Source organism: Miniopterus schreibersii (assembly GCF_964146895.1).
Source record: "Miniopterus schreibersii genome assembly, chromosome: 4".
Classification (NCBI taxonomy): domain Eukaryota; kingdom Metazoa; phylum Chordata; class Mammalia; order Chiroptera; family Miniopteridae; genus Miniopterus; species Miniopterus schreibersii.
The window spans coordinates 93,193,805-94,347,237 of record NC_138105.1 but is presented as its reverse complement, the minus strand read 5'-3'; the positions used below and the strand labels follow the sequence as shown (position 1 = coordinate 94,347,237).

At 48.3% G+C, this 1,153,433-nt stretch overlaps 6 protein-coding genes, 1 long non-coding RNA gene and 2 pseudogenes across 10 annotated transcripts in view; 4 read left to right on the top strand and 5 right to left on the bottom strand.

The window, feature by feature from the left end:
• SLIT3 (slit guidance ligand 3) overlaps positions 1-211,895 on the top strand; it is a 528,596-nt gene extending 316,701 nt beyond the window's left edge. The window contains exons 5-36 of the mRNA XM_081135280.1: positions 35,028-35,099; positions 70,290-70,361; positions 90,090-90,161; positions 95,624-95,787; positions 104,321-104,462; positions 114,152-114,223; positions 119,699-119,770; positions 123,425-123,496; positions 133,409-133,552; positions 134,797-134,960; positions 144,651-144,801; positions 146,015-146,089; positions 153,292-153,435; positions 153,983-154,126; positions 155,294-155,457; positions 156,474-156,606; positions 164,886-164,954; positions 165,318-165,389; positions 165,967-166,038; positions 172,865-172,936; positions 174,489-174,652; positions 176,638-176,762; positions 185,420-185,517; positions 197,624-197,763; positions 199,607-199,700; positions 200,527-200,664; positions 202,658-202,898; positions 204,459-204,589; positions 207,887-208,041; positions 209,164-209,449; positions 210,390-210,598; positions 211,558-211,895. Of these exons, the coding sequence (XP_080991406.1) occupies positions 35,028-35,099; positions 70,290-70,361; positions 90,090-90,161; positions 95,624-95,787; positions 104,321-104,462; positions 114,152-114,223; positions 119,699-119,770; positions 123,425-123,496; positions 133,409-133,552; positions 134,797-134,960; positions 144,651-144,801; positions 146,015-146,089; positions 153,292-153,435; positions 153,983-154,126; positions 155,294-155,457; positions 156,474-156,606; positions 164,886-164,954; positions 165,318-165,389; positions 165,967-166,038; positions 172,865-172,936; positions 174,489-174,652; positions 176,638-176,762; positions 185,420-185,517; positions 197,624-197,763; positions 199,607-199,700; positions 200,527-200,664; positions 202,658-202,898; positions 204,459-204,589; positions 207,887-208,041; positions 209,164-209,449; positions 210,390-210,598; positions 211,558-211,793 (4,159 nt within the window). The 3' untranslated portion in view covers positions 211,794-211,895. The remainder of the gene's footprint in view (positions 1-35,027; positions 35,100-70,289; positions 70,362-90,089; positions 90,162-95,623; positions 95,788-104,320; positions 104,463-114,151; positions 114,224-119,698; positions 119,771-123,424; positions 123,497-133,408; positions 133,553-134,796; positions 134,961-144,650; positions 144,802-146,014; positions 146,090-153,291; positions 153,436-153,982; positions 154,127-155,293; positions 155,458-156,473; positions 156,607-164,885; positions 164,955-165,317; positions 165,390-165,966; positions 166,039-172,864; positions 172,937-174,488; positions 174,653-176,637; positions 176,763-185,419; positions 185,518-197,623; positions 197,764-199,606; positions 199,701-200,526; positions 200,665-202,657; positions 202,899-204,458; positions 204,590-207,886; positions 208,042-209,163; positions 209,450-210,389; positions 210,599-211,557) is intronic.
• On the bottom strand, positions 207,112-241,361 carry LOC308556166. The gene is made up of 6 exons (XR_013998684.1): positions 241,153-241,361; positions 221,172-221,352; positions 214,958-215,081; positions 211,540-211,833; positions 210,914-211,053; positions 207,112-207,323 (listed from the first exon to the last, which is right to left on the bottom strand). It is a non-coding gene; the product is annotated as an uncharacterized lncRNA (long non-coding RNA).
• Positions 241,362-241,853: 492 nt separating this feature from the next.
• Positions 241,854-268,286, top strand: PANK3 (pantothenate kinase 3). The gene is made up of 7 exons (XM_081135930.1): positions 241,854-242,220; positions 250,573-250,925; positions 253,460-253,713; positions 256,679-256,855; positions 258,440-258,563; positions 261,191-261,316; positions 262,723-268,286. The coding sequence occupies exons 1-7, from the start codon at positions 242,193-242,195 to the stop codon at positions 262,771-262,773; spliced, it is 1,113 nt and encodes a 370-aa protein (XP_080992056.1). The 5' UTR covers positions 241,854-242,192; the 3' UTR covers positions 262,774-268,286.
• Positions 268,287-277,105: 8,819 nt separating this feature from the next.
• On the bottom strand, positions 277,106-278,289 carry FBLL1 (fibrillarin like 1). Its single transcript, XM_081133873.1, has one exon. It carries the CDS (start codon positions 278,200-278,202, stop codon positions 277,216-277,218), a length of 987 nt encoding a protein of 328 aa, XP_080989999.1. The 5' UTR covers positions 278,203-278,289; the 3' UTR covers positions 277,106-277,215.
• A 6,889-nt stretch (positions 278,290-285,178) lies between these two features.
• On the bottom strand, positions 285,179-310,223 carry RARS1 (arginyl-tRNA synthetase 1). Its single transcript, XM_081137336.1, has 15 exons — positions 310,142-310,223; positions 309,291-309,425; positions 306,090-306,278; positions 305,139-305,247; positions 304,549-304,649; positions 303,841-303,962; positions 302,645-302,765; positions 301,031-301,160; positions 299,942-300,046; positions 296,461-296,639; positions 295,823-295,932; positions 293,081-293,186; positions 286,870-287,042; positions 286,234-286,481; positions 285,179-285,391 (listed from the first exon to the last, which is right to left on the bottom strand). The coding sequence occupies exons 1-15, from the start codon at positions 310,184-310,186 to the stop codon at positions 285,282-285,284; spliced, it is 1,983 nt and encodes a 660-aa protein (XP_080993462.1). The 5' UTR covers positions 310,187-310,223; the 3' UTR covers positions 285,179-285,281.
• A 944-nt stretch (positions 310,224-311,167) lies between these two features.
• LOC308556399 (ribosome production factor 1 pseudogene) lies at positions 311,168-312,195 on the top strand (annotated as a pseudogene). The gene has a single exon. The product of its transcript is annotated as a ribosome production factor 1 pseudogene (transcript).
• Positions 312,196-317,011: 4,816 nt separating this feature from the next.
• WWC1 (WW and C2 domain containing 1) lies at positions 317,012-430,650 on the bottom strand. Its single transcript, XM_081135344.1, has 23 exons — positions 430,423-430,650; positions 373,011-373,120; positions 367,205-367,408; positions 361,782-361,858; positions 360,395-360,474; positions 355,234-355,363; positions 354,477-354,623; positions 353,177-353,250; positions 349,554-349,796; positions 346,300-346,389; positions 345,154-345,689; positions 342,105-342,213; positions 341,601-341,681; positions 340,664-340,750; positions 339,310-339,502; positions 334,740-334,892; positions 333,263-333,354; positions 326,446-326,554; positions 325,092-325,256; positions 323,532-323,624; positions 321,102-321,335; positions 318,681-318,802; positions 317,012-317,767 (listed from the first exon to the last, which is right to left on the bottom strand). The coding sequence occupies exons 1-23, from the start codon at positions 430,539-430,541 to the stop codon at positions 317,701-317,703; spliced, it is 3,315 nt and encodes a 1,104-aa protein (XP_080991470.1). The 5' UTR covers positions 430,542-430,650; the 3' UTR covers positions 317,012-317,700.
• Positions 430,651-446,951: 16,301 nt separating this feature from the next.
• On the bottom strand, positions 446,952-1,044,283 carry TENM2 (teneurin transmembrane protein 2; the record flags this gene model as incomplete). 2 transcript variants are annotated; one of them, XM_081135054.1, is made up of 28 exons in its annotated part: positions 446,952-449,109; positions 450,939-451,069; positions 460,697-462,311; positions 463,297-463,593; positions 481,974-482,209; positions 483,777-483,952; positions 489,212-490,086; positions 491,483-491,637; positions 492,843-493,075; positions 496,229-496,249; positions 503,213-503,462; positions 503,832-503,975; positions 509,666-509,933; positions 510,680-510,941; positions 514,287-514,406; positions 518,551-518,761; positions 546,322-546,468; positions 577,354-577,539; positions 579,157-579,357; positions 585,300-585,494; positions 595,876-595,977; positions 600,485-600,680; positions 618,415-618,620; positions 629,917-630,039; positions 678,844-679,082; positions 705,842-706,073; positions 779,928-780,137; positions 1,044,238-1,044,283. In XM_081135054.1, 28 exons carry the CDS (start codon positions 1,044,281-1,044,283, stop codon positions 448,348-448,350), a joined length of 7,839 nt encoding a protein of 2,612 aa, XP_080991180.1. In that variant the 3' UTR covers positions 446,952-448,347. The 2 variants fall into 2 exon arrangements, with proteins under 2 accessions (XP_080991180.1, XP_080991179.1); XM_081135053.1 differs by lacking the exon at positions 496,229-496,249 and having other exon boundaries at positions 577,327-577,539.
• On the top strand, positions 723,088-724,175 carry LOC308555621 (fatty acid 2-hydroxylase pseudogene; annotated as a pseudogene). Its single transcript has one exon. The product of its transcript is annotated as a fatty acid 2-hydroxylase pseudogene (transcript).
• Positions 1,044,284-1,153,433: the final 109,150 nt, after the last annotated feature.

Genomic DNA, 1,153,433 nt, shown 5'->3' with positions numbered 1-1,153,433 from the left:
GCTGTCCCCAGCCCGTGCAGAGAAGGGCTCCCTTGGCTGGCTGTCCTGTAGCGCCGTTCCCGCAGGTTACTACCCCCAGAGGGGCATCCCCGAGCCTGCTCCTCCAGCCCATCCAACGAGTTTGTAAGCATCTAGTCCCAGCCGCTACAAATGGATAGATGCTTACAAAATTGTTGGTCTTCCTGCTTAAAATAAACTATCTGGAGTGAGTGGGTCCTGTTGCCTGCAGCGGAGCCCAGACTCCTTGACACGGTTTAGGAGGTCAACACAGAATAACCAGGAGATGTCCCTGGCACCATTCCCAGCTCCCAAATACTGGCTGAGTCTGAAACGGGCTGATGCTCACCGAGGCGGCGGAGGCCACTGCTTCCCTCTGATGGGATCTCAGGGCCGTGAGGAAGGGACTCCTCTACCCTTTTCCCTCCACTCCGCCAAGTCCTCCCACCCGCTCATTGATCTCCGGATGATTTGAAAAGGGGGGCAGGCTTTTTCACCTAGAAGTAAGGCTCAGAACTGAGATGTTCCTGGGTTCACTACACTGGTTTGAGTCGAAAGGAGGTGCAGCGGTTGATTTGGGCTCCTCAGCTAAGGGGAGGGTTTGAGGAGGGCCGCGTGCGAGAGATGGAAGGTACAGGACCCCAGTCCACAGGAAGAAGAGAAACGGGACACAGGAAGGCGAGGCCAGGCAAGGGCAGGAGCTAGTCGTGCCCCGAGTCCAAAAGGCTGTCCCCCAGAAACACACAGAGTTAGGGCGCTCTGCAGGCCATGCAGGCACATGACCGCCTAGCCCCCAGGTCTGTGGCCCTGTCGGCAGGAAGAGTTGGCCAGGGTGACTGACGCGCCGAGAGCAAGGGCCAGAGGTGTGAGGAGAGACCGGAGAAGCAGGCGGGGAGCAGATCACGCAGGGCCTCGGGGGACCATGTGAAGGACTTGTCTAGTCCGGCGATTGGCAAACATTTTCTGTAAAGGGCCAGAGAGGCTCTGTCACAGCTACTCAACTCTGCTGTGCAGCACAGAAGCGGCCGTGGACGATCGACCATGAACGAGCGTGGCTGTGTCCAGGAAACTTCATTTCAGGCCACAGCCTGCTGATGCCCGGCCTCGTCTGAAGACCCCCAGAAGCCTTTAAAAGATATTTAGGAAGGGTTACCCGATCATATTTATTTATGTTTATAGAAGAGTCCTCTGGCTTCAGGGTGGAGAGCTGATGGGCAGGGAACAAAGCAATCGAGCAGCCTGGGAAGAGGTGACGGTGACTTGGGTGGGATCCTGCCGGTGGAGACCGAGAAGTGGGTTGCACAGATATTGGGGGGCAAAAGTGATAGAGCTTGGTGACTGGTCATGTGTAAAAATTAAGGAGAGGGAACCATCAGGATGCACACCCAGGACTCTGGCCTGTAGGATGTTCCAGGGGTCTACCTGTTCGCTCTTATTTTTTGTTTTTTCATCTAAAGATTTGTTAAAGAAAACCATCTCCTCCGAACGTTCTCAATCCAGGCCTCTCCCTGCCATTCATGCCTCCGCTGTCACCATGTCCCCATCACAAGGGCTCCAGGTGGGGGTCATCCGCGACCTCTTTTTTCCTGTGAGTCCCGCTCTCGTCCAATTAAGTACATGATCTGTCAGCTCAGCTCCTCAGTGCCTCTTAAATGCAAATATTCTTGCTTTTCACAGCCACTCACTTCTCTTCTCAAATAGCAAGACTTTTGGTAACATGTTCAGGTATCAAAGGAATCTCAAAATATTTGTGTGTAACATTCCAGTTCCTGAGTTAGGGCAGCAGGAGTCCCCTTGTGGAGCAGCAACCACAGTCTCTTATTTGTTCCTGGCGGCCCACCCCAGTCTCAGACCCAGACCCCGTCCCAGCGTAGGAATCTCCCTTACAATCAACTTGTGCTCCCCTACCTGGTCCAGCTTCGTCAAGCACTATGTTGTGCGCCTGCCTTTAGGTTTTAAACCTGCGATGGTTGCCCATTGCCTCCACACGGAAGCTCGTGGCCCTTACCCTGGCGTCCTGACATCTGCGTTTGCAGCCCAGCTCCTCTGTGACCTTGGCCTCTCTCTCTCTCCCCCTTTAGGACACTCAGTCTTGGTCAGTCTCTTCTCAGATACACCACCCACATTCCCACCTCTACAGACTTACATTCGCATCGGTTCCCACCATCCACTTCTCACGCTTCATACGGGATTAACCTCCTTTGCAGGAAGAAAGACCTCAGCGTGAAACCTTGCTCCTTGACTGGCTAATGCTGTGGCATGGAGCCAGTTGCTTAACTTCCCAAAGCCTCAGTTTGCTCGTCTGTAAAATGGGTTCATTTTATTAACCTTGCAGGGTCGGCATGAACATTGGGAGGGAAGACTCTCAGGATGTGTTTAGAATGTGGCAGGTGGTCAGGAGATCCTGCTTTCCTTCCCCCACACCCCCCAAGAGCTGTTGGAATGGTTAACAAACGTCTATGAATAAAGTGCTTAAGACAGCGTCTGGCGCATACTGTGTGCTCAGTAAAGGTTGGCCTTTTCTCTTACTTAATTCGAGGCTGCATCAGGCAGACTCTATGCCCTGTTCTCCCTCCGTCGTTGTGATAATCAGCTTGGGAACCTGAAGACCAAGAGTGCTGCCTGGGCGGGTGTTTGGGCAGCTTGGCGCGGGGACAGGCGGAGACGCAGCCACGGGCAGGGGGAGGGCACTCGTGTGCGCGTTTCCCAAAACCAGCTTCGCCCCACTTTTAATTTTGCTAATGGCTGGCCTTTATTTGAGATGTGCTGAAATAACTCTTTTAATAAAAGGGAACTGACGCACTCCTTGTCCCCTCCCTGCCTCTGCCTCCGCAGGGACTTGGTGCAATGATGTATATCACCCCTTTATTTTAATTAAGCATATAGCTGTGCGAGGCTTGTAAAAATGTTGCCAACAGAGAAATGCTTTAACGGATGTGAACTTGCGGTTGGCCTGCCCCATATATCTTTGCTACATAAAATTGCCCTCCTCGCCTCGCACGTGAGGGGAATGGATTAGCCCCGGCTCGGGCCTCGCTCGGAGCGGGAGCCCGAGGGAAGTTTGGGAGCCTAAAGAGTGCAGGATCGTGAGAGTTTTCAAGAAAGTCGGGAAGAGAGGAACGAGGGAAAGGAAAGCTCTTTTCTGTGCACGGCCGCGTGCAGAGAAATATCCCCTTAGATACAGGTTCTCTGTCATTTTTCCTCCCACATGTCAGGTGACAGGTGATATTGAAATACACGGGTTTTGAGAAAAAGAAAAAAAAATTAGGCTGTTAAATCAGAGCCCTGGGACTTAAACGCAGGCGACCTGACTCCAGAGCTTCTGCGTCCGGCCGCTGTGCTGAGCGGCCGCCCCACTGGAGCCTGGCGCTGAGCCGTGATGGCGAGATTGCAGCTGCGTGTTCACAGGCCCCAGGCGTGTAAGCGAGGATGCCGCGCGTCCGGTCCCCAGGGAGAGCAGCGCGGGCGCTTAGTGGGTGATGTTCATGATTCCCCTTTATCTAAAACTTAGGGAGGGAGACTCGGTTTGAATAAGCCAGAAAAAGAGAGACAGAGAAACCGACTGAACAAAAGAGGATCTGCCCGGCTGCTGTGGCTCAGCGGTTGAGCGTCGGCCTATGAACCAGGAGGTCAGGGTTCGATTCCCGGGTTTCGGGCTCGATCCCCAGCAGGGGGTGTGCAGGAGGCAGCCGATCAGTGACTCTCATCATTGATGTTTCTCCCTCTCCCTCTCCTTTCCTCTCTCTGAAATCAATAAAAACATTTTTTAGAAAAAGAATTAAAATATTTTTTTAAAAAGAGAAGAGACTTGACCCACACTCAGAGAGGGAAGCCTGAACTAGAGAGGTTTGGGAATGAGTGCTCCCCGAATGCCAAGGCGCCCCATTCTCCAGGGCCGGAGCGGTGCATTCAAACCGCGTGAGGAAGTGGTGAGATGTGGCCCCACGGCGGGCCCCGTGTCCCCTCCGCGCAGCCTGACCGTCTCGCGGGGAAGAATTCGTTCTGAGATTCTCCCCCGGCCTCAATTAGGTGGTTGCTCTTGCTCTCGGCAGAGCCGGCCTGGGTGTGTGAAGACCGCTGAGGCGCCCTGGGCCGGGGGGCGGGGGGCTCAGGAGCCTCTCTCCAGCGAAGTTCATGGACACAGGGTCTCCACAGATGGGGCCAGAGTCTCCAGCTCGCTCACACCGCCGACTCCCAAAGTATCAGCCAGTAGCGAGTCTGCCCGGCAGGCAGGGCCGGCTTCCTTTCTGTGCAGCTTTTCACTGTCCTTCCAGAATTCTGCCCAAGCAGGACCAGCTACCCAACCATCCTTCACCTTCCAGAATCAGGGTCACTGTTACAGAGTTTGCTGTTTGGGGAGCTCGAGCTTCCTGCTAAAAAGGAGTGGCAGTCCCTTCCCTGTAGTAAAAGCCAAAACCCGCCACTTGGTTTTAACCCTTTAAATTGCTTAGTGTGTGCTGATTGTGGGTATGGACTCTTTTCCAAGCAAAGACTTCGAATAGAAGGAAGAATATTGAATAATATCAAGTGAGGTTGAGTCACCAAAACTTGGGATGGAAAGGTCTCTTGCTCTTATGTTCCCACTTGCTGTCAACGAGGAAGCAATTTTAAATAATTAATATATAAAATCCAAAGTGTAACCCATTATTATTATATTATTATTATTGAAAATTAAAGCACTTTGGTGGTGTTTAATCCGAAAAAGGAAAGCCTAACATGTGATCCAATTTACCTTTAGTAAGTAAGGGACTTTTTTAAAAGTTCTTAATGATAAAAAAAAAATAATGTTCTTTGTTTTTTAAAAATCACCTATTACCTAAACTTACAAGACAAGAGTCCCTGTCCCCTCCTAGTCCCCTCTACAGAAGTAGTCGTCATTAAAAGCTTCGGTATCTTTCCAGAAAGTTTCCGTGCATAAGGAAATGGAGTCCTGAGGTTTGCTGTTTCACTTCACAATACATCACGGCTCTGTTTCCGTGTCAGAACATCGGTCTCTTTTTATTTTTTTAATTTATCTTTATTGTTGAAAGTATCACAGATGTCCCCTTGTTCCCCCCGTTGACTCCCTCCACCCTGCATAATTCTCTTTAAGTAAACTGCGTGGCACTCTGTTGTCCAGACGCACTAGAATTTAGTTTAACATAAGCCAGGCAGTCACGGGTACAGGTGGAAGCTGTTCCTAGCATCGCGACGACACTGGTGCAGGAAACATCCTTCGGCATCGACCTCCGCACATTACTCTGCGTGTATTTATAGGATGTCTCTAGGGGCGGCGTGGCTGGGCGAAGCGTAGGAACACTGTCTGTGTGCGTAGGTTTCGCTAAGTGCTCCCAGGGAGGGCGTTTTGCTGTTTGTTTCGAGAAGGGCATTGATATGTCATCGGAACATTTTTAAGAAAAAATGACACCAGCACAAATTAAAGCCAGAGTTTTTTGAGCTGGACAAGTACAGCTTTGCCACCCATGTGTAACCTTGAATGGGTCACCGAGGTCGAGGCGTCCTTTTTGCTAAGAGCTTTAGGAAGAGGCGTCTCCTCCGGCCCCGACGTGCAGGGCCACGTGGGTGCTCCGCGAGGTCGCAGCCGGCCCCGGCTGCCCGGGGCCCAAGCCGCCGCGCCGAGTCCCCCGCCTGACCGTAATTAACGGCAAGCGCTGGGAAGCCGTTGGAAACACAAATCGGGTTCACAAACCTCCCATAAAACATCCCCAACATCCCTCACCTTTGACGGCGTGGCTGGGGCCTCGGTGACAGCTGATACACGGGCTTCCTTTAGCAAAGCCTGCCTCGCCCCGGGGCCCCTTTAAATTCCACTTTCTTTCTCTTTCGCCCCAGTCAGAGCGCCGGGCAGAAATGCGTGGATCTGTGTGTCGCGCGCAGTGCGCAGTTGAGTCTCTCCACACCTCGGATTTGGGACTCTCGAGCCGTTTTTAAACGAGGCTTCATTTTTCTTCCCTGTCATTACCTGATTCCATCTGAAAAATCTCAGCATGTGGTTCTCTTTCCCCTTAATTCATTAGATTTGGCGTTGCTGTTTATTATATCAACGTGACATCTGTCTAATATAACATCTTTGAAGCACCAGGATGTTTAAAAAAAAAAAAAAAAAAGAAGCTTAACTCTTCAAGGCTAACCGGAGACTGTTAAAATTTACGGAGGTGACTTCAGCCCTTTGTAGATCTCCCTCTAGATAGAAATATATTTGTAATCAAGATGATAATCCATATTCCCTCCTTCCTCAGCTGAGATGAATTGGGAAGAGACTTGGGGGAAAGCCGAGCTCTTTATTCATAGGTTGTTTAAAGCCAGAGTTATTCTGGGAGGAGGAGATTGTGTGAGCTTGATAAAGCTAACCCTTTCCGCCTGTGGAGAAAGAATTACACAGTAGCCTCTCGGAGGTTTCCCTGGCTTCTCCAAAGCGAAATTAGATTCGATCACACCGAACCCTTCCACTCTGGAGGGCATGCTTCAGCAGATAATGCAGATGGAAAAACAATACCGGGTTTTTGTTTGTTGATGGGAAACAGGAGACATTACAACAGACCCCAGGATTTAGAAAAGGGTGGCAGGGAGCCACAGGGCCAAGGGTATTTTTCTTCAATACAGACAGAATCTTGAAAAAAAAAAAAATATATATATATATATATATATATTTTTTTTTTTTTTAATAAAATTGTCATTCTTGTCTGCAGCGAGGCGTGCCTCGTTTGGAGTTCCGGATGGAATTCTTCAGCTTGGAATATCAGTAAAAAGCAAACACGGGCCTTTGCCTGTGGTTTATGCCAGGGAGCCGGTTCTTTCCTCTCCCGCAGTGCCACGCAGGTTCGGAAGTGGGCAGGGAACCCGGTGACGGATACAGCCAAGCATAGGCCCCGGACCGAGCTGAGCAGGAGGGGCCTGGAGCGGCCCGAGTCGGCCTCTAGGTGTGAGAAGGCGAGGACTTGGCAGTGGCTGTTACTCTGGCCCTGGGGCCTGAGCTCACTGCACACTTGACCTTAAAGAGGGCGTTGATTTCAGATTCCTCCAGAGTCTCTCAGGCCCTGGACTCGGCGATGATCATGCGATGACGCTGGTGGCTGTCTGGTCCTACTAAGTCATTATCCCCCTGAAGGGAGAGAAAACTCCTGTTCAGCGATCCTTTCATTTATTCCCACCTCCTTTGTGCCTTTGAAGATGAACATATTCATCACGCTGTATGACAAGGATTGCAGGGCGATTCCCAGCCGTTCGGGAGGAGCGAGGGGTAGGGACAAGCAGAGAAGCCGCTGTCGTTATTGATAGCAAGGCACCACGGGTGAGGTGGGCAGTGTCCCGGTGCTGCCAGCAGCCTCGCGGGACCCCAGTCAATCTCCTGGGCAAGGCTTCCCCCCGGAGCTGAGAGAACAGTTACCTGGAGAAAGCGAGATGGGGAAGGGAGAAAAAACAACAACTCTGCAAGACTGAGAAATGCATTCCTTCTAAAATTGGCAATCCTTTTAGATGAGTTAAGTGGAAGCAAGTTATGATCTAAATCAATAGAATTGATAATGTTTTCCTCTTGAAAGGTTAACTGTATTTTTGACACTCCCCTATCTCCCAAGCAACTTGGCTTTTAAGAAATAAAGAAAAAAAAAAAAAAAATTCCTCTGGGCAAGGAGCCTCCGATACACTTAATTTAGGGCTGATGTTTATGACTGGTCATTGACCTTGGAATTCCATTAGTGCTAATGAAGGACAGTGCTGGATGCGTCCTGCCTGGAGTCCGGTAAGTGATGCGCTTGGCGCCTGGAGGGGCCCCCACCCTCTGGCTCCGAACTCAGCCGGGACCTGACTTCTCTGGTCCTGCTGCCTCAGCTACAGCCGTGTGTGTGTGTGTGTGTGTGTGTGTGTGTGTCTGTGTGTCTGTGTGTCTGTGTGTCTGTGTGTGTGTCTGCGCAGGGCTCTGCAGACAGCATCCCCTGACTGTAGGATCAAAGGCCCTTTTTCCAAGGAAAAGCAAAAAGCCCCATTAGAGTGAGAGTTCTCTGCTTGCTGAATATTGTCCACCTTTCCCAGAGCAATAGAATTCAAAGGCAAGTATGCAGCCAGCATCCTAAAATGCTCCTTCCAAAGGAGACCTTGAAGATCACCTAACTTAAGATCCCTCATGTAGTCATCACCTAGATTTAACAGTTACGGATGTTTTGCTATTTGTGCGGTGGTGGTTGTATTTTTGCCAAAGGATTTTGAAATAAGTTATGGACATCATGACACTTTGCACCTAAATATTTCAGCACCCCGCACTAAAAACTAAAACTATGTTCTTACAAAACCACACCATCATCACACCTAACAAAATGAATAATAACTCCTTTGTGTCATCCAATATCAAGTCCTCCGATTGTCCTAGAAATATTTTTCAACAATTGTTCTGTTCAAACTACAGTCCAAACATGGCATTGAGTCACTATGCATCTTTCAGTCTAAAACTGTGGCGTGCACTGCAGTGGCCTCTGACCACATGTGGCTGGTGAGCACTTGAAACGTGGCTGGTCAAAGTAAGATGCACTGTACGTGCAAAATACATACCAGATTTCCAAGACAGCACCCTAAAAAAATAATACGAAACTCCAACAACTATATATTGATTACATGTTGAACTTATAATATTCTGGATGTGCTAGGTGTAATAAAATATACTAGTAAATATGTTTAATGTGTTCCTTTTTGCTTTTAAAATGTCGGTCCTAGAAAATTTTGAATTACATATGTAGTTCGTGTTCCTGGCTCATATTATATCTCCATTGGTAGTGCTGGCCTAAAAACTCTCCTTTTCAAAACCAGAATTTTTTCCTACTCCCCCTTTTTTCTCATGCAGTTGACTTGATGCAACCAGACCCTAAAGTATGCCCTCCCTTCTGGATTTTTCTGATGGCTTCTAGTTCCTCTGTCCCCATATTTGTAGCAGCTGGTTAATTAGGCTTATTTAGATTCGGGTTTAAATATTTTTTTACAAGAATCCCTGCCTAAGTGACACTGTATTTTGGAGTACCCCATCAGGACGCTGACATTGTTTCACTATCCTCCCGCTAAGATGGATCGATGGCTTCGGGTGGTTACAACTTGATCCCTCTATTGTAAAGTTGCTTTTCCCTCCTCGCCACCAGCAATCCTCTGTGTCTGTTTGGCACCCTGGGAATCCAGCTTCAGCTTAAAGGCTTTAGCATTCATTGGTGACTGTTGCCTGAATCAATTATTTAATGGGAGGTTGCAAAATGATTTTTTTCTACCATTCTATTTACATCTATTAGTTAGAATTAACATGTTTTAAAAAGGCTCAGAAATCTGGGCCATTTGGTTGCTTTGAAATACAGTTCCTACAGGAAAGACCGGTAAATCTTTGATTCTTTCTCTTTAACTACTAGCTAGTGTTCAGAATAAAGAGTGGCATAGCAGGGACAGATGACTATTTCTACTTTTCTGAGTATTATTGTGAACTCATGGACTTTTGTATATTAAATATCAAGTAGAACTTTTTTAAAGTTTTAAATTAGTTCCTAGCATTTAAAATCTAAAAAGTGAGAAAAATAAAATCGACAGAATGAAACGAGAAATGCTGTTTCAAATCCGTATTTCCGGGTCCCCGGGGGAAATGGGAGGTCTAGCGGCAGTGTCACCCGGCCCGTCCTCTGGGGGGTCCAGCTCAGCGCTCAGCCAGGGCTCGTGCTTGCCCGTGGGAGGCCTTCTCCACGCAGCCCCTGAGTTAGGCCCCCTGCCTCATCCCAGAGAGTACTTGTGTCTGTGACCCACATCCACTGCATGTCATAAACGGGGAAATTAACGTTCAGAGGGGAGAAGGGACTGCTGAGGATGGAACGGCAAAGCGAGGGCGGAGTTGGGACTGGAAGCAGGTTTCCTCCCTCCCGTGGGGACCACTGTGCTTGTCCTCGGTCACCAGGCTGTTTCCAGAGAGCCTGAGGAGCAGCGGGAGTCGCTAGAGGAAGGTGTCCGTTCCGTGTGTGCTCTGCGTTTTCTACACGCAGTGACGGCCTAATGCTGCCGCCGCTGGGGTCCTCTCTGACCAAGACTCAATTTTCCCCAAACCCCGGGCAGATCCTGATGCTGCCCTCGGCATTCGCTGGAATGCAGGGCCCTCCTTGGGGACCGTAACCTACAGGGTCAGTGTGACCCACTTAAACCAAATAGCACATGTGCAGCCTTTTGGGGAGACCCCTTGGGCAACACTTATCAAATTGTTAAATGCATACCCAGTCATTGGTCTGCTAGGAATTTTTCTAACAGATCTCTTCCCAAAATATTCCAAGATATATGTGCCTTGAAGTTCACTGTCCTTACAGAAAACTGGAAGCAACCTTCAGTAGAGGGGACCAGTTAATAATTCATGGCACATCCATAGAGCAAGGGATAGCATGTGGCCGCTTATTTACAAGAGATAGATAGAGCTGCACATGCAGATGCAGCTAAGCGTATAGTTAAGTTGGAAAAGAAAACTGTAGAGCAGTGCATATATTACTTTCTTATTTGCGCCTATTTTAAATAATATGTATATATGCCAGTAGATGTATTCCATTTTCAAGAAGGATACACAAGAAAATATTAAGATCTTTAGAGGAAGAGAGTAGAAGTGGGAGTGAGGGAGAAAAGATTGTTTTACTTTTTATTTTATATCTATCTGGTTAGTTTTTTAATCATTGACAAGGATTCTTTTTTTTTTTTTAATATGAATTTATAAACAAGTTTGAGTGTTCAAATAAAGCAGCTGGATTAGGGGGAAACTAATCTAATCTGGTCTTCTGGTCCCAGAACAAAAGGACAGTCGTGGTTCTCACGCCAGCAGCAGCGCTTGCATTACTGAGCCTGGAGGCGCTAACCACTGAGCAGAGCGCCTGGGCGGTGCCGCCAGTGGTCAGGAGCTCGCCGTCAAGTGAGGGAGAAAAGACCACCTAAAGTGCCTTGAACAGGAGCCGCCAGTCTGGACTTAAATGCTTACCTTGGCTGTTAGGCTCCTGGTGGTTCTGGATGCAAAAGGAGCCGGGCCAGGTAGGGGTGGAATCCCTGAGCCAAACCAACTGCATGCACGAGAGGCATGCTGGCTGGCTCGGCCCACAGAGGAGGGCGCGCAGTTTGGGGAAGGGATGGGCAGGACCAGAACCAGAGCTGAGGCTGAGTGAGCACAGGAGGGTCAGGGGCTTTGCTCCGTAGGGCACGGGTGTGCCCCCCAGCCTGGGCCCGCTGAGGGGCCACAGCAGGTGCGTGCGTCCCGGCTCCCTCCCCTGTCCAACGCGGGAAGTGTACCCTTGAGGCGTTACGAGGGTTACAGGGGGTGGCACACGCTCAGCGGTCAGTGTGCATGTAACACACACGCAGGCTTTTAGGCGTCTGTGTGAGTACAGACGGAGGGGAGAGAAATCGAGAGAGAGGCCGTGCGGAGGCCGCAGAGGGACGCCGGGCGGCCCGGGCCCAACACTGCACTTCTGGCCTATGCGGCGCGAGGCTTCCCTGGCCTTGGGGTCCGGAGTTTACGGGTCTGCTAAATGGGGAAGGGTGGGAACACGGTTTGATAGATGGTTGTACAAATGAGAGTTGAGGGCGGCCCCGCACAGCGAGCGTTTACACACGCAGGCTAGGTCTCAGGTGGCTTTTAAACTGTCACAGCGAATCCTCTCCAGGACTCTCGAGGGTGAGCAAGGCAAGAGAGCTAAGACACGGGGAGGAGGGGTTTCTCTAAAAAGTGACGGAGCTCGGAGTCGAACCCGAGTCAGCCACGCCCTACACTGTCGGGCTGGAGTGGCCTGGAAGGGTGGCGGGACAGTGGTTAAGCGACTGCTCCTTATTGCTATGGTGCATGGATATGTCGTCACTATGCTGACAGACTTAGCGTGTGCTGAGACCGTCTCAAGGAAAAGTTTCCCAAGCCATTCGTTTCATTTAGATTTTGCAAAACCCCATCTTTAACCCGAGACTCTTCATTAAAAGCATACTCACTGGGAGCTCGTGAAAAGTCCTAGAAAGTAAGTTGACGTCCACGATGCAGCTGTTCCCCCGCGTGCAGTAGTTACACCGGCATTTGGAGACTGCAGAGAAGGGCGAACCCTAAGGGGCAGACGCTACAGCTCAGATACCCTATAAATTATTCAAAACTCAGGCACTGGCGTGTAACACACGCATATCAGTTACATACACAATAATTATTCCTTCACAAGTGTTTTTAATAATCATTTGGTATATAATTAACGTGCACCATTTGTCTTGGGGAGTCAGGCCGAGTTGAGAGCTGGGGCTGGAGGGAGGCGGCTCCTTTCGTCAGAGCCTCGGAGAAGCTGAGTGTAAGGCACAGCTTTTTCTGCATTTGCTTCTGTATCTGGTGCAGACCAGGCTGCGCCCTCCGTTACCCAGAGTGTAAGCTTTTCATTCATGTTTTCTTTACAAAAACGGAATGAGGGCTGTGGCTCCCCTCACTGTCTCCTAAGTAGGGCCCCAGATACTCCTCTTAAGACGACGAAGCCCAAACTGTGTTTTCAAAGAGGTTCTGTTTACAGGGGTCATTTTGACCAAGTATATGGACCCGTCTCTTATCAGCATCTAACTTGGGAAGTGCCATCTGATGGTTTAATCCGTCACGGATGCGTGGCCAGAGAGGCATGTACGCGTGTAAATGTGTAAACATACCGATGCACGTAGGTGATTACATAAATGTGTGTGTATGTGTGTGTGTGTTTATGGATAAAAATATTTCTTTAAACAACTGCAGCAAGCTAATGTAATGGAAATTCTGCTCATTTAGCTATTTCGGTCCTGAGGTTGATTTTTCTGTGACAGCAAAGAATAAGTGATACGCTGAGCCTTCAGTTTCATTACCATGTAAATAAACAGACTTCATCTACATAACTAGACTGACTCAGCCAGAGCCGCATACTCTAATGTAGCCATGGGGGGGGGGGGGCACAATTATTTTAAGAAGCTCGTTTTCAGCCCAGATGGTTTGGTTCTGCACAGAATCCTTTGACAACGGCTTCTCCCGGTTTCTAAATCTCGTACCTATCTGTCCCTGCGTAACAAGGAGAGAGCCCTACCCATTTGTAACAAAGTAAGTTAGTGGATTTGAAGCAGATCCTGCGAAGGAGCCAAGTCTAGGTGGACGGGTACAGAGTCTCGCCGCAGCGGGCCATGAGCTTTTAGTCCCTTAGGACACGCGAAACCCCAGACAAGAAACCCGGCTCTGACGCAAGAAGGGGCTGAGCGAGGGGACTGCCGCAGCAGAGAGGGGAGCAGAAGGCATTGTTTTGTTCTCTGTGTCTCGCACCCTTTCTGATGCCTAAATAAATCTTCAGGCCACATTCTCAGGACTCTAGGCCAGGGATTATACCTCAAATGCCTTCAAGGAAAGTAATCGAGCGAAGTGGGCAGGCATAATAAAATCGTTTCTCTACGATCAGAAAGACAACAATGCAAGCTCTGTGACAAATGGCAGTGGACACGGGGATCTGCACGTTAGGAGGCAACGGGGACTCCCTCGGATGATGCTGACCGTGAAATCAGAGCTGCCCACACCATCCGCAAAGGGCAGCTGCCGCCGAGCTTCGTGCCATGGAAGAGAGGGTCCAATGGATGGATATTTGAAATTATCGAGAGTAGCCAAATATCCAGATGTTTATATAAATTTCAGGATTTTAAAATTTTGGCTCAGTTTTGTGGTTTTTTGGTTTTTTTAAAAAGAAAGTGCAAGCCAAATTAAACACCAGTTTGCAACATCTGCTGTAGTCGAAGTAAAACTCTGCCCTAAATATTGGTCCCCTGTCTGCAAACAGCTCAGGGAGCATCCCCTGCAGGCTGAGACGCTGGTGACTCACATCACACTCGGGCCCGACGGATGTGTGGCCGGAGGACAGGTGTCTGTGTGTACCATATGGACTTGCGTAGAGAGGTCTAACATCGGAAACAGAGGTTGAACCCTCCGTCATTCTTAATATACGGTGTTGGGTAACCGGGATTGGAAGACTTGCAGCGAACTTTATTACCTGGTCTCCCTTAGTATAGTATTGCAGGCCGAGGAAGACCTATAATAAACCATGTTTGCTGGTCTTCAGAATGCCTTTTTGTTGTTGTTGTTTTAGTGCTGGTCCTTGCCTTGTTTCTTTGCCCAGTTTGCTACCCTGATAATAGGTGTTCCAAAAACCCCTTGTCATAAGAGGAAAAAGTCTCTGGAGCCTCCTTAGATGCAATCAATCCACAGCACTGTGTCCCTGCTCCGTTCAGCAGCACGGCCGTGGAAGGTCTGGGAATTGGAGACACCATTAATTCAGGCCCTTCCGAGTCTTCATCTTCTCCCTTCCTGACACCAGGACGCATTCCCATCGAGTGACATCAGCTGTGCTGGACACCTGCCCTCGGTCCTGCACAGCCCCGGCCTTGGACGGCAGGCCACTCGGACAGATTAGGAGGAAAGGCGGGGCAAGGGTATGTGGGAAGGTCAGGAGGGCCAAGGGGACTTGACCACCACGGATGTGGTGACCGACCTGGTCCCTGTCCCTTCGAGAATGTTTGCAAGGAGTACAACGCAACCGCTTAAACAGACGAGTATGGAAAATGCTTAATGCAATATGGAATTCTATCTTAATCTGTTTTACAGTGGGCAATACATTCAAATGGGTCAAAATTCAAATAATGCAAAAGGGTATTCAGTGCAGTCTCCTTCCCACCTTGTGCGTTAAATGAGAAGAGTATAAAGTTAAAGCTTCCTCCCTCTCTCACTCCCTAAATATGTATATTTACTTATACATTTATTTACATACATGCGTGTATGTAAATAAACATACACACACACAAAAAAACAACAACTTATGAATAGAAGGCTGAAATAAGCAAATTGTTTACAGGGGTTATTGTGAGTGGAAAGATGATAGGTAATTGCTTCTACTTTCCTGTATTTTCCAAAACGTCTTCATTCCACGCCTGTTGCCTTGAAGGAACAATCACTAGATTTCTTTACCATGAAGCAGTCACCCAAAAGGAGAACCTGAAAGTCACTCATCTTCTCACCACACCGAGCTCACAGCCAATGGCGCTTCCTGCGGTCCGTGCCAGCCTCCTTCCCGGCCTTTCCCTGGAACACGCGTGGCCGCACTTTAACACTGTCCCATAACTTGCCTCCTGATTCGCACGCCATTCGAGTTGCCTGTTCCGTCCCCGTGCGGTGGAAACAGTGGCTTCAGAGGAGGAAGGTTGTGCCTGTGCTCACGCAGGTCCCCAGGGATCGGAAAGAAAGGCCCGAGCCTGGGAGACGGGGAGGGGGGCGGGCGCCCACAGGCCAGCAGGCAGGCGGGAGGGAAAGCCGCAGCTCCCTCCAAGGCCCTGCCTTTCGGGCCAGGGCCGAGGGCCGAGACCACGCTCCCAGCTCGCCCGCCGCCCTGCCTCTGCGTGGACGCGGCTGGGCGAGCGGACGCCTGGCACCAGCCGGCCGGAGCATGGAGGCTTAAAACACTCGGTGTGAAAGTACAGAAAGCCCTGCCTTGCTCCCGGGGGCAGTAGGAGGGACCCTTAAAGCGCGACCACTCCCTTTCATTTTAACTTTATTATAAAGGTTATTTAAAGTATAGACATATCAAAAGGTATAAAGCATACCTTTCTTGGGTCGTATATTTTTTTCCTCTGTTTTTTTTTTTTAACTGAAAAAAAATGCGGGTGATTCGCCCTCAGTCCCCTTTCTTGTCCGGCCCCATCCCTGGCTGGAGGACAGCCGCTGCCAACCGCGGGGTTCTAGGCGACTCTTTCCGATGCACTTGCCTTCACGCCCATAACCACGCACAGGCCACCACGAATGCCTGCTTTTTGTGTTGTTTAATTAAACTTAAACTCTCAGGGGTTTTTATGCCCTGGGCTCCAAATCTCACTCGTCCTAAGCTCTTTTGCAGAGCGGTAGTTTCCCGCATATGAATCACCAAGCGCTCGGTGCGCTCCTCTCAGCGAATGCTGTTCGTTTGGGATAACTCCCGACAAACTGCCTGTGATGTTTCTTTATTGCTGGAGACAGTGGGCAGCGCTGGCCGCTAGTGTTGACGTGGCCCGGCAGCGTTAATTCTCTCTGTTTTTAAGTGTCGTAGCGTGGCATTCAAATCCAGGGGGGAAGGAGGGAGGGGAACGTGTTCTTTTCTTTATGCGAAAACCTGCTAACCCCACTTCTGCAGACGCTGAGGGGCGTGGGGCAGAAATTAGGGCTTGCTGATAATTAGTTTCGGGCTCGCTGTTTCTAGCATCCAGCCGAGTCCCCACAGGCCCCTTGGATGTGCTTAGCACTCACCGCCCCCTAAAGCTTTGCTTCCTGACTCAGTGCCTCAACCGAGAGCTTTCTCAGAAACCAACCTCCATGCCTGAGTTTATGCTGCACCACAAGGGACGTGAGTCAAACGCTCAGAAGAGACTGGCTCTCCAGCCTCTTTTGCGCCCCCAGCACCTCAGTCATGCGGAAGCTTTAGAGCAACCCCAATAAGTGAAATGTGTTGAAAGAAAATACTATTTGACTCCAGAATGATTAACAATGTTAGGCAGGAAGCTCCCATCTTCTTTCCGAGGTCGCAACGTCCGGAGTCACCTTGGTGCTCGTGGGTGCCTCAGTCTGCCCTGTCTCACCGGGTGGCACGGGGAAGAGCGAGGGCCAGGATGCCTGCGATGAACCGGGCTCCTCTGAGTTCTGAGTACGTGTCGTGGTCTCTCGAGGGCAGGACAAGGCTCTGGAGTCAGACAGACCCGCTCAGTCCTAACTCCTCTTTGCTCTGTGCCCCCCGGCAAGTTGCCTGGCATTCAACTGCATTGTCCTTGTATGTAAAAACGGAACAGTGGTAACTTCGTGGCTGTTTTTGAAGTTGAAGCGAGCACATAGTAGGTGCTCATCAAATGGCAGCCTGCCTGAGTAGGAGTGCAGACGGAAGGCAGGATCCCGGTGCTTCACGGTACTTTACGGATGCACCCCTGTTGGAGGGCAGGGTTCGGGTATGCCGCTGTTTTTAAAGAAGGTGGTGAGGTGATAACACTGTGGGACCCCAGGATTATCTAGAGCTTCTGGGCCAGCTCAGGGCACCCTTGTGCTGCTGAAACTAAGGCACAAAAGGAGCTGCCCTTCCCCCAGCCCAGTGGTATGAGCCCTTCTGTATGGGTTCCTCTAATCATGCACGTGTCTGTCAGAACTGTCGTCTCCATAGCAATTCACCCCCTGCCATCACGCCTGCCCCCAAAGCTAGAATCAGCATTTTGCAGTGATGTCTGGGAGGCTTTTTTCTATGTTCTCTTGATAGAAAAAATAAATTGAAACCTATGCCAAAATGCTCAGAATGCTCGCAACGTGATAAGTGCTGGTTACGTATGTGCGAGGTATTATTATCGCTGTTGTTGTTATTATTATTATTATTTCTAAAGGGAAGTTTTCCAGATTAGCCCCAAAGGGGAGGTGAGAGTCGGGATGGTTAGGGCCTCCCCGCTTCCTCTCAGGGGGGCCGGCTCTCTGCTGGGAGCACAGAGGGACTGGGGAATGGAAAACTGAGAGTTGAGCTATTTGGGTTTTATTTTTCTCTGGCTGGTTTCTACCCCAGGCGATCTAGCAGGAGAGGCCGCGAGGGAAACAAAACTCAGTTTTCCTTCTCTAGAATTGTGGGCCCCACACTGGTTACTAGTCAGATGGGACAAATCTGTGAGTCTGCGTGGAGTCCCGCCTCCCCTGCTCTGAGCATTTGGAAGCTTCTGGAAACGGAGGGAGGGGAGCCCAGGACCAGAAACAGGTGCGACAGGCTTCCTACTGGGCCCTCTCCGCTGAGTGCCTCCCCATCCTCCTGAGCAAATCGAAGCAACTGGTCAAGTTCAAACCATGTCCAAGCCTAGAGGTGCAGCCGGGCCGGCTCCCAGGCACTGGACCTCACGGTACTGTGGAAACGCCCATGCACCAAACAATCCTGCATTTAAATGACAATATAAAACCCACTGACCTAGGTGAAAACACGCTGGCAGGAACCCCCGTGCTTGTGTGATATTTATGAAGAGTAGGGCGGGGTAGATGGTAGAGGTGGGGCTGGGCAGTGGCAGAGAGGAAAGCGGGGGCTGGGACCTCCAGGAGGGTCCTGAGAGGGCAGCGTGCTCCAGCCATGCCCCCTGATCCCCTAGTCATCCATTCCATGCCCCCACAAGTGCCCTCTTTTTACCTGGGTAGCAATGGGCAGTTAGAACCAAGAGCAAGGGATTCAGAGGTCCTGCCCTGGCTCTTTGTGACACTGGGATTATGGGGCAAAGCTGCAGCCCTCTGACCTGGAGAAGGGGACCCAGCCCCCTCTTCAGATGAAATGCACTGATAGGTTTGTAACTCATCAGAAAATGCTCAGACAGATAGAGACCTGACAAGGAAACCGTGAAGAAGCAAGAACGCTGGGTCTCCAGGGGCCCGGGTCCACCCCCCAGGGAGCAGCTGCTTCTGAGTTCTTTACCGGTCCACCTCCTGCCCCACGTAGTGTGAGGCTCACTGCTGAGAACCGAATGTGGAAGAGGCATGTGGTGAGAGAGGGACTGCCTGTGACTTTTTTAATGAAAATTTACCGGTGAATGTTAATTCGTGAAAATGTCAGCTGTTTTTTCATTGGCTTTCCGAGTCAGCCTAAGGAAGGCCTACTCCCGCTGGCCTGCTGGTGTGGTTGTAAGACTCTCATCAGCAGTCAGTGAAGAACCGTCCCCTCCCCTGCTTAGAACCCTTCCGTGGCTCTCCTTGTGCAGGAATGATGTCCAGACCTGGTCCCACCTGCCACCACCTCCAGTCTTCCCAGTAAACCTCCACTCAGCCACTACCCTCCCCCGGTCCACACTCGCCTTCGTCTGCGTCTCAGGCCACACGCGCTGTGTGCTGAACTGTCTGAGTCCTGCCACACCGGTCCCCCTCCCAGCGTGCTCCCCTCCAGTGGTCCTCAGACCCCGCCTGGGTCAGCATCCCCAGAGGACCTGTTTAAAAACCAGGTGGCTCAAGTGCGATGCCTGGACTTGGTCAGATCTTGACGACAAACCAGCTTTAAGGACTTGTTAATTTTGTTAGGTGTACTAAAGTCAGATGGTTAAATTAAAAGTCCTTATTGGTTAAAATGAATACTGAAATACATATGGGTAAAGTTACATGATGTCTCAGGTTTGCTTTTATTTTTTTTTTAAAATACATCTTTATTGATTTCAGAGAGAGGAAAGGAGAGGGGGAGAGAGAGAGAGAAACATCAGTGATGAGAGAGTCATTGATCGGCTGCAGCCCGCAACGGGGCATGTGCCCTGACCGGGAATCGAACCCCAATCGCCCGGATCCTAGGTCAGCGCTCAACCGCTGAGCCACGCCCGGCCAGGCTGAGGTTTGCTTTTAAAATATTCCAGAAACAGAGGGGGGAAAAGCATGTATATGTGAGGAGGGTTTGGGGATAGAGGAAATGAAATTAGCAAAATATCGATAATTGTTGACGCTGATGTTTATTATACAGTTCTCTCTACTTTTGTGTCTGTTTTTATTTATTTTTTATTTTTTTTATTGATTTCAGAGAGGAAGGCAGAAGGAGAGAGAGATAGAAACATCAATGATGAGACTCATTGATCAGCTGCCTCCTGCAAATCCCCCACTGGGGATGGAGCCCAAAGTCTGGGCATGTGCCCTGACTGGGAATCAAACTGAGATCTCCTAGTTCATGGGTCCACAATCAACCACTGAGCAACGCTGGCCATTTCTGTTTTTAAATTTTCACTAAAAAAATAAAAACAATTATTTCCTTAGGGGAAATAAAAACCACAGGTGGCTGTTCCCCATGCCCAGAGTTTCTAATTTAGAACATTTGGCACCACGTCTGAGAATTCGCATTTCTCATGGATTCCCAGGTGATAGTTACTAAAGCTGCTGGACCAGAGACCGCTTTTTGAGAACCAGTCCTGTGCACTGGGATGCACCAGCCCCAGGGACACACAGTCTTCCCGTGTGTGATTCCTACACATCTTCATGTGCTGGCCCCAGCCTATGTGACTTTGGACAGGTCCTTTCTCTTTCAGGGCCTCAGTTTTGCCATTTGGAAACCAAGAAGGGTGGACCTTTTAGCTCTAAAATGTGTTAAGCATCGTGGGTTCTGAGCAAAGATGCTTCATTCTGAATAGTTTCCAATAATGCTCAAGGTTTGGTCTCTCGCCTGTTTCGGCCGGATCATATCAGCAAAGGAAATCAAACTGGCAGGGCTGACGGGTCCCTGCTTCTCCCGGAGCCTCTGTGTGGAGCCCGGGAGTGGGGCGGCTGTGGAAGGACACGAGGTCACAGATCCAGCCCTCACGCCAGAGCCTCAGGGGAACCGGGGGCACCGAAGTCCAGGGGCACCTGCTTCCTGATGCCTGTCCCCCTGCTTTAGGACAGCGTTCAACCCAGGGGCCTGGCCGAGGTTTTAGGACGGGAGTATTTAACCAAGACCCCAAATGCCCCTGTGTATTTCAGAGGCGTGTCCCCAAGCCACCTCCTTCTTTCCGTTCGCTTTCTTTTTTGCAGCCCCAGTTTGGGATAGTGGCTCTGAACGTGCGGGTCGGTGGTCCTCTCAGCTCTGCTCATTCTGTCCGCAGCTTCCCAGGAGGGTCCCCCAACAGGAGTGCGGACGCCCCATCACTTCCTCCACGGTTCCCTCCGCACGGTCTGTCTTTGTTTGTGCAAGTCTAGAAGGCCTTCTCTCCGTAGGGAGGTGCGCTGCAGCTCCGTGCGAAATGATCGATTCGGAAATGACTGAGAAAAGCTCAGAGAGAAAGTGTGAGAGGAGAGCGGCGAGACTCTCGGCTCCTTTGCCGCGCTGTTCAGTCAGAGAAAAGGGGCTTTTACACAAGAGGTTAAAAATACTCTTACCCAGGCGTCTTCATGTCATGGTCCTGGCCTTCCCAGTGGCAATGCCTTTTAACCCTGGTCCCTGTTTGCTTTGGGGTTTGGTTTGGGGTTTGGTTTGTCGGGGCAGAGGGTGAGTTTCCTCTCCGTGGGGGTAGCCTGGACCTCTCCTTGCAGATCATGTAAAAAGCAAGCTCCAGGGGACCAGAAGGAGGTGAGGGCGTCGGGGCGGGTTCAGTGGTGTGCGGCTTAGAAACGCTGATGAGAAGGTTTGCAGTTGAAGGACAGAGAAGGGTCTTGAGAAGCCGATCCATTAGGGGGCCCATTACTTTATATATTTTCTCCAAAACCACATGAAGAAAGGGGAAAGGAAGGAAGGGGGAAAACTGGCTTCAGTTCAGGACGTCAATTATGCCATTTTTTAATCCCCTTTTTACAATTTATTTGACATTTTGAACAGCGGCCAAAAAAGCTATTATAACTATAAAACATATTCATTGGTATAATCTCATTAAGTTGAGCGATTTAATTAAGGTATTGACATGCTTAATTGATACGTGTAAGCCAAGACCATTTTCATATCTCATTTCCATATGCTTTCTGCTTTAAGAGATCCTAAAAAAATAAAATAAAAAAGGCTCCCTCCATAAAAACGCTATAGATTCATCTGCGCCCCACGTCCCAGGGGACCAGTTCCTGCCACTCTCCTTGATTCCCAGCCAGCTTCTCCTCTAAGTGGCACCGCTCAGAGGGGAGGTGATGGATACCCAGCCTGAGTGCTTGTCAGGCCCTCTTATGATCAATAGGAGAATATTTATATTAATAAAGCGCCGAGTTAATTAGATAAAACGGGCCTCTGGGTAAACTTAAGATACTAGAGGATGGGCAGAGATCCATATATTCTGCTCTTTGAACATTAAGCGTTGCCTTGAAATTTTATGGTGCTTTTAGAAACTCGCCTTGTAATGTAAAAAGTTTGAAACCTCCAGTTTTCTGTGCGGGAACCTCGAGCCTGCGGTCAGCAGCAGAGGGGGCGGGGAGCTCGGGAGGAGCTCAGCAGGCTCCCCCGGGGTTGCCTTAGCCCACCAGGCGGGGCTGCAGGGCAGAGGCGGGAGGCCTGTGCTCAGGGCAGGGTCCCCACAGCAAAGATGACACTTCCTAGGCCCCAGAGCCGCCTTGCAAGTCAGATGGAAGAGAGACCTTGGCCGCCTCCCATTCTCGGTGCCCTCATCCTGCGAAAACCTGAAAGCCAGGGCCTTTGGGGGAGGAACCTCTTCCAGCCTCACAAGCCCCTTCAGGCCTCCCCCGGGTCTTTTCCCTCTTGCTCCCCTCCCCTCTTGGCCCCCAGCCCCCCCCTTTTCCGTGTCTGCCTTGTGTGTGCGTGTGAGCCTGGCCCCATCCCGCTTCTCTCTGGTACCGTGCCCCTCTGTGTGTGTCTGCCTCTCACAGCCCTTCTCTGAAGTGACTGTCCCTGCAGCACCTGCCTTTCTCTCCCCTGTCCTCTCATTTCACCGCCTCTGTCTCACCGCGTCAGCCTTTCTTGCTCTCTCCCTCCTGGTTTTTGTTTCTCTGCCTGTCTCTTTTTCTGTCTCACACTTTCTCTCTATTTCATCTTTCCCCTCTCTCCCTGTCTCAGTTCCTCTGTCTGTCTTTCAGTCTCCCTCTCTTATCTTTATATTTGTCTGTCAGTCTGTCTCCCCCTCCGCTTGGGTCCTCTTGCCCGGCCACGGTTGGCGTTAAAGAAGATCGCATGTCCGCAGACTCAGCCCCTCTGCCCCGCCACCCAGAGGCTGACTTTCTGGTTCCGTCTCCTCACTCCAGCAGCCGCTTCGAGGCCTCCACTGGGTTTGGGGATAGAGAGGAGGAGAGAGACCCACTACCTCTTGCCTCGAGCAGCTGCGTCCATCTGCTGAGGTGCCATCCTACTTGCTGTCCCCCTTTGCCAACTCCCATGGACTGTGTCTTCTCATTCTCTTAGCTTTGACCCACATAGCACCTAACTCCGTGGGTGCATTGCAGTCACCCTATGAATGATGACCCTTCACCAACGTGTAATCCCCAGGACAGTTTTGACCAGGTAGTGAGGACAGCCAGGGAATTTGCTTCAGGGGCAAGTTGAACTCGCCTCCCCACCTTGACCGCTCTCTTTCCTGGAGCAGTTTCCTGCCTGGCTCTGGGTGCCCTGGAAGCTCACCCAAGTTCCAGCTCCCTTGGGAAGGAGGAGAGATTCTTCGACTTGTCCGGAGTCTGTGCAGAGGAGGCTGGATCCACACTCTGCTCTCTTTCCTGGGGCTGTTCGGGTTGAGGCCACTTTTCAGCCTAAGCCCGCCTGGCTGTGGTCTCAGACGTCCCCTCCCAGCTGTCCCGGCAGCTGCCTCAGGCTGTGGTTTTCTATGCTCTTCATGGAAGTCTCCTGCGCACAGCAGTTGCTGCACAGTCTCCGTCTCCAGCCAGCTTCCTGGGGAGTTAGAGAGAGCTGTGTGGCTTGGACCGATGTCCCCATCTTTGCCACCACGCCCTCTCCATCCTAGCGGAGAGCCTGGTAGATTCCCGCAGGGCCCCGGGAAGCTTTGAGGCACAGCAGGCCAAGTGGACCCCAATAGCTGCTTTCTCTGGTATTGAACTTGACCTGGAATTGCTGCTTCGCCCCTCCTCTCTGTGCCCTGTGTCATGTTCCCTGGGCCAAGGCATTTTCAAGCTCTACTCATAGAGTCTGAAGGCATACTCGCAATAATTAGTATTTGTGAAGTGCTCATTAAAGCCAGACAACGTTCGAAGAGCTCTAAATTCATTAGCTGTTTCATAATTCTCTGACATAAGTATATTCATTGTCCCCATGTTACAGATGAGAACACTGAGGCGCAGGCGGGGTCATCGACTCACAGAAAGCCACACCTCTAGCAAGAGGCAAAGTTGGAGCTCACCCCGAGGTCCCAGGCTCCTGAGCCACGCTGTTAGCACTGTCCCTCACCGCCTCCTGGCGCCTTGGCCATAGGCAGGACCTTTGGGGTCAGGTGAAAGGAAAGGAGTTTCAGGGAAGAGTGTGGTTCGGCTGTGGTCGCTGAGCATCTCAGAGAGGCTGCAGGAGTCTCCCCTCATCCCTTCTCTCTGCGCCCCACCTCCTACCGTGGAGGTCCTTTCCTCTTGTGTTGCGTTTGGCATAGACTGGTGGCAACAGCCTCACATCCATCGCAAATTAATGTCATCATTGCCATTCGCTGCCTTCTCCAGCGTTCCCATCCCTTGCCTAGTGCCTTTCGAACTACGCGGCCAGAAGCAGGTCTGTGATTAAATATTAGTGTTAACTTTCAACCTGATGTAAATCTATTAAACTGGATCCGTTTTTATATAAACAAACAAGAGAGCGGCATTTTTTCTCCTTTGGTCAATACAGGACATCCACAGGCGTGAGATGTTAGCAGGACCTGTCATTGCTGTGAACGGAATGATGAACAGTGGGGGGGGGGTCACTGTGAGAAATGTTGTCTACGGTGTTAGCATAGCTTCGTGGCCTAAGCGGCCGGGTCCTTCGGCACGCGCCCCGAGACGCTGGCCTTGCCACGCGGGGTGCTGAGCTCCGCTGAGCGGCCTCCCTGTTTCGGTGAGAGTGATGCTGAGCCTTTCTGAAGCCGCATTGACTTTATCGGCAGATCGCCCCGGGATAGCATCTCACCTTCACCACTGAGGTTTCGTTTATTTGACGGGGTTCTGAAAAGTTACAGGAGAGAACAGGTGTGTACGAGCCACACTTCCTTGAGTGGCAGCTCTGCACCCCAAATTCCAACCTCTGGGCGGCGGCAGCCCAGGGCGTGATCCCTCTCCACCTGCCCCCCGCCCCCCGCCCGCCCTGGCGCACTGACATTTCTCCAGTAAAACAGAGTGGACCACGGAAGAGTAACCCCAGGACCGTATCATCTGGAGAAGGGAGGGGCTGTGCCGTCTACAGAACATTAGTCTCAGGGTCAGGCGCACACAGTGGATCCAGAGGAGTGGCCCACGAGTCCTTTCTGCATGATCAAGTTGAAGGTCCCAGGGGTCAGAGTTAGGAAGTGGCTTCCACTGCTCCCAAACTGCAGCCTTTGACTTCTGCTAATCCCCAGGCTCCATGAGGGTTTCCAGATCTTCTACACAGTTTGGCGGGGAGGAGGCGGACCACAGGGCAGGTTATCAAAACTCCCTCACTGCCAGTCACCCCCTCCCAGCGGCCCCTGCAGCGTGATGCTGAGAGTGCCTCCCTCTGCCCCCGGAGTTTCATCACGTGTCATCCCAGCCGCGGTGAGCGCCAGGATTCACTCCCGGCAAGAGGAGGAGCAGCTCTTGGAGATGAGATGCCATCGGGCACATGGCTGTTTTCTGGATCGAATCCATTTCCAAACCTGTTGTACCCTCCCGTCTCCGGCCTGGGTCCAGCTCTGTCCGGAGCTCTGCCCAGCCGAGCTCCGGGTCCCACTGCTCAAGCCCGTGCCTGGGGCGAGCTCCCTCGGCCTTCCCCAGGGGGAGGCTTTATCTGAGATGCCCTGGAACACAAGCCCATCCCAGGGGCGTTCGTTGTCAAGCATGACGCGCCACCAAGGAGACGGAGGTGGAAGGCTGGAGGAATAGGCGAGAGCTCTCTAAAATCTAAATGGACAAAACGGGCTGAGGGTGGGGGAACCCCCATAGCTTGAGATTTATTCTTCATGACCCATGAACCAGGCAAGGGCCTGGACTCAGTTTCACTTATTTTTTTTATCCATTCGACTAATATTTTTTTAAGCTGTATGTCCAGCCTTATGCCCAGCAAAGATCTCTGAACACATGAAAGTAATAATTTAGTGACGGTGCCAGCGGAAATGACCGTGTCACCTTAGGAGCTTGACCTCCATCCCCAGGTAGTTTAGCAAACGGCCCACCCGGATCCAGACTCCCTGTTACCTGTGCCCAGGTCCCTAATTCACCTTTAGCTTTTTGGTGAAGTCAGGTTTGACTGCACCCTGGAACAGTCACTGAGTTAAAGGGCCGCAATGCTGGATGATCTGGCATTTTTCTGGAGCCTCCTTTTCAGGGAAGGCAAGAGGGACATGGAAGATCGGTTGTGTCAGTCACAGACACGCTTCCTCCCCCCTGGGGCCAGAGGAAACAGGCCAAAGCGGGAACTGAAAACACAAACTTGGAACCCACCAGGAAAGCACATTGGGAAGCACACTCCCCGCCCCCTTGACTTTGCTAATTACTGCCCGGGCAGATCTTCACCTATGGGAGGGATATTATGCCTCAGAACCTGCGGCCACCAGGCCACCATCCAGGAGGTAAATGAGGGTGCCCAGGGCAGCGATTAATCACGGAGCCAGACACAAGCACACACTTCGTTTCAGAGCAATCCCGTACACGCACCCCGCCGCCTCCCCCGCACTCACAAGGCTTCATCTCCTAATTGCAAAAGCTTTTTGGCACGGGAATGTCTTCGTGAAGAAGAGGGGACTCAATTTGGGCCATCTCTCTAAAGAAGACACGGGGACAAGGCCGCCTCTCCAATTAATCAGCAAATGCCTGGCTCCAGCCTGCAGCCCGGGGATCGATTTACATAAAACTACTTCTCGAGATGAGTTTGCCTCCCTCCGCTCCCCCTGCGCTCCCCTTGTCCAGCCAGCATTAGACATGGCCCTGGATTTCAGATTGACAGCGTCAGCTACGACAATCAAATTAAGGATGAAAGCCTCAGAGGGCTGCCAAGGGAGAGGGACGGGACAGAGGGGGCCGAGGGGGTGGGCACAGCATGGCAGCCTGTGGGCTGCGCGGAAACAGGCTTCCTCGCCCAAACTCCACCGGGCAGGCACATAGCTTCAAACAAAAAAAGGAAACACTAGTCGGCATCTTTTTCAACTAGGTGGACACACCTCCCCCCGGCCAACCAAGATTGATAAATTAAACCAAAACATCTCGTTGGGCCTCAAAATTGGCAGGGGACAATCTCAGGTGCACAGTTAGATCCTACAATCGGATGGTTTTCAGCATCTGATTCCTGCCCACCAAGGGCACCAAAATCGCAGTTGTACCCTGAAGGGTACGAGGTGCTGATGCAGACTTGATATGAGTCAGAGGCTTGTGGTTGGAATCCCAGTGATGTTTCCTGGACCATTTGGCTAAGCAGGGAAGTCTGGACCAGAACGGAAGGGCACAATTGGGCCGATAATGGGAGCTCCCCAATCCCCCCTGATAGAACTGCCTTGTCACTGAATTGCCATAATCCAGGGATCACGGAGCTGTTGAGAAGCTCAGCCTCCGTCCCATTTGCCAGAGATGATCCGCCTCTTATAATGCTGTTTTGTGAACACAAAGAGCCATAGCTGGAGTTGCGTGCGATAATTAAATGAAGAAAGCTTCTGTTTGCACTGGAAGCGTTGGTGAACCCTGCCAGCCCTGACAGGTGTTGGTCCAGAGAGATTCACGTTAAATCCCGTGTCTGGAAGGAGGTTCTCTGCTCACAGGAAGGATGGCTGAGTGACTGGAATAGTTCAGGCCGTGCTTGCTTCCCTTAATCCAGAGGCTTCTGTCTTGTCTGACTCCCCTTCATATTTCCTGTTGCACACCCCAAACCCTCAAAGAGTCCCACACTGGGCTCCTTCAGATTGGCTCCAACATCTGAAACTCTCTCCCTCCCTGGGCAACGAGCGGGCATATAGCTGCAGCACCCAGCTCCAGCCTTTTTCTAGAACTGTCCTGTGCAATATGATGGGCAGCAGCCTACTTGGTTACGGAGCCCTTGAAGTGTGGCCTGTCTGAACCGAGATGTACGTAAAATACACACCAAACTCCAAAGACTTGGAATAAAACGAGAATGTAAAGTATCTCATGAATAATTTTTATATTGATTGTGTGTTGGAATGATAATATTTTGGATATATTGGGCTAAGTAAAATACTTCATTAAAGTTAATTTCAGCTGTTTCCTTCTACTGTCCGTAATGCAGCTAATGAAAACGTTTCAATTGCATGGTGTCCGTGTGTTCCCATAGGGAGAGTGCTGTTCCGGAATTAGCAGACTTCCCCTGGAGGGGTCTTGGCCTCTGCGCCCTTCAGCCCCAGTTGGAAGTGTTCTGTTGGGCAGCACAGAGGGTTATTTGATTATAATTTGGGGCAAATAATTTAGATGGGCCCAGCTTGCCCCCTCATTAATTTTATTGTAAATATTGAACCTGATTTACTTGGTCACTTTAACCTGGGTAATCCTGATGCATTTGAGCTTGTGATCTCTAGAACATCTACCCATAAAGAGACAAAACGGGGGCCCCCATTGGCAACTCACCACAGAGCAAACCCCTACCCTAAGGCCTCGTGCAGCCTTGTGTAGCAGCCTGTAGCCCTCAGTCCCTCGGAGGCATCCTTAGCTCCTTTGTGCTTGAACACCAGGCCTCACCTGAGGTCACTGCTCCAGACCTGCCTCTCACCTGGCTTCTCAGTCCTGCTCGTGACCTGCCCTCCAGGGATTTCTCCCCTAGACTGTGGCCCTTCTGGAAAACTGTAGGAAATCACTCACCTGTGCTTCCCCACCAGGAAGATGCTAATCCCAGTCGGCTGGAGTCTGCCCTGCAGGTTTGGGAGAGCCCAGGGGCAACGTGCTTGGTTTCCTCCTGCCATATCTCTGGGATCCCAGGGAAGGTGCCATCACCCATGGGCTCTACCTCTTCAGAGCCTGCACACTGGGCCCCCCTGAGTGGCTTCCTAAAATAGAGATGTCGCACTCCACGCCTTCAGCCAGCTCCTGCGAATCCATCTCTCCCCTGGGCATTCTGACCAACACCAGCAGGCTCTCCCTGAGACACAGAACGCCTTTGCATCTTGGATCTAAGGCTGTCCCTAAAGTCAGACCAGACACTTGAGGCAGGAGGCTGCTCTGTTTGTTAACTTCATGCTAATAAAACGAAGGTAGCAATTTGCATTTATACCCGGCACTGGAGCAGAAAGCAGGTGCTTGTCCATGACCGCGATGCTTATCCCAGTTCCATAGGGGTACACGTGGAGCCGCAGAGAATTGAACCTGACATTCTAAAAAGACACGTGACCCATTACCTAGCACAGCTTGAACATGAACTTGGCACCAAATCCCATGCACTAATCCTTTCACTCTGTTCTCAAACTTGTTCGCAATTTAGACTCCAGAGCCCATCCCCAGGGTTTCCGACTCCCTAGGTCTGGGATGGGTCCCAGGAATCTACATTTAAAGTTTTTATTCTGAAGAACTTCACACATATATTAAAGTCAAGCACAGATTATAAATGAATCCCCTTTGTACCCACCCGGTAGCATGTCTATTCGACTCATGGCCAATCTTGTTCCATCTATACCTCTGCCAATTCATCTCCTGAACTGAGCACCTACTATGTGCACAAAATAAGACTCTGAACTGACATCTGCTTGTCCAGTATTAAATGTCCGAATGGTAGGACTAGGGCTTTTCTAATGAGCTCAGCGGCGAAGGCAGAACAGAAGGAGCTCTTACTGATATATTTCAGTAACTTTCAACATCAAGGAAGCAAACAATGTAAACTCCTGCTGCCATGAAATATTCAGAAACCCAACTGGAGCAGTGGGAATAATTGTGTGTTTTTGTCCCCTACTGATACTCGGATTCTCTGGATCTCCGGGGTAGGTGGCAGTTATTTCAGGAAATGGTCCAATTGTTCCGTGTAATCTCCCTCAGACAAAGGATGCCATTGACCAGAGACCCGGCTGGAGGTACCTGGGCTCCTTAGCTGGGACTTACGCTTGGAGCTCATTTGGTTTTGACAGTGACCCAATTGTAAACATATAATCTTGCTTATTAAGATAAATTGTCTGCAAAAGAGATTTACTTTTTAAGATGAATCCTCCCAGAAGTCCACACTGTAAAATCCCCAGGAAACAATTTTTCCTGCATGTCTGTCCCGCCTACTGTATAAAGTAAGCAAAACAATACCTTTCTCTTTGGTCTCTAGAGCAGAGTGGTATGCCGTAGTTACTCAGTATTAGGAGTTGGGGGGAGGAGGGCGGGGTTCACCGTTGCTTGGGATGGTAGTATTGAGAGTACAGGAAGCTGTAGATTCGTGGATTGTCCATCAGAAATTCAGAAATCCCTCAATGAGTTTTGTTTTTTGTTTCTTTAATACATCTTTACTGATTTCAGAGAGAGGAAGGGAGAGGGGGAGAGAGAGAAACGTCAATGATGAGAGAGCCATTGATCGGCTGCCTCCTGCGCGCCCCCCTCTGGGGCCTCAATGAGATTGATTGATACCTACCACACCGATGGGTAGGTTTCCTCTTACTAGGCAGTGACTGGGCAAGTAATTTTAATAGGAATTTAGGCCAAAGGAATTAGAGTGGTAATCTACTCCCCTGATCCCAAATGCATTCATGGTTCCAAATAGAATGGATCCAAATTTAGATCATTCCCCCCCCTCCCCCCGAAAAGGCACCTGGTTGGTCTCAGTGCAAGGGGTTTGGGGACAGGGTTGTTTCAGTTTTCTTTGGCCAATTAGCTTCCCCTGTGGCTTCTCGATCTTTGGTCCTGGATGTGTCATCTTTCGGGAATGATTTTGCTAATCTCCTGGGAACTTCTTGATTCGGGAGAGCTATCCTTGAAGCCTTCTTAGGAAATGCTTTGAGTTGGAGCCCATGGGTCCCCTTTTCTGACACGGGCTCCCATCTCCTGCTTCTTTGGACTTTGCTGCTAAAGGTCATGGCTGGAACCTCCTCAGCAAACCATCCTTGGGTTCCTGGAGTCACCTCCTCCTGCCTTATGGAGAATGGGCAGAGCCAGGGCCGTTGCACTTCTCTCGGGTGGTCTCTGACCAAGGCCTGCCTGGTGCAGGGCTGCAAAGGTTAGAGACAGGAGCTCCCAGAGTATGGCCAAGGCCAGGCTCGACCTGTGTCCTTTATTCCGTCTCCATCCCGCTTCCTCCCTCCCTCCCTGGAGTCCCCCAGGAGCACTCTGTGAGCCCCTTGTTTGGCTAAGTGTCTGCTTCTGAGAGAGCCCAGCCTCAGACGCACCCTGTTGTCCCGAGTCAGCCTCTCCTGTTTCATCCAGAAGAGTCTAGACTCGAACCCGGATGCTCCTTTCTAGATGACAGAGGAGGGAAACTGTAGTCCCTCCCCAGATTTTGTGGAAAGAGTATTAGCGGCATTTGTGTGTTCTTCTCTGCAGAGCTGTGGGCATGAGGCCCGAGGAGGCCTTGACGATGTTTTCAGCGATGTAAATCCTGGGCTCAGTGGGGGCAAAGGCCGGAGAGAAACGCGGCCGCTGGTTGCTGTCTGCAGGGTTCCAGGCGCTGCACAGAGTGCACGCGTGTATGAACTCAGTTTCCCTCACGGTTCCCCTCTGACGTAGGTGAAATAACTGCCCCACCGCAAAGATAGAGTCGCTGCAGCGCAGGGCATTTCTGCAGTTGGCATGACCACTTGGGGGGTAAGTGGCTCCCCACTTCAGAAACAAGAGTCCCCAAGGTGGAGGGAGCCTCCGAGCTCCGTTTTGTACCTTCTGAGTAACTGGAGATTGACATCTGGGAGCTAATCCCCGCCGCCACCCAAAAACTGCCACGAACACAGACAGGACTTCCTGGGAGCATGACCGTGACCGAGATGGGCGCGTGGTCGTTCCCCGGGGAGCAAAACGCCGCTGTTTCCCTGCTCCCTGCCTCTGGTCTCGGTCCCGCCTGGTAAACATGGGTGGGCAGGGCTGGGGGGGGAGGTGGGGACTGTCACTCACTGTGGCTCTGAGAACAAAGCATGCCTGACATTGCGGGGAGCGCCCCGGGGAGCCTTTCAAAGCTCCGCTGGAACTAGACAACCCTTCAATCCATTTATCAAAGTGTCCGCAGTTCCCGGTTCAAGGTAGCTGCAGCAATAATAAATTTGCGAAGAAAGTTAATCTGTGTCCAAAGCATTTTAGTAAATTAAAAAGGGTGGGGGGGAGCGGCTGGGAGGGGGAATATATTGCTTCTTGCCAGCTTCTGTTTGACTTGCTGTCTCCTTAGTAAGTCCTCTCGGGCCCTGTGTTTTTGGATGGAATAATAGCCGGTTAATCATTTTCCGGAAGCAGGAAAATGCACTCTAGCTAATGCAGCTCCCTCTCTTTCGGGCCCTAATTATTTAAAAAGGCGGCTCAGTTCATAACCCCACTTCCAACCAGCCATCTCCCTCATTTCCCCCGAAAGCCCCAGCACACCTCCCTCCCACCCTACTCCAACCTCGTACCTTTCCTCTAATGTTTTAAAAAAAAAAAAAAGCCGGTTCCCTTTTTCCGGCCACTTCCCAGCATGTCCCCTCAGGAAGGGCGAGGCACTCAAGCCTCAACAAGCAATTGGCCGGAACTAGGCTCTTGGGCACCACGGATAGATTTTGTTATTTTTATTTAAGTGTCAGCCAAACGGGCGGCTCTTGTCTCTCTCAAGGATAGTACTTAACAATAGCTCCACGCTCGGGCCTCACGCTGGGATAAAGACCCTGGTAGGAACCCTCACAAAGGCCCCAGATAATTGCAAAGGGACTGTTACCGAAATGGAGTGCGGCGGGCCCTCCTCCACGCCCCGTCGGTAACACCATTAAAGCCGCCGTTCGTCAGCGACTGGAGGCATTTGTGAAATCAATACACACTCCCGCGGGCGGATGGCAGCCTCATTGTTCACCGGGAAGAGAGGCTCAATGGAAAATGAAATTAATAAAATTTGTAAGCAGATTGTCATGGAGAACAGATAGATTCCCCGCAATCTACTGTTTTTGCTCGGTTGTGGCGGGAGGAAAACCATAGCGGGGGCGGGAGGAAAGCTTCGCGGGGGCTCCTTACACTCGGAGCAGGACCGGGGTAGTTACGGCGAGAAAACAGTGAGCAGAATCCCCAGGGGCTGCCCCGCCCAAGCGCAGGATTTGGCCTGTGCGACCGCTATTGTGGGCCATTTCCCAGCAACCGTACCAGATTTTTCTGCATAAACGTTGCTCTTCTCTCTCTGTCCCACCAAACTCCAAACCAGAACCTTTGTGCGATCGTGGTGCCGTCTGTATTACGGCTGGGGAGCCTTAAACTCCAAGGGTCAGTGCATTGCTGGGGTGTGTATGTGCCCCTTCCTGTAGCTTCCAGGCGGGGTTAGAGCAGACGGTTGTAAACCTCTCCCCTGCCTGTTGCCCCTGCCTGGACTTGGAGCATCAGTCCTTCGCCAGGAGTGTGGCCTGAGCGGTGTCCCAAAGCTGCCAAAGACAGCGGCCACGCCTGGGAGGGCAGCGGGCGGGGGCTCGCGGTCCTGGAGACCAGCCTCTGCTTGGCAGGAAAGGCTGGGCCCACTGTGGCTGCGGAGCCTCGGGTACGGCCCAGACGCCTGGTGGAAATTGCATTAGTCAGATGACAGGGCCCGGGCCCCCTTCTCTGGGAGGCTGATGGAGAGCAGAGGAGTGGCCTCAGTGACACTGCCTGACCTTCGCTGTCATCGTGGGCTTTGTTCAGCGCCCCGACTGCAGGCTGGAGCCCCGCTCATTGAATCAGGCCCAGCCGGGGGAGCCTGCACCCAGGCTCATCCCCCAGCTAAATTGACTTACATCCATTGCAGACGGAGGAAACTGGATTTAAGAGGGGGCGCACCCTGTTACTCAGCCCCAGAAGCCACTGTATTCCCACCTGCGCCCTACTCCAACTCTGAGCCTTGCCATGGAGCCTAACAGTGTCCCGGACAATCCCCACATGTCTGGGTGTCTGCAGCCGATCGGGGGTGGCAGCTCATCTCAGCACGTTTGCTTCCTGCCCTCTTGCAAAATGTTCGTTCCATGGCCCGGGCTCTGGTGGAGGATGGTGGGCCGACCTCACTTTCCAGCTGTGTTTGGGGCCGTCTATAGCTCTTGATGAGGTGTCCCTGGGAAATCGGCACGGGAGTGTCCCTGGGTTCACTCTGACCCTGGGACAACTTGGCAATTCAGGATGTGTTTACCCTGTGGCCCAGCACGTGCTCTTTATAGGACTTTATACCCAGGAACACGTGTCCCCAAGTTGTGTGGGCAGGAAACTTCATCCTAGTGTGTCTTAAAATAGCCAATTAATTAATTAACTAACTAATACCTAACAATGCGGGATCATATAGCCATCTACACAGTTGGGTGATACACAGGCATTAAAAGTGTTGGCATAGATGTACTGCTAATGACATGAACAGATGTTCTCAATAAAATTAGTGAAGAAGTTATAACAGACTATATGCTATGAGATCATATTGGTGAAATTTATATATAAATTACCCCTAATTGGTAACAGTGGTTATGTCTGGGTAGGTAATTTTTTTTGGCCTTAATATCTGAAAGTTTTTGTGTTCTTTTTAAAATAGTGGAGATATATATCTATAACTATAAATATACACATGTGTATATAACATACAATTGCTGTATATAACCATAGATATACACAGATATCTGACTGATTACTCTCTCAGATCCTGAGCAGCTTGAGGTATGAATGAAAACAACAGTGTGTATTTGGTCTAGCAAAAAGTATAAATAAATAAAACTGGAAAACAAAACGGAAGAGACCTCATAGTTCTTGGGACAGGAACCAGAGGCTTTGGGGGTTCGCAAAGAGGACCCCGGCAGAAGATTTGGGTCTGAGAGAGTCCCTCGCCCTCCCTCCTCGAAGCCACACCTTAGCACTGCTTAATGCTCCATGACGTGCCAGAGGGACCCCCATTTGGGATGGTTTTGTGGAAATGCAACTCAAATTCATCACTAAGATGGCCCTGGAGTCCCCCGGGGTCCCTGGGACTCCAAGCGGAGGGGTTGTTCCATATCCGAAAGTAAGGATGGTGGGGGCTCTGCTCCGATCCCAGATGACAAAGGCAGAGGGTCCCTGAGAGATGGGAGATGGAGTGAGGTCCACCCTGCCGTGGGGGAGGGGCACCGTGGGGGAGGAGGGGCAAGGGGTCGCCTCTGGGAGGTGGCAAAACGGAGAATTGGGTGCCGGGTGTGCAACAAATAACCCAGCGTCTTGGCTCCTGGCCTGGAGGTGCGAGACCACCCACAGAGCCCGCCCTGGAGGCAAGCAGCTCCGCCTGGTAACCATTTCAGCAAAGGCCATCTCCAGAGAAGCAATGGGACAGCTCTAGCAGCCTGGGGCTGAGACTAAACAATCCCCACGAACAGCCTGTGAGGGGTTTTGTTATCGTAATGAGATGCGGAGAGAGCCGGCCCGGTGCCTAACTCCGATTGCCTCTTTTCTTCTCGTTTAGAGATCTGAGCGAAAACCAGATCCTGGGCATCCCGAGGAAGGCATTCCGCGGCATCGCCGACGTGAAGAACCTGTGAGTACTGCTCTCCTTGCTTTGCTGAGACCTGGCTCTGGCCAGAGCGGGGGCGAGGGACGGGACGACCCGGCGGTATGGCCGTGCCCTGGGCTGCCCGGGCGGCTTTGAGACACACTGAGCGATGTGCTTCAGTGCCTTCCAGGGAACACACGTCTAGGGCCACGGCTGCTCCACGCAGTCCTGCGCCTCCTGGTCATTTGTCCCCACATAGGGGCATCAGCGTCCCGGACCTGGGTCAGAGCTGGCCCCACAGCAGCTATGTGGCCTGCTTCTCCCAGTGTCATTTTCTTCCATAAAACTGGGGTGACAGCCTGGCGGGGGTGCTGCTGCAAATGAGAAAATATTGTAAATGCTTACTGCATGGCACATAGTAAATGTTCAATAAATGTGAACCTTGATGATGAAGGGGGGAGGGGGACCACGACGGCGAGGGTCTCACTGTGGCTGTTCGAGTCTCATGAGAGAGCCCTGGGACTTTGCCCCAGGGTCCTGGGGAGACACAGACAGATCCAGTTCACTAGGTGCTTGGATTTTTTTTTTTAATTTGAAATAATTATTGATTCATAGGAAGTTTCACAAAATGGTAGATAGGCCCATGTACTGTTTCACCGAGTTTTCTCCCAGTGGTGGCATCTTACGTGACTATAGTATTATATCAAAACAAGGACACGGATCTGGGTACATTCCACCAACCTTGTCCTTCAGATTCCACAGTTTTACATGCACTCATGTGTGTGCTTGTGTGTGTGTGCTCGCGTGTGCATGCGTCTGGCCCATGGCTGCAATCCAGGCAGGACTGTTCCCTCGCTGCATTCTGAACTTGCCAAATCACCTTGGTTGTTTCCTCCCTGACCTCCACTGTTTGCTGCTATCAGCATCTCCTCAACCTCCTAAGGGGTGTGTCTTCTGAATTTTCTACCCACATCACTGTGTCCACATTTTCAGGACATGCAGTTGGAGAGGGGCACAAAAGGTCTGGCTTGTGTGCCTCCACAGGCCCACATTCAACTTGAGGAGTCTTGGAGGTGTGTGTGTTTTTTAACTACGTTAACTCTCTTTTCCCTATAAGGACTGTAGGAATCTGTGTGTACTGGGAAGGGGATGATGACTTCCAGGCAGAGGCAACCTGCCTCCCATCGCTGAGAACTTGGCGGAAAGCTTTTGGTGTTAAACATGCAAAGCACACAAGAGGGCAGAGGCATGTCGGGGTGAAGGGAGCAGAGGGCAAGGAGGACTTTGCCGGGTGCTCCCAAACCAGAGGCTGCCCACTGCTTCATCTGGGCGCGTTTGCCCAGGAGCAGACAAGGCCTCGGAGAAAGTGACTCAAGATTGTGAGCATAAACCAAAACTAAGAGGCTGTCTTCATTAGCATCCCAGAAAGGAAGGCAAGAGGGGGGCTTAGAGATCCTCTAAAACCCCGCAGGTCAGTGGTGAGAACACTGAGTCACTTGGGAACTACCGCCAGGCCCTTCTTCTCGGGGTCATGCAGCAGCAGTGATCTCTTTGCTTTATTCCAGGGTCAGTGTGTGGTCCCGGGGTGAAAGGGGAGGGGAGTAGACTCACCACGTAAAGGATGAATTAATTAGCCGACCGAACTAAAGATGGACTGATCACTTTACACCTCTCATCAGTTCGGTCAGCACTCATTTGTTGGCCAGAACCCATAAGGCCCAGAGTATAATTCATGTTCTCAGGTGGCTTACGGGAAAACCGGGGGCAAGAAACATGGGCCTACAGAGAATGTCCTGTGATTTAACAACCACGTGCAAAGTGGCAGAGGAGCGGCTGGCTATGCATAGTGAGGGGCCGTCAGAGCTCAGAGAAGGCAAATAGCTCCAGGCAGTGCTGCCTAGAGGTTACTTAGTGTCGAGGCTTTGGAGGCCGAAAGATCAGAAGTCTGATTCCCAGCTGTTCGGTGCGCCAGCCGGTCTGTGACCTGAAGCACATTCCCTGCCACTTCTGAGCCTGGATTTCCTCCCCTGCAAGGTGAGGATAGGAATTGTGCTTGACCTTCTAGGGTTTTGCGAAGGTTAATAAAATAGTGCATATGAATAACTTAGTGCTGCCCTTGGCACGTGGAAGTTACAGTTATTTAGAAAGTTCTAGCCACTGTTACTGCTGTATCCCTTTGTGGTTGTTATAATTGTAAAGACTGTAGCTGGGCCTGAAGGATGATTGGCATTCACAGCGTAGACAAGGCAAACTGTGTGTGCAAAGTGCGGAGGCAGAGCTGTGTCAGGTGTGCTCCAAGGACACAGCAGGGCTTTCTCGTGGGAGTGGGGGCCGCTACGGGGCAGAATCATCGGTGATGAGGTTGGAAGGAAAAGAGGAGCCGGGTGGTGAGGAGCATTGCCTGCAAGGAGTGTGAACTTTAGACACAGATGCCAAGAGTGTGGCCGGCTTCTGCCTGGGAACGGCCATGATGAAGTCATTCGTGTGGGAGAGAAACCTAGGCCAGGAGGAGGTGGGAAAGGAAAGGCTGGGGCCGGAGGTGAGGTGGAGTTCAGCAGGAGGGATCAGGGCCTGCACTTGGGAGACAGCCGTCGGAAGTGAAAGCAGGAATCCGTGGGGACCAACTCAACAGAGCCTGTCAAACAGTGAGTTACGGGAGCCAGGGGAAAAGCAGTCGGAAACGATGCGTCCCGGCTCTGACAATGCAGAGGATGATGGCAGATCCTCGTAGTCACTCATCCATGCGGCCATGAGAATAGTTTTTTGAGCCTATTAAATGCCAGCTGGGGGGGAAACAGAGAAAGTGAAACACATAGATCTGCGAGCGCTGCCTTCCTGGAGCTTCCAGTCCACCGAGGTGGAAAGGGCGGGACGAAGAACAGGCTTGAAGCGCATGACCCAGGGGCGCAGCGAGATCGGGTCCTCCGGGGACCGTGTGTGCATTCGGTGATGCGTGCCACCCGGTTCCTGCGGGCTGAACGGCTCTGGTCTGTGGGCCACAGCTACTCTATGGGCCTCGGTCCCCCGGGTTGAGTAGGAGGGAGTTCAACTAAACAACCTCCCAGCCGTAAGAGGGAAGGTCCTGCGGGCAGTTAGAGATGGGGCTGGAGCTGAGGAGCAAGTTCACCGAGGGGAGCGTCTGGGAGGAGGCGACGATCGCGTGGTGCGTTTAAATGTGCATCCGTGCGTGTGAAACAGGAGACGCTTCGCAGAAAGCACGCTTGTACCTGCCAGGGAAACACCGCTTCTCCTGCTAGACCCCAGTCGCCCACACGGAGACCGTGTCTCTCGTGAGTGGGGAGAGGCAAATTTTAAACCTCAGGAATGTTCCTCCCCTTCACCATCAGCCTGTGCGAGGGCCTCCCCCCGGGCCCAGGCCCTCTCCTCGCCTGTGTGAGCTGGGGCTGGAACACTTTCCACTCTTACTTGGAGTAGAAGGTGAATTATTGGGCTGTCGGGCTGGGAAGGACTGCAGCTGGGCCTGTCCATGATACCACAGGCTTCATTAGAAGAAAATGAAGGATGTTGTACTTTAACTTTGTAGTTTTGACACGGATTTTCTTTGCTTGTCCTAAATGCCCCTTTGGGAAGGATGAGCCTGTGATCGCCCCATTTTCCACACGGAAAAATTAAGTTTCACTCGGCGTGTGCAATTTGGCAACAGCGAGCAGACACCACAGGGCCCAGGCCTCCCCGCCGAGCCCGCCCTTGGTGACGCTCCGGCCCTGGCCTGGACTGTGCACCGGAACGTGTGCGCCCACAGGCTCCTCCTGGCTCCCCGTGCCAGCAGCAGCAAGAATGGGAAGTAGCCCCGAGGCTGCTGGATTCACAGGGGCAGGGAGGCAGAGCCCAGAGAAAGGACGCAGGGAGGGGGTGCTGGGCCCCCTGGGAATGCAGGGGCACCCCTGTCATGGGGTGTTGGAGGGACGTGGTACCCTGCCCCTCCAGGCAGTGGAAGGAAACCCCTAATTGCCTCCTGCTTCTCCCGAGAAGGCAGAGAAAGTAATTAGCTGGGGACACTTCTCTGCCATGACTAAAGGCTGCTTGTAGGGGCTGGGCCCCCCGCTGCCTGCCTGAAGGGGGCTGCAGTTAGAGAGAGGCAGGCAGCGAGCCCAGCAACTGATCTGGAGGAGAGACACTCGGAGAGACTGACCTGGAGACAGACCCGCGTTCCACCCACAAGGCTGTAGGTGAACGCTGTGCTGGGTACAGACAAAGACCCAGCGAGAGGGAGAAGGGGGGAGGGGGGAAGGAGTGACAGAGAAGAATCAGAAAGACATAGAAATAGGGGAAAAGAAATGAACTGGGGGGAAAAGAGAGAGATGACAAGCCACAATCCAGCAAAGCTTATGGGAAGAAGACAAAGGCCGGTATAGATTGTGTTTTGAAAATGTCTGTTTGCCCCGTCTTCCGCAGCAGTTGTGTTTTCCTCCGTTTTTCAGTTTCTATTTGCCAGGGCTCTGTAGGACATGCATTCCAGAAGGGAAAATCAATAACCCCTGTCTCCGCCAGCGCGCAGAGTTTGGAATTGACGGTTTCAAAACAAAGCTGGGCAGGCGGCCTTTGTGTCCTCCAGTTAGTCTGCGCCGCTGCACTGCCCTCCCGCTCCCCGAGATTAACGAGGGCTGTCTCCGCCCCAGTGAGCAGGCGGAAATATGATGCGAGGCTGAGGGCGGTGCGGGCAGGGACGCAGAGCGCCCGTTGCGTTGGCAGCATCCCTGCCTGCGGATCTCCGCGCCCATCCATCCTGTCGCGGCACCCGGACCAGGGTTCACACTCCCGGTCGCGCTCTGCGGGGCTGCACATGGCCTGGGCCCTGCCTCTCGCACTCGGATCATGCTTCCCAGGCTCCATTTCATCTCTTGAACACACCCAGCTCCTTCCCGCCTCAGGGCCTTTGCACTTGCTGTTTCCTTCGCATAGGAGATGCTAAGCCCTCAGACCTCCTCACCGTTGGCTGCCTCTGATCCTTCAGATGTCAGCTCAAAGGTCACCTCCTCAGAGAGGCCTTCCCTGACCCATTCAAAGCAGCTCCCCAGCACCCAGCGCCCCTCCTCTCTATCCCATTACCCAGTCGTATTTCAGAATGAGCTTGTGTACCCAGGGGCCCTGCCGCCTCAGTCACCGTGGAATCCCCAGGGCCAGAACAGCTCAGGGCCGACAGTAAGGCGGACTAAAAACGTATCGAAGGAATGTACTTGTTCATTCATTCCTCAAGTGTTTGCAGTCGACCTCATACATACAAGAAATCAGCACAATTGCTAAAATGCAACATGAAAAATAATATTATAGACAGAATAAGACACCATCCTCGTAGTCGGAGGACGCCCAGGCGGTAAGCAGGCAGGTGCAGGACGTGGCGGGACTCCGTCGGAGAGCCAGGCGAGGATGGAGGAAAGCCCAGAGAGACAGCCCGATTCTGGCTTCACTCAGGAAGTGGCCAGTGAGGCTGGGTCTTGAAGGATGAGTAGGAGTGTTCCCAGGGGAGCGGCATTCCAGGCAGAAGCAACAGCATCGAAGAATCACCAACCTGTGCAGAGGCACAGAGGTGTGAAAGCGGACGCTTGCCAGGGATTCATGGCCGGAGCTCGGTGAGCAAGAGAGGCAGTTGTGTGTGTAGCTGTGCAGAGATCATGGGGCCTGAATCAGGCAGGCGACGTGGAGCTGAAGAGCGGCGTCTAACGACAGAGCCCCCTGGGGAAGCCGACGGGGGCTGAGCGCCTGTCACCGGGGCTTATCAGACAGAGGCAGGGCGGCCTTCGGCACAAGGCACCTCCGTCCATGCCGCCAGGGGAATGGTGCCGGCCTCTCTTGGGGAAAGCGATGATGCATCTTGGAGGAGGGATTTGGGAAAATCTGCTCACAGGGAGCAAACAGAGGCTGATTTATTGCCCTCCCGGGGTGCGGGGTGCCGCAGGCTCCAGCCTTTCCTCCTTTGCATTCCCACTGAGCAGGCCAGGCTCCAAAGCGTTGCTGGAGGAAGCTGGACCGAACTTCAGTCTGTCACATGCCACCCAAATAAGCTACCTGCAGAAAGGGGCAGTGCCAGCCCCCCTCCGTCTTTCCCTCCTCCCCTCCCTTCCTCCCACCATCATCGTTGAGCCCTGACCCTTGCCAGGCCCAAAGCAAGTCCTAGAAATAAAAAAATATATAAGACACAGTCCCTGCTCTGGAGAAATTTCATCTTCAAAGGGAGGCGAAAGGGCGTGCCCAGAGCGTAGGCACCCCACGGACACTGTCCTAGAGCATTCTGCTATCCGCCCCAGCCAGCCGCGGGCGTGCTGAACAAACCCCGGTGGGCTCTCTAAAGTAAATCCCCGACGCGAGGAAGCCGGCAGGGGAAGCTGGTGAATTAGACCCCGTTTGAGCAGCGCCTCCAACGGCAGAGGCGTTGGGGTAGGTGTCTCGCCCAGAAGCGGGGCCTGGAACTGGAAGCTGCACAGGCGACCTGCGGAATCCGGGTGGCGCTGTTGGATAGACTGTGTCGGAGGCCCTCCCCTGGGCTTCGGGCATTTCTCACGACCCCACCGGGACTTACGACCATCGGCTCAGTAGCCTTTCTTCGGTAGCCTGCGAGCTATGTGGAGGGAGAGGCCAGGTCTGTCCTGTTCATTGCTGGATTTGCAAGAGTTAGTCCTGTGCCTGGGACGTAGTAGTCACTCAATAAACAATCCACAAACAGCTAAACGGATGCCTTTCAGAACAAAGAGACTCCAGCACTTAGAGAGCAGCTAAACCCTGGATAAAAGAGCATGATTATGTCCAGGAGCAAAGACGAATGAAAGCCGAGCAGCAGGAGCCAGCCCGGAGAAGCCTCCCTGTTTTCATCAGGATAACCGAGACCATTAGTCTACCTCCAGCACTGAAATCTACTATCTGGGGCATTTATATTTGTAGACAAAAATCTTTTTTAACTTATCGCAGATATTCAACCCCTCTGAGCACTAAATCCACAGCAGGCAGGGGTTTAAAACAAGCATGTAAAATAAACTCCCCATTTTTCCTGCACCACCCCCCCCCCAGGAAGGTGCAGTGATTCTGGGCCCCCAGAGCTGGGCTTAGCGGTCTTTGGAGACATCCACCGTTGGACTGAGCTTTTGCCTGGAGATTTTTAGTTCCAAGGAGAAATCAAGAAAGGGGTTTAAGAAGAGGGGAGATGAGTGTTACAGTGGAGAGTACACTTTGAGACTCTAGTAACTATTGATATTCTGATTCTTGGAGCCAATTTAGTATCGTGATTGTAAAAGCATGAGTTTGGGAGTCAGACTTGAAAATTTTTTTATTTTTTTTAATCCAGGCTCTGCCGTGTATGACCTTTGTGTCTTTGGGCAAATTGCTTAACCTTTCTGAGCCTCAGTCTCCGGATCTATAAAAGGCTAGTGAGTAAAACAGGGAGATAGTGCCTTGCATGTAAATACACAGTGGGACAAAGTAGGTTTACAGTTGTTTGTGTGGAAAATAATACTATAATGAATAAATGACAATACAAGAATAAACTCTGAGTTTCACATACTCACAGCTGTAAACCTACCCTGTAGAATACTTCATAGTTTGCCCAAAGCCTTCACATGTATTATCCTGTTTCATCAGCGCAGTAGCGTCACCAGGTCATTGGGGAGAAGTTTATTAGCCTTCAGATGTCAATGGGGAAGTTGAGGCTCAACGCAATTCAGGAAGCCTCCCGGGGCCTCAGAGCTGGTCAGTAGCAAGGCTAGGATGGGATCCCAACACAGGTCTGGCTCTCGGCCACGGCTCCTGAGTGGTCGGCCAGGGAAACCCTGGGCTTTGGTGGGATGGAGCGATGGAGTGACGCACAGAGCAGCAGGCAGCCCTGGGAAGAACATTTTCCCGCTCCCGGCACCAGCCAAGACCCCCAGGCAGGAGCAGCCTGACATGTCACCAGTGGGAAAGACTTTCTGAAAAGACCATCAAGATTGTCTGAAAGTGTGAGTTCTTTTTTATTATTATTAATAGGCTTTCTTTTGTAGAGCCGTTTTAGGTTTCTGGAAGAGCTGAGCAGGAAGTACAGTTCTCGTATATAGGCCCCGCCCTGCAACACAGCCTCGCCCATTATTAACATCTTGCATTCATGTGTTACATTTGTTACAGTTGATGGGCCAGTGCTGATACATTTTAACTAAGATTCATAGTTTGCATTAATGACACGTATCCACATTGTGGTAACATACAGAGTAGTTTTGCTGCCCTAAAAATTCCCTGCGCTCCACCCACCAGCCCCCCTCCATTCTCCTAAGCCCTAAAGCAAACATTTACATGGAAAGCCCCCCAGCTTTTCACAGTCCTTCACAATAGCTTATATTTTTTCAGTTTTTCAGATTCTAACAACATGAATCTTCTTTCTTCTTCTTTGAGAGAGGGTAAGTGACACCCCACAAGTTTAAGTGCCAGAGAGCAGACCGGCAGGAAGCCCCGGGCATCTCCAGCTGCCCCACCCAGAGCCTGAGGTTGGAGCAGTAGACTGTCGTCTCACTCAGAGAAGAGCTGAGGTTTAACTCTGCATAAATTCTGAGGATGTTTAGTTAACGGTTAAGGACTCAGCTGCCCAGTCCAGCTGTCTGGGGTCAAACTCTCTCTCTTCCCACATATGTGATAAGCAAGTACACAACTCTTTCTTAGCCTCAGTTTCCCCATATGTCAAGTGGAAATAATATTACCCTCCTCATGATATTGTGGTGAAGATCAATGATAACTATTGCTCTTGCTGCTTTTATTCCACCTGTGAGAATTAATTTGGCTCAGGTTATGACAGCCGTCGGACTGAATTGTCCCTTCCTAGACAAATGCGTGCCCCAAGACAAAGGTTATATATACAGTGTTCTGGCTCCCAGGCAGCCCGAACTCTTAAATGTATTTAAACGTCATCGCACCTTCTTGTCTTCCTTCCAGTGGCGCTGTCCTGTTCTGGTTTATGGCTTGTAGCAGGCCAGGTACAAAACAGGTCAGAGAAAAAGTGGGTGTGCTTCTCCCACCCCGTTCCCACCCCGGCTCTGTCCTCCTGCCCCCATCAAGGCACAGAGAGGCCCCAAAGAGCCTGGGAGTGCTGGGTGCAGCCACAGCTCTGCCGCTCACTGCTGCCTACGTGGTGGTAAGCTGAGTAATGCCCCTCCCAAAGACGTCCGCACCCTAGTCCTGGAACACGGGGCCGGGAACCCTGCACAGCCAAAGAGACTCTGCAGATAGGATAAAAATAAGGACCTTGAGATGGATAGATGATCCTGGATTATTCAAGTGGACCCAATGCAATCAGAAGGGTCTTTACAAGAAAGATGTTCTGGCCCGGCCCGGTGTGGCTCAGCGGTTAAGCGTCGACCTAGGATCCAGGCGATCAGGGTTCGATTCCTGGTCAGGGCACATGCCCGGGTTTCGGGCTGCAGCCGATCAATGACTCTCTCATCATTGATGTTTCTGTCTCTCTCTCTCCCTCTCCTTTCCTCTCTCTGAAATCAATAAAGATATTTAAAAAAAAAAAAAAAAGAAAGAAAGAAAGATGTGCTGGAAGCAGGGGGGAGAAGAAACAATGGGATGCAGGGAGTTAGGACAGAGCCTATCCTGGAAAAGGCAGGGGAACAGCTGCTCCCTGAGAGCTCCCAGGAGGAGCAGGGCCCTGTTCACACCTTGACTTGAGTCCAGTGAAACTGACCTAGGACTTGGGACCTCCGGAGTGCCAAGAAAATATATCCCTGCCTTAGCTGGTTTGTCTCAGTGATTAGAGCATTGGCCTGTGGACTGAAGGGTCCCAGGTTCGATTCCAGCCAAGGGCACATACCTGGGTTGGAGGCTCAATCCCTGGCCCCAGTCGAGGCACATTCAGAAGGCAACAAATCAATGTGTCTCTCTCACATCGATGTCTCTCTCTCTCTCTCCCTTCCACTCTCTCTGAAAAGCAATGGAAAATATCCTCTGGTGAGGATTTAAAAGAAAAGAAAATACATTATTACTGTTGCGAGCCGCTACATCAGTGATACTTTGTTACAGCAGCAATAAGAAACAGATACTAACACTGCCCTGGGGCTGCCACTTAACCTCTTGGTCTTCATTTCCTCACCTGTTAAAGTCATGGACGTGTTGTGATCGGTGGATTTCAATTTGTGTTCTGAGAAACTCCAGTGCTTCAGAAACCCACAAATGGAAAGTTACTTTTCAATCATGATTAAGTTTTAAATAGCCTCTGTCAGACAATAGGGCTCACCAGGAGATTTTATGCAACAAAGAGTCCTATTTAAAAACAAACAAGCTAGGCTGGGAACATCCCAGGGCTAGATACATAATCTTTCAGGTTGGTAGTGTTGTCAAGTGTGATGACTCTCTGAGACCATCTTCCATCCAGGAGGAACCAGGCTTTGTCATTGAGACAAACTCAGCAGCAGAATCCAGAGGCCAGGCCAGACGGGGGTGGCAGAGAAGAGGGTGAGATTGACCTCAGGTCCCCGCTCCCAGTAGATAGACACCCAGGTTGAGCATCTAGACTGGTCTCACCTTCGGAGGAAAGGAAAAGAGAACTTTGCATGTTGGCTGGGAGATATTTTCTGGAAGGGAGCAGAGGGCTTCTGAAACTTTTTGGACATCCTTGGGACTGATAGACACTTCTGCAGCAGGTCTGAGTTACACCAGCGTTCCTGCTCTGCCTCCCTGCTCGTTGCACCAGAAAAACACCTTGGCCGCTCGGAAATGGCTGGCCCGGGAAGGAGCGTTCTTGAGGACTCGGGGGAAGACTTGGTCAGCCACAGGGCTCAGAAAATATTTGCTAGGTGAATAAAGAAGTCGTGTGTGCAGGGTTCAGGACGGTGCTTTGCAGAGCCTGGGAGCTCAGCCGTGCCCCTCTCACGGTGGGTGCAGGTCTTTTATTGGAGCTGGGGTTTCAGGGCACCTTGTTTTAGCAAAACTGACAGATCCATATGCACTGCCCCGCCACACCCCAGAGCTCTTGGGCGTCGGCCACAGTGTTCACACAGCTCTGTAAATGGACGGAGTGTAATAACGTGTCCATTTAGACCCACAGCTCTTCTTTGCCATTGTTAACTTTCTCCTTGATGCTCTCTCTACACAGTCCCCAGGCACAAGCGGGTGGACCTAAATTACTTCTAAATGCCGACCATCCGTTCTCAGGTTCTGTCTGCCAGGAAAACTACCTCACCAGACAAATAACTACCCACTGGCTAAGGTTTGGTTTATGCAGCGCATGGTCCAGCAGCAGCTCTGAGATTTTATAGCCAACTAGCATTTTAGTGTGGAAGTTTGCACTTTTTTTCCTGCTCTTAGAGGTCGCACCATTTCTGGGCTCAGGGATGGTGTATGTGTTCTAAGAGCCCTCTAAAGCCCATAATTTAACCTGAAGTGCTCCTGTCTATCCCCCACCCCTCACCCCCACAAAGAATAAGTAGAGACTGTCTCAAGAAAGGACCAGTGGCCTCAAGCAGACGTCTACTCATTCCTCTTAGTTGGTACAAAGATTTTACAGAGCCCTGACCTGTGCCGGCCACAGTTCTTATTAATTTCTACCTATTATCTCGCTCAATCCTCATGGCAACCAGTGTACAGATGCTAACCTGAGGCACAGGGAAGGGAAGTGCATTACCCAGGATCACATGCTAACAACAGGCAGAGCTGGGATTTGAACCCAGGGAGTTTGAATCGAGAACCTGTAGCCACTGTGCAATGCTGCCCAAGCTTGGAAAAGCATTTGATTAAAATCAAAAACCACAGGCAAAATCCCACCTCCAGGCAGGTTTCATTTCCTCGTTACAGGAGGTTTCAAAAATCAGTAAGTTTTGCTTGAAAAGTCTAGACTTCCAGCTTCCCTGGGAAAATCAGATGTGTTACCCCCAGGCGCTCAGTCGCGCTCGGCAACCGCAGGCGGAGCTGAGCTGCCCCGCTCCTCTCAGACGAGGCCCGTGCTCGCCTGTCCCCAGCAGGCTGCTTCCCCGTCCTACCAGCTTCCGACAGCCCCCCTCTGTGCAGAGCATCTGAAAGGAAGAGCTACCTCGGAGAGCCCCAGACCCCCCCACAGTGGCCGCGGACTCTCCCCTGCGCTCTGCTGCCTGGGAACCCTGCTTCCTTCCTGCGCCTTCATTTCCTTTTCAGTAAAATGAAGGTGATTGACCATTAACTGAGCCATAAATTTTCATGTGGACATTAAATGAGATGACAGGTGGAAAGGGCTTAAGATAAAGTGTGGCACAAAGTAGATGCTCAATAACTATTAATGCCCTGCACCCCATCCTGACACACCCTCTCGCCACCGTTGGTGCGGAGGTTGGCTCACACCTGCACTGTTGGCAGTGGGACTGGAGGAGAGGAGAGAGGGTTCGGGGTTTGTTGGGCTGTCTGGGGGATTCTCCCTGATCCAGTGCATGTAAACACATGCCGTCAGTCGACAAATGACAGTTGGGCTCAGCCGAGTGCTGTTCCGCACATGCCAGCAAGTGGTGGGAACGGTGGCTACCGGGAGCCGTCCCTGCCCGTCAGCTCCAGCAGATGCACCGAGGCCCCGCGTTCACAATTTTTTTTCCCATCCTTCTAAAAGAAGCAAATTTAGATTTCTATGTGAAATCATCTGATTTTGAAATGTTGGCATCTAGCTCACCATCTTTTTAAACACTGAGTCTCCGCACGGTGCGGGCTAACTCACAGCAACTCGGGGTCAGATTCAACACAGGCCTCAGACGTAGATGGTGCCTCCCCGCCCCACCCCCACCCCCAGGGAGAACCTGCCGCTGGAGCGAAAGGGAGCGGAAGGTGCTGGTGGGTTCCCTGAGGCCCCAGGAGCCAACAGCCTGGTCCCTGCTGATATGTTGGCAGGCACGGCTAATGTTCCACCCTCATTCCTTAAACCAGCTAAAATCCACCTGTCTCCAAAGCCCCTGAAAGAGTGACTCTCATGGTGGCGGCAATCAAATGGCCGGAGAGGGACACTTTAGGGGACAGACACACCTGAAGCTGCATTACCTGGGTCACTGCTAATTGTGCTCAGCAGAGCGCTGACCCTGGACTTGAATGTCCATTTCAATTATGTCCCATCGTGTTTCGAGGCCAAACCCTCTGTCAGGTGTCGGGTTTGCTGCATCAGTGCATGGCCCTGGCCTGTTCCCGAAGCGGGTGACGCGGCTGTGCTTCTTTCAACGTCACACCCCAGCCGTCATCTCCACTGAAGCATCCCAAGGCCTCCACATCCCCGGGGGCTGACATTCTTTAGCTCCACTCTCAGCTATTTACATGATACAATTAAATACATGATACATGTAAATACGTGATAGAGCTGCGTGTATTGAGGAGACAGTCCAGGTGCCTCCACTGTCCCCAGCATCTGCTCGGCCCCGTCACTGGTCACCTGTTCTTTGAAAAGCGGCCAGAGTCGAGCTCACAGGTCCAATAGTCCCCTCCCTTCCTCTCTCCCGGGCCCGCCCTAGAATTCCTCTCCACGTGCTTTTTAAAGGGATCATTGTAAGAGTGATAATTACATTGTTTCATTGTAGCCACGTGCGGTGTTTCCAAATGGGGTTCAGAGACCACCTGCTTCTAAACCTCGGGGACCTCATTAAGCACAGACTCCTGAGTCCCCTTCGTGACTGGGCGGGTCGTGATTTCTGGTCCGGGGCAGGACCGTGCACTTTTAAGCTGACCCTCCGCTGATTCTGCAATGCCTGGGAGCCACCGGCTTGCTGAGCAAGGGCCTGGCACTGAGGGAGGGAAGTCTGAGTCCCTCTCCTCACCGGGCCTGAGCAAGGTGCTGACTTTGTCTTGCTCTCTGTTCTGGGGAAAACTAAAGGTAGTGCCTAAGTTAGATACTGTGGAGTAGTTAGCTTGGAGCACTTCAAATGCTTATTATTACCTCACTCAATTGGGATAACCACCCATGGAGGAGGTGGGATTACCCCTCTTCTAAAGGTAGAAACTTAGACTCAGCAGAAGGTCTGCCCAGACCACACAGCAGAGCCGAAACCTGACCCCACGTTCATCTGTTTCAAACCGTTAACTGTCCTTAAAACAGTGGTAGGAAAGCAGCCTAGATCTGAAGGGAGAATTAAGAGGCCTGGAAGATAAAAAATTAAAAAGCACCCAGCCAGGCGGGCGGGCAAGGGTCTGTGGACTATGCTGGATGTTCCCCGAGCGTGTGCCCCTGGGGCTGAGCAAGGCTGTCGGTGGCCACATGGACCCCTTTTGTGCCCAAGGCCCCAGCCTTTGTTGCTCTTCATTTGTCAACCCCGTGGAACGTTGTCGGGGCCTGGAGAAGCGGTAGGGCCTCCCCGGGAGCCAAGCCAGAGAACAGGCTTCCCTTTCAGTGACTTGGGGGCCTCTGTTGCCTCACCCAGTGGGGGGGGGCCTCTGGTTTTCCTTGGAGCCTCTTTGGGGTTCCTCCCTGTGGTCGACTCCAGCCCAGCTTTCAGTTTGTGCTGACCCCGCTGTACCTTGAAACCGTGACCCCAGCAGGGCCGGGAGAGGGTTGCCATCCGCGCGAAGCCAGCTTCGTGCACACACCTTGTGGGGAGAAAGAAGAGGGCACCCTAAAAAAGAGATGCCACACTCACGGGGTGCTTCCTGAAACTCACTCACTCCGCCAGGAGGATGTTTTACCTGTGGCCGGACTGGGCGGCAAGTGACGCCAACTGCAGCCTGTTAGGATGAGAAAACACTTTGAGATCAGGAATTAAACTATTGAGGGTCGAGCCAATATAGCGTTAGGATTTTTTAAAATCAGATTATTAAACCATATGTTCCCGTTTATTACAAAAAATAAAATGAAAAGTACATTTGAAAATATGAATATATATATATATATATACACACACACACACACACACACACACACACACACACATTTATTTATTTATATTTGTACGGGAAATAAAGTCTGCAGGACAAAAGCCAAGATGCTAACAAAGGTTAAGTGGTATGAAATTAGGCGATTTTAATTTTTTTAATGTTTTGTTGAGGTACACTCTACCTGCTGTAAAATGCACCCATTTAAACTATACAGTCCAGTGCGTTTGACAAGCATGTAGTCATGGGATCAGCACCCAGAACGTGCCTGTGTCTCCACTGCCAGTCCCCCGTCCCAGGCGCCGGCCCTAGCACCCCCAGTCTGCTTTCTGTCACCGTCGTTTTTCCTGTAGACCTAGTTCATACACAGGGTCTCGTCCAGCCTGTTGTCTTATGTCATCCAGCTTCTTCCTTGCGGCATATTTTGCAACTCATCCTATGCTGTATTGTTGATCAGTAATCTGTTCTTTTTTATTGTGTGGATACAGCACAATACGTGCATCCTGCCCCTGTGGATAGGCATTTAGGTTGTTTCCCAATTTTTATTATTATGAATAAAATTGCTATGGACATTCACTTATGTTTTCATTTCTCTTGGATAAATGCCTAAGAGTGGTTTTATTTTATTTTTTTATTTTATTACTTTATCTGTTTTCCAATATTTCTACAATGAACTTACATTGTTACTTAATGACAGCAAATATCAGAGCAGGGAAAGCCTGCCCTGGGCCCATGGGGCAGGATGCTGGGCGAAGCGGGGAAAGGAAGTCCTCGTCAGTGGACTCTGGCCGTGGCTGTCTGGATTCCAGGGCTATGCACCCAGCGTCCCCTGTGAAATTTAAACGCGATTAGAGAGATTTCTCCTCCCGAGTGCTTGGTAAGAATTTATAGGACACCGAATTGGCAAGGACATAGGGGCATATTTCACACTGACAATGGGGCTGTCGCTTCGTATAACACCCTTATCGAGCAACCCGGCAACAGCTATCAAAAATTGAAAATACACAGACTCCTCTCAGTCCATCCATTGAACTTTTATGAATTTACAGCATTTTAGAGATAAACTTATACAAACCCAGAAGATGTATGGGTAAGCGTCATTTGCAGGGAAATGTCGTGGGAGCCACCTAACACCCATCCACGGGACGCTGGTTAGACGAATCGCGGCGTGTGGCTCACGGACTGTTGTAGAGCGTTAAGGGCAAAGGACAGGTCTTTGTGTGGGGGCAGGAGGGCGCCCAGCGCTGGCGAGTGAGGAAACAGGCCCTTAGCACGCTTGCTTGAAGCTGCTCCCGTGTGCTTTCACATCTGTGAATGTTCGTGGGCACATTCGGACAACCCTAACCATTGCTGCCGGGGAGCAAAGTCCAGAGCTGGAGGGACTGGGGCAGAGGGTATTGCCTTTCGCTCTAGACTCTGACGCTGTCTGAGCTTTCCTTAAACTATTTTTTATTTTATTTTAAATATATCTTTATTGATTTCAGAGAGAGGAAAGGAGAGGGAGAGAGAGAGGTAGAAACATCAGTGATGAGAGGGTCATTGATCGAGCCCACAACCCAGGCATGTGCCCTGACCGGGAATCAAACCCCGATCGCCTGGATCCTAGGTTGATGCTCAACCACCGAGCCACGCCCGGCCGGGCTCTCTGAGCTTTCGTTAATCGTGTGCCTATATTTACATATTATAAACTTGTGGGTTAGAGAAATCCATCTGATCTCGGCCCGGAGACGGGGAACGCACCAGCGCCCCCTCATTCCCTTGCAGGACATGCCGGAGCGCGCCTTTCCTGAGCAAGAACTCAGGACGCAGGAGCCAGCCGCGCCCCACGCCACCTGCCTCTGTCCCAGCTGACTGGAAACTGTGGTCGTTACTACTTGCATAAGTACAACCACACCGACCCCCAGGCCGCCTGGCAGTTTTGAAGGAGGGGAGGAATCATCCGTGTTCCCCCGGCCTCTCCGGGCCCGGCCAGCCCCGCGGCACCTCTCAGGGCACCACCGGCAGCCGGCCCGGCCCCTGGAAAAGGAGTCGGCGGCTCCATCCCCAGGCCGCTCGCCCAAGCAAAGCGTCGGTGAGATCGCGGGCTGGATCTCGCCTCTTCCACTGGGGCCTGTTCAGCTCACACCCCGCAAGGGTTTGCTTGCTTCTTCCCAAAAAGCAAAGACGATTCCGCCCCCAGATTCCAAGGGTGCTCCGGCTCTGTGTGGTCGCTGGAAGAAGCTGGTGCGTTGATTTGCTGGGGAGACACAAATATCGAGTCGTTCTTCAGTTGTCAGGGAAGCCTAACTTTGTGGTGTTGTGAACAGACTACATCTGTTGTAGGTTTGTGAACACTTCCCGTCCCGTAGTGTGGGCGCCTCCTGCCCCGTCCCGTAGTGTGGGCGCCTCCTGCCCCCGTCCCGTAGTGTAGGCGCCTCCTGCCCCATCCCGTAGTATGGGTGCCTCCTGCCCCGTCCCGTAGTGTGGGCGCCTCCTGCCCCGTCCCGTAATGGGGGCGCCTCCTGCCCCGTCCTGTAGTGTGGGCGCCTCCTGCCCCGTCCCGTAGTGTGGGCGCCTCCTGCCCCGTCCCGTAATGGGGGCGCCTCCTGCCCCGTCCCGTAATGGGGGCGCCTCCTGCTCCATCCTGTAGTGTGGGCGCCTCCTGCCCCCATCCTGTTGTGTGGGCGCCTCCTGCCCAGGGGTTTTCTCCTTCACTCCCAGCACCCCAACAGCGAGGAAGGTAAGACCCCAGCGTTCTCTCTGAGGGTCTCCAGCGGTTTGGACAGGAGAGAAACAGATGGGCAGGCGGGCGTAGCTGAGTGACAGTGACTCGAGGACAGTGCAGGGAGAGGACACTGCCAGGCAGCGAAACCTCAATGAACTGTAATGAGTTTCTGAAGTTTTGGGCGCTGGAACTTTAAGACATTTCACGGGGGTTGAAGCAAAAGGGATTTTAAGTTTCCTTCAGCGCCCGCCAGCTCCCTTTGATCTGCCTTTGCTGCCCAGGCCTTACTGTAAATACCCCAAAGGGCTCCTTCCACCCCGTGTCAGCCTGGGCATGCTCTCCAGCTCCCGGGAAAGCACACAGACCACAAAGCCAAGGTTCTCGGCTGTAACCTGCTTCAGAAATGGTCCTTTTTGGTCTCTTTCTAAAGAGAAGGCCTGTCTCTCCCAGTGACATCTCCCGTGGCCCACTAAATGACGTTCTCCCTGCCTCCAGCCAGCCAATGTTAAAAACGGTTCATCTCTGCCCTGTACACAAAAATCCCAGGGCCCCCAACTAGGGGTTCCTGCTTTGACTTTTGGGGGTCTTCCTTTGTGTGTCTCTGAAGTTGAATGGTTGGAATCAGCCCTTGCAGAACAAGGGCTGGCCCTGAACTTGCGTCTGGGCCCACCATGAAGCTGCTCGGCGGCATTTGCACCTAGCCGGCAATTAAGGCGGCCCAGGCACAGTTCGGGAGCCCGCTGTCAGTCATATAATTGGGCCATGGACATGCACATTCTTTCTGCTGGGTTGTTCATGGCAGAAGACGAGCCTGCTCCGTAGACTATCAATCCAAGACCCTTTTCTGGAATCAGCTCCTTAAGGCAATTAGATTTCCTGAAATGAATTCCTTTCTCTGCCCATTTACCACCAAGACTATGAGCTGTGCTTTTATAATAAGTGGTTTGGCTGGCTTGCAGTCCCTCACTCAGCCCCTCCTCTGCGCCTGCTGAATTGAGGACTTGGAATTCGAGGCAGAGACTTACCAAGCTAGGAAGGACCTGAAGGAAGTACGGCCCACACCTCTTTTATAAAAAATGTGGCAATTAAATTTTTCCAGGACTATTCAGACAGTGGGCAGGAGCCGTGACCAAAACGTGGGTCCCTTTGACCTGTGCCTGGGTCTTAATCTACACAGGTGAGCGAGTGGTAACACAGGGAGGGGGGCGCCGTTGGTAGAAAGTTCCCTGTTACTCAGAGTTCTCCTGGAAACGAGAGGCCGACCGTGCTGTGCGGGACCCCCGGGAGCACCAGAGGAAGGGGCCGCAGAGAGGGCCGGGGAGAGCAGGGCAACAGCCTTGGTTGAGGTTTCTTTAACCAAAGCAAGGCAGGGCGGGGTAAACAGAGTGGGCTCGGCTCGTTTGGATAATTCCAGTGGGCCTTGGGGTTAGCAGCTGTGACTAGTTGCCTGAGCCTGGCCCTGGGGTGACTTAGGGAAGGGAAATAATTGCTTGGTGTGTGAGAGTTCGATAAAGGAGGTGGTTGGGGGTATGGACTCCAGACTGGTTGGTTTGTATATGAAAGACAGGCTCACTGCCGAGCTGTTGACTACCTCCAGGAATTAACTAGCTCTGGGAGGGGCAATCTCTCCCCAGGCAGCATCCTCCCCAGATGTCAAACTCTCATAAAATACAGAAAATAAAAAACATGATGGTACACCCCTAAATTCCTGGGACTCCTCAAGTCCTACCTCCTCACCACACTTAAAGGCCAAAATGGGTGGAAAGAACCGAGCTTCCCTGAATTCTAGGGGCATTTCAGACTTGACAAATGCAGCGTAATCTCATTTACCGTCTTAGGTTTTTCTCACCGGCGCATCGTATGTTACTGTCCATCCAACTAGCGTGACCTAGGGGTTCGTGATCGAGTCCTGACTGCTCCGCCCAATGCTGTCCTCGGGTTTTAAGTGGCTCTTCCTCTCTCCAGTCCTCTCTTTCCTCTTCTGTTAAAAACAATGGGCCTGGACCTGATGATCTCTCAGGCTGCTTTGGTTTCATAGTTACAATCACCCAGCGGGCTGAACAATATCACATAGTAGACAATACTGTTAATGACCCAAAAGCAAACAGCGGCGATGCTCTGAAGTTAGGTGAATGGGTAGGTAGGTAGGCCGGGGGCCGTTTCCCAAGAAACCTCAGTGTTACTCTTTGCAATCAGGGCTCAGAAAGTAAGTCCAAGGAGGACAACTGGTTGGGACTGGCAGCCTTGGTTACCCCAGCCCCTTCCCCCGCCACCTCTTCCTACTCCCACTCTCGAACCAACAGAATGGCCCTCTCCTCACACACAGACACACACCCCCCTCCCTAGACTGTTTTTTAAATATGTAAGACGCATAAAATAGCAAATGCTGTCAGACCTCACGTTGGGCAAATACAGGGACAGCCTTTTCAGTCTCGTTGAGGAGTAGTTGTCAGAAACATGCCATTCATTCAGGGCCTCTAAGTGCCCTGTCAGGCTCTAACTTGATTAAAATTGAAAACCACGTTGCTTGAAAACCAAATGCAAAATCGAAATCCCTTTACTCTCTCACACTCTGGAGCCCGGGCTTATGGATTACCCTCAGTTAATTTATGCCATCTTGGTGCCATACATTAATTTTGAATATATTTGTTGAAAATTTCCTGTAGCTTGCATTTACGGTTGTCAAAGGGGCTTTTATCTTGAAAAAGATGGTACTGGTTTTAATTACGATTCTAAATAGCCCCATAACCATTGTGAACCCTGGGTTTACATCATCTTTATGGCAGCTGTGCGATTCCCGCTGCATCGATCTTGCCATTTGTTTCATTACGGCTAATGCAGACCTTTCGTCCAGACACAGTGCTGGGGCCGTGCTCTTCTGGGAGGGGTCCGTATGGACATCCCGGTGGAATCAGACCCCACGCTTCCAGCGCGATGCCGACCGAAGGGAGAGTCGGCTCAGGAAGCGGTGCCAGGGTGGCTGCCCATCACGCACCAAGGCGGTGTTAGCGCTGGCTGGCCCCCCCTTTCCTCTCACCAGATGGGCCCCAACTTCTCCCTTCTGAAGGGGAGATGGCTCCGCTCGCTGCGGCGGGACCCTCGGGTTCCCCCAGCCCAGGCCTCCCTTGCGCTCTGTTGGGAGCACACTCCATGCAGTGGTCACCCCCTTTTACGTTTCACATGCGAATCCCGCACCCCTGCCCGCAGTCTGGCGGAGGGCAAAGGAACCTAAGTGTATTGGGATGTAAGGGCGTCATTTCCTACGCCGGGGTGAATCCCCTGATGTGAGTGCCCACGAAAGGATGCGAGGGACCTAGGAGGGAGAACCGAAACTTTGAGTGGCAAATTTGAGAAGGAATTTTTTAAGGAAAAAAAGTAGAATTTGGGAGCTCGAGCAAGTGTAAGAAGACATCTGCTCCCGCCCATCAGGCGCGGGCTTCCGAAGGCCGGCAGCCGCTGAGGGCGCGAGAAGGCCGCTCCAGGGCCCTGGCGATGAGGCCAGGACGCCAGCTGGCCGAAGTCTGGGTGCTTGAGAAAACAGCACCTTTTTTTTTTAATACTCACCCAAGAACTTGGTCATTGATTTTCAGAGACAGGAAGGGAGAGAGAAAGAGACTGAGAAACATTGATGTGAGAGAGAAACATCGATTGGTTGCCTCCCGCCCGTGCCACAGCCGGGGACTGACCGCAACCCAGTGTGGTCCCTGGCCAGGAGCTGAACCATGGCCTTTCAGTGTACCCCCAGGGTGGTGCTCCAGCCGACCTGCTGGGCAGAAAACTGCCCGAGCCCCGGCCAGGGCAGAAGGCAGCACTTTGGGCCTGGAAGTGAGCATGTCCCCCTCAGGTCCTTGCTTTTCCCAAGCCACGGGTTGTGAGGGAACGCGCCTCAGCTGGGACACAAAAGTCCAACGGTCATTACTGAAGGGGGCAAGGGGCCCATTTCTAAGGCACTTAAGGGGCGAATCTCGGAAAGTCCTAGAAGACTTTCTCTTCCCTTGTGCCTCCCAGGAACCTCTCGGCAGCTCACTTGACTCAAGGGGTCGCCCCAAGTGGCTGTGTCCCCCCGTCCACACTCCCGGTTGGGTTGGTGTCTACCCTTAGCTTTCTGAGACCACAGTAAACATCACCGACTGCTTCTCAAAAGCTGTCTCCCTGACTAATGAGGGGGGGGGGTGCTGTTTCTGACCAGGAAGAGGAGACGTCCCAGGGAGATGAGGCAGAGGGAGCCACAGCAGCCCGGCCCGCCACGTCCAACCCCCCACGCCCAGCAGCTGGGGAGAGCTGGGCTGGCCCCTGGGAGATGCCGCAGGACTCCCCACCCGCCAGGCGTGGCGAGGGCTTCCGAGCGGGCGCGTTCCGCGCAGCCGTCTGGCAGACGTTAATACCACATTTCATTCCTACTTGTGTTTGTTTTTATTAACCTGCTGTTCAAACCTCCAAGGCATTAGAGCATCCCCTTCCTAACTGCTCTCGACAGGGGGAAGCCAGGATTTGCATTCTCAACATACTGCGTTAAAAATAAGATCTGTCTCCTCGATAGTACCTGTAACGACAGAAACGAGAAGGTGCTCGCGTGGATTCACACTCCGCAGCCCTGCGTGGGAGCTGGAGGTTGGCATGGGTGGGGGCCGAGCGACACTGGGGAATCACCTTTGTTTTACTGAAGGGAAATTGCAGTCCAGAGATGCTAGGTCCCACCCCAGCAAGGTCAAAGGTCCCTGTCATTCCACTCCCGAGCAAACTGGTCTTTCTTCCCCACTAAACCAAACCACCTTAGGAAAAAAACTCCACTGCCGCCGGCAAACGAGGCAAAGAGAGTCCCCTGGCTGCCCTGCCCCCAGCGCGGGCCCTCAGCCTGGGTCCTGAGTGTAAGCGCCTCCGGCTTCCCTCTTCTGGAACCGGGGAGGAATCAGAGGCTGGCTCCGGGTTGAGGCAGCCCCTAAGGAGCAGCCGCAGCAACAGAAGCCAGACGCAGTGGCTGAGACAGGCTTGCGGGGGGACGGCCCCTCCCTGGTACCCGGGTGGGGCCGGGCTCAGGGGGCCCCTCTGGCTTCCAGCCCTCCCTCTCTCGTGTTCTTCTGGCCTCTCCCTTCCCGTTCATCTTTTCTGGATTTATTCAGCTCAGGGAGACCAGTGCGACTGCTCCAAGGTGTCCTGTGGGAATTCGGAGATAAACGGTAGGAAAATGACACCCCCCCCCATTTTCACCTGGCCCTCTCCCAGGAGCCTCTCCCAAGGGCTCCCATCGCCCACCCGGCCCAGAGGCCCGGGCAGGGAGGAGTTTCTGGTCAGAGACACTTCTCTCACTGCCCCAAAGCTCACAGCCAGGCCTGCTTTCTGGCCTCCTCAGAGAGGGCAGCCGAAGAGCCAGTCCGAGGAACGGCACAAGGACACTGAGGGCGTCCCTCCCGAGACGCGGCTGCAGGCTGCTGAGCACCCGCGCGGGAGCTCGGACGGGAGCAAGCGCGGCATGAACAACACGAAGGGCGGCCCGGACGGCCGCTTAGTAGTTACGAGTGTCTAATCACTGGGCTGTGTACCTGAAGCTAATATAGTACTGTATGTCCCCTGTAATTAAAAAACAATTTAAATTAAAAAAAAAAAAAAAAAAAAAGAGTGGCTAATCTCACAACATTTTATATTTGGGATTCTAGCAGGTGATTCTCCCCCCCCCCCCCATCAAGTTTAGCACCCTCATTCTCTTTGCTTAAACCAGTTTTATTTTTTCCTGAGTGTGGAGCGATGAGTCGTTTCCCCAAAGCAAGCTAGGAGAGTTTTAAAACTTGCTATAAATAATTCCCAAAAGTAGGCACATTAAATCCCGCCCTGTGTCCCTCCTTCACTCTCGTTGCTCTTCAAGTGCCAAGACACTGCTTTTCACGTCAGACGACTGAGCTTGCTGCCGATGGTGCTGGTGTAGGATCTGGGCCTGGGCATCCCTGCCTTTCCCTGTGATGTCACAGAGAAGTTACCTCACAAGGTGACTCTCTCTCTCTCATAAACGTCTTCCTTGTCACAGAAAGAGTGAGCTCCTCTGTGTTATTGTTTTTTAGGTAAAATTTACATAACAGAATTCACCATTTTAAAGGATGCAGTTCAGTGGCACTTAGTATATTCTCAATGCTGTGCAACCATCATTTTCATCCAGAACATTTCATAGCCCCCCAAAGGAAACCCCGTGTCTTAAAGCAGTCATTCCCCATCTTCTCTTTACCCCCAGTCCCTGGCAACCTCCAATCTGTTTCCTGTTCCTATAGATTACCTGGGTATTTCACATACGTGGAATCATGCAATATGCGGCCTTTCATGTCTGGCCCTTTCATTCAGCATAACGTTTTCAAGGTTCCTCCATGTTGTAGCATGTATCAGTATTTCACCCTTTTCATGGCTGAATAATATTCCATTTTATGTATAGACCACAATTTGTTTAGCCGCCGATGGACATGTGGGTTGCTTCTGCCTTTGGCTGATAAGAATAATGGTGCTAGGAACATGGGTGTACAAGTTTTTGTTCGCACACCTTTTCAGTGCTTTCGGGTAGAATTGCTGGGTCATCAGGTAACTCTGTGTTTTACTTTCTGAGCAACCACCAAGTTATTGTCCACAGCCGCTGCACCATTTTACATTCCCGCCAGCAATGGAGAAGGGTCTCGATTTCTCCGCACCCTTGCCAACATTTGCTTTCCCTCTGTTTGATCATAGCTGTCCTAGTGGGTGCAAAGTACCTCATCGCGACCCCCGAGGGTTTTGCACTGGGCACCTCCTATGTGCCAGGCACTGTGGGGCAGGGGCAGCCACGAGCAAGACATATCCTACCCCTGCCCACCTGTTGTGGAAGCGTCCAAGCAACCGTTACTCGCTGAAAGTAATAGTACCGCCCAGGAAGCTGCCTTTTCCGGGCTGTTTCAGCTCTGCCATGAGCTGGATTGAATATAGTCTCAGCACTGCCCATGGGCTGAGTCTCGATGGGCCTTTTCTCCGCAGTTAATTACAGGGGCCTTGATATCCCCCTTCCACCAAGCTTAGCACACACTTTAATTAGCTTCTGCTACCACAAAGGTAGCTTTGAGTGATGCCTTGCTAGCGGCCGCTGACCCCGCAAATCCTCGTGCACGATCTGGTTCCCGCGGCCCAGTCGTTTCAGGGCCCGTGGCTTGTAAGACACCTTTGGAAGACAAGCCTGTGTCACCAGGGGAAGCCGTGCCCAAGAAGGACTGACTGACCGCCACGTGCCTGGAGCAAAGAGAGCCATTTTCCCTGGAGTGCCTCTCCCCTGCTCAAGAAAGCACTGTGCTGCCCAGCCTGGTCAGGGGGCCACCCTTCATGTCCCAGTGGGTGGCCAGTCATCTCCTGCCCCTACCTGTCATCCCAGCAGCTGGAACTATTATCAGCCAGCTTCCCCCAGTGATCCCAGGAAAGTCAAGTGTCCTGGGAATCCCAGGGAATCTGATGGAGAGACACACGGGATGGTGAGGGGACATTGTGGGGTCTACTGTCCTCCCCTACCATCTCCTGGGCAAGATTCCTTGCAAGCCAGTGAAAGCAGTGAGGTCCCAGCGACAAGCACCAAGGCAGAACCTGGTGACTTTTCTCACCAGATCCTTCCCAAGTTACGATAACTGAGTTAAGACCACGATGTAATTATATTATCGTTTCCCCATCTCTGTCCTTGGAAAGTCAGAGACAGATGGGGTAACACGGAGGGCAAGCCCTGAGACTCTCGGGTCAGGAGCACAGATTCGAAACCTGACTATCTGGTGTGTTGGCTGAGTTCTCTTGATGTTGCTACGCAACCTCTCTGAGCCTTGGTTTCCTCATTTATTTGAAACTAGTCCTACTGCTGTGAAATAAGTGCCTTAATGGACAGATGCCCCAAGGGCCAGGAGGGTTTGGAGAGAGGGGCTCCTCTTGCCGGAGTGTGTACAGGAAAGAGCCGTAGAGGACGTGGCCTCCGAGGAGGGCCATGATGGATGGGAAGGGATCCCACAAACCGAAGAGGAGAGGCCCGGCCGGCCTAAGTGAGTCGTGGAACATGCAAGTCCTTGGTACATCCACAGGTTGCATGGAGGGGTGTGGCCAGCGCCGTGCTGAGGAGGCCGGCTGCCTAAGAGAAGCAGCATCGCCTGTGGTCACCCCACGCGTGACGGGCCTGGGCTCAGAGCCGAGCTCAGAGGTGCAGCTCTCAGCGGAGCTCTCACGTACCCTTTCTGTGAACTAGGGATGGTGCTGTTGTGAACCCAGAGGAGATAAGGCATTGAAGACGCTCAGCTCAGTACTTGATGACCTAGAAATGGTAACTAGATACTATGTGCAGTTGTTAGTGTGATTGCGTTATGGTTGTTACAGTGTACACTGTAGGGCATCGCTGGAGGCTTCTGGACAGAGGGAGGAGTGTGAAGATTAAGAAATCACGCACCACAGATGAGGCACTTGACTATTTTAGGTGTTCGATACATTACATTGATTGCTGATTGATTGAAAATGACCACCAAGAAATGGGGTTAAATTCTTCAATTACTCTCCTTAGTGGTTCTCGCCTGTGAATATGGGCCCGTTAGCACCATTCCTCCAGGAGAAGAAAAATCCGTATTTTGTGTAGGGTTTGGATGGCTTCTCATATTTCAGTCTCACATCGACTGGAGAAGTACCAGACGCATGTGAGTCGGAACGGCTGCCCTGAGCTCAGAAAGCATACGCTGAACTTCTCAAATAATGGATTCCTTGGTCTGGGGCGGAAGAAGAGGGGATAAAGGGATCATCTCAAATCCCAGAGAGATCTAAGTAAGATGAACAGGAACTTTTCCTTGAGAATCTCATAAGGATTTGACCTCAGGCCACATAGCTACAGAGCCGAAAGAGACTTTAGAGATTATGTAAAATGAATTCCTACTTTTATTATTGTTTATTTCAAAGCAGAGAAAATTAAGCCCTGCCACAAGCACATTTCAGAGCACAAGCATTTCATTACTTTCATGCTCAAAACTTCCTTCTGGGTGAAGTGTTATCATGTCCATTTTACAGGTGGAGAAAGTGAGACTTGGGGGCATGGGAGGCGTCTCAGCCCATTCGGGCTGCTGTAACAAAAATACCCCAAAATACCACACGCTGGGTAGCTTATACACAGCAGAATGTTACTCCTCACAGTTCTGAAGTCTGGAAAGTCCAAGGTCAAGGCACTGACAGATCCTGTCTGCTGAGGGCCTGCTTCCTAGAGAGATGTCTTTTCCCTGTAACGGCACACAGTGAAGGGGCCTCTTTTCTAAGGGCATGAACCCCATTCTTGAGGACTCACTCTGCCTTCGTGACCTGATCACCTCCCTAAGGTACCAGCTCCTAATGCAATCACCTTGCGAAACAGGTTCCAACATATAAATCTGGGGGGATACAAACATTCAGTCTTTAGTATTCTGCCCCTCCCCCTCCCAATTCATGTTCTTCTCACATGCAAATGCGTTCATTCCATCCCAATAGATCCCAACTCATTCCAGCACCCACTTAAAAGTCTAAAGTCCAAAGTGACATCTAAATCTCATCTCAGTCGGGTATGGATGAGAGTCAGGGTGTATTCTTTCCAAGGCAGATTGTTCTCCGGCTGTCAGCCTGTGCTTCCAAAACACAATGGGGGGGGGGGGGGGACAGGCCCTGGACGGACGCTGCCATTCGAGAGGGAGAAATAGGGAAGAAAGAAGGAATGACAGGTCCCGAGCAGGCCCAAAAACCCTAAGGCTCGAACGACCTCTGACCCGATGCTCCGCCCTCCGGATCACAGGGGCAGATGTGAATCACTGTGTTCACGCAGATACAAATGTGCAGGAGCCACAGTGTTCCCTTTATAAAGTGGTTACAAACGAGAGCCTCCAAAAGGTTGGTGTGGGTTGGAAATGAGAGTAAATTCAAGAAAGTCAGTCTTCCGTTTCTGCAGGAGAGAGCCACATGATTCTCGTAAAGGGAAACAAAGGTCTCTTGGTTTTAGGAGGCCGTCCCCACCCTCCTGGGGCATGCGCCCCCGCCCCCCCACCCCGCACTGTCAAAGGGATCAGGGACTTCAGCCCAGCTGAGCGCCTGCTGCTCCCGATCCTGTATCTGAATGGAAACCAGCATCCGGCTCCGACGCGGTGGCTGTTTCAGTCCAGGAAGAAACTCTCCTCCGGCTGCTGCTTCTTGGTCGTACTCACACGGCTAGAGTCCAAAGGGGAAATTTCTGAAACCCCCATGAGGGTGAAAACATTTATAAACTCACTACAGTTTGTGCTGGTTGATTTTTAAAAAAAGAAAAAATACAAAGGAGTGAAAAACAGAGACATGGGAGATAACTTTCAGGCCCATCAAGAGAAGCACATTCTGTCTTCGGGTGTCGCTCTCACCCCTCCCCTGTGCCAGGGAGGAGCCCCAGATGGGTATCGCGCAAGAGTGTAACTAGGGAAACCAGAAGCCTGCCCCAATCGCTATGGAGACAGACTTTTATTTGTTTGGCCTCTTGAGCATTCATGGCATTTTCAAGGCCTCAGAGTAAAACACAGTGCTTGTTACAAAGAAACAAGTTCACTCCCCATGAGGAAGGTAGAGAAACGCACAAAGAGCCTGCCGGCTGCGTTCAGGGCTCCCACCAGCCCAGTGGCAGGTGGGCCTGCAAAGGGACAGCCCGTCTTCCAGTAGATGGGCGAGGAGCCTTTCGGGGTTCACGGAACTGAAGGCTGAGTCTGCGAATCATTTTCAAGTTTAGGGACACTGAGGAAGGAAGGTGAGCTGAGAATCTGTTTCCAATGGAGTCGGCTCTGGGGTGTCAAGAGGTGAACGAACATCGCAGTCGGCCGAGGGCTGATGAGTTTCCCAGGGCCGGACTCAGATGCTCTGATGCTAAAACAGGGAAGGTGCCAGGCGGACCCCGGCAAGCTGGACGTCCCAGGTCGACACAAGAAAAAAAATGGATTTAAGGCAAGCAGGCCTCGGAACCTGAGAGCACAGTTTGCAATCAGTAACCAAGTTTCGTTGGTCCCTTGATCTAAAAGTTTCTGGGAAACAAATGAAGCTCTCTTATCATGAAAATGGGGTGTTCTCGTCTGATTTGCGTTTTTTGGTTGGTTAGTTTTTGTCGTTGTTGTTTTATCTAGAAATGCTAGAAATTCGTTTCAAATTGAAACTCAACTAAATTAAACGAGAGCTCCGCTCCTTCCGAGCAATCTCCTCCTCCGTGCTGAGTGCTAAAGCGGTTTGCAGGGACCCTGCCCCTGCATTTTTCAGCACAAGTTCATTTCCCAAATCCCCCAACAAACCGGAAACGATGTAAACACAGAAGGGGAGCCACCGTGTTCCCCAGCGATGTGTGGCACACCCCTTTCTTCTCCAGGCCCTGGCCGCCTCTTCGGTGCTAATCCATCATCTGTGTTTGCGTCTCGCAGAGCTCCCTGTCCCAAGCATCTACAGGAGTGGATACAGCTCTTCCCCTGCTGAGAACTTGCATGCGCCCGACAGTAATATGATATATACTAAATGAAGGTATTACCGGAGCCGAGCGGCACAGTGCGCGTAACGACGCTTGTTAAAATAGAGTCATGCTTCAGTTTTTAACTAAGTCTCGGCAGGCTGTCCTGACCTGAGAGCTTAATTAACCTAGGACTCTGTCCTTTACAAAGTAGGTCTGGCTGGTTGAAGCCTGTAGATCGCTAACAATCACTTGATTATCTGAATAAATCTGTAAATGTGACCGGATACAGGTGCATTACATTTTGGCAGTCAACCATCACTTACTTTACCTATTTTGTAACGTGTATCTGCATTTACGTGCACACGATAGGGTGAGATCACGTGTGATTATTGTGTAGGAAAAATAGGCATAAAGTCGTCGGTTCTACAGACAGGAATCCTTGGGGAAACATAAATAATTCATGGATCAGTAAACATATCTAGGAGCATGTATTCTTGGGTCTGGCGGGCAAGTGTACAAAATGTATAAAATAACAGATTCACCTCTTTTCTTTTTGTTACCCATTTGAGATGCCGTTTTCATGCAGAATTACAGTCGCTCCTTAATGATGAGAAGTAGTGACAATTCATTAGCAGACTACGGCTCAGATCAAGTGTCTGATTTGCCTACAAAGTGTGACCAGTGCTCAATTATAGGGAGTGTATCCATTGCTTTTGAACATATTTTTTTTTCCTTTTGCCAGTTAAAATAACCTTGATTTTGTTTTTGTTTTTCTTTTGAAGACCCCAGCCAGCAGCAGATAAATGCTTCTATAATTTACTCTTCAATAATGATTTTTTTAGAACACGTTAAACTGTCATAAAAAACACACACACAACGTTCAGAATTGCTACTAGGTGTCTTGTTTTCTGCTTAAACGACATTTGGATAATGGGGGCGAAAAGAAACAGCTGGTCAAGGCTACTTCATGTTTTGTCTTCTGGCCTGTTTTAAAAAAGTAGGACTTCCCCGGGTATTTTTTTAAAACATTATTACATTCTATTTCTTTTCAACATAGAAAAAGAAATAAACATCAGATATGTATCTATATGAACATATATATTTCATCAAAAACAAACTCAAATTAGTTTAGTTTTTAGAATTATTTTACACCTTTTATGATCACGGAGATGTAAAAACCGTAGGTGGTAACCTCCTTCCAGATATTTTCAGAGGGTGTCTCACACTTCTTTCTCCACCCCGGGGACCTGATACAGTGTGAACACCTAATAGGACTCAATGGCTCTCATGGGTAATTAATGGATGGATTCTGGGACCACGGGCTTGCTCTGGATTCCCAGTAAGGCTTCCCTCGCGAATTCCATGCAGAAGTCCTTCCATTTATCTGTACATTTTGTGTAGATCGTTTCACTCAGCAATTAGCCAACTGTGTAACTCCCAAGGGTGCTGAACCTTAGCTACTTCTCTCATTTAGCATGAGCAGGACCGCAGGGGCTCTAGCTGCCGACCCAGAGAGAAATGCTGCCCCTGGGTTTGGGCCCGGGGGACAGCGCGCTGGGGCTAAGTTCAACCACCCATGGGCCAAGATGCCTGGGGGCCCTGGAGCATCCGGGTGAGAGGCAAACATCTGGGTGGATGTGCTCTGGTATGTAGACCTTGCTTATAGATAACTAGTTGGGAATTCTACTTTTCTTTCAGATCTTCAAAGCCCATTTCTGGAGATTTCTATTTTCAAGGTGTTTCTCATGGGGCCTCAGGTCACATCATTGAAATCCTGGGATTTTCTTTCTTCCCTTGTGGTGGTGGTGGTTGGGAGATGGGTAGATTGCTTTTAATCTCGTCATCAGGTTTCTTTAAATACTCAGAAACCTAAGCATATACGTTCTTTTTTACAGGCAAAAGGAAAGAAACCATTATTTGTACAGTTGATCCTGGAAAATATATGGAGTTTGTATGATGCTGTCTTTTAAATGCTGTCTTTTATAGGTTAAAAACTCTTTTTAAGGATTTAGATATACTTTAAATTTTTGAACCACAAAAATAGGTCTGTCCTGCCTCGGCTACGAAATTTGAAACTGTGATAGAAAGAGACGAGCCGTGCTAACAGTGTGCGTGCGTATGAAAGGGAATTCTTCCAGAGGCGCTGTCTCCCCGTCTGCTGTGCTTGGCGTTTATTTTGAGCCCTCGCTCACGCTGGCTTTTTTTTCTGACTTGTTTATATTCTCAGAGTATGAAAATACAGTAGCCAGGAGGCTCCTCCCTGGGAGTCCGCCTGTGGCTCTCGTCTGAGGACTCCTCTCTAAATGGACTCCGGTATCATTTTAGCTCTCACGTTGTTTGCCGAAATCTGAGCTGCCCAGGGAAATTAGAGCAGTTAATTTAATATCAGGGACGTTTTGGGGCTTCTGGGCTTATTCACAGGCAGGAGAGTGTAAATCACATCGAATGTTCTGTATAAAGCAAAGGACAATAAATGCTGCCTCCAAAAAAGAGCCAGCCTGCCCTCCATGCTCCGCCCTCCTCTCCTCACCTTCACCCTGAGCCCCTGGAAACCTTGCTTTACTCCAGGTGTCCTCCCCAGATGGTCCCCAGCACCCCATGTGGTCGTTGTGTATTAGCCGTAGTAGGGCCATAGGGTCACAGCCAGCATGGTGTGGCTCACAGGGTGGACTCTCCCCCATACAGTTCGCACCCAGCCCTGCCACACTTTCAGAAGAAGGACTCATCCCACAGCCACGCGTGGCCCCGTGGCGTTGCCAGGACTGCTCTGGGCACTGGCGTCGGTTATCTTGTGTGTTAAGAAGGAAGGAGTGAGCATCCGAGTGAAGCGCACCCCTTACTGCGGAGGGAAAATGGGAAGAGTGAGATGGGCCTCCTGCGCCGGCCAGCGCTCCGTGCCTGTCTCCAAAGCTCCCTTTGAACAGCCTCCTGAGTGACAGGGTTTTGGGCGGAGTGGCTGCCCCGCTGTTTTGATTTGTTTTGGAGAGGATCTTTGAAAAAGGCACAGTACGGACCTTTGACCCAAGAGCTCAGAACACACATCGGCGGCGACCCCCATCAATCCCCCTGAGCTCACGGCGAAGTCAACTGCTTTGGCCTCAGCTCCGGAAGGTTCTGTGTGTTCAGCGGCGCTCCGCTCCCAGCACCCTCACGGAGATGCCACGCTTGCGTTTAGGTCGCCTCCCCTCCCCTGAGCTTCGGGGCCAGTGTCTGTGGGTCTGAGGAATTTTTGAAAGAAGAAGAAACCCTGTCTGAGCCAGTGAGTGCTCGCTTCGCTTTAGGGGCCCAGCTTCTTTACAGGAAATAACGGCGATGACGGCAGACCCCTGATGAACTTTTTACAAATACCCAGGCGCTTAGTGCCGTGGATCACACAGGGCGTCCCCCAAAACTGTACACACACTTTAACAGCTGACAGCTCAATTTTGAAAAGAACATGTGTTTTAATAAACACCGCCTTTATAATTACTCAAAGTGTGTGTATGTATATTTTTGGGACACCCTGTATAATAGCTGGGAAGTAACGTGGGTTTTTGTTTGCTCACCCGGACCCTGGTGCACCCTGCGCCCCGTAGGCTTCGATCATGCTCGATCTATCTTGGGAGTGAATCTGGCGACGGAGGCCGTAGGCTGTTTATCTGTGGTCAGCAGGAAAGGAGACCATCTTGGTTACAGAAAATAAATGTCTTCTAGAAAACCACACTAAAGCATAAATATTTTAAATTTTGATATGCTTTGCATGTTCTAAATTGGTCTATAAAATACATACACAGGGATGCTTATGTTAAAGCCGGGTTTTCCCGTTAGTAATAAACAACCGGGCGTCAACTTGCACCACCCACTGAAAATTTTACACATGGCGTAATTGATGATGTATTGGACTCCTGCTTTTAGCCCGCGGTGACCGCGGTTCGCTCAGACTCTGCATCCCCACCACTGCGGTGGCCGGGGTTGCAGGCCTCCGGTGGGTGGGACCCTGCGCAGTGGATTTTTTATCTTTTCCACGTCTCCTTTCCTACACCCTTTATCATCTCTTTCTAACACTCTGTCTTTTTTCCCTCTCTTTTTTTCTATGAGTTTCTCTTCTCCCCGGCAACTGTATTATTTCCATGTAAAATTCTAGGCATTTATACGTTTAGAGTATCCTCTTTGGTTTCTAGTGCTCTCAAAAAAAAAAAAAAAAAGAAGAAAGAAAAAGAATAGAAAAGTCTTCACAAATCCAGCCAATAAATAATATTCTAATAGCAGGGACCTCGCTAAAATGTCCGCACAAAAGTGGACATACCACAAACGGCCATCTCTACACACCGCCCGGCCTTCCCAGTCTGATGATTTAGATACTCTCCTCCTTAGGAGGCTGGTGCCATTTTTGCCGAATTCAGCATGTTCATTGAGTAATTTCTCGGAGCCAAAAAGCCAGCTCCACTGCATTTCTGCTTGGTAAGGTCCGGTGGCCTTGGCGTGGGGCAGGCGTTGTTGATTCATCGGCCCTTAAACTGATGATAAATCTAGAAGCCGGGCGGCAGTGCTGGGCTCCCTTAATAGAACCTGTGCAGGAAATCGGTGGCCGCCACTTACGGGAAATCTACGGAAAGGACGCTCGGTAAACTCACGTTAGGAGCGGCTCCAGGAGAGCTGGGGGTAGAGGGAACCCCGAGATGCCACGTGAGGGGGCATCAGCAAGAACTCTGAGCACTACGTACAGAGCTCGTCGACCTAAAGAGTGCTTCTGCTTCTCGAGATACCGTTTTCTGTTTATTTTTAAATTCTAAACGCCTAGTGTCTTGTACCATGAGCATCTATTGAGATGATTCAGTTCCTCGTCATATCGTGGCAAAGCCCATCTGCCGCAATGCACTGATCACTCTAATTGGATGTATTTCACTCACCTTCATTCACACAATCCCACATCCATATTTTTTTCAACAATAATAGTATTTTCATTTTAATTCCGCCTTTAGCAAAATGTGAAACACTCCATGAGGTTCCCCAATGCAGCTTTGACACGTCCTTTGCGGAGAGTTGTCTTGGGTTAGATTCGCGCAAGTTACAAATGAAAATTACAGCATCGAGAGATCCCTCTCCCTGAGAGGGGCTGATTTTTTTTCTGAGTCAAAGGGAAGAAAAAAGTCTATAAGGGAGTTTTCGGCACAGCCATACTTCTTTTGGCCATCCCCCTGCCCCCAAAGACCATGGTGTGTTCTGCTCACAAAATACAGTCCACAATCTGGTGTCAATACCATTTTCTGTATAGTATCTTTCTTTAGAAATCAAGTGAGTCATCTAATGTATGACATTTAAGTTGGGATGTGATCACAGTAAACACCCTCACTTACACATCAGATGTTATTTTGATTTGGAGATCACGGTGTCTGTTTGTTATCTCCCAACTAAAATTCCTCAGTCCCCAAATAGCCTGTATCTCTTTACTTTAAAAGACATCATTTTCATGCTCAGAAGATGGGAAGGGAGGGAGAAGGGAGTCCTGAAACGGGTGCATTTAATCTTCCCCAATTTAAATGTAAGCGGTCCGCCGTGCAGGCAATAACGGTATTCCCTCCCTCTCCCCCCATCGGGAGCGCTTCCATCCATGGGTTTCCCTAATGTTGACGATGGTGGGTGCAGTTTGAGGGAATCTGTATTTATTCAGAAAAATGCTTCAATCGAATGACCTACCAGATGGGCCCCGCAACAAAGCACAGAGGCATCAAACCACCACAGACATTTGGTGCTTAGAATAATAAAAAGACTATAAAATTAGATTAGTTGAGTCTAATTTGGGATTGGTATATTCCCCACGCACCCTCGCCGCTCCTGGGCAGATAAAGCCCTGAGATTTAGCGCTGTGTCAGAAGACTGCCACTTCCAGTAAAAGGGAGCCGGCAGAGGGAGAGAGGGAAGAAAGCATTCTGGGAGGTCTCGGAGGGCAGAGCAGTGACCTCCAATGATTTACAGGCCTTTAGCTTAATGAAATTGTTTCAGTGACATGACGGTAAGAGCTCGTAATGGATTGGATGCCCTAATGTAATGAAATTACTCCCTTCTGCCTAAAAAAAAAAAAAAAAAAAAAATGCGCAATTAATATTTACTGAGACCTGACAGCCTTCGGTGCGCTCGTCTGTGTAGTTCTCTCAGACAGTCAGAGAGGAGAGACGGAGCAGCGTGGCAGACGGGCTGGCTCTGCGGGAGCTCCTGGCGGGGACGAGCAGAGCCTGCAAGGGGTGGAGGGACAGGCGCTCGCTCGCTCGGCGGCCGGGGACGCCCGGCCCGCCGCCCGGCTCGTCGCTGCCCCCACTCAGCCTTCACGCTCTCCCCTTGCTTTCCACAGGCAACTGGACAACAACCACATCAGCTGCATTGAAGATGGAGCCTTCCGAGCGCTGCGCGACCTGGAGATCCTGTGAGTTGATTTTGCGGCCGCTGCCTTGTGTGCGTGTGCGTGTCCGTGTGAGGTGCGGAGAGGGGGAGCGTGTGTGCAGGGGGCTCCGCGCGGGCGCCTTTCTGGGGCTGCTGCTGCAGTGCTATTAAAAATTGGGGAACTGGGAGCTCCCTCCGGCTCACCTTGGCCAAAGTGTTTGCAGGCGGCAAAGTGTGATCTCTCACCTCCCGCAAACTGGGGCTCCTGCTAATGAAGTCTCCGTTGAGCCCTTTCCTCCCCGATGCTCCCACGGTGTTTGTTGCTGGGGGAAACAGATGGGCTGGAGCGGCCCCCGGCACCCGCCAGCCTGCCGGTGCGTTCCGGGGAGGCTGTCTGAGCGTGGGCATCAGGAGATGGGTTCCAGGTCTGGGAGACCACAGAGGGTAGCACCAGGGGGTCAGCTGGGAATCGCCCAGAATCCAAAAGGGACCTTGGCACAGGACTGGGGTTGGCCGCACAGCCAGGTGAAGTCCAGCCATTGCCGTTGCTGCTGGACTCTCACCGCAGGTTTAAATCCAAACTTTAAGCAGCAACCTTAACGTGGGGGGGGGGGGGCGAGAGGAAGGGCACCCCTCCCCAGAATCCCACTCTGTGCCTTCTCTAGAAACCGGGAGCTGCTGTTCTGCATTTTCAAGTGGGTCTAGCTCAGGACACCTGACTTCCAGGGGGAAGTCAGCTAGGAGTCATCTTGGGGTCATTCCAACTAAAGTTGAATCGTGTAAGAAAACATTGTGATTGTTCTCACCCCACGCGACACTTCTCGCTGTCCCCGATTTGGGGGAAGCTGTAGAGGAAGGCAGTAAAGCCCAGCAGAACTTGTGTCATGAGACGCCGCCAGGGTCAGTCCCGACTCAGCTCCTAATTAGCTGCATGACCTTGGCCGAGTCCCTTCCGCGCCGGAAGCCTAAGTTTTCTCATTTGGAAAATGAAGGGTTTGGTTGCTCTGTCTTGGGGGTAACTTGTCTGTTCCAAGTTCTATAATTGCTTGGTTCTAAAAATAACTCTGATGGTACAGTCCCACCCTGTGAACGCTAAGTGTGGGGTTTGTTGAGCATCCCCCCGAAAATATAAAATTACGTAGTCACCAGGTCGCATATCACTGACTCCCGGGAGAATGAATAAATGCCAGACACATATATGAATGAATATATTAAGATGTCCCTTCCCACACAAGAGAAGGAGCACACGGACCCCCCTTCACCTGGCCCGCAGACAGCAGCTCCAGCTGGAGAGAGCCTCTCGGCCACGCGCAGGGGGAAGGTGATTCCGAGTGGAATCACGGGAGGTGACGGGGGTGCTGATGCTGCAGCTGCTGGAAATCTGATGAAAGCTGAGCATCCCCAGGACAGAGGAGACAGGACCACAGCCGGGGAGGGCAGGCCGTCGCTCCTGAGGTGGACGGTCCCTGCTCACCCAAACCCTGACCCCGGAACCGGCAGCACAGGCCTGCTCGGGGGAGGGCGCCAACCCCAGTGTAGTCACCCAGGACCCCTCTTACCACGGGGCCGGAGCCGAGAAGGGGAGGCACAGTTTCCCTGCCTACAGAAAAGCCTCTGTAGAAAGGGCTGCTAGGAAACTATCACATCGCCCCCTTCTTGGGAAGGATGAGACGATTCCTTAGGAAGAGACGAGGAAATGGAAGCCACCAGCTGCCGCGACACAGCTGGGAGGACCCGACAGCCCCCACGTTGGTGCGCTGCTCGGCGTGGCGGGGTCTCGCCTCGCCGGGAAGGCTGCCTGGGGAGGGGGAAGGGGCGCACTGTCGGACACGCCTGGGTGCGGGATCCTGGATGCGGCGGGACTTGCCCAGCTACTCAGCCTCTCTGAGTCTGTTTCCTTGTCGTTAGGAGGCGCCTCACAGACTTCCTAGGGAGGGCCTCCAGATGGTGTTTCTTCCACTTCCCTCAGTTTCTCCCAACCACGCCCCCATCCAGGACGGAACTGAGCTTCTCGGAAAGGTTGGCCTCCAGGTACACCAGGCCTCTCAAACTCGAAGCTTCCAAATCTATGATGAAAAAAGGAAAGTTCTCCTTCCCCACCATCACAAAGAGCCCACAGGATCTGATTAGTTTTTCGTCTCAATTCCAAACAAAGCCAGATCAATAGCTTTGTTTTAAAGACAAGCTCGTTTGGCTTCACATGGCTAAGTACTTAAAATTAACAGTCATCAGTTATTCCGTGGGTTTCTAATTTCCAGCAGTGGCACATGGGTCTGGAACCATCCATCTTAACGGGAGCCGTTGGGAAGTCGGCCGGAGCTGACGTCTCCGTTTAAGGGCCCTCCCGTCCCCACCCCCAGACCTTCCAAATCTTATCTACACATCGACATTTTGTAATACTTCTCTGTAATCGCAACTTAGGCACCACAAAGAACCGTGACAATGAAATAAATAGGAGCTAAGTGAGGGCATCTTACGCTCACTTAATAAATTCTTCAGGGAGGTTCCGAGAAGAGAGAGAGGAAGGGGTTCAAAGCACCCTCTCCCTCGAAGGTCGTCCTCAGTGCCTGAAGCTTTAACAGTCTGCGAATTAAGACAAAATGTAGTATCCCAAGTGTGTTTTCTCTCTGACGTTACACGGCGTGAAGTACAAAACTAGAAAAGACTCGCGATGACCTCATGGAAAGCTCTCTCAAAATTAACTGAAGAGAAGTCTGTGGGCATCACCTACAGTTGGCCCTCGAACAACATGGGTGTTAGGGGTGCTGACCATCCCCTCCCCCATCAAAAATCTGCATATAACTTTGGACTCCCACAAAACTTAGACTGTCCCTCAGTACTGCAGGGGATCGATCCCAGGACCCCCCACAGATACCCAAATCCGCGGATGCTCAAGTCCCCCGTATAAAATGGCGTAGATCAAGTGCCTACAGTCGGCCCTTCGCATCCGCAGACTCCCAACCTCGGATCGAAAACAGTAATTTAGTGAAAAAAAACCCCGTGTAAGTGGACCTACGCAGTTGCAACCCACGTTGTCCAAGGGCCAGCTGTACTGGTGGAAATATTTCCCGTGGGATCGCCTGTGCGATGGGCCTTTCTGTGGTGGAAATGCCGTAACACTCTTTCCGCCAGGACTCAGGCTGGTTTCACCGGCTGCACTGAGTGAGAACTTAGGGGGTGAGCTGGTGGGAGCCACCCCCTGGCAGTGAGGGGAGAGGAAGCGGTTCAAGGTTGGGAAAGACTGAAGTCTGCCCACCTTGACCTCATTTCTGGCTTATGCCCAGTTGGGGGATGTCCAGCACCGAGGATGGTGGAGAAAGGAAAGCAGCCAGAAAAGGGGTTCAGAAGACAAGCGTAGTGTAGGTGAATCTTCTCAAGGCCCCACGCCGCCAGAGGGGAGGCCTCCCAGTGCGTTTGGGCAGTGACCCGTCCCCGGCACCATAACCAGAGCTTTTACACCCGGGATCTCTTCGCGTGCTCACGACCCCGCCGCAAAGCTGCTGGCACCCCCGCCCTCCTCCCACAGAGGGACAGCCCCCGTCGGAGCAGCAGGGTCCTGCGCACCCGGTGGCAGCCGAGCCCGCTGATCAGCCCTGCTCCCCGGCGGCCTCTCTGGGCTGAGCTGCCAGGGCTCTGCCACTGTGCGCCACGGCGTGTGAACTGGCCCCGGGAGCCGGGCCAGGCAAGCTACCGATGCCCCAAAATCCTGCCGCAGAGAACGCGGCGCCTCCCACAAGCCTGTGAAATTGTCATTCCCTTCACCCTGTTTAGGGGTCCCCAAAAAACTGAAAGTGATTCAGACTCACAAGGGAAGGAAAATAATCCTACTTTTTCACTGACTGACAGTCCAGTCCCGGAGACGATTTCGTCTCACTTCTGGATGTTGCCAATTGACTGATGCCCTACGGTTTGGGGGCTTCTTTTTCCAGGCCTCCCCAAAATACAGCCCCGATTTTCTGTGTGGCACTTAAGGTTCTTAACTGAGGGACCCTGTTTTCTGTGGGTCAGACGCCCTTCTGTCACCCAGATAACTGCCTTTTCATTTCCACGTGCTCTCTCCATTCGGCGATTCACATACGCGGTTTTCTCTAAGCAAGGCGTTGCGTATCCTGCTGGCGAGGGAGCCCAGAGCGCACCCACAGCCCCGTCTGGGCGGGAGTCATTGCTGACGGTGCTGAGTTGTGGTTTCTAGTCCCCGCCGGCTAGATCGAGGATGGGCAGGCAGTGCACCAATTATACCAGGCTCCTCCCTGCCCAACGTGCCATCCCAGGTCAGCAAGATGGTTAATGAAAAAGAAAAAATAAGAGTATAGACAAATGAAACAAAACTGAGAAGACCTAATTAATAGGCTAGTTAATTAATTTTTTCAGTAGTATTACAGGAGAAGAAAAAATTTTCAGACACTGTCTCCTGACTACATGTAGCAAATCAGATCAGTGGATATGCTGCCCAAAACGCCAGACCAGAGATGTCAGGGACACGTCCTGCAAACGCTCTCCTCTCCCAGTGAGTGCTCTGCCCCGGAGAGATCGCTGGGACGAGCAAAATTGCGTGCAGATCCTCAGGTCTGCAGATAACCAGTGTGCACTATTCTGAAGGCCTCACTTGCATTTATGTCACTTGCCAATTTTGGAAATTCTAGGCTGGCCCTGGTGTCTGCAGGACGACCTCCTGTTGTTGAGATAAAGCACAGAAAAGCCGCAAGCAGGGCCGGGGCTAGAGTGGGGCCATGCCTCCTAACATTTTACTCCTTGGGTGTCCCACTCCCCTCACCCTAGTCCTGGCCCCAGCTGGGAGACGCCATGGGCAACAGCAAGTTGGTGGCAGTAGAGGCTGGCACCTGGGTCTCCAGACCCCGATCCCACGTTCTTTGCCCACGCCGGGCACCTCCATAAATTTGGGCTCCTCAGGAGAAACCCCCTGATAACACAGAGGATCCTGAGTGCAGTCCTCTCTAAACCTGTCACTAAGTGTTTTATATTATTTAGGAGGTTGAGGGGAGGGCAGACTCTGATCCAGGATCCTGCTTTCAGCTCTCCCGAAACCAGAGGTTATGAACTAGACCACAGGCTCTATTGCATCCACGGATGAGTTTTACTCCATCCTGTAAAGTGTTCTTTGAAAATGTAAATTAGCATTTCATATTTAAAATGTATGGTATTTTTCATAAAAACCCAGGTTTGGGCTTTTAACGAACCAGAAGCCTTGGCAGCCCTGGGCTGCGTCCCGCATCACGATGGTCCGTGGTGGCTGGACAAACCCTCCTCACATGGGGTGTGGATGCCACTTTCCCACTAACCTCCACGCGTTTGAGTTACCTGCCAGCCCAGGCAGACCCAGCTGTAATCCAGCGAAGCACGGACACGCCGCGGGCTAGCGTGGCGCCAGACACCAGGGACAGGAAAGCAAGCGCTAGGTGAGCAGGCAGGTGTCTGACGGATCCGACTCGCCGGCCAGAGCTTCCCAGGATTGCTGAACGCGCACCCACAAACAGAGCTGAGTGACGCGGGGTCCAGGACCCCAGGGACGCCGCAGGAGCAAGCGGGGAGCTCTCCTGCCGCATCTCCTGGGAAGTTCTCAAGAGTCGAACTAGTCTCCATGCTCCCTTTGATTTTAAAGCAGTTATAATTGGGGTTATGCAAGTTATGAGAAACAGGAGATGAACACCCCCACACACGCACACAGTTTCTTGCTCCCCAGGCCCCTGTGTCAACCTTGCTCCCTCGCAGCCCCCATTTAGAGAGAGAGATTCGAGAGTTAAGGCAGTGGTGGGAATTAACCAGACCTTTAGGGTAGGTCTAATCCAACCACACATCTGGGAGGGGAAGGCCCGGCCTGGCCCTGAGCCCCGCTTGTAAACACAGAAGCATGGAGAAGAGAGTTCTTTGCTGGTAGAAGACGGCAGTGGGAGGAAATTGTCAGCAGTCCCGATACCCACATCGGGGTGTGCTTACTCCCCTGGTGTGGGGGTGCTGTCCTGGCTCAGGGGTGCTGGGCACTGGGGGTAGGGACATTCACAGGCATTGTCCGTCCAGTTCAGAAAGCCCAAGCTTGATGCAGGTGGCAGTCTGTTCTCTACTTTGAGCTTCCTCTGGGTGTGGAACTAGATGCTCTAATTAACAAATAATAGTGTAACATGTCCTGTACAGAAGCCCCCCTTATCCGCAGGGGACGCGTTCCAAGTTTAATTTTTGAATTAGGCACAGTTAGAGATTAACAGTCACTAATAGTGAAATAGAACAATTGTAATACATTGTAATAAAAGTTACGTGAATGTGGTCGCTCATTTCAGGGGACCCCCTGCCTAAGTCTTTCTATGGGCACAACGCTTTCTGGCCAACTCGTCGCCATCGATCGGGACAGGTTTTCTGCTCACATCTTCCATCCACAAGCCTAATGCCTTCTCCATCCTAAGCACTTAGCACGCACCGTGGCTGTAATGTTGGCACTTCGAGGTGCGAAAGCAAAACCAGCACTAATTTCTCTTTCCTTCTTTTTCACGGGTAGAGGTTTCGTTCTTACCATAGGATTTAGTAATCTCAGAATATGGGTTTTTTTCTTCTCTTGTTAAGTCAAGAACGTCCACCTTCCCTCCTAAAGGAGGCACTTCACGCTTCTCCTCGGCATATCTGAGCTGCCAGCATCACTATTCTTGCACGTCGGGGCCATTGTTGAGTAGAAGAAGGGGGACTTGAACACAAGCTCTGTGACACACAACAGTCGATCCGATAACCAGGGCGGCTGCTGCGTGACTAGTGGGTGGATAGTGTGTGCAGCACAGGCACGCAGGACAGAGGGTGGTTCACGGCCCGGGGGGCCCGAGCGGGAGAGGGGCGTGAGACTTCATCACGCTACTCAGAACGGCAGGCAATTTAAAACTTAAGAATTGTTTATCGTATTGTTTATTTCTGGAATTTTCCATTTAACATTTTTGGACCGTGGTTGGCCACAGCTAACAAACCACGGAAAGCAAAACTGTGGATAAGGGGGGACGACTATAAACAAAGGTATTAAATAATTATTAGTATAGTCATTATAACTGTTCTAATTACTGTTCTAGCCTCTATTCTTTTTGCATGTGCTATCCTCTAGGCACTGGGATATTAGAATGCGACATTTTACGTAAATCCTCGCCATAACCTTACGGGGTGGATCGGTTAACCTCCTCACTTTACGCACGAGGAAACCGAGGCTGAGGGAAGTCGAAGGACTTGCCTAGAGTCACGATGCCAAGCACAAGGGCTGCTTTTCCGGTGTCCAATCCGGTTCTGCTTGATACCCGAGCCCCTGCACCTAACTGCTCTGCTACAAAAAAATAAAATTAAAAAATGTATTCCAAAACACACACTAGAGGAACAAGTGCATGCATCAGTGGGATGACTGGCTGTGATAAATGCCCAGAATAACTCAGGACCTTTGAAAAGTTGACCCAGAGGGCCCTCAGACCTAAACCTATGCCCTCCACTTAATCAGCATCACATCCAAGTCCACAAAACCACCCTAGACGCAGAGGCACGAGGCCCAGGTTGAGCTTGGGGGCGTCAGAGTCCTCCCATAGGACCGGGCTGCCAGTCCAGCGTCACCCAGCTGGGCAGTTCGGGCTTCACCTCTGTATTGTAAGCTAGAGGCCATAGTGTCAAGCCCTTAGGCTGGCTACGTGGTTAAAGGAGATGCCACAGGTGTGTGTCTGGCAGGTCACAGGTGCCCAGTCAGGTCTCTCCTAACAATTGAAGTTGAAGAACAGTCCTGTTCTATTTTGCTGCCTTATCTCCATACCTCGCACAAGCCTGGCATGTGGTAGGTAGGTAGTCAAAGTACATGGAACCAAGCGGAGTTGAAATTATCTAACTGATCGGAAGCCCACTTTGCCTGTCTCTAGATTTTCTGGTGTGTCTTGGCCCTGAACAGGGCTCGGTTAAAGTTGTCCAAGAATTATTCCAAATATTGACCAATGTAGTATTTCACTGAAACGGCACATTTCTCATGTTATCTTTGGTTTTTCATTCTTCCAGCTAAATGGTGATTTTTTTTTTTTTTCTTATTAACGATGAACAAAATTACAGCCTAGGTGAAAATTGGTGTTTTCGAACAGACAAGACCCTTTTTCGTTTATTTACAAAACGCTTCACCTGGATTTCTCTGGGAGATGCAATTATTGCATTTTTTTAAAACAGACTTTGGGATCAGGGTGTTTAGTCATGACATAGCTTTGAATATAAAACTGTCACAGCTTAATGAAAGTGCTAACACATCTTCAGAATACTATTTTTTTTTTTTTTTTTTTTGGTGCTATGCTGCAGATTGTGACTTGTTCAGGTAATCAGGATTAAAATGAAACATCGTGGGCAGCACCAATAACTTCCATCCTGCCCCCAGAATACTGGGGAAGGAGCGGGGTTTCCTATAAAGGCTCCTTGTGCTACACCACACACCTTCCTTCAGTCACCGACTCTGAGCAGGATCATAAAATGACTAGCTTGGTTTTGAGAACATCTGCTTAAGGAAAAAGTGAACATTTCTTTGAAAGGGCAGGTAATTTTTCCATTTAAACAAGCGACACTTTGACAGCTCAGGTGACCAGGATCGGGGGGACCTAGTGGTTTTCGCTGGATTTCCTTTTCATGTTAGCTGAGGGCTAGTTTAGCCTCGAAATTGCAGTGCATCCTGGCATCCCTGGGCTAAGGGGCTGTGACAAGGGTGACTGGTGTGTCCTCCATCAACAGAGGCTCCTGAGTCATCAGGACTCCCGTCACCGCTTCTCTGAGCAGCACGTAGGTGGAGTCAGGCAGTGGGAGTCCCAGGGCCACAGGCTCCAGCCACCAGGTTTCTGGGCTGAAACCCTGGCTTGACAAACTAGGCTGGGGAGCAGCCTTTTGGTTTGCTGCGTCCTGCCCAAAACAAATGGAAAAATAGCTCTGCATCTTTGGGAAAAGATTCCAGAGGGTTCTCTCAGGGCCGAGCTACGGCGGCCAGTGGGGAAATGCCCCAGAGCCGCCGGATGCTTATGGGGATCAGTTAACGCCCCCAAATGGAGCTTCTGCACTGGCTGGGAAATGTGCTCCTGGCCGACGGTCAGCCTCTACCCTTTCTCCATCCCCAGCTGCCAGCTTTGGTGCCCGTATTTGAGCACGTCCAGTGAGTGTCTCGCTCCTTGATCAGCTCTCATGTCAGGGCTCTCACAGGTCTCCACACTGGGGGGCCATGATCGCCTCGAAGCACCAAACCTGCCCATTGCTGCTGCTGCCACCTCCATCCAGAATGTGAACTACTGGATCGCGTGGCTTTCCTGGGGCCAGGAGTCCATGACTCTGCAGAACTGGGTCTGGAAAGCCAAGACCCAGGAACTCGAGCGGGAAAATCGACCTCCTCCTGCCGGTTGGCTTTATGGTGGGAAGGATGGCCCCGGGAAGCCACGGAGATGCAGAGCTGGGGAGAGTCGTAGCACCATTCCCACCTTTCCCCGAGCTCCCAGTTCCCGTCTGCAAAGACTCAGGAGCAGGCATGGTGAGGAGGAGGGATGCAGGGAGCGCGGTCCTGCTTCTCCAAGGTCATATCTGGAATTGTTGTGGGCGAGCTCTAGACAGCCCATCTCCTTCTGCTTACAACTAAATCAGAGCACCCCAGCTGTCGGCCCGGAGGTGGAATGAAACCCGCAGATGTGGGGTTTTATTTCTTCTTTATTGTTTTGGTCTTTCCAGTGTTTAAAAAATAGAACTAATTGCCAATGTTTAATACTCAGGCGATTTTACTTAAGGGTGTGCGTTCACCTTTCCATGGGCACCTGGAAGCCGTGGGCCCACCTGTGGCCGCGGCGGTCTAGAGCAGCTCCCCGCAGCCTCGCGTTCGCTGTGAAGGCGCGCTCACATCTGCGCTGTCCCATCGCAGAGCCACCGGCCGCGCCGGCCTCTCGAGCACTCGAAATGCGGCCAGTGCAAATGAGAAGCTGGGTTTTTAAACTTACTTCATGTTAACTGATTTAAATTTAAGTCGCCACCTTTGGCTCACGGCCACCTTCCTGCACAGCGCAGGTGCAGAGCCGAGCAGGGGGCACCCCACCTGGCAGGGCCTGTGCTCTGCGCATCGCCACAGCCCGCCAGGCCCCAGCTCCCGGGGCCACTTCACGTTCATTAAGAAGCTCGGCGTTTAAACGGTGCATTTTCTGAAACCAAATACTTCACACACACACACACACACCCCCCGCACACTCGCTCTGCCCTCGTCTTAATTTAAACATCTGGATTCTCTTCCCCCAAAAGACCCCTTTTCACGGACACCCAGGAGTGTGCTTATGCAGCCGTCTCCCACCAAAGTGAAATCCTCTCTGCGTGAATTCGTTTCCTGATCCCAATTATTCGCTGCTCTCAGCCCTAAAACGACTCCACAAAGTCCACTGGGTAGGAAAATCACCCTCATGTCTGGACGGGTCCCTTCTCCATACACAAGCTGCAGATGTGGCAGCCGGTTAGGGGAGCGGCCCGTTAACCCCACAGCAGTGGAGCCGGGCGTGGGCGCGAAGAGGAGGAAGAGCCCGCCCCGTGCCGCGCAGTGGGGGCTGCTGGCGACTCTGAGTTTGGCCAGATGTCCCGTCTTTCTACAGATCTGGGCGTCCACAGTCCCTCCCACTGCTGTCTGGAAAACTGTTCCCATTCCAGATGTGCCATTTTAGAGCCAGCCCAGCCCAGATGGCACAGGAGAGGGGAACTGTGGGCTGGAAAGACCCTGGAGGCCAACTGGCCCCACCACTTCATTTTAAGAGAAAGAAATTCCCCTGGAAAGGGTAAGCGACCAGCCCACAACCACAGGGAAGTTTCACGAAAGAATTTGGCCAGAAAACAGGTCTACCTAACTCTATCCAACACTCTATATGGCCACCTACTTTTGTCCTATATTAGCAGAAAGGAAACAAAGATTAACACAGCCAGCCTCTGTGTCCTGCCTTCCTATCATACCTCTGTCTCCAGAGGGGACATTTTACATTCAGCATGGGGACCACACCCTCCCTCTCTAGGGCCTTCCCATCATGCGGCCACTGCGGGGGGCTGATCACCCCAGGGCCCCAGTAGGTCACTGTCCAGTAGAGAGCAATCTGGAATGAGATTGGGCCTGGCTACCGGTGGTGGCCAGAGCCCAGTAAGTAAACACTCAGTGCCCCTGCCCATCTTTGAGCCCCAGTAGCCCAAGGTGTGAATTGCAGCCAGCTCCCTGAGAGAGTCCCTCCCTGATAAATATTAGAGGGTAAGAGCAGGACCTCTCTGGCACCTCAGCCCAGGAACTGAGCCTCGCGCGTCTTGTGCAGTTTTCCTGCCAACAGGTCTGAGGTGGCTCAGTTCCAAACTATACACGAGAAGTGACTGGTATGTTTAGCCACGGGACTGATGAGTAGGGAGCAGAAACCGGACAGGAGCACACCTGCCAGCCGAGCACAATTTTACCCTATAAACAGAAACTTCCTCAGGGCCCTTCTTTGTCCTTGAGCTGTGATAAGTGGGGAAAGAAAGTGTTGAATAATTTTCAACCATTTAAAGGTAGTCCATCGGAAGATTAGGTATCTCAGCTAGTGACTGCCCTTCAGGAGATGCAGGGACACAGGCTCTAACCACATGTCACCATAATGCCATTGAAGTTCTTTGATTATATACATATATGCTAAACATATTTGATACATTTATATCATGTGATATATATGTGGCAAATGTAAATATTCTATTCAAATTATTAAATTAATGTTTGGTTTAGAGACCAAACAATGGCATCTACAAGTCAGATCCAGCCCCGGGTGTGTTTCACGTGCGGCTTTTGTTTCTTAAGGTTCACCTACATTAAAAAAGCAGGAGACTTCACATAAAACGCCTAGTGTCTGGCTTTCTCTTTAAACAAACGGGGACAACTGGCAGCCTTGCACCCACGCCCCAGCATCGCAGCGATCCTCCAACGTGAGACGTGACGATTCGTGTGGTAGAGTTGTGTTGACTGCAGCCCCACGCAGGCCACTTAACTTACTCAGATGTCAGGCAGTTGAGTTTCTACTCCCGGGTCAGCCCAGAAGGCTGTTCAGAGTGGAAATGTGCTTTTATCAAAAGATTCCAAAAGCGTGACCCTTCACATTTTGAAACTCATTCATCTATTCAGTGTATATTCATTGGTCGTCTTATGCCAGGCCCGGGACTAAGCCCGGCCTACACAACAGGGCGCAAAACTGCGTGCGCCCTGTCCTCCCCTAGTGCGTGCGCTGCGGGGCACTTAAACGCTTCCCCTCCTTCCGCTCACTGGGCAACTGAGGCAGGAATCGTCTGTTTCTCCCCCTCAACTACAAGCCCCACGTCCAGTTGCGTAAGCTGGAGCCCTTCTCTCCTCCTCAGCCCATTGCAGACGCCGGGCACCCAGGAAGCTGCCTGATTTCTAAATAATGTAGCAGCCGAGACGGATCGTCCAGGCTCCCCTTTTGTAGACGAAGAAACAGAATCAGGAGACTGAGGCCACCTTGTTCGCGTTGCCGTGTAGGCTACATTTTACAGTTAAATCGGTCATCGGGAGGCAGTTGGATCATTCTGAGTCACCGCCAGGCATATCCGTGAGGTTCTCACTACACGAGCAGGGAGTCCTTCAGGATCCAGGGACCAAAACCTCCGACCCTCATGAGGATTTGCACGACCAGCACCTGACTGCGCCGCGTCAGGCGAGGCCGGGGGAGTCCCCTCTCCCTTCTGAGCTTCCACGTTCACATTTATGCTGGAGGCATCTTTTTCTGTGTTCCCTAAGGCCGAGGCTCTGCTGGGTGGAGCTTCTGTCTGTCACAACATGAGTCTGTAATGAAGGCAGAACCAGAGACGGGGCCTTCTGCTAAGGAATCCATATCTTCAAAGGCCTTGAATTGGCAGCGGGTTGTTTTTATTTGTTTCTGTAGGTTTTACATGACACCTGGAGACCATTTAAAATGTTACTTGGCGGTGAGAGTTCTGCGTTTAAAAATAACGCTTGCCCCGGTGCCAAATCGCTTTGGAGCCGGGTACAAATATTGAGACAAAAACCCCAGCTGTTATTGCTTTGGCTGCTAATTTGAGGTGTCAAATGAGAGGCCGACTGCTATACGTCAGTGAATAAGGCCCCTTTTGAGATTGTTATGTTTTCCAGCAGTGGCGAGTAATGGACTAATCAGTGCAGCATCAGTTGTTTTCATTATATGCCCACACGATGGTTATGAGCTTTAATTTAAATGGCCCGCTGGGAGATCAAGGCAGTGAGTAATGCGCAGCACCCAGGACGGCCCCGGAGAGCAGGTGATGCGGGAGAGGTGGCTTCCCGCCTCCCTCTCCTCCCTCGCCCTTGTATCTCACTCCTCCCGCCCCAGCGGCTGTTGGAGACTCACTGCCTGCTCCAGGCCGGCAGAAGGCGAGCTTTGCTTAAGGGGATCTGTACTCTTGGTGCTTCTTGGCATTCTTAACAATTCCAGCCAGCCAAGCCCATGGTGAGGGGGGGTTTGGCAACACTTAGACCTGGTAGCCAAACCTTGACCTTAGGAGCTTTGAGACGCCATCGCCCTCCCTTCCTTGCCGCCTCCATCACCGCACTTCGGAGCCAATGAAGGCTGAGTCCACCACTAGCCTATGTGACTCGCCTCCACCTTGGGAGACGTGGAAATCGGACAGCTGGCGTCTGTCCAAAGACAATCCTATAAGAGGCAGTTTTCCGTAATGGTTAAAACTATAGGTCCTCGTGTCACACTTCGAATGTGGGCTCCGCAACCCGATAGCCGTGTGGTCAGGGGAGAGTTCACCGATCGTTCTAGGGTCCACCGTGAAAGTGGCAGCAGTGTCTCAGGGTGGCTGGGAGAGTTGGATGCGATGGTGTGTGAGAAGTGCTCAGGCCCTGTGAATTCAACACCGGCACTGTCAGGGGTACTTGGATCCTCTGGGTTTAGGGTGCTGGCCACTGGGCACCCGCGTTTGTAAGCACAAGTCAGGGCATCTCCAGACTCCCTTTACAAAGACATCCTGTTGCCATAGCTGCTGATGACTCACCAAGAGTCTCCTTCCTGGGCAGCGATGAGGAGGGAACCTCCTTATTTGTCTGGACGTAAGGAGTCAATCAGCCCTGAGATAGGGACGAACGGGCCAGTCTCCCTGACCCAAGGCATCTGGATCCCCACCTGAGTGGAGGGGAAGAAGAGGGGTTCTCAGGGTGCCCCCGGGAGGTGGGCACCCTGGGAGGCACTCACTGTGGATGCCTGGTTCTGCAATTATGCGATACATGCTCACAGATAATATTGCTGCATTAGAGCAATTACACAGTGTTATGGACACACAACACGCAGATTACACTCAGAGCCAGGAAAGCACAGAGTGATAAAGCGAAGGCCTAATCGGAGGAGACAGAGGGAAATGTCAGCCTTATTAACGTTGCCAGGGCGGTGTGGCTGCAGCTGGATTTTTAGGACTTCCGGATCAGAGATGGCTATCTGAGGGGTCCGGGGAGGGCCACACCCCTGCACTCCGCAGAGAGCGGCGGGGAGCTGGGGCGGATGCCAGGCTGGACTCAGCCCCAGAGGCAGCCCTCCACGCTTAGGTCAAGGCTCTGTCCTTAGCCCCTTCCCTTGTTCAGCGGTTTCCAACTCAAGCTCGCGTGGGACTCCTCCGCGGAGTCCACTAAGCCATGGGAGGTGGGGCCCACCCCAGAGCTTCTGATCCAGGGAGTCTGGGTGGGGCCTGAGGACACGGGTCTCTGACAGGTCCCCGGGATATGCCACAGGCCCGGGCACCACACTCTGAGAACCAGGTTCATTCTGCATTCCACCCAAGGTGCATTCGCCTGCCCTGCCTGAACAGGGCCTCCCCACTCTGATTCCATCACAGCCGTCCAGGTCTGGGGAGCAGCAGGGCCCTGTCCCCCAGGTGGGGTGAGAAGTGTTCCGTCCAGAGGCAGACGGCCTGCTTTTTGAATCCCAGCTCAACCACTTGCTGCCTGGGCTTTCCTGCCAACGGTTTCTGGTTTTGTTTGTAAGTTTTAAAAGCCTCTGACCTAATCCCCTGTTCTCGCAGAGAAGCTCCATGACTTGCCCAACCCCTGGCAGTTCATCACTGGTGAAGGCAGGGTGAGCTCTGCCCAGGGCTGGAACAGCCAGAGGTCGGCAAGCATTGTCTATACAAAGCCACTTAGTAAATATTTTAGGCTTTCAGGCCATATGGTCTCTGTCGCAACCACTCAGCCATTGTAACATGAAAGCGGCCATCGACGGCACATAAGCAAACGGGTAAAACAGTATTTTCAAAAACAGGCCATGGGCAGAGGAGATCCGGCTCACGGGCTGGAACTGGCTAACCCTGGACAGGCCAGGAGGCACCGCTTCCTCCTGCGTTCACCACTCCCGGGGCCCTCATCCTGCCGCAGGTCCCCAGCGTTTCACTGAGGGACACGGGGCATTATGGTTCAATGTGTGCTCCGTAGAAACAATAGAAAGTTCCCTCATTCCCTAGTGCCCTGGAAAACGTCTAACGCCCTCTTTCTAGTGCACACAGCTGACAGTGGGGCCCATCGGCAGAAGCAGCAGTGTCCAGATAGATCATTTTAATAGGGAAAATGGTCCCTTCTCATTAGGCCTTGATGCTCCGAGTCTGGCAAAACAGAAGAGAAACTAGACAGTAAACAAGTCCAATGTAGTCTCAGTATGAATACGGTGTTTATAATGGGGAAGGGCTTTATAGGAGAGAAATGGGAGGTAAGTGGGCTGTCTTTGAAATCCTGGGGGGGGGGCTTATTTTTAGTTCATACTGAAATGCCCAGTCAGTAGCTTGTGATGATTCGAGAAACAGAGGTCAGCACAGTCCTGAGGTTTTATACCATTAATTTCACCCTGCACTTGAAAAATGCTGGATTGACAGCATTTACTTGGGGAAAACCTCCACCCTGAGCACCTTGGGGTAAAGCATTTGGGCCCCTGAGTGAAGAGGACAGCATATTCATGCTGCAGAAACAAGCTTGCCCTGGAAACAGGAGGCGGCGGGCTGGTTGGGAGGAACTGGGGTGTGAGGAAAGAGCAACAAGGCCCGAATCCTGCAGCAGCTCGCGTGCTGCCCCGGGTGAGTCCCTTGCCTCTCACAGCCTCAGCTTGCTCATCTGTAAAATGGGAGTCATAATTCCACCTTCAGAGTGCTACAAGTATCAGGTGAGATGAAGGTGAAAGTGCATAGAGAACTCTACAGGACTAAACAAGCTACAGTAATAACAGCCGATAACTATTGGCCACTGCCAGTGTGCCAGGCACTGTGCTAGCAAGTGTGCTTTCCATGCCGATTTTAAGGGCACGGCGTCGGCCGACAGTGCTCCCCCAAAGATGTCCTTTCCTCATCCCAGGAACTTATGAGTGTAAGGGACTTGGCAGATGGGACTGAGTGTCATGAGAGGGGGAATTATCCTGGATTAGGCTCTAACTGTCACCCATCACGAGGGTCTTCCTTAGAGAGGAACAGGAGAACACATGCACAGTAGGAGATGTCACAAAGAAGTAAGAGGCTGGAATGACTGGAGGAAGGGGCCACGATCCGGGGAATGTGGGTGGCGGCCTCTACAGGCTGCAACACGCAAGGCGGCAAATTCTCTTCCTGATGCTCCCAGAAAAAACGCAGTCCCATGGACCCACTTTAGACATCTGACCTCCAGATGATTAGGAATAAATTTGTGTTGTTTTAAACCACTAAATTATCGGAAACCTATTTCAGCAGCAAGAGACAGCAAACAGAGGCATCACTCCCAGAGTCAGGCTTGTCTGGACTCACGTCCCGGTACCACCACTCACTTCATCCAGGAGATGGAATTGATAACAAGGTGCCCGCTTCCTAGGGTGGGGGAGGAATTAAGCGAGATGGTACAGCTAGGACCCTTAGCCCAGGGCCTGCCTGGCATACAATAACCCCTCAGTCAATACGGACCATTGTTAGCATCATATCATTTAATCACCACTAAAGCTGCATGAGATCAGTGCTGTCATGATATCTCCTTGTCATAAAGGGGGAAACCTAGTAAGATTAAGAAACTTTACTTAGGGTCCCACAGGCCGTAAGTGGCAGAGCCGGAATCTGAACCAGGTCTCTGCTTTCAAGGCCCACCCTTACCAACTCTGCTCCGCGGTGTCAGGTTATGACAGCAACGCCTCCATCAGATGCCAGCGGTTCAGGCACGGGCACGAGAACCAAACAGAGCACAGTGCTCCCTGCGCAGGCAAAGGCCACCCAGACCGGAAATCAAATGGATCTGTGTTTATTAAGGAAACAGAAAGTCTAGCTGCCACGGAGATCAGCATCTAAGAGGTTACCAGCCCTCCAACATCCCTGGGCTAGCCAGCCCCACGCCGCAGATCATGGGAGTCTGAGTACTGTGTTTAGTCATTTTGGTCCTGGAATAATTGCTATTATCGTAAATGTTTTATAGCCCTCATTACAGCTCACATTTAAATATCAGTGTAGTAATACATTAATAAGTCACTGCAGGCGGACCACTGCCGGATGCAGTTAGGCGAAGCCCCGCATAGAGCTGCCCTGTCTGTTCAGCTAAATCAGGGCTGGCTGTGAACTCCACCGGGCGTCGGGGGCTGGGCCTGGTCGAAGGAGGCCGCTTTTCTGCAGAGGCGTCTCCTTGCCTCTGGGAGATACGGAGGTTCAGGCTGCTGGCTGGTAGTGGAGCCTGGAACCCTGGGGTGGAGAGAAGGGGAAATGAAGGCGTCATTTAGGGCATTTCTAATTGGATGGAGAAGGGGTGGGGGAGCATAATTCCCACCCCCAGGAAGCTCCCTGCTGAGGCCGGAGAGCTGGTCTGATGGGAGTGACAGGTTCTTCAGCCCTGTCTGATGAGATGTTCCGGATGCTTCCTGAGTGGGTGGGGATGGGATGGATTCACACACACTCAGAGGAAAGATAAGCCACATAAAACAAAACACCTCTGTGAGTCCAGCTTTCATAAAATGCAAAGTGTGTGCACTGGTACATGAGTAAAGTGGCAGAGTGGGCAGAGCAGGTCTGCCCATACCTTTTACCATGTGATACGCCTAAAATAATGCCGGACCCGTGGTGGGTGCATAATAAATAAGGGAGGGGGGGAAGGAAAGGATTAGGTTCTGTACCTTTGTGAAGACTCCTCCCTGGCCTTATTGGTCAAACAAATGCCAAGTAGTATGGGGGATTGAGGAATAAATAGCCTGAATTGAGGGGGATGTGATCTCTGGGATCCTGCTGTGAACTGGGGTCAGAGTGGCTGGGAACGGGATCTGTGCAGGGCCCCTTGGGTGGGGTGGGTATGGGGCTACTGTGAGCTGGCTGAGGCTGCTTCTGTTTCCGTGGGGGTGCAGTAGGGGGAACAGGAATGACCAGAGAGGACCAGATTCTCTCCACCAATGTCAATAAATGGTAGCCCCCATTTACCGAGCACATACTGCAGGCTTAGCTTTTTACCCGCCTGTGAGGTGGGACCATCACCTGCCTCCATCCGCCAGGGAAGAACCTGTGGATAACTAGGCTCTGTAAGACTCGGTTTAAACCACGTGTGCGTCAGGTCACGGGCTGTGGTAATGCCCACAACAGAAAACGTCAGAGGGCATTTGAAGAGGAACGTAATTGTTCACCAAGAGCCAGAGGCAAAAAACACCTGCTAACTGACCGGGAAAGGCCGCCTGCTACATACCATCTGCGCCTCTGCAGGTGGCCTCCTTGGCCATGCCTTCCCTGGGCTTCCATAACAGGCTCCCGTAGAAGGGCAAGCCCAGGGCTGAATGACAGCCCCATGTCATTCCTTGTCTGCCTTATTTCATTCCGATCCATCCATAGAGCTGCCATCTCTCTCTTTCCTTCTCACTTACAAAGAAGCCAGTCGGTGCTAGTGTCCCGAGGTGGGAGTTCCCACCTGTGGCCATGGACGTGCACAAGGAGGGGGAGACTTCCTCCCGGCCTCTCAGGCTCACTTAAGATAGATGAGAGCCTGGCCAGGCATGGCTCAGCAGTTGAGCATCGACCCGGGATCCAGGTGATCAGGGTTCGATTCCCGGTCGGGGCACATGCCTGGGTTGCAGGCTTGATCAGTGACTCTCTCATCATTGATGTTTCTATCTCTCTCTCCCTCTCCTTTCCTCTCTCTGAAATCAATAAAGAGATATTTTAAAAATAAATAAATAAATAAATAAATAAATAAATAAATAATAAATAAAAAAGACGAGATGTGCTCGAAGAGCCAGAACCGCCTCTCCCCACGGCCTCCTCTGGGAGGCAGTGTGTGCACGGGGCAGTGCAAGGAGTTCGGAGCTGGGTTCAAATCCCATCTCCAGCGCTTCGCCGCGGCGGGCCCCTGGGAAAGCCGTCCCACCTCTCCACAGCTCAGCCCCCTCGTCTGTAACACAGAGAATGCCTCCTCGTAGGGCTGTGTGTGACTGAGTAGTGTGTACCTGTTTCCCTCTCCCTAAATTGAGGACAGTAATACGCACCTGGCATTGTAGGTGTGAGAATTAGAGCTGTTGTGATGAAGCACTCAGCACGTAGTAGGCTTTCAGGAAGTGATATTATTGCTCCAGGTGAGCCAGTAAGTACTGAGTGGGCAGCGGAGGGGAGGAGGGATCCGCCCGAGAAAGGGAACCACGAATTCCCTAGTCTTTGGGAGATCCGTCCACCTGTCTCCGGCTGTTAATCCAGGGCCCCTCTCGCGGTCACATCCTTCCCTCCCCCGCTCCCATGAGCATTTCGGTGCCCCTCGGGCCGCCCCCTGCTGACTGTCTCCCTTTTTCCTCCATCTCCTCAGCACCCTCAACAACAACAACATCAGCCGCATCCTGGTCACCAGCTTCAACCACATGCCGAAGATCCGAACTCTGTGAGTAAAGGGCCCTGCCTCCTCCCCCCGCCCCACCCCCAGGCTCCCCAGCTAGGCTGCAGGGAGACTGCTGGTCCTTCTACCCAGATGCTGACCTCTGCTGTTGACGAAGGGGGGAGCTGGTGAGCGAGGGGAGGGGGGAGGGTCAGGGTGCCGCCCGTGGCCTGACCCACCCTTCCACGCAGACAGACTCCTTGCTGTCCATCCTGGGGCTCCTCCTGGACTATGGGAGCCTTCTTTGTGTTTCTGGTCTTGATGGAAATGTCTATTAGTGTTACATTGTCACAGGACGTACAGAACTGGGACGTGATGACTCACCCTCTCCTAGGCTAATGTCACGTGCCCCTGGCGATTCTGTCATATTGCCAATGACTGCGATAGCCTTCCCCTCGGGGGCCCAGGCGGAGAGGGAGTCTTAGCCGCTCCTGTGCCCATCCTCCCAGCCCCCGCCCACCGCAGCCCCCCGCTCTCCTGCGCCCTGGATCACATTCTGACGTTGGAATGCCCTGACTTGGTGCTTTATCGCGATGCTTGGGTGGGCCCATGCCTTCCAAGGTGTGTACTCAGGAAGCAAATATCCCCTTAGCACCCTGTACCAAGAGCAGTTCTGGTGCCCCTGTTACCTGGACAGTCCCCCTGTACTCAGCCAGAAACCCTTTTGTAAGTTTCTCCGCGGTTGGACTCTGGTGGCCTTTCCAAAGAGGTTCATACTCGGGCTTTTCCTGTTGGTGGAACCTCAGTGGTGTTTGCATCACAGCTGTAGGGGGGGAAGCCAGCCCCCAGAGCTCTCAGCCAAATACATTTGGGGCCAAGGCAAAGGGGCAGGATTCCTGCTGTGCCCTGTATTAGCTCTGGGGCCTCTGTTGCCTCCTCTGGGGGTGGGGGTGAGGGGGTGAGGATCAGATGAGACTAGATATGTAATGTGCCTGGCATGGAGTAGAGAGTGAATGATATCCATGTTTTATTATTATCATTAAATCATCATCACTATTTAGCCAGAAACTGGACTGAAAGTACTAAGCAACATGGAATCCACAGAGATTTGAAAATCCTTAGAGCAGAGGTTCCCAAAGCGGGGTCCCTGGACTACTCGGGTCAGCAGCCCCTGGAACCTGTTAGAAAAGCAAACCTTCAGGCTCCACCCCGGGCCCGTGGAGTCAGAATCCCTGGGGGTGGGCCAGCGCCTGCCCTTTACACGCCCTCCGCGCCCTCCGGGAGATCTCGGTGCTCACAAGCCTTGAGAACCCGCCGCCTTGGCCAGAAAGCAACCCGCTCAGGTGAGAATGCGGAGGCAGGGCGGGAGCCCGGAGGCACGCAGGCCGGGTCTCGCAGACCCGAGCTTAAGTGCGAGGGGCACGCTTACTCCGCCATCTCTTCATCTCTCTGTGCGACAGGGACAGCGAGGTAAATGCCCGCCGCACGCAGGCGTGTCTGGTCACGGTGCGCACGCAGCAGTGCTGGTGGTTAAGAAGAAGAATCTGGGTCCAGGTCCCTTCACTGTCCCCCAGTTCTTCCTGTGATCCCTCACGTGATAACGTGTTTCAGCCAAGAAAATCCATCCCTTCCCCTGCTTTTAAAGTGGGATGGTGCAGTGGTGGCGTTTTCGGGAGAAGCCACTGGGTCCTCAAAGACCTCTTCAGAGTCCCCAGCAAACCACCAGTGGGCTGGAGGAGCGTGTGTCCCAGGGCTGTGGGTTCGGGGTGCTGGCCCGCGCCCCCAGGCTGGTGGGCTGCCTGGGAGAAGCGTAGTTCTCCTGGGGCCACCCCTCCGGGCCCCCTGCTTCCCTTGTTACCTGCAGCTCAGGAGCAGCAGGGGCAGGGCTGGGCCGGGTCCACGGGCGGGGAGAAGGCAGGTCTGGGTCCTGGGTGCTTCGTTTGGGGCTGTGGGTGGGCGCAGAGGGTGGAGAGTTTAGTTTCCTTGTGCCTGTTGTCATTCCTGCCTGGGTCCCGAACCCTCGTCCGAGGAGTTCAGATCAATCAGTCAGTCTCCTCTGCGCGCTCTGCTCCCTGCCCTGTGCCGTGGTCTCTGGTTTAATTTCAGAGATGGCTCCGTATAGAACTCCCTGGAGACGTGAGCTGACTAATCCCCTTCACCGTAATTAAGGGGGGGCGCTGGTGCTGGAGAAGGGGGAGAGGAGCGAGGAAGGAAGTCATAAATGGGATTTCTAAAGGAAAGCTTTTATATTGAATTCAGAAAGCCACATTTTATAGAAAATGAACACTGACTCTCCCTAAAAGGATTTGCTGGAAATTTAATTTAGCGTCTGTGGCTAAAAGGCACCTATTACAAATGGGCATTTGTATTCATTCACCTCATGCTCTGTGAAGGTGGTTTTGCCGACCTGGAATATGGTGTTTCTGTCAGCGGAGCCCGCGGGACCACAGGCAGGAAGCGCCCCGCCACCTGGATGCTCGGGTCTGATCAGAGATGAGAGCCTTGTACAGGCACAGCCACAGGCTGGGGAGAGGAGTCTGGAGCTCACCTCCTCCCAGTAATAATGTCAGACGTTACGGTGTGTCAGGCCTTGTGCTAAGTCCTTGTCATGAATCATTTCAATCCCCACAACATCAGTAATACCCCCATTTCACAGATGCTAACACTGAGGCTCAGAGTTAAATCACCACCCAAAGTCAAAGTCAGAAAGCACAGGGTCGGTGTTATATTCGGGCAGAGTGACCTGGGACCCTGAGCGCATCCTGTTTAGCAGGAAAAAGACAGAACAGGTTCCAGACACACTGAGGAAGGTGACAGCAGAGCTGCCCATCGCTCCCGTGTCACTGCCATCCCAGCTCACCAAAATTATTGAAAGTAATTAAACTAATTTCCCTTCTCACTTGAGAGGACTGGAAATACTCGTGACAGTGCACAGGCTCACATTTGGGATGATATTATGCAGTTTAATCTCCCAAACCTGATATGAAGGGCGGAACGAAAGGATCCGCCCAGCTCGACTCTCCCAGCGTTTCCCGTGGGTAAAATTCCAGCAGCGGAAACTGAGTCCACCGACTGCCCCAGGCTTTTGACGAGAGCCCTCACGTGGCTTCTACGTCATTTTTGGTCACTTCTTCTCCATGGTCCCACTTTGGAGAGGAGAGATTCCTACAAAGACAGACAGAGGGACAGGGGCCACCAGGAGCAAGGTTAAGGAGGGAGGTGGCATGGGGCTGGCCGTCGGGGATCGAGGGAGAGCCAACCTAACAATCTCCCAAAGGGAAACCGCAGACATTTCGATTATCTCAGGAATTAATCCTCTCAGTAAGGACCTGACTTCCCCAAACCTCACCTTTGTGCTTCCGTTGACCTCTTACCCTGATTGGAACCGACGGGAGTTTGTCCGCGTTGACCCGGCTCGCAGGCCTCAGCCCCACTCCTCACGCGTCTCCTGCTGAGAGCCCAGCTCTCCTTACGGCTCTTTCTCCGGGCGCACAGGGCCCAGCCCCTCAGCCCGCCTCCGCTCCGCCCGGCCCGGAACGGACCCACCGCTGCCCTTTTCCTGGGCAGCCCGATACCCTGGCCATGGGGCCCCTCTCTCTCAGGGCAGCTCACGGGTGGGTCAGGAGACAGGTCATTGTCACTCATGCTGCCATGTCCCAGGAATTCCCTCTTTCCCTTTAGGAAAGAGGAACCCTCTGAGAGCTCACCCCCAGACCCCTTCTCTGTCCAGGAGCAAAGTGGTCATCTTGTTGAATAGAGAGAGATCTTGCTTTCCCTCTTAGGACTGAGCTCCTTCCCCCAAATAGGATTTTGCCTCCCCAACCCCTCTCACCTGCCACCTCTTTCCTGAGTGCCTTCGGCAGCACGGGGTGGGGGGGTGTGGAATCGGAGCTTTGACGCTCAAAGGGGAGACTTGCATGGGGCCCATTATAGGCACTGTGTCTTGGGCCTAGGAGCCCAGTAAAATGTGTTTGACCTTAAATATTGGCTCTGGAGTACAAAAAGGAAGTTACAAACATCAAAATTAATTATTTTAAAACAAAAATCACAAAAATCTTTTCAAACTTTTTCCAGCAGGAAAAAAAAACGACATTCTATGTGGGAATTGCATTCATTTAGTCCACCTGATAGGAGGGGATCTGGAGCCCCCTGAGGCTGCCAGGGCCCACACTGCCCTGGCCTGCCCGAGGTTCACATCCCCGGGGGCCGGGGGAAGGCTCTGCCGGCAGGCGGCAGGAATTCGCTGCACTTGGCTGATGTTTAGCGCTGTTGACCTTACACTAAGTGGAGTGCAGTCAAGAGCCCTTCAGCTCTCTCCATATCAGACATGGAGGCAGCCTTGGGCCACTGCTTCTACCGCCACTCAGTATTAACGGGCTCAACACAGAGGACTTGAAAGTCCCCGGATCCTGCTAGCTGATTAGCATGTCCAGGATCCGGTGTTTGAAACTTGCATCAGAAAGCCGAGTGTATGATAAACTGATGGGACTTAAACTCCTACCACCACGTCTACTGACCTGGGGTGGTAGGAGATGTGCAAGTTGGAAACCCCTGATAGAGAAACCTCGGGGGAGAATCTTCAGAAGCCCCTGGACATCCTTAGTTTGCCCCCCAGTTAGTGGAGAGGAAATTCAGACATTGAACCAGACAGGGTTCCCCTCGGAAGGGGGGCCTGCAGATCGCTCTGTGGAATCTATTCACTCAAGGGCAAGGAATTGATCTGGAATCACAGCTACTAGAGGGAGAAGGCCCGAGTCCTGGAACTGGTTAGGACGTCTTTTCAGAGATACTCAAGCCAGTCAGAACAGCAGATACACCAGGTGGACTTGAAATCGGGAAGGAGACGAAGGATGCTATGGAGAGACTGTAATGGGTTGCGGGAGCCTAGCAGGGACAACTTACTGAAATAGGAGGTCGGAGGGAAGGAAACACCTTCTCTCCTGCCCTGCTCAACCTGACTGGCGCACTCGGTGGTACTGGTTTGGGGCTCGCCAGGATTACACACCCCCGGGGCGGTCATTAAAAGGACACTTAGGGAGAGAAAGAAAGTCTAAAAGTCCCTCAGCTCTCAGCCCCAACGCCACCACTGACTGGGACATTGAGACTGAGAAGCTGTTCCAAGCCATAATAACTCGTAATAGCCCAAGTAATGAAATCTACGTCTGAGCCACCCCTGTGGAAGTTTGACTCGGATCAGGACCGTCGCTGTAAACAATGTCACTCCCCCTCCTGTGCGCTGAGGCTTCCTTGAGTGAGAGAGAAGAGTGTGGGATGACTATTAAGAAATAGAGAATGGATCAGAACCCTGGAGGCACCCATGAGCTGTGGCCTGCATACGAAAGTGACTGTCCTTTGTGGGTTGGCCGTATCAGGGTGGGGGCTCCTGTGTTAGTTCATAGAGCAGAGGGACGTGCTCCCCGGGGCTCCTGAGGGTTAGCACGCTCCATAAAGGGGCAAAGCGGTTTGGCCCAGTGTGTTCAGCCAGTGGCAGCGGTGACAGTGTTTCCCCCTGTCCCTCCCTCTCCCAGGCGCCTCCACTCCAACCACCTGTACTGCGACTGCCACCTGGCCTGGCTCTCGGATTGGCTGCGACAGCGGCGGACAGTTGGCCAGTTCACCCTGTGCATGGCGCCGGTGCACCTGAGGGGCTTCAACGTGGCAGATGTGCAGAAGAAGGAATACGTGTGCCCAGGTGAGGCTGCCCCACCCATAGGCTCTCCCTGACCTGGGCGCACACCCCGGACCAGTGCTTGGTGCGGAGCCCCCTAGGTGACCCCAGCACCCTGTGGCCACTTAAAGAACTCGGGTGTCTTGAGGGGTTCCAAGAAGGAAGCTTTTGTCACCTGTTCAAGGAAAAGTCTCAGGGAACTCATGAATTGCTTTCTGTTGAGCTTCGTAGCTCATTTGTGCTGAGAAACCTCACACTTTTTGTACGTCAGCATTCGGTAAACACGTTCCTGGCATCCCATCGCTTATAGAAATTGGGAGGCAGGATAAGGGAGGCCTTGGGGTCAGCCCGTGTGGCTGGAAATCTAGCTCTGCCCCTCACTATGGTGTGCCTCTGGCAGGTCGCCTAGCATGTCTGCAAAAGGGAAATAATAATAGTACAGAACTCGAGGGATGGGTGGGAGGACTGGATGAAGGAATGCGTGTAAAGCACTTAGCATCACACACGGTACTTGGTAAGAGCTATTAGCGGAGCTTAATTATTAGAGTTTAGCAGGGCTACAGAACGTGCTGAGCAAACATGAGCGTTTGATCTGTGGGCATCTGACGTGTAATGGGGCAGATTGCCGTGTGGCCCAGAGCACAGAGCTGTGCACAGACATGAGGCAGCACGGAGAGAGCTTCCCAAAGGAGGGAGGGGCTTTTAAACCGAGCCCCGAATTTGCCTGCGTGCTCACTTTTCACTGGCACCCTCCTGGCCCACCAACTCTCCCTTTTCTGGTGCAAAAATAGTAGAGCTAATCCCTTGATTTTCTAAAAAAAAAAAAGAGGGCTTTCCCAGAGGCATTCCTGACACCCAGGAGCCCAGTCCCGGAGTGGGGCCCAGCAGCCTCTTAAGGCTGATGCTGGGGAGTCGGGTGCAGGAGGAACAAAGTGAGGGAGCTTGGACAGGCGGGGTTGTATTTCTCGCTTTCTTGACCGTCGCTGTTATCGGTGTTGAGAGGGTGCTGAGCCAGCACGTGCTGCGGGGCCCAGGGTGACCAGGGGTGCAGATCGGCCCGTGTCACTCTTAGGCAGCATTTGCAACATAGTAAGAGCTTTCCAGGAATCCAACCGCATCTCGCTCTCTGCTGCTCCTTCCTGTCACATTACTACTTCATCAAGTTCTTCATTATCCAAAAGCATCCGAACACGTCTGGGAGCAGCACCTCGATAATCTCCTAGAGACGCCCACTTGGAAATCGCGTCCCATCACACTCACTTAATAAAACCGTTTATCACCGAGCACCAAACTCAAATATGGCGACTGTAATTACAGTGATTATTAGGCGGAGAATACAATATCGGCGAAGTGCCAGCGAAAGAAATAATTACAGAGTGCAGGAGTCATCCGAGAGCTAACGCGGAAAACTCATTAGAGAAAATGTTAAAACATCACCGTAGGTGGTGCCAAGTTTAATCCGTGCGGAACGCGAGCCCCGCTCCCGCACGAAAGCGCCTTCCCGTCTGAGGCGTGGCCAGGATCCGAAACCCGGGGGTCAGGCTGACCCTCGTACGTCCCGGATCTGCCAGCACCCCGAATCTCCCTCCTCTGAAACGCTAGATCTCCCAGGCAGGTAATGGTCACCTGGAGGCATCCTTCTAACCTCCCTGTTTATAGCAACTGGGCCCTGTGGCATCCCTGCGGCTTCTTGGTGTGAAGCCGGTTGTCTTCTAAGGACATGAGAATTTAGTCCGCAGACTCTGGACATGAATATGCTATTGATCTCCACCCTCCCACCATGGTATGAATTTAGGGGAGCACCCTATTGGGGCTCCTACCCATGAGGGATTCTTTAGGTGCTTCCCAGGCTCTCATGAGTTAAAAATAGAATGCTGTGCAGGGCCACTTTCTGGGAAGGTCAAAGGCAGATTTACTGGTCTGAGGGGGGAGCTGGCGTATTGAACATCCACAACGGATGAACCACCGCCGTTATTAGTGGGGTGCAGGACTGCCACCTTCTCCAAAACGTGCTATCTCGTTGATAACTGTTCAAGGTCATTTGTGAGGCTGTGATAAAAGGTGCCAGAGGAAGCAGCAGGGAGCAGGACTCGGGCTGTGCACACCAAGGAGGTCAAAGAGAAGCGCTGTTTTCTTGGGCTGACCACCCCACACACACACCCCGGGGGGTGTAGGCCCCACCCCACGGCAGAGCCCAGCGAGGCACCTGGATGAAGGGTTTTGTTCAGACCTGACTGCAGTTGTTTTAGCTCCTCGCTTAAGCTATTCCGCCAATAACTTGAGGAAGACTTCAGTCAAGAACGGGGGTGAGACAGAACATCTCTTTAAAAGTAGAGGTTATCTGCTCAGGAGGAAAGAAAGACACGGGGCACCAATTAAGCCATCCCCGCACGTAGCTCCATCACCGGTGGCCCCTGTCACAGCAGCATCAGAAGCCTCCCTGGGCCCGAGACGGTATCGGAAAATCCGTCAAACACGGGGCTGCAGAGACAGGCAAGAGCTTTCTTCTCCCCGCCTGTGAGGCCCTGCCCGCCCGAGTCCCCGATATCTCCCTTTGAATTAAACGCAGCTGCCTGGCGCCCGGCTCCTCTCCCGGAAGCCCTGGCGACGGGCTCCTTATCACCCCAGCCAGCCAGGACCCGCCAGCAGCGCGCTGCGACGAAATCCCTCTCTGTCAGCTGCACCCTTCCCATCGAAGGCGTCTGTTCTGTTCCCTCTGGGGAAGCAGCTGGGAATTTTTCACCGGGGTGAGGGACTCTACCTCGTTCTATTTTCTTGTAAGGTTTTTTCCTGTGATCTACAGCTGGACTGCTCGGCTGCCTTCAGCTAAAGCTGCAGTGACTTCTCCGTTAGCTTTTCTTGATTCAAGAGGGAGGCCAGGGCCCGGGACTAGGAGAGTCCGCGTCCCTCCTTCGTGCGCCCGAACCAGGCTGGGACGGGATCTGCGTTCACGCCACAGCCCAGAGGAAGGGTTCTGCGCTGGCTGTCACCTGGCTCACGTTGTGTGAGTTGCAAGCTGTTGTTTTGTTTTTTTCCATCCTTACCTAACGGACTTTTCCGGGGGTTTAAACTCCAGGATTTATCTTCCATGTGTCAATTTTCTGGCACCTTCATCTGAGAAAGTGTTTATCAGTCACTCTTTGTGAATGAAAGGGATCAGGTCAGCATTTGGCCTCCTGAGCCAATCGCCTCTTTCCTTAAACATCTTTGAACTCGCCGGGTGGTCCACCCACGTCCCACACGTCTGCCCACGGCCTTTGAATGTGAGATGTCTCCTCATGAAAATTAACCATGTCTTCTAGTAATAAGGGGCCTCTCAACAAACATATTCTCATTTGTTATTAAAAATGAAATAGGTGCATCTCCCTGGAAACAAGAAACTTTCCCCTTCTTTATTTTTTCCCTAATTTGGGACCAGTTACTAACTATAAAGATAATTAAGGTAAGCCTGACTGGCCGCCCGTCTCCTTAGGAGGTTTTAATTAAAACACCATAATTGGACATTGCCAGAATGAGATTATTAGGTTTATAGCCAGTCCCAAAATTATCATGCCTCTGGTATTTAAATCTAGTTCATTTATATTCTCGCCATAATTGCTCGAGTCCCATTGTCATCACAGCCTGTTGTTGGCGTTTGAGAGGCCAGAGGCCAACAGGGATGTTTAATTTGAATGCTGGAATTAATTTATTTCCACACGCTCACAAGGCCATCGGAGTTTTCGACTCCGTGCTCTCTGCTGGGTGACGTTCTCTTTAAAGACAAAGAAATAAGCGCGTCTCCAGCACGGGGTGCCCGGCCACCCCACCGTGGCTCACACACCGTGCCACCTCCCGAGGCCCCGAGGCTCTGAGGGCCTTCGACCCATGGCAACGGAGGGAGGCGTTTGGGCGGCCTGTCTGGCAGCAGGGATGGTAAGAATAGCATCTTGGGCAGTTTGCTTAACCCTCCGATCCGCCTGTTTCCTCATCAGTCTAATTGGATTAATACCAACAGAGCCTCCATCAGGGGTTTACGAGGATCCAGTGGGATCACATACACACAGCCCGTGACGCAGTATCTGGCACGTAGGAAACACTGTATAAACCTTAGCTGCTTGGATGAGAATGGTGGTCATTTTGAGCTTGGCCCCCGCCGTGTCCTTGGGCAAGAACTCTCTCGGGGCTCCAGCTTCCTCACCATCCCCACGGCCCTTTCTGGGCCGAAGTTCAGTGACCTTTGCTCCGCTCATCCGGGCAGAGAAGCGAGGGCCTTTCACTTTCAGTGTCACGATGATCATCCCCACGTGCCAACTCGGAGCACAAAGATGAAGGGGAGGCTGGGCCCGAGCCGCCTCCCTGGTCATCGGGCCGCCTTTCCCGCCTCTCGGGGTGAGAGCGGGAGCTGTGCGGTCAGCAGAGACAGGATACCTGTGCCCCGTCCAGGCTGCGATCACGGCGCCCTCCCCGTGAGAGCTCAGGCTGGGAACGTGCTCCTGCCCTCTCGGTCACTGAGTGCCCCCCTTTCCTCCCGTTGGGCACGGAGGCGGCTCCGGCTCCGGATGGAAGTTCCAGAGCTGCAGTGGCGAAGGAGGAAAGGTGGGCCAGGCCCAGAGGGAGACAGGTGCCTGCCCCCATCCCCATCCGTCTCCCTGTCCTGGACGAGAGCATCCTCCTGCCTCGGTGCAGCAGCCTCTTAGTGCCACCGGGAGGGCTGCAAGGGCAGAGCTCGGGCACTGATTTAAAAAGGAAGACGGCAGAGCAAGGCCACCTGCACTCCCAAGTTCATAGCCGGACACCTGAGGAAGTCAATGCAGGGCTCTGTGTGCTGGCCCAGCATCAGCTCAGATTCAAGGGAGACAAGCGGCAGGCTCGCTCGAGGACAGTGAGGATTCCTGGGCCCCGTGCGGACACGTGATGCAGCGGGAACACACACGTGCATGCGGCAGGCACATGCCCAGACGGTCCCTCCCATGGAAGTTGTATAGAGACTCTCCCTATCCTGATATAAAAGCTCCATTCCCAGTCCTCTCCACTTCTCAGCTTGTCATCATAGCATTCGCTGGGTAGAAAGACAGGTGCTTCCTCACTGTGTCCCCTTGGAAAGCCACCGCCCCCTTCCCTAACCCGCCACCCTCATACGTGTGGACAGGAAAGGCTGGGAGCGGTGGACTTGCTGGCAGAGTTGGGTGGAGGGCCTGGGACACCCTGACCATGTAGGTGAGCAAGCTGGCGACGGGGACAGTGGCCTTGGCCAGCACTGAGAGTTGTGGCAGAAGCCTGTGACTTCAGGCCGGAGATGGACAGGAGAGTCCCATCTCCCTACTCTGGCTGATCCTGGCCACCAGAGGCCCAGGGCTCTCAGTACTCAGGGGGCCTCCCCCAGCGCCCTTCCCGAAGGAGCTCTCACCTCTGTAGCCTGGTGACATTCAGCCCCCACGTCTGCAGGGCTTCTGGGCCAATTGCTCTGACTCCCCCGGGGTGTGTTTATTAAGTCAGTGTTCTGTGCCAAGCCCTGTTTTAGGCACTGGGGGTCTCACAGGATTGAGGCAGACAAGGTCGCCGGCCTGGTAGAACTGACATTCTAGACGCTGTCTGTTCAGAGACAGAGGGCCAAGGCTCTGCCGTCACAGCCCAGAGGCCCAGTGGAAGGGGCTCGGCCCGTCAGGCACCGACCGGGGAGAAAGGTCCCAGGGAGAACGAAGCCACCCTTCCAGCCCACCTCCGGCCTGCAGTGTTTGTTTCAGCAGCAGAGTGATGTCCTCACCGTGCGAACGCCTGGCTGGGGAGCTGCCAGCGGGATGCTCCGAGGCTATAATTACCTCTCTGAGTAATTAGAGGTGTTGTTAGTGACCTTGTTAAGGAATCTTTTCCACAGCCTTTTTTAAAAAGCCTTGGCAACATCCTTTGAACTGTAGCACACGCTGCCTACCGCGCAGAGCCACCCGGCGAAGGCCAGCGCCTTCCAGAGGACCAAGGCTGCGGCCTGGGTCTGGTTCGAACGGAGCCAACTCCAGCACCGACGTCCCAGGGAGCGCCTGTGAGAAACTCCATTTCAGAACTTCCTGGTACCCATATGAGCCCTCGAGTATAAGGCCTTCCTCCCCCCTTTCTTCCGAAACACCCCAACTAAGTAATGCTGTGACAGATCAAAAGAGGGACAGCCCTTCGATACCTTCCGTCTCAGTGGGTGGACGTGCAGGAGCTCAGGCTGCGGACCTGCGAGGCCCTGACATTTCCCCAGCAGGAAGCACTGGGGTCTGGCCATGGTCCCTGGTGCTGCCATGTGCACTTGCCCCTGGGCCTGAAGGGCCAGGCCTGGCAGTTCTCTTTGGGGAGCATCGTCTGCACTTTAAAAGCCCTGACATCTGAAGTCACACGTCCCACCTCCCTGGGATGTGGGTGAGGGCATGGGAGCCTCACACTCATAGATCCTCTTTGCCACCTGCTAAGACAGGTGCCGCCGAAGAGGGAAAGGTGCTGGGAGGTGTCGTATTCCTGCTTTCGTTTTCTAAAGAACAGGAATAGTTGGCCTTTGGACCCAGAAAGACCTTCAGAGGCCTGCAATCCAAAATCCTTATTCCCTAAGATGGTAGCAGAAAAGCTCAGGGGGACACGATGGCTTGCAGACAATCAGTAATAGTATTAATAAGAAAAATAACATTAACAACAGCAAGCATTACTAGGCTCTGACTCCGTGCTGTGCACTCCGTTAAATACTTCACGTGCATTAATTTCCTTTACCTTCCCAACAGTACCATGCTATGAAATAAGCATTGCTATTTTCCCCCATTATACAGATGGGGAAACTGAGGCACAGGGACAGAAGGATGAGACGACAGAACTTGGATTCACATTGAGGCAGTGGGACTCCGGAGCCCACGCTCTCAGCCACACACTCTCTTCTCCCTGGTCTGAGGCTTTGACAGGCTGGCTGGCTCTCTAGGTTGCCATTTTCTCAGAAATATAAAGACTCTCCCTGTTTGGGACAAAGCCAGGGTCACCTCTCTCTCTCTAAGAGAATGAATGTTGCAGTTGGGGATTTTAGTGTAAGTCATCATCTCTCTGGCATTTTCCATGGTCTTCGCTGGATCCACTAATGTGACACTGGAGAGTTTAAGTCCTTGTATCCTAGACAAGAGTATTTTTTTTAAATGTCCAGCTAAGAGGATGCTTTTTAAATGTGTGTGTGTGTGTGTGTGTGTGTGTGTGTGTGTGTGTGTGTGAAGGTGGCATTTTTGGAGGGCAAGGTAAACCTTCCAAATTAAGCCACAGGCATCAATTTGAGTCTCTGCAGAAGGACCACCCCCGGGCATGGGGACTATGAGCATGGAGCGCAGACCCTCCACTTTAAGTCTCACTCAGTGTCCGAAGGAGGACGCGCCCCAGGGCCTGTCAGTCAGTCCTCTGACTCAACCGCAATAACTGGACCCACTCGGCTTCCCAGACTCAGCTTCTCCCGTGGACAGAGGCCAAACTCAAGTCAGTCTTCCCTGCGGACAGTTTCTGTGTTTCGAGTTTCCCCTCCAGCAAGACCTCCCAGGCGGACGTTTCATGCCCAAGCAGGGAGGTCTGCAGAGCCAGTCTGACCTGGCCTTGCCGTGCCGGATGCAGCACGCGTGGGACACGGTCCTGGGAGGGCCACTGGCTTGACTCTGCCTTTTGGGCCATGACATCCACACTTGAAAAACTAACCTCAGGTTTGAGATTCTTGCCTCGCTTTGAAGAAGTAATCACAGCATGCAAACGTACACGATGTCTGTAAAACACTTGAGTTTTGTTCCTGTGTTAGAGTCGACGTGACCACCCCAGGAAGGGGTTACGATTCTGTGGCTCTGAACCTCGAGTTCGTTCGTGATGTGTGTCTGTCAGCATCACCTTCCTGAGTAAGGTCCTCGGATGCCATTTTCTTGGGTTTTTACCACTTTGCTTTACATTCTCACTGGTCCTCAACTGAAACAAAATTCAGAGCTGACTCCAAAATATGTAGGGACTTATTTGCCCTTTTTCTAATGCGGTAACTTCCGTTTGCATGTTCTGTGGGCATAAAAGCCGTTTGAAAGCGCCTTGGATGTCGTGGTGGTGACTCAGTGACACTTGGACAACACCAATGCCCCAGATGGGGAAATTCTGCCCCCTTTCCCCTCCCCCTGGTTCTGATAGTGGCTCTAGAAAGGAATGAAGGTGTGTCCATACTCAGCATCCAATCCCAGATAAAGCCCAAACCCTGGTGTTGTCCAGACATTGGGTGCCTGAGACAGCAGTCCCAGTGTCAGCTCTCTGCATATTTCCATGCGTGACTAACTCAGGGAGCAACTCTTTCTCTAAACGACTGGGATGATGGGCTGACAGCAGGTGGAACAATCCAGAAATAGTCAGGTCAAGGTCAGAATCTCTCCTCTTGGCTGACTCTGTAGCCAGTGGCAGCTGTGCCTCCGAGATGAGGGCAGTGTCGGCCAGCGATGATTTTCAGGTACCTCATCAGGGGATGCCGCCTCGTTGGGGAGCTGGCGAAGGGGCGCAGGGGCCCGGGCGGCTCCTGACGCTGACATGAGCTGACCGTTGTGTTCTGGCCCCGCAGGCCCCCACTCGGAGCCTCCAACCTGCAATGCCAACTCCATCTCCTGCCCTTCGGCCTGCACTTGCAGCAATAACATCGTGGACTGTCGGGGGAAGGGCCTGACGGAGATCCCCGCCAACTTGCCAGAGGGCATCGTCGAAATGTAAGTGCCCTGTCTGCCACCCCCTGTCACAGCCAATTCTCCAGCGAGTGGAGCTGACTGTTAAAAACACTCGGGAGTCTCTGTGCTATCCTTCCAGGCTTTCCCAGGAGTGAGAGCCCAGTGGCCAAGAGCGTAGACTCCAGAGCACAGTCAGTAAACTATGGCCCATGGGCCTAATATGCCCACCGCCTGTTTGTGTAAATAAAGTGTATTGGGACACAGCCGCACTCATTTGTTTACAAATCGTCTATGGCTGATCTAGGAAGGCAGGAGTGAGTCGCTATGACAAAGGAGCTTATGCCCCAGCAGCCTAATGTCCTAACTGGTCCTTTATAATGGAATTTTTGCCTGTCCCTGTCCTGGAGTCACCCTGTGATTAAATCTTGGCTCCACCGTTTAGTAGCGGGGTGACTTCGGGAAAAATAATTCCTCTTTTTTCATCTTTAGTGTTCTTATTTATAACAATGTGGTCATCGTAGTATTCTCAAAGGGTCACTGTGAAAACTGAATGACATACTGAGTGTAAGGACTTAATACAGCCCTCGGCTCACGGGCAAGTGCTCTGGAAGGTGGTGGTTGTGGGGAGCATGCGAATGATGAACTGATTTTATAGCCGCCCTTATCTGAGCTCTTGGTCATTTCAAATCAGATTATCGCCCTCCAGACTGATCTTCAGGCGGAGACAAGATTGTGCGTGTTTGTGTGTGTGCACTGATGTCCAAATTTCTAGGCGAATGCGTTTGCCCACGGAGCTCAGTCTTGTCCTCTCCTCCCTCACGCCTGAGAAAACGGCCCGAGTCTCATTCTGGATTGAGTAGAGGGTCAGTCAGCACTGGCCCCGAGATCACTCTTGACGTGACAATAATTGTTTTCGCTTTCTGCATTCACCTTTAGGTGGCTTTATTAAAAACACGGTTAGTCAAAAACCCTCCACCTGAAAACATCATTAGAGAAAATCCCTCGAAATAAAAGGCACACGTTTCCCTCGCCTGGCTGCTTCATCACCTCCCCGCCCTCCCCCTCGCATGCCCTGTGCTCCCAACACAGTCCAAGAGATGACTCTCGTTCATGCGTTCGTGTAACAGCCATCTAGCGTGAGCTCACTGTGTTCCAGTCATTGTTCTGTGCTTGGGGAGCATCAACCAGTAGACAGGATTTCTGCTTTTATGGTGCTCACACTCTAGAGTTAAAAACAATAAACAAAGCAAAGTAAATCAGATAACGTACTAGAAGATGACAGGTTCTATAGAGGACAGTAAAGCGAGGAAAGGATTTGAAGTACATGAGACAGAAAAAACAGGCGACTGTCTGGAGGAAGAGTGTAGCCAGGAGAGAGCAGCAGGCGCAAAGGCCCTGAGGTAGGAGGGTGCCTGGGGAACCAGAAGGCCAGCGCGGAGTAAACACAAGGGAGACTGTTAGGGGATGAGGTCAGAGGGTAAGACGGGACAGATCGGGGGGAGGTGGGCATTTTAAGGAGTTTGGCTTCACCCTGATTGGGATGAAAAGAAATCTATGACTTACAACAGTGGAGCTTTCGTTTCTTCTTTCCCCATCTGCTTTGGCAGCTTTTCTCTGATTCCCTTTAACACTTTCTCTCCCAGCCCCCGTGGGTGCAGGCCATGCCTCCACACCCTTCCCGTAGTCAGGAGCTAGTTAGCAAAGTGTCCCTTTGACCTGACATCCACGCCTTCTGTGGCCTTCAACCACCTTCGCCCCGTCCTGCTGGCCTCCTTTCAGCAAGAATCGGCGACGAGTCCCCTTCGTGTTTACCATGACCCTCCTTCGCGCCTGTGGCCCATGGCGCTAGCCCTGAAGAGCCCCCCTTCGTGGAATGCCCGTAGGCCTCGCCGCCTCTGCTCACCCGCCCTGCCCATTCTTGCCCTTACCCGCTTCTCTTTCCGCACTCCTTCCCCTTCGCTCTTTCTCCCTCTCGATTCCTCTCCCCCTTCTCTCCCCACCCCACCCATGGTCTTTCTACTGCTCTTCCCAGCCCCCCTCCTCTGTCCACCCAGCCAGCCCTTTGCTGTTCTCTCTAAGAGCCCTCCCCCTGCCCTGTCTGTCATGCCGGGGTGGGCCCTGGCCTTCCCAAGGTGGGTGGATGTTCAGGACAGGATTCCTGCCAACGGTCATGTCATTTCAGATTCCCATAGATCACTCCTCTCTCCCCACCATCTGCCAGGTCTTCCCTTTGGCAGGCACAGATTTTCCCTTGGCCAGGTCTCAAACCACAGCCCGATGGAAGAGGCCAGCCTAGGCGGTCAAGCCATAACCATTGACCCCTGCCCACCCCGACTCAGGAGCTCCGAGCTGCCACCATCCTCTCCTGCCCCTCATCTCTAAACCTCGGGGGCACACAGCTCAGGTGTCGGAGAGACACTGCAGGTGTCCACGTGGGAGGCAGGGTGATGCAGACCAGGCCATACCTGGGCTGTCGAGCTTACGTCCAATTTTAAAGGGGAGATTTGCAAGCTAGAGTAGTGACTTCCAAAAGGCTTCCTGATTATTGCTGATTTTTTTCTGAGTTGGGGTACAGTGAGAAAAACAAGACCAACATGATGTTTTTCAATTGAGCAAAAATATTCAATTTAAAGGAGGGTACTTTATTTTAAATTCCTAGACATCCTTATTCTGTTATTGTTGCTATTAAAAACACCCTTTATTTTATAAAATTATGGCCATTGAAAGCAGAATATGTGTGAGCGTGTATGTGTGTGTTAAATATGTTTAATTATATGTATAATTATATAATTATAAGCACATATTTCTATATAAATATGTATTATATGTGGCACACAGAGAGAGATTGCCTTAATTGGCAAAATACAAGGTCTTTAATCACCTAGCCTATGAAATCCAAAACTCCGGGAATGACCAACCTAGCAAAAGTGTTTCTAAAAATAAGCCACCACAAACAACAGCCAGGTTCTTAAGAGCGTAGACCGTGGATTCAGGGAAACCCACGCTCTGTCTGCAACCCTGACTTTTAGCCGTTGGCAAATAACCTTTCTGGGTCTTGGTTTTCTCAACTGAAAAAATGCAGAGGCTAACTAACGGCACCTTCTTAATGATACGTGAGTGGATGCTGTGAAATGCTGAGCACCGGGTCTGGCCCATGAGCTAAACTGCGTTGGCAACAATCGCCGTTACTTTACTGCTACTTTTAGGAGGCATGGTGAGGGGTTAGAAACCATATCATAGGTGCTGGAGCTACCGCACAAGAAGTCCCTCCATAAGCCGGGTCAGTTCTTTGAAGGTTAAGGTGGAGAGAATAGGTTCAAGAGCTGGACTGGCCACTTGCATGATGAACTGAGCCTGGCAGTAGCTCATCTCCATGCAAATATACGCGGACATGCCAGTGAGGCTGCCCTGCCTCGGGGCGCCCAGGGCCCCCCAGACAGGCCGCCCCGCTTCCCGGGCTGCGCCTGCCCCATCCTCCTGTGATGAGATGCAGTTGAGACATCAAAGGCAGAGACTGTGGTTACGGGGTCCTGGAGAGAGGGCTCCGAGGGGAAAACCGGCTTGTTCCTAAAGGCAGCCAAGCCCGTGCCCGGGGACCTGTGTGTTGGCTCAAAAGTCTTTCAAGCCGCTGAAATGCATCGTCTCTGCAGTGCGAGGAGACCAGCAGATGGGGGAGGCTGGCAGGTGAGGGAAAGGGGCGCAACGAGTGAGACTGCAGGCTGCACCCCAGGATGGGTAGGAAGTGTCTGCCTTATCAAGCCAGTCAGCCGAATGTGACTTTTTCTATCAAGCGTCCCGCCTCCTGTTGATAGCCACCCATTCAACCCGCATTTCTCCTTCCTCCCTGGGGATGCGCGGCGCCAAGTCAGACTCCATACTCCCTACGCGCAGTTCGCAGCTAGTGGTGATGCCCTGAACTCGGGAGGGTTCTGCGCTCCCCCACATTTGGGGTGGGGGGAGGCTATCGCTCATGCAAAGCAATCTGGCAGGCTCTTTCAGATTCTTTTCAAAGCCAGAGCAGCTCAGAGGAGCATGTTCTGGTCTCCCCACACGGCAGAGCCAGTTCCTCTAAAAATAGCTTTCTTCCCGATAACCCACGGTGAGACGGCTCGCCGCAGATTTTCCTCGAAACCGAGCTCCCATCCGCGGGACTGTTCCCGCCGCTCCTCAGCGTTTCTCTGAACCAGCTCCAGCCTCCAGCAGGGATGGGTTCTGGGAAGAGCCAGAGGCCCCCATGTTCCTCTCTTCTGTCATCTTCAGTCCCCCCCCCCCCGGGCCCTCGAGGCTGCAGAGGGACCATCTGTCCTTGAAGCCCCATCTCAGTCTCTGTCCCGCCTTCTTCCATGTTCGCTCCATACCCCACACAGGGTCAGCCACTGTCTCGCGCCCCCCGCCAGGGCAGGTGGGTGTATGCGGTGGAGACCGGCTGGGATGGGCTTAAGGGCCAAGTCAAAATGAAAGCATCTAGGGGGAAAGTCACCCCGCTTTTCACCCAGCCGCACCTCAACCCTGTTGTTGATCTGGGGTGGGGAGACAGCCGCTTAGCAGAAGCAAATATCCCCCCCCCCCCCAGCCACCACCCATTATACTGGTCAGCAGGGGATTTGAGAGAGAGAGAGAACTGAAAATCAGAACCCAGAGAGCAGCCAGCAGAGCAAACGGGCCGAAGGGCTCTGGGGCCCCCCGACATCGGTGATCCAAAGACGTTCCGAGAGCTGCAGGTTTCTGCAGGCCGCCGGGTGGAGGGAGGGGCGGGGTGGGGTGGCGGCAGGTGCCCAGCAGAGTAATTAATAACAGAGCCTGGGGGTAAATCATCCCGGTGGGAACCCCGGTCCCGCCTCTCACGTGGGGCACCTTTCTTTAGCATCTCCTGCGCCACCCAGTTCCCCCTGTGAAAACTAGATCTTTCCCATGAAGATTAGATAACGTAACGTACAGAAAGCAGTGCAATGTTTGGAATCTAAATGGAATCTGAAAAGAAAACACGTGAGCACAGGTACACATAGCTGACGCGAGAGAATGATTAGGCTCAGGCTCCCATTCCGTTTATTCTTCACTTTTTCTGAGATGAAGAAAAAGCCCCCTGTCGGCGGCGTCTGAGCACGTGCACGCGAGAGCAGCCTTGGCCCCGCGTCCGCACCCCTGTCCCCTGTAGGTGACGCCGGGCGTTCCGCGAGGCAGCCCAGCAACGGCTCGGTCACATACGCCTCCGTTCCTCATCTCTGCCGTCAGCGAGTCTTACAGACTCGGGGGATGTCCAGGGCTCACCGCCGTTCTGAGGTCTGCCAGGGGCAAAGGTCAAGAAAGGGAGAGGCCAGGAATGTGGCCTGGACGGGAAGCCCCCCTCAGCCCTGTCCCAGCACAGGGAAGCGTCAGGGGCTGAGCCTCCGGGCTCTGCGACGTTCTCTTTCCTCTGACCTAATGGCCCCGGATGGCTTTGGGGAAGGATCGGCATGGGCCTGCCTTCCTTCCACAGGGTCTGGACATCCGAACAGGAGTTCCCAAGTCACGGGAAGACTGAGAGAGATGGGAAGGACTTAAGAATCTTTGCAAACTCTCACGAAGGTGACTTCTGGGGGAGGCAGTCGAGCCCAGGGGTTAAGAACACAGGCATTTGCCTCAGACCAATAGGTTCAAGTACCGGCTCTGCCATTTACTAGCAGCCTGGCATCAGGCAAATGGGCCTCTTTGTACCACGATTTCTTCATCCATAAAATGGGTATGCTAATACCACGTGCCTTGTAGGGCTGTTGAAGGAATAAAATGAGCCAGGGTGTGACGGGCCCTGAGTGTGACCGAAAAAGGCCTCCGTGAATGGTAGGCGTTCGTCTTTAGCGCCGCCTCGACCCCATCAGCGCCATAGCCCAGGCCAGCCCCAGAGCTTCTCTGCCAGGGGACTCGCAGCCCCTGCCAGTCTCCCTGGCACCGTGCCGACTTACATGTTGCCAGAAATATATTGTGTTTGCATGCAACAGACCATTAAGGAAGCACCAAGTAACTAGGGCAAATCAATACAGAAGGCAAATCGCCGAGACGCCCGTCAGGTGTTCCCGGTGTTTTTACTGGTGCCGAGGATGCTCAGAAGCTTGGCTTGGGTGTTCGTCTTTATGCTGGTTCTGTTAGATCAGCCGGCAGCCTGGAGGATGCGTGCCCGTTAAGGGAGACCTAGAACAGTCCTGGCTTCAGGCACGTCCCCGAGCGTGCCCGGTTCTGCTGGTGTTAATGCTGCTTTTGTCTCCACCCTGAGTGTCTGTCGGTGGGAGTGTGGAGTTCTGCGTGCTTGTTCCAGGCGGTGGGACTGGGCGCCGTGTGACAGCCACCGGGGGTGCCTGCTGCACGGAGGCCTGTGAGGGCACACGCGCCAGCCTCACCCCCTTGGTGGAGGGGCCGTCCCGCCGAGGATGAGTGAGGAGGGCGGTTGTGACTGAAAGAATGGAGACGCCCCAGTTCCGAGGGTGCCCAGCACAGCCGGCGATGAAACTGAGTGTGAGTCCCGGCCGTGGCTCTCCCTGGCTCTGCGACTCTGGCCAGGTGACCTCCCACCTCTGCGCCTGGTTCCTCGTGTTTAACGTGGGGGCGGCCATAGCGCACAGGATCTGCCTCCTAGAGGTCAAACGTTGTTAGACAAGCCTCGTGCCTCTTCCAAGAACCGGATGCACAGGAGCTCTTACTGCTGTGATTGCTGCTGCTCTGGCCTTTACTTCACGTTTAAAGTCGCTGACAATTCACAGCTACCCACCCCCCGCCCCCAGACACACTCTGACGCCCCCGGGGTGAGGTTAGCGGACGTCTCATGGCCATGGCATCTCCCTGGGGCTGGGTGTCCGGCCAGTGCCCACAGCAGCTCGAGGAGCAGGGAAACGGCAGAGAAAAGACCCTCCCCGGAGTGAGTCTTGAGAGCACAGGACGTGCAGCAGTGTCCCTGCAGGGTTAGCAGGCTCAGGTCGGAATTCTTTGTTCTTTGTTCCAAACGCACACCTTTGCCCTCTCTCTGCACACGTTATACCAGATACCTGCTTCTGCAGAGGCCCTGTGACGTCTCAGAAGGGGGGTTGGGGTCTTAGCCCCTTAGACTTTTCGGTGACTTTGGGAAAGCCGCTTCAGCCTCTGGGCCTCAGTTTCCCCTTCCTGTCACGGCAGGGCGATCGGTGGGTAGGAGCAGAGGTGGCCGTTCTGCCACCCGCCAGCTCTGTCACTCCGGACAGACTGTTTGTTCCCTCCAGGTTTTATTTCCTTCATTCACAAAATGGGGCCGCTTGCCTCGGAAGTGCCGGGGTGGGAAGAGACAATGGACATAAATCAACGCGACTCCATCAATAACAGCCCCTCCTGGGGGTAGCAGCAGACCTCGGTTCTGTGATGGACGGGCTTGAGCTGGGTTAAATCGCCAGGTGATCAACCCCCGGGGGCCAGGCATCCCTCCTGCTCTCTGACTCATCCCTCCCTCAGCCTCACACCTTCCCCAAAGCGGAGGTTAACTGGTTAGGAAGCCAGGGACAGCCAGCTGCCCTCACGCCCAGCGCCCACCTGACTGGCACGGGCTCTGGGCCCGCAGCCAGGGGCAGTGGGTCCTCTGGCAAAGCTGAGGGGGTTGCCATCGCGAACAGGCCGTGGCTGCCCCCAGAGGCGTCATCCCGCCGAGCTCCCTGGCCGCAGTGGCAGGTGAATCACAGGATTCCTGGAGAGCATTTTCCACCTGACTGGCGGCCCCAGAGACCCACAGAGCGGCTGCCTCTGCCGAGGAATCCCTGCTGAACTCTGCTTATCTGGAAAACACGAGTGTCCTTGGAACTTCTCAGTCAAGCCGCCTGCCCGAGTCTGCGGCCCGGCTGGGCGGCTGCATCCAGCACCCTGTGGCTCACCGGGAGCCAGCCAGGCCCCGTCCAGCCAGCCTGCGCCCGCGTGCCCAGCAGCGCACGCTCCCCGCCCCCTCCGGCGGGCCAGAGGCTTTCTCGGCAGACCGTGGCGGTCTCCCCGGTCAGGCCCTTCATCCTGCAGCCGAGAACGATCTGTCCCGATGCTCCCCCTCTCCTCCCCCCTTGCTCCCCGGCTCCCCCTCCCCCGGCCTGGCGAGTGATTTGTCTGTGTTATGGGCCGGCCTGACAAACCCTTCCACATTAGCAGCTGAGATGTTGTTTGAAATGGGAAAATTGCTGGCAAACTGCTCCATTAGCCGTCCCAGTAACAAATACGCCGTTGCGCCGATGAAGACGCGATCGCAGAGGCACAAATTAATACTACTGTCTCCCCCACCCCGCAGCGGGGATTACTCTTCCAGACGAATAGGTTCATCCCAGCCAGGAACACGCAGCCACGGGACAGGACGCGGCCTCGGCGGGAGCCGGTTCCTCCCGTTGCTTCCTCCTGCTCCCCCGCCACGTCCCTCCCCACGCACACCCTTTTTGTGTGTCTTCCCAGCTGAGGGTTTGGGGAGCATCCGTGCCCAGTAAGGAGGTGATGAAACGATCCGCACCTCGGAGACAAGGGAGATGGATGAGGGGGGGATGCTGAGTCCCCAGCCTGGGCGGGGGCATCATTCATCACCTCTAATAGAGAGCCTGCCTCCCGCCCAGGCCTCTTCCCCGCCGCACCTGTTCCTGGTGACAGGAAGTCATTTGAGAGACGAAAGAATGAAGAATGGAAGTGCTTGCTCGCTCCCTGTGGCCCCTTCTCTTCCACAGAGGCTCTGGGCCCCGGGCCTGCAGCAGCTCTTGTCTTCTCAGAGTAACAGGAGAGGAAGCATTTCAGGAGAGCCCGCAAGATGTTAAAGCCCTAGGTCGAGCAGCAGCCCAGGGTCTGAGTGGTCCGGTCGGGTCCCCGGGGCCTTCAGGATGTCAGGAAGCCAGTCTGATGGATGTCAGGCTGGGGGCTAAAGATGGGGGGGCTCTTTCCCCACCGTATTGGAACAGCCCCAGAGATAAATATCGAGTCATTATGCCGTACACCTGAAACTAATATAATGTCGTGTGTCAGTTACTCCTCAAAACGGAAAAGAAGCCCTGGCCTGTTTTGCTCAGTGGTTAGAGCATCAGCCCGTGGACTGAAGGATCCCGGGTTCGATTCCGGTCAAGGGCATGTACCTCGGTTGCAGGCTCGATCCCCAGCCCCAGTCGGGGCGCATGCAGGAGGCAACCAATCAATGTGTCTCTTTCCCATCGATGTTTCTCTCTCTCGCCCTCTCTCTCCCTTCCACTTCTCTGAAAAGCAACGGAAAAAATATCCTCAGATGAGAGTTAAAAAAAAAAAATTAAATAAAGAAAAGGGAAAGCAAAGCCCAGACACAAAGTCAGCATTGCCGCGCCTGCCGGTGCAGGGCCCCAGCAGCAGTGTGGCCGAGCCTGACCCGAGCAGGAACAGGCCTCCGTGTAAACATCGCCGCCCGCGGCCCACCCCTCTTCTCTGTCCCTTGACGTTTCCAGCACTCTCTTCAGTTACTTCCCGTAGCTTTTCCGAAGGAGCTGGCTGCTTCCTAAGCCCGCTTACAATAAGGAGGACCGGGACCCTCAAGGAGAGCTCACCTCTCTCTTCCAGCTCCTCCGGGGGAGCTGGACCCTGGGCAGGGTGCTCCGTGCATCAGATCACGAGCCTCTGGCTTGTACGCGGTGTTTCCTGGCCTCCTTCACACAGAACGTGTGCCGCGGGGTGCGAGAGGCCGTCCCGCCCTCCAGGCCCTCAGCAACCACCGGGTGATGGGCGGGTGGTTAACTGACTCTCTCTGCTCTGTTTCCCAGACGCCTGGAGCAGAACTCCATCAAGTCCATCCCGGCCGGAGCCTTCACCCCGTACAAGAAGCTGAAGCGAATGTGAGTTTCCCCCGGGAGAAGCGAGCCCACGTGTGTTCGGTCTGGGGGTAGCATGTCATGTGTGGTGGGCGGCCTGCTCAGTCACAGGCTGGCTGTACGGCATTCCTCCGGATCATACGCCTCTGGGACGGTTCAGTGTCAGACCTGGAATGTTCTCCTAAGTGGGGGGTACGGTCAGAGGTGTTGCATTCAGACGGCAAGGTGTAAGGGCTTTGACACCCATACACCTGGTGGGACAGGTAAGGGCCTCTCCAGCTGAAGCAAGTGAAATGGTCTGGGCGGGAGGTGGGGCTCCGTTGGCCTGAAACCCCCCATATCACCTTTTCTATCGCTCCCTGGCTTTGGAGACGTGGCCCTGTGGTGGGAGCTTCAGTGGAGAGGTGACAGTGGCCTGTTATTCTGTAGCACTGTCACCAGCATTGCTAAACCACGCGCAGTCATTCAGCAAACACTTCGAGAACGTCCGCTGTGTATAAGGAGCTGTGCTAGGGTCTGTGGACAGCCCGGTGAACTAAGATAAAGTCGCTGTCAAGGAGCTTACATATCCGAGCGGGAGAACACAGAAATTAACTTGACGAGCCCTAGAAATTGCTAAGCACTAGAAAGTAACACAGGGAGGGGAGGGGATGGGGAGTGATGGTGGGTGGGCTTCAGGAAGGTTTGCCCGTGAAGGCCTCTGTGTGCAGGTGACCTGAGTAAAGGAAGTGAGTCATGACAAGCTCGGAGGGAAGGACATGTGAAGGCCGTGGGCAGTGTGCATGGGGACTGCGCATGGGTGTTCGTGAGTGAGGAGTGTGAGTGGGGAATGTGCATGCATGGGTGTGTGTGCATGGATATGTGTTCATGGGAGTGTGTGCAAGGGGAGTGTGCAGGGGGTGTGTGCATAGGGGTATGTGCAGGGGGAGTGTGCATGGGGAATGTGCATGGGGTGTGTGCATGGGGAGTGTGCATGGGGTGTGTGCATGGGGAGTGTGCATGGGGGGGTGTGCAGGGGGAGTGTGCATAGGGGTATGTGCATGGGGAGTGTGCATGGGGGTGTGTGCAGGGGGAGTGTGCATGGGGAGTGTGCATGGGGAGTGTGCATGGGGGTGTGTGCAGGGGGAGTGTGCAGGGGGAGTGTGCATGGGGGTGTGTGCAGGGGGAGTGTGCAGGGGGAGTGTGCATGGGGGTGTGTGCAGGGGAAGTGTGCAGGGGGAGTGTGCATGGGGGTGTGTGCAGGGGGAGTGTGCATGGGGGTGTGTGCAAGGGGAGTGTGCATGGGGGAGTGTGCATGGGGAGTGTGCATGAGGAGTGTGCATGGGGAGTGTGCATGAGGAGTGTGCATGGGGGTGTGTGCAAGGGGAGTGTGCAAGGGGAGTGTGCATGGGGAGTGTGCATGGGCAGTGAGTGAGGAAGGAAGTGGTGGGGATGGTGTTGGAGAGGTGGGTGAGGCCTAGATCCCATGGATCCTTGGACTATGGTAAGAACTTTCCACTCTTTCTAAGTGAGATAAGAAGGTTCTTATCCTCCAGCTGTATCACTTGCCCATGATTATCCCCAACATCCCGCGACCACCATAACCGACATCACTGCCACCACTGCATCCTCTGAACACCTGGTGGCCCCAGACCTTCTGTCCCTTCCCTACCCCGGCAACCACTGAGAGCACCGTGGCCCTCAGCCCCACCACTGGCAACACCATCCACACCACCCTTCCCCATCCTACGGCCCCTTGAGCACTGCTCTGTGAGTCACCCAGGCCTGGGCGCTCTGAAGGGGGGCCAGTAGGATTCAGAAATGGCCCATCCATTGCCGTCATAGATAGGAAGAATCTGGGAGGGAGACGCCTTTCCCTCTTCCAGGCTAAGAAATCATTTATTACAGCCCAGTAATCAAGATGATGCTTCTTCACTGTGCTTACTCTCCGGCCCCCTCAGAGGGATGAGAGAGGCAGGTGGAAATGCGCAAGGGCTGGCTGTTCGCTTCCCCTCCAGGCTGGTGCATCCGTTTCCCTGGGGGAGGAGGCGTACATTAAAGAGGTTAAGTGCCTGCTGACTCTTTTTATGTTAAAAATAAACATCCCAGCGAAGCAGTGGCATTGGTAGGCTTCACCCTCAGCTCTCAGGAAGCCAACTTCCCATCTCCCTGGAAAGCCAAACCAAACAAGCTCTTCTGCTGGTACAGTTCCAGGAGCAGCCCCGGCCTAATGAGGCAGCCTCCGCACCTTCTCTTCCCGCCCCTTGGCAGCGCTCCTGCGGAGGAGCTGTATAAATATAGGCCTTAATATTTAAAACCCTGGGCTATTAATCTCCTGGGCTCCCTGCTTCCCCAGCACACTCTCCACCACCACCACCACCCCCAATTCATTTTTAAAGCCCAGCTTGATGATGCAGCCAGATAGTAATTTCAGTGAGAAATGACAAGTTTAGCCACTGCCCCAACCTATATCTCTTGCATGATTTAAGTTGCGGCTCTAATTTTTTGTGAAGTCCAGGTAATTTAGAGCGTGGCTATGTGTTACTGTCCTTCCTTCCTCCCGCTGGGCTCGCCATGATCTGTGCATTCAAAATTCATAAGCTCTTCTCAGTCACGGCCTGGAAAGTGAATTTAATTTTTGATCACTTCTGTTGATATTTATTACGATGCCCCTTTTCTCCCGTCATGAATGGTGGCAGGGAAGAGAGACCTCGTAACATTTTTCCAGCTAGCAGGAGTCCAGAAACCCCTGCTCACGTGCGATGGCTTGGGAGAAGCCGGATCCCTGGAGAGAGTGGGTTTTACAGCCTTAAGCGTGGCTTCCTCCCAGGTGTACGTGACAAGTTTGTCTCTCGTCTCTAACAAAAGTAGGTTTCCCGTCAACTATGGATGAACCTCACATCCTTCTCTTGTCTCTAATAAGACAATGGTGAAGAAATGTCCCTGAATGGATGGCTTTGTCCCCACCTATTCCTAATGGTCAGCTTGGTATAATAGTATTTCTAGATAAAAACTAGTATCTGGGTAGAAAAGCCATTTTCAGGGAGAATCAGAGGCACTGGAGAGACCCCTCAGTCTTATGGGGTTGGGGACTAGTCCTGCTGACCCTGGGGACAAACCTGTTTTGTGCAGCCAGAACAGTATGTTGAGTTCCTCATTTGCACGATCTCAGGTAGAACAGAACTCCACAGGCCCCAGCACCTCCGTGTCACACACCTTTCTTTCCCCACTGACCCCGCTGGCCCTGGAATCTGCCGCTTCTGTCCTGAGCAGCCTGGAGAGACTACCCCGTCTCAGTCCCAGGAGACTGGGGTGAGTCTGAGACTGACCAGATTCTAACCCGCTGTGGCCTGAAGTATGACTCAGGAACCACCTGCAGGGAAATTACCTGGAAATTTGTAACATATGCAGATTTCTTACCCCAGCTCCCTAGCCAACCCAATCAGACTCTCTGTGGGTGCATTTTAATAAAAATACCCTGGTGAAGTTTTGAGGTTTGAGAACCACGGGTCAAGGGTGACCCAGCCACCCAGAGTCTGTCCTGGGACCACCCTGGTGTGGATCAGGAGGAGTCGAGCATGGAGACAGGTGGGCACCTGAGGCCTTTCCCAGGCTGCCTTATTGTATTGCCCTGGGCCTCTGCGTCCTGCTTCCATCATATGAGTGCAGGGCAGGCTCAAGGCGCCGGCTCTGGACCTAAACAGCTCAGTCCAGTCACCTGTGGCCCCAGGTTCTTCCCCTCACAGGGCTGCTGTCTCCTTCCCTCAGAGCTAAGAATTAAGGTGAAGTGACCACCTGGGTCAGTTTTCAGCTAGACAATTTCTTCTCCAATGTCCACTCCCCACCATCTCCAAAACCACAAGAGATCTCACCTGGTTCTGTAGAGGGCTGGGACGAAGTCTAGCTGGGGCCTGAAAACCAGGGGGCCCTCACAAGGCCAAGGCAGAGGGCTCCCCACTGACCACAGAACTTCCTCTGCACACTAAACATCTAAGTGCCTTGAGGGACATCCCAGGATCAGGCAAAAGATAAGCAACAGCAATAAAGCAGTAGCTCTCAGCAGTGGGATCTGAGCACAGACCTTGCCTGCCTGCCTGCCTGAAATACCTCGCTAGGCAGGGGTGCTGAAGGTGAGCCCGATTAGGATAATCCAGGGCATTTGCTTGTTAAGACCCTTAGACAGAAATGGAGCGCCGAAGAAAAGCCCCGGGTAAGCCGATGAGTTTGCAGGCGCGATCTGTGGATTTGTTAGGGGCCATCTCGCCCGCTCAAGGGATAAGCTCGACAGCTGTGCCCAAGAAGCCCAGCCCTCTGAAGTCTTTCAATGTGCAGGCTTTGGAGCAGGGAGGAGAGGAGCAGAGGCCCGGGCAAGGGAGGTCGCAGGCCCTGGGGAAGGCTATTAGAGGGAAGAGAGAGGCAGGCACAGGGGTGCGCTCCAGAGGCTGGGGGCTGGGCAGCCTGGCCCCGTGGGGAGTCTGCTTAGGTGCCCTTTCTTCCTCATATCCCCTCATCTGCTCCTCGTTGACCCGCCCAGACCCCAGCTCCCCCTCTTCTGCACAAAAGCAAAGGCCCGTTGATTTATTTTGTTAAAGAGAGAGAGGACTGGAGAGGTTCCTCGTCCCTGGAAATTGGAGCGTCTCCCCTTCCAGTGACAGGAGCCCAGAGGCCATCCCTGAGCCGGTGACGCTGAGAGCATGCCTTCCCCTCCGTGAAGAGCCACTAGCAAGAGCTAGAGGCCGGTGCTCAGAGGGCACGGGGATGCTGGAAAGTGGGCAGCCTCCCGGCTCCGAGGAGGCCCAGAGCCTCTCCACCAGCGAGGCCCGGTAGCCGCCTTCTCCCACAGCCTCCCTCTCGCTCAGTGTCCCAAAGCCTGGACGTCACCGCCCTGGGGCTGCTCCTGTGCAGAGAGCACAGCCAGCAACAAGTCCAGTCCCAGCGCCACCCACGGGAGCCTCAGGATGAGTTACTCACACGGCTGGAGGATGCACTGAGCCAGGCGGAGCCTTGAGTCCTGCTCAGAACCTCCTTGCAGGTCAAGGAGGAAAGGTCAGTGCGGAGGCGAAATGACTTAGGACTTTGGGGGAGAAAAGTAAGCGTTTGCTGAGGCATGAGGCAGAAGAGGATGCCTAGTGGCCCCCCCGGCCTGTGTTTGGGTGGGGCCAGTTTCTGCTTCGTTTACGCTGTGGTTGTTGGTAATGTGACCTAGACAAGGCCCCCCTCTGACTGGGTGCAGTTTCTGACTACAGAGCAAGGGCTCAGCGTGCAAAGCCACCTGTCAAAGTCCAGGTGCCGTGGGCGGGCGTTCTTCGAAAGCCAGGAAGGTGATAGGAATGCAGTGTATTTCATCACAAGCCGGTTGACTCAAATGGTCTCGAAGCCCCTTCTCTTGCTCTCTGAATCAACAAATTGGTTGAATAAATTATCACCATTTTGAATACCTGAAATGCTTGATTCACACTGAGGAATGTCCGTGTCACACCTCTGAGCCATGTTCTCAGACTCTCCCATTCATGTTTTTAGAGACATCAGCAAGAACCAGATATCAGACATCGCTCCAGATGCCTTCCAGGGTCTGAAATCGCTCACGTCACTGTAAGTGGGGAGAGTGTCGCCTGGAACGGTGAGGGGGAGCTCGGGAGGGGGGGAAATACATCCCTATTTTTCATGGGGCATTTATGAAGGCTTTATGTTCCCTTACACACTTGTGGCAGCCTGGTAGGAGAAACAAATATTTCTTCAGGGGAAATTGATCTTGGGGAATATTTCCACAACCCAAATGCATTATTTCTATTGATTAAGTGCCCAGCAGCCTTCCCAGTTATTGGCTTTTAATTCGAATGCATCTTCTACTCTAACCACACTCCCCCCTCCCACCTCACAGGCCTCCGCCGTGCTCTCTAGGGAGATGGGGGGAGAGAATCGTAACATACGTTTATCACCAGTGGGCCCATTTTCCCATGAACGTGGCCTTGTCCACGGAGGAGCTAATGCTCTCCCCCTGATTTTCGAACATTTTCCTCCAAACCAGCCTCATGGCCATTGTTTGAGGAGGCATCGGCCCCATCCTATAAGTCCTGCCTTTCTCTGACATTGAAACTCTAGGGCAGCCCATGGGGTGGAATTGAAGCCTTGCCTCTCAGTGGCTCAGAGGTCCACGGGCAGAGCTTTGTCCTGACTCTATCACTGACTCACCTTGTGGGGCAGGTGACAGTGATACCTTCCTGCCTGACACACATTTGATGGTGACAGTGAGCACAGCGACCAGAATAACTGGCGGTACTTATTGAGCACCTACTTTGTACCAGGTACTGTTCTAAGAGTCCTGCAAGTTTCCTCCTCACGGGAGGCCTTCAAGGTAGAATCTGTCCTCATCGACGAAAGTGGGGGATCTGAGTTCCACGTAGACCAGGGTTTTTATCCGTTTAAATCCTGGCTGAGTCTCTGGCATCTCCAACAGTACCTGGCCCATAGATACTGTACAAAAGAAATCTCGGTGAATAAATAAATGTGATTCACCCAAAGTCCTCAGTAACAAGTAGCAACGGCAGGATTTGGACCCAAGCAGTCGGACCCCGGAAACCACGATCCTCATGCTAAGCTGCCTCTGGAGATAATATGAAAAGTAAACAATAAGATACAGCAAAGGGATCACCGGGGGTATTACTTATGTCCTTCGGTGACCTGCCCGCCCGGGCAGGAATGAGGGTGCTCAGAGGCCGGCTGTCCACGCGTTGCCTCTGTTTGCCTCATTAACGAGGGGGCAGGTAAGAAACCACGTTCCCCCCACCTGGCCCTATCCCCCCGAGAACGGCAGGCGGAGGACAGGAAGTCCCCTGATTCAGCTGCGCCCCGCTGCTTGCAGAGTAAATTAGTTTCGTTTATCGGGTAGAACATCTGGCTGGGATATCAAAGACAGGATTGTGTGCGAGATTAGCGTCTGCTTATTGTGTTGAAGATCACAGACGAGAAGGGGGAGCGGCCGTCTGCCACCAGGATCCCATCCCTGCCCCCACCACCCTGCTCCCCTTGTCTGGTTTCTCTCTGCTGGCATTTAGAAACAGTCTGAAAACAGCAAGATGCTTCTGGTCTTGCAAGAAAAGAAATTCAAAATATGGTCACCAGCCGTGGAATTGGCTTGCCACTAGCCAATTCTGAAATATATGGGGCACTGTTTAAGTGGAGTGCCCTTTACCCCCAGTTTATGCATTCATCCATCCAGTGGTACCTTCTGGGTGCCGAGGAGTATTACAGGGACTGAGAATGTGGCCGTGACCTGGACAGGCAAGAGCCCTGGCCTCGTGGAGCTTGAAACACAAGCACACTCAGTCCAAGCTCAGGAGCGGCCAAGGTAAAGGGCAGAAACGCCGTCAGCCCATACCTGTTCATTCATTCTTTCAGCAGCATTGATCGCGCTGGACATCCTGTTCATTCTCAGCTCTGGGGACCCAGTGAGAGCAAGCCACGGGATGTCACCATGCACACAGCCTGTACTCAAGGGGGTTTGTTGGAGGGAGGCACAGAATGCTTCTAGAATAAATAAATACAGAGTGGGGCACAAGTTGGTTTACAGTCGTTCATATGGAAAATAATAGAAAAACTAATAAATAACATTACAAGAATGAACTCTGTGTTTTGCATGCTCACAACTGTAAACCTATTTATGCCCCCCCTGTATATAAGTGATATAACATGATATAATGAAAAGTGAGAAATAAATAAAAGTACGGGGACAAGTAGTGGAAAACATTAACCAAAATATTCAGAAGAAAATTCCCAAGGAAGAGATGCTGGAGCTCGAACCTGAATGGCATGCAGACAGCAGTCAGGAAAGGGCTGGGGGAAGGCCAGTGGGTCTACACCCAGGTGCCCCGAGGTGGACCCACAGCCCCCGTCAGCCTGTGGAGAGTGATTTGGACCCACTAGGCTTGGAGACATCCATACAGATGCATGATGGATGATGTGGGGACCCCCCCACCCCAGGCCCCTGGTCCCACCCCCCCACCAGCGTCTCCCATGGAGAAGCTCGGACGTCAGCTGAGCCGAGCGGACAGTGACATCCCTCCGTTTGACACAGTGAGCGGCGGGACATTAATATGAATTAGGAATGGGAGCCTGAGCATCATGCTGACTTTTATTTAGTCATTAATTTGCTGAAACATTCATGAAACACACCCGCAGGCTGAGCGAGGTGCCCACTCTTCCCTCCTGGTGGCGTCCAGAAGATGGGGCTTTGGCGTGTCTCTCCCGTTTACTGTCTCCACATCCAAACTCTTCACCTCCTCAGAGGCACACGGCGGCCTGAGTGGGGATTGAATATCGCATCCATCGGTGTGCTTCAGGGCCCAACAGGGAACTAAAAATAAACCCTCCTTAGCTAAGTTCCCTGCATCTCAGAGGAGGCTGGACCCAGAGACAGCACAGTCTGGGCCGTGGATGAGACCAGGAGGCCCGAGAGTCCTCGGTGCCCATGCTGAGGGCCAGCAGGAGCCACTGGGCACCAGGCTGGAGAGAAAGACCCAGCAGGTGCCTTCTCCAGGCTCCACACGTCACCAGAGCCCAGCCTGTGAACGGGAGATCCAGTGTGGGGGGCCAAAGAACCCAGAGGTCCTTGGTTCCTGGAGCTCAAAGGACAGGAAGAAGATCTGGAGGGTAGAAGATGCTGTCCCACCGAGCTAATGACCCCTTGTTCCCCCTTTTTTCCTGGGAGTCAGTCCTTGACTCAGCAATCTCTGAGCCATCTGGGTGGGACCCCAGACACCCAAAGCCCTGTCTAGATGGGTGACGGGAGGACTCAGCTAGGGAATTCCTCGGGTGCGATGGGATACTGAAAGGAGACGTCCTATAGGCTGGGCTCAGCCTGATCAATACTCACTAAAGATGAGAGGACACAGGGCCAGCCAGCCTCCCCCACATCTTATTTATTGCCCGGGTGTGAGTCACATTAGCGGCTCAGGGAGACACCACAAAGGGACCGTTTCTTCCTACTGTGGATCATTTATGGAGCTGAGCTGCCCAGGGGTGAAACAGCAGGGAGCCCTTTTCTCTTCACCTCCCGGACGGCCTGCCCCCTCCAGCCCCGGGGCACTAGCCTGCTCACTGGTGAGGAGAGGGGATGAGGCTGACCGGGGAAGGGGACACTCTGACAGGTGTCCTCCCCGGAGTTGGCCGAGGGGATGGCCTCCTACATGAGCGGGCCCCAGTGGCCCCGCGTCCATGGTGACCGCAGTCTTCTCCATTCCTTTCCAGGGTGCTCTATGGGAACAAGATCACCGAGATTGCCAAGGGGCTGTTTGACGGGCTGGTGTCCCTACAGCTGCTGTGAGTAGGAACTTTGTCACTGTTTGTGTCTCTGGGACTGTTTTCGGGCTGTGTCCTGCCAACTATGAGCCATGCTCTGTAGAGTCCTTCTTCTGACTTCATGCCCACCAAAAGGAAAAAAACAGACAAAAACTGAACTGTTCACCCCTTACCTCCATCACCTGATGTTGTTGGAAGGAGAGCCAGGAAGCTGGCAGAGGGAGGCCAAGGTCAGTAGGAACAAACCTAAATGATACAGTTCAGGAGCCTGGCCCCGGCGAGAGCAGGTGTGGGGGCTGGAAATTTAGCCAGAGTTGAATCCTACAAGGGGAGGCACCTTGCAGGCGTGTGCTAGGGATGGGGAACTAACACACCCCCACGCCAACTCCCAACACTAAAGCCGAACCCGAGCGGCAGGTGGACATGTGGCCTTGAGGACGGGAGGGCGGGTGAGATCATTAGCGAGGAGCACCGTCAGTCACCGGCGTGACTCTGTCTGGGTGAGATATGGCCGAGAGGGAAGAGTTTGTTTCATTTAAGGAAGATTTATTGCCTTGAATTTTAAGCTCTGGGATTATTTATTTGCATTTATTTCATTCTGGTTGTCTGAGCTTAAGTGTTTGAGGAGATAATTGGACACTGATGTGGAGAGGCAAGGAAAGGAATTTAGCTCATCCTATATTTTAAGATTTTATGATGGGGGACAGTCATCTCCAGTTTGTGAGTAGGCAGCTATAGCATCTACATGCACATTCTGTGGGTGTGGGTGTGGGTGTGGGTGTGGGAGCGTGTGTGTGCATGTGCACGTCCACATTGGCTCCATGTCTGCACCACGATGCCACTGGTATTAGGACTTGATCTCAAGTATCCTATGAGCAATGGAAAGTACCAAGGTGGAGAAAGTGGCACAGGGCATATGTGGTCTTGTGGCTCAGAGGGCTCCCAGCCCTCCAAAGAGCACAGGACATATGCTCACAGAGGTGTGCGTCCAAGTTCAGAGGAGTGTGTGCGTGTGTGTGCATGTGTGCGCGCTCGCATATGTGTGTGTCTTTTTCAAATCACCCTCAAGTCCCAGGCAATGAGGAAGGGGCGAGGGGCCTCCAGCCCCCATGCCGTTAAGCAGTGCTGCCGACCAGGAGGTCCAGCTGGGTCTCCCAGTGGGTGGGAGGCCAGGAGCAAGGATGGAGAGAGGGGGGCAGGGAGCTCGTCCCACCTGGTGGCGCCCAGGACTCGTCACGAAAGAGGAAGTGAGACTTCCCTCCGGCCTTTCCCTCCTCACTTCTCATATCCTATAAGGCTCAGCCGGACAGACCCTCTGCAGACAGCACAGCATGTGCGTCATGTCACAAGCGGATGCCCAGGTAGTGCCCAGCAGCACGTCCAGCAGAGTAGTCGTCTAGATGAAGAGAAGGGAAAGCCTGTGTCTTTCTCTCTGCCTCACCCCAGCCCTGTCTCCACGTCTATCTCACTGTGTGTGGGCATTTTCCTGTTCTGAGGTCCCAGCCCTGAGCGGGGCGTTAGGGCTGGTTGTTAGAAGGCCAGGCCAGGGCTCTGCAGTGAGCTGGGGGTTTCACAGGTGGTGTTCCCTGCTCGTGGCAAAGAACCTGTCAGTTACAACCGCCACCATGAGGCTAGTGAACTGCAGCTATTAGACCCTTGAAAGACGAATAACTAGTGGATTTGGGGGTGTTGTGTTCCACAGGGCTGGGGTTAGTAGCCTTTTACAATGTCCTTTTGCAACCTGTGTGTTTACTGTGAGGAGGAAAATCCCCTTGCACGCATGAGGGGCAAACATAGCGTGCATCCAGGTGCCGAGCACGGAGCAAAGACTCGATGAATGCACGTTTTTCAAAAAAGGAAACATTTCCCGGCTTGGAGCTGATAGCAGTCAGGGGTTAATAGACTTGCAGGACTTTGCATGGGCCGAGGAGGCAACTCCAGTTTCCCATCATTGTTTTAAGCAAATGGAATTGAAGAGGTGGGAGAAAAGACAAAGCGCCCCCCTCCCTCCTGGAGACCAGGAGTTGACACAACTCAGGCAGGCAGTTTCCAGAAAGGACCGTGAGTGGAACCGTCACTGGGCTCTGACCTGTTGTCGAGCGTTGGAAAGCAGGTCCTGATTAGATCTCATTTAGCGCTCAGCCCGCTGCAGATTGGATTTCTCCTCCTTAGACCAGAGACATTCTGATAAGAAGACTCTGATTAGAATACGCTGGCAGTCTAGGTAATTTCCTCTCCTTTCACTCCAAGGCTTTTTGAGAGAGGTTTGTGGTTTTTCTTCCCTCTCCCTCTGTCTCTCAAATTATTGGTGTATCACAAAGCCATGCCACCTTCCCCACAAGTTTTGATCTTGGATATTTCCTTGTTGGCACCTGTCACGGTGCTGCCAGTAATAAGGTGGGTACATTGTCGTTGGCTGCCCTGCCTGCCCTCCCCTCCCCCATTTCTCCAGACATTTCAGTCATCCCACCAAACTTGCCCGGCCTGGGACGCACACAACCCTCCTAAATCATTTTCAGAATAGCTGGTGTGTCGCCCTGTACTTGATCCTAAACAGCTTCGGTTCTTGCGGACATTCATCGTACGAATACACGTTCATTAGTTATCGCTAACAACCCTTGTTATATGCGGGGGATGCCAGGTAGTCTGTCAGCCTCAACAGGATGCTGGGAAGCAAGCCAAGGGCCCATGTGAACAGAAGTGTGCTCAGAGACTCCCCACTAAACTGCTGAGACCTGGAGACATCTCAGAATCCAAGATTAGGACAGGACATGCCACTGGCAAGTGCCCCCAACTCCAAGGATGGGAGCAGGTGGACGACCAGAGACTTGGCCTGTCCTCTCCTCCCAGCCCCCATCCACCCCTTCCTCGCCGGAATCTGGGGGGTGCCCTTGCTCCTCTCCATTTCTCTGCCACCCAGGCTCCTGGGCTCCTGGGACTTCATGGAGTTAGTGCTACTGGCTGCACAGCTGGCCGGAGCGCCCCCAGATCCCTCACCTGGGGGCTCCGAGGCCAGTCCTCCCTCTGGCAAGAAGACAGGCCCCTTCCTCTTCTGATGGGTGGCTGCAAGCTGCGCCGTGGCCGCCCCACCGCCACCAGGGGAGAGAGCGTCCTTGCAGCGCTCACCGATTGCGTGGCTGGCGTGCCTGGGAAGGCCACTCGAGTGGGGCCGGCAGCCACCTGAGGTGGAGGCTCTCACGTAAGCGCTGGCCACATCCAGTGCTAAGCTGGCTCCTGGAGGTCTAAACCAAACCAGCCTGTCTCAGGGCTGGAATAAGTTAAGGCAACCCAGGCACCTGTTGTTTGATTTTCTTGGAAGGCAGACAAGACCATTTGAGGATCTTGGGGTTTGCCAAGCAACATGCCAGTTACCGGGCAGTGAGCAAAACGTCACTCCCTACAAGTCACCCTCCCTCGCCAGCTGTTCCGCCGGTACTGCTACTGCTGCTGATAAACACGGCGCACGTTGACCGAACCCTCCATGTGCTCCAGGACCGGCGCCGAGGAATTTCACACGCACCAGCCCATCTCACTGTTACAGCAACACTAAGAGGAAGGCATTGTCGAAGGGCCCGCTTTACAGATGGGGAAAACTGAGGCACCGGAGAGCTAGGCAGCTTGGCAGTTGTCACTCAGCATCTAAGTAACTGACTGAGCACTGGGACCCAGGCACTCTGAGTCCGGCGTCCACACCAGAGACGTCTGCTTCAGACCCAGGCACGGGCAGGTCTGCAGGACCACGTTTGCAATACACGGAGCAAGAACTCTCACCAACTCAGTCAGCTCCTCTCACGATGCCTCAGTGCCCAGGGGACTTGCTCCGGCTCGTTGTCATCGCCCCACCGATGCTCGCCTCCAGCCCTGTGAGATGGCGACCGAGGAGCTGCGTGTTTTAAAAACCGGGAGAGGTGAGCTGCTGAGGATTCTCCCAGCAGTGGAAGCTTCACCCTCGAGGGAGGAGTTCCCTCTCGTGCACCTGCAGCTTCCTAAGGAGAGCCCTCGGGGAGACTGACTCTGGGGTCATTCCCTGCTTGGTCCTTGAGTGAATGGTTGACTCCTCTTAAAAGACTTAGTAGCAACCAGGTACCAGATAGGCAAGTGACCACCCCATTTGCTGTTGGGGGATGGAGGGAACAAGCCAGTCACCCTAGGTGAGGCTACTTGGTCACCTGAGAGCAGGTGACGGCTCCCCCTGCCTGGCTCCCAGAATCTCAGCTTCCCGTGGGCGCCTTAGGGAAGCCCAGTGGCTTGCGCCCTGCTCCCAGGGCCCTCCTGTGTCTGTGGAGCTGAAGGAGATCCTGTTTTTCAGACCGGCCACCCCATGGCATTGCTGCAGTTGCAATTTCCCTTGCATCAGGCGTCACCATGACAACCCGCGACCTGAGACCAGCAGTGCCATCATCATCAGGAGAGACATGAATAGTCGCCTTGCCCCTCGCTGGGACTAGTGAGCGTTTAGCATGACGTGGCCCAGACACCCATTCACAGCGCAGAGAGGATGTGGGCGGGGCGGGGTTCCTTGATCTCAGGGCACCAGATATCACCAGTTTTCTCCCCACGTCCGGCCTCAGGAAGTTGCTGAAGGTGAAAACGAATGCCCCGTATTTCATAGGGATGGATGAGAGCATGTTTGTTCTAAGGCAAGAGAGTGGCTCTTATTATAATTAATGGATTAAGAAATACAGGATGGCAGAGGGTTAATTCTAGAGAAATTGTTTTTATAAAAGAGGAAGACACATTAATGAGGGAGGTTTAACTCTATATCCTGCAGCTTTATCAGGAGTCCAGAGTAGCTCCCCTAATTGGTGTCCTCAATAATAGTTTATGCCTATGCGTAATGGCACTAAATACTGCCAGGGATACACAGAGAACTTTTTAAAAAATAACGAAGAGCCTTTGTAACAACCGTTTTTAAAAAATTATTCTACGGAAGGAGCTAGAGAAAGGGCTATGCCATGTGGTTGTTGGTACCATCTTTCCTCCTGTGTATCTGCATCTGAGTGTGTATGAAACAGAGAGTGACACCCAGCCTTGTGTTAGGAACAGGGGGCGCTATGAGGCCCTCGTGGCAGGAGCCTGGGCCCGCCTTCCATCCCCTGCTCTTTCCTGGAAGGGCTTCATCTGTTGTTTTCCAGGAAGGGGCTGCTATGCTCCCTCTTGGCACCAGTTTTCTGAGAAGACCCTATACTTCGGAGTTTGGCGTATACTTTTCACATTTCCAGACAAACAGCCTATCAGTAGGAGGAAGGAGGCCACTGTCTTCTGCAGACTACGGCAGCTGTGAGAATATAAACACCGCGGGAAAGATAGCTCTGGGCCACTGAATCCACATGTGGACCGCTAGAGTTGCCAAGGTGATTTTAATGCAATTCATCATCAACCTCACCCCAGATGTTTGTGTTTTCCAAGCCTAGCAGCCAAGGCCTGTGAGCCCCAGGGGAATTATCAATGAAAAGATCTGGGCCAAGGTCAGTAGCTAAAAATGGGGCCTCGGTGGTCCCTGCCTGTTGGCCTCTTTCGGAGACTGGCTGTGGTGGGCCCTCTTCACTGATCAGGGTGGACCTCACTTCCCTGGACCCTGAATGAATGAAGCCACAAGCTGTGCCAAGTGATTAAAGCTCTTGGGCTTTTCTGGCCCGGCCAGGCCCAGTCCCCCAGCAGAAAGACTAGAGTCAGAAGAGCCCTCCTCAGCCGAGACATGGGGCATTTCACTCCCCTCCAGCTCCAGCTCCATGGCTCCCGGTGGCTCCTGTTTCCTGCCTGGCGTTTCCTGCAGGCGGCAGCTCCTGGAAAGGATTATCTCTCGGCAGCATCGTGTGCTGGTTAGTCGATGGGCTGAGTGCTAATACCTCTTGACATGGAACATATGTGGAAGCCGAGAGAGCTCCGAGAAGGGGGTGGCGGAGAGCCACGCAGAGCTAGCGCTGGAAGTAAATTTAGAAGGTGACATGCGTGCGTTCCCATTCTCGGATGTGCCACTCGCCTTAATCTCCTCTGACAGGAGCATGGCTCTTTTGGTTTTGTTTTATTATGGAGACATTACTAAGTCAATGGGAGTGGCTACAAGGATGAAGCTCCACCCCTACCTTAAGCATTAGGTGATTCCCACGGTCCCTTAGGGAGAGTGGGGCTGAGCCTCAGGGTGGCTTAGTGGGCAGGAGTGAAGTCTGTGGACTAAGGCGGCATGGACCCAACTCTCGACCTAGCATTTTCTAATTGTGCAACTTTGGGCAAAGGCACTTACGCTCTCTGAGTCCAGAAGTGTCACCTGTCAGGTGGAGAGAACACTTACTTCACAGGGCTGTGCAGAGATTCAAGGAGTTAATATTTATAAGGTGCGTGGCTTGTGTGTGGCCACACAGAGCTTATTACCTGTTAGCTATGACCTAACGTGTTACCTGTCAGGCCATGTACCCAGGCTGTTCACCTGGCCTGATCTTCTCAGCCCCTCCTCCCTTTTGTTTATGTGACCTCTGAGGTTCCTTTGGGTAGTGGGCCTGGGTGCAGGTGTCCCCACAACACGGTCAGATCTGCTTCTGGGGAAATATTTATGAACACGATATGCCCCAACCTCATGACTCACTGAGTCCAACAGGAAGCAGATCAAGCTGGGATCCTGTCGGGGCGTCCAAGCATTGAGTTTTTGGACCAGGCAGCCTCTTGAACAAGGCAGGCTGGAGCATCCCTTCTTCCACGAGGGCTGCCGTCGTCTCTGCCTCACCGATGTCCCCTGGTCTGCCAGAGGAGACTGGGAATTCAGGGTGAGGGGAGCAGAGAGTATACCAGCTCCAAAATCAGCGCTTAGCCAGTGATCCCTGCCTTGTGCAGGAGCAAGCCATCAGCGAAGAGCCTGCCCCTCTGTGCCAATGGCGGTGTGGTGAGCAGCCCACCTCTGCCATCACCGTGCCAAGTCCTTCCTAAGGTGCCTCTACACGACCGAGAGGCAGGCAGAGTCTCCTAGACCCAGCCATACCCCCGTCCACCTGAAGCATGCTCAGGTGCAACCCAGAGCTAGCAAGAGCCACTCCCCGGAGACGGGAACACCCTCCGCCAGACAAGGAGAGGGAGTGTGGATTGTATGTGCTGCGTAAGAGATGAGTTGTGGAGTCAAGCAGGCTGGAGCGTCACTTACTGTTGGGTGGCCTCTGTCATGTCCGTCACCACTCCGACCCTCAGTTTCCTCCTCATGGTGTTGCTGACAGGGTGAGGGGAGACACGGCACGGAAAGTGCTTTGGGAAATGCCTGGCCCAGGGCTACACACCAGAGCTGTGGTCTCCAGAGATGACACTGCGTGATCATCGTCATTTCTCACCACGGCTCTGGGCCGGGGGGGGGGGGGGGGGGAGACCAGGGAAGATCGAGAGAGGAGGAGTGGGCCTGGGTCGGGGACTTCTTGTCAAACTGCTGAACCCCCTTTCAAACAGTTGTTTACTCTTTATTTGCAACATGATCGGGTGCTTTTTAAATTCCCCTCCAACTTGTCTGCATACCAGATAGCTCAGAGATCCATCCACAGAAGCCAGATGGAGTGGAGTAGCTGCCAGCCTTTTTCCAAAGGAGAGGGGACAGGGGACAGGCTGTCAGATCCTGCCAGTGCCGGGATCGGGGAGGCTGCCCCCGGCACCTCGATCTAGATACGCAGCTTAATGTTGTCTCTCCCTGCACCTCCGCGTCTTCTTTAGGGAGCCACGCATCCTGGGGGAGCAGAAGGGACCGGAGCCCATGCCCTTCGCGTTTCCTGGAGCTCCTGCTCCGCGCAGGCTGCCCCATGTTCTGTCGCGGTCTAGTGGTTCTGCCAGCCCGGGTGGTGTTGACGCCTCACATCTTTGTGATAACATCCCATGCTGAGAGATCTGGAAGCAATAGAGAACAAGAGAGCATCTGGATCAGAAAAGGAAGCCTTGATAGTTCTGAGGGGTGCAGAGGGGTGCCAGAGTGAGATGCAGTTTGATACCCTTTCAAGGCAGGTCAGTTGCCAGTCCTCTCTCCCCATGGCCATCCTTGACCAGTGTCCTGCATTCCCCACAACCAGGTCCTGCAATTGGGCTCATGCATCTGCACTGGGGTCTCAAATCTAAATGCCTACTCAGGCAAGATAGATAGAAGAGCGTGCAATAGGGAGTGGTGAGGATTGTGACAAAGAGCATATGTTCTGTCTAAAGGGGGCAGCCATTCCATAGCTGCCTCCAGTGGACCCAGCTTCTGAATCGTTTTTCAAGAGAAAATAGAAATCTGGTGTGTGTGCATGCCCATGTGCATGTGTGTATGCGTGTGTGTGTCAGAGAGAGAGGGAGAAATTTCTTGATTTTTAAAACACTGGGAGGACTGAATGAACATATTTACATGTGGAATGTTGCTATCTATTGTGGGGAGGATTCTTTTCTCGGGCAATCAGATTGGCACGTCTGGCCTGGCCTCTTTACTAGTGGTTCACTGTCAGAAGGCCCTGAGTATCAAGGTTTGGAATAAGTCTTTGACCACGTACTTTTTTTAAAACACAAACAAAGCAAAAAGTGTGTGTGAAAGGTCCCTTCAACCCTAACTCTTGGGTGCTTGGCCCTACGGGATCCTCTAGCTTCTCTCCCTATTTCTCTGCTCCATAGCATCCTCTTTGGAATGCCTAACATGGAGTGGCCTCAACTAAAATGTGACCTACAAAGCACAGGAATTCCTGGGGGGAAAGCTACAAAGGGGAGCGTGTGACCTCAGACAGACCCCCTGCCTGTGACTCTCAGCCTGTTTCCCCACCTGTGACTTGTGAGGCTGGCTCTGCCCACCTGCCCAGGTTATTGTTGGAATGCTAGGCCATCGGAAAGGCGCTCTGCAAAACACGAGACGTGTTCCAGCAGCGCGAGCTTGTTTCCATGGCGAGGCAGGAGGACATCTGTGTGAGCCCTGGGGACCCAGCCCATTATTAGCCAGATTAAACAGGCAGTTCTTCTTCCACTTGTCACTGCCACAGCTGCCTGCCTGCACGCGGGCCTGCAGCAAGGACAGGTGGCACCGAGGATTCAGCTGCGATGGCAGCCCCACTGCTACCAACCGAAGTCCCCCGGGACCCTGGCATCAAGGGCCTCTGGGGACAAGACTGTCTGTTCGGACCCCCGTGGGTCACTCCCCACGAGGGAAGCTCTGAGCCAGCCTTGAAAATAGGAGTTTTACGTTTAGCTGGTTAGTTCAGTTCCCCTCCCCTGCTTCCATTTAAAAGGGAGTAAGAGATGATTTTAAGCTAGTTTCGAGGGCACTCCTAGTCAGTCTGGGAAATGTGGGTGCTAAAGGGACCCAGATTTGCTGGACTTCCCAGCTCCATTCTGGAAAACTCTCCTGTAGCCCTCACAGCATCATCTGTGCTGGACCAGAGTTCCACTCAAGAAGCACGTTTCTGTGATGCTGGGGGCGGGGGGGGGGGGCGGGGAGGCTATGTATACGCATGCACGCAAGCCCACCTGTGGGGGGATGTCTTCTGAGAGGATGATCTGTAACTGTCATAAGATTACCAGCGGAACAAGTGATCCAAAAGAACTTTAGGGACTTTTTTGAATCAAAATTGGTCTTTGGTCAATCAACTAAAGCTTGAAAACAGTTGTGCCAAATTTTTTTTTATTCCTGGAATCTCTGCATTCTAAAGCAGAAAGCGACACGTGCGGGTGCCATCTCCAGTCCTCCTCCCAAGCATGGGTTTGAGGGAAGGCTCTGGATAGTGGCAGAGTGCGGCACAGCACCCATGGTGCCTGACACGCCAGTGCCCAGGCATCTTCTCCATCTCCATGGCCACAGGAATGCAAGTCCCTGTCTCTCTCTGCTCAGCAGCAGGAGCCCCAGGCTTCGAGGAGAGCGCCGGGGGCTCTGTGGCCTGTTCCCTGCAGGTGCAGCCCTGGGCCCACGGCGGATGACCAGGACCAGTGCGTCACCAGCCTCTCTTGTGCTTGCAGCCTCCTCAACGCCAACAAGATCAACTGCCTGCGGGTGAACACATTCCAGGACCTGCAGAACCTCAACCTGCTCTCCCTCTACGACAACAAGCTACAGACCATCAGCAAGGGGCTCTTTGCCCCTCTGCAGGCCATCCAGACTCTGTGAGTATGCCCAGGCAGCAGGCAACCCCCAGCACCTAGCCTCGGAGAACCCCAAAGTGAGGGCAAAGTGAGCATGGCCAGGAGGAGCTCTAGAGGCTGCCATGACAATGGGACAAGAGGGCTAATGCGAGCCTACCTGTTCTGAGCTCACACTGTGCCGGAACCACACTCAGTACTTCCCCTGGATGCAAACCTTTAAGCCTCATAACAACGCTATGTGGTGGGTGCTGTTATGATCCCCTAGTTCTGTGTGAGGAAACCAAGGCTCAGAGAGGTTAGGTAACTTACTCAAGGTTGCACAGCTAGTAAGAATCAGGATCCTGGAATCTCTGCATTCTAAATCCAGGCAGAGTTGGTGCTCAGCTGCTCTCTTCATCACTGCAGCCGCTGTATTCTGAACGGGTTCCATCTCTGCAGATGATCCACCGTTACTGACCCCACCCCACCACCCTCTGACACAGGCACCCTAACCTCCCTCCTTAGGGAGCAGTTCTTCACTCCTGAGCTCTGCAGATGTTCATAAATAGCTCCATTAGGTAGCTGGCCACTGAGTACGGGTCTCAGGCCATGTTTCTGATGGCTCTAGCCCCAGGCTAAGAGCCTCACCCTAACAGTGGCCTGACCAGAGCCCAGGGGCCTCTGGAGAATCTGAGTCATGGGGCACTTACAGGCCCGTAGCAAGAGACAAGAGCCAATAAAGAGCAAAAACAGCTGCTGCCTAATGACCCCCTACCTCGAGCCAGGCATTGTGCGCAGCTTTGCTGGGTTTTCTTACTGAGCAAGGAGAGCGGACCCACGGCGCTGCTCTCACGACGCTGAGGATAGTAACAACAGCACCGCTACTATATATGGAACACCCACCACGTGCCAGTCGCCTTGCCAGCTGCTTCACGCGCCTGGTGTGACTGAGCTCGAGAAATAAAACACAGTCTTCTCTAAGCTTACACCCTAGGCCTGCAGCCTGCTCTGCCCCTCAGAATTGACATGGGTGAGAGTTGAGGGGATCAGGGGTGGGTCCTGCCTGAGTAGGAGAGGCCACGTCCCCAGAGCACTGCCAGCTGCACCTGTGACTGTGTTTTGCAGACAGCAGGCCTCAGGCCCCTCTCTGGTCCTCTCTAAAAGCAGCCACATCCCCTGAGGCCTCCTGGGGTGATAAGGGTGGGATCCGGTGCCCAGCACCAGGTGGGGTGGGGGTGGAGCGGGCTCCAGGGGTCACTTCTGATTAACTCCCCTCCCTCTCCCAGCCACTTAGCCCAAAACCCATTTGTGTGCGACTGCCACTTGAAGTGGCTGGCCGACTACCTGCAGGACAACCCCATCGAGACCAGCGGGGCCCGCTGCAGCAGCCCGCGGCGGCTGGCCAACAAGCGCATCAGCCAGGTCAAGAGCAAGAAGTTCCGCTGCTCAGGTAATCAGGTTACGGGCTGGGCCCCGCTTTCCCACTCTGAGCACAGCAGCCCTGGAGAGGCCAGTAATCCAATCTGGAGGACAGCGCTCGCTGTAATGGCTCCTGGGGAGCATCTTTGCAAATTAAATTGGGGAAATTCAGTTAGTCCTGCAGAAAACCAATTACCTTATGGATTTAAACTAAAACACACACACGCGCACAGTAAAATCATGGCGTAGGGGGGATGTGTGGATTCAAGAGAGACAGAGCCCAGGCGGCAGCAAATCTCCAGGGCCAGGTGGAAGCTAGAGGCTGGGGCAGGCTTTTTACGCCTTTTTTTTTTTTTTTTCGTTTCTAAAGCGTGCTCCCCAAGTGGCAGGTAGAGAAACATTCCGCAGGCCAGGCTGCAGGTGGATGTAATCGTGGGGCCTCTTATCCCCTCGAAGACCACCTGGGTGCAGCCCTCGGACCACAGTGTGTTACAGGTTTCGCAGACGTTTTCACCAGCTCTCTCCCCCGCCCCAGACTGGCGCGCTCTCATTACCAGCGAGAACAGCCAGGCCTTGCCCTCCAGTCCCCAGGCCCTCTCTCCCACCCCACTCCCCACCCAGGCTGAATGGCAGAGGGATTCTCAGCTCTTCTTGGGGAGGGAAGTTGATCTCCTTGACCCAACAGCTAGGTGAACAGGCAGTTGAAAATGACTGTCATTTGTGTCATTTGCTCCTGGAAAAAAAAACTCACCAAGCTGCGCTGGGCTCCCAATGGTAACAGATTGATAGCACAACGGGCTGAAGATGGCTGCAGCCAACCTCACAATCTGCGTGTCAGCAAGAGCCTCTCTCCTCCCGCCCAGAGCGCCCCAGAGCGTGGGCACTGGTGGCCGGGAGAGGGCCGCGGGCAGGCCTCGGCTGCTTGCAGGACTTGCTTGGGAATAACACAGGGAGTTGGTGGCACTGAGATGTCGCTCCCAGTTGGCCTCAGTTATGCCCCAGAATAACCATGTCCCTTTTGAGGGCAGTTTCTCACCCACCCAAGGTGAGCACTGTGCTGAGTGCTTCCGCTTTACTTTGGTTCTACCCATAGTCCTGTGAGGTCGGCAGGACTTGTCCCCTCTGCAGCAGAGGGGGTCGAGGGCTCAGAGGGGAAGGGGCACCCCAAGGTCACAGCCAGCAACGGTGGAGGCAGGGCCAGATCCCGGGTCCTGCTCGCTCCTCCCAGCATCTGGGAGAGAAGGAGCATTTGGGAAGGAAGCCCAGCTGCTTGAACGACTTTCTCTCCCAATCTAATGACCCCTCCCTGCCCCCACCCCAGCACTGCACTCTGTCCTGAAGTTCCTCCCCCAGCCCGGAGCTGTCACCTGAGGCACAGCCACCCTTTCCCAGGAGCCTTTTCTCATGACTTACACCTGTCCCCTCTGTTCCCACCCCCATCTGGCCATGACCAAGGTCATTAGCTCTGACAGGCAGTTATGCCCAAGAAGAGGAGCAATGAGAGGTAGAGGAAGGCAGGGTGCCACCTGCCAACCCCGACCCCTCAGTCTCACAGAGGTCCTGTTATGGTGCTGGGCCACCACAGATTGATGCCAAGGTTCTGGGGGGCAGGGTCCGAGGACTGGCGTCTCCCAGGGACACAGTCTTGGTAATTGCCTAGGAATGACTGTAGGCTGGGACTGGGGTGGGGGGCAAGCAGCAGAAAGAGAGGTAGCAAGTGGATCCAGGACACAGGACAGTAGAGCCTAGTTCTGTCTCTAGCTTTGCCCTGACCTACCTGCCTCTGCCCCGGGGGGATCCCGGCTGCTTTTCCTATGTGGGGTAGGAATGGTTGGAAATATAGAAAGAAACAAAGGAGAGAGGTGGGGTTCCTGGATTGACCTTCTCTAGATATGTGATTTTTTAATCAATACTGAGCAGAAATATTATTGCTATAAAAGCAGAGAAATTTAGGGCTACATGAACCTAACTATAGCATTCCACATGTCTTTATTTTCTGGAGCTGCAGAGAACAGAAGTAGAGAGAGCTGCTGCTGAGCGCTGAAGGCCTTGGCCTTGAGAGACGCCAGGGCCCACACAGGCCTTGGCCTTGGGGGAGACAGAAGCCACAGATCTAAAGCTCTGTTTCCAGGAAGCTCCAGAAGGAAGGAGGAGGGGCAGGTGACATGCAGTGGACTTGACAGATAATAACTCTGAGTTTTACTTTCCCCTAAAAGCCCCCCATTGCCGAGACAGCTGATGTGATTAGGAGCCAATTTGAGGGCTGCTCCTGCAACACACAAAGCCCCTCCGTGGGCTGGGCGTCTGGTTTCCCAGCTGCCCCGCGTCTGCCTCCATCAGCTGCACCCACCTCCCTGGGCAGCAAGATCAGGTTAGAGGTGAAGGCTGCCAGCTGGGGTGATCAGACCATTCGATTAAGTCTTCCTGAAAAGGCACCGTCTGGCTGCCTGGGATCCCAAGCCCAGCCCCGGGGGGGGGGGGGGGGGCATTCGGCAGTTGGAAGATGCCATTTCCCACCCTGCCTCCCTGCTTTGTGTGTGGACATCCCATCACCAAGAGGAAACTCATGGTGAGAAGTCCAGAGGGTGGGGATATCATATGTCCAAAGATAGAAGACAGCCAGACACCGCTCAGGGAACTAGAGTTTTAGAGCCCTCGGGGACCGCCGAGGCCACAACAGAGAGGGAGAAGTGGAGCCCACGCAGAGGAGAGGTGTCGGAGTAGTATTTTCAGGACGAGATCCAAAACCCAGGGCTTCTGACGTCCTGTGGAGATTCTTGATAACTTTCTCCCCAATCCCTCCCCTTGCTTTTGTTGCAGAAACCAAAGAGAAGGAAAACCTCATCGGTTTTCAGGCTCGGAGGCAGGGGCATGAGAGGGCTGGATTGTCCTGCTGGGGTCCTGAGGGCCCGATCAAACTTGAACCCCGAATCCCCAAACCCCAATGCCTACAGAGCCCTGCATGTCTTGGGGTCACAGTGTTGAGTCTGAATTATGATGGCCAACTCTGGTCGGTCAGATGAGAGGGGCCAGACCCAGAGCTGTGCAGTGAGTGACCTTGGCTAACTGATCAACCACTGCAGACAACCTGTGCACTGTCGAGATTGACACATTGTGGAGGAACAGTGACCCCGTCCCTCCTGTCAGAGGGCAGGGCAGGGAGGGTCCCAGGCACCCGGCCCTGGGTCTGGGAGGAAGGCCCCAGCCAGCAGGTGCATGGAAACTGCCCCTCATCTCTTGCAGACAGGGATAGAAAGACCAGGTGTTCTCATCTGGGCCCTTGGCATCCGAAATAGTTGGTTGTTGCCACACCCACCTACCAATTCCCGTGATTCACAGCCATGGACGAAATCAGGAAATCGAGAAGGACCCTAGAACGGGTGTCCCCCCCTTTTCTTCTCTTAGTCCGAAAGAGGCCCCCATCATAGGCGCACTGGTCGCCTCCTCTGAAATCAGTGTTCTCAGGCCACTGTGACTGTAGGTCTCCATCCCCCACACAGGGCCCCATTGGCTCCCCCTTCGGTCTCCAGTACTAGAAACGTGTATTTTTTTTCTCGATTCTACTCCTCCCCACCCCCATGATACCTTGAGCTATCTGGGAGGAGCATATGTCAGCCAGAGGGTTTCTGGGGACCTTGAAGGACCCTGAGGAGACCCCTGAACTGTGGCACATCAGAGGGCTTTTTCTGAAGAAGGTCATTGCAGCTTTGCTAGACCCCCAGGAATGGTGGGGCGTCTCTCTGGCAAGAGGCTGGGGCGCAGGCTGTTAGGGAAGCACTCTGCTGCGGGGAGGGGCCCTCGGGGGCAGAGCACACTGAAGATGCCTCTGCCGGGTCTAGCGTCGTGTCAGGTCAGATAGTGTGACCGTGTGGGGTGTAGGGGCTCAGTTCAGGCCTGTGATGTGACCAGACACCTGGCTTCTCTAACGCTCTCGGCGAGGATCCGTTCTGCCCCGATACTCCTGAGCGGGGTGTCCAGCCGTCTCCCACCCTCGCCTCCCTTCCTCCTGTGTCTCTCCTGGGGCGGGGCACGGGGCAGGGGGCTCCTGTCTTCGGAAGTGCTCCCGTGGACCCCGCTCCTGGTACTAATCACGCTCAGTGGGGGCCTCCTCTGGCTTCCACTCCACGCTGCTTCCTCTGAACGCTCCTGTCCTCTCTCTGACGCTGCTTCCTGACCTTGACTCTGACCGGTCGCCGCGGGGCTTTCCTTTGTGCTTGATCTAACCATGTGGTGGAACGATGGAAACGGAACATGGTTCTGTCAAGCACCGCGGAAAGCACCGCGCTCTCCTGCAGCATGGCCCGCCACGCCGCCACCGCTGGACACCTCCTCTCTGCTCTGGAGCACCGCCCACCGCCGCCAGACCCACCTCTCGGGGCCAGCCTCTCGGGGCGCGGGTGGGAGTCTCGGAGAGCCGCTGCGTGCCGCCCCCTCCAGGGAGCAGGTACAGGCTGGAAGGGTATGGAGAAGCTCTGGGGGCCAGCTCAGATTTGTATCCATGTCTACCCCGAGTGGAGCCGCCATTCCCCAAATCTAGTCTGATGCCAGCTGATGGGTAAAGTAGACAGGTCCAAGCTCAGAAACCATCCTTCTATCTTGTACCCTGTACCCAAAGCGTGTGTGCCCCATTGTTTCATGGAAGAATCCCAGCCCGAGGTCATTTCCCCAAGCGCAGCTAACCCAGAGGCCATTGCGCTCGGGCCCGCCCCGCCTACCGTCTGCATTGGAAGCATTGGGAGGGGGCGTGCGCCTGAGAAAGGGGGTCAGTGGTGTGAGTCTGAGGCTTGGGGCCGAACCTGGGAGACTCCGTCTGAACCTGACCCCCACTCCTCGGGGGCGCTGGTCCCTGTACAGACTGAAGCCCAGTCTGTTTCTTTGACCCTCCAAGGACAGTTAACAAGGAGGCCAAAGGTTCTCTGCATGGAGCTAGTCCAGGCCACACGGGGGCTGTGCAGACACCTGCCGTCCCTGACAATGAAGGGAGGGATCTTGGCGCCTCCCATCCGGCTTGTTTCTTGATAAATCCTGGACCCGGTGTAACCAGAAGATTGTGTTGATGGTGCATGATTTTGAGTCTGTGTCCTGTCCCACGAGACACAGCCATGATGGGAACCAAACCCCCGCTTAGGCCCTGAGGGGCTCTGGGCTCCCATGGGGACGCGTGACTCTCATTGTCGCCTCTTTCTCGGGTCACTGTTCAGCCGCTTGCCCCTCGTGGCTGAGTAACGGAGAGTCCTGTATACCTCTCTGAATTCTCTCACCATGTAGTCAGTGCTTACTATAGGCCAGGCACGGAACTGTTTACATCATTACCTCGTTCAGTCTTCACAACAGCCCTGTCTCATTTTACAGATGTGGATATCAAGGCTCAGAGAGCTTAACTAACTTGCCCAGAGTCCTCTGACTCCAGCATGAATTTTCTTTATGTCTATAGTACTCAGCCTTCCCAGCTATGGACAATCCCATTGCCTTGAATTATAAAATCAAAAAGACCTGAACTTGAATTGATGGGCAGTTGAAAAAAAAAAAAAATTTTTTTAACATTCCCTTTGAAGCTGACTTCTTTTTATAGAAATAACTTACGAAAGAAGACAAGCAGCACTGTTTAAATGGGTCCCCCTCTTGGCATGAATCTACCAAGATCCACTCGGTACAGAACAAACCCTCAGGCCTGGAGAAATCCCCTTACCTCTGAACAGAGGGGGCATTCTGAGCCCCGCGGTTGCGAGCAGGCTGTGCCCAGCCGTGGCCACTGGCATCTCCCTCTGCTTTCAGGCGTATGGCCTCATTCATAACAGTCTCCGGCAGGGGGAGCTTCCTAGGATGGCTGTCGACCCACCTGATGCCCTAACTCCCTTAAAGCAGTTGGCGTTTTCCAGCCACTGGTGTCGGGTCCCCCTGGTCCTCGCCCACCAGTGAATAACTGTGTGCCTGGCAATGTTCTCCTGATTCCACTCATGACACATGACCCTTGGCCTGTGCACGTAACTCTCTTTCCAAGCTGATGAACCCCAGCAGGCCCCCTGCTCCCCCCAGGTCCCCTTTCTGCTCCTTTCCTTCTGTCTTTCACCCTGCCCATGTTAGGGACATTCGAGGTAGAAGAAGAGAGCTTTGGAAATGTGCGTTGACAGGTCCATGGTCATCAGATAACGGCGGATCTGTGACTTTGCTCCGCATCCTGGTTGCCGGAAGGATGACGCAATGCAGACAGCTAGTGACAGCAGCCATGCCCGGCCCAGTCTGGCCCCCGCAGCCACATCCATCCGTAGAGCGGGAACGTGGGCTCCTACCTGCCCCAGCCCCATGGCATACGCTATCTCCTGGAAAGTGGCCATAGGGCAAGGATCCGTAATAAAATCACCTCGCTGCGGATTTCTGCCACCTGCACCCCGATCTATTAAAGCTTCTCGTGATCACGTACCAAGTGTCCTTGTTCTGAGCTGCCTGGGGAGGGGAGAAGCACTACCCGGGCAGGAGGAGGTGAAGGGCCAGCGACATCAGCTCTCCCAACACCTGTCTCACCCGGGATTTAGTTTCATGGCCCTTTTCAAGTCCCCCGAGATCTCTCCTGCCTGAACCCGCCCCCAAGAGAAGACGCGGCAGCCTGTTTCGGTTACCCCTCTCCTACTGAGTCTTTCTGGCAGTGACAAATACGCACTGAGATTGAAATTGACTTTTAAAGCCCTGGAAAAGTTAAAAATACTTTTGGGTGGTTATGAGCATTAAGGCATAACAAATGGCTCCGAGAAACCCCGGGTAGTTTCGATAATGAAAAATGGGCAATGGAGGAGGCGTTTCGGGCTGGCCGCGCGTGGGGAACGGACCCTTTGGGTTACGTGCCTACGCCGTTATTAACGTTTCTGGCTTCCCCTCATATAAAATATTACACTCCGACCCCCTTGTTACTACAAACCAGGGCAATAACAGAAACAGCAGGGGGGGAGTGCGGGAAAGAACACATTAGTCCATCGAATCTAATTGCAGAATCGTTTCATTAAAATGGGTCAGCGGCTCCATTGCAGAGGTCCGCCCGTCGCAATCTAACTATACCACAGAGAGCTGTTGCTGCTAACACAGCGGCGCTCACCTTGATTAAAAGGAAAATGCATTTAATCGGCCGCTGTCCCTGGACACAGCCCAGCGGTGCGCGTCTTCAGGCTCGTCGAGGCGAAGAGCAAACGGTGCTCCCCCCGTCTTTCTGCCTTTGACTAGCTCTCGGGGCTCTTCCACTTTGCAAGGATCCCACACGGGCACCTTCCGAGGGAAAAGCACACGCATGTGTACAAAACACCCCTTCACGCTGTGGCCACAGGGCGCCACGGGCAGGGAGGGAACAAGAGAGGGTTGTGCCTTAGCAGAGTCTGCAAAACAAAATTCACCCAGGACTCCGCGTGCTGATGCCTCTGGGGCAGGGGGCCCGGGTGAGAGTCATTCAGTGGGCTGGCTGCTGGCGAGCCAAGGGCAAGAGATTTGTATGAGGCGTCAGGCAAGGAAGCTGCCCAAAAAGTCGCGCGGATCCATGACGGGTTCTGCGCACACAAGCCTGGGGTGGAAGGTGGAGGGAGGGAGGGGCCTGGGGAGGAAGCAGAGAGAGAAAGGAGGCGAGTCCAGGCCCCCGACCCCTTGTGTTAGGTAGAAGGTTCACTTCAGAACCAAATTCACTTTCAATCCGGAATTAGCACGAGTCGATAGTGGGGAAGGAAGGGGGGGGGTCTGCTTCTTGCCTCACCGTAGCGCAAGGCGGGAACCTGCCACTCAGCCCACCACCACCAAGCAGGACCCGGGATCCGTCCTAGAGGGTTTTGTGAAAAGACACGCCTGGCGCTGGTCAGGGCCTGGCAGCAGCCTCACCCCTCCGCTGTGACCTGCGGGCCTCGATTCCCTCACCTGGTCAGTGGAGTCATAATAACCTCAGAAACGCAATGTGCTCGCCCATTTGAAGTTCAAAGAATAGTGCCAGGCTCCTGGTCCTTGCTCAGTAAACGTCAGCTGTTAGCACAAGTTACATGGGTGTCTTAGCAGCTTCCGACATGCCAAATGTTCCACTAGGTTCTAGAAAAAACAGGGAATCACAAATATCTATCCGACTGCGCCTTTCCCGGAGATCCTCCACCGCCTGGGTCTTCCTTGCATCTTTACAACAGACCCCGTGAGATCCGGGCAATTACCTGATTCCCACTTTACATGTGGACAGACTGAAGCCAGTCAGTGGCAAAGCCCAGGCGAACCCAGGCCCCCTACTGCAAAACCCGGTGCTGCCAGGGCCTGGCGGCTCCCGGTGCACATAGGGTCCATCGCCAGGCCCTCCCGGCTGCTGCGCACACAGACGGCGCCCGCGGTCACTGAAACGCTCCCAAACGCGCACGTACAGGCCCCTGCCAAGCTAGTGGCGCCCCACTGACGCCTGAGCACCTGTGGACCAAGCTCTTGTTCTTTTGGTCTGTTTTTTGTTTTTTAAATATGCCTTTTTTTATTTCAGAGAGAGGAAGGGAGAGAAAGAAATAGAAACATCAGTGATGAGAGTCATTGATCGGCTGCCTCCTGCGTGCCCCCAACTGGGGATCAAGCCCGCAACCCGGGCATGTGCCCTGACTGAAAATCAAACCTCGATCTCCTGGATCCTAGGTCGATGCTCCACCACTGAGCCATGCCAGCCGGGCCGATCTCTTGTTTTGTGACTGGTGTTGCGCTCGTGAAAGGTTGAGGGTGAAATAATAAAGACCTCCCCCATCCGCTAGCTGGTGTCCGAGAAGAGGGACAGGACTCCTCTCCCCTCGGGTGTGATGTGTGGTCCGTCTCGTGGAGGTTTGCCCAGGCGCAGGGGGCATTTCCGATCAGTATAGTGGCTCCCAGGGCCCCTCTCGGACAGCGCGTTGCTGGCCCTGTTCCCATTACTGTGCAGCCTCAAGAAAAATCAAATTTCAAAAAAATAAACCTGAGCTTCGAGTACTTGTAGCTCGTCGGAACTGGCCTTTCACTCCGCAGAGCTCACTCTCAGAGATGGGGGCCGGGGGGCGCAGACCTGACCCTCGGGGGGGGGGTCTTCACCGTGTTTTAAATTCGAATCCTTTACCACCATGTTTTAAAGGATTATCAGGCAACCTGGAGCCCAATTCCCAAGCACTGGGACAGAGGCTTCATTTACCCAGGTCCCAACCCCCAATATTGTCTCCCAGTGTTGGAGGCCGGTGTCTGTGGTCATGGGTGGCCACGTGTCAGGCCTCCGTTGTCGTCGTTTCATTGCCTGCTCGGGCCCCGAGGACAACCAAGTGTGACCCTTTCCCTTACTTCATTCCCACCCCTGGCGTAGCCCCACGGAAACCCCATCAAAATCTCCTCATTCAGATTGTCATGGACGCTTAGATGGCCCATGGACAATGAGCATCAATTGAGTAGCCCCCCTCAATTGTAGCCAAATTCTGCACACATGTGCCTTGGAGCGTTTCTATGAGGAGACCGTCCCTAGCTTCGTCAGCTTCTCAGAAAGGCCCACGCCCCACGAAAGCTCAGGAGCCCGCAGAGCTGGGGCCTGGCTTCCCGGAGACCGAGAGGGGTGAATGACAAAGACCAGATGGGGAGCTGGGGGCGGGCAGGGCACCAGAAAGGTGGCCAGAAAACACAGGCAAGGCTGTGCCTGTCCCCGGGCCCCCACCCCCACTGCCCCCAGCCGCACGGGTGCTGGAGCCCCGGTGACACTGCGTCCCTCTTTGGCCCCGCCTAGGCTCCGAGGATTACCGCAGCAGGTTCAGCGGCGAGTGCTTCATGGACCTCGTGTGCCCGGAGAAGTGTCGCTGCGAGGGCACCATTGTGGACTGCTCCAACCAGAAGCTGGCCCGCATCCCAAGCCACCTCCCTGAATACGTCACCGACCTGTAAGTGCTGCCCGGGCGTGAACTCCATGCACGTCCCCCCCGCCCAGTCACCCTGAGTCAGCCCTGGCAGGGTCTCCTGAGGTGGCCCCTCCCGACTCAGTCACCCGGGCTCTCCTTGCCTGTCCTGGAGGGCGGACACCCCGGCATCCACCGGGGACAGCCTGCTCACACGTGAAGACAGTTCGTTCTTTCTACAAGTATTTTCTAAACACCTGTGAGCCAGGACCTGTGCCAGACCCACCAGCTTCCACAGTGAACAAAGCAGGCGGCCTGTCCTTATGAAGCTTGCAATGTACCTGGAAAGATGGATAGTAAATAATTGTCAGAAAGCAAGAAAGCAGCCAGGATGATTAGCTCTATCTAAGCCTCCAGTTATGCTGATAAAGGGGGTGCTGGCTTATCCAAAACAGGAAGCATGGTGTGGGTGAGGGTACGGCGGGGGGCCTGGGTCTGATGCCTGCCTTCTCCAGTCCTCCTGACACTGGGCAGTGGCCTGTCAGCTCTGAGGGTCAGATCCTTAGCTGTCAAATTGGAGGCAACGATCCTACCTGCAGGGTGCCTAGGGAGACTGAGTGGGAGGACGTAAGCACAGAATTCCCCTTGAACCCCGGTGCAGAGCAAGCCCTGGATAAACGACGGCGGTCTTCAGTGTTACCACCCTCATTCTCTTTGCCTTTACAAGTCACAGCAGGACAGGACAAGGCACAGCCTCACCAGCCCTCCTGCTCTCCCCGAGCACGTATGAATGTGGGGCTTGGGGTCCCCGAGCAGCCCCCAGCAGAGGGAAGTAGCCTGGAAGGAGCCGAGAGGCTTGGAGCCTTGAGAAGATGGGAAGGCCTTCCTGGGGGGTGTACGTTGTCCCTGGTACCCTGCAAAGTGAAGGCAGATCACTGGCAATCGATGGTTAGGGTGCCGAGGATTCAGAAGACCCAACACACCTAGTTGAAGGGGCTTCCTCCGGGGGAAGGCCTGGCCCTCTCTCTTTCCCGCCCCTCGCGAGCGCCTCTTCCCGCTTCCTCTGCCCACCCCACCCGTGGGCTGAAGGCGTGGACACTGAATCTTACGTGGCTCTATTGGTCTGGGCTGAGATGAGGTCCAGGCGGCAACTCAGCTGAAGCCGTGAGGGTGCTGGGGGGTAGGGCGATGGAAGGCAGGGAAGGAGGTGCCCCGTCCTGGGCTAAGCCACCACCTCATCTGCTTGCTTCCCACGTAGGCGACTGAATGACAACGAGATATCTGTCCTCGAGGCCACCGGCATCTTCAAGAAGTTGCCTAACCTGCGGAAGATGTAAGTCAGCTGGGACAACCGGCACAGGGCAGGCAGAAGGCCGGGGCGGGGGCGGACCCCTCAGCCCCACTGCAGGCCCTCTCGGCCGCCTCCCGACCCCGCTACGGGCATGAAGCGTAGACACAGACCAAAGCAAACCTCACTGTTTCTAAACTGTCGAGTGTTGTAGTGTGTGCTCCACGCTGTCCCTGACCTGCCCCCATGCCCCCTCTGTTCACACCCTCCTGACGCCACTCCACATCCCTCCGCTCATCCTGATCCCCCAGCCCACAGCCAGCATCCACCCCAAGGGGTGGTGGGAGGGACTCAGGAAAGGGTAGCGATGGGACATGGGGGGTCTCAGGTACATGTCACTTAGGAATTTTTTCAAGGTGACGATTTAAAGGTTTGGAGTTTTTTTCTACTTACACTTGACAGTCAATATTATATTAGTTTCAGGTGTACAGCATAGTGGTTAGACATTTACATAGCTCCCAAATTGCTCCCCCGCCCCCACTAAGCCTTGTTGTTTCAGTATTATTGACTGTATGCCCTTTGCTGTACTTTACATCCCCGTGACTGCTTTATAACTGCCAATCTGTACTTTCCCCCTTTTCACCCAGCCCCCCAAATAGCCTCCCCTCTGGCAACCATCAGTCTGTTCTCTGTATCTGTGAGTTTGTTTTTGCTTTGTTTGTTTGTTCTTTAGATTCCACGTATAAGTGAAATCATACAGTATTTGTCTTTCTCTGACTGGCAGATTTCACTCAGCATAACACCCTCTAGGTCCATCTATGCTGTCTCCAGAGATAAGATTTCCCCCTTTTTTGTGGCTGAGTAATATTCCATTGCATACATGTACCATATGTTCTTTATGCAATTGTCTGTCAGCGGATACCTAGGTTGTCTCCATGCCTTGGCTGTTGTAAACAATAAGTGGACTCTAAAGGCCTCTGCATCGGTGAGGCACATTGGCGTGGAAACACCAGCTGCCTCACACACTGGGCTCCAGTCTAGGAGCCTGGGATCTGACCAGAGCCTGAGTTTAGGCACAGGGTCCACCTGCTTTTATACTGGTGTTTGCACTGCCAGGTCTGCCTGTCGCCAGAACCCTGTCCCTGCCTAGGAGTTCAGACCAACTCCTAAAGAAAGGAGGAGTGAAGAGCTATTCACATGTTGACCCTGGGCCAGGAGCTGTGCGTCATCTCATCCGGTCCTCACACGCCTCCTGATGGTGGCTTCGAGCTGCCCTTTGTGTGGCTGAGGAAGCCTGGGGGGCTCAGAGAGGTCCCATGAATTCTCTAAGAGCACACAGCAAATCAATGTTGGAGCCGGCATTCCGACCAGCCTGAGGCTGGGGTTGCTTCCCCCCTCTTCCTTCCCAGGCCCCCAACAGAACCCCTTTCCCTTGGCTCTGTACCATCTCATCCTTTCTCCTTGACCCCTCTCCCTCCCTACCCCATACTCCGCATCCCCCAGCCCTAGAAGTTGGGTCTTCCCCTGGGACAAAGGAAATACAGTCACGCCTCGTAATCTTGGATCCCATACTTGCTAATCAGCCTACTGGCTAAAATGTACTTGGCATCTCAACATCAGTCCTCGAGCTACCTTCCTGGTTTTTCGTAGCCATGGGCAGAGCAGCAAAAATCTGAGTCGCCCCCACGCATGTTCCCAGCGGAAACAGACAGGGCCACGCTCTGTTCCCTCGGTTCAGCTCGCGCACTGGAGACACGTGTCATTTCCACAGGGTATTTTTTCCACAGGGAGGTTTTTTTGCATGTTTTTGCTTTTCCTTGGCGATTTCACCGTTTAAAACAGTGCTGAGGTGCCGCCCCGTGAGCATGAGCACAGTAAGCCTGCGATGAGCCTCCTGCAGAAAACCCGCGTGTTGTAGAGCTTTGGCCGGGCAGGAGTTACTGTGCGTACGATGTAACTAAATCAACAGTACATATTAAGTGAGGCATCTTTATACAGAAACACACACCGAACAAGGCTGTGTATCGATTGGTTGGTGAAATGTTGCGACGAGCGGCTGGCAGGAAGCCGACCCTGTGTGTTCCCTGGGAGCAGCCGTTCCGCGTGCACTGATTCATTTTCCTGCTGAGGACTCGACTTAACTGAGCAGCACCACGTCACTCCAATGAAAACTGGCTGTAGGCCGTGTGTTTCACCTGCTCTCCACTCTCCCACCCACCAGTCCCCTCCAGGCGAGAAGGAGAGGGACCTTGTCCTGCCGGTGCAGCACTGGGTCACATTGCTGCTGCTCAGGCTCGCCGCCTCCCTCCCTGGCCGCGGCCTCGTGACCGCTCCGTCACTGGAGCCGCAGAGCGCACTGTGAAGGGGCAGCTGGGAGGTACACCCGTGGGCCCTGCTGAGGATCGTGGCTGTCCCTGTGGTCCAGCACCCCTATAGCTTACGGACCCAGCACAAGCATCCCCTGTCACCAGCCAGGAGATGTGCTTTTTAATTCAAACCAGAGAAATGCACACTTTTTTTTTTTTAAACCTCAAGACAGAAGCTTACACGCACATGGAGATAGGCAGGTGTTAAATGTGTGAAGCTGGCCGATCTCGTATTTGCAGCATAAACGGGGTCGGGTCAGCTTCCCTTCTACAGAGAAGTGGGCACCCTACCATCGTGGGTGCAGCTCCAGCACCTGGACTCCAGCCCTCACCGTCCCACTGCGACCGGGCACGAGCCTAGAGAACTATTTCTGCCTGCCGAGGGAGACCACGGCGCAAATGCATGACAGGCGGCAGCCGACTCTCCGCCTCAGCACCCAAGCCACAAAAGAGAGCGGTGGGGACTGTGGCAAAACGAAAGCCCAGTCCTCAGCAAAAGAGACAGGTGTCCCTCAGCCCGTCCCAGCGTTTCCCATGCGGGAGCGTAGGTCAGGGCTGCCAAATTTTCCCACTTCGCAAGGGCAGCCCGAAAAACCCAGGTGTGAGGAAAGAACAGGCGGAGCTGCCCCTCCCCTGTTATGTGAAAAATTCACCTTCCTTGTGACTTAAGGTGAGGGTCAGAAGTGAGTATAAAGAGGTCAGACGATCGGCATGGCCTCTGGCCCTGGGACTAGGGCAAGAAGGGGCAGGAAGACAGAAGAGGTCATCGGAGTTGAGTGACCCAGGGCAGCTGGTCATATATTTTAAAGCAGGAGTTGCAAACTCAAATACTCTCAGGAGCCTGGGCCTTAGCACAAATGGGGAGAGGGGCTGGGCGCAAGGCCGTAATCGTAGTAACAGTAGCAGTAGTAGCGATAATGATAATTATAATAATAAAACAGCAGCAACACTAACAATAGCTGCTCTCACTTTACTCGAACACTTTGCTCTGTGCCAGACAATCCTGATATTATTCAGGCCTCATCGAGAAAACAAAAAAGCTTTGCAGATACTTCATTTTACAAATGAGGAAGCTGAACCATGGAAAGCTAAGTAACTTGTCCAAGACCAGAAATCAGTGAGCAGGCCCAGAGCCAGGAGCGGCGGCGGGGCAGTTAGCTGGGGAGCGCACACCACAGAGGCCGTGAGTGTGTGGCCGTGCGCACGGGCGGGCGTAAATCCGTATCAATAGAGCTGGCCTGCCAAGCAAATGACCCGGCGGGGCGGATCCGGTCCCGACAGCCACCAGCTGCAACCACTTATATAAAATAACGGGATGGCAGCTCTCTCGGTTAAGTAGAGATCCTTACGCGCTGGGACCCCTCTCCACCCCTGCACCCCCGTAGAGGTGCTGGGTCAGCTGGATATCGGTGGCTAATGCCAGCTGCACCTGCGCCTGCTAAGCACCCTCAAGGACTGTAGGACAGACCAGGGCCCTAAGGTTGCATCGTGACTCTGCCCTGACGGGCACAGGAGGGTGAACACAGAGCCAGATTAGACTCTGCTGTGCCCTTCTGAGCCTCGGTGCCCTTACCTGTCATGGAACAATGAGGTCTCCCTTGTACCAAGGGATGCAGGAGAAGCAGGAACTGGTACCCACAAGGGTTATTTATTAGCACTGTGGTAACTCAGGCCACTATTCAGATGACATCACCTTCAGAGTGAGGTCACGGCTGCTCTCAGGTCACCTCCAGGTTATTTCTCTCTGGGAGACTCTCAACCAGAGGCTGGAAAATGGCAGGTGCATGTGGGTGAGTTTGTTGGCTGTGGTTGTGTTTTTAATAAGAACTACTTGCCCACTTTTAAAAATCAGGAGTTTGCACACACAAAATTATCTGGATTTCTGGAAAATCAGAAGATCTGGCAGAGCTGAATCCATATTCCCACGTGGCTCCGGTTGAGCCGCACTGAGGAGCAGCACCCCCTTGGGTGGGGCGTGTGCTTTCCAGACCGCCCTGGGCTAAGTCACCTGCCTGGGCCCTGTGGACACTCGAGCTTGCAACTCCAGCTTCGGATAGAATTTCCACCTCGGGGAGCGAGAGGCCCGCGTGCAGGGGGACAGGACCTCCCCGACCACAGCACTTTTGCTCCATCATGACCCAGTCTTCTCCGTTCCCAGAAAAACCCTTAGCTCTCTCCCCACTGCTGTCCACCTGGGCCGGGGCGTTACGCAGAATTGTGGATCCTTCCCTGTTGCCAGGGTTGGTGGGCTGCCCTGTGGAGCTGAAGAGAGACTGTCAGAGGCTCCAGGCGAATCCCCAGCCTCGGGGTCCTCGGCGATTCTCGGGAAGACTGAGAAGGGGGCTCAGCGCACAGCTCACAGTGGCAGCGGGTGCAACTCTGGGTCGGTCCCGCCTCTGGTCCCTGCCCTGAGCCTGGGGTGGGACTTCTTGGTCCTCTCAGGGGTGAGACCCCCCTTCCTCGCGGGAGCTGGGTGCTGAAGCGGAGTGGTGAGCGGGCCCCTTCAGGTGGGTCTGCAGAGACCCCGATGCCCTCGCTCTGTGTCCGGGGTGCTCTCCCCCAGCTTCTCTCTCTCTCAGCTCCAGCCCAGGCTGCCTGCCGCTTTGACCACCACTGTGATGGGTGCAGAGAGAGCAGCAGCCTGGTCTTCTGGAACATTCTCGCCCCCTTTTTTCCTCTCCTTATGTTTCCCATTCTCCCGGCCCAAGGAAATCCAATTCACTTGCCTTACAGTAATGCAATGCTAATTCTGCTCGTTTAAAGAAGCAGATGTCAGGAGACGGGAGCCCTCCCCAGGCTGCTCTAACTCAGCTTCGTTGCCCGGCCCGGGCACCTTAATTCCCCAGGAGCCAAACCTGTGTCCCCGAGCATTCGGATGAGTTACAGCTGCTGGGGAGCCTCCTATCTCGGATTTGGGGGTAATTTGCAGTCTCCCCGGAACATTACCTTCGTTCTTGGGTCTCCTGGACCAGGACGACCAGGATTTATAAGAGATTAAGGAGAGCCAGGCAGCGAGCAGAAATCCGGTGTGAGACCCCTCCCCACTCTCTCTGACCTCGGGGGAGGGGTTCTGAGGACTGTGGGCCTGTTTCCTTGGCAGCATGGAAGTGAGGGGAGGAGCACACGAGGAGCAGGCATGTGAGAGGGGGACCGAGGTGCCACCTGTTTCCTCCACACTTGCCTGCAGGTGCGGGCATTGTAGCACCTTGCAGGCCAGGTCCTTACTTAGAAAAATGGCAGGCAGCCTGCATGGAGCCCTTAGGGACCCAGTTCCACCACCCCAGAGGCTGCTGTGGCTCAGCCCAGAGCTCCCACAAGGAGCGCGCTTGGAGAAACAGAAGTGCCAAGGACGGGGTGTGGTGCTGTACCCCACCTGGTGCTCTGGGACTAGAGCAGGCCGGCTCCTCCCCGGGCCTCAGCATGTCCCGGCAGCACAAGGGGCCCACGGGCCCATCTCTCGTGAGCCCTGGGCTCTCACAACCTCAGGTGCTCCGCCAGTCTGCCGGCCGCCTCTCCACCTGCAGACCTCACCACCACCATCCCCGCGCAGGGCTCTGACCGCCGTTTGCTCGGGAAGCTGAATTCCTCCCCCAGGCTGTGTCAGCGCCATCACCTTCCACTCCATCCATCCCGCCTGTGATGCCTTTCAGGACTGAACACCGGGTGGTCTGCAGAGGCCCCCGGTCCCTGCCTGCCAGGGAGCTCGCAGCCGCGGCTCTGCAGGACCTGCTTGCTGTCCAGATCTCTTGCGAGGCCTGCACGTGGTGACTGGACATTGGAGGGGAGAGCCTGCTCTCAGTGATAGGAACGAGCCCACTTTAGGAAAACACAATGCCCCAAAGCCAGATTCTGCAAAGCAGTAACACATGGAAGTTAATATCCATCACCGAAGGGATCGTCGCTTAGCGAGGAGGCTGCTCACTGAGGACTTGTCGTGTGCCCCACAGCCAGCTTCACATCCCAGCTCTGTCCGCTGCGTAACTGTGGGCAAGTTACTTAAGCTCCCTGAACCTCGGTCACCTTATCCGTAGAATGAGACAGTGAGGAAAAGGACACCCATCCAGGAGGCCTTGTTTTGAGGACTGGATATGATTCTGTTGCCCAAACCCCTCATGTGGAGTCTAGTCCATAATAAGGTCAAAAGTGGAAGCTAGAAGGTGTCTGTTCATATCTAAGATCTCGACTAGTGAGAGAGCCAGAAGTTCTGCGAAGCCAGCCCGCGTCGGGGAGCCTACCGCGTATTTTCCCTGACCCTCCTCTTAAGAACTGCTGCTTAGCCAGGGTATCTGTTGAAGAAAGTTTGAGAATCACTATTTTATTTTACCGTTTTTCATCCATACACACTTTTTATTTTTGTCTTATTTTTTATACGTCTTTTTTTAATTTTATTCATGTTTACTGAGGAATAATTGACATATAACGTTACCTAGTTTCAGGTGTACAACATAAAGACACTATTCTCACACGTCGTGAGATGGTCCCCACAACTAACCTCGTTACCATCCGTCACCGTGCGTGTTTACAAAATGCTTTTCTTTCTCTTTTTTCGTGTGATGAGGATTTCTAGGGTTTACTGTCTTAGCAACTTTCAAATGTGTAACACACTATTGGTGACTATAGTTAGTGGAGAACCACTATTTTAAACCTAGCAGTCCCCCTGGCACGGAGAAGAGGGTGGCACCGAACAGACTTCAAACCCGCACAGTCTGTTTCACAAACGCAGCCCCACCTGGTGGACTGGGGTCCCTGCCCCCTGGGCACAGGGGCTGAGCTCCCCACCTCCCGGTCCTCGCTCCAGAGGCACCCGAGGGGCCCCTGCTGGCTGCAGGGGTGTGACCCCCTCCCTGCATCTGTCCTGACCCACTCGCCCCCTCCTTCTAGAAACCTGAGCAACAACAAGATCAAGGAGGTGAGAGAGGGCGCCTTTGACGGAGCAGCGGGCGTGCAGGAGCTGATGCTGACGGGGAACCAGCTGGAGACGGTGCACGGCCGCATGTTCCGTGGCCTCAGCGGCCTCAAGACCTTGTAAGTGCCGGGGCCTGGGCCTGGGCCAGGGCCAGAGGGAGGCGGGAGGGAGGGCATCTGAGGGACTATGAAGGCTGGCGGGCCAGGCGCAGGCCTGATGAATCCCTTCCTCCTGCAGCCAGAGGACATCTGACATTTCCCAGCCCTTAGCATGCTAAGCAGCCCCCAAGACACACACACACGCACACACAAAGACACACACACATGCACACACACACACACAAGCTGATGTCCCTTCCCCTCCCAGAAATATACATGTGCACACAATATACATGAGCGACACCTGCTCCCACTATCAAGAAAGCGTGCACAGGTAAGCATGTACATACACATTTACAGGTAGCCCCAAGGGCACCCAGGCCCTGCTGTCACAGCACAAACCTCAGCACCGTGACTGGTCTGGGCTTGGCAGTGGCAAAAGCTTTACACACACACACACCACACACGTATGCACACACGCACACATATGTACACACACAAGCGCACCTCGGTGGCCTACTGTGGGAAGGAAAGGGTAAAGCCTCTGCTCTCTCGTCCCCCTTTGCAGGATGCTGAGGAGTAACCTGGTCAGCTGTGTGAGCAATGACACCTTCGCTGGTCTGAGCTCAGTGAGGCTGCTGTCCCTCTATGACAATCGCATCACGACCATCACCCCCGGAGCCTTCACCACTCTTGTCTCCCTGTCCACCATGTAAGTCCTCCGGGGCCCACTGTACACTCACTCTGGGTTCCTCCCCGCAGACCTCCCCTCCCAGCTCCCCGCTGTCTTTGGCCAAGGTCATCTACCCATCTGTCCACTTAGTAAACATCTGTCAGGCTCCCTTCATGTGCCGGTCACCATTGAGGTGCTGAGGATGCACAGGCGTAGTCCCTCCTGGAGCTCCCAGCACAGTGAATCGCCACAGTTCCAGGCCCGCAGTGCTTTGAAAACCCAGCCTGGGCTTTGTTGAGGAGCACTGGGGCTTTGTTCTGGAAGCGGAGCTAGCTTGTTCAAGAAAGTAGGAAGGGCATTTCCTCCAGTGGGAAGAGTTTGTGCAAAGGCCCTGTGGTGGCTGGAGCAGAGCAGATACGCAGGCTTGCGCAAAGCCCAGCTTCGGGGAGTTGCACAAAAGGGCCAACGGGCCCTTGAGAGGCTTCACTTTCCTCATTTGTGAAATGAGAATAACATCGCCTCCTTTCTAGGGTTGTGGTGACCATGAGTGAGTGGATTTATAAAGTGCTTTGCCTGGTTCCAGTCCTGGAGGGAGCACTTGGGAAGTGATAGGGGCTGTTGTCCCTTCGTCCCTCCATCAGCCCAGTCGTGGCATCCAACAGACATGCACAGAGTGCCTGTGCTGGTGTCAACCTGTGCCAGGAGACACAGAACAGACAGACCTGGCGCCTCCCCCGGGGCGATGCTGGGCAACCATTGCCAGCTCTGGTGGGTGCTACGGAGGGAATGAGGGCGAGTGAAGGAGAGTAATTTGCTGAGGGGTCTGCGAGCTGAGGCCTGGAGGCTGAGGGCCCCCGGGCAGGCAGACACTAGGGATCCGCCCGCAGGAGGACCTCCGTGTGTGAAGGTGCTGAGTGAGAGGGTCTGCCGGGCAGCCGGAGGCAGTTCGTGCGGCCAGGGCTCAGCAGACAGGGCATGTGTGGCCGGAGCCACGGTCACGCCCACTGGCCAAGGAATGACACTGGCAAAGACTGCATCTGGGTTTTAGAAGAGTCCGCACCCCCTTTCCCAGACCTCCTTCCTCCGTCCCGGGGCCAGGAGCAGACCTCCCTGGAGAGCTGGGTCCCAGGGTGGCAGAGCAGGATCCCCGGGCCAGCGCCCACAGTAGACACTTAACCACCAGAGAGGGCCCTTCTCTCCTCCCAGAAACCTCCTGTCCAACCCCTTCAACTGCAACTGCCACCTGGCCTGGCTCGGCAAGTGGCTGAGGAAGAGGCGGGTCGTCAGCGGGAACCCCCGGTGCCAGAAGCCATTCTTCCTCAAGGAGATTCCCATCCAGGACGTGGCCGTCCAGGACTTCACCTGCGAGGGTGAGGAAGCCGGGCGGGGCGGGGGCCACAGGGAGGGGAGGGGCAGCAGGGACTGAAGGGCAGGACCCCTGAGTCAGGTTCTACGCTGTCACCGGCCAGGCCTCTGGAGCGCAGAAGGGCTCTGCAGGGCGGCTGCCGGCCCATGTGGCTCCTTTGTGCAAAGTAAGAAAAGGTGCCTCTTTCAAAAGACATTTCACTTCCATTAGCCAGAAGTTTGTAATCTACAAGGATTTTGTGACGAGATACTGCACAGCCATCTACGAGAACACTGTTGAACCAAATACCCTCATCTAGCGTGTCCACAGTGGGACTGGTGCCCATTAGAGGGTGTGGCACCTCTGTGCGGTGCACAACCGGCACCACTGTACGTGGGTTCCCCCGGCCTCAGTTTCCCTGCCGGCACCAGGGTGAGGCTCAGAGTGTGCGCTCGTGAGAAACAGACTTCAAGGTGAGCTCCCAGAAGGAAGATCCCTGTCCCTGGATAGGTGTGTGGACACCTGGACATCGAGGCATCGAGTGTCAGGATGCCGGGAGGCAGAGTGTTTGCTTAAATCCAAGCCAGCACCGTTTTTCCTTGGGCAGCCTGGGGTTACCTAGAGGCAGAGGAACTGGTTTACAGATTAACAGGTTCAAGTGTCACAGTCACCACCCAGAAGCCCTGTGGGGGAAGGAGGGGAAAGGGAACGCACGGACTCGGCCCCTCCTTTAGTCAGCTTGGCTTATCTCTGATCGGGTTAGCAGTGACCTCTTCCCTGTCTAGTGCTCTGGTCAACCAGGTTTTTAGTCTTCATTTCATGTGAAATGTGGTAGGAAATAAAGCAGCCCCGCTCTGACCCAGGCGCCTATTCCTCTCCCCCAACCTTGAATGAGACCAGCAGGCTCCCTCGTCCTGGTCTGGCTCAAAGCAGAGGGCGACCCTTTCCTGAAGGTGGCCTGGTCACTGCACCCGGCCCTGCTCACCTGTCCCCACTATGGGAGTTTGTCACCTCCCACGCTCACTCTCGGGCTCTCCACAGGCAACGATGAGAGCAGCTGTCACCTGGGCCCACGCTGCCCCGAGCAGTGCACCTGCGTGGATACGGTGGTGCGGTGCAGCAACAGGGGGCTCCGCGCCCTCCCCAAAGGCATCCCCAAGGACGTGACTGAGCTGTGAGTACCCCCCGAACACCCTGGAATAATCCCCCACCCACATCATCAAACTTCACCCCCTTGTCCCACGCGAGGCTGCCCAGGGGAGCCCTGCCCGCGTGGATCTCAGCGAGATGGCAGCAGAGCCCCCACCAGGGGCCTGGCAGCAGCTTGGACTCGGGACAGGGAGCAGCCCTCCCCATTCCTCCGCCTGGCAGGTGACACGTGGGAGGTCAGTGTCTCCTTTCCTGTGTCCCCCCTGAGGCCCCCACTCTGCACTCCGCCTTCTAGATTCTGACACCAGACACGGCACAGTGTCCAGCGGGCACTGTGGCCCCCCGCACACTGCTGCGAATAATACAATCCTCTTCCGCCGTCCAACAGCCCATTTTATAGACGAGAAGATAAAGTTCTCTGTCTGCCCAGGAGCCTCTCATTCCACAGCCCAAGCTCCAGACACTAACTCCCCGGGGGTGGCCTCTGCCCCAGATGCTCCCGGTTAGATGAAAGAGACGCGCTCCCCCCGAAGGGCTCTTACTATTGCGGAGAAAGCCTCATTTCTGCCCGCGGGAAGGCTGGGTTAGCCCCACAGGCTGGGAGGCCTGCCCAGACTGTCCCGGGCGGTGAGGCTGTGCCAGGCGGGCATGCTGCTCGCAGCCACGCCGCTCTGCATCCTTCCTCCCCTCATCGCCCCACTCACCCGCTCAGCACGGCTACTGGGTGCCTCGTGTGTCAGGGGCCCTGCTAACCCTGGGGAGGCCCCCTCGGCTCATGGGACACACAGTTTACCGCGAAGGTAGGACATCTGCTCGATGGTCTCAGAAGCTCCTGTGCGAGGACAGCTGTGTGCTGCACAAGAGGAACAAGGCTGCTGGGAAGGTCAGAGAGGTCAGAGGAGGCTGCTCTGGGAGGTGCCCCTGGAGCCATGGTCTGAAAGGGAGGAGCAGAAAACTAGAAGGGCAGAGGGCTGATCGGCAGAGCCAGGGGAGGGACTGACACACACCTAGAGCGCCCGGGCAGGACACACTCAACACCGCCCGCCTGCCCCTCAAGCTTGCACTCTCTGGCCCCAGCTTACCCCCTCCCCTGGGCCAGCTTAGCCTGTGCCCTCCGACAGAAGCATAATGGGACTCAGACGCCTCCAGGCTCTCCACTGCCTCCTGGGTGGGACTTGGGTGTGCCATGGCCTTGGAATAGAGAGAGGTCCGTGGGGAAGTGTCATGGCTCCTGGACCCTCCTGTCACTCAGGGAGACTATAACTGGGGCTGCCAGCACCGGAGAAGGAACGAAGGTCTTGATTGTCACTAAAAAGCCCACGTCAGCCCTGGGTTTGGGCTGAGGCCCTGCCCTTGTAGATCCGAGCGAGCACCTGCCGCGTGTGCAGTGAGCTCTGCAGCGTTCCTGGGCCGGCTGTGCTGGGGGGGGGGGGGGGGGGCGCTGCAGAAAGTGACCCAGGTGTGTGCCTCCTCTCTCAGCTAATTGAGTGCCAAGTGCCACAGGTCAGAGAGAAGAAAATGCTATGAAAACAGGCCCGCGGATGCTTTTCCCTACGGCCCACGAAACAGAGATTGAAATAACACAGATAATTGGCTGTAATTATAAAGTAAACTTGGGAGCTTTGCGAGGAGGCCCAATTTCCTGCTTTGGAAACGATGCTGCTTCCCTGGGCCAGACATGGTCTGCGAAGCTCGCCAAGGAGAACAGCGCTCACCTCCGTCCCCACACCGTCTCCTGGAGGGGAGATGAGGGGGCAGAGGGCAGGAGAGTAGGTGCCAAAGGACAGAAAGCTGGCAGGCCCAGGAAGCTGTGGCTGGGAAGCCTCCGGTCCAGGGACACCGGCCGAGTTCAGGTTCAGTGTGCACAGCCCTGGCTTCCTAGCTCCCTCTGGCATCATTAGTTGTCTCAGGCGGAGCCGCCAGCTTACAAAACAAAATTAAGTTTCATTCACTGAGAAGGAGAAAATGTAAAGCAGGGTGTGTCAGCCTGTCACAGGCACGAGAGAGCAGGGCGGCCATCCCATGGGAAGTGACCGCCCTGTAGTCTGCAGCTCCCCACCGGGCCCTCTCTGTCCCTTCCGAGTTCTCTCTGCTCAGACAGGCGGGGCTCACCCTGCACTTGCTCCATCAGTCTCAGTCCTCGAACACAGTCACTGTCACTGACACAGGGCAGCAGAACCACGAGCCCCGTTAGTGATGAGGCCCTTTCAGACGTAAGCAGCACTCCCCACGTCTCACCTTTGGTAGCGGCCCTTCAGGATTAGAAAACACTGTAGTCTGACCCCAGATCCCATGCTCCTGTTTGTTCCCCCAGAAGTTCTTAAACTTTGGGGTCTCAAAACCCCTTTATATTTTTCAAAAGTATCGTGGACTCTAAGAACTTCTGTTTACGTGAGTTACATCTATTGATGTTTACCACGTTGGAGGCTATAACTGGGAAGTTTTTAAATATATATTTATTAATTCATGCAGAAATGACAGTAATATATAGGGTGGGGCAAAGGTGGGTTTAGTTGTTTGTATGGAAAGTAAAACAATAATAAATAATAACACAAGAATAAACTGTGTTTCGAGTACTCACAACTGTGAACCTACTTTTGCCCCACCCTGTGTTCCTTACAGGTTTCTATAAAAAGCATACTTTTATGAAAACAAACCAAAAGAAATGTAAGTAAGAAGAGTGAAATTACATTTTTACAAGTGTAATAGCTGGATTTTCATAGCTACTTTAGCATTGATTTTTTTTTTTTCCTGTGGTGTGTTATTTTGGGTGAAGTAAGAAGAAAATCTGGCTTCACACAGACAGAAAGGGAGGAGAGTTTTTAAAAGCCTTTTCAAATAATCGTAAATATTCTTCTTTGGTAATACACCAAAACCACACAGTGGCAGTTCCTTAAAGGCTGGTTGCCATGTGGGACCCGAAACCATGTCCATGAACGTTCACACTCTGGTTCCATTAAAACCCACTGCTCCATCTCATACTGTGAACGGAACCCCCCCCCCCAGTCTGATCCTGTAACAGCACACACTGGTCCTTTGGAGAAGACTGGCTCACTGAGCTACACTGTCCTTGTCAGTGTTGACACACTGCGTTGCCTCAAAAATGCCACAGCCGTTACTTTCCCTGCCGATCTCAAATTTTAATTTTCACTTAGAAGCTCAAATTTTGTCACTGCCAACAAATACTGTCACTCCCTGTTCATTCCTGAGAAACTGTCTACTAAATACCCATTTCAGAAGAACCCATTAGCTAGTCATTCTTTTAAGTAAAAATGGTGATTTATGGGAGGGGAGGAGGCTAGTTTAGCTTGTAACTCAGGTGCACGGGTGCTTTTCTTCCAACATACTTCGTGTGTGGCAAAGATGCCTCATGCACACCTCCCATTTGTCACACAGAATATGAAAAAGATGTGTGCTCAAGAGTCAAGATTTAATGCAGTTAACAATTTTTTGCTTGAGGGCATTCTTAAATGAAACTGGCTTTTATTTATGCCATTTGGCACCACTGCCTTGATTCATGCTGAGATACCAGTAGTTTCACACAGTACAAAAGGAAAACAATGATTTAATCTAATCACAAAAATAGTTTTAGCTTCATAGACCCCTGAAAGAGCCTAGGGGACCCTGAGGGTCCCCTGGACAACACTTTGAGAACCACTCAGGCCATTCCCCATGAGCAGGCAAAGACTCCACAGAGACACCTGCTAGAAGTCAGCAGTGAGCTCCCGGTTTAAAAGCAGGCCCACAGCGTCTTACTGAATGCTGAATGGAAGCAGATGTGGCACATCTCAGCCCCAAGGTCACGGCACAAACACTCTCTGCGGAAGCAGGGCCTTAAGTTCCATCACTGCTGTGCCATGAGCCTTCTAGACTGAGGCCTGGTGTCCTGGAGGAATTCAAACCTAAACATCTGTCTGCACCCACTGAAGGGAATGTTTGCTAACACCAGGCCTCCTGGTTCTGGAAACAGACTCCACAAGCCTGCACCTCCCTGAGGGCTGGAGAGGAGGGTCAGACCCTAGTGTGCCTGCAGTCCATTCCCAGTTAATACCCAGGGAATCTGATACTGATTTGGGTGTGAGGACCATGATCTTGGATTTGTTGTCCTGCCACTGATACCCCAAGGAGAGGAGAAGGGAAGGATGGCATCCCTCCTCGGGGCACAACTGTTGGAAGAAGGGGTTTCTATTGGGAATCTAGTGGGGTCAGAGGACACCATGGGAAGAGGCTGGCAATGCAGGTGCAAGCGCACACACACACACACACACACACACACGCACACACGGCACTGGTGGACCTGGAAGGGATGGGGCTTGACCAGCAGAACATGCAGCTCCTCGAGAGTGAGTGTGACAGGAGGAGATGACAAGGATCATTGATTGACGCAGAGGGCGGGACCTGGCCTGGCCCTGCTTAGGTCCAAGGGGTTAGAGGATGGGGTTGGGGTAAACGGGCAGCTGAGACAAAGCTGTCTCCTTATCTCAAACCCAGTGAGGAAGATAGACATGCGTGCACGAGGGGAGAGCCATGCAGCCAGTGACAAGCACACGTGAGCAGAACAGAGCATGCGCCCCGGGATGTGGAGGAGTTGGGAAGCTCTGCCTCCCCCGGCCTTTAGGGAAGCAGGGTCAAGGTCCCGTCTGCGGGAATTCTCCAGAGCTGCTGTTTACAGAGTATTTACCATGTGCCAGAGCTGTGCTGGATTATTTCTTATTCGACCTCATTTAATCCAACAACCTGACAAGGCTGATATTTTTACTCCCATTTTGCAGATGAGGTAACTGAGGCACAGGAAGGTTGGAAAATTTCTTAAGATCAGGCTGCCAAGCAGCAGCAGAGCTTAGACTCCAGCCCGGGTCTGCTGACCCCAAGGCTCATCCTTGAGCCACTAAACTACTCCTCCCCTGTGGCAGAGGCCCAGGTCCCTGTGTGCTCTGCCCAGTGGCCCTGCTTGTTGGGACCTGCCCCTGCATTTAAGCAGGGAGAAGGCAAGTCCAGAACCCCTGCCATGATGATGCAGGAACCTGTCTGTGGTTCCAGCTGAGTCCTTCCAGCTGGACCTTCTCTAGCAACGCCACTCTGTGCCCCAGCACTGCCGGGCTCCCCAGAGCATGTATAGAGCAACTGCCCATCAAGGCTGCATCCTTGCCTTTCTCTGGCCCAGGGAGAGGGGTAGTAATGGTCTCCAGCCAGCTGGATGGTGTTGATCACGTCTTTGAAGAGCAGGCTGGCTCTGGGCACAGCAGCACTTAGACGTCCTGGCACAGGCTCTGGAAAGACCTCAGCAGATGGCTTCAGTCGAGGACACTTCTAGGCTCTGGGGCAGTCATGACCATCTGGTGGGGGGACGGGAGGGCTCAGGGAGACCCGAGCACAGCCTCAGGGTTGAGAGCCCCCTTCACTGCACCAAGTGTTTATTGAGCTTGTTGTGCCAGATACCGTCGGAGGAGCCGGGAGAGCAGCAGCCCAGGGGACAGATAAGACTCCCGATCTCAGAAACTTGGACTAGGGGAGAACAACCAGAGAGCACACGAGTGACCCGGGCGTTTCAGAGGAAGTAGAATAGTATTTCCCGGGAAAATAAAGGGGGGAAAGGAGTAGAAAAAACATGTTTTATGAAGTCACAAGGTGGTCAGATCTTAAGGTCAGGAAGCCGCGAAGGCCGTGAGATGGGGCCAGTAGGATGGAAAGCAGGTGTGTGCTGAGAACTTGGGGGATGTGTAGGTTCTTGTCGGCCCTGACGAGGGCGGGCTCTCCATCCCAGGAGGGCATGCAGGGGCCACGGAAGAAATTTAAGCGGGAAAGTTACATGGTCTGATTCTCATTTTAGAAATAAAATAGACAGCAGGGGGTGGTTATCTGCCTTTCCACGAGCATGTGTATTGTTGGATGGATAGATGTGCGCCTGTGTATATATGTGTATGTTTAAAGTGTATTGAGCACCAGTATGCCCGGCACTGCTCCGAGAGCCCTCCACGGAGAGTGATTTAACTTTCATAATCACTTCAGAGTGGTGATGGTTATAAGCCCATTTTATAGATGAGGAAACACAAGCTCAGAGAGGTTACGTAACTTTCCCAAGGTCACACAGCTATTAGCTAGTGGGGCCGGATGTGAGCCTCAGCTCCCTGTGCTCCACGTCACCCCAGATATCCTGGCCTGGAGTGAGGGCTCCTGGAAGGTGTCTGCCCGCCCTCTCATTCACCATCCAGCAGGCCCAGGAGGTTTTTGCAGGGCACTTATCAGCACAGCAAAGCTCCAAACGGGACCTGGAATCATCCATTCACAGAGGTCTGTGTGGACTTTCATGTGAAGCAGACGTGTCCCCGTGTGCTGGCACTGAGTCCGACACAGAGCATTTAAATACAGGTCAGCACATGGTTAACCCGCTGGGAATGTCACACTAGTCCTAAGGCGGGTGGGCAGCCAGAGTGCCGTCTTCTGCAAGGGTCCCTCCAGGCCTGGGCTGCAACGTTGGAGTTCAGAGTTGTCAAGAAGGGCGTCCTACAGAGAGGGCTTCCCACACAGCCACGTCTGCATTTCTCAAGTGGGATCTTTTGGTTCCACGTCTTCTGAGCTGCCGGGCCAGGTCACCAGGGGCATTCTGAACTTAGAGCCACTGCCCCGCTCCCTCGCTCCCTCGCAGCACCCCTGTCCCCTGGAGCTCTGGGGTTTTCATCACACAGATGACGTTTCCTGAGCATCTCCTGCTGCCCACCAGTGCACAGGGTGCTGTGGTGAGCAGAACAGACCCGTTCTGCCCCATTGATCACAGAGTCACTCTCAGGATGTCACCATGGGGTTAAACACTTGGGGAACCTGCCGTGTCACCAGTGGGTGTGGGAGATGATAGTGGGGAAGGGATGCTTGAGCTGAGATCCAAGCATCTGTAGGAGTTAATTAGGCAAGGAGGGAGAAGAGGGACCGGACCTGCCCCCACCCCGAGAGGAGCGGGGGCGTCTGGGGAGGAGGAAGGTCAGAGGAGCTAGAACCAGAGGTCAAGGGGGCGTTGGCCGTAAGATGAACTGGAAAGAGAGACAGGGACCATGATGGTTAACTTCACGTGTCCATTCGGCCCAGTTCTTAGGACAAACACAAGAGAAGGTACTTCCTAGATTCAATTAGCATCATAAGCAGTTGGCTTTCTAAGTGGATTTCCTGATCTGCGATAATGTGGAGGTGGGCCTGGTAACCCACTGAAGGCCTTACGAAAAGCTGAGATTTCCACCCAGCCAGGCGTGGCTCAGCGGTTGAGCATCAGACCTAGGATCTGCGGTTTGATTCCTGGTCAGGGCACATGCCCGGGTTGCGGGCTCGATCCCCAATGTGGGGCATGCAGGAGGCAGCCGATCAATGACTCTCTCTCATCATTGATGTTTCTGTCTCTCTCTCTCTCTCTCCCTCTTCCTTCCTTTCTCTGAAATCAATAAAGATATATTAAAAAACAAAAAAAAAAGCTGAGGTTTCCTAGAGAAGTGGGAATTCTGCTTCAAGAGTGTCACATAGAAATCCTCCTTGGGTTTCCAGTCTGGCAGCCTGACCTGCAGACCACAGACTCTCCACCTCCACAGTGGCATGAACCAGTTCCGTTAAGTAAATATATTCTCTCCATAGATAGGTAGGTAGATAGATGATAGATAGATAGATAGATAGATAGATAGATAGATAGATAGATAGCCCTTCTCTAACCAGCAGTGGAATCCAGGGAGGGATTTTAAGCAGGAAGAGAGGCTGATCCTATCAGCACCCTTCAGAGCCCAGCTGGAACCCAGGGGAACTGGCACAGTGGACCCAGAGGCCCCAGAAGTATGTGTCCTGGTGTCCATGCTCCAGGCCCTGCACCTGCCTTTGCATGCTGACAAGAGGCCGCAAGGGACTGCAGTAGGAGTACAATAAGCCACTTGCTTGCTGTGTGACCTTGGGCAAATGTTTTAACATCTCTGAGCTTCTGCTTCCTCAACTGCGAACCCCTGCTGGGTACACGTGTTGTGAAGGCTGGTGCAGAGTGGGCCTATTGTTTGTACAGCACCTGCTGTACACGGTCTTGGGGACAATCAGCACCAGACCGTTTGAGACAAGAGCCCCCGACATCGTGGTTCAGAATAGCAGTCCAGTGGAGAAAACCACCACCGGCTGAGTAATCACGCAGATAAACCTTAAACAACGAGTATAGGGTGTGCCTTGGGGGGGCTATGAGAGAGTAAGCCGGGACCAACCCAGTCTAGAAAGTCGGGGGCGGCTTCTCTGGGGAAATGACAGTGTGTGAGGTGTCTCTGCCAGTGTCACTCTGCGCCTCTCTTTCAGGTACCTGGAAGGAAACCACTTAACAGCCGTGCCCAAGGAGCTGTCCGCCCTCCGACACCTGACTCTTATGTAAGGAGCCCGGCTTGGGCTGGACGTTTCGTTTTCTCTCTGGGGAAGCTCAGGAGACATGGAGAGTGAGGGTGGCCGGTCCTGCAGGCTTACAGCCCCCCTGCTGTCCCTCCCGGCGCCCGGCAGAGAAAGACAGCTGGCAGGAACCTGCCTGACCCACTGAGAACCACGTGCAGAAATGCCCGGCGCCTCACTGCTGGCCTTCGCGCCACCTTCCTCCTCGGCTGGGGGCGGGGATGGATGGAAGGAAGGATGGAAGGAAGGATGGATGGAGAATGGATGGCAGGCATGTGTGAAAGTTGGAAATGACCCCCTCCGATGCAACTAACAGTAAATATGACCCTTCTGTTTCCCTTTTCCTAGCGACCTGAGCAACAACAGCATTGGCGTGCTGACCAACTACACCTTCAGTAACATGTCTCACCTCTCCACCCTGTGAGTGCCGTGAGGTGCCCTGTGCCATTCTTCCCCCACCCCCTCAGGCCCAGCTCCTCTGCTCCAGCGATCCCCGGGGCTGTGGCTGCCCCTGCACAGGGCAGACCTTAATCATCGGAAGGAAAATAACGCAGGTCTGGGCTCCACTGCCGGGGCAGTCGGACAGGACCTGCACCCCGTAGCTTCTGAAGGAGGCCTCTTTGGAATACCTTCCTGCTTTGTGAATCTCTCCCAGCGGAAGGCTTCCCTACACAATTACGTTTTGCTCAGCCCCGTTCATGTCCCATGAGCTCCGCACTTGGTGAACACTCGCCACTGGACAGCGGAGGGGGTGATGGTAACGCTGGTTGGGGAGCCAGCCTGCCAAGGGACCTGGAAGGAACCGGCACAAGAAGCCAGTGGGCTTCCTGGGGTGGGGGAGGCGGCTCTCTTCCCCTCAGCGTTAGGGTGCGTTTGCCAGTCCAGTCAAATGGGGAAGATGCGCCGTTAGCGTTGCCCCTGCGGCTGGGAGCCCCGAGGGGGAGAGCCGGGAGCCCCGAGGGGGAGACCCGGCAGCGCACCGTGCCCTTTCCCGCAGGATCCTGAGCTACAACCGGCTGCGCTGCATCCCTGCCCACGCCTTCAACGGGCTGCGGTCCCTGCGAGTGCTGTGAGTACGAGCCCTGCCCGGCCCTGGGTAGCAGCGGGCGGTCCCAGAGCCCCTCTGTCCCACGCCCGCTTCACCCTTCCCGACCCCCGCGCCCAGCACCCTCACTGGCTGAAGGGGGAGGAAAGCACCGGCCATTCCCAGTTCCAGCCCACGGCCACGTGGGGAGCCTTGGGCAAGTCACTAACCCTCTGAGTTTCTAGCTCTTTACGTGTAAAATGGGATCGGGGGCACCTCCCTTTCGAGGCTTAGGATATGCGGTTATGTTCCGCACACCAGCAGAGCACGTGTGCGGCAAGGAGCCGCTGTTTTGAGGATCACTGTTTTGCAGTCGGTCCCTCTGGCCTCAGAGGGGCGACACTCACATTGAACCTCTGCAAGGACCAAGCGGAAGCTCAGGACCATGGCTCACAGTCAGCTGTTAGTTAACACTTGGACAGTCTGCTCTTAGAGTATCTTTTTTACAAAACAAAGTTTCAGGTAGTTGCCAACATTTAAATATCAGGAGGTTTCTCATGCAAACCCTAATTTCTATGTTCTCTCTGAAAACAGAGAGGCCTGGCCATTCCAGGGTTTGCCTCTGAATTCCCAGGAACCTGGCTGAGCACCCCTCCCCTCTGTCTCCCCCACCCCCAGTCACCATGTGGCACCTGCCTGGCCCTGCCCTACACATAGATGGGGGACCCAGCCCACTGAGAGAGATGGAGCCACCTGCTTCCCAGGCACAGCTCTGCCCCTCCCCCCAGCTGCAGGCTTCTCATCCGCAAAATCAGATAACAAGGCTAATTGCCTCAGGCTCTTGTGAGGATTAAATGAGATACTGTATATAAAGCACTTAGCGCAGTTCTGGCCCACAGAAAACCCTTTCTAAATACAGTGGTCCCTCGGCTTTTGAATGTAACCCGTCCCGGAAGACCGTTCGAGCTCTGAAATGCTGGAAAACCGAGGGATCCACAGCCGACAGCTGGGCCTCAGGATCTTGCCCTCAGGGGAAGCCACGTGGCATGTTCGATTTCCGATGCATGTTTGAAAACTGAAGCATTTCTTCTGGGTTTATGGCGTTTGTAACTCGAAATGTTTGTCGACAGAGACGTTCAAAAACCGAGGTGCCACTGTATTCACTTGTTACCGCTGTTCTCACATCAGCACTTGCAAAAGCAGCAATGGCACCTCCCTGCTGCCCCACCCTAGGCCTGGTGGCCCTGGTTTTTCTGCCTTCTCACCTGGCACAGGGAGGATCCTTTGAATGATGCTCCTATGAGAGCAGAGATGCCAGACACTCTGCCCCAAACCTACTAACCTCTTACCTTTCTGGCCCATTATTACTATAATAGTGATAACCATGTTTTACAGGCTTTTCATGGCCATTGCCTCATGTAACCCTTTGCAACAGTGCTGTGAGGTTGAGAGGCTTGTGCCCATTTTTAAGATGGGGAAACTGAGGCCTGGATCGGTAAAGTAACTCGCCCAGGGTCTGGCAGTCAGGGGTGGCAGGATCCAGCCTCCTAACTCGGAGCCCTGGGACCCTTCCCAGCACCCAGGAGCAGTCAGCAAACAGCACCCACTGATCCTGGTCCATTCCAGAGCCTCCAGGCTGATGTGATTTATTGAGGCCCACAAAACGCCGGTGTCAGCGACAACTCCGCCACATGTCATCTGCGCTGTTATTAAAAATCAATTCTCTGGGGGCAGAGGAGTGCCCTTGCCGACAGGGTGCCATCTGTTATTGTCACTTATTTATTATCCACCTTCTCCGGGGACTCGGAGAATGGAAACATCAGCAAGAAACATTTCCCTCTTTCCCGTTGAACACGCGGGACGTGGGCTCATCTCGTCAGCCAGGGCTGAGGCTGGACCTGCCCCCCCCCTCCCACCGTCCCCGCTCTATCCCAACCTGTCGTCTCCCATCCCAGTCTTCCAGCTCTGTGCATAGGTTTGCTGCTGGGGGTGCGGCTGCCGATTTGAGTGGGTTCTCTGTGCATCTGTTCATAGTTAGAGCAGTTCTGGTCGGGGCCACGTAAAAGGCAGAAAGAGAGTGCTCGCCTGTCCGTCTGTCTGTCTGCCGGGTGGTGGGGTGAGCATCCCCCGTTTGCTCCCCCTCAGCACACAGCCTGCCCCGCCGGTTCAGTTCATCAGGGTGCACTTGCACGTGCCATGCACCAGCCTCCTTGAATTAGGAGCAAGGAGGCTTTTAGCACCGTGATTTTAGAATCGTGGGATCACGTGGATAAGAGGGAGTCTTAGGGGCCCTCATCGAGACCCTCTGCTCAGTGGGGAGCAACCGTCTCCTGCATCAGGGCCAGTTCAGGGAATATTAAGTGTCCCCAGCCTACATTTCTTTTACGATCTCTGCGTCCCTTCTCCCAGTAACTGCACATCCAGGAATTTATGCTGCAGACTAATCCAGGATGAGGGAAAGGTTTTGTGTGTGAGGATCCTGGTTGCACTGTCATTTTTAACCTAAATTTTAAATATTACCTACAAGTGCCACGTGGGGACATGTTGGAGGAAAGCATCACCCAGGCAGCCGATGAAGTTACCATAGGAGATGAGGGCCGCCCGGAGGCATGGGGTGTTCACCACACCGCGCTGCGAGGCAGAGAACCCTAATCCGCACACACGGTGCAGTCGTCACCTGTGAACACTTGTACCTGGGAAGGAGGCTGTGCGGGAGTGCAGGCAGATGAAAGAAGCCATCGATGGCCAACTGTTAGCGTTAAGTCATTTCTGCGATAAATGAAGGCGAAGTTAAAGGCGAATGAAGACAGTGGCATATTGGCACTTGAGAGGGGGGCAAAAAGAGGCTTTTTTGAAATCAGGAATTGCAACATAGGCAACGACATTTAGGCATTTGTAGATTTTTCTCATTTCTAAAGGGTTTCATTATTTTGATTAAAATTTTGGAAATGACTCCAGAGACCCAGGGATGCTGGTGGTTTGGGGAGGGGCGGGAGAATGAGCCTCAAGATTCAGCCAGACAAAGGCCAAAAAGTGCTCTGGAAAGCGGGAGAGACCTGACACCTGTGTGTGTCTGTGAGTGTGTGTGTATGTGTGTGTCACTGTGTGTGTGTCTGTGTCTGTATGTGTCTGTGTGTATGTGTGTCTGTATGTGTGTCTGTATGTGTGTGTGTCTCTGTGTCTGTGTGTATCTCTGTGTGTCTGTGTGTGTATATGTGTCTGTGTATGTGTCTGTGTGTGTGTAATGAGTATGTGTGTGTGTATGTGTGTGTTGGCGGGTGGATGGATATGAATACATTTCAGAGACCTAGACAGGAGGTTGGTCAGGGAGCTCTGAGTACAAAACATTGTATGAAAATATGCTTTTCCTACTTAACCCCTCATCTAAAAATAGCCAGATGAGAACATTCTCGTGAACGTTCTCTCTCTCCTCCGGGGATTTGTGTGTTCCCTGATCTCTGCCCCACACCAAGCCACATGCCTTGTGTGCGTGTGGTCCCAACTGTCACTCCCCCAACTCGGCCGCAGGAGAGCCACCTGGAATCGCTTAGCGCTGGGCTTGCTAATTTGGCGTGTGCTCTGAGAGAGGGAGTGGATTAGCATCCATCATCCTCGGTATTTTTAGCTCCTAGTCCCTGAAGTAAGATCATGTTTACTGTTTGTGCACATGGGGCTGTTCATCATGCTCTATGGATTGCACAGATCCTCCCTACAACAGGCCTGCGAAGGGCTCCATTTGCCCTTTGCTTGATTGCCTTCACAGACCAAGAGCTCACTCCCTTTTCAGACAACCCCATTCCTTTTTTTTACATAGAATATTTTTTATTTATTGTTGACAGTATTACAGATTTCCCCCCTCTTTGCCCTGCTGCACCCAGCCCCAAACCGCATTTCATTTTTGACCAGCTGTTGAACATCAGATAATTCTGGTAAGCAAAAAAGGGGACTCCTTTTGACCTCCAAACCATGGTCCTGGTGAGGCCCTTTGGTGTATAAAAAGAGAATTCAGCAACACGGGTAACTGAATTCAGTAGCAGACACTGGGCTCTGGGGCTGGGTGCAGGTGCTGATGTTACTGACCCCGATGTGCATCTTTCTGCCTGTCCTTGTAGTTCCAGGCAGAGCCCCAGAAATCTCTCTCATTGGTCCACTTAGGTCACATGCTCAACCTCAAACCAGTCACCCTGGCTTTCACTGGGCAGACCTGGGCCATAGCTCCACCCATGAGGCCAAAGCACTTGGGCTGAGAGTGGGGGAGGAGTGATCCCCCATGAAACGGGGGAACTGTTACAGAAAAGAGGAGCTTGAAGCCGAGTAGCCCACACCCTCCAACAGATAGCTACTGCATGCAAGTAAATACTATGAATGTCTCCATTGTAGAGATGACGAAACTGAGGCACAGAAAGATTCATTGTCTCAGCTCACACAGCCAGTGATTATCAGAGAGGCATCCGAACCCAGGATCCTGATTGCAGACCTTAACCCCCAGGTCACCCCGGAGGGGCCCAGCCTGCTCATAAGAGAACCCACCCCCCAACCCACAGTTAGAAGGATGGTTTGTTTCAGGCAGCCTGGAACTGACAGAGATGCCTATGTCCTCGCCTTGCTCTAATGACAGCCTCACCCACACCCCAGAGTCCCAAGTTTGCCTTTAATGCCTGCTAAGAGTCTGGAGGAAAGATGGAGCCCCAGGCACCCGGAGATGAGTCTTTGGGGGTTCAGCCCTGGGGAGGGGGCAGTGCCAAGTGCTTCCTGGGAGGGCACGTTTGTCCCACTTCCCTGGCATCCTGTAGGATGGTGTTAGACGTGGGGAAGTCCCTCTCTGGGAACCAAACCAGGAGCAGGAACCTGCAGAGTAGGCAGGTTTCTTTAGTGTTGTCCCAGTAAATTACGGCCCCTTTGCTCGGCAGTTTATAGAGATCTCAGCCGCTCCGTTCATAACAAAGGGGAGCGTGACTCGCAGGAGCCACCGCGCCAACGCTGCCTTTGGGTCGTTCGGTGTTTTTAAATTAGGGCTCCGTGCCTCTCCAGGTGCCCAGGCCTCATTCAGAAATGATTAACAACATTAACAACAGGGCTGGGTGCATTAGCCAAGCAGCAAGCAGCCATGAAGTGATCCAAATTAATAGCAGGCAGGGGCCGGTGTGATCCATAAATAACCCCGTGAATCAGAGATTAAGTGATACTGATGAAAGGGCCAGGAAGGGCTTCTAGCCCCTTCTTACCTGGGGAGGTGGGAAGCTACCTGAACACTCCAGAGGACTCTCACCCTCTTCCTGCTGTCCTGCGAGGGGAAGGAGCGGTTGCTCAGGGTGACAAGGATGACCACCTAAGGCCACTAAACGTGGGTCGGAGAGCCAGGAGCATCACCAGGAAGCTTGTTAGAAACGCAGCCTCTTAGGCCCCACCCCATCCCCCTGAATCAGCCTCTGGAAACCAGGCTCAGAAACCGGCACGTGAATTAGCTCCAATGCTCTGTCAGCTCAGAGCCTCTGTTCTGTATTAAGTATAATTAAGGTCATGTCTGTTTTAGCTGAAGACCCAGCCAGGCTAGCATCAGCTACAAGAACAAAAGAGCAGATTCACGGCTTGTAGTCCTGTTCACACTTGCACAGTCAATGCCCATCACCCCTGCATTTCACCGGGGCTCCCTTCACAGCACAGGGGTCTGTGCCCAGCAGTCCCTAAAGATGCCTCTGAGTGTCAGTTAATTTCACCCACCTTGCATCTCGCAGGCCAGACCCAAAGTGAGCCATCAGCTGAGGGGTTGGGTATGCGGCTGATGGTTTAGGCTTCAGCGGAGGGTACAATCCATGGGTTGTGGATTTGCTCGTGTTGTTACTTGAGCAACAAAGTCATGTTCATTCCATTTTCCCCAGGACCTATTCTCCAGGCGTTTATTGAAAGCTCGGTATATGCCACCACTCTGCAGGTGCAAATAGCTCCCAGCTACTGCACCGCAGGGTGGAGAGAGGTGTGAGGGATACCAAGCAGGTTGCCTGGCCCCGTGGACATGCTGTTAGAAGATACACTCAGATGCACACAAGCGCCAGGCCCACGTGTGTGTGGCTGACACCAAGCCCTTTCCCATTAAGACGAGGGTGAGGCTCCGGGCATTGCCGCAGGAGCTGAGCACCCCCCTTCCTCTGCCACCCGAGCTGGGAGCATAGCATTTCTCACGCGCCATAATCTCCCAAGGTGAATGAAAGGGAACCAGTCTCTTGATCTGAACCAGGCATTCTTCAAGCCCCGTCACAAATGCTAGTAAAGGCTAATTATTTAGCACTTTGAAAATGACAGACTCTGCATGGATTAACACACCCACAGCCACCTTCTGTGACAGATCTTTTTACTTTCATTCCCATTTTACAATAAGAAACTGAGGCACAGAGAGGGTGGTAACTTTGCCCTCAGTCACACAACTGGTAAGTGGCAGAATCAGGGTTTGAATGGAAGCAGCCTGGCTGCAGAACTTACAGTCTCAGCCATGGTTGTTCACTTTACCTCTGAAGCTCCAGTGCCTCCATTAGGTAGATAGCCCTCCATTTTCAGAGGTGCAAAAATAGAGGCCCGGAAAGTAAAGTAACTAACCCAGTGTTCCACAGCTAAAAGGGACTGGTTCCATCCCATTCCTGTTCCATTCAAAAGTCCATGCTCTTCTTTCCCAAACCGCCTACCCCCTGACGTCCCTGCCTCTGAGCTGGGCACGGAGACATCCACACACTGGCCACAAAGGACATGGCACCTGCTGCTGCCGGCAGTGGGGCTCCTGGTGAAACTGAGGGTGACTGGGCCAGCCTGGGACACCAGGAGAGGGCCCTGAGTCACATCCGTCTGGGTGTTAACCTCCCCACCTGTGCTTCTGCCGCAGAACCCTGCATGGCAACGACATCTCCAGCGTCCCTGAAGGCTCCTTCAATGACCTGGCATCCCTTTCCCATCTGTAAGTAGCCATGTCTCTCTCCCCGGCTTGCACCCACTCAGAATGGAGCATCATTCTAGGGCCACGGCTAGCAGCGGCCCTGTTCACGTGTCAGTGGCTGTTCATTCTGTGTGCAGAGCATATTTTCCAACAGTGGACCCACATCGCACACACTGTGTGCTCTCTGCTTCAGCTGCCTCCAAAGGCACCATCAACTGTGCAAACAATGTACACACGTAGTAGATAAGAGCTCACATAAAACTCTTACTCTGCGCCCAGCACTGCAGATAAATTATCTCATTTATTTCTTACGGCAGTGAGTATCTGTACCCCCTTAGAACACACGACGAAACGGAAACAGACAGGCCAGCGAATTTGTCTGAGGCCTGCACAGCTGGTGGTCACGAGCTCTGGCTCGGATCCAGGCTCGCCTTGACCCCAAAGCGCGCAGCCTTTAGCACTCTGCTCTCCGCCCAGGCTCCCCCCTCCCCTTACCCACGGGGGAGCTGAGGCCCTGACTCCGAGCTGTCCCATACCTCTCCAGGGAAAATGTGTGAGTTCGCAGCCTACTCTGTGTGTTTCATTCTTTTCGGACATGCTATGTATGCATATTATAAAACATTGAAAACAGAAATGTGAAAGGATGTGATTTAAAAGGGCAGAGGTTCTAGCGTTTTCCTCCTAGGCACCGCTTCAGAGACACCGGCTCTGGACAGTGCTGTGCCCTCCCCGCCGAGCGTGTAGGTTCTGGCCGGCCTAAGAGTTAAACTCACGTAAACAGATTAGCAGGAGAAAAGCACACAGATGTACTTCCCATTTTTAGTTGTTACGGGAATCTTCACAAGGAAGGTGAAGACCCGAAGCCACCACCGGGCCCAAAGCTTACACACCTTTCAGCACAAAGAATGATAAACTGTGGGCTCTGACGTGACAGAGGGGCTTGGGGTGGGGGCCGTAACTGTGGGGCAGTGACCAGCAAATATATGGGAACCTTAGTGGACGAGCAGGGTATTGTAGGAGGTCTGCCTGTTCCCAGCCTCCCAGTGTCTGGTGATAGGAATGCCCTTCTCTTCCTGGTGGGGGGGCACCTCCCTTGGGAAACGTGACCTGCTCTTAGGTAGAAAGGGGGACGTCAGAGAGCCTCCCCTGCAGCAGCCGTTTCTCAAGTGCCTTCAGCTCAAAACACTCAACATCCTGAGCGGCACGTTGGCGAGGGGAGCGCTCTGAACCCCCTCAGTGTTGCTGGGCACCAAGCCCTTCTCTGCAGAGAATGTCCTCCAGTGGGCTGGTCAGTGGGCAGGAGGGCCCAATAATGAAATAAGAGGCCCAGGACACTTGATTAAGGATTGTCTTAGTGGGGTGCATGAGAACTAAGCCTCAGAGGTGAGGGGGGCTTCACCGGGGTTGAAACATTTCCAGGGATTAGGGATACAGCCTGGGGTCAACTGGTCCTCATGCCAGACACCCCCAATCTAGCCAAAGTCCAAAGACTCTGCTTCTCCAGGGGCCAAGGGTACAGAGCCTGTGGGCCCAGGCAGGTGGGGGGACCCTGACTCCCTGCTCTGCCTCCCAGGGCGCTGGGAACCAACCCGCTGCACTGCGACTGCAGCCTGCGTTGGCTGTCGGAGTGGGTGAAGGCGGGGTACAAGGAGCCTGGCATCGCCCGCTGCAGCAGCCCCGAGCCCATGGCCGACAGACTCCTGCTCACCACCCCCACCCACCGATTCCAGTGCAAAGGTAGGTGCCGACGCGCCCCTCCACCCGGCCCTGCAGCCGGCCAGAGCTGGCCGTTAACAGCTGGGGCTCCTGGAACCACTGCCCTGTCCGTCCCACGGGCCACACGGGGACCCGGGCTGAACCTGATGTGGGCCCGCCTCTGAGGCCCGTTGTGAGTCTGCCCAAGCCCCTCGGCTGGCCTGTCTCCCCTGCCTGCCTTCTCTCCGCACCCCTGCATGGCTGGGGAATTCTTCACCTGCATTTTCCACCCAGCACTTAAAGCGCACGCACCTCCCGGCACACCCCTGGCAGTGGGACCTGACCACTGCATCGTGGTGATAACCAGCGCTGCTGGGTTCTCCTCGGCAGGCAGGCATCATGTTAAATGCTTTCCTTTCATTTTCATTTTCTTTTTTTCCCATCAGTATTTATCCCCCCCCCCCCGCGCCCCAAGGCACTTTTTCAGGTGTTGTTTCATTTCACTTTTACTTTCCATGTAATAATTTATTTACTCCGCCAGCACCTCTCTGGGGTACATTACAGGGTACATCCTAGAATCTCCCTCATTTTTAAAAAATGAAAGAACTGAGGCTGATGGAAGTTACACAGTTTCTGGAGGCCACGGTGCGGGGGGGTTCAGGGTCTTGCTGGTTCCCAAGTGCAGGCTCTCGGGCACCAGGCTGTGATCTCCCTCCACAGCTTCTCTCACCAGTTCCTTCTGAACCTATAGAGTATTTCCAGTTTTTGCCTTACTCTTGATGCATAAACATCTTTATTTAAAATTACGTCCTCAGATAAGATTCAGAGACCAGAAATCCCTGAGCCAGAGGGCATGCTGGTGTTTCAAGTCTCACACATGTCGCCAGACTTGTTTTCAAAAAGGGTTGTAAGCAGTTGACTCCCCAGTAGCTCCATTCCGGTGCATTTTTCCACTCTTGCATTATTTCATCTCATTTAGTCATTGCTAATTCAGCAGGTAGAAAGTATATCTCTTTATATTTTGTCTGTCTTTGATTATTGGGGAAACTGAATTTTTTTTCAAAAATTTACTCTCTATATGTATTTACACACTTGTCCATTAATGCCCTTTGCTCATCTCTTAGAACCTTAGTGCTTTTTTGTTTTGGGGGGTTTTTTACCTTAATTACCCTTTAAACCGTCACTATGTCCTTGGGACACAGCCTCCCTGGGACAGTCTCCCTGTTCTAATGTGAAGCTCTCAGTCAGGCCATTCTAGTCACCAACCCAAAAATGCTCCCTCTCACACTGGCTCAAACTTAACCCAGTCCCCAAATGGATAACCATTATCTGGGGCTCATTTAAAGTCCTAACATTAAGTAGGGCCTACAGCCAAGCTCTGTGCAAGAACTGTGACATCCCCTCCTCCAGCCCTTATAGCTGAAGAGCAGGACACAGGTGACACTGTCATGGATGCAGAGTGAACCGAGCACCGCCCACTGCCCACTATCGGCACCACTGCTGTGTCCTCTCAGACTGCGCCTTCCTCCTGACGATGGAAGGCTTCAAAGGCTTCTGAAGCAGGGCTTCTCTGGCCCAGATGCGGGGTCGACTTTAGCCTGGCTCAGACCATTCCATGGGGGGGTGAGGAGCGGGTGAGGGGAGGGATGGGAAGTCCCAATGGAGCCTGGGCCCAGAGCTTCCGGAACAAAACAAAAAAAGATACACTCGGGGTTTCTAATTACTGTGCATTGTTTGCAGATTAGCACTGAAATTGGATCAGGCTAATTACAGTAATTTATTTGACTGCAGAAGTGCTTCTGAATGACATCCCACTGTGATTTCTTCCCTCACTGGACAATGGCTGAATTAATGGGACTCTGGCTGGACTGGATGTACCGGCTGGGGAGGGCCAGCTGCCCTATGTGCTCGGAGATGGGGAGGGGCTGGCAGCTGGCTGAAGAAGGGCCCAAGCAGGGGAGAAGGGAGGTGTGACAGGGAGCCCTTTTGGGGACCTGCCACCAACACCCTGTGGCTTTGCTGTCCAGGGCCCGTGGACATCAACATTGTGGCCAAATGCAACGCCTGCCTGTCCAACCCCTGCAAGAACAACGGGACGTGTAGCCAGGATGCTGTGGAGCTCTACCGCTGCGCCTGCCCCTATGGCTACAAGGTAAGGCAGGAAGCCGCACCCCCACCATTTGCCACCCGAGGAGGGGCCCTGCGCCTCCCTGGGTGCCTGGGTGACTCCATTTCACAGGTGACCCCAGAGTGGCATTTGCCAGTAACACTCCTGTTCTGCTGGTGGGGCTGCCCAGTTTTATCATGCTCATGCCAGTCACCCAGGACCCCGCAGGATCTTGACAGTGACACTGAAATAAGGAGGAAAGTAGTGCTTCCTTTGTTAAACTGGGGAAAGTGAGGCTCAGAGAGACTTCCAAGTAGAGGCATCCGCTAAACCCACTCTCCTGGCTTCCCTCCCAATGGGATTTCCAGACCCTCCCCCACCTCCCCAACTCTGCCCTCAGGACACCCATCCCTGTGAGGACACAGGGATGGGGGATTAAAAGGCCTATGGGTCACCAGCCAACCACACTGTTGACAGGCTCAGGACAGTCAGGGAGGGCATGGAGATCCCAGCTCTCCCGTCTGCCCCCCCACAGATCCCAGCAGATTCTCACCCAGCACCATCCACAACACGTTATCCCGCCCCACATAGAGAACGGACCATGTCCCAGGCTCGCTGCTGGGCATTTTACTCACCTTTTCTTTTTCAACTCTCCCAGCAAACCAATGAGGAAGAGCTCATTAATTCCCATTTTACAGATGCGGAAACTGGGCTTCATGTTGAAAGAGCTTCACTTGATGTCCCAAAGCTTGTAAGCAGTAGGGTTAGGACAGGACCCAGGGCTATGATTTCAGAGCCCTGATTGTCCCCTGGAAGGTTTCCTGGTTAGCTGGGCCCCTCAGGCTGCCTCCCTGGGGTCAGCAAAGCTGTGACTAACCCTCTTCCCCAGGCCCCTCCCAGATTCCAGCCTCCTCAGGTACCCATTCAAATGTACTGGACAAGCCAGGAGTTTCAGAACAGCCCCTTGGCATCTGACGCACACGCCTAGTGCAGGCTACGTAGGGGGGAGCTGGCATCTTTGGCACCTCCTGGGGGGGGGGGTTGGATGTACAGTGACAAGCTTGAGGGGTAGGCTCACTCCAGGGAACAGGGCTCCCTGGTGGTTTTCTCAGCTGCAGCTGTGCCTCCAGCAGACAGTGTCAGGGTGCCACCTACGGGTCTGAGAGAACAGCACCAACCGAGTCCCTTTGAATCCAGCCAGCCAGCCAGGCCTCCCCAAGCAACCACCCCCAGGACCTCAGACTCACTAGAGTCCCAAACTCATGCACTATGCACACACACACAGAGGCACACACACACTCAACCCTCCCATGTAGACAGCTATTGTAGGGAAAGCGTAGAAATTAAGCAGGCCTGGATCCTCAAACTCCCTTATATTAATGCATGGAGAAAACTCTGGCTGTGGGATTACACAGAAGCCAGTGTGGATTCCAGCTCTGTTATTTACTTGCTGTGTGGCAATGGCCAGTGGGCTCACCTCAGCCTTCCCATCTGTACACTAGGACCTGCCTTGCAGGTTGACTGTGAGAATAAAATGTACAGTGACACGTGCAATGCACCTGGGACAGCACCGGGCACCCAGTAAGCCCTCGATTAGCTGGCATTGCTACCTTGCACCTTCAGCCTTGCATGCTGGTCCCTAATACCCTCAACAGGTAGTAGATTGTTGGTTTCACCAGGGATTCTCAGTCTCTGACACTGTGAACTGTCAAAGGCCATCAGCTGCTCTTTCAGACCTGTGCCATCTGCACTGATAACATCCCCAATTCCCTACACGTATAGCTATCTTCTTAAGCACTGACTATGGACCAGGCACTCAACCGGACCTCATGCATGGGTTCCCTCCTCCGACTTTTATAATCACTTCATGAGGTGGGTGGTATCGTATGAAAAGGAAAGCAAACCACTTCATATCCCGAGTCTTGCTTCCCTCTCTATAAAATCGGCCTGGGTCTGGAAGTGGCGGACCTGGATTTGAAGCCCAGGTTTCTCCCAACCACACTTGGAGACACTGCAAAGCTGGCCCGGCCATCGGTGTCCCTGCAAACAGAGCACCTGCAGGGCAGCGCCACTCTTGGCACTTTGCTCACAAGATTCTGAGCATCTTGTAGATTTCAGATGAATTTGAACCAAGATTTTGACCTTTAGGAAGCTGCTGGGCCCAGGCAGGTCGGGGTACATACGTGATGATGACAGTGATAATGATGGTGAAGGTGATGGTGGAGACGGTGAAGACTATAAGAGTAACATTAACAAGCCCACATTTTTTTAGGAGCCTACTGTGCACTGAACTCTACTAAACATTATCTCGCGTGCTCATCAAAGCCCCAGGAGGCAGGTCCTAAAATGATCCTCATTTTACAATTGAGAAAACGGGATAGTCAGGAGGGGCTGGGATTCAAAGCTCAGAGCCGACTGATTCCAGAAATGACCCTCTCCACGACCACCTTCACTGCCCATTGGCCAGCACCGTGGCCGCCAGGGCTGAGGGGGAGGGTCCCTGGCCCTTGAGGCCCTGTCTGAATTCCCAGGACAGGGAAAATGGGGTGTGGGTTGGAAAGAAAACCAAGCAGGACGCCCTGGAGCCTGCTCCTACCTGACCACACCAGTGACCTTGAGCAGCTCCTGCTCTCCCCTCGCCAGGCTCCTCACCTATAAACCGCAGCAGGTTGAACCAAAGGGGTCCTTCCGTTGTGGGCTGCGTCACAGCCCCTGGCCTGTGCTAGTGCCCTGCCTTCCTTTCTCCCGGGGCTGGAGCCCACCCAGGCAGAGCGACCGAGGTGATTGTGGGTGAGACAACAATCACCAGACACCCACGAAGCCAAGCTCAACGTTCAGGCATTTATCTAGCTGTTTCCAGACACCTCCGTTTTCCCAGGGACTAGCTGGGTGACCTTGGGAAGCCACAATGTTACACAAAAAAAAAAAAAGCAGCTCCTGTTACCCGACTACAATGCCAGGCTTTGTGAGCAGCCTAAGCTCATTATCTCTGTAAGGCTCTCAGTCATCCTCTTTCCATAGATGAGGCACCTGAGGCTCAGAAAAACAAAATAACCTCGCCAGGCTCCCACACCTGGGGAGCCAGGCGCCAACCCAGAACCCAGCCTGCTGCTGCAGGAAAGGCTGTACCCGCCACCCCACTGTAACCGGTTCTCTGTCATTCCCACTGTCCCGGCTGTACTGGGAGTAATCACACCCACATGCAGGGCTCTTGGGAGGACTATAGGTGGCCGCCTGTGTACCAAGCCTACCTCGATGCCAGGACTCAGCAGATGCTTCACAGAGGGTATGGTATTATTTTACCACTATTCTATGGTTTGGGGAAATAAAATGCATATTTCGGCTGACGCTTTCTCAGCCAGGTAGCTTCATGCACATGCGTTCAATGTCACAGAACAGAGCTTCTCACACTCTCATGTGCACAAGAATCACCTGGGGAGCTTACTAAAGTGCAGGTTCTGGACTCATTAGACCTGGGATTTTTAACAAGCGCCCAGGATGCTACTGGTCCAAGGGCCATGCGTTGAGTAGCAAGGTCTCAGGGCAGCCTTCCTGGCCCCATCTCAGGAAGACGTTTCCAGTGGGGTAGTGGTTCCCAGTCTCCTTTAGAGGAAGCCTTAAGCCCCAGCCATGTCCTTCACACACACACACACACACACACACACACACACACACTCAGGGGGGCAGGGGGAAGAGGGCTGGGGGGACCAAGGAGCATCGAAGAGCTGGTGGATTTGAGCAAAATGAGGCTGAAGAAAGTTGAATCGGGCTAATTAGCCAAGCACAGACAATGGTGGTTATTCCTCAAGGACAGTATGATAGAAGTCCCCACCTCCAGGCTGAATTACCAAATTGCCAGGTGCTAGCACTGCTTCCCGGATTTCTGAGCTCAGCATGAGGGGCTGGAAGAGGCACCACTGACTCCACCCCCACCCCCCAGGGGAGGAGCTCACCAGGAGTCCCCGGTACTGGGAGGCCCCAGAGCAGGGGGGCCGACCACGCAAGGGCTAGGGAGGCCCACCTTGGCCTGCTCAAGGCTTTCCTGTCCTGCCCCATGGCCCATTTGTTCAACACACACACACACACACACATCTCCGAACTAATCAGCACCGGAAAATTCTTTCAATCACCTACCTGCGGCCCTGCCTCCGACCCCAACCCCCATCATCGTCATCAGAATGGCTCTTATTTAAGGAGTTGCCTCACAGGTAGGTCTCTAATCACCCGTCATTGCGTAGGGTGGGGATGATTATCACCTTTCCCAGGTGATCCATACAAGGCCCAGAGCTAGTCATTCCCTCCAGGCGCATAGCGGCCAGACTGCAACCTGCAGCCCGCTCTGCCTGACTCCTGAACCCGTGTTTGAGGAGGAACAGGGGCCCAGCACAGAGGGGCCCGGCACAGAGGGGCCCGCACAGAGGGGCCCGGCACAGAGGGGCCCGCACAGAGGGGCCCGGCACAGAGGGGCCCGGCACAGAGGGGCCCGGCACAGAGGGGCCCGCACAGAGGGGCCCGGCACAGAGGGGCCCGCACAGAGGGGCCCGGCACAGAGGGGCCCAGCACAGAGGGGCCCGGCACAGAGGGGCCCAGGGCTGGCTCTGGGCTGGATGTCTGGGCTCGGCTGCTCCCTGTCCCACTCACTGTGACCTCAGACATACTATGTCACTTTCCAAGTCGGCCTTCCCTGTGTAAAAATGGGGGTAATAACAGTCGTACCGACCCCATAAGGGTGCTGTGAACGTCATCGTGATCGTGAATATAAAACACAGCATGAGGCCTGGAATGGAAGTGTGCTCACCAAACCTGATTAAAACTGCTGTCTCCACGCCACACTGACTTCCCACATTGCTCTGGTTTAGGATAAACCCAAGTCCCACCCCTCCTGCATTCACCTCCCCTGCCAGAAACCCCTGGTTGACCCTTTAAATGTGCCAGGGCGGGAAGGGAAGCAGACAGCATTGGGCTGCTGGAGGTGGGGCCTGGGGCTTAGGCTGCGGAGCCCGTAGGAAGCAGGCAGTCTACCGCAGTCCTGTGCCCAGTTGGCAGCGGCACCCCAGGCAGCAGTCCACCCCCTCATAGGCACTGGCAGAGCGGGAGAGGATTTTCTCAGGCAGGTGGTGAGCAGGTGGTGTGGCAGTGGGAGGGCTCCCGTGATCACCCCACCTGGCATGGTACCCACAACCCAGAAACCAATGCAGCAGGCACCTCCCCAGCCCCCATAGGTCCTCCAAGGGGCTATTTGCCAAGCCTGGGGTGCAGCACTGGTCCATGGGTCCCAAGGGAGAAGTTGGAGCCAGGGGCCCAAGCTGTGGGCTGCTCCCTGGGATGCTGGGGTCAGTGTCCACAGTATGGCTTAGCCCCCTCCTCATGCCTGGGTCCCCACTGCTCCTTCTGCTTGGCCTGCTCCGTCCCACCTACTACAAGCTTGGCTCCCTCTCAGCTCAGATGTCCCCTTCAGAGGAGTCTGCTTCACAGAAGCCCCACCCCCACCCAAAACTCTGTGTCACAAGGGTTCTCAGCCTGGCCTAACATTAGAATCACCTGCAGAATTTGAGCATAAATACCAACACCTGGGCCTACGTCCAGGCCAATCGAAGATGAATCCCTGGGAGGTTGTCACTTAGCAGGGGCAAGGTCTGTTGGCCACGCCCTCCTGGCGGATTATATTTAAGCCTCAGTGAGGCTAATAATAATGTCATCTACTAGCATGTATAGAGTGCTTACTATGTGCTAGACATGTTACATAACGAGCAGTTTCTTTTTTTTAATTTTTTATTTTTTTAAATTTATCTTTATTGTTGAGAGTGTTACAGGTGTCCCATTTTTTCCCAATTGACCCCCTCCACTTGGCTCCCACCCCGTCCCCGGCCTTCACCCCGTTATTGACTGTGTCCATGGGTTATGCTTATATGCATATAACTTCTTTGGTTAATCTCTTCCCACCCTTCATCCTCCTTCCCTCTTCCCTCTGAAATATGGTCGTCTGTTACATGCGTCAATGTCTCTGCATCTATTTAGTTCGCCAGATTCGTTTGTTCATTAGCTTCTTCTTAAAGAAGACTCTTCAACTTTTCCTGTAGTGCTGGTCTGGTGGTGATGAACTCCTTTAGCTTTTTCTTATCTGTGAACCTGTTTCTCTGACCTTCAATTCTAAATGATAGCTTTGCTGGGTAGAGCAATCTTGGTTGTAGTTCCATGTTTTTCATCACTTTGAATATTTCTTGCCACTCCCTTCTGTCCTACAAAGTTTCTGTTGAGAAATCAGCTGACAGTCGTATGGAGGCTCCCTTGTAGGTAAGTAACTGCTTTTCTCTTGCTTTTAAGATTCTCTCTTTGTCTTTAACCTTTGGCATTTTAATGATGATGTGTCTTGCTGTGGGCCTCTTTGGGTTCCTCTTGTTTGGGACCCTCTGTGCTTCCTGGACTTGTAAGTCGATTTCTTTCCCCAGGTAGGGGAAGTTTTCTGTCATTATTTTTTCAAATAGGTTTTCAATTTCTTGGTCTCTTTTTCCCCTTCTGGCACCCCAATATGATTGTTGGGCCTCTTGAAGTTGTCCCAGAGGCTCCTTATACTATTTTCATATTTCTGGATTCTTTTTGCTCTTCTGGTTGGGTGTTTTTTGTTTCCTCATGTTCCAAATTGCTGATTTGATTCTCAGCGTCCTCTACTCTACTGTGGTTTCCCTGTAAATTATTCTTCATTTCAGTTCCTGTAGCCTTCATTTCAAATTGGTACTTTATTATGTTATCGATTTTCTCAGGTATTTCCCTAATAGTCTGCTTAAACATCCTTATAAACAAAATTCTGAACTCTCTATTTGTTAGCTTGCTTGGATCTATTTCATTTAGTTCCTCTTCTAGAGATTTCTTCTTTCTTTTGTGACATGTTTCTTTGCCTCAGCATTTTGGCTGCTTCCAGGTGTTTGTTTCTATGTATTAGGTAGAGCTACTATGTCTCCTGGCATTTGTAGAGTGGCTTTGTGTAGTAGGTGTCCCGTAGGGTCCAGTGGCTCAGCCTCCCCAGTCCCCTTGAGCTGGGCCTTCCAGGTGCTCCCCTGTGTGGGCTGTGTGCACTGTCCTGTTGTAGTTGAGCCTTGGTTGCTGTTGGCGTCCCTGGGAAGAACTGACCCCCAGGCCAGTCAGCTGTGAGGACCAGCTGCAGCTACAGCCAAAGAGCTGCTGGGCTGGAGACACCCCTATGGAGCAGGATTTACTTCAGTGGAGCTTTGGTGTTCACCAAGTGCACCCCTGGAGTGTCACTCGTGGATGTGGTAGGGTTGTAACCCAGCGTGGTCGAGTCTGAGCACCAGGTGCACTGTCTCTGGGGCCTCCCGGGAGGTGCAAAGTCAGTTTCTGCCAGTGCCTTGCCCAGGGCCACCCAGCATGAGCTACTCAGCAAACCGTAGTTGGCTGCTGCTTGTGCTGGGCTTGGCGGTGCCCAGGAGAGGCCCAGCTATGAGCCAATGCAGCTGCCACTAGTGCCAGGCCTGGGCCACTTATCAAGCCCTATGGGGCCCGCTGCTGCTTGTTGAGAGATTTTAGGAAAGTCCTAAGCATGGGGCTCGAGAGGCCACTTGCATAGAAAAGCCCCTGGAAATGGCCTGGATGAGCTGCAGGTGGGGAGGGCGGGGCCTCTGGGAGTCACGGGGCGGGGCCAAAGGTGCGAGTCAGGTGCCGGCGACTCAAATATGGCGCCTGCCTGCCGGCTGTGTGCAGGGAGGACTCGCCAAAGGAGCCATGGCCTCCGCCAGCCCCTCTGCCTGGGAGGAAGCCGCCCTCCGCCTCTCGCCCCAATTTCAGGCAGGTTAGTTCCCCCGAGTGTCCCGGGTCCTTTCAGGCCGCTGCCCGGCGCTGGGCTCAGAGGGAGCGTCCGAGTGAGTCCGCGCCGGGCCCTTAAGAGGAGCCGCTGGGGCTCCCGCAGCCTCCGCGACCCTCAGCCACAGTCCCCGCTGGGTTCACAGCCCGGAGTTGTGGAGACGTCTTTTCCCGGCCCTGGGGGCCTGCTGTGGGGCTGGGACCCCTCGCTCCTCCAGGAAACCCCCACCGCCAAGATTCCCTCCCAGGTTTACCCCGCGGCACCGGGTGTGGGCCCGCGGCCGTGTCTCCGCCCCTCCTCCCGGTCTCGGTGCTTCCTCAGCTCCCTGGTTGGGGGGCTTCTGTTCAGCTGGATCTCAGGAGCTCTGAGTCACGGTGGTTCTGTATTTCAGTTGTAATTTTGATGTGGCTGCAGGAGGCGGCGGGCGCAGCTGTTACGCCGCCATCCTGTTTCTCACCTGAGCAGTTTCTTATAAGAAAGGTCCAGTTTAATTCTCATAACAACTCTACAGCTAGGCTTCCAGAGGTTAAAATGCTTATTCAAGAGCAAGGTCAGCCAACCGGGAAGGGATGAGGCTGGAATGTGAGACCAGGTTGCCCTGTATCCAGAGCCCATGCTCACGCCCTGTGCTTTAGAACAGGATGGAGAAACCGTGTGAACTCTGGGAGCCCAGGCTCCCTGAATTCTCCACATGCCTCCCCTTTTCACTGTGGAGCACCCAGAAGCAAGGGCTCTCTGTGGCTTTCTCTGAGTGACACTCCGGGGCTTGTTCCAGGGCCCCCGCCCTCCCCCCAGCCCCATCCCAGGAGATGCTGGGAGCTCCCGGGGGTCTCCTGGTCCCGGCAGCCACTGAAAGCCTCCCTAACTGGCTCCCTCCTCTCCGCAGGGCAAAGACTGCACCACGCCCATCAACACCTGCATCCAGAACCCCTGTCAGCACGGCGGCACCTGCCACCTGAGCGAGAGCCACAAGGACGGGTTCAGGTAACAGCTCACCCTCGGGCCTGCCCTCCCAGGCAGAGATACGCACTGCGGGCCACTGTGGGCCCACCCCGGGCCGAGCCCTCCAGGGAGAGACTGCCAGGCTCTTCCCATGTTATCCCACGTACAGATCAGGATTGAGGTGTCAGAGGGACGAATCCTTTGCCTGCCGTTGCAGTTAGTGAGCGCTGGTACAGGGACTCAAATTCAGGGACTACGTCTTTACAGCTAGAAGGACTTTGGGGGTTTGCAGCTACTGACTAAAGTTAGAGAAGGTGGGGATGTTGGCTCAGAGACCCACCAGCCTGGCAATGCCACCACTCTTTATTCTGGGTCCTAAAAATAGCATTAATAGTAGGTATTATTGATTACATGCTCACATGTGCCAGGCACTAGCTAGTCATGTATGATCTCATTTAAATTCCCAGTGACCCTATCCGGTACCGGTAGGTACTGTCCCCACTTAACAGATAAGGAAACTGAGGCACAGATTGATTTGCTCTGAGGCGCATGTCCTGACACTCGCTCCTGAGTCTTCCAACCCCACCTCTTTTGTCCCCGCATTAAGAGCCCAGGGAGAAAGGGGATAGCTGAATAGAGTAAGGTGTGGTATATATGCAACGGAATATTAGCAATGAAAGAGAACACAATCCTACAATTTGCAACAGCATGGACGGACCTAGAGGGGCTTATGCTAAGTGAACTAAGTCAGACAGAAAAAGACAATGCCATAGGATTTCACTTATATGTGGCATTTTAAAAAATAAAAAATGAACAAAATAAAAACAGACTCATAAAAACAAAGAACAAACTGATGGTTGCCAAAGTGGGGGTGGGGTGAAGGGCTAGGTGAAAAGGGGGAGGGGAGCATAGTCGATAACATTCTGATCATTTGCACGGTGACAGATAGTTACTAGACAGTGTAGGGATCACATCATAAGACACATGAATGTCGAATCACTATGTCATACACCTGAAATGAATATAATACTGAATGCCAACCATAATATTTAAAAAAAAGAAAAGGGTAGAAGCCATTTAATTTTCTCAGCCCTGTCCTAGGAGTGGGCCTTCTAGACCCCTGCCAAACCCCTGCCAAATGTGGGCCCCCTTCCTGCTTCCTGCCCTCCCTGCTGCTCTCAGATGCCCACTTTCCTTGCCCAGGCCCTGGCAGAAGCAGACTGGTGGGAACTGGCTCATTTTCCAACCCCCACCCCAGTGAGCCAATGGGTTAGGCAGTAAAGGAGGGGGCGCCCGATGCCAAGCTGTGTGCAGATGCCTTAGATCTCAGGTTGCAAACAATTAATTTTCAAAGGCACTCTGGCCCCGGGCTGCTGTGTGGTCTGTGAGAGAGGTCAGGTTCCCTCTCTGGCTTCTCCCAGGGGCACCCAGCCCACCCACGCGTCCACCTGCCAGCCAGCCCCATCAAACTCTGCCTCTTGAAAAGTGAAAATCAAGGCAGAGTTTGTTTTCCTGCCTGGAGCCAACCAAACCACCCCACCCTCTTGCTGGGAGCCAGGTCAGGAGAAGCCACGGGGAAGTATGGTGGCAGCCGTGGTGCCCCAGCCAGGAAACATACCTCCAGGGTGAAGGCCTGGTTCTGCCCGCTCAGCCGACGTGTGAGGGTTGGCAGGAGGGGGCAGCCGCCCCCATGGGCCATTGTGTTTCTCCCTCTCAGCTGGAGAATCCCATTTCCACCCTCAGTTGTTGAGGAAATTCAAATGAACTGGACATGTTTCTAGAACTTAATTTTCAAGGGAAAGGTGCCCAGATCTACAGAACTAGGGAAATCACGTGGAGAGTGAAGGCAGTGAGGCCCACGTAGGATGACATAACCATGTGGGCCCCGGAGGGGCAGGGAAGTTCTCCCTCACCAGGTCAGCACCCTACAGGTTGGCAAAGGGAGGGACACTCGTCCAGGAAGCTTTGCGGCCTCCTTCCCACGTGTGTCAGTTTCCCAGGGCCGCCTGACAGACCCCACAGACTGTGCTGGGAACAACAGGAATGAATCTTTCACAGCTGCAGAAGCCAGAGGCCCAAAGGCCAGCTGTTTCACTCCAACCTCTGCCTTCATGTGGCGCTCACCCTGTGTGTCCCTTCATGTGGCTGTCATTGTATAGGGACAGCGTCATCCAGGACCAGGGGGCCCGTGTTACTCCAGCATATCTCATCTTAAATTAACTAATTACACCTGCAATGACCCTCTTTCCAAATAATAAGCTCACATTCTGAGGGACTTAGGGTTAAGACTTCAGCGCTCTCCCTTTGAGGAGACACACTTCAACCCTCACATCTCTTACGAGTCCAAATTCTAGAAGCATTGTGGATCTTCAGAGATGTTTTTCAATCTGGCCAAGCTGGCTGGATAGGAGACCAAGACCGGGAGATATGACCTGTCCGCGGTGCTCATGGCCAACCTTGACAACGCCCACCCCACCAGGTTTTCCAGTGAGGGCAGGGACACTTGACCCTCCTCTGCACCCTCTGTCCATGCCATGAGCAGCCCCTGTTCCCTTGACCAGCCACTTTCATGCAATCCTAAGGCTCTGGGACAGCCAGGGGAAGTCGTTTCAGGAGCATGGGCAGGACTGTGGTTTCAGACCTTTGAAATCCTACCTCCTGTCCAGCTCTGAAGAACTAGCCTTTCTCATGAACACCCAGGGTCCCTAACAGAAAAAGGAATCTGTCATTTTATTCCACTAAGAGCTCAGGTTCAAGGACCCCCGGCCTTTGTAGAAAGTGTGCCATGGTTTTCGGGCTGGAGAAGAAAGGAAGTTAAGTGGGATTCTAGAAATCTGCTTCCTGTTAGTTTACATTTTAGCTCAACCCATATCAGAGCAGCTTCTGAAACCAAGACCTGCAATTCCAGCTGTGACCCTGGTACACACCACCCTAGACAGGGTGTAAATGCCTGACCAGGCCACACAGAGAGGAGGGTTCACTGCAGTTACTCAGGCACTCGGCTGCCGGCTGCACCCCCAAATGCCCCTCGCCCTTCTCATCCGCCCAGCCTTTACCAGTTCTGATTTATTTTGCACACCTAATCCTGGGGGTACGTTGGGTGGAAATGGTGAGTTGAGGCTTTTATCCAAGAGAGTGAACACTTCAGAGACAAGTTAAGGAAAGGCACCATGCTGACCTCTGGTGTGTTTTTACATTCAGTAGTATTTTGTATTAGTTTCAGGTGTGCAGCATAGTGGTTAGACAGTCCTATACTTTTTAAGTGCCCCCACCCCCATATTTCCAGTACCCACCTGGCACCATACATAGTTAGTATAATATTATTGGCAGTGTTCCCTATGCTGTACTTTACATCCCTGTGACTATTTCTTAACTATCAACTGGTACTTCTTAATTCCTTCACCTTTTTCACCTAGTCACCTAATCCTCCCTCCCCTCTGGCAATTATTAGTCTATTTTCTGTATCTATGAGTCTATTTCAATTTTGTTTGTTCATTTATTTTATTCTTTAGATTCCATGTGTAAGGGAAATTATATGGTATTTGTCTTCCTCTAACTGATTTATTTCACTTAGCACAATGCCCTCTAGATCCATCCATGCTGTCACAGATGGTAAGATTTCATTCTTTTTTCTGGCCAAGTAATATTCCATTGTATACATGTACCGCCTCTTTTTTATCCACTCGTCTATTGATAAGCACACGTGGGTTGCTTCCATTTCTTGGCTATTGTAAATAACACAGCAATGAACACAGTGGTGCCTATATTCTGTCAAGTTAGTGTTTCAGGTTTCTTCAGATATATTCACAGAAGTGGAATCACTGGGTCATAAGGCAGTTCCATTTTTTATTTTTGAAGACCCTCCATACTGTTTTCCATAGTGGCTGCACCAACCTGCATTCCCACTAACAGTGAACAAGGGTTCCCTTTTCCCCACATCCTCGCCAACACTTGTGGTTCATTGATTTGTTGATGGCAGCCATTCTGACAGGTGTGAGGTGACATCTCATTGTGGTTTTAATTGCATTTCTGTGATGATTAGTGGCGTTGAGTATCTTTTCATATGTCATTTGGCCATCTGTAGGTCCTCTTTGGAGAAGTGTCTATTTAGGTCCATTGCCCATTTTTTAATTGGATTGTCTTCCTTTTATTAAGTTGTGTAAGTTCCTTATATATTTTGGATATTAACCCTTTATCCGATGTGTCATTGGCAAATATGCTCTCCCATACACTGGGCTCCCTTTTCGTTTTGTTGATGGTTTCCTTTGCTGTGCAGAAGCTTTTTATTTTGATGCAGTCCCATTTGTTTATTTTCTCCTTCGTTTCTCTTGTCCTAGGAGATGTATCAGCAAACATATTGCTATGAGAGATGTCTGAGATTTTACTGCCTATGTTTTCCTCTAGGATTTTTATGGTTTCATGCCTTACATTTAAGTCTTTTATCCATTTTGAATTCACTTTTGTGTATGGTGTAAGTTGGTGGTCCAGTTTCATTTTTTTGCATGTATCTGTCCAATTTTTCCAACACCATTTATTGAAAAGACTGTCTTTACTCCATTGTATGTTGTTGCCTCCTTTGTCAAATATTAATTGACCATAACGGCATGGGTCAACTTCTGGGTTCTCTGTTCTGTTCCACTGATCAATATGTCTGTTCTTGTGCCAGTACCAGGCTGTTTTGATTACAGTGGCTTTGTAGTATGACTTGATATCTGGTATTGTGATCCCTCCAACTTTGTTCTTCTTTCTCAAGATTGCCATGGCTATTCGGGGTGTTTTTTGGTTCCAGATAAATTTTCAAAGTGTTTGTTCTAGATCTGTGAAATATGCTGTTGGTATTTTAATAGGGATTGCATTGCATTTATAGATTGCTTTGGGTAATATGGACATTTTAATGATGTTAATTCTTCCAGTCCATGAACATGGTATATTTTTCCATTTGTTTATATCTTCCTCTATTTCTTTTTTCAGTGTCCTGTAGTTTTCTGAGTAAAGGTCTTTTACATCTTTGGTTAAGTTTATTCCTATGTATCTTATTTTTTTAGTTGCAATGGTAAATGGGATTGTTTTTTTAGTTTCTCTTTCTGAGAGTTCATTATTGGTGTATAAAAATGTCATCGATTTCTGGGTGTTAATTTTATATCCTGCTACCTTGCTGAATTCATTTATTAAATCTAGTAGTTGTCTGTGGAGTCTTCAGGAGTCTCTATGTACAATATCATGTCATCTGCAAATAATGACAGCTTTGTTTCCTCCTTTCCAATTTGGATGCCTTTTATGTTTTCTTCTTGTCTAATCGCTGTGGCTGGGACTTCCAGTACTATGCTGAATAAGAGTGGTGAAAGTGGACACCCCTGTCTTGTTCCTGTTCTTAGGGGAAATGGTTTTAGTTTTTGCCCATTGAGTATGATGTTGGCTGTAGGTCTGTCGTATATGGCCTTTATTATGTTGAGGTATGATCCCTCTATTCCCACTTTGCTGAGAGTTTTTATCAAAAATGGGTGTTGGATTTTATCGAATGCTTTTTCTGCATCTATTGATAAGATGTGTGATTTTTATCTTTCAATTTGTTTATGTGATGTATCATGTTTATTGATTTGTGAATATTGTGCCAGCTTTGCATCCCTGGAATAAATCCCACTTGGTCATGGTGTATGATCTTTTTAATATATTGCTGGATCCGATTTGCTAATATTTTGTTGAGGATTTTATCATCTATATTCATCAGGGATATTGGCCTGTAATTCTTTTTCTTTGTAGTATCTTTATCTGGTTTTAGAATTAGGCTAATGCTGGCCTCGTAAAAAGAGTTTGCAAGTGTTCCTCCCTCTTGGATTTTTTGAAATAGTTTGAGGAGGATAGGTGTTAATTCTTCTTTGAATGTTCGGTAAAACTCCCCTGTGAAGCCATCTAGGCCAGGGCTTTTGTGTGCTGGGAGCCCTTGGATTACTGCTTCAACTTCATCAGCAGTTATCGGTCTATTTAAACTTTCTGACTCTTCCTGATTGAGTTGAAAGGTTGTATTTTTCTAGGAATTCATCCATTTCATCCAGGTTGTCCAGCTTGGTGGCATATAGTTGTTCATAGTATTTTCTTACAATCCTTTGTATTTCTGTTGGGTCAGTTGTTATTTCATCTCTTTCATCTCTGATTTTGTTTATTTTGGCCCTCTCTCGTTGTTTCATGATGAGTCTAGCTAAAGGTTCATCAATCTTGTTTATCTTTTCAAAGAACCAGCTCTTGGTTTCATTGATCTTTTGTACTGTTTTTTTAGTCTCTGTCATTTATTTCTGCTCTAATCTTTATTATTTCTTTCCTTCTACTTACTCTGGGCTTTTGTTGTTGTTCCCTTTCTAAGTTTTTGAGTTGTAGGGTTAAAGAGTCTGTTAGAAGTTTTTCTTGTTTTTTGAGGTAGGCTTGTAGTGCTATGAACTTCCCTCTCAGGACTGTTTTCATTGTGTCCCATAGATTTGGAGTTGTTGTGTGTTCATTTTCATGTGTTTCCAGGAAGGTTTTTATTTCTTTCTTGATCTCTTTGGTAACCCATTCATTGTTTAAAAACATGCTTTTCAGTCTCCATGTGTTTAAATGTCTTTTAGTGTTTAAATGTCTTTTAGTGTTTTTATTGTAGTTGATTTCTAGTTTCATGCCATTGTGATCCAAGAAGATGCTTGATATGATTTCAATCTTCTTGAACTTATAGAGACTTGTTTTGTGTCCTAACATGTGGTCTATCTTTGAGAATGTCCTGTGTGCACTCGAGAAGAATGTATATTCTGCAACTTTGGGGTAGAATTTCTATAAATGTTGATTAAATCCATCTGATCTAGTGTGTCATTTAGGGTCGCTGTTTCCTTGGTGATTTTTTGTCTGGAAGACCTATACAGTAAAGTCAGTGGGGTGTTAAAGTCCCCAAGTATGACTGTATTGCTGTTGAATCTCTCCCTTAAAGTCCTCTAGAAGTTTTTTTATAAATTTAGGTGCTTCTATGTTGGGTGCATATGTTTATCAGGGTTATATCCTCTTGCTGGATTAATCCCTTTAGTATTATGTAATGACCTTTCTGGTCTCTTGTTACGTTCTTCATTTTGAAGTCTTTTTTGTCTGATATGAGTATTGCTACCCCAGCTTTTTTTTTTCATTCCATTTGCATGGAAATTTTTTTTCCATCCCTTCACTCTCATCCTGTGGGAGTCTTGTTCTGAGGTGGGTCTCTTGTAGACAGCATATCGTTGGGTCATGTTTTCTTATCCATTCAGCCACCCTATATCTCTTTATTGGGGCATTTAATCCATTTACATTTAAGGTTATTATTGAAAGATACTTATCTATTACCATTTTGTTTCTTTATAGCTGTTTCTCATTCTCTGGGCTCTCTATTCTGTTCCATTGATCTAAATGTCTCTTTTTATGCCAGTACCATGCTCTTTTGATTACCGTGGCCTTGTAGTATAGTTTGATATCAGGTAGCGTGATTCCTTCAACTTTGTTCTTTCTCAAGGTTACTGTTGCTATTTGGGGTCTTTTGTGGTTCCATATAAATTTTTGAAATATTTGTTCTAGTTCAGTGAAATATTCCATTGGTATCTTGATAGGAATTGAGTTGACTATGTAGATTGCTTTGGGTAGTATGGACATTTTAATGATGTTAATCCTTCCAATCCATGAACACGGTATATGCTCCTACTTATTTGTATCTTCCTCAATTTCTTTCTTCAGTGTCTTATGACTTTCCAAGTACAGGTCTTTTATGTCCTTGGTTAAATTTATTCCTAGGTATTTTATTCTGTTTGAAGAAACTGTGAATGGGATTATGTTTTTAGTTTCCCTTTCTGATAGTTCATTATTGGTCTATAAAAATGCAACTAATTTTCCGGTTGGGCATGGCTCAGCAGTTGTGCCATGGATTCAGGAGATCGTGGTTCAATTCCCAGTCGGGGCACATGCCCAGGTTGCGTGTTCAATACCCAGATGGGGGGCATGCAGGAGGCAGCCGATCAATGATGACTCTCTCATCATTGATGTTTCTATCTCTCTCTCCCTCTCCCTTCCTTTCTCTGAAATCAATAAAGATTTTTTTTTTTTTTTAATGCAACTAATTTCTGGATATTTGTTTTGTCTCCTGCCACTTTACTGGATTCATTTATCAGTTCTAGTAGTTTTCTGGTGAAATCTTCAGGGTTCTCTGTATACAATATTATGTCATCTGCAGATAATGACAGTCTTACTTTGTCCTTTCCAGTTTGGCTGCCTTTTATTTCTTCCTCTTGTCTGATTGCTGTGGCTAGGACTCCCAGTACTATGTTAAATGAGAGTGGTGAAAGAGGACATCCCTGTCTTGTTACTGATCTTAAAGGGAATACCTTTAGTTTTTACCCATCGATTATGATGTTGGCTGTGGGTTTGTCATACATGGCCTTTATTACATTGAGGTATGTTTCCTCTATTCTCATTTTGCTGAGAGTTTTTATCATAAATGGTTGCTGGATTTTATCAAATGCTTTTTCTGCATTTATTGATATGATCATGTGGTTTTTGTCCTTCAATTTGTTTATGTGGCATCACATTTATTGTTTTGTGGATGTTGTACCAACCTTACATCCCCGGAATAAATCTCACTTCATCATAGTATATGAGCTTTTTAATGTATTGCTATGTTTGGTATGCTAATATTTTGTTGAGGATTTTAGCATTTATGTTCATCAGGGATATTGGCCTATAATTTTCTTTCTTTCTCATGCCTTTATCTGGTTTTGAAATTGGGATAATCCTGGCCTTGTAAAATGAAGTTGGGAGTCTTCCCTTCTCTTAAATTTTTTAGACTGGTTTGAGAAGGACACATGTTAGTTCTTTGAAAGTTTGGTAAAATTCACTTGTAAAGCCATCTGGTCCAGGGCTTTTTTTTGGTTGTGAGTTTTTTTATTACTGTTTCAATTTCACTAGTTGTAATCTGTCTATTCAGATTCTCTGATTCTTCCTGATTTTGTTTTGGAAGGTTGTATGTTTCTAGGAATTTATCCATTTCTTCCTGATTTTCCAATTTGTTAACATATAGTTGTTCATAATATTTTCTTACAATCCTTTGTATTTCTTTGGTGTCAGTTTTTACTTATCTTTCATTTCTGATTTTATTTATTTGGGTCCTCTCTCTCTTTTTCTTGATGAGTCTGTTTAAATGTTTGTTAATCTTGTTTATCTTTTCAAAGATCTTTTGTATTTTTTTTTAGTTTTATTGACTTGTATTTTTTTTTTTTTAGACTATTTTATTTATTTCTGTTCTGATCTTTTTATTTCCTTCCTTTTATTCACTCTGGGCTTTGTTGTTCTTTTTCAAGTTTAAGTGTAAAGTTAAATTGTTTATTTGGGCTTTTTCTTGTTTCTCAAGATAGGCCTGTGATGCTATGAATTTCCCTCTTAGGACTGCTTCGCCCTGTGTCTCACAGGTTTGGGTTTGTTGTGTTCTCATTTTTCACTTGTTTCAAGGTATCTTTTGATTTCTTCCTTGGCCTCATTGTTAACCCATTCATTTTTTAGTAACATGTTATTTAGCATCCATGTCGTTGAGTGTTTTTCAAGTTTCTTCTTGTGATTGATTTAAAGTTTCATAGCATTATTGTCAGAGAAGATGCTTGATATGATTTCAATCTTCTTAAATTTGTTGAGACTTGTTTTGTATCCAAACATGTGGTCTATCCTAGAAAACGTTCCATGTGCACTTGAAAAGAATGTATATTCTACTGCTTTGGAGTGGAATGCTCTGAAGATATCGGTTAAATCCATTTGATCTAGTGTGTCATTTAAGGTCACTGTTTCCTTATTGATTTTCTGTCTGGAACATCTATCCATTGATGTCAGTGGGGTGTTAAAATTTCCTACTATGAGTGTATTACTCTCTATCTCTCCCTTTATTTCCATCAAGATTTGTTTTACATATTTAGGTGCTCCTATGTTGGATGCATAAATGTTTACAAGGATTATATTCTCTTGTTGGATTGATCCTTTTATCATTATGTAATATCCTTCTTTGTCCTTATTACACCCTTTGCTTTAAAGTTTATTTTGTCTAAGTATTGCTACCCTAGCTTTTTGTTTGTTTGTTTCCATTTGCATGAAATTTTTTTTTTCATCCCTTTACTTTCAGTCTGTGTGTATCTTTCATTCTGAGGTGAATCCCTTATAGAGAGCATGTATATGGGTCTTATTTTCTTATTCATTCAGCTACTCTGTGTATTTTGATTCAAGCACCTAATCTATTTACATTTAAAGTGATTATTGATAGGTACATGTTTATTTCCACTGTATTCATTATAACTATGTTTATCTCCCTCTCTTTTTTTTCTTTCTTCTTCTTAAAGAAGTGCCTTCAACATTTCCTGTAGTGCTTGTTTGGTAGTAATGAACTCCTTTAGCTTAGCTTTTTCTTGTCTGAGAAGGTCTTTATTTCTCCTTCAATTTTAAATTATAACTTTGCCAGGTTGAGAGTCTTGGTTGTAGGTCCTTGCTTTTCATCACTTTGAATATTTCGGAGCAATCCCTCCTGGTCTGAAATGTTTCTGTTGAGAAATCAGCTGACAGTCTGATAGGATATCCCTCGTACGTAACTGTTTCTCTTGCTGCGCTTTTAAAATTCTCTCTTCGTCTTTAACCTTTGCCATTTTAATTATGATATGTCTTGGTGCAAACCTCTTTGGTTCATCTTGTTTGGGACCCTCTGCACTTCCTAGACTTGTATGTCTATTTCCTTCACCAGGTTAAGGAAGTTTTCAGTCATTATTTCTTCAAATAGGTTCTCAGTCCCTTGCTCTCTCTCTCTCTTCTCCCTCTGGCACCTCTATGATGCAGATGTTGTTACATTTCATGCTGTCCCAGAGGTCCCTTAAACTGTCCTCATTCTTTAAAATTACTTTTCCTTTTTGCTGCTCTGAGTGGGTGTTTTATGCTACCTTGTCTGCCAAATCACTGCTTTGATCCTCTGCTTCATCTGGCTTGCTGTTGATTCCTTCTAGTGTATTATTCTTTTCAGATGTTGTACTCTTTGTTTCTGACTGGTTCTTATTTATAGCTTCTATCTCCTTTTTCTATGTTCACTATCTTTGTTTAAATTCTCACTGAGTTCATCTATTCTTCCCTTGAGTTTCTTGAGCACCCTTATCGCCATTGTTTTGAACTCTATTTGGTAGATTGCTTGCCTCCATTTCACTTGGTTCTTTTACTGAAGATTTCTGTTTTTTCATTTGGGGCACGTTTCTTTGTAATTTGCAGTGTTTTAAGCCAAGCTCACCAGAAAGCCTCAATGTTGGCAAGACAGGGGCCCTCCCAACCCATCCCCTTATCCACCAGAAGCTGGAGGGGGCTCAGAAGTAGTAGGAATTGGAGAAATGGTATCCCTGAAGAAAGGTGAAGAGGGCAGGGTGCTTTTTTCCTAGAACTATAGCTAGCTAACATGTTATGACCATTTTCTCTATGTGCCATGTATCCTTCTAAGTATTTTAGTTGTATAATCTTATTTTATCCCCACATCCATCCTGGAGGTAAATAATATTACCCCAGTCAACAGATGAGGAAACTGAGGCACAGAATTTAAATAATTTCCCCAAGGTCAAATAGCTAGGAAGTGGCAGACATGGAATTCATTCCCAGGTGAATGGGTGAATGCAGAGTCTGATCTTGGCCACTGTGCCCTACTCCTGCTAAAGATAGAAAGGATTCCCTCCAGTAGAAAGTGACTCAAAGGAGGATGTTTGATATATTGTTTCTTTGTATACAAAAGAGACTATCCACAAATGATGCCAAGGAAGAAAAGTTTAGGAGACAGCTGGAGCATTTAAACTATATTCAGGAAACTATATCCAGGAATGGGGAAGGAGGCAGTGCTGGTGGGGATTTCCCCCAGGGACAAGGCAGCCAGCCAGAGCCAGGGGAGATCAAATATTGCCCGGAGACAGGAGGCTAGATGAAATGACCTCTTAAGCTCCTGAGGGTCCCCTACTTAGGACCCCAAGACCTCATGTGTCCAAAGTGCTGCCTTAGACCTCCATCCAGAGAGAAACCTGAGTAATTATACCTCCCAACCTTCTTCTCTCCCACTCAACCCACCCCACTCCCTGACCCCTGGCTCCCCTCCTTCCTACCCCACCCATCCCCAAAGCTGCTCCTGCCCTCTGGGCTTTGAGGGGCAGCGGTGTGAGATCAACCCAGATGACTGTGAGGACAATGACTGCGAGAACAACGCCACCTGTGTGGACGGGATCAACAACTACGTGTGTGTCTGCCCACCTAACTACACAGGTAAGGCCCCTGACACCTGAGTGGGGATTGGTGGGGGAGCAGGGTATTATGCACTAAAAACACCATTTTCATAGCTTTATCCAGGGACCCCACCTCTTTCCCCATATAGACAGAGACTTGAATCCTTAACAGGCCATGAGGGGCTTCCCAGAGGCCCTGTCTCTTTGTCCTTCTACCCCGACAAACTACTAGCTCCTTCCCACTTTGGAACAGGTTCCCAGGGCCCTTCCAGCTGTCTATTCATTTAGTTAGTGGCCACCCCCTCCTTTGGGAACCTGGAGACCAGTGATGTTGGAGGCTAGCAGAGAGGCACTCACGTTGCGTTTATGTTTTGTTTGGATTTGGTCAGCCTTCTCTGGAAATCTACACTTTCCAGACACTCTGCTAAGAGCCAGGGATACAAAAATGAGCAAGACAGAGTCCCTTCCAATAGGAATTCATCATGAAGTGGAGAGAGAGATGCGGTCAGTAGAATGAGAACACAGCACCTGTGAGGCCAGTGGGTTCGTAGGGCCACAGAGAAAGAACCTAACCTGGTGGGAATATTCCTCAGGATAATCTCTCTCCCCACTCCCACCCCCACCTCAACGCCTTTATTTCCTATATTAACAGCCCCTAGTGAGGACAGTTAAATGTACCATTAGTGGTGAAGCAAAATGCAACCAAGTTGTGCAGACACAGCCTGCTTTGTTCTAGGATCAACCTAACGTGGCCTGTCACAAACTGGAATTCTATAAATTCCATGAATTCTTTGAGCAAAAGGCTGTATGTGCAAAAGCAATGTGGGAATCTCTGTGTTGAATACTGGCCCTCCTTTTGGAGCTCATGATGCTGATTAACATGTTAGAGGCCCTGACAAGTCCTGCTTTAAAGAAAGCCATTTAATATTGTTAAGCCAGCTGTTCCCAAACTTATTTGGTCTCAGAGCTTCCCTCCTACCCTATCCCAAAATGCCCTTGCCAAGTAGACACTCTGTATTACAAGAAATGTATTTTAGGAAATAGTAGCCTAAGGCAGGGATAGAAATAAGGCCATTGCACCCCAGGGACTCATACACCCTGGCCTGTTGGAACCTGGCTTGGCTGTCGGGACTGAGATGGGAGGTGGGAAGCTGTAGAAATGAGTAGAAGCAGTCGTGAGGCCTTCAGGGAAGGGAGCCCAGTGGTCCCCACAGTCCTCAAATCCTTTGCCTTTATGCAGACCTCCAGCCTCATAGCCAGCTATCCCCCCAACACGCTCTTGGGACTGTGGGAGGGCCCAGGCCAACTGAGGCATCCCCTGCTCTACTAGGTCCTAGTTCTCTGGGGCCCCAGAGAAGGCTCTGTGCTGGGAGAGGGTGCAGGGAAATCCACGGAGGGTCTGTCTACATCCCTCATGACATCTTCCACCTTCCCAGAGTGGAACTGTAGCAAGTTAATTAGCAACAAGCAACTCCTAATGTGCACTTGCTGTATGCAGAGCACTGAATTAGCTGCCAGAGGTACACAGAAGTCTAAAGTGCATCCTCAGCCCACAAGGGACCTCTGGACCTCTTCCACCTAAGAGAGGAGTCTCCATGCAGCTAAGTCACTGGGTCAGAAGACTGCTTGGCGCCAGGAGAGAATGAGCCCCCCAGCAGTTAAGAAGGGGGTGCGGAGGGCAGAGGGGGGTTTCTACTGAACTGGCAGTGGGCAGATGGACAGTGGGGAGCTGAGCAGGCACTTCAGAGGGGTTTCCTGCCCACATTGTCGCTGATGGGGAGTCCAAGGCAGGGGTACAGCAGAAAGGACACTCCAGAGAGCGAATTCAGCGCTCCTGAAGTCCACGACCCCCTGATGCCCGAGTTCTCTCCCCATCCCCGCAGGCGAGCTGTGCGACGAGGTGATTGACCACTGCGTGCCCGGGCTGAACCTCTGTCAGCATGAGGCCAAGTGCATCTCGCTGGACAAAGGATTCAGGTGAGGCTGGACTTCATGTCCCAGCACCGGGTGCTGGGGTTTGAAGCAGAGGCTCTGGGGCTCTCTCTCTCCCCCCACCTCTCTCTCTCAGAGCTAGTACAGGAGAGTTCACGGGGACTGGGTCCCCTTCCCTGTGCGCAGTTCGCACAGCGCTCTGCCTCCCTGGCTCCAGGGAGTTTGCCGGCTGATGCACCTGAGTGTGCTGGGGGTCGGGAGGGGGAGTACACTCCGGCTGGTCCAGCAGCCACGGCCATCGGTGGAGCTGACCCTGTGGCCGGCAGCAGAGCCCACAGGAGCTGGGGACACACGTGAGCAATTCTGAGGGTGGGTGGAGAGGCCACCTCAGGGGAAAGCCCCTGTGCTGGAGCCTGGGAATCAAACAGCACCCTTGGGAGATCTCCTGGGCTCTGTTCCCACCTCCTCCTTTCACCCTCCTTCACATAAGCTATGGGGAAGTCACATCAGCTCTCTCGGAGCCCTGGTATCCCCCCATAATGGAAGAGCCCCCTCGCAGGGTGCAGGGAGGCTCCAAAGGGCACTGGGTGAAGGTGCTTGGCGCAGAGCTGGCACAAGCGAGGAGTAAGCGAATGTGAATTCTGTGTAGGGAGTGTAGATCCAGCCCGAATCGGAATTCCAGCCCCTGCTCCGCAGCAAGACACCCAGGTGAAGCAGGCAGGCGTGGGTGGACTGCAGGGAGCGGAGGCTGTGGATGGCCTGTGACGGCACCCTCGGGGCCAGGCTTCTCGGAGCCTGTGAGAGTGGAGGGGGGAGGAGAGGCCGCCTGGGAGCTGACGGGTATGAACAGCCTTGCTCTGCTGTGTTCCAGGTGCGAATGTCTCCCTGGCTACAGTGGGAAGCTCTGTGAGGTAGACAACGATGACTGTGTAGCTCACAGGTGCCGCCACGGGGCCCAATGCGTGGACGCGGTCAATGGCTACACGTGCACCTGCCCCCAGGGCTTCAGGTATGGTGGGGGGCCCCTCAGGAAGGAGCCAGCCTGGCCCGGACATCAGGGCCCAAGCAGCCCTAGTCCTGGGTCTCCGTGGCACCTATACTCACCCTATTTCCTCAGCCCTTGCAAGTCCCAGAGCAGATGTCAACCCCATGGTGTAGACGGGTAGAAGAGCCACCCAGGCCAACTCTGAGTGGAAGTTGGACCTGAGGTCAGCTCATGTCCAGCTCGGGCATGACCCCATCTAATGGAAATTGTCACCATCTTGGAACCCAGCTTGCAGGGTCAGGGTAGCCACATGGCCACACTGGCAGGAATCCTATTTCTAGGCTGCAGAACAAAACCAATGCAGTGCCCAGTGGCAGGAAAATGGACAGGAATGGGAGGTTTGGGGTCGATTGCTGGAATGAGTAACCCCAGAAGAGAACAGGAGGTGGGAGGCACTGGCCAGGTGTCAGGAGATGTCTGGGGGGTAAGTGGAAGGGGAGGCCTGGGTCCCAGTTCCAACTCCCACACCGACTGGATGGAAAGGACATGGGGAGATTGGAGGGGAGGCAGGGACCACACTTAAGGGGGGTCAGGCTGGGGGACAGTTCCATGTATGTCAGTGCTCATTGGGTGGCATCGATCCAACTATGCAAATGAGCCTGGTCGTGGACTCTGGAGACTGTGCGCCTGGAAGGAACCAGGTGAGCTCAGGCCAGTGGTTCCAAAGCCCAGCTGAGACCACCTGCGCCCGAAGCTATGGAAAAGTAAACCCCCCTGCTCCACCTCGGAGCTATAAATGAGAACTGGGAGGTGGGCGCAAGGGCTGGGAATCTGCACTTCTTATACCATGTATAAATTGTGGTACATCAACAATAAGATAAGCTTTTTAAAAATTATGGTAAAATATACGTAATGTAAAATTTACTATCCTGCCCTGGCCAGTGTTGCTCAGTGGTTAGAGCATCAGCCTGAGCACGGAAGGGTCATAGGTTCAATCCCCAGTCAAGGGCACGTAGCCGAGTTGCAGGCTAGATTCCCCGCCCTGGGGTTTGTGCGGGAGGCAACCAATCGATGTGTCTCTCCCACATCAGTGTTTCTCTCTCCCCCCTTCCTCCCTCCCTTCCACTCTCTAAAAATCAATGGAAAGATATCCTCAGGCGAGGATTAACCACAACAACAATTTGCCATCTTAACCATTTTAAGTGCACAGTTCAGTGGCATGAAGTATAGTCACACTGCTGTGTGCCATCATCACCACCCGTCTCCAGAACTTCCCATCTTGCAGAACTGAAACTCCTCCGTCCCCATTAAATACTGAGTCCTCAGTCTCCCTGCCCCCCCCCCAGCCCCTGGCAGCCACCCTTCTTTCTGTCCCTACAAACTCAACCACTCTCAGGATCTCATATAAGTGGAATCCTGTCGCATTTGTCTTTTGTGACTGGCTCGTTTCACTTCGCACAATGTCCTCAAGGCTCGTTGTGTGGTAGCCTGTGTCAGTTTCCCTCCTTTTTAATGCTGAAAAATGTCCCGTTGTGTGGACGCACCGTGTTCTATTCACCTGCTCACCGCAGGCTGGTGAGAATGTGCACTTTCAACAAATTCATCCTGGCTGATCCTGATGACACTGAAATTTAGGGACCTGCCCTCTAATCTAAACCTGTCATTTTTTTTTTAAATTTTTTTATATATCTTTATTGATTTCAGAGAGAGCAGCAGAGGGAGAGAGAGATAGAAACACCAATGATGAGAGAGTCATTGGGGATGGAGCCCGCAACCTGGGCATGTGCCCTGACCAGGAATCGAACCTCAATCTCCTGGATCCTAGGTCGATGCTCAACAGCTGAGCCACGCCCGGCCAGGCTAATCCTGTCATTTCAGAAATCGAGGGACAGGGGCTTAGAGAAGGAAGAGGACCTGCCCCAGTTAGTGGCAGGGCAGGAACCAGGCCCCGTTCCCATCCCGCTCTCCCTCTGTAGCAGCTCTCTGGTGGAAATAACTGTCCCCTCTCCCCTTCCAGCGGGCTCCTCTGCGAGCACCCCCCACCCATGGTCCTGCTGCAGACCAGCCCCTGCGACCAGTACGAGTGCCAGAACGGGGCCCAGTGCATCGTGGTGCAGCAGGAGCCCACCTGCCGCTGCCCCCCGGGCTTCGCTGGCCCTCGCTGCGAGAAGCTCATCACTGTCAACTTCGTGGGCAAGGACTCCTACGTGGAACTGGCCTCCGCCAAGGTCCGGCCCCAGGCCAACATCTCCCTGCAGGTGCGCCCCCCTACCCAGCCCTGGAAGGACCCCAATAGGCCCCAGCTCCAATTGCTCTGAGAACAGCTGGGATGCCCCCAGTCATCGCAATCCAGCCCTGTCCCCTACAGCAGCATGAAGGCCGACGCTCAGCTTTCAGGGGATCTGGCCAGCGCTGGCCAGAGGGTCCCATAGACAGCTCCTGACCAGCTCTCACGGTTAAGAGCAGCCCCCACTTCCAGCCTCATTCATTCATTCCTCTAGGAGATACTCATTCAGCTATTACATGCCAGGCACTGTGCTGGACAATGGGAATTCAGTAGTGGACAAGACAGGCAAAGCCCATAGCCCAGAGCAAGATGACAGGGAGAGGGACAGTGACAGCCCTGGGTGTTGTGGGAGCCCATGGTTGGGGCAGGGATCCCGGCTGGTGGGGAGAATCAGGGAAGGCTCCCCAGAGGCAGTGATAACGGAGAAGAGGAGTTTGCCTGGAGACGGGCAGAAGGGTGAGGGGCTGACGGGGCAGGATGAAGGGGGGTGCAGTCTAGGCTGCGAGATCAGCATGTGCAAAGGCCCAGAGGCACAAACAAACTGGATTTTCAAAGAACAGAAAACCATCTCGTATGAACTAACTTCTTCCCGGTTCCTTCTCTGTGGATCTGAGCACATTTATTCCAAACCGCATTTCTGGGGGATGAGAAGCTATTCCGGGGGGAGAGAGGGACATGAAGAAGAGAGAGGCTCTGGTGGCCATCCCCCCTCCGGGGTCTCCACATCGCCTTCCTGCCTCTTCTCTCAGTCCCTCCCACCCAGGGACCCGGATTAGCCAGAGCAGCACCCAGTGCCCAGACACCCAGATGTCCTAGCAGACCACCTGCCGCACCCCGCATTCCTTCAGGCTGTGCTTGTGCCGAGCAGTGGGACCCGGTGGATGAGTCAGAGCCCAGCCTGCAGTGGGCCTGACAGACGGGTGCCCTCTGGGCAGCACCTTCTGAGGCCAGTGGTTCTCAGCCTCGGCAACACGTTAGAATCACCCGGACAACTTCCCAAATCATCTTTGCCTGGGCCCCACCCCACAGACTCATGTAATTGGTTTGGGGTGAACTGCAGACACTGGTGTATTAAAAACTCCCCAGATGACTCTTAGAACAGTGCCTGGTCCATAATAAACTGAATTAAATGGTAATTGTTAGCATTTAGTTTATAATTATTATCACACTTTATACAGAGAGACTGAGGCGGGGAGGGAGCTTGGGTGTGACCACACCATGTACCAGTGGGAGAGCCAGATGAGAGCTCGGGCTCCTGACAGCTAGGAGGGAGGGTGGGTGGGTGGGTAGACGTAGGTAGATATAACGTGACGGGGGCTCAGTCAGTGCTTGTTGAACTGAATTGTTCCATCGGCGTTTGCTGGAGTGTAAGCACAGGCCTGCCTTCTGGGAATGTGCAGTCCATATGGGGGAGGAAACGGGGACATGAATGCTGGGGGTGGGTCAGAAGACGCCACCAAGAAGTGGTCCCTGCGAGGTGGGGTGGGGAGGTTTGGCCTCGGGGGAGCCCTCACTACATCCCTCTCCGCAGGTGGCCACGGACAAGGACAACGGCATCCTTCTCTACAAGGGGGACAACGACCCCCTGGCGCTGGAGCTGTACCAGGGCCACGTGCGGCTTGTCTACGACAGCCTGAGCTCCCCGCCAACCACGGTGTACAGGTGAGGACCACAGCCCTCCACCACGCAGGGGCTGCAGCTCCCCGCCTGCTTCCAGCCCTGCAGACGACGCCAGGGTGACTCTGATGCCTCGTCTCACTGCCCCCCCCCCCACATACACACTTTTCCTCCCAGGAGAGGAGGGGGGGAGGGAGAAAGGGGCGCTGGAGGAAGAGACGGGAGAGGAAGGCAGGCCCGAGGGAGATGACACCTCATTACCATAAGATAAATGGCCAGCTGGCTACTCCAGGAGCCCCATGCTCCAATGGGAACCAGTCTGCTTAATGAGATGCCCTTTTCAAAATGTCATCCTAATCTTTTATTAGTTTAAGAAAGAAAACAGGGGAGATTAGCATGCGACTCGGGGAAGACATTCCAGAGCCCCAAGGGAGCAGGACCGCTCCTGAAGTGACTTTCAGACTGCTCTGAAGGACAGTCGTCCCTAAACATCAGTCCTTCCACAGTCGCCCTGATTCTTACATTATCCACATGTCAGCTGTACTAGTGCTTAACACGCTACTTTACATCAGCTTTAAGTCTGCTACATTTTAAATTTGGCTTCATGTTAAGTAATGTCTGTGAAATTGCAGATGTGCTAGTTCAGTTAGTGACAGTACATGGCCACCTTCCTGCGGGTGCCTGACTGTGCTCACCTGCCCCGCTGCAGTCTCAGGTCTATTCCAGGCTCCAGGGCAAACACACAGAAAAGCCCACCTGAGCCCCTACGTGCCCCAGAATGGGGACAAACTGCACTAATCCTCAGTCCTGACTTGTCAGAGGGACTTTAGGCATTACTTCCTATCCACAAGGCCAAGGGGCTCCGTAAGGTGACAGACTTGGGGAAAGTGGGCCGGGGTGCAATAGGGAGTGGTGAGGACTGTGGTAGCCTCGAGGGTGCTGGCTTTGTCCAAAGGGACAGTTGACCTCAGCTCCAGCAGATGCTGCAGATTCTCAAGAGAAGCTAGAAACCCAGGGTTTCTATGTGACATACCTCCATGTTGAAATGCTGGCCATTTTAAAACAGCACATGAGAGCTCTGTTTGGCCTGCAGCGCATGCTCCCCGAGTCTTAATCACCACAATCCATCCTTTGCCAAGGTCTTTGTCTCATTCGATCCTCAGCACAAACCCAGGCAAGTGTCATCACTCCTATCTCAGGGATGAGAAACCTGAGGCTCGGATGACGCCCTTGGCCCAAAGGCACACAAGTCAGTAAGTGGGCAGAGCTGGGATTCAAACGCAGGTCAGGCCCCCACCAAAACCTGCTCACCCCGCGTGCTGGGGCACAAAGGGTGAGGCCAAGAGAGAGACAGAGAGACAGAGACCATGGCACCCTTGTCCAGGGGTGGGGGGCTGCAATGTAGGTTGTGGTCTCAGGCTGTTCACTAAAATCCCAGGAAGTTTTTGTTCCTGTGACGCTCTGTCGCCACCTAGTGGTCACAACTCTGCATCCAGCTGCGGGAACCCAGGGCCTAAAATGTCTATTCGTCCCCCAGTGGCATAGGGTCCTGTGGCTTGGGAGCTTGGAGCTGAGTCTGGCCTCTACGACTTCCACTTTAAGACTTTGGTAGGGTCACCTTACATCTCTTATTTCTAGAATGGAGGAAACATTGTACCTCCCACGTGGGGGTTGCAGGTCAAGTGTTTAGCACAGAGTAGCACGTGTGGCCCCTGTTAGAGGCTCAACACACGCCCAGCGTTGCTATTAAAAGCAAAAGAGAACTGGACAGGCCACTCTGCCCAACAGCTGTCCTCACGAGCGTCCCAGACGGGCCACCCGGCCTGGCTCTGGCACCTCCCGTGGTCTCCACCTGGCAGTCCATGCTAGTTACTCTGGCCCAGCAGATAGAGGGCAGACTCTCAGAGCCCTTCCCTCCCTGAAATCCCTGAGCATCTCTCCAGGAGACTGATTATGGGACTCTTCTACTCACGTTTATGGTCCCACCTGAATAGATAAGACAGCATTCAGCTTCTCCTCAGAGAGCCATTCTCTTCAGCAAAGGGAGTACCTCATCCCCAAACCCCTCTGTCCCTCCCAGCCCTGCCAGGATAGAGGAGTGGAAAGAGCAGAACCCTGGAGTCCGAAGTTTTGCCTATGAATTCTGTTTCTGGACCACACTGGGCGGACGACCTCAGACAAATCACTTACCTCTCAGGGCCTCAGTCTCTTTATCTGTGAAATGGGATTATCTAGTAGCACTTCACAATTTATCGTGAGGTTTACATAACAGAAGCAAGCCCTGAGTGAGTGGCTGCTGCAGTCAGGGGCAGCTCCGGGAGGGGACCAGGTGGGCTGCAAAGCTGGATGCGCCTGGGTGGAAATCCCCGCTCTGTCATGCGGCAGCCATGGGGCCTGAGGTCAGTTACTTCACTTCCCTGGGCTTCTGCTTCCTGGGTCGTGTCATGCAGATAACAAGCTGACCTTGCAGGCGAGTTGCAAGGCTCATTTCCCCAAATGTGTTACCCACACTGCTGCAGGCACGCGAGATGACCTGAGGTGGGACAAAGACCAACTGTTGACATTTTAACTATGAGATCATTTTTATTCATATGTACTAGAAAAAAATATAAATATCACACCAAGCTAATTTTTGTGTACAATATTCCTTAGAATGATGCTAGCCTTATATCCTTACTGATACTTGCGAGAGAAATGGAGCAAGTGAGGAAAATCATGGTCCTCACGGTGTGCAGGAGGGCGGGCACTGAGGTGGTCCGAGCATGGGGCGGGCTCAGCTCTGTGAAACACAGGAAAGAATGCAGATGACAACCAAATGCAATCGCTTTTCCTAGGCCGGGTCTTGTACTAGAAGGGGGGGAAAAATGTTATAAAAGACATTATGGGGTCCCAATGAAAAATTAGAACACAGACTGGTTAGATTCCAGTATGGTATCAATGTTAAGTTTACCAAAACAGAACTGTGCTTGCTTACGTAAGAGTATCCCTGTCCTTAGGGAATGCACAGGGAGTGTCTAGGGATAAAGGGCTACAATGGATGTAACTTACCTTTAAGTAGTTCAGAAAAGCTGTGTGTGTGTGTGTGTGTGTGTGTGTGTGTGTGTGTGAATGAATGTGTGTGGAAATACAGTGAGAGAGAGTAGATGATAAAGCAGATGGGGCTAGAAGAATCTGCAGCTCTAATAGTTGTTCTCTGTACTGTTTATATTTTTGCACTTACGTGAGTTTGGCGTTATTTGCAAATAAAAAGTAAAATGAAGTGCAAGTTATCAGTCAAGACCAGAACCCAGTGCCCACCGTGGGAGGCACACAGCCAACCCTGTCTCTCTCTCTCCTGCCCAGCGTGGAGACCGTGAATGACGGGCAGTTTCACAGCGTGGAGCTGGTGATGCTGAACCAGACCCTGAACCTGGTGGTGGACAAAGGAGCCCCCAAGAGCCTGGGAAAGCTCCAGAAGCAGCCAGCAGTGGGAATCAACAGCCCCCTCTACCTTGGAGGTAAAGCCTCCCCCTGTGCCACCCCCACCACTTCCACCTCTCCCCTGCCCTCTGTGCTCGGGCACCTGTACTCAGGCCCTCTGGCTGGAGTTTCCAGGGATTCTCATCTAGGCACCCACTGCCAAGGCAAATCAGGGCAGGCTTCCTGGAGGAAGCAACAACCAAGCTGATCCCTAAAGGGTAACTAGTCAGCTAGGGCATGGGGAGAAGAGGAGCGGAGAGAGGTCAGGCTCCTTCTGAGAACCACAAGTTGTTCGGGGCAGATGGAACGGAATAGGGAAGGAGGCGATGGAGGCAGGGTCCAGGCCCTTCTATCCCTGGGCTGCAGGTCACATGCCCTGTGCTCTGCCACCTCCTGGGGCAATGTGAGGCTCAGCTGATACATTTGTAAGAACCTGTTTGAGATTAAGGCCAAAAGGAGAAGCAGCCCCCGGCCTGGCAGAGCCTGGCCTGAAACACAGCCCTGGGCTGGTCCTTCTCAAAGGATTGTGTGCAAAACAATGGCACCAAAACTGCTAGTTCAACACAGAGTCCAGAGACTTCTCCTACCCCCTGACACGGAGACCAGCTCCGGAGGGCTGGGCTGGCCCAGGAATGAGCTTTATTAAAAGCCAGTCCAGGGAAGGGCTGGAGCAGTCCCAGAGGGGACACAGCTTCTCTCCCAGTAAGAATCCCCAAAGTTCACTGATCCAGGCTGCGCCCCAGACCCCTGCTTCTGTCCCCAGCTCCAGCTTGCCTGCTATGTCCTGTGGGCCTTGTCAAACCCACCGAGGCCTGGTAGGGACATCAGGGGAGTGTGACCATCCACCCAGCTTGGGCATGGTCCTTCCCCATCCAGCCAGGGTCGCCGTGTGGCTGTGGGTGGCCACATCTTGTTTTCTAGAGAAATCTGAAATACGGATTTTTATGGGATATTTTCTATATTTAAATAATGGCAACAGTTCCAGTTTTTTTAGAGTCACAGTGTGGGACAATTCTCTCCACTGGCGCAGCAGAGGCCCGGGGCTGTGAACGCTTAGCCAAGGGGCATGGAAAGAGCTCTCACTCCAAGGGGAGGGCTGGGCTGCTGGGGAAGGCGGGCAGGGGAGGGTCTCAGGCCGCTGTCCCGCCGTCTCCCCACAGGCATCCCCACCTCCACGGGCCTCTCGGCCCTGCGCCAGGGCACAGACCGGCCGCTGGGCGGCTTCCACGGCTGCATCCACGAGGTGCGCATCAACAACGAGCTGCAGGACTTCAAGGCCCTCCCGCCGCAGTCGCTGGGCGTCTCGCCCGGCTGCAAGTCCTGCACCGTGTGCAAGCACGGCCTGTGCCGCGCCGTGGAGAAGGACAGCGTGGTCTGCGAGTGCCACCCCGGCTGGGCCGGCCCGCTGTGCGACCAGGAGGCCCTGGACCCCTGCCTGGGACACAGGTCAGTCGGGCTCCCCCTGGGCCCCAGCGTAGGCTCAGTCCCTCCCCCACCCCTGCCCCACCTGAGGAGTGGGCGCCGATGGCAGCCGGAGGGACCATGGTCAGGTTGTAGGCGGGACCTGCACAAGCGTGGCTGCTGAGGCCCGACTGACACCCACAAACCGGGTCTCCCGCAGGCGCATGGGGCTGCCCCGCCCAGCACATCCGAAAACCGCCCGTTAGGGGGCACACCGCCCTGCCGGCCCTGGCATTCATCCCCGCAGCGGGCACGCGGAAGGGGGGACCTTCAGGCCAGACTCAGCCCCCCCTCCGCCGGCGCCGCGCGCCCCCAGGCGTGCTCGCCAGGCCCAGGCCCAGGCACAGCTGCAGCGCACTCGCGCTTAGTCTCCCGTATCCACACCCGACACACAGTCACGGAGGGCCTACTGTGTGCCCGGCCTCGTGTGAAACTGGGAGACCTAGAGCCCGGGCGTTAAGAGACCTGCATCAGCCAGAAGCAGCCGCTGAGCCGAGGCTGGTGGTGCGGCTGCGCGGGGAGCTGGGAAGCGATGTTGCGGATCAGAAACGAGGCCCGGCCGCGCGGCTCTTGCGCGTGGGCGTAGCGAGGCCCCACCTCCGCAGTGAGCCCGGCCCCGGCCGGCACCCGTTAGGACGTGGGCCCCGGATCCTCCACCCGTGCTGGGGCCCTCCGGGCAGTGGCTGCCACGTGGCCCCGTGAGTGGGAGCCAGCCACGCCGTGGCCCCAGCCGGCCGCTGGGTAGCGCGCGGGGCGCAGTGTCCAAGGAAAGACCGGCCTCGGGCTGGCGGAGCGCGGGGTGCAGGCAGCCGGCCTCACAGCCCTGGGTCCCAGGCTGAGCCTGGTGCCCGCCGGGGTGCGGGGGGGGCACCTCCAGCGGCACCCCCGGCTCTGGCCCCGTTCTCACCCTCTCCTCCGCCAACAGCTGCAACCACGGGAAATGCGTGACGACCGGGACCTCCTACGTGTGCAAGTGCGCGGAGGGCTACGGGGGGGCCTCGTGCGACCACAAAAACGACTCCGCCGGCGCCTGCTCGGCCTTCAAATGTCACCACGGGCAGTGCCACGTCTCAGACCGAGGGGAGCCCTACTGCCTGTGCCAGCCCGGCTTCGGAGGGGAGCACTGCGACCAAGGTAGGCCTACTGTGTGCCCCTGTGAGGCTGCTTCACCTCTCACCCTCCTCTCTCCTCTCCCTTCCCCCTCTCCCTGTTTCCTCTCTATTCATTCCCCTCCCTACTCTCATAGGGGTGGAGATGAAGGGTAGGGTCCGGAGGATTCCTGCAGATTTAGAGCCCCCTTCCCCCTCCAGTCATTTCCAGGACTTTTGGAAAAGCTCCTCCCCCAGGCTCTTTGGCTCATTGGTGCCTGTTCCTCACTCACATCTCAACTCGGCCTCCTTTCCCGGCTGTGTAAATGCGGCCCCTTCCTCCCCAGCGACCCTCACTTACCATCCGTCAGTGCCCAGGCTGCACCGCTGAGACGCGAGGCCGTGGGTGGGCACCCGGGCACCCTGCAGCCCCGCCCCACCTCCTGCGCTCCGCTCCAGCCGCTGTAACAGTGCAGGGAAGCCCCCGGTTTGCCAGACCCCCTGGTTTTCGAAGAAGCCAGAAATCCCCATTATTGGGTGGAATCTTCTGGGTTTTGTTTTTTAAAATTGGTATTTCATCTGGATTTGAAACGTGTGGTGCAGAGTTCGGACACAGGATTCAGCCCACAGTCTATCTGTTCACACATAAAGTTTGGGCTTTAAGGTCCTTGAAGGAAGGGACCAAGCCTGGTGGGGAGCTGAGTGGGCAGGTGGGTGCAAGAATGGATGTGAGGGTGGGTGGGTACAGACGTGGATGCCCAGACGTGTGGTGGGGAAGATGAACGCTGGGTGAGTGCATACGAGGAGGGGGTGGGTACATGCAGGGAGGGGAGGCTGCCTGCGGGTGAGTCCGTGGGTGGTGCCTGAGTGGGGGGAAGAGCGGGTGAATAAATGAGAGTGTGGGGGGGGGGGGGAGATGGATGAGCGAACGAATGAAGTGTGTAGTTTCAGAACAGCCCCTGGCTCCTGCCCGCGCCCTGACCCTACCTCTTCTGCCCTCTGCAGAAAGCCCGTGCCTGGGGGAGGTCGTCCGAGAGGTGATCCGCCGCCAGAAAGGCTACGCGTCGTGCGCCACGGCCTCCAGGGTGCCGGTGGTGCAGTGCCGCGGCGGCTGCGGGCCCCAGTGCTGCCAGCCCACGCGCAGCAAGCGGCGGAAATACGTCTTCCAGTGCGCGGACGGCTCGTCCTTCGTGGAGGAGGTGGAGAGGCACGTGGAGTGCGGCTGCCGGCCCTGCTCCTAAGGCCCTGGGGACCCCCGGACCCGGAGTCGAGCCGCGGAAGCTGGGGAGGAAAAGAAGAAGAGAATATTAAGTATATTGTAAAATAAACAAAAATAGAACTTATTTTTATTATGGAAAGTGACTATTTTCATCTTGTATTATATAAATATATCACACCGTCTGAGTACATGTACCATATAGTGAGTTATCGTTACTGGGTCTTCTGTGTTGTGTTGTGTATTTGTCGTGTTTTTATAAACAGCTGTTAAAAATTTTAAGAGTAAAGACTAATAAAAATGTTTTACAATGAAAGGGTAAGAATAAAGAAGTGAAAGCCTGTCTGAGGACGAGGAGGGCGTGTTTATGTTGATGCAACAGGATCGTGTCAGCCGCTCAGGAAGAAGGGGAAGTGAGAGGGAGAGACGTTCCTTTGTTTCTTCTCTAAAAGTGTTCAGTTCTGGTTGTTGACATCCGAGAGGCCCAGTTCTTCCAGGAAAGGGCGCTGGCCTTCCCTGTGACCCCAAAACCCCATGCTCCCCTCTGCTCCCCTCTGCCCCGCCCCACCCCACCCCTGAACCCACTGCAGACCCCACTGCTCCTGCCTGGCTGGCCCTGGGGTCCAGTGCAAACCTATCTAAACTCTGAGCCTGTTCTGCCAAAATTTAAAACAGCTACTCTTTCCCTGCCCCTCCAGGGAACTAAGCCCTCCAGGTGACAGGAGGGAGGACAGTCATGCCGCCATCCCTGGTCATCCTGTCCCTGGCCACCAGTCCTTCCTCTGCAAGTTCCCAACGGCCCTCCCCTCCAGATTTCAGCTTGGACTGTGACCCTCGGAGGGCAGGAAGCCAGGGCCCGGAACCCAGCCTACCCACAGTCCTGGTAGGCGTCCGATTCCAGAAAGTTCTTGGAGGCTCTTGCTATGGGGCAGACAGGCTTTACCTGGATCCTCCAGGCCACCAACCTAATGACAAAGACCACTTGCGCCTCTGGACATTCCCAGTGCACCTCATTTTACCCACGTGACTCCTGCGCCCCAGGAAGGGCAAAGCACAGAGCCCATTTCCTAGATGAGGCCGTCGGCCTCGCCTGCCTCTGGACTCGCCTTAAGCCACACACCCGCCCCGTGGGAAAGCCAGGCCCACAGCCAGGCCCAGAGCTCCGGTCCCTTCTCCAGAAAGGCACAAACGTGGGAGATGGAGGCAGCTTAAGCTCACTGGGGAAACCGACCAGAAAAGGAAAGAGGTTTTTCCTGCTAATTTTCCTGCTTTGGTTCTGTCTTCTCCATTCCTTGCTGTGCTCCCCTAGCATCCAGAAAGAGTCTAGACAGAGGGCCTCACACATCGGGGGGTGGGAGCCAAGGCAGCCCGTCCAGCCCTGCTCTCCTCCGCCCTCAGCTGCCCCTGCGCCCTTCAGGCCCAGCCCCTCTCACTGGCTGCCCGTCTCAGCCACCCGCCTCCCCAAGCCCCCGAGCCGCCTGCAGAGGCCGGGGAAGAGTGTGGGCCCTCCAGCCACCCCCAGCTCTGAGGGTCCGCAGACGAGCCCAGTGGTTCGGAGAGGACGGCGGTGGACCAGGGGCTCAAAGAACCCAGAAGGGAGGGAGGAAAGGAAGGAAGATGGAAGAGCATGAGGCAGGTGGCAGATAAGGAAGGAAGGAGGGGACGGATGGAGGGAGGGAGGGAAGGAGAGAAGAAAGGATATGACGGAGCAATTTACTTAAAAATACGCCTGTTCACTATGCTCCAGGTACTTAACGGGACCTTGTTTCAAATGGTAACAGTGAGACTTGCTTAGTCTTTAGTATGTTACATGTCAGATACCATTCTAATCTTGTTCCCTTTAGTTTTCTGTGGCTACACAATGCTGACTTCCAGGTGGGTCACAACAGTCTCCAGGGTAGCTCAGAAGGGCTGCCCTGGAAGGGGTGTCCCAGGATCTGCCCGCAGCCCACCCGCCCACCACCCGCCCAGACAGGTGGAGCTGAGCCTTAATCCACCAGCAGCTCCTCACTAGCCTCCCCCCAGCCCCGCCCAGGGTCCCTGCCTTCTGTAAGGACTCGCTAGGCTGAGGCTTTCCCTCTGCCCCATCCCCCACCCCTGCCCCCAGGAATCCAAGGCCTCTCTGCCAGTCACCCCAAGGCCGACCCATATCAGCCAGGCCAGCCTGAAGGACCGGGTTCTTTCTCTGTGTGGCTGGGGGGGTGGATTTTGAGCCTTCCCCTCAATTTTGGAAGCTCTGACTTTACAAACTGCCAAATGCAAGACCATTTAAAAAAAAAAACAAAAAACTCCCAAATGAAGTTTAACAAGTAAAGATTAAAATTCTCTTATCTGAGTGCCGAGTGCTAGGAACAGAAAGTCCCACGGGACAGGAAGAGTCCAGTTGGGTAATTTTCACACTTACCGGGTCAGTGTCTGTGTTGGGGACACGCACGTGTGCAGAACAGGGGGCTCGGGCTCTGTTTCCCCCTGAGCAGGATGCAGGGGAAGGGGAAGGGAGGGTTCCTAAAATCACCGGCGGGACAATGTATTTACAAGCTCCTGTACAGTGTAAACTAAAAACCTGTGATGCTGTGGCTGTTATTACCGATGTTGTTGCTTTATTGAAAGGTCTCTGTATAACCTGTTCAGTCTCATAGGAAGGAACTCAAGTCTGACACCTCAGAGCGAGGACAGAGGGTGGAACAGGAGAGGGGCACGGGAAGGAAGAGGGGTCTCCCGGGGCCAGGGAGACGCGAGAAAATCCCCCACGCGGCCAGGACAGGGAGTGAGCTAACCTTGCCCTTCACCAAGACGCGTCTATCACCAGGGGAACCCAAAGGCTGAGCAGTCACCACTGTCTTTCCTGGGAGCAGAAGTCCCTCGTGTCAATGGGATTGCCCCTCAAGAACCCACAGGATCCCAGATATCAGAGCCGAAGGAGCCTGAGGGGGTCCCTGGCGGGTGGGAAAACTGAGAATCAGGGAGACGGGGTGTCTAGACCGGAGACCAAGGTCATCTAGCAATTTAACGCCAGAGGCAAGAATAGACCTGGTGTCTCCCCAGTGGGCATCCAGGCAGAGTGAGGCCTGAGACAGACTCTCGACATCTGCTGGGTGGCCAGGAAAGCATCCCTGCCTCACCCCCAGACAGCGCTGGTGGACGCAGACGGCCGGGGGGCTGGGGCACTGTCTGGCGGGGCAGACTTACCTATATTTTCTACTCTGGGTGGAAGCTCCCGGGGAAAGCTGATGAGAGGAGCCAGCCAGCCAGGACCAACAAACGCAGAAGTGGGCATTCGGCAAAGCTTATTTCTCTAACTCGACAATAGGTTCTAAGAGGAAACATATTAAGATGTTTTTTTAAAAACAATGTTATAGTGCCACTTCCCCAGTATGGGATAAAAAATGTGCTTTCCCCCCCCCCCCCCCCCAACAGACTGTCATATTCTGATGTCATTAAAATAAATGGGTGGTCACAGGCAAGCTCTCAGATGCTCCTGTGAACACCATAAGCTCAGCCTGCTGTGGTGCGTTTTATTTTTACTCCCGGCCTTTACACTCCCGGGGGAAAGAGTGCTGCATTTGTAAAGTTTGGACAAGTCCGGGGTGGAGTTAGTGAAAAAAATTGGTTTTTTGGGTGACGAAGTGGGGAAAAAGCAGACTCCAGAGTTCCCTGGAGATGTGGGAGGGGAGACCCCGCACGTGGCCTGGGGTCTGCGGGGCCTGCGGTTGGCCTGGTGGTGACTGGCTGCCGAGGGCCCCGGGGAGGAAGCCAGCCCAGTTCAGGGAGGGCACTACTGAGGAGAAGGGAGCCTTCAATGCCTGATTTAATCTCCTTCATTCATCTCTAGAACCTCTGCTACCTGCAGGGTAAGGTCTAGGCGTGGAGACCCCAAGGACAGTCAGGGCAAAGTCCATGACACCCCTCCCCCCCAGCTTAACCTTTGACTGAGTGGCAAGCAGCAAACGGCAGATAATCTAATCGAGGACGGGACAGACTGGCTGGGAAGCCGGGGGAGGCCTCTCTGAAGAACTGGGGCACGGGGCGGGGCGCAACACCCCGCGACCCCAGCACTCGCTAGGCATCTGCCCTCCCGCGAAGGCCATCAGGGCAGGCGGTGCTGGAGCACCCAGGAGGCCAGAGGTGGTGACGTCTGAAAGGAAGCTTGTGAGCGAGGGGAGCTGGCAGAGCTCACCCCTCAGCTTCCCAGCCCTGGGCATCCTTGGGAGCCTGTGGCCTTTCTGAATGAGGAATGCCAAGGGTCCAGAGGCTGCCACTAACGACCTCAGGGTCACCTTCGCTCCCCGGGCAGAGGGCCTATGTCTCCCCTGTGAAGAATCCTGTGGGGAGCAAGACACTGGTGGGCACCAGAGGCACCAAGGGTTGGAAAAGGGCCAGGCCTATCATTCCTTCTTCCCCTGGTTATTTCCTGAGCAAGACAGGGCCACACGGGCCAGGTACCCTGAGCCTCCATCAGGATGCCCTTGACCTTAGCTTAATACCTGTCAGTGTGAGTGACTCTGAAACGTCGGTGGGGGTGCAGATTCTGCGCTGACACAGCTGTGTCCCATGGCCTGGGTGGCCTGCCAGGAGGAGCTGCTGGCCAGACCCCCACAGCCTCCACTCCCCACGCTCAGACCGAGTAGCCCTCCTCCAGGATTTGGGGCCTACAAATTATATATCTGATAAGGCGTTAATATCCAAAATGTATAAGGAACTCATACAACTTAATAGAAAAAAAAACAACTCACAAACAACCTGATTAAAAAATGGGCAAAGGATCGGAATAGACATTTTTCCAAAGGCCAGCAGGTCCATGAGAGGATGCCCATCACCAATCACCAGGGAAACGCAAAGCAAACCACAGTGAGGCGTCGCCTCACGCCTCTTAGACCGGCTGTCATAAAACAGACAAGGGGTAACAAACGTTGGCAAGAATGTGGAGGAAAGGGGACCCTTGTGCAGTGTCGGTGGGACTGTAAATTGGTGCAGCCACTATGAGAAACAATATGAAATTTCCTCAAAAAATTAAAAATAGAAATACCATATGATCCAACAATTTCACTCCTGGGTATTTACGGGAAGGAAATGAAAACATTATGTCAAACAGCTTTCTTCACCCCACGTTCAGAGCGGCATCATTTACAATCGTCAAGACAGGAGGACGACCTTAGCTCCTGCCGGTGGATGAACGGCTAAAGGAAATGGCACGTAACGCTCCGCACACGCACACACGCGCACACGCACACACACACATGCATGCACACACGCACACTGAACTACTTTTCAGCCACCAGAAGGAAGTCTTGCCATCCTAACAACATAGATGGACCTGGCGGGCATCAGGCTAAATGAAGTAAGTCAGACAGAAAGACACACGCCGTATGACTAACTTACATGGGGAGCCTTAACAAAACTAAACTCATAGATGCGGAGGACAGACTGGTAGTTGCTGGAGGCGGGGGCGGGAGACGGGCGACACGGATGAAGGTGGTGAAAAGACGCAAACTCCCTGTTACAAAACGAACGCCGGGGGATACAGTGCGCGGCCTGGTGGCCACGGGACTGTACTGCTTCCCGAAAGTGAATTAATGGCACCGTGCTGTATATTTGAAAGCTGCTAAGGGAGCAAGTCTTAAAAGTTCTCATCACAAGGAAAAAGGTCCGCCTATGTGTGGCGACGGGTGTTAATTAGACTTACTGTGGTGATCACTTCACAATACGCATGGGATGGCGCAAAAGTGGGTTTACAGTTGTGAGTATGCAAAAAAGTCTATTCTTGTGCTATTATTTATTAATTATTATATTATTTTCCATATGAACAACTGTAAACCCACTTTTGTCCCACCCTGTACAACTATCAAGTCATGATCTGTGAAGCTGAAACTTACATAATGTTACATGTCAATTAAACCTCAAAAAATACGCTACCGTATTGACAGGAGGAGCCGAGGCTAGGGATCCACTTTGTGCACAGCAAGTAAACATAAGTGATAAATACAGGAGCTAACACCTGGCAGCCAAAAAATAACACCGGATTTCTTATTGACAGTCATGAAAGTCTGTGAAACTTGCTGCACTGGACTCAAGATGCTATTTTCGCGTGGTATTTATTAACAATTACATCTTTAAATGTACCTAAGAATATCTCTTTCCCTAAACTGGGGGGTGGAGGGGAGACAGGTGGAGAGAGAAGAGCAGCTAACCCCTGCTCCGAACCCTAGAATCCAGTGTAATTGGTGCAGAGGGGTTCTCGGGGCGCCCCCTTCTCCCGAGACCTTGTTTTGAAAGTGATTCACCTGCCATGTCCGTTGGACGGCGGCTGAAAGGCTGGACGAGCGGCGCTGGGGGAGCCGGGCGGCCGCCCAGCCAAGGGCGAGAAGGCGGATTCGCAGCAGGAGGTGAAAAGCGGGCGCTCAGGGAGCACGTGCTGTTCATGCCACGTGGACACAGGGCCCGTGGTGTGAGGCCAGCCAGCCAGTGACCGAGAGATGCACCCGCAGCTGGGAGACGGCGGCGGGGGCTGGGGCCACGTCTGACCGAGAGCAGTGCCCGTGTCCTTCCCGCCGCAGCTCCAGGGTTTGCACGAGCCCCGGCAGGCGTCTCTCGCTGGACATCTTCCCGCATCAGGGTGTCTTGTGCAACCACCGGAGCTCGTGGGACGAAGGAAAGCTGATGGGCTAATTAATGGAAAGCGGAACCAGGCCGCGTGGTCGGCGCTGGAGTAACGGCAGTGCAGCTACTGGGGGAAGTCATGGGGCGGCTCTTTCATAGAGGGCCTGCTCCCAACCGAGGTTCTGCACATGCACCCCCAATTCTCACCAAATCTGCGAGGCGGAGATTGTTATCTGCACATTAGAGCCGAGGAGCCTGAATCTTAGAGAAGTGAGGTCATTGCCCTGGTTCCACAGCTGGTCAACTGCTGAACTGGGATTCAAACCGGGCCTTGTAAGTCAAAAACTCCCCACTTTTCCAGCCCACCATGATGAAAGGCCAGGTTGCCACCTGTACGGATGGACACCTGCCGGGCAGGGTGGGGTGGAGCTTCTCACAACCCCCTCCTTGGGCTCTATTAATTTGCTAGAGCAGCTCAGAGAGCTCAGATGCACTTTACTTCCTAGCTTCCGGTTTATTGTGAAAGGATATGACTCAGGGGCAGCCACATGAAAGAGACCCAGAGGGCAGCCCCAGGGCAAGGGTGAGGGTGAGGGTGAGGGTGTGGGTTCTGGGTGGACATGAATTGGGGGGGGAGCATTATTCAACCCCCTACGTAACCTGTCATTGTTTATAGCTGAGGACACTGACGCTTTAAAAAGGAAGTGACTCAGCCAAGGTCATACAGCCGTGTGTGTGTGTGTGTGTGTGTGTGTGTGTGTGTGTGTGTGTGTGTGTGAAGGATGTTGGAGGGAGGAGAGGCCGTGGGCACTGTGATTTTTAGACTGTGAACAGGCCTTTATGGATCAAGATACAAAAGCAGCCACCCTGCATGAAGGAAACCTGGAGGGAGCCTGCCCGAAACACATTTTCCAATTCCCACCCGTATTCCTCCCCCCGGGAACAAAAGAAGGCAGGCATTTCACTCTGCAGAAACCAGGGAGCCAGCGGTACACCCCCGGCTGGTCTTTAACCAGACCCACAGAGTTAGAGGGAAGCCACCGCCTCCAACTCCCTCCCGTGACAATTCCCCCACTTAGTTTCAAAACTCACTAATCCTAGAGGCGCCGCCTGGCCCACGGGTTCTCAGGAGCAAGGTGCGTAGACACTGGGATGTGAGGGGCAGCTCCGTCCTGTGTCCCTGCTTTTCTGCCTGATTGTAAACACAGCTCCGGGGAAAGCCAGCGACACCAGCCTCAACAGGGCTGCCTTTTCCTCAAAACTCCGCTTTCCGTCCTGGTCACAAAGCACCTGTTTCAAGTCCAGAGCTAGGGCAAGCCGGTCTCCACGTGGCGTGGCTCAGATCCCCAGCCCTGGTCCTTAAAACCCAGTGGACTGAGATAACTGGCCTCTAAACTGTGGGCGAAAGAGGGTTCTATGGAAAGTCACCTCACAGGGTGACCTGACCATAAAGCTCTAACTGCTGGAGGTTAGTCAACGCCCCAGGCACGGAACTTCTTTTCTAAAACGTTTCTCTTTGCCTTAAGCAAGGCCTGTCCATAGTTTCTGCGCATCTAGGTTAACACACCTTGGAAAAGCCTCTTTTCAGAGCCTCCTTCGAAGACATAACTGCCCTCAAGAAAGCACACAGTCCCAGCCGTCCTGTAACCAGTCCCCGACTGACTGGCCTTCTCCCACCTTCACCTAATCTTCCTCATGTCCCCTCCTTCGCTGCAAACGCATAAAAGCAGGGAAACTGTTCCTCTCCGGAGCCCTGGAGATCCTCCGGCTCGTCCGCCTATGTTGTCAGTTTTGGCTCAAATAAACACTCATAAAAATTCTCTGCAGGTCTGGACTGTTTCTTACCTCAGCAAAACCAAATTAAACTGATCGGAAACCGCTGGGTGTCTTTTTTCCTAAACTGATTCACTCCCCCTGCCCCCAGCCCCAGCCCTCTGACCTCCTTTCTTTCTGTTCTCTGGCCTCACTCCCGACACTGGAGTTTGGAAATACCTGGGGGACCGCTGGGGTGGGCCCCAGAGCCTCCGGGAGAAGAGACAGAACTGAAAAGTACCGAAGGGCTGAGGAAAGATGCCAGACCCAGAGGTCACATATTGCGTGACTCCACTTACTGACCCACGCAGGGCGGGCACACCCAGCGATGCAGAGCAGGGTCTCGGGGTGCAGGGGGCAGCGGGGGAGTGGCAAGTCCCTCCTGAGGGTGACGAGAGGTCTGGAACTAGGCCTCTGGAGGTGGCGGTTGCTCAACAGCTCGAATGTACTTAAGGAAACTGAATCCTGAACTTTAAAGGGGTTAGTTATGTAAATGTCGCCTCACTTTAAATAAAACACACAGACACTAAAAGGAGGGGGCGTGTGAAGAGGAAGGAAGCTGGGCAGCTGACCGAGGCTTTCGTAAGAGCCTCGAGGACGGCACGGGGCCCCGTGTGGGTTAACCCCTGCGTGTCCAGCGCAGCGCGGCCAGGCCGCGTGTCCGGTGCCCCAGCTCAGGACCTGCCCGGAGCCCGCCCGGCCCTGGAAGCTGCGTCTCCAAAGCCGCGGCCCAACCCTGGGCTCCCTCGTCCAAGAACCATTTTAAAGAGAGAGCCCCTACCTGTTTCAGGAGCTTGAAATAAAGGGGAATGAAGCAAAAGGAGGGGAGAACATTTTTTGTTGAGGATGCCCGGCTCGCCAGTTCAAAAGCACTGCAAGTGGACACTGCCCTTTCTAAATGGAGCTGAATTCCTGTTTGGGCCCCAATCCTGCTGCACATCAACAACTTAATCTCATGCAGCTGAGTCTGCCTCTCCCTTTCCCCAGATCGCACCTGAATTCCAGGGGCCCCCCGTCCTGCGAAGGCGTTCCTGCGAGCTGGAGCTGCGGCTGTGTCCGCTGCTCCCCCGGCCCCCTGGCCCTCTGCCTGGGCCGCTTCTGCCCTCTGTCTATCCGGCAGGTCTTTGACGGGTCTGTAGGTGTTCTGTGCTGCTTCTCTGCTCCCTGTGGCTGTCCTGGAACATATTTGCATAGAGTGGATAAATCACACCACTTACATGCTCACATATGCGCGCGCACACACACACACACACACACACACACACACACCCCTTTCACACACACAAACACACCAAGCAGCTGAAACCTGCGTAGTAGAGATGTTATCTCCACAGATACCCTGGGCCCAAAATACCCTGTCCCAGCCATCCTGCTAGGACATTTGGCCCACACACAGTGAAGGTTTGCAGGCATGGGGTCCATGGGCACCCCCCACCAGTTGCATGTTCAGTTTACCGTCGGACTGTGGGAGGCCAGCTGATCCCCTCATTTCTAACCTCCTAGCGACACCTCATAGTAGTCCCCCAGTAAAATCACTCTGAAAAGAAAGCGTCAGGCCATGACCCCTGTGTCCAGATACCTCCCAAGGGTCGTCACTGGGTCTAAGCTTGTGTCACTGAGTCCTGGCATCATCTGAACCAACAACCAGGCCAAATGGATATTCTCAGCCAGCCTTCCCCTGCCGGGGCTGCCGGGCTCAGATTCACGGAGCCTTCCACACGCCACCCTTTATCTCGGAGAAGAGAACTCTCCTCAGCCTCCGGGAAAACTGAGATGCTCCTTTTGAGCCTAGTGAGGGTCTCACTAAACCGAACCGAATACAACGGGAGAAGCCCTGGTTACAGTCCTCTCCCTCCCCAACTTCCCCCACCGCAAACTCACCTACACTGACCCCCACGACTCCTGCGCCCTCCTGCAGCACGGGGCAGGTCCTCGGCCCACCTGGGCTCTGCCTCTCGGGGAGTCCCCTCACCAGGCAAGCTCTGTCATCAAGCAGCTTCACCCTCTCTTTCTGACCCCCCTCACCACCTAGGGTTCCTTTTTAGAAAGAGGCAAAATTAAGCTTAGAGGTGAAAAGCAGGAGGGGAGAGGGAAAGAGGGAAGGAGAAGGGAAGGGAAGGGAAGGGAAGGGAAGGGAAGGGAAGGGAAGGGAAGGGAAGGGAAGGGAAGGGAAGGGAAGGGAAGGGAAGGGAAGGGAAGGGAAGGGAAGGGAAGGGAAGGGAAGGGAAGGGAAGGGAAGGGAAGGGAAGGGAAGGGAAGGGGAGGGGAGGGGAGGGGAGGGAAGGGAGAAGGGAGGGAAGGAAGGAAGGAAGGAAGGAAGGAAGGAAGGAGGGAGGGAGGGAGGGAGGGAGGGAGGGAGGGAGGGAGGGAGGGAGGGAGGGAGGGAGGGAGGGAAGGGAGAAGGGGTGGGAGGAATGGGACTGGCTCCTTCCCCAAGAAGCACGGCTGCCTGTCTTTCTTCCAACTTGACACTTCTGCCAGCTGATGCCGCCCCCTCTCCCCTCTTCACAGCCAGACATTTGGGGGGGGGAAGGTCTACATTTGTCTCTACTGCTTCGCCTCCTATTTATTTATTTCTCAGCTGGCTGCAATCTGGCTTCCGTCCCCTTGTATCCACTAGACCTGACCTGTGCTCATCTGAAGCTTCCTTATGGTTAGGTCGGTGCTTGACATTTTTGGCAGAAACACCAATGCGGCGACGTGGTGTGCTTCTCAGGGCAACCCATCGGGAGGTACAGTTTGACCCGGTGTTGGTGACAGAGACTTTATTGCTTGGTTACATGGCATCTGCCCAGTCTCTATGTTTTCAAGTTAGCATTTAACCATTTTAGTTTTGCCTTAAACCACAAAAATGTGTATTCATTCACTAAACTTCAGGCCAAGGTTTTTCCTTTGAGTCTAAGTCTGCTAGCTGGATCTCAATGCATTTCCTGGATTACGTGGTCTAAGATTTTCCATTTCAGTTTCTTTGAAGGGGAGCAAGGACTCGGCTTCAACACCAGCTAAGTGCTGAGTTACTCTAGTTTTATTTCCCCAATCTTTTACAGAAGTGACTTGACATTACCCATTTTTTTCCCCAAAGCTTTCAACTTGGTTTTTGTGGTAACGGTTCTTTTGTACATTCCTATTCATTGGTAGGTATAATTTTAAACTATTTTGTATAATTGCAATAACAAGTGCAACTGGCATAAGCAAGTTTAGGAAAAAATGCAACGGACAGATATTGGTAAGCATGCGACTCAACTGATGGGAATGAAAGCTGCGGGCACTCCGGCTCACAAGCTCTCAGTATGCTGTGGGTATTGGTATATTTTCCAGAGAATGGGAGGTGTGAGTGAATCTAGCAAGGCAACTGAGTAATAGTTAGCAGAGCTTTTGCTGTTAACTAAATCTCCCAAAATTGAGGGACATGGGTTTTCCAATTAAAAAATCCCACCACGCACACAGTAAAATAAATTAATTCACCATTGAGAAATACTTTATTGGGATAAAGAATGAATCCTAAAAGAACCCAGAGAGTGAAAAAAACATTCACCTATAAAGCAAAGGGAATCATAATTGCATCAGATTTTTCAACAGGCTTCAAAATTCTGATGGAAAATTATTTTACATCAAGACCTTTGTACCAAACTACGAACTGAGCATGAAGGGAGCCCAGTGACATATTCGGTTAGGCCAGGCCTCCCAAGCTCTCCGTCTTGTGGACACAGTGGGGAGCACACAATGAATTCGGGAGCACAAGGGAAGACTTGGGATCTGGGAAACAGAGGGTCCAACCCAGAAGCGAGGCAAAGAATCAGCCATCCAGGCTAGAGAAGAAAGATGTAGGGAAGCAGAAAAGGGGTCTTCAGGGGGAGAAATACAAAGCATGGAGCTGATTATCCGATGTCTTTGAACATTTAAAAGTCTTAAAGAGAGGCACTGAACAGATTTGCAAGAGCCCTGGGAATAGAGAGCAGTCAGTACCTTGAAAACTAAGCAAATAACAAATATTGAAGTACCTCATTAACAAGAGAAGAACAGCAGCTGTACAAAAAAAAAAAAAAAGGCATCAGAGCATAATTTTTATCTATATAGAGTAATATAAACCCTGTCTACTGACTGAACAAAGAATTACGCAGAACTAGAATGTGAGCTTTATGAGAACTGGAACCTCATCCTATCCACTGTTACATCCCAGGATTTAAAACAGCGTTGGCACACTGGAGATTTTTCTTTATTCTTTTTTTACCTTTATTGTTGAGAGTACTACAGATGTCCCCCCGCCATTGCCCGCCTCCACCTGGATCCCACCACACCCCAGGCCTTTACCACCCTATTGTCTGTGTCCACGGGTTATGCGTATATGCATATAAATTCTTTGGTTAATCTCTTCCCAGCTCCCCCCAGCCCCCTTCCCTCTAAGATTCTTTAGTCTGTTCCAGTCCTCTGGCTCTATTTTATTCTTCAGTTTATTTTATTACATTCCTTATTCATTTATTTTGATTTTTAGATTCAACTGTTGATAGATATGTATTTATTGCCATTTTATCATTCATATTTTTATCTATTATTATTATTATTATTATTATTAAAGAAGACCCTTCAACATTTCTTGTAGTACTGGTCTGGGGTGATGAACTCCTTTAGCTTTTTCTTGTCTGGGAAGCTCTTTATCTGACCTTCAATTCTAAATGATAGCTTTGCTGGGTAGAGTAGTCTTGGTTGTAGGTCTATGCTCTTTATCACTTTAAAATATTTCTTGCCACTCCTTCTGGTCTGCAAAATTTCTATCGAGAAATTAGCTGACAGTCTTATGGGTGCTCCCATGTAGTAACTAATGCTTTTCTCTTGATGCTTTTAAGATTCTCTCTTTGTCTCTAACCTTTGATACTTTAATGATGATGTGTCTTCCTGTGGGCCTCTTTGGGTTCCTCTTATTTGGGACTCTCTGCACTTCCTGGACTTGTAAGTCTATTTCTTTCCCCAAGTAGGGGAAGTTTTCTGTCATTAATTTTTTCAAATAGGTTTTCAATTTCTTGCTCTCTTTCCTCTCCTTCTGGTACCCCCATGATGTGAATGTTGGTCTCACAGGCTCCTTATACTATCTTTATATTTTTAGATTCTTTTTTTCTTTTTGCTGTTCTGATTGCTTTTGCTTCCTCATGTTCCAAATCATTGATTTGATTCTTGGTGTCTTTTCTACTGTTGATTCCCTGTAAATTATTCTTCATTTCAGTTAGTGTAGCCTTCATTTCTGACAGGTCCTTTTTTAAATCATTGATGTTCTCACTAAGTTTCTTGAAGTTTTCTCTAAGTTTCTTGAGCATCCTTACAATCATTGTTTTAAACTCTGTATCTGGTAGTTTGCATGCTTTCATTTCATTTAGCTCTTTGTCTGGAGATTTCTCCTATTTTTTCATTTGTGACATGTTTCTTTGTCTCTATATTTTGTCTGCTTCCTTTTGTTTGTTTCTATGTATTAAGGAGATCTGCTAGGTCTCCTGGAATTGGTAGCATTTCCAATTGCCTTGTGTAGTAGGTGTCCTGTAGGGCCCCGTGACTCAGTCTCCCCAGTCACCTGAGCTGGGTACTCTGGGTGTGTCCCCGTGTGGGCTGTGTGCACTGTCCTGGTTGAGCCTTGGTTGATGTTGGTGTGGTTGGGAGGAACTGACTCCCAGGCCAATCCATTGTGAGGACCAGCTGCAACTACAGCAGGAGAACTGATGTGCAGGAGACACCCCTATGGAGTAGGACTTGCTTCAGTGAGGCTTTGGTGCTCACCAATTCTGCCCCTTGAGTGTGTCACTTGTGGATGTGGTAGGGTTGTAATCTAGCATGGTCTGAAGCTAACCACCAGGTGCCCTTGCTCTGGGGCTTCCCTGGAGGTGCAAAGTCAGCTTTGTGCCTGTGCCCTCCTAGGATCACCCAGCACGAGCTACAGAGCAATCTGCAGATGGCTGCTACTTGTGTTTGGCTTGGAGGTGCCCAGGAGAGGCCAAGCTGTGTGACCCTTGGCAGGCTGCTGCTAGTGCTGGGCCTAGGGCCACTTATCAAGAGGTATAGGGCACGCTGAGGCCAGCTGCTGCTTGTTTAAGAGAACTCAGGAAAGTCTGAATCCTGAGCCAGGACCAGCTATTCATATGGAAAAACCACTACAAACAGCTTGGGTGGGGCTGCAAATTGGGTGGGGCCGAGTCTCAGGTAATCACTAGGGCAGGATGAACAGTGTGGACCAGGTTGATGGAGACTCAGATATGGTGCTTGCCAGTTGGCTCTGTGGCAGGGAGGTCTCAGCAAAGGAGCAAAGACTTCCGCCAGCACTTTTGTGTGGGAGAAAGCTGCCCCCAGTTCTTGCCCTGATGCCAGACAATTCAGTTCCTCTTCGTATGTCCCTGGATCCTTTCAAACTGCTGTTCCAGTGCTGGAGCTCAGAGAGAGTGAGTCCCTGTAAGTCTGTGCGCTAACCCTTTAAGAGGAACTGCTTGGGTCTCCCATAGCTACCATCTCAACTCAGCCACAATCCCCGCTGGTTTTTACAGCCCAAAGTTACGGGACCTTCTCTTCCTGGCACTGGAACCCTGGGCTGAGGGGTCAGGTGTGGGGCTGAGCCCCCTTGCTCTTTGTGGGGGACCTCTGCAGCCAAGATATCCTTCTCAATCAAAAACTCGCCACACGTGGGTGTGGGACCAGCCTGTTCCACGCCTCTACCCCTCCTACCAGTCTCAATGTGGCTTCTTTAATTCTCTAGTTGTAGGGCTTCCATTCAGCCAGCTATTAGGCAGTTCTGCATGATGGTTGTTCTGTATTTTAGTTGTAATTTTGATGTGGTTGTGGGAGGAGGTGAGTACCTGGCTTCCCTACACCGTTATCTTGACCCTCCTTGGCACACTGAAAATGTTTAAGTGTGTTTATCGGTGTTTATATCCCAAGTCCTTCAGATTTCACATTGATTCTCTAACTCAGTCCATAATTAGCGCACAAGCAGTGAACATCCCAGGGGTTAGAGGGAAACAACGAGGAAGACCTTTGCAACACAATCCCTGTGAGGTCCATGATTATCCAACTAGAGGTTCCCGGAGGGCAACTGGCTGCACAGAAACATGTTGCCAGGCCTTATCATCGCCCCCATGGCAATGGCCACGCGGGTGGAGATGCTATCAGTGACATGCGTTGCCATGAATTAAAGTAACTTTAGACCTGAAATCATTTTCCAGGGAAACTGGGCCAAAAGCCAAGCAACTTCTCCCAGTTCCTCTCCCCTAAGGCTGAGGACCTGCTTGCCGCCCAGACAGATTTCTGAGAAAGAAGAGAGAGCACCAGGGACTGTGCTTTTGCTAGGAGAGGTGGGATGACCACCTCGCCCTGGGGCCAACTCTCTGACCCAGTGTGTGCTCTGCCGCGCCCAGCATCGGGCTGGGCTGGCCTCGGGGGCCACATTCTTGCTTCACTTTTTGCCAGCCTTGTCTGCTGCCCCCCACCCCCAAAAAAATATCAAATGAGCCCATCTCAGGTTCTGCTTCTCAGGAAACTGACCAAAAACAGTTGCTAGCAGAAGTGGTCCTAGGAGACAAAGTGCGTGTCACAGCAGTGTGACTGCTAAGACTCGCACCCGCCATGAACGGGACGCGGAAAAGGTGGGGGGGGGATGCTCCAGCTGACGGCCGGTGCTGTCTGAGAGGTCGGGGGGGGGGGGGAACGCTGTCCGAGCAGACCTGCAGGTAGGTGGCTTTTGCTAAGCACCACTGATTTGTGAGAGAAAATTATGGACTCATCGATTGACAGTTTCGGAGGGCCTGCCTGGCCGCATTTAAAGAGACCCTTATCTCTGACATTTGGAGGGCTGACAGCTGAAGACCGGGCACAAGACTGAACTGTAAGAGTGGCACAAGGCACAGAATGCCAGTTCCTTCCTGGGCGCATCCCTTTACACCAAAGACAAGGCCCTGGTAGAAAAGGGAGGACCCTGATTTTGAGGAAAGCCTCTCTGAAGAGATAATCCCAGATACTCCTCACCCCTCTGGGTCTGCAGAGGTGGCCCTGTTCTCTTGCTGGAAGATAGAAACCCCACCCCCACCCCCACCCCCCTGCTTCGCGGGAAAATAAGGCAGTGCAAGGCCTGCCCTCCTTGGGATTTGTCCCACCTCTTCTTCTGGCCTGCAGACTGATTTCCAGGGTAACACCTTAGCCTGGGCCAACTCGGGACGTGCTAGGATACTGGACTGTATACCAGACCTGGCCAAGGTGCACAAACCCAGACGGGAGAACGCTTGTGGGGGACTCCAAGGGTGATGGGCCGAGGCGATGCAGACGTAAGCTAGAGAAGGAGGAGTGTGGTGATGAGGGGGGCCCTCTCCAGTGTCATAGTATTTAACACCCTCCCACTCCCCTACCCCCCGCAGCCCACATTCTGCCTGACCCGTGACCGCTGCAGCCCTCCCACCCTGGCCGGGGCCTGAGCGCGTGCCCCCTTCCCAGGGCAGGGCACGGTGGCCACTGTCCCAGCCCTTGGCACATTCAGCGGCACTGCGGCACGGCCAAGCAGCTGAGCCACCCCCAGTGCGGGCGCCCAGACTGGGGCCCAGGCGCTGTGATAACCGTGGGGCCTCCTTTCTCAGCCAGGCTGCCTCGTGGTGCGGCGCATCCTTGGCCTCGAGCGCTCTCCCTGCCGGTCCTCCTGCGTCTGGCTTGTGCTCCCCCTTCTGACTAGCCTGAGGCACCTTGTTACAAAAACAAATTGTGTAATTTTGGGGATTCCACATCCAAGTTAAACACTCTGATGCTTGCATTGAAAACTGACATTGCACAAGATGGAGAAGAATGGCAATATTCATGGTAATGATTTAAATTTAATTTTTCCTTTACTTAGAACTACGTTAAATAGCAAGTAACAAACAACCATGGCAAGTCGAGAGAAAGATGGTAGAAAAAAGAAAAAGGTGTGATATCTTAATGTCTTTAAAAGCACTTTTTCCCTGTGTTTTTTTTTTTAATTAAGAGGCCCCTCGTTTTCATTTTTCTCTGGACCCCACAAAAATGTAACCAGTCCCGCTCATTCCTTCTCCTGAGAGCACTGCCCCAAATAAGTCACTTAAAAAGCACCCCATCCCTGTCCCGGACTCAGCTCACCTGACATAACACCCAGGCCAGCCCTGGCCAGTTTGGCTCAGTGGTTAGAGCATCAACCCACAGACTGCAGGGTCCCAGGTTCGATTCCCGCCAAGGGCACGTTCCTTGGTTGCGGGCTCCATCCCCGGCCCCGGACGGGGCGATGCGGGCGGCAACCCCTCGATGTGTCTCTCTCACATCCATGTTTCTCTCTGCCCCCTCCCCACATCCCCACTCTCTGAAAAAGCAATGGAAAAAATAGCGTCAGGTAAGGATTAAATAAATAGATAATATCAAAAGAGAAAAACCTATCCAGGAAAGAAAAAGCTAGAATCTGCCCCTTCACCAAAAACAAAACAAAAAACAACAACATGGAAGCAGCAAGAGACGGGCATTTCGTCCTGGGGACAGAGCAGAGCCCAGCTCCGGCTCCCTCTCCGTCTCTGGGCTTCTCGGCCCCTCTGTCCATTCGCGCCGCAGGCAGGTGCCGAGCGCCCGTCAGTAACGGCTCCCGTCCACTGCTCACAACCCAAGTGTCAGACAAGCATTTATCGTGATTTACGGCCAATCCACAGGTCAAGCCAAAGCAGCAGGTGAGGGCACAGCCTCACCGAGGTGAAGTCACTTGCCCAAGGTCACTCATCTAGCAAGCGACAGACTCAGGATTAGACCCCAGGGCCTCCGCTTCTCATCTCTGGGCCACCTGACCTGTGTGCTCTGCACTAGCCTTGGGGCTAGAGGGCTGGACAAGACAAGACATAGTTCTAACGGGGGCACAGTGTTAGTGAGATGTTGGCTTATTTACACACATCCCAGGTAAGTGATCTTTTCGAAAATCTTGCATTCAATCCGAAAAACTCTCAAAAGAGCAAGGGAGCTCAAAGCCAGTCCAAATCTGCACCCCGCCCCTACCCCCCACGTTTCGCACACCCGGTGGGGTCAGCCCCGCCTCCTGGAACCAGACAGCTCTAGGTAAGGGCTCCCCTTCCCACCCTAGGAACTTTCACCAGCAGTTACTATTGGAAATAACACCCTCACCATCTGTTCCTCCGCGACCGCCTCTCTTTGGTCTTGTCCTGCCCTGAGAGCAAACCAAGCCAGTGACAGCCCCCTGACAGGGGCGAACCCTGCCCGTGGCCCTCAAAGCTTCTGCCAGGACCCGGCTTCCAGACCCCTCACACCCAGGCCGCTTCCTCCTCTCGCTCCAATACAGTCAGATCTATTGCTCGAGAATCCCTTGATTCCAGTGTCAGAAACCAAAATCAGTTTGATTTAAGGAAAGACAGAACAGAGGAGCTGGGTTTATTTGCTCCAGTAACTAAAAATCCAAGCCTGACAGGATGGAGAACCCAACATGACAGGAGAGTAGGGTCCCTGTCCCTGGGCTTCAGCCTTTGTTCAGCGCCCTCTAGACGGCTGAAGCTGAAGCAGAAGCAGCCAGCTTACGTCCCCAGGGCTCAGCGTCCCTGGAGGGGAAAGGAGGCCAATAAAAATGCCAAAAAACCAACCTCATCGGTCTAGTTTCAGATTTTATCGCCACCCTTGAGCCAGTCACTGTGGCCGGAGGAATGAGACACACTGGCCGGCTGCACGCTCACCTGGACTTGGAACAGGGCCTGAGAGCAGGAGGTTGGTTTCCCAAAGAAAAGAAAAGTCAGGTTACTTTTAAAAGGAGTGAGTGGACACTGGGCAGGCAAAATCCACAGGTGCCTTCTAAACGCCCACAGCCTAAAACCCGGTGACGGTGAGATTTCAATTCCTTTCGTCCTGCCCTAAAGAGGAAGATGCTTTCTGGGGCTCCAGCGAGAACTGAGTGTGACTTGGGTTCAAGTTCAGATTTCCTCACTCAACACTGACGCCTTCCTGTTGAGACTGGAGGCAAAGGGAAAGGAGACACATGGCAGGTCAAGTGGGTTCCTTTGACCTCCCAGAACCTTGGTGGGCTGCCAGTCCCAGAGACGCTCGTTTCGGGGGAAAGGGAATTGGGGACTGGTGAGACTCTCTGGAGGCCCTCAGGGGGAACTGATGGAGAAAGAGCTGCTTCCAAGTGATCAGTTTACACAACTCACTCCCGGGTTGGCCTCACTTTATGTAATATACAGGTTAGTGATTTTTTAAAAAAATCAAATTATAGTTTAAATGCACTGTGAAAACAATAATATAATAAAAACTAGCTCCTATTTATGAAGTATCCTCTATTCACAGGGATATTTTAAAAGTCTATGAAGTAGGTTTTATTATTCCCACTTCACAGATAAGAAAACTGAGTCTCAGAACATGCCCATGGTTGGTAAGTGACAGCAAGGGTTTGAACCCAGATCTGTCTGCCCCCAAAGCCCCCCCTGTTATTTTTTAGCACATGTTCTAAAGGGAAGGAACCCCATGACAGTGATGTTTATCACATTGTTGATAACGCCTCATAGTTTCAATCTTGAGCATTTAGGTTTTTATATCCAAGTGTGTTTATAGTAAAGTGGGAATCAGTACTGAACAGTCCTCAACACTGAAGTCACAGACACACGCGACTTTGTTCATCCCCTCGACCACGCTTTGTGCTCTCCCGCGCCTTCCAGGTGGAGTTTAGCACCGTGGTCAAGAGCATCGGCTATGGCACCAGACGACAAGACCCAGCTCCAAACAGCTTTGAAGTGACTTCGAAAAAGGCGCTTATCCATTTGGGGGCCTTAGTTGTCCCTTCCACAAAATTAGCTACAATAGAACCCATGTCATAGGACTTTTATGAAGATCAAACGAAATAATCTAAGTAAAACTCTCAGCACCATACCTGGTATATAGTCAGTGTCCATAAATGTTCCTCCCCGACTGTAAGCTCATGAGGGCAGGGAGCGCGTGTGCTTTTTATCACCATTGCAACCCTGGAGCCTGGTACAGTGCCTTGCACACGGGAGGCACTCGGTGAACATCTATTTAAGCTAGCTCATTTACTCCTTAACAATGCCGCAAAGTGGGGACAGAAAATAAAATAATTTTAAGTAATGTTAAGTGTGAGGAAGAAAAACAAAGCAAAGGACAGAAGGTGACAGGAAAAGAGGGGGGGAGGGTGTGTTGTAGATACACCTTCAGGAGCTGAGTCAATCAAGGAAAAAGGCAAGTGTGGGCCTAACGGGGGGTGTGATGGACCAAATGTTTGTGTCCTTCCAAAATTCATATGTTGAGCCCTATCCTCCGATGTGGCTGTATTTGGAGTTGGGGCCTCTCAGGAAGCAATGAAGGTGAAATGAGGTCCTAAGGGCGGGGCTCTGATCCAACAGGATTAGTGTCCTTGTAAAGAGAGATGTTGCTCCCTGCCCCCAGCCCTCTGTGCGAAGGCCCCTAGGAAAGGCCCTGTGAGCACACGGGGAGCTGGAGGCCCCCTACAAGCCAAGAGGGGAGGCCTCAGACTGAAACCGATCTTGTCAGCACCTTGATCTTGGACTTCCCAGCCTTCAGACTGAGAGAAAGAAGTTTCTGTTGTTTAAGCCACCCAGTCTGTGGTATTTTGTTACTGCAGCCCACCCGACTAAGATAGAGCATGTTCTAGGAAAAGGGATATCAAGTGCAAAGGCCCCGAGGGACCTTAGTGTCTAAGGAACAGCAGAAGGCCAGTAAAAGACCCAGGGAGAACCGGGTAGGACAGGCATCTGAGAGCCAGACCAGTCCTACCCCCTGACCCTGACAGAATGTCAAGAAGCCCTCACCCCAAAGGACACCATTATCACCACCGTCAGGATAATTAACACAGACTATTGACTTCCTCAAACTTATGTCAAGTGTAAACAAATGCCTTTTTAGAAAACGAAGAATTTTTTTAGTTATGTAACGCAATCTGTGGATAAATCATAGTCATGCCACGCAAACTCAGTTTCCACACAAATCAGATTGCTTTGCCCAGGGCGCCCACATTGAGAAATTCTGAAGCAACTGCTGGAAACAGTCCCTTTCCTCTCCCTGAGGCAAAGGACAAGTACGTTCCAGCTCTGAGCCACCAGCGCCATGACCCTCAACCCCGAGCCGGCCTCAGGAACAGCAATGGGGAGGGTCCAGCTTCTCTGCGCCACTCAGTGTGGCTGAGCCTGTTTTTCATTCCAGCGCTACGGTGGGTCAACAGACCTGCTGAATGTTGAAATCACTGGAGGGAATTAAACAGGCAGGACCGGACTTGACCCCCGGAGAACGCAGGAGGGAGGGGTTATGCAGATGGTCCCTCCTGCGATGCCAGCACTGCAAAGTTGGCCTTGGTGTCTGTCTACTTTCCTCCTGATTCCAGTGAATCAGGGGGTCAGATAGGTTGGGAAATCAAACACAGAGGTGGATGCCGGGCCTTCGCTTTCCATCTCAAGTGGTGGTTTGCAGCAGGGAGCAATTCTTCCCACCCTGTCTCCACACCCCGGGGGCCCATTTGGCAATACGTGAAAACTTTTTTGATTGTCACAAGTTGGGGTCAACGGAAGTGCTACCATCCTGTAGGTAGAGACCAGAGATATTGCTAAACATCCTGCAGTGCCCAGGACAGACAGCCTTCCACACAAAGACTCGTCCAGCCCCAAATGTCTATTATGATTTAAGAGAATGAGAAGAAGAAAAGGAAATTCAAATATTTAAGGGCTTTTCATGTGCCATATGAGCTACACACACATATATCATTCAGTCTTCATACCAACTCCACAAAGTGAGGCCCATTTCCCAGATGAGAAAGTGGAACCCAATTAAGTGGGGACTTCACCCAGCTAGCGACTGGCGAAGGAGGGATTTGAACTTAGCTCTGAGTGATTCTCACTAGATCTTGCGCCCAGTCAACCTCATACCTGGTGCCTAGCAGAAGTTCAATAGAGACTTACTTGAATTAATAATGGATATAAGTTAGTGAACGCAGGAGCCAATGGTCCTGAAGTACATGCTCATTTCTCCCCACCACTCCTTGAGAATAATAAACATCCTTCCAGGGTTCTGGTCAGGGTGACATGTTGCATATGCCAAGGAAGAGAAATCTCTCTAGGACAACTCCAGTCAAAATAGAAGCTTGCAGTGAGAATGCAGAGGTGTTCTGGAAAGGAAGCACCATCAGGACTTAGGGCTCGGAAAGCACCGGGAATCAGAGTGCCCCACACTCTCTGTTATCTCTGTATCTTGGTTTCCTCTCCCCAAAGAGGACTTGCTTTGCTTTGTTTAATGATCTTGCATATGGTCCAATATAGCGGCCTCAGCTCCATTCTGACTCTGCAAGTCCCCAGGGCCCCTCAGATCGGCCCTTAGCCAACCAGCTTAGTCTGTCATATCCTAGTTGCACATCCCCGGGGAAGGATTACCTTGGTGTAGCCTAAGCTGACCTTCAAAATGATTCTGGCCGCAGCCAAACAACTGCAATTTCACGAGACACTCTGAAGAACTGGCTAAATGAGCCTTTCAAGCCTGAAGACCATGAGCAACATAATAAAATTGTTCTTGTTTTAAGCAACATGTTTTGGGTGATTTATTACCGTTAAAGAGCAAAATTCAACCAAGTACTTGTGAAGAGCTAATTGGCTTTATTAAGTGATTCACTAACTGGACAACATCCCATCTAGCAACTAGGAAGGTGCTCCAAGTGGTTGTACCGAATGGAAGGTTTTTATAGGCAGAAGTGTTACTGGTGAAAGTGGAATTCTTGGGGTGCTGCGAGGAAAAGAATTTCATGAGGCTCACATGGGAGGATGGGGTTTCATGGAAAGCTTTATTGATGATGTAAAATTAATCAATTTCTAGGGAGACCTTGGCTCCCTTCCGAGGTCTCATCTCAGTTTTGCCAATCTTGCCTTCAGCAGGGCCAGAATTAAGGCCACTTCCCAGAGTTTCTGCTCCCTTTTTAAGTCCAGTCCACTCCAGCATCTGCCTAGCTCAGCTTGTGATCCCAGCTACAGTCCATTGTGTGTGGGGTCTGCAGGGCCATATGGCTATGGAGAGAGAACAGGTGAGCACACAGGTGAGTGTAGTCACCGAGCAAGAGAGAGCAAGTGTAGAACAAGGTGAGCAAGAGCAAGGGTGCGAGAGAGCCTGGCCGGTGTGGCTCAACGGTTGAGCATCGACCTAGGATCCAGGGGATTGCAGTTCGATTCCCGGTCAGGGCACATGCCCGGGTTGTGAGTTTAATCCCCAGTCAGCGGCGTGCAGGAGGCAGCCGATCAATGACCCTCTCATCACTGATGTTTCCATCTTTCTCTCTCCCTCTCCCTCTCTCTCTAAAAATCAATAAAAACAGAGTTTAAAAAACAGAACTATTTTTAGCTAGGTTACCTTCTTTTGGAAGAAAGGGATGACAGGGGTTTTGTCACACTAATTATCTCACTAACATGGATCAGGAAATTCCAGACTAATTGGTTTAAAATTCCACTCCTGGGAGAGGCTGAAGCTACTATTAGGGTAGTTATTAAGTTTTGGTTTCGTGAGGTAGCTTAGCAAAAGTGACTTCATTTTGGCCTGTTTCTGCTGTGTGTTTTTTAACAGTATCCAGCAGTAGATAACTGGAACCAAGTTTGGTACTGAAAGTGGGTTGTTGCTATAACAAAAAACTACACACGTGGCATCATTACAATTCTGCTCGATAGTCCAACATCCAAGTCACAATATCACAATCCTGTGTTTGACCAGAGGACAGAAGCTGGAAGGGCCCCCAAGAGCCTGTTAGCGAAAGTCTAAAGGACCTTGAGAGTAACTTAGAGGAAAGTGAGGAAAATGCTCCTGGAAGTTGGAGGAAAGGGAACCCTTGTGGGTGCTAGAAGGTTTGGTGATAGTGTTGTCCGCTGTCATGTGAAAAGTAGGAAATATTCCATAACGAACATGAGGATCTGGCCAATCTGCAAAATGCAAAGGAGAGAACGCAACTAAAAAAAGGAACTTTTTTGGTTTTCAGGCAACCTTTAGGGGGTATGTAAAAGAGTTTTCTGGATTTGAAAGTAAATCTACTTCTCACTCCCAGCCTCTCCAGAGGGCAAACTGTTCTTACTCTCCTCTAACCTGGTCAAAGCCCTGACAAATACTCTTGTGGGTGTCCCAGGCCCAGGAAGAGGCCAGCTGTAATTTAGCTGCCCCTGATTAAACACGGCGTTAGGAAGTACATGATGGCTCCCAGGTCATACTCCCCCATAAAGTACCTACTGAACTGCCTTTGTTGTCAATAATTATCGGTTGCTATAAGCTTCTAGAAGGATGAGAGTTTCCGGGTTGCATCTGAAGGACTTATAGGTCCAAATGCGGCCAATTTAATTATTCGTGAGCCACCATTCAGGGCAAGTCTCATGCTAGGTTTGGGGACACCAAACCTAGCGTAAGTCACAATCCTAGTTTTCAAAAAGCTCCTCTGGTATTGAAGGGGACAGGCAAGTAAATAGACCTCTGTATTAATATGCAATGAGTGGCAAAAATAGAAGCATGTACAAGGACCAGAAATAGCATAGAAGAAAGGAAGACTTTCTGGAGAAGGGGATTTCTGGGCTAGGTTTTAAGGTATGAATAGGTGTTCAATGGGATCTCAAGAAGAGAGCCTTACACATATAAAAGGGGTGATTCCTCAGGCATAGCACGTCCTCAGTTTGCTATCAGCAGTTTTTGTCTTATGGGAGCATGTAATGAAGGATATGCAGATGCAAGAAATGCAACGAAATAAGTTCACAGTGGCCAATGATGATGGGTCTTATATCCTAAACTAAAAGGCTGGGATTTTATTCTGAAGACAATGTGGGGAAGAGGCATGGATCTAAGTCCTGGAAATAATAGTTTGATTTGCTCTTGAGAAAACACACTCTGGTATCAGTAAGGAGCGTGGATGGGGAAAAGCCAGCCAGGAGGCAAAAAGGGCCTTGAAGAATATAAATGTGAGAGATTCAGGGGCTGGTGCGCAGCGGGGCTGGGCAGGAAGAGCAGGCATGAGGTAACAGCAAAAGGCCTTGGTGACCGGTTGGACGTGGCTGTGAGGGGGCGAGAGGAGTCCAGGGCGATTCCCAGCTTTTCTTTGGGTGAGTGGGTGGAAGGTAGTGCCACCAGCTGGGGTGTGGCCTTTCGGCAAGAGAAGAGGGTGGGAGGGTGACAAGTTCAAGAATGTGCTCGTTGAGGTTCAAGTGCCAGGAGGTGGGGATCGGCAGGCGGAACACAGCCCCAGAGAGGGCGCTTTCCTGGTCCCATAAGGAAGCGCCGGGAGGACTCGTTCCTGGGCAGGGCTGAAGCATGCGACACGCCGCCAGCTGCTCCAACAAGCTGGTCCTCCGACGGAGCGCGGGTTGTGTCACCAACCTGAGGACACGGCCCTGCAGAGCAGCCCGGCCAAGGCAGAGCCCTGATTTCCCACTTAGCCACTTCCTGTGCTCCTCCTCCTTGGGAAGGGGCACTGCCATGCACCCCAAAGCTCAAGCCAAACCCCACAACCTCTTCATGCCCCCCTTTCCCCCCATCCACCTCATGTAATTCATCTTCTGCCGCCTCATTCTCTCAAATGGCCCCGTCGCTCCGATCCCCCTCCCGCCTGCCTTCTCCGCAGCACTTACTCTCTCTAAACATGCACTGTCTACTTTCTGCCGCCTAAAACAGTGTCACGCACCTGTCAGCCCCTTTCCTGCCTATGTCGCCTCTGGAATATAAGCTCCAGGAGGTGGGGGCTTTGTCCTGTCCCTTCTCTATACTCGTAATCCCTAGAACAATGCCTGGCACACTGTAGGAGCTCATACACATTTGTTTAATGGAATTTTAAAAATATATATGTTTTATTAATTTTTTAGAGAGAGAGGAATAGAGAGGGGGGAAGAGAGAGGGAGAGAACCATCCATCAGCTGCCTCCTGCACGCCCCCTACGGGGGATGGAGCCTGCAAGCCGGGCGTGTGCCCTGCCAGGAATCGAACTGGCAGCCTTTCGGTCCACGGGATGGTGCTCAACCAACTGAGCCACACCAGCCAGAGATGTTAAATCTGTAGCTCCCCTGATTCAAGCCCCCACACAGCTCCCGGAGCCCCTCGGACTTGGCGACTGAGTCCACGTAGGCCAGGACGGCGAGGCAGGAACCTGAGGTGACCAGTCTTTCCACTTCCAAGTCATGGCACCTCTCCAATCCACACATTCTCCACAAAGCTGCCAGAGCAGCCCTCTCAAGTCACAGACCATGTCACTGCCCTACTTAAAATCTTCCAGAGGCCCTCAAGGCCTAGCACTCCAGCCTCTCCAACTTCACCTCCAATCACTTCACTCCCTGCTCTCTCCCTCCCACACTCCGCTTCTGTTCCCCAAACCAAACCTACCTCCAGTGCCAGTCACACCCGTCTTCCCCAGCAACCTGCATGGATCTCAGCTCCTACGCCACCTCCTCCGAGAAGCCTCCCGCCATCCAAACTAACATTGAGCCTCCTCCCCTCCCACAACGCCAGGCACCCTCCAGCGCGCCAGCCTGATTCTTTCACTCGCGTCTCTCATCACAGCCTCTTCTTGTTCACTGATTTGCTGACTTGATTTTTGTTTCTCTTTTTATCACCTTTCTTCCCCCCAACATGCCTAGAACATAGTTAAAACTCAGTTACTATTTGTTGCATGAAATTGTGCTCCCACTATCACGGTGGTGGCAGTGGTGACGGTGATGATGACAGCAACGATGCCGATGATGCTCATACTAATGATCCTCTCCCACGATGGGACGCTGGTTTGTGTGTGTGGATCCAAGGACTGGCTAGAGCATGTGCTTGACCACCTAGAGGCAGAATCCACTGTTACCAGCTTTGTCTGGGCTTTGAAGCTGGGTGTGTGTGCGTGTGTGCGTGCGTGTGTGCATGTGTAATTCATGCCAGGAGGCCTCATAGTCATCATTAGGTGCAATGTACCACCTGTCTGCATGAATATCCACTTAGTAAAAGCAAAATGAGATTGTGTCAGGTATCCTCCATCACTTAGCAAGATGGGGTGGATTTGTTGTGTTCGGTAGACAATAAATATTGAGAAGACAAGATGCTCTTCCCAGCTCCCACACTCACTCTGCCAGGAGGGGCCGTGAGGACAAGCCAGAGAAGAGAGAAAATGCAATTAACCCGACAGTGCTGGAGGGAGGGGCTGGGGCTGACAGCCAACAGGGGCTGCGGGAGACAGATTCTGGCCAGAAACTAAAGCAGGGCGACCTGTCTGTTTTAATAACACTGGGGAAAACTTAAAGGAAAACATAGTTGAACACATCACATATTGCTCCTGAATAAAAAGAGAACCTGGAAAAGCAGAGATGGGAGAAATCTCAGGCAATCATTTCATTTTACAGATGGGTAATTTGAAGCCCAGAGAGGAGAAAGGACTTTCCCGGGTCACACAGAAATTCCACGGTCGTTCTAAGATTAGAATTCTCACTACTTGAAGTCCACTGTTTTTCTGGCACGTAACATCACAGGGGTAAACCTAACTTTTAAGCTGCTTTAAGTTAAATCATCCATGTGTATGTTCATCTTTGTAGCCAGAGAAACTAACAAGATCCCTAAGTCCAAAACTCACCCAAATGCCTATGGCTTTTCATTTCTAGCTCTCCTTTCTCTTGGACCATAGCCAGCCTATCATAAGGCACACTTATCACTTTTGCTTTGACTTGCAAGCTGATGATATCAAAAAAAGGGAGGAAAACAACCGAAAGGCACATGTTGATAGAGAACAGGGTGTGCACACAAGACTTACAGAATCAGTGGGTGAATCATATGGCATAGTGAACACTCTTTGAAGCCAAATTAGAAATCATGACTCACACCCAATAAAATTGTGGGAAAACAAAACCCATTTGAGAACATGTGGGGTCCAGTGTGGGATAAAGTAACAGGAGGGTAAACAAGGGTAAGTCTACCACTCAGGGCTCTAAGTTATCAGGCCACATTATCTGGGAGCTCTGAAGGATGTTTCTATAAAAAAATTTTTAAAAATCTAAATAAGAAAACATATTTCCAAACAACAAATGTGGAAACTGGGATCAAAATAACAAAAGATAAGGGGGCACAGAGCACCAATCAGACCTAGGGCCTGATCCCAAATACTTACCTGAGCAGTCTAGATACCTAACCTTTCTTCCCTGCCCAGAAGATAAAGACGACAGCAATGCAATAATAAAGGTGAGTGGCACCTCCGTGCCAGGCGCTGCATTAAGCTTCTTCTATGCCTCCTTTCACCTGATGCCCGTCTCAGCTGCATGCAGCCTGGTTGGCATCATTATTTCCAATGAGAACCAGAAAGAGATGTAATCGTTGGCCCAAATTTATTACCGAGTCGTAGGACCAAAACGTGCATTCACGTCTGAGTTCTTAATCATTCTGTTTCCAAGGGCGGCAGGTGAGTATTACATTTAAAATTCAAGAAGGAAAGTACCTTGCACAGCGCCAGCTCTTAGAACGTGCTCCCCGTGGGGCAATTTGTGTCCCCTCCTGTCCTTGGTCACAACCCTTGGCTTCCCCGGCACAAGGAAGGGGCAATAAGGCTCAATTCTCCGCCAAGTCCCAAACCGCCTGTTGCCAAAGTCCCCCAACTCCTGGCCGGCTAAGGGGGGGACAGGCGTGGAGGGGAGGCCAGGAGCAGACCCCCAGGGCTGGTCCTGTCCCTTCCCGCTGGAGAACGCGGGACGCAGGAGGCAGAGGGAAAGGGGTGCCCTGGCCTGGCTGCGAGGGAATCGGTGTCCCCTTCGGGGGGCAAGGGGCCGGGCTGCAGGGCCCCTGTGGGGACCGTGCACTGGTGACAAACAGCAGGTGCTCTGCCTGTGGCTTCACTGCTCCCATCCTGCCCCATCTGCAAAACGCCGTGTCAGGTAATATGCGGAATAATAAGTGTACATCGTTCACAAGGCAGCTCAAGTGAATACAATAATTCACAGGCAGTGACTAGCACAGTGCCTGGGACACGGCAGGCGTCCAGGAAGGGTTACCTGTCACTGACGTTGCGTTGTTGTCCTTGCTCCCACTCCAGTTTGTTTGGGTTTTTTTAATTTAATATATCTTTACTGTCTTCAGAGAGAGGGAGGGCGAGGGAGAGAGAAGCGCGGACGACAAAGAGAAACCCTCGGCGGCTGCTGCCCGCGCGGATCGAGCGCGCAGCCCCGCCACGTGCCCGGGTATCGAGCCCCGACCTCCGTCCGGGTCAGGGGTCACGTTCAACCCCAGCCCCCCGCGGCCCCGGCATCAGAGGCGGGGACTCCTCCAGGGGTGACTTTGACTTGCACATGCACTCAACCGTCCCATGGGCACGTCTAGAGGGGGAGACGGCGGCCGTCGGAACAGCCGCGGCACCTGCGGGGCCCCTTCCCCGGCTTCTTTCCGGCGGCGGGTGGGGCCGACCTGGGCTCCCGCGGCCCGCCCCCCTCCATCACCATTGGTCGCCGCCTCACTGGCGTGACCGAGGCCCCGCCCCCTTCTCTCTGGGACCACTCTGAGGCCATCTCCCAAATCGGAGGGGCCTCCAAGGGGGGGTCTCGGAGGAGCCACCGCAATGCATCCTGGGCTTTGTAGTCCATCTACACAGCTCCAGTCAGAGAGCCGGGCCTCGCCACGCAGAGAACTACAATCCCCAGCAGCCCGGAGAGCTGGGAGAAAGGGGGGCTCGCGTCACGTGGGCGCTCGGCCTGGGCGGGCTATTTCTCAGTGCAGCCGCGGGGACTGGGGCACCGGGGCCTTTTGTTTGGAGCAGCTGCGGGAGGGGGGCGCCCCCGGAGCGGCGAGGCCGGCGGCCTTCCCCAGCTCGCTCCGTCCTGGCCGCCCCTCCTGGGGATTGGGGGGCCACCCCCTGGGCCGGCCTCGCCTCAGGCGCCCCCGTCCCGCCCTAGGCCCGCCCCGCGCGGCCCGCCCTGCCCGCTTAAGGGGTGGAACCGGCTGGGCCTCCTCGCAGGGCCGAGCCACCTCCGGAGTCGCCGCCGCCACCCTCCTCCGCGCACCGAACCCCAGGCCGCCCCTCGCCCCTCAGGCCGCCGCCATGAAGATCAAGGATGCCAAGAAACCCTGTAAGATGGGGGCTTGGGCCCGCTGGGTCGGGAGAGCTCCCGGGGCCCGGCCGGAAGCCCCTGGGCCGAGCGGCCTGGTTCCGAGCCCGCGGCCGGTGCGCCGCGCGGGTTGGGGCGGAGGGACCCTGTCGGTGCGTTGGAGGCGCCCCTCCCCGTCCCCCTGCCCTTGCGGGGAACCGCCCGCCGCCCCCGGCCCTCGCCTCCCGCTTCCTCCTCCAGGTCTGCGAGGCGCGGGAGGGAATTTCTAACTCGGACCGCCGGGCCCGCTCCCCGTTCCGCGGGGCGTTGGACGGGGACGGGCGGTCGTGGCTGTCACTGCGCCGGGCCGCTGCCGGCCTCTGCGCTTTCTGCTCGTGTCCTTGAGATCCCGGTGGGCTCCTGGGAGCCGTCACTGTCGTCAGAGCTTTTAAACACCTGTGCATGTCACCTGCGGTGACTTCTTTTTGTTGAGCGTAAAAACTAGTTTATGTTTGTTGAAAAACAAAAAGATAAAAATCGCAGGTCTTTTTGGCCCCTCGAAGCTAACCATTATTATTGGTTAATGACTGTTAACCACTATTAAGTATTTTGGTGACCACTCAGATATTTTTACAACTCTAATTGCAAAACATTCTTTCGACGAGATCCAACTTTGGCCTGCTTTCTTTTAATGTTAGCCTTTTAAAAACTTTTTTATTTGTGTAAATGGCTTATTTAATCACTCAGACAGTGCGATTGTCATACTTTTAGGTGCATTCTTCAGAGCAGCTAGGGATGTGGGGATGCATGCTTATATTTTAGAACTGTTTATATTCTTCAGTTTTTTTGCATCTCACGTGATGCAACAGTTCTAAGAAATCTGATATAAAAGGGAGCGCCGACCTATTCCCACCCATCAGGTTTCTTGCAAACCTCAAAGGAGAGGCAACATACCAAAGCACCCTGAAAACTGCTGATTGTTATTTAAATGTAAAATAATTTGATCTTAATTTCACAGATGAGGGAATTAAATTTACTGAGCCCCAGAGTAACTCTTGCAGTGCAGAACCAACCAACTCTGTGCTAAGGGCGTTCAGGGCATCAGATCCACTGACTCACAGCCTAGTGCTCTTTCTTCTGTACCCACAGGGCATAGTCTAAGTACTTAGAGAAACAAACCCTTCTGATATGGTAGTTAGTTATGTCTGCCAATTAAAGCAAATTTTAATGATGATTTCTTGTGCTAAAGAGTTCTTAGCTCTTGTTCAAGGAGTCTATAAAATACTGGTGTGAAGGCTTAAATGACAAATTAATACAGAAGCACTTCTAATTTGCATTCGCTGAATTCAACTAATTTTGAACAGATGCAGTATGTAAAACCCTTGGACATCTTCCTTCAACGCGTACATTTTCTCTTTGTCTTAGAATTTGCATTTTGTGAAATTAGTTTACCTGTGACAAGCTCAGAATATGACGCAAGGTATTTTTTCTTTTTGCCATGATAGTGATTTGGTTACTTAGATCTGGGAAACTTATAATCACGTATGAATACCACCTCAGTCAAAGGTGTTTTCAACAAAGATGAGCATTAAACGTTTACAAAATAAACTTTAGGCTGAGAAATAAAAGAACACCTATTGATTAAATGTAAGTTGGCTATTACTACATGGTGGTACATTGTGAGACCATTAATGTTAAAATAGGGTCATGTTGAAAAACCAGTTAGGTAATTTGATTTTAAAATAAGCCCTATTGGGTTTGGCTCAGTGGTTAGAGGGTCGGCCCTCAGACTGAAGGGTCCCAGGTTCGATTCCAGCCAAGGGCACCTATCTTGGCTGTAGGCTGGGTCCCTGGTTGGGGCAGGTACAGGAGGCAACCAATCTGTGTGTCTCGCACATTGATGTTTCTCTCTCTCCCTCTCCAAAAAGCAATGGGAAAAATATCCTTGGGTGAGGATTTTTTTAAAAATCTAAAATTTTCATTTCATATATATAAAAGGTGATTTTAAAAAATAAATAAATGGAAGCTTGACTTCCTACTCAATTCTTTATGGTAAAAAATAAAGAATATCCTGTTTTTGTGTGTGTGGGAAAGAAAATATGAGCTGTCCTGGAAATATATATAACTGGAAAGTCTTGTAATTTTTAAATCCCTCCAGTTAGATACAGATATATTTGTTTTGTTTTTGGAGTACTTGTATAGGGTTTTTAAATTATAAATTTAGTGAGCACCTAGTATGCGTAAGGCACTAGCTATATACATTGCATCATTTAGCCCTTACGGCAGCACCAGAAACTAGAAGCTATATCTCATACTGGTTAAATAAGTGACTTTGGCTTCACACACTTTTACATTATACACCTACATGTTAGGAAATACTTGCTTTGAGATACATAACAGAGTATAAACCAAATACATGTATTTAGGAAATAAGAAAAGTAATTGGTTTCATCCTCTAGATTATATAACAAAAAGATTAGCACCTGAAATTATATGTGAATTCAATTCCAGAAGGATGAAGTCAAACATTAACCTAATGAAAAAATCTTTGCAAGTTAAAATATGAGAACCAAAATCATGGCGGTGTTTGCTTTGCCTCTACTTATGTTTTTCACACTGCTTTAGTATTAGATACTAAAGATATTAAAAATCCAAACAATCACGTGTTCCTCTGTACCTTGACTGATGTTACTTGTTAAGGTAATCAGGTTATTTTAGCCTTTATTTTGCTTACCTGTATGGCATGTAACATGATTAACAAACTGATAGTAAAATACATATTTTTTTAAAAATTTGATGTGATAAAGGTTTTTAAATCTTTGCTAACTGAAGCAGTAAGGTACCTGAAGTTATTGTCAAAACCAGAGAATTGTATAGCATTTCTTTATAGTTTGCATCTGTATAATTTGATTCCCTTTGTTGTAAATGCAGTTACTACCTAAGAATTATCACTTCCAGAAGACACAGGTAGTACTAAATTTATGGACCTTCATCTCAGAAGGGTTTTGTGAACTTGACCCCAAGGGCAAGGGAAGTAAAAGCAAAAATAGATGAATGGGACTACATCAAACTAAAGAACTTCCGCGCAGCAAAGGTAACCATCATCAAAACAAAAAGGCAACCAACCTAATAGGAGATATTTGCAAACAGTACCTCTAGTAAGGGGCTTATATCCAAAATATATAAAGAGCTCATATAACTCAACAAGAACAAAAAAGTTGTCAGAGGATCTGAACAAAGACACTTTACAAGAAGACATGCAAATGGCCAACAGATATCTGAAAAGATGCTCAATGTAACAAGCTATAAGGGAAATGCAAATCAAAACCACCTTGAGCCCTAGCAGATTTCTCAGTGGTTAGAGCATCGTCCCAAGAACTGAAGGGTCACAGGTTCGATTCCAGCCCAAGGGCACTTACCTTGCTTGCAGGTTCAGTCCCGGCCCCAGTTGGGGAACGCGCAAGAGGCAACTGATCGATGTGTCTCTCACATCAATGTTTCTCTTTCTCTGAAAAGCAATGGAAAAAATATCCTCAGGTGGGGATTAAAAACAAACAAACAAAAAACCCCACCTTGTTGAGATACCACCTCACACCTGTTAGAATGGCTGTTATCAATAGAATAGAGCTACCATATGACCCAGCAGTGCCTCTTCTGGGTATCTACCAAGAAAATTTGAAAACTTATTTGTAAAGATGTATGCACTCCTATGGTTATTGCAGCATTATTCAGAAGAACCAGGACACAGAAACGACCTAAGTGTCCTTCGACAGGTGATTAGATAAAGAAGGTGTGGTGCATGCACACAACGGAACACTGCTCAGCCATAAAAAAGAAAAGATGAAGCACTGCCATTTGTGACAGCACGGATGGATCTTAAGAGTATCGGGCCAAGTGAAATAAGTCAGACGGAAAGGACAAGAACCATATGATTTCATTCATATGTGGGATATAAAACAAAGCAACAAACACACAAACTCATACACACAGACAACAGCATGGTGGTTAGTTACCATAAGGGAAAGGGGGCCAAAGACTTGGTGACAGATGGAATCTAGGCCTTGGGTGGCAACCACTCAGTGCAGTACACAGACGAGGTACTACAGAATCGTACACCTGGAACTTATTTAATGCTATTAACGAGTGTTACCCCAGTAAATTTAATTTTTAAAAGTAGTATCATTTCCAGTAGATAATAAGGTGCAACTAGGTATGATAGTTTCTAATAACCCTTTAGATGTAACTAATTTATCAAAGGGGAAGAAATTCACCTGAAGTTTCCAAAGGAATTACAGCGCTGAAGGTGTGAATATGGTCATTTCCTTAGTCTAACAACACCAACATTTTTATTTGGCATGATATTGGGAACAGTAAAATTTATTTTATCCAAGAACTTGAAGTATGTCTGAAATTTACTAGCGCAGGTGCCCATTTTAGAATTGTGTTCCTTAAAATAAACCAGTAATGTTTTGAACATTTCCAGTATTTGATTTCTCTTTATGCTAAAGAACAGTTAAATCCTGGGCTGAAATCTGCATTGGGCCAGTAGCAATTAATAGCTCTTTAATGATTCTCCCTCACCCCTTTACCAATACTTAGCAAGATACCAAACTTCTATAACACACCTTTTTTTAACTTAACAGTCTAGCCCTTGTGGCTAGATATCTAATGCTGTGTAATCATTTAAAAAGATGATTGGACATGTGGGTTTTGTCTTTTGCATACATAATGTATCTGATAAGCATAATTCTTGGTAGTAGTCTATGCTTTGGTAGTTCCCGGAATTTTTGTAACTTATGGGGAACTAATGGCAGCTCTCTTCGACTCCAGTCAGAAATAGAATAGTAGCTACTGTTTGTTGTTTTTTTGAAAACCAAATACACAGCCCGGCCAGGCGTGGCTCAGCAGTTGAGCATTGACCTAGGATCCAGGCGATCAGGGTTCGATTCCCGGTCAGGGCACATGCCCGGGTTGTGGGCTCGATCAATGACTCTCTCATCGTTGATGTTTCTGTCTCTCTGCCTCTCCTTTCCTCTCTCTGAAATCAATAAAGATATATTTTTTAAAAAATATATTAAAAAAGAAAAAAAAAAGAAAACCAAATACACAAGTCACAAGAGATTCTAGGAAATTCTCAGTCTAGAAAAGTAATGTATATTTGCCATCATCAAAGCACTTATTTATACTTATGGAATGTGTGTTTAATTTTTTCAGTGTGTCTTTGGGTTCATTTCACCTTGGCAGTGGAGAGTTTTATTCTCAAAAGGATAAGAAATGGCCCTGCCCTAGCCAGTTTGGCTCAGTGGTTAGAGAATCGGCCCGTGGACTGAAGGGTCCCAGGTTCGATTCTAGCCAAGGGCACGTACCTCAGTTGCAGGCTCAATCCCTGGCCCGACAGCCAATCAATGTGTCTGTCTCTCCCTCTCTCCCTTCACGCTCCTTTCCACTCTCTCTAAAAGCAATGGAAAAATATCCTCTGGTGAGGATTTTTAAAAAGGCTAAGAAATGTGTAGGTTATATGCAGTAAGCAGCTCCTTATGCACTGGTGACCTACTTTTAACCTGTCCCTTGGCTAGAAACAACAAAGTTACTTGTCTGGTTTCTTAAGAAACTAATATTTTCATTCTTTCATTGCAGATAAATAATGTTTGAGCTCCATGCCCCCCCAAACACACACACTCATTTTGGTCAGTGACATAACAATTTTTTTAATGCACTGAAAAATGTAAAAGTGGTAATTAGACCTCTTGCTAAATGATAGGAGTGGTCATAATTAAGAATTTGTGACTTCTGTGTTCTTATTGCCCCCCCCATATATATATATATTTTTTTAGAAGAGCTTAATTTTTTAAAATATGTTTTTATTGATTTTAGGGAGAGAGGAAAAGAGAACTATAGATATGAGAGAAGCACCGACCGGTTGCCTCTCATATGCACTGGGACCTTTAGCTGCATGGAATGATGCTCAACCCACTGAGCCTCACCAGCAAGGGCGCAATTTATTTTTTTTATTGAGCCACTGGCAAGGCTGAGTTCTCTTTCAGTCCCTACCTTCCTGCTAGTAAGAAGAAAATTGTCATTATTGAGATCTGCTAGAAATAGAAGGGACATGTAATGTTCTAGTTTTCATATTACGGTTACTAAGAAATTCATCATTGCATTACAGCGTCTAGTTAGCCTCCTTTTAAAAACAGCACTAAAAGAGCAGACATAGTTAATAGGCTAGATATGAGGTGAATCCTGGGCTTTTTGCACTGGTGATTTAAAACACCTACCACTGTAGGCAATAACCCTTAAGGAAATCGTATTACTTTTCCAATTTAATTTAGTTATTTCATAGACCTTCTGTTTCTCTAGTCCAGTATACAAACAAGTGGATCTCACAAAGGTTTAAAATTGAATGGCAATAAATATTCTGTTATGTTTCATGAGTTCCTGGTTGTTGATAATTGTGTTATTTTTTGTGCCTTATATAACATACACATTTTATACTATTCTTCACTGTTAATGTAGTTCAAAACAAATGAGCAATGGAATATACTGTAATAATATAACATGGCTTTGCTTACAAATGTTTTTTACTTTCTGTGTAATGTTTTCTTTTTGAGATAGGACAGGTTTGGTTGTTTCACGCCAATAGATCCATAAAAGCCTCCTGAGAAGCAGTGGAAGGTTTTTGTTTTTATCATTTTAATGATAGTTATACCCAAACAGTCATTTTTCTCTGGGAAAGAGTCAAACATTAACACTTTCCTGCAGCGTAGGCTTTTTAAACGGCTTCATTCAGTGAGCCTTTTTATTGCCCACTTCAGTTACTGGACTTTGGAATTGGCAGTTGATATACCTTTAGGGTCAGAAACCTTGGTGCTCATCTATAGCTTTAGAAAAGTAGATAATTTCTTGGTCTCCAGTATTTTATCTATAAACCTGAAATATTTTCCTGGGTAGTAAGGTTCCTTTGAAACTTAATTCCTGGTTTAGGCTAAGAATTAAAAGGTCTTCACATAAGTGTTACTGGAATTTTTGCTTTGCAGAATGACAGTGTTTGGGTGTTTATAAGGTAGGAGCAGACAGGCTCCTGACGGAGAACAAAAATGGCATGAACTTTGAACCTGGCAATGCTGCCTCAGCTTTGTAGTTTGCTCTCTGAGTAACGTTGTTATTTGTATGTACATTTTGACACCTGTGTGTTTGACACTGACAGAAGCCCAGAAAGAACAACTGCAAGTGTTGTGTTTTTTAATGGGTTTTGAATTTTAGAAAATAAAGGTTTTTAGCTTAGTCTCATGTTGTAGAAATTTTTCTATCCCAAAATATACTTTATGTGGCAGCAGTGATTTCCACACTCCTTCCCCATGATTAATGATTATAATCATTAATCCAATAGAATTCATTTTGATTATGTAAGTCAGAAGGAACCTTATTTTATCTAATGCCCATTGAAAAGTACCCTAATTACGTATCTGTTAAACAGATTTGGAAAATTCTGAAGGAATCTCTGGTTTGTTGGATCAAAGCAGCTATTCCGTGTTGTTTTCTTTAAATGTGTTTGTCCAAGCAAATGCTTGGCTGTGAGTGTCCCTTCTGTAACTGTTGGTATTGCTGCTTGCTACTACTGATTTATTTGCAGAATGGGGAAAAGGCTGATTTGTGTCATTTTACATGAATCTGTTTAAAGGAAGAATTGTGGATTTCCTGAACAAAGTTAAATGTGATAACACATTCCTGTTTACCGAAGGATATATTATTATATGGTTTCTACTTTTTAAAAAAAGTTGCAAATGACCTATCATTTGTTTAAAAATTGTATTACTTATTTAAGATAGCCCCTGTTGCTAGCCACCCAACAAAATTAAGATAAAATTTAGGTTTTTTTCTGCATATTAATTATTTATACAAATTTATAGGTGACATGTAAACAAGTGCCTGTTTAGGGTATAGCTGCCCTAGCATCCAAATCATTGTCTAAATTCATTTTACTTTAAAAAAGAAAAAAAAGTTTTTGTTAAGATTTCCCCTGGGATTACTTGAAATGATTATTGGCCAATTTTATTACATTAAAATCTTTTTAGAAACCTTTTCAAGCCCAGGGTGATGACCTATTAAATAAGAATTGGTCCAAATTTTTCACATGCTAAGCATTTCATAAATGAAAAGGAATGCCTTGGTAGGAATTAAAAGGCCCTGGGTCAACTACAAGCATCCTGTTACAGGTTTTTAGAAAATACATAAAAACACTTTGAAGGGGAAAAAACCGAAGATATATCTTACCCCAAAAGTATTATAAATTAAATGCACGGTTGAGGGTAAATGAAGTTTGTGGCTAATTAACTCACTTCTAATTTACATTTCTAAAACCGTATTTTTATGCATTTTTCTTTTTTCTCTGCACAGCTTTCCCATGGTTCGGCATGGACATTGGGGGAACTCTAGTAAAGCTCTCCTATTTTGAGCCTATTGATATCACAGCAGAGGAGGAACAGGAAGAAGTTGAGAGCTTGAAAAGTATCCGGAAATATTTGACTTCTAATGTAGCGTACGGGTCCACTGGCATTCGGGACGTACACCTTGAATTGAAAGATTTAACACTTTTTGGCCGAAGAGGGAACCTGCACTTTATCAGATTTCCAACCCAGGATCTGCCTACTTTTATCCAAATGGGAAGAGATAAAAACTTCTCGACATTACACACGGTGCTATGTGCTACGGGAGGTGGTGCTTACAAGTTCGAAGAAGATTTTCGCACAGTAGGTATCTGTTACTCAAAGCCAAAAACCGATACCCATTCTTTTCAGTTTTTAAATATGGACTAGGTTTCTATTTAGTGTGTTTCTTAGATTAATTCCTCCTGCTGATTCACGACTAGCTTTTGATTTGGGGTATTTAAACACCTTTATAGGATAAGTAAAAATTGCCCAGATTTGGGTTGCTGTACACAATATTTGCTAAAACCTCACTTTAGGGACTGCAGCAATAAAAGGGACCTTAGTGAATTTGGCAGTGTGCAAAGCCGGGTATGAATGGGGCTTCACTCACTCTCACTGGCATTGCACTATTTGCAGGGCTTTGAGTATTACCCATATAGTCATCACTCTCAGGGCCATCTCCTTCCCAAAGCCCAGCTGAAGCCAGTGTCTCCTGATCAGTAGACACTTGATTGAAAGTCCCTGTTACCCTTTTTTCCCCTGGTTTTATGTTACTGTCTCAAAACGGGTTATGTGGATATGGCAAGAGGCCTATGTCAGTGCTGATTTGGTTTATGTGCTAGTGGAGGTTTGCCAGAGTTGTAGTCTTTTAACATTAGAATAAAGATTAAGAAGTTGGTATTTGGGGCTACTAAAATTTTTCCTTGAGCTCTAGCCAGCTTGGCTCGGTGGTTAAAGCGTCGGCCTGTGGACTGAAGGGTCCCAGGTTCAATTCTGGCCAAGGGCATGTACCTCGTTGCAGGCTCGATCCCTGGCCCCTGTTGGGGCACGTGTGGAAGGCAACCAATTGATGTGCCTCTCTCATATTGATGTTTGTCTCTCTCCCCCTTCCACTCTCTCTGAAAAGCAATGGAAAAAATATCCTCAGATGAGAATTAAAAAAAAAAAAAAAATTTCCTTGAAAATATGTATGTAAACCATTTAATTTCTCAATTCATATAAGAGAAGTGTTACTAAAACAGAAGTGATCACTTATATGGCTCACATAAGTGAGCCCTTTGTAAATTTGGGGCAGTTTAAAAGTCTAAAGTTTTACTAAATTTTTTTTCTTTAATGAATAATCCTGATTTGTATTCAATTTATTGAGTAATCTAAACATAAATTTTATGCCTTTGAGGTGAGTTTGGGCCTGTTTCCAAAAGCAGTGTTCTTGAGGCCAGCTTTCATCTGGCCATTGAAAATACTGATATCCAGATACGGAGTTCTGAAGTATCAGTGTTTTCTAGTGATGGAGTTCTATAATACTTGTTTTTGTTTGATGCTTATTCATTTATTAAGCTAATACTGAGCATCTAGCACATGTCAGTTATTGTGGTAGACACAAACTTAGCCTCGAAGAGTGCAGTATTCTAGACCACATAGATAAAGTGAGTTATAAGTAGGAGTACAGTGCCTTATAACTAATGCTATTGCTATGCAGAGAGGTGCAGTGGGAACACTGGAGGAGTGGTGCCCAACAAGTCCTAGAGAACTGTAAAGCTTCCCAGAGGAAGTGACATTTAAGCTGAGATCTTTTTTTTTTTTTTTTTTAAATATATCTTTATTGATTTCAGAGAGAGGAAAGGAGAGGGGGAGAGAGAGAGACAGAAACATCAATGATGAGAGAGTCATTGATCGAGCCCGCTACCCAGGCATGTGCCCTGACCGGGAATCGAACCGCTATTGCCTGGATCCTAGGTTGACGCTCAACCGCTGAGCCACGCCCGGCCGGGCTTAAGCTGAGATCTTTTATAACAAATATTTTACAATATACTCTTTACTAACCTGAAATGAATTTAATAATTTCAAGACTAGTACTCAAGCTGTAATATGAAGACAAGAAATTAAAGTACATATATATCAGGTAGATTCTCTGGTATGATCACATGGGAGGGCACAATGAAGTAGTTAGATTCCTGCACCTACACATAGATTTACCATGAATTCTAAAGCCATGAAAGCTAGATTTGAAAAGTTTTATTGGAGAATTGAATACCATAAATGGTGTTGCTGTTGATGTAACTTTCCACAATGCTAAAACAACAGTTAATAAAATTTCAGGCAGAAAGAAGTACAGCATTTCCTCAGGTTTTTGGTGGTTGCATTCCTAGCAATTTAGTATGTACTGAAACTATGTAAAAAATACTTTAGTGTTCATGCACATGACAGATAAAATGTTTTGTGCTTATGTAGGCTCAGATAATTATAAACAGATTTTCCTGCTGTTCCCTATAAAATGTCTTTCAGAACAAAGATTATGCAGGAATGTGATAATTCCTTGTTTTGCACAACGGCCCCACCCATTGCAGATGTCGGGCATTCCAAGTCCTTGCTGCTAGATGTTAGCTTTGTCCCCCTTTCCCATCTTTGTGAAAACTAAAATGTCCCCACAGATTTCCAAAATGCCTCCAGAGGTCACACCCACTGGACTAGATGAAATCCCAAAGAGAATTCAACAGAAGAAAAAAGTAAAAATGTGGGCGTCATAGATGATTTTGAAGTTTTCTAAAGTACATGAAAGTTATACAGTATAATTGAGTACTTTGAATGCTGTTTTTTGTTCACGTTATAAAACTTCTTCGGTATTTTTTTTACAGATTGGAAACCTCCACCTGCACAAACTGGATGAACTTGACTGTCTTGTAAAGGGCTTGCTGTATATAGATTCTGTCAGTTTCAATGGACAAGCAGAGTGCTATTATTTTGCTAATGCCTCAGAACCTGAGCGATGCCAAAAGATGCCTTTTACCCTGGACGACCCCTATCCGTTGCTGGTGGTGAACATTGGCTCGGGAGTCAGCGTTTTAGCAGTACACTCCAAAGACAACTACAAGCGAGTAACTGGGACAAGGTGAGGGACCTCTTTCTTCTCTTTGCAGCATTCACACCGTTCCAAAATCAATATATTAACACTAGCTTCATCAGCAAAATATACATTTGTGCAACAGCAAAAACTGTAGATGTGCAAATATAGGTTAGTGTTGCAGATAATATTGTTTTAAATGCATGTGTGTAATGACTCAAATTAAAATCATTAAATATTTATATTTGGTTAGCACCAATTGGCATTAAAATTTCCATAATATTAAGAGTGAATTTTTGCCCTGGCCCGTGTAGCTCAGTTGGTTGGAGTGTCATTCCCTGCACCAAAAAGTTGCCAGTTTGATTCCTGGTCAGGTAAATGCCCTGGCTGTGGGTTCGATTCCCAGTCGGGGTGTGTAAGGGAGGCAACCGACAGATGTTTCTGTCCCCTCCCTCCCTCTCCTTTTCTCTCTAATGTCAAGATTTTTTTTTAAGTGAATTTTTGTCTGAAATTATTCCAGTGACTTTTTTTTTCCAAAGCATTTTTCTTCTTTCCTTATCTTTCACTTTTTTCTAGATTTGTTTAAGCCTAAAGCTTGCCATGTACTGATTTCATGCAGAGTATTGGGCAACATTGTAATTAATTCTTATAGGATAAGTTAGCATGAGCTCTTTGAGATAACGTTAATGTCCCAAATATCCCTTAAAATTTTCTGTAGTATCTGAAACATGAATGTGAAATGAGATTTTAAAATTTTTCTTAAGATTCTGATATGTATCTGATCAACATTTAAGGGGAGTGGACATTCCTATTTATTTGAGAACAATTTGGGGATACTTTAGATTTATGAAAAACCTCATTTCAGTTTTAAAGTAGTACTCCTATTTCAATGATACTGAAATTTAATAAAATTTAAGTATTCAAGTATTTTAACATTTACATATTAATAAAATTCTTATTTCTGTGGTGGCTAAAACTCTACCTCCCTTGTAACTCTATGCCAAAGAATTACAGTGAAGTACAGTCATCCCCTTTTATCTGTTCTTTTGCTTTCCACAGTTTCAGTTACTGAAGTCCAAAAATATTAAATCATAATTTCCAGAGATAAACAATTGATAAGTTTTAAATTGCACACCATTCTGAAAAGCATGATGAAATCTCTGCACTGTCTTGCTCATAAATCATCCCCTTGTCCAGTCTCCACGCTGTGTGTGCACTCCCTGCCCTTTGGTCACACAGTTGCTGCCTCGGTGGGTGATCAGCTCCACTGTTGCAGAGTTGCAGAGCTTACATTCAAGTAACTATTTTACTTCACGATAATGGTCCCAAAGCACGAGAGCAGTGATGCTGGGAATCCGGATATGCCAACGAGAAGCCTTAAAGTTCTTTTTCTTTTTTTAATATATCTTTATTGATTTCAGAGAGAGGAAGGGAGAGGGAGAGAGAGAGAGAAACATCAATGATGAGAGAGTCATTGATTGGCTGCCTCCTGCACGCCCCCTGCTGGGGGTTGAGCCCACAACCCAGGCATGTGCCCTGACCGGGAATCGAACTGTGGTCTCCTGGATCCTAGGTCGATGCTCAACCACTGAGCCACACTGGCAGGCCTTAAAGTTGTTTAAGTGAAAGTTCTCCACTTAATAAGGAAAGGAAAGAAATCGTATGCTGAGGAAAATGAGTTTTCTATGCATGAAATTGTGGAGAAAAAATGCCTTCTGGTTTTGCTTTCACACCTCAAAGTGCCAACGTTACAGCCACGGTGCGTGCTAAGTGCTTAGTTAGGATGGAGAGGGCATTAAACTTGAGTGGAAGACATGAGCAGAAAACCTGTCCTGATTGATGGCGACGAGCTGCCCCAGAAAGCGTTGAGCCCATAGACTTAGGCAGGGGGTCCCCTGGAATGAGCGACCACATTCACATAACTTTTATTACAGTATATTGTTAGAATTGTTTTATTTTATTATTAATCTCTTAACTGTACCTAGTTTATAAGTTAAAGTCTATTATAGGTATGTATAGGAAAAAACATAGCGTTCATTACTATCTGCAGCTTCAGGCACCTACTGGAGGTCTTGGAACGCATCCCCCACGGATAAGAGGGAACGGCTGTATTGCTCAATTCTAAAAGACAGAAATTTAGCCTGTTAACTAAATTCCAACAGTGATTCAGGGATAACCTGTTAGAAGTTTAGGTGAGACTAGGGAGCAAAGACTTTGATTTTAGGGATTAGAGAGACATGATTTCATTTTGTGAGTATATCCCAAAGAATGATAGAGCCAAGTAGATTTCTTTCATTAACATATGATGACCAGCCTGACATAAATTTCCTCGCTGTATTTATTTCTAGGTCATGTAAATGTATCACTGAACGGATTTCAGCCTTGTCAGGCCAAGTAAATAGGCCTTTCACAAAATCATTTCCTGGAAATCATTTAGAATCACAGGTTTTCTCCTTTTAATTCATACAGTCCTGCCCCCGCCGGGTTAGAGTGTTGGCCCATGGACTGAAGGGTCTCAGGTTCCATTCCGGTCAAGGGCACGTACCTCAGTTGCAGGCTTCACCCCCTGCGCATATTGGAGGCAGCCAATCGATGTCTCTCTCTCTCCTGTCCACTCTGAAAAGCAAGGGAAAAATACCCCGGGTGAGGGTAAAAAAGTAAAAAAATTCATGTGGTACGAATTTTTAGCACTTCTTTTATATCCACATAAGAACATTTATTGTTAGCATACAAAGTATAAAGGATGAGGTGAAGTTACTGGAAGATATAAAAGACCCTCCTGTCTTCGCGTTGTTTACACCAAGTGGTCTTTTCCTCGGTTTCTTCTTCGCGCTGACCAGGTAGGTTTTGATGAGCAGTTTAACCTTTCCTCTCCTCATGTTGCTTTCAGCACTTAGCAATAGCAGTATGTCATTTCTGTGTGTTTTTTGAATAAACAAATGCTCCACCTTTTACTTGGGAGAAAGAATACAGTGTGTAAATGCAGCTCATAGAGTTTTTTTGTTTTCCTTAGCCTTGGAGGGGGAACCTTTCTGGGCCTATGCAGCTTATTGACTGGCTGTGAAAGTTTTGAAGAGGCCCTTGAAATGGCATCCAAAGGTGACAGCACCCAAGCTGACAAGCTGGTCCGTGATATTTACGGAGGAGATTATGAAAGATTTGGTCTGCCAGGTTGGGCTGTAGCATCGAGGTAAGTTTAACATTTGTGTTGTAATTAAAGTTGCTTATTTGTATCCAAAATATATAGGGAATTCATAGAATTTAAACCAAAAACCCCCCAAAACAATTCAGTTACAAAACGGGCTGGGGACCTGAACAGACATTCTCCAAAGAGGACACACAATGGCCAATAAGCATATGAAAAGATGCTCAACATCACTAATCATCAGGGAAAGGCAGATTAAAACCACAATGAGATACCACCTCACACCCATCAGAATGGCACCATCACTACGTCCACAAACAATAAGTGTTAGTAAGGGTGTGGAGAAAAGGAAACCCTCCTGCATTGCTGGCGGGATTGCAAACTGGTGCAGCCACTGTGGAAAGCAGAATGGAGGTTTCTGAAAAGGTGAAAAATAGAACTGCCACATGACCCAGCAATTTTTCTGGGTATTTATCTGAAGAAACCCAAAACACTAATTTGAAAAGACATGTTCACCCCTAGGTTCATTGCAGCATTATAGCCAAGTTACAGAAGCAACTTAAGTGTCCATTGGATACAAAAGTTGTGGTACTTATGTACAGCGGAGTATTACTCAGCTATAAAAACGAATGAAATCTTTCCATTTTCGACAACATGGATGGAGCTAGAGGGTATTATGCTAAATGGAGTAGGTCAGACAGAGAAAGACAAATACCATAGGATTTCACTTCTGTGGAATCTAAAAAACAAACGAATAAACTTGTAGATACAGAGAACAAATTTGATGGTGCCAGATGGGAGAGGATTGTGGGGGGTGGGTAAAAAGGGGATTGGATTAACATGTACAAATCACCAGATATAAAAACAGTCGCAGGGATGTGAAGTACAGCATAGGGAATATAGTCGGTAAACATGTAATAACTATGTATGGTGTCAGGTGAGTACTAGACTGATTTATCAGTGATCTTTTCCAAAGTTATATAAATGTCTGATCACTGTGTTGTACACCTGAAACTAATACAATATTGTGTGTCAGCTGTAATTGAAAATTAAAAAATAAAGTTGCTTGTTTAGTTTTTAGAAAGCATTAAATATATCAGGAAGTTGTAATGGGCCTTCCTCTTACCCAGTTTAGGTTCTAAGTTCTGAACACTCATGTAGTTTGAAAATTAGATATTAAAAGTCTTCCTGAGTGCACCCTATAGGAAACCATTTTTATTAATTCTTGAGTATCTTTTCAGTGTTTTTTCTGTGTGAAAACAAATACATATATCCTTAGCCTGCCCTTACTTGGAAGGTAATATTGATATACCATTGAGTAGCATACTGTGTATATTTTTTAACAGCAATATAACCTAGTCCCTGCCTCCGTCACTCCCTCCCTCCTCCCATCCCCTTTCCTTCCCCATCTCTCCCTCCCCTCCCTTTGTCCCTGTTGACAGCTTTATGGTCTTTCATTGCTTGGTGGTGGTTGGGTTCATCCCCATTATTTTGCTATGTACAGTTCAGTGGATCAGTGGTTAACCCTGTATATGTGTAGATTTATCTGTAGAATAAATTCCCAAAATGTATGAAATGTGGCCTTTTATCAGCAGGTTTGATTTTGTTTGTTTTTTCATTTCTCTACAGTTTTGGCAACATGATTTATAAGGAGAAGCGAGAAACTGTCAGTAAAGAAGATCTAGCAAGAGCTACTTTAGTTACTATCACCAATAACATTGGTTCTGTGGCACGAATGTGTGCTGTTAATGAGGTAAAAAATTTAATTCTATGAAAAATGTGAATTGGGGTTTTATGTCCATATAGCAGGGCTTCTTCATGTTCCTCAAGGAGGCCTACGGGAGAGAGACTTAATCCATTAAACCCGAAGGCTCATTAAGTCTGTATGTTATGCACGCAATTGTTATATTAACTTTAAAGAAAGTAGCAGGTAATTCAAATCAGAAAAAGGACAAGTAGACATTTACATTCACTTCAGAAACACAGCCACGTGCCGCTCAGTGACCAGGGTGCGTTGTAGAAGTGGGTTGCGAGGCGATTTCATTGTGTGAACACGCAGCGTGCACTCCTCACAGAGCCACATGGTGAAGCCCACCCCAGGCTGCCTGGGAGCCTGTTGCTCCTGGGCGACAAGCCTGTACAGCACGTTGCTTACACCAAACATCACGAGATTAAACACGAGGCCTGTGAGGCATACTATTCACAGGGCAAACTGTCTTTCTTATAAGTAGAAAGAGAACACTGTAGAGTAACAATAAAAGGTATAGTAAATGCATGAACTATAGTGACAGTCGCTTATTCTCACTGTCAAGTCTTCTGCACTGTCCGTAAGTGTGCTGTACTGCTATATGACCGGCAGTGCAGGTGTGCGTACACCGCATGTCCAGAAGCACGTGAGTAATGTGTTGGGCTCCGACATCGACATGGCTGTGACGGCTGCGACATCACTAGGCAGCAGACGTTCTCAGCTCCGTCATGACCTTACAGCACCACCATCATGTATGTGGTCCAGAATGTCGGCCAGAATGTTGTTACGCAGCCGTGGCTGCACGACCTAAATCTGCTGAAGATGTAGGAGAAACTAGCGGTGCGGGGGGTCCTGTTAATGTTGCGTTTGACGGGGGCCGTGCGTGGAAGTTTCTTACCGCCCTCGGCTTCTTTACAGTGCTGCCTTGTTGCATACGGATCAAGCAGCATTGTACAGGGCTATGAAGGCGCTGAGACCGCCCCTCGCGAGAACAGTGGACACTGATGCGGCGCGCTCACGGCGAGACTGAGCTCCCACTTGGGCTACTTTTATTCGAAGGAGGCTGTATTTGTCCATTTTTATTTGTAAATACCAAGTGCTTTTAACTGGATGGATAACTTGCTTTTCAAGGGAGCCCTTTACCCTCATTGCCTCACTCGATGCACAAATACAGGTGGCCGTGTGCCAGGCCCATTCCGCATTAGCGAAGGAAAACGGTGGCGCTCACATCCATCCTAGTGATGTGCCAAATAAGTGAATTAGTTACTCTGTGTCACGTTCCAAACACTATTTTTCAAAATGAGAAAATCAAACAGGACAGAGAGAATTGAGACTGGACTAGAGTGTGGCAGAGGACAAGTTGCTGTGTGGTTGGGTGGTTGAAGGGGGCTTTATTGAAAATGTCACCTTTGGGCAAAGATTTGAAAGAAATGAAAGAATCATAGGTGTTGATATTATGGGAGGACAGAGGCTCCAACAGAGAGAACCAGTGTGCAAAAACCGGAATTAATCCTCTGAATTATTGGTTAAATCCAGTTTTCTCTCTTTAGTTTCTTCATATCAGTGTAGTTAAGTTGGTTGAGGGAGTCACTAGCAGGCCTTTTAACCTCAGTTTTGGAATATTTCACTTTCGAGGGTTCACTTTTGGAACCTTTTTCCTTAGCCCTGTAGGTCTAGATTTTCACTGGCCAATTTTCTTAACAGTGATTAGGGCCATAGTTGACACTGTCCAAATTCAGTGTGCAAACATGGGCGCTCAAAACGTCAATATATTATTGTGAGAGTAGAAATTGAGAAACCTGTTATAGAGAACACCAGTTCCTGCATCTGAGATTTCCTAATCATAGGTGCACCTAAGGAATCACATTAGTGAGTGGAATCTTATTAGGGTGACTGGATGGGTCAGGCTGGGGACAGAGAACACTGGTAGCCTAGGGTGGGTGTGCATCCATCCAGTGCCCCAGTCAGTGTTGTGCTCCACCTCACTGTATACTGTGTAAAGTCCACAGGTTGCGTGTCATTGTTGAGTATATATTGCAACATGCTGGCCAAGTTTACAGCTTTTTTTAATCCCAAACACATTTAAAATTCTTTCTTGGTTTGTCTCCTTTAATCTCATCAACAGTGCTTCCCCCAGATTGCTGTTAAGTGGATTATTTCTTCGCCATTTTCAAAAATAGGTCTCATCTATAATCATTTACTAGGACCTTTTCCAGAACTTTTCTTTTTTAAAATAGACTATTTGTTAGAGCACTTTTAAGTTCACAGCAAAAATGAGCGAAAGTACAGAGAGTCCCCATACACCCTGAGCCCCCCCACGCGAAGCCTCCCCGGTCGGCCAGCACCGCACGGGCACGGTCATCACCGCACACCGACACGGACACTTCACCTCCCGGAGGCCGTGGTTTACATTTGGGCTCACTCTGGGTGTACATTCCATGGGTTTTGATAAATGTGTAGTAACATGTCCAGAACTGATGTTTTTAAATCTACAGGATCAAGGAGGGACATGCCAGCGGCACGATCAAAGGGTAGTTTACATTTCTCAGTAGAGGTTTTGTAAACTTTCTTGTATTGTAAAATCTACTCATAAATTTGTTCTTGAGGTCATTTCCTTTGTTCTTTTCTTTTAGAAAATAAACAGAGTTGTCTTTGTTGGAAACTTTTTACGAGTCAATACTCTCTCGATGAAACTTTTGGCATATGCACTGGATTATTGGTCAAAAGGACAACTGAAAGCATTGTTTCTAGAGCACGAGGTATGATAGAAAAGTAATGCATTTTGTTTAATAGCAGTTTTTATATGCAGGTTTCATATATTGCTTCTTGCTCTGTATTTATAAGTAAAGTGCAAAACAACGATTTACCTAAATAGTATATTGATTCCCTCACTTCAGGATGAATTGGGATGGGGGTTACTGTAATCTGGCAGGCCCCCCGTTATGTTGAGAACTTCACAGCTTTTCTGAGAGAGCAGTAGCAGGTCTGTGAGCTCCTTAAATACAGGGTTGCTTTTCTTTGGTTTCTTTTTTTAATTTTCTCCCCTGAGGTAACAGATGTTAAATGTGAACAATACAAAACTATAATTTAGCAATGAAAATTCTGCTAAATCTCCCCACCACAACCTCACCCCGCTGCTGGAGGTGACCACTGTTAACATTGGAGATTATTTTTCTATATTGTTTTTTGTGGGGGGTTTTCCAGTTTGTACACTGCAGCCAGTTAAATTCTGAAGCAAATATCAGTTCGCATAATGTTTTGGATTAAGTAAATTTACCCGGAATTACTTGGTTTCTGATCAGTGAAATGGCTGTAGGAGTGTGAACAGCACAGGCTCAGAGTGTTGTCTGCAGAGCTCGCACGTCCCATTGTCGCCGCTCTCACTGTACAGATCAGGATGGCGAGCGCCGAGCGGCCCTCGTGGCATGGGGTCACTGGGAGGTGGCAGGCGCAGCAGGAGGGGGCACAGAACTGCAGTAATAGCCCTAGGAGCTTTAGTGTCTAAAAGCCACACTTTATCGCAGCTCGTGTGGCTCAGTGGTTGAGCATCGACCCCATGAACGTAGTTTACCAGTTCAGTTCCCGGTCAGGGCACAAGCCCGGTTGCGGGCTCTGTCCCCTAGCGGGGGCATGTGGGAGGTGGCCGATGGATGTTTCTGTCTCCCTATCCCTCTTCCTTTCTCTCTAAAGAAATCAATTAAAATGTATTTTTTTTAAATAAATAAATGCCACACTTTAAAAATAGTTGTTGTTGTTAATCCCCACCCGAGGATATTTTTTCCATTGATTTTCTAGAGATGGGGTGGGGGGAGAAACATCGATTGGTTGCTTCCAGCAGGAGCCTGGACTGGGTAGGGGGTCTAATCTGCAACCGAGGTGTGTGCCCTTGACCAGGAATCTAACCTGAGACCCTGCAGGACAATGCTCTAACGACTGAGCAACACTGGCTGGGGCTAAAAATCGGTATTACAAAGGTGTATGTATATATTGAGAATATAGTTTTAAAAAAATTTATAATAGCTGACAAAACAAATTGGTAGATTATTGAATAGATGTTCTTAAATAAATAGATATAATGTAAATATATGTTTTTAATAGTATTTAATACTGTATGCTAATGTAAAGCTGCACTACTTTAATTAATAATTGTTTTTAAATTATACAGGGATACTTTGGAGCAGTTGGTGCACTTCTTGGGCTGCCAAATTTCAGCTAATGCGTCAGGTTTCTCTGCTAAAATAAATGTCATCCAAGAGGAACGAAAACCAGAGGCATTGCCGCATTATTTGTCACTGGGAACCAAAGTATAAAAGAGTAGCACTAATCCTGTTGATTTTTAAATGTCAAAATGGTGAGCTGCTAAACGTTGCCATATTAACAGAGAACTCGGTAGCAGGTGAAGTATTTCTGATTGAAATGCTTTCCCTTCTGTATATAGTCAGTGTTAAATCCTTAAATGCAATACAGCCTCTGATTATTGAGCTTTCTCTCAAAAAGATTTTCTATTTATTTTCTGTAGCCAACATTGCAGTACTGTATGCTCAAACAAATCTTAAACGTCTCAGAAATGTTTCGCTCATGAAAATAATTAATTCTGAATATTTGTACGTCTGTTCTGTGTGTTTTGGTTACTAGTAAGCAGACAGTAACATACCCTATATCAAAATTAATTGACCTGGCAATCAAAGAGGATCCTTTCATGTGATTTTAGAAATGTCAAGGCAATATTAATGAGTCATTATTGTCGTTTTCCTAACATATTACCCCCAAAAAGCGTGTTTATGTGATCTTTCCCCAGATGTACAACCTTTTTCAAATGCCATAATTTAATTGAAATACTGTTGTTAAATATTAGCCTGAATTTTAAATGAATCCTAGAAAATGCACATATTTGGTGACATTGCACTTTCTGTATTTTGTTAATCAATACACTTTAAAATGTTTTTTTTTAATTGGAGGCTTAATTACTTATTTGAAAGACTGATGAGGTCCCAGGACTGTTGTAATGGAGTGTGGTTTGCATGCTTTGGAGAGTTCTTTCTATAGCACCTTTATCACAGGCCCAAACTCAGTCCTTTCTGTTTAATTAGGTCTGAACCATCAAAGCTAAAGACCTAATTCTGTTATGAACAGCAACAAAGTCACATTTGTTTTAAATTGATGTTATGGAAACCTACAGGAGTTCTTTTGAAACTGGCATTTGGAGGCCGTACTGCAGAATTATAACAGGATCAGTGTTTGACATTCCCGTAATAAAGAAATTGTAGTTCCACAGTTTATAAATCCCTTTGCCTTGGAATCTGTTCTCTATTCTGAATCATTTTTTATAATGTTGTAAACCTTTTCTGATTTTTACTTTGGCAGTAACATTTTGGAGTCTAGTAGTTTAGCAGAGCTGTTTGAGACTGTTTGTCATGGTTTTTACGAAATAGACTTGAGGAAACTCCACCTCCTTAAAATACCAGTAAATCTGGATGTGCTTTGAAGAGCTTAAAACTGTTTACATTACAGGAAGACGCATGACAGTGTGTTTTTACAGAACAGTCTTGCTCCATGGAGTACAATTTTCAGTAGACTATCAAGAGGTGCTTGATAAAGACATTTCTCCTCAGAGTTTTCAAAATTTGTGCTCAAATACTTAAAATTCGGTTTTCTTTATCTAGATAAAGACATTAACATGAGTAACAGGCATGAATATGTTAGAGGGGAAGGTATGTCAATGTAATTTTTTAGAATTTAGAATATTTAGAACGGATCCATGTCAGTCAATAGTCATTTTGTAAACCTACGACCAAAGGTTTCTTACTTTCATGTTTCCATTGTAGTGACTAAGTATTTCAGCCAAAAGCTACCTATTCAGTTTAAAAGTTTGTGATTTGGGCCTCAGTACAAAAACTTTATTTTTAAATGACCATAACTTCAAGTTATATTTCTGTGGCAAACTGTACATCAGCAGCTCTAGGTTTAGGTGGAAAGAAATGGAATGATCAAAGTCTATGTAAGTTAAAGTTTGATTGATGCTTTGCTTCGTGTGATTCATGCTTCCTGTCCTTCAGAACCGCAGCTGCTTATTAAAATGCATACAAAGGTGAGTCCCATCTCACCACTCCTGCCCTTGGCTTTCCTCATGTACAATCAGAGTTCCTGGAGTAATAGCGCAGAATTATGACCAAGGCTGCCGAGACTCTAGGTTTGCATTGTGATCTCAAGAATTGCCATGTGAGAATACAGTGGAAAACAGGTTTGGTTATAAGCCCAGTCACTATAATGCCTCAGAGTTCTGTGTTCTGTGTTCTGGACCAGTGCTAATAGAACTAAACTGTGAGCACATGAAATTGTGCATTTTCCAGTAGGCACATTTAAAGGAAAAGAAACGTGAAATTCATTTTCATATGTATTTGTATTTAATCCAGTATATCCGATGCGCTGTCATTTCAACATGGAACCCATGGGAGAGGCTGTTGGGGAGATGCTCTACGTTTGTTTGTACTTAATATTCAAACAGTTTGCATTTTACACTTAAAGTGCATCTCAGGTTAGACTGACCACGCTTGAGGTTCTCAGTGGCCACGTTTGGGTGGTAGCTGCTGTGAGTGCAGTTTAGAACTAGCTCTTAAAATTGGGCTTTTTAAAAGAATGAGAGGGGAAAATACGGGAACCTTTTTAAAAAGAGAAAGGGGAATAGGAGGTCACTCATTTGGGCTAGTTTATTTTACACAGACAAGCTGTATTTCTGACCATTCCAGAAACACCTTACGTTGTGGCCTGGTCGCATCGTGGTGTGTCTCATTTCCCCCGTGATACCGGTAGATAAAGTGCCCAGGACACATTCTAACTGCCTTCAGCAGTCTCCAGAGTGCATATTTCCTTCACTGAGCATATGTGATGATTCCAGTGACTTAAATCCCTCACCTTATCTAATGAATTGTGAGGAGCCAGTTTTAAAGGATGGAAAAGAGGCCTTGTTTATTCCTTGTTGAGTCAAGTACACATCCAGATAACCTGGGTTTAATTTTCATTCATAAAAACTCAACATTTCAAATGCAGGGAGCACTAATCAGTGTTTTGAGGCTTCGTAAAAAACACAAGGTCTAGAACTTTCCACCCCCACCCCCAAAGAGATTGCCTTTTAACTAGGGAATTTTAGAACTGATGGCTTTCAGTTCTACACCCCGACCTCTCCAAGGACGAAGCATGAGTAGGCGGGCCTGCCTGCGGACCCGGCCGCTCCCGCTCAGCTCCCTTAATTAAACGCGGGGGCGCTCAGTTTGGGAGAGGCCAGTGCTGCTGCCAGCAGTATACGTGGCGATTGACGGTCCTTTAGGAAGGTCAGAGGACTTGCCAAATGTTGGACTCTGCAGAGGTTCCTGAGTGTTTTGCCCTGATTGCTGTATTGTCAGGACCGGTCTCCGGAAGTTTCGTTTCTGTCATTAAAATGATGCAGCTGAAAAGGGGGTTCCTCCTCTGTCCCACGGGACTCGCCCTCTAAGTGCGTCCAGCCCATCTCGCCCGACCCGAGGTGCATCCTGGGCGGAAGCTTAGCGAGGGGACAGCTTCCAGATGTCCTGTAACCACTGATGGTTACAGAGAAAAGTTTTCATATTTTGTTTAGTATATCATTTTTTTTCTGGTTGAGCACATAATGCTTTTTAATCTATTGCATTTAGGAATGTAGTTTAGAAATTCTCCTTCAAAGCTATGTAAAGACTGAAAGACTATTTGCCAGAAAAATGAGTGTTTTTCATTTAACTGTTTTGTGGTCTGTGTAAACAAAGTACTAGAAATATATTCTTTTGTAATAATACTCTTTGACCTGTTTAAGATGATTTGCCACGAAATGGCAGTGATGTCCTCTCTCCCCAATAAGTTGCTTTATTTTAGTGTTTTATTCTAACATCGAAAGAATTCAGCCAACTTTTTTTCTATCATCAGGTAGCTCACAAAATAATGCGCTTTTATACTACCACCTGTTTTCAGTATTGAGCTTAGCAATTGGCAAAGACCCAAAAAAGTATTTTTTTCTTTTTTTGAAGTGTTTTAATACAGCCTATTTTAAAACAGTGTGTTGTGAAAAGTTAGCCCAGCTTTTCAGCCATGTCTAAATTTTGAGGGATTTCCACTGTCAGAGCTCCGATGTCCTGCACGTTGCCTCTTGTGTGCTCAGCAGACGTGGGATCATAATTTGCTATTGGATTGGAAATAGCACTGGCCACTGGTCTAACTTCTTTACATGTTGTTTCCTTTATTTGTAAAATGAGGAAATTGATTTGTCACAGTGAGATCATCCGTTGTCACCAAGTTCCCGGGAAAGACGGTCACTTGCGTCTTCCGTGGCAGCATTTACAGTGACTGAGCATCTGTTCAGATACTGACATCATGTCTTGGAATTTATTTTATTTGCATAGGCCGGTAGGTGCTGGATTCTGAATTCTCACCAAACCAGTAGAATGGTACTAGTTCTTTCTCATCATGTTGTGTTACCGCCTGCAGTGGCCTCGTGGATACACCTTAGAGTAATACGAAGGGGTAAATGTGTATTAAAGTGCGCGTGCATGTGTGTCTACTGCAAACTACATGTAGCTGGGTTTTCTGTTGTGTTAACCACAGAGTTAAATTGGCATTACTGTGACTTCTTTTACACTCGCTCTTTCTGTAGTCGGGTTATTTTTCTTACACATTTTTCAGTCTTTCTGCCGCAGCTGCCACTAATTTTGTGTTTAAAAGAGCTAATGAGGAATGTATTTTTCAAAGGAGTAAATGAAGTTAAAAATCAAGATTTTGAATTATATAAATGTGCAACTGAATTTCAAATCTAAGGTAGTGCTATTTTTCTTTTTTTTGCTATTTCTTAGCATCCTTCATACACTGCAGTGCTTACATACAGTTCCAGCAGCTTTCAAAGGGAACATCAGCTTCTACATAATTTGTAAAGTACAAATAAATAATGCAAATAGTTTGAGATTATTTTAGCCTGCATCCCATCTCTGCATCAAATGGCTGTTATACCTGGCAGGCAGTAGTTATTAAGCCATTTTTAAATTTGCCTTTTTTTTTTTACGAGGTACATTTAGAAACAAAAGGTGACTTTGTTAGACCTGACGCCAGTATCCTAGTCTCCTTGTCCAAATATAATGAATGGAATTAGATGTAAATCATGTTAAGATGGTTTCTATCACTTTTTTTTACTTTTTAACTGGAGTCGAACGGCATTTGTCTTAATTGCGCCCAGTCACTGACCAAATCCTGCACCGATGTGGGTGTGTTGACCTTCCTTACAGAAGCCATTTCCGTTTAAGTTGCCTTAGGCCCTCGCGTTGCCCTTGTCGAGTCTGAACTTGGTCGTGTTGGAATTCAACAGAGTCTGTGATGTAAAGACGTCCGATACGCTACAGATTTTATTCATAACAAACTAAGTTATAGCCTGTGTAACCTGTAAAACATTTTTTGTAAATTGTCTAATTTATTTTTTCATTTATGTACAGTTTCTTATGTAAATTGTAAAAATGTTTGTTGTGGCCTGTTCTGGAAACATCCTCCTACTCCTCTGTAATGCTTATTTGCATGGAAGAAACTTGGGTTTCGCTGGTTTGCAGTTACGGCCGTTACGCCAGCATCAGTACTCTGCCTTCTTTTCTGTAGGTTAACTTTTTCTAGTTTTGTTCATATTCTAAATAAATGTCAAAATCATGCTTATTTCCTACTTTCCAAATAAATTCTCTAAGTTGTTTACTCTGTGTATCTTTTTATTATTTCATCATTTTCTGTACTGTACTCCCCGTTTCCTTTCCTGTTAAATGCCAGGTTTAGTAGAATGAGGCCTTCGTACGGGCTGGTGCCCTCTGATCCCCAGGGCTTGGCACTCAGCAAGTAGGTAACACTGAGTGAACTCATTGTAGAGAAGGTGTCACCTCTCTGGTCTGCCTACAGAAGGCAGAAGTAATACAATTGTTTGCCACCTTCCTCCCCACACTGTTGGAAAGCACAAATGTGAGTTCTTCGGAGCTGTAAACCTTGACCTTTAAGACGTACGATACATTACTTAATACGTGAAAAGCTCTGCCCTTCCTTGAAAGGAGCCCACGTCACCCCACCCAGAAATGAATGTGCTCAGCACAGTCCCTTCACGCTCCCAGGTGGGCTCCCCAGGGGAGACCCCACAACTCCCACGGAACTTCGCCGTCACAGTTTGGGAAGGGTTATTTCATACGTGTTTCCTCTAAACCAAAGCTTCATTTATTTATTTTTAATAGGCAGTGCCTGTTACATTTACATTTGAAAAAAAAAGAGAGGGGGGCTTTAATCTTTCCTAACCTGTGAGGAATTAAGTTGGAAAATTGACTTCTCTGTTTTCAAACTGGATGATGCCTAGACCCCGGCACATAGGAATGGTTGAAAACATGGAGAAAGAAGACTGCGGTGAAGTACATACCCTTCTGTTTAAAAAAAAAGCCCAGTGAGCAGGAACTAGGGTGAAACAGTGAGATGGCGAAAGTAACGGTTTTGGTGTGTGAATGAGATCTGAGGCGTAGTTCGCTCTCCAGGTATAGAAGCAACTGGAAATGAGCTGTGAGGGCAGGGGCCGCCCAAGGCTGCAAACGAACTACTCGGGGAGGGAAAGGGTTGCACTGGGTTCTCCACACAGACCACGTAAGGTTTGAAAGCAGGATGTCTCTATTTACATGTTCCCCGGTGAAGTGTGCTGCATATCGAGCGAACGTTAACACTTTACGCATCCGAAGTCTTTTTGTTTTAATTTATCTTTATTGTTGAAAGTCTTCCAATACCTTTTTGCCCCATCGAACCCCTCCACCCTGCACCCGCTCCGGGCCTTCACCGCTCTATCGCCTGTGTCCCTGGGTTATGCATATATGCATGTCAATCCTTAGGTTAATCTCTTCCCTCCGAGATTAGGGCATCCAGAGGCTGATTGTTACTCAGTCTCAGTGAGCCTCAGGCTGTAGAAACTCCACAGGGTGGGGAGAGAGGTTTTCCAACAGGGTGGGGCCGTTCGTCCCCTTCGCTGCCCCTCCTCCCCAGGCAAAAGGTGTTTGGACGGTAAATGCCTGACAGCACAGGGACCCAGATGGCCGCCCTCTGAGCTCTATCCCCAGAGCCAGCACCCCTGGATTCTCCTCTCCCAGCTCCAGTCCACTCTGCCCTCCCTCTGCCACAGCCCGAGGCGAGTGGCTGCACCTGAAACGCCGTGCGGTGGCTCTTTAAGGGGGCCTGCATTGCCAGCCGTCCCGCCCTGGCAGACAGAAACCCCCTGCTTGTCACAGCCAGATGTTCTGTGGGCACCTTTCTCAGGTCTGGTGCTCTGGGCTGGGGAGCCCAGCCTGGGGTTCAGGCCCAGAGTCCTCAGTGGGAACCCCCCCAGCTGAGGTCCCCCTCCAGACCTTCGGCCGCTGCCTGTGGGAGCCCAGCCGGCCCTCTCGCGCCTCCGCGCTTCCTCCATCTCTGTGCGGTCTCCCCTTTTCCTCCTTGGTTATGGGGGTGCTCTCCAGCTCGTCTGCAGTGGCAGTTGACTATTCAGGGTGTTTTTCTCTATTTTAGTTGTAATTCCAGTTTGTTCCCGGGGAAGTCAGTGTAGCTTCCGCTCAATCCGCCGCCACCGTGGAATCGTGTAAGTTCCTATTTTAAGATATTCTTATGCTTCTGGATTTTGAGTGTGCTTTTTAAGTTTTGCTTTTTTTTTTCCTAAAATAAACCTAGAAAACCTAAGTCGTCCTTGCCCCTCCTTTACATAAAAGTTGGTACCTTTTAATGTTGCTTTTCTCAGAGGTTCACAGTGCACCCCAGAAGCGCCCTTCACGGGCTTTGGGTAAACAGGTGCAGATTTCCAGCCAGGGCTTTAAACGGAAGCTTGACAGCATCTGGACATAGTAACGAAGGAGAGCCCAGTTTGCTCCCGTTTCTCCAGCAACACTTTGGAGTAGCTACCCCGATGTCTTTGCAGAAATAATCATTTTTATCATATTAAACATGCCTTTCAGAAAATTCAAGGCCGTAAACATGGTAAAAAGTAAGTGAATATTATGCAAGGGAGGTGTGTGCATTTGTGAATTAAATACCCTGATGCCTTGTGTTCCTAGAATACCTCTTCAGGTTCCCAGGATAGTTATTTTAATATTTCAAGAAATGATTTCGTTGAATTTGTAACTACTCTTACTGATTTCTGTTTAACTGGCTTGGGACCTGTTTATTTTTTATATTCAACTTTATTGAGGTATGGTTTAAGTACAATAATATTTAATATTTAAGTATAATAAGTTTAAATAAGCTTGATAAATTTAAACACCCATGTAACCATCCCTTCAAGAAACTTCAGTCATTCCAAGAAGTCCCCTTGGACTCCGTCCTAGTCAATCCCCTCCCACCCCTGTTCCCTGGCAACCACTGGCCTGCTTTCAAATGTCACTAGATTCAACATATCTTTTCTAGAGTTTTATATAAGTGAGCTCATACCACAGGCACCTTTTTTCTCATCTCGCAGTGCACCAACCCTCTCAGCTTTAAGCTCTGTAGAATTACCATCTGCTTTCTGTGTATAGATTTACCTATAGTATGTATTCTCTGAGGCATGAAACTGCCATCACAGGGGGACAGCTCTGCACCTCTCTCAATTACTGATAGTTCAAGCAAACAAAAAATCAGCAAAACGTGAGCACCACAGTTAAGCTTGAGCTAATGGGCATAATGTTGAACTCTGCATCCAGCAACAAGGGAGAGCATGTTCTCCTCAAGCACACATGGGACATTTACAAAAATTGACTACGTACAAGACCATAGAGTCTCAATACATTTAAAAAAATATTAGAACACATCACCCGGCTGGTGTGGCTCAGTGGACTGAGCATCTTCGTATGTACCAAGAGGTCACCGGTTCGATTCCCCGTCAGGGCACAAGTCCAGGTTGTAGGCTTGATACCCAGGAGGGGGCATGCGGGAGGCAACCTATCAGTGTTTCTCTCCCTCTCCCTCTCCATCTAAAAAATATCAATAAAAACATTAAAAAAAAAAATTAGACCACATTAAGCACATTACAATACAATTAAGTTACATGTGAAGAACAAAAAGAAACACCTGTCTTTGCTGACAGCTTGAGGGGCAATGCTTGGTCCCCAGTAGGGGGCGCACAGGAGGCAGCCGATCGAGGGTTCTCTCTCGTCACTGATGTTTTTCTCTCTCCCTCTCCCTCTCCCTTCCTCTCTCTGAAATCAATTTAAAAAAAAAAAAAAATTTAAATCACATGAGTAGGCGAGAAAGACAATGTCTCCATAGAAACCACCTCCGGCATCTTTCTCAGCAATTCTTCCCAGAGATGAACACCCCGCCACGCACAGAGGCTGCCACCCGGCCCGACCGGCTCCCTCGGACAGAGGCCCGGGCGGAGGCCGTGGGCGTCCAGGGGACAGCAGCCGATGGGGGGCTTGGCGGCCACCGGGGACTGAAACGGGCAGCCGAGGGCTCAGCGCCCACCCATCGCCTCCACGTCTAGGCCTCCTCATCCGAGGCCAGCACAGAGGTGTCCTTCAGGCACCCTGCCTCCTGGCGGGAAGGGGGCGCCTGGAAGATGCTTCCCCTGTGACTCAGAACTTTCCACTCCTAGCCTGTGCCCCTGGCTCCCAAACCACCACGTCGGGGGCCATAAGACGCCGGAGCCTGATGTGTGGGGCCCATGGAGCTCTGATGGCCCTGGCCCTCGACTGTCACACCCCATTCGGTGAGGGAAACAACAGGGGGCCAGCAGTTTCTCCCGTTTTAGCCTCACTGACTCAATGGGAGTAAACACAGATGCTCCCTGACGTCCAATGGGGTCGCCTCCTAACGAACCCCCGGAACTGGAAAATTACAGAAGCTGAAATGCACCTAATACACCTCGCCTCCCACACAGCCGGGCTGCCTCACACGGCCCGGAACGCGCTGGCCTCCCGCTGCGAGCCGCCCAGCCCAAGGCGAGTGTGTAATTCAGCGCTGAAAGCCTGGCCGTCTGTCGGACGCTGCGCTGAAGGGGGGGGAGCTCAGTGCTGCGTGAGCGCCTGCCATTAACACGCACGCTGCACGAGCCCGGCACGCAGGCATGATTGTAGGCATAACTGGATGGAAGAGCACGAAACACGGTGTCCAAAGAGCACCGGTGGCCCCGCGCTGCAGAGCCGAGGCCGTTGCCCTGGCGACCGCGGGCTGCTGGGCCCTCTCCTGCCACTGGCCAGCTTCACCCGGAGGATCGCACCCACCTGCCACCGGCCCCAGAAAAGATCCACATTTGAAATGTGAAGGACCTTCCGCCTGAACACGTAGCTTTTACACCACCGCAAAGGCCAAAAGTCATGAGGTCGCGCCAGCGTCCGCCGGGACCACCTGTAGACACTTGCCTCCCACCGCGGGCCCCTTGCTTTCCGAGCCACTCCGACCCGCCCCTGGCAGCCCAGCGCTCGCTCCGGCTCCGCGGCGCTTCCGACCCGCACCCTCGACACGCACGTCGGCGGCCTTGTTTCCAGGCACAGGCCTCAGCCTCCTCTTCGGAATCTGGGGGGCACCCTGTGCCGTCACCGAGGCCCCAGGTGCCAGCGGGCACCACGGAAAAGCTCAAAACACTGTCCCAAGTCTGCCTTTCCCAGCCCAGGACGAGACCGGCCGGGGATCCTAGACAGCGGGGGTCGGCCCGCTCGCGTAGCAGAACCCGCACATTAGAATCACCTGGGGACTTCTAAGCATCGCCGAAGCCAGGCCTTCCCCAGAGCATCTGGTCGTGTTTTTATTTCATTATTTATGTATTATTATTTAATCCTTGCCTGAGGATTTCAGAGAGAGGGTAGGGGAGAGAGAGAGAAACAACAATGGGAAAGAGACATCGAATGGTTGCCTCCCGCACAGGGGCCCAGACGGGGGCCAGGGATCAGCCCTTCGGTACACGGACTGACGCTCTAATCACTGAGCCAACCAGCTCGGGCAGGGCAGCTGGTTTTAATTTCACTGACTTAGAGAAGGGAGACAGTCTGCTCCATAATATCCCAGGTCCCCCGCTTTCTCGCTACCTCACCTTGTCTGAACCTGGTCCCATGGGGCAGGAAGTCCAGAGGGAACAACTGCCAACCCCCGGGGGCCATGTCCCACCTTCTGGGTCAAGCGTCAGGCACAGGGACCCCTGCTTTCACCGTCTTTCCCAGGCCGGTCCTGAGAGGCTACCACGCTCCCCGTTTGCAACTCTAGCCCCAAGGGGTGGCTTGAAGGAGGCTGTTTGAAGGGCCCGGAAACTCCGCTTGGATTGAGGCCTGGGGGTCCACAGACCTGGCTCGTGAAGCCTTCCAGGGGGTGGGACAGGCCACAGCCGGGCCACACAGACCGTCAGGGGAAGCCCGCACACCCGTGCTCATTTCCCAACAATTCATTCAGCTGAACATTCACGTTTCGGTATTTTCTGGTACATTTGTTCTCACTATTAGTTTTAAAACAATATATTTTAAAATCAGATAAACGCTCAGCCCTATGTCTAGGACATGAGTGCTTGATAAATACGAACGTAGAAGAATCCAAACGTACTCACTGCGGCTCAGACGTGCCGAAGCATGTTGCTCAGTAGCGGGGTTGCAGCCGGGAGGCCAACTGCCAGGTCGAAGGAAGGTGGTTTCTTCTGGTTTAAAACAGCCTCTCTTGGACAAAGGCCGGTTCCCTCAGGGCCTCACCCTCCGCAGTCTCCCTCCCTGCATCCCAGGAGGCACCTGGGCAGGGGGAGGCCGGGTGGAGGCCGGGCCGTGGGCTCTCCCCCGCTGGCCCGAGGCCCGGCTCCCGCGCCTTTGAGCATCAGCCCCACCGCGCCGCACCTGCTGCGGGACTGACCGCAGCTGGCCACTCGCCGAGGCCGCTCCTGCCCCGGCTGCTTTTCCTCTGAAGCTCCGCAGTGAGTCCCACCCACCAGCTCCCGGCTTCACCCAGACACCTCGAAGCCCTGCTAAGTGCCTTGACGCCAACGCAAAGCCCGGCCTTCGTGCTAACCCTCGGTTCTCAGCTACTTTGTTATCTTATGTTGACGTTAAGAGGAAAGACGGGGAAGGAACAGCAGGCAGAGCTCTGTGAGCTGTTCCACGTTGCACGCGCCTTTCCCCAGTCAGTTCTCACAGCCAGTAAGACGGGCTCTTTAGCTCAAAGTTCCCATCCAGCCCTGGCGTTAGGGGCTGAGCTGTGCTCCCCCAAATTCAGATGTTGAGGCTCTAACCCTCGACATGATTGCATTTGGAGATCAGGGCTTTAGGGAGGTAATTAAGGTTAAATGAGGTCATACGGGTGGGGCCCTAATGAGATAAGTGTCCTTGTAGGAGGAGAGACACCCGATCTCTCTCCCGGTCTCTCTCTCCCCCTCCCTCCCCCTCCCCCTCCCTCCCTCCCTCTCTTTGCCGCACGTACACGGAGAAAGGCCCTGCGAAGATGCAGGGGGCAGGCAGCCATGAGCAACGCAAGAAGAAAGGCTTCACCAGAAACCAGCCCCGCTGGCACCTTGACCTGGACTTCCTCCAGAACTGTGAGAAAATAAATACCTATTGTTTAAGTCCCCCCGACTGTAGTGTTTTGTTACGACAGCCTGAGCAGTCTCAGATGCCTGGAGACCCCAGCGGAATGCCTTCTGGGAACACAAACATCCTCGGCTCTGAGCAGGCCAGGGGCCCGTCACTGCCCACGGGAGCCACAGCCCTGCACTTCCCCGGCCTGTATTCTCCAGAGCCAGGCTTCAGCTTCCCTTCTAGACTCCCTTGGTCCCCAGTCCCACATTTCTCTTGGCACTGGCCCGGGAGCCCAACCGCAACTCAGAGACAGTCTTTGGGAGGTTGTTCTCGCGCCATCTCTCCATCGGTGGGCCCATTTCAAAGACGGCACTGTCTTTATGTGTGTACGTGGGAGTCCTCGTGCCAAAGACAGAAGCCAGGCACCGGTAGGGAAGAGCCAGGAGCTTCTCCTGGAGGCTGAGCTGCCTCTGAGGAAGGGCTGGATCCTGTCAGACTCTGAGAGGACTCTCCCTGTGCCCTAGGAGTCGACCCCCAGCCTCAGGGTTTCAACCTCGCAATGAATGAATTAGCCTAGGATCGGAGCGAGGGCTTTTCAACGCCAAGGAGCCCGCAGAGCTCCGTAGAAAGGCCGTGGGCTTTGGAGTCAGGTTCCTAGGGTCTTGGATCCTGGCTGTGACCTCACTGGGGGAATCTTAAGCAAGTCCTGTCGTCTGTCTGAACCGCAGCCTCCCACCTGTTAAGTGGGAGGAATGACCCTTGCTTTGCAGGGTTGTAATGAAGGATTCACGCTCTTTGTGGAAATATAGCTGTGTGTGGGTGCGGTGGGGACCTGGGGGGGGGGTGAGGAGTGGTGGGGTGGCTGCCTTTTAAAATATCTTCTTTTTGGCTCAAAAAGTATGTCCACGGAGAATGCAGCCTAACCGCAGTCTCTGCCCACATGTCTTTAGGACCCACTGTCCAAAGGATGCGTTAGTGAGCGGTCATCCCCGGACTGCATGTGGACGGCCTTGGCTCTTGGCAATGGGGGTTTTTCAAATGTGTGAGTGAATAAATGAAAGGCCTTATTAAGGCCTCGTTCCGGAGCACCCCAGCTCTCCAGGGATTGCTGCTCACTCTCCCTGGGGACCCACCGCGGAACGCGTCGAGTCCGGCAGCTCAGGGTCTGCAGGAAATGCCCTTCAGGGAACGAGAACTTCGTGGGAGTCACCTTTCCAGTTGTTTCTCTGACGCCTGGGGATGCCTTACAGTGGGACTGCCAGGTGGATCCACTTCCACAGCCCCCCAACCTTGTTTTTCTATTTTGAAATCTAAGAAAAGGGTAGCACAGGGAGGTCGGAAAAAGAACCCAGTGCAGTGGGAGAGCCCGCCCTGTGTCTGTCCTGTGCTGGGACTTGCGGTCTGTCCAGCCTGGGCCCCGCGGAGGACAGGTGAGATCCCAGCGGCTCAGAGGGAATAGCGGTGGATTAGAGCCCACGTGACTGGCACTTAAGTTCCACCTCCTAGCAGGTTGTGCACACCTGCGCAACCGGTTTACCTTCGGAAGCCCTGTTGCTTTGCAGATAAAAGGGAAATGGTAACAGAGCCATCTCAGGACTGGGCGAGAATTAAGAGGTGCACTAGGGGGCTGCCAAAGGGCTTAGTTGAGGGGTAAAGTACTAAATGCACACTGTGGTTAGGACTCCGGCGTGGAGTCAGTCGGACTGGGTGCGTGAGGCTATAGTACTGTCTATCTATCCCAGTGCCACCCCCCAGAGTGACTTGTGATTTGGCCGAATATACGTGCCCCTCCGTTCCGAGGGCGACTTTACAAGCTCATTGGCCATCCCCCAGCTCTCCCTGCCTGCCCCTGGGGTGGGAAGCATGTGTGAGGGCCCCAGGGGCGCCAGCGTCCTGAGTGGTGAGAGTAAGTGCAGCTCCCAAGCTGTCCCTTGATGGGCCCCATCGCCAGCTGTTTCAGGAGCTCGGGGATGTGAAGATGTGGGGATTGCTACTGACGCAGCGCCCAGCCTGGCTCACGGTACACCTGGATACTGTTTCTTTATGCCATTTAATAGATAGACGAGGGCAAGTAAAACAACACACAAAGAAGACGGATACATAGTAACACGAAACGCGGCACGGCCCGGGGAGATCTCAGGGGCAGCACCGGCTGGGTGCTACTTGCCGCCGCCGCCGGCCTTGGCATGGGGCTTCGCCTGGGACTTGCCCAGGGGCCGGTAGACCCCGACGACCACGGCGTGGTCCCTCTCGTAGGGCTCCAGGGTCAGCTGCTCCTGAGGCTTTAAATTCTCCTGCTGCAGCTTCCTCACCTCGGAGGCAAACACGGCCTCGGCGGACGCGGTGGAGTCGATGCAGTTGGCCTTGATGGAGATGAGGAAGTGGCCGCCGTTGCGCAGGTAGGTGTGCGCGTTCAGCGCCAGGATGCGCGACTGGTCGGGCTGCGCCACGTCGGCGAAGATCACATCCACCATGCCCACCAGCATGCGGTACTTGAGCGGGTGCCGCGCGTCCTCCAGCACCGGGATGATGTTGGTTCGGCTCTTGGCGACGTTGACCAGGTCGCGGCCGGCGCGGTGGGAGAACTCGACCGCGTAGACCAGCCCGTCGGGGCCGATGATGTCGGAGACGTGGGAGACCGTGGTCCCCGAGGCGGCGCCCAGGTACAGCACCCGGGACCTGGGCTTGATGTGGATCTGGTCGACCCCGCCCAGGATGGCGGCGGCCAGCTTGGAGCGGAAGGGGTTCCAGGTGCGGTACTCCTGCTTCACGCCGCCCTCGGTCACCGTGACGCGCCGCTCGCCGTACACCGACTGGCCGGGCACCATGTTCAGCGTGACCAGCGCGTCCTCCGCGCCGCGGTAGATGAAGACGCCCTCGTGCCGGTGCGGCTCCACCGTCACCGTCTTGATGCCCTTCCTGCGGCGGCTCTTGTTTCGGTTCTTGCCGCCGCCGCGCCGCTGCCCGCCGCCGCCGCGGTCCCGGCCCTCCGCGCCGCCGCGCCCCCGGCCCCGGCTGGAGCTGCGCCCGCGCGGCCCGTGGCCGCCCTTGCCTCCCGGGCCGCCGTCGCCGCCGCCCTTGCCGCCTCGCCCCCCGCCCCAGCCGCCGCCCCAGCGGCCGCCGGACCAGCTCGCCGCGGACTTCATGGCGCGCCCGCGGCTCGGGCGCAGAACAAAGGTGGCGGCCGCGGTGCCGCAGGGGAGGCGCGGCAGGGACGCGCTGGCGGCCGCGACCGGCTGCACCGCAGGGCCCGCGACAGCTGCGCCGGGCGCCCCCGCCCCCGAGCCCGGGCCGCCCCCTGACGCGGCGATTGCATCACACCCGCCTCGCGGGCCGCGGCCGGAAGCCCCCCCTGCGGGCGGCGGGCGGCGGGCGGCGGGCGGCGGGCGGCGGGCGGCGGGCGGCGGGCGGCGGGCGGCGGCCTGGCCGCGCGCCTCCCCCGCCCCGCCCGGGATTCCCGGGGACCCGGCACCGCTCCTGGGCCGCGGGGAGGGGCGTCCTCGCGGGATGGGCCCCGTCCCTGGAGCGGCCTCGGGAAGCTTAGGGGCCCCTGCGGGGCGCGCGGGGCCGGAGCGCCTCCCCCAGGGCCTCAGCACCACGCGCTGTCCCGCCGGGGCGCGCCGCGTGCTGAGCGGTAGCTCTGGCTTTAAAAATGTATCTGTTCCTTTGGGTCAGTCTCTTTATTGAGGTGCAGCTTACACACAGCAAATGTAACACCTTGTCTTGCGGTTTCTCATGAACGCACTGCCGTCGGCGCCTGGACCACCTGAGAACGGCTCTGCGCTCTTGTGCGGCGCCCGTGGGCCCGTGCACGCGAGCCACCCGCGGCAACAACGAACCTAAGCCTCCACTTGGTTCACTGCTTCGAAAATTTTATCCTAAAGGGCTGCCCCAGCGACCGCCAGCGACAGAACGACCAGCGCAAGGGCGGTGACGACCCCCCGGGGAAGCGGTGGAGCCGAGGCGAAGCTGATCCAAGCGACGCCTGAGGCGGGGCGCACGGGGCTCCCGACAGCCGGGCAGCGGCGTGGGCGCGGAAAACCCGAGCGCGGCCGAGCGCGGGCTCCCGGCTGCGCCCTCCGCGCTCCCATCGACGGTGCCGGATCCCAGAGCCTGTCCTGGGACCCGGGGCAGCAAGAAGCTGTTGGTGTGTCAGCACGAGGAGGTCCGAGCCCTAAATCCTGTAATACGCCTCAGCAGGGGCAAAACCCTCATGTTTACCCTTGAATGCTAGTCTATACTTCAAAAATCGCTTTGTCTGCAGTCTCTCTTGAGTATATTAAAGAGCCCTCGGGAAGCACCACGGACAGCAAACATGCCGCGGCAGGAGCCTGCGTCCGGTCAGCACCACGGACAGCGACGGGCCCAATTGGGCCCGTTTTACTGACTGGCGCGGGCTTCGGGCCCAGCAAGAGCCAGGGAAGGTGGTATAAGCAACTGGCGGGCACCTTACTATTAGAGGTGCTAACCGCCTGCTCCAGAGCGAGAGAAAACGCGCCTGAAGACCAGGGAAAGTGTCCGGCGGGGGTACTGAATGTGCACACATTCCACCCTGGGCAGGACTCCTCTCAAATTCATGGGCAGCAAAGCCAGGCCTGGCTTTCCCTGGGGGCCAAAGTGCCTCCTTACTGGGTGCCCAAGTCTGTACGCTGGAATGTGGACAAGCGATCAGAGTGCAATGGATGGTTCTGGACGTGGGTGGTTCACAGAAAACACTCTCCTTAGAGGTCCTTGCTCTCATTACAAATTGAGGAGTGTTCCCGAAAATGAGCCATGATTGGTGCTGTGGGCTCGATTTTCCCCAAAATCAGACCCTGTAGTGGTTAATTTCCTGTGTCAACTTAACTGGGCCCCAGGGTGCCCAGATATTTGGTCAAACATTATTCTGAGTGGTTCCGTGAGGGTGCTCTGGGATTAAAATGAACATTTAAACTGGTAGACTGGGTAAAGCAGCCTGCCCTCTGCCATGTGGGTGGGCCTCGTCCAGCTGCTGAAGGCCTGGATCAAACAAGTTAGAGAAGGTTCTCCTGCCTGACGGCTCTGAACTGGCACACTGACTCTTCCTAGTCCTACGGCAGCCCACCCGCCTTTGGACTTGAATTACAACCCTGGCTCTGCAGACTTTGGACTTAACAGACCCCATAATTGTGTGAGCCATTGGCAGATAAACCAATCCATCTATCCGACTGGTTCTGTTTCTCTGGAGAACTCTAATAGTCCCTGACACAGGATTTGGGTCCAGGTAGTTTTCTGGGAGGTGATCCCAGGAGCCCATGTGGGGCTGGAAAAAATGAGACAGGGAAGGTAGAAAGACTAAGAAATGGTGCATCAATGAGCAGATTATGACATTGGGTTATTGGTGTTCAACTGTCTGAGCACCTTATGAGAAACTGTGAGTGCATCTCAGAATTGTTCCACTGCAGGCTGGGAGGCTGGGGGGCTGGGGGCTGGAACATTCACTTCCTGACCTCTGGGTTGCTCCTGTGCATGGCCCCGCAGATCCCCTGATGCGCGCTCAGGCAGAGAAGCAGGCACCCGACGTGAACTCAAAGGTGGGCCCAGGGGAGACTGGGTAGGGCATTGAAAGTGCCCACTTCCCTGGACCACTGCATCTCATACACAGCCAGAACTCCATAACTTAGAAAATGTGTACCAGCTCATAAAGCTTATTATACCAGGAAAGAAAGACTACAAATGTACTAACGCCACCTGGAACACAGGTATTCAACTTAGCAGTACAAAACTTTCTTCAATGAGTATTAGTGTTTTCCACCGTGGCACAGAGTATCGTGGAAGTCTGCAGTTACATCTGAATAGCTTGTTCCTTCTTTGCTTTTAAATTCGGGCCGGAGCTGCTAATCCTGCACAATGGCCCCTCTCCACTCTGCCCCCAGGCAACTGAGGAAGCCGGGATCCAACACCAAGAGATCTGCCAAACTTCGACCTAAAAATTTTAGATATGTCTGTTCACCACAGAGAGCACGCCTACTGACACATTCTGACCTGTCCTGTCACTATGCTGTGCTGTCACTAACTCTCCTTTACCACAGTATGAGCATCTCCCAGGCTCCTGTTCACAGCCTCTCTGTTAAATGGGCTGACTGCCCTTTCTAGTGGACTTAGAACTGACACTCTCAAGGATGTCATGCATTCCTGTGTGATCAACTAAATGGAATTGACTGGGAGGGGTGGCTAGTGGTTACAAACTCCAGTCTAATGAGCAGCATCACAGATCTCGCATTGGTCTCTGGGAGTAATTACTATAAACTAGCCATAGGAGTGGACGGCCTCGCTGTGGTGCCTATTTCCCCAGGTTTTGGTGGCCCACCCTACTCACTAGATTTCCTACCTCCACTGCAATTTCTTCAGACATCTCCCCACCCCTGGCCTAAGCTGTCCATCAGTTTCCCCGTTACTGCTGTCATTTCCAGATTCCTGCTAAGGGTTCTGGAACCATCCTCCCTCAAGGTATGCTAGCCTGGGGCGGCTTTCTCAGGCCTTTTCTTACTGCCTTACTGCTGGGGATGGCCTCGGAACTGATTCAAACCAAGTTTTCACGTCTTGCTTCTGACTGGAGGTGTCCTTTCCCAGGGCAGTGTCTGGGATGACACCCCTGGACACCTTCCTGTCTCCTGGCTTTGATTCCTATATGGCACAGCATTTTGTGATAGCCTGTCGGTTAGGATGCTACAACCTAGGAGTACCCATCGGTCAGCAAAGCAGAACATGTCCCACCTGTCCTATGCATGACCCCAGAATGCTACCAAGGCAGGGACTCATGCCAAGTATTGGCATCGTAAGGGGACTGAGGTGTCAAAAATATCTTACATGAAAATATTCATCTCGAGGTGCTGATTACACTGAAATCTGTCTCAGTCCCAAGATTCTTTAGCAGTGGGTACCGCTGACTCGAGATGTTTACCCAAAGGCTCAGTTGGCATTACAATCCCAATATTTCAGACAGCCAACAAGAACCACCATGGTCACTTAACCTGTTTGCAGTTGACTTATTACTCTGTAAGACAGGCCCTGCAGTGATTTTCACAATCACATCTGTGACTGGGTCTCAAGAATTAACACAGAGTACACTAGTCCTACCCATAGACTTAAAAAATACATGAGGATCTTTGCTCTGTTTCTCATATAGCCTTCCAGAAAATTGCCCAAGGGACTGACAGGATTTAGGTAAAACCAGGGGTAAGGCTGTGACGTCCCACCCCGTCTTCTTAGTACATAAACAACTGTGCACAAAGTGGCTCCCCAACCTGTTTTCTACAAGCCACAGTTCACTTCCAAAGGTGATTCCAGGGACTTGCATCTTTATGCCCAGGGACAGCTACTGCTGTGTTTGGTCAACAAGGCTGGGCTATGATGCAGTAACATATTATAACCCCCAAGTCTCAATGGACTAATACAACTATTTTTATTTCTTGCTTACGTTTCATGTCCAGTGAAGGTCCATGGGAGGTTTGCTCCACATACTCACTGAAGGGCTCAGAACTAACATCTTGTGGCTGTAACACGAGAAACAAGGCAGCTTCTGTTGTTACTGCTGGAGAAGAGAATGCAAGGAGAGCTCACGTTCTTCTGTTCTGGCCGAGGATTTGACACAGTTGACTCTGCTCACAACCCACTGAGCACGCCTGGTTGCGTGCCCTGAGAGGCAGCTGGGAAAAGCGGGCGGGATAACTGGTGAAAGGTAAATGCTTTTGCCATAGGTATCTACTGCATAATGTCAGGCTGGCACACCTGGACCAGTGTACCCAACACAAACATCACAGACAAAATTTACCGTTTAGCCCGGGTGGTATGGCTCAGCAGTTGAGTGTTGCCCCATGCACCAGGGCGTCCCCAATTTGATTCCATCAGGGCACATGCCGGGGTTGCGGGCCTGATCCCCAGTAGGGGGGCGTGCAGGAGGCAGCCAATCGGTTTTTCTCTCTATCATAAAAACATATTTTTAAAAATTTACCATTTAATATGCATCTATTTAAATATACTTACCAAGCCCTAGACGGTTTGGCTTAGTGGTTAGAGTGTTGGCCCATGGACAAAAGAGTCCCATGTTCAATTCTGGCAAAGGGCACATACCTCAGTGCAGGCCCAATCCCCATTCATCGTGGTGCGTGCGGGAGGCAACCAATCGATGTCTCTCTCACATGGATGTTTCTCTCTTACACCCACTCCACTCTCTCTGACAAGCAAAAATATCCTCACGAGAATTTAAAAATTTTAAAATAAAAGATAAATAAATATACTTACCGAGACAAAATATAACACCTTTTTACTAACATCTGGCTAAAACCCAGAGTCTTAATCTACTTCCAATCACATATCGAATACAGCTGGTTAGAGAAAGTAGAAAAAGGGAACCATCTCTCCTGTTCCAGTCGCTTGGCCTTGGAGATTTCGCCCTCACTTGAGATCCCATAATGCTTAGCCACCGCCTTGCTGGTGGGGTACCCCATCTCCGGGTGGCTCAGAACCATTCCATTTTCCCCTGTGGAATCAGTGACTAGCACTGAGTACATGCCTGAGAGGCGTAGATGGGCCAGGGTTCTCCAGGAAACATTTATTTTCCAGTTCTTAGGCTGGCAGTCCGAGGTCAGGGTGCCAGTGGCGTTGGTTTCTGGCGAGAGCTCTTTCTGGCTTGGAGATGGCTGACTTCTTACTGTGTCCCCCTCTAGCGGGGAGAGAGTGAGCTCCCTGGAATCTCTTCTTCTAAGGAGACTTAACCTTAGTTACTTCCTTACTCCAAAAACAGACACCGAGAGTCAGGGCTTCAACATGAATTTGGGGGAGACACAAGTCTTCAGTAATTAGCTACTTTCCCAAAGGGCTTCTTTCTAGAAGAAACCTTAGAAATCATCAGCAGTTCTTTTTATAGAATTAGAAATTGAGGTTCAGAGGCGAGCTGGCTTGTCCATACTACAAGTCCTGTAAACTATCTGAAAATTCCTACAAATCAATGATCTAAAATCCCTACGAAAATACAGTGAGTCTACCTGGGCTCTCCTTCAATCCATTATGTCTTTTGCAAGCACTTTCTATACTTGTCATGAAACTGTTGGCCAATGTGGAAATGCACAGCATGCCAAACACAAAATAAAGCAAATTTCAAGAAGTTTCAACTGATGTCATGTACTTTCATTACCCTCAATAAAACTTCCATGACCTAACTAAATATTATTACATACCAGTTTGTTTGTAACTGGTACCTATTGTTATAACTTACTAAGATCAACTCTAAGGTTCCTTCGAGTTTGGAGACCCGTGGAACATGGAGCAATACCATTCACGTTTATTAAGCGCTTGTTTCCCAAGGTGTTGTGTTAGCTTCTTCACAGGAATTCTTGTTTTAATGCTGTATTGGCAGATTACATTACTGCCGCCCCAGCCATCACTATTAGCCTCCCTTCCACTAACCCCATCACCCAAAATCTCTACCTTCTGTCTTGCTAGAGGAACTCCAGTTTTATGGAGTGAAATAAGATACCAAGCTCAGGGAATGAATCTTGGCTGATTAAGCAAGTTACGGCAATCCTGCTCTTCTTTGCTTAGACAGTCAGGTTTTTCCAGCTTCCCTTGCAACATCTGACCAATGAGACGGTGAGTTAATCTGGACCTTCAGGAGAATTTCCCGTTTGCTAAATTTCCTTGCCCCTTCGCCTGAACCCAGGCCTGTTATATCACCAGTGCCATCTTTTGCTAAATGCAAAGAGCTTAAATTTGTAAGCTAGATATATGTGAATATGAATCTTGATTTTGTTACTGAGCAATCCAGGGCAACCTCTTTATTTCTGTGGAACTTCACTTTCGTCGCTTGTTAAATGGGTAAGTTCCTACAAATGGAATCCAGAATAAACAATGGAGGTGTAAAAAGTCCGTGGGGCCTACAGGGCTCAGTAAATGGGATTCCTGATCTAATTAAAATTAACGAAAACATCCTGGCCCTGCCAATAAACACACTCACTCTGGTACACAGACCCGGTGTTACTCCACGCCCCCCACTAACTCATTTTGATTGAATGCTCAGCAGAAATAAGCGTATTCGTGAAAGCAATTTTTTTTTCCTTTTCAGAAGTCTAGTTGTTGGAGATAAAGAACCACAGGTTATATAGATAGCTGACAAATTTCCTTTACTTGTTTTTATATCCACATGATTGTAAAAAAGCAAACGGTGCTAATGGCCACTTTGGTAAAAAGTGTTCCAACCTCGGAAGGATTACATTCTTTGGACAGGCTTTATTCCCAGGATATCGAAGCCCTTGGCCATGACGGCAGTCACCGCCTCACAAAGCAGCATGCGGCTCATGTTCACCTTCAGCACTTTTCCTGAGGAGACAGAACCGCACACAGAATTAATTTATTTTTCTTTTTGAAAATCGTTATTAAAGAATCTATGCTACTTCTGGGTTTTACCGAGAAGTGAAGAGCCCAACCCATAGATGTTTTTAGGCTTTAACTAGAATCACCTTTACCTTAAACTACAGAGACAATCCAAGAAACAAAGGTGTTTCTGCTCAAGAAGCTATTTTTATCTGATAATAAGGACAAAAGACACAAGGTTTGAAATGATTACAACTGTAAACTTCATCTTTCCTTTCAAAACGTAGAGTTCTTTCCCAGGCCGCATGGTCTTACATAAGAATGAACCTTAATACCATGATAATGGTGAGATTTTTTTCCTAATAAAGTTTCAGTTCACAGGCATGACCCTCAAAAATACCAATGTGCCCTGTGACACATTAATTCAGTCTACTTCATTAACTCTGTTACATGACAGAGCAGAAAGCCCAAGGTAAAAAATTATATATATGTATTCATATGATTTTTCTCCCCAAGGGCAGTTTTCCATTGTTAAAAACCCCCAAGACTTGTCAGTCACACTGCTCTTGTTGAAAACATCCTATTCCTAATGAATGACATGGTCTTCCAGTTTTCTTTGGAGCCTTGTGGCCTCGTGCCATGTGCCTGAGGAAGGAAAAACTAGTCTGTCTTTACGCTTTTATTAGAGCTAGTTCAGTTTTGCCTACTATGTGTGAATGGATCGCTGTGCAAGTTTAGGAAAGCTTCCATAAAGCAAGCACGCTGAAAGCCACCCATACCCAACTGAAATAAACGCCCTGGCCTTCCTGGTGCCCCCCCCCCACATGACCGCAGGATGTGACGCTCACCAGTTTGCCGATCCTTCTCCACACAGTAGCAGCTATCGTAGAACTCAGTGAAAGTAGTTGCCAGCTCGTAGATATAATCACAGAGCGTGTGGAGAAACAGGTCATCTAAAATCTTCTGCAGAATCTCAGGGAACCGTAAGATGCACCGGCCTAGTTTCCATTCCTTCTCATGGTCCAAAATGATCTCGGTCTCTCGAGCAGCTTTCTGGAGCATCTCTTCATCAATACTGGCCAGACGTGCAATAGACCTGGAAAATCAGGCAGTAACCACCGTCACCATCCCTCCTTCTTTTGTTTGTGAATCCTCACCTGAGGATATTTTTTCCATTGATTTTTAGAGAGAGTAGAAGGAAGGGAGGGGGAGGAGGAAAGATAGAGGGAGGGAAAGAGAAACACTGATGTGAGAGAGAGACACATTGGTGGCTGCCTCCAGCACACAACCCAACCTGACCCAACCCACAACCCTTTGGTGCAAGGGGAGATGATCTAACCACGGAGCACACCGCCAGGGCACCACCTTTCCCCTTTGTCAGGCACATTCTCTTCATTCGAAAATGTGGAATAAGAAGTGGCCGATATACGTTAAAAATTATCATCACTTGGTTTGAAGTAAGACCACGCTGTAGCCAAAACTACCTGATCCTGGTGAAGGCATACAACAAGTAAGCAGCTGTGTTTCCTCGGTCGTCCAGCATTTTGTCAAAGGAGAAGACGTAGTCATTCACCCGGTTATGGGAAAGATCGGCGTACTTGATGCAGCCATAAGCAACGGATGTCTGAGCAGCCTTCAGTTCCTCTGGGGTTAAGACCTTTTGGAAAAACAAAAACAAACTTCACAGCTTACTGACCACTGCCTCTGTCCCAGTGTCTCATGGGCAAGAGGCGGGGGTAGGGAGCATCTAATGTGCACCTTGATCAGTGAACTGTGGAGTAACATGGGCCCATCTATAAAGAAAATAATGAAACTATAACTCATCAGCTATGCATAACAAAGACTGTTTATATAAGAAACTCGATTTGTAAATTATGAAGGGTCAGCTTGAATATTTTTTCCCAATGTATTCAGTAGATACAAAACTGAAAGCACCCATTATTAAGTTATACCCACTTACTCCATAAAGATTCTGAGGTAGCAGACAGGAAATAAGATAGTAAAATAAAAATAATTAGGGTCAAGTAATTAATGGAGATCAAAACAGGGTGTCAAGAGTAAAAGGAAGAACTCATGCACTGTTCTGCCACTATCTGGTCACACATTCTAAAGCAATATTAGGCCATAAGTAAGGATTTCTGTTCTGGGCAGGACTGAGTAGATTATAGTAGACCAACCCTTCCACCAAAAGCAACTATCTAAAGCTGGGTGAATTAATATGAAACGTGTTTGAAGTCACCAGAGCATCAAAACAAGCACAGTTTGGGGGGTTATGTAATCTTTGGGAGAAGGGAAACAAGCTAGTTGCACATTTACCTGGCATTTTCTCTGAGGGCATTTTCCAAATCATTATGTGCTGGGCAAGGGAGGAACAAAACTCCAGCAGGAAAAAGTGGTCTTATTGGGGTAACGCAGAGTTCAGAGATTGGGGCTGCCGAAGAAGTGAGGGGAAAACCACTAAGAAGAGGGAACCAAAGAGAACTGAAAAATTCTTTGAACACAGTTCTTTCAAACTGTCCAACGGCAGCACTAACAAGGATGACTCTAGCACGAAGGAGCAGGTGGGCGGTTGAAGAGCTGAGAGGAGATTTCAGCAGCTGTGTAAGTAAATACCCTGGTGAAACCATTAAGGCCTTATTTCAAGATTAAGAATCTTAACCAAGGAGTAAGGTTAAATTGAAATAGTTCAGCCCTAACAAAGCCAAGACCAAGATGGACAGGATTTAGATAACCAGCTAGTATGCTATCTGCAGCCAGAAGAAAACTTAACTGTTTTTGGAGGAAGAAGACACTATCCAAAACCTTTATAATTTTTCATTCACAACGTCCAGTATACAGTAAAAGATAATGAAGCTTGATTTAAAAAAAAAACACAGCCAAATGAAATGACTAAAAATCAAGGAGATGGGGTGGGGAAAACAAGACAATAGAAACAAAAAACAACAGCAACTGAAAGTATGAAATTGTTTCAAATAGAAAGCTATTTTAAAAATACTTATTAATTACCAAGGGGGAAAAAATAGTAACTATTTATAGTGGAGACAATCGATGGTATCACCTTAACAAAACAACCCAAATTAACATTAACATTCATGAGACTTATCAACATCATGTGCTTCCTGAAATAATGAAGTGAGAAGAACTCTTGCCAAGACTGCATAACTTGAGTTTAATCATGAGGAAACATCAGACAAATCCAACTGAGGGACATTCTATATGAAAACTGACTGGTACCCTTCAAAAATGTCAAGGTAATGAAAGTCAAAGACAGAGCAAGGAAAAGTCAGATTAAAAAAGTTTAAGGGTGTCTGACTAAATGCAAAATGTGATTCCTGATTGAATGCTGGCCTAGACAAAGGACATTCGTGATACAAATAGTGAAACTTGAATAAGGTGTGCAGACTAAATAGTACTGTATCAACATTAATTTCCTGATTTTGATAATCATGCTATGGTTATGTAAGATATTAATATTTGGAGAAGCTACCAGGAGGGAATTCTCTGAACTATTTTGCAATTTTTTGTATGTCTAAAATTATTTCAAAATGAAAGGCTAAAAGAAAACCATAATTAAGATATTCAAAATATTAGGAGACAAAACTGGATAAAAAAGTGCAAAATTTCAATAAAACAAAATATAATACCTGACGTAGAAATACTCAAAATGAAGCACAGAGAGAAAAAAAGTGAGAAAAAATCAGAGAGACACAATAAAAAGTTTTAACATAATATACGTACTTGGAATAACAGAGAGAACAGAATGGGGCAAAGATGCACTATTTGAAGAGATATGGCTGAGAATTTTCCTAAACTGATGAACTCAACCCATAGATTCAGGAAGCTCAGCAACTCCCAAGTAGGGTAAGTACAAAAGAAACAAACAACTTCCCCCCATCCCCAAACCACAACCAGGCACTTCCTAGTCAAAGTACCAAAACAAAGAATAAGAAAAATACAAAAGTAGTCTGAGAACAAGATTCATTATCTTCAAAGGAACAATAAGAAGAAGAGTGATGTTCAAAAGAAACTGGCCCTGGCTGGTGTGGCTCAGTTGGGTGGGTGTCATCTTGTGCACCGAAAGGTTGCAGGTTCCAGTCCCAGTCAGGACACATGCCTGGATTGCAGGCTCGATCTCCCGTAGCGGGCATCCAGGAGGCAGCTGATCACTGTTTCTCTCTCACTCCTCTCTCTCTATAAATCAATAAAAATATTTTAAAAAGAAACTATGGAAACTAGAAAACAATGGAAAACTGTCTTTAAAATGCTGAAAGAACAGCTGCCAAACTGGAATCCTATAAAAATATTGTTCAAACTGAAGGCAATATAAAGGTGTTTTCAGACAAATGCTGACAAAATGTCACCAGCAGACTTGCACTACAAAAAAAAAAAAAAATACTAAAAGGAGATCTTCAAACTGAAGGAAAATAATCCCAGATGGAAGTAAAAAACTGCAGGAAAGAATAAAGTACACAGGAAAACTAAATATGTGGATAAATATAAATAAACATTTCCAGTTTAAAACAAACAATGGGCAAAAGACTTAAAGAGACCCTTCACAAAAGAAGATATCTAAATGGCCAGTAAGCATATGAAAAGGCAATCAACATCATTACTTATGAGGGAAATGTGAATTTTAACCATAGTGAGATGCTACTACATACTCATGAGAAAGGCTAAAATAAGATGGACAAATCAAGTGTTGATAAAGATACGGGACTCCTGGAACAATATTGTATTAGTGGTGGGAACTCCTTGGAAATTTTTAATAAAGTTAAGCATAAGCCTACCCAATGTGTTGCCTATTGTGATGGTTCATCATTGGCCTTGGGTAGTAAGTGTTGACTGCTGTGACTACTCTACTAATGCTCCCTGAGAAAGGAGCTCAGCAGATATAGACTAGAGACTCAAACTGCCTCAGTCTGTAATATTCTATCACTGGTTCAAAGCAATGACATGTCAACTACCAATAAGAGGCAGAGATACACCAGGCCTGTGTGGACCAGTGGTTGAGCGACGACCCGTGCACCAAGAGGTCTTGGATTTGATTTCCAGTCAAGGCACATGCCAACGGTTACCAACTCCATCTCCAGTAGGGGGCATGCAGGAGGCAGCCAATCGATGTTTCTCTTTCATTAATGTTTCTATCTCTCCGTTTCCCTTCCTCTCTAAAAATCAATTAAAAGAAGTCACATCTATTAAAAAAAAAAAAAGGATTCCAAGATGGCCGCAGATTATGTAGAAGCTACACTAACACTCTCCCAGGGTCAAAGTGGAATTATAACTAAAATATAGAAAAATCATCCTGAATAATCAACTGAAGGCTAGCTAGAGAGAACCCTTATAACCAAGGATGAAAAGTGGAGACCACATACAGACTGGTAGGAAGTGTGGAGCCGTAAGAGAGCTGGCTGGGCTCCCACAGGCAGCAACTGAAGGTCCAGAGGGATATCTTAGCTGTGGAAGGTTTCCCACTGAGAACTCTGAGGTCTAAACCCCAAGCTCGGCTCCCCAGCCCAGAGCACTAGAACTGAGAATGGTGCCCACATAACACCTGGCTGTGAAAAGTAGTGGAGTTTCTGTCTGCCAGGGAGAGATAACTGGAAATGCAGGCAACCTCTTAAACGGCAAATGCACAAAGTTTCGGGTGTAGCCACTCACCTTGGGTCTTGCAGAGGAAGGGCAGAGGGGACTAGAGCTATGTGAGGAGAATCTAGGGTTGGGGGCTCTGGGAATAGAGCTCGGATTTATGTGCTGAGTCATTCCCCATAAAGCAGAGGACATCTTTCTCAGACAGACCTTTACCATCCAGGCAGCTTTTGCCTTGGGAAGGGGAGGGAGGAGCAATTGCCGAACCCTGTTGAAAAACGTCTTGCCCCACCCTGTGGAGTTTCTGCCTTCCTGTGGTCTGCAGCCTAAGGTTCATTAAAAGACTAAGAATAACAATCAGCCTGCAGGCAGAGGCAGATCTCTGGGTGCTTTGAGTCTCTGCCTGATCTGCTTTGGGACCCGAGGCTAGGAAAAGCAGAACTTGGCACACATCTTGGTCCTTCCCAAAATGTACCCAGCCCTAGAAGATGGAAACACAACCTGTGGATTGCTGAAAGCTCCAAACATGGTACATGACCCATCAAACAGCATCTAACATTGGCCTGTACCAGAGACCCTCCAAAAAGACTGGGAGTCATAGTAGATATACCTAATACATAGAAACAAACCCAAACAAGCAGCCAAATGGGGAGACCAAAAAAAAAGCCCCAAATGAAAGAACAAGAGAATTCTCCAGAAGAGCTAAATGAAATGAAGAAATTTATCAGATATAGAGTTCATAATTATGACTGTAAGGATGCCCTGCAGCATCAGAAAAGATATGGAAATTATGAAAGAAATTAAGAATGACACAGCAGTAAGAACATATTGGAAGGAATAAACAGCATATTAAAAGAAGCTGAAGATCAGATCAGTGAATTAGAAGACAAGGTAGGAAAAAACAATCAGAGAACCAAAAAGAGAACAATTAAAAAACAGGAGGACAGCTTACAGGAGCTGTGGGATAACATGAAATGTAACAATATTTACATTACAGGAATGCCAGAAGGTGAAAAAGTGACCAAGGGGCAGAGAACTTGTTTGAAGAAATGGCAGAAAACTTCCCTAACCTAGTGAAGAAAAAAGCCACACAAGTTCAGGAGGCAGAGAGTCCCAAGCAAGAAGAACCCAAAGAGGCCCATGCCCAGACACATTATAATTAAAATGCCAAAAATTCAAGACAAAGAGAGAATCTTAAAGGCAGCAAGAGAAAGGCAATCTGTTACCTACAAAGGAGCTCCCATAAGGTTGTCAGCTGATTCCTCATCAGAAACTCTACAGGCCAGAAGGGAATGGCATGAAGCATTCAACCTAATGCAAACCAAGGATCTGAAACCAAGACTATTCTATCCAGCAAGGCTAACATTCAAACTAGATGGTGAAATAAAGAGCTTCCCAGACAAAAAAAGGCTAAAGGAGTTTATCATCACCAAACCAGCATTGCAAGAAATGTTAAAGGGACTGCTGGAATAAAAGAAGTAGAATTCTTGGTGGGTCTCCCTTGTAGAGGCTGTCTGGACCAGGGCTTTTGTTTGCTGGGAGTTTTGTTGTTGGCCTATTCGGGTTTTCTGATTCTTCCTGATTGTTTCACATGATCTCACTGATATGTGGAATCTAATGAATAAAATAAACTGATGAACAAAATAGATCCAGAGACATAGAAGCATGGAACAGACTGACGAATCTCAGAGGGAAGGTGTGGGTGGGTAGGAAGAGATTAATCAAAGAACTTATATGCATATTATGCATAACCCATAGACACAACAATAGTGTGTTGAAGGCTGGGGGCAGGAGCAAGATAAAAGGGGTCAAGAGGGGAAAAAGGGGGACATCTGTCCTTCAATCATAAAGACACATAAAAAAAAAAATAGAGATACTATGCCACATTAACAAAGGAGAAAAGCCGTTTTGTAATAGTCAAGAACTGTATTTTCAAAATAAATGCTCAGCAATTCACAAAACAAACTTACTGTGCAATAAAATTTGAGTAATATAAGCCTGTCGTAAAGCAGACTCCTTATAATCCTTCCCAGTTCTATCGATAAAACAAAAAGGAAAAATCACAGCACAATTCATGGTCCACAACATGCAAATAAGGCCTTGAATTACCTTGTCTCTCTCTTTCTCCTTCAATTTGTCCATGGATCGTTTCAGTCCTTCTTCCAAAAGGTCTATGAGGCGCACTGTTTCACCTGAACGTGTTTTAAACTTCTTCCTAAAATAAATTTAGTGAAATTCCTAACTAGATAGATTTTGAAACAGACCTGACTTAGAAATCTTTGACAATGAAGGTTTAACACTGCTCTATTCCAGCTGGCAACCAGGGACAATGCCAAACAAAAGAAACAGGTACTTTCAAGGGTCCTTCCTCTACAGCCCCCAATTCAAAGCATTCTATGCTTTAGGCTCCTAACAGCATTCTCTACACATGCTCACCATTAATACATTCCCTCAGATGGAAAGAAACAAGACATCTGTTCATTTACCTGAACATAAAGTTTGGCTTAGTTGTTTCACTTTCTTAGAAAAATTATTAATAAAGTACACTTTTGCTTCTAGAATTGTTTGGAAAGCAGGCAAACTCTTAACTGGAATCTCATTTGTATTTTTCTATACTGTTTAGTAACCAACCCTGAATGCATATTATAATCAGATGGAGAGCTTCAAAATCCTTCAAACATAACAATGCTACAAATGAAGCATGCTTTTCTCTCTCTCACAAAGCCTACCAAAATAAGTGTGATACTTCCTATTGAAGTTATGTTTTCAGAGTTGCCTTAGAAAGGATATTCTTGCCTTTTATTACAGAACTGAAACTCTTTTATTATCCCAGAAATTCATTAAATACGCCATGACTTTCCTTATGCCACCCCCTCCTTGGGTGTCCGACTTGCAAATTTTCTGATGAAATGATATCCATCATGACGCCTAGTCAAAGGGCTAAGTGAAGCCTTCCTTAGCATTACTACTTTGTAATAACAGGTCTTTTTCACTACTCCCTACCTGTGTGCCTGCCTTAAATTTTTGTATGTTTTGTGTGTTTTTTGTCTAGTCCTCTGACCAGAGGAGGGAATGAATATCTGAATACCAAGAGAGCTTTCAAAAAATAAAAGCCTAATACCTATGGTTAGATCTAAGTCAGTAACTCCCCTGGTGGGGCCTGGAATGTATATTTTATCAGGCTACAGAGAATCGCTCTGCTTCAGATGATAGGCTCCTTCAGGGAAGAGGCCACATTCTATGTATCTTCACGTACACACCGTGGAGCATCCATCCAATGCCATGCAGAGCAAGTGCTCAATAAACAGGCACCCAAGGACTAACAGAGGGATGATTAAATAAAAGGATAATTTATTTATTGTAAAATGTCTTAAAGAAGAAAAATCTCACCAAAAAATAGGTGGCAGAATCTGTGAGCATTTTAATGTAAATGTTTAAAATATGGTAGGCTGCCAGTTAACTACCATTGAAATTATTCTTCATTTTTAATGGTCTAGGATGCCTTAATTACACGATGCTGAGAGTGCAGAAACAGAATATTACATAAAAACAATCAAGGAAAAATCCCTTAGCCATCACACGATACGGAAGTTAAATGCCAAGATATATTTTGGTGATAAACATAAAAAATAAAAGCAAATTTGATAATTTCCAGCAAACTATAGAAATAATCATCTGTCAGTTCAAAACATCAAGGTAAGAAACTAGATACTATAAGCAATACTCAACTTATTGGTTAGTTTTTCAGCACTTTCTTCGGGCCATGAACATCCTAAGATCCCAGTCAGTGTCTTCTGATGCCAAAAACAGTACAGCTCTCCAGAAGATTATTATAATTAAAAAATGTTTGCTGTTGATGCCAACAAGGTCTCTGATCTCCAGATAATATGAATCTAAAATAATACCTTGACACACCTACCTGCCTTTTATATGCTTAATTGGGGCTTTTGTACACTAGCTGGTCGAGCATCTTGAGCCACCTGAATGGTTTTTATAAGCACTACTGTCTTTGTGTAATGGTAGTATTTGGGTTGTGTCACCAACTCTAAAATAAAGACATGCTGATTAAATAGCTAAGGAATCTCTATTGAACGTAAAATGTTAAAAATTTTGTACCTTGAAATTGTTGACACTGCATATAAATATTTGCTTGTATTTACCTCTTTATTTCATAAAAGCTGAGCAAAATGTGGGGAAAAAATTGGATTATAGAAAAACTAAAAGTATGGATATTAATATATATGTCTCAATAAACTTAATATTTTTGAGATGAGCATGAAAAAAGAAAGCTGTGAATCTTAAAACTCAGACATTTACAAAATGCTTGAAATATACTGTTGAATATTTTGTTTGGAATCTAAGGAGGTACTGTGATATAATTTACAATTTAGATGTGTAGGAATGAAAACTGTTAGGTCTATAGCTTGGTTTTCATTCAACTTAGCATGAATCTACCTAAAAGGTTACATCCTCTGGCAGTGATAAGACACAGGTACAAAGAGTTCAGCTGGGTTCACCATTAGAGCATCTGTTGACTAAAGAAAGTGTGGACTTTTAAAATTCTACTGAGCCCGGCTGGGCATGGCTCAGTGGTTGAGTATTGACCTAGGATCCAGGCGATCGGGGTTCAATTCCTGGTCAGGGCACATGCCTGGGTTGCGGGCTCGATCAGTGACTCTCTCATCATTGATGTTTCTATCTCTCTCTCTCTCCCTTTCCTTTCCTCTCTCTGAAATCAATAAATTTATAAAAAAAAAAAAAAAAAAAAAAATTCTACTGAATTATAGCCTCTTCCAAAGAAATTTGGGGGGTCAAGTATATCATTACCACCTTTAGATTTTCCAGACTTACTTGTCTTCCCCCAGCACCACACCAAATCCAGCATGAGACACCCGAGTTACTTTAGGGTCATACCAACCAATCATTTGGCCAGCAGCAAATACTGTCTGGAAGTGCATAGCCTACAAAGAAACAGACATAGAAAGTTACTTCATAAATTTCCTAATAACAAAAAGACTTAAAGCTCTTGTGCTTAAGGATCAATATTTGTAAAATTCAAATCACTCATAAACCTTGTAAGGCAAGTGTAATTATAAAAGCTCCTTTTAATTCCCTATATATGAGAAACAGTAAGAGCAGAACTGTTACACTTTTTGTGTTCAAAAGTTTTTAAAGCAACTGAATTTAGAGCAGGTTCATGTGCACTAATTTCAATTAAATTTCCTATCACACATCCACTAGTTCAGGTATGAATGGCCACTGAGGTTTAGAGAAGTAATACTGTTTCCAGTTTATGGAGACAGGCCGAAAAACTGGGAAGGGTTTGGCCAAATCTAAACCCTGTTTTTTCTCCTATGTTACAATGCTGTTCTGAATTTTAGTCTTTGGGGAAAATTTGTAGTCTTCAAGGGCCAAATGCCACAAACCTCACCATACCGTCTCAGCTCCAATCAGACAATGTAAGGACATATACAAATCTACAAACTCACTTGTCCACTGTCCACCACGTAGATAATCATATCTGCTTTTTCCTCAGTTAGTCTTTGTTTAAGAGCAGCCAGGTCAGATGTATCATAGGTATAACCTCCATCTGATTTTACTATGGTTAATGGTATAGAACATCCTGGGACAAATACAATCTTTCTGCCATCATCCACTTGCACAAATCCTAGAAAAATAATTTTTATTAATATGTTAAAAGAACCCTGAAAGAATATAAATACTTAGCTGTTACAGGATATTTATCAGAGAGCTCAAGACTTTACATGATTTTTTTTTCTCCATAACCTATGAACCTTGGAAAATGGCTACTGTCAAGGTTGTCTGGGGACCCAGGGTGTTTTCTCAACACAGGTGAGATATCCTGACAGTTTTCTGGACTTACACTACACTTGGCTCCCAAACTCGTTGAGAGCACCTCACTGGATTCCACCTGCTCAGCAGATGCAGCACAAGTCAATTTCCACCCTGGAGCTATAGACTTCCTCTGAGAGAAAGATGCCTTTTCTCTCATTGCCTCTTAAAATGTACTAGAAGAGCCTGGCCAGGCATGGCTCAGCGGTTGAGCAACAACCTAGGATCCAGGTGATTGGGGTTCGATTCCCAGTCAGGGCACATGCCTGGGTTGCGGGCTCGATCCCCAGTCTGGGTCGAGCAGGAGGCAGCCGGTCAATGACTCCCTCATCATTGATGTTTCTCTCTCTCCTTTCCTCTCTCTGAAATCAATAAAGATATATTTTTTAAAAAATGTACTAGAAGAACATGGTGACAGTAACAACAGCTACATCTGAGTGCTACAATGAGCCAATACCATGCTAAGCCTTATACTCAATCTTCACAGTAACTCTATGCAGTAAATACTATTACTTTTGCCTTTTTATAGTTTAGGAAACTGATGGTTGGTAAAGGCAATTTATAATGGTGCTTTAAAACATGCTCTAAAAACTGCCTTGGATTGAATCTCAGAGCTAGTACTTATTAGCCATGTGACCTTTGGAAGTTACTAACTTCTTTATGCCTCTTCTCTTATTTTAAAATTATTTTTATTGATTTCAGAGAGAGGAAGGGAGAAGGAGAGAGAGAGAGAAACATCAATGATGGGAGAGTCATTGATCGGCCTCCTCCCTCACACCCCGTGCCTGGGATCAAGCCCACAACCCGGGCATGTGTCCTGACCAGGAATCGAACCACGATCTCCTGAATCATAGGTCAATGCTCAACCGCTGAGCCACGCTAGCCGAGCTATGCCTCTTTTCTCATCATTAAGTTTAAAATTTTTAAAGTCTTTATTTATTTATTTTTAAATATATCTTTATTGATTTCAGAGAGAGGAAAGGAGAGAGACAGAAACATCAATGATGAGAGTCATTAATTGGCTGCCTCCTGCACGCCCCAAGCCCGCAATATGCCCTGACCGGGAATAGAACTCCAATCGCCTGGATCCTAGGTCGGCGCTCAACCGCTGAGCCACACCTAGCCGGGCTAAAATTTTATTTTTTTAATTGACTTTTTATTTTTAAGAGAGAAACATCGATTGGTTTGTTGTTATACTTTTTTATGCATTCATTGGTTGATTTCTGTATGTGCCCTGACCTGGGATCAAACCCATAACCTTGGCGTATCAGTGCTATAGGAGAATTATGTGGAATGCCCTTCTCCTTTGCTAGTGGAAGTGGGGTTCTTGGTGTATCTCCACAGGAGGATGAGTTGTGGTAGAAAACTTTATTTGCACGAACTATATCCTTTGGTTTGCAAAATCCCATTTCCCTTAAACCAGTCCTGGAAGAGGTGCAGCTGGGGATTCGGCAGAGCTAGGAGCAAAGCCAGTGTCCAGAATTTCCATTCCATGGTGAAGTTGGTCTGGCAGAGCATCAGGCTAGTTCCAGTCCATTAGTCCATTGTGTGCGGTCCGCGTGGCCGTGAGCCACATGGGCTAATGCAGGGGAGTACGCCCCCTGCAAGAAGAGAGCCAGGAGCCCAGAGTGCAAGAGAGAGGAAACTCCTTTGTTTAGCTTACGTATCTCAAATCTTCCCATGCTTATAGTGGCCAATGACCTCGTCCCAGGGGTGACTGACAGACAAGTACCTTTCCTATATCACCCAGACTTCAATGAGTATGTGTCTATTTGGCCTTCCCTTTGCTCCTTTCCTCTTATTAATAACGAGGCTACTAAAACGGTATCATCAGGATGATGTTCTAACCTAATAAGCTACCCAGCCAGGGCTAAAATTTTATTATCTTAAAAATATGGTCCCTAGGCCCCAGACTGTGATTAATAAATACCACTTCTGATTCAAGGAACCAGGCTTTCTTGTAGATATCAGATTAGTTGACTTCAGATATAAGGCAGGGAATGTACAAAATAATCCTCAAATATCATATACTATCAAAGACTACAGGAGTCAAGAGGAAGAAGAAAAGAAAGCCAATCTGAGGAGGCTACCATTAGCCAAAAATGGGATAATCTGAACATTAAAAATAATAACAAAGGAAGTGGTTGAAAAATATAAAATATACTAAACCTCATTTGTAATAATGCTAAGAACTCAGTTGTCATATCTGGAAGAGGCTAATAAACTAATTTATTATTCTGAAAATTGATAAAGAAAATTAAAACCAAGCATTTTACCATCTTATATACACTGTACATCAGGATAACCAAAATTATGTGACAAAGTTCTGCATAGGAGAAATTCCAGGTAATAAGCAGAGGGAATGACAGAACACCACATTTTCCAACCTCCAATGAAGTAATAGATTAAAATCATCATCACCTATAGGTCCTAAAGGCACTGGGTAAAGTCCAGTAGGGAAATTTAAGGATAGATTAGGTGACAACACCTAAACTCACTAATCGATCTTAACATCACAAAAAGAGCCAACCAGACATTATTTACATTCTTGAAAAGAGAACACAAACCAGAATTTAATCAAGCCTCTTTAGAAAAGAGAGAATTATGTTAAATAACACCTTATGGAAAATTCTGTAAAATAAAAGGCCCAGTCTCTTCAACAACAAAAGATAAAAAAGAGATACCTATGAATTTACAAACTTAAACTATATATCAAACAAATGTAATGTTCAGACTCTGAAAAAAAATACCCCTCATGATTAAAAAAGACTATGAATCAATTTGGGATACGTAAACTCTGATGGGCCACTCAATAATATTAGGAAATTATTATTAATTTCCATGGAGTGATAATGGTACTGTGATTTTGGAATGGGAGGAGAGCCTGTGCACTTAGACACCTACCAAAATAGTTATGGATGAAAATATATAACGTAAGCTGCATACAAACATAGTAAGTTCGTCCTGTATCTGTATTCATAATTGTTGAAGCTGGGTGACAAGTACATGGAGTTGGGGAGCGCTGTAAGGCTCTCTCCACTTTTGCATTCGTATGAAAAGTTGCATAATAAGAGTTTAAAAAAAAAAAGAAAGAAAGAAAGAAAAAAGAGTGCCTACCTTTATCTTCAAATTCCTTTACAACATCATTCATCCTATCCTGATAGAAGGACTCCCCCCTCTCTATTAAAGAGATGTCCAATGCATCGTAGATTTTATTAAACTCTAGGAAAAAGTCACCGAATGAAGAAAATGGTTAAGGATTTAAATGAACAGTAGACATGCATCTTACATTAAAATAAATTTATTATTTAATTAAAATATTTGAAAGAAAGTTATATTTAACAACATATGATAGAGAACATTGTATCCATATTGACACTTTGAAAATGTGGTAAGATACACATCAAAATGTTACCAGTGAGTAGGACTCCAGTTAACTTTTTATTTTCTTTTTCCTGTCTACATTTACATTTTTTCTACAAAGAACATGTTCTTCTTGTGTAACTTTAAAAATGTTACGTTTAAAAAAATGTAAATAAGAAAAAAGAAAAGTCTCTCCTAGTTGAAGATCAAGTATTTACAAAATATTTTCTTCTAGTTTCTCCTAATTTGCACCATTTACCTGTCTGTCCAGCCATGCATCACTGACACTATTACCTACAGCAGCATTAAAAACATTTTACCACCAAGTGCTGCAAACAGCCACCATTAGCCTTCTTTTCAAAGATCTACTGGCTATCCTTGTCCATGTCTTCTTCAAAGTGACCTTTACAATTACTTTGTCAAGTATGAAAACTTGAAATTGTCTTAAAATGAAACATGAACCTGCGTAACTAGGGCACTCTGCATGGCACTCCATCCAAACGTTCGATCTCACCCACTGTGTATTTCTCTTCACTTTGGTCCCCCACATCTCTGGATAAATGAATTCCTATGTGTCACACAGGTTTGGTTGCTACTGTGAACAGGATCTTTTCTTTTCCTTTTCCACTTTCCTAATTAATTTTTTCTGGCTTCTGAGTAAGTTAAATTTTGCACCTGCCTGTCTTAATAAACTTTCTTAACAGTTATTTCAATCTAAGAAAAAATCTACTTGCCAGTCCTTGAAAGTTTAAGATGTCATATAAGGTCAATTCTGAATGAAGACTCAAGTGAACTACACACAAGAGTACTTGCTGAATGAATGAACAGAGTCCAGAGGCTCACCTTGGCGGGAGACGTCACAGATAAGCTTCCAAGCTTTTATGATGCCTGGATCTTTACTCTGAAGCAGAACTACACACTGGTATGCCCGCTTCTTAAATTCCTCCTCAGTATCAAACCTCTTCTTGGATTCCTGTGTTTAAAAAAAGAAAAGGAAGGTTTAGAAAGTGAAAATTTAGAACACCAGGATAAGTGCTCTATCTTGTCAAGAATATTGTTACAAATGAATGAGCCAAAGGATGCTATTATTTCTTTTGAAATAATTTTTCTTGAAAATACAAAATTCTCACCATGGTGCTACCTCCACTTTTCTAATTCACAAGACTACTCAAACCAATGCTTCTGTGCTCCAGTAGAATAATAAAGAATAGCTGATAGGTAGGGCTGGTTTTTATGGGCTCTATTTTCCATTCTAGATGTGGTCCTGGACACCTATCTGTTTTAACAAAATCTGGAAAGACATGACTTTTCTTTTACTGTGGTTTTAAATGTTATCAATGCAGTATAAATACCTGCTTTCATTAACAGGTTTGTCCCATTATTCAGAGCACAGAATTCCAACAGGTAATTATAACATCAATTATTTTACCTGTCTCATAGCAGTAAACATTCTGGTTGTTTTCAATTTCTTCATTAGAAAATATTTACCAAAAGACAAAAGAACAAAACAAATAACAGCCCCATGAATGTTTACTTTTTACCATAGAAATCCTATTCTTGGGCAGTTAAGGTAAGGAAATCATTCTAAAAGGGGAAAACACCTACTTGTGCAAAGTTGTTTAATGGATAAGAGCCCCCCTGAATGGGAGATATCAGCAAGAGATTAAGGTAAACTTTGGTACACCAATCTAGCAAAAGACATGCAGTCATATCATAAAGTAACGTGAAAGAGTTTATAACAAAATGTTAAGTACGTACAATACAAAATGGTATTATAATCACAAGTAATTTAATAAATGTTTGTATATGGATAAGCCAAGAAATCAAAGCTGACCACAGTGATTGATTTAAAGTTAAGATTAATGGTAAATTTGTCTTTTTTCTAATTCAATTTTTTTAGCATATATATTTTTAAAATTGATTTGAGAGAGAAAGGGAGACAGAAACATCTACTGGCTGCACCCTGCACATCCCCTCCTGGGGATCAAGCCCAGAGCCCTGGCATGTGCCCTGACTGGGCACGAATCGAACCGGTGACTTCTTGGTGCATGGGACGATCCCCAACCAAATGAGCCACACAGGCCAGGGCAGTAAATTTGTCTTTTAAAAACTGTTCTTCCATATACTTAATAACATTTTCAAAAAATATAAAACCAAGAAGAAAACAACAGCATCAAAAACATTTTAAATGGGGGGGGGGGGGTGTAGAAAAAACACTTTAAATATTAAAATGTATTTTGATTAACTCCTAAAGTCACTTAACAATAGGTACTGTGATAAAATTTAATTTTTAGCATACACCAATACAAAAGCAAAGATAATATGTTGGGGGGCAGTTTAGCAACTTTTATTTAGACCTGCAGTGGCTTCAAATACCATTCTGAACTCCCTAAGGAAAACAAGTAATTATGATGAATGATAAACACACAAATAATATAACAATAAATGGTATCAAACCTTATAAAAGGCCTGAAGATCCCCAATAGGAGGTGAGACTGTTAGGTAATCTGGAAACTTATCTTGCAGGTGAGCAATGAGCATGCCAAACTGGGTTCCCCAGTCTCCTACATGGTTTAATCTAATACCAATCAGAGAACATAAAATAATTTTAAAATGATAAACATGCTTAATTTAGAGAAATTGTACTCCTTCAGGAACCACTAACATTTAGGTGCCAGTACATCACATTGTTTACTCAGTTGTTTCAACGAGGTTGCAAGCTCCATGAGAGGCACCGACAGCCAGTAACAGGCTGCACACACCAGGCCTCCAGGATTTGCCGAATCAAAGTCTCTATCAATGGACTGTGACCTGTTTATTACATAGTTACTGAGACAATGACAGCTGAGCTGATGTTGGTCTTTACCACAACTTTATGAAAATTTAACTTTTTAACCAATTATCTCAGTAATTTATACTGGAGGTTCTCACATTCAATGACATAAAATTCTTCAGAATTTAGTCACTCTAACCACTTCTCATCCCTCACTGCTTTTAATTAATCTCGAACTCCCAGATCACCTCTTAACTGGATTATTACAATAGCCTTCTAACTTGTTACTATAGTTCTCCCATCTTTGCCTGGCTTCTTCAAGGAAGCCACAGTAATTATATCACAGACATACCCCATTTTACTGTGCCCTGCTTTACTGCACTCCACAGAGGTTGTATTTTTTACAAATCGAAGGCAAGACCCTCCACTAGCAAAAAGATTATGAATAGCTTTATTGTGGCACTTGCTTTATTGTGGTAGTCTGGAACTGAACCTGCAGTATCTCCAAGGTATGTCTATACATCGCTCTACTAATTAAGACTCGCCAGTAGCTTCCCATTACACTAAGGAATAAAATCCCAATTTCCTGCCATGACCTACAAGGCCCAGCATCATCTGTCCCTTGCCTACCTCAGGAGGCACTAGAGAAAGACTTGTGGAATGAATGGCGGGGTGGGGTCCTTTTCCTTGGTTCCACTCCAGAGAGCCTAAGGAGTTATTAGTTCAGAGGAGAGGCCCAGGACATAATTTATTTAAAAAGCCTACTAGATGATTAGAAGCAGAACCACACTCATGAATCACTGATTTAATCAAAGATTCTTTCTCAAGTGACATTTCTCATTTTATACAGAACTCTCCAAAGGCAAGAATATACATATACCTTAGCACATCATATCCTGCAAATTCAAAGAGGCGGCACATGCTCTCTCCTATGATAGTTGACCTGAGATGGCCTACGTGCATCTCTTTAGCTATGTTGGGAGAGGAAAAGTCAACTACAACCTGGGATAGAAAATAAAAAGAGAGATTTTTATAGACAGCAATGTTGTACTATAATTATGTAATGTGATAAATACAGCTACAGAGGCAATCGTATTACAATGAATAAATAAAAGTAACACGATGTACACCTTAAATTTACACAATGTTATACGTCAAATATAGTCATTAAAAAGAAATTTTTAAAAGGGGCATAAACATTTTATTCTGCTAACACATTCATTAATAATATATGTAACAATAACCTCAGACTTAAATAGCAGCTTGGCTTGTAATTCAACTGTGTTAAGTTTTTCTGATGAATCTATTTGTCCATCATTAACGAAAAAAGAATCAAATTCATTTATACAAATTATCTGTGCTCTCTCAGCAATACCTCAAAAGTATCGGCTGGCTACCTCACATGCCTTATGGAATAAAGTGAAAAGAAAAATCACATAAAAAGCAACATCCAGGAAAAAGGCTACGTTGCAGTTATGTTCATAACCTCAAATATTAATGGTTAAATCTCAATATGAGAAGTGAAAGCTGCAGCACTTTTCACATAGTCTTAAGTATTAGTATATCAATTAAAAAGCTGTACATATACCTTTTTGTTCTCTCCAAGGGTAGGTAGTTTAACACCATTCACCAGGAGATTGGTCAACTGCTTTGACACAAAGTCCTTTCTTAAGTGGACATTAATAAAACCTAATAAACAGCAGAGGGGAGAAAAAATTAGATAGCTTCCTATTTTTAAGGACGGCTCTCTCCCACAGACTTTCTCAGTTTCACTCATGCTGGTTCCAGAGTGCTAATCTGGCTTTGGCAGAACTCTTCAGGACTCCAGTACCCCCTGGGGCCTTGACTTGAGCCCTCTTGTCAGCTCCCTGTTTCAGCATTTATTTCAGACCTTACCACTCTCCTGAAAGCTTACTTAATTCAGGGCCTCGTCACTCTCAGCAAATGATTTGTTCACCTCTTAACAAAAAATAGACAGCCCTTTAGCCACAGACTTATCTGCCATTATCTATTTTTTAGCTGATGAAAAACTGAATCACAGAGAAGTAACTTCATCTAAGACCAAGCAGCTGAGTCTAGACTAAAACTTCAGTTTCATTTTTCATTCCAGTTTTCATTTTTATTTCAAAAAGGGCTCAGCATTAATACAACTACTTAAGAAGGGTAACATTGTCATACCAGGACCAGCAATGTCAACTTTTTCAATACATTCATTGTCTGCAAGGTGTTTGGTAATGTTTTCAGCAATTTCTCTTGGATTAACTCTCTGTTCCTTGGTTTTGAGCATCTATAATACAATACAAAATGATTCATTACACAACTGGTTTCAGCAAGTTACTCAGAAATGCACAACTAATAAAGCATTAGATGCACTTGACACAGACCAATCAAAAGGCAGAAGCAGAGAAGTCCAGTGACCTTGTACACAGATTAAAGCATCAAGCGTCAACAGTCCACAAAAGTACAAAACCACGTGATCTCCATTTCAGAATGAGTTGCCACACATATGCATAACATTTTTACGAAGATATGACAAAGCCTTTAGTTATTACACCTGTTTCCAAGAAATTACATTTCTAATTCTCAAATCATGAGACTGTGCAATATGCAGACTTGGGTAATAACAAGCACCCTTATAAACTACAAGGACCCTTATAAACTAGACCCCAGTGAAGACACACACAAATTATCTGGGGGGGAAATCTGGACTCTTAAATAGGGAATTTTCACTGAAAGTGAAATATGTCAGCCCACCTCAAAGACACCACAGTTGCATCAAATATTTGATGGAAATACTGATTGGCAAATGGCTAACTTTTAATCCCTCACTTTCCAACACTAACCAATAATATACAACAATCCTGGGTACAACAGGATGAAAGTACAAAAACAAACAATGCCAACTACTGCCCTTAAATATTCAGAATACTTATAAAATTTAACTGACTCTTCAAATCTGTTCTTTTTAAAAATTAAAGATATCCCATTTTCTCAAGTTTTTCAGAATTGTGGAAAATGTTCTTTTCATTGAGGATACAACAATTTGCTATTATTTATGTAGATGGCAATGATGATGCTAATGCTTAAGAAAATCAAGTCACTGAGAGCACTTCATAACAATGCACTCACCTGAGAGATGCCCATAGCACTGTTACATTGATAGTCCCCAAATTTGGGCTGCTGACTTGGTGTCACTATTAGAGGAGGATTTTCCAAATCTGGATACGCAGCCTTAATGGCACAACCAAAGACCTCTTGTAAGCGGCTATTGATGTTGATCATATTTTTAGTTGGTCTGTTCCTTTCTGCTTGAAGACTCTGTAAGAAAAGAAAAAAAAAAGTCAATAAAATATTAAATTATCGTATCTAAATATTTTGAGAAACCTTCAAATGTCCTGAGAAGACCAAAAAGTAACCTACACTCACAGTGCAATGTTCTCACACCTGGGATATGCTAAGAAAAGTAACAGGACACGTCTGTCCCACAGCACATGTAAGACATAAATGGGAAATGCCCCAAGTTGTTTTGTTCTCTCCCTCTCCCCCTCTCTCTCTTTTCCCTCCCTCCTTTCCTTCCTTCCTTTTAAAAAAGATGTCTTTATTGATTTCAGAGAGAGAAAGGGAGAGAGAGAGAAACATCAATGATGAGAGGGTCACTGATCGGCTATCTTCTGCACGCCCCCTACTGGGGATCGAGTCCCCAACCCGAGCATGTACCCTGACCGGGAATCCAACTGTGACCTCCAGGATCATAGGTCGATGCTCAACTGCTGAGCCACGCTGGCTGGGTGCAAATTCCCTTTCTATAGTTATTTTATCAGAATAGAAACTGAGAGAAGGAAGTATAAAGGGCTGACTAAATCTTCTTAGCGTCTCTAAAATTTGGAGAAAATATACAAAATTTGACATACATATCAAATGCTGGAAGTGGAAACTCTATCTAACCACTATGCTGTACACCTGAAACTAATACAAAATAATACTGAATATAAAGTGTAATTGAAGAAGTTTTTAGCCCGGCTGAGTGAGGCTCTGCAGTTGAGCATCGACCTAGGATCTAGGAGATCGCAGTTTGATTCTGGGTAAGGGCACATGCCCGGGTTGTGGGCTTGATCAATGACTCGCTCATCATTGATGTTTCAACTCTCTCTCCCTCTCCTTCCTCTCTCTGAAATCGATAAAGACATATTTTTTTTTAAAAAGAAAAAGTTTTTAAAAGTAAAAAAATGTCTTCATGTATTCTCTTCATTAAAATGTTGACCTCTTCCAGACAAGAAATGTAAGAGGTAGGTAATACCTAAATACCAGAAAAACAGGTTGTTTTGTCTTACTGTTAAATAATCCCATGTTGGACTACTCCTACCTCCTATTTCTCATTTTCTCTTAAGTGGGATACATTTGTTTAAGGTGGTGTATAATTAGTCACCTCTATTATTACACTTATCACACCTTCTCAAAATTATGTGTCTCCACCACCAGACTTCTGGAGGCAGGAAAGTTCTTATTCGTGGCTCCATCCCTGGCATCTAGCATTGTACCTGCCATGTAGCAGGTCAAGAAATGGTGAATGAACATATATGCTTTAAATGGAATACAAATAAAAATGTTGCCCACATACTAGTCACAATTTTGTTAAAATGTCAATGATGGCAATATCAATGGCAACAACAAAAGCTATGATTTGAGTGGCACTGTGTCAAGAACTGAGCCTAGTGCTTTACTTATGTGCTTTATGTTACTTCATCTATGCAACAGAACTAAGTGTGTTACTATTATCGCCATTTCCATGTGGGCTAGAAATTAAGTAACTTGCCAAAATTAACAAAGGGTAAGTGGCAAAGTTAGGATTCAAACTCAGTACTATTAGAGTGAAGAATCCAAGTTCTATGCTTCCTCTTCACCTCCCAACCATATGGAAAAAATTATTCTTAAACTCACTGAAACCTGATCTAAGTTTTTAGTTAATCAATAATGTGCTCCCTCTGGGTAACACTCAAAAAAGGGGAAGATTTGTTTTTTCACAATCTAAAGATTTCCAATAGCAAATACTGAAGTTATTTAGATATGATCCTAAAAACTAAAACCTACTATAAATACATCCCAATCTTTGTATTTTTATTTATTTCTTTAATCCTCACTCGAGGATATTTTCCCCCATTGCTTTTCAGGGAGAGCAGAAGGGAGAGGGAGAGAGAAACATCGATGTGAGAGAGAGGCACAGATCAGTTGCCTCCTGCACCTGCCCCAACCGGGGCGGGGGATCAAGCCTGCAACCAAGATAAATGCTCTTGACTGGAACTGAACCCTCGGCCATTCAGTCTGAGGGCTAATGCTCTAACCACTGAGCCAAACTGGCAAGGGCTTAATAATACTTTTGAATTGAAAGAAATATAATCGAGAAATGAGTATATAAGTAAGTGCTGAATGTGGTAATCAGAAAGGTGAGATATTTTGGGGAAGACTCCATGGAAAATAAATTTTGTGATTTTTTAGAAGACTCAATGATAAAGCTATTTGAAGCAGAACAGAGCACACAGAGGCAATAAAAAAGATGTCATGGGAGAGGGGCAAGCAGGGCCTAATATGAATAAATGGAAATCCACTTCGGAAAAAATACAGTGCCAGTGCAGGCTGGCTGAAAGTAGTGTACACACAGGAGAACATGGATGGGAGTGAGGTTATCCCCTAGCATGTGTCATCAGCCAACTTGAAAGGCAGGCAAAAAAATGAAACCCCAACTGAAGCAAGCTCAATTTTTTCACAAAACCAATAAACACTATTAGATTATGAAGTCATTAAATAACAAAGACAGCACAAGCTTCACGGAAAAACACTGTTCTGAAATATTAAGTGAAAAAAGAACCCCACCACTATGACACTATAAAATATAAAAATTGTCAAATGACCAACTTAGGGCAGAGGAGGAAGGTGGGTGTGTTTTGAAACATTTCCCTTTGAATGTGGTAATCAGAAAGGTGAGATATTTTGGGGAAGACTTAAAATTCAAAAATTACTTTGTTAAAAAAGGCACAGGCATCAACTGGTGAAAGAAATGTCTCAACCCTACTTGAAGCTAACTTTAAGCCGGCCAAATATTTAGTCTGAGGAAACATTTCAGAGAGCCCTAGAAGGACAGAACAGCACCGATTCTCCACTGCGCACACCTGTAATTGAACCCTAACTTGTCTAAGGCAGGTAAAAGGACGGGGTTTCTTTCCTCCTTTTTCCAAATTCATCAGGGTAAACTTTCTGAATCTTCCGATAACAAGGGGTTTTAAAAAGAGACAATCAATTCAAACTTCAGAATGAAACCGGAACCACAGGACCCACCTTTCGAAGGATATTCAGCCGATACTTCAATTTTAAATTTTCTTCCTGCAACTGCTTCAAATTGGGAGAAGCTTCTAAACAGCCACCGTTTTTCAGCCGATCAATTTCAGCCGTCAGAGACTTAATCTCTTTTTCCTATAAGAGGAAAGGCACTTTGTTCCTCTAGCATGACTTCAGTGATGTAATGAACCGCCCGGCGCACTAAACCTGCCAAATTTACTCGATCAACTTGAACTTTGTGACTGCCGACTTAGTGCTATAAAGCAATTCCCTGGATGTGACGACTGATTAAAACTACTTTCCTCTCACCCCTCCCTACCGGGGCATCAAAGGGGATGGAACTCTTCCACTTTCACTTTCATAAACTGTCACTTGCGAAGGCAGAGAGCAAACTCCTGTTTGACACTGAATCACTCGCTCCGCGGGCTTTTTTAAAAAGAATTCCTCTTGCTCAGCAGCATGGAGAGGACAGTGGCTGAGCCGCGCGCGACCCAGGACCCGGGGCTCGTGCTCTTGTCCCCTTTCCGGGTTTGCCCGTCCCCACTCCGCCCCCCGCACCCCTTAGGAGGAAGGACGGACTGAGGAGCGGCTGGAATGAACAGAGGATGCTGGGGTGTGTGTGTGTGGGGGGGGGGGGGTCCGAGAGGGCGGCACCCCCGCTCCGCCGAGGGAACGAGGGTTCTCTCCCTCCCACCCCTGGGAAGGCCCGGGCCTTGGGACCCCGCTGCTCGCCTCTAAGGGGGACCGGGCGGTCCCTGCCTCGCTGCCGCCGCCGCCCCGACGACGCTCCGGCGGGAGCCAGGGCCTGGTCCCTCCCCTCCGAGCCTTTCCACCGCCCCGTGCCGCCCGACCTGCTGCTGCAACCGCGCGGAGCACTGAGCCACCAGCCCGTCCATCCTCCCGTCAGCGCCGCAAGCTACAAATGGCCGGAAGCGGAAGCGGCCAGCCCTGCCCGGAAGCGGAAACCCTCCGCGCCCTCCGCCTCAAGGCTGGCTGGGTGCCGCGGCCGCCTCTGCTGCCCCCTGGCGGGATCCAGGACGCACTGCGGGGAGACCCCGCAGGTGGCTGTCCTTGGATCCCGCGTTGGGGGGGGGAGGGCCGAGGGGAAGCGGAGCAGAGCTGCTCGGTGCTGGGACTGACTTGGACAGAGGCACTTACCTACAGCTTTTGTCTCTCAGAGGCTTCCGTTTACCCTTCTGTGAAATGGGCACAGAAATAAAATCTATTTATTTATTCAACACACATTTTTGTACACTTGAATGATGCAGGGCACTGATGCCAGGCACTGGGACGCAGCTGGAAACAAGTCAGGCCAGGCTCCCCGCGCTTATGGAGGTTACAGTCTGGACTGAAGAGACATACTGGACAAAAAAGTAAACATCGATCAGGTTTTTTAAGAAATATGTTTTTATTGATTTTAGAGAGAGGGAGATGGAGAGAGAGAGACATCAAATGATGACAGAGAAACATCGATCAGCTGCGCGCCCTCTGCTGGGGATGGAGCCGCATGTGTGCTGCCTGGGAATGGAACAGTTACCTCTGGGTTCATGGGCCCAGCTCCACCGCTGAGCCACACGGGCAGGGCAGCCTCGATCTGTTTTAATTGCCAGGAAGGTAACACGGTGGAGTGCCTACGTCAGGGAAGCCGTCTCCGAGCGGTGACCTTTGAGCTGAAGTTCTAGACGGCTACCCCGGCATGTAGGTTCTGAGCACAGGCCCTAACTGCAGTGTCCACTGTTTGCTATAGCCCCGGTACTTTAAAGCAGCGGTCTCCAAAGGTTTTGCTTCTGTGCCCCATGAAAGAATTTTAAAAATTCATACTCCAGCGTCGATTTTTAAAACTTGACATCTGGAGAGACGCCGAAGGAGCAAAGAACATGGAGAAGACCGGCGGTAGCCGAAAGGAAGGCCTGAAACGCAAACGCGCTTCGGGAGGACCTCAGGAGGCCGCAGTCGTTGAGGATGGGGCGACGGAAAGCGGGGGCCAACCCCCAAAAGCGACTGCCTTTCCCCCAGGCTCCAGCATTTCAGAGATTAAGAACCAACAGCGGCGACACTGAATGTTCACGCGGTGGAGACAGCAGCAGCGGAAGGAAAACTTGGCAGCTAAGAAAAAACTTAGAAAAGAGAGAGGCTCTTGGTGAGAAGGCTCCAGCAAAGCCTCGACCCAAGACCATTGGCCATCAGCGAGTGTATGAAGAGACCACAGCAGACCCTAGCGATGAGGAGGCTGCTGCTGCTGAAGCTACAGATGAATTTGCTTCTTACTTCCACAGACAGACTTCTCCCAAGATTCACATTACATCAGACAGATCTCACGGGAGAACAGCACGACTCTGTGAACAGCTCTCCACAGTTATACCAAACTCACATGTTTCTTACAGAAGAGGACTGGCTCTGAAAAAAATTATTCCACAGTGCACCTCAAGAGATCTCACAGATCTGATCGTTATTAGAAGATCGTAAAACGCCAAATGGATTAATTCTGAGTCACTTGCCAAGTGGACCAACTGCTCATTTTAAAATGAGCAGTGCTTGTGTAAAGAAATGAAGAGAAGAGGCAAGGACTCCACAGAACACACACCTGAAATAATTCTGAATGATTTTACAACACGGCTGGGTCATTCCGTGGGACGGATGTTTGCCTCTCTCTTTCCCCATAATCCTCAGTTTATTGGAAGGCAGGCTGCCACATTCCACAATCAGAGGGATTATATCTTCTTCAGATTTCACAGATACACATTCAAGAGTGAAAAGAGAGTGGGAATTCAGGAACTTGGACCACGTTTTGCCTTAAAATTAGGATCTCTTCAGAAAGGAACCTTTGATTTTTAAACATGGAGAATATGAATGGGTCCATAAGCCTTGGGAAATGGATACAAGTAGAAGAAAATTCCATTTATAAAGTACTGAAGGAACAGTATTGGATTTTGCTGAATGGGCCTATCTTGAATTTGTGACAGAAGAATCTTCAAAATGGCATTTACTGATTTCGTACACCTTCTTTCATGTCTGGACAAACTACCAAGTGCCGTGAATTACTACTCACTGTTTCTGTAGGAAATACAAATAAAAGCCATTTTGGTGAGAGTTTAAAAACAAATAATAAAAATAAAATAAAAGTTGACATCGGAGAACTCTAACCACAACTTTAGATAGTGGTAACTGTTATAGCATCAGGACAAGTGGAATAGGGAAACTGAGACAGATAGTTAAACAGCAGTTTGCAGCCACCTAGTAAATCCTATCTTCCCTAAACCCATTTCTTCTCCTTCCCAGCCAGAGGGTAAATAGCTTAAATCACACTAAGCTGGGAGACAGATAACAGAAATCCAATTAGTGCCTTTAGCTAACCACACCCAAAGACGGACAAATTAAAAATAAATCTCATTTTGGTATGTCAGCGTAAAACTGCTGAAAATTCTATTGAGATCCGCCCCTAAGATTTCCCCTAAAGGCCAGCCTTTAAACCCCCTGAAAACAAAGGACCCAGCTCGCCCCCCCCCCCCAGGGGAGCATACCAGCACCACCTCATTCTCACCTCCTAGGGGACCCCATGAGACTTACAACCAGGGGAGCAATGGGCAGCCGCAGCTCCTCCCGGAGTTACCCCCTGAATCTGTCTCCAAGGTCCCCAAACCTGTCTCCAAGGCCCCCTTCTCTGACCTCTCAGTGAGTCAAAGCAGCCCAGCCTCGGCTCTCCTGTTGCTGCTTCTAAGCACCTTCCTCCTTTCACCAACCTGAGCACATTTTTGCTGCAGCCAGTAAGTTCTTACTTTTCTACGCTTTGTCTCTTGATTGAAATCTTTCCCTCAAGAAGACAGGAACCAAGGTCTCCCCGTGTCCCGTCTCCCCGGTCACAGTAACGGACTATTTTCTGGCACGTTGCTTCTTGTGTAAGTGCTCTGGTGCATTTTTGTCCAAATTGGATAGCTGCAAATTTAGCACATCCAATTGATGGAAAATGTCCACCATGTGTCAAATGAAATAATCCAACTGTTACTTAATTTTTTAATCTAAAAGTTTGCCTTTATTTTTATCTTTTAAATCAATTAAGTGTTAATATGTGTTCCTGTGACACCTTATTTCTAAATTATGGGAGTTGGTGGATGGACAAATCAGCAGACAGACTTGTCCACCAAGATAAAGCAGGTAGTAAGGGCCATCTTCTTATTAAGCTCCCTGTACTTGGTGCTCACGGGAGGCACCCTCAGGAGAAATACGTCCCTGCGGCACCTGGTTCAGCTCCCATTAGTTCGCACCCAGGGCCATGGCGGGGCTGTTGTGCCTTTCCCTGTGGGAGAGGAGATGGGAAGAGAACTGGGTACCTGAGTTTACAGACAAATCCATTGTAGGGAAGATGATATAAAAATTCAGCGCCTGGAAATGGATTCTCCTAATGTGTCCAGGCCCAGAGCCCTTAGAATGCCTCCTACACCCGGAGGGAGAGCCCCGCTTGGCGGGCCCTTCACCTAGAGCGGAACTTGTCGCGTGCCATGGCTCAAAAACTTTCCTAATTGAACGAACGGGAGGGTTCTAGGCAGAGGTAGCAAATGCAAGTCACCTGAGGCAGGAACTAAATTTATTTGAAAACAGGAGGGGAATCGGGCATTGGCAGTGGTGGAGAAATAGGCGAGCGCGACGCCTGTTCCACCCAGACCTTCACCCCGATTGGGAAGGACAAAGGAGAGGGGACCAGACTCACCTCCGGGGCAGGCATTTAATGTCCTTCATTCATCTCGCAACTGAGATTTATTAAGGACCCATTTTGCATCAGCTCCAATGGAAAACAAGGCAAGCAAGGTCCCTGTAGGATCGCACATTCTAGAGGGAACATCCTCTGAGGGCAACACATCAGCTTACTGTGCCCGAGTGCCCTGTGGGAGGCTAAGCTGGACGGCCAGGCCCAGGGTCAGGGTGAAGACGGCTCTCCAAGTGCGTGAGGCTTGAGCCGAGATCTGAATAGTGCTACAGAGACGGCCGGGTAAAGACGGGATGGGCACAGTGTCAGGGTGTGCCTGCCGGGCAGGAGGAGCTGGAAGTGCCAAGGCTGTGGTGGGAGTGGAGAAAAGCCAGCGTGGCTGAGGCCTGATTAGCAGTTAACTGCACAAACCTTTCTCCTTAGTTCCCTCGGGCAGGAAGCGCAGATCGCCGGTGAGCACCCCGACTCCTGACTCGGTTCACCAGGCACCAGAGCGCGCCAGGAGGCAGCCGACCCTGGGCAGCTGCAGATCAGTCGTCAGAAGGCAACCACTGGTTTCAGGAACAAGACAGTCACATCCAGTGAGGTTTGCCGAGTGTCTTTCCTCAGGCTGGCACCCTACTCACCCTTTCTCCACATTCCCATTGCAGAGAAGCCACAGGATTTCCTGGCTTCATTCCTGAAAACCAAATAGTCAAAGTCCCTTCAATTAGGGCCTTACATGACCACAACGCTGTGAAACAGAAACCAGAGCTGAACTGCAGCAAGAAACTTTGGAGTCTGAAGAGTGGGTGGCATCCTAGCTCGGGCTATTTATTATCAGAGTGGCCTTGGGCAGGGCGTTCCACACTTCTAAGCTCATTTCCTGAAGATTCCAGAGAACACGTGTGCACGAATACATGTGTAAATTTATTTATTCTGCAAACAACAGGACGTATTGGTGGTTGGCCAGTGACTGTTCATAGAGAACCCAATGCCCGGCAGACACAGGGCCTTCTGCCTTCGGAAAAGGTGGTCTGGTTCTCCCCACAAGTGCTCCATCAGCTCAAGAGACGCTGGCACACGCTTCTCTGACAGGCGGATTTGCTCCATGTGGCCTTTGCCATTCACAAGGAGGGCGTTTGGAGCTCTGCCTCACGAAGCTGCTGCTGCAGGAGGTGAGAGACTAGCCTTTGCTCGGAATGCTGAACACAGACAAAGCCGTGACCAAGTGGATAAATCCCATTGCATGACCCTCGTCTTTACTGAGCACTCTTGGCTCAGTTCAGCAGGCAGACTACAAATAGAGGATGCATTTGACCTTTGGTGTCAATCAACTCAGGCCCCAAGGGCACCCCTTCTTTCCCCTACTTGTGCATCTGTTCTCTCTGCAGGGTTGGCCCCAGAAGCTGGAATCATGGCTACATGGTAGCATTGGGAAGAGACAATCTACTCTTTGTATGTATTTATTTATAATCTTCACCTGACAATTTCTCCATTGCTTTTTAGAGAGCGTGGAAAGGGGAGAAACATCAATGTGAGAGACACATTGATTGGTTGCCTCCTGCACAAGGCCCAACTGGGGCAGAACTTGCAACTGAAGTACATGCCCTTGGCCGGAATTGAACCTGGGGCCCTTCAGTCCACCAGCTAACACTAACCACTGAGCCAAACTGGCCGGGGTGATAATCTACTCTTTAACCTTCAGGTGGCTAATGCATGGGAAGGGCTCTGGCCCAGCTGGGATGCCATGCCTATCCCCGGTCTAACTGCGGTGGCCAACGGGATGGGTCACTCTGTCCAGGTCAGGTCATCCATTCCCTTGCTCCTGCCAGGCGGTGTCTGCAAGGGCTGCAGCTGACTCGAAGCTCTGAGTTGTGCAGGTATTAGCGCCACAGGCGCAGCACAGGACACAATCCTTGTGCTCTTAGACATGTGGCAATTGATTGAAGAAGTTGGTACTCATTTGAAAAAACCTCAAAACCATCCTTTAACGCCTGGGATGGAATTTCATGGAGAGTGCGTCAGACACTGGGGTAGACAGGTGACACCTGGGCAAGGAGAAAGCCCTGAGCTGGATAACCGGAGGGAGGCCTGGCTATTGAAAGCCCTGGAAGCCATGTGAAGAATGTTGGTGGACTTTATGCCACTGTAGGTTCCTTCTACGTTAGGAGAAACAGCAAGTTGATGACTGCAGTGGGGAGGTGGGGGAAAGTCTCCGCAGCCAAGCGAAGGGGGCTCCACTCCCTCCATCACACCTACCCGGATGGTCCTCAGTGGCCTGCAGAGGGCCGTGCATGAGTATCCCCTGTGTGACTTTCTAATAGGATGCTTCCATCTCTGCTGTGGCTTCACTCACATTATACCAGTTGGCCCGTCAAACTGCAGTGTGTATAAGACTGACAGTGGGAACATGGAAAAAAGCAGGTGCCTGGGCCCACCTGGGTTGGGCAAGGGTCCAGGAATGTGTATTTCTTTGTGCTGTTGTTTTGTTAATTCTCACCCGAGGATATTTTTTTATTGATTTTTAGAAAGAGTGGAAAGGAGAGGGGGAAGGGGAGAGAGAGAGAGAGAGAGAAACATCAGTGTGAGAGAGACACATACCTGCAACCCAGGTGCCTGCCCTTGACCAGGAATAGAACCAGCAACCCTTCGGTGCGCAGGCTGACGCTCTAACCACTGAGCGACACCAGCCAGGGCCAGGAGTGTGTTATTTTTAACAAGCTTGCCCAAGTGATTCTGATGTAGCTGGTGGTGCAACATATGTGGATATGTTGCACAGGATAGTGTCAGAGCAAGGCAGGAGGAAGAGAGATTGCCGCTTGTTTGTTAACGACTGACTTCTGACCGTCTGCAACAGTTTCATTTCATGGGCAAATGAGTTGAGGGGTGGACAAAAAACCAAACCAAACCAAAGAAAACATCACCTGGACTGGACAGGGGATGGGTGGAAGGAAGTGACTGGGAAGGGGAGAGTCAAAAATCAGGGCAACACAGGGGAGGCAAGGGGTGGGGTGGAGGGAAAAAGAGAGAGAGGACATTCGTTCAGAAAGGCCACTTTATTGATGGAGAGAAAATGCAAAGTTCTCCACAGCCCTCCCTCACTCACTTCAGTGGCTTCACTGGGCATCTGAGACCAGCGTGGGCAGCCTGTGGCCAGCTCCACACTGCCCGCTCCACCTCAGGCGGCCACGTAAAAACACGTCACAGCTCGTGAAGATTCACAGACGCACCCCAGATCCCCCCACATGGTGGCTGTGCATTTTTAAAATATTGTACAAAATATGTTAAGTAGGAAAGGTCAGCTGTGCCGTGATATGTGCGGGGCGTCCTTTTAGGATCACTGTCCCTAGAACATGACTTACTTATTGCAGTGAAACCTCTAGAAGGTAGAGCTGTACAAAAAAAAAAAAGTCTAAACAATTTTATTTTAAGAAGAGCAGCAACCGGGACACTGCTTTAGTTCATTTAAATCTTCTTTCTCAAAAATACATTCCTAAATATACAAACTATACAATCTTGTCATTTTAATGCTGGTTTTTTTGTTTTTGTATTTTTTTTTTTTTTAATAATAATAGAACCCAAACTAAAAAATCTTCATCTTCAAACCAACAGGAGCGCTAGAGGACGTGTGACTCGGTACCTTCATATAACACCACATAAATAACGTTAGCCACAGTCTCTGTTCACAGCATGGTCCATGGAACAAAGGAAATACTTTTCTGGTGATTAGACGTCGTCTGCAGAGAGGGTCGGGATATTCATCCGAGGCCGGGTGAAAAATGCCATCTTCTCCCTGTAACAGAGGCCATCCCCTCAGAGCAGGAGTTTCCACCCTTGCTTTACAGATTCACGGGCAGGGTAATTCTTTGCGGCAGCGCTGTCCCGTGCATGGCAGGACGTGTTGCAGCATGCCGGCCTCTGCCCCCTAGACACCACCCTCAGCTCCCTGACATCCCTCCTTCCAGTTGTGACAATCAGAAGTGTCCCCGAATTGCCAAACGCCCCCACGGGGCCCAAATCATTCCTGGTTTAGAACCACTGCTTGAGCGACATTAGCAGGACCCGAGGGACCTTTAGTTTAAATCAGGCGCCTGAGTTTACAAGGGCCTTTGGGCCATGTCTAGTGTTTGTTTTAGATCCCCAGCTGGTTAAAACTGAGATGTCCAAACATGGTTCTACAAATTGCAGTACATTTTAAATGTTTTTTAGCCTCAGCTGGGAGGACATCACAAGTCTAAACGCCAGGCCCTGTGAGGATGGGAGGCCGGACAGCTGGCACTGGAGGCCCTCCCAGGGGACGCCCGGGTGCAGTACAGCCAGAAAGCGCCTCCCCGAGATCCCGGCAGGCGGCAGGCTGAGCCCGGCCGGCAACCGTCGCCCCAGCTTATTAATCACTCAGCCAACCCTCCGCAATTACGGGTGATGGAAACGCCGAGAGGAAAGGCTGGAGCAGGTGGCTCATTCATTAAACCAGAGGATCTAACAGATTAGCTCGAGCCATTGGGGATGAGAAAGACAGCCAGGGGAAGCGGCGCCGAGTCAGGCTGCCGGGGACGGCTTGGCAGGGGCTGAGCATCTGCGACAGGGAGCTGGCGCTCTGCGAGGGAAGGGACCACGGAGCAGGGAGACTGAGCAGGGGGCTGAGGCTGGGCAAGCGGGGTGTGAAAGGGAAAAGTGCGTGGGCTGGCCGGGAACCCACCGCTTACCTGAAAGACTGCACTTCGGGGGGCTCCTTACAGCTCTGGCCTCGGAGCCTGTGCACATCCTTGGCGGCGGCCCGCATCATCTTGTCCGTCTGAAGCTCGCCCTTGTGCTCTGCGCGGTCCATCTGCAGGCAAAGCAAGCGAAGCCGTAAGGTTCTAGAGAGTGCTTTGGGCTCCAGAAATGGGCCGGCGAAGGAGAACTCTCTAGCACAAATGAGTTTATTGTAGTCAAAAGGTCTGCAGGTCACACAACAGGCATCCTCTTTATTCCAAATGATGAGGGAAAGTGGTCCCATCATCTGTGGCAGTGGCCAAGTATTCAGAGCCAAGGAACTAAACACCTGTGTGCACCTGCTGGAGGTCAGGAGGTCAAGCTGTCTGGTGAGATGCTACTTCATCTAGTCCTCAGGGCCACCTAAGGTAGATTTTATAATCACCTCTATTTGACAGCCCAGGAAACTGAGGCTCAGACATGTTAAGAAATTTCTTTAATGTCAAACAACTAAGATGTGGTAAAAACCCAATTCCAAGTGATGCCGTGTGCTCAAGGCCTTAGGTACATTACACTTCTTCCTCTTGATGCAAAACTGTGTAAGTACTTTTGAGAACAAACCACTGAGAGTCCTAAAATATCCATGTACTAGATACTTGACAACATGGCACAGAGACAGAATTTTGGTCAATGAAGCCGTTGTTTAAATGGCTCGTTAGTAGGTCATTATATACAGATAGTCATGGATGTACTATAATTTACTATTTGAAAGGTCTGTTTTTCTCAGTTTGTATTTTCTTAAAGTAGGCCCCATATATACACTTATTTTCTGACCTCTTTTTGCCTCGGCTACTGGGAAGTGCAAAGGTAAATGTAATAGACAACTACAATTAAGTTAAAAAACTTTCTCTAACTTTCTATTTTCCTTTAATGTTCTTATTAAATCCCTGTTTTAAGTATACGGGGCATAAGTAATAAACTAGAAAGAGACATTTCTGGACTTTCTGAATTGCCTGTGAATTAGAAGCTTCCACACTAGTCTTTTTTTTTTTTTTTTAATATATCTTTATTGATTTCAGAGAGAGGAAAGGAGAGAGAGAGAGAAACATCAATGATCAGAGTCATTGATCGGCTGCCTCCTGCACGCCCCCCACTGGAGATCGAGCCTGCAACCCGGGCATGTGCCCTGACCGGGAATCAAACCTCGATCTCCTGGATCCTAGGTCAATGCTCAACCTCTGAGCCACGCTCGGCTGGGCTCCACACTCGTCTTGACCTAAGTCTAGCATGAAGTTCCTACTCTAAGGCATCACCACCTGCATCAAGAGCTGGGACTTTAGCTGATGGCCCTTCCATCAATCCAGGCAGGCACCCTCTTCACGATGCTCTTTGCACTGTCTGGCTGTGTGCAGACAGAACTAGCAAAGGTCTGTCATTCCTGCCATGGGTGGCAATGCGGGAGTGGCAGGTATTATAAAAATGAGTCAAAGATGGCTTCTGTTTATTGGCCCAGTGTTGCTTACTTTTTCATGGTAGTCTGTGACCTGTCAGCTCCAAAGCCCGCTGGTGCCAAATTCAAATTTTTACCCATCCAATTGTTTTAAATGTAGCTCAAACAAGCAGATTTTTAAACCATTTAGAACCTGCCTGCTTTGCATACTCTGTGAAGCTCCACCCATCACCTGCTGGCCTTAGATAAGACACACCCTGGGGCTATCAAGGACCCCAAAGTGCTGCTGCTCTGGAGCTCTCTGACCTAGAGACTCCTCACGATGCTGCTAAGTGTCATCATCTTGATGCACAAGCCCCCTCCTCCAACCTCCCCTTTCCTAGGAGTTCCCTTGCCCTCCTGCCCTCTAGGTGTGGCCCCCTTAAAGTTGTCTCTGGGAGGTCCCCCCAAAACAGCACTACCCTAATAGAACTCACTGCATGCTCCTGCCATTCCCTCAAACTCACTACAGGAGAGCAAAGCAGCAGCAGGCTTGTGTTCCCAGCATCTTACTCCCAAGCCCAGCTGTGGTCTGCTCGGCTCCTCTCTGCTTTGGACACCTGCCCCAAGGGACTGCATGGGCAGCCACCAGGTCGGTCACTGCTCTAGATTCACTGTTAGTGTGCCCCGGCACAAATGAGGTGCATTGGTTTGATGAGGAGCTGCACAAATGAATAAACGTGTGAATAATAAGGGCCTGCACACACATCCACAAGGACATGCAGCAAAAGGGGCCTGGCCGCCAGGTCAAGAGCTGACAACATTTACTGGGCAAAGTGCCTCCTGGATCCCTTTGCTGATGCGAACGCGGGGCCCCGGGGAACTCTCGCAGTGGGTCTCGGGACTGTACGACCCAGTCCAAGCTCAGGTCTGTTTTCCTCGAAGCAGCGGGCCGTCGCCAAGGGCGGCCCCCACCACACGCCCACGGCCGCGTGGCGCTCACCTGCCGCTCCAGCAGCCTCAGCAGCAGGCGGAAGCGCTCGTCCTCCCGCAGCCACTGCGGCAGCTCCTTTTCCCCGTGGCTCTTGGCTTGTTCGAGCTGCTCCTTGAGCTCCTTCAGCACCGAGATCTCCTGAGTCAGCTGGCTGTGCCAGGTCCTGGTGGCCTGCAGGTCTAACTCGAGGTCCAGCGAGGTGCGCATCAGGCGCTCGTTGCGCAGGGATTTGAAGGATGAAGGCTGTGGGGGTGGGGGTGGGGGTGGCTTTGACTGCCCAGCACCCAGCCGGGACGACTGAGCCCACATGATACCCTCCTTTGTTCATGAGCAGGCTTCAGATCCTTCAAAACTGCCCTCCCCCAAGCCTGTCTTGATTTCTCCCATTCTATACATCTCAAGTTTATTGAGCATTTTTATGTCCCAGGCATGGTGCTGGGCACTTTACTGCATGACCTCAGTTCATCTGCACAACCCTCTGAGGTCACAGCTGTTATTGCTGCACAGAGGCGGCTCCCAGAGGTGAAGTCACACATTTTAAGTGATAAAGCGGAGATTCCGCCCCAGGCAGTTGGCTCCAGGCCCCATCACTCACTCCTCACACAGTGCTGGGATCCCAGCTCTGTGACCTCCACATTTACATTCTCACTCTGCATTCTGGTCTCTATCCTGCTCTCGAGTTGTTTCCTCAATGCAAGTCTGCTCCCCCTTGAGAGCTGAAGTCCTGTCTTCTTGACTTGGTGTTCCAGCACCTACTTCCCCAGGCTTACAGGACTAAACATCTTCCCTTGGGGATCCAGGCCTCCTCCACGCTCAACCTATAGGGTTTCGGTGGGGCTTTGGGGATAGGAAGGTGACCTGAACCTGACAAATCAGAACCACAGTGATTGCTTCAGGGGTGAGTATGTTATCTGAGCCCAGCCAATAAAACTCAATTCTGGTACCTTTGCCGAGCTACTGGGGGAAAAGGCAATGTCTTTACATAGAGATTAAGCCAGCAAGATATTAACCTAGAATTGATCATGGTCATCTTCACCATCACATGGGCGACCCTGGTTAAGAATTAAGCTAAAAAGAAAAAAAAAAAATAGAAGAAGAATTGAGCTCTCTGGAGGGAACAGTGCCATGAGAGGGGGGCTGAGGCTTGAGGACTCCTGGATCAATCCATGTCTGAGACTAGTCCAATATCCTGGAGTTTCCTTTAAATGAGCCAATAAATTACCTCTTTTCATTTTCAAGCTACGTTTGAGTTCTTTAGTTATCTGCACGCATAAGATCCTGAGTAACAGAATCATTAACTCTCCTCCTAGCAAAACCCAGTACTGATTAGAAAAGAATGACTGAATGACTGTGGGAGGCTGGGTTCTAAGCTGGCCTCCCTACATACACACCCGGTATAACGCCTGCCCCTTCAGTGTGGGCGGGATATCACTCCTATGATTAGGTAACTAATCAGCTGACTTTAATAATCCTGGATGGGCCTGACCTAATCAGGTGAGCTCTTAAAAGATGAACTGGCCCTTCCTGGAGATGTGCTAGCCTTAAAGAAGCAATATATGTTATGGAGACGTCCATATGGCAAGGACTGAAAATGACCTCTGTGAGCTGTGAATAGCTCCAGGCCTGCAGCTAGCAAGAAAATGCAAGGAAATAAATCCTGTCAACACCCCAATGGGGCCGGGATGTGGATCTCTCCCTAGTCAAAATTCCAGATGAGTCAACACCTAGATTTCAGCCTGGGGAGACCCTGAGCAGAGGATCCAGCTAACCCGTGCTGACCTCCTGACCTGCAGGAACTGTGAGACAATGTACTGTTTTAAGTTGGTAAGTTTGTGGTAATTTGTTATGGGGCAACAGAAAACAAATACAATGGCCAGTAAAGGGACTTGAGAAATGCTATGTAAGCTGTTACTATGAGACCTATCCTCACTTATACTTGCATGAGTAGACTTTCAGGAATACAAAATGCAGAAGTTCTAGAAGGCTCGTCTAAGGTGGCCAATGTCTAGTCTGTACTTATAAATGAGCAGGGTCAGGAAATCCAGCTGAAGATCTATGTTGCTCAAGGTCTCGGAGCAAGAAATGAAGATGTTTTGCTTTGCTCTGACTGATGTCCAATCTTTGAACCTTGCCTGAAGCAGACAGAGGCACAGCTCGGGCAGTGCGTGGAATGATGGCAGCAACCAGGGCCCCGGCCCGGCCTCTGGATTCTCCTGTTCCTTGGGCATAGTCAGAGGACCTGAGGGAAATGTGGAACCTTCCCCAGGGCCTACTCAGGGCTTACAGTTCACAAACCTCCATTCGCAAAAACCATCGCGATCGCGAGGGCGACCTGCTCCACGCCCGTTGGGGAGGAGAAAGGGTCAGGCACGGGCGTGCGTGGGCCTGGGGGGGCGAGCGCACAGCAGCTCACAAACGGCTTCGAGGGGTCCGTCTTACCCGCTTCATCCGGACGCTGCGCCGCTCCAGGGAGTTTCGAACAAAAGGTGGCTTCTTCGACAGTGTGGAGCTGTCACTGTCACTCCGGTTCAGCTGTAAGAAAAAGCCACGGAAGTTAATGAAGGTCCGAGCGCCTTCGGAAGGCACGCTGGGGTCAGGAGGGTGGTGGCTTCCCCCACTCGGCCTGGTGCTCTCTCTCCTGTGCAAACACTCAGGGTTCCTGTTCCCTGGGGCCTGCAGGAGGCAGGCACCATCTGACCACCCTTTCCTTCCCAGCTAGATGTTCGCCGAGCATGTTCTCTGCACAACGCACGCTGCTGCCTCCTATGTGCACAATATCTCATTTAGTTCTTCTGGCAACCCCGTGGGACATGAGGATCCCCACTTGACCAAGGAGGAGAAACTGAGGACTGGCCAAGGGTAGGTGAGTTGGTGGCAGTACAGTAGGGCTGACGTCAGACAGTGTGACTCCAGGATATGCTGCCCCCTGGACCTACAGGCTAAGGCCCATTCGCATCAACCCCCCCTGTCGCCCACAGAGCTTGTCTTTATGGCTCAAATGGAGCCACTGTCAAGATTGATAGGTATATTTTAAAAAGCAGCCCCAAAGCAAAACCTCAGGGACAGCGTCCTTGGAGAAGTTGGGGCAGACGGGCTTGTCAGAGCTGTGCAGGTCACAGCTCTCCCCACCTCAGAATTCCTTCAATCATTCTGTTATTTGCACCCACCCCAGAAAGGGCCATTCCCCATCCATGGCCACAGATCAGGTGGATGCTTTTCTACGGGGGGACCGGAGAGGGAGGCTGGGATGACAGCACATCCCAGGATATGGGGGAGGGGGCTTCCTTTTTGAGTCTTATTTCAAAGTCGGTGAGATTGCCACAGATGCTATAGAGCCTATTTGTTCTGCCAGCTGTCAGCTCATTGCTGCAGGTCTTTCCTGAGAAGCTGTTACATCGTTTTTGTGGTTATTAATAATTATTAGTGGTCATGATATTAATAATCCTGCTATGTTGATGAACACAGTAACCCCAGGGACATAACCAATGAAACAACTACTGTGCTCGGCAGTCTCAACCAGAACCAGAACTAGGGCAACAATAACAATTACAGCCATGTGGACAGAGCACCTACTATGTGCCATGCACTTTACTGAGAGGTTCAGTCTATCCTCAAACAATCCTAATGGAAGGGATGGGAGGGGAGGGGAGAGGAGACCAGAGAGATGAAGACACTTTTTATTAATATGTATCAGGACAGCTGATCCTTAAGTCATAATTGATTATGAACACGGAGGAGGGGGGATGTGGTTGGAATTATAATAGTATTGGCCAGGTACTGGTGGCTGGGACTTTCCCATCCTTTATCTAAGTCAATCCTTAACCCTATGAAGTCAGCCCATTAACTCCACAGGAGGAAACAGGCTCAGAAGTTAACTTGCCCAAGGATATCTGACACCATGAGAGTGATCGGGATTTGTACCCAGAACTGTTGAGGCAAAGGGCTATCCCGCAGGAAGCAGGTGCTCTGGGAGGGGGCAAGGGCCACATGTCTGCTTACCCGGCACACGTACTGGCTCTGGGGACCGGGGGAGAAGGTCTTGGAGCGGATGATGGTGCTTCCTCGAAGAAATGGCCCTGGGGAGGGCGTGCCCACCCGGCGGTCCTTGGGCCGCACCACTGTGGGGGACAGGGACGGGGTCTCCGTGTTGGTCTCTTTGTCCACCTGAGGAAGAAGCCACAGCTTTAAGACCAGGGTTTCAGCCGCCCACCCCAAGGCTCATGGGGAAGACTCCCCAGTTGCTCCCACAGACACAGCTGAGAGCTTCCTCAGCCCCAACCCTGCCCAGCCAGGGCGGCACCCAGGGCCCCGAGTGCCAGGCCCTGTTCCTCCACGACACCTGTGGGGCTAGTGGGAGCATCTTCAGTCCCCAAACAAGCTCACATGAGCAGCAGAGGTACCTTAAGCACGATGGCCTGGACTTTACACCCTCAAGACTCATGTGCCACACACATTTTGTCAAGGCCACACGCAAGGCCTCCACTGCCCCAGCCAAGACCTGCCCATGTTTTCTTGGAATTATGGAGGCAATCAGCAAATCTCATTTCTTAAACTAGGTGACCAGGTTTTCTGTTTTCAAGGTGGCCACCAGTAAAAGTTGAGCAAACAAAAAATGCGGAAAGGCAGGGCCTCCATTAGCCCTAACAGCGCCTTTGTGTAATTTTGAAAAAGGGGCCCCCTTGGCTGCAGAAACTGCAAAACGCTCTCCCCTTGGTGTGGAGCAGTTAGGAGGCAGCCATGGATTCTGGGCAGTGCCCTGCTCAGCGCAATGGGTGCTCTATTCCCAGGAGCCCTGCCTGCAGGTGGGAAGGACAGAGACCTCTGTGGAGAGTGAACGCTGATAGGACATGTGACCCTAGTGCAGCAGGAAGCAGGGGCGAGGGAACTTGACCATTGGGCTCCCTTCTCCTACTGCGCTTTGGGCCGACCCAAATGAAGAAACACATTCCTCCAAAACCTTAGAACCTGTCTGCAAGGGGAGTGCTATTGTGTCCAGTTTAGAGACAGTGAAATGAAGGCTTCAGAGGGATGAAGTCATCTGCCCAGGACCCAGCTAAGAGGAGCAGAGCAGCATTTGAACCCATAGCAAAGGTCTGTTCAGAGAAACAGGGAAACGGTAGACAGCAGGAAAGAGGAAGGGGCGCACCAGCCTCTCCTGGTTTACTGTCACCAAAATGAGCCCAATTACAGGCAGGGACACTACTGTACACCTGCAGGTCACTCCATTCCGAGGGCTGGTCCCCTGATGCTGGAGGACAAGACATAACCGTGAACCTTTTGCAGCTGCTTGGGCTCAAGGACTGAGGGCTATTTTCCCCAAGACAGCCCTTCCCACCTCCCTGGCCATCCCTACCTTTAACGCTGGGCACTCGTCTGTATCTGGTGAGGATTTCTCAGCAAAAAGGTCCTCCTCTCCCCCCTCTGCTGCTGCCTCGGTGTCACTGGTCTCCTCCTCAAACCTCCTGTGATGACAAAGAACTTTGGTTACTCCCCAGAGACTACTCTCATCTGCTCGCATGCCTTTAAATGCACCCAGGGCAGGGCTTCCAAACCCTTTCAGGATACAGGACATTTTTGTGGGGGAGGGGGATAATGAATTTTAGGGAGGTATAATTTACATATAGCAAAATGCATTTATGGTGTAAAGTTTGGTAAGTTTTGACCAATATAATTCCCCTGTGTTACCACTACAATGATATAGACCATTCCATTACCCCAAAAGATTCCCTCATCCCCTTTCTCAGTTAATTTCCCCTCACCTCCAGCCCAGCACTGATGAGCGATCTGTCACTAGAGATGAAATCTGAGTTTTCTAGCATTTCATATAAATGGAATCAGGCAGTAGCGCTTTTTGGTCTCTGGCTTCAGTCTCTCAGCATAATGTTTCTGAGATTCATCCATATTGGTGATTGTATCAATAGTTCACTCTTTTTTATGGCCGAGTAATAGTCCATTGGATGGATAGACTACAATTTGTTTAGCTATTCAGCAGTAATGAACATCTGGGCTGTTACTATTTTTTAGCAACTGTAAATAAAGCTTCTACAGACATTCACGTAGATATAGGTTTCCGGATATTGTGTTAGTTTGCCAGAGCTGCCCTAACAATACCACTGGCTTAAAATAACAGAAATTTATCTCTTGCAGGTCTGGAGGCTAAAAGTCCAACAAAGTGTGGGCAGGTTTGGTTTTCTCTGAGCCCCTCCCTGTGGCTTGAAGACGGCTACCTTCTTGCTGTGTCCTCACATGGCCTTCCCTCTGTGTACCCATCCTTGGGGGGGGGTCTCCCTCTGTGTCCAAATTTCCTCTTTTCACAAAGATACCAGTCATATAGGATTAGGGCCCACGGTCCCTTTAACAACCTCATGTTAACTTAATCATCTTTTGAAGGCCCTATCTCCAGCCCGGCCAGGCGTGGCTCAACGGTTGAGCATCGACCTAGGATCCAGGCGATCGGGGTTCGATTCCCGGTCAGGGCACATGCCTGGGTTGCGGGCCCCATCCCCAGTCGGGGGCGTGCAGGAGGCAGCCGATCAATGACTCTTTCATCATTGATGTTTCTATCTCTCTCTCCCTCTCCCTTCCTCTCTCTGAAATCAATAAAGATATTTAATAAATAAATAAAGGCCCTATCTCCAAATACAGTCACATTCTGAGGTCTGGAATCAGGGCTTCAAAATATGAATTCTGCAAGGGACACAATTCAGACCAGAACAGCTATATACCTGAGTGGAACTGCTGGGTCATACAGGAAGTATGAGTTTATCCTACTGAGAGACTGACAAACTGGTTTTCCAACGTGGTTATGCCACTTGACATTCCCACTAGCAATGTTATGAGAATTCCAGCTCCTCGTCTAGACTTGGAATTGTCAGTCTTTAAATTTAGTCATTCTACTGGGTGTGTACCCACAGCTCATTGTGGTTTTTAATCTGCACTTTCCCACTGAGCAAATCGTTTCATGCATTTATTGACCATCCATATATTTGTCTTTTGCAAAGCGTCTGTTAGAATCTTTAGCCCATTTAAAAACTAGGTTGTCCGTTTATTATTGAGATGTAAGAGTTCATTATATATTTTGGGTATAAATCCTTTGCAAATATTTTCCCCAAGTCTGTTGCTTGACTTTTTATCTTCTAAAATGGTGTTTTCCAAAGAACAGAAGCTTTTGATGGTGATAAAGTCCAATTTATCAATTTTTTAATGGTTTGTGCTAAGAAATCTCTGCCTACCCGAAAGCTGCAAAAAAAAATTCCCCTCTATTTTCTTTTAGGAGTTGTATAGTTTCAGATTTTATGTTTAGCCTCACGATCCACTTCAGATTTAATTTTTGTACATCATGCCCTAAGTTTATTTTTTCTATACGGATATTCCATGGTTCCAGCATCATTTCTGAAGAGACTTTAGTTTTGGTGATGCTCTTCAAAATTATCCTTTCCCCCTGGGCTCCACGGTTGGAAGGAGTTGGTGTGACAAATGGCCTGCATTTGTTAATTAGTAATTTATCTCGATTCCCATCTTTCCTTCTCAAAGACATACATAACCGCCAGGCTTCTGATCAGCATGAGACAGCGTTACCACACTGAGCGGGAGGAATTCCAGCCAAAAGCAGAAAATCTGACATCTAGTTAGCTGGCTCCGTGAGGCTGTGGATAAACATAAACTCTCCCTCGGGATTTTCCCAGTGCGGAGAACAGGCCTTGGATCTCCACCCCCAGCCCCACGATGAAGACCTCGACCGCACTTAGAAAGGAGCTGCAAGGCCAGGGGCTCTCCCTCCTTCTTACCCGCAGCCTGTCTGTCTCCTTATAAAAGAGCCATTATACATGGGAACATGCCAGAAGCACCTCCCCAAGAATTTTGCAGACGCCACATTAACCAGCACTTACTGAGGCTTAATAGGCTCCAGGTGCTATGCTAAGGCCTTACAACAGTGCGCCCAGCAATGACTGTCTCCATTTTATGGACTGAAAAGCCAAGGATCAGAGTGTCGGGAACCCCCGTCCGGTGTCACGGGCTGCTAAGTGGTGAAGCCTGGTTTTCCAGCCAGGTTTGTCCAAGTCCACTAAGCGCTCAACTATTATGGAAACCTCTTTTTGACTGTGAATCTGATCTAAATACTTCCAGAAAGGAAAAACCCCCTCAATTGTAAAGAGAAAAATAATTAAAATACACATCTTTTTACCCTTTGGAGCATATATATATATATATATATATATATATATATATATACACATATATGATCATCTCAAGGGCTAGTGAAGGCGGGGGATAGGCTAATCCCTGTGGGAAGTAAATTAGAGCAGGTGATTTATACTCTGAAGTCAATTTATCAGAATCTGCTAAAACAAAACATGTACATATCCTTGACTAAGTACTGCAGTTGGATTTAGTCTCGTTTGAGAGCTATTCTGCAAGGCTGCTTCTCAGCATCTGCCCTAGACAAACACACACACATTCCCAAGGAGGCCAACACAAGGATTGTCACTCCCATGTTGTTTATGATTACAGTCTCCTATATTGTTGAATACTTTTAGAGTTTTGTTTTGCTTTTGAACCTTTAAAAAAAAAATCCAGTCTTCTGATTATATGCACTAAAGAAACCTACCCAAAAAACCCAAAACCAAAACAACAGAGGGCGTGACAATGGCACCCTGGCCCTTGGGTGCTGGAGGAGGAATGTAAATGAGAACAGAGGGCCAGTCTTTTGGAGGCCTCGGCACATGAGCCCAGAGCTGAGACGCCAGAACTGAGCGGGCACAGCCAGGCGAGTTAGCATTCCAGGACCCCAAGAAGCCTGCAGCCTGGAGGAGGGGGCCGCAGATGGATTTACCCCAATGGAGCAGCTCGGGGATTCGCAGCCCTCTTTGCAAGTCAGTGTCTAGGGAAGTCTGAATGCCAGGGGAGGGGAGAGAGGGGCCACAAAGGGAGAAAGAACAGAAGGCGGTTGCTAGGCAATGGCGTGAAAAGTCTCAGCACAAGCTTGGAATTTGGGGAAAACCAGTGATCTTGTGCCAGGGTTTTGGAGGACAGGTCCTAGGCCTGTTTCCGGCATCAGACCCTTCCCTGTGTGGATCCCAGCCCAACCCCGGCAGTGTGCTAGAGAAAGGGAGAGAGGGAGGGGAAAAAAGATGGAGGCAGAGAGGTGGGGGAGAGAGGGAGGAGGGAGAGGGGAGGACTAGGAGGGAGGGAGAGAGAGGAGGGAGAGAGGGAAGGAGAGGGGAGGGTAGGGAGGGAGGGAGGGAGGGAGGGAGGGAGGGAGGGAGGGAGAGGGGAGGGGGCCGGGAGGGAGGGAGGGAGGAGGGAGAGAGGAATTGAGGCAATTTAGAGAGAACCCTAAAACAATCAAATGAACATATAAAAATTCAGGAACCTTGCCATACCCTTCCTTACATGGAAGAACAGTAAAGGAGGCTAAGGGAGGGGTCAGCCCAATGGCCCAATTCAGCCTGTTTTCAACAGTCGAAGCTATGAATGCTTTTTATAGTTTTAAGTGGCTAAAAAAAAAAAAAATCAAAAGAATGTTATTTCATGGTGTGCACATTATGTGAAATTCAAATTTCAGTGTCCATCACTGGAGTTTCAGCGTCAGGGACAGGATGGCCGGCGTGCGGTGCATGCTGTCTCCGGCTGTTTTCACACTAAGGCCGCAAGTTGAACAGACCCAGCAGATTCTGCATGGCCCATAAAGCAGACATTTATGACCTGGCCCTTTCCAGAAAACATCTGCTGACCTCTGGAGTAAAAGGTATTAAGGAAAGACTCCTCCTGAGGTCAAATGTATAATTTGGGGCTGTAATAGAAAAACACAGAAGAGTTATTGAGTGCCTCCTGTGGGTCAGGTTCTGTGTTCCACGTTTATCATGCATAATTGTACTGAGTCTACAAAATACCTATGTATAATGGCTATTTTTAAAATTTGTATTTTATTTTTTTGTTAATCCTTACCTGAGGATATTTTTCCCATTGATTTTTTGAGAGAGAGGAAGGGGGAGGAAGGGGGGGGAGAGAGAGAGAACATCGATGTGAGACAGACACATAGATTAGTTGCCTCCCGCACGCACGCACTCCCACTGGGGTGGGGAACAAACCTGCAACCTAGGTACAGACCCTTGACCGGGAATCAAACCCAGGACCCTTTGCTGAGAGGGCCAACGCTCTACCACTGAACCACATCAGCCAGGGCTAAAATATGTATTTTACAGATGAGAAAAGGGGAGGCTGAGAGCCATGGCTCTCAACCCAGGTTGCACATTAGAATCACCCAGAGAGCTTTAAAACTCACTGATACTCAGGCCTCCCCCAGATCTAGGACGCCACAGGAAGGTGGCTCAGAGACACTCCCGAGCCCTGTGGGTCTGAATTCAGAGCACATGCCGAAAGCCCAACGAGACTTCCTCCCAAGTGGCAAGACTCACAGGCTGTGGTCCTCCCAGGACGGCATCTGCCCTGTCCCTTCGAGCTGAGAGCTCGCAGCGTTCCTTCTTTTCCTAACCATAATTCCTGCCATGGACTGTCTGCTGTGAGCTTTTTTCCATTCGTGGCTTTTCCTTCTGGCAGTCCCAACAACCCTCTGCGATCGGTGTCATGCCCCCATTTTTCAGGGGAGGCTCAGTCGCACAGGTTAGGGTGGCTTGCCTAACAGGGGCTGTCCCTGAGGTGTGGGCTGCCCAGGTGCTGGTACCGAGTGCCCTGCTCCCTGAGTCGGATGCTGGTTCCACAGGGAGTTTGGTTTCTGAAAATTCACTGAGCTGTACTGGATGCTTAGGTGAACTTTTCTGTATGTGTGTTACCCTGCAATAAAAAGTTAAAAAAGCTGCTCTGACCAGGCGGCTCAGTTAGTTAGAGCGTCATCCCATTCACCAAAAGGTTTTGGGTTCAATTCCCGGTCAGGGCACATACCTAGGTTGCAGGTTCGATTCCTGGTCGGGGTGCGTATGGGAGGCAACCGATCAATGTTTCTCTCTCACACTGATGTCTCAACATATCCTCGGGTGAGAATTTAAAAAAATTTTTAAAAATAGTTAAAAGCGCTTTCCCAAGGTGACACAAAGAAAGTGATGACACTAAAATTTGAACCCTGTCTCCATCGCCGTTTCTTAAGACGGAGAGACCTTTCTGTCGGGTTACAAGGGACCTACGGGCCCTGAACTACACAATGAGGAAGCTGCCTCTGCTTCACTCTCCATCAGGTCACATCAAGGGGCGTCTCTCCCACCAGCTGAAGCACCGACCAAGCTTCCTTTTCAACAAGGGGAAGAGACTGAGGACTTAAAACCGCATAGCAAACAATGTGTCTAGCTAAACTTCAACACTCTTGTTTTATTTTCACTAAATTTTTCACCGTCGCCTTCTGAGGCAGACCTGGCCTATCCAATACCCAGTCCCACGTTCTGCCTTAGTAATGAGACCGTGACTTTTGGACCTGACCGAACAGACCTCATTTCCTAGCCTCCCTTGCAGTTAGATAGGCCGAGTGGCTAAGCTCGGCCAATGAGAAGTAAAAATTGCTAGGTGGGGCTTTCCGGAATGCGCCAAGGTTAAAAGGCACACATACATTGTCTGTCTTCTTTCCTGATGTCTGCCTGATGGCTGGTGACTCAGCAGCCACTTTGGGCTATAAAGCAGCCTCAATGATAGAGGTCCCACAGTGAGGACAGCACAGCAGAATGAGAGGAGGCGCCTGGGTTCCCAGGAGCATCTTGCAGCTAACAGACAAGCCTTGGTTTGCCTCCATTTTTCTTTCTAGGTAACAAAGAAATAAACTATCTGAGCCTCTTATTCCTGTTCTTTGACCCTTGAGGTTAAACGCAACCCCTTATTAAGGAACCTTCAAATTAAGGAAAATTATACTTATTTTCCACTTAAGAGTAGTATAAAGCTTCTTTAAAAATTTTAAACCAAAATCAATGTAAGTACATTGAGGCAAACTAACATGAGATGAACTAGCCTGAGTGATTCACAGAAAACAAATAACTGGGAAGGGATTTTGGGAACCACTGTACCAGGCTATGTACTGCTTTGCTGCCTGTATAGAACCCATGAGGAAATGGGTTCTCAGTTCCCCCATGGGGACACTTCTCCTGGTTGCTTGGGCATTCAGGGAACTCATCCCTGGGCCCACGTCCAAGCCAGATCAGTTCCAGAGGCCCAAGGGAGCCCTCACTTACCAGCTGTCTCCCAGGGCCTGGGCGCTGCTTCTTCCCTCCTGCCTCTTCTCCAGCTCCACGGCTGTCTGCTCCAACAGAGCAGACACGGCGTCCTGCGGAGACAAAGGCGGATGGGTGCACTGGCTCACCATGAGCGCCACCCCTCCTGGCAAGAATCACAGCTTCTCAGCGTGTGACCCTCTCAGTGAACCAAGGGTAAAATTGAAGGCCAGAGTGGGTCAGCATCTTGTCCCGAGGTCACATACACTGGAAATACAGTGCTTAGTTCTTCTAACTAGCAGTTCTGCTGAGAATAACTCTGGGATGCCTGGACAGTTTTGGAAGACAGACAAGTTCAGTAGTCGAGGGAGACAGAATTATAGGTCTCCGGTGGCAAGGAGATCATAGTGTAGTCAGGGAGACAATCACATGAACCATCAATAACAAAACAATGTGAGAGGGACTATGCCAGAGGTAGTACTGATGTTTGGGAACCGAGATGCAATGGCAAAGTCAGCTTAGGGGGCTGCATTCCGGGAAGGCTTCCTGGAGGAAGAATATCTATGCTGAATGGTGACTACATTGAAAAAGCCAGTGTGAGTTAAGGAAATTATTTAACCTCTTTGAGACTCAGTTTCCTATAACACCTACTACAAAGGGTTGTCACGAAGATTATATATATATAAGGTGCGCAAGAGTATCTAGCGCATAACTGGCACTCAGTAAGCAGCAGCTAAGAGCAAAGAAAACCTCATCTTTTCTGAACACAGGGTTAATATGCAAATACCCTTGGTAGTGTAAAGCCAGATTTTCTTTGGGGGAAGAAAAGAGGGAACTAAAATCAACTGAAGGCACTGATAAGTGGCTTACATGTAGCATCTAACTGAATCTTTACAACCATCTGGTAGGAGAGATTATGATTATTTCCTTGAGAAACGGGAATGAAAATGAATGTGCCTAAGATTGATGTGACTTAATCCAAGAATATGCTCTAGAAAGTAGAGGGGTCTTTTGTAAGACATTTCCAACTCATGGTCCCATTTTTGTAGTGAGGGGGAGACCTAGCTTTGTTGCTCGTTAGATGTATATCCTTAGGCAACTTTCTGAGCCTTGGTAAACTGCACATAATAAACAGGGCACTGCCTGACACCTTCTTATACAAAGCCTCCACAATGGACCACTAGGCACATAGTAGGGTTTCAATAAAGGTTAACTTTCTATCTTCCAGGTTTTTTTCTTTTCTTCCCTACTTTATCTTTAAAAAGTCGTACATTAAGACTTTCATTAGGCACAGTACATCAGGTCAAGCAAAGTACTGGAGGGGAGAACACAACCGGGAAGGGGGAAGTTGCAGATCCCCTACACAGAGATCTCTCCTACCCTGTCCTCTCCCCGTCTGCCTCTCCCCTCTGGTCGATTCCCTCCCCCACCGCCAGTTCTGGGAGAGGCCGTTCCGCCCCTCCATCCAGGGGCGGCCTGTGTAGGTGTCCCCGCTCACCGTGTTTTCGGGCCCTGGGGTGGGGGCCCGGCCGCCCAATGGCTTGGGCTCCCTGCTCTGTTTCTTCAAGTATTTGTAGCTCAGGAGGTTGTACCAGCGAGTCGACCTCTCCCCAGACCGGCAGACCTCAGCCAGGCTGATCTGGGCGCCTCCCTGTTGAGGGCAGGAAAGGGCAGAGTTATAAGCAGGGTTGACAAGGAGAGCTGGGGAATTTGGTTCCTGGGGAAAGTATGAAAAATGTCACTCCAGGTGAGACGGAAGCTTCCGGGGAGAAAGAGAGGGCTAGTTGTTAATCATTTCCAACGATCACTCATTCACTAATCATCCACCCGTTACTCATTTGCCAAAGGTTTATTAAATGCTTATCTCTAGGTATTGATATAGAGAGATCCCCAGGCTAGGTTTTTAGGGGGGGGAAAATTGTATAGTGCGGAACAATATATAGTATGCTAGATTTTGCACAAGGAATGAAGAGAGGGATATCACCATACTTGAGGTACAAGGGAGAATGAACATGACCATGTGATCATATGTACATCAAGAAATAATGGGAAGGTAAAAAAGAAACTTAATGCGGTTACCGCTATAGGTAGGTGTGGGACTGGGGTAGAGGGGCCACGTGGAGACAGCAGGGTTTCTCTATAGCAAACCTTCCTCAACAATTTCTCTTTCAATCATGTAAACGGACCCCGTAAGAATAAAATGAACTACAACAAATGAACCTGACTGAACCTCACAGAGAGAGGGCTTATTTCAAGCAACTTAACATTTTTACTATTCATTCTTTGTGGAAAGAACTGCAAAATAATTTTAATCATTCCTCAGTGGCCTTATTGTTTCAACATGTCCTTGTTGGGGGAGCTCGGACCAGGTTTGGGGGGTTAGCTCATCCGCTGTCCCCAAATGCACCAGAGGCTGTGCCCATGGGGGGCAAATACCACTAGCCAATTGGCAAACTGGGCCAGCAGCCAAGCGACGGCTCTGGATGGCACCTGGGACAAGGAGGGGGCTCTCTGACCCACGTGGCACCCTTTCTTCCAGTTTTTCCTCCCATCAGGATATACCAGAGCACGGCACGGACTGTGCCAAGCCTGTGTGGTTAATGGTAAGTTCTAGGGGAAGAGCTGTGAGTAGGTAAACACACACACACGAGACCAGAGCGCGGTGGGTGGGAGCTGTGGGAACTCTCTCCTGGTTCCTTCTGTTCTCTCACTGAGCGAAGCAAGGGCCTCAGTGGAGGCCAGGGTGGGGGGGGCCAGGGTGGAACTGCTGGAGGCTGGAGGGGAGACGAGAAGAATCACCACTGAGAGGAGCCGGAGGGAAAGAATCCACGGAGATGCGGAACAGCGCTGGGCAGCAGGGGGGCTCATGGGAGCTTCGTGACCGTGATTTTAAAACGACCCCATACAGCACAGCTCTGTGTGTTTCTCCAGCTGCACCGGTGAAAAGGAGGTAGAGAGAGTTCACTGCGACCAGGCTGGGGTTTTGCCACGTGGGGATGGCAAGGTGAGAAAGAGGTAGGGAGCCATGGTGCTGGTTAACGGGACCTGAGTGGGCCTGGGAAATGGGCGCCCTCACAGGGCCGGCACTGAGCGGCACTGAGCTTAGTGGTTGGGGTGGGCGAGCAGGGCCCAACTGGAAAGGCTGTGACCCATGCTAAAGCATCTGATAGAACTGTTGCCCAAGATACTGAGGAAGGCAGCCACCTATTCCTCCAAACCCATTATCTAGGTCTGGGGACATGAGAGACGCAGTGACCCTGTGAGAGGTAGGACAGTGAGATGGCTCTGCATGAGGGATGTGAAATCTGTGTTCCCATCCACGCTTCTCCACCCACTCGCTGGATGACCTGGACAGGTTACTCAGCCCTCGGGGCCTTGATCCCTCATCTGTCAAGTGGCGGTAATCCTAACACTCTTTCTTAGGGCTGCTGTGAGGATTAAATGAGATACTGCACCCTAAGTTCTTAGCCCAGTTCCAGACACAAAGACACGCTCAGAATGGGCACTGCTGTGGCCCGGCTGATGAAACGGCTGGCAACAGACCAGGGATTCCGCAAATGCAGCGGCGAGGGCGCCTCTGCGTGGAAGCAGACAGCCTCTGCCCCGCATATCTCACTTCCTCGCCTCCTCCTGCCACCAAAACACGACAGCCTGACACTCCACATCTCCACAGGTTACGGAGAAGTAGGCCTCCCATTGGCCACGGATGGAGACAAGCCACGGTGGGATGAGCGCTTGGCTGCTGCCATGGCAACCAGCGGTGGCCAGACTTCAATTAGGGAGGAGGAAAAAAGGCACCCAATTAGGAGAAGAAAACAGGATTGAGTCTGTTCTCATCTAGGAACGGCCAGGGCTCCGGAAATGCTTCGCTGGGGGAGCCTGGGGTTGGAAAAGCATTCTGCTGTCATTCAGCATCCTCCATGCTCGCCACACCCTCCGGGCACCGTCCCCACCTGTGGGCTTCGGGGAGCACTGTGCTGACACAGAAAACACCGAGGGGCTGACCTGGCGGGCTGCAGAGGCGGAGCCGCCTGGGTCCTAACCCTGTGCCTGCCACTGCCTGACCTGAGGAAGTCCTTTCTCCTCTCTGTGGCTCAGCTTCCTCACGGGTGTAACAGATCCTGTTTTATAGGACCTAGTGAGGATTAATAGAGAGAATACACGTAAGAGCTTAGCTCAGGGCCCGCCACATAAATTGTACCCAAGCAATGCTAGTTATTGCATTATCTGTCGGTAACAATAACAACAAATGTAATGATGTACCCCAGCTGTGGGGGGACAGGAACTGGCATCCAGGGCAGACTCTTCACTGCTTTGCATTGTTGCTATGGGGACCAGCAGCATCAGCATCACCTGGGAGCATGTCGGAAATGCAGAACCTTGGGCCCCATCGCAGGATGGCTGAACCAGTATCTGCATTCTTTTTTTTTTTTTTTAATATATCTTTATTGATTTCAGGGAGAGAACAGGAGAGGGAGAGAGAGAGACAGAAACATCAATGATGAGAAAGTCATTGATCAAGCCCGCAACCTGGGCATGTGCCCTGACCGGGAATCGAAACCCGATCGCCTGGATCCTAGGTCGACGCTCAACCCGAGCCACGCCCAGGCGGGCGAACCAGTACCTGCATTCTAACCGAAGCCCCGGGTAACGTGTGTGTGTGCTTCAAAAGTTTGGGAAGCGCTGCTGTAGCACCTTATTTAATTCCCAGGGAACCACCTTTCAGATAAAGAGGCTGAGACTGAGAACGGAACTGTTGTAGGGAACACGGCAGGGAAACAAACGGCTGGTGACTCAGGCTCGGGGCCGACATTCCAAAGATGTGGCCACACAATTCCACAGCAGACCAGGGCTTTATAGCACGAGCACGCTGGGGTCAGGGAGGGACAGCAAGGAGGTTCCCCACGATGAGCAGAGGCCCGTGGCTCACACCTAAAGGAAGGTGAGCAGCCGCCTAGGAGCGGGACTGCCATGCTGCCACTCCCCAGCTTCCTTAGGATTCAGAGAGGCGAACACACCCCATTTCCCTCCTTTGCCTGTGCCTTTGTTTTCCTCAACCTGTCACCTCCAATATGGTCCTCATCACAGTGAATCGCTTATCCTTAGCGGTTTACTTGCTTGCCATCAAAGTTGGCCCCTTGTCTGTTCGGTTCCTCACTGTATCCCCAGCACCCAACAGGTTCCCAGGAAAGGTGACAGTGGGTGGAGTTACCTTTTAGGTGTAAAGCCCACATCTGGGCTCCACTGTGTCCACACTATTATTCAAATCCTCTGAACTCTAAATGGCACAGGGTTAACAAAGCCTGTCACTTACTTTTAACTCATTTGTGCATCACGACAATCCCGTTAGCTACAAAGCTCCATTTTACACATGAGAAAGCTGAGAAACATCTATACGTACTTGGCTCTGCCTGGTTCTAAGGGAGTGGCTTTCTTGGGACACAAATGTACCTGGGGCTACTTCATCTCCAACCCTGACTCCTAACAATTTGGGGAGTTGGGAGGGGAAGGAGGAGAGAGGAAGAGAAAGTTGGAGGAGCTGGGCTCCAGGAAGTGAACTAACAGTGGCCCCATCCAATAAGAACCTACTGTGCGCCAGACACTTGAGTAGGTGCTTTACATGAACTGCCTCACTTAATCCTTATAAAGACTCTTCTGGTGGGCAGGAGGGAGGCATTACCATTTGCATTCCATGGATGAGAAAACAGGATCAGAAAGGTTAAGTAACTTGCCCAAGGTCACCCAGCTACACAGTGCGTGGTAAAGGTGGGATTTGGGCCCCCGTATATTTGTTCTGTAATGCCGCATGGTAAAGCTATGGCATGTGGCTAGTTATCTTCCAGGTTCTGGCATGTTAAAGAACACTCTCAGGTCTGCTACTCTTCCTCCTGTGAAATGAGCTCCCCCACCCCCAAAAAGTCTGTGAATGCTGCCTGCCTATGGAAGAGCCTCTGCCCAGAAGCCCAGCTGAGCCCACCACCTTTTCTCCAGGCCTTCTCCCTGAAGTGTAAGATGCACCATTTCCCAGAAGGACAGAGGTGGGACAGACAGACAGACACACCCCTCACCAGGCAATCCTCCAGATGGCTCTGATCGGTGGTACAAACGTCGACTCTTAAGGTCTTCTGGTGAAGGGCTGGGTAGGACATGGACACCCAGAACACCTCGTTGAACACGAGGGTGTCCGAGGCTTCCAGGGGCCGAGTCCGGAACAGGCAGGTGGAGCTTTCGGAGCAGGGAAGGACAGCCACGCGGATGTTCCTAGAGGGAGACAGAAAAAGCCCCGGTCAGCCCAGGTCTGGGGCTGATATGTTAGGCTAACCAGGTGCTGCAAATGTCAAGGAAACACTGGATCAGGTTTGTCCTTCCTCAGGTATGTGTGAAGGCCACAGAAGGGCCCCTAAGGATAACACAGTGTGCTTCCTTCCTCTGAATCCTCTAAATCCTTAGAACCTCAAAGCACGGGGAACCTGAGGCCAGCAGTGTGCAAAGGTCCATGTGCAGAAGGACTGGCGAGGCTGCCTATTAACACTGAGGAGCCCTCAGACAACTGCTGGTGGGAGGGCAAAATGTGACGGCCCCTGCAAAAGGGAACCTGACAATCTGAACAAAATCACAGATGGGTTTACCCTTTGACCCAGCCAGCGTGCTCATAGGCACTCTCTCGGATACCCCTGCGGGAGTACCAGTGAGCTACGGAGGTTATCCATCCCGGTGCTGCGTGGACAAGCACAGGACAGGAAACAACCCTCATGTCCTATCTCGTCTGCCTTCTGTTTGGCTGGCTTTCGTCCTGCCTTTCTCCTTCCCGCATGTCACACCCCCAGATGCTGGCTGGGTGTAGACCATAGAAACATAAGCTCCTGTTGCTGTCGTCAAGGCTTACTGGGCAGTGAGAGAACGTGTAGGCAGACGGGCTCAATGAAACGTAACCTGGTCTGCAATGAGAGGAGCCGGCAGGCAGACGCGGGGGAGGTATTTGCCGTATTATCAATTTCAAGGTAACCCCCGTCCCATTGTTCCAGGGATGGGGGCCGACTCGAGAATGGCACACCTGTCTCTTCTGCGTGGAACACCTGAGCTCAGAGCAGACAAAAGGGGCCAAGGTCTTCCTTACAAGGCTTCAAGTTCACAGGGCGGGGATGTCCTCACCACCCTGTCCTTCCTGCTGGCACTCGGGAGGTGCTCAGGACGCATTTGTGAAGGAATCAGGGGGGTCCAGAGGTTGTCATGAGGGCTGGCGTGTTTGCCATCACGTCTGTGTCCACACTCACTGTGCTGACCCTTTGCATCACGGCCACAGGCATGAAATACCCACGGTGGGCTTACAGCCTGCTGTCCGAGCGGGACAGAGCATGAGAGTGACCCCGGATGGCCTCGGGGGGGGTGACACGCACCCCACCCCCACAACTATACACTCACACTTTCTGGTCTTGCTGCAGCAACAGAGCCGACAGGTTACTCAGCTGGATGATTAATATTGCAAACTGCTTATTCTTCTCGTCATACCTGCAACGAAAAGGGGGACACGGAGCGCCCCTGAGTAACACGTCTGTCTCTCAGGATCACAGACGTGGCTGCCGGAGGCCCGGGGCTGTGGGGAGCCAGAGCACACAGGCCCCGCGCCTCACCGCCATCCAGGAAGGTGGGAGCTACCAGCTGGATTTTTAAAGAGAAGCCAGACGTCTGTGTGAAATTTCCTAATGTTCAAAGGTTGGCAATTAATTGCTAATAAAAAAAATATTGAGGCCCTGGCCGATGTGGCTGAATTGGAGTGTTGTCCCATACACCAAAAGGTGGTGGGTTCAATTCCCGGTTGGGGCACACACCCAGGTAATAGGTTCGATCCCCAGTGGGGGCACATGCAGGAGGCAACGGATCAATGTTTCTCTCTCTCCCCCTCTCCTCTCTCTAAAATCAATAATTTAAAAAAAGGTTAAAATGGCAAACTTAAAAAAAAAAAAATTGAGGCCATCCCCCATCAAGAGAAAACAGGAACAGCATATCCGGGCTGCAGCCCCCAGGGGTGACTGTGGTCCAGGCGGCTGAAACCTGGATGAAAGGATAAGACAGAAGCCACTGCAACAGGTCTGAGTCCGGGTCTGGCTCTGCCAAGGGCCAGCTCCGTGAGTCAGGGCAGTAACAGGGTCTTCAAAATTTCATTTTCTTCTTTTGTAAAATGGGTGCCGGGAGGCAGGGAAAGAGCTGGCCCCCTTTTAATTAGGAGCCCACAACTGTCAGCAGGGCCTGCTATTCTGCCTTCCTCCCTGGACGGCCGGAAAGGTAACTGCTGCTAAGCCGCCGAGCAGAAGGCCCTGCCCAGACCACGCCCCTCTGCCCCCACCTCCCTGTTACTTACTTCAGGGCAACCTGAACCCGGGTTGCCCCCACTGCTTCTGACTCGTCACTGTCGAAAGCAGGGGCTTCTGAGGCGCCAAGCCTGGAGCAACACGGGAAAGAAAGACGGTCAGGACTCCTTGCGGCGACCTGGGTTCTGTCTGGGAAGGTGTGGTTAGCTCCTCCGGGCGAAAAGTCTGGGCAGGTCTGCCCAGGCCCCCTGCAGACCCTGCCTTCCCGACAGCTCCAGGTCTCTCTTTTGGAGGGGCTCCCTTTTCTCTAGTATGTGCTCCCCTAGTCTTATGCCCCTTAATGGCAACCACAAAACTAGCGCTCTCCCAAATCTGAAGTGTCCCCAGCCCCAGGAGGAGATGAGTTGTCTGCATCTTAGGCACAGCCCCAAACAGGGCTGCTGGGGCAGGTGTGGTCCCCCGGGAATGCCCTCCTATGGATCCTTCCCGCACACCTTGGGGGCCCAAAGTCTGAGGATTCAGAGTTCCCAGAGATCCAGGGCTTGGGGACCCACCTCTGCACGGAAGCCTCATACACGCCACTGTCCCCGGCCACAGATTCGTCCGACACGGCCGCTGAGACACAGGCCACCTTGAGGCCACACCCCTGGGCCGCATTCACAGCTGGAGGAAGAGGTGGGAAAAGGGTGGCGGGTGGGGTTCAGAAACCAGGGTACTGTCTTTGTCCACTCTCCAGCCTAAATCGGTCCTGACAAATTCCAGCCACCTCTGAACTCGACAGCCAGGTGCTGTCTCGCTTTGGGGTGAGGAAAGGGTAGCATCCGAGTCTGTGTTTGACATCCCAGACGCCGGAGTCAGATCGCCCAGGTTCAAATCTCAGCTCCACCACTTACTGCTTCAAAATATTTGGACACCGAAGTAACCCCTGTAAGCCCGATCCCTCACCTGTAACGCGGGGAGAATACTCACCTTGTAGGGCTGCTGGAAAGACTCAATAAGACATTAGAGGGAAGTTTGCAGCATAGAGACTAGTGTGGGGAAAGTGCTCTGCAAAACTCATTACCACTATCCTTACTGTGACATCATGCCCATGCTTTCTAGATGAATCCCTACACACCTGGGGCAAAATAGGCCCTGTGCCCTCAGGAAGGGCAAGGGGAGGGCCGGGAAGGACTGAAGCACTGGCTGTCCCACTCCACTCCTAACTCAGCTCATCTCCCGGCCCTTGACGGAGGCCCTCAAAAGTCTCCAACCTGGGGCTCAACTGGGCACTTCACACACGCTGCACATCCCTTCTTGCCCCGAGTCATGGGCACCGATGGTGTGCTAGGCCCACGGCCAAGTTCCGAGCTACCGGAAGGAATAGGAGAGCTCCCGCCCTCCATGCAGCGGGGAGGCCACATTCAGGTCCCTGGACCTCACAGCCAGCACCACTGAGCACCTGCTGTGTGCCAGGAACTGGGGGCAGACGGGAGAGAGACTGCAGGCTGGGGAAAGGGAGCCCGGGAGATGCAAGCAGACATCTGGGTGCACCTTTCCCAGCCTGGGTACCAAGCCTGCTGCAGCTCGCAGACCTCCAGCCTCGAGACCCCACATCTCCACCCTCTGCTAAACCACTTAAGGAGATTAATTTGTCTGCTGACTGAACAGCAGCACTAATCGCATAACCTGCTTAGCGTCTGCGCTCAGCCTGGCATCAGTCACTGCGGGAAGGTTCTGGAGATGGTATGACCGAAACGCCATCCTGAGACAGGCTATCTCCGGCCCACAGCCCCAAGGACGCTGTGGGGGAGGGGAGGGGAGTCACTCCAGGCTCCCAGCTGAGGTCTGAGTGTCATTGGAGGTTCTGCCTGCACCTGCTCCTTTCCAGGGACCCGTTTTCTGAAGCTGCCACCTGCTGTAGTAGGAAGCCTGCTCTATTTTCGTTTGAGAGCACTCAGCATGACTCCCTTCCCGATGAGGGAGCCCCAGGGATCTCTCGGCTCCTCTGCTAAGGAAGAGCTGGCACGCAACAGAGCCTTTAATTAACCAGGAAATCTCGTCTTCCCTCCCTTGCTGCCACTGGCCCACCCTCGCACACGAATGGATCATTCTGGGCACCGGGGAGGCCCTCCTGTAGCCTTAATGCTGAGATGGGTCCAGCTTCCAGCTGGCCACGCAAGGAGCCAGGAGCAAGAGCCCAATGCAGACAGAGCTGGCACCAATTCTCACTCTTCCACTTCCTAGCTGTGACACTGAGCTTGGACAGGTCATGTAACCTCACTGTGCCTCACTTCTTTCATCTGTATTATGGGGATAAAGCAGCACCCACCTCAGAGTTGTCGTGAGGTTTAAATGAGCAACTATGCATAACTGTACCATTGTCTTATACACCTGTACTCAGTAAGTCACAGCCAGGAATGGCCGGAGCCCCAGGTGAACTTACTGAGCCCCCTGCTCAGTCCTGATCTTCACACCCAGGGCCAGAGAGCACTGGGAGCATCCCAGGAAATGGACACACCGGGCCAGCTTGCATCCTGAGAGGAGCGTGACAACAAAGAGGCTGGGTTCTTGGGTGAGAAAAGAAACCCAGATTCCAACTCTTGCTTTCCCACTTCTGAGTGGGGGAACTATGGCAAGTGATGTCACCTCTCTGAACCACCGTTTCCTCATCTGTGAAATGGGTACAAGTAACCTATTGCACCCTATAAAGCACACTGCCCACCACACCACGTAATACTTCCCAATATATGTTAGCTGTTATGATTTATTATGTGGTTTCTCAGTAAGTATTAGCTGTCATCCTCAGCATCGCCTATTTTGAGGATTCCAACTTGCATCTCAGTCCACTCCAGCATGTTCCCTGTGACCCTACGCAGAATGGGAGTCAGAGCCTATCATCCCCTGGCTTCAAACAGTCACCCGGATCCCCACTGCAGTTAGGATAAAACCCAAACTCCTTACCACAGGCCTTACGTGACCAGACTCTGCCTGGTTCTCCAGCCCTGCCGGTGGCCCCCTACATTGGGCCCCTCTCACAGCCACTTGGCTCTGGCCTCAGAGATTTCGCTCTTGCTTTTCCCAGGGCTGGCTCCTCCCCACTGTGGAACCCTCATTCAATGCCACCTTCCTTCACAACCCAACCTGAAAGGCTCCATCACATCCCCTATTTCAATTTCTTCCCAGTGCACTGATTGGTCTGGCTGTATAGTAACCGTCTTCATTTGCATGTATGCTTCATGGGAACAGGGACCTGCCTGCCCTGAACTCTGTATCCTTGTGACTATCTCAGTGCCTGGCACATGGCATATCTGTTGAATGAATGAATGAACCATGTACATCCATTAGCACAGGACCTGGCATGTAGTTTAAAGAGATACTTAATAATAATTACCTGTTGAATGAATGAAGCTACCACAGAAAACCCTTAGCCCAAGGCCTAGAACATGGTAAGTACATAAATATCTAATGAATGAATAAACAAATTGATAAGACATAAAGCTCTAGCACATAGAAAGTAGTAAGTAATGACCATAATTATCACTGGGGGCAGTGCTCAGGCCCAGCAGTTCCCACCTCTCTCCCTCCTGGAGGCTCCCTCCCTCTGCAGGTGGTGTTCTCTACCTGGGCCCAACGGCTTGCCCTCTGTTCCTGGCTCCTCCAGCTGGTACCTCTCCTGGGTGCTGCTGCCAAGGCTCAGTTCGCAAAGAGTGGCACTCAGCTCCGGATCTTCAAACTCCAGGGGGCTCAGGAAGGCGTCTCCAGCCAGGAGGGGGTCATCGATGAGAGGGGAGCAGGGCGGGGATGGGGAGGAGAGGGAGGAGCGCGGAGACAGAGAGGTCATGGACTTCGGGGTGCCGGTCAGGGAGCGCAGGGCCTGCAGGCGGCTGCTGCCCTCGGCCCTGTGGGTCTTGGCTACTTCGTCCTCGTGGATGGTGGTAATGCAGCCCGAGGGCCGGAAGCCTGTGGCCCCCTCTAGGAGCAGGAACTCCACCCTGCTCTGCAGTTCCGAGTCCAGCTGCTCGAAGGGGTCATAGTAGAGGTCAGTGAAGCTGGCGGAGGCGGAGGAGTCCAGGCTGGAGGCAGCCAGGGAGCCCCGGCTAGACGCCAGGGAGCCAGGGCTGCTGCCCGAGGACAGGGACTGCATGCTGCTTGAGAGGCTGGGGGCAGGGAGAGGGCGGAGGGTGAGAACACAGATAGCAGCTGGGACACCCGGGACTTCCTGCCTGGCTCTGAGAAGCATCATAAGCACTTAGAGCACATTATCTTGTTAGGCCCTCTCGAGAGTCTCTAGGGTAGACCATACATCCCCATTTCATTAAAGGGGAAACTGATACCCTGAGAAGGCTACACAATCAGAAAGTGGCAGAGCTGGGATTTGAACCCAAGCCAACTGCCTTAAAAGTTCATTTCCCCCCTCTATATCTGTTTCCCAAACCTCTGCTGGCTGCATTCCATTTTCATATTTTCCCATATTTGAATAGAGCCCGAAATAACACTTCTTAATATTTTAATTCAAATCAACTCCGTTTGTTATGCTTTAATACATATCTTGAAAGGAAACTTTGTATCCTAAGTGTAATTGAAAAAGCAGTGTCACTTACTACAAATAGAAGGCAACTGTTAAAATATCTGACAAAAACAAATGCTATGAAATTCCAGCGATACCCTGTTGCCCACCAAGGCCCAGGCTTGAGGTCTACTCTGTGTTGTGCAGGTGGGACATCTGTACCTGGCCAGCCCCGGGACAGCACTGTCCCCACCACTCACCTTTTCAGCTGGGAATGCAGAGCTGCCACCTGCCGGGTGGCTTCCTCCAGTTCTCTCACCAGCTGGTTCCTCTTACTGTTTAACTTTAACCTGAAGGGAGAGAAGGCATCAGGGGGGAGCCCTGAGGAATCAGCCTCCGTCTCCCTGAAAGAGGAATCATAGGCGTGTACCTGTGGAGATGGACACACAGACACACTGATACACATACACACCAAGAACCTTCTGCAAGCATTGTACTGTGATCAACACCTTGATCTCGGACTTCTAGACTCCAGGACTGTGAAAAATACATGTCTGTTGTTTAAGTAAGCCAGTTTGTGGGACTTTGATTTGGTAGCCCTAACCAATGAATGCACTATCTTAAAATAAAATATAGAATAAAAAAGAGGGCCCAGGACCAAGCTCTGGATATATCCAGCATTTCAAGGCTGAATGGACTGGCAAGTCAGCAAAGGAGATGGTGAGATGGGACCAGAGCCCAGAGAAGAGCTAGGTGCCTGTGATGGTGTGTCATGGAACCTGGGAGCAAAGATCTGCACCCAGGAATGTCTGACAGTAAAGCCCAATTCAGTATCTACCACCCCTGGAGGCAAGACCCTTGGGGTTAGAAGAGACTGCTGGATACAGGCCCATTCTTAGCCCCCAGCCTTTCCTGAAGTCCCCATGGAGGACAGCGTGGATGGGCTCCAGGACATCTGTTGGCCCCTGGAGTTGCTCTCCCCAACTCCTGGATCAAATTCCAAAGTCCTGGATCTGACAGGGAAGGGGCTCCATCTAGCAAGACTGTGCCCTCACAAACTCATGACCTGGGCTGCTCTCATGCATCCACTAGATCAGTGGTTCTCGGTGTGTCGCCCACAGACCACTTTCATCAGAAAGGAAGGAGTGCTTATTAAATGCACATTCTTGGGTCCAACTTAGATCTACTGAATCAGGCAGCCTGGGGGTGGGACCCAGGAATCTGCACCTATATTAAGCATCTCAGGTGATTCCAGGCACAAGAGCTTTATGAGCTGCTGCACTGACTGGGGGTCGCAAGAAGGCAGTAGCTGTATGTCTCACTCTCCCGGTGCCTAGCACGGCTCCCCCGACAAGGACCTGCTCAGTAAGTGACTGCCGAGTGGAGGACTTTCTCCCAGAGAAGTAGCTCACGTTCATTTGCTCTACTGCAAGACCTGGACGTTCAATCTCCCATGGACAGATGTGTTCAGCTTCTTGGAAGATGGCCCCTATGCCATGCTGCTGGAGGGGGACAGACTGACCCATTGCTCTTGGAGCACAGTCAACCCACTCTGGGGCCTGGGAGAAAGAGTCCATTTCCATGAAAAAATCTAACCATCCTGTCCCTCCACCAACCTGCCCAGGCTTCAACATGGGTTGAAGACCAGAGCTGGCTCTGAACACCCGAGCAGTGGTGAGGGATGAGCGGGGCCTATCACTGGGCAACTAAACTTGTGAAATTCCAGAAAAGACCACAGGAGCAGCAGGTGGAGTGGCCACGGCATGGTCCTTGGCCACCTCAGAACCTGGTGCTGTCCTTTCAGAGCCCTGCCTGGGGCAGGGCAGGCATCAGGCCGGCAGATGGAGCCAGAAACGAACAGAATTCTGACTCTACAGAATGAAGAGGGCTATGGGACCTCCTGACCCTCGCTAATGAGCAAAGCCCTGGAAGGATGAGGTCAAGGAGCAGCTGGGTCCCCCCGATTTCTACCTTCGTTTTCCTCTTCTCTGGGAAGAAACCACAGAGACATGTTATGGGAGTAAGAGCAGGTCCCCACTAAAGCCCCTAAAGGATGCTGGGAGACCAGGAGTCAGGCGGTCTTGACATCCTGAGCACGGGGATGCAGCACCAGCAGCAACACACAGGTGCTGAGGGCCCCTCCCAGAGACGCTGGGGGTAGCAGGCCAGATGGCATTTGTGTGCGATGCCTGGCACATGCTGGGAGGCCAAGAACACGTCAGGCGCAGAAGCCAGAGGAGCCAGAAGGTGCATAAGCTTAGCTCGGCACCTGGGGTGCTGGTTAAAAATGCAAGAGCCTAGGCTGCATTTCAGGCGTGGGGAACGGGTCCCTGGGGTGGGGCCAGGAAGCCCACACTCTAACGAGCACCCTGCATGACTGTGCAGCCGCTCTCAGAAGCGGTGGGAGGGCCCCACGGGAAGGGAGGGGGTAGAAGGAGTGTCAGGATGTCTGTGATTCTGACCAATTTGTGACTGGGGTTTGGCAGGCCCTGGGGTACACGGCTTCACTGGAGGAGTCTGTTCCTGTCCCTGTCGAAGGCACCTTGAATGGAAAGGCTGTTGTGTGAGGATGAGGCGCATAATATTCCCATCTTGAGAGAGAGGAACATGAGATACAAAGAGAAAGAAAGAGGCCGAGAGAGACAATAAGGGTCAGAGGCATGGACGCAGAGAGACAGACGTGGGTCTGGAAGCAAACGGCCGTGGATGCAAAGACAGCTGAGTCAGTGTTCTCTCGCCTGCAGAGGCTCACAGCTTTCGGCCTGGCCCTCCCCTTCCCCAGACTCTCCTCTTCCTGCCCACATGCCCTTGGCTTCCCTCTGCATGTTGCCCAGAGGACCCTGCCCTCAGGGACCTTCAAGTCACCTGCTCAGCAGCTGCTGGGGAATGGAGATTCTGGCTTCCTTGACTGGCTCTGTGAACTCACTATTCCAGGGAAGCAGTCAGATCTTTGAAAGATGGGGCTCAAGGCAATAATAAAACACCTTCTAAGTGGACAGCAGCCTAAAGAAGTTATGGGCTCCGGAGCCAGGGGGCCTCGGATCTAATCCCAGCTCTGCCAATCAGTGATGTTGGGATAAAATGGAGATTAACCTCAGGGTTGCCAGGAGGTTTAAATAAATGACTATATGACGGGTTAATGGACAGTGAATGAATGAATGAATGAATGAATGGAGAAACTGAAGGTTATGGGGTCTCCTGTGGACACGAGGTTGTGCTCTGTGCAACGTGGGTGTGGAGGCTGGTGGGACAACAAAGGAAATGAAGTCTGTTATAAGGTTTAAACCACAGAATGTAAACCTGTGCCTTTCACATTAAGTCAAGCCCAGAAGCCGATTTAGCCTTCATAATATTTTAAAAAAATTTTTTTGATTAGTTGCCAATATTAAAAAAAAAAATCCAGACAACACTTTTGTTGAAATATGGGGGCCTCTGGCAGCCCCAGCCTACTGGCAGGACCGGCAGTGAGTGAAGGGCCCCATGCCCCCTCCAGCCCCGGCCCAGCCCAGCCCACCTCTCGGTCAGCGCCTTGCTCTGGGTGTCCCGGGCCGCCTGCAGGTCCTTCTCCAGCCGCTTCCGGGCCATCTCCAGCTGCTCCACCTCCCCCTGGGTCCACTTGCGGGGGCTGATGAAGCGCATCTCCTTCAGCAGCTCCTCCTTCTCGTTGATGAGGATCAGCCGGTCCCTCTCTGAGTCCAGCACTCCGGGCCAGGCCTCGCTATCCAGCTTGGCCAGCTGGATCTTCAGGTTGGCGATCCTGTGGGCCGAGAAGGTGAGCATGACTGGTGTGCCCAGGGCACTGCCGGAGCAGGGTAACAGATGGCACATCCAAGGTTACGAGGTACAGGGAGCCGTGACATCCTCCGAGCAATCTCTGACAGTGACTGACTTCCCTTTGCCCAGCGTGTTGTCTCCGGGTACCTATTTCTATCTAACAGACCCAGGCAGTGCCTGCCATGTGCCAACAATGAGCAGGCTCTGCAGGGATGGGGCAGAGACATAAACAAGGCACTGTCCTTGCCCTGAGGCACACTAGCCTGGCAGAACAGAATGGAGAGCTGGATTCATCACCAGGCAACAGCCGCTTACCACTGGCTATGTGACCTTGGGCAAGTCACATCCTCTCTCTAAAGGGAGTAACAGGAGCTCTTTCCTCTCGCATTGTGGTTGCAGGCTTTATGACACAATCCATACTCTCAAAGCACAGAACGTGGCACACAGTAAACATTCAATAAATGTTTCCACTGCCTCTGTCGTTAGTACCTGGTTTGACCATTTATTAGGTATATGACACTGGGCAAACTCGCTGAGCCTTGCAGATAACAAAACAATTATTCATTGCTCAGAACTGTCATGAAAATGAGCAATTATGTATTCATTACGTAAGGTATAATGTATTTACCTGTTCGGTACACAACAGGTGCTAAACCAGTGGCAGTCACGGGCCCACTACAACCACAGCAAAGGCGACAATTGCTAACGTGTTTCCGTTCAGAGCATGGTGGCAGCACCATGTCATCACCCGTGGACCTGGGGCCAGGGGTCCTGAGTTGGAGCTTGGGCTCTAGCCTTCTTGATGAAAGGTAATTTTTGTTAAGAAATCACTTTGGGCCCAGCCACTGTGGCTCAGTGGTTAAGGGTTGACCTATGAACCAGGAGGTCATGGTTTGATTCCCGGTCAGGGCTCATGCCTGGTTGTGGGCTCCATCCCTCGTAGGGGGTGTGCAAGAAGCAGCCTATGGATGACTCTGTCTCATCACTGACGTTTTTTTCTCTCTCCCTCTCCTCTCTGAAATAAAAACAAAAAAGCCCACAAAAAACAAAACCATAAAAAAAAGACTTCACTTAAAAAAACACTGCAGGCACTTCATAAACGCTAAGGAAGGAGTTGAGACCCCTATGCCTTGACTTCTTTGATGAGGAAAAGAATGGAACCTGCGTGGTGGGTTCCAAGGACCAAGTGAGAACAGACATTAGGTATGATCCGTCACTGGACCAAATTAAGATTCACAGTATAATGAAGAGTACTGATACAAATACCTGAAGGCAGGCAGGCATGTGATCCTTCAGATAGGGGTGAGGAACATCGAGCCAGAGGGCCAAAAAAAATTATCAACTTTAAAATTAACCTGCTAGATTTGGTCAAACATTTAATTAACTCACCCCTAATGTGATGGCTGGAACCCATCTCTTTGGTGAGGCCTTGGCAGGGCCATACCAGATGATTCTGGGGGCTGCATACAGCCCTTGGGTTGAACGAACGTTCTGAACCACCCCTGCTTTAGAGAATCTGATGAACTGCTGGACTTGCTGCCCAGAAATGCACATGACCAAGCTTGGCATACAATGACCTGACCTTGCACTACAGCCACCTGGTCTGCGTCCCTCAGGGCCTGCAGCCTCTGCTTTCCCTCTCAGCAGGCTGCTTTGTCCCTTACACCTACAGGAGCTGTGGGCGGGAATCTTTGGGAGCAGGGGGAGGTGGGAATCTGGATAAAGGCAGATGAGCCAGGATGTGAGGAGATGAAAAGTTGTAAGAGATTTCTCTCTGTGATAAGTTGAATGGCTCAACTCCAGGGGGAAGATTCCAATCTCTTAGTCTCTCCAGAACTGATCACCTAAGACAGGCATTACTACAGGCTGGAAGAGGTCCAGGGGTCAGAGTCCCCTTCAGAGGGCACAAGAAGTGGCTGTCCAAATGCAGAAGTCCTGTTGTTTTGCTGGACCTCTAGGGGGAGCTGAAATAGTGCCCAGGGAGTATTTTTTCTCCTACCTGACAAGTATCCAATGTCTCCCTCTTTTGTTCACAATCTTTCAAATTTTCTTTGGAAAACCACTTCTCATATTTTCATGTCACTTGGTTCCCACAAAGCTGACATCAGTCTCCTTCCAAGAAATGGGCATGTTACCCATGCCTGGGCCTTCAGATCATTCTAATTCTCCCCACCCTGCAACAATGATTGGTTCACCCAGAAAAGCCAGTGAGTCTCAGACTCCAAACCCATTAAAACTTTTGAGGAAAGGTGGGCACTCTTTCCACTGGGGTTGCTAGCCTGGTAATAGGTAAGCTTAGAATTGCTGGGGGTCAAGGTGGGGAAAAGGAAAGAGAACTGAGTCTTTGTAACGTCATTTGAGTCCCTGGATACAGCCATGCCTGAAGCTAGTTACCCCAGGACTTTGGAGTTTGATAAGTCATCAAGTTCCCTTTTTTGCTTCCTCTCGTTTCTGTTAAATTTCTGTCATTGCTGCAAAAGGTTCCGCTGTTCCCAGAGAGCTGGCTGGGCACTGCCACACTCTACCTGGACTGGCTCAGGAGGTCTATGGGCCAGGCAACTTAGCCTAAGGAGAAATGGATGCAATATGAATGGTTTCATTCACCAACACAATGCCCTGTGGGTTATTTCCTAGAAAGGCTGGCTTGCTGTATAGAAAGATCATGGACTTGAAGCCAGATTGCCCAAGGTTCAAATTCTGACTCCACCATATTGAAAAATCCTGAAATATCTTATATCTTACCTTTCTCTTCTCTAACATGGAGAAGATATGATAAGCTAGGCTATAAAGGTTGCTTTTCATATTAAATGAGATAATGCACATGCAAATGCTTTAGTACAATGTCTGGCTCATAACAGAGCTCTAAATATGTTGGTGTCGAGTATTAATTTTATTTGTGGCAGTGGCGCTCAGTTGCTTAGGAGTCTGTGAATCCAAAGAACATCCGTGACACAGGAGTCCACACAGTTTAAAAGTACAGCTGGCTCCCAGTGGGCAGGATCCAGTCTTTTCAGCCTGTTGCTAAAACCCCCAGTTGTGTTCCTTCAAATCAAACTGCATACAGGATCACTGGAGAACCCTGATTATAGAAACGGAGGCCAGCCAGTGAACAGATAAGTAGGCTTTGAGGTTTAACAGATCTGGGTTCAAAGCATAGCTCCACCCTTTAGCTAAATGTCTCCGGGTCAGTCATTTCTTCTGAGTTGCAGAGAGGATTATACTATGAAGATTATAATCCCTATCTTCATAATCTCTGTAGGATTAAGCAAGAGGAGGCATGAAAAGCCAGGCACGAGCAGACCCTCTACAACAGTAGCTTTATTGTCAGAATCATCCCGCCCCCAGCCTCCAGCCCCCAATTACCTCCTCTTAGCCTCTTCATATCGAAGGCGCAATCTGACCTTCTCCGCCAACTGATTGTTGCTGCTGGTGCTGAACTGGAGGGAAGAACAAAGTCAAAAGCGTTATATGGCTGTCGTGGCCAGTGCCGAGTTGCGTTTCAAGAGCTCAGGGGAGACTTGACAGCTTTCGTGGGAAGGAGCTAAGAATAGCCCCCAATTACTGAGCTGGCTGTGTGCATCTCGAGGAAGCTAGTTAGGCCAAAACGCTTTCCTCCCTTCAGGCCGTGGGAAGAGACCCAAATGCAGACATCTATCACGTCCAGAAGAGAAGCCGAGGGCCCAGAATATCATCTCACAGCCACAAATGGCTTGGAGCCCATTCAAGCCACAGAAGCATGGAGGACAGCTGGTCAGGAGGAAATGGGGACAGCCAATATACAAGAAAAGCCATTCTGCGGGCACCGGGGAGGAGCTGAACCAAAAACTCGGGAGGCTGCAGTCAGGAGTGAAACACTGGGTAAGCGAGGAGAAGGTTCCAGAGCTGGAAGGAGGCACATGGTTTGTTCTCAAATATTTCGGCGCGCAGGTGGCTTGTAGCTGGACATGTGGGTGGTGGGGGAAGGAGGGGGGAGGCCTGTTTGCCGTCAAGAGCAGCAAGAAGCTACAAGGCTCACCCAATAGAGCGTGGATGTAGCTTCTCTTCATAAGTGGGAACACAGCTATAGAAACCAGACAGGAACAGCATTTTAGCCACGGAGGCTGGGCAGAGAGCTCGTTCAATGTCACCTGCTCTAGGAAACAAAAGCTCCCCGAAGCAACGGATTGCCATGGGTCAGCCTGCTTTTGCTTTCACGAGCTACGTCTGGACAGGACTTGTGCCATTCATCACTGTGACCAGACCAACCTTTGGAACTGGGAGTCAAGCAGCTGTCTGCAAGCTGCACGCAGTGTTTGTGGACCAGCAGGAGGAAAACATCCAGTTTTCCAGCTGGCGAGAGAAAAACAGAATGGTTCTGCGAAATAGTATGAGGACACTTGGTCCTTCAAAAACACTTTCTGTGCAGCACCTAGACACAAGCACGTGGCCAAGTGACAGTGAGGACGTGGAGTCATTGGCGGCTTTTTCTCACACCATCATCTCCTGACTCTATGGGGCCAGGAGTTCTGCAAGAGAACGAAGCTCCACAGGCTGCGTCAGCAGCCAGCCCATAGAGAGCCACCACCAGGTCCCTAGGTGATTAACGAGGAGGTGGCCACCCATCACAGCAGCCTTCAGGAGGCTGTTCCTCGTGAGGCCCCGAGCAACGGGTACTGCTACTCACACTTCCCGAGATGTCTGTCTGGGAGCTCACGTCCAGGTACTGTTTTGGCAGCGGGAAGCCCGAACTCTCCAGAGAGCTGCTGCTGGACCACAGGTCAGAGTGGGACCCTCTGTCGGTCCGGAAGCCGTCCTTCAGCATCGCAAGGCTCTGAAGCGGGGAGGGTGGGGTCAGTGACACACCTTCCTGGGAGGGAGCTCTGGGCCTTTCTCTCCACCTTTAGTAACTCGGTGGGAAGCCATGCTCACCCAGACATCCTACCTGTCTTATTAAGAACCAGCAGTGAGTGGGTACTTGCCAGGTGCCAGGCACTGTGCCAGGCCCCTTACTTGGGAGAGACTGGTGTGGATGCTGGCTCTGGAGCCACACCGCCTGAGTTAGAACCCTTGCTCTGCTACTTCCTAGCTGTGTGATCTGAGCTAGTTGATTAACCTGTCCAGGCCTCAGTTTCTTCTCCCAAAAATGGGAATAATCACAGATCCTATCTCATAGGGCTATTGTGCTGATTAAACAAGAAGAGCAGAGTCGAGTGCTAATATGGTCCATGCTCCGTAACTGCGAGCTTGACCACAGCCCTGCCAGAGTGACCCATGATTATGCCCTTTACCCACGAGGGAGCTGATACATGGAGAAGCTGGCAACTGACAGAGCCAGGGTTTCCTGGTCCACGTGATTTAGGACTCGGCGCTCCAAACTGCCTGGCACAGAAAGGTGCCCAAGAGAAATGGAAATGGAGCCCACGTCCTGGGAACTCTTTTACCTTAATGAGATCTTGCTTTTCCTTCTCTCCACAGGTGATGGCCTTTTTGATGGCTTTCGTTTCTCTCAAGACAGCCTGAGCTTCATCCAGTTTGTAGCTGCCCTGAGCATCAGACATTTTCTTATCGATTCTAGGAGGCAATCAATGGGAAAGGTCAAAGATGGGGCAAGGCACGGGGTTTCCCCAGGGGAAAAGCCAGACCACAGGGCTTCCTTCTCTCAAGAAGCCTCCTCTCTCTGTCCTGCCTACGGAATAAGGCACTGAGGGACCCTATTGTATTGCAAATGTCCCTAGTGTGGGGCTGCAGAAGCAATGGAACTCTTGAAGTTTCAGCTCTTATAGGAAGCCTTCCCTGACTACCTCCCTGGGTCCTCCAGGCTGGACTAGGTGTTTCCATAACACATTGCACGCAGCTGTGACACTTCATTCACTACGTTGTGTTATAATTGTGTCCTTGATTTGACTCTGGGAGGCTTGAGTATGTTTGAGTAGTTTTAGTATCCAGCATAGATTAGTCCTTTAATCTGGGTATCTCAGCCTTAGAACTCTTGATCCTTGAGGCCAGAGCAGTCTTTTTTTTTTTTTTTTTTTGGGGGGGGGGGGGGCTCTGGTTTTGGTGTCATCCTTGGCCCCTGCCCACTGGATGCCAGTAGCATCTTGACTCTCGAATTGTGACAACCAATGATGTCTCCCTACTCTGCCTAACGTCCTCTGGGGGAGAGAAGCAAAAACCACCCTCTTTAAATAAGCATTTGTGGCCCGGCCGGGCGCGGGTCAGCAGTTGAGTGTCGACCTAGGATCCAGGAGATTGGGGTTCGATTCCCGGTCAGGGCACATGTGCAGGTTGGGGGCTCGATCCCCAGTCGGGGGTGTGCAGGAGGCAGCCGATTAATGACTCTATCTTAATATTGACGTTTCAACTCTCTCCCTCTCCCTTCTTCTCTCTGAAATCAATAAATATATATTAAAAAAAAAAAAAAAGCATTTGTGGAGTTAACAATGCAATGAAGGAGACATTAGAAGGACGGAAACTCCCAGCCCTACCACTCAGTAGTGCGACCTTGGGCATGGCCCTCAGCCACTGGAGGCTCAGTTTCCTCTTCTTAAAAAAAGCTGGATAACATCATCTGCCCAGCCTGTGCCACACTGTTACGTGTCACAGAGCTGCTAGGCACATCAAGGGGGATAAAGAATGGAAAACCAGGTGAAGAACACAAAGTACTAGACCAATGTATGGGATTAAAATACTTCTCATCTGGAGCGTTTACCGGCTCACCCAGGTCCTATATACAGGTCCATTCTGATGGAGGGGAAATGAAAAGTGCAGGGTCATGATGTTTTCGGAAGGTCAGGCCACATCAGAGATGGCCTGGGCCCCAGCCCTCAGGGGAAGGAGGGCTGTGGTATGGACAAGGTTCAGAGGGCACAGATGAGTTTTAACTGATTCACACTTTTGCCAAAGGTGAGGCCGGAGGCTTTGGTCCCAGGTGGAGGGAAAGCAGCTTCACAGAGGAGGGGACACCACAAACCCATTATTCCGGGACGAGACGCTGCTCGCAGGTGTTCCTTTCTGTGTCCTGCTAGACGCCAAACTGTCCTGAGCTAAAAATAACCCAACTGGGGAATCAGGGACTGACCGGGAGCAGGTTTTCATCCTGGTCTCATCTCTGTCCCTCTGACCAGGAGAGAGAGGGAGAGGGGGACCACGGTCTCCACACAGCTCTCCCCCTTCCCGTCGTTATTTCAGCTCCAAGGGGAGAAAACAAAGCCCCATTTATGTCTCCTCACTAAAAATAGTCTGTCTATTCCTTTCGAGGACTCGGGCCTGGGCAAGCCTGCCAGGTCGGTGAAGACTGGTCTCAGATTTAGTTTAGAAACTAGCCTAAAGGGAGTTTTCCGCAGCAGAGGCCTGCCCGAGATGCTCCGTGGAGAGCAGGATCCCTGGGAGCGAGTGTGCAGGACTGGAGGTGGCCATGCCCCAGATGGGGGGGGGGCGGGGGGCGGGGTGGGAGACACTGTTTGTTTGAGCATGTCCAGGGGCTGGGGGCTCTGGGGAGGGGGCTGTGCCCAGCTGTCCTCTGCCAACAGGGTGAGGATGGCTTTGAATCTTCAGCAGGGAGAGACAGAAGCGGTTTGTCTCTGGGCCTCGGGCTCCTCTCACAGCCTCTACCTGATTTCTCTCAGGGGCCTTAGCAACCCAGGCTCTGGAATTTGGCTCCAGAGAGCAGCTCAGAGAGGGAACACTCTTGGGATTGGGGTGGGGGGAGGGGAACAAAGGGTCACCATTATGTACACAGTGAATGAATCTTTTTTTTTTTTTTTTTGGTAGGAAAAAGAAATGTTGTGTGGTTGGGAGGGTGTGTGTGGGGTGCGTGTGTTCTGGGATTTCCAAATCCCGCAGCTGTCCTTTCTCTCGGCGCTGCATATTTCACACACGCCGGGGGCCACAGCACAGCCACAGAGTCGCAGGGCAAAGGCTCTGACGGCAGCCACCTCCTCTCTGTCCTGTGCAGACACCTCTCACCTTGGCAGGGTGGCCTTGGGGACACGTAGAACAACTCCATGATGCCCTCCTCCCACAGGGCAGTGTGCCAAGTCTTAACTCTCCTATTCACGTGGGCTCGAGGCAGCTGGCAGCCCAAATCCCCCGCTTTCGTCTCGATTTTTCAGTCTCCTCTGAGGTCCCCCCCAATCCTCATCAACCTTTTCTTTTGAAAGTGGGCTGGTGACCATGAATTGACCAAATGCTAAGTTTCACCTTCCCCATGGAATGCAGAGAGGGGAAGTCAAGAAGAGGTGACAGCATTGTCCCCTATTAAGGGGCCTTCTGTTTTCTGGGTGGGGAGGTGGTTATCTGGGATGATGCCAGGAAGGGAGGTATTAGGACATGAGCTTCCAAATCCAATAGTACTGGGTTCTAATCCATGCTCTGACACTTGCTAGCTGGGAGACCTTGGGTATATTTTCAACCCCATCAGTGCCTCATCTATAAAGTGGGTCAGAGCAAAAAATTCTCTTCAGGGGGTAAAGACAATGGAAGGAGGTGACTGGGCCACAGTGACAGTCCCAGAATAGCCCGCAGTTCGTCTGAGTTCCTCCCCAGGTCCAAGCAGGGGGACTCACTGCAGGCCACTCATTCTCCTCACACTCACTGGGCTCCCTCGGTGGGCCAGGTACTGTAATGCACCTGGCATCAATTTTCCAATTCAATTTTTACAGTAACTCATTTTTCGGATAAAGAAACTGAAACTCAGAGGGATTAAGTCACTTTCCCAAGGTCCCAGGGAACCGGGATTTGAACCCAGGCCGTCTCCCCTTGAGGTCACACTCCTAACCCTCTATGCCAAGGTGTGCATTAGAGCAGATGTTTCCCCGACACCGAACACGGGGAGCTGGCTTCCGGCTGCAGCGTGGGCAGCCAGAGCTGCGGGGGAGTCTTATCTGAGCTGATATCAAACATCGGGAGGGCGGAGGGAGAGGCAAAAAAATAGGAGGCTTGTCTTTGGGGTTTCAGCTCAGCTTACCAAACGACAAGAATTTTCAATGCTGCTACAGGGTGACAGAGTGGTCAAACAGGTTTGTGGTGGCTCGGGGAATAATGGGAAGTGTTGTCACAGAAGCTCCTGAGGACTGCAGGAAAGGGGAGGCGGGGGGCACCTGAGGCATGATCATGAGCCCAGAAGCTGCCCCACTACTAAGTGGAGGCCTGGGGAGGCTACTTGCTTTATAGATCAAAAATAAGAATTTTCGAAGCTCACATCACGGCCCTCAACTGTCCCTGGCACTACTGAAGATTACCAAGAAACATGAAGCAAGATCCCTTCATCTTAATGAGATTAGAATCTGATTTGAGAGACAGGATTGGCATACATAGATATGCATATATAAATACCTACCTAAGCACTTGTATAAAAAACTTAATTTATAATATAAAAAATGTATTGTGAACAACCTATAACACAAAGCCATACTTTCTTATACCTTGTGTTGTGGGGGATTCATGGTGACTCACCCCAGGCAGTGGGGGGTTTGGGGATAAGGGGGAGGGTAGGAAGACCAACAGGTCCCTTAGCTGGTGGTCCCAGTTCCCTTGATTAATTAGTCTTCAAGACAGACAGTCAAAGGCTTAGGGATCTGGCCACAGATTCGTGGACATGGACTTGAGGTTCAGAGGATGTCAGGGAGAGAGAAAAGGCAAGTGGCTACAGAAGCCACTGTCCATACAAATGTGACTTCCCTGGGATTCTAAGTGAGAAGTCCCTGAGACCAGAGAAAGTACTGAATGTCCTCCCCGGAGCTTCCAAGAGAGCTCGCAGGCTCCTTTGTCACGACTGTCGGATGAGTCCGTCAGATGTACGGGATTGTGAGACAATGCGTAAGTCGGGTTAATCAGCGGTTAATAATCACAGTAAACTAACACCAAGCACCTCCTATGTGACTCGGTTTCCTCATTTATAAAATGGAGTTAGCGAAAAGAACATTTCCTAGAGGGCTGCAATGAGGATCCAATGAGGTCACCATGCAGAAACACGGCAAGTGCTTCCTGGCACAGAGTGACTGCTCTTAGTACAACCACGAGAATGACAATGACGAACGCATCTGCTCTGAAGAAACGATAGAGCCGTGTCTTGCTTGGCTGCAAGTCAGCCTCAACAAGTGAAAATTTCGTTGGGTCAAAGTTTCCTGGAAACTCCTAAGTCACCCAAAAAGCACAGCGCACATGGCATCGTTCACCCGTTTCTAGTAATTCGCTGCGGAAGAGATGCTTGCTCCCTCCGTGGAGCTCACTGGATGAAGCCGTTGCTCAGTTTAGGGATCATCGGGGGGAAAAAAGAGCCTGTTTTGTTTTTGTGCATGTGAGATTCTACTGGATCTACTGGAGGGGATGAGACGGATACACAGAGATGCTCAATACTTGTTCCTACGACTGGCTCGTGAACCTCAATGGAACAGGCCTCTAGCGGCCTCAGAAATTCAGGGGATGGTGGGCACTCTGTGGTCTGAAATGATTCCTCTTTTCTCTTCCTAAACTCCAACTTTGGGTGACGGTGTGTTCAACAAATGCCAGTGGAACAGAACTGGAATCGAATGATTAGAGAGCCGCATTTGGAGAAGGGGGGAGGGGGAGCGCCGAGGGGAGACAGAAGGCAGGTGGACTTACTTCTTCAGGGTCTGAAAGCCATGCTCTTTGAACTGTAGCTCCTGCTGGAGATGGACCATCTCTCTCTTCAGCTTGTTGACCTGATGGGGGAAGACCACACATGAGGCGAGGTCAGAGGCTGACATCAAGCGGAGCGGGCTGCCTTCTCCCAGAAGGGGAACCCAGAGCTCCCCAGCCCCCCGCTCTCGCTGCATAACGACTCAGGTCAACAACCCTGGGGTCACATTGGTCACAATACCCTCCCCTCACCAATGCTGCCTGCCTTGGTCTCTGCAGCTACCCATTCAGTTGGCATCCCAGCCTGGTTGTCCTGCGGATCATCCGCAGCCAGCCCTCGCTCCAGGGAAACAGGAAGAGGGCAGGAGCCGGCCGACCTGGGATAGAGCTTGGCCTTCCCATGCCCACCTGGGTGACCTCTCTCAAGCCATCTCACCTCTCTGAGCCTCCCCCCCTTCCTGTTCTGATGGACGATGGCAACTCCCAGAGCCGAGCATTACTTAAAGCAGGCAATGGGTATGGGAGTACTGTGCATGGATGCAAAGGGCAATATAATAACTTCAAGGCAAGACTTGGCCCGGGAGCCAGACCCAGTCTGCGGGAATGCTTTGTTTGGCCTGCAGTGTTATTAAAGTTTAAAAAATTAGTTGCTAATAACTAAATATTGAGACATTTCATATAATAAGCTTAGATATATATTTCTCTAAAAATACCTGGAGATCTGCCAACCCTTAGCCCACACTCTTGCATGACCACAGTAGGCTAGAGCCTTTAGCCACTGCTCTCTATTGCCTCATCCCCAGCCCTCTCCCCACTTTTACGTTTTCTTACAGGCATCTGAGTTTGCAGAACTTATCTGAAGTTGAGCTAAATCAGTGTTCAAAATACTGACTTTACCTTGAGCACATCACTCAATGCCCTGCCTCAGCTTCCACATCAGTAAGATGGTAATCATGTAGTATAATAACATCATGTAGAACCAGCAGTAGCTAGAAGACAGCACATTACACTGAGAACGCCAGAGTGCACCTGAGTGAGTCCCTGTGACCTTGGGCAAGTTACTTCTTCCCTAAGCCTCTGTTTGCTCATATTTAAATGCAGATGTTGACAGGAGCTACTTCATGGGGTTGTCGGAAGGACAAGAGATCATACACATGAAGCTTTTAGCACTACGCCTCATATATAGGGATTGCTTCTGACATGGTAGCTGCTGGTACCACGACTGTTACTATGACGACAACCCACTGCTGCTACTACTGTTACTACTTAGGGCCTGTGAGTCAGCACTGGCTGCCCCTGCCTGGCTGAAGCATCCGCTCTGGTCTTGTAGGTGGGCTAGTGACCTAAGGCTGCCTCGGTGACCCCCATCAATAGCACAGAGAGGCCCTACCCGGGATTTTGCAGTGGCAATTTCCGCTTTCAGGATCTCAGGGTCATACTTAGAGCTGGATGATGAACCAGAGACCACTGCAATGAAAAAGAAAATAATAAATTCTGTAGAAGAAACACATTTTGGCAAAATTGGCTTATTTGGTCATCCACATAAACCCAGAAAGGAATGACTATTAGTGAATAACCTAAATGTCCAACAGTGGAGAATCTGTTAAATAAATATGGTACATGCACGAAATGGGGACTATACAACTTACGTGACTTAAAATGATGGAGCAGAAGGATACTGAACAAGGAAAGCTGTCTGAAATTGTTATATGAAAACAATAGTTTCTAAAGAACTATAAAGAGTAACACAAATTAGGAAAAAATACACAGTAAACAAATACACATATTTCTCCAGAGAGAAATATACCAAAACATAACTAAGCACCCAATTAAGAAACAGGCCATCAGCTTCCTCTGCGTCTGTGTCCCCTCGCTAACTTCAAACAAAAAGAATTTTATACTTGGACAGGGCCTTAGAGACTGCCTTTCAAGTCTCACCTTTTTAAATGTTCCGTGTTTATTGGTTAAACAGGGTGGGGCAAATGTAGGTTTACAATTGTTCGTATGGAAAATAACACAATAATTAAATAATAATACAAGAATAAACTCTGTTTTTCACATACTTACAACTGTAAACCTAGTTTTGCCCCATCCTGTATATGAATACAATGTAATGGTCCAACACAGTACAAGTTTTGCTGTGAAAAAAGAGCATCCCACAGGTCTCTATCCCCACATTTCACTCATTAAAAGGGAACCATTTAAACGTGCTCAGCCAGTTTCCTGGGCACCCACTCCTGTGTGTCTAATTTAATATGCGTGTATTGCTGCTGCTTGATTTTTTTCAGTTGGGCATTCTCTTTTCACTTGTCTCTGCAGGATGCAGACTGAGGTTCCTCCCTTCCCCAACCCCTGTAGCACACACATGAACCCCTCCAAGCTCCCCATCCTCCTGAGGGACAGCATCATTTGGGTGAAAGCAATCTTCCGTGTTTGCACTACTTTTACTCTGCAAACACTATTTGGGGCAGAGGCATGCAGCCGACTTTGCTTACTTTTCCTTTCCAGCACATTTATTTTTCCTAGAGTTAATCATTGCCATTTTTATGATTGCCTATAAACTTATCACTGATTCAACCTCACACTCTGCCAGTTATCTAAGTCTCTCACAGAGTCTAGGCCAGTACACCCCATTCTGTCTGGTTCCTCTTTTGGGCTTTGTCTTGCCCAGACGTATGTTGGCCTCAGAGTGCACTGCTTGCTCTCTCTGCACAGCTGGCATCTTGAGATCTCCTCCTTGACTCCCTCCTCTTTCCTAAATACCATGTCTTCCCCTCTGTGGCCTATCCCATCATTTTGGCAGAACACCAAAATGAGAAGGAAGCTAAAAGTCTTGCATCTTCAAAAATACCGTGTCTGTCCTATACTTGTTTACAGGTAGTTTTGCTGGATATAAAATTCTAGGTTGGAAATGACTGCCTTAAAATTTTGAAGGCATTGCTCTACTGTCTTTTAGGTTTCCAGTGTTACCACTGAGAAGTCTGCAGCTATTCTGAGTCCTAATAATTTTTCTATGACCTGGTTTTTCTCTTGGAAAGTTTTAGGATCTTGAATTGTTCCTAGTGTTTAAGTCACACAATGGTGTGTCTTGGTGTGGCTGACTTTTATCCATTGTGTTGAGTGCTCACTGAGCCCTTTCAATCTAAAAACTCTCCTCTATCAGTTATGGGCAACTTTTCTGAATAATTTCATTGATGCTTCTTTCCCTATTTCCTCTGCTCTATCTGAACTTTTATTACTCAGATAGACTTCTTGGTGTGGTGCTCTATTTCCCCCCTTATTTTTCATCTCACTGTATTTTTGTTCTGCTTTTTAGAAGATTTCTTCAGTTTTATCTTCTAGTCTTCCTACGGATTTTATTTCTATCATCATATTTTAATTTCCAAAGGCCCCTTGTGTTCTCTGAGGGTTCCTTTTTATAAAATGTAAGCATCCTGTTCTTGTTACATGGTTGTGTAGCTTCTTGATATTTTCCTCTCCAAACATACTCCCTCCTGCTCCCCCTAAGGCCTTCCCATGTGTTTGTTTTAATCTCTATTTTTCATGTTTGAGGCTTCTCTCAGATAGCTGGATCTCAGCTGGCAGCTCACATTGAAGAGTAGAGGCCCTAAAAGCTGACTGGAGTGGAGCTTGTTGACTGGATTACGTGGTGGATGATTTGCCTGGAGTGCTTCATCCAAGAATCTGCATTGTCAGTGTCTTTATATCGTTTCTTTTTATCTCTTTTCTCGGTTCAGATTTCCCCAGACTCTTCTACTGTCCATCCTGGAGGGTAATAACCTGACACCATTCTGGGAACTAAGTGGTACCTGCAGGTTGGGGTCTCAAAATCCTGTCAGTCCATGTTCACTTAATCACCATGTGTTTGGTATGGTGCACCAAGCAGTGAACTTGCCTGGTGTCCTGTAGCCCAAACTCTGTTTTGTTCTCTCCAAAAAATAAACCTCAAGTCTTTTGCCAGTTGGGGATGAACAGTTACCAATTTGGGGAGGAAATCAGGTTGTCTGTCTCAGAAACAACTTTCATCCAGTTCTCTGATTTGAGACCCTCCTCACTTCACTCTTACTGCTTCTATAGAGATCAGTGCTTCTCCAATTCACAGGCCTCTGCAAGTGCTCTTTACAGACTACAGTATTGGTTTTTTTCACTATTGGCACATTTTCTCTTTTCTCAGGTCTATCAGATAGGTTGCCACCTGTCCATCTGCTTGCCAGCTTCCACATTATACAGGGTGGGGCAAAAGTAGGTTTACAGTTGCTCGTATGGAAAACAATAATTAATAAAATAATAATACAAGAATAAACTCTGTTTTGCATACTAACAACTATAAATCTACTTTTGCTCAATCTTGTATTGCTGCTTTGCTCTCCAAGTTCCCTTGTCCCTGTGCATGTATGCCTTTAAGGATCACTTATCTGATCTTTTCTTAGTTTCAGGAGTCAGTGAAATCAGGTGGGTGGTTCAACTGGCATTTTTCATTGAAAGGCTCCCAATGATTTATTTTTCAAATTTCTTCTCTCTAAGGCGTGGAGTGAGGAAGGAGCATGGTGAGGTTCAAAAGAATCCAGTTCTCCTAAGTTCTCATCTTTCAGGGGATGGGAGGACCCCAGTGTAGCTCAATAACCTTAGAAACTGACTGGCTGACTTGGAGGAAATTAAGAGAACTGGTTTTGAGGTCAGATACTCCTGGGTACAAAGGCTAGCTCTGCCATTTTTTTACCAGTGTGATCTTGGGGAACTTCCCTTCTCTGGGCCTCAGTTTCTTTACCTACAGGATGAGAACAGAAGTATCTTGCAGGATTGTATGTGTCTACGTGTGTGCGAGTGGGGAGGGAGGTTACTTTCAATGGCATATGTGGAGTGCCCAGCACATTGCCCTGCAGGAATATAACAGGTACACATTAAATGTTACTTCTTTTCTCTTTCCCCATAGAGCTGGAGATTGTTCCAGAGGTGAAAACAAAGTCTCCATCTCCAGGGCAGGGCCCACAACAACCAAGGCCAGGTGGCAAAACTCTCACAAGCCCTGGCAGGCCATCTGAGTTAGAAGCGAGGCATGTGGCCTCACCGGTCTATCAACATGCTGAAGAGCCTGACCTGGAAGGCAAACTTGGCTTGTGAAACCTAAAGAAAGTCATGAGGAGGCCTGGGCCATCTCTCTTTAATTGGGATGCTTGGGCTGGGGGATGCCCAGCTCCTGGCTGGTTTGGATCTCAGATCAGGTTACCTGAGATGGCCCCAGTCCCTTCAGATGGAAGTTCTTCAATGTTTAAAACAGTGGTGTCTTTGAGCCTGATGGTGCTCTCGGGAGCGTCCAGATGTCCTATGACAGGACTGCATCCTTTACTTCCCACCACTGATCATGAATTTATTCTTATTGGTTCCAAGCATCTGCTAAAAATCTTTGTCACTTCAATGCCAATGAATTAATAATATAAAATAATAATTGTGATCATCTGAGAGCTTAAGAATATGACAAGTACTATCCTGAGTGCTTTATAGTTGTTAACTACTTTAAGCCCCACAACAGCCCAGTGCAGGTGATGGTGTTGTTATGTCCATTTTCAGATGAAGAACTGAGGCAGAGAGAAGTGGAATAATTTGTGCGAGGTCACACAGTTCGTAAGTTGCATATACTGGGTTTAGACCCTGGAGGTCCAGCTCCAGAGTCCATACTCTCAAAATATTATGGAAACTGTTTCCTGCCAAAAAGAATATTTATTCAGCCATTAAGATATTCTAAGGGAATTATTTTACCTAGACCAGTGGTTTACAACTGGGGGAATTTTGCCCCAGAGGACACATCTGGCAATGTCCTGGAGACATTTTCGGTTGTCACACTTGGGGTGGGGGCAACTACTGGCATCTAGTGGGTAGAGACCAGGGATGCTGCTAAAGATGCCACAATATACAGGATAACCCCTGCAGTGAAGGCTTATCTGGCCCAAAATGCCAGTAGCACTGAGGCTGAAAAACCCTCGCAGACAAATAAGCAGATATAGTGTGATACATGGAAGAAAACACTAAACAGAGAGCCATTATAGAGGCTAACTTTGTGGAGGGGAGTCGGCTGATGGAATTGTCACAAGTGAGCCTCTCAGAGGAAATGACCTGAAGGATGAGACTGGAAGGATGAGAAGGAACCTGATGTGCCAAAGGATCAATAGAAAAGCATTCTAAGCAGGGGAACAGCAAGCTTGTCCATGCAGGGCAGACTACGGGAGCAGGGGGTGGGCAGGTGGGCAGGGCATTGGCAAAGGGGAGCCTCAGTGCATCTGGAGCCTAATGACTGACAACAGGAGATGGCGTGGGAGCGACTGGCAGGGGCCTCATCATATAGGAATGTATAGGACATGAAGACGGAGGGGAAGCCACTGAAGATTTTTTTTTAATTGTGGTAAAATATATATAACATAAAATTTACCACTTTAACTATCTTTAAGTGTAATTCATGCAGTGCAAACATCACCGCCATCCATCTCCAGAACCTTTTCAACTTCCCAATCTGAAACTCCACCCCATTCAACACTAACTCTCCACACCCCACTTACCCAGCCACTGGAGGATTTTAAAGGACATAATGTAACCTGATTGGCGACAAGTGAATGGAAGAAAATGGAAGGAACATGGCAAATGAATCATTGCAGGGCGTAAGCAGGGGCAGGAAGAGATGGTTTGCACAAGGAGTGGAGGAGGGGGAAAGTGGGCAGATCTGAGAAGCACCGAGGGGAATATAGGCAGGACTCGGGGCAGCCATTCCCTCCTCCCTGCAGTGGTGGTGGGGGGCGGGCGCTGGTGGTGGGAGGTACTCACAGCTGACCTGGGAGCCCAGCTTGTGCTCCCAGACGGCATGCAGCTGCTGATACTCCTGCTGGGCAAGCTCCAGGCGCTGCTGCTTCACCTGGTAGATCTCCTTCTGTGCACTCAGGGCCTCCTGGGCCACCACCAGGTAGTCCTTCAGCATGTGTTCCTGCTCCCGCCGCCATTGTACCCGGGGGTCCTCGATCTGAGTGGTTTCTGGAACAGACCCCAGAGACTCTAGGTCAGCACCTCACAATTATCTGTTGGGTTGGTGGCCTGTGGCATCCACTACCAGAAAACAAAAAGCATAATGAAGAGAAATCCGCAATAAATGTGAATGGGTTAAACTTACCTATTAAACAACAGAGACTCTTCACTGCGATCACAAAAACACACACAAAATAAACCAGGATCAACTTCCAAACCCAAAGTCTATCTGTTTGATAACAGCTAGGAGAAAGACCAGATTTGAGTTCTAATCTAGACAGAGGATGAAGGACATTATAGATGCTTAAGGACATCTGGTTTGGCAAAGAGTAAGGAAAAGTAAAATAAATACTTCAAAGGATATGGAGAAATAGGAACCCCCATACCCTAAGGGAAATGTAACTTAGAACAGCCTTACTAGAGGGCTATCTGACCACACACATTACGAGCCTTAAAATGTCAATACTGTTTGACCAATAATTTGCCCTATAGTAATTTATTATAGTAATAATAAGAAATTAAAGCAAAGATGCATTTGTACAAAACCATGATGATAATAATAATGATGAAAACAAATAACAAGCACTTATTTCATGTTTAGTCTATGCCAAGCACTACTCTAATTACTTTATATCTATTCACTTCTTCAATCCTTACTAACCCTATAAAGGGAATACTATTACTGCCCCCATTACACAAAAGAGAAAACAGACGTAGGGAGGTTAAGTAACTTGCTCAAGGCCAAATATGAAATAACTGCTCAAATATGATACACTAATACAGCTATTTTTTAAAAAAAGTCTTTGAAAAAAAATTAATAAAATGGAAAGGTGCTTATGATAGAAAAGTGACAGTACAGTGTGCAAAACTTCATAAATAATTTTGTATTTATCAAAATAAATATGGACATTCTCGAACATATTAAGAGGAAATAGCAAATTATCAACAGTGATTTCATTTTTATTTTTTTAAATTACGTGTACAATAAATATGTACAGTGGTAATTTGAAAAAAAGACAAAAAGACATTAATTTTTTTTTTTTTTAAAGGGACACTGGAAGCTGAGCAGATGTGTAAGAGGTCAAAGCAATGTCAAAGAATCACTGCCCATTGACGATCAACTCCTCAGTCATTTTCCAGTTGGTGGATGGAGTCAGGGGTGACTAACACCCCAGAAATTCTACAATCGTAGCCAAGTGGTGAATCCAGGGTTTTACTTAACCCAAACAACTTTATTAATTTTGAAAAGAAAATTGGCCTGTCATGACCAGGCTGATGATGTCTTTTAAAGTTTGTAACGTTTTAGAATTTATATTTTTGGTAAATATACTACAAAATAATACAAAGGAAAAATCTCACAATTCCACAATTGCAAATTTATAAAATAAGAAGTGAGAGTTCCCATTTCTCCAATCCTACTCCCCAGAGGTAACTGCTATTGGAAGTTCACACACTAACAGATATTGTCCAGTTTGTCTACAGATCTGTTTATATATACATGTGTCTATATACACAAACTTATTTTTAATGCAATGTGGCCCCATGTCACATACATTGGTTTGCAACTTGCTTTCACCTGCAACTGATACATCCTTCCATCCTTCCTAGTAGGTGCATAAAGATTAACCTCAATTTCTCATCGTTTCAAGGATAGCATAGTATTCCATGGTATGGTATTAGGCTTATTTACAGTAGGGTATTAGTGGTTCCCCGTACCACACTACTGGGAAACATTTGACTTGTTTTCAATTCTTTTGCTACCACGTCAATGCTGCAGTGAGGATTCTTACATACTTCTATGAACTTGTCTATTAATTGTGTAGGATAGATTTCTTAAGAGAGGACCTACTGGGCCTGAGGATAAACACCATTTAAATTTTAACAGACAGAAGGTTGTACCAACGTTTATTCTCACAAACAGCCTATGAGAGCTCCTTTTCCCTAGATTCTCAGCAAAATTGCTTAAAAAAAAAAAAAAAAGTTGGTGCTTCATCTCTGGCAGCATATTAGAATCTGCCAAGGAGCTTCAAGGAATAAAAACCCAAGAAAGCCTCAACCCTGTCCCAGGACACTTACAGCAGGTCCTCGAATAACGTCTTTTCCTTCAATGTCATTTCATACAACGCTGAAGAGAGGCCCTGGGAACTTAACTCATTTATTATTAGCCTGTGACAAAACTGGTTTTGTTATACACACAGCGTTTCACAGAACACATACTGTGATCACCAATTAAAACCGTCTGACCATGATGAGTGTAAATAATGGGCACACTGACATACCAAATAATGAGAATGGATTATAATTTGGAAAGAATTGTCTGTATCTGTCCCTCTCCTCCACTTTCTTTCAGACTCACTCTAGTTAAGACTTTTGTCCCGAGTCCCTGTCCAAAGCTCCCCTTCACAGTCAGGGTCACCAGTGTCATCTGGGCTAAATCTAGTAGTCAATTCTAGGTCTTCTTCGTACTTGATCTGTCCCCCTGATAAGCTTCCTTCACGTGGCTGCCAAGACCCTCAGGTTTTCCTCCCACCTTTCCGGTCACTCCTCAGAACCATCACTTGCTTTCCTCTTCTCCGCACCCTCTTACTGTCTGAGGACCCCAGGGCTCATTCCCTGGTCTTCTTCAGTCTTCATTTATTCCTTTGTAATCTCCTCCAGCTTCATGTCTTTAAATACTATCTACATGCCAACAACTTCCATGCACGTATCTTCAGCCCCGATCTCTTTCCAAAACTCCAGATTCCCATAGTGAGCTGACCAGCACCATCTCTCAGGTGTGTGACAGGCACGAAAGACTCAATATGCCCCCAAGATCCCTGCTTCGTCCTTCCTACACCCAATCCTCCTGCAATTTTCTCCATTCTACTGATGGCCACTCCATCGGGTCAGGTGCTCAGATCCAACGAGGGTCATCATTCCTCTTTCTTTCACATCCCATATGCAATCTCTCAGGAACTCCAGTTGGCTCTACCTTGAAAATATATCCCGAGGTGGCCCTGGTCTGGGACACTGTCCTCTGTCACCTGGACTACTGTAATTGTCTCTTACAAGTCTCCCTGCTTCTGTCCTTACCCACTAAGGTTTATTGGTAGCACGGCAACCAGAGTGACCCTTTTTAAGACATAGAGCAGAACATGCCACTCATCTGCTCGAAACTCTCCAATGGCTCCCCTCTTGCATGGAGTAGAGGCCTGAAGAGTAAGGCAGACGGGCCACTGCCCCACCTCTCTCTGGCTCGATGCCCTTCTTTCCTCACTCATTCTGCTATCTGCACACCTGCCTCCTTGCCATCCCTCGAGCTAAATGTGACCGCACCTCAGTTTTTGCTCTAGCTATCTTCCTTTTGAAATGCTCCCTCACCTCCTTCAAGTCTTAGCTCACTTCTCAATTTCTCAACAATTACTTCCTCTGTCCTTACCCCACCACCCTCAAAACACGCCTCTGCTCCCCAGCACCCGCTAGCCCCACACTCTTTCTCTTCCCCCCATAATACTGATAATCATCTAATAACCTATGTAATCTGCTTCTTTATGTTGTTTATTTTCTCTTTTGCCGAAATGAAAGCTCGATAAAGGGAAAGGATTACTGCCACTTACTCTCACGTATCCCAAGCTCCCAGAACTGTGCCTGGAACATTGCAGGTGGGAAATAAATACTTGCTGAATGAATGAATGCTGGGTGGTAAATTTAACTTGCTCAGCTGTAATGTGTCTGTAACTCTTAAGAGAGTAATTTCCGTCAGTGAATGCTGGTGAGTCCACGGATCTGAATGCTTGGTCAGATTCACGCCACATTTGTCTCACTGGCTCCAGCTTCAGAGGCGGTGCCCTCCATCCAAGGAGAGCACCTTCACACCAAAAGGAAACCAGCAGCCTGGTAGCTGGTAAAACTACCAGACAGAATTCTTCCTATCCTGGCCCCCGTGTACTCCCATCCCCCCAATACTCCCACCTCATTTCTGCCACCATCCCCTCCAGAACAAACTCTGCCATGGCCTGCTGCTCCTTCCTTCCGTTTCCCCAACGTCTCCCAGAGGCACCTTAAAATCCCACTTCTGCCATCAGCCTTTCATGGGGGGGTGCACTCAGCAATTAGGAGCAGGAAAGGACTGATTAGGGTTCCTGTGTGCCAGTGTTTAAGCCAGCGCGCCATCAGCCCCCCCCCCATTAGCTTCGTTCCCCATACACACCCAATTAGGCGTATTTCCTTCTCATTACCCAGTACACAACCATGAGCTCTGCTGCCCCCAACAATGCCATTAATGCCATTAGCGGTCTCTCAGAAACTCTTCTACACTTTGGGGCCAGCAACGGTCAGCTCAATCCCCCATTCAGTCATGCACTCAAGCACCTATGCCCTTTCCTGTTTAGCAAAGGGCAAGTGCACACCTACTACGTGCCTTCTCAAGAGGAACTCGCAACACCAGGTAAATGGCTACACTACCGAGTGATGTGGGGCACAACAAAGGTATGGCCAGGTGCCACTGACACCGAGGGGAGGGAGTGGACAGAGAAGCACCCCTCTGCTCCCCAGCAGCGGTTCAAATGCGAGCCCTGCAGTGTTTGAGCTCTGAGTGTTGAGCAGTCAATTACTACCTTTAGTCCTATTTGTAAGATAGGGATCATCGCCCTAACACCCCACAGGGTAGCAGGGGGATTCGATGGGACGATCGATGCCAGCTAGTGCCAAGCCCAGCACGTGGCACAGGGTACGCTCAGTAAACGGGTTAAGATTTAATGCCCTGTCCGCAGCCTTCGAGCTTTGCCGGGCATGTCCCATTCCATGCCATTCTCCTTCAGAAAGGACTGAGAAAATCCTCCAGTTCAGAAGATTGAGAGTGAGACGGAAAATACTCTTTCCTCACATGAACAAATGGGGCAGCAAATTTCAGAGGACAGCAACAGTCGTGGCCAAGAAGGCACACAATGCATGAGGCCCGAGTACGCTCGACTCTCCCTGGCTCGGGCACCACAGCCTGGGTCCCTCCACCTGTCGGGCCACATGCTCGTCCCTTTCTCAATGTCTTCCTCCATCACAGTCCCAGAGACAAAGACACCAGAAACCTTCATTCTGGATCTGGATACCTGGTTCACAGATACAAAGTGAGGGTGCGCTGACTCGTATGCTGGGCTAGAGACACACACGCTCACACCAACCCTCTATGGACACCTGTGTGCACACCACTGGGGGCTTGCTGGGACGCTGACTGCTCCAAAATGATCTGGCAATGACAATGACACATCTACCTTTATGGGGGGGGGGTCTGTATGCACAGACACTGATATGTGTCAAAGAGAATCTATGTAGAAACACATGCACACACATGACTGGGAAATTTCTGGAATGATACACACAAAACTGTTAGCACTGGCTGCCTCTATAGAATTGAGGAGATGGGTTGTGAGAGGGGGAGCTTCAGATTCATATTTAAAACCCTTCTACATGGTTATTTTATATGAGCATACATTACCTATTTATACCTACACCGACATCTCTAACTAACTGTATAAAAAACAAAATACAATCTGGCTTTAAGAGTCCCTTCCAGACTTAGCAGGTGAGCGTGGAGGTAGAGGAGGGGGTGGGGCAGGGAGGTCAGCCAGGAACTTACTGGTGTTGTGGTCGATGAAGTAATCTCCAACCTGTGGGTCGTACGCCTCTTCCCATCCCAGAGGCAGCTCATCACTGATGCAGTCGGCAAAGGTGAGCGGCTTGGTGTACCTGGCGAGGAAGGGGAGAGACAGACTCCGTCAGCTGACAGGCCCCACACCCCGGCAACTTGCCGCTTCCCCTGGCTTCCTCAGGGCTGGCCCAACACATCCAAAAACTGCACTGACATCAGATCTGTCCCTGTTGTCTCGGGAAGGTGAACAAGTGGAAGGCGGTGGGGAATCTGTGTTCCAGTCCCAACTTTGTCACTAACTCGGGTGAAATTTGAGTAGGTCACCTTCCTTTTCTGGACCTCTGTTTCTGCATCTCTACCTGAAGTGTGTGCAGGAAAGGGCTTGAAGGTCAAGGGTTACTTCTGGACTTGGACACCGGCCCTCTGGCTTCTCTACCTGCAACTCCTTCGCCTGCCCTGCCCCACCCCCAGTCTTCCTCTTGGCTCTATCGCAAGTTGTCATGCCCACGTCCCCTCTGGAAAGCTGGCTTATGCAGCATCTAGAAGAGCAGATGTCCTGGCCTTGTGAGTTTGGCCAAGCGCAGTATTTATTTGCCTCCTGAGCTGGTTCCCAAATGCAGGTACCCACTGCTGTCCTTCCCGAAACAATCCAGGCCAAAGTGATCTTTTAGCAATAACCACCCTCCAAGTTCCCATGCTGCGGGGAGTGAAGGGGCAGTCATCGCCCAGTCTTGTGGCTAAGTCAGACAGATGGACAAATCACCCAATGAAACAAACAAAGGCTTGTCGAGCCAGGAAAACACCACAAACCACTGGTCAAGTTATTTCGGCCAGAGCGCCAGAAATCTAGACATACACGTCTGCCTGAATGGCCCTTCCAGACAGCTCCTTGGTTTTTCCCGATTGCTGCCTCTGCCTAAAATACATATTCTAATCTTCTCCCTCCCCTGTCTGCTTCCAAACCACTCCCAATTCCAGAAGGCCAGAGACTGCATGACCGGGCTTTCTGTAGACTGGCAAACTGAGGGTCAATAGGAGAGAAAGAAAGATGACTGGGGTGAGGTCTACAATCCTGATCAAGAACTTCCCTCCAAGCCACAGGAATCCACCCTGTCTCTCATCCTGTGCAATCTCCTTCCTCGGTAAATTCACTCCAAATGAAACTTACAATGAGGATGAGGCCAGAGATGTATGAGATGCAACAGGCTAATCACTACTAAATACGGACGGGTTCAATAAGCATGACTTCCATTAGCTGTGTGAGTCTGGCAACTTAACCTCTCTGAGCCTCGGTATAGTTTTATCTGCAAAGTAGGAGTAATAATAACTCTCCAGCCAGGTTGTTGGTTAGCTTAAATAAGGTCATGTTTACAGAACACGTAGCACAGATGAGTGCACATGAGTGCTCAAAAGACATTAGTTATTATTATTGCCATTGCCCAAAAGGGGAAACTGAGGCTAAGAAAGCCAAAAAAAATATTCTCAATGTCAAAGACCAAGCCGGGGTTTCAAGCAAGGCAATGTGTCGCCAGAGCCCCGGCGGTGAGCTAAAAGGTTCTCTTGAAAGTTGATGCATCTCCTGAGCGCCAAGGAAAATCACACAGGTGATGGGACCTTTCCTCAGCTAAGAGCGCTCTTGGCTCAGGGACATCTGTGCCAGTCTGCGTAAAGTTTCTGCAAAGCTATCTGCAGCCCACCCCATGCTCTGTCCAGATTTCAGAAACAAAAGGCCACTCCGGCAGTGCCCCCTCACCCAAACTTCTCTCAGTGTGTGCTCCCTCTTCCTTATGGAAATAAAGACCAGGGACCAAGAGCCAAAGCTCATCCAAGGTCACTTCATCCAACAAGTCTCTGAAAGGGTCTCAGAAGGACATCTCCAGCCAGGCACCCCCCCACACCACAGTGAGTTACTCTGCCACCGAGGACAGATCAACGGTGAGGGAGCAGGATGCTCGCGCCGAGCACCCTCAGGCCTCTCCTTCTGGCTCAGCCCTTGCCCTGCACTCCGCCAGCCTGGCTATGGAGATATAAATCTTAATATACAATCAGTTTGCACCCCAGAAAAACAGATGATGGGTCCCTTCCCAACAGGCCCCCAGAATCTGTGTAAGGATTATCTATCGCCTTTCAAAATTCCTCCCTGGGGATTATGAAATGATTCATCAGTGATGATCCTCAGCCAGAGAATCCTATGTCCCCCACAACTGGCGCTCAACAGGTATCTGTGGGATGGGTATATATGTAGGAACAAAAATTAACAATGCAGTCCATATTAAATGTAACAATGTGTTCTATAACTTGCTAAAAAGGAAGGACGCTCTCAATTTACTAAGACAACACTGTTAAAAGAGAAGATCTACAGGATACTGTTATGTATATTTTGCCCAAAAAATTTGTGTGTGTGGTGTGTGTGGGTTGTGTGTGTATGTAAGAAAAACTGGAAAGATAGACATTAAAACGTTATCTCGGTACAGGGATTTCAACATAATTCAACTTTTCTCTTTTTTATCTTTATCATGGAGATGGTCAACCCCAGCAGTATAACCCGGAGCCCCACTGCCTGATTCCCAAACCCGGGCATTGCCAACAAAAATTCATGGGACTCCGTGAGTCTCGGAACAATCTGGAATGCAGAGTCCGCTACGCCAGAGAAACAGATGACCCAGCTGGACCACAGGGGAGTCTGCAGCGGGCCTGAGGCATGTAGCTCTGGCGTATCTGCACCTTCAGCTACCTACGCCTTCCTACGAAGATCTTCAGTACAACACTTGGATACCCCACAGCAGCTTAATGAAAAGGCAGCTAAATGTTCCAAAGTCACCTAAGCCAAGCACAAGTGCTTCACTGAGCTCTCTGCGTGACATGAGGCAGAACTGAAACACCCCAAATGCATCACTTTTCCGGAAAAATATGAACTCCCTGGATTGTTCCAGCTGAACTAAATGCTAGCTATCAGCGTCACCAATGTGGATGGGGTGGAGTGAGATGCTGATTCCAACTTGTAGCAAATGCAGACATTGTGCCTAAAAGGGATTTTTCTAAAAAGTGAATAAAAAAAGACCCAAAGTTAGAAGGGGAGGGCATGAGGAGACAGGAAGGCTTTGGTTTGATATCTGGGGTTCCCTTCCAAGAGATCATTGGGGGGGGGGAGCCAGAGGGCTGATATCCTGACTCCCAGAGCTCTTCCCTGGGAAAGAGAAATGCATCCATTGCAAGGCTATGCAACTTACAAGGAATCTGGACAGCGAGGATCTCTCTGGAACAAATGCCAAGAGGGAGATGAATTATTCAGTGTGCAGAGACGTGCCATTCAGAGAGGCAGGATGAAGGGAAGTGTTTTCAGCCGCACAGGCATCTAAACACACACACGTATACACAGGTGCACATACTCCCCCTTCCTGCCAGAGAGGAACGGCTTAAACCAGTCCCCCCTGGGAAACTGGGGGTACCTCTCTGGTCTGCAGTGTTTCCCCTTGGGCCGGTGCCAAGAATGTGAGCTGGGAAGAGATGTCAGTTTTCAGATGTGGCCAGGACTTGGGGGCTCGCCTGGGACTCCCGGCCCCCACCCTCCGATGAAGCGATTCATCCCCATCTAGCCTGGTGCAATCCCAGGCTCCAGCCTCCGTGCCCTGGGCTGCTGAAAACCACAGTGTGAAGTCAAATGACCCAAATGCTGAAAGGAGGGGAGGGCGGGAGGGAGGGGGGGGGGGGGAGAGGGCACCAAGCAAGAACTCGTTCTGCCTCTTCTTAATTACAAATCACCGAGGGAACACAAACATTCCAGAATGTTTCACAACAGGCCCTCCTGGAAAAAGAGCCCGGATGTGTCGCCTTGGATACAGGTAGGTCCTGCCAGATCACCCTACGCCGGGCACACGGGCACACCTGTGCCACCCCAGCTCCTCGGTACCGCCCCGCGGGCTGTGGGAGAGGGTCGCGGAGCACGTTGCCACGGCCGCAGGCGTTCCGTATTCAGACGGTGCTTCTCTTCTAAGGAAGCAGCTCGGAGAAGGGGCGGAAAGGCTTCTGCCAAGTCTAACACCGGGTGGTGATTCTCTGGGGCCTGAAGAACGCACAGCATACCTTTCATGTTCCTGGTGCTTCCCGAGCGACCCTAACACTTCCCACAGTCACCTCTTTATGGTGTCCAGCGGGATGCTGGCCCCCGACCCGGCTCTCTCCACGCACCAGCTGGGACGGACAATTTTCCAAAGTGCTCTCCGTGCCAAGAACTGTCCAAACGTTCAGCCGAACCTCTCCTCCCGGCTGGGGCACAACAGCCAGGCGCCCAGGGGTAGCTCCCACAGCCTGGAGGACGTGCCTTCACTTCGAGGCTGCTGCACAGCACCCTCCCCTGCACACCCTTCCTCCCTCCCTTCCTTCCTTCCATTTATTTAGTTCTGTTCAAATACCTTCATTCATTCATTTCAACAAATCTGGGGGGCTAGGAGGGCGGAGCACCCAACACACAGATGAACCTCATTAATAAATGCCAGCTGCAGAGTGGACGAGACAGGGCCCTGCCCTTACACTGTAGTTGGGGAGACACCTCAGCCAGGATGGGAACTGACATGTTCATTTCAGCAACTCACTGTGACTCAGAGAAATACAACAGGATCAAGTGTAACGGGGCAGGTGGCCATGGCAAGCCTCTGGGAAAAGGTGATCCTTGGAGGGAGACCAGATAGATGGTGGGAGCAAAGGGAGCAGCCAGCACGAAGGCTCTGGGGTGGGACATTAAAGAAAAATGCATGGCAGCCCAGCCGGCGTGGTTCAGCAGTTGAGCATCCACCTAGGATCCAGGGGATCGAGGTTCGATTCCCATCAGGGCACATGCCTGGGTTGCAGGCTTGATCCCCAGCAGGGGACGTGCAGGAAGCAGCCGGTCAATGCCTTATCACTGATGTTTCTCTCTCCCTCTCTCTGAAATCAATAAACATATATTTAAAAAAACAAAACAAAAAACAATGCATGGCGTATCTTTATGCTATTTATGAGTGATGGGACAGAGGCAGAGAGGGACAGAAGCTGGGCTGTTAAGGGCCTGGGGCTCCTTGTAAGGACTTTGAGCACCACCCCTGTGCCCAGGTGCAGAAAGTGACCTGGAGAAGCTCCCTGCCTCGCCTTCCACTCTCCTTCTCTCCCTCATTTCAATTAATCCTCCAAGCAGCAAGAATTTATTGTATGGACAAAACAGCTCAGTCCCATGCCAGGCACGAAGAGGGCTCAGATGTTTGGATACGCCTCGTTTCTGCCTTCAGGAGCCAAGGGTAGGGCCAGGGAGCCAAGGCTTATCCTGAAAGCAGGCAGTGACCCATGACCATGGCATTCGGTGACAGTGTATGTGGCAGTTTCACTGAGGCTGTGGACCGCAGAAAATTAGCGGATGCAAGGATAGCTAATAAGGTGCTGGGTCAGCTGTACAAACACAAAAAAAGGCCAAGGATTTAGGAGAAGAGGGAAACAGAGGCGATGGGGTGTAGTCAGGGGATGCTGGGAAAGAAAGGGAACAGTGGATGATTTCACAGTTAATGGGGAGACAGGGTAGATGCTACTCACAAGGTTCAGAAATCAATGAAACTCGGCTGGAACCCATGCTCCGCCCCTTGCACAAACGTGGGTGTGTTATGTAACCCGGTTAGGAGGAGTTTCCTTCTCTGTGAAACTTAGGAGACGTCTCAGTCTCATGAGGGTGTCGTGGGGATTAAATGAGATAACCCACATAAAGTGCTGAGCACAGGGCCTGGCATGGAACAGCCCTCAGTAAAATGTGGGTTGTTAACGTAACCTATTTGAGAGACTTCTGTGCTCTGTGTACCGTGAGAATCGGGTCACCTTTCATCTTAAAGGACTGATACGTTAGCTATCTTCATATCATCAGCAGCAGCATCATTCATCCCGAGAGATACCCAGCGGTGGTTAAAACAGGCTGTAGAGCCAGCCCCTGGGTTCCAATGCAGGCTCTGTCACTTGCTGGCTCTGTGTCCTGGGTCGGGGACCCTGACCTGCTTGAATATGCTTCTTCGTTTGTAAGGTGCTTCATCTGCTCAGTGACGCCCTGGTGAAAACGAGCAGCGCTGAGCCCCTAGCACACAGGGCTCAGCCGACATTAGCTGCTATTATGAGTTAGGTTTTAGATCCCTCTTTTCATGATGGGGAAACAGAAGCACAATAATTGTCCAGGCATATAGCCTAGAAGCGTCGCACTGTTCCCCACAGCTTCCTTTCCTGGGGAAGACGGGTCTGCTCATAGTCTCTCCCTTTGGAAATTACCCAGAGAAGGAAGGAAACGGCAGCTGGAGAGCTCGCAAAATTTGCTCTCTGAAGGAGGTGTTTACACCAGGAATTTCCAAGTTTTCTGTCCCTGAAAATGTTCCTTCTCCCTCCCTCCACTCCCAAAACACCTGTCTCAACATTCTGGTTTTTTGACCTCTAGGTCTCCTTGCTTTGCTACTTTGGCTGGGCTGGTTTATCCAGAAACTTCCCTGGTCTAGTCACTCCCACTCCTGGAATTCTTTTATGGGGAAAAGGAGAGGAGGGAGAGAGCTGGAGGGAAGGTTCCAGACTGCTCTCCCTGTCCCCTTCTCTTCAAAATGGGCCCTCACAAACCAGTGGCTCACCTTCCCCTGCTAAATCTTGTCTTCATCTGCACCCCCCGCGTTCTTGGGATCGCACACCGGAGCCCCGGGCCTGTCCCCTTCCTCCGCCTCCATCCCCATGTCTCGCTGCCTCCAGCTCACTGACACGAGAGTGAATCTGGGCTGCTGTTCCCCTCTGTGGACCGCTTAGTGGGGTTTAAGGTTATAGCTCTGTGAACCAGATCATGGACTAGAGCAGGCATGGTCCCTGCCTACAGGAGGGCCAGATTCAGATACGTTTGTCTACCACAGTGCTATGTTTTTAAAATGGGGCCGGGGGCCTCTGGGTGCAGACTGTCCCCCCTGCTCTCCAGTTGTTACTCCTGCCTCCTGTCGTATCAAGAGGCAACACTGAGTGGCAGTGAGAACACAGGGCTCTGGAGCCAGACTCCCAGGGTTTGGATCCAGGCTCTGCCACTTTCGAGCTGTGTGACCATGGATAAGATACTAACACTCTCTGTGGCTCTGTTTCCACAAGAACAAAACAAGGAAACAAATACATTGGGCCCTCACTATTTGCCAGGAACTATTCCAAGCACTTTACAGATGTTAACTCACTTGGCCCTCATAACAAACCTTCCAGGTAGGTACCATTCAGACCCACCTCACAGTGTCCTTGGAAGATTAAATCAGATCATTCCTGAAACAACGCTTTGGTGGATAGTGTAAATGCAATAAATGTGAGCCGATTCATTATTATTCTTTTCATTGCTATCCAAATGAGGCCCGTGATACAGGGGTATTAAAGAATGTTAAAGCTGAGCCCTGGACGGGTGGGTTCAGTTGGTTAGTGTTTTCCCTACACAAAAACGTTGTGGGTTCCATTCCCAGTCAGGGCATGTCCAGGAGGCAACTAATCAATGTTTCTCTCTCACATCCATGTTTCTCTCTCTCCCCCCTTCCTCTCTAAAATCAACAAAAACAACAAATAACATATCCTTGGGTTAGGGTTAAGAATCTGATTCCTTGCCCGGCCAGTGTGGCTCAGTGGTTGAGCACTGACCTGTGATCCAGGAGATCACAGTTAGATCCTGCTCCCACCCCACCCCCAGCCCCCGGTCAGGGCACATGCAGGGGTTGCCGGCTAGATCTCCAGCTGGAGGCGTGAAGCAGGCAGCTGGTCGATGACACTCTCTCATCATCGATGTTTCTCTCTCTCTCTCTCCCTTTCCCTCCCTCTCTCTGAAATCAATAAAAACATATTAAAAAAAGAAAAGAAATCTGATTCCTTTCTCCTCATTGGTGAGAAAACTGAGGCACAGAGATAAAGACTTGTCCAGAGCTGCCCAAGGACAGTGGCAGGGCTGAGACTAAAACCTGAGGACCAACCCCAAGCCCATATCACACTCATGACACCAAGAGATCAAGGCAGCCTGGTGCTGAGTTAGGATCTGTTTGAAATGTAGGAGGTATCTGAACAGCCTTCGCTAGTATCTTCTGGGTTATGTAATAGTTATAACCCCATTAGACCGAAAGAGAACCCACCGATATGAAACTATGAAGCGCCTGTTCACGGAGAGAAACGGTTGGGAGACGGACCCTTCATTTTGCTCGGTGGAGGGTAACTTCCTGAAAGCCCAACAGCTGAAAAGAGTACCTGGTCTACACATTTGCCCCTCTCCCGGGTCCACCCCAGCTTCACCTTCATCCCCAAACTGGAAGTCAGTGCCCAATAGAAAGGGCCAACAGAACCAAACAGGACCCCCAGGTCCCATCCTTTTCAGCTGGGTAATCTTAGCACATTCCTTCCCCAGCTCTAAGCCTGTTTCCCCACAGGTATGAAGAAGTCAGAAAAATCTGCCTCGCAGGGTTCTCACAGTGATTAAATAAATTGGCACATGGGACTGACTCAACACAGCACCTGGCACACACCCTGGGTAGGCTGGCATGAAGAGCTCCTCCTTTCTGGATTTAGGAGCCTGAGGGCACTCAACCCCCAGCTGTACTTGGCCCAGCCCCATGAGATGGGTTTCCAAGGGGTCTTCCCAGGTGCTGGGCTGTCCGGGAGCATCCAGCATTAAGAGCAAAAGTTGCAACCCACCTTTGCCTGTCTGAGGATCCTGCCTCACCTAGAGCCCCCTCCATGGTAGCACACTTGAGACACCGCACTGGGAGAGAAGTGGTAAGATCTGGGTTTGATTCCTGTCACTGGCGCCAGCTCAGCCATGTCCTTAGGGAAGGCACATACCCTCTCTGGTCTTCCCATCTGCAAAATGAGGGAGCTGGAATATAATATTTCTGTGCCCCCTTGCAATGTTAGCTTTCATAACTCTACTACGTGGCCTGCCTGCTCCAAAGGGGCACTGTGAGATTACAAAGAAATGATAATTAGCCTGGACAGCATGGCTCAGGGGCTGAACATCGACCTGTGATCCAGGAAATTGAGGTTCGATTCCAGGTTAGGGGACATGCCCGGGCTGCGGGCTTGACCCCCAGTAGGGGATGTGCAGGAGGCAGCCGATCAATGACTCTTCGTCACTGATGTTTCTCTCTCTCTCTCCTCCTCTCCCTTCCTCTCTCTGAAATCAATAAAGACATATTAAAAAAAAAAAAAAAAGATAATTAGAACATCTCTCACTGACAGCCAATTAAGTACCAGGCATTGGACCATCTACTCTATGTAAAAGAAGTCATTTCCAGACACAACCACCCTCACTTAACCAACAAGGAAACTGATGCTTAATAGTAATAGTAATAAATAATAAAGCTAAATTTTACTGAGTGTTTACAAAGTACCTGGCACTATTCAGGGTCCCTTACATAGTCTCTCAACAATTCCAAGCTGCACCTTTGTAAATGCTTTTTAACATCTCCGAAATGGGGTGGGGGGTGTTACCACTGCTGGCCCCTTACAACACTGTCAGCTGGGCTGCGATCCTGATCCTGACGGAGCTGTCGCTGCCTGTATGTGCACAGACATCAAAGGTGTCATTGGGATAAATCACAGAGACAATCAGGGGGCGCTTTTAACCCCTAGGAATCACATGGTTGTGGGGAAGGGTGGAGGAGGCAGTGAGCAGACACGTTTAGCAGCATTCCCAAAGCAAGAGAGCAACGTAGGCTGAGTCTACATAATTGCCACGCTGGCCTCGGGGCCCAGCACCCAAGCTTTGGATTCCTTAGTCCTCATGATAGAGGTGCAACACCAGCACTCTTGAGGGCACCGAGCACAGATACCAAAAGCACAGACATCAATAATTTATGGCTTCAAAGAACTGGATTCGGATAGGAAGATGTTTTAGGAACAATGGGGCTTGGTTTTATTTATGTATTTCTTTGTCTTTTTTTTGCTATATGTAAAAGCAATATGTGGGTAAAAAACATCTAAGTTTGAAAGATTTATTTCAATGAGTAAGAAATAAACATTCTAGTTCATTTAAAAATACTGGGTCATTATTTAGTTGGTAGCATTTTTTCCTTTCTTAGTGGCACATAAAATAATGGTGCTTCTTAAAAATCTTTGTTAGCCCTGGCTGGATAGCTCTGTTGGTTAGAGTATACCAAGGGTGCAGTCCCCAGTCAGGGCACATACGAGAATCATCCAAGGAAAGCATAAGTAAGTGGAGCAAGGAATCAATGTTTCTCTCTCTCTCTCTCTCTCAAATCAATGAATAAAAATTTTTTAAGTCAATGTTATATTGACTGTAATAACCCCAAGCTGGACAGAACATCACAGAGTTCACTTACACAAAGCTACATGGTGCAGCCTACACACACCTAGACTGCATGGCAGAGCCTATTGCTCCTGGGCTACAAGCCTGCAGAGTATATTACAAAACAATACGAGATTCAATAAAGCCCATGAAAAACTGATGCAATCAAGAGACCCGGCAAACACGAGATGTGTGAGGTTGCTGCCGGTGTAACACGGCATGTTTTACAGCAAACTTTTTTCCAAGTAGAAAGAGGACACTCTAAAATAATGAAAAATAGTATAGTAAACACATAAACCAGTAACATAGTGGCTTCTTATCATTTCAAGTATTATGGTCTGCACATAATTTACACGACTAGTGGTGCAGTAGGTCTGTTTACACCAGTGTCACCACAAACACGTGAGTAATGCACTGTACTAGGGCTTTACGATGACTGTGATGTCAGTGGGCAAAAGGAATTTTTGGGATCACCATTGTATATGTGGCCCATGACTACACATCCATACAATAGAATACTGCTCAGTAATAAAAAGGAACAAACTATTAACACATGTAACACAGATGAATCTCAGAAACATTATATTGGGTATAAACAATCCGGGAAAAAACAGATTATACTGTATGATTACACTTTTATAAAATTCTAGAAAATGCAAATAAACCTATAGGGACAGAAAGCAGATAGATCAGTGGTTGCCTAGGGATAAAAGGATTAATTACAAAGGGGCACAGAGAAAGTATGGGGGGGGTGAAGGGAATGTCTGTTATATTATGAAGATGTATGTCAAAACTCGTCAAACTGCACGCTTTAAATAAATACAATTTAATAAATTTCAATAATTATTCCTCAATAAAGTTGTAAGAAAAAAATTAAAGGAAAATCCCATATTCAGTGCAATATACTAACTTGTTTAAAATAATCTTATAAGTACTATTATTAAGTCCATTTTACAAATGTGGACACTGAGGCATACAGAAGTAAGCTGACGCAGCTATGTGAGAGGTAAATCCAACTGGTTTCAATTCTCAGCTCTGCCATTGACTGACAGAGGCCAAGCCCCTTCTATACCTCAGGCCACTATTTCCCCATCCCCACTGTGAGAAGATGACAAAGCGATTGCTAAGGACTTTTCAGTACTGGGTATCCAAGAAATGTGTTCTTAGAAATTGTCCAAGGTCACGTGGCACAGAGGAGTGGATCCTCCTGGACACCCAGGTTCCCTGACACCCATCCTTCCTCTCGCCTATACTCACTCATTCTCTGAACGCCTCTCCTGATTTCTCTCTATTGTGGTTCAACCCTGAGCTGCAGCAGCATCCCCTAAGGGCTTGGTAACTCACGCTGGCTGTGACCCACCCCCAGAGTTTCTGATTCAATCGGTTTCTGGTTCTGGGCTGGGCTGAGAATTTGCACTTCCAACAAGCTCCCAGGCAATGCTGCTGCTGCTGGTCCCTGCACGACATACAGGACCCATTGGTATAGAGCATCTCCCCCCCCCCACAACTTCAGGGACTTTAAAAAATGGTACCCAACTTTGTGTGCAAGAAATCCCTCTCCTTCTCTATCAAAGTTTTCTGACTCCTGTCCCACCCTGCAGGGCCTGGTCATGGCCACCCAGCCTCCCCGTGGACATAGCCCTGCAGGTAGCCCCTCACCAATGTTAGCCGAGCTCCTGTCCCCCACAGTGTCTGGCTTGAGGTCACACAGTCAGGAAGCCCAGAGCCAGTGTTTGGATCTGATCTGGGAACTCAGATTCTCAACCCCTCTGCACAGAGTAGGTCCTCAGTGAGCATTTTCTTTCCCACGGCATTCAATTGGCCATTTCCCCTTCGCACCCATCTGCAAACAGAAGGCCGAGCACGGCTGGGGTGGGAGGAGTGGGGGTGTTGCCTACACCTGACCCACAGGCACCCTGGTTCTGCTGCAGGTACAGAACTAGACCCAAAGCCCACTGGCCCCATCTCTGCAACCACCAAGGGTCTTCTGAGTGCCCTCTGTCTTCAGATGGCACTTGTCCTCTCACGCTGTAACCCACACGCCTTCTATCTGCCCAGGCCCTCCAAACTCTGTCTTGCTACCTCTTGCTGGCCCTGTATGCACACAGAAGCGGCTCTGAACGCCTGACTCCCAATCACCCCCTTTTCTCGGTTCTCCTACTGGGACCCCTGAAAGAAGCGCTTCTGAAACTGAGCCATGCGTTTGACACTGGCGGCATCCTGCCAGAGCCCCAGGGCAACGCGACCCTGCCCACCTCCCTACTATTCCACAGGCAGCAGGGGCGGGCAGCCCCCAGGCCGCTCACCCGGCAGCAGGGCCTTCCTGGTACCTTCCCTGGGTGCCGCGGCGGGCATGGCTAGGAAGCACAAGTCAGCACCGCCTGGCTGTGTCTGTGTCTGAGGCTCTGAATGCTGCAGACGCCCGAGTATTTGCTGATGGCACCACGATGGGCAGACTGCTGTAGCCCAGAAGCTGGCCCTGTCTGTCCATCTGACTGCTGTGTCTTTATCTGCCAAGACCACAGAAGCCTACAGAAACTGACGACAAAGGGGCCCCGCACGGGAGCTGAAAAGAAAATGGTTTTCACCTCTGAAAAGTACGGCTTTCTTTAAGGGTTTACTTCCCCCGTCATTTCTTTTGAAAGGAGAAAATAAATAGACTTGTTCCCTGAAGGGGAGCCCTACCTGCTAGTCAACGTTAAACACTGAAAGTGCTCCGAGCTGAAGGCCGCTGAGCTCAAGTCAGCAGCGAAACAAATAAGCAATTAAAACAGCTATTTTCGGGAGCCCTGGAAAGCGGCAGATACAATATGAATTATTCATTCATACTGTCAGGATGACTTCTGGGCATTGTCCTCTGTTCTCGTGTTCAGTCAGCCATTCAAGCACAGAGAGGGGACACAATACCCTGGCCCTGGGACATGGGTGCCCGAGCACACGCGCGCCCACACACAGCCCACAAGGAGGCCAGGTGGCCACTCCAGATGGTGAGCCACACGGAAAAGAAACCCACAGGTTGGCAGGCGCCTTTGGCTCTGGTGCCAGGGGACAATGTATGAATTTCCAATTGGCTCAAGAGGCACACAGGCATGTGGGGGGGCGGGCGGTGGACAGGGGGACAAAAGATCACCTGCACAGTACAAAAGAGAATATACAGTGAGGGGTAAAAGGAGGTTTACAGTTGTGAGTACTCGAAACACATTTTTTACCTTTGTATTATTACTGATTAATTGCTGTATTATTTTCCATTAGAACAACTGTAAACCTTTTACCTCACCCTGTATACAGTGCTCCCAACATTCTGCAAGCTTCCTAGCTGCTCTGGGATTGACCTGGGGGCTCAATAGGCAATGGGTGGGCTGTGAGCATCAGCTGAACCCCACACCGAGCCCGCCTAAGGTCTGGACATTGAAGGATGCGCCCAGCAGGCTTGGGGGGGGGGGGGCATCTGGACTCTAAGCCATCACCCCTTCCTGCTGCCTGACCATAGGAGCAGCACTGGTGGCACAGCTTGTATTCATACAGGTGACCTTGGCCAAGTCCCTTCACCCCTGTGGGCCTCAGTTTTCCCAATGAAAACAAGGGGGATGGACGCCATCTCAAGCAATACTCCCAGGTGTGGCATTCCACGGTGCCATCTTGTCATGAAAATCCAGCACCTGAGAAGTGACCTGCGTGCCCCTTTGTAAGGGCCCAGCATTTAGAGAACGATGACACTAACACATGCTCTGTATTTCACATGGATAACATGTCATTAAATTCTCACAGCCTCCAGATAGGTGCTTCCCATTACAATCCCACGCTATAAATGAGTAAACGGAGCCAGAGAGCCACAGTAAGTTGACCAAGGTCGTGCGGCTCTAAAGAAGGAGATTGAGGATTTGAAATCAGGCCTTAACGACTCCTCAGAAAGCGAACGGAGACAGCTTACTCTACATACCTGGGTGGCCAGAAGAGGGAATTTTTAAAATACTGCCAAGCCCCAGCCCGTGTTGCTCAGTGGTTAGGGCGTCAGCCCGAGCACCGAAGGGTCGCGGGTTCCATTCCTGATCAAAGGCACGTACCTGGGTTGCAGGGGCTATTTTTGCCCCCAGCTACAAATATTAGGAATGAATATTAGAAACATCGGTTAATTAGAAACACTGTGGGTGAGCATGTAGGAGACAAAAAGAATTGTCTATTAGTAAGTGAAACGAGACGCAACCCAGGAGCAAAGGTCACAGCTGATAAAGGACAGGAGAGTCAAAAGAAGCACCCCAAAAAAGATGCCTAAAAGAGAAGGGGCCTCAACATCGTCATCCACTTGTCCTGAAGACAAATGCATCAGGGACGTGCTGCTGTTGTCACCCTACCCAGGTGGAGAGATTTATACACCAAGACGTTCAATGCAGCATTATTTACCAGATGGGAAAAAACATGAACACAGCCTCAATAACTGTAGGGAACGAATGGCCGGTAGGCTATGGTTATAACCATTTGATGCAGCTGTTTAAAATGTGGGCTCATGAAGCATTCTGAATGAAGGAAGGAGGAATGATTATATTACAGAATTTAAAAAGAAATGAAAAAAGCAGGACCCAAAACTGTGCATGCAGCGAAGTCATACCTGCCTGCAAGAAAGAGGGAAAATGGCTCTAAGAAAAAAATGCCCAAACGTTGACAGTGTTTGCCCTTCTGTGCTGGGGGCAAGGTCCAGGTTTTTTGTTTGTTCAGTTGTTTTTGCTTTTACAACCAGAAAGAAGACACTCCTCCCAAACCTAAAAATATCAAGAACATTTCTCTACCCAACTTCAATCCTGTTCAGAACCGCTTACTGGCCCTTCATAAAAATAAGTCATTCTAAAACGAATCCTAATTTTTTTTCTTATAGAAAAATTCAAACTATAGAAAAGCATTGAAATATTAAAAGTCAATAAGCATAAACAGTAACTACATGATCCCTGATTAGAAGTGGAGCCACAAAGCAGCTTGGAGGCCAATGAGATCCCAGCGTGGCCTGGTCCAGCTGCCCGGGAAGGAAGAGTCAGCCCTCCAGGGTCTTCTCCTAAAGCCTGCAGACCCCGGAAGGGACCAGCCTGGGGGTTTACCTAGGGACTCATGTGAAAGGCCCAAAGGAGACTTGAAAGTGATTTCTAGATACGGACCACTGCTCCCCACCCAGCATCTAGGTATGAAGAACAGGAAAAAACCAAACCATTATCAATCACCCAAATTACAACCCATTAGGTTTTGCTGGGGGAATGCTGGTGGAGGGTGATAAATAAGGACCCACTTGGAATATTTTGGGTGTCAAATAGGAAGTTGATAGAGGTCAGACCAGTCTGTCACAACACAAACTGTGGCATGGCCATGGCCACAACACTAGACAGTAGGGGCTGAGCCCCCCTGAACCTGTCTGCCCTGAGGATGCCCTAGCCTAGGAAAAGTGGCAGCTCCCCAATACTGGTACGGACACAGCTCCAAGACCACCCAATGCACCCTCTACACTATTTTACACATCCTGTGCCTCTGCCTCTGCTGTTCCTTCTGCCCAGAACACCATTCCCTGGATACCTGCTTATCTGAGGGCAGGGGTTGAACTATTTCTCTGCAATATATGTACTTTTATTATTTGTTTGTATGTCAACCACTTCCATGAGTTTCATGAGCACCTGAGCAGCATCTGACACCGAGTGAGTGCTCATTGAATGAATAAATGAGCTCACAAAAGAACTAACAAAGAGAGAAATGTTGACGTCACTGGAATTGCCAGCAGGTCTGCAGCTAGGCCCTCTACTACCTCCCAAGTCTGGCTTGTCCTAACAAAGAGAAATGTGTGGTAGGGCCCTCGAATTGCCTGTGCATCCTTGACCTTGTTTGAGTCTCAAATCACAACCACAACGGCAGCATCATTCCCATCAATACTAGCCCCCATTTTACAGATGAGCAGAACGGCACTCAAGACTTTCCTAAACAGACAGGACTCCCAGGTCCCTGGTTTGTGCCAGGATTGGACATGGGCCACCTGAGCCCTGGCCCACTGCTCGGTCCCCTCCACCATCAACTGTCTCTATGGACCTCCCCTCTTATTCCCAGCTGGTAACCAGAGAAGTGTAGCAGCGGCCAATTCTCCTTCACCGGGAATGGATAACCCAAGCCTCTGTCTCCTACTCCTGTTTCACTCTCATTAGTATAATCATCATTGTGGAGAGGGAAACTCTCCCCGGCCCAGGCATTCTGCAGCCCTTGGACAGCCCTGCTCTAGTCCTGGGAGAAGGAGAAGACGCCAGAGGGTGGAAGGGATCCTGTGGATGGTCTACAGGTTTGAGTTACCTGGGGAGCCACTGCTGCCTCCATCGCATGTGCTCCCCGGGGTGTGGGCCAGATACTCTCCCCACCGCTGCCTTAGAGGCCCTTGCTGGACACGACTGTGCTTCGGCTTCCTGTCCACAGACACCCAAAGGGGAGGAGCCCGGAGCCTTAACGACGTCAGAGCAGCGGGCAAGGGCCCTGGGGCCTCATGCAGTAGGATCCCCGGCACGGAACAGGGCTCAAGAAGTGTGGGCTCCTTTGCTTCCTCTACTGTCTCTCCAAAATGAAGTCCTCCAAGAAATAACACCCGTCAGCTGCTCGGCACGTGTAAATCAGCAGAAACCCCACGGTGAGATTTCATGATGGAAAAGCACATATTTGGGTCTAGCAGGAGCGGATGAGCCAGGATTCTTCCCTGTGGCTCACTCTCCATGCTCTGCAGGGAAGGGAAACTGATCCCTGAGCTTCAAGCTTTCAGTCAATGGCCCGGACCTTCATCCGCTCGATTTCCAAAAGTCCACATCTCTCCCATTTGTCCACATCATGGTTCCCATGGGAATCCCTCACATCTCGCTCTCAGCCCTCCCTCTCTCCGCACTTCTGCAGCTGGTGGCTTTCTCAGCTCTTCTACCCACTGCTTCCTGCTCACCACCCTTCCATAAAGTAAAATTTAAAAAAAATAATAAACTCAATCTCGTCACTCCCCTGCCTCAATCCCTGCAGTCTTGCCACCAACACCAGAATGAATGCAAACTCCTTGCTGCGGCCTGCACAGGGCCTCCATGGCCCAGCCCCTTGCCTACCTCTCCAGCCTTACTTTCTTCAACTCTCAGAACTCAGCAACTTCACGCCCACCTCACAGCCTTTTTCACAAGATTCCCTCTGCCCAGGATGCCGGGACCCGTCCCCTGCCCACATTTTGCACAGCTGTTTCCTCTGCCCATCAGCTCTCAGCTGTAATGCCATCTCTAAGAGGCCTTCCCAGGCGGCCCTGAGTGGGCCCCCCATTACTTTCTATCACTCTATTTGTTGATTGACATGTTGACTGACAGTCTGCCTGTCCTTCCCACCCAGATGGAGCCAGCCTGCTGAGCTCACCCCGGTCTTACTAAGGTGGAACACGGGCCCTGGCCCAGAGTTGGCTGATGCCCCCTACCATCTGACTAAAGAATGAAACAGAACTGTGAGCATCCCTTCCACCCCAATGGGAAAGGTTTGGGGTTCCTTTTTGTCATTCCCGCTGCCCCAAGCAAAGCCCCTGAGCCCAAACGTACAAAGCCAGCACCGGACTCCCACTGCGTTCCAGGAGCCCAAAGCCCACAGCCCACTCCAGGGCCTGGTTCAGGCACCATTCACCCGGGAACCTCGATGCCCTCCACACGCCCACAGCAAACTGGAAGCTACCAAAGAACAGGAACCGACAGGCAGGACCAAAACAGGTCCGCGAAGGAGAAACGGTGGGGCGGACTGCACGGCCTCCAGAAACCTCTCCCCGCACATGGGCAAAAGTCAGACCCTGCAACTGGGTCCGTGGTGACCACCCAAGGGTCCCCTAAACTTCAGGGACAATTCCTTTTGTACCTAGGACAGTGCTAGTGTTAGGCACACCCCAGGTTCCCAAAAATGTAGACTGGAGAAAATGAAGAATGACTATTTCTAAAGTAACTGAAAATATATTTCTGAAATACATCCAAATAGTTCAAGTTTGGCTTTTCCTCGGAGAACAGGCCGATCGGTGAGAACGGATTCAACGCCGCACCCGATTTACGCCCGCACGAGCGCGTCAGTACTGGGAAGGGTGAAATCGCCGATGTTGAAAGGGCCTGAGCTAACGGGCACACACCTTTTACACGGCCGCGTCACGCCCGGCGCCGAAAATCACATGTAAGGGCACCACCGGCAGGGAATGACCATATTCATTCACACCTGGAGGAATGGGAACAAAGACGGCGTTCTGAGTGAACGGCTCGCGACAGGCGCCACGGGGCCCAGAGAGAGGCACGATGCCCGCACGCCGGCCGGCTCCCGCAGGGCAGCCACTGTTCGGCCAAGTAAGCAGCGCCGCGTGTCCCAACGTCCCCACCACGCACTGCGTGGCGGGGGAGACTCAGGCCGCCAGGGGGCTGGGGCTGTCGGCGGGTGGCACACAGCTGGGGCGGAACAGCCCTCATGACTGCGGTCCAGGGGCAGAAAAGGTCAGGCTCCCCGGGGGCTTGGCAGCCCTGGTTCCCTTGGGCAGGAGAGAAAGATGGGCACGGCTGTCACCTGTTTGCCCATCGGTAGCATCCTGTCTCTTAAGAACATCACATACAATGGGCAAGAACTGCCTCGGGGTCTGGAAGAGTGGCGTGGGACTGGAAGAAAATTCTGGAAGGAAGAACCAGGCCCGTCATGGGGTACTTCCAGGGAAGGCTGGGGAGGAGGGGAGGTCAGTGCTGGTCTCTCCTTAGGGAAGGCAGAGAGGAAGGTGAACAAGCCTGCTGAGGGGAGTTTAGGGGGGCCCAGGGATGAGAGCAGACGAGGGAGCTGAGAAGGCCCCAAACCCACAGAAGGGTTTCCAAGCGGGAAAGAGGCTGCTAGAGGAATAGAGGAAATATGGGCTTTGGAGCACACAGGTCTAGGTCGCATCTGAGTTCAGTCATTCACCTCATTGGCAATCATAACAATATTCATCTCATTAGTAATAATAAGAATAATAGTTCTCACTTATGGAGCATTACTACTAGGCAGGCACTGTCCTTAGTTAGACACTTTAGCTCAATTAATTCCTCACAACAATCCCGTGAGAAGATACTAAGTTGTATAATTAAGGATTACTATCTGCCTTTCAGAGGGAAACTGAGGCATGGAGAGGTTAAGCCCGCTGCTCAAGGCCCTATACGTAGCTGGAAAGTAGAAGAGCTGGGATGTGAACCCAGACAAGAAGGTTCTGTGCTCTTAACCACGACGCACCATGCAATTGGTAAAATAGGGAGTAAAAATATTAATACATTGCAGAGTTATTTTGACAGGAAAAAGAAAAGAATGGAAGGCTCTGGTACCAAGTTGGGGTCCAATGAATGAGACCTGAGTAATTACTGGAGTGCCCAGGCACAGGAGATACCTGCTGGAGGCATGCTGCATGGTGCTTACTTTGTAAATGTTATTTCCTGGCCTGAAGCGGATATCCCACATTTCAGATGATGAAACTAAGGCTCAGGGAGGCTGACCTGCTCGAAGTCACAGTGCCGGGAAGCAAGGGGGACAGGAGGCCAAGTGTGCCTCAATTGTCAGCACTCAGTAAGAGTGTATGGAACCGTATTTTTCAAATTGTGTTTGTTAGTGTGTATTGAGCCCTTGCCCCACACGCCAGGCTGTGTACTCAGCACCCTGTGTGCACTGTCTCCTCTGACACCCCAACCACTCTGTGAGGCAGGTATCCGGATTACCGCCAGTTATCAGGAAAGAGGGTCCCAGAGCTGGAAAGGAGCAGCCCCGGGAGCCAAATCCAAACCGGCTCCTTCTACCACACCAGCTGCCACTCTGGGAAGACAGGAAAGCGAATGCAGAGCAAACTGAGTGTCCTGGGTGGCAAGTGTACCGACAATGAGAAAGTCACTGGGCAAACCTTCCGGTCTCCACTCTGAGCAGAGAGCCCAAGTGTTACTAAGGAGGCTGCTGTTGGTCACAGAGCTGGGGCCGGTGGAGCTGCTGGTCCAGACCAACTCTTCTAAGAGCAGGTGGGCTTGGAGACCCGGCCCAATGGACCAGAGGCAGTCAGCTCTGCTCCCAGCCCTCTTCTGCCTTCTGCCCGCAAATAGAAGGGAAGAAGAGCCAGGTTAACGAGGAAGAGAAAGTAGCACTCCCTGAGGACCTACTATGCGCCTAAGAGCAGACCTGAAAGTAAGTCCCAGCTAGGTGTAGCTGCTCTCAGACTGTGTGAGATGGGCAGGCCCCGACACTGGTGCTCGGTGACTATCAGAGGCTGGTAACAGCCTGCCTGCGGGGCTGTGCTGGAGGAGGGACCCAGCAGAGTGGGGGGGCAGAGAGCTTTCACAGGGAAGAAAAAAGGTTTCTGGAGCCTGAAGTTGGAACACACTGAAAATACCACCCAAAAAGGGGGATACTATATATAGACAATTTTACAAGGCTTGCTCAGAAACAGGTGTGCATGGGGACAGTTGGGCAGGAGGGTCAGAAACCTAGGTGCCCAAGAGGATGTACCCCCACCCCAAGGTTATTCTGTGGCTGAATGACCTTGCAAGTACCTGTGCCACAATCATGGGACCTCAGTTTGGAAAGGACTTTGAAATCCCTGTGCTTAGTCATCTCATTTTGGAGATAAGGAAACTGAGGTGAGGGAAGGGAAGTGACTTGGTCGTGGTCAGAGGCAGAGCTGGGAGGAGAACCCACGTGGCTCCTCCAAGTACCAGCGCTAGAACCTTGGGCATGTCAGTTTACCTTGCTGTGCCTCAGTTTCCCCCTCTGTAAATGGGGATAACCATAGCCCCCCACCCCTAGGGCCAGTGGGAGGTTTATAGGGCAGTGTGTGTAGGCAGCTGGAGTCCTGTCTGGCATATGGAAAGCAGTCGAGGCACGTTAGCTATTATAATTTTCAGACTACTCAGGGACTTTCCCACCAGGAGAGAAACTCCTTTCTCCCCAAACCCCCAAGCAAGGACCCCAGACTGTAGTTTGAAGACTGGCCACCCCTAGCCCCACCCCAACCAAATTCCTTCCAGGCCACCTACAGGAAGAGGCCTCTTAAGGCCCTTTCCTGGGCTGCTCATTTCTGTCTTTCTTTGTGTTTCTCAAGTGGACCTGAACCAGACGACTCCTTGTCCCTACGTCCCTGCTTTCCGGAGGGGCCTGTGCACTTCCTCCTTGGAGAACCCTTGTTTGTGATGGCCGGCACCCCCAGCTGGCAAGTCGCTGGGGCTCCTCCATAGGCCGAGAAGGGATAAAGGGAGGCCTGTGCTCGCAGCCAAGCTCCCGCCCCACCCCGGAACTTCTCAAGAGAGGTGTGTTCACGCACAGGACAATTAGGGACGGCCCTGCCCTCCGCCAGCAGTGCCAGCAGCTCGTCCATCCGGCCGTGGATTAAAGGAGCCTGGGTAAGTGCCCAGGCGGAATAAAGCCTGCAAACATCCTGGGGACGTGCCCCTCCTTGGTAGGAAAAGAGCAGAGAGGGTGAGAGTGACGGCTGGGGGCTAATCGAGCTGCACCCTAGCACTTGCGTGCACGCACACACACACTCTTGCACACACACACGTGCACACAGGGCAGTTTTACCCCGAGCACAGGACCAGCTCTGCTACTTGGCAGCTGTATGCCCCGCACACATCACTTCGTCTCTCAGTGATGTACCCCGCACCCCGCACCTGTCACGTAGGGCTGAGGGTAACACCCATCTCCTAGGGGTACAGGAGCTCAGGCATGGCAGGTGTCTGCACAGTGCTTGGATACAGTAGGTGCTCATTTCCCTTTCTCACAGCAGGTTGTTGAATAACTAAATCACCATCCGCCTGAACAACACTCCTCTGACCCGCTAGACCAGGTTAGATCCCAGCTTTGCTCCAAATGACTGGCGATCTTCCCTGTAGACAGTGGCCTCCCCCAGGTCAGGCGGCAGGGCTGCTGAGGTCAGTGCGTATCTCCAGTGGAGACACTAATGCCTGGCACATATGAGAATGAATAGATAGGGATTTGGTTTTCTGAACTGACTTTTCTTGACAATAACTCTATGAAAGAAAAAACCTATGAGATTTCACCCAGGCTAAGAAATAAAATAGATCCTCACAGGGATCCCTTGGCACTCTCTTCAGAGCCACCCCCCCCCCCCCACACACACACCCTGACACTTGAGTTGAGGGCACAGGTGGGAAAATGAAGGCTGTGTCCAGACGGAGCCATGAGCTGAGAGAATGGCAAAAGCGAGTTTCAGTTCCACTTTAGCCAGGGACCCGCAAGCAGGTCCCAACAGAATGAGGAAGGACTTCACAAGACCTTTTCTTCAACACCAGCATCTCAACAACAGGTTCAAGGAGATCCTAGAGCAGCCGCTAGGATCAGGGGTACAGAACTCCAAACTCCCTCTCCAGGTGAGGCAGGGTGAGGGTGGGGAAGGCTGTGCATTGACCCCCCAAGACCAGTGGGCAGAATAAGCAGTCATGAAATTGCCTCCCTCCTGGGGCTTCAAGAATCCACAGCATCCCGGGCCCCAGGAAACAGTGCCATGTGTTCCAAAGTCCTTGCAGCTGACCTGGAGAGGCCCTGACCTTGGCCTCTGAGAGACTTCTCCCTCGGGGACTGGGTGAAGGTTACTGCCAATGCCTGGGGTGATTTCTGAGGGCCCCAGAGGACAGGAAGGAGGAAGCTGGAGTGCAAGCCCAGTGTCACAGATTGAGATTGATTTGCTTGTGGCTAGGGACAAAAGCCCAGCTAGGACAGTGGCTGCAGGCTCATTTCCTGCTCTGCTCAGATCGGCTCCCCACTGATCTGCTTGGCACCCTGAGGCTCCCAAGAGGCCTTCATCACATTTGTCCAGTGCCACTGCTTCAGAGAGGCATCTGGGAACTGAGGGAGGCACGGTGCCTGATGGGTCCTACTCAAATCCTTTTACAGGGACCCAAACATACATTGTCTGAGGGCTGGCAATCATTCCCAACTGCCACCAATTTATGGGACAATCTTACTCAAACAGCATACCAAACTCGGGCCCTGGGAGGTACCCAGCTTTTACTTTTTAACTAATCCTAACTAGTTGCACAGGTTTTTCAACAATGGCTCAGCTGAATTCCTTTACTCATTGCAAAACAGGAGGTATTCCAATGTATTCTGCATGCCTTTCTCTCAACAAGCATTTCAGGCACGCAAGGTGTGTGCTGTCTCTTCACAGGGTTTTTGCACCTCCAAAATATCTAGCCTAACTCCAGACCTGCTGACATCTGTCTGCAAAAACCTGCCTTTCCCACACCTTTTTCCTCTTGGCTTCTTAGATCAGATACAAGGCACCTGATTCACTTCAGAGAGCAGAGAGCTCCCCAGCAGCTGGAGAGTCAGGGCTGAGGCATCTGGGTCCAGCGCCTCCCTTGGCCATCTGATTCTGTTATGACACAGGGTTGGTCATTTCTCCCTACCAAGGTGATGTTGGGAGAGCTTATCACACCATACAAAGTCCTTGCACGCTGGTAATACTCTTGGTTCCCAACCTTCACATGGTTCTGAGATTACCCCTTTCTGCTGTAGCCTCATGTATTTCAGACCTTGGACTTGGATGTACACTGTCACTGACATTGTGAACTGCACCTCCACAGAAAAACTGGGCCACAGATGAGTAAAAAGATGCTGGTGAAAACTGTGAACAACACACTTAGTAACAATAATTAACACTGCTGAGGGTATACTAAGTTTCAGGACCTAAACTAAGCTTTTCACCTCAATTATCTATCTCATTTAATTCTCATAAAAACCCTATGAATTAGGGATTAACAATATCCCCTTTATATAGATGGGGAAAACTGAGACTCTGATAATTTAACCTGTCAAGGGTCACACAGATCATATAAGTAGACACTGGGATTCAAACCCAAGCATCCTGAGACTCCACAGCCTACACTCCTGATCATGGGAAACTCAGTAACTGGATATTTATTATTACTTTGATCCTTGTACTAGAAGATCACTTAGGGAAGCCACAAATCACAACCTAAAAATTTAACCCATGAACTGAACACTTAGCACTACATCAGGGTCTACTCAAATATTACTCTGCATTTAATATCAATGTCCAGCCCAGCTTACTAACATTTTAAGTCAACATATTAACATGTTGGTCAGATGTCTCCGCAGTTGACAAAACAATGCAAATACAATGCACATCAACTGAAAGGGATATTGTGGATATTCTGAGGGATGCGGGATTTCACAAAGCTGGTGAATGTGATCCTGAAGAGCTACTCCAATCACACCCAAGGAGGAACAGAGTTCCTCAGTTAAAGACTAAGTAAAAGACCCACCAGGATAATGGAAAGACAACAAGCCCTTCAAAAGAGAACTTCAAAGCCAGTAAGGAATTAAATGAAGCCCTTGGGGGCCTAGTGAAGCTCTCCCCAATATTCTGCAAAAATGACCTTCGTTAGGAGTCTGCTGAGAAAGTCAAATGAGAAGAGCAAGCTATCCCTTACTGTTATCATTCATTGTATCAAAATAATTATGCAAAACCAAATCAAGCCTGGCTAGTGTGATTCACTGGTTGAATGTCATCACATGCACCAGGAGGTCGCTGGTTCAATTCCAAGTCAGGGCACATGCCTGGGCTGTGGGCTCAATCCCTAGAAGGGGCGTGCAGGAGGCAGCCGATCGATGTTTCTCTCTCATCAATGTCTCTCTCTCTCTCTCTCTCTTTCTCTCTCCCTCTCCCTTCCTCTCTGAATTAAATAAGAAACATATTAAAATAATAATAATAAATCAACACTCTTCATACTGAGAATTGGGGCATAGTTGCACCTATAACTTAAATTTTGTTAAATGCAACATAAAATACACTTACTGTCATAATTTCCAGTTTTGTTTCTCAAAGTTAAGTCCTAATAAAATATCTTTCTCTTCCAAATAGTTACCATAAATGTTTTAAGTAGTTTCTCTTCTAGAAGAAACCTCTCCTTGGAATATGAACCCCCTGTACTGCTCTGTCGAGGCCTCCCTGCTACCTGCTGTGGGAGACAAGTTGCTAATACTATCACTGCGTCAGAGACACACAGAGCTCTTCCCAGAACTTTCCCGCTATCATTTCATCTGATGCCTCAGGAACTCCAGGACTTAAGGAAACTGCGTTCTGCTATCCCACACTTTGTAGTTTACACAGATCTTTATCACTTCTACTATCTTACCTTGACCCACAGGACAATTCTGCAAGCCAAAAGTAGCACTCACATGTTGCAGGTGAGGAAACTGGGGTTCAGACCTAAAGAACATGCATGAGGCCCCATAACTCACTAGCGGAAGCTTTTGGACTGGAACCCAGGTTTTAATTGCTTAATCTTTCCCATAGGATACCTGGCTCTCTCAAACTTAGGAGGGCAAATAAAAACTGCAAGCTAGTGAACCTTTTTTCACGCCAAGAAAATTTTTTTTAGATACTACCTGCAAATCTGCCTTAAAACACCAAAACATCTCTCCTTTCACAGAAACAGTCTAAGATCTTTAAGCAAAACAGTGAGAATTAGTACATTTCTATTGCCCCATCATGGCTGTTCTGGATGGAAAATGTGTATTCAAGGAGCTCTAATTCAAATGCTCAGAGTGTGGGGGCCCCTTGCAGGCCACTGTCTGTGTCTGCTGCAACACAGCTTCCTATCACCTACAGTCAGACGTAGCGGTGATGTCTCATTCCTGAGCAGAGGGAGAGGCATGTGAATGACTAAGAAATGCCATCAGTGGAAGACTGAGCCCGGGTGCTGGGGAAACCTCTGAGAGGTCTGAACCCCTGAAGGCTAGAAAGAAACACCCCTGGAGGCCAGAGTTCAGCTCTTGAGGTTTAAGTCATGAACATCACTGCAACCAGCCCTGGTGCTGCTTCTGCTGAGCAGCACGGTGTGGTGGAAGCAGGGATATCCTACAGTCAGGCTGGCCTGGGCTCTGCGGCCTTGGGTAGGTTACTTCCGCTCTGTGAGGCTCAGTTTTCCTCATCTATAACGTGGGTACACACTTAGTACAGCATCTGCTTCATAGTAAACACTCAAAACACCAAGGCTGTCTGGCAGGTGTGGCTCAGTGGTTGAGTGTTGACCCATGAACCAAGAGGTCACCAGTTCGATTCCCAATTGGGGTACATGCCCGGGTTTTGGGCTCGATTCCCAGTAGGGGGCCGGCAGGAGGTAGCTGATCAATGTTTTTCTCTCATCGATGTTTCCATTCCTCTCCCTTCCTCTCTCTCTAAAATCAATAAAAACATATTTAAAACAAACAAAATTACACAGTCTATTACGAATAAATTCAAGTGTGGGACACCCGACAGCACTCAATAGGTCCCTCCATCAAGAAGGTATCTGTGTCCCCTAGCGAGGGAACTTTGTGACCTTCAAAACAATGCCTACAGGCATCAGCAAATGCCACCTGCACCCCTTTGACGACGAATGGGTATTCTCCCCCAGTTGGAAGGCCAGCTACCTGGAGAGAAGATGAAACCCGCCCCCAGGATTAGATCTGAAGCATGCAGCCTTTTAATGGTGAAGATGAGACGTGGGGATTAAAATCTGGGTCTCCCTGACCAAGACATCACTAATATCCGACAGCAAGATGTGTTCATGCCTGGTGCTTGAGCTGGACAGATTTTTCCCAGTCAGCACAGCCCCTAGGACCCATTATCCATGGAGCCCTGTGCCTACCAGGAGCGCTAAATAAATGCTAAGTACATGCTTGGCCTCGGAAGAATGTGTGCTATCCCGGCTTTAGCCCGGAGGGCTCAGACCTGTGCAAGGCTGTGGCCTCCCTTCCCTCCATCTCTGCTCCCGAGCACCTGGGCATCCTGCAGGTCTCAGGCAGAGCAAGCGCCTCTGAAGAGGGCAAGTCCCAGCCACCCTCCCCATGCCAGAACCTTGTCCCTCTCTGCTGTTACAACTGTCCCACTAGTTGTTTTGTCTTTGACCACTGCATTGTGATCTCCCTGGGGGCTTCCTAAGAGCAGGGACCGGTCTGCTTTGCTCTCCTGGCCTCTCTGGTTCTGTGTGCAGCAGCTGCTGCACAGGAAGCTCTCAGGAGAGCACAGACTCTGGAGCCTGCCTTCTAACGACGGCTGTGCGAGTCAGACAAGTAACTTACCCCTTCTGTGCCTCAGTTTCCTTATTTGTAAAATAAGGATAAGAACAGTACCGACCAGACACCCAAGAGAAACAAAAACTTACGTACACGCAAAAGTTTGTAACTGAATGTTCACAGCAGCACGAGCCGTAAGAGCCAAAAGTACAAACAACAGATGAATGGATAAACACAACGTGATATAGCCACACAATGGAGGATTACTTGGCAATAAAATAAAAAGGAATGATGCTGTCCACCTGAAACTAATACCAAAAAAAAAGTGCTGAATGCAAACTGTAATAGAAAAATAAAATTTTAAAAAAGGAATGAAGTGCTGACACAGCTACAACATAGGTGAACCCTGAAAATGTTAAGCTAGATAAAAGAAGCCAAACATAAGAAGCCACATATTGTATGGTTCCATTTCTATGAAGTGCCCAGAATAGGGAAATCTATAGAGGCAGAATAGAGATTAGTGGTTGCCTAGGACTGAGGATGGGGAGGTAGGAGACTGAGGGGCCGACGGCTAAGATGTGCAGGTAAAAATGTTCTAGAAGTGACTGTGGTGATGGCTGCAACACTCTGAGAATACACCCAAAGCCACTAAATTGTGTATTTTAAATGGGTGAATTACTTGGCAAAAAGTATAGTACGTATCTCATACTGTTGTTACAAGGAGTGAATTAAATGTGTTATTTGTGAAAGTGTTTGTTTTCTAAACTATACCTGATGCCAACCTCATCGCCCACTGAGGTCCTCACCCATTTTACAGTCGCGGAAACTGAGGATCCCAGAGGTTACCTCGCCTAAGGTGACATGGCTGGTACGTGGCAGAAACAGGCAAAGCCTATGCACGGAACCATCACATACAGACAGGACAGTGTTCTCCAAACCCAGGGCCCCTGGGCCTGGGTGGGAACCACCTGGCAAAAACAAACAAAATAACAAACCAAATAACTTTCTCTTTTGCGACAAAGGAGAGAGACCGTCCCCCAAGGCCCTGCGACCTGAACTACCAAATGACCCAGTAATTCCACTTTTGAGAATATGAAAACACTAACTGGGAAAGATAGCTGCACCCCCATGTTCACTGCAGCATTATTTACAGTATCCAAGACATGGAAATAACCTAAATGTTCACCAACAGATGAATGGATAAAGAAGATATATAGACACATATACACACACACACACACACACAGTGGAATATTATTCAGCCATAAAAAGGAAATATTACCACTTGCAATAACATGGGTAGACCTTGAGGGCATTATGATAAGTGAAATCAGCTAGAGAAAGACAAATACTGTATGATTTCACTTATTTGTGGAGTCTTAAAAACAAACAAAACCAAGCTCATAGATACAGAGAACAGATTGATGGTTGCCGGAGGCTGGGGTGGCAGAGCTGCACAATGGGTGAAGGGGGTCAAAGGTACAAACTTCCAGTAATAAAATCAATTAGTCATGGGGATGGAATGTACAGCATGGTGCCTACAGTTAATAACACTGTACTGCATATCTGAAAGTTGCTAAGAGAGCAGATCTTAAAAGTCTGCATCACAAGAAAAAAAATTCTGTTATTATGTAGGGTGACAGATGTTAACTAGACTTACTGTGGTCACCATTTCCCACTGTATACAAATATTGAATCAGTGTGTTAGATACCTGAAACTAATATAATGTTGAATGTCAGTTATACCTTAATAAAAAAAATGTTGCAAGGTGCTAAGAAACCAGGCCTGGCCATCATAGGACTGAGGAAGCCATTGTAGGAAGCCACTGACCCTCTGCAGGTCTAAGGACACATGGAGTTACATGTAGGAAGCAGCTGGGCTCCTGGAGAAACCAGACTCCCCCAGAGCAGAGAGTGGAGTGGGGGGTCCAGGACTTGGAGAGGAGAGGGCTGCCCAAGAGATAGTCATCTAGGGGAATGAGAGAGTTACAAGTTCCAGTCTTTGCAGGTCCCCAATCATTTGGCCACCATCAGTTGGTGTAGATGGCTGGCCGGCTAGTAAGGAGAAAACAGGCGATGTTCCTTTCTCTTAGAATGTCACTCTGATCTGTACACAACCCAAGGATACCCAAGCTCGGTGCCAAATCCTAACTGTGGTCACGGTACACTGGAGAGAGAAATAACACACGCTTTGCAATCAAGAGTATTAATAACGGCTAATATTTCCTGAGCACATACACACACCATCTGGTTTAATATTGGAACCTGAGGCGGGCATTATCACTTCTCGACACAGGAGAAACTAAAGCACGGGCAGGTTAGGCACAAGCTATGAACGGAAGGTGCAGGGATTTGCGTCCATTCAGTATTCCGGGTGATCACTGCTAATTTATGTGGATTTCCTAGCAAGTCAGAACACCGACTGCACCATTCCCCGCAGTAAAGTCAGTGTCTACACACACAAGAAGGGTGTTCTGGGACACAGGCCCCGATCCCTCTGGCTGGGGGTCCAGAGGAGGTGGGTGACCACGAGGTACTGCTTTAAAAATGAGAACACGCTCTGGCCCTTCTACTGGACCCAAAAGTGCAGAAGCAGAGACGGCTGCCTCACTGGAAAGGCCTTCAGAAGTTGCCCGCTGCTGAGGTTCTCCGAATGGGTTGTTTGAGGAGATGAGGGACTACAGGCCCCACGTCCCGGGCAGGCTGGTGGCAGGGACAGTGGGAGGCAGAGGAGGGTCGCGCTTCAGGGTGCAACCTAAGGTATGCAAACCCCTATAGAGGCTAATGTCCTTGTTTTATAGGTGGGCAACCTGAGGACCGGAAAGGAAAAGTGACTTGCTCGAAGTGACCAGACTCCCCTGTTCCCTGTGGGGGAGGAAAGCAAGGATTTACAGGCAGATGATGCTGCATTTGAATCCTGCTTCTGAACCTTATGTTCTCTGAGCCTGTTTAGTATTTGAGAAATGAGAGCAATCGTATCTTCCTCATTGAGTTCTGGAAACAATTAAATGAGCTAGTGAATGAATGTGAAGCCCTAGGAAGACTGAGAGTGAGAGAGGCTTGGGGGCTCCTACATGGGTCCAGGTCCAGATCCTGCCACTTCGGCCCCCAGCTGTGCGACTATGGGCAGACTGGTTCAATTCGTTGAGCCCTGATTCCTCATCTTTCTAATTGAGGTAGGAATTCCTCCCTTACAAGTGTGTTGGGAGGCCCAGTTCATAGGAAGCATGCATAGCACGTTGCCTGGGACATAACAGATGCTCATTAAACACTGGCTATCCTCACCATACCACCTTTTAACTTCCATGGCACCTCACTTAGAAGACTGCCGCTGAGACAGTCCTGTGGGTGCCCAGGGAGCACACACCAGAAATCTCACCACCTCCAGGGTGTGCAATGCCCAGGAATCTCAGAAGGTGCACCTGCACCAGCAAGAGGCAGGTCTGGGTAATGAGTGGAGCGTGACTTAGACACCCCCACCTCCCAGCCTCCTAGGAAAGAATGTGTTGCATGATTGCACCTTTTATCTTAAATTTTTTAAGAGAAGGAAAAAAATAAAGGCAAGAACTTCAAGGTCAGGTTCACTTCCCTGCAGGCTCCTCCTGGGCTACAGTGAAATTTCAAGAATGCAGTCTCTGGGCCCAGTTTACATTCCCACCCTCTGGGTATCCTGGTTACGGTAGGGACCTGTCGCATTCCATCCCACCATTCAGCCTCCTTGGTCACATCCTTCTGGGGGCAGGGCCTGCCACTGGTTCTGGGAGAAGCATCATTGCTTAGCAGGAGCTCACTGGGGGTAGAGTGTTACAGGAAAACAGGCAGAGCCCACCCTCTTGGGCAGCTTGCACTGTGGCAGAGAAGACAATGTATGCGAGCAATTCTTCAGAGCAGCAGCACACAGGATTAGGGTGTATACTGTGTGTGTGTGTGTGTGTGTGTGTGTGTGTGTGTGTGTGTGTGTGTGTCTGTGTGTGTGTGTGTGTGTGTGTGTGTGTGTGTCCTACTCAGCAAGGTGAGAGGGCTTCCCTGAGTCAGTGATGATTAAGCTCAGGGCTGAAGGACGAGTAGGCGAAGAGAGGAGGGAAGAGAATTCCAGGTAGAGGGATTAGCATGTGCAAAGGCTCTGTGGTGGACAAAGTTGCAATGCCTTTGCAGACAGACCTGCTGCCAGAGTACAGGGGTGGGTGGTTGTGCAGGGGTAGTGGGGAACAGGACGGGCAAGAGAGGCAAAATCGGGCTGAGACTTACTTGAGTGTCCTACAGGCCATGTGAGAGCATTGGAGTGTTTTATGCAAGGGCACGGTGTGGTCAGACTGGATTTCTATTAAGAACCTTGTAATAAGATCATCTTGGAGAATGGAGCGGGGGAGGGAGGGGAGAGATAAAAAGCAAGGACACCAGTTAGTAGCAATGTCTAAGTCCCCCAAATGATGGAGCTGGGCTGATGGGGTGCGGGTGCTGTGCAGGTGGAGCCTGGGTGGCCTGTCCTCTATCCAAAAAGGCCTCCTGCAGCCTCTCCTTCTGGGAGGCCCTGGCAGCCACACCAGCACTGGGGCTGGCATCTGTGGACTGACACTGCTTCAGAACAGCCTCTCAGGATTGCAAAGGTCACAGAGGTGCCACTCCCCCACACACACCTCCCCATTCGTGTCATTAGGAATCTAATAAACCTGCACTCAGCCTTGCATCAGGATCTCCCAGGAAGGGGAAGCCATCGCCTCTCCACCCAGGGCACATTCTCAGGCCTAAAGTCTGTAAGAAATGGTCACGGACACTCAAGTTTTTCAGGCACCTTAAGTGTAAAATGGGCACCCCTCCTCCCATCTCCAGAAGAGACAGGAGGGTCGTTAGAAGCTTGTCTGATGCTATACACAGGAGGGGTGCATAAAAAAGCATTTCAGGAAGAGAGAAAGGGAGAGAGGAGGGCAAGAAGACAGTTAATTAGTACAGCAAGTCCTCAATGTCCTTGATAGATTCTGGGAACTGCATCAAAATTATCTATAATGAAACCAGTTTCACCATAGGCTAATTGACGTAAACAAGAGTTCCGTTCCCAAGGAAACAACGTTATTCAAGGGCCCGCCTGTTTCTCTGAAACCCCACGAGCCTCGTGGAGGTAAGGCGGAGATGCCGCTGGCTTTCTGCCTGGTCAGAGAGGAAAACGGAGTCTTAGAGAAGGTGAGTACCTTTGCCCAAGTTAAACAACACCTAAGTAACTGTCCTCCCTCCACAGAACATCTGTTTTTCACGGGTTTCTTCCAAAGGGGGTGTTTCTTAGGCAGCAAGCTGACTCTCAGAAGTCTTTTTTCCTGGGGAGTGTGGGTCCCAGGACACCCCCAAGACCCTCCTGTTAGATGTATTATGTCCCTGGGTGCAGTGAGGGGCACCCACTGGGGGGGAGGGGGCAGGGGAATAGAGTCTTCGTTTAGCAATCATTTGAAGAGTTTACAATTTTAGCCAAAGCCACAGTTTTTAACGAATATTGCTTTACGTCATTTCGCTTTCCCCTTGATCTTTCTACCCTTTTAATCATTGCTTTGCCTGGCCCTCTCATTTTCACTCACTGGCCTCCCCGACAGCACAAGGTGGGTTTTCCTAATTCCTCTCCTTCCCAGTGGGCCAGGGACACAGGGGCTGGGGATTCACCGAAGGCGGCAAAAGGGCTGTGTCTGCTAATTCCAGGTTCATTTGCACGGCTCCATAATTATAAACGCTTGCCTCCCCAGCCAGCCCTCTCCCCCAAGCACCCCAAAACTAGGCAGATTAAGTTTTAACTTTCGCTGGCAGGACACCTGCTCCAGAAATTCCTCCTCCCCCTACCTCCTGGGATTTACAACACAAAAGTAAACATTTACACTAGTTAAGATTTACCAAAAGGAAGTGTGGCCTGGAATGCGGCCTTTGAAGTTCAGTCTCAAAAGAAGGAGCCCTTTTTAAATATATAAAATAAGAAACCTCAAACCCTGCTAGGTGCTGTCTGACTGGGGCCCTGACACCAGCATTCGTTACATCCCAAACATAACTCAGAACGGAAGGTCTCTGCCCCAGGGGAAATGGGGTTATCAGCCGGCAATGCAACTCAGCATCTTCCTGGAAACTCTAGGGTAGACCTTTTTCCTGGAAGAGAGGGGTCCCTTACAAAAGGGGAGCCAAAGGGCATCGCCGGCTTTACAGACAGGGAAGGTCCTGAGGCCCAGCTGCTCACTGCGGAAACGGCTCAATGAGCTGTGTCTGTCTCGTTGGAGGTGGGTGATGGGGAGAGCACACCAGCCCAGGACAGACACTGGCTGAGTAAGTACCAGGTACCATGGCAAACAGAGTCCCCAGACACTGAGGTCACGCAGACACTTCTGGGGAACAGGAAGTGAAAAAGTTCCCCATACATCCCCCAAGATTGCTGGTGTTGGCCAACGGAAACGCGCTAAAAAGAAGAGGAAGGATGACCTCAGCTGTGGGCATTGGTATCCAACCAGACCCTTCAGCGACAGCACCTAAGATGCAGTCAACCAAGAATCTTGACCACATGAGACAAAGCCTAGGTGGCGACTGCGGGCTCTGCAAAGTGAAAACAGAGCTGATGGAGCAGGGGCTCACCCAAAATAGCCCTGTTCACAGCTGTTCCGTCCTGGCACCTGCTGGCTGTTGACCTGATTTGTTCACTAGTCTTCAGTACGGCCCAGTGGGGCAGCCGTTCTTATCCTTACCTTGGAGAGATCGCCAAAGCTAGCTAACCTGGCTAAGGCTGCAAATGATGCTCAGGCCTCTAATGGAAGACATGTACAGTACTGAAAGCAGGCGCATGCAAGAATGGTATGAGAGAAGCAGCACCGAACCTCCTAAATTGTGGGAGGCTCAACTCTGCATGGGTGACCTCAGCTGGGTGACCTTGAGCACATCACTCAGCCCTCTGCTGGTCTTTCTGATTCCATTTCTGTCTTCAGCAGCAGCAGCACTGCAGTGGGTTACACATTAGAGGAAGAAATGCACCTACGTCCACGCACTTGCTCCAACTTCCTCACTGGTCCAGCTGAGCATTTGGAATTTTACCAGCACGGATGCCATGGACGTGGGTCATGCTTCTTCCTTGCTCCTGGGTTCCCCGTAAAGGGAGAAACATGGTCCTGCTAACACGAGCTTCCCTTCTCACTCTAGGTCCTTCCAGAGTTGGGAAAGCAGCCGACTTAATGTGCACTGCACCATTTTACACTTGGGCTTTCGTTAAGTGAACATCTACAAGCACTGGCCTCTTGTGGTTCTTCAAACTCAGCCCCAGCAAGGCCTCCTCTGTACTCGGTGGTCGGAGCACATTTGGAGCCTATGAGCATTTGTACTTGCTGCCTCCAGCTTCCCAGCATCTCATCCAGTCCCAGTCTCACTCAGAGGAACACCCTGGCTCTGATTCTCAATGTGATCCAAGGACCAAAATCAGAAACCCATTTCTCTGCATTTCTAAAGCTCAAGTTCCCGACCTGTCCGTTGGGGATGAAAAGATTGACCTCCCAAGTGTGTCCGTGAAGAGCTAATGAGACCTCAGAAGAGAAAACTCTTTAATCATAAACATTCCAGAACTTACTACATGCCGGCCTTTAACACACCATCTGAATGTGTCAATATTAGACATGCGTGTCGGAAACAAATACAAAAATGCAGGGCACAAGGTGAACAAATGAACCAATCAATAAACAAAGGAATGGAGGGGAGAAGAGGGGGAGGGACCCAGGAAGGCCAGTGGGGCCCTGAGTCACACAAAGAAGTTTTGGGGTTTTCTACGGGCATTGGAGAAATGTGAAAAGTTTTTGTGAAGGGGAGCAATTTGCTCTGGAAAGCTTTATGGAAGAAAATTCCCCAAGTAGTTGCAACGTGAGTTGCTGGTAAATGACCTTGGAGCCTGGCCACGCTCTTAGCCGGGGACTGTTACAACAGTGGATGCACAAAATGACACCGTAACTCAGACAGTAGCCATGGGGACCCGGAAGGGCAAAGGACTGGTAGGAGGGTGGGGCGGCCTTTGAAGACCTCAACCACCGAAAGATCTCTATATCTGTCCCAACAATTACGCAGATTTGCAAAGGCAGACTGTCCCCAACGCATATTGTTGTTCTAGGTCTCAAGTGCGACATAAGGTGCCAGTGACCTGAACCACTAACTTTCATGCCTACATTTACTTCATTAACTTCGAACAAAACGAAATTAAACAAAAAGAAATCACTGCTGTACACCCATGTTCGCAGCAGCACTAGTCACAGTAGCTGAAAGTGGAGGCAACCCGTGTCCACCGATAGATGAATGGGTACACGGGGTGACATCCAGTGGACTGTTCTTCAGCCTTTAAAAAGGCGGCAATTCTCGCCCTGGCTGGTTCTGCTCAGTGCTTAGAGCAACGGCGTTCAGACTGAAGGGTCCCGAGTTTGATTCTGGCCAAGGGCATGTACCTCGTTTGCAGGCTCGATCCCCAGCCCCCGAGTGGGGAGAGTGCAGGAGGCAACTAATCGATGTGTCTCTTTCACATCGATGTTTCTCTCTCTCCTGGATCATAGGTCAATGCTCAACCTCTGAGCTAAGCCAGCCAGGCTCGATTATTTCCTTCTCTCTCTCTCCCCCTCTCCCTCCCACTCTCTCTAAAAAGCAATGGAAAAAATATTCTCAGGTGAGAATTTAAAAAAAAAAAAGAAAGGCAATTTGGACACATGCTACAACATGGATGAACTTGGAAGAGACATCATGCTAAGTGAAATAAGCCAGTCACAAAAACACAAATCCTGTATGATTCTACTTACGTGAAACACCCAAAGTAGTCAAATTCATAGACAGAAAGTAGACCGGCGGTTGCCAGGGGCTAGGGGAGAGGTAAAGGAGTTAGTGTTTAGTGGGAGCAGATTTCCAGTTCTGCAAGATGAAGCGCTCTGGAGATGGGTGGTGCTGAAGGTTGCACAACCATGTGAATGTATTGGATCATCACTGAATTGTACACTGAAACATGCTGGACTGTAAGGTTCATGTTATGTGCCTTTTACATTTTTTTTAAAGTTTAAAATCAATCAATCAATCAATCATCCATCAATCATTGCCGGGCTGCCAGCAAATGGGCCTGCCTGAACAATGCAATGCTTTGCCAGCCAGGCACTCTCCCCATCTGGGAACCTCCTCCGCCGCCTTCTCTTGAAGGCGACTTTTCATTATTGCTAAAAAATTCCCCTAATCCCTTCCCCTGCCCCACCTGGTGCTGACTCAGCCCCTTTTAGTGCCTGAATGGCAGGAGCCAGACTGAGGCGGAGCACTGCCACCTTACCCTGTGTCCTGGGACACCTGGAGATTCCAGTGACAAACACTGACCCCCATTTTCGTCACTCCAGGAACCCGGCCCTCTCCAGCTGCAGGAACCAGGGCCCCAGGTCCTATCCTAGCTGGCATCCTATGTGAGATTGCAGGTTCCAGAAAAAGCTTTATGTCAAGAAGAGGTGGAGTCCCCAGTGGGAACTACCTGTAGGGGCTCCTGTCAGAGAGCCCCAGGGCCAGCCGAGCGCAGAAAGGACACAGTGGTCACAACGCTGAGCACAGAATAAGGCTGTGAAGTTCAGCTTGCTTCTGCCCACTGCTGTCCTCCTCTCTGGCTCAAAGGAGACGGAGCCGGGCGCGAGGAAACGTCTCCATCAAGCCTCCCCCGTGCAAAGAGCTGGAAAACTTGGTCTACTTAATGCAGTCACTTATCCATGTGTCTTTTACTCAGCTATTAGGTGTGTATACGGTTAGGATTATTTTGTCTTACTGATGAATTGGCCTATTATTACAGAGCTCTCCCTCTGTATCTGGTAATACTCCTATTTTTAGTACACTTTATATGTATGTTGTTGTTACAGCCATCTCAGTTTTTTCATTTTTTTGCTGTTTTTGGTTAGCATTTGTATGGTATATAACCTATTTATATTTAAAGTGAACCTTTGTAGGCAGCTAACACTTGAGTTTTTTTCCCCCAACCTGACAGTATTTGCCTTCTAGTTGGACTGTGCACTCCATTTACTTTTCATGAATTATTGATGTAGCTGGATTGACATCTACCAACTTGCCTGTTTTCCATTTGTCTCATCTGTTTCCTAATTCTTTCCTCAAAAAAAAAAAAAAAAAAAAAAATCCACAATACACTACTATTGTGTTGGCTTTAAAAAGTCAGTTATTTTTTAAAGAAATTATGAAAAAATTTTAAAGTCTTTCATATTTCCAGTGCTCTTAATTTCTCATGCAGATCCAAGTTTCCATTTGATGTCATTTTCTTTCAGCCTGAAGAGTTTCTATTAACATTTTTTGTTGTGTGAGTTGGCTGGTGAGAATTCCTCTCAACTTTTATCTGAAAATGCATTGATTTTGCCCTGCATTTTTAAAGGATAGTTTTGCAGGATAGAGAATTGGAGACTAGTAGTCTCCTCCCCTCTTTCAGCACCTTAGAAATTATTATTCAATTTATTTTTTCACTTGCATTGTTTCTGATGAGAGGTCAGAGATGATTCTTATTGCCCTCCTGTTTTCTGGCTGACTTTAAGGTTCTTATCATTCATTTCTAGCAATTTCACTATGATGGGTCTAGGTGTGTTTTCCTAATGATTACCCTGCTTGGGGTTGCTTGAGCTTCTTGGATCTGTGGGCTGATATTTTCCATCAACTTTGGAACTTCTGAGCGGACTTTTTTTTTTTTTTCAGTCACAAAGTCAGTAAGGAGCAGAGCCAGCACAAAACCCAGGTGGTTTGGCTTCTAAGGTTCAGCTCCCTGAACAGTACATTTTGCTGCCTCTCAAGCTTTGAAATGACCTGAGGGGTTAGATTTTTTTTAAAAAGTATCTTTGTAGATGTTCAACATCAGTAATCATTAGGTAAACGCAAATCAAAACCACATGACACACCATTATACACCCATTAGGATAGTTACCATTTTTAAAAAAGAACAGAAAATATGCCCGGCTGGCGTGGTTCAGCGGCCGAGCATCAACCTGGGATCCAGGAGACTGAGGTTCGATTCCCCATCAGGGCACATGCCCGGGTTGCAGCCTCGATCCCCAGTGGGGGGCGTGCAGGAGGCGGCCCATCAATGACTCTCTCATCACTGACGTTTCCATCTCAATCTCCCTCCCTCTTCCTGAAATCAATAAAAACTTTTTTTTTAAAAAAAAAGAACAGAAAATAACATATTGGTGGGCGTGCGGAGAAACTGGAACCCTCCTGCACTGCTGGTGGGACTGGAAAGTGGTGCAGCCGCGGCTCATGACAGTGGCATTATTCACGACGGTCAAAAGGTGGAAGCGGCCCAAGTGCCCAAGAGCAAAGGAATGGATGAACCAGAGGTTGTGTATACACGCAATGGAATATTATTCAGCCCTAAAAAAGGAAATTCTGATATTAGCTACAATGTGGATAAACCTTAAAGACATTACACAAAGTGAAATAAGCCAGTCACAAAAGACAAATACCGAGATTCCATTCACATGAGCAGCCAGATTTCTGGGGACAGAAAGTAGAATGGTGATTGCCAGGGGCTAGGGAGGAGAGAATGGGAGTTAGTGTTTAACAAGTTATAGAGTTTCAGTTTTGCAAGATGAAAAGAGCTTATCTTTCACATGCTGGTGATGGCTACACAGCAATGCGAATGTACTCAAAAAACCACTGAGCTGCTCACGTAAATATGGTTGAAATGGTATACTTTGTTATGTGTGTTTTACCCCAATTAAAAATAACTTTTAAAAAAGTAAACTAAAACAAAGTACTTGTGTACTAAACCTTAGAACGTTTATTATTATAATTACTGCTGGAAGTATCCTGAATAACAGTCTAACTTTTTTAAAAACGGGGCGCTGACTGCATTTCTGAACTCCGGGAACTGAGAGAACATTTGCAAACAGATTAGGTACAGTGTGGCCTTTCCTGGGCCTGCAGGCCAAGCCGGAGAGGTGGTTAGCAAACTTATCCTACTGATTTCTAATCAGAAAGTTAAAAAAAAATTCCTTTGTCAAAGAGAACAGGAACAAAGGGCCAATAAGCCGGTGAGTTATACAATAAGAGCTGGGTCGTGCGGTGTAACAGGGCCCTTCCATCTCCGATCACGGCATTCCGGCCGATGGCCATGCTCTCAGAAAGCCAGGATTTTCATGACGCCATCGGGCTATTGCATTGCACTGATAACACATCATTCATCGTGGCGTGGCCTCTCACAAAGGCAGGCAGAGTCCCTGAATGCCAAGGGGGACATTCGGGAGCCATATTCCAGGAGTCTAGCAAGTAGATCTAAACTGTCCCCAAGCACTCGCCTATCCTTCCCACACAATCCTGCCTAACTCTCTTCCCAGCAACTGAGGATAGTGGAAATGCTGGAGGACAGGACTCGTTCTGAAAAGGCCCTGTGCTCACATTTCCAAATAGCTGTAGATCCTCAGAGGGCAGGAGGCACAGAGGGAAAGGGAAGAGGAGGTCTCAGTGCGGGGAGGGCCCTGGCTTCAGTGTCTGGGAAATGACCAAGTGATAACACTGTGGGTCATCGCAACCTCACTTTCTCAGCACCTCCAGCCATGCTGCCCTCCAACCACTGGGCCACGCTAACCATGGGGACACGTCTCCCATCCTCACTACAGAGCAGGGTCTGTGGGATCTGGCTGCCTGAAGACTCTAGGAAGGAGGCAGGAACTTCCTCCAGTGGCCTGGATTCCAGCCACTGCACCCTGGAGAGTGCGAGGCTTAACTAATTCTCAAATCAGGACACACATACAAAATGCTCTGAGAAATGCTGGAGAACTCAATGAGTGTTAGCAATGTTACCTCAATATGCCCAGTGACCTCCAGGGACAATGCAGCACCGATGGGCACTCAGGCTGCAAAGTCAGCCCAGGATTGAAACCTAACCCTCCTGCCAAAGTGCTGTGTGACCTTGATAAAGTCCCTAACCTCTCTGGGCCTCAGCTACCCCATCTGGAAGGAGAGGACAAGTGAAATAGTAAATGTATATAAAATTCCTCAGTAAACAGCAGCTGTCACAGCCTCTAGCTGGAGGCTGCATCTAATAAGATTTCTAAACTTTATTATTTTTTGAATATGAAACCTTGACCAAATAATTAACACTGTAATGTCTTCCTCCTGGAAACAAACCAAGTGAAATTTGGGGACAAGAGAAAGGAAGTGGATTCAGAGATAACATCCTTATGAAAAAAAGCACAGGAAACCCACTAACTACCTCAATCTTATACTACCTGACCTCGTCACGGAATTACAGCAAACGTTCGGAAGGATCTGGACACAGCCCGTATTAAACTAAAACTGGATGCTACCCTTTCACCAATTCAACCCGAGAAGCGGCTGCCAAGGGTACTGTGCACGGCGCGCTCGGCTGCTCTGCCTATAATTCAGCCAATCCTTTCCTTTCAAAGAACCAAGGAAGGCGCTGACCCTACTTGGGACTGAGGGAGCAAGCTGCCCTCACCCTGACCCCACACATTAAGAGGTTAGTCTGTCTCCTGTTCTGAGGTCCCCTGCGGTCACAGCAATCCAGACTGACCCTAGAGTCTCCAGGTCAGGCCTTTCCAAAGCCACCCTACCTCCACCCCCACCAGCCCCCAAAAGGTGCCCTACCCCCCACATACACAGATAAGCAAGCAGGGAGGAGGCACCCTGGCCGGACTGGTAAAGCAGGTTTCGCGGTGTTCTGGTTGTTAAGAATAAAGAAATGCATTTTGTTTTTCAGGGTTGGTGATGGGCAGCATTCTTCAGATGGCAGGCGCCTGGCTCTCCCTTCACCAAAAAGATTAACGCAGCCTGTCTAGGGCTTCTCCTATCTTTGTATGACTTCTGTTGGGTTAATAGTTACCGATTTGGAAAACAGCAATTCAGAGCCTCACACAGAAAATCATGGAAGCAAACTCTGAGAAACGCCGGGGGAAAGGACTCCGGGAGGTTCATGGTCCGATAGCTCTATTCTTGAACTCCTCCTGCCTGACATTCCAGCCACCCTGGGTTTGAGGTCAGGCCCAGGGCTAGCAAACCGTTCCAAAGGAGTGGGCTGTGCCCCTGCCAATCCAAGCTCTGGGCTCTCCTTGGGTCTAATGTTTGCCCTGTGGCTCCAAAGCTTGACCTAGGAGTTCAGACTGACCAAGACAAGAGTCGGAGGGTGGCAGTTTCTTATTGGGAAGCATCTGCTCAACATCCTTTACTCTGTGGCTTCCCAAATCAAATGCCTCTCAGCTGTACTCACTTGTAGTCAATCAATCAATCAATCAATCATTCTTTCATTAGTGCCGATTATGTGCAAAACTTTGTGCTGGGCCTGAGGAGACAGACAGGAAGCTTCACCAGTCTCTGGAGAACACAGACATGAAAAATGACAACTATGCGGTAGATTTATGTTAGAAGGGTGAGAGCTAGCCCCTCCATGAACTGGGACAGAGGTGGCCAGGCAGGCTTCCTGGAAGAGGTGGCTGTTAGCTATGTGTAGCAGCAGCACAAAGAGGGAGTATCAGCAGGCAGGGTACACACAGGGTTTATGCAAAGGAAAGAGAGCGCCTCATAGGTGAGGGGAGGGAGAGGGTTTCAACTTTAGGGTGTATTAGGATCTTCTGGGTAGCACATTAAAAACACCAACTCCTGGAAGCCCCACTGAGATTCCGAGTCAGCAGGTTTCAGCTGGGGGGCCCAGGAATCTGTGTTTTACAAGCTCCTTGGGAGAGTCTAACGCAGGAGGTCTGTGGACCACACTCTGAGAAACCCTGCTTTGAAGGAATGGGGGGAAAAAAGCCATTTGTGGCTTTGATGAAATATTGGTTTATTTTCCTGGAATGCCCCCAAAGGGACTTTGGACAGCTCACTAATGACTCGTTCGTCAGTCATTTTACACAGACGTACATATAACCACAAACAAATGGAAATGAATGCAGGGAGGGTGTTAGGAGCCGGGCTCACTCATGGGGCTGTCACTGTGTGCCCCAGGACTACGGTGGGTGTTATCTCAGGAATGTGTCGGGGCAAAGTCCAGGCTCATGCTGGAACGCTGTTCACAGGTGAGCCAAGGCCTGGGAGCAGTGATGGGAAACCCGCTGGAATTCGGCCACACCCCCTCACCACCCTCCGAAAGGGCCAGGCGGGCCACGGGGCCTCTTAGAGACTGTCCCTGCAGCCTGAGCTGGCTCCCTGCCCTCTGGTCCCCCACCAGGAGCCTACCCTCTGCTGCCCCAGTGCCACCCACTCAGGCTCCCCAGGCTGGGACTAGGGTCGAGGGGCAAGAGCTGGCGCAGACAGCCTCAGCCTTGATTGAAGGCTCGATTTCTGCTAGTCCCCTCAGGGTGATATTTCCACCCTGTTTAGAGCCTGTTCCTAGGAGCCCACCATTTATTTTGCTGGCTCAAGTCCCTGCATGGGAAGCTTATCGGGGACCCTCCTTGCCCTGCTCCTGCCAATGTTCTCTGAGGGCTAGAATCCTGCCTTTGAGATCTCTGTCAAGTGCCTATGGGGCCACGTCCTCATTACATGTCACAGCCAACAGGCACTACCCTCCTGCAAGGGTTCCCACCTGATTGCCCCAGGCTCCCCAGGCCCCTGTTCTGCTCCATGGGGACCTCCTGCCCAGACTGCATCTGCTCGGACCTCTGGCATCTGACCCTGCAGGTGGACATGCTGGGGCCTCAGGACCCTGCTGTTTCTCAGCAGGCGTGACTCCCTTTCAACTGAGCCCCCACCTTCAGTCCTAATTCCACGTGGGGCTCTGGGAAATAGCTGTGAAGCTCCTTTCCCCTGGCAACGTATTTACAACTGATTGTAATAATCCACAGTTTACTGATATTATGATTACATGGTGAGCCCTAGATCAGAGCTGGTAAAAGGCACTGTCATCCACAGAACAAAAAACAAACGAGGGCCACGCAAACCTAAGTAGTGTCGAATGGTCAGTGCTGCTCAAACATTAACATGCATCGGGATCACTGGGGACCTTGTTAGAATACAGTTTCTGATTCAGTGGGTCTGGCACTCTGTGTTTCTAACAAGCTCCCAGGCAGTGCTGCTGTACTGGTCCACAGCCTAAGCCTGAGGGGGAGGCACTGGGGCAGCAGAGGGCAGGCTCCTGGTGAGGGACTGGGGACAGGGGACCAGAGGGCATGGAGCCAGCTCAGGCTTCAGGGACAGTCTCTAAGACGCCCCGTGGACCGCCTGGCCCTTCCCAGCTGAGGGTGGTGAAGAGGTGTGGTCGGATTCCAGTGGATTTTCCCATCATTTCTCCTGGGCCCCAGCTCACCTGCCACACTTCCAGTAGCAAGAGGGTAGGAATCACACAATGAATGGATGATTGCGACAATGAGGCCAGAAGCAGGCCTCAGAATGGAACATGTGCTCAGATATAGTAACCCCCAGGTCCTGCTAATCGCCACAGCATTCAGAACAATTTACCCTGGGAGTTCTGAGAAAAAACGACCTAGGGATGCCAACTGCCCACAGCCTCTCCTGAGTAGGCAGCTGCCATCCATGGTTGTTGAAACATGACCCTCTGACCCTTTCTGTGGTTTCCTGGATCAGGTGAGTCCAGTTCAAGGCCAGCTCTGTGATCTTTCCAAATTAGCATCTGTCACAAGAATTAGAATTTGGGGACACTGAGTTAGCTGTGGTTGCTGAGCTGACGGGTTATGAGATAGACTAGGGCTGTGAAGGCCATGCGTCGCCCACAAACTAATGCTGTAATGATGTCATAACTGTTAACACTTTTGAGTACTTATTGCGAGCCTTGCTCTGTGCTACCTGCCTTAAATGTAACTCTCACAATAATCCTTCAAAGTGGATGGCAGTCTAAGAGCATGAGTTCTAGAGCCAGATGGCCCAAGCTTGAATCCCACTTTGCCCCTTTCTAGCTGTGTGATCTTGGGCAAATTACTTAGCTTCTCTGTGCCTCCACTTCCTCATCTCTAAATGGGGATGTAATAGTACCTCACTCAGAAGATTAGTGCGACAGTTAAACTAAAACAATATAAAACACACAGAGCTACACTGGGCACTTGATAAAACTTGGGTATTATTTTATTACTCTTAGCCTTATTTGTATAGAGGAAAATGAGATTCAGACATTAATGAGCCTGCCCGAGGTCACACAGCAAGCAAGAAGCAGAACTGATTCATAGTGTTTATAAAATTACGAACAAATTTTGGATTTGTTGTAGTCTGTAGGCTTTCGGAGGAAATCATGGGGTGGGGGAACACAGAAGGGACTCGAGGGAAATGCACAGAGATGCCGCTGCCTCAGTTTCTCACAGCCTCCGGCTGCAGCTCCACCTGCCCAGCCGTGGGGACCGCTATGCCCTTCCTGAGATTCCTCTAAATCTGTAAGCTCTATTCTAGACTATCTCATGTGGGCCTCTTACTTTTGACTAAAGCAGGCCTGACTTAAAGCAGATCCGCTCCAGCCAGGAGTAGGTGGGGGGTGTGGTAGATGAGGGAAGGCCTCCTGGAGCAAGGGACATCACATGCGGCCCATGAGGGAGGGGGCTTCAACGGATACAGTTGGGGCTGGGACACTGGGCAAAGCTGTTTGAGACCCGGAACTGACTCAGTTTCAGATCTATAGGCATTTGCAGTGCCCGCCTGGACCAAAAAATGATGTCTGGCAGGAAACTGGAGACGTGCACCTGAGGTTTCCCTGCAGAGCAGGTATTATTTCGAATACAGCATCCTCCTCATTTCCCGAATGTAACCATTTTGTTTATGTCTTCATTATTTGTCTGTAAGCTCCGAAAGAAACAATGCCTGTCTCCGTTCTCTGCTCTACCCCCTTCCTAGCACAGCTCCCACCAGGAAACAAACGCACAAAGGAAATGGTATCGTTTGGTTTCAATCCTACCCAATTGCAACAGAAGTGGAGGGTAATTCGTGCATGGCCAGAGCCACTTCAGGCCTGAGATGACCCAAGTGACTTCGAGGATCCCCAAACATCCTGAAGGATGCTCCACTGGGCAAGCAAGAGTGCCGCAGACCGTGCCCATGTGCTGTTCAGACACCACAGCCCAAGAGCAACTTGATTCTGCTGTGTCTTTCATGCCAAAGTAAGGGGAGATGGGGCTCCCTTATGCAGAACAGTCTATACGGAGGGGAAGCAAAGGTGCTGATCACCACCATGGACACAGGGCTGTGGTTGAGGAAATCGAGCCTGGGAGGGATTTTGAAAAACCAACTGTGCTCAGAAAAAAAGCTCACCCCCCTTGCTCACCGAGAGAGGGGCATCTGCTAAAACAAGAGGAGAGCAAACAGAAAGGTGTGGTTCCCTAGACAGACTCTGAGCAAAAGGAAGAAGTCGCCACTGCAGGAATCACGGTGGTGAAAAGGGCTCTGGTCGGAATTCCCAGGATTAGTCAGGGCTGCTCACCGACCTAAAGGACAGAGAAGAACATGCATTCTGGGGGCAGAGACAGACTGGGTTCACATCCCAGTCCTGCCCCTTGTCAGCTGTGTGATCCTGGACGAGTTTTCAACTCTCTAAGCCTCAGTTTCCCCTTCAGCAGGATGGAAAGGGTACCAGTTGTTACTTTGCAGAGCTGCTGTGAAAATTAAACTGGACGATGCTTGCAATGCACACAGCCCAGATCCTGACAGAATCTAGTCTTAACAAATGTTCACTATTACCCATTCCTACCCATAGGCTATGATCTATGGGGTGACAACACCTGCACCCTCTACTCTCCTGCAGTCTCAAGGACACAGATGTGTGCCTGAATCTAGACCAGGTTCTGCTGAGGGCAGACAGCAGATGAAAGGGAGGCCCAACCCCCAGGCCTACAACTCTGAAGTAGCTCAGACCAATTTATTTCAAAGCATTTCGGCTGCAACGGGAGTTGAAACATTTTCACATTCAGGCTAACACGAGCCCAAATCTCTTTGATACTTAACATATCAGGAAAGAAATAGCAAGACAGATATAGAAGAAGGGTAATTACTAAAGAGCAAGGTACCTGACATCCCCCAAATATCTACCTCTCCCCCTCCCCCAACTATTTTTTTAAGACTTCCTGAATGAACTAGATTTTTCTATGTAGAACTGTATAACTCTTACATGGTAAAGCCCTTTACAAGGTCTGTTCGCATAATCTCATTTGAACTCTACAAGCACTTTGAACAAGGCAGTATTTACCTAGAGTCAACCTGGCTGTACCCTAGAACCAACTGGGGAGCTTCTGAAAATCCCAAGGACAATCCGTGCCCCAATTAAACCCGAATCTCTGGGAGTGGGCCAGGCACGGGTATTTTCAGTACACCCTTCTGGTCAGTCCAATGTGTAACTGAACTTGAGAATGACTGACTCCAAATGGCCAAACACAACCTTCTGTTCTCTGCTGTGGAAAGGAATTCAAGGGTCATTATCCCCCATTGTAGAGAGATGGGGGCCAGGACTCAGGAAAGGCAAGTGACTGCAGCTATGAGGAAGGGCCAGAAACAGAATCCCCCACTCCCAACTGGGGAGCATTCATTCCCTGGCCTGGACGCTCCTGATGTGTGCCGGGCACTGAGCAGCCTATTAGCCAAGAACGGAGAAGACACAGGCAGTCACGCTGTTCTACAGCACAAGGTGCCATGGAGCCCAGGAAAGGGAGATGCGAAGGCCTTTCTAAACTTCGTGATCTTGACGCAGAGAAGATGCTAAGCAATAGTGGGGCCTAGTAAAGGAAGCGTGGAGGTCCAGCTTGGACAATCAGGGATTGGGGGGGGGGGTGATATTAAAGTATTCATGGGCCAACAGAGACCATTTCAACTGGTTGCATCTATGTGTGCCCAGTAGGTTCTTCAGGCCTGGCCAGGTTTTGCCGGCCACCACTAACAGACTGTTTTAGGTCATTCTGGCTACAAGCATCTGGCCAGTGGTTCCCGGACTTGAAGAGGGCAGCAGAATCACCTGGAGGGCCGGTCTAAGGTGGGATGTGAGAATCTGCGTTTCTAACAAGTTCCCAGGTAAAGCTGACGCGCTGGCCTCGGACCACATTTTGAGAACCAGTGAGGAGGCTGAAGAAAGACCCAGGGTCCTCCACTGGCTGCTGGCATTTATGTCAGCAAAGGAAATAAACCACTCACACTAGTTTTGAACCTCTGTGAGCTGTTAAGACACCCCTTAATATTTCTATTGGCAAAGTCATTGTTTACTGAGAAGATACCTATCTGCTTAAAAATGATCAGTTCTTCTACAGAAACAACACATGGCTCATGACCCAAAAAAATCCAGTACTCAAAATAAATGACCTGAGCAGAAACTACATTAACTATAGATAAAGCTGCCAAGGAGGTCTCAGAGGCTGTGGTTAGAACTGTCCAGACAGTGGAACTTAAATAAAGTGAGAGACCTCTAATTGATTCTGACCAGCCCCATCAGGTAGGTTCTAATTAATTCTCATTTTTCCAGTAAAGAAATTGAGGCTCAGGAGGGTTTAAGTATCACGTAACCAAGGTCTTAGCCCTAGCTAGTGAGAAGGCTGAGAGATAAAATCCAAGTTGGGGTCAAGAGGAACAGCCAGGGGTTTTGGAGGGGAGGGACTGGCCTATTCCCCACACCTCCCCTGCACCCCCTATAGCTGAAGGGGCTGAGGTGGGGCCGAGATGTTCCCATGGTGAAGGAGCCCAGAGAATGTCCTTCTGAAGAGCAGCTCAGTATGTGCCACTGAGAAAGAGGGAAGACCAATTCCTTGGGTCCTCCAGTGAGCAAAGATATATCACTCTATACGCTCTAATGTAAAGAAATTTCCCTGTGGCTTCGGCAATCCCCTCGGGCCTCCTGCTTCCCTATGTTTTAGTTGACAATGGAGATTTGCCACCACCCAGGCCTTGGGTCAGAACAACAGTAGGCACCTTGGCAATCCCAGGGATGCCGGCAAACTGGGTACCACTTCCCTTAGCTCTCTTAGCATAAGGAGGGCCAAGGGGCCTCACCTGCTGTCTTCAGTTTCCCAGGCTGTAGAACGGATAATACGATGCCCCCTTCCAGGGTATATGCCCCCTCCCAGGGTATCCTGAAGAGTCAACGCCTCTAAGGGGACCAGTTGGAAATGTAAATTTCCGGCCCCACTGACAAACTGGGGAGGGGAGTGGGGTTAACAAGCCCTCCAGGGGGTTCTGCACTTCCTCCAGTTTGAGAACCTCCTCTCTAAACGTGAGTGAGCCCCACAAGGATAGTATTTTTGTTGGTTTAATCACTGCTGAATCCCCAGTGCAGGGACAAGGCCTGGCATATTACAGACACTCTATCCATTTGCAGGCCTCCGATAAATATTTTCAAATGGCTGACCGTGTCCAGGTGAAACAGGAGAGGAAGGAGACGGAGGTTCGGAGAGCCTGGCGTTTCCCCCCGCAGTTGCACAGCCTGTTGACTGTCTCTCACTGATCTGCAGTAAGTGCTGTGAGTTGGAGACCACCTGTCCACCTGCCCTGTGTCCCCCCAGATTCCCAGCACTCGGCCCAGTGCCCGGCTGCCCACAGCAGGCTCTCTGTAACACCCTAATGGAGGCACAAAGGCCTCCCAGCTTCAAGTCTAAATTCACATCCCAACTGCCGACAGGTGCCTGCGCCTGCCCCTCCGCCTTCCTGAGATGCGTCAAGGACTTCAAGAGAACACCAAGCCCCCGTCATCTGCAGTTTATCTGTTTAACTGTTTGTCCATCTGGCTTGTCCAAGGGTACAGCCCGTGACAGCAGGGACTTTGCTCTGGTCCTCCGGCACTGGCAACACAGCCTGGAGCCCAGTGGGCACTCAATAAATACCTGCTGAGTGAATGGCCCAGCTGGGTGGGTCGTGACAAATACCAGTGCCCTTCTGTGCCACCATCAGGCTAAAATCAGCAGGTTCTGAAACAACGCACAGGGCACGGGGGGGGGGGGGACTGCCCTGGTGAAGGGGACGTGGTGTCAGACAGTTAGTTGCACACGGATCCCAGAGCCCCCCAGCTCCTGTCCCAGCCTCTGAGTTCTGCCATGACAACTGCAATTCATGACCCTGCTGCACAAGCAGCCTCGTGCCAGCTCCCTGGCAAGAGTCACACCACTGCAGAAATTCCTGAGAAGGGCTTGCCTCTGATAAGACCGGGGGAAAGAATATACTGATTTACTTATGCAATGAATGCAGCCAAGGTGGCTTGAAGGCGCTGATGTCACCGTGGCTCACCAGGAAGAGACCTGGGCTGGCAGGAACGGAACAGTGGTTCCAGCTCCTCTCCCAGGCACAGGCGGGTAAAGGAGCCTGAGCGGGCACGGCTCCCATGGGAAGCCTGACGCGCACGAGGCCCTGGGCTAAGACCTGACGTGTCTGCCGCCATGTCACCCTCACCACCACCCGCGGGGGTGGGCAGGCGTTACCCTCCCACAGCCAAGGAGAAGGAGCTTGTTCGAAGTCACATACTAGGTATAAATGACAGAGCCAGGACCTGACTTGGCGTCTTCCGGAGATCTTGATGAACGGCTTATCTACTGCGGGGAACAGTGTGATGCCAAACCAATGTTTGGCTGGAACCCCCTGGATATTTCTCCATAGTGAACAAGGTTTATACAAGGTGTTTCTGTTTATTTCTCTGTAGTTAAAAAGTCCCTTTCCCCTTACAGATTATGTGTTACAGAGCTGTACGCATGAAACCTATATAACTATTACCAAGGTCACCCCAATAAATTCAATTTTTTTAAAAAAAGTCCCTGTCCCTTTGCTGCTCCTCTCTCCAAATTTACTGAGAGTTCAGTGGTACAAAGAGTAAAGGCTTTGAAATCAGATGGACCTAGATTCAGATTCCAACTCTGTCTCTTTCTACCTACATGACCTTGAGTTTGTCACTGGACTGTTCTCAGCCTCCGTTTCTCCATTTGCAAAATGGCAGAAAAACGTAATAAGCAACAGTGCGCGGCACACAACAGGCACTGGATAAAGACGGTTCAAGAAAACTACTATGAAGATCCTCGTGGTTATCACCAGGTGCCAGTTATTGCTCTCCTTGTCAGCGACACAAAGACAAACAATGCACTTGTAAAGGATTCCTGGAATACACAGTGACAAGCTCACAGGGCTCGAGCTATCCAAGAAAAGCCCCGACAGATGCAGGACTGGAGGGCTGTCCCAGGCTCGTCTCAGCCCAGCAGCCACCTGATCCCTGTATCTTGATACCTGACCCTTCCAAGTCAGGTACCAGTCAGAGGATCCTAAGGGCTGCCCTAGGGATGAATCAAACAAGTAACTGCCACGAGGTGGGGAGGAAGCCAGCGCGGGGAACGGCCAGGCTGCCACCTAACCAGGCCGGGCGACAGCAGGCAGCCGGCCGGGGAAAGTCAGCAGCTGCCGCTGGCCTGGTGTCCTGGCTGCCAGAGTGATAAATGGAGCAGGGGGGGGAAGGAAAAGCCAACAAAAGTGCCCCTAATCTTCATGCAGCTTCATTTTTTTTTCCTGGCTGACCATTGTACGAGAACTTAAGCCTCGGTCCCTTTTCTTAGGCAGACATTTGAAACGGAGAGATCCCGTTTCTTCCCAATGGTGAGATATCATGGGTAGAAGCACTGAGAAGGGAATTGGGGGGGGGCCATGGGACCCACCACCCTTGTCCTTCTCTTCCCTCCTCCCCACTCTTTCCTCCACCCCCTCTCCCCTGGCAGCATTTTTATAGAATGTTCTATGTTCTCCCTACACAACAACAGTGAACGCCTGTCCCCCCTTCCTCAATCTCCCATTATTTTGGCAAGAGGTTTTCTGCTCCGGAGCTGGAGGCTTAATGGCCTGCTGGTGAAGGTTAAATAACAAAATGCCCCTGTATCCAGTTTCTGAGTTTTCTCTCCTTTTATCTCACTCTGAAACAGGGATTCGAGGCGTCTGAGCAGCTTGTCAGCGGCGGCAACCAGAGCCTTTCGCTCGCTGCTCTACCTGGGAGTGTGTGGCCCGCTGGCCCTCTCTATGCTGGGAAGAGGCCCTAGCAGGAATTTTTCACAGGGACTCTGCCCAGATCCAGCCTTCAGCCCTGTCCCAGTGGAAGTGCTAGGTCACCCAAGCTATTTGTCCAAAGGGAGTGGATTTCTCTTATCCAGGCCCCTCGCTGAGCTGGGGGCTGCAAATCTTCACTCTCGTGGAGAGAGCTCCTGACATGGAGCCCAGACTGCCAACTGCCACTAAGTTGGCAGCCCCCCCCCTGCAAACACCATCAAAACCTGACCAAGGCATCTTCCATCCAAGAGCTTGGCAGCGACACGTCAGCCACCTCCAACTGCCACTTATTCTAGCCTTGCTTTCCTTATGCGCACCTGAGCTTGGCGTTCCAACCTTCCCAGTAACTAAGGCAACCTGACTCTCTTCTCTTCAAAAGAGCAGTGTTTCCCAGCTACCTGAGGTCCCAGGGGACTGGAGAACCAGGTCAGTTTGGCTAGGCTGAAAGCGGGAGGGGTGGTGACACAGAGGAGCTGCCTTGGCTACTGATTCCCTGGTCATGAGGAGCATTTCCCCAAGCGACTTGGAAACGACTCTGAACTTGACCCACACTGCGTCCTTCTGAGTTTCCCGGCCTCCATCTCTGTTCTCTCCCTCCCGGAGCCCTGGTCAGCCTGCTGCTCCCAGAAGGTCAAGTCCGTGCCCAACGGTGTCCTAAGCCGCCCACCATGTGGGTCTCACTGGCTTCTTGTTCGAGCCGCCTTTGTCACATCTCTCCCTGCGATCCACAGCACATTTGCCTCATTTTAGGATTAAAGGGTACCTCTCTCAAGGCCAACCTGTCAACAGGGCACTCTGGAACCTGGAAATGCTACAGCTAATATGACTGCGGAGTTCCACTACCTGGGCTCCAAACCTGGTTGCATCACCTACTGGTGACCTTGAACAAGTTACCTGACCTTTCTAAGTCTCACTTTCCTCATCAGAAGATCGAGATAACAGTACTTACCACACAGTTGGTGAAAGGACTAAATAAGATCATACTAGGAAACAGTGCAAGGCAAAGAGTAAATGTTCACACATTAGCATTTATTATTATTTTATTCATTTATGGGTTCCAAAGTCTCTTATTTCTCCCTGTTATCTATACTAGGGCTTTTTAAGCTTATTTCTTTTAATACTTGGCATAAGATATTCCCATGCATTGTAGGCTACCGTGAGAAGGAAAGGGAAGTCCTCTAATAACATGTGAAGGCACATCTATAGGTACTGGGGGATCATAAAGAGAAGCACGCTAAATAGAGGCTTTGGGTAAGTCTCATGGCAGGCTAGTGATAATTCCTGCTTACAAAATTGGGGAAAAGTGACATTAGTCTGACAATAACCTTAAACAAGATGAACTGATTATAAAAATAGTAACTCACTTGAAATTGCTGGTACTTTAACTGTTCGACAAATAACAAATTACTATGACACAATCACCCATGACAGTGACACTATGAAAGAACTTGCCGGTCTGCACAGTAAAAAAAGGTTTTAAAGAACTCAGCCACAAGCGTAACAGATTCCCAAATTATTACGACAGACAAGGAGGAACTAGATCTGATTTCTTGGGAAAAGTTTTTGTAAGAGAAAGAGGAAAGGAGACCTGTACTAGAGACTCGAGGTTGACATTTGTCTGCTGTGTGACCTTGGGCAAGTCACTTGCGTCTGAGTGTTTCATCAGTGAAATAAGAATGCTGGATTACATGGCCAGAGAGGTCCATCCTGTCTGCCAACTGCCACAGAGCTAGGCAGAGACTCAGCCTCCATTTGACTTAAGTGTTTTGCAGGTCCTCCTAGTAAAAGCTAAAAGAGCCAGTGGCATCGGGAAGTGTCTCCTGCGTGTCAGGCTCTGTGCTAGCTGCCCTGCCTGACTTAGCTTATTTCATGCTCGGAACTGCCCTTGCTGGCTTATGTGCATCTCCCCATCCTACAGAAGACCAACCAAGGCTCAGAGAGCCTATTTAACGTGCCAAGCTCACTCAGGTAGCACACAGCAGATCCAAGATGCCAGGGCTCAAAGGCTCGCCCTCTGTCCATTATCCACATTTGCTCTCTGCTTAACTGTGGTCTGGTCACACCAGAATGGTTGCAGGGAAGTGAAATCATGCCTGTCCCCATCCATTACCCAAAACCAAATTCCTTAGGCAACGGAGCAGAAGTCTGGATTCAGCTGATCACTGATTTCTGCAGTGATCAGAAATGTGGGTTCGTGAGTAGGAGTGCCTGTCATTCTCATCTCAGTGGCTTCACCAAACTCAGCCCCTCTGAGACTCAGGTTCCTCAGGTAGATAACTACCTATTCCCAGGGTTGGTAGGATTAAAAGAAATCCCATGCAAAGCTCTCAACAGACGACCTGGATGCAGTAAATAATCATTATTTCCTACATAGCCAGACAGGAGGGGACACAGGCAGTGACGGGAGGTTTCTAAGTTAACCCATGGCAGGAATTTATGAACCTGTGGTCCACGAGCCCTCTGAAATTATGTGCCCAAAACCCTGTTCACACTTTTCTTTAGGGAGCATCCTTAACCTTTGCCAGCTTCTCACAAGGGTCTGCGACCAGCGGAGGTTAAGATCTTTCCAAGGCTGTAGAGCCAACTTCCTACAATATTCATGATTTCTGAAATAACAGGGTTAGCTCAAGTTCTCAGGTATTTGTCACACAGACCCCAAAACTGTGTCCAGAGTTTGCAGGTGGCTCCTGGAAGAAGGTCTGGCCACAAACTACAAAATAAGCAGGAATTGGGCTTCCGGAACCTTCTGTGGCAGGACCAGTTCCAACAACCCATTCCTCCTCCGAGAACAATCGGTGTATTTGTTTTGGCATACCACTAAGTCAGATGCCCGCCACGTTGGCCCTTTGCTGGGAGCTCCCAGAAGCACCCAGAGTTATTCTCCTAAAGGAAGACCACTCCACCGGGCTGCACCGCCTTCCCTGGGGAACCATCCCCTTCCCAGCGGCCAGGCCTCAGGAAGAGCCCGTGGTGCTGCTGGAGCCTTTGGCCCAGTAGGCAGGGCCCAAGCTGCCCACTGGACCCTCTCCGGTTGTTGGGACAACCGTCCTCAGGAATTTGGGCCTCCCAGTCTTCCCCTGGGTGAGAAGGGGACAGAGTTGGCACGGCCAGCTGCCTGGCTGCTCTTCCAACCCCCTGGTGAAAGGGAAAGCTGAAAACTGGATTCCCTACCCCCAGCAGCCTCCGGGCCGGACAGCACACACAAAACAGCTCAGCCACAGGGAGGAATGTGCCAGGACATTCTTCAGGGTCGGTAACCCGAGACGCTATTTTGTTCTCGGTGGCTAAGAAATCCCTTTTCTGACTGAAGGACCATTGCACTGACTTCTTTTAAATTCAGGGGAGTGGGTGGGCATCTCCTTGATTCAGGTAAGGAAAAAGCCCAGACAAATGCAAACAGTCACACATAAGGAAAAGAATTTTTTATGTGATTTTTTTTGTTTCCCAGCATTAACCAGCAGCAGAGATGTAACCACCTTGGCAGAATTTATCTCCCTCACCCCAGCACCCCAAAGAAGGCTAGCTCTTTCTAGCTTAATTTTTTTCCTCTTCTTCACAGCCCCCTTACCCTCCCCTCCCACCTACCCCTCACCCCCAAATTCTTCCCTGGAGTCAGGAGGGGTAAGGAGAGGCCAAGTACTCAGAGCCGGCAGGGTCCTTAGAGACCACCATCAACCCTGTTCTCTCACCAGCGAAGCACCTGCACCCAAGAGCTCAAGCTATTTGCCTGAGGTCACACAGGCAGGCCCAGAAGGCAGAAACCCCTACCCCGTGTGCAGGGAGGAAATTCCGGAGCCTGGAACAGATGCCCTCTGCTCAGCCCTCTCCCCAAACTTCCAAAGTTGGCAGCAACGGGACCCCAGGGTTGCACTCAGAACCCCTCAGCACCCCAAGCTCAGGGGCCCGCACCAGCCCAGTGCAGGTGCAAGACCGGAGTTACAAAGCCAATAACTTGCCAGGTGAAGAAGCGAGTGGCTCCATTAAGCACCAGTACGTTTTTAATTCTCTCTAGTGCTTGCCAATCTGCCTAAAAGCAAAGGCTGCACAGGCCTGTGGCTGGGCCGGTGGGCAGGCCACGGTATTGAGCTAGAATAAAATGGCAGTGGGTTTTGCTTTTCCTCCACTGTGTTTTTAAGGATCCTTTCTATTTACAGCAATAGATCTTCTTAGTTTCCCACTGTGAAAGTGGTTTAACATTTTTCAAATTGAGCTGATTTAAAATCAAGTATTAAGTAAGCAATAGCACAGGTGGACATAGCACAGTATCGTGAAGATGGTCCACATAATACTAAAATTTGGGAATTTATGCTCTATCCAAGTCAGGTTTTTGCAGAAGCAATACTGCTTGCCCTCTTCCAAGGGTAAAAAAATTACTGTTGTTTGAGAAGCTTCCTACAGCTGCATTGTCCTCTCAGAGCCAGAAATGTCCGTAGATTCGTGGCCCTGAGTGAGTTAGCAGTGCTGGGTGTGGGGCTGTCCACCTCCCACACCTGCACAGTAAGCTGCTGGGACCCAAACTGGAGGAGGGCACAGAAGCTAGAACTTGTATGTTTTCTAGAACAGGACAAGGGGCTGCCTAGTTCACCAACACAACTGTCCCTAAGGGGGTGAGAAGGAAAGTGAGTCAGAACATATTTGGAGGTTGAAAGTCCTGAGCTGGTAAAGAACTTGGCTTATGAAAGTAGTGGAAACACCAAAACAAGCAAATCACACCTCTGGGCCTCAAATTTTCTATGTCTGAAAATGGAAGTCAGACTCTGATCCCTATGCCGTTTCCAACTTTTAAGAGTTCCATTATTACTGTTTCCCTTCCTAGCAAATCACTAGTCTGACAAATAGGGAAAATGAGACTCAGAGGTTAAAGCAGGTTGCCCAAGGAATGCTCTCCAGCATTAAAAAAATCTCTTCCACATTACCGTAAGGAGACATTCAGTGTGGTACTGAGCATAGAGCAATCCAGTAAATGTTGAATGAATGAATGAACTTACATGCTCAGAGATACTCCTGGGAGTCTGAACTCTAACCTTCCTAATGCTTTTTCTTTTTGTTAACCCTCACCTTGCTACACACCCATCCCAGCTCAGCAAGATGAAGGGTCCAAAACATCCACCTCCACTGCAGTACAGGCACCTGATGCCCAAGGTCACAGTAACCAGGTGAAAATCCCACATTCCTGAGACACTTTGAACACTGGCCTGAGTCAGCAGAGGGTGGTCCTCCCCTCCCGCCACCACATACACGGGGAGGGGATGCATGTGCGCAAAGAAATGCCAACCAGTGGAAACCGGGGAGAAAGTCTGAAGGCTTAGGGCCACCCCAAGCATCCTGGACTCCACCTGCCTCAGCAATAAATAAATAAATAAATAAATAAATAAATAAATATCCCGTGCTGCAGCCGGCTGGCGGCACCCAAGGTCAGGACGCGCAGGTGCAGGGCTGAAGAGCACGGTCCCCAGAGGAAGAAAGGCAGGAGGAAGAGGCGACGGCAGGGCTTTGCCGGAGGCCTCTCACCTCCATCTACATGCCAACAAGCTTCCAAGTTGCTGGGGATTCCTGGAGAACCAGTCTCCCCGATCAGCCCTTCCCCGCTCCTTCCTTTCCTTCCCACTCCAGGCCTCCAGGCCCCCGGAGGCTCCGGTGCTCTTTTCAGAACCTCGGAGGCACCTGTCAAAAATCACACTCCAGGCCGCCTTCCCTGCGCGGAGCGCCTGCCCTTCCTCCGGCCGTCTCCACTGGATCCCGAGGCCCCACCACCCGCTTCCCCATCCCCCTCCCGCTCTCCTCCCCACGCTGGGGAAAGCCTCCCCGGGAAGCCCCAGCATCCCCCGGCTGGGTCGCTCCCCCCGCCCCCGCCCCCGCCGGACTTCTCCCCCTAAAGGGGGCGGGGGCCGAGCTCGAGCTCGAGGTCAAAACTCTGGGCAGGTGCAGGCTGGGGCCTAAGTCCTCCACCCAGGGATGGCGGAGGGGGCAGCACGGGCCAACTCCCTGGCTGTCCCCTCCTTCCAGCAGCCCGCAGGGCAGGCGCGGCGCTCCAGAAGGGGAACGCGAGTGGGGGCAACGAAAGCTCAGGAGGCTGGCAGAGCCGCCCCCCGCCCTGCGGGCCAGTCCCGGCTAGTGGCCCCTGGGGCAGAAGGGGGCCGGGGGCCTCGGGGGTCCTACCTGTCCCGCGGGTCTATCCAGCTGGTGGTGCGGCTCGTGTGGTCTATGTAGTAGACCTTGCCGTCGAAGTCGCGCGCCTCCTCCCAGCCCTCCGGCAGGGGTAGCTCCGGCCGGGGCATCTTCCCAAGAGCGGCCCGCGCTCCCCCATGCAGCTCCCGGTCGCCGCTGGGGCCCCCGGCTCAGCGGCTCCAGCCGGCTGCACCCGGGCCGGGCGGCCGCCGAGGCACCATAATCGGGGGGAGGGGTGGCGGTGGCGCCCGTGGATTGGGGGCCCTAGTGAGGGCCGGCCGGGGTGGCGAGTCTGTCCATGCGGCCCCGCGGCCCCGCCGCCCCAGCCCGGCGCCGCCGGCTCCTCCCGCCGCCGGCCTCTCACGCTGCCATGTGCGCCCGCAGCGGCGCGGTGCGGGCCCGGGTGCGCGCCCGGCCGGCGGGGCTGAGCGAGCCGAGCGCAGCTGCCGCCTGCCTGCCTCCGCCGCGCGCCGCGCTGCGCCCTCCACGCCGCGCGCCGCCGCCTCTCCCTCCGCTCAGCCGGGCGCCGTCCCTCCGCTGCGCTCCGCTCCGCCGCCCTGCGCTCGCTCGGTTGCGACTTCTGCCTCGGCCAGGTGCGGCTCGGGCGGCGCAGGTAACCGCGCTGCCCCGGAAACGGGAGGCGGGGCGCCGGGCGCCTGGGTTCCAGGTCCCCTCCCCACGCCCAGCGCCGCGGGGGCGGGTCTTAGGGCCCGAGACGCGCCCCCTCGCGGGACTGTCCGAACCGCCGGCCGCCCGCCCCTGCGCCGCCGGGTCTGGGCCGAGGGAGACCTCCGCTTACCTGGGTCCCAGACTCTGGCTGGAGCCCCGGGAGGCTGAGCAAGACCCGCTGCGCCTCTGCTTCCCAACGCTCCTGGCTCTCTCCACCCGGTGCCCAGGCTCTTGGCACAGGTGGCCCCACATCTTACAACTCCCCGCTTCCCTGTTACGGAGAATCCGGAGTAGGCAAGAAGTGGTTAAAGAGAAACATTCTTGTAAATCGGAGAGCATAAGTTTCCCAGGATCTCTGATCCCTTCCCCCAACACACGCACCATCTGGCTCCCTCTTTCTCCATTCTTCCCCCGTTGTTTCACCCATCCTCCCACCTCCGCATTTGCAAATGTAGCGGGCTGTCCTCTGGGTCCGTAAAATTAGGAGTGCCATGAATCGCCTCCCCCGGGAGGACTTCCAGAGGGTGGCAGAGTGAGCACTTTGTAAAAGTAATAGTAACGATGTTGCTGTTTTTAGCTAAACAGGGTAGGGAACGCGGCCCAGGCCGTGGGCGAGCAGCTTCTCGTGCGTTCTTGTCTTTGATACATTGAGGTCTGCTACGGACGTGGGGGGAGGGGATTTTGAAAAACAATAAAGAGAGCAAAGCAAAATTTCATCTTGAAAAAAATTAGAAGACATTTAAAAAGTCAGACCCAACATTTCTTGAGCAATGAAAAATATGTAACGAAATACAAAAAATACGTAATTAAATAAACGATTGAGCAGAGGATCAACTGGCTTGCCTGTGTTTCCTGAGTGAGTTTAACCGGTTTTTTGCCCTGGGAAGATGTCGGGAACCTGGACTGAGGAATGAAGCCCAGGGCTTGGTGGATCCTCAGTCTCCCTGAGGAGCCAGCATCTTTTGTTTATGGGCCCAGGTGTGCTGAGCAAGGAAGGGAATCAATCCCAAGTCTGTGGTGTCTTCTCCTCAATAGAGAAGACCCACCGTAGCAGTTTCTCACCTCAAATGCCTTCCGCAAAGTCAACTACTTCCCTGAGGCCAGGCCTATGGACTCGGCGGTTGGCCCTTCCTTCCCTCCTTCATTCCATAGATGCCATGCCCAAAAGTTCAGAAACCTGGGCCTCACACTGGCTACCAACAAACAATAGTAGGAGTTCCCCATCCTTTCATGGGGGATTCCCACAGTCCTCTACACTTCCTCTGCTTGGACCAAGCCTTCACTATGTAAAAACCTCCTGCTAGTGATTAGGGCAGTAGCTCAAAAGTAAAGCCAATCTGGTACTAGGTGCTTCACACACACGAGCTCATTTAACCCTCACAGCAACCCTCTGGAGTAGGGAATACTACTGATTATCCTCATTTCACTGATGAGAAAACTGAAGTTCCCAGATGCTGTACTATTGGTCAGGGACACGGCTAATAAGTAGACCCAGACTAAAGCACTCGGGCTCACATTAACCTATTCTCTCTCTCTCTCTCTCTCACTTTTTAATTATAGCGAGCCCTCCAATGTCATTTTGCTACATTAAGGCTGTAGGAGCTTAGCTCTTAGTAAGTTGGTTTCATCATTCATTGTTTCGTTTGAAGTCCTAGAGCCTATGGATGACGTTGAGTGAGGACTGACTACTCTGCAGGTCCTGGACCGACCCCTGGATCTGCAATCTTACAGGTGCTGAGGGATGCTTGTCTCTGTTGATCTTTGCTTCGTAATTGTTTGGCTGAGAAGCAAAAGCTCTGGAATCAGTCTGTTTGGGTCCCGAATCCACCCTATTTTCTAGTCCCTTGAGTAACTGGCTCAGCGGAAGTCTCAGTCTTAGGTCTGGAAACATCATGGTCATACAGACTCGGCAGGCCTGTTGTGAGGGCTAGAGGAGAAGGGAAATGCAGAGGGCTTGGCGCTCAGCAATAAGCCATCATCCCAGGGCCCTCGCCGCGGTACATTCGGGGCACCAGTGCCTGGCAATAAGCGTACCCCAGTGAAACGTGAACCCATCAAGCATCTTCTGTTCCAAACACAAGCCCATGCCCTTCCCCTTCCTGAGCATTGTGCGTGGTTGCTTGGGACAGTCCTCCTAATTTCTGATTTTGTTTTTGTCTTGTTTTGCAACCAAGCCTTCTCACTGGTTGGCTCACTGGTAAAGGGAAAACACCTTCTAGACCGCCAAATTCAACTTTCCAGCCCCGGTGCCCAAGCCCGGGCATTTTCCAAATGGCTTGTTCCTTTTGACCTTTAGACCTGGGCTGGGGAGCAGGAAGGCGAGACCAGAGTAGGAATTGACTCCTTAAAGCCTTGGTCTATTTGCCCATCCTTCTTACCTCCATCCCCCAACAAAAGAATCCCAGGTTATCTTCCAGAAGCTGCAAGCAGGGTGAGGTAATGAAACAGATGACTGCCTGCCCCATGTGATGGTGGGTGAATCATCCCCAGGCATTCTTCAAAGCTGAGGACAAATGTGAAAGGGATTAAAGGTAAAACCGGCTGAGCCACGTGATGGGGGACTTGGACGTTACTCTACAGGTGACTGAGCCGCAGGAATCCGAATGGAAGGCCAGCCCAGCCTCTCCTGCCTTGTTCCAGGGCCTGTGTCTGGCTGCCAGTAAGCGGAGTCGGAGGGCACAGCAGAATGACCACAGGCCAAGCCTTTCTTCATTCACTTTCACATCCAGGTGGCCCACCGGAGACACCTGTGCCTGGGACAGGTCATCCTGTTTTTAATAAAGACGCCCACTTAAATCCTCTCCCCCACGGCAACAGCAAAGAAGAAAGGCTGGTTTCCACACGTGTTTCAGAGAATTTCAGTATCAGGGTAATGTATTTCACAAAGATGGTAAGGAGAAATTAAGCTTAAAAAACAAAAGCAAATATATCAGCAGCAGTTTCCTGTTAGCTTCCGTTTTCTTCAAGGAAGTAGAGGCTGTGGAAACCTCTGCTGAGAATTTTCTTGACTCCACGACTTTATCTCCCACCCATCTGAAGAACACACACAGTTACGTTTCTGCGACTAAGCTGATAATGTCCCCTTTCTTTAGTCATGCATTAAAGTTCATAACTGAGCCCATGGACTGTTGTGTTTTTTGTTTTCTGTTTTCAATGATGGGGAAATGCGTCCTAAGCCAGGAAAATTAGGGTGGAAGAAACCTTGGCAATAGAGATGGTTTCTTATTTATCTCTGGGTCCTCAGTGCTTCATAGAGTGCTTGAAAAAAAAATCGAAATAAGTCTAGCATTGCCTACTTATTTTACAAATAGGGAGATGGAGCTTCTATGACTCATGACACATTATCCTGGTTCTTATTAGTCCCATCTTACAGATGGGTAAACTGAGACTCAGAGAAGTGACTTTCCTGTGGTCACGTCATACATAATAGAGGCCAAGATTCCAACTCAGCTCCCAGTGGGTTTTACGTGTGAGTTCACAGCAGTGTGGGCTCTACCATGACGACGAAGGAGGGATTTCGGGCACGAACAGTCTGCTTGGAAGGGGCCGGAGGGGCGGCCAGGAGACTAGTCTTGCGCTCCCTTCCTTTGGATGGCACATGTGTCTGGAGTGGCGGGAGGTGGGAGGGCACATGCTGAGGTCGGAAGGGCAGAGCTGAAGTGGGTGTTCCAAGCCTCAGCTGAAGGTAGGTCACCGTGGCTTTGACCTCCATCCACCAGAGCAGCCGCAGACGCCGGGTTGGCTCTCAGGGAACCTGGTGGGCTGGCTGTCTCCGTGGAGGAGGGCACTTTCGCCCTGTGCCGCCTGCCTCCTCCTCGCCCCCTTCTCCTGGCTGGTTCATTCATTAAATGGACCGGGTTTCTCCCGGACACGACATCCCCGGGGCTGGCGGGGACGGTTTCGACTCCCCCATCCAAGAGTCCTCTGGGGCTGGGAGCTGTTGTCTTTCGCTAACGAGGAGAGGAATTCCGCACGGAAGCGGGGGGGAGGAGATGAAATCTGGGTTTCAAGGGCGGGTGTGGAGAGGAGAAAGGCAGAGTGAGTGGAGGGGGGAGTCCCTGCAGAGCTTTCCGCCTCTCCCGCCCCAGCAGCAGAAGAGGAGCCCTGGTGGGAACGGGGGTGGGTGCAGTAACCAGCAGGCTGGCTGAAAGAAGCCTCTCCCCGGGTATTTATAGAGCTCTGTAAAGCTTGCATCGCCATGGTACCCAGGCACTTCAATTAAACTCCAGCCCACAGCTCAGAGACGGGTGGAACGAAATGCTCTTTACCTGTCCACTGCTCCTGGTTTGACGCCTCATTCTAAGAATTTTCAATATGCAACCTGAGTGACGTTTACAAGATACTGTGGGAAAGGTTGGGGCTTAAGCCCGGATAACTTGTCTCCACAGGGTGGCTGGGTGGAGCAGTGGGAAATACTGGGGCAGAAAAAAAAAAATCTGTGCGTGAAACTTGGCTCTGCATCTTGGTCGATGTGTGACTTTGGGTGTGAGACTGTACCTCTTTGAGCCTCAGTTTGCTCATCTGTCAAATGGAGCAACAATACCCACCTCCCTGTTCACTAGTGACAACTAAGTGAGATGATGTAAATAAAGTGCTAGCTCAGCTCCTGAAACACAGGAGTTCTTTGGAAGGTGGGTCCCTTCCCTTCTCAGCTCTTGATTCATTTCTTCCACTAGACTCTTTTCTGTCAACTGTGTACCAGACAATGGGGCAAGCGCTCGGGACACCAGGTGGTTTCTGGTCCCACAGGGCTTACCATTTAGCAGGGAAGAGATACAATATGCAAGTCAACACATGAGTAAATAATGGCACGTCATGGTAGATGACTAGAAGAAACTGAACAAGGTGCTATGGCAAAACTTGGCAGGGTGGGGATTGGTGGAACCTACCTTAGGGCCAGAGGAGGCCTTTCTGAGGAAGTGACATTTAAGCAGAAACCTGAAGCAGCAGCCATGTGGAGAGGCCACGAACCAGCAGTGCAGGCTAAGGGAGCAGCAGGTAGGAAGGCCCCGGAGATTTGGGGCGTCCGACACACCAAAAGAGCCCTGTCTCCATCCCACTGAAGACAAGAGGAGGTTGTTTCCAGGGGGGGGGTCTGAGCTAGGAGGTGGTCACCCTAAAATCTTGTAAGGTTCCCTGACCGCAAACACACGGCTTCCTACACTGTCACCGACACCCTGCACCCCAGCCCTGGTTACTCGGTGGCCGTAGCCTCTAAAGGGCCCCCACAGCCTAGGAAAGGGACACTTTGCTCACTCTGACTTTAGATTCGGAAGTTGATGTGCCTTGGCCTGGATTTCTCAGGTTTATCTTGTTTGGGGTCCTAAGCTGCTTGAATCTGCAGTTTGATGGTTCCTGTCAAATTTGGGAAGTTTTCAGTCTTCGTTTCTGAGTCCCTTCACAGTCCCAGCCTGTTTCTCCTCTACTTCTGGGACTCCTGCCTTTTATTGTTGTCCCTTGGGGCCCCCGGGGCTCTGTTCATTTCTTTATTTTTATTTTCTTTATTTATTTTGAGGAGTTTTAATTGTACTTTTAGAGAGAGGGGAAGGGAGAAGGAGAGAGAGAAACATGGATGCGAACGTGCAGCATCCATCTCACGCCCCCTGGAAGCAGAAATTCACTGCTTACTCTGAGCCCACAAAACTCAACGCGTCTCAGCTGGAATTCCCAAGCCCTCCTCGGCGCCCTGCTTGTCCTTCTGGTCCTCCTGCCCGCTCCCCTCCTACCTTCATGCATGCTCCCTGCAGTTATCTAGGCAGGAAACTGAGGGATCTGCTTCACGACCTCCCATTTCTCTCTCCCTTCTTTTTTTTTTTTTTTTTTAAATATATCTTTATTGATTTCAGAGAGAGGAAGGGAGAGGGAGAGAGATAGAAACATCAGTGATGAGAGAGTCATTGATCAGCTGCCTCCCGCACGCCCCCAACTGGGGATCGAGCCCGCAACCCAGGCATGTGCCCTGACCGGGAATCGAACCCCGATTGCCTGGATCCTAGGTTGAAGCTCAACCGCTGAGCCACGCAGGCCAGGGTCTCCCTTCTTCTTGACCTAAGCCCTAGATCAGGCCCTTTTGTCTGACTCTTGTAATTTTAATGGTGTCTTAACTGATCTCATAATATGTATTCTCACCGGTATGTACCCCTCCATTATACCTCCTAATCCTTCTTCTCCTTCCTCTCCTTCTCCTTCCTCCGAATCTTTCTAAGGCAAGCGTCTAAAGATGCAGTCCTCGGGGTCAAACTAAAAAGTGGTCTGGGCCCTGGCCGGGTGACTCAGCTGGTTACTGCATCATCTTGTGCACCGAAAGGTTGTGGGTTCAATTCCCGGTCAGGGCTCATACCTAGGAAAGGTTGTGGGTTCAATTCCCGGTCAGGGCTCATACCTAGGTTGGGGGTTCAGTCTCAGGTTGGGGTGCCTGTGGAAGGCAACCAATTGGTGTTTCTCTCTCACATTGATGTTTCTCTCTCTCTTCCCCTTCCTCTCTCTCTAAAAATGAGTAAAAACATTTCCTTGGGTGAAGACTGAAAAAAAAAAAAAAAAGCTTTAAAAAATGACCTGGGAGCAAATACATTTGGGAAATGTTGGCTTTCGTAAAGTAAAGAGATTTCCTTACTGTGGGACTTCTCAGAGCTCTGAGTGTACCTACACCCACGGGGAGTAACCAAGAGAACTATAGAATACAGAATTGCCCACACTTATTTGACTAAATTACCTTTTTCCAGAGGCATCTCTGGAATACAATGTCTACAGCAGGGGCTGGCAAGGATTTCTATAAAGAGCCAGATAAGAAAGATTTTCAGCTTTGCAGGCCATATGGTCTCTGTCGAAACTACTCACCTCTTTCATTGTAGCTGAAAGCAGCCTTAGACGGTTTGTAAACACATGGACGTGGCTGTGAGCCAATAAAACTTTATTTACAAAACAGACCCGTGGCCCTCAGGTTTTCACTTACCTACGTCTCTGATGAAAACATCATTTTAATTACAGAGACCTGAGTGTCATCTGGATGCCTTCTTTTTCCTGACTCCCTAGGTACAGCCTACCCACAGGAGCCTCGGGCCCTACCTCCCAAGCATGTATGCGTTCCCATGCTTCCGTCTCCCAGGCACCAAGAGCTCACTGGTTCCATTCCCGGTCAGGCCACATGCCTGGGTTTCGGGCTTGATCCCTAGTAGTGGGTGAGCAGGAGGCAACCGATTAATAATTCTCTCTCATCCGTGTTCCTCTCTCTCTCCCTCTCCCTTCTTCTGTCTCTAAAATCAATCAAAACAGTAAAACAAAACCTAAACCCCCTCCTCTTCGTTCCGCTTCCAGGTACCATGTGACTTCTTCCCTCCCTGTCCCAGGTCTGGTTGCATGTCCCTCCACTCACTTTACCCTTTAGGGACCTAGCCTCCTCATTTTATTGTTTTTATTTTTCTCTGTGTGTTTGTTTTGTTTTCTCTCCCACCTGGACGGCAAACCCCGTGAGAGCAAGGTTGTTTCATTTTCCCCATATCTCCAGTGCCTGGAACAGGCCCAGCGCAGGCTGACGTGAGCGTGTCAGGGGACAGGCCCAAGACCCCCCGACACCACCTCTAAACCCTCTCCCTGCCTGTAGGGAGCAGACAGCATTCGTCTGTTGGAACAAGCAGGAGCCCAGATGCCTCTCTAAGAAATAATTTGCCCATTTGTGGTGAGGAATGAGAATTATGCAGCATCCAAGGGTCCTCCTGTATGGAAGGATTTTTCTTTCTAGTTGGAGTCCAAAGTGTCTTTCTCAGTTTTTATTTGAGAACTCTATGTCTTTCTCTAAAGAGCCAAATGCAGTGTGTGGTCCATGGGTGTATCCTGGGTTACTTATAAAAATTTAAAAAAAGAAAAAAAAGCTACAAGAACATTCTTGGGACAACGGGGAAACGTGACTGCGGTGTGCACTGTAGACAACATCACCGAGTCGGTGTTAAGCATCTCTCGAGTGACAGGGGCGTCATAGGTTGGGAGCTCAATCCTGTTCTTAGGAGCTGCAAACGGAAGCATTTGGGACTGAAGTGTCACGATGTCTACAACTTACTTTCGCATGCTTCAGTCACCATTGGAGTATTGCAAAGGCAGGGAGGGAGAGAGGGCAAATGGGGTGCGAATGTTAACAACTGGTAAGTGATAATAAAGGTGCTGTATTTTATATTTCATTCAGTGCTCATCAGCTCACTTAACACAGTGTCTGCCAAGGAGCATACGTCCATAGTGTTGGCTGCGCTTCAGCTACGATCAGGTTGCCTAAAGCTGAGCATTGAATTGCTTCCTGTGATCTATTGCCTTCCTGTCTCTGAACTTCTGATGTTGGGCTTGGAGCAGCTTTATCACCGAGGAGCCCAGCAAACAGCCCTCATCTCTCTCTGGGTGAGCCATGTGGCCTGAGCTCCAAAAATATGTCATACAGCTTAACATTTGTATAGTGAAAGCATAGAAAACAAACAAGCAAAAAGACAGGGGAGAAACTTGCTCACTATATACCAAGTAAGGGAAAGGAAATAGAGACTTGGTAAAGTTCCAGACTCATCTCGATGGAGATGGGTATGGATGGTCTTCTGAGGGTACCAGGGCCAGGAAACCCTTCTCCCTGGAACCCTCCTCTTCACAGGTGTTCACATGAGCTAAGGAGAAACTAATGTCCAATCCGAAAGTTAACAAGTAACATGGTTCCCCCCCCCCCCCCCCGCACCAAGGGCAAGGTTCACAGGCGCGCCCCTGGAGTGCCAGACTGCGCAGGGGAGTCCCTGGGGCAGGTGGGAGGCAAGTTCTGCCTCCACTGGGAACCACAGCATGGGCACAGGCCACGGCGGAGCCTCCCCGTTGGCGGGGGTGGGGTGGGGTGCAGGAACGCCCCGCTTCCAGGTAGTGGGAGTTCTCCACCTGTGGGACATCCCCTGGGGAGGTGCGAGTGGGGCTCACATCGCGGATGGAGCTTTGGAGCCAGAAAGATGGCCCACGGTAAGCCCGGCGAGGGTGGTGCCCGGGGCCGGAGGCCTCAATCTCCAGCTGCCTCTCTAGCACCAAACTGAGCCGGGCCGGCTCCCTGCCATCTCCACTCAAGCCCCAGGACCTGGAATGCGGGCCGTGTGTGTGTGTGCGCGTGTGTGTGTGCGTGTATGTGTGTGTGTGGGCGTGTGTGTGTGTGTTTGGGACGGCATGTGTTTTGTGCCCGGAGGTAGGGAGAGTATGTGTATCTGCACCTCAGGTCTCCGTGTAGCCAACAGAGCAGGTGGCTCTTGACACAGAAGTCCTGTGTGTTGCTAAATCCAACAAGCAGGTGACATTCTTTCGTCCCCTCCCCTTGCTGTGCCTTGGACAGGGATGCTGGCCTGGAATGCAAACGCCAGGGCGCACACAGACATACACTTCATCGTGCTTGTCCCCCGAACCCCCGCCCTACCCCCACATGTGTTGTTTAAAACCTCCCCCCGAACCCCACCCCTTCAAACGCGCTGTGTTGCCCCGTTCTGAGGACGCACCTGCCTTGGCTCCCTGCAGGTCCCAGCACCTCGCCAGCCCTGCTGTAGAGAAGCACGTGGGGGTGGCTGTTGGCCTTCTGGGCAGTGTCTCTGCGCCACCGTTTCCTGCCTGGTCTCCTTTGCCCTGTGCATGTTCCTCCTTTCCAGGGGGTGGGTAGGGAGGGGCATCTCAGGCTGTGTCCGGGAACTAGACTCTGGGTGGTCCTTTAGGGAGTGCGTCTAAACACCACGGGGGGAGGGGCTGGGCACAGGACGGATGTGAGCTCAGGGGGTGGGCCAGAGAGTGGTGGGAAACCCTGAGGGGCTGGGTGCCTTTTCCGTTATTAAGGTTCAGTGTAGATCTTCCCAACACACTGTGTGTACATGTCCGAGTTCTTTCTTCCAGGTCCCCATCGAAGCTGAACTAGCTCCTTCCCACCCTGCCTGTGTTCCCCCCACACCCGGCCCAGCTCTCTCCCCTATCATATTGCTGCTATTTGCTCCTGTGTCCCGCACCGGACTGCACGCGGAGGGCTCTTTTATTCACTCTCATATCCCCAGCACCGGGCTTTGTCCAGGAACACTGTCTCTGGACACTGTTTGGATCTCATATCAACAGCTAACACATTTTTACCTGCTTAGAGGAACCCCCTACCCTCTCTTTATGGCCCTGGAAGGTCTGATGGGATGTGGGCCAATTCAAGGTCTTTTGTGAACTGAAGGGAGGGTCCCTCTGCTGTTTCCATGGGTGCAGAAAGGAAGGAGGTTTGGGGCTGCTAGCAGTCACCTTTCCCTGGAGAAAGCCCACCTGGGAGTGAAGTCACATCCAAAAGGAGCCGAACTGGAGATGAAGCCAAGGCACCATCAGAGCACCTGGATCCAACCACGCCGGAAGCCCATCATGCCCTCAGACTTCCCAGTGTTAGCTCTGAGTTGGGCTTCTGTCACTTACTATCTCAAGTGTCCTGATCCATATAGATTCGCACCTGGGGGCAGACCACCCTGTGTTCATCTTCATCTCCTCTCCCCACTCCTCCATGATAGAGGGTCGTGTGGTTGGTTTACAGCGGGGCTGACCTACTGGCAGGTGACTCTTGCCCTACTTGGGGTAAAATCTGCATGTATTTGGCTGAGATAACACTAAGATAAGGGGTTGTCCAGGGCGTGACTGGGGAAATGGAAATAATGGGACAGGAGACTGAGGGGAGGAGAGGAATTCCTGGCCACCGCGGACTGTCCTGTCCTGTTGTGTAACTTCATCCAGTCCCTCCCCCTCTCTAAGCCTCAGTTTCTCATCTGCTCCCGACTGCCTCACCGAGTGGATGTGAAGTTCAGATACGATCGATTAATTTGAAGTGAAGGCTTTTGTGAATGCATGAGTGTAAGGAGATCACTTCCACTGCCCCTGGACTGGGTGCAGAGGGCTGAGAGGACCAGGGTGGAGAGCCATCGGAAAGGACAGAGAAGCCAGGGGGAAGGGGAGATGCTGGAGACAAATGCTTTTGAAAGTGGCTGCCCCCATGGAGCACTAAAGATGGGCAGGGAGGGGCTAGGGGAGGTTCTGTTCTGTTCTGCTCAGGCCTGGGGACCCTGGAACCCTACTGAGGACTGTGGGCCTGGCCAAGGAGCCAGATTGCCACCTCCTACCTCCATCACCCTTGTGACTGAAAACCCAGGTAAGGACCCCAGGAAGTCACTCCTATTTCCTCTCTGGCAGGATGGCCACTGGGTGGAATGACTCTAAGGGGCAAACTGGCATTGCTTCTTCTGTCTTCCTGCCCCAGGGCCTGCTAGCAGAGAAGGCCCTATTTCTTTTTGTGGCTTGTGTGGTGGGAGGGTAGAGGGGGCCCTTTACTCTTTGCAGCACTGGGACCGTGTCTAGCTAGTCTTGAAGGTGTGTGTGGAATTCTACCCAGGGAGTGAATGGTGGAGCTGAGCTCCAGTCTGGCTGCCCCAAGGCGGCTCTTCTTTGGAATCTTGCTTCCCAGAACCAGTCCCAGGGTCAGGAGCCCTTGCCCTGGGCCCGGGACTCTCCCGGTGGGCTCTCGCTTCTCAATCTACGTAGCTGCCTAACACCTTCCCTCTACCAGCCTGGGGCACCCAGGAGGAGTCCAGGCAGATTTTATGGGAAAGGCTTCCACCTAGTGGCCAAAATGCAAACCTACCATTTACCAGGAGGGCTAGGTGACTGGGGTGGGGTGGGGTGGGGTGGGGTGGGGTGGGGGTGGGGGGGCTTTGGGAACAGGTGAAGTCAGTCTCTGGGAAGAGATGGCAAGAGAGGGCAGCAGGACCTCGCTTTTTCCAGGCCTGCTTCACAGCCAGAGTGCCAGTTCTGGGCATCAGAGGGAGGGTTTGGGCTGCCCAGGGGCCTCGGCACAGAAAGTGGGGCTTGGGTGTGGGCATGGTGGGTCAGAAGTTTCCTGCAATGTCCTGACTTGGGCCCATCAGAAGACCCCTAAAGGTAAGCCTCAGCTAGACCTCTCCACTTTGCTAACCGAGGGATTTGCTAGTCAGGTTTCTCCCCAGCTACAAGAACCCCACTTTAGGCTCCTCTCGGCCTGCAGGAGAGTGTCCAGCTCTGGGCCTCATTTCCATTCCTGCTCGGTCCTCTCCCACGGGCCTATCTCAGGCCACGTGCCTCCGCCTGGCGCCAGGCCACGTGCTGAGGCCCAGCTGCACGTGCAGATCACAGGGGAGCTTCCAACCTGGCCTTGCGCAGACCACTCCCATGGAGGTTCTGATTTAATTGGCCAGGGACCTGGAGGTCGTGGGCGTGTTTATGGAGCTCCCCAGGTGATTCTCATATGTACTGGGGACCTAATGCACGGCCGCTGCTCTGAACTCCTCCCAGCTGCCTCCATATCCTTCTCCCTCCTGTGGCACCGGCTCCCTCTCGCCCTGAGTGCCCTCCCTACCTTCTCCTCCCTGGGAGCCCCTTGCTGCAGTGCTCAGGAAGAGACCTCGTGGCTTCTCCTCTGCGCTTCGAAGTTCTGTGCATCACTTCTGTGCCAGCTTTGAGCCTACTGTGCCCCCACTGACTTGCTTGTGAGTTTGTCTCAAACTATGAGATTCTGACAGTGCCTGGGACAAAACTGTGCTTGGTGACTGTGGCCCAATGGGTGTCCTCAGATAGCCAGTCTTCATGGTGCTGGGACCCTCAACCCTCCAAAGTCGCCCCTTCTGAGAAGCCCTTGAGGCCATGAGCAACGGTCCCCCACAGTCCCGGGGCCTGGGGTAGGGGTGACAGTGTGGAACAGGATTTCAGGGCAGCTACTCCTCCATCTCCCTGCCCCTTGCATGAAAACGCCTCCCCTGTTTCCACTTTTAGAAAATCTGGGCCTGAAGCAAAGATTTAATAATAATGAAAGCTAGCACTTGCTGAGTACTTGCCTCGTGTCAGTGATATAGGCAGTGTCTCACTTAACCTTCACAGCAGCCCTGTTCTTGTCAGTGCTCAGAGGTGGGGAAACTGAGGCTCACAGACCTGGAGCTGTGTGCAGAGACTGCCTGGGCCCCCCAATAATGCCCAGTCTCCTCCTCTGCCTGTGTTCAGAGTCAGGCTACATTTTCTAGTCTCAACTGCGGCGGTGGGGGGGTCCATGCAACCCCGTGGAACGTGAGTGGAGGGGAATGGACCTTTTCCAGGTGTGGCCCATTAGACACAGTTACACATGTAATCTTGGATCTCTTTTCCCGTCAACCAGCTGCATGGAGAGGACTTCACAGATCCCAAGTTCCTCAATGAAGGCCGAGGCCTCTGAGGACGGAGAAGAAGCTAGAGTCACCGATGGAAGGAGCCCTGGACCTAGAGCGACTACGTACAGCAGGCCGAGTCCCATCGCTGCCCCACAATGGGCCACATATGAGTGAGAATTCAATTTTGTTTGTTTGTTGACTTATGTTTGGTTTATGTCACAAAGTGGCCAATGCTACTTACCCTAATGAGTACATTGGGACCTGCCCAGGTTCCCGTTTAGCGAGTGTTCCCAGGTGGGGCTGTGTCCCCTGGACTGCCTTCCAGAATTCTACGTCAGTGTGCAAATACTTTTGAAAGCGGTCAAACGTTTCGTCCTGGTCGTTCTAGGACCGGCCTGAGGGGAGGCAGGAGAGGTTTTAACCAAGGCCGTCTCCTGCTCCCTTGTTGTGGGTTTGGTGTGTGGTTGCGAGGGCTGGGTTGGCCTGGGTGTCAGGGAACGCTCGTGGATAATTTAGAGATGGCTGGCTTACAAGGGAGTTCCAGGCTCTAGTAAAATCCCGGTGATATGTGACTGTGTGTGCCTCGCTATACGTCCAGCCCTCTGCCTGGGTCTTCCTGCCTGGGCTCGGGGCTCAGCGGGCTCCCCACCTGTCTTGCTTGGCCTCGCTGGTTGCATGTACCCCAGGGAGACACGACATGGTGGTCAGTCCCCCTTGTAGTTTCCACCAACCAGGATTCGGGCTGGAGGCTGTTCTGTGGGTGGTCCCGTCGGACTAAACAAGGCAGGTGGCAGCTGGACCCGAGCACACAGGAGCAGCTGCCTCCTGCCTCCTGTTCTTCTCCTGAAGGGAAATGGCTCAAACTCACGGCACTTGGGGACACAGGGTGTCTGCGCATGCTTCTGAGGAGGATGTTCTCTGGAACATTTGCATTCCCCGGGTCGCTTGCCTAAATCACAGCTTGACCTGCTGGTGATGCTGACAGGGCCCAGGAGCCCGCATGTGGTGTAAAGCCTCTCTCCCCCTTTCCCTCCCCCCCCCTGGGGAAACACCAGCCTGGCCAGATGACTGGGAGGCAGCTGGGATTTAGAGACTCGAAGGGTCTCGGGGTGACGTAGCACCCAGACTTCCTGGAGAGGTTCTGAAATCTGCCAGCGCTGGCCTTGAGTATGAGTCCGCCACTTACCAGCCGGGGAATGGCCGGCTTCAGTCCCCTCACCTGCAAAATGAATGTTGCTAGGAGCTCTTTCTTGCCATCTAGCCGCTCAGTTTACTCCCATTTCTTCCTCCATAGTCCAGAGTGCCTTCGTTTCAGGTCGGCGGCCAGCAGCCCCTTCCTTGGTCTCAGCTCATCCCCTGCCTGTCCCCACTGCGTGGAGAGCACCTGTCCATGAAATTCAAATGGACTCCCTCTTGTGTTTAGTTTTAAACATGCAGTCTTCAATCCTTGCATCTTCTGAACCGTGTCAACCTCTTCTGTGTTCCCGCCTGACCGACTGTCTCACCACAGTCCCTTTGCATATCCCGCTCCCTGGTCTGGAACGCATTCTCTCCTCTTCACTTTCAGACCTCAGCAACTTCTGTGACCTTCCCAGTCTGGGTCACATCCCCCATCATGTGCATCCACGGCTTGATTAGTCTATCCATTTTGGCACTAACAGCTCTGTCATTTTCACTTCCTAGTGCAATTATTTGAGTGTTGTCTCTCTGCAGCTCTGACCATGTGCTGCATGAGGTGAGGCCCCATGTTTACGACCGTTCACATCATTTATCCCCAGAACTGAGCACAGGACTTGGTACATGGAAAGCTCTCAGTGTGATGTTGCTGAATGGATAAAAGGTGAGGGTTAAGTGGAAGTGCCGTGTGCAGGGCACTTAGCGCTGTTCTTGGTACATAGTAAACATCTATAAATATTAGCTATTAATGATAATAGTATCCTCACTGCAGGACTGGTGCAAAAAATTCCTCTAAATCCTATTTTTAAATATGTTTTTATTAGAGAGGAGAAGGGAGAGGGGGAGAGAGAGAGAAACATCCATGAGAGAGAAACATCATCGATCGGCTGCCTCGTGCACACCCCCTGCTGTGGATCGAGCCCGCAACCCAGGCATGTGCCCTGACCAGGGATCGAACCGGTGACCTCCTGGTGCATGGATTGACGCTCAACCAGAGCCACACCGGCCAGGCTCATCTAAATCCTAAGTGCTCTTCTTACTTGGGTTGTCCTAAGTGTGCACGTTTTGGGATAAATTGACCCAGTCTGGAAGAAAATACAAACACACAATCTCACACAGAACCATACAAACGTGCGTGTCTCCCAATGTGGCCAGGGTTTGCCATCAATTTCCCCTCCAGCACCTCCCAGAACTAGAAGGTGGGAGCAGGGAGAAACCTGACTGTCCCAGGAGGCCTGCAGGGATCCGTCCACCCATGGGTGGGCCAGAGGGTCCTCACTGCCCACGGGCCCCAGCCCAGACTCTCTTCTCCACCTATTTCACGTAGGGAGTGGGCTGCAGGGGTAGGGAGAGATCTGTCTAGAATTGAGAGTGGTTTGGGGGCACTGAGAGACCTCCAGCCAAAGCTCCTCCAAAACTTCAAAACACCAGCTCATCCCCTTTTCTCCAGCAACTTTCCCCCTGTCCTCACCTCAAAGCATTTCCACAGAAGACCAGTGTCCACAGGAGTTTTAGAGACTTTATTTATGTATAAACCATTTAAACACTTTGCCATAAATTATCTTTGCCTGTCCCTAGTCTTTGCTTAGCAGCAAATTAAAATTAATATAAAAACTCGATGAACAATTCATACATGTATATTACAAAAAAGTTCCTGTACCAAAGTTCTTATTAGACATTTTTTTTTGTTTTTTTTTCTTTTTAAAACTGTTTTTTTTTTTTTGTTTGTGTTTTTTTTTTTGTGGGTTTTCTTTTTTTTTTAAATTTTTTTTGTTTTGTTTTCTCTCCTCGTGGTGACTGTGTCATGTGATTGTCTCAGTTTCTGGACCAAACAAACACACTAAGAATTTAAAATCTGAAACAGTGATTGTGCCTTGAGGCTCAGGTATGTACAGGGTGATCTGAAGTAGTGCCCGTTAGCAAAAGAGTGTCACGATGCCACACCTCTACTGCAACTGATAACCCACGAACTACGGAATCTAAACAGACTACACCCTGTAACTGCGTATTACTGTCCACAATGGAATCTTCAAAGACAAAAGAGTATGAAATTGATCGGTAGTGAGTATAGCCACCATTTTGAGTTAAATTGTACACTCTGCGCTCCAGTAAATTCGCTCAGGCCAGGCTACGCGGGGACCTGAGAGTTAAGTGCTGAACGGTATTATCTCGCTTGGACGTCGGATAGGAATTGCCTTGATTTTTTTTTTCCCCCCTCGTGTTTTTAATTTTTCTTTAAAAAGCATTTCCAGTGCTCACTCTTTCACTTGTATGCCCCCCCTCCCCAGTCGCTACACACAAATCGCCCCCAAGTCGTGTTTTAAATGCACCTGTATTTAAACGAAAACGTCAGTAGTAGTTTGTCCAACAAGCAGTCTGAGTGGGTCGTCTCGGCCGGTCCGGGGATGCCGGGCCCCAGGGAAGTCTCTGCGTGTCGCTCACCTGTGACTTAGTGAGGTAATAGAACGTGAGGCCTTCTCGCCTTCATCTCTTTGCGTTTTACTTTTTCGGTCGTGTGTGTGTTTTGCTTTTTTTTTTAATCTGTGTGTGCGGGTGTGTGTTTTCCCTCTTGTTCCTTTCGGACACGTCGCGTCTGTTTCTCCGTGTAGGCCCAGAACAAGTGGGCCGTAGTTTAGGGGAACTTGGAACACCGCGTGCATTCGCTCACTCATCCACTCGTCCGTTTCTGTTTTGTTTTCCTCGGAATTGTGAGCCGGGCTTTAGTCTGCTTTGGGATGTGGGACGTCTCGCATCGGAACTCAAAAAATGTGAGCCTGCTCGCCACTGGCACCCAAAGCAGCCCGGCCTCGGTCCCCTGTTAGGTCTTCGTCTCCTTAGGAGAGGAGAGGACAGTTTACTCCCGCCGAGCCATCCAGACAAGGAATGGCAGCCGGTGATTTTGTTACCTCTTACCCATCTCGTTCTGTCTTAAAAACTGGATGTTGCTGCTACAGTCTGCAAGCTCTGGGTACTGCTCCACGGGGAGCACGTAGTAGCCCTCGTAGCCCTGCACACGGCCCGTGCTCAGGAGCTGCTGACGCTCGCCCTCCGTCCACAGGCGGCTCCCCTCTCGCCCTTCCCTGGCTCGCTGCTGCTCCTTGGCCCAGGCGGTGCCCAGGGCCCTCTGCCTGGCCTGGTCCAGCACACGGGCCTTCTCTTCGTCCAGGGTGTCGGGGGCGAGGCCGTAGCGGATGCTGAGCAGCAGCGTGTTGTACTGGAACTCGACGTTGGTGAACCTTCGAGTCCTGCCGTTGACCAGCAGCGTGGGCTGGGACACGGTCACGTTCACCCCGCTCTCCAGCGCCTTGCGGCCGATGGTGGTGCCTAGCGTGACCAGGTCGCCGTCGGCCGCGCCGATCTTCACAAAGTAGTGGGTGTCCTTGCCCTCGATGCTGTAGTGCATCTTGTCCAGGTAGTAGGCGTTGTTCAGCACGGAAGCCACCTTGCGGCTGTCCTCGCTGGCGATGCTCGACACGCCGGTGGTCACCCGCCCTTCTTTGATGGCGAACATGATGCCCTTGCCGATGATGGGCGTGGTGGTGGCAAACCAGTGGCCGGCTTTCTCTCGGATGCTGGCGTGCAGCTTCTTAGAAATGACCTGCCCTTCCAGAGCCATGAAGGCCTGGTTGTGCCTCTCTGTCGTCTGCTGCACCCCTGTGATGAGCTGCGGGCATAAGAAAACGCAGAGAGCTGAGACCTGAGACCGTGGGCGGGGCAACTTAGCACAGGCTGGGAAGCTCATTACAAGAGGGACGGAAAGGGAAAAACCTGGACTCCCTACGGGAACTAGGCTTGCGCCTGTGATGATCTGAGCTGACATAGGCTTTCCTTTTTAAAGAATATGTTTTTATTGATTTTTAGAGAGAGGGGAAGGGAGAGGGGGAGAGATAGAAACACCGACATCAATCAGCTGCCTCCTGCATGCCCCCTACTGGGGATGAAGCCCACAACTGGGGCATGTGCCCTGACTGGGATGCAAACTGGCGACCTCCTGGTGCATGGGACAGAGCTCAACCAACTGAGTCACACTGGCCAGGCTAGGCTAACCTTCTGAATCTGAGACAGGCTGGCAGTTTTCAGGGCTCTGGTGGTGTGACCTGTCCGCTTGCAACTGTGTCACTAACTAGAAAGATCGTATGGAGGTTTACCACCTTGCTGGCACCTGCACCCAGGCCTGCTCACTCACCAGGTCTCTCCCTTACAGGAGAAAGGGGCACTGCCCTCTGATGGCTTAGCAGCTGCCTTGCCCACTTGACACCTGGGAATATCCTGACCTGAAGGGTTGGTTGTGTGTTTGAGTAGCTGTGACCTAGATTTCTCTGAGGCCAATGCCCCGGATGTTTATGAACTTCTTTGGGTTAAGACCTCACTACTCAAAGTATGGCTAGGAACAGGGGACTCACCGGGGCCTGCCCTGGCAGAACAGCAGAACCTCAGAGCTCACTCCGGACCTACTGCGTCAGAAGCCGCATTCTAACAAGACACCCCGGGTGGTCTGTGTGCACACTAGTATTTGAGATACACCAGGCTAGGACAGTCTGGCTTTGTGGGCCAGAGGGATTATCACTGGACTCTGAGTTATTTGCTTTGGATTTTAGCCCTGGCTCTGCAGAGGGAGGAAATCACCATTATCGCCCTGGCTTTCAGTTCTCCACTCACAAATTACAACTTGTCTCAATTGGTGGTTGGGGGACAGGCTGGGATAATGGAAGAGGCTGTGCTTGGGAGGTAATGGCACTTGGATAAATGAGAGAAATGATGGTTATTCATCCACCAAGTGGTCCCCGAGGGGAAGAATGGAGAGAACGCTGTTCTCAATTACCCAGCAGCTCCTCCTTGTCTCTCTCTAGTTACACAGCCTGAACAATTATCCAGAGCAGCTGAGACCTTCCTGACTTTTTCAGTGCCGAGCACCCGTTCTGTGGCATGGGGTTATCTGAACACTGATGCTCACCCCTCCGGTCCTATTGAGACGGAGCTCTGAGTTGCACCCACATGGAGAATGACCACCTTTCGGTCATCATTGAGAGACCCAAGGACAGATTATGTTCTGAAAACTCAATCTGTATACATTTGGGTCATAAAACCCTGACGTTTTATGCGGGGCATAAAAATGTTCTTTAATGGGATAGAAACTGCAAACCATCGTTTAATGATGTCCCATAAAAGCCGAAAAGGTTTATGATATTATAGGCAGTGCAGATGGTAGTTTGCTGCTAGATTTCTCTGTGCTGTTGTTAATCAAGGAGCATATACTGAACAGATAATGATACCACAATTAAGGTCATAATCGAGGTTCTGAAGAAATGTGTGCTGTGCCAGAAAGGTGACAGCATCGACACTGGCTTTCCTGGGAAGTCACAGCGGTTCAGGCACCTTTTATACCCAGCTCTAGTGTTCCCCTCCTCCGCTGACCTGCCCTTGGCTCCCATGCGGTTCTGTTTGCAAAAGGGGACAACAGCCACTCGTATTCTTGGCAGCAACCCTGCTTACCTGTCCGTTCTCACTTGCTTGACTCTCTGACAGTTCATAGGGAGGAGGCACAAAATACATCTTGGCTCTTGGGAAGCCAGGAATGATGTTGCTGAGCTGAAATCCAAACATCACAAGCCAGCTTTTCACATCTATGGTGGAAACAAAAACAGAGACTTATGAAATCACCGTGGGTGGAAAGCAATAGGGAATTTGGGGACAAGAACAAAATAAAATGGATGGTTGGGTGAGAATCCAATAGGAGACGGAAGCAAGAGCTTGGGAAGGTCTCCTAGTCCAGACCCGGAGTTTCTTTATGTGGGTTCTAGGAAGAAGATGTCCTTCTAAACTTGGTCAGTTTCCAACCTCCCATGTGGTGATTTAGAAGGCCAGTGCAGCCCGGCTGGTGTTGTTCAATGGTTGAGCATCCAGGTCACCAGTTCGATTCCTGCTCAGGGCACATGCCTGGGTTATGGGCTTGATCCCAAGTAGGGGGCGTGTAGGAGGCAGCCGATTGATGACGCTTCTCTCTCATCATCAATGTTTCTATCTCTCTATCCCTCTCCCTTCCTCTCTCTGTAAAAATCAATAAACATATTAAAAAAAAATACAAGGCCAGTGCAGGAGCAAGGTAGGTCTAGTTTCAAATGCCCTTGCTGTGTGACCTTGGGAAAGCTCCTGCCTCTCTCTATGCTTCAGGCTCCTCAGATGTGACTTGGGATGACTCCTGTACCAATCTCATTGGGTTGTTTTGAGGGCTGGAGAAAAATCCATGTAAAGGGCTTATCACAGTGCAGGGCACGTGGGTTACTCAATACATATGAACTCCTTCATTTGGCAACTATTTAAGGGAGCATCTATTACAGGCCAGTCATTGTGTTTAGAAGCTAGAGACACAGTGATCAGCTGGATGGATAAGTGACGGTTATTAATAATGCGCAGGACATCTGGGTGGGGTGCTGCACTGAGCTGGCTCGCTGTGGAAAGGAAGGTCCGAGATGTATGGAATGTAGTCTTCTGGCTCCTGAGCCCCTTTTCTCAGGTCACTATTGTTCAGGGAGAGGCCAGAAGACAGCTCTGTGTGCTCAGAGTAAGACTTCCCTTCCCCTGCCAGAGGTCAAGATCCAGTCTCGTGCACTGAGAATTATACCTCCTGCCCCACAGGTCCTGCCCTGCACTGAGTGGTCCAGGCTCTGACAGTAAGACTGTGTCCCCCAGAGCACTCTGCCTCCTTCCACAGTGATCAGTGGAGAGTCCTGAACGTCTGTCCCTCACAACACTTAGAGCCTCACCCACACATTAGCCCAGAGTCCAGCAGGCCTCACCTGCTATGCTCCTTGCCCTGTGGATAACAGGCACCCCAGCACCACACCTTATGTTCCCCTTCCCACTTCTCCCCAGCTCCCGAAACACTTCCATCAGGCTCTGAAATGCACATCCGTCAGCAGCAAAGCCCCCTACCCCCGTGTCATCAACCTCCTTCCAATGGTTCCTTTCCCTTCTCACTCTAACTGAAACCATCCCTTCCTCAGTGGCCGCTGGCCTCATGTTTCTCCTTCAATCGCTGAACCTAGAGCTATGGGAGCTCCTTGGTGCGGTCATTCCTGACACCAGGGCCAGTCACCTGCATTTCTTCATGTTTCTCTGCTTCACTGTCCTCTCTGTTCCTGAATTCATTCTTAGTGATTGCATTATACAAGCCCTTTTAGTTCCTTAGATGATCCCTCCCCACTGGGTCACGCTCATCCCTGGACCAATCATTCTCACCCTCCATGGTGTCAATTTTACCACATCACCCTGGGACCACGGGGGGTGGGGGGGTGGGGGGTGCTTTCTATCTTACTCCTTTTTGTAACCTGACACACATACTCCTTGACCCTCTCCCCTCCCTAGGACCTTCAACCCATCCTAAACGTCTTTCCCCTACCCCTCAACATCTTGCTCTCTCTTCTACTGAGCACACGTTCCACGGTCAATCATTAGCCTACATCCCTTTGTGTTCCCCTTGTGTATGTTCTCAGATCCTTCACCCCCTTCTCACTTCATCACACTTGCTTGGTGAAATCACAGTTCTGGTTAAATTCTAGTCTTTGCCTATGCCGTGTTTGCATCTGTGCAGCTCAAAGTGCCTGGAGAAATGAATGTGACCATGCTGACTGGTGTCACTTTAAATTCCTGGCCATGAACCCTGGCTGTGCCTTCCTGCTGCCTGGCCATCTGACTGCATTCTCTTCTTCCACTCGGCCATCCTCGCGCTCTCCTGGGGGGTCGCACATCTTCTCATCTTTGCTCTCCCTTCCTCCCTCCGGCAGCTGACCTTGCTTCCCATTCTCCTAAGAAAACTGATGCGGCCAGAGGGGAGTTTCCCTAAACTCTCATCACATTTTCTAGCCTATCGGCAACCGTACCCGTATCCTCCACCTTCCTCCTGGAGCGGTGTAAGTCAACCCCCCACTTGTGCTCTAGGTCACATACATTTTTTCTTTTTCTTTTTTAAATATGTTTTTATTGATTTTTAGAGAGATTGGAAGGGAGAGGGAGAGAGAGAGAAACATCAATGATGAGAGAGTCACTGATCGGCTGCCTCCTGCACGCCCCCGACTGGGGATGGAGCCCACAGCTCAGGCCTGTGCCCTGACCGGGAATCAAACTGGTGACCTCTTGGTTCATGGATCGATGCTCAACCACCGAGCCACACCAGCTGGGCAGTCACATACTTTCTTGCCTACTCAAGGACATCACTCCAGCAACTCACTCCTCTTCTAATGGATCAACCCCATCAGCATACAAACATGCTCCTAAATGCCCGCCTTAGAAAATTCCTCCCTTATCTCTACTTCTCCTTTCAGCCACCACTCATTTCTCACCCCCCTTTCCAAAAGCTTCTCAAATTTAAACAATTCTCTATACTCACTGTCTCCTACTCTCTTTCCATTCTCCTTTGAATCAGGCTTTGCCCCGAACTACTCCACGGAAACAGTTCTTGCCAAGGTCATGAATGACCTCCATGCTGCTACGTCCAGTGTTAAGCCATGTCCTCATTTTATTTGACCTATCTTTCCCAAATTCTCTATTGCTTTCCATCCACGGTGTGTATTATATATGTTGGTTATTGTCAGAATGTAAGCTTGACAAAGGCAGAGAGTAGTTAAAAAATTTGTTTTAGTCACTGATGTCCCCCCTGGTCCTACAACCATGCATGGCACAAAGTAGGTGCTCGGTAAGTGCCCCTGGAATGAATGCATGAATAAATGAATGAACACTGAACATGTGTGGCAAAGGCCTCCCTGACTGGTGTAAGGGTGACAGAGGAACTAGCTGTACCTGCCGGAGAGCATGCTTCTGAAGGGGCTAAGTAAGGTGTCCTGGGACTGTCATGAGGGAGTCAATGTTGACTTTGCTACTAAACACACAGGCATGTGAGAACCCTAATGGGAGGGAATCTGGCGCCCACGATGCGTTCCTTGGCCTTCGGCACAGACCAGTCCCTTGAACAACTTGGCAACTACACATATTAGAGCTATCCCACCTAACAGTTATTTAACAATACAGGTTTGAAATTGCCTTCAAAAGCGTGTCAGCACCCAGCAGAGAGAAGCCTGGTTTTATTCCAGCCATAGTCGCATATTGACAAAATAGCTGTTTTGTGCAAGGTAGGTGCCGGGTGCCGCAGAGTGTGGCTTTCCCAACATTGGATATTCATGTTCACGGGCACCATTGTTTTGCCATATCCAGGTATCATCTGTATAGGTATTTACTTTCTGATTTCTGAGAAATATATTTGCCTTTTCCACTTAAGTCGGTCCATTTTTTTTTTTTTGAGGAAAACTTAATTTTTTAAAATTATTTTTTAAATTGATTTTTAGAGAGAGAGGAAGAGAGCGGGAGAGAGAAACATAGATGAGAAACATCATCCATCAGGCTGCGTCCTGACATCTTGATTCCTGGGTCGATGCTCAACCACTGAGCCACACCGACCGGGCTAACTCAGTCCGTTTTTAAAAAGAAACTTAGTCACTACCATAAACGGGAAAGAGACTCACTTGATGCAAACAGAAAATAACTGTAAAATTAAAACAAAGAAAACAATGCTATGCAATTAAATTGAGCATGAATTTGCTGCCAGCTACGGGGGGAGTCTTAGATCTGCTCTCTCCCGTGCAGAGGGAGATTAGCAGTGTTAATGAGGTGGAAATACATACCAGTATCCAGTGGGGACCTCTCCTCCTCCACTGATTCAGAATAAAAAGAGGACTGGAGAGAGACCAGCGTCCCCATCTGTGTCCCCACGCTATTTAAGACCGCATCTGCGCACCATGCACAATCGTCCCATCTTTCGCCACAGAAGTGGGCTATGCAAGGGGTTCCCAGGAAGGCAAGAGAGGCCTTTGGCCTCAGAAGACTCCCACCCTGGTCTTTTCCTTGTAGGGCTCCACCCCCAGCACTCAGGAGGTGATTCCTGGCCCCTGCCTTGGAGACCAGGAGTTTTAAGGGTCACTCCCCTGAACACTAATAGCTCATGTCATCTGACTTCTTTAGTTTCTAACGTGGCTTGGTTTCTGCGTCTAAACCTGCTGTGAAGTGTCTGTTGGAGTTGCTGGTCTCCCCCACTCCGCGGGAGGCACACCTGGCACCACCATCACCCCCTCCTCTGGGAGTCGCTGGTATCACCCAGTGACGGGCCAGGGACAAGCTGGAGAGAGGGAGCCCTTGCGGCAGGGCTGTGACGCGGCCCCTCCGAAGAGCTCACTCCTCCCCCTCTCAGGCTCTCCGTGGGGTGTGACTGTGTTGCCACCTGGAAGCCCGTTCACGCTCCAAAAACGCAGTCGGCCCGCGGCTTGGGTGTTGAGTGTAGATGGGACAAGAGGGTGAGGGAAGGAGGAGGCCTCCTCCTCACGCAGGGAAATGACACCCCACAAAACCTGACTTTATGCTCCTGTGTGCCCAGGGCTGTAAACCCAAAGACCGGCCCAGGGCAAGGGGTGGGGGGAAAACACAAGTCAATTCGGGTGACATCTGGGAGGTTAGTGCCACTCAAAATTTGTCCAGGGTTTCAGGTTTGCCGAAGTCACGCGCCTCAGAGCAGAGCTTGCATCTGTGTCGGGATGGAGCTGGGGACCCCTCCCCACATGCCCCAGAAAATGTTGCAAAGGTGGAGTCCTCACTTTTCATCTGTGAGGTTCCCGGGTCCACATGCATCGCTGCGAATGCGTAACGCATTCCTACCATTTCCCAGCCTTCGTGCTGGGCTGGGTGCTTTAGGAGCCACAATTCATTTACTTTTCACAGTCCCATGGGTGATGGAGACATTAAGGCTCAGAGAGGTAAAGACGTTTGTTCAATTCTTACACAGCAAGTGATGGGCAAGGCCAGAATTGGTGATGCTCTCAGCTGCGCCATCAGAGGGAAATGGCCTGAGGACAGACCAGGCTCCGGGCTGGGCTCTGGTCCCAGTTTGTCCAGGACTGGGGAGTCCCCGGGGAGGCTAACATTGGGAGGGAGGTCTGTCTCCCAGTCTGTCTTTCTACTAATACCTTTTTAGCACAGATATAGCAATCATCAAAATACTGCCTTAAAAAATAGCTGTTAAAAAGGCTGCAGCTTTGGAGCCCGTGAGAGGGAAAGAAATCTTTCTTGCCCTCCTTTGCCCCTTCCTGGCAGCCGCCCCCTGCTCCAGCCCAGGTGCCTTGGCGCTCCTCAGGGGGCCTCTGCCCCCCTCCTGTGAGCCAGCACGTTCCTGGGAGGAAACAACCCCCTCCGGCCTCAGGAGCTGCCTCTTGTATCCAAAGAGCTCTGTTTGCAAATAGCGAAGATTCTAGATTCTCCAGCACACCAGAGAGAAGGTTCTGTTCTTTAGCCCCTCCCGACTACATCTTAACTACTTCTCCAGCTTAAATTGTGAGGGGCAAATTCAACCGCTCCGCTCCTCTCCTAAGTGGCAAATTAAGACTCACTCAGCCGGGGTTTACAGATGAGCCCACAGGGGCCCAGTGGAGCATGAGCCGATGTCTCTCCTGGGGTCCCCTCTCCAGGGGCCATCTCCTCCTGACCCGCCGCAGGGGTGGGCTCTGCCTGGGCTGCTCGCTCTCCCCAGGCCCCTTAGTGCAGGCGGGCTGCGGACATCAGCCCAAGCCACGGGGCTTCCTTAATATCACCGTTTATGTCAGACTCTTTCCAGTGCTTTCTGGATTCACTTTTGTTGAACTTAGTTCAACTTGATTTAATTCCCATTTATTGAGTCTCTATGAAGCACCGGAACGCGGAAAGCCACCTTGCCCAGGCGCAGGGCTCGGGGCGGCGGGATCGCGAGCCGGGGGTAGGGGCCGGGACCCTGGTGGCGGGTACTGGACCCTGCAGGATGAGTGGCGAGTGGCGCGTGGTGGGCACCGGCCCTGCAATGAGCAAGGCGGAGGTGGCAGCGGTGTCGCCAGGGGCCGGCAGAGCCACAGAAAGTAGGTGGCGAGGTTGGCGCTGCCTGGGGTCCCCTTGCTGGTACCCCGCACCCCTGGCACCTTGGCCTCAGGGACCTAAGTCCTGGGCACCATTTCAGTGTCCAGATGGTTACGGATTCATTGACAGGAACGACAGCCAGGAGGATGTCTTGGTTCCCCAGACAGCTATTAAGAGAAACAACCCCAAGAAGTTTCCGCGGGGTGCAGTGTTGGCAATGGGGGGCCTGTGGAGTGTGGAGTCTCGGAAGGAGAGGCGGGTGCAGAAACTGCTCATGTAAGTGGGCCCCAGGGTTGCCAGTGAAGGGCAGCCCTGTGCCCCCCACTCCCAAGTCGAAGTAGGTTCGCCGATTCACTCCCGGCCTTGCTCAGCTGCCCCACCGCCCATGGTGGCCGAGGCTCCATCAAGCAGGACAGAACCAGGCAGGGAAGGGAAGCGGGCTGAAGACCCAGCTCCCACCACCCTTCCTCTACGGACATCACTTAGCGTGAGACACAAGGCCCCCAACCAGCAGCCTATAGAGGCACCGACAGGGTAGAACCTAAAGACACAGCCCCATTAGAGGGGACCAACAGCAGGGAGATGAGTGGGTGCCCCCACCCAGACTCCAGACCAGATACTGAAGGTCCTTCCGAGCCAGGCCTCGCCAGCAGCCAGCCTACCACAGAAGGCGAGGATGGCGAGGGGAAGCCCAGCCAAGGTCCCACAGATGGTTCCAGGCCTGAGCCCCAGGACCCATGAAGCTGCCCTTCCAGTGACGTCAGCAGCAGCCCCCTGGACCCAAGCAGCCCACAGCCCAGGAGACTGACCTCAGCCCCCATGAACAGTGGGGACCATCCCCAATACTGTAGTGATTCCAACTCAGAGGACACCCAGAGCTTCCATCTGATGTCTGCCAGTTTTCCCAACTGACCCGTACCCTACCCAACACCCCTCCCCTTCTCATAACTGAGGCCATCAAAACACTGGCTTCCTCTCCTTTCCTTGAGACTCAGGAGGGCCAAAGCCAGAGCCTTTTGTTTTTTTTTCCTCTCTCACCTACCAAGGATTGAAGGAAGGGATCCATCCTTTGTGTCCAGAGGCACCAACTCCCTCCCCTCAGTCAGGTCGAGAAGGAACCACCCAGCTCTTACCAGCTCCTGGTGGTTTTTCTTTCTCACCCCAGTTTATTTTTTGTTTCCCCTCTACCTCTGAACTGTCATGTGCTACCTAAGCCTCCAGTAAAAACAAAAACAGGCAAAAATATATTTTTTGCCTTTTCAGGAGAACCAGGAAAGTAGTTGAGAGGTCAGTGAGGTTGATTGTTACCTGCGAATGATTTTGTTTGCGGCTTGGCAACTGTAGGTGTCCGTTCAGCTTACTTTGAGGGCTTTTAAAAATGTCCCTCTATCCATACCCTCTCAAAGCTGATTCATCCTTAAGGCACCCAGTGCCCAGCAGGGCTTTGGGAAGCAGTCTGGGCACTGGAAGATTCTTCTCCTGTGGCTGGTAGGCATGGTCTGCCTCCCCGTTCACACTGTTTCCTCTGTGAACAGTGTCCCCCCCTCCCCTACTTCATAAAAGTCTGCTCAAATGGCGCCTGTTCAGAAAGGCCTCTGTGAGCCCCTAAGGAGACACTGCCTGTCACTCTTTGACCCCTTAACCTATTTTATTTATCTTCATGGCACTTATCTGAAGCTCTGTACATATATGTGTGTATTTTCCTGAGAGGTGCTTTAATTTGAAACTGCAGGGAACTGAGGGACAGTGGTCAGGCTAAGCCACAGGGAGGAGAGGAAGCCTGGCAGAGTAGCGTGGGAGTGAGCGCCTCCGAGGAGGTGCAGAGGGGAGAATGGGAGGAAATCGGCTTGGCCATAGCTCCTGGGCTCACAGGGTACCAGCTGCTTCTGTTGGGGGATGCTGGGCTCAACTTCAAAGGGTCTGGAACTTGTCAATGAGGCATGGCATAGCCACACATTGATCTCTAAGATTGGCTACTTCTCTTTGCAGCATGGGTCACAGAGGGCAGCACTGTGCTCTAGGTAGCTGCTGCTTCCTTTCCTATCTTGGGGGTGGACAAGTGACTCCTTGTCACCTGAGGGTAGGGGCCCATTAGGCTTGATGCCTCTCTGGCCCTTGGCCAAGAGCTGTTGAGTTTCTTGGAACTCGGGGGGCCTTGGACTTGGGGTCCCCATGTTGTTCCTCTACAATGCATGGGCAGGGGAGATGGCCCTGGCAGCTTTGCTGGAAGTTGGTCTCTCTGGATCTCCATCCCTCTGTCCTGATTTCCTTGCTTATTTCCCTGAGGACAGGGACTTTATCTTGCTCTCCAAGGCATCTCTAGTTCTAAGGATATGTTAGATGCCATGAAAATACATGCTGAATGGGTGAGTGGATGGATGGGCATGTAGGTGGAGATACTCTCTTTGGTCTCTCTATCCATACTCTCTCAAAGTTTCCTATGTCCTTCTGACTTTTGCTCATAGCTTTTCTTCAACTTGAGCCCATTTCTGCCAAGATGACTTTTACCAGGCTCAGTTTGACTCTTGGGGCCTCCTTGTAGTATATTAACATTTTCAAATCTTAAGTCACACACACATGCACCTTTGAGAGAAGAGTGTTTGTCTTGTTCACCTTTACCATGATATCCCCAGAATCTAGCTTGGCCACTCTATAAATGCTTGTTGAATAAATAACAGATGCCTGTAAGGTAGCACAGGCTTAATTCTGCTTTGTGTTATCATTGGTTGTTTGTTTGTGTATCCTGCCAGCCTGGGGGTGAGGTGGGGAACTGGGTCTCAGCCATCTCAGGACCGATGCTAACTCATTGCTTCACTAGCAATGATGATGTTAATAACACGAGCTCACACCCTTTTGCGATCATCCACTGTCTAAGTGCCAGGCACTAGACTTTATCTATAGTAGTTCAGTTTCTTTTCAATATCACTCTATGGGATGGTTTTATGAGTGTCCTTTCACAGAGAAGGAAACTACAGCTCAGAGAGATTGGACCACTAACCCATGGTCCATTGGCTTATAAATTGAGAAAGAGAATTCAAACCAGATTTTTCTGACCCTAGAGTCCTAGTATTTCCCCCTCCATAAGGTGGCTTTGCTCTGTTGGGGTAGAAAGGGCTCTTATAAGTTATTTCAACTGAATGGACTTGCAAATGGTCAGGATACCTTCAAACAGACTCCTGACTGCTCTGCACTGCCGTCACTTGACTGTTCTAGATGCTGTACTGCCCAGTGTTTACAGCTCTCCAAGATAAGATGTAAGTTCCCAACAGTCTACCAGGACAATCACCCCGCAGGGAGCCACTGCCGGACTGAGGCGGCAAAGTCCTCACCTGTCACGTAGTTCTTCAAATCCAGCTCATTGCTGAGAGGATTGTTGCTCTTGAACATGTACAGGTTAAAGGGGGCTGGTTCCTTGCCCACGTTTTTCCACATCGTGTAGTCTGGGGAGGTCCACCGTCCCGCCAGCACGTCATAATCACGTTGAGTGAAGTGGACCAGCTTGGTCAGGGGGTCATAGAGCCCCCCGTGGAAGCCGATGACCATCTGGAAGTCAGGGTTGGAGTCATAATAAATCTCCCCGTAGGCCGTGTACTGCAGCTGTTTGATCATGAGACCGTTGATGCTGAACACGGCCAGCGGAGTCCCCGTGTTATCCGAGGCAACGTAGTACTCCTCCCCACTGCTGCTCTCCATGGCGAAGAGGTGACCCTGGAGGTCGTAGTAGAGCGAGGTGATCTCTGAGTTGGAGTGATTGTACATGTGGGTGACGCGAGTCGGGTTGTGGAGGTCGGAGTAGAAGTACTGCAGGTGGTGGCCCAGGGTGGTCTTGTAGGAAGCCCGGCGCCCCACCCCGTCGTAGCGGTACTGGACGCTCCACCCACTGGCCTTGTTGTAGGCTCTCGTCAGGAGGCCCTTGGAGTTGTACTCGAAGATGTCAGCCCCGCGCTGGCACAGGTAGCCGTCGTCGTCAATTTTGTACTGCACGTCGCCAAGCCTGGTGATGCGATCCCGGAGGTCGTAGCGCAGGGGCATGAGGCGCACGCTGTTGCCCGGGTTCAGCAGGTGCAGGTTCCCGTTGAGGTCGTAGCTGTAGCGCCAGGTTGGGCGGTCATTGACCGCCACGCTCTGGAGCTGCCCATCCCCGTCATAGTCATAGGTGTACTTGGTGGTGTTGGCGTAGGGCCCCAGTTTCAGCTCCCTCTTGATCACTCGCCCCATGCTGTCGTATTGCACGGTCATCCAGTACATGAGGGACCTGAACATCTCGTACTGGACTTCCTTGATGCGCCCGTGGGTGTCGAAGTGTTTGCTGAGGGTCATCACGGCGGTGGTGATGATCTGGTTGATGTCGTAATAGATAACTCCAAACTTGCCGAAGTGCTCCACCTTGCCAGAGATCTCGTCGTAGCGGTAGAGGTCAACGGGCAGGGGGGTCTCACTTATGACGGGCTTAATGCTCGCGATCCTGAAGCTGTTGTCATGGTAGGTGTAGTCAAACCTGGCATTGACCATGCCTTCCTCGGAAAACCTGTAGATCTGCTTGTCCACAAGCGGGCCGATCTTCCGGTACCGGATGGTGCAGGAGAAGCCCCCGCTTTGGAGGTTGACCATCTTCAAAACCCCAGTGGTCTCGTCGTAGCCGAAAGTGACGGCGGTGCTGTCATAAACGATCTCGGATAACTTGGACAGTTTCCCGTACTTGTAGAACACCTGGCGCCCGGTGCCCAAAAAGGACGTCTTCAGGATGCGTCCATCATCGCTGTAGTCAAAGATGACCGAGGCGTTGCTTTCAGGCGGGTTGTAAATGTTGCGGATGTAGCCAATGGAGGTGTGCGTGGACATGCTGTGCCGGGCGACACTGGGCATGGTGACGGCGTGGAGACGGTCGGAGGAGTCGTACTCAAATATGTACTGACGCTGACTCTGCAGCAGGAGCACCATGGACTGGAGGAAGGAAAGGGGAAGGGAACCCATGAGTTGGCTGTTTAGGACTGATCACTCAAATCGACAGAATTTATGCCATTTCCCCAAAAGTCCATTCAAAAGGCATGAAGGATGGGGAGGTTTAGACCAGAGATCATGAGTGGGTTGATTTCATCGGGCATGCCAGCTCTGATGGATCGGGGTGGCTGCCTGGAGCAGGGCTTCTCAAATTTTAATGTGCATGTGAAATACCCAGGGATCTTGTGAAAAGGCAGCTTCTAATTCATTAGTTCTGGGAGGGGCAGGGCCTGAGAATCTGCTTTTGTAACAAGCTCCCAGGTGATGCTGATGTTGCTTGGACCATACTTTGAGTAGCAAGGGCTGGGAAGACTGAGGTGAGAGGCATTGAGTTTGCCTACAGACTCAATAACAAGGAACCCTGAAATTGTTTAGAAATGACTGCCACTGACCCAGCAGGGGACAGGTGTGACACACATACTATGTTTCTGCCACTTCTGCTTAAAGAGAAAGCACAGCCTCTATTTAGAAGCTACTGAAAAGATTAAATAGCCCAGAATCATTGATTCTCTGGGAAAAAAATGGCCTAAAAGTTGAGGCAACTGGGAGATTGCTGCCTTTTCTGGTCAACGATTCCAGTATCTTATGGCATAAAATACTGATCTAATGGTTTCTAATTTATAAGTAGTGATTAGCCATGTTGCCAATGGGATGATTCTGTCGGCTTCAATGGTACTTCTTACTATTGGAATAAAATCAGTCCATCCTTTTCGGCATTGCTGAGTATCTAGCACGTCTTTATTTTTTATTATTTTTTTGCTCTTAATGATAACAATGCTGAGCTATGAATAACATTCATTCAGGTTGCCTCCCTCCCAGTGAGGGGGCCCCTGTGGAGTGAAAGGGAAGGTTTTCAAATGTCTCACGGCAAAGCGCAGGGGCCAGCGCCAGTGAGAAAGGCCCGCAGGCCGAGGCGGCGCTCACCCACCTTGTCAAGGTAGGAGTAGCTCCACACCTTCCCGTCGGCAAACATGCGTGACACGACCCGGCCCTGCTTGTCGATGTCCGTCCTCTCGCTCATGGCGCCCCGCTGCAGGCCCGCCAGGCGCCCGTTGAAGAAGTACGAGACGTTGACGGCCGCCAGCCCGCTGCTGGGCAGCCAGAGGAACGGGCGGCCCACCTGGTCGTAAATGATCCTCAGCGTGAACTTGCGGTGATCGTCGTAGATCTTCTCCGTCCGAATGTTCCGGTCGTAGTCGATGGACAAGAGGTTCCTTCCGTGGACCTAGGGAGACACAACAGGCCTGGTTTGAAAGCTGTCACCCGGTGTGTTAGCTCAGCCTCCGTGGAGCGCGGCTGGCGCGGCCCGGACAGAGTCAGAGGAGGAAGTGGCCCTGAGGTTATCTGGAGCAGCGCTTTCTACACTCTGTCACGTCAGGCACACAGAGAAGATGGTGATATTTGCCCGGCCGGGCGTGGCTCAGCGGTTGAGCGCCGACCTGGGATCCAGGCGATCGGGGTTCGATTCCTGGTCAGGGCACATGCCCGGGTTGCGGGCTCGATCAATGGCTCTCTCATCATTGATGTTTCTCTCTCTCTCCCTCTCCTTTCCTCTCTCTGAAATCAATAAAGATATATTAAAAAAAGAAAAAGAAAATGGTGATATCTGTAGGGTGTCCTAGAATTCCGACGGGGCACCGCCTAAGGGCAGTGAGGACTGATGCGGCGCGGCCGCAGGGAGCAGTCACCGGGCCATGTGCCATACAGTGACGGGCGCCACCACGCTGCAGAAAGAGCGAAGGGCAAGAGAATTTGTGTATTTGCGCACTTATAACCTTTTCTGGCCATACCATCAACTGAGGAGCTAACAATCTGTAACCGCAGGTGCCAGGGTTTCCTCTGAAGCCTGAAGGAAAGGTCCCAGAGGGGCAGGGAGAAGGTCTTCAGCATCCGTATTTTACAAAGACCTGGGACTCGCAAGGCTCATTCTGTGTGAGCTCCTTTACTTCCATGCCACTGTCAAGGATGCAAGACCTCAGTGGGGAGGCCTCAGCAGGGCTGGGGGATGCCAACAAAGGGAAGGACTGAGTTACTTCGATTTGAGAGGAGTCGTGGAGCTCATCCAGCCATGGTTTAGTGGTTGTTTAGAAGTTGACCTGATCTGACAGAGAAGAAAGCCTGCCCCAGAAGGCAGAGGTGGGAGACTAGACTCCGGTTGGGGTAGAGGAGATGACTCCTGAGATTTAGCTAGTCCTGAGTGGACGGCTGGAAGTGAATGAAACGAGGCCGACTCAGCTCAGGCTCTTTCAGCATAACTGACTGCAAATGCAGACCTCCCTGGGGTGACTGCTGAAGGCAACGGAAGATATAAACAGGCAGAAGGAAGAGACGGGAGAGATGTCTGGGACCGCCTCACCTTACCCTGGTGGTTCAATAGCACTTGATGACAATAATGACGATGGTGATGATGGTAACAGTGACTTTAACACGTGCTACAGGCTGGTATATACAGGCATTGAGTCAGGCAGTTTGCACCTATTGTCAGAGTTGATGCTCACAAAGACCACTCGGCAGATGAGGAAACTGAGCTGGAAACAGGGAGGTTACATACTTGCTGAAGGTCACACAGCAGTGAAGTGGTACGGCTGGCCTGGGAGTTAGTTCTAAAGACTTTGACCAGTTAGTTAATGACTTAGTAACCAGGTTTACTGCTTCCTGTATTATTTATGCATCGAGTACCCTGAGGTGTGCCCATGAGGCAGAGGCTGTACAGCAATGCCACAGCCCTTGAGGGCTCCGTGTTGCAGCTTTATGGGGAGACAAGGACTGCTTCTAATACCACAGGCACCTGTATTCTGCAGAGCAGTATTGTACCCAGGTAAAGAACTACATTTCACAGCTTCCTTTGGAGATAGGTGTGGCTAACATGACGTAAGTGACAGTTGTTGGTGGGGTCTTCTGGGGTCCTTGGAGGAAGCTGACTCCGCTAAGAAGTAGGCACCTGTTTGTTTTCCCCGCGCTCCCCCTCTTCCTAGGTGGGATGTGGATGTGATACCTGGAGCTCCAGCACTCACCTTGTCATTATGGGGTTACTTTGAGCATGGAAGCCTCAAGGATGGTGACTAACCCAGAGGAAAAAGAGTCCAGCTGTCTCTCTGTTGACCTAGGTGTCGCCAATGCTCACCCACACCAGCCATGAATCGCTCACCTCTAGACTGCTTTTAGGTCACAGAAAATAGCCAGCCTCTATCTCATCGCAGCTCTCCGTATTCCTACATCTCTGTTACTTAGTGGTTGAAATGAATCTAAGCCGATGCAAGCCCCTGATGCTATGACAGGTACTGTGCTAGGTACTTTTTCATACCCAAACCCTGTTTAATTCTCACAACATAGGTAGAAATTATTTTCTGTATGGGCAATTAGCTTGGAGCAGTCACATAGCTAGACAAGTGCAGGGGCTGGATTTGAACCCAGGACTACCTGATTCTTCAAACTGTTGCTGTTTCCATGGAGGCATCCCAGAGAGAAGCGGGGGGACTAGAACATTTGAGAGAGAACATTTAGAAAAGAGACGCACCAAGCTTGGGTATAGGGATAGGGTGTCGAGTTCTTGGGCTACAAGGAAGCTCAGCTTTCAGTGGGAAGATTCATATAATCAAACTTGCAGCAATTGGGGAGAAAGTCAAGAAGGCAAAAACTGAGGGGTAGCACTTTTTTATGCGTTTCAAACGTGAATGCTGCCAGAATTATTGGGGATCTTGATCCCAAATTAGAGTCACACAGGCCAGGGTCACTTCCTCTGGAGACAGAGGTTTGGCCACATCGGGTTGCTCCATTTGGGACAAGTGCAGAAGATTCTTAAACCTGTGTGTTTAGGAATTCCAGTCCAAGCCCACGCCAGTGTTTAATTCTGCAGAATGAATGACGTGGCAGAAAGGAGGAAGGATTTTCAGGGTTCCATGAGCCAACTGCTGGTGACGCCCCACATCTCCTGTCTCCCTCTGTCCTCATTTCCTTTCTTTATTTTTCCCTTTGCATCTCCTAGATAGCAGCACACGCCCCAGTGCACTTACTAGTCACTGAACGTTAAATCTGTGCTAACGTCAGGCTCCGTGCCTGTGACGGGACGCAGGGTGACCACCACCCACAGAGCCGTGTGGCCTGAAAGTATATGATGGGCTCAGCCTGCTCCGAGCCCTGCGCTTTTTATTTTATTGAATCTTCACGATATTATCAGCGCGACATGCACGGCACGGCTAGGGTTAGGTGCCCCCTCTGGCTTATACACGTAGCAAGTTGTGGGGCCAGGATCCCACCCGGGAGATCACGGTCTTCGCCTGTCTCAGCCCTGCCTCTCCGACCAGCGGCTGGCTCTCAGCAGACAGGCGGTCCTAAGCCACGGGGGCTGCTGTCACCGCTGTCACAAGTCAGGCTGCCGGACTGAGTCTACAGGGCCGCATCAGCCCCCAGGGAGAAGAGGCGGGTGATTCTGACCTGTACTCCTGGTTAAAATACATTCAGTGTGATACAAGGCCCTGTCTTCAGTCACCTGGCAGAGACCAACAGGTGACTCATATAGGTAACCATAATTTGTGTGTGTGTCCCCCAAAAATGTATACATACTTTAACAAACGATAACTCACTTAATTTTGAAAATGAACTGTATGTTAGTTAATAAACACTGACTTTATAATCATTCAAAATGTGTATACATTTTTGGGGGGCACCCGGTATATACTATAACATGTACTCATGAGAGAGACCAACATGTAAGTCCCATACATAAGCATGACTATCATTACAGCTCTATCAGTACACGAGGGTGCTAAGCTCACAGAACTGAATAGTGCACACGCACAGAAGAGGGGTCCCCGACCTCTGACGGGCCAACATTTGGGTTTGTTGCTACTACGTAGGGCTGACGAGGCCTCTGACCCCTTGTCTGGGTGCATCAACCATGAAGAAGTAACAGGTACTAAGCATTAGCCGTGGTAGTTCAAGGTGGGATTTTATTCCCAAAGTCACCATGTCTCCGGAATTGGATTTTGTTATAGCACTGGTTGGAATTAACTTTGTATTTTCTCATTTGATTAAGATATAAATGGGTCATTGGGGAGAAAAAGGGACATCTGTAATATTTTAAACAAAACAAAACAAAAAAAAGAAAGTATCGCCTAATAGAAAAACGCAGTTTATATTACAATAGCTTAGGCCCCGTATCATAGTGGGAAGCCAAAGATAATGCTTGAAACTGAAGACTCAGGAAGCAACAATTGAGTGATGTTAGTTAGATGTGCAGAGGTAATTACCCAAAGAAACAGCTAAAGGGCTTCAAAACACTTACCTCTGAGGAGAAAATGGCACTGGGGAGACCTGCCATTTAAAAGTAAGTCTTGTAAGAGTATTTGACTCTAAGCTGTGGTTGTGTGGGATTTTGACTAAAAAAAAAACCCACCTAACCAAAACATAAAGATATAGCCACAATTATGGTCTGAATGTTTGTATACTCCCAAAATGCACGGGTCGATGTCCCAATGATATTAGGAGGTAGGGCCTTTGGGAGGGGATTCGGTCATGAGGGCAGAGCCCTCAAGAATGGAATTAGGAACCGTAGAGATTCCCTAGTCCCTTCTGCCATGTGAGGACACAGTGAGAAGTGATCAGTCTGCAGCTCCAAAGAGGCCCTTCACCAGATCTCGGCTGTACTGGGACTCTGATCTCAGACTTCCAGCATCTGGAGCTGTGAGAAGTAAATGTCTGTTGTTTATAATACATACATACATACATACATACACACACACACACACACACACACACTCACATTCACATTCACATACACACACACACACACACATTTGGCATACAAGTTTAAGGTGTACAGCCAATGATTTGACTTACAGATGCCGTGGAATGATTACTGCAGTAAGTTAACATCCACCATCTCATATAGAAAAAAGAAAAAAGAAAAAACACAATAATTTTCTCCTTGTAATGAGAACTTTTAGGATTCACTCTCTTATCAACTTTCTTATATATCACACAGCAGGGTTCGTTGCAGTCATTACGTCGTACATTACGTTCCCGGTACTTAGTTATTTTACGGCTGGAAGTTTGTGCCTTTTGAGCACCTTCCTCCAATTCCCCCTTTCCCTACCCTCTGCGCCTGGTAACCACAAATAATCCGATCTCTTTTTCTATGAGTTCAGTGTCTTTATTTATTTTTTTAAGATTCCACATATAAGCCCGGCCGGGCGTGGCTCAGTGTTTAAGCGTCGACCTAGGATCCAGGAGATCAGGGTTCGATTCCCGGTCAGGGCACATGCCCGGGTTGCGGGCTGCAGCCGATCAATGACTCTCATCATTGATGTTTCTGTCTCTCTCTCTCCCTCTCCTTTCCTCTCTCTGAAATCAATAAAGATATATTTAAAAAAAAGAAAAAAAAAGATTCCACATATAAGTGAAGTCATACAGTATTTGTCTTCCTCTGACTTATTTTACTTAGTGTAATGCCTTCCAAGTCCATGCATGTTGTTGCAAATGGCAGAATTTCCTCATTTTATCTGGCCGAATAATATTCCATTGTGTGTGCATCTGCCTATTTTACATCTTCTTTATCCATTTACCCACTGATAGACACTGAGGCGGTTTCCATGTCTTGGCTATTGTAAATAATTCTGCTCTGAATATGGGAGTGTAGATACCTCTTTGGCAGTGTTTTCATTTCCTTTGACTATTTCCCCAGAAGTGGAATTGCTGGATTATACAGTAGTTCTATCTTTAAGTTTTTGAGGACCCTCCATACTGTTTTTCACAGTCCATAGTGGCTGCACCAGTTTACATTCCCACCAACAGTACATATCCTCACCAGCATTTGTTTCTTATTGTTTTGTTTTGTTTTTTAATCCTGATCTGAGGATATTTTTTCCATTGCTTTTCAGAGAGAGTGGAGGGGGGGGGAGAGAGAGAGAAACATCGATGTGAGAGAGACACATCGATTGGCTGCCTCCCGCACGCTCCCAGACCCGGGACCGGGGATCGAGCCTGCAACTGAGGTATTCCTTGGCCAGAATTGAACCCAGGACCCTTCAGTTTGCGGGCCGACGCTCTAACCACTGAGCCAAACTGGCCAGGGCATCTTACTGTTTTAACGATGGCCATTCTATCAGGCACGATGTGGTATCTCATGGTGGTTTTGATTTGCATTTCCCTGATGAAGAGTGATGTACCTACTGGCCGTTCATGTATCTTCTTTGGAAAATGTTCATTCAAGTCCTTTGCCCATTTTTATTTTTAAAACATTTTAAAATTTTTTGTTTTATCTTTACTGTTGAAAGTATTACAGGTGTCCCATTTTCCCCCCATTGACCCCTGCCCCTTGCTCCTGCCCCCTCCCCAGGCCTTCACCGCGCCATTGTCTGTGTCCATGGCTTATGCACATAACTCCTTTGGTTAATCTCTCCCATCCCCACCCCTTTCCCTCTTCCCTCTGAGATATGACCGTCTATTGCCTGCGTCAATGTCTCTGGGTCTGTTTTGTTTGTCAGATTCTTTTGTTCGTTAGCATCACTTATGTGGCTGTCTTGGTGACGTCACTCCAAGTCAGCGGTCGAAATGTGTAATTTCTATAAAAACGCCCAATGCTTCTAATAATTAAATGTGATGAATTCATGGGAAGCTGAGCCAAGCAGTGCAGTCCAGTTGCGTAATTTGATTAGAATCAAGTATCTTTAATTATGAGGGGGCCACGCGTGAGGAGGAGGTGCCTCAGCTGTGGGGCGTGAGGTGCTGGAGGGCTTGTGGGCCCCGGCTCCCCGGTTTCGAGCGTGCAGAAGTTTTAATTCAGCCATGCTGTTCTCTTATTCTGAATTAAATTACCCATCTAACCACATTTAAATTAACCTTGAGGCTTCCTGGAGAACATAAAAGTTATTCTGAATTATTTTCCCTGCCAGGATCAGCACAGTTCCCTTCCCAGCTGGCTCAGTAGGTTCTCCACGATAGAGAAACCAATTTTTAAATTAATACAATTTTGTGTTCGTGAGGAAGCTGTTATTTTTAATTATCGAGTGTTTTCCTCAGCCTGGCTTCCCCAGTTAATAAAACTCGGCTATTTAGCACAGTTTTTATTTTTGCAGAGGGCAGACTCGGGGAAGTGGTGTCCCCTGTGGAATCTCCGCCACCAGAATGTTTTGATCTCACTAAGCACACGGCTGTCACAGGGAGGCTCATAAAAAACCCCGAGAAAAGGAAACGCTGTTGTCAAAATGGCCTTGCTGGGGCCATAACCGGCGACTCTAACTCAGCTCACGGGGCAGGGATGGGAGCTGGTGATTTGAGAAACATGAAGGAGGAAATTAAGGCTGGGCTGGATCCCCTCCAGGAGGCGGCAGGAGCACAGCAGGAGAGGCTGCAGTTAGACTCAGAGAAGGACCATTTGCCCATCCTGCCTCAAGTATGGGAGACCCAGAGGAGATCAGTGAGGGAGGGCCTGGGACTCGCCATGTCTGGAGATGTTTGAAAGCAGAATTTCTGCCTTGGAGAGTTTAGTTATTCACCTACCGAGGGGAAAAGCCTCGCTTAGGTGACATCTTCATTTCCTTTCTAGGGGTGTCCTCTGGGATTTACTTTTTTCCCCCCTATTCATCCTCACCTGAGGACAAGTTTTTATTGATTTTAGAGAGACAGGAAGGGAGAAGGGGGGGGGAGAGGGAGAGGGAGAGAGAGACATTGATCAGTTGCGTCCCTTACGTGCCCTGACCAGGAATTGAACCCGCGACCCTTCGGAGCACAAGACGACGCTCCAACCAACTGAGCCACACTGGCAGGGCTGTCCTCTGGGATTTCACAAGCAGCTTCTCCCCAGCCCCCATATAACAAGACTCGGTGCTACACTGGGATCAGTGCTTGTGTGGACAGAACAACTTGCTACACGTAAATAATGCATATTCAGGAGGGCAGGCCTCTGCAGACACAGCCAATAATGTATCCCCCAAGTGGACACTATTTTTGGATGACTTGCTATTTTGGGTGCTGGAGAGGTGGAAAGGTGAAAAGACTTAAAATTGAGTTGCAGTTTTGACTATCACTAGCTCTGTCATTGCAACGCAGCACCTTTACCATTTGTGCCTCAGTTTCCTTATCTGCAGTGGCCTGTGAGCTTCTGGTGGGTAGTAAGTTTATCTTAATTTTCTTAATGTCCCTATTAGCTTGGACAGTGTGCTTGGTGCTTAACAAACATTTTAAAATAAAGGGCTTGAATGAGACTGAGTTTAAACAATCCTGGTGACTCTGATGGTCCAAGGTTCTCACATGGAAAACCAAGAACAGAAAATGTGACCAGGACATCTGTGGTCTCCAAATATTGGGAGGGCTTCACTCCAAAGAGCACTTACAGTCTCTCAGGGAGGCTCCCCCAGACCTGGAATGAACAGAGGTGGGAGGGGGTGGATTTTCATAATGTTATCTTAAAAATCCCATTCATTCATTCATTAAATATTTACTGAGCACCTACTATGTGCTCGTCACTGTGATCAGCACTTAAGCTAGAGCTAGACAGTTATGGCCCCTGCCCTTGTGGAGCTTATAGGCCGAGAATAAAGACCCGCGAACCAACAACAAACAACACGAGTGTGGAAATGAGCATGACCAGAGGGAAGAAATAGTGGGAACAGAGGAAGGACACTAGCCAGAGCTGTGATGAGAAGGAGAGTTTCCCAAAGGCAGAGTTGCCTCAGCGGGGGCTTGAAGCATTAGTAAGACCTCCCAGGTGAAGGTGGGAGAACGTCAAGAACATTCCAGGTGGGGAGGCGAGCAAGCGAAAGCTTGAGAGGTGAGCAAGGGCCCCGCACAGGCAGAGAAGCCCGGTTCAGAGGCTGTGGGAACAGTGTAGTGAAGGTGGGTGGGCCACGGGTAGGGAGATGGCAGAGAAGAGGGGCGTCTGCCCTGGAGGCTCAGCCCAGATGACCAGAACGAGCTTGCACTTGCCACCCTTCCACCTGCACTTCCAGAATCCGAGTATGTCACCTGTCTCCTGGCATCTAGGAAGGAAGGTAGACAGTCCAGCCTGCGGATGAAGGCTCCTTCGCATTCACTGGCGGGAAATCTGGGGAGGACTTCTGTATTTCTAAGATCCTTTCCAGGGCCAGTAAGACCCTATTCCATTGACCTCACCGCTGCTAGTTCGCTCCAGCCACACTGGCTCTCCTTCTGCTCATGCTACAAGCAACAGTACCTTATGTCTCAGGACCTTTGCACATGCTGGCACCCTAGCACAGCAGGCTTTCTTCCCATCCAAGCCTGGAAACTTCCTACTCTTCATTCTGTTCTCAGCTCAAATGTCATTTTCTTAGAGAGGCCTTAACCTAAATCAGATGTTTCCGATTATCCTCACCCTATATTTTTCTTTCTAGCACCCATCACAATTTCTTTGGTTAAACTCCATGAGGGTCTTTCCACTTTTCCATCACATCAATCAAAACAGCAAGTCAGCCAAAAGTAACCCTTGCTTGAGGAATGCCTTGTTTAATGGGCCTGCAGAAGTTTGCCCTTCTAATTATTATTTAAGCTAATGTTAAATGTATTACGAGTTGTTCTTTCTGCACCAGCACTGCTCACAATTTAGTCTTGTCTGTTTTGTTCACCAATATACACACAGTGCCAAGTACAGTGCCAAGAACATAATAGGTATTTGAAAGATAAAACATAAGTTGGTGCCGAATGGATGCACTGGGTCAGGAAGGAGCCGATGAAATTCAGGCTTTCACAAGGACTCTGCATGCTAACATAGTCCTGCCTTAGTGGGCTCTGTGCAGAATAGAGTTCATGGGTGTGTGTTCCCCTGCACACACGCATGTCTGCCTCATACCTCGCTCCTCTGTCACTGTCACTTGCCACAAAAGTAAAAGTAACACAAGCCAACGTGTAATTGCAATGTCACATTAATTATATGGAAACCAAAACAAAATTACTAACTCCCACTTCCTCTTGGAATACTAGTAACACTAATACCGATATCATGATGGAAAATTACCTTGCAAGCAATTTCTCTTTTGTTCTGCCACCTACACAAGTAGCTGTTTCTTGCTTTTGCAATCTGGATGTAAATCATAAGCAGGAGGAAATACCCTGGAGGGTGGTTACAGGCTTTCCTTTTTGGAGAGAATCACCCACTAAATCCATTTTAGGAAAGAGCAGAAGTTTCACATCTAAACAGAAGGGGTCAGTTTCAGTTCTGTCTTCCAAAAGTCTAGAAAAAAAAGCTTGCTGGGGGGAGGGAGATGCATTAATGCATTTACCGATCCTCAGGGCCAGCATTTTGCCTTATGATTAGGCTTTGGAAGATGCAGAATACATGTGTGTGTGTGTGTGTGTGTGATTTAACCTATGCTCTTTTCCTTATTTATTATTTATTTATTATATTTATTGTTGAAAGTATTACAGGTGTCCCATTTTCCCCCCCATTGACCCCTCCTGCTCGCTCCCACCCCCTCCCCAGGCCTTCACCCCATCATTGTCTGTGTCCATGGGTTATGCATGTATGCATATAACTTCTTTGATTAATCTCTTCCCACTCCCCACCCCCTTCCCCCTTCCCTCTGAAATATGATCATCTGTTGCATGCTTCAAGGTCTCTGGATCAATTTAGTTTGTCAGATTCTTTTGTTCATTAGCTTCTTCTTAAAGAAGACCCTTCAACATTTCCTGTAGTGCTGGTCTGGTGGTGATGAACTCCTTAACTTTTTCTTGTCTGAGAAGCTCTTTATCTGACCTTCAATTCTAAATGATAGCTTTGCTGGGTAGAGTAATCTTGGTTGTAGTTCCATGTTTTTCATCACTTTGAATATTTCCTGCCATTCCCTTCTGGCCTGCAAAGTTTCTGTTGAGAAATCAGCTGACAGTCATATGGAGGCTCCCTTGTAGGTTACTAACTGCTTTTCTCTTGCTGCTTTTAAGATGCTCTCCTTGTCTTTAACTTTTGGCATTTTAATTATGATGTGTCTTGCTGTGGGCCTCTTTGGGTTCCTCTTGTTTGGGACCCTCTGTGCTTCCTGAATTTGTAAGTCTATTTCTTTCCCCAGGTAGGGGAAGTTTTCTGTAATTATTTTTTCAAATAGGTTTTCAATTTCTTGGTCTCTTTCTCTCCTGGCACCCCAATAGTATGAATGTTGGGCCTCTTGAAGTTGTCCCAGAGGCTCCTTACACTATCTGCATATTTCTGGATTCTTGTTTCTTTTTGCTTGTCTGGTTGGGTGTTTTTTGTTTCCTCATGTTCCAAATTGCTAATTTGATTCTCAGCGTCCTCTACTCTACTGTTGACTCCCTGTAAATTATTCTTCATTTCCGTTCATGTAGCCTTCATTTCTGATTGGTATTTTATTATGTTATTGATGATCTCACTAATTTCCTTAATAGTCTTACTAAGCTCCTTGAGCATCCTTATAACTGTAATTCTGAGCTCTGTGTCTAGTAGCTTGTTTGGTTCTGTTTCATTTAGTTCCTTTTCTAGAGATTTCTTCTGTTCTTTCCTTTGTGACATGTTTCTTTGCAGCGGCATGTTGACTGCTTCCTGGTGTTTGTTTCTATGTATTAGGTAGAGCTGCTCTGTCTTCTGGAATTTGTAGAGTGGCTTTGTGTAGCAGGTGTCCTGTAGGGTCCAGTGGCTCAGCCTCCCCAGTCCCCTGAGCTGGGCCTTCTAGGTGCTCCCCTGTGTGGGCTGTGTGCAGTGTCCTATTATAGTTGAGCCTTGATTGCTGTTGGTATCACCTGGAGGAATTGACCCCCAGGCCAATCAGTTGTGAGGATCAGCTGCAGCTACAGCCAGAGAGCTGCTGTGCTGGAGACACCCCTATGGAGCAGGATTTACTTCAGTGGAGCTTTGGTTCACCAAGTGCACCCCTTGAGTGTGTCACTCGTGGATGTGGTAGGGTTGTAATCCAGTGTGGTCGAGTCTGAGCACCAGGTGCACTGTCTCTGGGGCCTCCCGGGAGGTGCACAGTCAGCCTGTGCCAGTGCCCTGCCCAGGGCCACCCAGCATGAGCTACACAGCAAACCGTAGTTGGCTGCTACTTGTGCTGGGCTTGGTGGTGCCCAGGAGAGGCCCAGCTATGAGCCAGTGCAGCTGCCGCTAGTGCCAGGCCTGGGGCCACTTATCAAGCCGTATGGGGCCCGCTGCTGCTTGTTTGAGAGATTTTAGGAAAGTCCTAAGCATGAGGCTTGAGAGGCCGCTTGCACAGAAAAGCCCCTGGGAATGGCCGGGATGAGCTGCAGGTGGGGAGGGCGGGGCCTCCGGGAATCATGGGGCGGGGCCAAAGGTGAGAGTCAGGCGCTGGGATTCAAATATGGCGCCTGCCTGCCGGCTGTGCGGGGAGGACTCGCCACAGGAGCCATGGCCTCCGCCAGCCCTTCTGCCCGGGAGGAAGCCGCCCTCCAGCTCTCGCCCCAACTTCAGGCAGGTTAGTTCCTCCCCGAGTGTCCCGGGTCCTTTCCGGCAGCTCCCGGCGCTGGGCTCAGAGGGAGCGTCTGAGTGAGTCCGTGCCAGGCCCTTTAGAGGAGCTGCTGGGGCCCCCGCAGCCTCCGCGACCCTCAGGGACAGTCCCCGCTGGTTTCACAGCCCGGAGTTGTGGGGACGTCTCTTCCCGGCCCTGGAGCCCTGGGCTGGGGGCCTGCTGTGGGGCTGGGACCCCTCGCTCCTCCGGGAAACCTCCACGGCCGAGGTCGCTCTCCTGGGTTAATCTGCAGCATTGGGTGAGGGCCTGTGGCCGAGTGTGTTTCAGCCCTGATCTGCCTGCGTCTCTGCCCCTCCTACTGGTCTCGATGCTTCTTCAGTCCCCTCGTTGTAAGACTTCTGTTCAGCTAGACTGTAGGAGGTTCTGATGATGGTGGTTCTGTATTTTAGTTGTAATTCTGATGTGGTTGTGGGAGGCGGCGGGTACCGCTGGTACCTACCCCGCAGTCTCGTTTCCTTCCTTCTTGAGTTACAGCCCCTCCTTCCTCCCAGGTTACCCCCGTCTAGACAGCCTTACTGAGATGTCCATCATAAGACCCATGCGACCCAGTCCTGGCCAGTCAGCGATCCCCATTTTGCTCACCAGTGAGTAGCCCCGGGATGGGAACTCCATCTGGGTCTGGCCAATCACAGTTCCTTCATGGGATTAGCTGGGGGAGATCCTTTCCTCTGTTCTCTGGGTTCACTAAGCTGATGTCAGCCTGGAATCACCTTGGACCAAGTCTACCTGACCCCCTAGTGGGAAGAGGTCACCATCCTAATGTAGGAGAAAATTAGGCCTCTCTCCTTCACATAGCCTGGTAGGCCAGTGCCCAAGTCTGGGTGGCCACTCAGCTTCCCACTCTGTGTGGTTGTGGAGAGAGACCCCAACAGGTGAGCATGACACCTCAAGCTTGCTAGTTGCCAAATCCCGTGACCTGGCTGTGCTTACGATCTCTTGGACCTCTCCCTCTCCCTCCTCTCTCTACTGTCAGTGGTTCAGTCTCTTGTTTGGATGATTGCAACAGCCTCCATGCTAACCCACCTTCCTCCACATCTGAGGAAGCCTGAAGGCCTCTCTTCTCTTCTTCCTTCCATGCTTGCTGAGGTGGCAGTGCAGTGATGGACAAATTTCAGTGATAACCTTGGTCATACTGGGTCAGGGACTGGTGGCAGCCCAGGTAAGCAGTCTGTAAGTCCCATATCCCTCTCCAGTGTCCGACCTGGGCCCCACTGTGTGTCTGTGCTTTTTCAGGATGTGAAGAGCTGGGTGAGTATTACACACCATGTGCTGCTTCAGGCTCTGTGAGTCCCGTCATCAGTGTTGCAGCAGCGGCCTGGCCGTGGGCGCTCAGGCAATGTGCCTTTGTCCACTCAAAGGTGGATTTCACTGGCATAGAAAAATCTAAGTTCTCTTTATGTTTAGTCACATTGCTGAGCTTTTTTATTGCTTCTGAAATATTTTCAGTTGAATCTTTTGCGTTTTCCAGGTAACAGGTTCCCCAAATAATGATAGTTTTGCTTTCTTGCTTTTTATTGTCTTATTTATTTAAAAATGTCTTACTTATTTAAAAATGTCTTATTTATTTATCCCCCGACCCCCATCCTCTCGCCCTCCTCCTCTTTGGTAACCATCAGCTTGTTCTCTACATTGATGGGTCTGTTTCATTTATTTATTTATTTATGTCTAAGATTCTATATGTAAGTGAGATCATATGGTATTTGTTTTTCTCTATCTGACTTATTTCACTTAACGTAATACCCTCTAGGTCCATCCATGTTGTCACAAATGGCTATAGAGTTCATTCTTTTTTTAAAATACATTTTTTATTGATTTCAGAGAGAGGAAGGGAGAGAGAGAGATAGAAACATCAATGACGAGAGAGTCATTGATCGGCTGCCTCCGGCACGCCCCCTGCTGGGGATCGAGCCCGCAACCCGGGCATGTGCCCTGACCGGGAATCTAACCTGGATCATAGGTCGATGCTCAACCACTGATCCACACCAGCTGGGCTCTATTTTTTTTTTTTTTTATTGCTGATTAATATTCCATTGTATATATGTACCATGTCTTCTTTATCCATTCATCTACTGATGGCTATCTAGGTTGCTTCCGCATCCTGGCCATTACTAGCAATGCTGCAGTGAACACAGGGGTGCATATATCTTTCGCAGTAGTGTTTTTGTTTTCTTCAGATAAATACTCAGGAGTGGAATTGCTGATTCCTATGGCAGCTCTTGTTAATTTTTCGAGGACACTCCACACTGTTCTTTACAGTGGCTGCACCAATCTGCATTCCCATCAACAGTGCACAAGGTTTCTCTTTTCTCCACGCGCTCTCCAGCACTTGTTATTTGTTGATTTACTGGTGACAGCCGCTCAGGTGTGAGGCCATTTCACTGTGGTTTTAGTTTGCATCTCCCTAATCGGTAGTGATGTTGAGCATTTTTCCATGTCTGTTGGCCATTTGTATGTCTTCTTGGGAGAAACGTCTGTTCAGGTCCTCTGCCCATTTTTTCATCGGATTTTTGTGTGTATGTTCAGTTGTATGAGTTGTTTATATGTTTTTGGATATTAACCCGTTATCAGATGTATCATTTGAGAATAGCTTCTCCCATCCAGTAAGTTGTCTTTTTGTTTTGCGGATGGTGTCCTTCACTGTGAAAACCTTTTTAGTTGATGTAGTCCCATTGGTTTACTTTTTGGTTTCCCTTGCTTGAGGAGAGATACCCAAAAACATCGCTGAGACCGATGTCAAAGGGTTTACCGCCTATGTTTTCTTCTAGAAGTTTTATGGTTTCAGGTCTAACATTTAAGTCGTCAACCTATTTTCAGTTGATCTTTGTATCTGGTGTAAGAAAGTGGTCCGGTTTCATTTCTTTGCATGTATCTGTCCTATTTTGCCAACACCACTTATTGAAGAGATTGCCTTTACCCCACTGTATGTTCTTGCCTCCTTTGTCTTATATTAATTGACTGGAGAAGCAAGGACTTATTTCTGGGCTCTGAGAGGTCTTTCTAACACTACACATCCCAACACATCACTTTGCTAATTAAACCCAGGAACAGCTCCCCACTGTCCTCAGGATAAATGCCAGCCTCACAGAATATTCCTTCCCATGTGCGGCCCCGGCCAGCTCGCTCTTTTTTTAAACCTGCACCCCCATATAACAAGTCCCCTTCTCTCCAGCCACACTGAGTTCGTTTTCTGAAATGCCATTCCCTTTTCCGACCTCTGCGCTGTTTCACAGGCAACACTCTGTCTGATCCCGCCCCGCTTCGCTCTTTACCTGGCTAATTCCCACTGCCCTTCAGGACTGGTTCCAGCTCCTCTGACCAGCTCGTCCTGCTCTCTTGTCAAAGATCAAGCCCCTGCTCCGTATTCTCCGGCATTTCCTGGGCTTCCTTGCAGCTGAGCTGAAGTCACCCCTCCGTGTTCTCACCAGGGTGGGTGGCAGTGATGCACGCCCCAGCTGGCCCTGCTCAGTAAGCCCCCTCCAAGCACCCAAGCCCTCCTCCCCTCCCACAGAAACCTGAGGTCACTTGCTTAAACCAGCAGGATCACAAGATAGAGCGATGACAGCGAGCCACCTGACACATTTGGGCGGCGAGGTGCTTCAGGACTTGTTACCTGGCCACGGCCCATCCTCAGGGACACAGTGCAGCATCCCTGTCCTTGTGATATTAGCCCCTGTTACAGCTTACATCACACTCCTCACACTGTCTTCTCCACTAGACTGCGAGCTTCTTGACGGTAAGGATTTTGTTTTTTCTCTGTCTAGTCTACTCACTCCAACTTGCTGAGTTGGCACTTAGTAAACATCTTTTTTAATAATTTCAAATGTGGGTTTCATTTTCAGCCCCAATACAGGAGAGACTTAAACCTAGAGGAAAAGAAGAATAGACATACCCAGAAAAAGAAACAATTATAATTATAAAATGTAGTGTTCTCCTCAGAGTCCATTCTAGTAGACATCTTTTGAACAAATGAAAAATTCCAGGGTGTCGAAGTAGAGTGAAAAGAAAGGCAGGCCTGGAGGTAAGGAGAGAAGAGCCTGCATGCTCAGGGCCCGGCAGGTGCCTTTGGTTGAGCGGCCGCAAACTTCCCTGCCATAGGCTTCTGAGGCATCTGAGGAGAGCGACACTCCCCGGGTCTCACCCCACATCCCACTCCACCCTGCCTTTCCACCTGATCCCCTGCAGTCTCTGGGAGTTGCTTTTATTTCATTCACTAAACAATTTATGAATTGAATTAAAATAAATGAGATGCAAATAAATTCCAGGCTTTCTCCCTCATTTTCAAATTACATTTTCAGTCCACTCGACCTGTTATAATCTCATAGCGGTTTTCATTTAAGAGCTAAATGGATATGTGATTATTGTTACAGGAACTAACACTAGACAATTAAGTGTTGAGGTGTTGATAGATAAAGCTGTGTTCTGATTTGCATAAACACGATGCCAGCAAATCTAACCCTGGCAGAAATTCAGTTATAAGACCTGCGTGCCTAACTTCTGCTAATTACCAAGAGTCCCATTATTAAGGTTTTTAATATTCAGAGGTGGGATTATAGCCATTTTATTTTAGGGCCACATTTTATCTTTATTTTGAAAACTTAGTCAAAATGCATAGCTGATTTATCTGGGAGAAGGCACAACTGCTGCTTATAATCAACTTCTACAGTGCAGTGGATCAAAAATCAATCATACAGCCTTTAGGGACTTAGCTACTGATCTCCTTCCACTTTTGTCTTTAGGAAGACACTGCCTGTGGCTTGCGACTTTGCCAACACCAGCAGAGGAAGACAGGCATGGGAGCCAGCTGGTGACCTCACGTGGAGAGTGAAACTCCAGCCAGACAAAGGCCGCATCTTAGGATGGACCGGCCGGCTCTGCAGCGAGGTCACCGGGCTGGATTTCAGTCCAACAGCCCAGCAAAAGGGATGACTCGGTTCTCTGGGTGGTGAGCCTTCTACTCTCAGGGGTTCCAGAGCATCTGTTAAACCCTGCCGGGCTCCACTGTTTGCCGTCTTCCTAGTGCTTGTCGCAATCTGCGATTATTTCAGGTATCTATTCGTTTACTTACTATCTACCTTCCTGCCCCTTTCCGCCCACACCTGAAGGTCAGCTGCAGGAGGGGAGGGGTTTTGCGTGGTGTGCCACGTTTCTGCAGTACACGGCACAGTGCCTGGCTCATAGTAGGTGTTCAGTAAACAGGCGCCAGATTTGGTGAAGCCTGGGATCCCCGGGATCGCCCCCTGGGGATAAGAAAGTGTCCTGAGTGCCCAATAAATAACCTGAGCAGGACCCAGATGGTCTGGCTGCCCGTGGATCTGAACAGGAAGCTGTGTGGCCTGGCGGTTAGGAACGCCGGTAAGTGGGCCACACAGAAAGACGGCGCTGGGCTGAGTCCCGGCGTGGCCATTTTCTACCTGTTGTGCCCTTGGATGGGCTATGTAACTTCCCAGAGTCTATATTTCCTCATCTGAAAAATGGAGATGGTAGCAACTACCCCCACGGGGCTGCTGAAAGTAATAAAATACAAGCAAAGCACTTTATGTTTGTATCATAGAAGTTTTCAATAACTGTTCTGCATTAATTTTCAAAGGAGTTGCCTAGTCCAGGGAGGCGAGGGTTGGCTAAAACTTCCTACTGGGGGTTGCTTGTTCCTTCCTCTCGGGAAGCCTGCCCTGGATCCCTCGGGCTGGGTGGTGGCCCCTCCTCTGTCTTCTCACTGAGCCATCAGGTGGTCCTGCATCTAGATAATTCCACCGGGCTGTCAACTCCTCGAGTGTATGGCGCATATACTACATTTTTTGTTCTCTGTTGTTTAGCAAATTCCCCAGCACCCAGGAGACACCGGCCCCAATTCGTCGACTGAACTGGCCAAACGGTGAGAGTCGAGGGAGAAGAGCCCACGTGCGAAGAGAGGAGCAAAGCCACGTCTACCTGCGGCAGAAGGCCTGTCCCCGCCTTTTTCGGTCCTAGGAAATGGAGAATGTTTTGCCCAACCCATCAGTCCCCAGGGGATACATGGCTCCTACCTTCTGCGGGAAAGACCTGCGTTTCCCAGGGAAGAAAGGAGGGATGGAGGCTCGGAAACTGGGACATTTCCTCAGCTCCCGAGGATGACGTGAACCCCCCACTACTGTGTGGTGACGAGTTGGGTGGAACCACTTACCCGGAGCTTTCTGCCAAAGATGGTGACCTTGCCTTTAATTTGCTCCTTTCTCAGGCGCCACTCGATGGAGTTCAGGCCATTCTCCATGGGCAAGGAGATGTTGCAGCGCCCGATGGTGGGGGTGATGGTGCCCGCGAGGACATGGGGCTCGCTGTGGAAGCTGACGCCCATCCCGTTGGCGTACATCACCCTCAGGGTGCCGTTATTGCAGAGCTGGTAGCTGTTCCGCACTTGATCTGGAGGAACGCAAGTGGGGGTGGGGACGGGGGATACATTACCCACTCGGTCACGAGAGACCAGAACGGAACCCCTGCTCTCAGGGGCTTCCATGGCACTGTGAGGCCCCCGGCCTAAGGCTGCCTTTATTAGTGCGCACAATGCTAAGGTGAGCGGTGGGGATGCCGCTGATCCGGGGAAAGAAAACACTATTAATACATGGCACTCCAGAAATAACGATGCCGTGATATTTTCCATTTTCTCACCGAGGACTATTCATAGTACAATTAAAGCTGTCTATTGCCTACACAATTTGTGTCAATCAAATCCCTGATCTTCAACAGATATTTTAGCTTAAATGGACAAAAAGAAACAAAAACTACATATATATATATTTTTTCCCTTTTTCCTACCATCTAACCTGAGCTTGATGGCTTAGCCACAGGTCAGATCGACTGCAAATCAAGTCTGGGATTCTTCCAAGAAAATCAAGAGACAAAGCGACCATCCTGCCCCTGTGACTCTGCCACCTCCGCTCAAGAGAACCCTAAAGAGACAGCTCGTGTGAGGTGGGCTGGGCCAGCGGGTGCTGATAACGTGAGCTTCTCGGCCTAAATGGAATCTGCACCAGTGAGACCCCGGACCTTTTCTTTATCACAAAGCTCCGGGAAGGAAATGTGAGTCAGAGACTCCTTTACAGATCTGTTGTGTCCTGATGATTAGCGGCCCAAGGAGTCCGGCTGGGCTGGCCTCTGAGACGCCGGCTTTTGGGGCAGCGAGCGAGCGTGTACCTGTCACTCCCGCGCCTGCAGCCATCACATGGCGGACAGAATCTACATCATTAATCATTTGACCGAGCAGGAACAGAGTCGTTGCAACAGACTCTGCCGTGGGATAACAGTCCAGAAATGTCACCATTTATCTACCAAGAGGACACTTTTATTCTCTGACAAAGGGCTAACCCACTGACATTCTATCTTAATTAAAAGAAAAATTAATCGGCACAATTCCTTCGCTTGCCAGCCCCTGTGCTTGTCTGGGCTGTAGGTCATGTTGAACAGCAACCATAACCATGGGATGGCCAGAAACCTCTGAGGCCCCAGTCTCGGCAAGAGATTGCTGAAGAGCTCTGATTGCATGGCAACCCACTCGACAAACAAATGCTTGGGAGAGAGAATCAGAATGGGACCCCCCACACACACACAAAAGTGGGTGCAAGAGAATTAAACAGCCCTTGGAAAGGTAACCACGTGTGCTGGGCGGTGGGGAGCGATGGAGGGGTAGGAGGTGGGGAGAGCACGTGGGAATGACAACTGACCGATATTTTCTGACAAGCCTGTAGACGTTTCCAAATATCTGCATGGTTTGGTGTAGATGATGATCTTCTGAAAATGATGAAGTCATTTTCTACAAGGGTGAGCTCTTGTAGAGTTTGTTTGCTGTGGCTATTTCACTATAGCAACAACTGAGGGGTGCTCCAGGTCTCTGGAAGTTCTCTGAGGCTTGGTAACTCCCACCTCTGGACTTGCTGGATTCTGGATCTGGGGGTGAGTTTGAGGGCGGGGTGGTGAGGGGTGGGGAGCTTACCTTGTACCACTGTGTAGGAGGCTTCCACCGACGACAGGTTGGTAATGACAGTGACGTCATCGTCACGGTTGGAGTTCTCAATGTCGATGGTGATGGATTTCTCCATTTCCCGGTGCAGACTGGTCACCACCCCCGTGGGGCGTGTCACATTGGTCAGGCGGCCCTCGTGGTCATAGCTGGAAGACACACGCACAGGTTGGAACACAGTGGTTGGGGCCCAAGGCTTTACCAACACCTGGAACTACACAAGGGACAGGCTCACGGGGCCCGAGGAGACGACTGGAAGGTGGGGTGACCAGGTGGTGCATCAGTCTGAGGCGCCTCGTCACAATCCTCAAAACCCCAACCTGCCCTGAGAAATGGTGGCGACACTTTCTACTACCCGCCGACACACCTGACTCAACTCGGTGAAGACGTTTTACCCGCAGCAGGTGGAGTTAATTACACCTTCCCAAGTTCGTGGGAACACAGGCTTCTGAGCATCTTTTCCTCTTCATGTGTCCCACAAAGTCACCAATTTAACCTTCCGAAAAATGATCAGTTTCCTTATGTCATTTCCTTGATGAACTAACCACACTCTTTCCCCGTTGCGTTTGCTCTGTCAAACCAAAGCCTCACGCTGGAGACCGTCTGTGGCCTCGGTCTTCCACCCTCATGCAGCCTCGTCCCACTTGTCACCTCATAGTCCTCTGACAGGCGACCTGGGCCAAAGGCCACCTCCAGGCCTTGGCTCAAGTACAGCAGGCCTGGCTGCCTGTAACCTTGTCTCTGGCCCTATAGCCCCAAACCAAGCGGGGCTCAGCTCCCCAAGCAGCCTTTTCAGGCAGTTTTCCCAGTGACTCATGTGACCTCAGTTGACCTCAGCACCCAAGTGAGCAAGAGGACATTGCCTGAAAGTGAGCCCTCCTTCCTTACGTATGTGCCATCTTTTCTCAACGTGTGGAGTGTTTTTCCCCCGCTTCCTTTACCAGAATCTTCGCTGTTCCACTTGGGTGGGTGGGGAGGTAGGAGGCCTATTTTTCTGCTCTGGAAGACCCACTGTATTCAGAAAGCCTGGGTCCTCCTTAAGCCCAGGAAAGGGAAACGGACTTTTCAAGGTCTAAATGTAGAAACCTTTGATGCCTCCTGGATCAGATTTGTTCCTGGAGAAGGGATGGGGAAGATGACAGAGCACAGAAGGTCGTTCTGCTTGGAGGGTTGAAAGAAGAAGGGACTTGGCCTCTGGGTGGGGCTCCCTCAGGATCGGAGACAGGGACAAGGTTGGCGGGCTGGAGTGGTGGAGACAGGGGCTTGTGCCGCAGGTGGGGCGCGGGGGGACCGGAGGGAGGATTCCTGTGGACAGAAGCACCGTGGCCTAGTCGACTCCATCCCTGAGTGCCTAGGACCACGAAAGCAACGGTACAGGGGGCTCGGTCACTGTGTCTGGAAGAAGGGAATGCAGATCTGGCTCCCGACTTCCAGTGACGTGAGAAATTTTGCTTCTGGGGTGAACTGGGAGGAGTGAGGCTCTGTGGACATTTAAAGACGCTGACCAAGTGGGATTTCCTTTCCAGGGATGAAGATAGCTCAATGTCCGCAAATCAATCAACGTGCTATATCACATTAACAAAGTGAAGGCTACAAACCCTATGATCATCTCAATGGACTCAGAAACGCACTGGGCACAGTTCAACATCCATTTAAGATAAAAACTCCACAAAGTGGGTAGAGAGGAAGCGTAATAAAGGCCATCTACAACAAGCCCACAGCCGGCATCATACTCAGCAGTATAAAAGCTGAAAGCTTTTCATGTAAGACCAGGGAACAGGACAGAGGATGCCACTTTAGTCAACATAGCACGAAGTCCTAGGCAGAGAAATCAGGCAGGAAAGAGAAAGAAAGGCATCCAAATTGGAAAGAAAGAAGTAAAATTGTCACTATTTGCATATGACACGATATTATATGGAAAAGTTGCAGGATACAAAATCGATATATAAAAAATCTGTTGCATTTCTACATAGTAATAACAGACTAGCAGAAAGAGAAATTAAAAAACAATCCCATTTTCAATTGCATCAGAAAGAATAAATTCCCCAGGAACACACTTAACCAAGAGGTTTAAAGGCCTGTCACCCCAAACTGTAAGACACCGATGACAGACACTGAAGATACAAAAAAATGGGAACATGCTCTGTGCTCATGGAGTAAGAACTAATATTTTTAAAGTGTCCAAACTACCCAAAGCAATCAACAGATTCGGTGCAATCCCTATCAAAATTCCAATATTTTTCTATCAAACAATCAACACGTAAAACTCCATCAAACTAGAAAACTTCCATGCAGCAACGGAAACCATCAGCAAAATCAAAAGACACCTGCCAAATGGGAGATACTATTTGTAAATCATCTCTCTGAAGGTGTTAATACCCAAGCTATATAAAGAACTCATACAATTCAAGCTGCCCAATTAAAAAATGAATCAGCATTTCTCACAGAAATAGAACAAATGATTCTAAAGCCTGTTTGGAACCGCAAAAGACCCCGCATAGCCCATAGAGAAAGAAGAACAAAGCTGGAGGCATCATGCTCCCTGATTTCAAACTATTACAAACAGTAAGGTACTGGCATGAAAACAGACACACAGATCGATGGAACAGAACAGAGAGATGAGAAACCCACGCCGATATGGTGACTTAATTAACCACAGAGCAGCCAGGACTATACAATGGAGTTAAAGGCAGCCTCATCCGTAAGTGGTGTTGGAAAACCCGGACGGCCGCATGCAGAACATGGAAAGTTGTCCGCTATTACACACTGCTCACAACAATTAAACGATTACACACTTGAGAGTAAGCTCTGAAACCATAAACTACGTGGAAGAAAACATAAGCAGTAAGCTCCTTGACATTGGTCTTCGTGATAATTTTTTGGGATTTGACACCAAAAGCAAAGGTAACAAAAGAGAAAAATTCAACAAACGGGACAACATCAAACCAAAAAACTTCTGCACAGCAAAGGAAACTATTGACGATATGAAAAGGCACCTACTAGACAGGAGAAAATACTTGCAAATCATTTATCTGATAAGGTGTTAATTCCCCAAATATACAAACAACTCACATAACTCAAATGAAAACACCAGCGTGAGAAGATATATGCACCACATGTCCATCACAGCGTTATTTACAACAGCCACGCCAGGGAAACAACCCAAGTGTCCTTTATGGACTAGTCTACAGCCATAAAAAGAATGAAATCTTGCCATTTGGATGGATCTTGAGGGCATTTTGCCAAGTGACGTAAGCCAGACAGAGAAAGACAAATTAAAAAAAAAAAATCCAAACAAGCTCATAGATAGAGAACAGATCAGTTTTTGCCAGAGGCAGGGGTGGGTGTAATGGGTGAAGCTGAAACTCCTAGTTATAAAATAAGTCCTGGGACGGAATGGAAAGCAGGGTGACTATAGTTAATAACACTCTACTGAATATTTGAAAGTTGCTGAGAGGGTGGATCTTGAAAACTCTCATTATGAGAAAAAAATGTTTATACTAGTATGGTGACAAATGTTAACTAGACTTATTGTAGCTATTGTTTCGCAATATAAAAATACCGAATCATTATATTGTATATCTACAACTAAGATAGTCTCCTATGTGGGTTTTCCCTCACTCGGTTCTGTCTGGGTGTGGGGTGCTGGTGCAGGACTCAGCAACAGTGGCCCCAGCTCTTGCACAGTAGGGACTGTGAGGCGCTTATTCCATGGGACCCAGGCCGGGACTGAATTCCAACCGCTGTCTTACCTGGACACCTACAATGTGCAAGTTGCCTTGTTTCCTCATGACAGACACAGCAGAAACTGGAGATTCCACTTTAGGGGAACAGAGGATTGCGGTTGAGACCAGGACCTCAGGGGCGATGGGGTAGAAAACATGTCTTCTTTACCTTCAAAGATTCAGTTGCCTCCAGCTCTGCTTACTCCCCTAGTGTGAGGAGTATCTTCAGATTCAGGTAATTTTGCAAACAAGCCCGCAGGTAACTGCAAGGAGCTGTGAGATCCTGTGAGGGGATCTCAAGGCCACCCAGTGAAACCAGTCCAGCCTCGGTCTCTGTGGCTCTGGAGGCCGCCTTGGACTCAGTTATTCAGCAGGTGTCACTGAGTGCCTACTGTGTGCTTGGCACTGGGCACGGCCCTGAGGACATAGCTAGGGACCAAGTGGGTGAAAGTCCCTGCCTTCATGACATGTATATGCTGGAGAGGGAATGCAAAAATAAACCGAGTGAAAGTATGGAGTATGGTAGGTGGTGAGAAGTGGTAAGGTTTCAAATAAAGGAGGGAGGGAGAGAAGGGGTGGTTGTAATTTTAAGTACGGTCCGGTGCCTTTTGGAGATCCAGGCTGCTCTTCCCCGGTCTGAGGCTTTATCAGACACAACAGGACTTCCAAATGCCCCAAGGATGCTTCAGAAGCCTGAGAAGACAGCTTTGCCCCAAGAAAGAGAACAGAGCGAGGGAGGGCCATTGTGCAATACAGGAAACTCCCAGCAGGTGGCAGCAGCTTCCCACGCATCCTCCCAACCCACCGACAATACAACCAGAAAGCAGACGTTCCTGGTTTAGGGGTGAGCAAGTGTTTCTCTCTTGCCCCCCTTTCCCTCTGTGAAAACCCCTCCCTAACTTACTAAATTCTCGGCTAAGGGCACCAACATCCAGACAGAAAGCAAACAAGGACTCCAAATACACAGGGGTTAACCAGATCCTGCACCAACCAAGGGCGCCAGATGCTCGAAAATTCCACCCGTCTCAGCCAGCAACGGGCAGAATGAAGCCTTAGCCGGTCCCTCCAACCGGCACCCCTCTGCTCAATACCTGCCGCAGCCGCCGTTGGACCAGGAGCCACCTGCAGGAAGGGGTGGGGGTGGGGGTGGGGGGGACGGCTTTCGGGCAAAACAAACGGCGGGACTATTAAGTATGAGATAATTGTTAGGGGAAATATGACCGGCTCTCACATCTTTTAATATACCCAGCACTTTATCTGTATCGATCTGCTCCTGCTGAAGAGGAAATTCAGGGTTTATCTACCTGTCTGCACCATCAAGTGTGTCGCTGGACCTATTGGCAAATTACAGGAGCCCCGCCAGGATCTTGCCTTTTAGGTTCTAATTTCCGTACGCACGGCAAACACGCCTAATCAGCAAAGTCAATCAACGCTTGATCTCCCAGGTGCCGTGCGTGTCCAATATCCTGACGCTCAAACGACAAGCAGGCGAGAGGATTCCCAGCTCTTGCGGGGAGATGCTCAACATCAGAGACCCCACGGCGCAAAGTGTTTAGGAGTCGGGGGGTGCGGACACGAATGTCTCGGGGCCATAAGTAGACATCAAAGTTAGAAAGACAATGGGATTGAGCAATTCTAAAAGCTACGTGAGCGCTCTTGGGAAATATTTTATAATCGACTTACTCATAGAACGTTGTCCATCCCGTTTCATCGCTCTTGGTGGCGAGGAGGCCAGTGTTCCCGTCGTAGGTCATGAGGCCGAGCTCCAGGTTCTGCGTGGACACGACTTTGAGGCCCCCGTGGGTGCCCACTGTGAGGGTGATGATCTGGTTGTCGGGCATGAGCAGGTGGCGGGCTACGCCGCCGCTGTCCCGGCGGATCTTCAGCGAGTTCCCGTTGTTGTCGATGAGTTCCGTGACATCGCTGTCAGCGCTGTAGGTGAAGTTGTACAAGTACTCCCCCGTGACCAGGCTCACCGTGTACTGGTGGATGCCGTCCGCGTTGAACACGTACAGCTCCTGCTCGCCCGGGGAGGCGGCCTCGTACTGGTTGAAGGCGTTGAGGACGGGCTTGTTCTTGCTGACCGCCCTGATCCGGATGTTCCCCAGGTCCGCGATGTAGATGGTACCGTCGGGAGCCACCGCTAAGGAGGAGGGAGAGTTCAGGATGGCGTCTGTGGCGTAGGCATCATCTCCCGAGTAGCAGTTGCAGTTGACGTCGTTTTTGCAGTCGCAGTCGGAGGCCGCGCCGGCCAAGAGGCAGATCTCCCCGTTGGTTGTGACCTGGCGCAGGCGGTTAATCTTCTTCTCGTCGGTCTCGGTGATGTACAGGACCCCGGTGTGAGAAATGGCGATGGCACTGGCCGACTCCAGGGCAGAGTGGATGGCCAGTTTGCTGAGCGAGTAGTCGATGCCCGGGACCTGGCAGTGCATGGGGCGTCCCGCGATGACGCTCACCTGGTGGTTCTCGGTGATGCGGAGGATGACGTTGTTTTCCAGGACGTACAGGGAGTTGTCCATGGGGTTGACGGCAAGGTCTGTGGGCCACTCCAGGCGAACCTGTGGGTGACATGGCGTCGGATTACAGACCAGCTTCTGACATGCCCGGTGTTTACCTGTGTCAGACACTTACGCTGGTTTTCTGCAGCTGGAGAGAAAGGACTTTTTACTAACACACTGTATGGGGTGGTGCCACCATTAAACCACGTGCCCGTGGCCCATGCTGACTATACGGGAGAGACCGTGTAACACACATCTCCTCCTGTGTCATTAGCTGTGGCTAGAGCAGGTCACCAGCTCACCCCGTGACGCTCTTCTCAGCCCCAGGTGAATGGACCAGGGTCAGGGTCGTCCTATATGGTGGTACAGGTGGTCCATGGCCCTAGGGGCTAAAGTGATCCAGTTTATATCCTGCTCTCCAGGCCGAGGGCCTGAGGAGGCTACGTTCATTTTAAGAAGACCCCTTTATCTAAGTCACAAAAAGCAGCCATGCAGTTTGGAACGTGGCCCTGACTCAAAGGCTGGACAGTGAATTACAACGTGTTTGCTTGAAAAAATGAACTGCACAGCCTGGCCAGCCTAGCTCAGTGGTTAAGCATCAACCTAGGATCCAGGAGATCATGGTTTGATTCCCGGTCAGGGCACGTGCCCAGGTTGCGGGCTCGATCCCCAATAGGGAGCACGCAGGAGGCAGCCGATCGATGACTCTCTCATCATAGATGTTTCTCTCTTTCTCTCCCTTCCTCTCTCTGAAATCAATAAAGATATATTTTAAAAAATGAACAGCACAAAACATATCTCTGCAGAATTTGAAATGAAAATCTCGGTAGAGAGTTGTCAGTTTGGTGTAGAATTTGAGCTGAAATTAATGAGGTTGACTGAGGGTTGAAAGGCCCTTAGAGGAAGGGTAGACATGTATTCCAGGTGATTAGGAATCTGTATCCTACGGTCCAGTTTCTCGGGCTGCACATCTGCGTGAGCCTGTGTTCTCCGCCGCAGGAAGAGCCGGACTAAAGGAATATCACTTGGGGGAATACCGTGGAGGGCTCTGCTCCAGTTATTACTGCACAAAATAAAGGTTTATATAGTGAGGTTGCAATCATTTCAGATTAACAGGGAAGTCCTGATTGACGTATAACACTGTACGGTGCATTCTCAAACCTGCAATAATGATGGAGGAGAGAGGCAATTACACAGCAACTCCTACCCTGTAATCTGTCATGGCTGGAGCATGTCACCAGCTCCACTTTTCTCAGCAGAATTTCCCTCTCTGCCCTTCTCAATCCTACCTGGCATTTCCCAGTCCATCTTGCTGCCTAGTTCATCTCAAGCCTTGTACAAACAAACCTGTGATCTGTATCTCCCTACTCCACTCAGACAGGCTGCTGGTGAGAACTTCAGGCCAAGAACCAGGTGTGGCTTAGTGATGATAAATGAGAGTGAGAGAGAGTCCTACCTGGGCCACGTCCATGCTGGAGTCACAGCTCAGTGGCCGGACAGCAGTGAGGTCATTGGAGCCCAGCAGGGTGGAGATGATGCCATTCTGGTCGACCTTGCGGATCATGGTGGCATCGACGAAGTACATGAGGCCATTCTTGTCCACGGCGATACCTGAGCAAGACAAAGGGCGGGAGTGCGTCTCTCGGCAAGGAGCAGGGCTTTGTGGGGTGAAGGTGGGGTGCCCTACTGGGCATGATCTCCTCGGACCTGACTGAGTGGGTTATTACACTCAGAGTGTGGGTCTCAACCTTCTAAGGTGACCCCCCCCCCCCCTTCTCACGAGCACCGTGCTGAGATCTGCATAATTCCTGGGGTGCCGGCTGTATCAGTACCCAACTGCAGAACAAGCCTTGGGCTGCAAATGAACTAAGGCTGCAAAGGGAATGAATGGGGAAGTAACGTTGCATCTGCTCTTTTTAAGGAAAGAAGTTATTTCCCATATTCACTGCTTGAAAAATTATTGGTGGTAAATTCACCTGAATACCCTTCATAACTGACTGCAGCAGTGAGGTCGAGAAATAACGATTCTTGCAGCCGCACACTCCCCATTCAGAATATCTCCTCCAGGAAGCATTCCCAACGAGGCCCCGACTCCACCCATCACCTTAGTGCCCTGGGGGAATGCAGGTCCTAGCCCCCCCCCCCCCCCCCCCCCCGAAAGGCTCAGACAGAAGCTTCTATTTCTTCTGCGTCTTCATTCCAATGCGCAAGCCCGAGGCTCCTTACTGGCTGCCTCTGTGGCAGCTAAAAATGCTGCTGAGAACTGGATCTTCAAATGATTAGGCCTTAACCTTAAATATCTCTAGCCTTTTTCAAACAGAGATTCATTGGTTCCAGAAACCCCTTCCACCAAACCTAGACCCTCGGAAATTACACCCGTTCTTCCTGGGCATTTACAGAATGTCAGGCGCTGTGCTCGGGACTGAGAGCGCTTCAGTCTAACAGGAGCATCTGGGAGAGGGTGGAGGCCACCCGCTGGGCTCGGGCCGTCTCCAGCCCACACAGCTGGCCCTCTGGCTCCTGGAGCTAACGTTTCCTTCTGACCTTGTGACTGGCCGCAGTCAAGAACTCTCCAGGAGCAACCCATCCCGCTTTCCATTTGTAGCAGAATGTGGGTGATGAAGTTTACTTCAGATAAATAAGTACATTTTTTAGAAGACACTCACCCACACACTGAGCCATCTATCAGAGTTAGATCATTCTAGGGACAGCTGTTTAGGAGTGAGTGCCTGGGCTCAGCGGGGTTCCCATAAGGAGGAAGCCAGCTCGTGGGCAGCTCTCTCCGGGGCTGGGCTTCCTTCCCTGGCAGGCGTTACCTCGAGGGCTCATGAGCGTGGCATCCACAGCCTTCCCTCCGTCCCCACAGCGGGCTTCATCGAAGGGCAAGCACTGCTCTCCGGTCCCCGCCATGACTTCCGAGTTCCCGGCCAGGTCTTTAGCTCCGCTCAGAGACTTGACTCGGTAGATGCGCCGGCTGTTGGTGTCAGACACGTAGAGGGAACCCGACACGGGGTCTACTGCCAGGTAGTACTTGTGTGCTGGGTTATTGCTTTAGGAGAAGAAACAGAAATGGGAAGGGGGTTATGCGGCTGGCCTACTGGACCAAAGAGATGACAAAAATCCTAGCAAGACTCTAACCATCACCAATGTCTTTCCACTTTAGTGAACTGGAAAGAGTCTAACATAATAACTCAGTGTTCTAACATATGTTCTTTTTAGCGACTTCTCATTGGGCTTAAACTCCTTACACTACCAGAGAATCCGTCGCTTCCCACCATGCTAGAACACCATTGCTCCCTTTAGCTGGTGCACAAGATCCACCGTGGTCCTGCTTTTGTGTGTTTTGTGTGTCAGCCTCCTTGATTCCCCCCATGGGTTCAACATGTTCTGAAGGGATTTAAGGACACTTCCATGTGACAATGTTCTCTTTTTAACCTGTGCTTCCTCAGTGCCTCCAAGGTACCAGATCATTCATCCTGGGGCTGCCTGGAGTCTTCCTGTCATGGGAGGCTCCACAGGGCCACTCCTCCCCCCTGTCCTCAGCCTCAAATCTTCTCTACTGTGCCTTAGTGTGGACACAAATCAAGTTGGCATTTCATGTGAAGGAATGTGACGTCCTGCTGATACCATGTACAGAATCTGAATTACTGGGATTGGAGATACAGTTTTTAAATCTTGGGTAATAGTGAGTTCACAGGTGTGGACCAAGATGGGCCAGGGCCCTAAGCCATAGCAGGAGGTAAATACCTTAAGGTGAGAAATGTGCTAGGAAGACATTAAGCCTCAGAGACCTAGACCACTTTCTCAGTTGTGCATCTAGCTGTCCTATGTGTAGATGACTAGGTCAGAGTGAGATCTGTAGACCTGGCTCAAGAGACACAGAAAACTCAAAACTCAACTCTGACCCAGCTGGTGACCTTAAGTCAGTCTTTTGGCTCTTGTGGGTCCTAGATTCCTTGTAATGAAGAAACCAAGTCAGACCATTACTCATGTCCCTTTTGGCTCAAACCCTGCAGTTTCTTCCCTTTGCGTTGTCTGTCGCTGGTTGGAAGTTGAGAACAGAATGGGTGCTCATGCCCTTCCCATACTGGTTATTAAAATCACTGCCTCTAGCCCTGGCCGGCGTGGCTCAGCAGTTGAGCATCGACCTATGATCCAGCAGATCGAGGTACGATTCCTTGCCAGGGCACATGCCTGGGTTGCGGGCCGGATCCCCAGCAGGGGGCGTGCAGGAGGCAGCCAATCAATGACTCTCTCATCATTGATGTTTCTATCTCTCCCTCTCCTTTTCTCTCTCTCTGAAATCAATAAAATTATATCAAAAAATCGCTGCCTCTAGGGTGCAAGGAGTAAATGCTTCTTGGCCCTAGTGTGGTTGATTTGGGTTTGGTGCCTTACACCTAAAATGAACACAGGATTTTAAAATTAAAAAAAAAGTTATTTTTCAGTTGTAGTGTGGGATTATGGGACGAGAGGAGGTGGGAGAGGTGAAGGGTTGGCGAGGGCAATGACAGTGCTGGGTGCATTTGTCCTGTAGACACGAGCTCGCAAATGACTAATTAAAACACCACCATTTGGGCTCTTCCCCGATTTAAGGAAGAACTAGGAAGCTATTCTTAGGAACAATTTGTGACTCGAGACTGTCTTTAATTCCAGCTTCTCCTCGGGTTGCTATTAAGGCGCATAATTGAACTACAAGCCAAGGTCTTTCTAAAATTCTAGCCTAGATCACCAGCTTGCAAGAGACGGCTACCTGGATTCCTTCCCTTCCCTTCCCTCTTTCTTCTACTTTCATTTTGCTACGAAGTCTTTAGAGAATATCCGTCCATACAAAACAAATGAGGGCAGAACGGGAGAAACTGATGCCGTTTTCAATTAGATGCTGCTCTACGTGACGGAACGAACAGTAGCTGGCGTGGTCAGTAGAAGGATCAGAGCATTGGCATCTGTGCCTGTCTATGGGCAAGATAATTAATTCTGGAGTTTCTAGGGAGCCTCACTCAGGGAGGCTCTTCAACATCTCTGGCAAGAGCGCGGACAGTTGAGGGTGCGGGGTCAGTTCTTGCTGGGGTTCCCCTCTTCCCCACGGTCTCCTATTCGTTCCAACCAGGATTCTTGCTGAAATGCTCAGCTAGATGGACAGACATGCTTCTGCTTCTGTGGCCATGGTGACAGGCAAATGGGGTGAGTTTGAAGGGGGGTGTCCCTCCAGGGCATTGCTGCTGCTTTTTTCATTTGATCCAATTGGGGTGTCTATAACCGGCCAATTTGGGGGTGCCTGAGAAGGGGGCAGAGGGTTCTTCCCATGTATGGCTTTCTCACTAACTTGGATGCTCCTGGACAGCTCGACTCCACCCTTCCTCTAATTCTGACCTAACTTCATGAAGCCCCTTCCACGTTTCATTTCAAGGCAGGAGGAGAGGCATTGCCTCGGGTATTGAAATACATTGTTTTTCTCTCTTCTTCCAAGTAAAAGGAAGGTCATTTTTCTTTCCAGAAAGCTCATGTTACACCCATTTCAGTGCACCCTAGGGCAACCTGGAGTTGTCCTAACTTTGTAAGGGGAAGCTCCCCAGGGCCATAGGCACATGTGTATGTGTGGGTGTCAGTATGGAGCGGCTGAGTGACAAAGGCTATTCAGACAAAAAGTACTTGGTCTACACCCTTCACACTACTTAAAAGTGATCGAACTCCATGAAAATCCCCAATGCATCCAATTGTTGGATTCATTCTGGCCAACAGATTGGCAATTAACTTGTTTTTTTTTTTAATGGCCATATATCCAGGGGGAAAAATCATTAATGAGTTGAAAATGAGTTTTTGACCCGTTTCCAGTTCATTAAAGCTTTTGTGAACCCAGTCCAGCATTTACAAAAGCCAGAAGTTTGCCTCAACTGTTTAGCCCAATTACGGGCCGCGCCGAGCAGTCGGGATGCAAGTTCGCGGAGGGTCTGTTATCTTGCTTTCGCATCTCCCGGAAATTCTAATTACTGTCAGCGTATTTGGTTGCTTTTTGACTGCATTTCATAATTGCTAAAGCTTATCATACCCACAACACACAATCAGCACATAAAAAAGGGACTATATTTGGTACATAAAAAATAGACGACATTACACCAGAAGCACGAAACAGAAAGCAAAAGACGAAGAAGCCAACGAACCATATCGAATTATACATATGGAAAAGAGTTTTTCGTCTTACCTATGTTTAAACTCTTTATTTCTTTATAGAAAGAAAACAGAAGGAAAAAGAACAAACAGTTAGCCGAGGAACTGATCATAAAGCAAACATCACATTTTCTAGTCTTGTATCAAGGCAGTCTTTTTCTTTTTTCCCCCCCGTCTAGCTGACAGCCTAGCTCAATTTCCTGGGGCCTCCCCTCCCCCGATTTGGGGTTCTCCCCCCCCCCCCCGGCCATTGGAAAATCGAGACAAGAATGCTTGAATTCCCGGACCAGCGATGTGGCGATTGCACAGGTGAAGCAGGTCTTCTGGCTAATGAAGGGGTGGCAAGGAGGTGGCCTCCTGAATGTCAGCACCTCCTGATGGGTGAGGCTGCTGGGGGGACGGGAGCAGAAACATTCTGAAGCCAAATTCAAGGGCCGCTGTAAAGAGTGTTGTGACTCATTTGTAACATCCATCAGGTGTAGGGGGGATCCTGGTGCCACCTGTGCCACCTGCTTGCCATCGGTGCATTCCAGGGTCGGCAGAGTCTGTGCCACCCGGGAGAAAGCCCATGCCCACACCCAATGGTAGTTTGGGAAACACTTGCTAAACCCTGAGAATCTCAACCATTTTCTATGCCTGCTCCATGCTACCTTCCCTCTCCCCCTCCACTTGCATGGGCGGGGTCCCAAGTCTGCTCTTCTTTTTAAATGTCTTTTAAAATGAAATTCACAGGTGATAATATCCTATTGTCACTGGAGCCAAAGACCATTCCTTTTCGGAAAACTGGTAAAAGTTTTGCTGTGTTTTTTTTTCTCTCTTAAGAACAAAATCACATGGCAGTTTCTACAGGAAAGTAGCTGAAAGTTAGGCCCTTAAGTTCCTGAGGCTTCTAGGCCGAGGTGGAAGGAGCCCTGTCCCCCTCTTGCCTTGGCCTGAGGGAGAGACCTCAGGGAAAGAACAAAGAGGGTTAAATGCCCTGATTCCTGCTCAGGTGCAGCTCGGGCCTCTGCTGGGGGCCGTCATTAGTGGTGGGTTTGCACAGGGATTACATTTTTATATTTTATTCCAACGTGTTAGTTTTTGGGAAAAAAAAAAAAAAAGTTAATTAAATGATGCTGATAACTCCTGAGCTCTGACTGACATAGTGCAATTTAAGATTCATTCTGCAAAGCCTGGTGTGTCAGGGCGGCAGCCAGGGATTTGCGTGTCTATTTTATATTGCTTAATGAAAGTGAAATGTTATCTGCTACCAGTGGTAGTCATATTTGGCTCTTAATTATTGCAATATCAATTCCGCTTTTTTTTTTTTTTTTTAAGTCAAGATTTTGTAAAAAGACTGGATGGGATTTGGGTCTGCAGACCTGACCTACTTCTTGCCTAAGAACATCTGCTTTAAGTTGATTAATATAGTATCTATGTTGGGGGAAGGAGAAGGGCAGAGGTGGGGGACCAGGTCACCGAGAGTGCTGAGTTTGAGTGATCATATGGACATGAGCTTTGGAGAAAGGTTGAGGTCACTGCTCTTCCAGCCCAGGGCCATTAGCAGGCAACAAACCAATATAACAGCATCATTGAGTCGGTCTACGTAGACAAGTAAGGTGCCCTACTTTCAAAGGACAGGCCTAGGCTTTGCGTCCATGGCCTTGATAACACCAACCCCTCTAGGCTTAGACTTTGAGGAAAAAGTGGTGCCTCAGGTTCAAGAACTGAGCTGGATTAGCTCTTCGCACTGTGCAGTCTCAACGACTCCTCTGCGAGTCTTCAGGTATCTGTGGGCATTCTCAGCTTGCCCTGCAGAGCGCTCACCAGGCTGTCTTGTGATTTATGTGTGTGTGCTTGTCTTTGTTGTGGACGTAAGTAAGTAAATATGGACATGGCTGACTTTCATGCTGCTGTTTTTAGTGAGGAGCCCTAGAGAGAGGTAGACTGGGAAAATGGGTTCTTGAGTGATGGAAAGCAGGAATGAGGCTGGGGAGGCCCTGCCTTGGACTGGTTCCCACCCCTCGTGTTCGACTCAGAATCACAAAGCTGCAGGCAGCTGTCGTCTCTTTCTATTCCAGCTTCCTCTGTGCCACGGAAGAGGGTGGTGTTGGAATGGCCACATTTGTTTGTTTGTTTGTTTTAGTTCTAACTAAGCAAAAGTGAGCTGGGATACACTTGGTTTAGTTTTAGGGGGATGTGCTTATGTGGCTCCTGTGTCTTCTTTGCACTGTCCTGTTAGGTTATTGCTAGACTCCCCGGGTAGGACCAACTGTCCGGAATGCTCCTGCCTGCTGTGCTGATTCCTCTCCCACCGTTACGGGAAGCTTAATGCCCAATGTAGAAGTCACCCTGCACTCTTCCCAGGACACCAATGACAAACTGGCCAGTGAGCGTCAGTTCAAAAAGTATTTAGATCATTCCCTGCACATGAAGACCTGAGACGCCCAGAAGTACTACGCAAGGAGCTTGGTGAAGTTTCCCCAACATGGACAATTCTAACAATTTTCACGACATCGTCAATAATCAACTGTGAACATAAAAGAAAAATTTCTAACTTATCGATATTCTGAAGCAAATTTTGACCAGCTATACTGAAGGAGAGGCTGACTCTCTAGTCTTTTTATAGATAATGACATTACAAAATCATTTTCATATTAAGAGACGATCAAAAGTCAAAAAGTGTAGACGATGCAGTCAAAAAGTGTAGAACAATTATCATGGAAGTGCAATAGTAGTTAGTTAATAAAAAAATTTAGGTTATTTGTCTGGATTTTGCGACGTTTGCAGTAATTGTCAGCTTTTCAAAATTTGCAGTTGTTTCGGTTTCTTTTCTCCATTTTAAATAAGTTCAGTTTCATTCTGAAATTGCACGAGATTCAGGCCCCTTAGACCTGTCTTTGGGAAAAGAGCTTTGAAAACAGAGCCAAGAACCGTCCAAAATTTTATAGTGATATTGTTGTTACTATTATTCTGGGTGCTGTGATGTATTTGGTTTCCTGACCTCCGTGTTTATATCTTGACTACAAAGGGAAAATATTTGCTCTCTAACTAGAACCAGATTCCTCCTTAACATCCTGTGTTGGCATCAAGCAGGGTCTGTCCTGGTTGAATGTCTCAGGCAAAGCTTATCTTTGCCCAGTGAAGCTTAATTCCAGTGTCTGCTGCCCTCGCCTCCTTCCTAGGCTCCCACTCTCTCAGCCTCTTCTCTCTCCAGCCCGGCCCCTGAAGAGCCTCCCTGGTGCAACAGTGCACTTGACCTACCCCAATGGCACCATCAGGACCTCAGCACAGGGAAGTGTTTTAGTTGAAGAGAGCATATTAAATATTATAGCTTTATATTTGGAAAATAAAAAAATTAAGACTTTCAAACATTAGGGAAAGTGTGAGATTCTTATGTTTACCAAAGGGGCCAAGTTAAAAAAGGCAGAGAGACACTTGTCCTATCCTTGATCAGTTACTGCCTGACATTGGGGTCCAGTTCCTAAGAGAGTCTCAAAATTGGGGAGGAAGGAAAGATTTTTCTATGATAGGAATTCACCCTAAGATACTAGCGGCTGACGCATTTATTATGCTCCGCATGGCCCAGGTTTTTCTAAGGATCACCTGGAGAAGGTGATTGTTATAAGGAGGGAAATGGGCTACAAAAGGTGATGTCCGGCTTTAGGGGGAAGGGAATGTTGAAAATGTCTTGAATTTTACCTAAGAAGGCTTTTCCTAGCATTAGTTTTTGCAAGGGTGTAGAACTCAGGCCCTGCATGTTTTGGATCAGCAAAGGAGGAGAGACGGGCAGTGAAAGATCGAAGGGAACATCTAAATAGAATTCTGATTCACCGGCGCGGCTCCGGGGTGGGTAAGCGAGACAGGGATGGGCACCAGCTCCCGAAACTGAATCGTACAGCCGCCGACTCACAATGGAGAAAAGACGCAAGCGCGACAGGTCCCTTCCTCCCCCCTCCCTGCCTTTGATGGTTACTGTTTTGAAGAGGGGGATTGACAGCCCTTTGTTTTCAGCTATGTAGTGGGAACAAAGGAAGTATCGAACCCGTGCTCTTGTAAAAGCTTAACTTCTAATTGTCTCTGGATACCTGGCTGATGAAAGCAAGAACAAGTCCAAAGGCGGTGAAAAAGGAAAACACAAAAACAAAACCCACACAGCCGTGGAGGGAAAATAGTAGTTCCACGCCCTCCAGCTGTGTCAATGTCACCCCGGGGGTGGGGGTGGGGGTGGGGCGTGGTGCTCTCTGAGTGGGCCCTTTGCTGGGACCACTGATACTGTGGCCTCTAGAGCTTGAGAGACATGGAGCCAAGGGCAAATTCCAACAAGGGGGAGGACACTGGTCTGTGTCCCCTTGAATTCAAGCCACAGGTCTTGAGCTGCCAGTGTGAATCAGACACTACTCTAGGCACCAGGGAGCACAGATACCAAAGCTGCCTGCTCCACAGAAATTCACACCCTGGGGCCCTAAAGACTTACACAGAAATACCTACAGAAAAAGGCAGTAAATACCGTCAACTTTTGTGGAAAATTAGACTTAAGTCACCCAGAAAAGGGTGAGAATTATTTCCCGCTAAGGAGATCGGGCCTCTAGGAGGAAGGGGCCTTCACACGGAGCCCTGAAGATGGTCGTGATGAGGTAGGTTGGGGAGAGAAGGTGCTTTAAGCAGACCCAGCAGCATGAGTGAAGGTTTGGAGGTGGGGCTGTGGCTGGCAGGTGCCGATTCAGCTCTGAGCAGGAAGAGCAGTGACAAGGAAGATGCTGGGGGTTGCAAATGCCAGAGGAAGAGCGTGGCCCTCATGGAAGGCACGGTGCTACTTTTACCCCTACTCCCCGGCTCTCCATGGCCAAGAGGAGGCCTGAGGAGAAGAGGGCTCTCCTGCGACAGGGAAGAAAATTAACATCTTGGGAAGGGGACCCTCTCGGGGGGCTCTATGAAAAGCGGTTTGTCCGAGTGTCAGCTTGGCAGCTGGAGGGTCGTCCAGCCTCTTGCACTTTGCCGCCCCCTTCCTCTTATTGTTCATTTTTTGGGTATTACATTCTCTTACTCACAAGACCTCCCTTTGTCTTCCTCTGATGGCCGGTTGGTGGCTCTTCTGGAGCACAGCTTGCCTTGCCTCTACTTGCCTGGGTGCCCATCTCACCCTCGCATGGATGCTCTTTGAGCCCAGCGCAGGTGTGGCTCACCGCCAGGCGCGGGGAACGTCCACCGGACCACTGAGGCTGCAACCTGCTAGGGGCGGAGCTGCGGTTCTCTCTTTCCTTTTTACCTCTCCCAGGGCCGGGCACAGACTTAGCTCTCAAGAGTATTCAGTAGCACTTGCTGGTGCTCAGATGACTGATCTCTCTCCCAGAAGGGGCCTCAAAGACACTAAAAAGCAAGTGCAACCTGTGACTTCATCTAAGTCCCACACCTTCTAGGCTGCTCCAGAAGGGACCACCATCCACCTAGTTGCTCAGGTCAAAATCCTAGGAGTCGCCCTTGATATTCATTCTCTCTCTTTTTCTCTCTCATTCCTTATACCCAATCAATCAATTCCTATCAGATTTATCTTGAAAATATATCGCAATTGGAACACTTCCCCATTTCCCTTGCTGCCACCCTAGTCCATATCACCACCACCCAAATCCTGGACAACCGCTACAGCCTCCACTCTGGTACCATTTTCCACACAGTAGCCAGGATCACCTCTAAAAAAATGCAAATCAGGTCACATCAGCTTCACCCCACTTTCTATTTCAACCTCCAGTGGCCGTCCACTGCAATACGAATATTATTCACACTCGTCAGCACAACTGATGAGACCCTGCATCGGTCCCCTCCCTACCTCTCTGACCTCCTCTGAGACTCCCCTGAGCTCACCACCATCCCGTCATATTGGACTGCTATTGATCCCTTAAATAAACGAGGGTATCAGCTGCTGTTAGGGCTTTTGCACAACTTCTCTCTGCCTGGAATACTATCCCCCAGATCTTCCCAGAGCTGACCTCATCATTCGGGACCTATCTCAAATGTGACTTAGTCCGAGAGGTTTCCTGAGCCCTTTATCTTAGGTAGCTGTCTCATCCCGCCTCTGTCCCCACCACAATCCATTTCTCTCCCCTTGTTAGATTTTCCTTAAAGAATGTAATGCTACTTGAAATTATTTTTAGTTGTCCACATGATTTGAGTTCCATATCAGACCCACACACAGCGACCAGGACTGGGCTTGTTCCCACCTCTTCCTCCCCTAGCCAGGCTGTCCCTGCCACCGAGTATTTGTTGAAAAGGTCGGCCCCCTTCTTGATAGGCTTCGTCTCTCCCTCTACTTACAGCTCCCTCTTGAAGTTTGACAGCCTGGAATCAACTTTCCTGGGAAGAGAGTTTCCAAGAAACTGTCCCGCACAGAGGAACCTGCCCTTTAGACTTAGCAGCGAGCACTGAACCTACCAGCGCGGGCGGGAGGTCCCTACCGTGGCCTATTCTCAGTAATTCTAAGTCACATCCTCGCGGAAGTGCACAGACCCAGAGAATTCACAGAGAGCGAGCACGTGGAGCTGCTCAACACGAACGTGTGAATTAGTAAGTGAATATCAGTGGCTCTCAAACGTTGATATGCAGCCGAATCTCCTGCAGAGCTTGTCAAGAATAAAAGATGCCTTGGCTCTTCTCTAGACTTACTAAATTGGTGCCTCTGGGGATGGGGCCCCCGAATCTGGTGTTTTTTTTAAGAAGTGCCCCTTTAGAGACCACAGAAACGGACCAACCGCTAGGAGCAGTAGTTCTTCCACTGTTTGGTATGTACTAGATTCACGCCTGGAGGTTTTATAACGCTCGGTACCAGGTCCCACCCCAACACCGCGACCGACATCGCCCACCCTTGTTTGTCACTCAGGTGTTGACACCCGCATCGAATGTGTGCGTGTTGTCTTGTGGCTGCACAAAGCACCCCCCCAAATCCCAGCTTGATTCTGGCCCTAGGTTTCGAACCTCAGCCCGCCCGAGGGAGTGTCTGCAGAAGCCCACACGCGGCCGCCGTGTGCCCGGCGCGGCCGCTTACCGTAGCTCCAGGATGCTGGTCACGTTTCGGGAGGGATAGATGCGCCGGATGTAATTGAAGTCACCGACGAAGAGGCTCCCGTCGGTGCCGACGGCCAGAGCCACGGGGGCCAGCAGCTTGTTGCCTTCGGCCAGGCCGTTGCAGCTGGGGCAGGAGATGCTGCGGCGGCGGCCGTTGCCCATGATGCTGGTGATGATGGCGGGCTGCTGGGTCAGGAACTGGTTCTCCCCGGTGCCCTTGTGCAGGATGCCTGCGGGCGGTGCGAGGGTGTTACCGCAGCCTTACGGGGACGGCGGCCTGGCCGGGGGCAACCGTAGGGGGCTGTGACCTTGGGGGCGCTCCCGGATCCCTCAGGATGCTGCACTGGGGTGGGCAGGCCCCAGGGCTAAGGGATCGGGTAGGAGAACATTTGTAGAGATGGCCGGGGAAGAACTGTGAGGCCCCGAAGGCGGGCGGTCAGGAGCAGCCCACATTCTTTGACATTTAAGAAGAGAAGGTGGGGAAACCTATGAGTATTCGGGCATTTGATGAAAACCGGCCGAGGGGAGGGGAGAGGCGACCAAGGAAATGTCAAGGCTGGAGAGAGGCTGTGTTTGAGAAAGGGGGCGTGCTCACGTACCGCTTTTGACGTTGAGGATGTGATGTTTGTCCAGGGACCAGCCACCGAGGTTGGACGGGTCCAGCTCGAAGCCCTGCAGGAGGGCTGTTCTTTTCTCCCACAGGATGAGGCTGGGGCAGGTCTCGTACTCAAACCCGACGGACACTGAAAGGGAAGAGGGCGGGACAGGCGGGAGACGGGTGAGTGACTCGCCTACAACGGCGCCGTCCTCCCGCCCGGACGCACGTGCTCAGTGCAGCGCCCAGCCCGTCCCCAGGTCCCGCTCAAGCAGGTGGGCTGATTGCTTTTCTCCCCGCGATTCCACACGATACTGAATTCAAATCTCAAGCTGAACTCCACCTTGAAACTTTACACAGTAAGCGCTCTGCGGGGACGGAAAGACCTTTCCAAAGAACAGCTGGCTTTCAAAGATGACCCCGGTGACGTGGAGGGAGGTGATGAAGCATTTAAAAGCCAACACAGCTCTCTTCCCGAGATGGACGGGAGACGGTGTCCCTCGGCCTGCTGTTCGCTGCGCACATTTATTATATTTTGTGCTATTTTCATTTGCTAGGAGAAAGGCCTACGGAAGCTTGGTGGCTCATTTATAAGGAGGCTCTGGAGGCAACGGCTTGGGTTGACGGGACTTGGAGCGTTCAGCCCAGATTCTGGAGAGTTCCGGGCCACCTGGGCACAGGGCACAGCCTGCCCATTACGTGGCAAGTCAGGGGGGAACAGAATCCAGAAACCGCAAAAACCCCATGTTTGCCACAGGGACAAATGGGAGAGGAGAGGAAATGAAGGGCTTGGTCCTAACTCCGCTCCGGCTCACACCTCCTGGTGGTTTCCTTTTCCCACGTGCGAAACAGAGCAAGTGAAGCCTTAATTTCTCAGAGCCGGGGGAGGGAGAGGCGAGACGGAGCGCCGCGAGGCCGTACGTTTTTAATTGCGACACTGCTTTCGAAAGATGCGGCATCGTTATTATTGCCGTTCCCACTACATTACATTCCTAACCATGTGTGTCACCTTCGGGGATTCTCCGCAGCTTCTTTTAAATCCTGAGGTATGGGAGTGTCAATACGAACGGAAGACACATTTTATCTTTTCTAGAAAAGCCATACATTTCCTAGCCTGTCCTCTGAAAAGTCCAAGAAACAGTGACTGACCCAGCAGCAGAGAGAGTTGCTAGTGCCTGGCTTGTGACCTTGAAATATGATTTCTCACTAAAAGGAATCGGGGCTCCTTGAAGAAATAGGCAGAGCAAGAAATGAACAAGACGGGACCAGGCCATCTTATCATTTCAGATAGAAAAGAAGGAATAAAAATCCACTGGGGTCCAGTTGAAAGAATCTGGGAGTCAGCTAGAAGAGGCTTCCACTGACCAAACATGGCACGATTGGACCATTAGTAAAGATAATAATTCCTATGGATTGAAACATATTAGAGGCATTTCATTCTATGAATTCAGAATGGTATTTAAATAACATGAATTTGCCACCATTAGAGGACGTTAAAAAACTGACTTATTATACTGAAAACTAGTAAATAAAGGGAAGTAATCAAACATTTATTCTTTCTTTCTGATTTGAACTGTACCTCAAATAACCAAGCAGTTAAAGAGAAAGTATCTCTACATAAAAGTATTCTAGCTAATAAATAAAGAAGCAATGGTAGAATTAAGATAACATTTTGCAATTCCCAGGGACCTAATGGATCCAGGCGATCAGCATCAGCGGCTGCTAAAATCACTAACGGATAGACCAGCTGACCTTAGGTGTCTCCTGATGGAGAAGACAGCACCACATATCAAGTTGTCCTGCTTAAAAAAAAAAAAAAAAATCAAATAATAAAATACCCAGGGATAAATTCAAACAAGGAGATGAAAGACCTACCACTGAAAACTGTAAGACATGATGAAAGAAACTGAAGACGCAAATCAATGAAAAGATATTCCATGCTCATGGATTAAAAGAATGAATGCTGTTGAAATGTCCATACTACCCAAAGCAATCTACAGATTCAGTGCAATCCCTATCACAATGCCAAAGGAATTTTTCACAGAAATAGAACGAACTACCCTAAAATTTGTACAGAGCCACAAAAGGCCATGAATAGCCAGAGGAATCTTGAGAAAAGAACAGAGCTGGAGGCATCATGCTCTCTGATTTAAAACTAGATTACAAAGTTATAGTAATCAAAGCAGTATGGTATTAGCATGAAAACAGACACATAGATCAACGGAACAAAATAGAGAGCTCAGAAAGAAACCCTTGCTGATATGGTCAATTATTTTATTTTCTTGGGGTAGACAACATTTATTTATTTCATGAAACACTTAAAGTTTAGGTCAGTGGGGAATAATTTTAGTTAAATAATTGTATATTTTCTATCCACACATCACATGATAAAGACTACACACCATGGGATAGGACAGTCTCTCCAATAAATGGAGTTGGGAAAACTGGATAGCCACATGCAACGGAATGAAACCGGACAGTTATCTTACACCATACACAAAAATGAACTCAAAATGGATTAAAGACTCGAATGTAAACCTAAAACCATAAAACTCCTATAACAAAACATAGGTGGTAAACCCCTTGACATTGATCTTGGTGGTGATTTTTTAGTTTTGACCAAAAGCAAAGGCAACCAGAAAAAAAAAATCAACAAGTGGAACTACGTCTGATTAAAAAGCTGCTGCACAGCAAAGAAAACCATTAATAAAATAAAAAGGCAACCCTACTAAATGGGAGAAAATATTTGTAATCACACATCTGATAAGGGGTTAATATCCGAAATAAAGAATTCATACAATACAATAGCAAAACCTCCCAGAAATCCAATTAAAAAATGGGCAGAGGATCTGAATAGACATTTTCCTAAAGAAAATATATGAAAGGCCAACAGGAACATGAAAAAATGCTCAACATCACTAATCACCAGGGAAATGCAAATCGAAACCACAATGTAATATCACCTCACACCTGTTCGAATGGCTGTTCTCAAAAAGATATGTAAAAGCAAGTGCTGTGCTGCCATTTGTGACACCATGGATGGACCTGGAGAATATCATGTTAAGCAAAATAAGCCAGTCAGGAAAAGCTAAGATTTCACTCATATGTGGGATTTAAAACTGAAACTCATAGACACAGACAACAGTGTGGTGGTTACCAGAGGGAAGGGGGTGGGGAGGAGTTAAGGGTAAAGGGGGCCAAATATATGGCGACGGAAGATGCTTTGACTTGGAGTGGTGGGCACACAATGCAATATACAGATCATGTACCATAGAAATGGACACTTGAAACCCATATGATCTTATTAACCAATGTCACCTCAATGAATTTAATAATAATAAAAAAGGAAATAACAAGTGTTGGAGAAGATGTAGAGAAAAGAGAACCCTTGTGTACTGTTGGTGGGAATGGACATTGGTGCAGCCACTATGAAAAACAGCATAAAATTTCCTCAAAAAATTAAAAATATAATTATCATATGACACAGCAATTCTACGTCTGGGTATGTACCCAAAGGAAACAAAAACACTAACTGAAAAAGATACACACCCCCCCATATTCATTGCAATTTTATAAAAGCCAAGATATGGAAACATTCTAAGTGCCCATCAGTGGATGAACACATGAATAAAGATGTGGTACATACATACAGTGGAATAGTACTCAGCCATAAAAAATATAAAATATTGCCATTTGCAACAACATGGATGGACCTTGAGGGCATTATGCAAATTGAAATAAACCAGACAGAGAAAAACAAATACCTTTTGATCTCACTTATATGTGGAATCTTAACAAAAACAACAACAACAACAAGCTCACAGATGCAGAGAACAGATTGGTAGTTGCCAGAGATGGGGTTGGGGGGTGGACAAAATGGGTGATGGAAGTCAAAAGGTATAAACTTCCAGTTATAAAATAAGTAAGTCCTGGGGGTGTAATGTATAGCACGGTGGCTATAGTTAATAATACTGTATTGCATACTTGAAAGCAGCTAAGAGGGTAAATCTTAGGAGTTCTCACCACACACAAAAAATTGTGTAACTATGTGTGATGATGGGTATTAACTAGACTTACTGTGTTGATCGTTTCACAACACATACAAATATCAAATCAGTATGTTGTCTACCTGACGCTAATATAATCTTGTATGTCAATTATACCTCAATTTTAAAAGGTTTGTGTAGGTTAAAATAAAAATAAAAATCAAGCCCGAACCTGAGAAAGCCTCAAGATCCAGCTAGCAGTTTACAAAACAAGAGTATGTTCAACAGCCACAGGTGTTCCATCAGAAACAAACCAGATTTTGTGAAATTCTACAGGCAAAAAACACAGTTTCTTCAACAAATAAAACTTACAAAAGAGAGCTAGAGATGGAAGGAAAAACCATAGATTAAAATAATTTAAGAGAAATCAGCCCATTGAACAGGTAGATCTTATTGGGCTTCTGGTTCAAACAAAATACTAATATTTTAGGAGATTCTTAAGACAATCGAATTGTTGAACAGTGATGGGCAATTTGATGGTATTGAGAAATTACTGTGTTTTTGTTGCGATAATAGTAGTGTTGCTATGTTCATGAAGTGTTTTTTCAGAGATACACACTGAAATATTACAGATGTGATGATGTGATGTCCGGGACTTGCTAGAAGAATATGGGAGGCAGGGGAGTGGATGAAGGTCTGGACTAAACCAAGTTCATCATGAGCTGATAACGGTAGAAACTGGAGTACATGGGATGCATTATAATAATCAGTTTACCTTTTGATGCTGGCTATCATTTTGATAATGCCCAAAGCTTGATATAATATTTTTTATTTTTTAAGAATAGTTTATTGATTTTTAGAAAGAGATGAAGGGAGAGGGAGAAAGAGAAACATCCATGTGAGAGACAAATAGCGATTGGCCACCTCCTGCACGCCCCTTACCAGGGATCGAGCCCCAATCTGGGCATGTGCCCTGGCCTGGCATTGAACCTGCCACCTTTCAATATATGGGACGATTCCCAACCAACTGAGCCACACTGGTCAGGGCAGAGTATTTTTTTGATTAGCCACTGTTTATATTAAGTACTTGTTACCCCAATAACTTATTACTATCTTTATTGGGCTATTAACTCCACCTGCTGAGGAAGGAGACCACCAGGGCCATACCCGAGCATGTCTAACCTGCTAGGTACCTGACTTCAGGCAAGTGACTTGCCCTCTCCCTCCTGTACCATCTGCACAGTGGGGATCACGAGAGTGCTCACTCCACAGGGTTACTGAGAGGTTACCCAAGACAAAGGCTTTGTCACAGTGCTCTGCACGGGTGCATTCGGTACCATTTGCACCTGCTCGCTCTGGGATGTGACCACCTCTTTCCGCATCTCGAATACTCCCCTTGCCCACTACATTCCAGCCTCACTGGCCTTCTCTTTGTCCTGCAAACACACCTCACTCATCTCTCTTTTTCTTCCAGGGAGAGAACGTTCTTTTCTCGCGGCTCCTTGTCATTCAAGTCTCTGCTTAACTGTCATCCACCGAGGAGCCTTCCCGAGTGCCTCCAATAAAAGGCGTTCCCAGTATACACCGCTCCTCCCCAGCACACATCGCTTACTTTTATTTTCGTGTCAGCACTTATCACTGCTTGGTATTTTCTAGTCCAGTGTGTGTTAACTCTCCCCATCCCCCACCAGAACAGCAGGTCCCCGGGAGAGGACTCTGGTCCGTCTCATTGACCACTGCACTTCTATCTACCAGAATGGTGCTTGGCACATGTTAGGACCTCCATAAATATTGGTAGAATTAATATGTGATGAAATCCAAGACTTGACAGGGGTTTGAAACCAAAACATACCAACAGCGTCAGAGAGTCCGTACACCCTCTGGCCGTAGGCATCTGTCTTGTCCCAGATGAAGGTGTAGGCCAGGTTGGAGGAGGCCTGGAATGACTTCTGGAAGAGGTGTCCCTCCACAGCTACCATCAGGTGCACCTTGATGAGGTTCAGGGGCACTGTGGACTGGGTCATGGTGATCTTCAACAACGACTTGTAGCCTGCGGTCCTGGAGCTCAGGTAGCGGAGCTTCACGTTGGAACCCGGGAGCTCAATTTCTTCATGAAGAACCTGGACACAAGGTTCATGCACTGCATCAAACGCCCCGTGGCTGGTGGGGTGCCCGCAACCCCGAAGCTGCCTGCCTGCAGCCACCCTCCCCCAAGCATGGGGTGTAAGAACCACTTTCCCAAACTGATGGGAAAAACCCCCCCAAACTTCATCCTACACCATGGAGCAAAGGGGCCGAGGTTATGATTTTTGGATTAATAATTATTCTTGGTCACCGTTGTGTTTCTTTTTGAAAACCACACGGGTTGGCAAAAGATGTAAATAAAAACAGCAGGCTTTATTGCTGGCTGCCCGCGAGGAGGCCACGAGAGGCTGTAATTATATGAACCTGCGACTTCCGCCGACAATTGGTGCAGAGCAACAGGGGGCTTGACATAACAACTCGAAATGCCCTCTGCGGCGGCACCAACGTAGATCCCCAATGCGCCTCTTATCATGTATCTCTGTGACTAACAGGAACAAAAAGCCATTTGCAGGTGGCTTGTGCGTATGTATATTGTTTTTATTTTATTAAGAGCTCTGGTGGCTGCCAAAGTCTTGAACGACTCTCTGGAAGCATCTAGAATGCCCAGGAGTGATTTGGCCTTCTCTTGGATGACTACAGGTTTTACTGTGTTCCTACTTTTTGTTCCTCCCCCTAATATTGGTCTCTGGGCCACCCAGGGAGAGATGGGATGGGAGGTGGCTGGCCAGCCACGGTTGGTCAAGGCGGTATTGAGTCCCACCCTGGTTCCCGTCCTTCCTACCTGGGTCTCGGGCACGATGGGGTTGTGCCCAGGGGCAGCGCTGAAGAAAGTGGACAGCGGGGAGGAGATGATGATCGGATCTGGCCGGACAAAGCCACTGAGGTCACAGCTGGGGATGGAGTTCTCCTCGGTCTTCATCACCAGCGTGTCCATGGCGTAAAAGCTGTTCCACGGCAGCCACACGGTGCGCTCCTGGCTCATGAACGGGGCTCGCTCGAAGTGCAGGGTCAAGGAGGCACCTCCATTGGCAATCAGGTCAAACCTGGGGAGGAGGAAAGTGGGTTCCCTGAGAGGGTGGACTCACCTTCAGACGAGGCAGGTGCTCTGACCTCCGCACCTGAGGGCAGCGGGAGGGGCAGAGTGTGCAGGGGAAGAGCGTGGGATTTGGAGGCCGAACGGCTGGTTAGAACCCAAACTCTTCCACTTACTAGCTGTGTGTCTGTGGGCAAGTCACTGACCCTCTCTGAGCCCAAGTTGCTTCATCTATGAAATGGGAATAACCATAGCGACTTCACGGAGTGGCTGAGAGAATGAAATGTTATGATGAGTGCAGAGCAGGGGTCAGCAAACTAGGCCCGTGATCTAAACCTGCCCATCCCCTGTTTTGGTAGGAAAAGTTTCATTGGATATAGCCACGCCCATTCAATTACTTGATCGAGATGTTTTTGTGCTGCAATAGCAGAGCTGAAAAGTCATGACAAGAAACCACGTGTCACGCAAAGCCTAAGATATTTACTATCTGGCCGTTTACAGAAAGTGTGTTCCCGCCCCTGGTGTAAAGCACTTAGCAGCGTGCTAGGCTGATAAATGGAGTTATAACGATACGATGCCAGGACCCAGACAGGGGCTCATTAAAGTTTTCTTCCCATCCGCCTGGGCTGTTGCTGTGTTTTTTGTTTGTTTGTTTCATAGAACCATAATTATTTTGAGATACAGTTGACATATAACATATACATCTAGATTGGTTTTAGGTGTACAACACAATTTGATATTTGTACATATTGCAAAATAGTCACTACAATAAGTCTAGCTATCATCCCTGCACAGTTAGAAAACCTTCCTTCTTCTGATGAAAACTTTTAAGATCTCTTAGCAACTGCTCTCTTAGCAACTTCCAAATATACAATACAGTATTATTAACTATTAGAGCCACCATCCTATGCCTTCCACCCCCAGGCCATTTTTACCTTATAACTGAAAGTCTGTACCTTTGGACCCCCTTCACTACTGTGCCCTGTTACTGATATTTTTGCCAGTCATTCTCAAACTCTAGTCCTTTTGTTTCTCAAGAGCTGGATGGAGGTTCATCACTAGTAAAGTAAAGGGAGCTCCTTCCTGATGAATAGAAGAGGAGGGTCATGGCAAGAAGTCTCAGTCTTAAACTTTACCCCTCCACCAGGTCTCAGCCTTCGAGGGCAGCCGTGCTCTCTTGTTCATTCCAGAGCCCCCGGCAGCTCCCAGAGGGCCTGGATCACAGCAAACGCTCGGTGAGAATATATGGACCCATAGGCTTCACCCAATTCTGGTAACACCGTTGGTGTTTTTTAACAGACATGAAACAAATGAGCATAGTGAGCATGAATACTGAGATAAATAACAGAGCATGCGCAGTACAACAGTTTATTTATTACATTAATTTGTGTATATACAGGGGTGGGCAAAAGTAGGTTAATAATAATAAATACGGCAATTAATAAATAAATAATAACGCGAGAATGCGTTCCGTGTTTCGCATATACTCACACTGTAAACCCACTTTGCTCACCCCTGTATTTATTCTGGGGCACGCACGCTGCTGGGACGGTTTTGTACAGGACGCGGAAGAGAGTCAAGTGTTTTGAAAAGAAGTCATCTTCAGTTGTTAGGACAGAGTCAAACCATCAGTGTCAGCGGCACACACTGCCCCTGGTCAACAGGCTGCGAGGCTCCGTGGAGCCTCCCAAACACCCTGCTCCTTCCGCGGCTTTGCGACCTGGACAGGACGGGGAGTCACGGAGCCAGGAGCTTGGCCAGGTGATCTGGGCAGTGGATTTGGGCCACAATGAGTCAGGAAGCGGCTGAGGGAGACAGAGCAGCATAAGGCGGGTCAGGCAGCAGGCCAAGGACTCAGAAACGTCCTCCTGTGCTGTCCAGGACTCCGCAAGGCAAGAGTGCTGGATTCTAAGCATGAACAAGGACCCAGGCACACGGTCCCCGGGCTTTCAAATAATTAGATTTGGCTGTAGAAATGTGTGAGCGAGATAATCAGAAACTCAGTGGATGCTGAGAGTTCAATGTGAGTCAGCGGATGTCTTCTTTGGGTGGCACAGGTGGGAATGTGAGGACAGGGCTACTGGGGGCTGGTCATTTTTGAAACGACCTGCAAGGCTACCTTAGGACATTAAAGAACAAGACCGGACTTCACCAGAGAAAGGCAAGAATCGCATTTCCTGACATGGCTGGGATTTTCCAGAGTCTAGTTTTATAGAAAAAGTGTTGCATGGGATTTATAGCAGCAGTCTCTTCGTTTGGAATAGAATGTTAATAATAGTGTGTGTGTGTGTGTGTGTGTGTGTGTGTTTAGCCCAGGGAGAGTGAGTATTTCCCCTTCCCACCGATTTCTTTTATTCTTATCTTTTCCTTTAAATTGCAACTCGTGGTGCCCAATGGATTAAGAAAATGACAGGGCTTTCATCTTGGTGGGGGCTGCATGGGTGTGTGTTTCTAATCAGAAGATAACAGGGGAAGGTTGGCTCCTTCGCACAGCAGGGTGACGGCTAAATGTATTTAATTAGATTTCTCTGATTACATCCCACCTCCTCAAAACAGGGGCGAAAACAACACAACTCCTAGAGCCACAGATGAAAGCAGAGGGGGTTCACCACAGGACACTGTGTCATGTGGCTCCTTGTCACCCTGCGCTGCCTTTGATTTAAAATAAGGAGTGAGCTTCTCAGAGCTGCTTTCCCTCCTCTCCCTGGAATCCACCCCAGCCACCCCCAGTGCGCACACGCACACGCACACGCACACACACACACACGGAGGCATTTACCTGAGATGGGAAAAGGAGGGAACTGTTGGCAGCACTGAGTAGCTTGGCTATTCTATTTATTTTTACTTTTGATACCATACCAAAAAGCAAATATCTATCTATTATCTATCTATCTATCTATCTATCTATCTATCTATCTATCTATCTATCCATCTATCTATCTATCCATCTATCTATCTATCTATCTATCTATCATCTATCTATCTATCATCTATCTATCTATCATCTATCTATCTATCATCTATCTATCTATCTATCTATCTATCTATCTATCTATCTATCTATCTATCATCTATCTATCATCTATCTATCTATCTATCTATCTATCTATCTATCTATCTATCTATCTATATCTATCTATCATCTATCTATTATCCATCCATCCATCCATCCATCCATCCATCCATCCATCCATCCATCCATCCATCCATCTCTGGGGGATTCCTCCCTGGAGGTCTGGCCTGGTGGGCATCCATTCCTCAACGGGCAGCCACGTTGGTTCCAAGCCAATGGCACCGTCTGTCTCTTTGTCTGCACCCTGAGTCCTGAGTAGGTGGAGCCCCACGAGTTACTTACGTGCCATCTTGGCGGGTGATGGTGTAGCCGTATTTTGGGTACTTGACAAAGGACACGTTCACACCAACCAGGGGAGTCCCATCTGTAGTTACTACTTGGCCTCGGATGAGAGAAACCAGGCTGAGAGAAAAAGAAAGAAGTCTTTGAGCCACATGCAGGAGAACAGGAGACAAGGGGTGGGGTGGGGCAGGTGTCAAGATCCTTCCCTGTCCCCATTGCTCCTGCCCGCACCATCATCTGGCCCCCAAGGCAAGGATGATACTTTCGACAATAACTTCCGACTCACATGACCACACCTCCCAGAGAGGGGTGGGCAAGAGGATGCCGCAGTGCCTGCTTCCCTCGACGAGCAGGACCGGGACATGCTGGGGTGAAACCCAGGGGCAGCATCTCCACTCACTGGGCTGGGCAAGGGGGCCCCCTTCACACATTCTCTCTCCCCTTGGCCTCGCCTCATTTTTAGACAGCATGTGACTTTGGCTTGGCCCAACCTTCAGGCTGCCCCTCGTCACTCAGGCTTGTCCTTAGCCTGGCAGAGAGTATTCTACTCGGGTGAGAGCCTCCCCATCTGGCTACTCATTTCCTTTCTCGTCTCTGGAGGAAGGAGACGCTCCCTTTCTGTCCCAGCTGGGATGTCAGAGGGGTTCACGGAAGCACACAGAGGCTTATGATGAGGCTGGGACATTCCCATATATTGTTTTTTGCTGCCCTTTAAGAGCAAAATTTCTCACAATCCATGACCACCCGAGGAAAAGAGAATGTTAGAAATATATATATATTTTCTGGTAGAACTATCTTGGATTCTGGATTCCACGTAACTATATTTTTCTCTTATATCAAGTTCCTGCTACCTCGAAAGCAGGGGGGAAGGCTGAAATCCCACTCACCTGTCTTCTGCTGTCAGATAGAGCTCCCCTCTCTTCAGATGACAGTAACTAGAACTTTCCCAAGAATGTCCCCTACCTGACCAGCTACTTCTGGGAAATCCCACAAAGCCATAGAGATGCCACAATATTCTATTCAGAATTCATGGAGGGAGAACACACACGCCTCCTCTCGCCTACGGTTTCTTGACTTCATGGAGAAATGACTAATGAGAGCTCCATTTTTGCAGTGAGCCTCCAGCCTGCCAGGCAGGTCGGCAGCTCTACGGCTGCCCTGTAAGCTGCTGGGCAATTTGGCGAAGGCAGAGAGTTTTCCAGGTTCCTGGACACACTCCTGGTTCCTGGACTAGGTAATCAAGCTGACCTGTTCTTTGCCAGAATCTTGTCCAAACCTGCTCCATTTTTGGAGTGCACTTAATTCTGCAATCCCAGGTGACCCCACAATTGGAGGGATGCTTTCTCCAAGTACCTCTCTTTTTTATGGGCAATACCCCCAACTGTTCAACTCCAACAGTTGGGTGATCTCAGGAGGGTTGAGACGGTTCCACTGACAGCTCTAATTGTCTGCTACTGGCTGCCTAACAAATGAATCCCATTTTTAGCTGGTTCCAACCACAATGCTGGAGTCTTTTGAAAGTGGGAAACTAATTTATGCAAATAATTCTTTTGTTCAATTTCAGCTCCTTATCTTAGCTCAGACTAAGATTTCTTACAGGTTTTCCCAGACACCATTTTAAAATCCATGATGTCTGTTGATGACCACAAGGTGCAAGGTGCTTGTGATAAGAAAACAAAATTAGGAGTCCCCCCACTTCTTTTTGATACAACTATTAGTTCTTATAAATCATTGTTGCAGCATTAGGCTTGGCAGAGAGCAATAGGAAAAGAAGTAGCTATTGGGGTGCCTATGATTTCTACCCCCTATTTTTCCAATTCTTCATTGCTCCCAGCTTCCTACCATTTCTAGGCAGTTGATTTGCAGCAAAGATTGAGCTCAGACACACTATCAATACATTTCTATTTATGATTATTGATGTGTAACAATTATCATATTATCTAGATAGTGAGATCTGCTCTATAAATTATAGTGGTGGAGATGAGGCATTTTAGTTATTTTTGTAAGCTATTATCTAGGGGAAATGTCTTCTTAGAAGTCTTGGATTAAGGTTTTTTTTACTCTAGTTTTGTTCTTCATTATTTGTCAGACAATGCACTGAAATTTACATGCTTAGTGAATTTCAACCTAAGTCTCAAAGTAACCTTCTGTGTTTCTAATTACGCATCCAAGCCGATGCACTGGAGCGTGGGCTCATTTGGGTGGCGAGCTTTCTATATCTAAAGCAAGTTTCTTTTGCCCAGATCTCTAGGGCTGGTCGACCAAATATTCTGCCTGCTCTCCTGCATCTTGGCTCCAGGTGTCTCCTGCAAATGGCGACTATCGGTGAGGAAGATAAGATGAAATTTTCAGGGACAGGTGAAGAAAGAGAATGAAAAGGAGAATATCAGGGAATGACTAGACTGAAGGTAGAAATGATGAAATGTTAACAGGAAGCTGATTGAAACAGAGCCTTTGAAAGGGGCAGTTACAGTAAAAGCAAACTATATGCAAACCGCACAGAAATGCTTATGCCTAGGGCAAGGACCAGCTATAGATCTCTGCAATAGGAATTATGTTCATAATTCAAAAGGAAACATCCCTCCAGAATCCCTGTCCCAGAATCAGGATTTAACAAGCAGAGGAAATGTTTTATTTGGTCAGAGATTTGTGGTTTCTTTTATCTTTTTATTGAAGGGTTCTTATATTAAAATAATATGACCGTGTGTGGCATATTCTACACATATTATTCTAATTTTACTAGTTAAGATAATGAAGTTTGAGGGTAAATCACTTGCCTAATATGACACACCTGAGGGCGGGGGTGGGTGGCATGGTGAGGGCTGAAGTAGAAGAGGGCTGAGATTATTATTTTCTATTTTATTTTTAGGAAAACCAGGAAAGGGAGAGACGAAAGTTGCTGGCCCAAGGTGATCTTGTTTGGAATTCTAGTATTCAAAGACCTGCCAGGAATTGGGGCCGAACAACTCCCCAGAGAGTTCTGACGGGCTGTCGAATTAATTAGCTCTACCATTACTCCCCACCTCCCCACCCCACCCTCTCCAGGGAGGAGCGGAGTCTGAGTCCTGCCCTGATGCTGTCTCCTCTACAAAGCCTAACGATGGGGGGGGCTCCAAGAGAATCACTTATAAAGTTAGTGGCTCTTGTAAGCGGTGAAGTCTGGTATTTTCTTTGCTGGATGGAAGCTGCTTAAGTAGCATACTCCTGAGTTGCTCCTGGGGCCACCCAGAACTGAGCATGGATAAAGGGAATGGAGAGAAAGATGGAGTGATGAGGGCTCTCAGCTGGGCCAGGCCAGCTCTGCTCAGGTTCCTAGCTCCTGGAGGTTTTGTGAAATAGGACCCAACCAGCGCTGCTGCTTCTTCCTGGGAAGAGGCTTGGAGATAGGGTGGGGCACCCCTAAGAAAGTCATGCCTGCCATTTTCACATCTGCAGGTACCATCAACACCTGGGCCCAGACCGACCAAGAGTGAGCTCGGGGATGAGCAGGCAGGCTATAAGAAGACCCCTGTGTCTCCTATGCTCCTTCTCACCCTCAGAATCAGAAACACTGCCTAGAGGAGAGGAGGGTATGGGTGGTGTCTCAAAGCCAACCCTTCCCCTTGCTCTCTCGTCTAGGGATACACTTCTAACTTGTCCTGGGTGGCGCAGGGAGACAGGGGCCAAGTTGACAACAAAATAAATCCAGAATTTGTTCCTAGAATATTCATAAGTCTCACATTAGCAACTGAGAGCAAAGATAAACTCAAGAGAAACCCCACCAGTTTGAAATGAGAGGTACAATGCATTGGCTGACACAATGCCTGGCACAAAGCAGGCAATTAGCAGACACAATTGATGGGGTTGCCTTGAGGATGAGGGCTAATCTACATAAAGTCTCTGGCTCATTAAAGGTGCTACATAAATCTACCAGCTGGCATCATCTTCACTCTAAGATGCCAGAATAAGTTATGCTATCAAGTTAATACTCCGCTGAATGAAATATTTCAGCAACAATCAAACAAAAGCCACGATCAGAGGTATTATAAAGGGAGACTTAAAATAATACTGATAATATCAAAAAATATGAGAGCATAAAATAGATCTAAAAACAAGGCCATCAACAGGTGTCTCCAGCAGGTTCTGGTGGCCAAATCCTAGAGAGAGACGATGACTACGCTCTGGAGATCAACTGGGCCCATAGAAAAGCCAGAAGCACTTGGTCCTGCTCTCACAGGAAGGGAACCAGGGACCTCGGCAGCCTGCAAGGTCTGAGCGTGCCTACCTGCTGTTGAAGGGGTTGTCTCCGGGGATGATGTGAGTGCTGTCTTTGCCCGCCAAGAGCTTGATGCGGTCGTAGAAGGACTTCACGGTGGGCGAGTCCGTCTGGCCCTGCTGAATGATGTCCAGGGGGTCCCGAGATCCGCGGCAGAGCAGGCTGTTCTGACAGGCCGACTGCAGGCAGCAGTCAGGGTCCAGGCAGTCCACCAGGCCATCTGGAAGGTCAGAGGTGGAGCCAGGGTCAGTGGATTCATGGCACAAGGCCGCTCAGAGATGCTAACGCCTTTGTCCTGAGGCCCATCGACCCTCCCCACTGGCCTGACTCGGCAGGTTTCACATACGAGCCTAGTGTCATTCCAGTATATATGGAGAGAAAATAAAAGATTTCAATGAAATAATCGAAAATGATGACAAATGGTAATCCCTAGGTCATAGACAAGTGTGTTTCTATTCTGTTACTTTTCTTTTCTAGAATTTCTATTTTTTCTAAGCAGGTATTTGTTGAGTGTTTAGGAATAAAAACATACACTTTGCTTTAAAACAAGACAGAGTGGGAGAGAAACAAGATGGCAGCGTAAGTAACAGCTGCACCCGCTGCATCCTGCAACCACATCAAAATTACAACTAAAATACAGAACCACCCTCACTCAGAGCCTCCTGAAATCTGGCTGAACAGAAGCCCCACAACCAGGGAGCTGAAGAAGCACCGAGACCAGCAGGAGGTGGAGAGAAGGCAGTGCAGCGGGCCCATACCCAGTGCCACAGTTTAAACCCCAGAGGGAATCTTGGCGGTGGGGGTTTCCCGGAGGACGAGGGGTCCCAGCTCCACAGCAGGCCCCCAGCCCAGGACTGTGAAACCAGTGGGGGACTATCGCTGAGGGTCGTGGAGGCTGCAGGGGCCCCAGGCTCTCCTCTTTAGGGGCCCCGCGCGCACAGACTCACTCCGACGAGCTCCCTCTGAGCCCAGCGCCGGGCAGCAGCCTGAAAGGACCCGGGACACTCGGGGGAACTAACCTGCCTGAGATCCCGGCGAGAGGCCGAGGGGCGGCTTCCTCCCGGGCAGAAGGGCTGGCGGAGGCCATGGCTCCTGTGGCGAGTCCTCCCGCACACAGCCCGCAGGCAGGCGCCATATTTGAGTCGCCAGCACCTGACTCACGCCTTTGGCCCCGCCCCGTGATTCCCGGAGGCCCCGCCCTCCCCACCTGCAGCTCATCCAGGCCATTTCCAGGGGCTTTTCTGTGCAAGTGGCCTCTCAAGCCTCATGCTTAGGACTTTCCTAAAATCTCTCAAACAAACAGCAGCGTGCCCCATAGGGCTTGATAAGTGGCCCCAGGCCTGGCACTAGTGGCAGCCTGCATTGGCTCATAGCTTGGCCTCTCCTGGGCACCGCCAAGCCCAGCACAAGTAGCAGCCAACTACGGTTTGCTGAGTAGCTCATGCTGGGTGGCCCTGGGCAAGGCACTGGCACAAGCTGACTATGCACCTCCCAGGAGGCCCCAGAGACAGTGCACCTGGTGCTCAGACTCAACCACACTGGATTACAACCCTACCACACCCACGAGTGACACACTCAAGGGGCACACTTGGTGAACACCAAAGCTCCACTGAAGTAAATCCTGCTCCATAGGGGTGTCTCCAGCACAGCAGCTCTTTGGCTGTAGTTGCAGCGGGTCCTCACAGCTGACTGGCCTGGGGGTGAATTCCTCCCAGTGATGCCAACAGCAACCAAGGCTCAACTACAAGAGGACAGTGCACACAGCCCACACAGGGGGCACCTAGAAGGCCCAGCTCAGGTGACTGGGGAGGCTGAGCCACTGGATCCTACAGGACACCTACTACACAAAGCCGTTCTACAAATTCCAGGAGACATCGCAGCTCTACCTAATACATAGAAACAAACACCTGGAAGCAGCCAAAATGTGGAGGCAAAGAAACATGTCACAAAGGAAAGAATAGAAGAAATCTCTAGAAGAGGAACTAAATGAAATAGATCCAAGCAAGCTAACAAATAGAGAGTTCAGAATTTTGTTTATAAGGATGTTTAAGCAGACTATTAGGGAAATACCTGAGAAAATCGATAACATAATAAAGTACCAACTTGAAATGAAGGCTATAGGAACTGAAATGAAGAATAATTTACAGGGAATCAACAGTAGAGTAGAGGACGCTGAGAATCAAATCAGCAATTTGGAACATGAAGAAACAAAAAACATCCAACCAGAAGAGCAAAAAGAAAAAAGAATCCAGAAATATGAAGATAGTATAAGGAGTCTCTGGGACAACTTCGAGAGGCCCAACATTCGTATTATTGGGGTGCCAGAAGGGGAAGAAAGAGACCAAGAAATTGAAAACCTATTTGAAAAAATAATGACAGAAAACTTCCCCTACCTGGGGAAAGAAATCGACTTACAAGTCCAGGAAGCACAGAGGGTCCCAAACAAGACCAACCCAAAGAGGCCCACAGCAAGACACATCATCATTAAAATGCCAAAGCTTAAAGACAAAGAGAGAATCTTAAAAGCAGCAAGAGAAAAGCAATTAGTTACCTACAAGGGAGCACCCATACAACTGTCAGCTGATTTCTCAGCAGAAACCTTGCAGGCCAGAAGGAAGTGGCAAGAAATATTCAAAGTGATGAAAAACATGGAACTACAACCAAGATTGCTCTGCCCAGCAAAGCTATCTTTTAGAACTGAAGGTCAGATAAAGAGCTTCACAGATAAGAAAAAGCTAAAGGAGTTCATCACCACCAGACCAGCACTACAGGAAATGTTGAAGGGTCTTCTTTAAGGAGAAGCTAATGAACAAAAGAATCTGACGAACTAAATAGATGCAGAGACACTGACGCATGCAACAGATGATCATATTTCAGAAGAAAGAGGGAAAGGGGGTGGAGGGTGGGAAGAGATTAACCAAAGAAGTTATATGCATATATGCATAACCCATGGACACAGTCAATAACAGGGTGAAGGCCTGGGGAGGGGGTGGGAGCAAAGTGGAGGGGGTCAATTGGGGGGAAAAGTGGTACACCTGTAATAGTCTCAACAATAAAGATGAAAAAAAACCACACCAAAAAACCCCAAGACAGAACGAAAACGGACTTGAAGCCACTTCTCAGGGGCCTGTGCGAACTGGTGCACAAGTAACCATGATGAGTGGGCTTCCCGAAATCTGGCGTCAGTGGAGAAAAGCATTGAGTCCCTGCCCCCCCCCCCCCCCCCCCCCAGGCCTGAGAGGGTCCTGCTGAGCAGGTGGAGAACCAGGTACGGGGAGTTTTACATTTGCCAGGAAAGGGGAAGAGAAATAACTTTGGCTTGAAGACCCAGCGTTTAAGCCATGAGTTCGCTCAATTGCTTTTGCTCCCATCTTACCGCATATCTGCGGGACTCTGAACATCCTCATTACCTTGCTTAGGTTCCCATCCCTCCACCCCTTTCCTGGGCTAATTCCCATGTGCTCATCCACAACCCAACAGCTGTTTGAGTGCCATCCATGTTCTGGAAATAAAACAGGGAACAAAGAACAGAGAACAGTGGTATCTGTCCTTAAGGAGCTGACAATACAGTGGGGGAAAGAGGTATGACTCATCCTTTAAGATCCAAGTGAGGTGTGGCCTCTTCCTCCAGGAAGCCTTCTGGATGGTGGCCCTGGCTAGGTTAGGTAGTCCAGTCCGTGTACCCCTGAATCACCGTGTACCCCTGAATCAGAGATTCTCAAGATTGGTGCTGCATCAAACTCCTGGGAGAATCAAGGGCCTGCCCCAGGCCTCCCCCAGCCACAGCCTCCAGGAGCAGGTTCTGGAAGCTTCATTTTAAACATGATTCTCATGTGGTTCTAATACACAATCAATTTTAGAAACAGTTGCTAATGCCAACTTCCTTGTCCTAGAATTAATTGTCTCTGTACGCTTGTCTTCCTGACTGGAAAAGAGCTCTTTGAAGAGGAGAGCTGTGTCTTAATTCATTTCTATATTCATGCCTCATTAGTGCCGACCACAGAACTGGGTGCTCGACAGATGTTTGTTGAATGAATATATGACGGTTTCCCATTCCTCACTTGTTCGTTAATAACAAGGATGGGGATGTTTAGGGCAGTGTATGCTCCTTGGAATTTCCTACTGGAACCGATTAGTTGGCCAACCCTTATTTCCTCTTCTGGGAACTGACTGAACACAGTGAAGGCGCTTGGAGAATTACTTGCTCGTACCTCCTGGATTTGACAGCAAGGCATTTCTGGGCCATAATTAGCATCATAGAAGCATGCACTCAAACCCTAGGCCGTGACTGGACAAACATTTGTACCTGAACGCTGAATCAGAGGCCTGGCCATGTGCTTTAAATTTACTACGGTGTAGATTTTTTTGGGCATTACCCTTCTCGTTTGGTTCTGTGAACAAAATCGAAATATGTAATTTCACCAAAGTTCCACTGTAATTTAGCAATTAATGTACAATTATTTTAATGCATTACTTTCTTTTTAGCAAACAAACAAATTAGGAGGTTGTGTGTTTCGCTCGGCTCTAGATGACTCAAACTAGCCTCTCATTTTCCACTCTGGCGAACGGGGCTTGTGAGCCTCATCACACAAATGAGATTTACAAAATTTCCTAGAGACGCAGACATGGGATGGTGAGCAGGCACACAAACTTCAAATTTGGAGACACTCAAAGCCGAGGCTCTGAACACCTCAGCCCGACATGCTGGCTGAATCGGGGGAGCTCCCTAGAGCCCTGCAAATCTCACACCCATGCAAAGTCCCACAGGATTTTGTCGGCAGCAGCCGATGATGCTGAGCCATTGTTTCAGACCCACTGGCAAGTGGATCCTGGAGCCCCTGGCAGAGTAAGGGAAAGAAAAGCAAGCACAGTGTTCTGCCTTTAACATCACCCTCCACGGACCACTTTCCATAGAAAGAGGGAATCTACCGCGCAATGCCTGCTTTGGATTTAAAAATATCCCGCTGAGCTATGTTGGCAGCGCCTCATTCAACAGCTGCAGAAACATCTCAGGTGAGAAGAACCCACTGTTATTAGCGCTGCAGATTTCTGTAAGGCCGCCGGCCGCTTCGCATTAGGAGTCCCATCCATCTCTGGCGGCCTCTCTCTCCTAAAGCTGGGAATGTGCCCCCTCCTCCCCCCAGCCCATTTACACGTCCCCTCAAAACAGCCGGCTTGAGGACCTCAGTAGGGTCAGATAATAACTTAAGACAGCTTTCCTATTAAGCACTGAGCATTTTCCTCTCCCGGCCCCCTCCAGTCTGCCACTTGTTCCGGACTTGTGAGCACTTCAGAAGCGTGGGCCTCAAATCCCCCCACTATTCTGTCGATTTGTATTTTGGGCTTTTTATTCAAGGGCCTGTCTGGCAGGAGATGTCCTACAAACACATCAGCAATAGCAAATGGCAAATGCTAAAAAAAAAAAAAAGAGAAAAAACCCATATAAATGATTTCCTCCTATGTATTTACATCTGCCTGCTCCAGAGATGGAGGGTTTGGGGTCCTATCCGTTATCAGGCGTGAGCACACGTGACGCCTGTAATGACCTCATCATGTTGCGTGATTACGGGCTGCCGCAGCCAAACACTTGCAGACGACACCGTGAACTTTAAATTGGCACTCCAATCTCCCAGTGGCCTGTCAGTCATGAGAATCGCATCTTTATGCCAGCAAGCCCCTCCCGTGGCGTCTGACACGGCAATCTCCAGTAAATTACCCTGTCACTGACAATCGCGCAGTTATCTTGCAAACAATCAAGCAGGCAATCAAACTGCTCTGAATTGCCAGTTCAGGGGCGAGAGCTGCCAACGTCTCCATTCAAAAGGGGCGCGAAAGTGGCACAGCCCTCCTATGACATTGGACGATTTCTTTCTTTATTTATCTACCTGCTCATGTGTTTGTCTGGTTGACTTGCCCCACAGTGAGGGTGGTGAGGGAGGTTTGCAGAGTCCTTGACAAGGGCCTGATTCTGACTCAGCAGTTGTGGGCAAGTGACCCAGGCCTTCCCAGGCGCCCGCAGCAGACTCCTGGGTCATTTACTTCACTCTGTGTGATGTGGCCACGGAGAAGTATCTGGGTGCTTTCTGTGAGAATGCACGCTAAGTCACAGCTCTGGCTGTGTGCCCCACGCAGACGCTGTATACTCATTGGAATGGCTATTTCAGAGAAATATGGGTGTGGAGGAACTCTCTGGGAACAGTACAGAATGCATTCTTTTTATAGCTTTTGATAAAGAAAATCAGAGACTCTTGCATAGGAGTGGAGGCACATGAAGCAGAAACCAGGTTTGTGCTAAATCGATCCCTCTGAATTAGAGTTTTCAAAGTAAAAAGCCAAAAAGAAGTCTATACAGCACCAGAGGGAAGGGCCTGGCCCGTGGAATCGGATGGATTTGGGTTTGAAGCTTGTTTCTAGTCCCTGGCTATGTGAGCTCAGAAAGACAATCAACCTTGCTGAGCCTCAACCTCTTTGCCTTTAAAACTGAGTTATAGGAGAGAAACAAGACGGCAGCGTAGGTAACAGCTGCACCCGCCGCCTCCCACAACCACATCAAAATCACAACTAAAATACACAACCACCGTCACTCAGAACGTCCTGAAATCTGGCTGAACAGAAGCCCTATAACCAGGGAGCTGGAGAAGCACCGAGATGGTAGGAGCGGTGGAGACACAGGTGGATGGGGGCTGAATTGCGGAGACACGGCCGCGGGCCCACACGCGGTGCCGGGGTTTAAACCTGGGAGGGAATCTTGGCGGCGAGGGTTCCTGGAGGAGGGAGGGGTCCCAGCCCCACAGCAGGCCGCCAGCCCAGGGCTCCAGGTCGAGAAGAGACGTCCCCACAGCTTCGGGCTGTGAACCCAGCGGGGACTGTCCCTGAGGGTCCCGGAGGCTGCGGGAGCCCCAGTAGCTCCTCTAAAGGGCCCGGCACTGACTCACTCGGACGCTCCCTCTGAGCCCAGCGCCGGGCAGCAGCCTGAAAGGACCCGGGACACTCGGGGGGGAACTAACCTGCCTGAAGTCGGGGCGAGAGGCGGAGGGTGGCTTCCTCCCAGGCAGAAGGGCTGGCGGAGGCCATGGCTCCTTTGGCAAGTCCTCCCCGCACACAGCCCGCAGGCAGGCGCCATATTTGAGTCGCCAGCGCCTGACTCTCACCTTTGGCCCCGCCCATGATTCCCAGAGGCCCCGCCCCTCCCCACCTGCAGCTCATCCAGGCCATTTCCAGGGGCTTTTCTGTGCAAGTGGCCTCTCAAGCCTCATGCTTAGGACTTTCCTAAAATCTCTCAAACAAGCAGCAGCGGGCCCCATAGGGCTTGATAAGTGGCCCCAGGTCTCGCACTAGCGGCAGCTGCATTGGCTCATAGCTGGGCCTCTCCTGGACAACACCAAGCGCAGCACAAGTAGCAGCCAACTACGGTTTGCTGTGTAGCTCATGCTGGGTGGCCCTGAGCAAGGCACTGGCAGAGGCTAACTTTGCACCTCCCGGGAGGCCCCAGAGACAGTGCACCTGGTGCTCAGACTCGACCACACTGGATTACAACTCTACCGCATCCACGAGTGACACCCAAGGGGTGCACTTGGTGAACACCAAAGCTCCACTGAAGTAAATCCTGCTCCATAGGGGTGTCTCCAGCACAGCAGCTCTTTGGCTGTAGTTGCAGCTGGTTCTCACAGCCGATTGGCCTGGGGGTCAGTTCCTCCCAGTGACGCCAACAGCAACCAAGGCTCAACTACAAGAGGACAGTGCACACAGCCCACACAGGGGAGCACCTAGAAGGCCCAGCTCAAGTCACTGGGGAGGATGAGCCACGGACCCTATAGGTCACCTACTACACAAAGCCACTCTACCAATTCCAGGAGACATTGCAGCTCTACCTAATACATAGAAACAAACACCTGGAAGCAGCCAAAATGTGGAGGCCAAGAAACATGTCACAAAGGAAAGAACAGAAGAAATCTCCAGAAGAGGAACTAAATGAAATAGATCCAAGCAAGCTAACAGATACGGAGTTCAGAATAATGGTTATAAGGATGTTTAAGCAGACTATTAGGGAAATAACTGAGAAAATTGATAACATAATAAAGTACCAACTTGAAATGAAGGCTACAGGAACTGAAATGGAGAATAATTTACAGGGAATCAACAGTAGAGTAGAGGACACTGAGAGGAAACAAAAAACACCCAACCAGAAGAGCAAAAAGAAAAAAGAATCCAGAAATATGAAGATAGTATAAGGAGTCTCTGGGACAACTTCGAGAGGCCCAACATTCGTATTATTGGGGTGCCAGAAGGGGAAGAAAGAGACCAAGAAATTGAAAACCTATTTGAAAAAGTAATGACAGAAAACTTCCCCTACCTGGGGAAAGAAATCGACTTACAAGTCCAGGAAGCACAGAGGGTCCCAAACAAGACCAACCCAAAGAGGCCCACAGCAAGACACATCATCATTAAAATGCCAAAGCTTAAAGACAAAGAGAGAATCTTAAAAGCAGTAAGAGAAAAGCAATTAGTTACCTATAAGGAAGCACCCATACGACTGTCAGCTGACTTCTCAGCAGAAACTTTGCAGGCCAGAAGGAAGTGGCAAGAAATATTCAAAGTGATGAAAAACATGGAAGTACAACCAAGATTGCTCTACCCAGCAAAGCTATCATTTAGAATTGAAGGTCAGATAACGAGCTTCTCAGACAAGGAAAAGCTAAAGGAGTTCATCACCACCAGACCAGCACTACAGGAAAAGTTGAAGGGTTTTCTTTAAGAAGAAGCTAATGAACAAAAGAATCTGGTGAACTAAAGAGATCCAGGGACATTGACGCATGCAACAGACGATCATATTTCAGAGGAAAGAGGGAAGGGGCAGGAGGGCGGGAAGAGATTAACCAAAGAAGTTATATGCATAACCCATGGACACAGTTAATAACGGGATGAAGGCCTGGGAAGGTGGTGGGAGGGAAGTGGAGGGGATAAATTGGGGGGAAAAGTGGGATACCTGTAATACTCTTAACAATAAAGATAAATTTAAAAAGTAAAAAAAAAAAAAAAAAAAAAAAGAATTGAATTGCAAGGGTGTGGGTGACTAATGAAGCACCTCAGTTCTCCCCCATTTTCCCTTATCAATTGCCTCTGTTTTGTTTTTGTTTTAAAAGACAAAAACAACTTTTCATAATAAAGTGGAGCTCTTTCCAACTAAAAAATAAAAATAAAAAAAATAAAACTGAGTTATAAAAAACAAAACAAAGCAAAAACACTGAGTTATAATAGTGCATGTGTCATAGGGTATATAATGGGGAATAAATGAACATATATTTTATAGTTAGCCTGGCATACAGTATGTGTTCAATGAATTGTAGGTCTTACTATAACCAGAAACTCCCTGGTTTTCAACTTTCCAGTTTTTAAAAACTGGACATGAAAATAAATAATGTCCCCTTATTAGAGTCATTTATGGTATGTGGTTGGTAGGCTGAATCTTGGCCAGAATGCTATGTTTCCAGGTAGTGATAAGTTAATAACGAATGACGGTAATAATCAGTGCTATAGATTAAACAAGATTTATATTCTTGATTTAAATCCTTGTGGCCACCTTACAAAGCAGAATGCTGTAACCCTTAAGCTGCAGACTGTGGGCCAGGGAATCTGGGTTTGATCCTCAGATCAGCTACTACCCATCTGCTGACCATGGACAATGAACTACTCTGTGCCTCAGTTTCCTCATGAACAACACGAAGAAGATGATGTTATAAAATGCTGCTGGGAGGATTAAAGCAGTTATTACAACTACAGTACATGGAACAGTGCCTGTTATGGGAGGACTCAGTAAGTTGTGTATTATCCCTATGATCACAGTATCACCCAACCTACAGAGTTGAAAACTAAGGGTCAAAGAAGCTGAGTAAGTTATCCAAGGGGCTAAGCAGTAGCTTTGGATAAAAAGTAAGAAAAGGCAACTAACAAGATCATCATGCTTTGTCTTCTTTATCAGAAGGAGGAGATGTTTGTTCCCAAAAAAAGATCGGGAAGACAGGACAGTGGCCACCCATCAACCGTTTGGGTGGCCATGAGATTTAATCACTTTTGAAGGCCTGTCTACTCCTATAGCTGGGAAGAAATTTGGCTGGTTGAAATGAGGACCTGAAAAGAATCAACATGAGAAACAAGATGCCTGGGAATTCATTTCCTGCAATGCAGGCTCCTGGGAACCACGCTATTTACCGGGGAGCTTCGGTGGTTTGCCATTGGCACGAGGTGGCACTGACCTTCTGGGATGGCTATAGGTCTGTGTCAGTTTATTTCCAGCCCTTACCTAGTTGGCTCTGCTGGATTTAAAAACAACAGCTATTTTATAGATTTTTTTTTTTTAGAGAGAGAGGAAGGGAGAGGGAGAGGGAGAGAGAGAGAGGAACATCAATGTGAGCATGGGATATCTAATGGCTGCCTCCTGCACACCCTCTGTCGGGGACTGAGCCTGAAACCCGGGCATGTTTCCTTACCAGGAATCAAACCAGCAACCCTTTGTTGCACAGTCTGATGCACAACCAACTGAGCCACACGGGCCAGGGCACTCTGCTAGATTTTTTAAAGGAGCTCCTAAGTAGTCAAGAGATTTACCCTCCAAGCCTTCATGGAACACTTACGAGTAAAGCTACACTTACGGGGGAGGAGGCCACGGTAAGTGGAGAGGCTGAGAGGCAACAGTGAATGTCTGGCTGTTTCAGAGTTGGCAGAAGCATGCACATCGTTTCTGCCTGGGAAGGCTGCCTGGGTCCTCGCATCATTCTCACAGGGGAGGAAGGGCTCTAGGAATGAGAGGATGTCTATTTCATTCATTTTCCTCTTTGATTTTTGTAAACTGTGCAGTTTATGGAGAATCCTGATGGAAGGATTTTGTTCAATTTTTCCTGTCATTTGTTCCCTGTAGCTTGGTATGCAAGCGACTCCCTCTTCAACCTGCAAGAACTTTCTGGCTTTCTTGGGTATTAAAGGCTTCAGAGAAATATCTAAATTTACTTTTATATTTCATTTTGTGACATGGTGGCACAAATCAATGCCAACAATTCACTTCAGGTGCCATAGATAGCTCTGCTAGGGTCTGCACACAGCACCAGGCTGGGAACTGGTCAGCAGCTCAGATTTAAAAAACGAGACCTGCTATTTCCAGATCATGGTTTGATGACAGGAACCACCAACCATCAAATCTACCTTCCCTGCTCATTGGACCAGGAGGCCATAGAGTGGGTTGGTTAAAATGTGGGCTTTACAGAGTACATACTGCTCCATTCATAGGATGTTCAATACCAGGCAAAGTTAATCCATCGTGGTAGAAAGTTAGAAATTGTAGCTACCTTTATGGGGAGGTATTGGATGGGAAAGAATATAGGAGAACTTTGTGGGTGGTAGGAATGCTCTAGATCTTTATCTTAGTCACCTGACTACGTAGGTGAATGTATATGTAAACCTCCATCAAGTGTGTATTGAAGATTATGCACTTCATGGATTTGCCAATAGACTGACTTCAGGTAAGATATCAACCTCTCTGTGGTCTCTCTTCCTCATTTACAAAATGGTCATGATGATGATGATGATGATGATGATGGTGGTGGTGGTGATGGTGATTATGGTAATGATGGTGATGGTGGTGATAGTGATGATGGTAATGATGGTGATAGTGGTGATGGTGATTATGGTAATGATGATGGTGATGGTGGTGATGATGGTGATGGTGGTGATGATGGTGGTGGTGTGGTGATGATGGTGATGGTGATGGTGGTGATGGTGATGATGGTAATGATGATGGTGATGATGGTGGTGGTGGTGATGGTGGTGGTGATGATAGGGATGATGGTGATGGTGATGATGATGGTGGTGGTGGTGATGATGATGGGGATGGGGATGGTGATGATGGTGGTGATCATGATGGTGATGGTGGTGGTGATGGTCGTAATGATGATGGTAATCCCCCACAGGAGCCCTGGAGGATTAACTAATATAACCCACATAGAACAGTTGTGAGCACCTAGTAACCTACTAAGTGCCTCTGAATTGTTTCTACATCTTTCCTTCTTTTTGAATCTTTTTGGCATCATATAAGTTTGTTTAGCACACAGAGTGAGGTTCTTGCCAAGTTCTCATTTCCACATGAAAAATACAAGGAATTCAGATGATGTACTCAGAAAATCCTACGGCTGTGTTTGAGATCAGTTCAGGATAGGGGAGCTGGACAATTAATGAAGCAGTGGAGAGAAGGGGGAGGCAACAAGTTGGGGCAAGAAGGAAGAAACCTGGTGCAGTTTGCACTCTGTGATGGAAATGAAGGAGCAGTGAAAAGAAATTGGGCAACTGTAGGATTCATTCTGCCTTGGGAGTTATTCTGTTTTAAGGTGAGTTTTTGAAAGACCATGACTGATGTATGTGCGGCCCATAACAGGCACTTCTCCTTGTAAACAATTCGAGTTGCCCAAATCAGCCTATCAATATCATTCTGGCAGTCTGATTTCACATGATCGTGCAAAAGAAATACTCCTCCAGCCAGCAGGAGAAATCTACTAGCCATTCTGCCCTCGGGAATTGAGGTTGGACATTGGGCCTTTAGATGTATCTCAGAGATGGAAATCTCTAAACACCTCAGGGCATCTGGTTAACCCCACATGCATGAGGGTAAGGGATGGTAGAGGGTCAGAGAACACCCTGAAAGGGGACCGGGGCTCACATGGGTCCTAGACTGGACTGGGGTGCTCCTGACCCTGGAGCACTGCTCACCCTGGCCAGTCCATGCCACTGGAGAAACACTTAGAAAATTTCAAGGAGGGCACTGCAGAGCTCAGGCCCACTTGCTCAGGGTAGCTCTGGCCTCTTGGCCCAGTTAGACAAATAGCAAAAGAATACGAGTCTGAATGGTCTGGTTTTAAAACCTGTTCTATCATTCTGTCAAGGCAGCTATGCCACCTGGGCAAGTGACTGACCTCCCGCGGCCGCTGTAGTTTTCCCAGCTACAGAATGGATTTAATTGCACCCACCTCACCAAAGATCACGGGGATGCTAAAGACAGTGGGTGTGAAATGAGATGATGAAGGTGTTGCACTAATACAGAGGAAGAGCTCAGTAAATGGGGGCTATTCTTAGTGATATTTCCTGCTCGCCACCAGGGCAGGGCACCGTTCCATTTGCATTTTCCCCAGTGCCTGCTGACAAGTTGGAAGGAGGGATAATTGAAAGTTTTCTGGCTTGATGTAACTAAGAAGTGAAAGGAGTGGGCCAGGCGGACTTGATTTAACTTGGCAATATGAGATTAGTTCTTCATTGCCTCTGTTAGGTCTCCCGCATTGCCAACCTTTTAAAGCAATAGATTGGCTGACAGGGTGCTCATTTGGAAGGTTTCACCTGCCATTAATACCCAGGCTGCCTGATGGACCGTTGTTCTGCAGGCGTCCCCTCCCTCCCCTGCCCATGGAGCAACAGCCATTCTTAAGGATCGCAAGAAGTAAAATTGTATGTGTGCTCCCTCTGGAAGGCCTGTTGGAAGTGTTCCTCTTGCTTTTTGCCAACTCTTTTTGTCAGTCTCTGAATTCCATGGCCAGAGATCCTTGCCCCAAAGCACCTTCTGGCTTTTCTGACGACTTAGCAATGGAAGATCAATCATGTCCTGCCAGAGACCTGGCAGAGTGGAGGCCCCGCTGAGAGCTGCTTTGCTGGCTTTCCTATTTCTCAGGACGCATGTGGGAAAGAAAGCACAGGCTGCTCAGGCAAACCCAGGCACCGCTACCCAAGGCAGGGGTATGATCCTGGTAAGACCTCTCTCTAGTCACCCTGGCTTTATCATGAAGCTACTGGGGCATGTGGTCGGCCCCACATATATGCATGAGGCTCGAGATGAGGAACAGTAGATATTTTATGACAATGAGCTCACATAGTGTGTCCAGTTTTTTTGTTGTTTCTGAATGGTTTTTCACCAAAACCACAAACAAATGAACAGCAAAACAATATGAAAACAAACACTATTAACAAAAACTTTTTAAACCAATGCCTTTCAAATTCTAGCCATCATCTGAATTGCGGGGGACCCTGTTAAAACACAGATTCTAATTCTGTGGTCCTAGGGTGGGGCTTGAGAGCCTGCACTTCTCACAAGCTCCCAGATGACGATGCTGCTGCTCTGAGCACTGTATTTCTGCAAGCCAGGCATTAAACTGCTGTTGGTCAAGATGTGCTTGCTGACCTCATGCCCTGGACTAACCCCAAGGTGTTAAAATGCTGATTCCTACTCTTGCCCAAAGCTACTGAATTCCTCTGGGTAGAAACTGGGAATCTGAATTTTTAAGAGGGCTCCCAGATGACTGTTTTGCTCACTAAACCTCAAGATGTGCTCTGAATTCTTTAAAACACCCTTTAGATGTCCAGAGCAGTACCTCTGCCCTGAGGGACTATAGCAGCTTCCTGAACGATGTCTCCTGGGGGACCTCAATAGGGGTTCCCTGAAACATAGGAGGACCTATGGTCAAATACTATTTGGGAGACATTGGTGAAGCAAAAGGTATGCTGGTTTCCTTACAGCAGGGCTTCTCAGAGCCTTTGATGTGTGACTATGCATTATGAATCTAACATTGCAATGGAGCATGCAGCATTTCCTGACTCTGGACCCATTTTGGCTCAGAGCATCTCCCTCTGATAGTCTAGTGCCATACAGGTTGGGAAGCACTTCATGAGGACACAGGGCTCTGGATTTGGGGACTCTATCCCTGAAAGGACCAGCCAAACCTTTATCTACTCAGTAGTCAAGAGCAGCAGCCCGGTGCTGGAGTGACATTTCCACAAAATGCAGGCTTTGGGTGTTCAGGCCCAACATAAACCACATCATCGCCACCAAGCACATCAGCTCAGAGACCTTGTCCTTGGGTTCCCAGTGCTTCCCGAAGCCAATGCATTTCAGCAAAGGGACCCTGTACCAGGTGATGGCATCCTGGGGGGTCAGCAGGATGATGAAACATTTATGGCAATCACGTATAATGAGAGCTAACGGTTGGCACTTATGAAAAGCTTCCCAGGTGCCAGGTACCATGCTGAGTGCTTCACATGCATTTCCTTATTAAATCACCACCCGGATTCCGGGCATCATTAGCACCTTTGTTTACAGATGAGAAACGGGACACATACTGAGAGATGAAATAACTCCTAAGACCACACAGCTTCTCGAAGGTGGGGCTGGGTCTTATTCCTTGAAGCCAAATCCCACGTGAAACTGCCATGTAAGGTCCTTTACTATTAAACATTCTTCAACTGTCTGATTGGTCCTGGGGCTCCATATTTTTATAGAACCCCTGCATATACATGCAAAATTAAATTTCATTATTCTGTTCTATTAAAAAAACCAAAAAAACATTCTGCATGGCCAACACACGGAGCCATCGTGCCTGAAACCACGACACACTCAGAGCCTGAGCCAAGCTCTTTTATCTATGGCAGGACCATGCCACACAGGAGAGGAACAGTTTAAATACACATTGAAGGGTGATTTATTCTTTGGGAAACTGGGATGCAGAATGTTTTAGCCGGCCGTCTGCCCCAGCTCCACACTTGACCCAGCTTATACCTCTGACTCAGGTGGGTCACCCCAAGGCCACCCCCTGCCAGCCACCTATGTCCCTCTGTGCTTGCCCAGCCTGCGCCTGTATCTTCACCCAGCCGTCAGCCAGTAGTGTGCCCAAGAGCCCTTTGAGGTGGGTTCTATGATTTCCATTTTGCAGATGAAGAAGCAGAGGCTCAGAGAGGTTAAGGGCCTTGCCTACAATCACACAGCTAGTAAATGACAGAGGAGTGATTCATCCCCAGGCTGTCTAACTCCCAAGCCTACACTTCTGGCTTCTACCCTCAATTCTAATCACAGCCGTAGAAAGGTTCCCTATCAATGTTGGAGGACATTGAGGGAGAAATGCTGAGACTTCAGAAAACAGCTTCATTTTCAGGCTGTTCTCTCTCTCTCTGTGTCTCTCAACTTCTCCCCCCTCTCCTCCCTCTGCTGTCTTTCCTCAGCCCAGACAGAGCCTCTAGGAATAATGATCTCGCTTGATCTGGTTTCCCCTCCTTGGGCATTCCCTGACAGGCCTCTCTGGCGCAGTCTCACCCTTGTTAGCCTCGGGCCATGTTTTTTGTACCTGGGGGATTTCTGTCTTGGCTGCTGCTGTCTCCCCCCTTTTCTGTTACAAAAACCAGTGACAACAGAGAACAGGGGCCTCTGATTTCAGCCACTGATTTCCCCAAATGCCAGCCCTCTGCCCGCAGTTTCTGGCCTCTCGCAGCCCTGGTCTCCTCCTCCCACACCCCCATCAACCTCCATTTCTAAGAGCCTGCTGACAGGTCAGACAGAGCAGGCCGTGGTCAGTGAAGTCTGGCCTGGCAGGCGGTGGCAGCCTGGTGGGGTGCCAGACAGTGACCTACTGGGACCCTCAGAAGGAAAAGGGACTGTCACCACCTCGGAGCAACAAGCCAGAACAGTCACATTCTGCCTGAGGAGAGACCTGTCTCCTGGGGGGAGGAGGGAGGCTGCCCCAGAGCTGAGAGAAGTAGCAGGGGGCCTGGTGCCTCTCCTCCTGCCGCATAAGGAAATACCCAGACTGCCAACTGGGAGATGGGGCCAGGCTCAGCTACGTACCAGCCTCCAGCTGGATTAGGGAAATCAGAAGTACTAATTCCTGAACATGGCCAGTGCCACGCTGCAGGCACTGTGCTTAGCACTCCCTGGAGATTTGCTCATTTCATCTTCACATGTGGGTGGCAGGAGCCAGTATCGTACCACCAGTTATGATCCCAGGATCGGAGATCTGCAACACACTAGCTGTGTGGCCTTGGGCTAGTTACTATACCTCTCTGAGCCTCAGTTACCTCATCAGTAAAATAGAAATAATCACACCAGCTCAATAGGGCTGTTATTAAAGATTAAATAAACCTCTTGCAGAAGCATCTAGCTTATGGTAACCGTCTGTTTACTCTGGCTTTACGGATGGAGAAACCACGTCCTAGAGAGGTCAAGTTACTTGACAAGGTCGGGCAGCTGCTAGTGAGTGGCGGGGACCAGCCTTGGACTTGCTGGTCTTCCCCACTGCTCGGTGCCTTGGCGAGCGAGCCATAGTCTGGGAGTTCTGGGTTCCCTCAGCAGGGGGCCTGGGTGGCCCCTGCCTTTCCTCTGGTCCTGGAGGATGACCCTGGAGCTTGCGCGCCTACTGCCATCGGCCCACAGGAAGCGGACAGACAGGGTGAGCAGAGCTGACAATGGAGACGAAAAGCAGCACAACTGCGTGCCCGCGTCTTACTGAAAAGACAGGATGTATCTGACATTTGGACTTTCTTTGCATTAGTCAAATGATATCAATGGTATATGGTGACTCGGGTGTCACTGTCTGTATAAGAGTATGTTTTTTAAATTTTAAAATGAAATGTATTCGTCCTAAAATAATCTATTGAATTAAAGACAACTGCTTCCTGTTCCAGATACTGCTCATTCCAGTCTTCGTTCATTCAATTCCTCTAATAACGAGCTGGCCAAGACAGAGAGGGACCCCGCTGCGGAGGATCCAGTCTTTTGCGGGGAAATGGACAATTACAAAATAAATGTATAAAAGACTTTGAGAGGGTGATAGCGTTTTGAAAGAAAGTCAAGCAGGCAAAGGGCTGGAGAGGGATGGAGGAGGGAGGGGATTCGCTGCTTTCAATGGGGGAGCCAGGGATGGCGTCTCTGAAGAAGTGATGTTTGGGTAGAAACCTAAAATGAGGAAACAAGTCGCAGAAACATCTGGGGGAAGAGCATTCTGGGCAGAGGGAACAGCAGGTGCGACGGCCCAGAGTAGGGACGTACTGTGTGAGTTACAGGAACAATAAGATGGTGGATGTTGGGCTGAGGGAGAGAGAGGAATAGAGGGAAGAAATAAGACCAGAATGGAAGCAGGACCCACTCATGCAGAGCAAAGGAGCCATTGTTGCAGCCTGGCTGCCGTTCTGTGGGAGGTGAGACGCCCTGGGAAGGTTTGAACAGGGGCGCGACATGATCTGACTTTTAAAAGGATTCTTCGGACTGCTCAGTGTGGAACAGAAGCTGGAGGGCTCACAGTCCAGCCCAGTGAAGCTGGTGGCATGCTCTGGGGGGGGATGGAAACCCATTAAGAAACCACAGCCTTAATGGTTAGGAACAGAAAACGGAGGGCCAGACAAGATGTGTCCACAGATCTCTGCAGCAACATGTGCAGACAAAGGCCTCAGGAAGGACCACTCAGGTGATAGTCTGAAAGGGATGGCATTGGTGTGGCACCTTGGAGGGCCAGGGCTTTGGAGGATGGGCCCCGGGGGGGGCTGGGATCTTCTCCCTGGATCTGCTTCCCTGTGCTGGGTGCTCTATGAGTGAGCATTGCAGAGAGAAGTTTGCTCCGGTCACTGCGGGGTCCCTTTTTGCCATCTGTCTCCTCCATGGACTCCCCTGGCCTTACTTCTGTGGACCCTTAGAACAGCAGCCAGTCATGTGCGTTTCACCCACCACCAGACTGGGGTTCTTTGCAGGCTCTGTCTGAATCTCACTCGTTCACACAAAATAGAGGCTTGACATGTTTTTGCCGAACGATTTGGAGCGGTTCTGTCCAAGAGCATGGCTGGTTTGGGGGGAGGTTCTGCTGTCTTCACCATCACCGACAAGAGGTCTAAGCAAGGCGGGGGCTAGGGTGAGGTGAGGCTCACCTAGGTTGCCACCTTAAAGAAGGCGCTCACTCTCAGGTGGACAGGCACCTCAACTCAGCCTCCTCTAGGTCCCCGGTTGGAGACAGATCTCGGGTAAACAAGTAATGCCAGGCACCCATCCTCCAGAGAGTGGCTGGGTCCCTTTGAGGGCAGGGAGAGAAGTGTATTGCACTTAGGATGCAGGCCTCTAGCCCAGACCTGCCCTCCCTGCCTTGCTCTGCTATTGGAAGAAGTCACTCTCCCTCTCTGGGCTGTGTAGCTGCTGGGGACTCTATCTTTGGGCCTTTCTGTACCCAACATCCTGGACTGCGTGATCCATGAATGGAAGAGGTAGTGTCCCTCAGTGCGTGCGGCCACTGGGCTCCAGAGAATGGGGCGGGCAGGTCAACGCTGACATACCTGGGGGTCGGGAGAGGAAGGGGCTTCCCTGTGAAAAGTCCGGTCTCTGCTGTGAGAGGGGAGGGAGGCAAGCACAGGGCACAGAGCTTTGGGGGCTGCCTTGCGGTTTTCTTTAGATTCACATTCAGCCACCCAGTGCTGGCCCCTCTCCAACCCCCCGGAGCTCTTGGCTGAGTTGCTAAGGAAAGTCAAAGACAAGAGCACGGGCCTTGGGCAGCTGCTCTTGCTGCGCTGTGGAGAATGCCTGGTGATTTCGAGTCCAACTGCTCCTGCTAGCTCCCTGGCATTTCGGTGCATAAGCACTTTGTGGCAAAAACGCATTCCCCAAAACAGGGGGAAAAAGCAACACCAATGCTATTTTTTCAGAATGCTGCAGACTTCGTGTTTCTGCAGGGCAGAGGGTGTTGAGCACTCACTCTAGCCTGCCCTGCTCTGAGCCTGGCTCGACACTCAGGTGCGTGAAGTGGCACACCAGGGGGACTCTTGACCTGGGTTCTGACTCCTGGTGTGGCTGCGTTTCAGCTGTGGGACCTGGGTAAGCCACTGTACCTCCTGGACCTTAGTTTCTGCTTCTATGTAAAGGATCAAAGGGCCCTTAGGGCTCTTGTGGGCAGTTGTCATGGTTTATTTGAGCAATGTGGGGAGAGTCTCAGTACAGGCCTGGCCCCTAGTAGATGCTCCATGCATGCCTTTGACCTCATGTCCTTTGACATCAAGTCAGAGGACACTCCCATCCGGGCCTGTCACTGGAGTTCCTGGAAGATGTTAATGTCTACCCCAGATTTCTTGACCTTGGCATTATTGAAGTTGGGGCTGGATCATTCTTTGTTGTGGGGGCTGCCCTGTCATGTGAGATATTTGGCAGCCTCCTGGGCCTCCACCTGCTAGATGCCAGTAGCACCTCTTCCCAACCTCCCTATGGCGACTCATAAAATATTTCCAGTCATTACCAATGTCCCTTGGACAGCAAAACTGCCCCGGTAGAGAACCACTGATCTGCACCAAGGGGAGGATTGTGGGGGTAACAGAGCTGATCATGGCACCAGGGCCCTTGAACCTCAATTCCAGTGCTGGTCACAGAAACCAAAAGGATTCTTGTTGCAATCCAGGGGGTCTCCCCGGCCAAGGCAAAACACAGCAATGATATAAATATTACCTCTTGGCCACTAGCTGAGCCTGTGTGTTGATCCTTTAATTCCCTAAAACAAGTCCATAGTGATTTAAATTATTAGCATTTTTAATAGATTATGCATTTTAATCATAATTGTATGATGAATATTTGATTTGCTATCTAATCAGGGGAAACATATAATCCCTTAAGAGATACTTCATAACCATTTAAACTACTAATGACTTGATTAGAAAGCACTGAAGGTGCTACATTAGGTAAACTCATAAGCTTTAAACACTTTTTACCCTTTTAAGAACAAATTCCATGGTCAAGTAAATTTACTGGGAAAAGGATTTTAATGGGAAAGTCTAATTGTTGAGGGAACTTTTCCTGAGGCCTCTTTGCAACAATACCCACCGATTCTGAACCGGTCTGAACCTTCTTTAGAAATGGCTCCCAAATGTTGTTAATGTTTTAGGGGAAACAAGAAGTTGGCTTTCAAGTAGAAACGCAGTCTCTCCTACTGGCTAGCAGAAAGGCCCATTTTGAAGGTTACCTTCTTGGGCCTCTGTATCTTTATTTGTGAAATGGAAACCCTCTGATGAGATAGACTCCCAGGACTGACATCTGGTGTGAGGAAACAGACAGCAAAGACAGACAGAGGGACTGAGTTAGGAGCGTGACATGGCCGTGACAGCAGAGAGAGGAGGACTCCTCAGGTGAAGACAGCCTCTTTGAGGAGCAGGAATTTGAGCTGAGGACTGAGAATGACTAGAAGGAGCTGGTCATACAAGAGGCCAAGGTCAGAGCATTTCTGACCTTGGCATAAGCTCAGCATGTGCAGGAGCAGGAGGCGGGCAGAGAGGACCAGCAGAGGTGCCATGGAGAGCAGTGGGGATAGGTGCGAGAGAGGGCACAGGACGTGGCATAGAAGGCCCTCTAGGCCAAGGGCAACCATTTGATCTTGACTTTAACTACATGAGAAACTGTTTGAGGGCACAATATGATTTATAGTTTAAAACCCTCCCTCTGGCTGCCATGGGGAGGAAGAGGGGGCAAGGGTGGTGCGGCAAGAGAGACCCATCAGCTGCCTGTTTCCAGGTGCATACTAAGCTCAGCACAGTGCTTGGTCCCTGTCAGCCCTCAAAAACCTTACTGGTTATAGTTTTTATATGCAAAAAAAGAAAAAAAAAAAAAGAAAAAAGAATTCTATTTTTTTTTAAACCTCAATAGAAAAAAAAGAAAATTGAACTCCAGCCCTTAGTTTCCTAAACAGAAGGTTCTGTAGTCAAATATGGCCAGAAAGTCAAAGATCTTTCAGCAGAAAGATCCAGAACACTTTCAGCACCCCATTGCCATGTGGTCCACCAGGATTTCAAGTGGGGCTCGTTCTGTTTCCCTCTGAAAGGAGGGAGACCAGAGCCTGGCCAGCTGGCACTGGCCTTAAGATCAAGTTCTCTTCTGAAGCCTCAGATATATTGCTTCCCTCTTTGGGAGCTAACTGGGGACTGTGTTTATGGCTCCAGCTACATTTGCCACAGGTCTTTGGACTGCAAGGGGAATCCTCAATCCAACCCAATTAATAGAGCAATGTTGCACTTTTCAGCTGTCCCTCACCCAACCAATCCATCAACATGATTTGCACACATTAATCAAGGCATTTACAATGGGCCCACCAAGCTTTATCTCTCTTTGGATGAAGAGACGAGACTATTTGGACTTAAGAACCATAACTCTTCCAGGGTCCCTGAAGTCCTGAGCTTGGCTCTGCTCAACGCACAGACAAGGTGAGTTATTAATTAACAATTGAGATAAATGCAGGAATAGCATCCCTGTATCATGTCAAACCAATTTGGATGGTTATGGGATGGAGAGGGGAGGGAGGAGGCAGTGGGTGAGGGGAGGGTTTTGTTTGTTCCAAATGCTTTGGACATACTCCAGTGTTATTTCTCCTCATTTAGACCTGGCTGCAGTGACGGGAGCTCAGGCCAGCATACTCATCTCTTAACCCAAGGCGGCCTCCTCTGGAGCAGAACAGGAACCAAGCCTCGCAGATGGAGGTGGGCCGGGAAAGGCTGTTCTGAAGAGCAGCCTGAGTGCAGTCCTTAATTTAGAGAGAGAGATGTAGGAGCTGCCAGTGGACAGATTACTGATCACACAGATCTGGGGTTTGGAGGGCCCTCCAGGGAGCAGCCTGAGTGGAGTCCTTAATTTAGAGAGAGACATGTAGAAACTGCTGGTGGACACATTACTGATCACACAGATCTGGGGTTTGGAGGGCCCTCCAGGGAGACAGGCTGAAGACCCTGGGCTCAACAGTGTGATAGGCTTTCTCTCTTGTCCTGTGGCCGACTCGCTTCTTTACACTCCTATTGAACTAAGGCGTTTCACTCCTGTCACACCTCACACCCAGGATTCTAATAATAACAACAACAACATGTTTATACATCTTACCTTTTCAGATGGATGTGAGCTCTTTGCGGAAACCTGTCATATTTGTCTTAGTATTTCCAAAGGCCTATTTCCAATGTCTAACATTTATTAAACTCTCAACAAATGTTCACTAAACCATGAATGGCTAATGGATGGGTGGGCGGATGGATGGATGAATGGGTGGGTGGATGGGTGGGTGGGTGGATGGGTGGGTGGGTGGATGGGTGGGTGGATGGATGGGTGAAGGGGTGGATGGGTGGATGGATGGATGGATGAGTGGGTGGATGGATGGGTGGATGGGTAGATGGGTGGATGGATGGATGGATGGATGAATAGATGGGTGGGTGGGTGGATAAATGGATGGATGGGTGGATGGATGTGTGGATGGATGGATGGATGGATGGATGGACGGACGGACGGACGGACGGGTGGATGGATGAATGAATGAATGAATGAATGAATGAATGGGTGGATGGATGGATGGATGGATGGATGGATGAATGGATGGGTGGAAGAGTAGATAAATGGATGGATGGGTAGATGGATGGGTGGGTGGATGGGTGGGTGGATGGATGGGTGGGTGGGTAGGTGGATGGGTGGATGGGTGGATAAATGGGTGGATGGGTGAGTGGGTGGATGGATGGATTCACACCTAATGACAGAGAGTTAAAGGCTTTTAAAATTTAGAAACAAGCACCAGTCACCTCTCCAACTAGGAACACAGAGCACCTTCAAAATACACTAAAGTTATTCACTCAGGAAGTAAACATGAAAATATGTTCATGGTTTTTTTAATTACTCCTTTTTTCTTGAAATAAGATTCCCCTCTTCCCACTTCACTCCTTCGTGTTCTGGGAATTCTAGGGGTAGGCATCTGGGGTGTAGGCACTAGGTTATTGGGCTGGGTGAGCCCATCACAAGGAAACCATTGTTTAAGTTTTTCTCAAAACATGGTCAGCAGACCACTTGTGTTAGGATTCTTTGGGGTGCTTGGTCAAAATGCAGATTCCTGGATCCCATATCTGACTTAATAAATCAGAACCCAAAAGGTAAGGGCCTGGAAATCTAAATTTTAAACAAGCTCTCTAGCATGGTTATACAACACCGGAGTGTGACGAGCACTAGTTAGAACCTCAATGGTTACGTACTGTGGGAAAATTACTGGTTGGGCTCCATCTGTGTGGATTCAGCATTTGTTCTACAAAATGACATTAATACAAATAGCATGAAAGCTAGCAGCAGTCAACACGCGTGGGCATCCTACGAGCCAGGCGCCTTGTAGAACGGATTGCATGCATTTTCTCGCTGAGACATCACACCCACCCTCTAAAGGAGGTGGCATCATCAAGTCTATTTTACAGACAGGAAAACTGAGGCTTTGAGGAGTAAAGTGACTCGCAGAAGTGGGATGCAAAGAGTGACTCCTGATCCCAGGCTCTTAACCATATATGATATTACAGGGTTACTGATTCAGAAACCAAGGAAGTGACAGGAGAAGGCAGAAGAGGTCTGATTTCAGTGCTGTGTTGAAGCAGAACAGAGGGGAACGAAGACAGCTCCTGGTACAGCAAGAAGGGACGTGATGGAGGGGGATTTGTGGACAAGCTCAGCGTAGGGAGGGCTTTCTCCTACCCCCTCCACCTCCAGGCCTCCACCCGAAGACTGGAGAGGGCACCTGACAGGATTCGGTGGGAGTGTCAGACACACTCCCAGGCTGGCTTGAAATGACAGGAGTTGGGGCTCCTGACTTTGAGTTCAGGGTGATAAAGGGGCGTAGGGAAGAAATAAGGAGACTGTCTTTCCAGGCCAGACAGTCTAACAACACCTCCCCACCTCCCGGCTCCCGCTTTTAGAGGAAACCTACACCCTCTCTCCTGCCCCTGGCTGTGATGAACTAAATCTCACACCTCGGTCCTGGTGGTGATAATTAAATATTATTCGACTGTCACTTGATGCACATGTTGTGTGTATCCCCAGACTTTAATGAGCTGGTATTTGTCTTCTGTAAGCAAAAATATTTCTTCGAGTCGCTCCCTTTTCAAATTGGGGTGAGCAGTTCACACAAAGATCTCTCGCCATTCAAAAGACAGCCAGCCCGCCCGCCGGCGTCTGTCCGAACCGTTCCTGCGTCTTTTTCAGGGGCGGCGGCAGGTGACACTTGGCCCTTCGCAAGCAGCGCGGCCTCCTGAGTTAAGGCAGCCGTGGCGTGGCTGGGGGTGTCGGGAGACTTTGAAAGCGACTGGAGTAAGGAGGTAGGGAAGTGGCCTAAGTTCTTTTTGTGGCATATTCCAAGGTAGCTTTTCCCAGCGGGGCTTCTCATCTAAGCACCTCAGGCTACAGAAAATATCTGTGAACATTTTCTCAAGTCACCCAAGGAAGGAACGTAGCTAGTGCCATCCTAGGTGCGTAGGGAGAAGGTCATTCATCCCGTAGAACGAGCGTCCCAGGACAGTGGTTCTCAGAAAGAACCTGCATGGGTGTCCCCCGGAAATTTACTAGAAATTCAAATTCTCGGGTCTTACCCCAGATGCACGGACTGAGAGCCTCTGGAGGCAGGGCCTGGCCATCTGTGTCTAATCCAGCCCTCCAGGGGGTTTTGCTGTGAGCTGGAGGTTCAGAGCTACCAGGGGCTGTAAAGCACCAGGGCTTACCTCTCTCCTGGAGGAACCCAGGTCGAAAAAGGCTGTTCAGGGCACATCCGTATCTATATTAGTATTTGTATTGATATCTCTCACTTTAAACAGAGATTTTTTAATTTTTTTTTTTAACATAAAGTGCTCCTAGATCGAAAAATGGTTTGTCTCTCCCAGCTCACTTTGGAAGAGAGCTCTTTTATTTCCCCCATTCATGAGGTTTATAAGAAATGTGTTCATTGCAGCTGCTGGGTGGGATGGGACTGGCCGTGGGGGGTGCTTCATTCACGCTCTGCCTGGTGCCTGCTCTGACCCACCACCAGGTTTAAAAACAGTCAGAGATCCCCTTTCTGAGAACTTCCAAAGCAGGACAGAGCCTGGGGCAGAGCTCCCACCCCCACCCAAAACAAACAAACAAAAAGTGACTTAATTAGTGTGCTGTAGGATTGGATCTGGAGTAGATGAGTAACTTTAATATTTATCAATAAACAGCAAAGTGCTTAGCACACCTCCTAGGGAAGTAATTAGCCATAAAAAGGATACTCTGCACAGAGGAGTCTCCTCCAAAAAAAGAACTCGGTTAATTGTGAATTGCTTATGCCAGGTGAGAGAGAATCCGTGTCTGCAGCTCACCTGACATAAGCAACTCTGAATTAACTGGGAGTTTCTTTTTATAAACACCATGCAGAGCCTTTTTTTTTTTTTCTTGGTGGTTAATTACTTCCTTGGGAGGTTCACTTTAATAGTTCCCACAACAAGGCCATTATTGTCTTTAGCATAATCACTGCCTCATTTGCTTTTGTGGCCTGCCTTTCTGAAGCTCTGCCTCTGCCCGCCAGGAGGGACTCTGGCCTGTGCCCGCTGGGAAGTCTGGAAGCACCTGCCGAACCCCCAACAGCTCTACCTCTACCGCACTGGGAATTCTCTCCTGGTGGGAGCCTGGCTCAGGGTAGGGCTGGTAGAGAGGGATATGGGCTGCGCAAGGCTTCTCAGGGAGCCCGAGGCGCCCTCCCCCATGTGCAGTATTCCAGCCATTCGCTCAGCGTTCAGCTGCTGACACCCGCAACAGGGAAGGGAGCCAGGACAGCAGCTTCTTTCCGGATGAAGAAGGAGCTGATGTGTTAGCAACTGCTGTACTCAGTGAAATCACCAGGGGCCAGAAGCGAAAACAGGGAACTTTCCCAGGAAAAGTAGTGTGATTTTGACTCTCACCGTTAGGAAAAAAAAAAAAGCATTATGTAGTTATGTCTCACCTCATTCAAAAATGCACTTAAGTGCCTTCTATTTTGGCTCTGTTTCAGGAAGGTAAATGAATGAACGGGAGCTCCGGGAGCTCTGTCAGAGCTGTGGGCCTTTTCTGATTGGCGCACTCCTATCTGTGTATGTACGTTTGTTTATTTGCAAGCTATAGACATATACAACTGCAATAATAGATTACAGAAACTGCACAATGTCCAGTGACAGGATGAGGGAATATAAAAATAGGGTGGCTTGAACTTTCAGCCATCCCCCTGGGGGGACAGAGCCTCACTCTGGACACCACTGGGACTGACCCCTCGGGGCTGTGAAGCTGGGACTGACAGCCCCAGAGCGCAGTGATCAGCACACAGCAGGATTATACACACTTTTGTTAAATCAAATAATGCGTGGGTTCTCTTACACCTTGAAAAGATTTTGGTGGGGGTGGACCCCACACCTGTACGAATGTTTGGGGAACACGGCATGGTATTTTTAGGAAATCATATTCTACCAGAGTCCCATTTGCTCCCAGAATCTAAGCACTCCATCAGGAAATAACAGGAAAATTCAGCTGAGGTTAAAACAGGTGTTGGCAAACTTTCCCCGTAAGCAGCGGTGACAGAGAAAAATACCTCAAGCTTTGTGAGCCATGTGGTCTCTGTCCAATGACTCACACCGCCTTCCAGGGTCAGAGTGGCCACGGCCAACACATAACTGAACAGGCGTGGCTATGTCCCAATAAAACTTTATATAGAGGCACTGAAATTTAATTTCTGCAGTCTTCAATGCCATGAAATTTTACTCTTCTTTAGATTCCTCCCTCTAGCCATTAAAAATATAAAAACCATAAAAAAACCATAAAAAAATAGAAAAACCCCGGTTTCCTCATCTGCACAATAACATCCCCAAGGGCCGTACAGAGGACTGCATTGCTCATGACAGCTCAGTGTTGGCAGCAGCAGCAGGGATGTGTTTGTAACTCCCAGCCCCGGAGGGTCCGGCAGGAAGGGTCACCCGAAGGCAGAGCCAGGGCCCAGCCACTTGAGAATCCAAAGCTGCATCCGACCCCAGTTCCTCGAGCCCACGTCTCCAGGAGCCCGCGCCGGCCCCGGGAAGCTGCGCCTGCTTCCGAGGCAATGTTAGGACAGCATTTGCCGACAGCATGGGAGAGACCTTTCAGGAAAACCGGCTCCTGACGGCCAGATAGAGGCGAAGCTCTGTCCTTGAGGGGCTGGGGATTAGACGGCGCTCGCTCACCTCCTTCATTATCCATGTTATCTGCGCAGGAGGTTTCCATGGCAACGCTGCAGCCGGGCCCTCTCCAGCCGGGCTGGCAGACACACTGCCAGCTGTTCTGACCCAGTGTGCATCTCCCATTGCCGTTGCACAGATCCGGGCAGCCATCTGGTTGGAGAAACGGAGAAGATGAGGAAGGGGGACGTGAGGCTGCACGGGGGCAGCGGGGAGCCATGCAAAGGGGGAGCCAGGTCGCAGGCAGCCGCCGGGCCAGCCTCAGAGTGGGGCTGTGCCTGCCTTGGAGGGTTGGGGAAGCAGGCAATGCATGCAGTTGCAAGACCAAGTGGGGTCCCAGATGCAGGGGATCCCCCATGACACTGACCTGTGTGTAGGGGTCTGAGGCAACCTTCCCCAAGTGGGGAACATTCCGGAAAACTGAAACTAGCTCTGAGTTTACAATAGGACTAGCTAGGCTGTTATTTCCAGCCGCTGGCTCAGGATTGATGCTACCTCAAAAAAATATGTATTTTCTTTCTTTCTCTTTTTAGAAGTGTCTTTTGCAGAAGAGAGAAAATTCCCTGTCAACCCAGGATGGAGCCAAAGAGCCTTCCATCTTTCAGAATTTTAAAGATAAATTTATATATGATTATCTCGGGTTTCTGATAGGCAGGAACTGGATGGCTCTGCTGGGCTCTTTTCACATTTTTGTAATATTTAGTTTTAAGGGGCACTTTAAAATGTTGGCTGCTTATCACTCAACCTATTTATGACATCATTTAAAAATACTGCAGGATCTGAAGGCTGTGGAAGGAGTAGGCGCTGAGGGCCATGAATTGGGAAAAGAGAGGAATGTACGTGTGTCTGGGGGAAGGCAATAGAGTTCAAGTAATTCTTTGTGGGTGTTTTTCTTTTTGGGGGGGATATGTGTGAAGTCAACAGTCTATCTAATTCCCTAATTGCTCCAGCACCCAGAGCAAGGGCAGCTACCTGTCTCCTGACCTGAGGCTCCTCACACAGACCCTAATGAGGACAGAAGGCGACGGGTTGGGGGCGCTGTGGGGAGAAGGGAGGTCTCCCCAGCAGAGCCTCCTAGCCCTTTATAAGATGTAGAGAGACGCACAGAATTGGGAGGATGTGGCCACATTCGCAAAACCCACTTGCTGGCGAGAATTCCTAGATATATGTATTTTTGTTTTTGTTTTAAAATTTTTCTTTCTTTTAGCAGCTTTACTGAGGCATAATTTCCACACCATAAAATTTACCTTCTTTAAGTGTACAACACAGTGACTTTGGATAGTCATGCAATCTAGGTACGTTTTCCTATTTCGTTTATATATCCCAAATGACCATTAATTTCACTGTCCCCAGAAAGTAACTTTCCTGCATCTCTCTCCCTGTCTCTCTAATTCCATCTCTCTGCTGCCATCTCTATCTCCATCTTTTTAAACCATACAAAGCACAGGGTGGATTGGGGCCATGGCAGAGGGCCAAAGAGCTTTGAAGTGATGGAGGTAATTGATTTGAAACCTTTCTGGCCCAAATCTTTTGAATCGGAAGCATTCCAGAGCCTTCCCCTGGCATTTTTTCTCCCTCCTCTTGAGTACCCAATGTGAGAATGCAATAAACTGAAAGATGGCATGTGGCAGTGTTGGGAACGGAGAGGACTCCTTCTAAGAAGAAAGGTCCGTAGGGTCTGAAACTGGGTTGAAATTTACTTCTTTCTAAGTGTCATTCCCCAATGCTGCTTCTCTCCCATGTAGCCTCGGTGAGGACCTGAGGGAGCAGGGGAAGCGACAGAGGAGACGCTCAGGGTGGGGAAGTCTCTATAAGGAAGCTGCGCTGTCTTGAGAAGAGAAACAAGGTCCCAGGGAATCTCTTTTGCTACACAGCATGCAGTGAATCCAGGATGCAAACGAAGTCCAGTGTTTGTACAACCCTCGCAGAGCCCAGATCCACACATCCATTTCCTTCCTTGCCAAGGAGATGACTGTGGCCCTGCCTGGAACACCAGTGACACACTCCCTGTTCATACTGTGACAGCCCCGGGAGGGGAAGCCAAACCTGCTTTCAGAGAAATGACACAGATACTTCTGCAGGAGCAAAAAGGAACTCCGTAGGAAAAGCCCAAGCGACATTTCATAGGTTCTCAAGGGAAAGAGAGTATCTCTGACCTCCAGTCACCTCCAGCTTTATAATTTCTATCAGCCAAGTTTTGGGGAACAGATCTCCGAAAACACGCTAAATGACAGACCTACCTACGTTTGCTCAGCATGCCATCTATTTTATGTGCTTTGTTATTTAGCTACTTTGAGGTCTGTTTGACTAAAATCATGCCCAAAGTCTCAAGAGAAGCCTTATTGTGTAGGAAACCCACGTCCACTCCATACAATTTAAATTTATAAAGAACATTAGCATGCCAGTCAAAGATACGCACTCAAAATATGTACGCTCCCAGACTGAATGAGGTTTTTTTCCCCTTTTCTCTTTCTCTCTTGATTTTTTTTTTTTTCCTTCCCAACCAACTGAAGTGAGATAAACAGACCACAGTAGCGGGTTTTCTCCACATCATATGAAGGAGATGAAAACACGAACAGTGGGAAGCTGGCAAATCTCTGAGAAGTTTCAGGGCAGCTGGGAATTAATGGACAGGACTTTGCTTTTAGCTTGAAGAGGAAGAAAGCAGCCTTGGTAGGTGCGTGGCGTTGCTAGGCAACCCCAAGCTACCCCCAGCACAAGTTCATTCTGCTGGTGGCCTTCCGAGGATGCGGCAATGCATTGTGTCTTTAAAGTGCACAGCCAGCTCCTGCTTAAGGCAAAACAAATGTAGGGAGCAATTAGTCTGGAGGGCAAATGGGTATCGGGTGGCGGCTTTTCTCTGGAGAGGATCCTATCAGTGGAGTGGGACTGGGCTTATGCACTCCTACTTGGGGTCCAGGAGGGCTCCTGTAGGAGACTTCTGGATTTCAGGCTGGCACTGCTGACTTCCTTGAGTGCCTGTCTCCAAAACCACGATGCAGAATGCCTTAGGGCACAGGTGTTTGGTTCTTTGTGCAGCTAAGAGAGCTGGCGGTCTGGAGACTTTATCTATCATGATGAGCCTAGACCAATAATTCTCAACTGAGGCAACTTTGTGCTCCATCCTTCCCTCCAGAGGGCATCTGGCAATGTCTGGAGACAGTTTTGATGATCACAGTTGAGAAAGGATGCTACTGCTCAACTTCCTATGTTGCACAGGTGAGTTTCCATCACAAAGACTGACCCAGCCCCAGATGTCAGTAGTGCTGAGGTTGAGAAGCCCTGCCTTAGACCTAAAGCTCCATGAAGCCTGAGACTTCCTTGTTTGTTGTTGGATCCCAGGGCTTGGCCTCATGTCAAGCACATAGTAGGTGCTTGAATGAGTGGAAAGCAATCAGTAGTGCTAGGTTATTTCAGCCTGGCCCTTATCTATAGACTTTCCTGAGAGTCCTGTGAAGATAGCGTGGCCTCCTCCTCAAAGTCAAAGCCCACCTCCCAGGGAGAACTTTCAAGGGCATCAGTGAAATCTTGGGCTGGTCTGTCACACTTCCAATGCCTTTGGCAGAGTGGAAATGGAACAGTTTCCAAGACTTTCCTACACACAAAATTCCAACAACTAGGAATGAAAACCCATTGGCGCAGTTACCAGGTAGGCAGGCTTTTTGCCTTAACAAAAATTAGAGTTGCTGTAGATACTTGGGGTGAAAAATAAACAAATCCAAACACCCCCTTATATTTAGATGGCTCCTGAATTTCCAACTCCAGACCTTGACTCCAACTTGCATCTCAACATCTCCATCTGTTCACTCACAAGCGTTTCAAACTCAACAGAATTCAGCCTCTTTGTCTTCTTTCCCCCCAAACTCTGATCCCTTGATCAATGAATAACGCCTCCATGTACCCCACTGTGCAAGACTGAAACCTTGGAGTCATTCTCAATTCCTATCCCCCCTCCCACCAGCTCTCTCATCTCATGTGTCTAGTCAACAACCAAGTCCTGCCTAATATTCCTCTTAGCTATATAATAAGTCCTACTTGTCCTTCCTCCTAAATGTTTCTGGAACATTCCTCCCCCCCTTGCCATGCTACTACATTAACACAAGCCATGCTCATCACTGCTCGGGACTCTTGTCAAACCTCCTACCCGGTCTCCCCGCCTCCAGTCTTGCACCATGATCCATTTATCTCTATTCTCAACACTGCTGAAAACATTCTACAGCTTTCCACTGACCCCAAGGTGAAGTCTGAAGTCCTTCACCTGCCTTACAGACCTTACATGACCTGATTCTCACCACGTCAGCCTATCTTAATATCCTTTTGGGCTCTGGTCTGGTGGACACCGTTGGGTCTTTCCTCACCTGCCTAACTTCAATCCATCCTCCCGATTGCCAGTCATCGCCAGGAAGCCTTCCCAAATCCGGGCTAGCTCCGCCTGTCAGCGCGCCTTTACCATGCCCGATGTTACCCTTCTACCACACCGTGTCACAATGGTCTGCCCCCTCGACGCTCGCTAGCCCAGGTAGCGGCCCTTCCTTTAAGACATGTTAACTATCATCTGCTGGAAAATTGTTGTAATAAATGTTCACATCTTCATTAACTACAATTTGAACGGTGCCCCTAGAACTGTGCACAGCTGCCCCGGGCACTCCTGCTGTGGAGTAACCCTGTCAGGGCAGGGACCGTGTCTGTCTTGCTTACTCTAGGATTCCCAGTACTCAACTCCCAGTCGGGGGAGTGGGCGGATGAATGAATGGATGACTTCTGACTGAAATCAGCATCTCCAATGCTTTTGGCAGAGTGGAAATAGAATAGTTTCCAAGACTTTTCTACACATAAAATTTCAAACACTTAAAACCCCAAACAACACCCCCCACCCCCCAAACTCCATTGACATTGTTACAGGTAGGCAGGCTTTTTGCCCTAACAAAAATTAGGCATGAGCAAAATCACGTCTGCAGCACAGTAAAAGGGGAGCATAAATGCACTTGAAGAAAGCTATAATTACCATAAAAGACTTTCTAAAAGAGCATCCAGCAATGTGCAGCAATTTGGAGGTAGGAATGAGTGGCTAATGCTGTATGAGAATACGGAAAGAGAAGCAGCGTTTTAACATTAAACATCAAGTACACCTTAGAAAAGCAGAGAGGCCAACACCTTACCCAGATGGGAATGCGAGTGAAAACACGAAACAGGCCGCATGTAAATGAAGACAGACGACAAGGAGAGTTAGAGGAGCGAGCTGCTCCTGCTCTTTTCCAGAGACCACGAGGAGACCTACTGCGTCCTGGATTCAACCCCGTGGAAAGTCTCTTCTGGGTCAAGAGAAAACCTAAACCTTGTGTGGAGTCAGAGAGCTATGGGATTCAAACCTAGATCTGCTTCTTGCTGTGTGACCTTGAGTTGGACTCACCTCCCACCCCTGTTAGTAAAATTATACATCGTGCTAATTAATCTTATGTATTGTCCCTCTCAACAGAATACAACCTGCTCTAAGGCTGGGATTTTTACGTCTTTTGTTCATTGGGACATCCTCAGTGTCTAGAAAAATAGTTGTCACATAACAGATAGTAAACGTTTGTTGAATGATTAACTTAGCAGCGATGACGATAAACTTCATCAGATGCCAGAAGGATTAAATGAAATGACAAAGGCAAAGATTTAGCCCAGAGCTCAGAACACTGGAAATACTCAATATTGCAAATATTATAATTAATGGTAGGCCTTTTCTTCCATGAATAGTTTGAAATGCAGGCCATCTCTTGTTGCCTCACCTCCAGATCCTGAAAAGAACAAAAGAGCCTATCCTATTTTAAGAGTAGAAGCGGGAGATTGCCTGGGTGTCCTCATTGTGTGATTGCATCACACCCTGGAAAACCCTCAGTCCCCTACGGCCACCCAGAGAATCCAGCTGAGTGAAGACAAACCCCATTGTTAAGAGCAATTCTGAGGGTTGAAGGTAGAACTCAAGGTAGAATAAATGGGGGCCTTTTCTCTCCGGCCGAACTGTACTGTTGCGTGTTAACTTAATTAGGGAACTCCCTCTCACCCAACTGTTTTAAATATCACTGTTTTCCGAGAGCTGTGCATTATTGGGATTAAGGAGCAGCCACACACTGGAAATATGTAACAGAGTCCACCACTGCATTCCAGTGCTCTTTAGAGTTACAAACAGCTGAGATGTTGGGGACCAGGGATCACCAGGGGTTCGGTGGCCATTTATACGAAGCAGCAGCGGCAAATGCTCAGAAAATTAATCTGGTGCTTCAAGACACTGGGGAAAACTCTAATTTTAGAAGTCTGGCTGCCAAGGAAGCATTCTGGTCTCAGGAAGACGGCAGGGCTGTCCCTCTTGCTCACCCGAGTGGGCCTCTGTTCCCAGGCACAAATTGGCACGGACACGCAGCCGTGAACCTGAGCTTGAGCAGTTGCCCCAGCTTTGGTGGAAAGGACACGAAAGATCCAGAGGCAGATGTTTCTGTTTGTTGCAACAGCCTCTGATGTCTTTAAGGGTTCGCCCAGGGACGGGTGTGGGGGGTGCTGCCGCAGGGGGGCTGGGGAGGCCAGTGACCCTTTGCACGGTCTGCTGCCCCTTTTCTGCTCGGCAGGCAGAAACCCCGACCCTCCGCCCCAGCAGCCCCGGAACCGGCAGGGCCTCCGCAGGTGCTGTAAGCGCGGGCCCAGCTGTCTGCTCTGCACATTCCCTGCACGCACCTGGATTCTCACTGATCAGCATCATTTCTGTCTGCCTGGGAGAAGGCAGGCAGCCGGCTTAGCCTCGGCCTCAGAAAAAACGAACCTAAAAAAAGCAATCCTTCCACGTTTGAGTAAAAATGGGAAAGAAAGACGCATCTTATTTTTTATTGTTTTGATGCTTCAAACTCTTATTAATACTTTTTTTTTTTTTTTTAAGTAGAAGATCACGGGGCAGGAAACTGAGAGTTTAGGCAACAGTAACGGGAATAGCTCTTCTGGGGGGGGAAAGGCCATGTCCACGTCTCCGTGAACTCAGACTGAATCATGATCACCTGGTAGCCCGGGGTCTGACACAAGCCTGGGCTTTACTTGGGGGGCTGCCTCTCCCCCAAACATCCCTTCTCTTTAGTCCATGTAGTGGACTAAAAGGAGGGGGGAACATCGCCCCGTGGTTAAAGCACACGCCACGGGGGTCCACGCTGACACCTGCTCAGAACACACCTGGGGTTCCTCCCACTTCTTTAGATCAGAGTGTGGGCCTGGGACCAGTCGCAGCCATGTCACCCAGGAACTTGTCACAAATGCACATTCCTGGGCTCCATTCCAGACCCACTGAGTCAGCACCTCTAGGGGTGGGGCCTGGCAATCTGCATTTTAACAAGCCAAGTGTTGGGGGTGGAATTTGGATGTCTGCTCCCTGTGAGAACCATGGCTTCAGGGCTAAGTCCTAAATTTTTAAAAGGGCCTCTACGGCCCCGCATTACTGGCCCTGCCCAGTTCTCCCCTTCTCACCTCACATCACTTCAGGCTCTGCTCTCTGACCTTCGGCCTCACTGCCCTGCTGGGTTCTAGACCCTAGCCTGTATCCCTTCTTTCGGCTTTTGCAGAGCCTTCTTTCTAAATGCTGCTCTCTGCACCCTCTTTGGCTGAGGCCAGGCCTCCTGGGCCCAGCGGCATTTGCTCAGGGAAGGCTCCTCTAACCCACTCAGGCTCCCCCCGTGACATGATTCCACAGCACCGTGGACGCGGCTACAGCACTCGCCCTAATTCTAACTCATCCTTTGTTTAAATCCACGGTCTCAACCTGGCTGCACGTTAGCATCACCTGGGAGCTGGGAACAATCCTGATGCTAGGCTGTGCCCCAATTAAATGGGAATCTCTGAGGGAGGCGACCCAGGCATCGATATTTATGTTTATTTTTTGAGCTTCCCAGATGATTCCTCCGTGAAGCTGAGGCTGAGAACCAGCGGTTCGATGTCCGCCGTCCCGGGGGCCGCTAAGCCTCCCGCCTGCGGAAACTCGCAGCCTGCGGCACACGGCTGCCGGCCCAGCGCGCCCGGGCGAGGGGAGAGGCCTGCGTTAAATGAACGCGTCGATGCACCGAGGGCTGTTTCGGCGGCCTCCCTGTGCCCTTGATTCAGCAGCCAGGTGAAAGGAAAAGTTTCCCGCCGGCCACGCCCCAAGTCCCCGGGTGGGTGACGCGTCCCCACGCAAAGGAACCGCTGCGTGTAGCACAGGGCCCGAAGCCAAGCTGGTGACAGCGCTGCGGACACACGAGCGCCGGAGCCCGTCTGTGCCGTTCGCCTCCTAAGAAACTGACACCTTCTGACTGAAAGAGACAGAACGGAGGGCCCAGCAAGACCGAGGAGAGGCGCGCTGGTGGATTAAGAGGGTGACAAGTGTTACACAGAGGCAGGGAGGACTATAATAAGAAAGCCCAATGGTTTAATTTGGTTTTGGGAGGGTAATCAAGTTGTTGTGCCTGGTGCCGCTACTCCCACAGCTGTCCAGCCAGTAATGAATGTGGTACCTGCCGGGTATGGAAATAGGGACAAAGGCACGACTTTGATTTCTTATTTGTTATTTTTAACCATCCAATTTCTACACCCACTGAGCATCCTTAGAGCCACAGGAGAGTCATAAAAATACAAATAACACCTCGGAGGCCTGTGGGCACGGACTCGTTACTTACTGCAGGGCTGACGGCTCTCTTTTACCTGGTGTAAAATCAGGCCAACAATAAATTGCCTTGTATTTTTTCGTTGTTGTTGCTGTTCGCAGCACAACTTTAGGACATGGAAGGCAATCACGAAAACGTTTGTTTCTTATGGATGTTTCAGAAAAAGGGCAAAGAATCTGCCCCAGGACTGTAATTATGGATTTTAGGAAGCTTTTAATATAATGACAACAATAGCAGCAGACCCTCATGTAGATGTTTTGGGGTACCCGGCAAGCTTCGATGTGCCTCTCATGCATTAGCTCATTTAATTGTCACAACAACTCTATAATGCAGTTACTATTATTCTTATCTTACAGGGGAGGAAATGGAAGCACAGAGAAGCTAAGCAACTCGGTCAAGGTTGCAGAGCCGGTTAGTGGTAGAGCCAGGATTTGATACCAGGCGGATGGGACTCCAGTCTCTGCTCTCGACTAGGGTGACCAACTGTCCCACCTTGCCTGGGACTGTCTCAGGTTAGGCACTGAGAGTACCAGGAAAACCCTTGGTCCCAGGCAACCTGGAAAAAATTGGTCGTCATTGAGGACTCGGAGTGAGGACTGGCTTTTTTCATTGGTGGCCATGGGGGCATGGTGGGACTGAGGCAACTGCACCCAGGGGCAAGGGACAGGATGCAGACCTTTTTACGGGGTGGCTGGTTGGAGTATGTTGGGCCCTTCAACAGACTCAGCTGCCTTCTCAGGCCAAAGCACCAGGTCAGCCCAGTAAGCACCTGGCAGTACTTAGAAGGCTGCCTGGGTTCAAATCTCAGCTCCATACCTTGACTGTGTGACCTTGGGAAAAAACTATTTTATTATTATTCATTCCTTAGTTCCTTCATCTGTAAAACCAGGGCAATAAAAGTACCTGGTTGTTGGGGTTTCAAAGAGAGAATACATACCACATGCTAAGCATGAGCTGAGTGTAAGTAAGTACAGGTAAATGCACGCAGTAAATGTTCCAGGCTGACAGCTCTTATTACTGCTGCTGTTGTTGTTGAAAGTCACCTTCAGTGGTGACAGGAGGGTCTGTGTGGCTTAGGGAAGCCCCTGATTTGCACCTGCCCTGGCCATAAGCAGTGACTTGCTCACTATTATTTAAAATAGGATCAGTGTAGTCAGTATAGCAAAGACCCTGGGAAGGTGCCCTCCAAAGACTGACATGGAAACGAGACCGATGAGGTAACCTCCTGGAAGTTACACGAGTGAGATCAGCGCGTGACGGGTGTGACACGGCATCCACAGAACGCGCCTGAAAAGACAGGAGTCTCTGAGGTGACACCGTGAAGGATCCCGGGGTTTGGAAATCTCCACCAGGCTCAGAGAAGGACGTTGACAGAAAGCGACGGTCCACCCGGAGTGTGGAAAGGGGGCCCCTAGAGCAAGGGCGAGTCAAGGTCAATTCAGAAGTGAGCGCGGTCTGTTTGACGGAGGGAAATACAGTCACGCCTCCTGCCTGTGATGAGTGGGTACCAGGGGCTCAGCACTTCACATCCTAATTATTTCACTGAGCCCCTTCAAGGACCATACAAAGTACGAATTATTATCATCAACTGTGGTTGAAAAATCAGAAGCTCAGAGAGGTGAACTTGCCCAGGGTCACAGTCATGGAAAGTGGTAGCTGAGGATTTGAACCCAGGCCCGTCCAACTCTGAGCCCACGCACTGTGCTTCCCTCCAGCCAGGCAGGAATCTGGAGGGATGGGCTGGCCTCAGAAAGGCCTAGGCCTTGCTTTGATTCCTTGCTCACCAAGCAATCTTCTCATTTCCACCCCATTTCCCATACAGAGTTCCTTTCGGGGAGAGATCACCCCGAGAAGGGGACACGGGTTTTCTTCACTGTGGATTAAGGAAAGGGTGAATCTGGGTTCCTGCGAGGGAGTCAGCCTAGAGCTTGACCCACTCTGTTAACACAACCAAGACGGAGCTTCGAAAGCTGAGACCCAGACAGTGCGCCATGATGACCCCGCTGCGGGAAGCCACCTCCCCACGTCCTGCCTGAGTGGCGCGGTGGTCCCCAGACATGAGGGGTGCCCTTGTCCTCCTTGCCCTTAGTGAGCCCAGAGCGTGGGAGTCACGGGTGAAGGGCCTCCAGGGGAGGAGTACTAACCCAACAGCAAACACTCGCTGAGTTATTCTTATGAGTTATTCTTATATGCCAAATTCTGGGGTAGAACCATGAGTTCATTCTTTCATTCACTCAGTAACTATTTACCGAGTATCCACCGAATGCCAGGAGCTTTCTAGACACAGGGCACACGGTGGGAAAAGAAGAGACAAAGACTTGTGGTCATAGGTCTCACATTCTATTAGGGGAGATCCGCAATAAAAGAAATAAGAAATTAATATAGTATGTTAGATGGTGATAATTGCTAGAGGGGGAAAAAACAGGGAGGGGGATTGTGACGGGGGTGGTGTGTGACGGGGGTGGTGTGTGACCGGGGTGGTGTGTGATGGGGATTGCTGTGTACGTGGGGTGGTGATAAAGTGACCTTTGAGTGAAAGGCATAAAGGAGGGGAGGAAGCAAGTCATGACAATATCCGGGGGACAGTAGTCCAAGCAGAGGACAGTGTAGGTGCAAAGGCCCCAAGGCATAGAGCGCTTGGGGGCTGGAGGGACAGCGTGGCTGGAGCAGAGTGAGCGCAGGGAGAGCGTGAGCACAGAGCGATGAGGGCGGGCCCGATCGTGCAGGGCCTCGCGGTCACTGGAAGGATGCAGGCTCTGTTCTGAACGAGACGAAGCCACTGGGGGTTTGAGCAGAAGGGTGGCCTGATCTGACTTGAATCGAAAGGATCCCGTTGTGCTAGGGGAGCAGATGGGGAGGGTGGCCGGCGGAGGCCCTGGGGATAACCTTGCTAAGCCATGGTGGTGGTCTGGGCATCATACATGCCCGGCTACCATGACTCTGTGCGGCACAGCTGATTCTATGTGTTTAGGGTTTGCTTCATGTCCCTCCAAAAGGAAAGACTTTTGGGACACAAAAGCCAAGGATAAAATACACTGTCCATGAAATAGCCCTGCAGCGGATGCAAGCAAATTACTCCTCAGCTGGGAGTCAGCAAACGAGTGATCTTGAGGAGGCTGGATTTTGTGGTGACTCTGCCCTCCTCCCCAAGTTGCTTTAAACAGTTTTGAAAACAACATCTGGAAGTGAGGGGAAATGGTGGCATGGGTGGAGGAGAGCAGAGGACCACGGGGTCACCCAGGCTCTGTCCCTAGGGTCAAGGTTGACAATCTACCATGGAACAGCTCTAGCAAGCAAACTTCCTAACTTTCTTAATGTAATGACCTCAGACCACACAGCTGCATTTATTTCACCAGCTTAGTCTAGTTCTTGGCAATAGGGCCTCCCTGGACCACCCCAAACACCCTCCCAGGTAATTACACCTGGACTTTTAATCCCTTTGCATTCTGTTTGTTCCTATTGGGGAGCTTGACCCATATGAACTGTGGCACTCAAACACACTTAAAAAGCAATCTCTCTCTCTCCATCCATCCATCCATCCATCCATCCATCCATCCATCCATCCATCCATATATCCATCCACCCACCTATCCAACCTTCCTTCCTTCCTTCCTTCCTTCCTTCCTTCCTTCCTTCCTTCCTTCCTTCCTTCCTTCCTTCCTTCCTTCCTCCCTCCCTCCCTCCCTCCCTCCCTCCCTCCCTCCCTTCCTCTATCATCTATCTATATCTATCTATCTATCTATCTATCTATCTATCTATCTATCTATCATCTATCATCTATCTATCATCATTTATCATCTTTATAATCTATCAAGCCTTCCTTACCAACTAATCTCTTCAAAATCTCTGAAGATTTGTTCTCAAAACACTACATGCCCAATGACCTCACACAGTAACCATATTTTATCATTTTTTATGTTACTTTCTGCCTGGTGCAGAAACAATAAAACCATTTCAATCTGTCCTCTGCCTCTTCACCCTCTTTTCTTTCCTCTGGCTGGCATGGTGTCTCCCACCCTCACCCTTACACATGACTCCAGCACCTTCTATCACTCACCCCTCCCATCTTTGTGACCCAGGTAACCCCGAGTCATCATGAACTTATGCTGCTCTTTGAAACTCTATTTGTATACAGTGTTCTAGTCCTTTCCTTAACATAGTTTTGAGCTGATCAAGGACTCGAGGTGGGGCCACTGGTCATCACAAGGTCTTTATCTACAAATTTTGCAATAGCCTCGATCAGCAGGTGCGTTTACGTGTGGTGCAGCATGGGAATCAGGAGACTTGTTTTCTGAAAGAGCATGGGAGTGGGAGTCAGATCCCAACAATCTGGCCTATGCTATTGTTAGGCACTATTCTTCAGTTTTGCATAATGTGTGTGCCCTTACCAAGGCAAGAGCTTCCCCTTAGAAATTCTCTAATTTCCAGAGAAACAAAAATCCCTCTTTTCAACTACACCTTAAACATGCAAAACAGCAGTATGTTTCTGTTAAGTCACATTTTAGCGAAACAGATAATGGGATGGTGACTGGGGGATGCTGCTCAGCTTCTAACCTGCAGAGTCCCCCCCACATTTCCAAACTGCAGCAGAGCAATCCCCAGGAGGCAGAATGCATGACTGATTTTTCCAAAAAAGCTATAACAATCGATAATCCTTGTAGATGGAAAACGCTCACATCTCTAACCATCTCAGAGTTTCATCTCTCTCTGCCACTCCCCCCAAACCAGTCTTCACCCTGGCACACCTTACAGATTCCACACCACCAGGATTCAGCCCCAGTTCCACCCCAGTTCTGCTGAATGTACCTTTTAGAGAGGCCCCGCAATGCATCTTGATTTAGAGAGGCCTGGGTTTTATGTGGCTCTGGGAAATGTTGTTTAGCTTTTCCGGAGCTCCAATAAGTTCTGATGCATGGCCACGCATGTCTGCATGATTAATGGCACATGCAAGGACTTGGCGCTTTCAGAGGTCACCCTGCGTATACTGAATAATACAGGACGGAGCCAAAAATACACCTGGAGGGGAATCCTGGCTCCACACAAATGCAACGGCATCGCCTGCTGTTGTTGCTGCTGCCTGTGAGTCTCTAAGGAAAGTTGCCTCCCCCAAACAGACGTTTTCAAGATAAAATGGGAATCATTTTGTTTTCTTGGCTATTTCTCTGCAAAGTATCGCGGGTACTAGAATAAGCAAGAAGGCTGGGCAAACAAGAAGCTCCTATGTTAGACTCCGACGGGTTTCCCAAGTTCAGGGCAGCCAGGCCACGGTGTGACGCATAGTAAGTGTCCATGCAAAATCCGCGATCATGTGCAATGCTGAGCTTGAGAATTTAAATGCACCCGAGTCAAGAGGTTCGAAATGATGGTTCCCACAGCAACTGTAACTCAGCTCTCTGGTGAATATAAAATTAACTTTATTGTAAAACATGCTGTTCAATTTACGCCTTAATATAGTCACGGCAGAGTTACAGTTGCTGTGCGAACACTAACTCGGAATTGTTTTGAATAATTAATTTAATGAAAAGTTGGTGGGAATGTGAACTCTTGATAGAAAGTCAGCTTGAGTTTAGGGAAGCCGGCCAGGGACGCCCAGGCTGAGAGCAGTGAGTCATTTCCCGAACCTAAGCTCACTTAGTGCATTTTCTTTTTTTGCCTGGTGGAGGGGTCACTGGGAAAGCAGAGAAGCCCAAAGTATTCTGCCAGGGGTACTGGCCTCCATCACCGAAGAGTCACTCCTGCAGGGGGTGACTTTCCTAACAGGCGAGGCCGTCTTCCTGGGGCCCATGTACCTGGATTTCGTGGCTGGCCTCCAAAGTCATCCTCTTGCTGCCACTACCTGGGGTCACAGCAGTTGATCAAAAGAGTGTCATGGCTGCACCTGCTCTCTGTCAAGTGAACCTGGATTTAGACCTCGCCTCCCCCGTCACTGACAGCTAAGACTTACACCAATTGCCGAGCCTCTCTGAACGGGGTCTCTCACCGGGACAGTGACGATGCAATAGATTTTACACCATAAAACCGATGTGAGGATTAGAGGAGAGAAGGTCTGTTAAGAATTCAGCACAGGGGCTGGCAAATTTTATGGTTAGTACTTGGTAACTGTTAGCTGTTATTATCTGAAAAGGGAATTCAGTCAATCAGTAAATTAAAAAAAAAATCAATTTGGCCTTTCATTATTTTAGTCTCAACTGAGCCAGCAGGCCGGGGGTGATAAAGACAGAAACATGAGTTGGCAGAAGTTTCCTAAGCAATGGTGGATCTTTAGTAGGGATGCCTGAGGCCACTCCTATTGAAGTTCTAGAAACGTGTCAATCCATCATCTCTACCAGATGAATATTTCTCAACTTTCTTTGGGTCTTTATCTCCTTCCCCATGGGCCTTTTTATACCTTTCCCTCCTAATCCCTCCCTCCATCATGGAATTTCAATGTCACAGATACACTCTTTATCTGTTCAGTTATTGCATAAATATTTGTGTTTTACACATAAAAGGTAAGATTTTTCACTTCCTTGGGGGGATACGGCCCCCATTTTGAATATATGCATTAGACACAGTCCTGTTTAAGCCTGATCCTCAGAAACTCAGGAGAAACCCTCCAGATGCTTCATTACTCCCTTTTCCTTCTAGGAATCCAGCTCTTAACTTCCAACAAATGGGCTACTTGGCAGCTAAGAAACGGTGTTTTTGATGCTAACTCATGGTGGCTTCTCACTGTCTCTTCCCTAACTACCTCCCTAGATACAATGGGGCTTCTTTCCTCTCTTAACTAACTTGAGAGGGCCATGTCTAGGGAATCTCAAGCCAGCCAGTAATTGCTGAGCACTTGCTGTATTCCAGGCCCCAAGGCAGGGGATAAGGTAGGTTCTCTGGAGAGTATGTTTTGCTACTGGGTGCCAGGGTTGGCCAAACCAAAGGAATGGACTCTCTCAGAGACCACCTTCCTTGGGAGGCATTGTAAGGTTTTCAAGAAGAAGGGGTGAAGCCACAGCTGGGAGGAAAACAAATAAAAAGGAAACCCCTGCCCTGGCAGGGTAGCTCAGTTGGTTAGAGCTTCATCCCCATGTGCCAAGGTAACTAAGGCTGTAGGTTCGATCCCTGGTCAGGGCACATACAAAAGCCAACCAATGAATGCACAAGTAAGTGGAACAACAAATCGATGCCTCTCTCTCTGTCTCTGTCTCTCTCTCAAATCAATAAATAAAACAATTAAAAATAAAATAAAAAGGACCCCTCCCCATCCCAGCAACATGCATTTCTAGCTCCTAAAGCCATTCCCAGCCTGACTTTACTGCCTTTATGTGTCAGTCTCATGCTGTTTCCGGGGCCTCCACCTCCTTCCCCTCAAAGTCTTGGCTTGCGGCTTTTTACCTCACTGTGACAGGTACCAGTAACATTTTAATGTCTCCTGAAAAACATGATTTTATAACGCCGTAATCACTCGCTTTCACTGCTCAGAAAACATTTTAAAGTTGCATCACTTAGCGCAACCCAATCTCACTGGTGAGGGAAGCAGAGATGTCAATGTCAAGGGAAAGCCGACCCACTGTGCAGAGATCCGTGAGACACAATGTCAAGGTGGCTTGCTGGTCCAGCCAGACACTTAGCTCCCCCTGGAATCACTCCAGCTGCTTCTGAAGCCTGAGCAGGGCTGAGGGTGGAGTCCACTGGCCGAACTCCTGGCCGACCGGTGCATCCATACATGGGAGCCGCCCTGGGGGTCACTGTTTGCCTGTAGGAGTCCATCTAACCTGCAGGCTGCTTCAGCCAGCTGGGTTTGAATCTGCTGCAGACCTACTGTGTGGGGTCCTCTCTGGTGGCACCTCATTCACAGGATGACAGGACGCTTTGGGCTTCACCGGACTTGGCAGCACTGAGGATACCAGTGGCTCCCCTGACTTTTTAAAATTTCTAGAATGTCAGCCTGAGGCTGTTATAACAGTGGTGTCCCCAACACGGTGACCCTTTAACTCCCAAGAATGTATGCTTGTGTGTATAGATAAAAAATACAAACTATGACTTGCTGATATGATACATTGAGAGGAAGGGTGAATGAAGCTAAAGAGAAGCCTCGGCTGGCTTTGAAAGCTTCCATTCTGAAGAGCCAAGCAGGAAGTGAAGTCAGTTTCTCCCAGGCAGCAAAAAAATCCATCTCTTTATATACTTAAAAAATCTCCATACTTCAAAAATATTCAATATTGACTTTGACCTACTGGAACGTACTAAAACAGCATCATTGATTCTGGCTGCTCAACCCACTGCCCTTCTGACTAGATCGAGAGATTTCCAACACTTTTCTGTGGGATCTTTCAAGTTTTCACCCTTAGAAAAGGCAGTTTCCTTGGACTCCAGAGTGCCCTGACTGGGGGGTCAGATGGGAAGCTGGTGGGTACCACAGCTCCTGCAGGCCCAACGTCAGTAAGTCCGGTTATCTCCCCAACACGTGCATTTGAAAAGGCACGTGTCTCTCCGGCCCTGCGTCTCCTCTGAAGGGCGTTTACAGCATGCCCGCACGCAGACAGGGTGGGTCACTGCGGTGCACTGTCATGCTGGGAGCTGTTCCCGGGGATCCCAGCCGGGCCTGAGCCGATCTGGAGGAGGCACAAGGCACTCTAGAAAATGCAGGACGCGTGTGCTCCGCTCTCCCGGAGAAAGGATTAACAAGTCACCCTGCTACACTGGCGTCTTCAGGTCGTCAAGCCTGACAGCCCAAGGAACTCCCGAGCAGAGCAGGACAGAGAGCGATATGCCCAGGACGCCAGGGGAAGGGGCTGGGCACGGGGGTTCTGTCGCAAAGCCCTTGAACCCAGCCATAGAAGGGAAAAAGATGACAGAGGCAGAATGCCAATCACCGCCGGTCCGTGTGACTTTCTTGGCTGTTCTACCCAAGGTGACTCAGGGGAGACCTTTGTTCCCGGCCCTTCAATGCACCTCTCCGGCCCTCACCCCTGCTTTACGTGGCCATCCCTGTTAATCCGCAGCGTCCATGGAGTGGGCACATATGCCAGCTCTGCAAGGGAGACTGGAATTCTATCAGTCCAAGGAGCAGAAAGGGACTCGGGGACCCTAGCAGCATGAATTATCAGGCACGTGCCCAGAACCCTAAAGACACCTATTTGGAGTTTCTAGATGTTGGACATTTGCAAAAGTAGCATTTCAGAGGATGGCGACAGACCAAAGACCAAGGTGGAGATGTACTGTAATGGGTGCGATGAGCCATGCTGGGCCTGCGGGAAGTCAGATGGGCTCACACACACGCATGCACACACAGACGTGTACACACACACACGCACGCACGACAGGAATTAGTCACTGGCTCAGTCGGCCTATACATATTGTTGAGATCTGGGGCTTAGCTGTCAACTGGAGCAGATGGAAGGAAGAAAAGCCAAAAAGGGCAACGAAGGGGGCAGTCATGGGAAACCCTGCCCGTGCCTCTTAGATGCTGTGTTTGCCAATTTTGTAGACCATGGATTTAAACCAATGAGTCAGCCTTGCTGCCTTGTGTAAAATACTTCCTGTTGCTGCTCATTGTGTGCCTGGAGGGAATGGCTCTCTGCCTGCTTCATGGGGTGGTTGTGAGGTTGACTGAGGCAACACAAAGTCTTTTGAGCTCCTTGGAGAAAATTCACCGTGTAAGTGCCAAGTGTCACCATTGTACCATTGTTAGGAGACTCCCACAAGTTTAAAACAGTCACCGGGAAAGTTGGGCCATCAGAAAAAAGAAGCCAAAGCTGTCCCAGTGTCAACCCTGGTGAATCATGTTCTCTAATTCGGTTCCAACCCTGCAGCGGGCATGAGTGTCAGCGGCCACAGACGGGCGCTCCATTTACCTCCCCGTCTCATTAGCATGGCCCGTAGAGCATTCTTGCAAACGCTGAATTGCTTGCCAACATTTGAAGATTGGGAGGCTATGCGTAACCATCCCCACTTACGGCTTCTACTGAGAGAGAGGAAATTTGGCAGAACCAGGCTGCCTGGCAACACTCAGCGGGAGGTGGGTGGTGTCTGCCCTCCGCAGATGGGCCTCGTTCCCCAGTTCATGACCACTCCCCACTGCCTTACGCCCTGCTCAGTGCACTCCCGGTGTCCCTGCCTCATCCGCACAGGGGCATTGAGTCTACAACACTTCCTGCCCTCCCTCCCCTTCTTGGAGTCAACAAAGAAACTGAATTTATAGTGCCACCTTCATCCGAATCTAGGCAGACTCCCCTAACAGAAGAGAGGCCTGCTGCCCAGCCTCCTCCCACCAGGGGGCATGAGGAGAAAATCTCATTTCTCCCCCCCCCCCCAGGAATTCCACCCTTAAACCTCAAGGGTTTTCTTCCTTAGAGATGCCCAAGCAGTAATCCAACTAAATTAGATTATAAGCATCTGAAAGTTTTCATAATAAATAAAAACAGATCTATAGCTAAGAGACGGCGAGTCTTAATTAATGAGTGTTATTTAACAAGAACAAGCTGCGCCATATACAGAGGATTAAGAGATAAATAAGGATAGGAAGGAAAATAAAAATTTAATGAGCTACCATCTTCATTTGATTTAACTAAATTTCTTGCGTTGTTGAAAACATTAGCAGTTACGGGGGAGGCATTTGTGTGGATCCACACAGTTTGATACCTGACTGCTTTCTTTTATTTAATTACATGGTGTTACAAATGAACTCAAGCTACCATTTGGAGTTGAAGGCTTCCTTCCTCCCACTGACCGCCTTGCGAAGCTGTGAGCGAGGAAAGATGCTGAGAAATCAACTGAAGATTATTGGCAGAAACGCCAGGAAGGGTGTCTCGAGTTAGAAAACAGCAAAGTCCCATGAGGGCTGAGCAGTGGGGGGTCTCAAGTTCCTGACTGTCACCCGCCCCTCTGCAAACCACTTCTCTCTGACCCCTGCTGCCCAGGGGCTCGCCCAGGGGCTCACCCAGAGGAAAGCCGCGCTGCACCCAGCACCCACTAGGTGCTCAACCAATGTGCTCCATGAATGAATGAATCCAGCTGCCATTGCTCAGCTGGAAGCAGAGAGGAGGCGTGGGCCCTGATGCGCATGCGATGACATACGTGTGGCTCTCTGGTTTCTGTTTCTAACAGTCATGTTGTTGCAATAGGCCATTGGGTCCTCCCTGGGCCATTTCTACATCCCTCCCTGCTTGTCTCTCGTCCCTGTGTTCTCCCTCTTTAGGCCCCATAATCCAGGTGTCCCAGGCTCCTCTTGCCAAGTGAAACAGGAGGTGGGGCCCAGACACCTGGGATAAACCATGAGGTTTAGCCCCCGGCCTCTCTTCCTGGGGTTTTGGGCCCCCTGCCTTGCATGGCTGTTGCCACCGCTAATGCCTCCGTAACTGCTCGCTCTGAGAAGACACACTGGGGAGGCTACGGTAAAGACATGAAAGTGTGGCACTAATGATTTTTAAGAGAACATTTATGGAGTGTCAACACTGGTGAAGTCCTCACAACAGTCGCACGTAGATTACTGGTCCCGATTCACAGGTGGGAAAAACCAGGTACTGAAGTCACATAACCTGCCAAAGGCCACCCCACTTGCAATTGGAGGCTGGATTGGAAGCCGGGCCTGTTAGGTCCTGGAGCTCCTGCAGGTAACTCCTTTGCTACACCTTTCCCCACACCAGGCCCGCCCTCTCAGCACACTGACAACCACAGTAATAAAGCATCCACAATCAGTGTTAAAAGTTACGGAGAGGGAGCTGTTAGATTCTACCAACACCGTGTGGGAGACTTTGAGAGCATGGAGTGGGTGCCGTGTGTTATGTGTTTAGCTCTGGGTAGATTGTTTTCTGCGCCAGGCAGCTCTGTGATATAACATTTCCTGTATCAGACCCCCAGAGAACAGGTCTGTAAGTGAATGGATACAGATCTTTCTTGGCCCCGTTAAATGGAAATAAAAAGTTAAATCAGTGCACACTCAAAGGATGGCAAGAAGTTGATAGCAACATGCTTAAGGGACCCAACTCGACTTGCCTGTGTTCCCTGGATTAATGGGGAAAAGCTAGTTTCTCTTGCCGCTTCTAATCTCTTCACTCTCTCTCCCTAGCACGGGAATTGCGATCACCAGTGACATTTGGGCTTCCTGGGCTCACATGCACCTAACGTGAAGAAAACAATCTCACTGGCTGCTGCCAGGTGCTCTCTGCAAAGCAGAAACCACCGGTAGCTTTGCAGTTTCCTGTCCTGGAGAGGGCTTGCATCAGATGCAGTCACGTAATCTGTGCTGGACAGACAGCTTGCTAACTTATTGGAATAAAATCAGGTACAAATGTTTCCTCTGAGCTTGCGAGGTGGTTATTTCATAATCGTTGGGGCCCCCACCCCCTGCCATTATTTCTAGACAATTAGACAGGACTGTCTGGCAATTCCTCTTGAAGTTGAAGCATAATTTAAAAAAAATAAAGAAATGCAATTCACACTCATCAGAGCTCATGACTCTGCTCACAGCTTTAGACAGATGACTGTTCTGGGCCAACTTCTAACCAACTTCATTGCTAATTTGACCAGGTGCTGCTGCGGCTGCACTTGAAATGTGTGGCCCAGGAGTCTCGTCAATTTTAATTTTTTATGAACGGCAATGATGTGGGGCTTTCTGTCTCTAGAACATTGGTTAACCCTTCCTTTCTCTGGGGTCTGGCAGGATGCAGTTTTTGTGATGTATAGTCTGGGCTGCATGGTCCTGGGTGGTTAGAGCCACGAGCCTCGAAGAGCCGAGCCAGAAACTGCTGGAAACCTGGGGTCTAGAGGATATGGCAGCGGTCCCCTTTCCATTCCTCCTGCGACACAGTTGCTATGAGGGCGGGAGATCACAGGGGCTCTTTGCAGTGGAGCCGACTGAAAACGGAAATAACTCTTAACATAAATGAGGAGGAACAAGGGGGTTTTCCTAAAGGGCAGGTTGTGAAGATGCTAGGGGTCCTACCCGAGAACAAACTGGGACTCAGAGCCTGGCTGTGTGGGGGCTTGTGAGCACCTTCCACCAGCCCTGGGTGTGCAGGGAGTGCCCGAGGGCAGCGCAGGGGGGAGAGGCCAAGGACCCCAGGGTGTCCGCAGCCCAGCCCCGGGACAAGGCCTGGATGTTCGCGAGAGGAGCTACAGGCAAGAAATGAAAGGCTGTTTCTTCACAGGAACATGGGGGCAGCTGGTAAAGAGCCCCATTGTAGGGGGCTGGCAGTCTCTCCCTCGCTGTGTAAATACGGCAGGACTTCGGCTGAGTGGGCGCTAAGGGTGCCGGCTCACAGCATGGACCCCGGCAGCGGGGGGGGCCTGTAGGGTTCCCCTAAAGTGAATTCTGTAGGCGGCAGGCTTCAAGGAGGACCCCAAGCTGAAAGAATCTGAATGGGCTAAACATGAGCATGTGAGACACCACTGGAAGCTTCTAGAAAGATCTGGGGTGAGCGTGGGGAGTAAGCTTTGCAGTTGAGTTGAGCCATGTCTCAGGTCACCTACGAGTCTCATTCTAATTTCCCTGACCACGTGGAAAAGTGTAGATACCTCTGCTGAATTAACCTCCTCACTGGACACTTGTTGACCAACAGGAGTCAGTCACATCTTCAACCATCTGGGAACAGAGAGTAATGCTACAAGGCACCACGGAATGAGGCCGTTTGCGGAGAATTCAGTGGTGAAACCTATCCAAAAACGCTGAGCAGGCTCCTTAAGGATCTTAATAATAATAATAAAACACACTGGCTGGTAGCTTTTAATTATTTTGCAGATGTTGCTTCCTATCATTGAGGACCAAACAGGCCTCCCTCTTAACTGATTACAATGAAAATATGTTTTTAATAACACTTCACCTAAACCTAGGGATATTTTTTTAATTAGGAGAAAGATTAACTCAATGCATTTTCTCTTGTAATTTAATCCATTCTAATTATCCTGAGAATGTTTATGATGAAATACTTAGCTCTCTCCTGGCTGCTGTTTGGTGCGGTTTCTTTGTTACCCATGGAGGGAAAGGCTCGGAGCAGGTCAGTGATGGGGTGACCTTCTGTGGGTCTGGTTACGATGATGCACAGAAATGCATGGTGGAAGGAAGAGGGGGAAAGCAATGAACCCCAACTCCGACTGGTGGGTTTTCACAGTGACGATGCCCTGTTTTCCAAAGGCCAGCGAGGCAAGCCTTTGAAAAGAGCCTGTGCAATGGAATAGTGGCTATAGAAGAAGTGGCTTGGTCTGAGATTGAGCCCCAAGAGCAGGCAAGTCGGGAGGAAATGCCAAATCTGTTTCTTACATGAACAGCTGGGATTCTCTGTGTGGCTCCTGATAACCCAGGAGAAGAGCCAAGGAATTGCAAAGACTCCCCAGATGTCCCCCATGGGTCTTGCTCCAAGGAGTCGAGCAGTTGCAGCGTGGGAGAAATGAGGGTAATTGCAGGGTTTATTGGGCTGAATAGGGACAATCAGTGAGAGTTGGGGACTCCCGGAGGGCACGTGTGCTGCTAAGTGGAGCCTCCGGGGTTAGGCCTTGGGCACAGCGCCGCTGCAAGTAGAATTTTGGCCGCCAGGCCCTGAGAAAGGAGATGGAGTAGAAAAGGAGAGACCAGGACACGGTGCTTGAAGAGACCCTGACCTGGCAGCATCCTTAACGCGAGAAATGCCAGGCTCCTTCCTAAAGGACAGCACCCTTCTTAACTTCTCGAGAATTTGTCCCTGTTCCTTACTTTGAGAAACTGGCTTAAAAGTACTGAAATTTTATCCCATTCAGTAATAACAGAATTCCAAAGTACTACTTCAAAAGAGTTTTTTTTTTTTTTTTTTAAACTGTACTTATTATAAAAATCAACCCAGGATTGAAAACAAGTTCTCATAGAACTCTTGCCCCCACACCCCCAGAGTATGTCCAAGAGGTCCGGTTTGAGAGATTTCGGTTGAAAGTAGCAAACTCCCATTTCACAATAAGCCTGTATTAACATAAGGATACCAGGACATGCGATTCCATGTACAATTGGGATGTTTGGTAAAATAAGCAGGCTTAATTCCAGGTGAGAGAGGCAGTTTATGTCTCTGTAAGAAGCGGATTCCAGCCGCGTTACAGACTTGTTTGGGATAACGGGTGGGTGTTATTTTTGACATGCTACTAATAGCTTGATGGATGGGAGGCCGGCATGTCGAAGGGAGGGTGAAGGGAGCAGAAATGTCTTAATGAGAACTTACTCTGATAATCCGCCCTTGCCCTTTAATTTCTTAGTCTCGGGAAGACGATGATGATGATAAAGATATCAGCTCACATTTATTTGGCTCTTACTGTATGATGGGCACTGTGCCAAGTACTTTACATCTAACCCAACGAGGTAGGTAGTTAGAGTATTCGCATTTTACAGACATAGAAACTGAGGCACATGGACATTAGGAAACCTGCTGGGATTTGATCTCAGGTAGACTGACACAAAAGCCTCGGTCTTAAGCACTTTGTTATCAGGCTTGCATTGTCCCGAGTCCAAGAGAAGTGGCTGCAGGCAGATGAGCCCCTACTTTAACACCATCGCCTTCTTTTAACCAACACAAATATCAATGGATAAAGTGGAGTCTGATTATTCAGACTATGTAAAAATGTTTTTCAATGCACCAAAAGATTCCCTAGGTAAACCGGCTATAACTAACAGCAAAGCACCACTGGCTATCCTCAGCAATTCAACACCCCCACGAGCTGAGCCAGCACTCCGCTCTACCTACCTCTCCATGCAAAGTGTACATTATGGAGTCTAGCTGGAAACCCTCCCTGCCCCTTACACAAGAAAGGCTGGACTGTGCTAGAACAGCCCATTCATGAGTTTGCCTCAGAAGCAATAAAACTCTGGACATGGACAGGACCATGGAGATCATCTCATCCACGTGTGTTCTAAAGTCAGTCAATTACATATTGTGTTCATTATATTTGCAGTATCTGCGCTTTTACTGATTTAATATTTTTCTTTAAATTTACTCAGGCCTAACATCGCTGCTTACTTTCGCCACATCCCTCAGCAATGATACCAGGATAATCATGAATATGATGAACAAGTTACAGTTTTTTCTAGTACTTATTTTTAAAAGCCCTGCGTAAGTATTCAATAACATACACTTGAATATTATCAAAAAGGATCTCGTGTTTGTGGACCACACTCTGGAAAGCAATTATGTGGTCCCACCCCCTCATTTGCCCCAGAGGCCAGGAAGGTCGGGTGCCTTTCCCAAGGGCACTTAGAATGTTCGCCGCACAGTCAAGCCTAGAACCCAGGCCTCCCCCACCCCCTTCAGCCTATTCTTCATGACACCACAACGACCAGATAGCAAGTGATGAGAAAATGGCCATTGAGAATATCTAAGGGAGCTCAGATCTCTAGGGCCCCCTCCCTTCCCTTCCCTTCCCTTCCCTTCCCTTCCCTTCCCTTCCCTTCCCTTCCCTTCCCTTCCCTTCCCTTCCCTTCCCTTCCCTTCCCTCCCCTCCCCTCCCCTCCCCTCCCCTCCCCTCCCCTCCCCTCCCCTCCCCTCCCCTCCCCTCCCCTCCCCTCCCCTCCCCTCCCCTCCCCTTCCTTTCCCTTTCCATGCAAAGTCTTGGGTGCATATTGTGGGATCTAGAATCATAGACTTGGAAGAGACAGCTCACCACACACACTAGGGCTGTGCATCCCATTTTTGCAACAGCTCTGACTCTGACATGTTTTCTTTGAATCTGGAATCTTCCTCATGCTAACTCTTTCCCATGGATTTTCTGTTTTTAGTTCTTTGTCTTGGAAAAATCAGTAATATCAAGCTTTTTACTCTTTGGATCTGGCCCTGTCACTGGGCTACAGGTTAGTTAGTACATCATCGGGATCCTCTGAAACATTAAGGGGACGGTACAACGGGCGCTCGAAGCCACTGTCATCCTGCAGGACTAAGACACTGAGCCTTCTTGCCTTCTTATGGTTTTTGATGGCAGCTAATTACGTGGGCAGATATTACGAAATCACATAGGAAGAACTGCAAACCAGGTTTCCATGTAGACTCCAGAATGGCTGAGCTGTAAAGTTAGGACAGGCTTTGTGTCCACCTAGCCTATCTTCCAACTGATGCTGAACGCCCTCTTCAACATGTGCGCCAAGAAAGTAGACACTCCGGCGATGAGAATCTCACTCTTTGAGGCGTTGCTGCCCTTTCTTTTTGCAGTGAGGTGAAAATGTGTTCCTGTAACTTCTGCCTCCTGGTCCTTGCTCTGCGTTTGGGTAAGAAACCCGTGCAGACCGCCTGACCCAGGCTCAGAGAGAACTTCTGGGCACAGAGCGATTGTTGGTCTTCAATGAGAAGACTCACGCTTTGGCCAAATTGTAGGGGCAAAAATCAGCGGTGGAACAATTTTTGTATTTTGCTAAGAGTCTGTCCATAATTTTTAACATGAAAGACCATCACTTTAGGGTTTCACTTAAAAAAAGATGGTGCTCGTAGGACAGGCTCCAGGTAAGAACCCCCAGAGAACTGGGTTAATTTACCAATCAGAGGATTAGCTGCTTCCACGGCCCTGGGGGTAAGGACGGCTCCACGGCGGTCAGTTTCATCCGCACTTGATCTCACTGTGGAGCCATGAAAGCTCCAATGTTCAAGGGCTAGAGCCACAAGAAAAAAGTTTCCGTAACACACAATGAAACTGGGATGAGAAGCAGAAGCAGCCGTATTCAGTCTGACCCGTTCTCCCCGACCTGTTCCTTGTAGTTCTGAAGCCCTCTTCCTCTTGGACTGTGACCTGTCTACTTTTGATGACAATCACTTACTTAGCACATCAGATCGTCACACGACTGGTTCTACCTTGGGTAAAGATTCATTTTCCTGATTAACATCACAAGAACCTATTTCTTCCCCCAACCAATTAAAGAGGAAAAATAGAAAGGCCCCGGTGCGACAGAGGAAAGAAAAAACTTTTCTGACTTGTGGCACAGGGGCAGGTCACTCGGCCCCATGCGGTCCTAGGAACAGAGTCCTCATGATTCCGAAAAGCACTTGGAGGTCAGGGCCTCACAGACAAAATAAACAAGTTGGAATAACCATTACTACTCATGGCCCAGATACCCAAAGCTTCACCCAGGGTTGGTCCTCGTGCTGGTGGAGTTATTTTATGGGTGTGCCTGGTTGTACTATTCAGAATGGCTGTCTGGACAGCCCACACTCAGGAGGTAATAGCAACAACCCTCAACAGGCATTTAGCTTCCCTCCTTGCACTCACCAGCAACATGAATGCTCATTTCTCCCTGTAATCGCCCAACTATTCTGGTCACAAAACATGCCAACATCTACTCTATTCCTTCATAATGTATGGGACGCTTATCTGACTTTACCATAGTTGATAGTGATTTTTGACTATCTATGGTTCTGTGGTTCCTTTGTGCCCTGGTGTTAGAGCCTTGGATGGCCTCTGTATTTAAACCCCCTATATTAATAAGGGGTGGCGGTGGTAGTAGTGGCAGGTTATAGAAAAAACAACCCATTTTAGGATCATGCTTAAAGAATAAAGCTGTTCTAATGACACAATGCGCCTTCTGATTTATTCATAAGGGTGAACGCAGCCTATCCAAATAATGCTAATACACTGCAAAGATATACATGCGCTGTGCTCGATTTGGATTCAAAGCATATTTCTTATTTATGCAATTCTATAACTTTTAGCCATACCTTATATTTAACGTTCTAGAAAGAGGTAACATAACAATTGTGGCATGGTAGAATCCAGGCTACCAATAAGTTAACTCTAATGGTTAACATAGAAATGGTATACCTTGTATTTAAATCTCTAGCCGCTATACACTAAATTTCCAAACATAAAAAAAATATGTTTTGGTTGAAAAAAATCCCAGAAGTGCATTTGGCTAACCGTGGATAGATCTGGTGACTCTACCCGACTGTTAGAAGTCTGTGCTTTAATCTCATCTCCCCCCAAGTCTATCATCTTGCTTCCTTCGGCAAAATAAATCTGATCCACACGTGCTGACAGGAGCTATTCAGGGGGCTACTGGCAATGACCCTAAGCAAAGTGCCTCCCCATGACCTTCTGAAAATGGGCCACAGCCAGCCCAAGTTCCCCAACGCTAGCCACCCAGCGCTCCACTTTCCCCCAAATCTCCCAATACGCTGTTTGCAGACCAGGTGCCATTTCATTCTTATTTCTTGTCTATTTTCAAAAATACAGCATTTGAGGCTCTGCTTCGAAAGGACCAAAGAGCCTCCGTCTCTTTTCTCACTGTCAGTGTCCCCGAGGAGGAAGACCGAGTCTGTGCTTGGAAACTGTGGCATTTACTTAAAGTGAATTGACAGGAGCGCTGCTCAAAATAAAGGATGGGAGCGGCATGAAACAGCCCAGAGTCAAGAGCCCAGAGCCCAGAGCCCAGAGCCCAGAGCCCAGAGCCCAGAGCCCAGAGCCAAGCCCAGAGCCCAGAGCCCAGAGCCCAGAGCCGAGCCCAGAGCCCAGAGCCAAGTCCAGAGCCCAGAGCCCAGGCCCAGAGCCCAGGCCCAGAGCCCAGAGCCAAGTCCAGAGCCCAGAGCCCAGAGCCCAGAGCCCAGGCCCAGAGCCCAGGCCCAGAGCCCAGAGCCAAGTCCAGAGCCCAGGCCCAGAGCCCAGGCCCAGAGCCGAGCCCAGAGCGGGGAAAGCAGGAGCAGCAATGACGCGCGTACGGACATCTCTAGATTCTGCGTAGCAAGTCTCGCCACCCAAGGTGTGTCTGGCTTTTTTTTTTTTGAGCCAACCCCAGGGAACACAACTATAAGGAGACAGCATCTACCCTACAAATGAAAACAGAGAGCTCTACTTTCTCACAAGAAAAGTCTTTGGCGATACAGATCTTCGTGAATTACATACAGGGGGCTCATCGAGCCGGGGGAGATCGCTGTTCTGAACACGAGACTCGCCCGGATCCCTGCTCTTCTCATTGGGAGCTTGACTTTGCATATAAATTTGCATTTTTTCTATGTCTCTCAAGAACGCATGTATCGTAGTGAACGCAGATATGAAACTTGAACCAAATACTTCAAGTAGCAGAAGCACCTTTTTTCAAGCCATCTCACCCAAAGGGCTAGCTAGAGGGAGACACCTCCCGTGTTCTCCGGCTGGCTATGCCCCCACCATTTTCTACTGCGACTCAAGTAACCTTCCCATCTCATTTCCAAAGGCCCCAGAGACACTTAGCTGTAGTTTTCTCTCCACTGCACGTGGTGATACCTGCACTTCCTCCCTTCCTCTTGGCCCCTGATGTCCTTTAAGCCACAACTGGGGTCCCTCTCCCAGTGCAAACGCTGAGCCACCTCTCTTTTTCCTCTCTCTCCATCAAGAATGACACAGCTCTCCAATTCAAGGTTGGCCATATGTGTTTTTCTGCAAAGGGCCAGATAACAAATGGCTCTGTGGACCATGAGGTCTCTGTTGCAATCGTTCAACGCCCAGACACACTGTGGAAGCTGGCAATACACCTAGGGATGGGCGTGGCTATCTGCTAATAACATTTGTTTGTGGACACTGAAATCTGAATTCCTTACAGTTATCAAGTGCAAGAAGATACTAAAATTTGTTTTTAACCCTTAATAATAAATGTAAAAACTATTCTTAGCTCATAAGCCATAGAGCCACAGGCAGCAGGCCAGATTCGGCCCGCAGGCCATGGTTTCCAAGCTCTGCTCTGCTCCATCTGGTCTGCCCTCCTGTGAGCTATCCCAGAGTAGAGATAGGTGGTGGGAGGAGAGAGCCAGCAGGCATCACCGTGGTGCACTAAACCCTGGGCAGATGTGGGAAGGGGAGAGCCAGGGGGATGTGAAGCTGGGTTGTGTGCATGGAGAGAAAGTAGAATTTTCTACCTAAAAGTTGTTGGTGGGCAAGAGCACTTTTGTGGGGGAAAGACGGGGGAGCAACAGAGGTATGGGGGAGGGGGAAGTACTTAAATCACAGTGGGCATGCAAAAACACATCTCGGGGAACATCCCTGACAGTGTACGCTATTAGTAAGAATTTCAAACTGTCTTCTAGTGGGCTGTGCACATCTCTCCTTTGCAAATCTTCTGAATTCTCACCTAGACTCTGTGGGGAGCTGAAGATGAAAGTGGCTGCAGGGGAGTAGGAGGTGGAATACCATCGAGAAATTGCAAAAACAATTCACTGCCAACAGGCTGTCCCGGCAGGGTCCCGGTGCTACGGCCATGGCCCGGATCGGCACACTGCCCCTTGGATGTCCAATTAGATGGCATGGGGGGAAGTCTAATGCAGAGTGCACTTGTCTCTGCGTAAGCACCCAAATGAACAGCATGGGAAACTGAGTCTGGCCTCATGAGTCAGCCCTGGAGAAGCTCCTAACCCCCCCCCTCTCGCTCTAGGTGGACAATCTGCTACTAGGATTTTGGGGTGAGGACAGAGGGGAGGGCTCCCGACTTGATGGCCAGTATCTAAGTAACTTCATGGGGCAAGTCAGGAGCTTGACTGGAGACATCTCTGAGCATTTTCATGCGAGCAAATGACTTAGCCAGCTTGGCATGAAATGAATCCCAGGTCTGACTTCATTAAACAACAGATCTGAAGACTGGAGGTAAAGTGGAGGTGACCTCAATTGTCTGAGAGATGTGGAAAATCAAAGAGCCTTGGATTCCATCTCCTCAATTAAAGGGAAAATTGGGTACATTTAATCCAGTATTTTGCCATCCCAAAACACAATAATTACAAAAAACAAAGAAATAAACAAACAAACAAAAAAACCCCAAGAAACTTGGTAACTATTACTTCTCAACAAAGAAAATGACCCTTAAAAAACATTCTCAGCCAGGAAACTTATATGGAGAGGTGGCTGAGTGAGAATGAAATGGGATCAGAGAAGATATTTGATGATGGCAGTGGTGGTGGTTATGGTGAGGGTTGGGAGCCCAAGGAAGAAGCCTTGTCTAGGGACAGCAAGGGAATGCTCAAACCAATTGAGCATCAAGGACAGTGGTCCTTGGCTACCCAGGAAGCCTGGGAGTCCTGCCTGCATCCAACCTTGTCTAAAAGAAATGAGTTCAATCGTTGCCAGCAAGCAGGGACTCAGCGATCCAGCCAGCTGGGAGGAAATCGAAAAAGGGGTTACTTGCAGACCACAGTCATCGGGGAGGTGAATCTCCAGGCCCTGACAATTTCCCATGCATGTGCATTTCCCCTCCCCAAGGTCAGTAATTTGGATGGATTCCCTTATTTGGTCTCTTTCCTCCCAATCTCGAATTCTGGAAAGAAGGGAAAGCCTTTTGCAATGTGGGACCTTGCTTTTCCCTTCACTGTCCCCTTGGGGACTTGAAGAGGCAGCAAGAACATTGGAGAGCACTTGTGTCCCTGAAGGAACAGCCGGTTGCAATGCACGACCATCACTATCGATCTACGATTTATGAAAATAAAGCAATATGTGCCTGTTTCGGTGCCTGCCGTTTGCCTACCAATGGTGCAGTGTTCACCATTCCAGCCCTCTCGGCATTCACATTTGCCATCTTTACAGGTCCCGTGCTCAATGCAGCGGGGGTGGCACACACGCTGGTCACACGCTGCGCCTGTCCAGCCCTCTTCACAGCGGCAGGCTCCCCCGATGCAGACGCCGTGAGTGCCACAGTCTACTGAGCACACTTCTGGAAGAAAAACAATGATTACAGCTCAACACCACAGCTGCCGAAACCCTCCATGGGAGGCCAGACCATGCACCTGGCCTGGGTCCCTGGAGCAGGCCCCGACGCCCAGCACTGTGTCATCTTGGGAGGCTGGGGACTAGTGAATCATTATGTATTTTCTAGAGCAGTGGCTCTCTGGACCAGTAGCATCACTGTCACTTGGGACCCTGTGCCTTGGTTGGACCTGCTGAATGAGAAATCCTGGGAGCGGGGCTCAGGAATTTGTTCTAACACATCCTGCAGATGGTCCTCATGCTCACTGGAGTGTGAGAGCCACCGTTTCAGAGTGAGGCCACTGCAGGAGGAGATCAGACAGTGGCCATCCCGTCTGGCAGTTCCCTCGGAGGTGCCCACTTGACAAGATACCTGTATCCCTAGCTAGCTGGGATACGGTCCTCTCTGAGAGCCTGAACTGACCAAAGGCCCGTTGGGGACCCCACAACCACATCCCCATGGTGACACCAATGCCCAAGGGAGCTGTGCTGCATTTACACAGTCACTTTCTCGAAGGAGCTCAAAGTCTTTTGTGGGTGGGGGTGAGGGGGGACAGACAGACAGATATGCATGCTCTGGCGTTTCAGACCTCTCACGCGAGGACAATCACGTGCCAGACACTCATCCTTATGACAGACTGCTGGACAGACTGCTGAGGGAGGTGTGGCTCGTCAGGCCTGAGGGGGGGAACCAGCCCAGAGGGAGGTCAGTGACTCAGTGAAAGTCACACAGCATGTGGTTAACACAGCAGGGCCTTGCCTCTAGGGCTCCCCTGCCCCCATCCTCTGTAGAATCTGACCTGGACCAAGTTGAAGCCAGGCCCAAGTGGCTTCCAAAAAATAGCCCATTTGAACTGACTCTCTTTGGCTTTTGGCAGTGAGATATTCATTTCTTTCCCACTGTCGGCAAAGCTTTGCACAGATCCCCTTCCTGATTGCCATGCAATCTGACAGCTGTCTCACTACCCAGAGGAAGGGGGCAGGGCCATGGTCACTTGCTTGGATGGGCGCTTGTCAGGGTGAGTGGAGCCGTTCTCTGGAAGGCTGGGCTGGCTTGAACTGCTGAACCATTCCATTTTAAGGTCGCTCGGGAGGTAAGGCACATACTCCTAATTTTAGGAAAATAAAGTGTACGGCACAACTTCATTATTTGCCTGTCACTGGAGGACTGCGGAGTTTTATAGCAGGCTCACGCTGCACCCCGAGGGAGCCTCTTTTCCGTTTTATAGGATGTTCCATTCAGCTTGCCTGGGACTGAATTGTTCTGCTTTGTTTTCTGGTACCTTTAGGGAGCATACATAAGAAAATCTATAATGCAAATGGAAGCGTCCCTCCCGGGCCCCTCATCCATTTGCAGTGATGGACCCAACGAGGCACGAGAACCTAAGCAGTGGCGGTTTTTCCCTTGTCTCTCAAGGATCACAGACTTCGTGACAGAGAAGAGAGTTAAGAGACCAAAGTCCAATGGCCCAAAGGCCCTATGTCCCCAGCCGAGTGTGCAGAGTAGGTGCCCACGCATTTGGGCTCACAGGAGGCCACGGGGCACGCGCGCTGGGGGCTGTGAGGAGGAAACCCCTCGGCTTACCGACGGAGCAGTCGGGACCCATCCAGTTGGGATCGCAGCTGCAGAGGCCCGTGTCGGGCAGGTACGTGCCGTGCCCGCTGCACTGGTCTGGGCACTGGACCCTTGCCAGCTCGCAGTTTAGACCACCCCAGCCAGGGCTGCAGAGGCATTCTCCATTTACACACACCCCGTGGCTGGAGCAGGTGGGGTCCAAGCAGTCGACTGGAAAAGACGAACAGGAAAATATCATCACTCATGGGGGATGGGCCATGGGACAGCAGATAATAGCTGAGCGGACCAGTGGCTCACCAGTTCCCACCCCCTGCGAGCAAATGCAGCAGCCAGGTAACAGGGACGTGGCCCCTTAAAGGATTCAGGACTTGTTATTTGTCAAAACACTGAGTCTCGAACTTGAAGAGAATGTAAGAGGAAAAAGGGATGTCTCGAGCAGAATTAGGAGGGATCAGATACAGAGGTGCGCTATCAACACGGAGAAACTTGCATTTATAAACATTAGGGCCCTAACTGAACCATGTCAGAGCTTCCAAGTGTGGACATGAGTACTGGCGAGATCTGCGCGTGTGATATCACCAAACCTGATTACCCCTCGTTATCGGAGAGACAAGTAGAGGCTCCTTCTAACGTCACTCATACTTGACTTCAGAGGGTAACGAAAGACTAAAAAGAAAACCAATACAATTCATAAATGATTGACTTCCCAAACTGCTTCACTCAGGCTAAGCCTACAATGAGTTTTCATTTTCCGAGCACTGAAGGAGCTAGCAAATGCGCAGGATAGAAGAGATGGGGTTGGGTGTGGAAATAATCCAGTGGGGGTAACCTTCCTACGGAGAATCATGAGTGGACTAGATGCGCGAATCTCATGAGCTGTGGCACCGACCTTCCACCAGACCGTCATGGTCTGATTGTTTGGCCATCTCAGTAATGAGAGTGGATATATATCCAGTGGGTAACCTGAAGATTATTATTCTGAAATCAACTCTAAGTGAGAAGAAGAGTGAGCTGCACAGGCCAGCTGTTGAGGACAGGACTTTCTGCATGAAAATATGACCCCGAGCTTCAGACATCCAGCCAGCCAAGGGCTGGTTAACAGGGCTTTTAAGAAGATATCCAGCTTCCTTAGGTCTTCCTGGGAACTTGGAGAAGAGAGCTCTGCACATCATGGAGTCTGAATAGTGAATGGGGGGTGGTCTCGCAGGGGACCTGATGTTACCTTGTGGATCAGAAAAACAGGGAGGTCTCACCATTTTATTTTTCAAAGATATACATTTTCTCCATTTTAATGGCTTGGAAATCGGGCCTGTTGGCCTAGATTAAAGCATTTGCTCCTGCCATCACCTGGGGGTGCAGCCAGCTTGAGGCCTCTCCCAGTTTTTCTCTTGGAGTGTTTTGGACCACGCAGATAGTGTAAGTCATTCCCTCCTGTGCGTGCCATCTTGTGGTTCAGATTCTCAGAGATTTTCATTTCTCTCCTTGCCCAATGCCAGGGTGAAAACATGCAAGATTTGGGGCCTGCCAATAGTTCATCATGACACTGAGAGAGCAATTGCTTGGCTCCCCAGCTTTCTGTGGGACAGTGTATTTTTTCGTTCTTATGGTACACACTGTAATGGCGTATTTTAAAATTGGTACATTGGCTCTAAACACAACATTATTTAGATGGTCCATGCCACATGACATTAGACTTGAGGAATTTGGATTTATTAGAGATCACAATATTCTATAATGTTTCCAAAGAGGCAAAAACAAGAATTTTCAGTGTTAAGAGATGTTTCTCAGGAGTCCATTAGGATATCTTCAGGAAAGATATTTATGGAAATATTTATATATTTATGGAAATCAGTTTGAGACTGAGCCAAAGGGAAAGAGAAGCGACCATTGTTTTTTGGTTTTGTTTTTTTAAAATCAGGAATACACTCTCTCAGAAAGGTGAATTGAGTGATTAAATATCCATCGAAGCTGTTCTGATGATGTTATTTGCTCTGGTTATAATCCCTTTAATGTTGAATTCACTGTCTTGGGGATTATAACTCCTGATGAGATGAACCCCTTCTGATAGCTTTGAATTTTCTCCATTCAGGATGGTGGAGCACATCTGCATGGAAATGAATGAAAGGCTTGACCATATAGAGGACATTTACCAAGAGGTTGTGCCATGCCTTGGGCATCTCATGCCCAGCGCACGTTAAGGGGATATATAGTAGGTGCTCAATACACAATTGCTGCAAGCATGAATGACAGACATCGCTATAAGCATTTGTTGTTAATGGGACAAATTTCCAGTGCAAAGGACGGGCAAGGAAAATGGTGTTAATGACTTCTTGCTTGGAGGAAGAATGCTGCGCAGAGTGGGATCTGCGAGCAATGAACTAATTCACTCAGAATCCATCTTTTCCATATTCTCCTAATAAAAGGAAATCCCCGAGTTCTAGTTTTCATTCTGTCCCCATTTCTAACACAGCAAAATCAAAACATACACAAAAATAGCTCATGCGCTGCATGCCTCCAAAATTGTCTTTCATTTATAATTACTCATTTAGAAGGCTGGGTGAGGTGCCAAGAGCAAGGGGCTTTAAAAAAAAACACTCAAAAAATGGCATCATCATCATCTTTTTCTTAAGAGGATGAAATCACAAGTAATAGACAAAAAAAAACCCCCCAAAAACATAAAATGACATTTTTCTTCCAGATAAATGAGTTCACTCTTCTTTATCCTGAATTATGCTATGAAGGAAGGAAGAAAACCCACTGAGATTTATTAGCCAGGACTGGAATGTCATTAAAAGGACCATTTATGACATCCAGAAATATGAGCTAACCCTTTCTCTGGCCAGTGATACCAGTAAATACGCCCTTTGTGCTGTACAATTACAGCAGCTGATGGAATAACTAAGTTCGGACATTAAGAGGGGCAGGTTCACTATGAATTTTAAACTTGGTTCCAATTTCACAAGAGGGTCTCGTGGCCACGTCCTTAGAGTCTTCAGCAGGGAGGAGGGACGATGGCATTTTGCAAAGCTTTATAACTAGAAACAGTGTTATACTTAAAAGGGGGACAGTGGCCTTTCCCAGCTAAGTACCATGTGCCTTACTCCACCAGCCCCCTGGCAGCTGAGATCATTAGAACTCATTTAGTCTTGGGCCCTCTATAGGTTTGACAAAAAAAAAAAAAAAAAGAAAAAGGGTTGTGAATGCAATTTCCACCCCAAAGGATGATAAAGGAGGTCAAGGAGTTTTACAAACAATATGTACTCGAAACCCCCGAAGAACCATGAATTACATTTATGAAGTTAAAATGTCATTGAAAAATGACTCAGCCGTGAAACTGACACGGAAACATGGCTGACTTTACACGAATATGTCAATTCCTCACCCGTCACCTCCCCGCACCCCAGACACCATCGAATGGAACCTCACGATCGCGTCCTTTCATTTTCTTGCGCGAATCTGTTAATACGAAAACAATGTTTATGCAGCAGAAAGGGAGGGTGGCAACTATTGATTTCATCGCCGTGGCCATTTCAGGTAAATTGTTTGAACGTTACGACTATGATGAATATCAGAAATAAAAGAAGCTAAATGGAAGGAAAAGTGCTGACCCAGACTTTCTGATTCCATTTCCTATTTTGAAAACAGCACATGAATCACTCGGTTCATTCTTTTTGGGGAGCGGAAATCGATAGGCGAGATTTCATCTTTCCATAACGATCCACGTGGCTTCCTTGCTCTGTTGGAGGGTTAATTCATTCTGAGCATTTAAGTAAGACTGGCCGGGAGAGTCGGAAAGGTGAGAAATCACTTGAAATTCTACTCAGACAGACATGCACAATCTTTACTGGAGGGAAAGAAATTCTAAGATGGGCAATGTCACAGCTCTCGCACTATCCTCTCGCCAAACGATGTACGCAAAAGGTTCGCTTTCACCTCTCGTCATATCATTGGCCTCTCCCCTGTTTTCAGTGACTACAGCTTTGCCTCTTGTGATCCATTTATCTCTAAGAACTTTAACCTTTCAAGCGAGGTGATTAGATCAGTACTTCCTCCATCCCAACTCCCAATCTGGCTTTATGCTGCAGACAGAGGGAGGCTACCTTTTATAACAGAGGAAAAAATATCTATAGAGTTGAGCAAGTGAAGATCTGGGGGTCAGACGTCTGGGCCCCATGAAGGGCATTACCGCTGATCTATTAGAAAAATCTTAGACGAATAATGTCATGGAAGCTCACTCTTTGTAGCCACAGATCTAAAAACGATGAAACGGGAGATTTCACAGGGGGAGCGTCTGTGTGTGTCTGTCTCTGAGGATAAGCCACCGTCATTACTTTGTGGTGACGGCGGTAATGACTGGATATTTTGTATAGAACCCTGGAGATCCGTAAGTTAATGGGATGGGACAACGGATCCTCTTGCATCTGAGAACATCATAGCACCTGAGGTCCCTCCTCATCACCTCGGCAGGCGGAAGCTGAGAGAGAACACGGGCACAGGTGTCCGACCAGATCTTCTCCGTGGGGACATCCTGGGTGGGCATCTCAAGCTGTTCAGCATGGAGTAGGCAGTGGGCTTCACTGTTCCCCCTAGTTTGTGGGGTGAGTTGACACTTCTTTTTCCATGGGGAACACGGTGGGGGAAAAGGCTGTTGGAGACGTGTGGGAACGTTTCACTGGGAGACGGGCTTAGAGGACATGTGCTCAGCTGGCAGACAACCACTGAACCAACTCAAAGGCAGGGGAGCAGGTGACGGAGGAGAGGACCTAGGTCCTTGCCTTCCTAGCAACTGCAGTTGCTTCTCTCTATGGGACAAGCAATAGATGGACAACAAGAGACCGTGTTCTGGAAGGGCACGTGCCGAGCAGGGAGGCTGAAGGCCGCTGGCCGAGTTCCCTTGTCTTACAGGCATCACAGGGGCCCCCAGCACCGGGGTGCCACATAACTCTTCTGAAAGAACCAAGGGGAGTCACCGAGACTCACAGGGCTGGTTTCTGAACACTTCCGGGGATCTCCAAGCCTGGCCTCTGCTCACGGTTGTCAGACCAAAGTCCGCTTATGGCACCCCCGGTTTTCCCCACGTGTGCTAGGGGCCACTTCCCCGTGCGCCCTAGTGAGCGCCTCAGCGCCAGTGACTCCCAGCCCTCCCGCAGCCCACCCAGCCACTGTCCTCGACCTCTGCCACCGCAGGAACCAGGACAACTTCCCCTACGTGGTGTCCCTAAGTGACATGGGCACCCATGGTCGTTCAGGCCTGACTGCTTTCTAGTGGTATTAATTTTGCAGAAATATTTACACAGAGACACAGATGGGTCTTAGGTCACCAAGAACCGTAAAAAACCCCCAGCTTTGGGGAAGACTGGGAGATTGGGAGTAGGGGTTAAGGACTCTTGTTTCTTCTTTTCGGGATAGCTTTAGTAAGTCCCAATTCAGAGGACTTTAAATAAAGCAAAAGAAAAGAGGAAGGAAGGAAGGCAGGAGAAGGGGAAGGAAGGAAAGAAGCAGGAAGGGCAGGAGGAAAGACAGAGGGAGAGAAGACAGAAAAGCAAAGGCAGAGGAAGCAATTTCAAGAGGAAAAAAAAGAGAAAAGGAGCTAATTAACGTAAAGAAAAGCAACACATGCCCAGCCGGCGCGGCTCAGCGGTTGAGGGTCAGCCTAGGATCCAGGAGATCAGGGTTCGATTCCCGGTCAGGGCACATGCCCGGGGGACGGGCTGGATCCCCAGTCGGGGGCCGGCAGGAGGCAGCCGATCCATGACTCTCTCATCATTGCTGTTTCTCTTTCTCCCTCTCCTTCCCTCTCTCTGAAATCAATAAAGACATATTAAAAAAAAAAAAAAGTAACACATTCCTTCCAGAACCATTCCACAAGCCTTCTGTTTTCTACGACTTGAGAAGTCCAGCCAACTATGCTGTACACCTGGAACTAATACAAAATAATATTGAATGCAAACTGTAATAGAAAAAAAATAAAATTTAAAGTTCTTAAAAAAAAAAAAAAAAAAGCAGTCCATCAAAGCGAAGGGGTTTGAAGTTTTCTTTGTAGCAGTAGAGCCTGGGATTGGCTGGTGCGCGGAGGTCCAGGCCTGAGCACGTCCTGCCACCCGCCTGGGCAGCCGCCCCCGCCCCGCCCCGCCCCGCCCCGCCGAGCTTACCTTCCTCACAGTGCTCGCCTTTGTAGCCGGCGGAGCAGACGCAGTTGCCATCAATGCAGGAGCCGTGGCCCCCGCAGGCGGGATCGATGCACTGATTCATGGGCACGTCGCACTCGGCCCCTTTCCAGCCGCTGTAGCACTGGCAGGTCCCTTTAGAGTACTGTCCATTCCCGCTGCACAGGACGGGGCAGGCGGCTGCGAAAGCAGAGACAGGGCACCGGGTCACGGGGACCAGCGCCCGAAGGGCCGGGTGGGTCCCAGGAGGCAGAGCCTGCCTGGGGTTTCAGCTGAGCCTGCCGTGTCCCAGGCCAGGGGTGCAGAGCCACCTCCCACTAACCAATAGCCATCATCACCGCCACAGGGAAAATGCTACTGATGGCAGCAGTCACCACCGACGAAATGCTTATTACGTGCCAGGCGGGGCGCAGAAGGCTTTAAGTGAATTTATGACATAATCGTCATAATTACTCCACAAGGCGGAGGCCAGAACCATGGTCCTGTGACAGTTGAGGCTCAGACTGGTGAGTTAGGTGGCCAAAGTCACCGAGCTCACAAGTGGGGGAGCCGGTTGGAAGCCAGGTGTGCCCGACTTTAAGGCATGCCTCTAACTGAGCTGTATGGACTCGTGTGCTGCTGTTGCTGGTTTGGGGGGATCAGAAGCTGCTTTGTTGATTCTGTTACCCTCAGGTTAGTTGACTCCTATCCCTGATACGTCTATGTTCCCTAAAAAGGAAGGGAGATGGGCCACAGTTGTGACATCATCTCTCTACGCCTCAGTTTTCTTATCTAGACCATGAAGAAATAATTGCATCTGGCTCCAAGTGTCACATGGGATAAAGCATAAGGATTAAATGCACTTGGACTCTTAAATAAGCAGGAAGGGGAGCCCAGGCTGGAGACAGGACGTCTTGAGCAGTTCATGTCTCAGCCGGGACCCTCTTGCGTCTGTTGATGGGAAGGAGGCTGAAGGTCAGCAGGGACGGTCTGGAAGGAGATGACCAAGTTCCCACCCATTTGGCCTCAGTCGTGCCAATTCCGCCCTTTTAGAGATTGAGATTTCAGTGGTTGCCTTTGGGCTTTGAACTTCTCACCTCCGGGATCGGTTTGTAAAGAACCTAAATTTCCAGGCGGCTTCTCTGTGAGCCTAAAAGGAGCACACAGCTCCAGGCTATGGAACTGGCATTCAGAGACCTTCAGAAAGGCCAACAGCGGCATCTCACTGAGTCCTGGTTTCCCCGGGATTTGCAATGCACAGGGTCCAAGAATTCAACTTGTGTACATGTGTGTACAACCCGAACGGCCTCCCCAACCCATGGAGCGATTATACCTCTAATCAGATCACTCCCTAGCCTACGGCCCTGCCCAGCCTTATCAACGCCCTCTTATTGTCATGATTCTATTTAGGTTTTATAGCAATTAACTTTCCTTTTGTGAGTGTCTAATTTCTCCACAATATTGTCAACTACTGGAGGACAGGACCAGGATTATCGTGGTTGATTTCCTTCTGGTGCCCCACTCATCAACTCATCAACATTGGCTTAATTAAGGACCTATTTCTCCTATGGTCTGATAACCAGGGATTCCCAAGTGGTACGGTTATGGCGAGCACCGAATGGCCATCCATGAAGATGTGGACACACCAATGTCTGCAGTAACCCCTTCCCTTTTTCTGGGGAAGTGCATGTTTTATCTTAATGGTAAACTGATCTAAAACAAAAACATCTTAACAGTTGACATATGACTGAGGGAATATTCCACCAAGAGGCACGAGAGGACAGACAGTAAGGATCAAATAATTATTGTCTTTGTTAATTGATAAAATACAGTTAGGATTATCTTCTTTATTCATATTGAAATGGTTTCTCTTCTGCATACCCTCCAAGTGGTAAAAAAAAAAAAAAAAAGGGTTATCCAAAAGGGAAGAATGGATTTTATTTAAAATCAGGTGCCTAGGAAATCAAATTTAAAAGGTGACCTATTTAAATTACTCAGAGAAAAAAGTAGAGAATAGGTCTGAGGGTTCTCCACAGTCTGAATGCAGCCTTCCTGGCATGTGCACTGGGAGTGTGGTAAAAAATGCAAAACACTGTAGTGTTCTCTGGAAAGTGGGGCACTCAGTGGCTCGGCTGATGTCACATTAAAAAGCAGAAGGCCGGATAAAGAGGAGTGAAGCTCTCTAGTAATCCATTTGCCATCAGGGCACAGAGTGCAAATGCCAGACGAGTGCCCTCCAGTGGTCACTTGGCAGACCCGCATGGAGAGGACCTTCCCTCGGGCAACATTCATTCTCAGTCATAACTCAACCCAGAGCATTACAGTAAGTAAGGCTCAGTCTAGACCTCATTTGAGAGGCTGGATGTGAAACGGGGACCTCCTGTATTAATAACTCTTCTCATTTCTTAAACTATCATTAAATCTATTTGATTTTTCAAATAACAGGTTATAGGACAGATAATTCTGACTTTACACCTTGCCCAGTGATAATATGGAATAGAAATGGCAAGAGCAAGGGTTTGGGTACTAGAAAGAAGTGCACTGAAAACCTAGCCCATCACTTTCTGTGGGATTTGGTCAAGATTACTCTACTTCTCTGAGACCCAGATTTGCCTTCAAAAAATCATCTCTCAGAATTGAAGTATTAAATGAGGTCATGTGTTCAAGGATTCAAAACAGTAACTGACGCCTGGTTTGCAATGAACAGATGTTCTCTCATGAATTTCAAACTGAATCTCCAAATTGACTTCAAGGGTTAATAACGTTAAAAATGTTATAGTTCTCAAATATGCTCTTGCGCACACACATATATACACAAACACACACACACCATCACCACGGAAGAGTACCAGATGGCACTAAGGGAGAGCTCTCATCTTTTCCTTTCTCCAGTCTTCTCTGGCTGAGGGCTATAGGTGGCTCCGAAATCACGTGTACAGTGTTTTATGTCCCCCCCCTTTTCTTCCTAAGGGCTTCCAGGAGCAGAACACTGCGTTCAAGCTTCTACTTAAAATTAATTAAAATGTTTGTACGAAGTGACTATTCCCGTTTCACTAAATCTGGTAAATGGAAGCTCTAAGACCCCTGCAGAAGGAAAATAAATTACCATTGTCACTAACGACTGACAAGTTAACAGGCTGATGACAAAAAAATGACACAATTTAGATTCACCTAAATGGTGTAAAGCTCATTTTAACGATCAAGCTAGAGATTTTTTTCCCCCCTTCCACCAAAGTCCTCTGTAAGGGATGAGATGAATTATCAGCGTTATTTACTTGGTGGGAGGTAACAGGACAGGCCCCTCGCGGCTGCTGTTTTAAGGAAGACAAGTCCTGTCTACTTGGGGCTTGCAGTAGAGACCATCTACCTGAAGCAAAGGTAGGGACGGTGGAAGGGGCTGAGTCAGACAGGCAGAGGGAAATGCCTGCTTCTTGGAAAGTCACTCGTGGGCTGGGCTAGATGTGCAGAGGGAATTTCAAATGATGCATCGTTTACAAATGATCTGAAATCTGATTGAAGACCCCTTTGGAAAAGAGACTTGAGAATATTTGAACCTAGTACTCCAGGTAAATTGTCAAAATAGTACTGACAATCAGTTGCCCCGCGTCCCAGTTAGTGAATAGATATTAATAAGTAACCTAACAGGTGTTAGTAGCTCGGTTAGGTGGTAGGAAAAAATGATGGAGAAAGGAAGATGCCTCGATTCTCCTGAAGCAATTGAAGATGTAAAGTTTGGGTCTTGGAGGTGACGCAAATGAAGCTCAGTGTCCTTGAAGCCAAAACTGGCGTCCACTGTCTTTCCAGACTGGACTTCGCTGGGTGCTGAGCCAAACAGTGTTAGCAAAGTGAGTTTCACTTCTTGGTAGGTCCTTGCGAAGGGCAACCCATTTGGTAGACAAGCATGTTTGACCTCTGCTGCATGCTGTACTCAAAAAAATAAATTCCATACACATTAAAGGTCAAAATAGAAAAGAAACCCCACAAAACTATTAGAAAAAATATTAAAGACTAATGTTATTTTTTTGGGAAGCGGGATATGTAAGGAAGACATAAATTCTAGAAACCAAGAAGGAAGAGAAGAGAGATCCGATCTGATTACATGAAATTTAGATCTTCTATACGGTGAGGAACACTACGCAGGATTAAGAGATGAACCACACTGGGAAGAAATGTGTTTTGATGCATTTTACAGAATTAAGCTTGCTATTTAAAATACACAGAGTACGTACTAATCAATAAAAAAGAATGAAAACCTGGGCAGAGGACATATAAGTATGAATATAAGAAGCCAAGGAAAGTATGAAAAGACACTCAGTTTCATTAGGAATTAAGTAAGTATAGATAGAAGTAATCATGAGAGGCAATCCTTGGCTTATCAGATTGGGGGGAAAAAAGAGAAACATCTAAAAGGCCAGTTAGCCCAACGCCACCGTGGGCGAGGGAAATGCTCTAGTGGGGGCGTAGTCTGTCACTGTCTGGACAGCTCCCTGTGCCCAACCGAGAAGCCTGTTGATTTCAGCGCCTCAGTTTTCCCTCCGATGAAATGGGCACAGCAATGCAGGACTTCTTGCGTAGGAACAGTGAAGTGAGGAGTCAGAACTCAGGAATGATGATAAAAATACAAATGCAAAGCCCACTAGCCATTCTGATCACAATGGGCACCTCCGACCCGAACAGCCCCCCCAGACACTCCAGCGTCTCCACCAACTCTAGCTGGTCTCAGTGGGGGAAAGATCCAGCAGGACCCCCGTGAAGAGAGGAAACCAAAGGGCGCCTCTGACGGACAGGAGCAGAGCCTCTGGCTCCAAGGGCCAGAGTTCAGGTGCAAAGACCGGCTTCCTCGCTCCCGTGGTGCCAAATGGAGCATTAATAAGCGAGAAAGGGATTCGGGGAAGAGTTTCTAGAAGGACAAAAACCTCATCAGGTGCGTCAGATCTCTGACATTCAGGAGCCACGTGGGGAAAGAGGCACATGCTGACTTAAGCGTGAAAGTATAGATGCTTTAATTAATCCGGGGTGAATTTAATTGCTTTAGTTAAGTGGAAATCGGGTTAAAAATGATGCAGAGCATGCTGGGGTGTGTTAAAAACATGACATATGAGTTGGATGAATCGATAAATTAAAAGTGCACAGATGTTTTAATTAAACCCAGGGAAGTTAACGAAGATCACAAGAGACTTTTAAGCCTATGATTAATTCAATTCATTTAAAATACCTGTAGAGATATGGGGGCGCCTCCATTTCAAGAGTTATAAAAGTTCTCAATCGATAAGTGCTTAAGCTGTTTTTAAAAAAGTCTTACGGTTGTTGTGTGCGTGTGCGTGCGTGTGACCAAACAGCATTAATTACATAATGAATATTTAAATTCTTCAGGGTATACAGCAAGCTTTTCTTGCAGCTCAGGTCCAGGCTGAAAGAGCTTCTCCTTCTTACTGTGACTCGAGCGTCGAGCCGCGTGCCAGTTATCGGTGTCCACGCGCGTGGAAGCTTCCTGAAGACATGGGGGTCTGTTTATTCACTGCTGCCTCCTTTGTTAAAGAGAAAGCCGAGTGAGGGGAAGAGTAATAATCGGAAACTGTCGGTGAAGCGGTGACTGGAATAATAGGCACAATTACAGGAGGACAGGAGAGGCACCTGATGGAAAACAGCGTAAGTGACCCCGAAAGAAACGCCGTTGCCCCTCGGCTCCAAATCTGATGGGACTGCTCCCCACGTCGCGCCCCCTGTGGACGTCTATGCCCGGGACACTTCCACGTGGCTTCTTTACCAGGCGCCTTCTCCACGGACTCCGCACACTCCCCGATGTTCACCGGCTATTCTCACAGGTCCAAACTCCACTCCTCCACAGTCTTCCTCACCTGCTCCTTAGGATGTCTGCGGCACTCAGAGCCCACGTCACAGCACCGTGGGCTGGACGTGCATTTCCCTCTAGCTTATCACATGCGGCCACCGGCTGGCAGCCCTCGGGGGCACTCCGGGCAGCACCTGGCTCAGAGCGGGCACATGGAAGCATTTGGAGGATGCATGAAGTTCTGTCCCCTCCCTGCCTCGGAACAATGGGTTGGAGCCCTCGCGCATCCTTTCGGTGTGAGAGTCAGGTCCATTTGGACTTGTGAGCCCCTCAGGACCCCCAGCCGGGGGCGGTGCTGTGGAAGAAAGGCTTTGCAAACGCACGCTGTCTGATTGTGCCACTCACTGCAAGGATGTCTGCAGCCTGGAGGGGTTATAAGAAGACAGGAGCTATGGTCCGCACCGCACATCCGAGGGCGCGGGCGCCTCAGCATGAGGTCAGGAGAGCAAATCTGCATTTCTGTCACTAGGACACACACCCGGTTGTTCAGATGTGATGGGAATCTCACTTGCTAACGTGGCAAATTCTCCCCTCGGCAGGAGGGCCTGAGTCTGCTGGTTGCCTGCAGCAGAAACTGGCAGAACTTGGGCATCCCGGGCATAGCTGTCAGCAAAGGAACAAAGGTGAAGGCGAATTTGGAGGAGGGAGGACCTCGGGCTCGGCCCTCCTCAGGGCTTTTATCAGGAAAGAAGGGGGATGATCATGGACCACAGCCGGGAGATGGTGTGCACCGTCCTGGGGCTTGGCGACCCGGGACTAGCTGTCTTCCCTCCCTGCACTTGCTAGCAAGACGACCTCACCGCGTCGGCTCCAGGTTGCTTCCTGTGAGCCCTTAGGAGCTTCTTAGGCTCCAATGCTGTTTGAGTGACAATCTGTGATAGCCACCAATAACTGCAGGGCCAATGGGATAGAGCCTCCCCGTGTCTCTGCCTTATGTGTAAGGTGCACACACACACACATACACTCTCCCTCTCTTTCACATACACACTCACACACAACCACATTTTACACTTTTTCCTTATTAAAAACCAGAAGTACATCTTTGATATGTTCCACCAAGGAGGGCGCAACACCTTCTAAAAATGCATAACCTCAATCAAGTCAGGAAAAACCATCAGATAAACCCACGCTGAGGGGCATCCTACGAAATACTTGACAGTATTCTTCGAAACGGTCAAGGTCATGGAAGACACAAAAGACGGAGAAAAGACTGAGGCACCCTCACAGATTGGAGGGGACTCAGGAGACATGACAAGAAAATGCAGTGTGGGATCTGGGCTAGAATAAAAAAGCAAAATTAAAAAAAAAAGTCTTTAAATTCATCAATGGCATTGCATCAATGTTAATTTCCTGGTTTCAACGATTGAACTATGATGATTTAAAATGTTAACCTTAGGGGTGAAAGCCATATGGAAACTTCATGTACTATTTTTGTAATTTGTCTGCAAGGCTAAAATGATTTCGATATAATAAGCTGCAGGTATTGCGAAGGTTGGTTAAAATAGGATTTATGTTGATATGAAGACAAATAAGAGTGTGAATTAAGTGCTCTGAACAATGCCTGGTACATATTTAGTACTTAACAACTATTAATTCTTATTTAGAAATAATTTGAAATAGAGGTTTAACGTACCACAGGTAAGCCTGGCCCTGAGGACTCCATTTACCCACTAGAAGCTGGCACAGTTAAGTCTGGGTGTCTGTTTTTACTGGGTTCTCACATCATCATACTGGTGTAGTTAGTGGATTTTATTACTTTTCAAGAGCCAGTACTTAGGACGTGAGAGGTTCGAGGCTTGTGTCTCTCTAGGAGCCAGGCTGACTTCCAGGTGCTCAGGTCCACTTTGGGGTCCTTGACTGAAAATCAGTGTGAAAGCCCTAGCCAGTTTGGCTCAGTGGTTAGAGCATTGGCCCTCCGACTGAAGGGCCTTGGGTTCGAGTCTGACCAAGGGCATGTACCTTGATTGCAGGCTCGATCCCTGGCCCCGGTTGGGTTGCTCATGGGAGGCAACCAATCGATGTATCTCTCTCACATCAATGTTTCTCTCTCTCTCTCTCTCCCTCCCCCCCACACTCTATCTGAAAAGCAATGGAAAAAATATCCTCCAGTGAGGATTTAAAAACAAAAAAAGAAAATCGGTGTGCGAGAAGCTGATTTGGCTTGAATGCTCTTGATAGAGAAAGTATCACTCTCCTGCTATGGTTATAGGTGGTATTAACATTTCCCATTTATTGCACTGATTCTAGTTTTTTAAAAAATTTTTGATTTGAAATCTATCTATGCGATCATGCTGAGCTGACTTAAAGGAATATTTTAGGTAAATCATAAAAAGGGCGGCCCATGAATTTGGCAAAAATTGCAAAAGGTGGTACTTGAAAGAGGGAAGCCTGGGAAAGAAGGGCTTAGGAGGAAACAGGAAGGACAGTGTTATTAATGAGGGAGCTTAACCTGCATCCATCCCAGAAACACCAAGGAAGAAACATCCTTGGCGCAAAGAGGTAGACGCTTACTCCTAGCACTGTCCGGCCAAGAATAAAGCGGGAAACAAGGAGAAAGCAATTTAATTCTTTAAACGCTCCAATTTTGTCAACCGTATGCACCCACAGCTAAATTGAAATGTGCAAGTTCAAAGGCCGATTTCAGGAACGGCTCCCGAGGATGCAGGAGTAACTACTCTTAACAGCCACTCGATATTTGTTTCACGAGGATCAATTAGACACCGTGGCTAATGCACACTCGGAGTGCGCACAGGTGGTGAATGCAAAACACACCGAGAGGCCTTTTAAGCAGCTAAGTGCACACCCCATTACAGATCCATAACGCAGAGTGGCCGCGCTGCAAATGGATTCAGAGCCGAGGCTTCTTAAATGGCCGGGGTACTTAGGGCTGAAAGGCCAGTAACTGGATGTGCAGCCGGAACACACACGGTTTTTAGGATTAATAATGCATCGATGTGTGTCGGTGTTAATATACATTTACAGCTCACAGCCCACGCGGCTGAGCTCTCAGCCCATCTGCGGGCCACACATAAAAGGACTGTTCTGTCCCGTCTCTCATCGACGCCTTCGCTCACTCCCAGGGAAATTAGATTATGCAAGAACAGCCATTCAAATGATACTGAGGTTTGCTCTCCGTTAAAGCCTTCGCCAGGAAAAGCACTCAGCGTGGTGACGGAGGACACCGTCCACCTTCCTCCATCAGGGCCCCTCTGAGCCCGAACTCCGGGCCCCACTTGGGGATGTGTCCCCAGGACACTGGGCAGCCTGTGCTAAGGTGAGAAACGGCCACGCTCTCTTTTCTCTTTGTCTCTGACAAGTTAACCAAGCCCTCCACATTACTGCGTGCCAATTAGGAATGCGTCCTACGCACATGCAAACAGATTCAGCCACTTCAAGTACAAAAAAGTCCCATTCACTTATCAGCCGGCATTCAGCGAGCCCTGGAAATATCTTGAATACGTGAAATACGATTTCCCCGAGCAAACTGCGGTGCGCGTGGGAAAGAGGCGTGGCACCATTTGGCATTTCCAGCAGCTATATTAATAATGGCCTCGCTCTCAGAACCTCAGGGAAGGACGGTCTTTAAATGAAGAGCACATAAGGATAATAAAAAAGTTATATAAATGTATAAGTAAATATAATAGAATACGCATAAGTTAAAAAGTGATAAACAATACATCCTTTGAGGACTCAAAGGGTTCTGCTGAGGGCTTTGGGTGTGTGATAGATTACCATGATCGTGACGAACTTAGGAAGGGACTCCCCCCTTTCCCAGAGAAGGAAACCAAAGTGCAAAAAATGTTTGATCACTTGCTCGGGGTCATAGAGATACTCAGTGGCAGAGCTGGGACTGGACCCCGGGAACGCCTCAGTGAGCACGGGCTCACAACTGATCCACCACTGTTTTTCAGACTGGGATATGATGAACTACTGGTGGGTAAGGGAATCAGTATAGTTACAACCAGTATTTTTTAAAAAATGAAATAGAGTACAACAGAAAAGAAACAGAGAAAAGTGTTGCTTTGTGAAAGTTTTCTTTCAGTTTTTTAGTTGTATTTATCTAGCCTATGCATGTGAGCGTGCACCGCACCTAAAAAGCATGAGCAGCTCTGCTCTCCACTACACTTGTGTCTGATTGTGCCACTTGAAGGTCACGCTCAAGGTCTCCTGCAAGCTAGGTATGCAGCCCCTAAGTCCCCTGTCCTTAGGAGAGTCATTTTCTTTCTTATATTACTATTCCCCCAAGAATCCCAGGGCCCCAGCCATCCTGTGCAAAGCAGTGTAGATAAATTAATAATACAATTTAAAACCAATTCCACCAAGATAAATAGCACTTCCCAGATTAAGAGCATAGCTGGCCAGAATGAATGAAATTTACTAACCCTGAGATGCTTAATCTTCCATTACACAGAAGCTAATGATTATAAGAAAGGAGTGATGGTAATTCACTTCTGCGTTTACAGGAAACCCAACCATCTCATTTTTAGCAAATCTTTTTCTCAGCGCACCTTGGTGCCAAGGATAACTGCCCTGCTCCTATAGGTGTGTTGGCCAGTTGTCATATATCAAAGCCTACTCGTTGCCAAAAGGGTTAGCACTTCTAGCATGCATGGGCCTATGAGATGTCCCCGCGGACTTTGTCGGGGAGGCTTCTTGGATGCCCCCGCTCTCCTCCCTCCTGGAAGCCTACGCTCTGCTTTCCAACCACAGCAGGGAAGCAGGGGCAAGTACCTTTGGCACAGTCTGCTCCAAGGAATCCCGGGAAGCAGTGGCACACCCCGGACACGCATTCGCCGTTCCCGTGGCAGTTACGTGGACAGTCCTGCACAGAATCTGAAAGAGAGAAACTTAGCAGTTACCTTTTTCTCTGCCTGCTGGCGAAGCAATTTAACAATCAGCCACCTACCATTTTAAAGACCAGTGACAGTAACCTCAGGGGACCAGGAGGGAGGAGCATAAGTGAGTGAAGGACAGTGGTGGGGACCAGGGCAACTTGGACAATGCATGGAAGTAGCCACCGCCGTCCATATGACTGACCCGGGCAGGAATGCAGGACTAGTTCTGCTGTGACTTTGGCTTTTTCAGAAGAAGCTACTTATCTGGATATAAACCCCCAAATTTCTCGTGTTTGAATGTTGACAAGTTTTAAACACTGTGAGCCCCGCTGCCCTGTGTCATCCTGCCCAGCTGAGAGCTGGACTGACAGTGGGGCGTCAGTGTAGCCTCAGGTATAGAGGGCGATTCTCCTAATGACAGGGGTTGGAAGAGTAAAAATACTCCCCACTGTAAGGGATTTTAACAAGGGAAAACCCCACATATGTCAGGCTGATCAATTTGGGCAGGATTTTGGGGTTTGTTAAGTAGTAGGTTTGGGGTTATACAAAAGTCCCTTTATGCCTAGCTGGTGTGGATCTTATTTTTCATGAAGATCTATTAGTTCACGTTTGTTCTACCCGCACAGCGGTCCGATTTTGTGATTTATGTTTCCATCTGTACTCTTAAGTGACACCTTCAAAGGGCTCATTTGGAACTTTTTCATGCTGATTTGGATCTGTACAGAAACATACATATTCTTTTAAAATTATTATTATCCTCATTTTACCTTAAATGAAAATAAATAGACTTTCATGTTCCCAAACAAAACATATGGGCTCCTGTGCCCCAAATTTGACATGACACAGGCCTTGGGGACATTGACCAGGCGACGCTGCACAAAAGATCCTAAAGTCTAATTGTTGCTACTGGAGTCACCGGGAAAGGCAAAGGAGGTTTCTCATTTAAACTGAAATTCCCGTTTACTCCCACTCCGGACTGGAAAACCAAACCACGTGGCGGGGCTTTCTACAGTGTCTCCCTTCTCAGCTCTTGTAGTCCACATGGATATGTTCGATTTTATTCTGGGAATGATGGGAACCAATGAAAAGTGCTAAACGTAGGAACGGCATTATTTGGCTTGTATTTTAAGAAATCACTCCTACAGCAAGGTAGAAATTGCTTCTCATGGGGTATCTGGGTCTGGGGACGCTTTGGTGGAAACTGATATCGCTGAGGCCAAAGGTCCCCTTTCTGAAACCAAACAACTTCTGAGGTAAAGCAGTGAAGGCCGGGGAGCTCTTTGGCACCACAGTCTCGTGCAAAAGGCCTGAGGTCTCCACACGGGCTCTCGCTGGGCTGGAAGGCCTGCCTTGCCCTTTAACTTAGGCATCTATTCTTGCGTCTCAGTTTAGAAAACATTTAGCTCCTGAGTGTCTTCCTTCCTCCCTTCCTTCAATCTGCGTTTTGTACCTGTCCTCAGTGTTCCTATAATTCCTTTAATTGCCTCTTTACATGCCTGTCTTCTCTCAGCTCCCTGAGGAAGGCACCAGATCGGAGTTGCTCACTTAGTAAACCTCCAAGCTTGGAGCACAGAGAGTCCTCGGTACACAGCTGTGAGAATGGGCGCGTGAGCGTGCGTGTGTGCACATGTGCATGCACGTGTACATAGGAGAGTGGAAGTGGGAGTTTGCACATGCGTCCGCCAGCCTCCCTGAATCCTCACTGTGCTTTGCCTCTCTGTTGTCCCCTGAGATGACTCATTTCTGAAAGCAGGCCGCTTCTCTCCAAAACGCATCACAAGACTTCCCTGAGTCAAAGGTATATTTAGTGTGACCGCTGGTTGACACCCGTCTAACATTTTTCCTCCTGTTTCCTATTGCCTGGCTGCCCTTGATGGGGAACGTTCTCATAATAGGTATGTGTGGGAGAACCTCTGAACCAAATAAAACACTGTTCTTTCCCCTGTATTTCGGGCCAATCACTATCATTGCTCTGTCAAGGTGTCTGCCCAACTATCAGGCCGATTACCTTTGACTTTCTCTTTGACCTACAGTCCAGATGAGAGCATCCCTCTGGGGAGAATTGCTAATCCCAGCTCTGACGGGCAGGCGGGTGAGGGTAATGGCCTGCGGGCAGGGCATCCCACGACCGCAACATCTGGGTCTACATGGATAAAGGAGTTGGGGGCAGAAGCCGTTATTAGATAGTCTGGCCCCCAGAAACCTTGCTGTGCAAGGGGAATGGGATTTGTTTAGCTGGAATTCAAAGCAATCCAGTGGTTAAGAGCACAGGCTCTGGAGAGTTCAAATCCTGACTCCACCTCTTACCAACTGTGTGAGACCTTGGGCAAGTTGTTGAACTCTGGGTCTTGGGTTTCTCAACTGGAACATTGAGTATTGGCGATACCTCTCATTAGCGAGGCCATGGGCGGATGGAGCTAGTCCCCACTAAGGGCCCAGTCCAGGGGCTGGTACAAGGTCAATGCTCTCTAAATGTGTCGTAGTAGTTGTTTTTGTTATTAACCTTTCACTAAGCACTTGTAGACTCCACTAAGCCAGTGGCTGTGTGTGGTTTGTGCTGTCAGGTGTGAGTTCAAACACAACGTGACAAAAAGATATTTTCCCTCATGTTCTTAAGCTAAAGATTTTTTTTTTCAATCTCAACACCTCAAACTAGTGCCAAGTTGTTTCCGGGGTCTTCCGTTTTGAGCTGGTTTCCATCCTTTTGCATTTTCCCCATGGGCACCGAACCCGATGATGGAAATCTCTCCGGACTGTGGGCGACTGCTCCAGGGGCTTTGGTCATACAAAGTTTATGATGTTACTTTAGGGCAGGGGTTGGCATAGGTTTTCTGGAAAGGGACAGACAGTAAATGTTTGGGTTCTGTGGGCCAAACTGTCACTGTTCCAACTACTCTGTTGTTTTAGCTGCCAAAGACAATATATAAAGGTCAACATGGCTGTGCTCCAATAAAACTTTATTTATAAAAACAGGCAGTGGGCCAGACTTGGCCTGTGGGCTCTGATGTGCTAACCCCTGCTTTGGAGCAGTTGGCTGCCCTGTTAGGGCCGACCCTCAGAAGGAGGGTGAATTTCAATCCCCTCTGACTTTGTGTCATTCTGAGGGATGGCCACTGGTGAAGGATTTCAGATAGTCTAATATAGATCTTCTAAGAATCAGGAAAGCCCCTCAGAGAAATCGGGAGGCCGATAGAAAAGTTCTTCAAATGCAGTCAGTAGAACAACAGCGGTACAAGACATACCCCATCACCAGCTCTCATTTAGGGACTACCAGCTCCATCCCTGGCATGTTCCTTACATGATGTCACATCATCCACCCTTCAGGGACTTGTTCGTTACTTTTCCACGGATGAAACTGAGGCTCAGGAGGCAAGTGACCTTTCCAGGGAGGATGTGGGAAAGACAAGCTAGGATTTAATCCTGGATCGACCAGCCTTTCCTCATGAAACCACCTTCGCTAGGCTTCTGCAGTGAACCTGAGATCTACAACCAGACGCTGTTGGGACAACCAGGTGGTGCAGAAGGGCAATGGACAAAGTTCAGGAGCCCATGCAGTTTCTACCATTTTCACATCCCAGGAGCTTGAGGGACTCAGTTGTCTGAACCTCAGTTTATTCCTCTGTGAAATGGGTCTACAATCTGCTCCGATTCAGCAAGGTTCTACCCAGGACCACTTATTACCATTAGTAAGAAGATTAAAACCTCATGACAAAATAAATTTCATGAAAATATCGGTAACTCATTTGATTGTAAAAATTCTTAGGGTTTGATTTAGAAAGCTTCATGAGATCTTCTCAAACTAATGGCCCTCGTAGGGATTTGTAGGCACATATAAGAAGAAAATTTGGATAAGGCCTTAGCTTTTCCTTTGATAGCTAATAAAAAGCAGAGCTAAAACATGCCAAAAATGACAAGTGCTTAATTAAAGCATTTTGATATTTACCTACTTGGGAACAAAGTTATGACTTTTCTCTTATGTCTATATCTTTTCTTGATTTATTTTTAAAGGTTTTTTTTTTTTTTAAAGCTTTCTGTTTTGAGCTTTCCTCAATTATTATGAGAAATTGAGCTGATGTGAATGGTCAACATTTATTGTCTCTACCACACGTTTTGAGATTTATATGTTTAATCTTATTGAATCTTCACCACGGCCCTGTGAGGTGGGCTCTAGTTAGTTCTGTCCATCATGAGGAAACTGAGGCTTCCAAGGGTCCAGTGATCTGCCTACGCTGTGTGGCCAGGACCTGGGCCAGTTGGTCTGACCCAAGGTCTTCACCACGACTGAACCCTTGGGGCTCATGGTGAATCTTTCATGAGTTAGGCAGCGTTCATATTTTAATCAGGGCTCATTTTAGGTGGGTGGTTCTATGAGACCTAAATCAAGGGTTCTGCTTTGGTCTCCTACTCAGTAGGTACCACCTTGGAAGAAGTGCCTTGTACAGAGAAGCCCAAAACATTTCCATCCTTTCCTTCATGACGCATCACCTCAGAGACCCCACACCTACCTAAGACGACAGTGTTGAAGGAAACCATCTCTTTGTCCTTGCCATCATTGTAGAAGGCCAGGTGCCACAGGCCCACGTCCAGGTATTGCACAAACACGGCCTCGTTTTGCACCAGGGTCTGAATGCTCCGGCGCTCCCGGGGCGACTCGACCACACTCCACTTCTCCTTCCCGTCCAGGCGCTCCATGAAGTCATACTGGGCAAAGGAGAGAGTGACAAGTGTGACACTGGGTGCAGACAGGGTCCCAGGACCTGCCCCTTCCCCGCCCACTCATCAGTTACCTGGGAAATACTTTCCAGTACATTTTACTATGAGCTCATCCAGTAAAAAAGGAGTCACAAATGTTACACTAAGAACAACTGCCATTTACTCTGCTTATAATTATTGCTAATAGTTTTATTACTAATAGTCGCAATCTCTTTTCTATAGTTATGAAATCCAAAAAGCTTTAAAACCCAAAGTTTTAATTTTTCCTTCATTGCCATCATGGTCTTCTTCCTCCATCCCCTCCCCATCTGTCATCTCTTTCTCCATCTGCAAAACTGTGAAAATTACAGTATCGACATTAGAGGACTGTTCTGAGGAGTAAGGTACGTAGAGCAGTGCTTGGCACAGAACAGACACAAAACACATATTAGATTCTTGCATCACCATCTCATTGATTCTTGCAAAACCCCGTAAGATATGTGCAATGTGTATCTTATTTTACACACAAGAACACAGGTTCAGAGAAGTCATGCAACTTGTTAAAAGTCACACAGCAACTAAGTGGCCAAGCAAACATTTGGACCTAGATCTGTTCGGCTGCAACGTCCATGCCCTTGCTGTACCTGGCCTCGGACAAAACCGGCAATTAAACAGCAAACTCTGTTTCAGTGGAAACCAGGTTTAGAACTGGAAGCCATCAGTGAGAAATGAGTGCTCAGCAAAGCTACCAGGATGGCGGATGGGGAGAGCAAGTGTGACTCAAGAGAGGCCTGCCGTAGAGAACAGCGGAATCCTGCGGTGGGCAAGTGGGAGCCACTGAAGATCCCAGAGCAGTGACTGATGCCATAAAAGGAATGTTTGGAGGCATTTGTTTGTAGTCAGGATATGAGATGTTCTAGAGGGCGAATGAAACGGAGCAGGGAGACCAGTCGGAAAGGAACTGCGGAAACCTAAGCGTGAGGTGGCCTGGCTCTCCCCACAGTGAATGGAGAGAGGGGACAACTTTGGAGGAACATTTCTAAGGCAGAGAGGACAGCACTTGACAATGGGCTGGACAGACAAGATGAAGGAAAAGGCCAAGAGGACACCAATGTTTCTTTCTTGTCGACAAGAAATTCGGTAAGACGCGGGTAGAACAGGACTCATCTTGCAAACTCTTTCAAAATCCTGGCAACAGGAAAGTCATTTGCACGGTGACTTTCAGAAGACATTCAAAGTGCAGATCTTTAGCAGATAAAAACCACCACTGTGGGATTCGGCTCCGTCTCACCACTTCCCCGCCATAAAAAGGTTTTTGTAGGTTACAGACATCACCTGGAACCCCTTTCACAAACTTCATAGAACGAAACTCCAGGAATCGACTAATGGGACTTCCCATCATCAGAATCGCCGGTTTCTCCCATCTGAAATGTGATCATTGACAATGAAAAAGGCTATAATCTTAAGTACAAAGGTTTTGCCACGAGACAAGCCTGGATTTGAATTCTGCCGCTGCCATCTGCTACTGTTTGAAGTTGGGCAAACCTACTTTTACCTTCCCCTGGTTTGCTTGCGAGGTAACAATGACACCCCCCTTTCCGGGGTGTTACAAGGGTGATGTGAGATAATGCTCTGGGCAGTGCCTGGGGGATAACAGCCATTTCATTAAGTACCTCGTGAGTAGGAGTCACTTACTTGCAAATCGTAATCACAGAAGAGAAGCTCAGGACCCTAGTTCTTACATCTGGGGGGCTGGATAGTCACTGCCGAGGGAGTGGAAATCTCCCCCGTTCCTCAGGAAACCAGCGTTTGTATTTAGCTTCCCTCCAGCCCATATCCCACTGGTCAAGGCTGCCTTTAAGGGACAAAACAAATGATGTGAAGTGATATGACAAAGCGATGCTGCTTTCGGAGGCCTCTGGAACCAAAACATTCGTTCCTTAGCAACCCCGTAAATGTCCGAGTACCAAGACCCGCGCCTGCAAATTGCTGTCAGCCGGAGGAATGAGCGTAACCTCCTCGGGGCCAAGGTGCGAGAATATACTTGATTTGGGGTCCAGGATATCACCCCCATGAGGAAAAGTTGGGGGAAGGTGATTACTTGTGTGGGTCATTGCTCACTATTAATTTGGGCATCAGTCATCTCTTGTTGGACTGGCTGACCGGCCAAGGGGCACAGAAGTGGCTTAGGGCTCAAGGCAGTGCTCGCTGTCCAACCAATCCAATTACCCCGGGAAGAGGCATTTGTCAGAGGAGAGAGGGGACATTCATTTTGGCTGGCTCCGCAGCGTCCCGCCGCTGAAGCACGCAGGGCAGGTTTCATTTAGGAAGAGTCCGAGAGCCGGGGGCTCCCACAGAGCACGGGGACGCGGGATGTGAGGATGCGGTGGCTGAGGAGTCTCTAGCCTGTGTCCTTTCATTGTTTTTTTTCCAAATCACTTATCACCCTCTGAAACGATACAATTAGTTTTCACGTCTATCGTCAGCCTCCTCAGAAGAATGGAAACTCGGGGAGCATGGGGATGTCGTCTGCATGGTGCAGCGGTTAAGAGTGGGGACTTCGGAGCTAGGCTGCCTGGGTTAGGACCCGAGCTCGGCCAGTTACTCCTGTGACACTCGCACAGGCCATTTGAATTCTCTGAGCCTCGGTCTCCTTACCTTTAAAATGGGGCTAACAGTCGTGTCTACATCAAACCACTGCTAAGCATGCCTTAAAAGTTTCTGCTATCAAGACTATAATTCACTGCTGCATCTAACTGATCTCCTCCAGCAGGGGCTGGTCAAGAAATATTTGTTAAATATCAAGCAAATAGAATACTGAATTTTGCAAATGATTTCCACTGAGAAGAAACTATATTGGAAGGTATTCAAGGGTCTGTCTCTAATAACAAAGACCCGTTCTCTAGCTTTCTAATTTCTCATGGGCTTTCTTGAATGGGAGAGAAAAGGGTGGGGTTGCAGTCGGCAAGTGGGGCTCATGCACCGCCCAGTGCAGAACACGCCTGTGGAGAGGCCCGTGGCCCTAGGTGTTTGTGCATTCCCGTAAGTCCTCAGGTTTTGAGAGGGGACTTCATAAGGCCATTACTGCTTCACTTTTCCAATTCCGGGTGGGATGACGGACGAAGCAGGCTTTCTTCCTTTGGACCCTCTTGGCTTTTTCTCGCCTTCCTTCCCTTCCACCTTTGACTCTGCTCCTTAGTGACCATTGTGGCAGTGATTGCTGGTCATTGTCCATATGAGTTCTCGCTCCTTTCCAGGCTCCTTGTCACCAGATGGGAGCATGTGACGGTGCTCCAGTTAATGGGACGTAAGCTGGGGACACACTCATTTCAATGTCCTGTGCAGTCTCCTACAGGGCACCGCAAATGCCCAAGATGTTGGCGCTACAAGAGAGGAGTGGCCTGGACCCTAGAATCAACACTTGGAGGAGAGCCTGAAATTGTAACACAAGCGAGCAAGGAGCACTGATTAAAGCAAGCCACTGAAACGTTGGAGCTTATTTGCTATTTCAGCAGAGCCTTCCCAGATATTGACCTCACTCCCCGAGATCGGACTAAGTCCCAGCATCTTTTCCGTTCCTTACCGGGTGGTCGGGGAGAATCCCCCAGGAAGGCATGGCAGCCTCTTCTGTTGGTCGAGTTCCAACCTATTAGGTGTGGGGTGTCTGTTTCGCCCAGTTTGCCCAGGAGTGCCCTAGTTTACACCTCCTGTTCCCCCTTTCACTCTCTCAAGTGCTCTAGTTGGGAAGCTATAGTTACTCTACCCACAGGTTAACGGGTAACAAGTAGTATCATGTAGCATCATCATCCACGCAGCTGTAACTGGGGGAAGGGTTGGAGGCTACAAACAGGAGGCGGGTCCACCCAGCCAAACGCAGACACGACCTCCCGGGCAGGGGGAGCAGGCGCTCGGTGAGAAGCTGGTTTGCATGGAGGCCATCTGGTCCAGGGGAGCCTCAGCTCGCTCGGATTCCTAGACGGCAGCCCGGCCAGTTTGCCCGGCAGCCTGGCTGACACTCAAACGAGGCCATTTTCCAAAAGCTCAGGCCCTGGCCAGAGTTCCTTCTTTATGCCCCAGCACTAGGGATCGATCACTCGGGCTTAGTACCAGGGACATCTGCCTCCTCTGTTCCAGAACCCCATCGCGCTCAGCCCTGGATACGGGACGCTTGGGGGACCGCGCTGTGCTTGGGTGACTAAGAAGGTTGCTCCATAGTACGTTCTCCCTAATAGAGGTGCAGAAGCCCTGGAAGGGGATTAGGAGGCACGTGACCAAGTCCCAGGAGGGGATGTATGCGTGCACGGACTGGCTGCGGGGGGAAGTCTGCCTCTCAAGGCAGCCCGTCTCTCTTGACTTGGCGATAAAGTCACTCAGAGGGTGACAGCCAACAACTCCAAATGCACACCCCTTCCCCCCCAAAGTTCTCTTCCTTTCCTTGGCCTTTGAAAAATTACCCCTGCTGGCCTGCATCGTGAGGGCTGTGCCTTGGAGTCATCAGTCATACCCGAAAGTGGCATGAAAATGCAACTTCTATGAGCGCTCGAGAGGCAGAGAAATAAACCACAGCAAATATTTGATCCAATTATAAATCTCCCCCACTTCTTGGCAGGGACCGGGGAGGAATGGTAATTAAGATAACTTAGTGGGTTTCCAGAGGAGCTGGGAGAGAGAGCAGAGGGGGCTGGACCGGTGAGCGGGGCCTGTCACCTTCCCAGAAGGAAAGGTGCCCACAGGCAGGGCCGTGCGGCAGAGAGATGCTTCTGGAAGCTGCTCCAATACACACCTGCCAAAGAGGGCAGGTTAAACACGGACTCATCACCTTTCAGGAGGATGCTATTCCTGTGCCCAGGACCCTGGGAGAGGGGAACAATAACTTGACTGCTATTTGGAGCATCTGCTGGGGAGGCTCAGAGTGGACAGGAAAAGCAATAAATGCTGGCATTTCCCACGGAGGCTGGATGTGGATTCTGCCTCGGATGGCGGGGCACGCTCAGCTGTTGGTAGGTTTGCAGGGAGCGAGGGCTGCTGCTTGAAGCCACATGGCCACGGGGCCTCTGGGTGCATCCGGTGGTGACAGGCAGTGGTGGGTCACTCATGGGGGGCCTGTGAACTTCTTTCTGCCTCCGGTCAGGCCCATGGCAAAGTGCGCCCAGCTGATTCCTCATTAAAGCTCAGCGCAATTTTTGTCTCTCCTTCACAAAGGCTGAATGCTGAGGGAAGCGGGGAAGGATGAGGGAGGGGGCAGAGACGTGCCCCAGGGGGGGCTGGCTTCCCTTGGCGTGGCCCCCTGTCGTTTCCAGGGCTCCACACTCAGCCTGCCTACCTTAGTGGGTCACGTAACGAGATGCTGATCAGCCCAGGTTCAGGGGCTGCCGGGACCACTCATCTACCAGCGATGAGGACGAGCCCCTAAGCTTCGGGACAGGACATAGCTCCTGTATTTGTAGATTGCGACAACTCATTGTGTCAGGCTCCACAGATAAGCAACAAGCAGACAGAGAGGGTCCTATCACAGGTCCCTAAAATGAGGAGCGGAGCACACCTCCACACGGTGGAATTCTCCATTCTTTCATGACATGACCTCTCTCAGCAGTGGAAAAGTAATGAGCAAAGTTAAGAAAACTTGATTTTTCCCCCCTGGGCATTGCTATGTGCCAGGCAAGTGGCAAATGCTGACACCTGTTATCTCACTTCATTCTCCCAGAAACCGTATTGTCAACCCCATTTCTCTGGAGAGAACCATGGCTGCTAGAGACGTTAAGTGGTGTAGCCATGCCATTGACCATGGTTGGTGGCCAAGCGAGGACTGGAACTTGGATTTGCATGAGTCTTAACAACAACGAGAGGCTTCCTCAAGTTTTCCAAGAACCCGGCCGTGGCTGCCAGCATCCCTGGCGGCTGGCCTGGTTGGCAGGTGTCCTCAGATGCCTCTAAGCAGAGAAAGGGAGGAAGGCAGAGCTCAGAAGTGCTAGGGTCAGACTTGAGCAGAAGCAGGTGGGGCATCTGAGGACAGGGAGACATCCAAGTGAAGTAGGCAGGAAAGGATGCCAGGGAAGGCCTAGAGGGCTTTGCTGGGTGTTGGCTGCACCTGATCTTTTTGTCAACCTCCAAATCCCCTCCCGGCGTTCCAGCCACACTGCTCTCCCCTCTCTTCCTGGAACATGCAAAGCCCATCAAGGCCTCAGGGCCTTGGCACGAGCTATTCCCTCTGCCCGGCCTGCTCTTCCTCCCAATCTTCTTACAGCGGCCTGCTTCTTGTCATCCCTGACCTGCGTAAACATCATGACCTCAGAAAGACCCCCCTGACCACCCATTCTAAAACGCCTGTCACTTCTCCTTTTTCCATGCTCAACAAAAACTCACCACTCTGGGAAAAAAACCCACCTTCTAATTTATAGTCCACACCCCTCTTCTTGAATGAATGAAAAACATTTAGGCCCAAAGGCAATAACACCTGGACAGAAGTCTATACCAACACAGCAGGATTTTGGCGAACTACCGAGAGGACAGGACTTCTTTAGGAAAAGTTTTTGGGAGATTTTAGTAAACACTGTGCGGTTTTCCTGTGTTTTTGTTTGCTAACTGCTCAGATAACACAACGAGGTCACATTTCACAAGAGCTGGGCGCTGTTCTAAGTGATTCACATGCACTACCTTCTGTGATGCTTATAATAGCCCTGCTCACCCTGAATCTCTATCCCCACTTCCCATGTGAGGAAGCTGAGGCAGGAGGAGGCTACCGAAGTTGCTCAGGAGTTGGTAAGTAGTGGAGCTTGGGTAACACCTCCCCTAGGAAGCCGTCCTGAAGCCGCATACAGATTAGATCTGGTGGCCTATTGTTATGCTCTCCAATCTCCTGTACTCGGCTCCTTAGCAATAGGAACGGCTAACACTGATGAGCTAGCTGTGCACCGGACAGGAACGATCTCTGTGCATGATACATGGTATTGGCTCCAAGAAACATGCAACAGCACAGCGCTAGCTGGGTACATGATGTCCACCCTCTCCCATCCCAGGGAGAGCTGTGCCGGGGCTGGACACGGCTGGATGCACTGTGCGTGGTGTCCCAGGAGAGGCCCCCCAACCCCCTGCCACCTCACATATTTATAAAAGGATGGAGAGGGGACAGGACTCACTGGACTGAGTCGGAAGGCCCCGGTCTCTGCGAACTGGATTAGAGTCTTCGGGAGGACCGGCTAAATGTCAGTCTTCCTGTCAGCGCTGGTTTCAGCCAGAGGCCCAGCCGTCCTCCCGCAGAGGCCGCGGGTTGCTAGGTTACCTGCGAGCGAGCTGTGCGGGCTGTGAGCCAGTCCGACTGATTGACTGATCTCCATGGGGTGCTTTCTATCTGCTGGGCATTATCACATTTATTCTCACAACAACCTGACGAGCTATGGTCCTCATTTTGATGGCAAAACTCATCACAGGCGTTCTGCTGCTAAGTAGCAAAGGTATGATTCAAACTCAGAGCAGGCTTATTCTAGAGTCAGTGCTGGCCTTCCTCCCAGTGCTGCGTGTCACGCCCGACCATGCTGCCGTCACTCATCGGGTTCCCATCGCCTCCGGGGCAGAGCTGATGCCTCTCGTCTCTGTATCCCCAGGCCTTCAGGGACTGTTTGCTGAGTGCGTGAACGAACTGATTTTATATTCCGTCTTCCCACAAGGCCACGCCCTTGTCATCCAGCCCAGGAGAAGATGCGGAAGGTACTGCTCCAAAGACCCCGGGAGCCACAGCGTAGGGGCCAAGTTCAATGACCCCGATGAGCACCTCGAGGCCGTTCCAAGATGCACCAAAGCTCCACCACGAGACCGGGATGATGGAGGTTTTACCTCTCAGTGTCTCGCTAATGTGATTTCTTATTTACTGCACATTCCCATCGAATTGTCCTCAGCCGATGGTTTATCAAAAAGGTCACATTTGGCTCCTCGCCCTCCCAAGATCAATAGGAGGGTCTTATTGTGGCTGGTTGCGAACATAAATCAAATATATCACCGAGGAGAGGGAGCAACCTGGGAATGTATCCAGTCAATAAGTGATTTCCCGAGCACCACAGAGGGATGCATCCCAGGCGCTGGCCGGCTTCTCCCAAAGCCCAACCCCAGCCTTTTGCCAGACAGTCTTGCGACCTTGGGCAAGTTATTTCGACGCCCTGAGTCCCTGCTCTCTTATCCCCAACATGAGGATAATAAAAGTACCCACCTCTGAGGGTCACTGTGAGTCTGGCCCAGCTCGGGGTTAGCACTCAATCGCTGTGAGCTATTCTTACAGTTATTATTATTGTTATAAAACTTGACACATTGTAACTCCTTGGAGCTAGCAATTCTACCCTTAAGAAGTCGTCATAAGGAAATTATTTAAAAATACACGAATGTACACCTGCAAGAATGTTTACTGTAGAGGGATTGTAATGTTGAAAAAAGAGTTGGTTAAAGAAAATTTTAATCTATACAATGAAGTATTTTTGAGGCATTTAAACTGAGTTCGTGGAAGAATACTCAGATTTAGAAAGATGCTCCCTACCTCTTATTAAGCGAAGAATCAGGATAAAAATAGTATGTGTGGTATGGTCCTGTAGTTGTTAAAATGCTTAGAATATGTGAGCAGAACACTGGAAAATATGCTAAAAAATGTCAATGCTTTCTTTCCCCCCATCATCATCACATATTGCTTTCACAATGAGAAAAACACAAATAAAAGTTACCTTTAAAATAACAATTGAAATCTGTTTTGTGTGTTTGGGGGCTTGTGGGGCTTGCATGATGGGTGCTTTGAAAAGCATGCTAATAATACCTTGTATCATTTCTACATGCTAGCACCTTCTAAGTGCTTTATAAAGATTACCTCACATTTCACAACAATGCTTGAGTGTACAATAGTATTAGCCCCGTTTTACAGCTGAGGTAACTGAGGCACAGAGAGGCTGCCTGACTTGTTCAAGGTCACATAGCTTGGAGGTTCTGGAAGTTGAAATTCAAGGCCAGATAGGCCGGACTGGTCCACACTCTTGTGCCCAAGCTCGTTTGTGCCTGAACAGCTGCACAGGTATTCCACAGAATGTTTATTTAAACTGTAGCTTGATTTGTGTATTTATTGTAAATATGTTTTAAAATGTATTTAAATCTCCACACTGACTTGGTATATACAATAAGGTCTAGTTAGCTGACGTTACTTGGAATTCATAAAAGGCCACTTAAGATGAATGTTTTTAACAAACGAGGATGTTTGATGAGGGCTTTATCTTGAAAAATAAAACTATTGATGAAAACATTTTAAAAAAAAAATCTCATATGTAGGAAAATTCAGGTTATATCTGCAGCTCTGCTCTAACTGTGTCAGAGCAAACACTAAGTTTTCATACACACACAAAAATGTGACAACCAACAATTCATTGTCTCTCAGCTTCATCGATTGCAAAACACATCCTGCTTTCAGAGATGTCAGAGACCAGCCTCGCGTGCACCTCAGGATCGATGAACTACCTGAGAGCAACACAGCTTCCCCCCAGCTGGACGGGCGCAGCAGGACCAGAGGGGACGTTTCTGTAAGCACAGTGGACGCGTCTCAAACTTCCCAGGACCGCTCTTTACACGACCACAATCTCCCTCTTGGAGGGACCTCTTGTCACCTTGGTTCCCTCCCTCCGCCGCAGCATTTCGGGGTGCTTCCTCGGCCAGGCCCCCATTCACCCAGGCCCCCCTCTGTGAAGCAGGCCTCTGTCCTCGCTTACACGGGCCTTGCTGAAGCTCCTGTCTGGGCCTGAGTTGCCAGGTCACTTCACCAGTGAGGGCGTTTACGCTGGGCTGCAGGAAGCTCCTGGAAATACCGGCCCCAGAGAGGAGACAAAGGACCCGTCTGGCTGCTGTGTCCAGTACATACCAGCTCTGTGACCCTAGCCTCTGCCTCGGTTCCTCCCTCCTAGGGCTGTTGGGAAGATCACTCCTGTGAAATGGTCCTTGGCACCCTGTCGCCCTCGAGTAACACTGACTATGACGATTGTGACTAGTGCTACATGGGGAGGGATCTCTGAGTAGAGAACATTTTCTATTACTGATCCGATGGTGAATGAGTATTTTTGTCTTATAACGACGCTTGCTTCCCTACAGAACATCCTTCCTGAGAGGGGCTTCGGTGAGCATTTCAAAGCCATTCATTTTTGTGAAGACCTTGGAACAAACCTTTTCTTAATATCTCTAAGCGCAGGTTTGAACATAACTCTGCTGTTTATTAGGAAGCTTAAAGGTGGGCACTGGCCTTTGAATGCTGGTGGATGTGCATCTGCTCAGGTAAAGCTGTATAAGCAACTGCTCTGGTGAGTCCTGCTCGACCAAGTGCCAGGCAGAGCAGGGGCACAAGGTCGTGCCAGGACGTTAAGTGAGAAATGCAATTTCAAATGAACGTGTGACATATCCCATAATGATGACTTTAAAAAAAAAGTCTTTATTGATTTCAGAGAGGAAAGGAGAGGGAGAGAGAGAGAGAAACACCAATGATGAGTCATTGATCGGCTGCCTCCTGCACGCCCCCTACTGGGGGGGACAGAGCCTGCAACCCTGGCACGTGCCCTGACCGGGAATCGAACCGCGATCCCCTGGTTCATGGGTTGACGCTCAACCACTGAGCCACGCCAGCCAGACTGATGACTTTTTAAAAATAAGGTTTCAAAGCTTATTTTAGAAAAGTTGGTGGTGGGGGGGGGGCATTTCTCTACCTGTATATCTGAGGCAAGGGATGAAAATAGCTGTTGGATATTTTAAGCGCTTTAACCTTCTAACAATTATCTCCCATCCCCCTCTTTCAAGCCTGTGGATCAATTTCATTGAAGAGGAGCCAGAGTCTTTATGAAAAACGATTAAGGAAAATACTGTGCTATTTGCAACTCCTCGTACACATTCATTGTGATTTTTCTCAAAACTGTGCAAATGAAACAAAGTGCATAAATGAAATGAATATAAAGACTGAGTCATCCTCTATAGTCTCCCACCGCTTGTTCTACTCAAAACAGACTCAAGCTTGTCACACACTTACTTTTCTTAAAGAGACACCGATTACTACAATGAAGAAAAGTACCCAGACTACGGTAGAAAATACCCATATTTCAACCCCTCCAATGAATACATCTTAACGTTTGCTCACATTTATTTCCAGTCATTGTGAGCGCAGGTGCGGGAGATGGGCAGGGAGCTCGCCTTAACTTTAACGTTTTATTGCGGATCAAACAAGTACTTTTTAAACCTAATTCTCAGTTGTTTTTTTTTCATCTATTCATAGAGGTGACCACCTAGGAGTTTAGTGTCTGTCTGTCTGTCTCTTTCCATATATAATATATATACACACACACATAATAAACACACATATACAGAGATTAGCATTATAATAATAATGATGGATTTGGACTATAAACTACGCTTACGCTAACGCAGCTGTCACTTTATCCCCTTACATATGGGGCGCTACATAAGATTTCACTTGAAGATAAACGTCTTTGCCCAGAACTTCTGCAAACTGCTGAACTACGGCACCTCTGGGACGCTCCTCAGTCTACAGTGTGATGGGTGCTGCTCCGTCCAACGCATTCCTGTTTTCTCCCCAAGCTCCATGTACTCAAGCATGACCCTTCTGGAAAAACATTCGCAGTGTCCTCTGTGCACCCCTGACCAGGCCAGTTCTCTTGTAAGACTCAAGCATCCCCCGAGGTCCCTCCTTAGCTCTGCTCCGTGGCTGCCCGGGAGGGTGCCCCCCATGGAAGGGGCGGTTCCCGTTCTGGCTCGGAAGCCAGCAGGGAATCCCAAGGTCTCTGGAGAAAGACCTTCCCCAGAGCCCTTTCAGTCCAACACAGAGCAAACCACGATTCTCTTGGCTTCACGAACTCTTTCCCCACGCCTCCAGCTCTTCTGGAAGGAAGGGTCTGCAAACGTGCCTGTGGAAACGGGCCTCCTTCAAAGTGCGATTCAGTTGCTCCGCGATGGGCCGTGCGAGGGGACAGCCCAGCGCCGGGATGCCGCCCACAGCGAGCGCGCAGACCCAGCCCCGCGGAGGGGTGACATTGAGCGTGCAGACCCAGCCCTGCGGACGGGTGACATCCGGGGACGGCCCAGCTGGCCGGTGCACTGGCCGTGGGAGGTGCAGAGACCTGGCACAGCGACAGAAGCAGGCCGCTCAGAAACTCGGGGGCTCTGTCCCAGGGACCCGCCTCTAACCGACACCGCGTGCAGTTTACTTACTTGGGTGAGCAAGGCGGGGACATGGAAAGAGGGAGCTCGTTTTCAGATACGGCTCCCAACTGGAAAGGAATAAACTGAGCTCGTGACAGCTAACGCCGCTCATCGCCACCCAGACATTTCCTTTTGAAAAGGGTCATTTAGGGGAATTCTGCTGATGGGGACAAACAGGAATGTTTGCTCAGCCCATTTGATCTTGGTCCGCACATGCCCGAGCTGCCGTATTTGCATTTTATTTGGTATGATCACGGGGCAATTTGTGGTCTCTTCAATAGGTCCCTTCGATGGTTTACTGTGCGGCCAGTTGCTTCCTACGCCACAGGCGCACCTGCGGGGAGCACATCCCAGCGGAAAGCACTCGGTCCGCAGCGCGGGCTTCTGCGTTGGCGCCGTTCAACCCCCAGCACCGCCCTCTCATCAGCCCCCTGGAGCTCGAGGCCCACCCCCGTCTCCAAGTTGCCTCTGGGAGTCACTGGGCTCCCGGCTGCATCCGTCTGAGAGATGAAATAGGCATTTTTAATATTTGCTAAACAGGACTGCGGAGAAGGTGAAGTCTCGGCAGGGCTCCCAAGCGGTAACAGCATCCTGTTGGCTTGGGTTAATCACGTACCTAATCTGCCGATTATTGACTTGTTTTCACAGAGGATTCCGCTTGGCCTGACACATCCGCGGCCGCCGGCGAGGAGCTGTCGGGCGGCCTCGCTCAGCGCCTCAGCCGCCCGGGGCCCCGCTCGCAGCCGCGGCCTCTGAGGTTTCCTCGGGTGCCCCGTGCCGTAGCCGGGTCAGATGAGGGTTCCTCTTGAAAGTCCTATCTGTTTCCTCTCTAGAGCTGGGGCCGAGCAAATCTGACCCTGTTTGTAGGATTTCAAATATCTGGCAAGACACGCTAGGCTTCCTTCCACACACCCTCCCCAGAAAGCCGTCAAGCTGGTAGCTACGACTGCCTTAGATCAACACTTTATTTTTGGGGGTCTAGGTCCTAAGAAATGCATCGCGGGACATCAAAATGCTGCATTTAAAAGACAACATAATATCTACCTTTCACACTGACAAAGCGTAAACCATGAAAATGCCCAGTTTATGCGAGGGACCAAGTCAATCAAACGGGCACTTACGCACTGCTGGTGGGGGGACTCTCAGGACAATCTGATAATTCGTATAAGATATTTAAGGGTTACTTTTGGGAAGGGAATTAAGGATGGACATAAAGACTAGCCACGAGGACGGGTATCCCAACATTTTATTGTAAGCGATCAGGGCTTTGGTCCCTACGAGAGGGGCCTAAGTGATATGTGTCACTCTCAAGCAGAATTCTTAGGGATCGGTGCACAGCTCACCACCTTCTCATGTGTCTGGTAGGGGAGGGCCCATGGGCTTGCATCTTGAATGAGGCTGACATTGAGCGAAGTCCAATGCCACCCAAGATGAGCAAGTGAAGTAGGGTTTCTTCACCTCAGCTCTTTTGATGTCTGGGGGCAGGTAATTCTTTGTTGTCAAGAGCCGTCCTGTGCATGTTTAGCAGCATCCCCAGTCCCTACCCACCCGGCTTCCACAGCAACCACTTCCCAGGGTGACAATCCAACATACTCCTCGACACGGCCAAATGTCCCCGGGGTGGGGCGAAAGTGCTCCCGGTTGAGAACCACTGATATCTTGAATAGACAAGAAATATCCTCTGTCATTTTAAGCCACTCAAATTCTGAGTGTTTTTTTTTTCTTTTTTCTTTCTGCAACTGATATGTTTTATTATATCAATAATACTATCTAAACATTTAGCAAAAGGGGACTGCTTCAAAGTATGGGTGTTTTTATCTCCTTCCTTTTGTTTCTCTGTGTTTTTAAAATGTTTCTTCAATGAAAACAGTTTGTTCTTTAATAAGCAAGAACAAAACAAGAAAATTAATTTTATTTTAAATGGCTACATTTACATAATTGCCAATTTGTATACAGTACTTGCTAGGGCCATGCAGAATTTCTTAGTACCGCGATGTCTTGCATATGATATCTTCATAGTGAGCTTGAGTTTACAAAACGTTTTCTCATCCTACCTTTATTGTGGCTGTGTAACTGCAACAGCGTGAGGCAGATGACACAGAGACATGAGAAATCTGAGGCTGAAAGAGGTTAAGGGACGTGCCCAAGGGCGCCCGGTTAATATGTAGCCGGGCCTCCATTCTCAGCTCTCCTTTTATTCCAGAACTTCCTCCCCTGTGCCACGGTGCCTCTCTATCATTGCTTTCCATCACTTTCAAAAAGTCAACTGGGACAGAGACTCGGATCCTTGGGAAATCTGAGCAGGCAAGAAAGGATTCTCTCTGTACTTAATATCCTTGGACGTGGATACTAAACCTTGTAGGCTCTTGGTCACAGTATGATACTCAATAAAGTTTAAGTATAGCCATTTCATGCAACACAGCCAAGAGAATTTCATATTCTTTCCCCTCCCCACCTTTCTCTTTCTCTCTTTCTAGCTCAGATGAGTCACCTTGGCTAGGCCGCCAATCCCCATAGAACTTATGTTCCTTGATAGGATATGGCAATAGAAATGAGAAATTCTATAATGACTTAGTCACCTGTCCCTGCAAGGAGCTAAGCACCGTCTCCTGGAGGAAACGGAGCCCATCGAATGGACACGAACGCATGTAATGACCGAGGGTGGATGTGAGAATGTGCAGGGAGCCGCTCCCCCTTTCTTTCCTTTCTTAAGAAGCCCCCCTATATTGTACCTGTCTCGTTCATTTCTAAGCATCCGCACTGGGCCTCGCTCGCTTGACACCCCACCGCACACTAAACTTCCAAACTGGCAGCTGGACTGAAACCTTCACGCACATCAGCCCGGGCCTATTCATTCCTCCTCCCCTGAGACGCGATGGGACTGTCCCTGGAGTGCAGCTATTTTGAGAGGGTGATCACTAGAACAATCACCGGCTTGGCAGGAGACGGACAGTGTCGTGTAGCCACAAAAGCAGAAAAGACATTATCACTGAGGGTCCGAGTCCCGACTGTCAGGACAGCAGGGGGACCGGGAAGAGTCTGCCTGCCCGCTGGCCACTATCACGCAGCCACAGAGAGTTACCTGCCTGACTTCCACGAACACCGGCTTTCCCGTGATCCTGGCTGCTCGGAGCTCGCAAGGGAAGGGGGACAACAGTTCTTGGAAACAATGTCGGGAAGAAGCGGTTTTCCTAGCAAGCTCCTTGGGTCCAACCGGCTGAGAGGACAGTTACGCTCGGCTGCACCCAGAGGCATGCTCCCACTTGCTTGAATAATGCCACAACGCAGATTTCACCACGGTATACCCTTAATTATGCCCCAATAGAATCAGTGGCACCCAGGGGTCAGGGAGACCGCCTGGCCATGTGCATAAGTTCCCAGAGCAGCCCCCTGGCCCCTGGCTGGAAGTTACCGAGATGCCCCTGGGACTCCTCTCAGCAGACTCCCTCTCTTTCTTCTCTCTCTCTTTTTTAATCTTCAACCGAGGATATTTTTTCCACTGCTTTTTCAGAGAGAGTGGCAGAGAGGAAGGGAGGGAGGGAGAGAGGGAGAGAGAGAGAAACACAGAAAAACAACCATGTGAGAGAGACACATTGATTGGTTGCCTCCTGCACGAGGCCTGACCAGGGCCGGGGATTGAGCCTGCAACCAAGGTATGTGCCCTCAAGAAATCGAACCTGAGACCCTTCAGTCCACCGTCCAGGGTCTAACCACTGAGCCACACCAGCTAGGCCCTCTCTTTCTCTTGATGAGAATCTCTTTGAAAAATAGTCATGCTTTTGGTATAAGGACTCCTGCTTGGTCAGGGCCGTGTTAACTCATCTCTGGGTAATCCGTGCCTAGACCAGTAACTATTTTCCTGCGCGGATGGATGGATGTCATATTGACAACCACTTTCCATACTGGTCCCTACAGCATGGCCGTGTATGGTAATAAAAACCTCCACAGCCCTCCCTGCTCAAAAATGAGAGTCCTTTTAAGTGGCCTAGATCGATCGCGTCAGGCTGTAAAGACGGGATAGCAAATAGGTTTCACCGTGAGAGTCAACGCTGGTCAGTGGTTAGTGGCTGCCTTAAGGATCCTGCTGGAGGGATCTGGGCGTTGAGTTCAGTCATCGATTAGCAATATCTGCCGCGAACTAAAGGGGAAGAAACGGTGGCCTTCCTGCTCTATTTTTGCTAATGGGTTTAAAGCTTTAAATTCTTCCAGTTGAACTTTCTAGATGAATCCCTTTCCAACACATTTTAAAGGCAGCTTTGACTGGATGGAATGGGCAGTTAAGGATGTTTTTCTCTCTGGAGAGATGTTCCTAACACACTTCCTTACGTACCTGCTGTCTCTGAAAGCAAGCGAGGCAGGAGGCCCAGGCATGGGTTTCCTCTGGATATACAATTCTTATCAGAGAAGAAAACCAAGCTCGTTGGGTGTTAACTTATCCCAAGTGGTGTGTATAGTACAATCCCTACCCGGACAAAGGAAAGGAGGGAGGGGAGGAAAACCAATGCGATCCCTCGTGTAGTCCAATCTCTTCCTGCCCAACACTGGATAATCTATCAGCGCCCAGTTCAGACAAGAACACAGAAGTCCCAGAGAAGCAGCTGCTGAATGTTGTCTAATGTTACATCACTCTTTTCTTAGACAGTGGGGTGTCTCCTAGTGATATTTTAACAAATTAATCCAATAACCAGAACGCCTGAACATTAAGTACCCGAGGATTCACCTCCAGGTCTAAAAAATCTGACTTCATCAGGTAGGGATGTGACCTTTTTTTTTTTTTTTTTTGAGATATAATTCATATAATATAAGTCTCACCATTTTAGAATTCAGTAGTTTTTAGTATATTTGCCATGTTGTGCAACCATCACAATCTAATTTCTTAGCATTTATATCACTCCCCAAAGAGACACCGTATGCATTAGCATCCAGTCCCAACTGCCCCCGGCCATCACTAGTTTCCTTTCTGTGTCTGCGGATTTCCCTATTCTGGACGATATAAATGGAATCATTTATATTGGTTTTGTGTATGTGGCTTCTTTCACTTAGCAGAATGCTTTCAAGATTCATCCACGTCATAAAGTGCAACAATATTTCATTCCTTTTTATGTTTGAATAATAGTTCACCGTATGGACATATCCCATTTTGTTTATCCATTTATCAGTTCATGGACATTAGAGTTGTTTCCACTTTTTGGCTGTAAGGAATAATGCTGCTATGACATTCATGTGTATTTTTTAATGAGAAATGATGTTTTCAGTTCTCTGTGGGTATATACCTAGAAGTGGAATTGCTGGGTCATATGGTAATTCTATGTTTAACTTTTTGAAGAATTGTCAAACTCTTTTCTACAGTGGCTGTGCCATTTCAAATTCTCACCAGCAGCACACCAATTTACCAAGGTACCAATGTCCCAGCTTCTCCGCATCCCTGACAACACTTGTTATCGTCTGTCCCTTAATTATAGTCATCCTAGTTGATGTCAGGAGTTTTTATTTTTATTTTTAACTCATGGTTATATCAAGCCAGTCATACCTGGGCATGAGATGGTGGAAGTCCCCTTCTTATGTAAACACCGAAGAGAGCATCCTTCCCGAGGGAGATGTTGAACTTGAGAAACTGGGGTTGACTGATGTGGATCTGTGATCTCCAAAACACACCTGGTGGGACTTCTTGGGTCACGCGCCGGCCAACTTCTGCCTCACCACTGTCTATGCTGCTGTTTTTCAATGACCAGGGCACTGGAAAACAGGGATTGATGTCAAGTCAGAGACATCTGTATACGTGAGCTGGCTCTGCATTTCTTTTTAATTATATGCCAGGATTTAAAAAAAAAAAAATTAAGATTAAACTCATGGCAAGTTCCTCTTTAAGCCACAGCTTAAAACATTTAGGTATTAAATAGCAAAGCGATAAACCCATGCCCCAGGGCATCTGAAATACTGGCATAATGCTTTCTCAAACTTCCACGACTGCCCTTTGCTGATCAAATATAATAAGAGCTGGAGTCTGCTGAGTGCATGCAAAGCTTCCAACGACCCTAAATGTAACTGGGATGTAAAAAAATATCAGCAGGGGGAGGGGAGAGTGATATTAACTTGGCAGCACATTTAATTCTTGCAGCCTTTAATTATTCTTTCCAGCCACAAACAAGTCCAGTATACTCTGACATTTTTATAAATTAAAAAAAGAAGGAACAGTAAAAAAAATCAGTCCAAAGGAAATAAAATAACTCAGTAGGAAATAGGGACTTGACCTCAGGCTGGCCCAATATTGGGAGTGATCCCTTTCTTGAGCGAGAGGGAAGGGCCTAAGGACCGTGTGGAAACCACATGGCTCTGACGGTGACAGTGATGGGCGTCTGTTGCATTATTTGAAATCGCTTAGATGGAAAACACCAGTTTCCCACACTCAGCATCATAACTTTAATAATAGGAGTTTCAGAAATACCTTTATTGACAGAGGATTTTTAAATAACCATAAACCAGCCAGTGTCTCCTACACTTCTGAGGAACCTACTTTTATAAAGGTCATTTGTGATTCCTTCAAATGGATCTGAACTTGAAAAAACAAAAGATCAATCTCCTGTCTTCTTGAAACATCTACACCAACTAAAACCAGATACAAAAAGAACTAAAGACATTTTTGTTTTGAGGGTCTTTTCACTTTCCAGTGGTCAGCGTGACGACCTTGTTGGTCTGGAAACTTCTTTAGCTTGATGGGCAAAGAACTGTATTCTGGGTTCGAATCCTGACTCTGGTTCTTCGCTGCTGGATGACCTGCTGCAGCTTGCTTACCCTCTCTGGGCCTCCATTCATTTTTTAAATAAAATGAGAATGATAAGAGTAGCCATCTCACAGGGTAAGATTAACAAATAGAAGTACACAAAGCAGGCTTAGTACAGTTCCTAACACACAATAGTAAAATAAATGCTAGTAGTTACATTGAATTAAATAATAAAAAACTATATGAGAAAGCATTTGGCTTTCTTTTCAGAGTAAAGGATTTTCTAAAAGATTAACACTGTGTGTATGTGTGATCTATATGTATGTATACATGCATGTGTGTGTATATGTTTGTCTGTCTACCGAGAGAGAGAGGAGAGTATACTTCTGGAATAGACCTAACTATGGAACAAGCTTAAAACTGGGAATCAGCATCTGTCCCATTACTGATTTTTGGCGGGACCTTCTAGAAGTGATTACTTGATCAATTAAATTGCTTTATTGATAAACCTGCTTCATTGAGTAACACGGAAATTAAGGTCCAGGTCACCTTCACACTGAAGCTCTCTTTTCCTTTACACCTCCATCCTCACCAGAAAAATAGGTTCTTTCTGAGTTTCCATAGCATTTACACTTAACTCTACAGCAGCACCTGTTGTTAGGTACTAGAGTTGGTTTTCCTCACCTTCCTAAGGCTCTCTTATTAGATACCGTGCTCCCTGCAGTCAGGCAGAGCTATGAATTCACCTCTGGGTTCCCGTGGTTTGCACCTAGCACCCCATGGGTGCTCTAGAAACACTTGTTGAACTGAATCAAGTTTGCTTGCCCATCTGATGGGTATTTTCACCCAACCCCTGTGACTATGGGTTGAAATGAGAGTCTTAAGGAAGACTTACTTTGCAAAGTTGCATGTAAACAGACTTTTAAAAAATACAAACCTACCTTGGAAAGTTCTATGGGGATATTTCCCATTTAAAGGAAACTTCCTTGTGGATCTTTTGAAAAAAATCACGAGTAAACTATTAGTTTATCTTTTGTGTAAAATCTTATAAATAAACAAGCGAACCAGGAGAGCTGGAATACAGTGAAAATGTATTTAGATTAAGAACTGTCAGTCAAGGGTTTTAATCCTGATGCTTAATGACTTTAAACCTTTTGTGGAAGGAACAGGGGTGTAAATAAACTACCTGGTTGAACTCCTTGCCACCAGCAGCTGGCTAGTTTAGGCAGGTCTAACTTTCAAGGTCTCAGTGCCCTTACCTACATAAGAGTGGTTTAGACCTAAAGACGCCTTTTTATAAAAAGATTTTTTATTGATTTTTTAGAGAGGGAGGCAGGGAGAGGGAGAGGGAGGGAGAGAAATGTCAGTATGAGAGCAAAACAGTGATCAGCTGCCATCTGCACGCCCCCTACTGGAGACTGAGCGTGCAACTCGGGCATGTGCCCTGACCGGAAATCGAACCCGCGACCTTTTGGTGCATGGGACCGACACTCAACCAACTGAACCACACCGGCCAGGGCTGGGCCCAAAGATATTTTAAGTTCATCCACTCTAGTCTACTGCTGTCTACAGAGTGAGCCAGGAGGGTCCTCTCTGGGTATATGCTACAAAGGATGGGTGTGTGCAAGTGTGTGTGCAAGTGTGTGTGGTGCTGGCAGCAGGGAGGAAGGTGACTTCACTTTTAAAACACTCGATTCATTTAACATAAGTTTTCATTACTGTGAAAAGCTGGTGACTGCTCTCAAACTAAAATCTCCAGATGTGCAACTGAATAATTTCAATTTACAGAAAATTAAAAAAAAAAAAAATGGTACAAAGAACCCCTGCATATCCTTCCCCCAGACTGCATAACTGTTATATCCATTTGTGCTATCATGTTCTCTCTCTCTTATATATGTTATATCTGTATATAATATATATATTATGTGTACATTTTTTCTGAGACATTGAGAGTAAGTTACAGACAAGATGCTCCCTTACCTCTAAATATTTCTATGTATTTTTTCCTAAAAGCAACAATGTTCTTTTTTCAGAACCACTGTATAGTTATCAAAAACAGAAAATTAACATTGATGCAATGCTACGTCTAATTACAGACCTTATTCTAATTTCCCAGTGGTTTACATTAATATTCTTTATAGCAATACAAAAAGGGTTTTTTCTATATAATTCTAAACTTTAAAATGAGTGTGTATAATCTCTGTAATTTTAAAAACAATGGAAAAAACCCTGTCTTATAAATACTGCCCTAAAAAACATAAAAGGCGTTTCTGCCAGTTGCTGCCACCAGTGTCGGGAACCGTCTCGGTGACTGCCCCTGGAGGTCAAGCCCTGGGTGGGCGTCCAGGAGAGAAGATCTGTGCTGCTCTTTAAGGTCAAGGGCAGCAGCCCAGGCCAGGCCCCGTCCCACACACTGACCTGCGCCTGAGCCCTGCCGGCTGCGCCAGGACCTCAGACACAGCCAGTGCCTAACAGGCGGCCACCGAGACACGCAACAGAGTGACCGGGGTCTGTACCTTTACCTCCCTGGGGGGTGCCCTCAGTGAGGATTCCTGAGACCTCAGAGGGCAGTGTGGCACAGCCATGGGCAGCCCTGGGTTTAAATCCCAGCCTGACGACTCTGAGCTGTGCACCCTTAGGCTGATCACTGCCCCTCTCTGAGTTCACCTACTCACTTGTAGAATGGGGTTCCTTCTGAGGATTAAGCAGGGTAATACATGTAGTACCTGACTTGTAGGTACATCTTTCTGTTCTGTTGCTGTGCTACCTAAAAACAGCTAGAACTATCCCAGACTTGGAGAATCAGTTTGTGATGGTCTAATTTAAAACAGAGGCTGCCTAGTGTAGGCATAATTCACTACAGAGGGCCGAGGGGTGGGCTGACCCTAGTGAAACAGGCTGTCAGAGCCCCTAAAATCAATATACAATGAGTGGGCAATAAGTCTGCAGACAGGGAGGGACCCGTCACAGGAATTAAGGTGCTATGGCCCAAGGAAACGAAGTCACCAAGTTCATTTGTTCCAAATGGCAGGAGTTAAATGTCCTCAAGCTGCTTCTCGGTAGGTACCACCTCTGTGCAGCCTGTGCTAGTGAAAAGTAGCCAGATTTTATTTACTTAACAATGATTCATGAATGTCCGAAGCAATGTTGGGTGGGCCATTCATTAATACTTTATGCAACAAGTATTTATTGAGCATCTACTACAGTGCGAGGTAACCTTCGGTCAACATCAAAATTGGGATTTATGTCATATTCCCATCATTCCTTATCCAGGCAGCCTGCATGGGGTCCAGGGGTCCCATGGATTCAGGTTGGGCTTGAACTGGCAGCCTCAGCAGAAGAGGAACTATTAGCAGCTATTCTGTGAAAGTCTGGCCACCATCCTTGGGCAGTGACTGGGCCAGCAGGAGCCAGGCCAGCCCACATCTTCCAGAGCTGCGGCTTCTGCGGCAAACTTTTCTTTCTTTTTTTTTTTTTTTTTAAATGTGTCTTTATTGATTTCAGAGAGAGGAAGGGAGAGGGAGAGAGAGAGAAACATCAATGATGAGAGAGTCATTGGCTGGCTGCCTCCTGCACGCCCCCCACTGGGGATGGAGCCCGCAACCCGGGCATGTGCCCTGACCGGGAATCGAACTGTCACCTCCTGGATCCTAGGCTGATGCTCAACCGCTGAGCCACACCCGGCCGGGCCGCGTCAAACTTTTCGTTCCATGAGCTCAAAGTGACAAGTTGAGATGATGACCATTTTGCCCTAAGAAGCAGATGCTTAACACAGGATCATTCTGGCCGGTGCATCGCCGGCTTCAGGATGAGATCTCTGGGTTTTTAGAGGCAACACTAATGATCGGTGTTACAGGAGAGCCCCTCTCTCTCTAGCTCCATGGAAGATTGCCCAAGTAAATGGGAAGCTATTGCCTATTTCAGAAACATGTACCTAAAATCCCAGCCACTTAAATAAGACCGGTGTTGAGCAAATCGACAGCCTTCCACGGCCACATTAGGGGCTAATCATTTCAGAAAACGTTGCCATAATTCATTTATGGAAACAGCGAGACTATTCCCCAAACAAGAGATAAAAGGAATGGGCTCGTAGTCATACCGGGGAAATGAAGCCTCATATCCATCCTTCCTAAACTTAACCGAGCTCCGGAGGCACCTTGGCATAAATCTGCCTTGCAGATTACTCTGCCTCACATATTTTTATCTATTGCAAATAAAGTTGAATTCAGAATATTGCTTCAGTCATCACACCTCGTTTCCATTTATTGGGGAATCAGGACAACCATCTGAGGGCTCTGTTTAAGCAAGAGATGGGTGAAGAGATTCTCCTAAGGACATTAGCTTCACTGCCCTGGATTATAGCTCCTCTGAGCCCCCAGCAGCCCATCGCCTTCACCCTGCTGCTGGCTGTCTGGCTTCAGGAACAGATTTCCATCCTGAGACTCACTGCTCCTGCAACGGTGCTCACACTCTCACGTGGGAACAGTGATCTTTATGAAATCCTTCACTGCTTGGGACAACCCTGAAGGGCATTACAAAAGTACACAGCCTTTAGGTCTTTTGAAACCTCAGTTTCTCACCTTAGGTTAAAAATAGTCAACTTTTTGTCACTAAGAGAGTTAATAGATATTTATACATCTGACAGTTTCGGTGGTCTTGCTTCTGCATTCGTCTGTAGTTCAGTTTATTAGTGTTATTTATAGCAGCTAACATTTACTGAGGGGTTACTATTTGCCCTGTAATATCCTGACATCTTTGTGATCCCCACCCCCCCCCAATTTTTCAGATGAGAGGACCACGGAAGTAAAGCGACTTGCTTACGGCTACACAGCTCTTATATGGTAGAGCTGGGGCTGAACGCCGTGTCTGACCAGTAACGGATCTCAGCTCTCCGGCCACTATGCTGACTGTGTCCCAGGCCCGGGGCTGAGTACAAGAGACGCAGAAAGGTGTGTGTTCACGCAGCGAGCAGACACCAAGCTCCGGGCGCGCTGGGCAAGTCTGACAGAGGAGAGAGCCAAGGCGAGCAAGGGAGACGCGTGGGGAGGGCACTGGATCTCATTCTTCATACCCACGTCAAGCCATGATGCTGCTGGGTACAACGAAAACTGCAACTTAGAAAGGGGTGGCAGAGGCTAAGTGTAGCCGTGGGACGCACGTAACGGTGGTAGAACGCGGCCTACGAAGTGAGAGGAGCTGTGTTGGTACGTAGGCCGTTGGTCTATGTTCCAGTTGACATGCACCCTGGTAACGACTGGCTCCAACACAGTGACCTCTGGCCCTTCTGGGGACTTCGCCGACTTTGAAAAAGCCTCGTGCAGGGAAGTGATCCTTTTGCAACCCTGGGCTCTGTGCATCGAGAGGCTGGCAGGAGCCAGAGGAAGAGTTACCAACCTCCCTGCTAATCTGGCTCCCTGTCCTGTGCATTAAGCCAACTAGTAAGAATCATTATGAAGTTTTTGCTGAAAGGGCAAGTGTAGGAAAACATGTTTCTAAACAGAATAACAGTCTTTGCCATTTTTCTTCCAACTTGCACACCATCTGGAAATTCGGATTTTTTTTTTTTTTCAAAGGGTAGGAAAGAAATGTGCTCCCGGCACAAATAAATGTTTACAGCTGAGTTATAAACTGAGAATGGTGGGACTTAAACAGGCTGGCAGTGAGGGAACCCGAGCCGCAATGAGACAAGAAGGCTGTGGCGGGCCGGCCGGCACACCGGCCGTCCGGCTCCCGCCGGCCCTGTCAAGCAGGCATTTGGGAAAGTCTTCATTCCGGTTTGTTCTAATGCTCAGAGGTTAGGAAAAAAGAGATGATGCAGCATGAATGTCTCTCATGACATTCTGAAGGCGGACGCCGCCTTTGGAAAATACGGCACCTTGCCCTGGCCAGCGTGGCTCCGTTGGTTGGGAGTCATCCCAGGCACCCAAAGGTTGCCGGTTCCATCCCCGGTCAGGGCATGTGCCTGGGTGACGGGCTCGATCCCTGGTGGGAGGCACTCAGGAGGCAGCTGATTGATGTTTGGCTCTCACATCATTGTTTCTCTCTCTCTCCCCCTCTCCATTCCTCTCTCTCTAAAAATCAATAAAAATATTTTAAAAATAAACACAAAGCAAGAAAATACAGCCCTCATAAGCAGTGGTGGCCCGTAGAGGCTTGCTCAGTGTACCAGCTGTAAGATGTCAGTGACAACGACTAATATTCATAGATCTCTTAGTAAGTGCCGGATTCCACACTCCGTGTTTTACAAGATTGTCTCATTTACACTGGACAGCGTGCTTATGAGGGGGCACCATTTTACAGCAGAGGAATTGGAGGCTGAGGGAGGACATGGGCTACTTATGTTCACAGCTGCCAAGTGGTTTGTATCCGGCTAGACCAAGCCAGAGTCCTATAGGATAGAGGATCTGTTCATGCCAGGTTACCAAGATTGTATTACACCCAACTCTCAGTCAAGAAGAGAAAACTGACACGTTGGGAGTGTGGCCTCTTCTCCCTAAACTCCTATAATTTGTGTCATTACAGTAAAGACCAAGAAGAGTGAGCGCACTTTTTTTTTGGTAAAAGGCCAGATGGTAAGTATGTTCGGCTTTGTGGGCCTCAGTCTAGTTCCTGTTGCAAACTGCTTAACTGCATCATTGTGGTACAGGAGCAGCCACAGGCAATGAAGGGACATGGCCGTGCTCCAATAAAACTTTATTTGTAAAAACCGGCAGCTGGTCAGGCTCGGTCCACGAGATGCAGTTTGCTGACCTCTGATATAAAGGGTACCTTAAATTTAAAGTGAGCGATAGATTTTGAGACTGATCCACGAAATCCTACTTGGGAGCTCATTCTTTCTTAAGATCAGTGAGCGAATTGCCTACCTACAATGTGCCCTTCAGAAGCTCTTGTACACCCTGCCTCTGGGCCTAGCCAATCAAACTGGACTCCCTTATGCTATCTGACCAGGTCAGAGCACTGTATTGAATCTCTGTTCTCAAGGCTCATCTAATCCCAGATCCATAGAAAACGTGCTCCGTGCTCCCGTAATGAAGACGTATGAGTTCATTCCTTTTAACACAGAAATACACGCGAGATGGTGAGTGATTCTGGCAGTCGGTGGGCTCCCTTTTCTTGATCTGAAACCCAACAGCCAACCACGCTGAGGCTTAATTGAAAGAGAGAACAGAGTAAAAATAAGCCATCAGCAACAACAAATGGAAAAGGGAAGACAAAGGCCAGAGAACATACTCTCCTAACTAATTAATCAAGGGCTTTGTTTCCACTAACACATCCGAGTGTGTAGGCTGCGCTGTCTATTAGATTTCTTTCCAAATCTGAGAAATGTAAACACTGCTAAAGACCAGGTAATGAAATCTCTATCGATGTGCCATCGTAGATGGGGCTCACATGTCCGTGTTTTGCTTACATTTTAATTTGCTTCTGCTGGATACTTACCCAGTAATTGCTTAATAAGATTAACCTCCCTGGCCATGTGTGGTGTATCTCGATGAAAACATTAGCAGAGTGAAGGATTATTGTACACCACCAAAAAACCAAGGGGGTGGTATTTAATTAACTTATTGCCAATATTTCCTGGCTGTCTCTTTGAAACACTGGAAAAGCAGTCACTTGGAATTGATTCAGATTATTTAAAACGTATAGAATTGGGGAGTGGGGGGAAGGAGGTCACCAAGGAAAGAAATTCAAACCTAAGGTCACTTTCTCTAAAAGACTTAGCCATGTGTGAGAAAATGAAAGCCTTTCTAGCTGTTTTTTTTTTAAAACCAAACTTTATAGCAAGTTAAAGAAGGGATCTGATATGTTCAGTCGTCAGAAGAGCACTGTTTTGGTGTTCGGAAATGAAATGTTGAGGCATTTACTTCGAGTGTAAGCAACTTTAAATTCTCACCCCCTTTTCATAAGAGTCCTATTGACAAAATTCATTTGGCGATGATTTGGCAACCATTTTTGCCTGTCTCATAACTCATTTGGAAAACAGCTGAACTGGTGATGTTATATGACTTACACAATATTTTCAGAAGCGGATTGCATCTGAGGGGAAAATTCAGGTCCTTCCAAGACCCCACGGAAAGCGTTTGCTCACTGGTAATTTAGGTGCAGAGCCCTCGGTGAGGACTTGCTCTGGGGGAAGCGCTCTGCCCGAGCTGGCCCGGGAGGCTCAGGCTGAACCGTGAACGGGAGGAGCGGCTGATCTTGGTTCACAGACGCTGATGCCTCTCAGGGGCCCCTTGTGAAGGGCCATATGTGAAAAGAGTTTGTGTGTCATTTCAGAAGGTACATACGCTTAACGGACATTTCTGTGCCTGAGGATAGCACATGCCTGTTCACTTTCAAATGCATATTCTGCATTTTCCTCCAAGGACAGGGTGCTGACATGCAGATCCAAGGACACTCATGGGCAGAATAGGAGAGAGACCCCTGGAGCAGGGTTTCTCAAGGAGCACCCCTGTTGCCATTTTGGACGCGTGGTTCTTCACTGCGGGGGCTGCCCTGTGCGCTGCAGGATGTTCGACCGCATCTCGGCCTCTACCCACCGGGTGCCAGCTGCACCTACTCTAATTGTGACTATTGAAAAAGTCTCCAGACATTGCCAAGTGTCCCCCCGTGGGCAAAAATCCCCCGGCAAAAACCACAAACCACTGTCGGAAAAGAAACCAAAGTTGCAGGTGGTCTCAAGGCCTGGAGGTGAATAGATTACAACCTTGGCCAACACGTTTAGCTTGGAGCTTTTTGGTCAGTGAAGGCAAGACGCGATCAGTTAAGACCAAGTCTACTTTTCATTGTTAGGCGTAGTTTGAGTTACCTGATAATGGAAAGCATATAATTTCATCCTCGGATAAAACTTTTCCATGCTTCCTTAAAGGTAATTTAGTGTATGATTAGGATAGATGAGCGGAGCAATTATTAAAGGCTGGCTAAGAAGAGAAAAAGTCACCCTCGAAGCATTAGGACAGCGCCGGGGAGAAACATTTCAGCAACATTAGCATCTCGAGATCACGGATGCACACCCGTGAAGGAAGATGGATTCTGGAATCTTCTCTGTGGAAAATGACCGATCTAAGGAAAACTCCAACAAGCTTGCCCACAGAGGCCCAGGGCACAGACCCAGGCCAGGTTTGCACCTGTCTTCTTATTTGATTTGGGGTAAGTTTCCAAAACCTCCTGGGTCTCAGTTTCTCCGAGATCATTTTTCCTCCCTTTAGAGTTGCTGAAATTACACAGTGCTAGGCCTGGCTTGCAGTAGGTGCCCAATAACTGTTAGTTCCTAAGCCTGGCACACAGTAGGTGCCCCAAAACTGCTAGTTCATAAGCCTGGCACACAGTAGGTGCTCAGTAACTATTAGTACTATTCTCATCTAAATATCCCTGTGGGGTAGTGAGGAAACATGGGGGACCTACGTGTGCTGAGAGGCAGAGCGAGAGTTTTGTGATTTCCTCCGGATTCAGCAACTATAACCGTGTCACTGGCTGCTGCTGTCTTTTTCTTTTTTAAAGGTGGGCGCTTTTTAATAAATTGCATTTATAAGTGACCTGTGTTAGAATATAATAATTCTCCCATCATAATCCCTTTCTACCCATGTTGCACAGCACATACCTTCTATCTGAGTTGCCAATAAAGGGCTACACAACTGAAAAAAAAAAGATGGGGCAGGAATAATGGTTTTAGCCTGTCTCTGCATCCCTACCTCCCCACATTCTGTTTTCTTGCCTCCTTAGCACCTTCCTAGCACCTTTCCTGCCCCCAGCCCCCTGCAAGAATACAGTTGCCTCATTGCTTCAATAAACATTCCCATTGTCTCCTTCCCTGTTCTTAGAAGAGAGGCTTTGTTCCCCAGTTGTCACAACTCCTTTCTATTCTCCCTAAAGCCCACCTGCTCTGAGTCTGAGTCTATCGGGCAGGCCTGTCGGGGCTTCCTCCCCGGGGAGGCCTCCTCTCTCCCCAGGCGAGGGCTCCCTCCACCCTGGGCTTTCTCCCTCGGGAAGGACTTGCTGCAGCTGCTGCTGCTCCGCCCAGGCCTGGGATGCCCTCCAGCAGCTGCAGTCCCTGCCCCTGGCTGCCAGAGCATAGGTGTGCACACTGCTCCCAGCGGGCACCGTGCCCGCTCCAGCGACTGCCGCCAAACACAGCCCACGGACAGGGGCAAGACAAACAGCTTGTAACGGGGCCTCTCCGAAAGGTGACGCTCCCCCCCTTTCTTTTCCCCGATGCAGACCCTCCAAGGTTGGGATTAGGAAACCTGAAGCAGCTGGCGGGAGCTCCGAGTTTTCCTGTGACCTCAAGGGGGCGAGCAGCAGCTGTAACCTCACCTTTGCCTCCAGATGGCATCGTTGCCACATCATCGGTTCCTGGCAGGCCAGTCCTTATTCCGTTGTTGAAGGTGTGTCCATCTGCCGGCTGGAGCTGCCAATTGAGTCCGAGCAGATGCATTGCTGCGGGAGAGACAAAGTAATGAGAATATGAATAGATAATTCAGCAACGCAAATGTCAGGGGGGGAGGGCCAGGTGTCTTTTCCAAGCCAGGGCCTTTGAAGGAAGCTGCAGTTCAAAAGCGGCCTGCCCCAGGCCACAGGGGACAGCTAAATACAGAAAGCACAGCTCTGGGTGGTTAGGTCTCCTCTCTGGCCTGGAGCGGAGAGGGTCCCTGTGGCGGGCAGGGGAGGGAGAGAAGGGAGGAGAGAGCAGCCCAGACCATCCGCGTGGTGCCACCACAGAGGGGAAATGCCCCTTTGGTACCACTGTACAGGGCGCTTCTCTGTCATGCCCAGGCTCCCCTCCCCTGGACGCAGCTGTTCTTAGACTAGTGGTCCAGGGGCACTGACAAGGGGTCCCCCAAACTACTCGAAATGCCAATCAGCGTCAAGACAGGGCTCCGGAGATGGGAAACATCAGTATCTGCGTTGTGCTGGCCCCTTGGAAAGCCCACCCCCCAATTAGTCCAAACTCTAAAAATATTTTTCTTCCCCACCCCTATTCATGGTCAGTGAATACTTTACAGCCCATTATGGAAAAAGCTTGGGCGTGGTGGTAGAATGAGGTCCTTTTCTGAAGATATCATAACTCCCCCTGCCCCCAAATACCCACACACTCTACCACAGCGCAGAAGGAGACATTCTGAGGCACAGCCCCGCCTCCTTGCTCAGGAGACCAGCACGTCTGCACAAGGCCTGCCTTTTTTTTTTTTTTTTTACTATATATATATATTTTTTATTGATTTCAGAGAGAGGAAGGGAGAGGGAGAGAGAGAGAGAAACATCAATGATGAGAGTGATTGATCAGCTGCCTCCTGCTCGCCCCCTACTGGGGATCGAGCCCGCAACCCGGGCATGTGCCCTGACTGGCAGTCAAACCGCGATCTCCTGGTTCATGGGTCGACGCTCAACCACCGAGCCATGCTGGCCGGGCTGCACATTTCCTGCTTCACTTCACTGTGCTCCCCAAACCTTCAAGTGCAAACTTCCTTAAGGTCTTCCTTGTCCATCTGTCTGTCCCAGGGCCCCACTTCCCAGTTAGATTAGCCAACTCACACCCCTCTCTCTGTGCTTCTTGGTGCCTTGCTTGATTGCATGCCATAATAAAACAACCTGCATTCTTCCCAAGCCCCCATCTCTGAAATGCTTCATTTGCAAATCAATAAGGAGTTCATTTCCCTACACATTTTCCATTCAGACAATAATCTCGCCACGTCCGTCTGGCATTGCAACCGGACACAGGCTGATGCTGTTGCTATGTGTCCAGCGCTGCGGGAGAGAAAGGGCCGTTGACAGGGAGGGTGCAGGGACGGGAGAAACAATTAACCGCAGGAAACACAATTAACAATGCTTAGGAAACTGTTCACACAGCAATTAATTCTGCATGCCTGCCACCACTCCAAGTCAGCCTGCATCCCATTAAGGTTAAAAACCTGTCCTCCAACAACACAGCTCAGACTGATGGCCGCAGATTCAGGTGGCAACGGGTCCCGTGTGGACATCGGCTTTTTTTTTTTTCTTTAAATATATCTTTATTGATTTCAGAGAGAGGAAGGGAGAGAGAGAGAAACATCAGTGATGAAAGTCATTGATCGGCTGCCTCCTGCACGCCCCCTGCTGGGGGTCGAGCCCGCAACCCGGGCATGTGCCCTGACCGGGAATCGAACCGCGATCTTCTGGATCCTAGGTTGATGCTCAATGACTGAGCCACACCCAGCCAGACCTGACATCGGGTTTTTTATCACACATGGGCCCAACTCGGAGCCAGGTGCTGCTTCTAGACATTTCTCTGAAGCGCAGGGCCCACTGTTGCAACTCTCTGAGATGATAAACACTAATAAGTGACATTTACTGTATATTTTCTACCAATGGAACACCTAATTTTCCTCTAAAGTTTATCCTTTCTATGTAGGTCACTAACTTGAAGAGACCAGACTTCACCGCCTCAAATAATGACATATTTTCCCTGTACAGGTCAGGCAATGAGACCTAATCATGGTCGCTTCAAGTAATGATAGCATCTGATTTGTAATTACGAGGTGAAGGGAACCAAAGAATTCGCTATTTTAAAATGATTTCATAAATGTTTTGATTGGGTTATCAGGGCTTGCCTTGAGCCAGCTCCCGGCTGCCCTGGAGATGTGGTTCTCTGGAGGGGTGTCTCCGTTTTCAGACAGACACGGACAGGTGTCGCAGGTGTAGCTGGGGCTCAGGCCTAACGGAGCTTTGCTTTTCCCACCTGTAGAAGGAGGTGGTGGCACCGTCGGGCAGAGACGACAACCTCCCCAGCACCCCGTCGGTGTGAAAACTCTTGTCACAGCCGCTCTCCCCTCATGGGACTCCACCCTGTCATCCCGCGCAGAACCCGCTATCGCCCTCAGCTCTGGGGCACAGGGGGCCAACAGCACCCCAAGCCGCCTGCAGGTAAGCAGGGCATCCCTGGTACTGCGTGCTCTCTGTTTGCAAAGAGCCTGCCCCTCCCTTCTCGTTTGGGTCCCGTAGCATCTCTTTTCTTTTTAAAGTATTTTTGAAAACAAGAAACGACAGATGGTGTGAGAAGGGTTGGGGTCGGGGTACGCGCGCACCTTCTCGGACGACTCCCAGAAGCGAAAAGAAGAAATGAGCAAGTGAGGTGGAGCTGGGATGGGGGGGGAAATGTCTAGAAGCAGCACCACCCCAGCTCTGCTGAGATGGGCTCTGTCCTCACAGCAGACGCAACGCAGCAAGAATGAAACTCAAGTTTGGGCATAGTTTCTGTTGTTCAGTGGAATGTTAAGAAAATAAGTGAGAATTATAGCAGGGGTATAACCACCTTCTCTGTTTTATTGGGGAGGTGGTGGAGAAGAGTCTCAAACAGGCTTCTGGTTACACTTTTTTCTCCTTGATCAGCGATTCCTTCCCTCTTCAGCAGGGAAAGGAGAGCATCTTTCTGGCCTGTGGGCATGGACCGGAGTGTCCTTAGAATAGAGGCCCAGGGGAGCCGTGAAATAAATGAGTTTCCTGACTAAGAAAGAACTCTGTAGATAAGAGCTCTGTTTTATTCTGCTATTGCTCTGCTCTATGGCTGGGGTGAGAGATCAATCAGTCCAACTCCCCTTCACCTCTTGGAAAGGGTCCCTTCTATGGGTAGAATAACAGCTGCTTGGGGACCGAAGGGGGTTAAGCATCTGTCCCCCGGCAGATCTTCGAGGGCACCGCATACAGAAGGCACTCCTTAAGTGTTTATCCGAGTAGGTAATGCCACATGGGGGAAGGTGGAGGGGATGGATTGTAGGACATTAGGTTCTTATAAACAAAAAATACCTAACTCAGAGGTGAAAACGATGGAATGAGACAGTGCTGGCAGCAATGGGGACGAGTCTGCAGAGAGAAGCTATTTTGATGATCAGTATATCAGTACCTGTGGCCGGTCCCTGAAGCCCTTCTCTGGCCAGCACTGGAGAAGACTTCCTATAGACGTTTCCTTAAGACTCCTGGCTTACATTTGAGGCGGGTTCTATCATAATTCCCTTTCACCGGTGAGGAAACGGGTGCCTGTGAAGTTTGATCACAGGGGGATTTTGGAATCCAAGGAGGGTTACAGCGGGAGGTGTCACAGTGATCTGTGACCAATGCTGGTCTGCAATAGGATCTCAGCGAACCTGGTCTCTTTCTTGCAATTTATGACAATGTCACTGTGGTTGATGAATGACCATTTTCTATACCCAGCACCCCTTCCTGAAGGGGGTTCTATTTTCTCATCTTGTTGAATGCAGATGGGGGCCGTGACCAGGCAGTCATGGCTGACGGTGACAGAACACAGAATCAGTGAGGAAATAAACTGTTACTGTTGCTAACCACTGAGAGTGCGGGGATCTCTGTTACAGCAGCACACCTGATACTATCTGGATGGATACATTCACTTATAGGGTAAGTGAGAAATTCCATTTTTATACACTACGTCACTGTGCATTCCTTGAAGTTATTTATTTATAGGGTGAGGATCCTTTCCAAAACCCAGCCAGGAAGAGTTAGGACACATGGGAGCCACGACATTTGTTTCTATGAATAACAACAAAACAGCTGTTTAAACATGATGTCGTGATATTTCCAATTGTGATCCGCTCTCAGAATCAGATTTTGAAAGCTGAGGAGCCTCAGAAGAGCCAGAGTTATTGCTTCTTCATCTCATGATTTTGGGAGAACACTGGCCTCATCAACTTGCATGTTATGTAATAAGACAGCCTGGGCACAGCGGGGGTCCCCTCCCCCATGCCCCCAAATGCTCCAGCAGCTCATCCTAAAAGGTCCTGTTCAGACCATCTCAGGGTCAGAAGTGAAATGAGTTTGGGAGGCCCTCTCCCTCATGTTTCTCACCCTCACCGGCAGCCGAAAATGCACAATTTATCATGATTCGACAGGCCCTGCTCCGGAGGGACCCTCGGACAGAACAGCGTGGCTCCGTGGGTCAGCAAGGATGGAGCAGGGAAAGGCTCCGAGTGGAAGCTTGTGTAATCCAGGTGGCAGCCGGGAAATCAGCCACCGAAAACACAGGAGGCAGCCAGACTCTTCGAGTTTCCCCCCGGCTAAGTGGAAAAAACTTCCATCGAGCGCTGAAAGCGAACCAGGCAGGACGGACAGACCACACACAGGCCCCGGGCTGCAGCCAGAATACGAAACAGACCTACCTGCAGTTCGGGTGATATTTCCTAATTGAAGTTGCCTGTTTGGTTTTGGTGCCAGATGGGCTCTAAAAGAAATACTCAGAAGTTGCCCAGGCCAAAAGGAAGGGAGAGGGGTTACAAAGTAACAAAATTCTCCAGCCACCACAAGGACAGGAGATTGCAGGCCTGGGAGAGTGGCAGCTGGGAACAGGGGTTGTCTGAAATAGCAATTAGGGCGCGCGTGGGCCCCGCTGAGTGCCACTTAGATCCTTCCGTGTTCATTGGCTGGCAGGGCACCAGCCCGACAAGGGGGCCGATCAATACGTCAGCCCCGCTTCCCGGGGAGCTGCTCGGCCCCTGCTTCTCGCAGAGCGCAAACGTGGGGGCCACGGGGGCTCTGTGCTTGCCGAGCAGGCCCCAGGAGCAGGGCGTATCTGTCAAGACCAGCCCCAGGAAGAGAGGGGGCTTCCCTTTGAAAACGGGAGCCTTCGGGGAAGCAGAGTTTAGGGAGTGGGGGGGGGGAGCCACACCTGCTGGTCCAGTGGCTCCACGTGGTCAGACTCACTGGGGCCTCAGAGATGCTGGCAAAGCCCCTTCAGAGAGCAGGTAGGACGACCGGAAAGGCCGGGGCTGGGGCTCCCTGCTCCCGCATCAGCCAATTTAGTCAACAACGTCAGGCCCCCCTGGGAAATGTCGCCGATTCCAAAAGTGCCACTGCCTAGAGAAGAGAACCACCCCGCGGAGTAATCAGAGTTCGCGCGTAGGAGCGCTAAACCCTCAACTTGCACAGGCCACCTGCAAAGGCAGTTCTGCAAATAGTCGTGGAAATTAACACATGCAAATAGACCCACTCAATGACATGGGGGCAATTAACAGTTATTTTGACAATGTGCCAGGTATGGGGCTCATTAGGTTAATTGTATCATTCATTTGTGTGTGTGTGTGTGTTTTTTAATCATTCAGCAAATATTTATTTTTGTCTGTCAGGTAGGTCCCAGGCACCCAGAATAAAGCTGTTGGCCAGTTCCTTGCTCTCATGGAACTTACATTCTAGTGGGGACAGAGAAACTAACCGCGTAAGTGAAAAGTAGAGCGTGGGGTTAGGGAATCCCAGGGGCGGGGGAGACGGAATTAAAGGTCCCTGTGTTTGAATGAGGACTGGTGAAGGATGGCAGCCGCGGCGGGTAACAGCTCAGCCAAGGCCTGAAGGAAGTGAGCGAGCAGTTCATGCCGACGTCCGGGGGGGAACGTTCGAGGTTGGGGTGGAGTTGGTGGCTTCTACCTGAGTCGGGCGGGTGACACTGAGGATTCTAAAGGGGACAAAAAGCTCACTTATTTCCAATCTTGCCCAACAGGGTGGCAACAGAATCCACATCTCCTAGAAAAGGAGACTGAGCTTTAGGGAGGTTAAGTGACTCGCCCAAGATCACCGAGCCAGTAAGGAGGAAATCTGGGATTCAGAGCCAGGCTCTGGCGACTGAGGAGTCAGAGCCGCCAGCCCCACCCTGCCTCCTGCCTGCAGTGGCTCCTTCAGAGTCCTGACTGTCACCACGAATGAGCAACACCGACAGGGCGGGTGGGCGACAGAGTCACAACACTGTCGAGGCCCACTCAGGACCAGACACCTGCCTTTCTGAGCAGTCATCAGTCCTCTATAAATATGCCCAGCTTACTGTTTCACTGAAAGTGATCGCCACTGTCAGTAAGAAATAAACGTTTGGCGACTTCCACTCATAGCCAGGCCGACGGACGACATGTTGGGCGACTTTTCCCTGGGTCTGTGGGCTCAAGGAGGAAGGGCCACTGCCACGTAATAACAGCACCCTTTTTAGGCATGCTGCCTGTATGAAAATGACCAAACCGGCTCGAAAGAAGAGATGCAGCGAAAACCGGGAGGGATGGCATTCTTGGAAAGGCCTTAAGTCTTAAAGGAGTTTAAGACATTGGAATTGTAAAGGAGTTTTGAAAAAAAATCCCTTTCACTCTGCCTTGGGGGCGTGATTTCTCTGGTCCCCCCCCCCCCCACTATTATTATGCATTCAACAGAACGAGTTTTCAAAGCGCTGCAGGGAAGTTACACCCACAGGCCCCTTTGCGGGCAATGGGATGCGTGCACCCGCCTCCCACGGGGGCCCTGAAACTGACTTGCCCGCATCCAACTTCCAGCTCCCATCTCCCAGAACGGTTGCAAAGCTTATGGTGTAGGAATCAGAGGAGGAAGGAGGGGTCATAGATGCTGCTGGAATCCTGGCAGGACCCCTGGACGAGAAGGGGGTGCTCTGCAGAAACGTACCTGCATTTGCACCTCTCCCTGTGCCCCCTTACCCTCCAGCCATAGTGCCGAAATGGCCATCGTGGGGATTTCTGTCTGTGTCACTCACATCCCAGGCCCTTGCTAATGCAGGGAGGCTTTCTGTCCCCTCCTGCCTGTGTGCCTTGAGGACAAGGGGACAGCTGCCCGAGGCAGCCCTGGGACCAGGGAGCAGTGTGTTCTCGAGACAGGAAGAATCCACATGGAGGGACCAGCGTATTAATCAGTTCCTGTGACAGGCTCAGGATGGTACAGCGAGTGGGAAGTGGTACGAAATTAATCAATTCCTGTGTTTGGAGGAAAAGAGAAAACGGGGTGCCTTGCAGCTTCGGGATGTATGGAGCCCCAAGCTGGTGTCATCCCTACCTGTCGTCCCCGACTGTTGACACTGGATCTGTGGTGTCTGGTGAGCTCAGGTGACCTCTAACAAGCCCCCCGCCCAGCTCTCAGCATCACCGGGCAGATCAATACGCAAGACAGACACGTGCGCAGAGCCGCTCGCTGTTCCTGCGCCGAGCCCCCCCACTGCGCCCTGGAGGACTGGCCACGCCGGCCCCGCGTCCCGTGGTCCACCGAGCCGGCTCATCCGCGGGCGCGAAATACAGACTCGGAGCCGTTCGCCTCGCAGGGTATCACTCACCGCCCCAACCACCCTGTTCCTGTGGCTGCTTCTCCCAGGAAAGAAATAAAATGAAAGCCTTTCTTTCTCCAAGAAAGGGCCCATGTGATCAAAATACCTTTACAGAATGATAATATTGGTGGGCTTTACGCCGCAAATAAATCATGGTCTGGGATTTTAAGAGCTTTTGTGATAGCAAAACACATCCCCACGATCGGTACACAGACACCTACACGCACCTTTCTCCATCCCCCCCGGAAGCTTGTCATTCAGTGCTGACGACCCAAACAATCCCTGTCTTCTTTTAAGAACAGCAACCGGCGTCCTTGGTAAAGAGGGCGCCGGTCCGCAAGACCCCCGACTACAAAGGAAAGGCGGTGTAGCCTGCAAGCGGCAGGCAGACCCTGGGATCCCAGGAAGCAGACCTCATGAATGTTTTAGAGGATATGATGTCCTATCGATCCACAGGGGTGCCATGTGCCCTGGAACAAAGAGGCAGAACTCTCCTGCGAAAAACAGCCTCCTGCAAGAGAAAGTGCTGAGGGGGTCAGGGAGGTGGCAACTAGGGCGCTGGCCACACTCTGTTCCTAGGACCTGTTTCTTCCTTCCCGAGGCTGTGGCCAACAAGGGAAGGAGGGTCCGGATCATTTCCCTTCCTGAGTCCCCGGCAGCCCCCAACAAACTGCTTCCAACCAGCCTTCTGATTGGACTCTGGAGTCCACAGCCAGGCAACCTGAGACCAGCAGCAGAGTCAGGGAGGCCTCAGGACAGGGTAAAGGAGGAGCTATCTCCCTATCTGGGGTCCCTGAGATATGCCAGATTCATCCCCCTAGGGTATGAATCCCCATACCACTACACGGAGGCAGATGACCCCGCGCCAATGAATTAACCTCACCGAGCGTCACTTTCCTTAGCTAGAATAGAAGCTAATGTCACACACTGTGCCCAGCACTTTATAAGCATCACCTTATTCCCCCTTTACGAGAAACCTAGAGGTGGCTACTGTTATTCCTCCTGTTTCATAGACGAGAGAATGGAGGGGGAAGGCACTGGAAAATTTGCTCAAATTGAGTGGGCTGGTAGGTGGGGGCAGCTGGTTGTAAAACCCAGCACACGCTTCCAGCCATGTATTCTCACTCTATAATTATATCTCTATGGGTAGAAGGGTGGTCAAACTGAACTTATAGAGTGTTGTGTGAATACAGGAGGCAGGGATCTGGGAGTATTGGACACATAAGAGGCACGGAAGAAATGTGCCTCATTTCTTGCTGGGTCTTGGGTCATTGTGTCATTACAACAATGGTGATCATGGCTAACTTTTACTGAGCACTTAGTGTGGGCCAGGCACCGATGTTATGATGTGTGTATCTTCCCATTTGACAGATGAAGAAGCTGAGGCTCAGAGAGCTGAACTAACACACAGCTGGTAAGTGGTAGAGGTGGGATTTGAACCCGAGCCCTGTGGCACCTACAGCCTGAGTACTGCACCTTTCCAGCTCATAGCAGGACAGCTGTCAGCTCAACTCCAATGCCAGCGAAGACTAGGGAGGTGGAGATCCCCCATTTGCAGAAACCCTTGATCAGAGAAAGCTTTGTGGCTTCCTCCCTGCATTGCCTCAGAGTGGCAGAACCACAGTCAAGACGGGCTCAAAGGCCATGTGGTCCAGACCTTTGCTGGACAGAGGATGACCTTGAGTCCTACTTAGGTGAAATGACTTGCCCCAGGTCTTGATGACCGATGACACTGGCTAAGGCAGAATTGAACCTTGGTCTCTTGACTTTGTGGGTTTCTCTCTATTGTCTTCTTCCACGGCCTTAAAGACAGAGAATCCTGAAGCCTACAGGCAACGCGACGCCTTGTTAAAGAGAAAATGAGCGACTGCAGAGGCGGCTTTTTCTCTCACCCACTTACGATTTTTATTACTTCTCTGTGCAAGATAGGGCGTGAGCAAAAATAACCTGTTAATAAATTAGTCAACAAAAGAGGCATTCGGATCCTTCCTGATCCCAGATTCATTAGGCTGGGTTTCTATAACGACTTATGTCTACTGCAGAACTAGAAGTTCATTCACAACTGGAGTCTGAAATCGCCGTTTTCCTACATCCACCGGGACCAACGGCGTGATGGTCGATAGGGACGTGTGTTCCCTCCCGCATGGGAGCTCGGCAATTTTTCAGGAGTGAGAAATGACTCGGAGAGATAAAGACGCTGAGCAGATCCTATATATAATTCTCATCTCCATTTGGGCATTTGTTCAGCAGAAGCCAAATTAGGCACATGGGGAGGCTGCCGGTGTTCTTTTCAATTTTTAATTTTTGACATGGTGTGCTCAAGGATTTTTTTTTTTTTTTTTAAACTCTGAAATCAAAAATCTTGTATTAGCAAATTGAGCTTGATCTTACTCTTAAATGGTTTTTAGTTAAGTGGATTTCACGGGCCTAACTTGAAACACTTTAAACTGGATTCTGATGGAAAGGAATCGTGTGTTAAAAAAAATTAGTTCTCTCTCTCAGGGCCTTATCACGTAGTGGGAAAGGAGATGCCCAGAAACACAGGAGCCCTGGTCCTCTGATACGCTGATACAGACAGGGTCAATATTTTACTGGGCAAAAGAGAATCTGGGGTTGGGGGCATTTTTTTTGAAATGCAGGCCAGCCACCTGCAGCCATGAGAAAAGAACCACATTTTCACCTGCAATTAGATAAATGACACAATTAGACTGATTTTGAGTTTGTGACAGTTTACTTGCTAGAGCTAATTTCAGGGGTTTCATGTGATACTCAAGTCCCACGCGATTCTTTCCTGCTCAAGGTGCACATTTCTCAACAGGTAGCAGCGTTGTAGCTGCTGTGGCATTCTGGCCGATACAAAGCGCTCAGTGACGACAGAAAGACTGAGGACATGGTTCGCAATGAACCTCCCTCCCCCGTTCGGCTCAGGCTCCCCAGCCCCCCATAACCCTATGGAAGAGCGCAGTCCGGGTGCGCCCGGCTCACCCGCAGCTGGGGCCCCGCGTCTGCTCTGGTGCCAGCCTGGTGGACAGAGTCCCCGGGACCCGCCGGCCCGGAGCTCCAGCAAGGAGAGTGCACCTGGACATTCCCCCCCCCCCCCCCGTTTTCATCACGTAGCTCTTTCAGGCTGAAGTTTCTAAATATGCCCCCTCCTGGTCTTCTCGGATTTCATTTAGTCTTTAATGTAATATAAGACACTCCCAAGGTAGGTGTTTTATCATCACGATTTTATTGACGAAGACAATGAAGCTCTCTGCCCTTCTACGCCGTGCCTAATGTCAAGGGTTGCTGGATTTATTTTTTTCTTAAATTTGTTAAATCTGGCCACTTTGTTGAGTTCCCACAGTGAGGACTGAATCTCGGAGGCAGCTCTGTCCTCCCGCAGCCCCGGGAACAGCCTCCTAGGTAGGCGGGGCCCTCAGATCCTCTCAGCTCTGCTCCAGGTCTGTCAGAAAGAACCGTCCCAGGTAACCAGCCTTGGGTCTCTCCTGGGGACAGCTGCACCTTTCAGCTCTCAATGTCATTTGCATTCAGCTTCTGGTCCAACAGAATTATAACACGGGTCTCATCATCTGTGGCTTGAAATTTTCTAGTAACCACATTAGATAAGTAAAAATGAATTCAATAGTATGTTTTTAACCTCGTATGTCCAAACTATTATCAGTTCAATATGCAATCAACATAAACATCATTAATGAGGTATTTTACTTTCTTTTTTTGGGGCAAACCATTTGGTTCGTATTTGACGCTCAGAGCGGATCTCAATTCGGATCCTGAATTTTCAGTGGTTCAGCGAAATACGGTCTTGCCAAGACAATAAAAGTGTGTTAAACAGAAAAATATTTTCTATTGCTTCCGTTTTAAATTTTCAATGAATTACAGTGAAATAGAGTGGAAAATTCAGTTCTTCAGTCACACTGACCGCGTTTCAAGGGCTCAGTAGCCACGCGTGGCAATTGGACGGCACTGTTTCTAGACCATGCGGCTCAATGGGGTTCTTTGGGGCTGATTTCCTCCTCGGGGCTCCCTGGATATTTTGTACCCACACCTCTTACAGCATTTATGGCTTTACATGATAATTGTTTACTGATCATCCTACACCCGTTTCCCCCAAACTTTGAGCCATGAGCACCTTGAGGGGTGAGACTGAGTCTCTGTCCCCCAGCTTTGAATTTGTCCCAGCGACCAGTATCAGGTTTAGAACACACTAGTGTCCAAGAAAGATTTATTGAATGAAAGAGTGGCTTGACAACTTGTGTTAAAAAAGTGCAATTAATTGAGGTCTGACAGTGTCCCAGGCTAAGGATAATAATGGTAATAGTAATAATATCTACTGAATTCTGACTTTGTGCCAGGATCCTAGTTACTACCTGCTTTTAAGGCATTTCTCACTTAATCATCCCTCCAAAGAAACCACCTTGGAGGCAGGAATTATTATTCCCATTTTACAGATGAGAATACAGAGGCTTAGAGAGATTAAACGGCTTGCCCACTCTCACACAGTCACTAAGTGCCAGAGCCAGGACTGCGGAGATGTATCTCAACCCCCCCGATCAGTGTTTCCCTAACCTCAGTCATCCCCGACCACGTTCATGATTTTCACTACATCCGGTGTCCCCTGGTGCTATTTCCTTACCACATTTTAAAATCAACCCCCCTTTTAAAAAAATGTTAATCTATTTCGCTTCATCCCCAAATAATGTCGTGAAATGAAAAGCTCGATGTATTGTGAGACATTAAAATAAACATGTGCCTGCCGTAGCTGGGAAACACCGTCCCTGCTCCATCACACCTGACTTATAACACTTGTCCTTCTTTCTGTTCCCAAAGACACAGCCTACTCCCGGGTTTCCCTGCCCGCCGCAGGGGCCTAAGAAGGAAAGACACCAGCGGTAGAGGAACGGGCTGAGCGCAGGGCTCCCGCGCCTGTCTTCTCTCATTATTTCTAACAGTATGAAGACAGTGCAGAAGCAAACCACAAGACCTAACCTCCCACGCCCTCCGCCTTGAAGTTCCTTCTCACTTCTCCAAGGGCAGGGGACAAAGGCTGCTTCAGAAGGCGGCGCCCACGGGGTCAGCCCGCCCTGCCGACAGCTTTCCCACTTGACGCCCAGGGCGAGGCCAAGAGCGTCTGGCATCGGTTAGAACCCAAGGGCCTCACGCTCCCTGCCTGTCTACCCTCAGCCCTGGGGGAGGGGGCATCTCCCCAGCCCAGCCCAGCCCACCACAAGTGTGTTCCTGGACAACCGAGTTTTTACTGAATTCCTAAATTTACCAGCAATCATTGAGCGCCTGTTATATCCAGGTGCTGCAAACCTTCAATGTGATTTTCGGTAAGAATGACAGCCCACACCAATATAGTGCTAACTGTGCGCTAGACACTTCAAATATTTAGACATAAAACTGTTATCCTTTTATAGGTCAAACACAGTAGAATAGCAGTAATTTTACACGGTCCACCTTAATCACTTAGTACAATATCTCAAGAATGGGATACTTGTATTACACCCATTTTAAAAATCAAAACCATGAGAAGAAACCACGAGAAGAGAAACCAAGTAATCTCACCCAAGGTCACTCTGTCAGTAGGGGTAGAGCTGGGCTTTGAACTTGAAAACTTGGGCTCAGAGCTCTTAACTGCGATGCTTTCTGCCTCTTGCATTAAAAGTGCCCCCCCCCCCCCCCAAAGAATGCCGTCTTCCGTCTAAAGGCTAGACTATATTTCAGGTGCACTGTGGGTAGAATATACTTTTGTGAAAATAACAGAACGTGGTGGTTAGAGCAGCTTTGGAAACTGGCAGATCTGCCCTTAGTGTCTGTGAGGCTCTGGATAAGTTCTGCTTTTTGTTTTTCCATCTCTCAGACCCTCCGTTTCCTCATCGGTACAAGGTACAAGGGGGAATATGAAAACTCCCTAGCTCACAGGGGAGTTGTCACATTAAATAAACTAAAGCATGCAAATCACTTAGCTCAGCTTGACACAGAGCTAAGAGCTCAGCAAACAGCAGTGATTGTGTGGACCGGCCAGAAATAACCTTGTCTGTCTGGAGAAAAATCTTTCCGATTCCAAATAGCTAAGTAACAAGCAGATAGCCCGTGCCCAGGAGAGAGTCTACCATCTGAATGAAAACCACAGAATACTTGTAGGAAAATACGCAGGGATCATCTCCCCCAGAGCCATTTTCCAGGAGAGGCTGCCGAGACCTGGAAGGGCTGGGCACCTTGGCAGAGAGGGGCGGCATCGTCACCCGAGAGGCACAGCCGCCTCACCTCATTACGGGCTCCCGAGCTGTCTTTTCGGAGGGATGTGTGAAAACGGAGCCTCAGACCTGCTGACCTGATTCTCACGGTTCACGCACGTGGGTATCAGTAGCAACACTGTGAAGTGGTATGAGGTGCGGTGCGGGAGGGAGAGGAAGGTGAGTGTAGGGGGGGCAGGACTCAACTGATTTCCATCCACCTTCTCCAGAGTTACCCCAAATAAACAGTCTAAGTAAAAACAAGTTTCCTATCCAAATGTAGCTTCAAGACAAGCCCCCGACCTCCCTCTTTCCACCCAGATTGCCACCCCTAACCACCTCCTCTGTTAATATCCTGGAGATGCCATTGTGTAAAAAGCACATTAAACAGCAATGGTTTCTGCTGTGAACCTGGTACCCGTGATGCAGGTGCTCACAGGATTAGTGTTGACACCGCAAGAGGACAAAGGCTTGCGGGTGGGAGGGCTCGGGCAACAGGCGGGCCCTACCTGCTACTCTGCGCCTGGTGCCCAGTCGGGCCCTGGGTGCAGTGGTGACCGAGACACTGCTCCTCTCAGGAGGCTCACGGTTAGGCCAGTGGTGTCAGGCTGTGGTTCCCAGACCAGCAGCATCCGCACCCCGAGAACTTGTCAGAGATGCCAATAAGTGGGCCTCATTCCAGACCTACAAATCAGAAGCTCAGGCAGGGAGGGCGCCCAGGTACTGTGGGTGAACAAGCCCCCTAGGAGATTCTGATGAGTGCTGAGGTTTGAGAACGCTTTCCCAGCACAGTGGATGTTTCCTGGACTCCCAGCCATACACTACCGGCCACTGCGATAGAATTTTTAAAAACCCATCAGAACTTATGTATAAACAGCCCTCTGTACACGTCACATTTTCTACCATTACTGGATATGCGAGGATAGAGGAGATTCACAATTGAAGCCATGTGTCATAAACTCTAAGGGTGAAAAGTTTAGGCATGTGTCTGTTAGTGGCGGGGGGAGAGTCTGAGAGAGGGGATATTTTAGGCAGTGGCTCCCAGACGGCAGGGAGGGAAGGCTCTGTCCTTCACTCTCTGGGCAGCCCTGGCCGAGGCAGGTGGGCCGTGGGGTCCCCTGCTCTGTTGGGTGGGATGAGTGCGTCCCCAACCTCCGCTCTCAGGCACAGAGCTGCCTGGAGCCAGACGATGTGAACGTTGTCTGTAAGCTCTCCCAGGGCAGATTCCTTTTTTCTACAGTCCCTGAGACTGAACTCGGGAGTTTGAGCCGAGATGCTGAGCATCCGTGTATTAGCTTAGGGCCGGAGGGCTCAGCTCCACCTAGCTTAAGCAAAAAAGGGGACTATTTGGAAGGCTGTTAGACAGCTCACGGAAGCAAAGGAGCGGCTGGCCATCAGTCCCGTCTTATCCTCTGTCGATGGGTTATCTCCACGAGGGGCAGGCCACGGCCACAAAGAATGCCACGCTCATGTTCCCTCCCCCTGCGGCCACCAGAGAAAAGAGTGCTTCATTTGTCCAGCTTCACTTTTAGACATCCTTGCCTAGGATGTCTGCTTGTCCCAGCTGGGGTCATTGGCCTCCCTTGGGTCAGTCACTGTGGCCAGGAAGGGACAAGGACAGTATTGACCCCACCTGGGCTCAAGGTCTCACCTAGAAAACACAATGAAGAGGGTGTTGACTATAGACCTGGCCGCCAAGTAAAATTTCCAGGTTAAGAAATAAAAATCAGGATGTCAGTTAAAAATTTGAATTTCCCATGCTATATTTGGGACATACTTATTTGTACTAAAAAAGCATTATTCATGCTTTACCTGAAACTCAAGTTCAGCTGGGTGTCCTAACATTGAATCTGACGATGCTATAGCCACGGGGATGGGTGTGAGTCAGCCCCCCCTCCCCCCATCTACCACAACCTTGAAGGGGGACAGAGCTCTCCATGGAGGAAAGCGAAGTCCATGCCTGGCAGTCCAAGCCCCTTCCCCATGTTGCATTGGGATGGCTCTCTGCCCAGATAAGAATCCGGTTCAGGCATCTACACTTTCTAGAAAGTGTCAAAACCGCCTGGCTGTTTGGTGTGTAAAACATATGGGTGACTTTTTAATCCACCACGCTGAGTCCTGGGTGGCACCTGAGGAATTTACCAGAAATTCCAGCTAGGATGAAATTATGATTCCACTCTTGGCAAACTCCCTGGAGACATCGGATATTGAGAGAGTCAGCATGAGGCTCCCCAGCTGGTCGGGGCCCGTCTCCTGGGCTGGATGTCCGTTCCCTCCTCCCAGAAGGCTCACTAAAAGTCTGCAAGGTCCACCCCTTTGTAGTCTCGGCTGAAGGTTTGGAAACCCCAGCTCTCTGCAGGCTCCATTTGCGCCAACAGTATTTGATTCCTGTAAATATTTACTGAACTTGCTCTGCAGTCAAGGCACAGCCATTTCTTCTCTTCCGTCTGAAAGGAAGTTTATTACACAAAGTAACAGGTGATGTCTCCTTACGACCACATAAATCTGCTGCTGTACCTGTGAGCTGAACGTCTTAGCGAGAACAAACAGTTGTTCTCGAAACATTCCACATGGAGGAAAACAATAAAGCCAGAAACAAAAGCAAGGCAGCAAACGAACTTATACAGAGATTTATTCTCTGTTCGAATATTTAACACAAGACAGAACCGCCCAAAGCTGAAGTTCAATTATATCTCCGAAAGGGGGAAAACCAATCAGTTTGACTGTCGTTTTCTTTACACAACACAGTCTTATTCTGGCGATGAGGAGTGACTCTTCCAGCATCAGGGATCCAAGGAAGAGCCCCGAGCTATGGGGTGAAGAACTGAGCTTGGGCTTATCCGACACACAGAGTCCGGGGTCAAGGTCAGTGCTGGGCAAGATTTCGAGCTGAACTGCTTTTCTATGGTGTTCTCCAATCTGGTAACAGAGGCTACGGTGCCTGAAAATCTCCAGGTGAATCACCTGAGTTTCAGTGAAATACAAAGCCTCTGGGCAGCATGCTTGGATTTAAGGGGAAGGCTGTATTTCTTCTTTGGGAAAGCTCCCTGCACTGAGAACAGGCTCCTTAATGAAGTGGCAGTGATCTCAGAGCTGACCCTCAACGTCCTCTCCACAGAGCCTGAGCTTCGTATGGTCAGCAGCCAACTCTCAACAGGTGAGCTTGACTTTGGGCTCTACAGTCTTTCTGGGAAATGTGATTTAGGGTCATCGAGTGTGTATGTGTGTGTGGGGGGGCTAATTTCCTGGCAGGTGTGCATGTGATCACTGTGTCCGTGAGAGGGATTATCATTTTAATAAGTGGCTTTCGCTAATTAGTTTATTTTTGCTGAGATGGTCCCATTCCACACTCCTAAAGTGATACCCTGATTTCATATAGAAATTGGAGAGCCGATTGGCTCCTGAATGGTGCTGGGTGATTCTCTTGCGTTGGCTCTACCTGGGGAGGCAGCTGTGTGTTCGGGAAGGGCAACGACTAAGTATGTCCGGTTCACTGTTGTACGCCCTGAACCTAGCACAGTAAAAAACAATCTTTACTTACCTCCTTCCTTTGCTAAGCACTGTGCTAAGAGCTATTTGAAAACTATCTCATTTAATCTTTACAAAGCCCCATGAGACAGGCACTATGATTACGTCCTTTTATAAGGGGGGGGAAACTGAGTCACAGGGAGGTGAAGTATTTTACCTGTGCTCATGCAGCTGGTAAGTGGGAAAAACTGGGATTGGATTCTGGGCAGCCTGGGTTTTGGAGTCTGTTCTCTTACCTTGTATTAGAAGACATTTGTTTTATCAATTAATAAGGGGATGACTGGTAAGAGTAAGATTAAAGTGCTTTGTGACACAACCATGGTTTCCAATCTTAGTTATCAGGCCCGGAATTCACACGAAATCCCCCGAAAGCACTACCGTTTCAGCATTTTTCTCTCTGACTCCAGCCCGTGACCTTCCACGACCTCTACAGCTCATCCTGACTCCCCCCAGCGTGCTTCTCAGCTCTGCTCCGCGCTGCCGCCATGGGACTGCTAATTGCTAATCCCACGTCAGGAGGTAAACGTTTAGGTGGACACCGCTTCCGCCCGCTCTTTGCCTGTCGAGAGGGGTCCCGAACGCTCAAAGGAACTGGGGGGGTCAAAGCTCCTCACACAAAGACACGCTGCCTGTGACTGTAGCTGCCGTGCTGAGACTCAGAAGAGGCCCACCTGAGATCACACCTTGAGAAGAGCAAAGAAATAGCAAAGCTCCCAACTACAATTCTCCCTGGACGGGTGAATAAGAAGTTGTGTTTTTCTCAATTCACAAGTCCACTCTGCATCGCAGGTGGGCCCTGATCACAGCCCTAGGAGGGGAGCCTGTGCCTCTGAGCTTGGGTAGGTGGGAGCTGTCCCAAACAGGGCCATCAGAGCCCAGCCTCAGCGCTCAGCGGCTAATTAAGCCCTCACTGCTGGTCAGCGTGGCAGCTATTTTAGGTTAGACAACTTCTGGGTGGTCTCTTTACGCTCCCATCTTTTCACGTATGATTCACACAAACAAATCTCGAAATGGTGGGATTTCTGCCAACCCACAGGACACGTGCTTCTTGAATTCCATACCAAGGAGGAGGCCTGCTGGACCCACACACTTGCGCCTGCCCTTGGGAACTCACGCCTAGTCAACAGACGAGACAAGCTTTACCATTTTCTACTCAGCTCCCGATCACACCACGTAGACCCAACACTTGAGGCTTCTTTTTAACACTTGAATTCCGATTTTGAATCCCTGTTGGAGATACCTCATCTTCTCAAGATCACATCATCTGTTATCTGTTATTTTTTATTTACGATCACATTACCTGCTAATGTCCATCATCAATGGGGAACGGTTACCCGACACTAAAACACATTGTGGGAGGAAGGAAAGGATTCTACTTTCCAACCAAACCAATTTCCAAGAGTTGCTACCAAAGAGAAGCGTCAAACCCTTTTCCTCTTTAATCATTTCAAAAACTTTTAATGAATCTTCTTTTCAACAAATAATTCCATTAGCATGGATGCTATGCAAATGATATGCAGGGCCTGCGTTTGTTTGGCTTCCTCGAAATTGTTTCCAAAACCTGATCACATCAAATATTTTTCAGTTTATGCAAAACAGAACCTCTCAATCCATTTTTTTAAAAGAGTATGCAGTTTTTCATTTGCATGTGAGTCCCAAGTGGTACATCTACACTTCGAATGCAGGATTAACAGATTTCCATGTCTGTCCTGCATTTTGAAACTTAACCATAGATAAGTTAGCTTCATACGCCAAGGGCCTTAAGTATCTGAGATTGGATGACCTTATAGGGACACCTGGATGCAGGAGCTTGGCACACAGATGGCACCAAGGAAACCTGTTTTCCCATAAAAAATACCATTTTTGTACTTAGCTGTTTCAGAGAGAGTTCTTTCACAAACCGATCTCAGGTCATCATGAAAAATTCAGGGACAAGAATATGCTATCTGTAGCTAAGAAATCATTCAGGTCCTGGGGTCCACAATTCCGCAACTAAAACCCTCTCCCAGACTGCTCTTTCCCAGCCTGGCGAGGCAGCCTGGCAGTACCACCTTCTTGCTGCCACGGAGCAGCGTTGTGGCTTGAGAGAGCCACGCACGATCACACTCACTGTAGCATCGACTGTTTTTTTCTTAATTGTCCTGAGATCCTAGAAAGGAAACAAGCGTCTGTGCTGACAGAGGAGCTCAGCGTGAACCCTCATTTTTCACATGGAGCTAATTAAAAACTGAAATTAGTTAAATATGGAAATGACACTTGCAAGCACTTTAGTAGAATTCTGGCAAAATCCCTCCGGAGTGCTGTGACATTACCTGCTGCTTCGAAAGTCCCCGACTGAATTTCACAGTTAAAAGGCTGAGCAAAGGGAAAGTTATTATTGAGATTTCAGATTCAGAATGTGTCTGTAAAACTCCAAATTAAATTTCATGGCTGGCCCCTGAGTGGTTGGCGATAACATAACGCAGGCCAATGGATGGGGCCGCCAACAGTGTCCCTGCGAGCAGAGGCCCCGATTACCCCTCTGTGGGCATGGCACCGTGGGTGGCATGTGTGCAACAGTCAGAGGGTGAACACGTGTATTTTTTCCAGAATTTGACTCAAGGCGGTTCATGCAAACCAGGTCCAACAAAGAGCCTAGACTCATGCACGGGGTGTGATGGGGCCAAGTATAATTTCTTGGGGGTAACAAGACATGCTTCTCACATATGGATGCTTTTTATAGATCTCTCTCCCCCCATCTATCTATAAATAAATGCATATATGTACATAAATGTATATGTGTGTGTGTGTATATATATGTGTGTATATATATATATCCCTCCATACATGTATATGTCTTACAGGCAGGTCACAGTTTTTTTAAATCCTCACCAGAGGATATTTTTTCCATTGATTTTTGGAGAGAGTGAAAGTAAGGGAGGGAGGAGCAGAGGGGAGAGAGAGAGAAACATCGATGTGAAAGAGACACATCAATTGGTTGCCTCCCGCACACAGCCCCACCATGCCGGGATCCAACCTGCAACCCAGGTACGTGCCCTTGACCGGGAATCGAACCCCTGACCCTTATGGTGCGCGGAGCCCATGCTCTAACCACTTGGACGCACTGTCCAGGGCAGTGTGTCAGTTTTTGTTCAGCATTGTGATAACCCATCATGAAGCAGGGAGGTCAGACAGCGTGAGACTCACAGGGAAGGGAGAACGGTCTTCTCTCCAAGTCCCTGCTAGAACAAATAGCCTTTGCAAGTGGACAAAGAAGAGGGACCTTTTGCGTCAGTGGAAACAGACCACCGCCCAACACGCCATGGGCCCCCTTTACAGGCCAAAGCAGCAGCGTTGTTCAGGGGCAAATTACACGTTTGTCTGTATCGGCATACAATTTAATTAAACCCGCCTCCGGGTCCGAAGGCTCTGGATTGGCGGCAGGGTACTTGGGAAGTCCTGCCGCTCTTCAGACAACTGGAGCACTGTGATTTTATTGTTTTTCCGACACCCCATCCATTTGCCCACGAGGCTCTCCCTCCCCCTGGACCCTGGCCATGACTGAAGCAGGCGCTCGGTCCCCGCCTGGGCAGGCCAGCGAGCGGGGCCCCGGTGCCAAAGCTGGCCCTCCTCGGCGAGCCGCTGGCAGGGCGCCGTGCGGGCTGGGCTGCCAGAAAGTTTTCTGGCAGCTCCGAGGCCCATCTCCCCGTCACACTCGGGCTTCTGCGCAGCCGAGGCCTGGAAACCACAGCAGCTTACCCAGCTGGATGGGTGAGATGCTGCAGCTGTACCACCAGGCTGGCTTATTTTTATTGAATTTTGAATATCCAATTTCAAAGCAATTCAAATGAATTTGCCTAGGGCCGTGGATCAGCGTGGCTGCTGACGCTCTCTGCAGTAGGGTCTCGAAGTTCATATTTCTAAACAAAGGCCAGATTACAGAAGCTTTCCTTGTGGGGACCAGTGCCTCTAAAGAGCCCTCTCTACCAACTCTATCAGGGTCCACGCTGAGAGCGACGAGAGCTGTCCTGCTAACCCCTCTCCCTCGCTACTGAGGCCTCAGTGGGCAAGCAACTTCTTCCCCTGATTAAAGACAGACAGCGGAATGGATTGGGGGTGCTTTACAGGACGCGAAAAATCCAGGGTGTGGAGGCTGGCGCATGTGACTCTGCTTACAGACTGCAGGCTGGACAGACAAGATGCCCAGAAGTGTGGCATTGAGCGGACAAGGTGGGCAGGGCTGACCCTGAGCCCCTGACCTTGGAAGGAGAAAACAACCATTCAGGAAATCAGGAATAATTCTAAACTTGTTCTGGAACCACTGTGTCCCCCACCCCCATCAGGACTGAAATTAAAAACAAAGAAACACTATCCACCCTCTGGTGTGACTGAACCGATGACGGGGAAACTCCTCATTGCATGGAGTCTTCCTACCAGCTCCAGAAATCTGTCTTCTCTCACCCCAGCCATTGTAACCTCACCCTGCTCCACCCAGGCCTGGAAGGCATTTATTTCAAATGCATGAAGCAAAACTTAACCCCCAAGCGGCAGATGACTAAAGAGTTGCAGAGAGAAAAGGGCCTCCGGAGACAAAGCTCAGAGCAGCGGCTCGTGGCCGAGGGTGGCTGGACAATCACGGCAGAGCCTGCGCTGGCTCCTTGAAGGAGGACCTGGGAAACGGTTAGGGCTTGGCGCACACGGAAAACTGTTTTTGAGAAGCCTTGGGACAAAACGAACTCAATAACTATTGATGTTCACTCTCTGTCAACTCCTTCCCTCAGGAGTTAAGAAAAAACAAAACAAAACTCAGGGCAGAGAGCAAATAGGGGTGCGGTGGCTCTCAGATCCTCAGCACTGCCCCAGCCCCCAGCATAGTCCTGGTCTTTAGTGGGTACTTAATGGGTATTTATGGAATAAATGAACAAAGGTTGTCCTTATGTCACCCGGAGTACAGTATGGATTTTAGACTCAGAAAAGACTCCTAATATGACCATTTAATTGTTACACGGCATTGGATAAGTAATCTCTAGGCCTGACTGTCCCATCTATAAATGTGTTGGGTAAGGGGACCCACCATAAAGGGTTGTTTGGAAGACTGGAGGTTACCCTGAACGAGGGGTAGATCTCAGCTCCTTCTCTTCCATTTGTCAACTGGATAAGTCCCCACTCTCTGTACCTGGTCATTTATGGGTCTTTTCATCATTCTGTGGCGTCTGCCTCAAAAAGAAAAAAAGTATTTCACCTATGTAGGAGAGCCTCTGTGTTTTGAAAAACCTTATAATTCTTCAGAAGTGACGGTTTTGCCCACTCAGTGCAGTCACTTGGCGTGTCTCTTGGGAACCTCAAATGTTTACCATAAAGGAGGGAGCCATGGTTTTCCTTGAAGGACTAGTTCTTTGGATTGGGATACAGAGTAAAGACATGGAAACCGAAACATAAAATCAATGGCACCAGGATAAAGCGAAAGTACTGAAGATGGAAATAAAGGAAGGCTGATGTCAAGAACCCTGAGGCTGGGGGCGCCTGGGGGAGCCTGGGGGAGCTGGGTAGATGCTTCTAGAAACCAGAGGGAAGACCATCTACCCACAGGTCACGCCCCTTTAGTGTGCAACCCAGTCCGTTTCAAATCATTTGCTCCTTTGAGCAAACAGTGCTGCTGGTGCGTTACCCAGTAGATGTTTTAATTACAAGCTGAAAGAGTCCTTCGGTAGCCCTGAAGCCTGTGCCCTCATGCCTAAGAAGTGCTTTTTAATATTTATACATCTAAAGAGGGTTTGCCCTTGCAGACACGGAAAATCATTAGGAAGCCATCTCGGGAGGCTATAACTTTGGTCAAGGTCACGCACAAATCTACACTTCAGATTTCTGCCCGGGCTCACCAGTAGGTGCCACCTTTGTGCCACGAACCATCCCTAGCCCGCTCTCGAATCTATTTCTAGGTTATCAATTTTTAAACAGAGAAAAGGAACAAAAATATGCTTGTGAGACAATTCTGAGCATATAAAAGTTGAAGAAACTTTTCTTTTTGTCATCATTAATTGGCATGTCTATTTCATAGAGCTTTTTTTATTTTTTTTTATTTTACTTTTTGCTCCCAGCACAGTAGATGAATGGAGTGGGCAAACCAAGGAAACGGCACTCAGAAGCATGCCTTGTAACAGCTCTCACTTTGGTTTGGCATGTCACCTAACGAGATCGGGGAGAGGAAATATTCCATCAAAGCTGCGAGCGTGGAAGGAACAGCCTGGACACGCAGTATCTCAGCAACTTCTGAAGTTCAGAAAAGCCAGCGTTTCAGTTTGGGAAGCCGGCTGGTGGCAGTTCCAACCTCCCCAACCACGAACCACTCAACGGCACGCCCCAGGGTGGAAGTGGCAGTCACTTTCAGGATCGGCACCTAAGCTGCCGAAAATCGAGTGGCCCTTAGAGGGCAGGCAACGCTGCTCGAGGAAACAAGTCAAAATGACAACCCCACCCCCTTCCCCCAAAACACATGAAATAGAGATAACCGGGTAGGGTCAAATAGATCGTGATTGAAAAACGCCTTGTAGGAGCACCTTGGCCTCCTGCTCTCGCCATAAAAAGCATAAAATTCACCTTCATAGAAAGACAAGGAAAGCAGGAATCCAGCACCATCTATTCCAAGGCTGGCTCTCTAAGAATTGGGGCTTGGGCCTCTGCCTTATCTCTGGAGAATGGGAGACTCCAAGTACCCATGAAAGACATTTTGGGGATCATCTTATAGCCCCGAGCCCCGTTTTTTGTAGCTAAGTGGTGAATGTGTATTTGGCTGAGATGAAGACTCTATGAACTTGACCAGTAAGCCTCCCTATATCCTTAACATGATCCCCCAAATCCGATGCTGATTGTTAATCCTAACAATCCAATCCCCGACCACCGGGAACCTGGCCCTGAAGCCCAGTATGGACTGTAACCCTCAGAGAACCCCGTACACAGTGGCCGCAGGAGGAGAAATCCACGCCCCTCTAAGGCCTTGCCCAGGCTGTCTGTGCCTGGACTGCCCCTTACTCTCAGGCAACGAAATCACCAGGTCGGTGAACGGTCATTTCAAATGAAGTGAAGAAGTGGGTCCTTCTTAGGCCTGTTTCTCTGGCACCCATTGTCCTTACACCGTCATTCAGTGACAACACTGGGAAGTTTATGAAACCCAATTCTACTGTCTTCTCATTTTCCCATGGCAAATGCGAAAATAATTTAGGAAGGACACTGTCCCAGAACCTCCAGCACCATCCTGCCCAGCCGACGTGCACTGCTGTGACAGACGTCACTGGATGAAAGTAACAGGACAATTTCTTAGCTCCCCCGTTCCCAGAGGCCGCCTCAGGAAACTCTGTCAGGATAGAGCAGGAGTCTCACCAATTTGATGGAGTCCTGCCTAGCGTCTCCCTCTTCTCCACCAGGTCCAGCCAATGACCACACCTGGGCATCCAACCTCCCCAATGTCTCTCAGATCTGCTCTCCCCTCGGCCTGTCCTGCTTTTGTCTGTGTTCCGTTCCCAGTCTCTGCTTTCTGGGCTTTGAAACACCCCCCCACCCCTGGCTCTTACTGCCTATATTTTTGACCCACTCATTTCATTCTGCACAGGGCTGCCAGACTGCTCCCTGCCCTGCTCTATTCGGAATTTTCAGCAGGTTTCACATGACTGGAGAACCCAACCCAACCCACAGCTGTCTGGTACGAAAAGTTCTGGGTGGTCTGGCCCTTCCACCCAGTCCCATCTCCAGTGACACCTCAGCTCCCTGTATTTGTTTTGCTTCATCGTTAACAATCTGTGGTTCCCCCTCAACGCCATGCTTTCCCAGCCTTTCACCCGGGTACTCTGTGTTCTTTATCCCTTAAATGTACTTCTCCTGCCTTATCCTTCTGCCAAACTCCTATGCACCCTTCCAGCTAGAATTCAAATGCCACCTCCTCCCTGAAGCGCTCCCCGATATCTCCAGATCAAGTCCTCCTTCCCCACTCCCTACTCGCTTCCTATGGAGCACAGTGTGGCCTCCTTAGTCTTGCGTTATAAGTGATTGTGCATCTGTTTCCCTCTGTGTGTGATGGGGATCTGTTGGAGGGTAGGGACCTTGGTCACCCACCTCTGTATCACCAGGGTCTCAGCACTTAGAGAGAAGGAAGCATGCAGTAATGTTAGCTGGAAGAACGGGTAAAGGAGGAAGTCCTTGGGAGGTAGGTGCCCCAGAACCAACGCAAACTTGAGAAAAACCCTTAAAATTAAAATACCAATGTGGGGGTTCTCGCACCTAGAAAGCCCTCAGCTGCCAGACTAGCCCTGTTTTCAGAGCTCACGTGCTCCTTCCCCTCTCTTCCCTCCAATCCTGTTCCTTCCTGGGACTTCTGATGCAGGGGTCTGAGTAGAACTGCCTTCCTCCTGCCTCAGGGGGTCAGCTTGTCCTAGTTTTGGTCACTTCAGCAATCAGGGACCCAAATTGTCATCGATAAAAGACCCACAAGCAGAGGGCAATCTGATCCTTTCTTCCCCCAGGCTCTACTTCCCTGGAAACACTTATTTCCTTACGAAAAAAAGAGAGAGGCAGAAAAGCTCACAAAAAGCACGTTAAAGCAAGCGCTTAGAAAACATTTCTGAAACATTTGGAAGTAATTTCTATTCACAAATTATCTTCCTTCATAAAATGAAAAGGCAAATTATGGGAGCTGGGTACGTTGAGAGAGAGAAGAAATTAGATTTAATGCCGGGAGCAGAGAGAAACCGGAAGAAAGGAAAAGAGAAAGAACAGTAATTCTACATTCTATAGTAAGTAGACTTTTAAAACACTGAACATGTATTACTCTTATGAATGCCTCAACCAACTCCAAGGCGCTAGTGGGTAATTTCTCCATGTGGCAGAAAAGGAGATTTAAGTGACACAAAGACATGCTTCCCATCACCCAAGGGTAGGAGGGTTGGGGCTCGCAAGTGAGTGTGGGAGATGAGGGACAGAGGAGAGAGGAGGGAGAAGATGGAAACTGACAGGAGGGGGCCTGAGGATTCGCCCAACATCAACAATTAATGGCAAAAATGACCCAAAGGACTTTGAAGCCATCCTCTGCTTTGTGCTCCTGACATAGGAAGCCTGTTTCTCTAACAGCCACAACGGAGAAAACAATCAGAGTAATTATCCAGCCAGTGGAGCCCCTTGCTTCTGGAAAGGGTGAACCCACTGATGCCTCAGAGGCTGCAACTCTGGGCCAAACGCAAGGAAACAGGCCTCTAAACATCCTGGCGGGGCACGCTGCTCTCCCGGGCTACGTCTCTCTCTACTCAGGAACATCTAAACAGTCACATATGCTATTCAAAGGTGATTCGCTCGTCACGTGCTGTAAGAGGCCCGCCAGCCACAGCTGGAATGGAAAAAGTTCAGAATACAAACAGTGCCAAGTGACAGGAGCAGAGAACGTTGGTAGAACTCAGATCACTTCTCAGGGGCCCGCCGCAAGCCAACTGCCCAAGGCGAATGGGCTGGCCAACCTAAAAATAACAGCCATTTTCCTACTGCAGCCCGGGACACTCCATAACCATTCCCTTGTTTAGTCTTAATGACAACTCTGCAAAAATGGGCATTAATATCCTCATTTTGGAATGATCACCGAAGCTCAGGGAGGTTTACGTGATACCCAAATCCAAATCCAAGCCCGGGTCTAAGAAGATCTAAGTTACATTCTTCTGCCTCAATCCCCCGCTTCTAACATTGAAGATGAATTGTCTCTATTTATTTTGCTCGTAGTAAAAGGACAAGAGGCCCCTCTAGCTGGGTCAGGGCAGAGGGAGTGAAGAAATCCTGGGGGGCAGACGAAGAAGGCGCTAAATGCTACGGGCAGGTAGGAGCATGAGTGGGGTGCCTGCTAGGAGAAGAGGCCCCCTGCAAAGTTGGGTATTGTCCTGGGTTGACACTATGAGGTGCACTCTAACCCCGCCTAACAAGCAATGAGCACTTACTTTATACCAACCACTGCCCCAAACCTGTGCATGCAACATGCAATTTAATCTCTGCAGCAGTTCTTGCAGGTGGGTGCATTTATTATCACCATTTCATAGACGGCAAAACCATCTCACCAAGGTTAAATAACTCACACAGTCACACAGCTGGTCAGTGGGGATTCCAGCCCTGTCCTGTCCGATTCCAGAGGGTCTGCTGACAGTCAGCAAGCAAACTACCTTCTTTAAGTCCCATTGAGAAGATGCTCAGGGATCATGACGTCACTGCTCTACAAGGTCAAGGTCAAGAGGCAATAAACATGGTTTGTGAGTGTCAGCTCCACAGGATCTAGGTTATCACGGGCACTGGAATCAGCAGGCCTGGCTTGGAAGACACTCCTGCCCTTCCCTAATTGTATTACTTTTAGCACGTTTCTGCACTGGTGAGGTGGGAATAAAGTCAAGATAATGTATATTCTTTGAAATGTTGCAGGAACTCACTATAGAGCTGCTGTACTTGGGAAGAAAAATATATACTAAGTTTAATTAGATAAAATAATGTAATGAGAGAGTCGGGTTTACCTCTGGGAGGCAGGGAGCATTATGGTTAAGGTCACAGGCGCTTCGCTTAGGCGGCTCCTGGCTGTGTGACCCGGGATGAGTTACTTAATGTCTCTAAGCCTCAGTGTCTTCATCTATGCAACAGTGCAACCCCGTAGGGTTGCTATGAGGATGGAATGAGATGACGCGGGCAAAACCCAGTGACCTGCACAGAGCAAGTGCTGCGTAAAGGCTCTGGCTGTGATGACGGGGAAGCTGAGGCCCCAGGAAGGTAAACGCTTGCCCACGGGGCACCACAAATTCACAGTAGAGAAGGCGATGGAATCCAGGCCTCTTGATTTCCAGTTTACCCTGCTTCCTGGCGGCGCAACCCTAGGCAAGTTACTCAGAATTGCGAAGACTTAGTTTCCCCATCTGTTCAGTGGGGGCAGTTCTTCTTACTTCTACCAGCAAGGATGTGGAGGGCATTGAACAAGTGACTCAGGTGATGCCCTCAACCTGAAGGCGAGCTGCTGTGCTGTCCCTTCCCTTCTGATTTGAAAGAGGGCAGATGTCACCCTCAGGAGGAAGAATGAAAAGAATGGGGGGAAACTCTCCTTCCCTGTAAGTTGCTGACTCAGAGAACAGGGGGGACACACCCAGAAGACAAGCAACTGGTAAGAGGACGAACCCCGAACTGGAGAAAGCCCCCAGGAGCAGCCACCTGTCGCCCGCCAGACGAAGCGGGCTTCTCCCTGAGGCGCGGAGTAAGCGCTGTAGTCCTCTGGGTGGAATTCTTTCCCTGTCTGAGTCTAGAAGCTTCTGCCGGCTGAGAGCAGAAGCGCTTCATCAGCGTTCCCTGCGGCGGGGCTGGACGCTATTGCGGGGACGGCGGTGTTTGCAGCCTGAGTCCCTGGGCACCAGCCCCAGGCCTGCCATCTCCTCGCTGTGCGCCCTGGGCAAGCCCCTCCCCACCTGAGCCGTGTCCGCGGCTGTGACGCGTGGATAGTAGTGCCTGCCATCCACCACGCGGAGTCGTGAGGGGCCCCGGAAACCCCACCATTTCCTGCAGTGTCTGCCCCCCATCGGGAGGAAACGAGAAACCGGGACAGCTGCCTTTAAAAACGCCAGATTTCCCACCACGTCTCCAGCCCTGTATTTAAGGGGAAGCAGCCTTGCCTTCCATTTGTGGTCCTGCTGCAGGAGGGGCCCGCAGCAGAGCCCCGGCGATTATAAGCGGCTACGAAGGCTGCTTTATGGCCAGAGGGGTCCGTTAAGGGGCTGTCTAGCCAAATGTTTAGCCAAAGCGATGCAGATCCAGCAGGGGACATTGTTTCGGCTACACAGATCACTGCCAGGCTCCCGCTGGCTCACAGGGCCAGAAGGACAGTGTGGGCATGGGCTTCTTGGCCATCGACAGCACCACTTCATCTTGCTCCCCCAAAGCCCCTCTTCCCCCCACCCTTGGGGTCACCAGAGCAGAACCACTATCACCCACAAAACTGGGCAGAAGTGGTAGGCAGGACCACAGCCCCGCCTCCACCCCCACTGCCTCCCCACTGCCCCCTGCCTTTGCCTCAAGGGTGGCATGTTTCAATTGCTACACAAATCATTTCCCTTAAATTTGGGAACCCTTCCATTTCATTGTTCCACTGAGGATGACATCATCTTTCAAGTGAGCTTCAGCAAATGATGAAATACTTTGCCCTGATAGCTCTACATCTGAATGAGAGGGAACCATCTCGCCCAGTGCAGAATCTAGTGTGCTATTTGTGTTTCTAAGGTGGCTTTTGAGAAAAAAGACATTTTTCTAAGCTTTAGGAAAATCAACTTGTCTACCCTTCTTCGGCCTTAATGAGCAGAAACTTGTACCACCAGAGATGAGGGTAGCCGTGGGGAAGGCAGTCTGGGTGATAATGAAGTCTAAGGACTAGAGGTCAGGCTGCATGGAGTTGAGACCTGGCCCCACTACTTGCTAATTACATGACTTGGGGAAAGTCATCTAAAATGTATATATTTAAATATATCTTCATTGATTTCAGAGAGAGGAAGGGAGAGGGAGAGAGAGAATAGAAACATCAATGATGAGAGAGTCATTGATGGGTGCCACCTGGATGTCCCCCACTGGGGATTGAGCCTGTAACCCAGGCATGTGCCCTGACCGGGAATTGAACCGCAACCTCCTAGATCCTAGGTCAATGCTCAACCACTGAGCCACCCCACTAGGCTAATATTTTAGGATAGAAGTTATAGCACCAAACTCTTGTGGTGTTAGTATGAATAAAAAGAATCCATATGAACTGCTCAGAATAGTAAATTCTCAAAAATATTAACTATCATCATTACTGCTAAGATTCTATGAAGGATCAGAAAAAGCCCGTGTTACAGGTTGAGTTGTATCTCTCCTCTCCCCTAAGATGTCAAAGGCCTCAAATCCAGTATCTGTGGATGTGACCTTATTTAGAAGTAGGTTTCTTTACAGGCGATGAAGTGAAGATGAGCTCATCAGGGTGAGCCCTCACCCAATATGACTGGTGTCCTCATAAAGAGGGAACATTTGGCCACAGAGACAGGTATGCACACAGGGAGAATGCCATGTGAAGACTGGAGCTGTGATGCTACAAGTCAAGGAACTGCCAGAAGCTGAGAGAGAGGCCTGGAACCAACCCTTTCCTAGGGCCTTCAGAGGGAGCAGGGTCCAGTCAACTCTTTTATCCGTGACTTCTAGTCTCCAGGACTGTGAGACAGTAAATTCTTGTCATAAGCCATTCATTGAGTGGTATCTTGTTAAGGCAGCCCTAGCAAATAACTTTTCAGGACTTAGCCCCACATATGTTTTCATGAAGGGGACTGAGAGCTTCAAGTGTGAAAAAATGATGCCAAGAGGCACAAGCGATGGAGAACCAAAGCTGACCCATGCAGGGCAACGGATAGGTCTGACACATTAATTCCAGTGGCAAAGGAGAAACAAATACGCCCGAAGACATGATTACAAATCAGTTAGACGGGATTTCTCAGCTTTGGCACTGTCCACATTTTGGGTTGGAACATTCTTTGGTGTGGGGGCTGTCTTGGCTGTTATAGGAAGTGTAAAGCATCTCTGGTCTGTAACCCACTAGATTCCAGTAGCATTTCCCAGTTGTGACAACCAAAAATGTCTCCAGAGATTGCCCACTGTGTTCCCAGGGGTGGGGTTGGGGTGCCCTGAGTTACAGCAAAGGGCATCCTGCTGTACAAAAAGTCTCATTGGGTATCTCGCTGGGGCTGATCTGCCAGTGGTCCCCAATGCACTATCACCCTTCACAATGTGCAAAAGCAAAAGGAAATATTTTATACCTCTTCGGGCCCTGACCACCTCCTACAGGAGCAGGGGTCGAGGTGATTGGACTCCATTCAGACTACAGAATAAGAAGTGAAAATATTTGGACTGTTCCATCAATCTGTGCCAAGGGCTCTTCAAATCAAGTCAGCTTAATGGGTAAAATATTTGATATTCTGCAGAAAGACCCAGCGGATTCCAATCCATCTTTCTCACACAAAGCGCTATTACAGCCAAACGTATCGATGGAAGAGCAGTTATATAAAGGAAGTGGAGCCTGAGAAGGAGCCTTAGCTCTGTTTTCTAGCCCCTGCCCCCACACACTGGAATACAGGAGGCTGCTCCTGCCTCCTGCACGGCCAGTGCTTGCCAAGCCCTGTGCTCACCTTGCACAGAGACTAGAAAACATCTGCTGATCAGGGTCGCCGTGGACTAGCGGCCTCTGCATTTCACTAGCATGCTCCATGGCTCCCAACCATGTAAAAAGTGTTCTTCCCCATGCACACCCCTCCTTACCCTTCATTATCGTTTGCTTACAGAAATACAGCCTTCGAGTTGCCACTCGCTCATGCTTCTCTCAGGCTCTTTTTGGGAGCCCTCGGTCTTGAGATTGTAAAACACTGTTCTAAGAGACTCCACTGTATATACCACGAAGCGCTGAAGAGGGCGAGGCTTGAGGAAAAGGCTTCTCTGCGTGAAAATATTCATACACATTAATTCATTATGCACTCGAGAGATGACAAGCTGGTTGGCGAGAATAGTGTAAGATGTTCTCCGACAATTTTACCCACTGTGAAGAGCCTGTTCAGTCTCTCCCAAACTCCACTCAAAACTTCTCCTGGATGTTGTACAACTCTCATCCAGTCTTTGAGTCCCAAGAGCAGATTCCTTTATGTTTTAAAGAGGCTCTGAGAGCGTTGTCAGCGAAAGAGATGCTGTTAGACAATAGGGCCATATTGTCCTGTGATTATTCTAACCTGGCTGGGACGTCAGCTAAATGTAAGTGCCTCTGAAAATCACTCTCGTTGTTTATGATGGGCTTGCTGGAAATGTACACCACAATTAATATCACACAACACCTGACAGCCAGCCCCTGGACCTTCTCTCTCGTGGGGGCCTGGGGAGGCTGTGCAGGAGGGCTCCATGGGCTTCAGGGGTGGTGGGGTCGTCCTAGGATCACGGTGTTTCCTCTCTTGTGGGACGAAGGGGGAGAAGCAAGGGTCTGACATAGGGCTTAACCCAATGGAGCTTGGAAAGGGTTACTGATTTTGGATTCCCTGAAGACCAGCATCAGGGCAGAGGGGCAAAAACTAGACAGAAATGGGCTGTCTGCCTTCATGGCCAAGCTCCCCTACAGCAGAGAAGAGACCAGAAGAGCTGAGAAGAAAGATAAAGAGAATGTAGAGACATAATTATCTACTAAATTTAGGACCATCCGCACAGACAAGCCATGTAATGCAAACTAAAGTGCCTTTGGGGCCTAAATTATCTTGGCTAGTTTGGAAGCTATTTCTAAAATTCCCCAGGTAAGCATGCTGTTTTACGCTTTACTTTGGGTACCTAGCATCGGAGAGGGTATTTCATGCACTTCAGCCAAATGTGAAAGCATAGAAAACAAATGGAGACTTCAGCATGGTGCAGAGCGAGGGCTGGGGGAGGAGGGCAGAGGCCCATTCCCTGCCGCCTCGCCCTCTCTGCCCAGATCCATAAACCCATAACCAGCTTCATCCATCTCGCCCTCCAGCCAGGGTGCAGCGAGTCAGCCTCATCTGCGGAGGCACAGGCGCGGCACTGGCGTTTCAACCTGTCTATGCAGTGAGTACGTAGCTGATTTATCATAATTTCCAACCTGCCTCTAACCAGCTGATCAAAAGGCGAGTTTCTTCTTTGAAGATTTGCAGTTGCAAGCTTCACTGCCCCAAATCAAAAAGGGCTGCGGTCCCGACGCCCAGGACCACTTTCTGCGTATGTGAGGCAAGTGCCTTTGGGTCCTGGAGCGCAGGTCTCTATTTTTAAATGGGTGCACGGAGTTTCAAGGTATATCCTGGTCCCTCTGCTTGGTTCACAGCATTTGCACTACAAATAAGCACTATGGGATGGAGGGGTTTTATTAGCCCTTTAGAGGTTAGTTTTAACCCAGTTCTGCTCTCCTTTTTTTACACACACTTTTATACAGAATGCAGAGTGAATGCCTCTGAAGGGGTCTTGGTGCATTTTATTGGATCAAAGGGCCTGCATAATACAGAACCTGCACACAGAGATTTACTGAGTGCATTGGAAAAGAATGGCTTCTCGCCAGACCTGATAGAATTACACACCAATAAAAAATGCTTTGGCCAACCATGCTTTTAGAAAAGCCAGTGCTGATTTAAAGACAGTGGGCTAATTTGTAATATTTCAGTTTTCCCATTCTTTTAAAAAAAATATGTTTATTGATTTCAGAGAGAAAGGACAGAGAGGGAGAGAAACATCCATGGGCTGCCTCCTGCACCCCCCCTAATGGGGAATGAGCCTGCAACCCGGGCATGTGCCCTGACGAGGAATCAAACCGGTGACCTTTTGGTGCATGAGGTGATGCTCAACCAACTGATCCACACCGGACAGGGACAGTTTCCCCATCCTTGACAACATTCCTCTAGAGATCCATATTAGATATTTCTGTCTTCTTCAGCTCCATAGTCAACACTAGACAGATGCTATCACAAATCTGTCTTTCCTTCTTTGGAAGAAAGCTCTCACAGGCTCACTCTCTTTTTCCTAAACTCGGTCCTCACCAACTTGCACACCCATGGATTACTGCCAAAGCCTTTCAAAAAGTCTCCCTGTCTCCTGTCCCATTTACCAACCTATCCTGCACCAGTTAGGGAATAAATATGGAGAGGGCATCTACTAGGTAATCGACACGATGTCATGTCATGATTCTGTCATATTACACTCCCGCTTATGAACTTAAAGCACCTCCCTCTAGCCGAATTAATCAAACTAGACCCCCTGCCACATTACGAGGCCACCTATCATCTGCTCCTGCTCCACCTCACCCAGGACTTTGCCCTTCAGCAGGTGTCCTTGCGGGCTCAGCTCTGCATTGCCTCCTTACCAGAGCCTATTAACTTGGGCCTCTCTCCTTTCCTGCTGTGAGTTTCTCTGCCTGGAAATCTTCTCAGCCCATCTCTAGTTCAATTTCTATCCACCCTCCCAGGACTGGGTCAGCCTGGGGCATCCTGCACCCGGTCATCGTTGACTCCTCCAGCTCTCGGGTGTGTCTACTTTCTCTGAACTTCCTTCAATAGCCCAACTCCTATGCTGCAACTTACCTAATGCGTGGGTGTGTGCCCTTGAATGAATGCACAAAGAGCGACAATACTGAAGAATATCCATACCGACTTTAAAGTTTATACAGAAAGACTGTGAAAAGGTATCATCACGATCATGACTGTCGTCAACATTTCTTATAGTTGACAAAAATGAGGCTCAGGGCATTGGGTCGTCTCTCCCAAAAGCACTCGGCAAGAGATGAGATATGAGCCAAGCTTTCTAAGCCAAATCCTGGGCTTTCTTTGCTAGACGCCTCCACTGCCCAGCCAACCCTTAAAACAAGAAACGGTCACAACTAAGATCAGGTTTCCTGCTCCAGGTGAACAACAACCCTAGAGGTGTAAGGTTTCAACGGTCCTTGTTTGGTTCAAGAAGGAACAGAGGCAGGAAATTCTGTGTTGACAATGTCTGAAAAGGAAAACCTATCTCACCATGGGGGCCCTGTTATACCCGAGTCCCCAAACCTTTCTCAAATCCCTACTGAAACTCATCTTTGAAGACCTGACAGTCTCCTTGGTGACCAAGAAGCAGGTGGGCTCAAAAAGTTTCTCAACGACACATCTTGAGAGAAAGAGAGGCCTGGAGTGAGGGTGCTGACTTTTGAGTTCCCGTATTAGAAAATCTCAATTAGAGAAGTTTGCTTGATATGAAAAGATAAAACTTTGCATGGTGTTCAAAAGGAAATACATGTAGATGTGTTGAGTGTCTGTGGGTAAAAATAAAACAGCAGCCACCACCCCAAACCATGGACATTTCTTCAACCCTGGCTCCTCGGATCTCAGCGGGCACCTGGGTGGAACCCGACCCAGACTGCAGCTCATTGGCACAGACGAAGAGAAGGTTAAGGGAAAGTGTGTAGTGAGCAAGAAAAGCCCGATTTAAGTGGGAGAAAGAGACCTTTCTCCCTTCCCTGAACCAGATCGCCGTCGCGGGCTGCGCGGCCTGTCTCGCTATTACCGGCTAATTCGACCGCAGGAGAAAATGCAGCTGTGGCCCCAGGAACAGGCTCCACCGTCAGGCTGCACATAATCCCTCGTATAATGAAAACCCTGTTTCTATTTCCGAGGCCTCACTACTCTTCATACTGAAGAGCCTTGTGCCTGTCACACATTTATTGAAGCTTATTACTCATCTAGGCAGCCGGCCCCAGTTAGTATTGGGAATTACATTTTAAATCGCAATTTTTCTATTATTTATTTTAGGATTCCAAGGCTACGGGGAGAGCATGTCAGTGTTACTCTCGGTGTGCGTTTGAAGGCCTAAAAGCCCCAAATCAAAATTCTCTTCTACGCAGAGAGCCTTTATGCACACGCGGAAAACCTTGGGTCGCGACACCACGGTCACCCGCGTGGGCTTGAAACCGCCGGACTTTCCCGTGATCCTGGTTCAGGGTGGAGATGTTACGTCTTCCCATGCAGCACTGTGGAAATCTGTCCTGGGCCACCGGCCCTGCTTCCCCCTCGCACACCAGGCTCTTTTCTTTGGCTTTCGAAGATAGATGGATAGTCTCTTAGGATGCTGGGAACAGGGCTGCGAACAGATGGGCTAAAACTATAGCCTCACCATCCAGGGGAGAAATAAGAAGCAGCTTGATCTGAGTCAGAGGATTATCTGAAGGGACCATGAGGCCTGAGCTTCAGTTTATTTACGGGGCCAGCGGCAAGCACGTGGCTCTCTCTTGTCTAGAAGCCAGTGGAAGCTAGAGTTCTCTTCAGCTATCCATCCAGCCTCCTTCTCTGTTTATATTCCCCCAAAAAAGCTATACCATACATACTCCAGCTACTCAAAGGAGTGCCCTCCCATATTTTTTCTCTCCTGGGCATGCTTGCTTTCTCTTGAAGTGCTTCTCCCTTCCCCTACCCCCCGGTATAAGGATATTCTTTGCTGTTAGGGTCTGCACGCCACTTGGCCTATGTCATGAATGCAAATCAGCTAAATCGGATAGCATTTGAACAACATAAAGAATCCTTTCTGTTTCGCTGCAATTCATACTCAGTGTTCGCGTCTGGAGTCTTTCTCTACATTTCCATCGAGAGAGGTTTTCCAGACCAGCCCTTCCAAGAACCCCCCCCCCATTGTATACTTGTCCTGCTAAGTGAGTTTTGAACTCTGGGGAGACAACAAGCCAGGCACGCATGCGGTCCACTCTGGGTGTCCTCTCCATTAGCCAAGATTTGTGTTTTGTTGTTTTGTTTTGTGATACTGTGGGAGACACGGGCACCGGAGAGGTTTTGGGAAGGGGTGAGGCAGCAATGGCACGTGAGAAAGAGAGAATTACCAAGGGCGTGGGCCAGATCCGCCCGGGTGCTCAGCGATTATGAGAAGGGCTCGGCCTTGGCTTTCGTGTGATCTCTGTGTGTTTTTTTCCCCTCCGTCTTCGTGTTTTGACAGCATTCGCTCTGGGCGGGGTGCACAGCCTGTTTAATAAGTCCCTGAGTCATACGCACATGACAGACAATTCTTTTTCTTCCTTTGAGATAAATTTAGTCACAGATATTTCAGTTGGATCCACTCTCCCGTTTGCCTCTGACATTAAAACAAGCCATCGGTAGTATTTCACTGCGATACAGGGAGGACTGCTGGGTCAGCTGACCTTTGCAGAGGCTTAATTCCTGCCAGTTCTGAAGAGCATAAAATACCATGCAGTCAGTGTCCTTACAACAGAAATAGAGATATTTCCTCCCAGACAGGGACCCCGCCAGTGACCTCCCCGCAAGGGACCAGGGTGAGGTGGGGGATGGGGCGAGGGGAATTGGGGAAAAGATTCAGATGGGCAGACCAGCAAAATTTTAAAAGCCTGAAATTAACTGTAATGTAAATATTTTCCTTTAAAAAAATTAAACATGACAGAGCAAGATAAACCTGGATACTTGCCCCCAGGATACCTAAAGGTGGACTGTCCAGAGGAGAGGAGGGGGGAAAAACAAACACTGTGAAACCTTTGGAAACAGGGCCAGACACTGGTTTCCTTAAAGTCAGGTCGAATTTACCTGTCAAAACATTTCACTAAAATGTGCACATATTTAAAAATGTTCCTGCCCAGAACATCTGGGCAGGGTCTGTGGGAGTAGTGCCGCATGGGCACCATTTACACACGGGCCGAATAGGGGGCTGAGCTCCCTCCCCTTGTCTGCAGCGCCCCACTCCTCTGCCCCCCTCCCCAGCCATCCAGGACTTGGGTAAGAAGACTTCCTATCAGCCTGAGAATATCCATGTACTGTCTTAGACCAAACTTGCCCGATTAGGAATTAGGAAACTTTCCTAAATGATGCGAGTTCATAAACCCATCGAATGTGATTGGGAGCTAAAATTGTAGGTTCATCTCAAGTCTCCCCACTGGACCTTCCTTTACCCCATGAAAGGAGGCAAAACAAGGCGGAGAAGGGATCCGGTTCAAAATAATTCTCCCTCGTGTCGATTTTTGATCAAGGTTGAAAAGAAGACTTCAGAGAATGCCCTCGCTTGATTAAAAAAAATAAATGTACTTGCTCCCTGGCATCCAGGGTCATTCCAAAGACAACACGCCTGAAGAGAAAAAGTGATTTCAAGGCCCCCAACTTTCAGCACTCTCCTGGGACCCAACATGCACACCCATTCTTTCCATCTCTTACGTCATTTTCAGTAGGAAAGGTCGTAGCGGAATTACATGGGTATCAATTAGACACAGCTGAAGAGAAACCAACCTGAGAAATGATTTTGTAGGAGGTATTTTTAGAGGCCCCCGCTTCGTACGCTTTATTTGAAATATAGATTGATGTTCAACATTAGACACATTGCTCTCATCTATTAGGCAAGAGCCTGCCGTGTCTATAAATTCAATTTCCTTTATCATGGTGGCTTTCTGGTTTATTTGGATAAATGTTGAGCTGTCCACTGTTATTTATCTAAGCAGCTCACGAGGGACCCAAAAGTTTAATGATGTAGGATGAGGTGATGAAACAGCACCTCCGAGCAATTCTCAAGGATTGCTTTTCATCTCATTACCTCGGCTGGACTTATTGGCTCAGGAAATTGCGCAGAAGATTGCGTGCACTCTGGTTCGCCGGGGCTCATTTTTTCACTATACTTGTGTCTTCTAATTGTTGCATGTTTTATCCTGCTTGATATACATATGGCATTTCATAGTTTGTGTTGCTAGTTAACGTTTCTAATGGTTCCATTCACAGTTTCTTATGCCCTTTTCTTACTTCTTGCTTGAATAACGTTATCCCACTCTTAGTATTTCTTCTTCTTTCTTTCCCTCTTCATTACTGTGGCCCCAAGAAGTATAAGCTAACTGCAGGCCAGCTTCTTTTTTGGAAGCTTTACAGTTATGTTTTGTTTTTTAAGATTCTTCATTGATTTTTAGAGAGAGAAGAAGGGAGAGGGAGAGAGAGAAACTTCGATGTGAGAGCAACACATCGATCAGCTGCCTCCTGCACACGTACCCCCTACTGGGGATTGAGCCTACAGCCCAGGCATGTGCCCTACCCGGGAATCGAACCAGCAACCTACCAGTGCCCAGGATGATGCCCAACCAGCTGAGCCACACCGGCCAGGGCAGAAGCTTTATAGTTTTTAAAGTAAATTCAGGAGGAGAGAATGCCTTCATTTCACAAAAACAGACTGGATAAAAATAGGCCCAAATATCCTTCATTTCTCATGTGAAATGGTTAGACCACTCCACATTTCTAGGGGGAAAAAAATGGATGGCTGACCTTTGAGTCATACCAATGAGTTAATAAAAAGCTTTTTAATATAAAAGGTTCTGTATCCTGATGGATCTGGGACAATGAAATTCAGATGCCTCTATGGTTGTTGTGTGTGCCTGATTAACATCATGGCATGGGTCATTGGTGTAAAACATAACTTATCCAGGACCTCTAAGCTTTCCTATTAACTGCACTATTTTATGGGGTTGTTTATTAGGCTCTAGGTCCAGGAAAACATTTCGAGTAAAAATGTCCTAGATTCTGAGGCCACTCAGCAGATTCCAGCACACCATGTGACCGGCTAATCACTTGCCTAAATAAAATCTCATGCCCAATGGAAAAACACAAACTTAATACAATACATTTAATAAATATTAAATTAATATAAAATAATTAACACGTAAAATTAATATACAAAGTCACAAGAACTTTTTTTCATGGGGGAAAAAAGTCTTTAACCCACAATTCTCTCAAGATTCAGGAAGTCTACAAATCTCATTAAAAGAAAGTTTAAACACATGTACTCTAACTTAGCTGATGCCCCAGAAGGGCACGTTTGTAAAATCTGGGGCACAAAGTGGCCTTAAAACCGGTTTCAAAAGATGCATGTGATTCAAAGGCACATGGAACTCCCTTGGAAGATGTCATCTTGTTTACCGTGGCCTGAAGAACAGAGAGCATCTGACACACTGCCACTCACCTTTCCCCGTGGAATAGGCAAGCCGAACCTAAACCTCATTAACGTGCCTCTGAAACGCTCGTGGTGTAATATAAGTAAGCAAACCGACAGAATTGCATCATGACCGCAAAGGCAGAGCAAGGCAGTGTGCCTTTCTTTTCTGAAGATCAGAGCTCCTAAGGGAGTGCCCAACATGTTGGAGCAAACCTCCCACGAATGACCTAACTCCACCGAAAGCCCATCCCCATGGAAGGCCCTTCCCTAGGAGCGCCGAAGAAAGGCCCCGACGAAAGAAGCGCAGGCTGGGGTGCAGCCGACCCTCCCTTCTCATTCAGAGCTTCGGGTTTTAGGAAATAAAAGCCTTTGAAAGATGATACATATTGTGTGTCTTATCAATGTCTCTCTCTCTGCGAGAAGGGAGGACAACATTTTCTTGAGCAAAGCTCTTTTCTTATCAACATGTAGCTTAGCACTGTTATATTTTCAGAAGCATTCCAATATTTACATGTTTATGGACGGCTAGAAGCTGATACTATAAAAAATAAAATAAAATAACTGGACCATACTATGCATTGGCCTCTTTTTTACGGTAATATTAAATGTGTTAATACACTGGACGGATCATTAGCTCTCCTAATGCAGAGAGAGGATCTTATTATGAGACATCAGTTTAACAAATGATTTATTTGATGAGAAGTGGGCTCAGGAAAAAGTTCTGGGTGTCTGTTCTTAACAACCCAAATAGGAATTTTCTAGAAAGGAATTTTCCATAAAGGACGCAGGAAGTCTGGCTTAATGTGACCTTAAGAGAAATACGAATGTTACGAGAGTTCGTCTTTGGGTCACGTTTCTGCGGCGTGAGGCCACGGCTCAGCAGGGCGCTGCAGAGCACAGGAGGCTCGGTGTGGCTTGTGTACCCAGGCCCAATGCACATATAACAGTTCCTTTCTCTCCCTGGTGCCTGGTAGCAACTGCTTTCATTTCTTAGCACATCCTCACTTACAGAGCAGCAGCCAACAGACTCAGATTCATGCCATTATTCGCCTCTTCACCTTCAACTCCAGCTAAATCCTGCTACACTCGGTGACGTGCGTGCCGAACGGTGGCCGGGTGCCAGGCACAGACACTTCCTGCCAGTCTCGCTCCGCCAGTCTCTCGATTTAAAGGACCCGCACATTCCTGCTAGAGGGCTTGACTACGGTGCCTACAAGGCCGCCCCCCCCCCCCCCAAACTGCTCCTTTGCCTAAATGCTTTCTAACTTGGAAATGCAATTTGGGAACAGAGGCAATCAGAACGTTAGGGAACCAGAAACTTCCCTTTCTGTGGAGGAACGAGTGAAACCAGGGATCAGGGACCCCGGGTACTGCGTGGTGCCTGCCGCACATGGCCCACCCCAGCCCTAACCCTAAACAGCATTCACTGATCCAACAAGTATTTATCGGTTGCTTACAAGGCGCCAGGCACTGTTCTGGGGATACGATGGCTCAAGAACCTGGTTTATACCTCTCCCTGGACCTGGCCTAGGGTTGTGGTAGTCAACACAATAAGAACAATTACTTCGTTTAGCTGAGCTCCTATTGTGTGTGAAAAAGAACACAAATGAAGCCACTTTAAAATGGAGCCGGAGCTGCCAGCCCGGAGGAGCTGGCTTGTACGTCTTATGTCTCGAAGCTTTGGGATGTTAGAATAGGATAAAATAACCTTTGGACTGCGCCTAAAGCCACATTGTGCCCCAAAGAACTGTCTGCAAGGGTAAGAAGAAAGCAGGTATTATGACCACTGGACTGATGGCTGCCAGGCTAAAATTAAAACGTTGTTTAGAATTAGTGTCACTGTTATGGGATCTGCACCAACAGAAATGTCTTCCTCCCACAGATGTGATTGTTTCCCTTCTCTTTTTCATAAAAACCCATTCACTTTGTCTCCTAATCAGAACACTGCTTGGGCTTCTGCCTGAATAAATGCTGGCTGCCTCTCATGTTGGCCTTCTATTTATAGGTTATCATGTGCTAGGTACTTCTGCAGCTCACTGATTCTAAGATTTGAATTCTTTCACATTTTCACATCTCTGAAATCAGAATACACCTCTTATTTGGTGCTTTCTTACCATGGGCCAGGTAGAACACTGGTCTGCCGATGTGACTGGCCCCATCTAGTCACATGGTGGTGCATCAGTCACGTGGTCTGTGTCTATCTCTCTCCAAAAATATAAAACAGAATATAAAATGCGTGCTAAGAAGTCATGTCACATTTTGACTGATGACATTTTCTCCTCTTGAGAGTACATACAATGATGACACTCCCCATATATGATGACATATTGGATTTGAAGAAAAGTTGTCTGCATGAGTCATTTCAATGAATACTTGAAACACCTTTACAAGGTACCAGTTATCCCCATGTTGGGGGGTGGATGGGAAAGGTAGGTGCAAGGAGATTAACTAGCAAGCCCACAGTCACATGGCTAAGCATACACATCAGGATTTGCACCCAGGTCTCTCCGACACCAAAGCCCACGAACCCGCTTTTATTACACCAAGCTGCTTCCTTTCTAATTACCACGGCAAGGCAAGGACCTCTGTGATTCTGTTATAGGCAAATCACAGCATGAAATAATATCTGTTTACAGTACGTACGAAGTTTTGCCCAGAATCCTAAATCATGAAACAAGTACAAATAAATGAACCCATGAAAGATTCAGGAAACGGGGATCTATGGGCTTGGCGACCACCCTAAATAATCCAGTTAAATGAACAGAATGTGTGGAGAGGGGCACAGTATCGTCACAGCCTCCCATTACTGCTGCTCGACTGATGGGCTGCTCGAGAGAGAACTGTTACAGAGAAGGTCCAGGACAGAGGCCTGAAGGTGATGAAGGGACAGAGAAACAGGCGGTGAACGCTCCACACTCATCCACCTGACGCGTCCTTTGTGGAGACACACAGTTCTGGGTGGACGATACCAGTACTACTTCGTCATGGTCCTTGAGGGACGTGGGGCTGCAGCAACTACTCGCTCCTTCCTCCCTGGTTTGCATGAAGATGCTCTACAAAGTCAGGACCCCAAACTGCTCTCACCCACTGACTTTGCCCATCAAGGCGGGACAGCGCTGTGTTGGCCGGCCACCTTGATTTCTAGCAGGTGTCTTAGAGGGACAGCAAAGGCATGTCACCTCAGTGGAGGAACTCATCTTTTCTGAATGTCAAACTCGAGATACAAACATTGGCACATGGCTGCTAGGTGACAGAGACCCCCCCTCAATGACATAACTGACTTTCCATAAATTGACAACCCTCTGAAATCAGGTGGACAGCTATGAAACGGCTGTCCCCCCACCCAAGGCTCACGGTGCGCGGGCACTGATGGGACTTTGTTGCCTGGTTAAGAGCCCATGAGCACATCTGTGAGGTGAAAAGGCTGCTGCTAACATCCCAACAGATAGCACGACTGGTCCCCTGACTTACTTGGGGCAGGTCTTTTCTTCTTTATGTGGCTAACATGACGTTTGACCATTTGGGGCAGGGGAGTCAGGTGGAAATGCTATTGGCCAGATTGTTTAGATTTAATCATTAGAATTTTGCCCTTTAGATAATAGGAGGTAAATATGTGATTTGGAATTCACAAAGGAGGGAGGGGTTCGGCATTGCCCTGGATAGTCAGAGAGCAGTGAGTTTGAATGAGACCATCCCCTGCCGCCCCCCAGGCTGGGTCCTCACAAGGGCTGCCAGGTAACTGTGCTGTTCTCATCATTTTCTGTCATTTTCTGTGTTTTCCCCAAGCCTGCTCTGTTCAGCAAGATGGGAGCACACACAAAATAGCAGCTGAGAACACAGGATTCATCAGTCTGAGTCTCAACATATCAATTTTCAAGTGTAGCAACTTTAAACACAGCACAAGCTTTTAGTTTCCATAGAAAATAATCCCTCATTGTTTTCGAAAAAAACTGAAAGCACCCCAAATTACCACACTTTTAACATCCTGACATGTTGATGGCCCACGATCTTCTTGGATCAAAGCGGGAGTGTCAGAAGACAGTGCTGAGCAGCTGACTTAAAACATAGAATTTCATATTTGGCAGGAATTACCATAGCGAAGGCAGACAAGGTGACTTTCTAATATATATATATATATACGTATTTTAGTTTGGCGGAGATCTGAAGAGCCAGAACTAATCTGGGATGACTCCAATGCACCTGTCCCTCTCTCTGCCCCTTCTCCCCTTCCCAACCACGCGAGCAGTTTTTGACAGTACCCCTGTGCACGTTACATATTGTTTTTAGCTCGGGGGTGATAGGCTGGGGCCTGTGTCATGCTGAGCCATTGTGTTGACTCTCCCCTTAGAATTTCTAGGACTACCTGGATTTAAACAGCAAAGTCACATATCACAAACATCTTTCTTCCTTCCTGCAGGGGAGCTGGGCAAAAATTTTGGTGCTTTGTAAGGAAACTAGATCTATTTAACGTGTACCTACGACAGGAAAGCAATGATGTCATTCAATGACCCAGCGCTGTTACAACCTGCTGGAGACCCTCAGCATGCAGGCAGCAGGCCCTGAGTGATCTTGAAGGGTTGTGCCCAGGACGCTGGGGTAACTGAAGATTGAGGACAATGACTATGGGTCATAATTGCTAGACAATTCCACGTTGGGGCACCGTGTCTAGCAGCCTGTTAGGATGGGAACCCTCATCCCACAGAACATTTTTAGCTAAGGGGAAAGTGGCTCGCTTCTTCTAGTTTGGGGCATGGGCCAGAAAGGCCGCTGTAATTATTCATTGTGAAATGGGACCGCAGCGTCAGAAATGTCAATCACCTGCCCACTTACGGCAGACATACGGTTGGACTCAGCTTTTGAAAACAATTTTTTTGTGTGTGTTGTAAAGGTGAAAACAATCTGAAAAGATAATCTTAGGAAAAGAACAGTGGCCTATAGGCCAAATCCTGTCTTCCACCTGCTTTTTTGTTTGTAAGTTTTTAACAGCACCTGGGCTAATCAGGTATCGTTTTACACTTGGAATGGTTGGAAAAAACCCCAAAAGGAGAGTATTGGATGACACATGGAAAGATGTAAAATTCAAATTTCCCTGTCCACACACAAAGTCTCCTGGAGCACAGCCATGCCCGTTGGTTCAAATATTTGTTTGCTTTTGCTTTACAGCCATTAGTTGTGACAGGGACTGCATGGACCACAAAACTGAAAATGTTTACTACCTGGCTCTTCACAGAGGAAGTCTGCTGAGCTCTGTAAGAGGAGGAGTTTGGGGAAGCGGGTTAGGAGGCCGAGTGAGGAGGAGATAGGACTTCTGTCCACTGTGTTAGAAGATGATTCAGGGAGAGAAAACTATTCCTCCCTTGCTACTGAGGATGGAATTAGAAAAAGTGAATTGATGTTACAAAAAGGGACCTGCAGGTTTCATGCAGTTTTTGGAGAACACGGCTAACTAGAAACTTTAGAAGAGAGCAGTCAGGGCAAAGATGCTAGACCGGACACCGGGAAACCAAGGGCCTAGTCGCCCTGCCGCTAACTATCCATGTGACTTTAGATACTCTGGGCCCCAGCATCAACTGTTGTCAAATGACTGCCAGTTTTATTTTCTGCTAGGGTGCATGTTGGGGGCTGGGGGCCTGGTTCAAATTTCATAATTATATAAACATGCTTTATGGAAAAGCTTTAAATGGGCAAGTCTGTAACCAGTTATTGGTATGTACACTGTAAGGATAAAAACACAGTAGAGTCGGCATAACACAGGTGAGAAGCTCTATGTCGCTTACACGATTCAGAAACTTAGGGATCTAGGGGGCTTTCTGGTGTTGCTGGCAATGAAAGTCTTTGAGCTGCCCAAGGATGTAAGACAACTTCTTAAGAGGGAAGCTCTCTTGCTTCCAGATTCTCCTAGACCTATATTCCCTGAGAACCCTGGCCTGAGTGATGCCCCAAATGGTCCTTGAATGGTCCATGCAACTCCTCAGAGTAATTTATCCCAGGGGGTTATGCACGTGGGGAGAACTCGGCATAGAAGAATCGAATGGAAGCGTATATCACAAAAGACCGCTGACCCCAGCTGTGAGGTCAGGAACTGGGGGTCTTCCCTGCGTTGGTAAAGGCCCCACCTCTTCCCATTTATGGGAGGGCTGATGTTGTTCTGCACTGAAACCCACCCACATGCCGGATCTAGGGAAGAACTCATCATGGGGCTGAGCTAGTCCCGATTACTCATTTCTGGAAAGCCTTCTCTTGATGGGTTTGAACATGCAAGGGGGATCACTGGACCTACTGGTCACCATTCCAGGCAGGTCCGAACCCAGTGCCTGTCCATAAATAAACGTCCTGGGGCCGATGCTTCGGTGTCAGGACCCGTCATGTTCTAGTGGACACAGAGTCACACAGAAGCCAGAATGGGTCAGGCCCTCAACATGCACGTCTCCCTAACGGGGTCTCCAGTTCTCATGCAGCCTCTCTCGCCTTCCCTGATGGCTTGTGTCGAGGCAGGCACGACCCGTCGCTGCTCCCCACAGCACTTTCCTCTGTGTTTGGGATGCACTGTTTATGCCCCTGCGGCTCTGTAATTAATAATATGCTGCTTTTCATCTTCAAAGTGATTTATTCACATTAATTAATCCTTGCCGTACCTCGGAGTTTCTGCGTGTAAAAGAACCATCCTGTTCCCAGGTTTTATTTAGGATACCGAGACCCAGACGGAAAGCAACCTCAGCAAGGCAAAGGGGAAAGGGATCTCTGGGGTCAAGCTCAGAACTCAAGATCTGGGCCCCCCACCACGCTTGCAGACCTGCGTCACCCGTGGCCCCACGGCCTCCGCCACTGCAGCGGGGTGAACGGCTCATTCCATCGCTCATCCTGAGCCATAAAGTCTCCCGTACTCCAGGGTCAAAGCGTGATCTTACCGAAAGCATACATAACAGATGATGGATTGTAACCTAACAAACCATCCTAAGATGCTCAGGTCCAGCTTCTAGTCGCCTCAGGACAGAGGACAAATGTGTTTCCTAATCCATCATTTACAAGTTACACACCCGATTAAAACATTAAACACTCACTCTACGGGTTCCCATTTATGTGGCCGCCCTACAGAAAGCTATTATATTTTAACTATCAAGCTCCATAAATCGGGCAGGAGCCATCGATCTCTCCCCTGCGAGGGGGGGGGAGGGACACCACGGACGGCATTGGTGGCGGCTGGCAGTGCCCACCGGCCCAGCAGAACATTAAGCCTGAGAAGTGAGCTCATGGACCCCTTTCTGAAGTTCCTGCCACAAAGCCAGAGTCACGCAAAGACCCCGAAGGCAACCGAAGGCCATTCAGTTTGCTTCCACTGAGCCTCCTTGAACAGCTATCTGGGGAAGCCTGGAAAAGCACCTTTGACAGCACAAAAACTCCTACACAAGTGACTGGGGGTGCAGCAGATGCCCCCCCCCCCCTCACGTCAGCCCCTCGCTCCTTCCTTCCGGAGGTAAGTGGGAAGCAGACGGGACGTGAAATCAGGGGTGTGTGGGGGGCAGAGCTCGGTCCCCATAGAGAGCGGGGCTTAGAGCACAGGGGTGTGCAGGGCCCCAGATAAACACAGAGCCTCTCCCCGGGATGTCGTCCCCTCACTTGACCTTTCCATATTAGATGAGCACAGGGGTATTTTTCCATATCAAGGTGAGCATCAGTTTTTGGCTAGTAATGGTCTGCCCAGGTCAGGGCCTGAGATCTATGCGGGGTGCCCGGCCACCCTTCCTCCCATCAGGCAAGCTTGGGTAGAATGGTCTGGGGGCTTCCGACCCGGCCCTCCTCTGGCAGGCACCATGCCGGCTGCCTGAGGACGAGCGAGTGTGTGAGCCCCACTTGTGAGGGAGAAGGGGGGAGCCAGTGTGATCAGGGCTGCCTTCTTCCCTCTCCTGTGGGAGCGGTTTCTGCATAAACGTTGAGCTGTTTTGGAGTCGGCCTGTTTTTGCTGGTGTTTTCTAGGTTTGCTTTGCAACATGGCACTGACAAATTGGGGAGGCCCTGAAACCAAGCCAGACCATCAAGTGTTTCAGATAAACTTGAACACACGTCACGGTGGCCTCCGCCTGGGCCAGGAGACCTGCCTTTGGCAGGCTCAGCTGACAGAGCAGCGGCAGGGGCTCTCTGTCGGGGCCAGGAGCTGAGCGCGGGCTTTGTGTCCAGCCCAGGATGCTCGCATGCCTGTGGCTCCCTGCCCCTAAGCTCCTGGCATTTGCTGCTTCCCATAGTTACATGGGCTACACCCTACGGATGCCAACCAACATCCTTGGCATGGAAAGAAAGATACCACGGTAACTGTGCCAACCTGCTACCCGAAGTCATACCCTGAGTTCCCAGAAACACAGCTGGCATGGGAGGCGAACCGGATTCAGGTTCAGGGGCATGTGGTGAGATTCAAGTTAAGGCTAAAGGGACAGAGGCAGAGGAGGGCATGTGGGCAAGCTCCACTGTGTCTGGGTGACTTAACTCCGCGCAAAGACCTGGCTGGATGCTCAGGCCTCCGTTTCTGTTCCACAGCTCAGAAACTAAGCGAGCTCCTCTAGCCTCCCTACACATCAAGGTGTTCCCAGGGACGCTGATAACCATTTTTCTTCTATTTGGTTTTTGGCTTGAAGCTAACCAACGCTCGCGACTGTGAGAGCACACACCCGGGTTAAAATCTGGTGATGGAGGAGACTAGAAGGCCGCTTTGGGAGTGAGGGATGGGTTTGCAGGAATGACAATCCTCAGCTGATCTCCAAGAAAGAACGCGACAAGGATGCTTAATTCCCCATCCGGGAGATGTTTAGAACCGCGAAGTAGAAACTCATCAGACTGAAATGGATTTCAGGAGGGGAAACATCCCTCCCGCCCATCCCTCAGTGTTTCGGGAGCCAACAAGCCAACCGTGCAGGCAACACAGGGCCTGCCCCCCCCCCCCGCCAGGCGGCCCCGACTCACCGATGAAGTAGGCCAGCAGGATGGCCAGGAGGAGGGCGGCGGCGATGGCCGACAGCGCGGCGCATTTCCAGCTGCAGTACTTGGAGGGCTTCTTCAGCTTGAAGGCCTTCCTGGAGAAGGTGTTGCGCGGCAGGAGGCGCGGCGGGGGCGTGTAGACGGTCCCTGAGGTCAGAGGGTAGCCGGGCGAGGAGCTGCTGAACAGGGGCGTGCTGCCGGAGGACGTCTTGAAGAGAAAGTGCCTGCGGGGAGGAGGGACAGTCAGGATCCACGGGGCGGCCCCGGCGCACTTGCTTTCTACGTCCCAGGACAGTCCTGGCCAGTGACTCTGCCCTGCCCGTCAGGGATGCAAGGGCGAAACATTACACTTTAAAAAAAAAATCCTCCCCTGAGGATATGTTTCTCCATTGCCTTTCAGAGAGAGAGAAAACCTCAATGTGAGAGAGACACAGGGATTGGTTGCCTCCCACACAGGCCCCATCCTGGGCTCGGGATCAAACCTGCAACCCAGGTATGTGGCCTTGGCTGGAATCAAACCCAGGACCCTTTAGTCCACTGGCCAGTGCTCTAACCCCAGAGCCAAACCGGCCAGTGCTGAAGCCTTACGCTTGATGGTGACATGTGAATTCCGTAAACTCATCATTATAGGCTCCCCCATATGCACCTAGGTTTTATCTTCCACGCCGATCCTGCAGAGTATTCAAAGCAAATGTGAAAACTGAGTTACTGTTCCTTACTCGGAGATGGTGACTATGATGATGGGTCAGAAGCTACTATTGAAAGGCGCTTGAAATACACTGTCACAACTACTGACAAATAATATTATAATAGTCCCATTTAAGACAGGAGAAATCAGGCTTGGAGAAGTTAAGCAATGGGCCAAGGATTTATTTTTTTTAATTTTTAATTTTTTTTTTTTTTTAAAGATATCTTTATTGATTTCAGAGAGAGGAAGGGAGAGGAAGAGAGAGAGGTAGAAACATCAATGATGAGAGAGTCATTGATCGGCTGCAGCCCACAATCCGGGCATGTGCCCTGACTGGGAATTGAACCCCGACCTCCTGGATCCTAGGTCGATGCTCAACCACTGAGCCATGCCCGGCTGGGCTGGGCCAAGGATTTAAACCCTGAGCTCTGTCTTATGCTAAAGTCTGTGCCCTTGTTACCCTAACCTGTCTCTCTGTTGGCTTCTTCCTAAGCTGTTTCCCCCCTCCACCTGCTCCCTGTTCTGGGGCCGCCTCTCTAGGTCACGGGGCCATGGTTCTTTCTTTGGAAACATCTTTGCCCTTTGGTGGCTAGAGCTACGGTGTGACAACAAGGAAATGGAGTCCCCCGTGGACACCAACATAACCCCTGCTCAGGGTCAGGAGACCGTTTCTCCAAGGAGACTTCAAGGACCATCAGTTCTCTGATCGGAGATATTCTCTCTCTTGTGTGCCTTTCAGGACTTCACGTGGCCTTGCCACACCTATTTAAAATGATGGCTTGTGTTCCAGGAGGTATATATAGTGGGCTTGAAAGCACGGGCCAAGTAGAGTCTGGAGCCTGAGCAGCTGAAAACAGAGGCTGTGTCTCATTCGGTAACTTGTTGACCATAATGCACCCAGCTCCAAGTTCAGCACGCCGGGCAGACACGAGTGAACGGGTGAAGGACTGAATGAATGAATGAATGAAGCTCCCTCACTGTTTTGTGATTTTTACTCACCTTCGATTCTAAGATTCCAAAATGTTGGACGGGGATTCCCTTTCTCTAGGTCTTCAGTAGGGGCAACTGTATTTGTGGACCACATACTACGTTGTCAGTGACAATGCCAAGGGTTTCACTTGCAACTAAAGCTCACATCAACCCCACGGTCGGTACCATTATTACCAGTTTTACAGATGCGAAGACGCAAGCTCGGAGTTAGCGAGCCGGGTCCTTCAGGCCCCAACTCCGCTCTGCCTGACTCAGGAGGCTCCAGCTGACCTGCTGCACCACACTGCCCCCGCGTATTGGGGTTAGCAGGCTGCCCAGCGGGATCCTGAGGCAAGGTCCCTGTCGCTACAGATATTTGTATCTTGGCTGCTTCTAGACAAAACCTTGAAAGCATTTTAATCCTTGACAAAGATGAAACAAGCCTGATATGACTAACAATCACGTCAGGAAAACGAGGATCTGATTAGTGAATTATTTAACATAGCTTACATTAAAATAAACACTGACATTTCAACTTCATTTGTAGTATAAGTGTGTTTGGTGACCTGAATAAAGTCAAGAGGCTTGGTTCCATAAATAAGGCTCTACATTTCTTGTCCAACAGCGCTCTTTGGCCCTGGCTGGTGTGGTTCACTGGGTTGGAGTGTCGTCCCTTACACCAAAAGGTCACGGATTCGATTCCCGGTCACGGCACATATGCAGGTTGCTGGTTCAGTCCCTGGCTGGGGCACCTGCAGGAGGTGACCAATCGATGTTTCACTCTCACATCGATGTTTCTCTCTCTCCCTCTCCCTTCCTCTCTCTCTCAAACCCATAAAAGCATGTTCTTGGGTATGGATTTAAAAAACACACAAAACTCCCTTTGAATGCTCCAGGTTAAAAAGTGTCCTTTGGGAGAGGAGGCAGTAGGCACAGTGTTTAGAGGCAGAGCACAAGGTACACCTGGACTGGAGTCCTGGCCATTCCTCGGCAAGGAAGCCCGTGCTGCTCTTGTGAGCCTCTGTCTCCTCACCCGTGAAGCGGAGGAAGAAGAGCCCAGGCTCCTGCCCTCGCTCAGGCTGCTGTGAGGGTCGCCGAGACCGCGGGGAAGCGCGCTTAACCAAGGGCCTGGGAGTCAGCGCTCAGTGCATCGCGAGTGACGCTGATTGGTAACTCCTCAGGGCCATGGAAGGAGCCCGGGACGTGAGTTTCAATTTAAAGCTTGGCAAATGTCAAACGCACACCCGAAGAGTTCTCCACATCACTAACGTTGAATAGTCCACTGCCTTCCAGTTAACTTGGGGAACGCGCGCACCAGGCAGCCAGGCGATGGGACAGCCCCGGGGCTTGATTTAGAGCGACTGTCAATGTGTTTCTTAGACAGTTCTCCAAGAATGGGTAGGGGAAGTAGGAAATCAAACCAAATCGAAGGAATATAAAAACACTGTAAGTCGTCAATGAGTGGTTAAACATATATGAACACCAGTTGTCACTCCCACAGAGACCTCGCCCGTTCCCGTGGCTTCAGCGATTGCGCCTATGCGGACGGAATCAGTAAACTGGAAACAGGGACGTTTTAGCAACATGAGAGAAATCACAAGATGAAGATGAAAAATTTTAAATTGGCATTAATGTTATTATTATTATTTTTTAAATATATCTTTATTGATTTCAGAGAGAGGAAAGGAGAGGGGGAGAGAGAGAGATAGAAACATCAATGATGAGTCATTGATAGGCCACCTCCTGCACGCCCCCGACTGGGGATGGAGCCCGCAACCCGGGCATGTGCCCTGACCGGGAATCTAACCCTGATTGCCTGGATCCTAGGTCGACGCTCAACCGCTGAGCCACACCTGGCTGGGCTATTTTTGATGCAGTCATTTATAAGAACAGAAGGAAATGTCCATTATTTCCTTTGTATGGGATTGCTTCATGAGATCCTAAAATTGTCCCCTTGACAATTCAGTCTATTTTCCAAGTCAAATTATGTCATAAGTCACCACCCCTCCCCTTCCTCAAAGAAACAAACAAACAAATAAAGGCTTCCAGCAACTCTTAGAATAAATTCAGAAATCCTTCCCAAGGGCCCACAAGGCCTTGTGTGACCTGCCCTCTGGCCACCTCTCCAACTGCATCTTGTACCACTTTACCCTCCCACACGGTCCACTTCTTCATCACAGCACATCCATCACATTCCTGCCCCAGGGCCTTTGCACTTGCTCTTCCCTCCACCTGGAAATACCTGCATAACTTATTTCTCCACCTCATTTCACCACTGCTCCAGAGGGACCTTCCCTGGCCCTTCTCATTCCTTTCTCTGTCATTTTCCATCTGGCTATAACTGCTTTATTTTACTCCATCATATATGTATTTTTGTATTATTTATCACCTGCATCTATCATTTAGCACTGAATTTCTATGAGGTTTAAAATAATTTTGTCTGATTTGTTCAATGCTGTATGTTAATATCTAGAATAGAGCCTGGTACCTAGTGGGCATTCAACAAATCTTTGTTCAATGAATGACCTACAACCTTCCCAAGGTCAAATAATACATAGTAAAAGGACAAGGCTGTAAACCTTTATTTTAAAATTAGGATTCCTTCTGCCCTATCAATTCTTGCTTTCCAAACGGATTTACAGGTTTCGTATTTGCATACAAGCAAGAGCCTACGTTTACACATACAAGGCCAGATCCCTCCACGGAAAAACAACCCATACACTTTCCATCACTGTGCTAACCCTCGCAGGATAAATCTCCCAGGCTGCTCGCTGGTATCTCAGTGTCTGTGGCAGTCACAGCTAAATGAAACTCACTCAGTTATCACACCTCTTCTTTCTAGATTCCGGTGCTTAAAATGATGAAACCAAAGTACCAAAGATATGTACTCCTGTTTCTGCGGCAACATAGTTACACCCCGGTGTTACAGATCTTTAGAAGATTAAATTCAGCAAACAAATAAACAAAAAAGAAAGGTTCTAAAGAAATGATCTTCAGACCGTGTCCCCTAAACACCTGCTTTAGGATGACCTGAGTGCTCTATTAGTAAAGTACAAATTCCTGGCTCATTCCTGGGGTCTGGGGGTGTATCCATTTAGAAGCTCCCAGGTGATTCAAATGTATGTTCAAGTTTAAGAAACTCCACCCTAACTGTATTTACACTTTTCAAATGCATCCAACTTAGAGAAAACACACTAGATGGTGAGTGGATGTATTTCTTAAAATGCAGGTTTTGTGTGCTGATGTTTTAGGGATGAACTGTCATGAAGTCAACAACTTCCTTTCAAATGAGTCAGCAAGAAGCTCTTTCTATCTCTGTGCACAGACAGATAAGGCACACGTGGCCAAATGATAGCCACTGTTGAAACTAGATGGTTTTCTTCTGTTGTATTAGCCTTCCAACGTTTCTGTATGTTTGAAAATGTTCCTAATTACAAGTTGGAAAAAAATGCAAGTTCGGGTTCACCCAAGGATTATCCTCACAGGCTGCAGGAAAAGCAATAAGTAAAATGAAGCTAGACCCATAGGTCTGGCCAGATGGTCACTGGGAGAACCAAGAAGGCTTGGAGGACTGGGGGTGTCCCCCTGAACCGTCTGGGAAGACAGCTTCCCCGCAGGGCCTGCTCAGCCCCGATGAATCATTCGAGATGCCCCAACTGAACTTCTCCCCAGCGGTCGGTCATGGAAGCAGCTCAGCTCGGGACTCCGGGCGTCAGCAAAAATGTGTAGCTTCCAAATGCACTTGACATTTTTCAAGCACAACTCAATTGCTCTCAGAATTGGCCACTTGTGTCTCGGGAAGGAAAGGCAAATGAGGGGCCCCCAAAGTGCTGTCCTTGGAGTTTGCTAACACTCAAAGGGATAGAGAAAACCAGCCCTTGATGGCTTACAAAAAATACCATAAGAGCTTGCACACTTCTCCCCAGCCACGTGGGTTCTCGGGCCTCCATCCTAACATGCAGCATCCCTCCCGGCGCAGGTCGGGGACGCAGAATGGCCATCAAATTGAGGGGTCAGACTGAGGAAGGACGGCCCCTCTATGTCCTCAGCTCTGTTCCCTAGGTCCCAGGGAGCTCTTAAGAATACAGTGACCATCACTTCATCTTAAGCTGTCAATCTTTTGGGGAAATGTCTTCCCTTTTCTCCTGAGAAAACAAAACCATTTAATAAAAACCGAGAGAGAGCAAACCTAACAGCCATTCTCTCGGGCATTTTACAAGACAGCGAAGATGTGCGGTCCAGGCAGGATCTTGGCAAACCAGGCTTTTGCTCCAAATTGGCTTAGAAAATGCAGGGCAGGCATCTTCTCTAATTAAACAACCATGAAAGATTTTCAAAAGAAGTCCAACCAACAAGAAACTCAAGCATAGCATCCGTGCGTGGAGGACCCTGTCCATTCAAAATGCTGTGGGGTTTTATTGTATCCTTAGGATACGGAAGGGGGTGACTAACCTCGAGTGGAGGCTCTGAGAAGTGGTGGCTGGTTAAACAGCTTGGGCCCCATCAAAAAACTTCTCTCCCACTTTTAAGAGACGATCACAAGTAAACTCACTCATTAACCCTGCAGCCTCCCAAAGGGACAAAACAATACATCCAGTCCCTTACCACCAGGTACCCTTTTCCAGCGGCAACCGGGGGGGTCCTGAGAGGCTGGCTGCCTGTTTTCTCCAGGTTTGGCTTGACTCCCAAGGGGAGGTCCCGGAGCCTTGGAAACAGAGGCCTGCTCCACAATAGGCCCTAAGGTCAGGTTTCCGTTTCTGCCTCTCCCTCAACCGTCCCCATGGCCTCACCCCAGCTCCCACTCAGCTCTCCAGGGCTCTAATGACTGATGGTGCAGGCGAGTCAGTTCCAGCAAATGATCTCCTTGAACCCGAACAGAGTCCCGAATGGTCGTGATACAGCACATGTGTGAAAAAAGCTGCTCTGGTGATCAGGGAAACTGGGTGCTCACTGCCGCTCTACCGAGAATACTGACCTCCCCAGAAAGAAACTCGGGGAGGCAGAGCAGCGGGTGAAGTTATCGATACAGAGCTCATGAATCCCTAAAAGAGTTTTAAAAATATCCTCACCTGAGGATATGTTTTTATTGATTTTCAGAGAGAAAGGAAGGGGGAGAGAGAGAGAGAGAGACAGAGACATCAATCGGTTGTGGCCTGACTGGGAATCGAACCAGCAACCTTTCGGTGCCCAGGATGACGCCCCTACCAACTGAGCCACCCGGCCAGGGAGGGCCCTAAAAGATTTTTAATGTCATACATGCCGCTATTGAAATTCGATTAAAAAACCAGAGAAGGGATAGAGGCAGAAATGGGGCCGGCGTGGGGGCGTGGGACCGGCGAGGGAGCTCAGGTGTGCGGGAGAAAATGCGAGATTTCATCACATTTTACTGGTCCTGGCCGTGCTCTTTGAAGCATCAGGTTTATTGTCTCTAAAGGAGTGAGTTCACTACAGAGGAAGCCTATAAAGGGTACTGTGGCATGTCAAGTTGCTGTAATTAGGTTTTCAGGAGTTATAATAAAACATTTAGCTGGAGAGAGGTTAAATAACCAGCCCACTTTCTGGAATCGTTATGACTCTCTCGGATACGAGAAGGAACAGTGTTGAGAGAGGGGAAACTGGATGGGTGGGTTCCTGACACACACACGCGCGCACGCACACGCACACGCACACGCACACACACACACACGGGGTGTGGGGAGAAAGGGGGAGAGAGAGGCATGCGGGATGGGACGGAAAAACCATGAGAAATGATGAGGAAGGTGACCTTGGATATTGTGCTGCTCAGCCACTTCTTAAATAGCAAAACTAAGTAATCTTTTAAGGGTTCTGCCTTTATTTTCCTGTTCCCAAATGTACACATTATTAAAATAAATCAAATACATAAATTAAAAAGAAACAGAAAGCAAAAGTCTCCTGTACTCTTGAGAGAGAGGCTGGTAAACATTTGATATTTAGAGTCAGATTTTCCCCCACGTACAAACAGTCCTTTATTATTGTTCTTATTAATTTAATTATGTTTGAAAACAATAGGATCATAGCAAAGAGGTGGTATTAAGCCTCCAGATTCTGGACTTGGCCAACCAGGGTTTGGATCCAGACTCCTATACTTATCACTGTGTGACAATGGGCAGGTGGCTTACCCTCTCTGGGCCCCTGTGGCTGCATCTGTAAAGTGAGAGGATGCTGGTTCCTATCGGGGGGTTGTTAAGGGGATGGGTGAGTTTATTTACATGAAATGCTTTATACTCATCTCGACCTCCAGCAAACAGTCAGTAAGTATAGCTATTAATCAGCTGAAGGCAGGAATCATGTATATTTTGCTCTTTATTAGATCTCCTTGACCTAGCACAGTGCCCAGCTCATTTAAACTATTTGTGGAATGAATGAGTCGTTCTAATTAGCACAGTGACTAAAGCATCGAAGTCCCCCCCACCCCTCAAAAGTCATTTTATTAGGACGGGATCGAGGATATTACTAATGTGCTTGCTCTCTTCTCCCAGCTGGGAATTTATGCTTGGGTTGAGAAGCGAACTGTTGCTTTTTAAAATAAAACTTTCGAAATGTGTTTTAAAAAAATTGCTGCTTCCCAAGTTTGAAAAAACCAATAACCCAATTAGTATAATTAAAAGCCCATTTCATATCATGATTCCCTAAGCTTCCTCAAACTAATTTTGATTCAGGGAAAAATAGGCTTTTCAAGGTTTCTGATCCCTGAACCTTTCCGATCACAGGGGACATCGGTATATTTGCATGTGCTGCAAACAACAGGAAAATCCTCTGTTGCCCTCTTCAAATTTGCAGTCATACCCAAAATACCCACAGCTGGAATAATTAGCCACTCAATTTACGGCCTTCCGTTTTTCTAAATAGAAGCTTCAACTCTTGATATTTAAATAGTGTCACACTGTGATATGACATAGCATTTTTCAAGGTAAAACTTTTATTCCCCTCGAGAAATGATATACTGCTCAGTGCGACAGGCAAGGTCTCCGGAGGTCACTAAAGAAACCTGGTGCGAGCAAATCCATTTCAGAGTCTTTGGGATGAGATGAGGAATTTCTTTCCCCCCTGGTGGTGTTAACTTGTTGACTTTTTTCGAGTTAATTGGTAAGAGTCTTGCTGTAGTAGAGGGAACAAACCCCCACAAAGACTTCTGACTTTGACCTCAAACTTGACCTTGACTTCCCCGTGCACTGTCACACGGGAGCGCAGAGGCGGCCGTCGCAAATGGACCTGCGCCGGCGTCCACCTGCAGCCGGGGACACACGTCATCGGATACAATCAGCGAGCGGGTGACTTCTGTCGCGTTCAGAGCCTGCACCTTCCCAGGAGCCAGGGAACTGTCGAGCTGGAAGCAACCTCGGGCTATGTCTCTTTATAAAGTCTCTGCTCCATGCCATTACATCTGTCCTGTGTGTTTGCCTGTCTCCCCAAATTACAAGCTTCTCAAAGGCAGCTCTTAGATCTTTTGCCTTCTAGAATTTTCCTCCATTCTTAGTCGGTGCTCGCAAACGTCTGCTGAAGGAACACATCCGTGATGGCTCAGTGGAAAATGGACAGGCTTTGGAGTGAGGCACATCTGGATTCACACCTCAGCCCCGCCGGGAACTGTGCGAGGCTGGGAAAGACAATCTCCCTGGGCCTCAGATGCCTCCTCTAAAAAATGGGGAAATAATATCTACACAGAGCTGCTGGGAGGGCTGAAAGAGACAATGAATACAATTTATGAGCACAGAAGTTGGCTCACAGGAGGTGTTTAATACGTGCCTGTAGTATATTCCCCTATGTCCTTGAGGAGAATTCAGTATTTAAAATACGGAGTTAGGAGTCAACCAGTATTTACTGAGTGCATGGACGTAATGGTGAACAGGTCCGTATCTTCACCTGGAATTTATAATGGGAGAAACACACCAAATGAACAAATCTCAAGTCCTGATAAACCAACAAATACATGAAATAATTATGAACTGTGAGAAGTGTTGTGAAAGGAAACCAGGAACTAGGACAGAGAAATTGTGGGGCTACCTTAGTGTGGTCACTCCTCTCTGAGGAGATGATGAAAAAAAAGGGGGGAGGTCTGAGGCTAAGCAGCAGCTAAGGAGTCCTGAAAAGAACATCACAGGCAGAGAAAACAGCACGTGCAAAGGCCCTGAGGTGAGGACGTTCTCATTTCTGAGGACGTGGAAGATCAGTGTGACTGGAACACAGTGATGCACGGGGTGAGTGGTAGGAAGAGGTAGGCACGATGGAGCCTACATTATGCATAATTTTGAGGGCATGGAATCTAGATTTTAGTCTCAATATAAGGGTTTTAAACAGTCTTCTCTTTGAACAAAGGAAGCAGATTTAGAAACATTCAATCTCAAAAGTGACTATGGTAGAACAGACTCCATATTCAGTCCCCCCAGTGCCTGGAAAAGGCCTGGCTGTCTTCTTTGCCCTCTGCCTGGAGGGTTTTGGTTTTTGTCCAGAATATTCCAGACACCCCTCAATAGGGCACGTTTTAATCTATTTATGTTTTGATAACATTAGATATCTGAAGTTTAACATGACTGAAAATAAAAAAAACTCCTGATTTTCACTCCAATCTGTCTCTCCAGGCTCCACCCATGTTGGTTAAAGAAATCATCACTATGGGTGTCCAGGAAGCAGACTCGAAGGAAGAGAAATATGCATGCAGGACGGTGGTTAGAAAGTGCTCTTGGCAACACTGCCTGTGAGGGAGTGAAGCACCCAGGCTGGGCAGAGGGAGAAACTGAGCTGTGGTGCCGCTGCAGAGGGCCCCTGGTCAATGCGAAGGGCGGTTCTGGAGCGGGGCTGGCTCTGCAGAGGTGCTCCAATTCGGGCTGAGGGTGGGGCTTTAACAACCTCCCCTGGGTCGGCTGTCCCCAGGGCAGTAACCTAGGGAGACGTGGCTCTCTTCAGCTGAAGTTCAGTCTCAGACAAGAACTTGGCTGCGATCTGTTGGCTGCCAACATTCCCAGCCACAGGGGCAAAATGCATGCTCCCGCCCCGGAGGGTGGCATCTGTCTACCTCACTAGGCTTCACTGTGGCTCCTGTCCTTCCCTCACACCTGACCCGTCATCAGGTGACCTCCTCCATGCCTGGGACACGCCCGGTCCTCTTCTGACCCCTCACTCCTCTGCATCGCCTTGCACCTGGCCTGCGGCATACAGCAGCCTCTAAGCGGGTTTCCACTTTGGCCCGTTACATCCATTCTCTCCGCAGGAGCCAGTCGCTGGCGATAGATACAAATCAAGTCATATTCCTGTCTGCCTTAAAATTCTCCAATTCCTTTATACTTGGAAGTAATCAGCTCGTCGCGGCCTACAAGGCACCTGGTGTGGTGCATCTCTCATCTCTTTCTAGTCGCCCCTCGCTCTGCTCCTGAGTTTTCTGTCCCTCAGAGAAACCCAGCTTCTCCTCCCCACCTCAGGGTGGCGTTCACACCGTGTTCCTCTGCATCTGGAAAGTCCCGAACTCGATCTTTCCGTGGCTCCTCCTTCTCAGGTCTTTCAAGCCTCCCCTTTTGAACGCACTTTCTGAGACAGGCGTCCTTGCTCAGCCCCTCTGGCCCCGCTGTTTTGTTACCTGCCCTTGTCCATGGCTGGCTGCTGGGGGAGGTGGGGTGATGGTGGGGGGATGAAGACCCTGCCCACCATCCATTCGACCCTAATCCCTGGAGTAGCTGGCTCATTCATTTCCTCGCTTTCTGGCGGCCTGGATTTGTATCCCCAGCGTGCTTGGCGTTCTGTCAATTCTTAGGACATGAACAAACCACGAACCAACCTAGACCCTGAAACGTTCATTTCATGCTGCCGTTAGGAACCGATGAGCTGAATGTCTCCTGTCAGCTCCCAGATGCAGTGCTTCCATTTATTTATCTTCTAGTGTCCTCTTCAGGGGATGCCCTGGCACTAGGTTTTCAAGATTTAGGGAAATAAAGACCACGCTCTCACAATGCCTACACAGAGCTATGTGAAGTCCTTCGAGAAGCCTTCGTCTTCTATTCTGCGGCTTTTAGCTTGGTTCCCGAGAGCCTCCCCACTTTCCTGGTCTTGTAAAGGGGGGGGGGATTCTCCTCAACTTTTCTGTCATTCTTTTTTTAAACTGAGTTTATTGGGGTGACGTTGGGTAACAAAACTATACAGGTTTCAAGTATACAACTCAACAAAACATCACCTGCACACGGCTTTGTATGCCCATTGTGTTTGTTAAATTATTATTTTGTTCATTAGCTCCCACATATAAGTGAGGTCATATGGTATTTGTCTTTCTCTGGCTGGTTTATTTCACTTAGCGCGATATTCTCCAGCTCCACCCACGCTGTCACAGAGGGTAAGAGTTCCTTCTTTTTTTACAGCCGAGTAATATTCTGTTGTGTAAATTCCATCGTGTACCACGGCTTTCCCCCCACTCATCTGCCAACGGGCATCTGAATTGTTTCCAGATCTCAGCCACTGTAGATAACACTGCAACGAACTTAGAGGTACATACATTCTTTCGAATTAGTGTTTCGGGTTTCCTCGGATATATTCCCAGAAGCGGAATGGCTGTCGTTCTTGAGGTAGATTAGCTATAATCACGTTGGGTATTGCCACTGAGCACACACAACGGCTTTGGGAAATCGTGGGAGGGCGCAATTTTGATGAATTTCTAAGAGGCTGTGCATTTTGCAGGCCTCCCTTCCCCTCCTCACGCAGCAGCCTCACGGACCTGTATGTTCAGACACCAGTTGACATTAATTTGGGGCCACTTCCTGATGTGTAACCAGGAGCTCAGAGATAATCTTCCTATAAGTCTGGGAGAGTTTTGGGTAAAGGTTCTCCTTATCAGTCCCTTCTCTGCCCACCTACAGCGCGGTTTATCTTCATGGGCGGGTACCTCTGCAAAGGTGAAGATTTCATGGTGAGTCTTCTCTTCCAAATCACTTTTAAAAGAAAATGATGAGAATGGCTTTCGGCTCTGAAAACCCCCGCTTACCCTCCCCCACCCGGGGAAGAAGCCATTTATCTTTCTGTTTCTCCCCCTACCTCTGTAACAAAGGAGTCCTGCCTGACACACTTTTCTTTATTTTCTTATCTTTGGTGCTTCAGCGACTTCAGGAGAGTCTAAAGAGTTGCATTTCCCATGATGTAGAGTGGGGATGATTCAGCGGCCTCCCAGATGTTAATCTATTACACAGTTGCATCCATTTACCGGTATCAGTCAAAGGGCATACACTGGCATTTTTTATGTGTAGTGCCTTCAAAGTTAACCATTTCAAAGCATATTTTGGGAATATACTTTTTCCCCCCACCCTAGCATCTTTCCTGGAAAAGACTGGAGTGAGAGGTAAATTCTCCAGCTCAACTATCTTGTCTCTCCCTCGAGGAGACCTTTCATACTGAGGGGGACACACTGATTGTCTAGCTGTTTGCTTTTAAGTAATCAGTTAAAAATTCTTAGTTAGGTGAGAGTCCCATAACATAACATTAACCATTTTAAAGTATACAATTTTGCGGCCTCTCGTGCATTCATGATGTTATTTTGTCCCAAAGCACTTTCCTCACTCAAAAAGAAAGCCCTGTATCCATGAAGCAGGGTCTCCCATTTCCCCTTCTCCGACCGCCCACTCCTGGTAACCACAAATCTGATTTCGGTCTCTATGGATTTCCCTAGTTTGAGTATTTTGTATCTATAGAATCGCACAATATGCGACTTCTGTGTCTGGCTTCTCTCACTTAGCGCAATGTTTTCAAGTTCATCTCTGTTGTGGCTTTGGCAGCACTTCGCTCTTTTTTACGGCTGAATTCTGTTCCCTCGTATACGTCCGCACCGCGTTTTGCTAATCCATTCACCCACTGATGGACATTTGGGTTGTTTCTACCTTTTGGCTGTTACGCATAGTGATGCTCTGAGCATTTGTGCACAAGTATTTGTCTGAGTGCCTATTTTTTAAAATTCTTTTTGGGGATACACAGAGTAGAAGAATGACCTGGTTATATAGTAATGCTATGTTAAATGTTTTGAGGAACGTTTAGCTGTTTTCTCTAGGTAGAAAATGATGACCAACACTGAACTCTTCAGCAAGGTCAAATTCTGGTTGGCCCTAAACATTTCGTCAGTCTCCTTGCATCCTACCCATGTCAGGAGCTTGCTGTTCCTGTGAGTGAATTACAGAAACACGGGCCCTCGCCAAGGAGCCGGGGAGCAGCAGTCACAGGAAGAGCAATGACACCCCAAATCTTACAAAATGTTTTTTGACACACCCTAGTCAACAGGCTCTCACTTCAGGACAGAGGTTTTCGTGAGAGCCGACCAGGACTGGGTTTATATTCTAGGAAAGCTATTTATCATGATGTTTTCATAAAAAGGTTTATTGTTAGTGCATATTCTGGGCACAGACTCGCTGGGCCCAAATACTGCAGAAGCTGATAAATGAGTCCGGGGGTGGATGAGTTTCAACAGTTTAGGCCGAGAGAGAAAGTATGTTTTTATATTAGAAAGCAAAACCACACAAAGTCCTTTCTTAGCCGGGGTTTGAAGAAATTCTGGGCTTTCTACTTCTGTCGTGAGATCAAAGAGGATCTGAGATACAAGATCTCAGTGCGTATTCTTTGGATCGCCCGGTGTATTCGCGTATTACTAGCTTTTGGTACAGACAGTGCCCCATGATAGTTGAGAAAAACTGGAGTAAACGAAATTAAGGTGATGGCTACCCATCTTCGTAAGACTTTAATAATATCTTAACCATCCTAAATGTACATCATTCTGCTAACTTATCTGATCACATACCTTTTAGCCCACCCACCTTCCCAGTCTTAAAACTGGTGTTCCATGGGGTACACCTGTGAGAAGTCCTAATTTAGTTCCCGCTGTTTCCGAATGAATACGCTAAGATCCAGAAAGAAATGAAAAACGAACAAAACCCTCAATAATGGTTGTTTCTACAATTTATGAAGGTTTTCAAGACGTAGTCACTGGGTGGAAGCTGGGAGGAGGGGAGGGAAGAAGGCAAGGAGAGAAGAAAGGCATATCCGTGCTATAAAATGAAAAGGGGCAGGTTAGGCATTTTACGGGATTTCTTCAAGACCTACGCAGGGAAGCAACACTGGTTCACCTGAGTTGATGCGCAGCTAACAATTCCTAACTCATCTAAGCGATCCTAGACGTGGGGACCGCCCGAGGAGAAACGGGGGAAAAATAAAAAAAAATAAAACTGCTGTTCTTTTTTGCCTAGTAGGTTTTCTTCTTCCAAAATCAACAGTGTGTAGAGATTTCTAGCGTTTAAGTCTGGAGCTCTGCTCTTTTCTTTTTAAGCCTCACATAAAAGATGGTTATCTCCAACACAATTTATTTTCCCATTGGACTTCACATCAGACCCTGTGAGGCATAACCAAGTATGAGACGGCCTATCTGTGTATTTACCTGCATTTCTTTATGTGTATAATGTCCACAGGTACAGCATTTTCTTATTTAGCTCTCTTTGTGCAATGATCTAAGAGCTCTTCAGGGATATTAATTAAGCTTTATAGCAACCCCGGTGACATGCCTGCCTGCCTGCATAGATCTGGTGGACACTCGGAAATTAATGCTTCGCAGAAGTGTGCCATTTAAGTGTGTTTGTAGGCCAGCCACATAGCCACGGACGATGCACAGAAGGGATTCATACATTTCGGTCGTCAAAAAACGCCATTAAAAAAGGCAGCCGTCATTTAGCATCGCCACGTAAATACTGCCGAGGCACTTAACACAGTCTCGGGCGGATCCTGCAGCAGCCTCCCCGTCACAGAACAGGTCCCAGGGACGCAGACTCGGAGAGCCCGGCGTCTTCAATGCCGGGTTTCCTAGGGCCCCGGGCAAGGCTTTTTAAAAATGCAGGTGTCGAGGAAAACTGTCACGCACACTTGCCTCGAGTACCCGAAAAGCCTGTCACTGCCATCGTGGAAGTCGTGATGGAGATGCAGTTGGACACGCCAAGGCCTGGTGAACTGAAAGCTGCCTGGCAGGGAGGTGGCACGTTAGGCTCGAAGGCTGGTGCCCGCCTTCAGGCAATTTCTTTGCAAGTGGCAGAATGAAACAAAACCTAATGGGGAGGGGGTCAGGGGCGGCCGCCTTGGCAGGCATCTCCGAGGCGGGACGAGAATTGGGTTGACTTTCCGGTGCTAAGGTTTTGCTTGACAGGAGGTTAAGCGATGGCAGGAAAATCCAACAAGGTCTGCGTTCGGCGAGGGCGGTGGGAGGAGGGAGAGGCTAGGGGCTGGGGACAGGAGGAAGGTCAGGGCCAGGCTGGGCGGGCACCTGCTGGTTCCAGGAGTGAGGGCGGGGCAGGGTTCATGGGTGAACTGTTGGCAGCATGTGGGGTTCAGGGCCTGGCTGCCCCCCGTAACCTGTGCAGCCTGCGGGCAAAGGATCTGATGTTGCTGACTCCGCTTCCTCGTATGCATGAATGAAGTGAGGGGCTTGGCACGTCCTTGGCACCCAGCAGCCCCTCAATAAATGTTGGCTTTCACCGTTGTGGAGATGGCTATCGCCGGGTCCCAGAGGCCGCCTACTCTAAGCATATATCTCTTTCTTTTCCGTTTCCCTGCCTCCCTCTTCCTCTCCCTCCCTTCCTTCCCCCTTCCCCTTCTTCACGATGGGAGCCTCTGGATTTTTAGTTCTAGTCTTTCTGGTATGTCAACCAAGGTCCCTCCTTCTCCTCCCTGCAAATGTGACCAAACACACCTTTGCACAAATCAACCCCTCCCCAGGCTCCGCACTGCACACAGAACACACCATAGGGCGCCTGGCTGGGCCTAGGAGGTGTCCCTGCCACGGGCCACGGGGCCTCTCCAGCACTGTCTCCGAGTCCCCGGCTGGCTGACTTAGAAAGCCTGCCCACTGCTGCTTTTCCGGCCTGTACTTACTCTTGCCTCCGCCTGAAATGCCCCCTTGATGGCGTAACTTTCACTTTGTCATCAAAACAGGACTCAGGCACCATTCCCGCCCGCCAGACTTCCGTGGCCAGGTAGGTGTGGGAACCTCCCCACCATCACGTGGCCCCATACACGTGGCCCCCTGAGCTCACCTTCCTCTTATGTTCTGTATTACTATAAATTATCTGCTCAGCCAGCTCTCTCCCCTTAGACCGCGATTCACCCACCGCCCCTGATAGGACCTCCATAAATACTGGCCGAATTAAGCTGAGGTCCTACGAACACAGCCGGTAATGGGATTACCAACTGGGGTGGGAAATACAAAAATCCTTATTTAGCATAGAATCGGAGTTTCAGATAAAGCAACTATGTAAGTGTGGCCTGAGGGCCTCTTATTGACTGAGCCCTCACCTTCTTATTTCACAGAAGAGGCTGTCTCCTCGCCGGATTTTCAAGCCCTTGATCACCGAGCTCTCCTGTAATAGTTGGAACAATAATACTGCTGTTCGAGGCATTTCTCTCGGGGCCTCAGAAACTCCACTACGTCTTAGACATTTTTATAATATCCCCGTTAGGTAGATAGTGGCGAGGCAGTGGGGAGAGGAGGGATATTTAAACACTGCCAAATGAGAAATGAGAAAACAAAAGGCAGCTAAGGTTGGGTGTCCTGACCCACGGGGGCCTCGGGTACAAAGGGAAAAGGCCCTGTGATAGGAGCCAGGGGAGCAGTCGATCTCCCCTGGCGAGGCCTGTTTCTCATACTGTGCCTGGCACATGAGAAGGGGGGGTGAGTTTCCAGGGTATCCAAGTATGGCTTTATTACTTAGTACATTTATCCTTGAAAAAGAAAACCCTTTCAGTCCGATGTTTAAAATCCAGCACTGTAGATGTCAGGACTCTTTTTTTAAACCCATTAAAGAAATCCAGGCCATTAAAGATGGAAGAATAAAGAGAGATTGTAATGTCTGAATTGAGATGGGCGTAATTTGGCACAATCTATCAGAACGCAAAACGCATGTTATACAGACCCTTTGACCTGGCAATCTCACCGCCAGGAATTTCACTTTTAAATACAATCATGTAAGGATGCAAAGAGAGAGACGTCCAGGAGACTCTTTCACTGCGGTGCTGTTTTGTGTTAGCAAAAACCTGAGCGCAATCTAAAGGTCCACCAGGAAGGGTCGGCTAAGTAAATGTGGCATTTGTGGAGTATTATGCAGCCTTTGGAACAGAACTAGGAAGGGCTACGTGACGTTACCTGAAGCCATTTCCACAGTAGCTCATGAAGTTAAAAAAGGGAGTTGCCAAATGGTTTTGTATAACACGATCCCACTGATATTAAATTTAGAAAATATGCTCAGACACTCACAGACATTTCTGAAAGCCGAAATAATAAGACTTCAAGCGAGATCTTCCTAAAAATAGGAATGGAGTGGTAAGGGACATCCCTTGGCACTTTTTATCTCATTAATTGTTAAATATTTTCACCAAGAGAATGTATATATTTGTTACCAAATAACTGGAAAGATCACATCTGCAGCAATATGTGTTGTAATTCTTTGTCTTAAATTCTTTTTATTTATTTATTTAATATATCTTTATTGATTTCAGAGAGAGGAAAGGAGAGGGAGAGAGATAGAAACATCAATGATGAGAGAGTCATTGATCGAGCCCACAACTGGGCATGTGCCCTGACTGGGAATCGAACCCCCATCGCCTGGATCCTAGGTCGATGCTCAACCGCTGAGCCACGCCCAGCCGGGCTGTCTGAAATTCTTGACCGTTCCCCGGCAGAGGAAACGGAGGCAAAGACTCCGTGCTCGATAAATCGGCACCGACGTCCCCTGGCACTGCGGGAGGCAGCGAGGCCGGGAGGAAGCTCCAGCCCGAGGCCGCCCGCCCCACTCCGGGTATTCGGAGGGCAGAGGACAGAGGGCGGAGGGCGGAGGGCAGAGGGGGCAACTCAACGAGCCACGGGCCTGACTCTTCTCCCCCAAGTCATGGCCTTGATTCCTTCTCATGATCCGCCTTCGGAAGCAGTGGTCGGAATCAAGGACCAACTACCCAAGGGACAGCATGTACTATTCCCGTATCCGCATCATGAGAGACCGTCCCTCTCCCTCCCCCTCCTCTCCCTCCCTCCTATCTCACCATCTCTCCCTCTCGTCCTCTCCTCCCCCCCTTCTGTGAAATAGTCCTTCAGCTTTAGCTCTGGAGAGGATTCGAAGCGTCTCCCTTTCCCCCAGACTCAACAGTGGTGCGTGTGAAGATGGGCCTAAGAGGCAGGACGCCAGGCGGTCCCCATGCGAACACGGCTGCTGTAATTCCACGCAAGGCCCGCAGTGGCGAAAACTCAGAAAACAAAGCAAACTCCCGGCCAAACGGACTATGTCCTTCCTGCCCTGTTCTCACACCCACGCCAACGCCACCTGCAGTCAGGCTGAAGTCCCAGGTGGGTTTCAACGTACGTGTGATCCCCCCCCCAGCCTTCCTACTTCTAAATATCAAATTGATTCACAGGCAGGTAAGTACAGTTGGCAGTTATTCACATTAGGCTATTAATTAGTCTAATTAAATGTAGACCGATGCTGATGTTATCTGTATTATGGTCCAACATGGAGCTGACTGGTCCCTGCAAAATGTCTCACCTGAGATTTTCACCCAAAGAGGGTAAGACGCATTGCTGAGAACAGGAGCTGGAGCATGGAGTTAAATGTTTCCTATTCATCGTTTTAGTGAAAAAAAAAAAAAAGGCAAAACTAAAAATTCTCCGAAGCACTTCAGCTTCATGAAGGTAAAACTGCTTTTCCAGCTATTTTCGGGAGATGGGAAATGCATCGGGTTTGTTCTGAGTTAACTTTCTCATCATGAGCCCTCGTAAAGAGCACTGGTTAGTAAGACAATAAATGAGCACGTTTTAATTAGAAAATGCGGAATCCAAGCACTTTTGCGGGAAAGAAGATGATCAGATGATCGTTTAAAAGAGACATCAGGAGACTAATAAAAATTAAAATGCATTAAGTGGCCGAAGCGAACTCCAAGGTAAAGGCATGGGACGTTGGAGAAGCCAACCAGGGAGGGTGTTGAATCAGAGGGGATGGGAATTAGCCAGCGGAAGTTCTCCTTCCACTTTATAACGGAATCAGCCGTAAACCCCCTTGCGTGCCCAGGCAAGTGAGGTAAGCCAATGCCCCCAATTCCTCCCCACCTCCCCTCCCGACTGCGTGCGCCCGCAGGAAAATCACTGTAATCGGGCACTAGGAGAGGGCCACCGGGCTGAGGCAGAACTAGCACTGAACTTGACCTGTGTGGTTTCCCCCCCTTCAAAATGGTCAGCGAATAGCTCGGTGTTTGGCGATGCCCCCCGTCTGCCCCATCAGGCTCTCCGAGGGAAAGTGACCCGGGTCTGGGCAATGGGCACGGTTTGTTCTCCAGCCTCCGGGGCTGCGTCTGCTGTGGGCCAGTGGCTCTAGTTGGGCTCCATGAAATTCCACCAAGGGGGTGCTGTTGATGTATCAAGAGGAAGAAATCCCTTTTCTGTTAGGTTTCTAAGCTAAGAGAACACAGCCTTTCGATCCCAGGAAGATCCCCGTAGGGAGGCCTGCTGGGAACGATGGCAGGAAAGAGAGGAACGCGAGGCTGAGGGACAGACGCCTAACGCCCCGCTTATGTCCTTGGATCTAATTCTGCCAGCTTCCCCATTCTGTCCCAGGCCCTTCGTATCCCCAATTTCATCTTCCCGACATGCCTGCAGGGGACGGTGGTGTCTCCCCGCAAGAGCCGCAGATGGATAATGTCGTGCCAAGTGCCTAATACGGTACTTGGCACAAGGCAGGCATGGAGGAGACAGTGACGTCTGAAAACAGGACCAGAAAGAGCGTTCAGCTGTTGCCAGGACGTGAAAAGATTTTTACACGGCTGTAAGTCTCACGTGGATTCTGGGCTTCAGGGGGCTTCGGTGCGTGGGCGCAGGACACTCACTAAGAGAGCAGATCCATGCCACCCCCAAGCCCGCCTGTACACAGCACCGTCCCATTGCCAGGGGGCTCCCCCCCTTCTTCCCTCATTCTAAGGAATTGGCCAGGTGGGGTGGGGGTGAGCTGGATTCCCCCAGGGTGCCACCCAGTGCCTTCTCAGACCTCGCTCCCAAGGACAGTAGAGGATCTGGTTGAAAGGGATTACAAAGTCACCAAGACTGAGCTTTCCATTTCTAATTCTTATCTAAGCTCACTAGTGCAGCGGAGCAGCACTCCCCTCCTCTCTCAGTGTTGGTTTTTAAATTCATTTGTTCAAGTAATTTTTTTTTTTTAAATAAAAAAGGAAGCTTTTTATCACCATACGGTTGGTGTGCAACATCTTTATAGACTAATTGTTGAAAAATGGACCTACTATGCTCATACCCTGTCAAAGCGGTAACAAACTGAGACAGTTTCAATACAAGCTGATGCATAAAAAAGAGGCGTGAACAGTTAAACCACGGATGGCAGAACTTGGGGGCATTTACCGATTCCACAAACAGTCCGAGCAAGAAAGGATCCTACAAGGATTTAGAAAGACAAGTATCGCACGATCTCACTTACATGTGGAATCTAATGAACAGAATAAACTGAGGAACAAAATAGATGCAGAGACATGGATGCATGGAACAGACTGAAAAATCTCAGAGGGAAGGGGAGGCGGGAAGAGGTTAACCGAAGAACTTACACGCATATGTGTCTAACCCACAGACACAGACACTAGTGCGGTGAAGGCTGGGAAGGGGGAGGGAGTCGGGAGGAGGGGGTTAATGGGGAAAAAAGGGCACATCTGTAACACTTTCAACAATAACGATAAATAAAAAATATTAAAAAAAAATAAAAGCAAATAAATACACCATTTTGAGAGTAATCCTTTGTGGTTAGCATTGTCACGTCCTCTGATGGTGAATATTTGCAAATGAGACTCATGGAATAGCCCCAAACTGTTTGGTGGGTTTAGGAGGGGCAAAACCCCACTGATCTGACAAAAAGTTTCTCGAGCACAGCCTTACCCTCTGCAAGACGCAGCCCAGGAGAGGGAACCTGCCCCGTGCCTTGTGACAGACTGATTCTGGGGACACGAGATCCCGACTCACAAAGGCAGGTCAGCGAGACCCAGGCTAATAAATCAAAGGAAACTTCAGAAAAGTTGCAGAGCCGGCTTTCCCTGCCTTGGAGAGCCAGGGACGCCTTATCTGGCTTCTGTGAAAAGAAAAGGGTCATTGGGAGCCAGAATTAGAAAAGGGACTTTCATCAAGTCTCTCCCTGTCTGAGGAGATAACATGTCCTGTGGGAAGGCTTCAGGAGATGCCCAAGGGAGTGACAGTCGGCATTAGCTGGATGGGTGAAGGAGCTCAGACGGAGATGGGAATATTCTGCTTTTATCGACTGTGAATTTAACCCAAGCGTCTTCCACGTTCCCCGGCAGGGGCGCCTTGCACTTTCAGGCATGACCACGAGGTGGCGTCGACCCGTAATCAGGTCCCCAGGGTCTAGGCTGCCAGGGGTGGCGTTTGTCAAAAAGAGTTCTTTCCACCTAGAGGCTTGGCGCTGGTAACTTGCAAGTAGAAAGTTCGAGTTCCCAGAGCCTTAATAGACTTAACAGAGCTTCAGTTTTACAGCGGGAGCCGGATTTGAAAAGGACAGCCTCTCCTTGGACACCTCCGCCTTCAAGGTGGCCTCCAGGCTTGCAAACCGCGCGGGGAGCAGGCGGGAGCGGTCTCGGGTAAGACGCAATGCGTGTTCCTTTCTTAATGCCCCTTGTAATTTGCACATGTACCAGCCACACTCGGTTTCTTTCTTATTAATGGGTTGGAGTGTGTTTAAGGCCACAGGCCATAAATTGCAGAGCAAAGGATTAAACTAGGTTATCTTTCTTTTCCTGCCAGTTGTCAGAAAGTAATGTGGGGTACGGGGTGCCCCCCCCAACTGGCGTTTTCTCTACCACCCCACCCCTTGCCTCTATCCAATAACCAACCCCTTGTCTCCATCTGCCAAGGGTGGTGGTGGGGGGAGACGCAGCTTGGTTTCTCATTGGAGAGCTTGCCTATCGAGCAGCTCGGTTATTGAGATTAATAAGCTGCCAGTTTCCAAGGAAGGCTAAGAAAACTACAAAATTAAAGTGCACTGCGACGTGAAATGCTGCTGGTGGCCAGGCGGGATCACGGTGTCAAAAAGGCCAGGTAACGCCATCCAACAAGGCTGGGCTTGAGAGGCGAACCTAAAGGTCTCATTAATTTCCGTGTTGCCTCTGATGAGAACTGAGAGGGGCCATAATGTTTTGCAATATGGAGAAATCAAGCTGCCTATTGATTCGAAAAGGGCTGGGATGCATTCGGTTCGCTCAGAACGAATGCTAGTTGGAAACCGCACTCTAAAACCTAAAAAAAAATCAAAATCAAAAGGTAAACAGGTTACCTTGGTTTAATAGTCTCGAGATCAAGCCTGTCAGTGAATCTGTTGGAAAATGAATCCTCAGGTAGAAAAGTAAACCTGAGAACAAGTTTGGAAGAGTCTCCGGGTTCCGCACCGTGACGGTGTTTCAACGATCTTGGTGTTTCTCTGTGAAAACCTCATTTGCCGCAAAGGTCTTGCATCTCGATCCCCAAATATGCACTAGCCGCAGGGCATCCAGATCAGGCAGGCGGGCCTTCCTTCATCTTGAGGACAGAAAGTGCGCTTTCTGGAATCCTGATGCCGAACTCAGGCTCCTCGGATGCCACCCATCAAGCCCGACGTCCTCATTTTTTTTTCAGCTACAGTTTACATCAATATTACATTGGACAGTTTCAGGGGCACGCTTTGGTCGTTGGTTCTTTATCAGAGCACTTTTCGCGACTTACACCAAGGGGACTAACGCTGAGATTCAAAATACCACCAAACGGTCAGCCGCTGCACCCCGGCTGCCTGGCTTCCTCCTACCGGCCCGGCCAAGGCCCGTCTGGAAGGCAGAAGTTCTATAAATCATGGTGCTGGGAAGGCAGAGGTGCTGCTTATTTCTGGACCGTCACTGTGCCCCCCCACTGGATGAACCAGCTCCCACGCAGCCCAAGCTGCCACCGCCACGGAGCGGCGAGGCCTCCCATTTACCACCCCGGGGCTGCCACCGGCCCCGCAGCGCTGCAGAGAAGGCTCCCTTACATCTCGATGCGACGGGCTTATGATTTTGCCCATCACTAAGTCGATGTCCAGGAACAGGCTGGAATTCATCCCACAGGGAATTTCGTTCGGGTCTTGTGTCCACAACATATCAATCTCACCATTTCCATGGCTTGGGCAAGTTAATTTGTTTGCCCTCAGAATGAGCATAGTTTTGTTCGGTTTCCCTAGTCTGGGAGGCACTATCACATGGTAGCTAAGAACATGGAACCTGGCCCTGGCCGGGTGGCTCGGGTGGTTAGAGCATCGTCTCCACACGCGAAGGTTGCAGGTTTGATCACAGGCACGAAGCAGTCAATGGTGCGTAAGGAAGTGGAGCAACAAACCGGTGTTTTTCTCTCTCTCTCCCCCTCTTTCTCTCTAAAATAAATAAAAGTAATAATAGTAATTAATAATAATTATAAAGAACACGGCATTTGGAATCAGGCCGGCCCAGGTTTCAATCCCAGCTCTGCCACTTGCTTATGCGGAGAGGTGTAGGCAACTTAACCTTCTAGAGCTTACGTTGGAAAACAGAAAGGCGGCGTGCTCGGCTTTGCGGGTCCTCTCTGTTAGATCCTTGTCAAGAGCACCCTTGGTTACAAATGGCTCAAAATAAATTGCCTGGAAAACCAATCGATTACATTAAAAGCTGGGAGGTAGGAGATGCTATGTGGCACAGGCGTTCTTATCGCCACGGGGGACCCCGCTTGAGGAGCGACCGCTCTGGTGGAGCTTGCCCTGGACGTGTAAGAGTCGGGAGGTCAGCGTAGGTTTGCGGTTACTGACCCGTCGGACGTCCCACCAGCTTATGTCGTGTGGAACCGCCAGAGGTCCGTCCGATGCGGCTCATAATTTACCATCGCCCTGGAGCCCAGGACCTCCTGCGAGTGACTTCGCTGCTGAAACCTCTAGATCCTGCGTGATTAACGTGGTGACGATAATGGTGCCTTCTGACCTCACTGGATGGCTGTCAGGTGGGACCGAGACGAGCACGCAGGGCACTCGGGTTGGGCGCATGCAGCGTGCACAAGAAACACGGGTTGTTCATGGGGCTGGTGCCTTCTCCTTCCCTCTGCCTTCCTTTGCTGCAACAGCTACTGTTTTCTCCGCCTTCATCTAGTGTATTCTATGTAGCCACATGTGCAGAACCTATTTGTCACGCAATAGTCTGTTAATGTGAAAATAGGCCGACTAGCGCCCAACAAATGCCATGGCAGTTCCTGCATATAAGGAGGAACGGAGAGAGAGTCTTGTCGGGCCTTGAAGGCCACCATCGACTATGGAAATACCCTGGGTCCAGTCAGCTTTCGGCCTGGACACCTTCCAGCACAGCTGTTTATCAGTGGGCTTACTAAATCAGTTCGGATGCTTAAGTATACTGATTATACATAATGTATGCATAGTTTCTATTGACTTCACATATTTTAAGCCTTAGAGATTAGGATTAAAAATAACCTATAACTGTTAGAAAATAAAACATACTAAAGTTTGGCGTGACTACAGTGACAATGGTGTACAACATATGAATGTTAGCAATCTTATTAAAACAAAAAAATATTATAGATAAGAAACAATATACTATTTAGCCAGAAAAGGGAATAAAATCTTGTCATCTGTGACAGTGTGGGTGGATCTTGAGGGCACTATGCTAAGCGAAATAAGCCAGATAGAGAAAGATAAATACTGACCTCACTTGTATGTGAAATCTTAAAAAAACAAAAACAAAAACCTCATAGAGAGAGCAGAGTGGTGGTTGCCAGAGGTGGGGCATGGAGGGGGGGAGAGGTGAGTGAAGGGAGTCATAAGGTACAGACTTCCGGCATTGCAGATCTGAAAGCTGCAAAGGAAGAACTTAAAGGTTCTCATAGTAAGAAACATTTTTTATAACTATGTTATGGCGACTGATGTCATGGTGACGGTTGTAACTAGACCTAGTGGGGTGACCATTTCACAATATATACAAATACAAATCATTCTGTTGCACACATGAAACTAATATTCTACTATATGTCAATTATACCTCAGTTACTGAAAGGACTGTTCCTATGAAAGGCAACGCTATTGACCTAAACAAAACAAAACACAGCATGAAAATCTATGGCTTGCAAAATAGTTGTCAGCTCACTGCAGAAAATTCACTGGCCATTACCAAAAAAAAAAAAAATGACAGATTATATCTGTCTTTCCTTAAACCTAAGTACTTACAAGGGAAATAATTAGTATTCTTTCATCTGGCCTTTACAAATATACAGTTACATTCTCAGTAAGTTAATTTTTTTCTACATGTGGCTAACATATTTTTGCAGTTGAGACCCAATAACACATGCGCTCTCGTGAAAGCTCGTGTTAAACAAAACGAAACAAAAAAAGAGTTTAAAACCCGCGTGAGGACCTTTGGAAGGGTCCGCATGAATTAGCCCCTTTCTCTGTTCAGGCTCCATGGTTCTTCCAGACAAGGAAACCGTAACGGCTGGAGCACCGACACCATGCAGGTGTCCGGGGGATGGAACACCGAGGCCTCCCACCTGGCCCGCCCACGTGCGGCCTTCGCTGGCAGTCACCTCCCCGCCCCACGCTGTGACCGACGCACCTTCTTTCAGGCCGTGAAGGTGGACGTGGTGTTGCAAGGCCGGAAGCGACGGTGAGGAAAGGCCAGAAGCAAAGGCAAAACCAAAGCCAGGCCTGAAGATCACTTTGAAACCCTCGCCTCCCAACATAAACGCGGCCCCTTCTCTCTTGTTTGTTTTGATACATTACTGTTTGCCCCGCAGGCGCCAAGCTGCTGGTGTGTCCGGGAGGGATTAAGGCGAGACCGCGAGTTGGATGAAATATAAATTAAAACTATACTTCCGTCAGTCTGGAATCAGGGATTGTGTCTCAAGGTCTCCCCAAACACTTAATTTCAAATGAGCCTTCATTTATTACTTCAAGAAAGGCCAAATGCATAATTTATCAGCAGCTTTCAGTCAATATATCCTTATAAGCATGTTTCCCATGAGCCTCTGAGGAAAAATATGTTATGCTAATTCTATTAGTTGGGTACACAAGAGCTGTCTAAGAGAGTAAACAAGCATTAAAAGGAGACACGTGTGAACAAAGAAACACCCGTCAACCTACCATCCAGGGTCAAATTACCCGGGGGAACCACAAGGAGGCGGTAGACTGGTCTCATTTATTTATGCCAAGATTTTCTCCCCCACTTGCCACCGGTGTCTCCGTCCGGGCGCCCCAGGTAGGGCCACGGGCATGATGGGCCACGGGGACTTACCGGGTCTCCAGCGGCACGTTGCTGTTTAGCACCCAGCTGTCCTGAAGCTGAACGGACTCGGGCGTGGTGGCCAGGTCATTGGGCGCGGGGGCTGGGGCGTGGATCTGGCTGCGCCGGTTGGTCAGTGAGTTCCTGTTGAGGGAGTTGGCGGACGAGTGGTGATGGGACAGCGTGTGGTTGTGCGGGGGCGGCAGAGGGGGCCTCAGCGTCGACTGGCTGTGGTTTGGAGGGCCTGAAAGGAGAGAAAGGACAGATGACCGTCAGTGACTGCGACAGACCATGGGCAAACCCGGGGAGGGGAGCCTGGAATCAAAGTCTCTGTGTTGGCAACGGCCCAAGGTTGCAAACTGGAGAGACCTGAGGCCTCATGCGGCATCCCAGCGTCAGTTACTCATAATAACATGCTTTCCTCTGCCTTTTCCACAGGCATCAAACAGAGAGGAAGAAACCCGGTTAGCAAAAGCAGGCTGGTGGAGGCTGACCCGTGGAATTATTGGAAACATGCTAATCCTGCAGGGAAAGTAACATGACATTCAAGGCTGGTCATTCCTGTGACAAGTCCCCGTTCCAATTCCTGGTAGACCAGTACACCGCACACATTCTATGAAACTCCTTCCTTTTTCTAAAGATCATCAAACTATGGCACACTCTGAGCCACGGAGAAGCGCATCTGAACACCTGCAGGGGCAGGCAGGAAAGCAAACGGGCCCGTCGTTGGAATGAGGCGAACTAGAGAGCACAGTGGCAGCCCTCGCTCAGGGCCAGGCCCACGTGCCCGGCGGGGGGGGGGGGGGGGGGGGTTAGCGCTCAAGGCAACAGATCTAGCTTTCCTAAGAAAGTTAATGAACTGGACCTTCAGATAAAATTTCCCATTTAAAATAATGTTGCCAGTTACCTAAAAAATATACGTATGCATTTCTGTGTGTGTCTCTATATACACACACATATGTATACATTTAAAAAAAATGTTTAGAGTCAACATAAGCACACCTGTGAGCCCGCTCAGATCAGCCGGTTGATGCCGTCTCCCCTCTGGGAGCCGAACCCTGAGGACTCTGTCTCTGGAGAAGGTCAGGGTTGATGTTTTCAAGCCATGACCTTGACTGCAAACTGCACCCTGTTTTCCAACCTTGAAATTCTCCATCCGTGCAGGAAAGACACACAAAGGAGAGCTATACCTCTGTACATATTCCCTGGTAAATCTGACCACGTATGACAACTCCATACAAGGTTTTCCTAGCAACCCAGTCTCAATCCACACAATGAAATATTTTAAGCATAATGAGAAATGCAAGCAGTTCACGATGCAATGGAAGCCTATAATTTGGTTTTTAATGGTTGCGGAAACCTGACTTTTGGTTTGTGTCCTTTGAGAAAGTTTATTTTTTGAAGACTCCAGTCAGGGTTGGCAGCTCACCAGGTGATTGCTGAGCCTTGTCATTTTTGGCTCCTGCCAACTTTTAAAATCCTCGGCCCCTGCTGTCCTGGCTTTAAGAAGTTGGCTCAAGTCATTTAAACTAGCAATTGGACACACATTTCAACTACTTGTATCCTTATGTGGCCGGGTTACATCTCCAAAAGGTGTAATCTACATTTCGTGGCTCCTGCGACGCCCGCAGACTCATTCCGAGGAAAAGACAAGGCGCCGAGAAGATACTGGGTTTGGAGAACATCATGACCAAGGAAATCAAGAAAGAAAAACACGGAGGAAAGTGGTCCCTCGAAGTTTGCATCTCTGGGCTGAAATTACTTGGGGAAGATTTTTTTTTTTTCCGGTGTTCAGAAAAAGACAACTAAAACTAAAACCCAGTGGGAAATGCCACTGTACAATGGCATAGATTTCAAACCGCGGCCCCCAAATGAACCTGTAATTCGCATTTTACATTATGCGCCAGTGACATTTTAAACACATCTTTGAGGGAGTTTCATAGCCGTAGCAGGCTATTGTATTTTTCCGTCTAGTAATGTATTATTATATAGTTATTTAGCATTTGTCTCAGATTAGTGGGAGGGGGTGAGAAAAGGGGGTGAAGTGATGTAATAATGATCGTTCAGAGGTGCCGTCCAGGCCCCGCACCCGCGGTTAATGAATTCTCCTGCCTCTCCTCCCCCCTCTCGACTCCCATCCGGGAGGTGTCCTTACTCTCTGTTAGGAAGATAATTATGAGACTTGCCTGGGGAAGACGAGATGAGTCAGTGCACAAGTGAGAACCCCCCTCCCCCTCCCCGGCCCCAAGCCCGGACTTTCCAGCTCCAGCCCCCGGCTCCCGCCCCCCAGACCACACACTCTCCCAAGTACAAAGAGGCTGTGTGAGGGGTTTGAGTCACTCAGTGAGACACCGAAACCCGCGCTTCCCGCCTCTTCACCCCGGGCTAAGGTTTCTCTGCCCGCCCAGCGTGGCCCTCCCGGCCCCCCCCCCCCCCCCCCCCCCCCCCCGGCCCCTCTGCGCTCCTGTGGGCGGGATGCCCGCGGTGGCCTTGCCCTGCTGCTCCCCCGGGGTGATGCCCAGGGAAGCGGAGGGCCGCCTGCCAGCCCTGGGCGAGTCAAGCCCTCCTTCCACTTCCCCCCAAGAGAAGGCCAAGGGCTTCGTGGGGGAGATGGGCAAAGAGGGGTGGGGGGGGGGAGATGAGCGCATTCTCCACTCACCCTGCCCTCCCGACCTGCTGCTTCACGGCTGGGAAACCGCGACGCTGAGAGCAACAAAGAACAACCCGGCTTCCTCCGTGTTGGAAGCCGATCTGCTTGCTACCGTGGTTCATTTCCACCATGACACCGTTTACATTTGCGCATTTATGTGTCTATCCAAAAGTCATATTTTTCAGTTAGGCACAGGAGCTAGAAGGAGAAGATAGCACGACCCAGAGCGCCAGCCGCCACCACGGGGGCCCATGTGGAGTTAGGTGGGAGCATCTGGGGGGCACCTGGCCGGCGGGTAGCAGATCGCATCTGAAGAGCTGGGTTCAAGGGCCGGCTCTGGCACTCTCCGGGTGTGTGAGCCTGGGCCCGCGGCCTCGTTTCTCAAATTCTCAGCGCGGTCATCCTCTGCCAGATGGTGAAAGCGGCAGCAACTACCTATCGGGTTGCTATAAAAGTTAGAGGGGAAGCGTGGATGGAAACTGGGGAACGTGCTACCTGGTGGTTGGCAGGTTCCCCAAAAACTATGTGGCTGGGCCACCGCTCGGTTCTTCTGGGAACGAAAGGATGGAGAAGCCAGAGCTGCAGCTGTGAAGGGGCCCAGGCTGGAGAAGGGGAAGGAACATTTGTCTGTCTAGGGCAGACGTCACGCACTGGCTGCCCCCAGGGTGAGTGGTACCGAAAATTCAAAGTCAAGATACTGCATAATGTTCCAGATTCCTGACTTCTCTTGAAAACAAACACATAACAGAAGTACCGAATCTGTGCTCCTTCCTGGCAACAGTGGCATAGAGCTGAATGCCCTCGGGGGGGTTTTCTGCTGGCCACCAACCCCAGCCACCCCTGGGACGCTAACCCGGCCAGGGGCACGTGTTTATGCTGCCCAGCGGCAGGCAGGTGCGTGTCTGACTGCCGGCTTAACCCGGAGCTTTCCTATTCGGTGTGGGCGACGCGTCCCTGACATGACAGCACTTCGGCTACAACTGCTGATCTCAGGCACTTCCTGGCATGTATCAGTTTCATCACGGTCGGCCTATGTGCTCGCTGGATGGGATGGCTTTCCGTTTCAGAACGGCAAACGGCGGCGGCAACATGCCTCGCTGCTCTTCAAGAAGCCAGAATGCGAAAAAGCCCCTTCCCCAGGCAACCGGGGTCTTCGATCTACGGTGAAAGCGAAACGAGCAACTTCCTTTGAGGAGGGAACCCTCACGTCCACTGGGTGTTTCGCACATTTCTTGGGTTTAATTTAATTTCTTGGGTACATATTATTAATAGTTCATCTATCACATAAATAATGAACTCACAAATAATGCAATTGAGCCACGAATAACTACGTAACATAAATGCTTCCACAGTATCCACCTAATAAGTATGCTATTAGCAGGGGAAAAGCAACTGTCATTAAAATCATGGGGTTAACTAACCTATTCTATTTTACCTGAAACACCTTGAGCTGAGAATCTGGGGTTTATTTCAGGCATTGTGGGACTTTCAGTCCTAGGAGAAGGAGCTGTATATTGGTTCTTTGTGAAAAGCTAGGGTGGAGAGGTAAGACACTTGGCAAAGGCGAGTGAATATATAGACAAGGTGCTTCTTGTATATTTAAAATGTAAGCCTTTGAATATGCACTTAATTAGTCCTGTTTGCTTGTTTGGTCTTGTTTGACTAAATGGTCTCTGCTTCTGTGTTTTTAGGTTCATTGTGGGAGAGTTGCCAGAAGTTTTGATCTTGACAGGGATGCTATTCACATATTCTGCTTTTCCTAAATGCCCGTGGGTTCACAGTGGAGTCTTAAGAAAGACAAAGCTGTGCGTCTCTGTCAGGTAACAATATCAGTTCCAACACAGTTAGATGTGGGGACTGTAAAATCTTGGAGTAGCAACTCTTGTGTTGACTAGACTAGGGGTGCTCAAACAGCCTGTGGAAACGGCCAACACCCACGCCGTAAATAACGTATAAAGAAAGAATTTTCTTTGGAGCTGAGGGAGTAAATTCTTAATAATTGGCCATTGCTGTTGCATCTTCCTAAATAAACAGCTGAGGGAGGCATTCAGGCTGGGTCTACCCTTGCCAAGGAGGGGGGGGGGTATGGATGTGAGAGGGAGGGCAGGGAAAAATGAGAGACCCTTGTCTTACTCTACAGTCCACACCAATTTTTCCTGGAGATTAAAAATGATCATAAAAGGTATGAAAGAAATAAACGTCGAGGCCTACCTGGCTGCTAATAATGGACTTGTTCTTGAAGAAGGCATGCCAAGGGTTGGTCTTTAAAATTTTCAACCCCTCAGACCCCGAGATGACGAATTAACCACAAACTCTCTGCCTTCTACCAAATCATGTCTATGGGGCGAGTTATATCTTGACAGCAATTTGAAGATGCCACAGGTGGGGCTGCTGTTGGCAGAGGCCTATAGTCTCTGGCTGATGAAAACTGGCACCAGGACGCCCTGTTCAAATTTGACCTTGAGTGGGAGCCAGAGGAAAGCGGAGGTGAGGATTTGCAAGAATAACAGCCTCTGGTTAGAGTTAGGAAGAGTCGGCTGTGGACAGCCAGGCTGGTGGTCGGCTCTGAACCCTGGCGGGGCCACCTACTAGCTGTGTGACCCCTGCAAATCTCCGTATTTTTTTTTTCTGAGCCAGTTTCTTCATCTGGAAAACGGGTACAGTAATTTTACTTCTCTCATATGGCTGTTGGGAGGATCAGATGAGACTATCCATTAGAAACCTTGCACAATTCTTGGCACTTAGCAAGCTATTAATAAATATTATCATTATATATTATTGTGTTATAATTAATAGTACTAATAATAGTAATTACAGCAACAACTATGGCTCTGGGGCAAATACTGTGCACCTTCTGGGACACTCCAGTTTTTCTAGCTCTTTGAGTGGCAGCCTTTTGTAGGGCGAGATCAGATCAACATACGGAGGTGAATTGCCAAACCTCAGACCGCATCCCCACCCTCAAGTTGTCTGCAGAAGGACACAGTGACTAAGTGACACGGCCGAGGCATAACACAGGCCGTCTCAAGAACGTCTCTCTAAGAGCCCGAAGAAATGGAATTTGGGATTCAGAACTGTTTCATTTCCATAAACAAAGCCCTGGATGTCAATCACTACAAAACAATCACAACGGCAACAGCTGCCCTGCGAAGCTCTCCCCGTGTGTCTGGTCCTGTGCGAAGTGCTGTGCGTCATTATTTCAGTGTATTCCCAGGCACTCCTGGGGGCAGGCTCTGTTATCATGCCCATTTCACAGGTCCAGGAGGTGAGGTTCAGGGGGGTCGAGTAAGGCACCGAAGGCCACGGAGCTTGGTAAGTGGAAGAGCTGCAGTCGGATCTCTTCCCCACTCTGCAGAGGAACAGGAGGCGGCAGGGTGCACCCACACAGGCGAGGCACGGGGACCCCTGCCCCTGGTTCACGCACGCCCTAGCAAATACAGAGGAAAACTGGCTCGATCCACTTCTTTGCACATTTGCTTAAATGGCAGAACCCAATCTTGTGGGAAATTGGAGGGAACTGCCTGACTCTAATCTCTGCACCTCCCAGTGCTGCCTGAGTCGGGAGAAATAGGCCAGAACCACCACCCTGCAGCGCGCTCCCTCTCCTGCGCCTTCCCCAAGGCCCTCCCCAGACTTCCTCCTGGAGCTGAGCTGCAGCCCTGGCTCGGGAGGGATGGGCAGGGCGGCGAGGAGGCTGGTCGGAGGCAGGCACAGCGGCGCGCTCGCTCCCAGCTCAGCCCCAGCTCATCCTGCCTGCTCTGGGTGGAGGTCCTTTGCCAAAAAACACTGGGACGGAGGGCGGGTCCAGATCCAGCCTCCTCCTGTGTTTGCAAAGAGATGGAAAGAGATTTCTTGACTTGTCTCTAAGTACTGGGCACTTGGGACGTTCAGCTTGCTCCCTCCTTCCCTGTCTTGATATCTACGGAATGATTTGTCCCCTAAGGAACGGACTTTTATTTTTGATTACTGACGGACATATGGTATCGCTGGCCTCGCAGGGCAGTTGGCTGGTCCGCAGTATTTCTCGGATCTGGCTGCTTTTGTCACAGGCTGTGGCCTTTCTCCGTGTCTCAGGAGGGAGGAGAGGAGGGAGGGAGGGAGGGAGGGAGGGAGGGAGGGAAGGAGGGAGGGAGGGAGGGAGGGAGGGAGGGAAGGAGGGAGGGAGGGAGGGAGGGAGGGAGGAGGGAGGGAGGGAGGGAGGGAGGGAGGGAGGGAGGGAAGGAGGGAGGGAAGGAGGGAAGGAAGGAAGGAGGGAAGGAGGGAAGGAGGGAAGGAGGGAAGGAGGGAAGGAGGCGGCCCAGTCAGGTCTCCTTGCACATCTCCGGCCGAGGCTGCAGCTCTGGCCGGGGCCGCTAGCCCGGCCTGCACAGCGCTGGGCCAGGGGCTGTCCCTGAGGGAGAGGCCCCTCTCAGCCTGAGCACAGCACCCGACAAGGAAATGGCTGTGCTCCCTCATGACCAACGACTTGTCACTCTCCTGCTGACACACAAAATCCGACCTCAGAGGGAAAACGTCCCAAGTGCGTTCTCCAGGACACACGGGTCCAGCTGCGAGGTGCAGGCACGGGGGCTGCAGTCCTAAGGAGTAATCGCTTGCAGGCTCAGAAGCCAAGGTGTGGTCAACTCTACCTGCGTTCTGGAAAAACTAGGGTTCAGCGGGGCACCTCCGATCATCCGGGAACAACAGCTCTGGCCCAATAAGCACCAGCTGCGTGTGAAGCGCTGGACATACGTCACCTTGTTTAAAACCTGCGACAACGTACAAAGTAAATACTGCTCTCCAGCTGAAGACGGGGAAATTGAAGCACAGGAAGGGTAAATGATACATTTTCCTCCTTAAATTTTGTATTTAGCTGCACCACACCTGTGTCCCTCTCGAGCGCACACTGGGTCCCTCTCTTTTGTAACCCTCGGCATATGGTTTCATATTATTTTTGGACTCTCCTGTTTTCTTGCTCCATTGTGGCTCCTCCAGTGCCAGGAGTCTGTCACCCTTGTTTTTCTATCCCCAGAGCAAGGCTGCAGTGCCTGGCACAGAACTAGTACCCGGTGAATGAATGAGTGAATACAGACTCATGTTCCTGGGGTTACGTGTGGGAGCCTCGGCGAGACAGGCTGGAGCGGATCTCTGCCCCTGTTCTCTGAGCGTTCCTGTTCTTTGCTGAAATCTGATGGGTCTTCCCTTAGTTAATTCAGTGAATTCTCATTGCCCTTCGAGGGCCCTTTAACAGCGGGACAGCTGGATGCAGGGAAGGTGACTTTGACCCCTTTTGTTTTTATCTGTTTTATCCTTGCTCTGCCTGATCACCAATTCTTTTTATAACAGTTTTGTTACAATGCAATAAAGTTCAGCTTTTTAAAATATACATTTCAGTGTGTTTTTTTATATAGTATATTCACCAAGATGTGCAACTCTTACCACTACCTAATTTTAGAATATTTTATCAACCTCAAGGAAACCCCACAGCCAGTAACATGACTCTCCAGCCCCTCTGTCCCCAAACTCCTGGCAAGTAGTAATCTACTGTTTGTTTCTATGGGTTTGCCTGTTCTTGACATTACACATAAACGGTCCCTCTGTATATATGTATATATATATTCATAACCAAGATGTCTGTTGCAGAGCCCCGCTGGAATCAAAGTTAGATCTCAGATGGGGAGCACTTCATACCACTTACAAATCACTTTCCCCAGCAACCTGAAGCTGGTCCTTTTGGCTGGGACCCTGCTGCTGTTGATATTTTTCAGACGGAGCTTGTTAGGTGATTGATGGCCATCTGAGAGCCTATTGTACACTTGAGGGTTCGAGGGGGGTCCTGGAATCTGTTCCAGTGCTTCAGGCCTGGCTGTAATCACAGCGCAGAGCCCTTCCTGCTCTAAGGCCCAGCCCCACACACAGGGAGCAGCAATTGTGGGTTTGGGACCATCCTGCCCCGAGAGGGCGAGTTCTCATGTGTGATAGGTCAGAAAGGGATTTTAATCATCGGTACCACACCATTTTTACTGTACTCCCATACTCTGGCTTTTTGGAATCATCAGGAAAGTATCACTTGAGATCAATGTCAACTCCATTTAGCTACTTTCCAAATGACAAAGCCAAAAAAAAGACCACTTGAAATATTTGAGAGCAGCCCTTCTAAAGAGATTTTATTGCAGAGTTACATCCCAGCAGTGCCTATCTGCGCATTTCAATAAATCTACATTACCCTTGGTATCTTGGCATCCTCTGAGAGAGGAAAGCCTATCAGTGGAAAGTAATGATTTTGGGTTTTTCAATTGCCCTAAGGATCTTGACAATGCTATTAAGACCCATGCTCTCCCTATCGAGAAGTTTAGGAGTGAAATTATTAATACGCCCAGACATTATGTTGATTGTTACGCTGCAGCAGAAAATACTCTCTGTTATTTGAGCTGCATTATCACTTTCCCAAGCAGAGAATTGCATCAAAAATTTAAACTCCTCTTATTCCAGCCCATCGCATAGCTTTTCAAGGTCTTATTGTCAAATAGGCTGGGCAAAATTTGGATATTTCCCTATCCGTGAAAAGTAATATGATTTTCAAAGACCAGGCTATATATATATAAATATATATATATGTATATTTTTTTTTTCTGAAAAGTAAAACTCAAAGAGGGATTTTCTTCCATCAAGATGTCATTCTTCAGCTCTTAGGTTTTCCTTGGGGTGTATTTCAGATTTTTTCTTTCTTTCTTTGAGATGGTCATGGTGCTTTTGCCCCGAACACAGGAAGATAATCGAAACAAAGATAAGATATGATTTTGATTTCCGATTGAGCCTCTGATGAGCAGGGCGATGGGCACAAGCTCTGAAGTCCACCATTCATTAGTCCCGGGCACACCGGCCAAATGGCAAGTGCAGAATAAAGGTTCCCAGAGCATGTTCCCTTCAAAGCTCAGCAGAATTACTCACTATCTGGGTGACCTTTCGCCCAAATCTGTCACGGTCCCTGCCTTATGGTGCGAGGGAACAAAAGTTTCTCCATGCGAGAGAAGCCGAAGTCAGCGGAATGCCAGGCCTCAGGCTGCATCTGGTTTCGTGGCAGGTGACCGCCGATGTGATGGCATGTATCAGGCGTGCTGCGGAGATATCTTCAGGACATCCTTCCTGCCTTCGAGACACACATGCATGCACACATGCACACACGCACGCACACACGTATGCAGTCAGGTAATTAATTACCCAAGAAAACAAATATCTGAGAGCTTCCTGAAGAAGCCTGACCAGGATGACACGCTGCAGGGACTGCCAGAGAGCACTCTTTGGATTTTATTCCTAACTGTCTAGTGGTTTCCTTCAAAGCTGCCCGAGAGTGGCTTTGCAGCTCCCAGATAAAGTGGATCAGAAATCGCTCCTGGCCCTTCTTACTGTGTAGCATGGACCCAGGGGTACCCAGTGCTAAGCAGGGAAACATGAGAAAATCTACCTCCCACCCCATCCACAGGTGGTTACTCCTGCTTGGTAAAGAGCGTTAAATGAGATGATAGTATTTACTTCAAGTGAAAGTGCTTAGAAAATGCATCACAAACAGAAAGCACTTGGGAAATGTCATTTATTTTTTGCCTAAATAAGTGAATTCTTTCTTGCGGTGGCGAAGAGAGCAATCAAAAGACCCTGTGAGTCAGAGATTATTAATTTAATGACTTGGAAAACTTCCCGTTGCCAGATATGTTAAAGGTAAATAGCGCCATTAAGAATACGGGTCCCTTTGTCCTGCTAATGAGTCACAGGAGCTCGAGGTCTTGTGGAATATAAAATTAACCAGCACTCTTTCTTTTCACCTTTGGTGGCCGAAATACACTGAAATGAAACCGTGTGTGGCGGGCAATCTGAAGCAGCTTTTTTACCTTTTATGAATTTTCTCGTTCCCTATGAAAATCAGCGTGGGAAGGCCCGGGCGTTGCGGAATCTGGGGGGTCGTGTCTCGCAGCGGCCCCCCTGGTGCGCGGGAAGCCTACAGGAAAGTCAAGGCTCTCAAGGGTCTTTTGCTCACACTGGAGCACGAGCCCGGCAGGTTGCTCTGTCGTTGCAATTCCCCTTCCGACAGCTCGCGGAGGGCCTGGGCCATTCATCACATTTCGAAGGCTTAAGTCATGAATTAGCAATCTGTTTCTCCGGGCTCCTTGGGTTCCTGAAATTTTCTGGTATTTATCATCTCAAATGGGATCATTCCTAATCCCATAACAGAGAAAGGGAGTCATCCCTCTCGTGAAATAATCAGGTTTGGCGGAGAAAATAATTTCTACCTCTAACACTGTTTATCTGACACTTGAATAGTGTGGTCTGGGAAGGCTTCTCAGTAAGACGCTATTTGATCAGAGACCTGAAGGAAATACAGAGACAGCCATTCCAATGTCTGGGGGGACAAGGCTTCGGGCAGAGGGAAAGCAAGAACAAAGACAGTTTCAGTCTGGGTTGTGTAAGGGATTGGCTGGAATACCAGCCTAGGTTTGTCTCTTTTGTTCAGTTTCAAGCCTAGTTCTCAGCTGAAATAAATAGGAAAGGCCCAGATCCTCACTTGCCTTTGCCGGGTGGATGGATTTGGGACTGAGACAGGCAGGTTTCTGTCTCAGGACCTTTGCACTTGTGACGCCCTTGGCTTGGGGATACAGATAACCGAGTGGCTCGCTCCTTTAACACATGCAGGGCTCAGCTCAGACATCACCTTTTAAGACACCTCTCCCCAGACAACCTCAGGGGTCTCAACCTCTTTTTCTCGAAAGTATACATCATCCTATCGTTAAAAATAGTCTCTGCTCTAGGAAGTAAGCATCTTGAAGGCAAGGATGCTATTTCATTCTCTTGGCTCCTGGGACACTTAGCAAACACAATGAAAGGTTACCAAATTAATTAATTAATTAGTTACGTACTGAGAAATACGGCAAGCACAAAGGATTCAAAGGGAAGCCCAAATTCTAACAGAAATGAACATCTTTCACAGGGGCTGTGGTGTAGTATCATTAGAGACAAATCTCAAAAGCTTGAACATGACCAACGTTCAAGAAAAAAAATTACTGTGAGGCTTCCCTGCCGAAAACACAGCTCCGTCTCACGCAAACAGCAGCAACTCATTTCTCTTCCCATGGCAACTGAATCATGACAAGAAATGCTTTACAAGCAGAAATCCCCAGAGAACTAATGATGGCAGAGGCCTCTGACACACCCCAAGTGGGAACAGACACATTTTATTCCCAAACTCTGACTCACAGGAGCTCTGGTGGCTCCCTGTGCCACCTGGAAAGGCGTGCTCTCCGCCACGAATCTGTTGTATCAAAGGTCTTTGCGACAGGCCCGACTCACCTGAGCAGGGCGAACCCTGCTTCCTCTATGTACAGTTGGTGAGACCAAAAAGCAACTGGATGTGGCAAAGAAAAAAGACAGTTCTGCGGAAAGCTTGCAAATCAAAAGCAAGATTTATGGGGTTCCTCCTCTTTCAGGAAGGCTTCCTAGATTGGATCAGGTGAAGCTCAAGGGCTCCCTAACCCTGTGCTGACAAGCATAAGACGTTTGATGGTTGCCCTGTTCTAGGACTAGCACTTGAGTTAACACTGGTACCTTATATACTGAAGAACTCCACTGGGCCGTATTTAGCCCATTAAATCTTCATAAATTATACCTGGCATACAATTGGAAAGAGTTTTCACTCTGTGGGCGTCTCTTTGTGCAGAGCCCAGCAATGTAGCCATGCGATGAAGCTTTTCTGATTTTGTGGGAGAAAGGCAAAGACAACACACCTCTTCCCACAAAATTCATTTTGTCTTCTCTCCAGTGAAATTCCTTACCCAGGACTAGGGGCACACAGACTCAGTCTGCTGTGGCAAATGATTTCTAATCATCTGTTGGTTCAGTCCTTCATTCATGTCTTCATTGGTTCATGTGCTCATTCACTGGACCATTAATTGTTGAGCATCTTTGCTGGGCCCCATGAGTTATCTGTCCGGGCTAGAATATATTTTTGACAGACATGAACTTCAATAAAAATACCATGATAGTACCGCTCACTCATTGGTGTAGGAATACTAAATGGTACAGTCATGCTGGAAAACAGTTTGCCAGTTTCCCATGATGTTCCATTTACCACACCACCTGACAGTCCCAATCCTAGGTACTCACCCTAAATGAAAGGAAAACTATGCTCACCCCAAAACTACATGTGAAAATGTATAGCAGGTTGATTCATAATCACCAAAAACCAGAGACAACCCAGATGTCCTACAACAAGCGAACGGGTAAACGAAGTGGGGTGACCTGTACAATGGAATACTATACAGCCATGAAAAGGCCAACTACAGATACGTGCAACAACGGGCGCGCATCTCAAAGGCACCACAATGAATGAAAATGTCAGTTTCAAAAGGTTACATACTATCTGATTCCATTCATAGGACATTCTCAAAAAAACAAAGCTACAGTGACCCAACCAGATCAGTGACTGCCACGGAGTGGGGTTGGGAGGGGGTGTGACCACGGAAGGAGAGCAAGAGGGAGGTTTTTGAGGAGATAGAGCTGTTGTGAGTCACAATGGTGGTGGTGGCTACACAATCTATACATGAGTTAAGATTCATAGAACTGTATACAATAAAGGCAATGCTACTGTATGATAATTAAAAATATATAATAAAACACTAAGCACCCTGGAATGCAAAGAACAGGGCTGAATTATTTGGTGTTGATGGGGGAAGGAAAGAGCAGGAGCCATTTCAGGTAGAGAAATAAGGCCATACTCTCAAAAACAGGGTGCGAAACAACCCCCCAAGAGATACCTCGTGTCCTTAAAAATAAAAAATAAAAAATAAAAAAGCACACTGGAAAAAAAAACCAAACCCAAAATGGGATCAACATCTGTGTAAAAAATCCCATCAGCACATCGCTAATAGTTTCTGAATTCCAGATCATTCGCCTATCGTTTGCTAGAGCTCAGGTATCTGTCGCAAGGTGCTTAGGAAACCAAACCGCGTGAAAGGAGGGGGAACGGCTTTGCCGCACAGAGCTGTGGGCCTCCCCCCGACACTCAGTGCCATCCATGACCTTGTAGAAACATTAACGGCGCTACATTATGCATCACAATGAGATTATTAGTTGATGGGAAACAAATTACAGAGCTCCGCAACCTGCTCCACTTCCTGACTGCATGCGAGGCAATTTTTCATGAATGGAAATTGCTACCTGGGAAGAGAAACTTCTGTTTGTCTTGTGAAATTTCCAACAGCAGAAGGGATCGATTCTGGGGGCGAAAGACGTGCAATATAATAAAAGAAGAACCGGGCCCTGGCCGGGTAGCTCCGCTGGTTAGAGCGTCGGCCCGATACACCAAAGCTGCGGGTTCAATCCCTGGTCGGGGCACATACAGGAATCAACCAGTGAGCGCATAGATGAGTGGACCAGCAAATCTCTCTCTCACCCTTTCCCCTCTCTCTCTAAAATCGATCAAAAAATAAATAAAAGAAGAAACAAAGTATAGAAAGCCTCCAGAAAGCACGGCTAAGGGTGCTCCCAGTCGGCGTGGCAGGTGGAGGCGCGGGCCGCGAGCTGGAGAATTGCGGGAAACCTCCCTGCTTTGTTGACTGCGACGGCCCAGCCCCGCACGATGCCACGGGTTTATGGGGAACGCACTGTCAGGAAGCGGGCACGCCCGCGGCGCCGAGCACAGGCCTGGCAGGCTATGTGGCCGCCCTCAGTGGCTCGGCTCGTTCTGGTCCCTGCGCCGTGACTGCCAGCAACCAGCACACGCCTGCTCCTCCTGCCCGTCTCACATCTTCCCGAAACACCTGCCTGACCAGGCTCCTCCCCCGCGGGGGCACCGACTCTTCTCTGCCGCGACCGCCAGCTGCCACACAGGTGCTATCCCCCCCCACACCGCTCCTTACTGTCCTTGACCCCTTGCATGAGCGACTGGGCCCCAGGTCAGGGCCTGCTAGGTGAAGGGGAGCGGGAGCGGCGATAGCTGCGTGGTGGTGACCGGATGAGTGAGAAGGGACGTCACGGTTTCCTGTAGTGACGGCCCAACCTGGGAAGCAGGTGCGGTGTCCTTAGGAAGCCGTCTGCGCAGCGCGGGCCCGCGACCCGCCCCCGCCCCGTCCTCCGCAGCCCAGGGGGCTCCTCACGGATGGGGCTGGGCACCAGCAGAAAGGAGAGGGGGTGCGGACGATGACACTGCCTGGGCTCGCAACAGGGTCGTGGCCTACGAGGGCGCATCCCGGGAAGGCGACAAGGGCAGGTGTGAGACGTGAGAAGCCGACCGGGGGACCGCAGGCGCTGCCGGGTACCTCCGAGGCCGCACCCGCGGCTCTTCCCGGCCCCTCGGCGCCCCCTCCGCGTGCGGAGCAAGCAGGACAGGTCTTTCTCTCCTGCCCTTTCCGGGCACACTCTCTCCCCGGCTCTGTGCTTGTCCCTCGGGCGCCCTGGCCTTTCCCACCATCACGCACAAGGAAGCAGCTAAAATGCCGTCTACTGTTTCGATATTTCCCACCCCTTTTCTTTGCTTCTAGTCTCAGGCTAAGTCAATAAAAAACCCATCACTCTGCCCTACCTGGATGACTCAAGGGCAGTGCCGTCCGCATGGACGTCCGCCCAACGCCCGGTAAGCTGAGGCTCCGAGGTCGGCTGCTGTAACAGGTGACTGTAGAGCCGAGGGCACAAATACGGGGCCCTGGAGAGCCTGGGCTGCGTGGGGCCCTGGGGACTGTGTCCGGAGTGAGGACAGCCCCGTGGGCGGGTGGGAAGGGGCAGCGATGTGGGCAGCCCCCGGTCAGAACGGCGGGTGGCAGCTACCTTCGTCTTTCCCCCGGGACCACGCTGCCAGCCTGGTGCACGCCCCTGACGCCTCCCGTTGCTCCAGCCGAGTCCCCTCGCCCCGGCGTCTCCCTCGGCAGCAGCCCTTTCTCTGTGTTACATCAGTGGCTAGGCTTGTTTTCCAGAAGGAAGCAGCCCTCTTCAGGTCCTTGCTGTTACAGGCGACAGCCAGTGGGGCATGCCAGCACCCTCCCCGGGTTACATTTGGGTCATAAATGGATGTAGTTGGAAGCCGAACCGTTTGAAAGAAAATTTGGGGAGAGAACATTTAAATCTCTCCTCTCCCTCGAGGAGGAGTCTGGTTTTCTGAGTTAAGTAATCGCAACGGGTGCCCTCCACTTCCAGGCTCCCTTCTTCCCGCTGTTTAAGAATAAAACAATGTGACAGGGCGCTAAAAATTCAAAACATTGGGGAGTTTACACGACGCTCGAATGTGATATTACGTGGGCAGATTTTTACTAGAAAACAGCCTTTCCCAAGCTAACCGAGCAAAGTAGTCCGGCGGGGTATGTGTTCCTGGGGAGTGAGTCCCAACTTAGCCTGGCCTCTAGAACTGGTTTGATAATTGCAGGTCACATCGCAGCTTCTGTAAGATGTAATCTCAGGTATGTTCACCGTGTTTATACTCTACGGAGTCTCCTTTAGTGCTGTGTGGTGTCAAATTCATTTTCATATTTAATCATAAACAGTGCTGATAAGGATTATAATACCAGTAGCTAGCTTATTTGACCACGCATTTTGTGCTGGGATCTGTGTTAAGAACTTTACTTAACACAGAATAATATGTAATAATAAGGTGTTTACTTGCATAACACAGAATAATATGAGTATCTAAGTAAGATAATCTGACTCAGCCCTCCCAGTGACCCTAAGGGAAGGTGCCCATTATATAGATCAGGAGACTGAGGTTTAGCGAGGTTAAGGAACCTGCCTTGGTTCACACAGGTAGACGGTGAGAACCAGCCCAGGCCATCTGAGGCCACAGCCCTTGCTCTTCACGCCAGGGGGGTCACCAAGGTGTCTTTTATTCCACATTATTCGTACGTGAGGGGGTCCAAATGAGCGAACTTTCCAGATAAGCAAAACTTACTGCCTGCAAGTGCCTGGATATTTTAATTTTAACCATGATGCGTGGATCTAATAATTTGAAATTGGAAGCTAAATTTGGCTGCATTTTTAAAGAGAGCATAATGAACATAATTCAACATTTAATTGATGACTGAAAACCTATTAAGAGCAAACATAATTGTGCTCTGCAGTCACACAGCTCTGTATCTGCATTTACTCTGCGCCCTTCCCCGAGGCCAGGCTGTCAGGTATCAATCTCCGGGCAGCTCCAGGGCAGGTTGCTCTGCTCAGCACCACCCCCCCCGCCCCCCCCCCCCCCCCCCCGTTGCTGTCTATATCTAGTTCTGATTTTTAAAAAGGGATTCTGTTGGTTCAAAGTCGCATGTTAAGTAAGCAAGGTCTCTCTTCCAGCTACTCTGAGAACTTAAGAAGGCCCTGTGAACATTCATTTCTCCACTTGGGATTCTGTTCCAGGAAGCCCAGGCTGCCAAGGGCCTGTCAAAAACACGCTCGGTGTTCCGAATTGTGACATCACTGGTGTCCCTACAGGATCTTGTTTTCCCAGCTGGAATATAAAACTGGAGGGTGGAGGTCCCTGGATGCTTGGAAAATGACAACCTGCCAGTGCTGAGGCCAGACCTGCAAAGATAAGGACCCTCGATGGTGGTAGCCAGGGCTCAGGGGATGCTAGAGGCGCGCCGGGTGGTGCTGCGGGCTCGGGTCTTGGGCCATGGATCCCGCTCTGTCCCCTGCCATCTCCTCCTCACCCACTGAGCTCCAGGGGCGCCTGGTGGCCGGGGCTTGCTGGGGCCGCAGTGGGGCCCACCTCTGCAACCTCACCGGCTTCTTGGGGCTGCACCCGGGGGGCAAGCAGCTGCTGCGGGGCTGGCCGGCCGGGATGTCAGCATGACCTGGACGGGCCTCCGCACCCGCACTGGCCGAGGCTTGTTGCGGGCTCGAGCAGCACTACGTGGGCGAGCTGCAGGGGGGCACTCAGGGTTCCACGGGGCACGGGACTGCGGACACTCAGGGGACAGACCCAGTGATGGAGCCCAAGCTCGGTGGGGCCGGCTGGCATGAAGACCCGGTGGAGGCCCCTGCTGTGGCAGGCTGGCCACTTGGGGCGAGGGACGGTGAGTGGGTCCACAGCCGGTGGCCAGGCCCCTCTGCCTCTCCCACTCAGACTTCATGGAGGCCCTCACCAACACTGTCTGGCACAGTGTCCCCATCACCTGGCTGCCCCCGATGCTGTACCTCAGTCGGTCCTACTCCGGATCCCTCGTGCAGGGCAATGCCCGGCTCTTGGCTTCCTTCACCACGTAGTGCCCTGTGGCCATGCCTCAGTCCGTGTTCCCAGGCCTCCTGGTGCGGGGGTGCTGCTCTGGACACTAACAGAGCACCTCCTGCACCGCTTCCTGTGTCACCGGGAGCCACCCAGCAGCAGCTCTCACCTCACCACACTGCCCCTTCTCCTGCAGGGCCGGCACCACAGGCCCCTTTGATGCTTCCCGCCTGCTCTTCCCCTGCGCCCGCTTCTCTGGCGATTGCCGTCTCCTACAGACCTTACAGCTCCTCCCGCCTGGGGCTGTAGGGGGCACCGTGTTTGCCGGGGCCCTTCTGGGCTATCTCCTCTACGACGTACCCCATTACTACTTGCACTGCGGCTCACCCCACAAGGGCTCCTACCCGTATGACGTGAAGGCCCACCTCATTAAGCATCACTTTGCCCATCAGAAGTCAAGATTTCGCATCCGCACTAAATTTTGGGATTACATTTTCCACACTCAGATGCCAGAAGAACCCCACTGGAAGATCTAGTAACAACTCCCAGCCCCACTGTGGCCCCTGCCCCTCCCCCATCCATACCCTGAAAAGAAGGTTTGCTTGGCCAGGCAGGATGAGCTTTGTCCAGCTACTGGGCTTGGTGAAAGGTGCTGGGGAGACCCTAAAGCCTGAGACTGACCCTGAGACTTCTTCCCTCCTGATCCACACTTGGTGGCCAAATGGCCCTCAGGGACTAGCTCTTTCCTGTAGCATCCCGGCCATTCCACAAGCATCTCTGCCTAGAGTCTTAGGCCACAGAACTGCTTTAGGACCTGGCCAACATTATCAGCCCCAAGGGGAATGAAGGAAACGGACCCCTGTGACTTCATGACAGGTCTGTGATCCACTTGTGTCTTAGCACCTGGAGCTCCCTGGAAGCCACCCCCACAGCAAATAGTGGGGTCTGCAGGACCCCTGGGCCTGGGCCTAGTCTTTCACACCTTCCCTTCCTGGTGACGGTTTCATGGCTCTGGCTCTCTCCTGATGAGCGGAGAGAACACTGAGGTGGGTGGAGGGCTCTCACAAGAAGAGAGCGCGTGATGCCTCCCATAGGCCATCCCAGATCCCAGGGCAGTGCCTCTGTCCACTGCCAGTCACAAATGCCAGCTCACCACCAGATGCCTCAGGCGGAGACACATGCCTGGCCCTCACCTGCCTGCGCAGATGGGCCGAGGCTGGCTGGCATTGGCTTCAAGGCTGGCAGGAGCCCAGGCCCCTGCATTTAGGAACCACCAGCTGCTCTAGCTATCTCTTCCTGCCTCCAGAGCCACAAAGCTTTTCTCCAAGGAAGGCTAAAGTGGCCTCTCTATGGTGGGGGCCCCACCGATTCCCAGCGATTCTTGGCCTGCGCCTGGCACAGGTGGGCCCGTGCCCCCCTCACTCAGGACCCTTCTAGCCAGTGCCCCCTTAGGCCAAGAAGGAGCCTCTGTTTGGTGCCTTATCTCCCTCCCCTCCCCTCCAGCAGATGAGGTTCCAGGCCCTTCTTCCTCATAACCAAACCCCTCACTGCTCCTAAGAGGGTCTTATTTATAAACTATATAAATGCTCAAGTAGCTGCTCGGGTGGCCCTTCCTAATCCTTTGTGTTGAGCTTATGTAAACCTTTTGTCCTATTTCTGCTCCCTTTTTACCCACAAACCATTACTACTTGAAACTTTTAAAAATCTCGATGAGCGTAAAGGCTAAAGAGAAATACTTTGACTGCTCCTGTGATTTGTACTGTTTACTGTGGAGTTATTTAAAGATTTTGGAATAAATACACAAAAAAGATAAGAACCTCCCCCCGAAGATTTCACAGTTTAGCTCTTTTCAATACAATGTGGAGGCTGCTAAGGGCAGCGATGGAACGAGGGCCATGTGCTTGGGCTTGAGGTTGGCAAACGATGGCCCACATGTCATATTCAGCCCCTGAGCTAAGGAGGTTTTGCACGTTTCTGAAGGGCCGTAAAAGCAAAAAAGAGTATGTGATAGAGACCATATGTGGTTCACAAGGGAAGCCAAAAATATTTACTATCTGGATGGACCTTTAGCGAAAAAAATTTGCTAACCTCTGGCCTAGTGGATGAGGGAAGGCTTCCTGGGGGAAGAGGTACATGAGCTGTCTCATTTTAAATTCCTTAGGGTCTACTTGCCTCTTCCATGCATGGGTATATTTGTTGATTGTGTGTATATAGTATTTTTTTGAATGAATGGATATTGAAACAGACATAATTGGTAGGCTCAATCAGTTTTGATCACAGACTATGGGTTCTGGCTCATTCCACTGGGCTGATACCTCAAGTAGACACAGACACTCTCTAAATGAGACAGATTCACATTAGCACCTTGGAGAAACAGCTGAGAAAAATACTAAAGCATAAAGCAAAGAAACAATCACATTTCCTTCCTCAGGGTCCTCATTACATTCAATCCATCTATATACGATCGAGACATTCAAATATGAAATTAGGGCGAGGGACAAGCAAGCTGCTAAACGTCCAAGAAATTACCCCTCGCAGAAGCCAACACTCCCCTTGTCCCTCCCCTCTGGCAAGCGGCCTCCCCACCTGTGGCTGCTCCTAGGCAGCTCAGCACAGGTGACGGCGGACTCAGGAAACATTTTTCTCCTCTGGTGTTTTATGTCACCTACTATTTGGGCTTCATTGAAACAGAAATGCTACGCTGCTGTTGTAGAGCACTCATAGGGTTTGAACTAAAAACCACTGTAGCCGAGGCCCTAGACGAAAAGGAGGGGATGCAGGTTCCATCTCTGGAAGAGTGAAATCGGAGGCAGTCTCAAAGCAGCTATTAACCCTGGCTGGGAAAGGTGGGGAGGCCCAAGATCTCCCTTCCAACCACAGCCGAAACCAAACTTAAATAACCCAGCTCTTTCTGAAGCAATTAGCAGTATGTATCATTTCCCAACACTCACGAACAGAATCGTTTTGAAAACCAGGGCTCTCGACACGTTTCACTATAAAATCAATTACTTTTAAAAGCAAGAAGCTCACTCTCCACCCCAGGAACATATGATCCACCACCTGCCTGCTCCAAGAGATGCTTCATGGTTTGTTTTGTTGTTGTTTTTTAAATGGGATTTTTTTTTTTTTTTTTTTTATGGGATCGGGGTGCTCTCCCTTCTGATATTATGGGCACATTTCTGCAGGAGGTAATTTCAAACTCAGCCCTACACTTCTATGACCATTCGGTGGCCTGATTCACAAGCATTCTGCGTCAACACAATCGGGAAACTTTCACCTCCTGGTAGGAATTAAGCTTCCCAAACCCGATATGATCTTAATGATCAGAAGTGCATTCCCACCCACGTTCAGTCTCTGACATCATAATAAATGACGGTAGCTCCGTTTTGGACAAGAAAAAGCTGATTCAGGGAGATACTGTATCTATCTGTTTGCATAGCAGGAATCAGGCCTGACTTTATTTTCTTAGAGATGCTTCGTGGATAACACGTTCATTTTCATCAAAGGCAAGCCATTTAAAAGTGTCTCCTGGTAGAGACGGTCTGGCTAGCAGGGGACCTGGGCTGATTACAAACGGCTATGCTTTTCAAGGGGCCGAAGGAGCTATTTCATTTCCAGAGTCTGTGGTGTAAGGCGTGGTCAGAATGGTGCTGCCTTACTTTGGGCTCTTTTCCTTTTTTTTTTTTTAGAAAACAAAGGGAAATAAGGCCTCCTGGCTGAGGCTAGCACTGGCCAGGTTGTAAGCGTTATGGAAAGATAAGAAATGATGCATGTATCTCTCAGTAAGTGTTTTAAATGGGCCATTTTCTACCAAAGCAAAAACTGCAACTTTTTCTGGCCATTCTGAATGTCATTTAATGAATTTCCCGTTTGGTTCAATTAGTTGCACCTTAAAAAGAAATCATGCTTTCTTTCCAACAAAATTTTTTGTGTGCTCTAGGAATGACCTATTGGCTGTCAAAAATTAAGCATCTTTTTTTTTAAAAAGGAAGAAAAAAGCTAAAGTAATTAAAAGGGAACCATAAGTCAATTGTCAACATTAAAAAATTTGGACTTTTGGAGCAAGCCTGGAGTCCAAGCCAAAAAAATCCAAAAGTCCCTTTAAGGTTGTGGGTTTGATCCCTGGTCTGGGCACATACAAGAATCAACCAATGAATGCATAAGTAAGTGGAACAAATCGATGTTTCTCTCTCTCTCTCCCTTTCTCTCTCTCTCGAAATCAATAAAAATAAAAATTAAAACAAACAAAAACACCTTTTCACTAATTCTTCATATAGTGTTGCTAACTTATCTGTTCCTCTAACAAATTAAAAATTGGGTGTTTACACATCTATCAGGACCCTGATAAAATGAATTGTTAAGAGCTCTGCCTTTGTGGGCTCTGTCTCAGGCCATGTCAAGCCTGTCATTTCAGCTACCTCCAGAAAAGCCGCCTCCATCTGAGGTAGGCCAAACCCAATTGATCTTTTTAGGTCTCTGGTCTTCTCTACAAGAAAGTAAAAAATTGCATTTCCCCAGAGCACAGTAAAGAGATCTGAGCATGCCTCTTCTTTAAGCAATAACCATTAATATGGGTTCCACTTGTACCAGACATCTGTAATGCTCTGGGCTGTATTTTCTGGCACGATAACAGTGTTGTCTTGAGAACTGGTGCATGAAGACGACAGAAGGCAGAGAGGCAGAGCTGAGCCGCTCGCTGGCCTGTCTGAGGGACAACACTCTTATCTTGCAGGAAAACAGGGCCCTGAGCCACAGAGGAAAGTTTCATAAATCTTCCTCCCACCAGTTTTGTCAGTCTCTGTTCTGGCTTGTGGCCCGTGGCTGACCTTGACTGGAACCCACCCTCCCACAGAAGGATTCTAAGGGATCTGAAAGAAGATCACGAAAGAACATCTCTCAGATCACTTCAGGTCCAAACCCCAGCTTCTTTGATGACCCATTCTATGGGCAACCTTTCCTGACAATGAACCAGAAATCATGCTTAAGTTCAGCAGACACTTACTGCGCAGGTGTTAGTACCTGGGCCTGAGCCTGATGCTGAGAACATGGTGTTGCCTGAGATGCAGTTCCCATCCTTGGGGAGCCTGTAGCCCAGTAGGGGGGACAGAAAACTTTAATAGAACTTGAGGAGTGGCTGAAAGGGGGATGTGCGGGGTGTTCTGAAAATGTCTTCTTGTGATAACACGATAAAAACGTGTAAGCTTTGCATGGATGCAGAATTTTCTAGAGTAGAGCAATCATTTCATGGGCAATCAAGGCAGGCTCAAACTTATTCTCAGAGGCACCTCTAAATGATCTTAGAAATGTCTAGGAAATACCCTGCCCTTCACACATCCTTCCAGCACACACTTGGCGTCTCTTATGCGCTCTGGGAAGATACAGGCATCTCGCCCACCCTCGGTTATCACCGAATAATTAATTATAGGTGCTGATCTTCCCACTATCAAACGTCGTAAAGCTCTAGCTATCCGTCTAACAATCTCTCTCTCACAACTCTACTCTGGTGCCTGGGATCACATCAGGAATCTCCTTGATGGACCTAGAGGAAATAAATGCCTCCCTAACAGCTTAAAGCTGAGTGTTATCTGATTAATTATCACCCAGCATCTTATCGAGGCTCAGGGTCCTGAGAGGCTGAGAAGTAGAGCTGGCAAGTTCTGGTGTTGGAGTGAGAATGAGATGGGAACCACGGGCATTTGAAGGGGTTCTCAGAGGAGGCGAGGCAATGCTAATAGAACAAGTGAGAAAAGACGAATAATTTTCCCTACTCATCTTAGATTCCTACTATCTCTTCCTCTAGAAGGGGGAGGGGGAGGGGAGCAGGTTGTCTCCCTGTGATCGACTTTCCTTTCTTCGAAATGAAATAAACCGTATCAACCCACCTCGTGGACATCACGGGGCCTACTGGGCTAATGTAGCCGATATCGCTGCCCGAAGCAGCAGTTAGCCTTCCTCAGGTACACCTTGATCACCACTGGCCTTGGTAATCGAGGGCACCAGCCTGACTGCACGAGAGGTCCTGCTAAGGCAGAATCCCCAGGCCAGGTGATCTCAGGGCAGTGTGGGCAGGCGCCAGGCGCCAGGAGCCAGGCCAGCAGCGGGGAGACAGGGGAGCGCCCCGCAGCCCAGGCAAGCCAAGGCAGGCAACGGCAACCTCATTCCAGCTGATGAGCCTCCTCGATCTCAGTTCTGTCCGAGCCAGAGCAGCCTTCCCCGGCGATTTAAATAGAGAAATAAAACAGCCTAAAACTAGGTTCTGCTACTGCACGCATCGCTTGCTTTTCTCAAATGCAAACTATTTGCTTAGGGAGGCCTCCTGCCTCTCCTATGTGCAGCACACATGAGAAGGCCCTCTGTATTGATTGGAAAAAAATAAGAATTGATTTATGTACTTAAGGCCCTCGAGGGAGTGCCATAAACCCAGTTGGTGTCCCCGCATCCAGGAGACTGCATTAGCATTACGGCACTGCCGGGGAGATGTACAAAACCTCACGTGGCTGACGTCTCTCCCCACTCGGCAGCGCAGATATCTCACAGGCACTATCGGTTCCACGACAGCGGGAGAGTGGGATGCGCAAGAAAGGGGCTCCTTGCATTTCATGGCAACTGTGGGATTATAAGACACTGGGGAGAAACGGGGTGACATAGCGATGGCTGACCTTTCCCCATGGAAGAAGTGGATGTTTACTCAGGAGTGCACAAAACAAAGTCAAAACAAAAATGGGGACATCAAAATAAAAGCCAAAATAAATTTAAAAACACTTAAAAGCCCCTTCTCTCTCTCTCTCTCTCTCTCGCATAAAATGCGCACACATACATATACACACAGACGCAAGGGGTTACTTACAAGAAGACAAAATGCAAACCCCAAGCCATTAATACCAAATGTTGGCTGTTTTGTTGCCATTGAAACTTTTGAGATCATTTGAGCGCAGCTGGAAGAATAATGCAGAGCGATGCCAGGGACTCCTCACCCCCCCCCCCCCCCCCCCCCCCCCCGTGGTAACTCACGTCTTGTAAAACAATAGCACTGTATCGCAGGTAAGAGACTGACGTTGACATGGGCAAGATACAGAACACTTCCATCGCCAACAGCATCGTTCCTATTGTTTTTTATAGCCACACCCACTTCCTTCCACCTTCCTTTTTAAAAATTGCGGTGAGCTTTATGCACGCAAATCTTAAACATACAATTTGGAAAGTTCTGATAAACATCTACGCTCGTAACTATCAGCTCTCCCAAGGTGTAGACCGTTTCCATCGCCCAGGAAGTTCCCTCGTGCCCTTTTCCAGGCAACCCCCTCCCCTCGGGTCATACCTGTGATTTCGATCACCATCCATTAGCTTTACAGGTTCTCAGCTGATCTAAAGGGAGCGCCAGGTTGCAGTGTTTTGTCCCCGCTGCTTAACGCTGCGGCGTGTTGCCGAGACTCGCCCGTGCGGCTGTGTCGCGGCAGCTCACCCCTTCGCGTCGCTCACCCATTTTCCCCTTGTGGGTGGACATTTGGTTTGTTTCCAGTTTGTCGTTACCGAGAACCAAGGCTGCTGTTCACACGCATGCACAGGTCTACCTTTGGACGTATATTTTTATTTCTTTTGGATTAACGCACAGGATTGGGATTTCTAGGTGTATTTTTAACTGTAGAAGAAAATGCCAAACTGTTTCCCAAAGTGGTTATGCCAATTTATGCCCCCCTGCCACCCATAGTACAGTTGGTACATACGTCATGCCAGTTTGGTGGTATCAGTCTTTTTAATTTTAGCCATTCTGGTGGATGTGAAATGACACCTAAATTTTATTTTTTTCTACCCAAAGAAATCGCAGAAAGAAGGCCTGGAGATACACTTGTGATCTAATGTGTGGATGAGACTTCTAGTCCTATCTCAGTTAAAGCCCAATGTTAGCACCTAGCTGGCAACATCAGACGAGACTTGCAACCTCAAGCTCTCCAGATGCTTCTAAGTCCGGTGGTCCCCCAGTTTCATGTTGACAAACAGTTCTGGGGAGTCATTTCCTGCGTTTCTGACTTATGCACTCAGTGCAGCCCCTTTTAGGTTCTAACGAACACCTGATCCCTGCTTCGGTTACCTGAGTTGAAAGAAGTGTTAACCTCCATCATGAACTCTAAATATTTTGCCATTTCTACACTATTGTCAGGAGAAATAAAAATTGGCTGACAGATCAGAGCAGCCAGTTGGACATTCTCACCTACTCTGCGTGCTCCTGTCGAGAAAAACAATGTTTGGCCCATCAATGGGCCTCCCACTGACTCGCCTGCATGGTTCCTGGCAAGTGCCCTTGGACAGGAATGGATCAGAGCCGGTCCCCATGACACTGACACGGGAGTCAGCAAGAGTACCTCACCTGTCATCTGTGTTCAGCTAACGGGGCCTAAGGGCGAAGAACTGCACCTGATTCTGCTCACCTGTAAAGAATATGCATAAATACAAGTAAGTGACTAAAGTTTTGATGTGGAGGGATGCTATCATCAGATCCCTGAGCTAAAACGAAGCATCCCTTCCTCTACAGGGTGCATCCAGGAGATAAGACAGCAGGAATAAGGAGACGCAGGACTTGGACCGTCTGTCAGCACACTCAGTTGGTCATGAGCATGAACAGGGGTATCTCCACGCAGTAGGCATGATTAGAGAACTTTAAGATGGACTTTCACATATGCTTTATTCTGGCATCCTTCCACTTCACAATTGCACAGATGCACATACACCCTGAGAAAGTCTGATAGAGAATGGCCGGTAAAGAGAGAGTTGTGGGTGACACTGCGCGGTATAGTAGGAGACACAGGGCTTCCCACCTGAGAGTTGGCTCCAAACCTCCCACTTACAAGCCATAGATGGGGGCCATGTGGGAAAATATTTAGTGTATCCAGGGCCCCGATTTCCTCACCTGTAAAATGAAGTTATAACACTAATTTTATATGGCTACCAGGAGAAATAAACAAGTTAATACCAGTGGGAGTTATTTATTATGCAGCCTGAAACATTACTAGGACTCGAAAGTAGACTGTCTGGGGGGGACACAGTTCTGGTTTGGGTCCACTGAGCTGTCTTTCTACCTCACTGGCAGAGGTTCGGAGATCATATATATTAGGTAATTTAGATTCTTTATGCATCAGTTGATCCCATTTCTATTCAACGCAAACAAGGCTTTTGGAGAAAAGGTGATTGGTAGACCAGGTGGCATCCTCCTGTCATGGATTAAAGCCGGGAAACATTCCTCACCCTCTTCATACAGCTTTGGTTGGCCTGGGAGAAACGGGCATTACGGGGGGGGGGGGGTTTGCATCTAAAATCTCATAAACCCAACAACAAGTTTTAATCTCCAGAGTTTTGGACCTGTGAACCATTCTATTGTCTCCTTGTCTTTAATCTGTTCCAGGGACGTGGCAGGAATACAAATCTTGATCTAGAAGCAGCAATAAACAAGCGAAATGCTAGCTGATCTAAAAGTGGGGAAATGCAGGGAGCGTGTACTTCTGCTTGGGAAAGGCGAGTGAGAGACTCCCCAGAGGGGCTGGCTTTGGAAGGCTGGGCTGGGGCTCACCAGGTAGTTGAGAGGAAAGCTGTCCTAGGCAGTGACTGGTGAAGTACTAAGGGTGGCTGGGCTGCTGGGTGTAGGCACGGAGAGACGAAAATGAGACAGAACAGGTGGGCCGGGCAGAGCGTGAAGGCTTTCTGTGGACTGTCTTGAGGGCAGAAGAGATGTTTAACTTGCCCTCGTGTTTCAGCATCTGGCCTAGAGCCAGGCAGAGAAAACATATGGTTGGGTCGGGCTGGGGGCAGATAGTGGTTACCAGCGGTATGGTGGATGGCCCGGGAAGGGGCAGCTGGGCTTGGGAGGCGAGTTTGGAGGGTTTTTCTAGACCTGCTACAGCTGATGAAGTCTGGACTAGGACAGTGGAGGGGACTTCAAGAGCCAGGGGAACAGCTAAGAGAAAGTCAGGGAGGGAAATGACAGGATTGGGAGGTGAGCTGGACATACGTCCTGGGGGTTGGGAGAATGAAGGACAGCTGCAGGTTTCTAGCTTGGGGACTCACAGGGACACATAATTTCATGAAATCTAAAAGACCATTCGCTGGTCTTTCCTCCTTCGCTATCAAGACAGTTGTCGTTGGGATTCATTTCCTTCTCAATATTCCTGTCTCTCCCTCCAGCGTGGCTGCCCCCGTCTACTAGCTCTTCTGACTCACGGGCTTTGCTGAAGGGATCATGAAGTCAGGCGGGCGCGGGGCCCCCCGGCAGCGGCGCTGACGAGCACCGAGGTCAGGGGACGGTTCCCTAACGCCGTCTTCCTGAAGGTTACGCGGGGTCACGCGTATGCCAGCCTCTGCCCGATGTCTTGTTCATAATATATCTGCTTGATGTTAACCACTGTCTTTATTACTTCGCTATTTCGGTTTATGATGATGATGATTTTGTTCGTGTCTCCTGGTTATTAAGCACACTTGCTGAGATACACGGAGAGCCCCCTCCTTCTCTCAGGCTTCCTGTCCACGAGTCCAAGGGTTGACCCCAGGCCTGCCCTTCGCAAACTGGACCGCACCCAGGAATCAGCGGGGGTCTCGTCTAATTCAGGGGGTACGGGGGTGGACTGAGAGGCCGTACCTTTCAGAAGCTCCCCGGCAGGGGCTGCCGATGCGCTGGCCCAAGGACCACACTATGAGGAACAAGGACCCAGACTCTCTAGACAATTCTGGAGAGAAGCACATGCCGATTGTAACTAATGCTGGTCTTTCAGTGCATGTCGTACATGCTGATCAGAAAATACTTTCTTTTAGAGCAAAGAGCTTCATTGTAATTGCACCCCCTGTTTCCCCATCTATGCCAACTGAAGACAACCTAGTCTTCTGAGACTCTAAACTATATGAAACTGAAGTGGGCGTTAATAAAAATAAATTCTCTATTCTGTACACAGCCAGTGAAATCCTTGCACCTCCAAATGTAATAAATATATTTCTCAATGTATGCCCCATAATTTATCACACAATTTCCCTCTCTGCTTACTGTGGCTTATCATCGGGAAAATACCAATCAAATAAGATGAAGACGCTGCCAGTAATTTCTAATGTTATGGTGAAATCATATATTTTCCTAGATGGCTGATTTGATACAAGGCCTAAGCCCTGGCCCATAAATCTCTGGATGCTTGAGATTTGTAGTCATTTCATATTTAATCTATAGCCTATCGATACATCATCAGCACCTGCGGAATGATTAAGGCGGCCTTGGAAGATAAGTGTGGGTGACAGTGGATAATAAACCTAATTTCAAATACATTTATAGACAGAGGACCCTGAAATGGGCAAAATAATTGAGGTATTCCCCCCCCCCAGTCTTATATTGATGACGATTTTTATTTAACTCCTAACTTGCAAGCTGGGCTCCTTTGGGGTATTTCTTAGGCATTATGGACACAGTCGTGTCAATGGCACTAAATGCAAAGAAAACTGTTCCTTCCTTTTCTGGGAATTGTAGTTACTTAAAGTCTTGCATCCAAGTTTCAAGACCTCCCTCAGTTATTTTCTCCTTAGAGTTTAGAATTTGCCAAAGGCTGGGTGTGAGAATTCATGTGCCCTAAAGACTGTGACTTTGCTTTATTTACTACTGTCCCCCAGCACCTAGAATGACATTGACCCATTAAAAATATTTTCGAGTGATTGAATTTTGGTGGTTAATCCCCACTCACTCATTGGAAGTCACAAATAGAGTCTCTTCTAAAACAGCATTTTTGCTTTTTGTTTCTTAGAGGTGCGAGTTCAAGTTGCTAAGAGCCTTTCCCCAGCTCCTTTCCTGTCACATGGACCCATCCGGGAATCCTTGGACACTCTGAGAGGCAGACGCCCTGATGCGATTTCTCTTACTCCCACCACATTGCAGGTGGAGAAAGTGCTCCCTCCTTTCAACCAGATGAGTAGCACCATCAGTGCGCTGAGACAGTGGAGCAATACCGCCTATAAGCCTCATCTCATCTGACAAAAAGAGGGCCTCGATTGACTCCATTCAGAGCTGCCACAATCTTGCAGGAATTTTGGAAACGCAGATAAACTGGAAATAGACATGGCTGTGATGGTGACTCCCCCTCAGAGCCTTCACTGGACGCATCGCCAGGGCACTCTGACAGGCACTCCAACATTTCCAGTTCACTTCTCATATGTTCATCTCCGCTTCATGGTTAATCTATAGCCTATCGATACATCACACTATTCCGTGTGCTTCCTGCAAGGGGACTTCAGAACTTCAGACAAGCACAGCTTCTTTCCGAACAAAACGCGTCCCCCTCAGTTTCAGACCAGGGCTGCTCTCTGAGAGCATTTTCCTCCCAGGCCAAGGGATCACCTGCCGCCTCCCCCTCTGGGAACCTAAGGAAACTCAAGCTCTTTTCCCTCACTTAGAATAAAAGCCGAGGAATAATGTGTCCTTAAACTATAATTTGCTTGCATTCGGCGGCTTTCTATCCATCGCCACAATGGTCCCCTATGTAAATCAGATTTATTTATTCATAGGCACTAGCATTTCATTACTTTCATCAAAACCAGTCAGCTGCATTCGGCAGGTTCTGCATTCTTATAAACTAACTGGAAAAGCAATTAACATCCGCCAGCACTTTCCAGAGTGGGGAGAGGGCGAGGGACCCCACCACCCTCTTGATAACACCACCTCTGTAGGCAGATGGGGGAGCAAAAACGACTGCTCCTCTGTGTCGAGGGAGAAAAGAGAAGTGACACAGATTAAAACAAATTGTTGATCCATACCAGGGAGAAGCTAGGGAAACAATAGAAGTAAAAGCATAAATGTCAATTTGGGATGATAAAGGATACAATCTAAATGTAATATGAGAGGCCCCCAGACAAAAGCAAGAAATAGAGATTGCGCATTAGTGAAGTATCCAAGTGCTGGAGCGTTATAACGCGCTCGCGGAGGCATCTGCTCCCAGCATATGAAAATACAAGCAACACGGCGCTGATTGCTCAGCAAACCCAATTAGGAATTAACCCGAGATGGCAGAAACTCTCCAAAATTATGCTCATTTCAAGCTGCTCGGAAGAACATTTTGTCCCCGTGGTAACTTTGCTTCCCATATTGGCTTCATTCTTCTGCTCCTTCCCTTCTAAGTGCCTACAGGCTACACACATGCAAAAAACCCCACAAAAAAAACAAAAAAAACACCCTGCTCTGGTTGTCAGCCTAACAGTGGGTTCCGGGCAAATGCTCACTGGTCTCTTGGATAGAAAGATTAAGAGCGAGGTCAACCCGCAAGGTCACCGTCTCGGCTTCCAAAACACTGCCACCCGGCTCCCGTCTTTCCTCCCCAGCAGCAAGCCGCCTAAGTCAAGATCTGAGAATTCATTCCCTAATTACTCTTGTGTCGTTTCCAGCCTTGCCTTTCCGGTGACAAAAATCAAACTGTGGGCTCAGCTGTGGCTCCGTCTCATCTAATCGCCGCAGCCTGCTAACGTGGCAGGCAGAGCGCACGGGGAAGCGGGCAGGTGGGCGCGTGTCCCGCCGTCCTGTCCCCCGGGCTGGGGCGGCCTGTCACTGCTGACGCGCTCGGAGCGTCAGGGCGGCGGCTCATTCCGGACCGTCAGCGCGAGGCCGTGGGGACCAAGGAATCGGTCACGTCTGGGGAAGGTCCTGAGCTTGCTTGGCGCATGTCCCAGCACTTTAAGGGCTGGTGGTAACTGTTTTTATTTCCTCGATATAACTATTATGTTTTAATATTAAAGAGAAGTGGAAACAAGCCCTTCTTTATCTCACGGGTGCAACGCCAAAAATGCGCACGGAAACCCGCATTTTGAAAGGCAGGCCGTGTGTTGCTTCACTATTATTTATCTTTGTGCGAAACACTACACTCAGTGTTATCTTTCAGTCAACGGCAGCTGTTACGGTTGCCACTAATAATATTAATAACATGAATCACGGTAGTTATAACAAGAGGATGGTATTGGGGTGGTTACAGAAAAATCTTCATTTTACAAAACAATTTGTCCCGAGATTCCCTTATATAGGATTTTCTCAACATGTTGAAAATATTATTTATCTTTAAAGTCAACTCAGAGTGATTAATATATATTGAGCCTTGATGAAATTCAAGGCCATGTACAAGGCACAGGGAGACAGAGCAGAAGGAACTGCTGGGAGATGGCCGTGGAAGCACGAACCGTGCCAGGCACTGGTCGGAGCGCTTCACCTGGATTTTTGTCTTTCGCCCTTACCACAAATTCCCCATTTTATGGGTGAGGGATCGAAGATTCAGACAGGTGAGGCGAGTCTTTCAAGGTCACCAGAAGGCAGGTGGAAGGGTTTTGTGCCCCAATCAGGCAGTCAGAGCCAGAGGATGCCCACAAATGACGATGGTGTCACGTATCTACCGGGTCTACAGCACCCACGAGAGAAGCGTGCTCACCAAGTCGCCCCCTGCCCTTCGCTTGGCCTCTCGGGGAATGCTGTCCGGGGCTGTCGCTGGGGTTTGCAAGTCACCCTGGGTTCCGCAGGCGACCTGGGTTCCACAGGCGCCCTGTTCCCTGAGCGCGTGTCCGCGTGTCTTAGTCTTGCTCGGTTTCCATGCTATAAGTTAGGAGTGAGGGAAGGAGAAGAGAGGAGGCGGAAAGGAAGCTCTTCCAAGAGACTCCTTCCTTTCTAGGAATTATCAGGTGTCCGATGCCCGGCGGTACAAAAAATGGGCCATCCTGGCCCCGCCCGGCCGGGCGTGGCTCAGTGCTTGAGCATCGACCTAGGATCCAGGAGATCGCGGTTCGATTCCCGGTCAGGGCACATGCCCAGGTTGTGGGCTCGATCCCCAGTCGGGGGTGGGGTGCAGGAGGCAGCCGATCAATGACTCTCTCATCATTGATGTTTCTCTCTCTCCCCCTCTCCCTTCCTCTCTCTGAAATCAACAAAGACATATATATAAAGGGCCATCCTGGGTTTGAAGGGCGCTGGCACAATTGCCTCCCCTTGGGAAAAGCATTTCCTCCCTCCCTCCTAACCGCTTCCCTACCCCCCACGAATGGGCCCTGAGCGGACACCCAGTGCAGCTCTTGTTTAAGTAACAAGAGCAGGCGAGGCCGCAACGCTGTCATCGCAGTCGCAGCCTTGCTGCTCCGTGGACGGCGGGCTTTGCTCACCCCGAGCAGGAGCTGAGCTGCGAGTCAAGGGCAGTGGACCACTGAGAATAAGTGAGGCCTCCCACAGATTTTCTCTCCCTTTATTCTTTCTTTCTTTCTCTTTTTCGGTTCCGGGCCCCCCTCCCTGGCAGGAAGAGCCAGGCTCTGCACGCTGGCATCTCAGCCTTTTAAGGTGAACCCTCTACTCCTGGAGACGCTCTTCGAGGCAGAGGCTGGGGGAGACGGAGGGCGGGGGTCCAGATCAAAGCCGGCTTTGAAGTGAGTGTAATTTTTGGAATGTTGCTAAGAGTGTAACACACAGTTCAGCAGGAAATTGGCTCTGGAAACAGCTTTGTAGTTGCTCCCCGGGACCGCCGATTTCCCTGACCCCGTGGCAGAGGTGCGGAGCAGAGCGGTGGGGGAGATGAAGATTGCTGACTCTCACCGATCTGATTTAAATTTTTCACCAGCCAGGTCCTTGGGCTCCGACTCGCTGAACAGAAATGTAGTATAATAAAGTCTGAAACAAACCCCGGGAGAAGCAGGGGCTCTTTCAGCGGATTCTGAGCAGGCTCCAGAACTGGAAAGAGCAGGAAGGATGTTTCGGTTCCTGTGGCAGGTGGAAAAAAGCCACGTAGGAACAGAGATAGCGACGTTATTACCTGTCACGCTCTCAGGCGGGGGGGGGGGGGGGGGGGCATTGTGCGAGTCTGTGCAAGGTGCCTAGCACAGTGCCTGGCACACAGCAAGTGCTCAATATGTGTCATTAGCTTCTTTAATCCTCATGACAAACCAGTAAATTAGGTACTTAAAAAAATATGTTTTTATTGATTTTAGAGAGAAAAAGAGACAGGGTGAGAGAGAAACATCAGTGGGAGAGAGAAATATCGATGTCTGAGGGAGGAATATTGATCAGCTGCCTCCCACACACACCCTGACCAGGGATCGAGCCCGCAACCCGGGCATGTGCCCTGAACGGGAATTGAACCGGCGACCTTTTGGTGCATGAGGTGATGCTCAACCAACGGAGCCACAGCGGCCGGGGGTAGGTACTTTTTAACCCCCATTTTGCAGATGAAAAAGAAGACAAAGTAATTTCCCCAAGGGCAGTCAGATAAAATGACAGCACCAATAAACACTCATCTATCAGCCTCGAGCCCACCTTTCCCACATATGTACAGACTGACTTTCATCAGGACAAGAAGAGTTAATAGTCAAGTCCATTTGGAACCATTGCCGCCTGCCAAATCAGGGAAATGCCATCTTTGAATAAAACAAAACCCTGAGCATGTTTTCCTGGGGAGAAAGGGATGCAGAGAAGCCAGTCCGCCTCGTTAGCGCACGGGTTACCCCTCTCAGGGGTGCCGGGGCGCTGAAGGGGTGCTGTTGTTCTGGTTTATGCCTTTGGTTTCCGTTGTTGTTGCTGTTGTCAGGGGCGGGACTGGGGAGTGGAGAGCGGGGATTAGCTGGGTAATTGGTGAGTGGATCCAGAGGAATAAAAGATTTTGCTGGGAATGTGCAACCTGGCCACACGTTCCGCATATCGGCGGGTGAGAGAGGCCCAGGCCAGCAGGAGAGCCCTGGTGGTTAGTGGGGTCGGGGTTGGGGGGGCGGGGGGGGGGAGGAATTTGACATGGAGCAAATGTCACCAGACAGGAGGGGAAAAGACACTTCCAAGAACAATTCAGACATTTTAAATGAAGGCTCGGTTGGGATGAGATTTGACCATATGTCGTCAGAGACATACTCTCTCCTCTTTGTCCTGTCTCTCCGACTCCCTTCTCTACGGCTGTGGCCTGTAGTCCCTCTTGACCACGCTGTGTCCAGCTGTCCTCCACGTGGAATTTGGGGTCTGCCTTTTGGTGCATGAATGGACCCTGGGAAGGTAGCACCTTGAGGCCGGGGGTAACATCAGTCTCTCTTTCCCTCTCACTCCGTGTTGCATCTTCCCACCCCAATCAGGAATGGGGGTGACCTGAAGGGAGGGGGTGTCAGGTGGAATAATGACCCCCTAAAGATGTCCATGTCCTTATCTCTAGGACCTGTGAATATGTTGGTTTACATGGTGTTATGGGTTGAATTTGAGGGGGTGCTCCCCCTCAAAAAATACACTGAAGTCCTAACCCCCAACCCCTCAGCTGTGGCTATTTGATAAAAGATTTGCTGCACATGTAACTAGTTAAGATGAGGTCGTACCGGAGCAAGCTGGGCTTTTATTCCAATATGACTGGTGTCCTTATATGAAAACAGCCATGTCAAGACACAGAGACATGTAGGGAGACACCTTGTGACGATGAAGTCAGGAAGGGGGTCGTGCAGTCGAAGGCCAAGGAATAATGAAGATTGCCAACAAACTGCCAGAAGCTAGGATGAGGCAAGGAAAGAACCCTCTACAGGTTTCAGAAAGAGAGCACGGTCCTACCAACATCTTGATTTGGGACTTCTAGGCTCCCGAACTACGAGACAATAATTTTCTGTTGTTTTAAGTCACATAGTTTGTGGTACTTTGCTATGGCTCATCAAAGGCCAAACTGACACAGATGGCAAGGGGGAATGAACGTTGCAGATGAAATTAAGGTGGCTAATCAGGTGACTTGGAGGGGAGGAGATTATCCTGGATTATCTAGGTGGGCTTGATGTAATTATAAGGGTTCTTTTTTTTTTTTTTTTAAATATATCTTTATTGATTTCAGAGAGAGGAAGGGAGAGGGAGAAAGAGAGAGAGAGAGAGAAACATCAATGACAAGAGAGTCATTGATCGGCTGCAGCCTGCAACCCGGGCATGTGCCCTGACCAGGAATTGAACCCTGATCGCCTGGATCCTAGGTCGACGCTCAACCGCTGAGCCACGCCCGGCCGGGCTATAAGGGTTCTTATAAGTGGAAGAGAGAAAGCAGGAGAGAGAGAAACAGGGAGATGGGAAACTGAAAAAGACCTAGTCTGACGTTGCTGGTTTTGAAGACAGAAGAAGGGGCCATAGGAGCCAAGGAATGCAGGTGGCCTCTAGAAGCTGGAACAGGCAAAGATACAGATTCTCCCCTAAAACCTCCACAAAGAATGCAGCTCTACCGACACCTTGATTTCAGCCTAAATCCCTCTGTCTTGGACTTCTGACTTCCCGAATTATAACACAATAAATTTGTGCTGTGTTAAGCCACTTGATTGTGGTAATTTATTACAGCATCTGTAGAAACCTAAACCGGGGTAACGCTGAGCCTGCACAAATGAAACTGAGAGTCAGGCGTCCCGCAGGCAAGTGCGCCATAGGAAGGACCGGGATAACTCGATCTTGGTGAGCTCCCCTCTCCCCTTCCCACCTTCTGGCCCTTTGATTTAAGGCACACAGATGACTGTGTATTCTATGTAGATATAACAATAAGAGCAGTGCCCGGCCGGGTGTGGCTCAGCGGTTGAGCGTCGACCTAGGATCCAGGAGATCGAGGTTCGATTCCCAGTCAGGGCACATGCCCTGGTTGCGGGCTCGATCTCCAATGACTGTCTCATCATTGGTGTTTCTACCTCTCTCTCCCTCTCCTTTCCTCTCTCCAAAATCAATAAAGATATATATAAAAAAAAAATTTAAAAAACAAACAAAAAAAACGAGTAGCAATAATAATAATAGCTTCTAACATTTGCTGGTTGCTCACTAGATGCAAGGTACTGATCTTAGCACTCAACATACATGATCTCTTTTGATTCTTGCAACAACCTTAGGTATCAGGTTCTGCTCATATTTCTATTTTACTGATGAGAAAACAGAGGCGATAGAAAGTAATGGACTTGACCTAAGTTCCATAGCTGGTCAGTGGTGGGGTCTTGACGGCAATGGGCGGAGGGAAGTGGCAGCTGGGTGGGCATCAGAAGTTCCTGGAGACGGGATGGCCAGACCAAGATGGAGAAGAGGCTATCACCCCTCTCTCCTTTCGGCCTATAAATACGTCTGGGGGGGACGTGCACACTGTGATTTCCTGTCTTTCTCACTTTAAGACTTCTGTTGCTATAATCTCTCCACCGCGGACGAGCAATAGCTCGATGATGAAAATATTCAAAATCTTGAAGTCGGTCTCAATCCAAAGCTGGCAATAAGGGGCCTGAGAAATGGGCACCTGTGGCTTCCTTCCCCCAGTTCACCATGGTGCCAGCGCCCCGCGGAGAGGAGGGTGGAAGAGCATCCGCCTAAATCAATTCGCTTCATCACACCGCTTACAAGTGTCCTTCCCGCTTGCTGTGCCGGCTCAGCGGGTGACAGGATGCGGCTCCCGCCCCTTCATCAAAGTTCCTCAAAGCCACTGATCCCTGGCAGGGAGTCCGCACCCTGAGGGCCCCTGCGAGGGGGATGGGCTCTGCCGCGAGAGCACAGTCAAGGCACCAGGTGGTGCAGGGGGAGGCAGGAGGAGGCAGAGTTGAGGCAGACAGACAGACGGCCAGAGGGCCAGCGGGCCGGCCAGGGCACTCTGGTGAGCGCCCTCATGGTCCGCCTTGCTGAGGTTGCTGCTTGGCTTTGGGGGAGTCCAAGGATGCTGAGGAATGAGCCCCGGACCTTCTGAGGGATGCCCGCCCATGCATGGCTCCCTGCCTGCGCCAACGCCCCTGCTGCCTGGCCAGTCCCGTCCGCCTGGGAAAGCCGCCTCCCTTCCCTGCCTTGCCCGAAGGCTACCAGTGTCCGGCACAAGGAATAAGGGTGAATAGAGCGCGTACACCAAGTGGGTCACCTCCCCTCTCCTCTTGCTCTTGAGAGAAGGAGAAGGTACCTTGGACTCCTATTTTCAAAATCAAAATGGTCTAAAATTACCTTACGTTCTAGTCCTTCCCTTTGCTTCGCATCTCTTATTATTGATTTTTTTAGAGAGAGGAAGAGAGAGAGAGAGTGAGAAACATCGATCGGCTGCCTCTTGTATGCCCCCTACTGGGAAATCAAGCCCACAGCCCAGGCATGTGCCCTGACCGGGAATCAAGCCAGTGACCTCTTGGTTCATGTGTCAATGCTCAACCACTGAGCCACACCGGCTGGCTGCTCCACACCTTAACACCTAACCTACCTCCAATTCATTCCTTGGATCCCTCGGAAATCACTGTGCAGCATTTTTTTGTATGCCCGTGAGATGCCACGATCTCAGAACACAGAGACGGCAGACTCGTGCCCCGACCTCAGGGAGCCCATTGTTAGAGGGAGCAACACGCAAAACCACCCTCACTCCCTCACTGCCTCTTTCCCCTCCCTCTGTATAATTTATTCAGTCAATGTGTATTTAAGTGCCTACTATGTGCCAGCACTCTGCTAGTTGCTGGGGATCCATCACTGAACTAGACAGGCATGATCCCTGCCCCCCAAGAACGGTGTCCCTGGTGGGTAGGGAAAGTGCCTGGCACAAAGAAAACATTAATAAAGATTCACTGCGCGAGTGGCTGTTGGAGCCGACGGCCCGCTGCTCCCTGCACCCCATCACGTGCACCCGCTAGAGCTCCCTGGACTAACCACGCCGTCTCAGCTGCAGGCTGGTGCCTAACACGGAGCAGGCGCTCAACAGATAGCTCTTGATCTCATTAGAGCTCCTCAGTGCACCGCCCACTCCATAGCCCACACGGCCATTTCTGCGAAACAAATCCCTCTCACAGCAGCGATGGGAACCACAGGCAGCTATGCTCATCCAAGAAAAGGAGCCGCGATTGTCCCTCATCACAAAAGGAGACAGAGAACCACTCTTAATTCTAGAGATTGTTGCAGTTGGAAAAAATTCAAAACTTCTAATAAGAAGTTTATATTCTGTGCTCTTAATAACAGGTTTTTGATGCATAAACATGCTTTTTTCCTGGGGCTTGTTTAACCAAAAAATAAAAAATCAAACGTATTCATAAATTGCATAGTCCTCAATTTAGCAGAGATCCAAAGAGATTCTGAAGAGTAATGATAGGCTCTGGCTCTTATGAATTTAACTGTGCTGCCTGGGATTGACTTATTTTAATGTAACTTAGGATACAGTATTCTTCCATAAATATAGCTCCTTTGAGATTCAGAATATTTCATTCTGTGGAAGGACACGATTTACTATCAGCATTCAAGACAAAGGACACAGCATTCAGAACTATCTGCCCATAGAGGAGTGATTTAAAAATAGTGAAATTGTACTATAAAGGTTGCTTTTTCCCTTTTTGGAGGAAATGAATATAAATGGAGCTATAAGTTAGTGGATTTCAGTGATGCTTTTTGTCTGTGCAAGAACAGTTTGGATCTTGGAGCCACAAAGAAATGCAAAGATTTTTAGAAGTTTTCCTTCCAAACAGAACCCACTCAGGGTGCCTTTATTCTTGTATTTGTCATGGGGGAAAAGGAATATTAAATACACATTTCGAAGAGGCCATTATAATAGGTTTTGGCATCCTGGCTACCCCAGAGAATCCCATCTGTGAGATTGCTATTTTATGCGATTAAGGCCCTGAATGGCAAGTGCGTTTCATCACGCATGCCAGCCTGATTGATTAGCAGTGGCTGCTTCGAGGGCTGTTGAGAAGTATTGGCAGGCTGCATCTGTGCCCAGCAGGAAGGAGGGCTGTGATCGATTAGTGATGTCTGCCTTGGGTGCAAGAATGAGATGTGGTAAGCCCGTGTGTTCAGTATCTGCCGAGATGGATATAATTCCAAAATCGGAAGAGAAGATTTACGTTGTGTTGGTATTGCAGACAGATCCATGAAGCTGCACGTTGAAATGGGCCAGTCTGTTATAGAAGTCAAAATCGAGTCCCGCGGAAGTCCTATGGTCAGGAATTATATACTAATGAGCCCAATCTGCTCTTCAAGATAAAAAAAAAAATTATATATATATATGAAATATATATAAAGCCTTACGCTGTGTACAAATGTAGTTTGTGCTAGAAAAAAAATGCCTTACAATTACAAAGCCAGGTGGGAACTTCAGAAGGCTTCCCCAATCGCACGAGTTCATCTGTCTTCTGTTCCAACCACGATGTAAGTGCTGTCCCACACTTATTCATTTTCCTCTACAAAATACAGCTATGCTTTCAAAATTCCGTTCCTAATTTGCATGATAAAGTCCAGGCATTTGGGTGATAGTGCAACACCCTAATCTTTGTGTTCAAATCCCAGATATTTATGTTTTTTTTACCTAAAAAGTGAAAGTCTAATCTTTGCAAATACAGGTTTGATGACCGACTGCTAAAGGAAGGTCAGTCCTTAAGGCTCTAAGAGAACTTTTATCCCAAAGGGTACTGATAAAAGTGAATGACCAAGCTTTAAAGAAAGGGGGAGAGCCGAGTATTGACACCGCAGGCCTCTTTAAGGGTAACTTTACGGGGACACTGCAACAATACTTTTGATGACCCTTCATTCTCTAGAGCAGGGAGATTAAACACAAGTGATTACATTGCACGGCGGGACGAAGGGGAGGTGGGCAATACTTTGAATGTAAGGCCACGGTCAGACGCTCCGGCTGCGAACCCCTTTGGAAGTCCAGCCGTGAACTCTGACACGGGATAAAGCCAGAGCCCCACAAACCTCCGTGCAGCGTCCCGGGCTGTCAGCATTATGCTGCAAGCTTCTAGTTTGTTTCCTCTTTTTTCTTTAGAAGAGGAAACTCTTTCCCTTAGAAGGGAATACAACTGGCTCCATTTTTGCTTAAAAAAAAAAAAAGAGAGAGAAAAGAAAGCAAAAATATAAAACTCAGCAGAAATGTCACACCGAGGAATCATAATAAACGTTACACATTATTTAAGTCATGCATAACCACTGAAATGTATGACCCCTTTCCATAAATTGAAAGGCCCCGCATTCAGCAGATTATGGGCCTCGAGTGCTGACTTCAGGGAAGCTCCTGAGATGCCCACGCTCTGGAGACCGAGAGATTAACTCCGACCCGTGGCAGCTGGCTCTCCAAGCGAGCATCCACTCCGCCCGGAGACCTTTCTTTCCTCTTTTCTCAGGGAATGTTTATTGAGAACCTGGATGCTGAGGACTGAGGACTGTGTTGAGGACAGAGGGAGAGAGAGAGGGAGAGAGTCATGGATCCGCTGCCTTCTGCGCGCCCCCTGCTGGGGATCGAGCCCACAACCTGGACAAGTGCCCTCTCCGGGAGCCGAACCACGATCTCCAGGATCATAGGTCGACGCTCAACCGCTGAGCCATGCTGGCTGGGCCCCAGACAACACTTTTAAGCTCATCCGTTGTCCCCAGAACATGTGGTTCTAACAGCAGGAAGCCTAGAACAGAGTGATTCTGAAAACAGAGAATTGGCCGGAAATATTAAACACGCAACGAGAGGAAAGGTTCCAGTTTAAAACTTACTTAGAGACAGAATTTTCGCTCTAGAAGGAACCTCAGAGGCCCATCCAGTTGAATGTGCTCTATCTACAGATAGGGAAACTGAGGCATACAGACAAAGGACTGCTCTCTTGTGGTCTTACTAGAGGACAGGGTGCCTTCGTGCCTCAGAGAACTTAGTGGTTTCCCAAGAACTTCGATGTCACCAGTTCTGTTAAGATTTAAGTTAGGGCAGAATCATACTTAAAAATTGGCTGTTAATACGAAATTGTGATGCGGCTTTTTTCCCCTATGGGGCTGTAAGGGAGAGGAAATGGAGTGACACCTCTTCTTGAATTCTTAGGTCCATGCCTAAGAATTTACAAAACGATAGCTTTCCATTTCCAGGATGGTTTAAACAAACTAAAACTGCAGGACCACTGTGACCAGAAAAAAAAAATCAGCCTACTTTTCTTTACACCTCTTTTTATAACTGAGTTGGTGTCATTAGCGATGACATCCAAGGGGACAACAGTCAACTTTTGAAGCAGTATTTTGCAAACGAGGGCCCATGAGCTCTTAAAATCAAGATATAAGGACATGGAGTCTTTAAAAGTCCAGACCAATGCTCTTCATGTTTGCTTTCATCTGCTGGGCCATGGAGGAGAGAGGGCCCATTTAATTGAATTCCCTGTCAGCTCTCGAAAATATCTACTCCCAGTCTCTCTCCCTCCTTTCTCTGGCCTTCTGCTCTCTTTCTTAATCAAAGAAATGTAATGTAGCCAATCAGCAGTGAGCCTAAGCAGACAACTACGAAGCAACAGGGGGCACCATTCGCCATGGACGCCCCCCCAGCGCACAGCTTTCCATAGAAAACGATGTGAATGGCCCCCCGAAGCTGGGCGCCCGCGTGCTGAGCGTGCTCCTGGCTGAATGGGGAGGTCGCGTGGCCAAGGCCTTGCCTCTTAGCCCCATGACGGGGGACTGAGGCGGGGGGGGGGGGGCAGGAGGGGCGGCGGCCGCTTCACGCTGCTGACCTTGAGGAGCTCTGTCAAAGGAGAAATTGGGGGGTTTGATCGTGGCCACTGAGCTCGGGGCTGGTGGGGAGCGGTGCCTTTCTCAGGAAATCGGGGGCTGCACTTGGGCGAACAGGTGCACGGGCTAATCGCGGGGACCCCGGTGAAGCCCGCGGGGCGCAGAGCGGGCGCCTGCACCCTCGGGGCTCTTTGAAAAGTTCACTGATTTGATTGCGGAGCACCACCCACAAGAGGCTCTTAATTGCATTCCTAGAGGCTCGGCTTTCTGCAGAAATTGCTTAAAACACAGCTTCGGTGTTAAATCTGAACTGTGTAATGTGCAATTGAGGGTTTTCGTTTTATTTTATTTTATTTTTAAAGAAAATAACCTCGCTCCCGGCTGCCTCCTTGTACAAAACACTGACAGGTTCAGTGGGAAATCTCGGGGCTGGCGCGCATTGTAAGTTATCTCCTGCAGGGCTGGCAGGTGTGAGCTGTGTCAAATAAATTTATTACGGTCTGTGCTAATAATGAAGATTATAGAAAAGCTGGATGCAAATGCTCTGTAGCCAGCTAATTTGGAGCCACCTTACTAGACAATAACAAGCTCCTAACAGTTTTTCCTTTTTTTTTTTTCTTAAAAAAAAAAAAATAAAATAAAACACTAATTATGCTTAATGTTCCCTGTCGCATTAGCTTTCATGGTAATTATATTTCAAAACTTTTGCAATTAGGGTGCAGTTAATATTGTGGAATATTGCAATTATTTTTCATTGTGACACCTCTATTGAAAACCGGTGGCATAATGATCACATTGTTCAGCTAAATCAGAACTGTAGAAATATGGCAAATGAACTAATTACACATTATTATCTCTAATTACAGATAATGTCATTTTCTCCACTTTTGTCCAAAAGAATTTCTCAAAACACAGGTATCCCGGATTCTCCTGTTTGTAAGGACTCCCTCGATTTCTCATCCGCACCCCGGTGTGTGCTTATGTTAGTGCCTTGAGAGCTAAATTTAAAAAGGTCTCGTAGGGAGTTTTCGCGTTTCCTCCCTCCACCCCCAGCTCCCTTCTGTGGAGGTTTGAAGCCAGATGCTCGCTCGCATTGACAACTCCCGGCCTTGGCCCAGCGACAGGCATCATGCCACCAGGACAGGCTGGCGCGAACCGAGCTCCCTGGAATCATCGTTCGTGACGCCTCGCTTTCATTCACTCAACAGGTCTCGCCTCTCGTGCCAGCGAGGGTTCATCAGCGGCGGCCCAGCCCCTCTCCCTCCCCGGCCGTCACCAAACCGCGAGGCTGGGAAGCTGAGTGTGTTACCTGTGGCTTTCTAACTGTCTGAAAACAACAGAGACTGACAGGGGGGCTCAAGCAAACAGTTATGTTTGGGTTTGGGAATTTGTTTTTTGACTTTTCCCTCCAAAAAATATATATATTTTTAAATATATCTTTATTGATTTCAGAGAGAGGAAGGGAGAGGGAGAGAGAGAGAGAGAAACATCAATGACGAGAGAGTCACTGATCGCCTGCCTAGCCCGCAACTGGGCATGTGCCCTGACTGGGAATCGAACCCTGATCGCCTGGATCCTAGGTCGACGCTCAACCGCTGAGCCACGCCCGGCTGGGCCAAAATATTTTTTAAAAACATATTTTTATTGATTTTTTAAAGAGAGAGGAAGGGGGAGGGAGAGGAAGAGAGAGAAACATCAATGTGAGAGAGAAACATCAGTGGGCTGCCTCCTGCAGGCCCCCTACTGGGGATGGAGCCTGCAACCCAGGCATGTGCCCTGACCGGGGATCGAACTGGCAGCCCTTCCGGGCACAGGGTGATGCCCCACCAATTGAGCCACACCGGCCGGGCACCTCCAATATTCCTATAGACAGTGACCCTAATATAATGCTCGTGACCAGAAGTGCATTATTGGCTCAACATCCTTTACTGTATACGGTGTGAAATGCTGTCTGATTTCCTCCCACAACTGTGCCCTGAGACACACAGCCCAGGCTTCCATATCCAGTTTTACTGATAAAGAAAGGAAAGCTTGGAAGTTGCTTCAGACCTTGTATCTACTCTGTGACCATCCAACGGAGAATCGGTCTCCTGACTCTCTGCACCACTGCCACCGTCGGGGTGACCAGCTGTCCAGGCTGGCCTGGGGCTGAGGGGTCTCTGGGAGGCCAGGGCTACCCCCCTGGACAGCCCTTGGCAAACTGGGACCGTTGTTCACTGTACTTACAGATAAAATGAACTTGCCCGGGAACTGGCACACACACACATACGGTGCTTTCTACACTGGGCTCCCTTTAAGTTCTGGATTAATAAAAACTATTAATCCGAGTTTCCAGGGTAGGGGACAGAGATACACATGGGAAGGGGGGAAAATGAATAAAAATAGCCCCAACCCTGGACTTAATCACTGTCTTTATCTACCTGCTTTCCCAGCGAGCCTGAGACGTCCCTGTGGGGTGGGGGGATCTCAGCGCCTCACTCTGCATCCAGCCGTGGGAGGGGCTCGGGACGTATTCCTGAAATACCATTACGAATATTAATAGCCCGTGTTTACAGAGCTCCTATTAAATTACTTTGCTAAGTAACTTAAGTGCATTTTCTCAGTTCAGACACAAGCCAGCGCACTATGAAAAGCCTTGTGTTACCTTTACCCCTCCTGCCCCAGGGAGGAAACGGAGACCGAGCCTGTGGGTGGCGTGGTCCTGGTTGGGTGTTGCCCAGGTGGGTGCGGGGAGGCGGATGGAGACGCAGGGCTGACGATTCCACAGCCCACGCTCCGTGGTGACACGTTAGAAAGAAGGACTGCCGTGGTTTATCCCACCCCTTGGTGGGGTTGACTCTCCGACAATCCTAAGACAAGGCCCCTAATTTAGGGGAAGCAAAACGTGCTCTTTTCCTGCCTGGGGGACACAGATGGACATATTTTTTTCTGCTCACCCATGCTCACGGGAGAGGGGAAAAGCTTCCCAGGTACACAGCGATGCTTGGGATTCCTCTGTGATCCCGTCTTGATCAAAGTCACCTCTCAGACGACATGCCACGACAGCCTCCTAGCTGGTTCCCCGGCTTGTCTCCTTGCCGCCCTCCGACCCGTCTCCATCCAGCCGGGGGCACCTTGAAGATGCCCTCAGAGCTTGCCGCACCTGGCCTGACCTCTACCAAGAACTCCCCACCGCAGTTAAAACAGAACCTGAACCTATTCCCACGGCCTGTCTCAGCACGGCTCACCCTTAAATAAGCAGGGCCCCAGACACCTAGGGGTCTGGTCTAGCGCAATGCCTGTTCTGCGTGGGGCCTGGATGCTGCATTTTCCATAAGCTCCAGGATGCTGCTGGTCTGACCTCCCCCTACTTTCCCATCTCACCTCGGGCGTCGCTCCCCTGGGCTGGTTACGTTCTAGCCACGTGCATTCCCTTCTAGCTCCTCAACATAACCAAGGGCTTTCCTTTCTCGAAGCTTTTTCCTTGCTGTTCCGTTTGCCTGGAAAAAAAGCCCTCCACTGCCCCAGGCCCAGCCCCTCCCACCCTGTTAGATGATAACCTCAATGTTACTTTTCACGTTTTGGCTAAAAAGTCACTTCTTGAAGAGCCTTCCTTCCCCATTCTATCTAAGTAGGCGTCTTTTTTGTTTTATTTTAAAATATGTCTTTATTGATTTCAGAGAGAGGAAGGGGGAGGGAGAGAGAGAAATGGAAACATCAATGATGATAGTCATTGATCGGCTGCCTCCTGCACCCCCCCCACTGGGGATCGAGCCCGCAACCCGGGCATGTGTCCTGATAGGGAATCGAACTGAGATCTCCTGGATCATATAGGTGGATGCTCAGCCGCTGAGCCACCAGCCGGGCTAAGTAGACGTCTTTACACTATATTTTTTCTGTCTCAACGTCTGGTAGATTTCCCTCATAGCACTCACATTGGTAATCATTATATTTTTATTAATCCAGGAGTATAAATTCCCCTTAGAATAGAAGCTTCATGAAGTTAGGGGCCTCCCTTGGGTGCCACGAGGCCCACAGTCTTTAGGGAAGTGCTGGCTGGGGGTGGGAGCGTGGTAATTATTAGTTGAATGACTGGACCACCCAGTCAAGCGGTGTGTTTACATCGCGACGTTCGGGGAATCACTACAGTTTGAAAGGCATCTCCCCGAGGCTGCCAAGCTCTTTTTCCCAGGAGTACGGAATGATATGTAAAAATGCCAGATTTGTTTTCCTGTTCGGAACAAACACAGCGAACCTAAGTGCCTCGCTCCTTTCACATAAACCGGGGGAGCACAAAAGCCAACTGTCACACGCGATCACTTCCCGGCGGAGCTGAAGCCCTGCGATACGAAGGCGGGTTCCCCTCCACGAGACACAGAGAGCTCCGAGCACGTACGTGACATCGGGTCTCATTCTCGAGGAGTCGGCTGCCATAACACTTTATTTATACAACTCATTCCATTTCTCCAAGGAGTTTTACAACCATCTTATCAGTTTTCTTCTCGAGGAGGTGACTCCATAGGAGGGATTAATCCTCTTACGCCGGGGCAGCCCTGGGAAGTGAGTTATATCATCTGTGTCGCGGAGGCAGAAGCAGGGGGGCCGGGGGGCCGGGATGGCCTTGAATCTGACGTCTGGGGAAGGGCGAGGTAATTACAGTGACAGGGAGACAGCTCACCACAGGCAGACGCAGAGCCCTCCCTCCAGCCGCGAGGGCTCCAGCCGGTCCTCACCTCGAGCCCAGCACTTGCTACACTTGGATTCTGAGCACTTGGGGTGAACGTCGGGTTCCCTCTGAGACACAGCTTCTTGGGACATGGGTCCACACCGACACATCCCTGCCCACTGCCCACTGCCCCTCCCAGGCACTGCCACCCAGAACCTGCTCCGAACACCCCCGCTCACTGGCAGAACAGCTCCTCCGCCTGGCTCGAGATGACCCGAAGACACGAAAGGGGGTGGCACGGGAAACAGCCTTGCCCCCCGCTGCTGGTTTCCAGGCTATGACGTTTCAAGGGCAAGAGATTATGCAAAGTTCTAGAAAGACCCGTTGCTTATGATCTTATGTTTATACTTCTACAATTCTGTTGTGGCTTCCATTGAATTTTTAGAGAGAGTGGGAGGGAGGAGGGAGTGGGGGGGAGAGAGAGAGAGAGGAACATCGATGTGAGAGAGACACATAGATGGGTGGCCTCCCACAAGTGCCCCGACCGCGGCCAGGGATTGAACCTGCAACCCAGGTACATGCCCGTGAGAGAGAATCGAACCCAAGACCCTTGGGTTTTGAGGCCCGATGCTCTAACCACTGAGCGACACCAGCCAGGGCTATCCCTCTACAATCTGACTCGAAGGAAGTAGACACGCAAAGCAATTTTTATTATACAAGGATGATTTTTGCAGGGATAGCTTTAAACAACAAACACTTGAAAGAGCAAAAATGCCTGAAAGAAGGGAGTAGGTTTAGACGAGCTGTGACACGTCAGCGTGATAAAGTCACGTTATCAAGGCGCTCTGGAGAACTGTATCGTCACATACAATAGTCATAACTAGTACTTACGAGCAATTATGAGCGTGCCCGTCATGGTGCCAGTGGGCACATTATAAGTGGTGCTAAAGTACCTCCTCTCACTAGGATGCTGAGAGATGGGTACTATTACTGCCCCATTTTACAGATAAAGAAACTGAGGCCTGCAGAGAGTAAGTAACTACCCAAGGTCACACTGCTCAGAAGTGCTGGACTGTGGATTCCAACTCAGGCAGTCTGACTCCAGCCTGAAACTTAGTGCTCCTGTGGGCCGGCGCATTGTGCTGTGTGCTACGTTGCCATATACAACAAGAAATGTCTACAGTAGTATCTCCTGTTGGCATTTAAGAATTGTATAAATATGCAATTACGTGTAATTATGTGTACAATATATAATTATATATAAGTACAATGTATTTTTCTTCTGTCCTTCCTTCAACAAATATTTATTGAGCATCTACTAAATGCCCAGTAAGAGTTCTAGGTGCGAGCAATTCAGTCGTAAACAATGGAGATAAAGTCCCTGCTGTCATGGATCTTAGATTTTAGTGTTTCTTAAACATGGGGAGAGAAGAAAGCTGCATATCCAAAGGTTAACTCTGTCTTCTTAAGTCTTGTCTATAGATTCCAACCGTTCTCCTATGTTCATACAACAGAAAATATTTCAAGAAATGAAAAGGCAAATAATCTCAGGCCGTTTGGACCCTCCTGTCCCACTGTGGGCTCCGGGTGAGTGTGTCCTGCACTGCTGGTCTCCAACAGGAAAGTCCCCTGGGCTGTCTCTGCTGTCTTCCCCTCCCTGGCAGCCGGTCCAGGAGCTACCAAGTCCACGTTACCTCCCCTCCCCTTCCCTCCACTCCAGTCCTCATGCTTCCTGAGAGTCCCCTCAAGACAGGACATGCCAGGCTGGCGGGGGGCAGGGCCCATTTCAGACGCCCTTGCTCTGCCACAGCCCCAACCAGGCAGTTATTCAGCAGCCCCGTGATCAGCAGGAAAACGAACAGCTAGAAAACAGGGCCGATCCTCCAATCCTCTCGCTTCAAAAACGAATCTGTGTCAGCTTCGCCTATCTGGGCTCATTTTCGATGAATTCGCACAGCCGCATTTCACTTCCAAACGTGGGAAATGACTTTTAAAAAATCCTCGCGTTTATAAATCATTACCCCAGTTTCCAAATTTGACTTCGGGGATGGCCAGAGCAGCCCTAATTAGAAAACAAACACAAACACAGAGGTCGTCGTGGCAGGCCTGGGACCCTTTCCCGTCTTGCCAGCCGGGGATACCATTGAACCTCTGGGTTCCGTGGTTCCCGCCTTCATGACACACGGATCATAATTCCTCACTCGTATAAGTGCTGGTGGTTTCACGGATGTAAAGCGCTTTGATGATTTTGTCAAAATCGCAAGGGCAGAGCCGACGCTCCCCGGGTCCTCACTCCTGAGGGTTTCCCGATGCACCAAAGTGAGGCCTCCCTGTGAAGTTCCCAGAGGAAGACAGCCTTCCTTTTCTTTGCCTCCTTCCTTTCTTGGTGGGTTGAGGGCACAGATGGAGAGATGCTGGAAGACACGGTATGAGGCTGAACTATTTCAGATGTAGAATGAACTTTCCTTGGCACCAGCCCTCCTGTGCCCAAGGGGCAGCGCTAACTAAACTCAGACGGGTGAGCCCAGGGTGGCGGAGAGGCCCTACCAGAGCAGGCGTTGGCGTGAGTGGATTTAAACAGGACCTTTCCAAAAGATATAATTCCAAAGAGAATTATTTAATTCTCTTTGTTCAAATGTCAACTGTTTCTCCAAATCGAGTTGCCAGGCCTCCGACAGGGGTTGGCACGTTTGCCAGGTGACATTCTCTCGGTAGAGACAGTCCACTTTCGGTGGAGGAAAGGCTCTCTTTGGGGCGACCTGGGAGCTACTTTTATCTCCCTGGACAGAGACGTGTGCCCCGCTGGGTTTGCCACCTACAGGGAGGACTGCCCCCCAAGGGGGCCACGCTGGTTTCCATGGAGAGGTCAGGGGTCTGGAGTGGGCCTGCCTCCAGTTCTCATCCAGGCGCCACCCGTTTTTCTCTGTGTAATCTCTGCAAGGGACTTCGCATCTCTGTGCCTCAGTTTCTCCATCTGCAAGATACGCAGATCTAGTGCTTCAAGGGCTGTTGCTGAGTCCACAGAAAGCTCTTGGCCGCGAGCCCGGCTCGCGATGATGGGGTGTGAACGCTGGCTGTGGTTATTATCTTCATGGCTTCGCCAGCTTTCTTCTCACCGGAGACACCTCGCCCTCCCTGCGCTCTTCACCGCCGGACACTGTTGCAATAATGTTTCCTGCCCCCGCCCAGCCCTCTCTTTCTGTAGCTTTGCTGGTGCTACAGTAACATCACTTCTCCCAGCTCTTGCCTTTCTTTTTTTTCTTTCTTTCTTCCTTTCTCTCCTCCCCTCCCCCCCCTTTTCTTTCCCTTCCTCTTCTCCCTCACACGCAGGCTCGGCTGGAGGCTCTGTGCTCAGGCCTCCCTCCCATCAGCGAACCCTCTTTCTCAGCAATGACATTCTCCCCACCAGCTTCAGACGTCACCTCTGTGCAGACAAGTGCACGATCCCCTTTTTTCCGTTTCCCAGGGCCCCCTCTCTCTCACGGCTTCTTTCCCCCGTCCCTCCTCTTTTCCCCCTGTCCGTGTCCCCCTGCCCTCCTGCGTCTCCTCCCGGGACGGCAGATCCCAGCTTTCAGCTGCCCGCTGGGCATCACCATCGGCCGATCCACACCTTAGCCTCAGGTTCGCTTTCTGCCTCCCAACGAAGACCTGCTTCCCTTCCCGCCCAACCTTTATTCCCTCGGCAGGGCCTCCGGGCTTTCCTAGCCGTGCTCCAGCCCTCAGAGCTGCCTTTGATTTCCCCTCCTCAACTCTTCCACGCTCACTCCACACGCAGCTTCTGCAGCTTCTTCCCCGACGGAATTTCTAGCGTCGCCCGTCCCCCAGTGACGCAGCCTGGGGTAAGGTCCTCCTGACTCCCGAGAGCCTGGTCCATGTCTTACCCTAAGCGGCTAACTCTCTGCAGATCTCCAGTCTCCCCCCACCCCAAGCTTGTCTTACACCTGTGTTCATGGGAATCCTTCCTCAAGAGCATCTGGGAGCTTTTAAACATCCTGCTGCCGAGGCTGCTCCCCGGTCCTATTACATCAGAGCCTCTGAGTTGGCACCCAGGCATCCGCACGGTTTCCAGCTCCCACGGTGACGCCAGTCATGCGGGACCCAGGCTGCCAGATGCAGCTTAGAGACAGCTGAGCAAGACCACGCTACTAGATCAGTGGTTCTCCACGGTGAGCGTACGTCAGGATCACCGGAGGGCTCGGTAAACCACAGATGGCCGCTGGGCTCCAGCCCTGGCGTTTATGATTCGGCAGGCCTGGGGAAGGGGAAACAGGGTGCTGCATTTCTAGCAAGTTCCCAGGAGCTGCTGCTGGTCTGGGGAAACCAGACTCTGAGAACCACTGCATGAAATCACTTTCTTTATTGGAGGCATCTGAAGGTGAGTTCTTTGAGAGAGAAACCACACTTCATCAAGGCTGGGTGACTAAGGGGTCAGGAGGAAAGCTGCAGCAAAGGGCCCTTGGGAGGTGACTCAGATTAGCAGGAGATGGGGGGAAGCTGTGGCTTTTGTTTACGATTCTCTCTCCCCCATCCCTTTGCTCATCGTGAAAGGGCCCAAGTTAGTATGCTGACTTCACTTCCAACCTTCCAGCAGTTAGGGGGTTGCCAGGTGACTGGCAGATAAAAAACCACACAAACAAACATAGAAACAAAAACCAAAAAACCCACCATGGAATGCTCCTGTATGATTTTCCAGGTCAAATTCCTAAGGAATTTCCCAGGCTCATGAGCAGATTCTCATCTCTGTTTCTCTCTCTTCTTACCATTCTCCCTATATATCTCTACCTGCCCACCTATCAGTATCTATTATCTATCTATCTATCTATCTATCTATCTATCTATCTATCATCTATCTATCATCTATCTATCTATCTATCTATCTATCTATCTATCTATCTATCTATCAATCATCTATCATCTATCTATCTATCTATCTATCTATCTATCTATCTATCTATCATCATCTATCTATCATCTATCTATCATCTATCTATCTATCTATCTATCTATCTATCTATCTATCTATCTATCTATCATCATCTATCTATCTATTGTCTATCTTCTATAAGAAGGACCCATGGACCAGCATCTCCCACAAATGCAGCAAAGAACCTGGATGCCGACAATGCTTCCCTGAAACATCTCATTACCAGAAAGAATGTCGTTTCTGCTTTTTCATTTCATTTAGGTTTTAGAGGTAATTCTGACCCAGCAGGCAGCTAAATCTGTATTCAGCATCTCCTGACAGGGATCAGCGTAAACAGCATTCCTACCCGAGTCCTTGAGAATTCGTAGTAAGAAAGGGAAATGATGACTATCATCTGGAATGGGGTGTATACATTTTTTTTTTTTAAGACCTGATATTTTTCCCCTCCCTACTTTTCTGAGCATCTGTATTACAACCGGCTCTTCAGCTAATATTGTTCTGGTGCAGAAAAGCAAAGTTTACCTGAGCCGTCTCAACTGCCAGTCCTTTTATAATTACAGACAAGGAAGAGACTCTGAATTCCAAACAGGAAAAAAAAAAAAAAAGTATTACAAGCTGTACCAGTTCAGCTAATGGCACAAATGAGACTTAAGAGCCAAACGCTAGAGCAGAAACAGCGCGGGCCCTCATTGCTTGCTAAATTGGGGGAAAATCCTACAAAGCTAGACGCGACCAGCTCATCAGTCAGTGCTCACTCACATCCTAGGAGTGCGGATTAATCAGGGAGCCGGGGGGAGCGGAGGGGACTCTGCCTCCTGTTCTTTGAAGCCTGATAGAGTGATGAGCCGAACACTATCAGCCTGCCTGCCGTCGCAGGCCAACCGCGCCAAGCTCATTTCGGGTAGTTACGAAGACTCGCACAGCAATTATTTCGAGGCCCGCACATCCACCCTTTAATCAGGCTGGGGACACGTGCATGCCGGCTGCTTTCTGGATGTTCAGCGAGGGGGGGGAGCGGGCGTGATTCCACGGGCAAGTCCCCTCCAACGGCCTTTGGAGTTTACGTGTCAGCGTCTGTCCCGACGCTCTTTGAGGTGAACCGGAGAGCGGTCGATAGGAGTATCCATAAAGGGCCCAGCTCTGACTCTCTTAGGAGAGTCCTCACCAGGGTGGCATCTGTGACTGTCCGGGTGAGCAGCTCTTATGGCCCACGCCGCTCCAGAACTTCCGCTCTGTGTCCCTGCCTCGTGACAAGGGCACGTTGCTACCACAGCATGGCTTTTAGATTGTAAATGTTCTCTTTCTTTTTTAAAAAATGTATGTTTTTATTGATATTTTAGAGAGAGAGGAAGGGAGAGGGAGAGAGACAGAAACATGGATGAGCGAGAAACATCCATCGGCTGCCTCCTGCAAGTCCCCTGCTGGGGACTGAGCCCACAACCCAGGCATGCGGCCTGACTGGGAGTCGAACCGGCGACCTCTTGGTTCACGGGATGACGCTCCACCAACTGAGCCACGCCAGCCGGGCAGAGATGAGTCTTTTTTGTAAAGTCCCCATCGTCTAGCACAGGCTCAAAAATCCTTACGGAATGAACGCGTGTGAACACACAGCCGAGAGGACACGCTTTGCTTAGGGGCCACCTACCCCAACCGCGAGCTCGCTCCGTTCTCTGGCTTCCCTCCTAATGCGAGATTCTCAGGCAAAGCCCCTCACAACCAGATCCCACACTCACGCGCCCTCATTGCCGCCCCTCGCCCGCATCTGGGCGCATCTGCCTGCCCGTCACGGCGTCGGCAGCTCCAGCCTGCCCCGAGCACCGTGCTCTCTCCTATCTCCACACCTCCGCACTTGCCGCTGGCGTTTCCTGAATCCCCCCGCCCAGCTGGCTCGCCCCGGGTCCTGATTTCGGGTGTCCGTCCGGTGCCGTCTCTGTAGGAGGCCTTTCCCATCCCCCTCAGGCCCAGGCGGGGAGCGCCTCGCTGGGCCACTGCAGTGCTGCAGCCAGATCCACCAGAGCATCCGACCTGCATCAGTCGCCTGCTTCCTCTGTTCTCCTCAGTGTCTCTCCCACTCGGTGCTGCCATTAAATAGACAGGGTCTCCTGAAGGCCGCGTGCACGGTCAGCCCCCTCTGACTATATTCTAGGTGTCGGCAGATACTCAATAGATAAAGGGTGTCCCCCCAAAATGTATACACTACTAAAAGCTGACAGCTCAATTGATGTTTCTTTTCAGATTTATCCCATTGGAATGAATAATTATGCAAAGTGTATATACATTTTTGGGGGGACACCCCATATGTGTGGAATGGAAAGGAACTAGTTGTACCATTGGAAGGCAGTAAAAACTGCTTGAGTCTCCAGCTTCCCAAGCCTCTAATAACATTCTTACAGGACATACTAAGCAGCGACTGTCAAGCTTTAAGCCAGTGGTTCTCTAAGTGTGGGCACCAGACCAGCAGTATTAGACATCGCCTGGGATCCTGCGAGAAATGCCAATTTTCAGGTCTGGATCAAAACTTCTCATATAGGGCCCCCGCATCTGTACCTTACACGCTCTCAAGGTGGTCCTAGTGCTCGCTACTGAGAACCGCTGCTTTGAGTAATTAGAAGCGATATTTTGGGAAGCGGCACGGAGCCGTGGGAGGACCCAGGCCACTGGACTCCAGCAGAGGTGGCTCCGATCCTCACGGCTATGCCCGGATTGATGGGTGTGGAGTTGGTCAAGTTAGCTAAATGCCGTGAGGCTCATTTTCTTCCCCAACGAGAGGCAGAGGGACCAAAGCAAGTGACAAACTTAAAATGCCTGGGGCACAGTAACTGTTCAGCAGATGTTGGTTTCCAACCTGTTTCCCCAAATGTATGCCCAGGAAGATTCGTCCCAAAAACATTCAGGGGAAAGAAGAGGGGGCAGAGAAACAACACTGCCTGGTCAACACCTTTGAGAAATGAGGCAACTATTCCTCCTTCGGAGACTTGCCATTCGCATGAGCGTATGAAAGGCTCTGAGAAGTCCTACAACTGTTCTTTCCAAACTTTGTTTGATCCAATCTTTCCCAAGGTTGCCTCCCTTCCTCCCTTCTTTCCTTCTTTCCTTCTTTCCTTCTTTCCTTCCTTCCTTCCTTCCTTCCTTCCTTCCTTCCTTCCTTCCTTCCTTCCTTCCTTCCTCCCTCCCTCCCTCCCTCCCTCCCCCCCTCCCTTCCTTTTTATTGGGGTCGGGGTAGGGAAGTGGTAAAAGGGAGGCAAAACCAAAAGGAACATTTTCCACCCTAGATTTGAGTTTTAGATGGTTTGCTCTCTAACTGGAGGTTGGGATGAAGAACGACCTCAAGAATTTCCTTATAGTAACATACGGCGATATTTGGGACAGATGACTAATTATTGGCAATCGCCCAACAGATAGTTATTGAGCACCTGCTAAGTGTGAAATGCTCTCTTGGGTGTTGAGGATGTGGAAAGAAAAGAGGAGAACCACGATTGGATTGGGAAGGCTGCCTGAGGAGATGACATCTGAGCCAAGTGGATGGACAGGTCAGCCATGGGGAGAGATGGGGAAAGGTCTGGGCAGAGGCAACGGAAAGAGCAAGGCTGCCGAGGGACAGAGCCTGCTGCTTCTGAAGAAGGCAAAGAAGTCTAGAGTTGCTGCAGAGCGAGGAGAGGAAATGGGAATGAAAAGAGATGAAACTACAAGTGTCAGGCTCAGGCCAAACCACATCATGTCAACCACATACATGCTCTGGATTTTATTCTAGGTGCAGTGAAAATTTATTATACTGAACATGCTGCTTTTGCCTGGTTTTTAGGCATGAGAATCTTGCCCTATATTCTGTATCTTCATTGGTAGACACAGAAACTTCAAAAGAAGTATTTTTCCTCCACCCACTCATCTATCTGTCCATCCATCCACTCATTCATCCACTATCCATCACCTATCCATCCATCACCCATCCATCCATCATCCATCCATCCATCCATCCATCCATCCCCCATCCATCCATCATCCATTCATCATCCACCCATCCATTCATTCATCCATTCATTCATCCATCATCCATCCATCATCCATCTATCCATCCATCACCCATCCATCCATCATCCATCCATCATCCATCCATCACCCATCCATTCATCCATCCATCCATCCATCATCCATCCATCCATCCATTCATCCATCCATCATCCATCACCCATCCATCCATCCATCACCCATCCATCTATCCATCCATCCATCCATCCATCCATCCATCCATCCATCATCCATCCATCCATCCATCCATCCATCCATCCATCCATCCATCCATCCATCCAATAGTTATCTCTGGCTTCTGACATGCCAGTCACTGTGCTTAACAGGTAACAAAGACAGAAAGATAAACAAGACCAAGCTTCACCTTCCAGGAATTTACCGTATGATAGAGCACTTACCGTGTGCAGCAGGCCTGGTAGAAGTATAAATTATATGCTTGTTTCCTCAAACTCCCTTGTCATATTTCTCAGGGAGCCAATGTGCATGCTGGGACTAAATCTTTGGAGCGCAAGAAACACCTCAGAACTTTGATTACATACATAAAATGTATAATTTTACCACATTCAGAAGTATGTGAAGCATACGTGCTTGGATCCTGAATTTGTATGGGGCACGGAAACCAGGGTGACAAGAATTCAAAGCTGACAAATCAAACCCAGCTCCTCTGTCACCACAAGACCTCATGCTGCTCAGGGAGTTGGTCCTCCACTTGAATGATGGGCCCACTACGCAGTTTTAAAAGCCCTCGGAAACTGTTTCCTTCTTTATTTCATTAACCAACATTTCCCTCCTTCTAACACTTTCTTGAAATGCCTCTTATAAGAAAACGTTTTCTGTTTCCTGTGGCAAAGGAAAGGAAGAAAAATACTAGCAAGGAAGCATATGCTAAGGTAATTTAAGAGTTGTGATAAGCCAAAAGGAAAAGATAAACAGCCCCCAGAAACCCACAAAGTTAAAGAGCTTGTTCCTTTTTAGAGAAGTCTAATTGGACACGGCAGGGGTCTCCATCAGAGTGTCTGTTGTTTCATGAGCTGAATTTCCTACCAGAGTGGAGGACGTTTGAGTGTGTGTTCAACTTCTCTGCGATTGCTTTCCTCACATCGATCATCTAACCTTGAACGGGTACGGCCGATTTTGGAGAGAGTGGGGCCGTGGGAATCCGTGTACCAACCCTGAACCTGAGCAACGCGAACAGTTTTTACAACTCTCTGGCCCGAGTGGCTACTGAGTTACTGTCCCGTTGTGATGGCTCCTGTGTTTATCAGTCAGCGAGTTCTGGGCGGCCTGACCCCAAGTGCTCAGAGGAGGTGATGACGAAGGCAGAAAGGCGGCAAGAGGACTGGCCCAGGGAGGGGGAGAGCCCTACCTCCGAAGAGCCCAGAGCGAAACCTCCGAGGGAACGCCGGGTTCGCCAGGGGCCCGGCTGAAGATTCGAGTTCTGTGGGGGCAGCGTTGTCGCCGTAGCCACGTGGCCTGTCATTACTATCGATAAACGTGTACCGATCATGGGCATGCCTGCGCCTGACTGTGCAGAGGAGACTGTGCCCCACACACATTATCTTGAAGCATAATTATCCCTGTGTTATCAATGGTGAAACTAAAACACAGCAAGTTAATTAAAGAACTTGCCCAAGGTAACAATAGTCCAAATGGAAAAGGGAGCGAGGCTGACTTTGGAGCTCTTAAGAGAGGGTTTTGCAGAATTGTGATGGAGAAAAAAGTAAGGGCACGGGTTCCTTTCCTTCTGCGGAGGACATAATTCTCAAGCTCTTTTGCCGAGAGCTTGACCTTGGAAACATTACAGGCTTTGAAAACGCCCCCCCCCCACCCATTGGCTGCACGGCCTATTGTGGACGGCACTGGGCGGCCGTGAGCTCTCTGCCCGCGACCCCTGCCCTGGTCCTGCCCCGACGACAGGCTGCGCTGCCCTCCGGCTCTTCACCCCCGGAGGGGACACCCCGCCTGGGTAGAGGCCCCTGCAAAGCTCGCTTGACTGCAGTGGGAAGGTTTCTTAGGAGGCCAACCTAATCCATCCGGGTTACTCAAAACGTGCAATTCTGGGCGTGGACGTGAGCGGGGCACACATCTTCCGTACATTTATTTAAAAAACGTATTTGGCTTCTAGGAGGGAATGTGCTGTTTCCCCTCCATTCTGGGGAATAGCTTCTCACATTTAATGTTCCTGAAATTAGGGCTTTATGATTAATGTGCATGTTTAATATAGCATTTCTCCCCCCCCCCCCATGAAATGCTGTAATTAAGTCCATATGTGTGCTTCCCATCAATGTCATTTTAGAGCCAATATATCAGATTTATCTATTTCCATCACGGACCCCTTTCGCAAGGGACTAGAGGCATCTCACGGCAAAATGCAGTGAAATACAAATAGAATTTACCCAGCATAGGACATTCCGCTCTGTAAAAGTTTGAATCTTTTCCAAAGCAGGCCAGAGTCAAATCAAACCCTCGAAGCCTCTGGGTTATTTTGAAACAGGAATCTCATACTGATCTTGTGCTGTTAAGAGGACAAGTTTGGGCCAGCAGAGTCTCAGAGCAGCAGAACTCATCAGTGTCAGAATGCCGGGAGGGAGCCGAGGGAGGTGATCTGGTGTGACGATGGCCCTCCAGGCCCAGGCAATGCCCAGCACCAGTGACACGATGGATACGCTGTGGCCATTTAATCAGAGTGTGCTGAGAGCACATGGCTTCTTATGCTGAGATCAGAACGGGAAGCGAGGCAGTCTGCCACGTTGTACACGCCCGTGTCGAAAACAGCAACAACCCAACACTTGGGCTGGCACTCTCCGCCTTGTGACGGACCCTGGCAGACCCACATAGCCTCAGCTAAGTTGTAAGCATATTTGTCCAGGCTCCCTAAGACTCACTTCACCTTTTCACGACCCATGCAAACCTTCCTTCCTCTTAACTATATGTGCTTGTTGATACGTTTACCCAGGAAGGCACGGAAATGCAGAGTAATTGTGCAAAGGAACCGAAGAATTTGTCCATTAGCACTTATAATCTTACCTGGTAAAGAACATTTAAGTCACCACTGAGAGCAGTGGGTAGATAACGGTTGAAATGTCATTGAAAATCAAGCTATTGTCAACTTAGGAGAAATCAAAGGAAATCTGTCAAGAAGGTAAAGGCATATTCTGGGGGTGCTGTAATCCTAAGGGGTAAGAATTCTATTAAGTCGGTGTGTTAAAATAAAGCCATAGTTTGAAAAACACATATGTGTATTTTCATATAACATAAAGTGGAAAAGCAAGCGATGACTTAACACAGGTGAACTGGCAGACAAAATCCTACAAAAGACTGGGCATATGGGAAAAATAATGAAAGGAGACCTTGGTGGTGGAAATATTGAGGCCACGAGAAACTTGAGTTTTCTGGCCCTCACATATCTTATCTGTTAAGTGGAGAAAATAATACTCTATATCCTGTCCCCTAAATGTAATAACGGGTGTTTTAAATAAACAATGCACATTACAGTGTTTTCTAGGGGCAACAATGGCATTCCAACAGGGAGATCGTGATTAATGACAATGGTGGCCATCTCCATCATTGTGGTCATCAATGATGCCCATAAACTAGATGACCCCCAGAGGCCAGAAAAATCACAGAAAGGAGTGAAAGTGGAAAAGGCCTGCCCCCTGTCAAATGGGCAGCCTCTACTTGCCTCTATGTGACACAGGCAGGTAGCGCTAGATTTATTTCAAGAAAGACAGAATGATGAATGTTTATACAAAAATCTCCTGATTTTTAAAAATGTTGTCACCTAAATAAAAACATTTAAAAAATACAAGCAGGGACAAGTCAAACAGGTTGGCAAGCCCATCTGTCCACCCAAGGGCTAGATTTTTTTTTAACCTCTGAGATAATTAATGTACATGAGCTTGTTCCTTGGAAGAGAAAATGCTTAATATTATTACAAACATACGTGAAAATGATTATTATTTAATAGCATCATCATCACCACCACCGATCCAGGAAGGAACAATAGTCTTAGTTTCCTGTCTTTAGATGGAAAACTTTTCTGTGCTTCTAAAGAGAGGTGACAGGCCCACGGCTCCCTTGCAAGTGGAATAATGTTTGTACCTAACTCTTGTACTTTTCCTGGAATTTTGACATTCGAGAGTTGGAAGAGACCTTTCTAAACAGCTGGCTCAAATTCTCTCAACACTATACAAGAAAAAGTGGAGAGTCTAAGTTGGGAACTGACTGCCCAGGAAACGCGGTGGGTTCCCGGTGGAATTAGGGCTCGGATTCTGATACTTTGGCCCCGACTGTCTCCAGAGCTCTTCCTTTCTTTGCTTCACTGCTTCTTTTTATCTCGTGAACCCCTTCAGCAATTCGAGATCAATAAAGAGAGGCCGGAAAGGCCAAGCCTGCCCAGTGCAATATGACTTTCTTCCCCTCCCGGTGAATTATTTTCACAACCTCGGTCTCTTATATTCTAACCAGTTTTCTGTCTTCCAGAGAAGGTGCAGAGGTCAGCAAAAGAAATCATCATGCCAGCATCCTAATATTTAAATAGGTGGTGTCCCATCCAATCTCTTCTTATTTTTTGAAGCGAATTGCTTGACCCGAATGAGAAGGACGTGAGAGGAATCCAGTGGAAGCGGGGATGCGGTCACAGGCTGGTCCAGATCGCCGCTCCTTTATGGCAGCCCCGGAGCTGCTGATGGAAACGTCCCGAGGACCACGGTTCCCACAGAAAGAGCAGCATGTGAAGCGGCCTCTTGTGCAGGAGAGCGGAGAGGGTGGGTCACGGTGGGGGGTCCCAGGGAGATGGAAAAGGTCATTGAGATGAAAATGACCTTGGCAACTTGGAAAGAGGGCTCCATTACCAGGACAGAAAGAAAACACAGAGGCCAATCAGATGGAACAGATTGAAATGCGCCTGCAGCCAAGTGTGAATGCCACGGAGCGCGCCGGGGGGACGTGGGTCCCGGCCCCACCCCTCAGCCCCGGCTGGACATCAACGATTCAAAGGCAGGGGTGGGTAAGGTCATCACTGACCAAGTGCATCTTTGCAGATCCTTAGTGAGGGCTGGGGGTGGGACAGTGAGGGGGGATGAACCGGGGTCTTTTGGGCCCGGGGCCGCAGGCTGCTCTGCGGAGGTGTTAAAAAGATGCTACACCACTGGCCTCCTTTATTACTATTTTTTTAAGGCGAAGGGACGCAAAGTCTGACTTGGAGTGGAAGGAGGGAAAAAAGAAGGACTGATCATTGCCTTTATTGCTGGCTTTCCACGGCTGAGTGTTCACTGATAGAATTGGTGCAGCTCCAAGATGCTGCCTTAGAAACAATTATTGCTTCCCACGAAAACACAACTCCTGCAGAAAACATTAATTTAAGTGATAACGGCCGAAATGCTTTGGTGTCAAGAGTGTGCTTGCCCCCTCATCTTTAGGTGTATGAGCTCCAGAAAGGAACAATGAAAATAAAACAACAGAAATCACCAAAGAGTTGACAGAAGATGACAAAAGAGAGGGCTGGGCTCGGCCCGAGGGGCATCGGGGGAAAGGCTGGTACAGTCACCCCTTCCCTTCTGTGGGTTCCAAGACCCCAGTGGGTGTCTGAAACCTCAGAGAGAACCAACCCCCAGATATGCTCCATTTTCTCTTATGCATACCTATGATAGTTTAATTTATAAATTAGGCACAGTAAGAGATTATCAGTGATAATTAACAAAATAGAACAATTATAATATGCTGTAATAAAAGTTGAGTGGATGCGGTCTCCCTCTCAGCATATCTTGCAGTGTACTCACGGTTTTGTGACGACGTGAGATGACTGAAAGCCTAGGTGATGGCTGAGTGGAGGGGAATGGCATAGGCACTGTGCCCAAGCTTTAGGCTATACACAAGGGTGACTTGACCACAAGCACACCATACGGGGACCGTCAGCCTGGTAACAGAGGTGTCTGCTAAGTGACACGGCGGACAAAGGGATGACTCACCTCCTGGGCAGGAAGGAGCGAGATTTCATCCCGCTCCTCAGAACGACGCACGATTTAAAACTTATGAATTGTTTATTTCTGGAATTTTCCATTTAATATGTTTGGACCACGGTTGACGGTGGGAAACTGAAACCACAGAAAGTGAAGCCGGGGATACAGGGGGTGGACTGTACTGAAATTTTAAAGTGTCACACAAAAGCGTTTTTCTATACTTGACCAGTTTATTTAGATTCTAGAGTTTAAGCAGTCTTTGCTTGCTTCTGGATTGCTTTGCTTTCTACACTGCGCTGTTTCATCAGCCAGAAACGCCTTCTTCCGTCCTCACCTTTCCTCCCACAGAATGGGAAAAACGGCTCGTGAGCCGGGACCGGCCCCTACTTGGACCATTCTTCGGACATGGAAAATACCTTCTGCAAACCATTCCTCCCTCCTCGGCTTCGTTCACTCTTGATTTGTTCATTTGCCTAATATTTAGCATCTGCTCTGTGCCGGGCACCACGCTAGCTAAACGCATAGAGTGGATGGGACACCAAGAAGACATGGTTCTTGTCTTCAAAGAGCTTAAACCTGCTGTTGAATCCTGTCGAATGGTGAGTTCAGTAGCAGAGGAGACCTGGGAGCTACGGAAGGAGGAACAGCCCAGATTCAGAAAGGCTCCCTGGAGGAAACCACACCGTGTGCAAGGGCTCTAAGGCGCGGCCGGGCCCAGCCGGCGACTGTATGGAGTGGGGTGAATGGCGAGATATGGGGGTAGGGAGGTGCGGGAGAGCCTTCTGTGATGTGCTAAAGGGTACAGGCTATAACCAGGGAACACGGGGTCCCACGGAAGAGCCTGAAGCAGCTTATTCAATTACGTATTTTATAGAAACTCTGCTAATTGAATTGTGAGAGCAGATTAGATTAGGAGACAGAAAGACTAAAATAAAAAAGAATGAATTAGAATCAATTAGATCCTCAGGCCAAAGGTCACAGTAATTGAGCTAGGGTGGCGGCAGCAGGGATATAAAAATACTTCTGAGTCCGACTTGGTAGGTTTGGGGGTTATTCTAGGCAGGAAGGCGGAGCTGAGAGGACGGCCTCCGGGCTCCTGGCTGGCGAGCGAGCGGATGAGAGGGACGGCCGATGAGATGAAATCCAGGCAAGACTCCAGCGGGACAGTATGTTTCAGATTAAGGGTGTTGGGCTTCATTTCACAGCTGCTGTGTTTGAATTGTCTACTGGACATCTTAGCTGAAACGTGCAGGGGGCTCGCAGACACACTGGGTACAAGATTTGACCCCGAGTAAAGGACTTTGGGGCCATCAACTCACAGGCCGTAATTTTAGTTATGAGTGTAGATGACTGCCCAACGGAGGGTGCATGCGGGTATGGGCAAGGGGGCTGGGTATAGATGCCCTGGCACTTAAAGGATAAACAGGAGGGTCCACAGGAAGGAGGAGGGGCCAGGAACGTAGGCATGGGAATGGGAAGGAAGCAGAGGCTCAGACGCCAAAGGAAAGGGCGTTTCAAGGGGAAAGGAGCAGTGAAGAAGGGAAGTGGAAGTGTCATGAGAAATATCTACCAAATTCAGCTCCTAGGAGATTATTTGTGAATGTAGTAAAAGTAGCTACTAAGTAAGTAGGAAGAATAGGATGCAGAGTACGTGGGAAGTGAGAAAGTAGAGAGAGGAGGGACAGAAAACTCTTCTGAGAAACTTTTCTGTAAAGGAGAGGAATAATTCCCCACATATTTAAATCCCGTTGGCAAAGAGCCTCCCGAGAAGGGATAGTTAACACAGGGGAAAGCAGGGCCAGATGCGACTGAGAACGTAAGAGAGAGAGAAGAGGCGGGGTTTCTTCATTGTGACAGAAACAAGGAGGCGGCCTTGAACTCCACTCCCACACCCAACATCGAGCCTTGCCCTTCCCTTCCTCCTACTCCGCTGGATGCTGCTGGAACTATGTCCCTCGAAACGCTATGTCAACGCATGTGACCTTATTTGGAAAGAGGGTCTTTGCAGATAAAATTTCTATAAGGTTATAGTGGATTAGGATGAACCTTAAATCCAATGACTGATGTCCTTACAAGGAGGGATTTGGAGACCCAGAGACACACCGAGGAGAAGATGGTCCTGGGAAGACGGAGCCACAGATTGAAGCTATGCTGGTGCAGGGCCAGGATCGCCAGCAGCCCCCGGAAGTGAGCAGAGGCAAGGGGGGTTCTTCCCTGGAGCCTGTGCAGGGAGAACGGACCAACCCAAACCTTAGTTGTGGACTTCTAGCCTCTAAAACCGAGAGAGAGTAAGTCTCTGTTGTTAACCACCCAGTTTGTGGCACCTTATAATGGTAGCCCCAGGACACTAATACGGATGCGAAGGCCACGCATTCCCTAGGCCCGTTCCCTAGATCGTGGCCGTACCGCCAAAAGCGCATCATCAGAGACAGTTAGCTCAAAGGTACCACCAACTCAGAAGAGCGGCTCCGAGCAGGATGGAAGAGAAATGTATTCCTTGGATCCGAGGAAGACTCGGTTAGATAAACATGCATCTTTCTCATCGCTCCCTGTGGTGCCTTTCGTGTCCTTTCTAACGGGGACCACGCTCCCACCCCCCTCGTAGATGATCTTAGATCTGAAAGCATTACAGTGACCTGCCCGAGTCGGGACGCGTCCGTCTTTTCCGTTGTCCGGTCCACCACTGCCCTTTTAAAGGCTGGATCGCCAAGAATGACTTGGACGCATTTCAACCTGTGCCAAGCGCTAAATGATACAAAGAGATGAAAGAAATGACCCTTGTCTTTAAGTGGTGGCAATTTAATGTTGACACAAGTGACTTATATGCATGAAATACCAAGAGAATATTATAAATCAGAATGTAATGAGGTGCTAAATTGAATAAGGCCGACGATAAGGCTCTTGTGCGATCGTGGCTCTGCCTCTGTTTGGCCGGAGCTGGCTGGGAAGGCTCCGGGGAGAAGACAGGGCCCGCGCTTAGACGGCTATGGGGTCGGTGGGGGGAAGAGCGGCAGTTACAGGGTCCTCTCCGTCTCATGCCATCCTAAGCCTTGGATTTTTCAGCGAGGCTGGAGGCTGGGTTGGGATAAAGAACTAAAGCCCTAACAAGTCCACAGGGCTCCCAAATCAACAGAAGCAGATACAGACAAATCTACGGATTCAGGGAAAATGCTCCGGCGCCGATCCATTCAAGTTCACAGCACCTGGTGTCATCTCGAACACACAGCCCCTAATCAATACACGTTTGCAGAATGAAGCACGTCTGAGAATATGACACAGCTACCGTTTGCAGGTTCGAACATCGTATCGAGTGTTCTGCATGCCCCATCTATTTTATTTTTACTTTTTTCTTTTCATCAAAAGAAAAAAATACACAGAGTTTAAAGAATGAAATAGTTATGCAGTGTTTGGTTCAAAAATAGCAACCCCTTTCTATCACCACCAATTTCTTTCTTCCCAGAGGCAACTACGTTTACCTTTTTTTTAGCTGATTATTTTGGCTTTCCTTCTAGGTCTATAAATAACATGCTTAGCTGCTATTTTCTGCATTTTTGATTTTTGGCATTATCTAGTAACTTCCGACTTAGAGAAGACCTGGGCTTTTTTGTGCACCTGCCCAGGTCACGTATGTACCTGTTCCACTTCCCCCCCTCCTCCCGATATAATGCTCAGGCCGTTATTCAAGGTTTATACATTATTATGGTCACATAAATGCTATTCAGAGCTGAGCCATGTAGTACATGATGACTATTTTTTATTTCTTGAACATACAAACATATATATATATATATATATATATATATATATATATATATAGATAGATAGATAGATAGATAGATAGATATAGATAGATATATAGATATATATTTTCTGGGGTTGTCTTTTAAAAATTTACTTGAATGTCTATCTACTTATTACTGTGGAGACTGATTTTTTTGGGGGTCAAGTTCCTGCTATGCTGCTTAATCACTACGGATCCTTGGACAAGGCACTTAACCTCTCTGGGCCACAGCTCTCCCATCTGTAAAACAGGGATGCTATTAATCCCAGCCACACTGCAGTGGCGTCAATGTCCTCCAGCCACACCACCACCACCAGCACACGGTGGTCAGTCAACGTTGGTTTAGGAACTCGCTGCAAGGAGGGAGAAGACACAGAATGGGGGGCCACGGGCGCCTCCGTGTGTTAGGTGGCTGTGTCAGGGAGGCCTCAAGGAAACAGGTTCACTTTGCATTTGGTGCTGTCAGAGAGCAGGGATCGATGTCTCATTATGTTCTATCTATAGGAAAGACTGGCTAGAAGACGTGAGAACTAATTCATAAGGAAAGAATAGTTACACATTTTCACCTGGAGAGGGGAATGTTTTGTATTTCTGTGTTTGGGACAGCGACCTTGCTTCTGTCCGTATTAGGCAAGGTGATGGAATGGTGTCATTTTCACTTTATCTCACCCAGTCACAGAGCGGCCTTGCTGGGGGTAGGGTTCTGCAAGGCTGCGCTCAAGAACGGAGCGCGTGGCCCAGCCGGGGATGCCAGGCAGGCCCCAACGGCACACACCAAGATGTCAGTGTCAGGCCCGATCCCAGCCGCAGGGGCTGCTTTTGTCTTTCTTAGCGATGATGATGAAATGAGTTACCATTTGTAAAAAAACATTAGAACAATGGCCGCCACAGAATAAGCCCTTAAAAATCATTGCTATATGACCCTAAAAGCATAGGAAACAAAAATAAAAATAGGTAAGCTGGACGACATCAAAATTAAAAACTTTTGCACATCAAAGGACACTCAACAGAAGAAAAGGCATCCGCCAGAATGGGAGAAAATATTTGCAAACCATGTTTCTAATAAATGATCAACATAAAGCGCATATAAGAACTCCTACAACTCAACACCACCACCACCACCAACCAACCTCATTCAGAAGTGGTCAAAGGACCTGAATAGACAATTCTCCAAAGAAGATGTACCAATGACCAAGACATGCATGAAACACAAATCAAAACCACAATGAGATACCACGTCACATGCACTAGGACGGCTATTTTATATAAAGAAGACCAATAGAAAATGCCTTGTGTGTTGCTGGTAAGAATGTCCAGTGGTATAACCGCTGTGAAAAACAGGACTGCGAGTCCTTTGAAGATTAAACGTAGACTTGCTCTGTGATGCAGTGATTTCACTTCGGGGCATAAGCTCAAAGGAAGCCGAAGCAGGTGCTCAGATAGGTATTTGTACACCAATGTTTATAGCAGAGTTACTCACAAGAGCCCAAGGGTGGGAACCACCCAAGTGTCCACTGACGGATGGAAAAACAAAAAATTGGGGCATACAGAAGCAACAGAATGTTCTTCGGTCTTATAAGAAGGGGCCTTCTGACCTACACTACAACTGGATGGGCCTTGAAGACATTATACTAAGGGAAGTAAGACAGTCACGCAAGGACACAGATTGTACGATTCCACTTACATGAGGGACCTAGAAGAGTCCGATTCATAGACATGGAAAAGGGAACGCTAGTGGCCAGGGCCTGGGGGAAGGGGGTGGGGTGTTAGGGTTTGACGGGTGCAGAGCTCCTGCTGGCAGGTGAGAACGTTCCGGCGCAGATGGTGGTCATGGGCGCTCAACAACGTGAATGTCCTTAATGCCGTAGGACCCGTACACTTCAAAATACTGAAAATGCTAAACCTCCCTTTATCTATATTTTACCACGTTAAGTGCTAAATTAAAAAGTAAATAATATCAAACCTGATCGCTGTTCCAACTGTCTAAATCTCATTTCAGGAAGGCATTTAATATCCCCAACACCCTGAGGACTTGTAGACGTTTAGTCCTGTTTTCAGATGAGAAAACTGAGGCCTGGATTAAGTCACTTAACGTGATAGTGTTAGAAAGTGACTGAGCTATGATTCGAATTCAAGTAGTGTGGATGTCCGAGCCCATGCTTTTAAGAATATAGTTATTTTTAATTATTATTTTGGGGAGAGAGCTAAGAGGTTTACCAGGGCTGAGGCTGTAACATCTGTCGAAACGACCCACTGGTGAGAACTGAGACATCTCTAACAAGGGGCTGGGGCCACATTGCCAACTGGCTAGTGAATATTCCGCAGAAGCCAGTTCTAATTAGTGTGGTCTTTAAAGGAATTCCGGAAAAGCTAAAGTTCTGGGTACAAGCTGTTAGGGCAGGAAACTGTTAAGATGTCACGTAGAGCCCCCAGGACATCTTGCCATCTTTCTTATGTACCGAGAAGCCAGGACAGAGATGGAGAGGTGGAATGTACACAGTGCTTATCGACCTTGGGGATTTTGTCAATAGCAACATTATTTGCCGAGCAGGAGCGGTTCTGCGCCGTATGTCACTTCCAGGCTGCTCATCTCCAAAGGAATCACCTGTTCATCTTGCTTGTGTGCTCACGTGCTGTGCTACAGAGGAGCAGCCCCACCCCAGCAGGCTGGCAATTGTTAGGCCTACACACTACACGTGTGTGTGTGTGTGTGTGGGGGGTGGAGACAAGAGGAGACGAATGAAAAGAAGGTCTGATCTCTGTTTGCTCCACTGCTGGGCCCGTGAGCGGTACCCAGAGAGTCTGACAACCATCCGTTCCCAATTCTCAGGTGAGGCCTTTGTTTAGGAGGCTGGAGGGTGATGCTCTGGGTCGGTTTTGAAGGAGCTATGCCTTTTCACTTGCTGCTGGGACAACATTTTTAGCAGGTGTTAGAAGACCCCAGACCTTAGTTTTCAACTTCTGCGGTGGAACTGCCAGGAGCTGCTTTGCCTGACACTGCAGGTCTCAGTGCTGTTCGTGGCCAAGGGGGTGAGTGAAAGCCACGCTGTCCAGGAGAAGTTTTCTAAACCTCGCTTACAGATGAACTGCGAAGTTCTATCTAAAAACAGACACAAGTCAAATACAGGTGCACTGAATCTGTTTTCTAACGTAAGCGCCTTCTCCTGAGCTGGGCCACGACCTGCCCCCTTCCCCATCGCTAAGCATTTATTCAATCATACATGATAGAATCAGGAAATTAATGAAATAAAAGCAGTTATGAAAGACATTACTACATACTTCTTGGGCACCTGCTATGATCTGACACCAGGACCCCTGCCGGGGACTCTGCAGGATGGACTGAAGCCAAGAGGAGAAAGGAAATTCTAGAAAGAGCCGACTCTGAGGGGGAATGCGGCTCACGAGAGGAGATGGATAAGCAGCCTCACGATGGACAATGACTATAAAAAAAATAAGTCGGTCTTATGAGCGCAGAACAATCGTGGATGCTCGTAACCATTGCCGTGAGCTATTTAGGAAATTCTAAGTTAAATTACGGGGGCACAATCTGCTTAAGGAGGCAAGAGAACTTACAACACAGTAGATAAAAAAGACTCTTCCCCCAACCTCAAAAGTGTAAGGGGGAAAAGTTTCATTACCAAAACAATTCTATCCAGAGAACTTACATGCATTTGCATAACCAACGGACACAGACGATAGTGTGGCGAAGGCCTGGAGGGGGCCGGGTCTGGGGGGAGGAAAGGGGAGAGGAAAGGGGAGAAGAATTGCGGGGCATCTGTAACACTGTCAACAATGAACAGAGCACAACAAAAATACAGTTCCGAGGACCCCCCCTTTCTCATTCAAATCCAGCCACAGCTGGTGGGAGGGGCCCTGTGAGTGAGTTTGTCCAGGGCCCACGCTTCAGTTTTCGGGAGAGGGTATCAATTCTAACCTCTCTATGGCTGTGGAGACAACCTTGTGACACAGGTCACCCGCTTTTCAGGCCCTGGGTGGTGACCATCACCTCAAAGTTGGCTAATCCCCCTAAAAGCCTAGGCATGAGCAATGACATTTCAGGTGTATGGTCTGAGGGACACACAGTTCACATGGTCCGTTAAGGAACTAAAGTTTATCTATGGGTCAAGTTTTGCCCTTGGGCTGTGTTTTTGGATATTTGCAGAATTTGTTTTTAACTGCAAACGCTTTCCACGGCTCACGTGGAGGGGGGTTATAAGGGACGTCGACAGGACAGTCTTTCGAGTGCGTGTTACAGCTTGTGGCCGGGAACTCAGGCGCCTGGACGGACGCACACACTGTCTGCTTTGACAGAAACTTCTCTCCGGCCTCGCCGTGAGGGTTTACAGAAGTTCCCTGAAGCCCTTGGTTGGTTTTTAGCCTCATGGATGTCGAGCATCTCTGTTTCCCTTTTTGCTTTGGTTTCTAGACGTTCAAGCATTTCTGTTGGTCTTAAGCAATGGAACAGGCCTGACGTAACGCGCTTACACGTGGGCCTTCCCCTCTCGATTTCCCCTTTACCTTTATTGTGCTGTGTAATTATAGTTCTTCAGTTAAAAAAAAATGTCTTAAGCTTTCACAAATTATGGGAGAGATGTAAGAAAAGGGGTGGATAGATGGGTAGGTGGATGGATGGATGAATAAATGAATGAATAAATGAAGCCTTTTGGCTTTATGTTGCCAGGTAAATAAGACAATTAATAAATTATCTAGGCAGCTGAATTCTTGGACCAGTCCAGGCAACCCTAACCTTGCTGGCTTTGATGTCCTAGTTTCAATCAGAATTTAACCAAGACATTGCTTTTTAAAAAGGGCCTGGGGGCCTTCACCGCGCTGTTACAAACAGGCTCTGCGGCTGGGAGAGCCCCCCGCCACGCAGGACCCACTGGAGGGGCCAGACTGACAGGTACCCCAGTTACATCTCTTCCGTATGTCAGATGTTACTAATGAGCGTTCCAAACCCCTTCATTCAGACTTTTAAGAAAACTAAAAGGCAACCTTTTATGAGAGGGGAGGGGAGCCGATGCTTGTGATTACAACGTGGCTGCCCATCTATTTTCTGCCTCATGCGCTGGTAGCAAAGGGCAAACCCTACTCTGGTTGGAAAGGGAGTCTTATCATTCTCGCATCCGCAGGAGACCCCACTATGCTGCTGCTTGGATTCAGATTTTTTCCCAGATGAGTGATTCCGTAGGGTTTGAAATTATGTTGCTATATACAAGAAACACTGCGGCCTGGCAGACGGCAGGACACGGGACGAGCCACCTGCCGGAGCTCGGCCATGGGGGAGAAAGTGCTGGAGGGGAAGGAGGGAATCCCCAGTCTTCTAAACATCTCATTCTGGTCCCCGGGTATCTGCTCGACGGGCACAGAGTGAAGGTTAGGCCGATTTGGCTCCAAAGGTGCCCAGGTTTTAGTGCCAGCCACTAAAGCGTGTGCTGCACTCATAGAAAATAATGACAGCAGAGCCGTAAAGGCAAAGCTCTGCTGTTGCTGCGAGGAGCTTTTTGTGTCGTCAGAAACATGTTAGTTGTGTGGTTTATGTCTGGTTTGTCTCTTTAGAACAAAGGCTCTTGGGCAGGAAACGTGTGTGACGAGTCTCCCGCTCGTGGCCTTCGCTGATGTCAGGTAATAACAGCGACGACTCGAGGATGGCAGGTAATAATTTTTTAGTGTCATGCGCGGGCTGAACGTGTCGGAAGGAGTTTTATTTCACCTAAGAAGGAGATAAAGACCAAACTGATGCCAGATCTTCAGAACCCAGGGTCACCGCCCAGAGACCAATTTAAACAACTCTGTGTAATTAATCACCTAAATGTAACACAACCAATCACACGGTCGCTTTGTTTGTTCTAGGACATCCACCGAAAAATCCTGCCCCTTCTATCCAACTCGATTCGGACACCCAGGCGCAGCTCTGCGCTTGGCGTCGTGTGCGTCAAACTCTATTTTCAATCCTTTATGTCAAGTTTAAATTCACGGCAACTGCGTTCAGATCTTAATAGGATCCTCAATTTGTGCTGGACCCCAAATCCGTTTTGCAGGACATACACATGCATGTGTGTGCACACACACACACACACAGACGTGAGCACACACATGTCTGAACTTCATGTGCACTCGCCTGAGCTAAGCCCCAGTTCTTAGATAAGCGTGCACTGAAAACAAGGGTATTGCAAAATTGGGTCCCCACCCTTTAGATGAAGAAATCATATCAGTGCAGCTCTTGTTTGGGGTGAAAATGGACCCTCAAATGTTCTGTGGTATTTTGCCCTGTTACGGAAGCTTAAACCGCTATCAGTCTCAAGCGAGCTGGACACATTGGTGTGAGCAACGAAAAACGGATGGTAAGTTTGACTCTGACCACGCAGATCCATCGTGTCCACCCAGATGAAGTTTTGATTAGGGATAAAGCCAATGAAAATACCCTATCAACACATTACACTCTGACACGAGTCCAAAGAACAGAGGTCACTCACGGCATCATCGCTGGGAAAACGTCCTAGACGGCGCTGAGACGCGACCTGACCTCTCTCACGGACACCGCCTTGGCTTGCGTTCCCACACGTGCATCAGAGGACACAGTTTCTTAAAAGCTCGTCTTCTCCCGAATAATTGTCTGTTTTTAAAAAGCTCTCAGCAGGTGCACCTCATTTCAAAAGCCTCTTGTCCTTCCTAATTCAATATTCATCATGATTACATGGTATGAAATAAAAAGTAGCAAAATGTGAGGATAGTTCAATTAAACGCAACATAATCTTGGCAGCAAAAACAAAAAAGGTTCTGTAGCAAAAATCAGGTTCTGATAAAAGAAAAGAAAAGGGAATATATTTCCGCATATTTTTAATTACATAGAATTTCCTCAAACATGATTTTTCATAATATATTCCATTAAGTTAACATCATATTTGAAGAAAGAGCATTTTCCGATTTCATTTGAAGCCTGATTTTGAGCAATTACAGTGTCATTGTTCTGCGGTGGAAAGGTTGAATTCATTTACTGTGTGGTTATGCTAGTTATGATTGATGTCTCTTCTCCAAATGATAAACCAATCACCCCAATGATGTAATGTCATTTTAAGAGTGCCATAATCACATTTCTCTCGAACTAGAAGCTCTGATAAGTTCTAATAAAGATTTATGGTAGATTAAAGGCCTTCATAATATCAACAATGGATTGCTCGTTTGATGAGAGATTTGATTAGGTAATTTTTTGGGGAAAAAAATAATATGAGTTTACTAAATATATCAGGCCTGGCTTTGACGAAGGGCACGGGCCATCGCAAGTAGCAGTCCATCATTCCATCTCCGGGATGAATCATCCGAAATGTGTTCAGGAGGTCCTGTCTGGCTCTAGAGGTTGAGGCCATTGGGGGCATACAATCGCGGATGGAGCCAAAAACGCAACCTCATCAAGAAGCAGTCCTGGCAAGGAAAGAGCTCTGTCCTGCCTTGGACGGGATATGTTAATGAGCACCATGAGCGGCCAATTTAGAAGACAGCTCCAAAGCCTTTGAGTCAGGAGCAATTAATTTCTGCAAATGTCTTCCCTTGGGCCGCAGGGACTTAACCCTACATATTGCCCGCTCCTATGTTCATATATTTTGTGAACACATCACCAACAGGAGAAATCAAAATAAGGCATCATTCCTGCCGCACCTGGAGCAACACCACCTAAGATTTAGAGGCCGGAGCTCAGGCAGTAGCCACAAAATCGTCCAAAGTGAGACAGAACCCTGGGACCAGGCCCTTCTCTCTGTGACTGTGAAAACCACAGCGAGGACCAACCAGGGATTTAGAGGCAGGGTTTAGCACGGCACCACGTGACCAGCTTGCTAAATTCAAGTTGAGTGACACAGTCGAGGGTTATGGGAGTGGTCCCCCCTCCCCCCAAACACTTCAGACTTGGAAAAACATTCAGTCTTCATGCCACGGGAACATGTTTTAAGAGCAAAACCATCTAAACAAGCAAGGGGAGAAAAGTCAGAAGCCAACCGTCAAAAATAGAGAGATGTGACATGCACACAAACTGGGCACGGGAGGGTGTCCAGGATCACCAGGCTATGACCAGAATCGCAGTAAAACAAAATTCAACACCCCACTGTCTTTCTGACCTGCACATTCCCATGTGCAGCGGGGTGGGGGGGTGGGGGGGTTAATTCCTTTCAGCGGAGGAGGCCCAAACCCTGTCGAGACAAGCAAAGCCTTATCTACGACCTTCGGCGAATGCATCCTGGAACCCCAAAGACACAAAATGACAGATGTATTTCACCCTGACGGACCCCACACCACCTTCTCCCCAGGGGCCCTTGTTTCAAAATTGCCATTTCGCTGGAGATGCAACATTGTCACGCACACACTGCACATTCAGACGCCACAGTTTCCTTACCACGGAACCCCAATGACACAAAATGACAGATGCATTTCACCCTGAGGGGCCCCACACCACCTTCTCCCCAGGGGCCCTTGTTTCAAAGTTGCCATTTCGCTGGAGATGCAACATTGTCACGCACACACCGCACATTCAGACGCCACAGTTTCCTTACCACCGCTGGAGGCTTGCTGGGGCCCTGAGCATGCTCTGAGCAGGTATGAATTGGGGGAGAACTCCTCATCGGGGTTGGTGTCCATGATTTGATGGGAGGTGTTGCTGTCTAGCAATGGCATCTGGCAGCTAACGGGTGGAGGATTATGGGAGCTAGGCAGCTGAGCGGATGGGAGGAGGCTAGACGAAGATGTAGGTGGAATGGGACGACCTGGGAAAAACGACAGAGGGTCAAAGGTCAGCAACGAGGGTCACGAGAGCATCCAGAGAAAGTTACATTGAAACCGCCTTACAATAAAAATATCTAAACAGAAAAAAGAAAAGAAAGAAAATGCTCCGGGTGTATTATCTCAAGTGGTTTGATATCTCGCCACGTGTCTAAATTCCCAACTGCAGGCAGCTGCGTGTTTCAGAAAGCTGGCGTGGGCAGACATAGCTGTCTACACGGCCGACCTGGGGTCCGTCTGGGAAACACCCAGTTCTTTCCACCCCCCCCGCCCCCCGTGCCGCGTCACCTCTCCCGAGCTGTCTGCTGGCTGGCCCACCTGCTTCCACTCCTGCCATGCGCCCACCGACTCCCCACGGTCCCCATCCCTTCTGCACAGCAGCCAGAACACCGCAAAGATAGAAACCAGGTCGTGTCGGTCGCCGGCCTGGGACTCTGCAGTCGCCTCCCGTCGCATGTCGAGAGACGTCCAAAGCTTCGATCACAACCTCCGTGTCGTGCCCCCTCTGACGCTAGCTGCCTTTAGCTCCCCTCTAATGTGGCCTCACCCCTCCCCACGCGGCCCCTCATTCTCCAGCCAGAGGGCCTGTCTTCCCGCTGCTCGAACGTGCCACGTCCTCCCATCTTTGCTCTTCCCGTGCCCTCTGTGGGGGACGTTCTGCCCCCTCGCCACCTAGTATCCGCAGGCCTGCTCCCTCCCTCCGCCGAGCCTCCCGTTTGTCTTCTTGGAAGCTGCCCACCCACCCGCTCCGTCCTGCCAGCCTGTCTGAATATTTCCATAGCCCTTATGACTATCGGAAGGTGGCCTCTGTGTATTTTACTCCATCCCACATTCTCGGTGTCTTAGCTTGAGTGGATGAACAGAGAAATGAGGTGGGCGAAAACCGAATACATTAGATTGGGTTGGAAGTGTTGGAGAGGTGGAAAGGGGAGCCCATTTGTGTCCCAAACAACTGGCCGAGGACCCACTCTCTCCGCCACGAGGGTGTTTTTGGCACCACGGGGAATTCCTACAAAGAGAAGCAGGGCCACCCCAGGCCGTGGGGAGGAGCGGCCAGCCAGGCAGGCAGTGGGTGGGGGGGAGAGGGGCTGCCAGGGGGTCAAGTTCCTCCACACGGGGGGCTCGGCAACCCCTCTCACACATGGCAGGAGCTCCTGGCAGCCAGCTGCTGAGTGAGGAGGACAACTGCCATGAGCAGTCTCACCTGAGCCAGCCCTGCATCTTGGGGTCCCTGCCGGTTTGTTGGTTTGGGAAGAGCTCAGAAAAATGAGCCCCGATTATCCGCCCACAGGATGCGTCGTGAAGCTCGGGGTGCAGAAGGAAGGGTGAGGTGCTCAGAGAGCAAACTCAAGGGTCGGGTCTGAGTTTCAGCTCAGGTAACAAGCGCCCGAGTTGGAAGAAATACGTTCGCCTGCTCTTCAGATGTACTACAGATGGGGGGACACTTACAGGCACCTCCAATGGATGCCGGTTATTGTCATCGCCTTCACCATCGTATCTCCTGACCTATTCCTGAGGGCATCAAAGGTCACCGGTAGATCCGCGTGTTTCAGTGGATGTGTGAGTGCCCCTCACGCGCCCTCTGAGACACTGAGGGCTCCAGAATAAGCCCCTGGGAGCTCACGGCCCAGAGGGCGAGGCAGCCAGGGAACGACGTCATTTCAGGGCACAACAGGGACCAGGAGGCAAGGACATGGTGTGGGGCTGAGGAAAGTGACAGCCGGTCTGGCCTGGCCAGGGAGAGGGAGGCGCGGAGGGTCCAGCAAGGATTCCCAGGAAAGCCGAGGCCCGAGCAATCTTCAGAAGAGAAGGAAAGGGACTTGCGGAGAGGAAACCAGCGCGCAGCAGCCCAGGGGCATCCCACTACCCACCCGTCCTCGCTTTGAGGGGGGGGGGGGGGGGGAAAGGGGCAGGAGATAGGATGCTCCTGAAGCTTAAACGTCGGGGCTCCTGCCCGGGAACACGGCTGCAGAATCACCCCTGAGATACATTGGTGGGTAAATGGAGTCCCCTTTGCAAAACCCGACTCATTCGTAACTGCTCGGGAGCCACGTAAGGCGTGCGGTGCTTGCCCGATGGCCCGGGAGAGACCGGACACATGGGTTTCATCAGAATTGGTGCTCACGTTTAACCCACACCTTCTCCCCCAGGTTTCCCTCCAATCACTGTCATTACTATGGCCATTTTAACGCCTAATGTTTTTGCGCCAAGGCGGCCGGCCACTCACTGTGCCAGCCACTTTACGTAGGTCATCTCATTTCATTCTCGGGGCAACTCTATGAGGTTAGATCGACGATCATCCCCCCGTTACTGATGAGGAAACTGAGGCACAGAGAGCCGAGACTGCATGGCTCGTAAGGGGCCCAGGAGGCAAACTCGGGTTTGTCGATTCCCAAGCGCACTCTCTAACCACTCTGCAGAATGCCTGTCCCAAGGGCGAGGTGACACAAGAGGAAGGTGACATACAAGGAGCGGGGTGATTTATAAGCAGTCACATTCCCGGTCCCCATCTCCCAATCCCAAGGCACTTTTCAAGGTTTCGTAGAAGAAACATTTCTTTGAATAACCATTTATAGCCGCTCTCAGCCTGCAGAGTTCAAAGCCTTTCTCGTAATTTTGTTACGAAGTTCAAAGGGGCTCCCTCACAGCAATGTTCCTGCCCCCTCCGCCGCGGCTCCGGAACGCGGGGGGTCCTGCCCGGGACACTGTGAAGTGGGTGCTGATGTGCCCCGAGCAGCGCGGCTCGGGCAGGAAGAGATTTTAACTCACAGTCAATAGGCTTTAAAGTCTGCACCGAGGCATATCCGAGACGACGCACTGGAGAGCGGGGATGGCTGGAGGCCAATTTCTAAATTCCCTTGAGGGACTGAGGTGGAGCTGAAGTTCATGTGCAATTTTCCAAGAGCCTGATATGATAGCTGCTATGAAATTGTTCTTTACATGAACTTTGGGAAATTTTGTTCAGCGTGAATTCATCTCACAGAGTACAGACACAACTGCTTTTTAATTTATACAAATACAGACAATGGCAGAGCAGCCGCAACACAGTGGAAGTGCCGGGGTTACTTGGGTGTGTTGAAATACACATCACAGAGCTGTCTGATTCCTGTCGCTGTAAGTCCATGCTTTGGTGGCTCCTTACGCTCCGCTCGCTGGGACCTACCGCTACTTGGGAAATTTCTCAGCCCTTAGATCTGTGTCCCCCCGTCAGATTGAAGGCTGTTCTCTATTTGCTATGTCACTTGGTAATCTTGTTCACTTAGGCTACATCCCCCCTGCCCCCCAACTATTCCAACCGACAGGGACCATCTGTACAGACGCACACAGGCTCCAAAGCGCAGGGGGGACAGCTGGAACTTCTACAGGCTCACTTTACACACCACGATTTCTCACTAAAATGCCTACTGTGCGATGGGCATGCAACCAGGGACTGTATACTTACCTGCTTCCTACTTCATACACGATGGAAGCCCCCCAAAAGCTCAAACTATTTGAGAAGTTCCATTTTGAAAGGGTGTATAGGGTCCCTTACAAATATACAGAAAACCGGGCTTAACCGATTTATTTAAAAGCGCGAGGAAGCATGTGAAGGCAGCAATATGTCATTCATTAAACTCCTATGGTCTTGTGTATGTATGTGGGGGGGTGCGTGTGTGCTTTCCAAGATCCCCACGTAAATCAAAGTCTAATGATCTGTGTGACTGGATGCCCCGTGACCTTAACAATGAGGACTGATTCGGTTTTTTCTAATTTATCTGTTTCCAAATGGATACGATTTTGTGATAGAAATTTTCTGATGGAAACACCGATGGCCAGGCATAGCAGTTCCGTGCTAACTGACGGATCGGCAGTGGCCATTCGAAGTGCTGGGTTGAGGGGGATTCTGAAGGCGCCCGGGTTCCGTGGGAAGCTGGGCCGCCATCCGTTGGGAACCCGCAGGCCAGGCGCGGGTGAGGGGCAGCAGATGCCCCGAGCCTCTCTGCCAGCCACGTGCCGTCTCCATTCATCTTCCGCCTCAGCCATACCTGAGAGCCTGGTCCTACGCCATCTGGGGCCGACATCACATCGCCCTCACCCCCGTCGTCTCAATTACAGCACCATTTTTCTGCTTAAACTGATTTGGATCTACGTTTAATTTTTCCACCGAAAATTAAAGGGCTACAGTCTCCTCTCCATCCCCAGAGCAGTAGATATTATCCGCAAAATTGCTGCTCGGCCCAAGTGTTGTTAATACAGGCCCTAATTTATGACAGAAGGCATGTTGCAAATCAAGTCCCCCAATTCTCTGAAAACTGTTGGTTCCTTCTTTATCCCAAAGATTAATGGGAAGCAGATATTAAAATGTTCTGGGTAGACGATGCGTACTTGATCTGGGTAGGAATGGGAGTGTCAGGATATTTGGTGACATAGAGACATGATTGAGAGATAGTTTAAAAAACCAAAATAACAACAACAAAAAAATCCTACAAAAACAGTACCAGGAATAATTAAATCTGAAATAAGTTCAATGACCTCATTTACCACTTATACATGTGATCTTGCTCAGTGCTGAGAACTCTGCTAAGATTTTACATGTACTTTTCTCTTTTAATATTTACAGCCTTGAATGGTTCATTCTATTTCCCGTATTAGACAAGAGTGATGGCTGAAAAAAATAATGAATGAAATGTGAACCCCAAACTCATTGGCCCTCTTCTGGAATTCACCACAGAGGCCACCCTAGTGGGCAGAAACAAGGCTCCCCCTAGAAATAGCCACAGCGACTGCGCGTAGAATAAATGATTTGTCACGAGACAGAGCAATTCCTGAGTCAAAAATCGGAAATTCTTCATGGCTTTATAAGTGCAAAGACTTAAAAAAAATATGGCTTTTGTATGGCTGAATATTTGCAAAAAAAGATGGCATTAACACAGGCAAACAGTTGGCTAGAGGACTGAAACAATTTTCCTAATAAATTATTCCAACACTTGCTGTTTACTCAGATGTCTGACTAAATTACCCACTTTCCCCCACATGCTTGGGGGCTTGTGAAGCCACTATGTTTGACAGAGTTGAGAAGTGAGGTGCACGAATATGTGGGTAAGCAGGAAGGGTTTCAATACCCGAGCATGGCCCCCCTTTTGTTCGTAACTGATGAGATTTGAGGACTGCGGCCTGCTGCTCGCAGGCTCCATGAGGACCTCCAGGGCCGTGCGAGGGGACGTCCTTCCTGAAGGTGGGTGACGGGCGTGGCGGGCGTGGCTGCCCAGCACCGGGAAAGGCACAGGCACCCTGACAACACCTCTGGGTGGCCCCCCTGCCTCCAGCCGGAGAGCACGTTGGTGAAGCCGCTGCATGTCTGTTCAGCCTGTTTTAGGTGCTGAGTTCCAGGCTCAGGGGTTTTCCTTATGCCCCTCCCACCATGATCACAGCAGCCCTGTTTAGAGACTCCGGGATGTTAACAGCACACCCAAGGGGCACAGCCAAGATCAGAAATCTGAACTCAGGCCTGTGTGCTGCCAAGACCACTAAACCTGGAGTTGCATCATACTTCAGATTCACCGATCGACTGGCTTCACCATCCAGTCCAGCCCGTCCCCAATTTCTGCTCTGCTCCAAATGAAACTCTGGTCTCCAGCGGATGTGACCGTCTGACTGTCTGTTGTAAATGTTTCTTTCCGCCTTCCTGCCTGCAGTATTGCTCCGCGCTGTGCCATCCATTCCCAACACCTCGGCCTGTCCCACTGAAGCTCCTCCCCAAAGCCCCGTGAGGATTTAGAAGGGCACAGGCTCGGGAGCCCGCCGACCGAGCTCTGCCGCTCCCTACGTGGGTCTGAGCAACTTGCTTCCCCTCGCCGGGCCTCTCCGATGATAACAACACCGACTCCACATGTGGCTGTGAAGACTGGAGATAATACACGTAAGGTCCCTAGAACTGTGTCTGACACATAGTAGGTACAAGGGACGCAGAGGGAGCTAATGAGGCTTGTAGCTTATTGGTTCCAGTTGGTTCACGAGCACCAACGTTTCAATATACGAACCAATTAATTCTACTCCCTACCCGCGTTTTCTTTTCTTTAAGCCAGCTTGAGTCAGTTTTTGTCACTTAGAACCAAAAGCATCCTGCCTAAAACTGGTCACCAAGCCCAAGTGAGAAACGACTCGGCCAATGCCATGCAGTTACTGAGCAGAAAAAAAACAACCAACAACAAAAGGAAATAGAGTCCAGGTCTTCTGCCTCCGGAATTATGAAATTTTCATGTTTTGTAAGCTGACTTCCTCCATGTTAAATCATGAGAAACCAAACATGTGGGGTCCCAGAGAAACCATTTATGGTAGGAGCTATCTGGTCTATTTGTAAGATTATTGTGGGCACTAAAGAGTGGGGGAGGGATGCAGGCAGATGGCTGTCTACTTGCCACCAATCACGCAGGCACCACAGGCGCTTTCTGTCCTCAGCGCTGGAGAGGAACTCAGATCACCTCCCGCCTGGCGCGGGGTCTTACGTGTACCACACTGACCTTGAGGAAGGGTGAGAGGGACTCAATTTCTTACCTACGTCTTAAATTGAAAAAACAAACTAAAAACCCCAGAGACAAGAGTTCAGTTAGAATTTAGAATGCATAAAGACCTCAATGAACAGAGCACCTTAAATTAAAATACAGACCTATATCATATTGGTATATTATGTGCATGTTTATAGTCCCTGTAGCAAGCTGCTTATATTTAGCGCTGATATTAGGCTAGATCAGTCATTCTCAACAGGGAGCAGTTTTGCTCCTGAGGGGACATTTCCGTTGTCACATTTGGGGGTGGGAGGATACTATTGGCCTCTAGTGGGTAGAGTCCAGAGATGCTGCTAAACACCCTACAATGCACAGAATATTCTCCCCCAGCCAAGAATTTCCAGCCCGAAACGTCACCGTGCAGAGGCCGAGAAAGCCTGGTCCACATGTGCGATGGTTTCAGATTAGTAGACTTCACGTTACCTGGTCAACTTTGAAGTAGCTCTTTTTCCCAATTGTTAAGAATCGGGCAGCTGTTAGAAATGAAAAATGTGGTTCTGCGGCTCTTCGCCCCCACCCAAGAAAACGTCACGCAAATAAGCTGAAATGGCCCCTGGAGAACTTAGTGCAGGAACAGCTCCTGAAACCGAGTCTAATTCGTCAACGAGGGAAGCCGTCGCTTACCTCTCCCCGGAGCTAGGACACCGGCTGCTTTCACAGGGGGACCCAGAGGAGGGCGTCCCAGCTCCCTGCGGGCCCCGTGTGCTCACCCGCAGGCCTTTCAACGAGGCCACCGCAGCCCACTGAGAGCTTTCCCATGAACAGCAGCCCCCCTCACACCCCACAGAACCCTCTAAAGCCCAGTTAAGCATTTTCTTGAAAACAGATCATTTTCAGATGGCCCTGGCAAAACCACCCCGATGTCACCCAAGCGATCACCCATAACTTAAAGGGAGACTGCCAGGCTGCTGGACTTGCCCCGGTTGAAGGGCCTCTTTCAGGAGCGCTGGCGACCTGTCCTCCCAGCCTGGGACTCTGCATTCGCGCGTCCTTCCCAGCTCTCGCCGACGACGCGCCTGCGTGTGTGTCACACCTTCTTGGCAGCACCGGACTTGGGCAGGTGTCAAAGGCGGAGCAGGCTGGAGACGGAGGGTGGAGCTCATTTGTAAAGAATACAATTTCTGTGATTGTCTCATGGCAAACCTGTCACATCCATTAGGTAAAATGCAGTGGGTCTTTGCGGCTTCCTCTTTGAGGCCATGAACTCTCTCGACCTGCGGTGACGTGACCTCACCAGGAGGCAGCGGACCCTCAGACGCCTTCTGAGCAGGAGCTCCTAGTTGCCTGGCTACGTACGTTAGTTACAGCTCCCGGCTCCTTTAAGATGACACGGCATTATTATTTTGGTGATGTGGCGAGTGCAACGGAGGAGCCAAATTCTTAATAAAGTTTTTATAGCTACATACGGCCGGTGGCTACCATATTGGACAACACAGTCTAGACCACGGATCCAGCTTCCTGGTTACTGGTATCATGCAGTCTCACGTGTCTCCCTCCTTATAAGAGCAAATATATTTCTGAACACACATTTGCTCATGTCATGCTTCTTCTCTCAACCCTCCCAAGACTCCCCACTGTCCCCATAGTACAGCTCAGTCTCCTGCATGGCAATTAGCTTTTGCCCGACCACCCCGCACCCCTTTTACTCTGGGCCATCCAGGCAACTGTGCTACTGCTTGCTGGGCCTGGGGAGCACTCCTTTCTCATTCGTAGCTTCAATCTCTTCCTAAAAACCTCCTTAAAGACTCAGCTCAGCTCCAGCATCACCTGATCCCCCATCTGCTGGTACCCAGGGCATACGTCTCTCATTGTACTTGTAATATTTTAGGATATTCAGTTGTCTGCATGTCTGGCTCATTCATGAGACTGTGAGTGACTAGGAAGAGGCTGGGTTGTTCACCTTTGTATCCTAGCACCCAGCCAGAGCCTGTACACAACAAACAGCCATGCGATTGGGGGGTTATAACATCCACTATGTACACATTTATCGGCTATATATCAAATGGATATGGCGCTGACTTCCCCGCTGGGAGCCGTGGCTGCCGGTCTTGGGCTTTTGGTGCCTCTCACTGTGTAAGTATCTTGCTGAGAAGAAGGGGTTCTGATTTTTAAATGTATTTGTTTTTTCTATTTATCAAGTGGCTAGAATATTAAGTCACTGCTTCCTCTGGTGCTCAAATGAAGACGGGGCTGTCTGCGACAACCTTGGAGGAAAAATGAAACGGTTAGATTTATTGAGAGACAGTATCTCAATTAATCAGTGTCCAAGGTGGTATTTCCTAAGGACTCTCCAGGGTGGTGGCGCGCCCACAGTCCTGGCCTCAGCTGCTGACCTTCGATCCTAACCCCTGTGGAAGATGCGATTCCGCTCTAATTATGAAAGCGTCGGGCCCCAGGGAGCCGCTTGGGAGATGTGACCCAACACCGGCCAGGAACACGAGGCGAACGCTAAGCTGGGTGGGCAGCTCTGTCCCTCACGGGGCTGCTCCTCTGAGCTGAACAGCACCCAGAAGATGCAGCGGGCTGTTCCCATGTTCTCCTGGAACCGATGTTACACTCTCAGAAGAACACAGTGGGAGTAAAAAGCTAAAGAAAGATTTAAAGAAATGTATGGCCATGGGAAACTTCATTTTCAAAGGGATTCCTTGAAAAGCATCTTTCTTACTTTTATCTTCATGTTTGGGGGCTGGTGATACATGGAAATAGCAATATTACCAATCACAAAGATTTGTTGATCTCTTAGGATGCACCAGGCATTATTTCCAGTCCCTTTACATGTATTAATATACTTAATCTTACGGCAACCCTTTGGGGTAGGTAATACTATCCCCATTTCAAAGGTAAGACTGAGCTGAGAGGGAACAGGTTGGCTGGGGAAATAGCTTGCGTGCAGGCATTCTGGATCGAGAGCTCCTACCCCACTGCACAGGGGACGATGGAATTTAATTAACCTATAAGGACAAAGAGCCTATCAGTGATGTGACAATATGGTTGGTGTTGGAACCGATTGATGTTCAAATCTTGGCTCTGCCACTGATTCGCTGGGTAACCTTTGGCAAGTTCTGTGCTCAATCGTTTGATCAACAAAATGTATATAAACATACTTCACAGATTATTATAAGTATTCCAACGGGGCATTTCTATAAATGTTCTGAAGTAAGTGGTAAGTCTTATTAGGAAGCATAAACAGGGTAGGAGATGGGTGTCCTCCCCCCCTCCCAGGACATTTTGAGAATTAAATAACAACCTATGAAAGTCCATTGCAAATGGCACCGGGCTCTATGGATAGTGACTGTTGCCATTCCTGGAAGCTTTTCCCTTCCAGAGGATTTGTCTGCAGAGAGAGAACCTTTTTCAGCATAAATCTGTGCTTCAGGCACAATGAAGATGAAACATGGGCTCTAGGTGGCAGAGGCCTGAACGATTTCATCCCTCTGATGCCCACACATCACTGAATGGGCCTTGATAAGGTGCGAAAAATTCGGTACCTTGGGAGTCTAACCACCAACCACCGGTCGAAAGGCTGCGAAGGTCCCCTGAAAGCTGCAGAAGTGTGCTGTCGAGGCTAGAGTGGAAAATGTAAACAGATGGGCGCCGGGTCTAGCGTGTTAGGAGATCACGGGCGTCACAGGCACTGGTTCATGCCTTCTCTGACGGTGACTTGAAAGTCATCGTTTTGTACCTCACAAATCCCCACGGGCAGAAGAGTGGGAAAGAGCCCTGGAGCTGGGGACCAGGGCTGCTGACCGGGCTGCCCGCGTGTGGCTTAGAGCAGACCGCTCACCCTCCCAGGCCTCGGGACGCGCGCGATGTGACTGCGCGAGCAAAGGGCAGCACCTAGCACCGTGGAGAAATGTGGTGACGGAGGCGCAGCCACGACGGAGCCCATGTTTTGCAGGGAGAGACCAACACCAACTTCGTATGTTCCAGGCAGTGCACTTAGCACATCCTGTGGTTGGGATTTATGGAATCCTTCCGACAATACGATCTGGAAGGTACAGTTATCACCCCCGTTTTACAGATGAGGAAACTGAGGCTTGTAGAAATCAAGAGACTTGACGAAGGTTACACAGCAAGTCATGGGCTAAGTGAAGATACTGATTCCAGTTTTTATGACTTAGGATTGCATAGCTACATAGAGCTATGGCAATGTTGGAGATGTGAACAGAGAAGAGCAATTCCAGCTGGGACAAGCTGGGGAGGCAGATCAGAAGGGGTAGCAACGTGGGGGGGGAATGAGACAAACTGTGGGGAGCTCTCTCCTTCAGCCCTAAAATTCCACAATTTCAAGATATTATCCTGCCCACATAACAAGTCAAGAGACTAATAAGCGGGGCAAGATCCCAGGTGAGGCTGTGTCCCAGCAGAAATTCACACCCGGCTTGTACCTGCCCCATCTCCTCCGAGCCTGGCTCACATTTTCCACGCAGGTCAGAACGAGTCTCACAGTTTCTCTCTCCAGGCCCTGCAGGGGCAGGTGCTGCGGGGTAGTGTCCCCCGAAGGCTCACGTAGGACACCCCCCAGGACGCCTATGCATCGGAGCAGATAGCTGGAGACATCAGCTCACAGCCTGAGAGGGGCAGGAGGAAGCACTGAAGAGGAGCATCAGCTCCCCCGCTGGGCACATGACATCGATGCTGACAAAACACGCGGCCACACGGCTGCTCAGGCTCGGGACTGGGCGCGAGGTGCCGGATGTGTGTCTGAAACGGCACAGTGCTCCGTTGTGGTTGAAAAGACGTGGAAGGAGGGTGCTCTGAAGAGTTTCCACGACGCCCAGGCAGCCCGCCGGCCCCCGGACGACGCAGGTATCTCCGCCCAGCTCATGGGAAGTTGCGGTGTGTGCATGCGTGAGCACACAGGCGCCCGTTCTCAAATCGACCCGAGTCAGCAAAACGAACGCGCGCCCCCAGGGCCCTGCTGGCCCAGTCTCTCTGTTCATAAATAACGCCTTTCTCGCCTCTTACAAGCCTGCCTGGAGACCCGCAGTGCGTCCTGGCTACAGCTCAAAGCCCGTCTAATGAAAGCACCTCCACTGTCAGCAATGTTAATGTCACTTTAAAGAGTGTGAAGTGTTGCTAAATGTGTCAGGAAACAATTAGATAACATAAGAGGCATGTTTTCTCGGTGCACAGAGAAATATATTATGCAGGCAGGAGATAAACGTAAAGTTTTCTCAGCTCCAGCATATTCTGCATTCTCTCCCCCCCCCCCTTAATCCGACAGAGAAATTGTTTGCAAGAGTGAGCCCCGTTTCCAATACTTGGAGGAGGGAAAGAAAGGCTGCTCGGCCTCTGCTGTCGCTGGAGCCTCGTGCTACCGGGCTCAGCGAGACACAAACAGTCTTCCACTCAAATTAAATGTGTGCCCTCCTAATTAGCATTATAAATATAGGTTTCTCGGAGCCAGAGTTGATAAAATTACAGTGCTGGGCTGGAAAGGAGTCAGCAGCTCTCCCACGTCCACACAATGGCCACAGCGTCGCTCGGTTAGCACAATGCTCCCCCGGGCCTGCCCCCCTCGCCAGAGGTCAGCCTGGGGAGGGCCGGTCAATGCCAGGCGGGCCGACACCAGGGAGCAGCCGGGCCCAGCTGCAGTCTGTTCTTTGTATGTGATGGGGAGGACCGATCTGAGTGCAAGGCTTCTGTGTAGTTTGGTCCTCTCCGCCACCTGTGGGGTCCAAATGGGGCCTGGAAACCACCGGCAAGGGCCGGATAGAGGGGGTTCCCCCATCGCCACCCGCTGTCACTCTCCGTGGTCCTGAAACATCACCGAGCACCAGGAAAGGCTTGTTTCGTTCCCACCTGCGATCTGAGATGCATCTGCCCATCGTCTTGGGGGGATTTTGAATTACGTGAAGGAATCAATGGCCCAGATATATATATAGATCTATCTATCTCTATCTATCTATCTATCTATCTATCTATCTATCTATCTATCTAGAGAGAGGGAGAGAGAGGTGGGAGGGAGTAAAGAAGAGATGAGGGAAGAGACTCTGGAACAGGCAGAGCCACTGAATGATTGTCAAGGGGTAAAAAAAGGAAATGATTTGTTTTGACATTATTTTCCAATAATCACAGTTGCCAAGAAAGAAACCACTGCAGCCAGGGCTGAAATGATGAAAGGCCGCAGGCCGAGCGAGACACTTGCGTGTCAGGTGGCCCAATGACGTGCAATCTGGGGCATGAACAGACAGGTATGTGTGGGCAACCAGCAAACCCCGTCATGACGGGAGGGATGGCACAATTCTCAGGCTTTTTCCTTTCTTGTGAAATTTGCCACATTGTGCAGAAGAACAACACAGATGATTGGGGGTCATAGATCACGTTTGGGTCACGATTTACTGAGGTAGGTCTTAGGAGTGTGGGGGAGGGATGACCTGCCCCTCACTTTCTTGCTGTGCTTCTACTAAGAACATATATCTAGTTATTGTTCTTTTTCTGAGATTAAATTCTCGGAATCATCTGGATAAAGAAAGCTATGGCTAAAGACCATTGGATGCTAGTTCTAGAAGGAAACTCACATAGTATCTGCACCAACCATTTCACTTTGCTGATGATAAAATTGTGGGGGAGAGAGAGGGTGGGGGAGAGAGAGAAAGACTTTCCCCAGACCACACAGTGAATTAGTGACCCGAGTCCAAGGCTCTGTCCACTAAATTCCACTACTCTTAATATTCAAGTTGAAGGACACATAGAAAAACCAAAGTTCAAGTTTGAAGAAAATCTGGCTTCACAGCAAATCCTATTAATGGGCTACAATTCTAATGCAAGATGTGTAAAGGGACCTCCTCCCCCCTCCCAAAGCCCAACATATAAGTAACACTCGTCCACACTCTGTTCTTCGGGACACTGGGTTTTCTCGGGATGTAAACACGTGTCCCAGGAAAGAGGGCTCCATGACCAAACGACCTGAGCAGTATGGCGAAGCCTGAGAGGCGCAGGGAAAAGCATCCCGCTGCACTCTACGCTGGGGCGATCACCTCTGGGTCTGCCGGTCATTCCATCCCAGGCGACACCCGCTGAGGAGCCCAGCTGGGAAACTGGATTTGCCCAGTTGAGGAAATTAAGACCGACCGGTGCATTAGAATCATTTAATAGGTTACGGGCCCTGGAGCTCTTGAGCCTGGAAGAGAGGCAGGGAAAGCCGTAGCAATCCTCAAGCCACTGAGCCATGACCCTCGGAAGAATCGGGCTTCCATGAATCGCCGGCTCAGGTGTCAGTTCTAGGAACGGTGCCAGTTAAAGGAGGCAGATTCAGCTTGGTAGCTGAACATTTATTTCTGTCTCTCCTTTATAGACCTTCTAGCTAGTATTATGGTTCCTTAGGCACGTGCTTTATCATTCTTCCTAGAGTGTTATCCATTCATTCACTCACTCAACACCTATTTATTGAACAACTGCTACATTTCGGACTCTCTTTAAGGCTAGGGCACTGCTCTAGGTGGTTGCTGAATCCGCACTATAGGCATTATGATTTTTAATATTTCCATCTCCCAAAGCACCTGAGGGAATACTAGCTCCTAGAAAGTGTTTAATAAATATTTGACAAAATGGATAAACTTGCAAAGAGCTTTCTAACAACAGCTGCTGAATAACAAGCAATCGGCATCCCTGCAGGTAATAAGCTCCCCGTCACAGGGATTATGTAAGTATTCCTGAGCAGCCCTTGTCAGCAAGGCCAGAGAGACAGTTTTGGCATTCAGCAAGAGATAGGATTATAGAGCCTATAAATTCCGCTCCAGCTCTAAATCCCATAATTTTGTGAGTGTTCTTGCCACTGTCCCGTGGGGTAAAGGGGACAGAGACTCATTTAGAAGGTGTCTCTAAAGCAAGCAATCTGCCCAGAGAGTCTCCCTGCCGCAGCAGAGCTCAGAGACACACTTATCTCCCCACCTTCTGCGTATCTGAACATTTTTAGTTCCCAGCTGAAAACTGAGACCCACACAGATTCATGCATCCTTAGAGGACTTAGCTTTATTTAAAGGAAACATGTCACTGTGTTGAAGCTTAAGCTCAAATTAATTATAACAAGTGTAATATTTGCCCAACCTTAGTCTCATGATTCACCATTCCCGCTTGATCAGTTTCCAGAGCTAAATGAGAGCCTATAACCATTTGCAGTGTAATAACACTTTTTGCTTTTATGACTGCTTTCATCTGCGGATCTCAAAGCAGGGTGCAAACAGTAATTACGGCTCACCTGGGAGGTAAGGGTGCATTTGCTCGGCTTATTTGGCAAAGTGGGTGTGGGAGGGCAGGCTGGTCAACGTCCAGGCAGAAACTGGGATTTGGGCTCCAACTTCCCACCTATTTTTTTTTTTATGATTCCAGTAAACCAGTCACATTGTTTGTTGTGTAAGAGTCGGCATATGTGAACTTAAACTAAAATGGTTTCTATCCAGTGTAAGAGAAGTGGAAATAGGTGATTACATAGAAGATGAAAGGACTAGTAGGGGATTTCCATCAGAATTCCTAGACGGGCCATCTTGAAATGAACTGCTTGACCCACTCCTCCCTCCCTCCCTCCCTCCCTCCCTCCCTCCCTCCCTCCCTCCCTCCCTCCCTCCCTCCCTCCCTCCCTCCCTCCCTCTCTCCCTTCCTCCCTCCCTTCCTCACACATTCTTTGAGTATCTAATACTATTAAGTGCTCTATGGGGTGGGGCTATGCAGTGAAAAACCAAAATCTTTGCCTTGTTGGAGTTTATATTCTGGTGGGCACAGAAAAAAAAACCCCAACAAATAAATAATAGCAAAAATAACAACAAATAAAAAACCAACAAAAATGTATGTTTACAGGCACATCTATAGAAATGCAGACACACATGCCTGCATGTATGTATGGGCCGCAGGGAAAAATAGTCAAAAGGAAAGGGAACAGGGAGGGGCAGGGTGGGGTTCGAGAGGTGGGTGCTACTTAATAGGAGATTGTCCGGGAAGACCTCCCAGTTCAGACAGCACTTGAATAGCAACCTGAAGGGAGTGAGAGGAGCTTGCTGACACCTGGGGGGAAGTGCATTAGGGACATGGGGAACTGCATGCGCACAGGCCCTGAGCTGGCAGCGCTCCTGGTGCATTTCAGGAACAGCAAGCAGACCAGTGAGCCTGCAAAGCAGTGAGAGAAGGGGAACACGGAGACCTCCCACCCTCTGCGAGGTCTTTGGCTTTTGCTCTGAGGGAGACAGAAGGTTCTGAGGAAGGAGGGCCATGTCTGACGGATAGTTTAGCAGGACCACGTTGGCTGCTGTGCTGACCAGAGACCTCAGGAAGGTTTGGGCCGAAGCGGGGAGACCCATCAGAAGGCGGTTGCAATAATCCAGGCCGTAGATTATCGGGGCTTGGATTGCAGTGACCAAGACTGAGGGCTGGGTACATTTTGATGACACAGCTAATCTGTTCTGCTGATGGGTTAATGTGGGCGTGAGAGAAAGAGGGGGAACAATAATAATTCAGTTTTTGGCTTACATCAACACAGTTACAGAGGTGTTCGTCCTACCATATTTACATATTTATGCTATGTGCTGTTTTAACACAGGATCAAGGCCATACCTGAATCAAAACCCATTATAAATGTTTGCAAATGATTTTAATTGTTGCCTAGAAAACCCTTCTTAGATAGGTCAATCATGATTTCATTCACAATTGAAAGAAAAAAAAATCTCCCAGAAACAAAGAGATACCAAGAGGGCCTTTCGATGTTCTGGCTCAAGGGAGAGGAGACAAGGTAGACACCTACCTGGTATTACCTTAAGGAAATATAATAAAGCCTAAGCTGAGGCAGCTGAACTTTTATTTCCATCTGGGCCAGATGAGCTCTATGTGCCTCACAGTTAAAATTTCCCTCCAGATACAGAAAGAAGGACGGTGCAGGAAATAAGCCACTTCCCTCTGCAAACTCATATTTGCATGTGGTACAGAGCAGTAAATTAATTTTGGTCCTGTTCTCTGATTTCTCCTTTAGCTTGACCTGATTTCCCCGCGAGCCTCAGGCACGGTTAATTTGCAGGGAGGGGTGCGTGTATATATTAGCGAATACGTATTCGAGCGTCTGTGAGAGGAGATGGGAATCTTTGCTGAAATATTAATACAGTGCCTCTTTATTATTATTTATGGGACAACTATATCTTCGGGGCTTTTAAAATAAGAAGAAATGGGAGATAGGTGATGTGAAATTATTTTTTTTAGCATTCATACCCTTTGGTTGATATATAAATAATACAAATGAAATGGTAAACAGCGTAAGGGTACAATTATTGAGTAAGCAGACACAGAGACTCACAATAGTACAAAGTTCCCAGCTGTTATTATGATAGGAAAGCAGCTATTTATGTCAAATTCCATAAGTTTTCTTTTTTTTAAAGTCTTATTTGAATTTTGTGGTCATTGAATTATTTTATCACCAAGCTGGAAGATAAATTCCTATCTATAAAGTTGGAAATCTAAAGCTTGGTTTATAAAATGGGCTACAGATATACAACTTCAGTCTGCACAGAAGTGAAAAGGAAACGGTGATAGCGGATGGAATAAAACAGTTGCCTAATTGGTTCTGAGTGACCCGTCATCCAGACAGGCATGCAGTATTAAGGATGGAGAAATTGCCTAAGGCTTTCGAGAAAAAACATGCCAAGTCCTGTAAAGAAAGGCAAATATTTTCCTTAAAACAGCAACAAAGGAACCATTGCCACAAAATCTCATTGGAACTATCCACTTAACAGTATGTTATGACTGAAATTTCCTCTTCTTGAACAGGGCCTCGATTAAAAGGACTGTGTCACCTCCGTAATCTCCCAGAGGGTTAGGGGACGTTATTTATTTAAATTGGTTCGTTTTCCCCTAAGGGTTTTACCGACGGAGTGGCACGAAAACTCATTAGTGCCACTTTGTTTTTAAATTCCATAGAACAATCTCAAACCAAGCACAGTCACCCTCTCAAGTGCTCCCACCGCACAGCATCATTTAGAAAGATGTGCTCCAGTAAATCATAAAGCCCATCACTCAGACAGAGGTTCCCATCAACCGACTTTCCTGCATCACTTTGTGGGTAACGAGTCCAGTTCATAATGACATCTGCTCCTGTTATCGTCATAATTAGCTAGTTGTTAATATTAATGATAGGAAGAGAGCAAAGGGAGCCCAGACATTATAAGCATGGTCATCCGGGCAGCTTCACCAGGAAGCTGCAACTTCACACTCCCCAGGAAAACACCGGCCCATTCCCTGCAGATCACTGGGGGAAGGGGTGGAACAAAGGGGGAGATGGGCGCACACGCAGTGAAGTCGGGGTGATGTAGGGAAGGAGCTTCGCTGTTAGTCTAACCTGGGAAAAAGATAATTGGCGGGGGGAGGGGGGTGAAGCCGCTGGAAGCGTGTGAAATCTTGAAGGGTTAATTGGTTAAGCTCCTAGTTATAATCTCCAGACAGTTCTCTTTCTCTTGCTCTGCTCTTGTGTGTTTTTGCTTCACTCTTGCCCGATTCCCCCTCTCTTGCTCTGTGACCTGCACTCACCGGTCTTCTCATCACAGTCACGTGGCTTTAAGCAGCCACGTGGACTCCACACGCAGGATGGGGGACTGGACTGCGCTTTAACACGGAGCGGAAACTCTGGGCAGTGGCCTTAATTCTTGCCCTGCTGAAGACAAGATTGGCCTTTTTCCCCGGCAGGATGGGGAGGAAAGAAGACATTGGAAACCCAGGGGTTTAATTCCATGGAAATAAGGATCACTCACCCACCCACGTGAGTCTCAGGAAACTCCTTTCCTTATGACATTGGAAGAAGTCCACTTCTACTGGTAACAGATGGGGACACAGAGGGCACCCCGCCAACGGCACTTTCAGAATCTGGCCTATGGCAGGACACGCGCTCCTTTGGGTCTAATTCTTCAGTTTCTTCTGTTCTAAGAGGAGTACACGCCGTTTCCTAGTCCACGCTAAGGAGACATGTAGGAGAGCCGAGCGCGCCGACTCGCTTTCCCTAAGACAGTAGAGGCCTGCGAGCCAAGAAACACCAATTACCATTAAGCCCAGGCTTAAAGCGAGCGACGCGCAGGCTAACAATCGGGCGCTGTCAAATGTTCGAACCACTAAATTTTCGTCTTGTTAAATCATCCGATGGCCGTTTCTTCTTTAGTTAAATAGGGATAAATAATAAAAAACAATTTACAACTAAAAGATGCTAGTGTTTTGCAGCTGCTGAATGTCTTTTGGGGAGATTAGATTCTATAATGAGGACATATAACCATCATTTTATAAAAGCTGTTGCCGTCTTGGGAAAAACACCGCGGAATACGACTAGAAAGAGCCTTTCCTTCACCAACCTATTACAGTCCTGGGCCGACTGCTTGGCATATGCTTAATGGTATCTCCACAGCTAAAAATCACAATTTGTTACTGTAAATCTTGACATCCTGTATTAATTTCAACTGTGTTTTTATTGGCTCTCCCTTTGGCTTGAATGGTTTAAACTTGCAAAGCCCTACAAAAGTCGAGAAGCAATTCAAGCACCTAAATCTTAACATAGATATATGCATAGACTTCCCAACAGCTGGGTTAGAAGTTTTTCTCAAACAACTGGAATATCACTGCAAGTGTAGCTGCTTGCAGGCTCTCCACTTAGGGCATCAAAGACACGGTGATGGGATGAGAATTGCGCGGTGGGTAAAATCCTGGGTGTAGTGCACACAATTAGTATTAGGCAATAAACAGCCAGCATTACTACCCTCCTTATTTTTTTAAATTATAGGGTCAATTAAGACAGTATCAACTGATGTAACCCCGACAGCCAGAGACATTTCTAAAAAAGGCAGGTTCCTCGGCTTCTCTTTCCTTCGTGGGAGACGTGGAGAGAGGAGGAAGGAACCCGCGTGGCGATTCCCTTCCCTCCCCACCCCACCGCCTCCCGGACCGGGGCTGTGGGCCCCCCAGCTCTCCTCGGCCGCAGACCAAGCAGGTCCTGACCGTGAGGCTCCGTCTCTGCTGCTGCTCCCCACGAAAGGGTCCTCGAACAAAGTTTAAGCTCCAGCATTTTTTTATTCTTTAGAGTCAGAAGTCTACACTCAAGTTGATTAAGAAGTACAAATTGCCAGTTATAAAAACAGTCGCGGGGACATAAAGCACAGCATAGGGAACATAGTCAATGATGCTGTAATAGCTGTGTATGGTGTCAGATGGGCACTAGATTTATCAGTTATATAAATGTCTAATCACTATGCTGTACATCGGAAACTAATATTATATTGTATATCAGCTGTAATTAAAAAGAAATAAAAAAAAAATCTACCCTCAAGCTCTGGTCTGGCTTATATCCAAGGCCAATATCAGAAGCCTTTTGGGTGAACTTGTTGGACCCTGAAACAAGAGGAGTAACATCTAGAAGGAAAATAGATGACAGGTTTTCTCCGTCTAGCAAATATTTCTGTAGTGTTTGGCACTATGAAAACCCTTGTTTAAAATCTCTGGCGACTAGCATAAATGATTACGTGTATGTATATGTATATACAGGGTGTCCCAAAAATGTATACACACTTTGAATATAATTATAAAGGCAGTGTTTATTAAAATACATTTCACTTTCATTTAACAGCTATTAGCTGTTAAAGTGTGTATACTTTTTTGGGGGACACCCTGTATATTTCTTTAAAATTTTCTTTTGTTAACCACTGACCATACACACAAGTGATACCATTTAATTAACCTAGTTATTAATATAGGAAAGGCGCAAAGGGAAGGGCAGACATTATAGGCATGTCACTTGGCAGCTTCGCTAGGAAGCTACAACTTTACACTCCCCAGGAGTCCCACAAAGGGGAGACAGATGCACGCCCAGTAAAGCTGGGGTGACATAGGGAAGGGGCTTGCTGTCAGCCACACCTGAGAACAGTCATTGACCGGAATGGGCGTGGCCACTGCAAGGGCCAGAAATTTGGGATATTTAATCCTCTGAACAAAGGAGTCCACCCTCTTGTGCCCTTGGGACTCTTGGGGCTTTTGTGACACTGGGCTTGTGGGGCTCCCATTACATTTGCCCACATGGCCCACGGCCATGCAGACCCCACACACAGCGGACGAATGGACTACAACTAGCCTGATACTGAACTGACCCGGCTCCAACATGGAAAGGAAACTGGACACTGGCTTTGCTTCTAGCTTATGGAAATCCCAGCTACACTTCTAAGGCTGGACCAAGAGAAATGGGACTTTGGAAACCTAGGGATGTAATTCCACGCAAATAAAAATCACTCATCCTCCCACGCAAGTCTCAGAAAATTCTTTTTCTCAAGATATCGTAAGGACTCCACCCCGGCACCCAGCATAGAAAAGGACCTCCCACTTCGTCCAGTAACACAAGCATTAAGCGAATATCTTCTCATCTAAGACAAAGCACTTCCTACCACGACTCAGATTCTCGAGTCATAGGATAAACTAAGATCACATTGACTCCTCCTCAGACTCTATCCCTCACGCCCCCCAGTAGACAGTCATACGGGTCAACAACCCCCACAGCTAGGCTTCCACTTGCTCCAATCAACATAATTTCCAAGTTGGGAGATGGAGATCTCCAGGAAGCCTGACAGGTCTTCATAAGGAGGCTTCAAAGGCTTTGCTCTTGGCCATTGGTTCCATGGAGAAATTTATCTCCTGGGACGACGGTAACAGTTAATGATTCATTCCCTCTAAGAGTGATGGTACGAGGTGAGAAAGATCTCACCTTCGTGAATGAACACGAGAAAATGCAGAGTTGTCATTATTTAGCATTTTTCATGTTAAATCTTGTCACACAAATGCCAGAACTCAGCACTACAGAGCTACTGTTAACTCCTTGCAGGCTGACTGGGGAAAGGGTGGGGGTGCTTTGAAGCCCAGGTGCCTTGGACAAGAGCTTCTCTTACAGCACCATGAAGTTTTACCCTTGCAGCTCCCATCCTCTGGTGTAGGCCCCCCCCCCCGAGCTTTTTACCAGGCTTTCCCTGGACTGTATCTATGAGTTTGCTTACTTTCAGATGCTAAGCTACATCACCTCTGTGTTAAAGGTGGGAGGAGGAAAGAATTTTCTTGTTTTAAATTCTGAGCTCAGCCCTGGCCGGTGTGGCTCAGTGGACTGAGCATTGCCCCATGCCCCAAGAGGTCACCGGTTCCGATACCTGGTCAGGGGACATGCCCAGGTTGCCAGCTCCGTCCCCAATAGGGGGTGTGCAGGAGGCAGCCAATTGATGTTTCTCTTTCATTGATGTTTCTCTCTCTCTCCCCCTCTCCCTTTCTCTCTCTATAAAATCAATAAAATCATATTAAAATTTAAATAAATAAATTCTGAGCTTAGGAGAGGCTCTATCTTCTCTCTCCACCCTACCTTCTAGCACAGCACAGAGACTGTGACTGTCACCTAAGTCCTCATAGAATTCCCCTCCTCAATGGCCCCTCTCCCCTGCAACTTAACACATACCATTATAATGAAAGTTACGGAGCACAGGGCTTCCTCCCTCCAGCTGGCCTCCTGGGCACAATTATGGGCCCCAAAGTCATCCATGTCCTAATTCTGGAAACTGTGAATATGTTAGCTTGCATAGTAAAAGAGAACCAGGTGTGATTAAGTTAAGGATCTTGCATTGGGTGATGGGGGCAGAGAAGAAGGCAGGAGGGTCAAAGGTCAGATAAAGGAGGAGATGTGGCCACAGAAGCAAAGATTGGAGAGATGTGAGGAAGGGGCCACGAGCCAAGGAATGCAGGCGGCCTCTAGACCCGGAAAAGGCAAGGACATGGGTTCTCCCCTGGAGCCTCCAGGATAAATGCTGCCTTGCTGAGAGTTTGATTTTAATCCACTGAGATGGCAACTTTAGGACTTCTCACCTGCAGAACTATAAGAGAATTAATCTGGGGTGCTTTAAGCCACTAAATGTGTGGCAATTTGTTAAATTAGTAATAGGAAACTAACAACGTGCAAGGTGGCTTTGAAGAAGACCTGGTCTAGTGGCCCGTCCTGCCCAGTTTTGGGACTACCAGCAGCAGGGTGCTGGGAGTGGGGTAGAGTGGGAAAATTTTTTAACCTGCTCCCAAATTCTTTAGCCAGGAAACTGAGCTCTCTGAGAGCCATCAAGTCAACAGTAAACAGAAATAATGCTGACACTGACAGCTCTGGCAAAAGTCACCACTTAGTGGATCAACAAACATCTTAACAACTATCCAAGGAGGAAAAGTGATTAAAGTAGTAGCTTAGGAAAGCTTTAAGAGCTGGAGATTGCTATTGGTGTGGGGGAAGTCCATGAGCCCACACTTTGGCTCCAAAGCTGCTCTCTAGAGCAGTCTGCAGCTCACTGGCCTCACTTGGCATACAGGCACACGTTTTTTGACCCAAATAGTGTTTTTTTTTTTTCCTTTTAATTGAATTTTAATGCCTTTGATTGGAATATGAACTCTCCACTTTGCCACAGGCCTCACTGTTCCCTCTTACTTACCCCTGGTTATTTATTTCATGCTTATTGCCTAAATGGTCCTTATGGGCATTTGAGTGTTCAATCCAAGGGTAAGATCTACGGTAACTCTATTACTAGGAGTTTTCTATTGAACACTTTGAGGCAACTCTCATGAGCCGTCCAGCACTCACAACCTCTTAGTCACTGTCTGTTGTGACCTACGCAGATCTATTCCTCTGCATGGTCCTGGTGACCTGCCACAGGGCTCTGTTGTTGGTTATGTTCAGCATGTTCACTGAAAAACAATAAGGATATAGGTGGTGGTCTTATTACTTACAGACAGCACAGGGCTAGAGTGAAAAGCTTCTATTTGGACAAGAGAATGAAGATCCAAAAAGATCTGAATCACCCAAACTGAAAGCTAAGAAGGTAACTATAAAGTTCTGCATTTGGAATAGAAACCTATGTAAGTATTAGATGGGAAATATGATTCCACAGAAGCACATATAAAAAAGCTTTGACATTTCATATCGCAGCAGCTCTGGGATGAGACACTGATTGATGTGTTTGCCCCAAACAAACCGTTCTGAACAAGAAAAACCTTACTTCATCCTAAAACAGTCAGAATATACGCATGGATGCAGTAACATTTCGAGACGGACATCTGGAAGCCCGAGGTGGCCGTAAGGAAATGGGCAGGATGGTGCCGGGAGTAGATCTGAGTCAGGCGGAGGCCGGAAGGCAGCTGGGGGCTCAGGTGCGAGAGCTGCCAACGAGGCCTGGTGGCAGGTGCAGATTCAACCCTGTCCGTACGGCCCCGTTCTCTAGAAGGAGGTTGGCATTTATTTTGCTTATCTGCAGGAGGAGACAAAGGGCCAGGAAACAGAGGAGACAAGGAGAAGAGTCGGGCTAAATAGAAGATGTTTTCATGATAACTGGTGCACACGTGGAATGGGCTTTTTGCATGGGAGGGAGTTCACCTTGGGTGGGGGCAATCAAGCAAATGTTAGATGGCCTGTAGAGGGGATGCTAGAGGGGAAATCCATGTGTGGATAACATGGGATAAGATGGCTTCCATGTCCCAGGCCAAAAGCAAGATCCTCGGATACCCTACCCCTGCTGTCCTCAAGGCAGAGCACAATTTGGAGTGGGATCCTGTGGAGGGCGTAGAGGAGAAATCAGGTTTATTTCTGTGGAGCAAAAGATGCCACTTAGGGACAATCCAAGGAGGCTTTCACTTCCACTAAACTGGTTCCCGGTGAAACTCAGTCTTGGGAACACGGATTAGAAGCATGTCCTGGGCTATTAATTTGTTTGTCAAAGATCCAAAATATCCTAGTATTTACATTTTCAATGTTATTTGTAGCATGTTTCTCTGTGGTTTCATCTGTTCTCAATGTTTTAAAAGACTCGTAGCATCTCATAAACAACACCGAGCATTTTAAAGAAGACGCCAACCCGGCACTTTCAGACGTCGCGGCGAGGGGGTCAACATTCTCTAGCCATCTAAACGCTGCCGACAGGCCAGGGCTTCCCTTTCCCTGTCTTTTCTGACTCAGGCTAATTCCCAAATCCAAGGATCCACCTGTCGGCACCACAGATACATGCAGATAGGGGTGTGGGGGGGAGAGCTGAGCGTGGGGATTCTACCTTGAACCCTTTCCTAAGCTGGTGAGCTGTCATGAGCGCCGTCACCTCCCATTCGCTCAGCTGGTGCTCGCCGAGGGCCGACCATGGGCAGGGGTGCGAGGCAGGAGGCACAGAACGCCGGAGAGGCAGTGGCCTTGCCCTTGAACTCACACGGACACGCTGACAGACGGCTCAGCGTTCGGCGTGGTCACTGCCGTCCCAGGGGTCTGCTAAAGTGCATGGGGACCAGGAGGGGGTACAGTTCCCTGCCACCGAGGGGGGGGGGGTGGTGACAGCTGGAGAGAGAAGACGGTGTTAGAATTAGACACCTTGACGCGGAGGGGACAAGGGCCCGAGGCTGCAGGGAGGTCTCGCAGGACACGGCAGCGAGCGGGCGCAAACCAGCGAGGGAAGCGGCCGCAGGAGGCGCAGCGGGGCTCGCTGCCTGGGCCTCCCTCTCCGGGCCTCCCCCCAACAAGCGAAGCTGAATTTTTTCTGCTCCCGTGTCCAAAACTAAGTGGGGAAAACGGAATCGCAAGCACCTATGCTCCAGGGCCATTCTGCAGACAAGAATGAGGCACCAGGGAAGAGTGCCTGCGAAGGGGTTAAAGGTGGTGTTCTGGCTGGAGATCACCAACCCTGGAGCCTTCCAGCCCGCGGAGCTCTGTGTCTGCCTGTCCGTCTGCCAGCTGTCTGTCGGTATAAAGCTAGCAGGCATCCCGCGGGGCCTTCGCGTCCTCCGGTTCGCCTCAGGCCTTGCCACTCCCCTGTTTTCCTTGGTGTCAGGCTGCCCGAAGCAGAAGCGCTAACTGAAGGCGGCTGCTCGTCACATGGGCATCGCCAGCGGTTTTGGGTGTGATCTTTCCCTCTGACGGTGGGAAGGGGTGGGCCATTCCGAGCTGCGACCTTAAGGGGGGGGGTTAAGAACAGGCCCTCGGCCGGCCGAGTGTGGCTCAGCGGTTGAGCATTGACCTGTGATCTCGGTGCGATTCCCGGTCAGGGCACATGCCCGGGATGCGGGCTCGATCCCTAGTCGGGGGCCTGCAGGAGGCAGCGGATCAATGACTCTCTCATCACTGATGTTTCTCTCTCTCTCCCTCTCTCTGAAATCAATAAAGGCATATTTAAGGAAAAAAAGAACAGGTCTTTGAACTGAGAGGTATTTTTCACAAAGCCCTTTTAAATGAAAATAAACATCTTTCCTGCCCAATCAGAAATGGACTAAGGGTCTGAAAATTTCACAGAGAAAGTAATGATGGGAAGACTTTCTACTTGGGTGAAAAAAACAGCAAAAAAACTCCTGCAGCCATGGTTTAATCTAAATTAAATCCTTGAAGTAAAAATGAATTTTTACCGAATTCGGAAAAAAACGGCAAAACAAGAGTGGAACTTGACTTCCAGGTGACTTCCTGGCAGTCTGCCCACTATTTGGGACAAAATATAGTTCATTTTACAGAAAGAGATGTAAGGAGGTGGCTGAGAAATGGTAGCTGTTCGCTAATTCAGAGAAGGAAGGAAAGAGAAGGAACAGGATGCTCGAGAAATAGTTCGGAGAAGGCAGAGCAAAAGGTAGGGGAGCGGCAAGAAAAGTCCATAAAGGGTTTTTTGGCCACTCCCAAGTGTCTAAAATAAAATGCCCACATCTGAAAACTGCAAACTCAAGCCCGAGGCGAGATCAAGCCCGTTGGATCCCTTAGGCCAGGCGAGCAGCGCGGGACGCGGGTGGAAGGGGAGCCTGTGCACGCGCCTTGGTCCGAGACCTGTTGTTCAGTGGAAAATGTCTGCGAGTAATTGCCTGCATTTTAGTCGAAAATGTCAGCTTAAAGCAGGTGCCCTGCTTCCCTTCCCCTCCCCCAGCCTGAAAGCCATTTGCGAACGCATCCTGGTGACGCAGGCCCAGAATTACCAAGCCCGGCCCGGAGCCGGGCTGCACCGGAATCCGCGCTCTGTTTACACAATTAGGGGCCGCTCACGTGCGCGATCCATAAATGACAAGGTTCCCGCAGCAAATTAACAAGAACAATTTTCCCATCTCAGGAGCTGTCAAGATGGGCCCTGTTGGCCAATTTATCTTACTCCGGCACATCTCTGGTGCTTGTCAATCAATACGGGAAGCATTCGGTGCTGATTGCCACTTTTTCTCTCCACTTCCCTTTGCCTCCTGTACCAGGCAATTTCCTGCAAGTCAATCAAGGTCAGAGCCGACCTTGTTTAAATAAAACGCTGCTGAGCTCTCTCCACACCAACAATTTCAAAGACAGAAGGAGCTGTATCTTTTACATTTACATTTATACTACCTCCCCCCCCCCCAGTTCTGAAACGCCACCCTTGAGCGATAAGTCGGAACTAAGGCCACCTAGAGACTGAGGAAGTTGAGAAGTGACGAGGAAATGCCCATTTCAGGTGCATAGCTTCACTAGTGAAGATTTGCTCAGCCAACAGAGATGTCTTTCCATGGGAAAAATACTCCTGATTGTCTTGCCTACCTCTACTCATCCCTAATTGGAGCTAGGGCCACACGGCAAACACAAGAGTCCCCAAATCGTCGGAGTTGCATAACTCAGAGTAAGTAATTTCAAGTGTCGGCCCTAGAGATCAGGTCCTGCAGGCGAGAGAGTTTTAGGACATTTTGGTGATAGCTCCTGTTGTTATTGACTCAAGCACGAACATTATTTATTATTATTATCATTGTTATTATTATATGCATGGAAGAAAAAAGTGCTGGAGAGGAAGCAGACGAGCCTACTGAAATTATTCAGAAACAATCAGCTCACAGGTTTGCTTTCAGAACCTTCTTTTTTCCCTGCAAACCCTCTACAATCTTGGTTTTTCTGAATACATCTCACTTTGGTTGTTTATAACTCTGCACTCCTACCCCTGTCAATGGTAAGAATATGCCTTGAAATGAGGCCTGTATACATGTGACTCTCAAAGAAAGAGAGAAATACACGTGGACAAATATAGAATTTCCCGAAAATAGTAACACGCCGCTTAACTGCTAGAGAAGCACTGTGCTCGCAACATGATTAATAAGGAGTGAAGGCTTTTGGAGCGCCTACTGTGGATACTTAAGGCACAGTTTGGCGTTTTCAAAAGTGTGATCTCCCCCATTTAAACCTAAAACAAACAAAACGTCCTCAAATTCTCAGAGCAAGAATCATCCCTCTTCTTTCAAACCAAACGCAATTTCACCGAGTGTCTTATCTCGAGATGGCCCTTAATGGTGCATGGTATATTTTATTGATATTTCTTTTATTCTGCTGTTTCTCTGCCTCATGATTATATCTGTGGTTACTCTGCCTCCTTCAAAATGCTCTTCTCTTGTGAGACCAGGCCCTGCTCGGAGGCTTAATGAGGCTGCTAGATTGCTCCCTGATTTCTCAGGTACTCGGTTAACATGGGGTGGGGAGAGGAAGGAGGGTAGGAGATACCCCAGGACTAACGGAACAAACGTGATTTCCTATCAAGTTCATTTTTACGTGTGTGGGACTTGTCAGGGCGCAACATTCCGCTCAAGCAGAAAACACATACGTCCTTCCTCAGTTCCTTCCATTGTTTCTTGTAATCTTTTTAAAAGAGTCATTATTAGATCCCCGTGCCATGGGATACAGCTGCACCCCAAAGCTGTTTGTTAGGTTGGCATAGAGTTCAGGGTTCAAACTCCGCTCTGTCTGCTCTGAACGCTGTGGAAGTTACACTTTCTCTCTCTCCTGTCGGGCTCTGAGATTCAAAGTCTGTTATTGATCCTTTCAGCACTTCCTTACAGGCAAGGCACCCATGCGACTTGCCTTAAGTCAGGCCACCTTGCGAGCCAGGGAAGTATTTCAATTTTTCTCCAACCTTGGGAAATTTTCCTTTTTTTTTTTAAAGCATCCTTTCTTGGAAAGAAGCTACAAACCCCACCTGTGCTCACTGCTAACACAGGGAATATTTTCTTTTTTCTCTTTTTTTCTATTGTTAATCCTTAGCAAAGGATATTTTTTCCATTGTTTGTTTGTTTGTTTGTTTTTTATTTATTTATTTATTTTTATTTTTAGAGATAGTGGAAGGGATGGAGGGAGGGAGAGGGAGAGAGAAACATTGATATGGGAGAGACACATCGATTGGTTGCCTCCCACATGTGCCCTCACCTGGGCTGGGGATTGAACCTGCAACCCAGGCAAGTGCCCTTGACCGGGAATCGAACCTGAGACCCTTCAGTGTGTGGGCTGACACTCTAACCATTGAGCAACACCTGCCAGGGCAGGGGAATATTAGGCCACCTTTAGGACATTACATTTTCTTTACATTTTGGTTTCAACTGTTTAAAGACATACGTGCTCACATACATGTGCCCATTTCTAAAATAAAAGTTGGGTTGAAGGAAAAAAATCCATGCCTCAGGGTTTATCTAATCTCTTCATTTTCCTTCCCTAAAAGCTGCGACACCTCGGTTTCGGATGCTAACAAATGGTGTATGACAGGTTCACCGATTTCCTGCTCTGTGCCCTTTTTAATTATGGATGTTTGAAGGAAAATTTCACCGAGGAAAACAATAAATCACCAGTGAAATTATTTGTTAGTTGAATGAGCTGAATAAACAGTTGGCTGCGGGGCAAAGATTCGTCTGGCATCTTTTAAGTCATCCCATATTTTTTCTTTCTTTTTCCGCACAAAAGCAGGTCTGGGCCTGTCAGAATCAGCTGGGACTGTTGGATGTGCCTGAGAACCAGGGAAACAGATAAGCACCTGACCCTCAGGTGTCCCGGGGGTTGAATAAAATCATTTTTGTCAACTTTACTAATATCCATTGACATATTAATAATAAAAGTTATTATATTATAAATAATGACAATACTCAGAAACGTGTATTGATTACGGAAGGTATACATGCCTCATTTCATTTAATTCTAACAACAGTCCCATTTTCCACACCCAGAATATGGACAATAGTGCCTTTATGCTAGAAAGTGGCCAGCCCAGAATTCAAACCAGTTTCTGATTCCAGATCTTGACCTTTTGGCCATCAGTGTCTATAAATTCCTTCAAAGGGAACCACACTTCCTCCAAGAAGTCCTCATGTATTATCGAAATTTTGAAAAGAAAGAACCCAAGTTGGTGGCTAAAAACCTGGTTCAGAATGTTACCTTACACTTGTACAACGCTCTTTCTCTCTGTCCAGGTGACAAAGAAAGCAGACTTTCCAGTCTCCTCTGAAAACACAGAGTTTAAAACAAAGTATGCCCAAAACAGACTCAGATGGACCACAGAAAAAAGCGCTGTCCCTGGAGTGTCTTGGGGGAGGTGAGAGAAATAGGATTGTTTGTCCCGACTTGAGAGCACGGCGAGTGTCAGGAATGATAGTTAACTGTTGCTATATTTATAGGAAATGTCACCCTCAGAGTCACAGCAGACGTTGAGTGCTGGGAGCTTCAGTTCTATGTAGGAATTAGTTGGTGCCCGACCAGTGTGGCTCAGCGGTCGAGCTTCGACCCATGAACCAAGAGATCGTGGTTCGAGTCCCGGTCAGGGCACAGGCCCGGGTTGCGGGCTCGATCCCCAGTCGGGGGCGTGCAGGAGGCAGCCGATCAATGACTCTCATCATTGATGTTTCTCTCTCTCTCTCCCTCTCCTTTCCTCTCTCTAAAATCAATAAAAAGGTAATTTAAAAAAAAGAAATTAGTTGAGTGCCCTTCCTTGATGTCCCTGTTGAAGTCATTCAAAGAGTTATGAAGAATTGTGGCCACTTTGAACACATTTATACAAAGAGTGCTGATCATTTTCCAGCTGGGACAGATGTCTCCGCATTGGACTTCCTCCCACTCCTGCAAATCAATGGCCTGTGGTGAATCCCATAGACACCTCAGCTGGAAACTTGTTTAAGGGCACTAATTAAATGGACCCTGGGGCTCCCAGCTTTGGAAACAGATTCGAGTCCAACTATCAGATGTTCATGCTGGAGTTTCTGACCATTGCTGTGGTTCCTCTTGTATCATTAAGCTTAAGATCCCTCATCAATATATTGATTAGACATTGCTTTCATTCGGACACTACAAACCCACACTAAGAGAACTGCTGTGATTTAGTATTTCAGACTAGTAGCTCAAGTCTCTATTTCTTATGAGCATTTCCTGTGAACCTCAGTACAAAACCAGGTGCAGGTCCCCAAAGGGCATCAATGGGGCTTTTCAAGGGGAAACAAGGGGTCAAGGGGCCCTGGGAGGCGGAAGACAGCTATAGAGGTCCCTGGGGCAGTTATGTTTATGGTTTCATATATATATATATTTACTTCAGAGAGAGGAAGGGAGGGGGAGAGAGAGACAGAAACATCAGTGATGAGAGTCATTGATCGGCTGCCTCCTGCAGCCCCCGACTGGGGATGGAGCCCGCAACCCGGGCCTGTGCCCTGACTGGGAATCAAGCTGTGACCTCCTGGATCCTAGGTCGATGCTCAACCACTGAGCCACACGGGCTGGGCATATGATTTCATATGCTGCTCTGAGAGATGAGTGATCCTGTCCCACCCACTGGAAATGTGTAAGAGGGTGACATGGTGATGGCAGAAAAGACCAAACCCTCCTTCAGGCAGCACCAGAACTAGCTGTGTGTCTGTTGTATAGTCTGATGTGTTTCAGCACCAACTAGCTGGTGGCCTTGAGGCAGAGTTATCTCCAGAGATTTAAAAAAAAAAAAAGCGTAAAGAATGACAAATCTTGACTGCGTCAATAAGAAAAATGGCCAGGGTCAGGGTAAACATGGGATTTACAAATACACATCCATGGGCACATTAATAATTAGATGGAAAAAATGACTTCACTATTGATCAAAGAAGTTCAACTTTCAAGAATTGATGGAATGCTGTTCTTTTAAAAGTTAGCGACTGGACCACTATTTTAATACATGTTGGTATCACACGCTGGGGAAAGTATGAAAAATTCAGCGTCCACGGATGAGAGAGTGTACATTGAAATACAGCTTTTTTGGAGGGTGATTTAACGGTAGGTTCATACCCTTGAATTGCTCAACTTCTAGGACATTTTCTTGAGGTAATTACCACAGATACACACAAAATATGCCAGGTAGCTCACTTTACCACAGTAAGCACTGAGAAAGTAACGCCCAACAGGTGTGGAATACCTAAATGAGCAATGGGGAAGCCATACTTTGAACTATTTGCTATCTTTAAAAATAATGTTTAGCCCAGCCGGGTGTGGCTCAGCGGTTGAGCGTCGACCTAGGATCCAGAAGATCGGGGTTCGATTCCCGGTCAGGGCACATGCCCGGGTTGCGGGCTCGATCCCCAGTGGTGGGCGTGCAGGAGGCGGCCGATCAGTGACTCTCTCATCACTGATGTTTCTCTCTCTCTCTCCTTCTTCTTTCCTCTCTCTGAAATCAATAAAGATATATTAAAATAATAATAATATTTAGAAGAATATTAAATCAGATGAGAAAATAGAAACACTATTACTCCTATATAGGGTATCTGAAAAAATGCATACACACACTTTGAATAATTATAAAGGCAGTGTTTATTAAAATACATTTCATTTTCAAAATTGAGCTGTCAGCTATTAAGGTGTGTATACATTTTTTTGGTACACCCTGTAGGTACACTAATGTAAAAATATACTACTTGCAATCGGTAGGATTATAGTTGATTTTCTTTATACTTTTCTCTTTGTGCCTTTCTGAATTTAACTTTAAAAAATGAATGTAAAGTGCTCTTGTAAAAAATATCTATGTTATTATACATATATTACGATACATGTTGGGCCAAATACACGGTGACAGAAGAGGCCTGACTTTGGGCGGTGGGCACACAGTGCCACGTACAGATCGTGTACCATACAAATGGGCACTTGAAGCCTATATGACCTTATCAGCCAATGTCACCCCAATGCATTTAATTGATATATATATTTACTGGGAATTCTGCCACTCTCTGATGTCACTGAGTTAATTATGCCGCATGTCCCACAGGAAGCGGACACAGTCAGACGTGCTTTTCTCTTCTTCCAGGTTGTCCCCTCTCTTCACGGTGCAGTGGCTAAGGCGTGGCGATGAAAGTCCTGGTTAAAACTGAAAAGTGTGACATTCCCTTTTGTTTGTTCGTTTGTTAGTTTGGTGAGGTAGCTTCAAATCACAGTGGGCAACTCAAGGATGCAGTCTGAAAATGTAACATCCCAGGACTGGGTGGGGCCTTAAAAAGGTGTCACGTTCGTCACAGTGGCTGCCACCTCGATTTGACAATCCACAAAGTCCGTGAGTGTCCTTGAGTGACCACTTGGTGGTCTTAGAGGTTTCCAGTGTGAGTTCTCTGGGGGGAGAGCCTGGTCTGACACCCTTGGGTGAACAGGACTGTTTGTTAACTCCAATAGACAATTATGAAGGGCAATTAAAAATTCAAATTATGTTAATAGGCCAGAGAAAAATGACTGTTTGCAGAAATCAGTGGCAATTACCAGACATAATGGTTCTCAATTAGGCTGGAGGGGATTTTCAGTCATTCATAATTCACTATCTTAAATGTATCATAAAAAAGTAATTGTCACTTGTTAATAAAAGTTACTTAAAAGCAACGTAACTTATCTTGTGTAGAAAGTGACTCTCCCCTCTCCCTCATCAGTTTGTAAAAAGGTCTATTCTTAATTTAAAAATGGAGTGCACACTGTTTCAAAATAAAATCAAACAATGCGAATGCGCCTAAATAAAAATAAAGCTCTTTTTAGCCCTCCTTTGCACTTCCCGGGTAGGCCCTGTTTTATCACTTCAGCGGGTATCCTGCTCCCGTTAAAAAGGCTGGAGGGGTTGGGGAGGCTGTTCGAGGAGTATGTTGCAATGATATTTTTTGCCAATTAAAGGTGAAAACACAAAACCATTATCTTGCTGCTTCTGTCATGCTTAATTTTCTCGCAAGGATTTTGCTTTATTTTTATATTCCTACGCAGACTCCATGGCCCCTAGGAGTCCGGGCCGCGCTCAGGCCCGTCCTCACAGTTCCACTCCCGGGCAGCCGGTTTGCGGCACCGATGGCCCCGCACGCGGGGTGCGACTCAAGGACTCTGACCAGTGGGTTCCAACCTCGGTTTCCAGTGCTTCAGGGAGAGAACACAGGGGGCTCAAAGAAGCAAGAGCGGGGAAGGGAGTAGCTCAAATAAGTCAAAGATGAAAGAATGGGTTTTCCCCTTTCCAGCCTCCAGGTGACAAAGCCTTTTGCCTTCCGTCACAGATCCCCTAAAAGAATGCCAACCAGCCGCAGTCTCCGCTTTCTTGCCCAACCAGGAAAACTCTGCTACAGCTTCAAGCCCCAAACTGCGTCTCTGTGCCACCAGAAAGACTGAGGCGCGGACAGGAACGGGCTCTCCCTGGCCCTTTGCAGCAAGAGCCTCACCCCGAGTCACGGCTCAGCGAGAAGGAAGCTCTGGGCTGCTCCGAGCCAGGACAGACAGACAACGCATGGCCTTCAGCTTCCACCATCACCCTAGGAAGTGGGTGTGATTATAGTCCCAAGATTCAGCTAAGGGCACCCAGATAGTTTTTGACCCAAAGTCTACATCTCTTCTCCAACACATGGCCTCTCTGTTAAAATTGTACCGACACTCATGGCTGCGAGACGTCACAGTTTGTGACGTCTCAACTTCGGACTGCTCCCCCCCTTCTTTCATGGAAACGAGGCCACCCACTGCACTGACCAGTAAGCAGTCTCACGGATCTTTAAGAAGAGGATGAAATCAGCTCCGCAGACCCAAATGATCCCAAAGTCGAACATTTCCCGAAAGTGCTTGGAGCAGTAAAGACTGCGTGGGCTTGCCCTGAAACAGGTACCAGGACAGAAAGAGAGCACCCGCCGTCTGTCCGTCACTGGACCTGTGTCTTAAAAGTGGGTGTCCCTGTCGTGAGAGCAGAACAATTTCCGTTTAGAAAAAGCACTTAGGACAAGCATTTTGTAATAAGATCTACACACAGTCCAAAGTTTACCTTCTCGGAAATGTTTGCATTCCCGGCCCCTCTGAACTAGAGCATGTAGACTACCCGTTACTCTCTATCGCCGGCCCCCCCACCAGCATTTCATGTTTTTCAAATGTTACTCACACTCTCATATATATATTTTTTATTGGTTTACCTATTTCTGTCTGTGTCTGTCTATTGGACCTTCCACTCCATGAAAACAAGGTCCTTGTCTGATGTGTTTACCACTGCATCTCCTTACCTAACCCAGTGCCTGGCCCCTGGAAATATCTGTGGATGGATGAAGGCATGTTTGCGAAATCAAGTATCTCTTCTCATGAACAATCAGGTAAGGGCTTCTAGCAATGGGACTTTATTTGGAAGCATCCTAGGCAATCATAGCAATTAGGTCATAAGGAGGGTACCACCTGGAGGTGGTTGTCATAGAGACAGAACAACTGAGGTAAATGACAAGGATCGGGGAGGGGGGGGGCCAATGAGCCCTCCTGCTGCTGACCTTTGTATAGGCTGGCGAGAGATCTCAGCATCTCCGAGCGGCAAAAAGGAAGTGTCCGCATTTCTTCGGTTGGTGAGAGAGAGTCTGGCCCACGTGGACCGGACAGTGCATTTTCCGTGGGCCTGAATTCAGCTCGGTTATCCGGAGGGGAGTGCTTTTCTCTCCATTAGCCATCTTTGGCGTTGCCAGCTCAGGGCGGCTGATTAGGTAAAGGCTGTGACAAGGTTTGGGTCAATCAATCAACTCGAGGAGGTGGGCTTTGCAGGTACGACGTGACCTTCTTCACTCGGATGAGTCGTGGGACAGGCTCTGACTGCAGACACTCCATGCTCTGGACTGATCTACGTTAACCTTTCATGGGTGCTGGCTTTCCTTTTGAGTCGGAAGATTTGACGATGCTCTCACTACCAACGGGCACTTCTGGCTGATCTTCAGTCCTATGATCATTTGATGCTATCCGTGATCCGAATTGTTTTTCCTTTTTGTGTATAAATGCTTTGCATCTGACTTACAAAGTAAAATGGATTAATTCTATTTTTATATTAAAAAAATTTCAACAATATTTCTGGACTAATTTTAAAATCAAATGTTTAAAGTTAATAATTATGAACACTCATAACACTAGTAGTGGCACTATAAAGGTAATAAGTGCTTAGTGAAAAATTCAAGTAATAAAGAAATGTGTCAAATAAAGAGGGAAAAGCTTTGTTTCTCCTCACCAACCCCCGTGCTGCATTTACCCCTCCCTCTCCCAGTAAACCCACTTTCTAGATATAACCACTCTGAATGACTCGTGTGTCCAGTGGTGTGCCGATAAAAGTTTAACATTTGCCTAGCCAGGCGTGGCTCAGCGGTTGAGCGTCGACCTAGGATCCAGGTGATCAGGATTCGATTCTCGGTCAGGGCACATGCCCGGGTTGTGGGCTCGATCAATGACTCTCTCATCACTGATGTTTCTATCTCTCCCTCTCCCTCTCCTGTCCTCTCTCTGAAATCAATAAAGATATATTAAAAAAAAAAAAAAAAGTTTAACATTTAACTCCCCAGAAAAGAAAAAGCTCTTATGTGTAGCATTTTCTGATTCCTGTGCAATAAACACCTTCACCACCTACAATTTTAAGCCAAGAATATGCTGGGATGAGGAAGTCTGCTGCACAATCAGCTTAAAAGACAGTGCAAGCTGGCTCTAGCACACTGTGTGTGCTCCTTCCAAATTATCTGTATTTTTTCTTCCCTCCCTCCCTCCTTCCCTCTACCCATCCTGGCATATTCACTCCTACATAAACAGACACACACGAATCAGGATCTTCCATAAACAGAGCATTCTGTTCTGCAGCTTTCCCTGCTCCACGTGGTACGCTGCAGCTCCGTGTTTTGAAAACTTCTTGACACCCCTTGTAACTGGAAACGCGCGCGCTAGCTCCACGGCGACGCTGGGAGCCGCCGGGTGCCCGAGGCCGGCCTGCCCACCCGCTCGCTGCCACCCCCATGGTGAGAGGGAGTCATTCCTCACGGGGCAGAGGCTCGGCTCACATGCTTTATTGTCCTGACCTCATTAAAAGCATGTAATCCACGCCGCACCGTAAATCTATGCCTCTAAATACTCTCCTCTTTAATTTTTTAATACTGCACACATGAAGGGAAAGGTTAAAGCCAATTAAGAGAGATACAAATACCATTATTACTGCCCTGACAAACAGTTAGTGATTGGATTGGGTTGTTTCCGTTTAGAAAGCTCTTTAGTTTTGGTCCTGAATGAATTAGGAACCAAGGTGTTTATTGACTTGTCTCATCTCTGAGATGCTATACACACACACACACACATATCCATCCTCTCCTTCAGTTGGCATCATTCCTACACACATAAAAATGACAGACCACTTACGGCCCGGGTGCGGACGGTAACTCCACAGCTGCCGGTGGACACCCGCATATGGGCAGAGCCATCATTTTCGCGACAGCCCAGAAAGGAGAGGGCCACTCGATTCATTCTCACGCGGCAAACAGTTGTTATTGTTGCCGCTGTTGTTGTTTTTGCCTCCCATTAAGGCTATTCTATGATGCTGACAGATGCTTAAAAGCATTTAGAGCTGAAAGAGCTGTTGGGAAAATTGCTGCAAAAGGATTGACAGATGATGATCTTTCTGTCCACCAGGTTCTTATTTCCTGGGCAAAATGGACCAGACGAATAAAGGAAAAGAGAGGGAATCATTAAAGGGAAGACTCGGTATTGTTTTCTGACATCGGTTCATATTTCCCGTTGCCTTTAAGTCAAAGCCGGGACCGTGCGTAGGAAAAGGCGCAGCGTTGTCTCGGTTTTGGGCTCTCCTGGGTGCCCCCTTCTCTCCTGCTCCCCTCCCCCCCGCTCCCGAGGAAGGCAGCCTCGGCCCCCAGGATCTGAGATAGATGTGGGGCTGAAATCTGACTACCCCGTTTGTTTCACTGCCCTCCCACAGGCCCGGAGTTTTTTGTGAGCAAACTCACACCCCCGACTCGCAGCCATAGGAATTTACACAACCCGTAATTCACACCGGTGGCCTATCCTCTTTCGAAGCACCCTGCTGTTCTTACCTACGAGAGGTCAAGGTCAGGCTTACAGAACACGACAGAGCTACCCTCTCAAAGGAGACAGAAGCACACACATTCCTAAGGAAACTCACAACACAGAGTCAGGGTAAAGTGAAGCTTTTTTCTTTTTTTAATGTTTTTATCGATTTTTAGAGAGAGAAGAAGAGGGAGAGAGAGAAACATCAATGAGAGAGAAACATCATCGATCGGCCGCCTCCTGCACGCCCCCGGCTGGGGATCGAGCCCACAACCCGGGCTTGTGCCCTGACTGGGAATCGAACCGTGACCTCTTGGTTCCTAGGTCGATGCTCAACCGCTGAGCCACGCCGGCCAGGCAAAAATGAAGCATTTTAAAACGAAGGCGATAAGAACCTAGAAACAACGAGTGTTTTCTGTGTTATCTTTCCTCTGGAAAGGATAGGACAGTGGTTCTCAAAGTGTGTTTCCTGGACCAGCAGCATCACCACTGTCTGAGAACTTGTGTGACATGCGAATTCGGGCACCCGCTCCGAACCACTGGATTAAAACTTGGGCTGGGGCCTGTCTTAATCAGCCCCCTGGGGGATTCTGATGCCCGCCTGAGGTTAAGAATCCTTGTTTTAGGGAAATATAGTTTCCTTGGCTGCTCTTCTAAGTCCACCCCGAGCCAGTCCCACACTGTTGCACAGGAGCCGCGCCCCGTGGTCTGCTCACTGCTCCACAGGCCACCACGTGCCCTGGGTCCTGCTCTCCAACGAGGCTGTCACCTCCGGCGGGGGGCGGGGGCTGTAACTGATTCACCTTTGCATTCTCAGGTCCCAGCCAGGGGCCTAGACCAAGGCAGGCTCAGAGGAAATTAACTACGAGATAAAATGGCTAAATAAAGCCCGATGGGTGAAAAAGAAACATTTGGAAGGACACGGATCCATTTACGGTACTCGTTCTAGGTTGATAGATCTCCACGCTAAGTAAAGATGACTCTCGCTCCCTTCACAAAAGAAAAAAGTAAAACTGGCCCGAGGAGCATTCTCAGACAATTCTGACGGGTTCGCCGTTCAGCTTCTTGAGGAAAGCGAGGAATAGCTGAACGCCCCTCACACTCAGCCCTCCATGAAGTGCGCTGGCAATCCAGGCGGCTCCGAATGTTCCAAGAGGGTTTCACACGAGACAGGACCCGTCTGCCCACGGGACAAGCGGCCTTCTCAAAGTGAAAGCAACCTGAGGACGGACTTCAGTAAAGCCACAGGCAGGGACAGCTCCAGCCCCCTAGCCCTGGAACCCTGCCCCCCAGCACGTAGGAAGTCAGGGGGCAGTTCTTGGAAAGAGGACAGTTGGCTCCGAATATTCGGAAAGAGCACATAACCTGTTGTGTCCCCACGAGGACCAGAAAGACCCGGAGTATGGGGTCCCCAGCCCTCTGCAGTCCTCTCCAACCCTCGGAAAGTATCCTGCTTGGCCTTCGTTTTCACTACGGCGTTCCGGGAGCTGGGGAAGACCTACTTCATGCACGCTTCTGTGTCTGCCCTTGTGTGGCTGTGGCATCAGGTGACCTGGGCTCTGATTCAGGCGCCAGGACTTTCTGGCTCTTTTAGCTTTTCTGAGCCTCAGCTTCCTCATCTATAAAATGGGAACAATTCTGATACCTGAGGGTTAAGTTAAAATACACACACACACACACACACACACACACACATAGTAGACCCTTGAGCAACATGGGGGTCGGGGGTGCCAACCCCCCATGCAGTTGAAAATTGGCGCATAACTTTTGACTCCCCAAACACTTAACTGCTACTAGCCTACTGTTGACCAGAAGCCTCACCAATAATATAAACAGTTGATTAACACAGATTTTGTATGTTATAAGTATTATATACTGTATTCTTACAACAAATAAGCTAGAGAAAAGAAAATGTTATCCAGAAAATCATAAGGCAGAGAAAATACACTTATCACACTTATTTAAAAAATTTCACATATAAGTGGACCCACGCAGTTCAAACCCGTGTTGTCAAGGGTCCCCGTGTATGTGTGTGTATCACATATGTAAAACTAGCCCAATGTCCAACACATAATAGGAGGATAATAAATATTAACTATTATAATTAATATTACTGTGCGCTGTGTGCCACTCACTGGGGTTTCTTAAACTGGAATCCATGGACCCCTAGAGATCCATAAAATGGACAAAAGTGTGTCCATGAAGTCCCTGAATAATCTGAAAAATGTTTCACGTTTATACAGGGTCCTTTTCTTTGGGCACACAGCCCTCAACTTTAATCAGATGCTCCGTGTGGTCCACAGCTCCTAAATTCTAGAAAACGAGGTGCTGGGGATTCGAGCGGCCAGGCTGTGTCCTCTGCAAGCTGGCGGCCCACAGGGCAGATGAGGCTGGCCGGCGTCTCACCCCAGGCGTGTCACTCGGGGATCCCTGTTTTCAATTCCACACCATGTTTGTTTATTTTTCTTCCTTCACCTCATAACAGGAAATAGCATTTCGAATGCATGCCACCAGGAGGCTAGGCAGACAGTTAATTTTCGCCTCGAACGTCCCCAAGATTTAAGAAAATGCAAGAGCTTCGATCTCCAGTGCCCAAGCACAGCATCCTTAGTAGCAGTGACGTCCTAAGAAGAGCTCTGCTGTTTCTCTTGGTGCTCTCAGCCCTCGGAGATGGGCGGCAACACCAGCCCTCTAGCCAAGGGCACAGTGTCTGCCCTTGAGCTCTGCCCTAACCAGCTCCCCCTCCACAGGTTCTCCGATTCCAACCTGTCAAATAGGAGTTATACTTAGGTGATCGCCAACCTTCTATGTACAAGGACCCAGATTTAATACAGAAATGGTTATACTAGGCTGTCATTTTTACATCAATTGACTAAGAAAATATTTCATTGCAAAAAGAAAGCTACCCTCTCTTTATGAAAATTTGAAAAAAGATACAGTATATATACATATATTTTTTGCATCTGCAGAAACGACAGATAGATGAAAAATATCATTTTATTCTGGCTACAGACAGCAAATGCTGAATGCTAGTTCAAGAATCCATTAAACAAATATTTATTCGGTATTTATTAAATGTCAGTTACTTTAATAGGGCTCAGGATACAGCATCAAATAAAAATACTTGCTGCCTTTGTGGACATGATAATGCCAGGGAAGGGAAATATCAACTGAACACCCCCCACATATAGACGTTTTAAACTGCGCTGGCGTGTGGTACAAAGGATAAGCTGGATCCTAAGGGAGAGAAGGGGTGGTTTGGGGGGTAAGTTTAGACAAAGGTGTCAGGGATGGCACCTGAGCTGAGATCTGAGGGACGATAGTGGCTGACCCTACAAAGAGGCATCAGAACCCAGGTGAACAGGAGACCTCTAGTCAGCAGGGCCTAGGAAAACGCATGTAACCTCTCTCTGATTCACTTTTCTGTCTGCGAAATGGAGATGATAAAGAAACACAGCATTAAATTAGCTAATAGTTAAAATTTGGCCAGGACAAGGCCTGGCAATGCACTAATAAATTGTTGCAAAATCAATGTCATGCAGGAGCAAAAGCACGTGCTAAGGCCCTGAGGTAGGAAAGAGCTGGGGATGTTTGAGAAACTGGAAGGAGGGTGTGGCTCCTGGGTAGAGCATAAATGGGAAGGTAGAGGAAACTGAAGCTTAAGAAGTGGCAGGTAGTGTGTGGGGAGCTGAATCCCATTCTAAATTCAATGGGAAGAGAGCCCAGGATTCTCCAACGTCCCCAGAGGACCTCTGAAGTGCATTGCCCAGAGGTTAGAAAACTATTGTCTCTGATTTACTTCTTGTATAGCTCTCTCATTCAACCATTCTATGCAGCAACTCCTCAAAAGGGAACAGTTTCTTTAGGTAAGAAGTTTTAAATAAAGAACCACTGTTTCATTCATGCTCATTAAACTGTTCCCCCCACCCCACCCCACCTAGATCTCTGCAATAATAAACATAATTATATCCATCTTTAATGACTTGGGTTCCTTCTACTTCAGGTGCTGGAATACTGTATTTATTAACATATTTTAAGCCCTTTAAAAAGACTGCATTAATTCCTATGATAATTTAGGACCCATAATGCATTCTCTGTTCTGAATAGATGTTAATCACCACAGAATGACTGATTTGCCCGTTATGAGCTAAGCCATGATCTAACTAGTAGCTGGTAACTTTTTAATCCAACATTGTTATTGAAACTGTTGATTAAAATGTAGTTATAATCATGCTCCCTGTCCGCCCCCCCAGCCCCGCCTTAGGAGGACTCCAACCAGGAGGGAGCAACCGGGTCCTCAGCCTCTGAGGACAGATGAGAGGACCCTGAGGGCGCGTTTCCAGCTACTCGCCGCTTGGAGGAAAAGATGCGCGAATGCCAGGTGTTTGGATCCACTTCTGGATGGTCAGCTGTCTGGTCAAAATTGCCATGAAAATGGCAGAATTCTGGAGAACCTTTGTCTCCAAACACACTGCTTAAGTACACACCAACGCCCCTCTCAGACTTTCTCAGATCTGCAGCACATTAGCCAGCAGGCACCCTGCTCCCCATTCGCAGGGGTTGGGAGGTCACAGCCCCCGGGCTCCACCTGGGACCTTCAGTTCACATTTAATTGTTTGGTCCACACACTGGCAGCCGGCGAGTTTTTTAGGCTGACTTAGAGCCAGACGTTGTGAAGCTCGGAGGTGCTCCCTAAGCCCTCGCTGTGGCTGTGCTGCGGCTGGGTCCCACCTTGCCCGCCTCGCTTCCAGTGAGCCGCCTGGCGCCTGGGCCGGGGTACCGAAAGCTGTTCTCTGGGCTGGGGGGGTGCTCACTTTTCTAGTCCAGTCCTGGGCCTTCCTTGTGGCCAGTGTCCTGGCCTTAGTGGGCTCAGCACCTGAACATCCCTGACCTGCCAAGGGTTTGCCGTCTTCTGGGCCTGGAAGGCCCTGCCCCAGGTTTTCCGGGGACCTTTCCAGGCTACTTCTCTTGAACGACGGCCTCTATGAAACTCTCCCTGACTCCTCCCTAAGGCCTGGCTGCCCACTCCTCGGCACCCACCCGCCCCTGCGGCCACACCGGCTGCCTTCCCACCCCGGGCACCAGCGTGGAGGACCATGTCTTATGCACTTCGGTTAGCAGCTCTTTCCCATCAAGTAGCAGCTCCTTCGAGGCGGGGACCACGTCTCATTTGCTTTCCCCACCAGCGCCTGTGAGAGTGCTGAGAGCTGTCATCAACTCTGCCACTTCTGGGCCACGCTCAGGTCAAGACCGTTGTTACAGAGGGATCATGAAGGCCACAGGCCATGTGACAGGGCAGCTGGGACTGCCTCTGAATGCAGGGACCGCACGCTGGGGTGACCTCCTCAGCTGAGGGGAGGAGCCTGTGGGTGCCGTTCCAAACCTGTTCAAGGTAAGCCAGACTCCACCCTGCTCATCTCAGACCTCATTCCCAGAGGCCAGGACAACGAGGCTGGAGGAGGGAGCAGGGGACCATGCACACACTCTCCATGCCACAGCAGGGCTGGAGGCCGGGGTTTCCCTCCCAGCCCCCTACCAAAGGAAACGGGCCCCCCGAGCAGTCCAGACCACCCTTCTGCACCCACATTCCAAAATGCAACCTACAGGAGAGTTAAAAAAATTCAACTAAATAAAGTATCTGTTGCTACTTAGGATGGGGTTAAAACAATTTTTTCAAAGGTTAAAAAAGCCACTTGCTCCTCAGGTCAGTAACTGTCATAACGATTTTCTCTTGCCATATGCTCCTCTGAATTGCATTAATGTGACATCTCTCTCTAAAGCATCTGCTCTCAGCCACTTCAAGGCACACAAGGAAGCCGCGCGTTCGGGCTGAGTATATAACAACATGGAGAGGTATCAGCACTCCTGCCATCACAAATACTGCGCTTGCATAATTCTACCTTGTGTTTTATACAGCACTGCAGAAATGGTGCGGGAGACAATTCAAATACACGGAGGCAGAATTTGTGTGTGTGCGTGCGTGTGCGCGTGTGTGTAACATGTACATGCATGTTTTACAAATTGGTAATTGCCTTCATTGCTCAAATGTACAGTGTTTTCCATTGAAAGAAGCTAAACATTTTAAGCATCAGATGAAAATAGAGCCCCACTGATCGGCAACGTGGACAGAGAGGTAGGGCAGACCCACAGTTCAGCACTTTGGAATACAAAGAGGGAAATTTCCATCACAAGCCAAAGGCAAAACAGCACTATCAACAACCTCCAACCACATTTTCCAGATGAAGGGAAAAACCCTGGCAAGCCATGCAGGACAAAGGGTCTCCTCTCTCCCACAGACATCATCTTTATCAGACGGATACATTTACTTCATTTTCCCCGCAAATACCTCACTCCACCTTCTTAAACACCTCATTAAAAAATCCACATGGGTTTAATAAAAGTTTACCACCTGGCCCGGCCGGAGTGGCTCAGTGGCTGAGCATCGACCCATGAGCCGGGAGGTCAGGGATCAATTCCCAGGCAGGACACATGCTCAGGTTTCGGGTTTGACCCCCAGCAGGGGGCGTGCAGGAGGCAGTGGATCAATGATTCTCTTTCATCATTGATGTTTCTATCTCTCTCTCCCTCTCCCTCCCTCTCTCCTAACTCAATAAAAACATATTAGGGAAAAAAAGGTTTACCACCTGACAAATGGTCCCAACCTTCGCTCTTTTCTTGTCCTGAAAACCCCTGTACCTATTTTCTCAGAAGCCCAAAAAGTAGAACTGTGATTGCTTTGGTACTGATGCTAAATATGAGTAGATTTGCCTAAATGCCTGCTAATAGCCCCCCTAAAATGTGCTATACTAGTAGTGCATGCCTAATGTGTTGTTGTTGTTTTACTGGCTTGTTTTCTTTTTCTACTTTTTTTTTATCAGAACAGAAAAAGACCTCTAGAAAAAGTACAGGTTTTTGGATGTGAATCATATCCAGTGTCATCTGTAAGTTCTGCAGAAAGGACATATATTCCGAGACTACCCCATAGTCCTGACACTCTGTCATGAAGGTGACAAATCCTAGAGCTCTAATGTTTCATTAAATTAAACATGAAATGTTTAATGTTTTGTTAAATTAAACATGAAGCCGTGACTTTGCACCCGAGAACCGCAGCCTTCTATCAATTCCTCACATTCCTTCAGGTCACTCCGGTTATAAAAACTGAGTTTTGTTTATTAGAACTATTATATTTCTCTCTGCAGTTAAAATGTACTTTCTTCTGATGCTCCCAAAAATGACAACCAACAGGCAGCACAGTTTGGGGTGTTTCAAACATATCTGAACTCAGGCCTACAGAGAACAGCTTGCAGATAACCCATTAGCTAACTCTCTATTACAATTTCTTTTTTCTTGCAAAAAAAACCCAAATCATAGCCATGACTCTAAAAGCTTCCAAAGGGTGGAGGTATTACATCGTGGATCAGATCTCCAGCCCATTTCACAGATGGGCATTCCATTGCCCAAAGAATGGGAGGCTTGAAAGAAAACTGTTGGAACAGATCCTTCAGACTAAATCAATCTCAATAAAACTCCCTCCGTGTCCCTGCCCATGACAATAGAAATTGACCAGGAAAACAAAACAGCTCTGAGTTGGGGAAGCACTTGCATATGCAGAGAGGAGTTTGCAGACATTTAGGACTATTGAATAAAAGTTTTGATGGAACCGTTTAAAGCAGCAGGTAACCAAAGCATGCGCAATGAGGCCCAGACCAAAAAACAAACGCGCCCCTGCTCCATCCGTACAGCTCTTAGTGGTTCCGAGGCTCATACCACAAACAAAATTTCCAAACACTATTTAGAAAAAAGAATACTTTTTAAACGAAAGGGAAAAACCCCCCAAAACAACTATGTAGCAACTTAAAAGAGAAAAAGCATGCATGTCCCACGATGAAAGCAAAAAATTAAGTGACTTTAGACTTTTCGTGTGAATTGCAGTGTATGACCACTGGTTGGCAAATGAGGTCCCATCGCTCACTGTGAAACCAGCAGGAGCAGAAGAACCCTCCCTTGAAAGGCAAGTCGCACAGACCCTTCCAGTCCAACCGAAGTCGTCATCTACGCTTTTTCTGCGTCGACCCACCAGCTCCTATCACTGGCCAAAAGCTGTAAAACAGCCGGGAATTGCTAACAGATCTCTCCTCGGAACTCCTGCTCAAGAACCCCTTTCCCAGCTAGTTACCCCGAACAGTAGGAATATAGTTGACACTTACCGTTCTGCAGCTTCATGTCTGTGAGGCAAACTAAATAAATTAAATGGATCCTGCTTTAATCTTCTTTTCTAGGCCCCAAACGCCTTCATCAAAAGGGAAAAAACACACACAAATAGTCCCTGAGGTCCTTCTCTAAACCACCAGAGTCAAAGCAAGAAATAGCTATCTTTTTAACTGAATGCCCAGAACCTGTCCCTTAACGTGAATGACAATTATTTCTAACATCCCTCTGCTCCACCCCCTGCACCTCCCATCTTCTCCTTCACTTTTATGGTTTGTGGCCAAGATAAGGCTTAAGTTACACTTTAAATCAAAATCTGGAAGACTCTTCAATTGGATATTTGGCTTGGCAGACCTCCTGTAAAAATCCCACGTAAAGATACACTTGTTTCCTTCCTGCAAATGAACTGTGGCGTATGTGGTCCCTCCTGCTCTCCCTGGTGCACACTTTGCCTTTAAATGAGCTTAAGCTGCAGGACTTCATTTGGGGTTAGCTGTCCCGCAAAGCTCATTTGGCTCCTACCATTAAGGCGAGAGGCTCTAAAAGGCTAGCGCGATGCTTTTAACTGTGTTGCAGGGGCCAGTCCTATCTTGTTAGCAGCAGCAGCACACTTACCGGGCTTTCAGGGCCTTGACAGAACTGTCCCGTGTCTTCTGGGATTAGGGACGTGAAAGGAAACTGACCAGTCCTCGGCTAGAGCCATCCGGAGGCTCATCCTCCAAAGCCCAGCGAGGCAGCTTCCCCCCAAGTTTCTCCCCCGTAGGCTTCTCCTGGCATCTACAGCCCTCCAAGGCCCGGGTGCAGTTTCAACACTACCACTCAATAAAAGGATTTTAAAGGCTGTGCCGGGAGCCGGGAGCGTCAGATCCCCGTTTGGCTCTCTCCATCAGCATTCCTCAGCAAGCCTGCACAGAGCGAGCTTACGCTACATTATTTATGTCGGCTCTAGGCTCTGGAAAACACACACTGCCATCCTGATTACTAAGAATCCTCATGGAGACAATTAAACCGTTCCCACATATATTCTCCCCTCCTCTCTTCCCAGTTCAACTCCTTTCAGAGGCAACAGAAGCACTTTGAGGCGTGTCGCAACTCATCTATTAGGAGCCAGGAGAGCGCTGAAATGTGGCCACCATGGGTGCAGGAGCCGAGGGAGAAAAACACTTTCCCTGGAGTGGGCGGGAGACGCTCCAGGGAGGAAAGTTCGGATGACACTTTGGAAGACGCCCTGGCAGTGGCCTCCCTGGGCTGGGGGCATCGAGACAGAGGCAGCGAAGTTGAGGCGCGGCGAAAACCGTTTTGATGAATTCATGGAAGATTGATTTAGAATGGGCTGTTAGGGGAAGGAAAACGCATCCAGCAACATGACTAACCTTCCGAGCTGGATGGAGGGCAGTCACGCTCACCCAGCAAATGCTCCTCGGTGCCCCATCCAAGTTGCAGCCCTGGACGGGAAGAACACTGACTTAGCCACGAAGAGCAGTGATTCTGTCCCCAAGTCTTCTCTGCAGCAGAAATAACAGCTCCAGGTTACGGCTCACTCACCATTTCCCTTCCTGCCCACAGCCCCATGGCCCACGACAAGCCGGGCAGACTAGCCACAGGCAGAGGGACCCGTACGCGCATACGGCGAGGGGAAGATGATGACAGAAACCCCTCTCCTGGAGGGAAGTGAGCCCATGAACTCCCCCAGTGTCTGGCTAGAGAGTCCCTGCTGGGCCGGCCGAGGTGACTTCACTCTGGGAAAGCCCCGGGCACAGCTTACTGAGAAAACCATTGGCAGGACCTCACAGTTAGGTCAGTGTATCTAGGCATAGAGTCGGCTTGGGGACAGTCAGTTGTGTCAATCAAGGCCACAGGAAGAAGCTCTTTTTGCAACTTGTTTCTCTCCAAAGGCTTCCTTTGAATGTGCATGCCTGTGTTTTGCCAGTTTTATTATTTTTTTTAAGTGACTGTCACTTCTAGTGATTTAGTCCATTGCAACTCAGACACTCTGGATGGAAAATTGGTGTCTGACATGGAAACAATGGTAGAGAACACAGAGTAGGTCAGTGGAGCAGAGGCCGGAGGGGGCAAACCTTCTCTGTGATAGTCACAATAGCAAGGCCGTGGGGGATTAGCCCCAGCGCATGCAGCAGCAGAGCTTTGCTCAACAATAGACGGATGAAAGGTGGCATGATAGGATGAACACACACACACACCCCCACACACACCCCACAATGATACAACAACCCAGGCACCCAAAGACTGAATGAATAGAAAAGTAGACACAAGTTGCCTTTGGGGATGATTTCGAGTTTGAATATTGGCTTCCTAGACCCAGAACGCTGGGTCATCCAGTCCGCTGACCTTGAAGGAGACCTTCACTGCACGTGGGCACAACTGCGCTCCCAGCGAGAAGCAGCATTTACCATCCTCTCCACTCAGAATCTAACCCACATTATAACTTCTCCTAGAAAGGACTCAGAAGCAACTTAACAACAGTGATGAGAACAGAGGAAGCTTTGGGAGGAAGCTTCTTCAGAAAATAATTTATTCCTCTAATAACTAAGCAATAATCAGCTTAGAGGCTGACCTCAGGCTACAAGTCTTGGCCAGGATCCCTGGGGACCCTCTTGCTCTTCTCCAGAGCTGTGGTGTGGGAAAGGCCTGGGGGACTGTCAGTCATTTGCTAACTTGTGGCTCTTGGATGGGCTGTTCTAACTCCCGAGCCTTGGTTTTCTCACCTGTGAACTATGGGTAATGAGACCCACATCAAGGATTTTGAAACAGTGAGAAATGCAACGTACTTAGCACAGGACCTTGTGAGCTCATACTAAACCGTGGCTATTGTGAATTTTCAAAAGGTTATTAGTTAACCTTTTGGCACAAAACATACTCTGGCTGGTTCACGGAGGCCTGAGCCCCTCTCTGAGAGCTCCCTCAGCAATCAGATTGCTACTGACAAACTGTGTGCAAAGCATGTAGTCACCACCATCATTTGCCTTCGAGACACGTGTTCAGATGAGCTGCCCCATGACAGAGATGTCGATAAAAATTAAAAAGAGTATAAAAACTGAGAGTATTAAAGGAGATCATGAAACATTTTTTTAAAGAGGGGATTCCAAGATTTTAAAAATCAACTGAACACCTTCTAGTGCTTGAACTAGAGACTAAAACTATTTCAGAATCTTAATATTTAAAGCAGGGCTGCTGTACTTGAGAGAAAAAAGTGGCCTGAAGTCCCATCCTCTGGAACCCTCCATTCTCTTAATTACACCCTCCCTTCTACAAGCTATAGGGTACAGAGGCTGAGAAACTCTAATCTAATACAAAACTAGCTTTTTATGAAAGAGGGCCAGGAAGGTTGAAGAGATTAAGGGACTCACTCAATTTTATATCACCCAGCACAGACGGGCAGGAACTCACAGCTCTGACTTCCTTCCCAGCGCTCCCCCCACCCCCCCACAAGGCTAAAGTAAAACCAGTGAGACGCGCAGCCAGAGGCTTATTTCACTGTCCAACAAGTTGGTTTTGGCTCCATCCAGTCCCTCTGCTTTAACACTGTGAGTACAGGGCAAGCGCTTCATAAGGAATGCAATTCCCCCCCCCCCCCCAGAAAGTGATTGCTTTAAATTTTGATTTTAATTGTCTCTGTAAATGAGATCCCACTTTTTTCGTGAAGCCATTTTACTCTCCAAGGGTTTCGACAGAAGTTTCTAAACCTTCCAAATGAGGGGGGCAATACTTCAGACCGTTCACATATTATAAAGGCTGCGTTATCGAATGAGAACATACATTTGTTATTACTAATATCTTTGAAAAAATACACAAGTTTGTCCATATACAGTTCCTAGAGAGTTACATTCTGTTCTGTATAAACACAGGAGGTCTTGAACGTGCTTTTAAAAAAATTACTAACCATACTTCTTGCTTCCATAAACAGGGGCTATCGAAATTACAAATCTGCAAAGGAAGGAGGCTCTACAACACTTCACTGCCACAGAATGCCCGCACACACGAGACGACCTCCCTGGGCGTAGCCGGGCTACGTGGAAACCGCCGAGACCCTGCCCTCAATCCGAGCTCCAAACCACCCGAAAAAAATGCAGTGTGTTGCATCACGCGCCGAAGCTATTTCTCCAGTTGAAACATGAATTATGAGTCCTCCCAAAACACATCAGCCAGATCAAGTTGTAACAAGGCCCCGCTGCAGTCACTGCCCAGATCCTGGCTAATCGCTTTCTAACACAAGTCATGATTTTGCCTCATTAAGTCCACATTTCCCTTATTTTCCCTCCACGGTACATCCTAAACCAGCCAGCGTTCAGGTGAACATTTCTCCTCTGAGCCGGTGTACTTGATCTGAGGGCAACACTGACTCTGCTGGGCCATTTGTACTTTTACGACGCGTGGGTTTAGAAAGCCATCCTTGCGATACAGGCCTTCCTATGTGTCTGTAAATAATAGGGAGGCACTCTTGGTGGTCTTTATATTCTAGGTTTTATTTCCCCCCCTACGTGGAAGCTCAAGCTCAATTCCTAATCATGAATATCTTTAAATATATACTGAGACTCCTCACGGGCATAGGCGTGTCCCACTGGCAGTGGAATTGAGAAACTGTCCCTGCTCCCACAGCACAGGAGACCGCCTGCAGCACCCACTTCCCGTTCCCATTGAGCGAACAGTTGTTGAAGGCTCCCCTTAAACGGGGGGCGCAAGATGTCAGAGTGGCAGAGATGCATGAACCGTACACAACAGTCCCCTCTTATCCGTGGGGCATACGTTCCCAGACCGCCCCCCCGTGGATGCCTGAAACCGCGGATACTACTGACCCCTATATATACTATATTTTTCCTGTATCTGCTTACCTATACGTACATACGCACTTCATGCTCCGTGCCCGGCCTGGAGCCTCAGGAGCCAGGCACTGCTATCACCACCTTCTGATTCCAGCTTGGATCTACCCCAGGGAGTTAGGCTCTCTCCCCTTGCACCTGAGAATCCGGCGCAGAGCCCACCTGGCTGGAGGACCCCTCTCTGAAAGGCGTGTCTGCGGAGGGGCAGGCCATGTCCTTCCTTACAGCAGTTCACTGTGAAGAGGGTTGATACGACAGGTGGGATCGAGGCACCATGAGTGCGCAACTCTCTGCACAAAGTAAGCAGGACTCCAGACACCCGGGGATTGTGGTTGAAGCCCCGCTGAGTCACAGGGAATCAGGAGAGGCCTGTGCTTCTGCGGGGATGTCGGCTCATGGATTCCCAGCTACAGCCACTGGCCAGGGAAGAGCAGAGCTGGTCCTGACGCTCCTGACTACATAGGAGGGGAATGTCCCCAGATGGGTGTTTCCCAAATGTTGCTCCTTTCCCCAGCACTCTGGGTGTTTGCTCTATCCAGTCCTTCCCTGGCCCTGACGTTCCACCCGGGCCTTGGCTCTCTCCCTTAATATTTCTCTTCAAATTGGCTTATTGTTTCCAACTTTAGCTTCATCCTAGCTAATCACATCCATGGAATCACAGCTCAGAAGTGCTAGTGATACGTAACTACATACAGGGTGGGGCAGGAGTAGGTTTACAGTTGTTCGTATGCAAAAATGATACAATAATTAATAAACAATAATACAAGAATAAATTCTGTGTTTTGTGTACTCACAACTGTAAACCTACTTTTTCCCACTCCATATATACATATACATATGTCTAATATGCATTACAACAAGTAAATGCAATAAAAAAAATCCAATTCTGTGCCCCTTAGGGACACTCTGCCTATTTCTACAGTACGCATTGGTACCCACCTGGTGCTCAAACATGTGTTTGAAAATACTGTCCTAGATAAATTTTTATTCTTTTTTTGTTTGTTTGAGCTAGCAGAACATCTGCTTTGCCCCTTTTCAAAATTCGGTGCCTCGGAGTGAAATGTTGCTGCGAAAAGAAATGCTTTAAAAATGAAGTTTTGAGTATGTCCTATGGCCCAGATAGAAAACTCAGAGAAGAGGCCACATGCTACTTTTCATCCTGGGGACTGAAACGTGAATGTATTAAAATGCTACCTATTTTCCAACAGGCTACTTGGGTTTGGCACCATGTAAATCCAGAGTGTTTGTGGAGGTTCCCTTGGGGACAAAGGGAAAATCATCTGTATAGATCAAGTGTGTATTAGCCACAGTGGCAATTGGTCCCCGGAGACTGATGAAGACGTTTTTAGACAGATTTCGCTGTACCGATTTTTAAGAGCTTTCCTTGAGCCAGCCAAGGGTACCCGGGGTTTGGGACTTCCTCTACTTCCTAAGCGTCAGAAGCAAAAGATAGAAAATGAGAGGCTCGGATGGCTGGGATGAGAGCCGCTACCTTCATTTTCGCTGAACCTCAACGCCACGTCCACGCTCCCCCCTCCATCAATATTTTATGTTCCCAGAGTCATAAGAAAACACATCTGTTGCCTTCCTGCATCGTAATGTGTAAGGTGGCGGAAAGATTATTACAGAACAGGTTTGAGAATTTAAAAATTCATCACCTTCTCAATTTAGAAAGCTGATATGTGGTTAGGACGTGTGATGGCTCTACGGACCTGCAGTGACCATGGAGGCTCCCGAGAGCTCCGCGCGGTGGGGATGGGGGGGGCGCAGGGTAGGGAGGGGGGTGGTCGGAACCAGCGAGGCGCAGGCCTCAGCTCTCCAGCTTATCGTGAGCAGCAGGTTTGCTCTCCATGGCGGCCCTGCATCGGGGAACAGAGAGCGAACGCTGCCCAGGTGGTGAGCTCAGAAGCAAAACCCAAGTCCCAACAGGCACGAATTCTCCCTGTTCCTCCAAAGCTCCAGTGCTCTTTCCACAACAGCACAATGGAAATGGGCACTGGAGCTTTGCAGGAGCAGGGCTTAGCTCAGTTCCGTGCGTGCGCGCGCGCGTGTGTGTATAGAACCGGTAAGCTCTCCAACAAAGGGACCCTCCTTCAAACCCTGGGCCATCGGGTAATAGTCCCCCTTCCTCTGGAAGCCTCCCAAGTCATCAAGCTGGGAGGGTTGGCCTCTTTTCCTTTCACTACTAGACACAGTTCAGAGGCTTTTACAATCATACAACACCATGCCCTAGCCCCATACCTGGGATGCACACAGCCTTCCCCCGAATGGAGGGCCCAGCCCCTGCTCATGAGCAAAGGGAGCCCCTGACTGCAGCAGGAGTGCTGGGTGCAAACCTCTGTATTTCTAGGCACTGCCTCACAGGAGTGCAAAGGAGAGTTGAATCCCCAGCAAGGTGATCAAGGAAGAAATGAGTGTAACTTCCTGGCCTGATGATAGATGGATAGATAGATAGATAGATAGATAGATGATCTCAGAATCTCACCCTGTGTCCTACCTTTTCTGCAAAGGTGAGTCTTGGGGACACCATCACCTGCCTCAGTGCCATCCTTGTCATCTCATCTCTGTCCCTCCCTTGCCACTGCCTTTCTCATTTGCCTTGTCCCTTAGTCATGTCATTAGGCCATCAAAGACTGGCACTGCTTAGAAAAAGGGTTTGAATGTCACCCCTAGTTAAAAATCTCCCATGGCCTCACCTCCTGTAGGACAAGGCCTTTGTTCCATCCCATTATCCTTGGCTCCTTCTCCAGCGCCTGACTCCCACTTTATGCGGTGGGAGCACCACACTTCTTGAGTGATCGCATTTTATGCCACATTTTGAACTGTGATATAGAGCTTTTCTCTCTTTAGGTTTACTTCCTTTCCTCTATGTCTTAGACATAGGAAATAATTCAAGACCCATTCAAATGCCTCCTTTCGGGGTACTTTTCATATTATTCTTCATGCTCCAGGCATGACAGTCTAACATGTACATTAAAAGGCTTATTCCCTGTAAAGCACTTAGAACAGTGACTCACACAGAGTAGGTACTCAACAATTTAAAAAAGTCATTGCATTTATCATCTTATATTAACAGTATTTGCTCACCTGCCTTAAGCCCCATCAGACATGAAGCTACTCCTGTCCATGACTTCGCTGAACTACTGTCTTGCCCAATGTTTGGCACATAGTAGGTCTCGTATGGGATCTACTGACCCCAAATGGACTAAAGCAGCTTGAGCGTCTGGGATTTCCACATGGGGCCTGGTTCCTTAGAGCGGGGACCCAACATATAAACTTCGAGGAAGGTCTTTTCAGTTCCATTCCCAGTGGAATGTATCATCCTGCCCTTTCATTCTATTCGGGTGCTTCTGTCCCCAGAAGTCACATATCTTTGGAGCAAAGGCAGCAAATGCAAGACAAGAGCTGCTCGCTCTGCCCATTGCTCTCATCAGGCGGCGTGTTACAGCGCCTGGCCTTAATCTGATTCAAGAGGGCCCTTAATAGCGGGGTAGCAGCAGAGAATGAAGCCCGTTCGTAAGGAGCCGCTCACTCTAATGGCAATTTTGCTGTTGTCCATTTGCGACAAGTGCGGCCCCTGACTGGGGCCGATGGCTGCACTCGGACACAAACACGGGGCCCTCCCTGAAGCCGCGCGCGCCTTTCACGGCCCAGGTCTGCCTTTTCTGACTTAATTAGAGTTTTTCTCTCTCTCTGTCTCTCTTGACCTTCTGCTTGATTCTGTAGTGAAGGATTCCTGGGGAGCAATAATCCTGTAAGCGCCACATCCCCTCACAGCCACGAAGATGACAAAGCTGTCAAAATCTCAGCCTCGCAACTTCCAGACGGGTCAGTGCAGACGCGATGGCAGAAAAAACTGAAGGGCAGGGATCCATTAAGAGAAGAAAACAAAAGACTTTTTTTGGGGAAGGGGCAGGAGTGGGGGGAAGGGGGGTCAATGGGGGGAAAGGGGGGCATCTGTAATACTTTCAATAATAAAGAAAAATTTTTAATAAGACAAAGAGTTAAGTAAAAAGGACCAATGTGACAATGGGAAGGTTTAAATTTCAGATTACGCAGGAAATTTCTGCCTTCCTGCGTGTGCCATTAACAAGTGATCTGGTAATTTCCGTGGGAGCTGCCGTCCCCTTGGAATGCCATTAGTGTCAGCCCCAGGAGTGAGACAGCCCTTTTCTTCTTCTGGGCCGGCAAATAGGAGCTTAGAAACCTGTTTGCACTGGGATTGGCTCGGCTAAACCAACAAAGTTCAACCTTTTCCCGAGGAGCTGGGGGTTGCTTGACAAGGCCCACTTTTTATCAGGCAGGCTCCAAGTCGACACGCTGCGGAAGCTTCCTAATAAGAAGGAACTAATAAGATCGTTTCCTTAAAGATCTAACTTGGGCACCCGCCCTCGAGCCAGCAGCAGAGCTGGTTCACTCTCTAAATTGCTCACCTGCCGGGGCAAAGCTCTGCGGGCGGAGCAGGGCCCCAGCACCGCACACCTGGGTGCTCTGAGCGAGGCTCGCATTTGGATTTCAAGTGGCTATTATTTCTGTCTTTCTTTCCTTTTGGATTTGTTTTCTGTCACCAAAACATTAATTTCCCAAACAAAATATGAAGGCTGCATCTGAATGGGAACAGTCAGAATCACTTATGTTGCCCCTGTTCCAAAAATCTCCCAACACCTTGCCACCACATAGGGACATATTTAGCCAGCTACATAAAAAATAATAATAATAAAAAAATAAAATAAAATAAAAATTAAAAACAAATTAGTAAATGTAGGCTCATTTCTGGACAAGCAGGCTTTAATGTCAGCAGAGAAAAATGAGGGCATATCTATGTTAGTAAATGTTTTCCAAGCTTATATTTTGTCCCATTTGGGATCACAACCGAAACTCTTCAGCCGAATGAGAAGGTTTGAGGATGAAAGATCATGTGATTGTCCAAGTGGATCCCCTCTCACTTCGCACCTCCTGCTGTATCGTGGCTTCTGTGATCTGCGGAAGATCTGCTGTGATCTTCTGTGGTACAGGGTGTCCCCCCAAAATGTATACACATACATTTCTTTTAAATCCTCACCTGAGGATATTTTCTCCATTGCTTTTCAGAGAGAGTAGAAGGGAGAAAGAGACAGAGAGAAACATCGGTGTGAGAGAGACATTTCGATTGGTTGCCTCCCACACGCACCCTGACAGGGGCCCGGGATTGAGCCTGCAACTGAGGTGCCTGCCCTTCGCCCGAATCGAACCCAAGACCCTTCAGTCAGCGTGTCAACGCTCTAACCACTGAGCCAAACCGGCTAGGGCCATACATTTTTTGATAGCTCAATTTATGTTTCTTTTCAGATTTAACTCACTGGAATTAATAATTATTCAAAGTGCATATACTTTTTTGGGGTCACCCTGTTTATCATGAACTATTTGACTCTCCTATCTTTGGGTGGGATGACATACAACCAACCATTTAAAACTGGCCCCATGAGAAGAGAAGTGATTTTAAAGTGGGGACTACTTAAACGGGTCCCTGTATTTCTCAAAGGTGAAACAGTGATGACTGGGTGGCATTTAATCTAAAAGAGGCATGAAAAGAATTTTCTCCTGATGAAACTGGGGTCACCTCTCTTCTCAGGAGAGAGAGACGTAAGGCCTCTGTGGGGCTCAGTCCTTCCCTCCAGTGATGGAATCAGTGTCCTGTGTAGCTCTACATCCTAATCCTAGCATCCCAGATGATTCCACATCCCACTGTTCTGTGATGCATATTTCATGGATCATTTTAACATTTATGAAACAGGGATTCCTCTTCCAACCAATGGCATGTCATACGTTAATTGGCAAAGGCTCTCCCTCTCTATTCATACATAAAATAACCGTAAGTTATTTTGTAAGTCAGTGCATTTTAGGATTGATGAGATATCACCATAGATACTTAATAAATCTTGCTTGGAGAAATGACTGAATGAGCCTCCTCCTCATGGGACTCCCAATACTTTAGGGAACAGACATATTTAATGACAAAGGAAACTTCAAACTTTTGCATCCTCGACTGAGATATATATATTTTCCATCCTACATAGATGTGAAAAACAAAACACAACAAATTCTGAAAGGCAGGATAGAAAAGACTAGGGTAACCACCAAACTGTTGTCTGTCTATGAATTTCAGAACCATATGATTTCACTCATATGTGGGATACAAAACTGAAACTCATAGATACAGACAGACGACAGTATGGTGGTTATCAGAGGGAAAGGAATGGGGGGGTAGGAAAGAGGGCCAGATATATGGTGACAGAAGACGATCTGAGTGCAGGCGCTGGGCACACAATACAATATACAGATCATGTGTCATAGAAATGTACACTTGAAACCTATATGACCCTGTTAACCAATGTCACCCCAATAAATTTAATAAAATATTAAAGAAGACAACGGGTTTCTGTCTCTTTTACAATGAATGTAAAAATAGAAGGAAGGGAATCGGCATGTGCTCTGCCAGGCACCTTCTCAGTATTTTCTTTCAGAAGCTCCATAGTCATTTCATAGATGAGAAGACTGAACCCTACACAAGCTAAGACACTCCCTAGCTCAGGATCCATCACCTGGCAAATGGAAAAGCCGGGTTTGAATCCAGATATCTCCAAATCTTGTTGACACTACGTCCAATGAGTCTCAAGGGCAGCTCTAATGATTGGGCTGCGTGCATTTAATCCAGTGAACGTGGCCATCCTGGAAACTGGTGCTCCCAGCAGTGGTGTTTGTGTTGCTTTAAAACCCTACGGCAGTGGTTTCCAAACTGGTGCACTTGGGAGTCTCCTGGGGATGGTTAACAAATACGGATGCCTGATCCATTCCCCAGACACTCTGATTTCACTGGTTTGGGGTGTGACCTGGGCATACAGATTTGAAAAGCTCCCTGGATGAATCTAAGGCCCCTCTGGCTTGGGAACCACTGCTCTGGGAGGCTTTCCCATTGCTCCAGGGAAATGAGACAGACAACTCATTCCTGGTGGGAAACTGCATGAGTAATCACCCCCTGAGCCTCTTTACCGACTTGCTATAATTCTGCCTCTTTCTTGAGTCTCATGTGTCATATTTTAAGAGGCTCTGCCTCTTTTTTAAAAACTGTATTTCTTACATCACCTTCAGATCATTTCCCCATGGATGTGCTAATGACATCCCATGAAGTCAAAATAAAAGGTATTTGGTGTTTTATTTACTCTGTGTAGTCTTTTTATGAGTTAACACAGACTTCTGACCTCTTATTTTATTTACTACTGAGAAGAGCTAGATCAATGGCCAATTTTCTTGGAGCACCACCCCTCCTTAGTCTTGGTGACACAGTGGGTGAGCTGAATGGCCTCATCCCTAGGCCTTGTCTGTTAGCAAATTTCATGCCCATTCCAGAGCAATTGGTTTAGGGATGGGCCCAGGGTGCCAGGGGAGGCCATGGATGTTACTGGGATGGTGAGGAATTGTGTAGTAAAGAATTAACCTTACCCAAGGGAGGTCTGGTCTTTGCCTGTGGCTCCTGAGAGGTCATGTCAAAGCCCTTGGGATATCTGATGGGTAGGAAGAGGCTTAGTTTATCTGGGAGCCTTGGGCCACACTGCAGAGTCTAACAATGTGTTTGATGGTGGGGGCTTTGGACTCTGTGGTATCAACTTGACCTTAGGAGGGACTAGAGACCAAAGGTTAGCCATTTGGGTGGCCAACCATGTCTCTGCGATGGAGTCCCAATAAAAATAGACACCAAGGCTCGGGAGAACTTCCGTGGTTGGCAATACAGTGTGTGTGATCTGTCACTGTCCCTCGGAAAACTCAGCACTGTCCACGACTGTGCTGGGGGAGCACAATCAGAAACATTGCTTCTGGAGCTTTCCTGGACTCTGTTCCCTGCATCCCTTGTCTTGGCTTAACTTAATCTCAACCCAGTCCCTGTAAAAAGCCATAACTATGAGCATAGTAGCTTTCAGTAAGTTCTGTGGTGCTTCCAGCAAGTCATCAAAACTGAAGTTGACTTTGGGGACTCCCACACTTTGCAGTCAGTGTCAGAAGGGAGGCTCACCCCAGGGACTTCCCTGACCCTGCATGAAGAGAATTGTCCTCTCCATGGGAACTGATTTTTATGGGATGTAAGTTGGGGTTGCTGGTAGCCACCTTGATCCCCACAGAAAATGCCAAGGGGGAAGAGAAGGGTCCTATGAGACTGCTGGAGCCCCCAAATCTAACCAGCCTGGAGGTACCCCTGGACTTCTTTTCAGTTTTATGAGCAAAGACATTTTTTTCTTCAGCCCAATTTTAGTGGAGATGCTCTCATTTGTAATACACGATGCTACTTCATTGGGTTCCTGTAAAGAATCAATTAAATAGCATGATACATGAAAGAGCTTGGTATAATGCTTGGAACACAGTGAGGGGCTTGATAAATGCTAGCCCATTAATTGTTATTATTACTCTCACTTTGATTTTTAATATTTTCCTATTGAAAACAATTTTAAAGCTCAATGAGCCTAAAATTGGACAGTGAGGCGCGGGCTGTGCTGACTCCAGGTGACTCGTCCCCTCTGCCTGCGGTCCTTTCTCAGCCCCGGCTGGCATCCCCGGCTGGCATCCCCGGCTGGCTCAGCTGCCTGCACCTGCCGCTCTTAACTCCGGAGTTTCAGATACATTTGGGAGCACACTCAGGACTGTCGGTGATAAAATATGCATATTTCCTGAAACCCAAAGTATTCTCACTGAATGTAATAAGTGGAAAGTTATTTTACAGGAAATGAAAATCTAAGATTAATACTCTCCGATGCCATTGAGTCCCCTCAAGGCAATTATTCACTGTACTACAGCAAAATAAACTTGCAAAATGTGGGAATTGGCTTTCTTCTTGGGTTTCTAGGACAAGTGAGCTCCCGTTACTACTCCAAACCGGCTCCTGGATGCTGTACCCACCACCTCACCTCACCGAAGAGGCGCCGGAGTTTTCAGAAAACAAGACTAAACAAATTCATGGTCACTCGCCCAGAGCTGAGCAAAGGCATAAGGAAAAATAAGATACAGATTTAAAACTAATCAATCAGCAAACAGTTATTGATCACTACTTGCTAGCACCTTGGGAGGTCTGTTACATCAGCCCTGACCCCAAGGAATATACAATATTCATTCCCTCCCTCCCTCAGGTCATGACAATCTACTGAACGTTCCTCTGTGCCGAGCACTCGGCTAGATTCTAGGAAACAAAATGTCCCCTTGAACCTACAGTTTTAAAGTATTTTTTATATGTTTTTATTCAATAGAGAGAGAGAAGAAGGGAGAGGGAGGGAGGGAGAGAGAAAGATATTGATTGGTGGCCTCCTGCAAACACCCCGACTGGGGACCGAACCGGCAACCTAGGTATGTGCCCTGACTGGGAATTGAACCGGCGACCTTTGGTGCACGGGACAATGCTCGACCAACTGAGCCACACCGGCCAGGGCTGGACTTACAGTGTCAAAGAGCAGCAGATCCCAAACATGGTTCATTCCAGGAGTCACAGGGAATCCTTCTAAAAATACAGGCATCTAAGCCTTTATTCAAGGCAGCCGCACCAAAAATTTCTCAAGGGGCCCGAAACCTAGTCTTTGAATAAGTGGCTCCCACGATTGTGGTGCTTCACCAAGTTTGAGAACCACGGGGACTGATGAGAGAACAAACATGAAAACAATCGAAGACAATCCCGAGTTTATTCAAGCCACCAAGTCACGATGCCTCCCCGGCGTTACCACAGGCGTGAAGCTCATTCCCAGGCAGAGAGTCACCCGCGGTGAGCCAGGCGGACGCTGGTCCATGCACAGCCTCGCCCTGTCCCTCAGCCTCCAGCACTGCGCAGTTCAAAGGACACCTCAGAACCTCCACCGCCACGAGCACCCCACCCTGGAAATCACCCGTTTATTCCGAGCGTGTCCTGGGAGGCTGCTAAGTGCAACGTTGGCTCACCTGTCCCCCGGGCCACACGTTTCCAACGCTCCTCTGCCAGCACAGAGGCAGGCCTGGGACAGCTGGCCACCCCCATGGCTGTGCTTCCACTCACTTGCTTAGAGATGGGATGAAGTGCGGGCTCTAAAGTTGGGGTGGGCCAGGGAGGCGGGCCTGGGTGTGACTCCTGGCCTTGCTGTCCCCTGCAGAGTGGCTCTGAAAGACGTATTTCGTCTCTCTGACCTCAGTTTCCTACACTTCATAAAGAAAGAGGCTTAGATGAGACAGGGCACGTGAAGAGAGTGAAGCAGGACATGCGGTGAGCAAGCAGCCGAGACGATGACTTGCTGCTCCAGCTCCCTGGCAGCTAAAGGCTCAGCACCTCCAGAAGACAGTTAGCCAAGAAGGGGGCTCCCTCCTGCTACCCACACGGTCTCAGTGGATGCCAACGTATGGCGACATCTGCCGACTGGACTTCAAGGCTACAGAGGCCTTCCTTTCCCTTCTATTTATTCTTAGGCCATAGCAATTACATTGTCACAGTATAACAGAAGCTAGGAAAATAAACTTAAATTCATTTTTAGAATACGATACTATAAAACATGCTCCCTTGGTTTGCAAATACAAACTGTTATGCATCAGCCAATTTGGAGGGGGCGTATGGGCTAATTGAAAGTAAATTGGGCAGGCTCGCAGGAACTTCCTGACGGGTCAGAAGTGCTTGGACACCGGATTTTGGGGCTGATTGTGCCACTGTATAAATTAACAAAAAAAATCATTAAACTGTACACTTACAATGGGTGAGTTATGGGGGTATGTAAATTGTATCGCCATAGAGAGACATGGCAACTGAAAATAAAGGCATTAATAGACAAAGGAACAGAGGAAGGAAGGATGAAGTTTAACGTCTGAATCATAAGTATCTATGTCTCTGTTTTAAACAGTAAGATTACTTCCACAAACCCTACATTATCAGGTCCCTGTCCTGGTAATGGGAAGTTTGGAGATCCATACAAGCCCCCTCTAGGCGCAGAGCCTCCTGACTCATGATCTGGCATCAACACAGAAAGCAGAGCTGTCCCTGGAAATAAAAGTGGGGAATGAGAAACCTGCCCCTGGTTCATTTCTGTCTCTGCTGAGGACGCCTCTTCTCCCTGGTTCACTCCTGCAAGATGCTCTAACATCCTTCTTAAATCTTCCATTGACAAAGTCTACCCTCACATCTTTATGTGTTCAAAGGAGCAGAGAAAGAAAGAAAGGCAAAGGTAGACAGAGCTGAACATGCTTAGATGCCACTCCTCCTTGGAGGACCCTTGATTGTGGAGTTTTAGGTGCTAGACCACAGGTGCCAGGAGCAATGGGGCAGGCTCGAGTCCTTTCTTCCCAGGTAGATGACCACATAAGAGAAGTCTGGCCCAGGCAGGCACATCTGACATTCATTGTATAAGAGGGAAAGAATTTGATAAAATCAAAGTAGTGATTTTTAGCAATTATTGATTTGCCACTTTTCCTGTCTGTGCTTGAAGCTCTCCCCACTGCCTCCTACATCAGGTATTTAGCGTTGGTTGTCTGCACCCAGGTCTCCGCTGGTACATGCCTTTAGTTGGCAGCTGTTTCTGCAAGCACTCATTTGCTTTTCTTTGAATATACTGGGTTAACATGCCATCATTTCTAGGACTCGTGCAAGTTAATATTTGCATCCTTGGAAATAACTGTTAGCCTCATAGTGAAAGAATGAAGGTTGACAGGTATGAACCTTGCTTAGACGTCAGGAGTTGCACTACAATGCAGCGACACTCCAACAAACCGAGTGCCTGATCACTGTGATGGGGACCGGGAAGACTCCACCGAGATGACCAGAAGATGCGATAGGGAAACCCGCCGTTAGATACTTTGAACAACGTGTACTCTGCCCGGTACGTGATTGGTTTAATTATCTCAAGATGTAAGGAACATCTTGGCTGTTGCTGGATAAATATTCTGAGACCTCTGAAGAAGGAGGGCACACCTTTCAAGTCTCAAAGCTTAGTTCATTCCTACGTAATAAGACCACTCATTTCAGGAAACTGGGGGAGGGAACGATGTGATCAAAATGAATTGCTTCCCATCCTAAGCTCTCTGGTGGTCATTCCACGTCATCTTATTTAATGTCCTTCGTAACCCACAGGGCAAGGTGCCATCAGGGATGAGCCCTGGAAGGGTCAGTACATGTGTTGGGAGAAATGTTAAGGGTCAAGATATGACCCAACACTCCTCAATGATGTCCCCACTTTGACCTTGGAGGACAGAAAGTATTTTCTTCCAAATGCAGGGCTTCCAAAATGTAGCAAAAAACAACAACAAACCCGTAAGTGCTCCATTTAGTTGGCCAAAGGCTTACATTTGAAAACATTGGAAAAATGCTCATTTGGAATGAGAGCATTCTGCTTTTGAAGGCAGTGGCTTTGAGACACTCAGAAGTAAGGCCCAGAACAAAGGATGGTCTAATAAACCCAGGATATCAGCCTATTCATCCGCCGGGACCACTGGGTATAACTTTCACGGTGCCTTTTAAAATGAATTCGGTTCCTGAAGGAATCTGCTCACCAGGGAGTCAAGGAAGAATGCGAATGATGGAAGGGACTCCCAGACAGAGAGAGAGGGTGTCTGGAGATGCAAACGGGGTGGGTGTGTTATTTGCCGTGAGCAGGGCCTCTGGAAAACACACAGACAGACAGCCGCCCTCGGCAAAACCCCTGGGGCTGCCAGCCTTCGGCTGCGGGTGCCCAGCAGAAGGGAAATTCATTGGAAATCAAGCAGCAGATTATGTGCTGCAAGACCTGAAAACTGACGCGCGGCCTAATGAGCATATTATGACTGCAGGCTCTGCTTGTTAAGCGTTGAAAATATTTTCACGAGGCCCCGGTTCGGCAGGAGGATGCTGGCTCTGAAAGGCCTGTGCTGCAAGGGGGCTCTGTCGCCAGGCGCGAGCGTGTCGCCTGGATAAGGGCCGTGGCTCGACGGGAATCATAGCACGCTCTGGACTCGGGTGTCCCATGACGTAGCCCTTTGGTTTTCTCCGAGACCAGGAGGCAAACAGCTTCGTCAGGGTGGCCGAGGAGGGCTGTCCCGCTCCTGCCAGAGGGATGCACGGTGCTCCCCCGATCGGTGAAATCACACCCGACTCGAGACTTGCCCCGAACTGGGAAAGTCCTTATAGGACACGGGCGGCCCTCTGGAAGAGCATGTTCTTAATGGGTCGTCCAGCCAGATATACTGTCCTTGTGCAGGGAGGTATTATCACCTCAATTTGCCAGAGGAGGTCCCCGAGGTTGAGAGAGGCCAAAGGGATCCACAAACCGCTTAGCTGTTTGGTGAGCATGGAGCAGCAGGAATTGGAAATTACTTTAGAAATTTATTTTTACAGGCGATCGAACTGTCACTCCTCTCGCATTAGTTTGGGATCTCGACACCAGCGCGTTTTATATCTACACGGAGCGGTCACATTCGGGCTCTCATCTCGGCCTGCACACAACGCTGGGCGCTAACACTGACTGGATTCTACCAGTGGAGAGTCTCAGTGGGGAGTTTATTTGATGTGGGATAGTTATTAAAATGCATATACCCTGGCCCTACCCCAGGCCCACTGACACAGAACCTCTGAGGGTGGGGCCCAGGTATCTGAATTTTGGTAAAAAACACACACACACAAAAAGAAACAAAGCCAAAATCTCCCTTGAGTCCAATACTCATCAAACCACTGTTGTCATAGATCCTGATGACCTATGCCCAGCCCCAAATACCTTTCCTTTGGATCATGCCTTCAGGAGCATAAAATTGCTGTTGGACCTACTCATCACCCGGTGTTAAGAATCTGCCCTAATTTTTAAGACTCCCTGAAGACAGATGGAGAAGAGATTCCCATGAACAACACACATCAGATCACAGGCTGAGTCAGAGCGAACATATCACAGGGCCTCTTGACAAATCTTTTGTCGAAAGTCAGCCTTTTTGTACCCTCCCAGTCTTCGCTCTATGGTGTACTGCCATTTACTTAATTTTTCTTTAAGTAAATCTACATTTTTTTTGTGCCTAAATGCATTCAATGTAAAAGAAAGCTTTATATCGTCCAAGAAACATAAAACAAGCATCACCTACCATGAATGGAAGGTAAAGGTAAAAATAGGTACAATGGGAAGAATGCAAGATTATAAAAACATCAAACCAAAGATGTGCTCCTAGAATTAATCTGAAAGACCAGAAGAGCATTGAGAACGAAATAATGTCCTTATTAGGCGATTCCTAGTTGTTTAAAGCACATTGCTGTGCATCGAAAATCTCAAGTAACCCCCAGTGGTACCCAGAGTGTGCCCAGAGAACACTGCCCACTCTTACCCTGCTGGGAGGGGACAGTGAGTCTGGGCTCTGAGCACTGTAGAGGGAAGCTGGGGGGCAGTGCATGGGGGCTTGGGGTTGGGTGGGGGGGTTGGACAGGGTAGGCCCAGGCAGCCCTGTGGGGTTCACAGTTTTGTCCAAGGGCACCCAGGCTCTGCCTCCCTCTCCCGTGGCCAAAGCCTCACGAGGTGCTCATGGCTGGCTGCACAGAGGTAGGGACAGTGGGGAAGGAGAGAGAGAGAAATGCTCTTTGATTCCGGGTTTGAAGCTCATCAAGGGTAGTTCAGCACACTAGGTCCTTTTCTGACTGTAAAAATAAAAAGATAAAATAGCTCCCTCAACCACAGAGGAGTTTAGAGTGTCTTTGACAAGCAGCATAATTAAGATCTAGCATAAACACAGAGCCTCTGAGGACAGCAAAAGCTGACTAAATGGGAATTTGTTCTGTTTGGCTTTTCTTTCCTTTATTTAGTTTTCCTGGGGAAGTTTCACTTTGAAGCAGGGCTGGCCGTAGGCAAAAGTGCGGAGTCTGCGATCTGCCGCGATGCTCCTCCTCCCGCCCCATCTCCCTCCCTGAGGGCCCCGTCCCCACTCAGTCCATGGGACCTGGGCACCTGGAGTCAGCCTGGCCTGGGGCCAAACCCTAGCTCTCCCACTTTTTCAGCTCAATAAATGTAGGTGTTTAACAGAATCTTTCTAAAAATCAATTTTCTCATCAGTAAGGAGGGCTGTCAGGACGAATAAACGAAATAAAATACGGAAAGCACTTTGCATAGTCCCCGGAATTCAATAACCACTCACTGAACATTTATTGCCATTATTATCCATATCGTCAAATATTATCCATATTCCCAAGATGATGCCAGAATCATCCATCGGTCCAAACAACTCGATTCAAACACATGCAACTTTGGTGGGGTCAGAACACCTCGAATTCATGTTTCCCCCTTAATCTTCTTCTTATTTTTTAAATATATCTTTATTGATTTCAGAGAGAGGAAGGGAGAGGGAGAGACAGAGAGAAACATCAATGGTGAGAGAGTCATTGATCGGCTGCCTCCCGCACGCCCCCGACTGGGGATGGAGCCCGCAACCCAGGCATGTGCCCTGACCTGGAATCGAACCCCGATCACCTGGATCCTAGGTCGACGCTCAACCGCTGAGCTGCGCCCGGCCGGTCTCCCCCTTAATCTTATAAAGGAGATATTCCCCACCCTGCAGCTGTAAGTCAGCAACAAGTGTCCCCTCCTGCCCTTTTCTGACACAGCTCATTTTTGACACACAGCATCACCTCTCATTTCTCAGACAGTGGCCGAAGGGCAGGGATCTGAAAGGCAACAGGAGAGTTAACTACAGGGTGCGAAACACACTCAACCTTCAGATCCGAAACGGCAGGTGAAGAGCACAACTTGAAAGGAACATCGTCTCCGTCACAAAATGCTTAGTGTTGAAGGGGCTCCTATTTACCCGCCGCTCACTCACAGACGATGCCTCACAAGGATGCCGCCAGCCGCCCCACAGCCGCAAAGGCTTGCAGGTGCTGTCCCGGAGAAAAGGGAGCATCTATCTTCCAGTTTCAAATTGGCCCATAATGGATAATTGAATGCAGACATTATTTCTAAACGAGACATTCCCTAAACGCTAATTGCTTCTAAGAGCTCTCCAGGTAAAGGGGACAGGTATGTTCTGCTCGTTAAAGGGGAGGATGCCTTTGAGAAGGCGACCTAGCGAAGGCAAGGATGCTTTACGTGAGATGCTGTAAGAAAAAGGACACCAAGATTCCAGGGATCGAGTGACACCTCCCACACACCGAGGTGTCAGGCTGACTCTGGCTCAAATACCGGGAGACCTGACAACACCGAGTACATATTGCTGCATGTCAACAGCTGCTAAGTTCCCCCCACTGTCAATGCCAGGCTAAGTTGAACAAGTCGAGATTGCTTATTACCACTAATAACTTCTCTGTGGGGCATTTAGTAGGGGACCGTGACAAAGAGGAGAGTGGATTCCTGTTTGGCTCCTGTAGGGAGCAGAATTTATGTCTCCTGTTGGCAAAAGCCATAGTTGATAGTATGGATGAGACAAAGAATTTACTCTCGGGGTGGACATGGCTGACTCCAGCTGCATGGGGACCTTAGGAGACATCTAGGAAGGGGAATTGCAGAGGTGCCACAGAAACCCTTGGACGTGGACAGCCCATCTCAGTAGCAACTTCCAGCAGACGGGCAGCTTCTATGTTTTGGTTGCTGTCTCCAGACTGTGGACAATGTATGGAAAGACGTGGCATCCCTTTAGCCTTCAGTTGCCTCCAGCTACATGGGGGAGACAAACATTTATCAAATAATTCCGCATGCATATGCACACACAGAGGCCAAATAAGCTGAGATAAAAGCTCTTAACGAGAAGGAGATGCCGTAGGGAGAACTAACCTGGGGAGACGTGGAAGGCCTCATTATGTATTGGCCCCTGAGCTAAGGGCTGTCGGATGGGCAGGAGGGCAGAAGAGAAAGGCAAGGGAGAGTAGGTGGAGGCGGGTGGGCACCCCGATAAGGCTCTAGTTAACTGCGGAGAATACCTGGGGGTCGGAGTGATGTGAGTAGGTGAGTCGGGAGGCTGGGATGGCTCCAGGTGAGACCTGCTGGTGGTCTTGGTTGAGACAAAGCCAAGCCCTTTACAGATGCCTTCTTTCAATGTTTCCTGGCTCCTTCAGGACACTGTGCCCTTTCCATTACCTTCTGCAGTAGTCTCGCCTACTCCTCTCTTCTCTTTCACAAAATCTATCTTCTCTGTCTTTAAAAATAATAAAATAAGACAACAAAAGGGAGATGTCTCCATTATGTGACATCTTATTTCTTTCTTTCTTTCTATAGAAATAATTCCTTATAAGGGTGGGATGTACATTTTTGCCTCTGTTTCTTCTCAATCTTGCGCAAGTCTGACTCTGATCCCCATCACTTCAGTGACACGGTTCTCTTGATGGCCACTAGTTACCCTCCCAGTGACATCTGTGTGGCTGCCATTTACCTTGCTGGATTTTGCTGCATTTAACAATCTTTTCCACACTCATGTCCTTGTCAGTCTCTCCTTCCTTTACTGTTAGGGATGCCTGTTTTAGATGACTGTTTTCTGGATCACTCCCTTGCAGAAGTGAACATACCTCCACGTGGGTTTCTCCCTTAACTCTTCTGAAATCCACTCTCAAGTCTTGAATCCCATGGAAGACAGATAAGACTTTCTGTAGCGCCATCCCTGCATCCTGGGAATGTTAGGAGGGAAACGCAGTCGACAATACTCTCTTCCCCCAAAATGGTTCCCTCCAAAAGAACTTTCTAACTTGTTCATCTGCACTAATCTCTTTGGCTTTTCTACCAGATTAATCATCTGCAACCGCATGTCACTGAGATTACTACTTTGCCTAAAACGAAAGCGAAAAATCAAAACAAAACACCTCGCTACCAGGGTAAGTCTCGCCGGCCCTGCGCTCAAGTCCCTCTGGGACACAGCCCCAACCTTCCTCTCCACCGCAGCTGTAGTTTCGCTCACCTACCCAGGCTGCAGGCCAGCTTAATGCTCTTCTACTCGGCATTCCTCACCCTCTTCTTTGAACAGTCCACTTTTATTTTGGAATAATTTTAGGTTTAGAGGACAGTTGCAAAGATAACCCAGTGAGAGTTCTCAGATGCCCTCCACCCAGTGCCCCCAGTGTCAAAACCTGTCACCATGGTGCATTTGTCAAAACCAAGATGCGAACGTCGGTACATTGCTAGTCACAACTCCAGACTTCACCTGTTTGGTTTTGGTTTTTTCCTGCCCCAGGATCCAATCCAGGACACCACGTTGCATTTAGCACCTTTGCTTTTTAAGTTCCCATCACCATGGCTTTGCCTTAATGTCCCCTCTCCCTCTGATTTTTACCTTAAGTGCCTTCTAGCGTTTTGCTTTTCCAGGGTGTTGCCAGCTTTCTACCATGGATCTAACTCCTAACTGATCTTTCCCATGAAATTTGCCTACTGCTTCCTCTATCGTCCCAGCTCTTCCAGAGCCTACTCTATCCCATTAATTTGGCCCTTGCTGTATACGCCCATGTCAACCTCAGTACCCAGAACACGGACGGCGTGAACAAACACCGGCCGATTCCTTTCTAACCAAGAACGGAGCAAGTTCATACTGTACAGGACTCATTTCAAATGCACTTCCCCCCACTTTCCTAGTAAAGGAAGGAATTACTGATGACTGCAGCCTCCTAACAGCCAACCTTTCCCCCCTACGCTGCCAGGACCAAAACAACTTATTTCCCTTTGAGATTTGCCAGCAGAAGCAGCAGTTTTGAAATGAACACATGCAATTTGTCAGGCCTTAAGAAGACATTTGTTTTTCTCAAAGAAGCGTTGCATTTGGCAAACACGCGCCACTTGTAACATTTTATAAAGGGTGTTTGTAGAAGCAGCTTTAGGTTTTATCTGGGTTCTGAGTGGACCGGGCGGTGACATATCTACTGTAATATATTCTTCAATTAAATAGGTGGATAGAAATAGAATTTAAATATTCAGGAATAATAATTATTGGGGAGAGGAGCCCTAAGCGATGTTCCTCACTGTCTATCATTTTCTATTCTTACTTCTCAAATTTAGGGCTTATTAACATTTTTCTAATATTCCTCTCCAAGCAAGCAGAAAGGTGAGTGTGGAAGTGAAACTGAAGAGTAATAAAAAGTTATGTTACACTGTAGTGTTATAATACTTTGCACCCTAGTTGGCCATGTTGGCTCACTTCTTGATGTTTCTTAGAGATAAAATGCCATTTGAGAGATAAAACGTTATTTACACATGCTTTTACCAAAGAGAAAGAAGGAAAAAGAAGGAATGGCTAAGAGGAGGTAGAAGTTGGAAAATATTAATATTTATTAAGCATTTAGCATAATTACTTATGGTTATGTAGTGATTGTAGTCATTTGGACTTTTACTCCTCAAAACCATTCTGTGAAGCTGTGATGATTACAGCCCCCATTTTACCGATGAAAAACCAGTGCCTCAGAGACTTCAAGTCATGCACCCAAGGTCACACAGGAAGAAGCGGCGGGGCCTGGTATTCCCCGGATTTCAAAGCCCAGGTCGTACTGTACCACTTTAGGAGGGCAGGTGAGGACATTTAATTTCAGACTCCAGCTTGATTCTGCCTCTGAAGAGCACAGCCCCGTGGAGGTTTGGGCAGCAAGAAGGTCTGCTTTCCCCCAGCCTATTTCTAAGAGCCTGTGGGAACATATATCTGCTGCTCGTCCTGGGAAATCCAGGAAGTGTGGGTTCAGAAATTAAACATTTTCTTCCCTTGCACACTTTCTGTGCAGCAGGAAGGAGACGACAAATTGGAAAACTCAATTGGGGACCGAAGCCTCAGAGGAGAAGGCTCCTGCAGAAACTGTGAAAACGTTACTCCACGTATAGCTGAACTCTTTTCATAACATCAAGGATATCGACATCGATATTATCATGTAAATGCCCATTAACAAAACAATACCCGGTGGGGGTAAAGAGGAGTCACCTTAAAGAAACAAAAGAAAGCATCCGGGCCTCTGTGCAGATTTATATGACCTCTGGCAACTGTTCCCAGGAAGCCATTATGTTCTACAGAGTGAAACGCAGCTCTGGAGGAAGCCCCTACGCTTAGGATGTAGACAACTGCTCTTTGTGGCTCCCGAGGAACTATTAGAGTCAGCGAGGTGGGCAGAACACAGTGTCTTCAAGGCCCCGGCAGCCCTCCGAGCCGCGCGTGAACTGACTCAGCTCCCGGTGCAGGCTTCTGGCTGGTACGACTTCCAAACACCTCTGTCACAAACAGCGCCAGGGAAACGGGTGGAGCAGAGACAATGTCCTCTCGGTCGGAGCCACCATGCTCTGCTGTCATCCCCAGGTTGCCCCCAGACACACCCGATGACCTTGAAGCCAGAGGTCACCAGCTGGTCCTTGATTCACATGAATGGTCTGTGCGGGTTCTCATGACAGTTACCCTCTTCAGCCTCAGAGGAGAGCTGGGTGAGACGAGCGGACTTGCCATAGAGACTCAGGGCTGTCGTGATTTGCTTAAGGCAGCGTTTGCCAACTTCTCTGCCTGGAGGACCATGGAAGATGCCATCCATGAGAGAGGCTAGCTATGTGGAACTGCTGCCAGCTTGACCTGTTTCCCAAGCATCTGCTTTTGATAGAGGCACTCTCCTCTTACTGTAAGAAAAACAATATTTTGAGCTTGATGATAAGGGCACGTGACAGTCGTCCTCAGTGTTGGGAGACAATACGGAGAGTTGAGGACTACGGCTCCCTGAAACGAATCTGTTCCCACTGAAGGGTCAATTGTCCTTGTACCCCACAAGACTGATGGCACATGGCACTGTCTGATATTTCAAAAGCAATTGAAAGTCTAGATGTTTATTTTTAATCCTAGCCCACTAATTCCAAATTTTCTTCAGGACTCCGTAGGCCCCAGAAAATAGGTTTGCTCCACTGAACAATGAAAGAGGAATGAAATCAAGACTAGAACTCAATTCCTTGTTCCTAACTGCAGAATTTGGGACTCAGACTTGGGGTTTCCATGGTGTTCCTTGTGTGCTAGGCAACCATTACCCTCATTCACTTATTCGATGGGTATCGACGGAGAGCTTACTGTATGTGAAGCATTCCACTGTATTCTGTGGAATATTTACGTAATTTCATATGTAGGATGTATGTGTACTACATTATATACAGACTACAGAGATGTAAAAACTACATGCATGTTCACATGTGTAGATACAGTCCTTGTTTTGGGAGTATACAGTGTACTAAAGAGAAATAAAAGTATGCAAAAGATTGAAATACGATTTCAAAACATCACTAGAGAGATTTTATTAAAGATGTGCTTTGTTAGATAAAATCTAAGGATATTACAGAGACGCTGTGCTCACACGCTTGGGGTTTACAATCCAGGCCAAATGCATTCCTGTGGGCAGTTATTGATAAGATAAAAACACAGAGAAATAAAAACCTTTAACAGAGATGTGACAGGCCATGAGGTTCTGTCTTTTTCTAGGGGCCGGCGTGAAAAGTGAAAAACAAGGTACATTTTTCACCAGATTTCAAACAAAAAGAGAATGAATGTGGGCCCCGCCCGTGATGGAGAAATCTTTTCAGTGCAGGAAGCATTTGATGGAGAAGCTGTGTCTTCAGACGACGTTTGCCTGATGAATGGATTACTTTTCATTCACAGGGGCTTCGGGCCAAAGTCCTTGCAGGGAACTGATGACAAGGACAAGCGCTGAGAAGGGACTTGGAAACCAAGAACCGCCTCTTCGGCACTGGCTTCTCTCTGCTGGAAGAGGTTCTGCTAGTGCTGACTCCCCCAGGGATGGAGCAGGGGGCAGAGGGGCACTTCTGTGACAGAGGGGCTCCAGGGACCCCTCTTTTATACTCTGACGGGGCCAGGCACTGCTGTATCTGTGTTTATAGGTTTGCTTCTGGGCAGGGACTATCCAGTGATCATTCCTCTATTTTGGTTTCTCCGTGCTACAAAATGATGCCCTGGCAGTTGGAGAAGGCAAGCTGTGTGCGTTTTTCTAAGCAGGAATCATGCAGAGTCGAACCCTGCTTTCCCCAAATAAAACTTCTAGCTCTCAGACATTCAGTGGGCCTGTTCCTTTTTTTAGCTGAAAAATTTTTGGGTCTGCATGAACAGTTTCTTTGGCTGGCTTAGTCTCCCATTCTGCCAGCTGCGGACCCCGCCGGTGTATTTCTTTTGTGCCCCGCTTTAAACAGCCTTAGAAACAGACTGTACTTGGCCATCAATCCACGCAGAGAAATTGCCCCGACGTGAACGCAGGCTTTGCGTGGGCATCAAAGCCGGGGTGCAGCTTCATCATATCTTAAAAAGAAGTCTGCTTTTATATTTTGTCTGCTAATAACAAAAAATACACTCAAAGAGCTGAGATAGAGGTTAAATCAAGAAACCAGGCAATGAGAAAGTCAACTTCCATCATGCTGTTTCTTTTATCTGTAAACTATAATAGGATCTAGTCTCCTTTAACAATTTTTCAAGTATAAATATCTGCATAATTATAATAAAAATAACGCTGATTAACATTGGTTAAGTACATATTATATCTCAGGCACTGTGCTAAGTACCTTTTATAAAAAAAAAAAAAATTATAATAACCTTCCAGGGCAGGAAGTATTATTAAAGTCCCATTTCCCTGCTGGTAGTAGCTGAGCCAAGATCTGAACTACGGCAGCCTGGCTGCAGACAGCACAGTCTTAACCACTTCTCGGAACCGCCTCAGAGGAAGAGTAACAAAGAATACTGCTGGCCCCGAAGACAAATCCATGAAAGCACACGCTAAGTTGGCTTATTCAAGGTAACTGGGTGGAATCGAAACAACACAATCAGAAAGGACCAAAGACAACCCAAACTAGCTTATGTGACCGCTAAAATAATCATTAATAACAGGACGGTCAAACTGTCCAAGCGACCTGTCCAAGGAGGACAGTAGACCCAGGGCCTGGGCAGCCGGAGAGGTGCTCCACCTGCCCCTTCCACCCTCTCCGGGCACCTCTGGAGCATCTTCCACAAACCAAGGAGTGAAGGCGGCTTAGCTGTGTGGAGGGGCCGGGATCCGCGGAGGGGCCGAAACAGCCACCGACCTACAGCTGGTTCCGCTTCCCTGCACTGGAAGCTCCTGCTCAGGGATCCTCGGGAGATGTCCTTAGGCTACAATTATCCTTGTAAATCCAACAGCCAGGTGGGACAGACACCAGAAGGAAACGGGGGATGTCAAATGGTGGCAAGTGTGCGCCTAGGAGTTGTTTTCGAGGCCCATCATGATTATTCACAGTTTCATTAATTCCTGTAGTCAGTCAGGCAAACATTCATGCACCAGGTACTGAGCTGGGCCAGGATTTAAGGCCGCGTGGGACACAGCTCTCTCCTTGAGGCGCACAGGACCATGTATCATCACAAGAAGGTGCAGCAGCGCTTAGGGTGGCAGAGCTCCTCTGCCTCCTGTTTTATTGTGAAATTGTTGCCAGGGCTACTTTCCCAGCCACACCTGCATTTAGGTGGGACCAGGAACCATCAGTTGGAAGGGGGGGGGGGTCAGCGATGAAGAAACAGTGGAAGGCTGAGTTAAGAGGATGCTGCTGACCAAGGGAGGGCTGAGCAACAAGCTGGGAAAGCTTTGATTTTCTGAATGATCACGGCCGAGGCTGGACCTTTGGCCTTTGGACTGTGATGGGAGTGAGATAAACATTTTTGTTCCAAGTTAAACTAGCAGAATCCTTAGTATGACGCTAGCGATGACCTTCACCAACACATGACCTATAAGCAAAGTGCTGAAGATCTAGTCTGTGATGATCCATCTTGACTCTCAAAGACCCAGATATTCCCCTTATTTTCAAGATCTTGCTCAGCATCTCACTGTCGCTTGTATGCGCTGCCCACAACTACTAATAACGCTTTCATCATGCTGATGAGTTATAAATCAGGTGTCTTTCCCTTGATGAAGTAGATTTAATTTAGGAAATATTTTTTACAGGTTCCTTTACTGTAAATTAATCTATGGTTCAGCCATTCTAAGGAATTTCTAATTTAAAAGATCCTTGGGGATAAATCACTTGAAAAAGAGAAAAGGAATACTTGCCATGAGCGAGGCACTATGCTAAGATATGCTTTTCACATATCACATTGTTTCAATGCAACCACACAAAAATCCTGAGGAGGTGGAGGGGGTCTGGAGCAAGGCACTGGCTCAAGTCACACAAGGATACTCAATAGTGGCCAGGATCCGAATCCGTCATCTCACATCTACAGTGCCTGTCTTCTCAAACAGTGAAGACGACCACCACCACCACCCACTTTTGCCAAAGCAGAAATCTCCGTGAACCACCATCCACCACCAATGATCTCTGTTCCCATGCGGTGTAATCTGTACCTCGCAGATCTAATATGACTCAGTAGCGGCGCGTTTCTTGGAACCAGTGGGGAGAAGATACGGATGAATGCCTGGAGCTGCCTGGAGCTGCCTGGGGGGGAGAGGCAGGCTCTCGACAAAGGGAAAAGGGAATTGCCATGGGAACATAAAAAGAATTCAACAAAAAGTTAAAATAGAAGCTACTATTTTTAAAGGCATATCAAGGACAAAAGAGAGGCACCATGATACACTGTGAAGAGCACTCACTCACCATTACAGGCCTATGCTCGGACTCCAGCTCTACCACAGCGCTGCTGGGGGACACTCTCACCCGCCCTTCCCATCTCCCACCGGCAGTCCGCTGGCTGCCCTTTAGGGGGCCGTGGCTCCCACACTCCCAACCCACGTGGTTTGCAAGAGTTTTCTCCATTCCCAGGTGCACAACTGTGTACTTGACTCCATCACAACCAGGCAAAGCACGGTATTCCTCTGGCCACGGAGGTCAGGGATAGGCGTGCAATGTAATCCGCACCCAGCAGATCTAATCTGACTGATCAACAGGGCGTTTCTTGGAATTATTGGGAAAGGAAAGCTCCGTTCTCTGCTGAGATGGGTAGAAGTTAAGGATGAATGCCTGGAGCTGCCTGGGGGGAAGACAGAGAAAGGGAAGCACGCTAGACACCCATCCTGCTTGCACACGGAGTCCAAGAGTGAACTGATGGACAGCAGAAGGGAGCCCGAGATGTGAAGCCCTGGAATCAGCAATTCCTGGGCTTCTCTGTCTTCCCAGGCAACACCCTTCCTTCCTTCTGAGGTTAAATTGGAGTTCTGTCATTTGCAATTGTATGAATACTGAACAGTAAAAATCACTTAATTACTTGCTAAGTGATTTTCAGGAGGAAAAAAATGTTAAGTACCAATGCCTTTAAAAAAAATAAGTAGGTAAAATTTAAAAATGTAAGACTGACAAAGAACTAGAATGGTTGGGACAGAGCTCAGCCTAGAGCGCCCCTCATCTATCCCCGGCCCCTGTCCTGCGCCTGGAATCTCACCGCTCCCACAACACAGTTTAGAGCCCAGCCCCGCAGATGTTCGGTGCCTGCCCCTGGGGACAATCGCCTCTGCTTTGTGAGACTGTTGTACGAATAAAATAAAGCAACATGTGAGAAAACACCAACAGAGTGCCCGATAGTTAGTAAATGCTTAATAATGCACGTGAGAAAATAGAGAGAAGGGAAGGGTTAACCTTTAGCATTTGAGTAACTGGAAATTGTACTGCTCCCTGGTAGATGCTTTCTGGTAGGTTGAGGGGCTCTAAGACATGGCCCTACACATTCCCACCACCTAAGCCCCACGCTAAGGCTCCTGGGTGGGACGGATGAGCTCACAGCCCAGTGAGGAGGGGGAACACGGTCGCTGTCTGCTGTCTGCCTGCTTGTTTCCCACCGCCTTCTTTTGGAACAGTGTCTCCCTCTTTCCTCCTCGGTCCCAGGCCAGGACGTTCACCGGGGAGGCTGCCCTTCTGGCCTAAATCTGTGTATTGCTTTCTCGTGGCCGTAGAGGTTGGTTCAGGGAAGGGCACAGGACCCAAATAATTCCAGTGAGACTCAATCTTAGGATTTTGGTGTTTATATCTACTAAGAATGAGAAGCTCTACTATAATTTGGTTGGGTGGTTATAGAGATAGATCTGGAAGCTTAGACCTTGTGAAACTTATCTTGTCATTACAAGGGGGAGTCTTCCTGAAAATGAGGTCAGCAGAAAGAAATAAAAGGGGCCGAGAGAGAGAGGGGGAGAGGGAGAGGGAGAGGGAGAGAGAGAGGGAGAGGGAGGGAGAGAGGGAGGGAGAGAGAGAGTCTTAATGAGATGAGTTGAACATCCAGATCCAGTCATGCCTGTAGCTAGAATTTCTCTGTTCCTGTGCAAAGTAATGAATCCCCCTTTAATTTTTCGAAGCCAGTTGAAGTTCAGTCAATTATAAAGGACAGAACCCTGTCTAGTACTACAAGCAACAGCATCCCACAGAGCATGGTACCTGAGGCATTAGAGGTTGGTTTTTCAAAGGTGCATTCTGATGCATCTTTAGTTTGGATTGGCTAGGAATTGAAGTTCAAACATGACATTTGCTAAGGGCCTCAGGGACCCAAAAAAAAGTGAAGTTTGGGAAATTCTGAATGTGGCTCATTGGGTAAGGAGTTGTATGCCTCACATTCTAAATTTTCTCTTCTGTGAAATGAGGAGTGAGGCTAATTCAGGGGTCACAGGGGGCACGCTGAAGGACAGAGATGACCCATGGATATGTTTTGTTTGGCCACTTTATTTCCCTACCCCCTAGCGAGCATTAAAACACAAAGCAAGTAGGCAGGGGTTATGCTTAGGCAAGAATAAAAGTAATTTAGCGCTTGCTGTCTGACCCCCGGTACTTGTAGAGAGCTGAGTTTGCACTCCCTTGGGGTGCTCCGGCACTGCCGCTCGATGCTTCCACCTCGGATTCGCCAATTTCTGAAGTCTGACTCTGTAAATTCGAGCTCACTCTGGCAGGGCAGGCCTGAAATGGGACAGAGGGGGGCTGGGGCACCCGCCTACTTAACCTTCTACCTGGACCCTATGAAGCGACTGTCCTGGGGATTTTCCTATCGACGGGAGGATTGTTCATACCTTCAAGGCTTGGATGATACTGAAGCATCCCACAGGGTCTGCATCGCAGCGATCAATCCATCTGCCTTCTCTACCGCCTCCCCTTTCCCTGCAGGGCTGGAAATCAATTGTGTGTTAGCTACTCTCTAGGTCTGAATCCAGGGAGCCTGGAAATTGCAATGCACATGGTTTCATTAGCGGTATCAGCGAGGAAAAAGGGGCAAAGAAACTCTCCTAAATGACTTCCCCAAATGGAGTGCACATTAATAAGTTGATTTGTCTTCCCATGGCATTGAGGGGGGAAACAGGAGACATCGAGGAAATTCAAAGGCCACATTAAATCGCAGCATACGGGATCCAGAAATGAGGGAAGTCTGGGATGGGAGGCCGGGGGAGAAAAGCTCTATATGTGCATACAAGCTCTACGCACACACGCCCTGGCAGACCGTACAGCAGGGAAAAAGAGAAACCCTGTCTATTTTAAGATTAGATATGTGAAAAAATTTCCTGTTCAGATTGGCTCAAAATACCACGCAGAGCGGCATTAATGAAGATTAAGTGTATTTGCAGAGAACAATTCAGTAGACTTTATCAATTTGGCACCATTTCCCTCAAAATGCAAAAACCTTAATTTAACAGGATATAGATGAATTCCCAGATTTATTGAAATGGTTCGGAGTTGAAGAAATTGAGGAGGAGTCACACATCATTTGTCGCTGGTATTTTAGACCCTCTACCTTGAACTAAACCCCAAATAACACCAACTCCTCCGTTTCGGATGATGTTCTGAAGAGAGACTGGTACACGTTTTGCTGTTTCCTCCCGATGCATAACATCCCTTTTAACCTTCCTTTCACCCCTTTCTGGAACAAAAGGATCTCAGCGACAAATGCAAATATGCGAAGTCTTAGGTTCCCTGGCTGGCTGGGAGGAAGGCAGGGTTTTCCATTCCTGGGCACCCAGACGTCACACAACACCGGGGGCGGGAGGTGATGGTTGAAAGCAGATGAGCAGTAGCCCGGCCGGTGTGGCTCAGCGGTTGAGCGTCGACCTAGGATCCAGGCGATCGGGGTTCGATTCCCAGTCAGGGCACATGCCCGGGTTGCGGGCTCGATCCCCAGTTGGGGGTGTGCAGGAGGCAGCTGGTCAATGACTCTCTCATCACTGATGTTTCTATCTCTCCCTCTCCCTCTCCTTTCCTCTCTCTGAAATCAATAAAGATTTATTTAAAAAAAAAAAAAGCAGGTGAGCAGAGAACACAGAACACAAGCTCCCGAAAGACAGGCGCTCTCCTGCCTTTTGGCTGATGACTGTACGTGGGATCACAATTCAAGCTCACATTCCTTAGTATACGACTTAGCCTAAAACGGAAGGATAAGTGATGTCTGTAAAAGCACTATTCCCGCTTCAAATGACCTGCCCACAGGAAGAGGCGGAGGGGAGGAGAGGAAGGCACAAGCATTGAGCTCTTCCTGCATGCATTCCGCAGGTGAGGCTGTGCCAATCATAGCCACGCAGACTGTTTTCTTTATTTTCTAAAACCCCAAATCAAGCCTTTAAGGTCATCTCTACCCCGCCCCCCCATTTTACAGAAGAGGAAACTGAGGCTTTAGAGGTTAAGAATTTTTATCCAAAGTCTAAAAAGTTAATAAGTGATGGAGACAGAATTTGAGTTAGACGGTGACCCCAGCACCCGATGTTATAACTATCATCTCAGCCATGACACTGTTGGGGTCCTGGTCCACTGTTCTCTATTGAATTAACTCTGGATTTGGTTGCAAAGAAACTCCACATGTTTATCCATCCATGGGCCGGTTAGCTTTGCTGTGTAGGTGACTCAGTTACTTGCACAACCCCTCCCTCTGCCTCTCATGCAGTCACCAACATTGGTACTCATATCCAGGGTGGGGCAAAAGCCTGTTTACAGTTGTGAGTACTCAAAGCACAGAGTTTATTCTTGTATTATTATTTATTCATTATTGTATTATTTTCCATATGAACACCTGTAGACCTACTTTTGCCCCACCCTGAATGCCACCCCATGCGCTTGACCAAGGCCTTGCTCAATCTATGTGATTTCCCAGCAGGACCAAGTGATCTTTGGGTGGGCAAAGAGCCCTTCACGCCTTGGATGACATTTTTGTAGTGTTAGAAACAATCCGATGGTGTGGAATCGTGCCCGGGCTAGTTGTGGGGAGGTCAGGTGCATCTCCAGGAGGTCAGAGCAGAAGGAGAAGCTGGCTAATGAATGGAGGCGCTGCCTGGCATCCATGGAGCCGAGGAGTGGCTCCGCGTCCTGTCTGTCTGAGGAGAGCAGGGCCGTGGCATCTAACGGCATTAATGAGTTTCCTGGGGATCGGACCTGGAGCTGCGGAGGGCTTGTTAAACTGGGGTTCAGAAACCCTTCCTTCCGAAACACTGTGCTCTGGCTCCCAGCGGTGCAAGCTGCTGCCAGGGCTCCGTGGGGCTGCCCTGCGGCGCCCACTGGTCAGCCACAAACACGCTGCACTCTTGCCCCGCACAGCCCCAGGCCTGACCCTTCCTCTCAGGCTGCCTGGGTGAGCTGCATCGAGTGTGTGTGGATGAACAAAACCGTCCTGGGGGAGCAAGGCAGAAACAAACACACACAAAAGACATAAAAAAAAATTTTCCTGTCTTTAGTTGGAGACGATCAATGTTTCATCTTCCATGGTGAGAACAGAACCTGAGCTCACACCCAATTTCCAAAGCACTGGCCTCGCTATGGGCTTTGGAATTAAGCCACCAGCTTCCCCTGTAAGTGGCAGAAGCTGCATGTTGGTCAGATGATCCTAAAGAAATGTCAAGCCCAGGGGATGAGTCTGATTAGAAATACGCGGAATAATAGTCACAGCTCCTAGACTGGGGACTTTTATTATCCAGAATGAACCCGGCCACGGTGCTAGGCCAGCAGCCCCCGTGTTCCTGGAATCTGACAGCTGCTTGATTGACTCACCTAACATTTGCCTTTTAATCCAAAGCAGCCTTCCCATAATGTTCATTTCTTTTCCGCCAGCAGTATTTTAAGCTACGAATTCCTTGGTGAAAAGATCAAAAAAGTACCCAAAAGGCAGCTAAGGGGACTTTTTGTCTCTTTAATTGCTTTCATTTCAGTTTGACGGCTCCCTTGTACTTTTTGTTTTTAACGTCTTTTGCTCCAAGTGCCAAATGCCTCCCTCCTCTGTGTGTCTGTGACAGAGCACGCTGCAGCGAGGTGTGTCACAGGGAGCTGCGCTGGGAAAGGATCTGGACGCCCGGCTGGGGTGTGGCCTGAGTGCCTCCCTTCCCAGGGCCACGCGTGGTGTGGCTCACCCTTATCAGGCAAGGCAGAACCAGCTTGCTCGGGCCACCGGCCAATTCCTGTTTTAAAGGCCAAGTCCGGTGAGCTACTATGACAGTGGTAACAGTAATTCAGAAGCCTGCTATTAATTACAAGGAAACTGAAATCCACTATAGAAAAGTCCTAATCCACACTCTTCCTAAATTTTGTCTAGATTGTCAAGGCCTAAACTCGAGTTCAGAATGGCCATGCACTTACTCGATCACCTCCACTTAATCTTTGCTTTCCCAGTGAACTAAGCCTCAGTACCCCTGTTAAATTTCCTATCAGCCACAGAACTAGACTCCAAGGAAGCAGTCGGTAACAAAGGTGAAAAAGAAATGCTTTCTCCAGTTGTAGGGTTCCAGAAATTTATTTTTTGCCTACCTCCTTCACTTATTATTTTGCGTGGATATTTACTACCATATTTCCCGCACAATAATATCTTTTACTTAATTTTTTTCCTTTAATTCAGTTATTTTACTTAAATAAGCATGTCTGAGAAAACCCCTTTGTATCACCAGTTTATAACACAAGGAAACTTTTCAATACTATTTATGCCATAAATAGAAGGTAACAGCAAAAATATATAATATAAAATATGCAAAATAAATATGTGGAAGCAAAAATGTTTATAAATTCTTACAAAATGCTATTGCCAGCTCATTCTAAGCATGAGTCTCATTGTTTGTGGTAGTTATGTTCTATAACTGAGTTGGCGAATGCTGAACCATTGCTCCTAGGGGAAATATAGGGTTAGGTTCCTACAAGGCTCTGCTCAAACATTTTTATCAACTGGTCATTATACAGCCTTGTTTTAGGTATGTTTCTGTTTAAAGACACCCTATTGAATAGACATTGTTGATTCCTTAACATTGAGCTCCTGGCCAACAGCACTATAACTCAACATTTAATGAAACTTCTCTAACACATGTTTTCTCCTTAAGGCCCATTACAACCGTCCTGAGTATAGGATCACCAGAGAGCACCATGCGCAGGGGCCATTTCAAACAGCAGAATTACCAACAAACAGCACAGAAATGTGAAAAATGTAGCACTAACCAGATGGTGAAAGGACACTTTTTAACATATGAGACCTGAGACAAGAAGGCAGAGGGTGTCCTTGCTTGGCCTCAGCTGGGAACGGGCACGTGGGCTGACTCATGTGTTTCACTGCTCTGCCCACGTCCACAAATGACTGCGAAGGTGCCACAGTATTGATTTTGGGGTTACACAGAAATTTTGGCAAGTATGCAAATTCACAAATACACAATCCACAAACAGTGACGATCAACTATGTTATGAAGTAAGACATGCTAATAGCAAGTGGAGACTTTCGCCTTGATGTAATAAAAGGAGCTGAAAGAGTAAAAACAGCCGATACTGTTCTTGCTGTGCGATTCGGTGCACTTGATGCCGGGTGTGAGGACAAGCTGGACTCCTCTGCATTATCGCCATTGGCGTGCTTCGGAAAATTCTCCCTTCTTTCTATAAACATGGGATAGTTGAGAATTGTCTTGGGGCTTCCTGGAGCTTTGCCCTGGCCTCTCTGGAACGTTGAAGGATGGCTCACAATCTTTCATGCAAAATATAAGGGTGGCTATGTCTCCTGCCTTCCTTCCTCCCTCCCCTGCTCCCCAGCTCCTGTTGGATGTGGTCTTCTAGAGAGTTGTTCTGGGAACAGCATTTGTGAGCAGCAATTGTAGGATAGCTTTGTAATGCCAGGGCTTATCAGGCATTTCCGAACGCCTGTCTCTCTCAGCCACATTTGTTCTATTGTGTTCCCTGACTCCAGCATCAGATGAAGGGCTATGGATCTCTTAAAACTCAGTTATTCAAATCGTTCTGCCCTAGTTTATGTGGTTCTAAGTCTACTGGTGATGAGACTACAGAGGAAGAGTAGGACCTAATAAAGTCACTGTATATAGGATAATGGGAAGTAATAGGTTCTAATTTTTTTTTTCAAGAGCGCAGAATGTAAGTGCCCATCCAACCTGGTTCATTTTGGACACAGTGGAAGCGCATTTTGGGAATCTCCCCATCTACGGTGCAGGCTCCTGAGGATCATGTTCGATTCCCCTCCTCCACTGAATTCTAGAGAGAGCCTTGGTTGCTAGGACAGTGACTGTGCCCTCTGGTATCATCTCTGTCGCTGGGTTGTTTCTTTGTTTCAAGTTGCTACAGACCTTCTGTCAATGGAAACTTTGATAATAATTAACAGAGGACCTTGAAGCTCAAAACCCCGTCCAGCCAGCAGCGCTGCTGACTGCCACTGCTGGTCTGCGTGGCGCTTAAAAGGCTGCATGTGGCCCTGGCTGGGTGGCTCCGTTGGTGGCACATCGTTCCGTACAACCAAAAGGTGGCGGGTTCGATTTCCAGTCAGGGCACATATGGGAGGCCATTGATGGAAGTTTCTCTCTCACATTGATGTTTCTCTCTCTCTTCCTCTCTCTCTCTCTCTCTCTCCCCGCTCTAAAAATAAAAACATATCCTCAGGTGAGGGTTAAAAAAAAAAAGGTTGCATGCGGCATGCTTTTCTTCTCCTTTACATTTAGGATGGAAGCTCTCTTCCTTCCACTTCATTACTTCGATGATGTTCTGTACAACAAAGGACTCTAAAGATACCCTAAGCGATGGGTGACAGCTGAGTGCCGGGCAGATCAGATGTTGTTAATCGACAAGGTGAGCACCCAGATCCTGCCATCGCGAAAGGAATTCTGATGGAATAAATGGGTTTGATGCTGTTTCCCCAAACAAAAGCCCGTGCAGCCTACACATGTATGCACACATGTTAAAGGCAGGCACTGTGCGCCCAGCTGGCGTTTCCTCCAGATCAAGTGTCCCATTTTGTAATTATTTTAGTTCCTTTTGCAGAAGAGACTGTGCTCTTCTGTAATGTGGACAAACTCTGCCATTGACCGTGTGCTACTGAGCTTCATTCCAGGGAAGAAGCCTATGGTGCTCTCCTTGCGAGAACATGGGAAAGCGTTCTGACGAAGACTGAAGGGCTGGGTGAAACTTAATGCTCTTCCCTCCCAACCACTACTCTTGCAGAGACCCTCTTTCCTCGCCACCACATTACTCTACCAGGAACCTATTAACTCTCCAGTTACAGGGTTACCGTCTACAACCCTGCACACCCCCCACCATCTGATAATCTCCTTTAACCCATGTTAGGCCCATGTTTGTCCTGCTCAACAGCCTGCAATGGCTCCCTATTGCCCAACACATTAGACCTAAACACCTTTGTCGCTGTGGACAAAGAACCTCACATTGATCTTACCCTACAATTTTTTTTAAACACTATCCTTGCACCTCAGCACTTCTTATTGGTTTCAGCAGATTCCTTGCACACATGATACGAAGACACATCTGAGTATCCTCTGTCACCTGCCTCTTTCTAGCTCACAAAACCTTCTCTTTTTACTCCATCCTACAAAAATACTACCTTGATGGATTCCCTACAGCAGGGATGGGCAAACTTCTATAAAAAGCCACGTAGTAAATATTTTAGCTTTTGCAGTCCATGCAGTCCCTGCTGCAACCACTCAACTCTGCCTGTTGCAGCGTGAAAGCAGCCACACAATAAATAAATGAATGAACGAGTGGCTGTGTTCCAAGAAAACTGTATTTCCAAAAATAGGCAGTGGGTCAGATTTGGCGGGTGGACCCTCATTTGCCAACCTGAACCCTACGACGTCAAAACACACACATGCTCTCACTCAGTCGTCTGCTTCCTTGCATTTTCCTGTGAATGATACGGAAAACTCAGCTTTAGCTCACAATGTAGGGATCAAGCCCATTGGTGACCTAAGAAAAATAATAGTAAAACAAGAACCTAGGGAATATTTAAGCACTCACTCTGCACCTAGTGGTTTTCTAAGATCTTGCTGTACCTTAGGTGGTCTTCACAACAACCTGGCTGGTGGAAGCTCATGACATTATCTCTATTCTGCAGTTATATAAACTGGGGCACTATGGAGGGTTTCAGGGAGACTTTCCCAGAGTGTCTCATGCCCAGAGCAGCAGATCTGAGATTTAAAGCCAGGGAGCCCGAGAACAAAGACAGTGCTGCTGACGAGTTTGTCACACCACCCCTCCAACACCGTGTCCTATAGCACCATGCTGGCCACGTTGCAGCTTTTATTTTTAAAATTTTAATAAATTTTTAAAATTTATTAAAAATGGATTAAATGAATACTTTGCCTGCTTATAAAAGTATACTTATTTATTGTAAAGAGTTTGAATAAAATGGAAAGGAGAAATAGACCAATCTCTAATCATTGCGTCTTCCGGAGATCAGCACGTGGCACCTATCCCTTGCCGCCCTCTCCTCCTCCTGGCTCAAGTACACACCCGAAGCTCCCCTCACCACCTTCGTTTGACTGACGGGCCGGATTAGCCCCTCCTCCCTGTGCCTTCGTAAGACACACACACACATCCGAGGCATACAGCCTGTAGGCGACTCTCAAATAATCTTCTCCCTTCTGCTCCTGCAAACTGTGGTTGTTCCCAAACCGATTTATGCCCCTTGTATTTTCATCTAATTTCACAATTCAGTTAAATATAGCATGAACCAATAAAATAGTGTAAACACAAAGCATTTCCTTAAATTCAGTGCTTTGACAAAACCTCAATGCATGCAAATTGCTACAAACAATGCTGTCAAATTAGGATACAAGTGGAAAATATGCAAACATCTAGCAGGATGCGGGCTGCAGACGCCTTTAAATTTCTTGCTTTATTTTGAAGAAATGAAGTAGGAAATCATACGTGCTGCATAATGGGAGCTGTTTCTGCAAGATGGAAACAATTTCACACTCAAAGAAAAAGCGTGTCCTGCCCTTTAAGATCAATGCAGTTTAAGACCAGTGGGGGGAAAAATAGTTTTCTATGTTTTTTAGGAGAAACAAAATATTTAGCTATGTTTGGAATGAATTTACGACTCCTTGCTTTACTGTTTTGGTTAACCCATCAATCCTTGCTTTGGTCTCGCAGAATGTGAATGCTTCTCTCTTCTCTTCTCTGTGTGTATTTTTTTTCCTTTCACAAATCAAAATGATGCTACACATATTTCTGTGTAAGCGGTTTCATTTAACAATATATTTAGAAAAATCTTTCCTAGGCCATTAAATATGCTCACAACCTTTTAAATTCCGAAATCTCTTAATTTGTAGATGTCATGTTGAACTAGCTCTCTTTTTTGCATATTTAGAATTTCCCACTTCTGCTTTTATAAATAGCTCATAATAATATTTATTTATTCAAGAAATAGTCACTGAGCATCTACTTAGCTGTCAATCACCATGAAAGAACTAATATCCACTTAAACATAATTGTGCACCGTTCTTTGGATTCATTTCTAGAAATAAACATGCTGGGTCAAAAGGTAAGAGAATTTTAACTCCACACTGCTACACTGCATTGTACTTGCTCGAATACACCTGCTTCTGCACCGATCCCTGAGAACAGGGAGCCTGTTTATCTTTTTATCCCAGAGCACTGAACACAGAATGTGCCCAGAGTACGTACTCAAAAAATGCTCATTGAATCTTGAATAATGAATAGCCCTTGACTGAAGTATTTATTTACTAGAATTGCAGATTTCCCCCCCCTAAACACTCCTAGTAAAGTCAATTAAAAGCCATTCCTTGCATTTGTAACAGAATGAGCGAGAGCATGCAAAAGTGAGTGCTACTTGTTGAAGAAGCATCCGAGGGCCTCAGTTACATCTCGTTCTGAGTCGCCAGCCGTTTGGAGATTTATAATGCATCCAAAATCTCAGGAGATCTCCCACCAAGAGCTGGGAACCTCAGGAGAGGAGATCCAGCCTGGCTGCCTGCGGCCCCCTCCCCTGGTGGGGTGGCCCTGCGAGATCTCACATCCTGCAGGAGCCCCGGGGCATCCTCTGGACCACTTGCTAATTGGGCGACATTCACTCAACAGATGCACCGGAGAGACAAGACGGCATCACAGACAAAGAGAGCGTCAAGGAGAGGTTTTAAAAATAATCTCAGAGAAAGCCGTGGGTACGCGGATTCCCAGGCTTGCCAACTGCGGCCACGGCCGTCTGCCAGCCCCGTGCGGCCTGCTCGGTGAGGCCGAGACTCGGGCTGGTGCCTGCATGTGACCTGCGATCTCTTCTCACTAACTGGGAATCCCCCAACTCACTTTATTTTTTATATGTTTTTATTGATTTTAGAGAGAAAGGAGGGAAGGGAGAGGGAGAGAGAGAAAGAAACGTTGACGTGAGAGAAACATGGGTCAGCTGCCTCCCGCCCGCCCCCTGCCTGGGAATCGAACTGGCGACCTTACTGCAGGGGACGCTGCTCAACCAACTGGGCCACACTGGCCAGGGCTCAATTCACTTTAATAAACCCTATGAGGCAACTGCAGGCGTATCCATGTACTAATTAAATGAGTGACCATCTATCAGATATTTTTGTACCTTTTCTAGAACTGACTATAAGAGAGGCTCTCCCTAACATAGCCTTTAAGATGATAAATGGCAAAATAAATAATATAGCTCAATTAGCACCAGGTTTGGTGTTTCCTGTCTAGATCTAAAAAGAGATATTGGAGTAAGGTTAGGTGACCAGACCTTTGGGCAAACTTGGCAATGCAAGTTATCTCCAGGGTGTGCTAACTATTCTGAGCATTGTCAGACAGACGTTTATACACCACACTTTATCTAAAGAACCTGCCCTCAGCATACTTCATCTATCTGAGAGCCTTCCTCCCCCCCCCCCTCCCTCCCTCCCTCCCTCCCTCCCTCCCTCCCTCCCTCCCTCCCTCCCTCCCTCCCTCCCTCCCTTCTTTCCTAAAATAGAGAGATGCCAATTGGTCCTGATTGGCAACTGGGGCAGCCCTTTCTCACAGCTATGAGACACCCCGGCTTTTTGCTCCTGGCACGCGGGTCACCTGCTTTTTCCAGGCATGCCCTTATATTAGTTAATTTGTTAGCTTGCTTGAATCACAGTCGAGAAACCTTCAGCTTTGGTTCGCAGCCATAAATTCAACTGACAGCTGAAATTTGGAACGCTCACTTAATATTGATTCTGGATGTAATAACAAGCGACATGACCTTTTGGGTGGTGTAAAATATGGCCGCCACAACATCTGTGCCACATTTCTTGCTGTTTAGTAATATGCTGTAACAGCATGGAGCTGGCATTAAAGCTAAGCTTTATTGTCAAGCAGATCACTCCATCTCTCCGGCTTCATTTAAAAAAAAACACGCTTTCAGCCTCTGGAGCTGATACGGTGTCTAATGTGCGTTGCTGTTTCCCAGACCAAATTTTCCCTGCAGTAAGAAAGAGAAAGATACCCGCTGACCGAGTAAGTGGGCAGGGAAGAATAGTGAGGGTCGGAAAGGCCACCTGACACCCCAAATTCCCGTGGGCCAGAAGCTGACACAATTCTCCAGGACAGTGGCAGGGACCCTAAGAATTCTCAATCGCATCCTTGAAAAATGCCTATGAAGCTGATGTTATTTAGTGGTTACCACAGGACGTGAAGCATCTTTTCTTGTCTCAGCCACCCCACCCCATAAAAAAAAGATGATCACCAGTGGTACTCGCCCTGATGCCTGAGCATCACTCTAATTTAGCGTTGCCCTAGGAAATCCTAAGCTAATTTTGCCGGGATGGATACAGGGATGCTTGCATCTGATCCACTGGCACTGTGTTTCTTTGAAGTCTTGGTATCTTTAAAACATTCCGCAAGTAGGCAGAACATCAATTTGTGCACGTTAAAAAATCCAATTTAAGCAGGTTAAACATTGTCAAAATAGTCTAACCAGATTTTTTTCCAACAGAATCCCCAACCATGGAGCACACAAAAAATGCTCGACTTGAAAGCTTTCTGTCATTTCGGTATATTTCATGGCTCGGATTGCCTCGCACTCGGTGAACAGTGAGGGTTTAAATCTCTTTATCACGAGACAGACGTGGGCTCTGAAACAATACGGCCTCTTTTTTCCACGGCTGTGATATTCTGACTCTGTTTGGTTGAGGCACTCCTGGAGGGTACAAGCACAAAGTTTTAAATCCTATTTCTCTGGAGGAAAAAAATTAAATTATATTTAGGACGTACAAATAGCGTATTCCCTGTGCAATACGCTTCCAAAATAAAGGACCTGTCAGTAGTCTGAAAGAGGGTAAACGTAGAGAGAACAGGGAATAGTTTTGTTCATCCCTCTGCTCCATAGGATATTGATTCGATTTTAACATGCAAGCCTGGCTACTGTAGGTGCTTCAACTCGGCATGGGGCCCATCTATATGAGGCAAAATTATTAATAGGGCTCTTTTGCAGAAAAGTAGGTCTGATACTTAGTAAATGTTTTATTTAAGCAAAATTTAAAAAGCCAGGTCTGGTAGGTAATTGAAAACATCACACTTCAAAGTTCCAACACAAAATGAGAGAAGTTGGCCTATACCCTTTCCCAGGAAACCTAGAGGAGCACCCACTGGGTAAATTCCAAAAGACTAGAGATCTGTGCTTCCTTAAAAAAAAAAAAAAGGCCAATCAAGCCATAAGTGAGACGTGACATTGGTCAGGAGAAAATCTCACACAGCTGACATGCCTCTAGGTAGATTTCCGACTGACAGGCAGCTATCACGGTGATCCATGTTAGTTTACCCCATTAGATTCCAGCAATTATTAGGACTTAAAAAATTATATTATTTGTTCAAATAGCATTCATTTCAGGGAAGATCAAAAACCCTGCAGGCCACTATATTCCAGGGAGCACGTATTTATTATGGGCTCATTCACACCAAATAACATGGGTCAAATGTGATCGGATGCGACTGGATTCCGCTGTTGACAGCGGCCTACACCAGATGGCTGAAATGCCATCTTTCATTTCAGGAAGAAAGAAGGAAGCCTGGAGTTGCAAGGTAAGGTTGTTCTTAATTATTAGTCCCAGGGAAGGTATGGCCCTCACTATAGAGACATGTTTATGACCAGAAAGTGAATTTCAAACTAAGGAGTTCAAATAACAAAGTCCACCACGGACAGCAAAGTATGGACGGCACTGGGTTAGAAGGTCTGCAGAGGGGAGCTGCACCCGGATCAGGAAAAAACAGTTCAGCATGAGGTTGTTGGCTCCGGGCTTGGAATGAAGCGGTCCTCAGGCTTGGCAAGCAATAATCAATTCCAGGAGTGTATCGCTCAGCTGTGTGCTGGCTGCTCCCTCAAATAGAGATCTTATGAAACTCTCCCTGGCGACATCAGCGAAGCCATCAGACGCAGCCATATGTTCCAAGCTCAGAGCGGATGGATTGGTCATGAGACAGTTGTCTATGAATTGAGATGTTAACTGCCCAACAAAATTTTAGCAGCGTAGGCCGAGAAGCCTCCGGATAATTTCATCTGTTACCAATAAAGCCACAAGCGGAAGCAGAAGCAAACCCCCAAATCCACACCTCTTGAAACGTTTCAGTCCGCCCCTTTTTTCTTTCCTTTCTGACGCAGGCCTGGACTTGTCCTTGGACATGCCGGGGTAGCTCTGTGGCTGGCACCCACCAAGGCCCACAGGAAAGGTAAAGTGATGCAGGGAAAGGAGGGGTGGCAAGGACAAGGCAAACAGGCACCAACTGGGTTGCTGCAGCCGCCCCCAGAGGGAGGCCTCAACCCTGCCCGATTACCTGAATATTACGAGCAACGAAGCGTCTTTCCGCAGCAATTACCGAGCTTTCGCACATAAAAGAGGGCATTTTCTTTAGTGCTGGGCTAATCTACCAGTGCTTGCCTTCAAAGCAAAAGAAATAAAAGTTGAGAGGGAAGAGGGAAGAGGGAAGAGAGGAGAGCAAAGGCCTCTAATGTAGCAATGTCTCTCCCCTTTCCTTTTCTTCTCACTGTGCTGAACCTCAGACGCTCACTTTCATTCCTTAAATACACTATAATCACTTCAAAATATGATACTAGCTCTGTTCTCTTTAAACCCATTTTTGGACTTCACAACTTGGAACCCGCTAAGAAAGCGATTCGGTTCTCTCTCAGCCATGGCGTTGCCCAGGGGGACCTGTGACATTCAAACCCTAATTTCTAAGCCTCCCTCCGAGGCTTGGAGACCTAAGATTTGATGTGAAGGTAACAACGGTTTTGTGAAAGTTCACCTGTGCGCCTTGTTTAGTCTGCCAGCAATGGACGTGGTGGTTTCCTTTTGCTGCAAATCAAACCAATGGTTGACTTTAGTAACAGACCCTCTAGGCAGGTCACGTTGACACTGGACGACGGCAGCGTGAGTCCGAAATCCTCGAAATCGTTAGGGAGGCATCTTCCCGAGGAAGTACAGTGTGATGGTTATGAGCTCAGGCTGTGGTTCAGACCCTTCACCTGTCATTTCCTACATGACTTTCAGCATTGGGAAGGTGGTATCAATAGTTCCTACTGCTGACTAAAGTTGGTCTAAGAAGTCAAGACAGAATTCCTAATATGGCTGGGTGGGCCGGTCTTTACAACTTCAGAATTATTTTGCCACTGGCTCCAGCCCCTCAGAACTTCTCTCAGTTCCTTACCTGGCCATGTCCCCACAAGGCCAGACCTTGCTCTCCTTGTCTGCGACACCCATTCCTAGTCACTAAGCCTTCGCTGTTCTGCTCAGCTGGCACCTCCTCAGGGAAACCTTTTCAGATTTTCATGACTACATCGCCTCCTCCCAAACCCCCAGAATGGAAGCTCCAAGAGGCAGAGGCTGTGCCTTCCTTTGGCCAACCTTCTGTCCCCGGCTAGGGCTTGACACAGAGTAAAAACTCCACAAGCATGAGTTGCAATCATGACACTACGTGTTCAGTCTTCAGAGAGCAGAGGTCAGTCAAAACTGACCTCTGTCCCCTGGGGTTGCTAGGCATGGGGAAGACGGGACATGGCATCGTTTTATTGGCTTTGAATTTTATTATCTAGATATGATCTCGGTCAAATTGTGATTTTAATGAGCGACACCTGTGTGTGCTGGAAAATTCAACGAAATCCAACCGTCCATGTGTAGCGGAGGTGTAATCGCGTCAGGCTTCCCGGGCTCACTGGCCATTGTCTTGACAGTCACCCCTCACTGTGCACCATCCACGTATCCACGGGCAATAGCCCAGGTATTAGTATTCAAGTGTGGTCTCCTCCCTGCAAATCCACTGGTTAAATACATATTTTAATTGAGCCCAAGAGTGTTGACTTGCAGACACGGTGTAGGAAAAAAGTCACTAGAAAAATGGCAAGTGGAAGCAGCCGTTTACCTTTGAATGCAATGTGATACGTACAAAACATCAGTAACAACTTCCTACTGGGGAACAGCCTGTGGCAAGAACAACCCGCTTAGGTTTTTAAGCTGAAGCTCAACAAAAAAAATAGTGTTTCTTGTTCTCGAGGAAACAAAACTGCATAGTAAGCCAGGTAAGGTAAATTTAACTAGATGAAATACAATTCAATTAATTGTCCGCGATGTTAAGACAGGGAAATTGTCATTAGCCAGTGAAAAGCCTCCGATGTCCATAATGATGCGAAGAGGGAGGAGTCACAGTAATTAAAATGGGAAACAAAATTAATAAGAAACAGAATGGCCACAGTGGGCAAGGACGGACATTTGAAACAACATCAAACTAGTTATGACTGAAGATTTCTAATCTCTGTTGTTCAGGGTAAAATGCTGCCGAATCTTTATCACGGGCGCCAAGAAGGCCATAAACTATGAAGCACTCTCCACATGAATCTCACTGCCGTATATACTTAGTCACACAAACAATGACCTCGATGTGTCTATCTCTTTACCCTTTCGTATTATGTCTTTACATATATTTATTTTCACTTATAATGTCTTTCTCATGAAAATATTATTTGCAGCTTACTGACAACAGTAACAGCTAATATTTATTGAGCACTTATTCCACGAGATTTACATTTATTATCTTACTTGTCACAAGGACCTCATGAGAAGTGTGGCCGTTGTGCCCATTTTACAGAAGAGGACACTGAGGTCCAGGGAGTTAAAGCCCATCATCCAAGGTGACTCACCCGGTCAGCGGCTTTGTTGGGATAAAACTCAGGCAGTCCAATTGCAGAGCCCCAGGCCCAGCCACTACTCTGCTTTGTACCCTCACGTCTCCGACCATTCTGAAAACATCTCAAACAAATAAAACAGGACTCCTGGGGGCATTGAAGGCTCCACAGGAAGCCCGAATGTGGCCCTTTCACAGATCATTAAATCTTATATGGAGTGTTTGCTCATAACAAACATCATCTTAATAATCTAATTATTTTTAAAATCCCAAAGCACTAATGCGAGACACCAGTAAAAGTGGGTGGGTTTTTCCATTTTTTTAAAAAAGTAAACCTTACCGACATCCTTAACCTTTCCAGTGGGTTTTCCAATTGCTTGTTTTGGTGCCGTGTAATTATCACATAAAGAACTATCTACTTATGCAGAAGCAAGAAGGAAGAAACAGAACAAGCAGAAAACACAAACACAGGCATGTTTGTTGTTTCATATTGAGGGTTATTTAGCTCGGATAATAAATCATTACAATGAATGTCAACACCGCACAGAGTCGTTCGTCGCATATGCTAATGGAAGGCGTGCATTGCTCAGAGGGAGGGAATGCGCAGCTCCAGCCACATGCTAGTTATCGCTGCGAGTCACACGACAGGCCGTGTCCACCCAGAGGGCACGCCTGCTGCGGGACAGTGCGGGCGAACATCCACATGTCAACCGCGGTAGCACCCATCCTCCATCCAAGACTACCGAGGGGTTTAAAAATAAGGCCCGCCTTCCCATGCACCAGGAGGTCAAGCTGAAACATGCCTGCCAGCCAGGGGCCTTGCCAGTCTTCCCACCCCCTCCCTAAGTGTGGTCTGAAGGCTTCCGGGGCATCAGAGCGCAAACTATGAAGAACAGGGATACTGCCCATCAAGAAGCCCTGTAGCTTTTGCCTTCTCACATACATCTCAGATCCACAGGTTCTCTGCATCTCTGTTGCCCTGGACCACCACGGTCTTCGCGCCGGCCTGGAGCAATGACCTCCTATCTGTCTTTCCAACTGTTCCCTCGCCTCCTTCCTACGCAGTGTAGGGTACAGTGTGTTTCTTCTTTTAGCTTTCTAAAAATTGTGGTAAAATATACAAAACATAAAATTTATCTTTTTTCATATATATATGTCTTTATTGATTTCAGAGAGAGAAAGGGAGAGGGAGAGGGAGAGGGAGAGGGAGAGGGAGAGGGAGAGGGAGAGGGAGAGGGAGAGGGAGAGGGAGAGGGAGAGGGAGAGGGAGAGGGAGAGGGAGAGGGAGAGGGAGAGGGAGAGGGAGAGGGAGAGGGAGAGGGAGAGGGAGAGGGAGAGGGAAACATCAGTGATGAGAGAGTCATTGATCGGCTGCCTCCTGCACTCCCCTGACTGGGGATCGATCCTGCAACCTGGGCATGTGTTCTGACTGGGAATTGAACTGCGATCTCCTGGATCCTAGGTCAATGCTCAACCGCTGAACCACGCCTGGCCGGGCTAAAATTTACCATTTTAAGTGTATAGCTCAGTGGCATTAAGTACATTTACATTGTTGTGCAACAATCAGCACCATCCATCTCTAGAACTTTTTCATCTTTCCCAATGAAAACCCCATAGTCGTTAAATAACAACTCCCCATTGCCCCTTCCTCCCAGCCCCTGGCAACTACCATTCCACTTTCCGTCTCTATGAATTTGACTACTCTAGGTACCTTATGTAAATAGAATCATACTCTATTTGTTTCTTGTGATTGGCTTATTTCACTTAGCATAATGTTTTCAAAATTCATCATGTTGAGGCACGTGCCAGACTCCTTCCTTTTTAAGGCTGAATGATATTCCTTTGTGTGTAGATATTACATTTTGCTTATCTAGTCATCTGTCGATGGACAATTGGTTTATTTCTACCTTTTGGCTACTGTGGACAATGCTGCTATAAACATGGGTCTGCAAAGAGCTGTTGGAGTCCCTGCTTTCCATTATTTGGGAAATCTACTCGGAAGTGAATCACTGGATCATATGTTAATTCTATGTTTAATTTTTTCAGGAACCACCTACTGTTTTCCATAGTAGCTGCACCATTTTACATTCCTGTCAACAATGCACAAAGGGTTCCGATTTCTCCACATCTTTGCCAACACTTATTATTTTCTGTTGTTTTTTTTTAAAATATGATAGCCATCTTGATATAAAAATATAGTTTTTAAAGATATAGACTAAACTCAGAAACATCTTTCCATGGCTTCTAACTTAACTTAGGATAAAATAATAAGCTCCTTACCATGGCTGCAAAGCCCTGTCTGTCTGTTCTCTGTGGAAGCCTCTTTAATTCCAGCTCATCCCACTCTGCCTCCTTGCTTTGCATTAGACATGCTCATGTGCATTTACTTCTTCAAACATGGCTCCTCCTCTCTCTATTTTCAAGGCTGGCTGGGCTGTACCCTTTTAGTCTCAGCTTAAATATTGTCTCAACATCTACATATCTAAGGCTACCCCCTGCACAATCCCCTCTTCTCTTCTGGCTCTCCTTCCACATGGCACCAACGTCCATGTACAGTTATAATCCTTTTGCTTGTGGATTTACTGTCCCTCTCCATATCTAGGTAGGAGTCCTTTGGGAGAAAAACCCAGGTCTTGCCGTTCACTGTTACATCCCTAGAGCCATGCAAAGTGCCTGGCACACAGTAGGTACTCAGGAAATGCCAATTAAGTTGATGAGTGAATTACGGAGGAATGCAGACCCCCGCACAGGACTTGGTAGCAGGCACCAAGGATAATCCCGCTGTGTCCTGGAAAAAGGTTGGGAGGGACATAGCCCGTGCAGATATTCATCAGCCCTGGCAACAACACCGTGCGACTCTGGCCTGAAAAAACCCAGCACCTCTCAATAACAATGGGATCAATTTTGACATTAACACGAATATTACCAAAGCCCAAGAGATACATTTAAATTCACAGAGCTCTGCGGCAGATGATATAAAAGCTCTAACTTGCTCTCTGGAAACAAGAAACTTTCCTTTATGGCTTTCCAGCTCTTGCTAATCTTGCCCATTAGGCCAAAACATTACATTTACACAGGATGCGAGATCATACAAGAGACTGATGTAATACTTAGGCACAAAACCAGCTGGCAGCTTTAACACTGAACTCCCCTCTATCCGGCAGGCACGCATCAGGTCCGCGGTGCCTTTTCTGACAGCTCCCTGCATGTTCCTCATTATGGAGAGATGAAAGAAGACAACGCCACATTCCGGGGCACAACTCTGACCCCCCGGATTTGCATACTCGGTCATTTGTAAACGGGAAGAAACACATCCCCGCCTTTGCCGGGAGGTGAATGTTTACTCGGAAAGGTGGCTTCTGACATTGACAGTAATGTCAGTTTCCCATCTGCATATTTTAAGGTAATGCATCCTTCCTTTAAGTGCTTTCAGTTCAGCTTCTGGGTTTCTCGCTTTCAATGAGCACAGTGACACCCAGACCTCTGGGTCTCGATTTGAATAACTTTCTGGGAGGAGTGAAATATGCGCTCGGGCTCCTGAGCAGCCCAAGGACAGGCGTGGGGGTGGCTGAGAAGTGAGCTCTGATGGCGCGGTCCTTTAATCTTTCTCACCCCACCATCCTCGACTGGCACCGGGCTACCAGGCTCACCCCAGGCCGTGGATGAATCCTGCTCTAAAACGTGGCCTATCCCTGGGGATCTCTCAGGAACGCGTGCTCAGGTAGCTGAGCCATGCATCAGCATAGCAATTTGCCTGGTCAGCTCCATCCATCAGAGCAGAGACGTGTGGCTGGCAGAGAAGAGACTGGCGGGAGAGCTCCCCGTGGGCAGGCAGGGAAGGCACAGGCATCCAGAGATCATAAATAAGCATCTTGGCCCTGATCTGCCTTCTCTGCAGGAGGGCGATAGACTGGAGCCGGCAGAGAGACAATCCTCGCGGCCCACAGTCTCCAAATGCCTCGGTTCCGCCTAACAGCCTGCTCCATTTAGACCTGAAAAGGCAGGCGAATTTGCCACAGGCGTGTGACTCGATGGATGGCCTGAAACACAAAGGCAAGACAGGATGCCCGCTCCAGCTTCCTGACCACAGGGCTCGCCAAGCACATCCCACAGGGCTCTTTCTATTTCTTGAGAAGCGACTCCTTGCCAGGTGGGAACCCGACAATGAGTGAGACGGCATCTCGCTCCTTGGAGAGCGGACAATCTAGACAAATTTAAATTAAGTTGCTAAATTAATTTAAATAGGATATAAGGAGCACTAGGATGGGAAAAACAGACGATACTAAGAGAACAGGGAAGAGGAACCTTACTTGACTGTGGGTGGCGTGGGGAGAAGAGGGGGGGTCACTTAAAATTTCCCAGGAGAAGTAAAATCTGGACAGAGACATAAAAAACAGAGAGCAGCTTGTAGTTTAAAATCAGGGTATAAGAAGTGGAAGGAAAACTGGGCAGTCTCTCAATTTTGTTCCCCAAAATATATTTTTTCTTCTTGCCATAGTGGGACTGTTAAGTTGAGAATTCTCTCCAGCATCTCCCTTCCCTGTCGACCAGACCCTATCTAAAGATGCCTATGGTAAGAAGCCAAAAATAGAGACACAGCACAGACCATCAGCAGGAGGGGCTTGGAAATTGTGACGTTCATTGATTAAGACACCTTTCCCCAAGAAAGCCTGGATGGCCCGGCCAGCGTGGCCCAGTGGCTGAACGTCGACCTATGAACCAAGAGGTCAGGGTTCAATTCCTGATCGGGGCACATGCCTGGGTTTCGGGCTCGATCCCCAGTGGGGGGCGTGCAGGAGCAGCCGATCAATGACTCTCTCATCATTGATGTTTCTCTCTCTCTCCCTCTCCTTTCCTCTCTCTGAAATCATCAAAAACATATGAAAGCCTGACAATCCTGTTGGTTGTTCATTGGCTTCTTTACCAGGCTCTCTGTAAACTAATGCTTGTCAGGCTCCACGTGTTGGAGAGTTGTGGGAGGCTTCATTAAAGTAAACAGACAATTTAAAGTGAGGCGAAGTTCAGCCCACATGGGAGGAACATTCTAGGTATAAAAACAAATTCATGAAAAGCTAGAAGGACCCACTGCCATTTATCATTTGTTCAAGGCATGGTGGTACAGGAGTCGGCAAACTGCCCCCAAATTTGGTGTTAGCGTGACTTTGGTTGTTCCGCGATGCTGAGCCATTGAAGATAACGTGTCTGTGTCCGTAGGAGGCATCTGTCGTCTTCTCCAATTCTTTCACTTTTTTCTATTCCCCAATCTACCAGAAACATAATGGTGATAACAGGACAGTCCCCGTTCAGCTGACAGTGCCTCAGTGTCTCAGCAGGTTGTCCTGCCTGGGGGCACTTGACATTTGCTGATCGCTTGGGAGCTGGGGGCTGCAATTTCAAACTCTCAGCACAAAGAATCCAACGTGAATAGCAAAATGGCCTAGACGTGTGCCTGGGAAAGCGTGCAGGCTACACCAGGCAGGATGGGACAGGAACCTCAAGAAGGACTTTTCAGAAAGATCTTTTTAAAGCACGCTCTTGCTGGGCTCACGTTGCTCTCCAAGCAATGAGCCTCGCCTAGGCTGCTTCAGGGGAGAGTTGGAAGACACTCCTTTGTGACTCCGAGTGCCAACATTTAATAGGCTGCAGTCCTGGTTTCTGGAATCGCTCGGCAGGGAGAAAGGCAGGCCGGGGAGGGAGTGTGAATGCCGGCCTTGAGCGCTAGCTAGATAGCCAGTGATCATGGAAGAGGCAGACAGGGAGGAAGGGAAAAAGGCCTCTGACCGCTCTGCTGGATTTTGGTCGAGTGCCTCCTGTATGGAAGACACTCTTTAGACCTGAAGACCAGCGGGTTTTGGAGGGTAAGATGCAGAGGCCTACGAGTACTTCTGGTGGCGGCAGGAGGAATTCTGATTGCTTTGCAACCTCCGTGTAAGCTTAATGAAACATCTTTCGGTGGACGTTTTTAGAACTGGGTCAAAGAAAGGGGAACGGCACCGGGAATGCTGATGCCACTTTATAATGGATGGAATGCGCTGTGGCAATGAACCTGGAAAAGCCTCAGCACAGGAGTGAATCAGCGCAGCAAAGGCCTTTCTGATAAACAGAGATCAATGCCAGGACAATGTCTAAAACTGGCTTCCCATCCCTAACCTGGCCACTGCCCACTGACAACCAGGACTCTGCGTATCAGGGCATCCCATCCACTCAAGTCACATGGGGTCACATGCAGCAAAGTACATGTATGAAAGTGAGAGAAAAGGGAGGCCAGCAACAATCTGGGAAAGCGACTGTTCATCACAAATTTGGATCTTTAATGTAACTTGTACTGCTTTAGGCAGATGATTCAATGTAGCTAAGTTCTCCGGCATCTGACGGCAGAATAAGGGTTTTTTCTCCTAAAGAGCTGGTCAGAGTCTCAGCTCGTTTGTAGAATACGTCAGATCGGTGTTTGCGTGCACGTGCATGTGCGTGTTTATGAGAAAGACAGAGACTGGAAATCAGCCACTTTGATTCCCTTCCAAAAAGCCATCGGAGACCCAAGAACAACATGCTCCTCAGACTACTAGCCCCGAGTCAGGCGGGACTTCTGAGTTGCTTCATTGTTTCCAGCCCAGGAGCTGTTCCTATGGTGCGCACAGCTCACTGCTGCAAACACGCTGGTGACTCAGAGCGGATGGAACTTTGCCAATCAGTGATGTTGCTGAACGTGGTCCTTCTGGCGCGCTCCCTGTGTTTCCGCCTCTGGCCTGGCAGGTACGTGATCATTGTTGGATGGCTCTGATGTGGGAGGGGGAATGTCAAGGCCACAGGCTCTGAACAGCTGTTGGGAAGCTAAATAGGAGACTCCAGTTTCTGTGGAGGGCCCTGAGATGGATTCTGTTTCTTCCCATTAGGACACTGGTAACCCCATGGTCTGCAGGGGACGTTGTGGGGTCCTGTGCTACTTAATTTTAATATCATGTTTTCAGTTTGTTAATAATCCAGAGCTAAAACATTTATCAGTAATAAAGACAAACTTTTCTTCTGCATTGGTGCTGATATTTTTGTAGAATATGATTTTTTGAACGATTTTTCCTACTGGCAGGCCATAAGTCTCAAGCTGGAGAAACAAAGCAGTGGGTCTTTTTCTGGAGTTAGGGAATTTCCTGGAGTGGCCTCTTTGGGAGGCTTGTTTATTCATTCATTCTGCAAAATACTGGCAGAGAGCCGACCATGGACCAGGCACAGTTCTGGGTCTGTGGGATATATTATTGAACCAAGCACAGCAAGTTTCCTGCCCTGGTGGGCTTATGTGTTAGTGGGGGGGGGGGGGGAGCAAAGAAAACAATGGCATAATAACAACAGAACACGTTAGAAACTTTTAAACAGCATCTTCAGGGTAGGGCTCATTAAGAAGGTTCATTTAAAAAGTGACCGAAAGAGGTAAAACAGTGAGTTTAGGAGGGAAAATGGATTAATTTACTGTCTTAGCCATAGAGAGCCCTGGACATTCACACCACAGAGGCACTCTGTGGGTCACTTGTAGGGCGGGACTGTGGACAGGGACAAGCAGCTAGCTGCAGGTCCCTCATTTATTCACAAGTGGCTCCATCAGTGGTATTTAGGGCAACCTAAGCTCAAACTGATTGTTGGCTCGAGAGTAATTACCTTCTAGTCCAGAAGTCGAAATACTAGTAAAAGTAAAAGAGAAGACGGGGAGGAAGGGAACACCTGGGGGAAGTCCCAGCTGCCTGGGTTGGGTGTTAGGACCAGAGTCTAACTCTCAGGCGCTGCTCAGCAGAGCGGACTTCCTCCTGGGTTCCCAGGGCCTGCGACAGGGCACTAAATCCTTGCCTTGTCTGACATACAGTAATAACAGAATTGTCTCTGTCCCGAACTACGTGACGACTTTCTTTCCCTTCCAGAGGAACACCCAGCCTCCTATTCAACGGCAGGAGAGAAGCCCCTGAACCCAGGGTTGATGGCAACCTTGGGGAGACAGGGGAAGCCATGGAGGCTGAAATGTACCTCGCAGGGTCTTAACCAGGCGGGAGTCAGGAGCCACACTCTACCCCGTAAGTCCTTCAGGGTGGCCCAGCTCCTCTCTCCTAACACCTAACGCCGGAGCTGTTCTCTTAGAACAACCACACTCAAGAGTAGCAGATTTCACATTTCTGGATATTCATCAAAAATTCAAAAGGAAGAATAAATATCTGAAAAATAAAATCTTTTTAAAAAAACCCCCACACAATGCTTTATTTCACACTCTGAAACTAAAGAAATCCTGTCTCCAGGTCGGGGCTCATCTGTACCCTCGGAAACTAGCCCTGTGCCATTACTGTTGCAGGAGCATCCAGGTTCCTGGCGGTATCTCTAAACAACAGGTTCCACAGTCTCCTCTCGGGTCGGCCACCTGGGACCTGGACACCCCACCCCTGCCCTGAGGGAGCCGAGTCCCATCCCCCCAGGCAGAGCTCAGCTCCCAGGCACAGCCAGGCTCACCCGTCACGGTGGCGGCTGCACTGCTGTTCCCTCTGTCCTTGTGTCCCTGTGACTCACACCCCCACTCACCCTCCCTGTCCCATATCCCCCATCACTCTTGAGTGTTCCTAGGAACTGACAATTTCATCTTCATGGAATGTTGTAACACTGGTCAAAGCTCAGGAAAAATCCACGAATTTGTCCACTTACAGAACCATACTCCTAAAAAATGTTTCCCCGTACAGAACGTGAGAGTTAGCAAACATCAAACACTGACGGGGGCACTTACCATGCGCCGGGTGCTCACGAGCATTTCATACTGAACACCTACACGCGCTCGCGTCTCTCAATGAGCTGCTATCACTTAATCCTCACGTAGCCTTCAGTTATAAAAGAGGTTCCCGAGACACCGAGAGGTTCGGCAACTTGCTAGTTAAGTACCAGCTGGTCAGGGGCAGAACCACAATCTGGACTCAAGGGCTCGAACCTTTATTTTAACCGAGACATGCTTTTGCTTCCCGTCAAGAAAAGTATCGCAGATTTATAACGTAGTCTCTATTTATGCAAGACACGGAGCTCCCCAAAGTGAAAGCGGCGTGGAGAAAAGACTCTCAGAGTGGGGCCCGCGGCCAGAGCGCCAGCCGGCCTGTGGTGGAAGCTCCGGCGCCCTGCCAGTCAGGTGGCAGCGTGAAAGCCGGCGGCAGTGCGGGCCGAGTTTACTAAGGGCGCTATTTAAACACTTGGAAAAATGAAAAATAAAATAAAAGAAATAAACATGTGGGGTCAGGGCTTAGGGGAGCCGGGAGGGAGGGTGAGGTGCTCTCGGGCAAGCGAAACAGGGAAGTTGGTACCATGGCTGCCATGAAGGGGCAAGGAGCCGGAGTGACCAGAGGGACCCAGGAAGCAAAAACTGTATGGAGAGGGCCACCTGGAAGGGCCCGTATCCCAGGTCCAGGGAGCTAGCCAGCCGGGCACCAGGATGAGGAGGAAGCTGGCAGTAAGTACCCTGCCTCCCTCTGCCCACCCTCCGATCTCCTTCCATCGAGTAAACCCAGTTGGCAGCTGGGGGACAAGGGCACCGGCTGCTCCGGCCTACAGGGTCAGCTTTCAGGACAGAGAGCAAGGTCATGTGAGAGACAAAGAGGAAGATGCAAGGCCCTCATCATCGTGATGAGCTGGGACATGTCTCAACCTCCCGCGACTCACTTGCAAGGCATCATCATTACTACTCCACTTACAGCGACATGAGAGCAGCGGGCCCCTGGAAGGCCAACGGCACCCCTGAGGACCTGTCAGCAAACCCAGCCGCCTGCAGCAGGGGACTCCAGGAGCTTCTTAAAAGTCCACTCGGCATACTACACACCACACACAGACCGCAAGAGTAACGCACCTTCTGAAGAAAATTCTGTTCATCGAGTGAGTCATCCCCCCACCCCCTTCCTTTTCGCCTGTCTAAAAAAATGTCTTAACATGGAGCTACAACCTAGGGTAAAGCCGATCAGTGCGCAGAGAGCGACCCCGATGGGTCTCCGGAGGGTGAAAAAAGGTGACATGTGTGGCGAGCGTAAGTTGAAAGAGTATTTTGGCAACAGACACAAGGCGCTTGACGTAACATGTCTACAGTCAATAAATCCCACTCTATATCCACTTTCACAGAATATCTTTCTGGTGATATGCCCGGCAGCCATCATGAAGGTAGCCTAAAAAATTTCCAATCAGTAGCCCGATAGGAATTAGAAATTACACCAGGTGACAAGAACTCATGCCTGTTGTTTCACTGCCAAGCCCCCAACTTCCCCGAGATGCCCATCGAAGGGTAAAAGCAAATGCTCCAACTCCTCCATCAATGAGGACGGGTCCTTGCACGGCCCTTGCCCAGGGCCACCATCACATCCTTCCCATGGGGACAACTCACGGGCTGAAGTGAGGCACTGCCGAGTCTCCCTAAGAGGCGGCGCGTGTGGCTCGATTCAGTCGCGCTGGCCACACAGATGGCCGGGAGGGGCTGGCTCGCCACTGGGTAAGCTGGGCAGGGGATGCTCTCCTGTGTCCCCCCAACCACAGAACCTCAGAGCAGCCCCAGCCCCACGCAGCTGAGGCCTCCTCCTGCCGCGAAGGAGAAACATAATAGGCAATATCTGCTCCCCCTTCTCTCTCCTCCCTGTAGACAGGCTCAGCGTGAGGTTCCTGAGGAATTAGTCGCGGGAGGACGCCTCCCCCGCTGGCAGCCAAATGCCAGCCTTGCGTCCTGCCCATGTAATGTGTCTGACATTTCTGCATCTCCCCAGGTTAACGCTGTTTGACACAGACTTTCTGAAACATCTCTTTAAAAGGTTTGTGCGTGCGTGTGCGTGTGTGTGTGTGTGTGCCACACGCACAATTTCTTGTGTCACGGCATCATTGTGTGCATTTATTATTATTATTTTTAAAAAGCATGCTTTTAGTTGCGGACACAGCTCTGCTTTGGCATTTCCACTTAGGCAGAAGTAATTGGCTTCCGAAGGCTGCAAGCCCTTGTTCGAAGCCATATGCACATTCCTGTTGATGGCGCCATAAAACGTTCAGTATCATCTCCCTGCTAGTAAAACAGGCGCTAAAATCCAGCAGGACGCAGCGTGATTGACAGCATGGCGCACTTACAGCGTAACTACCTGTTGTCAAGTGGTTTTCAAGCACCTGTATGGGAAATGGGGTCAGGTCTCCTCCTCGGTCAGCTACCTCTAGACAGGCCTGAGCGAGTCGGAAAGGCCTCTGCTCTTGGTTCCTGCACTAGGGCCCACTGCTTCCTCCAGGGCTGAGGGCAGGCCCACCGGCGGCCCCTCGTTCACACGGGCGCAGCCTCTGATGGAGAAGAGGGCAGTTATCCATCACATCTGGGACAAAGCTCTAGTTGTAGCCCAGACCCAGAGAGCAGGGCTTTTTTTTTCCCCCTTGCAATGTTTTTGGATACTTTTGTGATTTTTTAAACAAAAGTTTTAAATTTTAATTTTAAAAAAAATATATCTTTATTGATTTCAGAGAGAGGAAAGGAGAGAGAGAGAAATATCAATGATAAGAGTCATTGATCGGCTGCCTCCTGCACGCCCCCCACAGGGGATCGAGCCCGCAACCCCGGCATGTGCCCTGACCAGGAATTGAACCGCGATCTCCTGGATCCTAGGTCGATGCTCAACCACTGAGCCATGCCGTCCGGGCTTTTGTTATTTTTTTTAAGGAATGTCATGGCATGGCTAAAGTAAATGACATGAAGGACATCAACAGAGCAAAGAAAAACTCTACCAAGAAGCAATGATCCCAACTCCAGATGGCGTGGGGAAGGAAACTGGACAGCTGTGCACAGCTACAGCAGAGTGACTGACTGGTCACATGGGTAGGAAGGCACCAGGACACGTGTTATGTACCAGCACAGTATGTGCATATGTTAGGCACCACCGAATGCATGACCACTGGTGGGCTCTTCAAAGACCACACAAAGACCACCTTGGAAACTCAGGGCGGAAATCCCATCCACAGATTCCAGGTGAGGCCCACCTCGAGGCAATACAGGAACACAGGTAAGCCTGTGGACACTACCATCAGACTGCACGGTTCAAATCCTAGCTTTGTTGCCAACGAATTGTGTGATCTCAGGCAAGTGGCTTAACCACACTGTGCCTCAGTTTCTTCATCTGTACTATGGGAATGAGCACAAAAGTTACCCCCAAGGGTGGTTATGAGGACTGAGTTAACACATGCAAAAACACTTGCATTAATGCCTTTTATAATCAGTATTATTAACAGCCAGTCTCTCCCTTATTACTCCCTACAGAAGCAAAACTAGGTCCCAGTCCAGCCCTGGTTAGATACTGTTGTGAGAAATTTCTTCACACACAGTACAAACTAAACTCCCTGCAATGTCAGTGGGGTTTACTCCAGCCTATTAGGAAAGGCAGAGCCAGGTCAGTTTCATTTCTCTTCCCCTGACAATCCTTCCCAATATCTGAGGCAGCTGTAGTGTATCCCCAAGTCTTCTCAAGACCAAGCTGTCCCAGTTTTTAGCAACTACTCCTTTTACGACAATTTCCCCGGATTTCCCCACTTTCTTATCCTTTCCTTGATCAGATTTGTCAGCATCCTTAAATTTCATCACATCAAATAAGACAGAGTTTTCCGGGTGTGGCCTAAGAATGTAAACTATGGGAGATTATTATCTTTCTTAGCCCAGGCATGCCATTTCTTCAATCTTAGAAACCAGCAGGTAAAGTCTAAAATTCATATTCCAATAGCTACCCATCCTTGCAATTATCCTGCGGCTCAAGGATCTTCTGAAAGATCAGTTCACAGCAGTCCTGGATAAAAATCTGTATTTCGAACTAAGTTTGCAAAACATCTGAGTGATCGGTCAGCCTAGCCGTCCTCTCTTCCAAAGAGACTCAGAGAGCTTAAGTGATACGGATGGAGGGAAGGGCTGAGCCAACATGAAACCCGGGGCTAGGGCTTTCCCAGGACCCCTCTCTCTACGTGACCAGCTACAAATTTTCTTTCTCGTGATCTCAGCAGAACCCAGCCTATTTTTTTTCAGAAGAGGTTCACCAGTGGAGCTTGGTAGTTTTTGCATCTCAGCAAACTTGTGCACTGGATTGGAGACCCCCATAGAAATAGCTGTACGTGGGTGTGGGGAGTCGTAAATGGTAAAAAGAGGGGTGTTTTCAAGAAGGGGCCCCAGGAGCTCCAGGGGAGCTCCAGGGGAGTCTAATTGCAACTGTTCCAGGTTTCTAAGGTAAAGAGAATGGCTTGGGAAGGCTCCTGTCTGCCTCCGTCTGCCTCCCGTGTGTGCCCGCGTGTCCGTGTCGCCGGCCCTCCGAGAAGGGATCCGGCCGCACGGCCCTCTCGATGGTGCCGCCTGACAGCTGGCCCGGGGAGCCCGGAGTGGGGCATCCGCTCACTCCTCTCTGAAGAAAAGCTAGCAGAAGCCTGCCTTCTACTTGCCTGACAACGATAACGTGAAGCTGAATATAAAACGTGTGTGCGCGTGTTGCCTAAAAACAAAACAGTGGGAATGCCACTTTTAAAGTAATTTCTTATCCTGGATGCAGTTGTAACTAAAATCAAAATAACAACAAAGAAGCCAAAAGCAAAACAAACAAACCTCAGGGCACTGGATTCCTTGGATCCTGCGCAACACACACAGGGAGCTATTTCCTGGGTTTTCTCCGCTAAAAGTGACCGTCCCCTTGTCACGCTTGATCCTGCTGAATTCCTACGCCGCATCACTTCTTCCACCAATAACCCGTGTACGTATGTCCCCTCCCTTCCCTAGACCGTAACCGTCCGAGGGACAGGGGCACATCACCACGCCGATTTGGGCCACAGTGTGACTATCACTCTTGAATCCTATTTCTATCCACACGGCAGACAAAAATGAGCTTTTAAAACCAAACCTGATAATTACATCCATTTCTTAGACTTCCTTGGGTGCCTTCCCATTTCCCTGGAAATGGAGCTCCCTTTAAGGCGGCCCAGGAACCCCGTAGGAGCTGCCTGCCCTCTTTGCCGTCTGCCCCGTAACCCTGTCTTCCATCCAGTCCCCAGAAGGCACTATTTTCCCTCCCAGGGCACACGCTCCTCTCTCCCCTCCGCCAGCCCCTCCCTCCGGCTAGCTCCTCCTAATCAGGTCACTTCTATAGGGACGCCTTTCCTGATAACATACCCAAGCCAGGTGCCCCTGGTGTTAGATGCCGTCACCCTATCCTGCAAACTCCCTCCAAGACCTTCTCAAACCGCGTTTCCTGATACACTGCAGACTATGATGTAATCGCAGCAGGACGCGCGAGGCCCTGAGTTCCTAGAAGCCTTCTAAGAGCCATACAGCGAAGGGGGAGTTCCACCTCCCTCCCGGGAATCAAATACCAGTCCAGGCATGTTTCAGAGGGGACGGGGCAGCTAAATATACCACAATGCCCAATCAGCCACCCACATCATTTTTACTTTGAGGGGGAGGAAAAAAAGCGCCTCAGGCTGGTTAATGAGCTTAATATTCCAAAAGGCTCCCAGAGGTCTAGGGAGAGGGTCAAAGTGTCTGGGAATCGTTGTAATAGAGTGGTTTCAAAGTCCCAGCGGGCCATCCCTGGATAACTGCCTCTATGGTATGTCAATCACCCAGCAGAAAACGTTAGGTCTCCCCAGACGAACCGCACCTGGACTCATCCCCTTTATCATCAGGCTCACGACTCCAGGAACGCTGGAGTCGAAAGGAGAGGGCCATTGCTGATGAACAGCAACGGGCCCCTCAAGAATCCCTCAGGCAGCAGGAGTCCAGAGGAAAGATGTCAACTCTGAGACTCGGTCCCCCTAACCCACGGGCCACGGGAGCTCTCCCTAAATATTTTACATGAACATCAGCTGAAGCACAGAGGAGCACAGGGTAAACCACCCTGGGGCAGGGGCAGGGGCAGGGGCAGGGGTGGAGGGATGGAGAAACTATTCCCTGAGCACCGATTCCGGCCAGTAGCTCTGCTTAGGGGCCTGACAGCAAGTTCATCATTTAATTGTACTTGTCGCTCGGTCATTCTTCCCTTTGTTAGAGCACCCCGATTAGGCTGATAACTGTCCCCCTCAATAATGATCCAACCTGCAATTAACCCCCTTATGCCTTTTCACTTTAAAAAAATGATCCCTGCTACTTTTGACAAAGTCTCATACACTTGATGAAAGCAAACGGCTGCTGCTGCTTTCATCAGAAAGGGCAATGCAGCCAGTTCCAGGTCCCAAGTTCCTCCCCCAATTCCCCCTTCACTACAACAGGGAGGAACTCCCTGTTTACACACATTGTCTGAGAGGTTTGGGGTAAAAAGAAAGATACTCATTCATAATATAAACATCAAATGCTAATTCAAGTTGCTGCCTGATCACCTGGGCTCCCCCTGCCCCCCGCTGACCTGGAAGATGTGGGTCAGAGGACTCAACACGGAATCTGTAGAACTACTCAGCCTTTATCAGTCTCTCTTTCCCTCGAACTTTTATTTCCTTATACTCAATTTTTAGGTATATCTGAACATTCTTTTTGCCCCAACCTACTAAAATGTAAGGTCTTTCAGAGGCAGGAATCAGGTTTTATTTGTCACTCTGTTCCTGTCCGTTCTTAGTATAATGCCTTGTATGGTCAGTCCTGGTCCTCAATTTTTTTCAGTGTTTCCTCAGTTTCTCTACTATTACAGTAGAAGCGATACTCGGTGATTCTGAGAGATATGTAATGAAACCAGCATCATGTTTTATTAGTTAAAAAATTAAGATGCATATACAAGCAATGGAATTACTCTTATTTTCATGAAACACAGCAGCTTTCACAGGTTAACACCTTTGATATGGGTCAGGAAAACTTAGCGGAGTTATAGAAGCCTGGCCACACATACCATAAAATAACTTCACCTGCATGTGGGATGAAGGGAATTTTATAGACTCTCCTTCCAATGAAGAGGGTTAAAGAAAACTGTGAGACAGAAAGCAATGGGGAAAAATTGTTAATGATGAAAAGCAACTGAAAGAAAAATGGACAACTAACCCTCTGGTATGAAGCAGTACAAGGTGGTACATTTTTAAAAAGCAAATTTGATGGGATGTGGAGATTATGAAAGGTAAAACTAGACTTTTATCCTAGATATCTTTAAGGAAAAATGATCATGTAACTAAAGGTTTCTGACAACCGGAAAGTCACAAGAATGAGCCAGAGAAGCTTTGCAAGGAACTGAGCACAAAATTGAGACTGTATGAAGGGAAGGAGATAAGACGAAATGCAGCCTGTCATTTAAGGTTACAAAAAAGAGGCAGGAACAGGGACACCCACTATTCCATTAAAAGACATTTCAGGATGCGAATCGCCTGTTTGTTTTGCTAAGTCATAAAATACTTGAAAATAAAAGTCAGAATATATGGTTGACATTGAAGACCAAATCCTCCGCTAAGTATCCGAAAAGCAAATTCAATTTTTAGTCTCTTCAAGTGACAGGACTTCCTCATGTCCCCCATGATCAAATGACTCAGAAAAGGCCCCATCAATGTTATTGAAATTTGGCAAAAGTAGTCACATTTCAGCTGAGTATTAGCTGGAGGTATTACAGCCCAGAGGCATATCTTTAAGAAAGTTATAGGGGAACATAAATAGATTCTTAAAATGGAAATGGTTCTTTCAGCATAGGTTAATGGAAGATGCGTTATCACTACCGTGGGCAGGGAAAATGGAGAATTGATACATTAGGTTACCCAGGCTTGATAGAGAAATGGCCAGTCTTTATGGGGGATTTGCAGAATATTTTTAAAAGAAAGTCTTTATGGAAGGTTTGCAGAATATTTTGAAAAGACACAGAAGGGTTTTCCAGTTTTAAATGAGCCTATTTCTTTCCACCTCTCCCGTTGGGCCCATATTCTAAGGCGCCGGGGTGCGTCACGTGCCCCGCTAATTCTTCCTCCACAGGTTGGCTAAAGAAGATGTGTCCTGATTTCGCTTTTTGTGTTGTTCTGCTTGGTTATTTCTGTTTTGTGGCAATGCAAAGCTGAGCATAAGCCTGCTGCCTTTGGCCCCCGACGGACGCAGAAAGTCCTTCTGGCCGACTCTGTCCTTCATCGCTCTTTCCGCAGGTTCAGCGCCTCATCACTTAGTAGCCATCGTCTTAGCTGGAACAAGCACCAGAGACTGAGCGACCCACACGACCGTTTATTTCCCACAGTTCTGGAGAATGGAAGTCTGAGCTCAGAGTGGCCGCATGGTCGCCGCTGGCGAAGGCCCCTCTCCTGCTTTGTAGGCAGACGGCCACCTTCCCGTTGCGTCCTCATGTGGCAGAGAGCGAGCTGAGCTCCGGTCTCTCCATCCCCTTATAAGGGCACGAACCCCATTATGGGGGCTCCACCCTCATGACCTCTGAACCCAGTTACTCTGGGGACTTGCGACCTGGCTGGAGGGTGGGCAGCAGGGGCTGGTGGTGGAAGCTCGGGGCGAACCCTGCTTTTCCGATGGCGCGTTAGAGAGGCTGTCCGGCTCAGCGGGAAGGCCACGGGCTTCAGTGCTGACCCCAGAAACACATCAAGCGAGTTGCTTCTTTGTAAGCCTTGGTCTCCTGATTCAAATTCCTGCCCCATCGGTGGCTGTGAAGTCCGGAAATCATTCATTGAAAGCGATCAGGATCATTCAGGGCACATGAGCCTCTAATAAGTGGCAGTTAAGAGGTTTATTAGAAGACATATGTCCATGCGAAGAAAGGTATATGAACGTTCGTAAAAGCAGAAAGGCCTCGAACTGGAAACAATCCAAATGTCCATCAACTGGCAGACGGGTGAAGAATGCAGTCTGTCTGTATCAATGAAATGCTATTCAGTAAGAAACAGGAACAGACCACTCACACATGCTGAGGATACAGCAGGGAGTGGCTGCACTTGGACAAACCTCAGAAACAGCACACTACAGGTTGTATAAGTCCATTGCTAAGAAATTCTCAGAAAAGGCACACTCAGAGAAATGACAAGTCGATATGGGCAGTAGGAAATTTTGGAATGACAGACATTTTCTAAAAGAAGGGGAAGTGGATGGTTGTACAACTCCATGAGTTTGATTTTAAAAATCATAGAATTATATACTTACAATGGGTGGATTTGCTGCTATGTGAATGACACTGCAACATCAGGAAACCGAGGCCTAGGGAAACTGAGGCAGTGAGCGATCTCCCTGTATTTCGTATCAGAAGGGTCTCGGGTGGAAGATGGATCTCTGACACGAAGGCAGGGGCATTGCTGGGCACCGCGCTGGCAGTAAACCCGCAGCCTGGGGGTGGCTCTGAGGTCCCGCAGCTGACGCCCACGGAACTGCCGGCCCGGGGAGGCCGCCACCGGGGACATTCAGAAACGAGCAATGCTGGTACTTCACAGCCCCGCTTTCCACCTCGCTTTCCAATATCATCCCGTTGTAATTATAAACTAACGGCAGGCGGCTCATCTGAGAAGTATTTGTATGACTTGCTGTTCCGCTGAGAATCTACACAGCGGTTGCTGCTGTTTCCTGTCTGGAGAGGTTATTCAAAGGAAGACAGGTGACCCCGACAAGGCTACGGAGTGACACGCGGAGACGGAAAGGTACCTGGCAGACTGTCAGTCAGCCACCAACATCCAAGTTCCAATAAAAGGGGGGATAATTGACATATTAAAATCTATAGGTCCACCGAGGGTACCGAGCCCATCATATTTTTTAGAAAGAGATAGAGAACGCACAGTGCCCACAATGCATCAATTAAAACCTGCTGTTTCCCCGAAGCTGTCAGCTGCACGGCGGCTGCCAGGAGTCCCCCTTCTCTCGGGGCGTCTTGAAAATGAGCACCTGGGGCAGCCAGAGCTATTAATAGGTGGAGGGAATGATATAAAATGTCACAATGCACCTTTCCAAATAAAAACGTGTCCAGACTTCTCTGAGAGGGAATCAGAGAGGAAAATGGCCCAAAGTACTTAAGAAATTATTGCATTTTCCTTTCTCTGAACCCTGACTATATATTACGAGAGAGGGCTTGTCACTTCCGAGGGGTCTGGCCTCTCCTGCTGCAGTCAGGAGAGTCCTGTAACTCACCCATGGCTGGCAGGGGCCTCCGCCTTCATTCTTTTCACAGTGGGGAGCAAATAGGGGTGGCTTTTGTCCTGACAAGGAGAGTGTGTGGGTCACGGGTGCTGACTGTCACCAAGGTTCAGGGATGAGTTAAGATGGGATCTCCTGACACTTAGCTGCGGGAAGCCCAGCCGTAGGGAAGGGAACTCTGGGACCCTCGATTCATGAGAACTTATCAGTTGCACTCAGCATCCCCATGTTTGCTTTTGGATGGATTTCAGAATAATTGCCATGAATTTCCTTTCAGTACGATGTTTTCCTGACCAGACAGAATCAACAGGTGCTATATCTGGAGAAAGGAAGCTTTGGTGGCTGCTGATCTCTAGAATTTAACCCTGAAATTCCAAAACGGGGGGGGGGGGAGGGCATGAGCAAGTCACTTAACTGCTTCAGACAGCAGTCCCTCCAATTATAAAATAAGATACTCCAACAGAATGATTATTCACGCTCCTTTGTAGTTGTAAAATTTCTGTATTGTGCCAATGAGGTAAGAATTTCTCCGCTGGAACAGGCTCAACCGTACTTTCAATGAGGGGTGAGGGCAGTCGTCATTGTCTCAGGAGAGGGGATCAAAGATCAACGCCTTTATTTTTTTTGCTTTTACTTTTTAAATCGCAAAGGTTGTTCTGTTTCCCTCCAACCAAAGTCTCAACTTACAGTTGCTCCAATTTAAGCGGGTTACTCTTTTGTCTTGTCAATAAGAACCTAATAGTGTCCTTAAAGAAAATGACAGCTTTTTTCCTTTCTCTTTGAGGTTTATTTCAAACAATTTTCTTCCTTCCTAATGAGGCTGATCCATTATTGTGTTCTCTTAATGGGAAGGTTTTCAAACAGAGAAGAAAAAGAGAAGCCTGCTTTCTTTCGCGTATTTATTTTTTGCTCCCTTTTTGTCAGTTTAAATAGTTTTCTTACATGTTACTTGAGAATCCCGGTCTCCCTGCGATGCAGTTCATTTTGAGGCCCGTGCCTCTTTTTTGTCTTTATAAACTCAGTCTTGCCCAGCCTGTCTCTGTGCCTGCATGGCCCCACCTCCTGAGGCTCTGGTCCCCATGCTTTCCTCTGCAAACCGTGGGGGCCCAGCATCTTTCAGGCTTTTTGATCAAGTTTCACGCAGGGAGACATTATGCATTGACTGGCCTATTGGAATGACCACCAAGGCCCCATTAGTCATCAATGACTGGACTTTGAAACCCTGGCCTCAGAGACACCCCAGTGTACTCCCGGGCTTTATACTAAAAGAGAAAAAACAACATGTGTGCATGATTTTTCCTTCAGTGTTGAGATCAGTTCAAAGATTCGGTGGCTCGGAATCGGTGGCTCATATTCCTAAGGCCTCAGACAGCAAACCTTGATGAGCCGCAGAACAGACGCCGGAACGTGCGAACACGGCCCCCTCTCGGCGACTTCCTCTCCTCTCCTCCTTCCCTGGTTCCCTTCCCGGCTCTCTCCAGAAAACCTCCCCCTTAACCCTCCGCTTGACTTGCGAGCTTTCCCTGGGCTCTGGTGGCAGCTGCTAACCCACTGGCCACGTGGAAATATACCTCGCAAGGACCAGGGAGAATGAAGGGGGCAACAGGGCTCTAAAAGTCGGGGAGTAGCCGCTTCAAGACCAGCCTTCTGACTCCGAGCCTATAAACTTCAGTTTTCTTTACGATCCTGTGAAAGGGTTGGGCTGAATGAATAACTTTTAAGGTTCCATTCCATTTAAATTTGATGCTAGGTGCTACAGGAATAAAAATGAAGGTCGAAGGGACAGTGAAGCGAATGGCGTGGTTGAGAAAAGAAAGAATTATTGCAGAAACACGGGAATCAATTAGAGTGATGGTCTGATCATAAACATGTTTTGAAAGCTCAGCATAAGAAAACTCCAGTCCCCAAATGGAGTTAGCTTAGGGTCCTGAAAAAGACATCGAATGATGAGTTGCCGCTTGGGAGGATAGTTGGGGAACGGTAGGGTTAGGAGAGTGCTGTTGAAGAAGGGGCGCTTGATGAGATGAGGGTCCGGACCCTGGGAGTGGGGCTCATTCACTGTTCTTTCACCGAATTGAAACAGAAAAGGGTGACTCCAAGTTTGGGGGTGGGGGCAGCAGGGGCCTGTTTGTTTATAGGCTTAACTCAGTTTCCAGGAATAACAACAGGTGATGAATGGATGCATGGTTATTTAACTTTATAGACCATATCAAAGCTCCTGTTTGATATATTGAGAATAAGGGACTACAGGCAGTGATGGGTCAGTGAGGGTTGGCTTTTTTTTTTTTTTTTTTGAGAGGTGAGACGACGGGCAGTGACACTGAGACACTCACAGTGTCGTTGGGAAGACAGACTGAGCTGCTGAGCCAGGATTCAGTAATATTTTCAATATGTTAAATCTGAGGCGAAAGGAGGAACTAGAGATGAGAGGAGGCCACGGTCAGGTGGCATCCGTCCCTGAGAGCAATTTTTGTAGCGGTCTTAGCTGAAGCAGGCTGGCTGCAACGCTAACACTTCTCAGAGACGGCCCACAAGCAAAAACTCCTAAAGAAGTGCAAAGCCCAAATGCTAAAACCCGGACCAACAAGGCGATTTCTTCGCCAATTCCCTTTTGGAGAGCATAAATTGTATTTTCCTCTCGAATTCATCCTTCCTTAGCCCCATGCTTCTAAATCTGTTCATTCAACACATATTTGTTGAGTATATAATCGGTGACAAACACCGTTCGAGGTGCTGGAGAAAGCAGGGGTCACCACACTAAGTCCCAACCCTCATGAAGCCTCCTTTTGATAGTAAGAAGGTTACGAGGAAGGTAGACTATCACAGAGTGACGGTGCAGATGCTGAAATCACTTCGCTGGGGTGGCCGGGAAGGTTTCTGCAGGGAGGTGCCGTCGGAGCTCATGCCGGGCGTCTCGGGTTGATGGCGATGGGCAGCTGTGGGGAGGGAGTGTGCCAGGAGGGCAAACAAGCCGAGGTTTTCAGATGGGAACCAGCTCGGCATAGCCACGGGCCCAGGGGAGGCTTGCGCGGCTGGAGCCCCGTAGGCAAGGCAGGTGTGGGGGTGATGAGGTCCAAGAGTGAGGTGGGTGTAGGGGTCACCACCAGGGACTTAAGAAACAGGGTAAGGCCTGCCCGGCGTGGCTCAGCGGCTGAGCATCGACCTAGGATCCAGGAGGTCGCGGTTTGATTCCCGGTCAGGGCACATGCTCGGGTTGAGGGCTCCATCCCCAGCAGGGGGCAGCCGATCAATGACTCTCATCATTGATGTTTCTGTCTCTCTCCCTCTCCCTGAAATCAACAAAGATATATTAAAAAATAATAATAAGAAGAAAAACAGGGTAAGGATGCTTTTTTTCAGTAAGAGAAAAATCAAGATAGTCCTGATCCTTAATCCCGCAGAATAAAGCAGAAAACCAACTTCTGGTTGAACTCTACCGGGTACCTTTCAGGAGTCCCCTGGCCCAGTAACCGAGGCTAAATGGGGACTCTGACCTTGGCAGCATCCCAGCTGTGTTGGCACGGGTCAGAAAGGGATCGGGCAGGATGTGGGATGGAGACGAAATAAGAGAGATGGACGGCATGGTTTCTCAGAGACGCGCTGAGCCGAGGCATAAAGCTCCCGGGACTACGTGGGAAATCCCAGCAGGGGGGGAACTGAAGTTGCAGAGGAAGGGAGACCGAAGGGAGGGAGAGGCCGCGCAACCCAAGGGCAGACAGGAGAAGCAGGCCGTCGCGGGCGTGCAAGCCTCCAGTCCCAGGCAGCGTGCTTCCGAAGCTGTTGCCTGAGGCTGGGATGCAAATGCCCTGCCTGTCCGAGGTCACCGTTATCGGGCTAAGTTTCTGCATCCCTGCCCCTGTGACCCCGTGTGGCTGAGCAAACCAAGGCACTACCTGGTAAGGCAGAGGTAGAGATGTGCAAAGTCACGGCCCATTCAGAAAGGTGACTTCTCGGGCAGAGGGCCGGTGAGTGCGAATGGGGAGGACATACGCGAACCCCAACACAGGCTTTAGGAGGACGGCGAGCCGGCGCACGGGCTCCGGGCCAGCACAGCTCACCCGTGAAGCATTTCAGAAGCCCCTGCATCTGCGACGCGTCCTGGGGATGTTCTAGCAGCGTCTCAGCAAGTTCCTACCCAGCGCAACAACTGTTTCCTGGAGAAAACAGGCGTAGGAGGGCGTCACCGAACAACACTTGCTGCACTTGGCGGGAGGGCTGCAGGGCAGGTTAGGAGGAGATTCCACGTTCCCACGCGGCCATTTCCCTGCTCACGATAATGTCCCTATTAAGCCCTTGGAATAGGAAACATCAGGGAAAGAGGGTGGAAAGTGGTCCTTTATGACAATTCACCAGTTATCTATTCTGCGCTTTGGAGAAGAGTTGGGGAGGTGAGCTAAGATTTGACTACTGTGTTTATGGAAATGTGGTTTTTCCTGTTCCCTCGACCACTGTATCCTCCCAAATCAGTCGTCTCTAAGGCAGTAGAAGGATGGAAGGCAGCAAACCACTGCTCCCAGTCAACAGGATGGAAATCTAGAGAGTTTGCCAGCTTCTCCCCATTTAGGAAGTTGCTTTAAAGTTGGTATTTAGGAAGCATCCAGGATATAGAGAGTTGCTTCAACTCTATAGCTGGACTATAGCAAGACTAGGACTGGAACCCCACTAAGGAAAAGAGAGGGTAGAGACTTGGGTCGCTGCTTTCTATCCCAGGCCTTCGAGAAAGAGACTTACTGAAGGGTAGAGCTCTCAGCCAACCAGGACAGCCAGAAGGAATGTTTCCATTCTAGTCTGCTTTGCACAGGATCACACATTGACTCAATGACTCCCCAACCCCTGCATTTTGTAGGTTAAAGAACTGAAGTCCAGAAACAGACAGACTAGCCCCAAACGACAGAGCTAACCCATGGCCCAGCCCTAGCTGAGCACCACTGTGGGCCTGCTCGCTGTAACCCAGCACTTCTCTCCTGCTCGGGGGAACACCTGAGGGGGAGTGGCATTAGCACAAGGAGGAACTCATTTAATGTAATATTTACATACACTATTCTCAAATTTCTGTACTTTAACATGGACCAGTTTCCTATGATAAACTTCATTCTGTTTGCAACACGCGTCCCTGTTATCTGAATTGTGTACTCTGTAAATTCCTATGCTGAAGCCCAAACCAGCCTTACCACAGAATGTGGCTGCAATTGGAAATGGGGCCCTTAAAGGGGTGACTGAATTGAGGCCATTACTGTGGACCCTAATCCAATCTTGGGGGTGTCCTTATAAGAAGAGGAAATTTGCATACACAGAGAGACATCGGGGTGGGCACACAGAGGGAAAGGCCACCTGAGGATACAGAGATAGGGTGGCCACATGCAAACCACGAGAGATGCCTCAGGTGAAACCAAACCAACCGACACCTTGATCTTGGACTTCTAGCTTCTAGAACTGTGAGGGGGGAAAAATCAGATTTCTGTTGTTTGTGTTCCTTGGTTATGGCAACCCTACCGAACTAGTATAATGCCTTTAACGGATATTTATTGAGCGCTGACTTCATGTCAGATCTGTTCGAGACATTGGTGCTGCAATGACGCGGAATCCACATTTCGTCATTGCCTTCACGGGACTCACAGTCTTGCAATGGGGAAAGAGAGCCAGTAAGTGATTTTATTAAGTTCCTTCATTTGAGTTGCAGCAAGTCTTCTAAACACAAGTCACCCTACCTCGAGGAGTCCTTCTTCCAGGAGGTGAGAGGGTAACAGAAGTGAGAAAAAGTAGGTCGAACACAATGCAAACTGAAGCCCAGCGACACATCTCTTTGTGTGCTCACAGCCCCAGTGCTACTTATTCTACAGGGTGGGGCGAAGGGAGCTTTATGGTTGTGAGTATGTGAAACACAGAGTTTATTCTTGTATTATTATTTATTCACTATTGCGGTCTTTTCCATATGGACAACTGCAAACCCACCTGTACCCTGCCCTGTATAAATGGTGAGAATTTCACACAGCCCCAAACCCCAGCTCCCTATCTCACTGCCCAATCCTAAGTGGTCATGTCCAGCAACCTATCTTCTAGGCCCTTAATTCACTGCCACCTGAGTACTTGCTGGGGACAAGGAACCCTGGGGGCAAATTCTGAAACACAGGAACAGAGCCGTGCATGGAACAGGATCAAAGAGGAGACAATGTGGAGCCAGGCGTTCAGAAGGAAGGGCTGGGGAACCGCAGCAGCCATGACCCCGGGGCCAAGCTCTCCTCCCCTCGGCCTCAGAGGGACAGGGGTCAGCCTACTGCCTCCAGGGGACAGTATAGAAAAGAATCTGCGACCACAGGCAGCCCTGTTCATTCCTTCAGGGTCTCATAAATGGAGGTTTCACGTGGTCTTATTTTTTGCTCGTGTCCTAAAGGAAATAGAGAGAATCCTCGCAGAGCGGGGACAGTTCCTTTGGGTCTCCATGAAAACTTGCTGTGGCCCCTTTGCAGGCAGTGGGACATGGAGAGCCCTGTTGCTCCCTGAAATCCTGCAGCTCTCACTGCCCAGCCCTTAATTCCTAGGCGCCTCCCTTGTCACCTGGCTGTCCCCTGCCTGCGTGTCTGGACTCTCTGGCCTGATTGGAGACCCCCAGAGGGCTGCATGCCCCACAGGACTGGACCCCCAGCAGGAGCACATGCAATACCGGTTGAGTGGAAATGAAGAGAAGATTGCCTCTGTTGGCAGCTTCCCAGCTGGGGTCTCTTCCCGGGAGGTACCAGCAAGGACCTTCTGAGAGAGCAGCCAAATAGTTCAGCCTCAGCCAGGAGACTTGGGGCTCCTGGGCTGGGACAGAGCACGCACTGCTCAGCAGCCTCTGGAGCCCTGACAGGCATGTTCTGATCAGAGGGGAGATGCTTCCCGACGCTAGGGAAGCTGGCTGGTGAGCAGCCTGCCTCTGTAGGAACCACAGAAACTTTTTGGGGGCTCAGCCAGGCAAGCAGACAACAACCACTTTCTGCCCCTCCATTTAAAGCGCTTTGACGTACTGGCTCCTGAAAGCATCTAAGCACCCGGAGGTTAACTAATGAACTTAAAAAGAGGTCAGGATGGGGAGTGACAGCCATTGTCTTTCTGGCGGACAGGGAGATCTGAGTCTTAATCCCAGATGTGACTCAGGCTGCTTCCAGGGCCTTGGATGAATCTCACACACTGGGGCTGGGCTGCTTTGGCAGCTCCTCAGGGCCTCCTGCTTCCCTCGGCACCTCTTTCAGCCTCAAGGCCTTCAGATTTCAACAAGACTCCTCAAGTTCCCCCCAGGGCAGCCTCCCTGGGCATATGCATTTCAGGGATCCCTTCTTCTCTCCTAATCCCCTCGTTCGGCACCTCCGGGGGCTCTGTCCTGGGTGGTGCTTCTGCAGAAATCCTAAGTGACTGCCTGCCATTCCAACACACTCATGCGAGCAGACCTTTCGAGGTTTCCTAACGGCTTTCCATTTTCTCTGAGCAGGTAGCATCTTTTTTACTGAGACCTTAAGTACCTTGATTCAAAGAAATGAGTGAGATGGATTTGGAAAATAGACATTTTTTAGTATGCTACATTTTTGGCCTCTATAAAATCAAGGGCTCTATAGGCGGATGGATCTTCTGTGTTCAAATGCCTTTTGGCTACAAGTAGAAAGGAGTATTTCTAAATTCGTTTGGTAACATTCATCACATCTGTAAAACCACTATTTATCCCCTCCTTGCTCATGAGATTATAAGCACCAGCACTGCAGTCTAGATCCTAACCTTACCTCTCCACGGCACCTAAATAATTAGCTACACAGTGAATAGTGGATGACAGGGACTGCTCACGGAATTCTCTTGATTAGCAGTTCTCACATCAAGCTTAACCCTCCTTTTAAAGAATCAAAGTATTTCTAGATATGAAAAGTTTTGTTTACTAAACTGTATTTATTTAGTATCAATTTTCTAAGCAAAAGAAACTTGACATTTTAGTGAGCCTGGACCAAGAAGGGTACCCCTTCCACCTGGCTTTTCGAAATACCGAAATGACCTTGGGCGCCCCTACATAGTTTTGCTCAATCTGCAAATTGGAGACTCCGACATGGGCATCAGTGGGTGAGATTTTATTATCATAAATATGGTCGCAATTTGGACTACAATTTTCAGACACATCAGATCGTGGCTGCCTGACGTAGCACAGTCAGGTTGCAATGGGACTTCCAAGCAGTTGTTTGCTTGTTACTTTTTTCTTTTGATATAGACGTTTGTGTCTCGACAGGACTCCAAAAAGAGCCAGAGGCACAACGGACGTATCTGCTTAGGTTTGTCTACACCACAGAGAACATGCAGATGCTTGGGTGCTGGGAGACGCTGTTTGAGGGGCATTTTAGATTTTCATTGAGGTGGCCAAGGCCACTTAGATGGAAACAGTCAGTCAGCTTCCACCAGTTTTGAAGGATAAGCATTGGCTGTGCGCAGCATGGAGAAAGGGTGGTGGAAGGAGGGAGGGAGAGGGGGAGAGAGGGAGAGAGGGAAGGAGGGAAGGAGGGAAGGAGGGAGGGAGGGAGGGAGGGAGGGAGGGAGGGAGGGGGAACAGAGCTGATTTTTGCAATCACCTGTGCCCTGTGGATCTTCTCTGCCCTACAAAAGGAGGGCAGTAGGTCAAGCTCAGTGTTTAATTGCCCCCGCATTCTTAAGGGTGCAGCACAGATTATGCTAATCACCCCCCTTAAATAATTCAGACCACATTACTGGAAGCTGCAGAGTCACTCCGAATTATGCACTGAAAAACTTTGAAAATCCTACAACTGGTATTTGACACAAGAATGATGAAATGATAAAATAGAGCATTTTTTTTTTTCCTTTGACCAGCCTAGTTTGTTTTCAGTTAACCATTTTCCCCCCTTTTTTCCCCTTTTACTGAATTTATTGGGGTGACACTTGTTAACAAAAGCATACAGGTTTCAGGTGCACAATCCTACAACAGGTCAACCGCACATTGTATTGTGTCCATCACCCCTATGTCAAGTGGTGGACAGCCGAGATTTATTAACTATAATTACTGGTATTTATTTAAAATACACAATCCTTTTGCTCGCATTTTAGATTTTAACTACTGATGGCTCACCTTCATTACCAGAAGCGGATATTTCTCATGCAATTTTGTACAGGGGCTTTCGAGATTGGACACGGGTCTCTCATATGAGTCATCATGTTAGCTCCACCACCTCTCAGTGGATTCAGTGATGGGGGGAAGAACCAGGACCAGAGCCCCAAAGGAGCATGGATGCTGTTCATGTCCTGTTCAGCCACACTTGGTTCCGGCTGCTTTTTTGTTGGGTATTGTAATTTGTTCCCACGAATGTTTCCTAAGTTACAGAAAATCCCCAAAGCCCATTAGCACGTAGTAGAAACATGCTCTCTCCAGGATAAGACACCATGAGCGGGGCAGTCTCAATGCTCCTGAAGTCAGACAAAGCTGGGTCAAGTTCTCACTCCACCTTTACTGTGTTTGAGATGTGACCTTGGGCAAGTCTCTACCTCTCCGAACCCTACCTTCCTCACATGTAAAATGAAAAAAGGTGATCCCTTCCCTGCGGGTTCTATAGAGACCATGCGTATGGAGTGGCTGGTCCATACACAGTCAACACGTGGTAGCCGCTTCTGGTAGGGGACACTGGGATTCTTGTTGATCGGCTGGGCCGCAGAGTCTGAAATATTAACTCTGTGAAAATTTGGATAGTTTTCTGGTCTCAAGCAGAGAACCACAGGCCCTTCTGTTTAAAAGGAATAAATGAGCTTGCATAGCAGCTGCATGTGTGAACATACATAAACCAGCCCACCAGCCCATTAAGAACCAGGCCTCAGAAATTGAGCATCTGGCTCAACCCTTCCTCTATTTGCGTCACTTCAGGAAAGACTCTTGACTCCTTTGGATCAGAGATGCTCATACGTAAAATAGCAGCTTTGGGACAGAGGCAGTGCTATGAGGCTAGTGACCGCTCTGGGCTCCTGGGATCCAATTGTCAGCACCTCTTCCTCAGTCCACCTTCAGGAGCACATCGGCAGCTTGAAACTGTCCACAGAGAATTTTACACAATGGCAAGCAGACTGCAATGCTGCGTCCTGGCCCCCCGCACGCCCCCAGAGCCTGTCGCTAACCATTTGCCAGCACAGCGCCGATCAGAGGCTCTATCAGAACTCACCCCATGCAGTTCCTTGATCTTATGCTCCATCTGCATGGCTCACAGGTTTATAGTAGAACCAGGTGATCAGAAAAATGGCAGACGGAGTAGCTTCACCAGTCAGTGCCTTTTGGTTGCGACCAATGGAAAACTCAGCCTGGTGATCTTGAATATAAAGGAAGGGCACTGGGTGAGGACTCTGGAAAGCCCAGAAACAGGGCAGCCTTCGGGGATGGATTAATTCAAACCTTTAGAGCTCTGCTTCCATTTCTTTGAGATTCTTTTAGCTCCGGGCTGGCTTCTCTGGGCAGCTGAAATGCAGATTTCTGTCCCCACATCTTCATGTCCTGTGACTCACGCTCTCAGCTGCCTCATCTCAGAGCTCCAATGGGGGGCCTGAGGGGCTTTCTGGTGGGTCCAGCTTAGGTCACATCGCCGTGTGGCTAGAGGGTAGGACGGAGCGAGAGGCGGAGACTGAGCCTGGCTCTCCTCCCCTGCGCCCCGAGCAGAAAGCCGGCGCCCTGGCCAGGCGGCGACGAGAGGCCTGCTGCTGCGGGTAGGGGGTCCCCCCAGTGTCCTCCACTGCTTTTCTTTCTGACACCAACAAGCCGATTCGAGGCAATAAATTGAGGAGGTGCTGGGGGTCAAGAAAATGGAGAAAATGATTCTGACCTTTCCGCTTCAGAAAAAATATCTCCTGATGGGAAATAAGAATCCAGTGTCAAAAAAACTCAAACGAATGGGGCGCTTTCCCCGCACACCCAGCGCCGGCCGTGTCCCTCCTTAATGAAAAGTGAAAACGTGACGTCCTTAGCGTGTTTCACTGTTTGTAACCTTTCACGGGCAGAAATGAACGCGGGGGCCTGCTCCGTTTCTAGGCCCGGTGTCGGCATCCGTCTGTCACATCTGGCAGATCTACAGACTGTTTATAAATCGCACAGATTGGCCCAGAGCTTCCGCGCCCGATGATGGAATAACAGTTTCTTGGAAGCTCGGACCACGCCATCCGTCACTGTCAGAAAATCGTCCGTGCACAATAAAGTGAAGTGTCACTGCATGTCACTAATGAGAAATTTTCTTTTCCTCTCCACACTTCCATCCAGGACACAATAAGAGAGGCAGATGTGGATCCGACCAACGGACTCTAAAAGCTCCACTGAAATTCAAAACAGCAAACTTTCCACCCTTTGACAGTGAGAAAAAAATACTCTCTTATCATCTTTTAAATTTTCTTGAAAACAGTAATAAGTTCAGTTCTTTCTTTCAAATCCCCTAATTGATCTTAAATCTCATCGCGTTGACTAAACAGGGCCCTAAGTGTAAATTTTACACTTTCCAAAGCCTCAGATGCACTTAAGTTTTACAGAATGGACATTACATTCACCAGGGGCTTATGTTTCCCTGGACAGCTTAAAAAAAAATCTAAAATCTAGTGAAAATAAGCACAAGCGCAGTAATGGCTGGTGGTCTGTACGTACGTGTCCTGCCTCTGGCAGTCCTGCTAGGTGCTGGGAATGAGCATGTGAAGGAAAACGGAACACAAAAATCCCTCACCCTCCTGGAGTTCAACTGTCTCACAATTTTGTGGACTCAGAGCTCAGTTTCAAAGCAGAAAGCAAGTTTTCAAAGCCACCTCTTAGGAGTCAAAGTAAATGTCACCAAATCCAAGCCCTTGGTGGGGCTTTTTACTCCTTCATCCATATACTGTTTAACCTCGATTTGCAAGTAGTTCTATCGTTTCCAAACCTGAACGAATGACAGGCAGGTAATTAGAAAAGAGGAACTACTGTAATCAGATAGGCTCCAATAGAAATGAAAAGTGACGATCATTTATTCATCTCACAAATATTTAATGAGCACCTGCTCCTTGCCAGGCGTCGGGACAAGGTAACAGCATGAAAGCCACAAACGACAAAACATTTATAGATACATATATATATGACATAAAAACTTGTCTCAGACTATTTACGAGACAAGTAAAAAGCCTTAAAATATCTCAAAAAAAGCTCTGAGAAATTGATGGCTTAGCAACCGCCCGGAGTCCATGAAGAGAAATTCAATTATTCCAAACACGTTCTAGGAAGGCAAAAGCAAAATAATACATTTTCAGATGATCAAATAGGTTAAATTAAAAAAAATTGTTTTTCTTAGGAGAAAACTCAGCCGCCAGCGGTACGGCGCTCTTCCCCAAAGTCCAAAGGGCTGACAGTCACCCTCTTTCGACCTGGTTCAACCATTAAGAAGTTCAGAGGAAGGTAAAGATCAAAGGATAACCTGCCCTAGGTTTCAAAAAGCTGGAAAAATGATCATGCACTTGATAAAAGATGTTCTCAGAGCACAGACCAGAAAAATCTCACTCAGCAGGTGCTCGAAAATTTCAGGTCCATGGAAGTCATGAAACAGAGGCAAACATCTTCCATCTTGCACAAAACTCTAGTGATTCGGCTGAAAACTGAACTCTGGTGTGTTGGTATCAGAAGCGGAAGATTATCTGCATCTTTCATCGATGACACAGTCGCGTGCATTGGAACTAAGGATGTGACGGTCAGAGGGTCCTTGCGCCACACGGAGAGCAGGGTGCAGGTAAATGCCACCAGGCCGTCTTTGAGCAGGGTAGGGGGTGTCTTATCAAGCAGACCGTTTTACTCTGAGCAGCATCCTGCTGAAATGGGTAGGACTCAGCCTGCTGGCATGTTTACGATTCCGTAGTTCATGTTGCAGAACTTCAGTGGAGAGGAAGATACAGGTAAGAGTGTTTGGTAAATTCCTTTGGGGGAAAATATGAGTCCGGTCTGTTAAGATAGAGTACCTGTCACTAATTTTCAGTTCCAGCAATAAAAAATAAAATAAAATAAATGTCAGCTTGGGTTCACAAGCGATTGGATTAATAAAAGCAATGCCCTTCGTATTAGTCACGGAAGTCAACGGAACAAATCCAAAACATCTTCGATGTGAACAAAGAAAATTTAAACAGACCAAGCTCTCGGACGGTTTGGTGGCAGGATGCTGGGGTGGGAGGGGAAGTGGAGAGCTGTACCGTATCGTGTAATAAAGGAACACCTCGTTATCTGGCCATCGCAAAAAGCCCTAGGAATTAAACATGATCCACCACCTACAACGATTACTTTCGAGTGGCGGATGGCACTGAGCACAGGTGTTTACAGAGAAACTCTGAAATGTGAGGCTCTGCTCTGGTTTCCAAAGCCAGTGACTCACAGGCGGCGTGCGGCAAGAAATGAGCTTAGAGATCTAGAGGCTTACTCAGACCTTTGTCTTCACAGCCCGAGTCAGAACTGTCCCAACATCCTCAGCTGACCTCAATTCTGTAAATTGCATAAGTGACCAAAAATTCCCTTCTCTACAACTATTTGGAAACCACAAGATATTTTCATAAATAGGTTTCTGCACGGGGCTCCGATGAGAACTTGGCCCGGTGAGCAGCAGAGCTACCAGCCGTTCCAGTTAAAGGTGACTGAGAAGATGATGGCTCTTAGGGTGGTTTCATGGCGAGTGTCATTGCCAACGGTAGAGAAGCTAAGAAAGGAAGACCCATAATGAAAATGCTCAGCATCTTCCAAATGAACGCAGGGCTTCCGGCTGGAAGCGTACAGAGATCTTTTTAACCTCAAAATCGTTAAAGGGTCTTCTTTAAGAAGAAGAAGAAAAGATTGAAGATATGAACAATAAAATGGCAATAAGTCCATATCTATCAACAACTGGATCTAAAGATCAAAATAAACGAACAAGGAATCTAATGAACAAAATAAACTGATGAGTAAAGTAGAACCAGAGGCGTGGAAATGGGGAACCGATGGAAGACTCAGAGAGAAGGGGGAGGGCGGAGGGAGGAGTTTAACCAGAGAACTTGTATACACACACGCATAACCCATGGGCACAGCCAATCGCCTGACTGGTGGTGAAGGCCTGGCATGGGGAGGGACCTGGGTGGAGGGGGGCAATATATCTCCAAATATCTCAGCCAGTACCCATAGCCCACAGCATGGTGGCAGACATGCCTTGTGGCCATTTATTGCCAGCCCCAAAATGACCATCAGAGAAAAGAAATATCCCAAGTAAAATTTCCTAGAAACTGCTCAGTTTAAACTTCTACTACTAAACAAAATTTAGCTTGGACAAACCAAAAAGAAAATACAACAGGTTAAAAAACAACGCAGAACAACACATTCCTAAACTTTGTTTCGGGCCTGGGACCACCATGAGTAGCTACCAGGACCGGTTTCCAGACTCCAAGAGGAAACTGATTGTTTAAACAATATTATTTAACCATCTCCCATTAATTGACATTTCCCAGTTGCTGGGTTCACCCAATTACATTAGCCTTTAAACAGCCAGCACACTTCCATAATTTTCAATAAAAATGGCCATTTTGCAAGGTTTAACTTGCTAAATAAGGGTATTAATTTCAATAAAGCAATTAGCACATTTACATAATTTGATATTGTTATTTTAATAGAACACCAGAGCTTTAAAAAGCGATTTCTAATAAAAAGAAAGAGAAGAGTGGCTTATTCACATGCAAAAACTAAACTTTAGCTCCAGGGTAAAAAGTTAATAATAATAATAATAACAGCTCTTCATATTTTAGAAATAAGTGAACCGAGAGAGTTAAGGGCATGGGGATCAGCATTCAATAGGCTTCCGCATTAACATCTGGACCAGGAGCCAAGGTGGGAGAGGAGGGAGAGGGGGGTCCCGCTGGGAGACCCAGGAGGCTCCTTAGAGGCAGGCGGCGGGGCCCAGGTTTTCCATGATGCCTTTGTCTTGAGCAGCTTGGCAAATGCGGGGTGTTGAGAGGGATGTATAGCCAGAGCGCAAGGGAAGGGTAACAAGAGGAAATAAAATAAAGTGGGGTGAGCACTGGAAAGATGTTGCCACGTTTAGGGATTGGATGAAATGCCTGTGGATGAGCTTGCCCGCATGTGAACATGCCGGTGTCGCCTATGGGCGGCCGGGCCCTGGCTGCATAGATTCTGCCTGGCTCTCCTGCTCAGGGCCAGGGGCTGGACATCCCCAGGGGCCCTCTGGTTCCCACGGCCACCGTCCCAGGGGCTGAGCTGGGGCTGCTGTTTGGGGGGGTGGGGGCAGTGGGGCTCCAGGCCTCTAGGCTGTAGACGAGACACGGAGCAAAGCACATCCTGCCTCGGCCGCTCCGTGTAAAATTAGGAAGGCTCGTCTCGTGCTTGCGTGCAGGCGGCCTGAGCACCGTGACTAAGTCAAGGGAAGAGGGAAGAAGCTTGACTTTGGCCTCCCTGGGGTCAATCTTACCACAAACAAGGGCAGGAGATGAAGCGGGTAGAGGAAAAGAATTTTAGCCACAGGAACAGCCTGGGCAAAGGCCTCCATCGCAGCACCGGCTGTCGCTCCTACTAGTCAGCTCAGCCTCCTTTCCAAGTAATCTAGGTCGGAAACTTTCCTGCTGTGCTGCCTGGAGACGGAATGTTGGTGTAACCTCCAAGTCAAGCCCAAACAAGCCAAGTGACATGCCCAGGGTCTCACAGCAAGTTCCCAAGGGGATATGCGTATTCAGCACCATTCTCAGCACAAAATGTGTTCCTGAGATATTAGCTGGATCTAAATTTAAACCTAGTCCAGCAACGTCGGAAGTCTGAGAATTGGGGTGGGTATAAACAAGCACTTGTCTGTACTACAAAAGCTGTGACCTCTCCAGTTGTCCACCCCAGGCAATAAATCTCAGATCTTTGAAGTGGTCTGACGTAGGTGGGACTCAGCAGACGCCTGTGGAAACCCCAACAACATATGTGAAAAGTTAGGTGAAGAAATTAATGGTAGAGTTGGAGGCTTCAGTTTGGTAATCATTTAAAATTTCAAACATCCAAGTTTTGCATTTGCTCTGCTGGGATTTTTTTTATAATAAAGTCTATTTATGAACCTATCATGAAGACTTATGCTTTCAATTAATTACTAACAATAGCAATTCAAAGCAATCAATCCTACGGATGAAAATGGAAGCGAGGGGAGTTTAGGGTGGTCAGGGGCAAATGTGGTCATTAGTGAGCCCACAGAATGAAAGGCACTGTGTTGGCATAGAATCCCAGAGTTTGGGATGGGCCTATTGAAAAAGGGAGGGACAGGAGGGGAGGGGAGGGGAAGGGAGAGGAGCGGAGGGAAGGGGAAGGGAAGGGAAGGGAAGGGAGGAACAGAAAAGTGCCTCTGCTAGCATTTATGATTCCTGAGACGATCGAACCAGGTTTTTTTGATTGTAGATCATGAAACTAAACTTCAGGTTGTAAGGAGTTTACTACGTTGTCAGAGGCATTTCATTTGAAGGCCTCTTTACGCTTCAAGAAATGCTTCCCGAGTCCTTGCTCTAAGCCACGCGGGGTGCCCGGCGCGGGAGACCTAAGCAGGAGGCTCATCACCTGAACGCCTGTCCCGTCAGCTAATGAGCCAGGCAGGCAGCCTTGACGATGGCGCGTGACAACCTGGCACAGGCAGAGGCGGCTGGGCACCTGAGAGGGCACGCGACGAGACACGGCAGCGATGGGGTGGGCAAAGAACGCCACCCTTGGGAGATGACAGAAGCTGGAACTTGAAGGGCGCGTTGCAGCTAGTCGGAGAAGGGCAGAGGGGGTGAAGGTGCGGGGAGGAAGGGCGCTCCTGGCAGAAGCAGGGACACGAGAGGAAGGAAGCGAGGCTTCTCTGAGTTGAGGAAAGGATTTCAGGGCGGTGGCAGGAGACGTACTTAGAAAGGTAATAAGGGGCCCAAAGTAAAGCAGCCCCTAGACCCTCAGGGCACTGGGGAGCCCAGCAAAGGCTTGAAAAGGGGAGCAGTGAGTGAGGTCTGCATCTGAGAAGACCTCAGGGAGAAGCTGCTGCAGAAATATATAGGAGGGGGAGGAGAGGAGAGGGAGGGAAGGGAGGAGGGGAGGAGGGAGGGGAGAGGGGAGGGAGGGAGGGGAGGAGGGAGGGAGGGAGAGGGAGGGAGGGGGGCAGGGAGAGGGAGGGAGGGGAGGAGGGAGGGAAGGAGGGAGGGGAGAGAGGAGGGAGGGGGAGGGAGGGAGGGGGAGGGAAGGAGGGAGGGGAGAGGGGAGGGAGGGGGAGAGAAAGAGGGAGGGGAGTAGGGAGGGGAGGGGGAGGGAAGGGGGAAGGGAGGGGGGAGGGAAGGAGGGAGGGGAGTAGGGAGGGGAGGGGGAGGGAAAGAGGAAGGGGAGGAGGGAGGGGAGGAGGGAGGGAAGGGGGGAGGGAAGGGGCAGAGGGGGAGGGAAGGGGGCAGAGAGGGAGGGAAGGGGGGAGGGAGGAAGGGATTCTGGTGGACTGTGGTATTTGTGGGATAAAAACAAATGTATGTACATTAGAGGTATTTAGCCTGTAAAATCCACAAAACTTGGCGCCTAATTAATAAGCATTCGGCATGGCGCACAGCCACCAGCACGCAGCCGGGGTTCATTGGGAGAAGAAACAAATATGCCAGATCGATGCAAACAGACCTATTACTTGAGGATTTCCAAAGGAGACCTTCGGACCCTCTTTTCCCTTCGCATAGGCTTTCAGGAACTACACGTCCTTCAGGACTTTTCTCAATAGATGATGTTCTTGGAGACCAAACCGAAATACCTCTTAAAACAGCACGGTTCATTTTATACCACATCACAGGAGCTATGCGCGCATTAATTCAAGGGAAAACACTTAACCATGCTTTGGATTAAAAAAATTATCAAGTTTTAGTAAGTCAATTTTCTGTGCCTTTAATTAAAACGGTAATTGATGATAAATATGAGTTAGCGTGAACACAACAAACTACTTGAATATACCTTTGTTCATGCCTTTATCTCACTGGAGAGTAAATGCAGTCCTTCTGCTTGGAAAATTTAAATTTGAAAGAGAAAAGTTAAAGTTATTGGGTAATTACTAGTTGCCAGGAGCTTTCTGCCGTGAGCGCCTTACGTCATGACCTTGGCTTGCAGTCTCCGAGCTCATTCAGTGCCACGCTGCCGACTGCCGCAGCCACAAGTCTCTCTGTCCCCTGGCCCATCAGTCCTGGCCATCGAAGGGGCTCTGGGCCTGCTGTCACTCCCGCCTGGGGCATCACTCCCTGCCATCTTTGTGTGTTTGACTCTTCTGGGCATTTAGATCTTAGAACAAAGAAAAGACTTTCCTGACAACCCCACCTTCATCGCCTCTGTTGCATCACCCTGAGTATACGTCACTGGAAATAATATCACTCCCGAGAACTATCTTATCAAACTCATCTCCTTCCTACTTTGCTTTAGGACTGAAAGCTGCGTGCAGATGGGCATCTCGTCTCGTTTATTGCTCTGCCCTTAGCACCTAGATATGCCTGGAGCATAGTAAATGTTGAATAAAACACTAAGTGAATAAATGAGAAGCTCACAAAGTGGTTTCTTTTTTTAAATCCTGCTTTATACAGGAGGAGATTCAGAAAGGGTAAGTAACTTGCCCAAAGTCACACAGCAATGAAATGGGAAAACTAAGTACTTTGCCCCCACAGAGTGTCTTTTCCAAAGCCATTGACGAGGCTGCTGCTGAAGAGGAAGGCAAGTCATGCTGAAGGCCAATAAGTGTACTAGACAAAGAATCTGATCATTGTACTGATAGTTACTGATACAGGATGCGGTGAGATGCCTAAAGCAGGAACGGACAAATGGAGAGCAGTCAGTCCCTGGTCTCGCTGCAGGTGTCTTGGGTAGACTACAAAGAACTCGGGAAACTCACTTCTGAGGAAGCAGGTCTGCCAACTGCAGGGAGTCAGGAAGGCGGGAGAAGTCATGTATTTACACCCCAGTGGGTGTGAACGCCCACATTCACAGCCTGCCTGGGCACCACCTTTCACGTTACACTCAAGCTCCTGCCTAGGGGGCTGGCTATCCGATTTTGGTAAATGAAAGCTCGTTTTCCTTGAGACGCATTTGTCAGAAATCTATTGAGCCCCAATTAGGTGGCAGTATTGCTCTAAGTGCTAGGGATACGGCAATGGAACACTTAGTCATGGTCCCTGCTCCCAGGAGCTAACTTTTTAGTAAGGGAGACAGAAAACAATATATATGTAGGATGTGTGCTATGAAGGAAATAAATGGTGGTGAGTGGCAGATACAGGGAGTACTGTAAATAGGGCTGTCAGCAAAGGGTGCCTTGAACAAGTAATGTCTGCTTTGTTCATTCATTCTTTAAAGGGTATTTACTGAGCACCTACTTGTTCCAGAAGCTGAAAGTAGAGTAGTAATGAAGACAGTGAGGGAGGGAACCCTGCCCCCATCTAGGGGGAGACCAGTAAGACAGGGGACAGCAAAGACAAAGGCCTAGAGGTGGGAGGATGTCCAGCATATTTGAGGGACATGGAGAAATGTAGATGTGGCCGGGGGAGAGTAGACAGAAGACATCAGAGACATAACTGAGGCCAGATTGTGCAGGGCCTTGGAGGTCCGGGGACGCGCCCTGGCTTGTGTCCCCACTGGGATGGGGGGAGGCCACGGGAAGGCTGGGGGCAGAGCCACGGCGGATCAGACTGCAAACAAGCACCCTCTGGAGGCTGCGCTGACACATTTATGAACAAAGGAGGAGTGGACGGAAGAGGCTTGCGGACAGGGAGTGGTGGCCAGTGAGGAGAGCTAGAGACAGGAGAGCCTGGCACCCTTTAGAAACAGAAAGAAGCCCAAGGTGACCCTAAAGTGGCGATCAGAGGAGAATGGCCTGAGGTGAGGCCAAATCAGGCCGACCTCATTCAGAAAACACGGAAATCCACAGTTACAAGGACCTTTATGAAACCAGCCACCCGCCTTCGGCACAGGCTCACCTTCCATTGCTTTTCTTCGCTTAGCCGGCCTCAGCCAAACAGTGGGACAGGAGCGTGTCATCTCTAAGCATTGACCAAAAAATGCCTCAATTTTTGAAAAGTGTGCTGATAGAGTTATACTTACTGAACGCACAGCCTCGTGTGTATTTAATGGCATGTGTGGAGGTCGCAGGGTTCAAGTCTTTGGGATAAAGAAACGTGACACACCCTCATCACACTCTCACCACTGGGAAACGGCCTCATTTCTCTACAGCCAGTCATCTCAGAAACGTACATTTTCTGAAATTTAGGAGAAAGTGACAGGAGGTCAAAGTAGACCCATTTTTTTAAAATTTAGAGAAAAAGTAGAGGATTCTTCTACACTTCCAGACATACCCCTTCACCTCCTTTGAAATCTACACGGACCCATGAAGGACCAAAGGTGTTCCCCAGGTTTCATGGCAAGTGAGCAACGTGTTATTCTGGCCACGGCATCCTTCACATTGGAGGGCCCGTGCTGATCTGCTCAGAGGGCAGTTTATCTCCAACGGGCACACTGATGGAGTTCAGAGGATTCCTTTTACCAAATATTCACAGCTGACCACGCAGCCGGCCACGGCCACGGCCAAGGCCACCTGCCTGCCCACACTAGTGGTCGTCTGCCTGTAGGAATCAGAACCTAAGCGGACGGGAAGTGACATAGGGGAGCCTCCCTGAGTGAGACACGGGGCTCTGGGTGACGCAGGGGTGGTCACGACTGGAGACTGACAGGGGAGACCTTCTTCCAGCTCCCACACTTATGGCCAGTCCCGGGGCACAGCCCACTCAGCATCCTTGGGAGGTTTTTAGACAATGTAAAGGGGAAACCATGAAGGTGAGGATTTCATGTCTGGGTTCATTTAACTCTAAAGCTGAAGAAGCAACGGTTCGTGTTTTAAAAGTGCACTGAGAGACGCTTTTCTGGTTTTTGAGACTCGTTTGGTATTTCCCTGCAATCTTGCTGGAAATGAGGAAATAAGGCATGATGGGCAGAGTGACAAACCCCCAACGATGTGCGTGTCTTAATCCTCAGAATCCATGACTATGTTACCTTACGTGGCAAAAAGCATTTTACAGGTGTGGCCAAGATCAAGAAGGGCCTTGAGATGGGGGAGATGGTCCTGGATGACCTAGGTAGGCTCCATCGATCCCATGAATCCTTATAAACCAGGGATGGGGCACGTCTGGCCCGAGGGCCATATATGGTCCCCGGAATCATTGGGTCTGGCCCTGCCAAGGCGACCGTAGGCGAGACTTGAAATTCAATAAATCTAGGAGCTTTTTTCATAGCTAATGTTTCAGTTGATAATTTTGTATGGCCTGTGAATGATGCTATAAATACCCAAATGGCCATTGGCAGAAAAAAGGTTCCCCACCCCTGCTATAAACAAAGAAACTTTCCTGGCTGTGGTCAGAGGGGAATGTGACAGACGGAGACGCCGCATTGCTGGCTTTGAAGACGGAGGCAGGGGCTGTGAACCAAGGTGCGCAGGCAGCCTCTGGGGGCTGGAAAGTCAAGAAACGGGTTCTCCCCTAGAGCCCCAGAAGGGGCTGCAACCCTGCCTGCACCTCGAATTTTAGCTCAGTGAAACTCGGGTCGGACTTCTGACCTACAGACTATAAGAGAAAACATCTGTGTTGTTTTAAGTCGTTATTTGTGGCAATCCGTTGTGGCAGCAACAGCAAAACTACACATACGGCTTTTAGTTGCATTGATGCAAAATTAAACCGCTCGAACATTTTTCTCACCATTCTTTTCAGGTGGTGTATTACAACTTTTAAAGCCCACTAAATAATACTAGCTGATTATATTAACTGGCTTCTCTGAAAATGGAAATGGGGACTTGGTTTAACATCATGCTAATGAATGATTGAAGGACCAAAGGTCCCGAGGCTTTTAATCCCTTAATACTATAGTAAGTAGGATCAAAAAGGAGATGAGATCTAAGTTTTCTCCTAGAAAATTAAGTAATTGGGCCACTAGAACGCAGGGATTCATTATGCTAAATCCTCATGCCTATTTCCTAAGAAGTCGCCATTTGTCAGGTTGCTGAATATTCCAGCCCTGCGCTCACCCGGCTTCCTCCTCCGCACAGGACTCATTCCAGACCCTTTCCTGCGTGACGCATATTCCACGCAAGTAACCAAGGGAATGTAGAGCTTCGGTGTAACATGCAAACAATAATGAACTGTCCCCTTCCTTCCTCTGGGCTTCCACTTGCTCTCAAAAGCTCCGATGTCAGCCCAACACCTCTATTTAAATGATAGCCTCGCATTGCAACAGGGAGCACATGTTATTTTCTCTCTCTGCTGAATACGTCCTTCAAGCAGCACCGAAAGAAAGAAATGTGGTATTTCAGAGGGAGAAGTGCACGGGGAGAGGATCCTTGCACACACAAAGCAATCAGATGCGAGCGAGCATCTGCGGTCACTACTCACTTATAAACCAGGCCGGGCAAAATCACCTAAGGAGCCACAATAAATTCAGCTCAACAAACATCTTGAATGTGTAGCAGGGAAAGGCTGTATTAGCATCCTGGCCTGCTGATGAGACATTAGGCCTCTGTCATTGCTACTGCCAGAGATGGTGGGAGGGGACCATGGACTAGGTCATTTCTTTTGTTTCACCACTGACCCTCGCAAAGAAATGCTGTCAGGATGCAACCTTTTGGGCCTCCACATTTTTTTTTTTTTTTAAGATTAGTTTATAGATGTTTAAAGATTGAAGAAGGGAGGGAGGGAGGGGGAGAGAGAGAGAGAAACATCGATGTGACAGTGAAACATGGATCGGCTGTCTCCTATATGCCCTTACCAGGGCTTGAGCCCACAACCCGGGCATGTGCCCTGACCAGAAATAGAATCAGTAACCTTTCGGTGCATGGGCTGATGCCCAACCAAGTAAGCCACACGGGCCAGGGCTCCACCCTTTAAAAAATCATCCTGGCTAGGTTTTAATTCTGTGTTTAAAAAACACACAATTTAAGGTCAACTAAGTCTACTTTTTTCCAAGTAGATACCATGGTGTATCCCACCAAAAAGTAATGAATACGAAATATTAGATTACTGTTTCCCATACTATGTTTTGTGGACCATTTATAACTTACCAAGTTATTTTTTGGAAAATTGGCTTGGGCAGCGCTTTCCTCTTTTATATTAAATACTCAAAAACATTCTGTAGTAAAGAAACCTACTTACATTAGTAAGTCAAAGCTCCCCAGGCATATTGGGATGCAGACAGAACCTCCCTCCCCAAGCACGTTTCCCGCCTGCCCCTGCTCCCGGGCGCAGTATCGTGTGGCATGTCGGTGGAACGCAGTGTGAAGAGCACTGTTCTGGTGCAGGGTTTCTCACCTGGGCACTCCTGGCGCCCGGGGCCAGGAAGTTCAGAGATGTCTAAAGGGGGGGGGCAGCGGCTGCCCAGTGCATCATGGGATATTCAGCAGCATCCCTGCACTCTACCCACTGGAGGCCAGGGGCCCCCTCCCAGGTGCACAGAACAAAAAGGTCTGCAGACACTGCCACAGCCCTTCGGGGGCAAAATCACCCTGGCTGAGGCTCACTCTTCTGGAGGGCCTGCTGGGTCGGCAGAAAGACTGTCTTTCGTGTACTTCACTGCACATATTCTGGTCTGTAGGTTCTGCTTCCTTCTTGCCCAGGCATCGCCCGCAGCTTAGGCCACTGATTGTCGCTCTGCACTCCCTCCCAGCGCATCGGACGTTCTGTGACCTTCCACCTGCTGCGAAACACAGTCCTCCCCAGGAAACGCAATTTGAGGTGCTCACGGCATCCCGCAGCCCCCAGGGGCCCTCTCGGTTCCAACCCTCAGGACCTCCTCCTACGCCTTAGCGTTGTCCTCAAGTCTCAATACTTGCCACCGAAGAGCTGCCTTCTCCAGCCAGTCCTTCGTGACGGGTCATTGAGACCAAGGGTATTGACCCCGAAAGAGAGCCTGGTCCAGTGGGAAGCTGCTGGCACGGGGGCTATGCCGTTGCAGAAAGCCTACCCGCTCTACAGTTTACCTCGAGGGGTGACGCGTGTTTTACTAGGAACCGACCTCCTACCTAACACATCACGTCTCATCTCTTCTGTTTTGACTACATTCCCCGCCTGTCCTTGCTTTTGGGGCAGAATTCTTTTATCCCTGTTTTATTTATTTACCATTGAATAGCTAATAAAACCCCACATTTATGATGACACATGGGTGGAGTTCAACAGCCGGTTTAGTTGTATGCTTGACAGACATAGGCCCTAGAACCACCACCAGTATTTCTGTGGGGCGTGCGTGTCCCCAAGACTGTGCTCGATGCTGTATGAAAGCGTCTTTTGCCTGTAATTCACACAAAAGAAGTAGGTATTGGTATCACCGTTAGTGTCACCAGATGCGGACACTGACACTCAGGGAAGTTCGGTCACAAAACTGGTAAATTTGAAAGGAAACAAGGTAAAATAAAATCAAACTATTGATTCAAATTAGACTTCCTTAACTAGAGCCCTCTTGGTTATTCTTGGAAATTATTTTTTTTCTCTCATTTGTGTGAATCCTGATCTATGATATGACCTCAAAACCCATTTTCTTCCCACAATAAAAAGAGTAAAGTAATTCAGATATCAAACCTCACTCCACCTGACTTTGAGTTACATATCTGACCTTGTCCCCTTTTAGCCCCCGAGGGTTACACAGGCTTTGTGCTTCTCAATAAGACCAATGGCTCATCCAGAATTTGCTCATCCCAGGAGATTTTTCAAAGCGCTTTCATATAATTGCGCCTGGAAAGGCACAGAGGACAGGGGTGACTATCCTGTTTTACAGGTGCAGACACCGAGCCACAGAGCAGCTGTGACTTGTCCTGGTCATCAGCTCCTCTGTGAGTGGCCTGGGAACAGGACCCAGTGTGTCAGACAAGAAACCCGGCAATGCTCTGTCCACACCACAGAGCTTCGAGCGAGGTCCTCGGAGCAGGGCTGGTCCCACAGCAACAGAGAGAGGGATGGAGGCGGGTATGTAGACATAGAAAAATACATCTACTAAAGCCACCTGGGTGGCGGCGTCCCTGGGCTTGACTCTGCAGAGAGAGCTGAAACTCCCCAAGTTATGTTGAAGGAAGCCGAGTCCCTCTAATTCGGGAAATAACTACTGCAGTACATCTACGATCTAATTCGAATATGGATGGTAGATATTTGAATTGCAGAACAACAAAACCTTTAGAAATCACCTGTTTAAAATGAAAACTTCCTTGCAAACTAGCAGGGTTAGAATCCCAGGAGAGGAGGGGGCAGGGTATTCAACACGGAACAGCTCACGGTAACTCCCATTCAGACACTGGTCTTGGAAAACAAAGCCCTGCTTTGCCGAAAAGTCTCCTCTGGGGCAGAACCTATGAGCAAATAGAGCCAGTTTCTGCTCCACGGACATGACAGCCCTCGTTTAAGTCTCACTTTACAGAGTTAGAAACTGAGGCTCAGAGAGGTGAACCCAAGGTCACACGTCTCATAGTTTTGATTATAACTGAGAGCTGATTTCAAAGACCTTGCCCTTTGCTCCAAGTCCTCTCTGCTGGAAAAGGAAATTTGCTGCTTCCTTGAGAAGCCGGGAAAAAAAATCTTTATATTTTAAGCATTAATAAAATCTCAAAAGAGATGGATGATATAAAAACTATAGCATTACAGCAAAAATTAATGAGCATTCAAAGAGGCAATCGTTCAGAGTGTGAAGTAGGTGCCAATGGAATCCTTCAAATACAAGTCTTGGGTTCCTGCAGGATATCTGAGATAAGGTCGGCCTAACTCCAAGCCTTCTAGAGCTGAGACTTCAGAGCGGAGGGGCCAGGAGGGTTGGGCCCCGTGCAGAGCTAAGGCTGAAGCAAGCTCTCAAAAGCCTGCAAGTTAAGGAAAGCTGGTTGGTGTGTTCTTGGCAGTGCTAGAAAGTGTACACAGGCTGAATCAAGATGGCTTTGTGTAAGTTTTACATACTTGAAAATAAAGGTAACAAAAAAGACTTAAAACGGATATTTTCCCTCCAGATGTGCCTGGGGTAGACACAGCAATGGCTTGCCTCAGAAAGTCAAGTTTGCCCAGCTCCAAATACTGCTATTTAGTATCCATTCGGAAGTGTAAGAGTTTCATAAAGCAAGCCTTCTATTTTGCTTTGGAAGTTTTACTGGAAGCTATTCAGCTCGTTTCATTTATTAAAAACATAAATAAAATACAATGTATTTTTTTTTTTTGTAAGCAGCAGCAGCAGCTTCTGAGCTTCTAGACCTTGGCTCATTCTGCATTCCACTGGCCTCCCTACCCAAAGGCCGCAATCTGGAAGTTATGTAAATATTAACACTGGAAGCCAATGAGTGAAACTGCTCTTAATTCCAGCTGACACGAACCCATTGCCGACGAGCACTTGAATCTCGGTAATAAACTCTCAGATGAAAGGCACGGGAGTGATGCGCAGCTCACAGACATGACAGGCCGCGGAGCCGGGCGGTGGCGAGGAGATGAAAGCTGAACAGACAGACCAGCAGGTTGCGGGGAGGCGTGAATGCCAAAGAGCCGCCTTGGGATGCTTCAAAATGCACCTTCCCGGCCATCACAGGCCCTCAGGTGACTTGTTTTCAAGTCTGCATGACAGGAGTCCCTGTTTCTACTACTGGGGACCTCCCCACGACCTCGTGTTCTGGGCTGATGAGGGATGAGCAGGGGACCATGTTCCTCAGTGGCCTGGAAGAGCCGTGGGCTCCCAGCGGTGGGTGCGTTCAGGGCTGGGAAGATGATGTGAACCTTCAGCAAGCGAAGGGTGTGCAGTCGCTAGACCTCCTGCTCTTGTTCTGAAAAGTCCCATTTGAATTTACAAATCCCCCAAGAATGGACGCTTTCTGAAATAACCGACTCTGCAAACTGACCTCTCCTGTGTCGCAGATGCTGAAACATGGCAGAATGTGTTTAGCATTCAGGGGTTCGCCTGCGCTGCATAAAATGGGAACCCAGACAGGGGAGATTTGAACTCGCCAGCCACTGTTTTTCCTTTGCTACTTTGAATTTTTTCCTCTGTCGTGTTGACTCCAAAGAAGATCTAACCGCATTGTTTTATACTCTGGATAGGTGGGTTTTATATGGAAAGTTCTATGAAACGGATTGAGAAATTAAATTGGTTTAATCGTCCTGTTTCTAGCAAATATTTTCTCAATAAAAATTCATCAGTCTTGGTGCAAATCTGTTGAATATATCTGTGTTCAAAAGTTTGTACAAGTACAAACATCCTTCAGGGTAGAAGACTGCAAGGATACTTTATAACTCGACTGCTGCAAATCCTACAGCAACTCCTTTTGCATTAAATGGGTTATCATGGCCTCTCTAGTCGTTGTCTATCTGGGCTTCTATGTGCTACCCACTCCCAGATCAGACTTCTTGAAATACCTCCAAAGAAACAAAGTGATTTTATATATATATGTGTGTGTGTGTGTGTGTGTGTGTGTATATATATATATATATAACAGCTATATATATATATAAATCAGCCATATGTATGTGTGTGTGTGTGTATGTGTGTGTGTGTGTGTGTGTGTGTGTGTATATATATATATATATATATACATTTTTCCCCCCTGTGCTTGGACCAGTTATCCCAGATAAATTAATTTGACTCTCTTCTTTCTCCTGATATAGTTCAAAATGTATCTCCTTGGGCCCATCCACCAGGCCAGCATCCTTCCTGGGAGCCTTTCTCTAGTCTTGCCCCTCACTTGCCCCTGTAATATTAACTTTCCTGTCTCTTCCTCCCAAGGCCATGAGATCTTCAAGGTCAAGGGCTCTGTCCCATTCTTGGCATCCTTAGAGCTGATCACTAAAATTAGTATGAAGTAGGTACCCAAGCTCTATTAACAATAAAGAGTGAGCATGCTGTTTAGAGATCATCAATCAGGGCAGAACGTTTTAAATAATTACATCAGTAAACACATTCGTACTTCTCGCCTTTCTGAGCTAATGTTTGGAAGTCTCACCGATGCTGTGTTTCCAGGCCCCACCCATCTTGGGGGTAAAAGTTATAGTGTAGGGCTGTGCAGCTAGCCCCAGTGACAGGTTTTGGGGATAGTGAATCTCATGGGACTTGAGCTGGTAGAAGTTTCCCTCGTTTGGCTAGGAAATCCTCCTAACAAGTTTGTTCCCTTTGTCTGAATTTGTTACAAAAGGCAGTTCCTCTTGCTTGTCTGTTGTTCAGAGGCCCCCGCCGCAGTGGTTTGTTGGGCTACATGCTGCCAGGTCCCAGGATCCTGAGCTCAGAGGCCCAGGGAGCCTAAGTCTATGCAGAACAAGAGACATGGGCTTCAATGGACTTGGGAAATTGAACGTGAGAGACATGAGACGCCCCTCATTCTTGGTTCCAATCTTTTCCACAGACACTCAGCAGAGACCACACCCAGCAGCACCTTCTCAAGGTGAAACAGAAGCAGAACCGAGCAGAGGTAAGGCCTGCGGAGTCACAGGCCGCGCCCCACCCAGGCCACTCTGGCCGCAGCAGAACCACCTCCTCAAAAGCCTCTTTCCCCGCCTCAGGCAGAGAACACCGAGCCTTGGGGACGTGCTGGGCCGAGGAAGCCAAGGTCCCTACCGAGGAGTAATAGGACAGGCTGGAATGCATGCGAAACCCCTCCACGTGATCGCACCCTGGCTGTGGGGACGGCGGAGACATGAAGCGCTCAGCCCGTGACCCTCACTTACGACCACAAGGACAGCCCAGCCCGAGCGAGCGGCCGGGGCCAAGGTGACCCTCCCGCTGGAGGGTAAGCCTCAGGGATCTGCTGTTTCTTCTCCTCCAACAGGTTATGAAAACTCCCCTACCGGGTGCACGGGGCTGTTCTGTGATCTTATAAAAAGGTAAATCCAGGGCTTGTCAGTAGAAATATCACATTCTTTACAATGATGAACTGTGCAATAACCCCAAAGAGTCTCAATATTGGGAATATTGACGGAAAGACGGGAAAAGAAAAAATGGAGAAAGAAAAAAGTTGAGGTAGAAAAGATATGAGGGAAAGAGCATTCGATTTATATGTGCACGTGTGTGTGTACACGTGTGTGTGTGCGCACGTGTGCATGTGCGCATATGCACAGGTAAGTGTCTGTGTGGATGTGCATGCATGTTTATGTGTGCACAAACACACACATGTGTGCACATGGGTGTGCCTGCAGGCGTGTATGTGCCTATGCATGTGTATGTGTGCATGTGTGGCGTATGCATGCATATCTGCATGCGGGTGTGCTGCAGGTGTGTGTGCCTCTGTGTGTGCGTGCGTTGTGTGTGTTTTGGCACCCGGGATCAGTACCCTATGCCCAGACTAGTAAAATGATTCTCCAGGGACAAAGTACGAACGAAACGAAACAGGAAGCAACCTCCCGCTCTCAGCAGCGTTGGCGCGAAGGGAGCACACTCCGGACGGGAGGAGAAAGAGTTTCCCGACTCCGAGGCCGCTGGCTCGGCGCCTCTCACCAGTGTTATATTTGAGAAGAGGGAAAACAGAGTCTTCACGGGAAGATACGAAACACGGCAGAGGCTCAGAGAGTTTGGTCTGTCCTAGTAATCACAGACTGGGGGCGGGCCCGTTCACCGAAAAACGCAGGCGCCGTGGTGTTCCTTTCAAACGCCATTAAAATACACGCACATGTACATGCACGTGTAAGTACAGGCCCCCCAGCAACACGAGCCGTGGGCCTGTGCGTCAGGGACGGCCGTTGTCCAGACCGCCTGAGGCCTGATTCCTGCCCCGGGAGGCACCGGCGAGGCGGCGCTGGCCTCGGACCCGGCGCTCTTGCGGTCAGATGAGGGAACCCACCTGCACACAGGGCTGTCCGCGGGGAGAAACCTGCTGTCACTTTAAGCAAGTAAATTGTTTTCTCCACGCGATTTCTGCTGGGGTAGGACACTGAAAACTGTGTTTGAATTTGCTGATGTGTAGACTCATGTTTTACAACATATTCAAAAAAGCCTCTCCTCCATGTGGGTTTCCACCTTCACTGCAGCTACGTTTACATTTCTGAATGAAATCCTTTGGCAAAGGCATCAAAAAGCCAGTTTCTAGCCTAAGAGAGAAATGGGGGTCACGGGTCTCAGATACGTCTTCCCTGTAAGACAAAAATATAAAAGCAAAACTTTTAACAGAGGGCACTGTGGCCTGAGTGGGGATTTTCTGAACTGATCCATTAGACTGAGGTACAAGAGCTAGATAAAGAGAAGGCTGATTCCAGGGAGGAAACTTGCTGGGCTGTCTTACTTATAAGATCCAATTTGTTTCTCTGCATTTTCATATTTGTATTTCTGAATTTAGGATTAAATTTGCATAGATGCATTCAACTTACCCCAAAAGGGCGACTCGCACCCTTTCATCTTCCTGTTCTGCTTACGAGTGTGTGCACATGGGAGTTAAGTTTGTATTTGTACTCTACGGCGACTACCCTGCTGTCAGGGAAGAAACAACACATTTAGGATCTGAAACGGCCTGGATGCACTGGAGGGATTACACGAAATGAAATTCAAATAAAATAAATGCAAAAAAATTACACTTAGGAGAGGAAGAATAAATTCTATAAAACCTAAATAGGAAAGTGCTGGTGAGAAAGTGAGAGTGAAAAAATCAAATAACCTACGAATTAGAGAAGGCCACACGGTGAGCCCAAGGTGGGGACGTGGAACCCCGAGGCAGGACACTGGCTCAGTCAGGGATGGATGGGGCCTGGGGGTGGGGTTCCCCTTTCTGCTCACCTCTGAGACTCCCAGAGCCTGTTTGGGAGTTGCACTTGGATTTCAACGCTGATCGTGTCCCCCTTGAGGAGCACTGTACTGAGTAGCAGTTCAAGGCATAAGCCTGATTTATGAAGAAGGGAGGGAAGCACTCACTTGCCCGTTTAATGAGAGAGAGAGAAAGCTTTGGGGAGGCTTCTCAGCAGATGTAAAAATATAGACCTTGTATGGAAAGAAAAATCATGTATTTCGCTTGCGCGTTTCTCGAATCTGCCCTTCCATTGTGTTTTATTTTTTATAAAAACCTTGGACATATGCAGTTTTAGTTACTGTAGGCAAACCACCCCAATTATGGGGTGCACAGTAAAGGTGTATTTCTTGTCTCTGCAGGACAATGCAGGGCAGCAGACAGAGGGGGATGGGTTGGGGGGGGGCTCTGATCCATGCAGTCATTCAGGGACTCAGGCCGCTTCCTGTGGCCAAGTCCTCTGACCAAGTCCCCTCCACCCCTCTGCCAGTGCATGGAGAAACAGAGCTGGAGGGTTGTATGTGGAAAGATTTATTTTCCACGTCTGGAAATAATGAATGCCATCTCCACACACACATTCCATCGTCCAGAACTCAGGAGCACGGTCACCAGAACTTCAAAAGAGGCTGAGATTAGAGTTTAGCTGGCTGCCCAAGAGGAGGAGGGGTGACGGGATGATGGACAGCTACCTGGCTGGTATTGTCACCTGTATTACATGATTTTACCCTTACCGTGAACTCTCAAAGTGAAAGGTGCATTTACTCTTATTTTGATAATACAGCATGTACGTAAACAATAACTATGTCCGTATGATAGAGTGTCTCTCTCCCTCCCCTCCTCCCTTCTCTATCATTTTCTTCCTTATGTCGAAAGTACTCTTTAATTATACTCTTTTTTTTTTTTTTAAGTGAACCCAGATATCACAACATCATATCTTCTCCAATCAATACCTTAGGCAGCCTCCCCCCAATCAACAGGAATCAGAATTTGAGATAAAATCTATTTGTCTTTCCAACCATAGACATATTTCAACAGCAATGAGTTAAAATATATCAAGACAGCAAGAAAGTCCTGATTCCATTCAGAGAGCAGAAAAATAGCTGGACCAGAAAAGTCCTCTGAGCATCCTGCATTCCATTTCCACTTCGGTACATTGCAGCCGATGTTTTGACTTCACTCATCAGAGCTACTTAAAGACCTTTATGAAAGCTTGGAATCCTAGAAGTTTATCACGTACAGTTCATGCTGTCAATTCTGGCATATGTCTAAGAACACTTCTCTGTGTTACAAGTCTAAGTCCTTGCTAATCACCCAGCAGAGGACGGACTTGGTGAACCACCCTGCACAGACGAACTGATTCTAATTTAGTGTCAGGAAAACCCACGCTTCCCCTCCCCACCACACTCAGTAAATGCAAAGCTTTGCTGTTCATCCCCCTTTAGCAACAAATTCAGAAACAAATTAGGGAAGCAGACAAGTAGGGAGGAGGCAAGGGACAGAGCCAAAGGCAACCATAAACACAGAACACATTCCGCAGTTCCACCCAGAGCAGCCAAGGGGGGGGGGGAATATATCAGGAACACCCAGATTTTCACCAACTCCTCTATAGCTTTGAGAATTATAGTTCTAAGAAGTCAAGATCTCATGAGTTCTCTTTCATTGAAATATTTGTTGTCTATTAGCTTTATAGCGGCATTAAATGATCACCTAGCGTGACACGAACACCACACCTGCTACACGAGTTACTACAGGGACAAAGATCTCCCTTTAAATATTTACTATTAAGGAATTAAGTTCAAATCTTCTATCACTTTTCACATTCAAATGCACAAAAAGCGTGAGGAGAGTCAGCACAGCAAGGGGTGGTCTTCCTGTGGTGTTTCTGCAAGTTCAAAGCAACGCATGGTCTCAGGACAGTGAACTTTTCAGCTTCCAACTATTCAAACTCCACTGTCAGGAATTCACACCACAGAGCTGACTCGAAGGAAAGAACGGACACAGCCCAGTCCCATCCACCTTCATTACACTCTACCAGACCCAACACGTGCCCCGCCTCACGCCCGAGCTGCCACTTCCCGGCGTCCTAGGGAAGAGCTTAGACGACATTAGATATTTTTCAACATCAAGACACATAGCCTGGAGATAATGCCCAGGAATTTAAACTACTCAAGTAAAAAGGGCTGACTCTCTCCGCTCTAAGGACACAGCGGCAAGAAGCAAAACCAGTTCACTAACAACCAAGTTCCTGCAATTCAAAGTCGCTCGACGCAATTTTTATTCAAAGTCTTCCTTTCCCTTCATTTTTCTGACCTTCCCTGCCCTCCATCGTCTTGTCCCTGCCGCTTCTGTGCTCAATCATCTATCACATCATATTGGAATCTAATCTTCTGTTTGAATATATTTTATCTCCCTAATTGCAGTGAGGGGCGAGGGTGGAACTTTTTTTTTTTTTACCAGAAGCATTTATTTCTCCCCCGTTCTCCCCTCCCTGCACGACTCTATCTTAGTACTAATTTTTGTATTACGGGCTTTGTATTAAATGGATTAGTTAGTAGGGCTGGCTCCTATTGGGTGAGGTGTGCTTAGGTGATGCCACTCGAAAAGCTAAAATTGCTAAAGTTAAAATAAAAGGTGGGGCTAAGACTGTGCCCAGAGAAACGATCCGTAGTGAAAATTTTATTTGTCAAGAAAGGGGCTCAGAGTGCAGAAGAGACTGAGAGAACGACCCCTGAAGGCAAACGGGAAAGGTGCATCGGCCCTGCAGCTGGCTCCCAATGCGCCCCCCACTGAGCCACACTCCAGAGGCTAAAGGAGCTTCGAGCTCGGTAACCGAGACAGGCTCACTCCGCAGCTGTGCCCCCCGGACTTCTCTGAGGGGGACCCGGCTCAGAAATGCCTGGAAGCAATTTTTCACTTGCAAGGAATTCCTTCGCTTCCTCTGCCAAGCAGTTCATTCCCTCCTCCTCTCCCTCTACCCTTCCACCTGTTTCTCTGGCTTCGAGAAGGGGCTGGAGAGAGGGGATAAACAATGACAAAAAGCTAGCAAAACCTAAAACACAAACTTCTCATGGAAAGGAACCAATCCTCCCTCTTTTTACTCTCTCAGATTAGCCTAGGAGAAAACAATAGTTTTGGTCTCAGGCAAAGACCTGAGTGGTTGACAGGCCTTTCCTAAAAGGGGTACACCGATGACACCGTAGGCTTCTTGAGGGCAGGGACCGATCCACTGTACTGCTTGTTGGGTTCTACCATATATTCCTGGGGGGGAATGAAAACTGTTTTTTTCCAGAAGATACAAAGTAACCCTATGATGATTCCTCTTTGTTGAACAAATAAGAATCACACCCAATTCATTTGTTGCTTAAATCAGGATTTACTGTGTCCCTTTGGATGCTGTGTACCATTTCCTGCAGGTGTCACCCAGCATGTATCATACATGGCCTTGGGCTGGAAGTTACTGGACACATTGTAGCCAAGGCAATGCTGGGGCTTGGGATGACGCCGGGAGAGGAGAGGCTACAGGGCCTGTGTGAACGTGGGCTTGTGCTTGTGCGTGTGTGCGAGAGAGTGAGCAAGGACCGAGGCAGCGGGAGAGCAGCGGGCACAAATAAAGATGAAAATAAAAATGGCAGTTCTTGGAAAAATATTGACAATTTAAAGGATTCACATAGTGGTAAATCCAGCTCTTTCTTCTTTAAAAGGAAGTGAAATTCAGTGAGGGACATGGGCCCCGCGAGAGAAGACCCAAACCAGAGCATCCACGTAGAAGCCTCGTGTAAGGGTTTGCTCACAGTGCCTGGAGCTCGGGCGTTATTTATGGCATTGGTGTAACTGAACGGACGGGTGGGCAGAGGTAGCGGGATTTGCTCATTGAATTGTTAGATCGCGATGTCATATCAGTAATTATATGTGTGTCAAACCCTTCTTTGGTATTTCGGGGTGATTCCCCTTTTACATAAAGATATCAATGACCCTCCCCCAGATCTCTTCAAAGGCAGGGGACGTACTTTAGAGTTCTCTGTAACTGGGGCAACGTTCACAACGGCGTGAAACTTCCCTAAGTTGAATAAGCCTGGTGGTGTGATGAAAGCAGGACAGACCTCCAACCTGCCAAAGCAAATGCTCTCTAAACGGGACTGATAATAACATTTAAAGAAACACATTAACTTTTAGTATCGTTCAAGTTTATGACAACATCCATATAAATAATCATAAGGGAAGGCCAAATGAAAAGTTAGCAACTGTTATTAAGATAAGAAAATATACTGCGATGAAGGCAGAGTCTCTCCCCTGCAAAGCAGAGAATGCAATACAATAACCATAAAAGCTACAATTTAGCGTCCTACTAACTAGGAATGAGGCACTCTGCCAAACACTTTGTATATGGATCGATTCAGTGAACCCTTACACCAGTCAATGAGGTGGAGACGCTGTTCATTGCTCTTTTCCAGGGCAGGACACAGAACCAGAGCTAAGCGACTTGCCCAAGATCTCACAGGCAGTTCAGCGAGGAGCCGAGCCAAAGCTGGCCCGCTTCCAAAGCCGATGGGCCCAGACACTCCACGTGAGGAATCTGTTGTCTTTCCTGCTTCTCATGGAAGCTTCAGAAGCTGCACAGGAATGAGCGATGGCTACCGTATGCTCATTTCATGCAGAGTAATTTGAAACAAATAAAAAAAAAATCATCATGAACATGCTGCTATTTCATGGTTCCACCTTTCAAACCAGTGTGAAGTATTCATCCCTTTATGTTTAGCTTTAGCCAAGTCAAAAAGTACCTCATTTAACCGTGAATTTGCAACTTACGCAGACAAACAAAATAAGCCAACAAACTCACATCCTGCAAGAGTGGGGGGAAGTATAAGGATTGGGAGAACAGGTAAGAGCTAGAATACACACATTACATTTCCATGGACCGGCTTCCTTTTGTGTGTACATTTTCCTAGCAGCTGTTGTTTAGAAAGTGCTACTGGTCACGCTGATAAAATGTGGCAGTCCCAGCACATTAACATAAATATTTTTACCTGAGTAATTCCTTCTGTTCATTTGAAACTGAAATTAATTCACATATTGTTTTCCCTGGAGTTCCCCAAAAACTTACTTTTTTTTTTTTTTAAGACAGGGAACAACTGTGTGTACTGGTGCTGAACGGAGGATTATTTCTCACCAGCGATTTTGTTTTTCCAGGGCAAGCTACACTAAGAAGCAAGATAATGGTACTGAATGTGGAATCGATACATATTCAAATGGAATCTGTTTATTTTGCTTTTAAAACATAGTCCCTCAAGATGGGCTGAATTGTGATATCTGCAATCGACTGCTAATAGCATCCCACCCTTAATGGCTGGCTTTGTGCTTCCTATGAAGACTGATTTCCTATAATCCGGGCAAACATCGCCCTGCTGATTTAATCAGCCCGCTTCTCGGCCCTGAGAGAGGAAGTTTACGGGGTATCAGTGAGTCGAGAGCAGTGAGAAGCCAAGGCTCGGAAGAGGGATGCTCCGGGTTCAAATCCCAGCTCAGCCCCACCCTAGCTACATGAAGCCTGAACTAACCAAAAAGTGGCTGCACACTCAACACCACGCAGGGCAATATGAACTTCCCCGCAGTCAGGGCCTACACTGCCCCGCACCCAAAGCTACCATGTGCACCAGTTTCTATGAACAGTGCCCCTTGGGGCTGTGCAGTAAGCGACATGAACATGCCCAGCCCCCAGCATGGATTAAGTCCCCTAGCTCTTTTTATTCTTGTAATCCTAACACGTATCATCTGCGGCTTCTAGTTTCACATCCCAATTTTTAAATGACTTAAGAAAGTAGCATAATCCAGGTTCCACCTGATTTCCCTATCAAGGGAGCAATGGGACTTGGTTTTCTATTTTTTAAAATATGTTTTTATTGATTTCAGAGAGGAAGGGAGAGGGAGATAGAAACACTGACCGGCTGCTCTTGCACCCCTTCCCCCCGCCACTGGAGATCAAGCCCCCAACCCAGGCTTGTGCCATGACCAGGAACTGAGCTGGCGACCTTTTCGTGCACCGCTCAATCACCTGAGCCACACCGGCCAGGCAGGGACCTGTTTTCTGAGCCCAGTACTCTTTCTATCTTTTCAGGGAAACTGCCCTTGCAGATTTCATTCTGTTTCTATGACATATCATGTCTGCAAAGAGGTCTGAAGACTCAAGATGTCCTCAAAGGTGCTATATAAAAATCTTCCCCTAACTCCGATAGTAATGGATTTACAGAAGTGAGTTCGGAATCAGCCTGGGCCAAATTCCAGCCCCCTCCACGGTTAGCCGTGTGATTTCCCCGAGGGAGGTCACCTTCCCAGCCCTCTTCCCCCGTTTGCGTGTTGGAGGTGATGGTCCCTCCGCACGGCACAGCAGCGTGTTTAGCCTGGCGCACGGCCGATGCCCATCAGATCCCTGCCGCATTGGCGCCGGCCGCCAGTCTGCGTCTCTGGGCCACAGGCGGGGGGATGTTAGACCCTGAGGCCCCTGAACTGCACGTCATGCCACAGAAACGCTGCCCCTGAACTCAGCAGGGTTCAGGGTTCTCAGCAAGGCGACCAGCAGGGCTTGTTCTAGTTCTGTCTTCGCTGCGGTGGAGACGGGCTCGGCGTCCTAATCCTGCAGCCCTCAGCTGTCTCCGCTGCACTAAGGCGATTAGATCCGGGGAAGTCTAAAGCGGTCTCTTCAGGCCCGGGATCCTCGGATTTAAACACCAGGTAGAGTAGGCAGGATTTCTGCTCGGATTTTCCCCCGACTGGTTAGCGGCCTCTGACTCTGGCTGTCATACACGTGGCCGCCCCTGCTCGATGTTCATGGCCCATTGTGCTGATGGTGCCAATGGTTCTTTTCACTGAGCTGGGATGAGACCTGGTTCCTCCTGAACACAGTATCCCAGTGTGCCGAGCCTCTATCAACCCTTCTGCGTTTTGGTTTGCAGGACTTGGCGTATTTGCCATCTCTGTTTTGAAATGTCTTAAGTGCTTAGGACTGTCTTCTGCAATAGGCATATATGTTCCTTTTCACTACCCCTAACCAGAGGTGGACCTTTATAACTAGCTAATGACAGAATTGATTTTTAGTTTTGGGGCATTTACTTTTTTTTTTAAAAAAAATATGTCTTTATTGATTTCAGAGAGAGGAAGGGAGAGGGAGAGAGAGAGAAACATCAGTGATGAGAGAGTCATTGGTCAGCCCGCCTCCTCACGGCCCTGACTGGGGATCGAGCCCGCAACCCGGGCATGTGCCCTGACCGGGAATCAAACCGCGATCTCCTGGATCCTAGGTCGATGCTCAACCGCTGAGCCACGCCGGCTGGGCAGCATTTACATGTTAAAGTTACTTAATTTCTTTATAATATACTTATGGAAGCCCTTCTCTGTTCCTCCCACTGCATTTCCAAGCAATGTCGGGGGGGGGGGCAAGTGAACAGGTAACTGTCTAGTTTATTAAGTGCAATGAATGGAGAAGCTCAGGGGCCTGGGCAGGTGGGCAGAGGAACATCCATCAATCTTGGGAATTAAGGGATTGTTTCTAGGAAAAGGTGATGGGCGAGAATGTTCTAACACAGGGAACAGTGTGGCCGAAGCCTGAGGAGACACATCCAGGGTCTGGTTGAAAAATGTCAAGTCCCTCGGAACAGTAACCAGTATACGATGGGCGGGGCTCGTGGGAGACACATAGCGACAAGGTGATTAGGAGCCTAGTCTTAGAGAAAGAAGCGTAACACTGTGACCAGAGAGAGAGCTCTAAAGGTAAACAACCGCCCCCCCCACCTAAAACTTGGAGGGGGGTGATCGGTAAATGGAATATTAAGGAGAAGAGGCCCTTTGCACGCAGCTGAAATTACCGCCCATAGCGGCCGCCTGTCCAAGTTAATCAGATCTGGAAGCAAGAGCAGCTCATATAATGAGAAACAGGGAGGAAGAGACGTTTCCCTCTATGGCATTTAGAGTTGGGCCTATTTTCTTGTCAACAGGAAAGGCAAACACCGGAGCCCTTGTTTGTACCCCGCGTGTGGCAGTGATGTGATGATGCCGTCACTCTGTTGGGCCCTCAGAGCTCCTGGAGATGTCCTTCTCCGTGGTAAGTAACCCAACCCCTAGCAGCGAGCGAGGGAGCTGGTGCGAACGCGGGACGGGCCTGCAGGACTAGGGAAGGAACATCTCACCTTGTCCATCGAAACAGATGCACCGACGTACGGCCACTGCGACTGACGTGCGGCCACGTGATTGTTTCCCCAGAGCAGGGATGAGCCTCCAGGGCTTTTAAAGCGGGACAGCCCCAGCTGATTTGCAGGCGCACCTCATTTGATTGCCGCGGGCTTTATTACGCTTCACAGATGTTGCGTGTTTCACAAATGGAAGGCAAGACCCTCCAGTGGTGAAAAGATTACCGGCTATTGCAGTGTCTGGAACCGAACCTGCGGTATCTGTGAGGGATGCTTGGATTTCATCAGTCATCTCAAGTTTTAACTGTATTGAAGTTTGCTGTTCATATCTTAGCTGGTTCTGATGTGAATAGGTGGTTGGGGGATTGGGGGATTTGTGTGTGTGTAATGAGGAGGGTGTGGGGAGGAGCATTCTTTTTAAAAAAATATCATCAGCTGTGTGAAACTAGCTTCCTCTGCCTCCCCCCCCAAAAAACCAAACAAACCCACAGTCCCACAGGTATTCCTCTTGAGAACAGTCACATGTGAAATCTAGATAACAATTTCCCAAATATCCATGCCATGATCATCACCAATCCAGGCATCACCTGGACTCTTCTTAATATTTTTCTGTAAATCAACTCATTTTTTACCATTCTTCTACACAGAGATTCCATTTAACTACCATAAGCAGCAGGTAGTTTTAAAAATGAAATCTAAGGGACTCAGTGCAGTGGGGTTAAATTCTGGCCAAATATTGCTGCCTAATAGAGACGAGCTTGACTCCTCTCACTCCGTTAACAAGTGAAATTCCTGGGTTTTAGAGAAGCTTTAACATCTATTACCACACACAGGCTTATCCTGCAGCAGGAGCCAGCAGACGGGCCCAGGAATTATTTTTGTACAAATGGCAAGCTAAGAATAATTTTTATATTTTTAAATGGCTGAAATTTTTAAAAAAACACACGACATTTCATGACACATAAATCTCATTGTTCGTACCCAAAGGTTTCTCTGGAGCCACACTGATCACTCAGGTATCATCTACAGCTGGCTTCTGGCTCACACGGCTGGCTCAGGTGAGGACTAACCACGGAGACTGCAAGGCCTGCACAGCCTAAGCTATGGACTATCCTTTATTTCACAGAAAAATTTGTCTCCCTCTCACAGGTGATGTGAAGTTACTCGATGCCACATCAGGTACTGTACCCACAGCCACGTGTGCACACCTGCGGGACGTGTGACTCCCACACTGAAAAACTCTGCTCAGTGAACGAGCACAGCTGGACACTGGGGTTTGGGTTCCGCAAAACGGCAGTAAACCTTCAAAGTGGGCATCCCCTTGGGACCTGACACTATAGAAAGCAAGAGGGGAAGAATATTGCACAGCGATATGTAGAATACACCCAAATTTCTGGCCCTTAGATGTAGCCTGACTGGAAAAACAACAGAAGTAAGTTCTGTGGCTGTTGGCTGCTCCTGTGGAAGGATGGGCCATTTATCTACACGGATGACACTGAGAGAGAAGAAGGGAGATGGAGAGAGGGAAACACTGATGCTGCAGCAATCGAACCCATGGCCTTTGGGGGCACTGGGCGCCGCTCCAACCACCTGAGCCACACCGGCCAGGCGATGATGGGTTTTTTTTCTTCCCTCCATGTAAACATTAAAATCCATCTGATGAACAACGTGATTACATGGTCCACTTTCAGCAAGCTTCTCTATTTAGTTTCACTTAACTCACTTACCATGACTAATGAGAGCTATTCATGAACATCCAGAGATTAAGAAGGGACCCGATTCTCAACAGTATGGGGAAGAAAAGAAATAATTAGGCAGCTCCGTCAGCACCAACAAGACTGGAACCACTAAGCTCCTTTAAAGCACAACATGCTAAGAAGGCAAAGCAATGACAGAACCCGTAGGCTCAGAAAGACATCTCCCACGGAAACAAGGCTGTGCTGTTGGGTAAGAGCGGTAACGGGCATGATTTGCCACTAATCTGTCAAAGGTAGGCACAAAAAATATAGCTCAGTACCTCTCGTCCCGTGGAAAGGAATGCTCCTCGCTCCAGCGCTGGTTCCTTACTGGGCTGTGCGTGGAATCACCTGGGGAACGTCCACAGGCCCGGCTCCAGGCCACGCCCCAGTCAATTAACCGGCCCTACCGCCTGCCCCCTGCCCAAAAGATGTTCCCCGGCTCCCCGGGAGTGAGAGCTGGCGCTGGGAGGGGGCAGGGGAGGCGGAGTGAATAGGGGGAGCGCTAAGGAGATGCCCCCTTAGAAGCCTGTTGATTTTTAAAGATCTCCCATAACACTAAGACCTCAACCCGAGGATTATGTTGCCTGTCCAAATATCTTAAATAAATGAAGCTGTAGCCCGGCTGGGCGAGGCTCAGTGGCTGAGCGTGGACCTAGGATCCCAAGAGATCGTGGTCCGGTTCCCGGTCAGGGCGCGTGCCCAGGCTGCCGGCTCGATCCCCAGTCGGGGGCGTGCAGGAGGCAGCCGATCAATGACTCTCATCACTGATGTTTCTCTCTCTCTCCCTCTCCCTTCCTCTCTCTGAAATCAATAAAAGATATATTTTAAAAATAACAATAACAATAATAATAAATAAATAAACGAAACTGTAAAAAGTTCAATCAACCAATTTGTCTGCTTCCATGATTTAAGTTATTTTTAAAAGTTAAAAGGAATGATTGTGCCAGGTTCCTTGAGTTCCATTCTTCAGCTAAATTTTTGAGGAACTGGAACGCCATGAAGGGACATTCCCATGGGCCACCGGCCTTCACCGCTGGTGATGAGAGCAGCACTACAGCTTCTTGGACACACGGTCAGCACACTTTGGGACATAAATCGAACTCAGCATTCAAGTCTAGCTGCACATTGGTTTTGCTGCTGGGTATAGTACCATCTGAGCTCTGTTTCCTCTAACATCTACCCCAGGGTCTTTCACTCCGATTTGTACGTCAACATTTTCTTTTCTTGGACATTTCTTAAAAAGTAGATGACCGTGAGGGGCAGGGCATCAGTTGGCATATGACAGTTACCCAGACCTCCCAGTAGTGACTTCCCAGTTTACCCACTGACATGAGTCCTTAGGAGATCAAGGTTTGCATTGTTTGCATCAAGCCAAACTTTTTTTTTCCTGGGAGCCCAATTCACCTTTCAGGAAAATGATGCGACTATTTAAAACAATTCATTTACTAAAATCCTAACTTCGTAAAGCAAATGTCAAATGAAATTTGGAGGAGAAATTTATTTTTTTTAAGAAAGTTCCACTATTCTCACGTTGTCCATACCCAAACACCTTTGGCTGGTCCCTCTCCTGACCAACAGGGCCAAGATTTATTAGATTTTCTGAAGGCTTGGTAAGGCAATTTCTGGCAATGAAATGATATGAGTTAATCTTCCCAGGGGTTATGATATTTGCATGTGTTAAGCACCATATATACAAATGCCAGACACACTGTACTGAGAGCTCATCACACCCCCATGAGTTAGACAGTATTATCCCTAATTACAGATGAGAGATCTGAGGCTCACAGAGGCTATGAGAAATGCCCCATATCTCGGTTTAATCAGTGGTCATTCTGTAATTCAGACCCAGGGCTGTGTGACTCTAAAGCTTGGCCTCTCAATTTCCACTTCATTCTGCCAACTGGATTCATGTGAGCCAACCGGGCAGCCCTTCAGGGGACCGACGCGAGAACTCACAATGGCCTCATTCCCAGCACTCTAGTCCATCTGCCACAATGCTACAGTGTATTGATGCCATTCTAGAAGAAAGCCCAAAGGCCATCTGGGCAACCTCTCAGCAGTTCAGCATTTTATTTGTTAACCTAATCAATCTGTCTTCTTCTCGGGGAGGAGGCACCTGACTGGACAGCTGGTGTCCCTACATAATTGCAAACGGGGTATGAATAAATACACCTGTTTCTGCTAGTGGCACGTGCGCAAACTGGATAAACCTTAGAGGTATAGATTTTTAAAAGGTCATGAATACATAATTAATTAATTGCTGGCAATATCTGAAGTGTGGCTGAGGTGATGCTGACGGCGAAATTCTGTCTTCTGTAATATCCCCCGTGGGAGAAACTCCCACGGATCAGTCCAGGCACCGGCTGTGTCAGTCACCTGAGCTGCTAATTAAAAATACAGATTCCTCAGCTTCCACCCAAGACAAACTGGATCAGACTATCCAGGGGTGACGATCTGGAAACTGTGTTTACAACCAAGCCCCAGGTGACAGCCAGAATTAGGAACTAAGTTGCAGAGTTAGAATGAACGGGGCCAATTCATTTGACTCTTCGATAAATATTTATTGACCTAATGCTATGTGCCAAGCGCGGTATTAGACTCTGAGAACAAGCTGTGAACGGGGCAGATAAGGCCGGTCGGATGGAGCCCACAAGCCTGTGAGGGGTGGGGCAGCGATGCCAAGTGGGCGTGCGCCTAACTGAGAGGGCCTCGGCCGAGCTCGGAGGGAGGGATAAGGTGGGGAGGAAGGGGGGGACTTCGTGCTGGGTCCCGAAGCAGATGGTGGGGCAGAAAGACAGAGGGTGAAGCCCGGCTGAGCGTCGACCTAGGATCCAGGGGATCGCGGTCATTTCCCAGTCAGAGCACAGGCCCGGGTTGTGGGCTCAGTCCCCAGTCGGGGGCGTGCAGGAGGCAGCCGATCAATGACTCTCTCATCATGGATGTTTCAACTCTCTCTCCCTCTCCCTTCCCCTCTCTGAAATCAATAAAGATATATTTAAAAAAAGAAAAAAGACAGAGGGTGAAGAGAGAGGTATCCCTCACCCCAAAGGGTGCTAGAAAGATAGCGGAGACATAGCCACAGTTCCAGATCTCAGATCCATGGTAGGTGGTAGCTGGAAGTTAGGACAGGTAAGTCCTTGCATATCGCATACCTGCCACAAGGACACTGGCTCAGGCACAGCTGCGTGGACATCAGGGCTGGGATCCCTCAGCCCCTCCTTCCTCTGCCTGGGGAGCTCCTCCCCCATCACCCCTCTTCCCCCAAAGATGCCCCGGGCAGCTCTGAGTTCTCCCACCCACAGGAGCCGCTGCGTCTCTGCCCTGATGCGGGTGCAGGTGGGATGGGCGCCAAGTTCTGTTTACTTGCAACGCCCATGCTCCTTCTCAAATACCACAGGGTCAAATGTGGCCAAGGATTCATTTTTGTGGGGGTGTCTGGGGACCGGGGCAGCACACTAGGATCGGTGACGTGGGTTAGCACAGAAAACCTCTGGTCCATATGCTCCGCTCCAAGTCCCTCACACCCTCCACTTTCACCTGATCTTCAGGGTAAGCTCCGGGTAAGTGCCCTGCGGGCAGACGACATGTGTGGCTCGCCTGCGGCCTTCGCTCGCCTAACCGGCTCTGCCTATTTCTGCCTCTGGAACACTCCCAGGCGAACAAGAAGGGATTGTTCTTATTCGTGCAGTTTTTCTGCATGTGAGCCAAGATGCAGAGAGAGCATTTATGCAGTGAGGGGACTAGCAGTTCTTGTAAATTTTTCACATGGAGAGATGAGGGGAAATGAGGCGGGGGGTCCTGAAGGTGAGGGAGAATGCAAACCACGTGTGCATGGGACAGAGTGGATCTTACGAGCCCCTGTTCAGCGCGTCCCCGGGCGTAGGCCGCCCACAGAGTGACATCAGGTGGGCAGAAGGGTCCAACAGCTCTGGGCTTCCAGAACATCTTTGCCAGAACTACCTTGTTTTCAATTTTCCGTCAAACTTTCCGATTACATTAATTAAGGAGAAAGTCTCCTTTCGTTGCCAGCATTATTTTAACACTTTGTGTTCCTTACATTCCTTACATTATACACACATACATGGCAACGATAGCCGTATATATATCCTATGCATGTAATAAACACATAAGTTATACAGAAATCATGTATGTATATAATTCTACTGTGATGCTGGTGTTCCAGTCTAAACAGTGATATAATGCTTTCATTTTGAATACTTTGAAGTTAAAATGGAAAAATTGTTTTAGAAAAAAATTTTTTCCATCAATTTTTTTTAGAGAGAGAGTAAAGGGGAGGGAGACAGAGAGAGAGAAACATCAATTGATTGGTTGCCTCCCGTATGCACCTCGACTGGGGATCGAACCTGCAACCTGGGCATGTGCCCTGACCAGGAATCAAACCTGCAACCCTTCGGTGCATGGGACGGCACTCAACCAACTGAGCCACACTGGCCAGGGCTGCAAGAATTGTTTTTAATAAAATATCAAGTAAATAAATTATAGGTGGTGTTATAGGTGTGGCAAAAATCAGTGATGGGAAGGATATCACCCAATCTCCTTTCTTTATAGACAAAAATACTGAGGCCCAGAGAACTGAATTCACAGTATTTAGTAACAAAACTACTTAGTATATAGGTCTCCCCATCCAGTGCCCTTTCTAGGATGTAAAGAAAGATATCTGTACAAACACCAGCAATTCTTCCAAATAAATAAAGCAAAGTAACTGGTGGGGTGGAGAAACTCTCTGGCAAGTCTATTCTGTAGACAAACTCATAAAAAATAAAAACAGAGAAAGAACAGGTTTAACCCCCGGATCTGTTCTGTCTAGCCGTGTGCCGGTGAAACGCACCAGACCTCCCTCGACTTCACTTCCCTCTTCTGTTGTAAACAAAGAAACACACCCAACAACACAAATAGAAACACAACCCTACCGATCTCAGAAGGTTAGAAATATCAAGGAAGACCACGCAACAAAGGCCCTGCGCGGAGGACGTGATTATATAACACAGCACTCAGGTTTTCCCTTCTGTGCCTCAAAATAGGTTTTGGGCTTTGAAGGATTGGAAAGCATGTGCTCCTTCCTAAATTCCAGCTCTCCCACTCCCAACCGATTTTTCTATTCAAACAGGAGGTGGGGCTTCGAGGCTCACGGACCAAGAATTACGGCACACCTAGGGAACACTCCCACCGAAAGCAGGATTCCTAGCGGCAAATGAGCCCCTGAGGGATTTTTAAGAGCAGATGAAGAGGTAAGGACTGAGTTAAGCACCCTTCCCTTCCCCTGCGCTGACAGAATTCAATCAAAACAGGACCCAGCTCTCCAGCTATGTGCACCCTCTGCTGGACACCAATGGAGAGATGGGGGTGGGGAGAGGTCATTTAAAATACTGCATTTCCTTTTAAAAAAGACACAGAGACAGATGAATGCAGTGGCCATCTCATGTCACCCTTTGCCATCACCCGTGTACATATTTGTGGTGACCTTGAACACGCCCCTCAGATCTCCTGCAGCGGGAACAGAGGTGACGGACAGCACCCGTCGCTGGGTCTCCTTCGGATCCACCCCTGGATCGGGGCCGAGGCCAGGCTTCCCGTGGCTGCTCTCAGCCCGTGACGCGGAGCCCAGTGGATAAACTAGCTCATGCCCGTTTCTGCGGGATGCCAGCAACTCTGATGGGCAACTCTGGCTCCCAGCCACTGCCCTGGTTGACATTTTTTGAGAATGTGCTGCAGCCTGTGACTCTTTTACCCAGTCCTCCTTCCTTTCCACTCCCGTCACCCTGGTGTCACACTCACATTGTCATCTGAAGACTCTCCCACCTCCTGCGCTTCTGTTTTTTGGTTCATAGCTGTTTTCCCCTCCAGCGCTCTTGCATTTATTTTTATATTTAAAAAAATTTTTTTAAAGTATATCTTTTTTGATTTCAGAGAGAAGAAAGGAGAGAGAGAGAGAGAGAGAAACATCAATGATGAGAGAGTCGTTGATCGGCTGCCTCCTGCACGCCCCCCACTGGGGATGGAGCCCACAACCCCGGGCCTGTGCCCTGACTGGGAATCGAACCACGACCTCCTGGCTCCTAGGTCGACGCTCAACCGCTGAGCCACGCCGGCCAGGCTCTCTTGCATTTTTAATCTTGTCTTGGTATCCTGTCTTGGTATCTTTAATCTTGTCCTATTCTCAGAGGACCCAAAATAACACAACATTGTCCCAAAAGTTCAACTCCTACCAAACACTGTGCATGAGGTTTAAGATGAGTAACTTGCCAGGCACTCAGACACGTCCCGATGGTTCTAATAGAAGGGGGAAAAAGTGTTCTGTTAGCATTTTGTGTAAACTTACGACCACATTTAATCACCTAAAGTATACCTTCGCTGACTACCAGATGTGTCAAGAACCATTTCTGTAAAAAGTGAAATAAAACCACCCAGCATGAGACCGCTGCGGAATAAGTCAGTATCAACAGATGGTGTTGATATTGTCACCGCTCCCGCTAAAAAATTACCACCTAGTACCATCCAATCCATTCCTTTAAGGCGGAAGCATTATGTAAAAACTGCTGCAGAAAATGCAATATATTCTCAGCTATCATCAAGCTCCTTAAAAAAATGAGCACTCGTTTTCATGGTTTTCGGTTTTCCGGGACATGGTGCAATACCCAGGAGATGGGTTTGTATAAATCTGACACGATGCAGTGTTTTGCCAGCAGCCCTGTCTTGCAACGTGCAATCTGTTTCGCTTTTCAAACAAAGTTGGTACGTGAGTTAGGTGGCGTGCGAATGCGGCGAGGACCAAGGCGGACAGTCCTGGGTGCGGCCTATATGCCCGCAACAGGGAGCCGCGTACATACCCAGCGGTGCGCCCTTTCCAGCGGAGTCACAGAAGAATCGTGAAAAACGATTCCACTGCGGGACACACGGCAACCTTGGAGAAAGCTCGCACCACGTTATGTGAAAGAATTATAAAACCCTAAGTGAAAGACAATGCCATTTTGCTTTCAAGACACCCGCACGCACTCTCCAAACTTGCACACCTTGCACACCTTGCACACCTTGCTTAGGTCGCTCGACCCGCCTCTGCCCCAGCTTCTCCGTGTATCGGGAAGGGTAAGAACAGGGCGCCTCGTTCATGGGGCTCTTGGAAGGGTGACACGGAAAGCATTTTAAAAAGTGCCTGGCACAGGGTAAAAGTTATATAAATATTAGTAATGCTGCTCTAATCTTTTTTATTACATATAATTGTAGAGAAAGCCCCGGAAGCATATTTCTCACAATGTTGATAGTGATTCTTGCTAACTGGTAAGATTGCAAAAGATTTTCAAGTGGTGTTGTTTTTTTTTGTGTGTGTGCGTGTTTTTTCCCCTTGGCTTATTTGTTTATTCTAATGTCTTCTCACACATGCAAAAAGTACCATTTGGAGAGAAGAAGGGGAGAGAAAAGAAGAGAAAGGAGGAAAATTCTTTCCATGGTTTTGCGTAGAAAATTCTGCTGCTATAAATGGTGTCTAATTGGATGGATACAGTGGCTTAGTTTTTTTTTTTTTTTTTTTTTTTTGGTCTTAAACTCAAAGAACCTTGATCATTTAGAATTTTTCTTAAAATATCTTAACTGAAACATCTGTGAACTCTCGACCTCAGTGTGAGCAGGTAAATGAACAAAATCTCCTATCAGTCAATGTGACAACGGAGCCAAGTAAAAGCCCTGGGCTTGGGGAGAGAATTTTCCATGATAAATAAGTTAGGGAACTCCCTTGCCAATGCTTCCATTTCACTGGAGCTCCCCTACTTTATGATGAAAATGAAACCTTTTCTTTTCTTTAGAAAACAGTGTTCTCTTTAATCTTCTGGCATATGCATAATTTAAAAAAAAAGTACTGACAATTGCACTGAATAAAAATACAGGTTGCATATGGATATATGCTCTGAGTGGGTACATATGTCAGATGTTGCACGAGTGCCTTTTTACTCAAACTTTGTTTCTTGTCACCCTGTAGGGACCGCCTGAGTTCATTTTCTGAGGCTACCCGAGAACACGTCACTAAAGCTCAGAGGCCGAAAGACAAATGAGGAGACAGAAAAAAGCAGAGATACACCCTTCCCCCCTGCAGGTCCCGGGTATCCTTTTTGTTAACTACTCACACCTGGAAATTGTTTTAAGGAATTTGACAACAGGTTTCTCAAGAAGCAGGTAGGAATCAGGTGAGGAGACTGGGACTGCCGGGAAGATGACTTCGTGCGTCCCCCGCCCCCCACCCCAGGATTTCACCAAGAATATGGCAAATGCGAGGCGGGCCCTTGAGCAGAGGGCTCCCCGGGTGGCGAGAAGGCAGGTGTGTCACCCCTGAGGTTTAGGCCTCTCACATCGAGGCATCAGTGCCCTGAAGGGCCCCCGCAGCCCAGCGCAGCTCCCTCGGGACAGTGGTGCACCCGGCCTATCTTTTCTCCTTAATCCCCACAGTTAGGCTGACCATCAGGAAAATTCCAGAACACATCTGTCTGAAAGTCATCTCTCCCGGACAATGGCCCTTGCGATACTGAAGGACGTTGCCATAGAAACTCCTCAGGCCCCACTTGACGCCGAGACCCACCTGCCTTTCTCCTCCGCAAACATGTTTCCGTTTCTCGAGCCCTCGCTCAATCAAAGTGACGCCGCGCGGCCACTGCCGCGGGAAAACAGGCCCCGCCTGACACGCAGCGACCCCTGGGCTGTGGGACACGTGGGACAGAGGCCCGAGAGGACATAAATCTTCACGGATGTGCCGCAGCGCCTTTAAACACTTAAGTCATAACGACAAGCCTCATTATTCACCCAGGAGAGCGGACTCGCCCATCTCTAATCGAAGACATTCGGGATAAGAAAAGTCACAGCCCCTACATAAAGCTGTCGCCTCGGTCATTCAAGCGTGGCTGCCCGTCGCTTCAGCATCACGGGGGTAGGCCCGCCCTGCTCACAGGCAGGTGGCCAGCGTGTCCTTGCAAAGCTGGCCTTTGCCCCAGGACGGGGCACTGTTCTAAGAGCCTTAACGCGTTGTTCCATTTAATCTGCGCATCAGTCCAACGAGCAACACACATTTATTATCCCCATTTCACAGGTGAGGGAATTGAAGCTAAAAGATGACAGCCACTTGCTCTAGGTAAGAACCACTAGTGGTGGCCGCGCTGGATTTGCACTCAAGCCACCTCATCAGGGATGCCTGATCCAACAAGTCGGTGAGCAACGGCTGCACTCTGCTGAAGAGCCTTATGGGGACTCTTATCCAGCCTTTGTGTCCCAGCAGCTCTACAGCCTCTAGCTGTTTTGGGGAAGGCAAATGAATCCCGTAGTTAGTGACAGGGACTAGCTGATTTTTAAGCACCACCTATCGCAGAGTCCTGCGTATCATCAGGGGCCGCCCACCTGTCATGAACTGCCTCAACTACAAAGTTCTCTTGATGATGCTCAGAATTAAACCGTTATGAAGATTTTGACTTAAAAATGTCTTCACGGAACTTTTGCAAACTCTGGGTCCAGAGAGAAGCTTGTAAGTAAGAGGCAGAAGTGAAAATTCTCTGAAAAAAGAATGAATGACGGAGCAGTGAGCAGGCAATCCCAACCACCGAGGTACTGAAAACGCACCTCCTCCCGGCAGCATTTAAAAGGTCATCTCGGGGATTCCCTGGCAAAAGTAAATTGGGGGGGGGGAGGGAGCGAGAGGGAGGGAGAGGGGACATCGCGTGACTGCTCGCTTGGTTCAAGACGGAACATAAAACCCAGGACGGCATGTGCTCGGGCATGAAACGGGGCAGTTTATTTTGCGGGGCGGGTATGGGCTACGTGGAAGTAAAGCGAAGAGATCGTTCACAGATGGCTCCATTTTTTTCCATGAAACTACATTGAGCCACGTTTCAAAAATATCATTTATACGCAACAATTCTCTTTTCACGTTGGTTTCTGAAGCTGTGGATTTTGACAGTAATGAGAAGAAGGGCCTAACGACTGACGACTAACAGCTCCACACGAGGTCCTCACAGTCTGTTCCTAAAATACGACCCTAGGATGGAAACTTGAGCCGGCCCAGGATGGTTCGAGACAGCCTCGGGTACGGCCGAGAGCCGACGCGCTAGGTTTCCCGCGATCTCAGCTGGGTCCCGGCGTGGCCTCTCCCCTCTCCACCGAAAAGCCACGTTATCCTCAGGCTAGTGGCTTTAGGTCTACATGTCACAGTTTTTCTCGCCTGTAATATGGTGATATTACCAGAACCTGTATATTCATTAATATAATTTTCATGAATTAACTGAGATGATGTATGTGAGGATGGTTCCGTACAGTAGGTGCTCAATAAAGATGGGCTTTCTTGTTGTGACAGTTACAACAGGGATTGCTCATCTTATGGATGGGGAAAGGATTTCTGGTGATGGAAGAAAATAATTTAATGTCCTTATAATAGTGTAGAGCAGCGATTTCCAACCGGTTTGGTGCAAACAATTTTAAAACATGCAACCTGACTATTTCGTTAGGGCACTGACCTCTTTTCCCTTAGACTGTCAAATTAAAAAATGACAATAGCCATCGGTGTGAATGCCCTGTCTGGAAACATAAATATATAGGTCATTTAACAGAGCTGCGTCTTATTGGTCATGTCATATAATAAGGTTGCGTCTGGTTGGGTAATTCTTGGTACCAGAAATCCTTAGATACAAGTAGAGGCACCTGATTTTTTAAAAAGTCACTCTGGAGCAAAAAGGGTAGGTCATTACTATTTTTTTTTTTTTTTTTTTGGTGAATCAATAAAAATTATACCTATTTTTGTCAGATCGGCAAAAATTATATTTTTGGTGTGCCACAGAGCTTTAGTAATTAGTTTATGTGTTGCCATGAGATGAACACGGCTGAAAAATCACTGGTGTAGAGCATGTTTTATTCTTACAGTAAAATATTTTACTAAACTCTTTCATCGTTCCCCGCCTTTCAAGTGCAGAACAAGGACAATGTATTGGGGAATAGTTCCTTAAATATTCCCCAAGCTCTGTCTGAGGGTACAAGAGTCCTTCATTTATTGCAGATGCACTCTCCTGGCTTACTTAGTCATCGGCACCATGAAGGAAACGCCAGTGTGTGACCTCAGTCCTGACCAGGCACATACAGAGTGCTACATTTTCGATGCGGAAGGCACAGCGAATGAGCTGGAAGCTTCCAGAAGGCAAAAGCCTTCTGCTCTGTGCCGAAGCCCAGAGAAAGGCTACTCTGGTGCTCACACACAGACAACCAGGAGCCAGGCGGCATCGTGCAGAAAGACCATCAGCCAGTTGGGACGTGTAGCCAAGCCTGAGGCCATCTGTCCAGGGGTGTTAAAGGCCTCATCGGAGGGGCTTGGGTGTGCGCTTTTCCTCATCAAAATAAATCTGAGTGCTGGTCAGGATCCTGTTACTGAATTTTAACCGCTGAAGATGAGCTGGCACAGGTGGCCCCCTGGCCAGCTGCAGGAGCAGACCCTCTGGGTTGTCCCACTGCCACATCCACACACACTGTGTGATTTGTCCTTTGCAAATCTCACAGGAAAGCACAATGGCCACTGGGCCACCCAAGAGGCATTTCTTCTTTCCAAGTACTACATGCATTTTTAATTTAAAAGTACTTCCAGTTACATTAGAATCATCATAAATAAGAGTGCAATGCGGTAGTGAGTGAAGCTGGCAGGCCATTCACAGATTGACTTATTAAAATTAGCATTATTATGATTCCATCCATTATTTCTACACTTCGGAACGTTTTGTTTCCTTCCAAACCCCTTTACATGCTTCTGTGAGTTTCACTATATTGTCAGGTGTCCCCTTCCTAGGAACATAAATTTCATGCCTGACAAATACGGTTTTGGCTGTCTCAGGAAAGCATTCTGTTCGGGGCATGGAGAAGATGACAGTGTTGTTCCTAATGCTGCCTGTATTTATTCCCTCGCATAAGCCCAGGTATCAGCAGCTTTGGGGACTCCAGTGCAGTCTCCCAGATATTTACTTCACAACAACAGCACACTCCCGTTTTTAATGATAAACATAATGGACATTATTCTGTTCCACATAAACAGTGATCCTCTCCTAAGAGGTTAATGATATTTGTGAACCAGAAAGTTAGATGACAGAGAAAGTTAGATGACACCATGGGACCATCTTTTCTTGGAGCAACTAGAATAAAGTAACATTAAAATGACAGCCGAAGCCATTTCTATTTCTTGACTCTCCTATCTCTGATGTCCAGTGAGTAAGAGAGACAGGGTCCTGCCTGTCGCAAAGCCACTGGAGGAGACCGGTGATAAATATTCAGCCAAACAAATGTATACAATGAATACAAATGGTCATAATCTATATTATGCAGATATGTAATTATACAGATATGGGAAACTATGCTAACAAGCATCCAATACAAGAAGCAAACAATGAATGTATAAATAAGTGCAACGACAAATCAATGTCTGTCTGTCTCTCAAATCAATTAAAAAAAGATGTCATATGTTTCAATGGCAGTTGAGTCTTGATAGATACACCAGAATCTAACAAGAACAATTTTTCAAAATTGTTTATAATTGTTAACCACAAAGAAGCGAAAGAGAGTATTTTATCCATAACAATAGGTTTCTATGAAAAAGCATTCTCTGTGTGTGTGTGTGCTCTTGGTCTCTCAACACAAACAGTGCGCGCACACACACACACACACACACACACACACACACACACACACACACACAGCCCGAAGAGGTTTGAATTCCAGAACGGCAGAAAGAGTGAATTGGTGATTTGGAATTAAAGTCTAGGAAATCAATCACCTAGATATAGGACTAAACTGAAAGAGTTGAAAATAAAAACAGAGAATTAGTTCCTTTCAATTATTTATTAGTTATTGTATTAGTTTCCATACGAACAACTGTCAACCGACATTTGCCCACCCCTGTATATGTCTATACATATACACACATAATCGAATATGAATATATGTACATGACCCATACATCGTTAGACTATGACTATATATATCCTTGATCTAGTCAGTCTAATTTTAGGCCTATGTCCTATAGAACTTAAGTGTATGTACAAGGATGTCCATTCCAGCATTGTTTGTAACAATGCATATGACAGATATAACTTCAAGTTTCTTTAGAATGATAATATTATTGTGCTTTCATCTCTGGAAAAAGCTGCAGCTGTTAAAAGACATGAGCAAGGATGTGTTTTCTAAATGGAAAGCTACCCATGACATGCTGTTAGAAAAAGGAAAGTTATAGAAGTATATATAGTGCAAAACCGCCTTTTTACTTAAAAAGCAGAAAATCAAGCTCTGTGTGTGTGTAAATGCTAGAAAAGCTCTAAAATCATTCAAACAATACAACTGAAATGTGATTTGGGCTATGGGTTAGGGAGCTCAGCCAACAATTCATAAGCGTATCTAATTAGAGAGTAAAAGCTCTTGTTTTGAAGTTTAACTTCATTACTGTTTCAAAATGTAAAAATGTAAATACATTTGGGGAAAAAAACAACATTACGTAGCTAGCAACTTAAGTCACAATGTCTTTTGTTACAATTTAATGAAACTATTTTCTAGAGGCACAAATATAATCACATCATTTAAAGACAGTTTATAACATAGCCTCAATCAAGATTTATTTTTAACATGTACTAAGCACTTAAAATGTGTCAAGCACTAAGTTAGGGTCTACATTTATTTAAAAATGCCTCTAAATGGTTCAGTTTTATGGGAGATAAAGGAAAACAAGGCATTTGTAATCCAGAGTGACCAAGGTGCATTGCTGGACACACGTCTTGATCTCAGGGTCCTGACAGTTCTGCCTCCTCAGCAGGTTGGGGCCCTGCCGGGCTTCGTCTCCAGGCTCTCGTGCTAGTCTGGGCGCCACCCTCACAGGCACCCGCAGCGTCTCAGCCACCTCCCACCTGTCTGTCCTCTTGTTCTCCACACCGTGGATCCCCCCATGTCACTATGCATAAGTAAATATGTGCTCATCTATTCCTCCGTCCTTAACATGGCATCCTAACTGTCACTTAGGGTCGGCTCTGATTTCTCCGCCACCCGGTCCCCCTGCTTCATGTCTACCCTTCTTGCTTGGGCCTGTGACTGTCGGTCCTTTAAGCCACCACTTTTTCATTTGCCCGAAATCTGATTATAATTCACCTCTGCCTGGAAACCTCTCCCCCCGCACTCCTTGCAGAATTCCTGCTTGTCCCCCAGATTTACCCTGTTATTATTTTCTCAGGGAGTTTTATTTCAACCGACCAGGGTCCCCCATATGTCTTTTCTTACGGCCTCTATTCGTGCGCGTTTTCCCTATAAATCTGTAAGCACTATAAAGGCGGGGATCATTTCTTTCTTCGCCGCCATCCCCAGTGCCAATTACTGTACCCGGCATAAAATAGGTTCAGCGTTGTTTGAAAGGAATGGAGTGATTAATTAAATAATTAGGCTGCAAAGCCTGTGGGGAGCGTGCAAAGGAAAGTCCGCCGCAGCCCGAGGATACTTCCTCCAACGCCGGTATCTTGAAGAATGGCAGGGAAAAAACAAAGGCAAGGCAGGGACAGACTCTGATATTTAACCAGGTGGCTATAAAATCTGTGTTCGCTTAAAAATAAAGACTCTCTTGGCCAATGGAAAGAGCTGACTTAAAAAAAGAGCTGCTACCATGAGGAAGCCTAAGCCACAATCACCATTCAGTCTAGAAAAGATGCCCTCCTATCCTGGGAACATTCTAGAAAAGATGCCCTCTTATCCTGGGGATATTCTAGAAAAGATGCCCTCCTAGCCCAGGTGACATTCTAGAAAAGATGCCCTCCTAGCCCTGGGGATATTCTAGAAAAGATGCCCTCCTATCTCGGGGACATTCTAGAAAAGATGCCCTCCTATCCCGGGGAACATTCTAGAAAAGATGCCCTCCTATCCCGGGGAACATTCTAGAAAAGATGCCCTCCTATCCCAGGAGGCCATGACAAAGACGGCTTCCTTCTTTCCTCTGTGGAGACAGAGGCCACACTTTAGATTCCTCAGCAATATGAGCAAACTCTTTCTGCAGAATATTGGCTCAGAATAAAAATCTAAACTGCTTATAATGCCAGAGAGCAGCAATTTCTAATAACACACTTCAGGAAAACAGACTAAGAAATCAGCTTTTAAGATTTCCCTATTAAATCGCCCTTTCTAAAATAAAAGCGTGCCTTCGGCACCAACAGAGAAAGCTGGTTAAGTGCTGAATTATGAATATAATATATTGAAATTCATCACGATCACATACTCCCTTGACTTGAAAAAAAGTCTAATTACTCCTAATCTAAACCAAAATAAAAGAAGTACATCTATAGCACTTGCTGATAACGTATGAATTCATGCCAGGATCCCCGAATTGAGAAAATACTTTCATTTTAACAGCCAGCGTGTTGGAATCTAATGAATTACTTATTTTTATCACTTGAATTTCACCGCGTGAAGGTGGAAAAATAAGTCTCGTACAGCAATACAGTTTAACATGTTATTAATACCACTTTTTTCCCTAGGTAGGTCTTGCAGGCTGCTTAAGTAGATGGTAATGGGGTAAATCACATTTTAGAGAGAAATCGGAAAGGCTACAGGAAATGGTCCTGTGGCTGCTGATAGGAAATTATAGGCCCTGCCTCAAACCCCAGCCGCACGGCCGCCTCAGAGCTTGCGCTTGGCCTTCGGTTTCTGCTCAGCTCGGCTTTGGAACCACGACTGACGGCCGACCGTCAGCGCGGCGAGAATAAAGGGATCGGCAACTTTACCGGAGAAAAGTGATTAAATCGCAGTTTTCCTAAAGGGAAGCATCCCCTGCGATGGTAATTGAAAAAAAAAATAAATCTATTGACATTCTTTGAGGGAAAATACAGTATTCAACACTGACGCCGAAGCTAGATGGGTAAAGGAAATACAGGTTTGATGCAATTAGACAAAGCCGGAGAGAGAATTGGCTGGAAGGGAAGGTGTCTCGTCAGTTCTGGTCGATTGGCAACAATGTGTCTTCTTTGCTGCTTTTACTCGGTCACTCACACGCTCACTCGCACGCTCACTCGCACGCTCACTCACACGCTCACTTGCACGCTCACTCACACGCTCACTCGCTCACTCATAAGCTCACTCGCACGCTCACTCACACGCTCACTCACACCCTCACTCGCACGCTCACTCACACGCTCACTCGCATGCTCACTCATAAGCTCACTCGCACGCTCACTCACACGCTCACTCATAAGCTCACTCGCACGCTCACTCACACGCTCACTCACACCCTCACTCACACGCTCACTCACACGCTCACTCGCAAGCTCACTCGCACGCTCACTCACACGCTCACTCACACCCGCACTCGCTGATTGAACGCCTAGAATGTGACCCAACCCTTCCCTCAGGTGGGAGCCAGGCTAACCGGGAGCTAGGGCGGGACCCAGAGTAAGAAACACGAGTGGACCCCTGGGTGGCGAATGTTGCAACAGAATGTGTGGGAGCAGAGAGGACAGAAGAGAATCGCTCTGCACGTGGAATCTGATTATCAGCTATTTTTACCAATCTCCAGACACTGTTACCACTGCCACTAAAGTGAGAAATGTCCCTAGTTAGATACAGAGGGACCCCTTTTATGGTTTATTTTGAGAGGCAGGACTTATCTTCTATAGGTGATAACAATAAATGTTTAATATCTGGCTTTTAAAAAAGAAATAGTTTTCCCTGATCAGGAATATAGCAAATGTTCATTGTAGAACATTTACAAAATACAGGAAAAAAAATTACAAAAATGAAAGAAATAGAAGACTCATCCGAAGTGTCCCTGTATAGAGATAGTCATAATTTTATTTCAGATATTTCTAATCCTTAGTGTGTGTGTGCATTGAAATCTATTTTTGGATATAACAAGAACAGTGTTAGATAGACTTTGTAGCCTTTCATTTTAAATTTTATAATCTATTATAAATACTATGCCATATTTTAAAATATTTTTTCTACGTCATGATTTTAGTAGTCACATATTATTTAATTATATTAATGCATCAAGTTATTTAACCAATTGCTTATTGATGAATGATTAGACTATTTCCAATTCTTTTACATTATAAACAATGTACTGGCTTCAATCTTTTAATTTTGGGGAAGAGAGCTTAATAATTTATCATATTATATTCAAATTTATCTTAAAATCTCTATCTCTGATATCAATAAATAGTTGTACAGTATTTTCTTTAATTATTATTACATTTTAAACCATATTTTGTAACTACCTGTTAAAAAAACAAAACATTTGAACCTTCCTTTAGAGCTTCATGCTAAAAAGCAAAATTTAAAAAATGATGATGCTTTCTGGGTGGTGATTAAAAGTTGGAAAAATATGAAGAAAACAAAGATAAGGTTAGTTCACAAACTACGTACCCTAAATACCTATAGACTTTGGTGGAGGGGAGTCAAAGTGTAGCTTGATTTGCCCATTGACTAAGAGAAACAGAAGAATACTCTCAGCCATACAAGTAACAATGTCTGGAAAAGAAAAAACAAAAATCAGTTGCCCATCAATCCTCCATCCCAGGACTAAGTCATGAGACATGTTTTCTTGCAGAGCGTTATAAGGATCTGTGCGACGTAATAGACGGTGTCCTCAAACAACATAGTCAAAGTAGGTACAAGGATTTGTGTTTTTTAAAAATATATATATATCCTTAATTGATTTCAAATAGAGGAAGGGAGAGGGAGAGAAAGACAGCAACATCAATGATGAAAGAATCATTGATCGGCCGCCTCCTGCATGCCCCTGACTGGGGATCGAGCTCGCAACCCGGGCATGTGCCCTGACCTGGAATTGAACCCCGATCTCCTGGATCCTAGGTCGACGCTCAACCGCTGAGCCACGCCTGGCTGGGCAGGATTTGTTTTATAAAACTTTACTTATCATTAACAACACTGAAAATCAAGAATGTTTAGGGCAGCGTTTCAGGCTACGCTGCGCTCTTGAGATAACTGGAGACACCCGGGGCTGTGTTGTTGGACAGGGGTCGAGCGTTCTTGTGCTAGGAGCCGGGTAAGAGGTTTGCTGACATTCCTTTGCCCTCTGCGTGTTGAAAGGCAGGTGGAAGAGTGTGAGTGGGCCACAGAGGGAAAGGCCACCGACCTCCTCGAGCCCCGATTGTACAACATGCATCCATTTAGTTGAGAGAATTAACTACAGACATCAGCTGGCTCTAAGGGGTCACTTTCAGGTGTGCTGTGAGCATGCAGTTTAATTACTTTTTTTTTCCTTTATGACAAAAAGCATTTGATTCACAAAGAGATAGAGTATAATCTCAACTTTTCCAAGGGCATTTCGGGTGTGAAGAAAATGCATATTTAATTCCACGAAGCACTATTCCAGCAGAGGACACAGTGGATTGTTGAAAACATGTTATTTATGGGGCAGGAGTGCGGAATAGAGCTGCAGGCGGTAGTTACTTTGCATACAATCTGTCATCTCAAACTTCCTTTTTAGCTTCTGAAATGGAATCATTTGCCATTTTTCCAAGAGGCCTTTCCTGAAGGATACCCAGAAACCATAATCGCTCTCCTCCTGGGCAGACAGGAATGTACATGTTCTATGTGTGACAGAATAGTTTTATACTTGCCATATTGCTTTGCACACATTCTCAAATTTGCTTATTATTGTCAAAGTACTTCTGAGTCCCAGGCATTAGAAATAAGTATAAAGGGCTTGTGTACTGAGTGTTCCATTTTTACTGGGACTACCTATTCCTAAATAAATCAGGAACCGTGTCTGCTATATATATATATTAAATTTATATTTATATATATTTATTTATTTATATTTATTTATAATATAAAAATATATTTATTTTTTATTTATATTTATATATATTTATTTATTTTTTCTTTTTTTTGAGTGCTGATTTATAGGGTAATTGTTTAGGACTGGGCAGAGAAGACTAAATAAACAAGGGTGTTATTAAGGTAAAGATGTTTAATTTCAAAGGGAAAAAAAAATCTAGATCAAAGAGAAAAAGGCTGAAATTTGAACTGATCATAGCAGAGGTAGAAAAAACATATAATCTAAGATTCATAGCATGGACCTGTCACTAAAATAGTGATACTTATAACATCCACATTCCAGCACAATGGGCCTTGTGTAGAATAAAAGTGCCATGTAAACAGATATAGTCAGTTGTTGCAGTAAAACAGGACTTAGATGATAGGATTTTTTCCCCCCCAAAAATATGGCTCCTTGACTATGCTTGATGCCTCACATTGCCTGCTTTGGGTTGTTGTCAGGAGTCCTGGGGTCAGTAAATACTCCAAAGTTTTTGAGAGTCAGGCTGATCTCTGACATTTCTACATAATCCAGGTTACCTGAGACGTGTACAACGACTGGGATGATGGGGAAACACAGAGGGAAGAAAAGCTTTCAGTTCAAGTACTACCTGGATATAACGATATTTGCCCTGTACTCTCTCTATGAGTATGTGACTCTGACTTAACAGCAATTTCTGCTTTTATTGAATACTGAACATGTTAAATCTCATTTGTTCCCTCTGAGCTGGGTGCTATTATATTTTCTCCATTATATCCATAAAAATATACAGTCTCTGAAACAAAGTCACCAAATCCTAAGCAGCAGAGAGGGATTCTTACCCCCTAAACACGTGTATAGGGGAGGCTAGACTGTCTCTCACAAAGAGTCCTTAAACTGTGTGGTCGAGAAAACATCCTAAGATTCTGTAAACATGAGTCATCTTCCAATGACCCCAGGGCTGCCATGGTTAAAGGTGGCCACTGCTGGTGACGCGCAGGCATGGCAATGGCGTGGCGCTGAGCATTTAGGCCTGATCTTCTAAGGTTTGGTTCAACCACATGGTGCAGAGATGTGCTGCGGACTATATATGATTTTAGAAAACCAACTATTGTTCGTGGAAAGATGGGACCGCTGTTGTCTGGACATAGATTCCTTTCTCTTATTGTGAGCCTCATGTGGCAATTCACTGTCCCAGTCCACACCCTCAGGTTTATTTAAACGCCAGCAGGTACGCAAATGTCTTTGTGTGCCACAACAAACCACTGGAAACAAGCTAGTTTATCTTCTCAGTTCAGAAGAAGCCCAGGCCATGAACAAACCACGCCAATCTCCTTAGACTACAACATCGCTTTTAAGGAGATCTCATGGTATCGCGCTGGCATGGGGCTTACCTGATACTTTCAGAGAGCTCACCTATTACCGGGGTGATGTGTTTCTCTCTTCTCCACCATTCACTGGACAGCATGCCAGTTGAAGGCTTACTTCCCTGCCTTTCTTTTGGGAGGCAGAAGAATGCGGGTGGAGGGATGCAAATTTGGAGCCCTCTGGGGCTACAGCTTAAACAGAGCCCAAGGACGTAAAGATTGCGGTGTTTTGATAGAGAGGCCTTTACAAAAGATCCAGTGCTGACAATGTGACTGGCTAGTACATAAAAGCAATCTGAATGCTGGGTTTAGGAAGATTACGTTTCCATTAACTGCCGCTCCTGGGATGAAAGCCCGGATACAGTGGCTCCTGCCCCTGTATCCGTCAGTGTGTCCAGCTTTCCTGGGCACCTGCTAAGTGTTGGTACATTCACCTCGCTGGACCACCCCACGAGCGGAGGGAGGCTCTCTCCTTGCCCCGCTTTCTAGGCAAGGGGGCGTGGAGACCTACGGAGGTGGCACAACTTGCCCTTGGTCACACCGCTAATCAGCTGCAGAGCCTTGGTCTCAACATTTTAATGTCTTTTCTTAGTAAATTTTCCCTACTGCAATTAATTATGCTTTTCAAATCCATGTTTTAGACTCTGTTTTGGGCATCTGCCTCCACGGGAAAGGCTGTGAATGTGTCATAGGCATCAGGTGCGGGCCTCTTTCACAGGAATAACTGTTTGGGGACACCACCGCAAAGGTGAGGACCTACAGAATAAATGTTCCAAGGTGATGGCAGGACTGAATAATCAGTGTTTGACCCCAGGTGACCTGACCCGCATAATCCTGCAAATGCATTTGTCTCCACCGAAAGGGCAGCTGAGTTGACTAACCTGCATTCGGGAAGGTCAGGTGGCTTCGGCGGAGTGACCGGAGGCACGGATATTCAATGTCGATGCCCACACACAGCCACACAGCCTGGAGTGCATTCCTCTTTTAAAGAGAATGTAATAGAGAAAGCCTAGCCAGCAATATGTTAGCCTTCTCAGGAGTCTAATGACATCATTATAGCACATTCTCACTTTGCTCTGTGGATACAATGTCATTAGTGCCCCTGGGGTTTAGTCCACGCTATCTCCGTTATTCTACACGGCCTCTCCCCGTGTTGTACCTCTCCCGTATGTCGGAAAAATGAGAGCTTTTATAGACACAAAAGGGTTTGCAATAGCCCCAAGAGCACACGATATTATTTTATTCATCAGCTGCCAAGTGCCTGCAGGGTTCGAAGAGATAGGTCAGTAGAAGGGTGTATATAATATGAATTGTTCTACACTCAAAAAAAAAAATAAGGTGTTTGCAGGAATGTGTCTCTAGGGTTCAAATTTAATAGAAGCTGCAGATTCAACTGGGGCCTCTCAACCTTACCCCTTTCCTGAGACCACCAACCTGGAAGTCAGATTTGGACTATGCTATGAGTTTTCTTTTCAGTGATTGAATAATATCTGCTAATGCCCCCCAAAACATCCTTTATGCTAAACACTGGAGCAGGCTCATCGCACTCTTGCCAGCAATCCCAAGTACTTGGAGTTCAGTGTACACTGTGGGTGCTCAATTCGTCTTAGGCGAAGGAATGAGTGTCAGGGCTTGGTAGACACAGTCTGTGCTGCAGAGCGCTTCCCCAGTGGGCAGCCAGGAGGACCAGCATCCTCTCAGCCAGCAGTGAGCAAACGCGCTTTGGCACGGGGGCCAAACAGAAGTGTTCATGGAAACCATATTTTAGCCTAAAATTAGGAGGACTCACTTCTTTGCTCACGGTTAAAGCAGTAGACACACACTGCAAAACTTAAAACAATACTGAAAAATAGCAAGTAGACATTTCCCATCACCCAAAGCATGTAAGATATTAAATAATAAAATATAATTCAAATTGAGTCCTACCCACGGGTGTAAGTACAGACATGGCCATGTAGCAAATGGTATCCACACACTGATAACACCATTGTAAGTCCTAACAGACATGATCGTAAACTCATAGTGAGTGACTGATCCCTAACCAGGTTCGTGACCGTGTCCAACAAATACGATGGACTCTCAAACGCTTTTCCAATTATTTCAAAGCTATTATGAAATAATAAAATGGTCGCAATAGAAATTGCATTTTAATTCACCTTATCCTTACAAAGCAAACGTCTACCAGTCACCTCTACAGACTTGCGGGGCGGGGTATGTGCGTGCGAGATCACACCCCGTTAGTCATGCCTGTGTCTCTGCTCTTTACACGCTGGTAACTATGAGGCCAACGGCTTAATTCAAAAAGCAGATACAAAAACTGATACAAGATTCCGCATTTATGGTCATAGTTGGATGAGTGTGGACAGACACACGAGCGAGCCCCGTTCCTTAAACTGAAGACAGAGGACTTCGTGCACTTAGACAGCGCTCAGCTTCGCAATCGCTCCAACCCAGAGACCAGGTTCCGGGCGAACGACGTGGTTCGGGAGCCAAGAATGAGCAAGCTTGCCCCCGGACGGCAAAGCGGACCCCCGGGGGTTCCTCTGGAACGGGCAGAGCTGCCCCGCAGGCTGTTGAGAAGAGCATGTGTGCCCGGAGGTGACAGATTTGGGAAAACAGGAGAGAAGGCACCTTTCCAGGAAGAGTGGGAGGGCGGGCGTGGGAGCTGGGGGGCCGCGCGTCACAGGTGGCAGTCAAGGGCGTCCGCCCCCACGTCCGCCCCCACGGGATCATCTTGTCCGGAGAGCTCACCTGAGTGCTAACAGCCGTTATAATTTGAATGACCAAGTCTATCAATTAGTTTTTCCTGAGTGTCATATAGGTTTCTTTCATATACACAGAAAATTGGGGTATGAAGAGAGAAAGAGAGGGAGAGAAGAGAAGAGGGAGGGAGGGAGGGAGGGAGGGAGGGAGGGAGGGAGGGAGGGAGGGAGGGAGGAATATGAATGAGTGTGCGGGACATCTGGCCAAAGGGAGTGAACTTAAAATGAAACAAAGAGAGAGGACGTCATTGACTCATTGACATTGGATCACACTGCCCTTTGTAATGTGTGTGTTTAGTCAAATTGCACCGCTGACTTTGTCTCTATCTCTGGCCACCTGGGGAGTTTTGATCCTTAAAATTACAAAGAGGACAGAGAAGGGTCAGAAAGCACTCCCTCTTGGACGCACTGCCATCCGTCTTTTTGATGCGAAACATCTGAAACCAGATTCTCAAAAATAATTTTCCACTGAGCGTGTATTCAGAGCTCTGTTTCTCCGGTGATTCTCCACAAAGGTTTTGTTGCCGGTGCCCAGAGGAAAGGCTGATTTAAATGTAGAAAGAGACACTTAAAAAAATAATGTCATCTGTTGGCAAAATCTCCGAGGGTTATTACCTTCCTTTCACACAGCCGGGGAGCTGAACCTGATTGCATTTAGGGTTATCTTTAGCAGCTAGGCTCAGAATCAAAACATTCTCATGAGGACTATTGTTCTAACTAATCTACTTATTAAGCTTTTATTCAGTTTTAATAGTCTTTTATTTAAAAAGAAACTCAAAAGGGACAGCGATGGGTTTTGCAGTTATTAGCAAGGAAAGCGTAGCCTGTGACCTACCACCACTGGTTTGCCTAGGAACGTTCCTCTTTTGAAAGCTGTATTTTAAATCATTATGCTTAATTACAGGGGTTCACTACCCCAGCCCCCCTCCACCCTCTATCCCCAACAAAGTACACCCAGAATGAACCTGACTTCCCCTAATCTAGAGTCGGGGTGGAAAGCTCAGCAGGTGTGATGTGTGACTACACATTCGGGAAGTGTCACGAGGCCACTGAGGGTGGCATATGGGAAAAAAGCAACAGGGCCCCAACTGTTTGTGAGCAGGATGCGCAAAGCCTTGTCTAAAGCCATCCCCGCCTCCGATGCGAAGCTGTGCGTGGCCCTCCCTGCGCGCTCCCCCCAGCGGCCCGCGGCCGGGGGATGGAGCAATCGGGGCTGAGGTGGCCTTCCTCATGCGTGGTTCTTCGTGGGCAAGAGACGTTCCCATATTTCTTTGGACTGACAGCTATATTCACAACCGACGAAATGAAGGTTTTCTAATTTCTTACTTCTTATTAAGGATTTTTCCCACAACCTACCAACAGCACAGTTTTCAACTAGAGACCGTGCTCCCCCCACACCTAAACAAATCACTCACCACGCACGCGAGCAGAGACAGAAACCAGAAAGGGCTGTGGAAAAGCATAGCGGATCGCAAGGAACACTCGTGGAAACGCTGGGAACCACGGCAGGTAGCATCTCAGCCCAATCACCCTGGTTTCCTTGGAAATACTCCCACCATTTCTTAATTTATTCCTTAAACTCCGTTTGGGAATTCCAAATGCAAGGAGCAGCCCAGGGCTGTGTTGAAAGCACGCTCATTGAAAATGCAAGACCGCAGGACTGCTAATTTATTCTTTAACTCCTGATCAAATATTTTAATACATTAGGCCTTTATCATCAGGAGTCACTGTTTTCCAGATCATTCTCACTCGCGGTCTCTCAGAAAGGTTTTAAGAATCATTTAAAAGCAAAAAGAAGAATTCAGCCCCTCTCTGAACTGGCATCTTTGTCTTTTTAAGGAGCCAGGAAATGCTCAAGGGGCCTACCCCCCCCCCCCTTAGAGAGCACAGATGATGCCAGAAGTTCAAATGAATGCAAATGGGGAATGACCCAAGGAGTCAGAGCACTTAAAGTGTGTGGAACGTTTCTAAAATGTATTAAACAGCATAATTAGTTAATGAAACCTTCTAACACCCTCATAAGAGTCCTACGGGGTATCCAGTGAGACAACAAACCTGGAGAGCACAAGGCAAGTCTCTGATAAACAAGGGTCGGATCCTTCACACAAGAACTAGAATTCTGTATCTTCGCCAGGGCGTCTTTGCGGAGCTGAGGAAGGTTTGCTCTGATGACCTTGAGCTCTCACCCTTAAAGACACAAAAGGACCTGGGAAGGAAGGAGGGGCGCAAACATTCAGCTCCCACACGGGGAGGGAGCTGAGGAAGAGTTTCACAGGTGAGACAACCAGGTCATGATTTCTCTGTTGGGGACTTCGTTATGAGGATTGGGGCACTGAGGTTCCAAGGAGAGACTTTCTCCCGAGATGAAAGATCAATATCTAATTTGATTTGCAGGCAAGAAATGAACTTCGGAGCCGAGAGTTGCTTACTGTGTTTTCCTTAGACCTCTCTTCCACTTGAGAAGGCTGCTGGCCATGTCTAAGTAACAGAGGGAGAAGCTGAGATATGTAGGAGCTTCACGTGAATTCCCTGGGCCTTACGGTCTACACCAACCGATAGATGGGGGCGCATCTGCCACATCCCTGTCATGCTCAGGGACTTGGGAACCCAACAGCAAGAAGCACTCACGTCTGTGGGGTAAACGTCTGACCAGAGAACAAAACTGGGCATCAGAGAAATAGTCTGGCCCCTCTTCCCTGTCCTTGGCCAGATACTGTTGTTGGCCTACTCAACAGCCATGGTTGTTTTTTCAATATCCCTCCTTCTTTCCAACCAAATCTCACTTTTGCTCATGCCAGAAGGTTGGCCCCTCCCTTAGCCCAGAGGATGGACCTATGTTTTGTCTGACTGTCTAGTGATTCCATGCACTTGATTGATTGATTGATGGTTGGGCCGATGTATCCAAGGACACGTAAAAGAAAGCAGGCTGGGTTAGAGTCTGAAAATGATGTTACTCCCTGATGAGAAAAGAGATGCTTGAGGTAAACCTTTCCGCGTGTGTGCCCTGCCTGGATCGGGTGTAGTCAGATCAGAGAGGGAAAGGCGAAGCCCGATGCGATCGAAGGGGGAACACGGCCAACACCATCACGAGGATTCCCTGGGCCTCAAAGACATTGTCCAACTACTGAACCAGCCCAGAAACCACCTGCCTCCGGAACTGAAGGCCTTTCACCTTAATCCAGTTGTAGTGTGGTGGTGAGTGATTTCTGAAGCTGAAGACGGTTGTTAGGATGGATCTCTCCTCCCCCTTCCCCTCCCTCAGCATGTTCCTCACTGAAGGATTTTTAAAGTTACACAAGACCTACGTATAGCTTACAAGTGCATCGGATTTGAGGGCCTTACAGTATTTATTAGGAGCTATAACATCTAAGGCGACCAACTCATCCCTTTTGCCGGGACTGTCTTGGTTTTTGCACTGAAAATGCTACGTACCAGAAACTCTTTCAGTCTCAGGCAAACCTGGTGGTTGGTTACCCTAAATGTACCAAAGACAATCCAACACATGGAATTTATTCTATGCCCATATTGAGAAATTATCCAGACAATTCAATGTTTTTTCTTTTTCCTTAAATATCAGGGTATATTTAAGCACATGGAAAATTTGGATTGAATTTAAAGTAATGTCTTCAACTTCCCACTTTGCTTTCCAGATATAGCTTGAAGGATGGAGATCTCAGACCATTTGTGAAAAGCACTTAATATAGGTTAACACTGAGATGAATATTTTATATATATGTGTGTGTGTGTGTGTGTGTATATATATATATTCCTTTTCAGAGTCATATATATAGTGCCAGGCACTTTAAGTGCTATGCTTGAACTATCTAATTTAACTTCCAAAAAATTCTAAAATAATTTTCACATTTATTCCTATTTTACAGGTGAGGCAACTGAGGCTTAGAGAGCTTAAGTAACCTGCCGCAGGTCACTCACATGGTAAATGTTTGAAGAACAAATCGTGATTTTGTCAGCAAACCTAAGTAGATTTAGTGTGGAGTTGAAAGTGTCCCAAAACACAGCCAACACTTCCGTGAACAGAGTTAGAGCATCTTAAATGCTCACTACCGTCTCTTAGAAGTTTCACTTCAGTTCTTTCCAGCCTAGAGATTTCAGCACAAGCTCCTGTGGCCAATGAAGACATGTGCTTGGGAAGGTCCCCGATGACGCAGGTTCCAGCTGGCACATGTCCTCGCCAGGGACCTACCGATTCACAGTCCCCACACCCAGGGGGAGGAAAGTCCAATTAATAGCAGTTGCCACCCCTTGCACCCTTGCTGATGGGAACCACCTGCTCTACACGGATCCCTCTGACTCTGGGCCAGTGGAAAGCCACCAGGGCATCTCCAGCAGTGGAACCAGCGGCCACCGAAGCGGAAGTTATCGGCGAGGCCCTGTCCTGTGTCATCTGCGTGCAGGAGAGGAATGAGAGTGACGCTGGCCATTTCTGATCTGATTGCATTTAGAAGATAATGTCAGTGAAAATTGAGTGTTGTTACTAGTGCAAAGTAAATGTCGGGGCAGACAGAGACATTTAAGAGAGAGTAGAGAGGCACTTTCTAGGGAAAACCATTCAATTTTATTAACATTAGAGCTATTCCATGCTGCATGCCTTTTTTCTTTGGCAAAAATAAAGTAATTGAAGAAACCCAATGACCAAGTATCAGAGTCAACTTACATAATTGTAAAATCCAAGAGGGAACCCCAAGTGACCTTATTTACTGGGCTAGTTTACGTCTCTCTTTTTCAAAATGCAAGACTCCCACAACAGCACATCTGAAGATATTTTAGTGGTTGTTTTCTGAATGGTGGGTGATTTGCTTGGTCACATTGGTACCATGACAATCGAAATAGTTTCTAACTTCACCCCTCCCATATCCTATTCTGCCCGCTCACCATCTAGATGTTTTAAAAACTATGAAATGGGATATATGCACTTTTTTTGGTGATGTTTGTGACCACGATGAAGATATTCAGCCGCTAACGACAATACAAACATCAATAATGGTACCATGAAGAATAGTTTTACTGTTTATTATAAGCCTTATGCTATGTGTTGCTTTTTAATTTTTAATATATATTCATTGATTTCAGAGAGAGGAAGGGAGAGGGAGAGAGAGAGAGAGAAACATCAATGATGAGAGAGTCATCATTGACCTCCTGGATCATAGGTCGATGCTCAGCCGCTGAGCCACACCAGCCAGGTGCTATGTGGTTTTAAATGTGTTATCTTATTTATTTTCCACAGCACTCCCATGTATGATAACCCCAAAATCATTGCTGATTTCCAGGAGAGAACACAGAGGTTCAGAAAGACTTTGCCCAAGGTCACACAGTTGGGACACAAGGTATATTCGAACAAAGCCTATATTATTTCAGAGCCCAAGCTTCACATTAGTCTACTCTATGCCTTCCACTTGAAGAGTCTATTTAGACAATGAGATTTATGATACTTAAAATCATATTTTAAAAGGACCTCAGGATAATTCAGCCCATATCCTGACTAGTAGAAGCTCAGTTCCACACAAAGCTATGCCTTAAGGTTGTACAAACCAAAAATATAATGAGAGTTCACGAAGGGTTTAGAGAAATTCTTGGATGATAGATCTTTCCCAGTTAGGGATGCCCCCTTTGAGGACAATATCACGGAGGGCAACTCTCATCAGGTCACACCATTGTCCCTTGGTGCCACTATAAAAGACAAAATACCGAATAGTGTGGACTGTAAGTCTTATCCCACATGACTTTTTTATGTTCTTATGATTCTTAAAATATATCTGAGTAACCTATTTCTACAATTCATCAGACTTAACCATGAGAAATAACGGAATCTTGCTGTTACTTGTCCAACTGGAGGCAAAGGTGAAGCCATTCTTGTTAGAAGAAAGCATGACTATTTTTGTAGCTTGTTTTGTTGGAGAGGAAATAATTGGACTATGAGAAGATCTGGGTCCTTTTTTCATCTCTGCCTCCCAGGTGCTGTGTGACCCTGAGCAAGTCAAACTCTGAGCCTCACTTTACCCATTAACAGCATGAAAGACTTGAAGCTTGGGGCACTTCCCCTCAGGGAAAGGGTGGAATTAAAAAATCATCAGTCAGCGAAGGGACAGTCAGTCGAGGGAATTTGTTTATTTAATGCTGAATTCTAGACAGAAAAAAAGGACCTTCTTAAAAATTCATCACCATAGGCCTGCCCTCAGGCAAATTTGGGACTCAGAATTTACATAACCAGCATAAATCAGGAAACTCCAAGACAAGAAATCAAAGTGGTCTTGACTTGGTTGAATTTTATAGGATCTGGCAGAAGCCAACACAGATTTCTCTACAAGGAATGCACCCTCAATTCAGGCCTCACAAAATATTCACAGATCAACTCCACATAACACAAGTTCACTCTTCAAAACTGCGAAACAAACAAGAGAGCAAGTGTCCGTGAACAGTAATCAAAAAAAACAAAACGAAAAAGCTTTAGATGCTGAAATTATGAGATTCAGATTATGATATCCTTATATTTAAATATTTTTTAAAAGAATTGAAATAATGAGAAAGGTGTAAGATGCTATTGAAGAAAGACCAGTCAGATTTGTAAAAAGAACTTATAGAAATAAATTATTCTAAACAGAAATCCAAGAAGTGAAAAAATAAAATAATTGAAATAAAAACTCAATGTACATGTTCAGTAGCATATTAGAAATAGAAGATAGAATTTATCTTGAATGCTGAAGAGACAGAAAAGAAGATTAAAACATGAGAGACACAGAGGAAGATAAAAATGAAAATATACCTATACATCTTTATAGATACAAATCTAAATATCTTCCAACCTACAGATTTCAGCACAGGTCCCTGTGCTTGGGAATGTCCCCAATGATGCAGAATCCAGCTGGTACATGTCACCCACAGGTTATATATATTAAAAATATATTTTTAGTGGGCCCCAGATACTGATAATGCTGGTCCATGAAGCGCACTTTAAGTAGCACAGTTCCTAAGGAAAAGTTCAGGAATAAGAAAATTTATCTCAGGGGAATGACTGAGGTTCGAGGAGCAACGATAAACAGAATTTGTTATGTGTGGATAGCTCTACCCAAATATGACTTGCATAAGACGGTAATAATAAAATTTAAGTTTGTGTGGGAAACAAGTAAAAATGAATGAGAATGATCACCTAGACTGTTCTAAGACCTTCCTGTTATTCAGATGAAACAGATATTTATCAAAATCAATGCCTTGGAGCAGAGCAAGAGTTTTATAATTGTTTTTGAAGCACAATAATAGATCTCAGAGGGTCCCCAAGATCTGGCAACCCTTCACTTTATCAAGCAGATCAGAAAGCTTCTGAGAGTAAAAGGGGTGCTATTAATAATTACCCTGAACAGACACGAGCCAGGACGGGGTGCCAGGAAAATGAGAGCAGGTGGTTCGCTCCCCACAAGAGCCGAGAGGTGGCTGAAAGCCCCGACCCCTGGGCCCCCTCCCCTCCCTCCATCCCTAGGCCCAGCTAATGGGAAACTCCCTCATTTTGTTTACTCAATACCTCACAGCTCTATGAAAATATTCACTTGAAAAACGTAAAATGGACACCTGTTGATTTTGCCTGCCTAGCGTCCGTTCCCCCTTCTTTTGGTAGCTGTGCCTCAGTTTCCTTTTGGGGAAAACCACGCCTCCCACACTGCCTGTCATTCACTATCAGCCGATGGCAACTCCAAGAATGGAAACATCTCCCGAACCTGGCCAATGAGATCGTTCTATTCCCTCGACCACTGCTATTGGCTACAGCATAAGTCTATGGGTCCGGAGAGCCAATGGGAATCAAGCCAGAGAATCATTAAAAAAGAGATCACCCCCCTGGAGTCTCTGGGGACCAACAGGGGGAGGGGCGGGTCTGAGATCCCTGCCACCCAGAGGGAAAGACCGGCACACGCAGGGTCCTAGCCACGGGGGCAGCACTACCGAGTCTAGTCTACAGCAAATTATACCCATGAGGTGAGACAAGAGCTCTTAAACCCATTTTCGGTACTCACTTACTGACTTTATTATTATTTTTACTTTTATTTACTCAAGGCAGTTTGAACTGGGTTTCTCTATCAGCAGAAACAATAAGTAAGATGTACAGCTCGTGAAAACCAATTGGCCAAATTCACTTGGCAGACAGACGCTTTCAGCTTTAGTGACATCACTGGAGTGGCCCCAGCTACAGAAGAATGATAATTAAAGTTACTGTTTTTTCCCCCCCTATGCTATTACTCAAATCTATGGCTGGAAGCTGCTGTGAACTTTTAAAATGCTTACTATTTCCAAAAACTGACTTTCTAAACCAACTCACCTTAGAAATGGAAAAATGGGCCAGGTGTGTGCAATTTTGAATTTGCACTCTCAGATAGGCAGCTTATAAAATTTTGTTCATGATCTGATTTTCAAAACATATGAAGGGATTGGTTTAGATCATAGATATCCAACCAAAGCAAGTGACTAGAATGGATGCTTTTGAATTTCTTCGCTTCTGACTGAAAAAATCATAACCACGAGCTATTTAAATGCATCACTGTCAGTGTTCCAGGGACAGTCACAACAATGAATGAGGTACCTGCTCACTTCAAGGTGCCCAAATGACAAGTAATAAAAAATATCTATTATTTTGCATTTTTCTAAACACTTTACTAAAGATTCTAAAATCGTCTACATTTGATGTGTTTGAACACTTTGATTTTAAAATATAATTTGTTACTTACATTAGCAACTAAGTTATCATCTATTTTGAAAACAAAATTAAAACATATGATTAAACCAATATGTCCCCAGCACCCAACAGTCCCTGGCACAGAGAAGATCCTCAAATGTTTGCTGAATGACTGTCAAATGAATAAGTATTCCTAAAAATATATACTAACACTATGTATTAGGAAATATAAAACGTATAATAAAAACAGGAGCGTGTACTTACTGCCAGCTACTAATTACTACAGTGGATCAGGGTTTTGGAACACCAGGTGTTAGATTTAAATTTAAAAAAATTTCTTTGAGGAAAAGGGTTAGAAAGACAAAGATATATATATATATATATATATATATATATATATATATATATATATGTATTCTGCAGGACTTCTCAGAGCATTTAATATGTCACCATGCCTTTAAATACCCAAGAAGGAAGATAAGCGGAGCAGCAGTTCTTAAACACCACTGTTCTAATGAGGAAGCCAAATCTCATTTTTGTGGAATATTCTTAAGCGTGTTCTTCAGACCTCACTTTTGAGGAACGTGCCCAGACCCTCACTGCCAACATCCAGAAAAGGGCTTCAAGACTCACTTTGTTTCTTTTGAAAAACACACTGGAAAGCACAGCAAAGTCAGAGAGAATTTTATATGAGTTCGGATACATCATATAATTAACTTGCTATTGAATTATGGATTTTTCATCTTACTTCAGGGGTACAGGATGAGTGTGATGTTGACAACAATGGCTAAGTCCTCGGGCCGTGGGGGCGCCCTGTGGCCGGCAGGGAGGAGGCTTGTCCCGGGCCTCTGGGCTTCACTCTGGCACACACACCACAAGGGAAGGGAGGTGTGTTTCTCGCCTGGAGAGAGGAACCCAACGCCCGCTTGCTGGGCCGCACAACCGAATGCCCCCGGAGACTTTTTCCTTGGACCCCAACGAAATAGAGAGCTTCGGGGAGCAGGAGGAATCACCCTGGATGCAGAGCTGGTGTGCGCAACTTCAGCCAAGGGTCGTGCTGTGCACGCGCATTGCTGGGAGGAAGAAATGCGAGCAGCGGGTGATGCTTTCAAGAAAATGCCGAGACACGGAGAGCGTTTCAAAACTCACTACCCTGCCTTCTTGGGTATCAATAAAATGTGGGTAAATGTGTCAAAGGGAGTATCGAGTATTTCATTTGCTCCCTGTGTTCTACCACATTTTGGGTTACTCTTTATTGATTTATGATTTTATTAAAGCCCTGGGGATATGTTTTCCTGCATCTTTCTAGGTGATGATTGAATGTGTATTTGATGTTTCCTAAAGAACACGTGGAACGGTTCCTTGCAAAGCTTTCACTCTCTTTTGAAAGAGATACTTATAATAGGAGTTCAATACAACAACAAATAAGCATCATTTGTTTCCCTCTTTATCTTATCTTTGTTCCACAGGAATTTAAATGCAAATGCGAAATAGAATGAACACCAACAAATGCATCAACCGCTCCCGCAATATAATCACTGCAATCTATAAAGCGTAACAGGCTCTCTTGCGCTGTCTGCTTACTGTCACAGTGTTTTGTGGCTGGAAATACATTCTGTGGGTGTTATTTTGCAACCAAATTTGTAAAGGAACTCTCTGAGAAATCATCCCAGTGTTTATGTGAAGAGAGCGTAATGTTTGCCTGTGCACGCATGGAACCGCTTTATTCTTTATTTAACTTATTTTCACAAAACAATTAAGAGCGATGTATTTTTAGCATCAATAATTAAAACCAGGGAACTCGAAGGGAGGGCTGATCTCAGCCTTCTGGAAGCTGAGCTTCCTCCCTTGCTACCACAATCCTCTCCAGCGCATTGGCCAGCTCTTACAACCTGCCTCTCGCCCGTCAGTGCAGAGACCACCCAAGGGCCGACTTGGAGAAGCCACCCCATGTGCTGCCTCAGTGACATTGTTTCAGGACTTTAGAAAGGGGCCCAGGGCAATGGAATGGGTGTCTAGACCAGTGGTTCTTAACTGACTCGCAAAATTCTCCAGGGCAAGTTGGTAAACAGAGACTCTCAGAGGCCCAACCCCGAGACCTCTGGTCAGTCTGCAGGAAGGCACAAGAATCTGCATTTTCAATGTGCGTCCCAAGGGAGGCCTCAGGTTCCACTGGATCAGGGGTCGGCAAACTAAGGTCGATGGGGCAAGTCTGGCTGGCGGCTTGTATTTTACATGAAGACTGGTTGGAACACAATGACGTCTCCTTAAGAATTGTCTTGCGGCTATTTTGAACTACAGTGAGAGAGGTGAGTAGTTGTGACAGAGACCAAACCTTATAACATTGACTACCTGGCCCTTTACAAAAATGCTTGCCCACCTCTGCTCAAAATGGTATTATATTAAGTTTTTATGCTTCAGACTTAAATTAATAATATTACAGTGTTATAATATGGATGTGATCTTCAGTATATCTATCCCTCAACAACTTAAGACCTTCCAGTGGTTTCCTAAGACTTAATTTCTTATCCTGGCTTACAAGGCTCTTATAAGTGACATGTCTCCTGGGTCCCTCGTGAACCTCATTTCTCCCTTCTTTCCCGAAAAACTTTGCTCACGGTGTCCCAGGCAGACTGGCCTTCTTTCTGATCCTCAGATATTATGTCATATTTGTTGACACTTCAGGGTCTTTGCGTTTGAGGCCACTTTGAAAACATTCACTCTCATGCTTTTTTATTTTTTTAATTCAGTGGATGTTTACGGAGCATTTGCTTTGCGCTAAGGAACCACAGTAACTGCTTGGAATACACTGGAGAGTAAGATAAATTTGGTTCTTTCCCTTGAGAAACTTACAATCTAATATAGGAGAGAGAGATCAAATAACTAAATACATAAAGTCTATAATAAAAATCATGAAAAATGCTATAATGTTAAACAGAAGGTGCTCTAAGAGAGGAAAACAAGAGATTTGATTTGGAAAGACAAGGAAGGCCTCTCATAGCAAGTGACATTTCTACCAAGATCTGAATGTAAGTAGGAGTTATTCAGAGACTTTATTACATTTTTATTCAACCTTCTGAAACAATCTATTGAAGGATTTTAAGCAGATAACTAACATGCTCCAACTCCTGGCTTTGACGGAGCACCGGTCTACTCTGAGATCCAGCATTCTGTTCTTACCCATATTTCAGCTCTGCCTTCAATGGGTGATATCCTTCCTTGAGCCTGGCAAAGTGCGTGGCAGGCCTCATGTCATAGTCGACTAAATTAAGAACAAAGCTTATTTTATAAGAACAAGAGAGCTAATTACCCCAAGAGCAAATTAATACTCACCCTTGAAGATCCCCAATTTCAAATATATTTTGTGTTTCAGAAAAATGATCTGTCTTGGATAAGTCGACATGTCTGAGTTCTAGTCCCAGAGACTGTGGGGTGAGCAGTGAATGAATTCTGGTCGGGGGCATGCCGTGGCGCTTTGCTATCATTTACTTCTGTCCCCTACTTTTGCTGTCCTTCCTGAGAAGAAAGTGCACTGACTATGGATTGCACAAAATCTAGGATGGCATTTGGTTAAAGAGCGTAAAAGCGGTAGCACCTTAGGGCCTCGGTGATCCCACGTGCAAGCCACTCTGGCTTCCTCTGTTTCTGACTTTCTCAGGATTAGCTACACAATATACAAGGCTCAGTCCAAAACAAAAACAGGGCCTTGTGTTGAAGGTATTAACTAGTTCAAGAAAGGGCGGCGGAATGGTAAACTAGGTGTGAAGTCCTTCTAAGCACAGGGCAACTGCCCAGGTCCCAAACTTCCAAGCTGGGCCTGGTCCCGCCCTTTGCAGGTGGGTCTTTGAGAGGGGCTGAGGCGCAGCTTCCTTGGGGACAGCTCTGAATCGCTGCAAAGGCCTGCATCAGGCAGCCCGACTCCAGGCAACGGGGCCAAATCTTACACCTTTTGGCTTTGACAGGGAAGGATAGAACCTGCGCTTGGCCTACGCTGAGTTTGAGAGTAAGGTCTGGTTTATAATTGCAGAAAAGTGGAAAAACAAGACTTTGCGCATACATTAGTTCTAGGCTGCTCAGCCCTAATCAACCCAGGCAAGAGCCTTCCATGTGCCCCAGCCCACCTCACTGGAATCCACATTAGTAATTGGGGCCAATGTCCAAATTAATAATAAAATGTCCCTGTGCCTGGCTTATCTACATTGTGCACGCTTTCCAACGACTGTCTTCCAGGGGGAAAGGGTTAGTCTAGGACAGAATTTTGGGTTTAAATGTGTGTCTTAGACATTCTCACTTCCCACATCTCTTGGTGAAACCATTTCAACACAACCCACAGATACATTAGCCCGATTCCTAATAGATGACACCATATGCTTCAAGTAGCCAAATAGTTGAACTAAAATACATTAAGCATTTTTTTTCCCCTCCCAAATTCACCCACATGGTAAAAGACCCAGCTTTGTGCTTACAAAATTTGAGGAAATGCGATGTGACTGCTACAGCAAAGTATTATGATAAAGTGATGCGGCTCATGTGCAACCCAAATTGGCAATTGGCCCAGAGTATGTGTCAAGTAGGACAGGGAAGGCTTTCAGGCTCTAACTGCGGCAAAGGAGTGGGCATCTGTTGTTTGTGTGTAGTGTTGGTAGAACCTTCCAAGAGAATGCCTTGCTTTCTCTCGGTCAAGGGGTGGACAAATGATCGCAGCCAGGAAATGAACCTACTGTCCTGGGAATTAGTTTTGAGGAGAATGATGCAAAGACAAAACTTGGGTGGAATCATGCAAGGAAGAGTGTTGGTATCGCTTCATTCTAGTTGTGCCTTTCTGAGACTACAGGGTCATGTTCTCCTCACCCAGCCTGTCAGGGCCGTCTGCTTCCAGCCTGTTCCAATGTTTTCCTTTTGAATCTGTCCGCTCTGATCTTCCTTCCTACAACGTTTTATTTGGATTCAGTTTCTTACGTGTTGCTTACAACCAATGCACTAACACCATCACAAACACAGAGCGGTTAGTGATGTCCCATGATTTTAAATAACCAACCAAATTTCATATAAAACGAAGATTCAGGCCACTGTGCTTGTTGTGTAGGCTTAGTTGATGGAATTGTTTCTCTAAATTATTTATTTAAACTTTTATTAATAATAGGTGCCAACTTGGAAGCGAGGCTACCCCTGAGAATTCTAGTGCAAAAGTAGCACATCTGTGCTGACGAGATGGCTCAGTAGGCTGACCTAGATAATGAGATGTGTAGTTCTGGCTCCACAACCGACACCGAACTATGAAAATATGAGGAAATGAGGAAAACTTCAATGCGCTATCCCCTGTGCTATGTCATGTCTGAATGCATTGCTGAGCAGGGTTACCATGTCACCTCTTCGCAGGGAAAGATTGGAGGTTTTTAGAGTCATGTCATCAGCAAACCCTTCCTATAAATACTGCGTATGGATGGATGGCTTCAGATGAAGAGGTAAATGTTAAAAAAAACAGTGGAGGAGTTATATGGATGAGTCTAACGCTAAAGAAAATGCCGTGCTGCATAACCCATCCCCGTGTAAAGCGAGAAATGCTCTTGCGCGTACCCAAAACTCACTGAGCAGGTACTTTGCTGACAGAGTCGGAGGCGATGAGGTGCGAGAGAGCAGTACTGGAGGCGGCCCTAACTCTTCGGGTCCTGTGAGTACAGAACTGGCGCCCGAGACCCAGCGCGTCCTTAAACGTCACATCCTAGGCGCCCCCTCAGTTGCCACACCTTTGCCAGGCCAATCAAGAGCTCTAAAGAGGAACGCTCACCCATTCTGATCTGGTGCAGGACAAGTTCACAAGGGCCCTGAAATAAGGCTGAAGAAGGTATGTATCAGAACATACGAAACGGCTGATGGCAGAAAGAAACTATTGAATTGGTAACATCAATGAAGGGTTAGTGAAAGCACTGAATATTTGAAATTCGCTGACTGTTTTCTCCTTTAGAAAACCCTACTCACTTAGCCAAAAGGAACATTATTGGTTTATACAACTAAAAATCCCAGGGGTCTGTAGTGTGACTTGATTTGGGGATGTCGTGGGGTCTTACCAAGAATTGGTTTCTTTTCCCTGTCTCCTTCTGGGTGGACTCTGTCCTCCAATAGATAAAGTGACTGTGGTCACTCCAGACCTCCCATCCTCTCAAGTTCAAATTCCACAGGAATAAATAAGGACTGCTCCCAGCAGTTTTTTCAAAAGCCCAGACTAGCTGAACTAGCTTAAGGCACATGACACCCCAGAACCACCCCCTGGGAGAAGGGAAAGTAGTGTTAGTTGGCTTAGCCCTAGGTCACACGGCCCCCCTCAGCACCAGGGCGGGATTGAGAGCAAAAGAGGGGTGCGGCCAGGGAAAGCGGACACTGAGGAGGTGACGAATAAAGGTTGAATAAATATGCCTTTAAATACAAATTAGATATTTACTAAGAGAGACAAGGGCATGTTGAGAAGAGGGAGCTATTAAGCAGAATTCTGAATTAGTACGTTATCCAACTTTGGTCCAATCCAAGATATAGTTAAGTGTTGTTTAAATATATAGAGCTACTTCCCTCTTACTATATTTTCCATCATGGTCTTTGTTTCTATTACTCCACTCCACGTGTGTGTGTGTGTGCGTGGCCTTTCTCTTCCACTACACTGAACAGTTCACATTTGTATTGTCTATGTTGTGATCCTGGGATCTAGCATGTCACTGGCCCTCAGTCAGAACTTGTTGAAAAATAAAGGGGTGAATGTAGAGAATAACACATGAAAAGCAGAAAAATAGCCTAGATAAGTAGGGCCATAGTGTCAGGACTTTGAAAGTCGGGCTAAAGAGTTTAGACTTTATTATGTAGCTAGTACATGTTTGGGAGCAGGACATGAAATGATCAGAGCTGTGCTCCAGAAAACAGATTAATCTTATAATGAAAGGGAGAGACAAGGGTGAAGCTGGGTGAGCACTGGGAGGTCGTTTCACTAGTTCTAGCCTGAGGACCTGATCTGAGTGAAGACCAGGGCGACAGGATGGGGAGGGGACAGATAGAGGCGTAAGGAGAACGGTTGGTGGGTAACTGTTCAAGGGAGAGGGAATGTGGAGGAGCTGACGGCATGGGACTATGTGCCCGTAACGACAGATGACAGGAACAGAAGTCAGAAGCCACAGTGCTCAGTGAGACTCCATTCGCAGAAACTCCATTTCTTGAAATGACCCTTTCCGCCAGCCCACTCCCTTCCTTAATCATCAGGCCCCTAGGACATGAGATTCTGGTCAGCGTCAAACTGTCTTAAGCACAAAGCCGCAGGTCTGTTGGCCACAGAAACAGTTTGGGTCAAGCGAAAAATGTCATCTTGACTTCAGTTGCGTTTCAGCCCCAGGCCCACGAAAGCCGAGTGACCCTGTGGACCACGTCCACGTGAAACCAGACGGCACAGTGCCAAGACGGACCTCAGGGCCCGATGCTCCGATCGCCTACTCCTTACTCTGGCCCCAAGCAGTCAGTGGGGCCCGCAGGCCCAGCTCCTTTAGCCACCGTGACCGATGACTTTCCCCCGTACCCCGTCCTCTGGGGGCCGGTGGGGAGCCAAGTCTTTGTGTACTTGCTTCCTGCGACTCTGGGCGTGGCACGATTCCCGCAGCTATGAACCCCGACTCTCCGGCTGCACCCCCGCCCAGGCTCGGCTGGACCGTGACGCAGGCGGGCCCACAGGGCCCCGGCGCAGCAGTGGTTAGGGGAGGCTGTGACAATTTGCACACTGGGCGTGCTCGCTGGCATCCACTGGCTCTTAGAGAAGCAAGCATGGGCATGGGAGGAGCATGGATTGGGGGCAGGGGACCTCTCCTTCTGGAGAAAAAGATGAGGCGGGGGAGGCTGAAGTTGTGAAAGGGGGTTCAAGTGGCGAGGAGGGAGAAAGCCTAAGAAAGGAGCCCGAAGTCAAGATCGCTGTTTGATGTGTCGAATAGTTTGAACCTTATTTTAAATGAAATACAATGAGAAGCCATGGATAGTTTTTAAACAAAGGGATGATATGATTTTATTTAAATTTTAAAAAGATGAGTATGGATGCCATACTGTGGAATGAAGGACAAGCAATTGACCTGAGATAGACCCACAAGCCTTGATTTCTCACACTAAACCTAGGCTAGTGGATCAAAGTTCTCCTTCTAGATGTTTAAAGAAAACAAAACAGAACGAAACTATCATTAAGAGCTGACCAAAGGAGATAGCAGGGGAGGGGAAAGGAGGAGTGAGATGGGATCTTTAGTCCGTGTTTCAGCTGCAGGATTGAGGCTGAGCTAATTAAGGAGCCGGGGAGAAAGGCAAGGATGACACGGAAAGGCAACGCCAACAGCCTCTGCTCTTACCCGCTGCGCTATACTTGCTTCTGGGGGACTCAGGCTAATTTTCCAAGATAGGACTGAACAAAATTTCTTCGGGTGGTGCATGTAGTAGATAAAAATGTGGAAGCTAAGTGCATCCAGAACAGTAAGACCTCTTTGTTTGACATATATTGAAACAAAGAGCTCAGATAATTTGTCCAAGATCACACAGGCACTTAGAGTGAGAGGCGGACACAGCGGACAGGCCCCTGAGTCCCGCGGGGCAGGCTGATTTTCCACGCCTCCACGCGGTCTCTTTCTGTGCTAACACTTCACTGGCTCTTGAGAGTTACAGGTTGCAGCTGTATATTGGGACCTATTTTTATCGTAGAAGGTCACGGGCTCCGGAGTTATAGGTGACCTAGATGGTAACTTAATGATAAAGAGCGAAACAAGTCAGGAGCAAGAAAAATATTTTTTCTGAGGCTCAGTATCACTTACCATTAATAATCATCTATCCAGCCTTACACTTTGTTTCTATCATTTTTACCTGACTCTGACATATATGTGGATATGCAGACTTGAAGATGTTGATGTACAAAGGAAATTAGTGTGAGAGGTGGTTCTTACTTAAAGACTGCTAAAGCGTGTCTTTTTTAAAAAGCCGAGCTTCAAATAGGATGAATGACATTAACAAAATGACATTTCCTATAAAATGAGGATACCCTTTTTTCAAAGTACAATGTCCATACCCCTTGTCCTCATGGGCTATTTTGTACCCATCACAATGGTTAACATGACCCTTACTTACTATATGAAAACATTGCGATACCAGGATTTAGTCTTTATTTCCAAGTCTAAAGGTTAGCAAGAAGAAGACTCTTTAGATGGTTTTGTTTATACTCACTTGCCTTCATGGATTAGAGAGAGTGGCTGAACCATAAGACCGTCCATTTCTCTACCTGTGGAACCATCGTCACAGAGAACCCAGGTGACAGGCCCTTATAGTCCACACCTGATCTAGTTCTACTTACATATTCCCAGTACAAATATTAGCCATTAATCTTCCATGACCTCTTCTTCTTAAGTGTCCCTTTGATGTTATTTTGTCTCCCAGTGCAACCTGGTTTTACTTTCTGCAATTGTTGTTTTTGGTCTTCTAAGTACCCTTCATATTACCAAAAAAATATGGCTTCATTTCGTTTGAGCAACTCTTACAAATAAAACCAACTCTATTGTAATACATCTTAAAGCCTCAGCACACTCCTAACAACCTTTCAAAGGTAGATCAGCATTAAAGATGTATTACCGGGACCACTAAAAGTTAAATATATTTCCTGGGATCCTTAGCAGAATTAGGGGCAGAGCCAGGAAATAGAATTATTACCTCTACGTTAGCCTTTAGGCCATGTTATAAGAACAGACACCCCATCAAACAACTTCATAAATGTGAAGAACCTAATTAGAAAATTAATTTCCAATTATGCATATAGAATGAAGTTTGCTAAATGAGGAAGGGACCACAGCGGGGAAAGTCAAAGTAAAGTGGAAATTCTTGCAGTTGGGAAACGTGCTTCCTATAGAAGGGTACAGATATTGAGACCAAGGGAACAAAATTGATTTCATGGAGAAAGACCCTGTAGCTTCACTTCTCTGGCCTTGGGGACTTTTGTGTTTACTTACAGAGGGTCAGAAAGTCCTAAAACACTTGAAGGATATGCTATCTCCCATGGTGGGGGCAAGAAAAAAACACACAACGAAGCATAAAAACCTTATCAACCATTCTCGTAAATGAGTAATTCCAGAGTCTCCATGTATGCATGCTTTATCTATAGGGCTTCATTTTCACTTGAAAATCTACAAACGCCCATACATAGAAATGCATATTTTCTATTTGAAATACAGTACCCCGTTGCCTGAAATACTTTGATATGAACCTATTACTTATAGAAGGACAAGGGGATTCGTAGACAAGAAGATCAAATTATTACATTTGCTTAGATACCTAATACAGTGTTAGCGCCCTGAAGGCAAGAGGATGACAGCCTGGGTAGTAAGGGCTCCTCGGAGACTCAGCCCTAGGGCTCCTGTCTGTGTTTTCCAAGGGAACAGTCACATTGTACCAACCTCTTCAAATGGGTTTCACGTGCAATTAAAACAAAAATGCCATAAATGGGCCACGACAAAGGAACAAAACACACTCTCAGAAGGTTTCCTCATGTGTGTGTTTTTTAAATTTTTTTTCTGAGCACTGAAAATTACCTCTTTGTCAGCCCCGTGGCATGGGCACAATGCAAGGACCTCAGATTAGGGAAACGTGTTCATTAGGAGAACTGGATGACTAGGCAAGGTGCCAGGTTGCAGCGCCGTGTTTGGGAGAGAAAGGAGAGCCGAGCCCCCCTGCACCGCCTGCCCATCAAACCCCTGAGCCTTTCTCAGCCTTCCAGGTCACCGTCCAGTATGTTAACTTGCATCAACAAAGCAAAGGGCAGGAAATTTGACTCCGAAGCCATTAATTGAATACAGATTAAGATTGTGTTACAGGAGATGTTCCGGGTAGTGTTAATCAGGAGTTACACACAAAAGAGAGATGGGAGTTGCAAACAGATCTGAAGAGGGAATTATCAAGTCGTTGGCCCTCTGCAGTGGGAAGGGTACTGAACAATGTGATCCGAAAAGCCATCACTTACGATGAAACCACATGTCTCTGAAGGAGAAGCAGCTTGCTAAATTGGGATGGCACCCCGATAGGGACAAGAGGGTCAAAATCAGGGCCACCGCTAGGGAGGGGCCATGGACTAAGCCCTTCTCATGCCTAAGCCTCCCTGGAAAACTGCCCTAAAGTTCCTCGAATCAAAGTACAGGGAGTTTGAGAACAGAGCCCTCAACCTGTTTCCTAGTCCCTCAAACCAATTTCGGCTAGTAATTAACTGATTCCCAACATCAAAAGGTGAGATATTCCAAGAGGAGTCGAGGCAGATCAAAGCCTGTGCGAGGGGTCCCCCTGCACCCCTTCCATCACCCGCCCTCTTTCCCAGACAGGCATCCATCAGATTGCAGCTAGCGAACTGTCACACTGCTTCTCACCAGAGACCCACATCAAACAGACTTCCAAACGACCTGCTGCAGCTCTCCAGCTCCGAGAGACGAAAACGGGGAAGGTGCAGATACGTGACCATATGGCCCAGATTCTCCAGGATGCTCTAGGCTTATAATATCCAGTCCTGCGGTCCCCATCACTGGGACAACTCTCCCAAACTGGGTCACCATGGTAAAGAAACACTGGGCAGTGCCTGGCACACAGTATATGATGAATAAATGCTAATCCCTTTCTTTTGTGCATCACCAAATAGCAGAATTCCTAACTACTACATTGTTCAAATATTTTGTGTTTGTGTATATATGTGTGTACTTTTACAATATAAAAGGAAGGAGTATTGCTGGCTTTCAAACATTAGCCTAAGCCAGGTGCTGGGCATGAGCCTGGGCACAGGCGTCGGTGCAAAATGGTCATTTTTCCTACCACACTTACGAAGGCCTTTTTACATGCCATTCTGAAGTGTACTTAATTGGGCTGTTTCCGTTGCTTTCATTCACACCACTGGTTAGTTTCTGTGGTTTTTCACCAGGGTATACACACAAACAGATGCACCCTAGCAGATCTGGGGATTGCCTTTTGGACAGAGGAAATCTGTAGCCAAAGCCTTTACAGAACTCCTTGGAACAAAGCTTCAGGGTGGACTTGTCAGAATATACCCAAGGGTTAAATGCAGGAAAAAAATAAGAGGCAAAGTCAGGATACGGCTCAAGTTTCTAACGTGGGAAGGGTTCTGCCAGTATTTTGAACTCAAAAGAGCTAACACTGAACCTACAAGTACCCCCTGCAGGAGGGGCTCAGACCATGGGGCACCTCCAGGGCCGATGTTCATTTCTCGTTTCCCTGGTCCTGACCTTGGCAATGTCTGCCCCTGTGAAATAATTCATGACGCACTGACTGAACTCAGCTTCTCCCCTCGGAAACACGCTCCTTTCCTTATGGTCCAGTGTTGTCAGCGGAGCCAACATCTTTCTTGAGGGTTTCTGTCAACACTATACCTTCTTGGGTCTTTACCCCGGTCCTGAACCCATCAACCCCGCTGATTCCCATCTGCCTGGGAGTTTCCAACGCTACCAAGCTAACTTCAGTCTTTATGCTCTTCTGTGGGCTGGGATGCCTCGGGGCTGCTTTCCTTATTTGAAATCATCGAACACAGTACTGACCAATTATTTTGCAAATGTTGGATTTTTAGATCACCCACCCCAACCCCTGGAACTCTTTGACAGTTCCACTCGGCCTGCAAGAGCTAAACAGAGAACCTGCCTGGTAGCTCCAAACCCCGTCCGGGTATTAAAGGGCTTTCCAATTACCGCTTTCTCTCCCTTCAGCTGCCTGCAGCCTTTATCTGCCTCCAAATTTGGAAGGAGATTTTTAAAGAGGTGGAAGGAGCAACTGGCCTGCATTGAATCGCAACCCTTTCCTTCCCACGCGCCCTTCGGCTCGCCATAGTCTTTCTCCTCCCAATTATGTGTGCGACACTGGGGTTGGACGGGTGCTGCTCTTTCACTGGGCACTTGTGCTGTTATTTTTCCTACCACAGGGTGGGGGGGGGGATGAGAAATGTTATTGCTCCCGCGTCTCTGTGACCCGTCAGCCTGGTTCGCTCGGTCATATCACCTGCTGAGCTTCAGGACACACCTGAGCTTGTGTCTCCTGCCCTGTTGCCTCTATGGAGCGGAACAGGTGACCGCCGCCCAAGCGGAGCAAGCCCTTCTCTAGGAAGGAGCCAGCTACAACTCACGGCTTTAGCACCAAACTCTCATTTTCCACCGTTTTGCTTGGCTTCCTCAGAGCTACCTCTTGCGTTTCCCCATTTCTCCTTTCTCTTGGCATTTTCACGGAAATAACCATACCTCCACGCCATTTAATAACCCCTTCCAGAAATAAGCCAGCTCTTCGGTAATGGCCCACTCCACCGAGAGCATCGGGAAATAATAGCCACAGATAACAGCACAGCCCTTCTGCAGAGAACGGTAACCACAAGGCGGGCCCATTCCTTGCAGCGAAGGCAGGAAAGATTTCTCACTGTTGTAATATATATTCTTTCTTTTTTGCTCTTCTTTTTCACATAGCCCCTTCAGGAATAACCTTTGTGATAAGATAAAGATATCAAAGTTGAACCTCTTGACCTTTCCCTCTCTAAACTAACATTGATGACATACTGTGAAACGCTTACTCCCTGGGTAACATCCACCGAAGGGGCGGTGAAGGCAGCCTTTAAAGCTCCGTCGTCTGTGTCCTTCTAACCGTTCACGTTGGCATAAGAACAACAACACCTTTGCTTTCTAAACGGCATGGCCCTGACAGATGGAAAAGACCACCAAAGAAGCCTCAGAGACTGAGGGGGAATATCCGGCCCATTGTCAAGCTTGGTTGATTGGTGCTCCTTACGACTCCTTTGGCAACTGCACCAGTTCAATCCTGGGTGTTGGGGCTCATCCCGACCCACACCCCCACTTCCCCCGTGTTTACACACTGCTTTCTGCCCCTGCGGGCACCTCCTTCCCTCCCAACAAGCAATTCCCAGGGGTCCTTCCCTCCTCTGGGCCACGGGTCAGCTGAGGCCTTAGAGGTCATCTGACCTGTTAACACAGCAGCCCGCAGGGGCGCAGGGAGAGGGGAAAGGGGGAGCAGGTCTCCCGCCTGCTATTTGGAGAGACGGTTTAGCATAACTGTTAAGAACCCGGGCTTTAAGATTAGGCAGGGTTTAGGGTCAAGTGCTGACTCTGACACTTACTAGCTTGGTGATTTGGGAGAAGTTACTTGACTCTTTCTGAGCCTCAGTTTCTCCGTTTGCCTAGTGAAACAGTAACAGAGGCTCCATCATAGGGCGTTTATGTCACCGAACCCGCCCGGCAGCGGCGACTCTGTGTCTGATACGCAACAGCAGCTTCCACTCGGCGAGCGCATCTTTCTCCCGTTACCGCCATCGTTCGGTCACCTTTTCACAATCGTCGGGACCTGCTGGAGCCATGAAATCACACTGCCCTTGAAAGCACCTCTCCTGCCCCAAGAGAAGGAAGACGGCCTTTGCCCCACTTGGAAGAGAAGCTGGGAAAACAGAGAAAAGCAAACGCTACGTGCAAAAAACGTGAGCTTCCACCTCGGGTTGCCAAGGACACTTAGGCCGCTCTAGGAATTGCGTGTGAAACACCCACTGCCAAGCTGGTTTAATTTGTTTAGTTAATAAACTTTATATGACCCGTTTTTATTTAGCACGTGTACTGGAAGCTCTTTCATATAATTTCCGAGCCCACAGCGGCGTGCCTTCCCTGAACGGCTATGACGTTCCACAACTCAACTTCCAGAGAAACCCATTATGAAATTAAATGGATCCAGGTGGGTAATTTGAGAGGGTAAGTATATTGCACGCAGCAAAGACAATATGTAAATATTGCGGCAATCTCTCTGACACGATATTAGAATATGAAAGAAAATGAAATCAACAAAACTATGAGATACTGAATTAATTTACTTTCAAATATTAAAAGTAATGAATCTTCTACTTATTTGCAGGTCCCTATGACTCATCTTAATACTATGATAATTTTTAACTCCATTACATTACTTAACACGTATTTGCATCACAGCACTCTCCAAATGAATGCCTAGCGCTTTTCTGCAAGCACAGAAATTGCTTTTATATTTTCACACTCTGGGTCTGAATAGTCTGTTGTAAAATCATTTTTCACGGTGCACCAGGATGGCCAACGCTTGACATGGTGTTTTCTTTACAAGATGAACAGATAAATAAGGGAGCCTAGTTAGCTTATGTTACCTGAGATAGACAGCATGGAACTATTCTGAAATGGATCTGTCTTGCTCTTCATTGACAACGTGTTTTTGTGTACATATGATTAAGTAAATATAAGCCCTTAACATTTTTTAACAGGAGCTGTGGGGATATTATTCATCAATAAAAAGGAATGAACGATTGACTTAGGTGACATCCTGCATGAACCTCAGAAAGACTGTGCCAAGTAAAACAAGTCAGACAGAAGAGACCATGTATTGTATGGTTCCATTGATAGGAAACATCCAGAAAAGACACATTTATAAAGACAGAAAGTAGGTCCCTGGTCACCTGAGTGTGGGGAGTGGGAGTAACTGTAAATGAGTTTGAGGGATCTTATTTGAGGGACAAAAATGAATGTTCTAAAATGCATTTATGGTGATGGTCTCTCAATAAAGTTAGTAAAAATCATTGAATCATACACTATACACTCCTATGGGACAATTTTATAACACACACAACATAAAGCTATTAAAGAAACCAACCCGGAAGCTGTTATTAAAGCTTAGATGCTGAAAAACTAAGCGTGGGCAGGCTGTCTGAGGGAGGAACTTGGTGCAGTGGTAAGTGCGGATCCACCCGTGGGAACCCTGATGGCTCAGCGCATCCTTTGAGGACAGTGGCATTGCCAAGGCACGTATGAACCACGTGACTTTCTTCCAGAGGCGGTTTCCAGCCTCTCCTCACAGAAGAGCCTGCCCCTCCCACTGCACCACTTTCCCACACGCTCCCCCCAGCGATGGGGCCGAGCTCGGCGCCTGCAAACTTCCCGCGCCCCGCAGTGGCCCTGATCCCACCTCTGCGCGCAGCGGGCGTGGCCGACCTTGGCCTTCCCCCCGCTCAGTGCTCCGTGGCCAGCCCGCTCCCGGCTCCGGCGCCCTCTCCTCTCTGTGTCTTCACCCTTGATTGGAAGCCCTCCTGCGGCACTCAGCCTGTATCCTTCACGGCAATGACAATAAACATCTTCATGTCACACAGGTAATACAAGCCCACAACGGGCACAGTTGGGTGTGTAAGAGGGTGTGTGTTACAGAAACACATACATAGACACTTGTGTGTAGAAAACACGTGTGCGGCAGTGAAAAGAGAATGGATTCGCGGGTCTAGTACATCTTTGGGATGGCGGCTTGGGTCTTTCTGTAAACTGGGCGGTGACCTCGACCAAAAGAGCTCATTTGATAAATATGGTCTCTGCTGACGAGGTGCTGCATTTTGAGGTCGTCTCTCTTCTCACGTTCATTGTCTCCTCATTTCCTCAGTACCTGACATTTTGGAAATCTGGGGGTGCAGCCAAAGAGGAAAAGGTGAGGATCCTGAAAAAGACTGATGTGTGGCTTCTTACCCAAGGGACAAGGGAAAGTGTGCGTCAGAACCTCCTGGGGGACTTGATAACGCAGATGGTCTGACTCCCCTGGGTCCCACAGCAGAAGGTCTGAGTTCTACCAAAGATTCTGCCTTTTGTATAAGTTGTAAAATGATGCTGACAGGCTGACCTATGGACCTAGTTTTTGAGAACCACTAACTTAAATGAAGAGGAAACATGTACCTCAATATTATACACATAAAATATATAGAATAGATACATGTGTATGTATATATATTTCCTCTATAGGTAAGACTATATTTTACAATTTGTATGAAACTTCACTATCTGAACCCACTTAAAAGTAGACATATCAAGAATTTGACTTTGCTTTAAACTACCATTACTAAGTGGCATCTAGATCTTCACTGGTATCATTTCAAACTATATTTTTCCTGTTTTCCAAGTAATTTTGCAAATTTTTTGTTACTGGTTTTCACAACCCCTCAAATGATTAGGCATAGTGTATCCCTACCGTACCTATATTAGAGGTGAGATAGCCAACGCCCAGGGCCGTTAAGTGACGTGTCCTCATAGCCACGAAGGATTGACATTGGTGTGATTCTGATTCAGAATCTCAGATCTTTTACCAGTATACATACCATGTGTGTAAATATATGTTGCAACAGGCACAACCAGATAGATGAAAATGAAGGCAAGGAGCATAAAGACAGTGCACTGGGCCGGAAATTAGGAAACTTGGGACCTATCTTTTGGTGACAAATAATTAATGTAAACAGACGTTGGCTCAAGTCATCTATAAAATGAGGCACAGACCAGACAGCTGATATCCCTTCATGCTCCCACGTACTCTGTTCACTAACAGAGGGTTCATTCGGAACTCACTATGCGCCAGGCACTGTTTTAGGCCCTAAAGATAAAGAAATGAGTGAGATCCGACGTGACATCCTTACATGTCATGAAGCTTACATTCAGGGGCAAGATGCAAGATTAAATTAATAAACTAGTTCATTTAAAATAGTGATGTCATTTAAAAATAAAACAAAATCGGGTAAGATGATAGAGAAAGACTGGCTAAAGCAATGCTGTAGCTGAGCCAAGGTTCTCCCTCAAGTGATACCTACCCGGTCCCTTGGACGACTGACTAAAGGGAGCAGCCACGTAAGTGAAGGGGAAGCATGTCCAAGGCAAGATGTACTAAATGCTAGATCCGGAGATGTTAACCAGCTTTACTTTTGTGAGAAATTGGAAGAAAGTCAGCATCCTGGAGCCAGGCGAGTACGCAAATTATAAGGGACAAAGTTTAGGAGGGTAGGCAGGACAGGATAATTTATTTATTTACTATTTATTTATTATTTTAAAATATATTTTTATTAATTTTTTTTAGAGAGAGAGAAAGGAAGGGGGTAGAGAGAGAAACATCTATGGGAGAATGGAACATCGATTGGCTGCCTCCTGCATGCCCCCTCCCGAGGATCGAGCCGCAACCAGGCACGTGCCCCGACTGGGAGCTGAAACAGCAACCCTTTGGGGCACAGGATGGTGCCCAGCCCACTGAGCCACACGGGCCAGGGCACAGATCATTTAGAATCTTAAAGGGCTTGTTAAGAACTGGAGGTCTTCAAGCAGAGAAAAGCACGGCCTGATTCGGGCTCAGATCACCCACTGGTTCCATGGGTATTGAATACATATATAAAACTGAGCATATAGACGCGTAAAAGCCGACTTCAAAAATTTTGACTGTTAAATCAATGTTTTCCCCTAGTTTGTTTAGCATATGAATGAGAACATAGAAATTAATTCGCCAGCCAAAACTGTGCCTTCGCCATTGATACTTTAAGGATATTACTAAGTATTATAAACACGGGCAACTCAAATAATAATTAGGGGGAAATCATATGGAAATTGCTAACAAACTCATTAGAGTGTGCTTAATTATTGCAGTGAAGGGTTAGCAAGAGGATTGGAGCTTACGGAATAAATCTGTTTGCACATGGATTGATATGCTTGTATCATAATTACTCACAGCTGTTGGACTTTCGAAGTTTATTAGAAACTTAATTCCCAAACTTTCATGCTGCAAAGATTTTTAAAGAGGGGAGTGTTAGCCCAGTGCCAGTTGTGCAAGCAGGGAGCATTTTCTCAGTCGTTCTTTCTGGCGATTACTTACAGAGGAACCCCAGATCTCCTCATTATGCATAATGAAGTGGACCTGCTCATTTCTGATTTTCACACGCTTTGCAGAAGGAGCAACGCCTCCTGATTGAAACTGCCCGAGCCCTGTGATGAGAAGTTGCATGTAATATGTATTCCAATTACGAAACGATCTCGGAAAACAGGCTTGGCGCCCGATGTATTCATTTGAAAGCAATTCGTGGCTAAATTGGTCTTTAAATAATCTATCTATACGCTTGTTAATTTAATAGATCAACTGACATCAGGAGAAGACAGGGCTGCCTTATCCTTCACACTGTCTTAGAGCTGACAGCTAATCCTTCTTTCCTGGTGATTCATTTATTATATTTTATAAATGAGAAGAAATGTACAGGGTCCCTGAAATACAGCTGATGCTATGCCCTGAAGAGCCTTCTTCGTCATCATCAGTCAGAAAATTAATCCGGGGCCTGGGCCAGCGGTTTCATCTCAGCCTAATTTTTGGTCTGTTTCACCGACGGCTGCTGTCCTGACTTGCAGCACTTCTGAGCGTAAATGAAGTGATCGTTTGTACCTAAGTGATTTCCTTTGTTTCTGAGGCTCCTTTTCAGATCAGCTTTTGATAAGTGCTAAGATGATCTAATGAGGACAATTCAAAAAGAAAACAAAAACTTGAGAACCAAGTATTATCACAGTCAATGAATTTTCCAGTGCGCATGCATGGGTGTGGGAACACATGCACCCGCGCACACACACTCTCTGCCTGTATATACACCAAGTCACAGCATTAAAGATCTTTTATGATCAGCCTTTTTATTCTTGTTGCCATATACCTTGCATTTCACTAATTTTTCTCTAAGTTTACGTCGGACTATCACACATCCATGCCTACACCCATTTCATTCCTTCTTCTTGGAATTCCCTTGCCTACTTGGATTGAAATCCCATCAACCTTCAAGGACCAAATCCATGGCTCTTCTGATGAAAAGGCTTGCCTCCATCTATCCCCAGCAAAATTGATATGTAAATAAACTCTGTTTCTAATACTAATGCTTTATTTCTCACCACTGAAAACGCATACAGCAACAGCAACGATCAGAGTGATAGTGAACACCTATTGTTGTAAACTCTTCGTTCCAACTTTATTATTCAAAGTTCTTGGTATACTATCTTCTGACTGAATCCTTACAATAGCCTATGACATTGGTGATTTCATTTTTCCCCTTTTGCACATGAGCGACAGAGGCAATGAGAGAGCAAATCATTCCTTCTGGATCACTCAGGTGTTAAGAGGGGGGAGCCAGATTTTGGACTCAGTTAATGTGGCTTCTGAGTCCCGTCTCTTAACTCCCACTCTGTGCCACAACACCAACCTTCAGGGGAGTTGAAAGCATTAGAATAAATCTAAAGTGCCTGGCATAGCGTCTCAAACATAATTTCAGAATTGGCCCGGCCGTGTGTGGCTGAGTGGGTTGAGCATCGACCTAGGATCCAGGAGATCGTGGTTCGATTCCCTGTCGGGGGCGTACAGGAGGCAGCCGATCAATGACTCTGTCATCATTGATGTTTCTCTCTCTCTCTCTCTCTCCCTTCTTCTCTCTGAAAGCAGTAAAAAATATATATATATATGTACACACACATATATATAGAGAATCGGTGGTTATCTTCTGGTTATATGAAATAAAATAATTATGAAAATAAATGATGACTATCGATGAATAAATCTGATGTGTTCTTCGTTCTTTACTTAGGTCAAATGTCAGCCTATCATTTGAAGTTGATGCTTCATAAATCGGTAATCACAACTTCTATGCATGAGTGACCAACTCACAAACATGGCTGTGGTGCAGAAAGGCATTCAGTAAACACCGAGACAGAGAATGAATGAATGAAATTAATGAACAAACTAATCCGAGAAGCTTCTGATGGGCTTTTCCCTCTCTTCCACATTTCCCCGAGGCACGGTGCTAAATCCCTCAAAATTCAGACAAATATTAAGCCATGGAAGCATGGATTAAATCAACATTTCCTTTCCATTTCAATGAGTTATTATTTAAAATAAAACCCACAAAGCAATATTTTTAAAAGTCTACATCCCGAAGTAAAACATGGAAATTATCTGATTAATGCAGATAGCCACTCACCAATTTACATTCTTGAACTCAAGAGAATCATTTAGCTAATTGTATAGGTGATTATTATGCTTTTCACAGAAGTGTGTATCATGCATGTAGAATTTTTAAATTGCATCTCCAAGAGAATCCTCTCAAATCTAATTATTGTATACTTAGAATTTTCCATAATCAGCTAAAAGATTTGTTTCTTTAAAGAAAAAAAATCTTTTAAATATGTGGAAATCTTCTTGTGAGAAGATAAATTAAACATTTTAAAATAATTCAATGAGCTTTTTTAAAAAGTAGACAGAAACATACATCGAAGTAACTGGCAAATAATAATAATAATAAATACTCTTCCACATATATTTCTAGCCAAGTATTTAAAGTTGCATGTGTGTTTTCAAAAAAATAGGTTGTATCAATAAGTCAATATCAGTCATAATTCTATACTTAGAAAAATTCTCTGATGTTTCAGAAAATATTTTGAGATAAAGTGCTGATAGAACTACTGGGTTTGGAGACTGGCGGAAATTCTTTGAACTTCCCTGTCCTGGTGATTGGTTCAAATTCCAAAGGGCCGCTTCTTTAAATGTGGTCTGTTGAGAATACAGACAAGCATCTAGAGAACAGTCTGGGAAAAAGCAGGAGAGGAAGGAAGGGAGACCCAAAGGACGACAGAGGGGCAAGGGCGGGGGAAGGAACTCCCTGGAGGGGCCGCTCCTCTGCGACCCTGGACACACGGTGAAGGCGCTGGTTTTTGAAGGCCTGCCAGCGGCTGAAACCCATTCTTACTCATGGGTTCATATCAGCCTTTTAAAAAATGCACAAACCTATGGTATGTGATACTTATAAATTAAATATTGCTGTGTTACATCTGCTATGTAACATGTGATGAAATATGCACAACGCTAACAGGCAGGTGATAAAGTAAACGAAAGGGGATTCAATAGCTCATTCCTCCGTCGCATTCAAGGAACACTGCCCTGGACAGGGGCAAGGTCAATACTTTAAAATATGGGATTTTCCAACCGGGACTTCGGCGTGTCAGTATCCCAAAACATTCTGATTTGCCAAAAATGGACCCATCGACTAAAATAAATGCCTAAACCTTTTTAGTTGATTTCATTAAAAAACCTCTTTTTGGTGCTCATCTTTTTGAGTGTAGTCAAGGAAAAAAAAAAAGATTTTTCAAGGACAAATGAATGCTTTGGGGAGGCTCTCGATGCATTGAAGCTCTGTTTAATAAGTTCCTCCCTGGCTGAGGAAGTTGGAGAACGTAGGGGATTCAGGTGGGATTGCCTAAAGTTAAGTACATGGTAAAAGAACTTTATTTACCGAGCCATCAATTTTCTTTATGAAGCTGGGACCACAGAGAGAACACTGGATTGGGAATCAGAAGACGTGGGTGCTAGCACAAGACGTGAGTCTGCGACTAAGTAGCTGGATGACCTTGATCAAGTCATTTAACTTTTCTGTGTGTCCCTTTAAAAAAAGAAATTCAGCCAGACTCCCATATATTTATATGTGGTTGGTATAATAAAAAATAATCACATGAACCCTAATACTTTTAAGCATCCATAAGATTCCAAAAAGAGAATTGCTAACTTTCTAGACATTTTCTCTTAACTTTGTGGCATTTTAGGATTTGTTATTTGCAAAGTCTATCCCACATCAGCAGGATGCCCTGCTTATAGCAGGAACCTGGATATGGGATGCAATCACTGGCCAAGGAGTCATTATGAACTGCAAACATCCCACAATCAGAAACAGACGCCAGGGTTTTCCAAATTCTTAGAGCATCAGAATCACCACTTGTGGAGCTTCTTCGAATCCCATGTCACAACCTTGGTACTTATGATTCAGTACCTCTGAGCCACAAATTTGTTCCCAAAGCCCAAGTTTTCTAGCAACCAACTCAAAGAGGAAGCCCAAGGAGTTACAACACCCATGGGGTACACAACACAGAAACAGACCAGTTGCTCAGGAGAAGCTCAACCATTCCTTAGGTAGCAGGAAGAAATTTCTCTCTTGTGATTGACTCAGTGAACCAAAGCAAAATAGCTGTTGGTGATAAAAAGACTGCCTTTCACTTCAGCTCTACAAAAAGATCAGGGGTGGGCTTCCATTGAATTAAGTCTCTCTGAGATAGTTAATCCTCACTGAGGATATTTTTTCCATTGATTTTTAGAGAGTGGAAGGGACAGAGGGAGGGGGGAGAGAGAGAATCATCGATGTGAGAGAGACGCATCGGTTGGTTGCCTCCCGCACATGCTCCAACTGGGGCGAAAGTTGAACCTGCAATCCAGGTACGTGCCCTTGACCAGGAGTCAAACCTGTGACCCTCCAATGTGTGGGCCGACGCTCTAACCACGGAGAACACCAGCCAGAGCACAAATCTCTCTTTTGAAAGATTATCTCTAAAGGAAGGTATAGTACCTAAGCCAGACAAGGTTATTAATTAATATCTGTGCAAAGATGGAAGAAAAGAAAGGACAGAGAGGGAGGAAAGGATGGAAGGGTATAGCTCATCTGCTAAAATTACATTTTCAGGAGATTAGCTAAACCACGCTAATGGCTAGGTCGATTTGCACCCCCAATTCATTTCTGCTTTAGAAAGATCCCTTCAGCTAGTACTTGGAGAGCTTCAAATGAAACTCTACCTGATATTATGAAGAAAATGTGCTTGGATTAAATCCAGCCTTTGCCATGTGTTTTCAAGAATATTTTGACTGATTTGTTCCAATTATCCCTGAATGTCTTCTAAGAGGTTTCCTCTCCAGATTCCACTCATTTTTCAAGGGCCAATTCAAGCCTTAACTTTCTTTGTGTGAAAGCTTTTGCCAACAATCTAGCCCTAAATATTTCTTCTCAAAACTTTTCGAACGTGTAAGTGTTGACAAGCAGGTCTCGTCAACCTGACAGGAATGTGAACTCTGTGAGCGGAGAGGCCACGTCTGATAAATCTCTACCAGCAAATTATTTAGGGAGCCCGCTCAGGTCCTGCATCGTCACCTTTTCTATTTCTGTTTCTGGGTAGTTATTAAGTGCTGCTGGATCCCAGATATTTAGCTCCGGCTTGAACTTCTGACTTGAGCTGTCACTTCTCAGACATCTTCATGTGTGTCACCAACACCTCAAACTCAAAATACCCAAAGCTAAACTTCTGTTTCCTCCTAGACTTGCTCTCTCACTGATGTTCTTTATTATATAACCTAGAAACCTCGCAAGTATCCTTGCCCTCAATCTCTCCCTCTACTAGCTCCCTACTTGCCATGTTTAAACTCTGTGAATTTAACTCATAGAAGGATACAGGACAGTGGCTGAGAAATCACACTTGGAAGCAATAAAATGTTGTCAAGCCATATCAACTTCTGTTTGCATTTTTGTCAGTGTGTCAAGAGTAGAGCATTTCCCTTAAGGTAGTAAAAATGAATGAATGAATGAACGAATGAATGAATGAATGAATAACTATCTTGAATAAAAATAGTTAGATTTTTTGTAATGCCTACTTTTTGCTGGGTATTATTCTGGGTATTTTACTTTATACACATACCTGAGTGTGTGTGTGTGCGCCTGTGTACACACACATACCAGTCACTTATACTGAGTCCAAACAAAGTAAAGGGGGAAAAGTTTAATCACTTCAGGACCCCTAATTGATTTACTTCTCTCAACTGGATAGATTTCAATAGGGCTCTGGCAGGTGGCCGCCTGACAAATATGTATTAAAAAGCTGATTCAACATGTAGTGCTGAGCAGATTTATTGATTCTCTCCTCCAGTGTCACTTTGGCGTTTTATTACGTTTATGTGTGTTCACATATTTCGTAACAGGCCAATTTATTCAGCAAGAACATGGAACAATTTTCTCTGAGCGCTTCGTCTTTCCTGCGGGGTTACCTGGCGTATTCGGGTGCGGGACGCTCTGCCTGACAGATGCTGTGAGGATCAGCAGGACCAGTGTTGTGTGTCGGACAACAACTCTCCACTTCCCTCTCCTCAGCAGGGACTTTCTAGAGCTCTTTCCAGGGGACTGAAAGGCTGGGGAAGGGGACATCCGCAGGGGCTGTTTAAGCCCTCACTTCACCCTTGCAGACTGGACGTGGCCGAATCAGGCCCATTCACAGTCATTCTCCGGCAGTGAACACCCCGCTGAGATCAGTGAGTGCTGTCGAACATGTTCAGCACGGCAGGCACCACGGTCGGCGCAGGGGATCCAGCGTGAGCCAAACAGACCCACCTCCCTACCTCACGGCGCCCGTGATCAAGAGGAAGGAGCAGGTAACCAACCCGGTAAATAAAGACATCGTAATAATACAAAATCTGGGCTATGCCAAAGGAGGCCAAGGTGTTCAGGAGAGTGCGTGATAGGCATCCTGGCCTCGTCTGCGTGGTGGAGAAAGGAGGGGTCGGGGGGCCTTTTCTGCAATGGGGTTTGAAGCAGAATCTGAAGGAGTGGAATGAATGCCCTAAAGCTCAGGGGTGGGAGGTGGGGAGGGAGCTCTTAGGAGGGTGGCACGCGCCTGAAGCTGGAAGGAGCAATGCCAATGGGAAGGCAAGGCGGGTCCCTGGGCGGGCGCTCGGAGACTAAGGGGAGTCTCATGAGCAGCGAGGGGCCAGGCCTTCCAGACCACGGTCAGCAACCTGGTCTCTACGCCAATGTCAACGAGAAGCCGCTTCTGAAGGTACAACACAGGTACAACGATCCAATTTCTACTCCAGAATGATTGGCCCGGTTGCAGGGTAGAGAAGTGACTGGCAGGGCTCCGCGGACGTGAGAGCTGATGGACCTGGATGGCGCAGCGGCTGTGAACAGGGAGAGGAGAGGAGACAGAGAGGAACTCAGAGAGTAAATTCCTCAGACCTCTATGGCGGGTGGGACGCAGGAAAGACCGAGAAGATGAAAGTCATGCCTGGTAGCCGCTCTGCTCTTTGTGGAATTTTTTTTAAAAAGTTCCCCTCATCTTTATTTTAAAATTTGCCACAAGTAATTCAAGTATTTGCTCCCAACACGGGCTTTTTGTGTTTTAAATCCATACGCGTTTGTAACATAGTCGGTATCCACTTCTTTAGAATGAAGAGGTAGCATTGACTCGGCAACCAGCTAGGTCTGTGCGGTGGAAATACATGGGCTAGGGAGTTAGACAGACTTGGGTTCAATTTCTAGGTCTTAATTACCAGCCATAGGTGATCATTTCACGTCTCTGAATCGTACTTGTCCCATCTGTAAAATGGGCATTATAGTATACGCTTCGCAGGCGAGTTGTGAGGGTTAAATAAATGGTGTGAGGGGGAACAGTAGTAGAAATACGGTAAATGCTCAATAAAAGTTAGCTCATTTCCGCCTTCGAAGCCCCCCCCTCGGAGGGGCAGAAATACATTTTGTCGGGCTCCCTGCTAGGGCCTGCAAGACCACACATATTTGGCTGCTGCCTACAGGATCCGCCTCCCCCCCACCTCTGCATTTCAGCCATGTCCAGCTTCTTTCTCTCTCTGCGCACACCCGGCTGGGTGCTGTCTTAGGACCTTTGCTAAAGCTCTTGCCCCTGCCCGGACCACGGGGATATTTCCACAGATGGCACCTTCTGATGTGCAAGCCTCAGCTCAAACGTCACAGCCTCAGGGAGGCCTGCCCTGACCACCCTCTGGGAAGCAGCCCTTTTCCTCGTCACCCTCCGGTCCATTATTTCACTGCATTTTCTTCACAGCCCAAATCACCAGCTGGAGTCACCGTGTTTCTTTCCTCCCAAACCTGCTGTCTTTCGCAGCTGTGACGCAGGCATCAAGAGGGTCGGGATCTCACGTACTTTATACCTGGACGGTGGCACATCACAGCACCCAGTGAGTGACTGCTGAGCCAGCCAGCGAGTGACAGCCACAAGCAGAACTGCGAAGGAGGAGCAGTCTCTGGCAGTGGTCCAAACCCCTGTTGGGGTGACATGAGGACACAGGGGACCACTTCCTAAGTGGATTAAAAAATCCATCTTCTTTATCATTTTGCCCGAGGAGGCGATTTCCCACTGCGGGGAGGGGGGCCCAGTAGAGAGCAGCTACTCCACGTATTTCCACCTTGCTAACGTCCCCGCTGAGGAGTGACACTCTCGGTCCATTCCTAGAACACTGTTCCAGTTTGCCTTCAGATATACTAAGAATGCTGATTATATCTTAAATAATAAATGTTTGGCAAAGTGTGAGGATTTCATCGGAGATTCTTTCTGAGACCAGTGGTCACTGAAATGGCCACATTTTGCCTGGACCCTCTAAGTCACCCAAAGGAGCAAACTGGAATTTCCCATATTCCTGTCCCGCTGCTTCTGTTTTTATTTTTGCACAGAGACTGACTCACAACAAGATACAGCAAGCAGTGCGTTCCCGGGTGATCGCAGCGCTCCCTGGGTGGCTTCCTGCGGCACAGGAGGAGCAGTAGCTTCCCCAGATCCCACCGAGCTTTCTCGCCTCAGTGCAGCCCACTCCTGACATGCCAGCGGGAGCGAGGCGCGGTATTTGCCGGCCACTGCCAAGGTGAGCGCGGACGCCAGTGTCACCCCACCCGCGAGCCTCGGGAGTGTGCCGAGTCTGGGAAACACCCCCTGGTCTGTGTCCTAGTGCAAAGCCACACACCTACTCGGTCCTGCACTTTCTGTGCCTTAATTTCATCTGTTTCGGTCCAGAGAGACCGTGGTGTGATAGCAACCAATCGAAAAATGAGTGTCAGATTTAAGTGCACAGATTGTATGGACAAAAATGATTAAATATTAATAGTTAACATTTATAGAGCTTTTAGAACTTGCCAGGTACTTTAACACGGGTTATCTCATTTCATTCTCACAAGAACCCTGTAAGGTAAATGCTGCTAAGACCCTCCTTTACAGATGAAGAGGCTGAGGCCTAGCGAGATTAGGGGATCCACCCAAGGGGATCCATTTGGAAGCGGGCAACCAGGATTTATAGGTAGGTCTCACCTTCCTTCTCACTCTCTCTTTTTTTTATTCTCCTAGAAGTGAAATTTTTAATACTAAACCACTTAGCCTGGTTCATCGTCTTAATTCTACCCTTTTTATAGCTAAATGACCTTGGATCTCTAAGACCAATGTTTCCAATGTAGAAAATAGTGATGATAATAGGATTTACATCCCAGATTGTTCTGAGGGTTCATATAGTAGAGTACTTGATTATAGTGAGTGCTTAATAAATTATGATAATTATCTATTATTATCAGTACTTTATGGAAAGCTCTATGCCAGATTTACCTGCTAAGAGTAGATGGTCAACTGCAGAGTATTAGTAGCAATAGCCCCTGTGCTAAAGGCTTTCTCTGTTAACTCCCACCATGTTCGCCAAAGGTGGGTATTATTACCTTTTGTTTACAAATGAAACTCAGGCCAGAGAGGTTATTTACTTCAGGTCATGTAATGAGCAAGTGGTAGAAGTAGAATTTAAGTCCAGGCCAGTTCAGTCTAAAGCCTATATTCTCTATACCACCTGACACTATGTCAGGATGCGTCCCACTGCCATTAAAAATTACATGGATGGCCCGGCCACTGTGGCTCAGCGATTGGGCAGAGACCTATGATGGGGGTGGGGGGTGGGGGAGGCAGCCAATCGATGACTCATCATTGATGTTTCTATCTCTCTCCCCCTCCCTCTCTCTCTCTCTGAAATCAATAAAGATATATTTAAAAAAAAAAAAAATGACATGGATGGACCTAGAGGGTACTATGCTAAGTGAAATAAGTCAGAACAACACAAATACTTTATTGGTTCACTTATGTGGAATTTAGAAAATGAAACATGAACAAAACAAACAGACTCATAGATACAGAAAAAATGGTAGTTGCCAGAAGGCTGGGTGGTGGGGGGATGGACAAAGAGGTGAAGGGGATTAAGGATACAAACTTATAACATAAATAAGTCCGGGGGACGCAAAGTACAGCATAGGGAACACAGCCAATAATCAGCAATACCTTCTGTGACAGATGGATAGTGGACTTCTGTGGTGGTCGCTCTGTAAAGGCGCATCCATGTGAAATCTCACTATGCTATACACTTGAAACTAATAATATTGTATGTCAACTGTACTTTTTTTTTTTTTAAACATATCTTTATTGATTTCAGAGAGGGGAAAAGAGGGGAAGAGAGAGAGATAGAAACATCAATGATGAGAGTCATTGATCGGCTTCCTAGTCCGCAAGCCGGGCATGTGCCCTGACAGGGAATTGAACCCTGATCTCCTGGATCCTAGGTCGATGCTCAACCGCTGAGCCATGCCCGGCCGGGCGTCACCTGTACTTTAATTGAAAAGAGTTTTACATCCCAGAATAAACTTAGACATGAGGAAAAAAATTCCCAGTAGGAACAGAATCCAGAGAAGAATGTTTTAGAGAGGAGAGGTTGCCTGGGACCTAGAGTATATTTTCAGGAGGTAGAACACCATCGCAGCAGGAGAAATTCCAGGTCATGAGCAAAGAAGAAAGAACATATAAAGCATAACATTAGGAAGACAGTGGACCCCCGTGTCGGGGTATAAGGCAAACGAGACCAGGAAGGGCCTTACATGCTGAATGGCCACTTTTGGATTGCCCCCCAAGAGTAAGGGAAACAACTGAGATTTTTGCGCAGGGCAGCAAGAAGGTGATGCGAGTGTCTTTGGGAACAATCCACAGGGCAGGGACACACCAGATAGAGAAGGAGAGGTCATGGAGGAGCTTTCTGAAGGCAAACATAATGAGGGAAGAAGACCCGAGTTCAGTGGTAGAAGCAAGAATTCAAAGATACATGCAGGTGAGCTACTAAAAATCAGCCTCCAAACTGCACAGGGCAGCCTTCCGAGGGCTTGGGCTGTGTATTAAACTTCTCCTGCCTGGGCACAGAAACCTGGTGTCAGAGAGCGAACCCTGCAACACTGTTTTTCAAGTGCAAAGTCCTTTAGACACATAAAGCATGCTGGCGGCCATCCTCATCAGTGTCACACCCAGAGACACTTTCTCTTTAGCAGCTCATTCGAAGTAACATAGATCTCTCAACGGAACTGGGGTAAGTTAAGCTAATAAATAAGCGGTGGTGGGGAAGCCAGGCGGAGCTTCCTGTCTTGAGGAATCAAAGCCTTATATTTATGAAGATTTTGGGGGGTATCTCAAATCTACATCCTTGGAATCTTGAGGGTGCTGGGAAAATTGTTGTAGAATGATCCCCTTTTTCCACAGTGTAATATCAACAGGTGAACTTCAGCATTTGATCTCTATATTGACAATGGAACCCCACCATCCCTCTTAAAAAGGAAATGTATAGACTAAATTACCAGAGACCAGATGAAATCCAGTTAATAGCCGAAATTGCTGTTTTCTTTAGCACTCTGCCTTGTCTCTTTTGAACAAGCCTTGCTTACCAGGGTAACTGCGGCGAATTCAGTCCATTATCTATGGATCAATTCATTAGAGTGGTTCAAACTTTGGGGGAAATGGACGGGTTTTAACCATCCTTCCCTCAATTCCACAAATCGACACTGTTCAACAAGCCTGTGCTGTTTTCATGGAGGCCTCACTTCACGAAATAAAAATCAATGAAGACATTTCTTTTCCCAGCCATGGTCATGCTCCCTTGGTTGCATGGAAGGCCTTTGGGGGAAAGGAGAGCAACTCTCATCAGAAAGAGAGTCGTTGTCTTTGGGGAGCCTGAACAATGGATGCATTTCTGGGCCAGAGCCTTCACCACTGTGCCCGCCCCTCATGCTACTGTTGCTGCCGTGAGGGACGCAGCTGGAACTAGTCGTTGTTGTCAGTCAGGGCCCTGTTTGGGGAAAGTGCCTAGAAACGCAGAGAGACTATTCTGAAAGCAAATGAGGTTGATTATCGTGAGGGTGTCAATGATTTCCCTTCCTCTCTGAGAGTGATTTGAGTTGGGGAATAGATTTGGTTAAGTAGGGCCATGGTTCTCAAACACTGTTCTCATATCAGGATCACCCAGAGCTTTAAAAACTACCACAGTTCTCGGGGCTCTGCTCCCTAGAACTTATAATTTAGTAGGTCTGGGCGACTGGCCAGGAATCTTTATTTTTAAAAAGCTTCAGGTGAATCATATGTAAAACCTATGGTTTATCAACCGCTGGCCTAGTCATGTTTCTGTTTTTCTATTTAAAAATAAAACGCCAGCCACTTAGCCAAATGAGTAGGGGAGGCTGGAATTGTTTTATATACAACACCAACAAATGGTTTTAATTTTATTAAACACAGCAACCAGTCTGGGAAGCCATGACTGATCATATCATATTGTCCAACCTGAGGCCATTCTGTGTATCTACAAGATCCCTGCCACCCACAGTGGCCTGCTGATCACATTTTGAGACTGATGAAGGAAAAAGTACTGATAATCCATCCCAATTTGTGGCAGATATGGGTATCGTGAGAAGTAAAAAATTACAGGAATCTGGTGTAGTTTTAAAATGTTTACAAATTCATGGATGCTTCTCCCTTCCAAAGGCAAGCCCAATCCTTTTTCCCTTGACTGTGGGCCGAACACAATGACTCCCTTCGCAGAAGTAACAGTGGATCCCAAGGCTGAGTCACAAGGGAGATTCCTCCATGTTCCCTCTTGAATCTCCTGCTTTGGGGAAAGCAAGCTGCCATGAGGATGTTCCAGTCGCCTGTGGAGGGGCCCCATCAGGGAGAACCGGAGCCTGCCACCCACAGCCGGCACCACGGCCAGCCATGTGGGTCAGCCACCTCGGAAACCAGCCTCTGGCCCAGGAAAGCCTCCAGATGCTACAGTCAAGGCACACGTCTTGCCCAAAACCTCATGGGAGGTCTTGTGCCAGAACTGCCTAACCCATCCACTCCCAAATTTCTGACCCTCAAAAACCGTGAGCATTATCAAATGTTTATGATTGCTTTAAGCCATTAAACTTTGGGGGGGTTGTTTGTTACACGGCAATAGATAACGGATACACCCGAGAAGACTCTCCTTATCTAATTTACATTTGCTTTTACCTCTCCCTTTATTATTTCTATCTGAGATACACAGAGACACAAAACTGATCCCCCACCCACATGGCAGTAAATGTATCATAATTCATAAACACTGCTGTAAGTAGCGTCCCTAAAAAACTAGATCAGTAACAGTTAAATCATAACATTTTGGACGGCTTCAGTGAGGCGGTAAATAATAGAATAGCTAAGGAAAACATGGCCTGAAAGATAAATCTGAACAGCGGGGAGACGTTAATCAGGAAACGGCTCTTGCACGTTACGTCGGGCGCAGGGAATTAAACGTATTGGCTCCAGCAGGCGGTGGCAGAGGCGGTGTGCAAACCGCCTTGGTCCCGGCTTTGCGGTTTCCAAAGAGCAGAGCAGGAAGAGCGGCGGCTGGGACCCGAATGCCGGTGGTGAGGGGCAGCGCTGGACGCCTGGACCCTGCCAAAAGGCAATGCGAGGGCTCCCCGCTTTTGTGAAACCAGCCACGATTCAGGGAGCGTTCTGCTAAATGATGCCACAGGGAACAGAACACTGAAAAGCCGCAGCTAGCTAAGAGGGTGAACAGTTCCTTAGTGAAACAGGATGGGTGTTGGTGCAAGAAGCAGCCTGCTTAGAGCTCCACGTTATGTGCCTGCAGATAAACACTTTAGCTAAGTGCTTGGTAACAAGATTATAAAATATATTTTGCCATTCCCAACATATTTTCTTGTTATAAAGTCCTAAGTTAAAAAAAAAAAAAAAAATACCATCAAGTGTTGTTAAAGAGAAGTTCTTGAGCCCTTAAGTCTTAACTGACAGAGTGGAATACGTGAGGCCCAGAACACTCTTTTCAACTCGATGAGTATCTTGTTTTACCAGGATTTTTTCTTTGGGGAGGGTAAGAAGTAGTAGAGAAGTTATATAGTAAATACTAGAGAATAAAACATGAAAACCACCTAAACGTTTAAATAATTATTGAAATTTCCCAAAGGTGATAGATGTTATCTGGCTATAATTGGAAGAAAAAAATAAAGAAACAACATCCAAGCAACCAGCTATTTCCCTAACATCCCAGCTCAACAACACAACACACACACGACTAATGCGCACAACCAGAGCATGCACAACTGACCTACAACTAACTCCCTGACCTAACTCACACTCACGCAACCAACACACACTATCAACACATACATGCACAACCAACACACAAACACCCCCCCCCCCCAAGCGTAGCAGCCGCACAGCAGAAAGAAAAGGGAGGTGTTGCCCAAGGTGACGCCTGGGCTGGTCTTGCCAGGATTCCTTGGTGGGGAGTGGGGCATGGGGAGTGGACTCGCCTAAAGGCACTCAAATTCCATTTTAAAAAGTCACTGTGCGGGCTAAACAAAAACCCTGTTGGCCGTGACGCAGCCTGCAGACTAGGCTGCCAGACTGTAATAATAATGTCGGGGTTGGTGGCAAACACGGGGTTAAGGAGGAAATTAAAATTGCACTGGCTCAATGGACCAGAGGTGCTGGAAATGCAGCTGAAGAAAGGTTAAAAAAAAATTCTCATGTGGTTTTCCAAATGGTGAAAAGAAACCAGACAAGCTGGGAAAAGGGGAGTCCATCCTGCCTGGTAGTTTTCTGTAGAAATCATGCCATTGAACAAATCACGACGACAGAAATACTCATAGGCAGGACTTGGTCTTAACAAGTGAAACAAACCCAGGGCCCTTTGATCAGGGGACGGTATGGGGACTTGATGAAATGATCGGTATTGGAAGCAGCTGGCACTGGAACAAGCGAGAACAGCCCTATTTTGCGTTGGTCGGTGTTGTTCAGTGGTTAGAGGGTGGGCCCTCGGACCAAAGGGTCGTGGGTTCGATTCCCAGTCAAGGGCACGCACCTGGGTTGCAAGTGCAGCGTGGGAGGCGACCAATCAATGTGTCTCACATTTATGTTTCTCTGTCTCCCACCCTCCCTCCCTCCCTTCCATTCTATCTAAAAGCAATGGGAAAATATCCTCGGCGGAGGGTTAACAAAACAAAAGGAGCAGCCCTAATTCTTGGACCAGGAGCCCCGGAGTGAATCTCACCCTTCTGCCACCTTCTGCAGCGTCTCACGGCATCATTTTATTTATTATAATTTTTATTGGACACTGTTTTAACAGAACTGTGTTTTAAAAAGGTCTGCCTTTTTCGCTTTCCCCGCCACAAGCACAAACAATTCTGCATTTTGTTAGGAGACAGAGAGCTGCAGGAGGAAGTGGGCCGTAACACAGGCAGCTTTGGCAGGACAGTGACAGAGCCGATGTCATCAAGGAGCAAGCAGAACCCAGACCCTCCTCCCAGCTGAGGGTCTGTCACCTTCACCCTTGGAAAAGCAACTTTAAGTGACGGCGGTGTCTATGGTGTTTGAGGGATTTTCAAAAACACCTTGAGTGGGACCAGCCCTCACTTGAACTGTGTGGTGCGGCTTCACCTTCATGCGCCACCTTTCTCTTCCTATCTTCCTAAGCCTTCGCCAAGATTTGGATAGAACTTGCCAAAGGCAGACCTTTATTCCGAGCCTCAGATCACTGTTTTATTCAATTCTTTTGCTTTCAAACATCGGGTCATTCAGGCAGTCTATGCTGGTGGCGCATGGCCACTCTGCTTTGAAGCAGAGCTCTCAGGCCTGAGCTCTTGGGGACACGGGCTCCCCAAAGAGGCTGGTCCTTGTCGCGTGGCACCCTCGGCCAAGCTCCAGCTCACTTTCTGATCATAAACAGAAGTAAATGGAATAGAGCGAGAGTAGAAATAGGACGAATCTCCCAATTTCACTCATTTTGCTCGAGTTAATAGCGGTACGTTGTAAGTCTGTTACAAATAGCTGCGCTTACGTTGTCTTATTAAGACCCGGTATAGAAAATAGCGTACACACGTGCAGCTGTCAGCGGGAAGCTCTCATGAATATACAACGTATTAGCCTAAATATTTTTGCCTTTGAGATTTTTATAATATAGTAGGAACTTCTTGGGAGGAATGAAAAGGAGGTCAGTTCTCAGATTTCCTATGCATAAGAATTGCTCGAGGAGCTGGTTGAAAATGCAGAATGAAAGTCCCACTCCCGGGAAGTGGGAATTCATTAGCCTGGAGGGAGGGCTTGGACTCCTCGTTTTAAAGAAGCCTCCCCCAGAAGACTCCCATGCAGGAGGGACGTGACCACACGCTGGCAACACCCCGGCTCAGTTTATCAAACGTATTTTGCTAATTGCATACCAGGCCCTAAGGCGGGTATCCAGGGATGCGAAGAATGAATGAGGCAGAGCCAGCGGTGCCCATGACACGAGCCTCCTTGCGTTCACACGAGCTTGCTCCAGTCCTACACCCACTGAGCAGAAAGGGCACCGGGCAAGGTCCTGTCCCCTCCAACACACTGCGGGCAGTGAGGCAATGGCTCTGAATTGATATCCTGACCGTGCATGGCACAGGAGGTCCACGATGGCCTGACCCCTGCTTACTCTTCCCCACGCCTCCTGCCGCCCGCCCCACTCCACTGGCCTTCACGCCTCAGGGTCCCTGAACGTGGCGTCCTTTCCCCAGACCTCGCCACCGCTTCCTTTGTCATTTAGGTCTCAGCTCAAATGTCACCGCCCCCGCACAACTCTCTGTGACAACCACTCTAAAGCATCGCCCTGGTTTGTTTTCTTCGCAGCGAGTGTCACTACCTGAAATGGTCTTATTAATTCATTTATGCAATTATTGCCCGGTCCTCCCGATAATATGCATTGCGACCTTGTCTCCCATTTTCGCATCACAGACCTTGCTCCCAGAGCGACACCTAGGGCACAGAGTTACCTATTAAATATTTGTTGAATGAACAGACAAATGAAAGAATAAATGAATGTCCCCAGTCTTTTCTAGCCTGTCTCTTTTCTCACTTTTAAGTGAGAATAAAAAAAATTGAAAGCAGTCAAAATGCAAAACATTCTCACACCATTATTATTATTGATTATTCTGAGCCAGTTGTGAATGGAGACAATCTTTTTTTTTTTTTTTTTTATGGGGAGAAGCCAAGGAACTCTTCTGTTCTCTTAAGGGTCAGAGAAAGTGGGGGGTGGGGAAGACAAAATAACCGGGGACACAGGTAGACCAGAGCTCTAAATTGTCTTCAAAGTCAAAGAGGAGTGAAAACATTTCTTCTCTTAAGATTGTTTAAGACATGGAAGGAGAGTCGGACCGAAGGCTAGCGTGGTAGCTCACTTACAAACACCAGCATTTCAAATGCAGCAAAACCGAATGGATACATGTCCTCAAAAGACACAGCTTTGCGACAGCACAATTTGAGCTCAATTCTTGAGGAAAAAACAAACAAAAGCCCAAACTTAATATTTGTGTCAAACATGGCTTGAGACAGAGATTTCAATCCACAATATTAATAAGAAGAAAGATCAGTAATCCCAAACTATTAACACGTTGGGGAAAAGAAATGACTGGGAACAATCTTAGGCCCAACAGTCGAGCACTCATTTTTAAAATGTTTTCTAGATAATTACAATCAAGAGGGAGTTGAAAGCTACCACGGATGTACTGAAAAGGGACACCCGAGGCACGCTTCTTGGGAACCTACGCATTGTTCTGACTTCTCGCCACGCGCTCCCCACAGCTGCGCCCTGACCCCTTGGCCTAAATCGATGGTGGCGACTACAGAGCCGCTTCCCAACTGCGCTAGTGTCCCCCGATCCGAGGGCGGTCTGGATGGGGCTGCGGCTGCCCAGGCCGCCTGCATAACCGCCACCGGCCGGCCGCTGACCTCTGAGGAGGCCAACAGGCATTTACTGACCCTTCACATTTAACACAGCCCTCCTCGAAAAATGCATTCGTATATTCATTATCAATCACGCTTCGCTCCTCATGGTCCCAGAGAGATTTCCTCTGGTTCTGCCAGCATAACCCCAGGGTGGTCACACCACAGGGGGCAGGAAGGAGTTACACGGCTTGGATTTCTGTCCATCACCAGGAAGCTGTCAGTCCCACTAATTTTTTAAAAAATATGTCTTTATTGATTTCAGAGAGAGGAAAATAGAGGGAGAGAGAGAGAAAAACATCAATGAGAGAGAAACATCGATGGGCTGCCTCCTGCACGCCCCCTACCGGGGATCGAGCCCGCAACCCGGGCATGTGCCCTGACCGGGAATCGAACCGCAGCCTCGTAGTGCATGGGACCACCCTCAGCCAACTGAGCCGTCCCGGCTGGGCAGTTCCACTAATATCTGAAAAACTGGGGGAAGAATACCCGGGGGTGTCAATGGAAGGCGTAGGAAAGGAGAAGTAAGCAGGTCCGCCCAACGCTTGAGAGGCAGGTTGCTGACGGAAGTTGGGGAACTCATTGCAAAGAGGGTGGGCTTCCAGCTCCAGCTCCCCAAAGCAGGTGGTGGGGACAGCTCCCTTGCTTTGCTGTGGTCATGCCCAGACACAATGAACTTATAAGTTGAATAAGTAGCTTCCACCGTTTCCAGACAGTGATCGAGCTCTGACTGGCGGCTGAGACGCTCACCATGGCACCTTGGTGGAAGCCCCCCTGGAAGTTCAGCAAAAGGCCCACCCACATGGGTAAGTGCCTGTAGGAGCAGGGCCAGGGAGAGGTCCTCAGGTGATGCTAGTGGCCCTCCAGGGTTGACAAACACTCACCGTTTCAGGGCACAGGGCAGAAGAATGAAAGGGGGACCATAGGAGGTCCTCGGAAGTCAGGCTTCCCAGGTTCAAATCCCAGATCTGCCACTCGCAAGCCAATTATGGGTGACCCTGAGTGCGTGATTTTGCTAAACTCTAAGCAAGTCATGGAGGAAGATTAAAGTGAGAGAATACACGCACAGTGCTTAGAATACTAATCGCTCGATAAATGATAACATTATCACCATCGTCTGTTGTTGATGGCATTGATTCCCCCTTGATGGACAGGTAATTAGTGATAAATTTTGTCACAGTCTTCCTAAATTAGGTATCACTTCAAGACCTCCAATCCCAAGCACAGCACCTCGGTGAAGCAATGACAATTAATGAGCCATCTCCGATTCTGAGTCCATCACAAAGTCCTCAAAGGAACAGATGGCTCAGCAGGAACCCGAGTCCCATCTCGCAAAGATACAAAATTCGCAGGTGAGTGAAATTAATGAATTCACTAATTCCTTCATTCAGAACAGACGCAGAGTGTTCGCTGTGTGGCCAGCATTACGCTAGCTACCAGTTATTTATTCACTTAACCATCCTATTTTATCTTACATTCTCACTGGAATATTCCACAATCGAATGCCCTGGGAACACCATGTCCAGAGCCTGGTGTTAGGCTCTGAGGCTAAAGAGACCGTTCAGATACGAACCCTTTGCTAAGGGCTACCAGACCTGAAGGACCAGGAACTATATGCACTGTGCTCAGAGGCAGAGGAAGGGAACTCTGAGTGTTCGAAAGGCTGAGTGTTGGTTATTAAAACAAAATTAATTTAATCCAGATCAAGTAGGGATCTATATTTGCAAGTAGCAGTCTAGGAGTTAATGGACTAAAATTAGACATTAATTTTTTAAGCACTTTAATTTGAAATAATTTAAGACCCACAGAGTTGCAGAAATAGTACTGAGGGTTCTTGCGTAGCCCTCGCCCAGCTTTCTCCAGTGGCGTCTTACATAACCAGAGCACATGAGAAAAACCAGGAGTCTCACACAACGTACAGCGCCGTTTGGTAAACCACAGACTTATTCAAATTTCACTAGTTTTTACATGTATTCCTCTGTGTGTGTGTGTTACTATGAAATTTTATTACGACTACACAGGGATTTTAAAATGCAGAGGAAAATAGGTAAGAAATAGCATCTCAAGGCAACACGCTTTAGAGGGTAAGGAACCCAACAATAAATTAAAACTAGGTCACCTCCTGGAAAAAAAACAAAATAAAACACGATCGTTTCCAACACAGCAGCTCCGCTCCAGCTGAAATTCGAGGCCACACTTGCGTAATATTTATGGCTGATTACATAACCAAGTTCTGAGCTGAAAGTTGCATTTGGACAGGCACCAGAGGAGAGGGAGAGATGCAAAATGGGAAACGGGGTAATCACCCTGGACGGTTTCCCACAGAACAAATGTCCGTGTAAGGTGGACGGGCGAGAAACCTGCGTTCTCAGACGCTTCGGGTGTGAACGTAAACTAACAAAAGGCAAAAGGTACCTGGAGAAACTGTCAGCTCAGGTGAGCACGCAGTGTCCTTTTAATGTCTGAGGAAACCAAAATCAGAGGGAAGCAATGAAATTGTTTCCACATGTCTTTATGAGAGCAAAAAGAAGGGGAACCCTCCATCTCCTCCCTCCCTCCCTCCCTCCCTCCCTCCCTCCCTCCCTCCCTCCCTCCCTCCCTCCCTCCCTCCCTCCCTCCCTCCCTCCTTCCCTCCTTCCCTCCCTCCCTGCCTTATTTCTTCAGGAATAAATTTGAAAGAAAACTGAAGATCAGATTTTCCTAATACTCAGATAGCCTTTTAAATAAATGCAGATACGCTCATAATTACAAGCAAGGTATTTGCTATTGTGCATCAGTGGAATTTAAATTAAAAACCAAAAGGGGCTTTTCAGGAACACAGCAGAATTGCTTTTTTAATAATAGATTTGGCTCCTCTAATCCATTCTTAATCTAATTAAGACAATGAAAAGCATCGGGCTGCCATCTCGGAAGACGGCAAGGACGCTATAAACAGAGTGGAATAAAGTGATCAGTTCACACCCCATCAAATTTACTCACAGTCTGAATAACTGTGCTTATTTTCTGTTTCAGTTTTACAAGTTCACAAATGTTTTCATTCGATTTCCACGGCTTCGTCTTCGGATGGGGCCCGGGCTGTGGGGCTTCCAGGTCTGGGAAGCGAGTCTAGCCGGGGAAGCGACACCCAGCGCGCGCCTAAGGAACCCTACAAATCGATGCTAACGTCCCCAGGAAGCAAATACAATAATTAAGCGGCAAACCTCTGGCAGTGAAGACAGCGACGGTGTTATTAATACCCAAATGGGCAGCAGAACAAACAGCCTTGATGTGACTTAATGAAATGATTTTCCGAGTGTGTACTCTTTGCAAGCTCAGCGATTACACTGTTATCTTTAGATGAGCATTTAAATTGGGGAGATGAGATTCTATCTAAAGGTCTTTTTGTTCAAATATTCCCTATAGAAAAAAAACAGTGTATTTGTTTTTAATCAAAGTAGAAATGGAGTAATGGAGGAAAAACAATGAACTGGTTTGGTCTCTGTGCCCACCGCCGGCCTGAGAGACACTAAGGGGATGAAGGTTCGGCCTAATTGGGGTGCCTTGCTTGCCTTGCCTTTTGTTGAGTGATGAGCGACTCTGGGAGAAAATGGACTGTTTGCTGTTTTCCTTAATTATAATGAAGATGGTCTGACTGTTTACTCAATGATGACATGAAAGATTTAAAAATACTCCGCCGTGTCATAGTCTGAGCCTCTCCTGCCACCGCTGCTGGAACCCACCGAATGTCAGCCGCCAATCTCTCGTAGTTTGAAACCGTGACACCGCTAAAGAGCATCACTTGCCGTCTGTTTTCGCGGAGGTGAAGTTACCGTGGATAGTGACCGACAGGGGTCTCACTCTTAGGATCAAGGACCTACACCTTGCTAATTACTTCCTCAGGAACAAAAGAAAACAAAACCCACCAGCCAAGAACCGCACCCGGATGTCAGAAGATACTGGCAGCTAACTTCCCAGCCCACGGGACCTGACCAGGGGCTGGTGATATTTACTGTCCCCTAATCCGTAGGAAAGGTTCATAGACAGACAGGTGTTTCTGGACATACGGGCCAAAAAAAATCACCCCCCCCCCCCCCGCACATTATTCACAGCAACAGGGCGGTTTAGCTTAGAAACGTTGTGATAGTAAAAATCCTTGTTGGGAGACAAGATGTGGATCTCGTTGTGGGGTGAAGTGGTTCAGAACGGTTATGAGTGCTGCCAGGTGCCCGGGGGCTCCTAAGTTATCATTTCGCCCTTAGGTCCCTCATGTACGTAAAACGAGGAATCCGGAGGGTGCTGAACCCCCGCAGCGAGCTAAGGGCGGTGTCTGCTTCCAGTAGGAGCCCTAAGTGGAGGTAAAGGGCAGAGCTGAGGGGAGCCGTGGCCTTTGTGCGCTTCTAGGGGAGATGAAAGCGGGAGGGGCGGGCAGGGAGCTTGGGGGACCGGAGCGGTGCCTGCGGTGCGGTCGGTGCGCAGGAACCTGGACGCGCTCGCCCACTGCGCCTCCTTCCTTCCCACGGGTCTCACCCCCGAGGGGCATGCGGACCCGTGTTCAGCTGGCTGTCCCCTCCTCATGCAAGCGGAAAACTAGAGGCCGGGACATCTTTTTTAAACTTATTTGTTGGTTTTCTACACTCCTTCAATCCAATCCTATGGATCCAACCTGAGAGTGTTTTCCAGTTGCCAAATAGAAATCTTGCGTGAGTTAACAGGTCACAAACTTTGTCACCCGGGCACAGAACTACGGGGCCCGGGCTCCTGTCTTACATCGCCACTGCCTGCCTGCAGGATCCTGAGGAACCCGGAGGCGACCGTGACCTCTCTGCGTGAAGGTCAGCACAGAGGCAAAATGCGGGAGCTGATGAAATCTAAGGTAACAAAATGGCCCACTGTAGGCCAAAAAATGGCCTGCAGACAGGTACTGTTCATCTCATAACAGTATTTATATATTTTTTGAATTAGTTAATGATATTAAAAAACTATGAACATTCTCATAAAAGTCAGCTATTATATTCTTGGTGGTGGTGTCCAGTTTTTAAATATATATATAAATATTTTTTTACTTTTAGAGAGAGAAAGGAAAGGGAGAGACAGAAACGTTGATGTGAGAGCACAACATCAGTCAGTCGCCTACCACACACCCCTCACCAGGGACGGAGCTGCAGCCTGGACGTGCGCCCTGACCAGGAATGGAACCAGCAACCCTTTTGGTGCACTGGACGATGCCCGACCAACTGAGCCACGCTGGCCAGGGCTATTTTTTTTTTAAGCTGGCATATCCTCAGTCACATCAGCTGGACCTGAGCAGCAGCATATGTTCTCCCAGCCCACTCCGGTCACGTCAGTTATCTGTCCAGACGAGACCAAGGACATACGGACGAATCAGGAATCTGAAAACACTAAACTCGATAATCTCTAAAGATTCCTAAAATTTTAAAGATCTAATTTATTACTGATTGATTTTCAATTTTTTTATGCCTAAGCCAAGATAAAGCAAAATAAAACACACAATAAAAATTAATGATTTTCTTGACTACGAGCGATAATTTCTAGATAAAATCTCTCCCACAGTTGTGTTTTGGAAACATACTTAGGTTATTTACTTATTGATATTTTCTTTAAAGCTGTGTTAAAAATATGACACTAACACTCATATAAACATATAAATAAGCTTGGCTTATTTTCTTTTTAAGAGAGGAAAGGGAACGAAAATGAAAGTATGTGTTTTAAAAACCAACTGCCTAGTGCCGGCAGGGCACCAGCGGGGGCCCTTGGGTTCGAGCAGCTCACTGTCCTCAGCGGGCTGGCTCCTGGATCATCGAACCCAGGAATGGCTGCTGCAGGCGGGACCTTCAAGGCCAAATACCACCTTCTACCGATGAACAAACGGACCAAGAAGATGTTGTCTGTGACCCGACCCCATCTCCGCCCCTTCCTAGGTAGAGAACTCTGGACAAAGTAAGCATCCCTTACAGTCTCGCGTTTCCCTTTGTAAATGAGCGATGTCGGTAGCACCCAGCTCACAGGGTGCCTGGGGGATTCAGTGAATATGCGCAAAGCCCTTTGTGATGTGATAACAGCTGAGGGTCGCTGACCTCGCACTGTCCTCAGGGCAGCTCTGTGGGGTAAGTAATATCATTATCCTGACCTTACAAATTACAAAACTGAGGCGCCTAGATGTCAGCTGATTTGCCCACAGTCACTGAGTAGGAGGGGAGCCAGCATTTGAACCGACACAGCCTGACACGAGGGGCCGGGGTCTAGGCCTTCGCTCTTGGGATCATGCTTTCGTACAGCGCTTAATAGTTGAGAGTCTGATAACCAGATCCGACTCTCCCATGCATGTCTCTACCTGCTCAGAGCTGCCACAGGGACATTTTTATTCATAGCCCCCTTGCCTTCATCAGAGTCCAAATTTTGTGATTTTGCACTGAGCACAAATGTATCTATTTTTCTTATTGGAAGCTCTCCAGTAAGACATTTCCATTTCTGAATCAGCGTCTGGAAGATTTCCCAAATGCCACCAGTCGGAAAACCTTAGAGCTGAATGCTGCCACAGTTGTCACTCGATGGTCTCATGTCATCTACGAGGTCACAGAGAAGTCACATATTCAAGTTCCTCTCAAAACATTCGGCACGTCGAGGATGTGCTACGTCAATGTAGCATGCCTGGAGTCGTCGTGTGATAACAGTTTGTCAAATACAATTCACTGAGTCCAATTGAAATTAATGAAGGGTGTAAAAATGACAGCTATCTGACATATTTCAAATCTCAGTCTGACATTTACAACCTTTGAAAGTTATTTTTAAAAGTAGCCGTGTTTAAAATGTATTGAATATATCATATGCCACTAAGGCATTGATGGATGGTTGGGTGTGTAGGCATGAAAATTAACACAAGGCCACATTCTCTAGCTCTAAAAAATAATCATGCAGCGCGTCTGGACATTAAGGAAATCAGGCGAGGTATCTTCTGAAAATTAAATACATGCCATCTTCTACCTGTCTTGTTCTGGGGGGGGCGGGGTGTTCATTTCCAGGGAAAGGTGTGTCTCGATGGACACTCTGATCCGGGCAGAAACGGGCCTGTCGGCTTCGTGATGGAGCGAATGGGAGCAGGGAGCCATGGAGGGTGGCAGCTCTGCTCAGGGAGGTGTCATGCCGCTGCGAGCTGGCTGGGAGCGAAGCAAAAGAGGTGAGCGGGGCTGGGCTTGGAGAACTGGGTTTCAGTCCTGGCTCCAATAATAACTCCCTAATTCTGACTTTGGGCAGGAGCCAGCACCGTGGCTTCATTTTTTGCTTGGAAAATAAAATAAACACTGGGACAAACTCATGGGGGAGACAGTGCTCCATTGAGAAAAATGTGTATGAAATTGTTTCAGAGCATCTGGAACGTGGTACAAAGTGGAGATTGTCGTCATTCAATCTACATGTTAAAGATCCTCCAGCCACCTCCTCGTGTGGACTTTCTTGACACACTAGCTCCCCTCCTCCCAGCACGCGCATCCCAATGCAGCAGTGCTGCTGATGTGGGCAGGAGCCAGAAGGGAGGGCGAGGGTCTGGGGTGGGCGCAGCCTTCTTCGGCACCACCTGCTCGCAGCCCTAGACCAGGGCTTTCCCCAGCTTCTCCCGGCAAGACTGTAGGCTCGAGGAGGTGTCCTGGGGCCAGACCAAGTAGGGATCCCACACCCCTATTTCAACCATGAATGCTTCCCTCTAATGTATTTTATATATTGCAGTGTGAAAGGAAATGTGCTACTAAAGAAAGAAAAATTAGAAATATTGACATTAATATGTCTAATGCCTCTATGATCTACAAAGAAAGAGTTGCAGGATTAAACAGTAGTGACTGAGAACAAGACTGAGAGAATGATCGGGGTCCAGTAATGCAAAGCCCCGGGGAACAGTCAGAGGACACTGTGAGGTGGATGTCTTGGGAAGGCCTGCATTACTGGGGGGCATGTCCAAGGCAGATGACCATTTTTACTCTTATAAAATAATCCATGTTAAACCTGTGGGAGGCCCAGATTACCCGTGGTATTCTTAGGGCTTAGTCCAGGGCCAGGCACATGGTGAGTGTATAATAAAATTAGATGCATGAATGGATTTACGAGGGATTGTCTTCTCATGGACTGGAGAGCTTTACTGGTAAATCTTAAGGTTTACTAGGTCAGGGATCTGAGTAGGTTGCAATGAAGAGTTAATTGTAGATCATCTGTTTTCCTATAAAAAGGACACTGAGAGTAGCTAAAATATCCAATGGAAATAAACCAACACAAGCATCCAGAAACATTAATGTAAGACTTTTAGAATAAAATAAAAATAAAAAATCAAACTCTTAACAAGTGCTACTTTATTGAGCTTAGCCCAGCTCAAGCTTATCACTCCAGCCTGTTACATCACTTAGAGCCCCAAATTCACAAGAAGCCAAAGGGGGCCTCTGGTGGCCTACGGTAGGGAGAATGGCAGAGCAGAGCAAGGTTCTCAGACTCAACCCAAGATTCCCATTTGTTTCTAGCACCAGAAGCTCACTCTCTCAAACCACTACTTAGAGTAGTTGATGCTACCTTATAAAGTATAGTCAGATAAAAGTTTTCTACCAAGTCTGTTCCTTTTCTTTACTGTTGTTGTCCCAATTTTCTAAAAAAAAAATTCTAAATAAAGTTTTTAGTATCCATTGACAAAGAGGAAAGGGTGAAATCGAATTCAAAGTGACTAGTGAAAGAAGATTTGGGGAGAAAGGAAGAATGGCTTGGAAATAAAGTTAGGAAGCAACAGTGTGCAGCCCACATAGAGTTAGCTCAACAAACAGCATATACTTTATTGGAATATCCAAGTATTAATGACAATGTGGACCTGAGTCAACGGGCATGGACTAAGAATGCGACTCTACTGTGTGTATAATCCTGGGCATTACCCTTTCGGTTTCTCAGTTTTGCCATCTCGAAAATGGAAGTAATAGTGCACGGCCAGCCTGCCCCAGAGGGTTTCTCTGGCTGGGTGATAAAGCAAAGTGTATGAATAATGCACGAGGCTTCATGCAAAGCATGGCACCTGTGGAGGTGACAGAAAGAAACAGATCCATATTCCACCTCCTTCCCATGATTTCCTTCCGCACCCCTATGTTCACTGCAGCATTGTTTACAACAGCCAAGATCTGGAAGCAGCCCAAGTGCCCATCAGTAGATGAGTGGATAAAAAAGCTGTGGGACATTTACACCGTGGAATACTACGCAGCCCTGAAAAAGAGGAACTCTTACCTGTTGAGACAGCATGGATGGACCTGGAGAGTATTACACTAAGTGAAATAAGCCAGGCAGAGAAAGACAAGGGCCCTATGATTTCACCTGTATGTGGAATCTAATGAACAAAATAAACTAACAAACAAAACAGAGAGAGGAGGGGGTGGGGTGGGGACTAGGTGAAAAAGTTGAAGAAATTAAACAAAGAAAAAAACCCCTCATAGACACAGACAGCATCATGGGGATGACCAGAGGGAAAGGGGGGTAGAAGAGTGTAAAAGGGAAATACACGGTGATGGAAGGAGACTTGACTTGGGGCGGCGAGCACAATACAATATACAGATGACGTAACATAGAATCGTACACCTGAAACCGATATAATTTTATTAGCCAATGTCACCCCAATAAATTCCATTAAAAAAATAAAGTCAAGGGTAGGATGTTTCCTCATGCGTAACAAATAATTGTTCCATTCATTTTTTTTTACAAATTTAAAGTTTACAGGGTATGGATTAGCTCAATGGAAAAACCTGCTTGTGCTTCTTCCAACCACAAAGAAATGACAGCAGTCACTAACCAGCAACGTCGCTAAAAAATTCGATCTGCTCCTCCTTCCAAGAGAAGACACTTGTGTGTCCCACCTGACAAGCTTTCAATACCTCTCTCTACCAAAGCACAAAAGCATTTTCAACAAACACTGGACAACCCTCCAAAAAAGAACTGTGTTTTGTTTTTTTGCAAATCGGCAGGCTCCTGCGAGACACAAAGCAACAAGCGCCAGTCCATTAGTATGACAGGTAGCGCTCTTACTAACAACTGCTTTTTACTCCCCCTGACAAATGTGCCCGGTGCCACGGCTGACGGTTGTGTGGTAATCAGGAGTGATGGAGAGGGGACGTCGGCGCTGCCGAAAGTGCCCCCCGATTTAATGTGAACGATTTGTCAAACGTGCTGTGATAGCAACGCTGTCAGGCCCGGGCAGGGAAGCACTCTGTCATCTTTGCGCCAACCAAGGTCACTTTGGCAGCGAGAGGAGGGCTCCCGCCAAGGAATGTTCGTGTGTATCGGCGGCGCCCATGGCCTACTTTCACAACCCGCTTTCCCTGCCCTTATCAGGTACCGTCTCGGGGCCTGGGAGACACTCCCCTGGATTCAAGCCAGTCCCCAGGGCAAGCCACTTGGCACCAGGAGCGCCGAGAACTCGGGGCCCAAACAGAAAAGCTGGGAGCCCGTGTGAGCCAAATTCATCCAGGTGTCTTTGTTCCTTGCTGGATGCAGCCATCACATTTTCATTTCAAATAAAATACTGGCGGTCCTAGGGTGTTAGTTATTAGTGCTGCATTGGGTGGCACGACTGGCGGCTTTCTACCATGACCTTCTGAACATCAAAGACCCTCCAAGCATCAAAAGAGCCGGGTCGGATGTGTGGTCTTCACACAGTGCCTTGCCCAAATGTTAAAAAAAATTAGGGAAAAAAGGGAGGTGAGAGAAAAGGGAAAGCATTTTCTGTTATTAATAAAAAGGACTGGAAGTGACAGAGTCTCGAGAGGAGGGTGGGTGGCATGTCCTTGTTTCCTTTCCTGTCATTTTCTCTCTGGCCCCCTGCACGGCTCTGGGCACCTCTCCTAGTCTAGACTAGAAACAGCACAGGGCAGGGACCATGACTTGCTGGATTTTGTATCATTACCATCGAGCGCACTATCTGCTCAGTAAATATTGATAGCACGGATGACTGTAATCCATAGAAACAAATGCCAGCAATGCTGGGTGAAAGAAAACCAGGATCTGAGCCAGAGATTGCCAACTGGGTGCCAGCCCTGTGATGCATTTTGTTTGTGGATGAACAAAAAGCCATGATTTCGTGGATGGAGGAGACGGAGTATAGGGTCCAAAGAGATGGTCATCAACAGGCAGTGTGCAGGCCAAATGGGGGATCCAGGCGAAATTCACACTGCAAATGTGTTCTGTTTATACCAGGCAGCCTTAGCCTGTGAAATGCTCCATCTCTCTGTGTGTTTAAATTAGTTACTAACATTTAAGTATTGGGAGCTTTTTCCTAAAAGCCTGCAGTTTGGATTTTCAGGGGGACGATCTGGTAAGCCTGGACTGAGAACAAACAGCTGCCCCTTTAGATGGGATTCACTCTCCAGCTCTGCAAGTCCTGAGGGTCAGATGCCACCTGCCATTTGTCACAGTGTTGGCCCTATTACTTCTCTAATAGTAGGAAGGCATGTCTCTACTATGTCTCCATCAAACGTGGCTCAGAGCACTGAGCGATTTTTCTCACAGCCACTCACTCCCTCTTCCCTCATCCTGGCCCAGGGGGTACAGGGACTTGTGACCCCAGAGCTTTGCCTTCCTGACATGCTCAGAGCACCAGAGGTTCCAATCCAGGGCCACCAGAACCCCTGGTTGGAAAAAGGTCCGATCTACAACACTTAAAATACCAGTTTCATTTGAAGTAGCTCATTGGAGAAAGGCAGTTCATTAAGAGTCCAGGTTATAAATGTATAATACTTGAGAGATAACCAATCCTTTGATATCTGTAGTCTCATGTAATCTTCAGCAGAGCTAGCAATACCATTCCCATTTTTCAGATGAGAACACCAGGGCTTTAAGTAAAATTGCATCACTAGCAGGCCTGACAAACATGTTAAATGTGAATCTCACGGGCTAAGACTTTTCTTAAAGGTCCGTAAATGATTCTGATGTGCAGCCAGCCTTGTGATCCAGTCTCTTAGTCTTACGGGCTGAATGTTTGTGCTTGTCCAAGATTCCTATGCTGAAGCCCTAACTCAAGAGGAGGTGGGGCTTTTGGGAGGCAAACAGGTTTAGACAAGGTCATGAAAGAAGGGTCATCATGATGGTATTGGTGCCCTCATAACAGAAGACCAGAGAGCTTACCCTTCCCCTCTCTCCCCCTCCCCTTGCCCCTCCCTCACCCCTCCCTCTCCTATACCCTCTAACATTCCTCTCTCTCCTTCCCCCTCTCATCACCAGGTGAAAACATAGCAAGAAGGTAGCAGTTTGTAAACCAAGGAAGAAGCCCTCACCAAGAGCCCACCCTGAGCTGACGCCCTGAGCTCCGGCTTCCAGCCTCTAGAACTGTGAAAAATATACGTCTATTGTTTAAACCACTCATCTATGGTATTTTATTATAGCCGTACTAGCTGACCAATATTCTTAGATGGCAAATTCTCCTTGCTACCACCGCTCAAATTAAAGCCATGCAAACACAGACGTCTTGACTGAAGGTCCAGGGCAGGCTGAATGGACACAGGCAGGGAGGGGCACAGTATTGGGAGCTGCCTGGGCTAGGCCTCAGGACTGAATTTCTGGTCCTGTGTCTAGCAATCTAGGCCTTGAGTTATAAGGGATATCTGATTAGAATTAGTGGTTTTTCAAGTGGGTGGATGTATGAGAATCCCCCTGGGGGAGCTTTTAACACTACCAACTTCCCTTGGTTTTACCGCTGATCTGGGATTACAGGTTCTGATCTCTTGGGTGGCACCCAAATGTACATATTTTTAAAAAGCACCTCCCATGATCCTGATATACATTCCCTGTTGAGAACCAATTGCATGAGATGATAAAGACCCTCCAGTGGTCACTATCTATTAGAAACAATGAGGAAAAAGTGCCCAGTGTACCCTGTGCATGGACAGGTGCATTTACAGTAAGAGGGTGTGGCTATACAAACATATATATGCCTGTTGCTCAAAATGAGTTCCCACTAGAGTTACATTGGGTTCGATGTAGAAATTGATCACCATGTGATATCTATTTTACTCAAAGAAGCAAAGTACTTGTTCCCATAATCCTCAAGGGTTCTTACAAGTGGCCTAATTATGCTCAGCGGCAACTCCAGGGGAACCCTTCTCAGTGGGGACAGATGGCTATATTTAAAGGGGGCACTTTGGGATGAATAGTTATTCACTGGCCCTTTTTGGATAATGGGACTTATTTTAACCATGGTGTCTCAGAGTCACAGTGTGCCCTACAGCGAATGTTTGGTCTTAATTTCCTTATATCCAGTGTTTAGACAATAGCTGATCCATAGTAGGTTCTTAATATTGAGTGATAAATACTAAGAAAACTGAAAAATTGACTACTGCTGTCTCCACACTTCAGTTTACCAAAGTCGTCTTTGAAAAATAAAAATCATTCATTGCATTGTTTAAAATTCCTTAGATTCTCCGTGACCTATAGGAAAGCACTCAGTCCACTTCCGAACATATGCATGATCTGGCCTGGACAACATCTTTGATTTCGCCTCTCACTGCACTGACAAGGGATGGCCTTGTCCTTGGTGGCAGTTCAAGGAACACACCTAATTGCAGGCCTCCGAGTCTTTGAGAAAAACGGTTCCCTCTGCCTGGCGTATCATCTTGCGGTTCACTTCTCCAATGCCTTTCAAGGTTCAGCTCCATGAGATCTTCCTGAATCTGTACAAGTAGACTGAAGCATTCCTTTTCTCTTTGCGTCATCCACAGATGTCATCACGGTGCCTTCATCGCTTTATATCACTTAATAGTTGGGCATCTTTCTTCCCCAATAGTCTACAAACCACTAGAAGCTTGGTCTTAGGTTTGCTTATAGCCCTGGCATTAGCCGAAAGACCTGGGTCATTGCAAGTGCCCACCCAAAATAGTGTGATTGTACACACTGACACATTTCATTCCCACCCTGGTGCCCCAGGTATCAAGAACCTCCTTGAGAGGACCTTTTCTTCACAGATACGGAAATCAGTGAGGACTTTTTTAAGGAGAAGCCTTATGGAAATCCAAATCCAACATAAGAACTTATTTATAGACATGAAAACCTACTAGGCACTTAGATCACAAGACAGCTAACCCAAAAGATTAATAGTGACTAAACCACTTAAAACAAATCCTCCTGTTGACAATCCAAAACAATATTGATCTTCAATATCAATTTGTAATACAAAGGAAGAGATTGAGACAAATGCCCCAGTGTCCCATTTTGTCAATGAAATGGTAATTCACTAATTACTAGCTATTCAGTTTGAGCTTCAAGGCTCAAAATTAAGGCTTAATTTATTAACTTATTTTACCTGCTGTAGTTTTGTTTTTGTTTTTAAATTTATCTTTATTGTTGAAAGAATTGCAGATGTCCCCTTTTTTTCCCCATGGACCCCTTCTACCCCACCCCCACTCCCTGCCCCAGGCCTTCACCACACTATTGTCTGTGTCCATGGTTATACATTTATGCATATAAATTCTTTGGTTAATCTCTCCCCTAACCCCCCCCACCCCCGACTGACATACCTGCTCTAGTTTTACTTGCAGAGTGTGGACTCATTCTACCTTCTACCATTTTTCACAAATATTTTTTGAGCTCCTACTATGTGCCAGAAATTATTTGAGCCGTAAACAGGATTGCCAGTGCTACACTCAGGTTTCATGTCTTTTTCTTTCACTATCATTTGACCACTTTTTGTCCTTTCAAATTCTACGCTTTAAGGAAATTGCAACCAAGCTAGTATCATTTTATTTCACCCTAATCAGGACTCTGAGTTACAAAAGTGGGGAAATTCATATCCCCGCCCTGAAACGCACTTCAAAAACACATGCCATCTGTTACATGAAACTCCAGATCAATTAAAGGAGGTACTTAATGGAAAATAAAGCGCTTTTATACAATTTATCTTTCATTTCACACTGTGATGTTCCCAATCCCCCTGCCAGCTCTGACTTGCAAGTGCTCCGTCTTTACCAAGGCTTGGGGTGCAGATCTTCCCTGCTTCCCCGCCACCGCCGATGTGGAAGAGACAATGGTGTAAGTTCAGTTTCCTCATTCCCATGATCTAGCTGATTCTATGGTCTTAAAGAATATTTTTAAGTATCCTGCAAGTATTTCTTAACCTAAACTTTTTTCTTTGCTTCCCAGAAATGAGCTGTGACATCGGAAGGCCGACATGAACTTCCTCCCTGAAACAGATGACATTAACCAATTCAAGACAACCCAGCCGGCCTAAGTTTCACTGATAAAACCCGAAATCATGTTACCACCTCACAGTATCTGACGGAATTTAAGAAGCCATATGGCCTATTACTTCATTACCAGTCATAACTTGGGAACAAATGACATTCAAGGTGGTTGAGCTTCCAGTGATACTTCAGTTTCTACAACCTTCTCTCACGCCAGGCCGCCTCTTCACGTCGGTGCAGCCTAATGGGTCTCTGTGATCCTCTCCATCTGAGAATCTGAAACATCAGGGTCCTACCCTTCGCAGGGACCTTGATGTTCCTTGGAAAGCCTGACCATAGTCATTCCCATGACAGCCTCCCTCTGTCCCCCAGGTCCCAGATCAAACGTCCCTGTTTACGCGGCCTTCCTTCCAGGACTCTCGTCTTTAAGGGAGCCCTCGGCATGACCGGTTACTATCATATCACTATTTATTTAGTTTACAGCCTTTATCTCCGCGAAGCTTCCTTTCGCCGCTTGTTATGTATTTATTTCCTGCTCCCTCCAGGCCCCCGCCTGACGGAATGTGTCCTTGTTGGAGTTTCCCTGCCCGCCCTGTTCTCCAGCTCCTGCAGCATCCGAATCGGGGAAAATACGCACTCAATTCACAGCAACGGAAAGAAGGTATGAATTCCCGGGAGCTTAACGCGCCCGCGAGGAGGCGGATTCCCCTTGAATGCACTCGCACACACCGTCCAACTAGTCTCTACAACAGGCGCCCCCCGCCCTCCCGCAAGCGGCCGCGGCCGTGGCCCGCCCTGGGTTTCACACGAGGCCCCGAGTCCAAAGGCCCGGGCGCCACGCGGAAAGGAGAGGGGCAGAAAACCGTTCCACTCATTGTTCCTGCCTTAGGAGAAATTAAGTGAGAAACGGGAAGCTGCTGAGGAACGCAGGACCCCCCAAACACTCCATCATTCTCGATACACGAAGCTGCAGGGACAGACTTGGGGAGCAGCACAAACGCCAGAGGAAAGAGAGCTGAGGGCGGCCTGGGTGTCTGCGGGGCCGCGGGGCTCCCGCCCTTCCCGACACAGAGGCCCGCTGCCCTGGTGGCCGTGATCCTGGAGGTGCCCTTGCTCCCCTTTCCCTGCCCCCTTCCTTGCTTTTCCCTCCCGCTTCCCCTGGGCGCCCTTCCTAACCCCAGCTCCTTTCCTCTCCTTCAGCTCCCGTCATTCACACACGCACACACACACACACACACACACACACACGCAAGTACACACTAGGAAAGGCCAAGGAGAGGCTGGTGCGCCGGGACGCTACTGACCACCTCCCTGGGTGAAACCATGCTCCCAGGTTCCCCTAAGCAGCAGCGTAAGCGAAAGGAGAGGAGCTATGGTACTAAGTCATGTTAATCAACGGTATTCATGTACAATCTCAGCGATTCACGGAGCAACAATAACAAAGAAAACACCGGACTTGGGAAAGTACCTTCATCAGATGCGGGATTCGAGACATAAATAAAGGTTAATTTGTAATCTGCTCAGACAGGAAGATCAAGGACATCAGTTCATCATGTTTTATCAAATATGCAAAAACACAGTTATTCTCTTACGGGTTCTCTTGGTCTTCAAAATGCTCCCTGTAGCGCATGGAGTAAGTGATAAATTAAACTTACATACACCTGGCCCCTTTTTTATGCCATAATAACTGCTATTTTCAAAATGTCAAAGTAAATATAAGTAATAATATGATATATTTTAGACCAGCACAGTCCAGTATGGAAGTCCGTAGGCACATGTGCCTGTTTAAGTGTAAATTCATTAAATTTCAGAAAATTAAAAGTTCAACCCCTCAGTCACACTAACCACATTTCAAGTTTTCAAGAGTTACATGTAGCTAGCGTCTTTATTTTGGGGAAAATGCAGATGCAGAATATTTCTATTGTCATGGAAAGCTCGACTGACTGCTCTTCCATGGCAAACACTTATTATGTGAACAGCTTGAGGAGCAAGCTACATGCACCGTGTGAACTCTCCAGTTGTTTTTCGCATTTTTTCTGTTCATTAGATATATTGATACAATTACTTAACAGTGTTTTGCTCCCCAAATAGATTCCCAGCTTCACAAGGATTTTTCTGCTTTGCTCTCTCACTGTAACCTCAGAGGCTGGCAAAGGCTTTGCACAAAGCTGGCACTCGATAGATCTTTGTTGAGTGACTGAATGATGGAATGAATGTCAAATGGCAATGCCAAATGATCACATGACATGTCTATCTACAGACACTGACAAAGAGAGAACATGCCATTCAGTTACATCTAAATATAACTAAGCATCTATTTTCCTCATTGTTTTATCTGCCTTTGCAGAACCCAGAAATCAATTCCACCCTTAACATATGGGGACCTCCTTGCCTAAATGAGCAAATGAACCCGAACCATATCGGTTGAAGAAACTGTGAAATTAATTGTGTTGACGTCTACTTGGGCAGAAAACAGTTAACCCAGCGTGACAGGGTTAGGATGGGACTGAAAAGCCCCCCGAGGCCCTGGGGGAAGAGCTGTTTCATCTCATTATGTCTGCCTTGATCTGGAGTTGAACATGCACACAATCACTTTCCTGTACAGTTTTGAAGGAGGAAGCATTATAAGATAAAATCTGCAGACTAATTTATGACATTTGTAGATCTATTTTCAGGAAAAGGAAAACCACTACACAGTGGGGGATAGTAAAATTCACTTTAAACTGGTGTCGACTTATTTTAGAACTGTGCTTACAATTTAAAAAAAGAAAATCTCCCCTGTATAAAGAACACAGTAAACACGTAGCACTAGACACTTGTTCTATCAACAAAAAAACCTTTCTAACTTGCGGCCCAAATCAATCTTCCTATTTAATTTCAAGGACATATTACCAAAAGAAAGTAAAAATCTAATACCTGGTTAAGTGTATGGATGAAAACATTAAAGAGAGGAACCTACCATTAGAGAGAACATAAAAGAGAAGAGTTATTAGCGTAGACTAAACATCAACATGCCAGTGCATTAAAATAACCTTCACTCTAACCCTAATCCTGAAACAAAGAAAAAATAAAGAAAATAACCTTGAGAGGACTCTTTTCTGGATCCACGTGCAGCCACGCTCCCTTATTTGGGAGGGATACATCCTGAGACCCCCAGCGGATGCCTGAAACCACAGTTAGTACTGAACCCTGAAGGTACCATGGTTTTTTCCTATACATTCAACCTATGAACAAGCTTAATTTACAAATTAGGTACAGTAAGAGATCAACACCAATAGCTAATTATAACGATTATAAGAACAATGTTAACAACACACTACAATAAAAGTTACGTGAATGTTCTCTCTCTCGCTCTCCCTATTGTACTATATATATTTGTCAGCATTGGTACCCCGGACAAAGGGACGATTCACGTCTCAGGTGGGACAGAGTGGGTCGGTGTGAAATGCCACTGCAAGGCTCAGAATGACACACTATTTAAAACGTATGGATGGTTTATTTCTGGAATTTTCCATCTAATATTGTCAGAATCACGCTGACCATGGGTAACTGAAACCGTGGAAAGCAAAACCAAGCCTCAGGGGGCGGGGATGGGACGGGAGGACTGTTGTGTCTGTACATGAAAGCACACGAAATAACCAAGCTCTAATGCTATTCCCGACTACCTGGCTGAGCTTTTGTACTCACCAAGTCACCCGCCAGCTATCATGGGAACACTGCACTAGTCAAAAAAGCAAACAGTTTTTAAAAATCGCCGAATCTCTGTGCTAAGCACAAACGCACATCAATCATACCAATAAAATAAACTCCAACAAACCACCTGTCTGTATCTATTTCGGGTCATAACAGCTAAGAATGGCATTAAAGAAGATTAGGAGCCGCATGCTAGAGTCCCTTCCCTGCCGTGTTTAAAACAAGAGAGCAGGTCTTGAAGCTTGGCCAGGGGGCCACCGAGCCGTTCTTGGGCGACAGGGTTTATTTTTAACCGTGAAACATTCGGTCGAGGTGGCTCTGTAAAAATCAATTAAGACGCCCATCTGCGGACTGGGAATCCACATTTGTGTGACGTGCCCGATGAGAGAGCATGTCCCACCTCTGCCTTTCTCCCCCGTGACATCTCGCTGCCCCAGGAGGACACGCGGTCACTCCTCGTGCCATGTCCTACCTCTCGCGCAGCCCCCTCCGAAGTGACGCACAGACACAAGGAATCCCCCCTTCCAGCAGCCCCCGTTTCTCCCCTGTGTACCTTTGCCCTTTAATGTTTTCTTCCATGTACATGTATTCCAAGCATTCATTTCCTAGCCCAAAAGAAATGCCTACAAAAATCTCAGCTGTCTTCTGAAGTGAAACAAAACCTTTTAATCTTCGAGGCTTTTCTAGGAGAGCAAAGTTACTCAAGAGAGGTTCAAAGGAACCCTTCGCGTACGAACTTTCCCTGATGGGAGCGGGGTGATTAACCTAGGGTCTGGATTACGCCTGTCTAACTTAATTTCCAGTTTAAGAGGATCACGCTTTTCCCCGTTTACCTTGATAACTGCCAACATTTACATACATTCCCCAGTGCGTCCAGCCTTGAAAATACTCTGACCATCATCCTTCAACTCCAAGTTCAATGCTGGCGACTCAGGGAAGGGAGTAGTGTTTGCAGGGAGGTGCGATTAGACACACTTTGGGGTTCGCAGCAGGGCTCTGAATTGCCATAAATCCCCCGATCGTGCCCTCCGCGATGCTTTTCGCCTTCCAACACGGGCCTGCCCGCCTAAAAGCACAATAATATCCCTCCCCTCCGGACACCATTTGCTGCCCATGTTCACAGAAGCTGGCAAAATGTAGGAAGAGCATCCCTTCCCGCCTTCTTAAATTACCAAAATTGAAGTTGCTTTTAAAATACCATAGTCTCCCCCGAGATTTCAAGAGAGCTGGAGATCACCATGGCAATAAGAAAACGGCGCCAGCATCCTCTTGGCATCCACTCGTTACCCATCTCGGGAGACTTCCACACGAGAGAAAATGGAGCTCGTGTAAAAAGCAGGCACTCTCCCTCCATTCCTCTATTTTGGGGATGAAATGACAAATTTCACGTACAGAAGGTAAATAAGAGATTGCCGTAACCATATGCCTTCCTCTAATACACACGATTAAAATACAATATCATTCTGCTCTCCTGGAACGTAAAGCGAAAATGGGAAGTTGACAGGAGCCCCGCGCGTGGCCCGCGCGTTTGACCCACTCCCTGTGCTGATCTCTCGGGGGCGGCCCCCCAGTGGCCTGGGGTGCGTGCGGCTAGGCTCACGGAGCGTGGGTGCCGTCCTGCGGCACTCAGTCACTCAAAGGCTGGTTCGCCCACTCAGGCGACTTGCCGGGCCTGCTTGGCGTAGCTCAGGCAGTGAGAGCCCGGGGTGGGCAGTGCACAGCACAGTGGGCATGGTGCGGACGTGTGTGTGCACTTCAGTGTAATTATGCAAGGACCTGGCAGGTTGGCTGGAGAGATGAGATCTGTGCAGAATATTAGAGAGATACTGAGCCACAGTACCACGTATGATCTTAAAAATAAAACTGCAGTATTATAATATTAAAGTAAATGTAGCAAAATAAATAGAAAACATAATGCAATAACATACCAGTCCCTATATATCTGTAGTAATATAACACTATTATTTCTAACTATGTCCACTATCTTCTTATCTGTGGTATCAAGTGCCTGTTTTATCTGTTCTAAGTGAACCAATCCTAGGACATTCCAGGGGACACTTTCTTTTTTTAATTTTTATTAAATTTACTGGGGTGACATTGGTTAACAAGATTATACAGGCTTCAACTGTCCGTTTCTACATTACATGATCTGTATCTTGCATTGTGTGCCCACCGCCCAAAGTCAAATCATCTCCCTCACCATATATTTGGCTCCTTTACCCTTTGCTACTCTTCCAACAGCCTTAAGTGGGCACCAGGCTCACTGCTTGAGCCAGTGAAACCCTCAGACCTCCAAGAGGCCGCAGGCTGAAACCCGGAGGGCTACGTCCCAAGAGTCTCCCCTTAAAGCGCTGAATTTGGAAAAGCCAGGCTCCGAGTTGGCCTCTCCAGCGGTTCTTAGCGCTCTGGTCAGAGCTGCCGTGTGTCCGGTGGAGCAAACCTTAGAACCTGTCCCCAAATCTGACACAGAAGTCCTGATAGAAGAAGAGAGAGAGACTTCAATGCCTCTGAATACTTCCCCCCCAAACATTAACACAGAATAGTCACTTGTGGGACAGTAGAGGGGGGGTCGATGGAATCAATGGGAATGGTCCCAAGAGATTCTTGGAACACAACGCCCCAGGGGCTTCCCTGGAAGAGGCGGTCCCACAGAGTGGGGAACACAGGGATGGGGCACAGTCAGCCAGGCCTCCCGCTTCCCGGCTACGGGGCACCACAGACACTGCTGAGGATTTCAGGGCCTCAGTCTCCTCATCTGGAAAATAGGAACGACATTTGCTTTCCTGGTTTAGGTTGACTTGAGATAATGATAGCAAGCTGTCTGGTCCAGAGCGAGCACTAAATCAGTGTTGCTCTTCCCCTGTCCCCCCCAAGAGCCGTTGAGTCATCAAGGATGAAACGTGCGGTCATTGGAAGAGAAACAGAGGACTCTGGGAAAGGCAGCATTGAGGGAGCCATTCAAACAGAAGGGACGCTGAATTAGAGCCGGGAGGTTTTGTCCTCTGTTAACAGATGAACATGCGCACACTGAAATCACATGTCTAGCAAACAGCCGCTCTGACTTTCCCATAGTCTTCATGCTTGGTGACTGTAATAGAGTTTTCCCTCCTTAATTTTTGGGGGGAGGGTGGTGAGGGGAGAGACGGTGGATCTGGGTTTATGCAAGGCTGTTCTTGCTAAGGATTTAAACAAGGGCCTATTTGCACAATAGAAACATCCAGTGCAAACACTCCTACCAACCCTAGGCCCGAAAGCCCAATGCCCAAACTGGCAGTTAGTGGATACGTCGTGCTTCCATATGGGGCTTCCTTCCTCGGGCACAGACATGCCTGAAGTTGCTAAAGGAATATTAAACAACGAGAGAAATCCAAACAGTTCTCTACTTACTGTCCTTAATGAGAACAGCGATACGAAAAATATTTCACGAATGCTCGAGGGCTAGTATTTTTTGAGAAAGTAATTGGTTTGAGAATTAACCTCTTGTTTCAGAATGGGTCTACTTACTGTGAATGTTGGTGGTGTGAGGTTTCATGACATAAATCTTGGTCCGAGACAAAAACCAGAGTCAGTTCTCGTCAACTCCCTAGTCCCGATTTGCTGCGTAAGTCATTCCCATTCTCTGGGCCTCAGTTTCCCCATATTTCCAAAGTCAGCTTTGGGCTAGATATTTATTGGTACCTTAGAGTTTCTGTGATTCTAAGTGACTAATAAAAAATGTAATTTTATTGCTTACAGGCTTTTGATTCAGTTTTACTAATTTCTCTGTTGATCACTTAGTCTCCGGGTAACTTGTCTTCTCCTTTTTTAATAAGTGAGGAGCTGTCTTGAGAGTAGCTGCCCAAGTAAGGGAAGATTTATCTGATAATAAGGTAAGATGATTATCTTAAATCCCTGAAATTAATGTTCTCCAAATGAGGGGCTCAAGGAGAGCACCACGATTTTGCACTGATGAGTCCTGGCAGTTTCATGAGTAGTTTCAGCTTTGGGACCGTGGCGAGGCCTGGAAGCATGCTATTTTTATTTGAGCTGGGGTCAGAACAAACATAATGCATTTCAAACTGCCAGGGACAATCAGTCTTTCTCTTCCTAATATGTACTTGTAGGTAAAATTGCAAGAACTTGGGTGTATCAGAAATCGTGTGACATAGGCGAACTGGTCAGATTTTCTTCTTGGTCACCTAGGTTAATATATTGAAGACAGTCACTCCTTGACATTAGTTTTCCCCCTGTGAAAACAGGCCAAAGTACATGGTTCCCTCCCTGCATCATCGGAATCTTTCACTCTGTCAGAATAAATACTAAAGCATGCCTCAAAATGAGAATTACCTTAAGAGCACTCAATTCTGATTCTAGGGTTTATAATATTCCTTTTAATTAATGGAAACATTACCTTTTATGTTAACCAGAACACGTGGGAGCTACATATCTGTGTAGAAGGCTTAGCTGGATGCAAACACTATTTTTTAAATTCATTATTATCTTGATAGAAGCTAATTTCTAACATCTAGAAGAGAGAGACTTGTCCTGACAAGTTTCTAGAACCATAGTCAGGCACTACACTTCATGTGGGTCAGACTAGGCATTACATTTTCATAGATTATATATTTTAAACATTAAAATAAACTACCATGTGCTTTCTCAAATTTGATCTCACATACTGCATTTGGGTGGGAAGTCTTATGCTGTCGATCAGCGAGAAATACAACGTCTCTACTGGCTGGCCAAAGAAAGAGGGAAACGGAAAGTTGGCACCTGGTGTTGTACATGATCTTAATACAGTTTAATTTTAGCAGTGAGTACATCAAGCCAGATTTCTAATCTACACGCCGATTTAAAGAATGTAAGTTCTTCTTAAATACTGCGTATTTTAAAATCGTTTCAATCTTATGCAATATTCGTTTCTATCCGGCAGGGAACAGAACGCGCCCGGGAGTTGAGGCATGCATGAGAAAAGCCGCATTTCAGCACAGAGAGGTACCCCGTCATCTCTGCATCCCCATGGCGTTGTCATCCAGTGACATCTGCATGCTACGGTTAGCACCGCCTGCCAACCACATGGGCATTTTGCTGAGTCGGGCAAGAAGAAGGTTGCAAGCATCGTTGCTACACAAGGACCCATTCCAGAAATGTTTATGAAAAGTAACGCAGAGGCTTACAATGGTGATTTACTCAAAACTCTAAAAGAAACAGCTCTACTTTCAGGAGTGTTTCTATGAACAGAGTGGACAGGCCCCCAAAATACAGTGTACATGTGATCATCGAAAGCAAATCCATAAATCTGAGCATGAAGATAAGGAAAGGACACTTCGAGCTTTAACTTAACTCTCGCGTCTCAGCTTCTCTGCCCAGATAGAGCAGCGTGGACACTGACCGGAGCCCCACGGTCCTGGGCGAGGCTCACGGCTAAATGGGTTTTAGCAAAGGGCATAGGTCCTATAAGCCCTAAACACAGTTCAAATACAGTCTCATTTCATAGGACCCAGACAGAGAGGCAGAATTTATGTCCATAAGGAGATGATCCAGTTAGGGGCACATACTAAAGGAATTTCTGCAAAAGATGGCAGAACACTTGTATTCTTGGCATGGCAGAGAGGGGGCCAGGTCAAGTATTCCTGAAGGAGTCAATTAAGACCACAAATTATCTTTTTAGTAATTGCTCCAAAATGAAAGGAGGTTCAATCTCTAGCAGTAGAGGGTTAATTCCACAGGGACACAGGGACACGTGTCTGTTTTATCTGTTACTGTATCGTCAGAAACTAGGGCAGAGCCATGTAAACAGCGATCACTTGATCAATATTTTGTTAAATGAGAGAAATAATTGCTAAATAAGAGAAATCACACATTTCATTAGATGAAAAATCGTATACTTAGTAAAATAAAGCTTTAGAAATATAGAAAAGGACCACAATAACCAATTTAAAAAGCAGATTACTAATTAATAGTACAACATATATCTCATTTTATTAAATAATCTATAATATACATATAGAAAAATATCTGAGAGGGAGGGTTACCCATCCGTGAGTCAGATGTTAAGGCCCTACAAAGGCACTTACAACTTTGGGATGCTTTTAAAATCCCATCCCATCAAACGGTTACCAGAGGAGAAGCCAAACTCAGCAAGCACTGGGACAGCCCTGGGAGCTCACCTGGGGCAGTCCTCGGGTGGATGAGCCGGCCCCGTCTCCTCACGGAGGACGGGCGCTTACTGCTGGTGGGACAACTGTCCCCAAGACCCACTGCCTCCGTTCATTTCAGCCCCTTCACTGCATCTTCCTGTCCTTCTACTGCACTTACCCGAATGCCTACCCTCTCCATAGTGTACATTAAAATACATACAAATTGCAAAGCATTAGGAAATTGTCACTCGTTACTGCACCACTGTTAGGGTGTTTGAGAGCTGGAATATGTCTCCTTCATTTTTCTCCTAAGCGATTATTAAGTGTAGTGTCAACTGTATTTCTGTTAGTGGCTACTCTCTATAAAAATTGTATGGAGGGCTTTCTGTGCATCCTTGCTGCCACTCATAACCTTCTGCAAGATGCTGCCCCCATTTTACAGGCACAAATTGATCCTCAAAAAGATTTTTTTGCAAAGGACCATAGAGCTGCTATGTATGATGATTGTGTAATATTGTCTACAGTAGCCACAACTACTACACATCATTAAATAAATGGTCAGTGAAATGCTTTGAGACTTGCTTCCAAAGATCTGAGTAGGACTATCTTTTTATTGCTATACTTTCAAAAGAAAAACACTCGGCCTGGCCGGTGTGGCTCAGTTAGTTGAGAGTCATCCCATGCACTTAAAGGTCACCAGTTGGATTCCCAGTCAGGGCACATGCCCAGGTTGTGAGCTCAATCCCCAATAGGGGGCGGGCAGGAGGCAGCCAACTGATGTTTCCCTTCCTTTCCCTCTCCCTTCCTCTTTCTCTAAAAGTCAATGAAACATATTTTTTAAAAAGACTCAGGGAAACTAAAATCGGTTGAAATAATGCCTGGACGATTTGAATGCTCACCATAAGTTTGTTGGTTGAGTGGTAGGTATTACATTTACCCCACAACAAAACACAAACCATCGGACCAAATAATCTCCCCCTCTCCCCAAAAAAGAAAAATAGTAAATGTTTAATGCTGCTGATTAAATCTGGGAGAACTCGGCAACACACAAATCAGAGAAGTTTTTATTGTAAACTTGTCAGAGCTTCTGCTATGATAATAGTTTTATGAAGAGCCAAGAAAGGGCTATTCTATGAATTATTTCTCACCCTTATTTGGCCAAGTGGCACTTTCTCTGATTTCTGTGGGCAGCGGCTTAGAGAATCCCACCCTCTGGGCCCCGGGAAGCTACAGCCCTCAGAGCTCCTCACACCGCTCTGTGCATTTCTTGCTGACACACAAACGTATAAAGGCAACTGTGTGAGATCAGCATTTTGTTTTGTGCAGCAACTCTGTTTCAGAAAATGTAATTTGGCCCTTGGTAGACTAATATAATGAGCACTTTTCAACAGACATACACTATTTCTCAAGAAGAAAAGAAAGCAATGTAGGAGAAATTTCCTGCATTATCCTATGCGAACACATAAGGGATTTTTATAAAATTGTGGGAGAAATTGCCTGATTAAGAGAAATGAAAGAGAAATGGGCCAAAACACCAAACCCACGTATTCAAAAGGGAAGAAATGTTTTACTGGAGGAAAAAGAAAGGCTCACAAATGATAGACCCTCAAGTTAAAGAGGAAAATATTGTTAAAGATGATAAAGATTCTCCACTTTCTATAAACACACACAGTTGAATAAGCAAAATGAAAATTTAATAAAATTGAATTTAATATTTATAAATGATTGCTTAAAAAATTTAATATGATTCTATGATTTATTTGGAAAAATAAATAAAAATAAGGAAGTTCTGAAGAGACAAAAAATAAGGAGAGCCTTCCTCTATTATGTTAAACTTACTATAAGCTTAGTATACCAAAACAGTGGAGTTAACAGTAAAAATAAACATTACATATATATACATATACATATATATACACACACACAAACACACACACAAACATAACAGATAGAGCAAAAGTCCCCGAAATAGACTCTACTGCACAAGAGATTTAATAGAAAAATAAGGTAAAAATTTGAATAATAGATTAACTTTTGGGAAAAATAGATCTTCATCTGACACATACATTTTTAAATGGATTAAATGGTTTAATGTTATTATACATTCTTTTTACATACTAGGAGAAAAGAGTACATATTTATCGGGTCTTGTAATAGGGATTCTTTTAAAACTGACAACCAATTCAAGATATCTAAATATTAGAAGACCCTATGACATAAAGATTTTAAATATCTCCATGTCAAAACAGCAAAATTAAAAAAAAAATCACTGGGGTAAAATATTAACAATGAATATGACCAGCATTAGTTTACCATATTCTAATAATATTAAGAATACTTATAGATAAAGAAAAAACTCTTACATTGTTTTAGAAAAATATAATAAAGCAGAAAATTTGGTGGAAAGTGTATAGATCAAGAGGGCAAGTGTTTAACCTCATTAGAAAGAATATATAAATTAAAAGAATGATCAGTGTTATTAGTCATTACAGAGGCAAAATGCTAAAAAATGACACTAAATTATTAGCAATATTTATCTTTTTATAGTGGCATTTCAAAATTATTTTACTTCTACTTGTATATTTTTACAAATTATTTTATAATAAAATATATTTTTATAATTATAAAATTAATGAAAGTTGCTTTTTAAGTCATGATACATATTTTAAGGCACAGACTTTGGTAGAACATTAATATGATGTTTTTGAGTGCTACTTAATGTGTGAGAGAATCCCAACCGTGTGACAATGAATGTATAAAATAATATCCAAATTTTTAAAATATAGATTTATTTAAAAGGGTAAAACAAACAGATTTGGGTGAAATCATGGGCAATATGTTTAATGGTTTTCCGAATTTTCCAAATTTCCTGTAAGGGCTGTACTACTTTCACAGTCAGAAAATGTATATTTAAGTAAAATCTGTTGGTTTCTATTGCTATCCTAAGCTTCCCGGAGACTGTGTTTTCAAGAAAGCAAGGGACGGAATGCAATATAAAATGTAGCAATAAGCATTCCTGTGTCCTCCACACAACACTTCACATTTATTTTTGAATTCTGCCACTATGTTTTGAAACTACCTAGTCTTACAAAGAGTCAGATTTCGTCGCTGATTTGCTGATACCCAACAAGTGCTAAGTAATGTGTACGTTGTGCATTAAGGGAGAGAGAACAATGCCAGGCTCGGGCTCTATCACGATAGTAAAGGTGACGCATCGCCCTCTTACGAGAAGAACACTGGTGTCATCTGATTTTTACGTTTCTTGGCGGAACTGGAGGAAAGTTTCAGGAACAAAGACACAAGAAGAATGAAATGGGACCCAAACATGATGGAGAAACAGAAGTCCACACTCCACCGGTTGAAGGGCCTACTGTCCTTCACAAAACCGAGCAATTCTGCAGGGGTCCTGCACGTGCCCTCTGTGAGGTCAGCAGTTCTCTGCACAGGGCCTCACGCATATGTGCTTTCAAAGAGCTGCTCTGCTATCAGTAGGCGCCTAGAGTAGGTCTTACGTAATTTTTGGTGTTGTTTGAGATTCCCAAGTGATGGGAGGGGGATGAAAGGTAACCCATACCTAAGAATCAGAAGGCAATAATGTCCTTTAACAAAGCTTATTCATATCAATTCATCAGTGTGAAAAGTAATTGTATCTGTAGCTACATAATTGTCTTCTAAAATGAATTTCGCTCAGCGCACCCACCTGATGGGAAGAAAGAACACTCTCACAGTCTGTCTAGAAATACGAGAAGTGATATCTGGAATTAAGGAGAAACTCAGTGTGTGACTGTTTAAGCCAAATACGCCAACTCTTCTGTACCAAGAGAGCACATCTGACCACCAGCGCCGGGCTCACCCTGCCAGCGGTGCCAGCGGGCGGTCAAGACAGGACGCAAGGACAGCAAGAAGCTTCCGAACACCGGTTTCGGCTGTGTCATCCACGCACATTCGCACGTTGCAATCATATTGCAGTTATTCCATTTCTGATGAAACATGGGGAAACTTAATTCTCTGAGAAGGTGAACAGTAAGCCCTGGGGACAGCGCTCACTTTCCCCAGGCTGAAGCGGCCTGAGCACCTCCTGCCACCTCCTGCCACCTCCTGCCTTCTCCCCAGAGCACTGGCCTCTTCGGACCCCAGCATGGGACTCTCATTAATGGCAGCAGACGGGGTGCTGGCGCTCCCGGGGACCAGGCGTGTGCATTAACCCGGACGGAGGTCTGCACCCCGCGGGGTCCCCGGCTGGGGGTGGGGGAGGAATTTCCCAGGCCCAGTAATGCTTTCTGACATATAAAAAGGGAAAATAGTTCCACCTTTCACTGCATCCCTGTGGGAAACTAATTTGTTTTGACACGCTGAAGAGTAATCTGATGTTCGTATTTATTCCGAAAGAAGCTGTATTAGCTAAAAACAAATTTCATGAATAAAATCGGGGATGCATAACCAGACAGGTACATCTACTGAGCGTGTCTGGTACGTGGGGAATTAGCTATTGCTCAGAAACGTCTCTGCAGAGGGATCGAACCCCGTCACTCTGAACCCCCCCCGGGGGCTGTCTGGCGCGGCCAGGGCCGGGGCACAGCTGCCTCCAGGAGCACATGGAAACATTCTCCCCGCAACACTGCGGGCATTGATCCGACCCGGGCAGGCTGGGCTCCTGCCTCCCCGCCCAAGCCTCCTAAAGGATCGTGATGGAAGAGCTGTCTCAGTTCTCTTCCTGGCACAGGGACAGCCACTGCCAACCTTCCCGGGCTGCGGCCTGTTTCACAACAAGCGGACACACCACCTTGTGTGTTTATCTTCAGCTCATGAAAAGCCAGTAGCTAAAATCCTGCTTAAACCTAAGGAGCACTAAGCGACTCCCCTCTCCAAACTCTTTGGGGTGGGAAAGGCACAGAGAAAGATAGGGGGCCGGAAAGATAAGAGAAAGCGGGGGGAGGAACCCCAGGGAAACCGTGGTGGGTTATAAGGGACTAGGAGTTACAAGTATTAAAGGAGATGAATTGCATTAACCCCTGCCCTTCCTCATTATATTCACTGCCCACTGGAAACAACAACAGAATTACTAAAATCCCACACTCTCTAATGGGATGGTAATAGGATTCAGAGGCCATTAGGGTAAAAGCAATCCATATTTTACACTGTAATAAGCTAGGCTGAAGATGCTGCACCCCCTCCCCCGCCCCCCAGAGATCAACAATTACCAATTTCACATTAACAAATCCACAAGCCCTTTCAAAATTGCAAAATAAACCCAGCTTAAAAGTCAAAGGTCTCTTTCTTAGAACTGTATATGTTTTTTGGAAGGGAAATCATCTCACTAAATTGAAATACGTTTTTTACTCTGATATTGATTTTTTCCCTCATTCCAGAACACTTTGGAAATGAGGGATACTGTGGTTGGTATGAGGTGGTTATAATGTTTTACAAATGGAACCTTTTTTCTCATGCCAAGGACATTCCATTTTTCAAAGAATTACTTTTTTTATGAAAGTATCTTCTCGCTCAAGAAGAAATATAAACTCCGTCTGGTAGAAAGGGTTTCAACAAAAGATGTAGGAGGGGCCTTAAGGTGACCCTCTTTGGAGAAGGAGAGGGAGAGGGGGCAGAAATAGACACCTTGATGTCACCCTCACGGAAGCAGCAACTGGGACAGAGGGAACATGTAAAGAAATTAAAACGGACAGAAATCATGGTCCTGAACTCAAATCATTTAATACGTGTATTGCAGGAGGACAGTAAACTGACCAGCCTTTTTAAAAAAATTATGTTTTTATTGATTTTAGAGACAGAGGACAGGAGAAGGGGGGAGAGAGAAACATCATGAATGAGAAACATCAATCAGTTGCCTCCTGCAGGCCCCCCTACTGGGGACCGAGCCCAGGACCGGGAATCGAACAAGCGACCTCTCGGGGCATGGTCAGTGCTCAGCCAACTGAGCCACACCGGCCAGGGCTGACCAGCCTTTTCATGTTTATTAGTATAACTTAAAATAATTTTCGCCTGGCCGGGCGTGGCTCAGCGCTTGAGCGTCGACCTAGGATCCAGGCGATCAGGGTTTGATTCCTGGTCGGGGCACATGCCCGGGTTGTGGGCTCGATCAATGACTCTCTCATCATTGATGTTTCTCTCCCTCTCTCCCTCATTCCCTCTCTCTCTCTCTCTCTCTCTCTCCCTTTCCTTTCCTCTCTCTGGAATCAATAAAGATATATTTCAAAAAAATAAAAATAAAATAATAATAATAATAATTTTCTCATGATTCAATTAACATTTGAATTCAATTGTGATCTAAAGAATGTCTACAATGGCTTTGAGTTTGTTTACGTTTTTGTGTAATATAGAAAAACAATGAATTTTTTAAAAAAAATTTGATGTGTTCTTAAAATTTCACCAGAGATGAAGAAAAGAATTCGTCCATTATTAGTCTCCACATGTTCCTCTTTTTAACTTCCCTGACACAACATTAAAAAGTAAAATCCCTGGTAATACATAGCAAATACACCAAACTATAAAATAATAGCCGGTTCCTGCCTCACCCTCCGTGCTGGATCAAGTCTGTTTTAGTTCTTCCTGCAACCTCGGCTGTTCCTTCTGAATAACAATGTAATTCTAATGCTGCCTTAATCATATAAATATATGGAGTAATCCCACCTTATACTTTTTATAAAATAGTCACTCCCTCCTTGCGCCAACAACAAAAATAAGTGACAGTGAGCACAGGATTAGATGATAAATGCAGAAGGTAATTGAAAGTAATAATAATAGGACGCCACATCTGAGTGCTCTTTCCACTGTGCTCCTCACATCTCTTACCAAACTCACCACACATTTGCAAATTAAAAGGGAGTAATATCTGGAATGCAGCTGAGTCAAAGTCATAAGAGATTAAAGTTGGCCACGCCTTAATTCCAAACCCATTCTTAACCATATTTCAGGGTACTCTGAGAATATTTTCCTGCTTTGAGAGTATGGCGTCATTAAAATAGCTAACTAAAAACCAGAACTGAAATGGGTGCGCTGAGACCAGCTACACAGACCAGAAGCTCCTTGGTCACCTACACGAGTCCATCACAGAGAATGACAGAGCGGAGATCTCAGAAACCTTGTGTTAGAAATGCAAACAAAAGCTGGAACCTATTAGGGGCTTTTAATTGCAAGCAACTAGGGATAGCTCTGTCTTATCAAATCAGAGGCCTCAAAGACCTTACTGGAACATTTAAGAAGGAGAGTGGGAAAAGACAGCAAAAATGTATGATTTGGGGGGAGAAGATCCTCACATAAAGTGACCTTGGTGCGCTAGACCCAACTAAAAGTAAATCAATGTATAGGGGGGTGGGCAAAAGCAGGTATACAGTTGCAAGTGAAACACAGTTTTTTCTTGTACTATTATTTATTAATTATTCTATTATTATTTGTATTACAGCTATAAACCTACTTTTGCCCACTCCTGCATTTTTTCTGCAGCCTCATTTCTGGATCTCCAGTTCCTAGCATAGTGCCTCTTACTGAGTAAACAGTCTGCACTCATGGAGGCAAAGCACAGAGTCCATGGTCTTGTCAAGCAGTCCTCAGAGCCAAGGTTCCGTATCTTGAAACCAGTCACTAAGGTGGAAAGAGGGAGACACCACCTTGAGGCTTCCACTGAAGAAAACAAGGCTACCATCCACGATAAATAACATGATCAGAGACTAAGGAGAAAAGCACAGCTAAAAAGTGTACAACCCCCTTCAACCAAGCAGACGGCTCTGCTCTGCTCCTTAGGGACCTGGATCTATCTCAAGGTAGAAAAGGGGAGGCAGGAGAAAGGCGACGCCTGTGGCTGCTTTGAACCTTGTCTTGAGGAAGGCTGAAGTCCACACAAGATGTTAATCTTCCCAGTCGTGACATCCTTCCCAGATGTGATTTCTCCTTTTTAACTTACCAGTGCATTGGGATTATTAACGTAGGTCAACATTCATTCAAGAGTTACTGTCCTGGTGAAATAAATTTTATGCTGCCAGATATGTTACTAGGGATCATGACACAGCAGTGGACAAGCCAGACCACATGGTGCCTGCCCTTCCTGAGCTTAAAGGTTTATGTGCAAACTGACAATGACACTGGCAGTTATGCAAATGAAGAACGGTGTCATCATAAGGTAAACACATTGCGATAGGGTCACAGCCTGGGAGCTTCTAATTTAGACTTAGGGATGGGTAGTCCAGGAAAACTTCTGGGAGGAAGCAACCTTTAAACGGGGACCTAAAGGATAAACCAGAGGTAAGCAAAGGCAAGTGGCAGTGTTGGAAGAAGACAGAAGACTGGGCACTTGCAAAGGCCCAGCTGGAAAAGCTGGAAGACCCCAAAGCAGTTACGCAGGGATGGAACAGAGGCTGGAGAAACTTGAGAGCGCAGATGCGGGGGCACCGAGGCCGGGGAGGTGACGCATGGGGCCTCCACTCACACTAACCTCTTGGAGGACAGGAAATGCATTGTATCTTCTCAGTTAATCATTCAGCAGCAAAGCAAGTAGGTGGTTCCTTGGAAGTGCTCCATCATTATCGCTTAAATATCTAGTGGATATCTCTTGATGAAGACTGAAGCGACCCTAAGCCTAAAAATTTTTAAAAATACTCCATGTGATCACTCTCTAAAAATGCCTAGTAGGTGCTTGTTTAGGTAGCACAGATTGTGTGTGTCTGTGTGTTTAAAATTGTGATGCCTTCTTTGTTGCCCCACATCACCTCCTGGTGTCTGATTTATGACTACTCCCCTCGGCATTTGTGTTTGTAACCCCCGGATTAGGACCTATCGCGGAGGACACTGAGCTGCAATGCAATGCACTATGGTGTGAATACACAAATATGGGAACAGCTTATTGACAGATTAGTTCCAGGTGTGAGAGAGATTAACGTGTGCAAGACACAGTAACTTCTAAGCCAAGGCATGCGACCTCCCCGACCTCAACTTAAGGGCCTTCCTTCTCAGGTCCTGATGAATCCTGAAGTCCAGCTCCCTGCTTCCTCCTGCCCCTGACGGCGTGTAAGAGGCACAGTAACGCCGAGATCAAATAGTTCATAACTATATGCCATTATTTTCTACACTTTTCATACATGACTTTTCTGGAGAAAAACTTGATAAACATGCTCAACTGTGAGGCAATTTGCTAAACTGTCAACTATTTTAGCTTTATATATACAATAAATCACAATTTTCTAATACATTTCCCAACATCAGGGACATTTAGTTCACAAGAACAAGCAGAATTGCAACACATAAATCATGAAATCATTCATTTCTAAGAGTTGAGGAGACCGAATTGGCAGCTAAAATAGAAATAGTGTTTTGGATGTAACAGTCAAGTGTCTAATAACGATTTACTGTTTTGGTCTAGTAACACTAAAAATATCTTCAGAAAGGGTTCCAGAGAATTACAGTCTTATAATAAACCCTAATAGAATAATTATAGCTTGGGTTTTTGTCAAGGTTCTTGCCTTGCAAACGTTCATTTATCTGAAATTTGCTTAAAACAAATAGATTAGATTCATTTCAGGAACAAGAATGACATGACTCTTTTTTGTTAACACTGATTAATGATTTTAGTTCCTAATGTCATTAGTCAACGATCATCATTTTACCATTTGAAAAATGGTCTCCAGAAGCTCTGGGCCTTGTCGAGATGGAAACGCCCATTTCTGATATTCTACTGACCTCTAGAGACTATATGTGCCTGTATATAAATCACACACCATACGTAGTTATAAGCACAGAGAACATATACATCACAAATGCCCTATAGATTGAGGAAAAAAGGGCCTTAACCACATACGGCCATTTAATTTTAGAAAAAGATGCACAAATTATTTATACATGTTTTCAAAGAAGACCTATGTGCACGTTTAATACTAATCGTGGGGACAGCTCTTGCCCTGTGCTCACTTGTGTAGAACTCTAGGGAATGACTCTCAGGCAAGCAGATCCTGTCTGGCTTGTGACTTGCCAGGCGTAGGGGTGACGGAGAATTCAGACACACTGGCCTGGCTTTCCCATAAAGCCGGATTTATTTTTGGTTGGGGCTACATCACTTTATGTGACCATCTTTCTCCCCAAAACCGCATTTGCTCTATTTCTTGCTCAATAGTCCTCCTGCCCAGGCAAAGCATGTCTAGTGTAGAGGTACCTAGGAAGGCCTCAGGTGGCTCTGGAAGCCTTGACAGTTTTTCTCCCAGTGTTTCCAATTGTTAAATAGATCCATGAGTGTCATATTCAACATTAAAATAATTCCCAATTCAGGACTAGCTCCTGAGCTGGGTAAGGACGGTGTATGGTTCATCCTCGCATCCGTGGCACCTAGCACACTCCGTGCCAGGTTGTGGGAAGGTGATGTCAGCTGGGGCAAAACACAGTATTTTCCCAGCAACACAGGCACGCTGTCTCTTACTAGGAATATGCTCGCTCTCTCTCCCCCTCTGGATATAGATTTAGATGATATAGATAAAAATATTGATGCAGATACAGAAGTAGAGGTAGAAATGCACACATACATATATAGACTAACTATGTATATATATATGTATGTGTATATATATATATATATATGTGCATATAAAACACACATACATATAACTGAAAAGAGGCATTTTCCACACATACAGAACTGAGGACTACATTTGTCAGTGATTTTTCTAATAGTCGCCAAGGTTTTCTATTTTCAGTTTTGTGTGTTATATTACTGTTTGTATTCTCTTTGATAGTATGGATTTAAAACTATCAGTTATTACTACATCCTCAACTACAACTCAACACTTAAAACCTTCAAGTAGCCCCGGCTGGGCGCTCAGTCAGTTCCACACACCAAAAGGTGCGGGCTCGAGTCCCCGTCAGGGCACGTGCCTGGGTTGTGGGTGCAACCCCCTGGGGTGTGTGCGACAGGCAACTGGTCTTTCTCTCTCGCTCTCTCCCTTCCTCTCTCTTTAAAATCAATAAAAACATCCTTGGTTGAGGATTAGAAAAACCCCAAAACTTCAAGTACATTTCTTTCTAATAAACTCAATTTGAATCTAGCGTTTAAGAATATTTTTGGTATGAAAAGAGTAATAGCATGTTTTCTTGTTTTTTAGTGTATTTTTGTCAACTATATTACATAGTATATATTTTATCATTCATAGTACATAATAGATTTAACAATAGAAACATCCTGTGAAGTTTGATCAGGCGCCTCAAAGTGCAGCCAGTCACTTACAGTCGCGTTTGCCACATAGGACAGTGTAGAGGACGGTGCATTATTTGATAAGACATTGTGACAAAGCGGCAGATGGAACTGCTAGGCTTTGAAAATGTCCAAGCCACAGCTGATGTAGTGTCAACAATAGAAATAAATATAAAAAAAAAAGAAAGGAGAGGAAATCAAATTCTGATTCTGTCACGATATCCAGTACTTGGAATTCCGTGCCCTGCTCTGTAAACTGGGAAGAGGCCGGGGCTGTCTGGGCCTATTGTGTGATCACAACCTCCCTGGCACAGCCAGCTACACAGTCCCACACTTTAATCTTATCACAAGATGAAACCCGAGTTTATTAGAAAGAAATGCACTTGAAGTTTTTGAATGTCGAGATGAGTTGATGATGTCATATAATGACTAACGGTTTTCAATCCATATTTTAAATGAGAATTTAAACAGTAAGATAGTATATAAAGTAGAAATACCATATAGGAAATCTCAGCCTAAATCTGGTACCTAGGAGGCTTGAAAGTCTTTGAAATCCTCTGGGACTTGGAAGACCTCTAGGGGGTCAAATCCCAAATATAAATAATTTTTCAAGGTTTGACTGGAAGTCAGCTGATGATGGAAATGGGATAGTACTGGTGTTGGAGATGAGCCAAGTAGGGTTTGGGCACCAATAATCCACTTTTGTACATAATACTAGAGGAATATGCCAATCAGAACCCTGATACCCTGCACAGGGTGCACTGGCCTTATAATAAAGTTCCAGCGAGGCGCACCATCCAACCAGTTAATTCAAAATGGTAGTTGGTCTGGATGGAGGAGAGGGGCATGATATCTAGAACCATGGAACCGATTTTCTTAGCATCATTCACTCTGGTTGATTTACTTTTTGCCTCTTAAATACAGGGCTGAAATTTTGGCATATTAACAGCTATTAGTAAACCATCGTTGGCAAGTAGAAAGAGACCCTCCTCTACCTCAAACTGAAATTCAGTCAGTTAATTTTAGTGAACAGTTTCAAAAACCTAGCCACCCAGGCTTTTCACATAATTAGCTCTTCTAAAGGGTGCTTCCCTGGTTTGGATTTAGCGGCTCAAATGCGAGCTTCCCTGCCATTAGCAGAGGTGCCGATGATTAGGGACACGATTCATGTCAGGTAGCCAGAGAGAAGGCAGGGGAGCCAGAGGAGAAATCTGGAGAATCCTCATGCTGGAAATTCAGACCCTAGATAACCAGGGCTGTGCTCTAGGTGCAATTATGATTCTGCCCAGTTAAGAGGAATTTGTAATCCATTCAGTCCCAAGCCTATAGAATCCCATTTCTTAAAAACTTGTATTTCAGCCTCCAATGGCTTAAAAAGTTCTTCTTGCTAGATTGTCTCCAATTACAGAAATCCTTCCCAAGTACAAGGCTGGGAAGTATATTAAACCTGTAGAGCACCATGTCGCTGGCTGTTTTACAGAGCCTTACAGCCCACGTGATCCCGACGCATGATGTAATACTGCCGAAGCAATTCGCCACAATCTGATACCACTATTTGTTCAGCTCACAAATGTTGTCGTACACATGGGGGGTAAATTATCTTGGAATGGAAGGCTCAGAACAGTAAGCGAAGGGAGGTACACAGAGATTTATGTTAACTGTAAGAATCCCGGCCCCCAACCCCAACACACACACACACACACACACACACACACACACACAGATTTCATGGGTAAAACACAGGACTGCTATAAATCCAATAGATTTCTGGCCTACCCAGCACTAATGGAGCTACTGCGATGACCACAGATGCGTGAGACAGGAAAAGGTTTGGCCGTCACTGTCTGACAGTCAGGAGACCTGGAGACAGAGGTGAAAAGACAGCCCCAGCGCAAGGCTCAACATTGTCACCGCACCAAAATGTGGCTGCTGCCCAGCAAATACCAGGTGATAAGAGAGTTGTGCATTTCCATTGTGTTACCACACACACCTCCAGTGAACGTAAGGATGTGTGCGCTATGGATTTGTGAGAGCTGATTTTTCCAGGGTTTTCAGAACCCTCTGCAAACACACAGAAGCAAATCAGTCAAAGACGGCAGGCTGGAGGAAACAGGGGAAAAATACCCACCTACGTTCCAGGTACGAAACAATAATTTCTATGCCTTTGGGATCTATTTTTTCCCTTGCATTGTAATGCAGTCAAGGGTATGAGTGATGCCTTTTGTGTTTGATAATGTCAAGTGTGAATGTCATGGGCAGCCCCCCATCTCTGATGGTATTCAAATGGTAGGGAGATGAAAAGCTTGGAAAAGGTAAATGGAACAGATTAGATTAATGTGGTTGGAGGACAAGGCAAGACGCTCATTTATGCTTGGTTTCCAGGTGCTGCTGGTGACCCTGTCCACCTGAGTAGGTTGGTTAAATCAACCGCTGAGGAAGAGAGCGGCACTCCACTTAATTGTGCCGATAATTATTTTTGCTTCTTCTCATTATGAAGTCTATTGGATGCAAGAAAATATTTTGTATGTTGACATTAACTTCTGTTATATAGTTAGATAAGTCTCCGCAGTCAAATACACCAGGCACCTAAGAGTTCAAGGTAAGGTAGTCAAGGTTTTTGAAAGTAACTGACACACAGGCAATTCAGGGTGGCAACTGAGCCTAATAAATAAAGTATATACCTTCTCAGAGACATGAAAACCCTTAAAGATCCTAAAAATCCATCTTAATGTCAGGAAACAGGACATGCCCATAACACTAAGTGATTACATCCAAGTAGTAGAGAGAAATACCACGTCTTCTAAACTACAGGTCTCATCTCTGACGAATGGTGAAGGCTTTTCTTATGAAAACAAATGCATATACACAAAATCCTTGCCTAATGAGGCCATGACATCTACAGTACATACAAGAAATTGCAATAATTATAATAGCAAGGTATTTCTCACAGCCGCTCTCTCTCTCCTCCACAGTGTTTCTCAACCTTACCACCCATGTTCAGGCTAATGTCATGGACTATTCGTTGGCTTCCAGCCTCTACACTGGGGGTTCTCACTGTTTTTTAACAACATCCCTAAAAGGCAAAGCAATATTCCATTAATAACAATAGCTCCTTAAGGCCGCAATTTAATAGGAGAGCAGATGGCCCTTACCTAGGCATTTCAGCATCTCTTGGATGGGCGGAGGACATCATAAAGACCCGCTATCCCACTCCTTCCCCATTCCCACAGCAAGGGAACTCCTCTAGAAGCTGCCAGATCACATCCAGGTGGCTATTAAATACCCTGACCTGACACTCAAGGCCCTCCTTCATACTGGTTGTTCTTTTTGGCATAATTTCCCAGGATCCCTCTGATTTTACTCATCAAGATTATACTGTGTTTTCACATTTCACTCCTAATTCAAAGGCTGCCACCCTCAGAATCCCCTCGACCTGCACTGATCTTTCCTCTTCAGCTCTCCTAAGAAAGGAGTTAGGACCCGGCACATTTGAACCCACTGGGCCATTCTCTGGGTATGGCTCACATCCTCAGTCTTCCTAAGGTTCTCGGTAAGAGGGCAAGAATTTGTTGTGGTTGCTAGAAGTACCATTTGCCCCATTTAATTCAGAGTGCTGTGGGTATAGTGAGTGCTTGACAGCTGTGATGAAAGAAGAGAGCCCCAAAAGTGAGCAGCAAGTAAGCCAGAAAGAGAAACCAACATCTCCCCCAAATTATAAAGCTTTTCTTATTTAAAGACAGAAAGGAAAAAAACACTATGGGCCGAGCACAAAAAATATATTTGAATCAAAACCAAAAAAAAAAAAAAAAAAAAGGAACTTCCTTACCCCAGTGGATTTCCAGTGCTAATTACAAAATAGGAGTAGTTGACATTCATGCCTTCTAAACATAAGCTTTTCTTTCCTCCCAGAAGACAGAAATGAATGGGCGTTAAAGAAAAACATCCTATAGAGCATTTCATGCCTCAGGAATAAAAACTGACAAAGAAGGACTTCCATGCAAAAGTAAAAAACAAACACAAGGAAAGAGCTTGGAGTGTTTATGGTAAGAAAAACTGAAAGCTCTACCCTTATCCTATCTGTAAGTGCTTTTGTCATAGCCAAGGCCCCCTTGCATTGGAAAAAAACATATCTACACTTCTCTTCCACAACCAAAATTGGTTAACTGATCATTTCCAAAAATAAATATTCCCACAGATAGAGGTCATCGGTTGCCTGAAATTGCATCAGTTCGCGGCTGGGTACCCAAATCCCCAGCTCCTCGGGGACGTCTTTGTCATTTTATCAGAGTGATCACCAGCAGAGTAGTTTCAGTGTGGGTCCCCTCGGCTCCTAGCTCCGATGCTTGCTCTCTGAATTCGTCTTTTCTCACATCAAGCCTGGTGGCTTTGGCTTTGGAAACCTGGCACTTAATATCCAATGTTAATTACATTTCCTAGTCTGAGGAAAATCCTATTGGGCTAATTTTTCAAAATCATATAATGAAAAAACTTCACTGACAAACCATGTAGGGTTTTGATTGTTTTTTTACGGATAGATCTATTAAGCACTTAATATTCAGTAGGAAAACAGTCTCAGAGCAATGAAATTCTATTACTTTAGAGGTTGCATGCTTTTAATTTCTTAATATTTCATTACACGTTGGCAACTGGTGCATATTTTTATAATGCGTTTTATCATTACTCTTCTCAGGGTTTTCGATTTCAGTCCCTCCTCTGACATCATATTTGCATGTTAAAGGGTTTTAGCATTAGGGGATGAGATGTTCTGAATAGCAATGTGCAGTTAACTTGATCTTTTTTGGTAAATGGGAAAACAGCAAACAGACATTATATATAGGGACCAAGGAGAAAATTTTCATAGTTTTAAAAATCCAGCTCAAGTTTTAATAGCTTTCTTCTATAGAATAGCATAAAAGGCAATGATTCAATATAATTCATTAATTAGCAGATTATGCAAAACGCTACCAGCAGAGTTTGGGCAGAAGGATCTTTTCCATTGGTTTGTACAAGTCTACTGCATTCCTTTTTTTTTTTCCCTGTAAAAAAAAAATAATCTTTTCTTTGCTCTCCAGCAACATCTACTGGAAAAGTCAGAAAAATGCTATTTATATGAGTCAGATAGTTTGAGCAAGGATAGTTTTGGTTACAGTCTGCTTCCGAAGTGTATGCTGAGCTACCATCCAGTGGACAGCCGAGTGATTTCTGCCACTTTGGCTCCAGTTAGATTTCCAGGAGGACTGATTCAGTGATACCGACAGCCAAGCCACAATGTCAAATTTAACATGTCCTCACCCCGAGAAGTGGCTTCTGTAAACGAAATGCATCTATGATGCAGACAACATATCCCTCGCGGCCCATCTCCTCAACACTTCTCACTGATTTAAGAAATCGTGACCATTGTCGGCCACAACATAACACTCAATGGTCAGGTGTGGCGAGAGCTGGAGTAAAGATTTTATGCAAGAAAGCTATGTCAAAACAGGCTGAATGGGGGACATGCTCCTTCAAGGTTCTGCAAAGTTTCCTAAGTTCATAACAAGAAACCTGGATGTGCTGGGGTTTCAAACACTCACGATGCTCTCCCCAGCATGGCTATGACGGTCTCCATCTCCATCTTTCTCTGCTCTTTAACCAGCATGGAGAAATTAAGTGTCCCCACCAGCTCCCGATGGAGATGATTTCTCCCTGATGAAGTGCGAGGAGACCCACATTCCGCCCGGGCTCCGCTCCCGCCCAACCCCGCAGCTCATTGTGTCCTTAGAAAACTGGATTCAGGGGCTGCACTCACAACATGCCATCAGATGGATGGTGTGGCGGGCACGAGACATGCCAGGGTATGGGATCGAGGAGCAAGTCCAGTTTGGGAACTCGGGAAGGAAAAAATCTGACCAGCAAATACACGTATAAAACATCCTCTCATTCGTGGTTGCTGAACTCGACGCCCGGCACAGCAGCTCTTCCTGGGACCAGACCTCGTGGAGGCACTAACGTCACCTTTCTGTATCTCATTCCGGAGAAGCATTCTTTGCACAGAACCGTGGACTTTTAATATTCAGACTTCCACACCCACAAAAGAATCATCTAAACATTAATTCAAGCATTTCAGGTGACATCCTCAATAAAAATCTGGATATAATTTGGATTTCTGTTATCCTAAAATAAAAACTCTAGCTAATTAGATTTTTTTTTTTTTTTTTTACTCTCAAATCTCGGTTCATTCATGCCAGCAATAAATTTTTAGCAGCAAAGGCAATGAACACAAAATCAGCAAAGACCGAGGCTAAAAACAAATGTATCAAAACTTTAAAAACCAGCAGCAGCCACAAGAAATCGGACCCTGGGAGACCAGGGTATATTGCATTTTCTGTTTGTTCAACGTTAGAATAGATGTGAGCCTTTTAAGCGTCATCCCAAGGCTCTTTAAAGGAGAAATGCCATCAAATATAATCCACAACTCTCATTCACAGCGCACAAAAGGGACAGGTTCCTGACAGCCACCTACAGTGCAAATCCACACGCATTCTGTATTTAGGATCCTGATGCAAAGTTCCGACCCCAGCCTGATAACCGCCCCCCTTCATTATTGAGCCGCTTAAAATCCAAAAAAGCTCAAAAGACAGCACCTCCAGAGTTAACTCCCATTTCGAGCCGTCATCATTTAGCGTTCCTAATTATTTACTGGGCCCTTTTCTGAACCATGCCCCAGCCCGATGCTTTCGCTTTATATTTCATTTGGGACAACACTTAATGTCCATTTATAAAGCATCCACCTGACTCAGGTTAAGGAGGCAGCAGCCGGCGCTTCACCCACCAGATCCAAACCAAACACACCCCGGCAGCCAGACTTAAATAAACTCTCCCCTTGCTGAAACCCCCGGTGAAAAATTATTACAACGCATCAGAAGTTGGGCTGGAAGAAACATTTCCAACGCCAGCTCTCTCCCAGGCTGTACGTCCCGGAGTTCCAAAAAAACCAGGATCCATTGGATGATTTTCTTTTCCCCGTTAGCTGTTTAGAACTGAACATAATGCAAAGTGCCAGGCTGATCAAAAGCATCTTTCTCGTCTCTCCCCTTAAATAAAACGGAGGCGAGATCATTCGGCAGAAATGCATTTACTATACAAATCTATTTTCAATTGAATTTGCTGCGTGCTCTAATTCGTCAAAATTAATACAGGTACTTTCTACGTTAAACAAAAGGAAGCCGGCTGAAAAATCGGCTTCTGCTGCGGATGCCTTGCTCAATTACCAAACGGTGAAAACAGATTTAACTAAGCCACTGGGTCGCGGCGGCGGGCTCTTACCTGTCTCTGCTGAAGGCGTCCTCCCCTTGTTAGCAGCGTGCAGCATCTCGCTCGCCCCAATCCTCACCGCGGGCTCAAATTACCACTAAAGCCGCCCCCGCCCCCCGCCTCTCTTTTTTTTTTTCCTTTTTTTTTTTTTTTTCCTTTCTTTTCAATTCTTTTCCCCCAGCAAGAAAATGCTTATTGAAAGTGATAAGTTTCTGTTGTGCCTTTGAAGTCCCTCCTGCGGGCAGGAGCGGGGGGAGCAATGTGACGCCACCTTTTAATCTTTTGTGAGAGTGAAAAGGCAGGAGAGGACCGCCGGCTCCCCCGGAGCCGCACACATGACCGCAACTCGGGAGAGGCTGGCCGCCCGGCCCGCGGCTGGGGAGCGCGGCGCGGGCGCGGGCACAGCCCGGGGACCGTGACAACGCGTGTGCATCAAAAGCAGGGGGACGGAGAACAATGAGCACTGGAAAGCCGGCCAGGAGAGAGGGAAGGAGAGAGAGGGAGGGACAGAGGGAGCGGGAGCGGGAGCGGGAGCGGGAGAGAGCTCGGGGAAAAGACAGGCGGGCTTCAGGCAAAGGCTTCTGAGCATAAAGACGCAGAGCCGCGTCTGGCAGCTTCTGTTTTTATCTGGGCGAGCCCGGTGCTCTGCCTCGCTCACTGAGACACGCGGCCGTGCCTCCTCCAGGTTGGAGGACCGAGACCGTCGCAGCGTGTCCCTGGCTGGGTCTGATCGCCGTTGAACTGGGTGGTTGTACCTGTGCTTTTTGGATTTTTTTTTTTTGGGGGGGGGGGTTCGTATGTTTAAGTGCAATTTATTCTGCGTGTTTATTTCTGTAGGCAAAAATGAAAGCTGCTAATTTCGACAGCAATTTGCAACGTAGTTTTCCTGGCAGATGGGACTCTACTTATCATAACTGCTGACAAACTGCCACGCGTAAACAAAAGACGAAACGAGCGCCTCGTCTCAGGGACGGGCTTTAAAGGAAAGAGCCCACGCCAGAACACCAGCGCTCGTGGAGCCCGTGTTTCCCGGGGAAAGTTGGAAAGGGGCTTTCGCCCCGTGAGTTTTCCTAAAGCTGGCAGAATAAAAGGGGAGCAGGGTGTCTGCGGGAAAGGCGTTGGACGGGGGGCTCAGCAAAGTGAGGACCTCAATTCTCCCTGCCCCTCCGCCCAGGGTGACAACAGGCTTGCTTTCCTGAGTCCAGGAACAGAGTTTCAGAGTCCCTGTTTCTACAGACTTTCCCCTGCATCCTTCTGCCTTCCGGTACCATTTTATAGGAGGTTCCATTTTTAAAACAAAGTAAAAAAGAAATGATTTCCCCATTCAGACCGTTTCAAAGGGCGTTTCACCAGCTCTGTTCCACTCCTGCTCATCTCCTGCCACATGGGGGCCAGGATTTCACAGTTAAATTCCCTAAGTGACCTCTTCTATAAGGATGGAAATTGCTGATTCCAAGGTTAAGTATTTGGTATAAGTTAGGATGCTGGTGAAGATAGCTGCTAGCTTCCCCTGGTACCCGAGCTACGGCAGTAGTGAGCCAGCAGGGAGAGGAGGCTTTTCACTGGCCATCTTTGCAAAATTCAGCAGTTTTGACAACTAAAGGTAAACCCATGCATCCCACTTATAGGAGATATTACTTTAAAGAAACCCCCAAAACTAAAAAAACACTCAGTGATCTCACTTCGACCACGGTACGCCTCAGCAGTGTTCTGTGGTCCCTGGGCATCAGGAACGTTGGAGCCCCTGTGCAAGCCCCCGGGCAGAGGCTGAGGAGCGGTCCAGGGAGACCCCCCCCCCCCCGACCCTGGCCAGGCTGCTGCACCCGAAGAGGGGCTGCTTATTCTTGGTAAACCCGAAGTGTCGTGATTTTGCGATTTGGCAATAGGAGGAGATCTTGTTAGCTTGGACCCAAATAAAGAAGTAACAACTCCCTTCCTCCCGAAGAGATCAAGACGAAACCCTACGTATCCCGTAGGCAGAGCGGAGAATGGAGAAAACAGCGGGACTGAGCCAAAGGCGGCAGCGGGCAGGGGAGAGAGGCCCCCGGACGGAGAGGGCGCGGAGCTGGGGGGCGGGGAATCCAGAACCCGCTGCCGACGTTGCTCAGGGTCTATGGGAAGCGGCTTCCTGTAAATGACATTATTGATATAGGCTCTGTAGATAAAATTAACTTTCTATGAGGGAGTAAGTAGACTGATAATTTTCTGCCAATAAAAATAAAGACCCTGTTCCAAAAATACAACTATTTCAGTGCAATAAAAGCAGGGGGAAGGGCCTGGGGCATAGTCAACAGGGTCAGGACAAGATAAACAGAAATCAACGCAACAAATAGAGATAAAAGAGCTATAAATGGCTATCAGTGCTTTTGCGTATTTTCATCACTTTCTTAGGGAGTAGGGGGGCACTCCGAGTGGGCATCATTTATACATTGATATATGGGATTTATTTTTAAGATATCTTAGGGGGTGCTATCTGGTTATATTCAGGTGCCAATGGTGGCCCAAATGACGTTAAAATTTCTTACTAGAATAAGACTTTTCTCTGGGAGAGCTCTGTGTTCAAGTGCTAATACTATGGCATATACAGTGGTCAAGTGCTCAGTTTGGGGAACCAGGCTGCCTGGAATCCAATCCCAGCTCCACCACCAGCTTGCCGTGTGACCTTGGCCAAGGTATTTTCCTCTCCATGGCTGTTTCTTCTTAAAATGGGTGTAATAATATTACCTGTCTCACAGGGGGGCTGCCATTAGGTAAAAATAACATATGTGCTATTGGGAACTCCTTTCTTAGCACACAGCAAGAGTTTTATAAATATCAACTCCTGTTATTATGAAATCATCCCAACAGATTTTGTTTTAATAGCTCAGACAGACAATATTTTATCACCCCCAAAGCAAGCCGTTCACCCAATTCCCTCACCTGCGTAAAGTATGTGAACCTTGAGTGGGTCGGGGCTCCTTTCCTTGCTTTCTCTCTCATCTAATTATCAATAATTATCAAATACCCCCCCCCCCCCCGATGACTCTTAAAGTTATTTCATTTCTAGACTCCTGGTACCTTCCCAATCTGGGCACGTTTGCCAGGACTACTGCAATAATGTGTAAGGTGGCACTTCTCTATGCTTTTGTTTTCTTTCCCAAAGCACATGAAGGATCACAAAGCGAGGCACCCGCTCCTCTGGGGACATTCCTAGGGTCCTGCCAGAGTGTAACCCTCGAGAAGCATTTGGGATTTCAGTGAACAACAGCGGCCTGATTCTAGGAATGACCTTGAACCCGCTCTAATGGATAAAGCAGCTGATCTCTGGCAAACCAATGCTTTACTATTAGTGTCTTGTTAGTGGTGACACTTCTCCCAACTGTCATCAGACAGCGATTGAAAACAGCCATTTCAAGAGGTTTTCTTTTCTCCTCCAATTCATCCTTCAGGAGCCAGAATAACCTTCTCAAAATGCCACTCTGAGCGACATCTACTCCCGATAGTTATTGATTGGTCAATGGAAAGTCTGTTCTATTTCATTATCTTATCAATCGGCTTAAAAATCTTCAAAGGTTCAAAAAGCGACAGTAAAAATTATCGTCTGAGAAACAAAGAGCATGCAGAAAAAAAGGTAGAAAAAAAGAATTAAAAAGGTGTGTTGGGCTGATGAGAAAAAGATGATGCTACTTTTCTGGCAATTATCACATTTGTGGTTATTGTCAGCCTTTTAAAATCTGTAATTAGTGATTATTATTCTAAATAAATATTAGTTTTTATAAGGGAAATAAATCCTCGAAGGTTCACAGTTCTTCAGAGAGCAAAGAGCAGATTTATTTGCCTCATATTTAGTCACCTCTGTGCTTTGACACCAACCTACCCATGTAAATGTTCACTCTGTCGCCTCCTCACAGGGTCTCCCTGCTCCCCCCGCCTGATCCACAAGCATCGCTTCCAAAGCCTCATGCGTGTTCCTTGTTCCCTCTAGAATGTCCTCTTGTCCTTCATCCCAATATTTAACCCCTACCTCTTTATCTAGGCCAGGACAAGTTACATGTCCTCCACAAAGACCTTCTTGACCTTCCTACATTTACAGTGATGACACTGTTGCTCCTAATCATAGTAGCTACTCAAGTGCTTAGATTTAGGATCCTTCCTGGGTCTAAATCTCGACCCTGAAATCCACTTTCTAATTGTGGGACACTGGTCAAGTCCGTTCCTCTTTCAACCTCACTCTCCTCGCCTGTAAAATACTTTTATAACAATTTAATTAGCTCACAGATGTCAAGCCGTGAGCACATTAGCTAGGCTACGGCTAGCCCCTTACCCCATAAAGAGTAGTTAGTAATAATATGCGTGCTTATTATAGGACAGGGATTTTGGCCTTGTCCCTAATTTCTAAACCATTATTAGAACCATTTTACAGAAGATGAAACTGAGGTTTAGCGAAGTTAATTTACCCAGTGTCACGGGAGCAAATGGCAGCGCCAGGATGGCAACCCTTCTCTCCCTGCCTTCCAGTTCCTTCTATCCACGCCAGTCATTTGCAACTTAGCCTACACCCTATGAGTTTACCAGTTCTGGGGTTTTCAGGTTTGTGCTCTGTTCTCCCAATTCCATTGGAGACTAAATGAGAGCAATATTCATGTTTGAACATCTCTGTATCCTTAGTATCTTCCATAAATCTTTAAACAATGTAGCTTGTTTCCGGCTAAGTCTGTATAATGCTAAAACAAGCTGGAATGACATAAAATATTCAGTCAACCGATATCATGGTTTTGGGGGGTGTACATGGTGATAATGTTACTGAATTTTCAACACATAGATTTGTTTTATTTGTACATATAAATAAAGTATATATCTGCCTGTCTGTGCACAAGTGAAAGCAATACAACTAAAAAGAGGCATGCCCTGTGCGCCCTACACAGGGTCACCACGGGTATCAAACCCTCAACCAGCCTTTTGATATTTGCATAAACTTCATGATGTCGGAATGTATTGTTGTTCACTGCTACATTCCTATTACATAGAGCAGCGTCTAACACACAGTAGGTGTTCAATATATGTGTCTGTTAAATGAATGAGTGAATGGAGTCACCACCGTTTTGCCTAAACACAGCTATTTCTAGTGATTTTTTAATTCCCACCCAACTGGTTTATAAACATCCACAAACACTTTGTACTCTGCTGCCGTCCCATGTTATTCCCATGGAAATCATTTTCTTTAATGTATGCTTCCCCTTGTTTGATATAAGATTTCCTCGTCCTCAAAGAATGCTTTCTAGGTTATATGAGCTCATGGTAAATGTGATTTCTCCAATTTAAAAGCACCCATTGCCTGGAACATTTTATTACATATAATTTTCCAAATTAATCTTGTGCTGACTTTGGGTATCTCATACTGTTAGTGACCTGCTATTTTTCTGATATCTCTAGATCACTCTTTATCACATAGATTTTTAAGTTTCCTGAAATTTTGTAGGAACTAAATGTCTTTACTTTTTTTTTTTAATATATAATATGTTGATTTGGTGTTTAGTCTGAAAGTACTGACAGGTATGAAATTCTATCATTCAGAAATTATGTGAGAGCTTATGATACAGTCCCTGGCCTTTAGAAAACTGTTAGACTAAGGCCTTAGGCCGCATGATAGGCCATTCATTTATATATATACCTATATATCTATATACACACACACATATATAATTTTTTTTTTTTTGACCACATACTCAGAGTCAACCAGTGTTCAAGCTAGTGTCAAAATTAACTCATGACAACCGATTGAGATTCTCACAGTAGGCAGAATTAACAACTGCCCTCTGGAAGACTATCATTTCCCCTCAATCATTTACACATTAGTTGGATGTCAGCTGTGTTGACCCCTGGGCAACTGACCCTTCGAGAGAGCATTTCTCAGTTCCACAGGGTTTTGTCTGTGGGGTCATTTCAGGCCCAATTATACACTCACCTATTCTGGGAGGCCTGTCTTTCCTTAGGGGAACATGATGGGAAAGAACATTGTGGGAGACACCTCACCCTACATAAGCCTTTTTCTTTGGACGAAAGGAGTTTTCCTGGGAAAGATTTTTCTCACTCAGGTGGCTCTGTCTGGATTCACAGGCAAGTCAAGCTATTAGAACTGTCTATAAATTGCGCATTTTTAAAAAGAAAGAAAAATTCTCTAAAATAAAAAAAAAGGGCATAACCTCTGAAGTTTCAATAAAACCCTCACGTATCCTTCTTACTTACAAAGATGAGATACTTCAGGTCCATTTTCCTATCCGTTTCCCAAATTGCAATGAACATATAATATGATTAAAAGTTGGTGACATAGTTTTCTGTAATTAGTTTATTGAATATTTTAATTACATCAGATCTTATTTAGCCAATTAAAACAAATTATTTTGCATATAAAATGACTCCCATTAATTACCACGTTCTGGCATTTTGGATTTTGCCCGCTGAACAGAAGTTGGTCTGCTCTGTTTTGCATAGTGATTTGCACACCCCTAAGTGAAAACCAAAGTCACCGCCACCTGACCACAAAGGAGAAATGGAAAGCGAGTCCAGAGGGAACCTCACATCTCTGGTCCCAATGGTGCACCAAGCAGGGTTGGCCTCAGGGAAGCTCTCTCTCCGTTGAGTTGAACACAGGCTTTGGGGGACTGTTTGGTTCTTGTTGCTGATGTTTTTCAATACGGAACATTTGAAAGCATCCAACCAGAAGCTGCACAATGATCACAGCCTTGAGCGTATTCAGCTGAGAAACGCATCCACTCACCGCTACAGGTTTTATTTTTACAGTAACCGGTGTACTGCTCTGTTTGCCGGTTTCAATACTCCTGCCCGCGATAATCACAAAAGCAATTCACAACCTTACTTATCAGATAGTTCTGTTGTACAATAATCTGCTTGCTATTTGTAAAATCCAGGATAAAACAGTGCAATTTCTGATGCTGAATATCTGAAAAGCCCTGGGAGCTGCCGGGAAGAGATAGGTACTAAACTAGGGGAGGCGACGGGATGACAGCAGACAGACGTTCTGGAGGGTGCGCACTCGAGTGCGGCTCGGAGCGGGGACATTCAATGGTGCTGCTTCAAGGTTTACAAATACAGTCTGCATTTAGACTGCCCCCGCCCCGCACAGTCTTTCTTAGCTACAAATTTAACTCTTTCATTAGAAGAAAAAAATGTAGAAGTCCCTCAAAGAGAAGGATCCGTGAAAACAATCGCCAGGGAATAAATATTTCCAGGGTGAAGTGAACGTAGGGATCTCAATAGCTGATATCACGTGCCAGCTTCCAAATCTCTGGATGCCCTGAAAGCAGCAGCATCTTTCTGATGAGAAGCTAACACAAAATAGTGGTGATTTTAACAGCTGACAAATTCCCTGGAATAAGGGACTTTACAAAACAACAAGAGCACAAACAAAGCATTTTCCCAGTGATGATGCTCTGCAGATATCAAAGAACAGTGTGCCACAGGCTCCCTTGAAGAGCATAGATGCCGTTAAATGTTTTTTGGTGGCGTTTTTGTGGCTGTCTGTTAGAGTGAGAGAGAAATGGGGATGGCATGCACCACTGAGAGGCAGTGTAGCGCAGTAGAAAAAGTTACTGTATTTCAATCCCAGGTCTGCCACCATCTCAATACGCAGCATTGGCCAAACCACATACCGACTATCAGCCTTCGCTTTCCATCCACTAAATGAGACTAATATCTCCCAGCTTCTGAAACTAAGAGTAATAAAAACCATAAGCATACTCATAAACTCAGAGAACTATATCCTTGCCCCACGCAGTCAGAGCCTACCAAAGCTAACTCACTCCAGGGGAGTAAGGAATTGTATTTTGGAAGCTGAATGCTTTTCTTGAGGCTGCCAGGGCACCGATTAATAGAGTGAGACAATAAACCACTCAATAACCCTGCGCTGGCTGGAAGAATTAACGCAGCTCACCTCTGGTGCTGTGAGTGCAATGCCGTGTACACAGAGGATGCTCAATAAATATTAGCTGCTGATGATATTGACAGGATGCCGTGTACAGTCACATCAGCAAGTGAATTACTAAGTTTTCAATTATTCAGAAAACTCATTGAATAATTATTGGCAATAAAAGAAATCTATCCCTGACCTCACTTACTTTTTTTTGCGAAATCATCTCATGCATAGTAAGAACATCACTAATTCCTGGAAATTTAATAGTTTGGTCCCAGTGACTTAAGAGAATAAAAAATAAGGCCACCCTTCAAACTATATTCAAAATATAGGAACGTCTGGAAACCTCCATCGTCATCACTCTGGGGCAATCCATCATCGTTGCTTCCCTGGATTATGGCAGAGCCTCCCAAGTGCTCTCCACGATCTCCACTCTGGGCCCCTGTGGCTGATGGCGACATGAAGGACCCCGATGCACCCCACCTTCATGCGCCCATATTCTTAGGCAGTCCTCCCCCGCGTGACTCTGGGATTGCTCTCAAGACTTGCTTTGGCCAGTGGGACATAAGCAAACATTATTCAAGCAAAGGCAAGATGAGAACCTGGAGACTGGGGCTCGCCTGCTGGGAGGAAGCCTTGCTTGGCCTCCTGGAGGATGAGGGCCACGTGGAGAGAGAATGCCAACCGTTCCCTGGTTTCCTGCCCCGCTGACCCGGGAGCTACGAGTAACTGGATGGGGGAGCACAGGAGAGCCCAGCAGAGCTGCCCAGCCCGCACCCCAAAAGCTGACAACTAGTAACATTACTCCTGTTTCAAGCCACTAAGTGTTGGAATAGTTTGCTATCAAGCAATAGATAACAGATACCCCCCCACACACATACTGATCATCCTCAGTTCTGCAAAAATCAGAGTGATTCTTTTTATGACATAAGCCAGATAATCTCATTCCTTTGCTCAAAACCCTCCAAGAGCTCCTCTTACCCAGGGTGAAAGCCAAATTCTTCCCAATGTCCTAAAGATTTGACATGCTTTGTCATCTCCCCACTTTCTCAGATCTCAGATCCTACCAATTTCTCCTTGGCTCCTTCCCGTCAGCTGCACACGTCTCTGCCTAGAATGTTCTTCCCTGTGAACGTGGGTTACTCCTCTCTCCTCATTTGTTTCCTCCCACATCATTTTTTTTCAGCGACACCAATTCAATCACTCTATCTAAAACCATATCATCCCCTTACCCTAAACTCCCCACCCCCCTTCTATTCTTTCTCCAGTGCACATAACACTAATAGGTCACTATCTAGTTTGCTAATTTTGTCATCCTGTGACCCCTTTCCTGGAATGTGAGCTCCAAGAGGGCAAGGGAGTTGACATTGTGGTTTACGGTTGGATTCCCAGCATCTGGAACCATGCCTGCCACACCGGGTAAACTTAATAAGTATTTGCTAAATTAGAAAATGAATCCTGCTGGGTTAGGGTGACGAAGCTACAGGTTGGTTTCTACCTTTAATGATAACACTGAGAGTGAGGGGAGTCTGTAAGGGGACACGGCTGATGCCACCTACAGAGATTTATGGGCCATCACGCGACAGAGCACAGAAGTAGCCTTGTGGTCAAGGCAAAGAGAAGGTCGAGAAGGTTCTTTGGAAAGGATTTCATCAGGGAGTCTCTCCAGCAGGTGGTGAGAAGTGCTATCAAAGCAAAGAGAGGTGACTCCGCATCCGAATAACCATCCTGCAAAGGCTGAGGGGAACCAAGGGAAGCGAAGGAGACCCCCAAGCTGAGAGGATTGAGAAGGCAAGTGGTCTAAGGAGGAAGATCAGCCAAAGGGTGAAGCTGGTCTTTTTTTGGAAGAAAAAGTCTGTGATGCGCTTGTGCCTTTTCCAAGAACAGCCTAAAAGTACAGAGGACAATATCTGAAGCTTTGTCTTTCCACGTGAACGTCGGCGCTGAGGATGCACAGGGAGCACGGTGCCAGGGCCCAGGCGAGTGCCCAGGGCCGCCATGCGCTGGCAGTTACGCTCCACAAGCACGCGCATTGCAAGGCTTGCCACTGTTTTCTTAGAGCGATCACGGTGCGGGCCGAGCCCGGGTCACAGGCTTCCATCTGAATCCTTCCCTTGGCGGGAAAGTCCATCTCCGGAAGGCAGCCCCGGCTGCGGTGCCGCCTCGGGCACCGGCACAGGTGTGAGGCCAGTGACTGACCTCAGTGAGCGCCGAGCAGATGTGACCTGCGGCGACTTAACTCCACCTCCCTGACTCCATCGCTGTGCACATCTCCCCCGAAACCTTCCACTTTCCTCCTTGCCCACACCTCCTGCTCCCTGTGTCCTGCAATTATTTATGATCTGGCTCAGTAATTGCATTGTCGGTAGCGACCATGCAAAGTCTATTGTTGGGGGTGGGGGGGGATGACTCTTGGCCCATCTAGATCCTCCTGAGTGGGGAATAAAGGATGTCGATCTCTTAGAGCTTCTAATAGACAGCTCTCTGGGCTCAATTTTCCTAAAAATGAAAATGGCCAAAAAGCAAAGTGTGCAGGATGAAGGCGGCTGGACGCTACTGCATGCACCTGCTGTGGATGGCGCCCCCTGAATGTCCCGGAGCCCTCTCTAGCTCACTGCCATGGCTCCTGCTTCTGAGGACCTGGCGACATGTGGCCCTGCCCAAAGCAAGTCCCCAGCCCACCTACCGTCTCCTTAACTGCTCACTTAGCCATTCCTGGCCCTTCCCCAAACTAAGACTCCACCAGGCAGAGCCATTGCCGCAGCCCAGCAGATCCCAGGGCTAAGGGTGGTCTGGGACTGGGTAACAATTTTTTGTGTGGTTCTCGAGTGTATATTTCAGCATTTGAACCCACTTAACATATAATATTTATTTCACGATTTGCCGTGGGGGGGATGTCATTTAAAAACATTCCTTCAGCTTAATTACAGAAGACTAAATGGGGTTTCACTCCTGGAAAAATGTCACTCTTAACAGTGAGGTGTAAATCGGTGCCTGCTTAATCTGTTCACAGTAGGAATAAGCCTCCTCCTGTCTCCTCGCCTTTGTTTGTGGAGTCGAATCTGGGGAATGAATACATTCTCTTGAAGCATCTCTCATTTCTTAAGGGGACGAGAGACAGAAGTTTCATGCCTGATCCTTCTAGCAGCTGGAAGGACATTTATTTTGCCCCATTTCCAGCAGCTCTTTTGAACTGTGGACCTTGGCTCCACCCATGGCCTGACCTTGGTCCTGGGCAGCCAAAGCCCCGCCTTATTGGCCTCTTCCGTCTCCCCAGATGTGTGGCCTCCAGCAAATCCTGAAGTGGAGTAAATGAGTGGGGAGCAGGTGCTATTTTTACAATGACCCTGTGCTCCTGGGGGAACTGCAGGCCCTATTCTCTCACTTAGGATGTTTTGCATTCCAAAGGACCTGGCTCCCTTTGAAATTGAAGAGTGAAATATGCAGTGTGATTGTTATTGTCTTAAGACCTTTAACAGGTTAATCAGGCGGCGTCAGGCTCTGCAGAGAGCAGTTCTGATCCCAAGGAAAGGATGTGGCTCCTTGTCATGAATCCTGACAAGGGCGGCTTCGCATTAATATTTGAGAGTAAACATATGGAGGTTACTAAGTCCTCAAGACAAAATGGTTCCTTGGGCCACCTCAGTCCCTTAAGAGAGGGTTCATCAATCTTGGCACTGGTGACGTTTGGGGCCCGATCATTCTTCGTTGGCTGGGGGCTGCCCTGTGCCGTACAGGATGTTCAGCAGCATCCTCTCTGGGCTAGATGCCAATGGCACCCTCTCCCCAATTCATGACAATCAAATGTCTTCAGACATTGCCACACCCCCTCTGGGAGCAGAAGCAACCCCAGTTGGGTACCACAGGTTAATTGAAAAAGCAGCCTGGGGGAGAGTCTTTCGGGGATTCTGATATGCATAGAATTTACTGGCTTAAATGGTAATATAATAGTAGGTAAGGCATTGAGAACTCACCATGAACCAATTAGCACTATGCTAATTGCTTTATATGTTTGATCTCATTTGATCCTTAAAACAAAGGCATGAGGTAGTTACTATGATCTGCATTTTACAGTTCAGGAAACTGAGGCTTCGAGGAGTTCTATAATTTGTGGACCAGGTAAGTATGCCTAAATCCAGAACTCCGCCGCGCTAGCGCTCGCCCCTTCGGCTGCCCTGCTCTCCTGGTGCTTACAGTCTGAGCACCTAGATTCAATTCTGAAGTTGACTGAGTACCACTATGTCTAGGAAATTCACCTACAAGCTAGATAGGTCTAAACACAAACAAATAATGCTTGCCCTCAAGAATCATATGCAAAACAGAAATTATAATACAGAAATAAGTTAGAGAAACGTGATAGGCGCCACTAAGGAGATGAGATCTGAGAGTGTTCAGGAGGCGTGGTCCTCAGGCCTCAGCGTGCAGAGAATCACCTGGTTTTACTAAAATGCAGGTTCAGATCCAGTAGGTGCGGGTGGGCATCGGACTGTGTAGCTCCTGGGTGGCAACGCTGCTGCTGGTCTGAGGCCCACCCTTTGCATAGGGAGGCTCTGTTATGCTGGGAAATGCAGCTCCAATGCCTTTTGAGAAGTGAGGCCCAACAGTGTGTGTTTCCGAGATGCCAAGAAATCATCAACACCGCGTGGAAGGGGAAGGAGGGGCGGCGGGATTGCCTTGGCCGTGCAGCCCACACTTGTCTCTCAGCCCCTCACTTGGAACATCACCCGTGAGCCGCCTCATGCTGGCTGCCCACGTATGCAGCTGAACATCTGCTGTCTTAAAGGGCAAATATTAATTTGGAGCACGAGAACACCTACCCATCAAACAGCTTGTTTCTGCAAACAGAGCACATTCTTGAGGCTGATTTTGTGCTTTTAGAAGATGATATTTCTCTCTCTTCAGCATACTATGCTGTTGGCTACATAAAATATATTTTCACCCCCCCTCCAGACATTGTGACTTGGGTGAATATCGAACTACAAGTGGTCAAGAATTTATATAACAAGGGGAAAAATACATGTTGGAGGTCAAAATCAAAAATGTCTTTTAATGTAGCAGAAGTCACAATTAATATTATGGTTACGGGGACTGTGAACTAGATTGGCATTTCTTTCACTGTTCAGAGAGACAGAATCGAATCCTGTAATAAACATGACAAGGAAATGGTTTGGGGACCAGTCTCCACTAGTGGGTGTGGCTTCTTCACCCTCACCCCAGGGACAGCTGCCAGTCACAGACCGGTGACATCAGAGTTTCACCATAGATCACAATGAAGGGGGTGGTTTTTGAGTCATTTGACTCGGAGCACATTCACCTAATTCTCCTGCAGGGGCACACAACAGATGAATGACTCATGGAAGTGAAGGACCGTATTAAAGCAAAGGCTGAGAGGCAGAGAATTGAACCAGCCATTTATTGCTGATAATGCTACTCAGATATAAATGGGACGCGACTATCCATTTGGGGTTACAGGTATCACTGCCATCCACACTGCACTGTCCTGATGAGTAAGACTGAGAGCTCAGCGTCATTCACTGAACATGTATTTCCTCAGTCCCCGCCATGTGCCAGGCCCCAGGGCAGACGGAGGAGCTCTCTGTCACCCTGTCCTCAAGGGTCATCTGGGACACAGTATTTCCCATCCATGAGTCATCTGTGTCGTGTCTTTATGCTTTTTTTTTTGCCATATCTACTACTGACTGTACTGATATTTACTCAATATTTTTCCTTTAGACAATCTCACTTTTCACAGTTATAACTTGGCCGCATCTTAAGCAATGATAGCTGTGAAGAGATCTGTCTGAAGTGCTTCTCAGGGCTGAGCTGATCAAGTCGTTAAGATGTGAAAGTACACTACTGGAACTTTGGCAGACAAAGCCTGCCCACGCTTTGGGGGTGACCACCCCAGCCACCTGGCTTAGCCCCCCAGACTTCCCCATGATCCTGCAATATGAGAGGGGCCAGCCCTGGCTCTGGAGGAAGTTTCCAGAACTCTGATCCTGAACTCTGAACAGTGTCTGCTCTGACTGGCCCATTCCTTAACTGCTCCACTTCTACAGAGTGTTCATGGATTTCTGATGTGGGGGACTGTAGAGGGCCTACAGAAATTCATTTTAGAAGCAAAATAAGCCCTTCTGCTCCCAAAGGTGGTTTACTAGTGGTAAGATGCTCTGAATCAGCAGTGTGAGAAGTTGCATTTTCTCCAAGCTTCAGATTCTCTATTCTGTAAAATGAGCATCATATTAATAATCCTTACTTCATGGCCCAAATCAGGGATTTTATTTCCTTTTATTAGAATATGTTTTTATTGATTTTAGAGAGGGAGAGAAACATCAATCGGCTGCCTCTTGCACGCCTCCTACAGGGGATCGAGGCCACAACCCAGGCATGTGCCCTGACCAGGAAATGAACCAGCAACCTCTCGGGGCCCAGGATGACGCCCAGCTAACTTGAGCCATGGGGGCCAGGGCTAAATCAGGGATTTTCAACCTCAGCTCTATTAACATCTTGGACAAGATTCGTGTTTGCCGTGGGCTACTGTCCCTCCGCACTATAGGATGTCTAGTAGCATCCCTGGCATCTGCCCACTAGATGCCAGTAGCTCCCCCTCATCAAGTCTTGGCAACCAAAATGTCCCTAGACATTGTCTAATATCCTCTGGGGGGCAAAACCACCCCCTGTTGAGTATGACTAGATTAAATAATATACCACGTAAACTTACCAGCCTAGTACCTGGCCCAGACTATGACCTCAGAAGTATTCGTAGTATTTATTAAGCACTTACTATATGCTTCGCACATTTCTAAGCACTTTAAATCTGTCGCCTCATTGAACCCACATATAACCCCATGAATTAGGTCCTTTTAGTATTTCCATTTCACAGATAATATAAATGTCAGAGGAACAGTAACTCCCCTGAAGTTCCACAGTTGGTGAGCGGCAGAGCCCAAATTCTAACAGGTATCTGCCCCCAAGTCCATGTTTTTAGACCTTTGGCTTTCCTACCTCTGGAGAGGAGGAAGTCTCCCCATCGTGATGACAATCATGCTGCTGCTGCTGATCAAAAAATTAGCACCCAATAGGCTAAGATTTCCACATGAAAAATTATATTCCCAATAAAGGAACTGCCAAGTGTATGAGGTACCTGGTAGGAAATTCAAATATAGGCCAATTAAGTGTTCACACAATAGTGGTTTGTGTACACAGACAGTCTTTTCTCAATGTGATTAGAAAAGTCTTAACTTTCCCCAAACTGATAGAGAGTAAAAAAATAAAAACTCAGTGTATCTGATAAAGAAATGTGCATTGTGCCAGAATTGGTAACATAAGAGCCTTAGGGGATCAGGAAGGGTCTGAGACGCAGTGTTGTTCCAGGACTACGGACAGGCACTTGGAGGACCGGGCCGTGGTTAAGTAGGGTGGGCGAATACAGGAGCGAAACCAAGAATGGGGCCCATGTTGCTCTTCCCATTGGTACTGAACCTGTGTGCTGTCTCAGGGGTTCTCCCACCCCAGGGTCCCAGGCAGCCCGTCTGCGTTACAGACCTTGACACAGACCAGTATCCATCTGTCAAGGCTCGTCTGGGAGAACTCAGAGAAGGCCCATTGACCTGCTGCTGCTGCTTGAAAACTAGCTGAAACTCTTTTTTTTAAAAAAAACTATCTTTACTGATTTCAGAGAGAGGAAGGGAGAGGGAGAGAGAGATAGAAACATCAGTGATGAGAGAGTCATTGATCGGCTGCCTCCTGCACGCCCCCGACTGGGGATCGAGCCCCCAACCTGGGCGAGTGCCCTGACCAAGAATCGAACCCCGATCTCCTGGATCCTAGGTTGATGCTCAACCGCTGAGCCACGCCCGGCCGGGCCTCGCTGAAACTCTTGACTGTCCTCCTGCTTACCAGGCACCAAAAAAAAAAAAAAAATACTGTGGCACTAAATACCCCTGGAAACAACGTAGAGGCATATTCGGGTGCACATATATCGCTCCTCCAATGAGCAAACATTCATACACAAAGCTTGACGTCAACACAAACAAGCAGCAAAGGTAACACAGGATGCTGCGCTGCAATGCGCATGCACAGAGACCCTGCCCTGCAAGGCGACAGGAAAATCTGTTCAGCAGATGCCAGCGTTTCCTCCCTGGAAAGTCTTAGGGCCCAGCCAACATTGAATTGTTGAGTTTGTCACTGAGGAACACAGGAAAATGGGAGCTTTTCCACATCTGACTGAAAATCTTTGCATTTCTATAGAAACTTGCAATTAAATCAATTAAGCAATGAAAATCAAATATTCCATTAAAATCTAATTTTCCTCGTATCTGATTGGTTGTAACTCAGCCGCGCTGGAAACAGATGAGGGAGGCAAAATGACTGGAGGCCTGAGGCACGGAGGCAGGAGAAAGGGAACGTTTCAGACGCGCTCGGGGCGCATTCCATGAGAGCGTCTTAATCTCCTTCTGCTCGGGTATGTTTTGCCATTAGGGGTTCCCCAAACATAGGGTTTCGCAGCGAATTCTGCAGATTGAAATGCAAACAGCAAGATTCCTTTTGCTCTGCTGTCTCTTTTGCAGACATGTCCTTGAAATTTCTCTCTCCCCTCAGGGACGAGGAAAGGCCCGTCCACGCTCCCGCTCGGGAGGCGCCGTGTGTGCGCCGCCGGCCCGAGACGGGCTTGCTGCGGCCGACGGTCACATTGCAACCGGCGGCTGTGCTTGCTGATCTGAGGAGTGACGGAGGCCCAATGTCAAGGAGGGATTTGTTCCCCTTCACAGCAAAAACGGAGGAGCTGTCCCTTGGAGACGCTGGGAAAGATCACGCCAACTGACCACCGTGCGTTTCCCCCTGTCCCTCGAGGTGACAGCAGGCCGCTTTCAGCCCAGCAACCGGCCCTGGGGGGGAGGCTGAATCTCCAAGAACGGGGTGGAAATGACTCCAGGCCCTGTCCAAGAGGCAGGTCAGGGAAGAGATGACAGCCATTTAGAGCAAGATGCATTTGCAGGGTGTGACGAAGCCCAGGATGCCCAGCTGAGTCGGAAGCAAACCGACTGCATTTGTGAAATACAATATTAAACAGGCAAAGAGACAAGAGGAAGGGAACACCCAGGCACCGTCGTGTGCTTCTGATTTTAAACACAAAGGTGCTGTTGGTCAGTATTTTTGATACGGCTTTAAACAAATTCAGTTGTCAAGACTGTTTTTGAGGCCTGAGCTGTGGGGATCTTCCAGAGAGCTGCTCGAATATTTATTTGCTCGTGACAGCCCACCCCCAACCATGTGAACCTTAAAGTAGGGACAGCCATGGGATCTTTTCCAAGCGCCACTGGAAACGCCCATGTGCGAGGGAGAAAGCTGAGTGTTGAAGGCAATGGCTACCTACCAGTTTCCAGAAAGATGGGCAATGGGACGTTTGTGTTTTTCATCTTTACATTTAAAAAATTAATTTATAAGGATTTGCTTTGCTGCTCACACTCCCCCCCAGCCATCTGTCTTCTCTGAACAGTTGGAACAGGTGAGGGGGAGTAGGGGGAGGAACAAAGAAATAAGAAGTTCCTTTGAAAATAAACAACTGCTCCTGGGTTTGTTATCTCTGCCACGCACTCAGCCAGATCCACTTCTTGGTGGTATAGATGGTGGTCAAGAAGGCAAGCTCTGGAACTAGACTGCCTGGATCGGAAACCTAGCTCCTCTGCTCACCAGCTTAGTGACCTTGGGCGAATTAACTTTATGTGCCTCAGTTTCCTTATCTATAAAATAATAATAATAGTAACAGTATACATGTCCTAGGGTTATTATGAGAATTAGTTAAGCATAAAATGCACTTGGAATGCTGACCGTTCTAAGTGCTTTTTATCCATAGTTATGAATGTACCTGTCACACTACAGCCCCCCTGGTGACACTACTAGACCCTACACACTCCTTTGCCACTGCATTTGTTTAAATAATGCTAACTGTAGAGTGAGTCCATCATTGAATCCAAGCAGCTGATCGAACAACTGTCAGAAAAGTAATGGAAAGTAATCATCACTTCTTTTAACAACACACCTGCTCAAGTCTTTCCACGGGTTTGGCGCTGTTAAGATCTTTTATATGTAGAGCATTATATCCATCTATTGAGTCAAAGGATAGTAGCGTTCCTTACTTTAATCATTTCCAAGGCAGGTTTTGAGAACGTAATTCCTGTTTTAGAATCAAGATAAAGAACTATTTATTGTCCCAAGAGTTGGAGGGAAGAACTGCAGAGGTAAGGGAGGAAACGGGTATGCTCTGGTGGTAATTCTGGATAAAAAAATTGAATTGTGCCAAGGAAAGCCCATATGTCCCACTGAGGGATCCCCAGGAATGGTTCGATGAGAATTAAGCTCTGTTCGTGGAACTCACGCCCCTGTGGGCCCCTCCATGTGACAGGAGGCCATCCAGCCCTCCTCCCCGCTGAGGGGGACACTTGGACTCTGTCCCGCGCGCCCTGCCCACCTGGAATCTCCCGGGCCTCTCTGACACAATGCTGCTTTAGAGAAGTCTGTGCGAAGGGGGGACTCTGGTATTTAACTCCATCCATCACTGTCAGCCCCTCTTTCCCCGCTACCCCAGCAGCTTGGTGCATTTACCTAAAAGCTGAATAGCCTAAATGGCTGGATTTCTGTGCTGGTCTCATTAGAAAGGGAAATGAGCCAGGCCCTGCTCAGCTGTGCGGAACGCGCGGGTCCCCAAAGCCTCTTCCGCCCCACCCCCGGCCTCCCCTTTATCGCTATCAGCCCGTGATGCCTGTAACATCTCTTACAGGTCCCCTTACCCGCCACCCTCGTTCTGACGGACACAGAGCTGGCTGCCATCTCCTTCTCTCGTGGCCCCATCGGATCCTGCGCGCCTCCTGCCCTAACCCCTGCTTTCCTGCCGCACGAGCCCGCCGACGGCTCCCGGGGCCCTGGGCCACCCGGGCCAGTGCTCATGCTGCTCTGTGAGTCTGAAGCCACCTCCATCCCTCAGTTTTCAGCGCACGACTCACTCCCTCAGAGAAATCTCTGATCCCATCAAGTTGGCCAGTTTCCTTTTTAAAAAATTTTCAATATTATTAATTAATTTTTAAAATTTATCTTTGCTGTTGATATGTGTCCTCGAAAACCATGGTGCTGCCTTTCCAAGGACTGGTGCTCAACTTGAGAATATTTTTATTTGTTGCCTACTTGACTAAGGTTTTGTTTCTCTACTGGACTGTAATTCTGTTCCATGGAGCAGGGCCCATACCTCATTCATTCATTCGTTCATTCATTCTTATTAACTTACCATTGCACATCAGCACCCATCATAGTGCTTGGCACTTTGTAGGTGTCTACAAGTATTTGTTCGATGAATGAACACCATGACACCAGAAGGGGCTATGTTGTTAGGGCATTTAAGAATGCGGTTCTCCTGTTTACCGGCCTCTTTTGGTCTCCCTAAAGACAGCAAGCGAATGTTCAGCAAATATTTATGGGACGTGCCAGTCATCCTGCACACCCAGCAGCGAGCTCCTGCAGTGAGAATGGGCCCTGCACGCCTACAGTGGGCTCCGTGCAATGCCCAGAGCTAACATGGCCCCTTATTTTGTGGGGGGTAAAGGGAAACGAGCCCACCTTTGGTTCTTAATAATCCCAGTGGCATTTCTCTTTAGCTCAATATGACAGCTGCCTAACCAGTGCTTTCAAAAATCGGAGACCAGTATCAGAGATTCTAGAGACTCAAAATAAAAATCATGTGAGAGAATTATAATTCTCAAAAATGATGCTCAATGGGACAACTGAAAATTCCTGATGAACTGAAAGGAAACACCGTGTCCTCTCAACTCTGCTTAATGTATACCTCAGCGTGTGTGTGTGTGTGTGTGTGTGTGTGCGCACACGTGTGTATCTCCTGCTTGAACTTCAGAACTTCATGGAGTTCTGATTAATAACACAGTGATCCCAAGCTATGTGGTACAAGTGGACGAAGGGTTTCGCCTCACATGTTCATCGATGATCACTTTGCCCTGACAGTGGCCTAGAGTTACTTTCTAGGGCACTTGAAAATTTCAATTTGTAAGTGCTAGACTTAAGTGATTTATTGCAGGTATTGCATCATGCTTTCCCCCCCAGAAAATCCCCAACATAGCTGTCCAGTGGCTGAGCAATTAGAGGGCAGTCACTAGGGAGCCGGGGCCTCCTGTGCCTTGCTGGAAGGAATCTCCCTTCCTCCTGTTCCCTCACCAGCGGCCTAGAGATCAGCCCTACTTGGGAGCCCTCACTTTTACACCAGCTCCCCCCCACCAGGTTGCTGATAGCAGTTCCAATAAAAACAAGCTGAGGACCTTTCAAACTTCATGAAAATTAAAATTTCTTTCCTCATAGAAGGCACACAATAGAGTAGGTTTGGACAACCATTTAACTTACACAAAACTGATGACTGGCCCTTGGTAAGATGATAGATAGACAGATGATAGATGATAGATAGATAGATAGATAGATAGATAGATAGATAGATGATAGATAGGTGATAGGCAGATAAAATAATCTAAGAACTTATACTTTTATGTGTTTATTTAGATATTGTTTATATCTGTATCTCCACATAGAGACATTTAATGGTTATAGGCAGTAAAATCATCTGTAAAAGTATATTCTGCTTATGGATTCCTTAGTTTACTGTAAGTGATATGTACTTATACAGATGTTTGTTTTTTGCTAACAGGTAGATAAAATCATCCATAACCTTATGTTTTGCTTATAAATTGCTTATTGCTTATGCATTTACTAGGCTTTTCTCCTGGCAGTGTGAGCGCACTGAGAGCAAACAACAGGTATTTCTCGTTCACTGCGTCATTCTGGGGCCTGGAAAAGGGCGTGGCTCTTAGTAAATGCCATTTGCTGAATTACTAAGCATCCCACACTTCCCCATAGATAAGACCCAGGCGTCACTTTAGCAGGAGGTGCCCACACAACGTTACACTGAACTTCAGGGATGGCGCGAGGGATTTCATAGGCCGCTCTGGTCACACTTTAGCCTTTCCTCTCTCTGGTGTCAGTGACTTTTGGATATTCTCCCCCCAACACTCGGGCAGCCCCACTGTTCCAGGAGGTTATCTGCTGCGCAGAAGTCACTCAGGCTGCCAGGGATGCACTAGTTCGGTGTGGTGTCCCGAGTGTCATTGCCGTGTCGGGGCTCGGCCCGTCCGGAGCAAACTGCCAGGCCTCAGAGCAGCCCGGTGCTATTAAGGAGGGCGTGTCACGAGCAGGGGGTGCGGGGCTTGGTGGGCGCTGAGCTCACTCTGCCCCACGGAAACGTTGGAGCCATACAGTGACCTCCGCTTAAGTGAAATAGAAAGTGACCTCTGACTCCTTGGCGGAACAAGAATATGAATGCTAATATTTCGATCCGAAAAGGCAAGGGTTGTGAGAGAGCCTGGCGAGGATGTCGATGGGAGCCGAGGGAATCCCGAGGCACCCTAACATCTCTGCTGGGCGCAGCATGGCCCAGGAGAAAAGCCAGGCAGGGGGCCACACCGCGGCCTGTAGCTTGTCGCAAGGCTCTGCCCCTGCACCATATGCCCGTGTTTTAAGTAACCCATTACACAGAAATTAAATATCTTCTGACAGGTTGTTTTGACAGTGGGGAAAAAAAAGAAAGCAGGAGAGAGTGGGAGAGAGATTTAATTTTTTTTAAAAAAATGCATTTGACTGAAGGCAAAACGTTAGGTAGATGTTAATTTAACAGATGTCTAGCTCTGCATCATCAGCCTGCAACGGGCGACTCCTGGCAAGCCTCCCGACCGCATCGCAGCACAGGCTCCTCTCAATTCCTCCTGGATGCGCCTTTCACAACCTTCCAAGTGAGCCATTCTCATGCAAAGGAAAAGGCCCGAAACTGCTCAGAGAGGATGCGAACACCTGGCAATAGTTTGGAAGGAGGAGCCCGTGAAGGCGCCCAGGCGCAATGGAACAAAAGTGGGCTCACAGCCACCTTCTGGCTGAGGGAGAAAGCCGGCAGAAACGCATTCACGTCGCAGAACAGCTCACGCATCACAAACTTACCGTGTTTGGTACAAGAACCCCCCACCGCGGGACTGCCATTCTTTTTGTAAATGTGTCCTACAAATACAATGAATCTAAATTGGCATTAGTGCGACGTTGCCTGAAAATGAAAGCCATCGAGAAAGGGAAACTCGAGGACCTCAGGGCTCCTAGACAGCTTCTTTGCAAAAAGACCCTCCGCCCATTAGGCCTATATATACATCTAATCGTTAAAGTTCTATAAATATCTAATTTATATATAACTGAGAAAAGCTGACTTGGGTAGCAGTTTGCCACCCGACATAATGCTGGTTAGGTTCAGCCTTCGGCGGATATTTAATTAAACTCCATTAGTTGGGATTTTGTAATTTTATGCTCATTTTGGAGCCAATACACTTTCTTCCTAGGACGCAGATATTTACATAAGCCTTGTAAAGTTCAAGGGTAGTAGATACGATGCTTATATGCTTCTATAACTTATACGGGGAACATTCTACATGAAATAAAACAAAGTTTATAGGCTTGGAAGAATGTTCTACTCCAACCTATGCTGCTATTCTCTTGTTGGCAGAGTCCGTAAGATCGCCCTACGGCTGGCTGCCATGAAACACCGGCGCTAACACAGGCCCTAGCACAGTTCCCGTGTGATGCCTCCTTTCTGGAAGGAGGAAAGGAGGGAGAGAGGGGCGTGGAAAGGAGAGAGAATTCTGCCACGAAGGCTTAGGAACCCGCCCTCGTAGTTCAGAGGCTGCCCTGCGGTGCCGCAGGCCTGTTCATTAGCACCGCGTATTTTAATAGCAAAAAGCATTTTTACAACTCATGCAATAAAACACGTCACTCTCAAGAAACCGCGCATTCTGTCCCTCCTCCCCGTGCAACGCACAGGGATTTCCAACAGTTGCGAAATGCAGCAGACAGCCCGCGCGTACGTGTGTGAGGGAGGGAGTGTGTGTGCAACCGTTTGATTCAGCACTTTTATTTTTAGGTATTTAAAGTGAATGGTCTCCAGCTTGCTTTCTGACAGAACGTGGCAAAAGGCCATCTTTAAGGGCTGAGAGAGATTAATGATATGATGGCAACCTTTGGAGAATGAAACAAAGCCGGACTGGTTTCCGAACAATTCAATACGGGGATGTGTGAGTGAGTGTGTGTGAGTAAGTGTGTGTGTGTGTGTGGGGGGGGGGCTTCTGTGACATGTAACAAATACCAAGTTACAGGGCACTGTCCCAGGCGATTTCATTTTACTGTGGACACCACAATCATGGGAAATGAGTAAAATTAGCCCTGTGAATACAAAGAGGCTAAAATTCGTATTTGGGAAAAAAAAAAAAATCAAAGGGAGTTGGAGGGTTTCCACCAGCACACACTCCCTCCCAGGAGGCTGCACCAAGTCCACAACAGGGTGTGAAACTGAAGAAGTTGATAAGGAAAAAAAAATTACAACCACTATAGGACCACAGAGAAAAGTAAGGAAGGAAGCTGTCAGCACAAGAGTCCGCTCTCACTCTCTGCAACTCCCACCCGGCGACCCGCCGCCTTCTAAGCCCCTCTCTGAAGATCAGTCCTTCAGGGCGGCAAGCGCTCACCGAGTCCCCGGGGGGCGCAGTTGTCCTTGTCATTTCGCAAACGTGGCTGTTCTCTGGAACCTCTCATCCCGGGGAGCGGCAAGTCCGGGGACAAAACCCGGAATCCATGAATGCCCAGAGCCCTTACTCCTTGAACTTGGTTTGTACTTACTTAGGGGAAAACTCGGGATTGGCTCTGGGAAAGTGCCCTGATGAACCGAATGGAAGTTTTTTATTCGATGTGAATTAATATATTCCAGTGCGTTCTTGCTCCTATACTCGCTCCCTTCTCCTTCATTCCTTTCATTGGAAGGACTGAGGAATAGGTTGAAATATGATAAAAACAGAGATACTGAAGTAATTAAAAGTGCAAAGAGGAAATGAGTTTAGTGAATATTTCCACATTTTGGGGTCTTGGAGAATATTGTAAGAGGCTACAATGAGTTAGGCATGTGACCTTGGACTAGGCATATGACCTCTCCAAGCTTCAGTTTATACATCAGTAAAGAGAAGATTAAAACATATAAACTCTAAAGTCCCCGAATGCTCTAATATTTATTGTACGGTTCCCCATTTATAGCCAACATAGTCTCTGTCTTTTGGAGTGATAACATAGAAAAAAATCTAAGGCAAATATTTCAAAATATTTCCAAAAAGGAAATGTGGTTGAGAAGCCTTTGTAAGGTCAAAACCCTTCCTTGTCCTTCATACGCCACTGCTCCTGACAGATCCTGAAGGGCAAACGCCTCTTTTTGGAGTTCAAGGCCAGACAGGCTCTAGTCTACCAAAATGAGCGACCCTAGGCTTAAGTCCCATGAGAATGACTGTGCTTCGGAGGGACCGGCTGCGGCTGTATTACGGGCAGTCAATGTGACTGGCCCTTTGAAACTGAGGTAAGTGTAGACTCTGTACCCAGGTTACCCTGAGGGGAGGCCGGTGTGTTGACTGAGGTGTCAGTTATGGGGAAGGGGAGAGAAATACGGCCTGAGGACGGTAAGCTGTAAATTAGCACACTAGAGTTGACAGAGGGATTAGTTCATTGTTTGAGTGTGGAAGAAAGCCAAGGGGCCATGGAGTATCTGATGCTTGGTTGTCATTATTTCTGCCTTGAAGAGGGTCCCCTCCCTTTTGAAACTGGAGTCCCTGCCAACATCTCTCTGTGGGACACCTAAATCATGGCACTATCAAGTGTAGGTACCCATTCCCGATCGATCCTGCCCACTCCTTCCTAATTCAGGCTTACATCTCAAAGAATATTTACCTTCTGTGCAACCTTCTGTCACTTAAATGTTTGGTTCAGCAGTTAGCAAAGACGTAGCGTTAGTCATCTGGGGAGGTCTGAGCTAACAGAGGCACGAGGCTCCATTTCTTGAATTAAAATTCCCTTTTAGGTCAGAGATTGACACCTCAGCAGTATAAAGTTCACATGATAAGCGTCCTGGGCAGGTCATGCCATTTAGAGGGGATAATTTCAGAAGACAATGACTCACTCAATACAGAAATATTTTAAAAGTCATGCACTAACTTCTGATATTGAAATTAAAAGAAAATTAGAGGACGTTGCATGACCAGCTCTACGGCAAGTGATACGGATCACTGAGCCCATGTGTTCTCTACCAGGTCACCTGCACACGATGATGACACATATAAGCCTTGGATGAAGAATAATGGGGTTCAGATCTCTGCTCCCCCACATTCTAGCCCATGTATTTGTATGTTATGTAATTTCTTTGGGTCTCATATGTCTCATCCTAATAGACATATGAGACCCAAAATATCCTAATAATATATCCTAATTCATAGGATTGTTTTAAACACTGAATGAGCTGCTTCATATATGGTCAGTAGCCAATAACTTTTTCATAGTAGTGGTATCATCTGCAAATAATTACTATTCCACTTGGAGATGCATCTTTCATGACAGTTCCAAGGTTGTCCCTTACCAATAGTATTGCTCTCGATGGTATGTCTGACCTATCAAGTCCCTAAGCATGGTCAAAATTTACTCATGGAGGGTGCAAAAGGGAGCCCTGGCCAGCGGTCTGTGCAGTAGATATAATTAAGATTATTGTGCTCAAATTAGAAAGATAAAATGCAGCCCTAATGCAGGATATTCAAAGAGGACTTTTGAAAGAGTCACCAACCTTGGGCGTACCTATAAAACAGGGAACTATAAATGTTATGTGAAAACATGAATCAGAGTTTAGCGTGAGTGGTTTTTATGAATGCCCGTTTATTGTATTTGAGATATAAAGCACCATTGCGAAGTCATACACTTTTGAAGATGTGAAATTAACTAAGGCTGTTCCTTTCTCTGAGAAGAATAGCGACGGGGTCTTTCTCAGGGTGTATTTATTCAGCAAGACCCTGCTCTCCGCCTCGGGCCTCCACTGTGCACACGTGCTGGAGGGATTTCATTTAGAGAAGAGGATCTTTGACTGATCTGTTTCCAAAAGACTATTTTCAAAGTGGCCATTTTACAAAACTATCAAAAAGACCAAACTGCTTCAGTAAAATTATAGAAAAAATAAATATGTATGAATATGTATTAAGCACTTATTTGCCAAAGATCGTGGTTGGCCGTGTCATGAGTGTCATCTCATGTAAGCTTCAGGACAATCTAAGAATGAAGCACTGTTATATTAATTTAATGAGGACATTTCCTAAACTCAGAGAGAATAAATAATTATACTGCCAGGCCTAGTTCAGACCTGGCTTTCTCAGAATCCAAAATCCACCATCTTTCCATAACGTAACAGCAGTCACAACAGGCTCGACTGAAATCAATCAGCATCAGTTATTGATGATGTGAACTAGATATTTTGATGCTACTATAAGAAAAAAGATACTTTATGAAATGTGCTTTCACATGATGTCTAGAACTATTTGAACAAACGTTAATTCTACTCCCCCACTTATACGTATATTCTTTCTTAGCACATTTTACTGCCTGAAATTGCATTTTTGCTGTATATTTATTATTATTTTTAAATTTTATGTTTTCCTTTTGTATATCACCTTTGTGGGGTTAGCAAATTGTTTCATTATTGTTTCATTATTTCTGACTCCTTAGTCTCTGAGTATGCACTCAGTCCACACTTGTTAAATGAAAGAAAGAATGAATGAATATATAGATACAGCTAGACAGAAACACACACACAGACACGTCTACATGCTCTAAAACACAGAATATTACTACCTAGAAGATATAATGGAATAAAAGTGCCCCTGATAAGCTCCAGGCCACATGCTGGAAAACCCTCCCCTTACACAATTGAAACTACATATATCCTACTGCAGACATGAACATTTTTCACCTTTAACATGATATGTTAAACGTGCCCCTGGTATTATTATGCTAAATGGGGTCATCGATTTCCACGCTGTGTAACAGGATCCTTTAAAATACACAGCCTGGGAAGATAGCATCTTCTGTGGCTTTTCCATCATAACATATATGAGTATCACATTCTCTGCTGACATTGTCTCCTGGGCTCCCTGTCCAGAAGATCACTAAACCATAAAACATTTATGTATCTATTCACACTGGAAGGTCAAGTACCCACAGCCATGTGGTGAATTAGGAAGTAAGTTAAGCCCTCTGGACTCCACCCCTCCTCCCAGTACAGAGTTACTCCTTGATTCCAAATATCGTAAAAATAATCAACCATCAGACTGAAGCCTAAGTTGTCATTAGGGGTCAAACTGTGTTCCTCAAAAGGACATGTTGAAGTCCTAACTCCAATAGTTGAGAATATGGTTGCATTTGGAAATGGGGTCATTGCAGACACAATTTGTTTAAGATGAGGCGTACTAGATTAGGGTGGACCCTTAACCCAACATGACTGGTGTCCAAATGAGATGATGTGGACACAGTGAGAACCCAGAGGGGGATATTAGAGTGGGGGGACTGCAAGCCAACCAGCTCCTAGAATTGTCAGCAAACCACATCGTAGGAGAGGCAAGGGAAGATCCTCCCCTACAGGTTCATGGGCCTGCTGACACCAGGATTTTGGATCTGAGCTCCTGGGCGCCAGACAATGATTATTCATCTCCGTAGAGGTCAAATACAGAGAGGCTCTTGCAAAACGTGTCAAACCACCTGCCTGGTTGGGGCCATCTCTTCCATACGAAGAACATTCTTTGGGATAAAGTTTCTTTATTTGTTGCTATAATCATTTTCTTTCTTTCTTCTCTATTTAGCTTTTAAAATATGGTAGAAAAAATGTCCTGGTGAGAGACTTCAAGGGCTTCTGGCTCACCCCATCCTTCGGCCTGCTGCTAGGTTATCCCAACCCGCACTCCTCCCTGCCACTCTCCTAAAAACAACCTGCCCAGGGGCCAGGGCACCTCCCGGCTGAGTGGGCGCACTGAGTACACAGTGACCAGTGAGTCAGTGGGCTCCGCCGGGACCCCAGCTTTTCCTGCTCTCTCCCAACTATGCAGCCAGAAGGGGGTTCCTACCTGGGATTCCTGCCTGTATTTCACCGCGTGTGGTTCTATGCTGTGTGCCACTGCTATCCCAGTCCTCAGATTACTGACTTCCAGATCAGCCGCCTAAAATCAGTGTCATGGCAGAATATTTGCCTAATGCAGTTTTAGAGAAAATACACTGATGTTGCTCATCACTTTCAGAGAGAAGAACCCAAGTCCATTATTACCTTCAGTTTAAGGCTCATCCGAAGCACCTTATTAGCTGCCATCTTATTTCCCCAGAACGTATGAAATGATATGAATTATGGCCAAATTGCAATGTAGATCTATTTATTCTAGAAACTAGTCTTACATTTCACATCAAGGAACCTTGGTGGTTTTGTGTATGTGTATGTGTATTGATTAAAATCCTGCTGCAGTGAAACACAGAGATTTTTCAGCTTAGAGAATGATTTTTAAAGTTTTCAGTTTACCCCAAACCCCTCTTCCCAAAACACCTCATCCTCTGAAACAGATAAATTTTACTTATAAGAGATAGGTGCCCTGTGACATTTAATGAGTTATCCACCATAACTCTGCAGGATACAACCAATAAATTTAACATGTGTGTGTGTAAATAAATGATGTGAGGGTTATGAATTGTTAATATGAATTTGGTATAAACATAGATTTTTATGTGTAAAAAAAATAAGCACAATATCATTAGAACTTATATCAACCATACATTTTTCCTGGCTACTTAACTTCCTTTAAGTTTGATTAGCAGAAGGAATTGATGCTTAAGGGCACTTAGGAACACTATGGGGACAAAGCACCATCATGCTAGGAGCAGAAAATCTCCAGCGACGTCTTTTAGTTTTGTATCCATCCCCTTTCCACCTTATTTATGGGGTAAGATAGCAGTGCTCCTAGTTCTGGTCCATTCGCCCTTCTTGGAAATCTTTAAGGCGGGTGAGAGCGAGAACCAATGAAGAAATCTAACTTTATTTTGTATCTAGGAGGGAATGGCAGTCAGGGGGATAACTTTTATAGATTCCACCATGAGTCAGGTACAGGTGAGGTACTTCCTTTAATCCTATTTGATTCCTCAAAGCCTCAGCTTTCATAGGCCTCTGAAGAGGCAGGATTCCCATGTTATAAACTGAGGCTTAGAAATGTAAAATCACCCCTACCCAGGGTCATACTGCTAACAAGTTAGGGAACTGATATCAGTCTACCTGATGCCCCAAATTGATCTAATATATAAACATATTCAGCTTTTAATTCAGGGGTGGGCACATGTTTTCTGTAAAGGGGCAGAAAATAAATACTTTAGGCTTTCAGACATACAGTCTCTGTTGGAACGACTCCACTGTGCCGTTGCAGGTGAAAGCATCCCTAGATAGTCCATAAATGAATAACTCATGGCCGGGTTCCAAAAAACTTCTTTTAAATGAACACTAAAATTTGAATTTTTAATTTAAAATTTATTTTTCCTGCTCCATGAAGTACTCTTGGTTCTTTCTGTTTTTCCACATTTAAAAATGTAAAAACCATTCGTACTTCGCAGTCATACAAAAATGTGAGGCTGGCCCAATTCGGCCCGGGGGCCTCAGTTTGCAATCCCCTCCTTCCCTTTGCTCTAAGCGTCTGGAGGTCGCGCTGCATTTCATGATCTTCTGACTTTTCTGAGAGCCTCCCACAGAGCAGGCTCCTAGCAAACATTTGTGCCGGGTTGAATATGTGGCTCTCAGCGGCGTCATTATTATCTTTCCAGTTCTGTATTCCTTGCTTTCTTTTCACTGGAGCCTAAATTTACTCTACTGCTGCAACTTAAAATCTTTTTCCAAAAAAAAAAAAAAGAAAGTTGTATCATTTAAAGCTACTGTACCTTAACAAAGGCACCTAAGTGGCACTGTTTGTGCATGCATGAGAGCTCCAAGCCTCAACAACTCCCATGAGCGATTAATCTTCTAACACTAATTAGATATTTGCTAATTAGCGTCTGATGTGTGAAATGAAAAAACATTTTGAGGCTGAAATGAATAGAGTCTAGAAAGATAGGGCTGTATTCCAGTTCCCCCTTTTCCACAGTATTATCATATTTCATAAATATTAATAAGGTCACATGATACCAGCCGCTCTATGAAATTATCTCTCTAAAGGAAGCCTTTTGTTGGATATAATAGTGATGTGTCAATATTTTGCATATGGAAGAAAGCCCTCAATGAAGGAAAGCATTTTTCCCCCTCAATGTTAAAGAAATGTCATATTTCATGAATCCCTTTTACGCTCGATCAACCAGTCCCACTTTTGAACCTAGACTTCCATTTCCCATAACGGAAGGGAGAAAACCTCACTCTAAAACATCACTTCTCTTCCTGTGTCTTATAGCTTCAACTTATCTTGATTTAAAGGAAAACTTATGAAAATGGCAAATACCTTAAACCTATGATTCTGTGCAATGAAATAACAGAAATCATTATAGACCAGTCAGTTCCAATACGGAAGCTGACTAGTCAGAGACACATGTGAATTTCATTAATTATGTGCATTAGGACAATCCTAAAATTCTTCCTATGCCATCTTAGCAAAAACCAAAAAGCTCTAAGGAGTGGGTCACAGGTCTGGGTCAGTGCTTCAAGCTCACACACAGGCTGCAATATCCAAGTCATAAATATTAAGTCATGTTGTAGTCATAAAATGCAACATTCTGATTTGGAATATTTCCCAAGTGAAAGCCCACATTAAACATACTTGGTTCTGAAAGAAAAAACCTATAATAATAAACTAATTCAATTGGTGTGGGATCTTTTTTTTTTTTTTTAAAAAAACCACTCACCTATGAATGCTGGTCATACCACAAACACAAATTATATCTAATTACAGCCCTGATACAGTCATTTGAAATGATAGTTAAGCGCAAGTTGACAAAGGTGACATTGGAAAATAATGCCGATGAGATTGTCGTTTTCTTAGGCGGACATTTTCTGATGATAATAATGCTGATCGAGATGATTAAAACCATAATGAAGGGAAAGCTCCAAGAACCAGAACAAAACATGTCAAGTCTACAGAGAGGCTGACCATCATTGCATCCCCTGTTTCTTCAATATGATTTCTTCTTCCAGTTAAAAGTTAGGCACCTGCCCCAGTCCCAGACCTGTGGGAACTGCAATTGATAGTGATTTCTACCTACTTACAGAAGTTTCTGGAATGAGAGGAAAAGGTCATCCATACCAATTTATCCATTTACACTGAGAGCTGCTTTCCAATCGGCTTTGAGATGATCAGCTCCCAGATACAAAACACCAACACACACCATCTGCACCGATGCTCGGCCACCAGGATCCTGTATGCAATTCAGGGCGAGCTCAAGACCCTGCGCTGCTGCAAACACCAAGCGAATGAGAAGAGTCTGGCTGACGCGACCCTTCACTTATCATTAAGTGAGAATGAAACCAGACAGCTTTTAATTATCAACAACAGAGAAATGAGTCAAGGGGACTCATACCCAATCAGGACATCGCCAATCAGTCCAGCAGGCAGACTGGCTGAACCTGGGAAATGAACGATGGTCTGCACTTGCTCAAATGAGCCTATGTAAATTGTACCAAGTTCAAAGTATCTGGTGTGACCTCTAATTTCAGCTGAATTCTGAACCCCATTTCAAAAACAGAGGATAAATATGTCTCAATTATTTAAAATCGCCTTCCCAACTTGACATGTGTTCTCAGGTTTGGTTTTCATTTACCAGTGGTATGTGGCGTCTTAAAGGATCATCATAGATTCATGGATATTCACCTGAAAGCAATTTTCAAAAAATCTCTGCCATCAGCTTAGATTAGGTCCAATTGTCCCATTCTGCTGATCAGGCAACTGAGAGGTAGACTGACAGGCCTGCCTCCTAACGGGAAACTGTTCGTTCTCCTAGAGTATCCTACAGTCCCGAGCATTTGAAACGTTTCCTTTGCCTAAAGTGTCAATGGGTGGCCTGTTTTATGGCTCAGAGGCCATGGCTTTGTTACCCCCACCAATTCTTCCGCAAGGGCAACAAAGGGGTCATACAGCGTGAACTGCCGATGCCCAAACCTGTCCCTATCCTCAGTCAAGGCCGCGCCATGGGTGGTCTCCGCCCCCGCACACGCCGCGCTACTGATACTCGCCTGGGTCGTCACGGCGCCTTTCCCGGAGGGGCCTGTGATCTCAGTCTCCGCAACACGCCCAGGTAGGCGGAGGACGACAGAGGTTGGGACGCTAGTGAAGACTGACACGTGTCCGCACTCAGCGTCAGAGGTGGGCAGTGATGTCCGTCTCCTAGGTCTTGTTCTGCTTTTCTAAAGGAAGAAACCACCAACATGCTGGCATAACCGGGCTCTCCCTGAGAGGCGAGGCTAGAGTTTCTCCGCGTGTCATCAGCCTATCCTTAGAAATTCTCAGTTGCTTATTTCGTATCAAATCTGACTCCTGACACAATAGTTTGAAATGAGAGCTAAGCACACCTTGACAGAGGTCGCACTGGAACCTAATGATGAGATTATCGTCACCGTGTGGCTGGCATCACAGTGCCCAAGGGTTCTTGTTCAGGGCATCAGGTGTTCTGCAAAGGTGCGCACACCATCAGGAGAAGGAACAAGAGGAGTGATCGTGGGGTGCAAACCTGGTTTCAGAGAAGGTGGGAGGAAGGGGAGGTCTCATCAGCTCCTACCCGTCTTATTCCTGGACCACCCGCCTTGTTCTCAGACTCTCCTCTGTCTGCACACCCGGTTAAGCACCCTAAACATTGTTCCATGGTGTCACTCCACCGCTCAAACACCCTTCAAGTGGTTCTCACTGAAAATTATGTCCAATTGCCTTCCAATGGCATTCAGCTCAGGGTTGCCGGAGAAACTGAGGGACACACACTCACATTTCAATTTCACACGAACAATCATTTTACTTGGATCATGCTATGCTAAAAAATTACTTGTTTACGTGAAATTCAAATTTAACTGGGTATCCTATATTTTTATTTGCCAAATCTGCAGATTCAAGAGCATTTCTAATCTGGCCCCAACCTCCCTGTGGAGCTTTATCTTCTGCATTTCATTCCAGTGGTTTTCTTGCTCTTTGAAATGCACAGGAATATTCCAGTCTCCAAGCTTTGCTCACACCGGCACCTCCCCTGGAATGCCTATTTTATTTTCTTCTCTCTATCCAGCCAAGTTCTACATCTCAGTCCCCCATCAGTGTCCTCACATGGCATATACCTCAATTCCACTTAGTTGTAACTAAACTTTTCATATGTCTTATCAAACTAATAAAACTTCAGTGTCTCATACAGACAGAGAAGAACTTTCATGGTTGTTCGATCTGAGGCAAGTTCCCTACTTTTGAAAATATTCATTTTCCTCACCTGCAAATGGGGGAAATATTAGGTTCCCCCTTATCGTTTGACCATGAGATCGAATGAGACCCCACAGACCTCTCAGGGCTGCTTATTAGCTGTGTTTAAAGAAAATTCCAAGGAGAGATGTGCTGCATCAGCGATGTTGGGAGAGAGGTGCCCTGTTTCCCACCGTGCCTAGGAAAGGTGCTCTGACTCACAGCACGCGTGAGGCTGTGGACAGACACAGGCCTGGGTAACAACAGGTTTACTGGAGTTCAAGCACAAAGACAGAAGTGCCTAAGTTCTAATGCCCATTTCGGGACAACTTGCTGAGCTGTTATTTATTATGATAAACTGAACGAAACCCAATGGCTTTAAACCTGAGTTTGTTTTCTAATAAAACACTGTAGATTGTAGTCTTTGAAAAAGGCATAAAGGAAGCCTGCAGTTCTCGCCTGGTTTTGCAATCACAGGTGGAAACACACACAGGGTATTCTGGTGCATACAGGAGCCGACACCCATAGCTCCAAGAGTAGGAGTGGGAAATAAAACCTCAGAAATCCGTCAAAAGGAAGGGAAGCCACAGTTCCAGCTACTCCTCATGTTGAACGAGGTCTGTAAGCAGAATCTCCGATGCCCTGTGACCTCGGGTCATTTACTTGAAGGCAGTGGGTGAAGCCTCTGGGGGCTCCCTGCTTCCCGCAGCCAGGGCCTTGCTGTGGCTACTCTGTCCCCTTCTCTCCTGCTCAGCGGCCCTGCCCCCCTGCAGCCTCCACTCAGCAAGGGGGTGACGCAGTCGGAAGCTCCTGGGCTCCGAGCGGGACCCCTTCAAATGACATTGCTTCCATTTGGGCCGCGCATCGCCAGCCGTGCTCGCATTTGCGGGGCGCAGCAAACAGCAAACAGACGCCTCGGCCTGCGCGCTGGCCCAGGGGCCGCGTCCCCACCGGGCAGGGCGGCCACAGGGCTACAAATCTGTCAACTTCCTAAGCCTCGGGCGGGCGCCCTGGCCCCCACCTGAAGGGGACTCTTGAGCAAGGCGAAGAATGGCGGGGTTTGGGAAAAGCAGTCCACGGGTCACGACCTGGTTTTGACAACAGGGGATCAATGCGGTGAGAGGGAAAACTCAGATCAGGGCTCCCTTCCCAGGACGGCCATTGAGAAAATCCGCCTTGGGCCTCAGGAGAGGGGCCTAAAAAACCCCCCACTGGGTGCCAGGGGGAATAAGTGGAAGGAACCATTAAGTTTCGGGTCTGCCACACGCTGGAGACTAAGTCAGGCGGGCCCAGGTTGTCTGCACACCTGCACTCAGGCCCACAGATAGTCATTTGTCCCCGTGCAAACCCTCGGGCAGCCACTCCCAGTTTTATTCCTTCCTCTCTTAGTCTTTGTTTTTAACTGGGTTCCTTGCAGAATGGTGCTTCTCAAATTACCTGTGTGAACAACTGATTTTCAAAAAAGTTTTCAGTCTGTCACAGACTGAAATAAAATATAATAAAAACGAATTGCTAGGAATTTGAGTATCCTGGGAATGGCCGATGGCTCTAGAAGTTTCTAGTCGTCTCTCATTTTCTCTCTGGGTCTTACTATGGGTTGGCCAAGGTGTGTTGGGAGGTCACGCATTGAACAGCGCTGCTTTAGGGCACATTCTAGATCGCTTAGCACAAAGGGCTGGTCTCACAGCAAAGGCTGAGGCTCATAAATATTTTGGTGAGAAAGTGTATGACAAACTAGTCCTAATACTGCGCCCCAGCTAACTTCGTTTAGGAAGAGTAGCCGTTCCTTTCTTCTGTGGTCCACCCATCAGCTTCTAACAGGGTGGAAGGAGGTCCCAGAGGACTCACCGACGCCTACCTGTGAATGCTGATGCTCCGTGGTGCTGTGACCTCTGTCACCTTGGTTTCTAATATCACAGCAGAAGTAATCACAAAGTGCAAATAGGCCAGAAGAAAGATGCAAGCTGAACTGCACTTCCAAAGCATCAATAGTTGTCGTTTCTGAGTCTATAAGGGGTAACGTGGGCTTGTGATAGAACATTTAAAAAGTACAGAACCATAAGTTCCTGCTCCCCCACTGTGAGCAACCTGTTGCAGACATCCTATCCTTCCTTTCTGTGTCTGTGTGTGTGTGTAATTGTTTTCTTACATAGACAGGGAGCAATACATAGTTTTTACATTGGCAGCTAACTGTAAGCACCGATATTGAATATTTTTTCAGAGATGACGCCTTCTTTTCCCACTGTTCCAAATTTATTTATCCAGCTATTTATCTATTTAGAAAATTTTAAACGTTGGATTTCTGTAAGACTCCTCTTTGTATTGTTCATAAAGGCCCAAGAAGCTGCTGCACAAATACTGAATACTATTCCGGTTTTCCTCTTATTTTCAAGGCCATGAATAAATTTCCTACTTCCCAGGGCAGGTCTTTCTTCCAAAAGAAGGTCTTTCTTCCTTTGTTAAGTGGGTTGGCCATTGACGAGTAAATCAATCTCTGAATATGCAGAAATTTACATTTGCTCCTCAATTCCAGTCCCTGATAACTAGGAGATAATCAATAGGAATACCTTGAAATATTTAATAATGATAATAAGTCACCAAAATAATACAAAGTATACTCTCCTATTAGTGTCAGTCTGGTCACATAACTACTGAAAAGTGTCACTAGGACCTTAAGCAGGAGTCACTATTTGCTTCTTGACTCTCCCCTCACACATTCCTAAGGTGATTTCTACAAAGTCTTCCTGACCTGAGAGTACAGAAGGATCTCAGTCTAAAAACAGACCCACTGAGAAGTGTCCTGGGCGCATGCAGAAATGAGAGAGGTGAGAGCTGGTCCTCCGGGTCCCAGGTCGGTGGACCTCGAGCAACGCCCAGGGTGTCTTTTACACAGAGGAGTCCACTCTATGGAAATATCCATGTTCTTGCAATCTCATTTTACTTAAATCTTTCGCTAAGAAACTTCCAGCAGCACACGCATGCATTCTTTTAAATATTAAACCCCAGTAGAGCTGAGCCATATGTTATTCCGTGGTTCTTGGAATAGAGTGCTTAGGTTGGTACTTTAGAGGCTCAAGACCTATAAATAACTCTACCAGGAAACACCCTTATATAAGGAGCTCTAAGCTAAAAAAAGACTGACATTTGGATATCGGTCAAAATATTACTCCTTGACCTTAAAGTATGTCATCACAGTGTCATCATATTGTGACACATTATGGTGTCACATAGAGCAACCCCCACAAAGTCCCAGTCTAAGCAATCTACTTCCACAGGTTTGCACAAAGGAAATCCTTCCCGATACCCTAGAGGGTGGCCAGCGGCTTGAAGAGAGGGCAGTGTGTCAGTCATGCGCTCGATCTGGAAACGGGCCAGCACAGTTTGGGGAGAGCAACACAGAAACTGCTCATCAAGCTGATCACAAACACAAACAAGGCAGGATTCTTGTTAACAGCACCAGGTTGGGAAATACTAAAATATTGAGTTTCTGATAAGATACTTGCAAGTCTAGCCGTGGGCACCGTTTCAGATGTGCCATTGTCGATGCTGCTAGCTCCTTCCAGGTGGGGTGACGATCAAGTCATAACAGAGACGCCTGGCATCCCTTCTGACCCCATTATTCGGGAGAATGTAAAAACTGTCCTACAGTAAGAAAGCGGTTCTTCAATCTGGCTGCATTGTAGATTCCCTTGGTGTTATAAAGTAAACGTTCATGTCCCTCCCCAAATTCATTATGTTAAAACCCTCAGCCCAATATGATATCTGGAGGCGGAGAATTCAGGAGGTAGTTAGGCCATGAGAGCGGTGCCCTTATTAATGAGGTTGGTGCACTGACAAGACAAAGCCCAAGAGCGGGCGAGCTCCTGTTCCCCATCTGAGGACAGAAGTTGTTACTGGTCCAAAACCAAGCAGAAGGTGCCCACCGGAACCCAAACACGCTGGCACCCTGTTCTTGACCTTCAGCTTCCAGAAATGAAGAAGTAAATTTCTGTTAAACAACATTACCTATTTTATTATATCAGCCTGAACTAAGACACTTGGGAGCTGTTACAAAAATATCAATGGTCTGGGTTCCCACCACCGGTGACTTTGCTTTAATTGATCAGTGGGTGGGGAGGGGACTACGCATTGGTATGTTTTGGAAAGCTTGCTCAGATGAGTAGACTGTGCAGCCAGTTTATAGGCTACTCAAAGGCAACCTTCAGACAGGGAGCGCCAGCCTCACGTAGGACCTTGTTGAAAGAATTAGGACCCACTCAGACCTACCGAATCAGAATCTGTATTTAAGAGTGATCCCCAGGTTAAGCAAACTCATATTCTAGTTTCAGAAATACTGCCACAGGGAAAGGATATTAATAAAGGTATTTACTGACAATTAAGATAATCCTGATTAAAATAATAGTCATAGCTAATGCTTATTAGGTTGTCACCATGTGCCAGGCACTCCTCAAAACACTTCACATGCATTAACCCCTTTAATTCTCAAAACAACCTAGGGAGGAAGATATTCTTATTACCTCTGTTCTTTCCCCGCCTCGTGTTATTGAAATACAGTTGATAAATGACACTGTGTACATTTAAGTTGTGCAACATAATTTGGTCTCTGTATATATTGTGCAATGATTACCACAATAAGCTTAGTTAACATCTATTACCTCACATAGTTACATTTTTTTTTCTTGTAAGGAGAACTTTTAAGATCTACTCTGTCTCTATTTTTTTAATGAGAAAACGGAGGTTAATGAACTTAGGGGAGGTGTCACAGCTACTGAGGGCAGACTGGGCACCTGCGAGAACACTGTTATTTGTATTAAAGAAATAATACACAGTTAAATAGCCAACGATGAGGGAATGTTAGGGCCGGGCGTTCTGAACATGCTGGCCTAATTCAGCGAGGCTCACGCAGTAGGAATGAGGGGCTGTATGAAATGTGAGTGGCTTTGCCATCACCGTCTAGAACAAATCATAGTCAAGACAGCCAAGACGAAATGTGAGCTACCAGCCAACCTCGGGGCACCATTTCCTCCAAGGTGCTCAAGGGCCACCCTAGAATTAATATTTGGAATTTGAATCTCAACTTCCTTCCAGGAGCACGAAGCCCAGTTGATCTCAGTGAAGGATACAGAGTCCTAAGTAACATCTCCAGAAAGAAGACACTGAGCTAATGCTTTGTTTTTTTTTCTTAAGAAAAACTATGAGAGCTGCATTTTGGGACTTATTTTCTCAAAGCAGCAAGGTCTTACCTGGTCAATCTAAAAATAAATGTTATTTTATTAGGTGCTAAAGAAATATGTGTTGAGTTAATGAGTATCTATACAAAGTGCTCTCACAAAGGAAATGTATTCGGTTTTCTTGAGACCGCACACCGGTAGCCCTTGCAGTGAATGTGGCCTATATACATGGGTTTTATTTCATACAAGTAGACTATTTTCCCCCCCAATGATACAATATCATATATCAGGTTATTTCACTCACAAACACAACATCCAGATTTCTAGCTTATTTTTATTTCATTGAAAACTCTGGCAACACTTCGCCTGCGTGTGCAGCAATCACGCAACACCGCGTGGGTGTTCTCGCAGCAGTGAGATGCACGCTCACTAGTTACCTCTTGTCCAGTCCGTAGTGGGCTGAATGGTGGCCCCCAGAAATGTGTCTGTGTCTCGGTTCCCAGAACCTGGAAATGTTACCTCATATGGCAAAGAGTAGTGTGTGATCTTGAGGGGGGAGCGTATCCTGGATTGCCCGGGGGAGCCCTCGATGCCCTCGCCTGCGCCCCTCTGTGAGCTAGGCAGAGAGACACACGCGCAGAGCCTGCAGGAGGCCAGGGCGGATTCTCCCCCGGAGCCCCTGGAGGGACTGCAGCCCTGTGGACACCTTGATTTTGCACTTCTGGCCTCCAGAACTGTGAGAGAATACATGGCTGTAGTTTTAGGTTTAAAATAGCACCCAGTTTGTGGTATTTTGCTATGGCAGCCCTAGGAAATGAATCTACTACACTTGCACAAAAATGTCTGAGCATTTGCACAGGTGGGCACGGTACTCTCCAAATCCAGGCATTATTGCTTATAACAGATCCAGTTGAGAGTCACTCATTCTTGTTGTCTGCCAGGGCACTTGCTATTTTTATAGAAAAGTTATAGCTTTTAGAGAGATGTACATCTTTATATTCCAACTACAAAATGCCAGAAGGAATGTATTTCCCATCAGGTATGAAATAAATAATGTAAGAAAATGATTAGAGACTGAGTCCTTCATGGCCCTGATTCTTCAAAGGGCAAAACTAGACCCAGAGAGAAAGTGAGGGGCCCAAGGTCATACCGATAATTAGGGACGAGTTCAGCACAGACCTTCTCGCTCTTAGTTCAACACACAGCCCCCTTTCATGATCATCTCAGTCCTAACTTCTACCTTTTGATCATTGAAATGAGGTTGACCGAGAAATTCATTTAATAGAATGCCAGTTTTGTTCAAAAGTAAGCATAGACATGCTCTCAGTCTACCAAAGGGGATGCTTTAAGTCTGTCTTCAAATGGAATTTTTTTCTAAGAAAACTAATTTATCCACAACATTTAAGACATTTCCTGTTTAACTATAAGAAGGTCTTATCATGATATAATAGTGCTTAATACACTGAAGAGTAGGGATATTAAAAAAGAAATTGGACTAGAACAACTAAACAGGTAACTTTCTAGAGAGAGGGGAGACATGCGACAGAATTGATCCGAACCCATTTAGTGCAAAGAGTTGAAAGGTCCTAAGAAAACATGATTGTGCTATACAAACTGAGGGTTAACGTAGAGTTCGCCACTCAGGGGACACTATACATTAATATTGTGCGCAATGTTCTTTTTGGTATATAAAAGAAAGTAGAGCCCAGCCAGCGTGGTTCAGTGGTTGAGCATCAACCTAGGAACCAGGACGTCACGGTTCGATTCCCGGTCAGGGCACATGCCCCGGTTGTGGGCTCGATCCCCAGTCGGGGGCGTGCGGGAGGCAGCCGATCAATGACTCTCTCATCATTGATGTTTCTCTCTCTCTCCCTCTCCTTTCTGCTCTCTGAAATCAATAAAAACATATTGTTTTTAAAAAAGAATAGAAAGTAGAAGCTTTTAGTTAATTTTTTTCTAAAGATAATTTTTTGGGAGCAATCACGGATGCTTCAATAAGGCAGGGCCTGACCCATACAGTGCTGCATTGGCTAACTTTTACACCTTTCTAAGCCTCAGGTGGCCAAGTCACATTTGGACTCTATTCTGCATAAATTTCACACTCCAATACGACGGCAATATTTTCTTTAGTGCTGATCCCAGAACTCCCTAAAAACACATGGAGTCTGCATTGCTGGAACTAATTCATGAAATAAGAATTTCTGCAACCAGTCAGAAGGCGTATTAAAATGCCATGTCAATATTAGGCCGTGCCAAGAACTCACCATACACAGTGATAAGCTTGATACGCTAATGCCCAATACAAACCTGTGCACGGTGAATGCTTGAGTTCCTAGAGAAAGCAGCGGCCTCACCACATCTAGCTCTGGGCATGCCATGCACAGCCTGTTTATTCAGGTAAAGGGTGTTCAAAAGTTGAGTCTCATTTATGAATCTCTCTTCTAGTAAGTGGAAGTGTTAGAAATAAAACCAACTGACCCTGTCTCAAAACTAAAAATTCAAATATTTGAGTAGTGATACACTTGCTTTTTCCTGGCTTAAGCAGTGCATTTGACTTAATTCACTTAATCTGAGATAGTGAAAGTTATTCTTGACAGCCTCTGCCACAACAACCATAACCACAGCTCTGCCAGAACGGTCAGCTCCGTAGGACCAGGTGATTGGCTATTTGGCCCTTATATCACTCCCATCTCACCAAATCTTGGCTAATTAACTAGAGGTGAGCTCTGACTTATAGGATGTTCGTGACAAACATGATCTGGCAACAGAAATAAAACACAGTAAGATTTGAGCTAACCTACTATTTCAGGAACTTGAATTAGTACCAGCAAAGAATTAAGTAGTTACAAACCGATGCTGAAGAGGGGAGGTCACCACGAGAGATGAGTCAGACAGGCCACCAGGGGCCAGTGGAAGCCGAGTTAGGAGGAAGTAGAGAAACGATAGATAGTAGATCATGGAAAAAGCGGAGAGAAAAACACACACGTAGAGAAGCCCAGCCACCCGCATCGTGGTCGGAGCACTGAAGTGATGAACATGAACTCTGTCCTGCTGAGCTCACCGGCACCTTTTTGGACCTGGAACACTTGGTCTCCAGAAGAGCCTGCCTTTGCCCGGAGCAGCTCTCTCCTCACCTTCGACAGACACTGTGGGCCGACTGCACACTCCTGCGCTCCCACAGAATCCCACCCGCCCAACCCTGCTGAAGGAAGATGGGTGAGTCTGCTTCTGGCAAGCGAGGAAGAGATGGACTAAAAATATTACGAACGCCCGCCCATTCATCTGACGATGCTGCACCATTTCCAGGTTTGATTACGAGCTATTGGAGATATCTCTTGGCTCCCTGCGGAGATCCTGCTGTTTCATAACCACTTTGTTTGATGGTCTACGGGCAGCTGAAGTGCAGGCACCTCGACAGGCGTTGCTCAGTAAGACGGGCCTAACACAGACACGCGAGGGCCGCGGAGGGCGCAAAACGTTGGGAGCTCAGATGTGCGCTTCCCCAGCGGCTCCTCTAAGGCAGCGGTTGATTAAATATCTGGTATCATTAACTCTAATTTTAACTCCAATTAAATGTTTAGGCTCCATTTAGTCTATGCTGACAAAATGGTGACTCAAGGTCCTAATTTCCAGCATTTTGTAACACGATTCTTCAGCTTTGGAACATTGTTATTTTAGATGGCTTAAAGCACTCACTTACTATATCTTAAATAATTCATCTTGTAAATATTATATTAAACTTAAAACTAATAGAACTTAAAATTTAATTTGACTTGTTTCTTGGAGTGCATATCTAAATCCAAACTGATTATGTGTGCAGAGATGTGTGTGTTTGATTAAGAAATGTAGATCAAAATCATTTCTAAAAAATAATGAATTCAAACAATTTTGACTCTGAGATGACTTGGTTTTATTCTTTAGTATCTCCACTGTCTTAGTGTACTGTAATTCCATGTTTACTCTGGGGTTTATGAGAAGAGACAGTGATCATTGGACACCTTGAATTTTTCCCTTCTTTTGACAGTAATGTAACGATTTTAGTTGTGCAGCTACTGGCTCCAACATGTAATAAATGGGTATTGCATGTGTAGAATCCTTATTCAAGGAATTGTTTTGTTTTGGCATAGATGGCAACGTTTCTGGTTGAATGATCGGTGTCTTAGAAAGAACTTCTGAGGCTGATATTTAGCATCCCTGACACTCCTACTTTATAAAGGGATTAATGGTAGATCTGGGGGTGAAATTTAGAAGGAAAGGCCTTAACCGATTCATTAGTCAACAGGCATTTAGTGACTTGTGGAAAATGTAAACTAAAGATGAGACATTATTTCTGCCTTGACAGACGTCCTAACTGAGATGAGATTATATTGACCCACAAGAAGCCACGAAAGAACCACACAGGACAAAATGTAATTAAATGCATGATTGCTTGACACAGACGTCAGATCGGGGAAATTACTGGGCCCAACAGTGGAGGGGAAAGCATCAGGGACTTGAACCCTGCCTTGGGAGAGGAAAGGGGGACGGCTGAATAAAGCTTTGTTCTTTCCACATTTTCTACAGAAACACTGCTGTGCACCATTTACAAGAAATAAGCCACCGCAGTAAGCCACGTGCCTTTCCTTCTCCAAGGCTGACGCTCAACCACGAGGCCCGAGGTCAGCCTTTGCAGAGGACCCTCAAGGCCCCCAAAGCCCTCCCCTTCCATCTTCTCAAGGGTTCCACCCCTGGCTCCATGGCAGTCAGGCTCACCACTCCATCATTTGGACTGCTTTGGAACAACGTAAAATGAAGGTGGTCTTCAAAGTCACAAGAATGTTAGTGCAATTCTGACCTGGTTCTCCCACTGTCGCTGAGTGACCCTGGGCTGAGTACTCAGTCTCGGTTTTCATGTTGGCACATTAGGTTGCCAGAGGATTGGGTGATAGAAGACATGGCAAGGGCCTGGCACACATACGCAGTGTCGCGGAGAGCGCACAAACTCTCACATCGTCATCAGGCGTTTCTTACCTCGTCTTTATTACGACACATCATCTGGAAATTTCAGAGTGAGCTATATGAAATTATAAACATTCCACTCTTTTTGTCCTACAGAAATGACAATTTCATATGGTTCAGTCTAATCAATATGAGCACTTCAATCTATTTTCCATCATTAATACATTTCCTCTAATCTTATAATCAAACTGAATAGAGTCTGTGATTTCTTGGGATGCTGAGAGAGGGCTGTAAGAGGCAAGTTTGGATTTTGGTTGAGGCAGACAAAAATCCAAGATTTGGAGGTTAGCTTTATTGGCCCTTCCAGTAGGGTCATTGGAGAGAAAGAGCATGTCATTCCCGACTGTGCAGATTTGAACGTGGGATAGAAGGACAGGGGAATGAGTTTAGATGGTCAGTATTTTTGCGCAGGGCAGGCCCAGCCCCTCCTCTCCGCACAGCCCGCGCACCGCGCCCTTCGACGGCCGCGGCGCACATCAGTTGGCTGCCAGGCTGGACGCTGTCAGCCTTTCCAAAGGAGCGCAAGTCCAGCGAAGGCCCGAGCTGGGCAGGACAGTATAGGTTTGTTTACTGTATGTGCTTTTAAACGCTCCCAGACAGAGCCTTCATTTGTCAATGACCCTGCAGGGAGTAAATGAAAACGCTTTTTCAGACCCTCAGCAGAGCGCTCCCCGAACCCGCTCACTGATGAGATAACGCTGTAGGATCGCAGTAATCAGCTGGCAACACGGCCTCCATTAGTGCCTAAAACTATAGCAGTTCATAAGCACTCGGCTTTCCTCATTTCCATAACACAGCGACAGAATTTCCCCCTTCGAGATCGTCCATTATCTCCCCCTCCCTGGGCCTGCTTCAAATAGATACAATTATATTGAGGACCACTGAACAATCACTTTCTAGGAGCCTGAACTTAAAACTGTGTGTGTATATATATATATACATAAACTATATATATATATAGTTTATATATAAAACTATATATATAGTCTTTTATATATATATAATTTTTTCTTTTATATGTGTCTATATATCAAAGTGATATATATGTAAGTGATATATATGCAAGTGATATATATGCCCCATCACTTACTTAAGTCACCAACTTATTAACTACCTAGCTGTTAACAGTGACACTAAGCTTGCAGCTCCCTCTCGGAGCAGGAGTTACAGTGAGGCGTCTGCGAGCAGGTATGTAAATAGGGAAAGCAATAATGCACCGGCTCTTCCTGTGATACTTTCCATATCACTATTGGTTCATGCGGTGACATTTTAAAGCTATTTCCCTCAGCAGCCTTCCTTAGTTAGCCAACAGAACGCCCACTGACAGAGAGAAGGCACTTGCGATGCACTTTACGTTTTTTTTAAAGTTACTTAAAATTCATCTTATGAAATTGCAAAAGTTTAGATAATTCATTCAAGCTTGGCTTTTTTTCCCCGTGCATTTTTCTAAAGAAAATTTAAAGTGTCAAAAATACCTATCTTGTGCTCATTACTAAATGTGAAATACCACAGTGTTTCGAGCTGCCTCGTGGCCATTGCAGGGAAACAGGTGTTCCCATAGATTATGAGCGTGGGTCAGATGCATGGAGGGCAGAATTTTAATGCAGCTGGGAGCGCAGGCCTCCGACCAGCCTCTTGAACATGATGCTGAAGCCCTGAAAGTAGCTTTAAAGACAAAACAGCAGGGACGCAGCTCAGGAGGCCTTCGCTAAGAATCAGCAACTAAACGAGATGTGGGAAATCATGATTTTGGGGGCCTTAGCATTTCAAGGCAATTTAATAGGGAGTCAGCCTGAAGAGAAGGTGGGTATAATGTGGAAGGACGTCCGTGTCTTTGTATACATGCAAATACACGAGGGATGTGTCTTAATGGCCACATGCAATGACCAGTCGAGACCACCGGCGAGAGCCACGGTGCTGCTAGATTCTGAGATTTGCGATGGGAAAGGCCCAGGAACTTGGCATCAAGGAATAGCTACCAGGTTCTCTAATTAGGTTTCTATTCGGGGATCTGTGAAACCTCACCTTCAAACCTTTTGTTCTTCATTAAAGTGTCCAGAGGAGATATGCAAGTGAAAATGCAGCCGGGGTTTCAGGGGCGTGATGAAAGTTCCGAAGACGACTCAGGCTTCAGGCCCGCGGGCGCTTACAAGGCGGGGGAGTCAGGCTCTGCATTGAGTTAGGATCTTTCTTTAGCGGCCACGAAGTTAGTTTCTTTCACGGAAATCTAGATCGGACCAGGCTTTCTTGAAATTATCCCCTATAAATTTATCGCCCTCTGCTTTTAGAGATGGTTCTACATAATTATATCGATAGTTTATATACAAACATTAGCATTTTGATATGTTTTCTGGTACTTACATGCAATCATTATCAAAATTAATTTCTGGGGGGAAAAAATCTGTGTCCTTAGGCTAATATTTCAGCTACTTCAGAGCAGAGATTACTATAGAGAGTTCATCAAAAGGGCAGACCATTCACAAGAATGAAATTCCCTTTGGCCAGATGAACATAATTAACAGGAAAATGGGGGAATGAACTTGGCCCACATATTTATGGGGTAAACTAAATATTGTCCTATGATTTGCTTATCTAGTGTCTTCAATTGACTTCAGGCTCTTTGAGGGCAAGGCTCTGAAGACGGCTACCTTGGCAGCCCCAGCACTCAGCCTAGTGCCTGGCACCACACCCAATGAAAATACTCCATCGAGGTTTGTTTGCATGAATAAAAGAGCTAAATATCTATGCGTGACACAGAGTACCGAAAAAATAGTAAGACTACATGACAAGGCAATCTATAAAATGGTTTCTAAACTATATGTCTCTTGATTTAAAAAGCATATAAAATCTGAACAAAACAACACTGTATTCAAGCGGTACGATTGACTGATGTAAATGATGCTACTTTCCTATTATTTGTGTTATAGGGATGCTTACACATGTACTTTCTTGTAGCTACAGCTTGTAGACAGTCAAAAAGTTGTAACTTTGCCAACTGCACTTACGTGCATGTAGTCTGAGCAGAATATAGCCGCTGTTTAAGTATTTAAGTTTTATGCTTAAATGTGCTTTTCCAATGACCTATTATGTATGGGATTAAAAAGGAACTATGTGCCATATGAGAAAGAGCCAAAATAACTTTACAAGTCTCATTCTCAATAGTCACCTTCAAGGACTTGCTGGACCAGACTGTTTTCCTTACCATCCCTGCGAGCTGTTTGCATTGCCACCCCTGCAGCTATTGGTCCTTTTGGGGGGAGTGCCCTTCCCCTGGCGGGCCCTGCAGTTCCTCTAGGAAGCCATCCCCCAAGTTCCAATGGCATCTCAAATTCCTCTGATGTCTTTAGTGAAAATATCATCACTTGTCACTTTTTATTTAATGACTATTACCATTACTTATTTTTCATGGGAACTCTGGTATTTCTAACCAAATTTCAAACCCTTCATCCCAAGAAACAACTTTTTTTATTTTCTTTTTATTGAGTCTATGTGAGATGATGAATGCTAACTAAACCCATCGTGGCAATCATTTCACAATAGATGCAAATCAAACCGTCACGCTGCACACCTTAAACAGTGATGCATGTCAATTACTTCTCCATAAAACTGGAAGAACAGAAAAGAAATTACTGATCCACTTAGCGTTTTATTTGCCTGACAATTCCTTCAGGGAGTTGATGGGGCCCTGGTCCTAACTGGCTCTTCGGTTCCCTGTCTTCTCTCTGAGATGGTTGCCTCCTTGAGGGTAGGGTGGGAACGATGTATTTGGATCCCCAGTACTTGGAATGACACCTACTAAGCCTGGATCGTTACTCAGTGACAGCTTTTACAGTGAATAAAAGGGGATTCTGAGACTCATAATCGACAGCGTGCTAGGCAAGGTCATGGCCAGGGAGGTGAAGGGAGCAGGAACCACGCGAAGGGCATGCCTCCTGCTGACAGCCCCTCCTGCCCAGCGCTGCGGCCTAGAGCACAGGTAACCACACACTTAGAGGAACAGCCAAGGGCAGATGACTGAAGAGGAGACGACGCTTCGATGCCCCACCGTCCCCCTGCCCGGAGAACTGCGGCACTGATCTGACCACGATGAGACCCAGGAGAAGGGAGCCTCAGGGGGCAGGACGGGCACGGTGGCCAGGGCCAGGGCCAGGCCTGGGCCAACAACAGGATGCTAGGGAAGGCTGGGCTGCTTCTGCTCAGGGCGAGTGGCTGCTCAATGTCTAGGGTGAGGTATTTAGAGAAACAGGGGGCTTCTGCTGAATGGCTACGAGGAGCCACAGAACAGCCCTGACTACCCCAGGCTGAGAGGAAGCGCACTTCATCAGAGCAGATGAAAAACAGTGTGTTCATGTCACCCAGGCCGGCACACCTGCTCCTAAGGGGCCCTTCCGGTGGGTTCCACGAATGACATGGTGCCAGAAAGAGCACCACGTGCCCAACCAGAAATTCAGGAACGTCCGTGATGAGGCGTCACTAGGACCCCCGTTGGCAGCCGATAGTTGCTGTTTACGTTCCCTTCACTGAATTTTACCCCATTATTAAAATGATATTCTGAATTTTATTGCCCCTGAACATCTCAAAGGAAAACATATTTTAGCGCCCAAATAAGCACAGGCGTACTTGAAAGAGGTGTCTGCGAAAACCCTCGCCCCGGCCCTGGGTCACGCAGGTGACAAGTTACTAAGGAAGACAAAAGAGAGCTCAAAGCCAACTATTATTCCTTGCTTTCTATCCAATTAAATTAAGGCCAACAAATGGCCTAAAGCCCAGTGGAATGAGAGCTACAGATTTTATCTCATGCCCATGAAAAATGAGACTTCGGGGAAACCTTTGCATTCCAGCTCTTCCACAACAGAATCCTATCTGCAAACCAGTTACACCTGGTCCTGTTTTCTTTCACAATCCAGTCCCCCATCACTGCTTTATTCGTGTGCTAATCAATTATAATTCCAGGGCACTGACAACTCCACGTGCTCTGCGATCGCTCTTATTCTTGCTTCCACAGAAGGTACACTGCTGCAACGTAGCCACCTAAACGTTATAAAAGGGGAAAAAAACACAAGAAAACTATTCCATAGAAATAGACACCACGAAGGCTCAGGCTCAGGCTCAGGCTCAGGAAGCATTCAATTGCTTTGACTTGAGTTCCACAGGTAATTCTGACATTTGTGTCACTAGAGGGCAATGGAGAAACTATATTTTAAAAATAATTTTGTCGTAAATCTCAGCCCTCTTCTAAACCTAAGAGGTATAGTTAGGAGGCTAAATATACTGCCAAAGAAACATCAGTGAAAGGAAGACAAACATATCCGAAAGAGGCCCTTCCTCTCTGTTTGTTTAGAGAAGCTAGCAGGGTTTGTGCTGTAAACCCGTTGCTGTCCGTGATTCGGCTGCGGCCCTGGATGAGAGGGGTTATAATCTGTACGGACTGAAATAAAGATCTTGCTTATTAAGCACCATCATGAGCCCTAGTGTCCAGTGTTAGGGGGTCCACTCCAAGTGAACTATTTTGAAACAGCGCTGATGAAACTCATCATTGAAATAAGCAAGATTGAGAGTTGCCATGCCAAACTGTATTTGCAATCACCACATATACTTGTTTCTATGAGAGATCTCTTATCACATACATCCGGCCACCTAAACACACTAGCATGTGTGCTCTGAAGTGCTTTCCATAGATTCCCATGTCACATTCCTTGTAAAACCTGGGTAATTCAATCAACTCAAGATATCTTTTGCTTTTATTTATAACCAAATCCAACTAATATTCAAGCACTTTTTTTTTCTTTTTCTTTTAAATTTATCTTTATTGTTGAAAGTATTACAGATGTCTCCTTTTCTCCCCACTGACCCCTTCCACTCCACACCCACTGCCTGCCCCAGGCCTTCACCACACTATTGTCTGTGTCCATGGGCTATGCATGTGTGCATGTAAATTCTTTGGTTAATCTCTCCCCACCCACTCCCCCATCCCCATCTTCCCTCTGAGACTTGTCAGTCTGATCCATGCTTCTTTGTCATTGAATCTATTTTGTTCATCAGTTTATTATGTTCTTTAGATTCCACATATGAGTGAGATCATGTGGTACTTGTCTTTCTCTGCCTGGCTTATTTCACTTAGCATACCACTCTCCAGCTCCATCCATACTGTCCCAAAGGGTAAGAGATCCTTCTTTACAGCTGCGTAGTATTCCATGGTGTAAATGTCCCACAGCTTTTTTATCCCCTCATCTACTGATGGGCACTTGGGCTGTTTCCAAATCTTAGCTATTGCAAATTGCTCTGCTATGAACATAAGGATGTATATGTTCATTCTGATTAGTGTTTTGGGATTCTTAAGATATATTCCTAGAAGTAGGATCACTGGGTCAAAAGGGAGTTCTATTTTAAATTTTTTGAAGAACCTCCAAATCTAGAGCTTCCCAGTTCAATTCTGAGGTCAGCAGTCTGCTTAAGGGTCTCTAAAACAGTATCACCAGACTGGAATGCTCAGTATCTCAGCTTTGCTTTAAAATCCACGTGTGTCGCCTGCAAAGGCTGACAATGACGTTCTGAGATCACCTCTACAAATGGCTTAAACTGAGAAATTCCACCTCAAAGCCCGCTCCTCATGGACAAAGTTGGAAATAAAGGTTTTCTTTGGTATTGCATGACCCAAAATGTGGAATCTCACCTTAGTTGAGCTGATTAAAGGTTTTCTTTGGTATTGCATGACCCAAAATGTGGAATCTCACCTTAGTTGAGCTGATTAGATGTGTGGTTGGAAATATATAGCAAGTGGACCATCACTCCTTCATTCTATGCCAATGACAGACATCATTAATAGCTCACCAATCTTGGTGCTTAGTTTAGGTTTGGCTTCCTAACGTGAACATCATGGCCTACCAGGCACAGTAGGCACTCACAACAGATGGTGGGAGGTGCATTGGCAACCCCAGTTCCTGCCCATTTCTCTTATTCATAGAGGAGAAAATCGAGATTCACCAGGAAGAGTGACTTCCTCTCTGCCACAAACCTAGTTAGTGGCAGAGCCCTTAAGATTGTTTTTATGGCAAATCCATTTCCACAAAGTCGTGCAAATTCCTTACCTACTGTAGGAATAGGTTGCAAAGAAGAATTAAGGTTGATCAGGGCTCCACGGGGCATAGAAAGAAGCTGGTCTTATTTCCAGCAGAGGAGGGCCGAGGGAGTGGAAGCCTATTCTTTCCCAGGGGCCCACCTCACATTTCATTTTCTCAGTGGGCTTTTTCTTACCCTTTGGGTCTCTCTGAATTCAAAGGTGATCTCTTCAGCTCTAAATTTCTAGTTTCTTTGATCTCTCCTCCTTGGAAGACAATTACCATTGCCTTTGGGTATGTTTTATCTCCTCCCTAGTAGATCGTGGCTTAGTTAAGGATATAGGGCTATTGTTATTTATCTTGGAATTTGTGCTAATCTCTTATCACAGTGCCTCATCCATGGGACACATGCTATCGTGTCTGTGGGACGGGTGGCACAGAGCTGCAGAAGGAAGGGGGTTGGCAGCGTGAATGAGGCGATGCCATGTTCGAACAGGACCTTCTTTCCCCAGCTCCACTTCTCTCTCTCTCTCTTCATTTTCCCCCATCCTACAGAACACTGGGCACCCATATTTTCTTAAAATGAGACATGAAGAAAGGCAATGACTTAACTTTTGTATTTGGGAACATAATGAAGACTGAGGAGGACGTTTGCATGCGACAATACATAGAACACACTGCAGTCACAGTTTAAGAGATGTCGATGTAATCACAGGTGGAGTTCCTCAGCCCAAACAAGCAAAACAACAACAAAAACTAAGCTATACTAAATCGTCAACATCTTTTCTTTTAATGACAGTTGACTTTTTAAATACAGTAAGAGTTTGGGAAAATAACTACTGAGGAATATTTACAATGTGAACCATAAAATGTCAACTCTTTATATCTATTTCCCTTTCCATTCAACGTGTCCTTGCAGGAGCAACGGCATTTTCAAAGGCAGCAAGGGGAGCTTGCTTCAGTGTAACTCAGAAATTCACGGTGGCATCATGAGGCGCCACGGGCCCGGCCGTGGACATCATTTCATGGGCATCCCTATCAGTGGGCACACAGGCAAGTTGCTTTCGGGAAGGTGTTAGCAAGCAGAGTGTTGCACTTGCAAGGCGGGTGAAAAAGGGACTCACAATTAACTTGAAAACTTTGGAGACTAAATTGCTCACGCACTGAGACAGCCACATCTCCAACTGAGCAAATACATTTTGTATTTCAGTACATTTAAAACATAAACATCAACTAATTTAAACTGAATAAATGTTTATGGAGTCAAGTGTTGTGCTGGGTTCTGGATGCAAATTTACATGGCACAGTGACCTGCTTTCGAATGGCCCATGATGTGACATGGGTACATAGATAGATAGGTATACACAAGGAAATACTATTCGACCATGAGAAAGGACATCTTGCTATCTGTGACAATGTGGATGGCCTTCAAGGACATTAAGCTAAGTGAAGTCAGTCAGACAGAGAAAGAAAAATACTGTATGATATTACTTATGTGTGAATTCTTAAAAAAGCTGAACTCATAGAAGCAGAGACTAGAATGTGGTTACCAGGGGCTGGGGCGGGGGAGGTGGGGTGACGGGGTCGAATGTACAGCGTGGTATTAGAGTTAACAATATTGTACTTTATACCTGAAAGTTGCTAAGAGAGTAGATATCAAATGTTCTCAACACAAAAAAGAAATAGCATCTCGGTGAGGTGATACAGGTGTTAGCCGATGCTACGGTGGCAATCTTTTTGGAATATATATGGATGAAATCAATACACTGTGTGCCTGAAATGTGCACAATATTGTATGTCAATTGTATCTCAATGAAACAGAAAAAATATATTTTTTAAGAATTTAGCAAAAAATATGTTGATAGTGGAAAGGCAGCCAGGTATGATGAAAACATTCTTTAGTCACCCTCAACTGTATCTTAGGTCCAGCTCTGCTCCTTTGCCCTGTCTCTGTATTTATCCCCACCTTAGGGGCTTGGGAGCCAGATTAGGTCCAAATCCCGGCTCTGCCACTTCATAGCTTTTAAACTACAGTGGGTTACTCAGCATCCCCAGGCCTGGAACGGGAGAATAAATAATGAAAATGCCTTTATGTAATAGTGTCATTGTTAAAATTATGGGAGGCACTGCTCAGCACGGTCCCTGGCCCGTGATACATGCTTAATATTCATTCTTATCACTATTATCGCCAATAATAAACCTTGCTAGGAAAGTAGAATCGCTTTAATTATCCATCAGGTTCCCAGTTACCAGATTGTTGGGCCATTGTTACAAATCAAAGTATCACAACTGGGATGAAAGTAAAATTTCAGGAAAGAATCGACCAATAGTAACTGTGCTAATTGAGTGTCCACGGAAGGCAGCTACCTTCAAGATTGCACTTGAAATAAATCTGCAGAGCAAATACTACTTTTCAAGTGAATCCGTCACTTTGGCATGTTGGATGTCCTTGGTTATTTCACGTGCTGTAAAACTATCTCTAAATAAATCTCCCCTGTGAGGACACTGATTCACTGATGACTCCAGGGGAAACGCTGCATCACTTCTCCGCACGAACAGAAATTGTGATACGTTTAATTTAAGGACAATTAGTCTACAGTCAAAGGAGCTTACCCAGTCTGAGGGCTACGAATAATACCCTGGGTTAGCAAAAATACAGACAAGAAGAACGGCCTTTATTCGTCACAAGGAGAAAGATTACACCCGAAAATGTTAAAAGATATGTCAGATAGGAATGGGAGAAAATGAGCTCGAGGTTCTAATTTAGACCCAATTTTGAGAGAGGAGTGGTCTAATTATGAGGCCACTGTTTGTTCAGGAAAATTGACAAAATTAAAGGGAGTGTCTACCATAACTTTTTTTTAAAATTTGTAAAAAAGAGCTCCTAAGGCCAGCATATTTCTGTTATACAGTGGCTGGCTTCAAAAAGGGTGCTGGAAACCGTCCTTCCGGTGCGTGCCTTACGGTGGCATTTCTGGCCTGGTGACATATAAGGGGCAGCTCAGGCACTCTTCTGTCCTTACTGCATTTTTTTCCCCTTCCAATTCAGTAAATGTGTGGAGCCATCAGGAGATCTGGTTTATAATTTAATTGAGCTGAGGTTTACACTCATAACTAAACAATAAAGTTAAAGTAATGAGTTTCAATCACAGGACTGAAACACACAGTTTAATTTACATAGATAATTAAAATCACCACCCCTCCTGTCCTTCCTTTGTACTTGGAGCTGCACTAGCAGGATGGCGGGGTGTTACCAGGATCCCTCTTCCACGGAAGGGAGGCGGGGGAGAGACGAGGGGTGCCACCCCCCCAAAGCTGGAAGGGATTGAAGTGAGATATGTTTGGGCCAGCTGGTTTTACGTTGCAAGGGAAAGTTATTCTGACAATTCAGGGCAGGCGAAGAAGCTGGCATGCGGGCACCGCAGGGAATCCTGGCTCCCATGCACTTCGCGGCCTGTTCAGCGGGGCTTCCTTGGGAAACCCCCCTGTGTGTCTGTCTGCTGAGCCTCAGAGCTCTGTCCATGGCAGCGACCCCTCATTCCACTCAGTGTCTGCACCCCGGGATTGCCGGGATGCCCATCGTGGACTGACAACTTCTAATTTTACAGTAGAAAGAAAAATAAGATCTGCAGAGTAAGGACCTTTGCACATTTCATTAGAAAAAAGAGAATTCCCATTCTGTAACCCCCTACAGTAATCGATATTTATTGTGGACTCGCTGTGCTAAGCCATCCATGGCAACCTGGTACCTGTTTGATTTTTCCTTCTAGTTGTCCTGGAGCTCCGCAATGGAAGTTAGAGCTTAGCACCCTGATATTGCCTCACAGAGTTGAAGGGGAAGCCACTGTTACTCGTGACACTAATGCCACCGTTTGCATGGTGTCGCTTGGCCCAGGCCAAGGATGGGATGCTTGCATTCATCCCGGATTGAAGGTCCCTGGTGATGGCAGGTATTGCTGAGGCACTGTGGCAATCATGTTGTAATTTTTATAGAGGTGGGGAACTTTATAGAAGAGAGGCATACCCTGCTATATGTTTCTTAGGTATCACGGCTAGATTACACTGCATTTTTAACATTGTATTAAACACTATACCTTTCATATTGACAAAGTGCTATCAAAAAATGACAAACCCACCCTGGCCTGTGTGGCTCAGCTGGTTGAGCATCCCTTGCACCAAGAGGTCACCTGTTCGATTCCCGGTCACAGCACACGCCCAGGTTGCAGGCTGGATCCCCAGTACGGGGCGTGCAGGAGGCAGCCAACTGATGTTTCTCTCTCTCTCTCTCTCTCTCTCTGCCCCCCTTCCCTCTCCTTTCCTCTCTCCCCAAAATCAATTAAAACATATTTTAAAATAGAAAAATCCTATTTTTAATGAGAAGTGACCGGGAAAGATAATAGTATATATCATGGCCAATGAGGTACTCTTAAAAAAATAAATAACCAAAATTACTTGGGAGTAATACAGTTTAAGAATAAGATTGTATTAATGTTTTTCTTTTGGTTTCTTGAGGGGTAGATGCCATCCTGTTTATCTGAAAGCAAGGCATATGTAACACAATCACAATTAGTTTACCACTAAGAAAGCCCCTAGCTGAGTTCTTATATTTAAGAACAGCATACAGAAATCCAATTACAAATTCAAAACTGCTCGCGGCAACTTGTTTTGCTTTAATAATATGTATTAATAATTAACTGACATTTTACACTAGGAAAGTTGTTTAAGTCTGATAGCTAATTATGTAAGTGAAGATATAACGTTTACAAACAAATTAATTTGGAGTTATTTAATTTAGACACATTTTAAAAGTAGACTCAAGATGATAGATAATTTGCAAGCCCAGAAACTCATGTCTAGAAATACCATCAAAGAACATACAGCCAATACTGCTTTGTGCCACTTATAAATGGTCCTAAAAACAATCACTCATGTTCTGCAACTAGAAATGTAGCACGGAGTCAATGAGGTGAAGCTGTTAAACTGACAGTTTTGAACAATTACCCTCTTTATTTTCACACTCCCTTCCCTCAATAATGGGGTTGGGCGTCAAAAAATGGACCAGAAGTCAAGCCACCCTTAAGTGTCATTAAACCAAAGGAACTCTGTGCCAGCAAATCCGGCTGCATTGCTGAGTCTTATTTACTAAAAATAGCTTTAAATATAACTTCAGACATCAGCATATTTGTAACAGTAAGACACCGAATTGTTTTCCTTTTCTGAAAAGTATGGACATGCGGTTTCCAATTTGTTTATCCCAGCCTGGATTGAAAAACAGCTCTGGCAATGAGCTGGCGTTAAAGCGGTGCTCTCCATGTCATCGAAGTAGAACCTTCTTAAAAGACTCACGAAGGTGCAATCGGACTGGCTCGCATTGTTCTTACTCTACAGTAGTCAGTTCAGTAACACACTTCGCTAGAGAGTCCCCGTGAAGCAGCGTCTGCTCCTCTAAACACATAATGAAGCGTGTAATAAATAAAATAAAAAGTGAGCACTCTTTTAAGGCGCTCAGACCGCAGCAAATCACTGCCCTGTGGCCGTTTCTGCCTGAGCTGCTCTCTTCTTCACTGGCCCCTGGGTCAAGTCCTACTCATGCTTTAAGCCTGAGCTTTAATATCAACTCCTTAGAACACATTTTCCCATCCAAGGTCAGAAGCAGTCTTCCCCCTTCGCATCACCCTCTTAATTTCCCTTCGTAGAACCCGTCACAACTAGTGAGTGCACATCTGTGGTGTTTCAATGCATGTCCCCTCCCCGAATTCCATGAAGACAAAGTCTGTGTCCAGTTTGTTCATTGCTACCCTCTCTCAGAAAATGAGCACTCTCTGAAGGAATGAATGAATGGATATCCAGCTCGCACCACTCTTATTTCCTAAATACTTTATAAAATATCTAGACTCCATACAAACTGACGTTTTGCAAAGAACACCTTCACCTGCATCTTCCAACTCCCCTCCTACTTCCATTAGCTTATGTGTAATAACAAGTGGTTGGTTGACAAATAGATCTTTTTCCTTGTATCCATACACATCCCTTGTTTTTCTTGGTTCTCTGTGCTTTATATATTTAAACTCTACACAACTAATTAGCAGCTAAGACCATCATGTTTTCTTCTGCTCTTGTGTGAAGCCTCAAAAATAACGCTAATGGTAGAATAATAACCATGCATTTTATAAACATATTTTGTAGTTGACTAATTTGCACATGTTAAAGATTTGATGTAGCTAATAATTCATCAGGCTTTCCTCCATGCAAACCAAGAAAATGATAACATCAGTTTGAATATCAAACATAATGATGCTGAGGCAGCTTTCAATCATCACTAAGAAAATAATAGCATCAGTTTGAATTTCAAACACAATGATACTGAGGCAGCGTTCAATCATCCATGTTAATAGAAGAGATAGAATCCATTTCCACCAATAAATGCAAAGCCTCACTGTACCCTTGATTTGTTTTCCTTTTTAACCCATTATAAGGTCTGCAAAGAGGGGGAAAGATGGAAACCAGTACTTCCTGGTAAGTAAAAGTAGTCTAATGTCCTTTAACTAAAAGTAGTACACTGTCCTTCGGGAAGTAAGAGAAGGTGGGGAGGGAAGGAATGAAGGAGAGGAAGGAGGCATGGTAACCCACAAAGAGAACAGCAGGTCCCTAGATATTCTGGTATTATATTTTGGAAGAAATTCTAGCTATGTATCAGAGGCTTGCCAATACAGTCAAACCTCAGTTCTCAACATCTCCCATCTCAAACAATTCAGTTCTCGACCAAGTTGTTCATGAAAAAAAATGTCTCAGTTGTTGAACAAAACTTCGGTTCTAACCCAACAACCCTTTCATGCCGATACCTGAATGATCAATCATCAGTCACACATCTCTCAGGTGACAAAGGATGGAATGCATAAGTGTGAGTCAGTTTAGTGCTAAATCTCACATTGTTAACATCTCAGGGAATTGTGCTGTGAATATTTTTGTGTTATTTTGCTTTTATTGCTGCTTATTATTATTTAATTCACACAGTAAGTTGCTATGGGTCCTAAGAATGTGAGTGATAGCAGCAAACTGAAAAGGAAAGTTGTGAGAACAACGTTAGAGCTTAAAAAAGAAATAATTGCAAAGTATGATAGAGGTGTTCACCTGTCTGATCTGGCTACTGACTATGGCATGGTGGAATCTATGATTAGCACAATTTTAAGCATAAAGAGACCACTAAGAGTATTGGCGTTGCTCAGGGTGTGAAAATGCTCATGAAAAAATGATCACAGGCAATTGATAAAGGTTAAAACAGAATCATTTGGGGGTCTGGAACGAATTAATTCAATTTACATTATTTCTAATGGGGGAAAAATGATTCATTTTTTTAATAAATCACTTCTCGAGCAGACTTGTGGAACAAATTAAGTTCGAGAACCGAGGTTCCACTGTAACAGGAAAGATAAAATCACATTAGGCATTAATTTTGGATCAAAACTAAACAACTAAAAGCAAGTCTAATCTCAATCTTATGGAGAGGCATAACCAAGTTCAGTGAAGTTCTCCTTCTTTCATGTACACAGCCTTCCTCTACAGAGTCACATGGCTCTTCCTGGTCTCCTGCCTCCAAGTGGTTAAAGCAATATTACTTCCAGGGAGATGCATGTAATTTTTCATTATATGGTTTCAAATCAAGCTCCAGTCTTAGAAAATAGAAACAGAAAATCAACATTGTGAAGTATTATAGATTTTGCATGTCTAAACAGCTGTGATGAATTAGTCACAGTTGCAATGAACTGTAGGAAAAAATCTACAGGCAATATATTGCTTTTGCAAGTTTTATATTAAAGTAAAAAAAAACCCTCAAGTAATATTATATAATAAATTATTGTAACAGTGGTTGGCACTAGGAGTAATTTAAATAAGATTAATTTAACAACCTTTAAATATCAATAAGTAATAAATATCTTCATGCATGGGGGTCCACACTTCACTTTATTTAGAAATAATGAGTAATGCCAGTCGCCTGATTTAACCCTAATAACAGAATAGTAATACTCCTCACTTTTAACAATTTTCACTAGAAGAGCTCAAATACTGCTTCCATTTGACAGAAACTACATCTGTTCCATATTAGACATGCAAAAGATAAGTTCTGGAAAGAAGTTCCTAGATTAACTTTGCAAAGGAAAAGCAAAACAAAACCAAACACTACACCAAAGCGGGTGACCAGCTTCTCTGGCCCTACTTTTAAAATGGTCTGTTCTGAACTCTAAAGTGGAGTAGTTGTGCAACCTCAGAGATACCTGGCTTTTGACAGTGAGATTCTGATGCCTCAGATAAGCGAGTGCAGAATTTTTCAAGTTACTTCTTTATTCCTGAACACCAATAAATAAATAAATATATAAGTGAGGAGCGTCACTGTCAGGCTATTGGTACATCCATGTACACATTTAAGTTGACTTCCAATTGTCACCCCCTCTTCCTCCTCCTGGCCTCTTCCCTCTCTTTCTTCTGTGCTCTCTCATCACTCCTCACCCTCCTCCCTAAAGACTGCACTTCCACAAAGGTCTCTCTAGGTTAAGCATTTGATTTGTTGAGTGACAAACAGGAGGGTGCAAAACTACAGAGACATTATGTTCTTAGCTGTTTTTCATTAAATGCTTTCAAGTTTTAAAAATTATAATAATGGTAAAGATTTTGCACAGTGTGGCTTTGAGTTAAACTCTTAATTTTTTACTCTAGTTCCAAATTTTCCATGGTAAAATGTTTTTGATTAGTAAACAATAATAATATGTAAACCACCAAATATTATTTTTAAGGTTAAATTAGCTATGGTTCCTGTCTGGGAGATTTATGAAGATCAGAGAGTCTTAAATAGCTTACATAAAAATATATGTAATAAAGTAATGAGTATTGATTTGGGGATTGGAAAAGATGAATGTCAAGTTGGTGGGCTGATTATGCTCTGCACTCATCAGACAGCTGGGCATTTGATCAGAAAGGGAAGGAAAGACACAGAATGGCTTTGAATAGCAAACAATGCAGCATCAAAAGAGGGTAAACAGGTTTAGGTACCAACTCCTTAAGAGCTGGGTTTGACTGAGTCTAAGCAGAGCCTCAAAAATTGAGGAAAGGTTGCATTGATTAATTATAATTAAAAAAGGAAAAGTTCAACCTGCAAAGCAGTACAATGAACTAAATAAGTAAAATGCAATTTATTTAAAAATATTAGGAGTTAGAAGATATATTGGTGATTTTTAAAACGCACTTTTAACTTAGATAAATTATGTGCTAGTATTAACTTCAATGCTTAAGCCAGCAATCTTCAAAATTTGGTATGAACAGACTCCTCAATGGAAGTTTGTTAAAAATCCAGATTTCACTTCTCCAGCAGACACTTTGAGGCATTTAGTCTTAGAATTGATACAGGAATATGCATTTTTAGAATAAATCCCCATGTGAAACCAATACAATTATTTAAGGACCAGACTTTGTAAAACAGTGGGTCCCAACAGGGATTCCGTGATTTTTGACTAAAATCAACCATTTAACCAGCGTGTTTTTCTAGGCTGATATTCTTAAACACCTTGAAAAGAAAGGAAATAACTTAACCATGAAAAATGTAATGTCCTATTATAACTAAATACTCCATTATAGACAGTGAATATAAAAATATGATGGAAGGAGTTCAACAAAGATTTTAACATAACCAAGCTTTTCTGCATTGTTTGTTCGATGAATATTAAAAGTTGTAGTTGAGTGAAATAGCAGTTAAAGGAAATGAAACAAATAAATAGATTGTAAAACTGTAATCTGAAAGTGCCTTTCATTTGTGTCTTGAGCATATACTACATTTTTCTTTCATTAGACTGCTGTGTGCTGTCACCTATTTATCCTGTTAGCTCCTGATTCATATTTGCTCACAGTCCTGATTCTTAAACAAAAAGAAGAAATAGGCCACCCAAGTTCCTCAACCAGCAGCTTGCATTTGCACTGAGCTCAGATGAGTCAGTGGAATCCTTAATGTGGCCACAGTGCATCACAACATCGTTATCACAAACCCCACCGGTCTGGGGTAAGTATCTGCATCCTGGCCATTTGCAAGGGAGTCGTGGTCAGAGTGCATGTCAGAAATAAAATATGCCTAGCACATCTCAGCCATGCCAAAAATATCTAGAGCAAACTACATGACCTAGTACTTTTTTTAAAATTTTTTTTATTTTTGCTTCCAAGTTCTTTACTCTCTTTGTCAAATATCAAGTTTGGAAAATAGTTCCTTTCTAGGGGTGTGACAGTTACACAAATGATAGCAAACACCATGCCTTCTCTTGACCTATTTCTATTTCACCTTTTTTCTTTCTCCAGGACTTCTGCTAAAATAATTAATTGATTGATTCAATCAATATTTATTTCTAAGATCTGCCATCCCAAACCAAAAATAAGGTGTGGGGTGTGGCAAAGTCCAGCTACCCCAAATCCTCACATCTTACTAAGGAAGAAGTAAGCTACCGAGTTAACACTCTGTCTCAACCCAGTTCAAGGAAAGCAAAGAGCTCCCACTCTTGGTCCCAACTCTAGAGCTGGTAATGGGAAAACAGGCAGAGGGGTGGGGGGACCAAGGAGATAGTAGGATTTGAGGAATGAAAATGGGGAGGAATAAATCACTATAGAGTATAAGTTGAAATATGAGAATGTACTAAACCTATGCTTTGACCACTAATATATAGATTAAGACAACTTTGTAAATTTATCTATACAAAGCCTACAATCAACATGGACAAGCAGCCATAACATGAAATGCTCGTGGAAAACACAGGTGCGGATGGGTGTCCACGATGAGTGCCCACCTGGCACAGGTTGTACAGAGAAGATGCGTGAAGGGCAGGACGCGGCCCCTGCCCTCAAGGAGCTCCCGCTCTAGCCCCACGGAGGGGGGACACCCGCACTGGCCGTGACGCTGCTTGGAAAGGCCAGCCTACGGATTCCCAACTAAGTGCAACGGAACACGGGCCGTGCGATGGGATCAACAGAAATGAGTAAGGATCGGTGAGGCCAAGGAGACCAAGAAGGCAGTTCAGCCGCAAGGAGCAGCTCGATGCAAGCGTCTGCAGATGACAGCAGGCAGCGTGGTCAGAAGTCCCTCTTGGGGGCTGAGTATCTGTAGCCTGTGTGTGGACTGAAATGGCCCGAGAGAAACAGGAGAGAGAGGTTGGGGCTGTTCATGAAAGTCTGCGCTCGGATGTCATACTGAAGAGACACGGAATCATTTCTATTGGAACAGAAAGTACTAAAGATAAAGGTGAGAGACAAACTGAGCAGCTGGGAGAAGCGGAGAAGCCTGAGGATGCTCCGTCTGGGGCTACCCAGTAGTTTTCCTTCCGCCAAGCAGCTTGCTCTCCTTTCAAGGAGCCGCCGGGCTGCCCTGGACCCAGCACGGAGGCGGGTGCGGCTGTTCAGATACCCACCGCACCTCACCGCAGCCCTGGGGACCCTGTCTCCCCGGGAGCCTCACACTCGTCTAGATCCAGCTAGAATCCAGGCACGAAAGCCAAGCCCAGTCCGTCAGACACCTGCCTGGAGCTTGGACTGCGGCCCGGTCAACAAGGTAAGTGCTCGCCTCACCTGCAGCTCCCCGACTCGGGGGCTCTTCAGGGGGGCTCTAGTTTCTCTCTCCCACTCCTCAGCCATCTGGGTCACCTTGGTTCCTGCCCATTTCTTTTTATTTAAAAAATTTTTTGAGACACACTATGGAAGATTTATTGACAACAGGTGACATTGCAGGTGATTTTTTTACATTACACTACGCTGATTCAGAGCATACAAATCATAGCTTCACAATAATAAAACATACTTAATTGGGGGGAAAGGACATTTACATTTTGGGTCTAGCGTTCACTAGATAGAAACCTCAAAGGCTGAAGTGATTATCAAACAGGACGGTTGCCAACTAAATATGGGACAGACCTGCTCGGAAGGACAAAGGCACTTTGGCTCTGTCACCTCTGTTCTCAGGCCTCCCACAACGCCAGGCCTACGACACCCACTTACACACATACATGCACATGTCTCATAGAACACACACACTCATATGTCCTGCTCCCCACAAACACTATGTAGAGTACAGACAAGCATGTATCTGCAAACGCGCTCATATACCTACGCACAAGCCCACTTCACAGAACACACATTCATGTACATGCCACACACACACGTCCTTGGCTGCGTCAAGCAGAGCAAGTACCTGTGAACTAAGCATGTCACCTTAGTGCATCTGAGACCCCGGGAGCAGTCACGGCACTTATCCCTGTGAAATGAGCATAGCTGGAAGCTCCTAGGAGCAGCAACCTGGAATCCATCTTTTCATTTTCACTTTTTTTCATGGGAATTTCAAACATGCCCCAGAGAGAGCAGTAAATGAGCTCCCATACGCCCGTCATCCAGCTACAAAACCCATCAGTTCATGATGATTCCCGTTTCCTTTGTAGTTCCATCTACCTTTGCCCTACAATGGAAACTTCGGAAGCAAATTCTAGAAAGAGCATCTTGTTACCCATAAATATTTCGGCATACTTCTCTCAAACAGGAATCTGGGGGGAAAGTTTCCCATGTCCACTTGTAGCAGTGGTTCCGCAGCCTGCAGGACAATTTTCTAAGCTCCCACACTCCTTCCACTAGGTCCCTGTTTTCCTCAGTTTCCCCGCGTTGTCAGTGTCATACCTGATGCAGTACCTGTGGTAGAAGTCATCTCATGGTGGGGCAGCGAAGGGCACCTTCTAGGAAAATGTTAGTGATACAGGACATGTCCTAGCAACAGAAAGAGGCTCCAGGAGACACGGAGGAAGGGACCACAGGAGAGGTGTGAAGACGAAGACAGGCGAGGAGAGGGGCTGCCTGAGCTCGGAGGAAGCACATAGATGGAAGTCGCTGTATCCTGGCAGTGATGGCACATTTTGGTCACTTTAGGAATTTTTAAATTTTGCATTGAACCCAGTTTTACTTTCTAAAAGCTAAAACCTTGCTACAAGCATAGTAAATGAAGCTCTCAACTCCGGTTCTGTAATACAATACAAACAATTGTACATTTTTTATGACTCCCCAATACAGAGAACATTTTCATTAATGACGCTCCCACACAGGCCATCCTCTCTTAAAATCAAAGAGAGAAGTTGGTGAGACCCTTTAACACTTGGAATAGAGCTTAAAAAGAAAACATGAAAATAGTTTTTCTTAGTTCGTGTTTTGTTACAGTCCTTGAGAAAACCCACAGGCCCTCTGTGATGCCCCCTGTGATGCCCTCTGAGGAGGGAGGGGGTCTAGTTAGTGCTGGAGTGTGAGCTGGGGGACAGCAACCGCTTTGCTGACTCCCTGCCCCTCCCCAGCACCTGGGGCAGAGCGCCCACGTGGGGAGCTGTGCGGCACAAAACATTTAGACCACAGGGTCGATGTCTCCACTGGAAGAATCAACCGCTTTTGGCTGAAAATAATAATCACCGAAGTTCTTCCCACACAATGTCATAGCTGTTGGAAGTTATGCTGTAAAACCTGAAATCTCAAAAATCTGAGCCAAGTGCTGGAACATGGCAAAAAGTAAGTGTGGTCACCGGAGTACAAAGTCATTCAAGAGACAGACCTAAAATCGGTTGGCAAATCAAGACAGTGTGTGGACAAAGGCGGAAAAGAGGCTCCCAGTCGGATTCTTTCTAAGTGCTCCAAGCGCCTCTGCGCCTGAGATCAGAGCCGGGTGGCAAGAGGAAACAGCAGATGGCACGGCCAACAACGAAAGCCTAGAACCGCAGAGGTCACGTTGCGGTGTGAAAGGCCTGCTGCTCGGTGGGACAACAAACGCACCCCCTCCCCGCCCTGGAAGACCAGAGATTTGCAACCTGTAATTGGCTGGAAGTGAGAGGTGAGCTCACACTCTCTGGTCAGCTCCCACCAAGAGCTTCTTGACATAACTCGGAGGCTATTAGGACCCAATGATCTGAGAAAAATATGGTTGATGAAAGTTGTACCAGATGGGCCACGCAGGAGACAGCAAGGGAGTGGCATCACAAGGACAGACGCCGTGTCTGATCATGAATGGACTGTTCAAAGCTGAGTCCTCCCCGTTCATTCTCAAAGGCACTGGGGAGCATTTAGTTACCGGGTCATCCCACCCAGTGGGTGCCCAATAAATATTAATTACGGGCGATGACAGAGAGAGCAGCTCGGTCTGGGGCGAGGCAAGCTTGCTGCTCAGCAACGCAGCGCCCACCCTGATGGGCCCCGCGGGTAGGGGAGGGAGGCGAAACGGTTTCTAATTGAAACGACGGGGGCCCTAGGTAACAGGATGCAATTACCTGACCTGGAACCTGGCCAGAGCAACGGGGTGCATGCCTCTGTTCAGAGAGGGGGGCACAACTGTGCAAACGCAGGAGCTCTTCCATCCACACTGACAAGAGGCGACAAACCGACCCCGGGAGCGTGCGGTTGGCCAGGTCAAGGCCGGGCTGCTGGGGGCGCCAGGGGCCGGGCGGGGGGCCGGGGTGCTCAGCATCTGCCTGGAGCAAGTCCTGCAAAGACCCCAGGAACGGGACCCGCACAGGCCAGTGCCTCTGTCGGCCTTCAGTGGGGACAGCTGCTCTGAGCCAGCAGCTTAGGTCCCAGGCCCAGGAGAGGGGCAGTGGGGCAGGCTCTCCCCTGCATGTCCCATTAGGGCTAGTCTGCCACCCGTGTCTCTCTTCACCCAGAGACGCCACCTCCCCTTGGAACTGACATCCTACTTCGTCAGTCTGGGCCCATGACATTGTCAGTGTCCCCCATTTGACCAGACGTTTGACATGAGAGCCCAGCACTGACTCCTCTTCAGCGGTTAAGTGACCACCTACAGTGATTAAAATGCCCACGATTCTAACTATGCAAATACTTCGGATCGAGTCCTTCGAGTTTAAATGTTACACCGCCCTGTTTTGAAATCCGCAGCCGACACCTTATGGGCTCCTCTTGTTTTGTGCGTCTCTCCAGGGGTTCTGATGGCAGTTGCTCCATTTCTGAGGAGCAGGAGGGGGAAAACCCAACCTACAGATGGCTAGCATCTGGGGTTCCCAGTGTTAGCATGTTCAGCAGCGCACGGTGTCTAATTGAATACAGGAAGGTAACTCAATTGAGGGTCTGTGCTAACATCATAAACCATGACCGTGCAGCCCGAGCAATTAATAAATAGTAATAGCGTCTCACAATTGAATTCTGTCAGGAAGAGGCATTGCAATGCAGGTTCCTGCTGTACACTTGTCTTGAATTACACCTGCTCACAAAAGGAGAGCAGATACTCTTCTAAAATCAAGTCGCAGCCATTAATTTTTAATATGTGACACTAAAGAAAAACAGTATCAACAACAGAAAGGAAGACGCATATGGACCAAGAGCAAGTGACTAAGAACCGATTGTTGTTGTTTGGGGAGAGCTTTGGTCTCGGACACTCGATGTCAGCTTACTGAAACCCATCCGAACCTACACGTCCCCTCAATGTCATTTTAAAAAATCGAAGTAAACATCAGAGTGGAAAGCAGTAATAGGAAGAGACAGGGCAATCTTCTAAAGCTACCAGGCATTTCTTCCTGCCGCTGATAAACATATCCTTGAAGAGCTCAGAGCCCCCGATGAGGAAGGAGAATTTTGTGAATATTTTGGGCAAAAGGCCTAAATGAACCACATCAAGACCACAACGCCACCCTGAAGTGCCATTTTCTGCCCTGCCTTCATTTCTATAGGACTTGCCCTGGTTCTGTTGTAAAATCCATTCCCGCTGATTTAAGAGTTCAAGACCATCCATATTAGTGGTATGGCTGCATTTCTGTTGTTTGCACTAGGAGCTCCCTTTCCCGGGTTAGAGGGAAATATGAGAGAACCCACACAATGTTCTCAAAATCGTAAAATCACTGAGAAACGAAACTCGGCTTTGAGGGCAGGAGAATTCATTTTCAGGCAGCCAATGACTTATTATTTTTTGAGATGAGAAACACTTTATACTGACTATAGAATGTTAGACTAATTTTAAAAATTCAAGTTGCTATTGATTCCAACTGTAAAAGAACTTTAAAAATCCAGTTCCTTTCGTTTGGCTTTGATTTTTTTAGGTTGCAGACAATGCAAAGTAATTTAGGTCATTCTAAACCAGACAAGACTTGTATCGCAAGGATTCTGGACCCCGGAAAGGATCCGCATAACTGAGGAACAATCAGGACCTCAGGAAGGGCAGAAACCGAGGCGCCTCCACAGACTTCCGTCAGAGTTCTTCTGGAACCTTCCTTATCATGCATTACTTCCCGCCTCCCACTATGCAAATATACAGAAGATCTGCTGGAATCTGCTGGGTCACAAAACATATGTGGCCACTCTTGTCCGACCCTTGGGATCCTGTGATGATAAACAAGAAGGGGTTGCCATTGCAGGCTGAGGAGACAAAATCCATAACTGTCAAGCACAACTCCCAGTTTGCTATTGATGACTCTGTCTCCATATTTGTGGGATCTCTGTCTGTTTACACTCTCAATTATATAAGCATTTGACTTTATAGAGGAAACTTTACATTACTTTTTAGTCTTAACAGGAAAGCAGTGTGATTGTTTACCAGTTTGTTTGTTTTTAATTATGAGTTTGCATTAGCCTCTAACACTGATGTTGGTATTTGAAACTATTGACCTTGAGGGCTTCTTAACAAGTGTGTGTGGTGTTCTTTTCAAATCATTAAAATAAAAATTTTATATTAAAAAGTTCCACCACAAGAAAGATTATGTATCGTCTAAATAAATTCATCTGCCTTTGTGGACTGAAAATGTCATCTAACTACAGTTCATAAATTTTAGAGACTGTATATTAAAATTATTCATAATCGCCTAAATGAAATCTTAAAAATATGAATTATTGCAGTGGCTTGAATTTATTAGGTTTTTCTGATCCCTGTGTTTTTATCTAGGGTCATCTGTTGAGTCCAACTTTAAGCCTTGCTCATAACAGACTTTGGTAGACAGTAAAATGGCATAATTGGATTTTTTAAAAATCTATTTTTCTAATAAAGAATAGAGAAAACACATTTATAATTATTTCTTTAGAACTTCACTTGAAATCATTGTCCTCTTCATGTATTGGCTTCAAAAATGTCTATTTCATACCTGTTGGTATTTGTACCTCTCTCTTTTAATAGGAAAACTCCCTATTACCCTACTTGGTCTCATCTGGACACGTATGGTCAGTACTTATGGAGTGAATGAATGAATGAATGAACGGGCAAGAAATCACACATAACAGCACACAAAGGGTTTCCTAAATGCCCCTGAGCTGATTTCCTAAACACTGCATCATATTACTTCTCTGTTCAAAAGGCTTTTCACTATCTCATAGTCTCAAGAATGAAGCTCCATGGCCTCTAAACCTTCAGAGCTTCAGATAAGTTTACTTTTCCAGCTTTTTCTCCCACAACTGATTGTTATGTTTTCTGCAAGAAGCTTGCTTTTTTATCTTTGGCCCTATTGTTGCTCTTCCATCTGATCGAGACAGCTGCCGGTTCTTCATCTTCTGCTCCCAGATGTTCTCCTGCATTTCCTGTTAATTATAGAGACTCTCACACACCGTGAAGTACTGGCTGAGTGAAAACTCTAGTAGATGGATTATGAAACTCTAACCGTCCTTCAAGAATGAATTCTAATATTGTTTTCCATGAAGCTTACCGTGATGATTTCATGTAGAAATCGTCGTTCTTCCCTCTAAACCCCTTTTCATAACCCAAGGACACGGGTCATGCCGCCTCCCCAGCCAGGTAGGTCCTGGCCACACACACGTGCTCTCCCCATGCCATTCTCGATGCCCACTAGCCTACTGTATATGGTTTTCCTGTTTGACATTCTCTCTCCACCATGATGTCACACTGACTCCATGATGCCAGGGGCCTTTTCTTTACTGTTTATAGGTATATAAACCTATATGCTGAATAAATGAGTGGATTCCTACAGAAAACTATGCACATATTATTTACTTCCTTGGATTTTATATATTTGCACTCAAGTCTTTCCATTGACCAAATTTTTAAAAGTTAAAATGGTAGATAAGTCATTTTTGACTGCATATCTCAGCACTTCCATTCATTCAATATTAATAGGAATAGAGTAAACATTTATTGAGTACTCACTGGATGCCAGGAACTGTGTTAAGGTTATTATATGCTATATTTTATTTGATACACATAAAAATCCTATGAGGCACAAGCTGATATCACTTCTATTTTCACATAAGTAAATAAAGGCTTCAGGGAAGTCACGTCATTTGCCCAGATCGTAACAGATTCAATGCCAAGACCAGGACTGAACACACGCAAATCAGATTTTACAATGTACGCTCTTCATAAACACAGCCCCGTGACATTTCCCATTGAATCAATAGAGGGTTCTTGAATGAAGGATCCAATGAAGACAAATCTATTAAGGACGAAAGTATTTGACTTTCATTTACAAACACAATCATGGAACCCCACAGAAGGAAGTTCTATCCATCACCTCACGTGGTCCATGCTCAATCCCTCTCCTGAAAATGCATCACTTCTGTGGTTTCTGGGCTGCGATTTTGCTCAGCCTCTGCTTGGAAACCTCTGGAGCGAAGGAGGCAGCTTCCTCCAGCAGCAGACCTTAGCAGTGTGGGACAGTTTCGAATTATGCGGTGAGCCAAATTCATTTTGCAATGAACCGAAATATGCCTTCCCGAACATTCCATTCGCACATCTCATTCGATCCCCTGTGACCACATGGGTCAAGTGTAACCTCTTCCTCAGGATGGCCAGCTCCATGTGTCCACTGAGCCCTGCCAGAGGCTAAGCATACCTGGGTTTTTTTGTTGTTTGGTTTGGTTTCTTACCTTTGCATAACATCAGGGACAGCATATTAAAAAATATGTTGTACAAATTATTTTAAAAAGCCATCTGAATTTTATAAAATTATAAAAGTTTCAATATAAAATAAAAGAAATCACTTGCTTACCACCTCTTAATAACATTATGCCTCATTTAATGAGAGCTAACATGTTGATTCTTATTTTGCACACAGCCCATTACATGCATTATGTGATTGCATTCTTACAAGATGTCATGATATGGGCGCTATTATTAGTAATGTAGTAATTTCATTTTTAGATCATGAAACCGAGTCCTAAATAGGGTTTGCACTCTTCAAAGACATTCAAGTAGGAAGCAGGAATGATAATAATAATAATAATAATAATAGACCTTTAGCACTGGGCATGAAGTAGAGTATATAGATATTGAATTATAACATTATATACCTGAAATGTATATAATATTATTAACCAATGTTACTTCAATAAGAAAACCAAGTAATTAAAAAGATATCTCTAACTCTAAAAACTGTGTTCTTAACCACTACACTAGACTGCCTCATAAACTGAAAATTAACTATATAAAAATAGATATTTACTAAGCATATAATTCAATTTGAATTTCACAGATTTCTATAATTTTATGATATAAAGGCTTCTCTGCTGTCTCAACTTCTTTCCGGCTCTATCTAAATAAAGCAAGAACAAATACCCTTTACATAACAAATACCCTTTTAGTCTTTAAAATACTAGTAACCCAATAGCCAGGAATTGAAATTTTTTCCATCACCCCCTTGCTCTCTTGCTCTTTTTATTTACATCTTCTCAATCTGGTTTCATTCTGCTTTGTTCGGGCAGCAATTACTTGAGATAACACTGCCATGGCTACTCTGTGATTCTCAAAGCTCTCCCATACTTTGTTCACTCTCCTGATGACTTCTGACCTCTTGGGATTTTTCAGATCAGGTAGTTAGTTGAGTGTGGGTGGGAAAGAGTAAAGGGATGAATGCACAGGTGAATGGCTGTCCACGTTTCCTCGGAACTTTTAATAGAACACCTTGTGGGCGGTTCAGACAAGAGAGTAGGGAGCGGGTATCCTTGACGACAATGTAGGTATATAGCTAAACAAAGGAAAGGCCAGGAGATTCACAGTAGGAGATCTAAGCACTAGATCATTGGGGTGCAGCTGACACCTTTTGGTAAAAGCCTCAAAAAATTTCAGATGCATTCGTGAAATGTGCCTCCCATAATGGCTCATTAGAACATTTGAACAAACAGCATTAATAATCGGCGTAGCAGCTGATGGATCACCGTCAAAACTGATGTTGAGCGTTACATTTTCTGTGTGGTTACAAGTAATGGTTATACCTAATGTAGTCCTGAATGGAAGGAATGATCAGTGAGTAAGGAATAAGAACTGTCTTTCAGCAGCAGTTAACTGTGTGTCATTGAGCTGAGTTCCTCCATAGGTAACCTGGGGTAAAAATGTTTCTCTTATCTCACAGGTAATTGAAAACAACGCTCATGACCGTTCTGGTCATTATATGGTTGGACCTGAATTCAAGGGAATTTCTGAATGAAATCCAACAATAGTAGGCATTTATTGTTTAACTCCATGGCATTCATACTCATTCCAGTGAACATCTCACAACTGTAATTTAGGGATGTACTTTCTCGTAATCTCAATACATGAGATTCCATCTCTCTCTAGGCATGGACACTTGCCGCTGGTACAGGCCATTCAGCATAGCTGTGCCTCATGTCACTGTCATTGGCTCAGAACCAAATAAGTGATCCATGAGATTTTTTCTGAAAGTTCTCTTACCATCCTGCAGATAGTGATAGATAAAGTCAGTGTGCAGACCAGAGAAATACAGAGATGCCACGTCCTAATGACAACACTGGGTTCCTGAATCTAGGTACCATATTGCCACACTTCTCGTTACATCGTATGATCCATTCATTACCTTTCGTGTTTAAGCAAGTTGAGTCAGACCTCCTGTCCCTTGCCACAGAGAGATTTAGCTAATAAATTATTACCCAATACATCAAGAAATAACTTGAATCTATTTAGCCTTAGTTAAAAAGCCATGTTTGTGCTATATTATATATGAATGTTTTCCAAATATTTATAATGATGCAACCCTTTAGTCTCATAGCCTCTACCCATTTTAATATGATAAACATTTTGAGATGTGGGTATAAATGATCACTGCTTTCAATAGATCTTAGTCTACCATTTTAAAAGCAGACAATATTAGTTCATCAAAAAATATGTTACACGATTAAAAAAAACCTGACCAATGACATGCAATTACACTTTATGAATAAAAGACATTAAAATGACAAATGAGGAGAGTGGGATCAAATCTGGAAAAAAAAAGCAGATCATAACACTTGTAGATGGAGTTAGTTAAGGATAATATATTGATGTTAACTTCTTAGTTTTGACAAATGTATAGAGGTTGTGGTACATACATACAATAGACTACTACTCAGCCATAGAACAGATTAAATTCTGCCATTTGCGACAACATGAATGGATCCCGAGAAAATCATGCTAAGCGAATAAAGTCAGACAGAAAGTCAGGCACCATATGATTTCACTCATATGTGGGATATAAAACTGAAAGCAACAAATGAACAAATAATACAAACAAAAACTCACAGACACAGACAATAGCATGGTGGTTACCAGAGGGAAAGGGGGGTGGGGGACTAGTAAAGAGGGGTCAAATATATGGTGACGGGAGATGATTTGACTTTGGGTGGCGGGCACACAGTGCAAGGTACAGATGATGTATCATAGAATTGTACACTTGAGTCCTATATTATTTTATGAACCAATGTCACCCTAAGAAATTTAATAAAAATTGAAAAATGAAAGACACTGTACTATTTTACAACCTTTATAAATAAAAAATTATTTCAAAATAAAAAGTTAATTAAAAAATTTAATGTATATATTTTGCGTATCAAGTTGGCAAGATTTTTTTTTAACAGCAAGCACGCATGCATAGCCTGTGGACACAGACACTAGACAGGTGAAGGCCTGGGGTGGGGCGGGAGCCAGGTGGAGGGGGGCAAAGGGGAGAAAACTAGGGATATTTGTAGTACTCTCAACAATAAAATAAAATTTTAAAAATATGACTCAAAGTGCTGGGAAAAAGCAACCTTATAACTTGCAATAATAGAATAAATTAATGCCAACTTTCCAGAAGTTAATTTGGTTATATATATATATATATATATATATATATATATATATATATAAAACTAAATCCATAAAATCAACATACACTTTGGTCTGAAATTACCTCTTTCAGAAGAATAATTCCTAGGAAATGAGAAGGGTGTGCAAACATTTATGTAGATGGTATTTATGTAGGTAGTATTCTTTACGCTAGTTAAAAATTTAAGCTATGTACATATCCAGGAACAGGGATCTAATAAATGATGGAATATTAATAAATGCAATACTGCTATACCTGAGACATATTATACTGTAATAGGTAAAATACCTAGCAAATTAGGAGAGTTCTTGGGTAATATTAAGTGGGAAAAAAGCACGTCAGTCTATATATATATATATATATATATACATATATGTGTGTGTGTGCATGACAATGCCACTCTGAAAAGAATATATATCAGGCCCCTGCTGTGCTCTTCGGGGATCTAGGCGGCAGCGAGACACTGCACCAAAGCCCTGCCTGGGAGGAGCGCACAGCTGTGAGCGTGGGGATGCTGGGGGCACGGGGGCAATTTGAACTGGTTGGCCAGGAAAGGTGTCCGAGAAGGTGACACTGGAGCGAAGGCCTGGCGGTAGGGAAGGTGCGGCGTTCGAGGGGCAGCATGGTCCCGAGAGCGAGCAGCCAGTGCCGGGCTGGAGGCGGGGGCCCGCCAGGGCGCAGAGGGCCCGGAGAGAACAGTGACAGGTTGGCCCAGGGCAGGCCGCGCTGGTCGGTGTGGAACCTGGCCTTCACTTTGAGCTAAACAAAGCTGTGGACAGGACTTGAAATGAAAGGGCTAGTGTTTGATTTATATTATAAATGGATCATCCTGGCTGACGGTTTTGAGAACAGAGATTGAGGGAGGCACAAGTGAAAGAAACAGCAAGACACGCTAAGAAGGCAGCCCAGGGACCCAGGGGGCGATGACAGTGGAGGGGTGGGCCGCAGCGAGAGCGGTGACGTATTTCTAAATTACACTAACCGACAGAATTGGGTAAGGAACGAGACGTGGCATGAGTCAAAGGCCACTTGAAAGGTTTCGACCCGAGAAAGTAGGGTGGAGTTAGCAGTCACCGCGGTGGGGAAGGCTATCGCTAGGGTTAGCTGGGAGACAAGAGCAGGAGTTCAACTTTGAACATCTCAGGCTTGGAATATTTGTTAGAATTTTAAGTGTAAATATTAAGTAAGCAGTTGAATATTTAAGTATGGGGTTCAGGGGAAATCTCATGGAAAGTTGGGTCTCATAAAATTAGAGACACAAGACTGGGTAAAATCACCAAAGCAGGGAGATGTTAGAGAGTGAAAAGAAGGTGCCGGTGAGTGAGCCCTAGAAAACTCCAAGGCTAAGAGGTCAGAGAGAAGACAAGGGAACAGCAGAGGAGACTCAGAAAGAGCAACTAATGAGTTAGAAGCAAAACCATCCTGGGAGCCAGGGGGTGGAGTATTTAAGGGGGCGGGAGTGAGCTGCTGGTCAAATGCTACTCATAGGTCGAGCGAGATGAGACCAAGGATGGACAATTGGATTTATTAGCCGCACGGAGGTCACCGATGACTTTTATAAGGTCAGTTTTGGTGAAATTGAGTGTTTTAAGAGTGAGAGAGAAGACAAGGAGTGTAGAGAGTGCTTTTAACACATTTTCCTATTAAGAGAAAGGAAGATTTAGGGCCATCGCTAGCAGGGCAAGTGCATTCAAGAATAGATTCTTAAAAAATGATATGCAATATAACAGCATATTTTACGCTTATACAATTTATGATAAAAGAGAGAGAGGAAAATTCCTGGGATGAGGTCTTAGAGCAGGAGAAAGACAATATGATCTAATACTCATTTTCTGTTGGCATGTGTACAGTTCTATTTATCTATTCAAATATTATCTGTGGATTCTGTGAAGTTTCACCTAGTCTCCATTTTCTCTATTTTTCAAAATATTTTCACAATGATTTTATAAATTATACATTTATGGGCACTAAATAGGATGGCGATAATTTGTAAGAAAGCACCGAATGTTTCTGTCAGTGTTGCATTATATACCGTTGCAACAGACGTAGAAGAAAATGACTGAATGCACAATGGGCACTGCAGACTGGGTGTTGAATTCCACCAGAGGTCACCAAGAGTAACACAACTAAGGCACCACCCTACACTTCTACCATTTTGCATGTAATATAGTTCTTCATTTGCTACTTAAGTAGCCAAGAGACTTAACAGATCTGGGTTTGGGAAGTAGAAATACCATCAGTTAATGCTATGGTCTCTATAATGTTTATATCCACCCCCCAATTCATATGTTAAAATCCTAAGGCTCAAAGGTGAAGGTATTTGTAGGTGAAGCCTTTGAAAGGTGCTTACCTCAGGAGGGCGGGACTCTCAGGAATGGGATTAAAAGAGACTATAGAAGAGGCTTCAGAGAGACCACTAGCCCCTGTCGCCAAGCCACCTGAGGATTCAGTGAGAACTCCGAACCCAGAAGAGGGCCTGACCTGGCTATGCTGGCGCCCTGATCTCATCTTCCAAGCTCCAGAGCTGTGAGCAATGAATTCCTGCTGTTATAAACCTCCCAGTCTATGCTATTTGTTATAGCAGCGCAAAAACGCTAAGACGGTTAATTAAAAGAGAAAAAAAACTTTAGGAGAGTTGAAAAGACATCAAACCTCACTCATACACACAAAGCTCACAAACAGAATCACATATACATACCACACATAAAAAATACATGCATAAACAGCCACATGCATACATATAAACACATACAAACATATGTAAACATATACAACAATACATACAAACACAGGCACCTACACCTACGGCACACAATCATACACGGACACACACGGATACACACACATACATACAAGTCTGTGTAGTTCTGGTTTAGGGTGAAGGCCTTTGGTTTCCTCTGGTGTCACAGATAATTTCCCACATGTCTGTGCAAATTCAGGTATTATCTTGAATACCTCACATGCTTAGAGGACTTCCTAAAGCGACACAAGTACCCAGGTTCCTAAGCAAAGAGAGCTGGAATTAGGCTAAATTATGGCCTGAATCCTTAAAGAAAATATGTCCACAAACTGCTACACTGTACCAAGATCTAAAATGAGATGCCTCAGGTCCCTCTGTCAGAAGTCCCATCTGCTTTTGCCTCCACTGAGATAACACAACCATCTCTTGCTAATTACGGATATGCATATGTATATCAACCTGAACTTTTACATAAAACTTTTCATTAATTTATTCATAGATGTGAAGTATAATTGCTCTTTTGATGTTTTTTGCCCTAACCATTTTAAGTCATGGAAAAAATTTAAGAAGTGTACATCAGGCATTGATCTGGTCCTTCGATCAATGCTCATTTGCTAGGGCAAAGCATTTATGTGATGGGATTGTCACCTCCAATTTGTACAGGCACCTCAACTAAACGCCATCCAGTAGTTAAGTGATGGAGAAAGAAAGCATTGAATTATCTCTTTCCCTCTAGTGATGTATTCTTTTGGCATATACCCATGCACTGGTAAACTGTATCAGATATTATTTAAGGAATAGTCCAAACCCAAAAATATCAGACTGTGAGCTCCCTGAGGGCAGGATCAAAGCCCTACAAATTTATTTCTAACCCCAACTCAAACACAGCTCTGAAATATAGTAGATACTCTTGTTGAAAAAAATTTCACATGTGTGAAATTAGTTTTGAATCAACTCATAACACAGAGGCCCCACTCCAAGGATCCAATCCATCAGTAACATCATTAGAAAGTCTCAATACTTGCAAGACGCTTAAAACGGGAGACACGATGGATAGGTTGTGTTAGATGCACTAACCTTTCTTTAAGGAAAAAATTATTGCATGTTCATGTTTACTCAACCTTTAAGCAGAATCATTTTTCATATATTGCTACACTCTACCACATTCTCTATAGGACTCATTCTGAAAAAGAGACCCGAGTTCATTTTCTTCCTCGGGAATTTGAAGGAAATTTTACAGATAACTATGATAGCGAGAGGCATTTCAAGGAGACGATGGAAAAAGTTTTAATGAGTGTGGGTTACAAACATGTATTGTGTACAGAATTTGTGAGTGTACATAGACGGAGGCAGGGGTCTCTATCAAGCTTCACATATGTGTGTCTATGGGCACATAGGCATGGATCGTTGATAAGGTGGCCACCCCCTGCGTCAAAAGGAAAGCAGAATCTTTTTTTGAAATGTATTTATTGATTTCAGAGAGAGAAAGGGAGAGATGGAAGCATCAATGATGAGAGCTGGTCACTGATCAGATGCCTCCTGCATTCCCCCTACTGGGGTAGAGCCTGGAACCTGGCATGTGCCCTGACTGGAACTGAACCATGATCTCTGGTTCATGGGTCGATACTCAACTACTGAGCCACACTGGCCGGGAGGGAAGCAGAATCTTGACTCAACAGCATTTTGTAGCCAATAGGTACCAAGATACAAAATGTGTAGCCTATGCCACCCTCAATCTGTTCTTCTCTCCCCGCTGCAGCTTGTTAGAGTATTTAGGCACCGGGTGTCACAGGGACACCCTTCTTCACAGGTGTTGCTGTTTTGGTCTCCAACTCAGGGCACTTTGAAAGTGACAGAAGCCACTTCCCAGGGAGCTGCGAGACAGCCGCTCTGTAACCAAGGCCTATTTCCCTGCCCCCCTCCTGCCCCAGATTCCCTACTCCTGACACAGAAGCACAGTTAGAGATGAAAAATATGGTTCATTAGCTTGGTAGCGCAGAGAAAAATGTTATGGCTTTATTTAGCAGTTGCTTTTATGCTTTTAAAAACATGTTAATTTCATTTTTTTATGTAATTGTGCATTAAATCATCTCAGACAATTGTGTGATTTGGAAATAAAAGTCCAACAAAATAAGTAAAAGCTATAATGTGGTTTTCTCTGTGCCACTTTCTGTAGTCTGTTTTTATGTTCCGCGAGCATTAGTGTCTCCGCTCCTTCCTGGGAAGATTAATCTGGAGGCTCAGAGAGACTCTTGCCTTCCTGTCTTGAGCTCTCCCGGAGCTCGGAGCTTCTCCCTGTGGTTTCTGCATCTACTGCTCATGAATCACCGGCCCCGACAACCCAAGGACTTAGGAAGCCTCCTAATCCTTAGTCTACTCCCTGAGACGGCCGCCGGCTGCAGGGAGACCTCAACCCCGGGCGAGAAATTTGAAAGAGACCTAAACTGCCTAAAGTAGAATTTTTGAATCCCCAGCTAAAGAAAATCACTGTCCTCACAGAGGACACTGGAGACATTTACTTTTCATTTTATTTTACTAGAATATAGGCAATGGGATGTATGCAATGCCATCCAGCATATGTGGGAAATGTTTTTCTTTAAAGAGAAGTTGGTTCAGCCGGCCGGGCGTGGCTCAGCGGTTGAGCGTCAACCTAGGATCCAGGCGATCGGGGTTTGATTCCCGGTCGGGGCACATGCCCGGGTTGCGGGCTCGATCAATGACTCTCTCATCATTGATGTTTCTGTCTCTCTCTCTCTCCGTCTCCTTTCCTTTCTCTGAAATCAATAAAGATATGTTTTAAAAAAAATAAAAATAAAATAAAAATAAAAAATAAAAAGAAGTTGGTTCATTTAACACAACATCTCCTATCTCCCACTTTCAGCATCGTACAGGCATTGAGACTTTTTAACAGATGTGAATGATTTATTGGGAACCTTGAGTGGGGCCTCTGTGTTATCACTAGATTCAAAACTAATTTCACACATGTGAAATTTCTTTTCAAATATTCCTCAATACACATAAACAATTAAATTCTCGCTTTTGTTTGACCTTTTTAGTGTATTTTTATGTAGATAACCGCTACAAGGCATTAGAGTCCCTCGGAGGCCATGGGCACCAGCTCCTGGGGCTGCTGTAACAAGGTGCTGTAGGCTAACAACGGAAATGTCCGGCTTTCCGAGCAGGTGAGAAGGCCAAGGTTAAGGAGCTGACAGCGTGGTTTGTTCTGGGGGCTGGGAGGGAGGGGTCTGGCCCAGGCCTCTCCTCTTCGCTTGCCTGCCCTCAGTCACCCTCTCCCCGCAACTCTTCTCTCTGTCTTCCCGCTAGTACACCTGTGTCCAAGAGTCCCCTTTTTACAAGGACACCAGTCACATCTGGGCTAAGGCCCACCTGAGGTCCTCATTTTAACTTGATTGCGTCTTAAGAACCCCATCTCCAAATGAGGTCATGTTCTGAGAGCGTGCGGGTGAGGCCTTGAACACAGGAATTTGGGGGGCACATGAGCCCTGTGAACACATTAGCAGCGCGTAAAGCCTCTGCTCTGTTGGGCCCTGTGTTCGTTCAGGTTAAAGACACACAGCTTCCCAAAGGCTGGCGTTCTGCGGACCACCAGGGATGAACTTCTTTCACAGCCCTAAAGTGGGTTTGTACATGATCCAGGCAGGAGTGTATCGAAAAGAAACAAACAAAATCACTCTTAATTTACCGGTAGTCTAACCCCCCAGACAGATATACGTATGTGTACGTGTGTTCACATGCTCCAGCCTCCAAACAAGCGAAGCATGTGCGTGTGACCTCGAGGAGATTAGCTCCCGCCTCAGGCCACGGGAAACGTCAATTAAACTGACAAACTCTCCGAGCTCCCCACTCTATCTTCCCGCCTTGGGGAGCTTTTGTTTTCAATTTATTGTTAAATAAAGCAGCCAACTTGGCAGCAGAGTTAGATTAACAAATTATAATAAACTTTTTTTTGCTTAAAAAATGAGGTGAGCTAATATTCCTGAAGAATAAATTTTAGCGAGATTAAAGGTTTTGAGAGAAGGTATTTATTTGTCACCATTTCGAGGTGAGCAGGAGACAGAGAATGTGCCCACCAGCTTGTTTGAATTAAACGGAGCCCATAAGGAAGTTGCTAAAAACTAACAGTGGCTTTGTTTAACATGTCTTTTATTAACGTTTAATATTTAATCGGGAGGCACTGATGTCAGAAGCCCAGAGGAGCCACGGAACAGCTGTGGGCCTCAGATGTAAATGCCTTTCACTTGACCCACTTACATTCCTTTTCTCCTTCTGACACACTCACCCAGCTAATTTAATGAGCTTGTCTGCAAAGCCCGCTGTCTGCGCAGCTAAGGCTACTGTGGCTCCTATAAAACGCCAGGATTCTCTCTCCACCAGGACAGAAGAGGGAAGTTTCCAGAAGGCCACCAGGGGCAAGGAGGTGTCTTCTGTCTAATCACAGACTTTTAAAATGTGTGTTGTTGTTGGTACGTGCAGCAAGGTATTGGCGGGCTGCGTCCGTGCAGGGCCTGGGCTGTGATTTACGTGTGTCATCTGATTTAATCCTCATGGCAATCCAATAAAGGTGGGGCAAAGGAGAATTCAATAGAGATTAAGGGACTGGGTCACGGACGTAAATGTCAGAAGTGGCATTGCTGCAGCTTTTGAAAATCTGACAGTGTGCAGATGGAAGAAGCTGAATTTAATGTAGGAAAAGGCAGAAGTCCTTTTCAAAGTAAGGGAGGTATTTCTTAATGAATGCGTATTCCTAAGTGCTAGTGAGAGAAGGGGCCTGAATATTTCTATTTTATTATATTGCAGCTACATTTAGTGAGCTCTTCCTGATGGCCAGACACTGATCTAAGCACTTCATGTATATTACTTCCCTGGATTAACTGTGAAGACAGTTACCCTGTGTGATAGATTCTGCTATTTTCAATTTCCAGAGCTTAATAACATTACTCAGGTCACCCCGGTGGGATTCAAAGGCCCCCGGCTTGCTCTAGAGCCTGTGTCTTAACTACTATTTTACTCTTAGGCTGTAATGGGCTAAAGCAACCTTTGTTTTATCAAAGCAACTAATGGTAGCTTGACATACACATAGGATGTGCTTATAAAAATTAGGGTGTTTTGTCCAAACACTTCATTTAAATTATATATTAAATGAATAAAAATAATATATCATTTAAAGTAATCTAAAAAAAAAATCTGAAGTTTGAACAACTAAATTATTTATCATATGGTAATCATAGTATTAAAAAGGAAAAAAAAGACAAAATGAAAAAATCGTAATGATCCTACTAGAGGGGAACTCAGATCAGGGCCCATATGAATGAATAATATTTAATCATAAAAATAGCATTTACAGGGATTTGCAAATAGCGTGGGCATATACTCCCCATAAAGTTTTAAGTGATATTGAATAGTTTTACAGCATTTTTTCAACTATATAAAAGTATTTGGAAAAATGTCTGGAGGGAAATACAGTGACACATTAGCAGCATTGATTCACAGGCAGCTGGTAAAAATAAAGAGGCTTTTCATTTATACCTTACAGCTTTTTTCAGTGTTGTATCAGTAGCACATCTTAGGTACATAATCATGGGAAACTGTCGTTTCGAAAGAGAATTCTCTCGCAATGAAACATTCTCCATAACTGAAATGATAATCTCATCATTCCCGTTCACTCCATGCTCAGTAAGTAACAGGGGCCGGTAAACTTGTGTAATTATCAGGATAGTAAATATTTCAGATGTGCAGACCAAGCAGCACAACTGAGGATATTTTGTAGAGACGCAACAGGGAAACAAACCTCCCATTTTCGGACAAAGCTCCAAGTAAAATACTAATAGTCGGTATAATTTTTGGTAACATATGTCTAACGGGAAGGCTGAAAGGCTTTTTGTATGTGTGTGCTAACATTTTGCTTCTTTGGGGTTCAAAGTTAGTGTTCCCTGCCATCAAAATGTATTGCAAATGTCCATCTGTTAATGCTGATCTAGAATGAGTTTGCACATATTTCATCTTTGAAAATGGCTTTTCACACAGATAGGTGACATGTGTGTCCCTGAAAAGCTGTTGAGTTGTAACTGCTTCACTGCAATTTATTGTGCACAAGGCAGTGAGCAAGCCACCTACGGTCTCTATTGGAACTACAGAGCTGTGTCTTTTGTCGTATGAAAGTCACCAGATAGGCAAATGAATGAGTGTGGCTGTGTGCCACCAACACTGTACAGGGTGGGACAAGAATAGTTACAGTTGTGAGTCCTCGAAACACAGAGATTATTATTGTATTGTTATTTATTAATTATCGTGCTATTTTTTTAAAAAATATGTTTTTATTCAATTTTAGAGAGAGAGGAAGGGAGAGGGAGAGAGAGATAGAAATATCTAGGAGAGAGACACACTGATAGCTGCCTCCTGCATACCCCCTACTGGGGGTCGAGCGTGCAAGCCAGGTATGAGCCCTGACCAAGAATCGGCCTGCAACCTATTGGTATATGGCTCGACACTCAACCACTGAGCAACACCAGCCAGACCACTGTGTTATTTCCAGGTGAACAACTGTAAACCTGCTTTTGCCCCACCTTGTATTTCTAGGACACTAACATTTGGATATCTAATAACTTTCAGGTGTTACAAAACATTATTCTGCTTTTGAATGTTAACCATTTAAGAATGTAAAAACTTAACGCGTTTCAGAATAATATGTTCTGAAAGAAAAGAGAAACCCATGTTTAGCTGAGGGCCCCTGTAATAAAGGAGCTGCCACATTTGGTCTGTGGGTTGAAGTTTGCTGATCCCAACTCCCGAAGCAGATGCAACCCCTTGTAAACTTCACCCAACACGCATCTCTGATAGTGCTGAATATATTATTCATACATTCTCTTTTAAAAATTAAAGTACTTTATGTAAAATGATGTCTCTAGTCATTCTACGAATTAACTCTTTTCTGGGTAAAGAAACTGCCCAATCATAGTGAAAAACAAGCAGACATACTGAAGGAAACACTTATGGAATCAGGGACAAAACCAAGGTTCTGAAATCTAAACTCAACGTTTTCTCCTGCAAACCTCCGGATGGTTTTTATGGGAGTGTTAGGTTGTTAGGAACTATGCCTAACAGATCCACTATATTCCCCTTTTAAGAAATAACATCACATATTTAGAATCTTAAAAATAAAGCTGCCAAGCCAATTCAAGTTCCAACCTCCCTGTTGCCCCCATCTTATGTTCCTATGTTATTTCTCCCCTGACTGGCTACTCTGGGGCCTTAGCAGAACAAAAAAGGTGTGCCAGAGGGTTAGTCAACGTTTTAAGCAGAAAAACAGGTGCCCGAATGAAGTTGATCTACTAGAAGCAGTGATTCCAATGTACAGGCAGAGAAAGAAAGGTTGGGAGTCTATCACAAACGAGGGCCTTTCCCAAATGCTTCCTAAAATTGTTTAAGGCAACCACACTCACAATGCCTGAGATACTTTCAAAAAATTTGGATTCCTGGACCTATCCCAGACCTATTGACTCAGAACTGCTGCAGTGTGTCCAGAAATCTGTATTTTCAACCATTGGGCCAGCCATACATTAAAATGTGTTAAAATCAATGGATAGGTGGAGATACACACACACACACACACACACACACACACACACACACACACACACACACACAATGGATTATTATTTGGCCATAATTAAAATCTTGCCATTGCAACATGAATGGACTTGAAGGGCTTTGTGCGAAGTAAAATAAGTCAGACACATAAAGATAAATACTGTATGATTCCACTAATACGCAAAATCTAACACAAACAAAAATGAGCTCAGACTGTTGGGTGCCAGAAATGAGGGCTGGAGGGTGGGGCAAAGTGGGTGAAGGGGGTCAAGAGATCCAAATGCCCAACGATACAATAAGTCATGGGAATGTAAGGTACAGCACGGCGACTCTAGTTAGTAATATCGCCTTGTCTGTTTGAAAGTTGCTCAGGGAGATCTGAGAAGTTCTTTTCACAGGACAAAGAAGCTTGGAACTGTGTAGTGATAGAAGTTAACCAGGCTTATTGTGGCAGTCGTCTCACAACGTGTACACATACAGAATCATTAGGTTCTCTACCTGAAACTAATGTAATGTTTCATATCAATTATATCTCACTTTTAAAAGGAATGTGTTAAAGTGGCTCATTTCCTGGACACGTGATTGTGTTTTTCCTTTTAAGCTGTAAAAAGTTCTTTAATTTATTCATTTAAACAAACTTGTTAGAGGTTTAGTTACAGTCGAGGATAAGATATATGATAAAAAATGAACTTGTGGTGGTGGCCTCCAAAAAGTCCACAGTCCAGTAGGAAAACGCAGGTAAATGGGCTGCCCCAATGCAGGGGATAAATGTGGCCACACTGACAAATCCAAGGTGCTAAGGAAATGCTGAAACACTAAAGCAAAAATTTGTGTTCAGATAAAGAGCCCCCTTTTCTTGGGATATTAGAATCTGTTTCTTTTAAGATGGCTTTTCTAGGTGATGATAACTTTAATCCTAAATAATTTATTCATGATTGAAATCTACCTAAGGTCACCATATTTTTTATGCCGTTTCTAAAAAGTGATCTATGCATTACGTATATCAAAATTGTCTGGATGCAAATAAGTCTGTCCTTTGACTTAGTTTGAAGGCTTAATCTATTCTAGACTTTTCCTCATGAAATTTTGTTATTACATAGTTTGGGATAGGAGAACCCCAAACCTTATATTTTTATATTTAATTATGTTTAGAACAATAACATATGAAGAAATTTCCTCTGTTTTGCATGCAAATTAATTAAGTGATTTGGGGGTTGAGTAAAGGAAACACAGCAGAAGTTCTTATTTCCAAATAAGATAGCTCAGAGGTTTACATAAACCTAGTTTCGGCCCAAGCTCTAACTTACTAGCTGCCTTTCCTTGGAAAACTTACTTGAGCTCGTCAAGTGTGTCTGCTTGTATCAGCTACACTACATTTGATAACATACAGGTAATGTCAACAGCGTGCATAATCTATACACAAACATGTAACACCTGTAAGAAAGTAGTCCTGCATGAGCATGCTTTACTGCAAAGATCAAATGAAATGATGCATGTAGAGCGGTGCATGTAGCACCTGACTCATAGCAGGTGCTCAGCAAGCCCTGGTGGTAGAAGTGAGAGAAAGAGAGTAAAAGAGCGAGAGAGGGAGGGAGCTGAGGTTACAGTGAAACAAAAAATAAGTGTGAGAACTCGTATCATAAATGAGAGAGGGAGGGAAAAAGGTAAAAAAAAAAAAAAGGTGGGGTTTACTCCTAATATCTTGAAGAGCTTTACTTCTTTGTAAATAGACACAAGATTGACAGGGTGGCGTCTGTGCTATTTAATGTGGTGGCCATCTCGCTGACTGAAGGGACATCAATAGAGTGAGCACAAGCAGAGTAAGCACAGCAAGGCTGTTGGTGTCCATCTGGACCCTGCGGAGGCCAAGCGCGCGGGGCTGGCGGGTGGTGCTCCAAGCCCTTTCCACTTGTCGTTGGTACATGAAGGGAAACAAGGGGCAGTCCCCAAGGACCGGGACAAACCCCAAAGGAGCAGAGCCTGCAGCTTCCTGCATCCCCAGCCTCATTAACACATGCAGATCGTATCATTAGGAGACCATCCCGGGAGCCTCCCCTGAGCCCCCCAGAGCCCCCCAGGCCCGTGGGCAGGGAGCGCAGCGAGCAGGCCCGGCTGCGCCCCTCTGTGTGAGCGCCCGCAGGCCAGACAGGGACAAACCAGGCCCAGCAGCTTCTGCGGCCACGTTGTCATTTATGGGGGGAGGGGTTCCCCCCCAAAGTATTGCTCTGTAATTTAAAAGGTTGCCACTGAGGCCTGTTTGCTTTGTTTCTCTAGCAGCCCACGGAACCCTTTACCGCAACTTCCTACCCTCCCCAAGTTCAGGTATTTCAGTTTGTGGGTGCACACAATGATATATTTAGTGAAATAACACACATTTACCTAGATTTAACTCGGCAAAATGATCGAGTAGCTACCGAATTGAACACTGATTTCAAAGACTTCCCGAACCAACCTTCAGTTTCCACCAGACGAAAGAGTCCTAGAGCTCAGGTGGGTCCCTCACTTCCTCCAGGCTTCCCTCCTTCAGTTCCTCTCGACCCCGGGGCTCTCCCCCGGCCCCCCCTTCCCAGCGGCTCCTTCTTCCATCTTTCTTGGTCTCCTTTCTTCCTTTCCCTCCCTCCCTCCCTCCCTCCCTCCCTCCCTCCCTCCCTCCCTCCCTCCCTCCCTCCCTCCCTCCCTCCCCATAAGGTGGTATTAAAGGCATGTTCCCAACAAGCCAGTAAAAACTCAGGGATGCACACGTCTGACGTGAAGGCCCAGCAGCCCCCGCCACCTTGAGAAACTGGGGACTGAATAAAAATACGGAGCGGTAATAACGGGGTGACTAGATGATCCAAGTTACTTTGTAGACAACATTTAACAGGGTAATAATGTGAAAGCGCGTGTGAGCAGTGGATGTCAGCTGTTAATGTGATTACATAGAAATGCCACTGAGTTCATTTTTATGGCCAGATGTAGCCTGAGACCCCTTGGGGTCCCTGAGGCCAAACCCGTTTTTCCTAATAACCCTTTACACTCACTTGTCCTGTTCACTGATGGGGGAAAAGCAGCGGGGGGTAAACTGCTGGGGCCTTAGATCAGTCCAGGCAGTGGCCCAAACTGTGCTGGCACTCACTGTATTTTCATTACCATTTACTCCCAGTGAAGAAAAAAAAAGAGAGAGGCCGGTTTAGCTCAAGAATGCCCTTGATAAAGCTGTAAAATTATTACTTTTATTAAATCTTGATTCTTTTTTATTTATTTATTTATTAAATATATCTTTATTGATTTCAGAGAGAGGAAAGGAGAGGAAGAGAGAGAGACAGAAACACCAATGATGAGAGAGTTATCGATCAAGCCCACAACTGGGCATGTGCCCTGACCGGGAATCGAACCCTGATCGCCTGGATCCCACACCCGGCCGGGCTAAATCTTGACTCTTGAGTACATTTTAAAATAATCCATATGATGAAATGGCAGGTATGCATGAAGCACTTTCTGCTGCAAACTGATAGACAATAGCTGTCTTGAGAAAAAAATATTTATGTGATTATTTGAGTGATGAGCTGAACTATTTACTTTTTTATAGGATATTATTTTTATTTAAAATAACTAACTTACAAGCTATGGTTAATCATACTTAAATACAGGGCGGAGCAAAAGTGGGCTTACAGTTGTTCATAAGGAAAATAATACAATAATTAATAAATAATAATACAATATAAGCTCTGTGTCTCATGTACTCACAACTGTAAGGCTAGTTTTGCCCCACACTATATTTAATACTTTCTGGAAAACAAAGTGACTTAGTTGCTTTAAGGAAATCAACTAGAATAATACTTGTTGCTGATGATAAAATTCAAGCTCTCAAGAAAAAGTTAGTATTGTGCAAAATATGAACCCCCACCATGAGCGCAATAGTTTCCCAGCACCTTAAAACTCTTCTGATGAGATTGATGGCCGTATTTCCATATGTGATTTTTGACATTTTATAATGAAATGTGCCAACCTATGAAAGATTTGCATATCTCAGCCCAGTGAAAGTGTTTTCCAAACCACCAATGCACGGCGTTACTAGTTATTACACAAGGAAAACCATCCATTCCAACCTCAAGAAAGAGCCAGTTAAGGGATTTCAACTGAAGAGAGTGAAAAATATTATTAGTATGGTTTCAAAAAGATCCGCCACTGTACATAATCTTTCAGAAACTACCATTTGTTGAGTTTTTGTATGGATTCAAATAAGAATGCCCATAATTAATTAAAAATGCTAGTAAAACATTACCCATTTTCTATCTAAATACGTGCCTGAGGGCACATTCTCTTTGTACGCATTAACCAAAACAGTGAACCCAGCTGTCCTAAGTCAGAATCAGCAATGTAGAGAGAATAAAACAATGTCATTTTTCTTACTATTTTTTGAAATATACTTGCTCTTCATAAAGTATATCCTTTATGTTAACATGTAATGAGTTTATTTTTGCTGTTTTTAAACTAATAAATGAATGAATAAATACATTTAAAATATTTCTTAGTTTTAATTTTTTATAAGTAAATATTAGTGGGTATAATATATATAAACAAAATCTCTTTGGTTCAAAAATTTTTGAGAGTATATAAGGGTCTTGCAACTAAAATGATGAGAAATGCTATTCTAGTTATAAGCAGTATTCTCTTATGTATTTAATTCTTTAGTGGTCTAGATATGATTTAATAATTTTAAGTATTAGTTATATTACCTGCCTTAAACATATTGCTCTCTATATATTTAAGTATAAGGTAAGTCTCCCCTGAAAGGAATATCCCTTATAAAACAGGTGTCGCACACTTTTGTGGTTACCATTTCTATGGTATGCTCTCGAAATTGCATTATTTTCACAACATAATCTGCCTGGAGGAAGATGCATTAGCCGGAAACTCCTCAAACAATGCCAGGTGTGCAAACTTTCGGAATTTCAGTGATTACAATGGAATCAGCAAAAAAGGGAAGAAAGTTTTAAAATAATGTAGATTTTAGCATTTTTCCAGGACTTACTTATATAGCTTACAAATAAGCATGTGAATTAATCTTTTAAATATCACGTTAAAAAAACAATATGATAACCACTTACCGCGGACATCAATATTTGCCTATGGAATGAATGAAAAACCTAAGAGCTGTAGTGGGCTTTTGTGACGTGAGATAAAACTGACACCACGCCCAAGTTAATGAACTGCTGTAACCCAGAAACCTCATGCTGAAGTGGAGATGAACGTGCCGAAGACCTGCAGTCGTTACCAGAGACACTGATTTTGAGTACAAATGTGAAATTAAACAGAAGTATCGCAAGGATAGTGTGTTAAGTTAGAACAAAGATACAGCACAGTTAAAATTTTGCATAACTAAATTAATAAATTCAAGACTCTAAGTGAACACTTGACTATTTCATCTACGTCTCTAAAAGTCTCCATAATGAGATGGGTCAGAAGCGTTTTTTATTTTTAATTTTTCATCATTTGGCAAATGGCATAGCCTTTTCTTGACATCACTTTATATTCAGTATAGATAAGATTTCTAATCCTTTACAAATCCTGCTTTAGGGAAATAATTTTACAGACAGGAATCTGAGAAGCAGAGTGTAAGAACCTGCTGACAGTTCACAGTTAGTATGCATGAGAATTGGCATTGGAACCCAGGTCCGTTGCAAAGCCCATGATCTTTCCATATAGTCACGTTCATGAAGTATTTCCTATGGTCCAGAGACTATGTGAACTACAGGACATACAGGTCCCACACCGTCACTCGTCATGAAATTCTCACATGAACCCATAACATAGGTGCCATTTTAGTTCTATTTTCTAAGTGAGGAAACTGACACATGCAAAGTCACATGATTTGTGATTAACAGCGATGACATCTGAACCTGGTCCAGTTCCCGAGCTGACGCTCTAATGCCCTCCTTCACACCTCCTCTCAATCTGCTGTAGTACCTCTGCTTGATCTCAATGATATAACCATTTCTATGAAACAAGCATCAAATTGGAATCTTTAAGTCACTTTTTTTTCCTCCCCCCTCCTCTCTTTTTCCTTCCTTCCTTCTTTCCTCCCTTCCCTCCCTCCCTCCCTCCCTCCTTCCTTCCTTCTTTCCTTCCTTCCTTCCTTTCTTCCCTCCCTCCCTCCCTCCCTCCCTCCCTCCCTCCCTCCTTCCTTCCTTCCGTCTATCTGTCCATCTCATTAACAACAATAACGCAGTGAGAACGATCATACACATTTGACAAATAACTTGGGCAGGGCAGACAGTCACATCTTCATCAGATGCAAAACCTAAAAAGCAGTGACTGCTCACCACGAGAAGCCTATGTAGGGTCATAGCTCAACAGTAATTCAACATTAATCATAAAATTATTAAGGTCTTTTTTTTTGGAGACCATACTACACAGAGTTGGTAAAATGACAGTTGAACACACATGATAGTATTATCATCCAAGAACTGAAAACGCATTCAGTTTTTTTATTAATGTGTTAGTTTTTAGTCTTTCAGTCCCAGCCCAGCTTGTTTATTGTCCAGCCGGCACGCAGAGAAGTTGTTAAATTCCTCAAGGTCACACAGAAAGTCATGGCTGTCCTTGGCAAAGGGGCTGATGTGCTCCCGATTCCCAGCGAGGTCCTACCCCTTCCTGCGGTGGATGGGTCCACGTGGAATGAAAAAATGCTCTGAAGCGAATTCCAATTATGGTTTATTAATTCCGCACATAGCATTTATCTTCCAGTTTCCAAAAATAGAACCAATTAAACTGTCTGTTTAGCACTAAGTTTTTTTTCAAACTTTTAATTTTTCTTCAGAAAAGGCTGTTATAGAAAAATAAATGGAACGTTACAGATACGAGGGCAGGGAGGAGGCCCTCACTCCCGTCACCACCGTCTTCTTTCGCCATCGTGATGAGACGACCACGGCCAGGCCTCTCCTGTCCCTGCCCGAGGGTAACGCATCGGTCACGCACCAGGCAGCTTGGGCATGACCGACAGTAGTGGAAAACCTTACTCAAGACAGCTGCTGATGTGAAATAAAAGCCCAACAACTTCTAGTGTTTTGCCCGCTGTCAGAACAAGTTTAAACAATTGCAGCCGGAAAAATAGCAGGCCTGTAAAAGGCAACCTCAGGACAGACTTTTCGTTTCCAGTTAAGACACCGTCCACAACTCCCAATCGGGTATAAAGGGGGACTTGGTGGAAACCCTACGGGGCTCTGCTCCTTTAAGTCCCTCTTTGACAACTATCCCATTGAAGCGCCCCATGCCCACTGAGGCCACGGAGGGTTGGGACTGGAATGTCCCCACTGGATGCCCTCAGTGACAAAGAACATGCAGGAAGCGCAAGTTAAAGCGAGAACAGGGACAGGAGATCTCAACTCTCAATTTGCCCGAGTTACCCTCAGCTTCCAGAAACCACAAAGTGTTTAAAGAGCAAAACATTGGAGCAATCGGAGGAGTCCCCACCCGTCTTGCTGCTGTGAGGGGGCTGCACATCGAGGACGAGAGTCTCGCAGCCGAGGCTCAGGGAACGGGAGGGGTGTCCCTGGCACCGCCGCCCAGCGCCACCCAGCGCCGCCCAGCGCCGCCCACAGCCTCTGGCGCTCGGTCCAGCCCTTTTGCCGCCGTTACAATGCTGTGAGTGGGAAATTACCTTTTTCCCCTCCTCTAGGTTTTCAACACGAACCCTCCCTCGAGTTTCTCACTGTTACAGGTGCCACATCCGTGTGTCGATCACCACGCGCCTACCTGTCTAACAAGAGCTCTGGGACTGTCACAGGATGTAGTCATCTATACGCTTTGCCACGCATTTCTGTCGGATGTGTATGGCAATGATGTGACACTTCTAAGGGGTGACAACCATCTTGAAATTATACAATTACAATTATCTTATCAAATTTAATATTCTGTATACATCAGAACTGAATTTTTTTAAATCAGAGATTGCTACCTCAGTGCAGCTGAGTGAACTTAAATTCTTATAGTAAATGTGCCTTTTGTTACCCTTACTCCTAGAGTTTTGTTACTCTGTTAACTCTTTCTCTCCCATGACCGCGCATTTATTTCCGTATCTTTTTCCTGCCTAGAAAAGTGCTAAAGATCAATTCCTTCTTAACAGGAAGGGAAGCAAACTTGTCCCCAAAGGGACAACAAACTATGGTTCTGCTTATATGTCTAACTCAGTTCATCTGTACAAGAAAGCAATATGCAGAGTTAGGGAAAAAGGTCCTGCCATGAAGTAGCAATGTCTTCATAATATGGACTGCATGCTTTTTGAGTTAGGGGATCCTCACCAGAGAAGCCAGGGTCTTGTAGATTCAGACTACATTTTTAAAATTTACCTTTATTGTTGAAAGTATTACAGATGTCCCCTTTTTTTCCCCATTGACCCCTTCCACCCCGCACCCACTCCCTGCCCCAGGCCTTCCCCACACTATTGTCTGTGTCCATGGGTCATGCATATGTGCATGTAAGTTCATTTTTTAACCCCTTCCCAGGAATCCCTGGGCTTTAGGATGATGAAGCAGAAACAGAACACAGATTCCATGACAATCAACCAGTTGCCCCCCCATCAAATTTCTACAACCAAACCTCTAAACCCTCTCCAGAAAATAGACCTCCTTCAATGGAGCTCTATAAATAACTTTAAAAGCATTAATAGTTCCTGAGTTTTACTGTAGGATCTCTTTGTTCTTGACTGTAAATGGCTCACCACCTGGTGTTGCTTCCATGTTCCAATGGCCACGTGATATTTAATGATATTACTCAAGGCACTGATTGGGCTCCTTTCAAATGTCCTCTAAGTTCCCCTCCGTGGAACACACCATCATTTTGAGGCTATATGCTGCTCAGATTAGCTAAGAAATATTATATTAGGTTCTTTAGTCCTATAATTTGGGAAGAAAGACTATTTTTCTCTAAATCGAAACACGAAAATAAAAACCAAACCAAATTAATTGTAAATAAATTTTGAGGAAAAGAACCTCCTCTCTGCTATAAAAATAAAAAAAAAGAACAATAACATTGAAAAACAAGCACTGTGAATACTGCTCTTAAGTTGTGAATGCACCATAACATGGGATTTCAGAATCATACAGGAATTTCAAAGGCTCAACTGACATACTTGGGAGGGCAATGTTGATCTATAATTGCATTGCAGCCCCATAAAAGAAGCAATTATGTTTGTCAATACAGATAAATAGAATTTCTGTGCTTCAGCTCCAGTAACTTGATTTATGTGTTGGTGACCATCTATTACTGCAAAACTTTCCATCACTGGCTTATTAAAGCTTCATTATGGGAGGAAATTTGAATGTCCATTTGGTTCCCATGCGTGCAAAAAGCTTTGTATTCACCAATGATTGACACAAATAATCTTTTTCCAGTAGACTAGGGGCTCGCTGATCATCGCAACATCTTATCATGAATAAACAGGACTTTAACTATTAAACTTGTAAAGAGCATTTATTTAAACTGCGTCATTTCTGAGAAATATCACCTGCCATAGACAGAAGTATAAAGGGATTTAATGAACACTAGGAATAAAGTTCGAAGATGGTGAAGAATCAGAATACGTTTGCAAGTTTTCTGAAATAGAAGTAAGGAGTTCCCGCTCGGGAGAGTAAACATCAAACTCCAGTTGTGATCGCTCCTGGACCAAACGATTCAGCAAAGTTTATTCCAACCAACACACAGGGCAAAGTTACCCTGATGTCCTATTGTTCCTAAAATAGCTCAGGTTTTCAGTTGCCAATAAAAACGGGTTATAACTAAAAAGCGAAGGGGCTGGGAAACTGGGATCAGAAAAATCATCTCACAAGGAATGTGCTATTGGCTAATGAACCCGTAACCCTGACACCTGCATCATAAACCCCGCAAGCCCCAAGCACTGGGCCCCAAGGAAAAGGTTATGCAAAAAGCAAATATTCTAAAACACTGTCAGAAAAGCCATGCTTTGCTACAGCAGACAGTCTGAGTTGTTTCCAACATGTTTCACGTAAGCCTCACATTTAGGAAATTGATTTATAACATTAATCCTTACTTAGGAAAATAACAATGCTTATCAAGATCAGGCTGCAATTAAAAAACCAATAGTCTCGCAAGAGTCTCTTTGTACTGGAGTTTACAAGATGTCATTTCTGTATTGAAAACTATGTTTTCTAAGTAACCATCAAACGTGCTTATCCAAACCTAATTACGCAGGCATAAAATGTGCATTTCGATGCGGTGTTAGGACTAATCCCTAGTTTGATGATCTCCCTATCAGCCTAACTTTAGATTAAACACACACACACACACACACACACACAAACCAACGTTTACTCTATCTGTGTCGTGAGGAAGCGCTCCTGGTGGGGTGTCTGACAAAATAACTTGATTAGGTTAGTGTTTCAAGTTTCTGTGCAAATCTAAGGGCACTTCTCATTTTTAATGCAGGGCAGCAGGAAGCCAGAATTAAGGCCGATTTAATTATGCGTCGTCCGGGAGGCGGGGATGTGCACCAGCGGCCTATCCGAATGTGTCACAGGCGCACCGTTCAGCTGGCGGACCGTTTCCTGTCGCAAAGGGGCGCAATCTGAACGGCCGCTTGCTCGTTTCCCTGGGCACACTCACTGCGAGGACGGCTCTGTCCTCTGGTGACGACAAAGGGAGAGTGGCAATGCCTACGGCGCACTTTGCTCACGGGGCAGTGGCTCGATGATATGTTGCCTAAGTGAGCAAGAGGCATCAGGACAGCCCACATCTGTATTTAACGATGATCCCATTCCAGAGAATTGCTACGAATTGCAGAAGAATAAAGTTAATCACAACTTTTCCTGTTGTAGATTTATGAAAAAAAATTATTAAAAATATTAATATCCGCCTGGCCGGCGTGGCTCAGCGGTTGAGCATCGACCTAGGATCCAGGAGATCGCGGTTCGATTCCCGGTCAGGGCACATGCCCGGGTTGTGGGCTCGATCAATGACTCTCATCATTGATGTTTCTCCCTCTCTCCCTCTCCCTTCCTCTCTCAAATCAATAAACACATATTTAAAGAAATAATAATATCCTTGTAGGCAAACTACTCTATCAAACATACGTGTAACTGTATTACAGAGGGTCTGGTTATTTCATTCAGATTTTCAATACAAAGTGGACAGGCTCTGAACGCGTGGAATTCTCTTTTGCTCCCTTGCCCCCACCATGTCTAATGTTTCAGAGGTCATCTCATGCTTAACTTCTGAGAATGGCATGCACAGACATTCTAGTGTTGCCAGGGAGAATATTTTTATTTCTGAAAATCCAAGAACTCCTAGAAGCCCTGTTTTTACTCATGGTGGACGTGCCTTCCAGAAAAATTCCTGTAATGAAATGTGAAAGCCATAGATGTCCGTTTATGGGTTTATATTTCTGATCAAGGTTCTAGGGAATTTTATTACCCCAGAAATACCCATAAATATAAGATTTGACCAAGTATGTAATCAACTGTACAGCAGACACCTGAATGCTATATTGTACAAAAACTTCCACCAGCAGATAAATCAGCAGGGCCATGGAAATAACCTACTGCATAAAATTCTATATCAGCTGATTCAGGATCAGGGTGTCCTATAAAATGCCCTGATCCTCATTGCATTTCCAGCCTTATTTTTGCCTCTACAAAAATGAAAAGGAACAGCTACCTTCCCCAAGCCCATGGTGCTTGGTGGGGGCTCTCTAGGGGACATTTTCAAGGGCATCTTCAAAGACTTTTCTGCAAAGGTACAGGATCACTTTTATTCCCCCTTAACCAAATTCAGAATGACCTATTTTACCTTAGTTTCTCTCTGTAAATTTTCCTTTACCTCTGGTGAGCGTTAGGCTTTAAGGGTCAGGTTACTGAACTTACTGTGGAATCTGCAATGAGGATACATTTCCTCCAGCCCGTTTCACTGCGAGCGGCTTGCCTCCATCACAGGATTCGTCACAGGGCTAAAATCAGCAGAGCCCCGAGTCTCAAACCCTCGACGGGGACCCCTGTGCAGCCGAGGCCTCCTCTGCACACTCAAGGGGGTTGGGGAGAGACTCCGCTCGAATGACAAGAGTGTTAGCGACAATTGACTAATTTAGAAGTTTGCCAAAACACAAATAAGTCATTTTCATGGTCCTGCCAGAGAAAGTCCAAGATACACTTTCAAAGAAATCCTTCAAAACAGTATTTTTGGAAAACTGAACACCGACGCAGTCATACGTGAAACTTTCATATATGTTTATTTTTACCCAGCAGGGGGAGTAAAACTATCTTTTGTCATCATTTGTAAATATTATCCCGTGAAGATGTTATCGCCAGGCAAGCTGTCGATGACTATGGTAATGACAGTAAATAAGAAACCTGGGAAACAATAGCTCAGGAGGGATTTGTCCCGTGGTGCGTGTGGAGCCGCAGGTAGGCTTTCGCACCCCACGCATTCAGGTTTTTTCTTTTGTTATGGAGATCAGACACCGCAAACTCTAAGGCAGGATCTGAGGTGAGGAGGGGTTTCCCTGGGCCTGTCCCCATGCAACGGGCTGCGTGATGAGGACAGGAGACGGGGAGGAGGGTTCCTGGGCCCCCCACAAAGCCCCCAGCAGGGGGGACAGGAGGAGAGGGGGAGGCGGGGGGGGGGGGTGCTCAGCTGTCTCTGAGCATTGAAGTGTCAAACTACCCTTAGGGACATTTTAGAGTCCAGTGCACCATAAAAAGGGAGCCATATTGGTGAGTCCCAGCTTTACAAGGGTATTTAAATGATCTTATCTTTGTGAATATTTAACGCAGTTTAGCCTGGAATGACAGGGGTTTAAACTGTGCGCTTCTGCTGATACACAAAACTTTTCAATGAATTCTGTAAATCAATTTTCTCTCCCTTAAGATGTTCTTAATAACCATTTCTTTTGTGCAGAGTGATATATTGTAAGAATACAGTATATACAATACATGCAGCACACGAAGTGCGTGTTCATTGACTCTCTAGGCTATCGGTAAGGCTTCTGGCCAACAGTCGGGTATCAGTACTTAAGTTTTTGGGAATGAAAAGTTATACGTCGGTTTTCGACTGAACAGGGTCGGAACCCCAAACCCCTCCATTGTTCAGGGGTCAGCTGTACTCTTACTTAAAGAGTTGAAAATATAGCCAAGTGGGAGAGGGTCTAGAAGTGAAAAGTCACCATTAGGTTTTTCCTGCCTTACGTCAGGCCACAGTTAGATCAGTATCATTAAGAAGCAGAACCTTTATTGAGTCACCCACCCAGGGCGCTCATGGGCTTTGGATTAAGGCACCTGCTGATAAACTCCAGCTTTGTCACTCAGGCGCTCGGTGACCTTGGGCGTGTCCCTTACCCATGCTGACCCCCATGTGTCAATCAGAATAATGACACTTGCACAGGGTAGCTGTGAAGTCCAGGTAAAACCATGCCGATGGCAGAGCAAATGCTTGGTGGAAAGGGGGCGCCCAGCTCACGCTTCTCCCGTTCCCCTCTCTTCTCCTTGGACAACAGGACAGAAAGTGCTTGAAGATACCTGAGCTGCTTTTTCCTTTGAGGAAAACAAAACTAGATACGTGCACCTTCAATAACCTCGTGCACTATTTCCACAACTCAACGACATGAAAAGAGTCGTAGCAGAGTGTTCAAATAAGCCCAGGTGAAAAGGTAACCACACCAGAGCGCTGGCGACTGCGTGTGAGCGCCAAACGTGAGAAGTGTAAGGTCTCCGCTTACCACTGATGCCAGAGTGACACTGTTCCCGACGTCGCCTGCCATGTAAGCACCTCCAATCATGTGTGACTATTCTAACTGGAGAGGTGGGGACTATTTGGGGGATCTGGGTTTTAAAACATTCCCCGTGATAACCACATCACTGTCCCATGGCAGGTTTGAGACATTTTATTGGGAAAGCTATGGATCATAAATTAGATTCAACTGTATGCACTATGCATGCTAATTATTGAAATTAAATTTAAATAGTTCAGCATATTTCCAGTAAATGCAGAGTTATGGGCTTTTTTTTTGTTTTTAGAGCATTTTCTTAGAGAGAAATGTGTCTCTTGCCACTACTAATGAAAGGGACTTGAAACCTGGAACGGTATCCACTCTTTTTCTACAAGGGCGATTGACCATAATCTCCTAGAAGTTAATACCGCCAGGCCTGCCGTGAAGCACCGGGTCTGTCTTCAATTATTGCAAAACAGGTTTACAAATGATTTGCTCTCCTGCACTAAGGTGAGTGCATTTATGGCTCTGCACCCTAACGTTATAATAAAAATGGGTTCCGTTCAAAGTCTTCTATCAGTAATAGTGGATCACAGGAAACATATAAAAAATGCCCAATATGGTATTCATGATACAGGCTCACTGCAGCGATTCATCATTAAAGAATTTAACCCCCCCTCCCCGAGACTGCTATAAAAACGGTGTATCCAGATAGATGATTAAATTTCAAAATATGTTGACTTCTTTATTACTCATTTATAAAAAGAAGATGCCTACTGGTCAATGACATGCTCTTCAGTAACCCGAGGTTGTAGGTAGTATTAAGATTTACCTGTTTACCTGTCCCCTTTATGGGAGGGAAGAAGAAAGGAGGGGGAAGGAGGGGGGAGGGGGGAGGGGAAGGAAAGACAAGCCAAGAAGAAATGCCCACTGTCTGTCTAAGGCAGTCCTTCCTCAGGGGACACGTGCTTTCCTTGAGGCTTGGAATCTTCCCTCATTCCTGATAAGCAGTATGACTCCCAAGGGGAAAAAAATACTACTCTAAGTCAGCAACGAAATCACAGACAATGACAGTGAAAAATTGTCATTAAGTTCCCATGAGCAGTTCTGCCCCCATTTATTCAAGTGACTTGGGCCATCTCCCTGGGCCTCTGCGCACAGCCATCCTCATTTTCCTCCTGAAATTTCAGGAGATCCCAGCCCAGGGCCTCCACACCCCTGCCTACTTCCTTTCTGCCACAGTCAACATTCCAGATTCACACTCCAAACGTTTCTCCTATGAAACAAGCACAAGCTCTCTGACCTCCTAATAAGTAAAAAACCAAACAACTTACACTGTTCAGAAGCTAAAATGAAATTAATACCGTACATTGTATAAAACAAAATGTCTTTTAAGATCCCCAAATCCTCATATACACCTATATTATCGAAAAGACATTCACTTGAGTTCAAAACAGCTACTCTAGAGTAAACGCTGTCCTCTGGGTACTAACCAGCTAGTTAATAATGGGCCAAGACGGCCCAGAGCGAAATCATGACCTTGGGTTGGAATTCCCGTTCTGCCACTTGCCATCTTTATGACGTTGGGCTAGTATAGCTTCATCTCTGAGCTGTGTTTGCCTCGTGTATAAAATGAGAATAAAAGCAACAGGCGCATCTTACATGAGTGGAGCGACGTTTAAATGAGATTGTCCGTGTGAAGGGCTTATCAAGGCGCCTGGTGCACCGCACACGGTCCCTCACCGTTCGCTGCCGTCAGCATGGCTGTTGGCACTAGGCCACGCTGCTGCCGAGAAAGAGGGATCAGCGTTCATTCTTCTGAGCTTCAGCTTCCGAGATTTGCAGGTCGGGAACTAGAAAGTATGGTCTGCTCTTACACCTTCGCTCTTGAGCCTTACTGGATTTAGTTATACATGAAAGGGTAGTACTTTATTGTTTAAATTTTAGGCTCTGTGGGGGCTACAAAGTTCATTGCATTCATTATTTATTTCAGTGCCCTATGAACTGTATTATCCTGAAGACATCCAAGGAAGGGTTGCATGTGTGTACCTGTGTGTGTGTGTAAAACTGACCAACCAACTGGCTTTGAAGCTTGATTGTCAAATCTGTCTCGTGAGGATCTACTGCTCTTGGGCTATGTAGCTTATTTCTATCTCTAACTTGCAACTATTATGCTTTTCATGGGCCATTAATCACTCAAATGCATTGAGCTTAAATTCATCTTAAGTCTACTGTAAAACACTATACCATCAATAGGCAATAAGTATCTGAAATTACCAAGAATATTAACATCTAGGTGAAACAAACAAAAACTCATAAATTAGAATCCAATTACCAGAAATAAATGAATTTATATTTTACAATACTAATGTATTTGCTTATGCTCTGTACCATATGCATATTTCTCTAGCATAAAACCTTGGCTGCTTGGCTTTTGATATACTGTAGTTGACATATACATAAGCTACATGCAATACATGTGCCATTCTTTTAATATTTTTTGAGTGCCCATCTATGCAGATATGGTGCCAAATAACCAGAGTCCAAGGCAGTATAATATCTCTTGTAAGCATTAAATAGAGTATCTGAGTTTGCTGGAAAGTCACCAGCATATGGACATTACCATAGCACACTCTAGTGACAGTGCATCTCAGTAGGTATTTCTGTGAATCTTCAAAGTGTGCTACAAGGCGCACAGGTAAGTCTCAGAAGAACCTTCCAGATGCAGGCTGTCTCCTGAGGCCATCATTAAAGACATTTAAAAAAAAAGTCTTTCTGGACTTCTGTAGGTTTTTTAAAAACATGATAACATACCTAAATATGTACCAAAGGAATGTATACCCTCCCCACCAAATATAAAACAACAAAAATCCAATAGTGACACATAGTGTTTCAAATAGTTCCATGAGCCTGTGGGGATTTTTAGGTTATAGCAGCAAAATATTGCACCTAGTCTAGGCTTCCCCCCACCAACGGGTGCACTGTGCTAACCTATTAGCTGCTTATTTGTGGGTTCAAACTAAAATGGAGTTTCCAATTTCATTTATTTGCAAGAGGATAAGGGCCGCTTATTTCAGTAGCTTGAGATGCACAAATCACGCAACCCTGAAGTGATGGATTTAGGAAAACATAAGGTATTAAAATATGAGGAGTGCCCTAAAAGCCCAGCCGGGAGGCAAATAAAGTAGACTTGTTACCCAACTGAAATCCAGTAGGTTTTTTAAAAGCACTTCTTGGTGTTTTAAGAAAACTGACATTGTCTTTGTTAGTGTTTTACAGAGGCGTTTATTTTTAGTTTTACAGCTGAAAGTCTCCAGCCCAATGAACTGTGGCTGTCTGTGGTGGATTCAGCAGAAGAAAAAAAATAGACACTTTGCCATTAGTTCTAAAAATACCAGTGACATGCCTGGGTCGTCATCTCTGTGTTAAGCACTATAGCGAGTTAGATAGAGATGAACTTATGTCTTTCACACTCAGCATCTTCGGTGCAAATAAAATTTTAAAAGAACCTTTCACAGTTTTTAAGGGGAATTATGCGTCTCAATTCAAACTCTGACAACAAGCACACCTTTAAGAAATGGTAGCTGGAAAGTGGTGGGAGACGGTTCGTGTTTGAACTCCATATGGGGGTGGGTAGATGGGTGGAAATGATTTTAAACTGACAGATCTTGTTAATATTTATAATATACTACATAATACTATATATTATAAATATTACAGTACTATGCCATGTATAATAGCTTACAGATATTGGATAATATCTTACAGAGGTTGAGTGGGTACTGGATTCAGAGAGCTGTGAGGTAGGAATTCTAGGATGGATCAGACTGTAACTGAATTTCCAACCTGGGACCAATCACTTAACCTGTCTAGGCTTCAGTTTCCTCATCTGTAACATAAAAGGTGTATCTCTATGGCTCCTTCTGAATAGAAATTCCATACTTCAGAAACGGGAGAGCAGCTACATGCTTAAATAAGTTTGTCCTATTTTCTATAAGAGACACAAAAGTCTAATATTAGTATATATTTTATTAATATATTTCTATTTTAAAAGTCATATACATATATACACATATGTAAATACATATACACACACATATAAATATATGTGTATATATGTATATATAAAATGTTTGCACAGAGACACGTGTGTCACTACATACAGACAGGAATATGCAGTGTGATCTGGGAACCTATCTAGTTTGCAAACTACAGACAAGAAGAAAGAAAATCTTTAGGAAGTTTCCTTCTGAATAACACTGGCTATGTTCTCACCGTGTGTGCGCCAGTTTACATGACTGATTAAAAAAGCGTTGCCGCCTCATACCCAATAGGATGGCTGCTATAAAGCAACAGCAGCAGGAAAATAACAACTGTTGACAGTGATGTAGAGAAATGGAAACCCACATGCACTGTTGGTGGGAATGCAAAAATAGTGCAGCCACTATGGACAACAGTGTGGTGGCTCCTCACACAATTCAACACCGATTTTTCACATGGACCAGCGATTCCAGAGATCTTGTACGCCCATGCTCACAGGAGCATTGTTGACAACAGTCTTTAGAAAGATATCGGGTAGAATCAACCCGTGTCTACACAGGACGCATGGATAAACCAAAGGACGTATGGGCGTACAATAGAATAACAGGACATTATCCAGACTTCAAGAGAAAGGAAAATCTGACATCTGCTACAGCATGATGACCCTCGCGGTCACTGTGCTGAGTACCATAAGCAGTCACAGTCACGAGAGGACAGATGTTGCGTGATCCTACTTCTATGAGGGTCCGAGCAGTCAGAGCCTCAGAGACAGAAAGCGGAACAACAGTTGCCAGCGGCCGTGGGAAGACGGGTTAGGAGTTACTGTTTAATGGGTACAGTTTCCCCACGGGTACGGTGATAAATTTCTTTTTTTTTTTTTTTTTTATATATATCTTTATTGATTTCAGAGAGAGGAAAGGAGAGGGAGAGAGAGAGACAGAAACATCAATGATGAGAGGGTCATTGATCGAGCCCGCAACCCGGGCATGTGCCCTGACCGGGAATCGAACCCCGATCGCCTGGATCCTAGGCCGACGCTCAACCGCTGAGCCACGCCCGGCCGGGCGATAAATTTCTTAACATGGACAGTGGGGGTGGCTGTGCAAAGCCCGAATGTGCTAACGCTACCGAACTGCACACTTAGAGAGAGTTAAGATGGTGTATTTTATGTCATGGCCATTTTACCACAATTAAAAACAAGTTTTAAAAGGAGAACATTTGACTTGAATTTGAACGCCTTCGTTGGTTTTAATGCTTGGAGACAAGGTTGTGGACTTGGAGGGCCCGACGCCCTCCCGCCAGCAGCCCCGGCGCTTCGGGAGCCCTGCCGGGCCCCTTTTTCCCACCTGCGACCCATGCTTGGCGACAGCACTCTCTTCATAGGACTGGAGGAAGGCCAACTGTGGAGAGAGTGTAGTCTTTAGAAGATATCTGGCAAATGTTAAGAATGGTGTAAGTGTTGCCTCTTGCTATTACTATTACTGTGTTTACTAATAAAACTCTGCCGTGATGCCTTCTTTTATAGGTGATGTCGGCTTTGTCTTCTTGGACATAGCGATAAAATCCTTTCCACTTGTTTGACGTTTTGAAAGTGCTCACAATTATAATCAAAAAGGTTAATGGCTCTTAAGAGGAAAATTAGTGTATTTTCTTAATCGTCTTTTTTTATTGTAATAAACATTATTTATTGGGAAAGGTTGGGCAGTAAAGGGTCATTGGTAATTGTAGGTGACAAATACTTAGCCCCCCATGACCTGAAGAACTGGCAATGCCCGCATCTTAGAGGGTCACTAGCATGATATCGGACAAACAAAAAATGTAAGACACCTTAGTTTTTTCTCTCTTTTTCAATGATGGCACTTGAAAACCTTGCCACTGTTGGCTTATGCATGTTTAGTAAATATTTTGCCTGAAAGTTGCTTGGAAAATAGAAAATTTTGCTGTGACTCAAGGGGGGGGGTGTTACAATAACTCAAGGAAAAGTCTCTAAAGCTGATATTTATTTGCTTGACAAAAAAAGAGAGAGAGAGAGAGAAAAGGGTTGTCTTTTTTGTGGGATACTGTTTACAGTATAAAACGGGCCGCTTTCAATCTCGCTGAAGGCTGGGTTCTTTCAAAAAAGAATTAATCATTTTGCATAACGTTGGGAGAGGCAGACAACAGCCTTTAAAAGCAGGAGGCAAGTAAACTTGAATTCCACTGTAAGCTTTCACCTCTGCAATATGATTCCACGATTTTTAAAAAAGTGCTCGGTATGCCAACCCCGGCGCTTGCTCATGGCACTGAGGCCTCCCACTTCTCCACCTGATAGAGACATCAAAGGAGGGAGGAGCGCTCCCCAAGCCGTCGGAGGCCAGGGGCAAAGAAGCTATCGGAATAATTTTTACATTTTGCCTAAGGCAGCGATTTTCAACCTTTTTCATCTCATGGCACATAAACTAATTACTAAAATCCTGCGGCACACCAAAACATACATTATAGTTTTTGCCGATCTGACAATAAAAAAAAGTTATAATCTTGATTCATTCCCACCGGACGGCTGTTGTTGTGTTGGCTGCTGTCACGTTTGTATTTGACAATCTAAGGAAAAGGGGTCAGGGCCCCCGACTAAGTGGTCAGGTATTGCCTGCCGAGGCCCGCCAGCTGAAAATCACTGGCCTCCGGTAAGAAAGGGCCATGAGAAGAAACCATCGGTTTCAAAACGCAAGTGGAAGCAGCAGAGGGGACAGAGGGGCTCTGGCACCGTTATTCTCCGGGGGCCCAGCAGGGAGCTGCAGCCCTTCTGGGGGGCGGCCTGGCCTCGGGGTGAGGGTGCTCAGACCCTGGGAAGTCCATACCTTTAATGCGAGCGGCCTGACCCCGGGAGCAGATGGCTCAGACCGACGCCGGCTGACCACACATCATTTCACAGGATGAAAGTTAGATGGATGAACCCCAAAATGTGGTGCTTTCTATAGTAAGTCAAAATTAGAAACAGATAAGTTCATTTATGTAACTAATAAAGCGAGAGCAGAACATCCATCTTGCGTAAAAAGGAATACTGGGCTCTCAGATGGGAATTAATATCTCGATGCATAAATACTCCAAAGCCCAGCTGCCTCGATCTCATCTACACTGGGTCTGAAAAATCATGTTTTACTAAAACCACACAGTGAAACGGCTGGAACAAACGCATAGCCCATAGAAAGCACAGACATGTGTGTGTGTGTTTTCATAACAACTAGAAATGTACTTAGTGAAAATAACAGAGTTACAGAAGAGTAACAGGTTGGATTTAGTTCAACTTGATTTCTCAGAACTTACTAGGTACCTACTAAGTGTAAACTTCTGCCATAGAATAAACCTTAAAAATCATTATCTACCTGTGGGCTCAGATTAAGGAATTTAAAGAATTAAGCCTTCCTCCCTTTCCCCAGGATGCTCACATGGCTTGTGGCCCCCAGGTGACCACAGTGGCTGTCCTCTCCCAAGGACACGCCCTCCTGCACGCTGCCCACTCTGAGACTTCAGGGTTGTCAACCAAAGAATGAACCTCTCTCCTCCGTTCTGCCCAGAGATCAGTGCGGCGGACACTAGAGGTGTTGTCTTCAAAATCCGAGGCACAGTGGTCCCTCTTAAGGATAGCCAGCGAGAAAAAAATTAGTAAGACTACTCAAAATTCATTCAAAATTCATGATCCGGTTGTTCTTTCTACCCTCGTAAGGACAATAAATTGGCGTCCTCCCGTCGTCTTGGCCCCAGAGCCATCCTACGTTATTTTGCAGTGAATCTATGAAATTGATTTGTAATAAACGTCCGTTGGAGGTCAAGGTACAGCTCGGAGCAGCTGGGCGTCTTCAGAAGAAAGGTCATGGCTGTTGCATACAAACAAGCTTGAAAACTATAATCACCCTTGAATGATCTCCTGGGTCAATGACAACTTAAAAGCTATATAAACCCAAGGAGATTCGGGAGACACAGACAGCCTTTAAAAGCAAAAGCCAAATGAACTTGAATTATCGAAGATAACTGGGACAGAAGATTCGGTTAACTTCTTTATCAACTAAAATTAATGTACTGACAAATTAAAAGCAACAGTGAATTACATGTACTCCGTATCTGGCAGAGACATCACTTGGGAAAAAAAGACAGCTAATGAAATGTTTTCTTTTATTGTTCCCCGGAGATACATTAAAAAATACATATACACATAAATCAGCAACAAGGGGATAAGGCATGCCTACGACACAGAGAAATGAATTACTTCAACACACAGCCTCTTCCAGAAAATTGGCTATTTTGGTAGGTTTGGGACAAGATGCCTATCTTAACGAAGAGCTGTATTTTCATCTCCAAGGTCAGAACAGAACCCAAATGACGAGCCACTTATTAGGAGTTTGACTACTTGGAAATTTCTTTGTTCCAGTGTTTACTCAGTGAACAAGAAACCCTGAGTAATAGGGAATTTCTTTGGCTCCGCCAAGGAAATAATTCAACACTAATGGGACCCTGTAACACTTAGGAGGATGGCACAGATATATGAAAAATTGATAACTTCGAGATCAGAAAGATCCGAAAGGGACCTATGGATGAATATATGATCATGCACTGCTTTGCTTCACACTCCTATGGGCAAAAAACAAAAAAAACAAAAAAAACACAAACGCACACACCAAAAACCCCACAGAAATTCTATTTTATGGAAGGAAACTAGGGCAGTTGGCATAGCATACCTCCCCTAACCCCTCTCTTATCTCCAGTAACAGCGTCCCAGTTCTCTTTGAAGAGGCATCCCTTCTGCAACTTTAGTCAACATCTTTTGGGAGGAGATGACTCCATCTCAGGCTCCTGTCACAGACAAGTCACCCAGGTCTGGATAATTATAACCACAGTGACACGGAGCTGAAAAGTGCCTAAGACAGGGCCAATGAGAGAGCTGGGGCTTTTTCTGGAACTATGGTAGAATATAGATCTGAGGCCACCGTTAGCCAGAATGTCTAGGTAAACTGCTGAGAGCAAAGGCAGACACAGGGGAGGGAGAGAGCGAGAGAGACTGAGACGCTCAGTGTCCTGTTCTTTGAGCCCTGGAATACAGCCACGCCTGCGGCCATGTACTCACTCCTTCATCTCCCTGATTACATGAGCCAGCAAATTCCCTTTCATGTTTATGTTGGTCTGAACTGCAGCTCCTCTCATTCCAAGAAGTAAACATTTTGACTAGGGCAGCTATTCAGGTTTGAGAGTGAGGAGTGCGCCTGCCGGAAAGGAAAGAGAACACCCCCCCGCCCCCCCAGCTCTCCAGGAACACACCCGGCTCTCTTACTACCAAGGAGCGACTCTCGGGCACTGTACACACTCCTCTGCCGTTCCTTCAACGTGCCTTCCTTGGGGACCCCCTGTGATCCCCTAGTGCGACTACGGACATTGATGATTTGCAAGAATGGAAAATTCAGTTGCAACAACTCAAGGGGACTTTGACAAACTGTAATCTGGGGGACATGCGTACTCTTGAAATACACACTTTCACTGATTACCTGTGTCCCTAAGTGGGGAAGAGATGGGAAATTATAAAGCTTAAAACCACTGCAGGCAGGGATGGAGGGAGACTCTAACACATGCTAGTAATGGGCCTGAGCGTGACTCACGCACTGAATATTCCGACAGGAATGAGGTTCCTGCCTGCCAAAGGCCCGGCTCCCTTTTGACAGTCACACAGGAGGAAGGTGGATGCTTGGAGGAATTGACGACTGAACTGGGTTTGATGTTTTTGCATTGGCTTAATTTATAGTTCATGACTCAGTTCCCGAATATCTCTCCTTTTGATCCTGAATTAAGGGCAAATTTGGACTCTAGGGCCTGTTCTCTCCCTGGCCTATGAACTACATGGAGTAAAAGAGATCAAAGGAACCTTGGCGAGCCTGTAATTTAATGACTTCCCTTAGAAATGAAGAAACTGAGGTACAGAAGTTCAGCGTGATTTGTCCAAAGCCACACCGCCAGTTAATGATAGGGTCATTCAGAAGCTTCCTTTTATTTTTATAATGAGACTCAGAGATGATCAGAATGCCGTTTCATTATCAAGAAAAAGGGTAGGTATGTCTTTTTACTCAAATAATAGCGACTGGGCATGCTTAACCACTTTTTCCTTCAATTAGAAGAGATGAGAGAGGTAGACGATGGGTTTTCAGAGACCAAGAAAACAAGCGCATTAGTAGAGTGAGGATTTTTGAGTCTCTACATAAAATGGAAAACTTTTAAAACTCTAATTAAAAAATCATTTAACCTGTTGCTCCTCCCCCCCCCCCCCTTTATTTTACTTAGTTATATAAGGAACTGAAGCTTCCAAAAATGGTTGTGAAATTCTCTCTCTGGGCTGATTTCAATTTTGCACTTAACTTTTCTCGTGCTCTCTGCATCTCTTGCTCCATCCATGGGGATCGAATATGCTACCAGCAAGCTCGGCCTTTCGTTCTGCTCCTCCCACACCAACAGAGATTAATTTATATTTCCGCAGCCGCCACATTGGTCTCTGACAATAAGAATCCAAACTGGTCATCCTTAATTTGACTTAATATCAGTATAGATGTATATTAAGCTAAATAGATCCATGGACCAGGGTTCTAAGTAACACGGGGAGGCCACTTGAATAAGGTGTGTGTCTAACCAGCTCTTTCCAATTCCCACACCATCACCCAGTCACCACATATCCACATTGCCGTTCCTGATGCAGTGGGAAACCACAGCTTTCCTCGTTTCTAACACAGTGAACTGGGTTCTAGTCTTGTTTTTGCCCCAGACTGGCTCTGTCGCCCTGGGCTATCCACATCCTTCCTCTGGGTTTCTGCTCCCAAGCATCAGAGAAGAGCTTTAATTGGGCATTTATTTACTCACAAGTCTGCCCAGTACTTAGTGAATTCCTATCATGCCCCGGGCATGTATAATTCACTCACAAAAGACGAAGAGAGTCACATCACACGCCCACCCCTCCTGGAACCTTCCAGTCTAGGACCATGTTAATCTGTCACCTTCAACACTCTAAGGGGAAAAAAAAGCTGTCCATCATCTACTCAGGAGTCAGGGCAAGCATTTATCGGACTCCAGCTAATGTTTCCAGTTCTATTAGTTAGGTTATTTAATCCAAGCTTTTTTTTTCCATAAGTCACCGTTAGACCTCTTCAAAGAACTATGTAGGCTCTGATTTAGTTCATTTTAAGGCAGAGGAAAAGCCATCACCTCCCCTCCCCAAATTTTGAGGGACCCTTCGTTGACTGCAGCCCTAGGAAAAACACTTGCTATCTGACACCTGCTCCCAGAAGCACCCTTGGGAAAGACAGTGTCATCTGAGGTCTCAGGCACGTGGGGACACCCCAGGGAAAGAGAACTGGGGGTGGGGGCAGGAATGGCACTGTGACCAGGGCTATTCTTTTCACTTTCTCTTATTTCAGCACAGAATCCCAAACTTCAGGCAGAGAAAATGAATATTAATAATAATAAGACCCTGGAAGCTGAGGCCCAGGTACCTGTCCCATGAAGACAAAGGCCCTCTGCGAGGCCTTCAGCCGTCCCTCCCGCCCCACACTGTCCGCCCTGTAAAGCTGTAAGTGAAACCGTGTGGCTCGTACACGGGCGCGCCACGGACCCCTCCAGAGTCACCTCATGGCCGAGCCCCGTGGGGAGCCTCTGGCAATCTTGGGGTCAAGGTGCTGTCGCTGAAAGATGAGAGACGGCGCGTGGACTTGGCTCCTTGGGGAAAACGGAACTGGTTTGAATTTATTGTGTGCAGATAAATACTTCTTTTGCCAAGTACATGTTTATGATGTTATTGACATCCTCCAGAGAGGAGGAAACACAAGTTTTATGAAACGCTTTAGTGATTCATTCTTTCAATATAAAAGGCAGCCATTGTAATAATTTTAAAAACAGTGATTTTTAAGATAAAAAATAGGAAGCCGTATATTCTTGCAAAATATGACATTAGCAATGGATATCAACACATTAAAGAGTCAGAACAGTGAAATACGATGGGATATTAATAGTCACATCCCACAGAGAAACATCCTCTGTGTTGGACTAATAAGTCATACCACCCATTAAGGTATCTAATTTAGCCCGGAGTGGAAGTCGTGCAAACTAAACCAAGTTGACGCCGGCTGAGTGTGGGGGCAAGTTGGGAATATTCCCTCCGATTTGAACCCAAGCCCCCTTGGAGCTGCGATCGGTGATGCCCTGGGGCTACTCCACCCCTGTCCTAATGCTCTCACCACTAGTTCTTGCTTAGGGATCGCCAATTTAGGGGAGCCCACGGACCTCGGAGTACAAGTGCGCACAGGAAAAGGCAAAGGCCAGCCTGTGGTTCCCAAAGCCTCACTTCCAAGCTCCACTCCGCATAAATTCCAGCAAGATTTAGGGCCCACGGAGCGAGAGGCTCGGCTCCCGGCGCCAGGGAAGTAACAGGAAGTTTGACGAGGCCCTTGCTCTCCCGGGACTTACGTTTTAGCTGGAGAGGGTCGTCAACAGGAAAACAAACGCGACACACTGTGAAAATAATGAGCTTTAAGGAAAGTGAAGCAGGACAGTGTGGCTGCA

Coding starts and splice junctions, on each gene's coding strand:
- PANK3 (XM_081135930.1), top strand. CDS start 242,193: ATGAAGATCAAGGATGCCAAGAAACCCT. Junction 250,926..253,459: donor TCGAAGAAGATTTTCGCACA/GTAGGTATCTGT, acceptor TTTTTTTTACAG/ATTGGAAACCTCCACCTGCA. Junction 253,714..256,678: donor AAGCGAGTAACTGGGACAAG/GTGAGGGACCTC, acceptor TGTTTTCCTTAG/CCTTGGAGGGGGAACCTTTC.
- WWC1 (XM_081135344.1), bottom strand. CDS start 430,541: ATGCCCCGGCCGGAGCTACCCCTGCCGGAGGGCTGGGAGGAGGCGCGC. Junction 353,251..354,476: donor AGACAGACATCTCGGGAAGT/GTGAGTAGCAGT, acceptor TCTTCCCTCCAG/TTCAGCACCAGCAGCAACAA. Junction 342,214..345,153: donor GGGCAAGCCGTTGGGCCCAG/GTAGAGAACACC, acceptor CTCTTCCTCCAG/CTGTGAATGCGGCCCAGGGG.
- FBLL1 (XM_081133873.1), bottom strand. CDS start 278,202: ATGAAGTCCGCGGCGAGCTGGTCCGGCGGCCGCTGGGGCGGCGGCTGG.
- RARS1 (XM_081137336.1), bottom strand. CDS start 310,186: ATGGACGGGCTGGTGGCTCAGTGCTCCGCGCGGTTGCAGCAGCAG. Junction 303,963..304,548: donor CCCTTGGAGAGAACAAAAAG/GTATATGTACAG, acceptor TTTCTATCCCAG/GTTGTAGTTGACTTTTCCTC. Junction 286,482..286,869: donor TATGCCTTCACCAGGATCAG/GTAGTTTTGGCT, acceptor CTGATTTTCCAG/GTCTATTGCACGTCTGGCCA.